The sequence below is a fragment of the Chamaea fasciata genome, unplaced genomic scaffold (assembly GCF_029207755.1).
Source record: "Chamaea fasciata isolate MVZ Bird 193981 ecotype frontalis unplaced genomic scaffold, bChaFas1.0.hap1 SCAF_12, whole genome shotgun sequence".
In the NCBI taxonomy this organism is placed as follows: Eukaryota; Metazoa; Chordata; class Aves; order Passeriformes; family Sylviidae; genus Chamaea; species Chamaea fasciata.
This window is the reverse complement of record NW_027094097.1, coordinates 19031075-19957696: the sequence shown is the minus strand read 5'-3', so window position 1 is coordinate 19957696 and position 926622 is coordinate 19031075. Positions and strand designations below refer to the sequence as shown.

At 48.8% G+C, this 926622-nt stretch overlaps 26 protein-coding genes across 34 annotated transcripts; 7 read left to right on the top strand and 19 right to left on the bottom strand.

Moving 5' to 3' along the window:
- Positions 1-2505: 2505 nt before the first annotated feature.
- Positions 2506-75699, bottom strand: LOC136296094 (hydrocephalus-inducing protein homolog). The gene is given in 70 exon segments (XM_066194916.1): positions 2506-3094; positions 3882-4108; positions 4427-4584; positions 5164-5264; positions 5772-5932; positions 7652-7873; positions 8220-8362; positions 8710-8961; positions 9542-9650; positions 10212-10404; positions 11342-11493; positions 12079-12311; positions 12696-12900; positions 13530-13602; positions 13916-14154; positions 14442-14610; positions 15102-15201; positions 15791-15890; positions 16575-16773; positions 16940-17112; positions 17218-17377; positions 18618-18737; positions 18979-19161; positions 19336-19523; positions 19951-20109; positions 20609-21058; positions 21131-21223; positions 21260-21296; positions 22540-22681; positions 23137-23341; positions 23639-23803; positions 24080-24204; positions 25303-25476; positions 25777-25944; positions 26397-26589; positions 26841-27080; positions 28151-28303; positions 28700-28891; positions 28979-29100; positions 29745-29881; positions 30836-30957; positions 31722-31942; positions 32448-32625; positions 35676-35804; positions 37097-37306; positions 37995-38093; positions 38577-38742; positions 40292-40608; positions 41098-41238; positions 42560-42703; positions 43338-43596; positions 45270-45508; positions 47343-47495; positions 48363-48527; positions 48975-49110; positions 50354-50454; positions 51267-51499; positions 53555-53622; positions 55536-55759; positions 56942-57060; positions 58302-58401; positions 59524-59716; positions 62620-62694; positions 62696-62819; positions 64120-64241; positions 67618-67817; positions 69241-69375; positions 71400-71519; positions 74741-74855; positions 75644-75699. Coding segments are annotated over 70 exon segments (11442 nt in total). The 3' UTR covers positions 2506-2931.
- A 1494-nt stretch (positions 75700-77193) lies between these two features.
- LOC136296093 (hypoxanthine-guanine phosphoribosyltransferase-like) lies at positions 77194-83040 on the bottom strand. Its single transcript, XM_066194915.1, has 10 exons — positions 82912-83040; positions 82432-82544; positions 81575-81709; positions 80968-81151; positions 80564-80626; positions 80003-80020; positions 79724-79806; positions 78912-78958; positions 78155-78231; positions 77194-77241 (listed from the first exon to the last, which is right to left on the bottom strand). The coding sequence occupies exons 1-10, from the start codon at positions 83038-83040 to the stop codon at positions 77194-77196; spliced, it is 897 nt and encodes a 298-aa protein (XP_066051012.1).
- A 2843-nt stretch (positions 83041-85883) lies between these two features.
- LOC136296091 (hydrocephalus-inducing protein homolog) lies at positions 85884-158340 on the bottom strand. The gene is made up of 68 exons (XM_066194914.1): positions 158257-158340; positions 154917-155036; positions 152759-152893; positions 151136-151335; positions 147731-147852; positions 146226-146430; positions 143130-143322; positions 141908-142007; positions 140547-140665; positions 139150-139373; positions 137873-137940; positions 135586-135818; positions 134673-134773; positions 133294-133429; positions 132682-132846; positions 131661-131813; positions 129588-129826; positions 127656-127914; positions 126878-127021; positions 125420-125560; positions 124614-124930; positions 122899-123064; positions 122317-122415; positions 121416-121625; positions 119995-120123; positions 116767-116944; positions 116041-116261; positions 115155-115276; positions 114068-114204; positions 113302-113423; positions 113023-113214; positions 112474-112626; positions 111164-111403; positions 110720-110912; positions 110100-110267; positions 109635-109799; positions 108403-108527; positions 107962-108126; positions 107457-107661; positions 106860-107001; positions 105580-105616; positions 105451-105543; positions 104929-105378; positions 104271-104429; positions 103655-103842; positions 103298-103480; positions 102937-103056; positions 101536-101695; positions 101258-101430; positions 100893-101091; positions 100109-100208; positions 99451-99550; positions 98790-98958; positions 98264-98502; positions 97878-97950; positions 97043-97247; positions 96426-96658; positions 95689-95840; positions 94554-94746; positions 93884-93992; positions 93052-93303; positions 92562-92704; positions 91994-92215; positions 90117-90277; positions 89509-89609; positions 88765-88926; positions 88221-88443; positions 85884-87433 (listed from the first exon to the last, which is right to left on the bottom strand). Exons 1-68 carry the CDS (start codon positions 158338-158340, stop codon positions 87271-87273), a joined length of 11352 nt encoding a protein of 3783 aa, XP_066051011.1. The 3' UTR covers positions 85884-87270.
- A 2280-nt stretch (positions 158341-160620) lies between these two features.
- LOC136296090 (hypoxanthine-guanine phosphoribosyltransferase-like) lies at positions 160621-166554 on the bottom strand. Its single transcript, XM_066194913.1, has 10 exons — positions 166426-166554; positions 165946-166058; positions 165089-165223; positions 164482-164665; positions 164078-164140; positions 163522-163539; positions 163243-163325; positions 162431-162477; positions 161674-161750; positions 160621-160760 (listed from the first exon to the last, which is right to left on the bottom strand). Exons 1-10 carry the CDS (start codon positions 166552-166554, stop codon positions 160713-160715), a joined length of 897 nt encoding a protein of 298 aa, XP_066051010.1. The 3' UTR covers positions 160621-160712.
- Positions 166555-170447: 3893 nt separating this feature from the next.
- On the bottom strand, positions 170448-243524 carry LOC136296089 (hydrocephalus-inducing protein homolog). Its single transcript, XM_066194912.1, has 69 exons — positions 243469-243524; positions 242566-242680; positions 239228-239347; positions 237070-237204; positions 235447-235646; positions 231932-232053; positions 230427-230631; positions 227331-227523; positions 226100-226199; positions 224740-224858; positions 223344-223567; positions 221363-221430; positions 219076-219308; positions 218163-218263; positions 216784-216919; positions 216172-216336; positions 215151-215303; positions 213078-213316; positions 211146-211404; positions 210368-210511; positions 208906-209046; positions 208100-208416; positions 206385-206550; positions 205803-205901; positions 204902-205111; positions 203482-203610; positions 200280-200457; positions 199554-199774; positions 198668-198789; positions 197577-197713; positions 196811-196932; positions 196532-196723; positions 195983-196135; positions 194673-194912; positions 194229-194421; positions 193609-193776; positions 193135-193308; positions 191912-192036; positions 191471-191635; positions 190966-191170; positions 190369-190510; positions 189089-189125; positions 188960-189052; positions 188438-188887; positions 187780-187938; positions 187165-187352; positions 186808-186990; positions 186447-186566; positions 185047-185206; positions 184769-184941; positions 184404-184602; positions 183620-183719; positions 182972-183071; positions 182311-182479; positions 181785-182023; positions 181399-181471; positions 180563-180767; positions 179946-180178; positions 179209-179360; positions 178074-178266; positions 177404-177512; positions 176572-176823; positions 176082-176224; positions 175514-175735; positions 173634-173794; positions 173026-173126; positions 172282-172443; positions 171735-171957; positions 170448-170947 (listed from the first exon to the last, which is right to left on the bottom strand). Exons 1-69 carry the CDS (start codon positions 243522-243524, stop codon positions 170785-170787), a joined length of 11448 nt encoding a protein of 3815 aa, XP_066051009.1. The 3' UTR covers positions 170448-170784.
- Positions 243525-244915: 1391 nt separating this feature from the next.
- Positions 244916-251153, bottom strand: LOC136296088 (hypoxanthine-guanine phosphoribosyltransferase-like). Its single transcript, XM_066194911.1, has 10 exons — positions 250746-251153; positions 250545-250657; positions 249688-249816; positions 249059-249242; positions 248655-248717; positions 248094-248111; positions 247815-247897; positions 246773-246819; positions 246016-246092; positions 244916-245102 (listed from the first exon to the last, which is right to left on the bottom strand). Exons 1-10 carry the CDS (start codon positions 251151-251153, stop codon positions 245055-245057), a joined length of 1170 nt encoding a protein of 389 aa, XP_066051008.1. The 3' UTR covers positions 244916-245054.
- Positions 251154-254956: 3803 nt separating this feature from the next.
- Positions 254957-328104, bottom strand: LOC136296087 (hydrocephalus-inducing protein-like). The gene is made up of 70 exons (XM_066194910.1): positions 328049-328104; positions 327146-327260; positions 323805-323924; positions 321647-321781; positions 320024-320223; positions 316571-316692; positions 315066-315270; positions 311970-312162; positions 310748-310847; positions 309388-309506; positions 307982-308205; positions 306001-306068; positions 303715-303947; positions 302802-302902; positions 301423-301558; positions 300811-300975; positions 299791-299943; positions 297718-297956; positions 295786-296044; positions 295008-295151; positions 293546-293686; positions 292740-293056; positions 291025-291190; positions 290443-290541; positions 289542-289751; positions 288123-288251; positions 284921-285098; positions 284282-284412; positions 284147-284203; positions 283261-283382; positions 282170-282306; positions 281404-281525; positions 281125-281316; positions 280576-280728; positions 279266-279505; positions 278822-279014; positions 278201-278368; positions 277727-277900; positions 276519-276628; positions 276063-276224; positions 275558-275762; positions 274961-275102; positions 273681-273717; positions 273552-273644; positions 273030-273479; positions 272372-272530; positions 271757-271944; positions 271400-271582; positions 271039-271158; positions 269639-269798; positions 269361-269533; positions 268996-269194; positions 268212-268311; positions 267533-267632; positions 266873-267041; positions 266347-266585; positions 265961-266033; positions 265126-265330; positions 264509-264741; positions 263772-263923; positions 262637-262829; positions 261967-262075; positions 261135-261386; positions 260645-260787; positions 260077-260298; positions 258197-258357; positions 257589-257689; positions 256848-257009; positions 256334-256556; positions 254957-255546 (listed from the first exon to the last, which is right to left on the bottom strand). Exons 1-70 carry the CDS (start codon positions 328102-328104, stop codon positions 255384-255386), a joined length of 11397 nt encoding a protein of 3798 aa, XP_066051007.1. The 3' UTR covers positions 254957-255383.
- Positions 328105-329542: 1438 nt separating this feature from the next.
- On the bottom strand, positions 329543-335713 carry LOC136296086 (hypoxanthine-guanine phosphoribosyltransferase-like). Its single transcript, XM_066194909.1, has 10 exons — positions 335585-335713; positions 335105-335217; positions 334248-334376; positions 333639-333822; positions 333235-333297; positions 332675-332692; positions 332396-332478; positions 331353-331399; positions 330596-330672; positions 329543-329682 (listed from the first exon to the last, which is right to left on the bottom strand). The coding sequence occupies exons 1-10, from the start codon at positions 335711-335713 to the stop codon at positions 329635-329637; spliced, it is 891 nt and encodes a 296-aa protein (XP_066051006.1). The 3' UTR covers positions 329543-329634.
- Positions 335714-339894: 4181 nt separating this feature from the next.
- LOC136296085 (hydrocephalus-inducing protein homolog) lies at positions 339895-412591 on the bottom strand. Its single transcript, XM_066194908.1, has 69 exons — positions 412536-412591; positions 411633-411747; positions 408295-408414; positions 406137-406271; positions 404514-404713; positions 401079-401200; positions 399574-399778; positions 396478-396670; positions 395247-395346; positions 393887-394005; positions 392483-392706; positions 390502-390569; positions 388215-388447; positions 387302-387402; positions 385925-386060; positions 385313-385477; positions 384294-384446; positions 382221-382459; positions 380289-380547; positions 379511-379654; positions 378049-378189; positions 377247-377563; positions 375532-375697; positions 374950-375048; positions 374052-374261; positions 372631-372759; positions 369429-369606; positions 368703-368923; positions 367817-367938; positions 366730-366866; positions 365964-366085; positions 365685-365876; positions 365136-365288; positions 363826-364065; positions 363382-363574; positions 362762-362929; positions 362286-362459; positions 361063-361187; positions 360622-360786; positions 360117-360321; positions 359520-359661; positions 358240-358276; positions 358111-358203; positions 357589-358038; positions 356931-357089; positions 356316-356503; positions 355959-356141; positions 355598-355717; positions 354198-354357; positions 353920-354092; positions 353555-353753; positions 352771-352870; positions 352118-352217; positions 351457-351625; positions 350931-351169; positions 350545-350617; positions 349710-349914; positions 349093-349325; positions 348356-348507; positions 347221-347413; positions 346551-346659; positions 345719-345970; positions 345229-345371; positions 344661-344882; positions 342781-342941; positions 342173-342273; positions 341432-341593; positions 340888-341110; positions 339895-340100 (listed from the first exon to the last, which is right to left on the bottom strand). Exons 1-69 carry the CDS (start codon positions 412589-412591, stop codon positions 339938-339940), a joined length of 11448 nt encoding a protein of 3815 aa, XP_066051005.1. The 3' UTR covers positions 339895-339937.
- Positions 412592-413946: 1355 nt separating this feature from the next.
- Positions 413947-420183, bottom strand: LOC136296083 (hypoxanthine-guanine phosphoribosyltransferase-like). The gene is made up of 10 exons (XM_066194907.1): positions 419776-420183; positions 419575-419687; positions 418718-418846; positions 418090-418273; positions 417686-417748; positions 417125-417142; positions 416846-416928; positions 415804-415850; positions 415047-415123; positions 413947-414133 (listed from the first exon to the last, which is right to left on the bottom strand). Exons 1-10 carry the CDS (start codon positions 420181-420183, stop codon positions 414086-414088), a joined length of 1170 nt encoding a protein of 389 aa, XP_066051004.1. The 3' UTR covers positions 413947-414085.
- Positions 420184-423986: 3803 nt separating this feature from the next.
- Positions 423987-497144, bottom strand: LOC136296082 (hydrocephalus-inducing protein-like). The gene is made up of 70 exons (XM_066194906.1): positions 497089-497144; positions 496186-496300; positions 492845-492964; positions 490687-490821; positions 489064-489263; positions 485611-485732; positions 484106-484310; positions 481010-481202; positions 479788-479887; positions 478428-478546; positions 477022-477245; positions 475041-475108; positions 472755-472987; positions 471842-471942; positions 470463-470598; positions 469851-470015; positions 468831-468983; positions 466758-466996; positions 464826-465084; positions 464048-464191; positions 462586-462726; positions 461780-462096; positions 460065-460230; positions 459483-459581; positions 458582-458791; positions 457163-457291; positions 453961-454138; positions 453322-453452; positions 453187-453243; positions 452301-452422; positions 451210-451346; positions 450444-450565; positions 450165-450356; positions 449616-449768; positions 448306-448545; positions 447862-448054; positions 447241-447408; positions 446767-446940; positions 445559-445668; positions 445103-445264; positions 444598-444802; positions 444001-444142; positions 442721-442757; positions 442592-442684; positions 442070-442519; positions 441412-441570; positions 440797-440984; positions 440440-440622; positions 440079-440198; positions 438679-438838; positions 438401-438573; positions 438036-438234; positions 437252-437351; positions 436563-436662; positions 435903-436071; positions 435377-435615; positions 434991-435063; positions 434156-434360; positions 433539-433771; positions 432802-432953; positions 431667-431859; positions 430997-431105; positions 430165-430416; positions 429675-429817; positions 429107-429328; positions 427227-427387; positions 426619-426719; positions 425878-426039; positions 425364-425586; positions 423987-424576 (listed from the first exon to the last, which is right to left on the bottom strand). Exons 1-70 carry the CDS (start codon positions 497142-497144, stop codon positions 424414-424416), a joined length of 11397 nt encoding a protein of 3798 aa, XP_066051003.1. The 3' UTR covers positions 423987-424413.
- A 1438-nt stretch (positions 497145-498582) lies between these two features.
- Positions 498583-504754, bottom strand: LOC136296081 (hypoxanthine-guanine phosphoribosyltransferase-like). Its single transcript, XM_066194905.1, has 10 exons — positions 504626-504754; positions 504146-504258; positions 503289-503417; positions 502680-502863; positions 502276-502338; positions 501715-501732; positions 501436-501518; positions 500393-500439; positions 499636-499712; positions 498583-498722 (listed from the first exon to the last, which is right to left on the bottom strand). Exons 1-10 carry the CDS (start codon positions 504752-504754, stop codon positions 498675-498677), a joined length of 891 nt encoding a protein of 296 aa, XP_066051002.1. The 3' UTR covers positions 498583-498674.
- Positions 504755-508935: 4181 nt separating this feature from the next.
- LOC136296080 (hydrocephalus-inducing protein-like) lies at positions 508936-580780 on the bottom strand. Its single transcript, XM_066194904.1, has 69 exons — positions 580725-580780; positions 579822-579936; positions 576482-576601; positions 574323-574457; positions 572700-572899; positions 569312-569433; positions 567807-568011; positions 564710-564902; positions 563485-563584; positions 562125-562243; positions 560726-560949; positions 558745-558812; positions 556458-556690; positions 555545-555645; positions 554994-555129; positions 554382-554546; positions 553361-553513; positions 551288-551526; positions 549359-549617; positions 548581-548724; positions 547123-547263; positions 546317-546633; positions 544602-544767; positions 544020-544118; positions 543119-543328; positions 541698-541826; positions 538495-538672; positions 537769-537989; positions 536883-537004; positions 535792-535928; positions 535026-535147; positions 534747-534938; positions 534198-534350; positions 532888-533127; positions 532444-532636; positions 531824-531991; positions 531359-531523; positions 530127-530251; positions 529686-529850; positions 529181-529385; positions 528584-528725; positions 527304-527340; positions 527175-527267; positions 526653-527102; positions 525995-526153; positions 525379-525566; positions 525022-525204; positions 524661-524780; positions 523261-523420; positions 522983-523155; positions 522618-522816; positions 521834-521933; positions 521191-521290; positions 520531-520699; positions 520005-520243; positions 519619-519691; positions 518784-518988; positions 518167-518399; positions 517430-517581; positions 516295-516487; positions 515625-515733; positions 514793-515044; positions 514303-514445; positions 513735-513956; positions 511855-512015; positions 511247-511347; positions 510506-510667; positions 509929-510151; positions 508936-509141 (listed from the first exon to the last, which is right to left on the bottom strand). The coding sequence occupies exons 1-69, from the start codon at positions 580778-580780 to the stop codon at positions 508979-508981; spliced, it is 11439 nt and encodes a 3812-aa protein (XP_066051001.1). The 3' UTR covers positions 508936-508978.
- A 1427-nt stretch (positions 580781-582207) lies between these two features.
- Positions 582208-588418, bottom strand: LOC136296079 (hypoxanthine-guanine phosphoribosyltransferase-like). Its single transcript, XM_066194903.1, has 10 exons — positions 588290-588418; positions 587810-587922; positions 586953-587087; positions 586347-586530; positions 585943-586005; positions 585387-585404; positions 585108-585190; positions 584065-584111; positions 583308-583384; positions 582208-582394 (listed from the first exon to the last, which is right to left on the bottom strand). Exons 1-10 carry the CDS (start codon positions 588416-588418, stop codon positions 582347-582349), a joined length of 897 nt encoding a protein of 298 aa, XP_066051000.1. The 3' UTR covers positions 582208-582346.
- Positions 588419-590536: 2118 nt separating this feature from the next.
- On the bottom strand, positions 590537-664491 carry LOC136296078 (hydrocephalus-inducing protein homolog). Its single transcript, XM_066194902.1, has 70 exons — positions 664436-664491; positions 663533-663647; positions 660193-660312; positions 658034-658168; positions 656411-656610; positions 653003-653124; positions 651498-651702; positions 648402-648594; positions 647177-647276; positions 645817-645935; positions 644419-644642; positions 642438-642505; positions 640151-640383; positions 639238-639338; positions 638687-638822; positions 638075-638239; positions 637054-637206; positions 634981-635219; positions 633049-633307; positions 632271-632414; positions 630813-630953; positions 630007-630323; positions 628292-628457; positions 627710-627808; positions 626812-627021; positions 625393-625521; positions 622191-622368; positions 621555-621685; positions 621420-621476; positions 620534-620655; positions 619447-619583; positions 618681-618802; positions 618402-618593; positions 617853-618005; positions 616543-616782; positions 616099-616291; positions 615479-615646; positions 615005-615178; positions 613782-613906; positions 613341-613505; positions 612836-613040; positions 612239-612380; positions 610959-610995; positions 610830-610922; positions 610308-610757; positions 609650-609808; positions 609035-609222; positions 608678-608860; positions 608317-608436; positions 606917-607076; positions 606639-606811; positions 606274-606472; positions 605490-605589; positions 604832-604931; positions 604171-604339; positions 603645-603883; positions 603259-603331; positions 602424-602628; positions 601807-602039; positions 601070-601221; positions 599935-600127; positions 599265-599373; positions 598433-598684; positions 597943-598085; positions 597375-597596; positions 595495-595655; positions 594887-594987; positions 594146-594307; positions 593599-593821; positions 590537-592811 (listed from the first exon to the last, which is right to left on the bottom strand). The coding sequence occupies exons 1-70, from the start codon at positions 664489-664491 to the stop codon at positions 592649-592651; spliced, it is 11415 nt and encodes a 3804-aa protein (XP_066050999.1). The 3' UTR covers positions 590537-592648.
- Positions 664492-665357: 866 nt separating this feature from the next.
- On the bottom strand, positions 665358-673986 carry LOC136295777 (hypoxanthine-guanine phosphoribosyltransferase-like). 2 transcript variants are annotated; one of them, XM_066194403.1, is made up of 9 exons: positions 673811-673986; positions 670598-670704; positions 669991-670174; positions 669587-669649; positions 669026-669043; positions 668747-668829; positions 667704-667750; positions 666947-667023; positions 665358-666033 (listed from the first exon to the last, which is right to left on the bottom strand). In XM_066194403.1, exons 1-9 carry the CDS (start codon positions 673826-673828, stop codon positions 665986-665988), a joined length of 645 nt encoding a protein of 214 aa, XP_066050500.1. In that variant the 5' UTR covers positions 673829-673986; the 3' UTR covers positions 665358-665985. The 2 variants fall into 2 exon arrangements, with proteins under 2 accessions (XP_066050500.1, XP_066050499.1); XM_066194402.1 differs by lacking the exon at positions 669026-669043.
- Positions 673987-687469: 13483 nt separating this feature from the next.
- On the bottom strand, positions 687470-701541 carry NAE1 (NEDD8 activating enzyme E1 subunit 1). Of its 2 annotated transcripts, XM_066194963.1 has the most exons (20): positions 701442-701541; positions 699278-699381; positions 699126-699186; positions 698221-698251; positions 697516-697587; positions 697131-697210; positions 696504-696613; positions 696070-696179; positions 695422-695484; positions 695078-695141; positions 693917-694008; positions 692596-692655; positions 692375-692508; positions 692146-692221; positions 691593-691632; positions 690566-690652; positions 689377-689469; positions 688847-688961; positions 688722-688771; positions 687470-687727 (listed from the first exon to the last, which is right to left on the bottom strand). In XM_066194963.1, the coding sequence occupies exons 1-20, from the start codon at positions 701495-701497 to the stop codon at positions 687618-687620; spliced, it is 1608 nt and encodes a 535-aa protein (XP_066051060.1). In that variant the 5' UTR covers positions 701498-701541; the 3' UTR covers positions 687470-687617. The 2 variants fall into 2 exon arrangements, with proteins under 2 accessions (XP_066051060.1, XP_066051061.1); XM_066194964.1 differs by lacking the exons at positions 699126-699186; positions 701442-701541 and having other exon boundaries at positions 699278-699338.
- A 5976-nt stretch (positions 701542-707517) lies between these two features.
- On the top strand, positions 707518-717633 carry CA7 (carbonic anhydrase 7). 2 transcript variants are annotated; one of them, XM_066194960.1, is made up of 7 exons: positions 707518-707577; positions 709592-709789; positions 712602-712720; positions 713836-713931; positions 714173-714235; positions 715198-715353; positions 715637-717633. In XM_066194960.1, the coding sequence occupies exons 1-7, from the start codon at positions 707538-707540 to the stop codon at positions 715757-715759; spliced, it is 795 nt and encodes a 264-aa protein (XP_066051057.1). In that variant the 5' UTR covers positions 707518-707537; the 3' UTR covers positions 715760-717633. The 2 variants fall into 2 exon arrangements, with proteins under 2 accessions (XP_066051057.1, XP_066051058.1); XM_066194961.1 differs by having other exon boundaries at positions 715609-715670.
- A 5554-nt stretch (positions 717634-723187) lies between these two features.
- PDP2 (pyruvate dehydrogenase phosphatase catalytic subunit 2) lies at positions 723188-728084 on the top strand. 3 transcript variants are annotated; one of them, XM_066194957.1, is made up of 2 exons: positions 723188-723291; positions 725988-728084. In XM_066194957.1, exon 2 carries the CDS (start codon positions 726043-726045, stop codon positions 727645-727647), a length of 1605 nt encoding a protein of 534 aa, XP_066051054.1. In that variant the 5' UTR covers positions 723188-723291; positions 725988-726042; the 3' UTR covers positions 727648-728084. The 3 variants fall into 3 exon arrangements, with proteins under 3 accessions (XP_066051054.1, XP_066051055.1, XP_066051056.1); XM_066194958.1 differs by lacking the exon at positions 723188-723291 and adding an exon at positions 723323-723409; XM_066194959.1 differs by lacking the exon at positions 723188-723291 and adding an exon at positions 724330-724346.
- Positions 728085-827078: 98994 nt separating this feature from the next.
- Positions 827079-831295, bottom strand: RRAD (RRAD, Ras related glycolysis inhibitor and calcium channel regulator). Its single transcript, XM_066194956.1, has 5 exons — positions 831214-831295; positions 830684-831021; positions 830467-830540; positions 829748-829952; positions 827079-828228 (listed from the first exon to the last, which is right to left on the bottom strand). The coding sequence occupies exons 2-5, from the start codon at positions 831015-831017 to the stop codon at positions 827951-827953; spliced, it is 891 nt and encodes a 296-aa protein (XP_066051053.1). The 5' UTR covers positions 831018-831021; positions 831214-831295; the 3' UTR covers positions 827079-827950.
- Positions 831296-848139: 16844 nt separating this feature from the next.
- On the bottom strand, positions 848140-850050 carry CIAO2B (cytosolic iron-sulfur assembly component 2B). The gene is made up of 5 exons (XM_066194396.1): positions 849817-850050; positions 849656-849735; positions 849361-849486; positions 848860-848905; positions 848140-848399 (listed from the first exon to the last, which is right to left on the bottom strand). Exons 1-5 carry the CDS (start codon positions 849953-849955, stop codon positions 848302-848304), a joined length of 489 nt encoding a protein of 162 aa, XP_066050493.1. The 5' UTR covers positions 849956-850050; the 3' UTR covers positions 848140-848301.
- Positions 850051-852749: 2699 nt separating this feature from the next.
- Positions 852750-862395, top strand: LOC136296120 (fatty acyl-CoA hydrolase precursor, medium chain-like). Its single transcript, XM_066194955.1, has 13 exons — positions 852750-852847; positions 853366-853570; positions 853877-854015; positions 854270-854403; positions 854924-855077; positions 855321-855422; positions 856154-856252; positions 856718-856858; positions 857990-858070; positions 858891-859038; positions 859656-859805; positions 861598-861670; positions 861811-862395. The coding sequence occupies exons 1-13, from the start codon at positions 852772-852774 to the stop codon at positions 861998-862000; spliced, it is 1692 nt and encodes a 563-aa protein (XP_066051052.1). The 5' UTR covers positions 852750-852771; the 3' UTR covers positions 862001-862395.
- A 4166-nt stretch (positions 862396-866561) lies between these two features.
- Positions 866562-876853, top strand: LOC136296118 (fatty acyl-CoA hydrolase precursor, medium chain-like). Its single transcript, XM_066194952.1, has 13 exons — positions 866562-866659; positions 868746-868938; positions 869761-869905; positions 870355-870488; positions 870824-870977; positions 871865-871966; positions 872781-872885; positions 873532-873672; positions 873757-873843; positions 874825-874972; positions 875160-875291; positions 875621-875693; positions 876111-876853. The coding sequence occupies exons 1-13, from the start codon at positions 866587-866589 to the stop codon at positions 876283-876285; spliced, it is 1662 nt and encodes a 553-aa protein (XP_066051049.1). The 5' UTR covers positions 866562-866586; the 3' UTR covers positions 876286-876853.
- A 6350-nt stretch (positions 876854-883203) lies between these two features.
- LOC136296116 (fatty acyl-CoA hydrolase precursor, medium chain-like) lies at positions 883204-893226 on the top strand. Its single transcript, XM_066194947.1, has 14 exons — positions 883204-883301; positions 885156-885348; positions 886171-886315; positions 886765-886898; positions 887234-887387; positions 888274-888375; positions 889190-889294; positions 889426-889479; positions 889950-890090; positions 890175-890261; positions 891239-891386; positions 891574-891705; positions 892035-892107; positions 892525-893226. The coding sequence occupies exons 1-14, from the start codon at positions 883229-883231 to the stop codon at positions 892697-892699; spliced, it is 1716 nt and encodes a 571-aa protein (XP_066051044.1). The 5' UTR covers positions 883204-883228; the 3' UTR covers positions 892700-893226.
- Positions 893227-894653: 1427 nt separating this feature from the next.
- Positions 894654-900653, top strand: PDCD2L (programmed cell death 2 like). 2 transcript variants are annotated; one of them, XM_066194953.1, is made up of 7 exons: positions 894654-894768; positions 894875-895038; positions 895144-895213; positions 896233-896672; positions 898226-898339; positions 899850-899998; positions 900497-900653. In XM_066194953.1, exons 1-7 carry the CDS (start codon positions 894658-894660, stop codon positions 900625-900627), a joined length of 1179 nt encoding a protein of 392 aa, XP_066051050.1. In that variant the 5' UTR covers positions 894654-894657; the 3' UTR covers positions 900628-900653. The 2 variants fall into 2 exon arrangements, with proteins under 2 accessions (XP_066051050.1, XP_066051051.1); XM_066194954.1 differs by lacking the exon at positions 895144-895213 and having other exon boundaries at positions 894668-894768; positions 894875-895095.
- A 1313-nt stretch (positions 900654-901966) lies between these two features.
- Positions 901967-918905, top strand: UBA2 (ubiquitin like modifier activating enzyme 2). Of its 3 annotated transcripts, none has more exons than XM_066194948.1 (17): positions 901967-902125; positions 905611-905694; positions 905964-906034; positions 907159-907223; positions 907636-907736; positions 907882-908003; positions 908684-908751; positions 910946-911067; positions 911828-911927; positions 912461-912621; positions 913539-913632; positions 913723-913835; positions 914295-914450; positions 914998-915094; positions 915651-915756; positions 916533-916669; positions 917570-918905. In XM_066194948.1, the coding sequence occupies exons 1-17, from the start codon at positions 901982-901984 to the stop codon at positions 917851-917853; spliced, it is 2025 nt and encodes a 674-aa protein (XP_066051045.1). In that variant the 5' UTR covers positions 901967-901981; the 3' UTR covers positions 917854-918905. The 3 variants fall into 3 exon arrangements, with proteins under 3 accessions (XP_066051045.1, XP_066051048.1, XP_066051047.1); XM_066194950.1 differs by lacking the exon at positions 901967-902125 and adding an exon at positions 902543-902587; XM_066194951.1 differs by lacking the exon at positions 905964-906034 and having other exon boundaries at positions 902036-902125.
- Positions 918906-926622: the final 7717 nt, after the last annotated feature.

Below are 926622 nucleotides of genomic sequence, written 5' to 3'. Positions count from 1 at the left end.
CCAGTCTTTTTCAAACACGTCCAGGGTTGGTGACTCCACCACCTCCCTGGGCAGATGACTCCAGCGTGCAGTCACTCTTTCAGTGAAGAATTTTTTTGTAACATCTGACCTAAACTTCCCCTGGCACAGCTTAAGGCTGTGTCCTCTTGTTCTGTCAGTTGTTGTCTGGGAGAAGAGACTGACCCCTACCTGACTACAGCCACCTTTCAGGGAGTTGTAGGGAGTGAGAAGGTCACCCCTGAGTCTCCTTTTCTCCGGGCTAAACAACCCCAGCTCCCTCAGCTGCTCCTCACAGGGTTGGTGTTCCAAGCCCCTCTTCAGCCTTGTTGCCTCCTTTGGATGTGTTCAAGTGTCTCGTTGTCCTTCCTAAACTGAGGGCCCGGAACTGGACACAGCACTCAAGGCGTGGCCTCACCAGTGCCAGGTACAGGGGAAGAATGACCTCCCTGCTCCTGCTGGCCACACCATTCCTGATCCAGGCCAGGAGCCATTGGCCTTCCTGGCCACCTGGGCACACTGCTGGCTCATGTTCAGCTGCTGTCACCAGCACCCCCAGGTCCCTTTCTGCCTGGGCACTGTCCAGTCACGGTGTCCCCAGTCTGTAGCGCTGCAGGGGGTTGATGTGGCAAACGTGCAGGACTTGGCACTTGGACTCGTTAAACTTCATGTCATTGGACTCTGCCCATCCATCCAGCCTGTCCAGGTCCCTCTGAAGAGCCCTCCTATCCTCCAGCAGATCGACATACACTCCCAGCTTGGTGTCATCTGCCAATTTACGGTCCCCTCCCTTCTCATCCTACCTGCTTTTTAATCACTTCTTCAACCCCACCCCTCTTCCAGCTCACAGCAACACTCCAGAACAAATCCAAACAATCCAAACAACAACACACAGAACCAACAACTTTCATTCTTTAATGTAATTACCTTTTGGCTTCAGCAAAATATCATCTCATCTCTCACAATCCACCCTTTCCTTTTATTATCCTTTTTTGCCAAAGCCCTTGATTTACTCATCCGGTCCGCTCAGCATAAACTGACTCCTTTTGCAAAGTAGTTATAAATAAGATTAATCGGTCTTTTATTAGGTCAGCGTTAACTTCAATCTATTTAAAAGTTCCTGAGTTGTCAGTTCACATTGCTGTCCATAGTTCCTCCAGCTCAAGAGAAGTAAGTTGTAGATGGACTTGTGTGCAGTGCCTCCCATCAGTTCCACGGATGCTTGGATGAAGCAAACCTCAGATCGGAACTGTGGCAACAAAGATTGCCTTCCTCGGTGTCCATACCCGCTTCCTAAGTTCTGTGCACTAGAACAGCACGCTGTGGGGACATAGAGGTGAAGTGCAGAAGCCGTGACACTCCATCCAGCAATTTCCAGAGTCTTAGAACGTAATTTCCTATTTTTCTTTTGTCAAGGTCTGGTATGACTTATATTCCCAATGCTCAACACCCAAGGGATTGCAGCAAAAGTCTCTCTGGTGGCAAACACAGAGGTCAGTCCGGTCTTGCCCTTGACTGTTTACTATGAAATCATCTTTTGAAGATTAACTTTAAAGGGTCACTTCCTTGTACCACTGTCCAAGTTTGGAGAGGAGCTTCTACTGGTCCTTTGACTTGAGAGGCGTGAGACCACTCCTGTTCTGCAGTCCTGAACACTGTTTCAGTTGTTAAAAGTACCTGAAAAGGACCTTCCCGTGCTGGTGTAAAGGTAAAGAAGCAAATCTCCTGGTTTTACCTGGTGTATATGAAAATCTAGAGGTGACGTTGAGGGTAACAACCCTTTTCTTCCAAGACCCATGAGAGAAAGTTTAATTGCCTGCAAATCATTTCTGAGATATAAGTCATTAGTTTCAGCCAACCCCTCCTCCCTTCCCACCTGAGGTAACCCAAATAACGTTTCATATGGAGAAACTCCTATGTCCTTTCTTGGAGCAGTTCTGATCCGTAATAATGCTAATCTGCTTTCAAGCATTAATTTGGTACTTTGGTTCTTAAGGATAGCATTCAATCTCTCCACACATCCAGAGCTTTGAGGGTGCTACAGGGTATGAAATTTCCAATTTATGTCTAATACAACACATACAGAATGAAAAATTTTTGAAGGAAAGTGTGTTTCCTTATCTGAGTCCATTCTTTCAATTATCGCATATCTGGGAATGATTTGTTCTAAAAGCTTCTTGGCCACTTTGGAGGTAGGAAAGGCTTCTACCCAGTGGGTGAGGTGATCAGCTATTACCAGAAGGTATTTCCATCTCTGTATTTTGGGCAACTCGGTGTAATCTACTGGCATATTTTGAAAGGGCCTAAGGGCTAGGGCTCTTCCTTCACTAAGGTGTTTTCTCATCTCTTTCTTATTTATCTTTTATCAAATCAAGCATTGTTCAGTCACTATTTGGCTATTGTATAGACTGCCTCACAGCAGCAGCAAGTTCTTAAGAACTGATCACACAGTGCTTGAGCTCTGCAGTGCATCCCATGCTGCAGCTTAATTAAAATTTCTCCAGTAATTGCTTTATTTATTATTGGGCTCCCTTCCCTGCCTGGCTGTGACTGGAACGACACCAAAGAGAAAGTGTCTGCAGCAAGAGAAGGCTGTGGTTGGGTAACTGGTTCTGTTTGTTGTTGCTGCTGGTGTTGTTTGTTTCCCTTGTTATACATACTAGAAAAGAACTGTTCCTCTTTTCCCCGTATCTTTGCCTGAAAGCCCCTTAATTTCAAAATTATAACAATTTGGAGGGAAGGGGGTCAAATTCTCCATTCCAGAGAGGCCCCAGACACCTGTCTTTCCAACCAAGACAAGCTGACAATTAACCATGTATTGCTAATTGTTTAATAACAATTAGTTAACAATTAGTAGAGACCATCAGCAGCTGCAGCAGCAGCAGACACAACGTTGGCAGCTCCTGCCAGATGCTCCAGCTGACGCAAATGCTGTCACTCAGGTGGTAAGTTCCAGTGCAACTGCTTCTGGGGTCTCTGTCCTTTCTCTTCCTGCCGTAACGCAGAGCGTTTTGGTTTATCACGACTCTTCTGCTCCCGGGCTCTGCCTTTCACAATCACCCGCACCTTCTTCTGAGTCGCCTCCAGGTTAGGGATCCTAGGAAGAAAGGGCCCGGTATCAGCCAGACGAGCATTTCCAGCACGCCACTTTTCTGTCTCCATGCAGAGCACACAGTGTTGTGTCCTCTCTCTGTGCAAGCAGCAAGCAGCAAATTAAACAACTGCTCTCGCTGCATGGAGGCTGCAGAGGTGCAAGGGCAGGGACAGGAGCAGTTAAGTGCCTGGGGACCAAATGCAACACACAGGATTCCATGTAGAGAAGCAGCCCTTGCTTGTCCCAAAAGAAGCAGAGCTCGGTCCAGGGTGCTCCCTGGGTCTCTTGTTACAGATTTTGCAACCCTCCAGGAGCTTCCTATTTCATTCAAGGTCTTTTCCCAGTGTCTCCCTACCAAGGCCAGATGATCTTTCTGTGCTCCTGTGGGTGTGTGTGTCTGCTGCCTCTCTGGGATTGCCTGTCTCCAGGCCCCCCATCCCAGTCACAGGGACTGAAGGGAGGGTGTTAGGGGATGAACCAGGCTGCGCTGGGTGATGCCCAGCAACAGGACAAGAGGCAACGGGCAGAACCTGAACAGGAAACTCCACCTGAAGCCCAGGAAGAACTTCTTTCCTGTGCAGGTTGCCCAGAGAGGGTGTGGAGCGTCCCTCACTGGAATTACTCCAGAGCCCTCTGGACACAACCCTGTGCCATGTGCTCTGGGATGACCCTGCTTCAGCAGGGAAGCGGGAGCAGATGACCCACTGTGATCCCTTCCAACCCGCCCCAGCCAGTGATTCAGTGATACCCGTCAGCAGCATGAGTTGCCAAGCGTGTAGACGTTTCCCACCTGCACAGCATGGTGGCCGTAAACTTCCCCACGCTCTTCGGAGAGAACAGGACGTGAAAGGTCTGCTTCTCGCCAGGAGCGATGGTGCCGTGGTAGGGGTTGATGGAGAACACTGGCAGGTCATGGAGGGCATCTGGGAGGATTTCCAGGGAGGAACTGACACGCTGCAGAGGGAGGTGCTTTTGCTTTGAGTGGTGTGGCTTCTTGGAGCGGTCCTGCTGCTGCTGAGAGAGGTGCCGTTCCTTGGAGCTGCGCTGCTTCTGGGAACTCTTCTTCTGCTTCGAATCCAGCTGCTGCTCCTCAGAAAGCTGCTCCTCCTCAGAAAGCTGCTCCTCAGAAAGCTGCTCCTCCTCAGAAAGCCGCTCCTCAGAAGCCTGCTCCTCCTCAGAAAGCTTCGTCATGTCATTAGGGTCTATCTCCGGAAACTCTGCCTCGTCCTCATAAAACGGCTCCTCAGAAAACTCCTCCTCCTCCTCCTGGTCTGTGTAAAGGCACTCCTCCTCAGAAAGCCGCTGCTCCTCAGGCTGCTGCTGCTCCTCGGAATCCTCCTCCTGCTGCTGCTGCTCAGAATCCTGCTGCTCGGCAAGCTGCTGCAGCTGCCACAGCTCAGAAGGATGGATCTCAAAAGGATGGTCCTGCTCCCACCAGAAACGACTCACCAGCTTCTTCTGATGCCTTACAGTAGCAGAAGACAGGAAGCGCCCTGCAGAGAGGAAGAGGACACCTTTCAAAGACAAAACCCTGTGTTGCCAGCAACTCTGCCTCCTGCTGCAGGTAGGCGGAAGAGAGCTGGGATGCACTTGGAGCATCTCTGGCCAAGTACTTTCAGCAGGAAATAGAGCGTCTGGGAGTAGGGTCCCTGCCTGCAGCACACACTCCCGTGCCAGAGCAGGAGAGCTGGTTTTAGACAATGACTTTGCATTTGCCCTGGAATGGGGAACTGCACACAGACAGGGGCTGTAGGGCAGCTCACGCATTACACCATTGTTTTTCCCAGTCTCAGACTTCTCTCAGAGATGACCTGATGTCCCCTTCCCAGCCCTGACCCAGGCACGTGGCTTTCCCCAGAGTCTGCCTCAGCTCCTTTGCAGAGCACAGGTGGCAGGGCGAGAACAAAAGGGGCTGAAAGACAGAGGGGGGCAAGGAGAAAACTCCAGCTGCAGCTGGGAAGATGCTGATGAAAGTGGATGTGTGGACAAGGATGAAAAAGCAAGTCATGTTTTGGAGTGAAGTGGCAGGGTGTTCTCCCCAGGCCCTCAGCTACCGAGTGAAATGCCCTTACGCATCAGAGTGGTTGAGAATGGCTTCTTCACTGCTTCACTATCTGCAGCTTCCTCCCAGGAGTATTCCAGGGCTACCTTCCCTGTGTTGTGCATCCTGAAACTGAAAAGCAAGGAGGAGGAATAAAAAAAAAGGTCCAATAAATATAAAGCAAATAGTACAGTAACATGGCCTGATGGACTCCTGGTATCAATTTCTCCTGAGGAGCATCTTCTTCCCCAGGCAACCCTGCCACGTTCCGCTGTCCTGGGTGGGCCAGAAATGTATTTCCAAGTCTGGAAGTTTAAGAGGAAAGGGCCAACATGGTGCCCAGGACATTGAAGCTGAGGGGCTTACTCTGGACTTTAGGTTTTGGTTTGACTGCAAACTTATTCTTGAGCAGATGAGGACAGGTGACAGGCAGTGAAAGCAAACCCACGGCTGTCCTCAGCAGAAGGGTGTGGCAGCACTGAACCTGTCCTGACCACCACCTCCTGCTTGGCTTTGTGTGCACGTGAATGGGCCTGTGCTGGTTTTGGCTGGGGTAGAGTTCTGGGAAGCAGGCACTGGGTCAGCCCTGGGCAAAGGCAGCTCCCGCTCACAGGGCCCTGCCTGGCCTCCAGCACTCACGTGGCTCTCCTTGTCTGGAAGGGCAAGGTATCCTTGAGCTGGACCACAGTCGTGTTCAGTTTTAACTGGCTGTAGGCAACAACGGCGCTGAGGTACAGCTCGGCCTCCTGGCTGCTGTCCTCCAGCACAGCGTGAGCTGGTTCTGGGACTCTCTTGACCACCTGCAAACAGAGGAGGGAGGAATCACTGAGCAGAGCCCAGAAAGTCAGGCTGAGAAGGGAGTCTTTTGGCCTCCGGGATCAGCCTCATAGAGGGACTGGAAAGGACCGTTCACTTTCACTTCCCTGCAAAGATGACAAAATAGAGACTGCTCTGCTACGGTAGTTGTTTCTACCCACTGATCAAAGCAGTCACTACTACAGCTGTTAATATACCCATGGCAACTTGTGGAGTCCCTCGTGCCATTAAAGGAATTTCCAACTGCCCTGCCCTGGAAAAGCTAGGATTAAAAATACCCCAGGTGTAAAAAAAGGCTTCTCCCCCGTGGCTCCTTGCAAACATTGTGCAATCTGCTCTTGGGGTTTTGCAAGTCCATCACTCCTCCCATGGTATCCCCTCTTCCTATTTCCCCATTGGCTATGGGGCCTGGTGTCCTGTTCCTCTCTTCCCTATGGTCACTTGCCCTCTGCCCTGTCCCCGGGACCACCCATGAACATGAGACCCTACATAACCGAGGAAAACCACGTGGCCACTCTCTTTCTGGCCTCTGATTCACCTTCAGCACACGGAATAAACACTTGCTGGAAATTTATCTGGGGCTGGGAGCCTTCTGCCTCTCTTGCTGAGCTAGCCTGGTAACGTGGGTGGTTATGTGAGCTTGAATTGCTGCCTGAATACTTCTCAAGCAGTTTCTCTACGGAGAGGCTGACTGGGATTTAGAAAGGCTCTAAGTGCACTCCTAAAAGGACGCACTGCTACAGAGACTATAGCTGCGTTCCAGTGCCTGTACATCAACCTTGTAGAGGGACTGGCTTTTTTCCTGGTCCCCTATAAATACAGCAGGTCTCAAAATTAGGGTTAAGTTCCCCTGCTGGAGCTTTGTGGATGGAGAACCCAAAGACTGAAGAGTTCTGGAAAGCACCTTTTTCTTCTTGTCTTAGGAGAAAGTGCTCTCCACATGTCACGTGTGGAGCAACAACCACACTGCAGGGAGCTGGCAATGGGCATTTTGGGATGGGAAAGATCTCACTAGGAAAGTCTCCAACTGCAGATGTTCTGATAGAAAAGAGGATGGTTTAGAGGCCTTAAAATGGTCCAGGAACTCAGAAAGAACCTTCAGCCAAGACGAGTGTGTTTGGCAATAATGACAATAAAAGCAAGAGCATCTGGAGATGATCCTTCTCCAGACTCCTCCATACTGTCATACAGTGCCTGGGCTACTCCATGCTGAGATATCCCACACAATACAGAGATCACAACTAAAAACTCTGGTATCCATGCAGACAAAACTTGGAGTTCACCAGCACGTGCAGGAGAAGTATACTTCTCTCCACTTCCATAGAAGAGACAGAGTGCAGCAGACTTAACTCCTTGTTGGTGAAAAGGCACCAGATCAGATGAAGAGATTTCAAACACCATAAAAGGGGATAAAATCATGAAACATTGTCTCCCATTCAACACGGGCTGCAACCCTTGTGCTTGTTGTGGCACAGACTCATAGTTTGTGTTGGCTAAAGGTCTCTTGTCAAAAGGCCTCCCCCTCTCACGTGAGTGTGTCCGGTCACTGTGCATCCACCTCTCCCCTAGAATGCACTGCTGGTGAACCTCACGGCTGTCCAACGTCCAGAGCAAGCAGGAGCTGCTCAGCCAGCAGTGATGGGGGTTACCGTGGTTCTTTTTGTAGAAGCTGGGTTGTCTTTTTTTGCCATTTTGCTTCTCACCTTCCTTTTTCCAGGCCACCTGGCTGCCGGCTCTTCCCTGGTGGTTTGATTCCACGTGACAATGTGCATTTTGTTGTCGCAGTCCTGAACCTCCCCTCCTGGCAGCTCAGAGTTGATCTCGGTCACCTTACATTTCACAAGGTGCCTCCTGAAGGTGGCTGGGACATCTGATTTCAAGGTCACTGTGATGTCCTTGGCACAGCCAGGATGGAGATGTCCCACCTAGGGAGAATCAGGGAGTCAAAACCAAACTGGAAGCACTGCCAAGGGCAGGACTGCCAGCAAAAGGGACTGATGTGGTGAGCAGCTGTGCCAGGAATCTGCGCGTCGGAGTGGATTTATGTCAAGTTTGATAGACAAAAGTATGAATGGAAGGTGCCACCTCCCATAACATGAAGCCTTTTCTGCAAGGCTGGCAGCCATTGCCAAGCCAGGGACTTGGCATCTCGGCATCTCCTACGTGGCACTGGAATGGGCTGTCACTGGTACGTGAGGACTGCCTGCCAGCTCCTGGGAACACCAGGGCAGGGCTTGAGCAATGGGGAAAGGCAGAGCCGTCCACGCTCACCTTGGGAGAGAACTGGAATGGTGTGTTTGCCTCCCACTCAAAGCGCATGACCTTTGTACAGGTGTGGTTGGTGATGGTGAAGGTCCTGTTGCAGGGCTCTCCAACAGAACAGTCCCCAAACTGGATGTGATTCGCTCGGACAGCTGTTGAGGAGGAGAACAAGGCAACCTCAGCATGCAGGGAGCTCCATCCACCCCCCTTCACGTGCACAGACACCTGTATGTTCAATGCTTTCTTGCTCCAAGCCTTCCTCCCTCTGGAAGGGAGTTTCCCAGGCGGCTCCCCAGCCCACCACTTTCAGGGAAACACCCTGACACACCCCTAAGCCAGCCACATGAAGCACAGCACACATTGCTCTGCAGGCATGGCTGCCACGCCCACAGGCCACCAAGTCCGGTGGGTGACAGCCCAGGCCTGGCTAGAGAGAGGACACACATGATCAGACATTTCCCTCTTCCTTGCTCCACCTTGGCAGCCTCTCCTCTCTTACCATCAATGATGTCTTTCTTCAGAATGCTCTCAGCATTCCGCTCCTGTGTATCTTCCTCCAGTCCGTCGAGGGTGAATTCATCCTGGTGGCCTTCACCCACCAGCTCTATTAGGATCTTGTTAGAGTATTTGTCCCCCACTAAGGCACGAATCCTCCCTTCCAGTCGTTGAGCCAGGGTGGGTTTGAAAATGACATCGAACTCTGTCGATTCCCCAGGATGCAGAAGCAGGAAAGGCTTTGGGGGCTTGCTCTCTGCACAGCAACGGAAATCAGAGTTAAGTGATACGGCGGTACAGAGGAAATATTTCCATAGGCTGTATGAGGAATGAGAGGTTGAAATCAGCTGCCTCCTAAGCACGGGTTCTACCCCCAGTGGTTCCAGACCCTCTTCCTGTGTTCACAAGACTGCCACCTCCAGACACATCACCGCTTAAGCAGCTTAACCTCAGGTTGATGCCCAGCCCGCATTCCATCTGCTTCCAGCCAGCTCCAGCCGTGTGGAAAGCGGAGCCAGAGAGTGCTTTTGGCTTCTGCTGGTTGTCTGTGTGCTCAAGGGCTGTGTCCATTCAGGCTGGTGCCTTCCCTCAAGCAGCAAATACCTCAGAGGGTCCACTGAGGTAGTGACAGTCCCGCACAACTCAACCCACCTTGTCTAGAGGAGCCAAAGAACTTCTTACAACTTGCTAGGAGAAAGTCCCCAAGAAAAGCTTGGGGGACAGAGAGCCCAAGGAAAGAAACTGTGTCTAACATCTGGCTGCTGCTCAGAGAAGCCAAGAGCAGGGCACACATTTTCCCTCTGTGCAGGATCACACTTCATGGTTAATGAATTTACCGTGTACAGCAGAGTCGTCTTCCGCATCTTCAATGTAGAATCTCTCAAGTGTGGAGCCCCTGCCTTTCAAGAGGAACGCTCCGTGCTCATCCTCCAGGTGTAACATGAACTGAGAAAAGGGAGCACAGAGCACATTGACACTGGTGTGAGCACAGGGTGGGAACACAGGGACTGACCCCGCAGTGCTGCTGGTCCCGCATGGGAACCCAGCACCTCTCCCACTACAAACAGCACTTAGCACAAAAGTTAAGTCAAACCAGCTGGGAAAAAAGAGCGCTCAGAGGCATTTGGATGGACCTGACACAGAATCAAACAGGACAGAAAGTAATGAGCAGAATGTAATCAAGCCACAACTAAGTTTACTTAAAATGCAGTAAGCTGGGATCGAAAACAATCTAATGGAGCTGGAAAATCACCCCATGTCCATGAGAACAAAAGGTGACCTGAGAGATGGGGGGAAATACTGCACCACCTTTCCTGTGTTCAACTTAAAGAAGAAAGGCTAGAGGCACAATTTTCAAGAACTCCCTTCTTGGAGAACACATGTCAGTCACTTGCTTAAAAAGAATTTCTGACACCTCTTCCCAGGTCTGCCGTGTTTTTTGGGACCCTTCCCCTGTGCCACAAGCACTTGTTCCCAAACCAGACCATTCCTTGAGCAGGTCCTCACCTTGACAGGTATTATGCCCTTGTTTTGGATGACCAGGGGGAGCATCTCTGACTCCCCCGGCCGGAGCCTCTTGAAGCACAGCACGGAATTTCCCCTCCTGCTGCAAGCACTTGGGCTCACGACTGTCAGCTGCGGCTCGTGCCCCTTCCCGCTGATGGTGAAGGTCAGGATTTGAGGTTTAAAGTTCGCAGGGCTGCAGGAGAGGCACAGAAACAATTTCAGCTGGCACTAACCCATTTCTCACTGGGCGAGTGAGGCAGCAAGGGCCACCCACAGTGTTTTCCCTGCCTGATGCTCCTGAACCACACAACGCAGCCCCCACCAGGCTCTTCCCAATCCACTCAGGGCCATTCACAAGAGGACTCTGTTCCAAAGCGCCCTCCACAATAACAATTCAAAATAATTTCACTTAATTGAATCGTGCCCTCCAGGAGGTAAATAATGAGGCACCAGATGAGACATGGCAAATCTCCTGGCTGCAGTGAGATGAGACACATGCAACAAGCAAAAGCACAGCATGAAAGCAGTACAAAAGCAAGTAGGCAAAAATAAATCATTGTCACCATCAGTAAAGATCATTTCCAAGCAGAGTAAGAAAGCAATTGCATATTAGCAATTAGACTTCTCTTGCTCCAATTCAGCCACTAAAAGGTTGAGGAAGGGCAGGTCAAAGCTGCAGTACACAGGTCCCAGGGCAGAGGAACTGTGCTTCTCTTTCATACCAGCTCCAGTCCCTTACATAAAATAGCTTAATGAATACCAGGGAATCACAGTGATCAGAGGAGCACTTAATTTTACAGGTACACAGGAAATTGTGACTGCTGACCTGCTGGCACAGGAACTGTTTCATCTAAGCCTTTGTCCCTGGAAATCCCCAAGTCAGCTGCAGCACATCTCAGTAACTTTCAGCTGGCTACCTAATATTTCCCTGTCTTCATAATTCCTCATAAAGGATAAACCATCAGTCTCATTTTTTGGCTTTCTCTAACAGTTACTGCCTCCCAGATCATCTCATGCCAAGTACTCTGCCTATGGCTACTGAAAGCATTAGAGCTAACAAGAGGCCTGTGCCTGCCCAGTGGAGAGGGAGCTATCACTGAAGCCTCCCCCAGTATTTCACAGTCAGTTACCCTTCTGGGATGACAAGGGAAGCCTTGAAAGTGCAGTCGTAGGTCTGCTCATCTGGTGGGGTGAAGGTCACCGTAGCAACAGCACAGGATGAGCCCTGAATGGACATCTTGACCGGATGCAACTTGAAAACGTTGTTGACAGGGCTTTCATCCTTGGGGGAACGCAGAGAGCAGTGTTAGGAGAAAAGACCTTTCAACACGACACAGTTTTATTCATAAATGCGTTACTGAGAACAGCCCCAGGCAGTGTGTCCTCCTCCCTGTTTCCCTGGGCAGGCTCCCTCCCTCCCAGGGAACGCTGACCTTGTGCTAAAGCATTCTGTGTTTTGAGCCCTGGCCGCTGCCCCAGCATACATGGGAGGTGGGCACTGCTTGGAAAACCCTGCAAATAACCTGGAACTGGCCTTCAAAGTGAAGGAAAAGCCAGGGAGCCTGAGGAAATGCCTCCTTTGAGCCCTGGCATGTCAGTTCATAACAGCCCCTCTCTGAGTGTGCTTCCAGGAGAGGTTCAGAAGGATTCGCTTCTCCCACCGAAGACCCAGAGGTGTGAGCCAGAACCTTGCCCGAGACATGCAAAACTCAACACAACTCTTCCCTGGCTCTGCTGCTCTCCCCTGCAGTTTGACCTGCACTGAGCTAGACTAGTCTGGGCCCCAGGAAGCAATGCATCTGGAGAACAGAACGGACTCTCACACTGCCTTTAGAGGGACACCATCACCTTGGCCTCCTGTTCTTACCTTTCCACACAGGGGTCTGATGGAGAGCACCACATCACATGGCAGGCTGCTTGCATTGTAGATACTGAAATGAGCTTCAGCTTCTTGCGCAACCAGAACCTTGTTGAAGATGAATTTGTTCTCATCTCTGATGAACAAGCCCACGCCTTCCACTGACCGCAGCTTGCGGCTGAGGTCAGTGCTGCGGCAGATCGGGTACTTCTCAAAGATTGACAGGACATCCTCAACGAGTCCTGTGGATAGACCAGAGGGATGAGCATGGAGGAGAAGCCTTGCTGATGAATTTATCTGGACCCTGCTGGCCTCTCAGGAGGCTTTTCCTCTCAGTCACCCTTTCTGCCCTGGGTGACTGCTAAACCCAGCCTTGGGTGGGGGAGCTGGCTTTGAGGATGGAGCTCAGTCAACCTCGGTCTTAGAGAGCGCTGCTTTCCTTTTATGCTTCCATGCATCCCTCTCAGCCTGGGAAGGATGAGTCTGCTGGTGGACTTGAAGAGGGCTGGAACCTCTGAGGATTCTAAGGTGGGACACCAGGGCTGGCGTGCCTCTCTACCCAAGCAGCAAGTTTAGGTGCTGATCAGCAGCGGGTGTGACCAAGGGAACCTGTGGGCAGTACGTACCTGGGAGGCAGGACTCGGCAGTCAGGGTAAAGGGAATGCCAAGGGGATTGTCCCTGGGGTCTCTGCCCGTGATGTCAATGTAGAGCTGCTCCTCACACGTCCCCTCCTGCCCTGCCAGGCATTCCACTGTGATCTTCTGCTGGCCCCACGGACTGATGGAGCCGGAGCAAGGGGACACCGTGAACATGCCAAGACTGAGGGGACCCTGCAGAAAAAGTTCCAGGAGAGACTGATGGCTAACAGCTGTGCCTTGAGCACCCCAGCAAAGAGTGTGTCCCGCCTTGGCCTCCAGCTGGGCCCAAGCACCCAGTCCCAGGGCAGGGAAGGATGACTCCATGGCCCAAGGGCAGCCCCAGGCTGAGACCAACCAGCCAAGAGGAGCTGCAAGCCTGTCCCAAAAAGCAGAGAGAAAGGAGTTTGAGTGTAAAGAATGAAGGTGGTAGCTGTGATCCTTCAGCCTCCAGAGGTAACACAGGAGAGCAGAAATAGCTGTGAGAAAGGACAGGAGAAAGGTAGATGACTTGGAAGAAGAAAAAGCAATGTTTGCTGAGCTCTGCAGACTGGGAGTTCACTGAGGCGTGTTTTTGCTTCTGTGGTGTTCACAGACCTATGCTGGCTAGCAGCGACCAAACACAGGACCTGCTCCCCCCTGTTGATCCCACAAGTCCAGGTCAGAGCCAAAGTACAGGAGTGTCAGTGGGACTGAGCAGATCCTGGGTTCCATCCTGTAGACCGTGTCCCACCCTATAGCCATGAGCCCCCAGCCAGGGCACAGCAGCATCTTCTCACATCCCTCTGCAGCAGCAGCACTGTTGGGGAGCAGGAGTCACCCACCTGTGTCAAGGAGCTCGATTTCCTTTCCGTGGACTCCTCTGCAGCTGATGGAGCAGATTCCTCTTGCATTGAACTGAGAGGAGAAAGCAGAGGTATCTGTCATGCTGAGCTCCCCTGCCTTTCTCTGAGGCCAAAGCTGGCCTTCCTCCACATGGAGGGAAGCCTTCCTGCTCCTGATGGCTCCCAGAGTGCAGCACCCATTGCTGGACAGGAGCTCTATCACCAGCTTTGTACTACACCTGGGGACACTGCGGCGTTTTTTTGCTCCCTCTCCCCAAGCCAGGGATGCAAACGGATGACAGCCCAGGTCTCCTGGCTGCCTGCCACATACCAGCCATGGGCTGGTGCCTCCTCAGACAGGAAAGGTGGTGCAGGGCTTCTCGTACCTTTGGCTTTCCCATGCAGATGCATCCTCGGGTGCTTGGTGGATGTAGAATTCGAAGCTGAGCATGCCTTTGTTCTCCAGAATGACAGTCTGGGTCTTCTTGGTGCCCTCGAGCATGGCACCGAAGTCGATGGGTGAGGCGGGCTCAATGCTGTACTTGCTGTACACAGCTCTCGCCGACACCCTCAGTGGGATCTCGGCAACAGTCTGGCCTCCTTCCCCTGAGCTGCCGTCTATCACCTGTGTCCACAGGAAGGGGTGGTAAACACAGCAAAGAGGCCAGCCTCTACCCCAGTCCCCAGTCTCCACCCCAGGCCTCCAGCAGTTTACCCCTCCCTGTTTAAGCACCGCCTCCAGAGTCAGATGCTCAGCTCCACTTAAGAAGCCTCCCAAATGGTTTTGAAAGACTTTGTTTGTGTACGTAGGAGAGAGGATTCTCCAGTTAAAGCACTCCTTCCATTCGACACCTATCCCGTTTACACTCCCAAAATGTCGAGAGATAACACAGCCTGGCCCAAGCAGCTCACCTGGCAGTACAGGATGGGTTTGTTCTTGAGGAAGATTTCACTTGTGGGGTGGAAGAGCATCTCAATATTCACACCAGGCTGGGAGGCAGTCAGCACGCCTGACCGAGGCTCAACGCTGAAGTGGGATGCCAAGTCTTGCATGCTGGCACCTGCACCCTTCAGCGTGAAGCTGGGGAGAAAGGGAAGGAATGGAGATCTCTGCAGTTAAAAGTACAGGCACCACTAGCACGGCCAGGACTTTGCATAGGACCAGAAAAAAACAAAAAAAAGGGAGAGTTCAGCACTGCTCAGAGAATCCTGGATCTTGACAGAGAGTGCAGACAATCACAAGGTTAAGGCATGAAACCTTGACACCAAAATTTTTCATTCACTTCTTTACAGAGTCTCAGAAAGAGAAAGGAAGTGACCATCAAAGAAAAGCAATGAATCTCATCATTTCAGTGGCTGAAATTTTTGGGGCTCTCCTTTGGGTTCGTGCTGAGCTGTGAAGAATTGCTGGTTTGTGGCTGGATTCTCTAGTAAAATAGTTGAGATTAGAGAGTCCAGGTTTTGTATTTCCCATGAGGTAGCCAGCATGAAAACAGGTTCTAGCCATTGACAGAGGGAGAATGCAGGCCTGGGAATCTGAAGAAATGCTCACTACCAGGCAGCTGGACTCACCTGTACTCAATGTCATATACCCCTTTGTTCTTTAGACTCAGGACTTTCTTCACCTTATCCAGGACATTAATGGTTCCAAATTCCAAGCTTCCATCTGGACCTGCAGAAAACACGCAGAGCCAGGTCAGAAATGGTATTTGTCAGCTGCAGAACATGCCAGGTCACAAACTACGTGGAGGTCTTGACACAAAACCCTTTCCAGCAAGTTTCCCTTCTTGACAGTATTTTCCAGCTATTTGTCTGCCCTTTCTCTTCTTACTCAAAATATCTGCAGGATTAGTAGCTAAGGAAATTACTTTATATGCTGTGCTGAGCCCGTGGGAGTTGCCAACTGCCTGTTCACGTCACTGTTGTTTCAAAGCCCCCCAAATCCAATCTGCACATGAAGCTGCACACTTCAAAGTTCAGAGGGGAGAGACTTAAGGCTGTCAATGCCCTGACAATGCATTATTCCACACCACTTGCAGGGTATGTGCTTCATGTATCCATGCCATCCTTGCATGCTATCCCATCCCATCCCATCCCATCCCATCCCATCCCATCCCATCCCATCCCATCCCATCCCATCCCATCCCATCCCATCCCATCCCATCCCATCCCATCCCATCCCATCCCATGTGGTTTGGTCGCCCGCCCCCCAAGATAATGCAGTGCACCTGGACTGCTTTGTTTGGGAGGCGTCCACTGACCTTCAGGCATGTCGATCCTCAGAGAAACATCATAGACCTTTGCAGAGATTTTGATGTTTTCAGCCTGAACAATCCCCAGGATGTTTTCTGTGTCTGAAACCTGGGGCAGCAAGAAACAAACACTGTTCAGATCATTCTTTTGGTAGACAGCCTCTAAGTCCTTGTCTCTGCTGGCTGCTTCCCCTATGGCCTCCCAGGCTTCACAAGCGTCGGTGGACTCCCAAGCTTTGCTAACCTGTTCACCTCGTGGGCTGCCCCAGTGGGATTCAGCTGCAGTAAAAAACCCTATCAGCCCAACTCTGCACTCCTACAGCAGGGAATGATGCTGCTAAAGCATCCTTGAGAGGCACAGGGATGTAAGAACAACCACAAGAAGTGTGAGGTGTCTCAGAGCAGGTGCCATTGACAACCCTCTGCCACCACCTAGCACTCTCTCGGAAATGCAGCCCCTAAAGCATGGGGAACAAAATCCCAGGGGGAGAGTTTGTTGCACTATGCAGAAGGTTCAGACAAAGTCCAGGAGGAATGTAGAGATCACGCTGCAGTCTGTACAACCAAACAACAACCTTCAGCCACTCACAGGGACAAGGTGGTTGTGGTACAGGCTCAGGACGCAGCGTCTGGTTATCTGGGGGGATGGGGATGCACTGCACGTTCTGGCAAACGCTGTGTAGAGGCAGAATTTGGGGTCACAGCACCCTTGTGTCTGTCAGGTGCAGCTCTTCCTGACTCTGTCCCTAAGAGCGCACGGCTGCTCTGCCAGGCAGGGCACAGTCCCTCTCACCTCAAGTCGCAGGATCTTTTTAATGCTGCCAATCTGCCTGGCCTTGAAATTCAGTGTCACTTCAAATTCTGAGCGGGGAGCAATGATGCCTCTATCTTGTGACACAGAGAAGTCCTCAACAAGGTCATCCAGCCCACGCAGCTGCCAGGCCATGGGCAGTAGGGTGTCGTTTTTCAGGACCAAGGTCCTGCTGTCAGTCCTGCAGAGACAGGAAGGCACCTGGCATCAGCTGCTGGATGGTCACACCAGCCTCACCACTGAATGCAGCTCCATCCACGGCCCTTGGAGCAGCTCCATGCCCTGGAAACCAGAGTCAAAGGTTTTCTCTTTGTCACCAGTCTTGGAGTGCTTGTGGGATGACTGACCTGTGCAGACGGAGCTTGTCAAAGGACAGCTCCAGGGGGCTGACGTCCAGCTTCACGTGCACCCCGTGGCAGCACAGGCTGAAGACCACTGGCTCCGGGTTCTTAGCAATGCAGCAGATCAATCTGTCTTCCAGGAAGCCAGGGGAACTGGGGTATGCCCAAATGGTCAGCTCCTGCACCCAGCCCCACAGAAAGAAATAGAAAGAGCACTGCGTGTGAGCAGGAGGAGCAGCCCCTGGGCACTTCTGCGGTGCCTGCTCTACCTGCCCTTCACCTACCCGCTTCTCCGCTGGCCTCAGGGTCATGCTGGGAGGGTCCAAAAGGAATGTATCTGATTTCATGTCCTTCTCAAAGGTGAACTGGACCTCTACGTCCATGGGGGAGTTGTTGAGGATGTTTATAGTCTCCTTGTTGCTGTGACTGTTCTGGGCCTTGTACCTGTCCACAAAAGGGGAAAAGGCTGCAGAGGAAACTGTTGCCTGTGCCGCACATGGAGGAAAGCACCGTGGGCACCCAAGGAAGCGGTGCTGGGAGATCCTGCTCTAACAAACAAGTGAGGGAAATGGATCCCAGTCAGGGGCATGAGCATGTGCTCATCCTTGCCTTACTTTGGTGCCTTTCCCTGTACCCGGTGCCTCCACCCCAGAAGCCTGATGATGCTCAGGCCACTTCAAGGGTTTTTAATACAATGTACATTCAAAGGTGCCTAGAAAAATAACAGGAGACCAGGCGCATGGGTTCTTTCCCCTTCTTTCTTTCCCTGCATGGTATAAAGAAAAGCTTTTGGAAAAAGAGTTTAGCTGATCTCTTTCATAGAAGTCATGCAACTGCTTTGGATTTCATGGGTTAGCTCAAAGTCTGAGAAAGAAATATAAAGCATCAATTCCCAAGAGGAATGCCAAAAGATAAAAAATAACCCTTCTCTCAGGTGTGGAAATGACTTTGGAGTGAAAGGGTTAAAGAGGCAAACAGAAATCCCAGATCATCCATCAACCTGTCTAAAGATTGTCTGTATTTTAAACTATTTCGATTTCATTTCCTTGGGTTGTCAAAATTGACCTAGCCTTCCAGAGATCCCATGGAGACAAGAATTTAATGTTAAATATTATTTTTTAAGAAGTGACCGTAGAAGTAGAAATATGCAATAGCTTCAATGACAACGTGTTTAGGTGGACTTCATCCAGCAGTGAGGATGCAATGTCATTACAGGAAGATGTAATTCCTGCTCTACGCTCCCCCTGACACCCATTGGCAGGTCAGCCATAAAATCTTACTAATAATTACAGATTAATGAAAGGTTTGAAAAACTGTCCACGGAATAATTGCTCAATCAGGCTACCTGCAGAGCTCAAAGCACTTCAAAAACCACCAGAAAGTTCATTTCCTAAGGGCTGAACTGGGATGTAGAGGGGGACAGGAGTTGCCCCCAGGTCACCTTTGGACTGGCAGCAGCATGTGGCTCTGGCCACCGAGGCAGCCACCAAGGCACCCACTGGGTAGGCAGAGCAGCTCCTCCAAGGCTCACGTGCCCCTTATCTGCTCAAGTTCACACACCCGTGGCCCTGCAAACCCGTGTCTCCCAGGACTCTGGCCGGGACTGCCCTGGATTGTGCCACCAGAACAGCATGTCTCTCCAAGCGTGTCCAGGAAAGTACAAGGCCCAGCAGGGAGCACATACCACTCTCTTGATTTCCCACACAGCAGCGGTCCAAAGTGGAATTGCTTTGTGCTCTCAACGTATTCTTTGAAGATGATTTCATCTGCCTCCATGGTCTTCCTCCACTGTGGAAACACCAGTCTGGGCAGAGAAAGCGGAGAAGGAGGAGCTATGAGATGCTCCAAATAGGAAATGTAGTCAGAAAACCATACCCCTTCCTGGTGGCTGAGGTACCACCTGCCTTCCCAGCTCCCAGCACAGGAAGGAAGAGATGCTGGACGACCTCAGGCAGCACGATGTGCCCAGGCCAGAAGCCCCAAGGGGCAGCCCTGCTGTGAGTTCAGGGGCAGCAGCGTGGGAGGCTGCCGGGGGCCAGCCTTACCGTGGGTCCTGGCTGATGCTGGGGTACAGGCCGGTGACACTGCAGGGCAGCTCGTACTGGCGCTTTGTGCCCACCAGCTCAAACCTCAGTGTCTGCTCAAACTTCCATGGCTTTTGGGTGGAGAAGTGGACCTTCAGTTCCACCTCACCGTGGGCAGGCACTATCCACCGGTACCGTTTCAGCCTGGCAATTAAAGAGGAGGCTTCAGACATTGCTAAGGAGCAAATCAAACAAGGAGGGTGCGCTCGCCATCCCATGGAGGCACTGGCACAGGGTCGCTGTGGAGCTGGGGACGATGGACCTTGTTTGGCAAGAGGGCCAAGAAGCAGAGGCATCACCTCCCCCCGTGCAGCTCACCTGAGGAATTCTGTGGGGATTGAGGCACTTTTCAGTGTACTTTTGGGTCTGGTTGTGGAGGAATCCCGGAGTTGTTCTGTTCTCTGTGTGGAGACCTGGCTGTCCTTTAGAGAGCTGTCTCTGCTGGCCTCTTTATCCGTCTTTGGTTGGCCTTCAGCAGAACTTCCCTTCACATCTCGGGCCTTGGCCTAAGGGGAGAGAGAAAAGGGAGAGAGAGGTGAGCCCTGAGACATCCCCATCCTGGAAAGCAAAAATGGAGTTTTTTAACCAATGGAAGAACGAATAAATAAGTCCACCTGCCCATGGACTTGGTCTTCCTTATTGGTGTTTGTTTTGCCTGGGACCCCCCTTCTCAGACTCAGGACTGTCTCCTCAAGGGGAGTTGCTGGTTCGAAGTGATCTCCTCCCACTTGTCTTACAGAACTGCTCTGTCCCCAGCAGAGCTGTCTCTTTTTTCCCATACCTGACAGAAAGGAGACCTGCTGACACATGGCCCCACCACATCTTCACTCCCTCTCCACAACGATCCTTCTCCATCCAACCTGTCCCCCATGCCCTCATCTAGCCTGCCCTCTGCCCTGGCACCTTCAGTGCCAGCACCACTGGAGCACCCACCAGATCATCTTCCATAGCAGCACCTCCCGGTGCCTCAATGGTGAAGAGCTCCACGTGCTCTGCGGAGCCCAAGCGCTCCTCTGGGTAGTTGACTACGGAGAGGACAAACGCAGGGGGCAGCGGAGGCCCCTCAGGATGCAGTCCCAGATGTCTCAGCATCTAAAACAGAAGAGAAAAATCTTGTTTATACTTCTGTCACCTTCATCCTCACAATTCCTTCTTTAAAGGCACCGAGCTTTTGGCAATGGGGTTTTTGATTTACAAAATCATGAAGTACAAATGCTTTGTTATGCCCAGTGGGGTGAGCAGGCTCCAGAGCAGAGGCAAGAGCTACAAGCAGGACCAGCAGAGAAATCTCTCCTGAGTGTCTCAGCTGAAAAAACAATGACCATGAGCTGCCCTGTCCCGGGACCGTTTATAATGATTTCCAGGCTGGGAAACTCTGAACAGATGGGATACTTGTACACAGAGCACTTCCACTTTCTGCCCATCTGAGGGATGGTGATGACCTCCCCATCCACACAGATACTTACAGAGTCATTATGGAACATCATCAGGCGCCTGGAAAAGGCTCTGTGCCATTATCCCCTGGGAGGACACAATGCTCCAGGGCCCAAGACCACGGCAAGCTCAAGATCTGAGCCTTGCAGGGTTTTACCTCGTCTTCCGTTGGCAGCCTCCCACTGCTCAGGATCTCTGTAAACATGGCCTTTGGATCTGTGAACTGGATGTCCAGGCACGGCACCCCGACTCTGACTGCCTCTTCTGCAACTTGGCCTTGAGTCTTCAGCCGAGGTGACTGAGGATGGCTTTGGCGTCTGTGTTTTTGTGCAGGCTTCTTCTTCTCCACTTTCTCCTGAGGCTTACTGGTCTCCTGACCTTTGTTTTCAGCTGAAGGCAGTGCCTTGTTTCCATTTTTCATCACAGGTAACTCCACGGTACCCTGAACCCTGTCCCAGTAGGAGAAAACCTGTGCGACGTTCTGCTGTGAAAACTCATGGATCTGAAACCTCAGGATCAAGTTCTTCTCCATCTCAGCTGGGTCCTCTGAGATTTCTGTTTCTTCCTGCTCTGGGGCTTTGGTTTCCTCCTGCTCTGGGGCTTTGGCCTCTCCCTTCTTTGGGGCTTTGGCTTCTCCCTTCTCAGGGGTTTTGCTTTCCTTCTTCTCTGGGGCTTTGGCTTCCTTCGTCTCTGGGGCTTTGGTTTTCCCCTTCTCTGGTTTTGTAGGCTGCTTGCCCTTCTTCTGCTTTTCTTTCTCCTTCCGCCTCTCTTCCTCCTTCTGTCTCTCTTCCTCCTCTAAGGCTTTTGCCTCCTCCTCAAGCTTTTGAGCCAGCAGCTGCTGCTCCCTTCAGGAAACAAAAGAGAAAACATTGCTAAGAGTCACCACCAGAAACCTGGGCTCGCTAGTCCTGGCTGGCCCTGCACTTTATTCCTTGACCCTGAGGCCAGGCAGAACTGCAAGACCATTTCTGTGAATTTTCCTCAACCCACAGAGGCCTGGAACATCCCAAGGGAGGGGAATGGTGGAAGGGGACCTCCAGGACCCGCTGAACCTAAGCCTTGCCATCATAAGGTCTTAACTGTGCAACCTCCCTCTTAAGGCACACCCAAACACCTCTAGCCCACTTGCCAAAGGCTGAGCCACCAGCTCTCTGCACAGATGCCTGAGAACTCCCTTCGTCTCTTGATTTCCCAGTTTAAACCAGATCACAACCTGCTAACATCTCCTTATCCCTTCTGCCATTCTTTCTCGACTCAATCAGCCCCCTCCTCCCTGGGCACAGCCTGCTCCTTAATGAGAATAATCCTATCAGTCAGAAAGCAAAGGCTGCAGGAACTCCTCTCCTGCAAGACAGGCTCTTGTCAGCCAGGTTTCCAGCTGGAACCCAGCTGTGACCAAGGCAAACTGGTGTTCTCTGCCATGGAAACAATTGGAAGCAGCCTTGTCCATCTCCTCCGCATGAAATCAACTTCAGCCTGGGCTGAAAGAAGTCCTGATACACAGGCTTGCTTTAAGCAGCCTCCCCTCCCAGTTCCACACTTTTCCTATGTGTCCTGAGCTGGGCTGCCTTCTTTGAGCTTCTCCTGTGCTTGTCTCCTGCTGCAGCTGAAGGGGTGCCTAAAGGACACGAGCTTTCATGGGTGGTGTCCCAACATAAGGATCCCTGGCACATCAGCATTGCAAGGACTTCAACTGTAGCAGCACCAGGACCCAAACCAAGGGTTTGTCTGTGCCCCCCACCTGCCCATACCACAATCCCACTGTTTTGGTGAAGAAGGGAGATGATGAAGAAGGTGTGAATCAACATCATGGACTTAAAGACACTTCTACAGGCAGTGCCAAGGCAAGCCCAGAGCCCAGCTCCCTGCAGGCAGCATCTAAGCTGGGAGGGCTCACCATGGAGAAGAAGATGTTCTATCTCAGCAGAAGAAGGTCCTTCCTCCCTTGGGAGCCAGGCAGCTAAGAGTGGCCATCCCTGTGTTGCTTCTGGCCTTTGCTATCAAATATGTCTGAGCTCAGAGTCCTTGGAGCAGGGAAACCCTCCGGGGACACTACCCCGAGCAGGAACCCATGGAAGGCTTACTCACCTCTCCCTCCGCATATGGTTCAATTCCTGTATTATTTTATCCACGGCAGCTTTCTCCTCCTCAGGGAGGGCGTCATACTCTTCCTCATCCATTCTCAAGGCACGTTCTCTGTTCCTCTGAAGAGCTTCTTCCCGCTGCAGTTCTTTAGCACAAACCAGAGCAGAAACCATGAGTGACAGCAAGCACAGCTGGGTGCTTTGGGTCAGCTGCAAGGACTCACAGCTTTTCCCAACCCAGCCTATCACACCAGGAGACATTGGGGAGCTCATATCCCTGCTCCAAAACTCAGACAATCCCCTAAACTACGGCCAGGCAGTGAGTTCCTGCGCTTTTCCTGGCTTAAGTGCACCAGGGCTGAGGACAGTTGTTTGTCACTGAGCTACAAGAGCTTGAACTTGTGCCCAAGCTTGAATGTTAGAGATTAAGGTGTCTTAAAGCCTCCAGTCTCCTGCAACTCTGAGATGAGTGTGGTTACAGAGGCAGAAGGTGGAAAGATGAATAAAAACACTTCTTACAAGCTCTGCTGCAAACCCAGACACACAGAGATAAGTCTGAGGGCTTGAGAGAGAAGATTTGAGAGGGACAGACATATCTCACCTTCCCTCTGTCTTTCATCCTCCTTCCTCTGTGTTTCAGCTTCCTTCTTGGCTTTCCAAGAAGCATAATCCTGATGCACATTCACCATGTAGATATAATGGCGATTCTTGACAGCTCTGAGTACACAGAGCAGAGAAGATTCCAGGCTTCTTGCAAAGAGGCTCTCCAAGCCATCAAAGACCACTCCCTTGTAGCAATCTTCGTGCTGCAAATACAGGGAAGAGTAAGTCAGCCATTGCACACAGGGGGCTCACAGCTGGACAGTAAACCCAGATGTCACAGGGCACCAGCTGTCCTTGTTCCAGGTGCATTAGCTAAGAGCAGCTTGTGTCTGTCCTTAGGCTCTGCCAACTAAGGGCATCTGCAGCTTCCCCCAGGGTTCCCTGCACACAGGCCAGGATCCTCCAAGAGCATGTACAGACCTCCTCCTCCTCCTCTCCGAGTTGTACCTCACTGCCTGTTCTCCGGAGCAGGAATGTCTCCTTTTCCCCACCCCACATACCTTCAGCCTCTCACAGAGGATCTCCACCAGCAGGTCCTCGGGCAGCACACAGCTCAGGCAGTTCAGCTCTTCCCCACAACTGCTGGTGATGTTCAGCTGCTGCGGTGCAGGAGCAGTGGAAACTGTGAACTGTAATGTGGACCATTGTAAGGAAAATACACCCCGCTGGAAAGCCCTGAACAACTCCCACTGCTGGGCTTGCAGCTGGGGTTCCTCACTAGTGGAGACTAGAACAACCCTGCAGTGCAGGCTGGGGGCTCCAGGGGATGGTCCTGGAGGACCCATCCCCTGGCCAGCAGAGACCCAAGCCTGCAAACTCCTGGTGCAATGGATCCACATACCAGGCCCTGGCTGGCACAGAGCCTCCACCGTAAGCAGCCCCTGCCCATCTCACAGACAATGCAAAGGTCCCAGGCACCAACCCAGGCAGATCGTGTTTACCTCGGGTTTGCTGGCTGGCTCCGTCTTCTTTTGTGCTGGTGCGCTCTTGCCTTTGGAATTCTTGTTCGTTTTCTCCTGGGAGGCTTGCCTTCTCTTGGCCGGAATGGCGTGCTGACGCTTTTTAGCTGCATAGGGGACACATGGTTCAGGAGGGCTTTGAAAAGCAAGTAGGCACCTTTCACCACAATGGGCACAGCCTTGGACCCTGGAAGGAACCTGGCACTTCTTCCCCAGTCTGCTGGGCACTGGCAACACTCAGAAGCAGCTCCCTCCCTGCTTCTCTTACCAGCACGCTATCCCATCCTTGATTTTAAAGCCAGCACTACGTCCCTCCTAACAACTGTGCATGCAGGTGACACTGCTTGCACAGGAGTTCCCCATGGATCAAGCCAAGGATTTGTCCTCCAGGACCATTGTTTCCATACACTGCACCCATCCTGCATTCTCATGTGGAGACTTGCAGCCCTGCCCCGCTTGCACCAGCCGTCTCTGCTGAAGCTAAATGCTCCTTGTGGGAAAACCCTGCTGGGACACAGACTCCTTTTCCTTCCGCCAGCTCCCAACCCAGCCAGCTTCAAAAGTGAGCAATGCAAAACTTCCCCCTGCACTGTGGCAGGTCTGGCCTCACCCTGCAGAGCTCAGGCTACCAGCTGCCCAGTAAGCTTCCTAAAAGTCTCTGGTCTCACATGGAGAACAGCCCAACATACACGAGCTGTGTAACCTGACAGTGAGCACAGGTAAATCTCGGGAGACAAGAGCTCATTTGGAGCACGTCTCTGATTGGAAATTCCTCTGGGAGGCTGTCCTTCCCTTCCTCTTGTTCGCAAGGTTACACTCATAGCCAGTCCTCTTGTGCGTAATGAGCCACTTCAGAAGGCTTTTTCCTTGGTAAAGTGGGCAGCAGTTCTGCCTGCTGCCCACGAGAAGCAAGCTTGATTCAGCTTTGAGGAAATAGAAAATATTTGGGAAAGAGACGGGCATGCTTCACCACCCTTAGAAAAATGAACATGTGCCAAGCATGGCAAGCAAAGGGGGATGTCAAAGAATCCCCGACTGAGCCCTTAAAACTGATTTTTTATTTTTTTAAGACCAGCCAGAGATGCACTTCACCCATGTTCCCTAAGAGACCCAAGGACTGAAAAACTGCTGCTCTGAGTGAGCAGAAGTGGACAGTCATGGTGGGTTTCTCAAGCACTGGCTCTGGGTCTGGCATTTCTCCTCACCAGCATTACCTTTGTTTTTGCTTTTCAGCTCCATGGCAGCCTCGGTGCAAAGCTCCCGGGCACGGAGCCCTGCCTGGCTGCCATCATTGGCAATGGCCTCTTTCACCACGGTGTCAAGGGACAAGGGAGCAGCGTCGTAATGGTGACACAGGGCCGCCGCCATCTCTGTCTTTCCTGAGAGAGAGAGGAGGACTGCTTGGTGACACGTGCACATGAGGCATTACAGGGACAGGCCCTGGAAAAATCTCCAACAAGATTTCAAAGTTAAAAGAACAGGGGGAAATCAAATGTCCCTCCAGGGGAGGCCATGAGGGAGGCAGCTGGAGCGTGGTTACCAGCTCTGAATTCTAGAGCCAGGAGGATCATCTCCACCTCCTGTTCGGCTGAGGTCTTTGCCTTAAGCACCAAGGTCCACCAGGATGTATTTCTCCTGCTTGCCCCTCTCCCTGCAGCCCAGGGCTGCAGCTCACATACCTGCCAGGGGTGGCCCGTGGACAATGACAACAATCCCTTTGTCCTGCTGTGCTTCACACCTCTCTGAAGACTGGTCAATGCCCAGGTGGCGAATGACAGCTCGAGAGATAGGACTCCCAGTCGCTTTCACCGTGGCCTCAGGATAGAATGGGACAGCCCTGTGATGTGCTGCAGTGAAAAACCAGGAGAAAAGGTCAGCCTCCTGCCTACCTTTGATCCTCATCATCCTCCCAATCTGCTCAGATCCCGGAAAAGGAGACTTGGTGAAAGCAACATGAGCTTGTTCTTTTGTTGCTAGGAAAGTGCAAATATAAAAGAGCCAGTGATATTAGACCTGGTTCTACTGGCTGAAGAACTCATCCAATCCTAGTCTTTGTGAATATCCCGATTATTTCCCCAGTCTATGGCAGGCAGATAGGAGCTTGCTTTGGCTACACTCAGGGTTGGTAGAGGATGCCCCAGTCCTTCACCCAAGAGTTCCTCCACCAAGCTGGGGAACAGGCAGTTTTTAAAAGCATGGGCTTTCCCTGAAGGTGACAGAGTTCAGGGTATATGGGCTGGACTCCCTGCTGCGACCACAGTCAAAACAGACACTGCCAAACCCTCACTGTTTTCCTGACCTGGTTCTGTCTTGCCCATGGCCTCAGCCTCAGCCTCAGCCTCTGCCATGGCCTTGACCTCTTCCTGTTGTGCATTCAGCCTCTTCTGTGCTTCATAGTACTCCAGCAGCTCTGGGGGCAGCGTCTCGCCCACGGCACGGGGAGGCATTAAAAACTTCTTCTGGTACTCAGACCCCACTGCCGTCCGCAGGATCTGTGTGCGCAGGGAAGAGAAACCATCCGCAAGATTCCTTCTCTGGCCTTTCATCACACACGCTCAACAAACCCGTTTTCTGTCTCCTCTCTTCCTCCCAACAACACAAACTATTGAAGTCCTCCCACAGCATGTCAGCAGAGTTGGCTTTCCCTGGGGATTGCCTCCGTCTCCCTGGCACAAGCCTGGGAATGCTGGAGTGCTGTGAAGCTTGGGCAGCATGTACATGGGGACCAGACCTGCCTTCTCACCTTCTCCTCCTCAAGGTACTGCTCATCAAAATCCAGGGAGTAAAACTCAATGGGGAAGTTGCATGGGTTCTTCACCACCACTGTGGCCTGCACTCCATCGCTGTCCACCAGCACCCATCCCATCTCTAGTGCTGGGGGGCTGAACTCCAGCCGTGGCTCCAGACCTTGTCCTGACAGGTGCAGCATTAAGCAATTGCTGCTCTCACAAATTTTAAGCTTCAGCTTATTCTTGTAAGACCTCTGAAAAGAGAAAAGTGAAGAAAACTCATCCATGAAGTCCCAGGTGACGGGACCCCAGATACAACGCTTTCTCCAAGGTCAGGGTGTTACCAGTCCCTCCAAGGTGAATGGAAACCACCAGGTATTTACTGACGCCAGGGACTACAGCGTCTGTAGTAGCCTGGGGCTGAGTAACTGGGAGGAATCCTGGTGTGCACTGTAACTGGGTATTTGGGCATCAGATGGATCTACAATGGACTGTCAGATGTTTTCACCTAGTCATGCAGGAGTGCAGTGCTCATGAGAAGGGCCCTCGGGGTTACAGTGTCCAGACACAGTCCTGGCACTGCTGCATCAGGCAAACGCCAGCTCCAGGAGAGAGGCAAATGAGCTCTCACCGGCTAGAAATAAGGATCATCTTCTCTGCTCAGTGTCTGGCTCTGGTCAAAGCCAGACACAAGATGGTTATGTCTCTGGAGCAATTAAAAGATCCCTGGGACTGCCTGCAGGCACAGAAGCACTTGTGTCCATACCGGTACAGGCCGTCAGTTTCCAAGACCCAGCGGCCACAGGCAAACTACTTTTGGGAACGCTCCATCCTTTAAGTTGAATCCCCAGCTGCATGGGAATGTGCAGGCAGGCCAGAGCCCCAGGGACTGCTGGAAGCACAGCACTACAGGTGACTGTCCTGCTGTGCCCAGGAAGGTGTCTGGTGGCTGTTTTGTCTGTCAGTTCTGCAGCAGGATGAGCCTAGACTGACCATTCCAGGATTATCCTCTGCCGGTGTGCAGCTGCTCTGCACCGAGTGTCGCAGCTGCAAATACAGCCGGGCAAGGGGGAGGCTGAGGGGAGTTGGGCGCATCCCTCCCGTGTGCCGAGAGGCATCCACAGAGCCCCGATGCTCTCTGTGCAAGCTCCCTGTGGGCATTTCAAAGCACATCTCACGGCAATGCTCTGTGGGGTGAACTGAGCCACGCTGAGTAGCTGAGTACGGGGCTTGCAGAAAGCTCCCTGCCAAGGCAGAGCTCAGAGCACACTCTCGGCACCAGGCCCTCCTTTCGGCCTCCTGGGCTGACACCTGCCAATCTCACCTCCTCCTTCGGTGTAAACCGGATTTTCAAGTCCTGCCAGCTTCCTGCATCAAGGGTTCCTTTGCAGGGCATCACTTCAAAGGGACAGGGCTCATCCTCCAGTGCCTGCTTCTTCTGAGGTAGGGCTGGTGTCCTGCGTTTGCGTTGATTGCTCTGGGCACAGAAACAAATCCTGTCAGGTCTCCTGGGTCTGCGAGGACAGAGCCTCAGTTCCTGCAGTGCTCTGAGACACTGATACGGTGCTGAGAGCACCCACAGCCAAAACAAGCGTGGCCCCCATAGCCTAGAGCTGGAGGGAAAACCTGTAGACAGGGCAGGCAGAGAGGGAACTAGAGTCCTCAGAGGAGGGCGAATGGGTGAAGGTGCTAGAAAAGCAAAGCATCAGCTAATGGAACAGGTCCAGGCAAACCAGCCTTGATCTGACCCTCAGAAGCTTCCTCAAACACGCTGTAGACCCAAGTGCTCAGGCAGCCACAGGAGTAGAAAGGGCAAGAGACACAAAGAAAACCCAACCAAGAAGTTACGTGTTCAGTGTTGCCCGTGCTTTACCTCCATTACAGGCTGGATGCCAGTAATAAACCAAGTGCAGGGGACATGGAACCAGTTGTAGAGCCGGACTGTCTCAGTCTGGCACTGCCCAACGAGGGTATCCGAGAACTTCAGAGTGTTCTTTGAAAGTCTGAGTGACAGTTCAACGACAGTGGCATGGAGGCGGATGTGAGACCTGGGGCCTTTTTCTACCTGGAGAAGGACAGAGAATTCAGTGGAGGGTGCAGGTGACAGCTGCTGCGGTGCCCAGCCTGCTGCCTGCCCCAAGAGCTGTGGTACCTTGATGGGCAGCAGCACATCCACGTCACCCTGTGGGCGGCAAGCACTTTCAAAGCACACTTCAAATGTCACGGTGTGCCTGGGAGGCAGGTTCTCCATTTGGTCCAGGTCCACACTGAAACCTTGAACAGATGAAAACAAAGCAGCTGAGATACACAAGAAACATGAAATGTGTCACAAGCATGTTTAAGGCCCTACAGGTGTCCTGGCTGAGAGGTCTGGGAAAACGCCCCTGCCGTGCGGTGACCTGGACAAAAACGTAAAAGAGGGCACCGGTGAACAGCCCTCAGACACAGCGAGCCTCCGTGTGATGGAAGCACAGCCTTGCCTCAAGGCCACTTTTGGAAGCCTCTTTTCATCCACCAGAGGATCCGACAGGCTGTTTCCTCAATAAAGGCTTAACACAGGTGCGGTGACAGCGTGAACTCCAAACAAAGCACTTCCAAAACACAGCAGACCCCACTGGTTCACAAAACAAGCCCACAGAGTGCCCAAAGAAACTTCATGCTGGTGGGAGCCAAGGGCAGAAGATGCTGAGAGGTGACCGGGCTGATGAGCCCATCTGGCCCCTGCACTGAAGCGTTAGGGCAGTCACAGGCAGGCCAGGTCCCTGGGCATGGCTGGCCAGGAGAATTGAGACTCTGAAGCTCCCAGCAGGGCCACTGAGAAGAAAAAGCTCAAAAACCTCCCCAAGTTCAGTGGTTTAAGCTAATCTGTCTGAGACACCTTCTTCAAGCCCACAGGAAGTGTCTCCAGCACTGCTTACCTGTGTCCTGCAGGACAGACACATCCATCCGGAAGGACAAAAGCATCTCCCCAGGGTTGGTGATCTCCAGAGTGCGTCTCTCAGTGCAGCCCTTAAATACAGACCCCAGGTCCAGGACATACTCAAGCGGCTCAATGCTGGAAGAAGGAGTAAGGACAGTCCTTAAACCACAGCCTGGCTACAGCTTCAGTGGATGGAAGACACAAATAAAGGGGATAATTCTGTATTCATTGCTGTAAAAACTCAGCTCAAGCATACGAAACCCGAGGCCTGATCACCTGGCAATGACTTTGGGAAATCAGGAGGAGTGCAGGTCCTAGGTTTTATCAGCTACCCATGGTAGCTGAAACTAAAATTAGTTTAAAATGGACACTGGTCGCAGCTCCTCTGCCATGAAAAGCCAGTAGAGGTGAGTACACTGGGCCTCCACTGGTCTCAATGAAACTGCTTAGCCTCGTGTACAGCCTGAGCCTGAAATTGCCTCAGGGCCTAGAAGAAAGATTTGCCCGCACCGGAAATCTTCATTGTTCTGCAACCAGATCACATGATCTGTTCTGCAGAGCATCTTCCTCCTGAATGGAAGCCTCCTGTGCTTGTGCTGCATCATGATGGCGCAAAGGGAACAGACCAAGGAACCTAGATAAGCCCTGCCACCCCACCAGGATTCGAGCCATCTGAGTCTGCATTTTAAAGTGTTTGCTGACATGTGCAGTTCCCTTCTCCGTTCGTCTCGTGTGCTCTGTTAGCTGGAACCAAGACATCAGCTGGGAGTTGTCTCTTTTAGAGCTAGTCAGCAGGGACAGAAGTTATGTGGCCTGGAAGGGCTTGAAGGTCTGTGCTGGGTCCCCTCAGCTGCAGGGACAGAACCCCACACCTGTGGGGGGCCGAGCAGTCCAAAGCTCAGCGTGGTGCTGGGGAAGGGAGGACACTCCTCTGCTCAGATGTAGCCTGTCAGCCACCGGGACCAGACCCTTTCTGAAGTCCCCGGCTATTCCCCAGCTGTGCAGACACAAGGAGCTCTCAGGAGAAGGAGACATTGCTGGATGTTCCCCACGGGGCACCTGAAGATGGGGATGGGAATCCTTACTCACTTGATAAGACTCTGGAGCAGCTCCTTGTCAGGAAACCCGCTCTTCGGGAGATGGGATGAGAGCTTTTGCTGCACCTCCAAACCAGCCTTCTCTGCCATCTTTATCTGCGCCTGGGTGTCTGTCTGAGAAAAGGGAAGACAGTGGCTGCTTAGCAAAGGTCCTTCCCAAGGCCCAGCTTGCACCTGAGAAAGGATCCCACCCTGCTGCTGTTGAGAGGGGCTGTGGGGTCCTCCTGTCTGGCTGCTCAGTGTCCGTGACACCTCCTGCTCTTAGCCAGGACCTCATCTCCAGGGAAGTCACTCCCACATCTTTGCCTGCCCAGCCACTGTTGGCAAAGCTGATCTGGCCGGGCAGACAGACAAGCCAGGAACCTTCCAGAGCTCCAGATCCTTGCTTGCCCCCAGCCAGTACCAAGGCAGCTTGGACAAAAGCTGTCTTGAAAGGGAACCGGGAAAGCCTTGGAAGCCTTGTGTCTTGAAAGGCACAGCTTGGAAGCTGGTGCCTCGTGGAGATGAGCACGGCCAGCACAGTCCCAGGGCACAGTCAGGCACCTACTGTACAGGTCTGTAAATCTGACAGGGCTTGGGTTGGGACCAGCAAACTCCCCAGAAATGACCTGCATCTCCTTCAAAGCGCCATCAACTCCATCCCTTGAGCATGGCCTTCAGGATCTCTCCCTGGGGTAGCCAGGAAGCTGGTGCAACACCAGAAGAGACCATGACCAGAGTGGCAGCCCTAGGGGCAATGCTGAGGTGACACATGGCTGTAAAGTGGGCAGGGAGGTCCCAAATGCCATCAGGGCACCAGGAAGCTGCTGTGGGCTGCAAGGGGCTCAGGTGACACAGAGAGGGTGGCATGTGCCAAACTGGGCTGCAGCTGTTCTTACTGTATCGCCAGAGCCAAGCAAGCCGGGCTTCTGGTTCTCAGTCTTCGGATTCCGAGTCTTCGAGGTCTGAGTCTTTGAGGTCGGAGTCACTGGGGGCTGAGACTTCGAGGTCTTAGTCTTCGGGCTCTGAGTCTTCGTCACAACAACTGATTCTTTCCTTTGACTTTGTTGTTGCTGCTGTTTTACATGCCGTTCCAATGGCTCCTCATACTTTTCATTTCCTGAAGGAAGAAAACATCCACAAAGAGAAGTGTGAGCAAAGTGCCAATCCCATTAAAGCTGGGAAGTCCCTGCCTCCCAACACTGGTTCCTTCCAGAAAGAAATCCCTCAAGCCCTCTATGGAAAGTGGATGCTGCTGCTCCTCTCTGCATCCTCACCCATCTTCCTCCCCACAGAGGAGCATCTCATCCCCTGCAATGTCACACAAATCCAAGCCTGCCAGAAGCCCTGCCAGCCTCTCTTAGAGCTTTCCCAAGCCTTTCAGTCTAGCCATCACCCTTCAGAACCCTGCCAGATGTGCTGGCAAGCTCTGCAGGATGGTTCCTGGGACAGAGCCCACATGGGATCCTTGCTCAAGACTCATGAAGCAACCAGAGAGCTTGAGTTGCTCTGGGAGTCCTGCAACCCTCCAGGCTTGCTGGAGGTGGGCACGAGCTGCCCCGTGGGCATATGGTAGGGAACAAAACCAGAGGGGCCCCTCCTGGAGGCAGACAGGCAGTACCCACCTTTGATGTTCCAGGGCAGGTTCACACTAAACATGGGAAAGGATGCTTCTCCTTTCAGACGGATACTTTCTGGCTCCAGGTCACCCACTTTGAGGTGGTAAGTCCTGCTGAAAGCTCCTGGTAATCCTGGCACGTAAGAAAAATTCAGCTCTTGCGTCTCGCCTGGTGCAATGGAGCCCTGCAGGGACAGAAGAGAGAGGGAATGCATCAGAGTTTGATGGGGAATGGTTCAGGGGACAGACAGGCTGAGAAGACAGGTTCTCATCTAGAAGAAGCCATCAAACCACACCACCATCATGATAAATACATTACAGTGTTGGCTTTTGCAACTGTTAGAGTAAACACTATATGTTTTATAATGTTGACTTTTGTAAAAGAAGTTTTGCTAAAGTTTAGAGTTCTTTTAATTCAATTCTTTTTTTGTGATACCAATGCTGGTGAAGAATTGTTGTAATATTAACATTTAGCCAACGAAGGAATTGAAGCCTGTTGAATGTGTCAAAAAGTAACAAAGGACCAGGACTAGGACAACCGCATATGCTCCAAAAAGGCCGGACGGAGAAGGAACTCTGTTAAAACGTTGGAATATAAAGAACTGCTTGTAAATACGCACTGGGCTAATGCAATACCCCGGCTATACAAGGGGTGTTGTGTTGACTGGTGTGTGCCTCTGGCTGCAGCTAATGTGGCTAAGCAGGCAGTGCTGTTCCTTCTGCTTAGCAGGCAGTGCTGTTCCTTCTGCTTTATTGACTTTGTCTCCTATTGTCTCACACTAAATTTTCTTGAAATTTTAACTGATGAGTGGGCTTTGCTTCTCACACCTCCTACCTTCCTTGTGCCCAAAAGATCGAGCCACTGACCCGGGGGTGCAGTGTGTCCTCCCAAGAGCTCATCTGCCTGCAGCCCCAGCACAGCCTGATGTGATGTGAGCACAGCTCTGCTGCTCATGGGGTTCGCCCTCTGCCAGCAAGAGCCCGCCTCAACAAGAAAAGGCTTTTTTTGCTATGGAAAAGAAGTCCCCGCACTCAGCAGGGCCAGCAGCTCCTCCCATCCCTTGTAGGACAGGCATGAAGAAATGGGAAAGCCAATCGGCTCCCTCCTCCCACTGCAAGGAGGGACAAAGGCAGGAGTGCTGCTTCGGCTCAAAGACACCCAGGCAGGACTGAGAAGCCTGGACAAATGGTGGGATGACGCTGCAAATTTTTCTCATCGCTCCTCCAGCCCCGCTGCTCCCCGGCCCCCTCACTGCCCCACAAAGCCTCTGCACAGCACAAAGCTGCAGGAGGCAGGGACCAGCACGCCTACTGAAGGGCTATGTAAGTGGTTCTTAGCCCTGGCAGTGGGGAGGCAGGGCAAAGGACAATGTCCTGTGTGATCACACAGCCTGGGTAAGGCGACCCTCAGAAACGCTCCAGTGCCAGCAGCCTGACATCTCAGCCGTCGGGGTCCCCAGAGTGACTGTGAGGTGCGGTGGTGTGGTTTTTATCATGAGTTTTAATGTAAGATAGTTGTTCTTTGTACCCTGGTTCAGTGCCGTTGTATTTTTAGGTCCTTTTTGTTACAAATTGTAAGCTTCTCCCTCAGCCTGCCCCACATACAACCCCTGTTTGGTTCACCTTTCCCGCCTTGGTTACCTGTCCACCATTCGTCGGGAAACCCTCCCACCGTGCCAGTCACCCAGGGCCTGTCCCCCGGGTCCAGAAGCTTCGAAGGGAGATCTCTGGCGACTGGCTGGATTGGAAGCTTTCCCCTCCTTCCTTCGGATCATTGGTATTTAATGTTAATGCTTGTTACGTCAGTAGACACTCCCCAGTTATACCCCACTGGTTGCACGTGTAGCCACCCTGAGTTTCCAGCCACTGTATAAAACCCTCTCCCTCCTGAGATTCAGGGTCTCCCTGAAGCACCGGTCGCAGGCTGAGGGCTCCCTCCTTCCTACCAATAAACCCAATTTGCAGTCAGGCCTCTTGAGAGTCCCGTCTTTCTTCCTCCGCATTCCCAACGTGGCAGGGCAGGTCGGCAGCCAAGACCCCACATTTCTATAGATCGTGTGGAGGCGTGTCGGGGCTAGCCGGCCGTGGGAGGACACGCACCGCCGCAGTGGGGAACCAATTCCAGTTTTATTTGTGCCTCACCGTATGTTATAAATCCATTTTCTGACACGGGGTGAAAAATTACTACAGGGGCTGCAGTCGCGTTGGGAGCCTTAACACACTCCAGGCGTGGAGGAGGTTGCAAGGAGAAGATGCAGGCAGGCCCCGTCTCGGGGGGGCTGCAAGCGACTTCTCCCTTGGGGGAGGGCAGACCGCGAAGCCCGGGCAAACTTTGCCCGTCTGACTAAGTCTTCCCAAAAGGGCTGAATTACGGGAGGAATCTCGGCGCACAAAAGCAGTTAACGCTGCCGGTTTCCCCCCGCCATTTTTGGTTGTGGTCGTGCCGGGAGCACCTGGAGGGCCCGGCTCCCTGCAGAGCCGCTCCTTCCCCGCCTGCCTACCCCGCTGTCGCCGCTTCCCCGCCGGCCACGGCCCCGCAGCGCTCCGCCGTTGCCCCGCGGGAGCAGCCGCCGCGCCGGCCGTGCCCAGCCGCAGCTGCGGAGCCCGGACGCCGCAGCCCGCGGGACCGCCGCGCCTGCCGCGGGCGCGGAGCGCGCCCAGCCCGCCGCGGCAGCACGCTCGGGGCGCTGGCCGCACACGGGCTCCTGCTCCAGCCGCCGAGCAGGACGCCGACACAGCGCCCCAGGCTTCCAGCGGTACCGCTCTGTCCCTGGCTTCTGTTACTCCCTCTGTTTCCCATTGTCTCTCTCTGCTCTCTTTTCTGTCCCCTTCTGGTCGGGGCCGTACCCTTTCTTTACCAATTTCCAGATGTAATATTTGCTGCGTTTGTGCCTTATTTTCGCCCGAGAAATCTATCAAAAAGAATTCTCCTCTGCTCCCCTTACAGCGGGACGGGACAGTGACCAACACACTTGTGCCTTCCGCCGGTGTCTGCCGTGAGACAGCAGAGCCACCCGCCAGCCAAGGCCGTGGGGGAGTCTATCAGGACAGCACTTGTCTGACCTTCTCTGCCCCCAGCAGAAATCGCTCACACCCTTCTCTCTCTCATGGCTGGGTTTGGGGTATTCCCCTCTGACTTTTTTGTCCCTTTCCCCCCCCGCCCCCTCTTTTTTCCCTTTAACGCTCTCCTGGGCCACCCGACACAGGGCTGGGGTGAGTCACTTGTGCTACTTACTGCGGTGGGCTTGACCAGAAACACACCAGGCAGATCCTGGTCTGCAGTGCTAGGGTTTAGCACCCAGCTGAATTCCATATTGCAGGTGTTCTCCAGGGTGACCGTGGCGTGATGAATTTCATTAAACATCTGGAGAGAAAGCACAGGAGCAGGAAGTTACAGACCCAGGCCTGCGGCTGGGAATTTCCTTCCTCTCTCCCGGGGTTGAAAGCAGACCTGGGAGCAGGGACCAGGGAGGAGATACGGGCCCTTGGGAAGCTGGGCAAGCCCCAGGCACAGGGCACCTGCACAGGACCAGGGAGCTCTGGCAGCACACAGACATGTGGTGACGACCACGTGAGGGCCAGTAATAAATGAACCAGGGGACACAGGCCCTCTGTGCTCTCAGGGGCCACCAGCTGCCAGGAGAAACAAAGGAGGTGGCACTGAGGTGCGTGAGATGAATCCAAGAGTTAGGAGGTTAAAGAAAGGAAGTTGTTGGTTCTTGCGTGTTGTTGTTTGGATTATTTGGATTTGTTCAGGTCGTGTTGTTGGGTGTTGCTGTGAGCTGGGAGAGGGGCAGGGTTGAAGACCTGACTAAAAGGCAGTAGGATGAGAGGGGAGGGGACAGAAGAGTTGGCGGTCAGAGAGAATGGAAGTTCCCGAGTACCATCCAATGGGAAGGAGGACAGGGACCACCCTGGCCGGGTAAAAAAGGGATAAAAGAAGCCGTTTTGGTGAAAGGGGTGTGTGTGCTGGGCTCCCAGCTCTCGGGGAGGGAGACACACCCGGCTCAGCTGAATTGTTACTAATGAACAGTTTTCTTTTGCTTCGATGACTTTGTCCCCATTGAATTGTATCTAAAAGTCAGTGCATTTCTAAGACAGGCATTCCAGAAGAAAAGGCACCTGCACGCAAGTATTGGCAAGCAACAAACATGCAACAAGGAAGTCACACAGGGCAACACAGACAGGGCCAGCAGCTGAAAATATCTGTGGGCTTTCAACTGAAAGAGAGTGAAGTGGGGATTCTTCTGGGACAGTCTCTGCAACTGTAGTGACTGGAAGCCCAAATTCTTCCCCTGATTATTGTGTGGGTTAAGCAAGAGCTTTATACAAGAGCATCTCCTTGGAGGTCAGGCTTTGGGAATGGATCAGCAGAGGGATGTCTCAGGGACATGCCCCTCAGAGCATCCCCACTGGGACCCTGCCTGCCCCAGGAGGCAGTGTTTCTCAGGGTACCTTTCTCAACATTTTGGGGAGGCTTGGAGAGGACCATTTGAAGCCAGCTTGGATGCCAGATTTGTCCCTCAAAGGTTGTACTTCCAAGCCGCAGGCCAACAAAGGGGCTGGGAAGGGGAGGGAGGCCTGGACTGAGGCGGGCAGGAACCCGCTGGCCGTGGTTGCAGGGCAGGGAGCTGTGCCAGGGGACATGTGGGGTACCTGTAAGCCGCAGTCAATCTCCCGGGAGCTCAGCAAGTAGCTGACACGTGAGGCCTCCCCGGTCAGCTTCACCTTGTAGGTGGGGCCTCCCTCCACGTGGCACAGCGCCGTGACACGAGCGATGGTGTCGAGAAGGCCAAAGAAGGTGAAGGAGGCCTGCTGTGTCTCTCCTGGCTGCAGCACACCCGACACCGGCAGGATACTGAAAACCTGGATGGAGGACAGGAGAGACTGAGGTGTTGAGCATGGAAATGGATGCAGAAGAGCTTCTTGGAGCAAAGTGCAGCTGTAGCCAGAGGGGGCTGTTCCTCAAATACAGCCAGAATCATCCTAATCTCATCTTGTATCCATGCCAGTGACCAGTGGAGGGACCATGGGGAAAATCTTCTCCCATACTCGCAGATCAATGCATTAATTAATACACTACATTAAAGTGAACTGGGATGTGTCCTGGCAGTAGAAATTCTCTCTGATGCACAACTTGCCCTTAAAAAGCATTTCTTACTGCTTTTAGAAAAGGAAGCGACTCAGAGCCAGAGCTCTTGGAGCTCAGGGAAGGATTCCAGCCCAGTTCATCTGACTCCTGAGGTTTTCCCCGCCCCGCTCTGATTTCTATGCTGCTTTCTCAACGTGCTCCAGCAAAGATTTCCTAAGGACCACCTGATGAGGTCCAAGGGGAGCAATGCCCTCCATAGGTGCTGCACAGCGTCCTTGGGCAGCCCTACAACATGTCCTGCACAGCCTCTCTAACAACCAGTTGCTTCAGCAGCACTTTGCGATGGGTCCGGAGGGATGTGAGGCCCCGCTGTGGGCAATGCTGATGGCCACCAGTGGGACTGGGAGCTACAGCCCTGCTTGCCACACTGGAAAAGTGGGAGTGAGACAGATTCCTTCTTACCTTCTCAGTTTCGAGGGGAGTGTACCCTAAGTCCATGAAAAAGGTGACTCCCTCCAACCCTGGTGGGACGTAATACTTCTCCCAAGTACGTGGTGGCACCTGAAAAACAAGCCATTTTCTATGCTAGGAGGAAGAGACAGCCACTTTGCTAAGTCTCATTTTGTAAGACAGCTTCAGAGCCACCACTGCGATACCAGCTCTTGGGTGAAGAGAGAGATCTGGAAAGAGGTCGTCTGGCTGGGTCGGGAAGAGGGTACATGGAGATCAGGACTCATCACAGCTTGCTCTGGGAAGGAAGCTGGAGGTCTTATCATCATGATGCAGACAAAAGCCTCATCTTACATTGTGAAGAAAACAAGGCAAAAAACCCACACTCAACACAGCATCTGAGCAGGTTTCTCCAAGGAAAACTCTCCTGTTTCTCCCTCCCACACACCCCATGTCCAGCCACCGGCCCTGCTGCCCAGCCCGCTCTCAGGGCACAGGACAGCAGGGCGGCAAAAAGGGAGGTCAGCACGAGCAGGACTTGTTGGTGGCAAGCTAGGGAGGTAACGCAAGCAGTAGGTGTACAAGAAAATCTACCTCTGCTCCTGAAGATTGGCCAAGATCCCGTGATTCTTCCAGGGCTGTGGCTGGCTCCTCCGCTTTTCTAATCTTGAAGCGTCTCCACTGAGTTGCCGGCTTATCCAAACGGAATGACACCATCGTCGGTGGTTTGGGTTGGAATTTAGGTGGGCAAAGCTCATGTCTGGAAAAGAACATAACTATGAACAGGGACCTGCAGTGGGAGGAAAGGACACCTGCACCAGTAGCTCCTGCTCAGGATGCAGCCCCTGGGTGGGTGCTGGTGCGTTGAACTGAGAAATGGTTTGATCCAGCCCTTCCCAATCCAGGCTGGAGCAGGTCCCATCTAAAGGTGGCCCAGGGCTGACACTGAGGTAGCAGTGGTGCAGGCAGCTGCAACTGCTCGCAGTGAGGAACTACAGAGGACACGGATTCACACCTCGTGGGGATGCAAAAAAACACAGTGGGAGAGGAAAAGACAGGGAAGGCAAGAAAAAGGGGAGATTTGAGGCACCAAGGGGCAGACGCAGCCAGTGATGAGCCGGCACAGCCCCCCCAGCGCCCAACGCCAGAAACTCTGCGGCTTTACCAGGTATTTATCAGGAATGTTTCCCTGAGAGTGTTGGGGAGGTTGGCTGACATTTTCCAGCACTCCCAGGTGACTCAGGTCACATTCCCCATTTTAAATTGAAGCAGGTGCTCAGGGTAACTCTGCTTGTGTTTCTAATGCCACGTGAGGGACAAAGTTGTGCCGTGCCTGCCTGTCACCCTGCTGAGATACAAGTGCTTCCCACACAGTCAAACACAACCTGGATGCTCCATTCCCAGACAGGCATTCAGTGCCTGCTCCCCAAAGAAAAACTGTCTTTAGCTTTGTAGCTTGTTATCTGAGGCTGGGTTTCATTTCTGCATGAGGCGCTCTCTCACCATAACCCCCAAGAGATCCCTAATCATCTGTTCCACTCTCTTTAGTTTTAATGAATGGTTTGAGGCAACTTCCCAGGACCATGGTGCCCAGACAATGTTTTTCACTCTAAAGTAGTGGAGCGAGAGGCAGGGATAGGAGAAGATGTGATGAACAAGTCCTGCTGTCAAGCAGTACAGAACCTATAAGGGACATGTTGCAGTGGGGAAAAGTCAAAGTGAGTAACAAGTGTCACAAAAAGAGGGTCGTGAGGAATCCAAGGTGTCCACTGAAAGCTGACCCCTGGGAAAGAATTTGTCCTGGCACTAAAGGAGTTGTCTCAGAAAAGAAGGAAAGGGAAGGTAACAAGAGGTTCAGCATCAGCCCAGTTGCTAAGTAGCTCTTTCTCTGGTGTTGGGACTTTCTGGGCGTCCTCCAGCACAGCGCAAGGGAGGAAGGCAAGGAGCAGAGAGCAGCTCCTGCAGAGAGGACCCATCCCAAAGCAAGGGGGCCAAAAGGGCCTCCAGCAGCACTGTGGCAGCTGGGACTAGGAGCCCTTCAGCAGGGTGGACAGTGCCTCAGGCCACGGAGGTCTGAGAAAGCAGCCTTTGTCCCAGCTTTCCTTCCCAGGGGAAACCACAAGGAGCACCAAATTGGTGGCAAAGCTATTCCCTGAGCATCCAGCCTGACCGCAGCCGGTCAGTGTTATTTGCACAAGGACAAGGCAGAAGCAGTTTGTCAGCTCCTAGGCAAACAGCCTTGTTCTTTGCAAAGTACTAACAGGACACCAGGAAGAAGAGCTTCAAGGACAGGGCAAAGGTGCACATACCTCAACTTCTTCACATGGTCGTCCATCTGGAATGACCAGTGGTACTTGACGGGAAGTGGGCTGCAGTTGGTCATCTCCAGAGAACGCTCCTGTTTCGTGCCAGCCACGATGCAGCCAAATTCCAGGGTGCTGGGCTGGATTTGGAGATTTGGGAAGTGGGCTTCCCCGCAAAGGGTGATACGCTCCACATAAGGATGGCCCCTGACCATTTCTATCTTCAGGATCTTCATTGTTTTCCAGCTATTAAAATCCCGTCCATAAGCTGGGTCAAATGCGATGTAGAGGTGACAGGTCTGCCCAACGTCCACTGTCACAGGCTGCAAGCAGATGAACAGTAATTAGTCACCTGTGGGATGACATCCCAAGGTCTGACAGCATGAACCAGTAAATGCTCCAAGTGTGACACCAGCATGGGCTTCTCAGTTCATCGTTCATTTCTTTACAGCAAGGGTCTGACTGCGGGCACCACACTCGAGTCCAGGATTCCCTCAGGCTCACGTTTCTGTGCTCAGCAGCAATACAAGGGGTGGCTGCTGGAGAGCTGGGATGCTTTCCAGGAGACACCTTCACGGCATGGCTTGCCCAGACCTAGTTGCCTGCTCCCTTCTCCTTGTGCCTGAGAGCCAGGGTGGATCTTCTCAACTCAGATAAGTTTTTGATTCCTTCAGCAGCTCTGCTGATGCACTTCAGGCCATCCCACTGCTGACGCTACAGATTAAACTTCTTGACTTAAGGACGTCCCAACAGAAGTGCATCACCGCGTCCCTCCTCTTCAAACCCCACTGCAGGAGTCCGGGGCTGCTCACCTGGCCATGTGGGAGTGGCTGCTGGTCCTCACTGCAGACCTGAAACGGCTGCTCCAAGTAGAGCATAAGGTCGAGTGGCAGCCGGCAGGTGTTCTTTATAGCCAAAGGCTGGTACTGCAGAGTCAGGACATCACTGGGTTTCTACACAAACAGGAGACAAGGAAAAACAACCTCAGCTAGTCACAGACCTGCTTCTGCTGCATCTCGCAGTTTTCAGTCCCAGAAGTGCACACATTTCCATTTACCCTTTTTATTTGTTTCTACACTTCCAGGAGATTTTTCTTTACAGCAGATGCTTTTCATGTTTAGAAACCACAGCACCCTCTGGGGGACAGGGAAACACTCCCAGGTACAGATGAGGAAATGGGGCCCTGAGAGGAGGCAGCTGCTTGAACAAGATCTAAAGCAGAAAGTGATTCCAGACCATTTGTCTCCAGTTTTGTCTCTCTATTGCACAGAGCAGCACTAGATGATCTTCACTCACATACAGCCATTTCTTACAACCTGACTGGCTCATAAAGCAGCTTGTCTGCAGGATGCGTCCTGCAGTCCCTGCAACAGGGACAAGGTGTCTGTGGTCTCAAAGCTATGATCAGCCTAGGCTCTTCCTTCCTTGTCTGCATTCTGCTGGGCTTCCTGCATGGTTTAGCGAAACCAGGGAGTTTGGGAAACTAGTTCTGCATGTACTGGTATCAAATAGGTGCCATAGTATGCAATAAATCAGTTTGCGTGTGTGGCGTCAAGCAGAACCCAGGCAGAATCAGGGAGAGCTGAAAAGCTTCTAATTACATCGGAACTGCCTGTTCCAGGGATTCTGTACTTGAGTGGAAACCTGGGAACCAGAGGAGAGGCCTGAAACTACAGAAAGCAACTCATGAAACATCTTCTCTTTTTCAGACAACTTACTGAGAGGGAAGCATGATGCTGGAGTTGGGATCCCGAGACTAAAGGGCACCTGCTCTGCCTCAGTGTTATCATCACTGCAGCTGCAGGGTGTCTGGGGGTGCTTTGAAGCAGGTGAGGCTTAGGGAAATGCACAGAGCTATACCATATAGCTATACCATACAGCATTCATGCCAACAGCAGAGAAGGCAAAGAGACACAGGAGATGCTGGGTTTTTCCTTGTCAGCCTGAGGAATTCACAGGAATCTCCATTTTTTCCCTGCTTTCCTACAGCATCGGTGTACAGACATCACCGTGCCCTGAAGGATCCTCAGAAACCTCCCTTTACCGTGAGCAGAGAAACTGGCATTTCTCTGGAGGTGGCCACGATCCTCCTTGGCAGTGCAGCTGTAACTGCAGTTTTACTTTGGGGACGTTAAATACCAGTCTCATCTCTAAAAGCATCTCCCCTCACTTTACAAAGTGCCTCAGGAAGGGTAAAGAGGGGCTTTTACACAAGCACACCCCGCCCTCAGCCATGCTGTTCAATGCCAGGATGCAATCCAGACACTTACTTACCTTCTCCACCCGGAAAGAGAATTGTCTGGCTGATATATTTATAGTGGGATCAATAAACTCGCAGGTAATGGTTGCTTCTATTATCTTCTTCATCGAGCCGCCTGTCCCAATGACAGCTTCGCAGATGGCGTAATTCTGCACCACCTGCATGCAAGAGTCACTTGTCACCAGTGGGTGGTGGCAGGGCATCCAGCAAATGCCCAGCATTGGCTCAGCACCCACCACCCACCACGCGCCCTATTCCTGCCACAGAGTTATGGTCACTGCCTGCTTTTCTTCCAGTGATGCAGCTTATTTATTTTGCACTCAACTGTCTGTAGCACTGCACCCCACTAAGCACAAAAGGCACTTGTGAGAAACTCCCCCCCTTCACATGGCTTTTGGTTTACTCTGTGCTTACCCCAGAAAAACCACTTGGCACTTGTTTAATTCACTTTCTTTTTGGGCTCCTAGTCTAAGTGTTACTAACTTATTTCTCTGTCCTTCTTTGCTGACTAAGCATGCAACGCTGTCTGCCCCAAAAGAGCAGTATTTCCTTCTACCCCTACTTCGGGATCAGCACTAGGTTTTGGTGGCTGTGGAATCACAATAAAGCTGTAGCTGGTCTGATGGTGACCAGCAAGGAAAGTAAGTGGTGCTGCCACAGAAACGTGTGGTCTTAAACCAGTTTCTTGAAGGCCCCTGCTCATTTCCCCAGGCAAATGTCAAGGGACGGTGGAACGAGCCCAGGGGAGGGGATCTGATGCTTCCCCAGCTCGGCCCGTGGTGGGGACCTCACCTGCGCCTTGCGGGAGAAGCCTCGCAGCATCATGTCCACAGACTCTCCTGGCTTCAGGTCCATTGACAGCGGCTCCAGCCGAAACGCGGGGGCCGTACGTTTGGGCCTCTGGGAATCACGTTTGGCCGTGGGGCTACTGTGGGCTGAGGTGCTCCGGCCCTCCTTCCCAGCTGGCCTGTTACATTCCACCTTCCAGAAGAGCTGATGGAAGTGGTGGCCCCCATTTGTTAGTCTGAACTGACGAGCACAGGGAAGGAGGCTAGAAGAGAAACCAGAATGGAAAATAGTATGGGAGTAGCTGTTGTCCTGGTCATCAGATTGCTCCCACGGAGGATTCTGAGCTGTGAATAGCTTGGAGACCGTCTTCATTTCCAGCTCTTAATGTGGACCGGGAACAGTGTCTGATAAGCTGCCCTCCTGATGTCGTTATTGCAAAGAGGAATATGATTCTCATGGTAATGTAGCATTTTCCAGGCCAGGCTAACAGGATCTGGTGTTTTCCGCCAAAATGTGTGTTCTGGGGTGATTCGTACTGTTACTGTATTTTGTATTAATCTGCACCCAAAACTGTTACTGAATCATTGAGATCCTGCACCTGAGGCCCTTGTGTGCGGGGGTATGATTGCAGGCATTTTTAAAAGCCAGCGCGAAGGAAGTTTCTGGACGATCCCAGCAAGCTGCTAGAAATCACCTGTCTGCTCTAGGAGAGGAAACCAGGGGAGCAGGGGCTCTCTCGTTCATAGAAGCTTTGGTTTTGCACTGGTGGTCATTTGTAGAAACTTCATTTCGCAATCAGAAACTGTTTTGAAGTGAACTTTGCAAACTCCGCTGGCAATGGGAAAATGAGCAAGGTCCTGTGTAGAAGTGTACCTCACCTGGTAGGGTTTGCAGCCCCACAGTGGCAAGGAGGCTTCCATTTAAGGGAAGGATTTGGGTTTCATTCTTTGTTTCACTTATGAGGTAAAACCCAGAGATTTTGATACCGTTTTTGGCCTTGTGCCAGGACGGAGACACCTGTTGGATCTTTGAGACTGTGCCTCAAGCCCTGTTCCTATTTCTATTGGGCAGGATGCCAAGAATCCGGCCTTGATTGTTACAAACTTAAGAGAATAGAGGAAGATCCTCAGGGCATTTTTGGGGTGTTGTAGCAAGTGCAAAGGTCCTCCTTGCACTTGGCATAGCTTCTTCTCTTTTTTTTGGCACGGTTTTTTATTTTCACCTTAATGAAAACATTTTTGCTTTTCAAACACCTCTGATCATGCTGCCTTGCTAATATTTTAAGCCATCCTGAGGCTGCCGGTCAAACCCAGAGGTGATGCACCTGAGAGGGCACCCTAACATTCTGGCCTCCCGCACAAGCATCAGTCCTGGGCAGGCAGGGCAGCAGCAGAGCCCACGAGCAGCGTGAGGAAGCGTTGGCAGCGGCACTGCAGGCCCCACACAAACCAGCAAGTTTCCATCTGCCTCTGGAACTGCTCTGCGGGCTCCTGCCTTCCCAGGGGGGTCGTCACCCTCCCGTCTCTTTGTTCCCAGGGCCCCTGCTTGCCTGGCAGGTGCCATTTTGGAAGGGAAGGGTGCGATGCCATCTTCCCTTGGTCCCGCAGCCACACGGAGGGCCCGCCTCATCCAGGCGCCATTTTGGGAACCTTTTGTTCTGGGGGAGCCTGCGAGACTATTACTTGACCAAGTGAGGACATAGATGTGTTAGAACTGAAGGCAATTCAGTGGCAATTGAGCAACTGGTTTCTCTTTCAGTGGTTTTTGAGGGTACCTAGCAACGCTCAACTGGCCATCACATGTCTCTAAAGGTATCTCTGCCTTCAGGGAAGGAGTCAGGGTCTTTGAACACTGAAGAAGATCGTGCCTGAAGGACTACAGCAAAACTGCTCCTTGTTGAGACAGAAGGAGAGGTGGGAGTGGGAGATCTCCTACCTGAATTGGTATCCCAAGTTGAGCTCCGGGGCAAATGGTTTGTCTATGACAATTGTGGTGCCAGTGCCAAAAGCCAGGAGGGTGGAGGTGGTCCAAAGTCTGTTCCCAATGAACAGCTGGAGAGCATCAGCAAAAACCCCAGTGTCATCCAGGGTTGCTGTGACAGTCACAGGAACCTCACCCCTGGCGGGGATCACTCCTTCCCTGGGTTCAATAACATAGCAGTGAGGTTTATAAGCCTGTAAGACAAGCATAACATGCATTTAGGATGGAAACCATACACCCTGGTCTCTTATGGGGTGTAAGAAAAGGAGAAGACTAAAGAGGGGAGGATAAAAATCCTAAAGGCCTAATTTCCCTAAATTTAAGCTGCAGTACTGGGGAACAGCAGAGCTTACACAACCTGTATTTTCCCCTCCTTTAACAGACTCTCACCTAATTAACCCAGTTTTGCCCAACCCAAGGGACGCTTATCCTCAGGAGAGTGTTCCTTCCCCAGTCCTTCTCTGGAGTGTGTGCCAAGGAAAGCTGCTTTCTCTCTCCTGGCTTCTCACAAAGGCTCAGGGCCAGAGGAAGTCATGACGGCTCAAATCCCACTCCAGAAACCACACAGCTGGAGGACACTGCTGAGAGCCTGAAGAATATCTCCGCAAAACCAGTTGAGCAAAACCCCAACACCAAACTATCCTTTCCCAAGAGGCCCTCAATGCTTTTCAACGTCCCCTAAAGGACCGAGGCCCTCACTTCCCACTGATCATCCGCTGTAGAGAGGTGCCCCAGGGCCTTCTGCTTTGGAAAAGTCACCTCTGAATGGTTACAGCAGAGCAGGAAAGAAGGAAGCAGAGGGAAAACTGGATGACATGTGCTCAGTGGGCATGGCCCACTCTTCCTAAGAACTCGTGTCCTCTGGTTTCTCATGGTCTTCACAGATTGGCCAAGAGAGCTGGAAGCTGCCCAAAGGAGGGAGGAAAGGCCCCGCACCAGCACAGCTGTACAGACACAGCTCTGCAGGTCCAGCCCTGGAACGAGCACGTGAAGCCCATCCTTTACACACCAGGCCCACCCAGCCAAGGTGCATTGCTCCCTGAAGAGGTGGAAGGCAGAATTTCATTGTGTAGTTCGAGAAAGCTGTCCTGGAAAAATCCCTCACTTTAAGGTTACATTTATCCCCCAAACAGCAGGAAAAGCAGCAAGAGGAAAAATCATGCCCCTCCTCCTTGGCTCAGGAGGCTGTGGCTGGACTTTCCCACATGGCCTGATGCTTTATCCACAGACACAAACAAGTCCACAGGATCAGGTTTTAACCAGTTCCAAGTTCAACACACCCAGCATGGAGAAGAGCAAACCTCAAGCCCCTCAGAGATCTCCCCCTCCAGCAGACATCCCACCCAGCCCCAGGCCCAGCCTACAAGCCCTTCCTGGCTGCAGCAGCCCTGCTCTCCCTGCCAGGGGAGCAGCCCCAGCTCCTCTGCCCTATGCAGCCTGCACATATTAAACAGCCATTCTCTGCAGCCGGTCCCCAAAGATGCTCTTCAAAGGCACAGAGACCACAGGCTGGGGGGGTGCACAACCCCCACACATGTCTTTGTGTGGACAGCCCAACTGGCCTGACCCACAGCAGGTGTGAAAATTGCCTCCCCACCAGCAGTCTGAGGACAGACCTCACACCCTCTTCTCTACCATGAACAGCAGTTTGGCACAAAGCAAATGTAGATGGAACAGGGAAAGCACAGGGAAACCCATGCTCTCCGAGGAGCAAAGGACCACAGGTTTCTCTTGATCTCAGAGCTCAAAAACCGTGACACACACAGCTAAAGACCTTCCATAAAATTATGGGAGAACTTGTCAACACAATCCAGACGAATTTCTGCTCCAACATCTCTGCACCTGATTTCACTGAGGAGTGCCCCAGCTAAAACCACTCCAGAGCCAGGTTCCTTTTGCCTCACCCAGATGGAATCTTGGAGTATCTCGCTTCCTCTCACACAGGCCGATGCATATAAAAACCAAGTCATGGCTGCTTGTAAGGTCAACCAGTCAATTTCCCTGGAAAACGGCCCCACAGATACTTACAATCTCTAGCCTGAAGTCTAAATTGACGAGACCTTCGTTGAAGAGGCCAAAAGCTTGTGAATTAGGCCTTAGCACTGGGATCCTGCCGAACTCTATCAGCCTTGGACTTATGTAGACTGCTGACAGCCGTCCAAGGCTCTGTAGTTCTGTTCTCTGTTACAGAAAGCAGGCAAGAAAGATTAAAAAAAAAAAAAAATCAAACCCGAACAGGGAAACCTAAAAAAGCTTAAACAGCTCAACCCAGCTCAAGTTATTTCTTTAGGGACAGCTACCATTCTCCAGCTGAAATCCTGGGATTTTGGGGGGAAAAAAAACCAAACTTATGTATTCACCTCCAAATTGAAAAGGATTAAGTAAAGAGAAACTTTCAAACTACAAATTATTGGTCCAAAGGTAGAAGCTTTGCAAGAAATCTCTAGTTAAGATCAGGCTGACAGTTAAACAACTGGTTATTCTGGTGGGGAGAAACCCTTCTCTTTAAGGTAAGCAGCCTGATAGTTGAAAGCAAGTGTTTAGTCAAACTTCAGGCTCCCTGGCACAGCCTGCACTGCCTGTCCTCCCTGTTGACTGGTTTACATGCAGTGCCACAATGGCCCAGGTTCAGATGTTTGGTGCCATCCAGGGAATTTGGCATCACCATTTCCATGTTTGAATGTAGTTTAAATCCTTGCAACTACTCTTCAAATGCCAGCTTTCCTTTCTTCTACAGAAAGCTCAAGGTTCCCAGAAATCTTCTGACATCCTCTTTTGTGCTGAGAGGTAACATTTTAAAAAAGGTGTTTCCAAAGCTAATAGCACTTTAAAGAGTAATTAAAATGATCCTCAATTCCAGCTTAGATGAACTACCTTCTGGGTCAGACACTGACATTGCCACCTATAAGGCACGAGCTGTTTATGCCACCAGTCCCTGCTGTCCTTCTCCACAGCAGCCTGTGCCTCTTTTCCCCGGAAGAATCCCCGCACACTGTGCACCCTGCCAGGACCAGTTGCACGAAGGCACACACCTCCCCTTGCACTCACCAGTGGGTTTCTTGCGTCCCCAAACACGCCGATACAAACATCGGTGCAATGCTTGCCCAATGTTTGGATTTCAGCCATAACTGGAATCTCTGCAGTGCTCCGAGGCTGGACAATCCCACAGGGTCTGGGGCTGGAGTAGAGCACAGGAGAGTCCTCCTCGGGTTCCTAGAAGGGACAGAATCAAATCCAGCTTCAGAGGGACCTCTGAAGAAACTTTAAACTCCTTAACATCCATCCCAACAGCAACTTACACACATTTTTAAAAATCCCCAGGACAAAGGTAAAAGGCACAAACAAGGTGCAAGAATTGTAGGCTTAGCATTCTCAGGGGGTTCTGCAAGGAGGCTGCCAGCACAGGCACTGGTGTCTGTGGATGCAGCAGCTTTTCACAACCCTCAAAGATCTCCCACAAGAAAATACCCTGAAGACTAGAACGTAAGCTCTTTCCTCAAGAGATTAAACTGCATCCTAAAGTTTACATTCAGGTAGGATCCTGTTCTCAGCAGATCTTTAAGACTGAATAGAAACCACCAAGGTCTCATCCCAACCCTTTTCCCCCCTAATAATCTCCACAGTAATATTTGACAGGAGGAGGTGGATGCGATGCCAAACCTGGGGAATAAGCCCGTAGCAGCCAGGAAGGTGGGTGTTATTCCAAATGAAGAACTTCCTCTCGAATGGCACCTTCAGGTCGCACTCATGGAATCCGCGGTTTTGGGGGTACACTTGCAGCTCAGGAACGAAACATCTGGGCAAAGAGATGACCCCAAGGGAATCAGAGATACTGAGAGAATGGAGAACGTTGACCCCCAAAGATTGTGAAATGGAGCACAACACCTTTGTCACTGTCAAATACACATTTAACAGCCCTATGGTGAAAAATTGCCTGCAAAGTCTTCCCACTCAAACATGTCTTGTCGAGGAGGGGCAAAACCTGAGAGGCAGCACCCAGAGGCTGCCAAGTGCCCCAGGCAGACCACTTGGTCCCACAGCTGCCTCAGCCCCTCCTTTACTCAAGAAGGTTTGCAAGAACTCCTGTAACAGTCCCAGTGATCCATGAGCTCTGGGGGAGCCTTCCCAACAGGGATCAGTGCTCATTAAGGCTCCAGGAACACACGACTCTAGTGTCTCAGTAAAAATGACTCCCTTCTCTCCCATGGTGCTGTTTCCCTGCCTGAGAACTCAGCTGTTTGCCCCAGCCTTGGAGGGCATGAGACATCACCTGCCCCACAGAGTGGGAGATCACTCCCTCCCAGTTCCTACAACTCCCCTGGTCCTTCACTCCACAGGTCCAAACACTGACTGTCCCCAATTGCACTTGCTTTTCAAACATGGCAGCCCAGGCACTGACGAGATGGCTCTGCCTGGGAGTGGGAACAGCACCAGGGAACTGCATCCCTCTTGTCATTAAACCGACACCTAGAGCAGCACAGCAGGATGGAATTCTGCTGGAGCAAGAACAACTTTTGCTTTAAGCCTGAGAACATCAAAGCTCAAAACAGGAAGCAGAGAGAAGGGGAAAAAATAGAGCTGACCTGCCACATCAAGGACTCATTTCCCCTCTGAAGATCCTGCCCTCACCTCTCTTGCTGTGAGCCACTTCCCCACTGTCACGTGCCCTCGTTAACAGAACCAGACCCTGACCCTCAGCAGACTGCTTGGTGTGCCCCAAGCCAACGCGGGCTGGTTGCAACCCAGCACAACTCCACCTCTTGCAGGAAGAAGGCGAGGAGGCCCTTGGGAAATTTGCTTCACCTCAAGCACCAGGTCAATAAATGATATCATTCCTGGTCCCTTTAGAAAACGACCCAGGACCACGCTGGGCTGTCAGCAGGGCTCCTTTTCACCACAGGCTGCTTTTCAAGCACTGCTGTTCTCATGTCCAGCTGGGCAGAACATGAGGTCATTAAACAACACGTCTCCTTGGGAGCCGCAGCCAGCACACCCTGTGCAAGGCAGTGTGCTGGGGGAGGCCAGGGAAGTGCTGGTACCTGGCCTTGATGATCAGTGATGCCACTCCCTTGCCAAACCACTCCAGGTCCACCAGCAATTTCCGGTTGTATTCCGTCACAGTGTTGGAACACAGGGTCACCTGGTGGAAGAGAAGAGCAGTAAATTCTTCCTTACAAAAGCTCACGACTCACGTGTGATGTCCTCCAGTTTTTGTGGTAAGAAAAGGGAGGATTTTGCCTTAATTCTTCTGCCGCTCCATGTGGAGAGCACAGTCTCTAAGAGTAACAGAAGCCGTCTGGCAAATACCAGATTTGTTAAGCACACCTTGCTATCGGGGCATAGGTCAGCTAAATGAAAACATTAGACTAAAGCTCTGTGCAGCACCGTATTCAAATTAAGGGGCAAATTTTCATCTGACTACAATGACATAAATGCAGAGGAAATCTCCTGACTTGAACAGAATGAGTTCAGCTTTACAGCGGGAAGCTGAAGGCAAAGCGTGGGCCAGCAGGTGCTGGGCAGTTCATGGCTGCAGAGTTTTTTGCCTTCACTGGAGATCCCTGCAGTGAACACAAATCATTCTACTCCCCAGGACAGGAGAAATGAGACCAAGAAGAAAAGCAAACTGCTTTATATAAGGACATCTCTCTAACGGCCACCTTTGGTCCTCGTCCGTCCTCTGCCCACTTGCAATCGAAGACATTGCTCTCAAAAACACCAAAATGCCTTCAGTACTTGACCATATGGTACATGATCTCAGCTTGTGATTTTGGAAACAAATCAGTGCTCCTTCAGGAACGTCCCGAGTAACCCAGCTCACAGAGGCCCCACGCCAGTGCAGATCCTCGCTCACACGATGATCAGAGCTGGCATCAGAGCTAAAGCCCTCCCACACTCCCGTGAAGCTTCAGACCCGCTGCTGAAGTGTGTATGGCCGGACTCTTCCCATACCTCGATGTCCTGGTGTTCCTGGGATTGGAGGGTCCTCTCGCTGGGATTCATTGTAAACTCCCGTGGCTTCACAGAAAAATGAATTCCCTCCCTCCAGGAGGGGTCACTGTCGCTGAGTATTTGATCAAAGCTGCTAACAGCAGGCTGAGTGCCATCGTCCGACACGCGGAGCTTGAACGTCACGGGCACCCGCGAGGTGTTAGTGAGGCGACAGGTCTTGGTGCAGGGAAAGCCTAGGAAAAGGACACAAATATCCGTTTAGGCACCAGTTATGTCGTGACTCCTGGTGGGAATACCCTGGTAGGGTGAAAGCGTGATTGGAGTTTGGCTCTTTATTATCTGAACTACAGATTACTGAGAAGCTGCAAGAGGAATTAGTCGTCACTTAGTTCCCTTTAACACTGATTCCAGACTGCAGCCTTGAAAATGCCTGCTCTTAGCCCTGCTCAACACTGCAAGCTTCTCTCTTTCTGATGGGGAGAAGCTCCCTCACCTGCCCCAAACCAGCACCAGTTATTTCTCCCTGATGACTGTGCACCCAGACCGAGCATTTCCTCTGAAAATTCAAACTGTAAAATTCCCTGTTAAGTCTGCCAACACTCCTACCGTTTTCAAGATATATAAACAGTGAGTCGTCATTGAGAAGAAGCTACAGCAAAACAAAGTGAGGATGGAATCAGGAACCAGAACGTGATGCAAAGCACCCTAACACCGTTTCTCTCTGCAGAATTCTTAAGGCGTCTTTTGGTTTGGGCCAAACAGACTGGGCATGTGACAGCTCAGAGCCCACTCAGCTGGAGGCAAACCCGAGCCTTGACCCAACAAGCGGGGACATCGCACCCATACTACTCACTGTGACTGCTGCCTGCAAGGGTTTACCCCACCTTAACTCTGAGATTTGCTTTCCATATTGGAAAGCCAGAGATAGTGCCACGCATGGTGGGGATGTCCTGCAGAGCCCGGACACCAGCCACAACCCGCTCTGCAGTGGACTGGCTGGCCAGCTCTGTGGGGAGGAGACTTCTCCCCAGGCCTGCTCACCAAGAGTCATTTGAACACAGGTGGGGGAAAAAAACAACTGCAGGCGCAGCCCAGAGCTTCTCTGTGCCCATCAACAGTAATCACTGCCGGCTCCAGCAGGGACTCCAGCAGGGAGGCAAGAGAAGCACAAAAGGGACAAACACAGATGTCAAAACCTCAAATGAGACTGAGGTCACCACATGCAGACAACAGTCAACAACAGTTAAACAGAAGCAAAGATACAACAGCTGCCTTCAGCTGAAGAGACCTTAGGAATGCGTTTCTACCTGTTGCCTTTCTTGTTTCATTTATTCAAAAGGCAACTTAACAAGTGCCTCAGTGGTGATGCAGGGTGGGGAAGAAGCAGCTCAGGAAAGGCAATTCGTTTTCTTAAAACGTTCAACAACTTCATTGTTACGAGTTTAGGTTTCGTAGTGAATTTTGGCCTTGGTCCGGGAAGGGAGATACAGGGGGTTTGGGGTGGTCTCGGCTGTGCGGGTGGGCTTTTCCATCCGGGGCTCTTTGGGAGCTGTGCCGTGATGCCGCGGGCGGTTGTGAAGTCGGAGCCGAGGTTTGCAGGGGGCAGACCTTCCCGTCCTTCCGCGCGGGGCTCGGGAAGGTCGGCAGCGTGCTGCTGCGGGACGTCGTGCGCTTGGCGCCGGGCTCAGCACCGTGATCGAACCTGCCCGCCTTCCCCGCTTCTGCCTGCTCCCGATTGCCAGTGCCCAGATCTCCTGCTGCCCGTAGTTTGCAAAAGCAGCGATTTCCTCCTTCCTTCCCTGCCCGTGCCGGCTGGGAGGGAATCACTGCCCTGCCAGAGCCCACAGCTCCTCCAGCCTGTGATCATAACTACACCAAAGGGGAAAACGGGACTTGGCGGGTTGGAAACTTCTGGCATTGCATTGTTGTCTGTGCTATCCTGATATACTCTAGTAAAGAACTGTTATTCCTTTTCCATATTTTTGCCTGGAAGCCCTGTAATTTCAAAGGTATAGTAATTTGGAGAGAGGAGGGTCATCATTCCATTCCATGAAGATTGCCACCTTCCTTGGCACAATCTGTCTTTTAAACGAGGACGGAGACACCAGAAAATACTTGGTTCTATTTGATCCCACAATGGCAAAATGCTACCTGAGGCACCTGCAGTTCACACCCTGAAGAGGCTGTTGTGGCAGAACATGAGCAGTGCTGGATGCTTTTACGTTCAAGTGCTCCATTTTGGAGCACACAGATCCCTCCCGCTGCGTCCCAGCGCAGGGAATACTCACCAAAGGAGATGTCACCGAAGTCGAGCTCATCGGTGTCGAAGTGTAAAGTCGGCCCGACGACACACCCCCTGCGATGACAGGGACACAGAAGGAAATGGTTACGTTAAAGGGAATTGCAAAGCCGCCGGCTGTCGTGGCTTGGGGGCATAAAACCTGGTGTCAGGGGCATCGTGCGTTTCAAATCAACGCACCACCATGTGCTCAGCACAGCGTCCATGTGCACAGGAGGCAGCTAAAGCCAAGAGGCCAGCAGCCCACAGCCACTGATGGGGCTTTGGACGCAGGGCAGGCAGGAAAAGCCCCCAAGTTGCCGGTGGTCCCATGAGGGACCCTGAACACCCACCCAGACGTGGCTCCGTGCCTCAGATTCCCCATCTGTAATGGGATGGACATAAAGGTGTCCCCACAAACTTCTGTAACCAGCCTTTCCCGCCACAGTTTCCCTGCTTTGCTACTTGGCTGTAACTGGTGTTCCCATGGAGGGGCTTTCTCTGGAGATTTTGACCCACACAATCGTTACAGACAGAGTTTTGAGACAGGAAGCCAGGGGAGCCCCAAACATCCTCTAAAAAGAGCATTAACAGTTCTACACAGTGGACAGATGAATCCTAGAGGAAAGGACCAGCCTGTCACTAGTGCACCAGCTGGCACAGCCAGGAGCAATAGCTTAAACAACCAAACATGGGTGTCCTGAATCTACCACACCTCCTCACCTGTCCTTGAACTCAGCAGACAGGCACTAAAAGTCACCAACATCCACTGAAGGCAGCACCTGAAGCTGCCCAACACGAGTTTATTTCGTGCTTGATGCCCCTCAATGCGCACCCTGCCTTTTGGTTAAAAGTCAAGGACCAGTGAACTGTGTCTTCTCCTGTGTTCACAGGACTGCCCCTGGCTCCGCTCTACACATCTCAACAAGAAACACCTTCTCTTGCTCAAGGAGGAAGCTGCTTATGGAATAACATCCCATGCATGACCAGTTTGGGGGAGGGACAGAGGAGAATCAATTATTTGATGGTGAAAGGTTCCCTCTTGATTTCCAAAATAAAAATAGCAGCACTTTTCCTCCAAAAGCAAAGCCGGTGCAATCGTTTCTCTACTATGGGCAGACCTAGTCAACACTTTTCTCTTGCTAGGTAATACGTTACATGTTCTTTTTAATCCATCTCCCTTATCTTATTGGTATAATCAACTGCAGATTGCTTTCATTTCTTTATTGCCCTGATCCAGTGCCTCCCAACAGCAGCAGCCTAGCTCCAAAGCTCCAGAGCAGCCAGCATCAGCTTTCCTGCTTACACTACGTTATCCTACCAGCACACGCCTCAGGCTAGCAGGGACAAGCCCTCTTGCTGCTGTGGTCCTGAGGACTGAGCTCTGCCTCCCCCATCATCACCCCTTCTCCCTTCTGCAGGGCCAGGATCATGGGATGAAGCCCATGTCCTTGGGACGGTTCCTGCTGCACAGCTCCCTGTCTCCCACATCAGGCTTTTCCTGGCTGTGGAAAGGAGGTAGCAGAGCACTCTGCACAGGAGCTCGGAGCACAGCCTGTCTCCATGCATGGCCATGAGAGGTGAGCTGAGGCTGCTGCTGCCCCTTTGGGATGGATTATTAACAGAAGTTTTTAAAAACACTGCTGCTGGTGGAGAATCACCCAGGCTGGCCCATCTCCAAAGCCCTGGGGGCCTTGCTGGGTGTTCAGGGGGGACATCCCAGAGCAGCTACTGCCCAAAGCTGATCCATGCCACTGCCTGCCATGGCCCAAGGCAGAGGGAGATCCCTGCAGGGAGGAGTCATTCCAGCTCCCGGGTACCACACGGGGCAGCAGGCAGCCCCACACTAAGGCAATGCCAGGATCAGAGCAGAGATTGAGACCTCAGGAAACATCTTTTTTCTCTGCCTGGCCCCAAAATGAGGTAGGTGAGAGATGTCCCAGAGACAGCTACAGATGTGCCCACCCAGAGTAAGCTCCCAGAGTCCTTACTTGATGGTCAGGATCACAGGCGTAGGAGATCCAGCCACACGGAACTGGAATGGTTCCTCAAACCGCCCCAACACGGCGGCATCCAAGGAGATCTGAATAGTCTGGATCCCACCTGGTGCAATGAGGCCCTCCTCGGGTACAAACTTGAAGCAGCAGCCCACTTCCGTGTTTGAAGGGATATAGGTGAAGGGAGCATCAACAACTCCTTTGTTCATCAGTTTCACCTGCAGCAGCAAGAAAACAAAATGCAAGTACACGTGAAATCTTCCCTTCTTGGGAGTCATTTTCTAATGGCGCAATTAACACCCAGAAAAGGCAGAAGATGCTTTGTGCTGCTGGACGGCAGAAGTCAAAAAAATACAACAGGACAAGTTCTGCCTTTGGGTTTTCATGTGAAGCTCACACAACTCCACATAACTGGAGTCACCCTGGGGTTACCCCACGGACACAGAGCAGTCCACCTCTGGTCAGTAGCACCAAGCTCATTCAGACCTGGCCCTGAGAGCAACGTGGGGTGATTGCAGCTGCGTAGTGAATCACCACAGAGCTGCTGCTGCCCCAGTCAGCACAGCTCCAGCAGTACCGTATCTACGCATTTACCTTTTCCCATACCGTGAAAACAATACACTGAGAATGAGGCATCAACATCAAAATGTACAGACAGCACCATCTTTTGGTAAGAAAACTCAACGTGTCTTTCTCTTCTACAGCCAAACTTCTGAAAGTGTCTGGCATGATGTAGTGCCTCGTTTTCTGCCTCTTTCAGTTGCTCTCTCTTTTTCTTTTGCAAACTTGACCCCCAATAGAGGGGAGGCAAATAGGTAGAAAAATCTCTTGCTTTATTCCCAGGAACACTTTTCTCTTCCTAGAGCCAGAGATGCACCAAGCCTGAAGTGTGGTGAGGGATTGGACAGCAAGGGGAAGAATCCTCAAGCCCTTTGCAAGGGCCTGCACTGAGCCAGGAGGCTGGATGGCTTTCCTGTGACTTCCAGGAATGAGCAGGAGACACTTGACTGAAAATTGTTTGCGGTGGACTGAAGCTCAAATGTAGCCAGTTTGTCCCAGCTGCTTCCGAACAGCCCAGTACAAAGGTGCCTTGTGTCTGGTGCTGCCACAAAAGCCTCTGAACAGCTTTTTGACCCAGTGTTGGGTCAAAAGGGGTTGTTTTGCAGGAAGCCTCCCAGCTGATCCCTATGGAAGGCTGCCCAAAAGAAGGGAGTGGGGCTTCATGAACAACAGACACATCTTTCTGGACCCCCCCCCCTTCCCCCCCCCCGCCCAGATTTGACCAGTACATCAGATATTCCCTGCTCACAACTGCCCAGGTTGCCAGGAATTCCACAGCTCCACCAGGCTTGCTGCTGCCTCAGGAGCCATCAGGATCCATCCCATCCCCTGGTGCTCACCTCATGCGTGTGGGCGGTTTTGACAAAAACTTCCCCGAGGTTCAGGGTATCACAGCTGAGTTCAACCAAGGGTCCGCGGCCTTCCCCTCTGAGGCGCAGGGCCAGCCTGCTCTCACGGCCTGGGGAGAGATGTCCATTTCAGTACAATAATTCCCTCTGTTCTACTGGATTTTCCAGGCTGCCTCAATGCTAGTCCCTGATTCTGAGCTGCATGCAACCAGCTCTTGATGCTGCAGCAGAAGATATGGACCCTTCTCTTCCCTCAGGAGATATCCCCTGGGGCTGACTTGCAATTTCTAACCCATTCCTTGGGCTGGTTTCCAATTTTAGCCACCAGTTTGCTGAGTTTAAAACATCTCTGGTGTCCTGTAGTGACAGGCCAAGGAGTAATAGGTATAAATTGAAAGAAAGGAAATTTAGGTTAGATATTAAGAAGAATTTTTTTACTGTGAGGTGGTGAGACACTGGAGTAGGTTCCCCAGGGGAGTTGTGGAGGTTCCAGCCCTGAAAGTGTTGAAAGCCAGGCTGGATGGGGCTTGGAGCTACCTGGTCTAGTGGGAGGTGTCCCTGCCCATGGCAGGGGCCTTGGCACTAGACAATCTTTGAGGTCCGTTCCATCCTTAACGTACTATGACTCTAGGGTTTCCTCCCCATGCACTTAGAGGAGCTTTGAAATCCATTCAGTGAAGGCACAAAGCTCACAAAGATTTGGCAATTGCTACCTGGCAAACTGCCAGGCAACAACTGCCAAACCACCTGGCCCAGCAGCACAGGACTGCTGTCCTCCACTTCTGACACTCGGCACTGTGTTCTGTTTGCACAGACTGAGAGCTGCAAGGTGACAATTCCCACACAGGGAGAGAAGCAGGTGCTGGCCAAGGGTGGTCCTTCTACCAACACCCTGGGCTCAGCGGGGCTCCGCCTCCGCTGGCCTGGTGGTGTCTGGAGGTGATCCAGGCTCAGGGAGCACATTTCTAACTCAGCTCCGACTGCCTGATGATGGATCCATGTCAAATGGACCCATCCTGGAGGTCAGTGGTCTAGAGGGGCTTAGTGCTTGTTCACTAAAGCTGTTCTGCTCTGCAGCTCCTTGGCCTTTGAGGAAATGCTGGCAAAGCCGTGCCATGAAAAGATCTCCCTGCACTGCCTGGGTTGTTCTGGGATCAGCAATCCAGACACAGGTGTTCCGAGCCCTGGCCTTGCATGGGAGACTCCCTGGAAGCTGCAGGGACACTGGGGATGTGCCAGCACTGCCCTGCTGACCAGGAACTCTTCCCAGCAGTTACATGGGAGCCCAGTGGGCTCGGGCTTGCTCCATGGCTTCACTGTGGGTGAGAGAAGCAGGGCAAAGGAGCTGTACCTGAGATGTCACAGTAGGCCACACTCTGATACTTCAGTGCTTCCAGGGGTTTAAAGGTCACCTTGATTTCAGCCGAACAACGTGGCCCAATCTCTCCCTCCTGAAACAGAAAGAGACAGAAAAAGATTTATCTTCAAACTTCACACTTCTTGTTTTCAACCACTCCTCTAAGCCTTTCTTTAGAGCATCAGTGATGAGTAAACAACATAAGGAGCCCAAGGAAACACTCTAAACCCAGCTCAACACACCACTGGGCGCTCTCAATGCTCAGCTGATCAGCCCCCACTCTCCACAATGTTCCTGCTGCTCTGACACAAGCTCCTGGTCTCATCATGCTGCAGTCAGCTACAGTGGTATCTAACTGCCATTGTGCACTGGTGGCTCTTGGCCTTAGATGGGCCATAGGAGTAACCAAGAACACGATCCCCTTCCTTGGAAAGAAAAATATTAGTTTAACCTTTTTTGAAAGAAAGCAGAGGTTGGGATTATTCTAGGATTTACTCCAGGATGAGAAGGCATTTTGCACTGTGCAGACACCAGGCATTCATCATCTCTCACAATGCCAATACACAGAATCAGGGCTCTGGCTGATGGGAGGACATGGGCGTTTGCTTGCATAAACAGAAAAAGAAAAGGTTTACTGTCCCCGTGTGCAAGAGAACTCAAAATGCCCATTATAACCTCCCACCCTTGTGTCCAGGCTCACAGACGACACTGGGAGACTCACAAACAGTGCGAGTCGTGGTTAGAGGAAGGGACAGGCATTTCTATGATTAACCTTGGGCTGAATTTGGCCTCCTTTTCCCAGCGAACCCTTGCATGCTTCGTGTCGATACGTGAACTGGCAGTGCTCCAACACACTGTGCTGAACCCCACGCAGCAGCACGTGTCGGGGGAGCCCCTACCTACAAAAACTGCTTCCTGTGGACACTTCAAGGACACGGAGTGCCCTGAGCTCGAGCCCTGGCAGCAGAGCTCAGCTTTGTCAGGCTCCCAGCCCTGCCTTGAGCCTGCAGGGCAGAAATACTTTCAGCAGTGAGCTCTGCAGCCGCACCAGAAACTCCATGTCCTCCCTCTGAGCTCACCGAGCCAGCTGAGGATCTGCTGAGTGACCGCACCCGGGGGAAGGGGCGGGGGTAGGGTGGGCGGGAGGAGGAAGAGGAGGAGGAGGAGGAGGAGGAGGAGGAAGAAGAGGAAAATGAGGTTCTCAGCTATCACTCACCATTGGCTCAATGGAAAAAAAGTCATTGGAGAACAGCAGGGGGTCTTCTTGCACCTTTGCCTTCTCCTCCTGGACCTTTTTGCTCAGGAGGGCGGTGCGATTTTCACAAAAGCCCTTCACCTTCTTTATTTTTTTCTCCTCCACGAAGTCTTCCATCCAGACCTTTGGTGGTGGCTCCAGCAAATCACACTGCCTGCAGCCACATGGAGAGAAAAAGCCAGCAGGTCATTTAATATATTTGCAGAGAGAAGCGGAAGTGTGGGAGAGCAAAGCGCTTGGGGAGGAGCGGCAGCTCCCCAGCAAGGGCTGACCCCAAGCCACGAGGGTCCCAACTGGATCAGAAGATAACTTGTTGTGCACTAGCTCAGCAGGTAGCTTTACTCCACACTTGCAAGCTCAGGAGAGCTTTGGAAAGCCAGCATCCCTCAAGAGAATCTCCTGCCTCAAAGCCTCTGCCAACACTGAGCGAGAATCCACCAGCCACCTCAGCTGGCTTTTCCTACCACTGAGCTGCTCGGGGGAGGCAGATAAAGATCACGGAGCACCCACTGCAGGACTTCCCTGGGAAAGGGAGACAAAGCTGGGTTGTGGTTACGTGTTACCAGCATTGCTCTTTGCTTCTTCCATTTTGGACCTGCCCTGTTCCCTACTCTGCCTTTCACAAGAGCATCCCAGAGCACTTCCAAAGGAAATTGATGAATTCAGGCACCGCATCCCTTCAGTGATATCCAAGGTTTTATATGCATGAAAACAGAGGCTGTGAGAGGGGAAGGGACTTCGTGGTGCAGGAGGGAGAGAGCAAACTCCTGGAGAGATCATCTTTTCAGGATCCAGAGCTTTTTGGGTCCCATCCCAGTGCATGGTAGTAGAATGGCCAGAGAGTGAAAGGATCCTGCACTGGCTCCTCTCATAAAAAAAAGTCCTCTCTGCTCTGAGATCTCAAAAGCATCTCTGACAGCAGGAGAGTTGGCCTTAGAGCTAACACCATCCCTAAGACTGGAAGTAAGGAAAAACAAAATGTCCTGGTGACAGTCTAGGACACAAACTGGCATGAAAACAAATGTAATTGGAAAAAATCCACAAAACCAAAACCAGGTTGAAGTTTACTTAAAGAAAACCCAGTTTCTTCTGAGGGGAAAGTGGATCACCTGGGATCCAGGCTGAGGCAGGCAAGTAAGAAAAAATGGAAATAAACAGCCCAGGGAAATAGCCAGAGGTGGTCATGGGATTTTCTTTTAACATACAGAGCTCGTATGGAAGTCAGACACTGTGTAAGTAGACAGAGAACAGTGGAGAACCAAGAAGCCCAGGGCACTAAAGGACCCTCTTGCCATCCATTCAAGCGGGTGAGGGTCGACCTCCTGTTCCTTTGCAGGTGATTTAAAATGGCTCTGGGGAGTGCAAGCGACCTGGCCCGCAGCAAACAGGCGCTTGCCGTGGCAGTTCTGGCACAGCAGTTTGGGCACAGCAGTTTGGGGACAGCAGTTTGGGCATGGCACTTTTGGCACGGCAGTTTTGGCACGGCAGTTTTGGCACAGCAGTTTGGGCTGGCAGTTTGCACAGCATTTTTTCATTTTTGCGTGGCAGTTCACGCAAGCAGGCCGAGCAGAAAGGCTGCAGCCACCCACCCTCCTTGTGTAGCGGGCTGTGTCTTTTGGTTGGTTTTGAGGTGCTTGCCTTTTTTTTCCTTTCATCTTTCTGCCTTTTTTTTTTTCCCCCAGCAAGTTTACAAATGATCAAAAGTCATTGCTGCTGCTGCCGCCAGCAAGAGTGTACGATCTCAAACAGAACCCCCCAGGAAGGACACAGCTGTCCAGGCCCCTGGCTGCAGGGAGGGTCTGAGCCTGGTGTTAATATCAGAGGATAATGTGAAAGACACCTGCGTGCAGTGTGAGCAGGTGAATGATCTGCTCTGTCTAGTGGCAGAAGGTAAGGAAGAAGTGGAAAGGCTGAGGAGCATTAGGGAGAGTGAAACAAAACTAAACTGCTGGAGTTACACCCTTCCAAGCCCGAGAGAAGCTCAGCAGGAGTCAGAGGAGCCCTGCCCTTCTTGTGATCAGGCAGAAGGAGAAGACCTAGGAGACAGTGGGGAATGGGGATGGGCTTCTGCTGAGGAGGTAATGAAATCCTGTCCTGACCCCCATCACTGCACCCTGACAGAATAGGTATGAGGCCCTGGATCCAGAGGCTCAGACAGATGACACTAAAAGAGAAAATTCTGTCTGGAGACAGCTGCACTTTTTCTGCCAGACAGATCCCAGCCTCAAGTATTACGAAGAAAAGAAGGGTAGTGGTAGTAAGTGAATCCCTTCTAAGGGGAAATGAGGGCCCTGTATATCGAGCGGATCCGTTCCACAGGGAAGCCTGCTGCCTCCCTGGGATCCAGGTACTGGATATCACCAGGAGATTCCCTAAGAACTAAATGAACTTCATCTGTTCACCACTGTCTGGGGGTACAGTGACTGTGAAATAACAGAGTTTTCAACAATCAGTGAAACAAGGAGGGGCATCAACAAAACTTCCACTCTGGTCTTCTGGAAGGCAGCCTTCGGCCTGTCCAAGAGACTGTTTTGGAGAGGACCTTGGGAAACAGCCTTTACAAACAAAAGGGTCCAGGAAGGATGGACATACGACAAGAAAGAAGTCTCGAAGGCACAGGAACAGACTGTCCCTGTGTGCTGAAAGGTGAGCTGACAGGGAAGACAACGAGCCTGGATGGGCAAGGAGATTTGGAAGGAACTAAGGGGAAAAAAGAGGGCGTATCGCCTTTGCAAAGAGGGGCTGGCAACTCAGGAAACGTTGAAGGATGTTGCCAGGTCATGTAGGAAGAAGATTAGGGAGGCAAAAGCCCAATTAGAACTTGAGGAAATCCAGTCATTGCAATCAACCTTTCCTTCCTAAAATGCCATCCTTGGTTGGAGTATAAATGGAACTGGATTGCTGTGCTGAGCTCCTGAAGCCCAGGGACACGCACCCTAATGCCAGGGATGGTTTACTTGGCCTAAACCATTCAAAATCACCAACACCCCCCTGAGGCCATGCACTAGTTTCAGTCTTGGGCCATGTATCTCACTGAAACGTATCTTTCAAACCAACCTCCTCTTCTCTTCATTGTCGGCTTCCTCAGTAGGAAACATCTTCCACTGGAAGTGGGCTGTGATGTTACTCCTGGATGAACATGCTTGTGTGGCTTGCTGTGGTGATGAAAGTCTTCTCAACCTTCACGGAATATGTGCTCAACCCAATGTTGACATCTGCAGCTTCTGCGCGAAGGAGTGTGAAGAAACTTTCTTCACCTGGAACAAAGCAGAGTCTTTGCTCAGCTAGCTCAGTTGCTGATGGAAGCACAAGGAACAAAGCAAACCACAGGTCACGGAAGAAAGTGTCATAGCTTTTAAATGTATTAGCAGTTCCATGGATCAGTACATTTAGCACGTCCTGACAGCTCTGTGTGTACGGCGTGAGGATGTCCTGGGCACCTCCTTAACCACCTTATTTCTGAGAGTGTTTGTAGAGATTTGGCCCCAAGGTGACAGTATGTACAGTGGGATTTGTCAGATGTGCTCAGGTGACCCACTCAGATCACTGGGATTTCTGCATCAAAGTCCTTCAGGTGACACTGAGGAGCCCTGGTCAATCCTGGCTTGCCGAGGTCTCCCCTGCGCATCCCACGAGACTCCTGCCTCTCCTGATCCCTTGGATCCCTTGTTGCTGACAAGCAAATATGCCTGGGGGCATGTGGGCAGAAAAAGGAGACCCAGAGGAACAGGTGAAGTGACAGCCCACAGCAGGAGGGGACACAGGAGAGGAAACACAACCAGCCTGGCTTTGCAATATGACAAACCACTACAAAATGAACACCATAAAAATCATCACCGTCATCTCCCTGTCCAAACCCACAGCCCCATCAGTCTTGCAATATTTTATATTGTTCTGATCTCAAAAACCAAGATGGAGCATTTCAGATTAAATAAAAAAGGACAAGGAAAGATTAATAAGTACAGAGCAGCTTCTATACGAAGACTGAATGGGATTCCTCAGTCTAGAAATCAAATGGGAGATGAGAGAGGTTTGCAACAGCATGAACGGCCTGGGAAATGGGGACGAGGAAAAATTTGTCTTGATTTGTCACCATACAGGAACTTGAGGGCCTGAAGGTGTTATTAGGCAAAAACTACATAGATGCGTAGAGGGCAACATAGTAAAAGGGTCTGTGACAAGCCAGTGGAAAAGCGGCATACAGGACAGAGGTGTGCAAGAAATACACTGCATTGGAGAGAGTCTGACGGAGACCTCGCAGCTCACATACAGCACTGCCCAGGAGTAAAATAAAACTTCACCCAGGCGTAGCCACACAGTAGTGGAGAATCAGGGTTCCTCCTTCCTCCACTCTGCAACACCCAGCAAAACAGAATTCCAAAAATCTCAGCCCTGTTAGAGGGGATCCACTTTTTCAACCATTTAAACACCAGCTATTTCAGTTTTCTTTGGGGCAGAGCTGGAACAGAGAAGGTACATCTAGAGGGAATTGAGGGGGATGAACAGGGAGTGATGGTGGAGAACTGTCCTGTGTCCCGTGCGTTGCCCAGCACTCACCTGTGCAGCGCGCCACCAGGGACCCGAAATGGTCACCGCTCGTCAGCGGGTGAAATCCCACTGTCACCTGCATGGTGTGACCAGGGCCCAGAATTCCTTCGGCTGGAACCACGGAGAAAGGACTGCAACACAAAGAGAGAGATCAGGACTTGGGGGGACATCTGGCCATGACATTCCTTCTGCAGTGCAGGTCACTTCAGCTCACTTGGGCAAGCAGGGAGCAAACAAACTACAGCCAAGACAGACGGAACAGCCAGGATCAGAAACAGCTACTGACCCACTTCTGAGGAGATCCAGCCCTCAGAAGATCCTGTGGGATAAAACGACCTAATCCCCCCCATACTCGGCATCCAGCCTTCTGACTGCCAGCAATCCCATCAGAGAATGGTTTGTGAAAAGCACAGAGAGAGTTAAGAGCTATCTGCATGCATAACTTGACGCTGACTGCCTCAGGAATTTCTCTTTTCCTGCTACCTATAAACCTCCTCTCAAGAGATGCAAATGTTAGGGCACTACCTCTCTTGTGAGATTACAGCCTAGGAATCAGACAGGGAGAAGGAACTTTCCCTTGAAGACCACGGAATAATTACTGTTGAATTTGCAGCGTGGCTCTTTGGTTTATTTTACCTTGAAAAGATCCTGAATTAGCACATTTTATCAGCATTTCAATGAAAGCTGCTCTACAAAAAGGAGCAATCAAAACTCTGAAAGAGTGCAAATGCAGATTAGAGCAATACAGTGACATGGAAACAAGACCCAAAAGGAGGATGCCATTTACAATCTGAAGGATCCAATCCCAGCTCTATGAAGCACCATTAGCAGGAGCACATCGAGGAGGCAGAACAGGAGGGTTTTGTGTATTTACCAGCAATGCAATCTGGGACCCTGGGTTGTCATCCAGGCTGGTAACTGTTTGCTTGGCTCACCAGACAAACTCTGTGCAATGTGTTGGAAATAATTACGCAAATGTCTTGGTGCACTTTGGATGTAACAGGAGCAATTAGGATTGGTCACCAGGCGAACAGTTCTTGCCTGACAAACACAAGACTCCATGTTTTGATGCTCAGGGACAGCTCAGGTGAAATGTGCTTCTGCCCAGAAGTTGCTGGGCTTTGTGCTCTTCCACAGCCCCACTGAGGAAACAAAAGTTCCTCAGTGCTTTGCTGGTGGTCAATCTGTGCACAGAAAGGGTGTTCTGGGGAGTTTGGTGCTGAACTTATCACACACAAAAATATAGAGAACATCTGGCAAGCTGAATTTCATTCATGTCAGTAGTGCCAGCTGATGAACTTGCTTCAGGTTCTGCTCACTAAGGACCTATTGCTGCAGTTATGGGCCTGACCTGCTCCATTACCACTAGTGAGAACATCACTAGTGGCTGATGGAGAAGCCTTGGGCCAGCAATGTTTATGTGCTGGATGTGAGACTTTGGGGAGAGAGGAGGAAAGACAAGGCCCCAGCAGCCCCGGAGCCCGATTACTGTACGAGCTCCCACATCTGCCCCGAGGGTGAGCCAGCACTGCTGCAGATCTCTGCTGGGGCTTGGGGGATCGGTGCTTGGTGTGGGCAAGGCACAGGAGTTTTTTCTTATTATTTTGTCAGAAATTTTGCCAGAAAGAGAAGCTGCCAGTTAAGGGAGTCCCTGGCCACACTTCAGCACTACCTTCCCTTCCCTTCCCTTCCCTTCCCTTCCCTTCCCTTCCCTTCCCTTCCCTTCCCTTCCCTTCCCTTCCCTTCCCTTCCCTTCCCTTCCCTTCCCTTCCCTTCCCTTCCCTTCCCTTCCCTTCCCTTCCCTTCCCTTCCCTTCCCTTCCCTTCCCTTCCCTTCCCTTCCCTTCCCTTCCCTTCCCTTCCCTTCCCTTCCCTTCCCTTCCCTTCCCTTCCCTTCCCTTCCCTTCCCTTCCCTTCCCTTCCCTTCCCTTCCCTTCCCTTCCCTTCCCTTCCCTTCCCTTCCCTTCCCTTCCCACTCCTGCCCCATGTTACATACTCCTGCCCTCAGATGGCAGGATGCGAATAACACTCCTGGGAGTGACTTCAGGCGTTGCATGAGAAAGAAGATATCTTCTTATTTTCAAATTACCAGGAGAAGAGGATCCAGCCAAGTTTCAGTTGTCAGGGCTGAAAAACTGAGTGCAAATCAGCCCTTGCATCTCCTACATCCCACCCCAGGCTGTACCCACCAGACTCCCCTGTTCCTGCTGGAGCAGTCATCTCTCATATAGACCTGGCTCCCCAAGACCCAAGGACACAAGCTCTACAGTTAAACTTAACTCCTCTGAATTTCAGTCAACATCACTAAGCTGTTCCCTGAGCCCAGAGATAGGAAGGACTGTGAAGGAGACATCCCTGACGCTATAATAACCAAATGAAAACCACTGCCAAGAGATGGGGCTGGCAGGATAAATTTTGGCCTTTTACGGGTTGATTAGAGCAATATAGTGAGTTAATTGTGAGCTGCTCCTTAAGATAGTTCTCATCCTGTTAGATCTACCCTTTCAATGAATCACTACTGCACCCGACAGGCAGAAAAGATAAGGTCATGGAGGGGTTTTAATAGGTTTTCTTCGGCTCTTTAACTAGTCCATTTGTATGTTTGTTTCCTTGTATGGCATCTAAAGACAACTCCAGATCTCCCAACGGCCCCTTGCAATCCCCGGACACTGGTCTTGCTTTGAGCAGTGTATTTGCTCAGACAATTTCCAGAGGTCCCCTCTAGAAAAAGTTATTCTACCTTCTTTTATCTTTTAAAGCAGCCCAATTGCTTTTCACACATTCACTAAATGTCTCATGTTTCTAATACACCTGTGCATATACCTATGGGCATGTGGTGTATTGATAGGCATTAGAGGAGCTTGACATTTATGAAAGTTCCCAATGAAGAATTCATGATCTTTTGGCAAACATTTAACACAAACCAAAATGAAAAAACAGCAGAAACACAGGAACTTCAGAGTATATAAAAAGAGATCTCAATGAAAGGGGGCACGACCTTATTCAGAGATTTAAAGCACGTGTTTGAAATTTTAAACTGGCTTTCAAAGGTTCATCACGGAACAGAAGAGAGGACTGATGCCCTCAGCTGACAAGGGAAATCAGATCAGCTTTAAGTAACAGGAACTGCACCGGCTGCCTGCAACACAGCTCATGTTGGGCATCTGATGCAGGGACCACTGGAAAGCCATGTGCCTGTGTCCTCCCAGAGAATGGGTCTGTTTGGCTGACAGTGGTGAGTACCCATTTCAGAAGCTGCTTGTGCTCAGGAGGGCGCAAGCCAGCTACTAACATGTTCCAGCACCCCCCAGGAAATCTGGGACGGAGAAAGCTCAAAGGCTGCATCCTGCTAAGAACACCGAAAGCAAGAGCAGATGCCATCCATCCTGCCCATTTGCAGCCGGCGACGCAGGGCAGCAGCTCCCATGCTCTGGTTCCTTTTGTTGTTCTTTCCCAACTCTGTTATCCCCCAAAGGTGTTTTGCACAAGGACAGATGAGCTGCCTCACCTCTCGGTGCTCAGCTGGTAATGAGCTGCCACACTACCAGAATTCTCAATCAGCAGACTCTTGCGGGTGCTGCCTTTGACAGGACACTTTGAGAAGTCCAGCTCGTCGGGGAAGTTCAGGATAGCTCGGGCAGGGATGGCCCGAATTGGCACAACTATCCTTTCCTCTCCACTGACGCAGACGAGCTCATGGGAATAAACCTGCAGGAAAAGAAACTGTCTCAGCACAGGTCATTTGGCGCCATCTCCATGGCAGAAGAAAAGCCATTTCCTATATCCCTTCAAGGGTATCAATTTACCTATTCCACCCCCAAATGAACAATACGTTCTACTAATATCTCACATTTTAAAGGCAGCAGTGCACTTTGCAAAACCTATCTCAGTGGCATTAAGCTCTTGTGTCACTTGGGTCATACAGACAACTGCCCTAGGCCACCATAATTTTTACTCTCAATTTTAATGATGTTAAATAATTCCTAAGTCCCTTCTAAGGAACATGGAGCTAGGGAACACAGGACATTCCTCCTTAGGTTACTATATTCCCACTGATTGAGAATAGGACAAAGTGTTAAACTGAATCTAAGCAACAAAAGGAAACTGAGAAAACAGCTGCACCCAAAGAGATCCTGGACCTCTGGCCTGGTGTAGAAATATCTGTTTGCTCAGAACTCCCCTCTAACTTTGCCTCTCCAACCAAGTCACGAGAAGAACAGTGCTAAGAGGTAGCAGGATGCTGTTGGAAAGAGCCTCTCTTTGTTTCCCGTCAAGGCTTCCTCCCTTCCATGCCATGTCCTAAACCCCTCTGTATGAACCAGCCTCCAGATCACAGCGCTGAGAGCAGACTTGCCAGGGCCTCGGCACTGGTGTTCAAACTTGCACGCAAAAGCACAAGTGGCATGGAATGGGCGCCAGCTGACAGAGCAGCCACAGTGACAGGCATGAAGACAGAGCCGCAGCAGTGTCGCTGCCACCGGCTCTGGGCCCACAGGTCTGCCTGCCTGCAGGCTGTACCTGCCCTACACGAGCTCTTTCAGGCAGGTGTCCAAGTCCCCTGCAGCTCACCAAGCTCCTGCTGACTAAGGGCACCTAGAGCTCAGTGTGCCTGTGCCAGGCTGGGCCCACGGGCACAGCACATCCTCTGCCCTGGCCTTGCAGCCGTATCATGGTCAGCTGTGCTCTGGGACAGCACAGCCCAAGGCTGGAGAACAGAGGGTGTGAAAAAGCACCGTCCTTGCTCCAGCCCCGGGTGAGGCAGGGAAGCTGTTGCCAGTCAGGAAGGAGGAAAGCTCTCTGACCTCTTTGTTCCTCTAGTACTTTGCAGAATAATGAAACCCCTTCCACTATACCTAGAGATGGCCAGACATCTATCAACACCCCTCTATCATTTGCATACTGTTCCCTGGGCATCTTTCTTCCCTTGGGAATGCTCAGAGGAATGTGCAGCGAGGGGAAGCAGGGCCTGTCAGGCCTGGGTGCAGGGCCTGACAGCACATGCCAAGCTGGGACTGGCTGCAGGCTGCCTGCCCACGGCCTGGAGCCAAGCTCACAGCATGGGCTGTACCCAGAGTGCAGGGACAACAATGGCTTTGGAGATAATTCTGTGTTTTGGCTCCTCCAGTCTCACCTTGTTCTCGTCAGGGGTGAAGTGGACGTGCACATTGGTAACGGCGCCTCCTGGCACGGCACGGCATGCATCACTGGGGCCCGCCAGCTGGAAGTAAGGTGAGCTCTCCATGGAGACCTGCACCCTCTGAAGATTCTGCAGGAAAGACATGGAACCATGATTTTGCCACTTGAGGAAACAGGACAAGAGGAGACCTGCCCATGCCCTGGTGACGTCCTTCCTTGACCCCTTTTCTAAAGCCCTTTCAGCTGTGGAGGTACAGGCACAGAATTCCCAATGGTGAACTTGAATCCCTTCTGTCTGGCTCCAGCATTTTGGTCAGGGGCAGTAGGGCAGTGCCTGGTGGGAAGGAAAGGCCGAGCAGGTCAGCACCAGCAGGATGGAGACAGAGCACCTGAACCAAATCATCTGCATATTCAACAGGGCCAAAAACCTGCTGGCTTCTGCCTGCACACAGCTATGCAGTCGTGTTCCACAGAGGGTTTGTGCTACCTGAAAGCATAACAGCACATTATCCCCGGGGAAGGAAGAAATTCCTTTCTAGCAGGTCAGCTTTGGATAGGGCAGTTCTGGGAGATACAGTCATGCAGGCAGAGCAGCAAGAGAGGAGACCAAACACTGTGGCCTTACTGGGAATAAAAGCAAACCTGAAAAGCAAAAGAAGGAACACAGCAATCCCTAAAAAAAGGAGACGACAAAGAGAATTTAAAGGGCCAGTAAAGCAGCAAGGAAGAATCATCAACTGATTACAGCAATCACCTCCCCAAAAGTGATGGAAACACAGACAGGCTGTGCCTACTGACTGTGGGCTTCAAAGGCATTTTCCTCCTGGAGAAACGTTGTAATTCTTTAGGGGAATGGTCTCTCGCCTTTTGACCCTTCGAGAATTTCCTCCCTACATGTCCACACCTAATTGGCTGAATGCCAGGACCCTCCCAAAATAGGAGACTAGATAAGACCCCTGGATTTCTTTGTTCTCTCTCTTTCGGCCCCTGGACCCCTTTGAGGAATAATCTGGGGGTAAGAGCCTCTTTTGAAATCTTTTGTCCTGTCCCTTTGGAGATATTCCTCCAAAGCCTCTCCAGAGCTAGCCCTGGCGGGGGGGGACTGCGGGGGCAATATTTCAAAACATGACCAGCACTGACTCACAGTGTGGTTTCAGTATTAAAAGCCAACCTTGGCTCTCCAGGGGTTCTTGCTGCCTGTGCAGGCAAGCTGGGCTGCTGGGCATTCCCGCTTGCAGCCAGCAGGCCAAGTTCTGCTCTCTGGGATACACAGACACAGCAAACATGCATTTTCAACACATACATATCAACCCCTGAGCACCAAAATGCTCTCAAAAAGTCCAAACCAGATGATTTTGACTCCCTCCTGTCTCTTCCCACCAGCCCACTCTTGGCACAAGCCTCATTTAAGAAAATGTTTCCCTGACAGAAATTCAAATGGTCTCAGTTTTCCCCTTTACAGTCCAACACAACTGCTGACATTTTTCAACTTTTTCCCTCTCAACTCTCTTGGGAAACTGCCAAACAGGAGCACATGGCTTTGGATGTGCTGTGGTTCTCCAAAGGGAAAGCAGAGCACCATGTTGCTTTTGGAAAACCTGAGCAGAGCTGGATGAAGCTTAGCAGGAGCCTGAAGTGGCACCTAAAGGCCTCCTACTGCTTCTGCTACATCACTCTGATTCCAGGGCTGTTTCAGAACATTTCCTGCCGTGCCAATGCCACTAATGATAGTGATTCCAGCAGAAAGCGTAGAAGACTCAGCCCCTGAGCTTCGACTCTGAGCTGCACAAAGGGAGCCAAACAGGCTGAGAGAGGCAGAAATTCCTACCAGGAACCAAGATTAACCAAGGAGACACAAGATGTGGTATAGACTCAAGGCAAAGCATGAGAGCAGGTAAGAACTGTACAACCCTCAACATTCCTATCAATCAGAGCTTTCAAAAGAAGGAAACTCCTTTGGGATAGATACCGTCAGCCCATGGGCAAAATCAGGGGAGAATTCCCAGCACAGGAAGATTTCCACCATCTTGCAGAACAAGATGCTGAGACATTTTCTTCTGGATGTGCTGCAGCAGATAACTTGCTTTGCTGTACACTATGGGAATTACACCACTCTTCCAGCACAGTGTTAACGCTCCATGTCCCAGCACTTACCTCGCCCTTATTCATGAGAGACACCACCATTTCATAGACCTCATGAACGACGAAGTTCCGAAATACCACCTCTGGTGGGGAAACGCTAAACGAGCTCTTTTTCCGGGGAGTTGATGACAACTGGAGAGGCAAGAGAGAGCAGGGAGACGTTCAGCTGCTGGGAGGAAGGTTCATGAAGGAGAATCTTACACTGATCCCCACTGAAGTACAGACTCATGGTGAGCACCTCTGCCCAGGCCACACTAGGGAAACAGTAGCTCACCCACCTCTGCTCTCAGCTGATCAAGAGCTGCAGGGCCACACAGAGCAGGCTCGAGCCAAGCTGCTCTTTTGGCACCCATTTCTCCGGGTTTCCTTCTCCAGAATGCCAGGCAGCACTTACCTTGAGGACTGCCCTGTGCCCATGAGGTCACAGAGCTCTGGGGCACTGACTGAGGACTCATGGAGTAAGTAAAACCCATAAATTTACATCAGACTCCATGGGAAACAATTTTGGGATGTCCGTTATTCTGAGACAGGGAAACTGAGGCCCACACAACTGCAAATATCTTTTTTCATCTAGAACTTAGACATTAGTAAGAAGAGAACAGTACCAGAGGAGGTGTGAGAGATGAGGCGATATTTTGCTGAACAATGTCAAAAGGTTATTAAGTTAAAGAATGAAAGTTGTTGGTTCTGTGTGTTGTTTGTGGTTTGGATTTTTTCAGGTTGGTTTGTTGCGTGCTGCTGTGAGCTGGGAGAAGGACGTGGCTGAAGACCTGACCAAAAGGAAGCAGGAGGAGAGGGGAGGGGACAGAAAAGTTGGTGATGAGAGGGGAGGGGACAGAAAAGTTGGTGGTCAGAGAGAATGGAAGTTCCTGAGTACTGTCCAACGGGAAAGGGGCCGGGGACCGCCCCAGGCAGGTATAAAGGGTATAGAAAGATTGCCATTTTGCTGGAGGGTGTCTTTGTTTGTCTCCAGGGGAGACGGAGACACGCCCAGCTCAGTTGAATCGTTACTAATAAACAGTTTTCTTTTGCTTGGATGATTTTGTCCCCGTTAATTGTATTTAAAAGTTAGTGCATTGCTAGCAGAGGTAAAGGCAAAAGTAAAGTAACACAGAAGTTAGGAAAAAGACAAATGAGGTGATCGCTGAATGAGGATAACGTTCAGTTCTTTTCTCAGCAAGTTGGTATCTCCTTTTTAAATGGGTGCTTTCTTGTAATCTGTTATTGCTATCTTATTTAATACCATTGGAGAGCACGTCTGGAATGACACAACAGCAACAAATGCTTCTGGAGCAGAGACATTGCTTTGAGAAAACTCTCCCCTGCTTTGTCTGCCCTCTCCAGACACACTGCTGTCACTCCAGAGACACAAGCAGGAATCCTCCGTGACTTGACAGGAGGCACACTCTGCCCAAGGGAGTGGCTGCAGCACGCTGTCCCCTTAGTCGTGCCCTTCTCTGAGGTGTTCCCAATCCCCCCTCTCCAGGGCGATCCTTAACCACTTTGTTACACATCTCATGCTGCCAATTTCCTGCTCAACTGCCCACCTCGGTCACCTACCCGTTTGGAGTGGGCTTTATACTGAGCCAGCCCTGCAAGAAAAGCAGCTTTAAACACACCTCTAAGCAGGCACTGATCCAGATAAAGCACATCCATTCCCCTCTGCCCAGGGTGAGTCCCCTGTACATCTGGCAGCGTGCAAAATCTAACACCACGTCAGGGTTCCAACCCAAAGCATGAATGCAATGAGTTTTGTTAAATCTGAAGTAATTACTGCAGCTCCTCGGCCTTCAAAGGCCAATGCTGCCACTGCGGAGGGAATCCTATGACCCCAAGCATTTGATGGTGACCGCACCTAAGCAAGAGGCGGCTGTTTCAGCAGGAGAATGGCAAATGGCAATTTTGTGCCTTTGCGTCCCCAGCCTTCCCCCCCTTGTTTTAGCAATGGCAGCTACACTCCAGCAAAGCCCAGCAGCTTCAGCAGAGGTTATTTGTGTTGGCTTAGTGCAGATCAGGACTCCAAGTCCACCACAAGAAGCAGTTTGCAATGACAGGACCTGGACACTGAGATGTTTTGCTGGAGGCAAGCCTGTCACAAGCACACATCCTCTTCAAACTTCACATCAAACAGAAAGAAAAAGAGCAGGAAAAGGCTACCTTTTGACGACTCAGTCTCAGGACTTGAAATGGGCTAATGCTGGGCAGAATACGCCTCCCAGTACTGGCCTGAACCTTCTCCCTCAGGAACGTAGATGGAAGCAGCTGAAAGGCAAAAAAAAACGCAGCAAGAGCCTCAGAGATGCCACTGTTCATATAGGCTTTCTCTTGAACAAGAGGCACTGGTGAATAATTTGTGATCACATAGTCTAGGACAGTCCTGGAAGCCCTGGAAGTTACTTGCTGAAATACTTAGCATCAGTAAATTAATAACACAGAGTAAAATATACATACTCCAACCCCATGGCTCTGTCCCATTAGCTTCTCCATGATTTGATGTGACTTGTTTGGGGATTTCTGCTCTTTGGGCATTTTTTTCCTCTTTAGTTTTATTGGATTGAGGCAGTGACCTTTTCAGAGAGTGGGGTGGAGCTCTCAGCACTCCCCTAACTCCATTCCTGCACAACACTCAAAACTCACAGCAAGGAGATAGCACTGCTGGGCGAGTCCAAGAGACGCAAGAAAGCAAAGTTGTACCAAGAGTGAGGTGCACAGGAATGTGTCCAAGTTTTAGTTCTCTCCGTTAATTGGCTTTAGTTTTCTCTGCCTGGGCTCACAGATCCCTCCGCAGAAGAAAACAGAGGGATCTCCTTGACAGAGCCTCAGCCGTGGGGTATCTTCAGTCAAGTGAGCTCCTGACACAGCCAAGGCACCATTGCAGCCCTGACTCTGCTGCCTGCAGGGCTGGATCTGTGCCCCACACAGGAGAGGAGAGGGAACAGCTGGTTTGGAACCTCTTCAGGCTGGGACCAGCCGCGTCTCTCAAGGCTTTGGGCAGAGTTTGAGCTTCCCCCCCACATGCCCAAGGGCAGGCTGGTCAGAGCAGCACTGGTGAGTGTCCACCTGACAGAAGGAATGACTGTGACCAAGGGGAGGGAAAGGAGCAGGTGCTCAGGGCTTCGGCTTCACAGAGGTTTAACTTGGCTCCGGTGGCAGAGCCAGGCAAGCTGGACTGTCCCTGAAGCAACACACGGTGTTCCCTACTGCACCAGGACAGCCCCACCAAGAGGAGCACGGCACAGAGAGGTGGGGACGGGGTCTGCAGCTGGACAGTGCTGCTGGACAACGGGCAGGGCAGGGAGAGGAGGGACACCAGGGGAGTTTCCAGCCTTAGCACAGCCCCAGTGGGTACTCACTTTAACAGACGCCAGTTTTTCTCTTAACAAAGAACGAGGTGGTGGTGGTGGTGGTGTCTTCTTCGAGAATCCAGAAGCCATTTTGAAGGGAGGATGTCGTAGATAAGCGACAATGCTTCACCTGGAAGGAGCAACAATGAAAGTCTGAAAATGCATACCCCAATTCATGGCAGACTCAAGGGATATACTGGTGCTAAAAATTTTACATTACTTAAAGGTAGCTAAGTGCTTGTTTGGCACAAGTAGCTAGTATTGTTAGACCTCTAGTGGGACTGTATTTGAGGACTATATGGCTATGTTGTGCACTTCAAAGATGGATCATACTGAAACCTGGAGCCAAGAATCTGAACATTAATGATAGATAGAACAAAGCTGTAGCTTAAATATTACTTAAAAACAGCTCAAGTGGACCTCCTCTTCTTTAGGCTGAAGAACCCCTGCTCTCTCAGCTGCTCCTCACAGGACTTGTGAGAGACTGGAATGTCATGGCTAATGGCTGAAATAGTGTCATAAAGGAATTTCTGCCCTTTGTGACAAAGCTGTATAAAGAAGCTGCGAGCACCAAAGCCCACCCTTGCTTGAAAATGCTTCCTGAGTGGAACTTTGGACGGTGAGTTAAGCCACCTAAGGGAAACTGAGACAAGATAAAGGTGACACTATTGTCCCACTACCTCAGGTCTGGGGAGGAGTAAACAAGGCTCAGGGAGAAACATGTATCCACAACAAAACCAAACCCAGCAGCTGTCCTGAAAATCAGCTCTGTCTGGGGAAGTCATAGCCACAGACTCATCTGCTGAGGCCAGGCTTGCACACAAACCTCCCATCAACAGAGAGGGAAGGAGGAAATTTTGGGGGTGTGGTGTAACCTCTGCTCAGAGGCAGTGGACACCCATCCTCCCTCACACAAACGGGCTCAGCTCTAGAACCCCCACTCCCAGAAGGCCACATCCAAGGGACATTGCCGTGAGGGGCAGCTGAGGGGGTGTCACAACCCATCAAAGACCTCCAAAGTGCCCCCAGACCCACGCCTGAGGCCTTGCACCAGGTGACTGCACGGGATGCAAAGTAACAGACCTGAAAATCCAGAACCCAATTCTTGGCAGACTCCAAGGATATGCTGGTGCTAAAGGTTTTATATGAGTTGAAAGTAGCAAGAGACAGAGTCAAACTTGCCCTGCCCCAGGGAGGTACCTGGGCAGTCCCACCTTGCCCAAATCTGTACGAATCCATTGGACTCTTATGTTTTGTCACACCTCAGCACAGAGAAGACTAGAAGAGGATTTAATGGTATGCCGATGGGTTCCATGGAATGGTGATATTTTCCACCTTAATCAGTCTCTGTCACTCTCTTTCTGTCCCTCTCCCCAACCCCCCTCCTCCCCTTTTCTATTTCTTTCTCTCTCTCTTCCTCACATTTGCTGTTACATTAAATCCAGACTATTGATTTTGGCATATGGTCTCGTTTGCACCTGAATTCAGATGCATTTTCCTAATAATGTTAACAACCAGATCATAACAATCCACTGAAACTTGAACAGAACTCATTCACCTTTAAGCAGTTTAAGTAATCACTACAGGAAAAAATGTATAGACTAGTGTATTTAGGAGATGTTGCATTTCTTCAGTAAAAAGAGAGCACAATCATTGCACCATATATTGTTCACCCACTCGGCTGTACGTGCCACCGAACTGCTACACCAGAAGACTGGCATTATCACATCCTGTATTTCCCTTTGGCATTCTTTTTCAGAGCACAGATGCGACAAAACCAAAAACCTCAACTTTAGTCAGTCTTTACCTTCAAAGGCAATTCAGGACTCGCTCGCAGAGACAGAGTCCCCGCGAGTTCAGGACTCGCTCGCAGAGACAGAGTCCCCGCGAGTTCAGGACTCGCGGGCAGAAACCAATGTTCCGCCGACAATTCACTCGGCAAATCGCCCAGTGAAGCCGCCCGCAGGCGCCCAGGCTGCAGCGCCCAGTGCAGAGCGCGCCGTGAGGCAACTGAGGGCGCACGGCGGCCACAGCCGTGGTTACCTTCGCGGCTCCCGGGCAACCGCGGCGACGATTGTGACGGCCGCGCCGGGCCGAAAAGGGGCGCCGGGCGGACCTCGTTCCCGCCTCGGCCCCCGCCTGCTGCAGCCTTCCTCGGTTCCCCCTCGGGCCCCGGCAGGAGCGGCAGGAATCCGCCCCGGGGCCCGGAACGGGACGGGCGCGGCGCCAGAGGCTCGCAGCCAGCTCCGAGCTGCTCCCTCACAGCGGGAAAAACGCGGGAACTCAACAGTCCGTGTGCAGCGCAGAGTGCAAGTGGGAATCGGAGAGCTGCAGGTCCTGGGCGCTAACATTTGGCTTCTCGTTCTTCGTAGGGACACGCAAGCAGCGGAAGTGATTTCCTGGTGTAATGGTTTAGCACCTAAGCAGCAGCCAGGAATTAGTGCTCCAGAAGACTGACGTTATCACATCCTGTATTTCTCTTTGGCCTTCTCTTTCAGAATGCAGATGTGCTAAAAGAAGAAGTACAATATTTATCAACCTCTATCTTCGAATGAAGTGCGAGACTGATTTTCAGCTGTATTCCCAGCATTGTAATAAAAACACACTAGAACCGTAATTGTTGCAAGTTCCCTACTTGCAGTAAACTCGAGGTTTTAATATTCTTTCCAAGCTTATCTGTAATATATAGGTTTATATATTTGAAAGAACTTCGGTTTGTTAAATTACTGCACACTACTTCATGCTGCTGAACAATAGCACAGATTGTTTGTGTCTTCAGCAGAACTGGTTTGTCTTAGTAAAAAGACTTAGAAGTGAAAAACTTTCCGAGTTACCCGGAATTAAGAGAGTACTTTTGAAAACAAAGGAGGGAAGAAAAGATCAACCCTATTAGTTTACGGTGTTTCCAAGTCTACTACTCTGTACAGCCTAAGGAAGCTCTAAAGGAATAAGGGAAGAGAGATCTTCCAGACACGTTATCCAAAGGTGTATGGAAAACCTTCGCACGGAGTCCCTGACCAGCCGCTTCAAAGACTCGGTGATAGAAGAGCAACATAGGATTGAACAAAGGCAGACAAATTTCCAATTCAAGTCAAATTACAAGTTGTTTTATTTTCAGCTGGGGCTGCAGACTGCATGCTGTTCACTATCCTGGGGGTTCAGAAGGTCCTGCAGCATGGCTGAGCCATGAGACTTGTGGACTAGAATTATAAAAAGGTGAAGCCAGACATTTCTTATGCACCTCCATTGCATTACCAACCCGGCACCTTAAAAATGGCTTTGCTCTTTTAATGGAAGTTTCTAGCTGGAATTGAAGGGTTTTTAATTGTTGAGAAGCTCTCAGTAGAAACAAATATTTTTGCTGGGTACCCGTGGTGGGTAGGTGCCTGATAGCTGGCGGTGGAGTCATGTGCATGTACTTACATTTAGATCTCTGAAGTATTCATTATAGTCAAGAGCATATCCAACCACAAATTTATCTGGAATTTCAAAGCCTACATCTGTAAGAAAACACAGTTCTTTTTATATCTGTGGTGTAAGTAGCTTTTAAGTGCAGAGTTTGTATTCGACACATACTTGAGCAAAGAGTAATTGGCATCATCTCTTTCAGGGCGCTTCCTTAAGAATCTGAGCTGTAAATTGATGACACAGGTTAGAATCTAAACCATTCCCATCAGTCAGTTTATAATTAAGGTATTAAGAGAATGATTTTTATTAATAAAATAATTGTTTAAAACCTAGTTATGAGTTAGTCCTGGGAGAGGAGACAAGGAATGAGATTTCACTTGAGTGAAAGTAGATGAAATGTGATTCAGTAGGACTTTCCAGTTTGGAAACAAGGCAAATTTAATAATGCAGAGTCAAAACAAATGTCCTCTAGGGTCAAAGCAAAGCAAAGCAAAGCAGTTAAGGTTTGATTCTGTTTCTACTATCAAATAGTTCAATTTGTGTATCAAATAGCTAAACCTGCACTCAGGCCAAGCAGGGAAAAAATGTGGTCATGAGGTCTCGGGATGGCATAGCTGGTCATTGCTTCACAAGTTTTGTGTAGTTTTTCCCCATTTCTCTTGGCCTTCGTGAAACTTATGTGCCAGTCATCAGATGTGCTGCCTGAAGTGAAACTGTAAGACTGTGTTTTGGAAAATACAGAAAAAAAGTACCAGAAAAACACCATACTTACAGTCTGGTCTGTAACCTGGACTCTGACATGTCCTTTTAATGAGCAGGCTGTAAGGCAGAGCAGAGACAGTTGGTTTTTAAATTATGTCTTACTCTAAGCTGTAAACTTCCTTCTCCCACACCTCCCCATAAGCTTCTAAAATCATGCACTTCAAACAGTGAGAGTATTGCACAGAAAAAGCAGTGGTCAGCCTCGTAGTGGAGGGAGAAGCAAAGGCTCTGATCTAGGTTCATTCTCCGTGTTCAAGTGGCTCTACTTTGTATTCAGTTCCCTTCGATCCTGTGTCTCGGATCATTGCCCTTCCATGTAGCAATGCCTCAGGACACTAGAATAGCACAGAGGGGGAAGCATGATCTACCAAAAGTAGATTTAGAATGCTACTTGAAGTCATCTTCCAAGTGCTGACAGACTCTTAGATTCTGGTAACTTCTACGGTTGAGAATATTAACAAACATTCTGAGTGTTGTCATTCTAGTATTGAGGCAACTGAGGTGGTGTTAGAAAACCTATGGAAAGAGATGAATTTCCTTCAAACATAAAATAAGAAACAGGGAATCCATGAGACTTTATGGACTACACAGAAAGAGCCATAAAACCTTATTTTATTCATTTGAGCAGTGAAGATGGTAGTGCACGGGTAAATTTCCCAGTCTCTTTAAGAAATACTTAATATTTCAGCAGCTGGATGAGGATTACTTCCTGCATTTATTTCCTTTCACCCCAAACTTCAAGCCAAACAAGCACCTGTCAGCATACACTGACGATTCACCCAAATGATTTGAATATGTCAGTTAGTAGCTATATCCTTGTACCTTACAACTTTAACCATCCTGGGTTTCTTGTCTTTTATTTTTGACACCAGTGCTTTCATTGTTCTACCAGTCTCAATAATGTCCTGAAAGAGATAAAAAAATAAATTATCCTTCAAGTTTGAAAGGAAAACCAGACTGTCAGTAGACTAAATTAGAGTATACCAACCCGGCAGCACAGTAGCATAATTAATTATTATGTTACATGTAATATGTATTAATTTGAAAAGAAGGGAGAAAAAAAATCCATGTCATTCCACCCCTCCTTCAGTCATTACTTACCTCTACGACTAACACATTCTGGAAGACGTTATATAGGAAGAGAAGGGAAAGAAGAGAAAAGATTTAAATGGCAATTTCCAGCAAATTCTACAGCCAAAAAAAGCACACTAAAACCCTCAGTTACAAGGAAGTTGCGCTGGTTTTCAAAGGAGGTCGACATTTGAACTACTGACTTGACTCTGGTGATTTCTGAAGAGTCGAAATTTCTGTATTTATGAAAGCTTAAAATATGGTGATAAAGGCACCTATGTCAGGTCTAGATATCGCTCTATGTATAGCACTAGTATTGTAGAGCCACACGGAACAAGTCAATTCAGCATGGTTCCTTCCTGGGGGTTCTGGGATGAAATGGGGACTAGGATCTTGGGAGCACTCATTACTGATCACTTCAAGTTTCCGTTGAGATCAGTGGGAATTATTCACTGTTTCAAAGCCCAGCATTTTAAATCAGTGTTAGGTGGCTGGAAGTATGCAGTACCAAAATATTAATAAAGATGGATTTCCTGGAAAATACACAAGAACAGTTGTTTCCCTTTAAAAGACAAAGATACTAATTCATACCTTCCCATTTAGTGTAGACAGTTCCTCTCCAACAAAACTGATTTTTTCTGCAGGTGAATCATTCTAGAAGGACAAAGAAGAGATGGAAGTCACATAAACATGCCCAACAGTGTTATCCTGTATTTGTTTGAAAGGTGTGCTGCTCTTGCTATTTTGCAAGAGGAGGGAGTTTGAGATCTGCCCCTGCCTTCGTCATGTTGAGTGTTCTGCTCTACGTTTATTCCAGTGAAGGTATAATCTCCGCCTTTTGGGGCAGATCAGTAAATCAGTTCCTTTTTAGTAGGTAATTTGAACAGAATGGATACATGAACGCAATTTTTGTGGGGTTCTCATGCGAAGTACCACTATTTAGAATGCCAGTCTATGGAGAGAATCAATTTTCCAAAGAAAAGAAAGCTGCTTACACAGTAGCTTTTTATTCTGACAAAATCCACGGTAACAGGCACAGACTTGTCACCATTTTGATTTAGTGCTTTTATATGATCCAGCAAATCAGCAAAGAATTTGTAGCCTCCTTTAAGGACACAGAGTGCAACAATGTGGTGACTTCCCATGTCTTGCAGGATATCTCTAGCCAAACGTTCTGTCCTGTGAGGAAAAAAAAAAAAAAAAGTGTTCGGTATATTATAGTTGTTTGTCCATATATTAAGCAATGTTCAAGTAAAAATTCTGATCTTGCTGTTAGGCTTTTATAACTAGCAGAGTGTGACCACAGAATGTCGTAGGAAAGTTAGTTATGTATTTGCACAGCACAAGCTGATTTAATCCAGAAACCTCAATATTGCAGGATAGGTGGGCTTAAAGATCTTTGAGGGAACATGGAAGGTTAACTGGGCTTGTAGAGGAATCCTCTCCATAAACCCCTCTTGTACTAGACTTTAGGACAGAAGGGTTGGGGCTGCAGGGTTTCCATGTTTCTCATGGGCTGCACAGGGCAGGACCTCAGTCTTTTCTTTTGGAGAGACAAAAATTGGCACCACTGTCCCTATTCTTTTCTGTTTACCCTCATACCTGTCCAGGATGAGACCATGAGGAATGAAGACTCTCTCTAAATCTTCTTCGTAATGCTTAGGAATGCAAAACAGATTTTTGTTGTAGCCACTTTCCTCATCTCTTATCTGCAAAGAAAATTCAAGTAGTCTAAAACTAGCAACAAAGCCATACAAGAAAAAGCTTTCAGTCTCTGATAGCGCGAAGAAAAAAATCCTCCTCCCCGATATTATGTCAAAATAAAAACATTTCTGAGAATTTTTAATCTTTCTACTAGAACAATTCACAATCTGATAACTCAGGAGCTGGTGGCTGAGTTGTGAATGGATAACAAATACTTTGCCCCAGTCATTATGAAATAAATTCTTGGCCATGGTCAACTCATTAAAAAAGCCACCCAAAACAGTAACAACCTCCCCTCTTGCTCCATTTGCCCTTCTTGCAGAGCTCAGTAGCTTGCTCGTGTGGTAGACTGTCGCCAGTAGGGACACGAAAGAACCACACTCACCCGACAGGTTGAAGTGAGGAAAGAAAAAAGGGCCGTTTATTGTCGTTTTTGGGTTTAAATAGGATTTGGAGATTTGTCCAGGATTGGAGGACAAAGGGGACACCCCTCTGACCCCAATGGTCATCTCAGAAGTCCATCACATATTGGTATGTGAAAACAATCTACTTGTTTATGTTACATCTGTGAGAAACTCCACTAGAAATATGTAAACAGTCATCAGAAGGCTGAAAATCAGGGCGACATCTCACCCTTTTTGTGTTAGAAAAAGGAAAAGAAAAATGTACAATGTTCAGTCTGTGCCTTTGGAAGGACCATCAGAGTGAACACTCGCATCGTCTGTATCGGAGTCATCACTCAGTGGTTCATCCACTTGCTGTCTTTCATTTTGGTCACCGTGTCCGGCTTGCCTGTCGGTCGGATTCTGCCTTTGAGGTCGCAGGTCCGGACGAACACACTTCGTAGGTACCCAGCGTACTCCAGTATCTGTGGGTACACACGCATACCCACGCCCCGAAGCGATAGGGTCATAGGGACCTTCCCACTGCTTAGTGACTAAATGTCGCACCCAAACTTTCGCCCGAGGCTGATGCGTCCCGTCCGATGCCTGCAACGAGAGGTGATGGTTCACCATAATAGGGTTGTTAGAATTCTGTGGCACCGTAAGGTGATTGATAGTGTACAAAGCCTTTGCCAGCTGACTGTGCGGGGTCGCACCCTGCATTAACCGTTTTTGTTTTGGAAGAACCCGCTTCAGAGTACCATGAGCGCATTCTACAATTGCTTGCCCACTCGGAGAATGAGGGATACCGAACTTGTGCGACGCTCCCCATAGCTGCAGGAACTGCCGCACCTTCTGCGAGGCATAAGCAGGACCACTGTTGGTCTTCACAGCAGAAGGTATGCCTAAAACGGCAAAGGCCTGCCTCCAGCGGGCAATGACATCGCGGGTCTTTTCTCCCGTGTGAGCAGAAGCCCACATTGCAGAGGAGAAAGTATCAACAGTGACATGCACATACTTGAACCGGCCAAACTCGGCAACTTGGGTAACATCCGACTGCCAAAGCTCTAAGGCCCTAAGGCCTCTGGGGTTTAGCCCTGCCGGTAAAGGCGCAGCCAGTGCATGACAGTCGTCGCATGATTCGACAATGTCGTGAGCCTCCGCTGGCGTCAACTGAAACTGCTTTTGTAAGGTATGTGCGTTCTGATGAAAAAACCCATGTGATGCCTTGGCCTGTGCGAGTGTATCAGGCTGAGGTGCTACCCGTGCAGGGTTAGCCAACTTGTCAGCCCTCGCATTACCTTCCGCGATAAATCCTGGCAGATTGGTATGGCTTCTAACACGCAGAACGTAGAATGGATGAAGCCGGGCCTGAATGGCACACCACAGGGCCTTCAGCCAACGAAACAGATCAGCATTGCTAACCTCCTTCAAAATCGAATGGCCCAAACGCTGTGCCATGTCGGCCACATAAGCGGAATCCGTGACCAAATTGAAAGGTTGCCAGGAAAACTTTTGAAATGCCATGATGGCAGCCCTCAATTCAACCGACTGGGCTGATCCATCTTCCTGACCTTCCAGAATCTGCCACCCAGATCCATCCTTCCAAGTGACAACGGCCTTTCCGGTCCGTCCCGAGCCGTCAGTAAAGACAGTGGGTCCTTGCACTGGCTCCTGACTATTTTTTGGCCGCAAGGAAATTTCTGTGAAGTTTGCCACTTGCAATAGCTTCTGGCTGGGCAGATGATAAGTAATCTGCCCTGTAAAATTTTCCAGAGCGCTTTGCAGAGAAATACTGTTTGCAAAGCTCCACTCAAATTCCAGAGCAGCTCCCAGTGGGAGAAGGCCCGTGAGGGTGCTGCATTCGCGCCCAGTCACAAAATCACAGAACATGGAAGGGACCTTCAAGATTACCTTATTCCATCGCCGTGGGGTTAGAAACGCGCTACTTTTTAGATACAACTCAATGGGGACAAATCGTCGAAATAAAACTCTTTATTAGTAACGATTCAGCTGAGCCAGGTGCGTACCTCCCTTCCCCGAGAGACGAGCACGCACACCCTCCGAGAAAATGGCTTTTTTTGATACGCTTTCTTGGCTGGAGCAGTCCCTGTCCCCTTTCCCATTGGATGGGTACTTAGAAACTTCCCTTCTCTCCTGACTGCCAACTTTTCACGGAATCACAGAATTAATTAGTTTGGGAAAGACCTGTCAGATCATCTAGTCTAACCTATGACCTAAGAGCACCTTATCAACCAAACCGTGGCATGAGTGCCACGTCCAGTCTTTTTCAAACACGTCCAGGGTTGGTGACTCCACCACCTCCCTGGGCAGATGACTCCAGCGTGCAGTCACTCTTTCAGTGAAGAATTTTTTTGTAACATCTGACCTAAACTTCCCCTGGCACAGCTTAAGGCTGTGTCCTCTTGTTCTGTCAGTTGTTGTCTGGGAGAAGAGACTGACCCCTACCTGACTACAGCCACCTTTCAGGGAGTTGTAGGGAGTGAGAAGGTCACCCCTGAGTCTCCTTTTCTCCGGGCTGAACAACCCCAGCTCCCTCAGCTGCTCCTCACAGGGTTGGTGTTCCAAGCCCCTCTTCAGCCTTGTTGCCTCCTTTGGATGTGTTCAAGTGTCTCGTTGTCCTTCCTAAACTGAGGGCCCGGAACTGGACACAGCACTCAAGGCGTGGCCTCACCAGTGCCAGGTACAGGGGAAGAATGACCTCCCTGCTCCTGCTGGCCACACCATTCCTGATCCAGGCCAGGAGCCATTGGCCTTCCTGGCCACCTGGGCACACTGCTGGCTCATGTTCAGCTGCTGTCACCAGCACCCCCAGGTCCCTTTCTGCCTGGGCACTGTCCAGTCACGGTGTCCCCAGTCTGTAGCGCTGCAGGGGGTTGATGTGGCAAACGTGCAGGACTTGGCACTTGGACTCGTTAAACTTCATGTCATTGGACTCTGCCCATCCATCCAGCCTGTCCAGGTCCCTCTGAAGAGCCCTCCTATCCTCCAGCAGATCGACATACACTCCCAGCTTGGTGTCATCTGCCAATTTACGGTCCCCTCCCTTCTCATCCTACCTGCTTTTTAATCACTTCTTCAACCCCACCCCTCTTCCAGCTCACAGCAACACTCCAGAACAAATCCAAACAATCCAAACAACAACACACAGAACCAACAACTTTCATTCTTTAATGTAATTACCTTTTGGCTTCAGCAAAATATCATCTCATCTCTCACAATCCACCCTTTCCTTTTATTATCCTTTTTTGCCAAAGCCCTTGATTTACTCATCCGGTCCGCTCAGCATAAACTGACTCCTTTTGCAAAGTAGTTATAAATAAGATTAATCAGTCTTTTATTAGGTCAGTGTTAAATTCAATCTATTTAAAAGTTCCTGAGTTGTCAGTTCACGTTGCTGTCCATAGTTCCTCCAGCTCAAGAGAAGTAAGTTGTAGATGGACTTGTGTGCAGTGCCTCCCATCAGTTCCACGGATGCTTGGATGAAGCAAACCTCAGATCGGAACTGTGGCAACAAAGATTGCCTTCCTCGGTGTCCATACCCGCTTCCTAAGTTCTGTGCACTAGAACAGCACGCTGTGGGGACATAGAGGTGAAGTGCAGAAGCCGTGACACTCCATCCAGCAATTTCCAGAGTCTTAGAACGTAATTTCCTATTTTTCTTTTGTCAAGGTCTGGTATGACTTATATTCCCAATGCTCAACACCCAAGGGATTGCAGCAAAAGTCTCTCTGGTGGCAAACACAGAGGTCAGTCCGATCTTGCCCTTGACTGTTTACTATGAAATCATCTTTTGAAGATTAACTTTAAAGGGTCACTTCCTTGTACCACTGTCCAAGTTTGGAGAGGAGCTTCTACTGGTCCTTTGACTTGAGAGGCGTGAGACCACTCCTGTTCTGCAGTCCTGAACACTGTTTCAGTTGTTAAAAGTACCTGAAAAGGACCTTCCCGTGCTGGTGTAAAGGTAAAGAAGCAAATCTCCTGGTTTTACCTGGTGTATATGAAAATCTAGAGGTGACGTTGAGGGTAACAACCCTTTTCTTCCAAGACCCATGAGAGAAAGTTTAATTGCCTGCAAATCATTTCTGAGATATAAGTCATTAGTTTCAGCCAACCCCTCCTCCCTTCCCACCTGAGGTAACCCAAATAACGTTTCATATGGAGAAACTCCTATGTCCTTTCTTGGAGCAGTTCTGATCCGTAATAATGCTAATCTGCTTTCAAGCATTAATTTGGTACTTTGGTTCTTAAGGATAGCATTCAATCTCTCCACACATCCAGAGCTTTGAGGGTGCTACAGGGTATGACATTTCCAATTTATGTCTAATACAACACATACAGAATGAAAAATTTTTGAAGGAAAGTGTGTTTCCTTATCTGAGTCCATTCTTTCAATTATCGCATATCTGGGAATGATTTGTTCTAAAAGCTTCTTGGCCACTTTGGAGGTAGGAAAGGCTTCTACCCAGTGGGTGAGGTGATCAGCTATTACCAGAAGGTATTTCCATCTCTGTATTTTGGGCAACTCGGTGTAATCTACTGGCATATTTTGAAAGGGCCTAAGGGCTAGGGCTCTTCCCTCACTAAGGTGTTTTCTCATCTCTTTCTTATTTATCTTTTATCAAATCAAGCATTGTTCAGTCACTATTTGGCTATTGTATAGACTGCCTCACAGCAGCAGCAAGTTCTTAAGAACTGATCACACAGTGCTTGAGCTCTGCAGTGCATCCCGTGCTGCAGCTTAATTAAAATTTCTCCAGTAATTGCTTTATTTATTATTGGGCTCCCTTCCCTGCCTGGCTGTGACTGGAACGACACCAAAGAGAAAGTGTCTGCAGCAAGAGAAGGCTGTGGTTGGGTAACTGGTTCTGTTTGTTGTTGCTGCTGGTGTTGTTTGTTTCCCTTGTTATACATACTAGAAAAGAACTGTTCCTCTTTTCCCCGTATCTTTGCATGAAAGCCCCTTAATTCCAAAATTATAACAATTTGGAGGGAAGGGGGTCAAATTCTCCATTCCAGAGAGGCCCCAGACACCTGTCTTTCCAACCAAGACAAGCTGACAATTAACCATGTATTGCTAATTGTTTAATAACAATTAGTTAACAATTAGTAGAGACCATCAGCAGCTGCAGCAGCAGCAGACACAACGTTGGCAGCTCCTGCCAGATGCTCCAGCTGACGCAAATGCTGTCACTCAGGTGGTAAGTTCCAGTGCAACTGCTTCTGGGGTCTCTGTCCTTTCTCTTCCTGCCGTAACGCAGAGCGTTTTGGTTTATCACGACTCTTCTGCTCCCGGGCTCTGCCTTTCACAATCACCCGCACCTTCTTCTGAGTCGCCTCCAGGTTAGGGATCCTAGGAAGAAAGGGCCCGGTATCAGCCAGACGAGCATTTCCAGCACGCCACTTTTCTGTCTCCATGCAGAGCACACAGTGTTGTGTCCTCTCTCTGTGCAAGCAGCAAGCAGCAAATTAAACAACTGTTCTCGCTGCATGGAGGCTGCAGAGGTGCAAGGGCAGGGACAGGAGCAGTTAAGTGCCTGGGGACCAAATGCAACACACAGGATTCCATGTAGAGAAGCAGCCCTTGCTTGTCCCAAAAGAAGCAGAGCTCGGTCCAGGGTGCTCCCTGCGTCTCTTGTTACAGATTTTGCAACCCTCCAGGAGCTTCCTATTTCATTCAAGGTCTTTTCCCAGTGTCTCCCTACCAAGGCCAGAGGATCTTTCTGTGCTCCTGTGGGTGTGTGTGTCTGCTGCCTCTCTGGGATTGCCTGTCTCCAAGCCCCCCATCCCAGTCACAGGGACTGAAGGGAGGGTGTTAGGGGATGAACCAGGCTGCGCTGGGTGATGCCCAGCAACAGGACAAGAGGCAACGGGCAGAACCTGAACAGGAAACTCCACCTGAAGCCCAGGAAGAACTTCTTTCCTGTGCAGGTTGCCCAGAGAGGGTGTGGAGCGTCCCTCACTGGAATTACTCCAGAGCCCTCTGGACACAACCCTGTGCCATGTGCTCTGGGATGACCCTGCTTCAGCAGGGAAGCGGGAGCAGATGACCCACTGTGATCCCTTCCAACCCGCCCCAGCCAGTGATTCAGTGATACCCGTCAGCAGCATGAGTTGCCAAGCGTGTAGACGTTTCCCACCTGCACAGCATGGTGGCCGTAAACTTCCCCACGCTCTTCGGAGAGAACAGGACGTGAAAGGTCTGCTTCTCGCCAGGAGCGATGGTGCCGTGGTAGGGGTTGATGGAGAACACTGGCAGGTCATGGAGGGCATCTGGGAGGATTTCCAGGGAGGAACTGACGCGCTGCAGAGGGAGGTGCTTTTGCTTTGAGTGGTGTGGCTTCTTGGAGCGGTCCTGCTGCTGCTGAGAGAGGTGCCGTTCCTTGGAGCTGCGCCGCTTCTGGGAACTCTTCTTCTGCTTCGAATCCAGCTGCTGCTCCTCAGAAAGCTGCTCCTCCTCAGAAAGCTGCTCCTCAGAAAGCTGATCCTCCTCAGAAAGCCGCTCCTCAGAAGCCTGCTCCTCCTCATAAAGCTTCGTCATGTCATTAGGGTCTATCTCCGGAAACTCTGCCTCGTCCTCATAAAACGGCTCCTCAGAAAACTCCTCCTCCTCCTCCTGGTCTGTGTAAAGGCACTCCTCCTCAGAAAGCCGCTGCTCCTCAGGCTGCTGCTGCTCCTCGGAATCCTCCTGCTGCTGCTGCTGCTGCTCAGAATCCTGCTGCTCGGCAAGCTGCTGCAGCTGCCACAGCTCAGAAGGATGGATCTCAAAAGGATGGTCCTGCTCCCACCAGAAACGACTCACCAGCTTCTTCTGATGCCTTACAGTAGCAGAAGACAGGAAGCGCCCTGCAGAGAGGAGGAAGAGGACACCTTTCAAAGACAAAACCCTGTGTTGCCAGCAACTCTGCCTCCTGCTGCAGGTAGGTGGAAGAGAGCTGGGATGCACTTGGAGCATCTCTGGCCAAGTACTTTCAGCAGGAAATAGAGCGTCTGGGAGCAGGGTCCCTGCCTGCAGCACACACTCCCGTGCCAGAGCAGGAGAGCTGGTTTTAGACAATGACTTTGCATTTGCCCTGGAATGGGGAACTGCACACGGACAGGGGCTGTAGGGCAGCTCACGCATTACACCATTGTTTTTCCCAGTCTCAGACTTCTCTCAGAGATGACCTGATGTCCCCTTCCCAGCCCTGACCCAGGCACGTGGCTTTCCCCAGAGTCTGCCTCAGCTCCTTTGCAGAGCACAAGTGGCAGAGCGAGAACAAAAGGGGCTGAAAGGCAGAGGGGGGCAAGGAGAAAACTCCAGCTGCAGCTGGGAAGATGCTGATGAAAGTGGATGTGTGGACAAGGATGAAAAAGCAAGTCATGTTTTGGAGTGAAGTGGCAGGGTGTTCTCCCCAGGCCCTCAGCTACCGAGTGAAATGCCCTTACGCATCAGAGTGGTTGAGTATGGCTTCTTCACTGCTTCACTATCTGCAGCTTCCTCCCAGGAGTATTCCAGGGCTACCTTCCCTGTGTTGTGCATCCTGAAACTGAAAAGCAAGGAGGAGGAATAAAAAAAAAGGTCCAATAAATATAAAGCAAATAGTACAGTAACATGGCCTGATGGACTCCTGGTATCAATTTCTCCTGAGGAGCATCTTCTTCCCCAGGCAACCCTGCCACGTTCCGCTGTCCTGGGTGGCCCAGAAATGTATTTCCAAGTCTGGAAGTTTAAGAGGAAAGGGCCAACATGGTGCCCAGGACATTGAAGCTGAGGGGCTTACTCTGGACTTTAGGTTTTGGTTTGACTGCAAACTTATTCTTGAGCAGATGAGGACAGGTGACAGGCAGTGAAAGCAAACCCACGGCTGTCCTCAGCAGAAGGGTGTGGCAGCACTGAACCTGTCCTGACCACCACCTCCTGCTTGGCTTTGCGTGCACGTGAATGGGCCTGTGCTGGTTTTGGCTGGGGTAGAGTTCTGGGAAGCAGGCACTGGGTCAGCCCTGGGCAAAGGCAGCTCCCGCTCACAGGGCCCTGCCTGGCCTCCAGCACTCACGTGGCTCTCCTTGTCTGGAAGGGCAAGGTATCCTTGAGCTGGACCACAGTCGTGTTCAGTTTTAACTGGCTGTAGGCAACAACGGCGCTGAGGTACAGCTCGGCCTCCTGGCTGCTGTCCTCCAGCACAGCGTGAGCTGGTTCTGGGACTCTCTTGACCACCTGCAAACAGAGGAGGGAGGAATCACTGAGCAGAGCCCACAAAGTCAGGCTGAGAAGGGAGTCTTTTGGCCTCCGGGATCAGCCTCATAGAGGGACTGGAAAGGACCGTTCACTTTCACTTCCCTGCAAAGATGACAAAATAGAGACTGCTCTGCTACGGTAGTTGTTTCTACCCACTGATCAAAGCAGTCACTACTACAGCTGTTAATATACCCATGGCAACTTGTGGAGTCCCTCGTGCCATTAAAGGAATTTCCAACTGCCCTGCCCTGGAAAAGCTAGGATTAAAAATACCCCAGGTGTAAAAAAAGGCTTCTCCCCCGTGGCTCCTTGCAAACATTGTGCAATTTGCTCTTGGGGTTTTGCAAGTCCATCACTCCTCCCATGGTATCCCCTCTCCCTGTTTCCCCATTGGCTATGGGGCCTGGTGTCCTGTTCCTCTCTTCCCTACGGTCACTTGCCCTCTGCCCTGTCCCCGGGACCACCCATGAACATGAGACCCTACAGAACCGAGGAAAACCACATGGCCACTCTCTTTCTGGCCTCTGATTCACCTTCAGCACACGGAATAAACACTTGCTGGAAATTTATCTGGGGCTGGGAGCCTTCTGCCTCTCTTGCTGAGCTAGCCTGGTAACGTGGGTGGTTATGTGAGCTTGAATTGCTGCCTGAATACTTCTCAAGCAGTTTCTCTACGGAGAGGCTGACTGGGATTTAGAAAGGCTCTAAGTGCACTAAAAGGACGCACTGCTACAGAGACTATAGCTGCGTTCCAGTGCCTGCACATCAACCTTGTAGAGGGACTGGCTTTTTTCCTGGTCCCCTATAAATACAGCAGGTCTCAAAATTAGGGTTAAGTTCCCCTGCTGGAGCTTTGTGGATGGAGAACCCAAAGACTGAAGAGTTCTGGAAAGCACCTTTTTCTTCTTGTCTTAGGAGAAAGTGCTCTCCACATGTCACGTGTGGAGCAACAACCACACTGCAGGGAGCTGGCAACGGGCATTTTGGGATGGGAAAGATCTCACTAGGAAAGTCTCCAACTGCAGATGTTCTGATAGAAAAGAGGATGGTTTAGAGGCCTTAAAATGGTCCAGGAACTCAGAAAGAACCTTCAGCCAAGACGAGTGTGTTTGGCAATAATGACAATAAAAGCAAGAGCATCTGGAGATGATCCTTCTCCAGACTCCTCCATACTGTCATACAGTGCCTGGGCTACTCCATGCTGAGATATCCCACACAATACAGAGATCACAACTAAAAACTCTGGTATCCATGCAGACAAAACTTGGAGTTCACCAGCACGTGCAGGAGAAGTATACTTCTCTCCACTTCCATAGAAGAGACAGAGTGCAGCAGACTTAACTCCTTGTTGGTGAAAAGGCACCAAATCAGATGAAGAGATTTCAAACACCATAAAAGGGGATAAAATCATGAAACATTGTCTCCCATTCAACACGGGCTGCAACCCTTGTGCTTGTTGTGGCACAGACTCGTAGTTTGTGTTGGCTAAAGGTCTCTTGTCAAAAGGCCTCCCCCTCTCACGTGAGTGTGTCCGGTCACTGTGCATCCACCTCTCCCCTAGAATGCACTGCTGGTGAACCTCACGGCTGTCCAACGTCCAGAGCAAGCAGGAGCTGCTCAGCCAGCAGTGATGGGGGTTACCGTGGCTCTTTTTGTAGAAGCTGGGTTGTCTTTTTTTGCCATTTTGCTTCTCACCTTCCTTTTTCCAGGCCACCTGGCTGCCGGCTCTTCCCTGGTGGTTTGATTCCATGTGACAATGCGCATTTTGTTGTCGCAGTCCTGAACCTCCCCTCCTGGCAGCTCAGAGTTGATCTCGGTCACCTTACATTTCACAAGGTGCCTCCTGAAGGTGGCTGGGACATCTGATTTCAAGGTCACTGTGATGTCCTTGGCACAGCCAGGATGGAGATGTCCCACCTAGGGAGAATCAGGGAGTCAAAACCAAACTGGAAGCACTGCCAAGGGCAGGACTGCCAGCAAAAGGGACTGATGTGGTGAGCAGCTGTGCCAGGAATCTGCGCGTCGGAGTGGATTTATGTCAAGTTTGATAGACAAAAGTATGAACGGAAGGTGCCACCTCCCATAACATGAAGCCTTTTCTGCAAGGCTGGCAGCCATTGCCAAGCCAGGGACTTGGCATCTCGGCATCTCCTACGTGGCACTGGAATGGGCTGACACTGGTACGTGAGGACTGCCTGCCAGCTCCTGGGAACACCAGGGCAGGGCTTGAGCAATGGGGAAAGGCAGAGCCGTCCACGCTCACCTTGGGAGAGAACTGGAATGGTGCGTTTGCCTCCCACTCAAAGCGCATGACCTTCGTACAGGTGTGGTTGGTGATGGTGAAGGTCCTGTTGCAGGGCTCTCCAACAGAACAGTCCCCAAACTGGATGTGATTCGCTCGGACAGCTGTTGAGGAGGAGAACAAGGCAACCTCAGCATGCAGGGAGCTCCATCCACCCCCCTTCACGTGCACAGACACCTGTATGTTCAATGCTTTCTTGCTCCAAGCCTTCCTCCCTCTGGAAGGGAGTTTCCCAGGCGGCTCCCCAGCCCACCACTTTCAGGGAAACACCCTGACACACCCCTAAGCCAGCCACATGAAGCACAGCACACACTGCTCTGCAGGCATGGCTGCCACGCCCACAGGCCACCAAGTCCAGTGGGTGACAGCCCAGGCCTGGCTAGAGAGAGGACACACATGATCAGACATTTCCCTCTTCCTTGCTCCACCTTGGCAGCCTCTCCTCTCTTACCATCAATGATGTCTTTCTTCAGAATGCTCTCAGCATTCCGCTCCTGTGTATCTTCCTCCAGTCCGTCGAGGGTGAATTCATCCTGGTGGCCTTCACCCACCAGCTCTATTAGGGTCTTGTTAGAGTATTTGTCCCCCACTAAGGCACGAATCCTCCCTTCCAGTCGTTGAGCCAGGGTGGGTTTGAAAATGACATCGAACTCTGTCGATTCCCCAGGATGCAGAAGCAGGAAAGGCTTTGGGGGCTTGCTCTCTGCACAGCAACGGAAATCAGAGTTAAGTGATACAGCGGTACAGAGGAAATATTTCCATAGGCTGTTTGAGGAATGAGAGGTTGAAATCAGCTGCCTCCTAAGCACGGGTTCTACCCCCAGTGGTTCCAGACCCTCTTCCTGTGTTCACAAGACTGCCACCTCCAGACACATCACCGCTTAAGCAGCTTAACCTCAGGTTGATGCCCAGCCCGCATTCCATCTGCTTCCAGCCAGCTCCAGCCGTATGGAAAGCGGAGCCAGAGAGTGCTTTTGGCTTCTGCAGGTTGTCTGTGTGCTCAAGGGCTGTGTCCATTCAGGCTGGTGCCTTCCCTCAAGCAGCAAATACCTCAGAGGGTCCACTGAGGTAGTGACAGTCCCGCACAACTCAACCCACCTTGTCTAGAGGAGCCAAAGAACTTCTTACAACTTGCTAGGAGAAAGTCCCCAAGAAAAGCTTGGGGGACAGAGAGCCCAAGGAAAGAAACTGTGTCTAACATCTGGCTGCTGCTCAGAGAAGCCAAGAGCAGGGCACACGTTTTCCCTCTGTGCAGGATCACACTTCATGGTTAATGAATTTACCGTGTACAGCAGAGTCGTCTTCCGCATCTTCAATGTAGAATCTCTCAAGTGTGGAGCTCCTGCCTTTCAAGAGGAACGCTCCGTGCTCATCCTCCAGGTGTAACATGAACTGAGAAAAGGGAGCACAGAGCACATTGACACTGGTGTGAGCACAGGGTGGGAACACAGGGACTGACCCTGCAGTGCTGCTGGTCCCGCATGGGAACCCAGCACCTCTCCCACTACAAACAGCACTTAGCACAAAAGTTAAGTCAAACCAGCTGGGAAAAAAGAGCGCTCAGAGGCATTTGGATGGACCTGACACAGAATCAAACAGGACAGAAAGTAATGAGCAGAATGTAATCAAGCCACAACTAAGTTTACTTAAAATGCAGTAAGCTGGGATCAAAAACAATCTAATGGAGCTGGAAAATCACCCCATGTCCATGAGAACAAAAGGTGACCTGAGAGATGGGGGGAAATACTGCACCACCTTTCCTGTGTTCAACTTAAAGAAGAAAGGCTAGAGGCACAATTTTCAAGAACTCCCTTCTTGGAGAACACATGTCAGTCACTTGCTTAAAAAGAATTTCTGACACCTCTTCCCAGGTCTGCCGTGTTTTTTGGGACCCTTCCCCTGTGCCACAAGCACTTGTTCCCAAACCAGACCATTCCTTGAGCAGGTCCTCACCTTGACAGGTATTATGCCCTTGTTTTGGATGACCAGGGGGAGCATCTCTGACTCCCCCAGCCGGAGCCTCTTGAAGCACAGCACGGAATTTCCCCTCCTGCTGCAAGCACTTGGGCACACGACTGTCAGCTGCGGCTCATGCCCCTTCCCGCTGATGGTGAAGGTCAGGATTTGAGGTTTAAAGTTTGCAGGGCTGCAGGAGAGGCACAGAAACAATTTCAGCTGGCACTAACCCATTTCTCACTGGGCGAGTGAGGCAGCAAGGGCCACCCACAGTGTTTTCCCTGCCTGAGGCTCCTGAACCACACAACGCAGCCCCCACCAGGCTCTTCCCAATCCACTCAGGGCCATTCACAAGAGGACTCTGTTCCAAAGCGCCCTCCACAATAACAATTCAAAATAATTTCAGTTAATTGAATCGTGCCCTCCAGGAGGTAAATAATGAGGCACCAGATGAGACATGGCAAATCTCCTGGATGCAGTGAGATGAGACACATGCAACAAGCAAAAGCACAGCATGAAAGCAGTACAAAAGCAAGTAGGCAAAAATAAATCATTGTCACCATCAGTAAAGATCATTTCCAAGCAGAGTAAGAAAGCAATTGCATATTAGCAATTAGACTTCTCTTGCTCCAATTCAGCCACTAAAAGGTTGAGGAAGGGCAGGTCAAAGCTGCAGTACACAGGTCCCAGGGCAGAGGAACTGTGCTTCTCTTTCATACCAGCTCCAGTCCCTTACATAAAATAGCTTAATGAATACCAGGGAATCACAGTGATCAGAGGAGCACTTAATTTTACAGGTACACAGGAAATTGTGACTGCTGACCTGCTGGCACAGGAACTGTTTCATCTAAGCCTTTGTCCCTGGAAATCCCCAAGTCAGCTGCAGCACATCTCAGTAACTTTCAGCTGGCTACCTAATATTTCCCTGTCTTCATAATTCCTCATAAAGGATAAACCATCAGTCTCATTTTTTGGCTTTCTCTAACAGTTACTGCCTCCCAGATCATCTCATGCCAAGTACTCTGCCTATGGCTACTGAAAGCATTAGAGCTAACATAACAGGAGGCCTGTGCCTGCCCAGTGGAGAGGGAGCTATCACTGAAGCCTTCCCCAGTATTTCACAGTCAGTTACCCTTCTGGGATGACAAGGGAAGCCTTGAAAGTGCAGTCGTAGGTCTGCTCATCTGGTGGGGTGAAGGTCACCGTAGCAACAGCACAGGATGAGCCCTGAATGGACATCTTGACCGGATGCAACTTGAAAACGTTGTTGACAGGGCTTTCATCCTTGGGGGAACGCAGAGAGCAGTGTTAGGAGAAAAGACCTTTCAACACGACACAGTTTTATTCATAAATGCATTACTGAGAACAGCCCCAGGCAGTGTGTCCTCCTCCCTGTTTCCCTGGGCAGGCTCCCTCCCTCCCAGGGAACGCTGACCTTGTGCTAAAGCATTCTGTGTTTTGAGCCCTGGCCGCTGCCCCAGCATACACGGGAGGTGGGCACTGCTTGGAAAACCCTGCAAATAACCTGGAACTGGCCTTCAAAGTGAAGGAAAAGCCAGGGAGCCTGAGGAAATGCCTCCTTTGAGCCCTGGCATGTCAGTTCATAACAGCCCCTCTCTGAGTGTGCTTCCAGGAGAGGTTCAGAAGGATTCACTTCTCCCACCGAAGACCCAGAGGTGTGAGCCAGAACCTTGCCCGAGACATGCAAAACTCAACACAACTCTTCCCTGGCTCTGCTGCTCTCTCCTGCAGTTTGACCTGCACTGAGCTAGACTAGTCTGGGCCCCAGGAAGCAATGCATCTGGAGAACAGAACGGACTCTCACACTGCCTTTAGAGGGACACCATCACCTTGGCCTCCTGTTCTTACCTTTCCACACAGGGGTCTGATGGAGAGCACCACATCACATGGCAGGCTGCTTGCATTGTAGATACTGAAATGAGCTTCAGCTTCTTGCGCAACCAGAACCTTGTTGAAGATGAATTTGTTCTCGTCTCTGATGAACAAGCCCACGCCTTCCACTGACCGCAGCTTGCGGCTGAGGTCAGTGCTGCGGCAGATCGGGTACTTCTCAAAGATTGACAGGACATCCTCAACGAGTCCTGTGGATAGACCAGAGGGATGAGCATGGAGGAGAAGCCTCGCTGATGAATTTATCTGGACCCTGCTGGCCTCTCAGGAGGCTTTTCCTCTCAGTCACCCTTTCTGCCCTGGGTGACTGCTAAACCCAGCCTTGGGTGGGGGAGCTGGCTTTGAGGATGGAGCTCAGTCAACCTCGGTCTTAGAGAGCGCTGCTTTCCTTTTATGCTTCCATGCATCCCTCTCAGCCTGGGAAGGATGAGTCTGCTGGTGGACTTGAAGAGGGCTGGAACCTCTGAGGATTCTAAGGTGGGACACCAAGGCTGGCGTGCCTCTCTACCCAAGCAGCAAGTTTAGGTGCTGATCAGCAGCAGGTGTGACCAAGGGAACCTGTGGGCAGTACGTACCTGGGAGGCAGGACTCGGCAGTCAGGGTAAAGGGAATGCCAAGGGGATTGTCCCTGGGGTCTCTGCCCGTGATGTCAATGTAGAGCTGCTCCTCACACGTCCCCTCCTGCCCTGCCAGGCATTCCACTGTGATCTTCTGCTGGCCCCACGGACTGATGGAGCCGGAGCAAGGGGACACCGTGAACATGCCAAGACTGAGGGGACCCTGCAGAAAAAGTTCCAGGAGAGGCTGATGGCTAACAGCTGTGCCTTGAGCACCCCAGCAAAGAGTGTGTCCCGCCTTGGCCTCCAGCTGGGCCCAAGCACCCCAGTCCCAGGGCAGGGAAGGATGACTCCATGGCCCAAGGGCAGCCCCAGGCTGAGACCAACCAGCCAAGAGGAGCTGCAAGCCTGTCCCAAATAGCAGAGAGAAAGGAGTTTGAGTGTAAAGAATGAAGGTGGTAGCTGTGATCCTTCAGCCTCCAGAGGTAACACAGGAGAGCAGAAATAGCTGTGAGAAAGGACAGGAGAAAGGTAGATGACTTGGAAGAAGAAAAAGCAATGTTTGCTGAGCTCTGCAGACTGGGAGTTCACTGAGGCGTGTTTTTGCTTCTGTGGTGTTCACAGACATATGCTGGCTAGCAGCTACCAAACACAGGACCTGCTCCCCCCTGTTGATCCCACAAGTCCAGGTCAGAGCCAAAGTACAGGAGTGTCAGTGGGATTGAGCAGATCCTGGGTTCCATCCTGTAGACCATGTCCCGCCCTATAGCCATGAGCCCCCAGCCAGGGCACAGCAGCATCTTCTCACATCCCTCTGCAGCAGCAGCACTGTTGGGGAGCAGGAGTCACCCACCTGTGTCAAGGAGCTCGATTTCCTTTCCGAGGACTCCTCTGCAGCTGATGGAGCAGATTCCTCTTGCATTGAACTGAGAGGAGAAAGCAGAGGTATCTGTCATGCTGAGCTCCCCTGCCTTTCTCTGAGGCCAAAGCTGGCCTTCCTCCACATGGAAGGAAGCCTTCCTGCTCCTGATGGCTCCCAGAGTGCAGCACCCATTGCTGGACAGGAGCTCTATCACCAGCTTTGTACTACACCTGGGGACACTGCGGTGTTTTTTTGCTCCCTCTCCCCAAGCCAGGGATGCAAACGGATGACAGCCCAGGTCTCCTGGCTGCCTGCCACATACCAGCCATGGGCTGGTGCCTCCTCAGACAGGAAAGGTGGTGCAGGGCTTCTCGTACCTTTGGCTTTCCCATGCAGATGCATCCTCGGGTGCTTGGTGGATGTAGAATTCGAAGCTGAGCATGCCTTTGTTCTCCAGAATGACAGTCTGGGTCTTCTTGGTGCCCTCGAGCATGGCACCGAAGTCGATGGGTGAGGCGGGCTCAATGCTGTACTTGCTGTACACAGCTCTCGCCGACACCCTCAGTGGGATCTCGGCAACAGTCTGGCCTCCTTCCCCTGAGCTGCCGTCTATCACCTGTGTCCACAGGAAGGGGTGGTAAACACAGCAAAGAGGCCAGCCTCTACCCCAGTCCCCAGTCTCCACCCCAGGCCTCCATCAGTTTACCCCTCCCTGTTTAAGCACCGCCTCCAGAGTCAGATGCTCAGCTCCACTTAAGAAGCCTCCCAAATGGTTTTGAAAGACTTTGTTTGTGTACGTAGGAGAGAGGATTCTCCAGTTAAAGCACTCCTTCCATTCGACACCTATCCCGTTTACACTCCCAAAATGTCGAGTGGTAACACAGCCTGGCCCAAGCAGCTCACCTGGCAGTACAGGATGGGTTTGTTCTTGAGGAAGATTTCACTTGTGGGGTGGAAGAGCATCTCAATATTCACACCAGGCTGGGAGGCAGTCAGCACGCCTGACCGAGGCTCAACGCTGAAGTGGGATGCCAAGTCTTGCATGCTGGCACCTGCACCCTTCAGCGTGAAGCTGGGGAGAAAGGGAAGGAATGGAGATCTCTGCAGTTAAAAGTACAGGCACCACCAGCACGGCCAGGACTTTGCATAGGACCAGAAAAAAAACAAGAAAAAGGGAGAGTTCAGCTCTGCTCAGAGAATCCTGGATCTTGACAGAGAGTGCAGACAATCACAAGGTTAAGGCATGAAACCTTGACACCAAAATTTTTCATTCACTTCTTTACAGAGTCTCAGAAAGAGAAAGGAAGTGACCATCAAAGAAAAGCAATGAATGTCATCATTTCAGTGGCTGAAATTTTTGGGGCTCTCCTTTGGGTTCATGCTGAGCTGTGAAGAATTGCTGGTTTGTGGCTGGATTCTCTAGTAAAATAGTTGAGATTAGAGAGTCCAGGTTTTGTATTTCCCATGAGGTAGCCAGCATGAAAACAGGTTCTAGCCATTGACAGAGGGAGAATGCAGGCCTGGGAATCTGAAGAAATGCTCACTACCAGGCAGCTGGACTCACCTGTACTCAATGTCATATACCCCTTTGTTCTTTAGACTCAGGACTTTCTTCACCTTATCCAGGACATTAATGGTTCCAAATTCCAAGCTTCCATCTGGACCTGCAGAAAACACGCAGAGCCAGGTCAGAAATGGTATTTGTCAGCTGCAGAACATGCCAGGTCACAAACTACGTGGAGGTCTTGACACAAAACCCTTTCCAGCAAGTTTCCCTTCTTGACAGTATTTTCCAGCTATTTGTCTGCCCTTTCTCTTCTTACTCAAAATATCTGCAGGATTAGTAGCTAAGGAAATTACTTTATATGCTGTGCTGAGCCCGTGGGAGTTGCCAACTGCCTGTTCACATCACTGTTGTTTCAAAGCCCCCAAATCCAATCTGCACATGAAGCTGCACACTTCAAAGTTCAGAGGGGAGAAACTTAAGGCTGTCAATGCCCTGACAATGCATTATTCCACACCACTTGCAGGGTATGTGCTTCATGTGTCCATGCCATCCTTGCATGCTATCCCATCCCATCCCATCCCATCCCATCCCATCCCATCCCATCCCATCCCATCCCATCCCATCCCATCCCATCCCATCCCATGCGCTTTGGTCGCCCGCCCCCCAAGGTAATGCAGTGCACCTGGACTGCTTTGTTTGGGAGGCGTCCACTGACCTTCAGGCATGTCGATCCTCAGAGAAACATCATAGACCTTTGCAGAGATTTTGATGTTTTCAGCCTGAACAATCCCCAGGATGTTTTCTGTGTCTGAAACCTGGGGCAGCAAGAAACAAACACTGTTCAGATCATTCTTTTGGTAGACAGCCTCTAAGTCCTTGTCTCTGCTGGCTGCTTCCCCTATGGCCTCCCAGGCTTCACAAGCGTCGGTGGACTCCCAAGCTTTGCTAACCTGTTCACCTCATGGGCTGCCCCAGTGGGATTCAGCTGCAGTAAAAAACCCTATCAGCCCAACTCTGCACTCCTACAGCAGGGAATGATGCTGCTAAAGCATCCTTGAGAGGCACAGGGATGTAAGAACAACCACAAGAAGTGTGAGGTGTCTCAGAGCAGGTGCCATTGACAACCCTCTGCCACCACCTAGCACTCTCTCGGAAATGCAGCCCCTAAAGCATGGGGAACAAAATCCCAGGGGGAGAGTTTGTTGCACCATGCAGAAGGTTCAGGCAAAGTCCAGGAGGAATGTAGAGATCACGCTGCAGTCCGTACAACCAAACAACAACCTTCAGCCGTTGACAGGGACAAGGTGGTTGTGGTACAGGCTCAGGATGCAGCGTCTGGTTATCTGGGGGGATGTGGATGCACTGCACGTTCTGGCAAACGCTGTGTAGAGGCAGAATTTGGGGTCACAGCACCCTTGTGTCTGTCAGGTGCAGCTCTTCCCGACTCTGTCCCTAAGAGCGCACGGCTGCTCTGCCAGGCAGGGCACAGTCCCTCTCACCTCAAGTCGCAGGATCTTTTTAATGCTGCCAATCTGCCTGGCCTTGAAATTCAGTGTCACTTCAAATTCTGAGCGGGGAGCAATGATGCCTCTATCTTGTGACACAGAGAAGTCCTCAACAAGGTCATCCAGCCCACGCAGCTGCCAGGCCATGGGCAGTAGGGTGTCGTTTTTCAGGACCAAGGTCCTGCTGTCAGTCCTGCAGAGACAGGAAGGCACCTGGCATCAGATGCTGGATGGTCACACCAGCCTCACCACTGAATGCAGCTCCATCCACGGCCCTTGGAGCAGCTCCATGCCCTGGAAACCAGAGTCAAAGGTTTTCTCTTTGTCACCAGTCTTGGAGTGCTTGTGGGATGACTGACCTGTGCAGACGGAGCTTGTCAAAGGACAGCTCCAGGGGGCTGACGTCCAGCTTCACGTGCACCCCGTGGCAGCACAGGCTGAAGACCACTGGCTCCGGGTTCTTCGCAATGCAGCAGATCAATCTGTCTTCCAGGAAGCCAGGGGAACTGGGGTATGCCCAAATGGTCAGCTCCTGCACCCAGCCCCACAGAAAGAAATAGAAAGAGCACTGCGTGTGAGCAGGAGGAGCAGCCCCTGGGCACTTCTGCGGTGCCTGCTCTACCTGCCCTTCACCTACCCGCTTCTCCGCTGGCCTCAGGGTCATGCTGGGAGGGTCCAAAAGGAATGTATCTGATTTCATGTCCTTCTCAAAGGTGAACTGGACCTCTACGTCCATGGGGGAGTTGTTGAGGATGTTTATAGTCTCCTTGTTGCTGTGACTGTTCTGGGCCTTGTACCTGTCCACAAAAGGGGAAAAGGCTGCAGAGGAAACTGTTGCCTGTGCCGCACATGGAGGAAAGCACCGTGGGCACCCAAGGAAGCGGTGCTGGGAGATCCTGCTCTAACAAACAAGTGAGGGAAATGGATCCCAGTCAGGGGCATGAGCATGTGCTCATCCTTGCCTTACTTTGGTGCCTTTCCCTGTACCCGGTGCCTCCACCCCAGAAGCCTGATGATGCTCAGGCCACTTCAAGGGTTTTTAATACAATGTACATTCAAAGGTGCCTAGAAAAATAACAGGAGACCAGGCGCATGGGTTCTTTCCCCTTCTTTCTTTCCCTGCATGGTATAAAGAAAAGCTTTTGGAAAAAGAGTTTAGCTGATCTCTTTCATAGAAGTCATGCAACTGCTTTGGATTTCATGGGTTAGCTCAAAGTCTGAGAAAGAAATATAAAGCATCAATTCCCAAGAGGAATGCCAAAAGATAAAAAATAACCCTTCTCTCAGGTGTGGAAATGACTTTGGAGTGAAAGGGTTAAAGAGGCAAACAGAAATCCCAGATCATCCATCAACCTGTCTAAAGATTGTCTGTATTTTAAACTATTTCGATTTCATTTCCTTGGGTTGTCAAAATTGACCTAGTCTTCCAGAGATCCCATGGGGACAAGAATTTAATGTTAAATATTATTTTTTAAGAAGTGACCGTAGAAGTAGAAATATGCAATAGCTTCAATGACAACGTGTTTAGGTGGACTTCATCCAGCAGTGAGGATGCAATGTCATTACAGGAAGATGTAATTCCTGCTCTACGCTCCCCCTGACACCCATTGGCAGGTCAGCCATAAAATCTTACTAATAATTACAGATTAATGAAAGGTTTGAAAAACTGTCCACGGAATAATTGCTCAATCAGGCTACCTGCAGAGCTCAAAGCACTTCAAAAACCACCAGAAAGTTCATTTTCTTAAGGGCTGAACTGGGATGTAGAGGGGGACAGGAGTTGCCCCCAGGTCACCTTTGGACTGGCAGCAGCATGTGGCTCTGGCCACCGAGGCAGCCACCAAGGCACCCACTGGGTAGGCAGAGCAGCTCCTCCAAGGCTCACGTGCCCCTTATCTGCTCAAGTTCACACACCCGTGGCCCTGCAAACCCGTGTCTCCCAGGACTCTGGCCGGGACTGCCCTGGATTGTGCCACCAGGACAGCATGGCTCTCCAAGCGTGTCCAGGAAAGTACAAGGCCCAGCAGGGAGCACATACCACTCTCTTGATTTCCCACACAGCAGCGGTCCAAAGTGGAATTGCTTTGTGCTCTCAACGTATTCTTTGAAGATGATTTCATCTGCCTCCATGGTCTTCCTCCACTGTGGAAACACCAGCCTGGGCAGAGAAAGCGGAGAAGGAGGAGCTATGAGATGCTCCAAATAGGAAATGTAGTCAGAAAACCATACCCCTTCCTGGTGGCTGAGGTACCACCTGCCTTCCCAGCTCCCAGCACAGGAAGGAAGAGATGCTGGACGACCTCAGGCAGCACGATGTGCCCAGGCCAGAAGCCCCAAGGGGCAGCCCTGCTGTGAGTTCAGGGGCAGCAGCGTGGGAGGCTGCCGGGGGCCAGCCTTACCGTGGGTCCTGGCTGATGCTGGGGTACAGGCCGGTGACACTGCAGGGCAGCTCGTACTGGCGCTTTGTGCCCACCAGCTCAAACCTCAGTGTCTGCTCAAACTTCCATGGCTTTTGGGTGGAGAAGTGGACCTTCAGTTCCACCTCACCGTGGGCAGGCACTATCCACCGGTACCGTTTCAGCCTGGCAATTAAAGAGGAGGCTTCAGACATTGCTAAGGAGCAAATCAAACGAGGAGGGTGCGCTCGCCATCCCATGGAGGCACTGGCACAGGGTCGCTGTGGAGCTGGGGACGATGGACCTTGTTTGGCAAGAGGGCCAAGAAGCAGAGGCATCACCTCCCCCCGTGCAGCTCACCTGAGGAATTCTGTGGGGATTGAGGCACTTTTCAGTGTACTTTTGGGTCTGGTTGTGGAGGAATCCCGGAGATGTTCTGTTCTCTGTGTGGAGACCTGGCTGTCCTTTAGAGAGCTGTCTCTGCTGGCCTCTTTATCCGTCTTTGGTTGGCCTTCAGCAGAACTTCCCTTCACATCTCGGGCCTTGGCCTAAGGGGAGAGAGAAAAGGGAGAGAGAGGTGAGCCCTGAGACATCCCCATCCTGGAAAGCAAAAATGGAGTTTTTTAACCAATGGAAGAACGAATAAATAAGTCCACATGCCCATGGACTTGGTCTTCCTTATTGGTGTTTGTTTTGCCTGGGACCCCCCTTCTCAGACTCAGGACTGTCTCCTCAAGGGGAGTTGCTGGTTCGAAGTGATCTCCCTCCCACTTGTCTTACAGAACTGCTCTGTCCCCAGCAGAGCTGTCTCTTTTTTCCCATACCTGACAGAAAGGAGACCTGCTGACACATGGCCCCACCACATCTTCACTCCCTCTCCACAACGATCCTTCTCCATCCAACCTGTCCCCCATGCCCTCATCTAGCCTGCCCTCTGCCCTGGCACCTTCAGTGCCAGCACCACTGGAGCACCCACCAGATCATCTTCCATAGCAGCACCTCCCGGTGCCTCAATGGTGAAGAGCTCCACGTGCTCTGCGGAGCCCAAGCGCTCCTCTGGGTAGTTGACTACGGAGAGGACAAACGCAGGGGGCAGCGGAGGCCCCTCAGGATGCAGTCCCAGATGTCTCAGCATCTAAAACAGAAGAGAAAAATCTTGTTTATACTTCTGTCACCTTCATCCTCACAATTCCTTCTTTAAAGGCACCGAGCTTTTGGCAATGGGGTTTTTGATTTACAAAATCATGAAGTACAAATGCTTTGTTATGCCCAGTGGGGTGAGCAGGCTCCAGAGCAGAGGCAAGAGCTACAAGCAGGACCAGCAGAGAAATCTCTCCTGAGTGTCTCAGCTGAAAAAACAATGACCATGAGCTGCCCTGTCCCGGGACCGTTTATAATGATTTCCAGGCTGGGAAACTCTGAACAGATGGGATACTTGTACACAGAGCACTTCCACTTTCTGCCCATCTGAGGGATGGTGATGACCTCCCCATCCACACAGATACTTACAGAGTCATTATGGAACATCATCAGGCGCCTGGAAAAGGCTCTGTGCCATTATCCCCTGGGAGGACACAATGCTCCAGGGCCCAAGACCACGGCAAGCTCAAGATCTGAGCCTTGCAGGGTTTTACCTCGTCTTCCGTTGGCAGCCTCCCACTGCTCAGGATCTCTGTAAACATGGCCTTTGGATCTGTGAACTGGATGTCCAGGCACGGCACCCCGACTCTGACTGCCTCTCCTGCAACTTGGCCTTGAGTCTTCAGCCGAGGTGACTGAGGATGGCTTTGGCGTCTGTGTTTTTGTGCGGGCTTCTTCTTCTCCACTTTCTCCTGAGGCTTACTGGTCTCCTGACCTTTGTTTTCAGCTGAAGGCAGTGCCTTGTTTCCATTTTTCATCACAGGTAACTCCACGGTACCCTGAACCCTGTCCCAGTAGGAGAAAACCTGTGCGACGTTCTGCTGTGAAAACTCATGGATCTGAAACCTCAGGATCAAGTTCTTCTCCATCTCAGCTGGGTCCTCTGAGATTTCTGTTTCTTCCTGCTCTGGGGCTTTGGTTTCCTCCTGCTCTGGGGCTTTGGCCTCTCCCTTCTTTGGGGCTTTGGCTTCTCCCTTCTCAGGGGTTTTCCTTTTCTTCCTCTCTGGGGCTTTGGCTTCCTTCGTCTCTGGGGCTTTGGTTTTCCCCTTCTCTGGTTTTGTAGGCTGCTTGCCCTTCTTCTGCTTTTCTTTCTCCTTCCGCCTCTCTTCCTCCTTCTGTCTCTCTTCCTCCTCTAAGGCTTTTGCCTCCTCCTCAAGCTTTTGAGCCAGCAGCTGCTGCTCCCTTCAGGAAACAAAAGAGAAAACATTGCTAAGAGTCACCACCAGAAACCTGGGCTCGCTAGTCCTGGCTGGCCCTGCACTTTATTCCTTGACCCTGAGGCCAGGCAGAACTGCAAGACCATTTCTGTGAATTTTCCTCAACCCACAGAGGCCTGGAACATCCCAAGGGAGGGGAATGGTGGAAGGGGACCTCCAGGACCCGCTGAACCTAAGCCTTGCCATCATAAGGTCTTAACTGTGCAACCTCCCTCTTAAGGCACACCCAAACACCTCTAGCCCACTTGCCAAAGGCTGAGCCACCAGCTCTCTGCACAGATGCCTGAGAACTCCCTTCGTCTCTTGATTTCCCAGTTTAAACCAGATCACAACCTGCTAACATCTCCTTATCCCTTCTGCCATTCTTTCTCGACTCAATCAGCCCCCTCCTCCCTGGGCACAGCCTGCTCCTTAATGAGAATAATCCTATCAGTCAGAAAGCAAAGGCTGCAGGAACTCCTCTCCTGCAAGACAGGCTCTTGTCAGCCAGGTTTCCAGCTGGAACCCAGCTGTGACCAAGGCAAACTGGTGTTCTCTGCCATGGAAACAATTGGAAGCAGCCTTGTCCATCTCCTCCGCATGAAATCAACTTCAGCCTGGGCTGAAAGAAGTCCTGATACACAGGCTTGCTTTAAGCAGCCTCCCCTCCCAGTTCCACACTTTTCCTATGTGTCCTGAGCTGGGCTGCCTTCTTTGAGCTTCTCCTGTGCTTGTCTCCTGCTGCAGCTGAAGGGGTGCCTAAAGGACACGAGCTTTCATGGGTGGTGTCCCAACATAAGGATCCCTGGCACATCAGCATTGCAAGGACTTCAACTGTAGCAGCACCAGGACCCAAACCAAGGGTTTGTCTGTGCCCCCCACCTGCCCATACCACAATCCCACTGTTTTGGTGAAGAAGGGAGATGATGAAGAAGGTGTGAATCAACATCATGGACTTAAAGACACTTCTACAGGCAGTGCCAAGGCAAGCCCAGAGCCCAGCTCCCTGCAGGCAGCATCTAAGCTGGGAGGGCTCACCATGGAGAAGAAGATGTTCTATCTCAGCAGAAGAAGGTCCTTCCTCCCTTGGGAGCCAGGCAGCTAAGAGTGGCCATCCCTGTGTTGCTTCTGGCCTTTGCTATCAAACACGTCTGAGCTCAGAGTCCTTGGAGCAGGGAAACCCTCCGGGGACACTACCCCGAGCAGGAACCCGTGGAAGGCTTACTCACCTCTCCCTCCGCATATGGTTCAATTCCTGTATTATTTTATCCACGGCAGCTTTCTCCTCCTCAGGGAGGGCGTCATACTCTTCCTCATCCATTCTCAAGGCACGTTCTCTGTTCCTCTGAAGAGCTTCTTCCCGCTGCAGTTCTTTAGCACAAACCAGAGCAGAAACCATGAGTGACAGCAAGCACAGCTGGGTGCTTTGGGTCAGCTGCAAGGACTCACAGCTTTTCCCAACCCAGCCTATCACACCAGGAGACATTGGGGAGCTCATATCCCTGCTCCAAAACTCAGACAATCCCCCAAACTACGGCCAGGCAGTGAGTTCCTGCGCTTTTCCTGGCTTAAGTGCACCAGGGCTGAGGACAGTTGTTTGTCACTGAGCTACAAGAGCTTGAACTTGTGCCCAAGCTTTAACGTTAGAGATTAAGGTGTCTTAAAGCCTCCAGTCTCCTGCAACTCTGAGATGAGTGTGGTTACAGAGGCAGAAGGTGGAAAGATGAATAAAAACACTTCTTACAAGCTCTGCTGCAAACCCAGACACACAGAGATAAGTCTGAGGGCTTGAGAGAGAAGATTTGAGAGGGACAGACATATCTCACCTTCCCTCTGTCTTTCATCCTCCTTCCTCTGTGTTTCAGCTTCCTTCTTGGCTTTCCAAGAAGCATAATCCCGATGCATGTGCACCACGTAGATATAATGGCGATTCTTGACAGCTGTGAGTACACAGAGCAGAGAAGATTCCAGGCTTCTTGCAAAGAGGCTCTCCAAGCCATCAAAGACCACTCCCTTGTAGCAATCTTCGTGCTGCAAATACAGGGAAGAGTAAGTCAGCCATTGCACACAGGGGGCTCACAGCTGGACAGTAAACCCAGATGTCACAGGGCACCAGCTGTCCTTGTTCCAGGTGCATTAGCTAAGAGCAGCTTGTGTCTGTCGTTAGGCTCTGCCAACTAAGGGCATCTGCAGCTTCCCCCAAGGTTCCCTGCACACAGGCCAGGATCCTCCAAGAGCATGTACAGACCTCCTCCTCCTCCTCCTCTCCGAGTTGTACCTCACTGCCTGTTCTCCGGAGCAGGAATGTCTCCTTTTCCCCACCCCACATACCTTCAGCCTCTCACAGAGGATCTCCACCAGCAGGTCCTCGGGCAGCACACAGCTCAGGCAGTTCAGCTCTTCCCCACAACTGCTGGTGATGTTCAGCTGCTGCGGTGCAGGAGCAGTGGAAACTGTGAACTGTAATGTGGACCATTGTAAGGAAAATACACCCCGCTGGAAAGCCCTGAACAACTCCCACTGCTGGGCTTGCAGCTGGGGTTCCTCACTAGTGGAGACTAGAACAACCCTGCAGTGCAGGCTGGGGGCTCCAGGGGATGGTCCTGGAGGACCCATCCCCTGGCCAGCAGAGACCCAAGCCTGCAAACTCCTGGTGCAATGGATCCACATACCAGGCCCTGGCTGGCACAGAGCCTCCACTGTAAGCAGCCCCTGCCCATCTCACAGACAATGCAAAGGTCCCAGGCACCAACCCAGGCAGATCGTGTTTACCTCGGGTGTGCTGGCTGGCTCCGTCTTCTTTTGTGCTGGTGCGCTCTTGCCTTTGGAATTCTTGTTCGTTTTCTCCTGGGAGGCTTGCCTTCTCTTGGCCGGAATGGCGTGCTGACGCTTTTTAGCTGCATAGGGGACACATGGTTCAGGAGGGCTTTGAAAAGCAAGTAGGCACCTTTCACCACAATGGGCACAGCCTTGGACCCTGGAAGGAACCTGGCACTTCTTCCCCAGTCTGCTGGGCACTGGCAACACTCAGAAGCAGCTCCCTCCCTGCTTCTCTTACCAGCACGCTATCCCATCCTTGATTTTAAAGCCAGCACTACGTCCCTCCTAACAACTGTGCATGCAGGTGACACTGCTTGCACAGGAGTTCCCCATGGATCAAGCCAAGGATTTGTCCTCCAGGACCATTGTTTCCATACACTGCACCCATCCTGCATTCTCATGTGGAGACTTGCAGCCCTGCCCCGCTTGCACCAGCCGTCTCTGCTGAAGCTAAATGCTCCTTGTGGGAAAACCCTGCTGGGACACAGACTCCTTTTCCTTCCGCCAGCTCCCAACCCAGCCAGCTTCAAAAGTGAGCAATGCAAAACTTCCCCCTGCACTGTGGCAGGTCTGGCCTCACCCTGCAGAGCTCAGGCTACCAGCTGCCCAGTAAGCTTCCTAAAAGTCTCTGGTCTCACATGGAGAACAGCCCAACATACACGAGCTGTGTAACCTGACAGTGAGCACAGGTAAATCTCGGGAGACAAGAGCTCATTTGGAGCACGTCTCTGATTGGAAATTCCTCTGGGAGGCTGTCCTTCCCTTCCTCTTGTTCGCAAGGTTACACTCATAGCCAGTCCTCTTGTGCGTAACGAGCCACTTCAGAAGGCTTTTTCCTTGGTAAAGTGGGCAGCAGTTCTGCCTGCTGCCCACGAGAAGCAAGCTTGATTCAGCTTTGAGGAAATAGAAAATATTTGGGAAAGAGACGGGCATGCTTCACCACCCTTAGAAAAATGAACATGTGCCAAGCATGGCAAGCAAAGGGGGATGTCAAAGAATCCCCGACTGAGCCCTTAAAATTGATTTTTTATTTTTTTAAGACCAGCCAGAGATGCACTTCACCCATGTTCCCTAAGAGACCCAAGGACTGAAAAACTGCTGCTCTGAGTGAGCAGAAGTGGACAGTCATGGTGGGTTTCTCAAGCACTGGCTCTGGGTCTGGCATTTCTCCTCACCAGCATTACCTTTGTTTTTGCTTTTCAGCTCCATGGCAGCCTCGGTGCAAAGCTCCCGGGCACGGAGCCCTGCCTGGCTGCCATCATTGGCAATGGCCTCTTTCACCACGGTGTCAAGGGACAAGGGAGCAGCGTCGTAATGGTGACACAGGGCCGCCGCTATCTCTGTCTTTCCTGAGAGAGAGAGGAGGACTGCTTGGTGACACGTGCACATGAGGCATTACAGGGACAGGCCCTCGAAAAATCTCCAACAAGATTTCAAAGTTAAAAGAACAGGGGGAAATCAAGTGTCCCTCCAGGGGAGGCCATGAGGGAGGCAGCTGGAGCGTGGTTACCAGCTCTGAATTCTAGAGCCAGGAGGATCATCTCCACCTCCTGTTCGGCTGAGGTCTTTGCCTTAAGCACCAAGGTCCACCAGGATGTATTTCTCCTGCTTGCCCCTCTCCCTGCAGCCCAGGGCTGCAGCTCACATACCTGCCAGGGGTGGCCCGTGGACAATGACAACAATCCCTTTGTCCTGCTGTGCTTCACACCTCTCTGAAGACTGGTCAATGCCCAGGTGGCGAATGACAGCTCGAGAGATAGGACTCCCAGTCGCTTTCACCGTGGCCTCAGGATAGAATGGGACAGCCCTGTGATGTGCTGCAGTGAAAAACCAGGAGAAAAGGTCAGCCTCCTGCCTACCTTTGATCCTCATCATCCTCCCAATCTGCTCAGATCCCGGAAAAGGAGACTTGGTGAAAGCAACATGAGCTTGTTCTTTTGTTGCTAGGAAAGTGCAAATATAAAAGAGCCAGTGATATTAGACCTGGTTCTACTGGCTGAAGAACTCATCCAATCCTAGTCTTTGTGAATATCCCGATTATTTCCCCAGTCTATGGCAGGCAGATAGGAGCTTGCTTTGGCTACACTCAGGGTTGGTAGAGGATGCCCCAGTCCTTCACCCAAGAGTTCCTCCACCAAGCTGGGGAACAGGCAGTTTTTAAAAGCATGGGCTTTCCCTGAAGGTGACAGAGTTCAGGGTATATGGGCTGGACTCCCTGCTGCGACCACAGTCAAAACAGACACTGCCAAACCCTCACTGTTTTCCTGACCTGGTTCTGTCTTGCCCATGGCCTCAGCCTCAGCCTCAGCCTCTGCCATGGCCTTGACCTCTTCCTGTTGTGCATTCAGCCTCTTCTGGGCTTCATAGTACTCCAGCAGCTCTGGGGGCAGCGTCTCGCCCACGGCACGGGGAGGCATTAAAAACTTCTTCTGGTACTCAGACCCCACTGCCGTCCGCAGGATCTGTGTGCGCAGGGAAGAGAAACCATCCGCAAGATTCCTTCTCTGGCCTTTCATCACACACGCTCAACAAACCCGTTTTCTGTCTCCTCTCTTCCTCCCAACAACACAAACTATTGAAGTCCTCCCACAGCATGTTAGCAGAGTTGGCTTTCCCTGGGGATTGCCTCCATCTCCCTGGCACAAGCCTGGGAATGCTGGAGTGCTGTGAAGCTTGGGCAGCATGTACATGGGGACCAGACCTGCCTTCTCACCTTCTCCTCCTCAAGGTACTGCTCATCAAAATCCAGGGAGTAAAACTCAATGGGGAAGTTGCATGGGTTCTTCACCACCACTGTGGCCTGCACTCCATCGCTGTCCACCAGCACCCATCCCATCTCTAGTGCTGGGGGGCTGAACTCCAGCCGTGGCTCCAGACCTTGTCCTGACAGGTGCAGCATTAAGCAATTGCTGCTCTCACAAATTTTAAGCTTCAGCTTATTCTTGTAAGACCTCTGAAAAGAGAAAAGTGAAGAAAACTCATCCATGAAGTCCCAGGTGACGGGACCCCAGATACAACGCTTTCTCCAAGGTCAGGGTGTTACCAGTCCCTCCAAGGTGAATGGAAACCACCAGGTATTTACTGACGCCAGGGACTACAGCGTCTGTAGTAGCCTGGGGCTGAGTAACTGGGAGGAATCCTGGTGTGCACTGTAACTGGGTATTTGGGTATCAGATGGATCTACAATGGACTGTCAGATGTTTTCACCTAGCCATGCAGGAGCGCAGTGCTCATGAGAAGGGCCCTCGGGGTTACAGTGTCCAGACACAGTCCTGGCACTGCTGCATCAGGCAAACGCCAGCTCCAGGAGAGAGGCAAATGAGCTCTCACCGGCTAGAAATAAGGATCATCTTCTCTGCTCAGTGTCTGGCTCTGGTCAAAGCCAGACACAAGATGGTTATGTCTCTGGAGCAATTAAAAGATCCCTGGGACTGCCTGCAGGCACAGAAGCACTTGTGTCCATACCGGTACAGGCCGTCAGTTTCCAAGACCCAGCGGCCACAGGAAAACTACTTTTGGGAACGCTCCATCCTTTAAGTTGAATCCCCAGCTGCATGGGAATGTGCAGGCAGGCCAGAGCCCCAGGGACTGCTGGAAGCACAGCACTACAGGTGACTGTCCTGCTGTGCCCAGGAAGGTGTCTGGTGGCTGTTTTGTGTGTCAGTTCTGCAGCAGGATGAGCCTAGACTGACCATTCCAGGATTATCCTCTGCAAGTGTGCAGCTGCTCTGCACCGAGTGTCGCAGCTGCAAATACAGCCGGGCAAGGGGGAGGCTGAGGGGAGTTGGGCACATCCCTCCCGTGTGCCGAGAGGCAGCCACAGAGCCCCGATGCTCTCTGTGCAAGCTCCCTGTGGGCATTTCAAAGCACATCTCACGGCAATGCTCTGTGGGGTGAACTGAGCCACGCTGAGTAGCTGAGTACGGGGCCTGCAGAAAGCTCCCTGCCAAGGCAGAGCTCAGAGCACACTCTCGGCACCAGGCCCTCCTTTCGGCCTCCTGGGCTGACACCTGCCAATCTCACCTCCTCCTTCGGTGTAAACCGGATTTTCAAGTCCTGCCAGCTTCCTGCATCAAGGGTTCCTTTGCAGGGCATCACTTCAAAGGGACAGGGCTCATCCTCCAGTGCCTGCTTCTTCTGAGGTAGGGCTGGTGGCCTGCGTTTGTGTTGATTGCTCTGGGCACAGAAACAAATCCTGTCAGGTCTCCTGGGTCTGCGAGGACAGAGCCTCAGTTCCTGCAGTGCTCTGAGACACTGATACGGTGCTGAGAGCACCCACAGCCAAAACAAGCGTGGCCCCCATAGCCTAGAGCTGGAGGGAAAACCTGTAGACAGGGCAGGCAGAGAGGGAACTAGAGTCCTCAGAGGAGGGCGAATGGGTGAAGGTGCTAGAAAAGCAAAGCATCAGCTAATGGAACAGGTCCAGGCAAACCAGCCTTGATCTGACCCTCAGAAGCTTCCTCAAACACGCTGTAGACCCAAGTGCTCAGGCAGCCACAGGAGTAGAAAGGGCAAGAGACACAAAGAAAACCCAACCAAGAAGTTACGTGTTCAATGTTGCCCGTGCTTTACCTCCATTACAGGCTGGATGGCAGTAATAAACCAAGTGCAGGGGACATGGAACCAGTTGTAGAGCCGGACTGTCTCAGTCTGGCACTGCCCAACGAGGGTATCCGAGAACTTCAGAGTGTTCTTTGAAAGTCTGAGTGACAGTTCAACGACAGCGGCATGGAGGCGGATGTGAGACGTGGGGCCTTTTTCTACCTGGAGAAGGACAGGGAATTCAGCGGAGGGTGCAGGTGACAGCTGCTGCGGTGCCCAGCCTGCTGCCTGCCCCAAGAGCTGTGGTACCTTGATGGGCAGCAGCACATCCACGTCACCCTGTGGGCGGCAAGCACTTTCAAAGCACACTTCAAATGTCACGGTGTGCCTGGGAGGCAGGTTCTCCATTTGGTCCAGGTCCACACTGAAACCTTGAACAGATGAAAACAAAGCAGCTGAGATACACAAGAGACATGAAATGTGTCACAAGCATGTTTAAGGCCCTACAGGTGTCCTGCCTGAGAGGTCTGGGAAAACGCCCCTGCCGTGCGGTGACCTGGACAAAAACGTAAAAGAGGGCACCGGTGAACAGCCCTCAGACACAGCGAGCCTCTGTGTGATGGAAGCACAGCCTTGCCTCAAGGCCTCTTTTGGAAGCCTCTTTTCATCCACCAGAGGATCTCACAGGCTGTTTCCTCAATAAAGGCTTAACACAAGTGCTGTGACAGTGTGAACTCCAAACAAAGCACTTCCAAAACACAGCAGACCCCACTGGTTCACAAAACAAGCCCACAGAGTGCCCAAAGAAACTTCATGCTGGTGGGAGCCAAGGGCAGAAGATGCTGAGAGGTGACCGGGCTGATGAGCCCATCTGGCCCCTGCACTGAAGCGTTAGGGCAGTCACAGGCAGGCCAGGTCCCTGGGCATGGCTGGCCAGGAGAATTGAGACTCTGAAGCTCCCAGCAGGGCCACTGAGAAGAAAAAGCTCAAAAACCTCCCCAAATTCAGTGGTTTAAGCTAATCTGTCTGAGACACCTTCTTCAAGCCCACAGGAAGTGTCTCCAGCACTGCTTACCTGTGTCCTGCAGGACAGACACATCCATCCGGAAGGACAAAAGCATCTCCCCAGGGTTGGTGATCTCCAGAGTGCGTCTCTCAGTGCAGCCCTTAAATACAGACCCCAGGTCCAGGACATACTCAAGCGGCTCAATGCTGGAAGAAGGAGTAAGGACAGTCCTTAAACCACAGCCTGGCTACAGCTTCAGTGGATGGAAGACACAAATAAAGGGGATAATTCTGTATTCATTGCTGTAAAAACTCAGCTCAAGCATACGAAACCCGAGGCCTGATCACCTGGCAATGACTTTGGGAAATCAGGAGGAGTGCAGGTCCTAGGTTTTATCAGCTACCCATGGTAGCTGAAACTAAAATTAGTTTAAAATGGACACTGGTCGCAGCTCCTCTGCCATGAAAAGCCAGTAGAGGTGAGTACACTGGGCCTCCACTGGTCTCAATGAAACTGCTTAGCCTCGTGTACAGCCTGAGCCTGAAATTGCCTCAGGGCCTAGAAGAAAGATTTGCCCGCACCGGAAATCTTCATTGTTCTGCAACCAGATCACATGATCTGTTCTGCAGAGCATCTTCCTCCTGAATGGAAGCCTCCTGTGCTTGTGCTGCATCATGATGGCGCAAAGGGAACAGACCAAGGAACCTAGATAAGCCCTGCCACCCCACCAGGATTCGAGCCATCTGAGTCTGCATTTTAAAGTGTTTGCTGACATGTGCAGTTCCCTTCTCCGTCTCGTGTGCTCTGTTAGCTGGAACCAAGACATCAGCTGGGAGTTGTCTCTTTTAGAGCTAGTCAGCAGGGACAGAAGTTATGCGGCCTGGAAGGGCTTGAAGGTCTGTGCTGGGTCCCCTCAGCTGCAGGGACAGAACCCCACACCTGTGGGGAGCTGAGCAGTCCAAAGCTCAGCGTGGTGCTGGGGAAGGGAGGACACTCCTCTGCTCAGATGTAGCCTGTCAGCCACCGGGACCAGACCCTTTCTGAAGTCCCCGGCTATTCCCCAGCTGTGCAGACACAAGGAGCTCTCAGGAGAAGGAGACATTGCTGGATGTTCCCCACGGGGCACCTGGAGATGGGGATGGGAATCCTTACTCACTTGATAAGACTCTGGAGCAGCTCCTTGTCAGGAAACCCGCTCTTCGGGAGATGGGATGAGAGCTTTTGCTGCACCTCCAAACCAGCCTTCTCTGCCATCTTTATCTGCGCCTGGGTGTCTGTCTGAGAAAAGGGAAGACAGTGGCTGCTTAGCAAAGGTCCTTCCCAAGGCCCAGCTTGCACCTGAGAAAGGATCCCACCCTGCTGCCGTTGAGAGGGGCTGTGGGGTCCTCCTGTCTGGCTGCTCAGTGTCCGTGACACCTCCTGCTCTTAGCCAGGACCTCATCTCCAGGGAAGTCACTCCCACATCTTTGCCTGCCCAGCCACTGTTGGCAAAGCTGATCTGGCCGGGCAGACAGACAAGCCAGGAACCTTCCAGAGCTCCAGATCCTTGCTTGCCCCCAGCCAGTACCAAGGCAGCTTGGACAAAAGCTGTCTTGAAAGGGAACCGGGAAAGCCTTGGAAGCCTTGTGTCTTGAAAGGCACAGCTTGGAAGCTGGTGCCTCGTGGAGATGAGCACGGCCAGCACAGTCCCAGGGCACAGTCAGGCACCTACTGTACAGGTCTGTAAATCTGACAGGGCTTGGGTTGGGACCAGCAAACTCCCCAGAAATGACCTGCATCTCCTTCAAAGCGCCATCAACTCCATCCTTTGAGCATGGCCTTCAGGATCTCTCCCTGGGGTAGCCAGGAAGCTGGTGCAACACCAGAAGAGACCATGACCAGAGTGGCAGCCCTAGGGGCAATGCTGAGGTGACACATGGCTGTAAAGTGGGCAGGGAGGTCCCAAATGCCATCAGGGCACCAGGAAGCTGCTGTGGGCTGCAAGGGGCTCAGGTGACACAGAGAGGGTGGCATGTGCCAAACTGGGCTGCAGCTGTTCTTACTGTATCGCCAGAGCCAAGCAAGCCGGGCTTCCGGTTCTCAGTCTTCGGATTCCGAGTCTTCGAGGTCTGAGTCTTTGAGGTCGGAGTCACTGGGGGCTGAGACTTCGAGGTCTTAGTCTTCGGGCTGTGAGTCTTCGTCACAACAACTGATTCTTTCCTTTGACTTTGTTGTTGCTGCTGTTTTACATGCCGTTCCAATGGCTCCTCATACTTTTCATTTCCTGAAGGAAGAAAACATCCACAAAGAGAAGTGTGAGCAAAGTGCCAATCCCATTAAAGCTGGGAAGTCCCTGCCTCCCAACACTGGTTCCTTCCAGAAAGAAATCCCTCAAGCCATCTATGGAAAGTGGATGCTGCTGCTCCTCTCTGCATCCTCACCCATCTTCCTCCCCACAGAGGAGCATCTCATCCCCTGCAATGTCACACAAATCCAAGCCTGCCAGAAGCCCTGCCAGCCTCTCTTAGAGCTTTCCCAAGCCTTTCAGTCTAGCCATCACCCTTCAGAACCCTGCCAGATGTGCTGGCAAGCTCTGCAGGATGGTTCCTGGGACAGAGCCCACATGGGATCCTTGCTCAAGACTCATGAAGCAACCAGAGAGCTTGAGTTGGTCTGGGAGTCCTGCAACCCTCCAGGCTTGCTGGAGGTGGGCACGAGCTGCCCCGTGGGCATATGGTAGGGAACAAAACCAGAGGGGCCCCTCCTGGAGGCAGACAGGCAGTGCCCACCTTTGATGTTCCAGGGCAGGTTCACACTAAACACGGGAAAGGATGCTTCTCCTTTCAGACGGATACTTTCTGGCTCCAGGTCACCCACTTTGAGGTGGTAAGTCCTGCTGAAAGCTCCTGGTAATCCTGGCACGTAAGAAAAATTCAGCTCTTGCGTCTCGCCTGGTGCAATGGAGCCCTGCAGGGACAGAAGAGAGAGGGAATGCATCAGAGTTTGATGGGGAATGGTTCAGGGGACAGACAGGCTGAGAAGACAGGTTCTCATCTAGAAGAAGCCATCAAACCACACCACCATCATGATAAATACATTACAGTGTTGGCTTTTGCAACTGTTAGAGTAAACACTATATGTTTTATAATGTTGACTTTTGTAAAAGAAGTTTTGCTAAAGTTTAGAGTTCTTTTAATTCAATTCTTTTGTTGTGATACCAATGCTGGTGAAGAATTGTTGTAATATTAACATTTAGCCAATGAAGGAATTGAAGCCTGTTGAATGTGTCAAAAAGTAACAAAGGACCAGGACTAGGACAACCGCATATGCTCCAAAAAGGCCGGACGGAGAAGGAACTCTGTTAAAACGTTGGAATACAAAGAACTGCTTGTAAATACGCATTGGGCTGATGCAATACCCCGGCCATACAAGGGGTGTTGTGTTGACTGGTGTGTGCCTCTGGCTGCAGCTAGTGTGGCTAAGCAGGCAGTGCTGTTCCTTCTGCTTAGCAGGCAGTGCTGTTCCTTCTGCTTTATTGACTTTGTCTCCTATTGTCTCACACTAAATTTTCTTGAAATTTTAACTGATGAGTGGGCTTTGCTTCTCACACCTCCTACCTTCCTTGTGCCCAAAAGATCGAGCCACTGACCCGGGGGTGCAGTGTGTCCTCCCAAGAGCTCATCTGCCTGCAGCCCCAGCACAGCCTGATGTGATGTGAGCACAGCTCTGCTGCTCATGGGGTTCGCCCTCTGCCAGCAAGAGCCCGCCTCAACAAGAAAAGGCTTTTTTGGCTATGGAAGAGAAGTCCCCGCACTCAGCAGGGCCAGCAGCTCCTCCCATCCCTTGTAGGACAGGCATGAAGAAATGGGAAAGCAAATCGGCTCCCTCTTCCCACTGCAAGGAGGGACAAAGGCAGGAGTGCTGCTTCGGCTCAAAGACACCCAGGCAGGACTGAGAAGCTTGGACAAATGGTGGGATGACGCTGCAAATTTTTCTCATCGCTCCTCCAGCCCCGCTGCTCCCCGGCCCCCTCACTGCCCCACAAAGCCTCTGCACAGCACAAAGCTGCAGGAGGCAGGGACCAGCAGGCCTACTGAAGGGCTATGTAAGTGGTTCTTAGCCCTGGCAGTGGGGAGGCAGGGCAAAGGACAATGTCCTGTGTGATCACACAGCCTGGGTAAGGCGACCCTCAGAAACGCTCCAGCGCCAGCAGCCTGAGATCTCAGCCGTCGGGGTCCCCAGAGTGACTGTGAGGTGCGGTGGTGTGGTTTTTATCATGAGTTTTAATGTAAGATAGTTGTTCTTTGTACCCTGGTTCAGTGCCGTTGTATTTTTAGGTCCTTTTTGTTACAAATTGTAAGCTTCTCCCTCAGCCTGCCCCACATACAACCCCTGTTTGGTTCACCTTTCCCGCCTTGGTTACCTGTCCACCATTCGTCGGGAAACCCTCCCACCCTGCCAGTCACCCAGGGCCTGTCCCCCGGGTCCAGAAGCTTCGAAGGGAGATCTCTGGCGACTGGCTGGATTGGAAGCTTTCCCCTCCTTCCTTCGGATCATTGGTATTTAATGTTAATGCTTGTTACGTCAGTAGACACTCCCCAGTTATACCCCACTGGTTGCATGTGTAGCCACCCTGAGTTTCCAGCCACTGTATAAAACCCTCTCCCTCCTGAGATTCAGGGTCTCCCTGAAGCACCGGTCGCAGGCTGAGGGCTCCCTCCTTCCTACCAATAAACCCAAGTTGCAGTCAGGCCTCTTGAGAGTCCCGTCTTTCTTCCTCCGCATTCCCAACGTGGCAGGGCAGGTCGGCAGCCAAGATCCCACATTTCTATAGATCGTGTGGAGGCGTGTCGGGGCTAGCCGGCCGTGGGAGGACACGCACCGCCGCAGTGGGGAACCAATTCCATTTTTATTTGTGCCTCACCGTATGTTATAAATCCATTTTCTGACACGGGGTGAAAAATTACTACAGGGGCTGCAGTCGCGTTGGGAGCCTTAACACACTCCAGGCGTGGAGGAGGTTGCAAGGAGAAGATGCAGGCAGGCCCCGTCTCGGGGGGGCTGCAAGCGACCTCTCCCTTGGGGGAGGGCAGACCGCGAAGCCCGGGGAAACTTTGCCCGTCTGACTAAGTCTTCCCAAAAGGGCTGAATTACGGGAGGAATCTCGGCGCACAAAAGCAGTTAACGCTGCCAATTTCCCCCCGCCATTTTTGGTTGTGGTCGTGCCGGGAGCACCTGGAGGGCCCGGCTCCCTGCAGAGCCGCTCCTTCCCCGCCTGCCTACCCCGCTGTCGCCGCTTCCCCGCCGGCCACGGCCCCGCAGCGCTCCGCCGTTGCCCCGCGGGAGCAGCCGCCGCGCCGGCCGTGCCCAGCCGCAGCTGCGGAGCCCGGACGCCGCAGCCCGCGGGACCGCCGCGCCTGCCGCGGGCGCGGAGCGCGCCCAGCCCGCCGCGGCAGCACGCTCGGGGCGCTGGCCGCACACGGGCTCCTGCTCCAGCCGCCGAGCAGGACGCCGACACAGCGCCCCAGGCTTCCAGCGGTACCGCTCTGTCCCTGGCTTCTGTTACTCCCTCTGTTTCCCATTGTCTCTCTCTGCTCTCTTTTCTGTCCCCTTCTGGTCGGGGCCGTACCCTTTCTTTACCAATTTCCAGATGTAATATTTGCTGCGTTTGTGCCTTATTTTCGCCCGAGAAATCTATCAAAAAGAATTCTCCTCTGCTCCCCTTACAGCGGGACGGGACAGTGACCAACACACTTGTGCCTTCCGCCGCTGTCTGCCGTGAGACAGCAGAGCCACCCGCCAGCCAAGGCCGTGGGGGAGTCTATCAGGACAGCACTTGTCTGACCTTCTCTGCTCCCAGCAGAAATCGCTCACACCCTTCTCTCTCTCATGGCTGGGTTTGGGGTATTCCCCTCTGACTTTTTTGTCCCTTTCCCCCCCCGCCCCCTCTTTTTTCCCTTTAACGCTCTCCTGGGCCACCCGACACAGGGCTGGGGTGAGTCACTTGTGCTACTTACTGCGGTGGGCTTGACCAGAAACACACCAGGCAGATCCTGGTCTGCAGTGCTAGGGTTTAGCACCCAGTTGAATTCCATATTGCAGGTGTTCTCCAGGGTGACCGTGGTGTGATGAATTTCATTAAACATCTGGAGAGAAAGCACAGGAGCAGGAAGTTACAGACCCAGGCCTGCGGCTGGGAATTTCCTTCCTCTCTCCCGGGGTTGAAAGCAGACTTGGGAGCAGGGACCAGGGAGGAGATACGGGCCCTTGGGAAGCTGGGCAAGCCCCAGGCACAGGGCACCCGCACAGGACCAGGGAGCTCTGGCAGCACACAGACATGTGGTGACGACCACGTGAGGGCCAGTAATAAATGAACCAGGGGACACAGGCCCTCTGTGCTCTCAGGGGTCACCAGCTGCCAGGAGAAACAAAGGAGGTGGCACTGAGGTGCGTGAGATGAATCCAAGAGTTAGGAGGTTAAAGAAAGGAAGTTGTTGGTTCTTGCGTGTTGTTGTTTGGATTGTTTGGATTTGTTCAGGTCCTGTTGTTGGGTGTTGCTGTGAGCTGGGAGAGGGGCAGGGTTGAAGACCTGACTGAAAGGCAGTAGGATGAGAGGGGAGGGGACAGAAGAGTTGGCGGTCAGAGAGAATGGAAGTTCCCGAGTACCATCCGATGGGAAGGAGGACAGGGACCACCCTGGCCGGGTAAAAAAGGGATAAAAGAAGCCGTTTTGGTGAAAGGGGTGTGTGTGCTGGGCTCCCGGCTCTCGGGGAGGGAGACACACCCGGCTCAGCTGAATTGTTACTAATGAACAGTTTTCTTTTGCTTCGATGATCTTGTCCCCATTGAATTGTATCTAAAAGTCAGTGCATTTCTAAGACAGGCATTCCAGAAGAAAAGGCACCTGCACGCAAGTATTGGCAAGCAACAAACATGCAACAAGGAAGTCACACAGGGCAACACAGACAGGGCCAGCAGCTGAAAATATCTGTGGGCTTTCAACTGAAAGAGAGTGAAGTGGGGATTCTTCTGGGACAGTCTCTGCAACTGTAGTGACTGGAAGCCCAAATTCTTCCCCTGATTATTGTGTGGGTTAAGCAAGAGCTTTATACAAGAGCATCTCCTTGGAGGTCAGGCTTTGGGAATGGATCAGCAGAGGGATGTCTCAGGGACATGTCCCTCAGAGCATCCCCACTGGGACCCTGCCTGCCCCAGGAGGCAGTGTTTCTCAGGGTACCTTTCTCAACATTTTGGGGAGGCTTGGAGATGACCATTTGAAGCCAGCTTGGATGCCAGATTTGTCCCTCAAAGGTTGTACTTCCAAGCCGCAGGCCAACAAAGGGGCTGGGAAGGGGAGGGAGGCCTGGACTGAGGCGGGCAGGAACCCGCTGGCCGTGGTTGCAGGGCAGGGAGCTGTGCCAGGGGACATGTGGGGTACCTGTAAGCCGCAGTCAACCTCCCGGGAGCTCAGCAAGTAGCTGACACGTGAGGCCTCCCCGGTCAGCTTCACCTTGTAGGTGGGGCCTCCCTCCACGTGGCACAGCGCCGTGACACGAGCGATGGTGTCGAGAAGGCCAGAGAAGGTGAAGGAGGCCTGCTGTGTCTCTCCTGGCTGCAGCACACCCGACACCGGCAGGATACTGAAAACCTGGATGGAGGACAGGAGAGATTGAGGTGTTGAGCATGGAAATGGATGCAGAAGAGCTTCTTGGAGCAAAGTGCAGCTGTAGCCAGAGGGGGCTGTTCCTCAAATACAGCCAGAATCATCCTAATCTCATCTTGTATCCATGCCAGTGACCAGTGGAGGTAACACCATGGGGAAAATCTTCTCCCATACTCGCAGATCAATGCATTAATTAATACACTACATTAAAGTGAACTGGGATGTGTCCTGGCAGTAGAAATTCTCTCTGATGCACAACTTGCCCTTAAAAAGCATTTCTTACTGCTTTTAGAAAAGGAGGCGACTCAGAGCCAGAGCTCTTGGAGCTCAGGGAAGGATTCCAGCCCAGCTCATCTGACTCCTGAGGTTTTCCCCACCCCGCTCTGATTTCTATGCTGCTTTCTCAACGTGCTCCAGCAAAAATTTCCTATGGACCACCTGATGAGGTCCAAGGGGAGCAATGCCCTCCATAGGTGCTGCACAGCGTCCTTGGGCAGCCCTACAACATGTCCTGCACAGCCTCTCTAACAACCAGTTGCTTCAGCAGCACTTTGCGATGGGTCCGGAGGGATGTGAGGCCCCGCTGTGGGCAATGCTGATGGCCACCAGTGGGACTGGGAGCTACAGCCCTGCTTGCCACACTGGAAAAGTGGGAGTGAGACAGATTCCTTCTTACCTTCTCAGTTTCGAGGGGAGTGTACCCTAAGTCCATGAAAAAGGTGACTCCCTCCAACCCTGGTGGGACGTAATACTTCTCCCAAGTACGTGGTGGCACCTGAAAAACAAGCCATTTTCTATGCTAGGAAGAAGAGACAGCCACTTTGCAAAGTCTCATTTTGTAAGACAGCTTCAGAGCCACCACTGCGATACCAGCTCTTGGGTGAAAAGAGAGATCTGGGAAGAGGTCGTCTGGCTGGCTTGGGAAGAGGGTACATGGAGATCAGGACTCATCACAGCTTGCTCTGGGAAGGAAGCTGGAGGTCTTATCATCATGATGCAGACAAAAGCCTCATCTTACATTGTGAAGAAAACAAGGCAAAAAACCCACACTCAACACAGCATCTGAGCAGGTTTCTCCAAGGAAAACTCTCCTGTTTCTCCCTCCCACACACCCCATGTCCAGCCACCGGCCCTGCTGCCCAGCCTGCTCTCAGGGCACAGGACAGCAGGGCGGCAAAAAGGGAGGTCAGCACGAGCAGGACTTGTTGGTGGCAAGCTAGGGAGGTAACGCAAGCAGTAGGTGTACAAGAAAATCTACCTCTGCTCCTGAAGATTGGCCAAGATCCCGTGATTCTTCCAGGGCTGTGGCTGGCTCCTCCGCTTTTCTAATCCTGAAGCGTCTCCACTGAGTTGCCGGCTTATCCAAACGGAATGACACCATCGTCGGTGGTTTGGGTTGGAATTTAGGTGGGCAAAGCTCATGTCTGGAAAAGAACATAACTATGACCAGGGACCTGCAGTGGGAGGAAAGGACACCTGCACCAGTAGCTCCTGCTCAGGATGCAGCCCCTGGGTGGGTGCTGGTGCGTTGAACTGAGAAATGGTTTGATCCAGCCCTTCCCAATCCAGGCTGGAGCAGGTCCCATCTAAAGGTGGCCCAGGGCTGACACTGAGGTAGCAGTGGTGCAGGCAGCTGCAACTGCTCGCAGTGAGGAACTACAGAGGACACGGATTCACACCTCGTGGGGATGCAAAAAAACACAGTGGGAGAGGAAAAGACAGGGAAGGCAAGAAAAAGGGGAGATTTGAGGCACCAAGGGGCAGACGCAGCCAGTGATGAGCCGGCACAGCCCCCCCAGCGCCCAACGCCAGAAACTCTGCGGCTTTACCAGGTATTTATCAGGAATGTTGCCCTGAGAGTGTTGGGGAGGTTGGCTGACATTTTCCAGCACTCCCGGGTGACTCAGGTCACATTCCCCATTTTAAATTGAAGCAGGTGCTCAGGGTAACTCTGCTTGTGTTTCTAATGCCACGTGAGGGACAAAGTTGTGCCGTGCCTGCCTGTCACCCTGCTGAGATACAAGTGCTTCCCACACAGTCAAACACAACCTGGATGCTCCATTCCCAGACAGGCATTCAGTGCCTGCTCCCCAAAGAAAAACTGTCTTTAGCTTTGTAGCTTGTTATCTGAGGCTGGGTTTCATTTCTGCATGAGGCGCTCTCTCATCATAACCCCCAAGAGATCCCTAATCATCTGTTCCACTCTCTTTAGTTTTAATGAATGGTTTGAGGCAACTTCCCAGGACCATGGTGCCCAGACAATGTTTTTCACTCTAAAGTAGTGGAGCGAGAGGCAGGGATAGGAGATGATGTGATGAACAAGTCCTGCTGTCAAGCAGTACAGAACCTATAAGGGACATGTTGCAGTGGGGAAAAGTCAAAGTGAGTAACAAGTGTCACAAAAAGAGGGTCGTGAGGAATCCAAGGTGTCCACTGAAAGCTGACCCCTGGGAAAGAATTTGTCCTGGCACTAAAGGAGTTGTCTCAGAAAAGAAGGAAAGGGAAGGTAACAAGAGGTTCAGCATCAGCCCAGTTGCTAAGTAGCTCTTTCTCTGGTGTTGGGACTTTCTGGGCGTCCTCCAGCACAGCGCAAGGGAGGAAGGCAAGGAGCAGAGAGCAGCTCCTGCAGAGAGGACCCATCCCAAAGCAAGGGGGCCAAAAGGGCCTCCAGCAGCACTGTGGCAGCTGGGACTAGGAGCCCTTCAGCAGGGTGGACAGTGCCTCAGGCCACGGAGGTCTGAGAAAGCAGCCTTTGCCCTAGCTTTCCTTCCCAGGGGAAACCACAAGGAGCACCAAATTGGTGGCAAAGCTATTCCCTGAGCATCCAGCCTGACCGCAGCCGGTCAGTGTTATTTGCACAAGGACAAGGCAGAAGCAGTTTGTCAGCTCCTAGGCAAACAGCTTTGTTCTTTGCAAAGTACTAACAGGACACCAGGAAGAAGAGCTTCAAGGACAGGGCAAAGGTGCACATACCTCAACTTCTTCACATGGTCGTCCATCTGGAATGACCAGTGGTACTTGACGGGAAGTGGGCTGCAGTTGGTCATCTCCAGAGAACGCTCCTGTTTCGTGCCAGCCACGATGCAGCCAAATTCCAGGGTGCTGGGCTGGATTTGGAGATTTGGGAAGTGGGCTTCCCCGCAAAGGGTGATACGCTCCACATAAGGATGGCCCCTGACCATTTCTATCTTCAGGATCTTCATTGTTTTCCAGCTATTAAAATCCCGTCCATAAGCTGGGTCGAATGCGATGTAGAGGTGACAGGTCTGCCCTACGTCCACTGTCACAGGCTGCAAGCAGATGAACAGTAATTAGTCACCTGTGGGATGACATCCCAAGGTCTGACAGCATGAACCAGTAAATGCTCCAAGTGTGACACCAGCATGGGCTTCTCAGTTCATCGTTCATTTCTTTACAGCAAGGGTCTGACTGCGGGCACCACACTCGAGTCCAGGATTCCCTCAGGCTCACGTTTCTGTGCTCAGCAGCAATACAAGGGGTGGCTGCTGGAGAGCTGGGATGCTTTCCAGGAGACACCTTCACTGCATGGCTTGCCCAGACCTAGTTGCCTGCTCCCTTCTCCTTGTGCCTGAGAGCCAGGGTGGATCTTCTCAACTCAGATAAGTTTTTGATTCCTTCAGCAGCTCTGCTGATGCACTTCAGGCCATCCCACTGCTGACGCTACAGATTAAACTTCTTGACTTAAGGACGTCCCAACAGAAGTGCATCACCGCGTCCCTCCTCTTCAAACCCCACTGCAGGAGTCTGGGGCTGCTCACCTGGCCATGTGGGAGTGGCTGCTGGTCCTCACTGCAGACCTGAAACGGCTGCTCCAAGTAGAGCATAAGGTCGAGTGGCAGCCGGCAGGTGTTCTTTATAGCCAAAGGCTGGTACTGCAGAGTCAGGACATCACTGGGTTTCTACACAAACAGGAGACAAGGAAAAACAACCTCAGCTAGCCACAGACCTGCTTCTGCTGCATCTCGCAGTTTTCAGTCCCAGAAGTGCACACATTTCTATTTACCCTTTTTATTTGTTTCTACACTTCCAGGAGATTTTTCTTTACAGCAGATGCTTTTCATGTTTAGAAACCACAGCACCCTCTGGGGGACAGGGAAACACTCCCAGGTACAGATGAGCAAATGGGGCCCTGAGAGGAGGCAGCTGCTTGAACAAGATCTACAGCAGAAAGTGATTCCAGACCATTTGTCTCCAGTTTTGTCTCTCTGTTGTGCAGAGCAGCACTAGATGATCTTCACTCACATACAGCCATTTCTTACAACCTGACTGGCTCATAAAGCAGCTTGTCTGCAGGATGCGTCCTGCAGTCCCTGCTACAGGGACAAGGTGTCTGTGGTCTCAAAGCTATGATCAGCCTAGGCTCTTCCTTCCTTGTCTGCATTCTGCTGGGCTTCCTGCATGGTTTAGTGAAACCAGGGAGTTTGGGAAACTAGTTCTGCATGTACTGGTATCAAATAGGTGCCATAGTATGCAATAAATCAGTTTGCGTGTGTGGCGTCAAGCAGAACCCAGGCAGAATCAGGGAGAGCTGAAAAGCTTCTAATTACATCGGAACTGCCTGTTCCAGGGATTCTGTACTTGAGTGGAAACCTGGGAACCAGAGGAGAGGCCTGAAACTACAGAAACCAAGTCATGAAACATCTTCTCTTTTTCAGACAACTTACTGAGAGGGAAGCATGATGCTGGAGTTGGGATCCCGAGACTAAAGGGTACCTGCTCTGCCTCAGTGTTATCATCACTGCAGCTGCAGGGTGTCTGGGGGTGCTTTGAAGCAGGTGAGGCTTAGGGAAATGCACAGAGCTATACCATATAGCTATACCATACAGCATTCATGCCAACAGCAGAGAAGGCAAAGAGACACAGGAGATGCTGGGTTTTTCCTTGTCAGTCTGAGGAATTCACAGGAATCTCCATTTTTTCCCTGCTTTCCTACAGCATCGGTGTACAGACATCACCGTGCCCTGAAGGATCCTCAGAAACCTCCCTTTACCGTGAGCAGGGAAACTGGCATTTCTCTGGAGGTGGCCACGATCCCCCTTGGCAGTGCAGCTGTAACTGCAGTTTTACTTTGGGGACGTTAAATACCAGTCTCATCTCTAAAAGCATCTCCCCTCACTTTACAAAGTGCCTCAGGAAGGGTAAAGAGGGGCTTTTACACAAGCACACCCCGCCCTCAGCTACGCTGTTCAATGCCAGGATGCAATCCAGACACTTACCTTCTCCACCCGGAAAGAGAATTCTCTGGCTGATATATTTATAGTGGGATCAATAAACTCGCAGGTAATGGTTGCTTCTATTATCTTCTTCATCGAGCCGCCTGTCCCAATGACAGCTTCGCAGATGGCGTAATTCTGCACCACCTGCATGCAAGAGTCACTTGTCACCAGGGGGTGGTGGCAGGGCATCCAGCAAATGCCCAGCATTGGCTCAGCACCCACCACCCACCACGCGCCCTATTCCTGCCACAGAGTTATGGTCACTGCCCGCTTTTCTTCCAGTGATGCAGCTTATTTATTTTGCACTCAACTGTCTGTAGCACTGCACCCCACTAAGCACAAAAGGCACTTGTGAGAAACTCCCCCCCTTCACATGGCTTTTGGTTTACTCTGTGCTTACCCCAGAAAAACCACTTGGCACTTGTTTAATTCACTTTCTTTTTGGGCTCCTAGTCTAAGTGTTACTAACTTATTTCTCTGTCCTTCTTTGCTGACTAAGCATGCAACGCTGTCTGCCCCAAAAGAGCAGTATTTCCTTCTACCCCTACTTTGGGATCAGCACTAGGTTTTGGTGGCTGTGGAATCACAATAAAGCTGTAGCTGGTCTGATGGTGACCAGCAAGGAAAGTAAGTGGTGCTGCCACAGAAACGTGTGGTCTTAAACCAGTTTCTTGAAGGCCCCTGCTCATTTCCCCAGGCAAATGTCAAGGGACTGTGGAACGAGCCCAGGGGAGGGGATCTGATGCTTCCCCAGCTCAGCCCGTGGTGGGGACCTCACCTGCGCCTTGCGGGAGAAGCCTCGCAGCATCATGTCCACAGACTCTCCTGGCTTCAGGTCCATTGACAGTGGCTCCAGCCGAAACGCGGGGGCCGCACGTTTGGGCCTCTGGGAATCACGTTTGGCCGTGGGGCTACTGTGGGCTGAGGTGCTCCGGCCCTCCTTCCCAGCTGGCCTGTTACATTCCACCTTCCAGAAGAGCTGATGGAAGTGGTGGCCCCCATTTGTTAGTCTGAACTGACGAGCACAGGGAAGGAGGCTAGAAGAGAAACCAGAATGGAAAATAGTATGGGAGTAGCTGTTGTCCTGGTCATCAGATTGCTCCCACTGAGGATTCTGAGCTGTGAATAGCTTGGAGACCGTCTTCATTTCCAGCTCTTAATGTGGACCGGGAACAGTGTCTGATAAGCTGCCCTTCTGATGTCGTTATTGCAAAGAGGAATATGTTTCTCATGGTAATGTAGCATTTTCCAGGCCAGGCTAACAGGATCTGGTGTTTTCCACCAAAATGTGTGTTCTGGGGTGATTCGTACTGTTACTGTATTTTGCATTAATCTGCACCCAAAACTGTTATTGAATCTTTGAGATCCTGCACCTGAGGCCCTTGTGTGCGGGGGTATGATTGCAGGCATTTTTAAAAGCCAGCGCGGAGGAAGTTTCTGGATGATCCCAGAAAGCTGCTAGAAATCATCTGTCTGCTCTAGGAGAGGAAACCAGGGGAGCAGGGGCTCTCTCGTTCATAGAAGCTTTGGTTTTGCACCGGTGGTCATTTGTAGAAACTTCATTTCGCAATCAGAAACTGTTTTGAAGTGAACTTTGCAAACTCCGCTGGCAATGGGAAAATGAGCAAGGTCCTGTGTAGAAGTGTACCTCACCTGGTAGGGTTTGCAGCCCCACAGTGGCAAGGAGGCTTCCATTTAAGGGAAGGATTTGGGTTCCATTCTTTGTTTCACTTATGAGGTAAAACCCAGAGATTTTGATACCGTTTTTGGCCTTGTGCCAGGACGGAGACACCTGTTGGATCTTTGAGACTGTGCCTCAAGCCCTGTTCCTATTTCTATTGGGCAGGATGCCAAGAATCCGGCCTTGATTGTTACATACTTAAGAGAATAGAGGAAGATCCTCAGGGCATTTTTGGGGTGTTGTAGCAAGTGCAAAGGTCCTCCTTGCACTTGGCATAGCTTCTTCTCTTTTTTTCGGCATGGTTTTTTATTTTCACCTTAATGAAAACAGTTTTGCTTTTCAAACACCTCTGATCATGCTGCCTTGCTAATATTTTAAGCCATCCTGAGGCTGCCGGTCAAACCCAGAGGTGATGCACCTGAGAGGGCACCCTAACATTCTGGCCTCCCGCACAAGCATCAGTCCTGGGCAGGCAGGGCAGCAGCAGAGCCCACGAGCAGCGTGAGGAAGCGTTGGCAGCGGCACTGCAGGCCCCACACAAACCAGCAAGTTTCCATCTGCCTCTGGAACTGCTCTGCGGGCTCCTGCCTTCCCAGGGGGGTCGTCACCCTCCTGTCCATTTGCTCCCAGGGCCCCTGCTTGCCTGGCAGGTGCCATTTTGGAAGGGAAGGGTGCGATGCCATCTTCCCTTGGTCCCGCAGCCACACGGAGGGCCCGCCTCATCCAGGCGCCATTTCGGGAACCTTTTGTTCTGGGGGAGCCTGCGAGACTATTACTTGACCAAGTGAGGACATAGATGTGTTAGAACTGAAGGCAATTCAGTGGCAATTGAGCAACTGGTTTCTCTTTCGGTGGTTTTTGAGGGTATCTAACAACGCTCAACTGGCCATCACGTGTCTCTAAAGGTATCTCTGCCTTCAGGGAAGGAGTCAGGGTCTTTGAACACTGAAGAAGATCTTGCCTGAAGGACTACAGCAAAACTGCTCCTTGTTGAGACAGAAGGAGAGGTGGGAGTGGGAGATCTCCTACCTGAATTGGTATCCCAAGTTCAGCTCCGGGGCAAGTGGTTTGTCTGTGACAATTGTGGTGCCAGTGCCAAAAGCCAGGAGGGTGGAGGTGGTCCAAAGTCTGTTCCCAATGAACAGCTGGAGAGCATCAGCAAAACCCCCAGTGTCATCCAGGGTTGCTGTGACAGTCACAGGAACCTCACCCCTGGCGGGGATCACTCCTTCCCTGGGTTCAATAACATAGCAGTGTGGTTTATAAGCCTGTAAGACAAGCATAACATGCATTTAGGATGGAAACCATACACCCTGGTCTCTTATGGGGTGTAAGAAAAGGAGAAGACTAAAGAGAGGAGGATAAAAATCCTAAAGGCCTAATTTCCCTAAATTTAAGCTGCAGTATTGGGGAACAGCAGAGCTTATACAACCTGTATTTTCCCCTCCTTTAACAGACTCTCACCTAATTAACCCAGTTTTGCCCAACCCAAGGGACGCTTATCCTCAGGAGAGTGTTCCTTCCCCAGTCCTTCTCTGGAGTGTGTGCCAAGGAAAGCTGCTTTCTCTCTCCTGGCTTCTCACAAAGGCTCAGGGCCAGAGGAAGTCATGACGGCTCAAATCCCACTCCAGAAACCACACAGCTGGAAGACACTGCTGAGAGCCTGAAGAATATCTCTGCAAAACCAGTTGAGCAAAACCCCAACACCAAACTATCCTTTCCCAAGAGGCCCTCAATGCTTTTCAACGTCCCCTAAAGGACCGAGGCCCTCACTTCCCACTGATCATCCGCTGTAGAGAGGGGCCCCAGGGCCTTCTGCTTTGAAAAAGTCACCTCTGAATGGTTACAGCAGAGCAGGAAAGAAGGAAGCAGAGGGAAAACTGGATGACACGTGCTCAGTGGGCATGGCCCACTCTTCCTAAGAACTCGTGTCCTCTGGTTTCTCATGGACTTCACAGATTGGCCAAGAGAGCTGGAAGCTGCCCAAAGGAGGGAGGAAAGGCCCCGCACCAGCACAGCTGTACAGACGCAGCTCTGCAGGTCCAGCCCTGGAACGAGCACGTGAAGCCCATCCTTTACACACCAGGCCCACCCAGCCAAGGTGCATTGCTCCCTGAAGAGGTGGAAGGCAGAATTTCATTGTGTAGTTCGAGAAAGCTGTCCTGGAAAAATCCCTCACTTTAAGGTTACATTTATCCCCCAAACTGCAGGAAAAGCAGCAAGAGGAAAAATCATGCCCCTCCTCCTTGGCTCAGGAGGCTGTGGCTGGACTTTCCCACATGGCCTGATGCTTTATCCACAGACACAAACAAGTCCACAGGATCAGGTTTTAACCAGCTCCAAGTTCAACACACCCAGCATGGAGAAGAACAGACCTCAAGCCCCTCAGAGATCTCCCCCTCCAGCAGACATCCCACCCAGCCCCAGGCCCAGCCTACAAGCCCTTCCTGGCTGCAGCAGCCCTGCTCTCCCTGCCAGGGGAGCAGCCCCAGCTCCTCTGCCCTATGCAGCCTTCACATATTAAACAGCCATTCTCTGCAGCCGGTCCCCAAAGATGCTCTTCAAAGGCACAGAGACCACAGGCTGGGGGGGTGCACAACCCCCACACATGTCTTTGTGTGGACAGCCCAACTGGCCTGACCCACAGCAGGTGTGAAAATTGCCTCCCCACCAGCAGTCTGAGGACAGACCTCACACCCTCTTCTCTACCATGAACAGCAGTTTGGCACAAAGCAAATGTAGATGGAACAGGGAAAGCACAGGGAAACCCATGCTCTCCGAGGAGCAAAGGACCACAGGTTTCTCTTGATCTCAGAGCTCAAAAACCGTGACACACACAGCTAAAGACCTTCCATAAAATTATGGGAGAACTTGTCAACACAATCCAGACGAATTTCTGCTCCAACATCTCTGCACCTGATTTCACTGAGGAGTGCCCCAGCTAAAACCACTCCAGAGCCAGGTTCCTTTTGCCTCACCCAGATGGAATCTTGGAGTATCTCGCTTCCTCTCACACAGGCCGATGCATATAAAAACCAAGTCATGGCTGCTTGTAAGGTCAACCAGTCAATTTCCCTGGAAAACAGCCCCACAGATACTTACAATCTCTAGCCTGAAGTCTAAATCGATGAGACCTTCGTTGAAGAGGCCAAAAGCTTGTGAATTAGGCCTTAGCACTGGGATCCTGCCGAACTCTATCAGCCTTGGACTTATGTAGACTGCTGACGGCCGTCCAAAGCTCTGTAGTTCTGTTCTCTGTTACAGAAAGCAGGCAAGAAAGATTAAAAAAAAAAAAAAATCAAACCCGAACAGGGAAACCTAAAAAGGCTTAAACAGCTCAACCCAGCTCAAGTTATTTCTTTAGGGACAGCTACCATTTTCCAGCTGAAATCCTGGGATTTTGGGGGAAAAAAAAACCAAACTTATGTATTCACCTCCAAATTGAAAAGGATTAAGTAAAGAGAAACTTTCAAACTACAAATTTTTGGTCCAAAGGTAGAAGCTTTGCAAGAAATCTCTAGTTAAGATCAGGCTGACAGTTAAACAACTGGTTATTCTGGTGGGGAGAAACCCTTCTCTTTAAGGTAAGCAGCCTGATAGTTGAAAGCAAGTGTTTAGTCAAACTTCAGGCTCCCTGGCACAGCCTGCACTGCCTGTCCTCCCTGTTGACTGGTTTACATGCAGTGCCACAATGGCCCAGGTTCAGATGTTTGGTGCCATCCAGGGAATTTGGCATCACCATTTCCATCTTTGAATGTAAGTTTAAATCCTTGCAACTACTCTTCAAATGCCAGCTTTCCTTTCTTCTACAGAAAGCTCAAGGTTCCCAGAAATCTTCTGACATCCTCTTTTGTGCTGAGAGGTAACATTTTAAAAAAGGTGTTTCCAAAGTTAATAGCATTTTAAAGAGTAATTAAAATGATCCTCAATTCCAGCTTAGATGAACTACCTTCTGGGTCAGACACTGACATTGCCACCTATAAGGCACGAGCTGTTTATGCCACCAGTCCCTGCTGTCCTTCTCCACAGCAGCCTGTGCCTCTTTTCCCCGGAAGAATCCCCGCACACTGTGCACCCTGCCAGGACCAGTTGCACAAAGGCACACACCTCCCCTTGCACTCACCAGTGGGTTTCTTGCGTCCCCAAACACGCCGATACAAACATCGGTGCAATGCTTGCCCAATGTTTGGATTTCAGCCATAACTGGAATCTCTGCAGTGCTCCGAGGCTGGACAATCCCACAGGGTCTGGGGCTGGAGTAGAGCACAGGAGAGTCCTCCTCGGGTTCCTAGAAGGGACAGAATCAAATCCAGCTTCAGAGGGACCTCTGAAGAAACTTTAAACTCCTCAACATCCATCCCAACAGCAACTTACACACATTTTTAAAAATCCCCAGGACAAAGGTAAAAGGCACAAACAAGGTGCAAGAATTGTAGGCTTAGCATTCTCAGGGGGTTCTGCAAGGAGGCTGCCAGCACAGGCACTGGTGTCTGTGGATGCAGCAGCTTTTCACAACCCTCAAAGATCTCCCACAAGAAAACACCCTGAAGACTAGAACGTAAGCTCTTTCCTCAAGAGATTAAACTGCATCCTAAAGTTTACATTCAGGTAGGATCCTGTTCTCAGCAGATCTTTAAGACTGAATAGAAACCACCAAGGTCTCATCCCAACCCTTTTCCCCCCTAATAATCTCCACAGTAATATTTGACAGGAGGAGGTGGATGCGATGCCAAACCTGGGGAATAAGCCCGTAGCAGCCAGGAAGGTGGGTGTTATTCCAAATGAAGAACTTCCTCTCGAATGGCACCTTCAGGTCGCACTCATGGAATCCGCAGTTTTGGGGGTACACTTGCAGCTCAGGAACGAAACATCTGGGCAAAGAGATGACCCCAAGGGAATCAGAGATACTGAGAGAATGGAGAACATTTACCCCCAAAGATTGTGAAATGGAGCACAACACATTTGTCACTGTCAAATACACATTTAACAGCCCTATGGTGAAAAATTGCCTGCAAAGTCTTCCCACTCAAACATGTCTTGTTGAGGAGGGGCAAAACCTGAGAGGCAGCACCCAGAGGCTGCCAAGTGCCCCAGGCAGAGCACTTGGTCCCACAGCTGCCTCAGCCCCTCCTTTACTCAAGAAGGTTTGCAAGAACTCCTGGAACAGTCCCAGTGATCCATGAGCTCTGGGGGAGCCTTCCCAACAGGGATCAGTGCTCATTAAGGCTCCAGGAACACACGACTCTAGTATCTCAGTAAAAATGACTCCCTTCTCTCCCATGGTGCTGTTTCCCTGCCTGAGAACTCAGCTGTTTGCCCCAGCCTTGGAGGGCATGAGACATCACCTGCCCCACAGAGTGGGAGATCACTCCCTCCCAGTTCCTACAACTCCCCTGGTCCTCCACTCCACAGGTCCAAACACTGACTGTCCCCAATTGCACTTGCTTTTAAAACATGGCAGCCCAGGCACTGACGAGATGGCTCTGCCTGGGAGTGGGAACAGCACCAGGGAACTGCATCCCTCTTGTCATTAAACTGACACCTAGAGCAGCACAGCAGCCTGGAATTCTGCTGGAGCAAGAACAACTTTTGCTTTAAGCCTGAGAACATCAAAGCTCAAAACAGGAAGCAGAGAGAAGGGGAAAAAATAGAGCTGACCTGCCACATCAAGGACTCATTTCCCCTCCTAAGATCCTGCCCTCACCTCTCTTGCTGTGAGCCATTTCCCCACTGTCACGTGCCCTCGTTAACAGAACCAGACCCTGACCCTCAGCAGACTGCTTGGTGTGCCCCAAGCCAACGCGGGCTGGTTGCAACCCAGCACAACTCCACCTCTTGCAGGAAGAAGGCGAGGAGGCCCTTGGGAAATCTGCTTCACCTCAAGCACCAGGTCAATAAATGATATCATTCCTGGTCCCTTTAGAAAACGACCCAGGACCACGCTGGGCTGTCAGCAGGGCTCCTTTTCACCACAGGCTGCTTTTCAAGCACTGCTGTTCTCATGTCCAGCTGGGCAGAACATGAGGTCATTAAACAACACGTCTCCTTGGGAGCTGCAGCCAGCACACCCTGTGCAAGGCAGTGTGCTGGGGGAGGCCAGGGAAGTGCTGGTACCTGGCCTTGATGATCAGTGATGCCACTCCCTTGCCAAACCACTCCAGGTCCACCAGCAATTTCCGGTTGTATTCCGTCACAGTGTTGGAACACAGGGTCACCTGGTGGAAGAGAAGAGCAGTAAATTCTTCCTTACAAAAGGTCACGACTCACGTGTGATGTCCTCCAGTTTTTGTGGTAAGAAAAGGGAGGATTTTGCCCTAATTCTTCTGCCGCTCCATGTGGAGAGCACAGTCTCGAAGAGTAACAGAAGCCGTCTGGCAAATACCAGATTTGTTAAGCACACCTTGCTATCGGGGCATAGGTCAGCTAAATGAAAACATTAGACTAAAGCTCTGTGCAGCACCGTATTCAAATTAAGGGGCAAATTTTCATCTGACTACAATGACATAAATGCAGAGGAAATCTCCTGACTTGAACAGAATGAGTTCAGCTTTACAGCGGGAAGCTGAAGGCAAAGCGTGGGCCAGCAGGTGCTGGGCAGTTCATGGCTGCAGAGTTTTTTGCCTTCACTGGAGATCCCTGCAGTGAACACAAATCATTCTACTCCCCAGGACAGGAGAAATGAGACCAAGAAGAAAAGCAAACTGCTTTATATAATGACATCTCTCTAACAGCCACCTTTGGTCCTCGTCCGTCCTCTGCCCACTTGCAATCGAAGACATTGCTCTCAAAAACACCAAAATGCCTTCAGTACTTGACCATATGGTACATGATCTCAGCTTGTGATTTTGGAAACAAATCAGTGCTCCTTCAGGAACGTCCCGAGTAACCCAGCTCACAGAGGCCCCACGCCAGTGCAGATCCTCGCTCACACGATGATCAGAGCTGGCATCAGAGCTAAAGCCCTCCCACACTCCCGTGAAGCTTCAGACCCGCTGCTGAAGTGTGTATGGCCGGACTCTTCCCATACCTCGATGTCCTGGTGTTCCTGGGATTGGAGGGTCCTCTCGCTGGGATTCATTGTAAACTCCCGTGGCTTCACAGAAAAATGAATTCCCTCCCTCCAGGAGGGGTCACTGTCGCTGAGTATTTGATCAAAGCTGCTAACAGCAGGCTGAGTGCCATCGCCCGACACGCGGAGCTTGAACGTCACGGGCACCCGCGAGGTGTTAGTGAGGCGACAGGTCTTGGTGCAGGGAAAGCCTAGGAAAAGGACACAAATATCCGTTTAGGCACCAGTTATGTCGTGACTCCTGGTGGGAATACCCTGGTAGGGTGAAAGCGTGATTGGAGTTTGGCTCTTTATTATCTGAACTACAGATTACTGAGAAGCTGCAAGAGGAATTAGTCGTCACTTAGTTCCCTTTAACACTGATTCCAGACTGCAGCCTTGAAAATGCCTGCTCTTAGCCCTGCTCAACACTGCAAGCTTCTCTCTTTCTGATGGGGAGAAGCTCCCTCACCTGCCCCAAACCAGCACCAGTTATTTCTCACCGATGACTGTGCACCCAGACCGAGCATTTCCTCTGAAAATTCAAACTGTAAAATTCCCTGTTAAGTCTGCCAACACTCCTACCCTTTTCAAGATATATAAACAGTGAGTCGTCATTGAGAAGAAGCTACAGCAAAACAAAGTGAGGATGGAATCAGGAACCAGAACGTGATGCAAAGCACCCTAACACAGTTTCTCTCTGCAGAATTCTTAAGGCGTCTTTTGGTTTGGGCCAAACAGACTGGGCATGTGACAGCTCAGAGCCCACTCAGCTGGAGGCAAACCCGAGCCTTGACCCAGCAAGTGGGGACATCACACCCATACTACTCACTGTGACTGCTGCCTGCAAGGGTTTACCCCACCTTAACTCTGAGATTTGCTTTCCATATTGGAAAGCCAGAGATAGTGCCACGCATGGTGGGGATGTCCTGCAGAGCCCGGACACCAGCCACAACCCGCTCTGCAGTGGACTGGCTGGCCAGCTCTGTGGGGAGGAGACTTCTCCCCAGGCCTGCTCACCAAGAGTCATTTGAACACAGGTGGGGGAAAAAAACAACTGCAGGCACAGCCCAGAGCTTCTCTGTGCCCATCAACAGTAATCACTGCCGGCTCCAGCAGGGACTCCAGCAGGGAGGCAAGACAGGCACAAAAGGGACAAACACAGATGTCAAAACCTCAAATGAGACTGAGGTCACCACATGCAGACAACAGTCAACAACAGTTAAACAGAAGCAAAGATACAACAGCTGCCTTCAGCTGAAGAGACCTTAGGAATGCGTTTCTACCTGTTGCCTTTCTTGTTTCATTTATTCAAAAGGCAACTTAACAAGTGCCTCAGTGGTGATGCAGGGTGGGGAAGAAGCAGCTCAGGAAAGGCAATTCGTTTTCTTAAAACGTTCAACAACTTCATTGTTACGAGTTTAGGTTTCGTAGTGAATTTTGGCCTCGGTCCGGGAAGGGAGATACAGGGGGTTTGGGGGGTCTCGGCTGTGCGGGTGGGCTTTTCCGTCCGGGGCTCTTTGGGAGCTGTGCCATGATGCCGCGGGCGGTTGTGAAGTCAGAGCCGAGGTTTGCAGGGGGCAGACCTTCCCGTCCTTCCGCGCGGGGCTCGGGAAGGTCGGCAGCGTGCTGCTGCGGGACGTCGTGCGCTTGACGCCGGGCTCAGCACCGTGATCGAACCTGCCTGCCTTCCCCGCTTCTGCCTGCTCCCGATTGCCAGTGCCCACATCTCCTGCTGCCCGTAGTTTGCAAAAGCAGCGATTTCCTCCTTCCTTCCCTGCCCGTGCCGGCTGGGAGGGAATCACTGCCCTGCCAGAGCCCACAGCTCCTCCAGCCTGTGATCATAACTACACCAAAGGGGAAAACGGGACTCGGCGGGTTGGAAACTTCTGGCATTGCATTGTTGTCTGTGCTATCCTGATATACTCTAGTAAAGGACTGTTATTCCTTTTCCATATTTTTGCCTGGAAGCCCTGTAATTCCAAAGGTATAGTAATTTGGAGAGAGGAGGGTCATCATTCCATTCCATGAAGATTGCCACCTTCCTTGGCAGAATCTGTCTTTTAAACCAGGACGGAGACACCAGAAAATACTTGCTCCTATTTGATCCCACAATGGCAAAATGCTACCTGAGGCACCTGCAGTTCACACCCTGAAGAGGCTGTTGTGGCAGAACATGAGCAGTGCTGGATGCTTTTACGTTCAAGTGCTCCATTTTGGAGCACACAGATCCCTCCCGCTGCGTCCCAGCGCAGGGAACACTCACCAAAGGAGATGTCACCGAAGTCGAGCTCATCGGTGTCGAAGTGTAAAGTCGGCCCGACGACACACCCCCTGCGATGACAGGGACACAGAAGGAAATGGTTACGTTAAAGGGAATTGCAAAGCCGCCGGCTGTCGTGGCTTGGGGGCATAAAACCTGGTGTCAGGGGCATCGTGCGTTTCAAATCAACGCACCACCATGTGCTCAGCACAGCGTCCATGTGCACAGGAGGCAGCTAAAGCCAAGAGGCCAGCAGCCCACAGCCACTGATGGGGCTTTGGACGCAGGGCAGGCAGGAAAAGCCCCCAAGTTGCTGGTGGTCCCATGAGGGACCCTGAACACCCACCCAGACGTGGCTCCGTGCCTCAGATTCCCCATCTGTAATGGGATGGACATAAAGGTGTCCCCACAAACTTCTGTAACCAGCCTTTCCCGCCACAGGTTCCCTGCTTTGCTACTTGGCTGTAACTGGTGTTCCCATGGAGGAGCTTTCTTAGGAGATTTTGACCCACACAATCATTACAGACAGAGTTTTGAGACAGGAAGCCAGGGGAGCCCCAAACATCCTCTAAAAAGAGCATTAACAGTTCTACACAGTGGACAGATGAATCCTAGAGGAAAGGACCAGCTTGTCACTAGTGCACCAGCTGGCACAGCCAAGAGCAATAGCTTAAACAACCAAACATGGGTGTCCTGAATCTACCACACCTCCTCCCCTGGCCTTGAACTCAGCAGACAGGCACTAAAAGTCACCAACATCCAGCTCCCTGTCTCCCACATCAGCCTTTTCCTGGCTGTGGAAAGGAGGTAGCAGAGCACTCTGCACAGGAGCTCGGAGCACAGCCTGTCTCCATGCATGGCCATGAGAGGTGAGCTGAGGCTGCTGCTGCCCCTTTGGGATGGATTATTAACAGAAGTTTTTAAAAACACTGCTGCTGGTGGAGAAGCACCCAGGCTGGCCCATCTCCAAAGCCCTGGGGGCCTTGCTGGGTGTTCAGGGGGGACATCCCAGAGCAGCTACTGCCCAAAGCTGATCCATGCCACTGCCTGCCATGGCCCAAGGCAGAGGGAGATCCCTGCAGGGAGGAGTCATTCCAGCTCCCGAGTACCACACGGGGCAGCAGGCAGCCCCACACTAAGGCAATGCCAGGATCAGAGCAGAGATTGAGACCTCAGGAAACATCTTTTTTCTCTGCCCGGCCCCAAAATGAGGTAGGTGAGAGATGTCCCAGAGACAGCTACAGATGTGCCCACCCAGAGTAAGCTCCCAGAGTCCTTACTTGATGGTCAGGATCACAGGCGTAGGAGATCCAGCCACACGGAACTGGAATGGTTCCTCAAACCGCCCCAACACGGCGGCATCCAAGGAGATCTGAATAGTCTGGATCCCACCTGGTGCAATGAGGCCCTCCTCGGGTACAAACTTGAAGCAGCAGCCCACTTTCGTGTTTGAAGGGATATAGGTGAAGGGAGCATCAACAACTCCTTTGTTCATCAGTTTCACCTGCAGCAGCAAGAAAACAAAATGCAAGTACACGTGAAATCTTCCCTTCTTGGGAGTTATTTTCTAATGGCGCAATTAACACCCAGAAAAGGCAGAAGATGCTTTGTGCTGCTGGACGGCAGAAGTCAAAAAAATACAACAGGACAAGTTCTGCCTTTGGGTTTTCATGCGAAGCTCACATAACTCCACATAACTGGAGTCACCCTGGCGTTATCCCACGGACACAGAGCAGTCCACCTCTGGTCAGTATCACCAAGCTCATTCAGACCTGGCCCTGAGAGCAACGTGGGGTGATTGCAGCTGCGTAGTGAATCACCACAGAGCTGCTGCTGCCCCAGTCAGCGCAGCTCCAGCAGTACCGTATCTACGCATTTACCTTTTCCTATATCGTGAAAACAATACACTGAGAAGGAGGCATCAACATCAAAATGTACAGACAGCACCATCTTTTGGTAAGAAAACTCAACGTGTCTTTCTCTTCTACAGCCAAACTTTCTGAAAGTGTCTGGCATGATGTAGTGCCTCGTTTTCTGCCTCTTTCAGTTGCTCTCTCTTTTTCTTTTGCAAACTTGACCCCCAATAGGGGGGAGGCAAATAGGTAGAAAAATCTCTTGCTTTATTCCCAGGAACACTTTTCTCTTCCTAGAGCCAGAGATGCACCAAGCCTGAAGTGTGGTGAGGGATTGGACAGCACGGGGAAGAATCCTCAAGCCCTTTGCAAGGGCCTGCACTGAGCCAGGAGGCTGGATGGCTTTCCTGTGACTTCCAGGAATGAGCAGGAGACACTTGACTGAAAATTGTTTGCGGTGGACTGAAGCTCAAATGTAGCCAGTTTGTCCCAGCCGCTTCTGAAGAGCCCAGTAGAAAGGTGCCTTGTGTCTGGTGCTGCCACAAAAGCCTCTGAACAGCTTTTTGACCCAGCGTCGGGTCAAAAGGGGTTGTTTTGCAGGAAGCCTCCCAGCTGATCCCTAGGGAAGGCTGCCCAAAAGAAGGGACTGGGGCTTCATGAACAACAGACACATCTTTCTGACCCCCCCCCCCCCCCCCAGATTTGACCAGTACATCAGCTATTCCCTGCTCACAACTGCCCAGGTTGCCAGTAATTCCACAGCTCCACCAGGCTTGCTGCTGCCTCAGGAGCCATCAGGATCCATCCCATCCCCTGGTGCTCACCTCATGCGTGTGGGCGGTTTCGATAAAAACTTCCCCGAGGTTCAGGGTATCACAGCTGAGTTCAACCAAGGGTCCGCAGCCTTCCCCTCTGAGGCGCAGGGCCAGCCTGCTCTCACGGCCTGGGGAGAGATGTCCATTTCAGTACAATAATTCCCTCTGTTCTACTGGATTTTCCAGGCTGCCTCAATGCTAGTCCCTGATTCTGAGCTGCATGCAACCAGCTCTTGATGCTGCAGCAGAAGATATGGACCCTTCTCTTCCCTCAGGAGATATCCCCTGGGGCTGACTTGCAATTTCTAACCCATTCCTTGGGCTGGTTTCCAATTTTAGCCACCAGTTTGCTGAGTTTAAAACATCTCTGGTGTCCTGTAGTGACAGGCCACGGAGTAATAGGTATAAATTGAAAGAAAGGAAATTTAGGTTAGATATTAAGAAGAATTTGTTTACTGTGAGGTGGTGAGACACTGGAGTAGGTTCCCCAGGGGAGTTGTGGAGGTTCCAGCCCTGAAAGTGTTGAAAGCCAGGCTGGATGGGGCTTGGAGCTACCTGGTCTAGTGGGAGGTGTCCCTGCCCATGGCAGGGGCCTTGGCACTAGACAGTCTTTGAGGTCCGTTCCATCCTTAACATACTATGACTCTAGGGTTTCCTCCCCATGCACTTAGAGGAGCTTTGAAATCCATTCAGTGAAGGCACAAAGCTCACAAAGACTTTGGCAATTGCTACCTGGCAAACTGCCAGGCAACAACTGCCAAACCACCTGGCCCAGCAGCACAGGACTGCTGTCCTCCACTTCTGACACTCGGCACTGTGTTCTGTTTGCACAGACTGAGAGCTGCAAGGTGACAATTCCCACACAGGGAGAGAAGCAGGTGCTGGCCAAGGGTGGTCCTTCTACCAACACCCTGGGCTCAGCGGGGCTCCGCCCCTGCTGGCCTGGTGGTGTCTGGAGGTGATCCAGGCTCAGGGAGCACATTTCTAACTCAGCTCCGACTGCCTGATGGTGGATCCACGTCAAATGGACCCATCCTGGAGGTCAGTGGTCTAGAGGGGCTTAGTGCTTGTTCACTAAAGCTGTTCTGCTCTGCAGCTCCTTGGCCTTTGAGGAAATGCTGGCAAAGCCGTGCCATGAAAACATCTCCCTGCACTGCCTGGGTTGTTCTGGGATCAGCAATCCAGACACAGGTGTTCCGAGCCCTGGCCTTGCATGGGAGACTCCCTGGAAGCTGCAGGGACACTGGGGATGTGCCAGCACTGCCCTGCTGACCAGGAACTCTTCCCAGCAGTTACATGGGAGCCCAGTGGGCTCGGGCTTGCTCCATGGCTTCACTGTGGGTGAGAGAAGCAGGGCAAAGGAGCTGTACCTGAGATGTCACAGTAGGCCACACTCTGATACTTCAGTGCTTCCAGGGGTTTAAAGGTCACCTTGATTTCAGCCGAACAACGTGGCCCAATCTCTCCCTCCTGAAACAGAAAGAGACAGAAAAAGATTTATCTTCAAACTTCACACTTCTTGTTTTCAACCACTCCTCTAAGCCTTTCTTTAGAGCATCAGTGATGAGTAAACAACATAAGGAGCCCAAGGAAACACTCTAAACCCAGCTCAACACACCACTGGGCGCTCTCAATGCTCAGCTGATCAGCCCCCACTCTCCACAATGTTCCTGCTGCTCTGACACAAGCTCCTGGTCACATCATGCTGCAGTCAGCTACAGTGGTACCTAACTGCCATTGTGCACTGGTGGCTCTTGGCCTTAGATGGGCCATAGGAGTAACCAAGAACACGATCCCCTTCCTTGGAAATAAAAATATTAGTTTAACCTTTTTTGAAATAAAGCAGAGGTTGGGATTATTCTAGGATTTACTCCAGGATGAGAAGGCATTTTGCACTGTGCAGACACCAGGCATTCATCATCTCTCACAATGCCAATACTCAGAATCAGGGCTCTGGCTGATGGGAGGACATGGGCGTTTGCTTGCATAAACAGAAGAAGAAAAGGTTTACTGTCCCCGTGTGCAAGAGAACTCAAAATGCCCATTATAACCTCCCACCCTTGTGTCCAGGCTCACAGACGACACTGGGAGACTCACAAACAGTGCGAGTCGTGGTTAGAGGAAGGGACAGGCATTTCTACGATTAACCTTGGGCTGAATTTGGCCTCCTTTTCCCAGCGAACCCTTGCATGCTTCGTGTCGATACGTGAACTGGCACTGCTCCAACACCCTCCGCTGAACCCCACGCAGCAGCACGTGTCGGGGGAGCCCCTACCTACAAAAACTGCTCCCTGTGGACACTTCAAGGACACGGAGTGCCCTGAGCTCGAGCCCTGGCAGCAGAGCTCAGCTTTGTCAGGCTCCCAGCCCTGCCTTGAGCCTGCAGGGCAGAAATACTTTCAGCAGTGAGCTCTGCAGCCGCACCAGAAACTCCATGTCCTCCCTCTCAGCTCACCGAGCCAGCTGAGGATCTGCTGAGTGACCGCACCCGGGGGAAGGGGCGGGGGTAGGGTGGGCGGGAGGAGGAAGAGGAGGAGGAGGAGGAGGAGGAGGAGGAAGAAGAGGAAAATGAGGTTCTCAGCTATCACTCACCATTGGCTCAATGGAAAAAAAGTCATTGGAGAACAGCAGGGGGTCTTCTTGCACCTTTGCCTTCTCCTCCTGGACCTTTTTGCTCAGGAGGGCGGTGCGATTTTCACAAAAGCCCTTCACCTTCTTTATTTTTTTCTCCTCCACGAAGTCTTCCATCCAGACCTTTGGTGGTGGCTCCAGCAAATCACACTGCCTGCAGCCACAGGGAGAGAAAAAGCCAGCAGGTCATTTAATATATTTGCAGAGAGAAGCGGAAGTGCGGGAGAGCAAAGCACTTGGGGAGGAGCGGCAGCTCCCCAGCAAGGGCTGACCCCAAGCCACGAGGGTCCCAACTGGATCAGAAGATAACTTGTTGTGCACTAGCTCAGTAGGTAGCTTTACTCCACACTTGCAAGCTCAGGAGAGCTTTGGAAAGCCAGCATCCCTCAATAGAATCTCCTGCCTCAAAGCCTCTGCCAACACTGAGCGAGAATCCACCAGCCACCTCAGCTGGCTTTTCCTACCACTGAGCTGCTCGGGGGAGGCAGATAAAGATCACGGAGCACCCACTGCAGGACTTCCTTGGGAAAGGGAGACGAAGCTGGGTTGTGGTTACGTGTTACCAGCATCGCTCTTTGCTTCTTCCATTTTGGACCTGCCCTGTTCCCTACTCTGCCTTTCACAAGAGCATCCCAGAGCACTTCCAAAGGAAATTGATGAATTCAGGCACCGCATCCCTTCAGTGATATCCAAGGTTTTATATGCATGAAAACAGAGGCTGTGAGAGGGGAAGGGACTTCGTGGTGCAGGAGGGAGACAGCAAATTCCTGGAGAGATCATCTTTTCAGGATCCAGAGCTTTTTGGGTCCCATCCCAGTGCATGGTAGTAGAATGGCCAGAGAGTGAAAGGATCCTGCACTGGCTTCTCTCATAAAAAAAAGTCCTCTCTGCTCTGAGATCTCAAAAGCATCTCTGACAGCAGGAGAGTTGGCCTTAGAGCTAACACCATCCCTAAGACTGGAAGTAAGGAAAAACAAAATGTCCTGGTGACAGTCTAGGACACAAACTGGCATGAAAACAAATGTAATTGGAAAAAATCCACAAAACCAAAACCAGGTTGAAGTTTACTTAAAGAAAACCCAGTTTCTTCTGAGGGGAAAGTGGATCACCTGGGATCCAGGCTGAGGCAGGCAAGTAAGAAAAAATGGAAATAAACAGCCCAGGGAAATAGCCAGAGAAGGTCATGGGATTTTCTTTTAACATACAGAGCTCGTATGGAAGTCAGACACTGTGTAAGTAGACAGAGAACAGTGGAGAACCAAGAAGCCCAGGGCACTAAAGGACCCTCTTGCCATCCATTCAAGCGGGTGAGGCTCGACCTCCTGTTCCTTTGCAGGTGATTTAAAATGGCTCTGGGGAGTGCAAGCGACCTGGCCCGCAGCAAACAGGCGCTTGCCGTGGCAGTTCTGGCACAGCAGTTTGGGCACAGCAGTTTGGGGACAGCAGTTTGGGCATGGCACTTTTGGCACGGCAGTTTTGGCACGGCAGTTTTGGCACAGCGGTTTGGGCTGGCAGTTTGCACAGCATTTTTTCATTTTTGCGTGGCAGTTCACACAAGCAGGCCGAGCAGAAAGGCTGCAGCCACCCACCCTCCTTGTGTAGCGGGCTGTGTCTTTTGGTTGGTTTTGAGGTGCTTGCCTTTTTTTTTCTTTCATCTTTCTGCCTTTTTTTTTTTCCCCCAGCAAGTTTACAAATGATCAAAAGTCATTGCTGCTGCTGCCGCCAGCAAGAGTGTACTATCTCAAACAGAACCCCCCAGGAAGGACACAGCTGTCCAGGCCCCTGGCTGCAGGGAGGGTCTGAGCCTGGTGTTAATATCAGAGGATAATGTGAAAGACACCTGCGTGCAGTGTGAGCAGGTGAATGATCTGCTCTGTCTAGTGGCAGAAGGTAAAGAAGAAGTGGAAAGGCTGAGGAGCATTAGGGAGAGCGAAACAAAAATAAACTGCTGGAGTTACACCCTTCCAAGCCCGAGAGAAGCTCAGCAGGAGTCAGAGGAGCCCTGCCCTTCTTGTGATCAGGCAGAAGGAGAAGACCTAGGAGACAGTGGGGAATGGGGATGGGCTTCTGCTGAGGAGGTAATGAAATCCTGTCCTGACCCCCATCACTGCACCCTGACAGAACAGGTATGAGGCCCTGGATCCAGAGGCTCAGACAGATGACACTAAAAGAGAAAATTCTGTCTGGAGACAGCTGCACTTTTTCTGCCAGACAGATCCCAGCCTCAAGTATTACGAAGAAAAGAAGGGTAGTGGTAGTAAGTGAATCCCTTCTAAGGGGAAATGAGGGCCCTGTATATCGAGCGGATCCGTTCCACAGGGAAGCCTGCTGCCTCCCTGGGATCCAGGTACTGGATATCACCAGGAGATTCCCTAAGAACTAAATGAACTTCATCTGTTCACCACTGTCTGGGGGTACAGTGACTGTGAAATAACAGAGTTTTCAACAATCAGTGAAACAAGGAGGGGCATCAACAAAACTTCCACTCTGGTCTTCTGGAAGGCAGCCTTCGGCCTGTCCAAGAGACTGTTTTGGAGAGGACCTTGGGAAACAGCCTTTACAAACAAAAGGGTCCAGGAAGGATGGACATACTACAAGAAAGAAGTCTCGAAGGCACAGGAACAGACTGTCCCTGTGTGCTGAAAGGTGAGCTGACAGGGAAGACAACGAGCCTGGATGGGCAAGGAGATTTGGAAGGAACTAAGGGGAAAAAAGAGGGCGTATCGCCTTTGCAAAGAGGGGCTGGCAACTCAGGAAACGTTGAAGGATGTTGCCAGGTCATGTAGGAAGAAGATTAGGGAGGCAAAAGCCCAATTAGAACTTGAGGAAATCCAGTCATTGCAATCAACCTTTCCTTCCCAAAATGCCATCCTTGGTTGGAGTATAAATGGAACTGGATTGCTGTGCTGAGCTCCTGAAGCCCAGGGACACGCACCCTAATGCCAGGGATGGTTTACTTGGCCTAAACCATTCAAAATCACCAACACCCCCCTGAGGCCATGCACTAGTTTCAGTCTTGGGCCATGTATCTCACTGAAACGTATCTTTCAAACCAACCTCCTCTTCTCTTCATTGTCGGCTTCCTCAGTAGGAAACATCTTCCACTGGAAGTGGGCTGTGATGTTACTCCTGTTCCTGATGAACATGCTTGTGTGGCTTGCTGTGGTGATGAAAGTCTTCTCAACCTTCACGGAATATGTGCTCAACCCAATGTTGACATCTGCAGCTTCTGCGCGAAGGAGTGTGAAGAAACTTTCTTCACCTGGAACAAAGCAGAGTCTTTGCTCAGCTAGCTCAGTTGCTGATGGAAGCACAAGGAACAAAGCAAACCACAGGTCACGGAAGAAAGTGTCATAGCTTTTAAATGTATTAGCAGTTCCATGGATCAGTACATTTAGCACGTCCTGACAGCTCTGTGTGTACGGCGTGAGGATGTCCTGGCCACCTCCTTAACCACCTTATTTCTGAGAGTGTTTGTAGAGATTTGGCCCCAAGGTGACAGTATGTACAGTGGGATTTGTCAGATGTGCTCAGGTGACCCACTCAGATCACTGGGATTTCTGCATCAAAGTCCTTCAGGTGACACTGAGGAGCCCTGGTCAATCCTGGCTTGCCGAGGTCTCCCCTGCGCATCCCACGAGACTCCTGCCTCTCCTGATCCCTTGGATCCCTTGTTGCTGACAAGCAAATATGCCTGGGGGCATGTGGGCAGAAAAAGGAGACCCAGAGGAACAGGTGAAGTGACAGCCCACAGCAGGAGGGGACACAGGAGAGGAAACACAACCAGCCTGGCTTTGCAATATGACAAACCACTACAAAATGAACACCATAAAAATCATCACCGTCATCTCCCTGTCCAAACCCACAGCCCCATCAGTCTTGCAATATTTTATATTGTTCTGATCTCAAAAACCAAGATGGAGCATTTCAGATTAAATAAAAAAGGACAAGGAAAGATTAATAAGTACAGAGCAGCTTCTATACGAAGACTGAATGGGATTCCTCAGTCTAGAAATCAAATGGGAGATGAGAGAGGTTTGCAACAGCATGAACGGCCTGGGAAATGGGGACGAGGAAAAATTTGTCTTGATTTGTCACCATACAGGAACTTGAGGGCCTGAAGGTGTTATTAGGCAAAAACTACATAGATGCGTAGAGGGCAACATAGTAAAAGGGTCTGTGACAAGCCAGTGGAAAAGCGGCATACAGGACAGAGGTGTGCAAGAAATACACTGCATTGGAGAGAGTCTGACGGAGACCTCGCAGCTCACATACAGCACTGCCCAGGAGTAAAATAAAACTTCACCCAGGCGTAGCCACACAGTAGTGGAGAATCAGGGTTCCTCCTTCCTCCACTCAGCAACACCCAGCAAAACAGAATTCCAAAAATCTTAGCCCTGTTAGGGGGGATCCACTTTATCAACCATTTAAACACCAACTACTTCAGTTTTCTTTGGGGCAGAGCTGGAACAGAGAAGGTACATCTAGAGGGAATTGAGGGGGATGAACAGGGAGTGATGGTGGAGAACTGTCCTGTGTCGCGTGCATTGCCCAGCACTCACCTGTGCAGCGCGCCACCAGGGACCCGAAATGGTCACCGCTCGTCAGCGGGTGAAATCCCACTGTCACCTGCATGGTGTGACCAGGGCCCAGAATTCCTTCGGCTGGAACCACGGAGAAAGGACTGCAACACAAAGAGAGAGATCAGGACTTGGGGGGACATCTGGCCATGACATTCCTTCTGCAGTGCAGGTCACTTCAGCTCACTTGGGCAAGCAGGGAGCAAACAAACTACAGCCAAGACAGACGGAACAGCCAGGATCAGAAACAGCTACTGACCCACTTCTGAGGAGATCCAGCCCTCAGAAGATCCTGTGGGATAAAACGACCTAATCTCCCCCATACTCTGCATCCAGCCTTCTGACTGCCAGCAATCCCATCAGAGAATGGTTTGTGAAAAGCACAGAGAGAGTTAAGAGCTATCTGCATGCATAACTTGACACTGACTGCCTCAGGAATTTCTCTTTTCCTGCTACCTATAAACCTCCTCTCAAGAGATGCAAATGTTAGGGCACTACCTCTCTTGTGAGATTACAGCCTAGGAATCAGACAGGGAGAAGGAACTTTCCCTTGAAGACCACGGAATAATTACTGTTGAATTTGCAGCGTGGCTCTTTGGTTTATTTTACCTTGAAAAGATCCTGAATTAGCACATTTTATCAGCATTTCAATGAAAGCTGCTCTACAAAAAGGAGCAATCAAAACTCTGAAAGAGTGCAAATGCAGATTAGAGCAATACAGTGACATGGAAACAAGACCCAAAAGGAGGATGCCATTTACAATCTGAAGGATCCAATCCCAGCTCTATGAAGCACCATTAGCAGGAGCACATCGAGGAGGCAGAACAGGAGGGTTTTGTGTATTTACCAGCAATGCAATCTGGGACCCTGGGTTGTCATCCAGGCTGGTAACTGTTTGCTTGGCTCACCAGACAAACTCTGTGGAATGTGTTGGAAATAATTACGCAAATGTCTTGGTGCACTTTGGATGTAACAGGAGCAATTAGGATTGGTCACCAGGCGAACAGTTCTTGCCTGACAAACACAAGACTCCGTGTTTTGATGCTCAGGGACAGCTCAGGTGAAATGTGCTTCTGCCCAGAAGTTGCTGGGCTTTGTGCTCTTCCACAGCCCCACCGAGGAAACAAAAGTTCCTCAGCGCTTTGCTGGTGGTCAATCTGTCCACAGAAAGGGTGTTCTGGGGAGTTTGGTGCTGAACTTATCATACACAAAAATATAGAGAACATCTGGCAAGCTGAATTTCATTCATGTCAGTAGTGACAGCTGATGAACTTGCTTCAGGTTCTGCTCACTAAGGACCTATTGCTGCAGTTATGGGCCTGACCTGCTCCATTACCACTAGTGAGAACATCACTAGTGGCTGATGGAGAAGCCTTGGGCCAGCAATGTTTATGTGCTGGATGTGAGACTTTGGGGAGAGAGGAGGAAAGACAAGGCCCCAGCAGCCCCGGAGCCCGATTACTGTACGAGCTCCCACATCTGCCCCGAGGGTGAGCCAGCACTGCTGCAGGTCTCTGCTGGGGCTTGGGGGATCAGTGCTTGGTGTGGGCAAGGCACAGGAGTTTTTTCTTATTATTTTGTCAGAAATTTTGCCAGAAAGAGAAGCTGCCAGTTAAGGGAGTCCCTGGCCACACTTCAGCACTACCTTCCCTTCCCTTCCCTTCCCTTCCCTTCCCTTCCCTTCCCTTCCCTTCCCTTCCCTTCCCTTCCCTTCCCTTCCCTTCCCTTCCCTTCCCTTCCCTTCCCTTCCCTTCCCTTCCCTTCCCTTCCCTTCCCTTCCCTTCCCTTCCCTTCCCTTCCCTTCCCTTCCCTTCCCTTCCCTTCCCTTCCCTTCCCTTCCCTTCCCTTCCCTTCCCACTCCTGCCCCATATTACATACTCCTGCCCTCAGATGGCAGGATGCGAATAACACTCCTGGGAGTGACTTCAGGCGTTGCATGAGAAAGAAGATATCTTCTTATTTTCAAATTACCAGGAGAAGAGGATCCAGCCAAGTTTCAGTTGTCAGGGCTGAAAAACTGAGTGCAAATCAGCCCTTGCATCTCCTACATCCCACCCCAGGCTGTACCCACCAGACTCCTCTGTTCCTGCTGGAGCAGTCATCTCTCATATAGACCTGGCTCCCCAAGACCCAAGGACACAAGCTCTACAGTTAAACTTAACTCCTCTGAATTTCAGTCAACATCACTAAGCTGTTCCCTGAGCCCACAGATAGGAAGGACTGTGAAGGAGACATCCCTGACGCTATAATAACCAAATGAAAACCACTGCCAAGAGATGGGGCTGGCAGGATAAATTTTGGCCTTTTACGGGTTGATTAGAGCAATATAGTGAGCTAATTGTGAGCTGTTCCTTAAGATAGTTCTCATCCTGTTAGATCTACCCTTTCAATGAATCACTACTGCACCCGACAGGCAGAAAAGATAAGGTCATGGAGGGGTTTTAATAGGTTTTCTTCGGCTCTTTAACTAGTCCATTTGTATGTTTGTTTCCTTGTATGGCATCTAAAGACAACTCCAGATCTCCCAATGGCCCCTTGCAATCCCCGGACACTGGTCTTGCTTTGAGCAGTGTATTTGCTCAGACAATTTCCAGAGGTCCCCTCTAGAAAAAGTTATTCTACCTTCTTTTATCTTCTAAAGCAGCCCAATTGCTTTTCACACATTCACTAAATGTCTCATGTTTCTAATACACCTGTGCATATACCTATGGGCATGTGGTGTATTGATAGGCATTAGAGGAGCTTGACATTTATGAAAGTTCCCAATGAAGAATTCATGATCTTTTGGCAAACATTTAACACAAACCAAAATGAAAAAACAGCAGAAACACAGGAACTTCAGAGTATATAAAAAGAGATCTGAATGAAAGGGGGCACGACCTTATTCAGAGATTTAAAGCACGTGTTTGAATTAAACTGGCTTTCAAAGGTTCATCACGGAACAGAAGAGGGGACTGATGCCCTCAGCTGACAAGGGAAATCAGATCAGCTTTAAGTAACAGGAACTGCACCGGCTGCCTGCAACACAGCTCATGTTGGGCATCTGATGCAGGCACCACTGGAAAGCCATGTGCCTGTGTCCTCCCAGAGAATGGGTCTGTTTGGCTGACAGTGGTGAGTACCCATTTCAGAAGCTGCTTGTGCTCAGGAGGGCGCAAGCCAGCTACTAACATGTCCCAGCACCCCCCAGGAAATCTGGGATGGAGAAAGCTCAAAGGCTGCATCCTGCTAAGAACACCGAAAGCAAGAGCAGATGCCATCCATCCTGCCCATTTCCAGCCAGCGACACAGGGCAGCAGCTCCCATGCTCTGGTTCCTTTTGTTGTTCTTTCCCAACTCTGTTATCCCCCAAAGGTGTTTTGCACAAGGACAGATGAGCTGCCTCACCTCTCGGTGCTCAGCTGGTAATGAGCTGCCAGACTACCAGAATTCTCAATCAGCAGACTCTTGCGGGTGCTGCCTTTGACAGGACACTTTGAGAAGTCCAGCTCGTCGGGGAAGTTCAGGATAGCTCGGGCAGGGATGGCCCGAATTGGCACAACTATCCTTTCCTCTCCACTGACGCAGACGAGCTCATGGGAATAAACCTGCAGGAAAAGAAACTGTCTCAGCACAGGTCATTTGGTGCCATCTCCATGGCAGAAGAAAAGCCATTTCCTATATCCCTTCAAGGGTATCAATTTACCTATTCCACCCCAAAATGAACAATAAGTTCTACTAATATCTCACATTTTAAAGGCACCAGTGCACTTTGCAAAACCTATCTCAGTGGCATTAAGCTCTTGTGTCACTTGGGTCATACAGACAACTGCCCTAGGCCACCATAATTTTTACTCTCAATTTTAATGATGTTAAATAATTCCTAAGTCCCTTCTAAGGAACATGGAGCTAGGGAACACAGGACATTCCTCCTTAGGTTACTATATTCCCACTGATTGAGAATAGGACAAAGTGTTAAACTGAATCTAAGCAACAAAAGGAAACTGAGAAAACAGCTGCACCCAAAGAGATCCTGGACCTCTGGCCTGGTGTAGAAATATCTGTTTGCTCAGAACTCCCCTCTAACTTTGCCTCTCCAACCAAGTCACGAGAAGAACAGTGCTAAGAGGTAGCAGGATGCTGTTGCAAAGAGCCTCTCTTTGTTTCCCGGCAAGGCTTCCTCCCTTCCATGCCATGTCCTAAACCCCTCTGTATGAACGAGCCTCCAGATCACAGCGCTGAGAGCAGACTTGCCAGGGCCTCGGCACTGGTGTTCAAACTTGCACGCAAAAGCACAAGTGGCATGGAATGGGCGCCAGCTGACAGAGCAGCCACAGTGACAGGCATGAAGACAGAGCCGCAGCAGTGTCGCTGCCACCGGCTCTGGGCCCACAGGTCTGCCTGCCTGCAGGCTGTACCTGCCCTACACGAGCTCTTTCAGGCAGGTGTCCAAGTCCCCTGCAGCTCACCAAGCTCCTGCTGACTAAGGGCACCTAGAGCTCAGTGTGCCTGTGCCAGGCTGGGCCCACGGGCACAGCACATCCTCTGCCCTGGCCTTGCAGCCGTATCATGGTCAGCTGTGCTCTGGGACAGCACAGCCCAAGGCTGGAGAACAGAGGGTGTGAAAAAGCACCGTCCTTGCTCCAGCCCCGGGTGAGGCAGGGAAGCTGTGGCCAGTCAGGAAGGAGGAAAGCTCTCTGACCTCTTTGTTCCTCTAGTACTTTGCAGAATAATGAAACCCCTTCCACTATACCTAGAGATGGCCAGACATCTATCAACACCCCTCTATCATTTGCATACTGTTCCCTGGGCATCTTTCTTCCCTTGGGAATGCTCAGAGGAATGTGCAGCGAGGGGAAGCAGGGCCTGTCAGGCCTGGGTGCAGGGCCTGACAGCACATGCCAAGCTGGGACTGGCTGCAGGCTGCCTGCCCACGGCCTGGAGCCAAGCTCACAGCATGGGCTGTACCCAGAGTGCAGGGACAACAATGGCTTTGGAGATAATTCTGTGTTTTGGCTCCTCCAGTCTCACCTTGTTCTCGTCAGGGGTGAAGTGGACGTGCACATTGGTAACGGCGCCTCCTGGCACGGCACGGCATGCATCACTGGGGCCCGCCAGCTGGAAGTAAGGTGAGCTCTCCATGGAGACCTGCACCCTCTGAAGATTCTGCAGGAAAGACATGGAACCATGATTTTGCCACTTGAGGAAACAGGACAAGAGGAGACCTGCCCATGCCCTGGTGACGTCCTTCCTTGACCCCTTTTCTAAAGCCCTTTCAGCTGTGGAGGTACAGGCACAGAATTCCCAAGGGTGAACTTGAATCCCTTCTGTCTGGCTCCAGCATTTTGGTCAGGGGCAGTAGGGCAGTGCCTGGTGGGAAGGAAAGGCCGAGCAGGTCAGCACCAGCAGGATGGAGACAGAGCACCTGAACCAAATCATCTGCATATTCAACAGGGCCAAAAACCTGCTGGCTTCTGCCTGCACACAGCTATGCAGTCGTGTTCTACAGAGGGTTTGTGCTACCTGAAAGCATAACAGCACATTATCCTGGGGGAAGGAAGAAATTCCTTTCTAGCAGGTCAGCTTTGGATAGGGCAGTTCTGGGGGATACAGTCATGCAGGCAGACCAGCAAGAGAGGAGACCAAACACTGTGGCCTTACTGGGAATAAAAGCAAACCTGAAAAGCAAAAGAAGGAACACAGCAATCCCTAAAAAAAGGAGACGACAAAGAGAATTTAAAGGGCCAGTAAAGCAGCAAGGAAGAATCATCAACTGATTACAGCAATCACCTCCCCAAAAGTGATGGAAACACAGACAGGCTGTGCCTACTGACTGTGGGCTTCAAAGGCATTTTCCTCCTGGAGAAACGTTGTAATTCTTTAGGGGAATGGTCTCTCGCCTTTTGACCCTTCGAGAATTTCCTCCCTACATGTCCACACCTAATTGGCTGAATGCCAGGACCCTCCCAAAATAGGAGACTAGATAAGACCCCTGGATTTCTTTGTTCTCTCTCTTTCGGCCCCTGGACCCCTTTGAGGAATAATCTGGGGGTAAGAGCCTCTTTTGAAATCTTTTGTCCTGTCCCTTCGGAGATATTCCTCCAAAGCCTCTCCAGAGCTTGCTGCGGGGGGGGGGACTGCGGGGGCAATATTTCAAAACATGACCAGCACTGACTCACAGTGTGGTTTCAGTATTAAAAGCCAACCTTGGCTCTCCAGGGGTTCTTGCTGCCTGTGCAGGCAAGCTGGGCTGCTGGGCATTCCCGCTTGCAGCCAGCAGGCCAAATTCTGCTCTCTGGGATACACAGACACAGCAAACATGCATTTTCAACACATACATATCAACCCCTGAGCACCAAAATGCTCTCAAAAAGTCCAAACCAGATGATTTTGACTCCCTCCTGTCTCTTCCCACCAGCCCACTCTTGGCACAAGCCTCATTTAAGAAAATGTTTCCCTGACTGAAATTCAAATGGTCTCAGTTTTCCCCTTTACAGTCCAACACAACTGCTGACATTTTTCAACTTTTTCCCTCTCAACTCTCTTGGGAAACTGCCAAACAGGAGCACATGGCTTTGGATGTGCTGTGGTTCTCCAAAGGGAAAGCAGAGCACCATGTTGCTTTTGGAAAACCTGAGCAGAGCTGGATGAAGCTTAGCAGGAGCCTGAAGTGGCACCTAAAGGCCTCCTACTGCTTCTGCTACATCACTCTGATTCCAGGGCTGTTTCAGAACATTTCCTGCCGTGCCAATGCCACTAATGATAGTGATTCCAGCAGAAAGCGTAGAAGACTCAGCCCCTGAGCTTTGACTCTGAGCTGCACAAAGGGAGCCAAACAGGCTGAGAGAGGCAGAAATTTCTACCAGGAACCAAGATTAACCAAGGAGACACAAGATGTGGTATAGACTCAAGGCAAAGCATGAGAGCAGGTAAGAACTGTACAACCCTCAACATTCCTATCAATCAGAGCTTTCAAAAGAAGGAAACTCCTTTGGGATAGATACCGTCAGCCCATGGGCAAAATCAGGGGAGAATTCCCAGCACAGGAAGATTTCCACCATCTTGCAGAACAAGATGCTGAGACATTTTCTTCTGGATGTGCTGCAGCAGATAACTTGCTTTGCTGTACACTATGGGAATTACACCACTCTTCCAGCACAGTGTTAAAGCTCCATGTCCCAGCACTTACCTCGCCCTTATTCATGAGAGACACCACCATTTCATAGACCTCATGAACGACGAAGTTCCGAAATACCACCTCTGGTGGGGAAACGCTAAACGAGCTCTTTTTCCGGGGAGTTGATGACAACTGGAGAGGCAAGAGAGAGCAGGGAGACGTTCAGCTGCTGGGAGGAAGGTTCATGAAGGAGAATCTTACACTGATCCCCACTGAAGTACAGACTCATGGTGAGCACCTCTGCCCAGGCCACACTAGGGAAACAGTAGCTCACCCACCTCTGCTCTCAGCTGATCAAGAGCTGCAGGGCCACACAGAGCAGGCTCGAGCCAAGCTGCTCTTTTGGCACCTATTTCTCCGGGTTTCCTTCTCCAGAATGCCAGGCAGCACTTACCTTGAGGACTGCCCTGTGCCCATGAGGTCACAGAGCTCTGGGGCACTGACTGAGGACTCATGGAGTAAGTAAAACCCATAAATTTACATCAGACTCCATGGGAAACAATTTTGGGATGTCCGTTATTCTGAGACAGGGAAACTGAGGCCCACACAACTGCAAGTATCTTTTTTCATCTAGAACTTAGACATCAGTAAGAAGAGAACAGTACCAGAGGAGGTGTGAGAGATGAGGCGATATTTTGCTGAACAATGTCAAAAGGTTATTAAGTTAAAGAATGAAAGTTGTTGGTTCTGTGTGTTGTTTGTGGTTTGGATTTTTTCAGGTTGGTTTGTTGCGTGCTGCTGTGAGCTGGGAGAAGGACGTGGTTGAAGACCTGACCAAAAGGAAGTAGGAGGAGAGGGGAGGGGACAGAAAAGTTGGTGATGAGAGGGGAGGGGACAGAAAAGTTGGTGGTCAGAGAGAATGGAAGTTCCCGAGTACTGTCCAACGGGAAAGGGGCCAGGGACCGCCCCAGGCAGGTATAAAGGGTATAGAAAGATTGCCATTTTGCTGGAGGGTGTCTTTGTTTGTCTCCAGGGGAGACGGAGACACGCCCAGCTCAGTTGAATCGTTACTAATAAACAGTTTTCTTTTGCTTGGATGATTTTGTCCCCGTTAATTGTATTTAAAAGTTAGTGCATTGCTAGCAGAGGTAAAGGCAAAAGTAAAGTAACACAGAAATTAGGAAAAAGACAAATGAGGTGATCGCTGAATGAGGATAACGCTAAGTTCTTTTCTCAGCAAGTTGGTATCTCCTTTTTAAATGGGTGCTTTCTTGTAATCTGTTATTGCTATCTTATTTATTACCATTGGAGAGCACGTCTGGAATGACACAACAGCAACAAATGCTTCTGGAGCAGAGACATTGCTTTGAGAAAACTCTCCCCTGCTTTGTCTGCCCTCTCCAGACACACTGCTGTCACTCCAGAGACACAAGCAGGAATCCTCTGTGACTTGACAGGAGGCACACTCTGCCCAAGGGAGTGGCTGCAGCACGCTGTCCCCTTAGTCGTGCCCTTCTCTGAGGTGTTCCCAATCCCCCCTCTCCAGGGCGATCCTTAACCAGTTTGTTACACATCTCATGCTGCCAATTTCATGCTCAACTGCCCACCTCGGTCACCTACCCGTTTGGAGTGGGCTTTATACTGAGCCAGTCCTGCAAGAAAAGCAGCTTTAAACACACCTCTAAGCAGGCACTGATCCAGATAAAGCACATCCATTCCCCTCTGCCCAGGGTGAGTCCCCTGTACATCTGGCAGCCTGCAAAATCTAACACCACGTCAGGGTTCCAACCCAAAGCATGAATGCAATGAGTTTTGTTAAATCTGAAGTAATTACTGCAGCTCCTCGGCCTTCAAAGGCCAATGCTGCCACTGTGGAGGGAATCCTATGACCCCAAGCATTTGATGGTGACCGCACCTAAGCAAGAGGCGGCTGTTTCAGCAGGAGAATGGCAAATGGCAATTTTGTGCCTTTGCGTCCCCAGCCTTCCCCCCCTTGTTTTAGCAACGGCAGCTACACTCCAGCAAAGCCCAGCAGCTTCAGCAGAGGTTATTTGTGTTGGCCTGGTGCAGATCAGGACTCCAAGTCCACCACAAGCAGCAGTTTGCAATGACAGGACCTGGACACTGAGATGTTTTGCTGGAGGCGAGCCTGTCACAAGCACACATCCTCTTCAAACTTCACATCAAACAGAAAGAAAAAGAGCAGGAAAAGGCTACCTTTTGACGACTCAGTCTCAGGACTTGAAATGGGCTAATGCTGGGCAGAATACGCCTCCCAGTACTGGCCTGAACCTTCTCCCTCAGGAACGTAGATGGAAGCAGCTGAAAGGCAAAAAAAAACGCAGCAAGAGCCTCAGAGATGCCACTGTTCATATAGGCTTTCTCTTGAACAAGAGGCACTGGTGAATAATTTGTGATCACATAGTCTAGGACAGTCCTGGAAGCCCTGGAAGTTACTTGCTGAAATACTTAGCATCAGTAAATTAATAACACAGAGTAAAATATACATACTCCAACCCCATGGCTCTGTCCCATTAGCTTCTCCATGATTTGATGTGACTTGTTTGGGGATTTCTGCTCTTTGGGCATTTTTTTCCTCTTTAGTTTTATTGGATTGAGGCAGTGACCTTTTCAGAGAGTGGGGTGGAGCTCTCAGCACTCCCCTAACTCCATTCCTGCACAACACTCAAAACTCACAGCAAGGAGATAGCACTGCTGGGCGAGTCCAAGAGACGCAAGAAAGCAAAGTTGTACCAAGAGTGAGGTGCACAGGAATGTGTCCAAGTTTTAGTTCTCTCCGTTAATTGGCTTTGGTTTTCTCTGCCTGGGCTCACAGATCCCTCCGCAGAAGAAAACAGAGGGATCTCCTTGACAGAGCCTCAGCCGTGGGGCATCTTCAGTCAAGTGATCTCCCAACAGCCAAGGCACCATTGCAGCCCTGACTCTGCTGCCTGCAGGGCTGGATCTGTGCCCCACACAGGAGAGGAGAGGGAACAGCTGGTTTGGAACCTCTTCAGGCTGGGACCAGCCGCGTCTCTCAAGGCTTTGGGCAGAGTTTGAGCTTCCCCCCCACATGCCCAAGGGCAGGCTGCTCAGAGCAGCACTGGTGAGTGTCCAGCCTGACAGAAGGAATGACTGTGACCAAGGGGAGGGAAAGGAGCAGGTGCTCAGGGCTTCGGCTTCACAGAGGTTTAACTTGGCTCCGGTGGCAGAGCCAGGCAAGCTGGACTGTCCCTGAAGCAACACACGGTGTTCCCTACTGCACCAGGACAGCCCCACCAAGAGGAGCACGGCACAGAGAGGTGGGGACGGGGTCTGCAGCTGGACAGTGCTGCTGGACAACGGGCAGGGCAGGGAGAGGAGGGACACCAGGGGAGTTTCCAGCCTTAGCACAGCCCCAGTGGGTACTCACTTTAACAGACGCCAGTTTTTCTCTTAACAAAGAACGAGGTGGTGGTGGTGGTGGTGGTGTCTTCTTCGAGAATCCAGAAGCCATTTTGAAGGGAGGATGTCGTAGATAAGCGACAATGCTTCACCTGGAAGGAGCAACAATGAAAGTCTGAAAATGCATACCCCAATTCATGGCAGACTCAAGGGATATACTGGTGCTAAAAATTTTACATTACTTAAAGGTAGCTAAGTGCTTGTTTGGCACAAGTAGCTAGTATTGTTAGACCTCTAGTGGGACTGTATTTGAGGACTATATGGCTATGTTGTGCACTTCAAAGATGGATCATACTGAAACCTGGAGCCAAGAATCTGAACATTAATGATAGATAGAACAAAGCTGTAGCTTAAATATTACTTAAAAACAGCTCAAGTGGACCTCCTCTTCTTTAGGCTGAAGAACCCCTGCTCTCTCAGCTGCTCCTCACAGGACTTGTGAGAGACTGGAATGTCATGGCTAATGGCTGAAATAGTGTCATAAAGGAATTTTTGCCCTTTGTGACAAAGCTGTATAAAGAAGCTGCGAGCACCAAAGCCCACCCTTGCTTGAAAATGCTTCCTGAGTGGAACTTTGGACTGTGAGTTAAGCCACCTAAGAGAAACTGAGACAAGATAAAGGTGACACTATTGTCCCACTACCTCAGGTCTGGGGAGGAGTAAACAAGGCTCAGGGAGAAACATGTATCCACAACAAAACCAAACCCAGCAGCTGTCCTGAAAATCAGCTCTGTCTGGGGAAGTCATAGCCACAGACTCATCTGCTGAGGCCAGGCTTGCACACAAACCTCCCATCAACAGAGAGGGAAGGAGGAAATTTTGGGGGTGTGGTGTAACCTCTGCTCAGAGGCAGTGGACACCCATCCTCCCTCACACAAACTGGCTCAGCTCTAAAACCCCCACTCCCAGAAGGCCACATCCAAGGGACATTGCCGTGAGGGGCAGCTGAGGGGGTGTCACAACCCATCAAAGACCTCCAAAGTGCCCCCAGACCCACGCCTGAGGCCTTGCACCAGGTGACTGCACGGGATGCAAAGTAACAGACCTGAAAATCCAGAACCCAATTCATGGCAGACTCCAAGGATATGCTGCTGCTAAAGGTTTTATATGAGTTGAAAGTAGCAAGAGACAGAGTCAAACTTGCCCTGCCCCAGGGAGGTACCTGGGCAGTCCCACCTTGCCCAAATCTGTACGAATCCATTGGACTCTTATGTTTTGTCACACCTCAGCACAGAGAAGACTAGAAGAGGATTTAATGGTATGCCGATGGGTTCCATGGAATGGTGATATTTTCCACCTTAATCAGTCTCTGTCACTCTCTTTCTGTCCCTCTCCCCAACCCCCCTCCTCCCCTTTTCTATTTCTTTCTCTCTCTCTTCCTCACATTTGCTGTTACATTAAATCCAGACTATTGATTTTGGCATATGGTCTCGTTTGCACCTGAATTCAGATGCATTTTCCTAATAATGTTAACAACCAGATCATAACAATCCACTGAAACTTGAACAGAACTCATTCACCTTTAAGCAGTTTAAGTAATCACTACAGGAAAAAATGTATAGACTAGTATATTTAGGAGATGTTGCATTTCTTCAGTAAAAAGAGAGCACAATCATTGCACCATATATTGTTCACCCACTCGGCTGTACGTGCCACCGAACTGCTACACCAGAAGACTGGCATTATCACATCCTGTATTTCCCTTTGGCATTCTTTTTCAGAGCACAGATGCGACAAAACCAAAAACCTCAACTTTAGTCAGTCTTTACCTTCAAAGGCAATTCAGGACTCGCTCGCAGAGACAGAGTCCCCGCGAGTTCAGGACTCGCTCGCAGAGACAGAGTCCCCGCGAGTTCAGGACTCGCTCGCAGAAACCAATGTTCCGCCGACAATTCACCCGGCAAATCGCCCAGTGAAGCCGCCCGCAGGCGCCCAGGCTGCAGCGCCCAGTGCGGAGCGCGCCGTGAGGCAACTGAGGGCGCACGGCGGCCACAGCCGTGGTTACCTTCGCGGCTCCCGGGCAACCGCGGCGACGATTGTGACGGCCGCGCCGGGCCGAAAAGGGGCGCCGGGCGGACCTCGTTCCCGCCTCGGCCCCCGCCTGCTGCAGCCTTCCTCGGTTCCCCCTCGGGCCCCGGCAGGAGCGGCAGGAATCCGCCCCGGGGCCCGGAACGGGACGGGCGCGGCGCCAGAGGCTCGCAGCCAGCTCCGAGCTGCTCCCTCACAGCGGGAAAAACGCGGGAACTCAACAGTCCGTGTGCAGCGCAGAGTGCAAGTGGGAATCGGAGAGCTGCAGGTCCTGGGCGCTAACATTTGGCTTCTCGTCCTTCGTAGGGACACGCAAGCAGCGGAAGTGATTTCCTGGTGTAATGGTTTAGCACCTAAGCAGCAGCCAGGAATTAGTGCTCCAGAAGACTGACGTTATCACATCCTGTATTTCTCTTTGGCCTTCTCTTTCAGAATACAGATGTGCTAAAAGAAGAAGTACAATATTTATCAACCCCTATCTTCGAATGAAGTGCGAGACTGATTTTCAGCTGTATTCCCAGCATTGTAATAAAAACACACTAGAACCGTAATTGTTGCAAGTTCCCTACTTGCAGTAAACTCGAGGTTTTAATATTCTTTCCAAGCTTATCTGTAATATATAGGTTTATATATTTGAAAGAACTTCGGTTTGTTAAATTACTGCACACTACTTCATGCTGCTGAACAATAGCACAGATTGTTTGTGTCTTCAGCAGAACTGGTTTGTCTTAGTAAAAAGACTTAGAAGTGAAAAACTTTCCGAGTTACCCGGAATTAAGAGAGTACTTTTGAAAACAAAGGAGGGAAGAAAAGATCAACCCTATTAGTTTACGGTGTTTCCAAGTCTACTACTCTGTACAGCCTAAGGAAGCTCTAAAGGAATAAGGGAAGAGAGATCTTCCAGACACGTTATCCAAAGGTGTATGGAAAACCTTCGCACGGAGTCCCTGACCAGCCGCTTCAAAGACTCGGTGATAGAAGAGCAACAGAGGATTGAACAAAGGCAGACAAATTTCCAATTCAAGTCAAATTACAAGTTATTTTATTTTCAGCTGGGGCTGCAGACTGCATGCTGTTCACTATCCTGGGGGTTCAGAAGGTCCTGCAGCATGGCTGAGCCATGAGACTTGTGGACTAGAATTATAAAAAGGTGAAGCCAGACATTTCTTATGCACCTCCATTGCATTACCAACTCGGCACCTTAAAAATGGCTTTGCTCTTTTAATGGAAGTTTCTAGCTGGAATTGAAGGGTTTTTAATTGTTGAGAAGCTCTCAGTAGAAACAAATATTTTTGCTGGGTACCCGTGGTGGGTAGGTGCCTGATAGCTGGCGGTGGAGTCATGTGCATGTACTTACATTTAGATCTCTGAAGTATTCATTATAGTCAAGAGCATATCCAACCACAAATTTATCTGGAATTTCAAAGCCTACATCTGTAAGAAAACACAGTTCTTTTTATGTCTGTGGTGTAAGTAGCTTTTAAGTGCAGAGTTTGTATTCGACACATACTTGAGCAAAGAGTAATTGGCATCATCTCTTTCAGGGCGCTTCCTTAAGAATCTGAGCTGTAAATTGATGACACAGGTTAGAATCTAAACCATTCCCATCAGTCAGTTTATAATTAAGGTATTAAGAGAATGATTTTTATTAACAAAATAATTGTTTAAAACCTAGTTATGCGTTAGTCCTGGGAGAGGAGACAAGGAATGAGATTTCACTTGAGTGAAAGTAGATGAAATGTGATTCAGTAGGACTTTCCAGTTTGGAAACAAGGCAAGTTTAATAATGCAGAGTCAAAACAAATGTCCTCTAGGGTCAAAGCAAAGCAAAGCAAAACAGTTAAGGTTTGATTCTGTTTCTACTATCAAATAGTTCAATTTGTGTATCAAATAGCTAAACCTGCACTCAGGCCAAGCAGGGAAAAAATGTGGTCATGAGGTCTCGGGATGGCATAGCTGGTCATTGCTTCACAAGTTTTGTGTAGTTTTTCCCCATTTCTCTTGGCCTTCATGAAACTTATGTGCCAGTCGTCAGATGTGCTGCCTGAAGTGAAACTGTAAGACTGTGTTTTGGAAAATACAGAAAAAAAGTACCAGAAAAACACCATACTTACAGTCTGGTCTGTAACCTGGACTCTGACATGTCCTTTTAATGAGCAGGCTGTAAGGCAGAGCAGAGACAGTTGGTTTTTAAATTATGTCTTACTCTAAGCTGTAAACTTCCTTCTCCCACACCTCCCCATAAGCTTCTAAAATCATGCACTTCAAACAGTGAGAGTATTGCACAGAAAAAGCAGTGGTCAGCCTCGTAGTGGAGGGAGAAGCAAAGGCTCTGATCTAGGTTCATTCTCCGTGTTCAAGTGGCTCTACTTTGTATTCAGTTCCCTTCGATCCTGTGTCTCGGATCATTGCCCTTCCATGTAGCAATGCCTCAGGACACTAGAATAGCACAGAGGGGGAAGCATGATCTACCAAAAGTAGATTTAGAATGCTACTTGAAGTCATCTTCCAAGTGCTGACAGACTCTTAGATTCTGGTAACTTCTACGGTTGAGAATATTAACAAACATTCTGAGTGTTGTCATTCTAGTATTGAGGCAACTGAGGTGGTGTTAGAAAACCTATGGAAAGAGATGAATTTCCTTCAAACATAAAATAAGAAACAGGGAATCCATGAGACTTTATGGACTACACAGAAAGAGCCATAAAACCTTATTTTATTCATTTGAGCAGTGAAGATGGTAGTGCACGGGTAAATTTCCCAGTCTCTTTAAGAAACACTTAATATTTCAGCAGCTGGATGAGGATTACTTCCTGCATTTATTTCCTTTCACCCCAAACTTCAAGCCAAACAAGCACCTGTCAGCATACACTGACGATTCACCCAAATGATTTGAATATGTCAGTTAGTAGCTATATCCTTGTACCTTACAACTTTAACCATCCTGGGTTTCTTGTCTTTTATTTTTGACACCAGTGCTTTCATTGTTCTACCAGTCTCAATAATGTCCTGAAAGAGATAAAAAAATAAATTATCCTTCAAGTTTGAAAGGAAAACCAGACTGTCAGTAGACTAAATTAGAGCATACCAACCCGGCAGCACAGTAGCATAATTAATTATTATGTTACATGTAATATGTATTAATTTGAAAAGAAGGGAGAAAAAAAATCCATGTCATTCCACCCCTCCTTCAGTCATTACTTACCTCTACGACTAACACATTCTGGAAGATATTATATAGGAAAAGAAGGGAAAGAAAAGATTTAAATGGCAATTTCCAGCAAATTCTACAGCCAAAAAAAGCACACTAAAACCCTCAGTTACAAGGAAGTTGCACTGGTTTTCAAAGGAGGTCGACATTTGAACTACTGACTTGACTCTGGTGATTTCTGAAGAGTCGAAATTTCTGTATTTATGAAAGCTTAAAATATGGTGATAAAGGCACCTATGTCAGGTCTAGATATCGCTCTATGTATAGCACTAGTATTGTAGAGCCACACGGAACGAGTCAATTCAGCATGGTTCCTTCCTGGGGGTTCTGGGATGAAATGGGGACTAGGATCTTGGGAGCACTCATTACTGATCACTTCAAGTTTCCGTTGAGATCAGTGGGAATTATTCACTGTTTCAAAGCCCAGCATTTTAAATCAGTGTTAGGTGGCTGGAAGTATGCAGTACCAAAATATTAATAAAGATGGATTTCCTGGAAAATACACAAGAACAGTTGTTTCCCTTTAAAAGACAAAGATACTAATTCATACCTTCCCATTTAGTGTAGACAGTTCCTCTCCAACAAAACTGATTTTTTCTGCAGGTGAATCATTCTAGAAGGACAAAGAAGAGATGGAAGTCACATTAACATGCCCAACAGTGTTATCCTGTATTTGTTTGAAAGGTGTGCTGCTCTTGCTATTTTGCAAGAGGAGGGAGTTTGAGATCTGCCCCTGCCTTCGTCATGTTGAGTGTTCTGCTCTACGTTTATTCCAGTGAAGGTATAATCTCCGCCCTTTGGGGCAGATCAGTAAATCAGTTCCTTTTTAGTAGGTAATTTGAACAGAATGTATACATGAACTCAATTTTTGTGGGGTTCTCATGCGAAGTACCACTATTTAGAATGCCAGTCTATGGAGAGAATCAATTTTCCAAAGAAAAGAAAGCTGCTTACACAGTAGCTTTTTATTCTGACAAAATCCACGGTAACAGGCACAGACTTGTCACCATTTTGATTTAGTGCTTTTATATGATCCAGCAAATCAGCAAAGAATTTGTAGCCTCCTTTAAGGACACAGAGTGCAACAATGTGGTGACTTCCCATGTCTTGCAGGATATCTCTAGCCAAACGTTCTGTCCTGTGAGGAAAAAAAAAAAAAAAAGTGTTCGGTATATTATAGTTGTTTGTCCATATATTAAGCAATGTTCAAGTAAAAATTCTGATCTTGCTGTTAGGTTTCTATAACTAGCAGAGTGTGACCACAGAATGTCGTAGGAAAGTTAGTTATGTATTTGCACAGCACAAGCTGATTTAATCCACAAACCTCAATATTGCAGGATAGGTGGGCTTAAAGATCTTTGAGGGAACATGGAAGGTTAACTGGGCTTGTAGAGGAATCCTCTCCATAAACCCCTCTTGTACTAGACTTTAGGACAGAAGGGTTGGGGCTGCAGGGTTTCCATGTTTCTCATGGGCTGCACAGGGCAGGACCTCAGTCTTTTCTTTTGGAGAGACAAAAATTGGCACCACTGTCCCTATTCTTTTCTGTTTACCCTCATACCTGTCCAGGATGAGACCATGAGGAATGAAGACTCTCTCTAAATCTTCTTCGTAATGCTTAGGAATGCAAAACAGATTTTTGTTGTAGCCACTTTCCTCATCTCTTATCTGCAAAGAAAATTCAAGTAGTCTAAAACTAGCAACAAAGCCATACAAGAAAAAGCTTTCAGTCTCTGATAGCGCGAAGAAAAAAATCCTCCTCCCTGATATTATGTCAAAATAAAAACATTTCTGAGAATTTTTAATCTTTCTACTAGAACAATTCACAATCTGATAACTCAGGAGCTGGTGGCTGAGTTGTGAATGGATAACAAATACTTTGCCCCAGTCATTATGAAATAAATTCTTGGCCATGGTCAACTCATTAAAAAAGCCACCCAAAACAGTAACAACCTCCCCTCTTGCTCCATTTGCCCTTCTTGCAGAGCTCAGTAGCTTGCTCGTGTGGTAGACTGTCGCCAGTAGGGACACGAAAGAACCACACTCACCCGACAGGTTGAAGTGAGGAAAGAAAAAAGGGCCGTTTATTGTCGTTTTTGGGTTTAAATAGGATTTGGAGATTTGTCCAGGATTGGAGGACAAAGAGGACACCCCTCTGACCCCAATGGTCATCTCAGAAGTCCATCACATATTGGTATGTGAAAACAATCTACTTGTTTATGTTACATCTGTGAGAAACTCCACTAGAAATATGTAAACAGTCATCAGAAGGCTGAAAATCAGGGCGACATCTCACCCTTTTTGTGTTAGAAAAAGGAAAAGAAAAATGTACAATGTTCAGTCTCTGCCTTTGGAAGGACCATCAGAGTGAACACTCGCATCGTCTGTATCGGAGTCATCACTCAATGGTTCATCCACTTGCTGTCTTTCATTTTGGTCACCGTGTCCGGCTTGCCTGTCGGTCGGATTCTGCCTTTGAGGTCGCAGGTCCGGACGAACACACTTCGTAGGTACCCAGCGTACTCCGGTATCTGTGGGTACACACGCATACCCACGCCCCGAAGCGATAGGGCCATAGGGACCTTCCCACTGCTTAGTGATTAAATGTCGCACCCAAACTTTCGCCCGAGGCTGATGCGTCCCGTCCGATGCCTGCAACGAGAGGTGATGGTTCACCATAATAGGGTTGTTAGAATTCTGTGGCACCGTAAGGTGATTGATAGTGTACAAAGCCTTTGCCAGCCGACTGTGCGGGGTCTCACCCTGCATTAACCGTTTTTGTTTTGGAAGAACCCGCTTCAGAGTACCATGAGCGCGTTCTACAATTGCTTGCCCACTCGGAGAATGAGGGATACCGAACTTGTGCGACGCTCCCCATAGCTGCAGGAACTGCCGCACCTTCTGCGAGGCATAAGCAGGACCACTGTTGGTCTTCACAGCAGAAGGTATGCCTAAAACGGCAAAGGCCTGCCTCCAGCGGGCAATGACATCGCGGGTCTTTTCTCCCGTGTGAGCAGAAGCCCACATTGCAGAGGAGAAAGTATCAACAGTGACATGCACATACTTGAACCGGCCAAACTCGGCAACTTGGGTAACATCCGACTGCCAAAGCTCTAAGGCCCTAAGGCCTCTGGGGTTTAGCCCTGCCGGTAAAGGCGCAGCCAGTGCATGACAGTCGTCGCATGATTCGACAATGTCGTGAGCCTCCGCTGGCGTCAACTGAAACTGCTTTTGTAAGGTATGTGCGTTCTGATGTAAAAACCCATGTGATGCCTTGGCCTGTGCGAGTGTATCAGGCTGAGGTGCTACCCGTGCAGGGTTAGCCAACTTGTCAGCCCTCGCATTACCTTCCGCGATAAATCCTGGCAGATTGGTATGGCTTCTAACACGCAGAACGTAGAATGGATGAAGCCGGGCCTGAATGGCACACCACAGGGCCTTCAGCCAACGAAACAGATCAGCATTGCTAACCTCCTTCAAAATCGAATGGCCCAAACGCTGTGCCATGTCGGCCACATAAGCGGAATCCGTGACCAAATTGAAAGGTTGCCAGGAAAACTTTTGAAATGCCATGATGGCAGCCCTCAATTCAACCGACTGGGCTGATCCATCTTCATGACCTTCCAGAACCTGCTACCCAGATCCATCCTTCCAAGTGACAACGGCCTTTCCGGTCCGTCCCGAGCCGTCAGTAAAGACAGTGGGTCCTTGCACTGGCTCCTGACTATTTTTTGGCCGCAAGGAAATTTCTGTGAAGTTTGCCACTTGCAATAGCTTCTGGCTGGGCAGATGATAAGTAATCTGCCCTGTAAAATTTTCCAGAGCGCTTTGCAGAGAAATACTGTTTGCAAAGCTCCACTCAAATTCCAGAGCAGCTCCCAGTGGGAGAAGGCCCGTGAGGGTGCTGCATTCAAGCCCAGTCACAAAATCACAGAACATGGAAGGGACCTTCAAGATTACCTTATTCCATCGCCGTGGGGTTAGAAACGCGCTACTTTTTAGATACAACTCAATGGGGACAAATCGTCGAAATAAAACTCTTTATTAGTAACGATTCAGCTGAGCCAGGTGCGTACCTCCCTTCCCTGAGAGACGAGCACGCACACCCTCCGAGAAAATGGCTTTTTTTGATACGCTTTCTTGGCTGGAGCAGTCCCTGTCCCCTTTCCCATTGGATGGGTACTTAGAAACTTCCCTTCTCTCCTGACTGCCAACTTTTCACGGAATCACAGAATTAATTAGTTTGGGAAAGACCTGTCAGATCATCTAGTCTAACCTATGACCTAAGAGCACCTTATCAACCAAACCGTGGCATGAGTGCCACGTCCAGTCTTTTTCAAACACATCCAGGGTTGGTGACTCCACCACCTCCCTGGGCAGATGACTCCAGCGTGCAGTCACTCTTTCAGTGAAGAATTTTTTTGTAACATCTGACCTAAACTTCCCCTGGCACAGCTTAAGGCTGTGTCCTCTTGTTCTGTCAGTTGTTGTCTGGGAGAAGAGACCGACCCCTACCTGACTACAGCCACCTTTCAGGGAGTTGTAGGGAGTGAGAAGGTCACCCCTGAGTCTCCTTTTCTCCAGGCTAAACAACCCCAGCTCCCTCAGCTGCTCCTCACAGGGTTGGTGTTCCAAGCCCCTCTCCAGCCTTGTTGCCTCCTTTGGATGTGTTCAAGTGTCTCGTTGTCCTTCCTAAACTGAGGGCCCGGAACTGGACACAGCACTCAAGGCGTGGCCTCACCAGTGCCAGGTACAGGGGAAGAATGACCTCCCTGCTCCTGCTGGCCACACCATTCCTGATCCAGGCCAGGAGCCATTGGCCTTCCTGGCCACCTGGGCACACTGCTGGCTCATGTTCAGCTGCTGTCACCAGCACCCCCAGGTCCCTTTCTGCCTGGGCACTGTCCAGTCACGGTGTCCCCAGTCTGTAGCGCTGCAGGGGGTTGATGTGGCAAACGTGCAGGACTTGGCACTTGGACTCGTTAAACTTCATGTCATTGGACTCTGCCCATCCATCCAGCCTGTCCAGGTCCCTCTGAAGAGCCCTCCTATCCTCCAGCAGATCGACATACACTCCCAGCTTGGTGTCATCTGCCAATTTACGGTCCCCTCCCTTCTCATCCTACCTGCTTTTTAATCACTTCTTCAACCCCACCCCTCTTCCAGCTCACAGCAACACTCCAGAACAAATCCAAACAATCCAAACAACAACACACAGAACCAACAACTTTCATTCTTTAATGTAATTACCTTTTGGCTTCAGCAAAATATCATCTCATCTCTCACAATCCACCCTTTCCTTTTATTATCCTTTTTTGCCAAAGCCCTTGATTTACTCATCCGGTCCGCTCAGCATAAACTGACTCCTTTTGCAAAGTAGTTATAAATAAGATTAATCGGTCTTTTATTAGGTCAGTGTTAAATTCAATCTATTTAAAAGTTCCTGAGTTGTCAGTTCACGTTGCTGTCCATAGTTCCTCCAGCTCAAGAGAAGTAAGTTGTAGATGGACTTGTGTGCAGTGCCTCCCATCAGTTCCACGGATGCTTGGATGAAGCAAACCTCAGATCGGAACTGTGGCAACAAAGATTGCCTTCCTCGGTGTCCATACCCGCTTCCTAAGTTCTGTGCACTAGAACAGCACGCTGTGGGGACATAGAGGTGAAGTGCAGAAGCCGTGACACTCCATCCAGCAATTTCCAGAGTCTTAGAACGTAATTTCCTATTTTTCTTTTGTCAAGGTCTGGTATGACTTATATTCCCAATGCTCAACACCCAAGGGATTGCAGCAAAAGTCTCTCTGGTGGCAAACACAGAGGTCAGTCCGGTCTTGCCCTTGACTGTTTACTATGAAATCATCTTTTGAAGATTAACTTTAAAGGGTCACTTCCTTGTACCACTGTCCAAGTTTGGAGAGGAGCTTCTACTGGTCCTTTGACTTGAGAGGCGTGAGACCACTCCTGTTCTGCAGTCCTGAACACTGTTTCAGTTGTTAAAAGTACCTGAAAAGGACCTTCCCGTGCTGGTGTAAAGGTAAAGAAGCAAATCTCCTGGTTTTACCTGGTGTATATGAAAATCTAGAGGTGACGTTGAGGGTAACAACCCTTTTCTTCCAAGACCCATGAGAGAAAGTTTAATTGCCTGCAAATCATTTCTGAGATATAAGTCATTAGTTTCAGCCAACCCCTCCTCCCTTCCCACCTGAGGTAACCCAAATAACGTTTCATATGGAGAAACTCCTATGTCCTTTCTTGGAGCAGTTCTGATCCGTAATAATGCTAATCTGCTTTCAAGCATTAATTTGGTACTTTGGTTCTTAAGGATAGCATTCAATCTCTCCACACATCCAGAGCTTTGAGGGTGCTACAGGGTATGACATTTCCAATTTATGTCTAATACAACACATACAGAATGAAAAATTTTTGAAGGAAAGTGTGTTTCCTTATCTGAGTCCATTCTTTCAATTATCGCATATCTGGGAATGATTTGTTCTAAAAGCTTCTTGGCCACTTTGGAGGTAGGAAAGGCTTCTACCCAGTGGGTGAGGTGATCAGCTATTACCAGAAGGTATTTCCATCTCTGTATTTTGGGCAACTCGGTGTAATCTACTGGCATATTTTGAAAGGGCCTAAGGGCTAGGGCTCTTCCCTCACTAAGGTGTTTTCTCATCTCTTTCTTATTTATCTTTTATCAAATCAAGCATTGTGCAGTCACTATTTGGCTATTGTATAGACTGCCTCACAGCAGCAGCAAGTTCTTAAGAACTGATCACACAGTGCTTGAGCTCTGCAGTGCATCCCGTGCTGCAGCTTAATTAAAATTTCTCCAGTAATTGCTTTATTTATTATTGGGCTCCCTTCCCTGCCTGGCTGTGACTGGAATGACACCAAAGAGAAAGTGTCTGCAGCAAGAGAAGGCTGTGGTTGGGTAACTGGTTCTGTTTGTTGTTGCTGCTGGTGTTGTTTGTTTCCCTTGTTATACATACTAGAAAAGAACTGTTCCTCTTTTCCCCGTATCTTTGCCTGAAAGCCCCTTAATTTCAAAATTATAACAATTTGGAGGGAAGGGGGTCAAATTCTCCATTCCAGAGAGGCCCCAGACACCTGTCTTTCCAACCAAGACAAGCTGACAATTAACCATGTATTGCTAATTGTTTAATAACAATTAGTTAACAATTAGTAGAGACCATCAGCAGCTGCAGCAGCAGCAGACACAACGTTGGCAGCTCCTGCCAGATGCTCCAGCTGACGCAAATGCTGTCACTCAGGTGGTAAGTTCCAGTGCAACTGCTTCTGGGGTCTCTGTCCTTTCTCTTCCTGCCGTAACGCAGAGCGTTTTGGTTTATCACGACTCTTCTGCTCCCGGGCTCTGCCTTTCACAATCACCCGCACCTTCTTCTGAGTCGCCTCCAGGTTAGGGATCCTAGGAAGAAAGGGCCCGGTATCAGCCAGACGAGCATTTCCAGCACGCCACTTTTCTGTCTCCATGCAGAGCACACAGTGTTGTGTCCTCTCTCTGTGCAAGCAGCAAGCAGCAAATTAAACAACTGCTCTCGCTGCATGGAGGCTGCAGAGGTGCAAGGGCAGGGACAGGAGCAGTTAAGTGCCTGGGGACCAAATGCAACACACAGGATTCCATGTAGAGAAGCAGCCCTTGCTTGTCCCAAAAGAAGCAGAGCTCGGTCCAGGGTGCTCCCTGGGTCTCTTGTTACAGATTTTGCAACCCTCCAGGAGCTTCCTATTTCATTCAAGGTCTTTTCCCAGTGTCTCCCTACCAAGGCCAGAGGATCTTTCTGTGCTCCTGTGGGTGTGTGTGTCTGCTGCCTCTCTGGGATTGCCTGTCTCCAAGCCCCCCATCCCAGTCACGGGGACTGAAGGGAGGGTGTTAGGGGATGAACCAGGCTGCGCTGGGTGATGCCCAGCAACAGGACAAGAGGCAACGGGCAGAACCTGAACAGGAAACTCCACCTGAAGCCCAGGAAGAACTTCTTTCCTGTGCAGGTTGCCCAGAGAGGGTGTGGAGCGTCCCTCACTGGAATTACTCCAGAGCCCTCTGGACACAACCCTGTGCCATGTGCTCTGGGATGACCCTGCTTCAGCAGGGAAGCGGGAGCAGATGACCCACTGTGATCCCTTCCAACCCGCCCCAGCCAGTGATTCAGTGATACCCGGCAGCAGCATGAGTTGCCAAGCGTGTAGACGTTTCCCACCTGCACAGCATGGTGGCCGTAAACTTCCCCACGCTCTTCGGAGAGAACAGGACGTGAAAGGTCTGCTTCTCGCCAGGAGCGATGGTGCCGTGGTAGGGGTTGATGGAGAACACTGGCAGGTCATGGAGGGCATCTGGGAGGATTTCCAGGGAGGAACTGACGCGCTGCAGAGGGAGGTGCTTTTGCTTTGAGTGGTGTGGCTTCTTGGAGCGGTCCTGCTGCTGCTGAGAGAGGTGCCGTTCCTTGGAGCTGCGCCGCTTCTGGGAACTCTTCTTCTGCTTCGAATCCAGCTGCTGCTCCTCAGAAAGCTGCTCCTCCTCAGAAAGCTGCTCCTCAGAAAGCTGATCCTCCTCAGAAAGCCGCTCCTCAGAAGCCTGCTCCTCCTCATAAAGCTTCGTCATGTCATTAGGGTCTATCTCCGGAAACTCTGCCTCGTCCTCATAAAACGGCTCCTCAGAAAACTCCTCCTCCTCCTCCTGGTCTGTGTAAAGGCACTCCTCCTCAGAAAGCCGCTGCTCCTCAGGCTGCTGCTGCTCCTCGGAATCCTCCTCCTGCTGCTGCTGCTGCTGCTCAGAATCCTGCTGCTCGGCAAGCTGCTGCAGCTGCCACAGCTCAGAAGGATGGATCTCAAAAGGATGGTCCTGCTCCCACCAGAAACGACTCACCAGCTTCTTCTGATGCCTTACAGTAGCAGAAGACAGGAAGCGCCCTGCAGAGAGGAGGAAGAGGACACCTTTCAAAGACAAAACCCTGTGTTGCCAGCAACTCTGCCTCCTGCTGCAGGTAGGTGGAAGAGAGCTGGGATGCACTTGGAGCATCTCTGGCCAAGTACTTTCAGCAGGAAATAGAGCGTCTGGGAGCAGGGTCCCTGCCTGCAGCACACACTCCCGTGCCAGAGCAGGAGAGCTGGTTTTAGACAATGACTTTGCATTTGCCCTGGAATGGGGAACTGCACACGGACAGGGGCTGTAGGGCAGCTCACGCATTACACCATTGTTTTTCCCAGTCTCAGACTTCTCTCAGAGATGACCTGATGTCCCCTTCCCAGCCCTGACCCAGGCACGTGGCTTTCCCCAGAGTCTGCCTCAGCTCCTTTGCAGAGCACAGGTGGCAGGGCGAGAACAAAAGGGGCTGAAAGACAGAGGGGGGCAAGGAGAAAACTCCAGCTGCAGCTGGGAAGATGCTGATGAAAGTGGATGTGTGGACAAGGATGAAAAAGCAAGTCATGTTTTGGAGTGAAGTGGCAGGGTGTTCTCCCCAGGCCCTCAGCTACCGAGTGAAATGCCCTTACGCATCAGACTGGTTGAGAATGGCTTCTTCACTGCTTCACTATCTGCAGCTTCCTCCCAGGAGTATTCCAGGGCTACCTTCCCTGTGTTGTGCATCCTGAAACTGAAAAGCAAGGAGGAGGAATAAAAAAAAAGGTCCAATAAATATAAAGCAAATAGTACAGTAACATGGCCTGATGGACTCCTGGTATCAATTTCTCCTGAGGAGCATCTTCTTCCCCAGGCAACCCTGCCACGTTCCGCTGTCCTGGGTGGCCCAGAAATGTATTTCCAAGTCTGGAAGTTTAAGAGGAAAGGGCCAACATGGTGCCCAGGACATTGAAGCTGAGGGGCTTACTCTGGACTTTAGGTTTTGGTTTGACTGCAAACTTATTCTTGAGCAGATGAGGACAGGTGACAGGCAGTGAAAGCAAACCCACGGCTGTCCTCAGCAGAAGGGTGTGGCAGCACTGAACCTGTCCTGACCACCACCTCCTGCCTGGCTTTGCGTGCACGTGAATGGGCCTGTGCTGGTTTTGGCTGGGGTAGAGTTCTGGGAAGCAGGCACTGGGTCAGCCCTGGGCAAAGGCAGCTCCCGCTCACAGGGCCCTGCCTGGCCTCCAGCACTCACGTGGCTCTCCTTGTCTGGAAGGGCAAGGTATCCTTGAGCTGGACCACAGTCGTGTTCAGTTTTAACTGGCTGTAGGCAACAACGGCGCTGAGGTACAGCTCGGCCTCCTGGCTGCTGTCCTCCAGCACAGCGTGAGCTGGTTCTGGGACTCTCTTGACCACCTGCAAACAGAGGAGGGAGGAATCACTGAGCAGAGCCCAGAAAGTCAGGCTGAGAAGGGAGTCTTTTGGCCTCCGGGATCAGCCTCATAGAGGGACTGGAAAGGACCGTTCACTTTCACTTCCCTGCAAAGATGACAAAATAGAGACTGCTCTGCTACGGTAGTTGTTTCTACCCACTGATCAAAGCAGTCACTACTACAGCTGTTAATATACCCATGGCAACTTGTGGAGTCCCTCGTGCCATTAAAGGAATTTCCAACTGCCCTGCCCTGGAAAAGCTAGGATTAAAAATACCCCAGGTGTAAAAAAAGGCTTCTCCCCCGTGGCTCCTTGCAAACATTGTGCAATCTGCTCTTGGGGTTTTGCAAGTCCATCACTCCTCCCATGGTATCCCCTCTTCCTATTTCCCCATTGGCTATGGGGCCTGGTGTCCTGTTCCTCTCTTCCCTACGGTCACTTGCCCTCTGCCCTGTCCCCGGGACCACCCATGAACATGAGACCCTACAGAACCGAGGAAAACCACATGGTCACTCTCTTTCTGGCCTCTGATTCACCTTCAGCACACGGAATAAACACTTGCTGGAAATTTATCTGGGGCTGGGAGCCTTCTGCCTCTCTTGCTGAGCTAGCCTGGTAACGTGGGTGGTTATGTGAGCTTGAATTGCTGCCTGAATACTTCTCAAGCAGTTTCTCTACGGAGAGGCTGACTGGGATTTAGAAAGGCTCTAAGTGCACTCCTAAAAGGACGCACTGCTACAGAGACTATAGCTGCGTTCCAGTGCCTGTACATCAACCTTGTAGAGGGACTGGCTTTTTTCCTGGTCCCCTATAAATACAGCAGGTCTCAAAATTAGGGTTAAGTTCCCCTGCTGGAGCTTTGTGGATGGAGAACCCAAAGACTGAAAAGTTCTGGAAAGCACCTTTTTCTTCTTGTCTTAGGAGAAAGTGCTCTCCACATGTCACGTGTGGAGCAACAACCACACTGCAGGGAGCTGGCAATGGGCATTTTGGGATGGGAAAGATCTCACTAGGAAAGTCTCCAACTGCAGATGTTCTGATAGAAAAGAGGATGGTTTAGAGGCCTTAAAATGGTCCAGGAACTCAGAAAGAACCTTCAGCCAAGACGAGTGTGTTTGGCAATAATGACAATAAAAGCAAGAGCATCTGGAGATGATCCTTCTCCAGACTCCTCCATACTGTCATACAGTGCCTGGGCTACTCCATGCTGAGATATCCCACACAATACAGAGATCACAACTAAAAACTCTGGTATCCATGCAGACAAAACTTGGAGTTCACCAGCACGTGCAGGAGAAGTATACTTCTCTCCACTTCCATAGAAGAGACAGAGTGCAGCAGACTTAACTCCTTGTTGGTGAAAAGGCACCAAATCAGATGAAGAGATTTCAAACACCATAAAAGGGGATAAAATCATCAAACATTGTCTCCCATTCAACACGGGCTGCAACCCTTGTGCTTGTTGTGGCACAGACTCATAGTTTGTGTTCGCTAAAGGTCTCTTGTCAAAAGGCCTCCCCCTCTCACGTGAGTGTGTCCGGTCACTGTGCATCCACCTCTCCCCTAGAATGCACTGCTGGTGAACCTCACGGCTGTCCAACGTCCAGAGCAAGCAGGAGCTGCTCAGCCAGCAGTGATGGGGGTTACCGTGGTTCTTTTTGTAGAAGCTGCGTTGTCTTTTTTTGCCATTTTGCTTCTCACCTTCCTTTTTTCAGGCCACCTGGCTGCCGGCTCTTCCCTGGTGGTTTGATTCCATGTGACAATGCGCATTTTGTTGTCGCAGTCCTGAACCTCCCCTCCTGGCAGCTCAGAGTTGATCTCGGTCACCTTACATTTCACAAGGTGCCTCCTGAAGGTGGCTGGGACATCTGATTTCAAGGTCACTGTGATGTCCTTGGCACAGCCAGGATGGAGATGTCCCACCTAGGGAGAATCAGGGAGTCAAAACCAAACTGGAAGCACTGCCAAGGGCAGGACTGCCAGCAAAAGGGACTGATGTGGTGAGCTGCTGTGCCAGGAATCTGCGCGTCGGAGTGGATTTATGTCAAGTTTGATAGACAAAAGTATGAACGGAAGGTGCCACCTCCCATAACATGAAGCCTTTTCTGCAAGGCTGGCAGCCATTGCCAAGCCAGGGACTTGGCATCTCGGCATCTCCTACGTGGCACTGGAATGGGCTGACACTGGTACGTGAGGACTGCCTGCCAGCTCCTGGGAACACCAGGGCAGGGCTTGAGCAATGGGGAAAGGCAGAGCCGTCCACGCTCACCTTGGGAGAGAACTGGAATGGTGCGTTTGCCTCCCACTCAAAGCGCATGACCTTCGTACAGGTGTGGTTGGTGATGGTGAAGGTCCTGTTGCAGGGCTCTCCAACAGAACAGTCCCCAAACTGGATGTGATTCGCTCTGACAGCTGCTGAGGAGGAGAACAAGGCAACCTCAGCATGCAGGGAGCTCCATCCACCCCCCTTCACGTGCACAGACACCTGTATGTTCAATGCTTTCTTGCTCCAAGCCTTCCTCCCTCTGGAAGGGAGTTTCCCAGGCGGCTCCCCAGCCCACCACTTTCAGGGAAACACCCTGACACACCCCTAAGCCAGCCACATGAAGCACAGCACACACTGCTCTGCAGGCATGGCTGCCACGCCCACAGGCCACCAAGTCCGGTGGGTGACAGCCCAGGCCTGGCTAGAGAGAGGACACACATGATCAGACATTTCCCTCTTCCTTGCTCCACCTTGGCAGCCTCTCCTCTCTTACCATCAATGATGTCTTTCTTCAGAATGCTCTCAGCATTCCGCTCCTGTGTATCTTCCTCCAGTCCGTCGAGGGTGAATTCATCCTGGTGGCCTTCACCCACCAGCTCTATTATGGTCTTGTTAGAGTATTTGTCCCCCACTAAGGCACGAATCCTCCCTTCCAGTCGTTGAGCCAGGGTGGGTTTGAAAATGACATCGAACTCTGTCGATTCCCCAGGATGCAGAAGCAGGAAAGGCTTTGGGGGCTTGCTCTCTGCACAGCAACGGAAATCAGAGTTAAGTGATACAGCGGTACAGAGGAAATATTTCCATAGGCTGTTTGAGGAATGAGAGGTTGAAATCAGCTGCCTCCTAAGCACGGGTTCTACCCCCAGTGGTTCCAGACCCTCTTCCTGTGTTCACAAGACTGCCACCTCCAGACACATCACCGCTTAAGCAGCTTAACCTCAGGTTGATGCCCAGCCCGCATTCCATCTGCTTCCAGCCAGCTCCAGCCGTGTGGAAAGCTGAGCCAGAGAGTGCTTTTGGCTTCTGCTGGTTGTCTGTGTGCTCAAGGGCTGTGTCCATTCAGGCTGGTGCCTTCCCTCAAGCAGCAAATACCTCAGAGGGTCCACTGAGGTAGTGACAGTCCCGCACAACTCAACCCACCTTGTCTAGAGGAGCCAAAGAACTTCTTACAACTTGCTAGGAGAAAGTCCCCAAGAAAAGCTTGGGGGACAGAGAGCCCAAGGAAAGAAACTGTGTCTAACATCTGGCTGCTGCTCAGAGAAGCCAAGAGCAGGGCACACGTTTTCCCTCTGTGCAGGATCACACTTCATGGTTAATGAATTTACCGTGTACAGCAGAGTCGTCTTCCGCATCTTCAATGTAGAATCTCTCAAGTGTGGAGCCCCTGCCTTTCAAGAGGAACGCTCCGTGCTCATCCTCCAGGTGTAACATGAACTGAGAAAAGGGAGCACAGAGCACATTGACACTGGTGTGAGCACAGGGTGGGAACACAGGGACTGACCCCGCAGTGCTGCTGGTCCCGCATGGGAACCCAGCACCTCTCCCACTACAAACAGCACTTAGCACAAAAGTTAAGTCAAACCAGCTGGGAAAAAAGAGCGCTCAGAGGCATTTGGATGGACCTGACACAGAATCAAACAGGACAGAAAGTAATGAGCAGAATGTAATTAAGCCACAACTAAGTTTACTTAAAATGCAGTAAGCTGGGATCAAAAACAATCTAATGGAGCTGGAAAATCACCCCATGTCCATGAGAACAAAAGGTGACCTGAGAGATGGGGGGAAATACTGCACCACCTTTCCTGTGTTCAACTTAAAGAAGAAAGGCTAGAGGCACAATTTTCAAGAACTCCCTTCTTGGAGAACACATGTCAGTCACTTGCTTAAAAAGAATTTCTGACACCTCTTCCCAGGTCTGCCGTGTTTTTTGGGACCCTTCCCCTGTGCCACAAGCACTTGTTCCCAAACCAGACCATTCCTTGAGCAGGTCCTCACCTTGACAGGTATTATGCCCTTGTTTTGGATGACCAGGGGGAGCATCTCTGACTCCCCCAGCCGGAGCCTCTTGAAGCACAGCACGGAATTTCCCCTCCTGCTGCAAGCACTTGGGCTCACGACTGTCAGCTGCGGCTCATGCCCCTTCCCGCTGATGGTGAAGGTCAGGATTTGAGGTTTAAAGTTCGTAGGGCTGCAGGAGAGGCACAGAAACAATTTCAGCTGGCACTAACCCATTTCTCACTGGGCGAGTGAGGCAGCAAGGGCCACCCACAGTGTTTTCCCTGCCTGAGGCTCCTGAACCACACAACGCAGCCCCCACCAGGCTCTTCCCAATCCACTCAGGGCCATTCACAAGAGGACTCTGTTCCAAAGAGCCCTCCACAATAACAATTCAAAATAATTTCAGTTAATTGAATCGTGCCCTCCAGGAGGTAAATAATGAGGCACCAGATGAGACATGGCAAATCTCCTGGCTGCAGTGAGATGAGACACATGCAACAAGCAAAAGCACAGCATGAAAGCAGTACAAAAGCAAGTAGGCAAAAATAAATCATTGTCACCATCAGTAAAGATCATTTCCAAGCAGAGTAAGAAAGCAATTGCATATTAGCAATTAGACTTCTCTTGCTCCAATTCAGCCACTAAAAGGTTGAGGAAGGGCAGGTCAAAGCTGCAGTACACAGGTCCCAGGGCAGAGGAACTGTGCTTCTCTTTCATACCAGCTCCAGTCCCTTACATAAAATAGCTTAATGAATACCAGGGAATCACAGTGATCAGAGGAGCACTTAATTTTACAGATACACAGGAAATTGTGACTGCTGACCTGCTGGCACAGGAACTGTTTCATCTAAGCCTTTGTCCCTGGAAATCCCCAAGTCAGCTGCAGCACATCTCAGTAACTTTCAGCTGGCTACCTAATATTTCCCTGTCTTCATAATTCCTCATAAAGGATAAACCATCAGTCTCATTTTTTGGCTTTCTCTAACAGTTACTGCCTCCCAGATCATCTCATGCCAAGTACTCTGCCTATGGCTACTGAAAGCATTAGAGCTAACATAACAGGAGGCCTGTGCCTGCCCAGTGGAGAGGGAGCTATCACTGAAGCCTTCCCCAGTATTTCACAGTCAGTTACCCTTCTGGGATGACAAGGGAAGCCTTGAAAGTGCAGTCGTAGGTCTGCTCATCTGGTGGGGTGAAGGTCACCGTAGCAACAGCACAGGATGAGCCCTGAATGGACATCTTGACCGGATGCAACTTGAAAACGTTGTTGTTAGGGCTTTCATCCTTGGGGGAACGCAGAGAGCAGTGTTAGGAGAAAAGACCTTTCAACACGACACAGTTTTATTCATAAATGCATTACTGAGAACAGCCCCAGGCAGTGTGTCCTCCTCCCTGTTTCCCTGGGCAGGCTCCCTCCCTCCCAGGGAACGCTGACCTTGTGCTGAAGCATTCTGTGTTTTGAGCCCTGGCCGCTGCCCCAGCATACATGGGAGGTGGGCACTGCTTGGAAAACCCTGCAAATAACCTGGAACTGGCCTTCAAAGTGAAGGAAAAGCCAGGGAGCCTGAGGAAATGCCTCCTTTGAGCCCTGGCATGTCAGTTCATGACAGCCCCTCTCTGAGTGTGCTTCCAGGAGAGGTTCAGAAGGATTCACTTCTCCCACCGAAGACCCAGAGGTGTGAGCCAGAACCTTGCCCGAGACATGCAAAACTCAACACAACTCTTCCCTGGCTCTGCTGCTCTCTCCTGCAGTTTGACCTGCACTGAGCTAGACTAGTCTGGGCCCCAGGAAGCAATGCATCTGGAGAACAGAACGGACTCTCACACTGCCTTTAGAGGGACACCATCACCTTGGCCTCCTGTTCTTACCTTTCCACACAGGGGTCTGATGGAGAGCACCACATCACATGGCAGGCTGCTTGCATTGTAGATACTGAAATGAGCTTCAGCTTCTTGCGCAACCAGAACCTTGTTGAAGATGAATTTGTTCTCGTCTCTGATGAACAAGCCCACGCCTTCCACTGACCGCAGCTTGCGGCTGAGGTCAGTGCTGCGGCAGATCGGGTACTTCTCAAAGATTGACAGGACATCCTCAACGAGTCCTGTGGATAGACCAGAGGGATGAGCATGGAGGAGAAGCCTCGCTGATGAATTTATCTGGACCCTGCTGGCCTCTCAGGAGGCTTTTCCTCTCAGTCACCCTTTCTGCCCTGGGTGACTGCTAAACCCAGCCTTGGGTGGGGGAGCTGGCTTTGAGGATGGAGCTCAGTCAACCTCGGTCTTAGAGAGCGCTGCTTTCCTTTTATCCTTCCATGCATCCCTCTCAGCCTGGGAAGGATGAGTCCGCTGGTGGACTTGAAGAGGGCTGGAACCTCTGAGGATTCTAAGGTGGGACACCAGGGCTGGCGTGCCTCTCTACCCAAGCAGCAAGTTTAGGTGCTGATCAGCAGCAGGTGTGACCAAGGGAACCTGTGGGCAGTACGTACCTGGGAGGCAGGACTCGGCAGTCAGGGTAAAGGGAATGCCAAGGGGATTGTCCCTGGGGTCTCTGCCCGTGATGTCAATGTAGAGCTGCTCCTCACACGTCCCCTCCTGCCCTGCCAGGCATTCCACTGTGATCTTCTGCTGGCCCCACGGACTGATGGAGCCGGAGCAAGGGGACACCGTGAACATGCCAAGACTGAGGGGACCCTGCAGAAAAAGTTCCAGGAGAGGCTGATGGCTAACAGCTGTGCCTTGAGCACCCCAGCAAAGAGTGTGTCCCGCCCTGGCCTCCAGCTGGGCCCAAGCACCCCAGTCCCAGGGCAGGGAAGGATGACTCCATGGCCCAAGGGCAGCCCCAGGATGAGACCAACCAGCCAAGAGGAGCTGCAAGCCTGTCCCAAGTAGCAGAGAGAAAGGAGTTTGAGTGTAAAGAATGAAGGTGGTAGCTGTGATCCTTCAGCCTCCAGAGGTAACACAGGAGAGCAGAAATAGCTGTGAGAAAGGACAGGAGAAAGGTAGGTGACTTGGAAGAAGAAAAAGCAATGTTGTCTGAGCTCTGCGGACTGGGAGTTCACTGAGGCGTGTTTTTGCTTCTGTGGTGTTCACAGACCTATGCTGGCTAGCAGCGACCAAACACAGGACCTGCTCCCCCCTGTTGATCCCACAAGTCCAGGTCAGAGCCAAAGTACAGGAGTGTCAGTGGGACTGAGCAGATCCTGGGTTCCATCCTGTAGACCATGTCCCGCCCTATAGCCATGAGCCCCCAGCCAGGGCACAGCAGCATCTTCTCACATCCCCTCTGCAGCAGCAGCACTGTCGGGGAGCAGGAGTCACCCACCTGTGTCAAGGAGCTCGATTTCCTTTCCGTGGAGTCCTCTGCAGCTGATGGAGCAGATTCCTCTTGCATTGAACTGAGAGGAGAAAGCAGAGGTATCTGTCATGCTGAGCTCCCCTGCCTTTCTCTGAGGCCAAAGCTGGCCTTCCTCCACACGGAGGGAAGCCTTCCTGCTCCTGATGGCTCCCAGAGTGCAGCACCCATTGCTGGACAGGAGCTCTATCACCAGCTTTGTACTACACCTGGGGACACTGCGGCGTTTTTTTGCTCCCTCTCCCCAAGCCAGGGATGCAAACGGACGACAGCCCAGGTCTCCTGGCTGCCTGCCACATACCAGCCGTGGGCTGGTGCCTCCTCAGACAGGAAAGGTGGTGCAGGGCTTCTCGTACCTTTGGCTTTCCCATGCAGATGCATCCTCGGGTGCTTGGTGGATGTAGAATTCGAAGCTGAGCATGCCTTTGTTCTCCAGAATGACAGTCTGGGTCTTCTTGGTGCCCTCGAGCATGGCACCGAAGTCGATGGGTGAGGCGGGCTCAATGCTGTACTTGCTGTACACAGCTCTCGCCGACACCCTCAGTGGGATCTCGGCAACAGTCTGGCCTCCTTCCCCTGAGCTGCCGTCTATCACCTGTGTCCACAGGAAGGGGTGGTAAACACAGCAAAGAGGCCAGCCTCTACCCCAGCCCCCAGTCTCCACCCCAGGCCTCCATCAGTTTACCCCTCCCTGTTTAAGCACCGCCTCCAGAGTCAGATGCTCAGCTCCACTTAAGAAGCCTCCCAAATGGTTTTGAAAGACTTTGTTTGTGTACGTAGGAGAGAGGATTCTCCAGTTAAAGCACTCCTTCCATTCGACACCTATCCCGTTTACACTCCCAAAATGTCGAGTGGTAACACAGCCTGGCCCAAGCAGCTCACCTGGCAGTACAGGATGGGTTTGTTCTTGAGGAAGATTTCACTTGTGGGGTGGAAGAGCATCTCAATATTCACACCAGGCTGGGAGGCAGTCAGCACGCCTGACCGAGGCTCAACGCTGAAGTGGGATGCCAAGTCTTGCATGCTGGCACCTGCACCCTTCAGCGTGAAGCTGGGGAGAAAGGGAAGGAATGGAGATCTCTGCAGTTAAAAGTACAGGCACCACTAGCACGGCCAGGACTTTGCATAGGACCAGAAAAAAAACAAGAAAAAGGGAGAGTTCAGCTCTGCTCAGAGAATCCTGGATCTTGACAGAGAGTGCAGACAATCACAAGGTTAAGGCATGAAACCTTGACACCAAAATTTTTCATTCACTTCTTTACAGAGTCTCAGAAAGAGAAAGGAAGTGACCATCAAAGAAAAGCAATGAATCTCATCATTTCAGTGGCTGAAATTTTTGGGGCTCTCCTTTGGGTTCATGCTGAGCTGTGAAGAATTGCTGGTTTGTGGCTGGATTCTCTAGTAAAATAGTTGAGATTAGAGAGTCCAGGTTTTGTATTTCCCATGAGGTAGCCAGCATGAAAACAGGTTCCAGCCATTGACAGAGGGAGAATGCAGGCCTGGGAATCTGAAGAAATGCTCACTACCAGGCAGCTGGACTCACCTGTACTCAATGTCATATACCCCTTTGTTCTTTAGACTCAGGACTTTCTTCACCTTATCCAGGACATTAATGGTTCCAAATTCCAAGCTTCCATCTGGACCTGCAGAAAACCCGCAGAGCCAGGTCAGAAATGGTATTTATCAGCTGCAGAACACGCCAGGTCACAAACTACGTGGAGGTCTTGACACAAAACCCTTTCCAGCAAGTTTCCCTTCTTGACAGTATTTTCCAGCTATTTGTCTGCCCTTTCTCTTCTTACTCAAAATATCTGCAGGATTAGTAGCTAAGGAAATTACTTTATATGCTGTGCTGAGCCCGTGGGAGTTGCCAACTGCCTGTTCACATCACTGTTGTTTCAAAGCCCCCAAATCCAATCTGCACGTGAAGCTGCACACTTCAAAGTTCAGAGGGGAGAAATTTAAGGCTGTCAATGCCCTGACAATGCATTATTCCACACCACTTGCAGGGTATGTGCTTCATGTATCCATGCCATCCTTGCATGCTATCCCATCCCATCCCATCCCATCCCATCCCATCCCATCCCATCCCATCCCATCCCATCCCATCCCATCCCATGCGCTTTGGTCGCCCGCCCCCCAAGGTAATGCAGTGCACCTGGACTGCTTTGTTTGGGAGGCGTCCACTGACCTTCAGGCATGTCGATCCTCAGAGAAACATCATAGACCTTTGCAGAGATTTTGATGTTTTCAGCCTGAACAATCCCCAGGATGTTTTCTGTGTCTGAAACCTGGGGCAGCAAGAAACAAACACTGTTCAGATCATTCTTTTGGTAGACAGCCTCTAAGTCCTTGTCTCTGCTGGCTGCTTCCCCTATGGCCTCCCAGGCTTCACAAGCGTCGGTGGACTCCCAAGCTTTGCTAACCTGTTCATCTCATGGGCTGCCCCAGTGGGATTCAGCTGCAGTAAAAAACCCTATCAGCCCAACTCTGCACTCCTACAGCAGGGAATGATGCTGCTAAAGCATCCTTGAGAGGCACAGGGATGTAAGAACAACCACAAGAAGTGTGAGGTGTCTCAGAGCAGGTGCCATTGACAACCCTCTGCCACCACCTAGCACTCTCTCGGAAATGCAGCCCCTAAAGCATGGGGAACAAAATCCCAGGGGGAGAGTTTGTTGCACCATGCAGAAGGTTCAGACAAAGTCCAGGAGGAATGTAGAGATCATGCAGCAGTCCGTACAACCAAACAACAACCTTCAGCCGTTGACAGGGACAAGGTGGTTGTGGTACAGGCTCAGGATGCAGCGTCTGGTTATCTGGGGGGATGTGGATGCACTGCAGGTTCTGGCAAACGCTGTGTAGAGGCAGAATTTGGGGTCACAGCACCCTTGTGTCTGTCAGGTGCAGCTCTTCCTGACTCTGTCCCTAAGAGCGCACGGCTGCTCTGCCAGGCAGGGCACAGTCCCTCTCACCTCAAGTCGCAGGATCTTTTTAATGCTGCCAATCTGCCTGGCCTTGAAATTCAGTGTCACTTCAAATTCTGAGCGGGGAGCAATGATGCCTCTATCTTGTGACACAGAGAAGTCCTCAACAAGGTCATCCAGCCCACGCAGCTGCCAGGCCATGGGCAGTAGGGTGTCGTTTTTCAGGACCAAGGTCCTGCTGTCAGTCCTGCAGAGACAGGAAGGCACCTGGCATCAGCTGCTGGATGGTCACACCAGCCTCACCACTGAATGCAGCTCCATCCACGGCCCTTGGAGCAGCTCCATGCCCTGGAAACCAGAGTCAAAGGTTTTCTCTTTGTCACCAGTCTTGGAGTGCTTGTGGGATGACTGACCTGTGCAGACGGAGCTTGTCAAAGGACAGCTCCAGGGGGCTGACGTCCAGCTTCACGTGCACCCCGTGGCAGCACAGGCTGAAGACCACTGGCTCCGGGTTCTTCGCAATGCAGCAGATCAATCTGTCTTCCAGGAAGCCAGGGGAACTGGGGTATGCCCAAATGGTCAGCTCCTGCACCCAGCCCCACAGAAAGAAATAGAAAGAGCACTGCGTGTGAGCAGGAGGAGCAGCCCCTGGGCACTTCTGCGGTGCCTGCTCTACCTGCCCTTCACCTACCCGCTTCTCCGCTGGCCTCAGGGTCATGCTGGGAGGGTCCAAAAGGAATGTATCTGATTTCATGTCCTTCTCAAAGGTGAACTGGACCTCTACGTCCATGGGGGAGTTGTTGAGGATGTTTATAGTCTCCTTGTTGCTGTGGCTGTTCTGGGCCTTGTACCTGTCCACAAAAGGGGAAAAGGCTGCAGAGGAAACTGTTGCCTGTGCCGCACATGGAGGAAAGCACCGTGGGCACCCAAGGAAGCGGTGCTGGGAGATCCTGCTCTAACAAACAAGTGAGGGAAATGGATCCCAGTCAGGGGCATGAGCATGTGCTCATCCTTGCCTTACTTTGGTGCCTTTCCCTGTACCCGGTGCCTCCACCCCAGAAGCCTGATGATGCTCAGGCCACTTCAAGGGTTTTTAATACAATGTACATTCAAAGGTGCCTAGAAAAATAACAGGAGACCAGGCGCATGGGTTCTTTCCCCTTCTTTCTTTCCCTGCCTGGTATAAAGAAAAGCTTTTGGAAAAAGAGTTTAGCTGATCTCTTTCATAGAAGTCATGCAACTGCTTTGGATTTCATGGGTTAGCTCAAAGTCTGAGAAAGAAATATAAAGCATCAATTCCCAAGAGGAATGCCAAAAGATAAAAAATAACCCTTCTCTCAGGTGTGGAAATGACTTTGGAGTGAAAGGGTTAAAGAGGCAAACAGAAATCCCAGATCATCCATCAACCTGTCTAAAGATTGTCTGTATTTTAAACTATTTCGATTTCATTTCCTTGGGTTGTCAAAATTGACCTAGCCTTCCAGAGATCCCATGGAGACAAGAATTTAATGTTAAATATTATTTTTTAAGAAGTGACCGTAGAAGTAGAAATATGCAATAGCTTCAATGACAACGTGTTTAGGTGGACTTCATCCAGCAGTGAGGATGCAATGTCATTACAGGAAGATGTAATTCCTGCTCTACGTTCCCCCTGACACCCATTGGCAGGTCAGCCATAAAATCTTACTAATAATTACAGATTAATGAAAGGTTTGAAAAACTGTCCACGGAATAATTGCTCAATCAGGCTACCTGCAGAGCTCAAAGCACTTCAAAAACCACCAGAAAGTTCATTTCCTAAGGGCTGAACTGGGATGTAGAGGGGGACAGGAGTTGCCCCCAGGTCACCTTTGGACTGGCAGCAGCATGTGGCTCTGGCCACCGAGGCAGCCACCAAGGCACCCACTGGGTAGGCAGAGCAGCTCCTCCAAGGCTCACGTGCCCCTTATCTGCTCAAGTTCACACACCCGTGGCCCTGCAAACCCGTGTCTCCCAGGACTCTGGCCGGGACTGCCCTGGATTGTGCCACCAGGACAGCATGGCTCTCCAAGCGTGTCCAGGAAAGTACAAGGCCCAGCAGGGAGCACATACCACTCTCTTGATTTCCCACACAGCAGCGGTCCAAAGTGGAATTGCTTTGTGCTCTCAACGTATTCTTTGAAGATGATTTCATCTGCCTCCATGGTCTTCCTCCACTGTGGAAACACCAGCCTGGGCAGAGAAAGCGGAGAAGGAGGAGCTATGAGATGCTCCAAATAGGAAATGTAGTCAGAAAACCGTACCCCTTCCTGGTGGCTGAGGTACCACCTGCCTTCCCAGCTCCCAGCACAGGAAGGAAGAGATGCTGGACGACCTCAGGCAGCACGATGTGCCCAGGCCAGAAGCCCCAAGGGGCAGCCCTGCTGTGAGTTCAGGGGCAGCAGCGTGGGAGGCTGCCGGGGGCCAGCCTTACCGTGGGTCCTGGCTGATGCTGGGGTACAGGCCGGTGACACTGCAGGGCAGCTCGTACTGGCGCTTTGTGCCCACCAGCTCAAACCTCAGTGTCTGCTCAAACTTCCATGGCTTTTGGGTGGAGAAGTGGACCTTCAGTTCCACCTCACCGTGGGCAGGCACTATCCACCGGTACCGTTTCAGCCTGGCAATTAAAGAGGAGGCTTCAGACATTGCTAAGGAGCAAATCAAACAAGGAGGGTGCGCTCGCCATCCCATGGAGGCACTGGCACAGGGTCGCTGTGGAGCTGGGGACGATGGACCTTGTTTGGCAAGAGGGCCAAGAAGCAGAGGCATCACCTCCCCCCGTGCAGCTCACCTGAGGAATTCTGTGGGGATTGAGGCACTTTTCAGTGTACTTTTGGGTCTGGTTGTGGAGGAATCCCGGAGATGTTCTGTTCTCTGTGTGGAGACCTGGCTGTCCTTTAGAGAGCTGTCTCTGCTGGCCTCTTTATCCGTCTTTGGTTGGCCTTCAGCAGAACTTCCCTTCACATCTCGGGCCTTGGCCTAAGGGGAGAGAGAAAAGGGAGAGAGAGGTGAGCCCTGAGACATCCCCATCCTGGAAAGCAAAAATGGAGTTTTTTAACCAATGGAAGAGCGAATAAATAAGTCCACCTGCCCATGGACTTGGTCTTCCTTATTGGTGTTTGTTTTGCCTGGGACCCCCCTTCTCAGACTCAGGACTGTCTCCTCAAGGGGAGTTGCTGGTTCGAAGTGATCTCCTCCCACTTGTCTTACAGAACTGCTCTGTCCCCAGCAGAGCTGTCTCTTTTTTCCCATACCTGACAGAAAGGAGACCTGCTGACACATGGCCCCACCACATCTTCACTCCCTCTCCACAACGATCCTTCTCCATCCAACCTGTCCCCCATGCCCTCATCTAGCCTGCCCTCTGCCCTGGCACCTTCAGTGCCAGCACCACTGGAGCACCCACCAGATCATCTTCCATAGCAGCACCTCCCGGTGCCTCAATGGTGAAGAGCTCCACGTGCTCTGCGGAGCCCAAGCGCTCCTCTGGGTAGTTGACTACGGAGAGGACAAACGCAGGGGGCAGCGGAGGCCCCTCAGGATGCAGTCCCAGATGTCTCAGCATCTAAAACAGAAGAGAAAAATCTTGTTTATACTTCTGTCACCTTCATCCTCACAATTCCTTCTTTAAAGGCACCGAGCTTTTGGCAATGGGGTTTTTGATTTACAAAATCATGAAGTACAAATGCTTTGTTATGCCCAGTGGGGTGAGCAGGCTCCAGAGCAGAGGCAAGAGCTACAAGCAGGACCAGCAGAGAAATCTCTCCTGAGTGTCTCAGCTGAAAAAACAATGACCATGAGCTGCCCTGTCCCGGGACCGTTTATAATGATTTCCAGGCTGGGAAACTCTGAACAGATGGGATACTTGTACACAGAGCACTTCCACTTTCTGCCCATCTGAGGGATGGTGATGACCTCCCCATCCACACAGATACTTACAGAGTCATTATGGAACATCATCAGGCGCCTGGAAAAGGCTCTGTGCCATTATCCCCTGGGAGGACACAATGCTCCAGGGCCCAAGACCACGGCAAGCTCAAGATCTGAGCCTTGCAGGGCTTTACCTCGTCTTCCGTTGGCAGCCTCCCACTGCTCAGGATCTCTGTAAACATGGCCTTTGGATCTGTGAACTGGATGTCCAGGCACGGCACCCCGACTCTGACTGCCTCTCCTGCAACTTGGCCTTGAGTCTTCAGCCGAGGTGACTGAGGATGGCTTTGGCGTCTGTGTTTTTGTGCGGGCTTCTTCTTCTCCACTTTCTCCTGAGGCTTACTGGTCTCCTGACCTTTGTTTTCAGCTGAAGGCAGTGCCTTGTTTCCATTTTTCATCACAGGTAACTCCACGGTACCCTGAACCCTGTCCCAGTAGGAGAAAACCTGTGCGACGTTCTGCTGTGAAAACTCATGGATCTGAAACCTCAGGATCAAGTTCTTCTCCATCTCAGCTGGGTCCTCTGAGATTTCTGTTTCTTCCTGCTCTGGGGCTTTGGTTTCCTCCTGCTCTGGGGCTTTGGCCTCTCCCTTCTTTGGGGCTTTGGCTTCTCCCTTCTCAGGGGTTTTGCTTTCCTTCTTCTCTGGGGCTTTGGCTTCCTTCGTCTCTGGGGCTTTGGTTTTCCCCTTCTCTGGTTTTGTAGGCTGCTTGCCCTTCTTCTGCTTTTCTTTCTCCTTCCGCCTCTCTTCCTCCTTCTGTCTCTCTTCCTCCTCTAAGGCTTTTGCCTCCTCCTCAAGCTTTTGAGCCAGCAGCTGCTGCTCCCTTCAGGAAACAAAAGAGAAAACATTGCTAAGAGTCACCACCAGAAACCTGGGCTCGCTAGTCCTGGCTGGCCCTGCACTTTATTCCTTGACCCTGAGGCCAGGCAGAACTGCAAGACCATTTCTGTGAATTTTCCTCAACCCACAGAGGCCTGGAACATCCCAAGGGAGGGGAATGGTGGAAGGGGACCTCCAGGACCCGCTGAACCTAAGCCTTGCCATCATAAGGTCTTAACTGTGCAACCTCCCTCTTAAGGCACACCCAAACACCTCTAGCCCACTTGCCAAAGGCTGAGCCACCAGCTCTCTGCACAGATGCCTGAGAACTCCCTTCGTCTCTTGATTTCCCAGTTTAAACCAGATCACAACCTGCTAACATCTCCTTATCCCTTCTGCCATTCTTTCTCGACTCAATCAGCCCCCTCCTCCCTGGGCACAGCCTGCTCCTTAATGAGAATAATCCTATCAGTCAGAAAGCAAAGGCTGCAGGAACTCCTCTCCTGCAAGACAGGCTCTTGTCAGCCAGGTTTCCAGCTGGAACCCAGCTGTGACCAAGGCAAACTGGTGTTCTCTGCCATGGAAACAATTGGAAGCAGCCTTGTCCATCTCCTCCGCATGAAATCAACTTCAGCCTGGGCTGAAAGAAGTCCTGATACACAGGCTTGCTTTAAGCAGCCTCCCCTCCCAGTTCCACACTTTTCCTATGTGTCCTGAGCTGGGCTGCCTTCTTTGAGCTTCTCCTGTGCTTGTCTCCTGCTGCAGCTGAAGGGGTGCCTAAAGGACACGAGCTTTCATGGGTGGTGTCCCAACATAAGGATCCCTGGCACATCAGCATTGCAAGGACTTCAACTGTAGCAGCACCAGGACCCAAACCAAGGGTTTGTCTGTGCCCCCCACCTGCCCATACCACAATCCCACTGTTTTGGTGAAGAAGGGAGATGATGAAGAAGGTGTGAATCAACATCATGGACTTAAAGACACTTCTACAGGCAGTGCCAAGGCAAGCCCAGAGCCCAGCTCCCTGCAGGCAGCATCTAAGCTGGGAGGGCTCACCATGGAGAAGAAGATGTTCTATCTCAGCAGAAGAAGGTCCTTCCTCCCTTGGGAGCCAGGCAGCTAAGAGTGGCCATCCCTGTGTTGCTTCTGGCCTTTGCTATCAAACACGTCTGAGCTCAGAGTCCTTGGAGCAGGGAAACCCTCCGGGGACACTACCCCGAGCAGGAACCCATGGAAGGCTTACTCACCTCTCCCTCCGCATATGGTTCAATTCCTGTATTATTTTATCCACGGCAGCTTTCTCCTCCTCAGGGAGGGCGTCATACTCTTCCTCATCCATTCTCAAGGCACGTTCTCTGTTCCTCTGAAGAGCTTCTTCCCGCTGCAGTTCTTTAGCACAAACCAGAGCAGAAACCATGAGTGACAGCAAGCACAGCTGGGTGCTTTGGGTCAGCTGCAAGGACTCACAGCTTTTCCCAACCCAGCCTATCACACCAGGAGACATTGGGGAGCTCATATCCCTGCTCCAAAACTCAGACAATCCCCCAAACTACGGCCAGGCAGTGAGTTCCTGCGCTTTTCCTGGCTTAAGTGCACCAGGGCTGAGGACAGTTGTTTGTCACTGAGCTACAAGAGCTTGAACTTGTGCCCAAGCTTGAATGTTAGAGATTAAGGTGTCTTAAAGCCTCCAGTCTCCTGCAACTCTGAGATGAGTGTGGTTACAGAGGCAGAAGGTGGAAAGATGAATAAAAACACTTCTTACAAGCTCTGCTGCAAACCCAGACACACAGAGATAAGTCTGAGGGCTTGAGAGAGAAGATTTGAGAGGGACAGACATATCTCACCTTCCCTCTGTCTTTCATCCTCCTTCCTCTGTGTTTCAGCTTCCTTCTTGGCTTTCCAAGAAGCATAATCCTGATGCACATTCACCATGTAGATATAATGGCGATTCTTGACAGCTCTGAGTACACAGAGCAGAGAAGATTCCAGGCTTCTTGCAAAGAGGCTCTCCAAGCCATCAAAGACCACTCCCTTGTAGCAATCTTCGTGCTGCAAATACAGGGAAGAGTAAGTCAGCCATTGCACACAGGGAGCTCACAGCTGGACAGTAAACCCAGATGTCACAGGGCACCAGCTGTCCTTGTTCCAGGTGCATTAGCTAAGAGCAGCTTGTGTCTGTCCTTAGGCTCTGCCAACTAAGGGCATCTGCAGCTTCCCCCAAGGTTCCCTGCACACAGGCCAGGATCCTCCAAGAGCATGTACAGACCTCCTCCTCCTCCTCCTCTCCGAGTTGTACCTCACTGCCTGTTCTCCGGAGCAGGAATGTCTCCTTTTCCCCACCCCACATACCTTCAGCCTCTCACAGAGGATCTCCACCAGCAGGTCCTCGGGCAGCACACAGCTCAGGCAGTTCAGCTCTTCCCCACAACTGCTGGTGATGTTCAGCTGCTGCGGTGCAGGAGCAGTGGAAACTGTGAACTGTAATGTGGACCATTGTAAGGAAAATACACCCCACTGGAAAGCCCTGAACAACTCCCACTGCTGGGCTTGCAGCTGGGGTTCCTCACTAGTGGAGACTAGAACAACCCTGCAGTGCAGGCTGGGGGCTCCAGGGGATGGTCCTGGAGGGCCCATCCCCTGGCCAGCAGAGACCCAAGCCTGCAAACTCCTGGTGCAATGGACCCACATACCAGGCCCTGGCTGGCACAGAGCCTCCACCGTAAGCAGCCCCTGCCCATCTCACAGACAATGCAAAGGTCCCAGGCACCAACCCAGGCAGATCGTGTTTACCTCGGGTTTGCTGGCTGGCTCCGTCTTCTTTTGTGCTGGTGCGCTCTTGCCTTTGGAATTCTTGTTCGTTTTCTCCTGGGAGGCTTGCCTTCTCTTGGCCGGAATGGCGTGCTGACGCTTTTTAGCTGCATAGGGGACACATGGTTCAGGAGGGCTTTGAAAAGCAAGTAGGCACCTTTCACCACAATGGGCACAGCCTTGGACCCTGGAAGGAACCTGGCACTTCTTCCCCAGTCTGCTGGGCACTGGCAACACTCAGAAGCAGCTCCCTCCCTGCTTCTCTTACCAGCACGCTATCCCATACTTGATTTTAAAGCCAGCACTACGTCCCTCCTAACAACTGTGCATGCAGGTGACACTGCTTGCACAGGAGTTCCCCATGGATCAAGCCAAGGATTTGTCCTCCAGGACCATTGTTTCCATACACTGCACCCATCCTGCATTCTCATGTGGAGACTTGCAGCCCTGCCCCGCTTGCACCAGCCGTCTCTGCTGAAGCTAAATGCTCCTTGTGGGAAAACCCTGCTGGGACACAGACTCCTTTTCCTTCCACCAGCTCCCAACCCAGCCAGCTTCAAAAGTGAGCAATGCAAAACTTCCCCCTGCACTGTGGCAGGTCTGGCCTCACCCTGCAGAGCTCAGCCTACCAGCTGCCCAGTAAGCTTCCTAAAAGTCTCTGGTCTCACATGGAGAACAGCCCAACATACACGAGCTGTGTAACCTGACAGTGAGCACAGGTAAATCTCGGGAGACAAGAGCTCATTTGGAGCACGTCTCTGATTGGAAATTCCTCTGGGAGGCTGTCCTTCCCTTCCTCTTGTTCGCAAGGTTACACTCATAGCCAGTCCTCTTGTGCGTAATGAGCCACTTCAGAAGGCTTTTTCCTTGGTAAAGTGGGCAGCAGTTCTGCCTGCTGCCCACGAGAAGCAAGCTTGATTCAGCTTTGAGGAAATAGAAAATATTTGGGAAAGAGACGGGCATGCTTCACCACCCTTAGAAAAATGAACATGTGCCAAGCATGGCAAGCAAAGGGGGATGTCAAAGAATCCCCGACTGAGCCCTTAAAATTGATTTTTTATTTTTTGAAGACCAGCCAGAGATGCACTTCACCCATGTTCCCTAAGAGACCCAAGGACTGAAAAACTGCTGCTCTGAGTGAGCAGAAGTGGACAGTCATGGTGGGTTTCTCAAGCACTGGCTCTGGGTCTGGCATTTCTCCTCACCAGCATTACCTTTGTTTTTGCTTTTCAGCTCCATGGCAGCCTCGGTGCAAAGCTCCCGGGCACGGAGCCCTGCCTGGCTGCCATCATTGGCAATGGCCTCTTTCACCACGGTGTCAAGGGACAAGGGAGCAGCGTCGTAATGGTGACACAGGGCCGCCGCTATCTCTGTCTTTCCTGAGAGAGAGAGGAGGACTGCTTGGTGACACGTGCACATGAGGCATTACAGGGACAGGCCCTGGAAAAATCTCCAACAAGATTTCAAAGTTAAAAGAACAGGGGGAAATCAAGTGTCCCTCCAGGGGAGGCCATGAGGGAGGCAGCTGGAGCGTGGTTACCAGCTCTGAATTCTAGAGCCAGGAGGATCATCTCCACCTCCTGTTCGGCTGAGGTCTTTGCCTTAAGCACCAAGGTCCACCAGGATGTATTTCTCCTGCTTGCCCCTCTCCCTGCAGCCCAGGGCTGCAGCTCACATACCTGCCAGGGGTGGCCCGTGGACAATGACAACAATCCCTTTGTCCTGCTGTGCTTCACACCTCTCTGAAGACTGGTCAATGCCCAGGTGGCGAATGACAGCTCGAGAGATAGGATTCCCAGTCGCTTTCACCGTGGCCTCAGGATAGAATGGGACAGCCCTGTGATGTGCTGCAGTGAAAAACCAGGGGAAAAGGTCAGCCTCCTGCCTACCTTTGATCCTCATCATCCTCCCAATCTGCTCAGATCCCGGAAAAGGAGACTTGGTGAAAGCAACATGAGCTTGTTCTTTTGTTGCTAGGAAAGTGCAAATATAAAAGAGCCAGTGATATTAGACCTGGTTCTACTGGCTGAAGAACTCATCCAATCCTAGTCTTTGTGAATATCCCGATTATTTCCCCAGTCTATGGCAGGCAGATAGGAGCTTGCTTTGGCTACACTCAGGGTTGGTAGAGGATGCCACAGTCCTTCACCCAAGAGTTCCTCCACCAAGCTGGGGAACAGGCAGTTTTTAAAAGCATTGGCTTTCCCTGAAGGTGACAGAGTTCAGGGTATATGGGCTGGACTCCCTGCTGCGACCACAGTCAAAACAGACACCGCCAAACCCTCACTGTTTTCCTGACCTGGTTCTGCCTCGCCCATGGCCTCAGCCTCAGCCTCAGCCTCTGCCATGGCCTTGACCTCTTCCTGTTGTGCATTCAGCCTCTTCTGTGCTTCATAGTACTCCAGCAGCTCTGGGGGCAGCGTCTCGCCCACGGCACGGGGAGGCATTAGAAACTTCTTCTGGTACTCAGACCCCACTGCCGTCCTCAGGATCTGTGTGCGCAGGGAAGAGAAACCATCCGCAAGATTCCTTCTCTGGCCTTTCATCACACACGCTCAACAAACCCGTTTTCTGTCTCCTCTCTTCCTCCCAACAACACAAACTATTGAAGTCCTCCCACAGCATGTCAGCAGAGTTGGCTTTCCCTGGGGATTGCCTCCGTCTCCCTGGCACAAGCCTGGGAATGCTGGAGTGCTGTGAAGCTTGGGCAGCATGTACATGGGGACCAGACCTGCCTTCTCACCTTCTCCTCCTCAAGGTACTGCTCATCAAAATCCAGGGAGTAAAACTCAATGGGGAAGTTGCATGGGTTCTTCACCACCACTGTGGCCTGCACTCCATCGCTGTCCACCAGCACCCATCCCATCTCTAGTGCTGGGGGGCTGAACTCCAGCCGTGGCTCCAGACCTTGTCCTGACAGGTGCAGCATTAAGCAATTGCTGCTCTCACAAATTTTAAGCTTCAGCTTATTCTTGTAAGACCTCTGAAAAGAGAAAAGTGAAGAAAACTCATCCATGAAGTCCCAGGTGACGGGACCCCAGATACAACGCTTTCTCCAAGGTCAGGGTGTTACCAGTCCCTCCAAGGTGAATGGAAACCACCAGGTATTTACTGACGCCAGGGACTACAGCGTCTGTAGTAGCCTGGGGCTGAGTAACTGGGAGGAATCCTGGTGTGCACTGTAACTGGGTATTTGGGCATCAGATGGATCTACAATGGACTGTCAGATGTTTTCACCTAGTCATGCAGGAGCGCAGTGCTCATGAGAAGGGCCCTCGGGGTTACAGTGTCCAGACACAGTCCTGGCACTGCTGCATCAGGCAAACGCCAGCTCCAGGAGAGAGGCAAATGAGCTCTCACCGGCTAGAAATAAGGATCATCTTCTCTGCTTAGTGTCTGGCTCTGGTCAAAGCCAGACACAAGATGGTTATGTCTCTGGAGCAATTAAAAGATCCCTGGGACTGCCTGCAGGCACAGAAGCACTTGTGTCCATACCGGTACAGGCCGTCAGTTTCCAAGACCCAGCGGCCACAGGCAAACTACTTTTGGGAACGCTCCATCCTTTAAGTTGAATCCCCAGCTGCATGGGAATGTGCAGGCAGGCCAGAGCCCCAGGGACTGCTGGAAGCACAGCACTACAGGTGACTGTCCTGCTGTGCCCAGGAAGGTGTCTGGTGGCTGTTTTGTCTGTCAGTTCTGCAGCAGGATGAGCCTAGACTGACCATTCCAGGATTATCCTCTGCCGGTGTGCAGCTGCTCTGCACCGAGTGTCGCAGCTGCAAATACAGCCGGGCAAGGGGGAGGCTGAGGGGAGTTGGGCGCATCCCTCCCGTGTGCCGAGAGGCAGCCACAGAGCCCCGATGCTCTCTGTGCAAGCTCCCTGTGGGCATTTCAAAGCACATCTCACGGCAATGCTCTGTGGGGTGAACTGAGCCACGCTGAGTAGCTGAGTACGGGGCCTGCAGAAAGCTCCCTGCCAAGGCAGAGCTCAGAGCACACTCTCGGCACCAGGCCCTCCTTTCGGCCTCCTGGGCTGACACCTGCCAATCTCACCTCCTCCTTCGGTGTAAACCGGATTTTCAAGTCCTGCCAGCTTCCTGCATCAAGGGTTCCTTTGCAGGGCATCACTTCAAAGGGACAGGGCTCATCCTCCAGTGCCTGCTTCTTCTGAGGTAGGGCTGGTGTCCTGCGTTTGCGTTGATTGCTCTGGGCACAGAAACAAATCCTGTCAGGTCTCCTGGGTCTGCGAGGACAGAGCCTCAGTTCCTGCAGTGCTCTGAGACACTGATACGGTGCTGAGAGCACCCACAGCCAAAACAAGCGTGGCCCCCATAGCCTAGAGCTGGAGGGAAAACCTGTAGACAGGGCAGGCAGAGAGGGAACTAGAGTCCTCAGAGGAGGGCGAATGGGTGAAGGTGCTAGAAAAGCAAAGCATCAGCTAATGGAACAGGTCCAGGCAAACCAGCCTTGATCTGACCCTCAGAAGCTTCCTCAAACACGCTGTAGACCCAAGTGCTCAGGCAGCCACAGGAGTAGAAAGGGCAAGAGACACAAAGAAAACCCAACCAAGAAGTTACGTGTTCAATGTTGCCCGTGCTTTACCTCCATTACAGGCTGGATGCCAGTAATAAACCAAGTGCAGGGGACATGGAACCAGTTGTAGAGCCGGACTGTCTCCGTCTGGCACTGCCCAACGAGGGTATCCGAGAACTCCAGAGTGTTCTTTGAAAGTCTGAGTGACAGTTCAACGACAGCGGCATGGAGGCGGATGTGAGACGTGGGGCCTTTTTCTACCTGGAGAAGGACAGAGAATTCAGCGGAGGGTGCAGGTGACAGCTGCTGCGGTGCCCAGCCTGCTGCCTGCCCCAAGAGCTGTGGTACCTTGATGGGCAGCAGCACATCCACGTCACCCTGTGGGCGGCAAGCACTTTCAAAGCACACTTCAAATGTCACGGTGTGCCTGGGAGGCAGGTTCTCCATTTGGTCCAGGTCCACACTGAAACCTTGAACAGATGAAAACAAAGCAGCTGAGATATACAAGAAACATGAAATGTGTCACAAGCATGTTTAAGGCCCTACAGGTGTCCTGGCTGAGAGGTCTGGGAAAACGCCCCTGCCGTGCGGTGACCTGGACAAAAACGTAAAAGAGGGCACCGGTGAACAGCCCTCAGACACAGCGAGCCTCTGTGTGATGGAAGCACAGCCTTGCCTCAAGGCCTCTTTTGGAAGCCTCTTTTCATCCACCAGAGGATCTCACAGGCTGTTTCCTCAATAAAGGCTTAACACAAGTGCTGTGACAGTGTGAACTCCAAACAAAGCACTTCCAAAACACAGCAGACCCCACTGGTTCACAAAACAAGCCCACAGAGTGCCCAAAGAAACTTCATGCTGGTGGGAGCCAAGGGCAGAAGATGCTGAGAGGTGACCGGGCTGATGAGCCCATCTGGCCCCTGCACTGAAGCGTTAGGGCAGTCACAGGCAGGCCAGGTCCCTGGGCATGGCTGGCCAGGAGAATTGAGACTCTGAAGCTCCCAGCAGGGCCACTGAGAAGAAAAAGCTCAAAAACCTCCCCAAGTTCAGTGGTTTAAGCTAATCTGTCTGAGACACCTTCTTCAAGCCCACAGGAAGTGTCTCCAGCACTGCTTACCTGTGTCCTGCAGGACAGACACATCCATCCGGAAGGACAAAAGCATCTCCCCAGGGTTGGTGATCTCCAGAGTGCGTCTCTCAGTGCAGCCCTTAAATACAGACCCCAGGTCCAGGACATACTCAAGCGGCTCAATGCTGGAAGAAGGAGTAAGGACAGTCCTTAAACCACAGCCTGGCTACAGCTTCAGTGGATGGAAGACACAAATAAAGGGGATAATTCTGTATTCATTGCTGTAAAAACTCAGCTCAAGCATACGAAACCCGAGGCCTGATCACCTGGCAATGACTTTGGGAAATCAGGAGGAGTGCAGGTCCTAGGTTTTATCAGCTACCCATGGTAGCTGAAACTAAAATTAGTTTAAAATGGACACTGGTCGCAGCTCCTCTGCCATGAAAAGCCAGTAGAGGTGAGTACACTGGGCCTCCACTGGTCTCAATGAAACTGCTTAGCCTCGTGTACAGCCTGAGCCTGAAATTGCCTCAGGGCCTAGAAGAAAGATTTGCCCGCACCGGAAATCTTCATTGTTCTGCAACCAGATCACATGATCTGTTCTGCAGAGCATCTTCCTCCTGAATGGAAGCCTCCTGTGCTTGTGCTGCATCATGATGGCGCAAAGGGAACAGACCAAGGAACCTAGATAAGCCCTGCCACCCCACCAGGATTCGAGCCATCTGAGTCTGCATTTTAAAGTGTTTGCTGACATGTGCAGTTCCCTTCTCCGTTCGTCTCGTGTGCTCTGTTAGCTGGAACCAAGACATCAGCTGGGAGTTGTCTCTTTTAGAGCTAGTCAGCAGGGACAGAAGTTATGTGGCCTGGAAGGGCTTGAAGGTCTGTGCTGGGTCCCCTCAGCTGCAGGGACAGAACCCCACACCTGTGGGGAGCCGAGCAGTCCAAAGCTCAGCGTGGTGCTGGGGAAGGGAGGACACTCCTCTGCTCAGATGTAGCCTGTCAGCCACCGGAACCAGACCCTTTCTGAAGTCCCCGGCTATTCCCCAGCTGTGCAGACACAAGGAGCTCTCAGGAGAAGGAGACATTGCTGGATGTTCCCCACGGGGCACCTGAAGATGGGGATGGGAATCCTTACTCACTTGATAAGACTCTGGAGCAGCTCCTTGTCAGGAAACCCGCTCTTCGGGAGATGGGATGAGAGCTTTTGCTGCACCTCCAAACCAGCCTTCTCTGCCATCTTTATCTGCGCCTGGGTGTCTGTCTGAGAAAAGGGAAGACAGTGGCTGCTTAGCAAAGGTCCTTCCCAAGGCCCAGCTTGCACCTGAGAAAGGATCCCACCCTGCTGCTGTTGAGAGGGGCTGTGGGGTCCTCCTGTCTGGCTGCTCAGTGTCCGTGACACCGCCTGCTCTTAGCCAGGACCTCATCTCCAGGGAAGTCACTCCCACATCTTTGCCTGCCCAGCCACTGTTGGCAAAGCTGATCTGGCCGGGCAGACAGACAAGCCAGGAACCTTCCAGAGCTCCAGATCCTTGCTTGCCCCCAGCCAGTACCAAGGCAGCTTGGACAAAAGCTGTCTTGAAAGGGAACCGGGAAAGCCTTGGAAGCCTTGTGTCTTGAAAGGCACAGCTTGGAAGCTGGTGCCTCGTGGAGATGAGCACGGCCAGCACAGTCCCAGGGCACAGTCAGGCACCTACTGTACAGGTCTGTAAATCTGACAGGGCTTGGGTTGGGACCAGCAAACTCCCCAGAAATGACCTGCATCTCCTTCAAAGCGCCATCAACTCCATCCCTTGAGCATGGCCTTCAGGATCTCTCCCTGGGGTAGCCAGGAAGCTGGTGCAACACCAGAAGAGACCATGACCAGAGTGGCAGCCCTAGGGGCAATGCTGAGGTGACACATGGCTGTAAAGTGGGCAGGGAGGTCCCAAATGCCATCAGGGCACCAGGAAGCTGCTGTGGGCTGCAAGGGGCTCAGGTGACACAGAGAGGGTGGCATGTGCCAAACTGGGCTGCAGCTGTTCTTACTGTATCGCCAGAGCCAAGCAAGCCGGGCTTCTGGTTCTCAGTCTTCGGATTCCGAGTCTTCGAGGTCTGAGTCTTTGAGGTCGGAGTCACTGGGGGCTGAGACTTCGAGGTCTTAGTCTTCGGGCTCTGAGTCTTCGTCACAACAACTGATTCTTTCCTTTGACTTTGTTGTTGCTGCTGTTTTACATGCCGTTCCAATGGCTCCTCATACTTTTCATTTCCTGAAGGAAGAAAACATCCACAAAGAGAAGTGTGAGCAAAGTGCCAATCCCATTAAAGCTGGGAAGTCCCTGCCTCCCAACACTGGTTCCTTCCAGAAAGAAATCCCTCAAGCCATCTATGGAAAGTGGATGCTGCTGCTCCTCTCTGCATCCTCACCCATCTTCCTCCCCACAGAGGAGCATCTCATCCCCTGCAATGTCACACAAATCCAAGCCTGCCAGAAGCCCTGCCAGCCTCTCTTAGAGCTTTCCCAAGCCTTTCAGTCTAGCCATCACCCTTCAGAACCCTGCCAGATGTGCTGGCAAGCTCTGCAGGATGGTTCCTGGGACAGAGCCCACATGGGATCCTTGCTCAAGACTCATGAAGCAACCAGAGAGCTTGAGTTGCTCTGGGAGTCCTGCAACCCTCCAGGCTTGCTGGAGGTGGGCACGAGCTGCCCCGTGGGCATATGGTAGGGAACAAAACCAGAGGGGCCCCTCCTGGAGGCAGACAGCCAGTACCCACCTTTGATGTTCCAGGGCAGGTTCACACTAAACACGGGAAAGGATGCTTCTCCTTTCAGACGGATACTTTCTGGCTCCAGGTCACCCACTTTGAGGTGGTAAGTCCTGCTGAAAGCTCCTGGTAATCCTGGCACGTAAGAAAAATTCAGCTCTTGCGTCTCGCCTGGTGCAATGGAGCCCTGCAGGGACAGAAGAGAGAGGGAATGCATCAGAGTTTGATGGGGAATGGTTCAGGGGACAGACAGGCTGAGAAGACAGGTTCTCATCTAGAAGAAGCCATCAAACCACACCACCATCATGATAAATACATTACAGTGTTGGCTTTTGCAACTGTTAGAGTAAACACTGTATGTTTTATAATGTTGACTTTTGTAAAAGAAGTTTTGCTAAAGTTTAGAGTTCTTTTAATTCAATTCTTTTGTTGTGATACCAATGCTGGTGAAGAATTGTTGTAATATTAACATTTAGCCAACGAAGGAATTGAAGCCTGTTGAATGTGTCAAAAAGTAACAAAGGACCAGGACTAGGACAACCGCATATGCTCCAAAAAGGCCGGACGGAGAAGGAACTCTGTTAAAACGTTGGAATACAAAGAACTGCTTGTAAATACGGATTGGGCTGATGCAATACCCCGGGTATAGAAGGGGTGTTGTGTTGACTGGTGTGTGCCTCTGGCTGCAGCTAGTGTGGCTAAGCAGGCAGTGCTGTTCCTTCTGCTTTATTGACTTTGGCCCCTATTGTCTCACACTAAATTTTCTTGAAATTTTAACTGATGAGTGGGCTTTGCTTCTCACACCTCCTACCTTCCTTGTGCCCAAAAGATCGAGCCACTGACCCGGGGGTGCAGTGTGTCCTCCCAAGAGCTCATCTGCCTGCAGCCCCAGCACAGCCTGATGTGATGTGAGCACAGCTCTGCTGCTCATGGGGTTCGCCCTCTGCCAGCAAGAGCCCGCCTCAACAAGAAAAGGCTTTTTTTGCTATGGAAGAGAAGTCCCCGCACTCAGCAGGGCCAGCAGCTCCTCCCATCCCTTGTAGGACAGGCATGAAGAAATGGGAAAGCCAATCGGCTCCCTCCTCCCACTGCAAGGAGGGACAAAGGCAGGAGTGCTGCTTCGGCTCAAAGACACCCAGGCAGGACTGAGAAGCTTGGACAAATGGTGGGATGACGCTGCAAATTTTTCTCATCGCTCCTCCAGCCCCGCTGCTCCCCGGCCCCCTCACTGCCCCACAAAGCCTCTGCACAGCACAAAGCTGCAGGAGGCAGGGACCAGCAGGCCTACTGAAGGGCTATGTAAGTGGTTCTTAGCCCTGGCAGTGGGGAGGCAGGGCAAAGGACAATGTCCTGTGTGATCACACAGCCTGGGTAAGGCGACCCTCAGAAACGCTCCAGCGCCAGCAGCCTGAGATCTCAGCCGTCGGGGTCCCCAGAGTGACTGTGAGGTGCGGTGGTGTGGTTTTTATCATGAGTTTTAATGTAAGATAGTTGTTCTTTGTACCCTGGTTCAGTGCCGTTGTATTTTTAGGTCCTTTTTGTTACAAATTGTAAGCTTCTCCCTCAGCCTGCCCCACATACAACCCCTGTTTGGTTCACCTTTCCCGCCTTGGTTACCTGTCCACCATTCGTCGGGAAACCCTCCCACCCTGCCAGTCACCCAGGGCCTGTCCCCCGGGTCCAGAAGCTTCGAAGGGAGATCTCTGGCGACTGGCTGGATTGGAAGCTTTCCCCTCCTTCCTTCGGATCATTGGTATTTAATGTTAATGCTTGTTACGTCAGTAGACACTCCCCAGTTATACCCCACTGGTTGCACGTGTAGCCACCCTGAGTTTCCAGCCACTGTATAAAACCCTCTCCCTCCTGAGATTCAGGGTCTCCCTGAAGCACCGGTCGCAGGCTGAGGGCTCCCTCCTTCCTACCAATAAACCCAAGTTGCAGTCAGGCCTCTTGAGAGTCCCGTCTTTCTTCCTCCGCATTCCCAACGTGGCAGGGCAGGTCGGCAGCCAAGACCCCACATTTCTATAGATCGTGTGGGGGCGTGTCGGGGCTAGCCGGCCGTGGGAGGACACGCACCGCCGCAGTGGGGAACCAATTCCAGTTTTATTTGTGCCTCACCGTATGTTATAAATCCATTTTCTGACACGGGGTGAAAAATTACTACAGGGGCTGCAGTCGCGTTGGGAGCCTTAACACACTCCAGGCGTGGAGGAGGTTGCAAGGAGAAGATGCAGGCAGGCCCCGTCTCGGGGGGGCTGCAAGCGACCTCTCCCTTGGGGGAGGGCAGACCGCGAAGCCCGGGCAAACTTTGCCCGTCTGACTAAGTCTTCCCAAAAGGGCTGAATTACGGGAGGAATCTCGGCGCACAAAAGCAGTTAACGCTGCCGGTTTCCCCCCGCCATTTTTGGTTGTGGTCGTGCCGGGAGCACCTGGAGGGCCCGGCTCCCTGCAGAGCCGCTCCTTCCCCGCCTGCCTACCCCGCTGTCGCCGCTTCCCCGCCGGCCACGGCCCCGCAGCGCTCCGCCGTTGCCCCGCGGGAGCAGCCGCCGCGCCGGCCGTGCCCAGCCGCAGCTGCGGAGCCCGGACGCCGCAGCCCGCGGGACCGCCGCGCCTGCCGCGGGCGCGGAGCGCGCCCAGCCCGCCGCGGCAGCACGCTCGGGGCGCTGGCCGCACACGGGCTCCTGCTCCAGCCGCCGAGCAGGACGCCGACACAGCGCCCCAGGCTTCCAGCGGTACCGCTCTGTCCCTGGCTTCTGTCACTCCCTCTGTTTCCCATTGTCTCTCTCTGCTCTCTTTTCTGTCCCCTTCTGGTCGGGGCCGTACCCTTTCTTTACCAATTTCCAGATGTAATATTTGCTGCGTTTGTGCCTTATTTTCGCCCGAGAAATCTATCAAAAAGAATTCTCCTCTGCTCCCCTTACAGCGGGACGGGACAGTGACCAACACACTTGTGCCTTCCGCCGCTGTCTGCCGTGAGACAGCAGAGCCACCCGCCAGCCAAGGCCGTGGGGGAGTCTATCAGGACAGCACTTGTCTGACCTTCTCTGCCCCCAGCAGAAATCGCTCACACCCTTCTCTCTCTCATGGCTGGGTTTGGGGTATTCCCCTCTGACTTTTTTGTCCCTTTCCCCCCCCGCCCCCTCTTTTTTCCCTTTAACGCTCTCCTGGGCCACCCGACACAGGGCTGGGGTGAGTCACTTGTGCTACTTACTGCGGTGGGCTTGACCAGAAACACACCAGGCAGATCCTGGTCTGCAGTGCTAGGGTTTAGCACCCAGCTGAATTCCATATTGCAGGTGTTCTCCAGGGTGACCGTGGCGTGATGAATTTCATTAAACATCTGGAGAGAAAGCACAGGAGCAGGAAGTTACAGACCCAGGCCTGCGGCTGGGAATTTCCTTCCTCTCTCCCGGGGTTGAAAGCAGACCTGGGAGCAGGGACCAGGGAGGAGATACGGGCCCTTGGGAAGCTGGGCAAGCCCCAGGCACAGGGCACCTGCACAGGACCAGGGAGCTCTGGCAGCACACAGACATGTGGTGACGACCACGTGAGGGCCAGTAATAAATGAACCAGGGGACACAGGCCCTCTGTGCTCTCAGGGGTCACCAGCTGCCAGGAGAAACAAAGGAGGTGGCACTGAGGTGCGTGAGATGAATCCAAGAGTTAGGAGGTTAAAGAAAGGAAGTTGTTGGTTCTTGCGTGTTGTTGTTTGGATTGTTTGGATTTGTTCAGGTCCTGTTGTTGGGTGTTGCTGTGAGCTGGGAGAGGGGCAGGGTTGAAGACCTGACTAAAAGGCAGTAGGATGAGAGGGGAGGGGACAGAAGAGTTGGCGGTCAGAGAGAATGGAAGTTCCCGAGTACCATCCAATGGGAAGGAGGACAGGGACCACCCTGGCCGGGTAAAAAAGGGATAAAAGAAGCCGTTTTGGTGAAAGGGGTGTGTGTGCTGAGCTCCCGGCTCTCGGGGAGGGAGACACACCCGGCTCAGCTGAATTGTTACTAATGAACAGTTTTCTTTTGCTTCGATGACTTTGTCCCCATTGAATTGTATCTAAAAGTCAGTGCATTTCTAAGACAGGCATTCCAGAAGAAAAGGCACCTGCACGCAAGTATTGGCAAGCAACATACTGCAACAAGGAAGTCACACAGGGCAACACAGACAGGGCCAGCAGCTGAAAATATCTGTGGGCTTTCAACTGAAAGAGAGTGAAGTGGGGATTCTTCTGGGACAGTCTCTGCAACTGTAGTGACTGGAAGCCCAAATTCTTCCCCTGATTATTGTGTGGGTTAAGCAAGAGCTTTATACAAGAGCATCTCCTTGGAGGTCAGGCTTTGGGAATGGATCAGCAGAGGGATGTCTCAGGGACATGTCCCTCAGAGCATCCCCACTGGGACCCTGCCTGCCCCAGGAGGCAGTGTTTCTCAGGGTACCTTTCTCAACATTTTGGGGAGGCTTGGAGATGACCATTTGAAGCCAGCTTGGATGCCAGATTTGTCCCTCAAAGGTTGTACTTCCAAGCCACAGGCCAACAAAGGGGCTGGGAAGGGGAGGGAGGCCTGGACTGAGGCGGGCAGGAACCCGCTGGCCGTGGTTGCAGGGCAGGGAGCTGTGCCAGGGAACATGTGGGGTACCTGTAAGCCGCAGTCAACCTCCCGGGAGCTCAGCAAGTAGCTGACACGTGAGGCCTCCCCGGTCAGCTTCACCTTGTAGGTGGGGCCTCCCTCCACGTGGCACAGCGCCGTGACACGAGCGATGGTGTCGAGAAGGCCAAAGAAGGTGAAGGAGGCCTGCTGTGTCTCTCCTGGCTGCAGCACACCCGACACCGGCAGGATACTGAAAACCTGGATGGAGGACAGGAGAGACTGAGGTGTTGAGCATGGAAATGGATGCAGAAGAGCTTCTTGGAGCAAAGTGCAGCTGTAGCCAGAGGGGGCTGTTCCTCAAATACAGCCAGAATCATCCTAATCTCATCTTGTATCCATGCCAGTGACCAGTGGAGGGAACACCATGGGGAAAATCTTCTCCCATACTCGCAGATCAATGCATTAATTAATACACTACATGAAAGTGAACTGGGATGTGTCCTGGCAGTAGAAATTCTCTCTGATGCACAACTTGCCCTTAAAAAGCATTTCTTACTGCTTTTAGAAAAGGAGGCGACTCAGAGCCAGAGCTCTTGGAGCTCAGGGAAGGATTCCAGCCCAGCTCATCTGACTCCTGAGGCTTTCCCCGCCCCGCTCTGATTTCTATGCTGCTTTCTCAACGTGCTCCAGCAAAAATTTCCTAAGGACCACCTGATGAGGTCCAAGGGGAGCAATGCCCTCCATAGGTGCTGCACAGCATCCTTGGGCAGCCCTACAACATGTCCTGCACAGCCTCTCTAACAACCAGTTGCTTCAGCAGCACTTTGCGATGGGTCCGGAGGGATGTGAGGCCCCGCTGTGGGCAATGCTGAGGGCCACCAGTGGGACTGGGAGCTACAGCCCTGCTTGCCACACTGGAAAAGTGGGAGTGAGACAGATTCCTTCTTACCTTCTCAGTTTCGAGGGGAGTGTACCCTAAGTCCATGAAAAAGGTGACTCCCTCCAACCCTGGTGGGACGTAATACTTCTCCCAAGTACGTGGTGGCACCTGAAAAACAAGCCATTTTCTATGCTAGGAAGAAGAGACAGCCACTTTGCAAAGTCTCATTTTGTAAGACAGCTTCAGAGCCACCACTGCGATACCAGCTCTTGGGTGAAAAGAGAGATCTGGGAAGAGGTCATCTGGCTGGGTCGGGAAGAGGGTACATGGAGATCAGGACTCATCACAGCTTGCTCTGGGAAGGAAGCTGGAGGTCTTATCATCATGATGCAGACAAAAGCCTCATCTTACATTGTGAAGAAAACAAGGCAAAAAACCCACACTCAACACAGCATCTGAGCAGGTTTCTCCAAGGAAAACTCTCCTGTTTCTCCCTCCCACACACCCCATGTCCAGCCACCGGCCCTGCTGCCCAGCCCGCTCTCAGGGCACAGGACAGCAGGGCGGCAAAAAGGGAGGTCAGCACGAGCAGGACTTGTTGGTGGCAAGCTAGGGAGGTAACACAAGCAGTAGGTGTACAAGAAAATCTACCTCTGCTCCTGAAGATTGGCCAAGATCCCGTGATTCTTCCAGGGCTGTGGCTGGCTCCTCCGCTTTTCTAATCTTGAAGCGTCTCCACTGAGTTGCCGGCTTATCCAAACGGAATGACACCATTGTCGGTGGTTTGGGTTGGAATTTAGGTGGGCAAAGCTCATGTCTGGAAAAGAACATAACTATGACCAGGGACCTGCAGTGGGAGGAAAGGACACCTGCACCAGTAGCTCCTGCTCAGGATGCAGCCCCTGGGTGGGTGCTGGTGCGTTGAACTGAGAAATGGTTTGATCCAGCCCTTCCCAATCCAGGCTGGAGCAGGTCCCATCTAAAGGTGGCCCAGGGCTGACACTGAGGTAGCAGTGGTGCAGGCAGCTGCAACTGCTCGCAGTGAGGAACTACAGAGGACACGGATTCACACCTCGTGGGGATGCAAAAAAACACAGTGGGAGAGGAAAAGACAGGGAAGGCAAGAAAAAGGGGAGATTTGAGGCACCAAGGGGCAGACGCAGCCAGTGATGAGCCGGCACAGCCCCCCCAGCGCCCAACGCCAGAAACTCTGCGGCTTTACCAGGTATTTATCAGGAATGTTTCCCTGAGAGTGTTGGGGAGGTTGGCTGACATTTTCCAGCACTCCCAGGTGACTCAGGTCACATTCCCCATTTTAAATTGAAGCAGGTGCTCAGGGTAACTCTGCTTGTGTTTCTAATGCCACGTGAGGGACAAAGTTGTGCCGTGCCTGCCTGTCACCCTGCTGAGATACAAGTGCTTCCCACACAGTCAAACACAGCCTGGATGCTCCATTCCCAGACAGGCATTCAGTGCCTGCTCCCCAAAGAAAAACTGTCTTTAGCTTTGTAGCTTGTTATCTGAGGCTGGGTTTCATTTCTGCATGAGGCGCTCTCTCACCATAACCCCCAAGAGATCCCTAATCATCTGTTCCACTCTCTTTAGTTTTAATGAATGGTTTGAGGCAACTTCCCAGGACCATGGTGCCCAGACAATGTTTTTCACTCTAAAGTAGTGGAGCGAGAGGCAGGGATAGGAGAAGATGTGATGAACAAGTCCTGCTGTCAAGCAGTACAGAACCTATAAGGGACATGTTGCAGTGGGGAAAAGTCAAAGTGAGTAACAAGTGTCACAAAAAGAGGGTCGTGAGGAATCCAAGGTGTCCACTGAAAGCTGACCCCTGGGAAAGAATTTGTCCTGGCACTAAAGGAGTTGTCTCAGAAAAGAAGGAAAGGGAAGGTAACAAGAGGTTCAGCATCAGCCCAGTTGCTAAGTAGCTCTTTCTCTGGTGTTGGGACTTTCTGGGCGTCCTCCAGCACAGCGCAAGGGAGGAAGGCAAGGAGCAGAGAGCAGCTCCTGCAGAGAGGACCCATCCCAAAGCAAGGGGGCCAAAAGGGCCTCCAGCAGCACTGTGGCAGCTGGGACTAGGAGCCCTTCAGCAGGGTGGACAGTGCCTCAGGCCACGGAGGTCTGAGAAAGCAGCCTTTGTCCCAGCTTTCCTTCCCAGGGGAAACCACAAGGAGCACCAAATTGGTGGCAAAGCTATTCCCTGAGCATCCAGCCTGACCGCAGCCGGTCAGTGTTATTTGCACAAGGACAAGGCAGAAGCAGTTTGTCAGCTCCTAGGCAAACAGCTTTGTTCTTTGCAAAGTACTAACAGGACACCAGGAAGAAGAGCTTCAAGGACAGGGCAAAGGTGCACATACCTCAACTTCTTCACATGGTCGTCCATCTGGAATGACCAGTGGTACTTGACGGGAAGTGGGCTGCAGTTGGTCATCTCCAGAGAACGCTCCTGTTTCGTGCCAGCCACGATGCAGCCAAATTCCAGGGTGCTGGGCTGGATTTGGAGATTTGGGAAGTGGGCTTCCCCGCAAAGGGTGATACGCTCCACATAAGGATGGCCCCTGACCATTTCTATCTTCAGGATCTTCATTGTTTTCCAGCTATTAAAATCCCGTCCATAAGCTGGGTCAAATGCGATGTAGAGGTGACAGGTCTGCCCTACGTCCACTGTCACAGGCTGCAAGCAGATGAACAGTAATTAGTCACCTGTGGGATGACATCCCAAGGTCTGACAGCATGAACCAGTAAATGCTCCAAGTGTGACACCAGCATGGGCTTCTCAGTTCATCGTTCATTTCTTTACAGCAAGGGTCTGACTGCGGGCACCACACTCGAGTCCAGGATTCCCTCAGGCTCACGTTTCTGTGCTCAGCAGCAATACAAGGGGTGGCTGCTGGAGAGCTGGGATGCTTTCCAGGAGACACCTTCACGGCATGGCTTGCCCAGACCTAGTTGCCTGCTCCCTTCTCCTTGTGCCTGAGAGCCAGGGTGGATCTTCTCAACTCAGATAAGTTTTTGATTCCTTCAGCAGCTCTGCTGATGCAGTTCAGACCATCCCATTGCTGACACTACAGATTAAACTTCTTGACTTAAGGACGTCCCAACAGAAGTGCATCACCGCATCCCTCCTCTTCAAACCCCACTGCAGGAGTCCGGGGCTGCTCACCTGGCCATGTGGGAGTGGCTGCTGGTCCTCACTGCAGACCTGAAACGGCTGCTCCAAGTAGAGCATAAGGTCGAGTGGCAGCCGGCAGGTGTTCTTTATAGCCAAAGGCTGGTACTGCAGAGTCAGGACATCACTGGGTTTCTACACAAACAGGAGACAAGGAAAAACAACCTCAGCTAGTCACAGACCTGCTTCTGCTGCATCTCGCAGTTTTCAGTCCCAGAAGTGCACACATTTCTATTTACCCTTTTTATTTGTTTCTACACTTCCAGGAGATTTTTCTTTACAGCAGATGCTTTTCATGTTTAGAAACCACAGCACCCTCTGGGGGACAGGGAAACACTCCCAGGTACAGATGAGGAAATGGGGCCCTGAGAGGAGGCAGCTGCTTGAACAAGATCTAAAGCAGAAAGTGATTCCAGACCATTTGTCTCCAGTTTTGTCTCTCTATTGCACAGAGCAGCACTAGATGATCTTCACTCACATACAGCCATTTCTTACAACCTTACTGGCTCATAAAGCAGCTTGTCTGCAGGATGCGTCCTGCAGTCCCTGCTACAGGGACAAGGTGTCTGTGGTCTCAAAGCTATGATCAGCCTAGGCTCTTCCTTCCTTGTCTGCATTCTGCTGGGCTTCCTGCATGGTTTAGCGAAACCAGGGAGTTTGGGAAACTAGTTCTGCATGTACTGGTATCAAATAGGTGCCATAGCATGCAATAAATCAGTTTGCGTGTGTGGCGTCAAGCAGAACCCAGGCAGAATCAGGGAGAGCTGAAAAGCTTCTAATTACATCGGAACTGCCTGTTCCAGGGATTCTGTACTTGAGTGGAAACCTGGGAACCAGAGGAGAGGCCTGAAACTACAGAAAGCAACTCATGAAACATCTTCTCTTTTTCAGACAACTTACTGAGAGGGAAGCATGATGCTGGAGTTGGGATCCCGAGACTAAAGGGCACCTGCTCTGCCTCAGTGTTATCATCACTGCAGCTGCAGGGTGTCTGGGGGTGCTTTGAAGCAGGTGAGGCTTAGGGAAATGCACAGAGCTATACCATATAGCTATACCATACAGCATTCATGCCAACAGCAGAGAAGGCAAAGAGACACAGGAGATGCTGGGTTTTTCCTTGTCAGCCTGAGGAATTCACAGGAATCTCCATTTTTTCCCTGCTTTCCTACAGCATCGGTGTACAGACATCACCGTGCCCTGAAGGATCCTCAGAAACCTCCCTTTACCGTGAGCAGAGAAACTGGCATTTCTCTGGAGGTGGCCACGATCCTCCTTGGCAGTGCAGCTGTAACTGCAGTTTTACTTTGGGGACGTTAAATACCAGTCTCATCTCTAAAAGCATCTCCCCTCACTTTACAAAGTGCCTCAGGAAGGGTAAAGAGGGGCTTTTACACAAGCACACCCCGCCCTCAGCCATGCTGTTCAATGCCAGGATGCAATCCAGACACTTACTTACCTTCTCCACCCGGAAAGAGAATTGTCTGGCTGATATATTTATAGTGGGATCAATAAACTCGCAGGTAATGGTTGCTTCTATTATCTTCTTCATCGAGCCGCCTGTCCCAATGACAGCTTCGCAGATGGCGTAATTCTGCACCACCTGCATGCAAGAGTCACTTGTCACCAGTGGGTGGTGGCAGGGCATCCAGCAAATGCCCAGCATTGGCTCAGCACCCACCACCCACCACGCGCCCTATTCCTGCCACAGAGTTATGGTCACTGCCCGCTTTTCTTCCAGTGATGCAGCTTATTTATTTTGCACTCAACTGTCTGTAGCACTGCACCCCACTAAGCACAAAAGGCACTTGTGAGAAACTCCCCCCCTTCACATGGCTTTTGGTTTACTCTGTGCTTACCCCAGAAAAACCACTTGGCACTTGTTTAATTCACTTTCTTTTTGGGCTCCTAGTCTAAGTGTTACTAACTTATTTCTCTGTCCTTCTTTGCTGACTAAGCATGCAACGCTGTCTGCCCCAAAAGAGCAGTATTTCCTTCTACCCCTACTTTGGGATCAGCACTAGGTTTTGGTGGCTGTGGAATCACAATAAAGCTGTAGCTGGTCTGATGGTGACCAGCAAGGAAAGTAAGTGGTGCTGCCACAGAAACGTGTGGTCTTAAACCAGTTTCTTGAAGGCCCCTGCTCATTTCCCCAGGCAAATGTCAAGGGACTGTGGAACGAGCCCAGGGGAGGGGATCTGATGCTTCCCCAGCTCAGCCCGTGGTGGGGACCTCACCTGCGCCTTGCGGGAGAAGCCTCGCAGCATCATGTCCACAGACTCTCCTGGCTTCAGGTCCATTGACAGCGGCTCCAGCCCAAACACGGGGGCCGCACGTTTGGGCCTCTGGGAATCACGTTTGGCCGTGGGGCTACTGTGGGCTGAGGTGCTCTGGCCCTCCTTCCCACCTGGCCTGTTACATTCCACCTTCCAGAAGAGCTGATGGAAGTGGTGGCCCCCATTTGTTAGTCTGAACTGACGAGCACAGGGAAGGAGGCTAGAAGAGAAACCAGAATGGAAAATAGTATGGGAGTAGCTGTTGTCCTGGTCATCAGATTGCTCCCACTGAGGATTCTGAGCTGTGAATAGCTTGGAGACCGTCTTCATTTCCAGCTCTTAATGTGGACCGGGAACAGTGTCTGATAAGCTGCCCTCCTGATGTCGTTATTGCAAAGAGGAATATGATTCTCATGGTAATGTAGCATTTTCCAGGCCAGGCTAACAGGATCTGGTGTTTTCCACCAAAATGTGTGTTCTGGGGTGATTCGTACTGTTACTGCATTTTGCATTAATCTGCACCCAAAACTGTTATTGAATCTTTGAGATCCTGCACCTGAGGCCCTTGTGTGCGGGGGTATGATTGCAGGCATTTTTAAAAGCCAGCGCGGAGGAAGTTTCTGGATGATCCCAGAAAGCTGCTAGAAATCATCTGTCTGCTCTAGGAGAGGAAACCAGGGGAGCAGGGGCTCGCTCGTTCATAGAAGCTTTGGTTTTGCACCGGTGGTCATTTGTAGAAACTTCATTTCGCAATCAGAAACTGTTTTGAAGTGAACTTTGCAAACTCCGCTGGCAATGGGAAAATGAGCAAGGTCCTGTGTAGAAGTGTACCTCACCTGGTAGGGTTTGCAGCCCCACAGTGGCAAGGAGGCTTCCATTTAAGGGAAGGATTTGGGTTCCATTCTTTGTTTCACTTATGAGGTAAAACCCAGAGATTTTGATACCGTTTTTGGCCTTGTGCCAGGACGGAGACACCTGTTGGATCTTTGAGACTGTACCTCAAGCCCTGTTCCTATTTCTATTGGGCAGGATGCCAAGAATCCGGCCTTGATTGTTACAAACTTAAGAGAATAGAGGAAGATCCTCAGGGCATTTTTGGGGTGTTGTAGCAAGTGCAAAGGTCCTCCTTGCACTTGGCATAGCTTCTTCTCTTTTTTTCGGCATGGTTTTTTATTTTCACCTTAATGAAAACAGTTTTGCTTTTCAAACACCTCTGATCATGCTGCCTTGCTAATATTTTAAGCCATCCTGAGGCTGCCGGTCAAACCCAGAGGTGATGCACCTGAGAGGGCACCCTAACATTCTGGCCTCCCACACAAGCATCAGTCCTGGGCAGGCAGGGCAGCAGCAGAGCCCACGAGCAGCGTGAGGAAGCGTTGGCAGCGGCACTGCAGGCCCCACACAAACCAGCAAGTTTCCATCTGCCTCTGGAACTGCTCTGCGGGCTCCTGCCTTCCCAGGGGGGTCGTCACCCTCCTGTCCATTTGCTCCCAGGGCCCCTGCTTGCCTGGCAGGTGCCATTTTGGAAGGGAAGGGTGCGATGCCATCTTCCCTTGGTCCCGCAGCCACACGGAGGGCCCGCCTCATCCAGGCGCCATTTCGGGAACCTTTTGTTCTGGGGGAGCCTGCGAGACCATTACTTGACCAAGTGAGGACATAGATGTGTTAGAACTGAAGGCAATTCAGTGGCAATTGAGCAACTGGTTTCTCTTTCGGTGGTTTTTGAGGGTATCTAACAACACTCAACTGGCCATCACGTGTCTCTAAAGGTATCTCTGCCTTCAGGGAAGGAGTCAGGGTCTTTGAACACTGAAGAAGATCTTGCCTGAAGGACTACAGCAAAACTGCTCCTTGTTGAGACAGAAGGAGAGGTGGGAGTGGGAGATCTCCTACCTGAATTGGTATCCCAAGTTGAGCTCCGGGGCAAATGGTTTGTCTATGACAATTGTGGTGCCAGTGCCAAAAGCCAGGAGGGTGGAGGTGGTCCAAAGTCTGTTCCCAATGAACAGCTGGAGAGCATCAGCAAAACCCCCAGTGTCATCCAGGGTTGCTGTGACAGTCACAGGAACCTCACCCCTGGCGGGGATCACTCCTTCCCTGGGTTCAATAACATAGCAGTGTGGTTTATAAGCCTGTAAGACAAGCATAACATGCATTTAGGATGGAAACCATACACCCTGGTCTCTTATGGGGTGTAAGAAAAGGAGAAGACTAAAGAGAGGAGGATAAAAATCCTAAAGGCCTAATTTCCCTAAATTTAAGCTGCAGTATTGGGGAACAGCAGAGCTTATACAACCTGTATTTTCCCCTCCTTTAACAGACTCTCACCTAATTAACCCAGTTTTGCCCAACCCAAGGGACGCTTATCCTCAGGAGAGTGTTCCTTCCCCAGTCCTTCTCTGGAGTGTGTGCCAAGGAAAGCTGCTTTCTCTCTCCTGGCTTCTCACAAAGGCTCAGGGCCAGAGGAAGTCATGACGGCTCAAATCCCACTCCAGAAACCACACAGCTGGAGGACACTGCTGAGAGCCTGAAGAATATCTCTGCAAAACCAGTTGAGCAAAACCCCAACACCAAACTATCCTTTCCCAAGAGGCCCTCAATGCTTTTCAACGTCCCCTAAAGGACCGAGGCCCTCACTTCCCACTGGTCATCCGCTGTAGAGAGGTGTCCCAGGGCCTTCTGCTTTGGAAAAGTCACCTCTGAATGGTTACAGCAGAGCAGGAAAGAAGGAAGCAGAGGGAAAACTGGATGACATGTGCTCAGTGGGCATGGCCCACTCTTCCTAAGAACTCGTGTCCTCTGGTTTCTCATGGACTTCACAGATTGGCCAAGAGAGCTGGAAGCTGCCCAAAGGAGGGAGGAAAGGCCCCGCACCAGCACAGCTGTACAGACGCAGCTCTGCAGGTCCAGCCCTGGAACGAGCACGTGAAGCCCATCCTTTACACACCAGGCCCACCCAGCCAAGGTGCATTGCTCCCTGAAGAGGTGGAAGGCAGAATTTCATTGTGTAGTTCGAGAAAGCTGTCCTGGAAAAATCCCTCACTTTAAGGTTACATCTATCCCCCAAACAGCAGGAAAAGCAGCAAGAGGAAAAATCATGCCCCTCCTCCTTGGCTCAGGAGGCTGTGGCTGGACTTTCCCACATGGCCTGATGCTTTATCCACAGACACAAACAAGTCCACAGGATCAGGTTTTAACCAGCTCCAAGTTCAACACACCCAGCATGGAGAAGAGCAAACCTCAAGCCCCTCAGAGATCTCCCCCTCCAGCAGACATCCCACCCAGCCCCAGGCCCAGCCTACAAGCCCTTCCTGGCTGCAGCAGCCCTGCTCTCCCTGCCAGGGGAGCAGCCCCAGCTCCTCTGCCCTGTGCAGCCTTCACATATTAAACAGCCATTCTCTGCAGCCGGTCCCCAAAGATGCTCTTCAAAGGCACAGAGACCACAGGCTGGGGGGGTTCACAACCCCCACACATGTCTTTGTGTGGACAGCCCAACTGGCCTGACCCACAGCAGGTGTGAAAATTGCCTCCCCACCAGCAGTCTGAGGACAGACCTCACACCCTCTTCTCTACCATGAACAGCAGTTTGGCACAAAGCAAATGTAGATGGCACAGGGAAAGCACAGGGAAACCCATGCTCTCCGAGGAGCAAAGGACCACAGGTTTCTCTTGATCTCAGAGCTCAAAAACCGTGACACACACAGCTAAAGACCTTCCATAAAATTATGGGAGAACTTGTCAACACAATCCAGACGAATTTCTGCTCCAACATCTCTGCACCTGATTTCACTGAGGAGTGCCCCAGCTAAAACCACTCCAGAGCCAGGTTCCTTTTGCCTCACCCAGATGGAATCTTGGAGTATCTCGCTTCCTCTCACACAGGCCGATGCATATAAAAACCAAGTCATGGCTGCTTGTAAGGTCAACCAGTCAATTTCCCTGGAAAACAGCCCCACAGATACTTACAATCTCTAGCCTGAAGTCTAAATCGATGAGACCTTCGTTGAAGAGGCCAAAAGCTTGTGAATTAGGCCTTAGCACTGGGATCCTGCCGAACTCTATCAGCCTTGGACTTATGTAGACTGCTGACGGCCGTCCAAAGCTCTGTAGTTCTGTTCTCTGTTACAGAAAGCAGGCAAGAAAGATTAAAAAAAAAAAAAAATCAAACCCGAACAGGGAAACCTAAAAAGGCTTAAACAGCTCAACCCAGCTCAAGTTATTTCTTTAGGGACAGCTACCATTTTCCAGCTGAAATCCTGGGATTTTGGGGGAAAAAAAAACCAAACTTATGTATTCACCTCCAAATTGAAAAGGATTAAGTAAAGAGAAACTTTCAAACTACAAATTTTTGGTCCAAAGGTAGAAGCTTTGCAAGAAATCTCTAGTTAAGATCAGGCTGACAGTTAAACAACTGGTTATTCTGGTGGGGAGAAACCCTTCTCTTTAAGGTAAGCAGCCTGACAGTTGAAAGCAAGTGTTTAGTCAAACTTCAGGCTCCCTGGCACAGCCTGCACTGCCTGTCCTCCCTGTTGACTGGTTTACATGCAGTGCCACAATGGCCCAGGTTCAGATGTTTGGTGCCATCCAGGGAATTTGGCATCACCATTTCCATCTTTGAATGTAAGTTTAAATCCTTGCAGCTACTCTTCAAATGCCAGCTTTCCTTTCTTCTACAGAAAGCTCAAGGTTCCCAGAAATCTTCTGACATCCTCTTTTGTGCTGAGAGGTAACATTTTAAAAAAGGTGTTTCCAAAGTTAATAGCATTTTAAAGAGTAATTAAAATGATCCTCAATTCCAGCTTAGATGAACTACCTTCTGGGTCAGACACTGACATTGCCACCTATAAGGCACGAGCTGTTTATGCCACCAGTCCCTGCTGTCCTTCTCCACAGCAGCCTGTGCCTCTTTTCCCCGGAAGAATCCCCGCACACTGTGCACCCTGCCAGGACCAGTTGCACAAAGGCACACACCTCCCCTTGCACTCACCAGTGGGTTTCTTGCGTCCCCAAACACGCCGATACAAACATCGGTGCAATGCTTGCCCAATGTTTGGATTTCAGCCATAACTGGAATCTCTGCAGTGCTCCGAGGCTGGACAATCCCACAGGGTCTGGGGCTGGAGTAGAGCACAGGAGAGTCCTCCTCGGGTTCCTAGAAGGGACAGAATCAAATCCAGCTTCAGAGGGACCTCTGAAGAAACTTTAAACTCCTTAACATCCATCCCAACAGCAACTTACACACATTTTTAAAAATCCCCAGGACAAAGGTAAAAGGCACAAACAAGGTGCAAGAATTGTAGGCTTAGCATTCTCAGGGGGTTCTGCAAGGAGGCTGCCAGCACAGGCACTGGTGTCTGTGGATGCAGCAGCTTTTCACAACCCTCAAAGATCTCCCACAAGAAAACACCCTGAAGACTAGAACGTAAGCTCTTTCCTCAAGAGATTAAACTGCATCCTAAAGTTTACATTCAGGTAGGATCCTGTTCTCAGCAGATCTTTAAGACTGAATAGAAACCACCAAGGTCTCATCCCAACCCTTTTCCCCCCTAATAATCTCCACAGTAATATTTGACAGGAGGAGGTGGATGCGATGCCAAACCTGGGGAATAAGCCCGTAGCAGCCAGGAAGGTGGGTGTTATTCCAAATGAAGAACTTCCTCTCGAATGGCACCTTCAGGTCGCACTCATGGAATCCGCGGTTTTGGGGGTACACTTGCAGCTCAGGAACGAAACATCTGGGCAAAGAGATGACCCCAAGGGAATCAGAGATACTGAGAGAATGGAGAACATTTACCCCCAAAGATTGTGAAATGGAGCACAACACCTTTGTCACTGTCAAATACACATTTAACAGCCCTATGGTGAAAAATTGCCTGCAAAGTCTTCCCACTCAAACATGTCTTGTTGAGGAGGGGCAAAACCTGAGAGGCAGCACCCAGAGGCTGCCAAGTGCCCCAGGCAGAGCACTTGGTCCCACAGCTGCCTCAGCCCCTCCTTTACTCAAGAAGGTTTGCAAGAACTCCTGGAACAGTCCCAGTGATCCATGAGCTCTGGGGGAGCCTTCCCAACAGGGATCAGTGCTCATTAAGGCTCCAGGAACACACGACTCTAGTATCTCAGTAAAAATGACTCCCTTCTCTCCCATGGTGCTGTTACCCTGCCTGAGAACTCAGCTGTTTGCCCCAGCCTTGGAGGGCATGAGACATCACCTGCCCCACAGAGTGGGAGATCACTCCCTCTCAGTTCCTACAACTCCCCTGGTCCTCCACTCCACAGGTCCAAACACTGACTGTCCCCAATTGCACTTGCTTTTCAAACATGGCAGCCCAGGCACTGACGAGATGGCTCTGCCTGGGAGTGGGAACAGCACCAGGGAACTGCATCCCTCTTGTCATTGAACTGACACCTAGAGCAGCACAGCAGCCTGGAATTCTGCTGGAGCAAGAACAACTTTTGCTTTAAGCCTGAGAACATCAAAGCTCAAAACAGGAAGCAGAGAGAAGGGGAAAAAATAGAGCTGACCTGCCACATCAAGGACTCATTTCCCCTCCTAAGATCCTGCCCTCACCTCTCTTGCTGTGAGCCACTTCCCCACTGTCACGTGCCCTCGTTAACAGAACCAGACCCTGACCCTCAGCAGACTGCTTGGTGTGCCCCAAACCAACGCGGGCTGGTTGCAACCCAGCACAACTCCACCTCTTGCAGGAAGAAGGCGAGGAGGCCCTTGGGAAATTTGCTTCACCTCAAGCACCAGGTCAATAAATGATATCATTCCTGGTCCCTTTAGAAAACGACCCAGGACCACGCTGGGCTGTCAGCAGGGCTGCTTTTCACCACAGGCTGCTTTTCAAGCACTGCTGTTCTCATGTCCAGCTGGGCAGAACATGAGGTCATTAAACAACACGTCTCCTTGGGAGCTGCAGCCAGCACACCCTGTGCAAGGCAGTGCGCTGGGGGAGGCCAGGGAAGTGCTGGTACCTGGCCTTGATGATCAGTGATGCCACTCCCTTGCCAAACCACTCCAGGTCCACCAGCAATTTCCGGTTGTATTCCGTCACAGTGTTGGAACACAGGGTCACCTGGTGGAAGAGAAGAGCAGTAAATTCTTCCTTACAAAAGCTCACGACTCACGTGTGATGTCCTCCAGTTTTTGTGGTAAGAAAAGGGAGGATTTTGCCCTAATTCTTCTGCCGCTCCATGTGGAGAGCACAGTCTCGAAGAGTAACAGAAGCCATCTGGCAAATACCAGATTTGTTAAGCACACCTTGCTATCGGGGCATAGGTCAGCTAAATGAAAACATTAGACTAAAGCTCTGTGCAGCACCGTATTCAAATTAAGGGGCAAATTTTCATCTGACTACAATGACATAAATGCAGAGGAAATCTCCTGACTTGAACAGAATGAGTTCAGCTTTACAGCGGGAAGCTGAAGGCAAAGCGTGGGCCAGCAGGTGCTGGGCAGTTCATGGCCGCAGAGTTTTTTGCCTTCACTGGAGATCCCTGCAGTGAACACAAATCATTCTACTCCCCAGGACAGGAGAAATGAGACCAAGAAGAAAAGCAAACTGCTTTATATAATGACATCTCTCTAACAGCCACCTTTGGTCCTCGTCCTTCCTCTGCCCACTTGCAATCGAAGACATTGCTCTCAAAAACACCAAAATGCCTTCAGTACTTGACCATATGGTACATGATCTCAGCTTGTGATTTTGGAAACAAATCAGTGCTCCTTCAGGAACGTCCCGAGTAACCCAGCTCACAGAGGCCCCACGCCAGTGCAGATCCTCGCTCACACGATGATCAGAGCTGGCATCAGAGCTAAAGCCCTCCCACACTCCCGTGAAGCTTCAGACCCGCTGCTGAAGTGTGTGTGGCTGGACTCTTCCCATACCTCGATGTCCTGGTGTTCCTGGGATTGGAGGGTCCTCTCGCTGGGATTCATTGTAAACTCCCGTGGCTTCACAGAAAAATGAATTCCCTCCCTCCAGGAGGGGTCACTGTCGCTGAGTATTTGATCAAAGCTGCTAACAGCAGGCTGAGTGCCATCGTCCGGCACGCGGAGCTTGAACGTCACGGGCACCCGCGAGGTGTTAGTGAGGCGACAGGTCTTGGTGCAGGGAAAGCCTAGGAAAAGGACACAAATATCCGTTTAGGCACCAGTTATGTCGTGACTCCTGGTGGGAATACCCTGGTAGGGTGAAAGCGTGATTGGAGTTTGGCTCTTTATTATCTGAACTACAGATTACTGAGAAGCTGCAAGAGGAATTAGTCGTCACTTAGTTCCCTTTAACACTGATTCCAGACTGCAGCCTTGAAAATGCCTGCTCTTAGCCCTGCTCAACACTGCAAGCTTCTCTCTTTCTGATGGGGAGAAGCTCCCTCACCTGCCCCAAACCAGCACCAGTTATTTCTCACCGATGACTGTGCACCCAGACCGAGCATTTCCTCTGAAAATTCAAACTGTAAAATTCCCTGTTAAGTCTGCCAACACTCCTACCCTTTTCAAGATATATAAACAGTGAGTCGTCATTGAGAAGAAGCTACAGCAAAACAAAGTGAGGATGGAATCAGGAACCAGAACGTGATGCAAAGCACCCTAACACAGTTTCTCTCTGCAGAATTCTTAAGGCGTCTTTTGGTTTGGGCCAAACAGACTGGGCATGTGACAGCTCAGAGCCCACTCAGCTGGAGGCAAACCCGAGCCTTGACCCAGCAAGTGGGGACATCGCACCCATACTACTCACTGTGACTGCTGCCTGCAAGGGTTTACCCCACCTTAACTCTGAGATTTGCTTTCCATATTGGAAAGCCAGAGACACTGCCACGCATGGTGGGGATGTCCTGCAGAGCCCGGACACCAGCCACAACCCGCTCTGCAGTGGACTGGCTGGCCAGCTCTGTGGGGAGGAGACTTCTCCCCAGGCCTGCTCACCAAGAGTCATTTGAACACAGGTGGGGGAAAAAAACAACTGCAGGCGCAGCCCAGAGCTTCTCTGTGCCCATCAACAGTAATCACTGCCGGCTCCAGCAGGGACTCCAGCAGGGAGGCAAGACAGGCACAAAAGGGACAAACACAGATGTCAAAACCTCAAATGAGACTGAGGTCACCACATGCAGACAACAGTCAACAACAGTTAAACAGAAGCAAAGATACAACAGCTGCCTTCAGCTGAAGAGACCTTAGGAATGCATTTCTACCTGTTGCCTTTCTTGTTTCATTTATTCAAAAGGCAACTTAACAAGTGCCTCAGTGGTGATGCAGGGTGGGGAAGAAGCAGCTCAGGAAAGGCAATTCGTTTTCTTAAAACGTTCAACAACTTCATTGTTACGAGTTTAGGTTTCGTAGTGAATTTTGGCCTCGGTCCGGGAAGGGAGATACAGGGGGTTTGGGGGGTCTCGGCTGTGCGGGTGGGCTTTTCCGTCCGGGGCTCTTTGGGAGCTGTGCCGTGATGCCGCCGGCGGTTGTGAAGTCGGAGCCGAGGTTTGCAGGGGGCAGACCTTCCCGTCCTTCCGCGCGGGGCTCGGGAAGGTCGGCAGCGTGCTGCTGCGGGACGTCGTGCGCTTGACGCCGGGCTCAGCACCGTGATCGAACCTGCCCGCCTTCCCCGCTTCTGCCTGCTCCCGATTGCCAGTGCCCACATCTCCTGCTGCCCGTAGTTTGCAAAAGCAGCGATTTCCTCCTTCCCTCCCTGCCCGTGCTGGCTGGGAGGGAATCACTGCCCTGCCAGAGCCCACAGCTCCTCCAGCCTGTGATCATAACTACACCAAAGGGGAAAACGGGACTTGGCGGGTTGGAAACTTCTGGCATTGCATTGTTGTCTGTGCTATCCTGATATACTCTAGTAAAGAACTGTTATTCCTTTTCCATATTTTTGCCTGGAAGCCCTGTAATTTCAAAGGTATAGTAATTTGGAGAGAGGAGGGTCATCATTCCATTCCATGAAGATTGCCACCTTCCTTGGCACAATCTGTCTTTTAAACCAGGACGGAGACACCAGAAAATACTTGGTTCTATTTGATCCCACAATGGCAAAATGCTACCTGAGGCACCTGCAGTTCACACCCTGAAGAGGCTGTTGTGGCAGAACATGAGCAGTGCTGGATGCTTTTACGTTCAAGTGCTCCATTTTGGAGCACACAGATCCCTCCCGCTGCGTCCCAGCGCAGGGAACACTCACCAAAGGAGATGTCACCGAAGTCGAGCTCATCGGTGTCGAAGTGTAAAGTCGGCCCGACGACACACCCCCTGCGATGACAGGGACACAGAAGGAAATGGTTACGTTAAAGGGAATTGCAAAGCCGCCGGCTGTCGTGGCTTGGGGGCATAAAACCTGGTGTCAGGGGCATCGTGCGTTTCAAATCAACGCACCACCATGTGCTCAGCACAGCGTCCATGTGCACAGGAGGCAGCTAAAGCCAAGAGGCCAGCAGCCCACAGCCACTGATGGGGCTTTGGACGCAGGGCAGGCAGGAAAAGCCCCCAAGTTGCTGGTGGTCCCATGAGGGACCCTGAACACCCACCCAGACGTGGCTCCGTGCCTCAGATTCCCCATCTGTAATGGGATGGACATAAAGGTGTCCCCACAAACTTCTGTAACCAGCCTTTCCCGCCACAGGTTCCCTGCTTTGCTACTTGGCTGTAACTGGTGTTCCCATGGAGGAGCTTTCTTAGGAGATTTTGACCCACACAATCATTACAGACAGAGTTTTGAGACAGGAAGCCAGGGGAGCCCCAAACATCCTCTAAAAAGAGCATTAACAGTTCTACACAGTGGACAGATGAATCCTAGAGGAAAGGACCAGCTTGTCACTAGTGCACCAGCTGGCACAGCCAGGAGCAATAGCTTAAACAACCAAACATGGGTGTCCTGAATCTACCACACCTCCTCCCCTGTCCTTGAACTCAGCAGACAGGCACTAAAAGTCACCAACATCCACTGAAGGCAGCACCTGAAGCTGCCCAACACGAGTTTATTTCGTGCTTGATGCCCCTCAATGCGCACCCTGCCTTTTGGTTAAAAGTCAAGGACCAGTGAACTGTGTCTTCTACTGTGTTCACAGGACTGCCCCTGGCTCCGCTCTACACATCTCAACAAGAAACACCTTCTCTTGCTCAAGGAGGAAGCTGCTTATGGAATAACATCCCATGCATGACCAGTTTGGGGGAGGGACAGAGGAGAATCAATTATTTGATGGTGAAAGGTTCCCTCTTGATTTCCAAAATAAAAATAGCAGCACTTTTCCTCCAAAAGCAAAGCCGGTGCAATTGTTTCTCTACTATGGGCAGACCTAGTCAACACTTTTCTCTTGCTAGGTAATACGTTACATGTTCTTTTTAATCCATCTCCCTTATCTTATTGGGATAATCAACTGCAGATTGCTTTCATTTCTTTATTGCCCTGATCCAGTGCCTCCCAACAGCAGCAGCCTAGCTCCAAAGCTCCAGAGCAGCCAGCGTCAGCTTTCCTGCTTACACTACATTATCCTACCAGCACACGCCTCAGGCTAGCAGGGACAAGCCCTCATGCTGCTGTGGTCCTGAGGACTGAGCTCTGCCTCCCCCATCATCACCCCTTCTCCCTTCTGCAGGGCCAGGATCATGGGATGAAGCCCATGTCCTTGGGACAGTTCCTGCTGCACAGCTCCCTGTCTCCCACATCAGCCTTTTCCTGGCTGTGGAAAGGAGGTAGCAGAGCACTCTGCACAGGAGCTCGGAGCACAGCCTGTCTCCATGCATGGCCATGAGAAGTGAGGGGAGGCTGCTGCTGCCCGTTTGGGATGGATTATTAACAGAAGTTTTTAAAAACACTGCTGCTGGTGGAGAAGCACCCAGGCTGGCCCATCTCCAAAGCCCTGGGGGCCTTGCTGGGTGCTCAGGGGGGACATCCCAGAGCAGCTACTGCCCAAAGCTGATCCATGCCACTGCCTGCCATGGCCCAAGGCAGAGGGAGATCCCTGCAGGGAAGAGTCATTCCAGCTCCCGGGTACCACACGGGGCAGCAGGCAGCCCCACACTAAGGCAATGCCAGGATCAGAGCAGAGATTGAGACCTCAGGAAACATCTTTTTTCTCTGCCCGGCCCCAAAATGAGGTAGGTGAGAGATGTCCCAGAGACAGCTACAGATGTGCCCACCCAGAGTAAGCTCCCAGAGTCCTTACTTGATGGTCAGGATCACAGGCGTAGGAGATCCAGCCACACGGAACTGGAATGGTTCCTCAAACCGCCCCAACACGGCGGCATCCAAGGAGATCTGAATAGTCTGGATCCCACCTGGTGCAATGAGGCCCTCCTCGGGTACAAACTTGAAGCAGCAGCCCACTTTCGTGTTTGAAGGGATATAGGTGAAGGGAGCATCAACAACTCCTTTGTTCATCAGTTTCACCTGCAGCAGCAAGAAAACAAAATGCAAGTACACGTGAAATCTTCCCTTCTTGGGAGTTATTTTCTAATGGCGCAATTAACACCCAGAAAAGGCAGAAGATGCTTTGTGCTGCTGGACGGCAGAAGTCAAAAAAATACAACAGGACAAGTTCTGCCTTTGGGTTTTCATGCGAAGCTCACATAACTCCACATAACTGGAGTCACCCTGGGGTTATCCCACGGACACAGAGCAGTCCACCTCTGGTCAGTATCACCAAGCTCATTCAGACCTGGCCCTGAGAGCAACGTGGGGTGATTGCAGCTGCGTAGTGAATCACCACAGAGCTGCTGCTGCCCCAGTCAGCGCAGCTCCAGCAGTACCGTATCTACGCATTTACCTTTTCCCATACCGTGAAAACAATACACTGAGAATGAGGCATCAACATCAAAATGTACAGACAGCGCCATCTTTTGGTAAGAAAACTCAACGTGTCTTTCTCTTCTACAGCCAAACTTCTGAAAGTGTCTGGCATGACGTAGTGCCTCGTTTTCTGCCTCTTTCAGTTGCTCTCTCTTTTTCTTTTGCAAACTTGACCCCCAATAGGGGGGAGGCAAATAGGTAGAAAAATCTCTTGCTTTATTCCCAGGAACACTTTTCTCTTCCTAGAGCCAGAGATGCACCAAGCCTGAAGTGTGGTGAGGGATTGGACAGCAAGGGGAAGAATCCTCAAGCCCTTTGCAAGGGCCTGCACTGAGCCAGGAGGCTGGATGGCTTTCCTGTGACTTCCAGGAATGAGCAGGAGACACTTGACTGAAAATTGTTTGCGGTGGACTGAAGCTCAAATGTAGCCAGTTTGTCCCAGCCGCTTCTGAAGAGCCCAGTACAAAGGTGCCTTGTGTCTGGTGCTGCCACAAAAGCCTCTGAACAGCTTTTTGACCCAGCGTTGGGTCAAAAGGGGTTGTTTTGCAGGAAGCCTCCCAGCTGATCCCTAGGGAAGGCTGCCCAAAAGAAGGGACTGGGGCTTCATGAACAACAGACACATCTTTCTGACCCCCCCCCCCCCCCCCAGATTTGACCAGTACATCAGATATTCCCTGCTCACAACTGCCCAGGTTGCCAGTAATTCCACAGCTCCACCAGGCTTGCTGCTGCCTCAGGAGCCATCAGGATCCATCCCATCCCCTGGTGCTCACCTCATGCGTGTGGGCGGTTTCGATAAAAACTTCCCCGAGGTTCAGGGTATCACAGCTGAGTTCAACCAAGGGTCCGCGGCCTTCCCCTCTGAGGCGCAGGGCCAGCCTGCTCTCACGGCCTGGGGAGAGATGTCCATTTCAGTACAATAATTCCCTCTGTTCTACTGGATTTTCCAGGCTGCCTCAATGCTAGTCCCTGATTCTGAGCTGCATGCAACCAGCTCTTGATGCTGCAGCAGAAGATATGGACCCTTCTCTTCCCTCAGGAGATATCCCCTGGGGCTGACTTGCAATTTCTAACCCATTCCTTGGGCTGGTTTCCAATTTTAGCCACCAGTTTGCTGAGTTTAAAACATCTCTGGTGTCCTGTAGTGACAGGCCAAGGAGTAATAGGTATAAATTGAAAGAAAGGAAATTTAGGTTAGATATTAAGAAGAATTTTTTTACTGTGAGGTGGTGAGACACTGGAGTAGGTTCCCCAGGGGAGTTGTGGAGGTTCCAGCCCTGAAAGTGTTCAAAGCCAGGCTGGATGGGGCTTGGAGCTACCTGGTCTAGTGGGAGGTGTCCCTGCCCATGGCAGGGGCCTTGGCACTAGACAGTCTTTGAGGTCCGTTCCATCCTTAACATACTATGACTCTAGGGTTTCCTCCCCATGCACTTAGAGGAGCTTTGAAATCCATTCAGTGAAGGCACAAAGCTCACAAAGATTTGGCAATTGCTACCTGGCAAACTGCCAGGCAACAACTGCCAAACCACCTGGCCCAGCAGCACAGGACTGCTGTCCTCCACTTCTGACACTCGGCACTGTGTTCTGTTTGCACAGACTGAGAGCTGCAAGGTGACAATTCCCACACAGGGAGAGAAGCAGGTGCTGGCCAAGGGTGGTCCTTCTACCAACACCCTGGGCTCAGCGGGGCTCCGCCTCCGCTGGCCTGGTGGTGTCTGGAGGTGATCCAGGCTCAGGGAGCACATTTCTAACTCAGCTCCGACTGCCTGATGATGGATCCACGTCAAATGGACCCATCCTGGAGGTCAGTGGTCTAGAGGGGCTTAGTGCTTGTTCACTAAAGCTGTTCTGCTCTGCAGCTCCTTGGCCTTTGAGGAAATGCTGGCAAAGCCGTGCCATGAAAACATCTCCCTGCACTGCCTGGGTTGTTCTGGGATCAGCAATCCAGACACAGGTGTTCCGAGCCCTGGCCTTGCATGGGAGACTCCCTGGAAGCTGCAGGGACACTGGGGATGTGCCAGCACTGCCCTGCTGACCAGGAACTCTTCCCAGCAGTTACATGGGAGCCCAGTGGGCTCGGGCTTGCTCCATGGCTTCACTGTGGGTGAGAGAAGCAGGGCAAAGGAGCAGTACCTGAGATGTCACAGTAGGCCACACTCTGATACTTCAGTGCTTCCAGGGGTTTAAAGGTCACCTTGATTTCAGCCGAACAACGTGGCCCAATCTCTCCCTCCTGAAACAGAAAGAGACAGAAAAAGATTTATCTTCAAACTTCACACTTCTTGTTTTCAACCACTCCTCTAAGCCTTTCTTTAGAGCATCAGTGATGAGTAAACAACATAAGGAGCCCAAGGAAACACTCTAAACCCAGCTCAACACACCACTGGGCGCTCTCAATGCTCAGCTGATCAGCCCCCACTCTCCACAATGTTCCTGCTGCTCTGACACAAGCTCCTGGTCACATCATGCTGCAGTCAGCTACAGTGGTACCTAACTGCCATTGTGCACTGGTGGCTCTTGGCCTTAGATGGGCCATAGGAGTAACCAAGAACACGATCCCCTTCCTTGGAAATAAAAATATTAGTTTAACCTTTTTTGAAATAAAGCAGAGGTTGGGATTATTCTAGGATTTACTCCAGGATGAGAAGGCATTTTGCACTGTGCAGACACCAGGCATTCATCATCTCTCACAATGCCAATACTCAGAATCAGGGCTCTGGCTGATGGGAGGACATGGGCGTTTGCTTGCATAAACAGAAGAAGAAAAGGTTTACTGTCCCCGTGTGCAAGAGAACTCAAAATGCCCATTATAACCTCCCACCCTTGTGTCCAGGCTCACAGACGACACTGGGAGACTCACAAACAGTGCGAGTCGTGGTTAGAGGAAGGGACAGGCATTTCTACGATTAACCTTGGGCTGAATTTGGCCTCCTTTTCCCAGCGAACCCTTGCATGCTTCGTGTCGATACGTGAACTGGCACTGCTCCAACACCCTCCGCTGAACCCCACGCAGCAGCACGCGTCGGGGGAGCCCCTACCTACAAAAACTGCTCCCTGTGGACACTTCAAGGACACGGAGTGCCCTGAGCTCGAGCCCTGGCAGCAGAGCTCAGCTTTGTCAGGCTCCCAGCCCTGCCTTGAGCCTGCAGGGCAGAAATACTTTCAGCAGTGAGCTCTGCAGCCGCACCAGAAACTCCATGTCCTCCCTCTGAGCACACCGAGCCAGCTGAGGACCTGCTGAGTGACCGCACCCGGGGGAAGGGGCGGGGGTAGGGTGGGCGGGAGGAGGAAGAGGAGGAGGAGGAGGAGGAGGAGGAGGAGGAGGAGGAAGAAGAGGAAAATGAGGTTCTCAGCTATCACTCACCATTGGCTCAATGGAAAAAAAGTCATTGGAGAACAGCAGGGGGTCTTCTTGCACCTTTGCCTTCTCCTCCTGGACCTTTTTGCTCAGGAGGGCAGTGCGATTTTCACAAAAGCCCTTCACCTTCTTTATTTTTTTCTCCTCCACGAAGTCTTCCATCCAGACCTTTGGTGGTGGCTCCAGCAAATCACACTGCCTGCAGCCACAGGGAGAGAAAAAGCCAGCAGGTCATTTAATATATTTGCAGAGAGAAGCGGAAGTGTGGGAGAGCAAAGCACTTGGGGAGGAGCGGCAGCTCCCCAGCAAGGGCTGACCCCAAGCCACGAGGGTCCCAATCGGATCAGAAGATAACTTGTTGTGCACAAGCTCAGCAGGTAGCTTTACTCCACACTTGCAAGCTCAGGAGAGCTTTGGAAAGCCAGCATCCCTCAAGAGAATCTCCTGCCTCAAAGCCTCTGCCAACACTGAGCGAGAATCCACCAGCCACCTCAGCTGGCTTTTCCTACCACTGAGCTGCTCGGGGGAGGCAGATAAAGATCACGGAGCACCCACTGCAGGACTTCCCTGGGAAAGGGAGACGAAGCTGGGTTGTGGTTACGTGTTACCAGCATCGCTCTTTGCTTCTTCCATTTTGGACCTGCCCTGTTCCCTACTCTGCCTTTCACAAGAGCATCCCAGAGCACTTCCAAAGGAAATTGATGAATTCAGGCACCGCATCCCTTCAGTGATATCCAAGGTTTTATATGCATGAAAACAGAGGCTGTGAGAGGGGAAGGGACTTCGTGGTGCAGGAGGGAGAGAGCAAACTCCTGGAGAGATCATCTTTTCAGGATCCAGAGCTTTTTGGGTCCCATCCCAGTGCATGGTAGTAGAATGGCCAGAGAGTGAAAGGATCCTGCACTGGCTCCTCTCATAAAAAAAAGTCCTCTCTGCTCTGAGATCTCAAAAGCATCTCTGACAGCAGGAGAGTTGGCCTTAGAGCTAACACCATCCCTAAGACTGGAAGTAAGGAAAAACAAAATGTCCTGGTGACAGTCTAGGACACAAACTGGCCTGAAAACAAATGTAATTGGAAAAAATCCACAAAACCAAAACCAGGTTGAAGTTTACTTAAAGAAAACCCAGTTTCTTCTGAGGGGAAAGTGGATCACCTGGGATCCAGGCTGAGGCAGGCAAGTAAGAAAAAATGGAAATAAACAGCCCAGGGAAATAGCCAGAGAAGGTCATGGGATTTTCTTTTAACATACAGAGCTCGTATGGAAGTCAGACACTGTGTAAGTAGACAGAGAACAGTGGAGAACCAAGAAGCCCAGGGCACTAAAGGACCCTCTTGCCATCCATTCAAGCGGGTGAGGGTCGACCTCCTGTTCCTTTGCAGGTGATTTAAAATGGCTCTGGGGAGTGCAAGCGACCTGGCCCGCAGCAAACAGGCGCTTGCCGTGGCAGTTCTGGCACAGCAGTTTGGGCACAGCAGTTTGGGGACAGCAGTTTGGGCATGGCACTTTTGGCACGGCAGTTTTGGCACGGCAGTTTTGGCACAGCAGTTTGGGCTGGCAGTTTGCACAGCATTTTTTCATTTTTGCGTGGCAGTTCACACAAGCAGGCCGAGCAGAAAGGCTGCAGCCACCCACCCTCCTTGTGTAGCGGGCTGTGTCTTTTGGTTGGTTTTGAGGTGCTTGCCTTTTTTTTTCTTTCATCTTTCTGCCTTTTTTTTTTTTCCCCAGCAAGTTTACAAATGATCAAAAGTCATTGCTGCTGCTGCCGCCAGCAAGAGTGTACTATCTCAAACAGAACCCCCCAGGAAGGACACAGCTGTCCAGGCCCCTGGCTGCAGGGAGGGTCTGAGCCTGGTGTTAATATCAGAGGATAATGTGAAAGACACCTGCGTGCAGTGTGAGCAGGTGAATGATCTGCTCTGTCTAGTGGCAGAAGGTAAGGAAGAAGTGGAAAGGCTGAGGAGCATTAGGGAGAGCGAAACAAAAATAAACTGCTGGAGTTACACCCTTCCAAGCCCGAGAGAAGCTCAGCAGGAGTCAGAGGAGCCCTGCCCTTCTTGTGATCAGGCAGAAGGAGAAGACCTAGGAGACAGTGGGGAATGGGGATGGGCTTCTGCTGAGGAGGTAATGAAATCCTGTCCTGACCCCCATCACTGCACCCTGACAGAACAGGTATGAGGCCCTGGATCCAGAGGCTCAGACAGATGACACTAAAAGAGAAAATTCTGTCTGGAGACAGCTGCACTTTTTCTGCCAGACAGATCCCAGCCTCAAGTATTACGAAGAAAAGAAGGGTAGTGGTAGTAAGTGAATCCCTTCTAAGGGGAAATGAGGGCCCTGTATATCGAGCGGATCCGTTCCACAGGGAAGCCTGCTGCCTCCCTGGGATCCAGGTACTGGATATCACCAGGAGATTCCCTAAGAACTAAATGAACTTCATCTGTTCACCACTGTCTGGGGGTACAGTGACTGTGAAATAACAGAGTTTTCAACAATCAGTGAAACAAGGAGGGGCATCAACAAAACTTCCACTCTGGTCTTCTGGAAGGCAGCCTTCGGCCTGTCCAAGAGACTGTTTTGGAGAGGACCTTGGGAAACAGCCTTTACAAACAAAAGGGTCCAGGAAGGATGGACATACTACAAGAAAGAAGTCTCGAAGGCACAGGAACAGACTGTCCCTGTGTGCTGAAAGGTGAGCTGACAGGGAGGACAACGAGCCTGGATGGGCAAGGAGATTTGGAAGGAACTAAGGGGAAAAAAGAGGGCGTATCGCCTTTGCAAAGAGGGGCTGGCAACTCAGGAAACGTTGAAGGATGTTGCCAGGTCATGTAGGAAGAAGATTAGGGAGGCAAAAGCCCAATTAGAACTTGAGGAAATCCAGTCATTGCAATCAACCTTTCCTTCCCAAAATGCCATCCTTGGTTGGAGTATAAATGGAACTGGATTGCTGTGCTGAGCTCCTGAAGCCCAGGGACACGCACCCTAATGCCAGGGATGGTTTACTTGGCCTAAACCATTCAAAATCACCAACACCCCCCTGAGGCCATGCACTAGTTTCAGTCTTGGGCCATGTATCTCACTGAAACGTATCTTTCAAACCAACCTCCTCTTCTCTTCATTGTCGGCTTCCTCAGTAGGAAACATCTTCCACTGGAAGTGGGCTGTGATGTTACTCCTGTTCCTGATGAACATGCTTGTGTGGCTTGCTGTGGTGATGAAAGTCTTCTCAACCTTCACAGAATATGTGCTCAACCCAATGTTGACATCTGCAGCTTCTGCGCGAAGGAGTGTGAAGAAACTTTCTTCACCTGGAACAAAGCAGAGTCTTTGCTCAGCTAGCTCAGTTGCTGATGGAAGCACAAGGAACAAAGCAAACCACAGGTCACGGAAGAAAGTGTCATAGCTTTTAAATGTATTAGCAGTTCCATGGATCAGTACATTTAGCACGTCCTGACAGCTCTGTGTGTACGGCGTGAGGATGTCCTGGGCACCTCCTTAACCACCTTATTTCTGAGAGTGTTTGTAGAGATTTGGCCCCAAGGTGACAGTATGTACAGTGGGATTTGTCAGATGTGCTCAGGTGACCCACTCAGATCACTGGGATTTCTGCATCAAAGTCCTTCAGGTGACACTGAGGAGCCCTGGTCAATCCTGGCTTGCCGAGGTCTCCCCTGCGCATCCCACGAGACTCCTGCCTCTCCTGATCCCTTGGATCCCTTGTTGCTGACAAGCAAATATGCCTGGGGGCATGTGGGCAGAAAAAGGAGACCCAGAGGAACAGGTGAAGTGACAGCCCACAGCAGGAGGGGACACAGGAGAGGAAACACAACCAGCCTGGCTTTGCAATATGACAAACCACTACAAAATGAACACCATAAAAATCATCACCGTCATCTCCCTGTCCAAACCCACAGCCCCATCAGTCTTGCAATATTTTATATTGTTCTGATCTCAAAAACCAAGATGGAGCATTTCAGATTAAATAAAAAAGGACAAGGAAAGATTAATAAGTACAGAGCAGCTTCTATACGAAGACTGAATGGGATTCCTCAGTCTAGAAATCAAATGGGAGATGAGAGAGGTTTGCAACAGCATGAACGGCCTGGGAAATGGGGACGAGGAAAAATTTGTCTTGATTTGTCACCATACAGGAACTTGAGGGCCTGAAGATGTTATTAGGCAAAAACTACATAGATGCGTAGAGGGCAACATAGTAAAAGGGTCTGTGACAAGCCAGTGGAAAAGCGGCATACAGGACAGAGGTGTGCAAGAAATACACTGCATTGGAGAGAGTCTGACGGAGACCTCGCAGCTCACATACAGCACTGCCCAGGAGTAAAATAAAACTTCACCCAGGCGTAGCCACACAGTAGTGGAGAATCAGGGTTCCTCCTTCCTCCACTCAGCAACACCCAGCAAAACAGAATTCCAAAAATCTTAGCCCTGTTAGGGGGGATCCACTTTATCAACCATTTAAACACCAACTACTTCAGTTTTCTTTGGGGCAGAGCTGGAACAGAGAAGGTACATCTAGAGGGAATTGAGGGGGATGAACAGGGAGTGATGGTGGAGAACTGTCCTGTGTCCCGTGCGTTGCCCAGCACTCACCTGTGCAGCGCGCCACCAGGGACCCGAAATGGTCACCGCTCGTCAGCGGGTGAAATCCCACTGTCACCTGCATGGTGTGACCAGGGCCCAGAATTCCTTCGGCTGGAACCACGGAGAAAGGACTGCAACACAAAGAGAGAGATCAGGACTTGGGGGGACATCTGGCCATGACATTCCTTCTGCAGTGCAGGTCACTTCAGCTCACTTGGGCAAGCAGGGAGCAAACAAACTACAGCCAAGACAGACGGAACAGCCAGGATCAGAAACAGCTACTGACCCACTTCTGAGGAGATCCAGCCCTCAGAAGATCCTGTGGGATAAAACGACCTAATCCCCCCCATACTCGGCATCCAGCCTTCTGACTGCCAGCAATCCCATCAGAGAATGGTTTGTGAAAAGCACAGAGAGAGTTAAGAGCTATCTGCATGCATAACTTGATACTGACTGCCTCAGGAATTTCTCTTTTCCTGCTACCTATAAACCTCCTCTCAAGAGATGCAAATGTTAGGGCACTACCTCTCTTGTGAGATTACAGCCTAGGAATCAGACAGGGAGAAGGAACTTTCCCTTGAAGACCACGGAATAATTACTGTTGAATTTGCAGCGTGGCTCTTTGGTTTATTTTACCTTGAAAAGATCCTGAATTAGCACATTTCATCAGCATTTCAATGAAAGCTGCTCTACAAAAAGGAGCAATCAAAACTCTGAAAGAGTGCAAATGCAGATTAGAGCAATACAGTGACATGGAAACAAGACCCAAAAGGAGGATGCCATTTACAATCTGAAGGATCCAATCCCAGCTCTATGAAGCACCATTAGCAGGAGCACATCGAGGAGGCAGAACAGGAGGGTTTTGTGTATTTACCAGCAATGCAATCTGGGACCCTGGGTTGTCATCCAGGCTGGTAACTGTTTGCTTGGCTCACCAGACAAACTCTGTGGAATGTGTTGGAAATAATTACGCAAATGTCTTGGTGCACTTTGGATGTAACAGGAGCAATTAGGATTGGTCACCAGGCGAACAGTTCTTGCCTGACAAACACAAGACTCCGTGTTTTGATGCTCAGGGACAGCTCAGGTGAAATGTGCTTCTGCCCAGAAGTTGCTGGGCTTTGTGCTCTTCCACAGCCCCACCGAGGAAACAAAAGTTCCTCAGTGCTTTGCTGGTGGTCAATCTGTCCACAGAAAGGGTGTTCTGGGGAGTTTGGTGCTGAACTTATCATACACAAAAATATAGAGAACATCTGGCAAGCTGAATTTCATTCATGTCAGTAGTGACAGCTGATGAACTTGCTTCAGGTTCTGCTCACTAAGGACCTATTGCTGCAGTTATGGGCCTGACCTGCTCCATTACCACTAGTGAGAACATCACTAGTGGCTGATGGAGAAGCCTTGGGCCAGCAATGTTTATGTGCTGGATGTGAGACTTTGGGGAGAGAGAAGGAAAGACAAGGCCCCAGCAGCCCCGGAGCCCGATTACTGTACGAGCTCCCACATCTGCCCCGAGGGTGAGCCAGCACTGCTGCAGGTCTCTGCTGGGGCTTGGGGGATCGGTGCTTGGTGTGGGCAAGGCACAGGAGTTTTTTTTTATTATTTTGTCAGAAATTTTGCCAGAAAGAGAAGCTGCCAATTAAGGGAGTCCCTGGCCACACTTCAGCACTACCTTCCCTTCCCTTCCCTTCCCTTCCCTTCCCTTCCCTTCCCTTCCCTTCCCTTCCCTTCCCTTCCCTTCCCTTCCCTTCCCTTCCCTTCCCTTCCCTTCCCTTCCCTTCCCTTCCCTTCCCTTCCCTTCCCTTCCCTTCCCTTCCCTTCCCTTCCCTTCCCTTCCCTTCCCTTCCCTTCCCTTCCCTTCCCTTCCCTTCCCTTCCCTTCCCTTCCCTTCCCTTCCCTTCCCTTCCCTTCCCTTCCCTTCCCTTCCCTTCCCTTCCCTTCCCTTCCCTTCCCTTCCCTTCCCTTCCCTTCCCTTCCCTTCCCTTCCCTTCCCACTCCTGCCCCATATTACATACTCCTGCCCTCAGATGGCAGGATGCGAATAACACTCCTGGGAGTGACTTCAGGCGTTGCATGAGAAAGAAGATATCTTCTTATTTTCAAATTACCAGGAGAAGAGGATCCAGCCAAGTTTCAGTTGTCAGGGCTGAAAAACTGAGTGCAAATCAGCCCTTGCATCTCCTACATCCCACCCCAGGCTGTACCCACCAGACTCCTCTGTTCCTGCTGGAGCAGTCATCTCTCATATAGACCTGGCTCCCCAAGACCCAAGGACACAAGCTCTACAGTTAAACTTAACTCCTCTGAATTTCAGTCAACATCACTAAGCTGTTCCCTGAGCCCACAGATAGGAAGGACTGTGAAGGAGACATCCCTGACGCTATAATAACCAAATGAAAACCACTGCCAAGAGATGGGGCTGGCAGGATAAATTTTGGCCTTTTACGGGTTGATTAGAGCAATATAGTGAGCTAATTGTGAGCTGTTCCTTAAGATAGTTCTCATCCTGTTAGATCTACCCTTTCAATGAATCACTACTGCACCCGACAGGCAGAAAAGATAAGGTCATGGAGGGGTTTTAATAGGTTTTCTTCGGCTCTTTAACTAGTCCATTTGTATGTTTGTTTCCTTGTATGGCATCTAAAGACAACTCCAGATCTCCCAACGGCCCCTTGCAATCCCCGGACACTGGTCTTGCTTTGAGCAGTGTATTTGCTCAGACAATTTCCAGAGGTCCCCTCTAGAAAAAGTTATTCTACCTTCTTTTATCTTCTAAAGCAGCCCAATTGCTTTTCACACATTCACTAAATGTCTCATGTTTCTAATACACCTGTGCATATACCTATGGGCATGTGGTGTATTGATAGGCATTAGAGGAGCTTGACATTTATGAAAGTTCCCAATGAAGAATTCATGATCTTTTGGCAAACATTTAACACAAACCAAAATGAAAAAACAGCAGAAACACAGGAACTTCAGAGTATATAAAAAGAGATCTGAATGAAAGGGGGCACGACCTTATTCAGAGATTTAAAGCACGTGTTTGAATTAAACTGGCTTTCAAAGGTTCATCACGGAACAGAAGAGGGGACTGATGCCCTCAGCTGACAAGGGAAATCAGATCAGCTTTAAGTAACAGGAACTGCACCGGCTGCCTGCAACACAGCTCATGTTGGGCATCTGATGCAGGGACCACTGGAAAGCCATGTGCCTGTGTCCTCCCAGAGAATGGGTCTGTTTGGCTGACAGTGGTGAGTACCCATTTCAGAAGCTGCTTGTGCTCAGGAGGGCGCAAGCCAGCTACTAACATGTTCCAGCACCCCCCAGGAAATCTGGGATGGAGAAAGCTCAAAGGCTGCATCCTGCTAAGAACACCGAAAGCAAGAGCAGATGCCATCCATCCTGCCCATTTCCAGCCAGCGACACAGGGCAGCAGCTCCCATGCTCTGGTTCCTTTTGTTGTTCTTTCCCAACTCTGTTATCCCCCAAAGGTGTTTTGCACAAGGACAGATGAGCTGCCTCACCTCTCGGTGCTCAGCTGGTAATGAGCTGCCAGACTACCAGAATTCTCAATCAGCAGACTCTTGCGGGTGCTGCCTTTGACAGGACACTTTGAGAAGTCCAGCTCGTCGGGGAAGTTCAGGATAGCTCGGGCAGGGATGGCCCGAATTGGCACAACTATCCTTTCCTCTCCACTGACGCAGACGAGCTCATGGGAATAAACCTGCAGGAAAAGAAACTGTCTCAGCACAGGTCATTTGGTGCCATCTCCATGGCAGAAGAAAAGCCATTTCCTATATCCCTTCAAGGGTATCAATTTACCTATTCCACCCCAAAATGAACAATAAGTTCTACTAATATCTCACATTTTAAAGGCAGCAGTGCACTTTGCAAAACCTATCTCAGTGGCATTAAGCTCTTGTGTCACTTGGGTCATACAGACAACTGCCCTAGGCCACCATAATTTTTACTCTCAATTTTAATGATGTTAAATAATTCCTAAGTCCCTTCTAAGGAACATGGAGCTAGGGAACACAGGACATTCCTCCTTAGGTTACTATATTCCCACTGATTGAGAATAGGACAAAGTGTTAAACTGAATCTAAGCAACAAAAGGAAACTGAGAGAACAGCTGCACCCAAAGAGATCCTGGACCTCTGGCCTGGTGTAGAAATATCTGTTTGCTCAGAACTCCCCTCTAACTTTGCCTCTCCAACCAAGTCACGAGAAGAACAGTGCTAAGAGGTAGCAGGATGCTGTTGCAAAGAGCCTCTCTTTGTTTCCCGGCAAGGCTTCCTCCCTTCCATGCCATGTCCTAAACCCCTCTGTATGAACCAGCCTCCAGATCACAGCGCTGAGAGCAGACTTGCCAGGGCCTCGGCACTGGTGTTCAAACTTGCACGCAAAAGCACAAGTGGCATGGAATGGGCGCCAGCTGACAGAGCAGCCACAGTGACAGGCATGAAGACAGAGCCGCAGCAGTGTCGCTGCCACCGGCTCTGGGCCCACAGGTCTGCCTGCCTGCAGGCTGTACCTGCCCTACACGAGCTCTTTCAGGCAGGTGTCCAAGTCCCCTGCAGCTCACCAAGCTCCTGCTGACTAAGGGCACCTAGAGCTCAGTGTGCCTGTGCCAGGCTGGGCCCACGGGCACAGCACATCCTCTGCCCTGGCCTTGCAGCCGTATCATGGTCAGCTGTGCTCTGGGACAGCACAGCCCAAGGCTGGAGAACAGAGGGTGTGAAAAAGCACCGTCCTTGCTCCAGCCCCGGGTGAGGCAGGGAAGCTGTGGCCAGTCAGGAAGGAGGAAAGCTCTCTGACCTCTTTGTTCCTCTAGTACTTTGCAGAATAATGAAACCCCTTCCACTATACCTAGAGATGGCCAGACATCTATCAACACCCCTCTATCATTTGCATACTGTTCCCTGGGCATCTTTCTTCCCTTGGGAATGCTCAGAGGAATGTGCAGCGAGGGGAAGCAGGGCCTGTCAGGCCTGGGTGCAGGGCCTGACAGCACATGCCAAGCTGGGACTGGCTGCAGGCTGCCTGCCCACGGCCTGGAGCCAAGCTCACAGCATGGGCTGTACCCAGAGTGCAGGGACAACAATGGCTTTGGAGATAATTCTGTGTTTTGGCTCCTCCAGTCTCACCTTGTTCTCGTCAGGAGTGAAGTGGACGTGCACATCGGTAATGGCGCCTCCTGGCACGGCACGGCATGCATCACTGGGGCCCGCCAGCTGGAAGTAAGGTGAGCTCTCCATGGAGACCTGCACCCCCTGAAGATTCTGCAGGAAAGACATGGAACCATGATTTTGCCACTTGAGGAAACAGGACAAGAGGAGACCTGCCCATGCCCTGGTGACGTCCTTCCTTGACCCCTTTTCTAAAGCCCTTTCAGCTGTGGAGGTACAGGCACAGAATTCCCAAGGGTGAACTTGAATCCCTTCTGTCTGGCTCCAGCATTTTGGTCAGGGGCAGTAGGGCAGTGCCTGGTGGGAAGGAAAGGCCGAGCAGGTCAGCACCAGCAGGATGGAGACAGAGCACCTGAACCAAATCATCTGCATATTCAACAGGGCCAAAAACCTGCTGGCTTCTGCCTGCACACAGCTATGCAGTCGTGTTCCACAGAGGGTTTGTGCTACCTGAAAGCATAACAGCACATTATCCTGGGGGAAGGAAGAAATTCCTTTCTAGCAGGTCAGCTTTGGATAGGGCAGTTCTGGGGGATACAGTCATGCAGGCAGACCAGCAAGAGAGGAGACCAAACACTGTGGCCTTACTGGGAATAAAAGCAAACATGAAAAGCAAAAGAAGGAACACAGCAATCCCTAAAAAAAGGAGACGACAAAGAGAATTTAAAGGGCCAGTAAAGCAGCAAGGAAGAATCATCAACTGATTACAGCAATCACCTCCCCAAAAGTGATGGAAACACAGACAGGCTGTGCCTACTGACTGTGGGCTTCAAAGGCATTTTCCTCCTGGAGAAACGTTGTAATTCTTTAGGGGAATGGTCTCTCGCCTTTTGACCCTTCGAGAATTTCCTCCCTACATGTCCACACCTAATTGGCTGAATGCCAGGACCCTCCCAAAATAGGAGACTAGATAAGACCCCTGGATTTCTTTGTTCTCTCTCTTTCGGCCCCTGGACCCCTTTGAGGAATAATCTGGGGGTAAGAGCCTCTTTTGAAATCTTTTGTCCTGTCCCTTCGGAGATATTCCTCCAAAGCCTCTCCAGAGCTTGCTGCGGGGGGGGGGACTGCGGGGGCAATATTTCAAAACATGACCAGCACTGACTCACAGTGTGGTTTCAGTATTAAAAGCCAACCTTGGCTCTCCAGGGGTTCTTGCTGCCTGTGCAGGCAAGCTGGGCTGCTGGGCATTCCCGCTTGCAGCCAGCAGGCCAAATTCTGCTCTCTGGGATACACAGACACAGCAAACATGCATTTTCAACACATACATATCAACCCCTGAGCACCAAAATGCTCTCAAAAAGTCCAAACCAGATGATTTTGACTCCCTCCTGTCTCTTCCCACCAGCCCACTCTTGGCACAAGCCTCATTTAAGAAAATGTTTCCCTGACAGAAATTCAAATGGTCTCAGTTTTCCCCTTTACAGTCCAACACAACTGCTGACATTTTTCAACTTTTTCCCTCTCAACTCTCTTGGGAAACTGCCAAACAGGAGCACATGGCTTTGGATGTGCTGTGGTTCTCCAAAGGGAAAGCAGAGCACCATGTTGCTTTTGGAAAACCTGAGCAGAGCTGGATGAAGCTTAGCAGGAGCCTGAAGTGGCACCTAAAGGCCTCCTACTGCTTCTGCTACATCACTCTGATTCCAGGGCTGTTTCAGAACATTTCCTGCCGTGCCAATGCCACTAATGATAGTGATTCCAGCAGAAAGCGTAGAAGACTCAGCCCCTGAGCTTTGACTCTGAGCTGCACAAAGGGAGCCAAACAGGCTGAGAGAGGCAGAAATTCCTACCAGGAACCAAGATTAACCAAGGAGACACAAGATGTGGTATAGACTCAAGGCAAAGCATGAGAGCAGGTAAGAACTGTACAACCCTCAACATTCCTATCAATCAGAGCTTTCAAAAGAAGGAAACTCCTTTGGGATAGATACCGTCAGCCCATGGGCAAAATCAGGGGAGAATTCCCAGCACAGGAAGATTTCCACCATCTTGCAGAACAAGATGCTGAGACATTTTCTTCTGGATGTGCTGCAGCAGATAACTTGCTTTGCTGTACACTATGGGAATTACACCACTCTTCCAGCACAGTGTTAACGCTCCATGTCCCAGCACTTACCTCGCCCTTATTCATGAGAGACACCACCATTTCATAGACCTCATGAACGACGAAGTTCCGAAATACCACCTCTGGTGGGGAAACGCTAAACGAGCTCTTTTTCCGGGAAGTTGATGACAACTGGAGAGGCAAGAGAGAGCAGGGAGACGTTCAGCTGCTGGGAGGAAGGTTCATGAAGGAGAATCTTACACTGATCCCCACTGAAGTACAGACTCATGGCGAGCACCTCTGCCCAGGCCACACTAGGGAAACAGTAGCTCACCCACCTCTGCTCTCAGCTGATCAAGAGCTGCAGGGCCACACAGAGCAGGCTCGAGCCAAGCTGCTCTTTTGGCACCTATTTCTCCGTGTTTCCTTCTCCAGAATGCCAGGCAGCACTTACCTTGAGGACTGCCCTGTGCCCATGAGGTCACAGAGCTCTGGGGCACTGACTGAGGACTCATGGAGTAAGTAAAACCCATAAATTTACATCAGACTCCATGGGAAACAATTTTGGGATGTCCGTTATTCTGAGACAGGGAAACTGAGGCCCACACAACTGCAAGTATCTTTTTTCATCTAGAACTTAGACATCAGTAAGAAGAGAACAGTACCAGAGGAGGTGTGAGAGATGAGGCGATATTTTGCTGAACAATGTCAAAAGGTTATTAAGTTAAAGAATGAAAGTTGTTGGTTCTGTGTGTTGTTTGTGGTTTGGATTTTTTCAGGTTGGTTTGTTGCGTGCTGCTGTGAGCTGGGAGAAGGACGTGGTTGAAGACCTGACCAAAAGGAAGTAGGAGGAGAGGGGAGGGGACAGAAAAGTTGGTGATGAGAGGGGAGGGGACAGAAAAGTTGGTGGTCAGAGCGAATGGAAGTTCCCGAGTACCATCCAACGGGAAAGGGGCCGGGGACCGCCCCAGGCAGGTATAAAGGGTATAGAAAGATTGCCATTTTGCTGGAGGGTGTCTTTGTTTGTCTCCAGGGGAGACGGAGACACGCCCAGCTCAGTTGAATCGTTACTAATAAACAGTTTTCTTTTGCTTGGATGATTTTGTCCCCGTTAATTGTATTTAAAAGTTAGTGCATTGCTAGCAGAGGTAAAGGCAAAAGTAAAGTAACACAGAAATTAGGAAAAAGACAAATGAGGTGATCGCTGAATGAGGATAACGCTAAGTTCTTTTCTCAGCAAGTTGGTATCTCCTTTTTAAATGGGTGCTTTCTTGTAATCTGTTATTGCTATCTTATTTAATACCATTGGAGAGCACGTCTGGAATGACACAACAGCAACAAATGCTTCTGGAGCAGAGACATTGCTTTGAGAAAACTCTCCCCTGCTTTGTCTGCCCTCTCCAGACACACTGCTGTCACTCCAGAGACACAAGCAGGAATCCTCCGTGACTTGACAGGAGGCACACTCTGCCCAAGGGAGTGGCTGCAGCACGCTGTCCCCTTAGTCGTGCCCTTCTCTGAGGTGTTCCCAATCCCCCCTCTCCAGGGCGATCCTTAACCACTTTGTTACACATCTCATGCTGCCAATTTCCTGCTCAACTGCCCACCTCGGTCACCTACCCGTTTGGAGTGGGCTTTATACTGAGCCAGCCCTGCAAGAAAAGCAGCTTTAAACACACCTCTAAGCAGGCACGGATCCAGATAAAGCACATCCATTCCCCTCTGCCCAGGGTGAGTCCCCTGTACATCTGGCAGCCTGCAAAATCTAACACCACGTCAGGGTTCCAACCCAAAGCATGAATGCAATGAGTTTTGTTAAATCTGAAGTAATTACTGCAGCTCCTCGGCCTTCAAAGGCCAATGCTGCCACTGTGGAGGGAATCCTATGACCCCAAGCATTTGATGGTGACCGCACCTAAGCAAGAGGCGGCTGTTTCAGCAGGAGAATGGCAAATGGCAATTTTGTGCCTTTGCGTCCCCAGCCTTCCCCCCCTTGTTTTAGCAACGGCAGCTACACTCCAGCAAAGCCCAGCAGCTTCAGCAGAGGTTATTTGTGTTGGCCTGGTGCAGATCAGGACTCCAAGTCCACCACAAGCAGCAGTTTGCAATGACAGGACCTGGACACTGAGATGTTTTGCTGGAGGCAAGCCTGTCACAAGCACACATCCTCTTCAAACTTCACATCAAACAGAAAGAAAAAGAGCAGGAAAAGGCTACCTTTTGACGACTCAGTCTCAGGACTTGAAATGGGCTAATGCTGGGCAGAATACGCCTCCCAGTACTGGCCTGAACCTTCTCCCTCAGGAACGTAGATGGAAGCAGCTGAAAGGCAAAAAAAAATGCAGCAAGAGCCTCAGAGATGCCACTGTTCATATAGGCTTTCTCTTGAACAAGAGGCACTGGTGAATTTGTGATCACATAGTCTAGGACAGTCCTGGAAGCCCTGGAAGTTACTTGCTGAAATACTTAGCATCAGTAAATTAATAACACAGAGTAAAATATACATACTCCAACCCCATGGCTCTGTCCCATTAGCTTCTCCATGATTTGATGTGACTTGTTTGGGGATTTCTGCTCTTTGGGCATTTTTTTCCTCTTTAGTTTTATTGGATTGAGGCAGTGACCTTTTCAGAGAGTGGGGTGGAGCTCTCAGCACTCCCCTAACTCCATTCCTGCACAACACTCAAAACTCACAGCAAGGAGATAGCACTGCTGGGCGAGTCCAAGAGACGCAAGAAAGCAAAGTTGTACCAAGAGTGAGGTGCACAGGAATGTGTCCAAGTTTTAGTTCTCTCCGTTAATTGGCTTTGGTTTTCTCTGCCTGGGCTCACAGATCCCTCCGCAGAAGAAAACAGAGGGATCTCCTTGACAGAGCCTCAGCCGTGGGGCATCTTCAGTCAAGTGATCTCCTGACACAGCCAAGGCACCATTGCAGCCCTGACTCTGCTGCCTGCAGGGCTGGATCTGTGCCCCACACAGGAGAGGAGAGGGAACAGCTGGTTTGGAACCTCTTCAGGCTGGGACCAGCCGCGTCTCTCAAGGCTTTGGGCAGAGTTTGAGCTTCCCCCCCACATGCCCAAGGGCAGGTTGGTCAGAGCAGCACTGGTGAGTGTCCACCTGACAGAAGGAATGACTGTGGCCAAGGGGAGGGAAAGGAGCAGTTGCTCAGGGCTTCAGCTTCACAGAGGTTTAACTTGGCTCCGGTGGCAGAGCCAGGCAAGCTGGACTGTCCCTGAAGCAACACACGGTGTTCCCTACTGCACCAGGACAGCCCCACCAAGAGGAGCACGGCACAGAGAGGTGGGGACGGGGTCTGCAGCTGGACAGTGCTGCTGGACAACGGGCAGGGCAGGGAGAGGAGGGACACCAGGGGAGTTTCCAGCCTTAGCACAGCCCCAGTGGGTACTCACTTTAACAGACGCCAGTTTTTCTCTTAACAAAGAACGAGGTGGTGGTGGTGGTGGTGTCTTCTTCGAGAATCCAGAAGCCATTTTGAAGGGAGGATGTCGTAGATAAGCGACAATGCTTCACCTGGAAGGAGCAACAATGAAAGTCTGAAAATGCATACCCCAATTCATGGCAGACTCAAGGGATATACTGGTGCTAAAAATTTTACATTACTTAAAGGTAGCTAAGTGCTTGTTTGGCACAAGTAGCTAGTATTGTTAGACCTCTAGTGGGACTGTATTTGAGGACTATATGGCTATGTTGTGCACTTCAAAGATGGATCATACTGAAACCTGGAGCCAAGAATCTGAACATTAATGATAGATAGAACAAAGCTGTAGCTTAAATATTACTTAAAAACAGCTCAAGTGGACCTCCTCTTCTTTAGGCTGAAGAACCCCTGCTCTCTCAGCTGCTCCTCACAGGACTTGTGAGAGACTGGAATGTCATGGCTAATGGCTGAAATAGTGTCATAAAGGAATTTCTGCCCTTTGTGACAAAGCTGTATAAAGAAGCTGCGAGCACCAAAGCCCACCCTTGCTTGAAAATGCTTCCTGAGTGGAACTTTGGACTGTGAGTTAAGCCACCTAAGGGAAACTGAGACAAGATAAAGGTGACACTATTGTCCCACTACCTCAGGTCTGGGGAGGAGTAAACAAGGCTCAGGGAGAAACATGTATCCACAACAAAACCAAACCCAGCAGCTGTCCTGAAAATCAGCTCTGTCTGGGGAAGTCATAGCCACAGACTCATCTGCTGAGGCCAGGCTTGCACACAAACCTCCCATCAACAGAGAGGGAAGGAGGAAATTTTGGGGGTGTGGTGTAACCTCTGCTCAGAGGCAGTGGACACCCATCCTCCCTCACACAAACGGGCTCAGCTCTAGAACCCCCACTCCCAGAAGGCCACATCCAAGGGACATTGCCGTGAGGGGCAGCTGAGGGGGTGTCACAACCCATCAAAGACCTCCAAAGTGCCCCCAGACCCACGCCTGAGGCCTTGCACCAGGTGACTGCACGGGATGCAAAGTAACAGACCTGAAAATCCAGAACCCAATTCATGGCAGACTCCAAGGATATGCTGGTGCTAAAGGTTTTATATGAGTTGAAAGTAGCAAGAGACAGAGTCAAACTTGCCCTGCCCCAGGGAGGTACCTGGGCAGTCCCACCTTGCCCAAATCTGTACGAATCCATTGGACTCTTATGTTTTGTCACACCTCAGCACAGAGAAGACTAGAAGAGGATTTAATGGTATGCCGATGGGTTCCATGGAATGGTGATATTTTCCACCTTAATCAGTCTCTGTCACTCTCTTTCTGTCCCTCTCCCCAACCCCCCTCCTCCCCTTTTCTATTTCTTTCTCTCTCTCTTCCTCACATTTGCTGTTACATTAAATCCAGACTATTGATTTTGGCATATGGTCTCGTTTGCACCTGAATTCAGATGCATTTTCCTAATAATGTTAACAACCAGATCATAACAATCCACTGAAACTTGAACAGAACTCATTCACCTTTAAGCAGTTTAAGTAATCACTACAGGAAAAAATGTATAGACTAGTGTATTTAGGAGATGTTGCATTTCTTCAGTAAAAAGAGAGCACAATCATTGCACCATATATTGTTCACCCACTCGGCTGTACGTGCCACCGAACTGCTACACCAGAAGACTGGCATTATCACATCCTGTATTTCCCTTTGGCATTCTTTTTCAGAGCACAGATGCGACAAAACCAAAAACCTCAACTTTAGTCAGTCTTTACCTTCAAAGGCAATTCAGGACTCGCTCGCAGAGACAAAGTCCCCGCGAGTTCAGGACTCGCTCGCAGAGACAGAGTCCCCGCGAGTTCAGGACTCGCTCGCAGAGACAGAGTCCCCGCGAGTTCAGGACTCGCTCGCAGAAACCAATGTTCCGCCGACAATTCACTCGGCAAATCGCCCAGTGAAGCCGCCCGCAGGCGCCCAGGCTGCAGCGCCCAGTGCGGAGCGCGCCGTGAGGCAACTGAGGGCGCACGGCGGCCACAGCCGTGGTTACCTTCGCGGCTCCCGGGCAACCGCGGCGACGATTGTGACGGCCGCGCCGGGCCGAAAAGGGGCGCCGGGCGGACCTCGTTCCCGCCTCGGCCCCCGCCTGCTGCAGCCTTCCTCGGTTCCCCCTCGGGCCCCGGCAGGAGCGGCAGGAATCCGCCCCGGGGCCCGGAACGGGACGGGCGCGGCGCCAGAGGCTCGCAGCCAGCTCCGAGCTGCTCCCTCACAGCGGGAAAAACGCGGGAACTCAACAGTCCGTGTGCAGCGCAGAGTGCAAGTGGGAATCGGAGAGCTGCAGGTCCTGGGCGCTAACATTTGGCTTCTCGTTCTTCGTAGGGACACGCAAGCAGCGGAAGTGATTTCCTGGTGTAATGGTTTAGCACCTAAGCAGCAGCCAGGAATTAGTGCTCCAGAAGACTGACGTTATCACATCCTGTATTTCTCTTTGGCCTTCTCTTTCAGAATACAGATGTGCTAAAAGAAGAAGTACAATATTTATCAACCTCTATCTTCGAATGAAGTGCGAGACTGATTTTCAGCTGTATTCCCAGCATTGTAATAAAAACACACTAGAACCGTAATTGTTGCAAGTTCCCTACTTGCAGTAAACTCGAGGTTTTAATATTCTTTCCAAGCTTATCTGTAATATATAGGTTTATATATTTGAAAGAACTTAGGTTTGTTAAATTACTGCACACTACTTCATGCTGCTGAACAATAGCACAGATTGTTTGTGTCTTCAGCAGAACTGGTTTGTCTTAGTAAAAAGACTTAGAAGTGAAAAACTTTCCGAGTTACCCGGAATTAAGAGAGTACTTTTGAAAACAAAGGAGGGAAGAAAAGATCAACCCTATTAGTTTACGGTGTTTCCAAGTCTACTACTCTGTACAGCCTAAGGAAGCTCTAAAGGAATAAGGGAAGAGAGATCTCACAGACACGTTATCCAAAGGTGTATGGAAAACCTTCGCACGGAGTCCCTGACCAGCCGCTTCAAAGACTCGGTGATAGAAGAGCAACATAGGATTGAACAAAGGCAGACAAATTTCCAATTCAAGTCAAATTACAAGTTATTTTATTTTCAGCTGGGGCTGCAGACTGCATGCTGTTCACTATCCTGGGGGTTCAGAAGGTCCTGCAGCATGGCTGAGCCATGAGACTTGTGGACTAGAATTATAAAAAGGTGAAGCCAGACATTTCTTATGCACCTCCATTGCATTACCAACTCGGCACCTTAAAAATGGCTTTGCTCTTTTAATGGAAGTTTCTAGCTGGAATTGAAGGGTTTTTAATTGTTGAGAAGCTCTCAGTAGAAACAAATATTTTTGCTGGGTACCCGTGGTGGGTAGGTGCCTGATAGCTGGCGGTGGAGTCATGTGCATGTACTTACATTTAGATCTCTGAAGTATTCATTATAGTCAAGAGCATATCCAACCACAAATTTATCTGGAATTTCAAAGCCTACATCTGTAAGAAAACACAGTTCTTTTTATATCTGTGGTGTAAGTAGCTTTTAAGTGCAGAGTTTGTATTCAACACATACTTGAGCAAAGAGTAATTGGCATCATCTCTTTCGGGGTGCTTCCTTAAGAATCTGAGCTGTAAATTGATGACACAGGTTAGAATCTAAACCATTCCCATCAGTCAGTTTATAATTAAGGTATTAAGAGAATGATTTTTATTAATAAAATAATTGTTTAAAACCTAGTTATGCGTTAGTCCTGGGAGAGGAGACAAGGAATGAGATTTCACTTGAGTGAAAGTAGATGAAATGTGATTCAGTAGGACTTTCCAGTTTGGAAACACGGCAAGTTTAATAATGCAGAGTCAAAACAAATGTCCTCTAGGGTCAAAGCAAAGCAAAGCAAAGCAGTTAAGGTTTGATTCTGTTTCTACTATCAAATAGTTCAATTTGTGTATCAAATAGCTAAACCTGCACTCAGGCCAAGCAGGGAAAAAATGTGGTCATGAGGTCTCGGGATGGCATAGCTGGTCATTACTTCACAAGTTTTGTGTAGTTTTTCCCCATTTCTCTTGGCCTTCATGAAACTTATGTGCCAGTCATCAGATGTGCTGCCTGAAGTGAAACTGTAAGACTGTGTTTTGGAAAATACAGAAAAAAAGTACCAGAAAAACACCATACTTACAGTCTGGTCTGTAACCTGGACTCTGACATGTCCTTTTAATGAGCAGGCTGTAAGGCAGAGCAGAGACAGTTGGTTTTTAAATTATGTCTTACTCTAAGCTGTAAACTTCCTTCTCCCACACCTCCCCATAAGCTTCTAAAATCATGCACTTCAAACAGTGAGAGTATTGCACAGAAAAAGCAGTGGTCAGCCTCGTAGTGGAGGGAGAAGCAAAGGCTCTGATCTAGGTTCATTCTCCGTGTTCAAGTGGCTCTACTTTGTATTCAGTTCCCTTCGATCCTGTGTCTCGGATCATTGCCCTTCCATGTAGCAATGCCTCAGGACACTAGAATAGCACAGAGGGGGAAGCATGTCCAAGTGGCTGGTAGCAATTTTAGTGGGGAGGGAGGGAGGAAAGGACAATGTCTTCTGCAAAATCCTATCTATTCTTGGTTTGCCTGTGCACTTCAGAAGAAACTGAGAACCTCCTGGACAGTCACTAGAAGGACTGTGTGAATAACTGGTGCATAAAGCAACTGTTTTAATAAAGCATTGTGGTTACTTGACAGGCACAGGGATATTCCACAAAATTTCCTTTTAGAGATCTACCAAAAGCAGATTTAGAATGCTACTTGAAGTCATCTTCCAAGTGCTGACAGACTCTTAGATTCTGGTAACTTTTACGGTTGAGAATATTAACAAACATTCTGAGTGTTGTCATTCTAGTATTGAGGCAACTGAGGTGGTGTTAGAAAACCTATGGAAAGAGATGAATTTCCTTCAAACATAAAATAAGAAACAGGGAATCCATGAGACTTTATGGACTACACAGAAAGAGCCATAAAACCTTATTTTATTCATTTGAGCAGTGAAGATGGTAGTGCACGGGTAAATTTCCCAGTCTCTTTAAGAAACACTTAATATTTCAGCAGCTGGATGAGGATTACTTCCTGCATTTATTTCCTTTCACCCCAAACTTCAAGCCAAACAAGCACCTGTCAGCATACACTGACGATTCACCCAAATGATTTGAATATGTCAGTTAGTAGCTATATCCTTGTACCTTACAACTTTAACCATCCTGGGTTTCTTGTCTTTTATTTTTGACACCAGTGCTTTCATTGTTCTACCAGTCTCAATAATGTCCTGAAAGAGATAAAAAAATAAATTATCCTTCAAGTTTGAAAGGAAAACCAGACTGTCAGTAGACTAAATTAGAGCATACCAACCCGGCAGCACAGTAGCATAATTAATTATTATGTTATATGTAATATGTATTAATTTGAAAAGAAGGGAGGAAAAAAATCCATATCATTCCACCCCTCCTTCAGTCATTACTTACCTCTACGACTAACACATTCTGGAAGACATTATATAGGAAGAGAAGGGAAAGAAGAGAAAAGATTTAAATGGCAATTTCCAGCAAATTCTACAGCCAAAAAAAGCACACTAAAACCCTCAGTTACAAGGAAGTTGCACTGATTTTCAAAGGAGGTCGACATTTGAACTACTGACTTGACTCTGGTGATTTCTGAAGAGTCGAAATTTCTGTATTTATGAAAGCTTAAAATATGGTGATAAAGGCACCTATGTCAGGTCTAGATATCGCTCTATGTATAGCACTAGTATTGTAGAGCCACACGGAACGAGTCAATTCAGCATGGTTCCTTCCTGGGGGTTCTGGGATGAAATGGGGACTAGGATCTTGGGAGCACTCATTACTGATCACTTCAAGTTTCCGTTGAGATCAGTGGGAATTATTCACTGTTTCAAAGCCCAGCATTTTAAATCAGTGTTAGGTGGCTGGAAGTATGCAGTACCAAAATATTAATAAAGATGGATTTCCTGGAAAATACACAAGAACAGTTGTTTCCCTTTAAAAGACAAAGATACTAATTCATACCTTCCCATTTAGTGTAGACAGTTCCTCTCCAACAAAACTGATTTTTTCTGCAGGTGAATCATTCTAGAAGGACAAAGAAGAGATGGAAGTCACATAAACATGCCCAACAGTGTTATCCTGTATTTGTTTGAAAGGTGTGCTGCTCTTGCTATTTTGCAAGAGGAGGGAGTTTGAGATCTGCCCCTGCCTTCGTCATGTTGAGTGTTCTGCTCTACGTTTATTCCAGTGAAGGTATAATCTCCGCCCTTTGGGGCAGATCAGTAAATCAGTTCCTTTTTAGTAGGTAATTTGAACAGAATGTATACATGAACTCAATTTTTGTGGGGTTCTCATGCGAAGTACCACTATTTAGAATGCCAGTCTATGGAGAGAATCAATTTTCCAAAGAAAAGAAAGCTGCTTACACAGTAGCTTTTTATTCTGACAAAATCCACGGTAACAGGCACAGACTTGTCACCATTTTGATTTAGTGCTTTTATATGATCCAGCAAATCAGCAAAGAATTTGTAGCCTCCTTTAAGGACACAGAGTGCAACAATGTGGTGACTTCCCATGTCTTGCAGGATATCTCTAGCCAAACGTTCTGTCCTGTGAGGAAAAAAAAAAAAAAAAAAAAAAAAAAAAAAAAAAAAAGTGTTCAGTATATTATAGTTGTTTGTCCATATATTAAGCAATGTTCAAGTAAAAATTCTGATCTTGCTGTTAGGTTTCTATAACTAGCAGAGTGTGACCACAGAATGTCGTAGGAAAGTTAGTTATGTATTTGCACAGCACAAGCTGATTTAATCCAGAAACCTCAATATTGCAGGATAGGTGGGCTTAAAGATCTTTGAGGGAACATGGAAGGTTAACTGGGCTTGTAGAGGAATCCTCTCCGTAAACCCCCTCTCGTACTAGACTTTAGGACAGAAGGGTTGGGGCTGCAGGGTTTCCATGTTTCTCATGGGCTGCACAGGGCAGGACCTCAGTCTTTTCTTTTGGAGAGACAAAAATTGGCACCACTGTCCCTATTCTTTTCTGTTTACCCTCATACCTGTCCAGGATGAGACCATGAGGAATGAAGACTCTCTCTAAATCTTCTTCGTAATGCTTAGGAATGCAAAACAGATTTTTGTTGTAGCCACTTTCCTCATCTCTTATCTGCAAAGAAAATTCAAGTAGTCTAAAACCAGCAACAAAGCCATACAAGAAAAAGCTTTCAGTCTCTGATAGCGCGAAGAAAAAAATCCTCCTCCCCGATATTATGTCAAAATAAAAACATTTCTGAGAATTTTTAATCTTTCTACTAGAACAATTCACAATCTGATAACTCAGGAGCTGGTGGCTGAGTTGTGAATGGATAACAAATACTTTGCCCCAGTCATTATGAAATAAATTCTTGGCCATGGTCAACTCATTAAAAAAGCCACCCAAAACAGTAACAACCTCCCCTCTTGCTCCATTTGCCCTTCTTGCAGAGCTCAGTAGCTTGCTCGTGTGGTAGACTGTCACCAGTAGGGACACGAAAGAACCACACTCACCCGACAGGTTGAAGTGAGCAAAGAAAAAAGGGCCGTTTATTGTCGTTTTTGGGTTTAAATAGGATTTGGAGATTTGTCCAGGATTGGAGGACAAAGGGGACACCCCTCTGACCCCAGTGGTCATCTCAGAAGTCCATCACATATTGGTATGTGAAAACAATCTACTTGTTTATGTTACATCCGTGAGAAACTCCACTAGAAATATGTAAACAGTCATCAGAAGGCTGAAAATCAGGGCGACATCTCACCCTTTTTGTGTTAGAAAAAGGAAAAGAAAAATGTACAATGTTCAGTCTCTGCCTTTGGAAGGACCATCAGAGTGAACACTCGCATCGTCTGTATCGGAGTCATCACTCAATGGTTCATCCACTTGCTGTCTTTCATTTTGGTCACCGTGTCCGGCTTGCCTGTCGGTCGGATTCTGCCTTTGAGGTCGCAGGTCCGGACGAACACACTTCGTAGGTACCCAGCGTACTCCAGTATCTGTGGGTACACACGCATACCCACGCCCCGAAGCGATAGGGCCATAGGGACCTTCCCACTGCTTAGTGACTAAATGTCGCACCCAAACTTTCGCCCGAGGCTGATGCGTCCCGTCCGACGCCTGCAACGAGAGGTGATGGTTCACCATAATAGGGTTGTTAGAATTCTGTGGCACCGTAAGGTGATTGATAGTGTACAAAGCCTTTGCCAGCCGACTGTGCGGGGTCTCACCCTGCATTAACCGTTTTTGTTTTGGAAGAACCCGCTTCAGAGTACCATGAGCGCGTTCTACAATTGCTTGCCCACTCGGAGAATGAGGGATACCGAACTTGTGCGACGCTCCCCATAGCTGCAGGAACTGCCGCACCTTCTGCGAGGCATAAGCAGGACCACTGTTGGTCTTCACAGCAGAAGGTATGCCTAAAACGGCAAAGGCCTGCCTCCAGCGGGCAATGACATCGCGGGTCTTTTCTCCCGTGTGAGCAGAAGCCCACATTGCAGAGGAGAAAGTATCAACAGTGACATGCACATACTTGAACTGGCCAAACTCGGCAACTTGGGTAACATCCGACTGCCAAAGCTCTAAGGCCCTAAGGCCTCTGGGGTTTAGCCCTGCCGGTAAAGGCGCAGCCAGTGCATGACAGTCGTCGCATGATTCGACAATGTCGTGAGCCTCCGCTGGCGTCAACTGAAACTGCTTTTGTAAGGTATGTGCGTTCTGATGAAAAAACCCATGTGATGCCTTGGCCTGTGCGAGTGTATCAGGCTGAGGTGCTACCCGTGCAGGGTTAGCCAACTTGTCAGCCCTCGCATTACCTTCCGCGATAAATCCTGGCAGATTGGTATGGCTTCTAACACGCAGAACGTAGAATGGATGAAGCCGGGCCTGAATGGCACACCACAGGGCCTTCAGCCAACGAAACAGATCAGCATTGCTAACCTCCTTCAAAATCGAATGGCCCAAACGCTGTGCCATGTCGGCCACATAAGCGGAATCCGTGACCAAATTGAAAGGTTGCCAGGAAAACTTTTGAAATGCCATGATGGCAGCCCTCAATTCAACCAACTGGGCTGATCCATCTTCATGACCTTCCAGAACCTGCTACCCAGATCCATCCTTCCAAGTGACAACGGCCTTTCCGGTCCGTCCCGAGCCGTCAGTAAAGACAGTGGGTCCTTGCACTGGCTCCTGACTATTTTTTGGCCGCAAGGAAATTTCTGTGAAGTTTGCCACTTGCAATAGCTTCTGGCTGGGCAGATGATAAGTAATCTGCCCTGTAAAATTTTCCAGAGCGCTTTGCAGAGAAATACTGTTTGCAAAGCTCCACTCAAATTCCAGAGCAGCTCCCAGTGGGAGAAGGCCCGTGAGGGTGCTGCATTCACGCCCAGTCACAAAATCACAGAACATGGAAGGGACCTTCAAGATTACCTTATTCCATCGCCGTGGGGTTAGAAACGCGCTACTTTTTAGATACAACTCAATGGGGACAAATCGTCGAAATAAAACTCTTTATTAGTAACGATTCAGCTGAGCCAGGTGCGTACCTCCCTTCCCCGAGAGACGAGCACGCACACCCTCCGAGAAAATGGCTTTTTTTGATACGCTTTCTTGGCTGGAGCAGTCCCTGTCCCCTTTCCCATTGGATGGGTACTTAGAAACTTCCCTTCTCTCCTGACTGCCAACTTTTCACGGAATCACAGAATTAATTAGTTTGGGAAAGACCTGTCAGATCATCTAGTCTAACCTATGACCTAAGAGCACCTTATCAACCAAACCGTGGCATGAGTGCCACGTCCAGTCTTTTTCAAACACGTCCAGGGTTGGTGACTCCACCACCTCCCTGGGCAGATGACTCCAGCGTGCAGTCACTCTTTCAGTGAAGAATTTTTTTGTAACATCTGACCTAAACTTCCCCTGGCACAGCTTAAGGCTGTGTCCTCTTGTTCTGTCAGTTGTTGTCTGGGAGAAGAGACTGACCCCTACCTGACTACAGCCACCTTTAAGGGAGTTGTAGGGAGTGAGAAGGTCACCCCTGAGTCTCCTTTTCTCCGGGCTAAACAACCCCAGCTCCCTCAGCTGCTCCTCACAGGGTTGGTGTTCCAAGCCCCTCTTCAGCCTTGTTGCCTCCTTTGGATGTGTTCAAGTGTCTCGTTGTCCTTCCTAAACTGAGGGCCCGGAACTGGACACAGCACTCAAGGCGTGGCCTCACCAGTGCCAGGTACAGGGGAAGAATGACCTCCCTGCTCCTGCTGGCCACGCCATTCCTGATCCAGGCCAGGAGCCATTGGCCTTCCTGGCCACCTGGGCACACTGCTGGCTCATGTTCAGCTGCTGTCACCAGCACCCCCAGGTCCCTTTCTGCCTGGGCACTGTCCAGTCACGGTGTCCCCAGTCTGTAGCGCTGCAGGGGGTTGATGTGGCAAACGTGCAGGACTTGGCACTTGGACTCGTTAAACTTCATGTCATTGGACTCTGCCCATCCATCCAGCCTGTCCAGGTCCCTCTGAAGAGCCCTCCTATCCTCCAGCAGATCGACATACACTCCCAGCTTGGTGTCATCTGCCAATTTACGGTCCCCTCCCTTCTCATCCTACCTGTTTTTTAATCACTTCTTCAACCCCACCCCTCTTCCAGCTCACAGCAACACTCCAGAACAAATCCAAACAATCCAAACAACAACACACAGAACCAACAACTTTCATTCTTTAATGTAATTACCTTTTGGCTTCAGCAAAATATCATCTCATCTCTCACAATCCACCCTTTCCTTTTATTATCCTTTTTTGCCAAAGCCCTTGATTTACTCATCCGGTCCGCTCAGCATAAACTGACTCCTTTTGCAAAGTAGTTATAAATAAGATTAATCAGTCTTTTATTAGGTCAGTGTTAAATCCAATCTATTTAAAAGTTCCTGAGTTGTCAGTTCACGTTGCTGTCCATAGTTCCTCCAGCTCAAGAGAAGTAAGTTGTAGATGGACTTGTGTGCAGTGCCTCCCATCAGTTCCACGGATGCTTGGATGAAGCAAACCTCAGATCGGAACTGTGGCAACAAAGATTGCCTTCCTCGGTGTCCATACCTGCTTCCTAAGTTCTGTGCACTAGAACAGCACGCTGTGGGGACATAGAGGTGAAGTGCAGAAGCCGTGACACTCCATCCAGCAATTTCCAGAGTCTTAGAACGTAATTTCCTATTTTTCTTTTGTCAAGGTCTGGTATGACTTATATTCCCAATGCTCAACACCCAAGGGATTGCAGCAAAAGTCTCTCTGGTGGCAAACACAGAGGTCAGTCCGGTCTTGCCCTTGACTGTTTACTATGAAATCATCTTTTGAAGATTAACTTTAAAGGGTCACTTCCTTGTACCACTGTCCAAGTTTGGAGAGGAGCTTCTACTGGTCCTTTGACTTGAGAGGCGTGAGACCACTCCTGTTCTGCAGTCCTGAACACTGTTTCAGTTGTTAAAAGTACCTGAAAAGGACCTTCCCGTGCGGGTGTAAAGGTAAAGAAGCAAATCTCCTGGTTTTACCTGGTGTATATGAAAATCTAGAGGTGACGTTGAGGGTAACAACCCTTTTCTTCCAAGACCCATGAGAGAAAGTTTAATTGCCTGCAAATCATTTCTGAGATATAAGTCATTAGTTTCAGCCAACCCCTCCTCCCTTCCCACCTGAGGTAACCCAAATAACGTTTCATATGGAGAAACTCCTATGTCCTTTCTTGGAGCAGTTCTGATCCGTAATAATGCTAATCTGCTTTCAAGCATTAATTTGGTACTTTGGTTCTTAAGGATAGCATTCAATCTCTCCACACATCCAGAGCTTTGAGGGTGCTACAGGGTATGACATTTCCAATTTATGTCTAATACAACACATACAGAATGAAAAATTTTTGAAGGAAAGTGTGTTTCCTTATCTGAGTCCATTCTTTCAATTATCGCATATCTGGGAATGATTTGTTCTAAAAGCTTCTTGGCCACTTTGGAGGTAGGAAAGGCTTCTACCCAGTGGGTGAGGTGATCAGCTATTACCAGAAGGTATTTCCATCTCTGTATTTTGGGCAACTCGGTGTAATCTACTGGCATATTTTGAAAGGGCCTAAGGGCTAGGGCTCTTCCCTCACTAAGGTGTTTTCTCATCTCTTTCTTATTTATCTTTTATCAAATCAAGCATTGTGCAGTCACTATTTGGCTATTGTATAGACTGCCTCACAGCAGCAGCAAGTTATTAAGAACTGATCACACAGTGCTTGAGCTCTGCAGTGCATCCCATGCTGCAGCTTAATTAAAATTTCTCCAGTAATTGCTTTATTTATTATTGGGCTCCCTTCCCTGCCTGGCTGTGACTGGAACGACACCAAAGAGAAAGTGTCTGCAGCAAGAGAAGGCTGTGGTTGGGTAACTGGTTCTGTTTGTTGTTGCTGCTGGTGTTGTTTGTTTCCCTTGTTATACATACTAGAAAAGAACTGTTCCTCTTTTCCCCGTATCTTTGCCTGAAAGCCCCTTAATTTCAAAATTATAACAATTTGGAGGGAAGGGGGTCAAATTCTCCATTCCAGAGAGGCCCCAGACACCTGTCTTTCCAACCAAGACAAGCTGACAATTAACCATGTATTGCTAATTGTTTAATAACAATTAGTTAACAATTAGTAGAGACCATCAGCAGCTGCAGCAGCAGCAGACACAACGTTGGCAGCTCCTGCCAGATGCTCCAGCTGACGCAAATGCTGTCACTCAGGTGGTAAGTTCCAGTGCAACTGCTTCTGGGGTCTCTGTCCTTTCTCTTCCTGCCGTAACGCAGAGCGTTTTGGTTTATCACGACTCTTCTGCTCCCGGGCTCTGCCTTTCACAATCACCCGCACCTTCTTCTGAGTCGCCTCCAGGTTAGGGATCCTAGGAAGAAAGGGCCCGGTATCAGCCAGACGAGCATTTCCAGCACGCCACTTTTCTGTCTCCATGCAGAGCACACAGTGTTGTGTCCTCTCTCTGTGCAAGCAGCAAGCAGCAAATTAAACAACTGCTCTCGCTGCATGGAGGCTGCAGAGGTGCAAGGGCAGGGACAGGAGCAGTTAAGTGCCTGGGGACCAAATGCAACACACAGGATTCCATGTAGAGAAGCAGCCCTTGCTTGTCCCAAAAGAAGCAGAGCTCGGTCCAGGGTGCTCCCTGCGTCTCTTGTTACAGATTTTGCAACCCTCCAGGAGCTTCCTATTTCATTCAAGGTCTTTTCCCAGTGTCTCCCTACCAAGGCCAGATGATCTTTCTGTGCTCCTGTGGGTGTGTGTGTCTGCTGCCTCTCTGGGATTGCCTGTCTCCAGGCCCCCCATCCCAGTCACAGGGACTGAAGGGAGGGTGTTAGGGGATGAACCAGGCTGCGCTGGGTGATGCCCAGCAACAGGACAAGAGGCAACGGGCAGAACCTGAACAGGAAACTCCACCTGAAGCCCAGGAAGAACTTCTTTCCTGTGCAGGTTGCCCAGAGAGGGTGTGGAGCATCCCTCACTGGAATTACTCCAGAGCCCTCTGGACACAACCCTGTGCCATGTGCTCTGGGATGACCCTGCTTCAGCAGGGAAGCGGGAGCAGATGACCCACTGTGATCCCTTCCAACCCGCCCCAGCCAGTGATTCAGTGATACCCGTCAGCAGCATGAGTTGCCAAGCGTGTAGACGTTTCCCACCTGCACAGCATGGTGGCCGTAAACTTCCCCACGCTCTTCGGAGAGAACAGGACGTGAAAGGTCTGCTTCTCGCCAGGAGCGATGGTGCCGTGGTAGGGGTTGATGGAGAACACTGGCAGGTCATGGAGGGCATCTGGGAGGATTTCCAGGGAGGAACTGACGCGCTGCAGAGGGAGGTGCTTTTGCTTTGAGTGGTGTGGCTTCTTGGAGCGGTCCTGCTGCTGCTGAGAGAGGTGCCGTTCCTTGGAGCTGCGCCGCTTCTGGGAACTCTTCTTCTGCTTCGAATCCAGCTGCTGCTCCTCAGAAAGCTGCTCCTCCTCAGAAAGCTGCTCCTCAGAAGCCTGCTCCTCCTCAGAAAGCTTCGTCATGTCATTAGGGTCTATCTCCGGAAACTCTGCCTCGTCCTCATAAAACGGCTCCTCAGAAAACTCCTCCTCCTCCTCCTGGTCTGTGTAAAGGCACTCCTCCTCAGAAAGCCGCTGCTCCTCAGGCTGCTGCTGCTCCTCGGAATCCTCCTCCTGCTGCTGCTGCTGCTGCTCAGAATCCTGCTGCTCGGCAAGCTGCTGCAGCTGCCACAGCTCAGAAGGATGGATCTCAAAAGGATGGTCCTGCTCCCACCAGAAACGACTCACCAGCTTCTTCTGATGCCTTACAGTAGCAGAAGACAGGAAGCGCCCTGCAGAGAGGAAGAGGACACCTTTCAAAGACAAAACCCTGTGTTGCCAGCAACTCTGCCTCCTGCTGCAGGTAGGTGGAAGAGAGCTGGGATGCACTTGGAGCATCTCTGGCCAAGTACTTTCAGCAGGAAATAGAGCGTCTGGGAGCAGGGTCCCTGCCTGCAGCACACACTCCCGTGCCAGAGCAGGAGAGCTGGTTTTAGACAATGACTTTGCATTTGCCCTGGAATGGGGAACTGCACACAGACAGGGGCTGTAGGGCAGCTCACGCATTACACCATTGTTTTTCCCAGTCTCAGACTTCTCTCAGAGATGACCTGATGTCCCCTTCCCAGCCCTGACCCAGGCACGTGGCTTTCCCCAGAGTCTGCCTCAGCTCCTTTGCAGAGCACAGGTGGCAGGGCGAGAACAAAAGGGGCTGAAAGGCAGAGGGGGGCAAGGAGAAAACTCCAGCTGCAGCTGGGAAGATGCTGATGAAAGTGGATGTGTGGACAAGGATGAAAAAGCAAGTCATGTTTTGGAGTGAAGTGGCAGGGTGTTCTCCCCAGGCCCTCAGCTACCGAGTGAAATGCCCTTACGCATCAGAGTGGTTGAGAATGGCTTCTTCACTGCTTCACTATCTGCAGCTTCCTCCCAGGAGTATTCCAGGGCTACCTTCCCTGTGTTGTGCATCCTGAAACTGAAAAGCAAGGAGGAGGAATAAAAAAAAAGGTCCAATAAATATAAAGCAAATAGTACAGTAACATGGCCTGATGGACTCCTGGTATCAATTTCTCCTGAGGAGCATCTTCTTCCCCAGGCAACCCTGCCACGTTCCGCTGTCCTGGGTGGCCCAGAAATGTATTTCCAAGTCTGGAAGTTTAAGAGGAAAGGGCCAACATGGTGCCCAGGACATTGAAGCTGAGGGGCTTACTCTGGACTTTAGGTTTTGGTTTGACTGCAAACTTATTCTTGAGCAGATGAGGACAGGTGACAGGCAGTGAAAGCAAACCCACGGCTGTCCTCAGCAGAAGGGTGTGGCAGCACTGAACCTGTCCTGACCACCACCTCCTGCCTGGCTTTGCGTGCACGTGAATGGGCCTGTGCTGGTTTTGGCTGGGGTAGAGTTCTGGGAAGCAGGCACTGGGTCAGCCCTGGGCAAAGGCAGCTCCCGCTCACAGGGCCCTGCCTGGCCTCCAGCACTCACGTGGCTCTCCTTGTCTGGAAGGGCAAGGTATCCTTGAGCTGGACCACAGTCGTGTTCAGTTTTAACTGGCTGTAGGCAACAACGGCGCTGAGGTACAGCTCGGCCTCCTGGCTGCTGTCCTCCAGCACAGCGTGAGCTGGTTCTGGGACTCTCTTGACCACCTGCAAACAGAGGAGGGAGGAATCACTGAGCAGAGCCCAGAAAGTCAGGCTGAGAAGGGAGTCTTTTGGCCTCCGGGATCAGCCTCATAGAGGGACTGGAAAGGACCGTTCACTTTCACTTCCCTGCAAAGATGACAAAATAGAGACTGCTCTGCTACGGTAGTTGTTTCTACCCACTGATCAAAGCAGTCACTACTACAGCTGTTAATATACCCATGGCAACTTGTGGAGTCCCTCGTGCCATTAAAGGAATTTCCAACTGCCCTGCCCTGGAAAAGCTAGGATTAAAAATACCCCAGGTGTAAAAAAAGGCTTCTCCCCCGTGGCTCCTTGCAAACATTGTGCAATCTGCTCTTGGGGTTTTGCAAGTCCATCACTCCTCCCATGGTATCCCCTCTTCCTATTTCCCCATTGGCTATGGGGCCTGGTGTCCTGTTCCTCTCTTCCCTACGGTCACTTGCCCTCTGCCCTGTCCCCGGGACCACCCATGAACATGAGACCCTACATAACCGAGGAAAACCACATGGCCACTCTCTTTCTGGCCTCTGATTCACCTTCAGCACACGGAATAAACACTTGCTGGAAATTTATCTGGGGCTGGGAGCCTTCTGCCTCTCTTGCTGAGCTAGCCTGGTAACGTGGGTGGTTATGTGAGCTTGAATTGCTGCCTGAATACTTCTCAAGCAGTTTCTCTATGGAGAGGCTGACTGGGATTTAGAAAGGCTCTAAGTGCACTCCTAAAAGGACGCACTGCTACAGAGACTATAGCTGCGTTCCAGTGCCTGTACATCAACCTTGTAGAGGGACTGGCTTTTTTCCTGGTCCCCTTTAAATACAGCAGGTCTCAAAATTAGGGTTAAGTTCCCCTGCTGAAGCTTTGTGGATGGAGAACCCAAAGACTGAAGAGTTCTGGAAAGCACCTTTTTCTTCTTGTCTTAGGAGAAAGTGCTCTCCACATGTCACGTGTGGAGCAACAACCACACTGCAGGGAGCTGGCAATGGGCATTTTGGGATGTGAAAGATCTCACTAGGAAAGTCTCCAACTGCAGATGTTCTGATAGAAAAGAGGATGGTTTAGAGGCCTTAAAATGGTCCAGGAACTCAGAAAGAACCTTCAGCCAAGACGAGTGTGTTTGGCAATAATGACAATAAAAGCAAGAGCATCTGGAGATGATCCTTCTCCAGACTCCTCCATACTGTCATACAGTGCCTGGGCTACTCCATGCTGAGATATCCCACACAATACAGAGATCACAACTAAAAACTCTGGTATCCATGCAGACAAAACTTGGAGTTCACCAGCACGTGCAGGAGAAGTATACTTCTCTCCACTTCCAAAGAAGAGACAGAGTGCAGCAGACTTAACTCCTTGTTGGTGAAAAGGCACCAAATCAGATGAAGAGATTTCAAACACCATAAAAGGGGATAAAATCATGAAACATTGTCTCCCATTCAACACGGGCTGCAACCCTTGTGCTTGTTGTGGCACAGACTCATAGTTTGTGTTGGCTAAAGGTCTCTTGTCAAAAGGCCTCCCCCTCTCACGTGAGTGTGTCCGGTCACTGTGCATCCACCTCTCCCCTAGAATGCACTGCTGGTGAACCTCACGGCTGTCCAACGTCCAGAGGAAGCAAGAGCTGCTCAGCCAGCAATGATGGGGGTTACCGTGGTTCTTTTTGTAGAAGCTGGGTTGTCTTTTTTTGCCATTTTGCTTCTCACCTTCCTTTTTTCAGGCCACCTGGCTGCCGGCTCTTCCCTGGTGGTTTGATTCCACGTGACAATGCGCATTTTGTTGTCGCAGTCCTGAACCTCCCCTCCTGGCAGCTCAGAGTTGATCTCGGTCACCTTACATTTCACAAGGTGCCTCCTGAAGGTGGCTGGGACATCTGATTTCAAGGTCACTGTGATGTCCTTGGCACAGCCAGGATGGAGATGTCCCACCTAGGGAGAATCAGGGAGTCAAAACCAAACTGGAAGCACTGCCAAGGGCAGGACTGCCAGCAAAAGGGACTGATGTGGTGAGCAGCTGTGCCAGGAATCTGCGCGTCGGAGTGGATTTATGTCAAGTTTGATAGACAAAAGTATGAATGGAAGGTGCCACCTCCCATAACATGAAGCCTTTTCTGCAAGGCTGGCAGCCATTGCCAAGCCAGGGACTTGGCATCTCGGCATCTCCTACGTGGCACTGGAATGGGCTGACACTGGTACGTGAGGACTGCCTGCCAGCTCCTGGGAACACCAGGGCAGGGCTTGAGCAATGGGGAAAGGCAGAGCCGTCCACGCTCACCTTGGGAGAGAACTGGAATGGTGCGTTTGCCTCCCACTCAAAGCGCATGACCTTCGTACAGGTGTGGTTGGTGATGGTGAAGGTCCTGTTGCAGGGCTCTCCAACAGAACAGTCCCCAAACTGGATGTGATTCGCTCGGACAGCTGTTGAGGAGGAGAACAAGGCAACCTCAGCATGCAGGGAGCTCCATCCACCCCCCTTCACGTGCACAGACACCTGTATGTTCAATGCTTTCTTGCTCCAAGCCTTCCTCCCTCTGGAAGGGAGTTTCCCAGGCGGCTCCCCAGCCCACCACTTTCAGGGAAACACCCTGACACACCCCTAAGCCAGCCACATGAAGCACAGCACACACTGCTCTGCAGGCATGGCTGCCACGCCCACAGGCCACCAAGTCCAGTGGGTGACAGCCCAGGCCTGGCTAGAGAGAGGACACACATGATCAGACATTTCCCTCTTCCTTGCTCCACCTTGGCAGCCTCTCCTCTCTTACCATCAATGATGTCTTTCTTCAGAATGCTCTCAGCATTCCGCTCCTGTGTACCTTCCTCCAGTCCGTCGAGGGTGAATTCATCCTGGTGGCCTTCGCCCACCAGCTCTATTAGGGTCTTGTTAGAGTATTTGTCCCCCACTAAGGCACGAATCCTCCCTTCCAGTCGTTGAGCCAGGGTGGGTTTGAAAATGACATCGAACTCTGTCGATTCCCCAGGATGCAGAAGCAGGAAAGGCTTTGGGGGCTTGCTCTCTGCACAGCAACGGAAATCAGAGTTAAGTGATACAGCGGTACAGAGGAAATATTTCCATAGGCTGTATGAGGAATGAGAGGTTGAAATCAGCTGCCTCCTAAGCACGGGTTCTACCCCCAGTGGTTCCAGACCCTCTTCCTGTGTTCACAAGACTGCCACCTCCAGACACATCACCGCTTAAGCAGCTTAACCTCAGGTTGATGCCCAGCCCGCATTCCATCTGCTTCCAGCCAGCTCCAGCCGTGTGGAAAGCGGAGCCAGAGAGTGCTTTTGGCTTCTGCAGGTTGTCTGTGTGCTCAAGGGCTGTGTCCATTCAGGCTGGTGCCTTCCCTCAAGCAGCAAATACCTCAGAGGGTCCACTGAGGTAGTGACAGTCCCCCACAATTCAACCCACCTTGTCTAGAGGAGCCAAAGAACTTCTTACAACTTGCTAGGAGAAAGTCCCCAAGAAAAGCTTGGGGGACAGAGAGCCCAAGGAAAGAAACTGTGTCTAACATCTGGCTGCTGCTCAGAGAAGCCAAGAGCAGGGCACACGTTTTCCCTCTGTGCAGGATCACACTTCATGGTTAATGAATTTACCGTGTACAGCAGAGTCGTCTTCCGCATCTTCAATGTAGAATCTCTCAAGTGTGGAGCCCCTGCCTTTCAAGAGGAATGCTCCGTGCTCATCCTCCAGGTGTAACATGAACTGAGAAAAGGGAGCACAGAGCACATTGACACTGGTGTGAGCACAGGGTGGGAACACAGGGACTGACCCCGCAGTGCTGCTGGTCCCGCATGGGAACCCAGCACCTCTCCCACTACAAACAGCACTTAGCACAAAAGTTAAGTCAAACCAGCTGGGAAAAAAGAGCGCTCAGAGGCATTTGGATGGACCTGACACAGAATCAAACAGGACAGAAAGTAATGAGCAGAATGTAATCAAGCCACAACTAAGTTTACTTAAAATGCAGTAAGCTGGGATCAAAAACAATCTAATGGAGCTGGAAAATCACCCCATGTCCATGAGAACAAAAGGTGACCTGAGAGATGGGGCGAAATACTGCACCACCTTTCCTGTGTTCAACTTAAAGAAGAAAGGCTAGAGGCACAATTTCCAGGAACTCCCTTCTTGGAGAACAGATGTCAGTCACTTGCTTAAAAAGAATTTCTGACACCTCTTCCCAGGTCTGCCGTGTTTTTTGGGACCCTTCCCCTGTGCCACAAGCACTTGTTCCCAAACCAGACCATTCCTTGAGCAGGTCCTCACCTTGACAGGTATTATGCCCTTGTTTTGGATGACCAGGGGGAGCATCTCTGACTCCCCCGGCCGGAGCCTCTTGAAGCACAGCACGGAATTTCCCCTCCTGCTGCAAGCACTTGGGCTCACGACTGTCAGCTGCGGCTCATGCCCCTTCCCGCTGATGGTGAAGGTCAGGATTTGAGGTTTAAAGTTCGCAGGGCTGCAGGAGAGGCACAGAAACAATTTCAGCTGGCACTAACCCATTTCTCCCTGGGCGAGTGAGGCAGCAAGGGCCACCCACAGTGTTTTCCCTGCCTGATGCTCCTGAACCACACAACGCAGCCCCCACCAGGCTCTTCCCAATCCACTCAGGGCCATTCACAAGAGGACTCTGTTCCAAAGCGCCCTCCACAATAACAATTCAAAATAATTTCAGTTAATTGAATCGTGCCCTCCAGGAGGTAAATAATGAGGCACCAGATGAGACATGGCAAATCTCCTGGCTGCAGTGAGATGAGACACATGCAACAAGCAAAAGCACAGCATGAAAGCAGTACAAAAGCAAGTAGGCAAAAATAAATCATTGTCACCATCAGTAAAGATCATTTCCAAGCAGAGTAAGAAAGCAATTGCATATTAGCAATTAGACTTCTCTTGCTCCAATTCAGCCACTAAAAGGTTGAGGAAGGGCAGGTCAAAGCTGCACTACACAGGTCCCAGGGCAGAGGAACTGTGCTTCTCTTTCATACCAGCTCCAGTCCCTTACATAAAATAGCTTAATGAATACCAGGGAATCACAGTGATCAGAGGAGCACTTAATTTTACAGGTACACAGGAAATTGTGACTGCTGACCTGCTGGCACAGGAACTGCTTCATCTAAGCCTTTGTCCCTGGAAATCCCCAAGTCAGCTGCAGCACATCTCAGTAACTTTCAGCTGGCTACCTAATATTTCCCTGTCTTCATAATTCCTCATAAAGGATAAACCATCAGTCTCATTTTTTGGCTTTCTCTAACAGTTACTGCCTCCCAGATCATCTCATGCCAAGTACTCTGCCTATGGCTACTGAAAGCATTAGAGCTAACATAACAGGAGGCCTGTGCCTGCCCAGTGGAGAGGGAGCTATCACTGAAGCCTTCCCCAGTATTTCACAGTCAGTTACCCTTCTGGGATGACAAGGGAAGCCTTGAAAGTGCAGTCGTAGGTCTGCTCATCTGGTGGGGTGAAGGTCACCGTAGCAACAGCACAGGATGAGCCCTGAATGGACATCTTGACCGGATGCAACTTGAAAACGTTGTTGACAGGGCTTTCATCCTTGGGGGAACGCAGAGAGCAGTGTTAGGAGAAAAGACCTTTCAACACGACACAGTTTTATTCATAAATGCATTACTGAGAACAGCCCCAGGCAGTGTGTCCTCCTCCCTGTTTCCCTGGGCAGGCTCCCTCCCTCCCAGGGAACGCTGACCTTGTGCTAAAGCATTCTGTGTTTTGAGCCCTGGCCGCTGCCCCAGCATACATGGGAGGTGGGCACTGCTTGGAAAACCCTGCAAATAACCTGGAACTGGCCTTCAAAGTGAAGGAAAAGCCAGGGAGCCTGAGGAAATGCCTCCTTTGAGCCCTGGCATGTCAGTTCATAACAGCCCCTCTCTGAGTGTGCTTCCAGGAGAGGTTCAGAAGGATTCGCTTCTCCCACCGAAGACCCAGAGGTGTGAGCCAGAACCTTGCCCGAGACATGCAAAACTCAACACAACTCTTCCCTGGCTCTGCTGCTCTCCCCTGCAGTTTGACCTGCACTGAGCTAGACTAGTCTGGGCCCCAGGAAGCAATGCATCTGGAGAACAGAACGGACTCTCACACTGCCTTTAGAGGGACACCATCACCTTGGCCTCCTGTTCTTACCTTTCCACACAGGGGTCTGATGGAGAGCACCACATCACATGGCAGGCTGCTTGCATTGTAGATACTGAAATGAGCTTCAGCTTCTTGCGCAACCAGAACCTTGTTGAAGATGAATTTGTTCTCGTCTCTGATGAACAAGCCCACGCCTTCCACTGACCGCAGCTTGCGGCTGAGGTCAGTGCTGCGGCAGATCGGGTACTTCTCAAAGATTGACAGGACATCCTCAACGAGTCCTGTGGATAGACCAGAGGGATGAGCATGGAGGAGAAGCCTCGCTGATGAATTTATCTGGACCCTGCTGGCCTCTCAGGAGGCTTTTCCTCTCAGTCACCCTTTCTGCCCTGGGTGACTGCTAAACCCAGCCTTGGGTGGGGGAGCTGGCTTTGAGGATGGAGCTCAGTCAACCTCGGTCTTAGAGAGCGCTGCTTTCCTTTTATCCTTCCATGCATCCCTCTCAGCCTGGGAAGGATGAGTCTGCTGGTGGACTTGAAGAGGGCTGGAACCTCTGAGGATTCTAAGGTGGGACACCAGGGCTGGCGTGCCTCTCTACCCAAGCAGCAAGTTTAGGTGCTGATCAGCAGCAGGTGTGACCAAGGGAACCTGTGGGCAGTACGTACCTGGGAGGCAGGACTCGGCAGTCAGGGTAAAGGGAATGCCAAGGGGATTGTCCCTGGGGTCTCTGCCCGTGATGTCAATGTAGAGCTGCTCCTCACACGTCCCCTCCTGCCCTGCCAGGCATTCCACTGTGATCTTCTGCTGGCCCCACGGACTGATGGAGCCGGAGCAAGGGGACACCGTGAACATGCCAAGACTGAGGGGACCCTGCAGAAAAAGTTCCAGGAGAGGCTGATGGCTAACAGCTGTGCCTTGAGCACCCCAGCAAAGAGTGTGTCCCGCCTTGGCCTCCAGCTGGGCCCAAGCACCCCAGTCCCAGGGCAGGGAAGGATGACTCCATGGCCCAAGGGCAGCCCCAGGCTGAGACCAACAAGCCAAGAGGAGCTGCAAGCCTGTCCCAAGTAGCAGAGAGAAAGGAGTTTGAGTGTAAAGAATGAAGGTGGTAGCTGTGATCCTTCAGCCTCCAGAGGTAACACAGGAGAGCAGAAATAGCTGTGAGAAAGGACAGGAGAAAGGTAAGTGACTTAGAAGAAGAAAAAGCAATGTTGTCTGAGCTCTGCGGACTGGGAGTTCACTGAGGCGTGTTTTTACTTCTGTGGTGTTCACAGACCTATGCTGGCTAGCAGCGACCAAACACAGGACCTGCTCCCCCCTGTTGATCCCACAAGTCCAGGTCAGAGCCAAAGTACAGGAGTGTCAGTGGGACTGAGCAGATCCTGGGTTCCATCCTGTAGACCATGTCCCGCCCTATAGCCATGAGCCCCCAGCCAGGGCACAGCAGCATCTTCTCACATCCCTCTGCAGCAGCAGCACTGTCGGGGAGCAGGAGTCACCCACCTGTGTCAAGGAGCTCGATTTCCTTTCCGTGGAGTCCTCTGCAGCTGATGGAGCAGATTCCTCTTGCATTGAACTGAGAGGAGAAAGCAGAGGTATCTGTCATGCTGAGCTCCCCTGCCTTTCTCTGAGGCCAAAGCTGGCCTTCCTCCACACGGAGGGAAGCCTTCCTGCTCCTGATGGCTCCCTGAGTGCAGCACCCATTGCTGGACAGAAGCTCTATCACCAGCTTTGTACTACACCTGGGGACACTGCGGCGTTTTTTTGCTCCCTCTCCCCAAGCCAGGGATGCAAACGGACGACAGCCCAGGTCTCCTGGCTGCCTGCCACATACCAGCCATGGGCTGGTGCCTCCTCAGACAGGAAAGGTGGTGCAGGGCTTCTCGTACCTTTGGCTTTCCCATGCAGATGCATCCTCGGGTGCTCGGTGGATGTAGAATTCGAAGCTGAGCATGCCTTTGTTCTCCAGAATGACAGTCTGGGTCTTCTTGGTGCCCTCGAGCATGGCACCGAAGTCGATGGGTGAGGCGGGCTCAATGCTGTACTTGCTGTACACAGCTCTCGCCGACACCCTCAGTGGGATCTCGGCAACAGTCTGGCCTCCTTCCCCTGAGCTGCCGTCTATCACCTGTGTCCACAGGAAGGGGTGGTAAACACAGCAAAGAGGCCAGCCTCTACCCCAGTCCCCAGTCTCCACCCCAGGCCTCCATCAGTTTACCCCTCCCTGTTTAAGCACCGCCTCCAGAGTCAGATGCTCAGCTCCACTTAAGAAGCCTCCCAAATGGTTTTGAAAGACTTTGTTTGTGTACGTAGGAGAGAGGATTCTCCAGTTAAAGCACTCCTTCCATTCGACACCTATCCCGTTTACACTCCCAAAATGTCGAGTGGTAACACAGCCTGGCCCAAGCAGCTCACCTGGCAGTACAGGATGGGTTTGTTCTTGAGGAAGATTTCACTTGTGGGGTGGAAGAGCATCTCAATATTCACACCAGGCTGGGAGGCAGTCAGCACGCCTGACCGAGGCTCAACGCTGAAGTGGGATGCCAAGTCTTGCATGCTGGCACCTGCACCCTTCAGCGTGAAGCTGGGGAGAAAGGGAAGGAATGGAGATCTCTGCAGTTAAAAGTACAGGCACCACCAGCACGGCCAGGACTTTGCATAGGACCAGAAAAAAACAAAAAAAAGGGAGAGTTCAGCTCTGCTCAGAGAATCCTGGATCTTGACAGAGAGTGCAGACAATCACAAGGTTAAGGCATGAAACCTTGACACCAAAATTTTTCATTCACTTCTTTACAGAGTCTCAGAAAGAGAAAGGAAGTGACCATCAAAGAAAAGCAATGAATCTCATCATTTCAGTGGCTGAAATTTTTGGGGCTCTCCTTTGGGTTCGTGCTGAGCTGTGAAGAATTGCTGGTTTGTGGCTGGATTCTCTAGTAAAATAGTTGAGATTAGAGAGTCCAGGTTTTGTATTTCCCATGAGGTAGCCAGCATGAAAACAGGTTCTAGCCATTGACAGAGGGAGAATGCAGGCCTGGGAATCTGAAGAAATGCTCACTACCAGGCAGCTGGACTCACCTGTACTCAATGTCATATACCCCTTTGTTCTTTAGACTCAGGACTTTCTTCACCTTATCCAGGACATTAATGGTTCCAAATTCCAAGCTTCCATCTGGACCTGCAGAAAACCCGCAGAGCCAGGTCAGAAATGGTATTTATCAGCTGCAGAACACGCCAGGTCACAAACTACGTGGAGGTCTTGACACAAAACCCTTTCCAGCAAGTTTCCCTTCTTGACAGTATTTTCCAGCTATTTGTCTGCCCTTTCTCTTCTTACTCAAAATATCTGCAAGATTAGTAGCTAAGGAAATTACTTTATATGCTGTGCTGAGCCCGTGGGAGTTGCCAACTGCCTGTTCACGTCACTGTTGTTTCAAAGCCCCCCAAATCCAATCTGCACATGAAGCTGCACACTTCAAAGTTCAGAGGGGAGAGACTTAAGGCTGTCAATGCCCTGACAATGCATTATTCCACACCACTTGCAGGGTATGTGCTTCATGTATCCATGCCATCCTTGCATGCTATCCCATCCCATCCCATCCCATCCCATCCCATCCCATCCCATCCCATCCCATCCCATCCCATCCCATCCCATCCCATCCCATCCCATCCCATCCCATCCCATGCGCTTTGGTCGCCCGCCCCCCAAGGTAATGCAGTGCACCTGGACTGCTTTGTTTGGGAGGCGTCCACTGACCTTCAGGCATGTCGATCCTCAGAGAAACATCATAGACCTTTGCAGAGATTTTGATGTTTTCAGCCTGAACAATCCCCAGGATGTTTTCTGTGTCTGAAACCTGGGGCAGCAAGAAACAAACACTGTTCAGATCATTCTTTTGGTAGACAGCCTCTAAGTCCTTGTCTCTGCTGGCTGCTTCCCCTATGGCCTCCCAGGCTTCACAAGCGTCGGTGGACTCCCAAGCTTTGCTAACCTGTTCACCTCGTGGGCTGCCCCAGTGGGATTCAGCTGCAGTAAAAAACCCTATCAGCCCAACTCTGCACTCCTACAGCAGGGAATGATGCTTCTAAAGCATCCTTGAGAGGCACAGGGATGTAAGAACAACCACAAGAAGTGTGAGGTGTCTCAGAGCAGGTGCCATTGACAACCCTCTGCCACCACCTAGCACTCTCTCGGAAATGCAGCCCCTAAAGCATGGGGAACAAAATCCCAGGGGGAGAGTTTGTTGCACTATGCAGAAGGTTCAGACAAAGTCCAGGAGGAATGTAGAGATCACGCTGCAGTCTGTACAACCAAACAACAACCTTCAGCCACTCACAGGGACAAGGTGGTTGTGGTACAGGCTCAGGACGCAGCGTCTGGTTATCTGGGGGGATGTGGATGCACTGCACGTTCTGGCAAACGCTGTGTAGAGGCAGAATTTGGGGTCACAGCACCCTTGTGTCTGTCAGGTGCAGCTCTTCCTGACTCTGTCCCTAAGAGCGCACGGCTGCTCTGCCAGGCAGGGCACAGTCCCTCTCACCTCAAGTCGCAGGATCTTTTTAATGCTGCCAATCTGCCTGGCCTTGAAATTCAGTGTCACTTCAAATTCTGAGCGGGGAGCAATGATGCCTCTATCTTGTGACACAGAGAAGTCCTCAACAAGGTCATCCAGCCCACGCAGCTGCCAGGCCATGGGCAGTAGGGTGTCGTTTTTCAGGACCAAGGTCCTGCTGTCAGTCCTGCAGAGACAGGAAGGCACCTGGCATCAGCTGCTGGATGGTCACACCAGCCTCACCACTGAATGCAGCTCCATCCACGGCCCTTGGAGCAGCTCCATGCCCTGGAAACCAGAGTTAAAGGTTTTCTCTTTGTCACCAGTCTTGGAGTGCTTGTGGGATGACTGACCTGTGCAGACGGAGCTTGTCAAAGGACAGCTCCAGGGGGCTGACGTCCAGCTTCACGTGCACCCCGTGGCAGCACAGGCTGAAGACCACTGGCTCCGGGTTCTTCGCAATGCAGCAGATCAATCTGTCTTCCAGGAAGCCAGGGGAACTGGGGTATGCCCAAATGGTCAGCTCCTGCACCCAGCCCCACAGAAAGAAATAGAAAGAGCACTGCGTGTGAGCAGGAGGAGCAGCCCCTGGGCACTTCTGCGGTGCCTGCTCTACCTGCCCTTCACCTACCCGCTTCTCCGCTGGCCTCAGGGTCATGCTGGGAGGGTCCAAAAGGAATGTATCTGATTTCATGTCCTTCTCAAAGGTGAACTGGACCTCTACGTCCGTGGGGGAGTTGTTGAGGATGTTTATAGTCTCCTTGTTGCTGTGACTGTTCTGGGCCTTGTACCTGTCCACAAAAGGGGAAAAGGCTGCAGAGGAAACTGTTGCCTGTGCCGCACATGGAGGAAAGCACCGTGGGCACCCAAGGAAGCGGTGCTGGGAGATCCTGCTCTAACAAACAAGTGAGGGAAATGGATCCCAGTCAGGGGCATGAGCATGTACTCATCCTTGCCTTACTTTGGTGCCTTTCCCTGTACCCGGTGCCTCCACCCCTGAAGCCTGATGATGCTCAGGCCACTTCAAGGGTTTTTAATACAATGTACATTCAAAGGTGCCTAGAAAAATAACAGGAGACCAGGCGCATGGGTTCTTTCCCCTTCTTTCTTTCCCTGCATGGTATAAAGAAAAGCTTTTGGAAAAAGAGTTTAGCTGATCTCTTTCATAGAAGTCATGCAACTGCTTTGGATTTCATGGGTTAGCTCAAAGTCTGAGAAAGAAATATAAAGCATCAATTCCCAAGAGGAATGCCAAAAGATAAAAAATAACCCTTCTCTCAGGTGTGGAAATGACTTTGGAGTGAAAGGGTTAAAGAGGCAAACAGAAATCCCAGATCATCCATCAACCTGTCTAAAGATTGTCTGTATTTTAAACTATTTCGATTTCATTTCCTTGGGTTGTCAAAATTGACCTAGTCTTCCAGAGATCCCATGGGGACAAGAATTTAATGTTAAATATTATTTTTTAAGAAGTGACCGTAGAAGTAGAAATATGCAATAGCTTCAATGACAACGTGTTTAGGTGGACTTCATCCAGCAGTGAGGATGCAATGTCATTACAGGAAGATGTAATTCCTGCTCTACGCTCCCCCTGACACCCATTGGCAGGTCAGCCATAAAATCTTACTAATAATTACAGATTAATGAAAGGTTTGAAAAACTGTCCACGGAATAATTGCTCAATCAGGCTACCTGCAGAGCTCAAAGCACTTCAAAAACCACCAGAAAGTTCATTTCCTAAGGGCTGAACTGGGATGTAGAGGGGGACAGGAGTTGCCCCCAGGTCACCTTTGGACTGGCAGCAGCATGTGGCTCTGGCCACCGAGGCAGCCACCAAGGCACCCACTGGGTAGGCAGAGCAGCTCCTCCAAGGCTCACGTGCCCCTTATCTGCTCAAGTTCACACACCCGTGGCCCTGCAAACCCGTGTCTCCCAGGACTCTGGCCGGGACTGCCCTGGATTGTGCCACCAGGACAGCATGGCTCTCCAAGCGTGTCCAGGAAAGTACAAGGCCCAGCAGGGAGCACATACCACTCTCTTGATTTCCCACACAGCAGCGGTCCAAAGTGGAATTGCTTTGTGCTCTCAACGTATTCTTTGAAGATGATTTCATCTGCCTCCATGGTCTTCCTCCACTGTGGAAACACCAGCCTGGGCAGAGAAAGCGGAGAAGGAGGAGCTATGAGATGCTCCAAATAGGAAATGTAGTCAGAAAACCATACCCCTTCCTGGTGGCTGAGGTACCACCTGCCTTCCCAGCTCCCAGCACAGGAAGGAAGAGATGCTGGACGACCTCAGGCAGCACGATGTGCCCAGGCCAGAAGCCCCAAGGGGCAGCCCTGCTGTGAGTTCAGGGGCAGCAGCGTGGGAGGCTGCCGGGGGCCAGCCTTACCGTGGGTCCTGGCTGATGCTGGGGTACAGGCCGGTGACACTGCAGGGCAGCTCGTACTGGCGCTTTGTGCCCACCAGCTCAAACCTCAGTGTCTGCTCAAACTTCCATGGCTTTTGGGTGGAGAAGTGGACCTTCAGTTCCACCTCACCGTGGGCAGGCACTATCCACCGGTACCGTTTCAGCCTGGCAATTAAAGAGGAGGCTTCAGACATTGCTAAGGAGCAAATCAAACAAGGAGGGTGCGCTCGCCATCCCATGGAGGCACTGGCACAGGGTCGCTGTGGAGCTGGGGACGATGGACCTTGTTTGGCAAGAGGGCCAAGAAGCAGAGGCATCACCTCCCCCCGTGCAGCTCACCTGAGGAATTCTGTGGGGATTGAGGCACTTTTCAGTGTACTTTTGGGTCTGGTTGTGGAGGAATCCCGGAGATGTTCTGTTCTCTGTGTGGAGACCTGGCTGTCCTTTAGAGAGCTGTCTCTGCTGGCCTCTTTATCCGTCTTTGGTTGGCCTTCAGCAGAACTTCCCTTCACATCTCGGGCCTTGGCCTAAGGGGAGAGAGAAAAGGGAGAGAGAGGTGAGCCCTGAGACATCCCCATCCTGGAAAGCAAAAATGGAGTTTTTTAACCAATGGAAGAACGAATAAATAAGTCCACATGCCCATGGACTTGGTCTTCCTTATTGGTGTTTGTTTTGCCTGGGACCCCCCTTCTCAGACTCAGGACTGTCTCCTCAAGGGGAGTTGCTGGTTCGAAGTGATCTCCTCCCACTTGTCTTACAGAACTGCTCTGTCCCCAGCAGAGCTGTCTCTTTTTTCCCATACCTGACAGAAAGGAGACCTGCTGACACATGGCCCCACCACATCTTCACTCCCTCTCCACAACGATCCTTCTCCATCCAACCTGTCCCCCATGCCCTCATCTAGCCTGCCCTCTGCCCTGGCACCTTCAGTGCCAGCACCACTGGAGCACCCACCAGATCATCTTCCATAGCAGCACCTCCCGGTGCCTCAATGGTGAAGAGCTCCACGTGCTCTGCGGAGCCCAAGCGCTCCTCTGGGTAGTTGACTACGGAGAGGACAAACGCAGGGGGCAGCGGAGGCCCCTCAGGATGCAGTCCCAGATGTCTCAGCATCTAAAACAGAAGAGAAAAATCTTGTTTATACTTCTGTCACCTTCATCCTCACAATTCCTTCTTTAAAGGCACCGAGCTTTTGGCAATGGGGTTTTTGATTTACAAAATCATGAAGTACAAACGCTTTGTTATGCCCAGTGGGGTGAGCAGGCTCCAGAGCAGAGGCAAGAGCTACAAGCAGGACCAGCAGAGAAATCTCTCCTGAGTGTCTCAGCTGAAAAAACAATGACCATGAGCTGCCCTGTCCCGGGACCGTTTATAATGATTTCCAGGCTGGGAAACTCTGAACAGATGGGATACTTGTACACAGAGCACTTCCACTTTCTGCCCATCTGAGGGATGGTGATGACCTCCCCATCCACACAGATACTTACAGAGTCATTATGGAACATCATCAGGCGCCTGGAAAAGGCTCTGTGCCATTATCCCCTGGGAGGACACAATGCTCCAGGGCCCAAGACCACGGCAAGCTCAAGATCTGAGCCTTGCAGGGTTTTACCTCGTCTTCCGTTGGCAGCCTCCCACTGCTCAGGATCTCTGTAAACATGGCCTTTGGATCTGTGAACTGGATGTCCAGGCACGGCACCCCGACTCTGACTGCCTCTCCTGCAACTTGGCCTTGAGTCTTCAGCCGAGGTGACTGAGGATGGCTTTGGCGTCTGTGTTTTTGTGCGGGCTTCTTCTTCTCCACTTTCTCCTGAGGCTTACTGGTCTCCTGACCTTTGTTTTCAGCTGAAGGCAGTGCCTTGTTTCCATTTTTCATCACAGGTAACTCCACGGTACCCTGAACCCTGTCCCAGTAGGAGAAAACCTGTGCGACGTTCTGCTGTGAAAACTCATGGATCTGAAACCTCAGGATCAAGTTCTTCTCCATCTCAGCTGGGTCCTCTGAGATTTCTGTTTCTTCCTGCTCTGGGGCTTTGGTTTCCTCCTGCTCTGGGGCTTTGGCCTCTCCCTTCTTTGGGGCTTTGGCTTCTCCCTTCTCAGGGGTTTTGCTTTCCTTCTTCTCTGGGGCTTTGGCTTCCTTCGTCTCTGGGGCTTTGGTTTTCCCCTTCTCTGGTTTTGTAGGCTGCTTGCCCTTCTTCTGCTTTTCTTTCTCCTTCCGCCTCTCTTCCTCCTTCTGTCTCTCTTCCTCCTCTAAGGCTTTTGCCTCCTCCTCAAGCTTTTGAGCCAGCAGCTGCTGCTCCCTTCAGGAAACAAAAGAGAAAACATTGCTAAGAGTCACCACCAGAAACCTGGGCTCGCTAGTCCTGGCTGGCCCTGCACTTTATTCCTTGACCCTGAGGCCAGGCAGAACTGCAAGACCATTTCTGTGAATTTTCCTCAACCCACAGAGGCCTGGAACATCCCAAGGGAGGGGAATGGTGGAAGGGGACCTCCAGGACCCGCTGAACCTAAGCCTTGCCATCATAAGGTCTTAACTGTGCAACCTCCCTCTTAAGGCACACCCAAACACCTCTAGCCCACTTGCCAAAGGCTGAGCCACCAGCTCTCTGCACAGATGCCTGAGAACTCCCTTCGTCTCTTGATTTCCCAGTTTAAACCAGATCACAACCTGCTAACATCTCCTTATCCCTTCTGCCATTCTTTCTCGACTCAATCAGCCCCCTCCTCCCTGGGCACAGCCTGCTCCTTAATGAGAATAATCCTATCAGTCAGAAAGCAAAGGCTGCAGGAACTCCTCTCCTGCAAGACAGGCTCTTGTCAGCCAGGTTTCCAGCTGGAACCCAGCTGTGACCAAGGCAAACTGGTGTTCTCTGCCATGGAAACAATTGGAAGCAGCCTTGTCCATCTCCTCCGCATGAAATCAACTTCAGCCTGGGCTGAAAGAAGTCCTGATACACAGGCTTGCTTTAAGCAGCCTCCCCTCCCAGTTCCACACTTTTCCTATGTGTCCTGAGCTGGGCTGCCTTCTTTGAGCTTCTCCTGTGCTTGTCTCCTGCTGCAGCTGAAGGGGTGCCTAAAGGACACGAGCTTTCATGGGTGGTGTCCCAACATAAGGATCCCTGGCACATCAGCATTGCAAGGACTTCAACTGTAGCAGCACCAGGACCCAAACCAAGGGTTTGTCTGTGCCCCCCACCTGCCCATACCACAATCCCACTGTTTTGGTGAAGAAGGGAGATGATGAAGAAGGTGTGAATCAACATCATGGACTTAAAGACACTTCTACAGGCAGTGCCAAGGCAAGCCCAGAGCCCAGCTCCCTGCAGGCAGCATCTAAGCTGGGAGGGCTCACCATGGAGAAGAAGATGTTCTATCTCAGCAGAAGAAGGTCCTTCCTCCCTTGGGAGCCAGGCAGCTAAGAGTGGCCATCCCTGTGTTGCTTCTGGCCTTTGCTATCAAACATGTCTGAGCTCAGAGTCCTTGGAGCAGGGAAACCCTCCGGGGACACTACCCCGAGCAGGAACCCGTGGAAGGCTTACTCACCTCTCCCTCCGCATATGGTTCAATTCCTGTATTATTTTATCCACGGCAGCTTTCTCCTCCTCAGGGAGGGCGTCATACTCTTCCTCATCCATTCTCAAGGCACGTTCTCTGTTCCTCTGAAGAGCTTCTTCCCGCTGCAGTTCTTTAGCACAAACCAGAGCAGAAACCATGAGTGACAGCAAGCACAGCTGGGTGCTTTGGGTCAGCTGCAAGGACTCACAGCTTTTCCCAACCCAGCCTGTCACACCAGGAGACATTGGGGAGCTCATATCCCTGCTCCAAAACTCAGACAATCCCCCGAACTATGGCCAGGCAGTGAGTTCCTGCGCTTTTCCTGGCTTAAGTGCACCAGGGCTGAGGACAGTTGTTTGTCACTGAGCTACAAGAGCTTGAACTTGTGCCCAAGCTTTAACGTTAGAGATTAAGGTGTCTTAAAGCCTCCAGTCTCCTGCAACTCTGAGATGAGTGTGGTTACAGAGGCAGAAGGTGGAAAGATGAATAAAAACACTTCTTACAAGCTCTGCTGCAAACCCAGACACACAGAGATAAGTCTGAGGGCTTGAGAGAGAAGATTTGAGAGGGACAGACATATCTCACCTTCCCTCTGTCTTTCATCCTCCTTCCTCTGTGTTTCAGCTTCCTTCTTGGCTTTCCAAGAAGCATAATCCTGATGCACATTCACCATGTAGATATAATGGCGATTCTTGACAGCTCTGAGTATACAGAGCAGAGAAGATTCCAGGCTTCTTGCAAAGAGGCTCTCCAAGCCATCAAAGACCACTCCCTTGTAGCAATCTTCGTGCTGCAAATACAGGGAAGAGTAAGTCAGCCATTGCACACAGGGGGCTCACAGCTGGACAGTAAACCCAGATGTCACAGGGCACCAGCTGTCCTTGTTCCAGGTGCATTAGCTAAGAGCAGCTTGTGTCTGTCGTTAGGCTCTGCCAACTAAGGGCATCTGCAGCTTCCCCCAAGGTTCCCTGCACACAGGCCAGGATCCTCCAAGAGCATGTACAGACCTCCTCCTCCTCCTCCTCTCCGAGTTGTACCTCACTGCCTGTTCTCCGGAGCAGGAATGTCTCCTTTTCCCCACCCCACATACCTTCAGCCTCTCACAGAGGATCTCCACCAGCAGGTCCTCGGGCAGCACACAGCTCAGGCAGTTCAGCTCTTCCCCACAACTGCTGGTGATGTTCAGCTGCTGCGGTGCAGGAGCAGTGGAAACTGTGAACTGTAATGTGGACCATTGTAAGGAAAATACACCCTGCTGGAAAGCCCTGAACAACTCCCACTGCTGGGCTTGCAGCTGGGGTTCCTCACTAGTGGAGACTAGAACAACCCTGCAGTGCAGGCTGGGGGCTCCAGGGGATGGTCCTGGAGGACCCATCCCCTGGCCAGCAGAGACCCAAGCCTGCAAACTCCTGGTGCAATGGATCCACATACCAGGCCCTGGCTGGCACAGAGCCTCCACCGTAAGCAGCCCCTGCCCATCTCACAGACAATGCAAAGGTCCCAGGCACCAACCCAGGCAGATCGTGTTTACCTCGGGTGTGCTGGCTGGCTCCGTCTTCTTTTGTGCTGGTGCGCTCTTGCCTTTGGAATTCTTGTTCGTTTTCTCCTGGGAGGCTTGCCTTCTCTTGGCCGGAATGGCGTGCTGACGCTTTTTAGCTGCATAGGGGACACATGGTTCAGGAGGGCTTTGAAAAGCAAGTAGGCACCTTTCACCACAATGGGCACAGCCTTGGACCCTGGAAGGAACCTGGCACTTCTTCCCCAGTCTGCTGGGCACTGGCAACACTCAGAAGCAGCTCCCTCCCTGCTTCTCTTACCAGCACGCTATCCCATACTTGATTTTAAAGCCAGCACTACGTCCCTCCTAACAACTGTGCATGCAGGTGACACTGCTTGCACAGGAGTTCCCCATGGATCAAGCCAAGGATTTGTCCTCCAGGACCATTGTTTCCATACACTGCACCCATCCTGCATTCTCATGTGGAGACTTGCAGCCCTGCCCCGCTTGCACCAGCCGTCTCTGCTGAAGCTAAATGCTCCTTGTGGGAAAACCCTGCTGGGACACAGACTCCTTTTCCTTCCGCCAGCTCCCAACCCAGCCAGCTTCAAAAGTGAGCAATGCAAAACTTCCCCCTGCACTGTGGCAGGTCTGGCCTCACCCTGCAGAGCTCAGGCTACCAGCTGCCCAGTAAGCTTCCTAAAAGTCTCTGGTCTCACATGGAGAACAGCCCAACATACACGAGCTGTGTAACCTGACAGTGAGCACAGGTAAATCTCGGGAGACAAGAGCTCATTTGGAGCACGTCTCTGATTGGAAATTCCTCTGGGAGGCTGTCCTTCCCTTCCTCTTGTTCGCAAGGTTACACTCATAGCCAGTCCTCTTGTGCGTAATGAGCCACTTCAGAAGGCTTTTTCCTTGGTAAAGTGGGCAGCAGTTCTGCCTGCTGCCCATGAGAAGCAAGCTTGATTCAGCTTTGAGGAAATAGAAAATATTTGGGAAAGAGACGGGCATGCTTCACCACCCTTAGAAAAATGAACATGTGCCAAGCATGGCAAGCAAAGGGGGATGTCAAAGAATCCCCGACTGAGCCCTTAAAATTGATTTTTTATTTTTTGAAGACCAGCCAGAGATGCACTTCACCCATGTTCCCTAAGAGACCCAAGGACTGAAAAACTGCTGCTCTGAGTGAGCAGAAGTGGACAGTCATGGTGGGTTTCTCAAGCACTGGCTCTGGGTCTGGCATTTCTCCTCACCAGCATTACCTTTGTTTTTGCTTTTCAGCTCCATGGCAGCCTCGGTGCAAAGCTCCCGGGCACGGAGCCCTGCCTGGCTGCCATCATTGGCAATGGCCTCTTTCACCACGGTGTCAAGGGACAAGGGAGCAGCGTCGTAATGGTGACACAGGGCCGCCGCTATCTCTGTCTTTCCTGAGAGAGAGAGGAGGACTGCTTGGTGACACGTGCACATGAGGCATTACAGGGACAGGCCCTGGAAAAATCTCCAACAAGATTTCAAAGTTAAAAGAACAGGGGGAAATCAAGTGTCCCTCCAGGGGAGGCCATGAGGGAGGCAGCTGGAGTGTGGTTACCAGCTCTGAATTCTAGAGCCAGGAGGATCATCTCCACCTCCTGTTCGGCTGAGGTCTTTGCCTTAAGCACCAAGGTCCACCAGGATGTATTTCTCCTGCTTGCCCCTCTCCCTGCAGCCCAGGGCTGCAGCTCACATACCTGCCAGGGGTGGCCCGTGGACAATGACAACAATCCCTTTGTCCTGCTGTGCTTCACACCTCTCTGAAGACTGGTCAATGCCCAGGTGGCGAATGACAGCTCGAGAGACAGGATTCCCAGTCGCCTTCACCATGGCCTCAGGATAGAATGGGACAGCCCTGTGATGTGCTGCAGTGAAAAACCAGGAGAAAAGGTCAGCCTCCTGCCTACCTTTGATCCTCATCATCCTCCCAATCTGCTCAGATCCCGGAAAAGGAGACTTGGTGAAAGCAACATGAGCTTGTTCTTTTGTTGCTAGGAAAGTGCAAATATAAAAGAGCCAGTGATATTAGACCTGGTTCTACTGGCTGAAGAACTCATCCAATCCTAGTCTTTGTGGAATATCCCGATTATTTCCCCAGTCTATGGCAGGCAGATAGGAGCTTGCTTTGGCTACACTCAGGGTTGGTAGAGGATGCCCCAGTCCTTCACCCAAGAGTTCCTCCACCAAGCTGGGGAACAGGCAGTTTTTAAAAGCATGGGCTTTCCCTGAAGGTGACAGAGTTCAGGGTATATGGGCTGGACTCCCTGCTGCGACCACAGTCAAAACAGACACTGCCAAACCCTCACTGTTTTCCTGACCTGGTTCTGTCTTGCCCATGGCCTCAGCCTCAGCCTCAGCCTCTGCCATGGCCTTGACCTCTTCCTGTTGTGCATTCAGCCTCTTCTGTGCTTCATAGTACTCCAGCAGCTCTGGGGGCAGCGTCTCGCCCACGGCACGGGGAGGCATTAGAAACTTCTTCTGGTACTCAGACCCCACTGCCGTCCGCAGGATCTGTGTGCGCAGGGAAGAGAAACCATCCGCAAGATTCCTTCTCTGGCCTTTCATCACACACGCTCAACAAACCCGTTTTCTGTCTCCTCTCTTCCTCCCAACAACACAAACTATTGAAGTCCTCCCACAGCATGTCAGCAGAGTTGGCTTTCCCTGGGGATTGCCTCCGTCTCCCTGGAACAAGCCTGGGAATGCTGGAGTGCTGTGAAGCTTGGGCAGCATGTACATGGGGACCAGACCTGCCTTCTCACCTTCTCCTCCTCAAGGTACTGCTCATCAAAATCCAGGGAGTAAAACTCAATGGGGAAGTTGCATGGGTTCTTCACCACCACTGTGGCCTGCACTCCATCGCTGTCCACCAGCACCCATCCCATCTCTAGTGCTGGGGGGCTGAACTCCAGCCGTGGCTCCAGACCTTGTCCTGACAGGTGCAGCATTAAGCAATTGCTGCTCTCACAAATTTTAAGCTTCAGCTTATTCTTGTAAGACCTCTGAAAAGAGAAAAGTGAAGAAAACTCATCCATGAAGTCCCAGGTGACGGGACCCCAGATACAACGCTTTCTCCAAGGTCAGGGTGTTACCAGTCCCTCCAAGGTGAATGGAAACCACCAGGTATTTACTGACGCCAGGGACTACAGCGTCTGTAGTAGCCTGGGGCTGAGTAACTGGGAGGAATCCTGGTGTGCACTGTAACTGGGTATTTGGGTATCAGATGGATCTACAATGGACTGTCAGATGTTTTCACCTAGCCATGCAGGAGCGCAGTGCTCATGAGAAGGGCCCTCGGGGTTACAGTGTCCAGACACAGTCCTGGCACTGCTGCATCAGGCAAACGCCAGCTCCAGGAGAGAGGCAAATGAGCTCTCACCGGCTAGAAATAAGGATCATCTTCTCTGCTTAGTGTCTGGCTCTGGTCAAAGCCAGACACAAGATGGTTATGTCTCTGGAGCAATTAAAAGATCCCTGGGACTGCCTGCAGGCACAGAAGCACTTGTGTCCATACCGGTACAGGCCGTCAGTTTCCAAGACCCAGCGGCCACAGGCAAACTACTTTTGGGAACGCTCCATCCTTTAAGTTGAATCCCCAGCTGCATGGGAATGTGCAGGCAGGCCAGAGCCCCAGGGACTGCTGGAAGCACAGCACTACAGGTGACTGTCCTGCTGTGCCCAGGAAGGTGTCTGGTGGCTGTTTTGTCTGTCAGTTCTGCAGCAGGATGAGCCTAGACTGACCATTCCAGGATTATCCTCTGCGAGTGTGCAGCTGCTCTGCACCGAGTGTCGCAGCTGCAAATACAGCCGGGCAAGGGGGAGGCTGAGGGGAGTTGGGCGCATCCCTCCCGTGTGCCGAGAGGCAGCCACAGAGCCCCGATGCTCTCTGTGCAAGCTCCCTGTGGGCATTTCAAAGCACATCTCACGGCAATGCTCTGTGGGGTGAACTGAGCCACGCTGAGTAGCTGAGTACGGGGCCTGCAGAAAGCTCCCTGCCAAGGCAGAGCTCAGAGCACACTCTCGGCACCAGGCCCTCCTTTCGGCCTCCTGGGCTGACACCTGCCAATCTCACCTCCTCCTTCGGTGTAAACCGGATTTTCAAGTCCTGCCAGCTTCCTGCATCAAGGGTTCCTTTGCAGGGCATCACTTCAAAGGGACAGGGCTCATCCTCCAGTGCCTGCTTCTTCTGAGGTAGGGCTGGTGTCCTGCGTTTGCGTTGATTGCTCTGGGCACAGAAACAAATCCTGTCAGGTCTCCTGGGTCTGCGAGGACAGAGCCTCAGTTCCTGCAGTGCTCTGAGACACTGATACGGTGCTGAGAGCACCCACAGCCAAAACAAGCGTGGCCCCCATAGCCTAGAGCTGGAGGGAAAACCTGTAGACAGGGCAGGCAGAGAGGGAACTAGAGTCCTCAGAGGAGGGCGAATGGGTGAAGGTGCTAGAAAAGCAAAGCATCAGCTAATGGAACAGGTCCAGGCAAACCAGCCTTGATCTGACCCTCAGAAGCTTCCTCAAACACGCTGTAGACCCAAGTGCTCAGGCAGCCACAGGAGTAGAAAGGGCAAGAGACACAAAGAAAACCCAACCAAGAAGTTACGTGTTCAATGTTGCCCGTGCTTTACCTCCATTACAGGCTGGATGCCAGTAATAAACCAAGTGCAGGGGACATGGAACCAGTTGTAGAGCCGGACTGTCTCAGTCTGGCACTGCCCAACGAGGGTATCCGAGAACTTCAGAGTGTTCTTTGAAAGTCTGAGTGACAGTTCAACGACAGCGGCATGGAGGCGGATGTGAGACCTGGGGCCTTTTTCTACCTGGAGAAGGACAGAGAATTCAGCGGAGGGTGCAGGTGACAGCTGCTGCGGTGCCCAGCCTGCTGCCTGCCCCAAGAGCTGTGGTACCTTGATGGGCAGCAGCACATCCACGTCACCCTGTGGGCGGCAAGCACTTTCAAAGCACACTTCAAATGTCACAGTGTGCCTGGGAGGCAGGTCCTCCATTTGGTCCAGGTCCACACTGAAACCTTGAACAGATGAAAACAAAGCAGTTGAGATACACAAGAAACATGAAATGTGTCACAAGCATGTTTAAGGCCCTACAGGTGTCCTGGCTGAGAGGTCTGGGAAAACGCCCCTGCCGTGCGGTGACCTGGACAAAAACGTAAAAGAGGGCACCGGTGAACAGCCCTCAGACACAGCGAGCCTCTGTGTGATGGAAGCACAGCCTTGCCTCAAGGCCTCTTTTGGAAGCCTCTTTTCATCCACCAGAGGATCCGACAGGCTGTTTCCTCAATAAAGGCTTAACACAAGTGCGGTGACGGCGTGAACTCCAAACAAAGCACTTCCAAAACACAGCAGACCCCACTGGTTCACAAAACAAGCCCACAGAGTGCCCAAAGAAACTTCATGCTGGTGGGAGCCAAGGGCAGAAGATGCTGAGAGGTGACCGGGCTGATGAGCCCATCTGGCCCCTGCACTGAAGCGTTAGGGCAGTCACAGGCAGGCCAGGCCCCTGGGCATGGCTGGCCAGGAGAATTGAGACTCTGAAGCTCCCAGCAGGGCCACTGAGAAGAAAAAGCTCAAAAACCTCCCCAAGTTCAGTGGTTTAAGCTAATCTGTCTGAGACACCTTCTTCAAGCCCACAGGAAGTGTCTCCAGCACTGCTTACCTGTGTCCTGCAGGACAGACACATCCATCCGGAAGGACAAAAGCATCTCCCCAGGGTTGGTGATCTCCAGAGTGCGTCTCTCAGTGCAGCCCTTAAATACAGACCCCAGGTCCAGGACATACTCAAGCGGCTCAATGCTGGAAGAAGGAGTAAGGACAGTCCTTAAACCACAGCCTGGCTACAGCTTCAGTGGATGGAAGACACAAATAAAGGGGATAATTCTGTATTCATTGCTGTAAAAACTCAGCTCAAGCATACGAAACCCGAGGCCTGATCACCTGGCAATGACTTTGGGAAATCAGGAGGAGTGCAGGTCCTAGGTTTTATCAGCTACCCATGGTAGCTGAAACTAAAATTAGTTTAAAATGGACACTGGTCGCAGCTCCTCTGCCATGAAAAGCCAGTAGAGGTGAGTACACTGGGCCTCCACTGGTCTCAATGAAACTGCTTAGCCTCGTGTACAGCCTGAGCCTGAAATTGCCTCAGGGCCTAGAAGAAAGATTTGCCCGCACCGGAAATCTTCATTGTTCTGCAACCAGATCACATGATCTGTTCTGCAGAGCATCTTCCTCCTGAATGGAAGCCTCCTGTGCTTGTGCTGCATCATGATGGCGCAAAGGGAACAGACCAAGGAACCTAGATAAGCCCTGCCACCCCACCAGGATTCGAGCCATCTGAGTCTGCATTTTAAAGTGTTTGCTGACATGTGCAGTTCCCTTCTCCGTTCGTCTCGTGTGCTCTGTTAGCTGGAACCAAGACATCAGCTGGGAGTTGTCTCTTTTAGAGCTAGTCAGCAGGGACAGAAGTTATGTGGCCTGGAAGGGCTTGAAGGTCTGTGCTGGGTCCCCTCAGCTGCAGGGACAGAACCCCACACCTGTGGGGAGCCGAGCAGTCCAAAGCTCAGCGTGGTGCTGGGGAAGGGAGGACACTCCTCTGCTCAGATGTAGCCTGTCAGCCACCGGGACCAGACCCTTTCTGAAGTCCCCGGCTATTCCCCAGCTGTGCAGACACAAGGAGCTCTCAGGAGAAGGAGACATTGCTGGATGTTCCCCACGGGGCACCTGAAGATGGGGATGGGAATCCTTACTCACTTGATAAGACTCTGGAGCAGCTCCTTGTCAGGAAACCCGCTCTTCGGGAGATGGGATGAGAGCTTTTGCTGCACCTCCAAACCAGCCTTCTCTGCCATCTTTATCTGCGCCTGGGTGTCTGTCTGAGAAAAGGGAAGACAGTGGCTGCTTAGCAAAGGTCCTTCCCAAGGCCCAGCTTGCACCTGAGAAAGGATCCCACCCTGCTGCTGTTGAGAGGGGCTGTGGGGTCCTCCTGTCTGGCTGCTCAATGTCCGTGACACCGCCTGCTCTTAGCCAGGACCTCATCTCCAGGGAAGTCACTCCCACATCTTTGCCTGCCCAGCCACTGTTGGCAAAGCTGATCTGGCCGGGCAGACAGACAAGCCAGGAACCTTCCAGAGCTCCAGATCCTTGCTTGCCCCCAGCCAGTACCAAGGCAGCTTGGACAAAAGCTGTCTTGAAAGGGAACCGGGAAAGCCTTGGAAGCCTTGTGCCTTGAAAGGCACAGCTTGGAAGCTGGTGCCTCGTGGAGATGAGCACGGCCAGCACAGTCCCAGGGCACAGTCAGGCACCTACTGTACAGGTCTGTAAATCTGACAGGGCTTGGGTTGGGACCAGCAAACTCCCCAGAAATGACCTGCATCTCCTTCAAAGCGCCATCAACTCCATCCCTTGAGCATGGCCTTCAGGATCTCTCCCTGGGGTAGCCAGGAAGCTGGTGCAACACCAGAAGAGACCATGACCAGAGTGGCAGCCCTAGGGGCAATGCTGAGGTGACACATGGCTGTAAAGTGGGCAGGGAGGTCCCAAATGCCATCAGGGCACCAGGAAGCTGCTGTGGGCTGCAAGGGGCTCAGGTGACACAGAGAGGGTGGCATGTGCCAAACTGGGCTGCAGCTGTTCTTACTGTATCGCCAGAGCCAAGCAAGCCGGGCTTCTGGTTCTCAGTCTTCGGATTCCGAGTCTTCGAGGTCTGAGTCTTTGAGGTCGGAGTCACTGGGGGCTGAGACTTCGAGGTCTGAGTCTTTGAGGTCGGAGTCACTGGGGGCTGAGACTTCGAGGTCTTAGTCTTCGGGCTCTGAGTCTTCGTCACAACAACTGATTCTTTCCTTTGACGTTGTTGTTGCTGCTGTTTTACATGCCGTTCCAATGGCTCCTCATACTTTTCATTTCCTGAAGGAAGAAAACATCCACAAAGAGAAGTGTGAGCAAAGTGCCAATCCCATTAAAGCTGGGAAGTCCCTGCCTCCCAACACTGGTTCCTTCCAGAAAGAAATCCCTCAAGCCATCTATGGAAAGTGGATGCTGCTGCTGCTCCTCTCTGCATCCTCACCCATCTGCCTCCCCACAGAGGAGCATCTCATCCCCTGCAATGTCACACAAATCCGAGCCTGCCAGAAGCCCTGCCAGCCTCTCCTAGAGCTTTCCCAAGCCTTTCAGTCTAGCCATCACCCTTCAGAACCCTGCCAGATGTGCTGGCAAGCTCTGCAGGATGGTTTCTGGGACAGAGCCCACATGGGATCCTTGCTCAAGACTCATGAAGCAACCAGAGAGCTTGAGTTGGTCTGGGAGTCCTGCAACCCTCCAGGCTTGCTGGAGGTGGGCACGAGCTGCCCCGTGGGCATATGGTAGGGAACAAAACCAGAGGGGCCCCTCCTGGAGGCAGACAGCCAGTACCCACCTTTGATGTTCCAGGGCAGGTTCACACTAAACACGGGAAAGGATGCTTCTCCTTTCAGACGGATACTTTCTGGCTCCAGGTCACCCACTTTGAGGTGGTAAGTCCTGCTGAAAGCTCCTGGTAATCCTGGCACGTAAGAAAAATTCAGCTCTTGCGTCTCGCCTGGTGCAATGGAGCCCTGCAGGGACAGAAGAGAGAGGGAATGCATCAGAGTTTGATGGGGAATGGTTCAGGGGACAGACAGGCTGAGAAGACAGGTTCTCATCTAGAAGAAGCCATCAAACCACACCACCATCATGATAAATACATTACAGTGTTGGCTTTTGCAACTGTTAGAGTAAACACTGTATGTTTTATAATGTTGACTTTTGTAAAAGAAGTTTTGCTAAAGTTTAGAGTTCTTTTAATTCAATTCTTTTGTTGTGATACCAATGCTGGTGAAGAATTGTTGTAATATTAACATTTAGCCAATGAAGGAATTGAAGCCTGTTGAATGTGTCAAAAAGTAACAAAGGACCAGGACTAGGACAACCGCATATGCTCCAAAAAGGCCGGACGGAGAAGGAACTCTGTTAAAACGTTGGAATACAAAGAACTGCTTGTAAATACGGATTGGGCTGATGCAATACCCCGGGTATAGAAGGGGTGTTGTGTTGACTGGTGTGTGCCTCTGGCTGCAGCTAGTGTGGCTAAGCAGGCAGTGCTGTTCCTTCTGCTTTATTGACTTTGGCCCCTATTGTCTCACACTAAATTTTCTTGAAATTTTAACTGATGAGTGGGCTTTGCTTCTCACACCTCCTACCTTCCTTGTGCCCAAAAGATCGAGCCACTGACCCGGGGGTGCAGTGTGTCCTCCCAAGAGCTCATCTGCCTGCAGCCCCAGCACAGCCTGATGTGATGTGAGCACAGCTCTGCTGCTCATGGGGTTCGCCCTCTGCCAGCAAGAGCCCGCCTCAACAAGAAAAGGCTTTTTTTGCTATGGAAGAGAAGTCCCCGCACTCAGCAGGGCCAGCAGCTCCTCCCATCCCTTGTAGGACAGGCATGAAGAAATGGGAAAGCAAATCGGCTCCCTCTTCCCACTGCAAGGAGGGACAAAGGCAGGAGTGCTGCTTCGGCTCAAAGACACCCAGGCAGGACTGAGAAGCTTGGACAAATGGTGGGATGACGCTGCAAATTTTTCTCATCGCTCCTCCAGCCCCGCTGCTCCCCGGCCCCCTCACTGCCCCACAAAGCCTCTGCACAGCACAAAGCTGCAGGAGGCAGGGACCAGCACGCCTACTGAAGGGCTATGTAAGTGGTTCTTAGCCCTGGCAACGGGGAGGCAGGGCAAAGGACAATGTCCTGTGTGATCACACAGCCTGGGTAAGGCGACCCTCAGAAACGCTCCAGCGCCAGCAGCCTGACATCTCAGCCGTCGGGGTCCCCAGAGTGACTGTGAGGTGCGGTGGTGTGGTTTTTATCATGAGTTTTAATGTAAGATAGTTGTTCTTTGTACCCTGGTTCAGTGCCGTTGTATTTTTAGGTCCTTTTTGTTACAAATTGTAAGCTTCTCCCTCAGCCTGCCCCACATACAACCCCTGTTTGGTTCACCTTTCCCGCCTTGGTTACCTGTCCACCATTCGTCGGGAAACCCTCCCACCCTGCCAGTCACCCAGGGCCTGTCCCCCGGGTCCAGAAGCTTCGAAGGGAGATCTCTGGCGACTGGCTGGATTGGAAGCTTTCCCCTCCTTCCTTCGGATCATTGGTATTTAATGTTAATGCTTGTTACGTCAGTAGACACTCCCCAGTTATACCCCACTGGTTGCACGTGTAGCCACCCTGAGTTTCCAGCCACTGTATAAAACCCTCTCCCTCCTGAGATTCAGGGTCTCCCTGAAGCACCGGTCGCAGGCTGAGGGCTCCCTCCTTCCTACCAATAAACCCAATTTGCAGTCAGGCCTCTTGAGAGTCCCGTCTTTCTTCCTCCGCATTCCCAACGTGGCAGGGCAGGTCGGCAGCCAAGACCCCACATTTCTATAGATCGTGTGGAGGCGTGTCGGGGCTAGCCGGCCGTGGGAGGACACGCACCGCCGCAGTGGGGAACCAATTCCAGTTTTATTTGTGCCTCACCGTATGTTATAAATCCATTTTCTGACACGGGGTGAAAAATTACTACAGGGGCTGCAGTCGCGTTGGGAGCCTTAACACACTCCAGGCGTGGAGGAGGTTGCAAGGAGAAGATGCAGGCAGGCCCCGTCTCGGGGGGGCTGCAAGCGACCTCTCCCTTGGGGGAGGGCAGACCGCGAAGCCCGGGCAAACTTTGCCCGTCTGACTAAGTCTTCCCAAAAGGGCTGAATTACGGGAGGAATCTCGGCGCACAAAAGCAGTTAACGCTGCCGGTTTCCCCCCGCCATTTTTGGTTGTGGTCGTGCCGGGAGCACCTGGAGGGCCCGGCTCCCTGCAGAGCCGCTCCTTCCCCGCCTGCCTACCCCGCTGTCGCCGCTTCCCCGCCGGCCACGGCCCCGCAGCGCTCCGCCGTTGCCCCGCGGGAGCAGCCGCCGCGCCGGCCGTGCCCAGCCGCAGCTGCGGAGCCCGGACGCCGCAGCCCGCGGGACCGCCGCGCCTGCCGCGGGCGCGGAGCGCGCCCAGCCCGCCGCGGCAGCACGCTCGGGGCGCTGGCCGCACACGGGCTCCTGCTCCAGCCGCCGAGCAGGACGCCGACACAGCGCCCCAGGCTTCCAGCGGTACCGCTCTGTCCCTGGCTTCTGTTACTCCCTCTGTTTCCCATTGTCTCTCTCTGCTCTCTTTTCTGTCCCCTTCTGGTCGGGGCCGTACCCTTTCTTTACCAATTTCCAGATGTAATATTTGCTGCCTTTGTGCCTTATTTTCGCCCGAGAAATCTATCAAAAAGAATTCTCCTCTGCTCCCCTTACAGCGGGACGGGACAGTGACCAACACACTTGTGCCTTCCGCCGCTGTCTGCCGTGAGACAGCAGAGCCACCCGCCAGCCAAGGCCGTGGGGGAGTCTATCAGGACAGCACTTGTCTGACCTTCTCTGCCCCCAGCAGAAATCGCTCACACCCTTCTCTCTCTCATGGCTGGGTTTGGGGTATTCCCCTCTGACTTTTTTGTCCCTTTCCCCCCCCGCCCCCTCTTTTTTCCCTTTAACGCTCTCCTGGGCCACCCGACACAGGGCTGGGGTGAGTCACTTGTGCTACTTACTGCGGTGGGCTTGACCAGAAACACACCAGGCAGATCCTGGTCTGCAGTGCTAGGGTTTAGCACCCAGTTGAATTCCATATTGCAGGTGTTCTCCAGGGTGACCGTGGTGTGATGAATTTCATTAAACATCTGGAGAGAAAGCACAGGAGCAGGAAGTTACAGACCCAGGCCTGCGGCTGGGAATTTCCTTCCTCTCTCCCGGGGTTGAAAGCAGACCTGGGAGCAGGGACCAGGGAGGAGATACGGGCCCTTGGGAAGCTGGGCAAGCCCCAGGCACAGGGCACCTGCACAGGACCAGGGAGCTCTGGCAGCACACAGACATGTGGTGACGACCACGTGAGGGCCAGTAATAAATGAACCAGGGGACACAGGCCCTCTGTGCTCTCAGGGGTCACCAGCTGCCAGGAGAAACAAAGGAGGTGGCACTGAGGTGCGTGAGATGAATCCAAGAGTTAGGAGGTTAAAGAAAGGAAGTTGTTGGTTCTTGCGTGTTGTTGTTTGGATTGTTTGGATTTGTTCAGGTCCTGTTGTTGGGTGTTGCTGTGAGCTGGGAGAGGGGCAGGGTTGAAGACCTGACTGAAAGGCAGTAGGATGAGAGGGGAGGGGACAGAAGAGTTGGCGGTCAGAGAGAATGGAAGTTCCCGAGTACCATCCAATGGGAAGGAGGACAGGGACCACCCTGGCCGGGTAAAAAAGGGATAAAAGAAGCCGTTTTGGTGAAAGGGGTGTGTGTGCTGAGCTCCCGGCTCTCGGGGAGGGAGACACACCCGGCTCAGCTGAATTGTTACTAATGAACAGTTTTCTTTTGCTTCGATGACTTTGTCCCCATTGAATTGTATCTAAAAGTCAGTGCATTTCTAAGACAGGCATTCCAGAAGAAAAGGCACCTGCACGCAAGTATTGGCAAGCAACATGCATGCAACAAGGAGACTTCCTTGTAACACAGACAGGGCCAGCAGCTGAAAATATCTGTGGGCTTTCAACTGAAAGAGAGTGAAGTGGGGATTCTTCTGGGACAGTCTCTGCAACTGTAGTGACTGGAAGCCCAAATTCTTCCCCTGATTATTGTGTGGGTTAAGCAAGAGCTTTATACAAGAGCATCTCCTTGGAGGTCAGGCTTTGGGAATGGATCAGCAGAGGGATGTCTCAGGGACATGTCCCTCAGAGCATCCCCACTGGGACCCTGCCTGCCCCAGGAGGCAGTGTTTCTCAGGGTACCTTTCTCAACATTTTGGGGAGGCTTGGAGATGACCATTTGAAGCCAGCTTGAATGCCGGATTTGTCCCTCAAAGGTTGTACTTCCAAGCCGCAGGCCAACAAAGGGGCTGGGAAGGGGAGGGAGGCCTGGACTGAGGCGGGCAGGAACCCGCTGGCCGTGGTTGCAGGGCAGGGAGCTGTGCCAGGGGACATGTGGGGTACCTGTAAGCCGCAGTCAACCTCCCGGGAGCTCAGCAAGTAGCTGACACGTGAGGCCTCCCCGGTCAGCTTCACCTTGTAGGTGGGGCCTCCCTCCACGTGGCACAGCGCCGTGACACGAGCGATGGTGTCGAGAAGGCCAAAGAAGGTGAAGGAGGCCTGCTGTGTCTCTCCTGGCTGCAGCACACCCGACACCGGCAGGATACTGAAAACCTGGACGGAGGACAGGAGAGATTGAGGTGTTGAGCATGGAATTGGATGCAGAAGAGCTTCTTGGAGCAAAGTGCAGCTGTAGCCAGAGGGGGCTGTTCCTCAAATACAGCCAGAATCATCCTAATCTCATCTTGTATCCATGCCAGTGACCAGTGGAGGGAACACCATGGGGAAAATCTTCTCCCATACTCGCAGATCAATGCATTAATTAATACACTACATTAAAGTGAACTGGGATGTGTCCTGGCAGTAGAAATTCTCTCTGATGCACAACTTGCCCTTAAAAAGCATTTCTTACTGCTTTTAGAAAAGGAGGCGACTCAGAGCCAGAGCTCTTGGAGCTCAGGGAAGGATTCCAGCCCAGCTCATCTGACTCCTGAGGTTTTCCCCACCCCGCTCTGATTTCTATGCTGCTTTCTCAACGTGCTCCAGCAAAAATTTCCTAAGGACCACCTGATGAGGTCCAAGGGGAGCAATGCCCTCCATCGGTGCTGCACAGCGTCCTTGGGCAGCCCTACAACATGTCCTGCACAGCCTCTCTAACAACCAGTTGCTTCAGCAGCACTTTGCGATGGGTCCGGAGGGATGTGAGGCCCCGCTGTGGGCAATGCTGAGGGCCACCAGTGGGACTGGGAGCTACAGCCCTGCTTGCCACACTGGAAAAGTGGGAGTGAGACAGATTCCCTCTTACCTTCTCAGTTTCGAGGGGAGTGTACCCTAAGTCCATGAAAAAGGTGACTCCCTCCAACCCTGGTGGGACGTAATACTTCTCCCAAGTACGTGGTGGCACCTGAAAAACAAGCCATTTTCTATGCTAGGAAGAAGAGACAGCCACTTTGCAAAGTCTCATTTTGTAAGACAGCTTCAGAGCCACCACTGTGATACCAGCTCTTGGGTGAAAAGAGAGATCTGGAAAGAGGTCGTCTGGCTGGCTTGGGAAGAGGGTACATGGAGATCAGGACTCATCACAGCTTGCTCTGGGAAGGAAGCTGGAGGTCCTATCATCATGATGCAGACAAAAGCCTCATCTTACATTGTGAAGAAAACAAGGCAAAAAACCCACACTCAACACAGCATCTGAGCAGGTTTCTCCAAGGAAAACTCTCCTGTTTCTCCCTCCCACACACCCCATGTCCAGCCACCGGCCCTGCTGCCCAGCCCGCTCTCAGGGCACAGGACAGCAGGGCGGCAAAAAGGGAGGTCAGCACGAGCAGGACTTGTTGGTGGCAAGCTAGGGAGGTAACACAAGCAGTAGGTGTACAAGAAAATCTACCTCTGCTCCTGAAGATTGGCCAAGATCCCGTGATTCTTCCAGGGCTGTGGCTGGCTCCTCCGCTTTTCTAATCCTGAAGCGTCTCCACTGAGTTGCCGGCTTATCCAAACGGAATGACACCATCGTCGGTGGTTTGGGTTGGAATTTAGGTGGGCAAAGCTCATGTCTGGAAAAGAACGTAACTATGAACAGGGACCTGCAGTGGGAGGAAAGGACACCTGCACCAGTAGCTCCTGCTCAGGATGCAGCCCCGGGGTGGGTGCTGGTGCGTTGAACTGAGAAATGGTTTGATCCAGCCCTTCCCAATCCAGGCTGGAGCAGGTCCCATCTAAAGGTGGCCCAGGGCTGACACTGAGGTAGCAGTGGTGCAGGCAGCTGCAACTGCTCGCAGTGAGGAACTACAGAGGACACGGATTCACACCTCGTGGGGATGCAAAAAACCACAGTGGGAGAGGAAAAGACAGGGAAGGCAAGAAAAAGGGGAGATTTGAGGCACCAAGGGGCAGACCCAGCCAGTGATGAGCCGGCACAGCCCCCCCAGCGCCCAACGCCAGAAACTCTGCGGCTTTACCAGGTATTTATCAGGAATGTTTCCCTGGGAGTGTTGGGGAGGTTGGCTGACATTTTCCAGCACTCCCAGGTGACTCAGGTCACATTCCCCATTTTAAATTGAAGCAGGTGCTCAGGGTAACTCTGCTTGTGTTTCTAATGCCACGTGAGGGACAAAGTTGTGCCGTGCCTGCCTGTCACCCTGCTGAGATACAAGTGCTTCCCACACAGTCAAACACAACCTGGATGCTCCATTCCCAGACAGGCATTCAGTGCCTGCTCCCCAAAGAAAAACTGTCTTTAGCTTTGTAGCTTGTTATCTGGGGCTGGGTTTCATTTCTGCATGAGGCGCTCTCTCACCATAACCCCCAAGAGATCCCTAATCATCTGTTCCACTCTCTTTAGTTTTAATGAATGGTTTGAGGCAACTTCCCAGGACCATGGTGCCCAGACAATGTTTTTCACTCTAAAGTAGTGGAGCGAGAGGCAGGGATAGGAGAAGATGTGATGAACAAGTCCTGCTGTCAAGCAGTACAGAACCTATAAGGGACATGTTGCAGTGGGGAAAAGTCAAAGTGAGTAACAAGTGTCACAAAAAGAGGGTCGTGAGGAATCCAAGGTGTCCACTGAAAGCTGACCCCTGGGAAAGAATTTGTCCTGGCACTAAAGGAGTTGTCTCAGAAAAGAAGGAAAGGGAAGGTAACAAGAGGTTCAGCATCAGCCCAGTTGCTAAGTAGCTCTTTCTCTGGTGTTGGGACTTTCTGGGCGTCCTCCAGCACAGCACAAGGGAGGAAGGCAAGGAGCAGAGAGCAGCTCCTGCAGAGAGGACCCATCCCAAAGCAAGGGGGCCAAAAGGGCCTCCAGCAGCACTGTGGCAGCTGGGACTAGGAGCCCTTCAGCAGGGTGGACAGTGCCTCAGGCCACGGAGGTCTGAGAAAGCAGCCTTTGTCCCAGCTTTCCTTCCCAGGGGAAACCACAAGGAGCACCAAATTGGTGGCAAAGCTATTCCCTGAGCATCCAGCCTGACCGCAGCCGGTCAGTGTTATTTGCACAAGGACAAGGCAGAAGCAGTTTGTCAGCTCCTAGGCAAACAGCTTTGTTCTTTGCAAAGTACTAACAGGACACCAGGAAGAAGAGCTTCAAGGACAGGGCAAAGGTGCACATACCTCAACTTCTTCACATGGTCGTCCATCTGGAATGACCAGTGGTACTTGACGGGAAGTGGGCTGCAGTTGGTCATCTCCAGAGAACGCTCCTGTTTCGTGCCAGCCACGATGCAGCCAAATTCCAGGGTGCTGGGCTGGATTTGGAGATTTGGGAAGTGGGCTTCCCCGCAAAGGGTGATACGCTCCACATAAGGATGGCCCCTGACCATTTCTATCTTCAGGATCTTCATTGTTTTCCAGCTATTAAAATCCCGTCCATAAGCTGGGTCAAATGCGATGTAGAGGTGACAGGTCTGCCCAACGTCCACTGTCACAGGCTGCAAGCAGATGAACAGTAATTAGTCACCTGTGGGATGACATCCCAAGGTCTGACAGCATGAACCAGTAAATGCTCCAAGTGTGACACCAGCATGGGCTTCTCAGTTCATCGTTCATTTCTTTACAGCAAGGGTCTGACTGCGGGCACCACACTCGAGTCCAGGATTCCCTCAGGCTCACGTTTCTGTGCTCAGCAGCAATACAAGGGGTGGCTGCTGGAGAGCTGGGATGCTTTCCAGGAGACACCTTCACGGCATGGCTTGCCCAGACCTAGTTGCCTGCTCCCTTCTCCTTGTGCCTGAGAGCCAGGGTGGATCTTCTCAACTCAGATAAGTTTTTGATTCCTTCAGCAGCTCTGCTGATGCACTTCAGGCCATCCCACTGCTGACGCTACAGATTAAACTTCTTGACTTAAGGACGTCCCAACAGAAGTGCATCACCGCGTCCCTCCTCTTCAAACCCCACTGCAGGAGTCCGGGGCTGCTCACCTGGCCATGTGGGAGTGGCTGCTGGTCCTCACTGCAGACCTGAAACGGCTGCTCCAAGTAGAGCATAAGGTCGAGTGGCAGCCGGCAGGTGTTCTTTATAGCCAAAGGCTGGTACTGCAGAGTCAGGACATCACTGGGTTTCTACACAAACAGGAGACAAGGAAAAACAACCTCAGCTAGTCACAGACCTGCTTCTGCTGCATCTCGCAGTTTTCAGTCCCAGAAGTGCACACATTTCCATTTACCCTTTTTATTTGTTTCTACACTTCCAGGAGATTTTTCTTTACAGCAGATGCTTTTCATGTTTAGAAACCACAGCACCCTCTGGGGGACAGGGAAACACTCCCAGGTACAGATGAGGAAATGGGGCCCTGAGAGGAGGCAGCTGCTTGAACAAGATCTAAAGCAGAAAGTGATTCCAGACCATTTGTCTCCAGTTTTGTCTCTCTATTGCACAGAGCAGCACTAGATGATCTTCACTCACATACAGCCATTTCTTACAACCTGACTGGCTCATAAAGCAGCTTGTCTGCAGGATGCGTCCTGCAGTCCCTGCTACAGGGACAAGGTGTCTGTGGTCTCAAAGCTATGATCAGCCTAGGCTCTTCCTTCCTTGTCTGCATTCTGCTGGGCTTCCTGCATGGTTTAGCGAAACCAGGGAGTTTGGGAAACTAGTTCTGCATGTACTGGTATCAAATAGGTGCCATAGTATGCAATAAATCAGTTTGCGTGTGTGGCGTCAAGCAGAACCCAGGCAGAATCAGGGAGAGCTGAAAAGCTTCTAATTACATCGGAACTGCCTGTTCCAGGGATTCTGTACTTGAGTGGAAACCTGGGAACCAGAGGAGAGGCCTGAAACTACAGAAAGCAACTCATGAAACATCTTCTCTTTTTCAGACAACTTACTGAGAGGGAAGCATGATGCTGGAGTTGGGATCCCGAGACTAAAGGGCACCTGCTCTGCCTCAGTGTTATCATCACTGCAGCTGCAGGGTGTCTGGGGGTGCTTTGAAGCAGGTGAGGCTTAGGGAAATGCACAGAGCTATACCATATAGCTATACCATACAGCATTCATGCCAACAGCAGAGAAGGCAAAGAGACACAGGAGATGCTGGGTTTTTCCTTGTCAGCCTGAGGAATTCACAGGAATCTCCATTTTTTCCCTGCTTTCCTACAGCATCGGTGTACAGACATCACCGTGCCCTGAAGGATCCTCAGAAACCTCCCTTTACCGTGAGCAGAGAAACTGGCATTTCTCTGGAGGTGGCCACGATCCTCCTTGGCAGTGCAGCTGTAACTGCAGTTTTACTTTGGGGACGTTAAATACCAGTCTCATCTCTAAAAGCATCTCCCCTCACTTTACAAAGTGCCTCAGGAAGGGTAAAGAGGGGCTTTTACACAAGCACACCCCGCCCTCAGCCATGCTGTTCAATGCCAGGATGCAATCCAGACACTTACTTACCTTCTCCACCCGGAAAGAGAATTGTCTGGCTGATATATTTATAGTGGGATCAATAAACTCGCAGGTAATGGTTGCTTCTATTATCTTCTTCATCGAGCCGCCTGTCCCAATGACAGCTTCGCAGATGGCGTAATTCTGCACCACCTGCATGCAAGAGTCACTTGTCACCAGTGGGTGGTGGCAGGGCATCCAGCAAATGCCCAGCATTGGCTCAGCACCCACCACCCACCACGCGCCCTATTCCTGCCACAGAGTTATGGTCACTGCCCGCTTTTCTTCCAGTGATGCAGCTTATTTATTTTGCACTCAACTGTCTGTAGCACTGCACCCCACTAAGCACAAAAGGCACTTGTGAGAAACTCCCCCCCTTCATATGGCTTTTGGTTTACTCTGTGCTTACCCCAGAAAAACCACTTGGCACTTGTTTAATTCACTTTCTTTTTGGGCTCCTAGTCTAAGTGTTACTAACTTATTTCTCTGTCCTTCTTTGCTGACTAAGCATGCAACGCTGTCTGCCCCAAAAGAGCAATATTTCCTTCTACCCCTACTTCGGGATCAGCACTAGGTTTTGGTGGCTGTGGAATCACAATAAAGCTGTAGCTGGTCTGATGGTGACCAGCAAGGAAAGTAAGTGGTGCTGCCACAGAAACGTGTGGTCTTAAACCAGTTTCTTGAAGGCCCCTGCTCATTTCCCCAGGCAAATGTCAAGGGACGGTGGAACGAGCCCAGGGGAGGGGATCTGATGCTTCCCCAGCTCGGCCCGTGGTGGGGACCTCACCTGCGCCTTGCGGGAGAAGCCTCGCAGCATCATGTCCACAGACTCTCCTGGCTTCAGGTCCATTGACAGCGGCTCCAGCCGAAACGCGGGGGCCGTACGTTTGGGCCTCTGGGAATCACGTTTGGCCGTGGGGCTACTGTGGGCTGAGGTGCTCCGGCCCTCCTTCCCAGCTGGCCTGTTACATTCCACCTTCCAGAAGAGCTGATGGAAGTGGTGGCCCCCATTTGTTAGTCTGAACTGACGAGCACAGGGAAGGAGGCTAGAAGAGAAACCAGAATGGAAAATAGTATGGGAGTAGCTGTTGTCCTGGTCATCAGATTGCTCCCACGGAGGATTCTGAGCTGTGAATAGCTTGGAGACCGTCTTCATTTCCAGCTCTTAATGTGGACCGGGAACAGTGTCTGATAAGCTGCCCTCCTGATGTCGTTATTGCAAAGAGGAATATGATTCTCATGGTAATGTAGCATTTTCCAGGCCAGGCTAACAGGATCTGGTGTTTTCCGCCAAAATGTGTGTTCTGGGGTGATTCGTACTGTTACTGTATTTTGTATTAATCTGCACCCAAAACTGTTACTGAATCATTGAGATCCTGCACCTGAGGCCCTTGTGTGCGGGGGTATGATTGCAGGCATTTTTAAAAGCCAGCGCGAAGGAAGTTTCTGGACGATCCCAGCAAGCTTCTAGAAATCACCTGTCTGCTCTAGGAGAGGAAACCAGGGGAGCAGGGGCTCTCTCATTCATAGAAGCTTTGGTTTTGCACCGGTGGTCATTTGTAGAAACTTCATTTCGCAATCAGAAACTGTTTTGAAGTGAACTTTGCAAACTCCGCTGGCAATGGGAAAATGAGCAAGGTCCTGTGTAGAAGTGTACCTCACCTGGTAGGGTTTGCAGCCCCACAGTGGCAAGGAGGCTTCCATTTAAGGGAAGGATTTGGGTTCCATTCTTTGTTTCACTCATGAGGTAAAACCCAGAGATTTTGATACCGTTTTTGGCCTTGTGCCAGGACGGAGACACCTGTTGGATCTTTGAGACTGTGCCTCAAGCCCTGTTCCTATTTCTATTGGGCAGGATGCCAAGAATCCGGCCTTGATTGTTACAAACTTAAGAGAATAGAGGAAGATCCTCAGGGCATTTTTGGGGTGTTGTAGCAAGTGCAAAGGTCCTCCTTGCACTTGGCATAGCTTCTTCTCTTTTTTTTGGCACGGTTTTTTATTTTCACCTTAATTAAAACAGTTTTGCTTTTCAAACACCTCTGATCATGCTGCCTCGCTAATATTTTAGGCCATCCTGAGGCTGCCGGTCAAACCCAGAGGTGATGCACCTGAGAGGGCACCCTAACATTCTGGCCTCCCGCACAAGCATCAGTCCTGGGCAGGCAGGGCAGCAGCAGAGCCCACGAGCAGCGTGAGGAAGCGTTGGCAGCGGCACTGCAGGCCCCACACAAACCAGCAAGTTTCCATCTGCCTCTGGAACTGCTCTGCGGGCTCCTGCCTTCCCAGGGGGGTCGTCACCCTCCCGTCTCTTTGTTCCCAGGGCCCCTGCTTGCCTGGCAGGTGCCATTTTGGAAGGGAAGGGTGCGATGCCATCTTCCCTTGGTCCCGCAGCCACACGGAGGGCCCGCCTCATCCAGGCGCCATTTTGGGAACCTTTTGTTCTGGGGGAGCCTGCGAGACTATTACTTGACCAAGTGAGGACATAGATGTGTTAGAACTGAAGGCAATTCAGTGGCAATTGAGCAACTGGTTTCTCTTTCAGTGGTTTTTGAGGGTACCTAGCAACGCTCAACTGGCCATCACATGTCTCTAAAGGTATCTCTGCCTTCAGGGAAGGAGTCAGGGTCTTTGAACACTGAAGAAGATCGTGCCTGAAGGACTACAGCAAAACTGCTCCTTGTTGAGACAGAAGGAGAGGTGGGAGTGGGAGATCTCCTACCTGAATTGGTATCCCAAGTTGAGCTCCGGGGCAAATGGTTTGTCTATGACAATTGTGGTGCCAGTGCCAAAAGCCAGGAGGGTGGAGGTGGTCCAAAGTCTGTTCCCAATGAACAGCTGGAGAGCATCAGCAAAAACCCCAGTGTCATCCAGGGTTGCTGTGACAGTCACAGGAACCTCACCCCTGGCGGGGATCACTCCTTCCCTGGGTTCAATAACATAGCAGTGAGGTTTATAAGCCTGTAAGACAAGCATAACATGCATTTAGGATGGAAACCATACACCCTGGTCTCTTATGGGGTGTAAGAAAAGGAGAAGACTAAAGAGGGGAGGATAAAAATCCTAAAGGCCTAATTTCCCTAAATTTAAGCTGCAGTACTGGGGAACAGCAGAGCTTACACAACCTGTATTTTCCCCTCCTTTAACAGACTCTCACCTAATTAACCCAGTTTTGCCCAACCCAAGGGACGCTTATCCTCAGGAGAGTGTTCCTTCCCCAGTCCTTCTCTGGAGTGTGTGCCAAGGAAAGCTGCTTTCTCTCTCCTGGCTTCTCACAAAGGCTCAGGGCCAGAGGAAGTCATGACGGCTCAAATCCCACTCCAGAAACCACACAGCTGGAGGACACTGCTGAGAGCCTGAAGAATATCTCCGCAAAACCAGTTGAGCAAAACCCCAACACCAAACTATCCTTTCCCAAGAGGCCCTCAATGCTTTTCAACGTCCCCTAAAGGACCGAGGCCCTCACTTCCCACTGATCATCCGCTGTAGAGAGGTGCCCCAGGGCCTTCTGCTTTGGAAAAGTCACCTCTGAATGGTTACAGCAGAGCAGGAAAGAAGGAAGCAGAGGGAAAACTGGATGACATGTGCTCAGTGGGCATGGCCCACTCTTCCTAAGAACTCGTGTCCTCTGGTTTCTCATGGTCTTCACAGATTGGCCAAGAGAGCTGGAAGCTGCCCAAAGGAGGGAGGAAAGGCCCCGCACCAGCACAGCTGTACAGACACAGCTCTGCAGGTCCAGCCCTGGAACGAGCACGTGAAGCCCATCCTTTACACACCAGGCCCACCCAGCCAAGGTGCATTGCTCCCTGAAGAGGTGGAAGGCAGAATTTCATTGTGTAGTTCGAGAAAGCTGTCCTGGAAAAATCCCTCACTTTAAGGTTACATCTATCCCCCAAACAGCAGGAAAAGCAGCAAGAGGAAAAATCATGCCCCTCCTCCTTGGCTCAGGAGGCTGTGGCTGGACTTTCCCACATGGCCTGATGCTTTATCCACAGACACAAACAAGTCCACAGGATCAGGTTTTAACCAGTTCCAAGTTCAACACACCCAGCATGGAGAAGAGCAAACCTCAAGCCCCTCAGAGATCTCCCCCTCCAGCAGACATCCCACCCAGCCCCAGGCCCAGCCTACAAGCCCTTCCTGGCTGCAGCAGCCCTGCTCTCCCTGCCAGGGGAGCAGCCCCAGCTCCTCTGCCCTGTGCAGCCTTCACATATTAAACAGCCATTCTCTGCAGCCGGTCCCCAAAGATGCTCTTCAAAGGCACAGAGACCACAGGCTGGGGGGGTGCACAACCCCCACACATGTCTTTGTGTGGACAGCCCAACTGGCCTGACCCACAGCAGGTGTGAAAATTGCCTCCCCACCAGCAGTCTGAGGACAGACCTCACACCCTCTTCTCTACCATGAACAGCAGTTTGGCACAAAGCAAATGTAGATGGCACAGGGAAAGCACAGGGAAACCCATGCTCTCCGAGGAGCAAAGGACCACAGGTTTCTCTTGATCTCAGAGCTCAAAAACCGTGACACACACAGCTAAAGACCTTCCATAAAATTATGGGAGAACTTGTCAACACAATCCAGACGAATTTCTGCTCCAACATCTCTGCACCTGATTTCACTGAGGAGTGCCCCAGCTAAAACCACTCCAGAGCCAGGTTCCTTTTGCCTCACCCAGATGGAATCTTGGAGTATCTCGCTTCCTCTCACACAGGCCGATGCATATAAAAACCAAGTCATGGCTGCTTGTAAGGTCAACCAGTCAATTTCCCTGGAAAACAGCCCCACAGATACTTACAATCTCTAGCCTGAAGTCTAAATCGATGAGACCTTCGTTGAAGAGGCCAAAAGCTTGTGAATTAGGCCTTAGCACTGGGATCCTGCCGAACTCTATCAGCCTTGGACTTATGTAGACTGCTGACGGCCGTCCAAAGCTCTGTAGTTCTGTTCTCTGTTACAGAAAGCAGGCAAGAAAGATTAAAAAAAAAAAAAAATCAAACCCGAACAGGGAAACCTAAAAAGGCTTAAACAGCTCAACCCAGCTCAAGTTATTTCTTTAGGGACAGCTACCATTTTCCAGCTGAAATCCTGGGATTTTGGGGGGAAAAAAAACCAAACTTATGTATTCACCTCCAAATTGAAAAGGATTAAGTAAAGAGAAACTTTCAAACTACAAATTATTGGTCCAAAGGTAGAAGCTTTGCAAGAAATCTCTAGTTAAGATCAGGCTGACAGTTAAACAACTGGTTATTCTGGTGGGGAGAAACCCTTCTCTTTAAGGTAAGCAGCCTGATAGTTGAAAGCAAGTGTTTAGTCAAACTTCAGGCTCCCTGGCACAGCCTGCACTGCCTGTCCTCCCTGTTGACTGGTTTACATGCAGTGCCACAATGGCCCAGGTTCAGATGTTTGGTGCCATCCAGGGAATTTGGCATCACCATTTCCATGTTTGAATGTAGTTTAAATCCTTGCAACTACTCTTCAAATGCCAGCTTTCCTTTCTTCTACAGAAAGCTCAAGGTTCCCAGAAATCTTCTGACATCCTCTTTTGTGCTGAGAGGTAACATTTTAAAAAAGGTGTTTCCAAAGCTAATAGCACTTTAAAGAGTAATTAAAATGATCCTCAATTCCAGCTTAGATGAACTACCTTCTGGGTCAGACACTGACATTGCCACCTATAAGGCACGAGCTGTTTATGCCACCAGTCCCTGCTGTCCTTCTCCACAGCAGCCTGTGCCTCTTTTCCCCGGAAGAATCCCCGCACACTGTGCACCCTGCCAGGACCAGTTGCACAAAGGCACACACCTCCCCTTGCACTCACCAGTGGGTTTCTTGCGTCCCCAAACACGCCGATACAAACATCGGTGCAATGCTTGCCCAATGTTTGGATTTCAGCCATAACTGGAATCTCTGCAGTGCTCCGAGGCTGGACAATCCCACAGGGTCTGGGGCTGGAGTAGAGCACAGGAGAGTCCTCCTCGGGTTCCTAGAAGGGACAGAATCAAATCCAGCTTCAGAGGGACCTCTGAAGAAACTTTAAACTCCTCAACATCCATCCCAACAGCAACTTACACACATTTTTAAAAATCCCCAGGACAAAGGTAAAAGGCACAAACAAGGTGCAAGAATTGTAGGCTTAGCATTCTCAGGGGGTTCTGCAAGGAGGCTGCCAGCACAGGCACTGGTGTCTGTGGATGCAGCAGCTTTTCACAACCCTCAAAGATCTCCCACAAGAAAACACCCTGAAGACTAGAACGTAAGCTCTTTCCTCAAGAGATTAAACTGCATCCTAAAGTTTACATTCAGGTAGGATCCTGTTCTCAGCAGATCTTTAAGACTGAATAGAAACCACCAAGGTCTCATCCCAACCCTTTTCCCCCCTAATAATCTCCACAGTAATATTTGACAGGAGGAGGTGGATGCGATGCCAAACCTGGGGAATAAGCCCGTAGCAGCCAGGAAGGTGGGTGTTATTCCAAATGAAGAACTTCCTCTCGAATGGCACCTTCAGGTCGCACTCATGGAATCCGCGGTTTTGGGGGTACACTTGCAGCTCAGGAACGAAACATCTGGGCAAAGAGATGACCCCAAGGGAATCAGAGATACTGAGAGAATGGAGAACGTTGACCCCCAAAGATTGTGAAATGGAGCACAACACCTTTGTCACTGTCAAATACACATTTAACAGCCCTATGGTGAAAAATTGCCTGCAAAGTCTTCCCACTCAAACATGTCTTGTCGAGGAGGGGCAAAACCTGAGAGGCAGCACCCAGAGGCTGCCAAGTGCCCCAGGCAGACCACTTGGTCCCACAGCTGCCTCAGCCCCTCCTTTACTCAAGAAGGTTTGCAAGAACTCCTGTAACAGTCCCAGTGATCCATGAGCTCTGGGGGAGCCTTCCCAACAGGGATCAGTGCTCATTAAGGCTCCAGGAACACACGACTCTAGTGTCTCAGTAAAAATGACTCCCTTCTCTCCCATGGTGCTGTTTCCCTGCCTGAGAACTCAGCTGTTTGCCCCAGCCTTGGAGGGCATGAGACATCACCTGCCCCACAGAGTGGGAGATCACTCCCTCCCAGTTCCTACAACTCCCCTGGTCCTTCACTCCACAGGTCCAAACACTGACTGTCCCCAATTGCACTTGCTTTTCAAACATGGCAGCCCAGGCACTGACGAGATGGCTCTGCCTGGGAGTGGGAACAGCACCAGGGAACTGCATCCCTCTTGTCATTAAACCGACACCTAGAGCAGCACAGCAGGATGGAATTCTGCTGGAGCAAGAACAACTTTTGCTTTAAGCCTGAGAACATCAAAGCTCAAAACAGGAAGCAGAGAGAAGGGGAAAAAATAGAGCTGACCTGCCACATCAAGGACTCATTTCCCCTCCTAAGATCCTGCCCTCACCTCTCTTGCTGTGAGCCATTTCCCCACTGTCACGTGCCCTCGTTAACAGAACCAGACCCTGACCCTCAGCAGACTGCTTGGTGTGCCCCAAGCCAACGCGGGCTGGTTGCAACCCAGCACAACTCCACCTCTTGCAGGAAGAAGGCGAGGAGGCCCTTGGGAAATTTGCTTCACCTCAAGCACCAGGTCAATAAATGATATCATTCCTGGTCCCTTTAGAAAACGACCCAGGACCACGCTGGGCTGTCAGCAGGGCTCCTTTTCACCACAGGCTGCTTTTCAAGCACTGCTGTTCTCATGTCCAGCTGGGCAGAACATGAGGTCATTAAACAACACGTCTCCTTGGGAGCCGCAGCCAGCACACCCTGTGCAAGGCAGTGTGCTGGGGGAGGCCAGGGAAGTGCTGGTACCTGGCCTTGATGATCAGTGATGCCACTCCCTTGCCAAACCACTCCAGGTCCACCAGCAATTTCCGGTTGTATTCCGTCACAGTGTTGGAACACAGGGTCACCTGGTGGAAGAGAAGAGCAGTAAATTCTTCCTTACAAAAGCTCACGACTCACGTGTGATGTCCTCCAGTTTTTGTGGTAAGAAAAGGGAGGATTTTGCCTTAATTCTTCTGCCGCTCCATGTGGAGAGCACAGTCTCTAAGAGTAACAGAAGCCGTCTGGCAAATACCAGATTTGTTAAGCACACCTTGCTATCGGGGCATAGGTCAGCTAAATGAAAACATTAGACTAAAGCTCTGTGCAGCACCGTATTCAAATTAAGGGGCAAATTTTCATCTGACTACAATGACATAAATGCAGAGGAAATCTCCTGACTTGAACAGAATGAGTTCAGCTTTACAGCGGGAAGCTGAAGGCAAAGCGTGGGCCAGCAGGTGCTGGGCAGTTCATGGCTGCAGAGTTTTTTGCCTTCACTGGAGATCCCTGCAGTGAACACAAATCATTCTACTCCCCAGGACAGGAGAAATGAGACCAAGAAGAAAAGCAAACTGCTTTATATAATGACATCTCTCTAACAGCCACCTTTGGTCCTCGTCCGTCCTCTGCCCACTTGCAATCGAAGACATTGCTCTCAAAAACACCAAAATGCCTTCAGTACTTGACCATATGGTACATGATCTCAGCTTGTGATTTTGGAAACAAATCAGTGCTCCTTCAGGAACGTCCCGAGTAACCCAGCTCACAGAGGCCCCACGCCAGTGCAGATCCTCGCTCACACGATGATCAGAGCTGGCATCAGAGCTAAAGCCCTCCCACACTCCCGTGAAGCTTCAGACCCGCTGCTGAAGTGTGTGTGGCTGGACTCTTCCCATACCTCGATGTCCTGGTGTTCCTGGGATTGGAGGGTCCTCTCGCTGGGATTCATTGTAAACTCCCGTGGCTTCACAGAAAAATGAATTCCCTCCCTCCAGGAGGGGTCACTGTCGCTGAGTATTTGATCAAAGCTGCTAACAGCAGGCTGAGTGCCATCGTCCGACACGCGGAGCTTGAACGTCACGGGCACCCGCGAGGTGTTAGTGAGGCGACAGGTCTTGGTGCAGGGAAAGCCTAGGAAAAGGACACAAATATCCGTTTAGGCACCAGTTATGTCGTGACTCCTGGTGGGAATACCCTGGTAGGGTGAAAGCGTGATTGGAGTTTGGCTCTTTATTATCTGAACTACAGATTACTGAGAAGCTGCAAGAGGAATTAGTCGTCACTTAGTTCCCTTTAACACTGATTCCAGACTGCAGCCTTGAAAATGCCTGCTCTTAGCCCTGCTCAACACTGCAAGCTTCTCTCTTTCTGATGGGGAGAAGCTCCCTCACCTGCCCCAAACCAGCACCAGTTATTTCTCCCTGATGACTGTGCACCCAGACCGAGCATTTCCTCTGAAAATTCAAACTGTAAAATTCCCTGTTAAGTCTGCCAACACTCCTACCGTTTTCAAGATATATAAACAGTGAGTCGTCATTGAGAAGAAGCTACAGCAAAACAAAGTGAGGATGGAATCAGGAACCAGAACGTGATGCAAAGCACCCTAACACAGTTTCTCTCTGCAGAATTCTTAAGGCGTCTTTTGGTTTGGGCCAAACAGACTGGGCATGTGACAGCTCAGAGCCCACTCAGCTGGAGGCAAACCCGAGCCTTGACCCAACAAGCGGGGACATCGCACCCATACTACTCACTGTGACTGCTGCCTGCAAGGGTTTACCCCACCTTAACTCTGAGATTTGCTTTCCATATTGGAAAGCCAGAGACACTGCCACGCATGGTGGGGATGTCCTGCAGAGCCCGGACACCAGCCACAACCCGCTCTGCAGTGGACTGGCTGGCCAGCTCTGTGGGGAGGAGACTTCTCCCCAGGCCTGCTCACCAAGAGTCATTTGAACACAGATGGGGGAAAAAACAACTGCAGGCGCAGCCCAGAGCTTCTCTGTGCCCATCAACAGTAATCACTGCCGGCTCCAGCAGGGACTCCAGCAGGGAGGCAAGAGAAGCACAAAAGGGACAAACACAGATGTCAAAACCTCAAATGAGACTGAGGTCACCACATGCAGACAACAGTCAACAACAGTTAAACAGAAGCAAAGATACAACAGCTGCCTTCAGCTGAAGAGACCTTAGGAATGCGTTTCTACCTGTTGCCTTTCTTGTTTCATTTATTCAAAAGGCAACTTAACAAGTGCCTCAGTGGTGATGCAGGGTGGGGAAGAAGCAGCTCAGGAAAGGCAATTCGTTTTCTTAAAACGTTCAACAACTTCATTGTTACGAGTTTAGGTTTCGTAGTGAATTTTGGCCTTGGTCCGGGAAGGGAGATACAGGGGGTTTGGGGTGGTCTCGGCTGTGCGGGTGGGCTTTTCCATCCGGGGCTCTTTGGGAGCTGTGCCGTGATGCCGCGGGCGGTTGTGAAGTCGGAGCCGAGGTTTGCAGGGGGCAGACCTTTCCGTCCTTCCGCCGGGGCTCGGGAAGGTCGGCAGCGTGCTGCTGCGGGACGTCGTGCGCTTGACGCCGGGCTCAGCACCGTGATCGAACCTGCCCGCCTTCCCCGCTTCTGCCTGCTCCCGATTGCCAGTGCCCAGATCTCCTGCTGCCCGTAGTTTGCAAAAGCAGCGATTTCCTCCTTCCTTCCCTGCCCGTGCCGGCTGGGAGGGAATCACTGCCCTGCCAGAGCCCACAGCTCCTCCAGCCTGTGATCATAACTACACCAAAGGGGAAAACGGGACTTGGCGGGTTGGAAACTTCTGGCATTGCATTGTTGTCTGTGCTATCCTGATATACTCTAGTAAAGAACTGTTATTCCTTTTCCATATTTTTGCCTGGAAGCCCTGTAATTTCAAAGGTATAGTAATTTGGAGAGAGGAGGGTCATCATTCCATTCCATGAAGATTGCCACCTTCCTTGGCACAATCTGTCTTTTAAACGAGGACGGAGACACCAGAAAATACTTGGTTCTATTTGATCCCACAATGGCAAAATGCTACCTGAGGCACCTGCAGTTCACACCCTGAAGAGGCTGTTGTGGCAGAACATGAGCAGTGCTGGATGCTTTTACGTTCAAGTGCTCCATTTTGGAGCACACAGATCCCTCCCGCTGTGTCCCAGCGCAGGGAACACTCACCAAAGGAGATGTCACCGAAGTCGAGCTCATCGGTGTCGAAGTGTAAAGTCGGCCCGACGACACACCCCCTGCGATGACAGGGACACAGAAGGAAATGGTTACGTTAAAGGGAATTGCAAAGCCGCCGGCTGTCGTGGCTTGGGGGCATAAAACCTGGTGTCAGGGGCATCGTGCGTTTCAAATCAACGCACCACCATGTGCTCAGCACAGCGTCCATGTGCACAGGAGGCAGCTAAAGCCAAGAGGCCAGCAGCCCACAGCCACTGATGGGGCTTTGGACGCAGGGCAGGCAGGAAAAGCCCCCAAGTTGCCGGTGGTCCCATGAGGGACCCTGAACACCCACCCAGACGTGGCTCCGTGCCTCAGATTCCCCATCTGTAATGGGATGGACATAAAGGTGTCCCCACAAACTTCTGTAACCAGCCTTTCCCGCCACAGGTTCCCTGCTTTGCTACTTGGCTGTAACTGGTGTTCCCATGGAGGGGCTTTCTCTGGAGATTTTGACCCACACAATCGTTACAGACAGAGTTTTGAGACAGGAAGCCAGGGGAGCCCCAAACATCCTCTAAAAAGAGCATTAACAGTTCTACACAGTGGACAGATGAATCCTAGAGGAAAGGACCAGCCTGTCACTAGTGCACCAGCTGGCACAGCCAGGAGCAATAGCTTAAACAACCAAACATGGGTGTCCTGAATCTACCACACCTCCTCACCTGTCCTTGAACTCAGCAGACAGGCACTAAAAGTCACCAACATCCACTGAAGGCAGCACCTGAAGCTGCCCAACACGAGTTTATTTCGTGCTTGATGCCCCTCAATGCGCACCCTGCCTTTTGGTTAAAAGTCAAGGACCAGTGAACTGTGTCTTCTCCTGTGTTCACAGGACTGCCCCTGGCTCCGCTCTACACATCTCAACAAGAAACACCTTCTCTTGCTCAAGGAGGAAGCTGCTTATGGAATAACATCCCATGCATGACCAGTTTGGGGGAGGGACAGAGGAGAATCAATTATTTGATGGTGAAAGGTTCCCTCTTGATTTCCAAAATAAAAATAGCAGCACTTTTCCTCCAAAAGCAAAGCCGGTGCAATCGTTTCTCTACTATGGGCAGACCTAGTCAACACTTTTCTCTTGCTAGGTAATACGTTACATGTTCTTTTTAATCCATCTCCCTTATCTTATTGGTATAATCAACTGCAGATTGCTTTCATTTCTTTATTGCCCTGATCCAGTGCCTCCCAACAGCAGCAGCCTAGCTCCAAAGCTCCAGAGCAGCCAGCATCAGCTTTCCTGCTTACACTACGTTATCCTACCAGCACACGCCTCAGGCTAGCAGGGACAAGCCCTCTTGCTGCTGTGGTCCTGAGGACTGAGCTCTGCCTCCCCCATCATCACCCCTTCTCCCTTCTGCAGGGCCAGGATCATGGGATGAAGCCCATGTCCTTGGGACGGTTCCTGCTGCACAGCTCCCTGTCTCCCACATCAGGCTTTTCCTGGCTGTGGAAAGGAGGTAGCAGAGCACTCTGCACAGGAGCTCGGAGCACAGCCTGTCTCCATGCATGGCCATGAGAGGTGAGCTGAGGCTGCTGCTGCCCCTTTGGGATGGATTATTAACAGAAGTTTTTAAAAACACTGCTGCTGGTGGAGAATCACCCAGGCTGGCCCATCTCCAAAGCCCTGGGGGCCTTGCTGGGTGTTCAGGGGGGACATCCCAGAGCAGCTACTGCCCAAAGCTGATCCATGCCACTGCCTGCCATGGCCCAAGGCAGAGGGAGATCCCTGCAGGGAGGAGTCATTCCAGCTCCCGGGTACCACACGGGGCAGCAGGCAGCCCCACACTAAGGCAATGCCAGGATCAGAGCAGAGATTGAGACCTCAGGAAACATCTTTTTTCTCTGCCTGGCCCCAAAATGAGGTAGGTGAGAGATGTCCCAGAGACAGCTACAGATGTGCCCACCCAGAGTAAGCTCCCAGAGTCCTTACTTGATGGTCAGGATCACAGGCGTAGGAGATCCAGCCACACGGAACTGGAATGGTTCCTCAAACCGCCCCAACACGGCGGCATCCAAGGAGATCTGAATAGTCTGGATCCCACCTGGTGCAATGAGGCCCTCCTCGGGTACAAACTTGAAGCAGCAGCCCACTTTCGTGTTTGAAGGGATATAGGTGAAGGGAGCATCAACAACTCCTTTGTTCATCAGTTTCACCTGCAGCAGCAAGAAAACAAAATGCAAGTACACGTGAAATCTTCCCTTCTTGGGAGTTATTTTCTAATGGCGCAATTAACACCCAGAAAAGGCAGAAGATGCTTTGTGCTGCTGGACGGCAGAAGTCAAAAAAATACAACAGGACAAGTTCTGCCTTTGGGTTTTCATGTGAAGCTCACACAACTCCACATAACTGGAGTCACCCTGGGGTTACCCCACGGACACAGAGCAGTCCACCTCTGGTCAGTAGCACCAAGCTCATTCAGACCTGGCCCTGAGAGCAACGTGGGGTGATTGCAGCTGTGTAGTGAATCACCACAGAGCTGCTGCTGCCCCAGTCAGCACAGCTCCAGCAGTACCGTATCTACGCATTTACCTTTTCCCATACCGTGAAAACAATACACTGAGAATGAGGCATCAACATCAAAATGTACAGACAGCACCATCTTTTGGTAAGAAAACTCAACGTGTCTTTCTCTTCTACAGCCAAACTTCTGAAAGTGTCTGGCATGATGATGTGCCTCGTTTTCTGCCTCTTTCAGTTGCTCTCTCTTTTTCTTTTGCAAACTTGACCCCCAATAGGGGGGAGGCAAATAGGTAGAAAAATCTCTTGCTTTATTCCCAGGAACACTTTTCTCCTCCTAGAGCCAGAGATGCACCAAGCCTGAAGTGTGGTGAGGGATTGGACAGCAAGGGGAAGAATCCTCAAGCCCTTTGCAAGGGCCTGCACTGAGCCAGGAGGCTGGATGGCTTTCCTGTGACTTCCAGGAATGAGCAGGAGAGACACTTGACTGAAAATTGTTTGCGGTGGACTGAAGCTCAAATGTAGCCAGTTTGTCCCAGCCGCTTCCGAACAGCCCAGTACAAAGGTGCCTTGTGTCTGGTGCTGCCACAAAAGCCTCTGAACAGCTTTTTGACCCAGTGTTGGGTCAAAAGGGGTTGTTTTGCAGGAAGCCTCCCAGCTGATCCCTATGGAAGGCTGCCCAAAAGAAGGGAGTGGGGCTTCATGAACAACAGACACATCTTTCTGGACCCCCCCCCTTCCCCCCCCCGCCCAGATTTGACCAGTACATCAGATATTCCCTGCTCACAACTGCCCAGGTTGCCAGGAATTCCACAGCTCCACCAGGCTTGCTGCTGCCTCAGGAGCCATCAGGATCCATCCCATCCCCTGGTGCTCACCTCATGCGTGTGGGCGGTTTTGACAAAAACTTCCCCGAGGTTCAGGGTATCACAGCTGAGTTCAACCAAGGGTCCGCGGCCTTCCCCTCTGAGGCGCAGGGCCAGCCTGCTCTCACGGCCTGGGGAGAGATGTCCATTTCAGTACAATAATTCCCTCTGTTCTACTGGATTTTCCAGGCTGCCTCAATGCTAGTCCCTGATTCTGAGCTGCATGCAACCAGCTCTTGATGCTGCAGCAGAAGATATGGACCCTTCTCTTCCCTCAGGAGATATCCCCTGGGGCTGACTTGCAATTTCTAACCCATTCCTTGGGCTGGTTTCCAATTTTAGCCACCAGTTTGCTGAGTTTAAAACATCTCTGGTGTCCTGTAGTGACAGGCCAAGGAGTAATAGGTATAAATTGAAAGAAAGGAAATTTAGGTTAGATATTAAGAAGAATTTTTTTACTGTGAGGTGGTGAGACACTGGAGTAGGTTCCCCAGGGGAGTTGTGGAGGTTCCAGCCCTGAAAGTGTTCAAAGCCAGGCTGGATGGGGCTTGGAGCTACCTGGTCTAGTGGGAGGTGTCCCTGCCCATGGCAGGGGCCTTGGCACTAGACAATCTTTGAGGTCCGTTCCATCCTTAACGTACTATGACTCTAGGGTTTCCTCCCCATGCACTTAGAGGAGCTTTGAAATCCATTCAGTGAAGGCACAAAGCTCACAAAGATTTGGCAATTGCTACCTGGCAAACTGCCAGGCAACAACTGCCAAACCACCTGGCCCAGCAGCACAGGACTGCTGTCCTCCACTTCTGACACTCGGCACTGTGTTCTGTTTGCACAGACTGAGAGCTGCAAGGTGACAATTCCCACACAGGGAGAGAAGCAGGTGCTGGCCAAGGGTGGTCCTTCTACCAACACCCTGGGCTCAGCGGGGCTCCGCCTCCGCTGGCCTGGTGGTGTCTGGAGGTGATCCAGGCTCAGGGAGCACATTTCTAACTCAGCTCCGACTGCCTGATGATGGATCCATGTCAAATGGACCCATCCTGGAGGTCAGTGGTCTAGAGGGGCTTAGTGCTTGTTCACTAAAGCTGTTCTGCTCTGCAGCTCCTTGGCCTTTGAGGAAATGCTGGCAAAGCCGTGCCATGAAAAGATCTCCCTGCACTGCCTGGGTTGTTCTGGGATCAGCAATCCAGACACAGGTGTTCCGAGCCCTGGCCTTGCATGGGAGACTCCCTGGAAGCTGCAGGGACACTGGGGATGTGCCAGCACTGCCCTGCTGACCAGGAACTCTTCCCAGCAGTTACATGGGAGCCCAGTGGGCTCGGGCTTGCTCCATGGCTTCACTGTGGGTGAGAGAAGCAGGGCAAAGGAGCTGTACCTGAGATGTCACAGTAGGCCACACTCTGATACTTCAGTGCTTCCAGGGGTTTAAAGGTCACCTTGATTTCAGCCGAACAACGTGGCCCAATCTCTCCCTCCTGAAACAGAAAGAGACAGAAAAAGATTTATCTTCAAACTTCACACTTCTTGTTTTCAACCACTCCTCTAAGCCTTTCTTTAGAGCATCAGTGATGAGTAAACAACATAAGGAGCCCAAGGAAACACTCTAAACCCAGCTCAACACACCACTGGGCGCTCTCAATGCTCAGCTGATCAGCCCCCACTCTCCACAATGTTCCTGCTGCTCTGACACAAGCTCCTGGTCACATCATGCTGCAGTCAGCTACAGTGGTATCTAACTGCCATTGTGCACTGGTGGCTCTTGGCCTTAGATGGGCCATAGGAGTAACCAAGAACACGATCCCCTTCCTTGGAAAGAAAAATATTAGTTTAACCTTTTTTGAAAGAAAGCAGAGGTTGGGATTATTCTAGGATTTACTCCAGGATGAGAAGGCATTTTGCACTGTGCAGACACCAGGCATTCATCATCTCTCACAATGCCAATACTCAGAATCAGGGCTCTGGCTGATGGGAGGACATGGGCGTTTGCTTGCATAAACAGAAAAAGAAAAGGTTTACTGTCCCCGTGTGCAAGAGAACTCAAGATGCCCATTATAACCTCCCACCCTTGTGTCCAGGCTCACAGACGACACTGGGAGACTCACAAACAGTGCGAGTCGTGGTTAGAGGAAGGGACAGGCATTTCTATGATTAACCTTGGGCTGAATTTGGCCTCCTTTTCCCAGCGAACCCTTGCATGCTTCGTGTCGATACGTGAACTGGCACTGCTCCAACACCCTCCGCTGAACCCCACGCAGCAGCACGTGTCGGGGGAGCCCCTACCTACAAAAACTGCTCCCTGTGGACACTTCAAGGACACGGAGTGCCCTGAGCTCGAGCCCTGGCAGCAGAGCTCAGCTTTGTCAGGCTCCCAGCCCTGCCTTGAGCCTGCAGGGCAGAAATACTTTCAGCAGTGAGCTCTGCAGCCGCACCAGAAACTCCATGTCCTCCCTCTGAGCTCACCGAGCCAGCTGAGGATCTGCTGAGTGACCGCACCCGGGGGAAGGGGCGGGGGTAGGGTGGGCGGGAGGAGGAAGAGGAGGAGGAGGAGGAGGAGGAGGAGGAAGAAGAGGAAAATGAGGTTCTCAGCTATCACTCACCATTGGCTCAATGGAAAAAAAGTCATTGGAGAACAGCAGGGGGTCTTCTTGCACCTTTGCCTTCTCCTCCTGGACCTTTTTGCTCAGGAGGGCGGTGCGATTTTCACAAAAGCCCTTCACCTTCTTTATTTTTTTCTCCTCCACGAAGTCTTCCATCCAGACCTTTGGTGGTGGCTCCAGCAAATCACACTGCCTGCAGCCACAGGGAGAGAAAAAGCCAGCAGGTCATTTAATATATTTGCAGAGAGAAGCGGAAGTGTGGGAGAGCAAAGCACTTGGGGAGGAGCGGCAGCTCCCCAGCAAGGGCTGACCCCAAGCCACGAGGGTCCCAACTGGATCAGAAGATAACTTGTTGTGCACTAGCTCAGCAGGTAGCTTTACTCCACACTTGCAAGCTCAGGAGAGCTTTGGAAAGCCAGCATCCCTCAAGAGAATCTCCTGCCTCAAAGCCTCTGCCAACACTGAGCGAGAATCCACCAGCCACCTCAGCTGGCTTTTCCTACCACTGAGCTGCTCGGGGGAGGCAGATAAAGATCACGGAGCACCCACTGCAGGACTTCCCTGGGAAAGGGAGACAAAGCTGGGTTGTGGTTACGTGTTACCAGCATTGCTCTTTGCTTCTTCCATTTTGGACCTGCCCTGTTCCCTACTCTGCCTTTCACAAGAGCATCCCAGAGCACTTCCAAAGGAAATTGATGAATTCAGGCACCGCATCCCTTCAGTGATATCCAAGGTTTTATATGCATGAAAACAGAGGCTGTGAGAGGGGAAGGGACTTCGTGGTGCAGGAGGGAGAGAGCAAACTCCTGGAGAGATCATCTTTTCAGGATCCAGAGCTTTTTGGGTCCCATCCCAGTGCATGGTAGTAGAATGGCCAGAGAGTGAAAGGATCCTGCACTGGCTCCTCTCATAAAAAAAAGTCCTCTCTGCTCTGAGATCTCAAAAGCATCTCTGACAGCAGGAGAGTTGGCCTTAGAGCTAACACCATCCCTAAGACTGGAAGTAAGGAAAAACAAAATGTCCTGGTGACAGTCTAGGACACAAACTGGCATGAAAACAAATGTAATTGGAAAAAATCCACAAAACCAAAACCAGGTTGAAGTTTACTTAAAGAAAACTCAGTTTCTTCTGAGGGGAAAGTGGATCACCTGGGATCCAGGCTGAGGCAGGCAAGTAAGAAAAAATGGAAATAAACAGCCCAGGGAAATAGCCAGAGGTGGTCATGGGATTTTCTTTTAACATACAGAGCTCGTATGGAAGTCAGACACTGTGTAAGTAGACAGAGAACAGTGGAGAACCAAGAAGCCCAGGGCACTAAAGGACCCTCTTGCCATCCATTCAAGCGGGTGAGGCTCGACCTCCTGTTCCTTTGCAGGTGATTTAAAATGGCTCTGGGGAGTGCAAGCGACCTGGCCCGCAGCAAACAGGCGCTTGCCGTGGCAGTTCTGGCACAGCAGTTTGGGCACAGCAGTTTGGGGACAGCAGTTTGGGCATGGCACTTTTGGCACGGCAGTTTTGGCACGGCAGTTTTGGCACAGCAGTTTGGGCTGGCAGTTTGCACAGCATTTTTTCATTTTTGCGTGGCAGTTCACGCAAGCAGGCCGAGCAGAAAGGCTGCAGCCACCCACCCTCCTTGTGTAGCGGGCTGTGTCTTTTGGTTGGTTTTGAGGTGCTTGCCTTTTTTTTCCTTTCATCTTTCTGCCTTTTTTTTTTTCCCCCAGCAAGTTTACAAATGATCAAAAGTCATTGCTGCTGCTGCCGCCAGCAAGAGTGTACGATCTCAAACAGAACCCCCCAGGAAGGACACAGCTGTCCAGGCCCCTGGCTGCAGGGAGGGTCTGAGCCTGGTGTTAATATCAGAGGATAATGTGAAAGACACCTGCGTGCAGTGTGAGCAGGTGAATGATCTGCTCTGTCTAGTGGCAGAAGGTAAGGAAGAAGTGGAAAGGCTGAGGAGCATTAGGGAGAGCGAAACAAAAATAAACTGCTGGAGTTACACCCTTCCAAGCCCGAGAGAAGCTCAGCAGGAGTCAGAGGAGCCCTGCCCTTCTTGTGATCAGGCAGAAGGAGAAGACCTAGGAGACAGTGGGGAATGGGGATGGGCTTCTGCTGAGGAGGTAATGAAATCCTGTCCTGACCCCCATCACTGCACCCTGACAGAATAGGTATGAGGCCCTGGATCCAGAGGCTCAGACAGATGACACTAAAAGAGAAAATTCTGTCTGGAGACAGCTGCACTTTTTCTGCCAGACAGATCCCAGCCTCAAGTATTACGAAGAAAAGAAGGGTAGTGGTAGTAAGTGAATCCCTTCTAAGGGGAAATGAGGGCCCTGTATATCGAGCGGATCCGTTCCACAGGGAAGCCTGCTGCCTCCCTGGGATCCAGGTACTGGATATCACCAGGAGATTCCCTAAGAACTAAATGAACTTCATCTGTTCACCACTGTCTGGGGGTACAGTGACTGTGAAATAACAGAGTTTTCAACAATCAGTGAAACAAGGAGGGGCATCAACAAAACTTCCACTCTGGTCTTCTGGAAGGCAGCCTTCGGCCTGTCCAAGAGACTGTTTTGGAGAGGACCTTGGGAAACAGCCTTTACAAACAAAAGGGTCCAGGAAGGATGGACATACTACAAGAAAGAAGTCTCGAAGGCACAGGAACAGACTGTCCCTGTGTGCTGAAAGGTGAGCTGACAGGGAAGACAACGAGCCTGGATGGGCAAGGAGATTTGGAAGGAACTAAGGGGAAAAAAGAGGGCGTATCGCCTTTGCAAAGAGGGGCTGGCAACTCAGGAAACGTTGAAGGATGTTGCCAGGTCATGTAGGAAGAAGATTAGGGAGGCAAAAGCCCAATTAGACCTTGAGGAAACCCAGTCATTGCAATCAACCTTTCCTTCCCAAAATGCCATCCTTGGTTGGAGTATAAATGGAACTGGATTGCTGTGCTGAGCTCCTGAAGCCCAGGGACACGCACCCTAATGCCAGGGATGGTTTACTTGGCCTAAACCATTCAAAATCACCAACACCCCCCTGAGGCCATGCACTAGTTTCAGTCTTGGGCCATGTATCTCACTGAAACGTATCTTTCAAACCAACCTCCTCTTCTCTTCATTGTCGGCTTCCTCAGTAGGAAACATCTTCCACTGGAAGTGGGCTGTGATGTTACTCCTGTTCCTGATGAACATGCTTGTGTGGCTTGCTGTGGTGATGAAAGTCTTCTCAACCTTCACGGAATATGTGCTCAACCCAATGTTGACATCTGCAGCTTCTGCGCGAAGGAGTGTGAAGAAACTTTCTTCACCTGGAACAAAGCAGAGTCTTTGCTCAGCTAGCTCAGTTGCTGATGGAAGCACAAGGAACAAAGCAAACCACAGGTCACGGAAGAAAGTGTCATAGCTTTTAAATGTATTAGCAGTTCCATGGATCAGTACATTTAGCACGTCCTGACAGCTCTGTGTGTACGGCGTGAGGATGTCCTGGGCACCTCCTTAACCACCTTATTTCTGAGAGTGTTTGTAGAGATTTGGCCCCAAGGTGACAGTATGTACAGTGGGATTTGTCAGATGTGCTCAGGTGACCCACTCAGATCACTGGGATTTCTGCATCAAAGTCCTTCAGGTGACACTGAGGAGCCCTGGTCAATCCTGGCTTGCCGAGGTCTCCCCTGCGCATCCCACGAGACTCCTGCCTCTCCTGATCCCTTGGATCCCTTGTTGCTGACAAGCAAATATGCCTGGGGGCATGTGGGCAGAAAAAGGAGACCCAGAGGAACAGGTGAAGTGACAGCCCACAGCAGGAGGGGACACAGGAGAGGAAACACAACCAGCCTGGCTTTGCAATATGACAAACCACTACAAAATGAACACCATAAAAATCATCACCGTCATCTCCCTGTCCAAACCCACAGCCCCATCAGTCTTGCAATATTTTATATTGTTCTGATCTCAAAAACCAAGATGGAGCATTTCAGATTAAATAAAAAAGGACAAGGAAAGATTAATAAGTACAGAGCAGCTTCTATACGAAGACTGAATGGGATTCCTCAGTCTAGAAATCAAATGGGAGATGAGAGAGGTTTGCAACAGCATGAACGGCCTGGGAAATGGGGACGAGGAAAAATTTGTCTTGATTTGTCACCATACAGGAACTTGAGGGCCTGAAGGTGTTATTAGGCAAAAACTACATAGATGCGTAGAGGGCAACATAGTAAAAGGGTCTGTGACAAGCCAGTGGAAAAGCGGCATACAGGACAGAGGTGTGCAAGAAATACACTGCATTGGAGAGAGTCTGACGGAGACCTCGCAGCTCACATACAGCACTGCCCAGGAGTAAAATAAAACTTCACCCAGGCGTAGCCACACAGTAGTGGAGAATCAGGGTTCCTCCTTCCTCCACTCTGCAACACCCAGCAAAACAGAATTCCAAAAATCTCAGCCCTGTTAGAGGGGATCCACTTTTTCAACCATTTAAACACCAGCTATTTCAGTTTTCTTTGGGGCAGAGCTGGAACAGAGAAGGTACATCTAGAGGGAATTGAGGGGGATGAACAGGGAGTGATGGTGGAGAACTGTCCTGTGTCCCGTGCGTTGCCCAGCACTCACCTGTGCAGCGCGCCACCAGGGACCCGAAATGGTCACCGCTCGTCAGCGGGTGAAATCCCACTGTCACCTGCATGGTGTGACCAGGGCCCAGAATTCCTTCGGCTGGAACCACGGAGAAAGGACTGCAACACAAAGAGAGAGATCAGGACTTGGGGGGACATCTGGCCATGACATTCCTTCTGCAGTGCAGGTCACTTCAGCTCACTTGGGCAAGCAGGGAGCAAACAAACTACAGCCAAGACAGACGGAACAGCCAGGATCAGAAACAGCTACTGACCCACTTCTGAGGAGATCCAGCCCTCAGAAGATCCTGTGGGATAAAACGACCTAATCCCCCCCATACTCGGCATCCAGCCTTCTGACTGCCAGCAATCCCATCAGAGAATGGTTTGTGAAAAGCACAGAGAGAGTTAAGAGCTATCTGCATGCATAACTTGATACTGACTGCCTCAGGAATTTCTCTTTTCCTGCTACCTATAAACCTCCTCTCAAGAGATGCAAATGTTAGGGCACTACCTCTCTTGTGAGATTACAGCCTAGGAATCAGACAGGGAGAAGGAACTTTCCCTTGAAGACCACGGAATAATTACTGTTGAATTTGCAGCGTGGCTCTTTGGTTTATTTTACCTTGAAAAGATCCTGAATTAGCACATTTTATCAGCATTTCAATGAAAGCTGCTCTACAAAAAGGAGCAATCAAAACTCTGAAAGAGTGCAAATGCAGATTAGAGCAATACAGTGACATGGAAACAAGACCCAAAAGGAGGATGCCATTTACAATCTGAAGGATCCAATCCCAGCTCTATGAAGCACCATTAGCAGGAGCACATCGAGGAGGCAGAACAGGAGGGTTTTGTGTATTTACCAGCAATGCAATCTGGGACCCTGGGTTGTCATCCAGGCTGGTAACTGTTTGCTTGGCTCACCAGACAAACTCTGTGCAATGTGTTGGAAATAATTACGCAAATGTCTTGGTGCACTTTGGATGTAACAGGAGCAATTAGGATTGGTCACCAGGCGAACAGTTCTTGCCTGACAAACACAAGACTCCGTGTTTTGATGCTCAGGGACAGCTCAGGTGAAATGTGCTTCTGCCCAGAAGTTGCTGGGCTTTGTGCTCTTCCACAGCCCCACTGAGGAAACAAAAGTTCCTCAGCGCTTTGCTGGTGGTCAATCTGTGCACAGAAAGGGTGTTCTGGGGAGTTTGGTGCTGAACTTATCACACACAAAAATATAGAGAACATCTGGCAAGCTGAATTTCATTCATGTCAGTAGTGACAGCTGATGAACTTGCTTCAGGTTCTGCTCACTAAGGACCTATTGCTGCAGTTATGGGCCTGACCTGCTCCATTACCACTAGTGAGAACATCACTAGTGGCTGATGGAGAAGCCTTGGGCCAGCAATGTTTATGTGCTGGATGTGAGACTTTGGGGAGAGAGGAGGAAAGACAAGGCCCCAGCAGCCCCGGAGCCCGATTACTGTACGAGCTCCCACATCTGCCCCGAGGGTGAGCCAGCACTGCTGCAGGTCTCTGCTGGGGCTTGGGGGATCGGTGCTTGGTGTGGGCAAGGCACAGGAGTTTTTTCTTATTATTTTGTCAGAAATTTTGCCAGAAAGAGAAGCTGCCAGTTAAGGGAGTCCCTGGCCACACTTCAGCACTACCTTCCCTTCCCTTCCCTTCCCTTCCCTTCCCTTCCCTTCCCTTCCCTTCCCTTCCCTTCCCTTCCCTTCCCTTCCCTTCCCTTCCCTTCCCTTCCCTTCCCTTCCCTTCCCTTCCCTTCCCTTCCCTTCCCTTCCCTTCCCTTCCCTTCCCTTCCCTTCCCTTCCCTTCCCTTCCCTTCCCTTCCCTTCCCTTCCCTTCCCTTCCCTTCCCTTCCCTTCCCTTCCCTTCCCTTCCCTTCCCTTCCCTTCCCTTCCCACTCCTGCCCCATGTTACATACTCCTGCCCTCAGATGGCAGGATGCGAATAACACTCCTGGGAGTGACTTCAGGCGTTGCATGAGAAAGAAGATATCTTCTTATTTTCAAATTACCAGGAGAAGAGGATCCAGCCAAGTTTCAGTTGTCAGGGCTGAAAAACTGAGTGCAAATCAGCCCTTGCATCTCCTACATCCCACCCCAGGCTGTACCCACCAGACTCCTCTGTTCCTGCTGGAGCAGTCATCTCTCATATAGACCTGGCTCCCCAAGACCCAAGGACACAAGCTCTACAGTTAAACTTAACTCCTCTGAATTTCAGTCAACATCACTAAGCTGTTCCCTGAGCCCACAGATAGGAAGGACTGTGAAGGAGACATCCCTGACGCTATAATAACCAAATGAAAACCACTGCCAAGAGATGGGGCTGGCAGGATAAATTTTGGCCTTTTACGGGTTGATTAGAGCAATATAGTGAGTTAATTGTGAGCTGCTCCTTAAGATAGTTCTCATCCTGTTAGATCTACCCTTTCAATGAATCACTACTGCACCCGACAGGCAGAAAAGATAAGGTCATGGAGGGGTTTTAATAGGTTTTCTTCGGCTCTTTAACTAGTCCATTTGTATGTTTGTTTCCTTGTATGGCATCTAAAGACAACTCCAGATCTCCCAACGGCCCCTTGCAATCCCCGGACACTGGTCTTGCTTTGAGCAGTGTATTTGCTCAGACAATTTCCAGAGGTCCCCTCTAGAAAAAGTTATTCTACGTTCTTTTATCTTTTAAAGCAGCCCAATTGCTTTTCACACATTCACTAAATGTCTCATGTTTCTAATACACCTGTGCATATACCTATGGGCATGTGGTGTATTGATAGGCATTAGAGGAGCTTGACATTTATGAAAGTTCCCAATGAAGAATTCATGATCTTTTGGCAAACATTTAACACAAACCAAAATGAAAAAACAGCAGAAACACAGGAACTTCAGAGTATATAAAAAGAGATCTCAATGAAAGGGGGCACGACCTTATTCAGAGATTTAAAGCACGTGTTTGAAATTTTAAACTGGCTTTCAAAGGTTCATCACGGAACAGAAGAGAGGACTGATGCCCTCAGCTGACAAGGGAAATCAGATCAGCTTTAAGTAACAGGAACTGCACCGGCTGCCTGCAACACAGCTCATGTTGGGCATCTGATGCAGGGACCACTGGAAAGCCATGTGCCTGTGTCCTCCCAGAGAATGGGTCTGTTTGGCTGACAGTGGTGAGTACCCATTTCAGAAGCTGCTTGTGCTCAGGAGGGCGCAAGCCAGCTACTAACATGTTCCAGCACCCCCCAGGAAATCTGGGACGGAGAAAGCTCAAAGGCTGCATCCTGCTAAGAACACCGAAAGCAAGAGCAGATGCCATCCATCCTGCCCATTTGCAGCCGGCGACGCAGGGCAGCAGCTCCCATGCTCTGGTTCCTTTTGTTGTTCTTTCCCAACTCTGTTATCCCCCAAAGGTGTTTTGCACAAGGACAGATGAGCTGCCTCACCTCTCGGTGCTCAGCTGGTAATGAGCTGCCAGACTACCAGAATTCTCAATCAGCAGACTCTTGCGGGTGCTGCCTTTGACAGGACACTTTGAGAAGTCCAGCTCGTCGGGGAAGTTCAGGATAGCTCGGGCAGGGATGGCCCGAATTGGCACAACTATCCTTTCCTCTCCACTGACGCAGACGAGCTCATGGGAATAAACCTGCAGGAAAAGAAACTGTCTCAGCACAGGTCATTTGGCGCCATCTCCATGGCAGAAGAAAAGCCATTTCCTATATCCCTTCAAGGGTATCAATTTACCTATTCCACCCCCAAATGAACAATAAGTTCTACTAATATCTCACATTTTAAAGGCAGCAGTGCACTTTGCAAAACCTATCTCAGTGGCATTAAGCTCTTGTGTCACTTGGGTCATACAGACAACTGCCCTAGGCCACCATAATTTTTACTCTCAATTTTAATGATGTTAAATAATTCCTAAGTCCCTTCTAAGGAACATGGAGCTAGGGAACACAGGACATTCCTCCTTAGGTTACTATATTCCCACTGATTGAGAATAGGACAAAGTGTTAAACTGAATCTAAGCAACAAAAGGAAACTGAGAAAACAGCTGCACCCAAAGAGATCCTGGACCTCTGGCCTGGTGTAGAAATATCTGTTTGCTCAGAACTCCCCTCTAACTTTGCCTCTCCAACCAAGTCACGAGAAGAACAGTGCTAAGAGGTAGCAGGATGCTGTTGCAAAGAGCCTCTCTTTGTTTCCCGGCAAGGCTTCCTCCCTTCCATGCCATGTCCTAAACCCCTCTGTATGAACCAGCCTCCAGATCACAGCGCTGAGAGCAGACTTGCCAGGGCCTCGGCACTGGTGTTCAAACTTGCACGCAAAAGCACAAGTGGCATGGAATGGGCGCCAGCTGACAGAGCAGCCACAGTGACAGGCATGAAGACAGAGCCGCAGCAGTGTCGCTGCCACCGGCTCTGGGCCCACAGGTCTGCCTGCCTGCAGGCTGTACCTGCCCTACACGAGCTCTTTCAGGCAGGTGTCCAAGTCCCCTGCAGCTCACCAAGCTCCTGCTGACTAAGGGCACCTAGAGCTCAGTGTGCCTGTGCCAGGCTGGGCCCACGGGCACAGCACATCCTCTGCCCTGGCCTTGCAGCCGTATCATGGTCAGCTGTGCTCTGGGACAGCACAGCCCAAGGCTGGAGAACAGAGGGTGTGAAAAAGCACCGTCCTTGCTCCAGCCCCGGGTGAGGCAGGGAAGCTGTTGCCAGTCAGGAAGGAGGAAAGCTCTCTGACCTCTTTGTTCCTCTAGTACTTTGCAGAATAATGAAACCCCTTCCACTATACCTAGAGATGGCCAGACATCTATCAACACCCCTCTATCATTTGCATACTGTTCCCTGGGCATCTTTCTTCCCTTGGGAATGCTCAGAGGAATGTGCAGCGAGGGGAAGCAGGGCCTGTCAGGCCTGGGTGCAGGGCCTGACAGCACATGCCAAGCTGGGACTGGCTGCAGGCTGCCTGCCCACGGCCTGGAGCCAAGCTCACAGCATGGGCTGTACCCAGAGTGCAGGGACAACAATGGCTTTGGAGATAAATCTGTGTTTTGGCTCCTCCAGTCTCACCTTGTTCTCGTCAGGAGTGAAGTGGACGTGCACATTGGTAACGGCGCCTCCTGGCACGGCACGGCATGCATCACTGGGGCCCGCCAGCTGGAAGTAAGGTGAGCTCTCCATGGAGACCTGCACCCTCTGAAGATTCTGCAGGAAAGACATGGAACCATGATTTTGCCACTTGAGGAAACAGGACAAGAGGAGACCTGCCCATGCCCTGGTGACGTCCTTCCTTGACCCCTTTTCTAAAGCCCTTTCAGCTGTGGAGGTACAGGCACAGAATTCCCAATGGTGAACTTGAATCCCTTCTGTCTGGCTCCAGCATTTTGGTCAGGGGCAGTAGGGCAGTGCCTGGTGGGAAGGAAAGGCCGAGCAGGTCAGCACCAGCAGGATGGAGACAGAGCACCTGAACCAAATCATCTGCATATTCAACAGGGCCAAAAACCTGCTGGCTTCTGCCTGCACACAGCTATGCAGTCGTGTTCCACAGAGGGTTTGTGCTACCTGAAAGCATAACAGCACATTATCCCCGGGGAAGGAAGAAATTCCTTTCTAGCAGGTCAGCTTTGGATAGGGCAGTTCTGGGAGATACAGTCATGCAGGCAGAGCAGCAAGAGAGGAGACCAAACACTGTGGCCTTACTGGGAATAAAAGCAAACCTGAAAAGCAAAAGAAGGAACACAGCAATCCCTAAAAAAAGGAGACGACAAAGAGAATTTAAAGGGCCAGTAAAGCAGCAAGGAAGAATCATCAACTGATTACAGCAATCACCTCCCCAAAAGTGATGGAAACACAGACAGGCTGTGCCTACTGACTGTGGGCTTCAAAGGCATTTTCCTCCTGGAGAAACGTTGTAATTCTTTAGGGGAATGGTCTCTCGCCAAAAGGCCTTCGAGAATTTCCTCCCTACATGTCCACACCTAATTGGCTGAATGCCAGGACCCTCCCAAAATAGGAGACTAGATAAGACCCCTGGATTTCTTTGTTCTCTCTCTTTCGGCCCCTGGACCCCTTTGAGGAATAATCTGGGGGTAAGAGCCTCTTTTGAAATCTTTTGTCCTGTCCCTTTGGAGATATTCCTCCAAAGCCTCTCCAGAGCTAGCCCTGGCGGGGGGGGACTGCGGGGGCAATATTTCAAAACATGACCAGCACTGACTCACAGTGTGGTTTCAGTATTAAAAGCCAACCTTGGCTCTCCAGGGGTTCTTGCTGCCTGTGCAGGCAAGCTGGGCTGCTGGGCATTCCCGCTTGCAGCCAGCAGGCCAAGTTCTGCTCTCTGGGATACACAGACACAGCAAACATGCATTTTCAACACATACATATCAACCCCTGAGCACCAAAATGCTCTCAAAAAGTCCAAACCAGATGATTTTGACTCCCTCCTGTCTCTTCCCACCAGCCCACTCTTGGCACAAGCCTCATTTAAGAAAATGTTTCCCTGACAGAAATTCAAATGGTCTCAGTTTTCCCCTTTACAGTCCAACACAACTGCTGACATTTTTCAACTTTTTCCCTCTCAACTCTCTTGGGAAACTGCCAAACAGGAGCACATGGCTTTGGATGTGCTGTGGTTCTCCAAAGGGAAAGCAGAGCACCATGTTGCTTTTGGAAAACCTGAGCAGAGCTGGATGAAGCTTAGCAGGAGCCTGAAGTGGCACCTAAAGGCCTCCTACTGCTTCTGCTACATCACTCTGATTCCAGGGCTGTTTCAGAACATTTCCTGCCGTGCTAATGCCACTAATGATAGTGATTCCAGCAGAAAGCGTAGAAGACTCAGCCCCTGAGCTTCGACTCTGAGCTGCACAAAGGGAGCCAAACAGGCTGAGAGAGGCAGAAATTCCTACCAGGAACCAAGATTAACCAAGGAGACACAAGATGTGGTATAGACTCAAGGCAAAGCATGAGAGCAGGTAAGAACTGTACAACCCTCAACATTCCTATCAATCAGAGCTTTCAAAAGAAGGAAACTCCTTTGGGATAGATACCGTCAGCCCATGGGCAAAATCAGGGGAGAATTCCCAGCACAGGAAGATTTCCACCATCTTGCAGAACAAGATGCTGAGACATTTTCTTCTGGATGTGCTGCAGCAGATAACTTGCTTTGCTGTACACTATGGGAATTACACCACTCTTCCAGCACAGTGTTAACGCTCCATGTCCCAGCACTTACCTCGCCCTTATTCATGAGAGACACCACCATTTCATAGACCTCATGAACGACGAAGTTCCGAAATACCACCTCTGGTGGGGAAACGCTAAACGAGCTCTTTTTCCGGGGAGTTGATGACAACTGGAGAGGCAAGAGAGAGCAGGGAGACGTTCAGCTGCTGGGAGGAAGGTTCATGAAGGAGAATCTTACACTGATCCCCACTGAAGTACAGACTCATGGCGAGCACCTCTGCCCAGGCCACACTAGGGAAACAGTAGCTCACCCACCTCTGCTCTCAGCTGATCAAGAGCTGCAGGGCCACACAGAGCAGGCTCGAGCCAAGCTGCTCTTTTGGCACCCATTTCTCCGGGTTTCCTTCTCCAGAATGCCAGGCAGCACTTACCTTGAGGACTGCCCTGTGCCCATGAGGTCACAGAGCTCTGGGGCACTGACTGAGGACTCATGGAGTAAGTAAAACCCATAAATTTACATCAGACTCCATGGGAAACAATTTTGGGATGTCCGTTATTCTGAGACAGGGAAACTGAGGCCCACACAACTGCAAATATCTTTTTTCATCTAGAACTTAGACATTAGTAAGAAGAGAACAGTACCAGAGGAGGTGTGAGAGATGAGGCGATATTTTGCTGAACAATGTCAAAAGGTTATTAAGTTAAAGAATGAAAGTTGTTGGTTCTGTGTGTTGTTTGTGGTTTGGATTTTTTCAGGTTGGTTTGTTGCGTGCTGCTGTGAGCTGGGAGAAGGACGTGGCTGAAGACCTGACCAAAAGGAAGTAGGATGAGAGGGGAGGGGACAGAAAAGTTGGTGATGAGAGGGGAGGGGACAGAAAAGTTGGTGGTCAGAGAGAATGGAAGTTCCTGAGTACTGTCCAACGGGAAAGGGGCCGGGGACCGCCCCAGGCAGGTATAAAGGGTATAGAAAGATTGCCATTTTGCTGGAGGGTGTCTTTGTTTGTCTCCAGGGGAGACGGAGACACGCCCAGCTCAGTTGAATCGTTACTAATAAACAGTTTTCTTTTGCTTGGATGATTTTGTCCCCGTTAATTGTATTTAAAAGTTAGTGCATTGCTAGCAGAGGTAAAGGCAAAAGTAAAGTAACACAGAAGTTAGGAAAAAGACAAATGAGGTGATCGCTGAATGAGGATAACGTTCAGTTCTTTTCTCAGCAAGTTGGTATCTCCTTTTTAAATGGGTGCTTTCTTGTAATCTGTTATTGCTATCTTATTTAATACCATTGGAGAGCACGTCTGGAATGACACAACAGCAACAAATGCTTCTGGAGCAGAGACATTGCTTTGAGAAAACTCTCCCCTGCTTTGTCTGCCCTCTCCAGACACACTGCTGTCACTCCAGAGACACAAGCAGGAATCCTCCGTGACTTGACAGGAGGCACACTCTGCCCAAGGGAGTGGCTGCAGCACGCTGTCCCCTTAGTCGTGCCCTTCTCTGAGGTGTTCCCAATCCCCCCTCTCCAGGGCGATCCTTAACCACTTTGTTACACATCTCATGCTGCCAATTTCCTGCTCAACTGCCCACCTCGGTCACCTACCCGTTTGGAGTGGGCTTTATACTGAGCCAGCCCTGCAAGAAAAGCAGCTTTAAACACACCTCTAAGCAGGCACTGATCCAGATAAAGCACATCCATTCCCCTCTGCCCAGGGTGAGTCCCCTGTACATCTGGCAGCGTGCAAAATCTAACACCACGTCAGGGTTCCAACCCAAAGCATGAATGCAATGAGTTTTGTTAAATCTGAAGTAATTACTGCAGCTCCTCGGCCTTCAAAGGCCAATGCTGCCACTGCGGAGGGAATCCTATGACCCCAAGCATTTGCTGGTGACCGCACCTAAGCAAGAGGCGGCTGTTTCAGCAGGAGAATGGCAAATGGCAATTTTGTGCCTTTGCGTCCCCAGCCTTCCCCCCCTTGTTTTAGCAATGGCAGCTACACTCCAGCAAAGCCCAGCAGCTTCAGCAGAGGTTATTTGTGTTGGCTTAGTGCAGATCAGGACTCCAAGTCCACCACAAGAAGCAGTTTGCAATGACAGGACCTGGACACTGAGATGTTTTGCTGGAGGCAAGCCTGTCACAAGCACACATCCTCTTCAAACTTCACATCAAACAGAAAGAAAAAGAGCAGGAAAAGGCTACCTTTTGACGACTCAGTCTCAGGACTTGAAATGGGCTAATGCTGGGCAGAATACGCCTCCCAGTACTGGCCTGAACCTTCTCCCTCAGGAACGTAGATGGAAGCAGCTGAAAGGCAAAAAAAAACGCAGCAAGAGCCTCAGAGATGCCACTGTTCATATAGGCTTTCTCTTGAACAAGAGGCACTGGTGAATAATTTGTGATCACATAGTCTAGGACAGTCCTGGAAGCCCTGGAAGTTACTTGCTGAAATACTTAGCATCAGTAAATTAATAACACAGAGTAAAATATACATACTCCAACCCCATGGCTCTGTCCCATTAGCTTCTCCATGATTTGATGTGACTTGTTTGGGGATTTCTGCTCTTTGGGCATTTTTTTCCTCTTTAGTTTTATTGGATTGAGGCAGTGACCTTTTCAGAGAGTGGGGTGGAGCTCTCAGCACTCCCCTAACTCCATTCCTGCACAACACTCAAAACTCACAGCAAGGAGATAGCACTGCTGGGCGAGTCCAAGAGACGCAAGAAAGCAAAGTTGTACCAAGAGTGAGGTGCACAGGAATGTGTCCAAGTTTTAGTTCTCTCCGTTAATTGGCTTTAGTTTTCTCTGCCTGGGCTCACAGATCCCTCCGCAGAAGAAAACAGAGGGATCTCCTTGACAGAGCCTCAGCCGTGGGGTATCTTCAGTCAAGTGAGCTCCTGACACAGCCAAGGCACCATTGCAGCCCTGACTCTGCTGCCTGCAGGGCTGGATCTGTGCCCCACACAGGAGAGGAGAGGGAACAGCTGGTTTGGAACCTCTTCAGGCTGGGACCAGCCGCGTCTCTCAAGGCTTTGGGCAGAGTTTGAGCTTCCCCCCCACATGCCCAAGGGCAGGCTGGTCAGAGCAGCACTGGTGAGTGTCCACCTGACAGAAGGAATGACTGTGACCAAGGGGAGGGAAAGGAGCAGGTGCTCAGGGCTTCAGCTTCACAGAGGTTTAACTTGGCTCCGGTGGCAGAGCCAGGCAAGCTGGACTGTCCCTGAAGCAACACACGGTGTTCCCTACTGCACCAGGACAGCCCCACCAAGAGGAGCACGGCACAGAGAGGTGGGGACGGGGTCTGCAGCTGGACAGTGCTGCTGGACAACGGGCAGGGCAGGGAGAGGAGGGACACCAGGGGAGTTTCCAGCCTTAGCACAGCCCCAGTGGGTACTCACTTTAACAGACGCCAGTTTTTCTCTTAACAAAGAACGAGGTGGTGGTGGTGGTGGTGTCTTCTTCGAGAATCCAGAAGCCATTTTGAAGGGAGGATGTCGTAGATAAGCGACAATGCTTCACCTGGAAGGAGCAACAATGAAAGTCCGAAAATGCATACCCCAATTCATGGCAGACTCAAGGGATATACTGGTGCTAAAAATTTTACATTACTTAAAGGTAGCTAAGTGCTTGTTTGGCACAAGTAGCTAGTATTGTTAGACCTCTAGTGGGACTGTATTTGAGGACTATATGGCTATGTTGTGCACTTCAAAGATGGATCATACTGAAACCTGGAGCCAAGAATCTGAACATTAATGATAGATAGAACAAAGCTGTAGCTTAAATATTACTTAAAAACAGCTCAAGTGGACCTCCTCTTCTTTAGGCTGAAGAACCCCTGCTCTCTCAGCTGCTCCTCACAGGACTTGTGAGAGACTGGAATGTCATGGCTAATGGCTGAAATAGTGTCATAAAGGAATTTTTGCCCTTTGTGACAAAGCTGTATAAAGAAGCTGCGAGCACCAAAGCCCACCCTTGCTTGAAAATGCTTCCTGAGTGGAACTTTGGACGGTGAGTTAAGCCACCTAAGGGAAACTGAGACAAGATAAAGGTGACACTATTGTCCCACTACCTCAGGTCTGGGGAGGAGTAAACAAGGCTCAGGGAGAAACATGTATCCACAACAAAACCAAACCCAGCAGCTGTCCTGAAAATCAGCTCTGTCTGGGGAAGTCATAGCCACAGACTCATCTGCTGAGGCCAGGCTTGCACACAAACCTCCCATCAACAGAGAGGGAAGGAGGAAATTTTGGGGGTGTGGTGTAACCTCTGCTCAGAGGCAGTGGACACCCATCCTCCCTCACACAAACGGGCTCAGCTCTAGAACCCCCACTCCCAGAAGGCCACATCCAAGGGACATTGCCGTGAGGGGCAGCTGAGGGGGTGTCACAACCCATCAAAGACCTCCAAAGTGCCCCCAGACCCACGCCTGAGGCCTTGCACCAGGTGACTGCACGGGATGCAAAGTAACAGACCTGAAAATCCAGAACCCAATTCATGGCAGACTCCAAGGATATGCTGGTGCTAAAGGTTTTATATGAGTTGAAAGTAGCAAGAGACAGAGTCAAACTTGCCCTGCCCCAGGGAGGTACCTGGGCAGTCCCACCTTGCCCAAATCTGTACGAATCCATTGGACTCTTATGTTTTGTCACACCTCAGCACAGAGAAGACTAGAAGAGGATTTAATGGTATGCCGATGGGTTCCATGGAATGGTGATATTTTCCACCTTAATCAGTCTCTGTCACTCTCTTTCTGTCCCTCTCCCCAACCCCCCTCCTCCCCTTTTCTATTTCTTTCTCTCTCTCTTCCTCACATTTGCTGTTACATTAAATCCAGACTATTGATTTTGGCATATGGTCTCGTTTGCACCTGAATTCAGATGCATTTTCCTAATAATGTTAACAACCAGATCATAACAATCCACTGAAACTTGAACAGAACTCATTCACCTTTAAGCAGTTTAAGTAATCACTACAGGAAAAAATGTATAGACTAGTGTATTTAGGAGATGTTGCATTTCTTCAGTAAAAAGAGAGCACAATCATTGCACCATATATTGTTCACCCACTCGGCTGTACGTGCCACCGAACTGCTACACCAGAAGACTGGCATTATCACATCCTGTATTTCCCTTTGGCATTCTTTTTCAGAGCACAGATGCGACAAAACCAAAAGCCTCAACTTTAGTCAGTCTTTACCTTCAAAGGCAATTCAGGACTCGCTCGCAGAGACAAAGTCCCCGCGAGTTCAGGACTCGCTCGCAGAGACAGAGTCCCCGCGAGTTCAGGACTCGCTCGCAGAGACAGAGTCCCCGCGAGTTCAGGACTCGCTCGCAGAAACCAATGTTCCGCCGACAATTCACCCGGCAAATCGCCCAGTGAAGCCGCCCGCAGGCGCCCAGGCTGCAGCGCCCAGTGCGGAGCGCGCCGTGAGGCAACTGAGGGCGCACGGCGGCCACAGCCGTGGTTACCTTCGCGGCTCCCGGGCAACCGCGGCGACGATTGTGACGGCCGCGCCGGGCCGAAAAGGGGCGCCGGGCGGACCTCGTTCCCGCCTCGGCCCCCGCCTGCTGCAGCCTTCCTCGGTTCCCCCTCGGGCCCCGGCAGGAGCGGCAGGAATCCGCCCCGGGGCCCGGAACGGGACGGGCGCGGCGCCAGAGGCTCGCAGCCAGCTCCGAGCTGCTCCCTCACAGCGGGAAAAACGCGGGAACTCAACAGTCCGTGTGCAGCGCAGAGTGCAAGTGGGAATCGGAGAGCTGCAGGTCCTGGGCGCTAACATTTGGCTTCTCGTCCTTCGTAGGGACACGCAAGCAGCGGAAGTGATTTCCTGGTGTAATGGTTTAGCACCTAAGCAGCAGCCAGGAATTAGTGCTCCAGAAGACTGACGTTATCACATCCTGTATTTCTCTTTGGCCTTCTCTTTCAGAATACAGATGTGCTAAAAGAAGAAGTACAATATTTATCAACCCCTATCTTCGAATGACGTGCGAGACTGATTTTCAGCTGTATTCCCAGCATTGTAATAAAAACACACTAGAACCGTAATTGTTGCAAGTTCCCTACTTGCAGTAAACTCGAGGTTTTAATATTCTTTCCAAGCTTATCTGTAATATATAGGTTTATATATTTGAAAGAACTTCGGTTTGTTAAATTACTGCACACTACTTCATGCTGCTGAACAATAGCACAGATTGTTTGTGTCTTCAGCAGAACTGGTTTGTCTTAGTAAAAAGACTTAGAAGTGAAAAACTTTCCGAGTTACCCGGAATTAAGAGAGTACTTTTGAAAACAAAGGAGGGAAGAAAAGATCAACCCTATTAGTTTACGGTGTTTCCAAGTCTACTACTCTGTACAGCCTAAGGAAGCTCTAAAGGAATAAGGGAAGAGAGATCTCACAGACACGTTATCCAAAGGTGTATGGAAAACCTTCGCACGGAGTCCCTGACCAGCCGCTTCAAAGACTCGGTGATAGAAGAGCAACAGAGGATTGAACAAAGGCAGACAAATTTCCAATTCAAGTCAAATTACAAGTTATTTTATTTTCAGCTGGGGCTGCAGACTGCATGCTGTTCACTATCCTGGGGGTTCAGAAGGTCCTGCAGCATGGCTGAGCCATGAGACTTGTGGACTAGAATTATAAAAAGGTGAAGCCAGACATTTCTTATGCACCTCCATTGCATTACCAACTCGGCACCTTAAAAATGGCTTTGCTCTTTTAATGGAAGTTTCTAGCTGGAATTGAAGGGTTTTTAATTGTTGAGAAGCTCTCAGTAGAAACAAATATTTTTGCTGGGTACCCGTGGTGGGTAGGTGCCTGATAGCTGGCGGTGGAGTCATGTGCATGTACTTACATTTAGATCTCTGAAGTATTCATTATAGTCAAGAGCATATCCAACCACAAATTTATCTGGAATTTCAAAGCCTACATCTGTAAGAAAACACAGTTCTTTTTATATCTGTGGTGTAAGTAGCTTTTAAGTGCAGAGTTTGTATTCAACACATACTTGAGCAAAGAGTAATTGGCATCATCTCTTTCGGGGTGCTTCCTTAAGAATCTGAGCTGTAAATTGATGACACAGGTTAGAATCTAAACCATTCCCATCAGTCAGTTTATAATTAAGGTATTAAGAGAATGATTTTTATTAATAAAATAATTGTTTAAAACCTAGTTATGCGTTAGTCCTGGGAGAGGAGACAAGGAATGAGATTTCACTTGAGTGAAAGTAGATGAAATGTGATTCAGTAGGACTTTCCAGTTTGGAAACACGGCAAGTTTAATAATGCAGAGTCAAAACAAATGTCCTCTAGGGTCAAAGCAAAGCAAAGCAAAGCAGTTAAGGTTTGATTCTGTTTCTACTATCAAATAGTTCAATTTGTGTATCAAATAGCTAAACCTGCACTCAGGCCAAGCAGGGAAAAAATGTGGTCATGAGGTCTCGGGATGGCATAGCTGGTCATTACTTCACAAGTTTTGTGTAGTTTTTCCCCATTTCTCTTGGCCTTCATGAAACTTATGTGCCAGTCATCAGATGTGCTGCCTGAAGTGAAACTGTAAGACTGTGTTTTGGAAAATACAGAAAAAAAGTACCAGAAAAACACCATACTTACAGTCTGGTCTGTAACCTGGACTCTGACATGTCCTTTTAATGAGCAGGCTGTAAGGCAGAGCAGAGACAGTTGGTTTTTAAATTATGTCTTACTCTAAGCTGTAAACTTCCTTCTCCCACACCTCCCCATAAGCTTCTAAAATCATGCACTTCAAACAGTGAGAGTATTGCACAGAAAAAGCAGTGGTCAGCCTCGTAGTGGAGGGAGAAGCAAAGGCTCTGATCTAGGTTCATTCTCCGTGTTCAAGTGGCTCTACTTTGTATTCAGTTCCCTTCGATCCTGTGTCTCGGATCATTGCCCTTCCATGTAGCAATGCCTCAGGACACTAGAATAGCACAGAGGGGGAAGCATGTCCAAGTGGCTGGTAGCAATTTTAGTGGGGAGGGAGGGAGGAAAGGACAATGTCTTCTGCAATATTCATATCTATTCTTGGTTTGCCTGTGCACTTCAGAAGAAACTGAGAACCTCCGGGACAGTCACTAGAAGGACTGTGTGAATAACTGGTGCATAAAGCAACTGTTTTAATAAAGCATTGTGGTTACTTGACAGGCACAGGGATATTCCACAAAATTTCCTTTTAGAGATCTACCAAAAGCAGATTTAGAATGCTACTTGAAGTCATCTTCCAAGTGCTGACAGACTCTTAGATTCTGGTAACTTCTACGGTTGAGAATATTAACAAACATTCTGAGTGTTGTCATTCTAGTATTGAGGCAACTGAGGTGGTGTTAGAAAACCTATGGAAAGAGATGAATTTCCTTCAAACATAAAATAAGAAACAGGGAATCCATGAGACTTTATGGACTACACAGAAAGAGCCATAAAACCTTATTTTATTCATTTGAGCAGTGAAGATGGTAGTGCACGGGTAAATTTCCCAGTCTCTTTAAGAAACACTTAATATTTCAGCAGCTGGATGAGGATTACTTCCTGCATTTATTTCCTTTCACCCCAAACTTCAAGCCAAACAAGCACCTGTCAGCATACACTGACGATTCACCCAAATGATTTGAATATGTCAGTTAGTAGCTATATCCTTGTACCTTACAACTTTAACCATCCTGGGTTTCTTGTCTTTTATTTTTGACACCAGTGCTTTCATTGTTCTACCAGTCTCAATAATGTCCTGAAAGAGATAAAAAAATAAATTATCCTTCAAGTTTGAAAGGAAAACCAGACTGTCAGTAGACTAAATTAGAGCATACCAACCCGGCAGCACAGTAGCATAATTAATTATTATGTTACATGTAATATGTATTAATTTGAAAAGAAGGGAGAAAAAAAATCCATGTCATTCCACCCCTCCTTCAGTCATTACTTACCTCTACGACTAACACATTCTGGAAGACATTATATAGGAAGAGAAGGGAAAGAAGAGAAAAGATTTAAATGGCAATTTCCAGCAAATTCTACAGCCAAAAAAAGCACACTAAAACCCTCAGTTACAAGGAAGTTGCGCTGGTTTTCAAAGGAGGTCGACATTTGAACTACTGACTTGACTCTGGTGATTTCTGAAGAGTCGAAATTTCTGTATTTATGAAAGCTTAAAATATGGTGATACAGCACCTATGTCAGGTCTAGATATCGCTCTATGTATAGCACTAGTATTGTAGAGCCACACGGAACCAGTCAATTCAGCATGGTTCCTTCCTGGGGGTTCTGGGATGAAATGGGGAATAGGATCTTGGGAGCACTCATTACTGATCACTTCAAGTTTCCGTTGAGATCAGTGGGAATTATTCACTGTTTCAAAGCCCAGCATTTTAAATCAGTGTTAGGTGGCTGGAAGTATGCAGTACCAAAATATTAATAAAGATGGATTTCCTGGAAAATACACAAGAACAGTTGTTTCCCTTTAAAAGACAAAGATACTAATTCATACCTTCCCATTTAGTGTAGACAGTTCCTCTCCAACAAAACTGATTTTTTCTGCAGGTGAATCATTCTAGAAGGACAAAGAAGAGATGGAAGTCACATAAACATGCCCAACAGTGTTATCCTGTATTTGTTTGAAAGGTGTGCTGCTCTTGCTATTTTGCAAGAGGAGGGAGTTTGAGATCTGCCCCTGCCTTCGTCATGTTGAGTGTTCTGCTCTACGTTTATTCCAGTGAAGGTATAATCTCCGCCCTTTAGGGCAGATCAGTAAATCAGTTCCTTTTTAGTAGGTAATTTGAACAGAATGTATACATGAACTCAATTTTTGTGGGGTTCTCATGCGAAGTACCACTATTTAGAATGCCAGTCTATGGAGAGAATCAATTTTCCAAAGAAAAGAAAGCTGCTTACACAGTAGCTTTTTATTCTGACAAAATCCACGGTAACAGGCACAGACTTGTCACCATTTTGATTTAGTGCTTTTATATGATCCAGCAAATCAGCAAAGAATTTGTAGCCTCCTTTAAGGACACAGAGTGCAACAATGTGGTGACTTCCCATGTCTTGCAGGATATCTCTAGCCAAACGTTCTGTCCTGTGAAGAAAAAAAAAAAAAAAAAGTGTTCTGTATATCATAGTTGTTTGTCCATATATTAAGCAATGTTCAAGTAAAAATTCTGATCTTGCTGTTAGGTTTCTATAACTAGCAGAGTGTGACCACAGAATGTCGTAGGAAAGTTAGTTATGTATTTGCACAGCACAAGCTGATTTAATCCAGAAACCTCAATATTGCAGGATAGGTGGGCTTAAAGATCTTTGAGGGAACATGGAAGGTTAACTGGGCTTGTAGAGGAATCCTCTCCATAAACCCCCTCTCGTACTAGACTTTAGGACAGAAGGGTTGGGGCTGCAGGGTTTCCATGTTTCTCATGGGCTGCACAGGGCAGGACCTCAGTCTTTTCTTTTGGAGAGACAAAAATTGGCACCACTGTCCCTATTCTTTTCTGTTTACCCTCATACCTGTCCAGGATGAGACCATGAGGAATGAAGACTCTCTCTAAATCTTCTTCGTAATGCTTAGGAATGCAAAACAGATTTTTGTTGTAGCCACTTTCCTCATCTCTTATCTGCAAAGAAAATTCAAGTAGTCTAAAACCAGCAACAAAGCCATACAAGAAAAAGCTTTCAGTCTCTGATAGCGCGAAGAAAAAAATCCTCCTCCCCGATATTATGTCAAAATAAAAACATTTCTGAGAATTTTTAATCTTTCTACTAGAACAATTCACAATCTGATAATTCAGGAGCTGGTGGCTGAGTTGTGAATGGATAACAAATACTTTGCCCCAGTCATTATGAAATAAATTCTTGGCCATGGTCAACTCATTAAAAAAGCCACCCAAAACAGTTACAACCTCCCCTCTTGCTCCATTTGCCCTTCTTGCAGAGCTCAGTAGCTTGCTCGTGTGGTAGACTGTCGCCAGTAGGGACACGAAAGAACCACACTCACCCGACAGGTTGAAGTGAGCAAAGAAAAAAGGGCCGTTTATTGTCGTTTTTGGGTTTAAATAGGATTTGGAGATTTGTCCAGGATTGGAGGACAAAGGGGACACCCCTCTGACCCCAATGGTCATCTCAGAAGTCCATCACATATTGGTATGTGAAAACAATCTACTTGTTTATGTTACATCCGTGAGAAACTCCACTAGAAATATGTAAACAGTCATCAGAAGGCTGAAAATCAGGGCGACATCTCACCCTTTTTGTGTTAGAAAAAGGAAAAGAAAAATGTACAATGTTCAGTCTCTGCCTTTGGAAGGACCATCAGAGTGAACACTCGCATCGTCTGTATCGGAGTCATCACTCAATGGTTCATCCACTTGCTGTCTTTCATTTTGGTCACCGTGTCCGGCTTGCCTGTCGGTCGGATTCTGCCTTTGAGGTCGCAGGTCCGGACGAACACACTTCGTAGGTACCCAGCGTACTCCGGTATCTGTGGGTACACACGCATACCCACGCCCCGAAGCGATAGGGCCATAGGGACCTTCCCACTGCTTAGTGACTAAATGTCGCACCCAAACTTTCGCCCGAGGCTGATGCGTCCCGTCCGATGCCTGCAACGAGAGGTGATGGTTCACCATAATAGGGTTGTTAGAATTCTGTGGCACCGTAAGGTGATTGATAGTGTACAAAGCCTTTGCCAGCCGACTGTGCGGGGTCTCACCCTGCATTAACCGTTTTTGTTTTGGAAGAACCCGCTTCAGAGTACCATGAGCGTGTTCTACAATTGCTTGCCCACTCGGAGAATGAGGGATACCGAACTTGTGCGACGCTCCCCATAGCTGCAGGAACTGCCGCACCTTCTGCGAGGCATAAGCAGGACCACTGTTGGTCTTCACAGCAGAAGGTATGCCTAAAACGGCAAAGGCCTGCCTCCAGCGGGCAATGACATCGCGGGTCTTTTCTCCCGTGTGAGCAGAAGCCCACATTGCAGAGGAGAAAGTATCAACAGTGACATGCACATACTTGAACTGGCCAAACTCGGCAACTTGGGTAACATCCGACTGCCAAAGCTCTAAGGCCCTAAGGCCTCTGGGGTTTAGCCCTGCCGGTAAAGGCGCAGCCAGTGCATGACAGTCGTCGCATGATTCGACAATGTCGTGAGCCTCCGCTGGCGTCAACTGAAACTGCTTTTGTAAGGTATGTGCGTTCTGATGAAAAAACCCATGTGATGCCTTGGCCTGTGCGAGTGTATCAGGCTGAGGTGCTACCCGTGCAGGGTTAGCCAACTTGTCAGCCCTCGCATTACCTTCCGCGATAAATCCTGGCAGATTGGTATGGCTTCTAACACGCAGAACGTAGAATGGATGAAGCCGGGCCTGAATGGCACACCACAGGGCCTTCAGCCAACGAAATAGATCAGCATTGCTAACCTCCTTCAAAATCGAATGGCCCAAACGCTGTGCCATGTCGGCCACATAAGCGGAATCCGTGACCAAATTGAAAGGTTGCCAGGAAAACTTTTGAAATGCCATGATGGCAGCCCTCAATTCAACCGACTGGGCTGATCCATCTTCATGACCTTCCAGAACCTGCCACCCAGATCCATCCTTCCAAGTGACAACGGCCTTTCCGGTCCGTCCCGAGCCGTCAGTAAAGACAGTGGGTCCTTGCACTGGCTCCTGACTATTTTTTGGCCGCAAGGAAATTTCTGTGAAGTTTGCCACTTGCAATAGCTTCTGGCTGGGCAGATGATAAGTAATCTGCCCTGTAAAATTTTCCAGAGCGCTTTGCAGAGAAATACTGTTTGCAAAGCTCCAGTCAAATTCCAGAGCAGCTCCCAGTGGGAGAAGGCCCGTGAGGGTGCTGCATTCGCGCCCAGTCACAAAATCACAGAACATGGAAGGGACCTTCAAGATTACCTTATTCCATCGCCGTGGGGTTAGAAACGCGCTACTTTTTAGATACAACTCAATGGGGACAAATCGTCGAAATAAAACTCTTTATTAGTAACGATTCAGCTGAGCCAGGTGCGTACCTCCCTTCCCCGAGAGACGAGCACGCACACCCTCCGAGAAAATGGCTTTTTTTGATACGCTTTCTTGGCTGGAGCAGTCCCTGTCCCCTTTCCCATTGGATGGGTACTTAGAAACTTCCCTTCTCTCCTGACTGCCAACTTTTCACGGAATCACAGAATTAATTAGTTTGGGAAAGACCTGTCAGATCATCTAGTCTAACCTATGACCTAACAGCACCTTATCAACCAAACCGTGGCATGAGTGCCACGTCCAGTCTTTTTCAAACACGTCCAGGGTTGGTGACTCCACCACCTCCCTGGGCAGATGACTCCAGCGTGCAGTCACTCTTTCAGTGAAGAATTTTTTTGTAACATCTGACCTAAACTTCCCCTGGCACAGCTTAAGGCTGTGTCCTCTTGTTCTGTCAGTTGTTGTCTGGGAGAAGAGACCGACCCCTACCTGACTACAGCCACCTTTCAGGGAGTTGTAGGGAGTGAGAAGGTCACCCCTGAGTCTCCTTTTCTCCGGGCTAAACAACCCCAGCTCCCTCAGCTGCTCCTCACAGGGTTGGTGTTCCAAGCCCCTCTCCAGCCTTGTTGCCTCCTTTGGATGTGTTCAAGTGTCTCGTTGTCCTTCCTAAACTGAGGGCCCGGAACTGGACACAGCACTCAAGGCGTGGCCTCACCAGTGCCAGGTACAGGGGAAGAATGACCTCCCTGCTCCTGCTGGCCACGCCATTCCTGATCCAGGCCAGGAGCCATTGGCCTTCCTGGCCACCTGGGCACACTGCTGGCTCATGTTCAGCTGCTGTCACCAGCACCCCCAGGTCCCTTTCTGCCTGGGCACTGTCCAGTCACGGTGTCCCCAGTCTGTAGCGCTGCAGGGGGTTGATGTGGCAAACGTGCAGGACTTGGCACTTGGACTCGTTAAACTTCATGTCATTGGACTCTGCCCATCCATCCAGCCTGTCCAGGTCCCTCTGAAGAGCCCTCCTATCCTCCAGCAGATCGACATACACTCCCAGCTTGGTGTCATCTGCCAATTTACGGTCCCCTCCCTTCTCATCCTACCTGTTTTTTAATCACTTCTTCAACCCCACCCCTCTTCCAGCTCACAGCAACACTCCAGAACAAATCCAAACAATCCAAACAACAACACACAGAACCAACAACTTTCATTCTTTAATGTAATTACCTTTTGGCTTCAGCAAAATATCATCTCATCTCTCACAATCCACCCTTTCCTTTTATTATCCTTTTTTGCCAAAGCCCTTGATTTACTCATCCGGTCCGCTCAGCATAAACTGACTCCTTTTGCAAAGTAGTTATAAATAAGATTAATCAGTCTTTTATTAGGTCAGTGTTAAATCCAATCTATTTAAAAGTTCCTGAGTTGTCAGTTCACGTTGCTGTCCATAGTTCCTCCAGCTCAAGAGAAGTAAGTTGTAGATGGACTTGTGTGCAGTGCCTCCCATCAGTTCCACGGATGCTTGGATGAAGCAAACCTCAGATCGGAACTGTGGCAACAAAGATTGCCTTCCTCGGTGTCCATACCCGCTTCCTAAGTTCTGTGCACTAGAACAGCACGCTGTGGGGACATAGAGGTGAAGTGCAGAAGCCGTGACACTCCATCCAGCAATTTCCAGAGTCTTAGAACGTAATTTCCTATTTTTCTTTTGTCAAGGTCTGGTATGACTTATATTCCCAATGCTCAACACCCAAGGGATTGCAGCAAAAGTCTCTCTGGTGGCAAACACAGAGGTCAGTCCGGTCTTGCCCTTGACTGTTTACTATGAAATCATCTTTTGAAGATTAACTTTAAAGGGTCACTTCCTTGTACCACTGTCCAAGTTTGGAGAGGAGCTTCTACTGGTCCTTTGACTTGAGAGGCGTGAGACCACTCCTGTTCTGCAGTCCTGAACACTGTTTCAGTTGTTAAAAGTACCTGAAAAGGACCTTCCCGTGCTGGTGTAAAGGTAAAGAAGCAAATCTCCTGGTTTTACCTGGTGTATATGAAAATCTAGAGGTGACGTTGAGGGTAACAACCCTTTTCTTCCAAGACCCATGAGAGAAAGTTTAATTGCCTGCAAATCATTTCTGAGATATAAGTCATTAGTTTCAGCCAACCCCTCCTCCCTTCCCACCTGAGGTAACCCAAATAACGTTTCATATGGAGAAACTCCTATGTCCTTTCTTGGAGCAGTTCTGATCCGTAATAATGCTAATCTGCTTTCAAGCATTAATTTGGTACTTTGGTTCTTAAGGATAGCATTCAATCTCTCCACACATCCAGAGCTTTGAGGGTGCTACAGGGTATGACATTTCCAATTTATGTCTAATACAACACATACAGAATGAAAAATTTTTGAAGGAAAGTGTGTTTCCTTATCTGAGTCCATTCTTTCAATTATCGCATATCTGGGAATGATTTGTTCTAAAAGCTTCTTGGCCACTTTGGAGGTAGGAAAGGCTTCTACCCAGTGGGTGAGGTGATCAGCTATTACCAGAAGGTATTTCCATCTCTGTATTTTGGGCAACTCGGTGTAATCTACTGGCATATTTTGAAAGGGCCTAAGGGCTAGGGCTCTTCCCTCACTAAGGTGTTTTCTCATCTCTTTCTTATTTATCTTTTATCAAATCAAGCATTGTTCAGTCACTATTTGGCTATTGTATAGATTGCCTCACAGCAGCAGCAAGTTCTTAAGAACTGATCACACAGTGCTTGAGCTCTGCAGTGCATCCCGTGCTGCAGCTTAATTAAAATTTCTCCAGTAATTGCTTTATTTATTACTGGGCTCCCTTCCCTGCCTGGCTGTGACTGGAACGACACCAAAGGGAAAGTGTCTGCAGCAAGAGAAGGCTGTGGTTGGGTAACTGGTTCTGTTTGTTGTTGCTGCTGGTGTTGTTTGTTTCCCTTGTTATACATACTAGAAAAGAACTGTTCCTCTTTTCCCCGTATCTTTGCATGAAAGCCCCTTAATTTCAAAATTATAACAATTTGGAGGGAAGGGGGTCAAATTCTCCATTCCAGAGAGGCCCCAGACACCTGTCTTTCCAACCAAGACAAGCTGACAATTAACCATGTATTGCTAATTGTTTAATAACAATTAGTTAACGATTAGTAGAGACCATCAGCAGCAGCAGCAGACACAACGTTGGCAGCTCCTGCCAGATGCTCCAGCTGACGCAAATGCTGTCACTCAGGTGGTAAGTTCCAGTGCAACTGCTTCTGGGGTCTCTGTCCTTTCTCTTCCTGCCGTAACGCAGAGCGTTTTGGTTTATCACGACTCTTCTGCTCCCGGGCTCTGCCTTTCACAATCACCCGCACCTTCTTCTGAGTCGCCTCCAGGTTAGGGATCCTAGGAAGAAAGGGCCCGGTATCAGCCAGACGAGCATTTCCAGCACGCCACTTTTCTGTCTCCATGCAGAGCACACAGTGTTGTGTCCTCTCTCTGTGCAAGCAGCAAGCAGCAAATTAAACAACTGCTCTCGCTGCATGGAGGCTGCAGAGGTGCAAGGGCAGGGACAGGAGCAGTTAAGTGCCTGGGGACCAAATGCAACACACAGGATTCCATGTAGAGAAGCAGCCCTTGCTTGTCCCAAAAGAAGCAGAGCTCGGTCCAGGGTGCTCCCTGGGTCTCTTGTTACAGATTTTGCAACCCTCCAGGAGCTTCCTATTTCATTCAAGGTCTTTTCCCAGTGTCTCCCTACCAAGGCCAGAGGATCTTTCTGTGCTCCTGTGGGTGTGTGTGTCTGCTGCCTCTCTGGGATTGCCTGTCTCCAGGCCCCCCATCCCAGTCACAGGGACTGAAGGGAGGGTGTTAGGGGATGAACCAGGCTGCGCTGGGTGATGCCCAGCAACAGGACAAGAGGCAACGGGCAGAACCTGAACAGGAAACTCCACCTGAAGCCCAGGAAGAACTTCTTTCCTGTGCAGGTTGCCCAGAGAGGGTGTGGAGCGTCCCTCACTGGAATTACTCCAGAGCCCTCTGGACACAACCCTGTGCCATGTGCTCTGGGATGACCCTGCTTCAGCAGGGAAGCGGGAGCAGATGACCCACTGTGATCCCTTCCAACCCGCCCCAGCCAGTGATTCAGTGATACCCGTCAGCAGCATGAGTTGCCAAGCGTGTAGACGTTTCCCACCTGCACAGCATGGTGGCCGTAAACTTCCCCACGCTCTTCGGAGAGAACAGGACGTGAAAGGTCTGCTTCTCGCCAGGAGCGATGGTGCCGTGGTAGGGGTTGATGGAGAACACTGGCAGGTCATGGAGGGCATCTGGGAGGATTTCCAGGGAGGAACTGACACGCTGCAGAGGGAGGTGCTTTTGCTTTGAGTGGTGTGGCTTCTTGGAGCGGTCCTGCTGCTGCTGAGAGAGGTGCCGTTCCTTGGAGCTGCGCCGCTTCTGGGAATGCTTCTTCTGCTTTGAATCCAGCTGCTGCTCCTCAGAAAGCTGCTCCTCCTCAGAAAGCTGCTCCTCAGAAAGCTGATCCTCCTCAGAAAGCCGCTCCTCAGAAGCCTGCTCCTCCTCATAAAGCTTCGTCATGTCATTAGGGTCTATCTCCGGAAACTCTGCCTCGTCCTCATAAAACGGCTCCTCAGAAAACTCCTCCTCCTCCTCCTGGTCTGTGTAAAGGCACTCCTCCTCAGAAAGCCGCTGCTCCTCAGGCTGTTGCTGCTCCTCGGAATCCTCCTGCTGCTGCTGCTGCTGCTCAGAATCCTGCTGCTCGGCAAGCTGCTGCAGCTGCCACAGCTCAGAAGGATGGATCTCAAAAGGATGGTCCTGCTCCCACCAGAAACGACTCACCAGCTTCTTCTGATGCCTTACAGTAGCAGAAGACAGGAAGCGCCCTGCAGAGAGGAAGAGGACACCTTTCAAAGACAAAACCCTGTGTTGCCAGCAACTCTGCCTCCTGCTGCAGGTAGGCGGAAGAGAGCTGGGATGCACTTGGAGCATCTCTGGCCAAGTACTTTCAGCAGGAAATAGAGCGTCTGGGAGCAGGGTCCCTGCCTGCAGCACACACTCCCGTGCCAGAGCAGGAGAGCTGGTTTTAGACAATGACTTTGCATTTGCCCTGGAATGGGGAACTGCACACGGACAGGGGCTGTAGGGCAGCTCACGCATTACACCATTGTTTTTCCCAGTCTCAGACTTCTCTCAGAGATGACCTGATGTCCCCTTCCCAGCCCTGACCCAGGCACGTGGCTTTCCCCAGAGTCTGCCTCAGCTCCTTTGCAGAGCACAGGTGGCAGGGCGAGAACAAAAGGGGCTGAAAGACAGAGGGGGGCAAGGAGAAAACTCCAGCTGCAGCTGGGAAGATGCTGATGAAAGTGGATGTGTGGACAAGGATGAAAAAGCAAGTCATGTTTTGGAGTGAAGTGGCAGGGTGTTCTCCCCAGGCCCTCAGCTACCGAGTGAAATGCCCTTACGCATCAGAGTGGTTGAGAATGGCTTCTTCACTGCTTCACTATCTGCAGCTTCCTCCCAGGAGTATTCCAGGGCTACCTTCCCTGTGTTGTGCATCCTGAAACTGAAAAGCAAGGAGGAGGAATAAAAAAAAAGGTCCAATAAATATAAAGCAAATAGTACAGTAACATGGCCTGATGGACTCCTGGTATCAATTTCTCCTGAGGAGCATCTTCTTCCCCAGGCAACCCTGCCACGTTCCGCTGTCCTGGGTGGCCCAGAAATGTATTTCCAAGTCTGGAAGTTTAAGAGGAAAGGGCCAACATGGTGCCCAGGACATTGAAGCTGAGGGGCTTACTCTGGACTTTAGGTTTTGGTTTGACTGCAAACTTATTCTTGAGCAGATGAGGACAGGTGACAGGCAGTGAAAGCAAACCCACGGCTGTCCTCAGCAGAAGGGTGTGGCAGCACTGAACCTGTCCTGACCACCACCTCCTGCTTGGCTTTGTGTGCACGTGAATGGGCCTGTGCTGGTTTTGGCTGGGGTAGAGTTCTGGGAAGCAGGCACTGGGTCAGCCCTGGGCAAAGGCAGCTCCCGCTCACAGGGCCCTGCCTGGCCTCCAGCACTCACGTGGCTCTCCTTGTCTGGAAGGGCAAGGTATCCTTGAGCTGGACCACAGTCGTGTTCAGTTTTAACTGGCTGTAGGCAACAACGGCGCTGAGGTACAGCTCGGCCTCCTGGCTGCTGTCCTCCAGCACAGCGTGAGCTGGTTCTGGGACTCTCTTGACCACCTGCAAACAGAGGAGGGAGGAATCACTGAGCAGAGCCCACAAAGTCAGGCTGAGAAGGGAGTCTTTTGGCCTCCGGGATCAGCCTCATAGAGGGACTGGAAAGGACCGTTCACTTTCACTTCCCTGCAAAGATGACAAAATAGAGACTGCTCTGCTACGGTAGTTGTTTCTACCCACTGATCAAAGCAGTCACTACTACAGCTGTTAATATACCCATGGCAACTTGTGGAGTCCCTCGTGCCATTAAAGGAATTTCCAACTGCCCTGCCCTGGAAAAGCTAGGATTAAAAATACCCCAGGTGTAAAAAAAGGCTTCTCCCCCGTGGCTCCTTGCAAACATTGTGCAATCTGCTCTTGGGGTTTTGCAAGTCCATCACTCCTCCCATGGTATCCCCTCTTCCTATTTCCCCATTGGCTATGGGGCCTGGTGTCCTGTTCCTCTCTTCCCTACGGTCACTTGCCCTCTGCCCTGTCCCCGGGACCACCCATGAACATGAGACCCTACAGAACCGAGGAAAACCACATGGTCACTCTCTTTCTGGCCTCTGATTCACCTTCAGCACACGGAATAAACACTTGCTGGAAATTTATCTGGGGCTGGGAGCCTTCTGCCTCTCTTGCTGAGCTAGCCTGGTAACGTGGGTGGTTATGTGAGCTTGAATTGCTGCCTGAATACTTCTCAAGCAGTTTCTCTACGGAGAGGCTGACTGGGATTTAGAAAGGCTCTAAGTGCACTCCTAAAAGGACGCACTGCTACAGAGACTATAGCTGCGTTCCAGTGCCTGTACATCAACCTTGTAGAGGGACTGGCTTTTTTCCTGGTCCCCTATAAATACAGCAGGTCTCAAAATTAGGGTTAAGTTCCCCTGCTGGAGCTTTGTGGATGGAGAACCCAAAGACTGAAAAGTTCTGGAAAGCACCTTTTTCTTCTTGTCTTAGGAGAAAGTGCTCTCCACATGTCACGTGTGGAGCAACAACCACACTGCAGGGAGCTGGCAATGGGCATTTTGGGATGGGAAAGATCTCACTAGGAAAGTCTCCAACTGCAGATGTTCTGATAGAAAAGAGGATGGTTTAGAGGCCTTAAAATGGTCCAGGAACTCAGAAAGAACCTTCAGCCAAGACGAGTGTGTTTGGCAATAATGACAATAAAAGCAAGAGCATCTGGAGATGATCCTTCTCCAGACTCCTCCATACTGTCATACAGTGCCTGGGCTACTCCATGCTGAGATATCCCACACAATACAGAGATCACAACTAAAAACTCTGGTATCCATGCAGACAAAACTTGGAGTTCACCAGCACGTGCAGGAGAAGTATACTTCTCTCCACTTCCATAGAAGAGACAGAGTGCAGCAGACTTAACTCCTTGTTGGTGAAAAGGCACCAAATCAGATGAAGAGATTTCAAACACCATAAAAGGGGATAAAATCATCAAACATTGTCTCCCATTCAACACGGGCTGCAACCCTTGTGCTTGTTGTGGCACAGACTCATAGTTTGTGTTGGCTAAAGGTCTCTTGTCAAAAGGCCTCCCCCTCTCACGTGAGTGTGTCCGGTCACTGTGCATCCACCTCTCCCCTAGAATGCACTGCTGGTGAACCTCACGGCTGTCCAACGTCCAGAGCAAGCAGGAGCTGCTCAGCCAGCAGTGATGGGGGTTACCGTGGTTCTTTTTGTAGAAGCTGGGTTGTCTTTTTTTGCCATTTTGCTTCTCACCTTCCTTTTTTCAGGCCACCTGGCTGCCGGCTCTTCCCTGGTGGTTTGATTCCATGTGACAATGCGCATTTTGTTGTCCCAGTCCTGAACCTCCCCTCCTGGCAGCTCAGAGTTGATCTCGGTCACCTTACATTTCACAAGGTGCCTCCTGAAGGTGGCTGGGACATCTGATTTCAAGGTCACTGTGATGTCCTTGGCACAGCCAGGATGGAGATGTCCCACCTAGGGAGAATCAGGGAGTCAAAACCAAACTGGAAGCACTGCCAAGGGCAGGACTGCCAGCAAAAGGGACTGATGTGGTGAGCAGCTGTGCCAGGAATCTGCGCGTCGGAGTGGATTTATGTCAAGTTTGATAGACAAAAGTATGAACGGAAGGTGCCACCTCCCATAACATGAAGCCTTTTCTGCAAGGCTGGCAGCCATTGCCAAGCCAGGGACTTGGCATCTCGGCATCTCCTACGTGGCACTGGAATGGGCTGACACTGGTACGTGAGGACTGCCTGCCAGCTCCTGGGAACACCAGGGCAGGGCTTGAGCAATGGGGAAAGGCAGAGCCGTCCACGCTCACCTTGGGAGAGAACTGGAATGGTGCGTTTGCCTCCCACTCAAAGCGCATGACCTTCGTACAGGTGTGGTTGGTGATGGTGAAGGTCCTGTTGCAGGGCTCTCCAACAGAACAGTCCCCAAACTGGATGTGATTCGCTCTGACAGCTGTTGAGGAGGAGAACAAGGCAACTTCAGCATGCAGGGAGCTCCATCCACCCCCCTTCACGTGCACAGACACCTGTATGATCAATGCTTTCTTGCTCCAAGCCTTCCTCCCTCTGGAAGGGAGTTTCCCAGGCGGCTCCCCAGCCCACCACTTTCAGGGAAACACCCTGACACACCCCTAAGCCAGCCACATGAAGCACAGCACACACTGCTCTGCAGGCATGGCTGCCACGCCCACAGGCCACCAAGTCCGGTGGGTGACAGCCCAGGCCTGGCTAGAGAGAGGACACACATGATCAGGCATTTTCCTCTCCCTTCGGCCACCTTGGCAGCCTCTCCTCTCTTACCATCAATGATGTCTTTCTTCAGAATGCTCTCAGCATTCCGCTCCTGTGTATCTTCCTCCAGTCCGTCGAGGGTGAATTCATCCTGGTGGCCTTCACCCACCAGCTCTATTAGGGTCTTGTTAGAGTATTTGTCCCCCACTAAGGCACGAATCCTCCCTTCCAGTCGTTGAGCCAGGGTGGGTTTGAAAATGACATCGAACTCTGTCGATTCCCCAGGATGCAGAAGCAGGAAAGGCTTTGGGGGCTTGCTCTCTGCACAGCAACGGAAATCAGAGTTAAGTGATACAGCGGTACAGAGGAAATATTTCCATAGGCTGTTTGAGGAATGAGAGGTTGAAATCAGCTGCCTCCTAAGCACGGGTTCTACCCCCAGTGGTTCCAGACCCTCTTCCTGTGTTCACAAGACTGCCACCTCCAGACACATCACCGCTTAAGCAGCTTAACCTCAGGTTGATGCCCAGCCCGCATTCCATCTGCTTCCAGCCAGCTCCAGCCGTGTGGAAAGCGGAGCCAGAGAGTGCTTTTGGCTTCTGCAGGTTGTCTGTGTGCTCAAGGGCTGTGTCCATTCAGGCTGGTGCCTTCCCTCAAGCAGCAAATACCTCAGAGGGTCCACTGAGGTAGTGACAGTCCCCCACAACTCAACCCACCTTGTCTAGAGGAGCCAAAGAACTTCTTACAACTTGCTAGGAGAAAGTCCCCAAGAAAAGCTTGGGGGACAGAGAGCCCAAGGAAAGAAACTGTGTCTAACATCTGGCTGCTGCTCAGAGAAGCCAAGAGCAGGGCACACGTTTTCCCTCTGTGCAGGATCACACTTCATGGTTAATGAATTTACCGTGTACAGCAGAGTCGTCTTCCGCATCTTCAATGTAGAATCTCTCAAGTGTGGAGCCCCTGCCTTTCAAGAGGAACGCTCCGTGCTCATCCTCCAGGTGTAACATGAACTGAGAAAAGGGAGCACAGAGCACATTGACACTGGTGTGAGCACAGGGTGGGAACACAGGGACTGACCCCGCAGTGCTGCTGGTCCCGCATGGGAACCCAGCACCTCTCCCACTACAAACAGCACTTAGCACAAAAGTTAAGTCAAACCAGCTGGGAAAAAAGAGCGCTCAGAGGCATTTGGATGGACCTGACACAGAATCAAACAGGACAGAAAGTAATGAGCAGAATGTAATCAAGCCACAACTAAGTTTACTTAAAATGCAGTAAGCTGGGATCAAAAACAATCTAATGGAGCTGGAAAATCACCCCATGTCCATGAGAACAAAAGGTGACCTGAGAGATGGGGGGAAATACTGCACCACCTTTCCTGTGTTCAACTTAAAGAAGAAAGGCTAGAGGCACAATTTTCAAGAACTCCCTTCTTGGAGAACACATGTCAGTCACTTGCTTAAAAAGAATTTCTGACACCTCTTCCCAGGTCTGCCGTGTTTTTTGGGACCCTTCCCCTGTGCCACAAGCACTTGTTCCCAAACCAGACCATTCCTTGAGCAGGTCCTCACCTTGACAGGTATTATGCCCTTGTTTTGGATGACCAGGGGGAGCATCTCTGACTCCCCCAGCCGGAGCCTCTTGAAGCACAGCACGGAATTTCCCCTCCTGCTGCAAGCACTTGGGCACACGACTGTCAGCTGCGGCTCATGCCCCTTCCCGCTGATGGTGAAGGTCAGGATTTGAGGTTTAAAGTTCGCAGGGCTGCAGGAGAGGCACAGAAACAATTTCAGCTGGCACTAACCCATTTCTCACTGGGCGAGTGAGGCAGCAAGGGCCACCCACAGTGTTTTCCCTGCCTGATGCTCCTGAACCACACAACGCAGCCCCCACCAGGCTCTTCCCAATCCACTCAGGGCCATTCACAAGAGGACTCTGTTCCAAAGCGCCCTCCACAATAACAATTCAAAATAATTTCAGTTAATTGAATCGTGCCCTCCAGGAGGTAAATAATGAGGCACCAGATGAGACATGGCAAATCTCCTGGATGCAGTGAGATGAGACACATGCAACAAGCAAAAGCACAGCATGAAAGCAGTACAAAAGCAAGTAGGCAAAAATAAATCATTGTCACCATCAGTAAAGATCATTTCCAAGCAGAGTAAGAAAGCAATTGCATATTAGCAATTAGACTTCTCTTGCTCCAATTCAGCCACTAAAAGGTTGAGGAAGGGCAGGTCAAAGCTGCACTACACAGGTCCCAGGGCAGAGGAACTGTGCTTCTCTTTCATACCAGCTCCAGCCCCTTACATAAAATAGCTTAATGAATACCAGGGAATCACAGTGATCAGAGGAGCACTTAATTTTACAGATACACAGGAAATTGTGACTGCTGACCTGCTGGCACAGGAACTGTTTCATCTAAGCCTTTGTCCCTGGAAATCCCCAAGTCAGCTGCAGCACATCTCAGTAACTTTCAGCTGGCTACCTAATATTTCCCTGTCTTCATAATTCCTCATAAAGGATAAACCATCAGTCTCATTTTTTGGCTTTCTCTAACAGTTACTGCCTCCCAGATCATCTCATGCCAAGTACTCTGCCTATGGCTACTGAAAGCATTAGAGCTAACATAACAGGAGGCCTGTGCCTGCCGAGTGGAGAGGGAGCTATCACTGAAGCCTTCCCCAGTATTTCACAGTCAGTTACCCTTCTGGGATGACAAGGGAAGCCTTGAAAGTGCAGTCGTAGGTCTGCTCATCTGGTGGGGTGAAGGTCACCGTAGCAACAGCACAGGATGAGCCCTGAATGGACATCTTGACCGGATGCAACTTGAAAACGTTGTTGACAGGGCTTTCATCCTTGGGGGAACGCAGAGAGCAGTGTTAGGAGAAAACACCTTTCAACATGACACAGTTTTATTCATAAATGCATTACTGAGAACAGCCCCAGGCAGTGTGTCCTCCTCCCTGTTTCCCTGGGCAGGCTCCCTCCCTCCCAGGGAACGCTGACCTTGTGCTAAAGCATTCTGTGTTTTGAGCCCTGGCCGCTGCCCCAGCATACATGGGAGGTGGGCACTGCTTGGAAAACCCTGCAAATAACCTGGAACTGGCCTTCAAAGTGAAGGAAAAGCCAGGGAGCCTGAGGAAATGCCTCCTTTGAGCCCTGGCATGTCAGTTCATGACAGCCCCTCTCTGAGTGTGCTTCCAGGAGAGGTTCAGAAGGATTCACTTCTCCCACCGAAGACCCAGAGGTGTGAGCCAGAACCTTGCCCGAGACATGCAAAACTCAACACAACTCTTCCCTGGCTCTGCTGCTCTCCCCTGCAGTTTGACCTGCACTGAGCTAGACTAGTCTGGGCCCCAGGAAGCAATGCATCTGGAGAACAGAACGGACTCTCACACTGCCTTTAGAGGGACACCATCACCTTGGCCTCCTGTTCTTACCTTTCCACACAGGGGTCTGATGGAGAGCACCACATCACACGGCAGGCTGCTTGCATTGTAGATACTGAAATGAGCTTCAGCTTCTTGCGCAACCAGAACCTTGTTGAAGATGAATTTGTTCTCGTCTCTGATGAACAAGCCCACGCCTTCCACTGACCGCAGCTTGCGGCTGAGGTCAGTGCTGCGGCAGATCGGGTACTTCTCAAAGATTGACAGGACATCCTCAACGAGTCCTGTGGATAGACCAGAGGGATGAGCATGGAGGAGAAGCCTCGCTGATGAATTTATCTGGACCCTGCTGGCCTCTCAGGAGGCTTTTCCTCTCAGTCACCCTTTCTGCCCTGGGTGACTGCTAAACCCAGCCTTGGGTGGGGGAGCTGGCTTTGAGGATGGAGCTCAGTCAACCTCGGTCTTAGAGAGCGCTGCTTTCCTTTTATGCTTCCATGCATCCCTCTCAGCCTGGGAAGGATGAGTCCGCTGGTGGACTTGAAGAGGGCTGGAACCTCTGAGGATTCTAAGGTGGGACACCAGGGCTGGCGTGCCTCTCTACCCAAGCAGCAAGTTTAGGTGCTGATCAGCAGCAGGTGTGACCAAGGGAACCTGTGGGCAGTACGTACCTGGGAGGCAGGACTCGGCAGTCAGGGTAAAGGGAATGCCAAGGGGATTGTCCCTGGGGTCTCTGCCCGTGATGTCAATGTAGAGCTGCTCCTCACACGTCCCCTCCTGCCCTGCCAGGCATTCCACTGTGATCTTCTGCTGGCCCCACGGACTGATGGAGCCGGAGCAAGGGGACACCGTGAACATGCCAAGACTGAGGGGACCCTGCAGAAAAAGTTCCAGGAGAGGCTGATGGCTAACAGCTGTGCCTTGAGCACCCCAGCAAAGAGTGTGTCCCGCCCTGGCCTCCAGCTGGGCCCAAGCACCCCAGTCCCAGGGCAGGGAAGGATGACTCCATGGCCCAAGGGCAGCCCCAGGCTGAGACCAACCAGCCAAGAGGAGCTGCAAGCCTGTCCCAAGTAGCAGAGAGAAAGGAGTTTGAGTGTAAAGAATGAAGGTGGTAGCTGTGATCCTTCAGCCTCCAGAGGTAACACAGGAGAGCAGAAATAGCTGTGAGAAAGGACAGGAGAAAGGTAAGTGACTTAGAAGAAGAAAAAGCAATGTTGGCTGAGCTCTGCGGACTGGGAGTTCACTGAGGCGTGTTTTTACTTCTGTGGTGTTCACAGACTTATGCTGGCTAGCAGCGACCAAACACAGGACCTGCTCCCCCCTGTTGATCCCACAAGTCCAGGTCAGAGCCAAAGTACAGGAGTGTCAGTGGGACTGAGCAGATCCTGGGTTCCATCCTGTAGACCATGTCCCGCCCTATAGCCATGAGCCCCCAGCCAGGGCACAGCAGCATCTTCTCACATCCCTCTGCAGCAGCAGCACTGTCGGGGAGCAGGAGTCACCCACCTGTGTCAAGGAGCTCGATTTCCTTTCCGTGGAGTCCTCTGCAGCTGATGGAGCAGATTCCTCTTGCATTGAACTGAGAGGAGAAAGCAGAGGTATCTGTCATGCTGAGCTCCCCTGCCTTTCTCTGAGGCCAAAGCTGGCCTTCCTCCACACGGAGGGAAGCCTTCCTGCTCCTGATGGCTCCCAGAGTGCAGCACCCATTGCTGGACAGGAGCTCTATCACCAGCTTTGTACTACACCTGGGGACACTGCGGTGTTTTTTTGCTCCCTCTCCCCAAGCCAGGGATGCAAACGGACGACAGCCCAGGTCTCCTGGCTGCCTGCCACATACCAGCCGTGGGCTGGTGCCTCCTCAGACAGGAAAGGTGGTGCAGGGCTTCTCGTACCTTTGGCTTTCCCATGCAGATGCATCCTCGGGTGCTTGGTGGATGTAGAATTCGAAGCTGAGCATGCCTTTGTTCTCCAGAATGACAGTCTGGGTCTTCTTGGTGCCCTCGAGCATGGCACCGAAGTCGATGGGTGAGGCGGGCTCAATGCTGTACTTGCTGTACACAGCTCTCGCCGACACCCTCAGTGGGATCTCGGCAACAGTCTGGCCTCCTTCCCCTGAGCTGCCGTCTATCACCTGTGTCCACAGGAAGGGGTGGTAAACACAGCAAAGAGGCCAGCCTCTACCCCAGTCCCCAGTCTCCACCCCAGGCCTCCATCAGTTTACCCCTCCCTGTTTAAGCACCGCCTCCAGAGTCAGATGCTCAGCTCCACTTAAGAAGCCTCCCAAATGGTTTTGAAAGACTTTGTTTGTGTACGTAGGAGAGAGGATTCTCCAGTTAAAGCACTCCTTCCATTCGACACCTATCCCGTTTACACTCCCAAAATGTCGAGAGATAACACAGCCTGGCCCAAGCAGCTCACCTGGCAGTACAGGATGGGTTTGTTCTTGAGGAAGATTTCACTTGTGGGGTGGAAGAGCATCTCAATATTCACACCAGGCTGGGAGGCAGTCAGCACGCCTGACCGAGGCTCAACGCTGAAGTGGGATGCCAAGTCTTGCATGCTGGCACCTGCACCCTTCAGCGTGAAGCTGGGGAGAAAGGGAAGGAATGGAGATCTCTGCAGTTAAAAGTACAGGCACCACTAGCACGGCCAGGACTTTGCATAGGACCAGAAAAAAAACAAGAAAAAGGGAGAGTTCAGCTCTGCTCAGAGAATCCTGGATCTTGACAGAGAGTGCAGACAATCACAAGGTTAAGGCATGAAACCTTGACACCAAAATTTTTCATTCACTTCTTTACAGAGTCTCAGAAAGAGAAAGGAAGTGACCATCAAAGAAAAGCAATGAATCTCATCATTTCAGTGGCTGAAATTTTTGGGGCTCTCCTTTGGGTTCATGCTGAGCTGTGAAGAATTGCTGGTTTGTGGCTGGATTCTCTAGTAAAATAGTTGAGATTAGAGAGTCCAGGTTTTGTATTTCCCATGAGGTAGCCAGCATGAAAACAGGTTCCAGCCATTGACAGAGGGAGAATGCAGGCCTGGGAATCTGAAGAAATGCTCACTACCAGGCAGCTGGACTCACCTGTACTCAATGTCATATACCCCTTTGTTCTTTAGACTCAGGACTTTCTTCACCTTATCCAGGACATTAATGGTTCCAAATTCCAAGCTTCCATCTGGACCTGCAGAAAACACGCAGAGCCAGGTCAGAAATGGTATTTGTCAGCTGCAGAACATGCCAGGTCACAAACTACGTGGAGGTCTTGACACAAAACCCTTTCCAGCAAGTTTCCCTTCTTGACAGTATTTTCCAGCTATTTGTCTGCCCTTTCTCTTCTTACTCAAAATATCTGCAGGATTAGTAGCTAAGGAAATTACTTTATATGCTGTGCTGAGCCCGTGGGAGTTGCCAACTGCCTGTTCACATCACTGTTGTTTCAAAGCCCCCAAATCCAATCTGCACATGAAGCTGCACACTTCAAAGTTCAGAGGGGAGAAACTTAAGGCTGTCAATGCCCTGACAATGCATTATTCCACACCACTTGCAGGGTTTGTGCTTTATGTGTCCATGCCATCCTTGCATGCTATCCCATCCCATCCCATCCCATCCCATCCCATCCCATCCCATCCCATCCCATCCCATCCCATCCCATCCCATCCCATGCGCTTTGGTCGCCCGCCCCCCAAGGTAATGCAGTGCACCTGGACTGCTTTGTTTGGGAGGCGTCCACTGACCTTCAGGCATGTCGATCCTCAGAGAAACATCATAGACCTTTGCAGAGATTTTGATGTTTTCAGCCTGAACAATCCCCAGGATGTTTTCTGTGTCTGAAACCTGGGGCAGCAAGAAACAAACACTGTTCAGATCATTCTTTTGGTAGACAGCCTCTAAGTCCTTGTCTCTGCTGGCTGCTTCCCCTATGGCCTCCCAGGCTTCACAAGCGTCGGTGGACTCCCAAGCTTTGCTAACCTGTTCACCTCATGGGCTGCCCCAGTGGGATTCAGCTGCAGTAAAAAACCCTATCAGCCCAACTCTGCACTCCTACAGCAGGGAATGATGCTGCTAAAGCATCCTTGAGAGGCACAGGGATGTAAGAACAACCACAAGAAGTGTGAGGTGTCTCAGAGCAGGTGCCATTGACAACCCTCTGCCACCACCTAGCACTCTCTCGGAAATGCAGCCCCTAAAGCATGGGGAACAAAATCCCAGGGGGAGAGTTTGTTGCACCATGCAGAAGGTTCAGGCAAAGTCCAGGAGGAATGTAGAGATCACGCTGCAGTCCATACAACCAAACAACAACCTTCAGCCGTTGACAGGGACAAGGTGGTTGTGGTACAGGCTCAGGACGCAGCGTCTGGTTATCTGGGGGGATGTGGATGCACTGCACGTTCTGGCAAACGCTGTGTAGAGGCAGAATTTGGGGTCACAGCACCCTTGTGTCTGTCAGGTGCAGCTCTTCCCGACTCTGTCCCTAAGAGCGCACGGCTGCTCTGCCAGGCAGGGCACAGTCCCTCTCACCTCAAGTCGCAGGATCTTTTTAATGCTGCCAATCTGCCTGGCCTTGAAATTCAGTGTCACTTCAAATTCTGAGCGGGGAGCAATGATGCCTCTATCTTGTGACACAGAGAAGTCCTCAACAAGGTCATCCAGCCCACGCAGCTGCCAGGCCATGGGCAGTAGGGTGTCGTTTTTCAGGACCAAGGTCCTGCTGTCAGTCCTGCAGAGACAGGAAGGCACCTGGCATCAGCTGCTGGATGGTCACACCAGCCTCACCACTGAATGCAGCTCCATCCACGGCCCTTGGAGCAGCTCCATGCCCTGGAAACCAGAGTCAAAGGTTTTCTCTTTGTCACCAGTCTTGGAGTGCTTGTGGGATGACTGACCTGTGCAGACGGAGCTTGTCAAAGGACAGCTCCAGGGGGCTGACGTCCAGCTTCACGTGCACCCCGTGGCAGCACAGGCTGAAGACCACTGGCTCCGGGTTCTTCGCAATGCAGCAGATCAATCTGTCTTCCAGGAAGCCAGGGGAACTGGGGTATGCCCAAATGGTCAGCTCCTGCACCCAGCCCCACAGAAAGAAATAGAAAGAGCACTGCGTGTGAGCAGGAGGAGCAGCCCCTGGGCACTTCTGCGGTGCCTGCTCTACCTGCCCTTCACCTACCCGCTTCTCCGCTGGCCTCAGGGTCATGCTGGGAGGGTCCAAAAGGAATGTATCTGATTTCATGTCCTTCTCAAAGGTGAACTGGACCTCTACGTCCATGGGGGAGTTGTTGAGGATGTTTATAGTCTCCTTGTTGCTGTGGCTGTTCTGGGCCTTGTACCTGTCCACAAAAGGGGAAAAGGCTGCAGAGGAAACTGTTGCCTGTGCCGCACATGGAGGAAAGCACCGTGGGCACCCAAGGAAGCGGTGCTGGGAGATCCTGCTCTAACAAACAAGTGAGGGAAATGGATCCCAGTCAGGGGCATGAGCATGTGCTCATCCTTGCCTTACTTTGGTGCCTTTCCCTGTACCCGGTGCCTCCACCCCAGAAGCCTGATGATGCTCAGGCCACTTCAAGGGTTTTTAATACAATGTACATTCAAAGGTGCCTAGAAAAATAACAGGAGACCAGGCGCATGGGTTCTTTCCCCTTCTTTCTTTCCCTGCCTGGTATAAAGAAAAGCTTTTGGAAAAAGAGTTTAGCTGATCTCTTTCATAGAAGTCATGCAACTGCTTTGGATTTCATGGGTTAGCTCAAAGTCTGAGAAAGAAATATAAAGCATCAATTCCCAAGAGGAATGCCAAAAGATAAAAAATAACCCTTCTCTCAGGTGTGGAAATGACTTTGGAGTGAAAGGGTTAAAGAGGCAAACAGAAATCCCAGATCATCCATCAACCTGTCTAAAGATTGTCTGTATTTTAAACTATTTCGATTTCATTTCCTTGGGTTGTCAAAATTGACCTAGTCTTCCAGAGATCCCATGGGGACAAGAATTTAATGTTAAATATTATTTTTTAAGAAGTGACCGTAGAAGTAGAAATATGCAATAGCTTCAATGACAACGTGTTTAGGTGGACTTCATCCAGCAGTGAGGATGCAATGTCATTACAGGAAGATGTAATTCCTGCTCTACGCTCCCCCTGACACCCATTGGCAGGTCAGCCATAAAATCTTACTAATAATTACAGATTAATGAAAGGTTTGAAAAACTGTCCACGGAATAATTGCTCAATCAGGCTACCTGCAGAGCTCAAAGCACTTCAAAAACCACCAGAAAGTTCATTTCCTAAGGGCTGAACTGGGATGTAGAGGGGGACAGGAGTTGCCCCCAGGTCACCTTTGGACTGGCAGCAGCATGTGGCTCTGGCCACCGAGGCAGCCACCAAGGCACCCACTGGGTAGGCAGAGCAGCTCCTCCAAGGCTCACGTGCCCCTTATCTGCTCAAGTTCACACACCCGTGGCCCTGCAAACCCGTGTCTCCCAGGACTCTGGCCGGGACTGCCCTGGATTGTGCCACCAGGACAGCATGGCTCTCCAAGCGTGTCCAGGAAAGTACAAGGCCCAGCAGGGAGCACATACCACTCTCTTGATTTCCCACACAGCAGCGGTCCAAAGTGGAATTGCTTTGTGCTCTCAACGTATTCTTTGAAGATGATTTCATCTGCCTCCATGGTCTTCCTCCACTGTGGAAACACCAGCCTGGGCAGAGAAAGCGGAGAAGGAGGAGCTATGAGATGCTCCAAATAGGAAATGTAGTCAGAAAACCATACCCCTTCCTGGTGGCTGAGGTACCACCTGCCTTCCCAGCTCCCAGCACAGGAAGGAAGAGATGCTGGACGACCTCAGGCAGCACGATGTGCCCAGGCCAGAAGCCCCAAGGGGCAGCCCTGCTGTGAGTTCAGGGGCAGCAGCGTGGGAGGCTGCCGGGGGCCAGCCTTACCGTGGGTCCTGGCTGATGCTGGGGTACAGGCCGGTGACACTGCAGGGCAGCTCGTACTGGCGCTTTGTGCCCACCAGCTCAAACCTCAGTGTCTGCTCAAACTTCCATGGCTTTTGGGTGGAGAAGTGGACCTTCAGTTCCACCTCACCGTGGGCAGGCACTATCCACCGGTACCGTTTCAGCCTGGCAATTAAAGAGGAGGCTTCAGACATTGCTAAGGAGCAAATCAAACGAGGAGGGTGCGCTCGCCATCCCATGGAGGCACTGGCACAGGGTCGCTGTGGAGCTGGGGACGATGGACCTTGTTTGGCAAGAGGGCCAAGAAGCAGAGGCATCACCTCCCCCCGTGCAGCTCACCTGAGGAATTCTGTGGGGATTGAGGCACTTTTCAGTGTACTTTTGGGTCTGGTTGTGGAGGAATCCCAGAGATGTTCTGTTCTCTGTGTGGAGACCTGGCTGTCCTTTAGAGAGCTGTCTCTGCTGGCCTCTTTATCCGTCTTTGGTTGGCCTTCAGCAGAACTTCCCTTCACATCTCGGGCCTTGGCCTAAGGGGAGAGAGAAAAGGGAGAGAGAGGTGAGCCCTGAGACATCCCCATCCTGGAAAGCAAAAATGGAGTTTTTTAACCAATGGAAGAGCGAATAAATAAGTCCACCTGCCCATGGACTTGGTCTTCCTTATTGGTGTTTGTTTTGCCTGGGACCCCCCTTCTCAGACTCAGGACTGTCTCCTCAAGGGGAGTTGCTGGTTCGAAGTGATCTCCTCCCACTTGTCTTACAGAACTGCTCTGTCCCCAGCAGAGCTGTCTCTTTTTTCCCATACCTGACAGAAAGGAGACCTGCTGACACATGGCCCCACCACATCTTCACTCCCTCTCCACAACGATCCTTCTCCATCCAACCTGTCCCCCATGCCCTCATCTAGCCTGCCCTCTGCCCTGGCACCTTCAGTGCCAGCACCACTGGAGCACCCACCAGATCATCTTCCATAGCAGCACCTCCCGGTGCCTCAATGGTGAAGAGCTCCACGTGCTCTGCGGAGCCCAAGCGCTCCTCTGGGTAGTTGACTACGGAGAGGACAAACGCAGGGGGCAGCGGAGGCCCCTCAGGATGCAGTCCCAGATGTCTCAGCATCTAAAACAGAAGAGAAAAATCTTGTTTATACTTCTGTCACCTTCATCCTCACAATTCCTTCTTTAAAGGCACGGAGCTTTTGGCAATGGGGTTTTTGATTTACAAAATCATGAAGTACAAATGCTTTGTTATGCCCAGTGGGGTGAGCAGGCTCCAGAGCAGAGGCAAGAGCTACAAGCAGGACCAGCAGAGAAATCTCTCCTGAGTGTCTCAGCTGAAAAAACAATGACCATGAGCTGCCCTGTCCCGGGACCGTTTATAATGATTTCCAGGCTGGGAAACTCTGAACAGATGGGATACTTGTACACAGAGCACTTCCACTTTCTGCCCATCTGAGGGATGGTGATGACCTCCCCATCCACACAGATACTTACAGAGTCATTATGGAACATCATCAGGCGCCTGGAAAAGGCTCTGTGCCATTATCCCCTGGGAGGACACAATGCTCCAGGGCCCAAGACCACGGCAAGCTCAAGATCTGAGCCTTGCAGGGTTTTACCTCGTCTTCCGTTGGCAGCCTCCCACTGCTCAGGATCTCTGTAAACATGGCCTTTGGATCTGTGAACTGGATGTCCAGGCACGGCACCCCGACTCTGACTGCCTCTCCTGCAACTTGGCCTTGAGTCTTCAGCCGAGGTGACTGAGGATGGCTTTGGCGTCTGTGTTTTTGTGCAGGCTTCTTCTTCTCCACTTTCTCCTGAGGCTTACTGGTCTCCTGACCTTTGTTTTCAGCTGAAGGCAGTGCCTTGTTTCCATTTTTCATCACAGGTAACTCCACGGTACCCTGAACCCTGTCCCAGTAGGAGAAAACCTGTGCGACGTTCTGCTGTGAAAACTCATGGATCTGAAACCTCAGGATCAAGTTCTTCTCCATCTCAGCTGGGTCCTCTGAGATTTCTGTTTCTTCCTGCTCTGGGGCTTTGGTTTCCTCCTGCTCTGGGGCTTTGGCCTCTCCCTTCTTTGGGGCTTTGGCTTCTCCCTTCTCAGGGGTTTTGCTTTCCTTCTTCTCTGGGGCTTTGGCTTCCTTCGTCTCTGGGGCTTTGGTTTTCCCCTTCTCTGGTTTTGTAGGCTGCTTGCCCTTCTTCTGCTTTTCTTTCTCCTTCCGCCTCTCTTCCTCCTTCTGTCTCTCTTCCTCCTCTAAGGCTTTTGCCTCCTCCTCAAGCTTTTGAGCCAGCAGCTGCTGCTCCCTTCAGGAAACAAAAGAGAAAACATTGCTAAGAGTCACCACCAGAAACCTGGGCTCGCTAGTCCTGGCTGGCCCTGCACTTTATTCCTTGACCCTGAGGCCAGGCAGAACTGCAAGACCATTTCTGTGAATTTTCCTCAACCCACAGAGGCCTGGAACATCCCAAGGGAGGGGAATGGTGGAAGGGGACCTCCAGGACCCGCTGAACCTAAGCCTTGCCATCATAAGGTCTTAACTGTGCAACCTCCCTCTTAAGGCACACCCAAACACCTCTAGCCCACTTGCCAAAGGCTGAGCCACCAGCTCTCTGCACAGATGCCTGAGAACTCCCTTTGTCTCTTGATTTCCCAGTTTAAACCAGATCACAACCTGCTAACATCTCCTTATCCCTTCTGCCATTCTTTCTCGACTCAATCAGCCCCCTCCTCCCTGGGCACAGCCTGCTCCTTAATGAGAATAATCCTATCAGTCAGAAAGCAAAGGCTGCAGGAACTCCTCTCCTGCAAGACAGGCTCTTGTCAGCCAGGTTTCCAGCTGGAACCCAGCTGTGACCAAGGCAAACTGGTGTTCTCTGCCATGGAAACAATTGGAAGCAGCCTTGTCCATCTCCTCCGCATGAAATCAACTTCAGCCTGGGCTGAAAGAAGTCCTGATACACAGGCTTGCTTTAAGCAGCCTCCCCTCCCAGTTCCACACTTTTCCTATGTGTCCTGAGCTGGGCTGCCTTCTTTGAGCTTCTCCTGTGCTTGTCTCCTGCTGCAGCTGAAGGGGTGCCTAAAGGACACGAGCTTTCATGGGTGGTGTCCCAACATAAGGATCCCTGGCACATCAGCATTGCAAGGACTTCAACTGTAGCAGCACCAGGACCCAAACCAAGGGTTTGTCTGTGCCCCCCACCTGCCCATACCACAATCCCACTGTTTTGGTGAAGAAGGGAGATGATGAAGAAGGTGTGAATCAACATCATGGACTTAAAGACACTTCTACAGGCAGTGCCAAGGCAAGCCCAGAGCCCAGCTCCCTGCAGGCAGCATCTAAGCTGGGAGGGCTCACCATGGAGAAGAAGATGTTCTATCTCAGCAGAAGAAGGTCCTTCCTCCCTTGGGAGCCAGGCAGCTAAGAGTGGCCATCCCTGTGTTGCTTCTGGCCTTTGCTATCAAACACGTCTGAGCTCAGAGTCCTTGGAGCAGGGAAACCCTCCGGGGACACTACCCCGAGCAGGAACCCATGGAAGGCTTACTCACCTCTCCCTCCGCATATGGTTCAATTCCTGTATTATTTTATCCACGGCAGCTTTCTCCTCCTCAGGGAGGGCGTCATACTCTTCCTCATCCATTCTCAAGGCACGTTCTCTGTTCCTCTGAAGAGCTTCTTCCCGCTGCAGTTCTTTAGCACAAACCAGAGCAGAAACCATGAGTGACAGCAAGCACATCTGGGTGCTTTGGGTCAGCTGCAAGGACTCACAGCTTTTCCCAACCCAGCATATCACACCAGGAGACATTGGGGAGCTCATATCCCTGCTCCAAAACTCAGACAATCCCCCAAACTACGGCCAGGCAGTGAGTTCCTGCGCTTTTCCTGGCTTAAGTGCACCAGGGCTGAGGACAGTTGTTTGTCACTGAGCTACAAGAGCTTGAACTTGTGCCCAAGCTTTAACGTTAGAGATTAAGGTGTCTTAAAGCCTCCAGTCTCCTGCAACTCTGAGATGAGTGTGGTTACAGAGGCAGAAGGTGGAAAGATGAATAAAAACACTTCTTACAAGCTCTGCTGCAAACCCAGACACACAGAGATAAGTCTGAGGGCTTGAGAGAGAAGATTTGAGAGGGACAGACATATCTCACCTTCCCTCTGTCTTTCATCCTCCTTCCTCTGTGTTTCAGCTTCCTTCTTGGCTTTCCAAGAAGCATAATCCTGATGCACATTCACCATGTAGATATAATGGCGATTCTTGACAGCTGTGAGTACACAGAGCAGAGAAGATTCCAGGCTTCTTGCAAAGAGGCTCTCCAAGCCATCAAAGACCACTCCCTTGTAGCAATCTTCGTGCTGCAAATACAGGGAAGAGTAAGTCAGCCATTGCACACAGGGAGCTCACAGCTGGACAGTAAACCCAGATGTCACAGGGCACCAGCTGTCCTTGTTCCAGGTGCATTAGCTAAGAGCAGCTTGTGTCTGTCCTTAGGCTCTGCCAACTAAGGGCATCTGCAGCTTCCCCCAAGGTTCCCTGCACACAGGCCAGGATCCTCCAAGAGCATGTACAGACCTCCTCCTCCTCCTCCTCTCCGAGTTGTACCTCACTGCCTGTTCTCCGGAGCAGGAATGTCTCCTTTTCCCCACCCCACATACCTTCAGCCTCTCACAGAGGATCTCCACCAGCAGGTGCTCGGGCAGCACACAGCTCAGGCAGTTCAGCTCTTCCCCACAACTGCTGGTGATGTTCAGCTGCTGCGGTGCAGGAGCAGTGGAAACTGTGAACTGTAATGTGGACCATTGTAAGGAAAATACACCCCACTGGAAAGCCCTGAACAACTCCCACTGCTGGGCTTGCAGCTGGGGTTCCTCACTAGTGGAGACTAGAACAACCCTGCAGTGCAGGCTGGGGGCTCCAGGGGATGGTCCTGGAGGACCCATCCCCTGGCCAGCAGAGACCCAAGCCTGCAAACTCCTGGTGCAATGGATCCACATACCAGGCCCTGGCTGGCACAGAGCCTCCACTGTAAGCAGCCCCGGCCCATCTCACAGACAATGCAAAGGTCCCAGGCACCAACCCAGGCAGATCGTGTTTACCTCGGGTTTGCTGGCTGGCTCCGTCTTCTTTTGTGCTGGTGCGCTCTTGCCTTTGGAATTCTTGTTCGTTTTCTCCTGGGAGGCTTGCCTTCTCTTGGCCGGAATGGCGTGCTGACGCTTTTTAGCTGCATAGGGGACACATGGTTCAGGAGGGCTTTGAAAAGCAAGTAGGCACCTTTCACCACAATGGGCACAGCCTTGGACCCTGGAAGGAACCTGGCACTTCTTCCCCAGTCTGCTGGGCACTGGCAACACTCAGAAGCAGCTCCCTCCCTGCTTCTCTTACCAGCACGCTATCCCATCCTTGATTTTAAAGCCAGCACTACGTCCCTCCTAACAACTGTGCATGCAGGTGACACTGCTTGCACAGGAGTTCCCCATGGATCAAGCCAAGGATTTGTCCTCCAGGACCATTGTTTCCATACACTGCACCCATCCTGCATTCTCATGTGGAGACTTGCAGCCCTGCCCCGCTTGCACCAGCCGTCTCTGCTGAAGCTAAATGCTCCTTGTGGGAAAACCCTGCTGGGACACAGACTCCTTTTCCTTCCGCCAGCTCCCAACCCAGCCAGCTTCAAAAGTGAGCAATGCAAAACTTCCCCCTGCACTGTGGCAGGTCTGGCCTCACCCTGCAGAGCTCAGCCTACCAGCTGCCCAGTAAGCTTCCTAAAAGTCTCTGGTCTCACATGGAGAACAGCCCAACATACACGAGCTGTGTAACCTGACAGTGAGCACAGGTAAATCTCGGGAGACAAGAGCTCATTTGGAGCACGTCTCTGATTGGAAATTCCTCTGGGAGGCTGTCCTTCCCTTCCTCTTGTTCGCAAGGTTACACTCATAGCCAGTCCTCTTGTGCGTAATGAGCCACTTCAGAAGGCTTTTTCCTTGGTAAAGTGGGCAGCAGTTCTGCCTGCTGCCCACGAGAAGCAAGCTTGATTCAGCTTTGAGGAAACAGAAAATATTTGGGAAAGAGACGGGCATGCTTCACCACCCTTAGAAAAATGAACATGTGCCAAGCATGGCAAGCAAAGGGGGATGTCAAAGAATCCCCGACTGAGCCCTTAAAATTGATTTTTTATTTTTTGAAGACCAGCCAGAGATGCACTTCACCCATGTTCCCTAAGAGACCCAAGGACTGAAAAACTGCTGCTCTGAGTGAGCAGAAGTGGACAGTCATGGTGGGTTTCTCAAGCACTGGCTCTGGGTCTGGCATTTCTCCTCACCAGCATTACCTTTGTTTTTGCTTTTCAGCTCCATGGCAGCCTCGGTGCAAAGCTCCCGGGCACGGAGCCCTGCCTGGCTGCCATCATTGGCAATGGCCTCTTTCACCACGGTGTCAAGGGACAAGGGAGCAGCGTCGTAATGGTGACACAGGGCCGCCGCTATCTCTGTCTTTCCTGAGAGAGAGAGAGGAGGACTGCTTGGTGACACGTGCACATGAGGCATTACAGGGACAGGCCCTGGAAAAATCTCCAACAAGATTTCAAAGTTAAAAGAACAGGGGGAAATCAAGTGTCCCTCCAGGGGAGGCCATGAGGGAGGCAGCTGGAGCGTGGTTGCCAGCTCTGAATTCTAGAGCCAGGAGGATCATCTCCACCTCCTGTTCGGCTGAGGTCTTTGCCTTAAGCACCAAGGTCCACCAGGATGTATTTCTCCTGCTTGCCCCTCTCCCTGCAGCCCAGGGCTGCAGCTCACATACCTGCCAGGGGTGGCCCGTGGACAATGACAACAATCCCTTTGTCCTGCTGTGCTTCACACCTCTCTGAAGACTGGTCAATGCCCAGGTGGCGAATGACAGCTCGAGAGATAGGATTCCCAGTCGCTTTCACCGTGGCCTCAGGATAGAATGGGACAGCCCTGTGATGTGCTGCAGTGAAAAACCAGGGGAAAAGGTCAGCCTCCTGCCTACCTTTGATCCTCATCATCCTCCCAATCTGCTCAGATCCCGGAAAAGGAGACTTGGTGAAAGCAACATGAGCTTGTTCTTTTGTTGCTAGGAAAGTGCAAATATAAAAGAGCCAGTGATATTAGACCTGGTTCTACTGGCTGAAGAACTCATCCAATCCTAGTCTTTGTGAATATCCCGATTATTTCCCCAGTCTATGGCAGGCAGATAGGAGCTTGCTTTGGCTACACTCAGGGTTGGTAGAGGATGCCCCAGTCCTTCACCCAAGAGTTCCTCCACCAAGCTGGGGAACAGGCAGTTTTTAAAAGCATGGGCTTTCCCTGAAGGTGACAGAGTTCAGGGTATATGGGCTGGACTCCCTGCTGCGACCACAGTCAAAACAGACACTGCCAAACCCTCACTGTTTTCCTGACCTGGTTCTGTCTTGCCCATGGCCTCAGCCTCAGCCTCAGCCTCTGCCATGGCCTTGACCTCTTCCTGTTGTGCATTCAGCCTCTTCTGTGCTTCATAGTACTCCAGCAGCTCTGGGGGCAGCGTCTCGCCCACGGCACGGGGAGGCATTAGAAACTTCTTCTGGTACTCAGACCCCACTGCCGTCCGCAGGATCTGTGTGCGCAGGGAAGAGAAACCATCCGCAAGATTCCTTCTCTGGCCTTTCATCACACACGCTCAACAAACCCGTTTTCTGTCTCCTCTCTTCCTCCCAACAACACAAACTATTGAAGTCCTCCCACAGCATGTCAGCAGAGTTGGCTTTCCCTGGGGATTGCCTCCGTCTCCCTGGAACAAGCCTGGGAATGCTGGAGTGCTGTGAAGCTTGGGCAGCATGTACATGGGGACCAGACCTGCCTTCTCACCTTCTCCTCCTCAAGGTACTGCTCATCAAAATCCAGGGAGTAAAACTCAATGGGGAAGTTGCATGGGTTCTTCACCACCACTGTGGCCTGCACTCCATCGCTGTCCACCAGCACCCATCCCATCTCTAGTGCTGGGGGGCTGAACTCCAGCCGTGGCTCCAGACCTTGTCCTGACAGGTGCAGCATTAAGCAATTGCTGCTCTCACAAATTTTAAGCTTCAGCTTATTCTTGTAAGACCTCTGAAAAGAGAAAAGTGAAGAAAACTCATCCATGAAGTCCCAGGTGACGGGACCCCAGATACAACGCTTTCTCCAAGGTCAGGGTGTTACCAGTCCCTCCAAGGTGAATGGAAACCACCAGGTATTTACTGACGCCAGGGACTACAGCGTCTGTAGTAGCCTGGGGCTGAGTAACTGGGAGGAATCCTGGTGTGCACTGTAACTGGGTATTTGGGTATCAGATGGATCTACAATGGACTGTCAGATGTTTTCACCTAGCCATGCAGGAGCGCAGTGCTCATGAGAAGGGCCCTCGGGGTTACAGTGTCCAGACACAGTCCTGGTACTGCTGCATCAGGCAAACGCCAGCTCCGGGAGAGAGGCAAATGAGCTCTCACCGGCTAGAAATAAGGATCATCTTCTCTGCTCAGTGTCTGGCTCTGGTCAAAGCCAGACACAAGATGGTTATGTCTCTTGAGCAATTAAAAGATCCCTGGGACTGCCTGCAGGCACAGAAGCACTTGTGTCCATACCGGTACAGGCCGTCAGTTTCCAAGACCCAGCGGCCACAGGCAAACTACTTTTGGGAACGCTCCATCCTTTAAGTTGAATCCCCAGCTGCATGGGAATGTGCAGGCAGGCCAGAGCCCCAGGGACTGCTGGAAGCACAGCACTACAGGTGACTGTCCTGCTGTGCCCAGGAAGGTGTCTGGTGGCTGTTTTGTCTGTCAGTTCTGCAGCAGGATGAGCCTAGACTGACCATTCCAGGATTATCCTCTGCGAGTGTGCAGCTGCTCTGCACTGAGTGTCGCAGCTGCAAATACAGCCGGGCAAGGGGGAGGCTGAGGGGAGTTGGGCGCATCCCTCCCGTGTGCCGAGAGGCAGCCACAGAGCCCCGATGCTCTCTGTGCAAGCTCCCTGTGGGCATTTCAAAGCACATCTCACGGCAATGCTCTGTGGGGTGAACTGAGCCACGCTGAGTAGCTGAGTACGGGGCCTGCAGAAAGCTCCCTGCCAAGGCAGAGCTCAGAGCACACTCTCGGCACCAGGCCCTCCTTTCGGCCTCCTGGGCTGACACCTGCCAATCTCACCTCCTCCTTCGGTGTAAACCGGATTTTCAAGTCCTGCCAGCTTCCTGCATCAAGGGTTCCTTTGCAGGGCATCACTTCAAAGGGACAGGGCTCATCCTCCAGTGCCTGCTTCTTCTGAGGTAGGGCTGGTGTCCTGCGTTTGCGTTGATTGCTCTGGGCACAGAAACAAATCCTGTCAGGTCTCCTGGGTCTGCGAGGACAGAGCCTCAGTTCCTGCAGTGCTCTGAGACACTGATACGGTGCTGAGAGCACCCACAGCCAAAACAAGCGTGGCCCCCATAGCCTAGAGCTGGAGGGAAAACCTGTAGACAGGGCAGGCAGAGAGGGAACTAGAGTCCTCAGAGGAGGGCGAATGGGTGAAGGTGCTAGAAAAGCAAAGCATCAGCTAATGGAACAGGTCCAGGCAAACCAGCCTTGATCTGACCCTCAGAAGCTTCCTCAAACACGCTGTAGACCCAAGTGCTCAGGCAGCCACAGGAGTAGAAAGGGCAAGAGACACAAAGAAAACCCAACCAAGAAGTTCCGTGTTCAGTGTTGCCCGTGCTTTACCTCCATTACAGGCTGGATGCCAGTAATAAACCAAGTGCAGGGGACATGGAACCAGTTGTAGAGCCGGACTGTCTCAGTCTGGCACTGCCCAACGAGGGTATCCGAGAACTTCAGAGTGTTCTTTGAAAGTCTGAGTGACAGTTCAACGACAGCGGCATGGAGGCGGATGTGAGACGTGGGGCCTTTTTCTACCTGGAGAAGGACAGAGAATTCAGCGGAGGGTGCAGGTGACAGCTGCTGCGGTGCCCAGCCTGCTGCCTGCCCCAAGAGCTGTGGTACCTTGATGGGCAGCAGCACATCCACGTCACCCTGTGGGCGGCAAGCACTTTCAAAGCACACTTCAAATGTCACGGTGTGCCTGGGAGGCAGGTCCTCCATTTGGTCCAGGTCCACACTGAAACCTTGAACAGATGAAAACAAAGCAGTTGAGATACACAAGAAACATGAAATGTGTCACAAGCATGTTTAAGGCCCTACAGGTGTCCTGGCTGAGAGGTCTGGGAAAACGCCCCTGCCGTGCGGTGACCTGGACAAAAACGTAAAAGAGGGCACCGGTGAACAGCCCTCAGACACAGCGAGCCTCCGTGTGATGGAAGCACAGCCTTGCCTCAAGGCCTCTTTTGGAAGCCTCTTTTCATCCACCAGAGGATCTCACAGGCTGTTTCCTCAATAAAGGCTTAACACAAGTGCTGTGACAGTGTGAACTCCAAACAAAGCACTTCCAAAACACAGCAGACCCCACTGGTTCACAAAACAAGCCCACAGAGTGCCCAAAGAAACTTCATGCTGGTGGGAGCCAAGGGCAGAAGATGCTGAGAGGTGACCGGGCTGATGAGCCCATCTGGCCCCTGCACTGAAGCGTTAGGGCAGTCACAGGCAGGCCAGGTCCCTGGGCATGGCTGGCCAGGAGAATTGAGACTCTGAAGCTCCCAGCAGGGCCACTGAGAAGAAAAAGCTCAAAAACCTCCCCAAGTTCAGTGGTTTAAGCTAATCTGTCTGAGACACCTTCTTCAAGCCCACAGGAAGTGTCTCCAGCACTGCTTACCTGTGTCCTGCAGGACAGACACATCCATCCGGAAGGACAAAAGCATCTCCCCAGGGTTGATGATCTCCAGAGTGCGTCTCTCAGTGCAGCCCTTAAATACAGACCCCAGGTCCAGGACATACTCAAGCGGCTCAATGCTGGAAGAAGGAGTAAGGACAGTCCTTAAACCACAGCCTGGCTACAGCTTCAGTGGATGGAAGACACAAATAAAGGGGATAATTCTGTATTCATTGCTGTAAAAACTCAGCTCAAGCATACGAAACCCGAGGCCTGATCACCTGGCAATGACTTTGGGAAATCAGGAGGAGTGCAGGTCCTAGGTTTTATCAGCTACCCATGGTAGCTGAAACTAAAATTAGTTTAAAATGGACACTGGTCGCAGCTCCTCTGCCATGAAAAGCCAGTAGAGGTGAGTACACTGGGCCTCCACTGGTCTCAATGAAACTGCTTAGCCTCGTGTACAGCCTGAGCCTGAAATTGCCTCAGGGCCTAGAAGAAAGATTTGCCCGCACCGGAAATCTTCATTGTTCTGCAACCAGATCACATGATCTGTTCTGCAGAGCATCTTCCTCCTGAATGGAAGCCTCCTGTGCTTGTGCTGCATCATGATGGCGCAAAGGGAACAGACCAAGGAACCTAGATAAGCCCTGCCACCCCACCAGGATTCGAGCCATCTGAGTCTGCATTTTAAAGTGTTTGCTGACATGTGCAGTTCCCTTCTCCGTCTCGTGTGCTCTGTTAGCTGGAACCAAGACATCAGCTGGGAGTTGTCTCTTTTAGAGCTAGTCAGCAGGGACAGAAGTTATGCGGCCTGGAAGGGCTTGAAGGTCTGTGCTGGGTCCCCTCAGCTGCAGGGACAGAACCCCACACCTGTGGGGAGCCGAGCAGTCCAAAGCTCAGCGTGGTGCTGGGGAAGGGAGGACACTCCTCTGCTCAGATGTAGCCTGTCAGCCACCAGGACCAGACCCTTTCTGAAGTCCCCGGCTATTCCCCAGCTGTGCAGACACAAGGAGCTCTCAGGAGAAGGAGACATTGCTGGATGTTCCCCACGGGGCACCTGGAGATGGGGATGGGAATCCTTACTCACTTGATAAGACTCTGGAGCAGCTCCTTGTCAGGAAACCCGCTCTTCGGGAGATGGGATGAGAGCTTTTGCTGCACCTCCAAACCAGCCTTCTCTGCCATCTTTATCTGCGCCTGGGTGTCTGTCTGAGAAAAGGGAAGACAGTGGCTGCTTAGCAAAGGTCCTTCCCAAGGCCCAGCTTGCACCTGAGAAAGGATCCCACCCTGCTGCTGTTGAGAGGGGCTGTGGGGTCCTCCTGTCTGGCTGCTCAGTGTCCGTGACACCTCCTGCTCTTAGCCAGGACCTCATCTCCAGGGAAGTCACTCCCACATCTTTGCCTGCCCAGCCACTGTTGGCAAAGCTGATCTGGCCGGGCAGACAGACAAGCCAGGAACCTTCCAGAGCTCCAGATCCTTGCTTGCCCCCAGCCAGTACCAAGGCAGCTTGGACAAAAGCTGTCTTGAAAGGGAACCGGGAAAGCCTTGGAAGCCTTGTGCCTTGAAAGGCACAGCTTGGAAGCTGGTGCCTCGTGGAGATGAGCACGGCCAGCACAGTCCCAGGGCACAGTCAGGCACCTACTGTACAGGTCTGTAAATCTGACAGGGCTTGGGTTGGGACCAGCAAACTCCCCAGAAATGACCTGCATCTCCTTCAAAGCGCCATCAACTCCATCCCTTGAGCATGGCCTTCAGGATCTCTCCCTGGGGTAGCCAGGAAGCTGGTGCAACACCAGAAGAGACCATGACCAGAGTGGCAGCCCTAGGGGCAATGCTGAGGTGACACATGGCTGTAAAGTGGGCAGGGAGGTCCCAAATGCCATCAGGGCACCAGGAAGCTGCTGTGGGCTGCAAGGGGCTCAGGTGACACAGAGAGGGTGGCATGTGCCAAACTGGGCTGCAGCTGTTCTTACTGTATCGCCAGAGCCAAGCAAGCCGGGCTTCCGGTTCTCAGTCTTCGGATTCCGAGTCTTCGAGGTCTGAGTCTTTGAGGTCGGAGTCACTGGGGGCTGAGACTTCGAGGTCTTAGTCTTCGGGCTCTGAGTCTTCGTCACAACAACTGATTCTTTCCTTTGACTTTGTTGTTGCTGCTGTTTTACATGCCGTTCCAATGGCTCCTCATACTTTTCATTTCCTGAAGGAAGAAAACATCCACAAAGAGAAGTGTGAGCAAAGTGCCAATCCCATTAAAGCTGGGAAGTCCCTGCCTCCCAACACTGGTTCCTTCCAGAAAGAAATCCCTCAAGCCATCTATGGAAAGTGGATGCTGCTGCTCCTCTCTGCATCCTCACCCATCTGCCTCCCCACAGAGGAGCATCTCATCCCCTGCAATGTCACACAAATCCAAGCCTGCCAGAAGCCCTGCCAGCCTCTCCTAGAGCTTTCCCAAGCCTTTCAGTCTAGCCATCACCCTTCAGAACCCTGCCAGATGTGCTGGCAAGCTCTGCAGGATGGTTCCTGGGACAGAGCCCACATGGGATCCTTGCTCAAGACTCATGAAGCAACCAGAGAGCTTGAGTTGCTCTGGGAGTCCTGCAACCCTCCAGGCTTGCTGGAGGTGGGCACGAGCTGCCCCGTGGGCATATGGTACGGAACAAAACCAGAGGGGCCCCTCCTGGAGGCAGACAGGCAGTACCCACCTTTGATGTTCCAGGGCAGGTTCACACTAAACACGGGAAAGGATGCTTCTCCTTTCAGATGGATACTTTCTGGCTCCAGGTCACCCACTTTGAGGTGGTAAGTCCTGCTGAAAGCTCCTGGTAATCCTGGCACGTAAGAAAAATTCAGCTCTTGCGTCTCGCCTGGTGCAATGGAGCCCTGCAGGGACAGAAGAGAGAGGGAATGCATCAGAGTTTGATGGGGAATGGTTCAGGGGACAGACAGGCTGAGAAGACAGGTTCTCATCTAGAAGAAGCCATCAAACCACACCACCATCATGATAAATACATTACAGTGTTGGCTTTTGCAACTGTTAGAGTAAACACTGTATGTTTTATAATGTTGACTTTTGTAAAAGAAGTTTTGCTAAAGTTTAGAGTTCTTTTAATTCAATTCTTTTGTTGTGATACCAATGCTGGTGAAGAATTGTTGTAATATTAACATTTAGCCAATGAAGGAATTGAAGCCTGTTGAATGTGTCAAAAAGTAACAAAGGACCAGGACTAGGACAACCGCATATGCTCCAAAAAGGCCGGACGGAGAAGGAACTCTGTTAAAACGTTGGAATACAAAGAACTGCTTGTAAATACGCATTGGGCTGATGCAATACCCCGGCTATACAAGGGGTGTTGTGTTGACTGGTGTGTGCCTCTGGCTGCAGCTAGTGTGGCTAAGCAGGCAGTGCTGTTCCTTCTGCTTTATTGACTTTGGCCCCTATTGTCTCACACTAAATTTTCTTGAAATTTTAACTGATGAGTGGGCTTTGCTTCTCACACCTCCTACCTTCCTTGTGCCCAAAAGATCGAGCCACCGACCCGGGGGTGCAGTGTGTCCTCCCAAGAGCTCATCTGCCTGCAGCCCCAGCACAGCCTGATGTGATGTGAGCACAGCTCTGCTGCTCATGGGGTTCGCCCTCTGCCAGCAAGAGCCCGCCTCAACAAGAAAAGGCTTTTTTTGCTATGGAAAAGAAGTCCCCGCACTCAGCAGGGCCAGCAGCTCCTCCCATCCCTTGTAGGACAGGCATGAAGAAATGGGAAAGCCAATCGGCTCCCTCTTCCCACTGCAAGGAGGGACAAAGGCAGGAGTGCTGCTTCGGCTCAAAGACACCCAGGCAGGACTGAGAAGCTTGGACAAATGGTGGGATGACGCTGCAAATTTTTCTCATCGCTCCTCCAGCCCCGCTGCTCCCCGGCCCCCTCACTGCCCCACAAAGCCTCTGCACAGCACAAAGCTGCAGGAGGCAGGGACCAGCAGGCCTACTGAAGGGCTATGTAAGTGGTTCTTAGCCCTGGCAGTGGGGAGGCAGGGCAAAGGACAATGTCCTGTGTGATCACACAGCCTGGGTAAGGCGACCCTCAGAAACGCTCCAGTGCCAGCAGCCTGACATCTCAGCCGTTGGGGTCCCCAGAGTGACTGTGAGGTGCGGTGGTGTGGTTTTTATCATGAGTTTTAATGTAAGATAGTTGTTCTTTGTACCCTGGTTCAGTGCCGTTGTATTTTTAGGTCCTTTTTGTTACAAATTGTAAGCTTCTCCCTCAGCCTGCCCCACATACAACCCCTGTTTGGTTCACCTTTCCCGCCTTGGTTACCTGTCCACCATTCGTCGGGAAACCCTCCCACCCTGCCAGTCACCCAGGGCCTGTCCCCCGGGTCCAGAAGCTTCGAAGGGAGATCTCTGGCGACTGGCTGGATTGGAAGCTTTCCCCTCCTTCCTTCGGATCATTGGTATTTAATGTTAATGCTTGTTACGTCAGTAGACACTCCCCAGTTATACCCCACTGGTTGCACGTGGACCCACCCTGAGCTTCCAGCCACTGTATAAAACCCTCTCCCTCCTGAGATTCAGGGTCTCCCTGAAGCACCGGTCGCAGGCTGAGGGCTCCCTCCTTCCTACCAATAAACCCAAGTTGCAGTCAGGCCTCTTGAGAGTCCCGTCTTTCTTCCTCCGCATTCCCAACGTGGCAGGGCAGGTCGGCAGCCAAGATCCCACATTTCTATAGATCGTGTGGAGGCGTGTCGGGGCTAGCCGGCCGTGGGAGGACACGCACCGCCGCAGTGGGGAACCAATTCCAGTTTTATTTGTGCCTCACCGTATGTTATAAATCCATTTTCTGACACGGGGTGAAAAATTACTACAGGGGCTGCAGTCGCGTTGGGAGCCTTAACACACTCCAGGCGTGGAGGAGGTTGCAAGGAGAAGATGCAGGCAGGCCCCGTCTCGGGGGGGCTGCAAGCGACCTCTCCCTTGGGGGAGGGCAGACCGCGAAGCCCGGGGAAACTTTGCCCGTCTGACTAAGTCTTCCCAAAAGGGCTGAATTACGGGAGGAATCTCGGCGCACAAAAGCAGTTAACGCTGCCGGTTTCCCCCCGCCATTTTTGGTTGTGGTCGTGCCGGGAGCACCTGGAGGGCCCGGCTCCCTGCAGAGCCGCTCCTTCCCCGCCTGCCTACCCCGCTGTCGCCGCTTCCCCGCCGGCCACGGCCCCGCAGCGCTCCGCCGTTGCCCCGCGGGAGCAGCCGCCGCGCCGGCCGTGCCCAGCCGCAGCTGCGGAGCCCGGACGCCGCAGCCCGCGGGACCGCCGCGCCTGCCGCGGGCGCGGAGCGCGCCCAGCCCGCCGCGGCAGCACGCTCGGGGCGCTGGCCGCACACGGGCTCCTGCTCCAGCCGCCGAGCAGGACGCCGACACAGCGCCCCAGGCTTCCAGCGGTACCGCTCTGTCCCTGGCTTCTGTTACTCCCTCTGTTTCCCATTGTCTCTCTCTGCTCTCTTTTCTGTCCCCTTCTGGTCGGGGCCGTACCCTTTCTTTACCAATTTCCAGATGTAATATTTGCTGCGTTTGTGCCTTATTTTCGCCCGAGAAATCTATCAAAAAGAATTCTCCTCTGCTCCCCTTACAGCGGGACGGGACAGTGACCAACACACTTGTGCCTTCCGCCGGTGTCTGCCGTGAGACAGCAGAGCCACCCGCCAGCCAAGGCCGTGGGGGAGTCTATCAGGACAGCACTTGTCTGACCTTCTCTGCCCCCAGCAGAAATCGCTCACACCCTTCTCTCTCTCATGGCTGGGTTTGGGGTATTCCCCTCTGACTTTTTTGTCCCTTTCCCCCCCCGCCCCCTCTTTTTTCCCTTTAACGCTCTCCTGGGCCACCCGACACAGGGCTGGGGTGAGTCACTTGTGCTACTTACTGCGGTGGGCTTGACCAGAAACACACCAGGCAGATCCTGGTCTGCAGTGCTAGGGTTTAGCACCCAGCTGAATTCCATATTGCAGGTGTTCTCCAGGGTGACCGTGGCGTGATGAATTTCATTAAACATCTGGAGAGAAAGCACAGGAGCAGGAAGTTACAGACCCAGGCCTGCGGCTGGGAATTTCCTTCCTCTCTCCCGGGGTTGAAAGCAGACCTGGGAGCAGGGACCAGGGAGGAGATACGGGCCCTTGGGAAGCTGGGCAAGCCCCAGGCACAGGGCACCTGCACAGGACCAGGGAGCTCTGGCAGCACACAGACATGTGGTGACGACCACGTGAGGGCCAGTAATAAATGAACCAGGGGACACAGGCCCTCTGTGCTCTCAGGGGCCACCAGCTGCCAGGAGAAACAAAGGAGGTGGCACTGAGGTGCGTGAGATGAATCCAAGAGTTAGGAGGTTAAAGAAAGGAAGTTGTTGGTTCTTGCGTGTTGTTGTTTGGATTGTTTGGATTTGTTCAGGTCGTGTTGTTGGGTGTTGCTGTGAGCTGGGAGAGGGGCAGGGTTGAAGACCTGACTAAAAGGCAGTAGGATGAGAGGGGAGGGGACAGAAGAGTTGGCGGTCAGAGAGAATGGAAGTTCCCGAGTACCATCCAATGGGAAGGAGGACAGGGACCACCCTGGCCGGGTAAAAAAGGGATAAAAGAAGCCGTTTTGGTGAAAGGGGTGTGTGTGCTGGGCTCCCGGCTCTCGGGGAGGGAGACACACCCGGCTCAGCTGAATTGTTACTAATGAACAGTTTTCTTTTGCTTCGATGACTTTGTCCCCATTGAATTGTATCTAAAAGCCAGTGCATTTCTAAGACAGGCATTCCAGAAGAAAAGGCACCTGCACGCAAGTATTGGCAAGCAACAAACATGCAACAAGGAAGTCACACAGGGCAACACAGACAGGGCCAGCAGCTGAAAATATCTGTGGGCTTTCAACTGAAAGAGAGTGAAGTGGGGATTCTTCTGGGACAGTCTCTGCAACTGTAGTGACTGGAAGCCCAAATTCTTCCCCTGATTATTGTGTGGGTTAAGCAAGAGCTTTATACAAGAGCATCTCCTTGGAGGTCAGGCTTTGGGAATGGATCAGCAGAGGGATGTCTCAGGGACATGTCCCTCAGAGCATCCCCACTGGGACCCTGCCTGCCCCAGGAGGCAGTGTTTCTCAGGGTACCTTTCTCAACATTTTGGGGAGGCTTGGAGATGACCATTTGAAGCCAGCTTGGATGCCAGATTTGTCCCTCAAAGGTTGTACTTCCAAGCCGCAGGCCAACAAAGGGGCTGGGAAGGGGAGGGAGGCCTGGACTGAGGCGGGCAGGAACCCGCTGGCCGTGGTTGCAGGGCAGGGAGCTGTGCCAGGGAACATGTGGGGTACCTGTAAGCCGCAGTCAATCTCCCGGGAGCTCAGCAAGTAGCTGACACGTGAGGCCTCCCCGGTCAGCTTCACCTTGTAGGTGGGGCCTCCCTCCACGTGGCACAGCGCCGTGACACGAGCGATGGTGTCGAGAAGGCCAAAGAAGGTGAAGGAGGCCTGCTGTGTCTCTCCTGGCTGCAGCACACCCGACACCGGCAGGATACTGAAAACCTGGATGGAGGACAGGAGAGATTGAGGTGTTGAGCATGGAAATGGATGCAGAAGAGCTTCTTGGAGCAAAGTGCAGCTGTAGCCAGAGGGGGCTGTTCCTCAAATACAGCCAGAATCATCCTAATCTCATCTTGTATCCATGCCAGTGACCAGTGGAGGGACCATGGGGAAAATCTTCTCCCATACTCGCAGATCAATGCATTAATTAATACACTACATTAAAGTGAACTGGGATGTGTCCTGGCAGTAGAAATTCTCTCTGATGCACAACTTGCCCTTAAAAAGCATTTCTTACTGCTTTTAGAAAAGGAGGCGACTCAGAGCCAGAGCTCTTGGAGCTCAGGGAAGGATTCCAGCCCAGCTCATCTGACTCCTGAGGCTTTCCCCGCCCCGCTCTGATTTCTATGCTGCTTTCTCAACGTGCTCCAGCAAAAATTTCCTAAGGACCACCTGATGAGGTCCAAGGGGAGCAATGCCTTCCATCGGTGCTGCACAGCGTCCTTGGGCAGCCCTACAACATGTCCTGCACAGCCTCTCTAACAACCAGTTGCTTCAGCAGCACTTTGCGATGGGTCCGGAGGGATGTGAGGCCCCGCTGTGGGCAATGCTGAGGGCCACCAGTGGGACTGGGAGCTACAGCCCTGCTTGCCACACTGGAAAAGTGGGAGTGAGACAGATTCCTTCTTACCTTCTCAGTTTCGAGGGGAGTGTACCCTAAGTCCATGAAAAAGGTGACTCCCTCCAACCCTGGTGGGACGTAATACTTCTCCCAAGTACGTGGTGGCACCTGAAAAACAAGCCATTTTCTATGCTAGGAAGAAGAGACAGCCACTTTGCAAAGTCTCATTTTGTAAGACAGCTTCAGAGCCACCACTGCGATACCAGCTCTTGGGTGAAGAGAGAGATCTGGAAAGAGGTCGTCTGGCTGGGTCGGGAAGAGGGTACATGGAGATCAGGACTCATCACAGCTTGCTCTGGGAAGGAAGCTGGAGGTCTTATCATCATGATGCAGACAAAAGCCTCATCTTACATTGTGAAGAAAACAAGGCAAAAAACCCACACTCAACACAGCATCTGAGCAGGTTTCTCCAAGGAGAACTCTCCTGTTTCTCCCTCCCACACACCCCATGTCCAGCCACCGGCCCTGCTGCCCAGCCCGCTCTCAGGGCACAGGACAGCAGGGCGGCAAAAAGGGAGGTCAGCACGAGCAGGACTTGTTGGTGGCAAGCTAGGGAGGTAACGCAAGCAGTAGGTGTACAAGAAAATCTACCTCTGCTCCTGAAGATTGGCCAAGATCCCGTGATTCTTCCAGGGCTGTGGCTGGCTCCTCCACTTTTCTAATCTTGAAGCGTCTCCACTGAGTTGCCGGCTTATCCAAACGGAATGACACCATCGTCGGTGGTTTGGGTTGGAATTTAGGTGGGCAAAGCTCATGTCTGGAAAAGAACATAACTATGAACAGGGACCTGCAGTGGGAGGAAAGGACACCTGCACCAGTAGCTCCTGCTCAGGATGCAGCCCCTGGGTGGGTGCTGGTGCGTTGAACTGAGAAATGGTTTGATCCAGCCCTTCCCAATCCAGGCTGGAGCAGGTCCCATCTAAAGGTGGCCCAGGGCTGACACTGAGGTAGCAGTGGTGCAGGCAGCTGCAACTGCTCGCAGTGAGGAACTACAGAGGACACGGATTCACACCTCGTGGGGATGCAAAAAAACACAGTGGGAGAGGAAAAGACAGGGAAGGCAAGAAAAAGGGGAGATTTGAGGCACCAAGGGGCAGACGCAGCCAGTGATGAGCCGGCACAGCCCCCCCAGCGCCCAACGCCAGAAACTCTGCGGCTTTACCAGGTATTTATCAGGAATGTTGCCCTGAGAGTGTTGGGGAGGTTGGCTGACATTTTCCAGCACTCCCAGGTGACTCAGGTCACATTCCCCATTTTAAATTGAAGCAGGTGCTCAGGGTAACTCTGCTTGTGTTTCTAATGCCACGTGAGGGACAAAGTTGTGCCGTGCCTGCCTGTCACCCTGCTGAGATACAAGTGCTTCCCACACAGTCAAACACAACCTGGATGCTCCATTCCCAGACAGGCATTCAGTGCCTGCTCCCCAAAGAAAAACTGTCTTTAGCTTTGTAGCTTGTTATCTGAGGCTGGGTTTCATTTCTGCATGAGGCGCTCTCTCACCATAACCCCCAAGAGATCCCTAATCATCTGTTCCACTCTCTTTAGTTTTAATGAATGGTTTGAGGCAACTTCACAGGACCATGGTGCCCAGACAACATTTTTCACTCTAAAGCAGTGGAGCGAGAGGCAGGGATAGGAGATGATGTGATGAACAAGTCCTGCTGTCAAGCAGTACAGAACCTATAAGGGACATGTTGCAGTGGGGAAAAGTCAAAGTGAGTAACAAGTGTCACAAAAAGAGGGTCGTGAGGAATCCAAGGTGTCCACTGAAAGCTGACCCCTGAGAAAGAATTTGTCCTGGCACTAAAGGAGTTGTCTCAGAAAAGAAGGAAAGGGAAGGTAACAAGAGGTTCAGCATCAGCCCAGTTGCTAAGTAGCTCTTTCTCTGGTGTTGGGACTTTCTGGGCGTCCTCCAGCACAGCGCAAGGGAGGAAGGCAAGGAGCAGAGAGCAGCTCCTGCAGAGAGGACCCATCCCAAAGCAAGGGGGCCAAAAGGGCCTCCAGCAGCACTGTGGCAGCTGGGACTAGGAGCCCTTCAGCAGGGTGGACAGTGCCTCAGGCCACGGAGGTCTGAGAAAGCAGCCTTTGTCCCAGCTTTCCTTCCCAGGGGAAACCACAAGGAGCACCAAATTGGTGGCAAAGCTATTCCCTGAGCATCCAGCCTGACCGCAGCCGGTCAGTGTTATTTGCACAAGGACAAGGCAGAAGCAGTTTGTCAGCTCCTAGGCAAACAGCTTTGTTCTTTGCAAAGTACTAACAGGACACCAGGAAGAAGAGCTTCAAGGACAGGGCAAAGGTGCACATACCTCAACTTCTTCACATGGTCGCCCATCTGGAATGACCAGTGGTACTTGACGGGAAGTGGGCTGCAGTTGGTCATCTCCAGAGAACGCTCCTGTTTCGTGCCAGCCACGATGCAGCCAAATTCCAGGGTGCTGGGCTGGATTTGGAGATTTGGGAAGTGGGCTTCCCCGCAAAGGGTGATACGCTCCACATAAGGATGGCCCCTGACCATTTCTATCTTCAGGATCTTCATTGTTTTCCAGCTATTAAAATCCCGTCCATAAGCTGGGTCAAATGCGATGTAGAGGTGACAGGTCTGCCCAACGTCCACTGTCACAGGCTGCAAGCAGATGAACAGTAATTAGTCACCTGTGGGATGACATCCCAAGGTCTGACAGCATGAACCAGTAAATGCTCCAAGTGTGACACCAGCATGGGCTTCTCAGTTCATCGTTCATTTCTTTACAGCAAGGGTCTGACTGCGGGCACCACACTCGAGTCCAGGATTCCCTCAGGCTCACGTTTCTGTGCTCAGCAGCAATACAAGGGGTGGCTGCTGGAGAGCTGGGATGCTTTCCAGGAGACACCTTCACGGCATGGCTTGCCCAGACCTAGTTGCCTGCTCCCTTCTCCTTGTGCCTGAGAGCCAGGGTGGATCTGCTCAACTCAGATAAGTTTTTCCTTCAGCAGCTCTGCTGATGCAGTTCAGACCATCCCACTGCTGACACTACAGATTAAACTTCTTGACTTAAGGACGTCCCAACAGAAGTGCAGCACCGCATCCCTCCTCTTCAAACCCCACTGCAGGAGTCCGGGGCTGCTCACCTGGCCATGTGGGAGTGGCTGCTGGTCCTCACTGCAGACCTGAAACGGCTGCTCCAAGTAGAGCATAAGGTCGAGTGGCAGCCGGCAGGTGTTCTTTATAGCCAAAGGCTGGTACTGCAGAGTCAGGACATCACTGGGTTTCTACACAAACAGGAGACAAGGAAAAACAACCTCAGCTAGTCACAGACCTGCTTCTGCTGCATCTCGCAGTTTTCAGTCCCAGAAGTGCACACATTTCTATTTACCCTTTTTATTTGTTTCTACACTTCCAGGAGATTTTTCTTTACAGCAGATGCTTTTCATGTTTAGAAACCACAGCACCCTCTGGGGGACAGGGAAACACTCCCAGGTACAGATGAGGAAATGGGGCCCTGAGAGGAGGCAGCTGCTTGAACAAGATCTAAAGCAGAAAGTGATTCCAGACCATTTGTCTCCAGTTTTGTCTCTCTATTGCACAGAGCAGCACTAGATGATCTTCACTCACATACAGCCATTTCTTACAACCTGACTGGCTCATAAAGCAGCTTGTCTGCAGGATGCGTCCTGCAGTCCCTGCTACAGGGACAAGGTGTCTGTGGTCTCAAAGCTATGATCAGCCTAGGCTCTTCCTTCCTTGTCTGCATTCTGCTGGGCTTCCTGCATGGTTTAGCGAAACCAGGGAGTTTGGGAAACTAGTTCTGCATGTACTGGTATCAAATAGGTGCCATAGTATGCAATAAATCAGTTTGCGTGTGTGGCGTCAAGCAGAACCCAGGCAGAATCAGGGAGAGCTGAAAAGCTTCTAATTACATCGGAACTGCCTGTTCCAGGGATTCTGTACTTGAGTGGAAACCTGGGAACCAGAGGAGAGGCCTGAAACTACAGAAAGCAACTCATGAAACATCTTCTCTTTTTCAGACAACTTACTGAGAGGGAAGCATGATGCTGGAGTTGGGATCCCGAGACTAAAGGGCACCTGCTCTGCCTCAGTGTTATCATCACTGCAGCTGCAGGGTGTCTGGGGGTGCTTTGAAGCAGGTGAGGCTTAGGGAAATGCACAGAGCTATACCATATAGCTATACCATACAGCATTCATGCCAACAGCAGAGAAGGCAAAGAGACACAGGAGATGCTGGGTTTTTCCTTGTCAGCCTGAGGAATTCACAGGAATCTCCATTTTTTCCCTGCTTTCCTACAGCATCGGTGTACAGACATCACCGTGCCCTGAAGGATCCTCAGAAACCTCCCTTTACCGTGAGCAGAGAAACTGGCATTTCTCTGGAGGTGGCCACGATCCTCCTTGGCAGTGCAGCTGTAACTGCAGTTTTACTTTGGGGACGTTAAATACCAGTCTCATCTCTAAAAGCATCTCCCCTCACTTTACAAAGTGCCTCAGGAAGGGTAAAGAGGGGCTTTTACACAAGCACACCCCGCCCTCAGCCATGCTGTTCAATGCCAGGATGCAATCCAGACACTTACTTACCTTCTCCACCCGGAAAGAGAATTGTCTGGCTGATATATTTATAGTGGGATCAATAAACTCGCAGGTAATGGTTGCTTCTATTATCTTCTTCATCGAGCCGCCTGTCCCAATGACAGCTTCGCAGATGGCGTAATTCTGCACCACCTGCATGCAAGAGTCACTTGTCACCAGTGGGTGGTGGCAGGGCATCCAGCAAATGCCCAGCATTGGCTCAGCACCCACCACCCACCACGCGCCCTATTCCTGCCACAGAGTTATGGTCACTGCCCGCTTTTCTTCCAGTGATGCAGCTTATTTATTTTGCACTCAACTGTCTGTAGCACTGCACCCCACTAAGCACAAAAGGCACTTGTGAGAAACTCCCCCCCTTCATATGGCTTTTGGTTTACTCTGTGCTTACCCCAGAAAAACCACTTGGCACTTGTTTAATTCACTTTCTTTTTGGGCTCCTAGTCTAAGTGTTACTAACTTATTTCTCTGTCCTTCTTTGCTGACTAAGCATGCAACGCTGTCTGCCCCAAAAGAGCAGTATTTCCTTCTACCCCTACTTCGGGATCAGCACTAGGTTTTGGTGGCTGTGGAATCACAATAAAGCTGTAGCTGGTCTGATGGTGACCAGCAAGGAAAGTAAGTGGTGCTGCCACAGAAACGTGTGGTCTTAAACCAGTTTCTTGAAGGCCCCTGCTCATTTCCCCAGGCAAATGTCAAGGGACGGTGGAACGAGCCCAGGGGAGGGGATCTGATGCTTCCCCAGCTCGGCCCGTGGTGGGGACCTCACCTGCGCCTTGCGGGAGAAGCCTCGCAGCATCATGTCCACAGACTCTCCTGGCTTCAGGTCCATTGACAGCGGCTCCAGCCGAAACGCGGGGGCCGTACGTTTGGGCCTCTGGGAATCACGTTTGGCCGTGGGGCTACTGTGGGCTGAGGTGCTCTGGCCCTCCTTCCCACCTGGCCTGTTACATTCCACCTTCCAGAAGAGCTGATGGAAGTGGTGGCCCCCATTTGTTAGTCTGAACTGACGAGCACAGGGAAGGAGGCTAGAAGAGAAACCAGAATGGAAAATAGTATGGGAGTAGCTGTTGTCCTGGTCATCAGATTGCTCCCACGGAGGATTCTGAGCTGTGAATAGCTTGGAGACCGTCTTCATTTCCAGCTCTTAATGTGGACCGGGAACAGTGTCTGATAAGCTGCCCTCCTGATGTCGTTATTGCAAAGAGGAATATGATTCTCATGGTAATGTAGCATTTTCCAGGCCAGGCTAACAGGATCTGGTGTTTTCCGCCAAAATGTGTGTTCTGGGGTGATTCGTACTGTTACTGTATTTTGTATTAATCTGCACCCAAAACTGTTACTGAATCATTGAGATCCTGCACCTGAGGCCCTTGTGTGCGGGGGTATGATTGCAGGCATTTTTAAAAGCCAGCGCGAAGGAAGTTTCTGGACGATCCCAGCAAGCTGCTAAAAATCATCTGTCTGCTCTAGGAGAGGAAACCAGGGGAGCAGGGGCTCTCTCATTCATAGAAGCTTTGGTTTTGCACCGGTGGTCATTTGTAGAAACTTCATTTCGCAATCAGAAACTGTTTTGAAGTGAACTTTGCAAACTCCGCTGGCAATGGGAAAATGAGCAAGGTCCTGTGTAGAAGTGTACCTCACCTGGTAGGGTTTGCAGCCCCACAGTGGCAAGGAGGCTTCCATTTAAGGGAAGGATTTGGGTTTCATTCTTTGTTTCACTTATGAGGTAAAACCCAGAGATTTTGATACCGTTTTTGGCCTTGTGCCAGGACGGAGACACCTGTTGGATCTTTGAGACTGTGCCTCAAGCCCTGTTCCTGTTTCTATTGGGCAGGATGCCAAGAATCCGGCCTTGATTGTTACAAACTTAAGAGAATAGAGGAAGATCCTCAGGGCATTTTTGGGGTGTTGTAGCAAGTGCAAAGGTCCTCCTTGCACTTGGCATAGCTTCTTCTCTTTTTTTTGGCACGGTTTTTTATTTTCACCTTAATGAAAACATTTTTGCTTTTCAAACACCTCTGATCATGCTGCCTCGCTAATATTTTAGGCCATCCTGAGGCTGCCGGTCAAACCCAGAGGTGATGCACCTGAGAGGGCACCCTAACATTCTGGCCTCCCGCACAAGCATCAGTCCTGGGCAGGCAGGGCAGCAGCAGAGCCCACGAGCAGCGTGAGGAAGCGTTGGCAGCGGCACTGCAGGCCCCACACAAACCAGCAAGTTTCCATCTGCCTCTGGAACTGCTCTGCGGGCTCCTGCCTTCCCAGGGGGGTCGTCACCCTCCCGTCTCTTTGTTCCCAGGGCCCCTGCTTGCCTGGCAGGTGCCATTTTGGAAGGGAAGGGTGCGATGCCATCTTCCCTTGGTCCCGCAGCCACACGGAGGGCCCGCCTCATCCAGGCGCCATTTCGGGAACCTTTTGTTCTGGGGGAGCCTGCGAGATCATTACTTGACCAAGTGAGGACATAGATGTGTTAGAACTGAAGGCAATTCAGTGGCAATTGAGCAACTGGTTTCTCTTTCAGTGGTTTTTGAGGGTACCTAGCAACGCTCAACTGGCCATCACGTGTCTCTAAAGGTATCTCTGCCTTCAGGGAAGGAGTCAGGGTCTTTGAACACTGAAGAAGATCGTGCCTGAAGGACTACAGCAAAACTGCTCCTTGTTGAGACAGAAGGAGAGGTGGGAGTGGGAGATCTCCTACCTGAATTGGTATCCCAAGTTGAGCTCCGGGGCAAATGGTTTGTCTATGACAATTGTGGTGCCAGTGCCAAAAGCCAGGAGGGTGGAGGTGGTCCAAAGTCTGTTCCCAATGAACAGCTGGAGAGCATCAGCAAAAACCCCAGTGTCATCCAGGGTTGCTGTGACAGTCACAGGAACCTCACCCCTGGCGGGGATCACTCCTTCCCTGGGTTCAATAACATAGCAGTGAGGTTTATAAGCCTGTAAGACAAGCATAACATGCATTTAGGATGGAAACCATACACCCTGGTCTCTTATGGGGTGTAAGAAAAGGAGAAGACTAAAGAGGGGAGGATAAAAATCCTAAAGGCCTAATTTCCCTAAATTTAAGCTGCAGTACTGGGGAACAGCAGAGCTTACACAACCTGTATTTTCCCCTCCTTTAACAGACTCTCACCTAATTAACCCAGTTTTGCCCAACCCAAGGGACGCTTATCCTCAGGAGAGTGTTCCTTCCCCAGTCCTTCTCTGGAGTGTGTGCCAAGGAAAGCTGCTTTCTCTCTCCTGGCTTCTCACAAAGGCTCAGGGCCAGAGGAAGTCATGACGGCTCAAATCCCACTCCAGAAACCACACAGCTGGAGGACACTGCTGAGAGCCTGAAGAATATCTCTGAAAAACCAGTTGAGCAAAACCCCAACACCAAACTATCCTTTCCTAAGAGGCCCTCAATGCTTTTCAACGTCCCCTAAAGGACCGAGGCCCTCACTTCCCACTGATCATCCGCTGTAGAGAGGTGCCCCAGGGCCTTCTGCTTTGGAAAAGTCACCTCTAAATGGTTATGGCAGAGCAGGAAAGAAGGAAGCAGAGGGAAAACTGGATGACACGTGCTCAGTGGGCATGGCCCACTCTTCCTAAGAACTCGTGTCCTCTGGTTTCTCATGGGCTTCACAGATTGGCCAAGAGAGCTGGAAGCTGCCCAAAGGAGGGAGGAAAGGCCCCGCACCAGCACAGCTGTACAGACACAGCTCTGCAGGTCCAGCCCTGGAACGAGCACGTGAAGCCCATCCTTTACACACCAGGCCCACCCAGACAAGGTGCATTGCTCCCTGAAGAGGTGGAAGGCAGAATTTCATTGTGTAGTTAGAGAAAGCTGTCCTGGAAAAATCCCTCACTTTAAGGTTACATCTATCCCCCAAACTGCAGGAAAAGCAGCAAGAGGAAAATTCATGCCCCTCCTCCTTGGCTCAGGAGGCTGTGGCTGGACCTTCCCACATGGCCTGATGCTTTATCCACAGACACAAACAAGTCCACAGGATCAGGTTTTAACCAGTTCCAAGTTCAACACACCCAGCATGGAGAAGAGCAAACCTCAAGCCCCTCAGAGATCTCCCCCTCCAGCAGACATCCCACCCAGCCCCAGGCCCAGCCTACAAGCCCTTCCTGGCTGCAGCAGCCCTGCTCTCCCTGCCAGGGGAGCAGCCCCAGCTCCTCTGCCCTATGCAGCCTGCACATATTAAACAGCCATTCTCTGCAGCCGGTCCCCAAAGATGCTCTTCAAAGGCACAGAGACCACAGGCTGGGGGGGTGCACAACCCCCACACATGTCTTTGTGTGGACAGCCCAACTGGCCTGACCCACAGCAGGTGTGAAAATTGCCTCCCCACCAGCAGTCTGAGGACAGACCTCACACCCTCTTCTCTACCATGAACAGCAGTTTGGCACAAAGCAAATGTAGATGGCACAGGGAAAGCACAGGGAAACCCATGCTCTCCGAGGAGCAAAGGACCACAGGTTTCTCTTGATCTCAGAGCTCAAAAACCGTGACACACACAGCTAAAGACCTTCCATAAAATTATGGGAGAACTTGTCAACACAATCCAGACGAATTTCTGCTCCAACATCTCTGCACCTGATTTCACTGAGGAGTGCCCCAGCTAAAACCACTCCAGAGCCAGGTTCCTTTTGCCTCACCCAGATGGAATCTTGGAGTATCTCGCTTCCTCTCACACAGGCCGATGCATATAAAAACCAAGTCATGGCTGCTTGTAAGGTCAACCAGTCAATTTCCCTGGAAAACAGCCCCACAGATACTTACAATCTCTAGCCTGAAGTCTAAATCGATGAGACCTTCGTTGAAGAGGCCAAAAGCTTGTGAATTAGGCCTTAGCACTGGGATCCTGCCGAACTCTATCAGCCTTGGACTTATGTAGACTGCTGACGGCCGTCCAAAGCTCTGTAGTTCTGTTCTCTGTTACAGAAAGCAGGCAAGAAAGATTAAAAAAAAAAAAAAATCAAACCCGAACAGGGAAACCTAAAAAGGCTTAAACAGCTCAACCCAGCTCAAGTTATTTCTTTAGGGACAGCTACCATTTTCCAGCTGAAATCCTGGGATTTTGGGGGGAAAAAAAACCAAACTTATGTATTCACCTCCAAATTGAAAAGGATTAAGTAAAGAGAAACTTTCAAACTACAAATTATTGGTCCAAAGGTAGAAGCTTTGCAAGAAATCTCTAGTTAAGATCAGGCTGACAGTTAAACAACTGGTTATTCTGGTGGGGAGAAACCCTTCTCTTTAGGTAAGCAGCCTGATAGTTGAAAGCAAGTGTTTAGTCAAACTTCAGGCTCCCTGGCACAGCCTGCACTGCCTGTCCTCCCTGTTGACTGGTTTACATGCAGTGCCACAATGGCCCAGGTTCAGATGTTTGGTGCCATCCAGGGAATTTGGCATCACCATTTCCATGTTTGAATGTAGTTTAAATCCTTGCAACTACTCTTCAAATGCCAGCTTTCCTTTCTTCTACAGAAAGCTCAAGGTTCCCAGAAATCTTCTGACATCCTCTTTTGTGCTGAGAGGTAACATTTTAAAAAAGGTGTTTCCAAAGTTAATAGCATTTTAAAGAGTAATTAAAATGATCCTCAATTCCAGCTTAGATGAACTACCTTCTGGGTCAGACACTGACATTGCCACCTATAAGGCACGAGCTGTTTATGCCACCAGTCCCTGCTGTCCTTCTCCACAGCAGCCTGTGCCTCTTTTCCCCGGAAGAATCCCCGCACACTGTGCACCCTGCCAGGACCAGTTGCACAAAGGCACACACCTCCCCTTGCACTCACCAGTGGGTTTCTTGCGTCCCCAAACACGCCGATACAAACATCGGTGCAATGCTTGCCCAATGTTTGGATTTCAGCCATAACTGGAATCTCTGCAGTGCTCCGAGGCTGGACAATCCCACAGGGTCTGGGGCTGGAGTAGAGCACAGGAGAGTCCTCCTCGGGTTCCTAGAAGGGACAGAATCAAATCCAGCTTCAGAGGGACCTCTGAAGAAACTTTAAACTCCTCAACATCCATCCCAACAGCAACTTACACACATTTTTAAAAATCCCCAGGACAAAGGTAAAAGGCACAAACAAGGTGCAAGAATTGTAGGCTTAGCATTCTCAGGGGGTTCTGCAAGGAGGCTGCCAGCACAGGCACTGGTGTCTGTGGATGCAGCAGCTTTTCACAACCCTCAAAGATCTCCCACAAGAAAACACCCTGAAGACTAGAACGTAAGCTCTTTCCTCAAGAGATTAAACTGCATCCTAAAGTTTACATTCAGGTAGGATCCTGTTCTCAGCAGATCTTTAAGACTGAATAGAAACCACCAAGGTCTCATCCCAACCCTTTTCCCCCCTAATAATCTCCACAGTAATATTTGACAGGAGGAGGTGGATGCGATGCCAAACCTGGGGAATAAGCCCGTAGCAGCCAGGAAGGTGGGTGTTATTCCAAATGAAGAACTTCCTCTCGAATGGCACCTTCAGGTCGCACTCATGGAATCCGCGGTTTTGGGGGTACACTTGCAGCTCAGGAACGAAACATCTGGGCAAAGAGATGACCCCAAGGGAATCAGAGATACTGAGAGAATGGAGAACATTTACCCCCAAAGACTGTGAAATGGAGCACAACACATTTGTCACTGTCAAATACACATTTAACAGCCCTATGGTGAAAAATTGCCTGCAAAGTCTTCCCACTCAAACGTCTTGTTGAGGAGGGGCAAAACCTGAGAGGCAGCACCCAGAGGCTGCCAAGTGCCCCAGGCAGAGCACTTGGTCCCACAGCTGCCTCAGCCCCTCCTTTACTCAAGAAGGTTTGCAAGAACTCCTGGAACAGTCCCAGTGATCCAGGAGCTCTGGGGGAGCCTTCCCAACAGGGATCAGTGCTCATTAAGGCTCCAGGAACACACGACTCTAGTATCTCAGTAAAAATGACTCCCTTCTCTCCCATGGTGCTGTTTCCCTGCCTGAGAACTCAGCTGTTTGCCCCAGCCTTGGAGGGCATGAGACATCACCTGCCCCACAGAGTGGGAGATCACTCCCTCCCAGTTCCTACAACTCCCCTGGTCCTCCACTCCACAGGTCCAAACACTGACTGTCCCCAATTGCACTTGCTTTTAAAACATGGCAGCCCAGGCACTGACGAGATGGCTCTGCCTGGGAGTGGGAACAGCACCAGGGAACTGCATCCCTCTTGTCATTAAACTGACACCTAGAGCAGCACAGCAGCCTGGAATTCTGCTGGAGCAAGAACAACTTTTGCTTTAAGCCTGAGAACATCAAAGCTCAAAACAGGAAGCAGACAGAAGGGGAAAAAATAGAGCTGACCTGCCACATCAAGGACTGATTTCCCCTCTGAAGATCCTGCCCTCACCTCTCTTGCTGTGAGCCACTTCCCCACTGTCACGTGCCCTCGTTAACAGAACCAGACCCTGACCCTCAGCAGACTGCTTGGTGTGCCCCAAGCCAACGCGGGCTGGTTGCAACCCAGCACAACTCCACCTCTTGCAGGAAGAAGGCGAGGAGGCCCTTGGGAAATTTGCTTCACCTCAAGCACCAGGTCAATAAATGATATCATTCCTGGTCCCTTTACAAAACAACCCAGGACCACGCTGGGCTGTCAGCAGGGCTCCTTTTCACCACAGGCTGCTTTTCAAGCACTGCTGTTCTCATGTCCAGCTGGGCAGAACATGAGGTCATTAAACAACACGTCTCCTTGGGAGCTGCAGCCAGCACACCCTGTGCAAGGCAGTGCGCTGGGGGAGGCCAGGGAAGTGCTGGTACCTGGCCTTGATGATCAGTGATGCCACTCCCTTGCCAAACCACTCCAGGTCCACCAGCAATTTCCGGTTGTATTCCGTCACAGTGTTGGAACACAGGGTCACCTGGTGGAAGAGAAGAGCAGTAAATTCTTCCTTACAAAAGCTCACGACTCACGTGTGATGTCCTCCAGTTTTTGTGGTAAGAAAAGGGAGGATTTTGCCCTAATTCTTCTGCCGCTCCATGTGGAGAGCACAGTCTCTAAGAGTAACAGAAGCCGTCTGGCAAATACCAGATTTGTTAAGCACACCTTGCTATCGGGGCATAGGTCAGCTAAATGAAAACATTAGACTAAAGCTCTGTGCAGCACCGTATTCAAATTAAGGGGCAAATTTTCATCTGACTACAATGACATAAATGCAGAGGAAATCTCCTGACTTGAACAGAATGAGTTCAGCTTTACAGCGGGAAGCTGAAGGCAAAGCGTGGGCCAGCAGGTGCTGGGCAGTTCATGGCCGCAGAGTTTTTTGCCTTCACTGGAGATCCCTGCAGTGAACACAAATCATTCTACTCCCCAGGACAGGAGAAATGAGACCAAGAAGAAAAGCAAACTGCTTTATATAATGACATCTCTCTAACAGCCACCTTTGGTCCTCGTCCTTCCTCTGCCCACTTGCAATCGAAGACATTGCTCTCAAAAACACCAAAATGCCTTCAGTACTTGACCATATGGTACATGATCTCAGCTTGTGATTTTGGAAACAAATCAGTGCTCCTTCAGGAACGTCCCGAGTAACCCAGCTCACAGAGGCCCCACGCCAGTGCAGATCCTCGCTCACACGATGATCAGAGCTGGCATCAGAGCTAAAGCCCTCCCACACTCCCGTGAAGCTTCAGACCCGCTGCTGAAGTGTGTATGGCCGGACTCTTCCCATACCTCGATGTCCTGGTGTTCCTGGGATTGGAGGGTCCTCTCGCTGGGATTCATTGTAAACTCCCGTGGCTTCACAGAAAAATGAATTCCCTCCCTCCAGGAGGGGTCACTGTCGCTGAGTATTTGCTCAAAGCTGCTAACAGCAGGCTGAGTGCCATCGTCCGGCACACGGAGCTTGAACGTCACGGGCACCCGCGAGGTGTTAGTGAGGCGACAGGTCTTGGTGCAGGGAAAGCCTAGGAAAAGGACACAAATATCCGTTTAGGCACCAGTTATGTCGTGACTCCTGGTGGGAATACCCTGGTAGGGTGAAAGCGTGATTGGAGTTTGGCTCTTTATTATCTGAACTACAGATTACTGAGAAGCTGCAAGAGGAATTAGTCGTCACTTAGTTCCCTTTAACACTGATTCCAGACTGCAGCCTTGAAAATGCCTGCTCTTAGCCCTGCTCAACACTGCAAGCTTCTCTCTTTCTGATGGGGAGAAGCTCCCTCACCTGCCCCAAACCAGCACCAGGCATTTCTCACCGATGACTGTGCACCCAGACCGAGCATTTCCTCTGAAAATTCAAACTGTAAAATTCCCTGTTAAGTCTGCCAACACTCCTACCCTTTTCAAGATATATAAACAGTGAGTCGTCATTGAGAAGAAGCTACAGCAAAACAAAGTGAGGATGGAATCAGGAACCAGAACGTGATGCAAAGCACCCTAACACAGTTTCTCTCTGCAGAATTCTTAAGGCGTCTTTTGGTTTGGGCCAAACAGACTGGGCATGTGACAGCTCAGAGCCCACTCAGCTGGAGGCAAACCCGAGCCTTGACCCAACAAGTGGGGACATCGCACCCATACTACTCACTGTGATTGCTGCCTGCAAGGGTTTACCCCACCTTAACTCTGAGATTTGCTTTCCATATTGGAAAGCCAGAGACACTGCCACGCATGGTGGGGATGTCCTGCAGAGCCCGGACACCAGCCACAACCCGCTCTGCAGTGGACTGGCTGGCCAGCTCTGTGGGGAGGAGACTTCTCCCCAGGCCTGCTCACCAAGAGTCATTTGAACACAGATGGGGGAAAAAAACAACTGCAGGCGCAGCCCAGAGCTTCTCTGTGCCCATCAACAGTAATCACTGCCGGCTCCAGCAGGGACTCCAGCAGGGAGGCAAGAGAAGCACAAAAGGGACAAACACAGATGTCAAAACCTCAAATGAGACTGAGGTCACCACATGCAGACAACAGTCAACAACAGTTAAACAGAAGCAAAGATACAGCAGCTGCCTTCAGCTGAAGAGACCTTAGGAATGCGTTTCTACCTGTTGCCTTTCTTGTTTCATTTATTCAAAAGGCAACTTAACAAATGCCTCAGTGGTGATGCAGGGTGGCGAAGAAGCAGCTCAGGAAAGGCAATTCGTTTTCTTAAAACGTTCAACAACTTCATTGTTACGAGTTTAGGTTTCGTAGTGAATTTTGGCCTCGGTCCGGGAAGGGAGATACAGGGGGTTTGGGGGGTCTCGGCTGTGCGGGTGGGCTTTTCCGTCCGGGGCTCTTTGGGAGCTGTGCCGTGATGCCGCGGGCGGTTGTGAAGTGGGAGCCGAGGTTTGCAGGGGGCAGACCTTCCCGTCCTTCCGCGCGGGGCTCGGGAAGGTCGGCAGCGTGCTGCTGCGGGACGTCGTGCGCTTGACGCCGGGCTCAGCACCGTGATCGAACCTGCCCGCCGTCCCCGCTTCTGCCTGCTCCCGATTGCCAGTGCCCACATCTCCTGCTGCCCGTAGTTTGCAAAAGCAGCGATTTCCTCCTTCCCTCCCTGCCCGTGCCGGCTGGGAGGGAATCACTGCCCTGCCAGAGCCCACAGCTCCTCCAGCCTGTGATCATAACTACACCAAAGGGGAAAACGGGACTTGGCGGGTTGGAAACTTCTGGCATTGCATTGTTGTCTGTGCTATCCTGATATACTCTAGTAAAGAACTGTTATTCCTTTTCCATATTTTTGCCTGGAAGCCCTGTAATTTCAAAGGTATAGTAATTTGGAGAGAGGAGGGTCATCATTCCATTCCATGAAGATTGCCACCTTCCTTGGCACAATCTGTCTTTTAAACCAGGACGGAGACACCAGAAAATACTTGGTTCTATTTGATCCCACAATGGCAAAATGCTACCTGAGGCACCTGCAGTTCACACCCTGAAGAGGCTGTTGTGGCAGAACATGAGGAGTGCTGGATGCTTTTACGTTCAAGTGCTCCATTTTGGAGCACACAGATCCCTCCCGCTGCGTCCCAGCGCAGGGAACACTCACCAAAGGAGATGTCACCGAAGTCGAGCTCATCGGTGTCGAAGTGTAAAGTCGGCCCGACGACACACCCCCTGCGATGACAGGGACACAGAAGGAAATGGTTACGTTAAAGGGAATTGCAAAGCCGCCGGCTGTCGTGGCTTGGGGGCATAAAACCTGGTGTCGGGGGCATCGTGCGTTTCAAATCAACGCACCACCATGTGCTCAGCACAGCGTCCATGTGCACAGGAGGCAGCTAAAGCCAAGAGGCCAGCAGCCCACAGCCACTGATGGGGCTTTGGACGCAGGGCAGGCAGGAAAAGCCCCCAAGTTGCCGGTGGTCCCATGAGGGACCCTGAACACCCACCCAGACGTGGCTCCGTGCCTCAGATTCCCCATCTGTAATGGGATGGACATAAAGGTGTCCCCACAAACTTCTGTAACCAGCCTTTCCCGCCACAGGTTCCCTGCTTTGCTACTTGGCTGTAACTGGTGTTCCCATGGAGGAGCTTTCTTAGGAGATTTTGACCCACACAATCATTACAGACAGAGTTTTGAGACAGGAAGCCAGGGGAGCCCCAAACATCCTCTAAAAAGAGCATTAACAGTTCTACACAGTGGACAGATGAATCCTAGAGGAAAGGACCAGCCTGTCACTAGTGCACCAGCTGGCACAGCCAGGAGCAATAGCTTAAACAACCAAACATGGGTGTCCTGAATCTACCACACCTCCTCCCCTGTCCTTGAACTCAGCAGACAGGCACTAAAAGTCACCAACATCCACTGAAGGCAGCACCTGAAGCTGCCCAACACGAGTTTATTTCATGGTTGACACCAATCAATGCGCACCCTGCCTTTTGGTTAAAAGTCAAGGACCAGTGAACTGTGTCTTCTACTGTGTTCACAGGACTGCCCCTGGCTCCGCTCTACACATCTCAACAAGAAACACCTTCTCTTGCTCAAGGAGGAAGCTGCTTATGGAATAACATCCCATGCATGACCAGTTTGGGGGAGGGACAGAGGAGAATCAATTATTTGATGGTGAAAGGTTCCCTCTTGATTTCCAAAATAAAAATAGCAGCACTTTTCCTCCAAAAGCAAAGCCGGTGCAATCGTTTCTCTACTATGGGCAGACCTAGTCAACACTTTTCTCTTGCTAGGTAATACGTTACATGTTCTTTTTAATCCATCTCCCTTATCTTATTGGTATAATCAACTGCAGATTGCTTTCATTTCTTTATTGCCCTGATCCAGTGCCTCCCAACAGCAGCAGCCTAGCTCCAAAGCTCCAGAGCAGCCAGCATCAGCTTTCCTGCTTACACTACGTTATCCTACCAGCACACGCCTCAGGCTAGCAGGGACAAGCCCTCATGCTGCTGTGGTCCTGAGGACTGAGCTCTGCCTCCCCCATCATCACCCCTTCTCCCTTCTGCAGGGCCAGGATCATGGGATGAAGCCCATGTCCTTGGGACGGTTCCTGCTGCACAGCTCCCTGTCTCCCACATCAGGCTTTTCCTGGCTGTGGAAAGGAGGTAGCAGAGCACTCTGCACAGGAGCTCGGAGCACAGCCTGTCTTCATGCATGGCCATGAGAGGTGAGCTGAGGCTGCTGCTGCCCCTTTGGGATGGATTATTAACAGAAGTTTTTAAAAACACTGCTGCTGGTGGAGAATCACCCAGGCTGGCCCATCTCCAAAGCCCTGGGGGCCTTGCTGGGTGTTCAGGGGGGACATCCCAGAGCAGCTACTGCCCAAAGCTGATCCATGCCACTGCCTGCCATGGCCCAAGGCAGAGGGAGATCCCTGCAGGGAGGAGTCATTCCAGCTCCCGGGTACCACACGGGGCAGCAGGCAGCCCCACACTAAGGCAATGCCAGGATCAGAGCAGAGATTGAGACCTCAGGAAACATCTTTTTTCTCTGCCTGGCCCCAAAATGAGGTAGGTGAGAGATGTCCCAGAGACAGCTACAGATGTGCCCACCCAGAGTAAGCTCCCAGAGTCCTTACTCGATGGTCAGGATCACAGGCGTAGGAGATCCAGCCACACGGAACTGGAATGGTTCCTCAAACCGCCCCAACACGGCGGCATCCAAGGAGATCTGAATAGTCTGGATCCCACCTGGTGCAATGAGGCCCTCCTCGGGTACAAACTTGAAGCAGCAGCCCACTTTCGTGTTTGAAGGGATATAGGTGAAGGGAGCATCAACAACTCCTTTGTTCATCAGTTTCACCTGCAGCAGCAAGAAAACAAAATGCAAGTACACGTGAAATCTTCCCTTCTTGGGAGTTATTTTCTAATGGCGCAATTAACACCCAGAAAAGGCAGAAGATGCTTTGTGCTGCTGGACGGCAGAAGTCAAAAACATACAACAGGACAAGTTCTGCCTTTGGGTTTTCATGCGAAGCTCACATAACTCCACATAACTGGAGTCACCCTGGGGTTACCCCACGGACACAGAGCAGTCCACCTCTGGTCAGTAGCACCAAGCTCATTCAGACCTGGCCCTGAGAGCAACGTGGGGTGATTGCAGCTGCGTAGTGAATCACCACAGAGCTGCTGCTGCCCCAGTCAGCACAGCTCCAGCAGTACCGTATCTACGCATTTACCTTTTCCCATACCGTGAAAACAATACACTGAGAAGGAGGCATCAACATCAAAATGTACAGACAGCGCCATCTTTTGGTAAGAAAACTCAACGTGTCTTTCTCTTCTACAGCCAAACTTCTGAAAGTGTCTGGCATGATGTAGTGCCTCGTTTTCTGCCTCTTTCAGTTGCTCTCTCTTTTTCTTTTGCAAACTTGACCCCCAATAGGGGGGAGGCAAATAGGTAGAAAAATCTCTTGCTTTATTCCCAGGAACACTTTTCTCTTCCTAGAGCCAGAGATGCACCAAGCCTGAAGTGTGGTGAGGGATTGGACAGCAAGGGGAAGAATCCTCAAGCCCTTTGCAAGGGCCTGCACTGAGCCAGGAGGCTGGATGGCTTTCCTGTGACTTCCAGGAATGAGCAGGAGACACTTGACTGAAAATTGTTTGCGGTGGACTGAAGCTCAAATGTAGCCAGTTTGTCCCAGCTGCTTCCGAACAGCCCAGTACAAAGGTGCCTTGTGTCTGGTGCTGCCACAAAAGCCTCTGAACAGCTTTTTGACCCAGTGTTGGGTCAAAAGGGGTTGTTTTGCAGGAAGCCTCCCAGCTGATCCCTAGGGAAGGCTGCCCAAAAGAAGGGACTGGGGCTTCATGAACAACAGACACATCTTTCTGACCGCCCCCCCCCCCCCCCCCCGCCCAGATTTGACCAGTACATCAGATATTCCCTGCTCACAACTGCCCAGGTTGCCAGGAATTCCACAGGTCCACCAGGCTTGCTGCTGCCTCAGGAGCCATCAGGATCCATCCCAACCCCTGGTGCTCACCTCATGCGTGTGGGCGGTTTTGACAAAAACTTCCCCGAGGTTCAGGGTATCACAGCTGAGTTCAACCAAGGGTCCGCAGCCTTCCCCTCTGAGGCGCAGGGCCAGCCTGCTCTCACGGCCTGGGGAGAGATGTCCATTTCAGTACAATAATTCCCTCTGTTCTACTGGATTTTCCAGGCTGCCTCAATGCTAGTCCCTGATTCTGAGCTGCATGCAACCAGCTCTTGATGCTGCAGCAGAAGATATGGACCCTTCTCTTCCCTCAGGAGATATCCCCTGGGGCTGACTTGCAATTTCTAACCCATTCCTTGGGCTGGTTTCCAATTTTAGCCACCAGTTTGCTGAGTTTAAAACATCTCTGGTGTCCTGTAGTGACAGGCCAAGGAGTAATAGGTATAAATTGAAAGAAAGGAAATTTAGGTTAGATATTAAGAAGAATTTTTTTACTGTGAGGTGGTGAGACACTGGAGTAGGTTCCCCAGGGGAGTTGTGGAGCTTCCAGCCCTGAAAGTGTTCAAAGCCAGGCTGGATGGGGCTTGGAGCTACCTGGTCTAGTGGGAGGTGTCCCTGCCCATGGCAGGGGCCTTGGCACTAGACAGTCTTTGAGGTCCGTTCCATCCTTAACGTACTATGACTCTAGGGTTTCCTCCCCATGCACTTAGAGGAGCTTTGAAATCCATTCAGTGAAGGCACAAAGCTCACAAAGATTTGGCAATTGCTACCTGGCAAACTGCCAGGCAACAACTGCCAAACCACCTGGCCCAGCAGCACAGGACTGCTGTCCTCCACTTCTGACACTCGGCACTGTGTTCTGTTTGCACAGACTGAGAGCTGCAAGGTGACAATTCCCACACAGGGAGAGAAGCAGGTGCTGGCCAAGGGTGGTCCTTCTACCAACACCCTGGGCTCAGCGGGGCTCCGCCTCCGCTGGCCTGGTGGTGTCTGGAGGTGATCCAGGCTCAGGGAGCACATTTCTAACTCAGCTCCGACTGCCTGATGATGGATCCACGTCAAATGGACCCATCCTGGAGGTCAGTGGTCTAGAGGGGCTTAGTGCTTGTTCACTAAAGCTGTTCTGCTCTGCAGCTCCTTGGCCTTTGAGGAAATGCTGGCAAAGCCGTGCCATGAAAACATCTCCCTGCACTGCCTGGGTTGTTCTGGGATCAGCAATCCAGACACAGGTGTTCCGAGCCCTGGCCTTGCATGGGAGACTCCCTGGAAGCTGCAGGGACACTGGGGATGTGCCAGCACTGCCCTGCTGACCAGGAACTCTTCCCAGCAGTTACATGGGAGCCCAGTGGGCTCGGGCTTGCTCCATGGCTTCACTGTGGGTGAGAGAAGCAGGGCAAAGGAGCAGTACCTGAGATGTCACAGTAGGCCACACTCTGATACTTCAGTGCTTCCAGGGGTTTAAAGGTCACCTTGATTTCAGCCGAACAACGTGGCCCAATCTCTCCCTCCTGAAACAGAAAGAGACAGAAAAAGATTTATCTTCAAACTTCACACTTCTTGTTTTCAACCACTCCTCTAAGCCTTTCTTTAGAGCATCAGTGATGAGTAAACAACATAAGGAGCCCAAGGAAACACTCTAAACCCAGCTCAACACACCACTGGGCGCTCTCAATGCTCAGCTGATCAGCCCCCACTCTCCACAATGTTCCTGCTGCTCTGACACAAGCTCCTGGTCTCATCATGCTGCAGTCAGCTACAGTGGTATCTAACTGCCATTGTGCACTGGTGGCTCTTGGCCTTAGATGGGCCATAGGAGTAACCAAGAACACGATCCCCTTCCTTGGAAATAAAAATATTAGTTTAACCTTTTTTGAAAGAAAGCAGAGGTTGGGATTATTCTAGGATTTACTCCAGGATGAGAAGGCATTTTGCACTGTGCAGACACCAGGCATTCATCATCTCTCACAATGCCAATACTCAGAATCAGGGCTCTGGCTGATGGGAGGACATGGGCGTTTGCTTGCATAAACAGAAGAAGAAAAGGTTTACTGTCCCCGTGTGCAAGAGAACTCAAAATGCCCATTATAACCTCCCACCCTTGTGTCCAGGCTCACAGACGACACTGGGAGACTCACAAACAGTGCGAGTCGTGGTTAGAGGAAGGGACAGGCATTTCTATGATTAACCTTGGGCTGAATTTGGCCTCCTTTTCCCAGCGAACCCTTGCATGCTTCGTGTCGATACATGAACTGGCAGTGCTCCAACACCCTGCGCTGAACCCCACGCAGCAGCACGTGTCGGGGGAGCCCCTACCTACAAAAACTGCTCCCTGTGGACACTTCAAGGACACGGAGTGCCCTGAGCTCGAGCCCTGGCAGCAGAGCTCAGCTTTGTCAGGCTCCCAGCCCTGCCTTGAGCCTGCAGGGCAGAAATACTTTCAGCAGTGAGCTCTGCAGCCGCACCAGAAACTCCATGTCCTCCCTCTGAGCACACCGAGCCAGCTGAGGACCTGCTGAGTGACCGCACCCGGGGGAAGGGGCGGGGGTAGGGTGGGCGGGAGGAGGAAGAGGAGGAGGAGGAGGAGGAGGAGGAGGAGGAGGAGGAAGAAGAGGAAAATGAGGTTCTCAGCTATCACTCACCATTGGCTCAATGGAAAAAAAGTCATTGGAGAACAGCAGGGGGTCTTCTTGCACCTTTGCCTTCTCCTCCTGGACCTTTTTGCTCAGGAGGGCAGTGCGATTTTCACAAAAGCCCTTCACCTTCTTTATTTTTTTCTCCTCCACGAAGTCTTCCATCCAGACCTTTGGTGGTGGCTCCAGCAAATCACACTGCCTGCAGCCACAGGGAGAGAAAAAGCCAGCAGGTCATTTAATATATTTGCAGAGAGAAGCGGAAGTGTGGGAGAGCAAAGCACTTGGGGAGGAGCGGCAGCTCCCCAGCAAGGGCTGACCCCAAGCCACGAGGGTCCCAATCGGATCAGAAGATAACTTGTTGTGCACAAGCTCAGCAGGTAGCTTTACTCCACACTTGCAAGCTCAGGAGAGCTTTGGAAAGCCAGCATCCCTCAAGAGAATCTCCTGCCTCAAAGCCTCTGCCAACACTGAGCGAGAATCCACCAGCCACCTCAGCTGGCTTTTCCTACCACTGAGCTGCTCGGGGGAGGCAGATAAAGATCACGGAGCACCCACTGCAGGACTTCCCTGGGAAAGGGAGACGAAGCTGGGTTGTGGTTACGTGTTACCAGCATCGCTCTTTGCTTCTTCCATTTTGGACCTGCCCTGTTCCCTACTCTGCCTTTCACAAGAGCATCCCAGAGCACTTCCAAAGGAAATTGATGAATTCAGGCACCGCATCCCTTCAGTGATATCCAAGGTTTTATATGCATGAAAACAGAGGCTGTGAGAGGGGAAGGGACTTCGTGGTGCAGGAGGGAGAGAGCAAACTCCTGGAGAGATCATCTTTTCAGGATCCAGAGCTTTTTGGGTCCCATCCCAGTGCATGGTAGTAGAATGGCCAGAGAGTGAAAGGATCCTGCACTGGCTCCTCTCATAAAAAAAAGTCCTCTCTGCTCTGAGATCTCAAAAGCATCTCTGACAGCAGGAGAGTTGGCCTTAGAGCTAACACCATCCCTAAGACTGGAAGTAAGGAAAAACAAAATGTCCTGGTGACAGTCTAGGACACAAACTGGCCTGAAAACAAATGTAATTGGAAAAAATCCACAAAACCAAAACCAGGTTGAAGTTTACTTAAAGAAAACCCAGTTTCTTCTGAGGGGAAAGTGGATCACCTGGGATCCAGGCTGAGGCAGGCAAGTAAGAAAAAATGGAAATAAACAGCCCAGGGAAATAGCCAGAGAAGGTCATGGGATTTTCTTTTAACATACAGAGCTCGTATGGAAGTCAGACACTGTGTAAGTAGACAGAGAACAGTGGAGAACCAAGAAGCCCAGGGCACTAAAGGACCCTCTTGCCATCCATTCAAGCGGGTGAGGGTCGACCTCCTGTTCCTTTGCAGGTGATTTAAAATGGCTCTGGGGAGTGCAAGCGACCTGGCCCGCAGCAAACAGGCGCTTGCCGTGGCAGTTCTGGCACAGCAGTTTGGGCACAGCAGTTTGGGGACAGCAGTTTGGGCATGGCACTTTTGGCACGGCAGTTTTGGCACGGCAGTTTTGGCACAGCAGTTTGGGCTGGCAGTTTGCACAGCATTTTTTCATTTTTGCGTGGCAGTTCACACAAGCAGGCCGAGCAGAAAGGCTGCAGCCACCCACCCTCCTTGTGTAGCGGGCTGTGTCTTTTGGTTGGTTTTGAGGTGCTTGCCTTTTTTTTTCTTTCATCTTTCTGCCTTTTTTTTTTTTCCCCAGCAAGTTTACAAATGATCAAAAGTCATTGCTGCTGCTGCCGCCAGCAAGAGTGTACTATCTCAAACAGAACCCCCCAGGAAGGACACAGCTGTCCAGGCCCCTGGCTGCAGGGAGGGTCTGAGCCTGGTGTTAATATCAGAGGATAATGTGAAAGACACCTGCGTGCAGTGTGAGCAGGTGAATGATCTGCTCTGTCTAGTGGCAGAAGGTAAGGAAGAAGTGGAAAGGCTGAGGAGCATTAGGGAGAGCGAAACAAAAATAAACTGCTGGAGTTACACCCTTCCAAGCCCGAGAGAAGCTCAGCAGGAGTCAGAGGAGCCCTGCCCTTCTTGTGATCAGGCAGAAGGAGAAGACCTAGGAGACAGTGGGGAATGGGGATGGGCTTCTGCTGAGGAGGTAATGAAATCCTGTCCTGACCCCCATCACTGCACCCTGACAGAACAGGTATGAGGCCCTGGATCCAGAGGCTCAGACAGATGACACTAAAAGAGAAAATTCTGTCTGGAGACAGCTGCACTTTTTCTGCCAGACAGATCCCAGCCTCAAGTATTACGAAGAAAAGAAGGGTAGTGGTAGTAAGTGAATCCCTTCTAAGGGGAAATGAGGGCCCTGTATATCGAGCGGATCCGTTCCACAGGGAAGCCTGCTGCCTCCCTGGGATCCAGGTACTGGATATCACCAGGAGATTCCCTAAGAACTAAATGAACTTCATCTGTTCACCACTGTCTGGGGGTACAGTGACTGTGAAATAACAGAGTTTTCAACAATCAGTGAAACAAGGAGGGGCATCAACAAAACTTCCACTCTGGTCTTCTGGAAGGCAGCCTTCGGCCTGTCCAAGAGACTGTTTTGGAGAGGACCTTGGGAAACAGCCTTTACAAACAAAAGGGTCCAGGAAGGATGGACATACTACAAGAAAGAAGTCTCGAAGGCACAGGAACAGACTGTCCCTGTGTGCTGAAAGGTGAGCTGACAGGGAGGACAACGAGCCTGGATGGGCAAGGAGATTTGGAAGGAACTAAGGGGAAAAAAGAGGGCGTATCGCCTTTGCAAAGAGGGGCTGGCAACTCAGGAAACGTTGAAGGATGTTGCCAGGTCATGTAGGAAGAAGATTAGGGAGGCAAAAGCCCAATTAGAACTTGAGGAAATCCAGTCATTGCAATCAACCTTTCCTTCCCAAAATGCCATCCTTGGTTGGAGTATAAATGGAACTGGATTGCTGTGCTGAGCTCCTGAAGCCCAGGGACACGCACCCTAATGCCAGGGATGGTTTACTTGGCCTAAACCATTCAAAATCACCAACACCCCCCTGAGGCCATGCACTAGTTTCAGTCTTGGGCCATGTATCTCACTGAAACGTATCTTTCAAACCAACCTCCTCTTCTCTTCATTGTCGGCTTCCTCAGTAGGAAACATCTTCCACTGGAAGTGGGCTGTGATGTTACTCCTGTTCCTGATGAACATGCTTGTGTGGCTTGCTGTGGTGATGAAAGTCTTCTCAACCTTCACAGAATATGTGCTCAACCCAATGTTGACATCTGCAGCTTCTGCGCGAAGGAGTGTGAAGAAACTTTCTTCACCTGGAACAAAGCAGAGTCTTTGCTCAGCTAGCTCAGTTGCTGATGGAAGCACAAGGAACAAAGCAAACCACAGGTCACGGAAGAAAGTGTCATAGCTTTTAAATGTATTAGCAGTTCCATGGATCAGTACATTTAGCACGTCCTGACAGCTCTGTGTGTACGGCGTGAGGATGTCCTGGGCACCTCCTTAACCACCTTATTTCTGAGAGTGTTTGTAGAGATTTGGCCCCAAGGTGACAGTATGTACAGTGGGATTTGTCAGATGTGCTCAGGTGACCCACTCAGATCACTGGGATTTCTGCATCAAAGTCCTTCAGGTGACACTGAGGAGCCCTGGTCAATCCTGGCTTGCCGAGGTCTCCCCTGCGCATCCCACGAGACTCCTGCCTCTCCTGATCCCTTGGATCCCTTGTTGCTGACAAGCAAATATGCCTGGGGGCATGTGGGCAGAAAAAGGAGACCCAGAGGAACAGGTGAAGTGACAGCCCACAGCAGGAGGGGACACAGGAGAGGAAACACAACCAGCCTGGCTTTGCAATATGACAAACCACTACAAAATGAACACCATAAAAATCATCACCGTCATCTCCCTGTCCAAACCCACAGCCCCATCAGTCTTGCAATATTTTATATTGTTCTGATCTCAAAAACCAAGATGGAGCATTTCAGATTAAATAAAAAAGGACAAGGAAAGATTAATAAGTACAGAGCAGCTTCTATACGAAGACTGAATGGGATTCCTCAGTCTAGAAATCAAATGGGAGATGAGAGAGGTTTGCAACAGCATGAACGGCCTGGGAAATGGGGACGAGGAAAAATTTGTCTTGATTTGTCACCATACAGGAACTTGAGGGCCTGAAGATGTTATTAGGCAAAAACTACATAGATGCGTAGAGGGCAACATAGTAAAAGGGTCTGTGACAAGCCAGTGGAAAAGCGGCATACAGGACAGAGGTGTGCAAGAAATACACTGCATTGGAGAGAGTCTGACGGAGACCTCGCAGCTCACATACAGCACTGCCCAGGAGTAAAATAAAACTTCACCCAGGCGTAGCCACACAGTAGTGGAGAATCAGGGTTCCTCCTTCCTCCACTCAGCAACACCCAGCAAAACAGAATTCCAAAAATCTTAGCCCTGTTAGGGGGGATCCACTTTATCAACCATTTAAACACCAACTACTTCAGTTTTCTTTGGGGCAGAGCTGGAACAGAGAAGGTACATCTAGAGGGAATTGAGGGGGATGAACAGGGAGTGATGGTGGAGAACTGTCCTGTGTCCCGTGCGTTGCCCAGCACTCACCTGTGCAGCGCGCCACCAGGGACCCGAAATGGTCACCGCTCGTCAGCGGGTGAAATCCCACTGTCACCTGCATGGTGTGACCAGGGCCCAGAATTCCTTCGGCTGGAACCACGGAGAAAGGACTGCAACACAAAGAGAGAGATCAGGACTTGGGGGGACATCTGGCCATGACATTCCTTCTGCAGTGCAGGTCACTTCAGCTCACTTGGGCAAGCAGGGAGCAAACAAACTACAGCCAAGACAGACGGAACAGCCAGGATCAGAAACAGCTACTGACCCACTTCTGAGGAGATCCAGCCCTCAGAAGATCCTGTGGGATAAAACGACCTAATCCCCCCCATACTCGGCATCCAGCCTTCTGACTGCCAGCAATCCCATCAGAGAATGGTTTGTGAAAAGCACAGAGAGAGTTAAGAGCTATCTGCATGCATAACTTGATACTGACTGCCTCAGGAATTTCTCTTTTCCTGCTACCTATAAACCTCCTCTCAAGAGATGCAAATGTTAGGGCACTACCTCTCTTGTGAGATTACAGCCTAGGAATCAGACAGGGAGAAGGAACTTTCCCTTGAAGACCACGGAATAATTACTGTTGAATTTGCAGCGTGGCTCTTTGGTTTATTTTACCTTGAAAAGATCCTGAATTAGCACATTTCATCAGCATTTCAATGAAAGCTGCTCTACAAAAAGGAGCAATCAAAACTCTGAAAGAGTGCAAATGCAGATTAGAGCAATACAGTGACATGGAAACAAGACCCAAAAGGAGGATGCCATTTACAATCTGAAGGATCCAATCCCAGCTCTATGAAGCACCATTAGCAGGAGCACATCGAGGAGGCAGAACAGGAGGGTTTTGTGTATTTACCAGCAATGCAATCTGGGACCCTGGGTTGTCATCCAGGCTGGTAACTGTTTGCTTGGCTCACCAGACAAACTCTGTGGAATGTGTTGGAAATAATTACGCAAATGTCTTGGTGCACTTTGGATGTAACAGGAGCAATTAGGATTGGTCACCAGGCGAACAGTTCTTGCCTGACAAACACAAGACTCCGTGTTTTGATGCTCAGGGACAGCTCAGGTGAAATGTGCTTCTGCCCAGAAGTTGCTGGGCTTTGTGCTCTTCCACAGCCCCACCGAGGAAACAAAAGTTCCTCAGTGCTTTGCTGGTGGTCAATCTGTCCACAGAAAGGGTGTTCTGGGGAGTTTGGTGCTGAACTTATCATACACAAAAATATAGAGAACATCTGGCAAGCTGAATTTCATTCATGTCAGTAGTGACAGCTGATGAACTTGCTTCAGGTTCTGCTCACTAAGGACCTATTGCTGCAGTTATGGGCCTGACCTGCTCCATTACCACTAGTGAGAACATCACTAGTGGCTGATGGAGAAGCCTTGGGCCAGCAATGTTTATGTGCTGGATGTGAGACTTTGGGGAGAGAGAAGGAAAGACAAGGCCCCAGCAGCCCCGGAGCCCGATTACTGTACGAGCTCCCACATCTGCCCCGAGGGTGAGCCAGCACTGCTGCAGGTCTCTGCTGGGGCTTGGGGGATCGGTGCTTGGTGTGGGCAAGGCACAGGAGTTTTTTTTTATTATTTTGTCAGAAATTTTGCCAGAAAGAGAAGCTGCCAATTAAGGGAGTCCCTGGCCACACTTCAGCACTACCTTCCCTTCCCTTCCCTTCCCTTCCCTTCCCTTCCCTTCCCTTCCCTTCCCTTCCCTTCCCTTCCCTTCCCTTCCCTTCCCTTCCCTTCCCTTCCCTTCCCTTCCCTTCCCTTCCCTTCCCTTCCCTTCCCTTCCCTTCCCTTCCCTTCCCTTCCCTTCCCTTCCCTTCCCTTCCCTTCCCTTCCCTTCCCTTCCCTTCCCTTCCCTTCCCTTCCCTTCCCTTCCCTTCCCTTCCCTTCCCACTCCTGCCCCATATTACATACTCCTGCCCTCAGATGGCAGGATGCGAATAACACTCCTGGGAGTGACTTCAGGCGTTGCATGAGAAAGAAGATATCTTCTTATTTTCAAATTACCAGGAGAAGAGGATCCAGCCAAGTTTCAGTTGTCAGGGCTGAAAAACTGAGTGCAAATCAGCCCTTGCATCTCCTACATCCCACCCCAGGCTGTACCCACCAGACTCCTCTGTTCCTGCTGGAGCAGTCATCTCTCATATAGACCTGGCTCCCCAAGACCCAAGGACACAAGCTCTACAGTTAAACTTAACTCCTCTGAATTTCAGTCAACATCACTAAGCTGTTCCCTGAGCCCACAGATAGGAAGGACTGTGAAGGAGACATCCCTGACGCTATAATAACCAAATGAAAACCACTGCCAAGAGATGGGGCTGGCAGGATAAATTTTGGCCTTTTACGGGTTGATTAGAGCAATATAGTGAGCTAATTGTGAGCTGTTCCTTAAGATAGTTCTCATCCTGTTAGATCTACCCTTTCAATGAATCACTACTGCACCCGACAGGCAGAAAAGATAAGGTCATGGAGGGGTTTTAATAGGTTTTCTTCGGCTCTTTAACTAGTCCATTTGTATGTTTGTTTCCTTGTATGGCATCTAAAGACAACTCCAGATCTCCCAACGGCCCCTTGCAATCCCCGGACACTGGTCTTGCTTTGAGCAGTGTATTTGCTCAGACAATTTCCAGAGGTCCCCTCTAGAAAAAGTTATTCTACCTTCTTTTATCTTCTAAAGCAGCCCAATTGCTTTTCACACATTCACTAAATGTCTCATGTTTCTAATACACCTGTGCATATACCTATGGGCATGTGGTGTATTGATAGGCATTAGAGGAGCTTGACATTTATGAAAGTTCCCAATGAAGAATTCATGATCTTTTGGCAAACATTTAACACAAACCAAAATGAAAAAACAGCAGAAACACAGGAACTTCAGAGTATATAAAAAGAGATCTGAATGAAAGGGGGCACGACCTTATTCAGAGATTTAAAGCACGTGTTTGAATTAAACTGGCTTTCAAAGGTTCATCACGGAACAGAAGAGGGGACTGATGCCCTCAGCTGACAAGGGAAATCAGATCAGCTTTAAGTAACAGGAACTGCACCGGCTGCCTGCAACACAGCTCATGTTGGGCATCTGATGCAGGGACCACTGGAAAGCCATGTGCCTGTGTCCTCCCAGAGAATGGGTCTGTTTGGCTGACAGTGGTGAGTACCCATTTCAGAAGCTGCTTGTGCTCAGGAGGGCGCAAGCCAGCTACTAACATGTTCCAGCACCCCCCAGGAAATCTGGGATGGAGAAAGCTCAAAGGCTGCATCCTGCTAAGAACACCGAAAGCAAGAGCAGATGCCATCCATCCTGCCCATTTCCAGCCAGCGACACAGGGCAGCAGCTCCCATGCTCTGGTTCCTTTTGTTGTTCTTTCCCAACTCTGTTATCCCCCAAAGGTGTTTTGCACAAGGACAGATGAGCTGCCTCACCTCTCGGTGCTCAGCTGGTAATGAGCTGCCAGACTACCAGAATTCTCAATCAGCAGACTCTTGCGGGTGCTGCCTTTGACAGGACACTTTGAGAAGTCCAGCTCGTCGGGGAAGTTCAGGATAGCTCGGGCAGGGATGGCCCGAATTGGCACAACTATCCTTTCCTCTCCACTGACGCAGACGAGCTCATGGGAATAAACCTGCAGGAAAAGAAACTGTCTCAGCACAGGTCATTTGGTGCCATCTCCATGGCAGAAGAAAAGCCATTTCCTATATCCCTTCAAGGGTATCAATTTACCTATTCCACCCCAAAATGAACAATAAGTTCTACTAATATCTCACATTTTAAAGGCAGCAGTGCACTTTGCAAAACCTATCTCAGTGGCATTAAGCTCTTGTGTCACTTGGGTCATACAGACAACTGCCCTAGGCCACCATAATTTTTACTCTCAATTTTAATGATGTTAAATAATTCCTAAGTCCCTTCTAAGGAACATGGAGCTAGGGAACACAGGACATTCCTCCTTAGGTTACTATATTCCCACTGATTGAGAATAGGACAAAGTGTTAAACTGAATCTAAGCAACAAAAGGAAACTGAGAGAACAGCTGCACCCAAAGAGATCCTGGACCTCTGGCCTGGTGTAGAAATATCTGTTTGCTCAGAACTCCCCTCTAACTTTGCCTCTCCAACCAAGTCACGAGAAGAACAGTGCTAAGAGGTAGCAGGATGCTGTTGCAAAGAGCCTCTCTTTGTTTCCCGGCAAGGCTTCCTCCCTTCCATGCCATGTCCTAAACCCCTCTGTATGAACCAGCCTCCAGATCACAGCGCTGAGAGCAGACTTGCCAGGGCCTCGGCACTGGTGTTCAAACTTGCACGCAAAAGCACAAGTGGCATGGAATGGGCGCCAGCTGACAGAGCAGCCACAGTGACAGGCATGAAGACAGAGCCGCAGCAGTGTCGCTGCCACCGGCTCTGGGCCCACAGGTCTGCCTGCCTGCAGGCTGTACCTGCCCTACACGAGCTCTTTCAGGCAGGTGTCCAAGTCCCCTGCAGCTCACCAAGCTCCTGCTGACTAAGGGCACCTAGAGCTCAGTGTGCCTGTGCCAGGCTGGGCCCACGGGCACAGCACATCCTCTGCCCTGGCCTTGCAGCCGTATCATGGTCAGCTGTGCTCTGGGACAGCACAGCCCAAGGCTGGAGAACAGAGGGTGTGAAAAAGCACCGTCCTTGCTCCAGCCCCGGGTGAGGCAGGGAAGCTGTGGCCAGTCAGGAAGGAGGAAAGCTCTCTGACCTCTTTGTTCCTCTAGTACTTTGCAGAATAATGAAACCCCTTCCACTATACCTAGAGATGGCCAGACATCTATCAACACCCCTCTATCATTTGCATACTGTTCCCTGGGCATCTTTCTTCCCTTGGGAATGCTCAGAGGAATGTGCAGCGAGGGGAAGCAGGGCCTGTCAGGCCTGGGTGCAGGGCCTGACAGCACATGCCAAGCTGGGACTGGCTGCAGGCTGCCTGCCCACGGCCTGGAGCCAAGCTCACAGCATGGGCTGTACCCAGAGTGCAGGGACAACAATGGCTTTGGAGATAATTCTGTGTTTTGGCTCCTCCAGTCTCACCTTGTTCTCGTCAGGAGTGAAGTGGACGTGCACATCGGTAATGGCGCCTCCTGGCACGGCACGGCATGCATCACTGGGGCCCGCCAGCTGGAAGTAAGGTGAGCTCTCCATGGAGACCTGCACCCCCTGAAGATTCTGCAGGAAAGACATGGAACCATGATTTTGCCACTTGAGGAAACAGGACAAGAGGAGACCTGCCCATGCCCTGGTGACGTCCTTCCTTGACCCCTTTTCTAAAGCCCTTTCAGCTGTGGAGGTACAGGCACAGAATTCCCAAGGGTGAACTTGAATCCCTTCTGTCTGGCTCCAGCATTTTGGTCAGGGGCAGTAGGGCAGTGCCTGGTGGGAAGGAAAGGCCGAGCAGGTCAGCACCAGCAGGATGGAGACAGAGCACCTGAACCAAATCATCTGCATATTCAACAGGGCCAAAAACCTGCTGGCTTCTGCCTGCACACAGCTATGCAGTCGTGTTCCACAGAGGGTTTGTGCTACCTGAAAGCATAACAGCACATTATCCTGGGGGAAGGAAGAAATTCCTTTCTAGCAGGTCAGCTTTGGATAGGGCAGTTCTGGGGGATACAGTCATGCAGGCAGACCAGCAAGAGAGGAGACCAAACACTGTGGCCTTACTGGGAATAAAAGCAAACATGAAAAGCAAAAGAAGGAACACAGCAATCCCTAAAAAAAGGAGACGACAAAGAGAATTTAAAGGGCCAGTAAAGCAGCAAGGAAGAATCATCAACTGATTACAGCAATCACCTCCCCAAAAGTGATGGAAACACAGACAGGCTGTGCCTACTGACTGTGGGCTTCAAAGGCATTTTCCTCCTGGAGAAACGTTGTAATTCTTTAGGGGAATGGTCTCTCGCCTTTTGACCCTTCGAGAATTTCCTCCCTACATGTCCACACCTAATTGGCTGAATGCCAGGACCCTCCCAAAATAGGAGACTAGATAAGACCCCTGGATTTCTTTGTTCTCTCTCTTTCGGCCCCTGGACCCCTTTGAGGAATAATCTGGGGGTAAGAGCCTCTTTTGAAATCTTTTGTCCTGTCCCTTCGGAGATATTCCTCCAAAGCCTCTCCAGAGCTTGCTGCGGGGGGGGGGACTGCGGGGGCAATATTTCAAAACATGACCAGCACTGACTCACAGTGTGGTTTCAGTATTAAAAGCCAACCTTGGCTCTCCAGGGGTTCTTGCTGCCTGTGCAGGCAAGCTGGGCTGCTGGGCATTCCCGCTTGCAGCCAGCAGGCCAAATTCTGCTCTCTGGGATACACAGACACAGCAAACATGCATTTTCAACACATACATATCAACCCCTGAGCACCAAAATGCTCTCAAAAAGTCCAAACCAGATGATTTTGACTCCCTCCTGTCTCTTCCCACCAGCCCACTCTTGGCACAAGCCTCATTTAAGAAAATGTTTCCCTGACAGAAATTCAAATGGTCTCAGTTTTCCCCTTTACAGTCCAACACAACTGCTGACATTTTTCAACTTTTTCCCTCTCAACTCTCTTGGGAAACTGCCAAACAGGAGCACATGGCTTTGGATGTGCTGTGGTTCTCCAAAGGGAAAGCAGAGCACCATGTTGCTTTTGGAAAACCTGAGCAGAGCTGGATGAAGCTTAGCAGGAGCCTGAAGTGGCACCTAAAGGCCTCCTACTGCTTCTGCTACATCACTCTGATTCCAGGGCTGTTTCAGAACATTTCCTGCCGTGCCAATGCCACTAATGATAGTGATTCCAGCAGAAAGCGTAGAAGACTCAGCCCCTGAGCTTTGACTCTGAGCTGCACAAAGGGAGCCAAACAGGCTGAGAGAGGCAGAAATTCCTACCAGGAACCAAGATTAACCAAGGAGACACAAGATGTGGTATAGACTCAAGGCAAAGCATGAGAGCAGGTAAGAACTGTACAACCCTCAACATTCCTATCAATCAGAGCTTTCAAAAGAAGGAAACTCCTTTGGGATAGATACCGTCAGCCCATGGGCAAAATCAGGGGAGAATTCCCAGCACAGGAAGATTTCCACCATCTTGCAGAACAAGATGCTGAGACATTTTCTTCTGGATGTGCTGCAGCAGATAACTTGCTTTGCTGTACACTATGGGAATTACACCACTCTTCCAGCACAGTGTTAACGCTCCATGTCCCAGCACTTACCTCGCCCTTATTCATGAGAGACACCACCATTTCATAGACCTCATGAACGACGAAGTTCCGAAATACCACCTCTGGTGGGGAAACGCTAAACGAGCTCTTTTTCCGGGAAGTTGATGACAACTGGAGAGGCAAGAGAGAGCAGGGAGACGTTCAGCTGCTGGGAGGAAGGTTCATGAAGGAGAATCTTACACTGATCCCCACTGAAGTACAGACTCATGGCGAGCACCTCTGCCCAGGCCACACTAGGGAAACAGTAGCTCACCCACCTCTGCTCTCAGCTGATCAAGAGCTGCAGGGCCACACAGAGCAGGCTCGAGCCAAGCTGCTCTTTTGGCACCTATTTCTCCGTGTTTCCTTCTCCAGAATGCCAGGCAGCACTTACCTTGAGGACTGCCCTGTGCCCATGAGGTCACAGAGCTCTGGGGCACTGACTGAGGACTCATGGAGTAAGTAAAACCCATAAATTTACATCAGACTCCATGGGAAACAATTTTGGGATGTCCGTTATTCTGAGACAGGGAAACTGAGGCCCACACAACTGCAAGTATCTTTTTTCATCTAGAACTTAGACATCAGTAAGAAGAGAACAGTACCAGAGGAGGTGTGAGAGATGAGGCGATATTTTGCTGAACAATGTCAAAAGGTTATTAAGTTAAAGAATGAAAGTTGTTGGTTCTGTGTGTTGTTTGTGGTTTGGATTTTTTCAGGTTGGTTTGTTGCGTGCTGCTGTGAGCTGGGAGAAGGACGTGGTTGAAGACCTGACCAAAAGGAAGTAGGAGGAGAGGGGAGGGGACAGAAAAGTTGGTGATGAGAGGGGAGGGGACAGAAAAGTTGGTGGTCAGAGCGAATGGAAGTTCCCGAGTACCATCCAACGGGAAAGGGGCCGGGGACCGCCCCAGGCAGGTATAAAGGGTATAGAAAGATTGCCATTTTGCTGGAGGGTGTCTTTGTTTGTCTCCAGGGGAGACGGAGACACGCCCAGCTCAGTTGAATCGTTACTAATAAACAGTTTTCTTTTGCTTGGATGATTTTGTCCCCGTTAATTGTATTTAAAAGTTAGTGCATTGCTAGCAGAGGTAAAGGCAAAAGTAAAGTAACACAGAAATTAGGAAAAAGACAAATGAGGTGATCGCTGAATGAGGATAACGCTAAGTTCTTTTCTCAGCAAGTTGGTATCTCCTTTTTAAATGGGTGCTTTCTTGTAATCTGTTATTGCTATCTTATTTAATACCATTGGAGAGCACGTCTGGAATGACACAACAGCAACAAATGCTTCTGGAGCAGAGACATTGCTTTGAGAAAACTCTCCCCTGCTTTGTCTGCCCTCTCCAGACACACTGCTGTCACTCCAGAGACACAAGCAGGAATCCTCCGTGACTTGACAGGAGGCACACTCTGCCCAAGGGAGTGGCTGCAGCACGCTGTCCCCTTAGTCGTGCCCTTCTCTGAGGTGTTCCCAATCCCCCCTCTCCAGGGCGATCCTTAACCACTTTGTTACACATCTCATGCTGCCAATTTCCTGCTCAACTGCCCACCTCGGTCACCTACCCGTTTGGAGTGGGCTTTATACTGAGCCAGCCCTGCAAGAAAAGCAGCTTTAAACACACCTCTAAGCAGGCACGGATCCAGATAAAGCACATCCATTCCCCTCTGCCCAGGGTGAGTCCCCTGTACATCTGGCAGCCTGCAAAATCTAACACCACGTCAGGGTTCCAACCCAAAGCATGAATGCAATGAGTTTTGTTAAATCTGAAGTAATTACTGCAGCTCCTCGGCCTTCAAAGGCCAATGCTGCCACTGTGGAGGGAATCCTATGACCCCAAGCATTTGATGGTGACCGCACCTAAGCAAGAGGCGGCTGTTTCAGCAGGAGAATGGCAAATGGCAATTTTGTGCCTTTGCGTCCCCAGCCTTCCCCCCCTTGTTTTAGCAACGGCAGCTACACTCCAGCAAAGCCCAGCAGCTTCAGCAGAGGTTATTTGTGTTGGCCTGGTGCAGATCAGGACTCCAAGTCCACCACAAGCAGCAGTTTGCAATGACAGGACCTGGACACTGAGATGTTTTGCTGGAGGCAAGCCTGTCACAAGCACACATCCTCTTCAAACTTCACATCAAACAGAAAGAAAAAGAGCAGGAAAAGGCTACCTTTTGACGACTCAGTCTCAGGACTTGAAATGGGCTAATGCTGGGCAGAATACGCCTCCCAGTACTGGCCTGAACCTTCTCCCTCAGGAACGTAGATGGAAGCAGCTGAAAGGCAAAAAAAAATGCAGCAAGAGCCTCAGAGATGCCACTGTTCATATAGGCTTTCTCTTGAACAAGAGGCACTGGTGAATTTGTGATCACATAGTCTAGGACAGTCCTGGAAGCCCTGGAAGTTACTTGCTGAAATACTTAGCATCAGTAAATTAATAACACAGAGTAAAATATACATACTCCAACCCCATGGCTCTGTCCCATTAGCTTCTCCATGATTTGATGTGACTTGTTTGGGGATTTCTGCTCTTTGGGCATTTTTTTCCTCTTTAGTTTTATTGGATTGAGGCAGTGACCTTTTCAGAGAGTGGGGTGGAGCTCTCAGCACTCCCCTAACTCCATTCCTGCACAACACTCAAAACTCACAGCAAGGAGATAGCACTGCTGGGCGAGTCCAAGAGACGCAAGAAAGCAAAGTTGTACCAAGAGTGAGGTGCACAGGAATGTGTCCAAGTTTTAGTTCTCTCCGTTAATTGGCTTTGGTTTTCTCTGCCTGGGCTCACAGATCCCTCCGCAGAAGAAAACAGAGGGATCTCCTTGACAGAGCCTCAGCCGTGGGGCATCTTCAGTCAAGTGAGCTCCTGACACAGCCAAGGCACCATTGCAGCCCTGACTCTGCTGCCTGCAGGGCTGGATCTGTGCCCCACACAGGAGAGGAGAGGGAACAGCTGGTTTGGAACCTCTTCAGGCTGGGACCAGCCGCGTCTCTCAAGGCTTTGGGCAGAGTTTGAGCTTCCCCCCCACATGCCCAAGGGCAGGTTGGTCAGAGCAGCACTGGTGAGTGTCCACCTGACAGAAGGAATGACTGTGGCCAAGGGGAGGGAAAGGAGCAGTTGCTCAGGGCTTCAGCTTCACAGAGGTTTAACTTGGCTCCGGTGGCAGAGCCAGGCAAGCTGGACTGTCCCTGAAGCAACACACGGTGTTCCCTACTGCACCAGGACAGCCCCACCAAGAGGAGCACGGCACAGAGAGGTGGGGACGGGGTCTGCAGCTGGACAGTGCTGCTGGACAACGGGCAGGGCAGGGAGAGGAGGGACACCAGGGGAGTTTCCAGCCTTAGCACAGCCCCAGTGGGTACTCACTTTAACAGACGCCAGTTTTTCTCTTAACAAAGAACGAGGTGGTGGTGGTGGTGGTGTCTTCTTCGAGAATCCAGAAGCCATTTTGAAGGGAGGATGTCGTAGATAAGCGACAATGCTTCACCTGGAAGGAGCAACAATGAAAGTCTGAAAATGCATACCCCAATTCATGGCAGACTCAAGGGATATACTGGTGCTAAAAATTTTACATTACTTAAAGGTAGCTAAGTGCTTGTTTGGCACAAGTAGCTAGTATTGTTAGACCTCTAGTGGGACTGTATTTGAGGACTATATGGCTATGTTGTGCACTTCAAAGATGGATCATACTGAAACCTGGAGCCAAGAATCTGAACATTAATGATAGATAGAACAAAGCTGTAGCTTAAATATTACTTAAAAACAGCTCAAGTGGACCTCCTCTTCTTTAGGCTGAAGAACCCCTGCTCTCTCAGCTGCTCCTCACAGGACTTGTGAGAGACTGGAATGTCATGGCTAATGGCTGAAATAGTGTCATAAAGGAATTTCTGCCCTTTGTGACAAAGCTGTATAAAGAAGCTGCGAGCACCAAAGCCCACCCTTGCTTGAAAATGCTTCCTGAGTGGAACTTTGGACTGTGAGTTAAGCCACCTAAGGGAAACTGAGACAAGATAAAGGTGACACTATTGTCCCACTACCTCAGGTCTGGGGAGGAGTAAACAAGGCTCAGGGAGAAACATGTATCCACAACAAAACCAAACCCAGCAGCTGTCCTGAAAATCAGCTCTGTCTGGGGAAGTCATAGCCACAGACTCATCTGCTGAGGCCAGGCTTGCACACAAACCTCCCATCAACAGAGAGGGAAGGAGGAAATTTTGGGGGTGTGGTGTAACCTCTGCTCAGAGGCAGTGGACACCCATCCTCCCTCACACAAACGGGCTCAGCTCTAGAACCCCCACTCCCAGAAGGCCACATCCAAGGGACATTGCCGTGAGGGGCAGCTGAGGGGGTGTCACAACCCATCAAAGACCTCCAAAGTGCCCCCAGACCCACGCCTGAGGCCTTGCACCAGGTGACTGCACGGGATGCAAAGTAACAGACCTGAAAATCCAGAACCCAATTCATGGCAGACTCCAAGGATATGCTGGTGCTAAAGGTTTTATATGAGTTGAAAGTAGCAAGAGACAGAGTCAAACTTGCCCTGCCCCAGGGAGGTACCTGGGCAGTCCCACCTTGCCCAAATCTGTACGAATCCATTGGACTCTTATGTTTTGTCACACCTCAGCACAGAGAAGACTAGAAGAGGATTTAATGGTATGCCGATGGGTTCCATGGAATGGTGATATTTTCCACCTTAATCAGTCTCTGTCACTCTCTTTCTGTCCCTCTCCCCAACCCCCCTCCTCCCCTTTTCTATTTCTTTCTCTCTCTCTTCCTCACATTTGCTGTTACATTAAATCCAGACTATTGATTTTGGCATATGGTCTCGTTTGCACCTGAATTCAGATGCATTTTCCTAATAATGTTAACAACCAGATCATAACAATCCACTGAAACTTGAACAGAACTCATTCACCTTTAAGCAGTTTAAGTAATCACTACAGGAAAAAATGTATAGACTAGTGTATTTAGGAGATGTTGCATTTCTTCAGTAAAAAGAGAGCACAATCATTGCACCATATATTGTTCACCCACTCGGCTGTACGTGCCACCGAACTGCTACACCAGAAGACTGGCATTATCACATCCTGTATTTCCCTTTGGCATTCTTTTTCAGAGCACAGATGCGACAAAACCAAAAACCTCAACTTTAGTCAGTCTTTACCTTCAAAGGCAATTCAGGACTCGCTCGCAGAGACAGAGTCCCCGCGAGTTCAGGACTCGCTCGCAGAGACAGAGTCCCCGCGAGTTCAGGACTCGCTCGCAGAAACCAATGTTCCGCCGACAATTCACTCGGCAAATCGCCCAGTGAAGCCGCCCGCAGGCGCCCAGGCTGCAGCGCCCAGTGCGGAGCGCGCCGTGAGGCAACTGAGGGCGCACGGCGGCCACAGCCGTGGTTACCTTCGCGGCTCCCGGGCAACCGCGGCGACGATTGTGACGGCCGCGCCGGGCCGAAAAGGGGCGCCGGGCGGACCTCGTTCCCGCCTCGGCCCCCGCCTGCTGCAGCCTTCCTCGGTTCCCCCTCGGGCCCCGGCAGGAGCGGCAGGAATCCGCCCCGGGGCCCGGAACGGGACGGGCGCGGCGCCAGAGGCTCGCAGCCAGCTCCGAGCTGCTCCCTCACAGCGGGAAAAACGCGGGAACTCAACAGTCCGTGTGCAGCGCAGAGTGCAAGTGGGAATCGGAGAGCTGCAGGTCCTGGGCGCTAACATTTGGCTTCTCGTTCTTCGTAGGGACACGCAAGCAGCGGAAGTGATTTCCTGGTGTAATGGTTTAGCACCTAAGCAGCAGCCAGGAATTAGTGCTCCAGAAGACTGACGTTATCACATCCTGTATTTCTCTTTGGCCTTCTCTTTCAGAATACAGATGTGCTAAAAGAAGAAGTACAATATTTATCAACCTCTATCTTCGAATGAAGTGCGAGACTGATTTTCAGCTGTATTCCCAGCATTGTAATAAAAACACACTAGAACCGTAATTGTTGCAAGTTCCCTACTTGCAGTAAACTCGAGGTTTTAATATTCTTTCCAAGCTTATCTGTAATATATAGGTTTATATATTTGAAAGAACTTCGGTTTGTTAAATTACTGCACACTACTTCATGCTGCTGAACAATAGCACAGATTGTTTGTGTCTTCAGCAGAACTGGTTTGTCTTAGTAAAAAGACTTAGAAGTGAAAAACTTTCCGAGTTACCCGGAATTAAGAGAGTACTTTTGAAAACAAAGGAGGGAAGAAAAGATCAACCCTATTAGTTTACGGTGTTTCCAAGTCTACTACTCTGTACAGCCTAAGGAAGCTCTAAAGGAATAAGGGAAGAGAGATCTCACAGACACGTTATCCAAAGGTGTATGGAAAACCTTCGCACGGAGTCCCTGACCAGCCGCTTCAAAGACTCGGTGATAGAAGAGCAACATAGGATTGAACAAAGGCAGACAAATTTCCAATTCAAGTCAAATTACAAGTTATTTTATTTTCAGCTGGGGCTGCAGACTGCATGCTGTTCACTATCCTGGGGGTTCAGAAGGTCCTGCAGCATGGCTGAGCCATGAGACTTGTGGACTAGAATTATAAAAAGGTGAAGCCAGACATTTCTTATGCACCTCCATTGCATTACCAACTCGGCACCTTAAAAATGGCTTTGCTCTTTTAATGGAAGTTTCTAGCTGGAATTGAAGGGTTTTTAATTGTTGAGAAGCTCTCAGTAGAAACAAATATTTTTGCTGGGTACCCGTGGTGGGTAGGTGCCTGATAGCTGGCGGTGGAGTCATGTGCATGTACTTACATTTAGATCTCTGAAGTATTCATTATAGTCAAGAGCATATCCAACCACAAATTTATCTGGAATTTCAAAGCCTACATCTGTAAGAAAACACAGTTCTTTTTATATCTGTGGTGTAAGTAGCTTTTAAGTGCAGAGTTTGTATTCAACACATACTTGAGCAAAGAGTAATTGGCATCATCTCTTTCGGGGTGCTTCCTTAAGAATCTGAGCTGTAAATTGATGACACAGGTTAGAATCTAAACCATTCCCATCAGTCAGTTTATAATTAAGGTATTAAGAGAATGATTTTTATTAATAAAATAATTGTTTAAAACCTAGTTATGCGTTAGTCCTGGGAGAGGAGACAAGGAATGAGATTTCACTTGAGTGAAAGTAGATGAAATGTGATTCAGTAGGACTTTCCAGTTTGGAAACACGGCAAGTTTAATAATGCAGAGTCAAAACAAATGTCCTCTAGGGTCAAAGCAAAGCAAAGCAAAGCAGTTAAGGTTTGATTCTGTTTCTACTATCAAATAGTTCAATTTGTGTATCAAATAGCTAAACCTGCACTCAGGCCAAGCAGGGAAAAAATGTGGTCATGAGGTCTCGGGATGGCATAGCTGGTCATTACTTCACAAGTTTTGTGTAGTTTTTCCCCATTTCTCTTGGCCTTCATGAAACTTATGTGCCAGTCATCAGATGTGCTGCCTGAAGTGAAACTGTAAGACTGTGTTTTGGAAAATACAGAAAAAAAGTACCAGAAAAACACCATACTTACAGTCTGGTCTGTAACCTGGACTCTGACATGTCCTTTTAATGAGCAGGCTGTAAGGCAGAGCAGAGACAGTTGGTTTTTAAATTATGTCTTACTCTAAGCTGTAAACTTCCTTCTCCCACACCTCCCCATAAGCTTCTAAAATCATGCACTTCAAACAGTGAGAGTATTGCACAGAAAAAGCAGTGGTCAGCCTCGTAGTGGAGGGAGAAGCAAAGGCTCTGATCTAGGTTCATTCTCCGTGTTCAAGTGGCTCTACTTTGTATTCAGTTCCCTTCGATCCTGTGTCTCGGATCATTGCCCTTCCATGTAGCAATGCCTCAGGACACTAGAATAGCACAGAGGGGGAAGCATGTCCAAGTGGCTGGTAGCAATTTTAGTGGGGAGGGAGGGAGGAAAGGACAATGTCTTCTGCAAAATCCTATCTATTCTTGGTTTGCCTGTGCACTTCAGAAGAAACTGAGAACCTCCTGGACAGTCACTAGAAGGACTGTGTGAATAACTGGTGCATAAAGCAACTGTTTTAATAAAGCATTGTGGTTACTTGACAGGCACAGGGATATTCCACAAAATTTCCTTTTAGAGATCTACCAAAAGCAGATTTAGAATGCTACTTGAAGTCATCTTCCAAGTGCTGACAGACTCTTAGATTCTGGTAACTTTTACGGTTGAGAATATTAACAAACATTCTGAGTGTTGTCATTCTAGTATTGAGGCAACTGAGGTGGTGTTAGAAAACCTATGGAAAGAGATGAATTTCCTTCAAACATAAAATAAGAAACAGGGAATCCATGAGACTTTATGGACTACACAGAAAGAGCCATAAAACCTTATTTTATTCATTTGAGCAGTGAAGATGGTAGTGCACGGGTAAATTTCCCAGTCTCTTTAAGAAACACTTAATATTTCAGCAGCTGGATGAGGATTACTTCCTGCATTTATTTCCTTTCACCCCAAACTTCAAGCCAAACAAGCACCTGTCAGCATACACTGACGATTCACCCAAATGATTTGAATATGTCAGTTAGTAGCTATATCCTTGTACCTTACAACTTTAACCATCCTGGGTTTCTTGTCTTTTATTTTTGACACCAGTGCTTTCATTGTTCTACCAGTCTCAATAATGTCCTGAAAGAGATAAAAAAATAAATTATCCTTCAAGTTTGAAAGGAAAACCAGACTGTCAGTAGACTAAATTAGAGCATACCAACCCGGCAGCACAGTAGCATAATTAATTATTATGTTATATGTAATATGTATTAATTTGAAAAGAAGGGAGGAAAAAAATCCATATCATTCCACCCCTCCTTCAGTCATTACTTACCTCTACGACTAACACATTCTGGAAGACATTATATAGGAAGAGAAGGGAAAGAAGAGAAAAGATTTAAATGGCAATTTCCAGCAAATTCTACAGCCAAAAAAAGCACACTAAAACCCTCAGTTACAAGGAAGTTGCACTGATTTTCAAAGGAGGTCGACATTTGAACTACTGACTTGACTCTGGTGATTTCTGAAGAGTCGAAATTTCTGTATTTATGAAAGCTTAAAATATGGTGATAAAGGCACCTATGTCAGGTCTAGATATCGCTCTATGTATAGCACTAGTATTGTAGAGCCACACGGAACGAGTCAATTCAGCATGGTTCCTTCCTGGGGGTTCTGGGATGAAATGGGGACTAGGATCTTGGGAGCACTCATTACTGATCACTTCAAGTTTCCGTTGAGATCAGTGGGAATTATTCACTGTTTCAAAGCCCAGCATTTTAAATCAGTGTTAGGTGGCTGGAAGTATGCAGTACCAAAATATTAATAAAGATGGATTTCCTGGAAAATACACAAGAACAGTTGTTTCCCTTTAAAAGACAAAGATACTAATTCATACCTTCCCATTTAGTGTAGACAGTTCCTCTCCAACAAAACTGATTTTTTCTGCAGGTGAATCATTCTAGAAGGACAAAGAAGAGATGGAAGTCACATAAACATGCCCAACAGTGTTATCCTGTATTTGTTTGAAAGGTGTGCTGCTCTTGCTATTTTGCAAGAGGAGGGAGTTTGAGATCTGCCCCTGCCTTCGTCATGTTGAGTGTTCTGCTCTACGTTTATTCCAGTGAAGGTATAATCTCCGCCCTTTGGGGCAGATCAGTAAATCAGTTCCTTTTTAGTAGGTAATTTGAACAGAATGTATACATGAACTCAATTTTTGTGGGGTTCTCATGCGAAGTACCACTATTTAGAATGCCAGTCTATGGAGAGAATCAATTTTCCAAAGAAAAGAAAGCTGCTTACACAGTAGCTTTTTATTCTGACAAAATCCACGGTAACAGGCACAGACTTGTCACCATTTTGATTTAGTGCTTTTATATGATCCAGCAAATCAGCAAAGAATTTGTAGCCTCCTTTAAGGACACAGAGTGCAACAATGTGGTGACTTCCCATGTCTTGCAGGATATCTCTAGCCAAACGTTCTGTCCTGTGAGGAAAAAAAAAAAAAAAAAAAAAAAAAAAAAAAAAAAAGTGTTCAGTATATTATAGTTGTTTGTCCATATATTAAGCAATGTTCAAGTAAAAATTCTGATCTTGCTGTTAGGTTTCTATAACTAGCAGAGTGTGACCACAGAATGTCGTAGGAAAGTTAGTTATGTATTTGCACAGCACAAGCTGATTTAATCCAGAAACCTCAATATTGCAGGATAGGTGGGCTTAAAGATCTTTGAGGGAACATGGAAGGTTAACTGGGCTTGTAGAGGAATCCTCTCCGTAAACCCCCTCTCGTACTAGACTTTAGGACAGAAGGGTTGGGGCTGCAGGGTTTCCATGTTTCTCATGGGCTGCACAGGGCAGGACCTCAGTCTTTTCTTTTGGAGAGACAAAAATTGGCACCACTGTCCCTATTCTTTTCTGTTTACCCTCATACCTGTCCAGGATGAGACCATGAGGAATGAAGACTCTCTCTAAATCTTCTTCGTAATGCTTAGGAATGCAAAACAGATTTTTGTTGTAGCCACTTTCCTCATCTCTTATCTGCAAAGAAAATTCAAGTAGTCTAAAACCAGCAACAAAGCCATACAAGAAAAAGCTTTCAGTCTCTGATAGCGCGAAGAAAAAAATCCTCCTCCCCGATATTATGTCAAAATAAAAACATTTCTGAGAATTTTTAATCTTTCTACTAGAACAATTCACAATCTGATAACTCAGGAGCTGGTGGCTGAGTTGTGAATGGATAACAAATACTTTGCCCCAGTCATTATGAAATAAATTCTTGGCCATGGTCAACTCATTAAAAAAGCCACCCAAAACAGTAACAACCTCCCCTCTTGCTCCATTTGCCCTTCTTGCAGAGCTCAGTAGCTTGCTCGTGTGGTAGACTGTCACCAGTAGGGACACGAAAGAACCACACTCACCCGACAGGTTGAAGTGAGCAAAGAAAAAAGGGCCGTTTATTGTCGTTTTTGGGTTTAAATAGGATTTGGAGATTTGTCCAGGATTGGAGGACAAAGGGGACACCCCTCTGACCCCAGTGGTCATCTCAGAAGTCCATCACATATTGGTATGTGAAAACAATCTACTTGTTTATGTTACATCCGTGAGAAACTCCACTAGAAATATGTAAACAGTCATCAGAAGGCTGAAAATCAGGGCGACATCTCACCCTTTTTGTGTTAGAAAAAGGAAAAGAAAAATGTACAATGTTCAGTCTCTGCCTTTGGAAGGACCATCAGAGTGAACACTCGCATCGTCTGTATCGGAGTCATCACTCAATGGTTCATCCACTTGCTGTCTTTCATTTTGGTCACCGTGTCCGGCTTGCCTGTCGGTCGGATTCTGCCTTTGAGGTCGCAGGTCCGGACGAACACACTTCGTAGGTACCCAGCGTACTCCAGTATCTGTGGGTACACACGCATACCCACGCCCCGAAGCGATAGGGCCATAGGGACCTTCCCACTGCTTAGTGACTAAATGTCGCACCCAAACTTTCGCCCGAGGCTGATGCGTCCCGTCCGACGCCTGCAACGAGAGGTGATGGTTCACCATAATAGGGTTGTTAGAATTCTGTGGCACCGTAAGGTGATTGATAGTGTACAAAGCCTTTGCCAGCCGACTGTGCGGGGTCTCACCCTGCATTAACCGTTTTTGTTTTGGAAGAACCCGCTTCAGAGTACCATGAGCGCGTTCTACAATTGCTTGCCCACTCGGAGAATGAGGGATACCGAACTTGTGCGACGCTCCCCATAGCTGCAGGAACTGCCGCACCTTCTGCGAGGCATAAGCAGGACCACTGTTGGTCTTCACAGCAGAAGGTATGCCTAAAACGGCAAAGGCCTGCCTCCAGCGGGCAATGACATCGCGGGTCTTTTCTCCCGTGTGAGCAGAAGCCCACATTGCAGAGGAGAAAGTATCAACAGTGACATGCACATACTTGAACTGGCCAAACTCGGCAACTTGGGTAACATCCGACTGCCAAAGCTCTAAGGCCCTAAGGCCTCTGGGGTTTAGCCCTGCCGGTAAAGGCGCAGCCAGTGCATGACAGTCGTCGCATGATTCGACAATGTCGTGAGCCTCCGCTGGCGTCAACTGAAACTGCTTTTGTAAGGTATGTGCGTTCTGATGAAAAAACCCATGTGATGCCTTGGCCTGTGCGAGTGTATCAGGCTGAGGTGCTACCCGTGCAGGGTTAGCCAACTTGTCAGCCCTCGCATTACCTTCCGCGATAAATCCTGGCAGATTGGTATGGCTTCTAACACGCAGAACGTAGAATGGATGAAGCCGGGCCTGAATGGCACACCACAGGGCCTTCAGCCAACGAAACAGATCAGCATTGCTAACCTCCTTCAAAATCGAATGGCCCAAACGCTGTGCCATGTCGGCCACATAAGCGGAATCCGTGACCAAATTGAAAGGTTGCCAGGAAAACTTTTGAAATGCCATGATGGCAGCCCTCAATTCAACCAACTGGGCTGATCCATCTTCATGACCTTCCAGAACCTGCTACCCAGATCCATCCTTCCAAGTGACAACGGCCTTTCCGGTCCGTCCCGAGCCGTCAGTAAAGACAGTGGGTCCTTGCACTGGCTCCTGACTATTTTTTGGCCGCAAGGAAATTTCTGTGAAGTTTGCCACTTGCAATAGCTTCTGGCTGGGCAGATGATAAGTAATCTGCCCTGTAAAATTTTCCAGAGCGCTTTGCAGAGAAATACTGTTTGCAAAGCTCCACTCAAATTCCAGAGCAGCTCCCAGTGGGAGAAGGCCCGTGAGGGTGCTGCATTCACGCCCAGTCACAAAATCACAGAACATGGAAGGGACCTTCAAGATTACCTTATTCCATCGCCGTGGGGTTAGAAACGCGCTACTTTTTAGATACAACTCAATGGGGACAAATCGTCGAAATAAAACTCTTTATTAGTAACGATTCAGCTGAGCCAGGTGCGTACCTCCCTTCCCCGAGAGACGAGCACGCACACCCTCCGAGAAAATGGCTTTTTTTGATACGCTTTCTTGGCTGGAGCAGTCCCTGTCCCCTTTCCCATTGGATGGGTACTTAGAAACTTCCCTTCTCTCCTGACTGCCAACTTTTCACGGAATCACAGAATTAATTAGTTTGGGAAAGACCTGTCAGATCATCTAGTCTAACCTATGACCTAAGAGCACCTTATCAACCAAACCGTGGCATGAGTGCCACGTCCAGTCTTTTTCAAACACGTCCAGGGTTGGTGACTCCACCACCTCCCTGGGCAGATGACTCCAGCGTGCAGTCACTCTTTCAGTGAAGAATTTTTTTGTAACATCTGACCTAAACTTCCCCTGGCACAGCTTAAGGCTGTGTCCTCTTGTTCTGTCAGTTGTTGTCTGGGAGAAGAGACTGACCCCTACCTGACTACAGCCACCTTTAAGGGAGTTGTAGGGAGTGAGAAGGTCACCCCTGAGTCTCCTTTTCTCCGGGCTAAACAACCCCAGCTCCCTCAGCTGCTCCTCACAGGGTTGGTGTTCCAAGCCCCTCTTCAGCCTTGTTGCCTCCTTTGGATGTGTTCAAGTGTCTCGTTGTCCTTCCTAAACTGAGGGCCCGGAACTGGACACAGCACTCAAGGCGTGGCCTCACCAGTGCCAGGTACAGGGGAAGAATGACCTCCCTGCTCCTGCTGGCCACGCCATTCCTGATCCAGGCCAGGAGCCATTGGCCTTCCTGGCCACCTGGGCACACTGCTGGCTCATGTTCAGCTGCTGTCACCAGCACCCCCAGGTCCCTTTCTGCCTGGGCACTGTCCAGTCACGGTGTCCCCAGTCTGTAGCGCTGCAGGGGGTTGATGTGGCAAACGTGCAGGACTTGGCACTTGGACTCGTTAAACTTCATGTCATTGGACTCTGCCCATCCATCCAGCCTGTCCAGGTCCCTCTGAAGAGCCCTCCTATCCTCCAGCAGATCGACATACACTCCCAGCTTGGTGTCATCTGCCAATTTACGGTCCCCTCCCTTCTCATCCTACCTGTTTTTTAATCACTTCTTCAACCCCACCCCTCTTCCAGCTCACAGCAACACTCCAGAACAAATCCAAACAATCCAAACAACAACACACAGAACCAACAACTTTCATTCTTTAATGTAATTACCTTTTGGCTTCAGCAAAATATCATCTCATCTCTCACAATCCACCCTTTCCTTTTATTATCCTTTTTTGCCAAAGCCCTTGATTTACTCATCCGGTCCGCTCAGCATAAACTGACTCCTTTTGCAAAGTAGTTATAAATAAGATTAATCAGTCTTTTATTAGGTCAGTGTTAAATCCAATCTATTTAAAAGTTCCTGAGTTGTCAGTTCACGTTGCTGTCCATAGTTCCTCCAGCTCAAGAGAAGTAAGTTGTAGATGGACTTGTGTGCAGTGCCTCCCATCAGTTCCACGGATGCTTGGATGAAGCAAACCTCAGATCGGAACTGTGGCAACAAAGATTGCCTTCCTCGGTGTCCATACCTGCTTCCTAAGTTCTGTGCACTAGAACAGCACGCTGTGGGGACATAGAGGTGAAGTGCAGAAGCCGTGACACTCCATCCAGCAATTTCCAGAGTCTTAGAACGTAATTTCCTATTTTTCTTTTGTCAAGGTCTGGTATGACTTATATTCCCAATGCTCAACACCCAAGGGATTGCAGCAAAAGTCTCTCTGGTGGCAAACACAGAGGTCAGTCCGGTCTTGCCCTTGACTGTTTACTATGAAATCATCTTTTGAAGATTAACTTTAAAGGGTCACTTCCTTGTACCACTGTCCAAGTTTGGAGAGGAGCTTCTACTGGTCCTTTGACTTGAGAGGCGTGAGACCACTCCTGTTCTGCAGTCCTGAACACTGTTTCAGTTGTTAAAAGTACCTGAAAAGGACCTTCCCGTGCGGGTGTAAAGGTAAAGAAGCAAATCTCCTGGTTTTACCTGGTGTATATGAAAATCTAGAGGTGACGTTGAGGGTAACAACCCTTTTCTTCCAAGACCCATGAGAGAAAGTTTAATTGCCTGCAAATCATTTCTGAGATATAAGTCATTAGTTTCAGCCAACCCCTCCTCCCTTCCCACCTGAGGTAACCCAAATAACGTTTCATATGGAGAAACTCCTATGTCCTTTCTTGGAGCAGTTCTGATCCGTAATAATGCTAATCTGCTTTCAAGCATTAATTTGGTACTTTGGTTCTTAAGGATAGCATTCAATCTCTCCACACATCCAGAGCTTTGAGGGTGCTACAGGGTATGACATTTCCAATTTATGTCTAATACAACACATACAGAATGAAAAATTTTTGAAGGAAAGTGTGTTTCCTTATCTGAGTCCATTCTTTCAATTATCGCATATCTGGGAATGATTTGTTCTAAAAGCTTCTTGGCCACTTTGGAGGTAGGAAAGGCTTCTACCCAGTGGGTGAGGTGATCAGCTATTACCAGAAGGTATTTCCATCTCTGTATTTTGGGCAACTCGGTGTAATCTACTGGCATATTTTGAAAGGGCCTAAGGGCTAGGGCTCTTCCCTCACTAAGGTGTTTTCTCATCTCTTTCTTATTTATCTTTTATCAAATCAAGCATTGTGCAGTCACTATTTGGCTATTGTATAGACTGCCTCACAGCAGCAGCAAGTTATTAAGAACTGATCACACAGTGCTTGAGCTCTGCAGTGCATCCCATGCTGCAGCTTAATTAAAATTTCTCCAGTAATTGCTTTATTTATTATTGGGCTCCCTTCCCTGCCTGGCTGTGACTGGAACGACACCAAAGAGAAAGTGTCTGCAGCAAGAGAAGGCTGTGGTTGGGTAACTGGTTCTGTTTGTTGTTGCTGCTGGTGTTGTTTGTTTCCCTTGTTATACATACTAGAAAAGAACTGTTCCTCTTTTCCCCGTATCTTTGCCTGAAAGCCCCTTAATTTCAAAATTATAACAATTTGGAGGGAAGGGGGTCAAATTCTCCATTCCAGAGAGGCCCCAGACACCTGTCTTTCCAACCAAGACAAGCTGACAATTAACCATGTATTGCTAATTGTTTAATAACAATTAGTTAACAATTAGTAGAGACCATCAGCAGCTGCAGCAGCAGCAGACACAACGTTGGCAGCTCCTGCCAGATGCTCCAGCTGACGCAAATGCTGTCACTCAGGTGGTAAGTTCCAGTGCAACTGCTTCTGGGGTCTCTGTCCTTTCTCTTCCTGCCGTAACGCAGAGCGTTTTGGTTTATCACGACTCTTCTGCTCCCGGGCTCTGCCTTTCACAATCACCCGCACCTTCTTCTGAGTCGCCTCCAGGTTAGGGATCCTAGGAAGAAAGGGCCCGGTATCAGCCAGACGAGCATTTCCAGCACGCCACTTTTCTGTCTCCATGCAGAGCACACAGTGTTGTGTCCTCTCTCTGTGCAAGCAGCAAGCAGCAAATTAAACAACTGCTCTCGCTGCATGGAGGCTGCAGAGGTGCAAGGGCAGGGACAGGAGCAGTTAAGTGCCTGGGGACCAAATGCAACACACAGGATTCCATGTAGAGAAGCAGCCCTTGCTTGTCCCAAAAGAAGCAGAGCTCGGTCCAGGGTGCTCCCTGCGTCTCTTGTTACAGATTTTGCAACCCTCCAGGAGCTTCCTATTTCATTCAAGGTCTTTTCCCAGTGTCTCCCTACCAAGGCCAGATGATCTTTCTGTGCTCCTGTGGGTGTGTGTGTCTGCTGCCTCTCTGGGATTGCCTGTCTCCAGGCCCCCCATCCCAGTCACAGGGACTGAAGGGAGGGTGTTAGGGGATGAACCAGGCTGCGCTGGGTGATGCCCAGCAACAGGACAAGAGGCAACGGGCAGAACCTGAACAGGAAACTCCACCTGAAGCCCAGGAAGAACTTCTTTCCTGTGCAGGTTGCCCAGAGAGGGTGTGGAGCATCCCTCACTGGAATTACTCCAGAGCCCTCTGGACACAACCCTGTGCCATGTGCTCTGGGATGACCCTGCTTCAGCAGGGAAGCGGGAGCAGATGACCCACTGTGATCCCTTCCAACCCGCCCCAGCCAGTGATTCAGTGATACCCGTCAGCAGCATGAGTTGCCAAGCGTGTAGACGTTTCCCACCTGCACAGCATGGTGGCCGTAAACTTCCCCACGCTCTTCGGAGAGAACAGGACGTGAAAGGTCTGCTTCTCGCCAGGAGCGATGGTGCCGTGGTAGGGGTTGATGGAGAACACTGGCAGGTCATGGAGGGCATCTGGGAGGATTTCCAGGGAGGAACTGACGCGCTGCAGAGGGAGGTGCTTTTGCTTTGAGTGGTGTGGCTTCTTGGAGCGGTCCTGCTGCTGCTGAGAGAGGTGCCGTTCCTTGGAGCTGCGCCGCTTCTGGGAACTCTTCTTCTGCTTCGAATCCAGCTGCTGCTCCTCAGAAAGCTGCTCCTCCTCAGAAAGCTGCTCCTCAGAAGCCTGCTCCTCCTCAGAAAGCTTCGTCATGTCATTAGGGTCTATCTCCGGAAACTCTGCCTCGTCCTCATAAAACGGCTCCTCAGAAAACTCCTCCTCCTCCTCCTGGTCTGTGTAAAGGCACTCCTCCTCAGAAAGCCGCTGCTCCTCAGGCTGCTGCTGCTCCTCGGAATCCTCCTCCTGCTGCTGCTGCTGCTGCTCAGAATCCTGCTGCTCGGCAAGCTGCTGCAGCTGCCACAGCTCAGAAGGATGGATCTCAAAAGGATGGTCCTGCTCCCACCAGAAACGACTCACCAGCTTCTTCTGATGCCTTACAGTAGCAGAAGACAGGAAGCGCCCTGCAGAGAGGAAGAGGACACCTTTCAAAGACAAAACCCTGTGTTGCCAGCAACTCTGCCTCCTGCTGCAGGTAGGTGGAAGAGAGCTGGGATGCACTTGGAGCATCTCTGGCCAAGTACTTTCAGCAGGAAATAGAGCGTCTGGGAGCAGGGTCCCTGCCTGCAGCACACACTCCCGTGCCAGAGCAGGAGAGCTGGTTTTAGACAATGACTTTGCATTTGCCCTGGAATGGGGAACTGCACACAGACAGGGGCTGTAGGGCAGCTCACGCATTACACCATTGTTTTTCCCAGTCTCAGACTTCTCTCAGAGATGACCTGATGTCCCCTTCCCAGCCCTGACCCAGGCACGTGGCTTTCCCCAGAGTCTGCCTCAGCTCCTTTGCAGAGCACAGGTGGCAGGGCGAGAACAAAAGGGGCTGAAAGGCAGAGGGGGGCAAGGAGAAAACTCCAGCTGCAGCTGGGAAGATGCTGATGAAAGTGGATGTGTGGACAAGGATGAAAAAGCAAGTCATGTTTTGGAGTGAAGTGGCAGGGTGTTCTCCCCAGGCCCTCAGCTACCGAGTGAAATGCCCTTACGCATCAGAGTGGTTGAGAATGGCTTCTTCACTGCTTCACTATCTGCAGCTTCCTCCCAGGAGTATTCCAGGGCTACCTTCCCTGTGTTGTGCATCCTGAAACTGAAAAGCAAGGAGGAGGAATAAAAAAAAAGGTCCAATAAATATAAAGCAAATAGTACAGTAACATGGCCTGATGGACTCCTGGTATCAATTTCTCCTGAGGAGCATCTTCTTCCCCAGGCAACCCTGCCACGTTCCGCTGTCCTGGGTGGCCCAGAAATGTATTTCCAAGTCTGGAAGTTTAAGAGGAAAGGGCCAACATGGTGCCCAGGACATTGAAGCTGAGGGGCTTACTCTGGACTTTAGGTTTTGGTTTGACTGCAAACTTATTCTTGAGCAGATGAGGACAGGTGACAGGCAGTGAAAGCAAACCCACGGCTGTCCTCAGCAGAAGGGTGTGGCAGCACTGAACCTGTCCTGACCACCACCTCCTGCCTGGCTTTGCGTGCACGTGAATGGGCCTGTGCTGGTTTTGGCTGGGGTAGAGTTCTGGGAAGCAGGCACTGGGTCAGCCCTGGGCAAAGGCAGCTCCCGCTCACAGGGCCCTGCCTGGCCTCCAGCACTCACGTGGCTCTCCTTGTCTGGAAGGGCAAGGTATCCTTGAGCTGGACCACAGTCGTGTTCAGTTTTAACTGGCTGTAGGCAACAACGGCGCTGAGGTACAGCTCGGCCTCCTGGCTGCTGTCCTCCAGCACAGCGTGAGCTGGTTCTGGGACTCTCTTGACCACCTGCAAACAGAGGAGGGAGGAATCACTGAGCAGAGCCCAGAAAGTCAGGCTGAGAAGGGAGTCTTTTGGCCTCCGGGATCAGCCTCATAGAGGGACTGGAAAGGACCGTTCACTTTCACTTCCCTGCAAAGATGACAAAATAGAGACTGCTCTGCTACGGTAGTTGTTTCTACCCACTGATCAAAGCAGTCACTACTACAGCTGTTAATATACCCATGGCAACTTGTGGAGTCCCTCGTGCCATTAAAGGAATTTCCAACTGCCCTGCCCTGGAAAAGCTAGGATTAAAAATACCCCAGGTGTAAAAAAAGGCTTCTCCCCCGTGGCTCCTTGCAAACATTGTGCAATCTGCTCTTGGGGTTTTGCAAGTCCATCACTCCTCCCATGGTATCCCCTCTTCCTATTTCCCCATTGGCTATGGGGCCTGGTGTCCTGTTCCTCTCTTCCCTACGGTCACTTGCCCTCTGCCCTGTCCCCGGGACCACCCATGAACATGAGACCCTACATAACCGAGGAAAACCACATGGCCACTCTCTTTCTGGCCTCTGATTCACCTTCAGCACACGGAATAAACACTTGCTGGAAATTTATCTGGGGCTGGGAGCCTTCTGCCTCTCTTGCTGAGCTAGCCTGGTAACGTGGGTGGTTATGTGAGCTTGAATTGCTGCCTGAATACTTCTCAAGCAGTTTCTCTATGGAGAGGCTGACTGGGATTTAGAAAGGCTCTAAGTGCACTCCTAAAAGGACGCACTGCTACAGAGACTATAGCTGCGTTCCAGTGCCTGTACATCAACCTTGTAGAGGGACTGGCTTTTTTCCTGGTCCCCTTTAAATACAGCAGGTCTCAAAATTAGGGTTAAGTTCCCCTGCTGAAGCTTTGTGGATGGAGAACCCAAAGACTGAAGAGTTCTGGAAAGCACCTTTTTCTTCTTGTCTTAGGAGAAAGTGCTCTCCACATGTCACGTGTGGAGCAACAACCACACTGCAGGGAGCTGGCAATGGGCATTTTGGGATGTGAAAGATCTCACTAGGAAAGTCTCCAACTGCAGATGTTCTGATAGAAAAGAGGATGGTTTAGAGGCCTTAAAATGGTCCAGGAACTCAGAAAGAACCTTCAGCCAAGACGAGTGTGTTTGGCAATAATGACAATAAAAGCAAGAGCATCTGGAGATGATCCTTCTCCAGACTCCTCCATACTGTCATACAGTGCCTGGGCTACTCCATGCTGAGATATCCCACACAATACAGAGATCACAACTAAAAACTCTGGTATCCATGCAGACAAAACTTGGAGTTCACCAGCACGTGCAGGAGAAGTATACTTCTCTCCACTTCCAAAGAAGAGACAGAGTGCAGCAGACTTAACTCCTTGTTGGTGAAAAGGCACCAAATCAGATGAAGAGATTTCAAACACCATAAAAGGGGATAAAATCATGAAACATTGTCTCCCATTCAACACGGGCTGCAACCCTTGTGCTTGTTGTGGCACAGACTCATAGTTTGTGTTGGCTAAAGGTCTCTTGTCAAAAGGCCTCCCCCTCTCACGTGAGTGTGTCCGGTCACTGTGCATCCACCTCTCCCCTAGAATGCACTGCTGGTGAACCTCACGGCTGTCCAACGTCCAGAGGAAGCAAGAGCTGCTCAGCCAGCAATGATGGGGGTTACCGTGGTTCTTTTTGTAGAAGCTGGGTTGTCTTTTTTTGCCATTTTGCTTCTCACCTTCCTTTTTTCAGGCCACCTGGCTGCCGGCTCTTCCCTGGTGGTTTGATTCCACGTGACAATGCGCATTTTGTTGTCGCAGTCCTGAACCTCCCCTCCTGGCAGCTCAGAGTTGATCTCGGTCACCTTACATTTCACAAGGTGCCTCCTGAAGGTGGCTGGGACATCTGATTTCAAGGTCACTGTGATGTCCTTGGCACAGCCAGGATGGAGATGTCCCACCTAGGGAGAATCAGGGAGTCAAAACCAAACTGGAAGCACTGCCAAGGGCAGGACTGCCAGCAAAAGGGACTGATGTGGTGAGCAGCTGTGCCAGGAATCTGCGCGTCGGAGTGGATTTATGTCAAGTTTGATAGACAAAAGTATGAATGGAAGGTGCCACCTCCCATAACATGAAGCCTTTTCTGCAAGGCTGGCAGCCATTGCCAAGCCAGGGACTTGGCATCTCGGCATCTCCTACGTGGCACTGGAATGGGCTGACACTGGTACGTGAGGACTGCCTGCCAGCTCCTGGGAACACCAGGGCAGGGCTTGAGCAATGGGGAAAGGCAGAGCCGTCCACGCTCACCTTGGGAGAGAACTGGAATGGTGCGTTTGCCTCCCACTCAAAGCGCATGACCTTCGTACAGGTGTGGTTGGTGATGGTGAAGGTCCTGTTGCAGGGCTCTCCAACAGAACAGTCCCCAAACTGGATGTGATTCGCTCGGACAGCTGTTGAGGAGGAGAACAAGGCAACCTCAGCATGCAGGGAGCTCCATCCACCCCCCTTCACGTGCACAGACACCTGTATGTTCAATGCTTTCTTGCTCCAAGCCTTCCTCCCTCTGGAAGGGAGTTTCCCAGGCGGCTCCCCAGCCCACCACTTTCAGGGAAACACCCTGACACACCCCTAAGCCAGCCACATGAAGCACAGCACACACTGCTCTGCAGGCATGGCTGCCACGCCCACAGGCCACCAAGTCCAGTGGGTGACAGCCCAGGCCTGGCTAGAGAGAGGACACACATGATCAGACATTTCCCTCTTCCTTGCTCCACCTTGGCAGCCTCTCCTCTCTTACCATCAATGATGTCTTTCTTCAGAATGCTCTCAGCATTCCGCTCCTGTGTACCTTCCTCCAGTCCGTCGAGGGTGAATTCATCCTGGTGGCCTTCGCCCACCAGCTCTATTAGGGTCTTGTTAGAGTATTTGTCCCCCACTAAGGCACGAATCCTCCCTTCCAGTCGTTGAGCCAGGGTGGGTTTGAAAATGACATCGAACTCTGTCGATTCCCCAGGATGCAGAAGCAGGAAAGGCTTTGGGGGCTTGCTCTCTGCACAGCAACGGAAATCAGAGTTAAGTGATACAGCGGTACAGAGGAAATATTTCCATAGGCTGTATGAGGAATGAGAGGTTGAAATCAGCTGCCTCCTAAGCACGGGTTCTACCCCCAGTGGTTCCAGACCCTCTTCCTGTGTTCACAAGACTGCCACCTCCAGACACATCACCGCTTAAGCAGCTTAACCTCAGGTTGATGCCCAGCCCGCATTCCATCTGCTTCCAGCCAGCTCCAGCCGTGTGGAAAGCGGAGCCAGAGAGTGCTTTTGGCTTCTGCAGGTTGTCTGTGTGCTCAAGGGCTGTGTCCATTCAGGCTGGTGCCTTCCCTCAAGCAGCAAATACCTCAGAGGGTCCACTGAGGTAGTGACAGTCCCCCACAATTCAACCCACCTTGTCTAGAGGAGCCAAAGAACTTCTTACAACTTGCTAGGAGAAAGTCCCCAAGAAAAGCTTGGGGGACAGAGAGCCCAAGGAAAGAAACTGTGTCTAACATCTGGCTGCTGCTCAGAGAAGCCAAGAGCAGGGCACACGTTTTCCCTCTGTGCAGGATCACACTTCATGGTTAATGAATTTACCGTGTACAGCAGAGTCGTCTTCCGCATCTTCAATGTAGAATCTCTCAAGTGTGGAGCCCCTGCCTTTCAAGAGGAATGCTCCGTGCTCATCCTCCAGGTGTAACATGAACTGAGAAAAGGGAGCACAGAGCACATTGACACTGGTGTGAGCACAGGGTGGGAACACAGGGACTGACCCCGCAGTGCTGCTGGTCCCGCATGGGAACCCAGCACCTCTCCCACTACAAACAGCACTTAGCACAAAAGTTAAGTCAAACCAGCTGGGAAAAAAGAGCGCTCAGAGGCATTTGGATGGACCTGACACAGAATCAAACAGGACAGAAAGTAATGAGCAGAATGTAATCAAGCCACAACTAAGTTTACTTAAAATGCAGTAAGCTGGGATCAAAAACAATCTAATGGAGCTGGAAAATCACCCCATGTCCATGAGAACAAAAGGTGACCTGAGAGATGGGGCGAAATACTGCACCACCTTTCCTGTGTTCAACTTAAAGAAGAAAGGCTAGAGGCACAATTTCCAGGAACTCCCTTCTTGGAGAACAGATGTCAGTCACTTGCTTAAAAAGAATTTCTGACACCTCTTCCCAGGTCTGCCGTGTTTTTTGGGACCCTTCCCCTGTGCCACAAGCACTTGTTCCCAAACCAGACCATTCCTTGAGCAGGTCCTCACCTTGACAGGTATTATGCCCTTGTTTTGGATGACCAGGGGGAGCATCTCTGACTCCCCCGGCCGGAGCCTCTTGAAGCACAGCACGGAATTTCCCCTCCTGCTGCAAGCACTTGGGCTCACGACTGTCAGCTGCGGCTCATGCCCCTTCCCGCTGATGGTGAAGGTCAGGATTTGAGGTTTAAAGTTCGCAGGGCTGCAGGAGAGGCACAGAAACAATTTCAGCTGGCACTAACCCATTTCTCCCTGGGCGAGTGAGGCAGCAAGGGCCACCCACAGTGTTTTCCCTGCCTGATGCTCCTGAACCACACAACGCAGCCCCCACCAGGCTCTTCCCAATCCACTCAGGGCCATTCACAAGAGGACTCTGTTCCAAAGCGCCCTCCACAATAACAATTCAAAATAATTTCAGTTAATTGAATCGTGCCCTCCAGGAGGTAAATAATGAGGCACCAGATGAGACATGGCAAATCTCCTGGCTGCAGTGAGATGAGACACATGCAACAAGCAAAAGCACAGCATGAAAGCAGTACAAAAGCAAGTAGGCAAAAATAAATCATTGTCACCATCAGTAAAGATCATTTCCAAGCAGAGTAAGAAAGCAATTGCATATTAGCAATTAGACTTCTCTTGCTCCAATTCAGCCACTAAAAGGTTGAGGAAGGGCAGGTCAAAGCTGCACTACACAGGTCCCAGGGCAGAGGAACTGTGCTTCTCTTTCATACCAGCTCCAGTCCCTTACATAAAATAGCTTAATGAATACCAGGGAATCACAGTGATCAGAGGAGCACTTAATTTTACAGGTACACAGGAAATTGTGACTGCTGACCTGCTGGCACAGGAACTGCTTCATCTAAGCCTTTGTCCCTGGAAATCCCCAAGTCAGCTGCAGCACATCTCAGTAACTTTCAGCTGGCTACCTAATATTTCCCTGTCTTCATAATTCCTCATAAAGGATAAACCATCAGTCTCATTTTTTGGCTTTCTCTAACAGTTACTGCCTCCCAGATCATCTCATGCCAAGTACTCTGCCTATGGCTACTGAAAGCATTAGAGCTAACATAACAGGAGGCCTGTGCCTGCCCAGTGGAGAGGGAGCTATCACTGAAGCCTTCCCCAGTATTTCACAGTCAGTTACCCTTCTGGGATGACAAGGGAAGCCTTGAAAGTGCAGTCGTAGGTCTGCTCATCTGGTGGGGTGAAGGTCACCGTAGCAACAGCACAGGATGAGCCCTGAATGGACATCTTGACCGGATGCAACTTGAAAACGTTGTTGACAGGGCTTTCATCCTTGGGGGAACGCAGAGAGCAGTGTTAGGAGAAAAGACCTTTCAACACGACACAGTTTTATTCATAAATGCATTACTGAGAACAGCCCCAGGCAGTGTGTCCTCCTCCCTGTTTCCCTGGGCAGGCTCCCTCCCTCCCAGGGAACGCTGACCTTGTGCTAAAGCATTCTGTGTTTTGAGCCCTGGCCGCTGCCCCAGCATACATGGGAGGTGGGCACTGCTTGGAAAACCCTGCAAATAACCTGGAACTGGCCTTCAAAGTGAAGGAAAAGCCAGGGAGCCTGAGGAAATGCCTCCTTTGAGCCCTGGCATGTCAGTTCATAACAGCCCCTCTCTGAGTGTGCTTCCAGGAGAGGTTCAGAAGGATTCGCTTCTCCCACCGAAGACCCAGAGGTGTGAGCCAGAACCTTGCCCGAGACATGCAAAACTCAACACAACTCTTCCCTGGCTCTGCTGCTCTCCCCTGCAGTTTGACCTGCACTGAGCTAGACTAGTCTGGGCCCCAGGAAGCAATGCATCTGGAGAACAGAACGGACTCTCACACTGCCTTTAGAGGGACACCATCACCTTGGCCTCCTGTTCTTACCTTTCCACACAGGGGTCTGATGGAGAGCACCACATCACATGGCAGGCTGCTTGCATTGTAGATACTGAAATGAGCTTCAGCTTCTTGCGCAACCAGAACCTTGTTGAAGATGAATTTGTTCTCGTCTCTGATGAACAAGCCCACGCCTTCCACTGACCGCAGCTTGCGGCTGAGGTCAGTGCTGCGGCAGATCGGGTACTTCTCAAAGATTGACAGGACATCCTCAACGAGTCCTGTGGATAGACCAGAGGGATGAGCATGGAGGAGAAGCCTCGCTGATGAATTTATCTGGACCCTGCTGGCCTCTCAGGAGGCTTTTCCTCTCAGTCACCCTTTCTGCCCTGGGTGACTGCTAAACCCAGCCTTGGGTGGGGGAGCTGGCTTTGAGGATGGAGCTCAGTCAACCTCGGTCTTAGAGAGCGCTGCTTTCCTTTTATCCTTCCATGCATCCCTCTCAGCCTGGGAAGGATGAGTCTGCTGGTGGACTTGAAGAGGGCTGGAACCTCTGAGGATTCTAAGGTGGGACACCAGGGCTGGCGTGCCTCTCTACCCAAGCAGCAAGTTTAGGTGCTGATCAGCAGCAGGTGTGACCAAGGGAACCTGTGGGCAGTACGTACCTGGGAGGCAGGACTCGGCAGTCAGGGTAAAGGGAATGCCAAGGGGATTGTCCCTGGGGTCTCTGCCCGTGATGTCAATGTAGAGCTGCTCCTCACACGTCCCCTCCTGCCCTGCCAGGCATTCCACTGTGATCTTCTGCTGGCCCCACGGACTGATGGAGCCGGAGCAAGGGGACACCGTGAACATGCCAAGACTGAGGGGACCCTGCAGAAAAAGTTCCAGGAGAGGCTGATGGCTAACAGCTGTGCCTTGAGCACCCCAGCAAAGAGTGTGTCCCGCCTTGGCCTCCAGCTGGGCCCAAGCACCCCAGTCCCAGGGCAGGGAAGGATGACTCCATGGCCCAAGGGCAGCCCCAGGCTGAGACCAACAAGCCAAGAGGAGCTGCAAGCCTGTCCCAAGTAGCAGAGAGAAAGGAGTTTGAGTGTAAAGAATGAAGGTGGTAGCTGTGATCCTTCAGCCTCCAGAGGTAACACAGGAGAGCAGAAATAGCTGTGAGAAAGGACAGGAGAAAGGTAAGTGACTTAGAAGAAGAAAAAGCAATGTTGTCTGAGCTCTGCGGACTGGGAGTTCACTGAGGCGTGTTTTTACTTCTGTGGTGTTCACAGACCTATGCTGGCTAGCAGCGACCAAACACAGGACCTGCTCCCCCCTGTTGATCCCACAAGTCCAGGTCAGAGCCAAAGTACAGGAGTGTCAGTGGGACTGAGCAGATCCTGGGTTCCATCCTGTAGACCATGTCCCGCCCTATAGCCATGAGCCCCCAGCCAGGGCACAGCAGCATCTTCTCACATCCCTCTGCAGCAGCAGCACTGTCGGGGAGCAGGAGTCACCCACCTGTGTCAAGGAGCTCGATTTCCTTTCCGTGGAGTCCTCTGCAGCTGATGGAGCAGATTCCTCTTGCATTGAACTGAGAGGAGAAAGCAGAGGTATCTGTCATGCTGAGCTCCCCTGCCTTTCTCTGAGGCCAAAGCTGGCCTTCCTCCACACGGAGGGAAGCCTTCCTGCTCCTGATGGCTCCCTGAGTGCAGCACCCATTGCTGGACAGAAGCTCTATCACCAGCTTTGTACTACACCTGGGGACACTGCGGCGTTTTTTTGCTCCCTCTCCCCAAGCCAGGGATGCAAACGGACGACAGCCCAGGTCTCCTGGCTGCCTGCCACATACCAGCCATGGGCTGGTGCCTCCTCAGACAGGAAAGGTGGTGCAGGGCTTCTCGTACCTTTGGCTTTCCCATGCAGATGCATCCTCGGGTGCTCGGTGGATGTAGAATTCGAAGCTGAGCATGCCTTTGTTCTCCAGAATGACAGTCTGGGTCTTCTTGGTGCCCTCGAGCATGGCACCGAAGTCGATGGGTGAGGCGGGCTCAATGCTGTACTTGCTGTACACAGCTCTCGCCGACACCCTCAGTGGGATCTCGGCAACAGTCTGGCCTCCTTCCCCTGAGCTGCCGTCTATCACCTGTGTCCACAGGAAGGGGTGGTAAACACAGCAAAGAGGCCAGCCTCTACCCCAGTCCCCAGTCTCCACCCCAGGCCTCCATCAGTTTACCCCTCCCTGTTTAAGCACCGCCTCCAGAGTCAGATGCTCAGCTCCACTTAAGAAGCCTCCCAAATGGTTTTGAAAGACTTTGTTTGTGTACGTAGGAGAGAGGATTCTCCAGTTAAAGCACTCCTTCCATTCGACACCTATCCCGTTTACACTCCCAAAATGTCGAGTGGTAACACAGCCTGGCCCAAGCAGCTCACCTGGCAGTACAGGATGGGTTTGTTCTTGAGGAAGATTTCACTTGTGGGGTGGAAGAGCATCTCAATATTCACACCAGGCTGGGAGGCAGTCAGCACGCCTGACCGAGGCTCAACGCTGAAGTGGGATGCCAAGTCTTGCATGCTGGCACCTGCACCCTTCAGCGTGAAGCTGGGGAGAAAGGGAAGGAATGGAGATCTCTGCAGTTAAAAGTACAGGCACCACCAGCACGGCCAGGACTTTGCATAGGACCAGAAAAAAACAAAAAAAAGGGAGAGTTCAGCTCTGCTCAGAGAATCCTGGATCTTGACAGAGAGTGCAGACAATCACAAGGTTAAGGCATGAAACCTTGACACCAAAATTTTTCATTCACTTCTTTACAGAGTCTCAGAAAGAGAAAGGAAGTGACCATCAAAGAAAAGCAATGAATCTCATCATTTCAGTGGCTGAAATTTTTGGGGCTCTCCTTTGGGTTCGTGCTGAGCTGTGAAGAATTGCTGGTTTGTGGCTGGATTCTCTAGTAAAATAGTTGAGATTAGAGAGTCCAGGTTTTGTATTTCCCATGAGGTAGCCAGCATGAAAACAGGTTCTAGCCATTGACAGAGGGAGAATGCAGGCCTGGGAATCTGAAGAAATGCTCACTACCAGGCAGCTGGACTCACCTGTACTCAATGTCATATACCCCTTTGTTCTTTAGACTCAGGACTTTCTTCACCTTATCCAGGACATTAATGGTTCCAAATTCCAAGCTTCCATCTGGACCTGCAGAAAACCCGCAGAGCCAGGTCAGAAATGGTATTTATCAGCTGCAGAACACGCCAGGTCACAAACTACGTGGAGGTCTTGACACAAAACCCTTTCCAGCAAGTTTCCCTTCTTGACAGTATTTTCCAGCTATTTGTCTGCCCTTTCTCTTCTTACTCAAAATATCTGCAAGATTAGTAGCTAAGGAAATTACTTTATATGCTGTGCTGAGCCCGTGGGAGTTGCCAACTGCCTGTTCACGTCACTGTTGTTTCAAAGCCCCCCAAATCCAATCTGCACATGAAGCTGCACACTTCAAAGTTCAGAGGGGAGAGACTTAAGGCTGTCAATGCCCTGACAATGCATTATTCCACACCACTTGCAGGGTATGTGCTTCATGTATCCATGCCATCCTTGCATGCTATCCCATCCCATCCCATCCCATCCCATCCCATCCCATCCCATCCCATCCCATCCCATCCCATCCCATCCCATCCCATCCCATCCCATCCCATCCCATCCCATCCCATCCCATGTGGTTTGGTCGCCCGCCCCCCAAGATAATGCAGTGCACCTGGACTGCTTTGTTTGGGAGGCGTCCACTGACCTTCAGGCATGTCGATCCTCAGAGAAACATCATAGACCTTTGCAGAGATTTTGATGTTTTCAGCCTGAACAATCCCCAGGATGTTTTCTGTGTCTGAAACCTGGGGCAGCAAGAAACAAACACTGTTCAGATCATTCTTTTGGTAGACAGCCTCTAAGTCCTTGTCTCTGCTGGCTGCTTCCCCTATGGCCTCCCAGGCTTCACAAGCGTCGGTGGACTCCCAAGCTTTGCTAACCTGTTCACCTCGTGGGCTGCCCCAGTGGGATTCAGCTGCAGTAAAAAACCCTATCAGCCCAACTCTGCACTCCTACAGCAGGGAATGATGCTTCTAAAGCATCCTTGAGAGGCACAGGGATGTAAGAACAACCACAAGAAGTGTGAGGTGTCTCAGAGCAGGTGCCATTGACAACCCTCTGCCACCACCTAGCACTCTCTCGGAAATGCAGCCCCTAAAGCATGGGGAACAAAATCCCAGGGGGAGAGTTTGTTGCACTATGCAGAAGGTTCAGACAAAGTCCAGGAGGAATGTAGAGATCACGCTGCAGTCTGTACAACCAAACAACAACCTTCAGCCACTCACAGGGACAAGGTGGTTGTGGTACAGGCTCAGGACGCAGCGTCTGGTTATCTGGGGGGATGTGGATGCACTGCACGTTCTGGCAAACGCTGTGTAGAGGCAGAATTTGGGGTCACAGCACCCTTGTGTCTGTCAGGTGCAGCTCTTCCTGACTCTGTCCCTAAGAGCGCACGGCTGCTCTGCCAGGCAGGGCACAGTCCCTCTCACCTCAAGTCGCAGGATCTTTTTAATGCTGCCAATCTGCCTGGCCTTGAAATTCAGTGTCACTTCAAATTCTGAGCGGGGAGCAATGATGCCTCTATCTTGTGACACAGAGAAGTCCTCAACAAGGTCATCCAGCCCACGCAGCTGCCAGGCCATGGGCAGTAGGGTGTCGTTTTTCAGGACCAAGGTCCTGCTGTCAGTCCTGCAGAGACAGGAAGGCACCTGGCATCAGCTGCTGGATGGTCACACCAGCCTCACCACTGAATGCAGCTCCATCCACGGCCCTTGGAGCAGCTCCATGCCCTGGAAACCAGAGTTAAAGGTTTTCTCTTTGTCACCAGTCTTGGAGTGCTTGTGGGATGACTGACCTGTGCAGACGGAGCTTGTCAAAGGACAGCTCCAGGGGGCTGACGTCCAGCTTCACGTGCACCCCGTGGCAGCACAGGCTGAAGACCACTGGCTCCGGGTTCTTCGCAATGCAGCAGATCAATCTGTCTTCCAGGAAGCCAGGGGAACTGGGGTATGCCCAAATGGTCAGCTCCTGCACCCAGCCCCACAGAAAGAAATAGAAAGAGCACTGCGTGTGAGCAGGAGGAGCAGCCCCTGGGCACTTCTGCGGTGCCTGCTCTACCTGCCCTTCACCTACCCGCTTCTCCGCTGGCCTCAGGGTCATGCTGGGAGGGTCCAAAAGGAATGTATCTGATTTCATGTCCTTCTCAAAGGTGAACTGGACCTCTACGTCCGTGGGGGAGTTGTTGAGGATGTTTATAGTCTCCTTGTTGCTGTGACTGTTCTGGGCCTTGTACCTGTCCACAAAAGGGGAAAAGGCTGCAGAGGAAACTGTTGCCTGTGCCGCACATGGAGGAAAGCACCGTGGGCACCCAAGGAAGCGGTGCTGGGAGATCCTGCTCTAACAAACAAGTGAGGGAAATGGATCCCAGTCAGGGGCATGAGCATGTACTCATCCTTGCCTTACTTTGGTGCCTTTCCCTGTACCCGGTGCCTCCACCCCTGAAGCCTGATGATGCTCAGGCCACTTCAAGGGTTTTTAATACAATGTACATTCAAAGGTGCCTAGAAAAATAACAGGAGACCAGGCGCATGGGTTCTTTCCCCTTCTTTCTTTCCCTGCATGGTATAAAGAAAAGCTTTTGGAAAAAGAGTTTAGCTGATCTCTTTCATAGAAGTCATGCAACTGCTTTGGATTTCATGGGTTAGCTCAAAGTCTGAGAAAGAAATATAAAGCATCAATTCCCAAGAGGAATGCCAAAAGATAAAAAATAACCCTTCTCTCAGGTGTGGAAATGACTTTGGAGTGAAAGGGTTAAAGAGGCAAACAGAAATCCCAGATCATCCATCAACCTGTCTAAAGATTGTCTGTATTTTAAACTATTTCGATTTCATTTCCTTGGGTTGTCAAAATTGACCTAGTCTTCCAGAGATCCCATGGGGACAAGAATTTAATGTTAAATATTATTTTTTAAGAAGTGACCGTAGAAGTAGAAATATGCAATAGCTTCAATGACAACGTGTTTAGGTGGACTTCATCCAGCAGTGAGGATGCAATGTCATTACAGGAAGATGTAATTCCTGCTCTACGCTCCCCCTGACACCCATTGGCAGGTCAGCCATAAAATCTTACTAATAATTACAGATTAATGAAAGGTTTGAAAAACTGTCCACGGAATAATTGCTCAATCAGGCTACCTGCAGAGCTCAAAGCACTTCAAAAACCACCAGAAAGTTCATTTCCTAAGGGCTGAACTGGGATGTAGAGGGGGACAGGAGTTGCCCCCAGGTCACCTTTGGACTGGCAGCAGCATGTGGCTCTGGCCACCGAGGCAGCCACCAAGGCACCCACTGGGTAGGCAGAGCAGCTCCTCCAAGGCTCACGTGCCCCTTATCTGCTCAAGTTCACACACCCGTGGCCCTGCAAACCCGTGTCTCCCAGGACTCTGGCCGGGACTGCCCTGGATTGTGCCACCAGGACAGCATGGCTCTCCAAGCGTGTCCAGGAAAGTACAAGGCCCAGCAGGGAGCACATACCACTCTCTTGATTTCCCACACAGCAGCGGTCCAAAGTGGAATTGCTTTGTGCTCTCAACGTATTCTTTGAAGATGATTTCATCTGCCTCCATGGTCTTCCTCCACTGTGGAAACACCAGCCTGGGCAGAGAAAGCGGAGAAGGAGGAGCTATGAGATGCTCCAAATAGGAAATGTAGTCAGAAAACCATACCCCTTCCTGGTGGCTGAGGTACCACCTGCCTTCCCAGCTCCCAGCACAGGAAGGAAGAGATGCTGGACGACCTCAGGCAGCACGATGTGCCCAGGCCAGAAGCCCCAAGGGGCAGCCCTGCTGTGAGTTCAGGGGCAGCAGCGTGGGAGGCTGCCGGGGGCCAGCCTTACCGTGGGTCCTGGCTGATGCTGGGGTACAGGCCGGTGACACTGCAGGGCAGCTCGTACTGGCGCTTTGTGCCCACCAGCTCAAACCTCAGTGTCTGCTCAAACTTCCATGGCTTTTGGGTGGAGAAGTGGACCTTCAGTTCCACCTCACCGTGGGCAGGCACTATCCACCGGTACCGTTTCAGCCTGGCAATTAAAGAGGAGGCTTCAGACATTGCTAAGGAGCAAATCAAACAAGGAGGGTGCGCTCGCCATCCCATGGAGGCACTGGCACAGGGTCGCTGTGGAGCTGGGGACGATGGACCTTGTTTGGCAAGAGGGCCAAGAAGCAGAGGCATCACCTCCCCCCGTGCAGCTCACCTGAGGAATTCTGTGGGGATTGAGGCACTTTTCAGTGTACTTTTGGGTCTGGTTGTGGAGGAATCCCGGAGATGTTCTGTTCTCTGTGTGGAGACCTGGCTGTCCTTTAGAGAGCTGTCTCTGCTGGCCTCTTTATCCGTCTTTGGTTGGCCTTCAGCAGAACTTCCCTTCACATCTCGGGCCTTGGCCTAAGGGGAGAGAGAAAAGGGAGAGAGAGGTGAGCCCTGAGACATCCCCATCCTGGAAAGCAAAAATGGAGTTTTTTAACCAATGGAAGAACGAATAAATAAGTCCACATGCCCATGGACTTGGTCTTCCTTATTGGTGTTTGTTTTGCCTGGGACCCCCCTTCTCAGACTCAGGACTGTCTCCTCAAGGGGAGTTGCTGGTTCGAAGTGATCTCCTCCCACTTGTCTTACAGAACTGCTCTGTCCCCAGCAGAGCTGTCTCTTTTTTCCCATACCTGACAGAAAGGAGACCTGCTGACACATGGCCCCACCACATCTTCACTCCCTCTCCACAACGATCCTTCTCCATCCAACCTGTCCCCCATGCCCTCATCTAGCCTGCCCTCTGCCCTGGCACCTTCAGTGCCAGCACCACTGGAGCACCCACCAGATCATCTTCCATAGCAGCACCTCCCGGTGCCTCAATGGTGAAGAGCTCCACGTGCTCTGCGGAGCCCAAGCGCTCCTCTGGGTAGTTGACTACGGAGAGGACAAACGCAGGGGGCAGCGGAGGCCCCTCAGGATGCAGTCCCAGATGTCTCAGCATCTAAAACAGAAGAGAAAAATCTTGTTTATACTTCTGTCACCTTCATCCTCACAATTCCTTCTTTAAAGGCACCGAGCTTTTGGCAATGGGGTTTTTGATTTACAAAATCATGAAGTACAAACGCTTTGTTATGCCCAGTGGGGTGAGCAGGCTCCAGAGCAGAGGCAAGAGCTACAAGCAGGACCAGCAGAGAAATCTCTCCTGAGTGTCTCAGCTGAAAAAACAATGACCATGAGCTGCCCTGTCCCGGGACCGTTTATAATGATTTCCAGGCTGGGAAACTCTGAACAGATGGGATACTTGTACACAGAGCACTTCCACTTTCTGCCCATCTGAGGGATGGTGATGACCTCCCCATCCACACAGATACTTACAGAGTCATTATGGAACATCATCAGGCGCCTGGAAAAGGCTCTGTGCCATTATCCCCTGGGAGGACACAATGCTCCAGGGCCCAAGACCACGGCAAGCTCAAGATCTGAGCCTTGCAGGGTTTTACCTCGTCTTCCGTTGGCAGCCTCCCACTGCTCAGGATCTCTGTAAACATGGCCTTTGGATCTGTGAACTGGATGTCCAGGCACGGCACCCCGACTCTGACTGCCTCTCCTGCAACTTGGCCTTGAGTCTTCAGCCGAGGTGACTGAGGATGGCTTTGGCGTCTGTGTTTTTGTGCGGGCTTCTTCTTCTCCACTTTCTCCTGAGGCTTACTGGTCTCCTGACCTTTGTTTTCAGCTGAAGGCAGTGCCTTGTTTCCATTTTTCATCACAGGTAACTCCACGGTACCCTGAACCCTGTCCCAGTAGGAGAAAACCTGTGCGACGTTCTGCTGTGAAAACTCATGGATCTGAAACCTCAGGATCAAGTTCTTCTCCATCTCAGCTGGGTCCTCTGAGATTTCTGTTTCTTCCTGCTCTGGGGCTTTGGTTTCCTCCTGCTCTGGGGCTTTGGCCTCTCCCTTCTTTGGGGCTTTGGCTTCTCCCTTCTCAGGGGTTTTGCTTTCCTTCTTCTCTGGGGCTTTGGCTTCCTTCGTCTCTGGGGCTTTGGTTTTCCCCTTCTCTGGTTTTGTAGGCTGCTTGCCCTTCTTCTGCTTTTCTTTCTCCTTCCGCCTCTCTTCCTCCTTCTGTCTCTCTTCCTCCTCTAAGGCTTTTGCCTCCTCCTCAAGCTTTTGAGCCAGCAGCTGCTGCTCCCTTCAGGAAACAAAAGAGAAAACATTGCTAAGAGTCACCACCAGAAACCTGGGCTCGCTAGTCCTGGCTGGCCCTGCACTTTATTCCTTGACCCTGAGGCCAGGCAGAACTGCAAGACCATTTCTGTGAATTTTCCTCAACCCACAGAGGCCTGGAACATCCCAAGGGAGGGGAATGGTGGAAGGGGACCTCCAGGACCCGCTGAACCTAAGCCTTGCCATCATAAGGTCTTAACTGTGCAACCTCCCTCTTAAGGCACACCCAAACACCTCTAGCCCACTTGCCAAAGGCTGAGCCACCAGCTCTCTGCACAGATGCCTGAGAACTCCCTTCGTCTCTTGATTTCCCAGTTTAAACCAGATCACAACCTGCTAACATCTCCTTATCCCTTCTGCCATTCTTTCTCGACTCAATCAGCCCCCTCCTCCCTGGGCACAGCCTGCTCCTTAATGAGAATAATCCTATCAGTCAGAAAGCAAAGGCTGCAGGAACTCCTCTCCTGCAAGACAGGCTCTTGTCAGCCAGGTTTCCAGCTGGAACCCAGCTGTGACCAAGGCAAACTGGTGTTCTCTGCCATGGAAACAATTGGAAGCAGCCTTGTCCATCTCCTCCGCATGAAATCAACTTCAGCCTGGGCTGAAAGAAGTCCTGATACACAGGCTTGCTTTAAGCAGCCTCCCCTCCCAGTTCCACACTTTTCCTATGTGTCCTGAGCTGGGCTGCCTTCTTTGAGCTTCTCCTGTGCTTGTCTCCTGCTGCAGCTGAAGGGGTGCCTAAAGGACACGAGCTTTCATGGGTGGTGTCCCAACATAAGGATCCCTGGCACATCAGCATTGCAAGGACTTCAACTGTAGCAGCACCAGGACCCAAACCAAGGGTTTGTCTGTGCCCCCCACCTGCCCATACCACAATCCCACTGTTTTGGTGAAGAAGGGAGATGATGAAGAAGGTGTGAATCAACATCATGGACTTAAAGACACTTCTACAGGCAGTGCCAAGGCAAGCCCAGAGCCCAGCTCCCTGCAGGCAGCATCTAAGCTGGGAGGGCTCACCATGGAGAAGAAGATGTTCTATCTCAGCAGAAGAAGGTCCTTCCTCCCTTGGGAGCCAGGCAGCTAAGAGTGGCCATCCCTGTGTTGCTTCTGGCCTTTGCTATCAAACATGTCTGAGCTCAGAGTCCTTGGAGCAGGGAAACCCTCCGGGGACACTACCCCGAGCAGGAACCCGTGGAAGGCTTACTCACCTCTCCCTCCGCATATGGTTCAATTCCTGTATTATTTTATCCACGGCAGCTTTCTCCTCCTCAGGGAGGGCGTCATACTCTTCCTCATCCATTCTCAAGGCACGTTCTCTGTTCCTCTGAAGAGCTTCTTCCCGCTGCAGTTCTTTAGCACAAACCAGAGCAGAAACCATGAGTGACAGCAAGCACAGCTGGGTGCTTTGGGTCAGCTGCAAGGACTCACAGCTTTTCCCAACCCAGCCTGTCACACCAGGAGACATTGGGGAGCTCATATCCCTGCTCCAAAACTCAGACAATCCCCCGAACTATGGCCAGGCAGTGAGTTCCTGCGCTTTTCCTGGCTTAAGTGCACCAGGGCTGAGGACAGTTGTTTGTCACTGAGCTACAAGAGCTTGAACTTGTGCCCAAGCTTTAACGTTAGAGATTAAGGTGTCTTAAAGCCTCCAGTCTCCTGCAACTCTGAGATGAGTGTGGTTACAGAGGCAGAAGGTGGAAAGATGAATAAAAACACTTCTTACAAGCTCTGCTGCAAACCCAGACACACAGAGATAAGTCTGAGGGCTTGAGAGAGAAGATTTGAGAGGGACAGACATATCTCACCTTCCCTCTGTCTTTCATCCTCCTTCCTCTGTGTTTCAGCTTCCTTCTTGGCTTTCCAAGAAGCATAATCCTGATGCACATTCACCATGTAGATATAATGGCGATTCTTGACAGCTCTGAGTATACAGAGCAGAGAAGATTCCAGGCTTCTTGCAAAGAGGCTCTCCAAGCCATCAAAGACCACTCCCTTGTAGCAATCTTCGTGCTGCAAATACAGGGAAGAGTAAGTCAGCCATTGCACACAGGGGGCTCACAGCTGGACAGTAAACCCAGATGTCACAGGGCACCAGCTGTCCTTGTTCCAGGTGCATTAGCTAAGAGCAGCTTGTGTCTGTCGTTAGGCTCTGCCAACTAAGGGCATCTGCAGCTTCCCCCAAGGTTCCCTGCACACAGGCCAGGATCCTCCAAGAGCATGTACAGACCTCCTCCTCCTCCTCCTCTCCGAGTTGTACCTCACTGCCTGTTCTCCGGAGCAGGAATGTCTCCTTTTCCCCACCCCACATACCTTCAGCCTCTCACAGAGGATCTCCACCAGCAGGTCCTCGGGCAGCACACAGCTCAGGCAGTTCAGCTCTTCCCCACAACTGCTGGTGATGTTCAGCTGCTGCGGTGCAGGAGCAGTGGAAACTGTGAACTGTAATGTGGACCATTGTAAGGAAAATACACCCTGCTGGAAAGCCCTGAACAACTCCCACTGCTGGGCTTGCAGCTGGGGTTCCTCACTAGTGGAGACTAGAACAACCCTGCAGTGCAGGCTGGGGGCTCCAGGGGATGGTCCTGGAGGACCCATCCCCTGGCCAGCAGAGACCCAAGCCTGCAAACTCCTGGTGCAATGGATCCACATACCAGGCCCTGGCTGGCACAGAGCCTCCACCGTAAGCAGCCCCTGCCCATCTCACAGACAATGCAAAGGTCCCAGGCACCAACCCAGGCAGATCGTGTTTACCTCGGGTGTGCTGGCTGGCTCCGTCTTCTTTTGTGCTGGTGCGCTCTTGCCTTTGGAATTCTTGTTCGTTTTCTCCTGGGAGGCTTGCCTTCTCTTGGCCGGAATGGCGTGCTGACGCTTTTTAGCTGCATAGGGGACACATGGTTCAGGAGGGCTTTGAAAAGCAAGTAGGCACCTTTCACCACAATGGGCACAGCCTTGGACCCTGGAAGGAACCTGGCACTTCTTCCCCAGTCTGCTGGGCACTGGCAACACTCAGAAGCAGCTCCCTCCCTGCTTCTCTTACCAGCACGCTATCCCATACTTGATTTTAAAGCCAGCACTACGTCCCTCCTAACAACTGTGCATGCAGGTGACACTGCTTGCACAGGAGTTCCCCATGGATCAAGCCAAGGATTTGTCCTCCAGGACCATTGTTTCCATACACTGCACCCATCCTGCATTCTCATGTGGAGACTTGCAGCCCTGCCCCGCTTGCACCAGCCGTCTCTGCTGAAGCTAAATGCTCCTTGTGGGAAAACCCTGCTGGGACACAGACTCCTTTTCCTTCCGCCAGCTCCCAACCCAGCCAGCTTCAAAAGTGAGCAATGCAAAACTTCCCCCTGCACTGTGGCAGGTCTGGCCTCACCCTGCAGAGCTCAGGCTACCAGCTGCCCAGTAAGCTTCCTAAAAGTCTCTGGTCTCACATGGAGAACAGCCCAACATACACGAGCTGTGTAACCTGACAGTGAGCACAGGTAAATCTCGGGAGACAAGAGCTCATTTGGAGCACGTCTCTGATTGGAAATTCCTCTGGGAGGCTGTCCTTCCCTTCCTCTTGTTCGCAAGGTTACACTCATAGCCAGTCCTCTTGTGCGTAATGAGCCACTTCAGAAGGCTTTTTCCTTGGTAAAGTGGGCAGCAGTTCTGCCTGCTGCCCATGAGAAGCAAGCTTGATTCAGCTTTGAGGAAATAGAAAATATTTGGGAAAGAGACGGGCATGCTTCACCACCCTTAGAAAAATGAACATGTGCCAAGCATGGCAAGCAAAGGGGGATGTCAAAGAATCCCCGACTGAGCCCTTAAAATTGATTTTTTATTTTTTGAAGACCAGCCAGAGATGCACTTCACCCATGTTCCCTAAGAGACCCAAGGACTGAAAAACTGCTGCTCTGAGTGAGCAGAAGTGGACAGTCATGGTGGGTTTCTCAAGCACTGGCTCTGGGTCTGGCATTTCTCCTCACCAGCATTACCTTTGTTTTTGCTTTTCAGCTCCATGGCAGCCTCGGTGCAAAGCTCCCGGGCACGGAGCCCTGCCTGGCTGCCATCATTGGCAATGGCCTCTTTCACCACGGTGTCAAGGGACAAGGGAGCAGCGTCGTAATGGTGACACAGGGCCGCCGCTATCTCTGTCTTTCCTGAGAGAGAGAGGAGGACTGCTTGGTGACACGTGCACATGAGGCATTACAGGGACAGGCCCTGGAAAAATCTCCAACAAGATTTCAAAGTTAAAAGAACAGGGGGAAATCAAGTGTCCCTCCAGGGGAGGCCATGAGGGAGGCAGCTGGAGTGTGGTTACCAGCTCTGAATTCTAGAGCCAGGAGGATCATCTCCACCTCCTGTTCGGCTGAGGTCTTTGCCTTAAGCACCAAGGTCCACCAGGATGTATTTCTCCTGCTTGCCCCTCTCCCTGCAGCCCAGGGCTGCAGCTCACATACCTGCCAGGGGTGGCCCGTGGACAATGACAACAATCCCTTTGTCCTGCTGTGCTTCACACCTCTCTGAAGACTGGTCAATGCCCAGGTGGCGAATGACAGCTCGAGAGACAGGATTCCCAGTCGCCTTCACCATGGCCTCAGGATAGAATGGGACAGCCCTGTGATGTGCTGCAGTGAAAAACCAGGAGAAAAGGTCAGCCTCCTGCCTACCTTTGATCCTCATCATCCTCCCAATCTGCTCAGATCCCGGAAAAGGAGACTTGGTGAAAGCAACATGAGCTTGTTCTTTTGTTGCTAGGAAAGTGCAAATATAAAAGAGCCAGTGATATTAGACCTGGTTCTACTGGCTGAAGAACTCATCCAATCCTAGTCTTTGTGGAATATCCCGATTATTTCCCCAGTCTATGGCAGGCAGATAGGAGCTTGCTTTGGCTACACTCAGGGTTGGTAGAGGATGCCCCAGTCCTTCACCCAAGAGTTCCTCCACCAAGCTGGGGAACAGGCAGTTTTTAAAAGCATGGGCTTTCCCTGAAGGTGACAGAGTTCAGGGTATATGGGCTGGACTCCCTGCTGCGACCACAGTCAAAACAGACACTGCCAAACCCTCACTGTTTTCCTGACCTGGTTCTGTCTTGCCCATGGCCTCAGCCTCAGCCTCAGCCTCTGCCATGGCCTTGACCTCTTCCTGTTGTGCATTCAGCCTCTTCTGTGCTTCATAGTACTCCAGCAGCTCTGGGGGCAGCGTCTCGCCCACGGCACGGGGAGGCATTAGAAACTTCTTCTGGTACTCAGACCCCACTGCCGTCCGCAGGATCTGTGTGCGCAGGGAAGAGAAACCATCCGCAAGATTCCTTCTCTGGCCTTTCATCACACACGCTCAACAAACCCGTTTTCTGTCTCCTCTCTTCCTCCCAACAACACAAACTATTGAAGTCCTCCCACAGCATGTCAGCAGAGTTGGCTTTCCCTGGGGATTGCCTCCGTCTCCCTGGAACAAGCCTGGGAATGCTGGAGTGCTGTGAAGCTTGGGCAGCATGTACATGGGGACCAGACCTGCCTTCTCACCTTCTCCTCCTCAAGGTACTGCTCATCAAAATCCAGGGAGTAAAACTCAATGGGGAAGTTGCATGGGTTCTTCACCACCACTGTGGCCTGCACTCCATCGCTGTCCACCAGCACCCATCCCATCTCTAGTGCTGGGGGGCTGAACTCCAGCCGTGGCTCCAGACCTTGTCCTGACAGGTGCAGCATTAAGCAATTGCTGCTCTCACAAATTTTAAGCTTCAGCTTATTCTTGTAAGACCTCTGAAAAGAGAAAAGTGAAGAAAACTCATCCATGAAGTCCCAGGTGACGGGACCCCAGATACAACGCTTTCTCCAAGGTCAGGGTGTTACCAGTCCCTCCAAGGTGAATGGAAACCACCAGGTATTTACTGACGCCAGGGACTACAGCGTCTGTAGTAGCCTGGGGCTGAGTAACTGGGAGGAATCCTGGTGTGCACTGTAACTGGGTATTTGGGTATCAGATGGATCTACAATGGACTGTCAGATGTTTTCACCTAGCCATGCAGGAGCGCAGTGCTCATGAGAAGGGCCCTCGGGGTTACAGTGTCCAGACACAGTCCTGGCACTGCTGCATCAGGCAAACGCCAGCTCCAGGAGAGAGGCAAATGAGCTCTCACCGGCTAGAAATAAGGATCATCTTCTCTGCTTAGTGTCTGGCTCTGGTCAAAGCCAGACACAAGATGGTTATGTCTCTGGAGCAATTAAAAGATCCCTGGGACTGCCTGCAGGCACAGAAGCACTTGTGTCCATACCGGTACAGGCCGTCAGTTTCCAAGACCCAGCGGCCACAGGCAAACTACTTTTGGGAACGCTCCATCCTTTAAGTTGAATCCCCAGCTGCATGGGAATGTGCAGGCAGGCCAGAGCCCCAGGGACTGCTGGAAGCACAGCACTACAGGTGACTGTCCTGCTGTGCCCAGGAAGGTGTCTGGTGGCTGTTTTGTCTGTCAGTTCTGCAGCAGGATGAGCCTAGACTGACCATTCCAGGATTATCCTCTGCGAGTGTGCAGCTGCTCTGCACCGAGTGTCGCAGCTGCAAATACAGCCGGGCAAGGGGGAGGCTGAGGGGAGTTGGGCGCATCCCTCCCGTGTGCCGAGAGGCAGCCACAGAGCCCCGATGCTCTCTGTGCAAGCTCCCTGTGGGCATTTCAAAGCACATCTCACGGCAATGCTCTGTGGGGTGAACTGAGCCACGCTGAGTAGCTGAGTACGGGGCCTGCAGAAAGCTCCCTGCCAAGGCAGAGCTCAGAGCACACTCTCGGCACCAGGCCCTCCTTTCGGCCTCCTGGGCTGACACCTGCCAATCTCACCTCCTCCTTCGGTGTAAACCGGATTTTCAAGTCCTGCCAGCTTCCTGCATCAAGGGTTCCTTTGCAGGGCATCACTTCAAAGGGACAGGGCTCATCCTCCAGTGCCTGCTTCTTCTGAGGTAGGGCTGGTGTCCTGCGTTTGCGTTGATTGCTCTGGGCACAGAAACAAATCCTGTCAGGTCTCCTGGGTCTGCGAGGACAGAGCCTCAGTTCCTGCAGTGCTCTGAGACACTGATACGGTGCTGAGAGCACCCACAGCCAAAACAAGCGTGGCCCCCATAGCCTAGAGCTGGAGGGAAAACCTGTAGACAGGGCAGGCAGAGAGGGAACTAGAGTCCTCAGAGGAGGGCGAATGGGTGAAGGTGCTAGAAAAGCAAAGCATCAGCTAATGGAACAGGTCCAGGCAAACCAGCCTTGATCTGACCCTCAGAAGCTTCCTCAAACACGCTGTAGACCCAAGTGCTCAGGCAGCCACAGGAGTAGAAAGGGCAAGAGACACAAAGAAAACCCAACCAAGAAGTTACGTGTTCAATGTTGCCCGTGCTTTACCTCCATTACAGGCTGGATGCCAGTAATAAACCAAGTGCAGGGGACATGGAACCAGTTGTAGAGCCGGACTGTCTCAGTCTGGCACTGCCCAACGAGGGTATCCGAGAACTTCAGAGTGTTCTTTGAAAGTCTGAGTGACAGTTCAACGACAGCGGCATGGAGGCGGATGTGAGACCTGGGGCCTTTTTCTACCTGGAGAAGGACAGAGAATTCAGCGGAGGGTGCAGGTGACAGCTGCTGCGGTGCCCAGCCTGCTGCCTGCCCCAAGAGCTGTGGTACCTTGATGGGCAGCAGCACATCCACGTCACCCTGTGGGCGGCAAGCACTTTCAAAGCACACTTCAAATGTCACAGTGTGCCTGGGAGGCAGGTCCTCCATTTGGTCCAGGTCCACACTGAAACCTTGAACAGATGAAAACAAAGCAGTTGAGATACACAAGAAACATGAAATGTGTCACAAGCATGTTTAAGGCCCTACAGGTGTCCTGGCTGAGAGGTCTGGGAAAACGCCCCTGCCGTGCGGTGACCTGGACAAAAACGTAAAAGAGGGCACCGGTGAACAGCCCTCAGACACAGCGAGCCTCTGTGTGATGGAAGCACAGCCTTGCCTCAAGGCCTCTTTTGGAAGCCTCTTTTCATCCACCAGAGGATCCGACAGGCTGTTTCCTCAATAAAGGCTTAACACAAGTGCGGTGACGGCGTGAACTCCAAACAAAGCACTTCCAAAACACAGCAGACCCCACTGGTTCACAAAACAAGCCCACAGAGTGCCCAAAGAAACTTCATGCTGGTGGGAGCCAAGGGCAGAAGATGCTGAGAGGTGACCGGGCTGATGAGCCCATCTGGCCCCTGCACTGAAGCGTTAGGGCAGTCACAGGCAGGCCAGGTCCCTGGGCATGGCTGGCCAGGAGAATTGAGACTCTGAAGCTCCCAGCAGGGCCACTGAGAAGAAAAAGCTCAAAAACCTCCCCAAGTTCAGTGGTTTAAGCTAATCTGTCTGAGACACCTTCTTCAAGCCCACAGGAAGTGTCTCCAGCACTGCTTACCTGTGTCCTGCAGGACAGACACATCCATCCGGAAGGACAAAAGCATCTCCCCAGGGTTGGTGATCTCCAGAGTGCGTCTCTCAGTGCAGCCCTTAAATACAGACCCCAGGTCCAGGACATACTCAAGCGGCTCAATGCTGGAAGAAGGAGTAAGGACAGTCCTTAAACCACAGCCTGGCTACAGCTTCAGTGGATGGAAGACACAAATAAAGGGGATAATTCTGTATTCATTGCTGTAAAAACTCAGCTCAAGCATACGAAACCCGAGGCCTGATCACCTGGCAATGACTTTGGGAAATCAGGAGGAGTGCAGGTCCTAGGTTTTATCAGCTACCCATGGTAGCTGAAACTAAAATTAGTTTAAAATGGACACTGGTCGCAGCTCCTCTGCCATGAAAAGCCAGTAGAGGTGAGTACACTGGGCCTCCACTGGTCTCAATGAAACTGCTTAGCCTCGTGTACAGCCTGAGCCTGAAATTGCCTCAGGGCCTAGAAGAAAGATTTGCCCGCACCGGAAATCTTCATTGTTCTGCAACCAGATCACATGATCTGTTCTGCAGAGCATCTTCCTCCTGAATGGAAGCCTCCTGTGCTTGTGCTGCATCATGATGGCGCAAAGGGAACAGACCAAGGAACCTAGATAAGCCCTGCCACCCCACCAGGATTCGAGCCATCTGAGTCTGCATTTTAAAGTGTTTGCTGACATGTGCAGTTCCCTTCTCCGTTCGTCTCGTGTGCTCTGTTAGCTGGAACCAAGACATCAGCTGGGAGTTGTCTCTTTTAGAGCTAGTCAGCAGGGACAGAAGTTATGTGGCCTGGAAGGGCTTGAAGGTCTGTGCTGGGTCCCCTCAGCTGCAGGGACAGAACCCCACACCTGTGGGGAGCCGAGCAGTCCAAAGCTCAGCGTGGTGCTGGGGAAGGGAGGACACTCCTCTGCTCAGATGTAGCCTGTCAGCCACCGGGACCAGACCCTTTCTGAAGTCCCCGGCTATTCCCCAGCTGTGCAGACACAAGGAGCTCTCAGGAGAAGGAGACATTGCTGGATGTTCCCCACGGGGCACCTGAAGATGGGGATGGGAATCCTTACTCACTTGATAAGACTCTGGAGCAGCTCCTTGTCAGGAAACCCGCTCTTCGGGAGATGGGATGAGAGCTTTTGCTGCACCTCCAAACCAGCCTTCTCTGCCATCTTTATCTGCGCCTGGGTGTCTGTCTGAGAAAAGGGAAGACAGTGGCTGCTTAGCAAAGGTCCTTCCCAAGGCCCAGCTTGCACCTGAGAAAGGATCCCACCCTGCTGCTGTTGAGAGGGGCTGTGGGGTCCTCCTGTCTGGCTGCTCAATGTCCGTGACACCGCCTGCTCTTAGCCAGGACCTCATCTCCAGGGAAGTCACTCCCACATCTTTGCCTGCCCAGCCACTGTTGGCAAAGCTGATCTGGCCGGGCAGACAGACAAGCCAGGAACCTTCCAGAGCTCCAGATCCTTGCTTGCCCCCAGCCAGTACCAAGGCAGCTTGGACAAAAGCTGTCTTGAAAGGGAACCGGGAAAGCCTTGGAAGCCTTGTGCCTTGAAAGGCACAGCTTGGAAGCTGGTGCCTCGTGGAGATGAGCACGGCCAGCACAGTCCCAGGGCACAGTCAGGCACCTACTGTACAGGTCTGTAAATCTGACAGGGCTTGGGTTGGGACCAGCAAACTCCCCAGAAATGACCTGCATCTCCTTCAAAGCGCCATCAACTCCATCCCTTGAGCATGGCCTTCAGGATCTCTCCCTGGGGTAGCCAGGAAGCTGGTGCAACACCAGAAGAGACCATGACCAGAGTGGCAGCCCTAGGGGCAATGCTGAGGTGACACATGGCTGTAAAGTGGGCAGGGAGGTCCCAAATGCCATCAGGGCACCAGGAAGCTGCTGTGGGCTGCAAGGGGCTCAGGTGACACAGAGAGGGTGGCATGTGCCAAACTGGGCTGCAGCTGTTCTTACTGTATCGCCAGAGCCAAGCAAGCCGGGCTTCTGGTTCTCAGTCTTCGGATTCCGAGTCTTCGAGGTCTGAGTCTTTGAGGTCGGAGTCACTGGGGGCTGAGACTTCGAGGTCTGAGTCTTTGAGGTCGGAGTCACTGGGGGCTGAGACTTCGAGGTCTTAGTCTTCGGGCTCTGAGTCTTCGTCACAACAACTGATTCTTTCCTTTGACGTTGTTGTTGCTGCTGTTTTACATGCCGTTCCAATGGCTCCTCATACTTTTCATTTCCTGAAGGAAGAAAACATCCACAAAGAGAAGTGTGAGCAAAGTGCCAATCCCATTAAAGCTGGGAAGTCCCTGCCTCCCAACACTGGTTCCTTCCAGAAAGAAATCCCTCAAGCCATCTATGGAAAGTGGATGCTGCTGCTGCTCCTCTCTGCATCCTCACCCATCTGCCTCCCCACAGAGGAGCATCTCATCCCCTGCAATGTCACACAAATCCGAGCCTGCCAGAAGCCCTGCCAGCCTCTCCTAGAGCTTTCCCAAGCCTTTCAGTCTAGCCATCACCCTTCAGAACCCTGCCAGATGTGCTGGCAAGCTCTGCAGGATGGTTTCTGGGACAGAGCCCACATGGGATCCTTGCTCAAGACTCATGAAGCAACCAGAGAGCTTGAGTTGGTCTGGGAGTCCTGCAACCCTCCAGGCTTGCTGGAGGTGGGCACGAGCTGCCCCGTGGGCATATGGTAGGGAACAAAACCAGAGGGGCCCCTCCTGGAGGCAGACAGCCAGTACCCACCTTTGATGTTCCAGGGCAGGTTCACACTAAACACGGGAAAGGATGCTTCTCCTTTCAGACGGATACTTTCTGGCTCCAGGTCACCCACTTTGAGGTGGTAAGTCCTGCTGAAAGCTCCTGGTAATCCTGGCACGTAAGAAAAATTCAGCTCTTGCGTCTCGCCTGGTGCAATGGAGCCCTGCAGGGACAGAAGAGAGAGGGAATGCATCAGAGTTTGATGGGGAATGGTTCAGGGGACAGACAGGCTGAGAAGACAGGTTCTCATCTAGAAGAAGCCATCAAACCACACCACCATCATGATAAATACATTACAGTGTTGGCTTTTGCAACTGTTAGAGTAAACACTGTATGTTTTATAATGTTGACTTTTGTAAAAGAAGTTTTGCTAAAGTTTAGAGTTCTTTTAATTCAATTCTTTTGTTGTGATACCAATGCTGGTGAAGAATTGTTGTAATATTAACATTTAGCCAATGAAGGAATTGAAGCCTGTTGAATGTGTCAAAAAGTAACAAAGGACCAGGACTAGGACAACCGCATATGCTCCAAAAAGGCCGGACGGAGAAGGAACTCTGTTAAAACGTTGGAATACAAAGAACTGCTTGTAAATACGGATTGGGCTGATGCAATACCCCGGGTATAGAAGGGGTGTTGTGTTGACTGGTGTGTGCCTCTGGCTGCAGCTAGTGTGGCTAAGCAGGCAGTGCTGTTCCTTCTGCTTTATTGACTTTGGCCCCTATTGTCTCACACTAAATTTTCTTGAAATTTTAACTGATGAGTGGGCTTTGCTTCTCACACCTCCTACCTTCCTTGTGCCCAAAAGATCGAGCCACTGACCCGGGGGTGCAGTGTGTCCTCCCAAGAGCTCATCTGCCTGCAGCCCCAGCACAGCCTGATGTGATGTGAGCACAGCTCTGCTGCTCATGGGGTTCGCCCTCTGCCAGCAAGAGCCCGCCTCAACAAGAAAAGGCTTTTTTTGCTATGGAAGAGAAGTCCCCGCACTCAGCAGGGCCAGCAGCTCCTCCCATCCCTTGTAGGACAGGCATGAAGAAATGGGAAAGCAAATCGGCTCCCTCTTCCCACTGCAAGGAGGGACAAAGGCAGGAGTGCTGCTTCGGCTCAAAGACACCCAGGCAGGACTGAGAAGCTTGGACAAATGGTGGGATGACGCTGCAAATTTTTCTCATCGCTCCTCCAGCCCCGCTGCTCCCCGGCCCCCTCACTGCCCCACAAAGCCTCTGCACAGCACAAAGCTGCAGGAGGCAGGGACCAGCACGCCTACTGAAGGGCTATGTAAGTGGTTCTTAGCCCTGGCAACGGGGAGGCAGGGCAAAGGACAATGTCCTGTGTGATCACACAGCCTGGGTAAGGCGACCCTCAGAAACGCTCCAGCGCCAGCAGCCTGACATCTCAGCCGTCGGGGTCCCCAGAGTGACTGTGAGGTGCGGTGGTGTGGTTTTTATCATGAGTTTTAATGTAAGATAGTTGTTCTTTGTACCCTGGTTCAGTGCCGTTGTATTTTTAGGTCCTTTTTGTTACAAATTGTAAGCTTCTCCCTCAGCCTGCCCCACATACAACCCCTGTTTGGTTCACCTTTCCCGCCTTGGTTACCTGTCCACCATTCGTCGGGAAACCCTCCCACCCTGCCAGTCACCCAGGGCCTGTCCCCCGGGTCCAGAAGCTTCGAAGGGAGATCTCTGGCGACTGGCTGGATTGGAAGCTTTCCCCTCCTTCCTTCGGATCATTGGTATTTAATGTTAATGCTTGTTACGTCAGTAGACACTCCCCAGTTATACCCCACTGGTTGCACGTGTAGCCACCCTGAGTTTCCAGCCACTGTATAAAACCCTCTCCCTCCTGAGATTCAGGGTCTCCCTGAAGCACCGGTCGCAGGCTGAGGGCTCCCTCCTTCCTACCAATAAACCCAATTTGCAGTCAGGCCTCTTGAGAGTCCCGTCTTTCTTCCTCCGCATTCCCAACGTGGCAGGGCAGGTCGGCAGCCAAGACCCCACATTTCTATAGATCGTGTGGAGGCGTGTCGGGGCTAGCCGGCCGTGGGAGGACACGCACCGCCGCAGTGGGGAACCAATTCCAGTTTTATTTGTGCCTCACCGTATGTTATAAATCCATTTTCTGACACGGGGTGAAAAATTACTACAGGGGCTGCAGTCGCGTTGGGAGCCTTAACACACTCCAGGCGTGGAGGAGGTTGCAAGGAGAAGATGCAGGCAGGCCCCGTCTCGGGGGGGCTGCAAGCGACCTCTCCCTTGGGGGAGGGCAGACCGCGAAGCCCGGGCAAACTTTGCCCGTCTGACTAAGTCTTCCCAAAAGGGCTGAATTACGGGAGGAATCTCGGCGCACAAAAGCAGTTAACGCTGCCGGTTTCCCCCCGCCATTTTTGGTTGTGGTCGTGCCGGGAGCACCTGGAGGGCCCGGCTCCCTGCAGAGCCGCTCCTTCCCCGCCTGCCTACCCCGCTGTCGCCGCTTCCCCGCCGGCCACGGCCCCGCAGCGCTCCGCCGTTGCCCCGCGGGAGCAGCCGCCGCGCCGGCCGTGCCCAGCCGCAGCTGCGGAGCCCGGACGCCGCAGCCCGCGGGACCGCCGCGCCTGCCGCGGGCGCGGAGCGCGCCCAGCCCGCCGCGGCAGCACGCTCGGGGCGCTGGCCGCACACGGGCTCCTGCTCCAGCCGCCGAGCAGGACGCCGACACAGCGCCCCAGGCTTCCAGCGGTACCGCTCTGTCCCTGGCTTCTGTTACTCCCTCTGTTTCCCATTGTCTCTCTCTGCTCTCTTTTCTGTCCCCTTCTGGTCGGGGCCGTACCCTTTCTTTACCAATTTCCAGATGTAATATTTGCTGCCTTTGTGCCTTATTTTCGCCCGAGAAATCTATCAAAAAGAATTCTCCTCTGCTCCCCTTACAGCGGGACGGGACAGTGACCAACACACTTGTGCCTTCCGCCGCTGTCTGCCGTGAGACAGCAGAGCCACCCGCCAGCCAAGGCCGTGGGGGAGTCTATCAGGACAGCACTTGTCTGACCTTCTCTGCCCCCAGCAGAAATCGCTCACACCCTTCTCTCTCTCATGGCTGGGTTTGGGGTATTCCCCTCTGACTTTTTTGTCCCTTTCCCCCCCCGCCCCCTCTTTTTTCCCTTTAACGCTCTCCTGGGCCACCCGACACAGGGCTGGGGTGAGTCACTTGTGCTACTTACTGCGGTGGGCTTGACCAGAAACACACCAGGCAGATCCTGGTCTGCAGTGCTAGGGTTTAGCACCCAGTTGAATTCCATATTGCAGGTGTTCTCCAGGGTGACCGTGGTGTGATGAATTTCATTAAACATCTGGAGAGAAAGCACAGGAGCAGGAAGTTACAGACCCAGGCCTGCGGCTGGGAATTTCCTTCCTCTCTCCCGGGGTTGAAAGCAGACCTGGGAGCAGGGACCAGGGAGGAGATACGGGCCCTTGGGAAGCTGGGCAAGCCCCAGGCACAGGGCACCTGCACAGGACCAGGGAGCTCTGGCAGCACACAGACATGTGGTGACGACCACGTGAGGGCCAGTAATAAATGAACCAGGGGACACAGGCCCTCTGTGCTCTCAGGGGTCACCAGCTGCCAGGAGAAACAAAGGAGGTGGCACTGAGGTGCGTGAGATGAATCCAAGAGTTAGGAGGTTAAAGAAAGGAAGTTGTTGGTTCTTGCGTGTTGTTGTTTGGATTGTTTGGATTTGTTCAGGTCCTGTTGTTGGGTGTTGCTGTGAGCTGGGAGAGGGGCAGGGTTGAAGACCTGACTGAAAGGCAGTAGGATGAGAGGGGAGGGGACAGAAGAGTTGGCGGTCAGAGAGAATGGAAGTTCCCGAGTACCATCCAATGGGAAGGAGGACAGGGACCACCCTGGCCGGGTAAAAAAGGGATAAAAGAAGCCGTTTTGGTGAAAGGGGTGTGTGTGCTGAGCTCCCGGCTCTCGGGGAGGGAGACACACCCGGCTCAGCTGAATTGTTACTAATGAACAGTTTTCTTTTGCTTCGATGACTTTGTCCCCATTGAATTGTATCTAAAAGTCAGTGCATTTCTAAGACAGGCATTCCAGAAGAAAAGGCACCTGCACGCAAGTATTGGCAAGCAACATGCATGCAACAAGGAGACTTCCTTGTAACACAGACAGGGCCAGCAGCTGAAAATATCTGTGGGCTTTCAACTGAAAGAGAGTGAAGTGGGGATTCTTCTGGGACAGTCTCTGCAACTGTAGTGACTGGAAGCCCAAATTCTTCCCCTGATTATTGTGTGGGTTAAGCAAGAGCTTTATACAAGAGCATCTCCTTGGAGGTCAGGCTTTGGGAATGGATCAGCAGAGGGATGTCTCAGGGACATGTCCCTCAGAGCATCCCCACTGGGACCCTGCCTGCCCCAGGAGGCAGTGTTTCTCAGGGTACCTTTCTCAACATTTTGGGGAGGCTTGGAGATGACCATTTGAAGCCAGCTTGAATGCCGGATTTGTCCCTCAAAGGTTGTACTTCCAAGCCGCAGGCCAACAAAGGGGCTGGGAAGGGGAGGGAGGCCTGGACTGAGGCGGGCAGGAACCCGCTGGCCGTGGTTGCAGGGCAGGGAGCTGTGCCAGGGAACATGTGGGGTACCTGTAAGCCGCAGTCAACCTCCCGGGAGCTCAGCAAGTAGCTGACACGTGAGGCCTCCCCGGTCAGCTTCACCTTGTAGGTGGGGCCTCCCTCCACGTGGCACAGCGCCGTGACACGAGCGATGGTGTCGAGAAGGCCAAAGAAGGTGAAGGAGGCCTGCTGTGTCTCTCCTGGCTGCAGCACACCCGACACCGGCAGGATACTGAAAACCTGGACGGAGGACAGGAGAGATTGAGGTGTTGAGCATGGAATTGGATGCAGAAGAGCTTCTTGGAGCAAAGTGCAGCTGTAGCCAGAGGGGGCTGTTCCTCAAATACAGCCAGAATCATCCTAATCTCATCTTGTATCCATGCCAGTGACCAGTGGAGGGAACACCATGGGGAAAATCTTCTCCCATACTCGCAGATCAATGCATTAATTAATACACTACATTAAAGTGAACTGGGATGTGTCCTGGCAGTAGAAATTCTCTCTGATGCACAACTTGCCCTTAAAAAGCATTTCTTACTGCTTTTAGAAAAGGAGGCGACTCAGAGCCAGAGCTCTTGGAGCTCAGGGAAGGATTCCAGCCCAGCTCATCTGACTCCTGAGGTTTTCCCCACCCCGCTCTGATTTCTATGCTGCTTTCTCAACGTGCTCCAGCAAAAATTTCCTAAGGACCACCTGATGAGGTCCAAGGGGAGCAATGCCCTCCATCGGTGCTGCACAGCGTCCTTGGGCAGCCCTACAACATGTCCTGCACAGCCTCTCTAACAACCAGTTGCTTCAGCAGCACTTTGCGATGGGTCCGGAGGGATGTGAGGCCCCGCTGTGGGCAATGCTGAGGGCCACCAGTGGGACTGGGAGCTACAGCCCTGCTTGCCACACTGGAAAAGTGGGAGTGAGACAGATTCCCTCTTACCTTCTCAGTTTCGAGGGGAGTGTACCCTAAGTCCATGAAAAAGGTGACTCCCTCCAACCCTGGTGGGACGTAATACTTCTTCCAAGTACGTGGTGGCACCTGAAAAACAAGCCATTTTCTATGCTAGGAAGAAGAGACAGCCACTTTGCAAAGTCTCATTTTGTAAGACAGCTTCAGAGCCACCACTGTGATACCAGCTCTTGGGTGAAAAGAGAGATCTGGAAAGAGGTCGTCTGGCTGGCTTGGGAAGAGGGTACATGGAGATCAGGACTCATCACAGCTTGCTCTGGGAAGGAAGCTGGAGGTCCTATCATCATGATGCAGACAAAAGCCTCATCTTACATTGTGAAGAAAACAAGGCAAAAAACCCACACTCAACACAGCATCTGAGCAGGTTTCTCCAAGGAAAACTCTCCTGTTTCTCCCTCCCACACACCCCATGTCCAGCCACCGGCCCTGCTGCCCAGCCCGCTCTCAGGGCACAGGACAGCAGGGCGGCAAAAAGGGAGGTCAGCACGAGCAGGACTTGTTGGTGGCAAGCTAGGGAGGTAACACAAGCAGTAGGTGTACAAGAAAATCTACCTCTGCTCCTGAAGATTGGCCAAGATCCCGTGATTCTTCCAGGGCTGTGGCTGGCTCCTCCGCTTTTCTAATCCTGAAGCGTCTCCACTGAGTTGCCGGCTTATCCAAACGGAATGACACCATCGTCGGTGGTTTGGGTTGGAATTTAGGTGGGCAAAGCTCATGTCTGGAAAAGAACGTAACTATGAACAGGGACCTGCAGTGGGAGGAAAGGACACCTGCACCAGTAGCTCCTGCTCAGGATGCAGCCCCGGGGTGGGTGCTGGTGCGTTGAACTGAGAAATGGTTTGATCCAGCCCTTCCCAATCCAGGCTGGAGCAGGTCCCATCTAAAGGTGGCCCAGGGCTGACACTGAGGTAGCAGTGGTGCAGGCAGCTGCAACTGCTCGCAGTGAGGAACTACAGAGGACATGGATTCACACCTCGTGGGGATGCAAAAAACCACAGTGGGAGAGGAAAAGACAGGGAAGGCAAGAAAAAGGGGAGATTTGAGGCACCAAGGGGCAGACCCAGCCAGTGATGAGCCGGCACAGCCCCCCCAGCGCCCAACGCCAGAAACTCTGCGGCTTTACCAGGTATTTATCAGGAATGTTTCCCTGGGAGTGTTGGGGAGGTTGGCTGACATTTTCCAGCACTCCCAGGTGACTCAGGTCACATTCCCCATTTTAAATTGAAGCAGGTGCTCAGGGTAACTCTGCTTGTGTTTCTAATGCCACGTGAGGGACAAAGTTGTGCCGTGCCTGCCTGTCACCCTGCTGAGATACAAGTGCTTCCCACACAGTCAAACACAACCTGGATGCTCCATTCCCAGACAGGCATTCAGTGCCTGCTCCCCAAAGAAAAACTGTCTTTAGCTTTGTAGCTTGTTATCTGGGGCTGGGTTTCATTTCTGCATGAGGCGCTCTCTCACCATAACCCCCAAGAGATCCCTAATCATCTGTTCCACTCTCTTTAGTTTTAATGAATGGTTTGAGGCAACTTCCCAGGACCATGGTGCCCAGACAATGTTTTTCACTCTAAAGTAGTGGAGCGAGAGGCAGGGATAGGAGAAGATGTGATGAACAAGTCCTGCTGTCAAGCAGTACAGAACCTATAAGGGACATGTTGCAGTGGGGAAAAGTCAAAGTGAGTAACAAGTGTCACAAAAAGAGGGTCGTGAGGAATCCAAGGTGTCCACTGAAAGCTGACCCCTGGGAAAGAATTTGTCCTGGCACTAAAGGAGTTGTCTCAGAAAAGAAGGAAAGGGAAGGTAACAAGAGGTTCAGCATCAGCCCAGTTGCTAAGTAGCTCTTTCTCTGGTGTTGGGACTTTCTGGGCGTCCTCCAGCACAGCACAAGGGAGGAAGGCAAGGAGCAGAGAGCAGCTCCTGCAGAGAGGACCCATCCCAAAGCAAGGGGGCCAAAAGGGCCTCCAGCAGCACTGTGGCAGCTGGGACTAGGAGCCCTTCAGCAGGGTGGACAGTGCCTCAGGCCACGGAGGTCTGAGAAAGCAGCCTTTGTCCCAGCTTTCCTTCCCAGGGGAAACCACAAGGAGCACCAAATTGGTGGCAAAGCTATTCCCTGAGCATCCAGCCTGACCGCAGCCGGTCAGTGTTATTTGCACAAGGACAAGGCAGAAGCAGTTTGTCAGCTCCTAGGCAAACAGCTTTGTTCTTTGCAAAGTACTAACAGGACACCAGGAAGAAGAGCTTCAAGGACAGGGCAAAGGTGCACATACCTCAACTTCTTCACATGGTCGTCCATCTGGAATGACCAGTGGTACTTGACGGGAAGTGGGCTGCAGTTGGTCATCTCCAGAGAACGCTCCTGTTTCGTGCCAGCCACGATGCAGCCAAATTCCAGGGTGCTGGGCTGGATTTGGAGATTTGGGAAGTGGGCTTCCCCGCAAAGGGTGATACGCTCCACATAAGGATGGCCCCTGACCATTTCTATCTTCAGGATCTTCATTGTTTTCCAGCTATTAAAATCCCGTCCATAAGCTGGGTCAAATGCGATGTAGAGGTGACAGGTCTGCCCAACGTCCACTGTCACAGGCTGCAAGCAGATGAACAGTAATTAGTCACCTGTGGGATGACATCCCAAGGTCTGACAGCATGAACCAGTAAATGCTCCAAGTGTGACACCAGCATGGGCTTCTCAGTTCATCGTTCATTTCTTTACAGCAAGGGTCTGACTGCGGGCACCACACTCGAGTCCAGGATTCCCTCAGGCTCACGTTTCTGTGCTCAGCAGCAATACAAGGGGTGGCTGCTGGAGAGCTGGGATGCTTTCCAGGAGACACCTTCACGGCATGGCTTGCCCAGACCTAGTTGCCTGCTCCCTTCTCCTTGTGCCTGAGAGCCAGGGTGGATCTTCTCAACTCAGATAAGTTTTTGATTCCTTCAGCAGCTCTGCTGATGCACTTCAGGCCATCCCACTGCTGACGCTACAGATTAAACTTCTTGACTTAAGGACGTCCCAACAGAAGTGCATCACCGCGTCCCTCCTCTTCAAACCCCACTGCAGGAGTCCGGGGCTGCTCACCTGGCCATGTGGGAGTGGCTGCTGGTCCTCACTGCAGACCTGAAACGGCTGCTCCAAGTAGAGCATAAGGTCGAGTGGCAGCCGGCAGGTGTTCTTTATAGCCAAAGGCTGGTACTGCAGAGTCAGGACATCACTGGGTTTCTACACAAACAGGAGACAAGGAAAAACAACCTCAGCTAGTCACAGACCTGCTTCTGCTGCATCTCGCAGTTTTCAGTCCCAGAAGTGCACACATTTCCATTTACCCTTTTTATTTGTTTCTACACTTCCAGGAGATTTTTCTTTACAGCAGATGCTTTTCATGTTTAGAAACCACAGCACCCTCTGGGGGACAGGGAAACACTCCCAGGTACAGATGAGGAAATGGGGCCCTGAGAGGAGGCAGCTGCTTGAACAAGATCTAAAGCAGAAAGTGATTCCAGACCATTTGTCTCCAGTTTTGTCTCTCTATTGCACAGAGCAGCACTAGATGATCTTCACTCACATACAGCCATTTCTTACAACCTGACTGGCTCATAAAGCAGCTTGTCTGCAGGATGCGTCCTGCAGTCCCTGCTACAGGGACAAGGTGTCTGTGGTCTCAAAGCTATGATCAGCCTAGGCTCTTCCTTCCTTGTCTGCATTCTGCTGGGCTTCCTGCATGGTTTAGCGAAACCAGGGAGTTTGGGAAACTAGTTCTGCATGTACTGGTATCAAATAGGTGCCATAGTATGCAATAAATCAGTTTGCGTGTGTGGCGTCAAGCAGAACCCAGGCAGAATCAGGGAGAGCTGAAAAGCTTCTAATTACATCGGAACTGCCTGTTCCAGGGATTCTGTACTTGAGTGGAAACCTGGGAACCAGAGGAGAGGCCTGAAACTACAGAAAGCAACTCATGAAACATCTTCTCTTTTTCAGACAACTTACTGAGAGGGAAGCATGATGCTGGAGTTGGGATCCCGAGACTAAAGGGCACCTGCTCTGCCTCAGTGTTATCATCACTGCAGCTGCAGGGTGTCTGGGGGTGCTTTGAAGCAGGTGAGGCTTAGGGAAATGCACAGAGCTATACCATATAGCTATACCATACAGCATTCATGCCAACAGCAGAGAAGGCAAAGAGACACAGGAGATGCTGGGTTTTTCCTTGTCAGCCTGAGGAATTCACAGGAATCTCCATTTTTTCCCTGCTTTCCTACAGCATCGGTGTACAGACATCACCGTGCCCTGAAGGATCCTCAGAAACCTCCCTTTACCGTGAGCAGAGAAACTGGCATTTCTCTGGAGGTGGCCACGATCCTCCTTGGCAGTGCAGCTGTAACTGCAGTTTTACTTTGGGGACGTTAAATACCAGTCTCATCTCTAAAAGCATCTCCCCTCACTTTACAAAGTGCCTCAGGAAGGGTAAAGAGGGGCTTTTACACAAGCACACCCCGCCCTCAGCCATGCTGTTCAATGCCAGGATGCAATCCAGACACTTACTTACCTTCTCCACCCGGAAAGAGAATTGTCTGGCTGATATATTTATAGTGGGATCAATAAACTCGCAGGTAATGGTTGCTTCTATTATCTTCTTCATCGAGCCGCCTGTCCCAATGACAGCTTCGCAGATGGCGTAATTCTGCACCACCTGCATGCAAGAGTCACTTGTCACCAGTGGGTGGTGGCAGGGCATCCAGCAAATGCCCAGCATTGGCTCAGCACCCACCACCCACCACGCGCCCTATTCCTGCCACAGAGTTATGGTCACTGCCCGCTTTTCTTCCAGTGATGCAGCTTATTTATTTTGCACTCAACTGTCTGTAGCACTGCACCCCACTAAGCACAAAAGGCACTTGTGAGAAACTCCCCCCCTTCATATGGCTTTTGGTTTACTCTGTGCTTACCCCAGAAAAACCACTTGGCACTTGTTTAATTCACTTTCTTTTTGGGCTCCTAGTCTAAGTGTTACTAACTTATTTCTCTGTCCTTCTTTGCTGACTAAGCATGCAACGCTGTCTGCCCCAAAAGAGCAATATTTCCTTCTACCCCTACTTCGGGATCAGCACTAGGTTTTGGTGGCTGTGGAATCACAATAAAGCTGTAGCTGGTCTGATGGTGACCAGCAAGGAAAGTAAGTGGTGCTGCCACAGAAACGTGTGGTCTTAAACCAGTTTCTTGAAGGCCCCTGCTCATTTCCCCAGGCAAATGTCAAGGGACGGTGGAACGAGCCCAGGGGAGGGGATCTGATGCTTCCCCAGCTCGGCCCGTGGTGGGGACCTCACCTGCGCCTTGCGGGAGAAGCCTCGCAGCATCATGTCCACAGACTCTCCTGGCTTCAGGTCCATTGACAGCGGCTCCAGCCGAAACGCGGGGGCCGTACGTTTGGGCCTCTGGGAATCACGTTTGGCCGTGGGGCTACTGTGGGCTGAGGTGCTCCGGCCCTCCTTCCCAGCTGGCCTGTTACATTCCACCTTCCAGAAGAGCTGATGGAAGTGGTGGCCCCCATTTGTTAGTCTGAACTGACGAGCACAGGGAAGGAGGCTAGAAGAGAAACCAGAATGGAAAATAGTATGGGAGTAGCTGTTGTCCTGGTCATCAGATTGCTCCCACGGAGGATTCTGAGCTGTGAATAGCTTGGAGACCGTCTTCATTTCCAGCTCTTAATGTGGACCGGGAACAGTGTCTGATAAGCTGCCCTCCTGATGTCGTTATTGCAAAGAGGAATATGATTCTCATGGTAATGTAGCATTTTCCAGGCCAGGCTAACAGGATCTGGTGTTTTCCGCCAAAATGTGTGTTCTGGGGTGATTCGTACTGTTACTGTATTTTGTATTAATCTGCACCCAAAACTGTTACTGAATCATTGAGATCCTGCACCTGAGGCCCTTGTGTGCGGGGGTATGATTGCAGGCATTTTTAAAAGCCAGCGCGAAGGAAGTTTCTGGACGATCCCAGCAAGCTTCTAGAAATCACCTGTCTGCTCTAGGAGAGGAAACCAGGGGAGCAGGGGCTCTCTCATTCATAGAAGCTTTGGTTTTGCACCGGTGGTCATTTGTAGAAACTTCATTTCGCAATCAGAAACTGTTTTGAAGTGAACTTTGCAAACTCCGCTGGCAATGGGAAAATGAGCAAGGTCCTGTGTAGAAGTGTACCTCACCTGGTAGGGTTTGCAGCCCCACAGTGGCAAGGAGGCTTCCATTTAAGGGAAGGATTTGGGTTCCATTCTTTGTTTCACTCATGAGGTAAAACCCAGAGATTTTGATACCGTTTTTGGCCTTGTGCCAGGACGGAGACAGCTGTTGGATCTTTGAGACTGTGCCTCAAGCCCTGTTCCTATTTCTATTGGGCAGGATGCCAAGAATCCGGCCTTGATTGTTACAAACTTAAGAGAATAGAGGAAGATCCTCAGGGCATTTTTGGGGTGTTGTAGCAAGTGCAAAGGTCCTCCTTGCACTTGGCATAGCTTCTTCTCTTTTTTTTGGCACGGTTTTTTATTTTCACCTTAATTAAAACAGTTTTGCTTTTCAAACACCTCTGATCATGCTGCCTCGCTAATATTTTAGGCCATCCTGAGGCTGCCGGTCAAACCCAGAGGTGATGCACCTGAGAGGGCACCCTAACATTCTGGCCTCCCGCACAAGCATCAGTCCTGGGCAGGCAGGGCAGCAGCAGAGCCCACGAGCAGCGTGAGGAAGCGTTGGCAGCGGCACTGCAGGCCCCACACAAACCAGCAAGTTTCCATCTGCCTCTGGAACTGCTCTGCGGGCTCCTGCCTTCCCAGGGGGGTCGTCACCCTCCCGTCTCTTTGTTCCCAGGGCCCCTGCTTGCCTGGCAGGTGCCATTTCGGAAGGGAAGGGTGCGATGCCATCTTCCCTTGGTCCCGCAGCCACACGGAGGGCCCGCCTCATCCAGGCGCCATTTTGGGAACCTTTTGTTCTGGGGGAGCCTGCGAGACTATTACTTGACCAAGTGAGGACATAGATGTGTTAGAACTGAAGGCAATTCAGTGGCAATTGAGCAACTGGTTTCTCTTTCAGTGGTTTTTGAGGGTACCTAGCAACGCTCAACTGGCCATCACATGTCTCTAAAGGTATCTCTGCCTTCAGGGAAGGAGTCAGGGTCTTTGAACACTGAAGAAGATCGTGCCTGAAGGACTACAGCAAAACTGCTCCTTGTTGAGACAGAAGGAGAGGTGGGAGTGGGAGATCTCCTACCTGAATTGGTATCCCAAGTTGAGCTCCGGGGCAAATGGTTTGTCTATGACAATTGTGGTGCCAGTGCCAAAAGCCAGGAGGGTGGAGGTGGTCCAAAGTCTGTTCCCAATGAACAGCTGGAGAGCATCAGCAAAAACCCCAGTGTCATCCAGGGTTGCTGTGACAGTCACAGGAACCTCACCCCTGGCGGGGATCACTCCTTCCCTGGGTTCAATAACATAGCAGTGAGGTTTATAAGCCTGTAAGACAAGCATAACATGCATTTAGGATGGAAACCATACACCCTGGTCTCTTATGGGGTGTAAGAAAAGGAGAAGACTAAAGAGGGGAGGATAAAAATCCTAAAGGCCTAATTTCCCTAAATTTAAGCTGCAGTACTGGGGAACAGCAGAGCTTACACAACCTGTATTTTCCCCTCCTTTAACAGACTCTCACCTAATTAACCCAGTTTTGCCCAACCCAAGGGACGCTTATCCTCAGGAGAGTGTTCCTTCCCCAGTCCTTCTCTGGAGTGTGTGCCAAGGAAAGCTGCTTTCTCTCTCCTGGCTTCTCACAAAGGCTCAGGGCCAGAGGAAGTCATGACGGCTCAAATCCCACTCCAGAAACCACACAGCTGGAGGACACTGCTGAGAGCCTGAAGAATATCTCCGCAAAACCAGTTGAGCAAAACCCCAACACCAAACTATCCTTTCCCAAGAGGCCCTCAATGCTTTTCAACGTCCCCTAAAGGACCGAGGCCCTCACTTCCCACTGATCATCCGCTGTAGAGAGGTGCCCCAGGGCCTTCTGCTTTGGAAAAGTCACCTCTGAATGGTTACAGCAGAGCAGGAAAGAAGGAAGCAGAGGGAAAACTGGATGACATGTGCTCAGTGGGCATGGCCCACTCTTCCTAAGAACTCGTGTCCTCTGGTTTCTCATGGTCTTCACAGATTGGCCAAGAGAGCTGGAAGCTGCCCAAAGGAGGGAGGAAAGGCCCCGCACCAGCACAGCTGTACAGACACAGCTCTGCAGGTCCAGCCCTGGAACGAGCACGTGAAGCCCATCCTTTACACACCAGGCCCACCCAGCCAAGGTGCATTGCTCCCTGAAGAGGTGGAAGGCAGAATTTCATTGTGTAGTTCGAGAAAGCTGTCCTGGAAAAATCCCTCACTTTAAGGTTACATCTATCCCCCAAACAGCAGGAAAAGCAGCAAGAGGAAAAATCATGCCCCTCCTCCTTGGCTCAGGAGGCTGTGGCTGGACTTTCCCACATGGCCTGATGCTTTATCCACAGACACAAACAAGTCCACAGGATCAGGTTTTAACCAGTTCCAAGTTCAACACACCCAGCATGGAGAAGAGCAAACCTCAAGCCCCTCAGAGATCTCCCCCTCCAGCAGACATCCCACCCAGCCCCAGGCCCAGCCTACAAGCCCTTCCTGGCTGCAGCAGCCCTGCTCTCCCTGCCAGGGGAGCAGCCCCAGCTCCTCTGCCCTGTGCAGCCTTCACATATTAAACAGCCATTCTCTGCAGCCGGTCCCCAAAGATGCTCTTCAAAGGCACAGAGACCACAGGCTGGGGGGGTGCACAACCCCCACACATGTCTTTGTGTGGACAGCCCAACTGGCCTGACCCACAGCAGGTGTGAAAATTGCCTCCCCACCAGCAGTCTGAGGACAGACCTCACACCCTCTTCTCTACCATGAACAGCAGTTTGGCACAAAGCAAATGTAGATGGCACAGGGAAAGCACAGGGAAACCCATGCTCTCCGAGGAGCAAAGGACCACAGGTTTCTCTTGATCTCAGAGCTCAAAAACCGTGACACACACAGCTAAAGACCTTCCATAAAATTATGGGAGAACTTGTCAACACAATCCAGACGAATTTCTGCTCCAACATCTCTGCACCTGATTTCACTGAGGAGTGCCCCAGCTAAAACCACTCCAGAGCCAGGTTCCTTTTGCCTCACCCAGATGGAATCTTGGAGTATCTCGCTTCCTCTCACACAGGCCGATGCATATAAAAACCAAGTCATGGCTGCTTGTAAGGTCAACCAGTCAATTTCCCTGGAAAACAGCCCCACAGATACTTACAATCTCTAGCCTGAAGTCTAAATCGATGAGACCTTCGTTGAAGAGGCCAAAAGCTTGTGAATTAGGCCTTAGCACTGGGATCCTGCCGAACTCTATCAGCCTTGGACTTATGTAGACTGCTGACGGCCGTCCAAAGCTCTGTAGTTCTGTTCTCTGTTACAGAAAGCAGGCAAGAAAGATTAAAAAAAAAAAAAAATCAAACCCGAACAGGGAAACCTAAAAAGGCTTAAACAGCTCAACCCAGCTCAAGTTATTTCTTTAGGGACAGCTACCATTTTCCAGCTGAAATCCTGGGATTTTGGGGGGAAAAAAAACCAAACTTATGTATTCACCTCCAAATTGAAAAGGATTAAGTAAAGAGAAACTTTCAAACTACAAATTATTGGTCCAAAGGTAGAAGCTTTGCAAGAAATCTCTAGTTAAGATCAGGCTGACAGTTAAACAACTGGTTATTCTGGTGGGGAGAAACCCTTCTCTTTAAGGTAAGCAGCCTGATAGTTGAAAGCAAGTGTTTAGTCAAACTTCAGGCTCCCTGGCACAGCCTGCACTGCCTGTCCTCCCTGTTGACTGGTTTACATGCAGTGCCACAATGGCCCAGGTTCAGATGTTTGGTGCCATCCAGGGAATTTGGCATCACCATTTCCATGTTTGAATGTAGTTTAAATCCTTGCAACTACTCTTCAAATGCCAGCTTTCCTTTCTTCTACAGAAAGCTCAAGGTTCCCAGAAATCTTCTGACATCCTCTTTTGTGCTGAGAGGTAACATTTTAAAAAAGGTGTTTCCAAAGCTAATAGCACTTTAAAGAGTAATTAAAATGATCCTCAATTCCAGCTTAGATGAACTACCTTCTGGGTCAGACACTGACATTGCCACCTATAAGGCACGAGCTGTTTATGCCACCAGTCCCTGCTGTCCTTCTCCACAGCAGCCTGTGCCTCTTTTCCCCGGAAGAATCCCCGCACACTGTGCACCCTGCCAGGACCAGTTGCACAAAGGCACACACCTCCCCTTGCACTCACCAGTGGGTTTCTTGCGTCCCCAAACACGCCGATACAAACATCGGTGCAATGCTTGCCCAATGTTTGGATTTCAGCCATAACTGGAATCTCTGCAGTGCTCCGAGGCTGGACAATCCCACAGGGTCTGGGGCTGGAGTAGAGCACAGGAGAGTCCTCCTCGGGTTCCTAGAAGGGACAGAATCAAATCCAGCTTCAGAGGGACCTCTGAAGAAACTTTAAACTCCTCAACATCCATCCCAACAGCAACTTACACACATTTTTAAAAATCCCCAGGACAAAGGTAAAAGGCACAAACAAGGTGCAAGAATTGTAGGCTTAGCATTCTCAGGGGGTTCTGCAAGGAGGCTGCCAGCACAGGCACTGGTGTCTGTGGATGCAGCAGCTTTTCACAACCCTCAAAGATCTCCCACAAGAAAACACCCTGAAGACTAGAACGTAAGCTCTTTCCTCAAGAGATTAAACTGCATCCTAAAGTTTACATTCAGGTAGGATCCTGTTCTCAGCAGATCTTTAAGACTGAATAGAAACCACCAAGGTCTCATCCCAACCCTTTTCCCCCCTAATAATCTCCACAGTAATATTTGACAGGAGGAGGTGGATGCGATGCCAAACCTGGGGAATAAGCCCGTAGCAGCCAGGAAGGTGGGTGTTATTCCAAATGAAGAACTTCCTCTCGAATGGCACCTTCAGGTCGCACTCATGGAATCCGCGGTTTTGGGGGTACACTTGCAGCTCAGGAACGAAACATCTGGGCAAAGAGATGACCCCAAGGGAATCAGAGATACTGAGAGAATGGAGAACGTTGACCCCCAAAGATTGTGAAATGGAGCACAACACCTTTGTCACTGTCAAATACACATTTAACAGCCCTATGGTGAAAAATTGCCTGCAAAGTCTTCCCACTCAAACATGTCTTGTCGAGGAGGGGCAAAACCTGAGAGGCAGCACCCAGAGGCTGCCAAGTGCCCCAGGCAGACCACTTGGTCCCACAGCTGCCTCAGCCCCTCCTTTACTCAAGAAGGTTTGCAAGAACTCCTGTAACAGTCCCAGTGATCCATGAGCTCTGGGGGAGCCTTCCCAACAGGGATCAGTGCTCATTAAGGCTCCAGGAACACACGACTCTAGTGTCTCAGTAAAAATGACTCCCTTCTCTCCCATGGTGCTGTTTCCCTGCCTGAGAACTCAGCTGTTTGCCCCAGCCTTGGAGGGCATGAGACATCACCTGCCCCACAGAGTGGGAGATCACTCCCTCCCAGTTCCTACAACTCCCCTGGTCCTTCACTCCACAGGTCCAAACACTGACTGTCCCCAATTGCACTTGCTTTTCAAACATGGCAGCCCAGGCACTGACGAGATGGCTCTGCCTGGGAGTGGGAACAGCACCAGGGAACTGCATCCCTCTTGTCATTAAACCGACACCTAGAGCAGCACAGCAGGATGGAATTCTGCTGGAGCAAGAACAACTTTTGCTTTAAGCCTGAGAACATCAAAGCTCAAAACAGGAAGCAGAGAGAAGGGGAAAAAATAGAGCTGACCTGCCACATCAAGGACTCATTTCCCCTCCTAAGATCCTGCCCTCACCTCTCTTGCTGTGAGCCATTTCCCCACTGTCACGTGCCCTCGTTAACAGAACCAGACCCTGACCCTCAGCAGACTGCTTGGTGTGCCCCAAGCCAACGCGGGCTGGTTGCAACCCAGCACAACTCCACCTCTTGCAGGAAGAAGGCGAGGAGGCCCTTGGGAAATTTGCTTCACCTCAAGCACCAGGTCAATAAATGATATCATTCCTGGTCCCTTTAGAAAACGACCCAGGACCACGCTGGGCTGTCAGCAGGGCTCCTTTTCACCACAGGCTGCTTTTCAAGCACTGCTGTTCTCATGTCCAGCTGGGCAGAACATGAGGTCATTAAACAACACGTCTCCTTGGGAGCCGCAGCCAGCACACCCTGTGCAAGGCAGTGTGCTGGGGGAGGCCAGGGAAGTGCTGGTACCTGGCCTTGATGATCAGTGATGCCACTCCCTTGCCAAACCACTCCAGGTCCACCAGCAATTTCCGGTTGTATTCCGTCACAGTGTTGGAACACAGGGTCACCTGGTGGAAGAGAAGAGCAGTAAATTCTTCCTTACAAAAGCTCACGACTCACGTGTGATGTCCTCCAGTTTTTGTGGTAAGAAAAGGGAGGATTTTGCCTTAATTCTTCTGCCGCTCCATGTGGAGAGCACAGTCTCTAAGAGTAACAGAAGCCGTCTGGCAAATACCAGATTTGTTAAGCACACCTTGCTATCGGGGCATAGGTCAGCTAAATGAAAACATTAGACTAAAGCTCTGTGCAGCACCGTATTCAAATTAAGGGGCAAATTTTCATCTGACTACAATGACATAAATGCAGAGGAAATCTCCTGACTTGAACAGAATGAGTTCAGCTTTACAGCGGGAAGCTGAAGGCAAAGCGTGGGCCAGCAGGTGCTGGGCAGTTCATGGCTGCAGAGTTTTTTGCCTTCACTGGAGATCCCTGCAGTGAACACAAATCATTCTACTCCCCAGGACAGGAGAAATGAGACCAAGAAGAAAAGCAAACTGCTTTATATAATGACATCTCTCTAACAGCCACCTTTGGTCCTCGTCCGTCCTCTGCCCACTTGCAATCGAAGACATTGCTCTCAAAAACACCAAAATGCCTTCAGTACTTGACCATATGGTACATGATCTCAGCTTGTGATTTTGGAAACAAATCAGTGCTCCTTCAGGAACGTCCCGAGTAACCCAGCTCACAGAGGCCCCACGCCAGTGCAGATCCTCGCTCACACGATGATCAGAGCTGGCATCAGAGCTAAAGCCCTCCCACACTCCCGTGAAGCTTCAGACCCGCTGCTGAAGTGTGTGTGGCTGGACTCTTCCCATACCTCGATGTCCTGGTGTTCCTGGGATTGGAGGGTCCTCTCGCTGGGATTCATTGTAAACTCCCGTGGCTTCACAGAAAAATGAATTCCCTCCCTCCAGGAGGGGTCACTGTCGCTGAGTATTTGATCAAAGCTGCTAACAGCAGGCTGAGTGCCATCGTCCGACACGCGGAGCTTGAACGTCACGGGCACCCGCGAGGTGTTAGTGAGGCGACAGGTCTTGGTGCAGGGAAAGCCTAGGAAAAGGACACAAATATCCGTTTAGGCACCAGTTATGTCGTGACTCCTGGTGGGAATACCCTGGTAGGGTGAAAGCGTGATTGGAGTTTGGCTCTTTATTATCTGAACTACAGATTACTGAGAAGCTGCAAGAGGAATTAGTCGTCACTTAGTTCCCTTTAACACTGATTCCAGACTGCAGCCTTGAAAATGCCTGCTCTTAGCCCTGCTCAACACTGCAAGCTTCTCTCTTTCTGATGGGGAGAAGCTCCCTCACCTGCCCCAAACCAGCACCAGTTATTTCTCCCTGATGACTGTGCACCCAGACCGAGCATTTCCTCTGAAAATTCAAACTGTAAAATTCCCTGTTAAGTCTGCCAACACTCCTACCGTTTTCAAGATATATAAACAGTGAGTCGTCATTGAGAAGAAGCTACAGCAAAACAAAGTGAGGATGGAATCAGGAACCAGAACGTGATGCAAAGCACCCTAACACAGTTTCTCTCTGCAGAATTCTTAAGGCGTCTTTTGGTTTGGGCCAAACAGACTGGGCATGTGACAGCTCAGAGCCCACTCAGCTGGAGGCAAACCCGAGCCTTGACCCAACAAGCGGGGACATCGCACCCATACTACTCACTGTGACTGCTGCCTGCAAGGGTTTACCCCACCTTAACTCTGAGATTTGCTTTCCATATTGGAAAGCCAGAGACACTGCCACGCATGGTGGGGATGTCCTGCAGAGCCCGGACACCAGCCACAACCCGCTCTGCAGTGGACTGGCTGGCCAGCTCTGTGGGGAGGAGACTTCTCCCCAGGCCTGCTCACCAAGAGTCATTTGAACACAGATGGGGGAAAAAACAACTGCAGGCGCAGCCCAGAGCTTCTCTGTGCCCATCAACAGTAATCACTGCCGGCTCCAGCAGGGACTCCAGCAGGGAGGCAAGAGAAGCACAAAAGGGACAAACACAGATGTCAAAACCTCAAATGAGACTGAGGTCACCACATGCAGACAACAGTCAACAACAGTTAAACAGAAGCAAAGATACAACAGCTGCCTTCAGCTGAAGAGACCTTAGGAATGCGTTTCTACCTGTTGCCTTTCTTGTTTCATTTATTCAAAAGGCAACTTAACAAGTGCCTCAGTGGTGATGCAGGGTGGGGAAGAAGCAGCTCAGGAAAGGCAATTCGTTTTCTTAAAACGTTCAACAACTTCATTGTTACGAGTTTAGGTTTCGTAGTGAATTTTGGCCTTGGTCCGGGAAGGGAGATACAGGGGGTTTGGGGTGGTCTCGGCTGTGCGGGTGGGCTTTTCCATCCGGGGCTCTTTGGGAGCTGTGCCGTGATGCCGCGGGCGGTTGTGAAGTCGGAGCCGAGGTTTGCAGGGGGCAGACCTTTCCGTCCTTCCGCCGGGGCTCGGGAAGGTCGGCAGCGTGCTGCTGCGGGACGTCGTGCGCTTGACGCCGGGCTCAGCACCGTGATCGAACCTGCCCGCCTTCCCCGCTTCTGCCTGCTCCCGATTGCCAGTGCCCAGATCTCCTGCTGCCCGTAGTTTGCAAAAGCAGCGATTTCCTCCTTCCTTCCCTGCCCGTGCCGGCTGGGAGGGAATCACTGCCCTGCCAGAGCCCACAGCTCCTCCAGCCTGTGATCATAACTACACCAAAGGGGAAAACGGGACTTGGCGGGTTGGAAACTTCTGGCATTGCATTGTTGTCTGTGCTATCCTGATATACTCTAGTAAAGAACTGTTATTCCTTTTCCATATTTTTGCCTGGAAGCCCTGTAATTTCAAAGGTATAGTAATTTGGAGAGAGGAGGGTCATCATTCCATTCCATGAAGATTGCCACCTTCCTTGGCACAATCTGTCTTTTAAACGAGGACGGAGACACCAGAAAATACTTGGTTCTATTTGATCCCACAATGGCAAAATGCTACCTGAGGCACCTGCAGTTCACACCCTGAAGAGGCTGTTGTGGCAGAACATGAGCAGTGCTGGATGCTTTTACGTTCAAGTGCTCCATTTTGGAGCACACAGATCCCTCCCGCTGTGTCCCAGCGCAGGGAACACTCACCAAAGGAGATGTCACCGAAGTCGAGCTCATCGGTGTCGAAGTGTAAAGTCGGCCCGACGACACACCCCCTGCGATGACAGGGACACAGAAGGAAATGGTTACGTTAAAGGGAATTGCAAAGCCGCCGGCTGTCGTGGCTTGGGGGCATAAAACCTGGTGTCAGGGGCATCGTGCGTTTCAAATCAACGCACCACCATGTGCTCAGCACAGCGTCCATGTGCACAGGAGGCAGCTAAAGCCAAGAGGCCAGCAGCCCACAGCCACTGATGGGGCTTTGGACGCAGGGCAGGCAGGAAAAGCCCCCAAGTTGCCGGTGGTCCCATGAGGGACCCTGAACACCCACCCAGACGTGGCTCCGTGCCTCAGATTCCCCATCTGTAATGGGATGGACATAAAGGTGTCCCCACAAACTTCTGTAACCAGCCTTTCCCGCCACAGGTTCCCTGCTTTGCTACTTGGCTGTAACTGGTGTTCCCATGGAGGGGCTTTCTCTGGAGATTTTGACCCACACAATCGTTACAGACAGAGTTTTGAGACAGGAAGCCAGGGGAGCCCCAAACATCCTCTAAAAAGAGCATTAACAGTTCTACACAGTGGACAGATGAATCCTAGAGGAAAGGACCAGCCTGTCACTAGTGCACCAGCTGGCACAGCCAGGAGCAATAGCTTAAACAACCAAACATGGGTGTCCTGAATCTACCACACCTCCTCACCTGTCCTTGAACTCAGCAGACAGGCACTAAAAGTCACCAACATCCACTGAAGGCAGCACCTGAAGCTGCCCAACACGAGTTTATTTCGTGCTTGATGCCCCTCAATGCGCACCCTGCCTTTTGGTTAAAAGTCAAGGACCAGTGAACTGTGTCTTCTCCTGTGTTCACAGGACTGCCCCTGGCTCCGCTCTACACATCTCAACAAGAAACACCTTCTCTTGCTCAAGGAGGAAGCTGCTTATGGAATAACATCCCATGCATGACCAGTTTGGGGGAGGGACAGAGGAGAATCAATTATTTGATGGTGAAAGGTTCCCTCTTGATTTCCAAAATAAAAATAGCAGCACTTTTCCTCCAAAAGCAAAGCCGGTGCAATCGTTTCTCTACTATGGGCAGACCTAGTCAACACTTTTCTCTTGCTAGGTAATACGTTACATGTTCTTTTTAATCCATCTCCCTTATCTTATTGGTATAATCAACTGCAGATTGCTTTCATTTCTTTATTGCCCTGATCCAGTGCCTCCCAACAGCAGCAGCCTAGCTCCAAAGCTCCAGAGCAGCCAGCATCAGCTTTCCTGCTTACACTACGTTATCCTACCAGCACACGCCTCAGGCTAGCAGGGACAAGCCCTCTTGCTGCTGTGGTCCTGAGGACTGAGCTCTGCCTCCCCCATCATCACCCCTTCTCCCTTCTGCAGGGCCAGGATCATGGGATGAAGCCCATGTCCTTGGGACGGTTCCTGCTGCACAGCTCCCTGTCTCCCACATCAGGCTTTTCCTGGCTGTGGAAAGGAGGTAGCAGAGCACTCTGCACAGGAGCTCGGAGCACAGCCTGTCTCCATGCATGGCCATGAGAGGTGAGCTGAGGCTGCTGCTGCCCCTTTGGGATGGATTATTAACAGAAGTTTTTAAAAACACTGCTGCTGGTGGAGAATCACCCAGGCTGGCCCATCTCCAAAGCCCTGGGGGCCTTGCTGGGTGTTCAGGGGGGACATCCCAGAGCAGCTACTGCCCAAAGCTGATCCATGCCACTGCCTGCCATGGCCCAAGGCAGAGGGAGATCCCTGCAGGGAGGAGTCATTCCAGCTCCCGGGTACCACACGGGGCAGCAGGCAGCCCCACACTAAGGCAATGCCAGGATCAGAGCAGAGATTGAGACCTCAGGAAACATCTTTTTTCTCTGCCTGGCCCCAAAATGAGGTAGGTGAGAGATGTCCCAGAGACAGCTACAGATGTGCCCACCCAGAGTAAGCTCCCAGAGTCCTTACTTGATGGTCAGGATCACAGGCGTAGGAGATCCAGCCACACGGAACTGGAATGGTTCCTCAAACCGCCCCAACACGGCGGCATCCAAGGAGATCTGAATAGTCTGGATCCCACCTGGTGCAATGAGGCCCTCCTCGGGTACAAACTTGAAGCAGCAGCCCACTTTCGTGTTTGAAGGGATATAGGTGAAGGGAGCATCAACAACTCCTTTGTTCATCAGTTTCACCTGCAGCAGCAAGAAAACAAAATGCAAGTACACGTGAAATCTTCCCTTCTTGGGAGTTATTTTCTAATGGCGCAATTAACACCCAGAAAAGGCAGAAGATGCTTTGTGCTGCTGGACGGCAGAAGTCAAAAAAATACAACAGGACAAGTTCTGCCTTTGGGTTTTCATGTGAAGCTCACACAACTCCACATAACTGGAGTCACCCTGGGGTTACCCCACGGACACAGAGCAGTCCACCTCTGGTCAGTAGCACCAAGCTCATTCAGACCTGGCCCTGAGAGCAACGTGGGGTGATTGCAGCTGTGTAGTGAATCACCACAGAGCTGCTGCTGCCCCAGTCAGCACAGCTCCAGCAGTACCGTATCTACGCATTTACCTTTTCCCATACCGTGAAAACAATACACTGAGAATGAGGCATCAACATCAAAATGTACAGACAGCACCATCTTTTGGTAAGAAAACTCAACGTGTCTTTCTCTTCTACAGCCAAACTTCTGAAAGTGTCTGGCATGATGATGTGCCTCGTTTTCTGCCTCTTTCAGTTGCTCTCTCTTTTTCTTTTGCAAACTTGACCCCCAATAGGGGGGAGGCAAATAGGTAGAAAAATCTCTTGCTTTATTCCCAGGAACACTTTTCTCCTCCTAGAGCCAGAGATGCACCAAGCCTGAAGTGTGGTGAGGGATTGGACAGCAAGGGGAAGAATCCTCAAGCCCTTTGCAAGGGCCTGCACTGAGCCAGGAGGCTGGATGGCTTTCCTGTGACTTCCAGGAATGAGCAGGAGAGACACTTGACTGAAAATTGTTTGCGGTGGACTGAAGCTCAAATGTAGCCAGTTTGTCCCAGCTGCTTCCGAACAGCCCAGTACAAAGGTGCCTTGTGTCTGGTGCTGCCACAAAAGCCTCTGAACAGCTTTTTGACCCAGTGTTGGGTCAAAAGGGGTTGTTTTGCAGGAAGCCTCCCAGCTGATCCCTATGGAAGGCTGCCCAAAAGAAGGGAGTGGGGCTTCATGAACAACAGACACATCTTTCTGGACCCCCCCCCTTCCCCCCCCCGCCCAGATTTGACCAGTACATCAGATATTCCCTGCTCACAACTGCCCAGGTTGCCAGGAATTCCACAGCTCCACCAGGCTTGCTGCTGCCTCAGGAGCCATCAGGATCCATCCCATCCCCTGGTGCTCACCTCATGCGTGTGGGCGGTTTTGACAAAAACTTCCCCGAGGTTCAGGGTATCACAGCTGAGTTCAACCAAGGGTCCGCGGCCTTCCCCTCTGAGGCGCAGGGCCAGCCTGCTCTCACGGCCTGGGGAGAGATGTCCATTTCAGTACAATAATTCCCTCTGTTCTACTGGATTTTCCAGGCTGCCTCAATGCTAGTCCCTGATTCTGAGCTGCATGCAACCAGCTCTTGATGCTGCAGCAGAAGATATGGACCCTTCTCTTCCCTCAGGAGATATCCCCTGGGGCTGACTTGCAATTTCTAACCCATTCCTTGGGCTGGTTTCCAATTTTAGCCACCAGTTTGCTGAGTTTAAAACATCTCTGGTGTCCTGTAGTGACAGGCCAAGGAGTAATAGGTATAAATTGAAAGAAAGGAAATTTAGGTTAGATATTAAGAAGAATTTTTTTACTGTGAGGTGGTGAGACACTGGAGTAGGTTCCCCAGGGGAGTTGTGGAGGTTCCAGCCCTGAAAGTGTTCAAAGCCAGGCTGGATGGGGCTTGGAGCTACCTGGTCTAGTGGGAGGTGTCCCTGCCCATGGCAGGGGCCTTGGCACTAGACAATCTTTGAGGTCCGTTCCATCCTTAACGTACTATGACTCTAGGGTTTCCTCCCCATGCACTTAGAGGAGCTTTGAAATCCATTCAGTGAAGGCACAAAGCTCACAAAGATTTGGCAATTGCTACCTGGCAAACTGCCAGGCAACAACTGCCAAACCACCTGGCCCAGCAGCACAGGACTGCTGTCCTCCACTTCTGACACTCGGCACTGTGTTCTGTTTGCACAGACTGAGAGCTGCAAGGTGACAATTCCCACACAGGGAGAGAAGCAGGTGCTGGCCAAGGGTGGTCCTTCTACCAACACCCTGGGCTCAGCGGGGCTCCGCCTCCGCTGGCCTGGTGGTGTCTGGAGGTGATCCAGGCTCAGGGAGCACATTTCTAACTCAGCTCCGACTGCCTGATGATGGATCCATGTCAAATGGACCCATCCTGGAGGTCAGTGGTCTAGAGGGGCTTAGTGCTTGTTCACTAAAGCTGTTCTGCTCTGCAGCTCCTTGGCCTTTGAGGAAATGCTGGCAAAGCCGTGCCATGAAAAGATCTCCCTGCACTGCCTGGGTTGTTCTGGGATCAGCAATCCAGACACAGGTGTTCCGAGCCCTGGCCTTGCATGGGAGACTCCCTGGAAGCTGCAGGGACACTGGGGATGTGCCAGCACTGCCCTGCTGACCAGGAACTCTTCCCAGCAGTTACATGGGAGCCCAGTGGGCTCGGGCTTGCTCCATGGCTTCACTGTGGGTGAGAGAAGCAGGGCAAAGGAGCTGTACCTGAGATGTCACAGTAGGCCACACTCTGATACTTCAGTGCTTCCAGGGGTTTAAAGGTCACCTTGATTTCAGCCGAACAACGTGGCCCAATCTCTCCCTCCTGAAACAGAAAGAGACAGAAAAAGATTTATCTTCAAACTTCACACTTCTTGTTTTCAACCACTCCTCTAAGCCTTTCTTTAGAGCATCAGTGATGAGTAAACAACATAAGGAGCCCAAGGAAACACTCTAAACCCAGCTCAACACACCACTGGGCGCTCTCAATGCTCAGCTGATCAGCCCCCACTCTCCACAATGTTCCTGCTGCTCTGACACAAGCTCCTGGTCACATCATGCTGCAGTCAGCTACAGTGGTATCTAACTGCCATTGTGCACTGGTGGCTCTTGGCCTTAGATGGGCCATAGGAGTAACCAAGAACACGATCCCCTTCCTTGGAAAGAAAAATATTAGTTTAACCTTTTTTGAAAGAAAGCAGAGGTTGGGATTATTCTAGGATTTACTCCAGGATGAGAAGGCATTTTGCACTGTGCAGACACCAGGCATTCATCATCTCTCACAATGCCAATACTCAGAATCAGGGCTCTGGCTGATGGGAGGACATGGGCGTTTGCTTGCATAAACAGAAAAAGAAAAGGTTTACTGTCCCCGTGTGCAAGAGAACTCAAGATGCCCATTATAACCTCCCACCCTTGTGTCCAGGCTCACAGACGACACTGGGAGACTCACAAACAGTGCGAGTCGTGGTTAGAGGAAGGGACAGGCATTTCTATGATTAACCTTGGGCTGAATTTGGCCTCCTTTTCCCAGCGAACCCTTGCATGCTTCGTGTCGATACGTGAACTGGCACTGCTCCAACACCCTCCGCTGAACCCCACGCAGCAGCACGTGTCGGGGGAGCCCCTACCTACAAAAACTGCTCCCTGTGGACACTTCAAGGACACGGAGTGCCCTGAGCTCGAGCCCTGGCAGCAGAGCTCAGCTTTGTCAGGCTCCCAGCCCTGCCTTGAGCCTGCAGGGCAGAAATACTTTCAGCAGTGAGCTCTGCAGCCGCACCAGAAACTCCATGTCCTCCCTCTGAGCTCACCGAGCCAGCTGAGGATCTGCTGAGTGACCGCACCCGGGGGAAGGGGCGGGGGTAGGGTGGGCGGGAGGAGGAAGAGGAGGAGGAGGAGGAGGAGGAGGAGGAAGAAGAGGAAAATGAGGTTCTCAGCTATCACTCACCATTGGCTCAATGGAAAAAAAGTCATTGGAGAACAGCAGGGGGTCTTCTTGCACCTTTGCCTTCTCCTCCTGGACCTTTTTGCTCAGGAGGGCGGTGCGATTTTCACAAAAGCCCTTCACCTTCTTTATTTTTTTCTCCTCCACGAAGTCTTCCATCCAGACCTTTGGTGGTGGCTCCAGCAAATCACACTGCCTGCAGCCACAGGGAGAGAAAAAGCCAGCAGGTCATTTAATATATTTGCAGAGAGAAGCGGAAGTGTGGGAGAGCAAAGCACTTGGGGAGGAGCGGCAGCTCCCCAGCAAGGGCTGACCCCAAGCCACGAGGGTCCCAACTGGATCAGAAGATAACTTGTTGTGCACTAGCTCAGCAGGTAGCTTTACTCCACACTTGCAAGCTCAGGAGAGCTTTGGAAAGCCAGCATCCCTCAAGAGAATCTCCTGCCTCAAAGCCTCTGCCAACACTGAGCGAGAATCCACCAGCCACCTCAGCTGGCTTTTCCTACCACTGAGCTGCTCGGGGGAGGCAGATAAAGATCACGGAGCACCCACTGCAGGACTTCCCTGGGAAAGGGAGACAAAGCTGGGTTGTGGTTACGTGTTACCAGCATTGCTCTTTGCTTCTTCCATTTTGGACCTGCCCTGTTCCCTACTCTGCCTTTCACAAGAGCATCCCAGAGCACTTCCAAAGGAAATTGATGAATTCAGGCACCGCATCCCTTCAGTGATATCCAAGGTTTTATATGCATGAAAACAGAGGCTGTGAGAGGGGAAGGGACTTCGTGGTGCAGGAGGGAGAGAGCAAACTCCTGGAGAGATCATCTTTTCAGGATCCAGAGCTTTTTGGGTCCCATCCCAGTGCATGGTAGTAGAATGGCCAGAGAGTGAAAGGATCCTGCACTGGCTCCTCTCATAAAAAAAAGTCCTCTCTGCTCTGAGATCTCAAAAGCATCTCTGACAGCAGGAGAGTTGGCCTTAGAGCTAACACCATCCCTAAGACTGGAAGTAAGGAAAAACAAAATGTCCTGGTGACAGTCTAGGACACAAACTGGCATGAAAACAAATGTAATTGGAAAAAATCCACAAAACCAAAACCAGGTTGAAGTTTACTTAAAGAAAACTCAGTTTCTTCTGAGGGGAAAGTGGATCACCTGGGATCCAGGCTGAGGCAGGCAAGTAAGAAAAAATGGAAATAAACAGCCCAGGGAAATAGCCAGAGGTGGTCATGGGATTTTCTTTTAACATACAGAGCTCGTATGGAAGTCAGACACTGTGTAAGTAGACAGAGAACAGTGGAGAACCAAGAAGCCCAGGGCACTAAAGGACCCTCTTGCCATCCATTCAAGCGGGTGAGGCTCGACCTCCTGTTCCTTTGCAGGTGATTTAAAATGGCTCTGGGGAGTGCAAGCGACCTGGCCCGCAGCAAACAGGCGCTTGCCGTGGCAGTTCTGGCACAGCAGTTTGGGCACAGCAGTTTGGGGACAGCAGTTTGGGCATGGCACTTTTGGCACGGCAGTTTTGGCACGGCAGTTTTGGCACAGCAGTTTGGGCTGGCAGTTTGCACAGCATTTTTTCATTTTTGCGTGGCAGTTCACGCAAGCAGGCCGAGCAGAAAGGCTGCAGCCACCCACCCTCCTTGTGTAGCGGGCTGTGTCTTTTGGTTGGTTTTGAGGTGCTTGCCTTTTTTTTCCTTTCATCTTTCTGCCTTTTTTTTTTTCCCCCAGCAAGTTTACAAATGATCAAAAGTCATTGCTGCTGCTGCCGCCAGCAAGAGTGTACGATCTCAAACAGAACCCCCCAGGAAGGACACAGCTGTCCAGGCCCCTGGCTGCAGGGAGGGTCTGAGCCTGGTGTTAATATCAGAGGATAATGTGAAAGACACCTGCGTGCAGTGTGAGCAGGTGAATGATCTGCTCTGTCTAGTGGCAGAAGGTAAGGAAGAAGTGGAAAGGCTGAGGAGCATTAGGGAGAGCGAAACAAAAATAAACTGCTGGAGTTACACCCTTCCAAGCCCGAGAGAAGCTCAGCAGGAGTCAGAGGAGCCCTGCCCTTCTTGTGATCAGGCAGAAGGAGAAGACCTAGGAGACAGTGGGGAATGGGGATGGGCTTCTGCTGAGGAGGTAATGAAATCCTGTCCTGACCCCCATCACTGCACCCTGACAGAATAGGTATGAGGCCCTGGATCCAGAGGCTCAGACAGATGACACTAAAAGAGAAAATTCTGTCTGGAGACAGCTGCACTTTTTCTGCCAGACAGATCCCAGCCTCAAGTATTACGAAGAAAAGAAGGGTAGTGGTAGTAAGTGAATCCCTTCTAAGGGGAAATGAGGGCCCTGTATATCGAGCGGATCCGTTCCACAGGGAAGCCTGCTGCCTCCCTGGGATCCAGGTACTGGATATCACCAGGAGATTCCCTAAGAACTAAATGAACTTCATCTGTTCACCACTGTCTGGGGGTACAGTGACTGTGAAATAACAGAGTTTTCAACAATCAGTGAAACAAGGAGGGGCATCAACAAAACTTCCACTCTGGTCTTCTGGAAGGCAGCCTTCGGCCTGTCCAAGAGACTGTTTTGGAGAGGACCTTGGGAAACAGCCTTTACAAACAAAAGGGTCCAGGAAGGATGGACATACTACAAGAAAGAAGTCTCGAAGGCACAGGAACAGACTGTCCCTGTGTGCTGAAAGGTGAGCTGACAGGGAAGACAACGAGCCTGGATGGGCAAGGAGATTTGGAAGGAACTAAGGGGAAAAAAGAGGGCGTATCGCCTTTGCAAAGAGGGGCTGGCAACTCAGGAAACGTTGAAGGATGTTGCCAGGTCATGTAGGAAGAAGATTAGGGAGGCAAAAGCCCAATTAGACCTTGAGGAAACCCAGTCATTGCAATCAACCTTTCCTTCCCAAAATGCCATCCTTGGTTGGAGTATAAATGGAACTGGATTGCTGTGCTGAGCTCCTGAAGCCCAGGGACACGCACCCTAATGCCAGGGATGGTTTACTTGGCCTAAACCATTCAAAATCACCAACACCCCCCTGAGGCCATGCACTAGTTTCAGTCTTGGGCCATGTATCTCACTGAAACGTATCTTTCAAACCAACCTCCTCTTCTCTTCATTGTCGGCTTCCTCAGTAGGAAACATCTTCCACTGGAAGTGGGCTGTGATGTTACTCCTGTTCCTGATGAACATGCTTGTGTGGCTTGCTGTGGTGATGAAAGTCTTCTCAACCTTCACGGAATATGTGCTCAACCCAATGTTGACATCTGCAGCTTCTGCGCGAAGGAGTGTGAAGAAACTTTCTTCACCTGGAACAAAGCAGAGTCTTTGCTCAGCTAGCTCAGTTGCTGATGGAAGCACAAGGAACAAAGCAAACCACAGGTCACGGAAGAAAGTGTCATAGCTTTTAAATGTATTAGCAGTTCCATGGATCAGTACATTTAGCACGTCCTGACAGCTCTGTGTGTACGGCGTGAGGATGTCCTGGGCACCTCCTTAACCACCTTATTTCTGAGAGTGTTTGTAGAGATTTGGCCCCAAGGTGACAGTATGTACAGTGGGATTTGTCAGATGTGCTCAGGTGACCCACTCAGATCACTGGGATTTCTGCATCAAAGTCCTTCAGGTGACACTGAGGAGCCCTGGTCAATCCTGGCTTGCCGAGGTCTCCCCTGCGCATCCCACGAGACTCCTGCCTCTCCTGATCCCTTGGATCCCTTGTTGCTGACAAGCAAATATGCCTGGGGGCATGTGGGCAGAAAAAGGAGACCCAGAGGAACAGGTGAAGTGACAGCCCACAGCAGGAGGGGACACAGGAGAGGAAACACAACCAGCCTGGCTTTGCAATATGACAAACCACTACAAAATGAACACCATAAAAATCATCACCGTCATCTCCCTGTCCAAACCCACAGCCCCATCAGTCTTGCAATATTTTATATTGTTCTGATCTCAAAAACCAAGATGGAGCATTTCAGATTAAATAAAAAAGGACAAGGAAAGATTAATAAGTACAGAGCAGCTTCTATACGAAGACTGAATGGGATTCCTCAGTCTAGAAATCAAATGGGAGATGAGAGAGGTTTGCAACAGCATGAACGGCCTGGGAAATGGGGACGAGGAAAAATTTGTCTTGATTTGTCACCATACAGGAACTTGAGGGCCTGAAGGTGTTATTAGGCAAAAACTACATAGATGCGTAGAGGGCAACATAGTAAAAGGGTCTGTGACAAGCCAGTGGAAAAGCGGCATACAGGACAGAGGTGTGCAAGAAATACACTGCATTGGAGAGAGTCTGACGGAGACCTCGCAGCTCACATACAGCACTGCCCAGGAGTAAAATAAAACTTCACCCAGGCGTAGCCACACAGTAGTGGAGAATCAGGGTTCCTCCTTCCTCCACTCTGCAACACCCAGCAAAACAGAATTCCAAAAATCTCAGCCCTGTTAGAGGGGATCCACTTTTTCAACCATTTAAACACCAGCTATTTCAGTTTTCTTTGGGGCAGAGCTGGAACAGAGAAGGTACATCTAGAGGGAATTGAGGGGGATGAACAGGGAGTGATGGTGGAGAACTGTCCTGTGTCCCGTGCGTTGCCCAGCACTCACCTGTGCAGCGCGCCACCAGGGACCCGAAATGGTCACCGCTCGTCAGCGGGTGAAATCCCACTGTCACCTGCATGGTGTGACCAGGGCCCAGAATTCCTTCGGCTGGAACCACGGAGAAAGGACTGCAACACAAAGAGAGAGATCAGGACTTGGGGGGACATCTGGCCATGACATTCCTTCTGCAGTGCAGGTCACTTCAGCTCACTTGGGCAAGCAGGGAGCAAACAAACTACAGCCAAGACAGACGGAACAGCCAGGATCAGAAACAGCTACTGACCCACTTCTGAGGAGATCCAGCCCTCAGAAGATCCTGTGGGATAAAACGACCTAATCCCCCCCATACTCGGCATCCAGCCTTCTGACTGCCAGCAATCCCATCAGAGAATGGTTTGTGAAAAGCACAGAGAGAGTTAAGAGCTATCTGCATGCATAACTTGATACTGACTGCCTCAGGAATTTCTCTTTTCCTGCTACCTATAAACCTCCTCTCAAGAGATGCAAATGTTAGGGCACTACCTCTCTTGTGAGATTACAGCCTAGGAATCAGACAGGGAGAAGGAACTTTCCCTTGAAGACCACGGAATAATTACTGTTGAATTTGCAGCGTGGCTCTTTGGTTTATTTTACCTTGAAAAGATCCTGAATTAGCACATTTTATCAGCATTTCAATGAAAGCTGCTCTACAAAAAGGAGCAATCAAAACTCTGAAAGAGTGCAAATGCAGATTAGAGCAATACAGTGACATGGAAACAAGACCCAAAAGGAGGATGCCATTTACAATCTGAAGGATCCAATCCCAGCTCTATGAAGCACCATTAGCAGGAGCACATCGAGGAGGCAGAACAGGAGGGTTTTGTGTATTTACCAGCAATGCAATCTGGGACCCTGGGTTGTCATCCAGGCTGGTAACTGTTTGCTTGGCTCACCAGACAAACTCTGTGCAATGTGTTGGAAATAATTACGCAAATGTCTTGGTGCACTTTGGATGTAACAGGAGCAATTAGGATTGGTCACCAGGCGAACAGTTCTTGCCTGACAAACACAAGACTCCGTGTTTTGATGCTCAGGGACAGCTCAGGTGAAATGTGCTTCTGCCCAGAAGTTGCTGGGCTTTGTGCTCTTCCACAGCCCCACTGAGGAAACAAAAGTTCCTCAGCGCTTTGCTGGTGGTCAATCTGTGCACAGAAAGGGTGTTCTGGGGAGTTTGGTGCTGAACTTATCACACACAAAAATATAGAGAACATCTGGCAAGCTGAATTTCATTCATGTCAGTAGTGACAGCTGATGAACTTGCTTCAGGTTCTGCTCACTAAGGACCTATTGCTGCAGTTATGGGCCTGACCTGCTCCATTACCACTAGTGAGAACATCACTAGTGGCTGATGGAGAAGCCTTGGGCCAGCAATGTTTATGTGCTGGATGTGAGACTTTGGGGAGAGAGGAGGAAAGACAAGGCCCCAGCAGCCCCGGAGCCCGATTACTGTACGAGCTCCCACATCTGCCCCGAGGGTGAGCCAGCACTGCTGCAGGTCTCTGCTGGGGCTTGGGGGATCGGTGCTTGGTGTGGGCAAGGCACAGGAGTTTTTTCTTATTATTTTGTCAGAAATTTTGCCAGAAAGAGAAGCTGCCAGTTAAGGGAGTCCCTGGCCACACTTCAGCACTACCTTCCCTTCCCTTCCCTTCCCTTCCCTTCCCTTCCCTTCCCTTCCCTTCCCTTCCCTTCCCTTCCCTTCCCTTCCCTTCCCTTCCCTTCCCTTCCCTTCCCTTCCCTTCCCTTCCCTTCCCTTCCCTTCCCTTCCCTTCCCTTCCCTTCCCTTCCCTTCCCTTCCCTTCCCTTCCCTTCCCTTCCCTTCCCTTCCCTTCCCTTCCCTTCCCTTCCCTTCCCTTCCCTTCCCTTCCCTTCCCTTCCCTTCCCTTCCCACTCCTGCCCCATGTTACATACTCCTGCCCTCAGATGGCAGGATGCGAATAACACTCCTGGGAGTGACTTCAGGCGTTGCATGAGAAAGAAGATATCTTCTTATTTTCAAATTACCAGGAGAAGAGGATCCAGCCAAGTTTCAGTTGTCAGGGCTGAAAAACTGAGTGCAAATCAGCCCTTGCATCTCCTACATCCCACCCCAGGCTGTACCCACCAGACTCCTCTGTTCCTGCTGGAGCAGTCATCTCTCATATAGACCTGGCTCCCCAAGACCCAAGGACACAAGCTCTACAGTTAAACTTAACTCCTCTGAATTTCAGTCAACATCACTAAGCTGTTCCCTGAGCCCACAGATAGGAAGGACTGTGAAGGAGACATCCCTGACGCTATAATAACCAAATGAAAACCACTGCCAAGAGATGGGGCTGGCAGGATAAATTTTGGCCTTTTACGGGTTGATTAGAGCAATATAGTGAGTTAATTGTGAGCTGCTCCTTAAGATAGTTCTCATCCTGTTAGATCTACCCTTTCAATGAATCACTACTGCACCCGACAGGCAGAAAAGATAAGGTCATGGAGGGGTTTTAATAGGTTTTCTTCGGCTCTTTAACTAGTCCATTTGTATGTTTGTTTCCTTGTATGGCATCTAAAGACAACTCCAGATCTCCCAACGGCCCCTTGCAATCCCCGGACACTGGTCTTGCTTTGAGCAGTGTATTTGCTCAGACAATTTCCAGAGGTCCCCTCTAGAAAAAGTTATTCTACGTTCTTTTATCTTTTAAAGCAGCCCAATTGCTTTTCACACATTCACTAAATGTCTCATGTTTCTAATACACCTGTGCATATACCTATGGGCATGTGGTGTATTGATAGGCATTAGAGGAGCTTGACATTTATGAAAGTTCCCAATGAAGAATTCATGATCTTTTGGCAAACATTTAACACAAACCAAAATGAAAAAACAGCAGAAACACAGGAACTTCAGAGTATATAAAAAGAGATCTCAATGAAAGGGGGCACGACCTTATTCAGAGATTTAAAGCACGTGTTTGAAATTTTAAACTGGCTTTCAAAGGTTCATCACGGAACAGAAGAGAGGACTGATGCCCTCAGCTGACAAGGGAAATCAGATCAGCTTTAAGTAACAGGAACTGCACCGGCTGCCTGCAACACAGCTCATGTTGGGCATCTGATGCAGGGACCACTGGAAAGCCATGTGCCTGTGTCCTCCCAGAGAATGGGTCTGTTTGGCTGACAGTGGTGAGTACCCATTTCAGAAGCTGCTTGTGCTCAGGAGGGCGCAAGCCAGCTACTAACATGTTCCAGCACCCCCCAGGAAATCTGGGACGGAGAAAGCTCAAAGGCTGCATCCTGCTAAGAACACCGAAAGCAAGAGCAGATGCCATCCATCCTGCCCATTTGCAGCCGGCGACGCAGGGCAGCAGCTCCCATGCTCTGGTTCCTTTTGTTGTTCTTTCCCAACTCTGTTATCCCCCAAAGGTGTTTTGCACAAGGACAGATGAGCTGCCTCACCTCTCGGTGCTCAGCTGGTAATGAGCTGCCAGACTACCAGAATTCTCAATCAGCAGACTCTTGCGGGTGCTGCCTTTGACAGGACACTTTGAGAAGTCCAGCTCGTCGGGGAAGTTCAGGATAGCTCGGGCAGGGATGGCCCGAATTGGCACAACTATCCTTTCCTCTCCACTGACGCAGACGAGCTCATGGGAATAAACCTGCAGGAAAAGAAACTGTCTCAGCACAGGTCATTTGGCGCCATCTCCATGGCAGAAGAAAAGCCATTTCCTATATCCCTTCAAGGGTATCAATTTACCTATTCCACCCCCAAATGAACAATAAGTTCTACTAATATCTCACATTTTAAAGGCAGCAGTGCACTTTGCAAAACCTATCTCAGTGGCATTAAGCTCTTGTGTCACTTGGGTCATACAGACAACTGCCCTAGGCCACCATAATTTTTACTCTCAATTTTAATGATGTTAAATAATTCCTAAGTCCCTTCTAAGGAACATGGAGCTAGGGAACACAGGACATTCCTCCTTAGGTTACTATATTCCCACTGATTGAGAATAGGACAAAGTGTTAAACTGAATCTAAGCAACAAAAGGAAACTGAGAAAACAGCTGCACCCAAAGAGATCCTGGACCTCTGGCCTGGTGTAGAAATATCTGTTTGCTCAGAACTCCCCTCTAACTTTGCCTCTCCAACCAAGTCACGAGAAGAACAGTGCTAAGAGGTAGCAGGATGCTGTTGCAAAGAGCCTCTCTTTGTTTCCCGGCAAGGCTTCCTCCCTTCCATGCCATGTCCTAAACCCCTCTGTATGAACCAGCCTCCAGATCACAGCGCTGAGAGCAGACTTGCCAGGGCCTCGGCACTGGTGTTCAAACTTGCACGCAAAAGCACAAGTGGCATGGAATGGGCGCCAGCTGACAGAGCAGCCACAGTGACAGGCATGAAGACAGAGCCGCAGCAGTGTCGCTGCCACCGGCTCTGGGCCCACAGGTCTGCCTGCCTGCAGGCTGTACCTGCCCTACACGAGCTCTTTCAGGCAGGTGTCCAAGTCCCCTGCAGCTCACCAAGCTCCTGCTGACTAAGGGCACCTAGAGCTCAGTGTGCCTGTGCCAGGCTGGGCCCACGGGCACAGCACATCCTCTGCCCTGGCCTTGCAGCCGTATCATGGTCAGCTGTGCTCTGGGACAGCACAGCCCAAGGCTGGAGAACAGAGGGTGTGAAAAAGCACCGTCCTTGCTCCAGCCCCGGGTGAGGCAGGGAAGCTGTTGCCAGTCAGGAAGGAGGAAAGCTCTCTGACCTCTTTGTTCCTCTAGTACTTTGCAGAATAATGAAACCCCTTCCACTATACCTAGAGATGGCCAGACATCTATCAACACCCCTCTATCATTTGCATACTGTTCCCTGGGCATCTTTCTTCCCTTGGGAATGCTCAGAGGAATGTGCAGCGAGGGGAAGCAGGGCCTGTCAGGCCTGGGTGCAGGGCCTGACAGCACATGCCAAGCTGGGACTGGCTGCAGGCTGCCTGCCCACGGCCTGGAGCCAAGCTCACAGCATGGGCTGTACCCAGAGTGCAGGGACAACAATGGCTTTGGAGATAAATCTGTGTTTTGGCTCCTCCAGTCTCACCTTGTTCTCGTCAGGAGTGAAGTGGACGTGCACATTGGTAACGGCGCCTCCTGGCACGGCACGGCATGCATCACTGGGGCCCGCCAGCTGGAAGTAAGGTGAGCTCTCCATGGAGACCTGCACCCTCTGAAGATTCTGCAGGAAAGACATGGAACCATGATTTTGCCACTTGAGGAAACAGGACAAGAGGAGACCTGCCCATGCCCTGGTGACGTCCTTCCTTGACCCCTTTTCTAAAGCCCTTTCAGCTGTGGAGGTACAGGCACAGAATTCCCAATGGTGAACTTGAATCCCTTCTGTCTGGCTCCAGCATTTTGGTCAGGGGCAGTAGGGCAGTGCCTGGTGGGAAGGAAAGGCCGAGCAGGTCAGCACCAGCAGGATGGAGACAGAGCACCTGAACCAAATCATCTGCATATTCAACAGGGCCAAAAACCTGCTGGCTTCTGCCTGCACACAGCTATGCAGTCGTGTTCCACAGAGGGTTTGTGCTACCTGAAAGCATAACAGCACATTATCCCCGGGGAAGGAAGAAATTCCTTTCTAGCAGGTCAGCTTTGGATAGGGCAGTTCTGGGAGATACAGTCATGCAGGCAGAGCAGCAAGAGAGGAGACCAAACACTGTGGCCTTACTGGGAATAAAAGCAAACCTGAAAAGCAAAAGAAGGAACACAGCAATCCCTAAAAAAAGGAGACGACAAAGAGAATTTAAAGGGCCAGTAAAGCAGCAAGGAAGAATCATCAACTGATTACAGCAATCACCTCCCCAAAAGTGATGGAAACACAGACAGGCTGTGCCTACTGACTGTGGGCTTCAAAGGCATTTTCCTCCTGGAGAAACGTTGTAATTCTTTAGGGGAATGGTCTCTCGCCAAAAGGCCTTCGAGAATTTCCTCCCTACATGTCCACACCTAATTGGCTGAATGCCAGGACCCTCCCAAAATAGGAGACTAGATAAGACCCCTGGATTTCTTTGTTCTCTCTCTTTCGGCCCCTGGACCCCTTTGAGGAATAATCTGGGGGTAAGAGCCTCTTTTGAAATCTTTTGTCCTGTCCCTTTGGAGATATTCCTCCAAAGCCTCTCCAGAGCTAGCCCTGGCGGGGGGGGACTGCGGGGGCAATATTTCAAAACATGACCAGCACTGACTCACAGTGTGGTTTCAGTATTAAAAGCCAACCTTGGCTCTCCAGGGGTTCTTGCTGCCTGTGCAGGCAAGCTGGGCTGCTGGGCATTCCCGCTTGCAGCCAGCAGGCCAAGTTCTGCTCTCTGGGATACACAGACACAGCAAACATGCATTTTCAACACATACATATCAACCCCTGAGCACCAAAATGCTCTCAAAAAGTCCAAACCAGATGATTTTGACTCCCTCCTGTCTCTTCCCACCAGCCCACTCTTGGCACAAGCCTCATTTAAGAAAATGTTTCCCTGACAGAAATTCAAATGGTCTCAGTTTTCCCCTTTACAGTCCAACACAACTGCTGACATTTTTCAACTTTTTCCCTCTCAACTCTCTTGGGAAACTGCCAAACAGGAGCACATGGCTTTGGATGTGCTGTGGTTCTCCAAAGGGAAAGCAGAGCACCATGTTGCTTTTGGAAAACCTGAGCAGAGCTGGATGAAGCTTAGCAGGAGCCTGAAGTGGCACCTAAAGGCCTCCTACTGCTTCTGCTACATCACTCTGATTCCAGGGCTGTTTCAGAACATTTCCTGCCGTGCTAATGCCACTAATGATAGTGATTCCAGCAGAAAGCGTAGAAGACTCAGCCCCTGAGCTTCGACTCTGAGCTGCACAAAGGGAGCCAAACAGGCTGAGAGAGGCAGAAATTCCTACCAGGAACCAAGATTAACCAAGGAGACACAAGATGTGGTATAGACTCAAGGCAAAGCATGAGAGCAGGTAAGAACTGTACAACCCTCAACATTCCTATCAATCAGAGCTTTCAAAAGAAGGAAACTCCTTTGGGATAGATACCGTCAGCCCATGGGCAAAATCAGGGGAGAATTCCCAGCACAGGAAGATTTCCACCATCTTGCAGAACAAGATGCTGAGACATTTTCTTCTGGATGTGCTGCAGCAGATAACTTGCTTTGCTGTACACTATGGGAATTACACCACTCTTCCAGCACAGTGTTAACGCTCCATGTCCCAGCACTTACCTCGCCCTTATTCATGAGAGACACCACCATTTCATAGACCTCATGAACGACGAAGTTCCGAAATACCACCTCTGGTGGGGAAACGCTAAACGAGCTCTTTTTCCGGGGAGTTGATGACAACTGGAGAGGCAAGAGAGAGCAGGGAGACGTTCAGCTGCTGGGAGGAAGGTTCATGAAGGAGAATCTTACACTGATCCCCACTGAAGTACAGACTCATGGCGAGCACCTCTGCCCAGGCCACACTAGGGAAACAGTAGCTCACCCACCTCTGCTCTCAGCTGATCAAGAGCTGCAGGGCCACACAGAGCAGGCTCGAGCCAAGCTGCTCTTTTGGCACCCATTTCTCCGGGTTTCCTTCTCCAGAATGCCAGGCAGCACTTACCTTGAGGACTGCCCTGTGCCCATGAGGTCACAGAGCTCTGGGGCACTGACTGAGGACTCATGGAGTAAGTAAAACCCATAAATTTACATCAGACTCCATGGGAAACAATTTTGGGATGTCCGTTATTCTGAGACAGGGAAACTGAGGCCCACACAACTGCAAATATCTTTTTTCATCTAGAACTTAGACATTAGTAAGAAGAGAACAGTACCAGAGGAGGTGTGAGAGATGAGGCGATATTTTGCTGAACAATGTCAAAAGGTTATTAAGTTAAAGAATGAAAGTTGTTGGTTCTGTGTGTTGTTTGTGGTTTGGATTTTTTCAGGTTGGTTTGTTGCGTGCTGCTGTGAGCTGGGAGAAGGACGTGGCTGAAGACCTGACCAAAAGGAAGTAGGATGAGAGGGGAGGGGACAGAAAAGTTGGTGATGAGAGGGGAGGGGACAGAAAAGTTGGTGGTCAGAGAGAATGGAAGTTCCTGAGTACTGTCCAACGGGAAAGGGGCCGGGGACCGCCCCAGGCAGGTATAAAGGGTATAGAAAGATTGCCATTTTGCTGGAGGGTGTCTTTGTTTGTCTCCAGGGGAGACGGAGACACGCCCAGCTCAGTTGAATCGTTACTAATAAACAGTTTTCTTTTGCTTGGATGATTTTGTCCCCGTTAATTGTATTTAAAAGTTAGTGCATTGCTAGCAGAGGTAAAGGCAAAAGTAAAGTAACACAGAAGTTAGGAAAAAGACAAATGAGGTGATCGCTGAATGAGGATAACGTTCAGTTCTTTTCTCAGCAAGTTGGTATCTCCTTTTTAAATGGGTGCTTTCTTGTAATCTGTTATTGCTATCTTATTTAATACCATTGGAGAGCACGTCTGGAATGACACAACAGCAACAAATGCTTCTGGAGCAGAGACATTGCTTTGAGAAAACTCTCCCCTGCTTTGTCTGCCCTCTCCAGACACACTGCTGTCACTCCAGAGACACAAGCAGGAATCCTCCGTGACTTGACAGGAGGCACACTCTGCCCAAGGGAGTGGCTGCAGCACGCTGTCCCCTTAGTCGTGCCCTTCTCTGAGGTGTTCCCAATCCCCCCTCTCCAGGGCGATCCTTAACCACTTTGTTACACATCTCATGCTGCCAATTTCCTGCTCAACTGCCCACCTCGGTCACCTACCCGTTTGGAGTGGGCTTTATACTGAGCCAGCCCTGCAAGAAAAGCAGCTTTAAACACACCTCTAAGCAGGCACTGATCCAGATAAAGCACATCCATTCCCCTCTGCCCAGGGTGAGTCCCCTGTACATCTGGCAGCGTGCAAAATCTAACACCACGTCAGGGTTCCAACCCAAAGCATGAATGCAATGAGTTTTGTTAAATCTGAAGTAATTACTGCAGCTCCTCGGCCTTCAAAGGCCAATGCTGCCACTGCGGAGGGAATCCTATGACCCCAAGCATTTGCTGGTGACCGCACCTAAGCAAGAGGCGGCTGTTTCAGCAGGAGAATGGCAAATGGCAATTTTGTGCCTTTGCGTCCCCAGCCTTCCCCCCCTTGTTTTAGCAATGGCAGCTACACTCCAGCAAAGCCCAGCAGCTTCAGCAGAGGTTATTTGTGTTGGCTTAGTGCAGATCAGGACTCCAAGTCCACCACAAGAAGCAGTTTGCAATGACAGGACCTGGACACTGAGATGTTTTGCTGGAGGCAAGCCTGTCACAAGCACACATCCTCTTCAAACTTCACATCAAACAGAAAGAAAAAGAGCAGGAAAAGGCTACCTTTTGACGACTCAGTCTCAGGACTTGAAATGGGCTAATGCTGGGCAGAATACGCCTCCCAGTACTGGCCTGAACCTTCTCCCTCAGGAACGTAGATGGAAGCAGCTGAAAGGCAAAAAAAAACGCAGCAAGAGCCTCAGAGATGCCACTGTTCATATAGGCTTTCTCTTGAACAAGAGGCACTGGTGAATAATTTGTGATCACATAGTCTAGGACAGTCCTGGAAGCCCTGGAAGTTACTTGCTGAAATACTTAGCATCAGTAAATTAATAACACAGAGTAAAATATACATACTCCAACCCCATGGCTCTGTCCCATTAGCTTCTCCATGATTTGATGTGACTTGTTTGGGGATTTCTGCTCTTTGGGCATTTTTTTCCTCTTTAGTTTTATTGGATTGAGGCAGTGACCTTTTCAGAGAGTGGGGTGGAGCTCTCAGCACTCCCCTAACTCCATTCCTGCACAACACTCAAAACTCACAGCAAGGAGATAGCACTGCTGGGCGAGTCCAAGAGACGCAAGAAAGCAAAGTTGTACCAAGAGTGAGGTGCACAGGAATGTGTCCAAGTTTTAGTTCTCTCCGTTAATTGGCTTTAGTTTTCTCTGCCTGGGCTCACAGATCCCTCCGCAGAAGAAAACAGAGGGATCTCCTTGACAGAGCCTCAGCCGTGGGGTATCTTCAGTCAAGTGAGCTCCTGACACAGCCAAGGCACCATTGCAGCCCTGACTCTGCTGCCTGCAGGGCTGGATCTGTGCCCCACACAGGAGAGGAGAGGGAACAGCTGGTTTGGAACCTCTTCAGGCTGGGACCAGCCGCGTCTCTCAAGGCTTTGGGCAGAGTTTGAGCTTCCCCCCCACATGCCCAAGGGCAGGCTGGTCAGAGCAGCACTGGTGAGTGTCCACCTGACAGAAGGAATGACTGTGACCAAGGGGAGGGAAAGGAGCAGGTGCTCAGGGCTTCAGCTTCACAGAGGTTTAACTTGGCTCCGGTGGCAGAGCCAGGCAAGCTGGACTGTCCCTGAAGCAACACACGGTGTTCCCTACTGCACCAGGACAGCCCCACCAAGAGGAGCACGGCACAGAGAGGTGGGGACGGGGTCTGCAGCTGGACAGTGCTGCTGGACAACGGGCAGGGCAGGGAGAGGAGGGACACCAGGGGAGTTTCCAGCCTTAGCACAGCCCCAGTGGGTACTCACTTTAACAGACGCCAGTTTTTCTCTTAACAAAGAACGAGGTGGTGGTGGTGGTGGTGTCTTCTTCGAGAATCCAGAAGCCATTTTGAAGGGAGGATGTCGTAGATAAGCGACAATGCTTCACCTGGAAGGAGCAACAATGAAAGTCCGAAAATGCATACCCCAATTCATGGCAGACTCAAGGGATATACTGGTGCTAAAAATTTTACATTACTTAAAGGTAGCTAAGTGCTTGTTTGGCACAAGTAGCTAGTATTGTTAGACCTCTAGTGGGACTGTATTTGAGGACTATATGGCTATGTTGTGCACTTCAAAGATGGATCATACTGAAACCTGGAGCCAAGAATCTGAACATTAATGATAGATAGAACAAAGCTGTAGCTTAAATATTACTTAAAAACAGCTCAAGTGGACCTCCTCTTCTTTAGGCTGAAGAACCCCTGCTCTCTCAGCTGCTCCTCACAGGACTTGTGAGAGACTGGAATGTCATGGCTAATGGCTGAAATAGTGTCATAAAGGAATTTTTGCCCTTTGTGACAAAGCTGTATAAAGAAGCTGCGAGCACCAAAGCCCACCCTTGCTTGAAAATGCTTCCTGAGTGGAACTTTGGACGGTGAGTTAAGCCACCTAAGGGAAACTGAGACAAGATAAAGGTGACACTATTGTCCCACTACCTCAGGTCTGGGGAGGAGTAAACAAGGCTCAGGGAGAAACATGTATCCACAACAAAACCAAACCCAGCAGCTGTCCTGAAAATCAGCTCTGTCTGGGGAAGTCATAGCCACAGACTCATCTGCTGAGGCCAGGCTTGCACACAAACCTCCCATCAACAGAGAGGGAAGGAGGAAATTTTGGGGGTGTGGTGTAACCTCTGCTCAGAGGCAGTGGACACCCATCCTCCCTCACACAAACGGGCTCAGCTCTAGAACCCCCACTCCCAGAAGGCCACATCCAAGGGACATTGCCGTGAGGGGCAGCTGAGGGGGTGTCACAACCCATCAAAGACCTCCAAAGTGCCCCCAGACCCACGCCTGAGGCCTTGCACCAGGTGACTGCACGGGATGCAAAGTAACAGACCTGAAAATCCAGAACCCAATTCATGGCAGACTCCAAGGATATGCTGGTGCTAAAGGTTTTATATGAGTTGAAAGTAGCAAGAGACAGAGTCAAACTTGCCCTGCCCCAGGGAGGTACCTGGGCAGTCCCACCTTGCCCAAATCTGTACGAATCCATTGGACTCTTATGTTTTGTCACACCTCAGCACAGAGAAGACTAGAAGAGGATTTAATGGTATGCCGATGGGTTCCATGGAATGGTGATATTTTCCACCTTAATCAGTCTCTGTCACTCTCTTTCTGTCCCTCTCCCCAACCCCCCTCCTCCCCTTTTCTATTTCTTTCTCTCTCTCTTCCTCACATTTGCTGTTACATTAAATCCAGACTATTGATTTTGGCATATGGTCTCGTTTGCACCTGAATTCAGATGCATTTTCCTAATAATGTTAACAACCAGATCATAACAATCCACTGAAACTTGAACAGAACTCATTCACCTTTAAGCAGTTTAAGTAATCACTACAGGAAAAAATGTATAGACTAGTGTATTTAGGAGATGTTGCATTTCTTCAGTAAAAAGAGAGCACAATCATTGCACCATATATTGTTCACCCACTCGGCTGTACGTGCCACCGAACTGCTACACCAGAAGACTGGCATTATCACATCCTGTATTTCCCTTTGGCATTCTTTTTCAGAGCACAGATGCGACAAAACCAAAAGCCTCAACTTTAGTCAGTCTTTACCTTCAAAGGCAATTCAGGACTCGCTCGCAGAGACAAAGTCCCCGCGAGTTCAGGACTCGCTCGCAGAGACAGAGTCCCCGCGAGTTCAGGACTCGCTCGCAGAGACAGAGTCCCCGCGAGTTCAGGACTCGCTCGCAGAAACCAATGTTCCGCCGACAATTCACTCGGCAAATCGCCCAGTGAAGCCGCCCGCAGGCGCCCAGGCTGCAGCGCCCAGTGCGGAGCGCGCCGTGAGGCAACTGAGGGCGCACGGCGGCCACAGCCGTGGTTACCTTCGCGGCTCCCGGGCAACCGCGGCGACGATTGTGACGGCCGCGCCGGGCCGAAAAGGGGCGCCGGGCGGACCTCGTTCCCGCCTCGGCCCCCGCCTGCTGCAGCCTTCCTCGGTTCCCCCTCGGGCCCCGGCAGGAGCGGCAGGAATCCGCCCCGGGGCCCGGAACGGGACGGGCGCGGCGCCAGAGGCTCGCAGCCAGCTCCGAGCTGCTCCCTCACAGCGGGAAAAACGCGGGAACTCAACAGTCCGTGTGCAGCGCAGAGTGCAAGTGGGAATCGGAGAGCTGCAGGTCCTGGGCGCTAACATTTGGCTTCTCGTCCTTCGTAGGGACACGCAAGCAGCGGAAGTGATTTCCTGGTGTAATGGTTTAGCACCTAAGCAGCAGCCAGGAATTAGTGCTCCAGAAGACTGACGTTATCACATCCTGTATTTCTCTTTGGCCTTCTCTTTCAGAATACAGATGTGCTAAAAGAAGAAGTACAATATTTATCAACCCCTATCTTCGAATGACGTGCGAGACTGATTTTCAGCTGTATTCCCAGCATTGTAATAAAAACACACTAGAACCGTAATTGTTGCAAGTTCCCTACTTGCAGTAAACTCGAGGTTTTAATATTCTTTCCAAGCTTATCTGTAATATATAGGTTTATATATTTGAAAGAACTTAGGTTTGTTAAATTACTGCACACTACTTCATGCTGCTGAACAATAGCACAGATTGTTTGTGTCTTCAGCAGAACTGGTTTGTCTTAGTAAAAAGACTTAGAAGTGAAAAACTTTCCGAGTTACCCGGAATTAAGAGAGTACTTTTGAAAACAAAGGAGGGAAGAAAAGATCAACCCTATTAGTTTACGGTGTTTCCAAGTCTACTACTCTGTACAGCCTAAGGAAGCTCTAAAGGAATAAGGGAAGAGAGATCTCACAGACACGTTATCCAAAGGTGTATGGAAAACCTTCGCACGGAGTCCCTGACCAGCCGCTTCAAAGACTCGGTGATAGAAGAGCAACAGAGGATTGAACAAAGGCAGACAAATTTCCAATTCAAGTCAAATTACAAGTTATTTTATTTTCAGCTGGGGCTGCAGACTGCATGCTGTTCACTATCCTGGGGGTTCAGAAGGTCCTGCAGCATGGCTGAGCCATGAGACTTGTGGACTAGAATTATAAAAAGGTGAAGCCAGACATTTCTTATGCACCTCCATTGCATTACCAACTCGGCACCTTAAAAATGGCTTTGCTCTTTTAATGGAAGTTTCTAGCTGGAATTGAAGGGTTTTTAATTGTTGAGAAGCTCTCAGTAGAAACAAATATTTTTGCTGGGTACCCGTGGTGGGTAGGTGCCTGATAGCTGGCGGTGGAGTCATGTGCATGTACTTACATTTAGATCTCTGAAGTATTCATTATAGTCAAGAGCATATCCAACCACAAATTTATCTGGAATTTCAAAGCCTACATCTGTAAGAAAACACAGTTCTTTTTATATCTGTGGTGTAAGTAGCTTTTAAGTGCAGAGTTTGTATTCGACACATACTTGAGCAAAGAGTAATTGGCATCATCTCTTTCGGGGTGCTTCCTTAAGAATCTGAGCTGTAAATTGATGACACAGGTTAGAATCTAAACCATTCCCATCAGTCAGTTTATAATTAAGGTATTAAGAGAATGATTTTTATTAACAAAATAATTGTTTAAAACCTAGTTATGCGTTAGTCCTGGGAGAGGAGACAAGGAATGAGATTTCACTTGAGTGAAAGTAGATGAAATGTGATTCAGTAGGACTTTCCAGTTTGGAAACAAGGCAAGTTTAATAATGCAGAGTCAAAACAAATGTCCTCTAGGGTCAAAGCAAAGCAAAGCAAAGCAGTTAAGGTTTGATTCTGTTTCTACTATCAAATAGTTCAATTTGTGTATCAAATAGCTAAACCTGCACTCAGGCCAAGCGGGGAAAAAATGTGGTCATGAGGTCTCGGGATGGCATAGCTGGTCATTGCTTCACAAGTTTTGTGTAGTTTTTCCCCATTTCTCTTGGCCTTCATGAAACTTATGTGCCAGTCATCAGATGTGCTGCCTGAAGTGAAACTGTAAGACTGTGTTTTGGAAAATACAGAAAAAAAGTACCAGAAAAACACCATACTTACAGTCTGGTCTGTAACCTGGACTCTGACATGTCCTTTTAATGAGCAGGCTGTAAGGCAGAGCAGAGACAGTTGGTTTTTAAATTATGTCTTACTCTAAGCTGTAAACTTCCTTCTCCCACACCTCCCCATAAGCTTCTAAAATCATGCACTTCAAACAGTGAGAGTATTGCACAGAAAAAGCAGTGGTCAGCCTCGTAGTGGAGGGAGAAGCAAAGGCTCTGATCTAGGTTCATTCTCCGTGTTCAAGTGGCTCTACTTTGTATTCAGTTCCCTTCGATCCTGTGTCTCGGATCATTGCCCTTCCATGTAGCAATGCCTCAGGACACTAGAATAGCACAGAGGGGGAAGCATGTCCAAGTGGCTGGTAGCAATTTTAGTGGGGAGGGAGGGAGGAAAGGACAATGTCTTCTGCAATATTCATATCTATTCTTGGTTTGCCTGTGCACTTCAGAAGAAACTGAGAACCTCCGGGACAGTCACTAGAAGGACTGTGTGAATAACTGGTGCATAAAGCAACTGTTTTAATAAAGCATTGTGGTTACTTGACAGGCACAGGGATATTCCACAAAATTTCCTTTTAGAGATCTACCAAAAGCAGATTTAGAATGCTACTTGAAGTCATCTTCCAAGTGCTGACAGACTCTTAGATTCTGGTAACTTCTACGGTTGAGAATATTAACAAACATTCTGAGTGTTGTCATTCTAGTATTGAGGCAACTGAGGTGGTGTTAGAAAACCTATGGAAAGAGATGAATTTCCTTCAAACATAAAATAAGAAACAGGGAATCCATGAGACTTTATGGACTACACAGAAAGAGCCATAAAACCTTATTTTATTCATTTGAGCAGTGAAGATGGTAGTGCACGGGTAAATTTCCCAGTCTCTTTAAGAAACACTTAATATTTCAGCAGCTGGATGAGGATTACTTCCTGCATTTATTTCCTTTCACCCCAAACTTCAAGCCAAACAAGCACCTGTCAGCATACACTGACGATTCACCCAAATGATTTGAATATGTCAGTTAGTAGCTATATCCTTGTACCTTACAACTTTAACCATCCTGGGTTTCTTGTCTTTTATTTTTGACACCAGTGCTTTCATTGTTCTACCAGTCTCAATAATGTCCTGAAAGAGATAAAAAAATAAATTATCCTTCAAGTTTGAAAGGAAAACCAGACTGTCAGTAGACTAAATTAGAGCATACCAACCCGGCAGCACAGTAGCATAATTAATTATTATGTTACATGTAATATGTATTAATTTGAAAAGAAGGGAGAAAAAAAATCCATGTCATTCCACCCCTCCTTCAGTCATTACTTACCTCTACGACTAACACATTCTGGAAGACATTATATAGGAAAAGAAGGGAAAGAAGAGAAAAGATTTAAATGGCAATTTCCAGCAAATTCTACAGCCAAAAAAAGCACACTAAAACCCTCAGTTACAAGGAAGTTGCGCTGGTTTTCAAAGGAGGTCGACATTTGAACTACTGACTTGACTCTGGTGATTTCTGAAGAGTCGAAATTTCTGTATTTATGAAAGCTTAAAATATGGTGATAAAGGCACCTATGTCAGGTCTAGATATCGCTCTATGTATAGCACTAGTATTGTAGAGCCACACGGAACCAGTCAATTCAGCATGGTTCCTTCCTGGGGGTTCTGGGATGAAATGGGGAATAGGATCTTGGGAGCACTCATTACTGATCACTTCAAGTTTCCGTTGAGATCAGTGGGAATTATTCACTGTTTCAAAGCCCAGCATTTTAAATCAGTGTTAGGTGGCTGGAAGTATGCAGTACCAAAATATTAATAAAGATGGATTTCCTGGAAAATACACAAGAACAGTTGTTTCCCTTTAAAAGACAAAGATACTAATTCATACCTTCCCATTTAGTGTAGACAGTTCCTCTCCAACAAAACTGATTTTTTCTGCAGGTGAATCATTCTAGAAGGACAAAGAAGAGATGGAAGTCACATAAACATGCCCAACAGTGTTATCCTGTATTTGTTTGAAAGGTGTGCTGCTCTTGCTATTTTGCAAGAGGAGGGAGTTTGAGATCTGCCCCTGCCTTCGTCATGTTGAGTGTTCTGCTCTACGTTTATTCCAGTGAAGGTATAATCTCCGCCCTTTAGGGCAGATCAGTAAATCAGTTCCTTTTTAGTAGGTAATTTGAACAGAATGTATACATGAACTCAATTTTTGTGGGGTTCTCATGCGAAGTACCACTATTTAGAATGCCAGTCTATGGAGAGAATCAATTTTCCAAAGAAAAGAAAGCTGCTTACACAGTAGCTTTTTATTCTGACAAAATCCACGGTAACAGGCACAGACTTGTCACCATTTTGATTTAGTGCTTTTATATGATCCAGCAAATCAGCAAAGAATTTGTAGCCTCCTTTAAGGACACAGAGTGCAACAATGTGGTGACTTCCCATGTCTTGCAGGATATCTCTAGCCAAACGTTCTGTCCTGTGAAGAAAAAAAAAAAAAAAAAGTGTTCTGTATATCATAGTTGTTTGTCCATATATTAAGCAATGTTCAAGTAAAAATTCTGATCTTGCTGTTAGGTTTCTATAACTAGCAGAGTGTGACCACAGAATGTCGTAGGAAAGTTAGTTATGTATTTGCACAGCACAAGCTGATTTAATCCAGAAACCTCAATATTGCAGGATAGGTGGGCTTAAAGATCTTTGAGGGAACATGGAAGGTTAACTGGGCTTGTAGAGGAATCCTCTCCATAAACCCCCTCTCGTACTAGACTTTAGGACAGAAGGGTTGGGGCTGCAGGGTTTCCATGTTTCTCATGGGCTGCACAGGGCAGGACCTCAGTCTTTTCTTTTGGAGAGACAAAAATTGGCACCACTGTCCCTATTCTTTTCTGTTTACCCTCATACCTGTCCAGGATGAGACCATGAGGAATGAAGACTCTCTCTAAATCTTCTTCGTAATGCTTAGGAATGCAAAACAGATTTTTGTTGTAGCCACTTTCCTCATCTCTTATCTGCAAAGAAAATTCAAGTAGTCTAAAACCAGCAACAAAGCCATACAAGAAAAAGCTTTCAGTCTCTGATAGCGCGAAGAAAAAAATCCTCCTCCCCGATATTATGTCAAAATAAAAACATTTCTGAGAATTTTTAATCTTTCTACTAGAACAATTCACAATCTGATAATTCAGGAGCTGGTGGCTGAGTTGTGAATGGATAACAAATACTTTGCCCCAGTCATTATGAAATAAATTCTTGGCCATGGTCAACTCATTAAAAAAGCCACCCAAAACAGTTACAACCTCCCCTCTTGCTCCATTTGCCCTTCTTGCAGAGCTCAGTAGCTTGCTCGTGTGGTAGACTGTCGCCAGTAGGGACACGAAAGAACCACACTCACCCGACAGGTTGAAGTGAGCAAAGAAAAAAGGGCCGTTTATTGTCGTTTTTGGGTTTAAATAGGATTTGGAGATTTGTCCAGGATTGGAGGACAAAGGGGACACCCCTCTGACCCCAATGGTCATCTCAGAAGTCCATCACATATTGGTATGTGAAAACAATCTACTTGTTTATGTTACATCCGTGAGAAACTCCACTAGAAATATGTAAACAGTCATCAGAAGGCTGAAAATCAGGGCGACATCTCACCCTTTTTGTGTTAGAAAAAGGAAAAGAAAAATGTACAATGTTCAGTCTCTGCCTTTGGAAGGACCATCAGAGTGAACACTCGCATCGTCTGTATCGGAGTCATCACTCAATGGTTCATCCACTTGCTGTCTTTCATTTTGGTCACCGTGTCCGGCTTGCCTGTCGGTCGGATTCTGCCTTTGAGGTCGCAGGTCCGGACGAACACACTTCGTAGGTACCCAGCGTACTCCGGTATCTGTGGGTACACACGCATACCCACGCCCCGAAGCGATAGGGCCATAGGGACCTTCCCACTGCTTAGTGACTAAATGTCGCACCCAAACTTTCGCCCGAGGCTGATGCGTCCCGTCCGATGCCTGCAACGAGAGGTGATGGTTCACCATAATAGGGTTGTTAGAATTCTGTGGCACCGTAAGGTGATTGATAGTGTACAAAGCCTTTGCCAGCCGACTGTGCGGGGTCTCACCCTGCATTAACCGTTTTTGTTTTGGAAGAACCCGCTTCAGAGTACCATGAGCGTGTTCTACAATTGCTTGCCCACTCGGAGAATGAGGGATACCGAACTTGTGCGACGCTCCCCATAGCTGCAGGAACTGCCGCACCTTCTGCGAGGCATAAGCAGGACCACTGTTGGTCTTCACAGCAGAAGGTATGCCTAAAACGGCAAAGGCCTGCCTCCAGCGGGCAATGACATCGCGGGTCTTTTCTCCCGTGTGAGCAGAAGCCCACATTGCAGAGGAGAAAGTATCAACAGTGACATGCACATACTTGAACTGGCCAAACTCGGCAACTTGGGTAACATCCGACTGCCAAAGCTCTAAGGCCCTAAGGCCTCTGGGGTTTAGCCCTGCCGGTAAAGGCGCAGCCAGTGCATGACAGTCGTCGCATGATTCGACAATGTCGTGAGCCTCCGCTGGCGTCAACTGAAACTGCTTTTGTAAGGTATGTGCGTTCTGATGAAAAAACCCATGTGATGCCTTGGCCTGTGCGAGTGTATCAGGCTGAGGTGCTACCCGTGCAGGGTTAGCCAACTTGTCAGCCCTCGCATTACCTTCCGCGATAAATCCTGGCAGATTGGTATGGCTTCTAACACGCAGAACGTAGAATGGATGAAGCCGGGCCTGAATGGCACACCACAGGGCCTTCAGCCAACGAAATAGATCAGCATTGCTAACCTCCTTCAAAATCGAATGGCCCAAACGCTGTGCCATGTCGGCCACATAAGCGGAATCCGTGACCAAATTGAAAGGTTGCCAGGAAAACTTTTGAAATGCCATGATGGCAGCCCTCAATTCAACCGACTGGGCTGATCCATCTTCATGACCTTCCAGAACCTGCCACCCAGATCCATCCTTCCAAGTGACAACGGCCTTTCCGGTCCGTCCCGAGCCGTCAGTAAAGACAGTGGGTCCTTGCACTGGCTCCTGACTATTTTTTGGCCGCAAGGAAATTTCTGTGAAGTTTGCCACTTGCAATAGCTTCTGGCTGGGCAGATGATAAGTAATCTGCCCTGTAAAATTTTCCAGAGCGCTTTGCAGAGAAATACTGTTTGCAAAGCTCCAGTCAAATTCCAGAGCAGCTCCCAGTGGGAGAAGGCCCGTGAGGGTGCTGCATTCGCGCCCAGTCACAAAATCACAGAACATGGAAGGGACCTTCAAGATTACCTTATTCCATCGCCGTGGGGTTAGAAACGCGCTACTTTTTAGATACAACTCAATGGGGACAAATCGTCGAAATAAAACTCTTTATTAGTAACGATTCAGCTGAGCCAGGTGCGTACCTCCCTTCCCCGAGAGACGAGCACGCACACCCTCCGAGAAAATGGCTTTTTTTGATACGCTTTCTTGGCTGGAGCAGTCCCTGTCCCCTTTCCCATTGGATGGGTACTTAGAAACTTCCCTTCTCTCCTGACTGCCAACTTTTCACGGAATCACAGAATTAATTAGTTTGGGAAAGACCTGTCAGATCATCTAGTCTAACCTATGACCTAAGAGCACCTTATCAACCAAACCGTGGCATGAGTGCCACGTCCAGTCTTTTTCAAACACGTCCAGGGTTGGTGACTCCACCACCTCCCTGGGCAGATGACTCCAGCGTGCAGTCACTCTTTCAGTGAAGAATTTTTTTGTAACATCTGACCTAAACTTCCCCTGGCACAGCTTAAGGCTGTGTCCTCTTGTTCTGTCAGTTGTTGTCTGGGAGAAGAGACCGACCCCTACCTGACTACAGCCACCTTTCAGGGAGTTGTAGGGAGTGAGAAGGTCACCCCTGAGTCTCCTTTTCTCCGGGCTAAACAACCCCAGCTCCCTCAGCTGCTCCTCACAGGGTTGGTGTTCCAAGCCCCTCTCCAGCCTTGTTGCCTCCTTTGGATGTGTTCAAGTGTCTCGTTGTCCTTCCTAAACTGAGGGCCCGGAACTGGACACAGCACTCAAGGCGTGGCCTCACCAGTGCCAGGTACAGGGGAAGAATGACCTCCCTGCTCCTGCTGGCCACGCCATTCCTGATCCAGGCCAGGAGCCATTGGCCTTCCTGGCCACCTGGGCACACTGCTGGCTCATGTTCAGCTGCTGTCACCAGCACCCCCAGGTCCCTTTCTGCCTGGGCACTGTCCAGTCACGGTGTCCCCAGTCTGTAGCGCTGCAGGGGGTTGATGTGGCAAACGTGCAGGACTTGGCACTTGGACTCGTTAAACTTCATGTCATTGGACTCTGCCCATCCATCCAGCCTGTCCAGGTCCCTCTGAAGAGCCCTCCTATCCTCCAGCAGATCGACATACACTCCCAGCTTGGTGTCATCTGCCAATTTACGGTCCCCTCCCTTCTCATCCTACCTGTTTTTTAATCACTTCTTCAACCCCACCCCTCTTCCAGCTCACAGCAACACTCCAGAACAAATCCAAACAATCCAAACAACAACACACAGAACCAACAACTTTCATTCTTTAATGTAATTACCTTTTGGCTTCAGCAAAATATCATCTCATCTCTCACAATCCACCCTTTCCTTTTATTATCCTTTTTTGCCAAAGCCCTTGATTTACTCATCCGGTCCGCTCAGCATAAACTGACTCCTTTTGCAAAGTAGTTATAAATAAGATTAATCAGTCTTTTATTAGGTCAGTGTTAAATCCAATCTATTTAAAAGTTCCTGAGTTGTCAGTTCACGTTGCTGTCCATAGTTCCTCCAGCTCAAGAGAAGTAAGTTGTAGATGGACTTGTGTGCAGTGCCTCCCATCAGTTCCACGGATGCTTGGATGAAGCAAACCTCAGATCGGAACTGTGGCAACAAAGATTGCCTTCCTCGGTGTCCATACCCGCTTCCTAAGTTCTGTGCACTAGAACAGCACGCTGTGGGGACATAGAGGTGAAGTGCAGAAGCCGTGACACTCCATCCAGCAATTTCCAGAGTCTTAGAACGTAATTTCCTATTTTTCTTTTGTCAAGGTCTGGTATGACTTATATTCCCAATGCTCAACACCCAAGGGATTGCAGCAAAAGTCTCTCTGGTGGCAAACACAGAGGTCAGTCCGGTCTTGCCCTTGACTGTTTACTATGAAATCATCTTTTGAAGATTAACTTTAAAGGGTCACTTCCTTGTACCACTGTCCAAGTTTGGAGAGGAGCTTCTACTGGTCCTTTGACTTGAGAGGCGTGAGACCACTCCTGTTCTGCAGTCCTGAACACTGTTTCAGTTGTTAAAAGTACCTGAAAAGGACCTTCCCGTGCTGGTGTAAAGGTAAAGAAGCAAATCTCCTGGTTTTACCTGGTGTATATGAAAATCTAGAGGTGACGTTGAGGGTAACAACCCTTTTCTTCCAAGACCCATGAGAGAAAGTTTAATTGCCTGCAAATCATTTCTGAGATATAAGTCATTAGTTTCAGCCAACCCCTCCTCCCTTCCCACCTGAGGTAACCCAAATAACGTTTCATATGGAGAAACTCCTATGTCCTTTCTTGGAGCAGTTCTGATCCGTAATAATGCTAATCTGCTTTCAAGCATTAATTTGGTACTTTGGTTCTTAAGGATAGCATTCAATCTCTCCACACATCCAGAGCTTTGAGGGTGCTACAGGGTATGACATTTCCAATTTATGTCTAATACAACACATACAGAATGAAAAATTTTTGAAGGAAAGTGTGTTTCCTTATCTGAGTCCATTCTTTCAATTATCGCATATCTGGGAATGATTTGTTCTAAAAGCTTCTTGGCCACTTTGGAGGTAGGAAAGGCTTCTACCCAGTGGGTGAGGTGATCAGCTATTACCAGAAGGTATTTCCATCTCTGTATTTTGGGCAACTCGGTGTAATCTACTGGCATATTTTGAAAGGGCCTAAGGGCTAGGGCTCTTCCCTCACTAAGGTGTTTTCTCATCTCTTTCTTATTTATCTTTTATCAAATCAAGCATTGTTCAGTCACTATTTGGCTATTGTATAGATTGCCTCACAGCAGCAGCAAGTTCTTAAGAACTGATCACACAGTGCTTGAGCTCTGCAGTGCATCCCGTGCTGCAGCTTAATTAAAATTTCTCCAGTAATTGCTTTATTTATTACTGGGCTCCCTTCCCTGCCTGGCTGTGACTGGAACGACACCAAAGGGAAAGTGTCTGCAGCAAGAGAAGGCTGTGGTTGGGTAACTGGTTCTGTTTGTTGTTGCTGCTGGTGTTGTTTGTTTCCCTTGTTATACATACTAGAAAAGAACTGTTCCTCTTTTCCCCGTATCTTTGCATGAAAGCCCCTTAATTTCAAAATTATAACAATTTGGAGGGAAGGGGGTCAAATTCTCCATTCCAGAGAGGCCCCAGACACCTGTCTTTCCAACCAAGACAAGCTGACAATTAACCATGTATTGCTAATTGTTTAATAACAATTAGTTAACGATTAGTAGAGACCATCAGCAGCAGCAGCAGACACAACGTTGGCAGCTCCTGCCAGATGCTCCAGCTGACGCAAATGCTGTCACTCAGGTGGTAAGTTCCAGTGCAACTGCTTCTGGGGTCTCTGTCCTTTCTCTTCCTGCCGTAACGCAGAGCGTTTTGGTTTATCACGACTCTTCTGCTCCCGGGCTCTGCCTTTCACAATCACCCGCACCTTCTTCTGAGTCGCCTCCAGGTTAGGGATCCTAGGAAGAAAGGGCCCGGTATCAGCCAGACGAGCATTTCCAGCACGCCACTTTTCTGTCTCCATGCAGAGCACACAGTGTTGTGTCCTCTCTCTGTGCAAGCAGCAAGCAGCAAATTAAACAACTGCTCTCGCTGCATGGAGGCTGCAGAGGTGCAAGGGCAGGGACAGGAGCAGTTAAGTGCCTGGGGACCAAATGCAACACACAGGATTCCATGTAGAGAAGCAGCCCTTGCTTGTCCCAAAAGAAGCAGAGCTCGGTCCAGGGTGCTCCCTGCGTCTCTTGTTACAGATTTTGCAACCCTCCAGGAGCTTCCTATTTCATTCAAGGTCTTTTCCCAGTGTCTCCCTACCAAGGCCAGAGGATCTTTCTGTGCTCCTGTGGGTGTGTGTGTCTGCTGCCTCTCTGGGATTGCCTGTCTCCAGGCCCCCCATCCCAGTCACAGGGACTGAAGGGAGGGTGTTAGGGGATGAACCAGGCTGCGCTGGGTGATGCCCAGCAACAGGACAAGAGGCAACGGGCAGAACCTGAACAGGAAACTCCACCTGAAGCCCAGGAAGAACTTCTTTCCTGTGCAGGTTGCCCAGAGAGGGTGTGGAGCGTCCCTCACTGGAATTACTCCAGAGCCCTCTGGACACAACCCTGTGCCATGTGCTCTGGGATGACCCTGCTTCAGCAGGGAAGCGGGAGCAGATGACCCACTGTGATCCCTTCCAACCCGCCCCAGCCAGTGATTCAGTGATACCCGTCAGCAGCATGAGTTGCCAAGCGTGTAGACGTTTCCCACCTGCACAGCATGGTGGCCGTAAACTTCCCCACGCTCTTCGGAGAGAACAGGACGTGAAAGGTCTGCTTCTCGCCAGGAGCGATGGTGCCGTGGTAGGGGTTGATGGAGAACACTGGCAGGTCATGGAGGGCATCTGGGAGGATTTCCAGGGAGGAACTGACACGCTGCAGAGGGAGGTGCTTTTGCTTTGAGTGGTGTGGCTTCTTGGAGCGGTCCTGCTGCTGCTGAGAGAGGTGCCGTTCCTTGGAGCTGCGCCGCTTCTGGGAACTCTTCTTCTGCTTCGAATCCAGCTGCTGCTCCTCAGAAAGCTGCTCCTCCTCAGAAAGCTGCTCCTCAGAAAGCTGCTCCTCCTCAGAAAGCTGCTCCTCAGAAAGCTGATCCTCCTCAGAAAGCCACTCCTCAGAAGCCTGCTCCTCCTCGGAAAGCTTCGTCATGTCATTAGGGTCTATCTCCGGAAACTCTGCCTCGTCCTCATAAAGCGGCTCCTCAGAAAACTCCTCCTCCTCCTCCTGGTCTGTGTAAAGGCACTCCTCCTCAGAAAGCCGCTGCTCCTCAGGCTGCTGCTGCTCCTCGGAATCCTCCTGCTGCTGCTGCTGCTGCTCAGAATCCTGCTGCTCGGCAAGCTGCTGCAGCTGCCACAGCTCAGAAGGATGGATCTCAAAAGGATGGTCCTGCTCCCACCAGAAACGACTCACCAGCTTCTTCTGATGCCTTACAGTAGTAGAAGACAGGAAGCGCCCTGCAGAGAGGAAGAGGACACCTTTCAAAGACAAAACCCTGTGTTGCCAGCAACTCTGCCTCCTGCTGCAGGTAGGTGGAAGAGAGCTGGGATGCACTTGGAGCATCTCTGGCCAAGTACTTTCAGCAGGAAATAGAGCGTCTGGGAGCAGGGTCCCTGCCTGCAGCACACACTCCCGTGCCAGAGCAGGAGAGCTGGTTTTAGACAATGACTTTGCATTTGCCCTGGAATGGGGAACTGCACACGGACAGGGGCTGTAGGGCAGCTCACGCATTACACCATTGTTTTTCCCAGTCTCAGACTTCTCTCAGAGATGACCTGATGTCCCCTTCCCAGCCCTGACCCAGGCACGTGGCTTTCCCCAGAGTCTGCCTCAGCTCCTTTGCAGAGCACAGGTGGCAGGGCGAGAACAAAAGGGGCTGAAAGACAGAGGGGGGCAAGGAGAAAACTCCAGCTGCAGCTGGGAAGATGCTGATGAAAGTGGATGTGTGGACAAGGATGAAAAAGCAAGTCATGTTTTGGAGTGAAGTGGCAGGGTGTTCTCCGCAGGCCCTCAGCTACCGAGTGAAATGCCCTTACGCATCAGAGTGGTTGAGTATGGCTTCTTCACTGCTTCACTATCTGCAGCTTCCTCCCAGGAGTATTCCAGGGCTACCTTCCCTGTGTTGTGCATCCTGAAACTGAAAAGCAAGGAGGAGGAATAAAAAAAAAGGTCCAATAAATATAAAGCAAATAGTACAGTAACATGGCCTGATGGACTCCTGGTATCAATTTCTCCTGAGGAGCATCTTCTTCCCCAGGCAACCCTGCCACGTTCCGCTGTCCTGGGTGGCCCAGAAATGTATTTCCAAGTCTGGAAGTTTAAGAGGAAAGGGCCAACATGGTGCCCAGGACACTGAAGCTGAGGGGCTTACTCTGGACTTTAGGTTTTGGTTTGACTGCAAACTTATTCTTGAGCAGATGAGGATAGGTGACAGGCGGTGAAAGCAAACCCACGGCTGTCCTCAGCAGAAGGGTGTGGCAGCACTGAACCTGTCCTGACCACCACCTCCTGCTTGGCTTTGTGTGCACGTGAATGGGCCTGTGCTGGTTTTGGCTGGGGTAGAGTTCTGGGAAGCAGGCACTGGGTCAGCCCTGGGCAAAGGCAGCTCCCGCTCACAGGGCCCTGCCTGGCCTCCAGCACTCACGTGGCTCTCCTTGTCTGGAAGGGCAAGGTATCCTTGAGCTGGACCACAGTCGTGTTCAGTTTTAACTGGCTGTAGGCAACAACGGCGCTGAGGTACAGCTCGGCCTCCTGGCTGCTGTCCTCCAGCACAGCGTGAGCTGGTTCTGGGACTCTCTTGACCACCTGCAAACAGAGGAGGGAGGAATCACTGAGCAGAGCCCACAAAGTCAGGCTGAGAAGGGAGTCTTTTGGCCTCCGGGATCAGCCTCATAGAGGGACTGGAAAGGACCGTTCACTTTCACTTCCCTGCAAAGATGACAAAATAGAGACTGTTCTGCTACGGTAGTTGTTTCTACCCACTGATCAAAGCAGTCACTACTACAGCTGTTAATATACCCATGGCAACTTGTGGAGTCCCTCGTGCCATTAAAGGAATTTCCAACTGCCCTGCCCTGGAAAAGCTAGGATTAAAAATACCCCAGGTGTAAAAAAAGGCTTCTCCCCCGTGGCTCCTTGCAAACATTGTGCAATCTTCTCTTGGGGTTTTGCAAGTCCATCACTCCTCCCATGGTATCCCCTCTTCCTATTTCCCCATTGGCTATGGGGCCTGGTGTCCTGTTCCTCTCTTCCCTACGGTCACTTGCCCTCTGCCCTGTCCCCGGGACCACCCATGAACATGAGACCCTACATAACCGAGGAAAACCACATGGCCACTCTCTTTCTGGCCTCTGATTCACCTTCAGCACACGGAATAAACACTTGCTGGAAATTTATCTGGGGCTGGGAGCCTTCTGCCTCTCTTGCTGAGCTAGCCTGGTAACGTGGGTGGTTATGTGAGCTTGAATTGCTGCCTGAATACTTCTCAAGCAGTTTCTCTACGGAGAGGCTGACTGGGATTTAGAAAGGCTCTAAGTGCACTCCTAAAAGGACGCACTGCTACAGAGACTATAGCTGCGTTCCAGTGCCTGCACATCAACCTTGTAGAGGGACTGGCTTTTTTCCTGGTCCCCTATAAATACAGCAGGTCTCAAAATTAGGGTTAAGTTCCCCTGCTGGAGCTTTGTGGATGGAGAACCCAAAGACTGAAGAGTTCTGGAAAGCACCTTTTTCTTCTTGTCTTAGGAGAAAGTGCTCTCCACATGTCACGTGTGGAGCAACAACCACACTGCAGGGAGCTGGCAATGGGCATTTTGGGATGGGAAAGATCTCACTAGGAAAGTCTCCAACTGCAGATGTTCTGATAGAAAAGAGGATGGTTTAGAGGCCTTAAAATGGTCCAGGAACTCAGAAAGAACCTTCAGCCAAGACGAGTGTGTTTGGCAATAATGACAATAAAAGCAAGAGCATCTGGAGATGATCCTTCTCCAGACTCCTCCATACTGTCATACAGTGCCTGGGCTACTCCATGCTGAGATATCCCACACAATACAGAGATCACAACTAAAAACTCTGGTATCCATGCAGACAAAACTTGGAGTTCACCAGCACGTGCAGGAGAAGTATACTTCTCTCCACTTCCATAGAAGAGACAGAGTGCAGCAGACTTAACTCCTTGTTGGTGAAAAGGCACCAAATCAGATGAAGAGATTTCAAACACCATAAAAGGGGATAAAATCATGAAACATTGTCTCCCATTCAACACGGGCTGCAACCCTTGTGCTTGTTGTGGCACAGACTCATAGTTTGTGTTGGCTAAAGGTCTCTTGTCAAAAGGCCTCCCCCTCTCACGTGAGTGTGTCCGGTCACTGTGCATCCACCTCTCCCCTAGAATGCACTGCTGGTGAACCTCACGGCTGTCCAACGTCCAGAGGAAGCAGGAGCTGCTCAGCCAGCAGTGATGGGGGTTACCGTGGCTCTTTTTGTAGAAGCTGGGTTGTCTTTTTTTGCCATTTTGCTTCTCACCTTCCTTTTTTCAGGCCACCTGGCTGCTGGGTCTTTCCTGGTGGTTTGATTCCACGTGACAATGCGCATTTTGTTGTCCCAGTCCTGAACCTCCCCTCCTGGCAGCTCAGAGTTGATCTCGGTCACCTTACATTTCACAAGGTGCCTCCTGAAGGTGGCTGGGACATCTGATTTCAAGGTCACTGTGATGTCCTTGGCACAGCCAGGATGGAGATGTCCCACCTAGGGAGAATCAGGGAGTCAAAACCAAACTGGAAGCACTGCCAAGGGCAGGACTGCCAGCAAAAGGGACTGATGTGGTGAGCAGCTGTGCCAGGAATCTGCGCGTCGGAGTGGATTTATGTGAAGTTTGATAGACAAAAGTATGAACGGAAGGTGCCACCTCCCATAACATGAAGCCTTTTCTGCAAGGCTGGCAGCCATTGCCAAGCCAGGGACTTGGCATCTTGGCATCTCCTACGTGGCACTGGAATGGGCTGACACTGGTACGTGAGGACTGCCTGCCAGCTCCTGGGAACACCAGGGCAGGGCTTGAGCAATGGGGAAAGGCAGAGCCGTCCACGCTCACCTTGGGAGAGAACTGGAATGGTGCGTTTGCCTCCCACTCAAAGCGCATGACCTTCGTACAGGTGTGGTTGGTGATGGTGAAGGTCCTGTTGCAGGGCTCTCCAACAGAACAGTCCCCAAACTGGATGTGATTCGCTCGGACAGCTGTTGAGGAGGAGAACAAGGCAACCTCAGCATGCAGGGAGCTCCATCCACCCCCCTTCACGTGCACAGACACCTGTATGTTCAATGCTTTCTTGCTCCAAGCCTTCCTCCCTCTGGAAGGGAGTTTCCCAGGCGGCTCCCCAGCCCACCACTTTCAGGGAAACACCCTGACACACCCCTAAGCCAGCCACATGAAGCACAGCACACACTGCTCTGCAGGCATGGCTGCCACGCCCACAGGCCACCAAGTCCAGTGGGTGACAGCCCAGGCCTGGCTAGAGAGAGGACACACATGATCAGACATTTCCCTCTTCCTTGCTCCACCTTGGCAGCCTCTCCTCTCTTACCATCAATGATGTCTTTCTTCAGAATGCTCTCAGCATTCCGCTCCTGTGTATCTTCCTCCAGTCCGTCGAGGGTGAATTCATCCTGGTGGCCTTCACCCACCAGCTCTATTAGGGTCTTGTTAGAGTATTTGTCCCCCACTAAGGCACGAATCCTCCCTTCCAGTCGTTGAGCCAGGGTGGGTTTGAAAATGACATCGAACTCTGTCGATTCCCCAGGATGCAGAAGCAGGAAAGGCTTTGGGGGCTTGCTCTCTGCACAGCAACGGAAATCAGAGTTAAGTGATACGGCGGTACAGAGGAAATATTTCCATAGGCTGTTTGAGGAATGAGAGGATGAAATCAGCTGCCTCCTAAGCACGGGTTCTACCCCCAGTGGTTCCAGACCCTCTTCCTGTGTTCGCAAGACTGCCACCTCCAGACACATCACCGCTTAAGCAGCTTAACCTCAGGTTGATGCCCAGCCCGCATTCCATCTGCTTCCAGCCAGCTCCAGCCGTGTGGAAAGCGGAGCCAGAGAGTGCTTTTGGCTTCTGCAGGTTGTCTGTGTGCTCAAGGGCTGTGTCCATTCAGGCTGGTGCCTTCCCTCAAGCAGCAAATACCTCAGAGGGTCCACTGAGGTAGTGACAGTCCCCCACAACTCAACCCACCTTGTCTAGAGGAGCCAAAGAACTTCTTACAACTTGCTAGGAGAAAGTCCCCAAGAAAAGCTTGGGGGACAGAGAGCCCAAGGAAAGAAACTGTGTCTAACATCTGGCTGCTGCTCAGAGAAGCCAAGAGCAGGGCACACGTTTTCCCTCTGTGCAGGATCACACTTCATGGTTAATGAATTTACCGTGTACAGCAGAGTCGTCTTCCGCATCTTCAATGTAGAATCTCTCAAGTGTGGAGCTCCTGCCTTTCAAGAGGAACGCTCCGTGCTCATCCTCCAGGTGTAACATGAACTGAGAAAAGGGAGCACAGAGCACATTGACACTGGTGTGAGCACAGGGTGGGAACACAGGGACTGACCCCGCAGTGCTGCTGGTCCCGCATGGGAACCCAGCACCTCTCCCACTACAAACAGCACTTAGCACAAAAGTTAAGTCAAACCAGCTGGGAAAAAAGAGCGCTCAGAGGCATTTGGATGGACCTGACACAGAATCAAACAGGACAGAAAGTAATGAGCAGAATGTAATCAAGCCACAACTAAGTTTACTTAAAATGCAGTAAGCTGGGATCAAAAACAATCTAATGGAGCTGGAAAATCACCCCATGTCCATGAGAACAAAAGGTGACCTGAGAGATGGGGGGAAATACTGCACCACCTTTCCTGTGTTCAACTTAAAGAAGAAAGGCTAGAGGCACAATTTTCAAGAACTCCCTTCTTGGAGAACACATGTCAGTCACTTGCTTAAAAAGAATTTCTGACACCTCTTCCCAGGTCTGCCGTGTTTTTTGGGACCCTTCCCCTGTGCCACAAGCACTTGTTCCCAAACCAGACCATTCCTTGAGCAGGTCCTCACCTTGACAGGTATTATGCCCTTGTTTTGGATGACCAGGGGGAGCATCTCTGACTCCCCCGGCCGGAGCCTCTTGAAGCACAGCACGGAATTTCCCCTCCTGCTGCAAGCACTTGGGCTCACGACTGTCAGCTGCGGCTCATGCCCCTTCCCGCTGATGGTGAAGGTCAGGATTTGAGGTTTAAAGTTCGCAGGGCTGCAGGAGAGGCACAGAAACAATTTCAGCTGGCACTAACCCATTTCTCACTGGGCGAGTGAGGCAGCAAGGGCCACCCACAGTGTTTTCCCTGCCTGATGCTCCTGAACCACACAACGCAGCCCCCACCAGGCTCTTCCCAATCCACTCAGGGCCATTCACAAGAGGACTCTGTTCCAAAGCGCCCTCCACAATAACAATTCAAAATAATTTCAGTTAATTGAATCGTGCCCTCCAGGAGGTAAATAATGAGGCACCAGATGAGACATGGCAAATCTCCTGGATGCAGTGAGATGAGACACATGCAACAAGCAAAAGCACAGCATGAAAGCAGTACAAAAGCAAGTAGGCAAAAATAAATCATTGTCACCATCAGTAAAGATCATTTCCAAGCAGAGTAAGAAAGCAATTGCATATTAGCAATTAGACTTCTCTTGCTCCAATTCAGCCACTAAAAGGTTGAGGAAGGGCAGGTCAAAGCTGCAGTACACAGGTCCCAGGGCAGAGGAACTGTGCTTCTCTTTCATACCAGCTCCAGTCCCTTACATAAAATAGCTTAATGAATACCAGGGAATCACAGTGATCAGAGGAGCACTTAATTTTACAGATACACAGGAAATTGTGACTGCTGACCTGCTGGCACAGGAACTGCTTCATCTAAGCCTTTGTCCCTGGAAATCCCCAAGTCAGCTGCAGCACATCTCAGTAACTTTCAGCTGGCTACCTAATATTTCCCTGTCTTCATAATTCCTCATAAAGGATAAACCATCAGTCTCATTTTTTGGCTTTCTCTAACAGTTACTGCCTCCCAGATCATCTCATGCCAAGTACTCTGCCTATGGCTACTGAAAGCATTAGAGCTAACATAACAGGAGGCCTGTGCCTGCCCAGTGGAGAGGGAGCTATCACTGAAGCCTTCCCCAGTATTTCACAGTCAGTTACCCTTCTGGGATGACAAGGGAAGCCTTGAAAGTGCAGTCGTAGGTCTGCTCATCTGGTGGGGTGAAGGTCACCGTAGCAACAGCACAGGATGAGCCCTGAATGGACATCTTGACCGGATGCAACTTGAAAACGTTGTTGTTAGGGCTTTCATCCTTGGGGGAACGCAGAGAGCAGTGTTAGGAGAAAAGACCTTTCAACACGACACAGTTTTATTCATAAATGCATTACTGAGAACAGCCCCAGGCAGTGTGTCCTCCTCCCTGTTTCCCTGGGCAGGCTCCCTCCCTCCCAGGGAACGCTGACCTTGTGCTAAAGCATTCTGTGTTTTGAGCCCTGGCCGCTGCCCCAGCATACATGGGAGGTGGGCACTGCTTGGAAAACCCTGCAAATAACCTGGAACTGGCCTTCAAAGTGAAGGAAAAGCCAGGGAGCCTGAGGAAATGCCTCCTTTGAGCCCTGGCATGTCAGTTCATAACAGCCCCTCTCTGAGTGTGCTTCCAGGAGAGGTTCAGAAGGATTCACTTCTCCCACCGAAGACCCAGAGGTGTGAGCCAGAACCTTGCCCGAGACATGCAAAACTCAACACAACTCTTCCCTGGCTCTGCTGCTCTCCCCTGCAGTTTGACCTGCACTGAGCTAGACTAGTCTGGGCCCCAGGAAGCAATGCATCTGGAGAACAGAACGGACTCTCACACTGCCTTTAGAGGGACACCATCACCTTGGCCTCCTGTTCTTACCTTTCCACACAGGGGTCTGATGGAGAGCACCACATCACACGGCAGGCTGCTTGCATTGTAGATACTGAAATGAGCTTCAGCTTCTTGCGCAACCAGAACCTTGTTGAAGATGAATTTGTTCTCATCTCTGATGAACAAGCCCACGCCTTCCACTGACCGCAGCTTGCGGCTGAGGTCAGTGCTGCGGCAGATCGGGTACTTCTCAAAGATTGACAGGACATCCTCAACGAGTCCTGTGGATAGACCAGAGGGATGAGCATGGAGGAGAAGCCTCGCTGATGAATTTATCTGGACCCTGCTGGCCTCTCAGGAGGCTTTTCCTCTCAGTCACCCTTTCTGCCCTGGGTGACTGCTAAACCCAGCCTTGGGTGGGGGAGCTGGCTTTGAGGATGGAGCTCAGTCAACCTCGGTCTTAGAGAGCGCTGCTTTCCTTTTATCCTTCCATGCATCCCTCTCAGCCTGGGAAGGATGAGTCCGCTGGTGGACTTGAAGAGGGCTGGAACCTCTGAGGATTCTAAGGTGGGACACCAGGGCTGGCGTGCCTCTCTACCCAAGCAGCAAGTTTAGGTGCTGATCAGCAGCAGGTGTGACCAAGGGAACCTGTGGGCAGTACGTACCTGGGAGGCAGGACTCGGCAGTCAGGGTAAAGGGAATGCCAAGGGGATTGTCCCTGGGGTCTCTGCCCGTGATGTCAATGTAGAGCTGCTCCTCACACGTCCCCTCCTGCCCTGCCAGGCATTCCACTGTGATCTTCTGCTGGCCCCACGGACTGATGGAGCCGGAGCAAGGGGACACCGTGAACATGCCAAGACTGAGGGGACCCTGCAGAAAAAGTTCCAGGAGAGGCTGATGGCTAACAGCTGTGCCTTGAGCACCCCAGCAAAGAGTGTGTCCCGCCCTGGCCTCCAGCTGGGCCCAAGCACCCCAGTCCCAGGGCAGGGAAGGATGACTCCATGGCCCAAGGGCAGCCCCAGGCTGAGACCAACCAGCCAAGAGGAGCTGCAAGCCTGTCCCAAGTAGCAGAGAGAAAGGAGTTTGAGTGTAAAGAATGAAGGTGGTAGCTGTGATCCTTCAGCCTCCAGAGGTAACACAGGAGAGCAGAAATAGCTGTGAGAAAGGACAGGAGAAAGGTAGATGACTTGGAAGAAGAAAAAGCAATGTTTGCTGAGCTCTGCGGACTGGGAGTTCACTGAGGCGTGTTTTTGCTTCTGTGGTGTTCACAGACATATGCTGGCTAGCAGCGACCAAACACAGGACCTGCTCCCCCCTGTTGATCCCACAAGTCCAGGTCAGAGCCAAAGTACAGGAGTGTCAGTGGGATTGAGCAGATCCTGGGTTCCATCCTGTAGACCATGTCCCGCCCTATAGCCATGAGCCCCCAGCCAGGGCACAGCAGCATCTTCTCACATCCCTCTGCAGCAGCAGCACTGTTGGGGAGCAGGAGTCACCCACCTGTGTCAAGGAGCTCGATTTCCTTTCCGTGGACTCCTCTGCAGCTGATGGAGCAGATTCCTCTTGCATTGAACTGAGAGGAGAAAGCAGAGGTATCTGTCATGCTGAGCTCCCCTGCCTTTCTCTGAGGCCAAAGCTGGCCTTCCTCCACACGGAGGGAAGCCTTCCTGCTCCTGATGGCTCCCTGAGTGCAGCACCCATTGCTGGACAGGAGCTCTATCACCAGCTTTGTACTACACCTGGGGACACTGCGGTGTTTTTTTGCTCCCTCTCCCCAAGCCAGGGATGCAAACGGACGACAGCCCAGGTCTCCTGGCTGCCTGCCACATACCAGCCATGGGCTGGTGCCTCCTCAGACAGGAAAGGTGGTGCAGGGCTTCTCGTACCTTTGGCTTTCCCATGCAGATGCATCCTCGGGTGCTTGGTGGATGTAGAATTCGAAGCTGAGCATGCCTTTGTTCTCCAGAATGACAGTCTGGGTCTTCTTGGTGCCCTCGAGCATGGCACCGAAGTCGATGGGTGAGGCGGGCTCAATGCTGTACTTGCTGTACACAGCTCTCGCCGACACCCTCAGTGGGATCTCGGCAACAGTCTGGCCTCCTTCCCCTGAGCTGCCGTCTATCACCTGTGTCCACAGGAAGGGGTGGTAAACACAGCAAAGAGGCCAGCCTCTACCCCAGTCCCCAGTCTCCACCCCAGGCCTCCAGCAGTTTACCCCTCCCTGTTTAAGCACCGCCTCCAGAGTCAGATGCTCAGCTCCACTTAAGAAGCCTCCCAAATGGTTTTGAAAGACTTTGTTTGTGTACGTAGGAGAGAGGATTCTCCAGTTAAAGCACTCCTTCCATTCGACACCTATCCCGTTTACACTCCCAAAATGTCGAGTGGTAACACAGCCTGGCCCAAGCAGCTCACCTGGCAGTACAGGATGGGTTTGTTCTTGAGGAAGATTTCACTTGTGGGGTGGAAGAGCATCTCAATATTCACACCAGGCTGGGAGGCAGTCAGCACGCCTGACCGAGGCTCAACGCTGAAGTGGGATGCCAAGTCTTGCATGCTGGCACCTGCACCCTTCAGCGTGAAGCTGGGGAGAAAGGGAAGGAATGGAGATCTCTGCAGTTAAAAGTACAGGCACCACCAGCACGGCCAGGACTTTGCATAGGACCAGAAAAAAACAAAAAAAAGGGAGAGTTCAGCACTGCTCAGAGAATCCTGGATCTTGACAGAGAGTGCAGACAATCACAAGGTTAAGGCATGAAACCTTGACACCAAAATTTTTCATTCACTTCTTTACAGAGTCTCAGAAAGAGAAAGGAAGTGACCATCAAAGAAAAGCAATGCATCTCATCATTTCAGTGGCTGAAATTTTTGGGGCTCTCCTTTGGGTTCATGCTGAGCTGTGAAGAATTGCTGGTTTGTGGCTGGATTCTCTAGTAAAATAGCTGAGATTAGAGAGTCCAGGTTTTGTATTTCCCATGAGGTAGCCAGCATGAAAACAGGTTCCAGCCATTGACAGAGGGAGAATGCAGGCCTGGGAATCTGAAGAAATGCTCACTACCAGGCAGCTGGACTCACCTGTACTCAATGTCATATACCCCTTTGTTCTTTAGACTCAGGACTTTCTTCACCTTATCCAGGACATTAATGGTTCCAAATTCCAAGCTTCCATCTGGACCTGCAGAAAACACGCAGAGCCAGGTCAGAAATGGTATTTATCAGCTGCAGAACAAGCCAGGTCACAAACTACGTGGAGGTCTTGACACAAAACCCTTTCCAGCAAGTTTCCCTTCTTGACAGTATTTTCCAGCTATTTGTCTGCCCTTTCTCTTCTTACTCAAAATATCTGCAGGATTAGTAGCTAAGGAAATTACTTTATATGCTGTGCTGAGCCCGTGGGATTTGCCAACTGCCTGTTCACATCACTGTTGTTTCAAAGCCCCCAAATCCAATCTGCACGTGAAGCTGCACACTTCAAAGTTCAGAGGGGAGAAATTTAAGGCTGTCAATGCCCTGACAATGCATTATTCCACACCACTTGCAGGGTATGTGCTTCATGTATCCATGCCATCCTTGCATGCTATCCCATCCCATCCCATCCCATCCCATCCCATCCCATCCCATCCCATCCCATCCCATCCCATCCCATGCGCTTTGGTCGCCCGCCCCCCAAGGTAATGCAGTGCACCTGGACTGCTTTGTTTGGGAGGCGTCCACTGACCTTCAGGCATGTCGATCCTCAGAGAAACATCATAGACCTTTGCAGAGATTTTGATGTTTTCAGCCTGAACAATCCCCAGGATGTTTTCTGTGTCTGAAACCTGGGGCAGCAAGAAACAAACACTGTTCAGATCATTCTTTTGGTAGACAGCCTCTAAGTCCTTGTCTCTGCTGGCTGCTTCCCCTATGGCCTCCCAGGCTTCACAAGCGTCGGTGGACTCCCAAGCTTTGCTAACCTGTTCACCTCATGGGCTGCCCCAGTGGGATTCAGCTGCAGTAAAAAACCCTATCAGCCCAACTCTGCACTCCTACAGCAGGGAATGATGCTGCTAAAGCATCCTTGAGAGGCACAGGGATGTAAGAACAACCACAAGAAGTGTGAGGTGTCTCAGAGCAGGTGCCATTGACAACCCTCTGCCACCACCTAGCACTCTCTCGGAAATGCAGCCCCTAAAGCATGGGGAACAAAATCCCAGGGGGAGAGTTTGTTGCACTATGCAGAAGGTTCAGACAAAGTCCAGGAGGAATGTAGAGATCACGCTGCAGTCCGTACAACCAAACAACAACCTTCAGCCGTTGACAGGGACAAGGTGGTTGTGGTACAGGCTCAGGATGCAGCGTCTGGTTATCTGGGGGGATGTGGATGCACTGCACGTTCTGGCAAACGCTGTGTAGAGGCAGAATTTGGGGTCACAGCACCCTTGTGTCTGTCAGGTGCAGCTCTTCCTGACTCTGTCCCTAAGAGCGCACGGCTGCTCTGCCAGGCAGGGCACAGTCCCTCTCACCTCAAGTCGCAGGATCTTTTTAATGCTGCCAATCTGCCTGGCCTTGAAATTCAGTGTCACTTCAAATTCTGAGCGGGGAGCAATGATGCCTCTATCTTGTGACACAGAGAAGTCCTCAACAAGGTCATCCAGCCCACGCAGCTGCCAGGCCATGGGCAGCAGGGTGTCGTTTTTCAGGACCAAGGTCCTGCTGTCAGTCCTGCAGAGACAGGAAGGCACCTGGCATCAGCTGCTGGATGGTCACACCAGCCTCACCACTGAATGCAGCTCCATCCACGGCCCTTGGAGCAGCTCCATGCCCTGGAAACCAGAGTCAAAGGTTTTCTCTTTGTCACCAGTCTTGGAGTGCTTGTGGGATGACTGACCTGTGCAGACGGAGCTTGTCAAAGGACAGCTCCAGGGGGCTGACGTCCAGCTTCACGTGCACCCCGTGGCAGCACAGGCTGAAGACCACTGGCTCCGGGTTCTTCGCAATGCAGCAGATCAATCTGTCTTCCAGGAAGCCAGGGGAACTGGGGTATGCCCAAATGGTCAGCTCCTGCACCCAGCCCCACAGAAAGAAATAGAAAGAGCACTGCGTGTGAGCAGGAGGAGCAGCCCCTGGGCACTTCTGCGGTGCCTGCTCTACCTGCCCTTCACCTACCCGCTTCTCCGCTGGCCTCAGGGTCATGCTGGGAGGGTCCAAAAGGAATGTATCTGATTTCATGTCCTTCTCAAAGGTGAACTGGACCTCTACGTCCATGGGGGAGTTGTTGAGGATGTTTATAGTCTCCTTGTTGCTGTGACTGTTCTGGGCCTTGTACCTGTCCACAAAAGGGGAAAAGGCTGCAGAGGAAACTGTTGCCTGTGCCGCACATGGAGGAAAGCACCGTGGGCACCCAAGGAAGCGGTGCTGGGAGATCCTGCTCTAACAAACAAGTGAGGGAAATGGATCCCAGTCAGGGGCATGAGCATGTGCTCATCCTTGCCTTACTTTGGTGCCTTTCCCTGTACCCGGTGCCTCCACCCCAGAAGCCTGATGATGCTCAGGCCACTTCAAGGGTTTTTAATACAATGTACATTCAAAGGTGCCTAGAAAAATAACAGGAGACCAGGCGCATGGGTTCTTTCCCCTTCTTTCTTTCCCTGCATGGTATAAAGAAAAGCTTTTGGAAAAAGAGTTTAGCTGATCTCTTTCATAGAAGTCATGCAACTGCTTTGGATTTCATGGGTTAGCTCAAAGTCTGAGAAAGAAATATAAAGCATCAATTCCCAAGAGGAATGCCAAAAGATAAAAAATAACCCTTCTCTCAGGTGTGGAAATGACTTTGGAGTGAAAGGGTTAAAGAGGCAAACAGAAATCCCAGATCATCCATCAACCTGTCTAAAGATTGTCTGTATTTTAAACTATTTCGATTTCATTTCCTTGGGTTGTCAAAATTGACCTAGCCTTCCAGAGATCCCATGGAGACAAGAATTTAATGTTAAATATTATTTTTTAAGAAGTGACCGTAAAAGTAGAAATATGCAATAGCTTCAATGACAACGTGTTTAGGTGGACTTCATCCAGCAGTGAGGATGCAATGTCATTACAGGAAGATGTAATTCCTGCTCTACGTTCCCCCTGACACCCATTGGCAGGTCAGCCATAAAATCTTACTAATAATTACAGATTAATGAAAGGTTTGAAAAACTGTCCACGGAATAATTGCTCAATCAGGCTACCTGCAGAGCTCAAAGCACTTCAAAAACCACCAGAAAGTTCATTTCCTAAGGGCTGAACTGGGATGTAGAGGGGGACAGGAGTTGCCCCCAGGTCACCTTTGGACTGGCAGCAGCATGTGGCTCTGGCCACCGAGGCAGCCACCAAGGCACCCACTGGGTAGGCAGAGCAGCTCCTCCAAGGCTCACGTGCCCCTTATCTGCTCAAGTTCACACACCCGTGGCCCTGCAAACCCGTGTCTCCCAGGACTCTGGCCGGGACTGCCCTGGATTGTGCCACCAGGACAGCATGGCTCTCCAAGCGTGTCCAGGAAAGTACAAGGCCCAGCAGGGAGCACATACCACTCTCTTGATTTCCCACACAGCAGCGGTCCAAAGTGGAATTGCTTTGTGCTCTCAACGTATTCTTTGAAGATGATTTCATCTGCCTCCATGGTCTTCCTCCACTGTGGAAACACCAGCCTGGGCAGAGAAAGCGGAGAAGGAGGAGCTATGAGATGCTCCAAATAGGAAATGTAGTCAGAAAACCATACCCCTTCCTGGTGGCTGAGGTACCACCTGCCTTCCCAGCTCCCAGCACAGGAAGGAAGAGATGCTGGACGACCTCAGGCAGCACGATGTGCCCAGGCCAGAAGCCCCAAGGGGCAGCCCTGCTGTGAGTTCAGGGGCAGCAGCGTGGGAGGCTGCCGGGGGCCAGCCTTACCATGGGTCCTGGCTGATGCTGGGGTACAGGCCGGTGACACTGCAGGGCAGCTCGTACTGGCGCTTTGTGCCCACCAGCTCAAACCTCAGTGTCTGCTCAAACTTCCATGGCTTTTGGGTGGAGAAGTGGACCTTCAGTTCCACCTCACCGTGGGCAGGCACTATCCACCTGTACCGTTTCAGCCTGGCAATTAAAGAGGAGGCTTCAGACATTGCTAAGGAGCAAATCAAACAAGGAGGGTGCGCTCGCCATCCCATGGAGGCACTAGCACAGGGTCGCTGTGGAGCTGGGGACGATGGACCTTGTTTGGCAAGAGGGCCAAGAAGCAGAGGCATCACCTCCCCCCGTGCAGCTCACCTGAGGAATTCTGTGGGGATTGAGGCACTTTTCAGTGTACTTTTGGGTCTGGTTGTGGAGGAATCCCGGAGATGTTCTGTTCTCTGTGTGGAGACCTGGTTGTCCTTTAGAGAGCTGTCTCTGCTGGCCTCTTTATCCGTCTTTGGTTGGCCTTCAGCAGAACTTCCCTTCACATCTCGGGCCTTGGCCTAAGGGGAGAGAGAAAAGGGAGAGAGAGGTGAGCCCTGAGACATCCCCATCCTGGAAAGCAAAAATGGAGTTTTTTAACCAATGGAAGAGCGAATAAATAAGTCCACCTGCCCATGGACTTGGTCTTCCTTATTGGTGTTTGTTTTGCCTGGGACCCCCCTTCTCAGACTCAGGACTGTCTCCTCAAGGGGAGTTGCTGGTTCGAAGTGATCTCCCTCCCACTTGTCTTACAGAACTGCTCTGTCCCCAGCAGAGCTGTCTCTTTTTTCCCATACCTGACAGAAAGGAGACCTGCTGACACATGGCCCCACCACATCTTCACTCCCTCTCCACAACGATCCTTCTCCATCCAACCTGTCCCCCATGCCCTCATCTAGCCTGCCCTCTGCCCTGGCACCTTCAGTGCCAGCACCACTGGAGCACCCACCAGATCATCTTCCATAGCAGCACCTCCCGGTGCCTCAATGGTGAAGAGCTCCACGTGCTCTGCGGAGCCCAAGCGCTCCTCTGGGTAGTTGACTACGGAGAGGACAAACGCAGGGGGCAGCGGAGGCCCCTCAGGATGCAGTCCCAGATGTCTCAGCATCTAAAACAGAAGAGAAAAATCTTGTTTATACTTCTGTCACCTTCATCCTCACAATTCCTTCTTTAAAGGCACGGAGCCTTTGGCAATGGGGTTTTTGATTTACAAAATCATGAAGTACAAATGCTTTGTTATGCCCAGTGGGGTGAGCAGGCTCCAGAGCAGAGGCAAGAGCTACAAGCAGGACCAGCAGAGAAATCTCTCTTGAGTGTCTCAGCTGAAAAAACAATGACCATGAGCTGCCCTGTCCCGGGACCGTTTATAATGATTTCCAGGCTGGGAAACTCTGAACAGATGGGATACTTGTACACAGAGCACTTCCACTTTCTGCCCATCTGAGGGATGGTGATGACCTCCCCATCCACACAGATACTTACAGAGTCATTATGGAACATCATCAGGCGCCTGGAAAAGGCTCTGTGCCATTATCCCCTGGGAGGACACAATGCTCCAGGGCCCAAGACCACGGCAAGCTCAAGATCTGAGCCTTGCAGGGTTTTACCTCGTCTTCCGTTGGCAGCCTCCCACTGCTCAGGATCTCTGTAAACATGGCCTTTGGATCTGTGAACTGGATGTCCAGGCACGGCACCCCGACTCTGACTGCCTCTCCTGCAACTTGGCCTTGAGTCTTCAGCCGAGGTGACTGAGGATGGCTTTGGCGTCTGTGTTTTTGTGCGGGCTTCTTCTTCTCCACTTTCTCCTGAGGCTTACTGGTCTCCTGACCTTTGTTTTCAGCTGAAGGCAGTGCCTTGTTTCCATTTTTCATCACAGGTAACTCCACGGTACCCTGAACCCTGTCCCAGTAGGAGAAAACCTGTGCGACGTTCTGCTGTGAAAACTCATGGATCTGAAACCTCAGGATCAAGTTCTTCTCCATCTCAGCTGGGTCCTCTGAGATTTCTGTTTCTTCCTGCTCTGGGGCTTTGGTTTCCTCCTGCTCTGGGGCTTTGGCCTCTCCCTTCTTTGGGGCTTTGGCTTCTCCCTTCTCAGGGGTTTTGCTTTCCTTCTTCTCTGGGGCTTTGGCTTCCTTCGTCTTTGGGGCTTTGGTTTTCCCCTTCTCTGGTTTTGTAGGCTGCTTGCCCTTCTTCTGCTTTTCTTTCTCCTTCCGCCTCTCTTCCTCCTTCTGTCTCTCTTCCTCCTCTAAGGCTTTTGCCTCCTCCTCAAGCTTTTGAGCCAGCAGCTGCTGCTCCCTTCAGGAAACAAAAGAGAAAACATTGCTAAGAGTCACCACCAGAAACCTGGGCTCGCTAGTCCTGGCTGGCCCTGCACTTTATTCCTTGACCCTGAGGCCAGGCAGAACTGCAAGACCATTTCTGTGAATTTTCCTCAACCCACAGAGGCCTGGAACATCCCAAGGGAGGGGAATGGTGGAAGGGGACCTCCAGGACCCGCTGAACCTAAGCCTTGCCATCATAAGGTCTTAACTGTGCAACCTCCCTCTTAAGGCACACCCAAACACCTCTAGCCCACTTGCCAAAGGCTGAGCCACCAGCTCTCTGCACAGATGCCTGAGAACTCCCTTCGTCTCTTGATTTCCCAGTTTAAACCAGATCACAACCTGCTAACATCTCCTTATCCCTTCTGCCATTCTTTCTCGACTCAATCAGCCCCCTCCTCCCTGGGCACAGCCTGCTCCTTAATGAGAATAATCCTATCAGTCAGAAAGCAAAGGCTGCAGGAACTCCTCTCCTGCAAGACAGGCTCTTGTCAGCCAGGTTTCCAGCTGGAACCCAGCTGTGACCAAGGCAAACTGGTGTTCTCTGCCATGGAAACAATTGGAAGCAGCCTTGTCCATCTCCTCCGCATGAAATCAACTTCAGCCTGGGCTGAAAGAAGTCCTGATACACAGGCTTGCTTTAAGCAGCCTCCCCTCCCAGTTCCACACTTTTCCTATGTGTCCTGAGCTGGGCTGCCTTCTTTGAGCTTCTCCTGTGCTTGTCTCCTGCTGCAGCTGAAGGGGTGCCTAAAGGACACGAGCTTTCACGGGTGGTGTCCCAACATAAGGATCCCTGGCACATCAGCATTGCAAGGACTTCAACTGTAGCAGCACCAGGACCCAAACCAAGGGTTTGTCTGTGCCCCCCACCTGCCCATACCACAATCCCACTCTTTAGGTGAAGAAGGGAGATGATGAAGAAGGTGTGAATCAACATCATGGACTTAAAGACACTTCTACAGGCAGTGCCAAGGCAAGCCCAGAGCCCAGCTCCCTGCAGGCAGCATCTAAGCTGGGAGGGCTCACCATGGAGAAGAAGATGTTCTATCTCAGCAGAAGAAGGTCCTTCCTCCCTTGGGAGCCAGGCAGCTAAGAGTGGCCATCCCTGTGTTGCTTCTGGCCTTTGCTATCAAACACGTCTGAGCTCAGAGTCCTTGGAGCAGGGAAACCCTCCGGGGACACTACCCCGAGCAGGAACCCATGGAAGGCTTACTCACCTCTCCCTCCGCATATGGTTCAATTCCTGTATTATTTTATCCACGGCAGCTTTCTCCTCCTCAGGGAGGGCGTCATACTCTTCCTCATCCATTCTCAAGGCACGTTCTCTGTTCCTCTGAAGAGCTTCTTCCCGCTGCAGTTCTTTAGCACAAACCAGAGCAGAAACCATGAGTGACAGCAAGCACAGCTGGGTGCTTTGGGTCAGCTGCAAGGACTCACAGCTTTTCCCAACCCAGCCTATCACACCAGGAGACATGGGGGAGCTCATATCCCTGCTCCAAAACTCAGACAATCCCCCAAACTACGGCCAGGCAGTGAGTTCCTGCGCTTTTCCTGGCTTAAGTGCACCAGGGCTGAGGACAGTTGTTTGTCACTGAGCTACAAGAGCTTGAACTTGTGCCCAAGCTTTAACGTTAGAGATTAAGGTGTCTTAAAGCCTCCAGTCTCCTGCAACTCTGAGATGAGTGTGGTTACAGAGGCAGAAGGTGGAAAGATGAATAAAAACACTTCTTACAAGCTCTGCTGCAAACCCAGACACACAGAGATAAGTCTGAGGGCTTGAGAGAGAAGATTTGAGAGGGACAGACATATCTCACCTTCCCTCTGTCTTTCATCCTCCTTCCTCTGTGTTTCAGCTTCCTTCTTGGCTTTCCAAGAAGCATAATCCTGATGCACATTCACCATGTAGATATAATGGCGATTCTTGACAGCTGTGAGTACACAGAGCAGAGAAGATTCCAGGCTTCTTGCAAAGAGGCTCTCCAAGCCATCAAAGACCACTCCCTTGTAGCAATCTTCGTGCTGCAAATACAGGGAAGAGTAAGTCAGCCATTGCACACAGGGGGCTCACAGCTGGACAGTAAACCCAGATGTCACAGGGCACCAGCTGTCCTTGTTCCAGGTGCATTAGCTAAGAGCAGCTTGTGTCTGTCCTTAGGCTCTGCCAACTAAGGGCATCTGCAGCTTCCCCCAAGGTTCCCTGCACACAGGCCAGGATCCTCCAAGAGCATGTACAGACCTCCTCCTCCTCCTCCTCTCCGAGTTGTACCTCACTGCCTGTTCTCCGGAGCAGGAATGTCTCCTTTTCCCCACCCCACATACCTTCAGCCTCTCACAGAGGATCTCCACCAGCAGGTCCTCGGGCAGCACACAGCTCAGGCAGTTCAGCTCTTCCCCACAACTGCTGGTGATGTTCAGCTGCTGCGGTGCAGGAGCAGTGGAAACTGTGAACTGTAATGTGGACCATTGTAAGGAAAATACACCCCACTGGAAAGCCCTGAACAACTCCCACTGCTGGGCTTGCAGCTGGGGTTCCTCACTAGTGGAGACTAGAACAACCCTGCAGTGCAGGCTGGGGGCTCCAGGGGATGGTCCTGGAGGACCCATCCCCTGGCCAGCAGAGACCCAAGCCTGCAAACTCCTGGTGCAATGGACCCACATACCAGGCCCTGGCTGGCACAGAGCCTCCACCGTAAGCAGCCCCTGCCCATCTCACAGACAATGCAAAGGTCCCAGGCACCAACCCAGGCAGATCGTGTTTACCTCGGGTGTGCTGGCTGGCTCCGTCTTCTTTTGTGCTGGTGTGCTCTTGCCTTTGGAATTCTTGTTCGTTTTCTCCTGGGAGGCTTGCCTTCTCTTGGCCGGAATGGCGTGCTGACGCTTTTTAGCTGCATAGGGGACACATGGTTCAGGAGGGCTTTGAAAAGCAAGTAGGCACCTTTCACCACAATGGGCACAGCCTTGGACCCTGGAAGGAACCTGGCACTTCTTCCCCAGTCTGCTGGGCACTGGCAACACTCAGAAGCAGCTCCCTCCCTGCTTCTCTTACCAGCACGCTATCCCATCCTTGATTTTAAAGCCAGCACTATGTCCCTCCTAACAACTGTGCATGCAGGTGACACTGCTTGCACAGGAGTTCCCCATGGATCAAGCCAAGGATCTGTCCTCCAGGACCATTGTTTCCATACACTGCACCCATCCTGCATTCTCATGTGGAGACTTGCAGCCCTGCCCCGCTTGCACCAGCCGTCTCTGCTGAAGCTAAATGCTCCTTGTGGGAAAACCCTGCTGGGACACAGACTCCTTTTCCTTCCGCCAGCTCCCAACCCAGCCAGCTTCAAAAGTGAGCAATGCAAAACTTCCCCCTGCACTGTGGCAGGTCTGGCCTCACCCTGCAGAGCTCAGCCTACCAGCTGCCCAGTAAGCTTCCTAAAAGTCTCTGGTCTCACATGGAGAACAGCCCAACATACACGAGCTGTGTAACCTGACAGTGAGCACAGGTAAATCTCGGGAGACAAGAGCTCATTTGGAGCACGTCTCTGATTGGAAATTCCTCTGGGAGGCTGTCCTTCCCTTCCTCTTGTTCGCAAGGTTACACTCATAGCCAGTCCTCTTGTGCGTAATGAGCCACTTCAGAAGGCTTTTTCCTTGGTAAAGTGGGCAGCAGTTCTGCCTGCTGCCCACGAGAAGCAAGCTTGATTCAGCTTTGAGGAAATAGAAAATATTTGGGAAAGAGACGGGCATGCTTCACCACCCTTAGAAAAATGAACATGTGCCAAGCATGGCAAGCAAAGGGGGATGTCAAAGAATCCCCGACTGAGCCCTTAAAATTGATTTTTTATTTTTTGAAGACCAGCCAGAGATGCACTTCACCCATGTTCCCTAAGAGACCCAAGGACTGAAAAACTGCTGCTCTGAGTGAGCAGAAGTGGACAGTCATGGTGGGTTTCTCAAGCACTGGCTCTGGGTCTGGCATTTCTCCTCACCAGCATTACCTTTGTTTTTGCTTTTCAGCTCCATGGCAGCCTCGGTGCAAAGCTCCCGGGCACGGAGCCCTGCCTGGCTGCCATCATTGGCAATGGCCTCTTTCACCACGGTGTCAAGGGACAAGGGAGCAGCGTCGTAATGGTGACACAGGGCCGCCGCTATCTCTGTCTTTCCTGAGAGAGAGAGGAGGACTGCTTGGTGACACATGCACATGAGGCATTACAGGGACAGGCCCTGGAAAAATCTCCAACAAGATTTCAAAGTTAAAAGAACAGGGGGAAATCAAGTGTCCCTCCAGGGGAGGCCATGAGGGAGGCAGCTGGAGTGTGGTTACCAGCTCTGAATTCTAGAGCCAGGAGGATCATCTCCACCTCCTGTTCGGCTGAGGTCTTTGCCTTAAGCACCAAGGTCCACCAGGATGTATTTCTCCTGCTTGCCCCTCTCCCTGCAGCCCAGGGCTGCAGCTCACATACCTGCCAGGGGTGGCCCGTGGACAATGACAACAATCCCTTTGTCCTGCTGTGCTTCACACCTCTCTGAAGACTGGTCAATGCCCAGGTGGCGAATGACAGCTCGAGAGATAGGATTCCCAGTCGCTTTCACCGTGGCCTCAGGATAGAATGGGACAGCCCTGTGATGTGCTGCAGTGAAAAACCAGGAGAAAAGGTCAGCCTCCTGCCTACCTTTGATCCTCCTCATCCTCCCAATCTGCTCAGATCCCGGAAAAGGAGACTTGGTGAAAGCAACATGAGCTTGTTCTTTTGTTGCTAGGAAAGTGCAAATATAAAAGAGCCAGTGATATTAGACCTGGTTCTACTGGCTGAAGAACTCATCCAATCCTAGTCTTTGTGAATATCCCGATTATTTCCCCAGTCTATGGCAGGCAGATAGGAGCTTGCTTTGGCTACACTCAGGGTTGGTAGAGGATGCCCCAGTCCTTCACCCAAGAGTTCCTCCACCAAGCTGGGGAACAGGCAGTTTTTAAAAGCATGGGCTTTCCCTGAAGGTGACAGAGTTCAGGGTATATGGGCTGGACTCCCTGCTGCGACCACAGTCAAAACAGACACCGCCAAACCCTCACTGTTTTCCTGACCTGGTTCTGTCTTGCCCATGGCCTCAGCCTCAGCCTCAGCCTCTGCCATGGCCTTGACCTCTTCCTGTTGTGCATTCAGCCTCTTCTGTGCTTCATAGTACTCCAGCAGCTCTGGGGGCAGCGTCTCGCCCATGGCACGGGGAGGCATTAAAAACTTCTTCTGGTACTCAGACCCCACTGCCGTCCTCAGGATCTGTGTGCGCAGGGAAGAGAAACCATCCGCAAGATTCCTTCTCTGGCCTTTCATCACACACGCTCAACAAACCCGTTTTCTGTCTCCTCTCTTCCTCCCAACAACACAAACTATTGAAGTCCTCCCACAGCATGTCAGCAGAGTTGGCTTTCCCTGGGGATTGCCTCCATCTCCCTGGAACAAGCCTGGGAATGCTGGAGTGCTGTGAAGCTTGGGCAGCATGTACATGGGGACCAGACCTGCCTTCTCACCTTCTCCTCCTCAAGGTACTGCTCATCAAAATCCAGGGAGTAAAACTCAATGGGGAAGTTGCATGGGTTCTTCACCACCACTGTGGCCTGCACTCCATCGCTGTCCACCAGCACCCATCCCATCTCTAGTGCTGGGGGGCTGAACTCCAGCCGTGGCTCCAGACCTTGTCCTGACAGGTGCAGCATTAAGCAATTGCTGCTCTCACAAATTTTAAGCTTCAGCTTATTCTTGTAAGACCTCTGAAAAGAGAAAAGTGAAGAAAACTCATCCATGAAGTCCCAGGTGACGGGACCCCAGATACAACGCTTTCTCCAAGGTCAGGGTGTTCCCAGTCCCTCCAAGGTGAATGGAAACCACCAGGTATTTACTGACGCCAGGGACTACAGCGTCTGTAGTAGCCTGGGGCTGAGTAACTGGGAGGAATCCTGGTGTGCACTGTAACTGGGTATTTGGGTATCAGATGGATCTACAATGGACTGTCAGATGTTTTCACCTAGCCATGCAGGAGCGCAGTGCTCATGAGAAGGGCCCTCGGGGTTACAGTGTCCAGACACAGTCCTGGCACTGCTGCATCAGGCAAACGCCAGCTCCAGGAGAGAGGCAAATGAGCTCTCACCGGCTAGAAATAAGGATCATCTTCTCTGCTCAGTGTCTGGCTCTGGTCAAAGCCAGACACAAGATGGTTATGTCTCTGGAGCAATTAAAAGATCCCTGGGACCGCCTGCAGGCACAGAAGCACTTGTGTCCATACCGGTACAGGCCGTCAGTTTCCAAGACCCAGCGGCCACAGGCAAACTACTTTTGGGAACGCTCCATCCTTTAAGTTGAATCCCCAGCTGCATGGGAATGTGCAGGCAGGCCAGAGCCCCAGGGACTGCTGGAAGCACAGCACTACAGGTGACTGTCCTGCTGTGCCCAGGAAGGTGTCTGGTGGCTGTTTTGTCTGTCAGTTCTGCAGCAGGATGAGCCTAGACTGACCATTCCAGGATTATCCTCTGCGAGTGTGCAGCTGCTCTGCACCGAGTGTCGCAGCTGCAAATACAGCCGGGCAAGGGGGAGGCTGAGGGGAGTTGGGCGCATCCCTCCCGTGTGCCGAGAGGCAGCCACAGAGCCCCGATGCTCTCTGTGCAAGCTCCCTGTGGGCATTTCAAAGCACATCTCACGGCAATGCTCTGTGGGGTGAACTGAGCCACACTGAGTAGCTGAGTACGGGGCCTGCAGAAAGCTCCCTGCCAAGGCAGAGCTCAGAGCACACTCTCGGCACCAGGCCCTCCTTTCGGCCTCCTGGGCTGACACCTGCCAATCTCACCTCCTCCTTCGGTGTAAACCGGATTTTCAAGTCCTGCCAGCTTCCTGCATCAAGGGTTCCTTTGCAGGGCATCACTTCAAAGGGACAGGGCTCATCCTCCAGTGCCTGCTTCTTCTGAGGTAGGGCTGGTGTCCTGCGTTTGCGTTGATTGCTCTGGGCACAGAAATAAATCCTGTCAGGTCTCCTGGGTCTGCGAGGACAGAGCCTCAGTTCCTGCAGTGCTCTGAGACACTGATACGGTGCTGAGAGCACCCACAGCCAAAACAAGCGTGGCCCCCATAGCCTAGAGCTGGAGGGAAAACCTGTAGACAGGGCAGGCAGAGAGGGAACTAGAGTCCTCAGAGGAGGGCGAATGGGTGAAGGTGCTAGAAAAGCAAAGCATCAGCTAATGGAACAGGTCCAGGCAAACCAGCCTTGATCTGACCCTCAGAAGCTTCCTCAAACACGCTGTAGACCCAAGTGCTCAGGCAGCCACAGGAGTAGAAAGGGCAAGAGACACAAAGAAAACCCAACCAAGAAGTTACGTGTTCAATGTTGCCCGTGCTTTACCTCCATTACAGGCTGGATGCCAGTAATAAACCAAGTGCAGGGGACATGGAACCAGTTGTAGAGCCGGACTGTCTCAGTCTGGCACTGCCCAACGAGGGTATCCGAGAACTTCAGAGTGTTCTTTGAAAGTCTGAGTGACAGTTCAACGACAGCGGCATGGAGGCGGATGTGAGACCTGGGGCCTTTTTCTACCTGGAGAAGGACAGAGAATTCAGCGGAGGGCGCAGGTGACAGCTGCTGCGGTGCCCAGCCTGCTGCCTGCCCCAAGAGCTGTGGTACCTTGATGGGCAGCAGCACATCCACGTCACCCTGTGGGCGGCAAGCACTTTCAAAGCACACTTCAAATGTCACGGTGTGCCTGGGAGGCAGGTTCTCCATTTGGTCCAGGTCCACACTGAAACCTTGAACAGATGAAAACAAAGCAGCTGAGATACACAAGAAACATGAAATGTGTCACAAGCATGTTTAAGGCCCTACAGGTGTCCTGGCTGAGAGGTCTGGGAAAACGCCCCTGCCGTGCGGTGACCTGGACAAAAACGTAAAAGAGGGCACCGGTGAACAGCCCTCAGACACAGCGAGCCTCTGTGTGATGGAAGCACAGCCTTGCCTCAAGGCCTCTTTTGGAAGCCTCTTTTCATCCACCAGAGGATCTCACAGGCTGTTTCCTCAATAAAGGCTTAACACAAGTGCTGTGACAGTGTGAACTCCAAACAAAGCACTTCCAAAACACAGCAGACCCCACTGGTTCACAAAACAAGCCCACAGAGTGCCCAAAGAAACTTCATGCTGGTGGGAGCCAAGGGCAGAAGATGCTGAGAGGTGACCGGGCTGATGAGCCCATCTGGCCCCTGCACTGAAGCGTTAGGGCAGTCACAGGCAGGCCAGGTCCCTGGGCATGGCTGGCCAGGAGAATTGAGACTCTGAAGCTCCCAGCAGGGCCACTGAGAAGAAAAAGCTCAAAAACCTCCCCAAGTTCAGTGGTTTAAGCTAATCTGTCTGAGACACCTTCTTCAAGCCCACAGGAAGTGTCTCCAGCACTGCTTACCTGTGTCCTGCAGGACAGACACATCCATCCGGAAGGACAAAAGCATCTCCCCAGGGTTGGTGATCTCCAGAGTGCGTCTCTCAGTGCAGCCCTTAAATACAGACCCCAGGTCCAGGACATACTCAAGCGGCTCAATGCTGGAAGAAGGAGTAAGGACAGTCCTTAAACCACAGCCTGGCTACAGCTTCAGTGGATGGAAGACACAAATAAAGGGGATAATTCTGTATTCATTGCTGTAAAAACTCAGCTCAAGCATACGAAACCCGAGGCCTGATCACCTGGCAATGACTTTGGGAAATCAGGAGGAGTGCAGGTCCTAGGTTTTATCAGCTACCCATGGTAGCTGAAACTAAAATTAGTTTAAAATGGACACTGGTCGCAGCTCCTCTGCCATGAAAAGCCAGTAGAGGTGAGTACACTGGGCCTCCACTGGTCTCAATGAAACTGCTTAGCCTCGTGTACAGCCTGAGCCTGAAATTGCCTCAGGGCCTAGAAGAAAGATTTGCCCGCACCGGAAATCTTCATTGTTCTGCAACCAGATCACATGATCTGTTCTGCAGAGCATCTTCCTCCTGAATGGAAGCCTCCTGTGCTTGTGCTGCATCATGATGGCGCAAAGGGAACAGACCAAGGAACCTAGATAAGCCCTGCCACCCCACCAGGATTCGAGCCATCTGAGTCTGCATTTTAAAGTGTTTGCTGACATGTGCAGTTCCCTTCTCCGTTCGTCTCGTGTGCTCTGTTAGCTGGAACCAAGACATCAGCTGGGAGTTGTCTCTTTTAGAGCTAGTCAGCAGGGACAGAAGTTATGTGGCCTGGAAGGGCTTGAAGGTCTGTGCTGGGTCCCCTCAGCTGCAGGGACAGAACCCCACACCTGTGGGAAGCCGAGCAGTCCAAAGCTCAGCGTGGTGCTGGGGAAGGGAGGACACTCCTCTGCTCAGATGTAGCCTGTCAGCCACCAGGACCAGACCCTTTCTGAAGTCCCCGGCTATTCCCCAGCTGTGCAGACACAAGGAGCTCTCAGGAGAAGGAGACATTGCTGGATGTTCCCCACGGGGCACCTGAAGATGGGGATGGGAATCCTTACTCACTTGATAAGACTCTGGAGCAGCTCCTTGTCAGGAAACCCGCTCTTCGGGAGATGGGATGAGAGCTTTTGCTGCACCTCCAAACCAGCCTTCTCTGCCATCTTTATCTGCGCCTGGGTGTCTGTCTGAGAAAAGGGAAGACAGTGGCTGCTTAGCAAAGGTCCTTCCCAAGGCCCAGCTTGCACCTGAGAAAGGATCCCACCCTGCTGCTGTTGAGAGGGGCTGTGGGGTCCTCCTGTCTGGCTGCTCAGTGTCCGTGACACCTCCTGCTCTTAGCCAGGACCTCATCTCCAGGGAAGTCACTCCCACATCTTTGCCTGCCCAGCCACTGTTGGCAAAGCTGATCTGGCCGGGCAGACAGACAAGCCAGGAACCTTCCAGAGCTCCAGATCCTTGCTTGCCCCCAGCCAGTACCAAGGCAGCTTGGACAAAAGCTGTCTTGAAAGGGAACCGGGAAAGCCTTGGAAGCCTTGTGTCTTGAAAGGCACAGCTTGGAAGCTGGTGCCTCGTGGAGATGAGCACGGCCAGCACAGTCCCAGGGCACAGTCAGGCACCTACTGTACAGGTCTGTAAATCTGACAGGGCTTGGGTTGGGACCAGCAAACTCCCCAGAAATGACCTGCATCTCCTTCAAAGCGCCATCAACTCCATCCCTTGAGCATGGCCTTCAGGATCTCTCCCTGGGGTAGCCAGGAAGCTGGTGCAACACCAGAAGAGACCATGACCAGAGTGGCAGCCCTAGGGGCAATGCTGAGGTGACACATGGCTGTAAAGTGGGCAGGGAGGTCCCAAATGCCATCAGGGCACCAGGAAGCTGCTGTGGGCTGCAAGGGGCTCAGGTGACACAGAGAGGGTGGCATGTGCCAAACTGGGCTGCAGCTGTTCTTACTGTATCGCCAGAGCCAAGCAAGCCGGGCTTCCGGTTCTCAGTCTTCGGATTCCGAGTCTTCGAGGTCTGAGTCTTTGAGGTCGGAGTCACTGGGGGCTGAGACTTCGAGGTCTTAGTCTTCGGGCTCTGAGTCTTCGTCACAACAACTGATTCTTTCCTTTGACTTTGTTGTTGCTGCTGTTTTACATGCCGTTCCAATGGCTCCTCATACTTTTCATTTCCTGAAGGAAGAAAACATCCACAAAGAGAAGTGTGAGCAAAGTGCCAATCCCATTAAAGCTGGGAAGTCCCTGCCTCCCAACACTGGTTCCTTCCAGAAAGAAATCCCTCAAGCCATCTATGGAAAGTGGATGCTGCTGCTCCTCTCTGCATCCTCACCCATCTTCCTCCCCACAGAGGAGCATCTCATCCCCTGCAATGTCACACAAATCCAAGCCTGCCAGAAGCCCTGCCAGCCTCTCTTAGAGCTTTCCCAAGCCTTTCAGTCTAGCCATCACCCTTCAGAACCCTGCCAGATGTGCTGGCAAGCTCTGCAGGATGGTTCCTGGGACAGAGCCCACACGGGATCCTTGCTCAAGACTCATGAAGCAACCAGAGAGCTTGAGTTGCTCTGGGAGTCCTGCAACCCTCCAGGCTTGCTGGAGGTGGGCACGAGCTGCCCCGTGGGCATATGGTACGGAACAAAACCAGAGGGGCCCCTCCTGGAGGCAGACAGGCAGTACCCACCTTTGATGTTCCAGGGCAGGTTCACACTAAACACGGGAAAGGATGCTTCTCCTTTCAGACGGATACTTTCTGGCTCCAGGTCACCCACTTTGAGGTGGTAAGTCCTGCTGAAAGCTCCTGGTAATCCTGGCACGTAAGAAAAATTCAGCTCTTGCGTCTCGCCTGGTGCAATGGAGCCCTGCAGGGACAGAAGAGAGAGGGAATGCATCAGAGTTTGATGGGGAATGGTTCAGGGGACAGACAGGCTGAGAAGACAGGTTCTCATCTAGAAGAAGCCATCAAACCACACCACCATCATGATAAATACATTACAGTGTTGGCTTTTGCAACTGTTAGAGTAAACACTGTATGTTTTATAATGTTGACTTTTGTAAAAGAAGTTTTGCTAAAGTTTAGAGTTCTTTTAATTCAATTCTTTTGTTGTGATACCAATGCTGGTGAAGAATTGTTGTAATATTAACATTTAGCCAATGAAGGAATTGAAGCCTGTTGAATGTGTCAAAAAGTAACAAAGGACCAGGACTAGGACAACCGCATATGCTCCAAAAAGGCCGGACGGAAAAGGAACTCTGTTAAAACGTTGGAATACAAAGAACTGCTTGTAAATACGCATTGGGCTGATGCAATACCCCGGCCATACAAGGGGTGTTGTGTTGACTGGTGTGTGCCTCTGTCTGCAGCTAATGTGGCTAAGCAGGCAGTGCTGTTCCTTCTGCTTTATTGACTTTGGCCCCTATTGTCTCACACTAAATTTTCTTGAAATTTTAACTGATGAGTGGGCTTTGCTTCTCACACCTCCTACCTTCCTTGTGCCCAAAAGATCGAGCCACTGACCCGGGGGTGCAGTGTGTCCTCCCAAGAGCTCATCTGCCTGCAGCCCCAGCACAGCCTGATGTGATGTGAGCACAGCTCTGCTGCTCATGGGGTTCGCCCTCTGCCAGCAAGAGCCCACCTCAACAAGAAAAGGCTTTTTTTGCTATGGAAAAGAAGTCCCCGCACTCAGCAGGGCCAGCAGCTCCTCCCATCCCTTGTAGGACAGGCATGAAGAAATGGGAAAGCCAATCGGCTCCCTCTTCCCACTGCAAGGAGGGACAAAGGCAGGAGTGCTGCTTCGGCTCAAAGACACCCAGGCAGGACTGAGAAGCTTGGACAAATGGTGGGATGACGCTGCAAATTTTTCTCATCGCTCCTCCAGCCCCCCTGCTCCCCGGCCCCCTCACTGCCCCACAAAGCCTCTGCACAGCACAAAGCTGCAGGAGGCAGGGACCAGCACGCCTACTGAAGGGCTATGTAAGTGGTTCTTAGCCCTGGCAGTGGGGAGGCCGGGCAAAGGACAATGTCCTGTGTGATCACACAGCCTGGGTAAGGCGACCCTCAGAAACGCTCCAGTGCCAGCAGCCTGACATCTCAGCCGTCGGGGTCCCCAGAGTGACTGTGAGGTGCGGTGGTGTGGTTTTTATCATGAGTTTTAATGTAAGATAGTTGTTCTTTGTACCCTGGTTCAGTGCCGTTGTATTTTTAGGTCCTTTTTGTTACAAATTGTAAGCTTCTCCCTCAGCCTGCCCCACATACAACCCCTGTTTGGTTCACCTTTCCCGCCTTGGTTACCTGTCCACCATTCGTCGGGAAACCCTCCCACCCTGCCAGTCACCCAGGGCCTGTCCCCCGGGTCCAGAAGCTTCGAAGGGAGATCTCTGGCGACTGGCTGGATTGGAAGCTTTCCCCTCCTTCCTTCGGATCATTGGTATTTAATGTTAATGCTTGTTACGTCAGTAGACACTCCCCAGTTATACCCCACTGGTTGCACGTGTAGCCACCCTGAGTTTCCAGCCACTGTATAAAACCCTCTCCCTCCTGAGATTCAGGGTCTCCCTGAAGCACCGGTCGCAGGCTGAGGGCTCCCTCCTTCCTACCAATAAACCCAAGTTGCAGTCAGGCCTCTTGAGAGTCCCGTCTTTCTTCCTCCGCATTCCCAACGTGGCAGGGCAGGTCGGCAGCCAAGATCCCACATTTCTATAGATCGTGTGGGGGCGTGTCGGGGCTAGCCGGCCGTGGGAGGACACGCACCGCCGCAGTGGGGAACCAATTCCAGTTTTATTTGTGCCTCACCGTATGTTATAAATCCATTTTCTGACACGGGGTGAAAAATTACTACAGGGGCTGCAGTCGCGTTGGGAGCCTTAACACACTCCAGGCGTGGAGGAGGTTGCAAGGAGAAGATGCAGGCAGGCCCCGTCTCGGGGGGGCTGCAAGCGACCTCTCCCTTGGGGGAGGGCAGACCGCGAAGCCCGGGCAAACTTTGCCCGTCTGACTAAGTCTTCCCAAAAGGGCTGAATTACGGGAGGAATCTCGGCGCACAAAAGCAGTTAACGCTGCCAATTTCCCCCCGCCATTTTTGGTTGTGGTCGTGCCGGGAGCACCTGGAGGGCCCGGCTCCCTGCAGAGCCGCTCCTTCCCCGCCTGCCTACCCCGCTGTCGCCGCTTCCCCGCCGGCCACGGCCCCGCAGCGCTCCGCCGTTGCCCCGCGGGAGCAGCCGCCGCGCCGGCCGTGCCCAGCCGCAGCTGCGGAGCCCGGACGCCGCAGCCCGCGGGACCGCCGCGCCTGCCGCGGGCGCGGAGCGCGCCCAGCCCGCCGCGGCAGCACGCTCGGGGCGCTGGCCGCACACGGGCTCCTGCTCCAGCCGCCGAGCAGGACGCCGACACAGCGCCCCAGGCTTCCAGCGGTACCGCTCTGTCCCTGGCTTCTGTCACTCCCTCTGTTTCCCATTGTCTCTCTCTGCTCTCTTTTCTGTCCCCTTCTGGTCGGGGCCGTACCCTTTCTTTACCAATTTCCAGATGTAATATTTGCTGCGTTTGTGCCTTGTTTTCGCCCGAGAAATCTATCAAAAAGAATTCTCCTCTGCTCCCCTTACAGCGGGACGGGACAGTGACCAACACACTTGTGCCTTCCGCCGCTGTCTGCCGTGAGACAGCAGAGCCACCCGCCAGCCAAGGCCGTGGGGGAGTCTATCAGGACAGCACTTGTCTGACCTTCTCTGCCCCCAGCAGAAATCGCTCACACCCTTCTCTCTCTCATGGCTGGGTTTGGGGTATTCCCCTCTGACTTTTTTGTCCCTTTCCCCCCCCCGCCCCCTCTTTTTTCCCTTTAACGCTCTCCTGGGCCACCCGACACAGGGCTGGGGTGAGTCACTTGTGCTACTTACTGCGGTGGGCTTGACCAGAAACACACCAGGCAGATCCTGGTCTGCAGTGCTAGGGTTTAGCACCCAGTTGAATTCCATATTGCAGGTGTTCTCCAGGGTGACCGTGGTGTGATGAATTTCATTAAACATCTGGAGAGAAAGCACAGGAGCAGGAGGTTACAGACCCAGGCCTGCGGCTGGGAATTTCCTTCCTCTCTCCCGGGGTTGAAAGCAGACCTGGGAGCAGGGACCAGGGAGGAGATACGGGCCCTTGGGAAGCTGGGCAAGCCCCAGGCACAGGGCACCTGCACAGGACCAAGGAGCTCTGGCAGCACACAGACATGTGGTGACGACCACGTGAGGGCCAGTAATAAATGAACCAGGGGACACAGGCCCTCTGTGCTCTCAGGGGCCACCAGCTGCCAGGAGAAACAAAGGAGGTGGCACTGAGGTGCGTGAGATGAATCCAAGAGTTAGGAGGTTAAAGAAAGGAAGTTGTTGGTTCTTGCGTGTTGTTGTTTGGATTGTTTGGATTTGTTCAGGTCGTGTTGTTGGGTGTTGCTGTGAGCTGGGAGAGGGGCAGGGTTGAAGACCTGACTGAAAGGCAGTAGGATGAGAGGGGAGGGGACAGAAGAGTTGGCGGTCAGAGAGAATGGAAGTTCCCGAGTACCATCCAATGGGAAGGAGGACAGGGACCACCCTGGCCGGGTAAAAAAGGGATAAAAGAAGCCGTTTTGGTGAAAGGGGTGTGTGTGCTGGGCTCCCGGCTCTCGGGGAGGGAGACACACCCGGCTCAGCTGAATTGTTACTAATGAACAGTTTTCTTTTGCTTCGATGACTTTGTCCCCATTGAATTGTATCTAAAAGTCAGTGCATTTCTAAGACAGGCATTCCAGAAGAAAAGGCACCTGCACGCAAGTATTGGCAAGCAACAAACATGCAACAAGGAAGTCACACAGGGCAACACAGACAGGGCCAGCAGCTGAAAATATCTGTGGGCTTTCAACTGAAAGAGAGTGAAGTGGGGATTCTTCTGGGACAGTCTCTGCAACTGTAGTGACTGGAAGCCCAAATTCTTCCCCTGATTATTGTGTGGGTTAAGCAAGAGCTTTATACAAGAGCATCTCCTTGGAGGTCAGGCTTTGGGAATGGATCAGCAGAGGGATGTCTCAGGGACATGTCCCTCAGAGCATCCCCACTGGGACCCTGCCTGCCCCAGGAGGCAGTGTTTCTCAGGGTACCTTTCTCAACATTTTGGGGAGGCTTGGAGATGACCATTTGAAGCCAGCTTGGATGCCAGATTTGTCCCTCAAAGGTTGTACTTCCAAGCCGCAGGCCAACAAAGGGGCTGGGAAGGGGAGGGAGGCCTGGACTGAGGCGGGCAGGAACCCGCTGGCCGTGGTTGCAGGGCAGGGAGCTGTGCCAGGGGACATGTGGGGTACCTGTAAGCCGCAGTCAACCTCCCGGGAGCTCAGCAAGTAGCTGACACGTGAGGCCTCCCCGGTCAGCTTCACCTTGTAGGTGGGGCCTCCCTCCACGTGGCACAGCGCCGTGACACGAGCGATGGTGTCGAGAAGGCCAAAGAAGGTGAAGGAGGCCTGCTGTGTCTCTCCTGGCTGCAGCACACCCGACACCGGCAGGATACTGAAAACCTGGACGGAGGACAGGAGAGATTGAGGTGTTGAGCATGGAAATGGATGCAGAAGAGCTTCTTGGAGCAAAGTGCAGCTGTAGCCAGAGGGGGCTGTTCCTCAAATACAGCCAGAATCATCCTAATCTCATCTTGTATCCATGCCAGTGACCAGTGGAGGGAACACCATGGGGAAAATCTTCTCCCATACTCGCAGATCAATGCATTAATTAATACACTACATTAAAGTGAACTGGGATGTGTCCTGGCAGTAGAAATTCTCTCTGATGCACAACTTGCCCTTAAAAAGCATTTCTTACTGCTTTTAGAAAAGGAGGCGACTCAGAGCCAGAGCTCTTGGAGCTCAGGGAAGGATTCCAGCCCAGCTCATCTGACTCCTGAGGCTTTCCCCGCCCCGCTCTGATTTCTATGCTGCTTTCTCAACGTGCTCCAGCAAAAATTTCCTATGGACCACCTGATGAGGTCCAAGGGGAGCAATGCCCTCCATCGGTGCTGCACAGCGTCCTTGGGCAGCCCTACAACATGTCCTGCACAGCCTCTCTAACAACCAGTTGCTTCAGCAGCACTTTGCGATGGGTCCGGAGGGATGTGAGGCCCCGCTGTGGGCAATGCTGATGGCCACCAGTGGGACTGGGAGCTACAGCCCTGCTTGCCACACTGGAAAAGTGGGAGTGAGACAGATTCCTTCTTACCTTCTCAGTTTCGAGGGGAGTGTACCCTAAGTCCATGAAAAAGGTGACTCCCTCCAACCCTGGTGGGACGTAATACTTCTCCCAAGTACGTGGTGGCACCTGAAAAACAAGCCATTTTCTATGCTAGGAAGAAGAGACAGCCACTTTGCAAAGTCTCATTTTGTAAGACAGCTTCAGAGCCACCACTGCGATACCAGCTCTTGGGTGAAAAGAGAGATCTGGAAAGAGGTCGTCTGGCTGGCTTGGGAAGAGGGTACATGGAGATCAGGACTCATCACAGCTTGCTCTGGGAAGGAAGCTGGAGGTCTTATCATCATGATGCAGACAAAAGCCTCATCTTACATTGTGAAGAAAACAAGGCAAAAAACCCACACTCAACACAGCATCTGAGCAGGTTTCTCCAAGGAGAACTCTCCTGTTTCTCCCTCCCACACACCCCATGTCCAGCCACCGGCCCTGCTGCCCAGCCCGCTCTCAGGGCACAGGACAGCAGGGCGGCAAAAAGGGAGGTCAGCACGAGCAGGACTTGTTGGTGGCAAGCTAGGGAGGTAACACAAGCAGTAGGTGTACAAGAAAATCTACCTCTGCTCCTGAAGATTGGCCAAGATCCCGTGATTCTTCCAGGGCTGTGGCTGGCTCCTCCGCTTTTCTAATCCTGAAGCGTCTCCACTGAGTTGCCGGCTTATCCAAACGGAATGACACCATCGTCGGTGGTTTGGGTTGGAATTTAGGTGGGCAAAGCTCATGTCTGGAAAAGAACATAACTATGAACAGGGACCTGCAGTGGGAGGAAAGGACACCTGCACCAGTAGCTCCTGCTCAGGATGCAGCCCCTGGGTGGGTGCTGGTGCGTTGAACTGAGAAATGGTTTGATCCAGCCCTTCCCAATCCAGGCTGGAGCAGGTTCCATCTAAAGGTGGCCCAGGGCTGACACTGAGGTAGCAGTGGTGCAGGCAGCTGCAACTGCTCGCAGTGAGGAACTACAGAGGACACGGATTCACACCTCGTGGGGATGCAAAAAAACACAGTGGGAGAGGAAAAGACAGGGAAGGCAAGAAAAAGGGGAGATTTGAGGCACCAAGGGGCAGACGCAGCCAGTGATGAGCCGGCACAGCCCCCCCAGCGCCCAACGCCAGAAACTCTGCGGCTTTACCAGGTATTTATCAGGAATGTTTCCCTGAGAGTGTTGGGGAGGTTGGCTGACATTTTCCAGCACTCCCAGGTGACTCAGGTCACATTCCCCATTTTAAATTGAAGCAGGTGCTCAGGGTAACTCTGCTTGTGTTTCTAATGCCACGTGAGGGACAAAGTTGTGCCGTGCCTGCCTGTCACCCTGCTGAGATACAAGTGCTTCCCACACAGTCAAACACAACCTGGATGCTCCATTCCCAGACAGGCATTCAGTGCCTGCTCCCCAAAGAAAAACTGTCTTTAGCTTTGTAGCTTGTTATCTGAGGCTGGGTTTCATTTCTGCATGAGGCGCTCTCTCACCATAACCCCCAAGAGATCCCTAATCATCTGTTCCACTCTCTTTAGTTTTAATGAATGGTTTGAGGCAACTTCCCAGGACCATGGTGCCCAGACAATGTTTTTCACTCTAAAGTAGTGGAGCGAGAGGCAGGGATAGGAGATGATGTGATGAACAAGTCCTGCTGTCAAGCAGTACAGAACCTATAAGGGACATGTTGCAGTGGGGAAAAGTCAAAGTGAGTAACAAGTGTCACAAAAAGAGGGTCGTGAGGAATCCAAGGTGTCCACTGAAAGCTGACCCCTGGGAAAGAATTTGTCCTGGCACTAAAGGAGTTGTCTCAGAAAAGAAGGAAAGGGAAGGTAACAAGAGGTTCAGCATCAGCCCAGTTGCTAAGTAGCTCTTTCTCTGGTGTTGGGACTTTCTGGGCGTCCTCCAGCACAGCGCAAGGGAGGAAGGCAAGGAGCAGAGAGCAGCTCCTGCAGAGAGGACCCATCCCAAAGCAAGGGGGCCAAAAGGGCCTCCAGCAGCACTGTGGCAGCTGGGACTAGGAGCCCTTCAGCAGGGTGGACAGTGCCTCAGGCCACGGAGGTCTGAGAAAGCAGCCTTTGCCCTAGCTTTCCTTCCCAGGGGAAACCACAAGGAGCACCAAATTGGTGGAAAACCTATTCCCTGAGCATCCAGCCTGACCGCAGCCGGTCAGTGTTATTTGCACAAGGACAAGGCAGAAGCAGTTTGTCAGCTCCTAGGCAAACAGCTTTGTTCTTTGCAAAGTACTAACAGGACACCAGGAAGAAGAGCTTCAAGGACGGGGCAAAGGTGCACATACCTCAACTTTTTCACATGGTCGTCCATCTGGAATGACCAGTGGTACTTGACGGGAAGTGGGCTGCAGTTGGTCATCTCCAGAGAACGCTCCTGTTTCGTGCCAGCCACGATGCAGCCAAATTCCAGGGTGCTGGGCTGGATTTGGAGATTTGGGAAGTGGGCTTCCCCGCAAAGGGTGATACGCTCCACATAAGGATGGCCCCTGACCATTTCTATCTTCAGGATCTTCATTGTTTTCCAGCTATTAAAATCCAGTCCATAAGCTGGGTCAAATGCGATGTAGAGGTGACAGGTCTGCCCAACGTCCACTGTCACAGGCTGCAAGCAGATGAACAGTAATTAGTCACCTGTGGGATGACATCCCAAGGTCTGACAGCATGAACCAGTAAATGCTCCAAGTGTGACACCAGCATGGGCTTCTCAGTTCATCGTTCATTTCTTTACAGCAAGGGTCTGACTGCGGGCACCACACTCGAGTCCAGGATTCCCTCAGGCTCACGTTTCTGTGCTCAGCAGCAATACAAGGGGTGGCTGCTGGAGAGCTGGGATGCTTTCCAGGAGACACCTTCACTGCATGGCTTGCCCAGACCTAGTTGCCTGCTCCCTTCTCCTTGTGCCTGAGAGCCAGGGTGGATCTTCTCAACTCAGATAAGTTTTTGATTCCTTCAGCAGCTCTGCTGATGCACTTCAGGCCATCCCACTGCTGACGCTACAGATTAAACTTCTTGACTTAAGGACGTCCCAACAGAAGTGCATCACCGCATCCCTCCTCTTCAAACCCCACTGCAGGAGTCCGGGGCTGCTCACCTGGCCATGTGGGAGTGGCTGCTGGTCCTCACTGCAGACCTGAAACGGCTGCTCCAAGTAGAGCATAAGGTCGAGTGGCAGCCGGCAGGTGTTCTTTATAGCCAAAGGCTGGTACTGCAGAGTCAGGACATCACTGGGTTTCTACACAAACAGGAGACAAGGAAAAACAACCTCAGCTAGCCACAGACCTGCTTCTGCTGCATCTCGCAGTTTTCAGTCCCAGAAGTGCACACATTTCTATTTACCCTTTTTATTTGTTTCTACACTTCCAGGAGATTTTTCTTTACAGCAGATGCTTTTCATGTTTAGAAACCACAGCACCCTCTGGGGGACAGGGAAACACTCCCAGGTACAGATGAGGAAATGGGACCCTGAGAGGAGGCAGCTGCTTGAACAAGATCTACAGCAGAAAGGGAATCCAGACCATTTGTCTCCAGTTTTGTCTCTCTGTTGCGCAGAGCAGCACTAGATGATCTTCACTCACATACAGCCATTTCTTACAACCTTACTGGCTCATAAAGCAGCTTGTCTGCAGGATGCGTCCTGCAGTCCCTGCTACAGGGACAAGGTGTCTGTGGCCTCAAAGCTATGATCAGCCTAGGCTCTTCCTTCCTTGTCTGCATTCTGCTGGGCTTCCTGCATGGTTTAGTGAAACCAGGGAGTTTGGGAAACTAGTTCTGCATGTACTGGTATCAAATAGGTGCCATAGTATGCAATAAATCAGTTTGCATGTGTGGCGTCAAGCAGAACCCAGGCAGAATCAGGGAGAGCTGAAAAGCTTCTAATTACATCGGAACTGCCTGTTCCAGGGATTCTGTACTTGAGTGGAAACCTGGGAACCAGAGGAGAGGCCTGAAACTACAGAAACCAACTCATGAAACATCTTCTCTTTTTCAGACGACTTACTGAGAGGGAAGCATGATGCTGGAGTTGGGATCCCGAGACTAAAGGGTACCTGCTCTGCCTCAGTGTTATCATCACTGCAGCTGCAGGGTGTCTGGGGGTGCTTTGAAGCAGGTGAGGCTTAGGGAAATGCACAGAGCTATACCATATAGCTATACCATACAGCATTCATGCCAACAGCAGAGAAGGCAAAGAGACACAGGAGATGCTGGGTTTTTCCTTGTCAGTCTGAGGAATTCACAGGAATCTCCATTTTTTCCCTGCTTTCCTACAGCATCGGTGTACAGACATCACCGTGCCCTGAAGGATCCTCAGAAACCTCCCTTTACCGTGAGCAGAGAAACTGGCATTTCTCTGGAGGTGGCCACGATCCCCCTTGGCAGTGCAGCTGTAACTGCAGTTTTACTTTGGGGACGTTAAATACCAGTCTCATCTCTAAAAGCATCTCCCCTCACTTTACAAAGTGCCTCAGGAAGGGTAAAGAGGGGCTTTTACACAAGCACACCCCGCCCTCAGCTACGCTGTTCAATGCCAGGATGCAATCCAGACACTTACCTTCTCCACCCGGAAAGAGAATTGTCTGGCTGATATATTTATAGTGGGATCAATAAACTCGCAGGTAATGGTTGCTTCTATTATCTTCTTCATCGAGCCGCCTGTCCCAATGACAGCTTCGCAGATGGCGTAATTCTGCACCACCTGCATGCAAGAGTCACTTGTCACCAGTGGGTGGTGGCAGGGCATCCAGCAAATGCCCAGCATTGGCTCAGCACCCACCACCCACCACGCGCCCTATTCCTGCCACAGAGTTATGGTCACTGCCCGCTTTTCTTCCAGTGATGCAGCTTATTTATTTTGCACTCAACTGTCTGTAGCACTGCACCCCACTAAGCACAAAAGGCACTTGTGAGAAACTCCCCCCCTTCACATGGCTTTTGGTTTACTCTGTGCTTACCCCAGAAGAACCACTTGGCACTTGTTTAATTCACTTTCTTTTTGGGCTCCTAGTCTAAGTGTTACTAACTTATTTCTCTGTCCTTCTTTGCTGACTAAGCATGCAATGCTGTCTGCCCCAAAAGAGCAGTATTTCCTTCTACCCCTACTTCGGGATCAGCACTAGGTTTTGGTGGCTGTGGAATCACAATAAAGCTGTAGCTGGTCTGATGGTGACCAGCAAGGAAATTAAGTGGTGCTGCCACAGAAACGTGTGGTCTTAAACCAGTTTCTTGAAGGCCCCTGCTCATTTCCCCAGGCAAATGTCAAGGGACTGTGGAACGAGCCCAGGGGAGGGGATCTGATGCTTCCCCAGCTCAGCCCGTGGTGGGGACCTCACCTGCGCCTTGCGGGAGAAGCCTCGCAGCATCATGTCCACAGACTCTCCTGGCTTCAGGTCCATTGACAGCGGCTCCAGCCGAAACGCGGGGGCCGCACGTTTGGGCCTCTGGGAATCACGTTTGGCCGTGGGGCTACTGTGGGCTGAGGTGCTCTGGCCCTCCTTCCCACCTGGCCTGTTACATTCCACCTTCCAGAAGAGCTGATGGAAGTGGTGGCCCCCATTTGTTAGTCTGAACTGACGAGCACAGGGAAGGAGGCTAGAAGAGAAACCAGAATGGAAAATAGTATGGGAGTAGCTGTTGTCCTGGTCATCAGATTGCTCCCACTGAGGATTTTGAGCTGTGAATAGCTTGGAGACCGTCTTCATTTCCAGCTCTTAATGTGGACCGGGAACAGTGTCTGATAAGCTGCCCTCCTGATGTTGTTATTGCAAAGAGGAATATGATTCTCATGGTAATGTAGCATTTTCCAGGCCAGGCTAACAGGATCTGGTGTTTTCCACCAAAATGTGTGTTCTGGGGTGATTCGTACTGTTACTGTATTTTGCATTAATCTGCACCCAAAACTGTTATTGAATCTTTGAGATCCTGCACCTGAGGCCCTTGTGTGCGGGGGTATGATTGCAGGCATTTTTAAAAGCCAGCGCGGAGGAAGTTTCTGGATGATCCCAGAAAGCTGCTAAAAATCATCTGTCTGCTCTAGGAGAGGAAACCAGGGGAGCAGGGGCTCTCTCGTTCATAGAAGCTTTGGTTTTGCACTGGTGGTCATTTGTAGAAACTTCATTTCGCAATCAGAAACTGTTTTGAAGTGAACTTTGCAAACTCCGCTGGCAACGGGAAAACGAGCAAGGTCCTGTGTAGAAGTGTACCTCACCTGGTAGGGTTTGCAGCCCCACAGTGGCAAGGAGGCTTCCATTTAAGGGAAGGATTTGGGTTCCATTCTTTGTTTCACTTATGAGGTAAAACCCAGAGATTTTGATACCGTTTTTGGCCTTGTGCCAGGACGGAGACACCTGTTGGATCTTTGAGACTGTGCCTCAAGCCCTGTTCCTATTTCTATTGGGCAGGATGCCAAGAATCCGGCCTTGATTGTTACATACTTAAGAGAATAGAGGAAGATCCTCAGGGCATTTTTGGGGTGTTGTAGCAAGTGCAAAGGTCCTCCTTGCACTTGGCATAGCTTCTTCTCTTTTTTTTGGCACGGTTTTTTATTTTCACCTTAATGAAAACATTTTTGCTTTTCAAACACCTCTGATCATGCTGCCTTGCTAATATTTTAAGCCATCCTGAGGCTGCCGGTCAAACCCAGAGGTGATGCACCTGAGAGGGCACCCTAACATTCTGGCCTCCCGCACAAGCATCAGTCCTGGGCAGGCAGGGCAGCAGCAGAGCCCACGAGCAGCGTGAGGAAGCGTTGGCAGCGGCACTGCAGGCCCCACACAAACCAGCAAGTTTCCATCTGCCTCTGGAACTGCTCTGCGGGCTCCTGCCTTCCCAGGGGGGTCGTCACCCTCCCGTCCATTTGCTCCCAGGGCCCCTGCTTGCCTGGCAGGTGCCATTTTGGAAGGGAAGGGTGCGATGCCATCTTCCCTTGGTCCCGCAGCCACACGGAGGGCCCGCCTCATCCAGGCGCCATTTCGGGAACCTTTTGTTCTGGGGGAGCCTGCGAGATCATTACTTGACCAAGTGAGGACATAGATGTGTTAGAACTGAAGGCAATTCAGTGGCAATTGAGCAACTGGTTTCTCTTTCGGTGGTTTTTGAGGGTATCTAACAACGCTCAACTGGCCATCACATGTTTCTAAAGGTATCTCTGCCTTCAGGGAAGGAGTCAGGGTCTTTGAACACAGAAGATCTTGCCTGAAGGACTACAGCAAAACTGCTCCTTGTTGAGACAGAAGGAGAGGTGGGAGTGAGAGATCTCCTACCTGAATTGGTATCCCAAGTTCAGCTCCGGGGCAAATGGTTTGTCTATGACAATTGTGGTGCCAGTGCCAAAAGCCAGGAGGGTGGAGGTGGTCCAAAGTCTGTTCCCAATGAACAGCTGGAGAGCATCAGCAAAACCCCCAGTGTCATCCAGGGTTGCTGTGACAGTCACAGGAACCTCACCCCTGGCGGGGATCACTCCTTCCCTGGGTTCAATAACATAGCAGTGAGGTTTATAAGCCTGTAAGACAAGCATAACATGCATTTAGGATGGAAACCATACACCCTGGTCTCTTATGGGGTGTAAGAAAAGGAGAAGACTAAAGAGAGGAGGATAAAAATCCTAAAGGCCTAATTTCCCTAAATTTAAGCTGCAGTATTGGGGAACAGCAGAGCTTATACAACCTGTATTTTCCCCTCCTTTAACAGACTCTCACCTAATTAACCCAGTTTTGCCCAACCCAAGGGACGCTTATCCTCAGGAGAGTGTTCCTTCCCCAGTCCTTCTCTGGAGTGTGTGCCAAGGAAAGCTGCTTTCTCTCTCCTGGCTTCTCACAAAGGCTCAGGGCCAGAGGAAGTCATGACGGCTCAAATCCCACTCCAGAAACCACACAGCTGGAGGACACTGCTGAGAGCCTGAAGAATATCTCTGCAAAACCAGTTGAGCAAAACCCCAACACCAAACTATCCTTTCCCAAGAGGCCCTCAATGCTTTTCAACGTCCCCTAAAGGACCGAGGCCCTCACTTCCCACTGGTCATCCGCTGTAGAGAGGTGCCCCAGGGCCTTCTGCTTTGGAAAAGTCACCTCTGAATGGTTACAGCAGAGCAGGAAAGAAGGAAGCAGAGGGAAAACTGGATGACACGTGCTCAGTGGGCATGGCCCACTCTTCCTAAGAACTCGTGTCCTCTGGTTTCTCATGGACTTCACAGATTGGCCAAGAGAGCTGGAAGCTGCCCAAAGGAGGGAGGAAAGGCCCCGCACCAGCACAGCTGTACAGACACAGCTCTGCAGGTCCAGCCCTGGAACGAGCACGTGAAGCCCATCCTTTACACACCAGGCCCACCCAGCCAAGGTGCATTGCTCCCTGAAGAGGTGGAAGGCAGAATTTCATTGTGTAGTTAGAGAAAGCTGTCCTGGAAAAATCCCTCACTTTAAGGTTACATCTATCCCCCAAACAGCAGGAAAAGCAGCAAGAGGAAAATTCATGCCCCTCCTCCTTGGCTCAGGAGGCTGTGGCTGGACTTTCCCACATGGCCTGATGCTTTATCCACAGACACAAACAAGTCCACAGGATCAGGTTTTAACCAGCTCCAAGTTCAACACACCCAGCATGGAGAAGAGCAAACCTCAAGCCCCTCAGAGATCTCCCCCTCCAGCAGACATCCCACCCAGCCCCAGGCCCAGCCTACAAGCCCTTCCTGGCTGCAGCAGCCCTGCTCTCCCTGCCAGGGGAGCAGCCCCAGCTCCTCTGCCCTGTGCAGCCTTCACATATTAAACAGCCATTCTCTGCAGCCGGTCCCCAAAGATGCTCTTCAAAGGCACAGAGACCACAGGCTGGGGGGGTGCACAACCCCCACACATGTCTTTGTGTGGACAGCCCAACTGGCCTGACCCACAGCAGGTGTGAAAATTGCCTCCCCACCAGCAGTCTGAGGACAGACCTCACACCCTCTTCTCTACCATGAACAGCAGTTTGGCACAAAGCAAATGTAGATGGAACAGGGAAAGCACAGGGAAACCCATGCTCTCCGAGGAGCAAAGGACCACAGGTTTCTCTTGATCTCAGAGCTCAAAAACCGTGACACACACAGCTAAAGACCTTCCATAAAATTATGGGAGAACTTGTCAACACAATCCAGACGAATTTCTGCTCCAACATCTCTGCACCTGATTTCACTGAGGAGTGCCCCAGCTAAAACCACTCCAGAGCCAGGTTCCTTTTGCCTCACCCAGATGGAATCTTGGAGTATCTCGCTTCCTCTCACACAGGCCGATGCATATAAAAACCAAGTCATGGCTGCTTGTAAGGTCAACCAGTCAATTTCCCTGGAAAACAGCCCCACAGATACTTACAATCTCTAGCCTGAAGTCTAAATCGATGAGACCTTCGTTGAAGAGGCCAAAAGCTTGTGAATTAGGCCTTAGCACTGGGATCCTGCCAAACTCTATCAGCCTTGGACTTATGTAGACTGCTGACGGCCGTCCAAAGCTCTGTAGTTCTGTTCTCTGTTACAGAAAGCAGGCAAGAAAGATTAAAAAAAAAAAAAAATCAAACCCGAACAGGGAAACCTAAAAAGGCTTAAACAGCTCAACCCAGCTCAAGTTATTTCTTTAGGGACAGCTACCATTTTCCAGCTGAAATCCTGGGATTTTGGGGGAAAAAAAAACCAAACTTATGTATTCACCTCCAAATTGAAAAGGATTAAGTAAAGAGAAACTTTCAAACTACAAATTTTTGGTCCAAAGGTAGAAGCTTTGCAAGAAATCTCTAGTTAAGATCAGGCTGACAGTTAAACAACTGGTTATTCTGGTGGGGAGAAACCCTTCTCTTTAAGGTAAGCAGCCTGACAGTTGAAAGCAAGTGTTTAGTCAAACTTCAGGCTCCCTGGCACAGCCTGCACTGCCTGTCCTCCCTGTTGACTGGTTTACATGCAGTGCCACAATGGCCCAGGTTCAGATGTTTGGTGCCATCCAGGGAATTTGGCATCACCATTTCCATGTTTGAATGTAAGTTTAAATCCTTGCAACTACTCTTCAAATGCCAGCTTTCCTTTCTTCTACAGAAAGCTCAAGGTTCCCAGAAATCTTCTGACATCCTCTTTTGTGCTGAGAGGTAACATTTTAAAAAAGGTGTTTCCAAAGTTAATAGCATTTTAAAGAGTAATTAAAATGATCCTCAATTCCAGCTTAGATGAACTACCTTCTGGGTCAGACACTGACATTGCCACCTATAAGGCACGAGCTGTTTATGCCACCAGTCCCTGCTGTCCTTCTCCACAGCAGCCTGTGCCTCTTTTCCCCGGAAGAATCCCTGCACACTGTGCACCCTGCCAGGACCAGTTGCACAAAGGCACACACCTCCCCTTGCACTCACCAGTGGGTTTCTTGCGTCCCCAAACACACCGATACAAACATCGGTGCAATGCTTGCCCAATGTTTGGATTTCAGCCATAACTGGAATCTCTGCAGTGCTCCGAGGCTGGACAATCCCACAGGGTCTGGGGCTGGAGTAGAGCACAGGAGAGTCCTCCTCGGGTTCCTAGAAGGGACAGAATCAAATCCAGCTTCAGAGGGACCTCTGAAGAAACTTTAAACTCCTTAACATCCATCCCAACAGCAACTTACACACATTTTTAAAAATCCCCAGGACAAAGGTAAAAGGCACAAACAAGGTGCAAGAATTGTAGGCTTAGCATTCTCAGGGGGTTCTGCAAGGAGGCTGCCAGCACAGGCACTGGTGTCTGTGGATGCAGCAGCTTTTCACAACCCTCAAAGATCTCCCACAAGAAAACACCCTGAAGACTAGAACGTAAGCTCTTTCCTCAAGAGATTAAACTGCATCCTAAAGTTTACATTCAGGTAGGATCCTGTTCTCAGCAGATCTTTAAGACTGAATAGAAACCACCAAGGTCTCATCCCAACCCTTTTCCCCCCTAATAATCTCCACAATAATATTTGAGAGGAGGAGGTGGATGCGATGCCAAACCTGGGGAATAAGCCCGTAGCAGCCAGGAAGGTGGGTGTTATTCCAAATGAAGAACTTCCTCTCGAATGGCACCTTCAGGTCGCACTCATGGAATCCGCGGTTTTGGGGGTACACTTGCAGCTCAGGAACGAAACATCTGGGCAAAGAGATGACCCCAAGGGAATCAGAGATACTGAGAGAATGGAGAACATTTACCCCCAAAGATTGTGAAATGGAGCACAACACATTTGTCACTGTCAAATACACATTTAACAGCCCTATGGTGAAAAATTGCCTGCAAAGTCTTCCCACTCAAACGTCTTTTTTTTGCTTCACCTCAAGCACCAGGTCAATAAATGATATCATTCCTGGTCCCTTTAGAAAACGACCCAGGACCACGCTGGGCTGTCAGCAGGGCTCCTTTTCACCACAGGCTGCTTTTCAAGCACTGCTGTTCTCATGTCCAGCTGGGCAGAACATGAGGTCATTAAACAACACGTCTCCTTGGGAGCTGCAGCCAGCACACCCTGTGCAAGGCAGTGCGCTGGGGGAGGCCAGGGAAGTGCTGGTACCTGGCCTTGATGATCAGTGATGCCACTCCCTTGCCAAACCACTCCAGGTCCACCAGCAATTTCCGGTTGTATTCCGTCACAGTGTTGGAACACAGGGTCACCTGGTGGAAGAGAAGAGCAGTAAATTCTTCCTTACAAAAGCTCACGACTCACGTGTGATGTCCTCCAGTTTTTGTGGTAAGAAAAGGGAGGATTTTGCCCTAATTCTTCTGCCGCTCCATGTGGAGAGCACAGTCTCGAAGAGTAACAGAAGCCGTCTGGCAAATACCAGATTTGTTAAGCACACCTTGCTATCGGGGCATAGGTCAGCTAAATGAAAACATTAGACTAAAGCTCTGTGCAGCACCGTATTCAAATTAAGGGGCAAATTTTCATCTGACTACAATGACATAAATGCAGAGGAAATCTCCTGACTTGAACAGAATGAGTTCAGCTTTACAGCGGGAAGCTGAAGGCAAAGCGTGGGCCAGCAGGTGCTGGGCAGTTCATGGCTGCAGAGTTTTTTGCCTTCACTGGAGATCCCTGCAGTGAACACAAATCATTCTACTCCCCAGGACAGGAGAAATGAGACCAAGAAGAAAAGCAAACTGCTTTATATAATGACATCTCTCTAACAGCCACCTTTGGTCCTCGTCCTTCCTCTGCCCACTTGCAATCGAAGACATTGCTCTCAAAAACACCAAAATGCCTTCAGTACTTGACCATATGGTACATGATCTCAGCTTGTGATTTTGGAAACAAATCAGTGCTCCTTCAGGAACGTCCCGAGTAACCCAGCTCACAGAGGCCCCACGCCAGTGCAGATCCTCGCTCACACGATGATCAGAGCTGGCATCAGAGCTAAAGCCCTCCCACACTCCCGTGAAGCTTCAGACCCGCTGCTGAAGTGTGTATGGCCGGACTCTTCCCATACCTCGATGTCCTGGTGTTCCTGGGATTGGAGGGTCCTCTCGCTGGGATTCATTGTAAACTCCCGTGGCTTCACAGAAAAATGAATTCCCTCCCTCCAGGAGGGGTCACTGTCGCTGAGTATTTGATCAAAGCTGCTAACAGCAGGCTGAGTGCCATCGTCCGACACGCGGAGCTTGAACGTCACGGGCACCCGCGAGGTGTTAGTGAGGCGACAGGTCTTGGTGCAGGGAAAGCCTAGGAAAAGGACACAAATATCCGTTTAGGCACCAGTTATGTCGTGACTCCTGGTGGGAATACCCTGGTAGGGTGAAAGCGTGATTGGAGTTTGGCTCTTTATTATCTGAACTACAGATTACTGAGAAGCTGCAAGAGGAATTAGTCGTCACTTAGTTCCCTTTAACACTGATTCCAGACTGCAGCCTTGAAAATGCCTGCTCTTAGCCCTGCTCAACACTGCAAGCGTCTCTCTTTCTGATGGGGAGAAGCTCCCTCACCTGCCCCAAACCAGCACCAGTTATTTCTCACCGATGACTGTGCACCCAGACCGAGCATTTCCTCTGAAAATTCAAACTGTAAAATTCCCTGTTAAGTCTGCCAACACTCCTACCGTTTTCAAGATATATAAACAGTGAGTCGTCATTGAGAAGAAGCTACAGCAAAACAAAGTGAGGATGGAATCAGGAACCAGAACGTGATGCAAAGCACCCTAACACAGTTTCTCTCTGCAGAATTCTTAAGGCGTCTTTTGGTTTGGGCCAAACAGACTGGGCATGTGACAGCTCAGAGCCCACTCAGCTGGAGGCAAACCCGAGCCTTGACCCAGCAAGTGGGGACATCACACCCATACTACTCACTGTGACTGCTGCCTGCAAGGGTTTACCCCACCTTAACTCTGAAATTTGCTTTCCATATTGGAAAGCCAGAGACACTGCCACGCATGGTGGGGATGTCCTGCAGAGCCCGGACACCAGCCACAACCCGCTCTGCAGTGGACTGGCTGGCCAGCTCTGTGGGGAGGAGACTTCTCCCCAGGCCTGCTCACCAAGAGTCATTTGAACACAGGTGGGGGAAAAAAACAACTGCAGGCGCAGCCCAGAGCTTCTCTGTGCCCATCAACAGTAATCACTGCCGGCTCCAGCAGGGACTCCAGCAGGGAGGCAAGAGAAGCACAAAAGGGACAAACACAGATGTCAAAACCTCAAATGAGACTGAGGTCACCACATGCAGACAACAGTCAACAACAGTTAAACAGAAGCAAAGATACAACAGCTGCCTTCAGCTGAAGAGACCTTAGGAATGCGTTTCTACCTGTTGCCTTTCTTGTTTCATTTATTCAAAAGGCAACTTAACAAGTGCCTCAGTGGTGATGCAGGGTGGGGAAGAAGCAGCTCAGGAAAGGCAATTCGTTTTCTTAAAACGTTCAACAACTTCATTGTTACGAGTTTAGGTTTCGTAGTGAATTTTGGCCTCGGTCCGGGAAGGGAGATACAGGGGGTTTGGGGGGTCTCGGCTGTGCGGGTGGGCTTTTCCGTCCGGGGCTCTTTGGGAGCTGTGCCGTGATGCCGCGGGCGGTTGTGAAGTCGGAGCCGAGGTTTGCAGGGGGCAGACCTTCCCGTCCTTCCGCGCGGGGCTCGGGAAGGTCGGCAGCGTGCTGCTGCGGGACGTCGTGCGCTTGACGCCGGGCTCAGCACCGTGATCGAACCTGCCCGCCGTCCCCGCTTCTGCCTGCTCCCGATTGCCAGTGCCCAGATCTCCTGCTGCCCGTAGTTTGCAAAAGCAGCGATTTCCTCCTTCCCTCCCTGCCCGTGCCGGCTGGGAGGGAATCACTGCCCTGCCAGAGCCCACAGCTCCTCCAGCCTGTGATCATAACTACACCAAAGGGGAAAACGGGACTCGGCGGGTTGGAAACTTCTGGCATTGCATTGTTGTCTGTGCTATCCTGATATACTCTAGTAAAGAACTGTTATTCCTTTTCCATATTTTTGCCTGGAAGCCCTGTAATTTCAAAGGTATAGTAATTTGGAGAGAGGAGGGTCATCATTCCATTCCATGAAGATTGCCACCTTCCTTGGCACAATCTGTCTTTTAAACCAGGACGGAGACACCAGAAAATACTTGGTTCTATTTGATCCCACAATGGCAAAATGCTACCTGAGGCACCTGCAGTTCACACCCTGAAGAGGCTGTTGTGGCAGAACATGAGGAGTGCTGGATGCTTTTACGTTCAAGTGCTCCATTTTGGAGCACACAGATCCCTCCCGCTGTGTCCCAGCGCAGGGAACACTCACCAAAGGAGATGTCACCGAAGTCGAGCTCATCGGTGTCGAAGTGTAAAGTCGGCCCGACGACACACCCCCTGCGATGACAGGGACACAGAAGGAAATGGTTACGTTAAAGGGAATTGCAAAGCCGCCGGCTGTCGTGGCTTGGGGGCACAAAACCTGGTGTCAGGGGCATCGTGCGTTTCAAATCAACGCACCACCATGTGCTCAGCACAGCGTCCATGTGCACAGGAGGCAGCTAAAGCCAAGAGGCCAGCAGCCCACAGCCACTGATGGGGCTTTGGACGCAGGGCAGGCAGGAAAAGCCCCCAAGTTGCTGGTGGTCCCATGAGGGACCCTGAACACCCACCCAGACGTGGCTCCGTGCCTCAGATTCCCCATCTGTAATGGGATGGACATAAAGGTGTCCCCACAAACTTCTGTAACCAGCCTTTCCCGCCACAGGTTCCCTGCTTTGCTACTTGGCTGTAACTGGTGTTCCCATGGAGGAGCTTTCTTAGGAGATTTTGACCCACACAATCATTACAGACAGAGTTTTGAGACAGGAAGCCAGGGGAGCCCCAAACATCCTCTAAAAAGAGCATAAACAGTTCTACACAGTGGACAGATGAATCCTAGAGGAAAGGACCAGCTTGTCACTAGTGCACCAGCTGGCACAGCCAGGAGCAATAGCTTAAACAACCAAACATGGGTGTCCTGAATCTACCACACCTCTTCCCCTGTCCTTGAACTCAGCAGACAGGCACTAAAAGTCACCAACATCCACTGAAGGCAGCACCTGAAGCTGCCCAACACGAGTTTATTTCGTGCTTGATGCCCCTCAATGCGCACCCTGCCTTTTGGTTAAAAGTCAAGGACCAGTGAACTGTGTCTTCTACTGTGTTCACAGGACTGCCCCTGGCTCCGCTCTACACATCTCAACAAGAAACACCTTCTCTTGCTCAAGGAGGAAGCTGCTTATGGAATAACATCCCATGCATGACCAGTTTGGGGGAGGGACAGAGGAGAATCAATTATTTGATGGTGAAAGGTTCCCTCTTGATTTCCAAAATAAAAATAGCAGCACTTTTCCTCCAAAAGCAAAGCCGGTGCAATTGTTTCTCTACTATGGGCAGACCTAGTCAACACTTTTCTCTTGCTAGGTAATACGTTACATGTTCTTTTTAATCCATCTCCCTTATCTTATTGGGATAATCAACTGCAGATTGCTTTCATTTCTTTATTGCCCTGATCCAGTGCCTCCCAACAGCAGCAGCCTAGCTCCAAAGCTCCAGAGCAGCCAGCATCAGCTTTCCTGCTTACACTACATTATCCTACCAGCACACGCCTCAGGCTAGCAGGGACAAGCCCTCTTGCTGCTGTGGTCCTGAGGACTGAGCTCTGCCTCCCCCATCATCACCCCTTCTCCCTTCTGCAGGGCCAGGATCATGGGATGAAGCCCATGTCCTTGGGACAGTTCCTGCTGCACAGCTCCCTGTCTCCCACATCAGCCTTTTCCTGGCTGTGGAAAGGAGGTAGCAGAGCACTCTGCACAGGAGCTCGGAGCACAGCCTGTCTCCATGCATGGCCATGAGAGGTGAGCTGAGGCTGCTGCTGCCCCTTTGGGATGGATTATTAACAGAAGTTTTTAAAAACACTGCTGCTGGTGGAGAAGCACCCAGGCTGGCCCATCTCCAAAGCCCTGGGGGCCTTGCTGGGTGCTCAGGGGGGACATCCCAGAGCAGCTACTGCCCAAAGCTGATCCATGCCACTGCCTGCCATGGCCCAAGGCAGAGGGAGATCCCTGCAGGGAGGAGTCATTCCAGCTCCCGGGTACCACACGGGGCAGCAGGCAGCCCCACACTAAGGCAATGCCAGGATCAGAGCAGAGATTGAGACCTCAGGAAACATCTTTTTTCTCTGCCCGGCCCCAAAATGAGGTAGGTGAGAGATGTCCCAGAGACAGCTACAGATGTGCCCACCCAGAGTAAGCTCCCAGAGTCCTTACTTGATGGTCAGGATCACAGGCGTAGGAGATCCAGCCACACGGAACTGGAATGGTTCCTCAAACCGCCCCAACACGGCGGCATCCAAGGAGATCTGAATAGTCTGGATCCCACCTGGTGCAATGAGGCCCTCCTCGGGTACAAACTTGAAGCAGCAGCCCACTTTCGTGTTTGAAGGGATATAGGTGAAGGGAGCATCAACAACTCCTTTGTTCATCAGTTTCACCTGCAGCAGCAAGAAAACAAAATGCAAGTACACGTGAAATCTTCCCTTCTTGGGAGTTATTTTCTAATGGCGCAATTAACACCCAGAAAAGGCAGAAGATGCTTTGTGCTGCTGGACGGCAGAAGTCAAAAAAATACAACAGGACAAGTTCTGCCTTTGGGTTTTCATGCGAAGCTCACACAACTCCACATAACTGGAGTCACCCTGGGGTTATCCCACGGACACAGAGCAGTCCACCTCTGGTCAGTATCACCAAGCTCATTCAGACCTGGCCCTGAGAGCAACGTGGGGTGATTGCAGCTGCGTAGTGAATCACCACAGAGCTGCTGCTGCCCCAGTCAGCACAGCTCCAGCAGTACCGTATCTACGCATTTACCTTTTCCCATATTGTGAAAACAATACACTGAGAATGAGGCATCAACATCAAAATGTACAGACAGCGCCATCTTTTGGTAAGAAAACTCAACGTGTCTTTCTCTTCTACAGCCAAACTTTCTGAAAGTGTCTGGCATGATGTAGTGCCTCGTTTTCTGCCTCTTTCAGTTGCTCTCTCTTTTTCTTTTGCAAACTTGACCCCCAATAGGGGGGAGGCAAATAGGTAGAAAAATCTCTTGCTTTATTCCCAGGAACACTTTTCTCTTCCTAGAGCCAGAGATGCACCAAGCCTGAAGTGTGGTGAGGGATTGGACAGCAAGGGAAAGAATCCTCAAGCCCTTTGCAAGGGCCTGCACTGAGCCAGGAGGCTGGATGGCTTTCCTGTGACTTCCAGGAATGAGCAGGAGACACTTGACTGAAAATTGTTTGCGGTGGACTGAAGCTCAAATGTAGCCAGTTTGTCCCAGCCGCTTCTGAAGAGCCCAGTACAAAGGTGCCTTGTGTCTGGTGCTGCCACAAAAGCCTCTGAACAGCTTTTTGACCCAGCGTTGGGTCAAAAGGGGTTGTTTTGCAGGAAGCCTCCCAGCTGATCCCTATGGAAGGCTGCCCAAAAGAAGGGACTGGGGCTTCATGAACAACAGACACATCTTTCTGACCCCCCCCCCCCCCCCCCCCGATTTGACCAGTACATCAGATATTCCCTGCTCACAACTGCCCAGGTTGCCAGGAATTCCACAGGTCCACCAGGCTTGCTGCTGCCTCAGGAGCCATCAGGATCCATCCCAACCCCTGGTGCTCACCTCATGGGTGTGGGCGGTTTTGACAAAAACTTCCCCAAGGTTCAGGGTATCACAGCTGAGTTCAACCAAGGGTCCGCAGCCTTCCCCTCTGAGGCGCAGGGCCAGCCTGCTCTCACGGCCTGGGGAGAGATGTCCATTTCAGTACAATAATTCCCTCTGTTCTACTGGATTTTCCAGGCTGCCTCAATGCTAGTCCCTGATTCTGAGCTGCATGCAACCAGCTCTTGATGCTGCAGCAGAAGATATGGACCCTTCTCTTTCCTCAGGAGATATCCCCTGGGGCTGACTTGCAATTTCTAACCCATTCCTTGGGCTGGTTTCCAATTTTAGCCACCAGTTTGCTGAGTTTAAAACATCTCTGGTGTCCTGTAGTGACAGGCCAAGGAGTAATAGGTATAAATTGAAAGAAAGGAAATTTAGGTTAGATATTAAGAAGAATTTTTTTACTGTGAGGTGGTGAGACACTGGAGTAGGTTCCCCAGGGGAGTTGTGGAGGTTCCAGCCCTGAAAGTGTTCAAAGCCAGGCTGGATGGGGCTTGGAGCTACCTGGTCTAGTGGGAGGTGTCCCTGCCCATGGCAGGGGCCTTGGCACTAGACAGTCTTTGAGGTCCGTTCCATCCTTAACATACTATGACTCTAGGGTTTCCTCCCCATGCACTTAGAGGAGCTTTGAAATCCATTCAGTGAAGGCACAAAGCTCACAAGGATTTGGCAATTGCTACCTGGCAAACTGCCAGGCAACAACTGCCAAACCACCTGGCCCAGCAGCACAGGACTGCTGTCCTCCACTTCTGACACTCGGCACTGTGTTCTGTTTGCACAGACTGAGAGCTGCAAGGTGACAATTCCCACACAGGGAGAGAAGCAGGTGCTGGCCAAGGGTGGTCCTTCTACCAACACCCTGGGCTCAGCGGGGCTCCGCCTCCGCTGGCCTGGTGGTGTCTGGAGGTGATCCAGGCTCAGGGAGCACATTTCTAACTCAGCTCCGACTGCCTGATGATGGATCCACGTCAAATGGACCCATCCTGGAGGTCAGTGGTCTAGAGGGGCTTAGTGCTTGTTCACTAAAGCTGTTCTGCTCTGCAGCTCCTTGGCCTTTGAGGAAATGCTGGCAAAGCCGTGCCATGAAAACATCTCCCTGCACTGCCTGGGTTGTTCTGGGATCAGCAATCCAGACACAGGTGTTCCGAGCCCTGGCCTTGCATGGGAGACTCCCTGGAAGCTGCAGGGACACTGGGGATGTGCCAGCACTGCCCTGCTGACCAGGAACTCTTCCCAGCAGTTACATGGGAGCCCAGTGGGCTCAGGCTTGCTCCATGGCTTCACTGTGGGTGAGAGAAGCAGGGCAAAGGAGCTGTACCTGAGATGTCACAGTAGGCCACACTCTGATACTTCAGTGCTTCCAGGGGTTTAAAGGTCACCTTGATTTCAGCCGAACAACGTGGCCCAATCTCTCCCTCCTGAAACAGAAAGAGACAGAAAAAGATTTATCTTCAAACTTCACACTTCTTGTTTTCAACCACTCCTCTAAGCCTTTCTTTAGAGCATCAGTGATGAGTAAACAACATAAGGAGCCCAAGGAAACACTCTAAACCCAGCTCAACACACCACTGGGCGCTCTCAATGCTCAGCTGATCAGCCCCCACTCTCCACAATGTTCCTGCTGCTCTGACACAAGCTGCTGGTCTCATCATGCTGCAGTCAGCTACAGTGGTATCTAACTGCCATTGTGCACTGGTGGCTCTTGGCCTTAGATGGGCCATAGGAGTAACCAAGAACACGATCCCCTTCCTTGGAAATAAAAATATTAGTTTAACCTTTTTTGAAAGAAAGCAGAGGTTGGGATTATTCTAGGATTTACTCCAGGATGAGAAGGCATTTTGCACTGTGCAGACACCAGGCATTCATCATCTCTCACAATGCCAATACTCAGAATCAGGGCTCTGGCTGATGGGAGGACATGGGCGTTTGCTTGCATAAACAGAAAAAGAAAAGGTTTACTGTCCCTGTGTGCAAGAGAACTCAAGATGCCCATTATAACCTCCCACCCTTGTGTCCAGGCTCACAGATGACACTGGGAGACTCACAAACAGTGCGAGTCGTGGTTAGAGGAAGGGACAGGCATTTCTACGATTAACCTTGGGCTGAATTTGGCCTCCTTTTCCCAGCGAACCCTTGCATGCTTCGTGTCGATACATGAACTGGCAGTGCTCCAACACACTGCGCTGAACCCCACGCAGCAGCACGCATCGGGGGAGCCCCTACCTACAAAAACTGCTCCCTGTGGACACTTCAAGGACACGGAGTGCCCTGAGCTCGAGCCCTGGCAGCAGAGCTCAGCTTTGTCAGGCTCCCAGCCCTGCCTTGAGCCTGCAGGGCAGAAATACTTTCAGCAGTGAGCTCTGCAGCCGCACCAGAAACTCCATGTCCTCCCTCTCAGCTCACCGAGCCAGCTGAGGATCTGCTGAGTGACCGCACCCGGGGGAAGGGGTGGGGGTAGGGTGGGCGGGAGGAGGAAGAGGAGGAGGAGGAGGAGGAGGAGGAGGAGGAAGAAGAGGAAAATGAGGTTCTCAGCTATCACTCACCATTGGCTCAATGGAAAAAAAGTCATTGGAGAACAGCAGGGGGTCTTCTTGCACCTTTGCCTTCTCCTCCTGGACCTTTTTGCTCAGGAGGGCGGTGCGATTTTCACAAAAGCCCTTCACCTTCTTTATTTTTTTCTCCTCCACGAAGTCTTCCATCCAGACCTTTGGTGGTGGCTCCAGCAAATCACACTGCCTGCAGCCACAGGGAGAGAAAAAGCCAGCAGGTCATTTAATATATTTGCAGAGAGAAGCGGAAGTGTGGGAGAGCAAAGCACTTGGGGAGGAGCGGCAGCTCCCCAGCAAGGGCTGACCCCAAGCCACGAGGGTCCCAACTGGATCAGAAGATAACTTGTTGTGCACTAGCTCAGTAGGTAGCTTTACTCCACACTTGCAAGCTCAGGAGAGCTTTGGAAAGCCAGCATCCCTCAATAGAATCTCCTGCCTCAAAGCCTCTGCCAACACTGAGCGAGAATCCACCAGCCACCTCAGCTGGCTTTTCCTACCACTGAGCTGCTCGGGGGAGGCAGATAAAGATCACGGAGCACCCACTGCAGGACTTCCCTGGGAAAGGGAGACGAAGCTGGGTTGTGGTTACGTGTTACCAGCATCGCTCTTTGCTTCTTCCATTTTGGACCTGCCCTGTTCCCTACTCTGCCTTTCACAAGAGCATCCCAGAGCACTTCCAAAGGAAATTGATGAATTCAGGCACCGCATCCCTTCAGTGATATCCAAGGTTTTATATGCATGAAAACAGAGGCTGTGAGAGGGGAAGGGACTTCGTGGTGCAGGAGGGAGACAGCAAACTCCTGGAGAGATCATCTTTTCAGGATCCAGAGCTTTTTGGGTCCCATCCCAGTGCATGGTAGTAGAATGGCCAGAGAGTGAAAGGATCCTGCACTGGCTTCTCTCATAAAAAAAAGTCCTCTCTGCTCTGAGATCTCAAAAGCATCTCTGACAGCAGGAGAGTTGGCCTTAGAGCTAACACCATCCCTAAGACTGGAAGTAAGGAAAAACAAAATGTCCTGGTGACAGTCTAGGACACAAACTGGCATGAAAACAAATGTAATTGGAAAAAATCCACAAAACCAAAACCAGGTTGAAGTTTACTTAAAGAAAACCCAGTTTCTTCTGAGGGGAAAGTGGATCACCTGGGATCCAGGCTGAGGCAGGCAAGTAAGAAAAAATGGAAATAAACAGCCCAGGGAAATAGCCAGAGAAGGTCATGGGATTTTCTTTTAACATACAGAGCTCGTATGGAAGTCAGACACTGTGTAAGTAGACAGAGAACAGTGGAGAACCAAGAAGCCCAGGGCACTAAAGGACCCTCTTGCCATCCATTCAAGCGGGTGAGGGTCGACCTCCTGTTCCTTTGCAGGTGATTTAAAATGGCTCTGGGGAGTGCAAGCGACCTGGCCCGCAGCAAACAGGCACTTGCCGTGGCAGTTCTGGCACAGCAGTTTGGGCACAGCAGTTTGGGGACAGCAGTTTGGGCATGGCACTTTTGGCACGGCAGTTTTGGCACGGCAGTTTTGGCACAGCGGTTTGGGCTGGCAGTTTGCACAGCATTTTTTCATTTTTGCGTGGCAGTTCACACAAGCAGGCCGAGCAGAAAGGCTGCAGCCACCCACCCTCCTTGTGTAGCGGGCTGTGTCTTTTGGTTGGTTTTGAGGTGCTTGCCTTTTTTTTTTCTTTCATCTTTCTGCCTTTTTTTTTTTCCCCCAGCAAGTTTACAAATGATCAAAAGTCATTGCTGCTGCTGCCGCCAGCAAGAGTGTACTATCTCAAACAGAACCCCCCAGGAAGGACACAGCTGTCCAGGCCCCTGGCTGCAGGGAGGGTCTGAGCCTGGTGTTAATATCAGAGGATAATGTGAAAGACACCTGCGTGCAGTGTGAGCAGGTGAATGATCTGCTCTGTCTAGTGGCAGAAGGTAAGGAAGAAGTGGAAAGGCTGAGGAGCATTAGGGAGAGCGAAACAAAAATAAACTGCTGGAGTTACACCCTTCCAAGCCCGAGAGAAGCTCAGCAGGAGTCAGAGGAGCCCTGCCCTTCTTGTGATCAGGCAGAAGGAGAAGACCTAGGAGACAGTGGGGAATGGGGATGGGCTTCTGCTGAGGAGGTAATGAAATCCTGTCCTGACCCCCATGACTGCACCCTGACAGAATAGGTATGAGGCCCTGGATCCAGAGGCTCAGACAGATGACACTAAAAGAGAAAATTCTGTCTGGAGACAGCTGCACTTTTTCTGCCAGACAGATCCCAGCCTCAAGTATTACGAAGAAAAGAAGGGTAGTGGTAGTAAGTGAATCCCTTCTAAGGGGAAATGAGGGCCCTGTATATCGAGCGGATCCGTTCCACAGGGAAGCCTGCTGCCTCCCTGGGATCCAGGTACTGGATATCACCAGGAGATTCCCTAAGAACTAAATGAACTTCATCTGTTCACCACTGTCTGGGGGTACAGTGACTGTGAAATAACAGAGTTTTCAACAATCAGTGAAACAAGGAGGGGCATCAACAAAACTTCCACTCTGGTCTTCTGGAAGGCAGCCTTCGGCCTGTCCAAGAGACTGTTTTGGAGAGGACCTTGGGAAACAGCCTTTACAAACAAAAGGGTCCAGGAAGGATGGACATACTACAAGAAAGAAGTCTCGAAGGCACAGGAACAGACTGTCCCTGTGTGCTGAAAGGTGAGCTGACAGGGAAGACAACGAGCCTGGATGGGCAAGGAGATTTGGAAGGAACTAAGGGGAAAAAAGAGGGCGTATCGCCTTTGCAAAGAGGGGCTGGCAACTCAGGAAACGTTGAAGGATGTTGCCAGGTCATGTAGGAAGAAGATTAGGGAGGCAAAAGCCCAATTAGAACTTGAGGAAATCCAGTCATTGCAATCAACCTTTCCTTCCCAAAATGCCATCCTTGGTTGGAGTATAAATGGAACTGGATTGCTGTGCTGAGCTCCTGAAGCCCAGGGACACGCACCCTAATGCCAGGGATGGTTTACTTGGCCTAAACCATTCAAAATCACCAACACCCCCCTGAGGCCATGCACTAGTTTCAGTCTTGGGCCATGTATCTCACTGAAACGTATCTTTCAAACCAACCTCCTCTTCTCTTCATTGTCGGCTTCCTCAGTAGGAAACATCTTCCACTGGAAGTGGGCTGTGATGTTACTCCTGTTCCTGATGAACATGCTTGTGTGGCTTGCTGTGGTGATGAAAGTCTTCTCAACCTTCACGGAATATGTGCTCAACCCAATGTTGACATCTGCAGCTTCTGCGCGAAGGAGTGTGAAGAAACTTTCTTCACCTGGAACAAAGCAGAGTCTTTGCTCAGCTAGCTCAGTTGCTGATGGAAGCACAAGGAACAAAGCAAACCACAGGTCACGGAAGAAAGTGTCATAGCTTTTAAATGTATTAGCAGTTCCATGGATCAGTACATTTATCACGTCCTGACAGCTCTGTGTGTACGGCGTGAGGATGTCCTGGCCACCTCCTGAACCACCTTATTTCTGAGAGTGTTTGTAGAGATTTGGCCCCAAGGTGACAGTATGTACAGTGGGATTTGTCAGATGTGCTCAGGTGACTCACTCAGATCACTGGGATTTCTGCATCAAAGTCCTTCAGGTGACACTGAGGAGCCCTGGTCAATCCTGGCTTGCCGAGGTCTCCCCTGCGCATCCCACGAGACTCCTGCCTCTCCTGATCCCTTGGATCCCTTGTTGCTGACAAGCAAATATGCCTGGGGGCATGTGGGCAGAAAAAGGAGACCCAGAGGAACAGGTGAAGTGACAGCCCACAGCAGGAGGGGACACAGGAGAGGAAACACAACCAGCCTGGCTTTGCAATATGACAAACCACTACAAAATGAACACCATAAAAATCATCACCGTCATCTCCCTGTCCAAACCCACAGCCCCATCAGTCTTGCAATATTTTATATTGTTCTGATCTCAAAAACCAAGATGGAGCATTTCAGATTAAATAAAAAAGGACAAGGAAAGATTAATAAGTACAGAGCAGCTTCTATACGAAGACTGAATGGGATTCCTCAGTCTAGAAATCAAATGGGAGATGAGAGAGGTTTGCAACAGCATGAACGGCCTGGGAAATGGGGACGAGGAAAAATTTGTCTTGATTTGTCACCATACAGGAACTTGAGGGCCTGAAGGTGTTATTAGGCAAAAACTACATAGATGCGTAGAGGGCAACATAGTAAAAGGGTCTGTGACAAGCCAGTGGAAAAGCGGCATACAGGACAGAGGTGTGCAAGAAATACACTGCATTGGAGAGAGTCTGACGGAGACCTCGCAGCTCACATACAGCACTGCCCAGGAGTAAAATAAAACTTCACCCAGGCGTAGCCACACAGTAGTGGAGAATCAGGGTTCCTCCTTCCTCCACTCAGCAACACCCAGCAAAACAGAATTCCAAAAATCTTAGCCCTGTTAGGGGGGATCCACTTTATCAACCATTTAAACACCAACTACTTCAGTTTTCTTTGGGGCAGAGCTGGAACAGAGAAGGTACATCTAGAGGGAATTGAGGGGGATGAACAGGGAGTGATGGTGGAGAACTGTCCTGTGTCCTGTGCGTTGCCCAGCACTCACCTGTGCAGCGCGCCACCAGGGACCCGAAATGGTCACCGCTCGTCAGCGGGTGAAATCCCACTGTCACCTGCATGGTGTGACCAGGGCCCAGAATTCCTTCGGCTGGAACCACGGAGAAAGGACTGCAACACAAAGAGAGAGATCAGGACTTGGGGGGACATCTGGCCATGACATTCCTTCTGCAGTGCAGGTCACTTCAGCTCACTTGGGCAAGCAGGGAGCAAACAAACTACAGCCAAGACAGACGGAACAGCCAGGATCAGAAACAGCTACTGACCCACTTCTGAGGAGATCCAGCCCTCAGAAGATCCTGTGGGATAAAACGACCTAATCCCCCCCATACTCGGCATCCAGCCTTCTGACTGCCAGCAATCCCATCAGAGAATGGTTTGTGAAAAGCACAGAGAGAGTTAAGAGCTATCTGCATGCATAACTTGACACTGACTGCCTCAGGAGTTTCTCTTTTCCTGCTACCTATAAACCTCCTCTCAAGAGATGCAAATGTTAGGGCACTACCTCTCTTGTGAGATTACAGCCTAGGAATCAGACAGGGAGAAGGAACTTTCCCTTGAAGACCACGGAATAATTACTGTTGAATTTGCAGCGTGGCTCTTTGGTTTATTTTACCTTGAAAAGATCCTGAATTAGCACATTTTATCAGCATTTCAATGAAAGCTGCTCTACAAAAAGGAGCAATCAAAACTCTGAAAGAGTGCAAATGCAGATTAGAGCAATACAGTGACATGGAAACAAGACCCAAAAGGAGGATGCCATTTACAATCTGAAGGATCCAATCCCAGCCATATGAAGCACCATTAGCAGGAGCACATCGAGGAGGCAGAACAGGAGGGTTTCGTGTATTTACCAGCAATGCAATCTGGGACCCTGGGTTGTCATCCAGGCTGGTAACTGTTTGCTTGGCTCACCAGACAAACTCTGTGGAATGTGTTGGAAATAATTACGCAAATGTCTTGGTGCACTTTGGATGTAACAGGAGCAATTAGGATTGGTCACCAGGCGAACAGTTCTTGCCTGACAAACACAAGACTCCGTGTTTTGATGCTCAGGGACAGCTCAGGTGAAATGTGCTTCTGCCCAGAAGTTGCTGGGCTTTGTGATCTTCCACAGCCCCACCGAGGAAACAAAAGTTCCTCAGTGCTTTGCTGGTGGTCAATCTGTCCACAGAAAGGGTGTTCTGGGGAGTTTGGTGCTGAACTTATCACACACAAAAATATAGAGAACATCTGGCAAGCTGAATTTCATTCATGTCAGTAGTGACAGCTGATGAACTTGCTTCAGGTTCTGCTCACTAAGGACCTATTGCTGCAGTTATGGGCCTGACCTGCTCCATTACCACTAGTGAGAACATCACTAGTGGCTGATGGAGAAGCCTTGGGCCAGCAATGTTTATGTGCTGGATGTGAGACTTTGGGGAGAGAGGAGGAAAGACAAGGCCCCAGCAGCCCCGGAGCCCGATTACTGTACGAGTTCCCACATCTGCCCCGAGGGTGAGCCAGCACTGCTGCAGGTCTCTGCTGGGGCTTGGGGGATCGGTGCTTGGTGTGGGCAAGGCACAGGAGTTTTTTCTTATTATTTTGTCAGAAATTTTGCCAGAAAGAGAAGCTGCCAGTTAAGGGAGTCCCTGGCCACACTTCAGCACTACCTTCCCTTCCCTTCCCTTCCCTTCCCTTCCCTTCCCTTCCCTTCCCTTCCCTTCCCTTCCCTTCCCTTCCCTTCCCTTCCCTTCCCTTCCCTTCCCTTCCCTTCCCTTCCCTTCCCTTCCCTTCCCTTCCCTTCCCTTCCCTTCCCTTCCCTTCCCTTCCCTTCCCTTCCCTTCCCTTCCCTTCCTTTCCCACTCCTGCCCCATGTTACATACTCCTGCCCTCAGATGGCAGGATGCGAATAACACTCCTGGGAGTGACTTCAGGCGTTGCATGAGAAAGAAGATATCTTCTTATTTTCAAATTACCAGGAGAAGAGGATCCAGCCAAGTTTCAGTTGTCAGGGCTGAAAAACTGAGTGCAAATCAGCCCTTGCATCTCCTACATCCCACCCCAGGCTGTACCCACCAGACTCCTCTGTTCCTGCTGGAGCAGTCATCTCTCATATAGACCTGGCTCCCCAAGACCCAAGGACACAAGCTCTACAGTTAAACTTAACTCCTCTGAATTTCAGTCAACATCACTAAGCTGTTCCCTGAGCCCACAGATAGGAAGGACTGTGAAGGAGACATCCCTGACGCTATAATAACCAAATGAAAACCACTGCCAAGAGATGGGGCTGGCAGGATAAATTTTGGCCTTTTACGGGTTGATTAGAGCAATATAGTGAGTTAATTGTGAGCTGTTCCTTAAGATAGTTCTCATCCTGTTAGATCTACCCTTTCAATGAATCACTACTGCACCCGACAGGCAGAAAAGATAAGGTCATGGAGGGGTTTTAATAGGTTTTCTTCGGCTCTTTAACTAGTCCATTTGTATGTTTGTTTCCTTGTATGGCATCTAAAGACAACTCCAGATCTCCCAACGGCCCCTTGCAATCCCCGGACACTGGTCTTGCTTTGAGCAGTGTATTTGCTCAGACAATTTCCAGAGGTCCCCTCTAGAAAAAGTTATTCTACCTTCTTTTATCTTCTAAAGCAGCCCAATTGCTTTTCACACATTCACTAAATGTCTCATGTTTCTAATACACCTGTGCATATACCTATGGGCATGTGGTGTATTGATAGGCATTAGAGGAGCTTGACATTTATGAAAGTTCCCAATGAAGAATTCATGATCTTTTGGCAAACATTTAACACAAACCAAAATGAAAAAACAGCAGAAACACAGGAACTTCAGAGTATATAAAAAGAGATCTCAATGAAAGGGGGCACGACCTTATTCAGAGATTTAAAGCACGTGTTTGAAATTTTAAACTGGCTTTCAAAGGTTCATCACGGAACAGAAGAGGGGACTGATGCCCTCAGCTGACAAGGGAAATCAGATCAGCTTTAAGTAACAGGAACTGCACCGGCTGCCTGCAACACAGCTCATGTTGGGCATCTGATGCAGGCACCACTGGAAAGCCATGTGCCTGTGTCCTCCCAGAGAATGGGTCTGTTTATCTGACAGTGGTGAGTACCCATTTCAGAAGCTGCTTGTGCTCAGGAGGGCGCAAGCCAGCTACTAACATGTTCCAGCACCCCCCAGGAAATCTGGGACGGAGAAAGCTCAAAGGCTGCATCCTGCTAAGAACACCGAAAGCAAGAGCAGATGCCATCCATCCTGCCCATTTGCAGCCAGCGACGCAGGGCAGCAGCTCCCATGCTCTGGTTCCTTTTGTTGTTCTTTCCCAACTCTGTTATCCCCCAAAGGTGTTTTGCACAAGGACAGATGAGCTGCCTCACCTCTCGGTGCTCAGCTGGTAATGAGCTGCCAGACTACCAGAATTCTCAATCAGCAGACTCTTGCGGGTGCTGCCTTTGACAGGACACTTTGAGAAGTCCAGCTCGTCGGGGAAGTTCAGGATAGCTCGGGCAGGGATGGCCCGAATTGGCACAACTATCCTTTCCTCTCCACTGACGCAGACGAGCTCATGGGAATAAACCTGCAGGAAAAGAAACTGTCTCAGCACAGGTCATTTGGTGCCATCTCCATGGCAGAAGAAAAGCCATTTCCTATATCCCTTCAAGGGTATCAATTTACCTATTCCACCCCAAAATGAACAATAAGTTCTACTAATATCTCACATTTTAAAGGCCGCAGTGCACTTTGCAAAACCTATCTCAGTGGCATTAAGCTCTTGTGTCACTTGGGTCATACAGACAACTGCCCTAGGCCACCATAATTTTTACTCTCAATTTTAATGATGTTAAATAATTCCTAAGTCCCTTCTAAGAAACATGGAGCTAGGGAACACAGGACATTCCTCCTTAGGTTACTATATTCCCACTGATTGAGAATAGGACAAAGTGTTAAACTGAATCTAAGCAACAAAAGGAAACTGAGAAAACAGCTGCACCCAAAGAGATCCTGGACCTCTGGCCTGGTGTAGAAATATCTGTTTGCTCAGAACTCCCCTCTAACTTTGCCTCTCCAACCAAGTCACGAGAAGAACAGTGCTAAGAGGTAGCAGGATGCTGTTGGAAAGAGCCTCTCTTTGTTTCCCAGCAAGGCTTCCTCCCTTCCATGCCATGTCCTAAACCCCTCTGTATGAACCAGCCTCCAGATCACAGCGCTGAGAGCAGACTTGCCAGGGCCTCGGCACTGGTGTTCAAACTTGCACGCAAAAGCAGAATTGGCATGGAATGGGCGCCAGCTGACAGAGCAGCCACAGTGACAGGCATGAAGACAGAGCCGCAGCAGTGTCGCTGCCACCGGCTCTGGGCCCACAGGTCTGCCTGCCTGCAGGCTGTACCTGCCCTACACGAGCTCTTTCAGGCAGGTGTCCAAGTCCCCTGCAGCTCACCAAGCTCCTGCTGACTAAGGGCACCTAGAGCTCAGTGTGCCTGTGCCAGGCTGGGCCCACGGGCACAGCACATCCTCTGCCCTGGCCTTGCAGCCGTATCATGGTCAGCTGTGCTCTGGGACAGCACAGCCCAAGGCTGGAGAACAGAGGGTGTGAAAAAGCACCGTCCTTGCTCCAGCCCCGGGTGAGGCAGGGAAGCTGTGGCCAGTCAGGAAGGAGGAAAGCTCTCTGACCTCTTTGTTCCTCTAGTACTTTGCAGAATAATGAAACCCCTTCCACTATACCTAGAGATGGCCAGACATCTATCAACACCCCTCTATCATTTGCATACTGTTCCCTGGGCATCTTTCTTCCCTTGGGAATGCTCAGAGGAAAGTGCAGCGAGGGGAAGCAGGGCCTGTCAGGCCTGGGTGCAGGGCCTGACAGCACATGCCAAGCTGGGACTGGCTGCAGGCTGCCTGCCCACGGCCTGGAGCCAAGCTCACAGCATGGGCTGTACCCAGAGTGCAGGGACAACAATGGCTTTGGAGATAATTCTGTGTTTTGGCTCCTCCAGTCTCACCTTGTTCTCGTCAGGGGTGAAGTGGACGTGCACATTGGTAACGGCGCCTCCTGGCACGGCACGGCATGCATCACTGGGGCCCGCCAGCTGGAAGTAAGGTGAGCTCTCCATGGAGACCTGCACCCCCTGAAGATTCTGCAGGAAAGACATGGAACCATGATTTTGCCGCTTGAGGAAACAGGACAAGAGGAGACCTGTCCATGCCCTGGTGACGTCCTTCCTTGACCCCTTTTCCAAAGCCCTTTCAGCTGTGGAGGTACAGGCACAGAATTCCCAAGGGTGAACTTGAATCCCTTCTGTCTGGCTCCAGCATTTTGGCCAGGGGCAGTAGGGCAGTGCCTGGTGGGAAGGAAAGGCCGAGCAGGTCAGCACCAGCAGGATGGAGACAAGAGCACCTGAACCAAATCATCTGCATATTCAACAGGGCCAAAAACCTGCTGGCTTCTGCCTGCACACAGCTATGCAGTCGTGTTCCACAGAGGGTTTGTGCTACCTGAAAGCATAACAGCACATTATCCTGGGGGAAGGAAGAAATTCCTTTCTAGCAGGTCAGCTTTGGATAGGGCAGTTCTGGGGGATACAGTCATGCAGGCAGACCAGCAAGAGAGGAGACCAAACACTGTGGCCTTACTGGGAATAAAAGCAAACCTGAAAAGCAAAAGAAGGAACACAGCAATCCCTAAAAAAAGGAGACGACAAAGAGAATTTAAAGGGCCAGTAAAGCAGCAAGGAAGAATCATCAACTGATTACAGCAATCACCTCCCCAAAAGTGATGGAAACACAGACAGGCTGTGCCTACTGACTGTGGGCTTCAAAGGCATTTTCCTCCTGGAGAAACGTTGTAATTCTTTAGGGGAATGGTCTCTCGCCTTTTGACCCTTCGGGAATTTCCTCCCTACATGTCCACACCTAATTGGCTGAATGCCAGGACCCTCCCAAAATAGGAGACTAGATAAGACCCCTGGATTTCTTTGTTCTCTCTCTTTCGGCCCCTGGACTCCTTTGAGGAATAATCTGGGGGTAAGAGCCTCTTTTGAAATCTTTTGTCCTGTCCCTTCGGAGATATTCCTCCAAAGCCTCTCCAGAGCTTGCTGCGGGGGGGGGGACTGCGGGGGCAATATTTCAAAACATGACCAGCACTGACTCACAGTGTGGTTTCAGTATTAAAAGCCAACCTTGGCTCTCCAGGGGTTCTTGCTGCCTGTGCAGGCAAGCTGGGCTGCTGGGCATTCCCGCTTGCAGCCAGCAGGCCAAGTTCTGCTCTCTGGGATACACAGACACAGCAAACATGCATTTTCAACACATACATATCAACCCCTGAGCACCAAAATGCTCTCAAAAAGTCTAAACCAGATGATTTTGACTCCCTCCTGTCTCTTCCCACTAGCCCACTCTTGGCACAAGCCTCATTTAAGAAAATGTTTCCCTGACTGAAATTCAAATGGTCTCAGTTTTCCCCTTTACAGTCCAACACAACTGCTGACATTTTTCAACTTTTTCCCTCTCAACTCTCTTGGGAAACTGCCAAACAGGAGCACATGGCTTTGGATGTGCTGTGGTTCTCCAAAGGGAAAGCAGAGCACCATGTTGCTTTTGGAAAACCTGAGCAGAGCTGGATGAAGCTTAGCAGGAGCCTGAAGTGGCACCTAAAGGCCTCCTACTGCTTCTGCTACATCACTCTGATTCCAGGGCTGTTTCAGAACATTTCCTGCCGTGCCAATGCCACTAATGATAGTGATTCCAGCAGAAAGCGTAGAAGACTCAGCCCCTGAGCTTTGACTCTGAGCTGCACAAAGGGAGCCAAACAGGCTGAGAGAGGCAGAAATTCCTACCAGGAACCAAGATTAACCAAGGAGACACAAGATGTGGTATAGACTCAAGGCAAAGCATGAGAGCAGGTAAGAACTGTACAACCCTCAACATTCCTATCAATCAGAGCTTTCAAAAGAAGGAAACTCCTTTGGGATAGATACCGTCAGCCCATGGGCAAAATCAGGGGAGAATTCCCAGCACAGGAAGATTTCCACCATCTTGCAGAACAAGATGCTGAGACATTTTCTTCTGGATGTGCTGCAGCAGATAACTTGCTTTGCTGTACACTATGGGAATTACACCACTCTTCCAGCACAGTGTTAACGCTCCATGTCCCAGCACTTACCTCGCCCTTATTCATGAGAGACACCACCATTTCATAGACCTCATGAACGACGAAGTTCCGAAATACCACCTCTGGTGGGGAAACGCTAAACGAGCTCTTTTTCCGGGGAGTTGATGACAACTGGAGAGGCAAGAGAGAGCAGGGAGACGTTCAGCTGCTGGGAGGAAGGTTCATGAAGGAGAATCTTACACTGATCCCCACTGAAGTACAGACTCATGGTGAGCACCTCTGCCCAGGCCACACTAGGGAAACAGTAGCTCACCCACCTCTGCTCTCAGCTGATCAAGAGCTGCAGGGCCACACAGAGCAGGCTCGAGCCAAGCTGCTCTTTTGGCACCTATTTCTCCGGGTTTCCTTCTCCAGAATGCCAGGCAGCACTTACCTTGAGGACTGCCCTGTGCCCATGAGGTCACAGAGCTCTGGGGCACTGACTGAGGACTCATGGAGTAAGTAAAACCCATAAATTTACATCAGACTCCATGGGAAACAATTTTGGGATGTCCGTTATTCTGAGACAGGGAAATTGAGGCCCACACAACTGCAAGTATCTTTTTTCATCTAGAACTTAGACATCAGTAAGAAGAGAACAGTACCAGAGGAGGTGTGAGAGATGAGGCGATATTTTGCTGAACAATGTCAAAAGGTTATTAAGTTAAAGAATGAAAGTTGTTGGTTCTGTGTGTTGTTTGTGGTTTGGATTTTTTCAGGTTGGTTTGTTGCGTGCTGCTGTGAGCTGGGAGAAGGACGTGGTTGAAGACCTGACCAAAAGGAAGTAGGAGGAGAGGGGAGGGGACAGAAAAGTTGGTGATGAGAGGGGAGGGGACAGAAAAGTTGGTGGTCAGAGAGAATGGAAGTTCCCGAGTACTGTCCAACGGGAAAGGGGCCAGGGACCGCCCCAGGCAGGTATAAAGGGTATAGAAAGATTGCCATTTTGCTGGAGGGTGTCTTTGTTTGTCTCCAGGGGAGACGGAGACACGCCCAGCTCAGTTGAATCGTTACTAATAAACAGTTTTCTTTTGCTTGGATGATTTTGTCCCCGTTAATTGTATTTAAAAGTTAGTGCATTGCTAGCAGAGGTAAAGGCAAAAGTAAAGTAACACAGAAGTTAGGAAAAAGACAAATGAGGTGATCGCTGAATGAGGATAACGTTCAGTTCTTTTCTCAGCAAGTTGGTATCTCCTTTTTAAATGGGTGCTTTCTTGTAATCTGTTATTGCTATCTTATTTAATACCATTGGAGAGCACGTCTGGAATGACACAACAGCAACAAATGCTTCTGGAGCAGAGACATTGCTTTGAGAAAACTCTCCCCTGCTTTGTCTGCCCTCTCCAGACACACTGCTGTCACTCCAGAGACACAAGCAGGAATCCTCTGTGACTTGACAGGAGGCACACTCTGCCCAAGGGAGTGGCTGCAGCACGCTGTCCCCTTAGTCGTGCCCTTCTCTGAGGTGTTCCCAATCCCCCCTCTCCAGGGCGATCCTTAACCAGTTTGTTACACATCTCATGCTGCCAATTTCATGCTCAACTGCCCACCTCGGTCACCTACCCGTTTGGAGTGGGCTTTATACTGAGCCAGTCCTGCAAGAAAAGCAGCTTTAAACACACCTCTAAGCAGGCACTGATCCAGATAAAGCACATCCATTCCCCTCTGCCCAGGGTGAGTCCCCTGTACATCTGGCAGCCTGCAAAATCTAACACCACGTCAGGGTTCCAACCCAAAGCATGAATGCAATGAGTTTTGTTAAATCTGAAGTAATTACTGCAGCTCCTCGGCCTTCAAAGGCCAATGCTGCCACTGTGGAGGGAATCCTATGACCCCAAGCATTTGATGGTGACCGCACCTAAGCAAGAGGCGGCTGTTTCAGCAGGAGAATGGCAAATGGCAATTTTGTGCCTTTGCGTCCCCAGCCTTCCCCCCCTTGTTTTAGCAACGGCAGCTACACTCCAGCAAAGCCCAGCAGCTTCAGCAGAGGTTATTTGTGTTGGCCTGGTGCAGATCAGGACTCCAAGTCCACCACAAGCAGCAGTTTGCAATGACAGGACCTGGACACTGAGATGTTTTGCTGGAGGCGAGCCTGTCACAAGCACACATCCTCTTCAAACTTCACATCAAACAGAAAGAAAAAGAGCAGGAAAAGGCTACCTTTTGACGACTCAGTCTCAGGACTTGAAATGGGCTAATGCTGGGCAGAATACGCCTCCCAGTACTGGCCTGAACCTTCTCCCTCAGGAACGTAGATGGAAGCAGCTGAAAGGCAAAAAAAAACGCAGCAAGAGCCTCAGAGATGCCACTGTTCATATAGGCTTTCTCTTGAACAAGAGGCACTGGTGAATAATTTGTGATCACATAGTCTAGGACAGTCCTGGAAGCCCTGGAAGTTACTTGCTGAAATACTTAGCATCAGTAAATTAATAACACAGAGTAAAATATACATACTCCAACCCCATGGCTCTGTCCCATTAGCTTCTCCATGATTTGATGTGACTTGTTTGGGGATTTCTGCTCTTTGGGCATTTTTTTCCTCTTTAGTTTTATTGGATTGAGGCAGTGACCTTTTCAGAGAGTGGGGTGGAGCTCTCAGCACTCCCCTAACTCCATTCCTGCACAACACTCAAAACTCACAGCAAGGAGATAGCACTGCTGGGCGAGTCCAAGAGACGCAAGAAAGCAAAGTTGTACCAAGAGTGAGGTGCACAGGAATGTGTCCAAGTTTTAGTTCTCTCCGTTAATTGGCTTTGGTTTTCTCTGTCTGGGCTCACAGATCCCTCCGCAGAAGAAAACAGAGGGATCTCCTTGACAGAGCCTCAGCCGTGGGGTATCTTCAGTCAAGTGATCTCCCAACAGCCAAGGCACCTTTGTGGCCCTGACGCTGCTGTCTGCAGGGCTGGATCTATGCCCCACACAGGAGAGGAGAGGGAACAGCTGGTTTGGAACCTCTTCAGGCTGGGACCAGCCGCGTCTCTCAAGGCTTTGGGCAGAGTTTGAGCTTCCCCCCCACATGCCCAAGGGCAGGCTGGTCAGAGCAGCACTGGTGAGTGTCCAGCCTGACAGAAGGAATGACTGTGGCCAAGGGGAGGGAAAGGAGCAGGTGCTCAGGGCTTCAGCTTCACAGAGGTTTAACTTGGCTCCGGTGGCAGAGCCAGGCAAGCTGGACTGTCCCTGAAGCAACACACGGTGTTCCCTACTGCACCAGGACAGCCCCACCAAGAGGAGCACGGCACAGAGAGGTGGGGACGGGGTCTGCAGCTGGACAGTGCTGCTGGACAACGGGCAGGGCAGGGAGAGGAGGGACACCAGGGGAGTTTCCAGCCTTAGCACAGCCCCAGTGGGTACTCACTTTAACAGACGCCAGTTTTTCTCTTAACAAAGAACGAGGTGGTGGTGGTGGTGGTGTCTTCTTCGAGAATCCAGAAGCCATTTTGAAGGGAGGATGTCGTAGATAAGCGACAATGCTTCACCTGGAAGGAGCAACAATGAAAGTCTGAAAATGCATACCCCAATTCATGGCAGACTCAAGGGATATACTGGTGCTAAAAATTTTACATTACTTAAAGGTAGCTAAGTGCTTGTTTGGCACAAGTAGCTAGTATTGTTAGACCTCTAGTGGGACTGTATTTGAGGACTATATGGCTATGTTGTGCACTTCAAAGATGGATCATACTGAAACCTGGAGCCAAGAATCTGAACATTAATGATAGATAGAACAAAGCTGTAGCTTAAATATTACTTAAAAACAGCTCAAGTGGACCTCCTCTTCTTTAGGCTGAAGAACCCCTGCTCTCTCAGCTGCTCCTCACAGGACTTGTGAGAGACTGGAATGTCATGGCTAATGGCTGAAATAGTGTCATAAAGGAATTTTTGCCCTTTGTGACAAAGCTGTATAAAGAAGCTGCGAGCACCAAAGCCCACCCTTGCTTGAAAATGCTTCCTGAGTGGAACTTTGGACTGTGAGTTAAGCCACCTAAGGGAAACTGAGACAAGATAAAGGTGACACTATTGTCCCACTACCTCAGGTCTGGGGAGGAGTAAACAAGGCTCAGGGAGAAACATGTATCCACAACAAAACCAAACCCAGCAGCTGTCCTGAAAATCAGCTCTGTCTGGGGAAGTCATAGCCACAGACTCATCTGCTGAGGCCAGGCTTGCACACAAACCTCCCATCAACAGAGAGGGAAGGAGGAAATTTTGGGGGTGTGGTGTAACCTCTGCTCAGAGGCAGTGGACACCCATCCTCCCTCACACAAACGGGCTCAGCTCTAAAACCCCCACTCCCAGAAGGCCACATCCAAGGGACATTGCCGTGAGGGGCAGCTGAGGGGGTGTCACAACCCATCAAAGACCTCCAAAGTGCCCCCAGACCCACGCCTGAGGCCTTGCACCAGGTGACTGCACGGGATGCAAAGTAACAGACCTGAAAATCCAGAACCCAATTCATGGCAGACTCCAAGGATATGCTGGTGCTAAAGGTTTTATATGAGTTGAAAGTAGCAAGAGACAGAGTCAAACTTGCCCTGCCCCAGGGAGGTACCTGGGCAGTCCCACCTTGCCCAAATCTGTACGAATCCATTGGACTCTTATGTTTTGTCACACCTCAGCACAGAGAAGACTAGAAGAGGATTTAATGGTATGCCGATGGGTTCCATGGAATGGTGATATTTTCCACCTTAATCAGTCTCTGTCACTCTCTTTCTGTCCCTCTCCCCAACCCCCCTCCTCCCCTTTTCTATTTCTTTCTCTCTCTCTTCCTCACATTTGCTGTTACATTAAATCCAGACTATTGATTTTGGCATATGGTCTCGTTTGCACCTGAATTCAGATGCATTTTCCTAATAATGTTAACAACCAGATCATAACAATCCACTGAAACTTGAACAGAACTCATTCACCTTTAAGCAGTTTAAGTAATCACTACAGGAAAAAATGTATAGACTAGTGTATTTAGGAGATGTTGCATTTCTTCAGTAAAAAGAGAGCACAATCATTGCACCATATATTGTTCACCCACTCGGCTGTACGTGCCACCGAACTGCTACACCAGAAGACTGGCATTATCACATCCTGTATTTCCCTTTGGCATTCTTTTTCAGAGCACAGATGCGACAAAACCAAAAACCTCAACTTTAGTCAGTCTTTACCTTCAAAGGCAATTCAGGACTCGCTCGCAGAGACAGAGTCCCCGCGAGTTCAGGACTCGCTCGCAGAGACAGAGTCCCCGCGAGTTCAGGACTCGCTCGCAGAGACAGAGTCCCCGCGAGTTCAGGACTCGCTCGCAGAGACAGAGTCCCCGCGAGTTCAGGACTCGCTCGCAGAAACCAATGTTCCGCCGACAATTCACCCGGCAAATCGCCCAGTGAAGCCGCCCGCAGGCGCCCAGGCTGCAGCGCCCAGTGCGGAGCGCGCCGTGAGGCAACTGAGGGCGCACGGCGGCCACAGCCGTGGTTACCTTCGCGGCTCCCGGGCAACCGCGGCGACGATTGTGACGGCCGCGCCGGGCCGAAAAGGGGCGCCGGGCGGACCTCGTTCCCGCCTCGGCCCCCGCCTGCTGCAGCCTTCCTCGGTTCCCCCTCGGGCCCCGGCAGGAGCGGCAGGAATCCGCCCCGGGGCCCGGAACGGGACGGGCGCGGCGCCAGAGGCTCGCAGCCAGCTCCGAGCTGCTCCCTCACAGCGGGAAAAACGCGGGAACTCAACAGTCCGTGTGCAGCGCAGAGTGCAAGTGGGAATCGGAGAGCTGCAGGTCCTGGGCGCTAACATTTGGCTTCTCGTTCTTCGTAGGGACACGCAAGCAGCGGAAGTGATTTCCTGGTGTAATGGTTTAGCACCTAAGCAGCAGCCAGGAATTAGTGCTCCAGAAGACTGACGTTATCACATCCTGTATTTCTCTTTGGCCTTCTCTTTCAGAATACAGATGTGCTAAAAGAAGAAGTACAATATTTATCAACCTCTATCTTCGAATGAAGTGCGAGACTGATTTTCAGCTGTATTCCCAGCATTGTAATAAAAACACACTAGAACCGTAATTGTTGCAAGTTCCCTACTTGCAGTAAACTCGAGGTTTTAATATTCTTTCCAAGCTTATCTGTAATATATAGGTTTATATATTTGAAAGAACTTCGGTTTGTTAAATTACTGCACACTACTTCATGCTGCTGAACAATAGCACAGATTGTTTGTGTCTTCAGCAGAACTGGTTTGTCTTAGTAAAAAGACTTAGAAGTGAAAAACTTTCCGAGTTACCCGGAATTAAGAGAGTACTTTTGAAAACAAAGGAGGGAAGAAAAGATCAACCCTATTAGTTTACGGTGTTTCCAAGTCTACTACTCTGTACAGCCTAAGGAAGCTCTAAAGGAATAAGGGAAGAGAGATCTTCCAGACACGTTATCCAAAGGTGTATGGAAAACCTTCGCACGGAGTCCCTGACCAGCCGCTTCAAAGACTCGGTGATAGAAGAGCAACATAGGATTGAACAAAGGCAGACAAATTTCCAATTCAAGTCAAATTACAAGTTGTTTTATTTTCAGCTGGGGCTGCAGACTGCATGCTGTTCACTATCCTGGGGGTTCAGAAGGTCCTGCAGCATGGCTGAGCCATGAGACTTGTGGACTAGAATTATAAAAAGGTGAAGCCAGACATTTCTTATGCACCTCCATTGCATTACCAACCCGGCACCTTAAAAATGGCTTTGCTCTTTTAATGGAAGTTTCTAGCTGGAATTGAAGGGTTTTTAATTGTTGAGAAGCTCTCAGTAGAAACAAATATTTTTGCTGGGTACCCGTGGTGGGTAGGTGCCTGATAGCTGGCAGTGGAGTCATGTGCATGTACTTACATTTAGATCTCTGAAGTATTCATTATAGTCAAGAGCATATCCAACCACAAATTTATCTGGAATTTCAAAGCCTACATCTGTAAGAAAACACAGTTCTTTTTATATCTGTGGTGTAAGTAGCTTTTAAGTGCAGAGTTTGTATTCGACACATACTTGAGCAAAGAGTAATTGGCATCATCTCTTTCAGGGCGCTTCCTTAAGAATCTGAGCTGTAAATTGATGACACAGGTTAGAATCTAAACCATTCCCATCAGTCAGTTTATAATTAAGGTATTAAGAGAATGATTTTTATTAATAAAATAATTGTTTAAAACCTAGTTATGAGTTAGTCCTGGGAGAGGAGACAAGGAATGAGATTTCACTTGAGTGAAAGTAGATGAAATGTGATTCAGTAGGACTTTCCAGTTTGGAAACAAGGCAAATTTAATAATGCAGAGTCAAAACAAATGTCCTCTAGGGTCAAAGCAAAGCAAAGCAAAGCAGTTAAGGTTTGATTCTGTTTCTACTATCAAATAGTTCAATTTGTGTATCAAATAGCTAAACCTGCACTCAGGCCAAGCAGGGAAAAAATGTGGTCATGAGGTCTCGGGATGGCATAGCTGGTCATTGCTTCACAAGTTTTGTGTAGTTTTTCCCCATTTCTCTTGGCCTTCATGAAACTTATGTGCCAGTCATCAGATGTGCTGCCTGAAGTGAAACTGTAAGACTGTGTTTTGGAAAATACAGAAAAAAAGTACCAGAAAAACACCATACTTACAGTCTGGTCTGTAACCTGGACTCTGACATGTCCTTTTAATGAGCAGGCTGTAAGGCAGAGCAGAGACAGTTGGTTTTTAAATTATGTCTTACTCTAAGCTGTAAACTTCCTTCTCCCACACCTCCCCATAAGCTTCTAAAATCATGCACTTCAAACAGTGAGAGTATTGCACAGAAAAAGCAGTGGTCAGCCTCGTAGTGGAGGGAGAAGCAAAGGCTCTGATCTAGGTTCATTCTCCGTGTTCAAGTGGCTCTACTTTGTATTCAGTTCCCTTCGATCCTGTGTCTCGGATCATTGCCCTTCCATGTAGCAATGCCTCAGGACACTAGAATAGCACAGAGGGGGAAGCATGTCCAAGTGGCTGGTAGCAATTTTAGTGGGGAGGGAGGGAGGAAAGGACAATGTCTTCTGCAATATTCATATCTATTCTTGGTTTGCCTGTGCACTTCAGAAGAAACTGAGAACCTCCTGGACAGTCACTAGAAGGACTGTGTGAATAACTGGTGCATAAAGCAACTGTTTTAATAAAGCATTGTGGTTACTTGACAGGCACAGGGATATTCCACAAAATTTCCTTTTAGAGATCTACCAAAAGCAGATTTAGAATGCTACTTGAAGTCATCTTCCAAGTGCTGACAGACTCTTAGATTCTGGTAACTTCTACGGTTGAGAATATTAACAAAGATTCTGAGTGTTGTCATTCTAGTATTGAGGCAACTGAGGTGGTGTTAGAAAACCTATGGAAAGAGATGAATTTCCTTCAAACATAAAATAAGAAACAGGGAATCCATGAGACTTTATGGACTACACAGAAAGAGCCATAAAACCTTATTTTATTCATTTGAGCAGTGAAGATGGTAGTGCACGGGTAAATTTCCCAGTCTCTTTAAGAAACACTTAATATTTCAGCAGCTGGATGAGGATTACTTCCTGCATTTATTTCCTTTCACCCCAAACTTCAAGCCAAACAAGCACCTGTCAGCATACACTGACGATTCACCCAAATGATTTGAATATGTCAGTTAGTAGCTATATCCTTGTACCTTACAACTTTAACCATCCTGGGTTTCTTGTCTTTTATTTTTGACACCAGTGCTTTCATTGTTCTACCAGTCTCAATAATGTCCTGAAAGAGATAAAAAAATAAATTATCCTTCAAGTTTGAAAGGAAAACCAGACTGTCAGTAGACTAAATTAGAGCATACCAACCCGGCAGCACAGTAGCATAATTAATTATTATGTTATATGTAATATGTATTAATTTGAAAAGAAGGGAGGAAAAAAATCCGTATCATTCCACCCCTCCTTCAGTCATTACTTACCTCTACGACTAACACATTCTGGAAGATATTATATAGGAAAAGAAGGGAAAGAAAAGATTTAAATGGCAATTTCCAGCAAATTCTACAGCCAAAAAAAGCACACTAAAACCCTCAGTTACAAGGAAGTTGCACTGGTTTTCAAAGGAGGTCAACATTTGAACTACTGACTTGACTCTGGTGATTTCTGAAGAGTCGAAATTTCTGTATTTATGAAAGCTTAAAATATGGTGATAAAGGCACCTATGTCAGGTCTAGATATCGCTCTATGTATAGCACTAGTATTGTAGAGCCACACGGAACGAGTCAATTCAGCATGGTTCCTTCCTGGGGGTTCTGGGATGAAATGGGGACTAGGATCTTGGGAGCACTCATTACTGATCACTTCAAGTTTCCGTTGAGATCAGTGGGAATTATTCACTGTTTCAACGCCCAGCATTTTAAATCAGTGTTAGGTGGCTGGAAGTATGCAGTACCAAAATATTAATAAAGATGGATTTCCTGGAAAATACACAAGAACAGTTGTTTCCCTTTAAAAGACAAAGATACTAATTCATACCTTCCCATTTAGTGTAGACAGTTCCTCTCCAACAAAACTGATTTTTTCTGCAGGTGAATCATTCTAGAAGGACAAAGAAGAGATGGAAGTCACATAAACATGCCCAACAGTGTTATCCTGTATTTGTTTGAAAGGTGTGCTGCTCTTGCTATTTTGCAAGAGGAGGGAGTTTGAGATCTGCCCCTGCCTTCGTCATGTTGAGTGTTCTGCTCTACGTTTATTCCAGTGAAGGTATAATCTCCGCCTTTTGGGGCAGATCAGTAAATCAGTTCCTTTTTAGTAGGTAATTTGAACAGAATGGATACATGAACGCAATTTTTGTGGGGTTCTCATGCGAAGTACCACTATTTAGAATGCCAGTCTATGGAGAGAATCAATTTTCCAAAGAAAAGAAAGCTGCTTACACAGTAGCTTTTTATTCTGACAAAATCCACGGTAACAGGCACAGACTTGTCACCATTTTGATTTAGTGCTTTTATATGATCCAGCAAATCAGCAAAGAATTTGTAGCCTCCTTTAAGGACACAGAGTGCAACAATGTGGTGACTTCCCATGTCTTGCAGGATATCTCTAGCCAAACGTTCTGTCCTGTGAGGAAAAAAAAAAAAAAAGTGTTCGGTATATTATAGTTGTTTGTCCATATATTAAGCAATGTTCAAGTAAAAATTCTGATCTTGCTGTTAGGCTTTTATAACTAGCAGAGTGTGACCACAGAATGTCGTAGGAAAGTTAGTTATGTATTTGCACAGCACAAGCTGATTTAATCCAGAAACCTCAATATTGCAGGATAGGTGGGCTTAAAGATCTTTGAGGGAACATGGAAGGTTAACTGGGCTTGTAGAGGAATCCTCTCCATAAACCCCTCTTGTACTAGACTTTAGGACAGAAGGGTTGGGGCTGCAGGGTTTCCATGTTTCTCATGGGCTGCACAGGGCAGGACCTCAGTCTTTTCTTTTGGAGAGAAAAAAATTGGCACCACTGTCCCTATTCTTTTCTGTTTACCCTCATACCTGTCCAGGATGAGACCATGAGGAATGAAGACTCTCTCTAAATCTTCTTCGTAATGCTTAGGAATGCAAAACAGATTTTTGTTGTAGCCACTTTCCTCATCTCTTATCTGCAAAGAAAATTCAAGTAGTCTAAAACTAGCAACAAAGCCATACAAGAAAAAGCTTTCAGTCTCTGATAGCGCGAAGAAAAAAATCCTCCTCCCCGATATTATGTCAAAATAAAAACATTTCTGAGAATTTTTAATCTTTCTACTAGAACAATTCACAATCTGATAACTCAGGAGCTGGTGGCTGAGTTGTGAATGGATAACAAATACTTTGCCCCAGTCATTATGAAATAAATTCTTGGCCATGGTCAACTCATTAAAAAAGCCACCCAAAACAGTAACAACCTCCCCTCTTGCTCCATTTGCCCTTCTTGCAGAGCTCAGTAGCTTGCTCGTGTGGTAGACTGTCGCCAGTAGGGACACGAAAGAACCACACTCACCCGACAGGTTGAAGTGAGGAAAGAAAAAAGGGCTGTTTATTGTCGTTTTTGGGTTTAAATAGGATTTGGAGATTTGTCCAGGATTGGAGGACAAAGGGGACACCCCTCTGACCCCAATGGTCATCTCAGAAGTCCATCACATATTGGTATGTGAAAACAATCTACTTGTTTATGTTACATCTGTGAGAAACTCCACTAGAAATATGTAAACAGTCATCAGAAGGCTGAAAATCAGGGCGACATCTCACCCTTTTTGTGTTAGAAAAAGGAAAAGAAAAATGTACAATGTTCAGTCTGTGCCTTTGGAAGGACCATCAGAGTGAACACTCGCATCGTCTGTATCGGAGTCATCACTCAGTGGTTCATCCACTTGCTGTCTTTCATTTTGGTCACCGTGTCCGGCTTGCCTGTCGGTCGGATTCTGCCTTTGAGGTCGCAGGTCCGGACGAACACACTTCGTAGGTACCCAGCGTACTCCAGTATCTGTGGGTACACACGCATACCCACGCCCCGAAGCGATAGGGTCATAGGGACCTTCCCACTGCTTAGTGACTAAATGTCGCACCCAAACTTTCGCCCGAGGCTGATGCGTCCCGTCCGATGCCTGCAACGAGAGGTGATGGTTCACCATAATAGGGTTGTTAGAATTCTGTGGCACCGTAAGGTGATTGATAGTGTACAAAGCCTTTGCCAGCTGACTGTGCGGGGTCTCACCCTGCATTAACCGTTTTTGTTTTGGAAGAACCCGCTTCAGAGTACCATGAGCGCATTCTACAATTGCTTGCCCACTCGGAGAATGAGGGATACCGAACTTGTGCGACGCTCCCCATAGCTGCAGGAACTGCCGCACCTTCTGCGAGGCATAAGCAGGACCACTGTTGGTCTTCACAGCAGAAGGTATGCCTAAAACGGCAAAGGCCTGCCTCCAGCGGGCAATGACATCGCGGGTCTTTTCTCCCGTGTGAGCAGAAGCCCACATTGCAGAGGAGAAAGTATCAACAGTGACATGCACATACTTGAACCGGCCAAACTCGGCAACTTGGGTAACATCCGACTGCCAAAGCTCTAAGGCCCTAAGGCCTCTGGGGTTTAGCCCTGCCGGTAAAGGCGCAGCCAGTGCATGACAGTCGTCGCATGATTCGACAATGTCGTGAGCCTCCGCTGGCGTCAACTGAAACTGCTTTTGTAAGGTATGTGCGTTCTGATGAAAAAACCCATGTGATGCCTTGGCCTGTGCGAGTGTATCAGGCTGAGGTGCTACCCGTGCAGGGTTAGCCAACTTGTCAGCCCTCGCATTACCTTCCGCGATAAATCCTGGCAGATTGGTATGGCTTCTAACACGCAGAACGTAGAATGGATGAACCCGGGCCTGAATGGCACACCACAGGGCCTTCAGCCAACGAAACAGATCAGCATTGCTAACCTCCTTCAAAATCGAATGGCCCAAACGCTGTGCCATGTCGGCCACATAAGCGGAATCCGTGACCAAATTGAAAGGTTGCCAGGAAAACTTTTGAAATGCCATGATGGCAGCCCTCAATTCAACCGACTGGGCTGATCCATCTTCCTGACCTTCCAGAATCTGCCACCCAGATCCATCCTTCCAAGTGACAACGGCCTTTCCGGTCCGTCCCGAGCCGTCAGTAAAGACAGTGGGTCCTTGCACTGGCTCCTGACTATTTTTTGGCCGCAAGGAAATTTCTGTGAAGTTTGCCACTTGCAATAGCTTCTGGCTGGGCAGATGATAAGTAATCTGCCCTGTAAAATTTTCCAGAGCGCTTTGCAGAGAAATACTGTTTGCAAAGCTCCACTCAAATTCCAGAGCAGCTCCCAGTGGGAGAAGGCCCGTGAGGGTGCTGCATTCGCGCCCAGTCACAAAATCACAGAACATGGAAGGGACCTTCAAGATTACCTTATTCCATCGCCGTGGGGTTAGAAACGCGCTACTTTTTAGATACAACTCAATGGGGACAAATCGTCGAAATAAAACTCTTTATTAGTAACGATTCAGCTGAGCCAGGTGCGTACCTCCCTTCCCCGAGAGACGAGCATGCACACCCTCCGAGAAAATGGCTTTTTTTGATACGCTTTCTTGGCTGGAGCAGTCCCTGTCCCCTTTCCCATTGGATGGGTACTTAGAAACTTCCCTTCTCTCCTGACTGCCAACTTTTCACGGAATCACAGAATTAATTAGTTTGGGAAAGACCTGTCAGATCATCTAGTCTAACCTATGACCTAACAGCACCTTATCAACCAAACCGTGGCATGAGTGCCACGTCCAGTCTTTTTCAAACACGTCCAGGGTTGGTGACTCCACCACCTCCCTGGGCAGATGACTCCAGCGTGCAGTCACTCTTTCAGTGAAGAATTTTTTTGTAACATCTGACCTAAACTTCCCCTGGCACAGCTTAAGGCTGTGTCCTCTTGTTCTGTCAGTTGTTGTCTGGGAGAAGAGACTGACCCCTACCTGACTACAGCCACCTTTCAGGGAGTTGTAGGGAGTGAGAAGGTCACCCCTGAGTCTCCTTTTCTCCGGGCTGAACAACCCCAGCTCCCTCAGCTGCTCCTCACAGGGTTGGTGTTCCAAGCCCCTCTCCAGCCTTGTTGCCTCCTTTGGATGTGTTCAAGTGTCTCGTTGTCCTTCCTAAACTGAGGGCCCGGAACTGGACACAGCACTCAAGGCGTGGCCTCACCAGTGCCAGGTACAGGGGAAGAATGACCTCCCTGCTCCTGCTGGCCACACCATTCCTGATCCAGGCCAGGAGCCATTGGCCTTCCTGGCCACCTGGGCACACTGCTGGCTCATGTTCAGCTGCTGTCACCAGCACCCCCAGGTCCCTTTCTGCCTGGGCACTGTCCAGTCACGGTGTCCCCAGTCTGTAGCGCTGCAGGGGGTTGATGTGGCAAACGTGCAGGACTTGGCACTTGGACTCGTTAAACTTCATGTCATTGGACTCTGCCCATCCATCCAGCCTGTCCAGGTCCCTCTGAAGAGCCCTCCTATTATCCAGCAGATCGACATACACTCCCAGCTTGGTGTCATCTGCCAATTTACGGTCCCCTCCCTTCTCATCCTACCTGTTTTTTAATCACTTCTTCAACCCCACCCCTCTTCCAGCTCACAGCAACACTCCAGAACAAATCCAAACAATCCAAACAACAACACACAGAACCAACAACTTTCATTCTTTAATGTAATTACCTTTTGGCTTCAGCAAAATATCATCTCATCTCTCACAATCCACCCTTTCCTTTTATTATCCTTTTTTGCCAAAGCCCTTGATTTACTCATCCGGTCCGCTCAGCATAAACTGACTCCTTTTGCAAAGTAGTTATAAATAAGATTAATCAGTCTTTTATTAGGTCAGTGTTAAATTCAATCTATTTAAAAGTTCCTGAGTTGTCAGTTCACGTTGCTGTCCATAGTTCCTCCAGCTCAAGAGAAGTAAGTTGTAGATGGACTTGTGTGCAGTGCCTCCCATCAGTTCCACGGATGCTTGGATGAAGCAAACCTCAGATCGGAACTGTGGCAACAAAGATTGCCTTCCTCGGTGTCCATACCCGCTTCCTAAGTTCTGTGCACTAGAACAGCACGCTGTGGGGACATAGAGGTGAAGTGCAGAAGCCGTGACACTCCATCCAGCAATTTCCAGAGTCTTAGAACGTAATTTCCTATTTTTCTTTTGTCAAGGTCTGGTATGACTTATATTCCCAATGCTCAACACCCAAGGGATTGCAGCAAAAGTCTCTCTGGTGGCAAACACAGAGGTCAGTCCGGTCTTGCCCTTGACTGTTTACTATGAAATCATCTTTTGAAGATTAACTTTAAAGGGTCACTTCCTTGTACCACTGTCCAAGTTTGGAGAGGAGCTTCTACTGGTCCTTTGACTTGAGAGGCGTGAGACCACTCCTGTTCTGCAGTCCTGAACACTGTTTCAGTTGTTAAAAGTACCTGAAAAGGACCTTCCCGTGCTGGTGTAAAGGTAAAGAAGCAAATCTCCTGGTTTTACCTGGTGTATATGAAAATCTAGAGGTGACGTTGAGGGTAACAACCCTTTTCTTCCAAGACCCATGAGAGAAAGTTTAATTGCCTGCAAATCATTTCTGAGATATAAGTCATTAGTTTCAGCCAACCCCTCCTCCCTTCCCACCTGAGGTAACCCAAATAACGTTTCATATGGAGAAACTCCTATGTCCTTTCTTGGAGCAGTTCTGATCCGTAATAATGCTAATCTGCTTTCAAGCATTAATTTGGTACTTTGGTTCTTAAGGATAGCATTCAATCTCTCCACACATCCAGAGCTTTGAGGGTGCTACAGGGTATGACATTTCCAATTTATGTCTAATACAACACATACAGAATGAAAAATTTTTGAAGGAAAGTGTGTTTCCTTATCTGAGTCCATTCTTTCAATTATCGCATATCTGGGAATGATTTGTTCTAAAAGCTTCTTGGCCACTTTGGAGGTAGGAAAGGCTTCTACCCAGTGGGTGAGGTGATCAGCTATTACCAGAAGGTATTTCCATCTCTGTATTTTGGGCAACTCGGTGTAATCTACTGGCATATTTTGAAAGGGCCTAAGGGCTAGGGCTCTTCCCTCACTAAGGTGTTTTCTCATCTCTTTCTTATTTATCTTTTATCAAATCAAGCATTGTTCAGTCACTATTTGGCTATTGTATAGACTGCCTCACAGCAGCAGCAAGTTCTTAAGAACTGATCACACAGTGCTTGAGCTCTGCAGTGCATCCCGTGCTGCAGCTTAATTAAAATTTCTCCAGTAATTGCTTTATTTATTATTGGGCTCCCTTCCCTGCCTGGCTGTGACTGGAACGACACCAAAGAGAAAGTGTCTGCAGCAAGAGAAGGCTGTGGTTGGGTAACTGGTTCTGTTTGTTGTTGCTGCTGGTGTTGTTTGTTTCCCTTGTTATACATACTAGAAAAGAACTGTTCCTCTTTTCCCCGTATCTTTGCATGAAAGCCCCTTAATTCCAAAATTATAACAATTTGGAGGGAAGGGGGTCAAATTCTCCATTCCAGAGAGGCCCCAGACACCTGTCTTTCCAACCAAGACAAGCTGACAATTAACCATGTATTGCTAATTGTTTAATAACAATTAGTTAACAATTAGTAGAGACCATCAGCAGCTGCAGCAGCAGCAGACACAACGTTGGCAGCTCCTGCCAGATGCTCCAGCTGACGCAAATGCTGTCACTCAGGTGGTAAGTTCCAGTGCAACTGCTTCTGGGGTCTCTGTCCTTTCTCTTCCTGCCGTAACGCAGAGCGTTTTGGTTTATCACGACTCTTCTGCTCCCGGGCTCTGCCTTTCACAATCACCCGCACCTTCTTCTGAGTCGCCTCCAGGTTAGGGATCCTAGGAAGAAAGGGCCCGGTATCAGCCAGACGAGCATTTCCAGCACGCCACTTTTCTGTCTCCATGCAGAGCACACAGTGTTGTGTCCTCTCTCTGTGCAAGCAGCAAGCAGCAAATTAAACAACTGTTCTCGCTGCATGGAGGCTGCAGAGGTGCAAGGGCAGGGACAGGAGCAGTTAAGTGCCTGGGGACCAAATGCAACACACAGGATTCCATGTAGAGAAGCAGCCCTTGCTTGTCCCAAAAGAAGCAGAGCTCGGTCCAGGGTGCTCCCTGCGTCTCTTGTTACAGATTTTGCAACCCTCCAGGAGCTTCCTATTTCATTCAAGGTCTTTTCCCAGTGTCTCCCTACCAAGGCCAGAGGATCTTTCTGTGCTCCTGTGGGTGTGTGTGTCTGCTGCCTCTCTGGGATTGCCTGTCTCCAGGCCCCCCATCCCAGTCACAGGGACTGAAGGGAGGGTGTTAGGGGATGAACCAGGCTGCGCTGGGTGATGCCCAGCAACAGGACAAGAGGCAACGGGCAGAACCTGAACAGGAAACTCCACCTGAAGCCCAGGAAGAACTTCTTTCCTGTGCAGGTTGCCCAGAGAGGGTGTGGAGCGTCCCTCACTGGAATTACTCCAGAGCCCTCTGGACACAACCCTGTGCCATGTGCTCTGGGATGACCCTGCTTCAGCAGGGAAGCGGGAGCAGATGACCCACTGTGATCCCTTCCAACCCGCCCCAGCCAGTGATTCAGTGATACCCGTCAGCAGCATGAGTTGCCAAGCGTGTAGACGTTTCCCACCTGCACAGCATGGTGGCCGTAAACTTCCCCACGCTCTTCGGAGAGAACAGGACGTGAAAGGTCTGCTTCTCGCCAGGAGCGATGGTGCCGTGGTAGGGGTTGATGGAGAACACTGGCAGGTCATGGAGGGCATCTGGGAGGATTTCCAGGGAGGAACTGACACGCTGCAGAGGGAGGTGCTTTTGCTTTGAGTGGTGTGGCTTCTTGGAGCGGTCCTGCTGCTGCTGAGAGAGGTGCCGTTCCTTGGAGCTGCGCTGCTTCTGGGAACTCTTCTTCTGCTTCGAATCCAGCTGCTGCTCCTCAGAAAGCTGCTCCTCCTCAGAAAGCTGCTCCTCAGAAAGCTGCTCCTCCTCAGAAAGCCGCTCCTCAGAAGCCTGCTCCTCCTCAGAAAGCTTCGTCATGTCATTAGGGTCTATCTCCGGAAACTCTGCCTCGTCCTCATAAAACAGCTCCTCAGAAAACTCCTCCTCCTCCTCCTGGTCTGTGTAAAGGCACTCCTCCTCAGAAAGCCGCTGCTCCTCAGGCTGCTGCTGCTCCTCGGAATCCTCCTCCTCCTGCTGCTGCTGCTGCTCAGAATCCTGCTGCTCGGCAAGCTGCTGCAGCTGCCACAGCTCAGAAGGATGGATCTCAAAAGGATGGTCCTGCTCCCACCAGAAACGACTCACCAGCTTCTTCTGATGCCTTACAGTAGCAGAAGACAGGAACCGCCCTGCAGAGAGGAAGAGGACACCTTTCAAAGACAAAACCCTGTGTTGCCAGCAACTCTGCCTCCTGCTGCAGGTAGGCGGAAGAGAGCTGGGATGCACTTGGAGCATCTCTGGCCAAGTACTTTCAGCAGGAAATAGAGCGTCTGGGAGCAGGGTCCCTGCCTGCAGCACACACTCCCGTGCCAGAGCAGGAGAGCTGGTTTTAGACAATGACTTTGCATTTGCCCTGGAATGGGGAACTGCACACGGACAGGGGCTGTAGGGCAGCTCACGCATTACACCATTGTTTTTCCCAGTCTCAGACTTCTCTCAGAGATGACCTGATGTCCCCTTCCCAGCCCTGACCCAGGCACGTGGCTTTCCCCAGAGTCTGCCTCAGCTCCTTTGCAGAGCACAAGTGGCAGAGCGAGAACAAAAGGGGCTGAAAGGCAGAGGGGGGCAAGGAGAAAACTCCAGCTGCAGCTGGGAAGATGCTGATGAAAGTGGATGTGTGGACAAGGATGAAAAAGCAAGTCATGTTTTGGAGTGAAGTGGCAGGGTGTTCTCCCCAGGCCCTCAGCTACCGAGTGAAATGCCCTTACGCATCAGAGTGGTTGAGTATGGCTTCTTCACTGCTTCACTATCTGCAGCTTCCTCCCAGGAGTATTCCAGGGCTACCTTCCCTGTGTTGTGCATCCTGAAACTGAAAAGCAAGGAGGAGGAATAAAAAAAAAGGTCCAATAAATATAAAGCAAATAGTACAGTAACATGGCCTGATGGACTCCTGGTATCAATTTCTCCTGAGGAGCATCTTCTTCCCCAGGCAACCCTGCCACGTTCCGCTGTCCTGGGTGGCCCAGAAATGTATTTCCAAGTCTGGAAGTTTAAGAGGAAAGGGCCAACATGGTGCCCAGGACATTGAAGCTGAGGGGCTTACTCTGGACTTTAGGTTTTGGTTTGACTGCAAACTTATTCTTGAGCAGATGAGGACAGGTGACAGGCAGTGAAAGCAAACCCACGGCTGTCCTCAGCAGAAGGGTGTGGCAGCACTGAACCTGTCCTGACCACCACCTCCTGCTTGGCTTTGCGTGCACGTGAATGGGCCTGTGCTGGTTTTGGCTGGGGTAGAGTTCTGGGAAGCAGGCACTGGGTCAGCCCTGGGCAAAGGCAGCTCCCGCTCACAGGGCCCTGCCTGGCCTCCAGCACTCACGTGGCTCTCCTTGTCTGGAAGGGCAAGGTATCCTTGAGCTGGACCACAGTCGTGTTCAGTTTTAACTGGCTGTAGGCAACAACGGCGCTGAGGTACAGCTCGGCCTCCTGGCTGCTGTCCTCCAGCACAGCGTGAGCTGGTTCTGGGACTCTCTTGACCACCTGCAAACAGAGGAGGGAGGAATCACTGAGCAGAGCCCACAAAGTCAGGCTGAGAAGGGAGTCTTTTGGCCTCCGGGATCAGCCTCATAGAGGGACTGGAAAGGACCGTTCACTTTCACTTCCCTGCAAAGATGACAAAATAGAGACTGCTCTGCTACGGTAGTTGTTTCTACCCACTGATCAAAGCAGTCACTACTACAGCTGTTAATATACCCATGGCAACTTGTGGAGTCCCTCGTGCCATTAAAGGAATTTCCAACTGCCCTGCCCTGGAAAAGCTAGGATTAAAAATACCCCAGGTGTAAAAAAAGGCTTCTCCCCCGTGGCTCCTTGCAAACATTGTGCAATTTGCTCTTGGGGTTTTGCAAGTCCATCACTCCTCCCATGGTATCCCCTCTCCCTGTTTCCCCATTGGCTATGGGGCCTGGTGTCCTGTTCCTCTCTTCCCTACGGTCACTTGCCCTCTGCCCTGTCCCCGGGACCACCCATGAACATGAGACCCTACAGAACCGAGGAAAACCACATGGCCACTCTCTTTCTGGCCTCTGATTCACCTTCAGCACACGGAATAAACACTTGCTGGAAATTTATCTGGGGCTGGGAGCCTTCTGCCTCTCTTGCTGAGCTAGCCTGGTAACGTGGGTGGTTATGTGAGCTTGAATTGCTGCCTGAATACTTCTCAAGCAGTTTCTCTACGGAGAGGCTGACTGGGATTTAGAAAGGCTCTAAGTGCACTCCTAAAAGGACGCACTGCTACAGAGACTATAGCTGCGTTCCAGTGCCTGCACATCAACCTTGTAGAGGGACTGGCTTTTTTCCTGGTCCCCTATAAATACAGCAGGTCTCAAAATTAGGGTTAAGTTCCCCTGCTGGAGCTTTGTGGATGGAGAAACCAAAGACTGAAGAGTTCTGGAAAGCACCTTTTTCTTCTTGTCTTAGGAGAAAGTGCTCTCCACATGTCACGTGTGGAGCAACAACCACACTGCAGGGAGCTGGCAACGGGCATTTTGGGATGGGAAAGATCTCACTAGGAAAGTCTCCAACTGCAGATGTTCTGATAGAAAAGAGGATGGTTTAGAGGCCTTAAAATGGTCCAGGAACTCAGAAAGAACCTTCAGCCAAGACGAGTGTGTTTGGCAATAATGACAATAAAAGCAAGAGCATCTGGAGATGATCCTTCTCCAGACTCCTCCATACTGTCATACAGTGCCTGGGCTACTCCATGCTGAGATATCCCACACAATACAGAGATCACAACTAAAAACTCTGGTATCCATGCAGACAAAACTTGGAGTTCACCAGCACGTGCAGGAGAAGTATACTTCTCTCCACTTCCATAGAAGAGACAGAGTGCAGCAGACTTAACTCCTTGTTGGTGAAAAGGCACCAAATCAGATGAAGAGATTTCAAACACCATAAAAGGGGATAAAATCATGAAACATTGTCTCCCATTCAACACGGGCTGCAACCCTTGTGCTTGTTGTGGCACAGACTCATAGTTTGTGTTGGCTAAAGGTCTCTTGTCAAAAGGCCTCCCCCTCTCACGTGAGTGTGTCCGGTCACTGTGCATCCACCTCTCCCCTAGAATGCACTGCTGGTGAACCTCACGGCTGTCCAACGTCCAGAGCAAGCAGGAGCTGCTCAGCCAGCAGTGATGGGGGTTACCGTGGTTCTTTTTGTAGAAGCTGGGTTGTCTTTTTTTGCCATTTTGCTTCTCACCTTCCTTTTTTCAGGCCACCTGGCTGCCGGCTCTTCCCTGGTGGTTTGATTCCATGTGACAATGCGCATTTTGTTGTCGCAGTCCTGAACCTCCCCTCCTGGCAGCTCAGAGTTGATCTCGGTCACCTTACATTTCACAAGGTGCCTCCTGAAGGTGGCTGGGACATCTGATTTCAAGGTCACTGTGATGTCCTTGGCACAGCCAGGATGGAGATGTCCCACCTAGGGAGAATCAGGGAGTCAAAACCAAACTGGAAGCACTGCCAAGGGCAGGACTGCCAGCAAAAGGGACTGATGTGGTGAGCAGCTGTGCCAGGAATCTGCGCGTCGGAGTGGATTTATGTGAAGTTTGATAGACAAAAGTATGAACGGAAGGTGCCACCTCCCATAACATGAAGCCTTTTCTGCAAGGCTGGCAGCCACTGCCAAGCCAGGGACTTGGCATCTTGGCATCTCCTACGTGGCACTGGAATGGGCTGTCACTGGTACGTGAGGACTGCCTGCCAGCTCCTGGGAACACCAGGGCAGGGCTTGAGCAATGGGGAAAGGCAGAGCCGTCCACGCTCACCTTGGGAGAGAACTGGAATGGTGCGTTTGCCTCCCACTCAAAGCGCATGACCTTCGTACAGGTGTGGTTGGTGATGGTGAAGGTCCTGTTGCAGGGCTCTCCAACAGAACAGTCCCCAAACTGGATGTGATTCGCTCGGACAGCTGTTGAGGAGGAGAACAAGGCAACCTCAGCATGCAGGGAGCTCCATCCACCCCCCTTCACGTGCACAGACACCTGTATGTTCAATGCTTTCTTGCTCCAAGCCTTCCTCCCTCTGGAAGGGAGTTTCCCAGGCGGCTCCCCAGCCCACCACTTTCAGGGAAACACCCTGACACACCCCTAAGCCAGCCACATGAAGCACAGCACACACTGCTCTGCAGGCATGGCTGCCACGCCCACAGGCCACCAAGTCCAGTGGGTGACAGCCCAGGCCTGGCTAGAGAGAGGACACACATGATCAGACATTTCCCTCTTCCTTGCTCCACCTTGGCAGCCTCTCCTCTCTTACCATCAATGATGTCTTTCTTCAGAATGCTCTCAGCATTCCGCTCCTGTGTATCTTCCTCCAGTCCGTCGAGGGTGAATTCATCCTGGTGGCCTTCACCCACCAGCTCCATTAGGGTCTTGTTAGAGTATTTGTCCCCCACTAAGGCACGAATCCTCCCTTCCAGTCGTTGAGCCAGGGTGGGTTTGAAAATGACATCGAACTCTGTCGATTCCCCAGGATGCAGAAGCAGGAAAGGCTTTGGGGGCTTGCTCTCTGCACAGCAACGGAAATCAGAGTTAAGTGATACGGCGGTACAGAGGAAATATTTCCATAGGCTGTTTGAGGAATGAGAGGTTGAAATCAGCTGCCTCCTAAGCACGGGTTCTACCCCCAGTGGTTCCAGACCCTCTTCCTGTGTTCACAAGACTGCCACCTCCAGACACATCACCGCTTAAGCAGCTTAACCTCAGGTTGATGCCCAGCCCGCATTCCATCTGCTTCCAGCCAGCTCCAGCCGTGTGGAAAGCGGAGCCAGAGAGTGCTTTTGGCTTCTGCAGGTTGTCTGTGTGCTCAAGGGCTGTGTCCATTCAGGCTGGTGCCTTCCCTCAAGCAGCAAATACCTCAGAGGGTCCACTGAGGTAGTGACAGTCCCGCACAACTCAACCCACCTTGTCTAGAGGAGCCAAAGAACTTCTTACAACTTGCTAGGAGAAAGTCCCCAAGAAAAGCTTGGGGGACAGAGAGCCCAAGGAAAGAAACTGTGTCTAACATCTGGCTGCTGCTCAGAGAAGCCAAGAGCAGGGCACACGTTTTCCCTCTGTGCAGGATCACACTTCACGGTTAATGAATTTACCGTGTACAGCAGAGTCGTCTTCCGCATCTTCAATGTAGAATCTCTCAAGTGTGGAGCCCCTGCCTTTCAAGAGGAACGCTCCGTGCTCATCCTCCAGGTGTAACATGAACTGAGAAAAGGGAGCACAGAGCACATTGACACTGGTGTGAGCACAGGGTAGGAACACAGGGACTGACCCCGCAGTGCTGCTGGTCCCGCATGGGAACCCAGCACCTCTCCCACTACAAACAGCACTTAGCACAAAAGTTAAGTCAAACCAGCTGGGAAAAAAGAGCGCTCAGAGGCATTTGGATGGACCTGACACAGAATCAAACAGGACAGAAAGTAATGAGCAGAATGTAATCAAGCCACAACTAAGTTTACTTAAAATGCAGTAAGCTGGGATCGAAAACAATCTAATGGAGCTGGAAAATCACCCCATGTCCATGAGAACAAAAGGTGACCTGAGAGATGGGGGGAAATACTGCACCACCTTTCCTGTGTTCAACTTAAAGAAGAAAGGCTAGAGGCACAATTTTCAAGAACTCCCTTCTTGGAGAACACATGTCAGTCACTTGCTTAAAAAGAATTTCTGACACCTCTTCCCAGGTCTGCCGTGTTTTTTGGGACCCTTCCCCTGTGCCACAAGCACTTGTTCCCAAACCAGACCATTCCTTGAGCAGGTCCTCACCTTGACAGGTATTATGCCCTTGTTTTGGATGACCAGGGGGAGCATCTCTGACTCCCCCGGCCGGAGCCTCTTGAAGCACAGCACGGAATTTCCCCTCCTGCTGCAAGCACTTGGGCTCACGACTGTCAGCTGCGGCTCATGCCCCTTCCCGCTGATGGTGAAGGTCAGGATTTGAGGTTTAAAGTTCGCAGGGCTGCAGGAGAGGCACAGAAACAATTTCAGCTGGCACTAACCCATTTCTCACTGGGCGAGTGAGGCAGCAAGGGCCACCCACAGTGTTTTCCCTGCCTGATGCTCCTGAACCACACAACGCAGCCCCCACCAGGCTCTTCCCAATCCACTCAGGGCCATTCACAAGAGGACTCTGTTCCAAAGCGCCCTCCACAATAACAATTCAAAATAATTTCAGTTAATTGAATCGTGCCCTCCAGGAGGTAGATAATGAGGCACCAGATGAGACATGGCAAATCTCCTGGCTGCAGTGAGATGAGACACATGCAACAAGCAAAAGCACAGCATGAAAGCAGTACAAAAGCAAGTAGGCAAAAATAAATCATTGTCACCATCAGTAAAGATCATTTCCAAGCAGAGTAAGAAAGCAATTGCATATTAGCAATTAGACTTCTCTTGCTCCAATTCAGCCACTAAAAGGTTGAGGAAGGGCAGGTCAAAGCTGCAGTACACAGGTCCCAGGGCAGAGGAACTGTGCTTCTCTTTCATACCAGCTCCAGTCCCTTACATAAAATAGCTTAATGAATACCAGGGAATCACAGTGATCAGAGGAGCACTTAATTTTACAGGTACACAGGAAATTGTGACTGCTGACCTGCTGGCACAGGAACTGTTTCATCTAAGCCTTTGTCCCTGGAAATCCCCAAGTCAGCTGCAGCACATCTCAGTAACTTTCAGCTGGCTACCTAATATTTCCCTGTCTTCATAATTCCTCATAAAGGATAAACCATCAGTCTCATTTTTTGGCTTTCTCTAACAGTTACTGCCTCCCAGATCATCTCATGCCAAGTACTCTGCCTATGGCTACTGAAAGCATTAGAGCTAACATAACAGGAGGCCTGTGCCTGCCGAGTGGAGAGGGAGCTATCACTGAAGCCTTCCCCAGTATTTCACAGTCAGTTACCCTTCTGGGATGACAAGGGAAGCCTTGAAAGTGCAGTCGTAGGTCTGCTCATCTGGTGGGGTGAAGGTCACCGTAGCAACAGCACAGGATGAGCCCTGAATGGACATCTTGACCGGATGCAACTTGAAAACGTTGTTGACAGGGCTTTCATCCTTGGGGGAACGCAGAGAGCAGTGTTAGGAGAAAAGACCTTTCAACACGACACAGTTTTATTCATAAATGCATTACTGAGAACAGCCCCAGGCAGTGTGTCCTCCTCCCTGTTTCCCTGGGCAGGCTCCCTCCCTCCCAGGGAACGCTGACCTTGTGCTGAAGCATTCTGTGTTTTGAGCCCTGGCCGCTGCCCCAGCATACATGGGAGGTGGGCACTGCTTGGAAAACCCTGCAAATAACCTGGAACTGGCCTTCAAAGTGAAGGAAAAGCCAGGGAGCCTGAGGAAATGCCTCCTTTGAGCCCTGGCATGTCAGTTCATGACAGCCCCTCTCTGAGTGTGCTTCCAGGAGAGGTTCAGAAGGATTCGCTTCTCCCACCGAAGACCCAGAGGTGTGAGCCAGAACCTTGCCCGAGACATGCAAAACTCAACACAACTCTTCCCTGGCTCTGCTGCTCTCCCCTGCAGTTTGACCTGCACTGAGCTAGACTAGTCTGGGCCCCAGGAAGCAATGCATCTGGAGAACAAAACGGACTCTCACACTGCCTTTAGAGGGACACCATCACCTTGGCCTCCTGTTCTTACCTTTCCACACAGGGGTCTGATGGAGAGCACCACATCACACGGCAGGCTGCTTGCATTGTAGATACTGAAATGAGCTTCAGCTTCTTGCGCAACCAGAACCTTGTTGAAGATGAATTTGTTCTCGTCTCTGATGAACAAGCCCACGCCTTCCACTGACCGCAGCTTGCGGCTGAGGTCAGTGCTGCGGCAGATCGGGTACTTCTCAAAGATTGACAGGACATCCTCAACGAGTCCTGTGGATAGACCAGAGGGATGAGCATGGAGGAGAAGCCTCGCTGATGAATTTATCTGGACCCTGCTGGCCTCTCAGGAGGCTTTTCCTCTCAGTCACCCTTTCTGCCCTGGGTGACTGCTAAACCCAGCCTTGGGTGGGGGAGCTGGCTATGAGGATGGAGCTCAGTCAACCTCGGTCTTAGAGAGCGCTGCTTTCCTTTTATGCTTCCATGCATCCCTCTCAGCCTGGGAAGGATGAGTCTGCTGGTGGACTTGAAGAGGGCTGGAACCTCTGAGGATTCTAAGGTGGGACACCAAGGCTGGCGTGCCTCTCTACCCAAGCAGCAAGTTTAGGTGCTGATCAGCAGCAGGTGTGACCAAGGGAACCTGTGGGCAGTACGTACCTGGGAGGCAGGACTCGGCAGTCAGGGTAAAGGGAATGCCAAGGGGATTGTCCCTGGGGTCTCTGCCCGTGATGTCAATGTAGAGCTGCTCCTCACATGTCCCCTCCTGCCCTGCCAGGCATTCCACTGTGATCTTCTGCTGGCCCCACGGACTGATGGAGCCGGAGCAAGGGGACACCGTGAACATGCCAAGACTGAGGGGACCCTGCAGAAAAAGTTCCAGGAGAGGCTGATGGCTAACAGCTGTGCCTTGAGCACCCCAGCAAAGAGTGTGTCCCGCCTTGGCCTCCAGCTGGGCCCAAGCACCCCAGTCCCAGGGCAGGGAAGGATGACTCCATGGCCCAAGGGCAGCCCCAGGCTGAGACCAACCAGCCAAGAGGAGCTGCAAGCCTGTCCCAAATAGCAGAGAGAAAGGAGTTTGAGTGTAAAGAATGAAGGTGGTAGCTGTGATCCTTCAGCCTCCAGAGGTAACACAGGAGAGCAGAAATAGCTGTGAGAAAGGACAGGAGAAAGGTAGATGACTTGGAAGAAGAAAAAGCAATGTTTGCTGAGCTCTGCAGACTGGGAGTTCACTGAGGCGTGTTTTTGCTTCTGTGGTGTTCACAGACATATGCTGGCTAGCAGCTACCAAACACAGGACCTGCTCCCCCCTGTTGATCCCACAAGTCCAGGTCAGAGCCAAAGTACAGGAGTGTCAGTGGGATTGAGCAGATCCTGGGTTCCATCCTGTAGACCATGTCCCGCCCTATAGCCATGAGCCCCCAGCCAGGGCACAGCAGCATCTTCTCACATCCCTCTGCAGCAGCAGCACTGTCGGGGAGCAGGAGTCACCCACCTGTGTCAAGGAGCTCGATTTCCTTTCCGAGGACTCCTCTGCAGCTGATGGAGCAGATTCCTCTTGCATTGAACTGAGAGGAGAAAGCAGAGGTATCTGTCATGCTGAGCTCCCCTGCCTTTCTCTGAGGCCAAAGCTGGCCTTCCTCCACACGGAGGGAAGCCTTCCTGCTCCTGATGGCTCCCAGAGTGCAGCACCCATTGCTGGACAGGAGCTCTATCACCAGCTTTGTACTACACCTGGGGACACTGCGGTGTTTTTTTGCTCCCTCTCCCCAAGCCAGGGATGCAAACGGACAACAGCCCAGGTCTCCTGGCTGCCTGCCACATACCAGCCATGGGCTGGTGCCTCCTCAGACAGGAAAGGTGGTGCAGGGCTTCTCGTACCTTTGGCTTTCCCATGCAGATGCATCCTCGGGTGCTTGGTGGATGTAGAATTCGAAGCTGAGCATGCCTTTGTTCTCCAGAATGACAGTCTGGGTCTTCTTGGTGCCCTCGAGCATGGCACCGAAGTCGATGGGTGAGGCGGGCTCAATGCTGTACTTGCTGTACACAGCTCTCGCCGACACCCTCAGTGGGATCTCGGCAACAGTCTGGCCTCCTTCCCCTGAGCTGCCGTCTATCACCTGTGTCCACAGGAAGGGGTGGTAAACACAGCAAAGAGGCCAGCCTCTACCCCAGTCCCCAGTCTCCACCCCAGGCCTCCATCAGTTTACCCCTCCCTGTTTAAGCACCGCCTCCAGAGTCAGATGCTCAGCTCCACTTAAGAAGCCTCCCAAATGGTTTTGAAAGACTTTGTTTGTGTACGTAGGAGAGAGGATTCTCCAGTTAAAGCACTCCTTCCATTCGACACCTATCCCGTTTACACTCCCAAAATGTCGAGTGGTAACACAGCCTGGCCCAAGCAGCTCACCTGGCAGTACAGGATGGGTTTGTTCTTGAGGAAGATTTCACTTGTGGGGTGGAAGAGCATCTCAATATTCACACCAGGCTGGGAGGCAGTCAGCACGCCTGACCGAGGCTCAACGCTGAAGTGGGATGCCAAGTCTTGCATGCTGGCACCTGCACCCTTCAGCGTGAAGCTGGGGAGAAAGGGAAGGAATGGAGATCTCTGCAGTTAAAAGTACAGGCACCACCAGCACGGCCAGGACTTTGCATAGGACCAGAAAAAAAACAAGAAAAAGGGAGAGTTCAGCTCTGCTCAGAGAATCCTGGATCTTGACAGAGAGTGCAGACAATCACAAGGTTAAGGCATGAAACCTTGACACCAAAATTTTTCATTCACTTCTTTACAGAGTCTCAGAAAGAGAAAGGAAGTGACCATCAAAGAAAAGCAATGAATCTCATCATTTCAGTGGCTGAAATTTTTGGGGCTCTCCTTTGGGTTCATGCTGAGCTGTGAAGAATTGCTGGTTTGTGGCTGGATTCTCTAGTAAAATAGTTGAGATTAGAGAGTCCAGGTTTTGTATTTCCCATGAGGTAGCCAGCATGAAAACAGGTTCTAGCCATTGACAGAGGGAGAATGCAGGCCTGGGAATCTGAAGAAATGCTCACTACCAGGCAGCTGGACTCACCTGTACTCAATGTCATATACCCCTTTGTTCTTTAGACTCAGGACTTTCTTCACCTTATCCAGGACATTAATGGTTCCAAATTCCAAGCTTCCATCTGGACCTGCAGAAAACACGCAGAGCCAGGTCAGAAATGGTATTTGTCAGCTGCAGAACATGCCAGGTCACAAACTACGTGGAGGTCTTGACACAAAACCCTTTCCAGCAAGTTTCCCTTCTTGACAGTATTTTCCAGCTATTTGTCTGCCCTTTCTCTTCTTACTCAAAATATCTGCAGGATTAGTAGCTAAGGAAATTACTTTATATGCTGTGCTGAGCCCGTGGGAGTTGCCAACTGCCTGTTCACATCACTGTTGTTTCAAAGCCCCCAAATCCAATCTGCACATGAAGCTGCACACTTCAAAGTTCAGAGGGAAGAAACTTAAGGCTGTCAATGCCCTGACAATGCATTATTCCACACCACTTGCAGGGTATGTGCTTCATGTGTCCATGCCATCCTTGCATGCTATCCCATCCCATCCCATCCCATCCCATCCCATCCCATCCCATCCCATCCCATCCCATCCCATCCCATCCCATCCCATCCCATGCGCTTTGGTCGCCCGCCCCCCAAGGTAATGCAGTGCACCTGGACTGCTTTGTTTGGGAGGCGTCCACTGACCTTCAGGCATGTCGATCCTCAGAGAAACATCATAGACCTTTGCAGAGATTTTGATGTTTTCAGCCTGAACAATCCCCAGGATGTTTTCTGTGTCTGAAACCTGAGGCAGCAAGAAACAAACACTGTTCAGATCATTCTTTTGGTAGACAGCCTCTAAGTCCTTGTCTCTGCTGGCTGCTTCCCCTATGGCCTCCCAGGCTTCACAAGCGTCGGTGGACTCCCAAGCTTTGCTAACCTGTTCACCTCATGGGCTGCCCCAGTGGGATTCAGCTGCAGTAAAAAACCCTATCAGCCCAACTCTGCACTCCTACAGCAGGGAATGATGCTGCTAAAGCATCCTTGAGAGGCACAGGGATGTAAGAACAACCACAAGAAGTGTGAGGTGTCTCAGAGCAGGTGCCATTGACAACCCTCTGCCACCACCTAGCACTCTCTCGGAAATGCAGCCCCTAAAGCATGGGGAACAAAATCCCAGGGGGAGAGTTTGTTGCACCATGCAGAAGGTTCAGGCAAAGTCCAGGAGGAATGTAGAGATCACGCTGCAGTCCGTACAACCAAACAACAACCTTCAGCCGTTGACAGGGACAAGGTGGTTGTGGTACAGGCTCAGGATGCAGCGTCTGGTTATCTGGGGGGATGTGGATGCACTGCACATTCTGGCAAACGCTGTGTAGAGGCAGAATTTGGGGTCACAGCACCCTTGTGTCTGTCAGGTGCAGCTCTTCCTGACTCTGTCCCTAAGAGCGCACGGCTGCTCTGCCAGGCAGGGCACAGTCCCTCTCACCTCAAGTCGCAGGATCTTTTTAATGCTGCCAATCTGCCTGGCCTTGAAATTCAGTGTCACTTCAAATTCTGAGCGGGGAGCAATGATGCCTCTATCTTGTGACACAGAGAAGTCCTCAACAAGGTCATCCAGCCCACGCAGCTGCCAGGCCATGGGCAGCAGGGTGTCGTTTTTCAGGACCAAGGTCCTGCTGTCAGTCCTGCAGAGACAGGAAGGCACCTGGCATCAGCTGCTGGATGGTCACACCAGCCTCACCACTGAATGCAGCTCCATCCACGGCCCTTGGAGCAGCTCCATGCCCTGGAAACCAGAGTCAAAGGTTTTCTCTTTGTCACCAGTCTTGGAGTGCTTGTGGGATGACTGACCTGTGCAGACGGAGCTTGTCAAAGGACAGCTCCAGGGGGCTGACGTCCAGCTTCACGTGCACCCCGTGGCAGCACAGGCTGAAGACCACTGGCTCCGGGTTCTTCGCAATGCAGCAGATCAATCTGTCTTCCAGGAAGCCAGGGGAACTGGGGTATGCCCAAATGGTCAGCTCCTGCACCCAGCCCCACAGAAAGAAATAGAAAGAGCACTGCGTGTGAGCAGGAGGAGCAGCCCCTGGGCACTTCTGCGGTGCCTGCTCTACCTGCCCTTCACCTACCCGCTTCTCCGCTGGCCTCAGGGTCATGCTGGGAGGGTCCAAAAGGAATGTATCTGATTTCATGTCCTTCTCAAAGGTGAAGTGGACCTCTACGTCCATGGGGGAGTTGTTGAGGATGTTTATAGTCTCCTTGTTGCTGTGGCTGTTCTGGGCCTTGTACCTGTCCACAAAAGGGGAAAAGGCTGCAGAGGAAACTGTTGCCTGTGCCGCACATGGAGGAAAGCACCGTGGGCACCCAAGGAAGCGGTGCTGGGAGATCCTGCTCTAACAGACAAGTGAGGGAAATGGATCCCAGTCAGGGGCATGAGCATGTGCTCATCCTTGCCTTACTTTGGTGCCTTTCCCTGTACCCGGTGCCTCCACCCCAGAAGCCTGATGATGCTCAGGCCACTTCAAGGGTTTTTAATACAATGTACATTCAAAGGTGCCTAGAAAAATAACAGGAGACCAGGCGCATGGGTTCTTTCCCCTTCTTTCTTTCCCTGCCTGGTATAAAGAAAAGCTTTTGGAAAAAGAGTTTAGCTGATCTCTTTCATAGAAGTCATGCAACTGCTTTGGATTTCATGGGTTAGCTCAAAGTCTGAGAAAGAAATATAAAGCATCAATTCCCAAGAGGAATGCCAAAAGATAAAAAATAACCCTTCTCTCAGGTGTGGAAATGACTTTGGAGTGAAAGGGTTAAAGAGGCAAACAGAAATCCCAGATCATCCATCAACCTGTCTAAAGATTGTCTGTATTTTAAACTATTTCGATTTCATTTCCTTGGGTTGTCAAAATTGACCTAGCCTTCCAGAGATCCCATGGAGACAAGAATTTAATGTTAAATATTATTTTTTAAGAAGTGACCGTAGAAGTAGAAATATGCAATAGCTTCAATGACAACGTGTTTAGGTGGACTTCATCCAGCAGTGAGGATGCAATGTCATTACAGGAAGATGTAATTCCTGCTCTACGCTCCCCCTGACACCCATTGGCAGGTCAGCCATAAAATCTTACTAATAATTACAGATTAATGAAAGGTTTGAAAAACTGTCCACGGAATAATTGCTCAATCAGGCTACCTGCAGAGCTCAAAGCACTTCAAAAACCACCAGAAAGTTCATTTCCTAAGGGCTGAACTGGGATGTAGAGGGGGACAGGAGTTGCCCCCAGGTCACCTTTGGACTGGCAGCAGCATGTGGCTCTGGCCACCGAGGCAGCCACCAAGGCACCCACTGGGTAGGCAGAGCAGCTCCTCCAAGGCTCACGTGCCCCTTATCTGCTCAAGTTCACACACCCGTGGCCCTGCAAACCCGTGTCTCCCAGGACTCTGGCCGGGACTGCCCTGGATTGTGCCACCAGGACAGCATGGCTCTCCAAGCGTGTCCAGGAAAGTACAAGGCCCAGCAGGGAGCACATACCACTCTCTTGATTTCCCACACAGCAGCGGTCCAAAGTGGAATTGCTTTGTGCTCTCAACGTATTCTTTGAAGATGATTTCATCTGCCTCCATGGTCTTCCTCCACTGTGGAAACACCAGCCTGGGCAGAGAAAGCGGAGAAGGAGGAGCTATGAGATGCTCCAAATAGGAAATGTAGTCAGAAAACCATACCCCTTCCTGGTGGCTGAGGTACCACCTGCCTTCCCAGCTCCCAGCACAGGAAGGAAGAGATGCTGGACGACCTCAGGCAGCACGATGTGCCCAGGCCAGAAGCCCCAAGGGGCAGCCCTGCTGTGAGTTCAGGGGCAGCAGCGTGGGAGGCTGCCGGGGGCCAGCCTTACCGTGGGTCCTGGCTGATGCTGGGGTACAGGCCGGTGACACTGCAGGGCAGCTCGTACTGGCGCTTTGTGCCCACCAGCTCAAACCTCAGTGTCTGCTCAAACTTCCATGGCTTTTGGGTGGAGAAGTGGACCTTCAGTTCCACCTCACCGTGGGCAGGCACTATCCACCGGTACCGTTTCAGCCTGGCAATTAAAGAGGAGGCTTCAGACATTGCTAAGGAGCAAATCAAACGAGGAGGGTGCGCTCGCCATCCCATGGAGGCACTGGCACAGGGTCGCTGTGGAGCTGGGGACGATGGACCTTGTTTGGCAAGAGGGCCAAGAAGCAGAGGCATCACCTCCCCCCGTGCAGCTCACCTGAGGAATTCTGTGGGGATTGAGGCACTTTTCAGTGTACTTTTGGGTCTGGTTGTGGAGGAATCCCGGAGATGTTCTGTTCTCTGTGTGGAGACCTGGCTGTCCTTTAGAGAGCTGTCTCTGCTGGCCTCTTTATCCGTCTTTGGTTGGCCCTCAGCAGAACTTCCCTTCACATCTCGGGCCTTGGCCTAAGGGGAGAGAGAAAAGGGAGAGAGAAGTGAGCCCTGAGACATCCCCATCCTGGAAAGCAAAAATGGAGTTTTTTAACCAATGGAAGAGCGAATAAATAAGTCCACCTGCCCATGGACTTGGTCTTCCTTATTGGTGTTTGTTTTGCCTGGGACCCCCCTTCTCAGACTCAGGACTGTCTCCTCAAGGGGAGTTGCTGGTTCGAAGTGATCTCCTCCCACTTGTCTTACAGAACTGCTCTGTCCCCAGCAGAGCTGTCTCTTTTTTCCCATACCTGACAGAAAGGAGACCTGCTGACACATGGCCCCACCACATCTTCACTCCCTCTCCACAACGATCCTTCTCCATCCAACCTGTCCCCCATGCCCTCATCTAGCCTGCCCTCTGCCCTGGCACCTTCAGTGCCAGCACCACTGGAGCACCCACCAGATCATCTTCCATAGCAGCACCTCCCGGTGCCTCAATGGTGAAGAGCTCCACGTGCTCTGCAGAGCCCAAGCGCTCCTCTGGGTAGTTGACTACGGAGAGGACAAACGCAGGGGGCAGCGGAGGCCCCTCAGGATGCAGTCCCAGATGTCTCAGCATCTAAAACAGAAGAGAAAAATCTTGTTTATACTTCTGTCACCTTCATCCTCACAATTCCTTCTTTAAAGGCACGGAGCTTTTGGCAATGGGGTTTTTGATTTACAAAATCATGAAGTACAAATGCTTTGTTATGCCCAGTGGGGTGAGCAGGCTCCAGAGCAGAGGCAAGAGCTACAAGCAGGACCAGCAGAGAAATCTCTCCTGAGTGTCTCAGCTGAAAAAACAATGACCATGAGCTGCCCTGTCCCGGGACCGTTTATAATGATTTCCAGGCTGGGAAACTCTGAACAGATGGGATACTTGTACACAGAGCACTTCCACTTTCTGCCCATCTGAGGGATGGTGATGACCTCCCCATCCACACAGATACTTACAGAGTCATTATGGAACATCATCAGGCGCCTGGAAAAGGCTCTGTGCCATTATCCCCTGGGAGGACACAATGCTCCAGGGCCCAAGACCACGGCAAGCTCAAGATCTGAGCCTTGCAGGGCTTTACCTCGTCTTCCGTTGGCAGCCTCCCACTGCTCAGGATCTCTGTAAACATGGCCTTTGGATCTGTGAACTGGATGTCCAGGCACGGCACCCCGACTCTGACTGCCTCTCCTGCAACTTGGCCTTGAGTCTTCAGCCGAGGTGACTGAGGATGGCTTTGGCGTCTGTGTTTTTGTGCGGGCTTCTTCTTCTCCACTTTCTCCTGAGGCTTACTGGTCTCCTGACCTTTGTTTTCAGCTGAAGGCAGTGCCTTGTTTCCATTTTTCATCACAGGTAACTCCACGGTACCCTGAACCCTGTCCCAGTAGGAGAAAACCTGTGCGACGTTCTGCTGTGAAAACTCATGGATCTGAAACCTCAGGATCAAGTTCTTCTCCATCTCAGCTGGGTCCTCTGAGATTTCTGTTTCTTCCTGCTCTGGGGCTTTGGTTTCCTCCTGCTCTGGGGCTTTGGCCTCTCCCTTCTTTGGGGCTTTGGCTTCTCCCTTCTCAGGGGTTTTGCTTTCCTTCTTCTCTGGGGCTTTGGCTTCCTTCGTCTCTGGGGCTTTGGTTTTCCCCTTCTCTGGTTTTGTAGGCTGCTTGCCCTTCTTCTGCTTTTCTTTCTCCTTCCGCCTCTCTTCCTCCTTCTGTCTCTCTTCCTCCTCTAAGGCTTTTGCCTCCTCCTCAAGCTTTTGAGCCAGCAGCTGCTGCTCCCTTCAGGAAACAAAAGAGAAAACATTGCTAAGAGTCACCACCAGAAACCTGGGCTCGCTAGTCCTGGCTGGCCCTGCACTTTATTCCTTGACCCTGAGGCCAGGCAGAACTGCAAGACCATTTCTGTGAATTTTCCTCAACCCACAGAGGCCTGGAACATCCCAAGGGAGGGGAATGGTGGAAGGGGACCTCCAGGACCCGCTGAACCTAAGCCTTGCCATCATAAGGTCTTAACTGTGCAACCTCCCTCTTAAGGCACACCCAAACACCTCTAGCCCACTTGCCAAAGGCTGAGCCACCAGCTCTCTGCACAGATGCCTGAGAACTCCCTTCGTCTCTTGATTTCCCAGTTTAAACCAGATCACAACCTGCTAACATCTCCTTATCCCTTCTGCCATTCTTTCTCGACTCAATCAGCCCCCTCCTCCCTGGGCACAGCCTGCTCCTTAATGAGAATAATCCTATCAGTCAGAAAGCAAAGGCTGCAGGAACTCCTCTCCTGCAAGACAGGCTCTTGTCAGCCAGGTTTCCAGCTGGAACCCAGCTGTGACCAAGGCAAACTGGTGTTCTCTGCCATGGAAACAATTGGAAGCAGCCTTGTCCATCTCCTCCGCATGAAATCAACTTCAGCCTGGGCTGAAAGAAGTCCTGATACACAGGCTTGCTTTAAGCAGCCTCCCCTCCCAGTTCCACACTTTTCCTATGTGTCCTGAGCTGGGCTGCCTTCTTTGAGCTTCTCCTGTGCTTGTCTCCTGCTGCAGCTGAAGGGGTGCCTAAAGGACACGAGCTTTCATGGGTGGTGTCCCAACATAAGGATCCCTGGCACATCAGCATTGCAAGGACTTCAACTGTAGCAGCACCAGGACCCAAACCAAGGGTTTGTCTGTGCCCCCCACCTGCCCATACCACAATCCCACTGTTTTGGTGAAGAAGGGAGATGATGAAGAAGGTGTGAATCAACATCATGGACTTAAAGACACTTCTACAGGCAGTGCCAAGGCAAGCCCAGAGCCCAGCTCCCTGCAGGCAGCATCTAAGCTGGGAGGGCTCACCATGGAGAAGAAGATGTTCTATCTCAGCAGAAGAAGGTCCTTCCTCCCTTGGGAGCCAGGCAGCTAAGAGTGGCCATCCCTGTGTTGCTTCTGGCCTTTGCTATCAAACACGTCTGAGCTCAGAGTCCTTGGAGCAGGGAAACCCTCCGGGGACACTACCCCGAGCAGGAACCCATGGAAGGCTTACTCACCTCTCCCTCCGCATATGGTTCAATTCCTGTATTATTTTATCCACGGCAGCTTTCTCCTCCTCAGGGAGGGCGTCATACTCTTCCTCATCCATTCTCAAGGCACGTTCTCTGTTCCTCTGAAGAGCTTCTTCCCGCTGCAGTTCTTTAGCACAAACCAGAGCAGAAACCATGAGTGACAGCAAGCACAGCTGGGTGCTTTGGGTCAGCTGCAAGGACTCACAGCTTTTCCCAACCCAGCCTGTCACACCAGGAGACATTGGGGAGCTCATATCCCTGCTCCAAAACTCAGACAATCCCCCAAACTACGGCCAGGCAGTGAGTTCCTGCGCTTTTCCTGGCTTAAGTGCACCAGGGCTGAGGACAGTTGTTTGTCACTGAGCTACAAGAGCTTGAACTTGTGCCCAAGCTTTAACGTTAGAGATTAAGGTGTCTTAAAGCCTCCAGTCTCCTGCAACTCTGAGATGAGTGTGGTTACAGAGGCAGAAGGTGGAAAGATGAATAAAAACACTTCTTACAAGCTCTGCTGCAAACCCAGACACACAGAGATAAGTCTGAGGGCTTGAGAGAGAAGATTTGAGAGGGACAGACATATCTCACCTTCCCTCTGTCTTTCATCCTCCTTCCTCTGTGTTTCAGCTTCCTTCTTGGCTTTCCAAGAAGCATAATCCTGATGCACATTCACCATGTAGATATAATGGCGATTCTTGACAGCTCTGAGTACACAGAGCAGAGAAGATTCCAGGCTTCTTGCAAAGAGGCTCTCCAAGCCATCAAAGACCACTCCCTTGTAGCAATCTTCGTGCTGCAAATACAGGGAAGAGTAAGTCAGCCATTGCACACAGGGGGCTCACAGCTGGACAGTAAACCCAGATGTCACAGGGCACCAGCTGTCCTTGTTCCAGGTGCATTAGCTAAGAGCAGCTTGTGTCTGTCCTTAGGCTCTGCCAACTAAGGGCATCTGCAGCTTCCCCCAGGGTTCCCTGCACACAGGCCAGGATCCTCCAAGAGCATGTACAGACCTCCTCCTCCTCCTCCTCTCCGAGTTGTACCTCACTGCCTGTTCTCCGGAGCAGGAATGTCTCCTTTTCCCCACCCCACATACCTTCAGCCTCTCACAGAGGATCTCCACCAGCAGGTCCTCGGGCAGCACACAGCTCAGGCAGTTCAGCTCTTCCCCACAACTGCTGGTGATGTTCAGCTGCTGCGGTGCAGGAGCAGTGGAAACTGTGAACTGTAATGTGGACCATTGTAAGGAAAATACACCCCACTGGAAAGCCCTGAACAACTCCCACTGCTGGGCTTGCAGCTGGGGTTCCTCACTAGTGGAGACTAGAACAACCCTGCAGTGCAGGCTGGGGGCTCCAGGGGATGGTCCTGGAGGACCCATCCCCTGGCCAGCAGAGACCCAAGCCTGCAAACTCCTGGTGCAATGGACCCACATACCAGGCCCTGGCTGGCACAGAGCCTCCACCGTAAGCAGCCCCTGCCCATCTCACAGACAATGCAAAGGTCCCAGGCACCAACCCAGGCAGATCGTGTTTACCTCGGGTTTGCTGGCTGGCTCCGTCTTCTTTTGTGCTGGTGCGCTCTTGCCTTTGGAATTCTTGTTCGTTTTCTCCTGGGAGGCTTGCCTTCTCTTGGCCGGAATGGCGTGCTGACGCTTTTTAGCTGCATAGGGGACACATGGTTCAGGAGGGCTTTGAAAAGCAAGTAGGCACCTTTCACCACAATGGGCACAGCCTTGGACCCTGGAAGGAACCTGGCACTTCTTCCCCAGTCTGCTGGGCACTGGCAACACTCAGAAGCAGCTCCCTCCCTGCTTCTCTTACCAGCACGCTATCCCATCCTTGATTTTAAAGCCAGCACTACGTCCCTCCTAACAACTGTGCATGCAGGTGACACTGCTTGCACAGGAGTTCCCCATGGATCAAGCCAAGGATTTGTCCTCCAGGACCATTGTTTCCATACACTGCACCCATCCTGCATTCTCATGTGGAGACTTGCAGCCCTGCCCCGCTTGCACCAGCCGTCTCTGCTGAAGCTAAATGCTCCTTGTGGGAAAACCCTGCTGGGACACAGACTCCTTTTCCTTCCGCCAGCTCCCAACCCAGCCAGCTTCAAAAGTGAGCAATGCAAAACTTCCCCCTGCACTGTGGCAGGTCTGGCCTCACCCTGCAGAGCTCAGGCTACCAGCTGCCCAGTAAGCTTCCTAAAAGTCTCTGGTCTCACATGGAGAACAGCCCAACATACACGAGCTGTGTAACCTGACAGTGAGCACAGGTAAATCTCGGGAGACAAGAGCTCATTTGGAGCACGTCTCTGATTGGAAATTCCTCTGGGAGGCTGTCCTTCCCTTCCTCTTGTTCCCAAGGTTACACTCATAGCCAGTCCTCTTGTGCGTAACGAGCCACTTCAGAAGGCTTTTTCCTTGGTAAAGTGGGCAGCAGTTCTGCCTGCTGCCCACGAGAAGCAAGCTTGATTCAGCTTTGAGGAAATAGAAAATATTTGGGAAAGAGACGGGCATGCTTCACCACCCTTAGAAAAATGAACATGTGCCAAGCATGGCAAGCAAAGGGGGATGTCAAAGAATCCCCGACTGAGCCCTTAAAATTGATTTTTTATTTTTTGAAGACCAGCCAGAGATGCACTTCACCCATGTTCCCTAAGAGACCCAAGGACTGAAAAACTGCTGCTCTGAGTGAGCAGAAGTGGACAGTCATGGTGGGTTTCTCAAGCACTGGCTCTGGGTCTGGCATTTCTCCTCACCAGCATTACCTTTGTTTTTGCTTTTCAGCTCCATGGCAGCCTCGGTGCAAAGCTCCCGGGCACGGAGCCCTGCCTGGCTGCCATCATTGGCAATGGCCTCTTTCACCACGGTGTCAAGGGACAAGGGAGCAGCGTCGTAATGGTGACACAGGGCCGCCGCTATCTCTGTCTTTCCTGAGAGAGAGAGGAGGACTGCTTGGTGACACATGCACATGAGGCATTACAGGGACAGGCCCTGGAAAAATCTCCAACAAGATTTCAAAGTTAAAAGAACAGGGGGAAATCAAGTGTCCCTCCAGGGGAGGCCATGAGGGAGGCAGCTGGAGCGTGGTTACCAGCTCTGAATTCTAGAGCCAGGAGGATCATCTCCACCTCCTGTTCGGCTGAGGTCTTTGCCTTAAGCACCAAGGTCCACCAGGATGTATTTCTCCTGCTTGCCCCTCTCCCTGCAGCCCAGGGCTGCAGCTCACATACCTGCCAGGGGTGGCCCGTGGACAATGACAACAATCCCTTTGTCCTGCTGTGCTTCACACCTCTCTGAAGACTGGTCAATGCCCAGGTGGCGAATGACAGCTCGAGAGACAGGATTCCCAGTCGCCTTCACCATGGCCTCAGGATAGAATGGGACAGCCCTGTGATGTGCTGCAGTGAAAAACCAGGAGAAAAGGTCAGCCTCCTGCCTACCTTTGATCCTCATCATCCTCCCAATCTGCTCAGATCCCGGAAAAGGAGACTTGGTGAAAGCAACATGAGCTTGTTCTTTTGTTGCTAGGAAAGTGAAAATATAAAAGAGTCAGTGATATTAGACCTGGTTCTACTGGCTGAAGAACTCATCCAATCCTAGTCTTTGTGAATATCCCGATTATTTCCCCAGTCTATGGCAGGCAGATAGGAGCTTGCTTTGGCTACACTCAGGGTTGGTAGAGGATGCCCCAGTCCTTCACCCAAGAGTTCCTCCACCAAGCTGGGGAACAGGCAGTTTTTAAAAGCATGGGCTTTCCCTGAAGGTGACAGAGTTCAGGGTATATGGGCTGGACTCCCTGCTGCGACCACAGTCAAAACAGACACTGCCAAACCCTCACTGTTTTCCTGACCTGGTTCTGTCTTGCCCATGGCCTCAGCCTCAGCCTCAGCCTCTGCCATGGCCTTGACCTCTTCCTGTTGTGCATTCAGCCTCTTCTGGGCTTCATAGTACTCCAGCAGCTCTGGGGGCAGCGTCTCGCCCACGGCACGGGGAGGCATTAAAAACTTCTTCTGGTACTCAGACCCCACTGCCGTCCGCAGGATCTGTGTGCGCAGGGAAGAGAAACCATCCGCAAGATTCCTTCTCTGGCCTTTCATCACACACACTCAACAAACCCGTTTTCTGTCTCCTCTCTTCCTCCCAACAACACAAACTATTGAAGTCCTCCCACAGCATGTCAGCAGAGTTGGCTTTCCCGGGGGATTGCCTCCGTCTCCCTGGCACAAGCCTGGGAATGCTGGAGTGCTGTGAAGCTTGGGCAGCATGTACATGGGGACCAGACCTGCCTTCTCACCTTCTCCTCCTCAAGGTACTGCTCATCAAAATCCAGGGAGTAAAACTCAATGGGGAAGTTGCATGGGTTCTTCACCACCACTGTGGCCTGCACTCCATCGCTGTCCACCAGCACCCATCCCATCTCTAGTGCTGGGGGGCTGAACTCCAGCCGTGGCTCCAGACCTTGTCCTGACAGGTGCAGCATTAAGCAATTGCTGCTCTCACAAATTTTAAGCTTCAGCTTATTCTTGTAAGACCTCTGAAAAGAGAAAAGTGAAGAAAACTCATCCATGAAGTCCCAGGTGACGGGACCCCAGATACAACGCTTTCTCCAAGGTCAGGGTGTTCCCAGTCCCTCCAAGGTGAATGGAAACCACCAGGTATTTACTGACGCCAGGGACTACAGCGTCTGTAGTAGCCTGGGGCTGAGTAACTGGGAGGAATCCTGGTGTGCACTGTAACTGGGTATTTGGGTATCAGATGGATCTACAATGGACTGTCAGATGTTTTCACCTAGCCATGCAGGAGCGCAGTGCTCATGAGAAGGGCCCTCGGGGTTACAGTGTCCAGACACAGTCCTGGCACTGCTGCATCAGGCAAACGCCAGCTCCGGGAGAGAGGCAAATGAGCTCTCACCGGCTAGAAATAAGGATCATCTTCTCTGCTCAGTGTCTGGCTCTGGTCAAAGCCAGACACAAGATGGTTATGTCTCTGGAGCAATTAAAAGATCCCTGGGACTGCCTGCAGGCACAGAAGCACTTGTGTCCATACCGGTACAGGCCGTCAGTTTCCAAGACCCAGCGGCCACAGGCAAACTACTTTTGGGAACGCTCCATCCTTTAAGTTGAATCCCCAGCTGCATGGGAATGTGCAGGCAGGCCAGAGCCCCAGGGACTGCTGGAAGCACAGCACTACAGGTGACTGTCCTGCTGTGCCCAGGAAGGTGTCTGGTGGCTGTTTTGTCTGTCAGTTCTGCAGCAGGATGAGCCTAGACTGACCATTCCAGGATTATCCTCTGCCGGTGTGCAGCTGCTCTGCACCGAGTGTCGCAGCTGCAAATACAGCCGGGCAAGGGGGAGGCTGAGGGGAGTTGGGCGCATCCCTCCCGTGTGCCGAGAGGCAGCCACAGAGCCCCGATGCTCTCTGTGCAAGCTCCCTGTGGGCATTTCAAAGCACATCTCACGGCAATGCTCTGTGGGGTGAACTGAGCCACGCTGAGTAGCTGAGTACGGGGCCTGCAGAAAGCTCCCTGCCAAGGCAGAGCTCAGAGCACACTCTCGGCACCAGGCCCTCCTTTCAGCCTCCTGGGCTGACACCTGCCAATCTCACCTCCTCCTTCGGTGTAAACCGGATTTTCAAGTCCTGCCAGCTTCCTGCATCAAGGGTTCCTTTGCAGGGCATCACTTCAAAGGGACAGGGCTCATCCTCCAGTGCCTGCTTCTTCTGAGGTAGGGCTGGTGTCCTGCGTTTGCGTTGATTGCTCTGGGCACAGAAACAAATCCTGTCAGGTCTCCTGGGTCTGCGAGGACAGAGCCTCAGTTCCTGCAGTGCTCTGAGACACTGATACGGTGCTGAGAGCACCCACAGCCAAAACAAGCGTGGCCCCCATAGCCTAGAGCTGGAGGGAAAACCTGTAGACAGGGCAGGCAGAGAGGGAACTAGAGTCCTCAGAGGAGGGCGAATGGGTGAAGGTGCTAGAAAAGCAAAGCATCAGCTAATGGAACAGGTCCAGGCAAACCAGCCTTGATCTGACCCTCAGAAGCTTCCTCAAACACGCTGTAGACCCAAGTGCTCAGGCAGCCACAGGAGTAGAAAGGGCAAGAGACACAAAGAAAACCCAACCAAGAAGTTACGTGTTCAATGTTGCCCGTGCTTTACCTCCATTACAGGCTGGATGCCAGTAATAAACCAAGTGCAGGGGACATGGAACCAGTTGTAGAGCCGGACTGTCTCAGTCTGGCACTGCCCAACGAGGGTATCCGAGAACTTCAGAGTGTTCTTTGAAAGTCTGAGTGACAGTTCAACGACAGCGGCATGGAGGCGGATGTGAGACCTGGGGCCTTTTTCTACCTGGAGAAGGACAGAGAATTCAGCGGAGGGTGCAGGTGACAGCTGCTGCGGTGCCCAGCCTGCTGCCTGCCCCAAGAGCTGTGGTACCTTGATGGGCAGCAGCACATCCACGTCACCCTGTGGGCGGCAAGCACTTTCAAAGCACACTTCAAATGTCACGGTGTGCCTGGGAGGCAGGTTCTCCATTTGGTCCAGGTCCACACTGAAACCTTGAACAGATGAAAACAAAGCAGCTGAGATACACAAGAAACATGAAATGTGTCACAAGCATGTTTAAGGCCCTACAGGTGTCCTGGCTGAGAGGTCTGGGAAAACGCCCCTGCCGTGCGGTGACCTGGACAAAAACGTAAAAGAGGGCACCGGTGAACAGCCCTCAGACACAGCGAGCCTCTGTGTGATGGAAGCACAGCCTTGCCTCAAGGCCTCTTTTGGAAGCCTCTTTTCATCCACCAGAGGATCCGACAGGCTGTTTCCTCAATAAAGGCTTAACACAAGTGCGGTGACGGCGTGAACTCCAAACAAAGCACTTCCAAAACACAGCAGACCCCACTGGTTCACAAAACAAGCCCACAGAGTGCCCAAAGAAACTTCATGCTGGTGGGAGCCAAGGGCAGAAGATGCTGAGAGGTGACCGGGCTGATGAGCCCATCTGGCCCCTGCACTGAAGCGTTAGGGCAGTCACAGGCAGGCCAGGTCCCTGGGCATGGCTGGCCAGGAGAATTGAGACTCTGAAGCTCCCAGCAGGGCCACTGAGAAGAAAAAGCTCAAAAACCTCCCCAAGTTCAGTGGTTTAAGCTAATCTGTCTGAGACACCTTCTTCAAGCCCACAGGAAGTGTCTCCAGCACTGCTTACCTGTGTCCTGCAGGACAGACACATCCATCCGGAAGGACAAAAGCATCTCCCCAGGGTTGGTGATCTCCAGAGTGCGTCTCTCAGTGCAGCCCTTAAATACAGACCCCAGGTCCAGGACATACTCAAGCGGCTCAATGCTGGAAGAAGGAGTAAGGACAGTCCTTAAACCACAGCCTGGCTACAGCTTCAGTGGATGGAAGACACAAATAAAGGGGATAATTCTGTATTCATTGCTGTAAAAACTCAGCTCAAGCATACGAAACCCGAGGCCTGATCACCTGGCAATGACTTTGGGAAATCAGGAGGAGTGCAGGTCCTAGGTTTTATCAGCTACCCATGGTAGCTGAAACTAAAATTAGTTTAAAATGGACACTGGTCGCAGCTCCTCTGCCATGAAAAGCCAGTAGAGGTGAGTACACTGGGCCTCCACTGGTCTCAATGAAACTGCTTAGCCTCGTGTACAGCCTGAGCCTGAAATTGCCTCAGGGCCTAGAAGAAAGATTTGCCCGCACCGGAAATCTTCATTGTTCTGCAACCAGATCACATGATCTGTTCTGCAGAGCATCTTCCTCCTGAATGGAAGCCTCCTGTGCTTGTGCGGCATCATGATGGCGCAAAGGGAACAGACCAAGGAACCTAGATAAGCCCTGCCACCCCACCAGGATTCGAGCCATCTGAGTCTGCATTTTAAAGTGTTTGCTGACATGTGCAGTTCCCTTCTCCGTCTCGTGTGCTCTGTTAGCTGGAACCAAGACATCAGCTGGGAGTTGTCTCTTTTAGAGCTAGTCAGCAGGGACAGAAGTTATGTGGCCTGGAAGGGCTTGAAGGTCTGTGCTGGGTCCCCTCAGCTGCAGGGACAGAACCCCACACCTGTGGGGAGCCGAGCAGTCCAAAGCTCAGCATGGTGCTGGGGAAGGGAGGACACTCCTCTGCTCAGATGTAGCCTGTCAGCCACCGGGACCAGACCCTTTCTGAAGTCCCTGGCTATTCCCCAGCTGTGCAGACACAAGGAGCTCTCAGGAGAAGGAGACATTGCTGGATGTTCCCCACGGGGCACCTGAAGATGGGGATGGGAATCCTTACTCACTTGATAAGACTCTGGAGCAGCTCCTTGTCAGGAAACCCGCTCTTCGGGAGATGGGATGAGAGCTTTTGCTGCACCTCCAAACCAGCCTTCTCTGCCATCTTTATCTGCGCCTGGGTGTCTGTCTGAGAAAAGGGAAGACAGTGGCTGCTTAGCAAAGGTCCTTCCCAAGGCCCAGCTTGCACCTGAGAAAGGATCCCACCCTGCTGCTGTTGAGAGGGGCTGTGGGGTCCTCCTGTCTGGCTGCTCAGTGTCCGTGACACCTCCTGCTCTTAGCCAGGACCTCATCTCCAGGGAAGTCACTCCCACATCTTTGCCTGCCCAGCCACTGTTGGCAAAGCTGATCTGGCCGGGCAGACAGACAAGCCAGGAACCTTCCAGAGCTCCAGATCCTTGCTTGCCCCCAGCCAGTACCAAGGCAGCTTGGACAAAAGCTGTCTTGAAAGGGAACCGGGAAAGCCTTGGAAGCCTTGTGTCTTGAAAGGCACAGCTTGGAAGCTGGTGCCTTGTGGAGATGAGCACGGCCAGCACAGTCCCAGGGCACAGTCAGGCACCTACTGTACAGGTCTGTAAATCTGACAGGGCTTGGGCTGGGACCAGCAAACTCCCCAGAAATGACCTGCATCTCCTTCAAAGCGCCATCAACTCCATCCCTTGAGCATGGCCTTCAGGATCTCTCCCTGGGGTAGCCAGGAAGCTGGTGCAACACCAGAAGAGACCATGACCAGAGTGGCAGCCCTAGGGGCAATGCTGAGGTGACACATGGCTGTAAAGTGGGCAGGGAGGTCCCAAATGCCATCAGGGCACCAGGAAGCTGCTGTGGGCTGCAAGGGGCTCAGGTGACACAGAGAGGGTGGCATGTGCCAAACTGGGCTGCAGCTGTTCTTACTGTATCGCCAGAGCCAAGCAAGCCGGGCTTCCGGTTCTCAGTCTTCGGATTCCGAGTCTTCGAGGTCTGAGTCTTTGAGGTCGGAGTCACTGGGGGCTGAGACTTCGAGGTCTGAGTCTTTGAGGTCTGAGTCACTGGGGGCTGAGACTTCGAGGTCTGAGTCTTCGGGCTCTGAGTCTTCGTCACAACAACTGATTCTTTCCTTTGACTTTGTTGTTGCTGCTGTTTTACATGCCGTTCCAATGGCTCCTCATACTTTTCATTTCCTGAAGGAAGAAAACATCCACAAAGAGAAGTGTGAGCAAAGTGCCAATCCCATTAAAGCTGGGAAGTCCCTGCCTCCCAACACTGGTTCCTTCCAGAAAGAAATCCCTCAAGCCATCTATGGAAAGTGGATGCTGCTGCTCCTCTCTGCATCCTCACCCATCTTCCTCCCCACAGAGGAGCATCTCATCCCCTGCAATGTCACACAAATCCAAGCCTGCCAGAAGCCCTGCCAGCCTCTCTTAGAGCTTTCCCAAGCCTTTCAGTCTAGCCATCACCCTTCAGAACCCTGCCAGATGTGCTGGCAAGCTCTGCAGGATGGTTCCTGGGACAGAGCCCACATGGGATCCTTGCTCAAGACTCATGAAGCAACCAGAGAGCTTGAGTTGCTCTGGGAGTCCTGCAACCCTCCAGGCTTGCTGGAGGTGGGCACGAGCTGCCCCGTGGGCATATGGTACGGAACAAAACCAGAGGGGCCCCTCCTGGAGGCAGACAGGCAGTGCCCACCTTTGATGTTCCAGGGCAGGTTCACACTAAACACGGGAAAGGATGCTTCTCCTTTCAGACGGATACTTTCTGGCTCCAGGTCACCCACTTTGAGGTGGTAAGTCCTGCTGAAAGCTCCTGGTAATCCTGGCACGTAAGAAAAATTCAGCTCTTGCGTCTCGCCTGGTGCAATGGAGCCCTGCAGGGACAGAAGAGAGAGGGAATGCATCAGAGTTTGATGGGGAATGGTTCAGGGGACAGACAGGCTGAGAAGACAGGTTCTCATCTAGAAGAAGCCATCAAACCACACCACCATCATGATAAATACATTACAGTGTTGGCTTTTGCAACTGTTAGAGTAAACACTGTATGTTTTATAATGTTGACTTTTGTAAAAGAAGTTTTGCTAAAGTTTAGAGTTCTTTTAATTCAATTCTTTTGTTGTGATACCAATGCTCGTGAAGAATTGTTGTAATATTAACATTTAGCCAACGAAGGAATTGAAGCCTGTTGAATGTGTCAAAAAGTAACAAAGGACCAGGACTAGGACAACCGCATATGCTCCAAAAAGGCCGGACGGAGAAGGAACTCTGTTAAAACGTTGGAATACAAAGAACTGCTTGTAAATACGCATTGGGCTGATGCAATACCCCGGCTATACAAGGGGTGTTGTGTTGACTGGTGTGTGCCTCTGGCTGCAGCTAGTGTGGCTAAGCAGGCAGTGCTGTTCCTTCTGCTTTATTGACTTTGGCCCCTATTGTCTCACACTAAATTTTCTTGAAATTTTAACTGATGAGTGGGCTTTGCTTCTCACACCTCCTACCTTCCTTGTGCCCAAAAGATCGAGCCACTGACCCGGGGGTGCAGTGTGTCCTCCCAAGAGCTCATCTGCCTGCAGCCCCAGCACAGCCTGATGTGATGTGAGCACAGCTCTGCTGCTCATGGGGTTCGCCCTCTGCCAGCAAGAGCCTGCCTCAACAAGAAAAGGCTTTTTTTGCTATGGAAGAGAAGTCCCCGCACTCAGCAGGGCCAGCAGCTCCTCCCATCCCTTGTAGGACAGGCATGAAGAAATGGGAAAGCCAATCGGCTCCCTCTTCCCACTGCAAGGAGGGACAAAGGCAGGAGTGCTGCTTCGGCTCAAAGACACCCAGGCAGGACTGAGAAGCCTGGACAAATGGTGGGATGACGCTGCAAATTTTTCTCATCGCTCCTCCAGCCCCGCTGCTCCCCGGCCCCCTCACTGCCCCACAAAGCCTCTGCACAGCACAAAGCTGCAGGAGGCAGGGACCAGCACGCCTACTGAAGGGCTACGTAAGTGGTTCTTAGCCCTGGCAACGGGGAGGCAGGGCAAAGGACAATGTCCTGTGTGATCACACAGCCTGGGTAAGGCGACCCTCAGAAACGCTCCAGCGCCAGCAGCCTGAGATCTCAGCCGTCGGGGTCCCCAGAGTGACTGTGAGGTGCGGTGGTGTGGTTTTTATCATGAGTTTTAATGTAAGATAGTTGTTCTTTGTACCCTGGTTCAGTGCCGTTGTATTTTTAGGTCCTTTTTGTTACAAATTGTAAGCTTCTCCCTCAGCCTGCCCCACATACAACCCCTGTTTGGTTCACCTTTCCCGCCTTGGTTACCTGTCCACCATTCGTCGGGAAACCCTCCCACCCTGCCAGTCACCCAGGGCCTGTCCCCCGGGTCCAGAAGCTTCGAAGGGAGATCTCTGGCGACTGGCTGGATTGGAAGCTTTCCCCTCCTTCCTTCGGATCATTGGTATTTAATGTTAATGCTTGTTACGTCAGTAGACACTCCCCAGTTATACCCCACTGGTTGCACGTGGACCCACCCTGAGCTTCCAGCCACTGTATAAAACCCTCTCCCTCCTGAGATTCAGGGTCTCCCTGAAGCACCGGTCGCAGGCTGAGGGCTCCCTCCTTCCTACCAATAAACCCAAGTTGCAGTCAGGCCTCTTGAGAGTCCCGTCTTTCTTCCTCCGCATTCCCAACGTGGCAGGGCAGGTCGGCAGCCAAGATCCCACATTTCTATAGATCGTGTGCGGGCGTGTCGGGGCTAGCCGGCCGTGGGAGGACACGCACCGCCGCAGTGGGGAACCAATTCCAGTTTTATTTGTGCCTCACCGTATGTTATAAATCCATTTTCTGACACGGGGTGAAAAATTACTACAGGGGCTGCAGTCGCGTTGGGAGCCTTAACACACTCCAGGCGTGGAGGAGGTTGCAAGGAGAAGATGCAGGCAGGCCCCGTCTCGGGGGGGCTGCAAGCGACCTCTCCCTTGGGGGAGGGCAGACCGCGAAGCCCGGGGAAACTTTGCCCGTCTGACTAAATCTTCCTAGAAGGGCTGAATTACGGGAGGAATCTCGGCGCACAAAAGCAGTTAACGCTGCCAATTTCCCCCCGCCATTTTTGGTTGTGGTCGTGCCGGGAGCACCTGGAGGGCCCGGCTCCCTGCAGAGCCGCTCCTTCCCCGCCTGCCTACCCCGCTGTCGCCGCTTCCCCGCCGGCCACGGCCCCGCAGCGCTCCGCCGTTGCCCCGCGGGAGCAGCCGCCGCGCCGGCCGTGCCCAGCCGCAGCTGCGGAGCCCGGACGCCGCAGCCCGCGGGACCGCCGCGCCTGCCGCGGGCGCGGAGCGCGCCCAGCCCGCCGCGGCAGCACGCTCGGGGCGCTGGCCGCACACGGGCTCCTGCTCCAGCCGCCGAGCAGGACGCCGACACAGCGCCCCAGGCTTCCAGCGGTACCGCTCTGTCCCTGGCTTCTGTTACTCCCTCTGTTTCCCATTGTCTCTCTCTGCTCTCGTTTCTGTCCCCTTCTGGTCGGGGCCGTACCCTTTCTTTACCAATTTCCAGATGTAATATTTGCTGCGTTTGTGCCTTGTTTTCGCCCGAGAAATCTATCAAAAAGAATTCTCCTCTGCTCCCCTTACAGCGGGACGGGACAGTGACCAACACACTTGTGCCTTCCGCCGCTGTCTGCCGTGAGACAGCAGAGCCACCCGCCAGCCAAGGCCGTGGGGGAGTCTATCAGGACAGCACTTGTCTGACCTTCTCTGCCCCCAGCAGAAATCGCTCACACCCTTCTCTCTCTCATGGCTGGGTTTGGGGTATTCCCCTCTGACTTTTTTGTCCCTTTCCCCCCCCGCCCCCTCTTTTTTCCCTTTAACGCTCTCCTGGGCCACCCGACACAGGGCTGGGGTGAGTCACTTGTGCTACTTACTGCGGTGGGCTTGACCAGAAACACACCAGGCAGATCCTGGTCTGCAGTGCTAGGGTTTAGCACCCAGCTGAATTCCATATTGCAGGTGTTCTCCAGGGTGACCGTGGCGTGATGAATTTCATTAAACATCTGGAGAGAAAGCACAGGAGCAGGAAGTTACAGACCCAGGCCTGCGGCTGGGAATTTCCTTCCTCTCTCCCGGGGTTGAAAGCAGACCTGGGAGCAGGGACCAGGGAGGAGATACGGGCCCTTGGGAAGCTGGGCAAGCCCCAGGCACAGGGCACCTGCACAGGACCAGGGAGCTCTGGCAGCACACAGACATGTGGTGACGACCACGTGAGGGCCAGTAATAAATGAACCAGGGGACACAGGCCCTCTGTGCTCTCAGGGGCCACCAGCTGCCAGGAGAAACAAAGGAGGTGGCACTGAGGTGCGTGAGATGAATCCAAGAGTTAGGAGGTTAAAGAAAGGAAGTTGTTGGTTCTTGCGTGTTGTTGTTTGGATTGTTTGGATTTGTTCAGGTCCTGTTGTTGGGTGTTGCTGTGAGCTGGGAGAGGGGCAGGGTTGAAGACCTGACTGAAAGGCAGTAGGATGAGAGGGGAGGGGACAGAAGAGTTGGCGGTCAGAGAGAATGGAAGTTCCCGAGTACCATCCAATGGGAAGGAGGACAGGGACCACCCTGGCCGGGTAAAAAAGGGATAAAAGAAGCCGTTTTGGTGAAAGGGGTGTGTGTGCTGGGCTCCCGGCTCTCGGGGAGGGAGACACACCCGGCTCAGCTGAATTGTTACTAATGAACAGTTTTCTTTTGCTTCGATGACTTTGTCCCCATTGAATTGTATCTAAAAGTCAGTGCATTTCTAAGACAGGCATTCCAGAAGAAAAGGCACCTGCACGCAAGTATTGGCAAGCAACATACTGCAACAAGGAAGTCACACAGGGCAACACAGACAGGGCCAGCAGCTGAAAATATCTGTGGGCTTTCAACTGAAAGAGAGTGAAGTGGGGATTCTTCTGGGACAGTCTCTGCAACTGTAGTGACTGGAAGCCCAAATTCTTCCCCTGATTATTGTGTGGGTTAAGCAAGAGCTTTATACAAGAGCATCTCCTTGGAGGTCAGGCTTTGGGAATGGATCAGCAGAGGGATGTCTCAGGGACATGTCCCTCAGAGCATCCCCACTGGGACCCTGCCTGCCCCAGGAGGCAGTGTTTCTCAGGGTACCTTTCTCAACATTTTGGGGAGGCTTGGAGATGACCATTTGAAGCCAGCTTGGATGCCAGATTTGTCCCTCAAAGGTTGTACTTCCAAGCCGCAGGCCAACAAAGGGGCTGGGAAGGGGAGGGAGGCCTGGACTGAGGCGGGCAGGAACCCGCTGGCCGTGGTTGCAGGGCAGGGAGCTGTGCCAGGGACATGTGGGGTACCTGTAAGCCGCAGTCAATCTCCCGGGAGCTCAGCAAGTAGCTGACACGTGAGGCCTCCCCGGTCAGCTTCACCTTGTAGGTGGGGCCTCCCTCCACGTGGCACAGCGCCGTGACACGAGCGATGGTGTCGAGAAGGCCAAAGAAGGTGAAGGAGGCCTGCTGTGTCTCTCCTGGCTGCAGCACACCCGACACCGGCAGGATACTGAAAACCTGGACGGAGGACAGGAGAGATTGAGGTGTTGAGCATGGAAATGGATGCAGAAGAGCTTCTTGGAGCAAAGTGCAGCTGTAGCCAGAGGGGGCTGTTCCTCAAATACAGCCAGAATCATCCTAATCTCATCTTGTATCCATGCCAGTGACCAGTGGAGGGACCATGGGGAAAATCTTCTCCCATACTCGCAGATCAATGCATTAATTAATACACTACATTAAAGTGAACTGGGATGTGTCCTGGCAGTAGAAATTCTCTCTGATGCACAACTTGCCCTTAAAAAGCATTTCTTACTGCTTTTAGAAAAGGAGGCGACTCAGAGCCAAAGCTCTTGGAGCTCAGGGAAGGATTCCAGCCCAGCTCATCTGACTCCTGAGGTTTTCCCCACCCCGCTCTGATTTCTATGCTGCTTTCTCAACGTGCTCCAGCAAAAATTTCCTATGGACCACCTGATGAGGTCCAAGGGGAGCAATGCCCTCCATCGGTGCTGCACAGTGTCCTTGGGCAGCCCTACAACATGTCCTGCACAGCCTCTCTAACAACCAGTTGCTTCAGCAGCACTTTGCGATGGGTCCGGAGGGATGTGAGGCCCCGCTGTGGGCAATGCTGATGGCCACCAGTGGGACTGGGAGCTACAGCCCTGCTTGCCACACTGGAAAAGTGGGAGTGAGACAGATTCCTTCTTACCTTCTCAGTTTCGAGGGGAGTGTACCCTAAGTCCATGAAAAAGGTGACTCCCTCCAACCCTGGTGGGACGTAATACTTCTCCCAAGTACGTGGTGGCACCTGAAAAACAAGCCATTTTCTATGCTAGGAAGAAGAGACAGCCACTTTGCAAAGTCTCATTTTGTAAGACAGCTTCAGAGCCACCACTGCGATACCAGCTCTTGGGTGAAGAGAGAGATCTGGAAAGAGGTCGTCTGGCTGGGTCGGGAAGAGGGTACATGGAGATCAGGACTCATCACAGCTTGCTCTGGGAAGGAAGCTGGAGGTCTTATCATCATGATGCAGACAAAAGCCTCATCTTACATTGTGAAGAAAACAAGGCAAAAAACCCACACTCAACACAGCATCTGAGCAGGTTTCTCCAAGGAGAACTCTCCTGTTTCTCCCTCCCACACACCCCATGTCCAGCCACCGGCCCTGCTGCCCAGCCCGCTCTCAGGGCACAGGACAGCAGGGCGGCAAAAAGGGAGGTCAGCACGAGCAGGACTTGTTGGTGGCAAGCTAGGGAGGTAACACAAGCAGTAGGTGTACAAGAAAATCTACCTCTGCTCCTGAAGATTGGCCAAGATCCCGTGATTCTTCCAGGGCTGTGGCTGGCTCCTCCGCTTTTCTAATCCTGAAGCGTCTCCACTGAGTTGCCGGCTTATCCAAACGGAATGACACCATCGTCGGTGGTTTGGGTTGGAATTTAGGTGGGCAAAGCTCATGTCTGGAAAAGAACATAACTATGAACAGGGACCTGCAGTGGGAGGAAAGGACACCTGCACCAGTAGCTCCTGCTCAGGATGCAGCCCCTGGGTGGGTGCTGGTGCGTTGAACTGAGAAATGGTTTGATCCAGCCCTTCCCAATCCAGGCTGGAGCAGGTCCCATCTAAAGGTGGCCCAGGGCTGACACTGAGGTAGCAGTGGTGCAGGCAGCTGCAACTGCTCGCAGTGAGGAACTACAGAGGACACGGATTCACACCTCGTGGGGATGCAAAAAAACACAGTGGGAGAGGAAAAGACAGGGAAGGCAAGAAAAAGGGGAGATTTGAGGCACCAAGGGGCAGACGCAGCCAGTGATGAGCCGGCACAGCCCCCCCAGCGCCCAACGCCAGAAACTCTGCGGCTTTACCAGGTATTTATCAGGAATGTTTCCCTGAGAGTGTTGGGGAGGTTGCCTGACATTTTCCAGCACTCCCAGGTGACTCAGGTCACATTCCCCATTTTAAATTGAAGCAGGTGCTCAGGGTAACTCTGCTTGTGTTTCTAATGCCACGTGAGGGACAAAGTTGTGCCGTGCCTGCCTGTCACCCTGCTGAGATACAAGTGCTTCCCACACAGTCAAACACAACCTGGATGCTCCATTCCCAGACAGGCATTCAGTGCCTGCTCCCCAAAGAAAAACTGTCTTTAGCTTTGTAGCTTGTTATCTGAGGCTGGGTTTCATTTCTGCATGAGGCGCTCTCTCACCATAACCCCCAAGAGATCCCTAATCATCTGTTCCACTCTCTTTAGTTTTAATGAATGGTTTGAGGCAACTTCACAGGACCATGGTGCCCAGACAACATTTTTCACTCTAAAGCAGTGGAGCGAGAGGCAGGGATAGGAGATGATGTGATGAACAAGTCCTGCTGTCAAGCAGTACAGAACCTATAAGGGACATGTTGCAGTGGGGAAAAGTCAACGTGAGTAACAAGTGTCACAAAAAGAGGGTCGTGAGGAATCCAGGGTGTCCACTGAAAGCTGACCCCTGGGAAAGAATTTGTCCTGGCACTAAAGGAGTTGTCTCAGAAAAGAAGGAAAGGGAAGGTAACAAGAGGTTCAGCATCAGCCCAGTTGCTAAGTAGCTCTTTCTCTGGTGTTGGGACTTTCTGGGCGTCCTCCAGCACAGCGCAAGGGAGGAAGGCAAGGAGCAGAGAGCAGCTCCTGCAGAGAGGACCCATCCCAAAGCAAGGGGGCCAAAAGGGCCTCCAGCAGCACTGTGGCAGCTGGGACTAGGAGCCCTTCAGCAGGGTGGACAGTGCCTCAGGCCACGGAGGTCTGAGAAAGCAGCCTTTGCCCCAGCTTTCCTTCCCAGGGGAAACCACAAGGAGCACCAAATTGGTGGAAAACCTATTCCCTGAGCATCCAGCCTGACCGCAGCCGGTCAGTGTTATTTGCACAAGGACAAGGCAGAAGCAGTTTGTCAGCTCCTAGGCAAACAGCTTTGTTCTTTGCAAAGTACTAACAGGACACCAGGAAGAAGAGCTTCAAGGACAGGGCAAAGGTGCACATACCTCAACTTCTTCACATGGTCGTCCATCTGGAATGACCAGTGGTACTTGACGGGAAGTGGGCTGCAGTTGGTCATCTCCAGAGAACGCTCCTGTTTCGTGCCAGCCACGATGCAGCCAAATTCCAGGGTGCTGGGCTGGATTTGGAGATTTGGGAAGTGGGCTTCCCCGCAAAGGGTGATACGCTCCACATAAGGATGGCCCCTGACCATTTCTATCTTCAGGATCTTCATTGTTTTCCAGCTATTAAAATCCAGTCCATAAGCTGGGTCAAATGCGATGTAGAGGTGACAGGTCTGCCCAACGTCCACTGTCACAGGCTGCAAGCAGATGAACAGTAATTAGTCACCTGTGGGATGACATCCCAAGGTATGACAGCATGAACCAGTAAATGCTCCAAGTGTGACACCAGCATGGGCTTCTCAGTTCATCGTTCATTTCTTTACAGCAAGGGTCTGACTGCGGGCACCACACTCGAGTCCAGGATTCCCTCAGGCTCACGTTTCTGTGCTCAGCAGCAATACAAGGGGTGGCTGCTGGAGAGCTGGGATGCTTTCCAGGAGACACCTTCACTGCATGGCTTGCCCAGACCTAGTTGCCTGCTCCCTTCTCCTTGTGCCTGAGAGCCAGGGTGGATCTTCTCAACTCAGATAAGTTTTTGATTCCTTCAGCAGCTCTGCTGATGCACTTCAGGCCATCCCACTGCTGACGCTACAGATTAAACTTCTTGACTTAAGGACGTCCCAACAGAAGTGCATCACCGCGTCCCTCCTCTTCAAACCCCACTGCAGGAGTCCGGGGCTGCTCACCTGGCCATGTGGGAGTGGCTGCTGGTCCTCACTGCAGACCTGAAACGGCTGCTCCAAGTAGAGCATAAGGTCGAGTGGCAGCCGGCAGGTGTTCTTTATAGCCAAAGGCTGGTACTGCAGAGTCAGGACATCACTGGGTTTCTACACAAACAGGAGACAAGGAAAAACAACCTCAGCTAGCCACAGACCTGCTTCTGCTGCATCTCGCAGTTTTCAGTCCCAGAAGTGCACACATTTCTATTTACCCTTTTTATTTGTTTCTACACTTCCAGGAGATTTTTCTTTACAGCAGGTGCTTTTCATGTTTAGAAACCACAGCACCCTCTGGGGGACAGGGAAACACTCCCAGGTACAGATGAGGAAATGGGGCCCTGAGAGGAGGCAGCTGCTTGAACAAGATCTACAGCAGAAAGTGATTCCAGACCATTTGTCTCCAGTTTTGTCTCTCTGTTGTGCAGAGCAGCACTAGATGATCTTCACTCACATACAGCCATTTCTTACAACCTTACTGGCTCATAAAGCAGCTTGTCTGCAGGATGCGTCCTGCAGTCCCTGCTACAGGGACAAGGTGTCTGTGGCCTCAAAGCTATGATCAGCCTAGGCTCTTCCTTCCTTGTCTGCATTCTGCTGGGCTTCCTGCATGGTTTAGTGAAACCAGGGAGTTTGGGAAACTAGTTCTGCATGTACTGGTATCAAATAGGTGCCATAGTATGCAATAAATCAGTTTGCATGTGTGGCGTCAAGCAGAACCCAGGCAGAATCAGGGAGAGCTGAAAAGCTTCTAATTACATCGGAACTGCCTGTTCCAGGGATTCTGTACTTGAGTGGAAACCTGGGAACCAGAGGAGAGGCCTGAAACTACAGAAAGCAACTCATGAAACATCTTCTCTTTTTCAGACAACTTACTGAGAGGGAAGCATGATGCTGGAGTTGGGATCCCGAGACTAAAGGGTACCTGCTCTGCCTCAGTGTTATCATCACTGCAGCTGCAGGGTGTCTGGGGGTGCTTTGAAGCAGGTGAGGCTTAGGGAAATGCACAGAGCTATACCATATAGCTATACCATACAGCATTCATGCCAACAGCAGAGAAGGCAAAGAGACACAGGAGATGCTGGGTTTTTCCTTGTCAGTCTGAGGAATTCACAGGAATCTCCATTTTTTCCCTGCTTTCCTACAGCATCGGTGTACAGACATCACCGTGCCCTGGAGGATCCTCAGAAACCTCCCTTTACTGTGAGCAGAGAAACTGGCATTTCTCTGGAGGTGGCCACGATCCCCCTTGGCAGTGCAGCTGTAACTGCAGTTTTACTTTGGGGACGTTAAATACCAGTCTCATCTCTAAAAGCATCTCCCCTCACTTTACAAAGTGCCTCAGGAAGGGTAAAGAGGGGCTTTTACACAAGCACACCCCGCCCTCAGCTACGCTGTTCAATGCCAGGATGCAATCCAGACACTTACCTTCTCCACCCGGAAAGAGAATTGTCTGGCTGATATATTTATAGTGGGATCAATAAACTCGCAGGTAATGGTTGCTTCTATTATCTTCTTCATCGAGCCGCCTGTCCCAATGACAGCTTCGCAGATGGCGTAATTCTGCACCACCTGCATGCAAGAGTCACTTGTCACCAGTGGGTGGTGGCAGGGCATCCAGCAAATGCCCAGCATTGGCTCAGCACCCACCACCCACCACGCGCCCTATTCCTGCCACAGAGTTATGGTCACTGCCCGCTTTTCTTCCAGTGATGCAGCTTATTTATTTTGCACTCAACTGTCTGTAGCACTGCACCCCACTAAGCACAAAAGGCACTTGTGAGAAACTCCCCCCCTTCACATGGCTTTTGGTTTACTCTGTGCTTACCCCAGAAGAACCACTTGGCACTTGTTTAATTCACTTTCTTTTTGGGCTCCTAATCTAAGTGTTACTAACTTATTTCTCTGTCCTTCTTTGCTGACTAAGCATGCAACGCTGTCTGCCCCAAAAGAGCAGTATTTCCTTCTACCCCTACTTCGGGATCAGCACTAGGTTTTGGTGGCTGTGGAATCACAATAAAGCTGTAGCTGGTCTGATGGTGACCAGCAAGGAAATTAAGTGGTGCTGCCACAGAAACGTGTGGTCTTAAACCAGTTTCTTGAAGGCCCCTGCTCATTTCCCCAGGCAAATGTCAAGGGACTGTGGAACGAGCCCAGGGGAGGGGATCTGATGCTTCCCCAGCTCAGCCCGTGGTGGGGACCTCACCTGCGCCTTGCGGGAGAAGCCTCGCAGCATCATGTCCACAGACTCTCCTGGCTTCAGGTCCATTGACAGCGGCTCCAGCCGAAACGCGGGGGCCGCACGTTTGGGCCTCTGGGAATCACGTTTGGCCGTGGGGCTACTGTGGGCTGAGGTGCTCCGGCCCTCCTTCCCAGCTGGCCTGTTACATTCCACCTTCCAGAAGAGCTGATGGAAGTGGTGGCCCCCATTTGTTAGTCTGAACTGACGAGCACAGGGAAGGAGGCTAGAAGAGAAACCAGAATGGAAAATAGTATGGGAGTAGCTGTTGTCCTGGTCATCAGATTGCTCCCACGGAGGATTCTGAGCTGTGAATAGCTTGGAGACCGTCTTCATTTCCAGCTCTTAATGTGGACCGGGAACAGTGTCTGATAAGCTGCCCTCCTGATGTCGTTATTGCAAAGAGGAATATGATTCTCATGGTAATGTAGCATTTTCCAGGCCAGGCTAACAGGATCTGGTGTTTTCCGCCAAAATGTGTGTTCTGGGGTGATTCGTACTGTTACTGTATTTTGTATTAATCTGCACCCAAAACTGTTACTGAATCATTGAGATCCTGCACCTGAGGCCCTTGTGTGCGGGGGTATGATTGCAGGCAGTTTTAAAAGCCAGCGCGGAGGAAGTTTCTGGACGATCCCAGCAAGCTGCTAGAAATCACCTGTCTGCTCTAGGAGAGGAAACCAGGGGAGCAGGGGCTCTCTCATTCATAGAAGCTTTGGTTTTGCACCGGTGGTCATTTGTAGAAACTTCATTTCGCAATCAGAAACTGTTTTGAAGTGAACTTTGCAAACTCCGCTGGCAATGGGAAAATGAGCAAGGTCCTGTGTAGAAGTGTACCTCACCTGGTAGGGTTTGCAGCCCCACAGTGGCAAGGAGGCTTCCATTTAAGGGAAGGATTTGGGTTTCATTCTTTGTTTCACTTATGAGGTAAAACCCAGAGATTTTGATACCGTTTTTGGCCTTGTGCCAGGACGGAGACACCTGTTGGATCTTTGAGACTGTGCCTCAAGCCCTGTTCCTATTTCTATTGGGCAGGATGCCAAGAATCCGGCCTTGATTGTTACAAACTTAAGAGAATAGAGGAAGATCCTCAGGGCATTTTTGGGGTGTTGTAGCAAGTGCAAAGGTCCTCCTTGCACTTGGCATAGCTTCTTCTCTTTTTTTTGGCACGGTTTTTTATTTTCACCTTAATGAAAACATTTTTGCTTTTCAAACACCTCTGATCATGCTGCCTTGCTAATATTTTAAGCCATCCTGAGGCTGCCGGTCAAACCCAGAGGTGATGCACCTGAGAGGGCACCCTAACATTCTGGCCTCCCGCACAAGCATCAGTCCTGGGCAGGCAGGGCAGCAGCAGAGCCCACGAGCAGCGTGAGGAAGCGTTGGCAGCGGCACTGCAGGCCCCACACAAACCAGCAAGTTTCCATCTGCCTCTGGAACTGCTCTGCGGGCTCCTGCCTTCCCAGGGGGGTCGTCACCCTCCTGTCCATTTGCTCCCAGGGCCCCTGCTTGCCTGGCAGGTGCCATTTTGGAAGGGAAGGGTGCGATGCCATCTTCCCTTGGTCCCGCAGCCACACGGAGGGCCCGCCTCATCCAGGCGCCATTTCGGGAACCTTTTGTTCTGGGGGAGCCTGCGAGACCATTACTTGACCAAGTGAGGACATAGATGTGTTAGAACTGAAGGCAATTCAGTGGCAATTGAGCAACTGGTTTCTCTTTCGGTGGTTTTTGAGGGTATCTAACAACGCTCAACTGGCCATCACATGTCTCTAAAGGTATCTCTGCCTTCAGGGAAGGAGTCAGGGTCTTTGAACACTGAAGAAGATCTTGCCTGAAGGACTACAGCAAAACTGCTCCTTGTTGAGACAGAAGGAGAGGTGGGAGTGGGAGATCTCCTACCTGAATTGGTATCCCAAGTTCAGCTCCGGGGCAAATGGTTTGTCTATGACAATTGTGGTGCCAGTGCCAAAAGCCAGGAGGGTGGAGGTGGTCCAAAGTCTGTTCCCAATGAACAGCTGGAGAGCATCAGCAAAACCCCCAGTGTCATCCAGGGTTGCTGTGACAGTCACAGGAACCTCACCCCTGGCGGGGATCACTCCTTCCCTGGGTTCAATAACATAGCAGTGTGGTTTATAAGCCTGTAAGACAAGCATAACATGCATTTAGGATGGAAACCATACATCCTGGTCTCTTATGGGGTGTAAGAAAAGGAGAAGACTAAAGAGAGGAGGATAAAAATCCTAAAGGCCTAATTTCCCTAAATTTAAGCTGCAGTATTGGGGAACAGCAGAGCTTATACAACCTGTATTTTCCCCTCCTTTAACAGACTCTCACCTAATTAACCCAGTTTTGCCCAACCCAAGGGACGCTTATCCTCAGGAGAGTGTTCCTTCCCCAGTCCTTCTCTGGAGTGTGTGCCAAGGAAAGCTGCTTTCTCTCTCCTGGCTTCTCACAAAGGCTCAGGGCCAGAGGAAGTCATGACGGCTCAAATCCCACTCCAGAAACCACACAGCTGGAGGACACTGCTGAGAGCCTGAAGAATATCTCTGCAAAACCAGTTGAGCAAAACCCCAACACCAAACTATCCTTTCCCAAGAGGCCCTCAATGCTTTTCAACGTCCCCTAAAGGACCGAGGCACTCACTTCCCACTGGTCATCCGCTGTAGAGAGGTGCCCCAGGGCCTTCTGCTTTGGAAAAGTCACCTCTGAATGGTTACAGCAGAGCAGGAAAGAAGGAAGCAGAGGGAAAACTGGATGACACGTGCTCAGTGGGCATGGCCCACTCTTCCTAAGAACTCGTGTCCTCTGGTTTCTCATGGTCTTCACAGATTGGCCAAGAGAGCTGGAAGCTGCCCAAAGGAGGGAGGAAAGGCCCCGCACCAGCACAGCTGCACAGACACAGCTCTGCAGGTCCAGCCCTGGAACGAGCACGTGAAGCCCATCCTTTACACACCAGGCCCACCCAGCCAAGGTGCATTGCTCCCTGAAGAGGTGGAAGGCAGAATTTCATTGTGTAGTTAGAGAAAGCTGTCCTGGAAAAATCCCTCACTTTAAGGTTACATCTATCCCCCAAACAGCAGGAAAAGCAGCAAGAGGAAAATTCATGCCCCTCCTCCTTGGCTCAGGAGGCTGTGGCTGGACTTTCCCACATGGCCTGATGCTTTATCCACAGACACAAACAAGTCCACAGGATCAGGTTTTAACCAGTTCCAAGTTCAACACACCCAGCATGGAGAAGAGCAAACCTCAAGCCCCTCAGAGATCTCCCCCTCCAGCAGACATCCCACCCAGCCCCAGGCCCAGCCTACAAGCCCTTCCTGGCTGCAGCAGCCCTGCTCTCCCTGCCAGGGGAGCAGCCCCAGCTCCTCTGCCCTATGCAGCCTTCACATATTAAACAGCCATTCTCTGCAGCCGGTCCCCAAAGATGCTCTTCAAAGGCACAGAGACCACAGGCTGGGGGGGTGCACAACCCCCACACATGTCTTTGTGTGGACAGCCCAACTGGCCTGACCCACAGCAGGTGTGAAAATTGCCTCCCCACCAGCAGTCTGAGGACAGACCTCACACCCTCTTCTCTACCATGAACAGCAGTTTGGCACAAAGCAAATGTAGATGGAACAGGGAAAGCACAGGGAAACCCATGCTCTCCGAGGAGCAAAGGACCACAGGTTTCTCTTGATCTCAGAGCTCAAAAACCATGACACACACAGCTAAAGACCTTCCATAAAATTATGGGAGAACTTGTCAACACAATCCAGACGAATTTCTGCTCCAACATCTCTGCACCTGATTTCACTGAGGAGTGCCCCAGCTAAAACCACTCCAGAGCCAGGTTCCTTTTGCCTCACCCAGATGGAATCTTGGAGTATCTCGCTTCCTCTCACACAGGCCGATGCATATAAAAACCAAGTCATGGCTGCTTGTAAGGTCAACCAGTCAATTTCCCTGGAAAACGGCCCCACAGATACTTACAATCTCTAGCCTGAAGTCTAAATCGATGAGACCTTCGTTGAAGAGGCCAAAAGCTTGTGAATTAGGCCTTAGCACTGGGATCCTGCCGAACTCTATCAGCCTTGGACTTATGTAGACTGCTGACGGCCGTCCAAAGCTCTGTAGTTCTGTTCTCTGTTACAGAAAGCAGGCAAGAAAGATTAAAAAAAAAAAAAAATCAAACCCGAACAGGGAAACCTAAAAAGGCTTAAACAGCTCAACCCAGCTCAAGTTATTTCTTTAGGGACAGCTACCATTTTCCAGCTGAAATCCTGGGATTTTGGGGGAAAAAAAAACCAAACTTATGTATTCACCTCCAAATTGAAAAGGATTAAGTAAAGAGAAACTTTCAAACTACAAATTTTTGGTCCAAAGGTAGAAGCTTTGCAAGAAATCTCTAGTTAAGATCAGGCTGACAGTTAAACAACTGGTTATTCTGGTGGGGAGAAACCCTTCTCTTTAAGGTAAGCAGCCTGACAGTTGAAAGCAAGTGTTTAGTCAAACTTCAGGCTCCCTGGCACAGCCTGCACTGCCTGTCCTCCCTGTTGACTGGTTTACATGCAGTGCCACAATGGCCCAGGTTCAGATGTTTGGTGCCATCCAGGGAATTTGGCATCACCATTTCCATGTTTGAATGTAAGTTTAAATCCTTGCAACTACTCTTCAAATGCCAGCTTTCCTTTCTTCTACAGAAAGCTCAAGGTTCCCAGAAATCTTCTGACATCCTCTTTTGTGCTGAGAGGTAACATTTTAAAAAAGGTGTTTCCAAAGTTAATAGCATTTTAAAGAGTAATTAAAATGATCCTCAATTCCAGCTTAGATGAACTACCTTCTGGGTCAGACACTGACATTGCCACCTATAAGGCACGAGCTGTTTATGCCACCAGTCCCTGCTGTCCTTCTCCACAGCAGCCTGTGCCTCTTTTCCCCGGAAGAATCCCTGCACACTGTGCACCCTGCCAGGACCAGTTGCACGAAGGCACACACCTCCCCTTGCACTCACCAGTGGGTTTCTTGCGTCCCCAAACACGCCGATACAAACATCGGTGCAATGCTTGCCCAATGTTTGGATTTCAGCCATAACTGGAATCTCTGCAGTGCTCCGAGGCTGGACAATCCCACAGGGTCTGGGGCTGGAGTAGAGCACAGGAGAGTCCTCCTCGGGTTCCTAGAAGGGACAGAATCAAATCCAGCTTCAGAGGGACCTCTGAAGAAACTTTAAACTCCTTAACATCCATCCCAACAGCAACTTACACACATTTTTAAAAATCCCCAGGACAAAGGTAAAAGGCACAAACAAGGTGCAAGAATTGTAGGCTTAGCATTCTCAGGGGGTTCTGCAAGGAGGCTGCCAGCACAGGCACTGGTGTCTGTGGATGCAGCAGCTTTTCACAACCCTCAAAGATCTCCCACAAGAAAACACCCTGAAGACTAGAACGTAAGCTCTTTCCTCAAGAGATTAAACTGCATCCTAAAGCTAACATTCAGGTAGGATCCTGTTCTCAGCAGATCTTTAAGACTGAATAGAAACCACAAAGGTCTCATCCCAACCCTTTTCCCCCCTAATAATCTCCACAGTAATATTTGAGAGGAGGAGGTGGATGCGATGCCAAACCTGGGGAATAAGCCCGTAGCAGCCAGGAAGGTGGGTGTTATTCCAAATGAAGAACTTCCTCTCGAATGGCACCTTCAGGTCGCACTCATGGAATCCGCGGTTTTGGGGGTACACTTGCAGCTCAGGAACGAAACATCTGGGCAAAGAGATGACCCCAAGGGAATCAGAGATACTGAGAGAATGGAGAACATTTACCCCCAAAGATTGTGAAATGGAGCACAACACATTTGTCACTGTCAAATACACATTTAACAGCCCTATGGTGAAAAATTGCCTGCAAAGTCTTCCCACTCAAACGTCTTTTTTTTGCTTCACCTCAAGCACCAGGTCAATAAATGATATCATTCCTGGTCCCTTTAGAAAACGACCCAGGACCACGCTGGGCTGTCAGCAGGGCTCCTTTTCACCACAGGCTGCTTTTCAAGCACTGCTGTTCTCATGTCCAGCTGGGCAGAACATGAGGTCATTAAACAACACGTCTCCTTGGGAGCTGCAGCCAGCACACCCTGTGCAAGGCAGTGCGCTGGGGGAGGCCAGGGAAGTGCTGGTACCTGGCCTTGATGATCAGTGATGCCACTCCCTTGCCAAACCACTCCAGGTCCACCAGCAATTTCCGGTTGTATTCCGTCACAGTGTTGGAACACAGGGTCACCTGGTGGAAGAGAAGAGCAGTAAATTCTTCCTTACAAAAGGTCACGACTCACGTGTGATGTCCTCCAGTTTTTGTGGTAAGAAAAGGGAGGATTTTGCCCTAATTCTTCTGCCGCTCCATGTGGAGAGCACAGTCTCTAAGAGTAACAGAAGCCGTCTGGCAAATACCAGATTTGTTAAGCACACCTTGCTATCAGGGCATAGGTCAGCTAAATTAAAACATTAGACTAAAGCTCTGTGCAGCACCGTATTCAAATTAAGGGGCAAATTTTCATCTGACTACAATGACATAAATGCAGAGGAAATCTCCTGACTTGAACAGAATGAGTTCAGCTTTACAGCGGGAAGCTGAAGGCAAAGCGTGGGCCAGCAGGTGCTGGGCAGTTCATGGCTGCAGAGTTTTTTGCCTTCACTGGAGATCCCTGCAGTGAACACAAATCATTCTACTCCCCAGGACAGGAGAAATGAGACCAAGAAGAAAAGCAAACTGCTTTATATAATGACATCTCTCTAACAGCCACCTTTGGTCCTCGTCCTTCCTCTGCCCACTTGCAATCGAAGACATTGCTCTCAAAAACACCAAAATGCCTTCAGTACTTGACCATATGGTACATGATCTCAGCTTGTGATTTTGGAAACAAATCAGTGCTCCTTCAGGAACGTCCCGAGTAACCCAGCTCACAGAGGCCCCACGCCAGTGCAGATCCTCGCTCACACGATGATCAGAGCTGGCATCAGAGCTAAAGCCCTCCCACACTCCCGTGAAGCTTCAGACCCGCTGCTGAAGTGTGTATGGCCGGACTCTTCCCATACCTCGATGTCCTGGTGTTCCTGGGATTGGAGGGTCCTCTCGCTGGGATTCATTGTAAACTCCCGTGGCTTCACAGAAAAATGAATTCCCTCCCTCCAGGAGGGGTCACTGTCGCTGAGTATTTGATCAAAGCTGCTAACAGCAGGCTGAGTGCCATCGTCCGACACGCGGAGCTTGAACGTCACGGGCACCCGCGAGGTGTTAGTGAGGCGACAGGTCTTGGTGCAGGGAAAGCCTAGGAAAAGGACACAAATATCCGTTTAGGCACCAGTTATGTCGTGACTCCTGGTGGGAATACCCTGGTAGGGTGAAAGCGTGATTGGACTTTGGCTCTTTATTATCTGAACTACAGATTACTGAGAAGCTGCAAGAGGAATTAGTCGTCACTTAGTTCCCTTTAACACTGATTCCAGACTGCAGCCTTGAAAATGCCTGCTCTTAGCCCTGCTCAACACTGCAAGCTTCTCTCTTTCTGATGGGGAGAAGCTCCCTCACCTGCCCCAAACCAGCACCAGTTATTTCTCACCGATGACTGTGCACCCAGACCGAGCATTTCCTCTGAAAATTCAAACTGTAAAATTCCCTGTTAAGTCTGCCAACACTCCTACCGTTTTCAAGATATATAAACAGTGAGTCGTCATTGAGAAGAAGCTACAGCAAAACAAAGTGAGGATGGAATCAGGAACCAGAACGTGATGCAAAGCACCCTAACACAGTTTCTCTCTGCAGAATTCTTAAGGCGTCTTTTGGTTTGGGCCAAACAGACTGGGCATGTGACAGCTCAGAGCCCACTCAGCTGGAGGCAAACCCGAGCCTTGACCCAACAAGCGGGGACATCGCACCCATACTACTCACTGTGACTGCTGCCTGCAAGGGTTTACCCCACCTTAACTCTGAGATTTGCTTTCCATATTGGAAAGCCAGAGATAGTGCCACGCATGGTGGGGATGTCCTGCAGAGCCCGGACACCAGCCACAACCCGCTCTGCAGTGGACTGGCTGGCCAGCTCTGTGGGGAGGAGACTTCTCCCCAGGCCTGCTCACCAAGAGTCATTTGAACACAGGTGGGGGAAAAAAACAACTGCAGGCGCAGCCCAGAGCTTCTCTGTGCCCATCAACAGTAATCACTGCCGGCTCCAGCAGGGACTCCAGCAGGGAGGCAAGAGAAGCACAAAAGGGACAAACACAGATGTCAAAACCTCAAATGAGACTGAGGTCACCACATGCAGACAACAGTCAACAACAGTTAAACAGAAGCAAAGATACAGCAGCTGCCTTCAGCCGAAGAGACCTTAGGAATGCGTTTCTACCTGTTGCCTTTCTTGTTTCATTTATTCAAAAGGCAACTTAACAAGTGCCTCAGTGGTGATGCAGGGTGGGGAAGAAGCAGCTCAGGAAAGGCAATTCGTTTTCTTAAAACGTTCAACAACTTCATTGTTACGAGTTTAGGTTTCGTAGTGAATTTTGGCCTCGGTCCGGGAAGGGAGATACAGGGGGTTTGGGGGGTCTCGGCTGTGCGGGTGGGCTTTTCCGTCCGGGGCTCTTTGGGAGCTGTGCCGTGATGCCGCGGGCGGTTGTGAAGTCGGAGCCGAGGTTTGCAGGGGGCAGACCTTCCCGTCCTTCCGCGCGGGGCTCGGGAAGGTCGGCAGCGTGCTGCTGCGGGACGTCGTGCGCTTGACGCCGGGCTCAGCACCGTGATCGAACCTGCCCGCCTTCCCCGCTTCTGCCTGCTCCCGATTGCCAGTGCCCAGATCTCCTGCTGCCCGTAGTTTGCAAAAGCAGCGATTTCCTCCTTCCCTCCCTGCCCGTGCCGGCTGGGAGGGAATCACTGCCCTGCCAGAGCCCACAGCTCCTCCAGCCTGTGATCATAACTACACCAAAGGGGAAAACGGGACTTGGCGGGTTGGAAACTTCTGGCATTGCATTGTTGTCTGTGCTATCCTGATATACTCTAGTAAAGAACTGTTATTCCTTTTCCATATTTTTGCCTGGAAGCCCTGTAATTTCAAAGGTATAGTAATTTGGAGAGAGGAGGGTCATCATTCCATTCCATGAAGATTGCCACCTTCCTTGGCACAATCTGTCTTTTAAACCAGGACGGAGACACCAGAAAATACTTGGTTCTATTTGATCCCACAATGGCAAAATGCTACCTGAGGCACCTGCAGTTCACACCCTGAAGAGGCTGTTGTGGCAGAACATGAGCAGTGCTGGATGCTTTTACGTTCAAGTGCTCCATTTTGGAGCACACAGATCCCTCCCGCTGTGTCCCAGCGCAGGGAACACTCACCAAAGGAGATGTCACCGAAGTCGAGCTCATCGGTGTCGAAGTGTAAAGTCGGCCCGACGACACACCCCCTGCGATGACAGGGACACAGAAGGAAATGGTTACGTTAAAGGGAATTGCAAAGCCGCCGGCTGTCGTGGCTTGGGGGCATAAAACCTGGTGTCAGGGGCATCGTGCGTTTCAAATCAACGCACCACCATGTGCTCAGCACAGCGTCCATGTGCACAGGAGGCAGCTAAAGCCAAGAGGCCAGCAGCCCACAGCCACTGATGGGGCTTTGGACGCAGGGCAGGCAGGAAAAGCCCCCAAGTTGCTGGTGGTCCCATGAGGGACCCTGAACACCCACCCAGACGTGGCTCCGTGCCTCAGATTCCCCATCTGTAATGGGATGGACATAAAGGTGTCCCCACAAACTTCTGTAACCAGCCTTTCCCGCCACAGGTTCCCTGCTTTGCTACTTGGCTGTAACTGGTGTTCCCATGGAGGAGCTTTCTCTGGAGATTTTGACCCACACAATCATTACAGACAGAGTTTTGAGACAGGAAGCCAGGGGAGCCCCAAACATCCTCTAAAAAGAGCATAAACAGTTCTACACAGTGGACAGATGAATCCTAGAGGAAAGGACCAGCTTGTCACTAGTGCACCAGCTGGCACAGCCAGGAGCAATAGCTTAAACAACCAAACATGGGTGTCCTGAATCTACCACACCTCTTCCCCTGTCCTTGAACTCAGCAGACAGGCACTAAAAGTCACCAACATCCACTGAAGGCAGCACCTGAAGCTGCCCAACACGAGTTTATTTCGTGCTTGATGCCCCTCAATGCGCACCCTGCCTTTTGGTTAAAAGTCAAGGACCAGTGAACTGTGTCTTCTACTGTGTTCACAGGACTGCCCCTGGCTCCGCTCTACACATCTCAACAAGAAACACCTTCTCTTGCTCAAGGAGGAAGCTGCTTATGGAATAACATCCCATGCATGACCAGTTTGGGGGAGGGACAGAGGAGAATCAATTATTTGATGGTGAAAGGTTCCCTCTTGATTTCCAAAATAAAAATAGCAGCACTTTTCCTCCAAAAGCAAAGCCGGTGCAATTGTTTCTCTACTATGGGCAGACCTAGTCAACACTTTTCTCTTGCTAGGTAATACGTTACATGTTCTTTTTAATCCATCTCCCTTATCTTATTGGGATAATCAACTGCAGATTGCTTTCATTTCTTTATTGCCCTGATCCAGTGCCTCCCAACAGCAGCAGCCTAGCTCCAAAGCTCCAGAGCAGCCAGCATCAGCTTTCCTGCTTACACTACGTTATCCTACCAGCACACGCCTCAGGCTAGCAGGGACAAGCCCTCTTGCTGCTATGGTCCTGAGGACTGAGCTCTGCCTCCCCCATCATCACCCCTTCTCCCTTCTGCAGGGCCAAAATCATGGGATGAAGCCCATGTCCTTGGGACAGTTCCTGCTGCACAGCTCCCTGTCTCCCACATCAGCCTTTTCCTGGCTGTGGAAAGGAGGTAGCAGAGCACTCTGCACAGGAGCTCGGAGCACAGCCTGTCTCCATGCATGGCCATGAGAGGTGAGCTGAGGCTGCTGCTGCCCCTTTGGGATGGATTATTAACAGAAGTTTTTAAAAACACTGCTGCTGGTGGAGAATCACCCAGGCTGGCCCATCTCCAAAGCCCTGGGGGCCTTGCTGGGTGCTCAGGGGGGACATCCCAGAGCAGCTACTGCCCAAAGCTGATCCATGCCACTGCCTGCCATGGCCCAAGGCAGAGGGAGATCCCTGCAGGGAGGAGTCATTCCAGCTCCCGGGTACCACACGGGGCAGCAGGCAGCCCCACACTAAGGCAATGCCAGGATCAGAGCAGAGATTGAGACCTCAGGAAACATCTTTTTTCTCTGCCCGGCCCCAAAATGAGGTAGGTGAGAGATGTCCCAGAGACAGCTACAGATGTGCCCACCCAGAGTAAGCTCCCAGAGTCCTTACTTGATGGTCAGGATCACAGGCGTAGGAGATCCAGCCACACGGAACTGGAATGGTTCCTCAAACCGCCCCAACACGGCGGCATCCAAGGAGATCTGAATAGTCTGGATCCCACCTGGTGCAATGAGGCCCTCCTCGGGTACAAACTTGAAGCAGCAGCCCACTTTCGTGTTTGAAGGGATATAGGTGAAGGGAGCATCAACAACTCCTTTGTTCATCAGTTTCACCTGCAGCAGCAAGAAAACAAAATGCAAGTACACGTGAAATCTTCCCTTCTTGGGAGTTATTTTCTAATGGCGCAATTAACACCCAGAAAAGGCAGAAGATGCTTTGTGCTGCTGGACGGCAGAAGTCAAAAAAATACAACAGGACAAGTTCTGCCTTTGGGTTTTCATGCGAAGCTCACACAACTCCACATAACTGGAGTCACCCTGGGGTTATCCCACGGACACAGAGCAGTCCACCTCTGGTCAGTATCACCAAGCTCATTCAGACCTGGCCCTGAGAGCAACGTGGGGTGATTGCAGCTGCGTAGTGAATCACCACAGAGCTGCTGCTGCCCCAGTCAGCACAGCTCCAGCAGTACCGTATCTACGCATTTACCTTTTCCCATATCGTGAAAACAATACACTGAGAAGGAGGCATCAACATCAAAATGTACAGACAGCACCATCTTTTGGTAAGAAAACTCAACGTGTCTTTCTCTTCTACAGCCAAACTTTCTGAAAGTGTCTGGCATGATGTAGTGCCTCGTTTTCTGCCTCTTTCAGTTGCTCTCTCTTTTTCTTTTGCAAACTTGACCCCCAATAGGGGGGAGGCAAATAGGTAGAAAAATCTCTTGCTTTATTCCCAGGAACACTTTTCTCTTCCTAGAGCCAGAGATGCACCAAGCCTGAAGTGTGGTGAGGGATTGGACAGCAAGGGAAAGAATCCTCAAGCCCTTTGCAAGGGCCTGCACTGAGCCAGGAGGCTGGATGGCTTTCCTGTGACTTCCAGGAATGAGCAGGAGACACTTGACTGAAAATTGTTTGCGGTGGACTGAAGCTCAAATGTAGCCAGTTTGTCCCAGCCGCTTCTGAAGAGCCCAGTACAAAGGTGCCTTGTGTCTGGTGCTGCCACAAAAGCCTCTGAACAGCTTTTTGACCCAGCGTTGGGTCAAAAGGGGTTGTTTTGCAGGAAGCCTCCCAGCTGATCCCTAGGGAAGGCTGCCCAAAAGAAGGGACTGGGGCTTCATGAACAACAGACACATCTTTCTGACCCCCCCCCCCCCCCCCCAGATTTGACCAGTACATCAGATATTCCCTGCTCACAACTGCCCAGGTTGCCAGTAATTCCACAGCTCCACCAGGCTTGCTGCTGCCTCAGGAGCCATCAGGATCCATCCCATCCCCTGGTGCTCACCTCATGCGTGTGGGCGGTTTCGATAAAAACTTCCCCGAGGTTCAGGGTATCACAGCTGAGTTCAACCAAGGGTCCGCAGCCTTCCCCTCTGAGGCGCAGGGCCAGCCTGCTCTCACGGCCTGGGGAGAGATGTCCATTTCAGTACAATAATTCCCTCTGTTCTACTGGATTTTCCAGGCTGCCTCAATGCTAGTCCCTGATTCTGAGCTGCATGCAACCAGCTCTTGATGCTGCAGCAGAAGATATGGACCCTTCTCTTTCCTCAGGAGATATCCCCTGGGGCTGACTTGCAATTTCTAACCCATTCCTTGGGCTGGTTTCCAATTTTAGCCACCAGTTTGCTGAGTTTAAAACATCTCTGGTGTCCTGTAGTGACAGGCCAAGGAGTAATAGGTATAAATTGAAAGAAAGGAAATTTAGGTTAGATATTAAGAAGAATTTTTTTACTGTGAGGTGGTGAGACACTGGAGTAGGTTCCCCAGGGGAGTTGTGGAGGTTCCAGCCCTGAAAGTGTTCAAAGCCAGGCTGGATGGGGCTTGGAGCTACCTGGTCTAGTGGGAGGTGTCCCTGCCCATGGCAGGGGCCTTGGCACTAGACAGTCTTTGAGGTCCGTTCCATCCTTAACATACTATGACTCTAGGGTTTCCTCCCCATGCACTTAGAGGAGCTTTGAAATCCATTCAGTGAAGGCACAAAGCTCACAAAGATTTGGCAATTGCTACCTGGCAAACTGCCAGGCAACAACTGCCAAACCACCTGGCCCAGCAGCACAGGACTGCTGTCCTCCACTTCTGACACTCGGCACTGTGTTCTGTTTGCACAGACTGAGAGCTGCAAGGTGACAATTCCCACACAGGGAGAGAAGCAGGTGCTGGCCAAGGGTGGTCCTTCTACCAACACCCTGGGCTCAGCGGGGCTCAGCCTCCGCTGGCCTGGTGGTGTCTGGAGGTGATCCAGGCTCAGGGAGCACATTTCTAACTCAGCTCCGACTGCCTGATGATGGATCCACGTCAAATGGACCCATCCTGGAGGTCAGTGGTCTAGAGGGGCTTAGTGCTTGTTCACTAAAGCTGTTCTGCTCTGCAGCTCCTTGGCCTTTGAGGAAATGCTGGCAAAGCCGTGCCATGAAAACATCTCCCTGCACTGCCTGGGTTGTTCTGGGATCAGCAATCCAGACACAGGTGTTCCGAGCCCTGGCCTTGCATGGGAGACTCCCTGGAAGCTGCAGGGACACTGGGGATGTGCCAGCATTGCCCTGCTGACCAGGAACTCTTCCCAGCAGTTACATGGGAGCCCAGTGGGCTCAGGCTTGCTCCATGGCTTCACTGTGGGTGAGAGAAGCAGGGCAAAGGAGCTGTACCTGAGATGTCACAGTAGGCCACACTCTGATACTTCAGTGCTTCCAGGGGTTTAAAGGTCACCTTGATTTCAGCCGAACAACGTGGCCCAATCTCTCCCTCCTGAAACAGAAAGAGACAGAAAAAGATTTATCTTCAAACTTCACACTTCTTGTTTTCAACCACTCCTCTAAGCCTTTCTTTAGAGCATCAGTGATGAGTAAACAACATAAGGAGCCCAAGGAAACACTCTAAACCCAGCTCAACACACCACTGGGCGCTCTCAATGCTCAGCTGATCAGCCCCCACTCTCCACAATGTTCCTGCTGCTCTGACACAAGCTCCTGGTCTCATCATGCTGCAGTCAGCTACAGTGGTATCTAACTGCCATTGTGCACTGGTGGCTCTTGGCCTTAGATGGGCCATAGGAGTAACCAAGAACACGATCCCCTTCCTTGGAAAGAAAAATATTAGTTTAACCTTTTTTGAAAGAAAGCAGAGGTTGGGATTATTCTAGGATTTACTCCAGGATGAGAAGGCATTTTGCACTGTGCAGACACCAGGCATTCATCATCTCTCACAATGCCAATACTCAGAATCAGGGCTCTGGCTGATGGGAGGACATGGGCGTTTGCTTGCATAAACAGAAAAAGAAAAGGTTTACTGTCCCTGTGTGCAAGAGAACTCAAGATGCCCATTATAACCTCCCACCCTTGTGTCCAGGCTCACAGATGACACTGGGAGACTCACAAACAGTGCGAGTCGTGGTTAGAGGAAGGGACAGGCATTTCTACGATTAACCTTGGGCTGAATTTGGCCTCCTTTTCCCAGCGAACCCTTGCATGCTTCGTGTCGATACATGAACTGGCAGTGCTCCAACACACTGCGCTGAACCCCACGCAGCAGCACGTGTCGGGGGAGCCCCTACCTACAAAAACTGCTCCCTGTGGACACTTCAAGGACACGGAGTGCCCTGAGCTCGAGCCCTGGCAGCAGAGCTCAGCTTTGTCAGGCTCCCAGCCCTGCCTTGAGCCTGCAGGGCAGAAATACTTTCAGCAGTGAGCTCTGCAGCCGCACCAGAAACTCCATGTCCTCCCTCTCAGCTCACCGAGCCAGCTGAGGATCTGCTGAGTGACCGCACCCGGGGGAAGGGGTGGGGGTAGGGTGGGCGGGAGGAGGAAGAGGAGGAGGAGGAGGAGGAGGAGGAGGAGGAAGAAGAGGAAAATGAGGTTCTCAGCTATCACTCACCATTGGCTCAATGGAAAAAAAGTCATTGGAGAACAGCAGGGGGTCTTCTTGCACCTTTGCCTTCTCCTCCTGGACCTTTTTGCTCAGGAGGGCGGTGCGATTTTCACAAAAGCCCTTCACCTTCTTTATTTTTTTCTCCTCCACGAAGTCTTCCATCCAGACCTTTGGTGGTGGCTCCAGCAAATCACACTGCCTGCAGCCACAGGGAGAGAAAAAGCCAGCAGGTCATTTAATATATTTGCAGAGAGAAGCGGAAGTGTGGGAGAGCAAAGCACTTGGGGAGGAGCGGCAGCTCCCCAGCAAGGGCTGACCCCAAGCCACGAGGGTCCCAACTGGATCAGAAGATAACTTGTTGTGCACTAGCTCAGTAGGTAGCTTTACTCCACACTTGCAAGCTCAGGAGAGCTTTGGAAAGCCAGCATCCCTCAATAGAATCTCCTGCCTCAAAGCCTCTGCCAACACTGAGCGAGAATCCACCAGCCACCTCAGCTGGCTTTTCCTACCACTGAGCTGCTCGGGGGAGGCAGATAAAGATCACGGAGCACCCACTGCAGGACTTCCCTGGGAAAGGGAGACGAAGCTGGGTTGTGGTTACGTGTTACCAGCATCGCTCTTTGCTTCTTCCATTTTGGACCTGCCCTGTTCCCTACTCTGCCTTTCACAAGAGCATCCCAGAGCACTTCCAAAGGAAATTGATGAATTCAGGCACCGCATCCCTTCAGTGATATCCAAGGTTTTATATGCATGAAAACAGAGGCTGTGAGAGGGGAAGGGACTTCGTGGTGCAGGAGGGAGACAGCAAACTCCTGGAGAGATCATCTTTTCAGGATCCAGAGCTTTTTGGGTCCCATCCCAGTGCATGGTAGTAGAATGGCCAGAGAGTGAAAGGATCCTGCACTGGCTCCTCTCATAAAAAAAAGTCCTCTCTGCTCTGAGATCTCAAAAGCATCTCTGACAGCAGGAGAGTTGGCCTTAGAGCTAACACCATCCCTAAGACTGGAAGTAAGGAAAAACAAAATGTCCTGGTGACAGTCTAGGACACAAACTGGCATGAAAACAAATGTAATTGGAAAAAATCCACAAAACCAAAACCAGGTTGAAGTTTACTTAAAGAAAACCCAGTTTCTTCTGAGGGGAAAGTGGATCACCTGGGATCCAGGCTGAGGCAGGCAAGTAAGAAAAAATGGAAATAAACAGCCCAGGGAAATAGCCAGAGGTGGTCATGGGATTTTCTTTTAACATACAGAGCTCGTATGGAAGTCAGACACTGTGTAAGTAGACAGAGAACAGTGGAGAACCAAGAAGCCCAGGGCACTAAAGGACCCTCTTGCCATCCATTCAAGCGGGTGAGGGTCGACCTCCTGTTCCTTTGCAGGTGATGTAAAATGGCTCTGGGGAGTGCAAGCGACCTGGCCCGCAGCAAACAGGCGCTTGCCGTGGCAGTTCTGGCACAGCAGTTTGGGCACAGCAGTTTGGGCACAGCAGTTTGGGCATGGCACTTTTGGCACGGCAGTTTTGGCACGGCAGTTTTGGCACAGCAGTTTGGGCTGGCAGTTTGCACAGCATTTTTTCATTTTTGCGTGGCAGTTCACGCAAGCAGGCCGAGCAGAAAGGCTGCAGCCACCCACCCTCCTTGTGTAGCGGGCTGTGTCTTTTGGTTGGTTTTGAGGTGCTTGCCTTTTTTTTCCTTTCATCTTTCTGCCTTTTTTTTTTTCCCCCAGCAAGTTTACAAATGATCAAAAGTCATTGCTGCTGCTGCCGCCAGCAAGAGTGTACGATCTCAAACAGAACCCCCCAGGAAGGACACAGCTGTCCAGGCCCCTGGCTGCAGGGAGGGTCTGAGCCTGGTGTTAATATCAGAGGATAATGTGAAAGACACCTGCGTGCAGTGTGAGCAGGTGAATGATCTGCTCTGTCTAGTGGCAGAAGGTAAGGAAGAAGTGGAAAGGCTGAGGAGCATTAGGGAGAGCGAAACAAAAATAAACTGCTGGAGTTACACCCTTCCAAGCCCGAGAGAAGCTCAGCAGGAGTCAGAGGAGCCCTGCCCTTCTTGTGATCAGGCAGAAGGAGAAGACCTAGGAGACAGTGGGGAATGGGGATGGGCTTCTGCTGAGGAGGTAATGAAATCCTGTCCTGACCCCCATCACTGCACCCTGACAGAATAGGTATGAGGCCCTGGATCCAGAGGCTCAGACAGATGACACTAAAAGAGAAAATTCTGTCTGGAGACAGCTGCACTTTTTCTGCCAGACAGATCCCAGCCTCAAGTATTACGAAGAAAAGAAGGGTAGTGGTAGTAAGTGAATCCCTTCTAAGGGGAAATGAGGGCCCTGTATATCGAGCGGATCCGTTCCACAGGGAAGCCTGCTGCCTCCCTGGGATCCAGGTACTGGATATCACCAGGAGATTCCCTAAGAACTAAATGAACTTCATCTGTTCACCACTGTCTGGGGGTACAGTGACTGTGAAATAACAGAGTTTTCAACAATCAGTGAAACAAGGAGGGGCATCAACAAAACTTCCACTCTGGTCTTCTGGAAGGCAGCCTTCGGCCTGTCCAAGAGACTGTTTTGGAGAGGACCTTGGGAAACAGCCTTTACAAACAAAAGGGTCCAGGAAGGATGGACACACGACAAGAAAGAAGTCTCGAAGGCACAGGAACAGACTGTCCCTGTGTGCTGAAAGGTGAGCTGACAGGGAAGACAACGAGCCTGGATGGGCAAGGAGATTTGGAAGGAACTAAGGGGAAAAAAGAGGGCGTATCGCCTTTGCAAAGAGGGGCTGGCAACTCAGGAAACGTTGAAGGATGTTGCCAGGTCATGTAGGAAGAAGATTAGGGAGGCAAAAGCCCAATTAGAACTTGAGGAAATCCAGTCATTGCAATCAACCTTTCCTTCCTAAAATGCCATCCTTGGTTGGAGTATAAATGGAACTGGATTGCTGTGCTGAGCTCCTGAAGCCCAGGGACACGCACCCTAATGCCAGGGATGGTTTACTTGGCCTAAACCATTCAAAATCACCAACACCCCCCTGAGGCCATGCACTAGTTTCAGTCTTGGGCCATGTATCTCACTGAAACGTATCTTTCAAACCAACCTCCTCTTCTCTTCATTGTCGGCTTCCTCAGTAGGAAACATCTTCCACTGGAAGTGGGCTGTGATGTTACTCCTGTTCCTGATGAACATGCTTGTGTGGCTTGCTGTGGTGATGAAAGTCTTCTCAACCTTCACGGAATATGTGCTCAACCCAATGTTGACATCTGCAGCTTCTGCGCGAAGGAGTGTGAAGAAACTTTCTTCACCTGGAACAAAGCAGAGTCTTTGCTCAGCTAGCTCAGTTGCTGATGGAAGCACAAGGAACAAAGCAAACCACAGGTCACGGAAGAAAGTGTCATAGCTTTTAAATGTATTAGCAGTTCCATGGATCAGTACATTTAGCACGTCCTGACAGCTCTGTGTGTACGGCGTGAGGATGTCCTGGGCACCTCCTTAACCACCTTATTTCTGAGAGTGTTTGTAGAGATTTGGCCCCAAGGTGACAGTATGTACAGTGGGATTTGTCAGATGTGCTCAGGTGACCCACTCAGATCACTGGGATTTCTGCATCAAAGTCCTTCAGGTGACACTGAGGAGCCCTGGTCAATCCTGGCTTGCCGAGGTCTCCCCTGCGCATCCCACGAGACTCCTGCCTCTCCTGATCCCTTGGATCCCTTGTTGCTGACAAGCAAATATGCCTGGGGGCATGTGGGCAGAAAAAGGAGACCCAGAGGAACAGGTGAAGTGACAGCCCACAGCAGGAGGGGACACAGGAGAGGAAACACAACCAGCCTGGCTTTGCAATATGACAAACCACTACAAAATGAACACCATAAAAATCATCACCGTCATCTCCCTGTCCAAACCCACAGCCCCATCAGTCTTGCAATATTTTATATTGTTCTGATCTCAAAAACCAAGATGGAGCATTTCAGATTAAATAAAAAAGGACAAGGAAAGATTAATAAGTACAGAGCAGCTTCTATACGAAGACTGAATGGGATTCCTCAGTCTAGAAATCAAATGGGAGATGAGAGAGGTTTGCAACAGCATGAACGGCCTGGGAAATGGGGACGAGGAAAAATTTGTCTTGATTTGTCACCATACAGGAACTTGAGGGCCTGAAGGTGTTATTAGGCAAAAACTACATAGATGCGTAGAGGGCAACATAGTAAAAGGGTCTGTGACAAGCCAGTGGAAAAGCGGCATACAGGACAGAGGTGTGCAAGAAATACACTGCATTGGAGAGAGTCTGACGGAGACCTCGCAGCTCACATACAGCACTGCCCAGGAGTAAAATAAAACTTCACCCAGGCGTAGCCACACAGTAGTGGAGAATCAGGGTTCCTCCTTCCTCCACTCAGCAACACCCAGCAAAACAGAATTCCAAAAATCTTAGCCCTGTTAGGGGGGATCCACTTTATCAACCATTTAAACACCAACTACTTCAGTTTTCTTTGGGGCAGAGCTGGAACAGAGAAGGTACATCTAGAGGGAATTGAGGGGGATGAACAGGGAGTGATGGTGGAGAACTGTCCTGTGTCCCGTGCGTTGCCCAGCACTCACCTGTGCAGCGCGCCACCAGGGACCCGAAATGGTCACCGCTCGTCAGCGGGTGAAATCCCACTGTCACCTGCATGGTGTGACCAGGGCCCAGAATTCCTTCGGCTGGAACCACGGAGAAAGGACTGCAACACAAAGAGAGAGATCAGGACTTGGGGGGACATCTGGCCATGACATTCCTTCTGCAGTGCAGGTCACTTCAGCTCACTTGGGCAAGCAGGGAGCAAACAAACTACAGCCAAGACAGACGGAACAGCCAGGATCAGAAACAGCTACTGACCCACTTCTGAGGAGATCCAGCCCTCAGAAGATCCTGTGGGATAAAACGACCTAATCCCCCCCATACTCGGCATCCAGCCTTCTGACTGCCAGCAATCCCATCAGAGAATGGTTTGTGAAAAGCACAGAGAGAGTTAAGAGCTATCTGCATGCATAACTTGACACTGACTGCCTCAGGAGTTTCTCTTTTCCTGCTACCTATAAACCTCCTCTCAAGAGATGCAAATGTTAGGGCACTACCTCTCTTGTGAGATTACAGCCTAGGAATCAGACAGGGAGAAGGAACTTTCCCTTGAAGACCACGGAATAATTACTGTTGAATTTGCAGCGTGGCTCTTTGGTTTATTTTACCTTGAAAAGATCCTGAATTAGCACATTTTATCAGCATTTCAATGAAAGCTGCTCTACAAAAAGGAGCAATCAAAACTCTGAAAGAGTGCAAATGCAGATTAGAGCAATACAGTGACATGGAAACAAGACCCAAAAGGAGGATGCCATTTACAATCTGAAGGATCCAATCCCAGCCATATGAAGCACCATTAGCAGGAGCACATCGAGGAGGCAGAACAGGAGGGTTTTGTGTATTTACCAGCAGTGCAGTCTGGGACCCTGGGTTGTCATCCAGGCTGGTAACTGTTTGCTTGGCTCACCAGACAAACTCTGTGGAATGTGTTGGAAATAATTACGCAAATGTCTTGGTGCACTTTGGATGTAACAGGAGCAATTAGGATTGGTCACCAGGCGAACAGTTCTTGCCTGACAAACACAAGACTCCGTGTTTTGATGCTCAGGGACAGCTCAGGTGAAATGTGCTTCTGCCCAGAAGTTGCTGGGCTTTGTGATCTTCCACAGCCCCACCGAGGAAACAAAAGTTCCTCAGTGCTTTGCTGGTGGTCAATCTGTCCACAGAAAGGGTGTTCTGGGGAGTTTGGTGCTGAACTTATCACACACAAAAATATAGAGAACATCTGGCAAGCTGAATTTCATTCATGTCAGTAGTGACAGCTGATGAACTTGCTTCAGGTTCTGCTCACTAAGGACCTATTGCTGCAGTTATGGGCCTGACCTGCTCCATTACCACTAGTGAGAACATCACTAGTGGCTGATGGAGAAGCCTTGGGCCAGCAATGTTTATGTGCTGGATGTGAGACTTTGGGGAGAGAGGAGGAAAGACAAGGCCCCAGCAGCCCCGGAGCCCGATTACTGTACGAGTTCCCACATCTGCCCCGAGGGTGAGCCAGCACTGCTGCAGGTCTCTGCTGGGGCTTGGGGGATCGGTGCTTGGTGTGGGCAAGGCACAGGAGTTTTTTCTTATTATTTTGTCAGAAATTTTGCCAGAAAGAGAAGCTGCCAGTTACGGGAGTCCCTGGCCACACTTCAGCACTACCTTCCCTTCCCTTCCCTTCCCTTCCCTTCCCTTCCCTTCCCTTCCCTTCCCTTCCCTTCCCTTCCCTTCCCTTCCCTTCCCTTCCCTTCCCTTCCCTTCCCTTCCCTTCCCTTCCCTTCCCTTCCCTTCCCTTCCCTTCCCTTCCCTTCCCTTCCCTTCCCTTCCCTTCCCTTCCCTTCCCTTCCCTTCCCTTCCCTTCCCTTCCCTTCCCACTCCTGCCCCATGTTACATACTCCTGCCCTCAGATGGCAGGATGCAAATAACACTCCTGGGAGTGACTTCAGGCGTTGCATGAGAAAGAAGATATCTTCTTATTTTCAAATTACCAGGAGAAGAGGATCCAGCCAAGTTTCAGTTGTCAGGGCTGAAAAACTGAGTGCAAATCAGCCCTTGCATCTCCTACATCCCACCCCAGGCTGTACCCACCAGACTCCTCTGTTCCTGCTGGAGCAGTCATCTCTCATATAGACCTGGCTCCCCAAGACCCAAGGACACAAGCTCTACAGTTAAACTTAACTCCTCTGAATTTCAGTCAACATCACTAAGCTGTTCCCTGAGCCCACAGATAGGAAGGACTGTGAAGGAGACATCCCTGACGCTATAATAACCAAATGAAAACCACTGCCAAGAGATGGGGCTGGCAGGATAAATTTTGGCCTTTTACGGGTTGATTAGAGCAATATAGTGAGTTAATTGTGAGCTGTTCCTTAAGATAGTTCTCATCCTGTTAGATCTACCCTTTCAATGAATCACTACTGCACCCGACAGGCAGAAAAGATAAGGTCATGGAGGGGTTTTAATAGGTTTTCTTCGGCTTTTTAACTAGTCCATTTGTATGTTTGTTTCCTTGTATGGCATCTAAAGACAACTCCAGATCTCCCAACGGCCCCTTGCAATCCCCGGACACTGGTCTTGCTTTGAGCAGTGTATTTGCTCAGACAATTTCCAGAGGTCCCCTCTAGAAAAAGTTATTCTACCTTCTTTTATCTTCTAAAGCAGCCCAATTGCTTTTCACACATTCACTAAATGTCTCATGTTTCTAATACACCTGTGCATATACCTATGGGCATGTGGTGTATTGATAGGCATTAGAGGAGCTTGACATTTATGAAAGTTCCCAATGAAGAATTCATGATCTTTTGGCAAACATTTAACACAAACCAAAATGAAAAAACAGCAGAAACACAGGAACTTCAGAGTATATAAAAAGAGATCTCAATGAAAGGGGGCACGACCTTATTCAGAGATTTAAAGCACGTGTTTGAAATTTTAAACTGGCTTTCAAAGGTTCATCACGGAACAGAAGAGGGGACTGATGCCCTCAGCTGACAAGGGAAATCAGATCAGCTTTAAGTAACAGGAACTGCACCGGCTGCCTGCAACACAGCTCATGTTTGGCATCTGATGCAGGGATCACTGGAAAGCCATGTGCCTGTGTCCTCCCAGAGAATGGGTCTGTTTATCTGACAGTGGTGAGTACCCATTTCAGAAGCTGCTTGTGCTCAGGAGGGCGCAAGCCAGCTACTAACATGTTCCAGCACCCCCCAGGAAATCTGGGACGGAGAAAGCTCAAAGGCTGCATCCTGCTAAGAACACCGAAAGCAAGAGCAGATGCCATCCATCCTGCCCATTTGCAGCCAGCGACGCAGGGCAGCAGCTCCCATGCTCTGGTTCCTTTTGTTGTTCTTTCCCAACTCTGTTATCCCCCAAAGGTGTTTTGCACAAGGACAGATGAGCTGCCTCACCTCTCGGTGCTCAGCTGGTAATGAGCTGCCAGACTACCAGAATTCTCAATCAGCAGACTCTTGCGGGTGCTGCCTTTGACAGGACACTTTGAGAAGTCCAGCTCGTCGGGGAAGTTCAGGATAGCTCGGGCAGGGATGGCCCGAATTGGCACAACTATCCTTTCCTCTCCACTGACGCAGACGAGCTCATGGGAATAAACCTGCAGGAAAAGAAACTGTCTCAGCACAGGTCATTTGGTGCCATCTCCATGGCAGAAGAAAAGCCATTTCCTATATCCCTTCAAGGGTATCAATTTACCTATTCCACCCCCAAATGAACAATAAGTTCTACTAATATCTCACATTTTAAAGGCAGCAGTGCACTTTGCAAAACCTATCTCAGTGGCATTAAGCTCTTGTGTCACTTGGGTCATACAGACAACTGCCCTAGGCCACCATAATTTTTACTCTCAATTTTAATGATGTTAAATAATTCCTAAGTCCCTTCTAAGAAACATGGAGCTAGGGAACACAGGACATTCCTCCTTAGGTTACTATATTCCCACTGATTGAGAATAGGACAAAGTGTTAAACTGAATCTAAGCAACAAAAGGAAACTGAGAAAACAGCTGCACCCAAAGAGATCCTGGACCTCTGGCCTGGTGTAGAAATATCTGTTTGCTCAGAACTCCCCTCTAACTTTGCCTCTCCAACCAAGTCACGAGAAGAACAGTGCTAAGAGGTAGCAGGATGCTGTTGGAAAGAGCCTCTCTTTGTTTCCCAGCAAGGCTTCCTCCCTTCCATGCCATGTCCTAAACCCCTCTGTATGAACCAGCCTCCAGATCACAGCGCTGAGAGCAGACTTGCCAGGGCCTCGGCACTGGTGTTCAAACTTGCACGCAAAAGCAGAATTGGCGTGGAATGGGCGCCAGCTGACAGAGCAGCCACAGTGACAGGCATGAAGACAGAGCCGCAGCAGTGTCGCTGCCACCGGCTCTGGGCCCACAGGTCTGCCTGCCTGCAGGCTGTACCTGCCCTACACGAGCTCTTTCAGGCAGGTGTCCAAGTCCCCTGCAGCTCACCAAGCTCCTGCTGACTAAGGGCACCTAGAGCTCAGTGTGCCTGTGCCAGGCTGGGCCCACGGGCACAGCACATCCTCTGCCCTGGCCTTGCAGCCGTATCATGGTCAGCTGTGCTCTGGGACAGCACAGCCCAAGGCTGGAGAACAGAGGGTGTGAAAAAGCACCGTCCTTGCTCCAGCCCCGGGTGAGGCAGGGAAGCTGTGGCCAGTCAGGAAGGAGGAAAGCTCTCTGACCTCTTTGTTCCTCTAGTACTTTGCAGAATAATGAAACCCCTTCCACTATACCTAGAGATGGCCAGACATCTATCAACACCCCTCTATCATTTTCATACTGTTCCCTGTGCATCTTTCTTCCCTTGGGAATGCTCAGAGGAAAGTGCAGCGAGGGGAAGCAGGGCCTGTCAGGCCTGGGTGCAGGGCCTGACAGCACATGCCAAGCTGGGACTGGCTGCAGGCTGCCTGCCCACGGCCTGGAGCCAAGCTCACAGCATGGGCTGTACCCAGAGTGCAGGGACAACAATGGCTTTGGAGATAATTCTGTGTTTTGGCTCCTCCAGTCTCACCTTGTTCTCGTCAGGGGTGAAGTGGACGTGCACATTGGTAACGGCGCCTCCTGGCACGGCACGGCATGCATCACTGGGGCCCGCCAGCTGGAAGTAAGGTGAGCTCTCCATGGAGACCTGCACCCTCTGAAGATTCTGCAGGAAAGACATGGAACCATGATTTTGCCACTTGAGGAAACAGGACAAGAGGAGACCTGCCCATGCCCTGGTGACGTCCTTCCTTGACCCCTTTTCCAAAGCCCTTTCAGCTGTGGAGGTACAGGCACAGAATTCCCAAGGGTGAACTTGAATCCCTTCTGTCTGGCTCCAGCATTTTGGCCAGGGGCAGTAGGGCAGTGCCTGGTGGGAAGGAAAGGCCGAGCAGGTCAGCACCAGCAGGATGGAGACAAGAGCACCTGAACCAAATCATCTGCATATTCAACAGGGCCAAAAACCTGCTGGCTTCTGCCTGCACACAGCTATGCAGTAGTGTTCCACAGAGGGTTTGTGCTACCTGAAAGCATAACAGCACATTATCCTGGGGGAAGGAAGAAATTCCTTTCTAGCAGGTCAGCTTTGGATAGGGCAGTTCTGGGGGATACAGTCATGCAGGCAGACCAGCAAGAGAGGAGACCAAACACTGTGGCCTTACTGGGAATAAAAGCAAACCTGAAAAGCAAAAGAAGGAACACAGCAATCCCTAAAAAAAGGAGACGACAAAGAGAATTTAAAGGGCCAGTAAAGCAGCAAGGAAGAATCATCAACTGATTACAGCAATCACCTCCCCAAAAGTGATGGAAACACAGACAGGCTGTGCCTACTGACTGTGGGCTTCAAAGGCATTTTCCTCCTGGAGAAACGTTGTAATTCTTTAGGGGAATGGTCTCTCGCCTTTTGACCCTTCGGGAATTTCCTCCCTACATGTCCACACCTAATTGGCTGAATGCCAGGACCCTCCCAAAATAGGAGACTAGATAAGACCCCTGGATTTCTTTGTTCTCTCTCTTTCGGCCCCTGGACCCCTTTGAGGAATAATCTGGGGGTAAGAGCCTCTTTTGAAATCTTTTGTCCTGTCCCTTCGGAGATATTCCTCCAAAGCCTCTCCAGAGCTTGCTGCGGGGGGGGGGACTGCGGGGGCAATATTTCAAAACATGACCAGCACTGACTCACAGTGTGGTTTCAGTATTAAAAGCCAACCTTGGCTCTCCAGGGGTTCTTGCTGCCTCTGCAGGCAAGCTGGGCTGCTGGGCATTCCCGCTTGCAGCCAGCAGGCCAAGTTCTGCTCTCTGGGATACACAGACACAGCAAACATGCATTTTCAACACATACATATCAACCCCTGAGCACCAAAATGCTCTCAAAAAGTCTAAACCAGATGATTTTGACTCCCTCCTGTCTCTTCCCACTAGCCCACTCTTGGCACAAGCCTCATTTAAGAAAATGTTTCCCTGACTGAAATTCAAATGGTCTCAGTTTTCCCCTTTACAGTCCAACACAACTGCTGACATTTTTCAACTTTTTCCCTCTCAACTCTCTTGGGAAACTGCCAAACAGGAGCACATGGCTTTGGATGTGCTGTGGTTCTCCAAAGGGAAAGCAGAGCACCATGTTGCTTTTGGAAAACCTGAGCAGAGCTGGATGAAGCTTAGCAGGAGCCTGAAGTGGCACCTAAAGGCCTCCTACTGCTTCTGCTACATCAATCTGATTCCAGGGCTGTTTCAGAACATTTCCTGCCGTGCCAATGCCACTAATGATAGTGATTCCAGCAGAAAGCGTAGAAGACTCAGCCCCTGAGCTTTGACTGTGAGCTGCACAAAGGGAGCCAAACAGGCTGAGAGAGGCAGAAATTTCTACCAGGAACCAAGATTAACCAAGGAGACACAAGATGTGGTATAGACTCAAGGCAAAGCATGAGAGCAGGTAAGAACTGTACAACCCTCAACATTCCTATCAATCAGAGCTTTCAAAAGAAGGAAACTCCTTTGGGATAGATACCGTCAGCCCATGGGCAAAATCAGGGGAGAATTCCCAGCACAGGAAGATTTCCACCATCTTGCAGAACAAGATGCTGAGACATTTTCTTCTGGATGTGCTGCAGCAGATAACTTGCTTTGCTGTACACTATGGGAATTACACCACTCTTCCAGCACAGTGTTAAAGCTCCATGTCCCAGCACTTACCTCGCCCTTATTCATGAGAGACACCACCATTTCATAGACCTCATGAACGACGAAGTTCCGAAATACCACCTCTGGTGGGGAAACGCTAAACGAGCTCTTTTTCCGGGGAGTTGATGACAACTGGAGAGGCAAGAGAGAGCAGGGAGACGTTCAGCTGCTGGGAGGAAGGTTCATGAAGGAGAATCTTACACTGATCCCCACTGAAGTACAGACTCATGGTGAGCACCTCTGCCCAGGCCACACTAGGGAAACAGTAGCTCACCCACCTCTGCTCTCAGCTGATCAAGAGCTGCAGGGCCACAGAGAGCAGGCTCGAGCCAAGCTGCTCTTTTGGCACCTATTTCTCCGGGTTTCCTTCTCCAGAATGCCAGGCAGCACTTACCTTGAGGACTGCCCTGTGCCCATGAGGTCACAGAGCTCTGGGGCACTGACTGAGGACTCATGGAGTAAGTAAAACCCATAAATTTACATCAGACTCCATGGGAAACAATTTTGGGATGTCCGTTATTCTGAGACAGGGAAATTGAGGCCCACACAACTGCAAGTATCTTTTTTCATCTAGAACTTAGACATCAGTAAGAAGAGAACAGTACCAGAGGAGGTGTGAGAGATGAGGCGATATTTTGCTGAACAATGTCAAAAGGTTATTAAGTTAAAGAATGAAAGTTGTTGGTTCTGTGTGTTGTTTGTGGTTTGGATTTTTTCAGGTTGGTTTGTTGCGTGCTGCTGTGAGCTGGGAGAAGGACGTGGTTGAAGACCTGACCAAAAGGAAGTAGGAGGAGAGGGGAGGGGACAGAAAAGTTGGTGATGAGAGGGGAGGGGACAGAAAAGTTGGTGGTCAGAGAGAATGGAAGTTCCTGAGTACCGTCCAACGGGAAAGGGGCCGGGGACCGCCCCAGGCAGGTATAAAGGGTATAGAAAGATTGCCATTCTGCTGGAGGGTGTCTTTGTTTGTCTCCAGGGGAGACGGAGACACGCCCAGCTCAGTTGAATCGTTACTAATAAACAGTTTTCTTTTGCTTGGATGATTTTGTCCCCGTTAATTGTATTTAAAAGTTAGTGCATTGCTAGCAGAGGTAAAGGCAAAAGTAAAGTAACACAGAAGTTAGGAAAAAGACAAATGAGGTGATCGCTGAATGAGGATAACGTTCAGTTCTTTTCTCAGCAAGTTGGTATCTCCTTTTTAAATGGGTGCTTTCTTGTAATCTGTTATTGCTATCTTATTTAATACCATTGGAGAGCACGTCTGGAATGACACAACAGCAACAAATGCTTCTGGAGCAGAGACATTGCTTTGAGAAAACTCTCCCCTGCTTTGTCTGCCCTCTCCAGACACACTGCTGTCACTCCAGAGACACAAGCAGGAATCCTCCGTGACTTGACAGGAGGCACACTCTGCCCAAGGGAGTGGCTGCAGCACGCTGTCCCCTTAGTCGTGCCCTTCTCTGAGGTGTTCCCAATCCCCCCTCTCCAGGGCGATCCTTAACCACTTTGTTACACATCTCATGCTGCCAGTTTCCTGCTCAACTGCCCACCTCGGTCACCTACCCGTTTGGAGTGGGCTTTATACTGAGCCAGTCCTGCAAGAAAAGCAGCTTTAAACACACCTCTAAGCAGGCACGGATCCAGATAAAGCACATCCATTCCCCTCTGCCCAGGGTGAGTCCCCTGTACATCTGGCAGCCTGCAAAATCTAACACCACGTCAGGGTTCCAACCCAAAGCATGAATGCAATGAGTTTTGTTAAATCTGAAGTAATTACTGCAGCTCCTCGGCCTTCAAAGGGCAACGCTGCCACTGTGGAGGGAATCCTATGACCCCAAGCATTTGATGGTGACCGCACCTAAGCAAGAGGCGGCTGTTTCAGCAGGAGAATGGCAAATGGCAATTTTGTGCCTTTGCGTCCCCAGCCTTCCCCCCCTTGTTTTAGCAATGGCAGCTACACTCCAGCAAAGCCCAGCAGCTTCAGCAGAGGTTATTTGTGTTGGCCTGGTGCAGATCAGGACTCCAAGTCCACCACAAGCAGCAGTTTGCAATGACAGGACCTGGACACTGAGATGTTTTGCTGGAGGCGAGCCTGTCACAAGCACACATCCTCTTCAAACTTCACATCAAACAGAAAGAAAAAGAGCAGGAAAAGGCTACCTTTTGACGACTCAGTCTCAGGACTTGAAATGGGCTAATGCTGGGCAGAATACGCCTCCCAGTACTGGCCTGAACCTTCTCCCTCAGGAACGTAGATGGAAGCAGCTGAAAGGCAAAAAAAAACGCAGCAAGAGCCTCAGAGATGCCACTCTTCATATAGGCTTTCTCTTGAACAAGCGGCACTGGTGAATAATTTGTGATCACATAGTCTAGGACAGTCCTGGAAGCCCTGGAAGTTACTTGCTGAAATACTTAGCATCAGTAAATTAATAACACAGAATAAAATATACATACTCCAACCCCATGGCTCTGTCCCATTAGCTTCTCCATGATTTGATGTGACTTGTTTGGGGATTTCTGCTCTTTGGGCATTTTTTTCCTCTTTAGTTTTATTGGATTGAGGCAGTGACCTTTTCAGAGAGTGGGGTGGAGCTCTCAGCACTCCCCTAACTCCATTCCTGCACAACACTCAAAACTCACAGCAAGGAGATAGCACTGCTGGGCGAGTCCAAGAGACGCAAGAAAGCAAAGTTGTACCAAGAGTGAGGTGCACAGGAATGTGTCCAAGTTTTAGTTCTCTCCATTAATTGGCTTTGGTTTTCTCTGTCTGGGCTCACAGATCCCTCCGCAGAAGAAAACAGAGGGATCTCCTTGACAGAGCCTCAGCCGTGGGGTATCTTCAGTCAAGTGATCTCCCAACAGCCAAGGCACCTTTGTGGCCCTGACTCTGCTGCCTGCAGGGCTGGATCTGTGCCCCACACAGGAGAGGAGAGGGAACAGCTGGTTTGGAACCTCTTCAGGCTGGGACCAGCCGCGTCTCTCAAGGCTTTGGGCAGAATTTGAGCTTCCCCCCCACATGCCCAAGGGCAGGTTGGTCAGAGCAGCACTGGTGAGTGTCCAGCCTGACAGAAGGAATGACTGTGGCCAAGGGGAGGGAAAGGAGCAGGTGCTCAGGGCTTCAGCTTCACAGAGGTTTAACTTGGCTCCGGTGGCAGAGCCAGGCAAGCTGGACTGTCCCTGAAGCAACACACGGTGTTCCCTACTGCACCAGGACAGCCCCACCAAGAGGAGCACGGCACAGAGAGGTGGGGACGGGGTCTGCAGCTGGACAGTGCTGCTGGACAACGGGCAGGGCAGGGAGAGGAGGGACACCAGGGGAGTTTCCAGCCTTAGCACAGCCCCAGTGGGTACTCACTTTAACAGACGCCAGTTTTTCTCTTAACAAAGAACGAGGTGGTGGTGGTGGTGGTGTCTTCTTCGAGAATCCAGAAGCCATTTTGAAGGGAGGATGTCGTAGATAAGCGACAATGCTTCACCTGGAAGGAGCAACAATGAAAGTCCGAAAATGCATACCCCAATTCATGGCAGACTCAAGGGATATACTGGTGCTAAAAATTTTACATTACTTAAAGGTAGCTAAGTGCTTGTTTGGCACAAGTAGCTAGTATTGTTAGACCTCTAGTGGGACTGTATTTGAGGACTATATGGCTATGTTGTGCACTTCAAAGATGGATCATACTGAAACCTGGAGCCAAGAATCTGAACATTAATGATAGATAGAACAAAGCTGTAGCTTAAATATTACTTAAAAACAGCTCAAGTGGACCTCCTCTTCTTTAGGCTGAAGAACCCCTGCTCTCTCAGCTGCTCCTCACAGGACTTGTGAGAGACTGGAATGTCATGGCTAATGGCTGAAATAGTGTCATAAAGGAATTTTTGCCCTTTGTGACAAAGCTGTATAAAGAAGCTGCGAGCACCAAAGCCCACCCTTGCTTGAAAATGCTTCCTGAGTGGAACTTTGGACTGTGAGTTAAGCCACCTAAGGGAAACTGAGACAAGATAAAGGTGACACTATTGTCCCACTACCTCAGGTCTGGGGAGGAGTAAACAAGGCTCAGGGAGAAACATGTATCCACAACAAAACCAAACCCAGCAGCTGTCCTGAAAATCAGCTCTGTCTGGGGAAGTCATAGCCACAGACTCATCTGCTGAGGCCAGGCTTGCACACAAACCTCCCATCAACAGAGAGGGAAGGAGGAAATTTTGGGGGTGTGGTGTAACCTCTGCTCAGAGGCAGTGGACACCCATCCTCCCTCACACAAACTGGCTCAGCTCTAAAACCCCCACTCCCAGAAGGCCACATCCAAGGGACATTGCCGTGAGGGGCAGCTGAGGGGGTGTCACAACCCATCAAAGACCTCCAAAGTGCCCCCAGACCCACGCCTGAGGCCTTGCACCAGGTGACTGCACGGGATGCAAAGTAACAGACCTGAAAATCCAGAACCCAATTCATGGCAGACTCCAAGGATATGCTGCTGCTAAAGGTTTTATATGAGTTGAAAGTAGCAAGAGACAGAGTCAAACTTGCCCTGCCCCAGGGAGGTACCTGGGCAGTCCCACCTTGCCCAAATCTGTACGAATCCATTGGACTCTTATGTTTTGTCACACCTCAGCACAGAGAAGACTAGAAGAGGATTTAATGGTATGCCGATGGGTTCCATGGAATGGTGATATTTTCCACCTTAATCAGTCTCTGTCACTCTCTTTCTGTCCCTCTCCCCAACCCCCCTCCTCCCCTTTTCTATTTCTTTCTCTCTCTCTTCCTCACATTTGCTGTTACATTAAATCCAGACTATTGATTTTGGCATATGGTCTCGTTTGCACCTGAATTCAGATGCATTTTCCTAATAATGTTAACAACCAGATCATAACAATCCACTGAAACTTGAACAGAACTCATTCACCTTTAAGCAGTTTAAGTAATCACTACAGGAAAAAATGTATAGACTAGTGTATTTAGGAGATGTTGCATTTCTTCAGTAAAAAGAGAGCACAATCATTGCACCATATATTGTTCACCCACTCGGCTGTACGTGCCACCGAACTGCTACACCAGAAGACTGGCATTATCACATCCTGTATTTCCCTTTGGCATTCTTTTTCAGAGCACAGATGCGACAAAACCAAAAACTTCAACTTTAGTCAGTCTTTACCTTCAAAGGCAATTCAGGACTCGCTCGCAGAGACAGAGTCCCCGCGAGTTCAGGACTCGCTCGCAGAGACAGAGTCCCCGCGAGTTCAGGACTCGCTCGCAGAAACCAATGTTCCGCCGACAATTCACCCGGCAAATCGCCCAGTGAAGCCGCCCGCAGGCGCCCAGGCTGCAGCGCCCAGTGCGGAGCGCGCCGTGAGGCAACTGAGGGCGCACGGCGGCCACAGCCGTGGTTACCTTCGCGGCTCCCGGGCAACCGCGGCGACGATTGTGACGGCCGCGCCGGGCCGAAAAGGGGCGCCGGGCGGACCTCGTTCCCGCCTCGGCCCCCGCCTGCTGCAGCCTTCCTCGGTTCCCCCTCGGGCCCCGGCAGGAGCGGCAGGAATCCGCCCCGGGGCCCGGAACGGGACGGGCGCGGCGCCAGAGGCTCGCAGCCAGCTCCGAGCTGCTCCCTCACAGCGGGAAAAACGCGGGAACTCAACAGTCCGTGTGCAGCGCAGAGTGCAAGTGGGAATCGGAGAGCTGCAGGTCCTGGGCGCTAACATTTGGCTTCTCGTTCTTCGTAGGGACACGCAAGCAGCGGAAGTGATTTCCTGGTGTAATGGTTTAGCACCTAAGCAGCAGCCAGGAATTAGTGCTCCAGAAGACTGACGTTATCACATCCTGTATTTCTCTTTGGCCTTCTCTTTCAGAATACAGATGTGCTAAAAGAAGAAGTACAATATTTATCAACCTCTATCTTCGAATGAAGTGCGAGACTGATTTTCAGCTGTATTCCCAGCATTGTAATAAAAACACACTAGAACCGTAATTGTTGCAAGTTCCCTACTTGCAGTAAACTCGAGGTTTTAATATTCTTTCCAAGCTTATCTGTAATATATAGGTTTATATATTTGAAAGAACTTCGGTTTGTTAAATTACTGCACACTACTTCATGCTGCTGAACAATAGCACAGATTGTTTGTGTCTTCAGCAGAACTGGTTTGTCTTAGTAAAAAGACTTAGAAGTGAAAAACTTTCCGAGTTACCCGGAATTAAGAGAGTACTTTTGAAAACAAAGGAGGGAAGAAAAGATCAACCCTATTAGTTTACGCTGTTTCCAAGTCTACTACTCTGTACAGCCTAAGGAAGCTCTAAAGGAATAAGGGAAGAGAGATCTCACAGACACGTTATCCAAAGGTGTATGGAAAACCTTCGCACGGAGTCCCTGACCAGCCGCTTCAAAGACTCGGTGATAGAAGAGCAACAGAGGATTGAACAAAGGCAGACAAATTTCCAATTCAAGTCAAATTACAAGTTATTTTATTTTCAGCTGGGGCTGCAGACTGCATGCTGTTCACTATCCTGGGGGTTCAGAAGGTCCTGCAGCATGGCTGAGCCATGAGACTTGTGGACTAGAATTATAAAAAGGTGAAGCCAGACATTTCTTATGCACCTCCATTGCATTACCAACCCGGCACCTTAAAAATGGCTTTGCTCTTTTAATGGAAGTTTCTAGCTGGAATTGAAGGGTTTTTAATTGTTGAGAAGCTCTCAGTAGAAACAAATATTTTTGCTGGGTACCCGTGGTGGGTAGGCGCCTGATAGCTGGCGGTGGAGTCATGTGCGTGTACTTACATTTAGATCTCTGAAGTATTCATTATAGTCAAGAGCATATCCAACCACAAATTTATCTGGAATTTCAAAGCCTACATCTGTAAGAAAACACAGTTCTTTTTATATCTGTGGTGTAAGTAGCTTTTAAGTGCAGAGTTTGTATTCAACACATACTTGAGCAAAGAGTAATTGGCATCATCTCTTTCAGGGCGCTTCCTTAAGAATCTGAGCTGTAAATTGATGACACAGGTTAGAATCTAAACCATTCCCATCAGTCAGTTTATAATTAAGGTATTAAGAGAATGATTTTTATTAATAAAATAATTGTTTAAAACCTAGTTATGCGTTAGTCCTGGGAGAGGAGACAAGGAATGAGATTTCACTTGAGTGAAAGTAGATGAAATGTGATTCAGTAGGACTTTCCAGTTTGGAAACAAGGCAAGTTTAATAATGCAGAGTCAAAACAAATGTCCTCTAGGGTCAAAGCAAAGCAAAGCAAAGCAGTTAAGGTTTGATTCTGTTTCTACTATCAAATAGTTCAATTTGTGTATCAAATAGCTAAACCTGCACTCAGGCCAAGCAGGGAAAAAATGTGGTCATGAGGTCTCGGGATGGCATAGCTGGTCATTGCTTCACAAGTTTTGTGTAGTTTTTCCCCATTTCTCTTGGCCTTCATGAAACTTGTGTGCCAGTCGTCAGATGTGCTGCCTGAAGTGAAACTGTAAGACTGTGTTTTGGAAAATACAGAAAAAAAGTACCAGAAAAACACCATACTTACAGTCTGGTCTGTAACCTGGACTCTGACATGTCCTTTTAATGAGCAGACTGTAAGGCAGAGCAGAGACAGTTGGTTTTTAAATTATGTCTTACTCTAAGCTGTAAACTTCCTTCTCCCACACCTCCCCATAAGCTTCTAAAATCATGCACTTCAAACAGTGAGAGTATTGCACAGAAAAAGCAGTGGTCAGCCTCGTAGTGGAGGGAGAAGCAAAGGCTCTGATCTAGGTTCATTCTCCGTGTTCAAGTGGCTCTACTTTGTATTCAGTTCCCTTCGATCCTGTGTCTCGGATCATTGCCCTTCCATGTAGCAATGCCTCAGGACACTAGAATAGCACAGAGGGGGAAGCATGTCCAAGTGGCTGGTAGCAATTTTAGTGGGGAGGGAGGGAGGAAAGGACAATGTCTTCTGCAATATTCATATCTATTCTTGGTTTGCCTGTGCACTTCAGAAGAAACTGAGAACCTCCTGGACAGTCACTAGAAGGACTGTGTGAATAACTGGTGCATAAAGCAACTGTTTTAATAAAGCATTGTGGTTACTTGACAGGCACAGGGATATTCCACAAAATTTCCTTTTAGAGATCTACCAAAAGCAGATTTAGAATGCTACTTGAAGTCATCTTCCAAGTGCTGACAGACTCTTAGATTCTGGTAACTTCTACGGTTGAGAATATTAACAAACATTCTGAGTGTTGTCATTCTAGTATTGAGGCAACTGAGGTGGTGTTAGAAAACCTATGGAAAGAGATGAATTTCCTTCAAACATAAAATAAGAAACAGGGAATCCATGAGACTTTATGGACTACACAGAAAGAGCCATAAAACCTTATTTTATTCATTTGAGCAGTGAAGATGGTAGTGCACGGGTAAATTTCCCAGTCTCTTTAAGAAACACTTAATATTTCAGCAGCTGGATGAGGATTACTTCCTGCATTTATTTCCTTTCACCCCAAACTTCAAGCCAAACAAGCACCTGTCAGCATACACTGACGATTCACCCAAATGATTTGAATATGTCAGTTAGTAGCTATATCCTTGTACCTTACAACTTTAACCATCCTGGGTTTCTTGTCTTTTATTTTTGACACCAGTGCTTTCATTGTTCTACCAGTCTCAATAATGTCCTGAAAGAGATAAAAAAATAAATTATCCTTCAAGTTTGAAAGGAAAACCAGACTGTCAGTAGACTAAATTAGAGCATACCAACCCGGCAGCACAGTAGCATAATTAATTATTATGTTATATGTAATATGTATTAATTTGAAAAGAAGGGAGGAAAAAAATCCATATCATTCCACCCCTCCTTCAGTCATTACTTACCTCTACGACTAACACATTCTGGAAGACATTATATAGGAAGAGAAGGGAAAGAAGAGAAAAGATTTAAATGGCAATTTCCAGCAAATTCTACAGCCAAAAAAAGCACACTAAAACCCTCAGTTACAAGGAAGTTGCACTGATTTTCAAAGGAGGTCGACATTTGAACTACTGACTTGACTCTGGTGATTTCTGAAGAGTCGAAATTTCTGTATTTATGAAAGCTTAAAATATGGTGATAAAGGCACCTATGTCAGGTCTAGATATCGCTCTATGTATAGCACTAGTATTGTAGAGCCACACGGAACGAGTCAATTCAGCATGGTTCCTTCCTGGGGGTTCTGGGATGAAATGGGGACTAGGATCTTGGGAGCACTCATTACTGATCACTTCAAGTTTCCGTTGAGATCAGTGGGAATTATTCTCTGTTTCAAAGCCCAGCATTTTAAATCAGTGTTAGGTGGCTGGAAGTATGCAGTACCAAAATATTAATAAAGATGGATTTCCTGGAAAATACACAAGAACAGTTGTTTCCCTTTAAAAGACAAAGATACTAATTCATACCTTCCCATTTAGTGTAGACAGTTCCTCTCCAACAAAACTGATTTTTTCTGCAGGTGAATCATTCTAGAAGGACAAAGAAGAGATGGAAGTCACATAAACATGCCCAACAGTGTTATCCTGTATTTGTTTGAAAGGTGTGCTGCTCTTGCTATTTTGCAAGAGGAGGGAGTTTGAGATCTGCCCCTGCCTTCGTCATGTTGAGTGTTCTGCTCTATGTTTATTCCAGTGAACGTATAATCTCCGCCCTTTGGGGCAGATCAGTAAATCAGTTCCTTTTTAGTAGGTAATTTGAACAGAATGGATACATGAACTCAATTTTTGTGGGGTTCTCATGCGAAGTACCACTATTTAGAATGCCAGTCTATGGAGAGAATCAATTTTCCAAAGAAAAGAAAGCTGCTTACACAGTAGCTTTTTATTCTGACAAAATCCACGGTAACAGGCACAGACTTGTCACCATTTTGATTTAGTGCTTTTATATGATCCAGCAAATCAGCAAAGAATTTGTAGCCTCCTTTAAGGACACAGAGTGCAACAATGTGGTGACTTCCCATGTCTTGCAGGATATCTCTAGCCAAACGTTCTGTCCTGTGAGGGAAAAAAAAAAAAAAGTGTTCTGTATATCATAGTTGTTTGTCCATATATTAAGCAATGTTCAAGTAAAAATTCTGATCTTGCTGTTAGGTTTCTATAACTAGCAGAGTGTGACCACAGAATGTCGTAGGAAAGTTAGTTATGTATTTGCACAGCACAAGCTGATTTAATCCACAAACCTCAATATTGCAGGATAGGTGGGCTTAAAGATCTTTGAGGGAACATGGAAGGTTAACTGGGCTTGTAGAGGAATCCTCTCCATAAACCCCCTCTCGTACTAGACTTTAGGACAGAAGGGTTGGGGCTGCAGGGTTTCCATGTTTCTCATGGGCTGCACAGGGCAGGACCTCAGTCTTTTCTTTTGGAGAGACAAAAATTGGCACCACTGTCCCTATTCTTTTCTGTTTACCCTCATACCTGTCCAGGATGAGACCATGAGGAATGAAGACTCTCTCTAAATCTTCTTCATAATGCTTAGGAATGCAAAACAGATTTTTGTTGTAGCCACTTTCCTCATCTCTTATCTGCAAAGAAAATTCAAGTAGTCTAAAACTAGCAACAAAGCCATACAAGAAAAAGCTTTCAGTCTCTGATAGTGTGAAGAAAAAATCCTCCTCCCCAATATTATGTCAAAATAAAAACATTTCTGAGAATTTTTAATCTTTCTCTTAGAACAATTCACAATCTGATAACTCAGGAGCTGGTGGCTGAGTTGTGAATGGATAACAAATACTTTGCCCCAGTCATTATGAAATAAATTCTTGGCCATGGTCAACTCATTAAAAAAGCCACCCAAAACAGTTACAACCTCCCCTCTTGCTCCATTTGCCCTTCTTGCAGAGCTCAGTAGCTTGCTCGTGTGGTAGACAAGCGAAAATTAAAATGTAAGGCACAGAGATTGGGATTACAGGTCAGCATGTGACTTTGGGGGGCTGCTCTACCTTGACCATCGCTTTCCACTGTGTAAAAGAGAAAACTTTGCCTCCTAAGCATGAATTCACAGCTGAACTTTGGACATCCCTGCCATTAGCTGTCTCAGAGAACAGGGGAGATAATTCACCCCAAAGGAGAAGCTCTGGGGTGGCAGTGGGAAGAGGGGAAGCTGCAGAGGCTGCCCAGAGGTGGGAAGCAGTTGTGCTGTTTGCCCTTGGAGCAGAGCGCTCCTCATCGTGGCTGGGGACTGGCCATGGCTATGTCCCACAGATCTGGACCTTAACCCTTCTGCCTCCAGGATTTAGGATTGCAGTCCTTTATTCAACATGCTGGTTTCAGGCTGTTGCACCCAGAGGTGTCTTCATGTGTAGAAACCCCATAATCTCCATTTGGGTTTCTCTTCTGGCCCCAAACAGATCTGTGTCTTTGGATTCTACCTCCCTTCAAGACCTTGATGGATGCTTCGTTCATTTATAAAGTGGTGGTACAAAAGCAGGCAAGGAAAAATAAAAGGAAGTAGAAAGAACTGTGAATGAGATTAATATATAAATTCTAGAAATAAATTAAGAAAACCCCCTCAAATTTGTGAGATTTTTGTCACACCTGATATTGCCCTGCTGTTGTTAAAAATGCAGAACTAACTGAAAGAAAAATTCAGAGCTGGCTCAAAGCTTCTCTAGTGAAAAGTAGGTTACGTACATACCAGTTACATTCCACAGAACTCAGTAAAGCATCTTGATAAAAGCACAGAGCTGTGGATTCGGCACTAATAGCATAAATTATTGCTAACAAGTTACCCCCTGCAAACTCTTTAGACAGATGAATTGTTTGTAATTCTCCTTCTCTTTGGCATAGGAGAGATGAGCGCTAAAGAAGAAAAGAAAAATCGACAGTAGGAAACAGTAGTAGGTTATTACTTGCAAAACGGACGGCAGCTAAAAATGAAATAACCAATTACTGCCATTTATTTTAAATTGGCCACAAATAGCTTCCTGCATTTACAAATAAAACTAGAGACAGGTGTTAAAGGAAATTTCAGAGAACAGGTTATAGTAGCACAAGGCCATGGATATAGAAGCTCATCCTGGCTGGACTAAGCATATTCTGCAAGTACTCCAAATTGATCGGCCCTAATGGTCCAAGAATGTGCAGAATGACCTTGCAGCTGAGCCCTGGGTGGGTGGCAGCAGTGCTGTTCTGCCTGCTTTAGGTACTATTTTCTTCGTGGCTGAAGCCAGTGAAGTGAAAGCTTAAGTACAGGATGGCTTTTAGATCAGGTTTGTTCGTGCCTCGTTGATCCTGGAGAGACGCTGGCAGTGACACTGGACCGGCCGTGGGTCGGGCTGCTCCACAGCACTGAGAGCAGCTGTAGTGAGCGCAGAGCTGCTCGTGGTTTGGTGTTCCATTGACCCAGCTGGGCAGCTCCAAACTGGCCCACCTCTGCCTCTGGGAGGCTGCTTGTGGTGAATACACAGGCAGAGTATGAGATTCTGACTTAATTAGAAGCGTTGGTCAAAGACAATGATTATTTGAGATTGCTAGAATACATAAATATTATTATCATTTGAAGTATTTAAAAAAAAAAAAAAGGCACCCTTAAGGACAGTCACTGCCACCAGTATAGAAAGCGCTGTTTGTTTTGTTGTTGCATTTTGGTTTGTCTGGTCTCCAAGATTCCCATGTCTATTGCATTCTACTTACCTGCAGCTTAAATGTAGCGATAATGCTCCCTGGAATTTGAGCAGCTTCTTTTGCCTAGCCATGATACTGATTGCAGTATTTAATGGACTTCAGCTTTGCAATCTGCTTTTGCATTTAGAAATGCACAGCATTTCTTCTGCACAGCAAGTTAAAGGTCAGCCTTCTTGTCAAAGCTGAGCTTCCTGCTGCACTTGATAAGTGACACCACAACTGCTTCAGCTTAAGTGAGGGGTGAGTTTTGTCTGTGTGGATGTAACTGTGCAATAAAGGTAATCCTGAGGCATACCGGTGTGAAAAATAACCATTACTACTACTTAGAGTTACTCCAGCAGTGCAGCTTTGTAGCTGTTACTTGGTTTAACAGCTCTGCTCATTGAGAGTCTTGGGTACAAACAATATCTGCTACAACAATATCCTCTGTGTGAAGCATTTTTTAAAGCCTAATGAAAGGTTCAAAACCAGAACTCATCAGTTTGAGCACCACATCACCATAGCAACCTGCCTTACAGGCTCATTAAAGCCTTTGCATTGTGGCATATGCTGAACAATACAGTGACAGCCCATAATAATAAAGCAATCTACTAAACTATCAAACAAAATCACTAAATTTTTAAATCATGTGTTTGTAACTTGAGGAGTTAGTTGTTCAATTACTGATGTAGGTTTCTGAGTTTAAGTGGAAAAAAACAACAAAATGAACGACAGTGATTTTGTACAGTAGAGAAATCCGTAACCATTGTTTCATCAGCACAGAATGAAAGAATCTCAATATAGGTATGTTAAAGTCAAACAATGGCATGCATCTGTAGAAAAGAGTCTATCCAGATGCTTCTGCTCTGAAAGCTATCTTTTCTGCCGAGTAAATATAAGAAGCAAAGCTTTCCATTAGTCAGTGTTTCTAATGTTCTGCTATTTTTGCTGAAGATGACCTTTCCCCCCACGGCCAAAGCTCCCGTCAGGCAAATAACCACACACAAGGACATTATGCTTTCTTACCTGCAGTCCTTGAGCCATGATCCCTCTGTGAACTATGCTCCTGCAGAATGTGTTGGTGTTACTACTGCAGTTTGGCTTGCTTTGTTTCAATCTTCCAGTTAGATCCCGGCTTGCTTCTAAAAGGTCGAAATTGCCATCTTTCCTGCAGGAAGCATTACTTCCTTCTACTAATGCACTGACATCACAATCGCAGGTTCTTACCTAATCAGATTAACCAGAAATAAAATGAGCTTGCTTGAGCCCTGCTGTAACCAATGAGAGTAAAGATGTGGGGAACGAGGGAGATGCAAAAGGGAAGCTCATGAGTCAAATTAATGGGAAGGGCTAGGTAGAATAGTGGGGGGTTTAACTGAAAACACTCATCAGGTATTTGGTTGTAGCAGGTGGTAAATCAGTGGCGTAGGTGTGTAAAAGGTAAATTTGTATACCATTTTCTTACACACTGTTTGTTTATACAATCCATTGTTGTCCCAAAGTCCATGTCTTATTAAAATTCATGTTATAACTTGCTGTCAGAAAATGTCAGTCAGAGATAAAGCAGAGTAAACAAAGTATATTTTTAAAAGGATACTGAAGGAGAGGTCTGCAGCTGTTGAGATGTGGTGAACCCTGTCTGTCATTCCTCCAGGGCATCCTTTCATAAAATTAGAGGGTGATTGTTCCAGTAACATGCTTCACATCATTTAAAATCAAATCATGCTGACATTCCCTGTAATCTGATTAGTCTACCACACTGCACTATTATCTGGTATTAACAGGAAAGTCTGAAATTTCTGAAAATTAATCCTACTTGCAAATTGAGCTAAAACCAGCTTGCATGCAACATATTATTGGATGTTCTTACTGGATGGGGTGCATTTTATGAATTCAACTAGTTTAGTCTTCTCTGGGTGAGGGAGCACGGTAGCTAATGAAAGGAGATTTTTCTTGTTTCTTTCTAGTCTCACAGTTGCTCTTCAGATTGTGGCTGGTGACACTTGGGAAAATGCAGCAAATCTGTTCCTATGGATTAACAGGCATATCCACAACCTTAAGTGATACATTAAATAACAGTTCTGTTTGGAAACTGTTAGTGCCTTGGGGCTACCTGACCCCTATTTGATGGAGTTAGCAGGACCTTCCTTCCATGAATTCCTGACTGTATTTCCTATACACCCCTGAGCTCCATATCCTGAGAAAAGCCTTGCTTTTCTAATTCCTTCTGTAAGGTGGTCCTTTCTAGCTGACACATTAGTTGGTTGATTCTCAGGTAGTTTTCCACATTTAAAGAGAATTCAGCCTAGTTTTGCTAAAATCAACAGCATGAATGGAACTACTTGTTTGAAGCCTCTTTCTAATCAAGGCACTAATCATTGGCACTACTGTCAGTTTGCCATTTCCAGCAGTCGAACTGAGCAAAGTGTCTGAAATTATAGGAAGAAATAAATACGGTGTGCATATCTGATGTGATCTGTAGCTCCCAGATTAGCTGAGGCCAGTGTCACAAGGCTCTGTTCTTCTCAGTATTATGGATTTTTGCGTGTGTGTAATCTCTGTATAGGGAAACATTGACTACAGATTACTCTTCCTTGGCAGGCGGCTCTCTGACCAGGCCATGTGAAAATATCCTCACATGTAACGTCATTGCTTTGGTTCTGGATATTAGAAGGCCACCTTTGCCTGTGTAAATTTTATAAATCCCTCAAGTTTTCACTTGAGGCAAGTTTTATTCCATAGGACTGACATTTCTATAAACTGTACATTGGAGCTTGCAAATCTCTGTGTCTCCTTTAGGCACTGTACTCTTAGATCTGACCTGACCCGGGTCCAGTTATAAAGTCCCGTTTAATTCTGTTTCAGAAAAGGGTTGTAGAAAATCCCTCTCCCTGACTTTTGTGTTTTGCCTGCATGGGGAATATTTGCCAAGTGACGGTGAGCTGTGACTTTATTGATTAGAGCCCCTGTTTACTCTTCCATTAAACTTTAGGCTGTTCAAGAAGTCTCTGCCTACTCTATTTGAAAATTACTTCCCAGATCATATTTGTTCAAATGAATTTAGGCTTCTCAGTGAATTCCACAGAACCATGATCGTAATCACACACCACAGTTAATTACCTGGCAAGTATTTGAAACGGCAATAAATGTGTTAGTGGTATTAACAAGTATTTTGCATCATGAAAGTAACTGCTACAGTGAATGTTTTTATTGTCACATTCTGAAAAAAAAGTATATTCACAGGTAAAATGTTCATGCTAAAACAGCTGTTTGTCATTGTTGAATAATGAAAATAGAAAACAGCTGGCATCCTTGGACGACTTCTCTGTTGTAAATTATGTGATCATACTCCCCTAGGAAAGGACAAAAAAATTTAGGTGTATATGTATTTCTTCCAAATAGGAATCTCAAGTGCATCTTTTTAAAATTAAGTGTTCGGAGGAAACCAAATTGGGTTTCAGTCTCTTGCTCTGCTCTAGATAATAGGATGCTGAAAGAGCCTGTAAGTGTAGCCCACACGAACAGACTGGAAATTAATTAGATCAGCACTGATGGCTTGGTGAACAGCAGCAGTCAATACAGAACAACACTGCTCCTGGCCTTGCATGTATTTCCAGACCTATTTAATCAGTAACGACTTTTCTCAGGACACGATTTTGCTGCTCCCATACCTGAGTTTGTTGAACAGGTTTACATTCTGTTACAGTTTGGATCGACCGGCCTCGAGAGTGCTGCGATCATTTCAAAGGTCCTCCAGAGACATGGCATAGACGCTGATAAAGGCCTGCGGGGCATTTGCTGTTAGTTCTTTCCACCCCGGAGGCAAAGCCGTGCCGCTGGATGTGCTGTAGGCCGCGCTCCGTGACCGGGCCCTGCGGGCCGAGCTCGGGCCGCGCCACGAGAGGGCAGCGGCGGCCCAGGGGAGCGCGGGCCGGGCGCCCCGAGCGAGCGCCGCCGGGAGCGGGCTGGACATGAGGGAAAGGCTCTTCCCCAGAGGAGCCGGCACCGCCCGCGTGTGACAGCGGCCGGCCGCGGGCTCCTGCAGAGCCACTCGCGGCTCTGAGGCCGGGAGCGCGGGACTGTGAGGGCACGCCTGCAACGGCACTGACAGGCGGCCAAGGCACGGGTTCTCCTCGGGATATGCCAAGGCTGTTTATTGAGGAACGCGGGCAGGAACGGCGAGGGGGTCCAGGGACACAGAACAGAAGTTCACGGACGAGAACAGCTCCGAACAGAATCAGGGAAGAGAAAGAAGAAGAGGCTCAGGGCACACGGTTATAAACGAGACAAAAAGGGCGGATCTGGGGGTGGAGGTCTAATAGGGATGGGGAAGAGTGGTGCAGAGGGGGAAATAGGAACCGGGGAGAGCCAGCAGGGTAACAGGGGTGGGACACTGCGGCAAGACAGAGCCTGGGGGGTTCGGGGGAAGGGAGGACATTCTAGGAGGGGTCCGTATAGGGTGAGCGGAGGCTGAACAGGGTGACATAGACTTTAACAAACCGACAGAACAATGAAACTTAAGAGATATTAACACGTGGCTGCGAAGGCCCCTGGGAGGAAGGCTTTCCTCACCCTCACCTAGCGGGGCGTTTCTCCTCAGCCCCTCCACGGCTGAGGCACAATAACCGTGCTGGCAGGGCCCCGGGCCCCCACAGCCGGGCTCCCCGGGGCATGGGCACGGCCCTGAGCCTGCCGGAGCTCCAGGACTGTTTGGATCCTGCTCCAGGGATGCCCCGGCTGGGATTGCTGGGACAGGAGCTGGGCTGGATGATCACACGGAGAAGGATGGAGAGGGATTGTTTCCAAGGAAAAGCATGTGGTGGCGGGACATCAGCTCAGCTGGTTGGAGCGTGGTGTTGATAACACGAGGGCTGTGGGTTTGGACCCTGTATGGGCCATTCACTTCAGAGCTGGACCTGCTGATCCTTGTGGGTCCCTTCCAACTCAGAATATTCTGTGATCCTGTGACATGGGGGATGGGTTCCTACTGACAGAGTATAGACTTAGATGAGATATTGGGAAGAAGTTCTTGACAGCACAGGTTGGTGAGACCCTGGCACAGGGTGCCCAGAGCAGCTGTGGCTGCCCCTGGATCCCTGACAGTGTCCAAGGCCAGGTTGGACATTGGGGCTTGGAGCAGCCTGGGACAGCGGAAGGTGTCCCTGCCCATGGCAGGGGGTGGAACGAGATGAGCTTTAAAGGCCCCTTCCAACATAAATCATTCCATAATTCTTTGATCATGTCATCCCTGTGCGATCCCTTCCAGCTCTGAATATTCTGTGACTCTGAAATATTTACACCGGTTCCACTTGTGTAATTGTGGGTTACAGGAAAACTGCTCTGATCTGCACCACTGAAGACCTGGCCCATGGGCTCCAAGTTCCGAGTGGCTGCTAAAACCTTAAATTAAAACTTAGCACTCATATTCAGTGCCTGATGGCTTATTAGGCAAACTGATCAATACATTTTGCAATGGCTTGACTTCAGTAATCCCATGCCCATCCTAAATCTGCTTTTTTTTTTGCTTGTTACTTTGAATTCTTAGATAAGACCGGCTGCTTAATTGGTTTGCAAATAATCTGTCTGAAAAAAACCACTCTGTACATTCCTTGGTAAACAGTGCATGTTTACAATTAAAGAGTAGAAGCAGTTGCACAAATTTCAGTCTCCTTATGTACTCTCTTAGATTGTGTAGCTTTTTTATGTAGAAAATTTCATTCATATGAACTATCATACTATCCTAATCTATTTTCCATCTGAGATTTTATTCCGAGATATTATTATTTTAGTGAAATAGAAAATCGATATAAATCTCATTCAGTATTGGGTATTTATAAATGTGCATGAAAATGTTTTTGTTTTACAACTCATCTGATAAGCCCAACAAACCATCAATAACCCTAGGAAACACGGAGTGGTGGATGTCAGAACTGTAGAACGTTACCTAGATTTTAAATTTGAATAATTCTTGAAAATATCCTGACACCAGTTCATAAGTAGATGAAGGATAAATTCTGCAAGCTCAGAAATTCTGACGACCAATGTGGAGGAAAAGGGCAGTATTTATTAACAAAGTCTTTGAGGCCCTAACAGAAATGGTGGAGTGACTGTTTGAAGGAAACCTTTATATATCTTTTGCTACATTTGGTTTGTAGATAGCAGAAATGTTTCATTCTCCTGAACTGTCTATGTTAGAAAGTCATTTTGAGGGAGGATCTGATTAGGACTGGGGCAACAGAGCAGAGACAAGGAATCAGGACTTCTGGATTTCATTCCCAGCTCAGACCCAGTTTATTTACTATATGCCTGTGGCCAGTTTATTTTCCTGACTGCTCCTGATGTACCTCTGACCTCCCTCTGTGCCTGCTTTCCCCCTCTGCTCTTGTAACCGGCTGACCTCAGTGTTGGAGTCTGCTGTGCCCTGGGCTGAGGGGTCCTTGTCAGTTTTGGGGACGTGCCTTCCAAGAAGTCCCATGGATGTCATCACTGGTGTTCACAGGCACGATTTGATAAAAGACTGTGACCTGATTCCTGGCATGTGAAGCTCCAGGCGTTGCAGTCTGATGTGTCTGTGAGCCAACAGGAGCTGCTCCATGCCTGCCATGCTGTGCATGTCTGATCCCATTCCCCTAGCCCCAACAGCTGGATAGGATGTTTCACCTCGGGAGCAATGGGTGGTCCGGGAAGCAGCCTGCTCTGCTCTTGGGGAGCTGGACTCATCTCCACCGCAGAGATGTTTAATAAAAATATTTGTTCAGCCATGGCTTTGTCTGAGTGTGTGTTCACAGCTGTTTTATTTTAGCAACATAACAGCAATAACAATTAAATCCGTATTTCTCCTTGGATAATTATTTTCCTGAATTCATCCTCAGTGCAGTGTGAATTGCTGAGTTAAAATAGAACTGCTTGCCGTGGGTTTCAGATTACGTGTGTTACCTTAGTATGATTCTTTTATTACTTGAGATGTTAAACCAGGATAAAAATACATACCACAGAGAGTCCATGTTTTGAAATATCCTTAAACTCTTCTTCATAATCACTGCTTTTAATTGTTAACATTGTTCTGTTCTGCAAAGTCATGCTTGACTTTTAGGAGAGCTAAGTGCCATCTCCCCACAACAGCATGTTAGAAAAATGTGGACTATGCATTTTAGTAAGATTTAAAAAAAACACCACGAAAACCTTTTTACAATAACATGCAGCTAATGTATTGAAGTGAAGATAGCTCATCTCTAAATCTCAGTTTTATAAACCCATCTATTTCAGTGTTGCCAATGCCTTCTGTTGAGATGTTCAGTATTGAAGATGACACTTTTGTAGGAACTGCCTTAGAAAAGTTTTACTGCTGCCACTTATGTTCCTTACAGGCCCTGGCTGTGGAAAGCCACCTCCAGTGCCACTGGCTGTGCAGGCTTGCCCACAATGTGAAAAGCCAGTTCAGTACAGTTTCCTAAGACAGTGGAGGGAACAAAGAGAAATTTTCTGCTACTGACCTTAAGTTTTCGATTCCTTTATCAGACACCAAAGATCTACTTTCAACATAAATCATTTTCATCCCCTTTAGAGATAATAATAAGTCCTTCCTTAACTGAAATGAAGGGACTGTGCCCTGAATGCCCATTTCTATTGGAGTCCTCTGCAGCAAAATATCCAGAAATTCAGAGCAGTTCACCGCATCTTTATTCTGAATATATACTTGAATTCAAGTAATTGCTTTTCTTCAGTCTTACACAAACTATATCTCAGACCTGGCAGATGTTGTATCTTCTTAACAGATATATTTTGCCAACTTAAAACTAAACATGGCTGCTTCATGGCAGTTGACAGCTGTCACTGAAACAGGACAGGAAACTGGAAAGATGATGGAGTCTTCTTATGTTTGGATTACTTTTAAGTAAATCCTCCAGTGTTAATAAATAATATAGATTTCTCAGGAAGCCTCCTTAGGCAAAATTTTTAAAAAGCAGTAATTCTGAAAAAGAGTAAGTTCTCAGCACTGATATTTCTGAAACTGACTTACTTGTCCTTTCAAAAATATTTTGTTAGTGTTTAGAAAAGGTGCAAACACTGATCATCATTGTAACGAGTGTCTTTGTCTCTGCTTTCCTTCTGAAGCCATCATTTTAATCTGGTGTAGGGGCAAGTGTTGTTTATGTAAAATATATAAAGGGGTACAATTTAAATTTCCCGTCACACACAGTCATATGGAAAGTACAGATTTATCCTATGCAGAACCATACATTTAACATGCGGAATATTTGCTAGAAGCCATCTCATTGATGTCAGCTATGTTTTTAAGGGATTTAAGCAAATTAGAGCACACTTCTCAGCATTTCTGAATTCATTAACTGACATTCTTTCACAGACAGCCAGCTCCTACTCTCCAGTCAGTATGCCCCAGCTTTTTAGGTCTAAATATTGGGATTACTTCTGTATCACCTCTACTCTGACCACAATTTGAAAAATAAGTACATAGTTTTGTGATTGCGCAGAGAGCAGTATGTTATATAAAAGATTCTTAATGGAACACTTTGTTTCATACTTCCCTTTTGTCATATAATGGTCTTGATCTGTGGGAAAAGTAATAAAACCTGAATCTGAATGGTTGAAAATTAATGCAGTTCTGCTGTAGTTAATCTACATCTTCTTTACGATGTGTATTCACTGATAGTAAAACTAATGCAATAGTCAGTTTCAAGAGTAGAATCAAATTATACCAATATTTAACCCTCAAATTTATACTAAATTTTAACCCTCAAATTATACTAATATTTAAAATCTAATAGTTAAGGCTTGCGCTTATGTCAGATTGTTTTGCTTGAAAGAGATTTATAAACTCAACATTTAATTTATAAAGTCTTGTTTCATCTAAAAATGTTTATCTTATTTTCCAGTCTGAAATACTGCTTTACTTGCATTGCTCTTGTGTGCCCCAAACTCAGCAAAATTAATCCCCTGTTTGCTCTCACCATGACAGTGAGTGTGCTATTCACTGAGAACAAGTTAGGTTTGTTTCCGGCTCTCCTTGAGGCACCTTGGCTCAGAGCAGAGACCTTGTGTGTCACCAAAAGGATCTTCCAGGCCCATTCATCAGAGCCCCATAAGTCACAGCACAGTGGACACAGCCACTGGCTTTGCCTCTGCTCAGCTCTTCACAAGAGTAGGTCATAATGAAGCTAAAAGCAGTAGTTGAATATTGATGAAGGCAATTCATTCTTCACTCCTGATCTAGTCTTCTCCACATTCCATTTGAGCCAATGCCAAAACGGACATAAAACTAATAACTCATGGACCCTTTACATAATGCTGGGCCATGCCCTCATGTGACATGGCAATTTACTTGTCCTTGTGCATTGCTGCTGCTGGAAGGGTGCTGTTTCAGAAAGGGCCATGCAGCACTGGAAAAAATTGACTTTGTAGAAAATGTAATGTAGCAGTAATGAAGAGAAACCAGGATGGGAGGCCCTGGGTTCAGATCCTGGCTGAAGATCACTCAGTCTGTCCACAAATCTCAAAATGCAGCACTATGTCGTAAAGCTGGAAACCCTTTAATATCTTGGCTTTTAGGAAAAGAAGAAACTTAAAGTCATGGAAGACAGCTGTGATAATTTTGGTCATTTTTAGACATATTCAATTTTCATTATAGCAATTATTTTTTAAATTATCTTTTTAAACATCTTCCATTGCAGAACATCATTCACCATGACTGGCTTTTCAAAAGTGCCTTTTAATCAGTTGGAGTCCAATTTGGGAAAACACAGAACTCTGCACTGACTATCCCTCTTGAAGGCAGCTGAAACTTCAGGCCTGTGCTGAAGTTTCAGTCCAGCTTCACTCATGGTGTTGAAGAAGCTGGAATGATTGAGGCACAGAGTAAACTGGAGCTGAAAACCCCTCGTATGCAGCTTTGCTGCCTCTCATCTCCTAATAGGATGTGTGTGAGAGTGGCAGAAGGGAGACCTGTCCAGGTGTCCTAGCCAGAAACTGGGACATTGAGAACCTCTCTTTTCCAGTTCAAAAAATTCCACAGACAGTGGAATGCTGTCAGTAAGAGGCTGTAACTGCAGAGTTTTTGTACAGATGATATGGTGCATAGGGTGAGTCTGCTCAGGAAAAACTAGGCAAGCTCTTAAAAGAAAAATAAGTTTTGGACAGCTAGGGGGTATAAATAGTCCTGTTACAGCTGTGTCAATGGGCTCAAAGCAAAGGCTTTGTGACTTAAAACACACAGTATGTTGTTATGTTTAAGTGTATTAAAAAAAAATCCATCATATCAAGCTGTGTTTTCTGTCTGGAAGCTAGAAAAGGTTGAGGAATAGGCTGCCAGGGAGCAGCAGGGGACAGCTGCTGCCTAAAGGAGCCACGCATAGTAACACACAGGCTGAGGTGAGCAACAGAGGTCTGTGGAGGGAACTGGGATCAACCAGGAGTCCAGATCACCAGGAAGGGTCATGGTGGTGCCGCAGGTCCAAGCTCAAGCTGGGAAGTCAATCCACAGATCAAGTCCAATGCTCTCCAGGCCTGTCCACAGCAACAAGACAGATTCCTCCGAGCTGGGGCCAGGGGCACGTGGACAGGGCTCTGACAAGGATGGGAGCCCAGTCCTGAGCTTGAAAGGAGCTGCTGCACCCCCTGTGAGACCAGCCATGGCCGGTGAGGCTGATGGGGCACACGGGGACCCAACCACAGCAGCTTTTCTCTTTAAAGCAGCCCTGAAGAGTCAGCTTTAGGGTCAATCAGGAGAGAAAATCACAAATAAATCATTGACAGTTTTTAATATAATACTTGTGCATGTCTGAAAGACTGAAAAAAATAGCAAAAAAATTTATTTACCAAGAGAGTCACGAGATCACACAAGATCTGTTCTAACCATTGAGGAAATAGTAATTCCCAAAAACTGACATCTGACATTCACCATTCAGGTTTAGCACTGAGGCAGTGAGGTGAATAATTAATTAATTAATTAATTAAGATTGTTAATTGTAATTAACAGTATTAATTTGTTTCCATCAAATACTTCTACAGCTATGCATCTTCAGAGGAAGTGAGGAGATAAATGCCATGATGCAGCACAGGGCAGCTGGTTTGGATCCTTGTCCCCATATATGCTGGAAGAGCACTAGAGCAATTATTCCTGTGTAGGTATGTTCAGACAGCCCATGATCATGAAGTTAACAGAAACCAGATATAGCTCTCCAATATGTGGAATACATACCTCCCAAGCATTGTCAGAGAGGCCATTTATTTTTTCTACGTGGACATTTTTTTCCAGAAAGAAATTAAAAAGATCAACTTAATTATTGCATTTCCATGTTTTTCCTTGCTAACTTGGATTATGACAGGTCTAAAAAAAGCTAAATGCTTTAATATGAGCACAAGGTGTGCTGCAAGGCACCCACCCACCAGAGCTCCCTGGGACTGTCCGGGTTTGGGTCCCTAAGGAGGCTCAGGCATCACTTAGCTCTGTGCTAATAAGGGTCAGTGCCTGCAGCCTCCCCTGGGGCAGCTGAGTGTGGATTTTGGGGGATCACTAGTTGTGGTTCCATGGATGTTGATGGAGCATCTGTTGAGTTCAGTACTAGATCCCTGTTCCAATTTGTGGATGGCCCCACAGCTGGAGTAAATCAGCCTAAAATGACGCATGTATTTATGGAGTTCCAAAACTCATTGCAGCGTGCTGTGTGTATGGCAAGTGGTCCTGCTGACCTCCCTGTGGGTACAGTTCTTCCATCAAACCATCCCCACCTGCAGCAACTGAGCTCTTGAGAAGCTTCAGGAGCTCTCTGCCATCAGTTGGGGATTGACCACCCTGTCTTTAGGCTGTGGAGTTGTAGTGGTCTGAGTTCATCAATACTCCTTTATTTCACAATGTGCATCTTGGGTCATGTATTCGATGTTCAAGTATTTGAAGGAAGCCAAAAACATTGAAAATATCTTGACTATAACAAGTAATGGGGTAAAAACATTTTCATTAACAGTAACAAGGTGAGGTAGTGGAGGAATGGAGAGAATTTTCACATTCCTTTGCAATTTGGGGCTTTTTTTCTCTCTAATCTGTGAAAACTTTTAGACAAAGTATTTTTTAGAGGCCATTTCTGAGAATTTGTCATCTAAGCCTGCCATGAATGAAGCAGTAAATAAATACATGTTAGGAGCAAAGGAGAAATAGTACTAGCCTTCAGGGAAGCTTCATTAGGTTCATTACCTCAAGAAGTTCAAACAGATTTTACCAAAAGTGAAGTCTGATGCCTCAAACACCACTTAAGTTGTCCTTAAGATATGTTTTGACAAAGACTCAGAACCAGCTCATTAACACCATCATGAATTTTACGTGTGACATATTAAAACTATGCCAATCACTTCATTCCAAGTATCAGTGTGTGGAGAGATCTGTTTTAAAGATCAGGAACCTTTTTTCCTCCCTTGTTCCCCTGGTAATACCATGAATATCCCCTCCTTGTTCCCTGCACTTGGCTAGTTCAGTGCTGTAATGGGGAATACAAGGTTCTGTCACTTTAGATCTGGCCATCTGAATGCATGACCAGGCGGGCAGCAGCTGAATAAAGAATAACATGCACTTGTCTCCAAATGATTCACTCTGCTGGCATTTTGTTACAGTTCTAACTCAAATGAATGGTGAAGTGTAGAGTGACTGGGGAAAGTAAAGCAGATAACATATGGCAACTAAGTGACATCCAGAATGATGAAGAGACTAGGGGACAGCTCGCTCACATCACTCCAGCAGTCTGCAACAGCCAAAATGAATCTGGGCCTTCAAACTGCATTTGTTTTGCAATGGTTTCTGAGTCTTCCGATTAAGCCTCCCATATTGATTTCAAGCTCTCTCTATTCCCCTTTGGTCCTGAACCAAAAGTAATTTATCCTAAATGCCTTAACCATGTACTGTTTGCTAGTCAAAATGTTACAGGATGGCCATTTTGTAGAAACGTGATGTATGGTACAACAAATAATTGCACAGGTCAGTTCTGGCAACCAAAATAATGTGTAGCAGATACTTTGCATAATCATGATTCCATTCGTTTAATTCCTGAGCACTTCTTTAAATGCTGTACTGCATTTGATGATGCAGTACAGAAGAATGCACTGATGTAAAAGCAGAATTTATTCTGACAGTTGACTGTAAATTTAACCACTCTAGAAACAGGCTGTGGGATGGCCATTCGTATCACTTCAGGCTTCACTAAAAGCATTCCAATGGTGGCTTCCTCTGACTGCAGCAGCCGTGAAAACACAGAACTGGATTTGATGAGTATAGACAAGCAGTGACAATATTAATGAACATGCTGAGAGAACCTGAGCAAAAGGGAAATAAGAGTTCTTTCATCACCATCTGTACCTGCTGGTCAAGCTGGGGATATCTCTTCTTTGAGATAGTGATGTTTAAAATGCTGTGCAGAAAGGACGGGAAATGGAACAGTGCACTTGTGGATAAATGCTGGAAGTCACAGTCAACATTTCCTCCTGATTCAGATCTTTTCTTTTCAGAACATGGTGTTCCCTTGTTCAGCAAAGGAACCTATATTTGGCTACATCAGATACTGTTTTGAGGGTTCAGGCCTGAATTTCGTAGGGGAGCAGCCATTCAGGATAAATCTGACTGTAACATTGCCATACTTCTGGAGGAAGTTCGAGGAAGAATTTGAAGTTGCTGCTGGAAACACAGACCCGGTGGGAAGTCAATCAAAAACCGAAGTAGAAGAGTTGAAGTTGATGCTGTGTGGAGATCAAACCAAACCAAACAACCCATGGGCCATTGTGCACAGAAAATATCCCCCACAACATACTCATTATGTTCTTGACCACTTCTTTTTGGAAGGACAATGAGGTTTGTGTTCAAGGACGTCACGTCATTGTATCAGTGTCCCTTTACAGGAACAAGAAGACCTGAATAAGAGCTAATCACCTTGCTCACAGGAAGTAACACATAAATGGTAAAAACAAATCCTCAGTTAGAATGCAATTTTTATCTCAGTAATTTTCTCTGGGGCATAAATCATGTTTTGTCTTTAGAATGAAGTATTATTAACATTTTTGTTAGCTTAAATTATTTCTTTTTCTAGTAGTTATAAATTAGAAAATCATATTGATGTGTGTTCTGGCTGCTTTAATGCATAATCAAGGCAGCTTTTAATACATCAAGTTCCAAAACACTGGGTTTTTTACAGTCTGTTGTCACCAAATTCTGTCTAGTGCTGAAAAGAAGAAATTATGTTTTGAAAACATGTTCAGAACACCTATTTCAGCTGTTATGCCCTATAGTCCACAACATCTCTTTTCAATAGGAAAATTGGTTTAGTGTCTTTTCCCACCTGTATCCCTGTGTAGAATGTACTAAGATATTTCCAAAGGAATCTCCAACAGTACAGGATGCTAGATTTATGTCTGGGCTTTTTAAAAACAAGAGAGACCTCCATTTCCTAAGGTTAATTTACATTAGGAGAATTGTATTTTTTTATTTTTTCTTGGCCAGGGGCTTTCTCTTGATGGTGAAGCTCTGTATGAATCATAGCAGCAATGGAGCAATTCTCTGATCATAGGCACTAAGAAGAACTGTACAATTCCTTTCATCAGTTGCAGTTTAGAGTCAGAAAATTCTAGATTTTAAAAAATTGTCAGGATATACTACGATTTCATTTGTCCTCAGGAAATAACAACAAGAAGAAGATAATTACAAATAAAGAAACTTTAATTAGCCGGTAATACAGAACAGAACAGTCCAGTCAGTGGCAGAACACTGCAGTATTTACAAAACTGTAAATACTGTAAATACAGCAGCAGCAGTGCCTGGAGACATTGAAAGCAAGAGCTTATCCTACAGCTGGAAAGTTGCTGAAGTCTGTGACATTCCACTGTAAATAAAGGTGTTATTAAAAATTACAAACTGCCCTGTAATGACTTTGATAACTTCCTGTGCAGCAGCTCCTGAAAAAGAGAAGAAAAAACAGAAGGAAGTTAGCAGGTCATATTTAAACAGCAGTAAAATAATGTTATTTATCTAGAAGTCCCTACACTGGAATTATGTCAGAAGTGCCTGATAAATCTCCTAGGAGACAAAAATGCCTTTCAGTTCTTCCCACTGTAAAAGAAGATCAGAAAGCTGCTACTTCAAAAGTCAGCTTTGCAAAACTTTCTCTCCATGTACATACAGAGTAAAAATGGGTGAGTGGACAGACCCATGCAAGTTGTGATCTCTCGGAACTGAGAAGCTGAATTAAAAAAAAAAAAAAAATCATGTAAAACTTAACTGCAAGATAAATTGAAGGGTTATTTCAGTGTGATTCCTTTAAGTTTTCCTGTAGTAGGAAACAGTCTGTAATTTCTTTAGAAATTACCTTTATGTATTTTTCTGAAGAATGATACATACCAGATTTTGCTTAATCAGGAAAAAAAATTCCTACATATGCAGAATATATAATACATAATTATGTTCAGCACTGCATGAAGCCAAATAAAGAAGGTAAGTTAACTATCAATTTGAGCATGCATTAGAACATATCTGCAGGCTGAATGAAGGTAAGAAACCAAGGCTACTTATATTTCATAGATATTAAATCCTAAGTGTAATATGTTAAAAGAAGATGTGTAGTGTACTAATTTAAAAGTTACAATAACTATCACTTTCCTTTAAAAAATTAAGCCTCTTTCCAGCATTTCATTTGTAAACACATTTTTAAGCTTGAAGAGTTGATGTGCTGAGATTGTTTCTGATGTTCATTTATTTTACCGATTATAACCCTTGCTGCACCCACTCAGTCTCTGTGTACTGTAAGAGGTCACATCTGGAGAACGGAGGGGAGGATTGTGCCCTAATGCCATCTGTGACTGCAGCCTGTGATGGCAGCCTTTGCTCTGAGAGTCCAGAGTTACAAGGCTGAGCAGGCTGCTGCTGCTGTGGCCCTGGCAGGCTCTCCCTTACCTCCCATGAAGGCAGCAACAGCGTGAGGCTCCGCAGCTCCATAGCGACAACTGCGCGGGAAAAGAACAGTCACAGAGGGCCCGGCAGCTTCACCAGCACAGCCACACCTCACACACAGCACTTACAACTCGTGCACATAGTCATCCTTCACCACTACAGACAGCCCGTGTTCTTGGAGGAAACCAGTCAGGCATGATTTTAGCTTTCCAATATCCTCTTCCACCTGGTAGTTGTAGACACCTGGAAAATACACCAACTCTTTCATCACACCACTGTAACACCACAGTCAAAGCTAACGGGTTTACATGGCAGCCTAAGTATTTTGTTTTCCTATGAAGTTTCTAAGCCAATTAACGTGTTATTAGTACTAGACTAATAATAATTGAATATTCTGTTGATGCTTCTCATGATAAACAAATTACTGCATAGCTGAACTGATTCATAATCCACACAACCCATTAATGGTACTAATTCAGATAAATTCCTTAAGTTCCCAAAGAGAAAAAATTCTCATTTTATTTTTCACATTCCTAAAGCTGTATTGTTATGGAAACAAAACCACAATTAATGTATTTGCAGTTTATAACTTGAACTACAGTAACTATTGTATCTTTATATTTCTTTTCATGATGTGAAATAACTGGTATTAACATACCTGGGTATCTGCCATGCTGCTTGTAAAATCTATCGACAGCCCTCAGCATCAGGTACAGCACTATTTCACTGTCTGGGTTATCCATATGGGAAACTGAAAACAGGAGGAGAGCTGGTTAGCTGGTGCAGAGGGAATGGAAAAAGCAAGGTTTTGAATTCCCTGAAAACAAATGGTAAAATCTGCAGTAGAAAGAAACCTTAATGAATACAACTTGTGACAGAATCTTAACCAAACAACTGTCAGATACCAAATTTTGCCTCCAAAGTTTATGACAAAACCATATTATATGTATTTAATATAAACTATTCAGTGAAGAAACCCACATGTTGATTCTGGCAGCTGCTTTAATTCAAGTGGGTATTCTGTAGTTACAATTTTAGGATTTAAAACACATGCCTTAAGTATTATCTGTAATGAGTGCAATTCTAGAACAGGTCTTAAATCCCTTACCATACAGCTCAGTAGTATTTGTAAATGTTAACTGCTACTTACATCCCACTGCACATTACCAACTAATTCAAGGAGCTTTCACTGAAATCATAAATATGACAAGATGTATATATACACAAAATATATACATATTTTGTTCAAAACATTTGGAGGAATTAAGGTTAATTTAAGCTTAATTTAAGTTTAAGCTTAATTTCAACAAACTTCAATAAAAAAGTATTTCCATTTTTTTTAATCTATGCAGGCTCAAAAAAAAAAGGCAATATAAAACCCAAAAGCAATATTAAGTAACTAGATTTTTAGTTCACATCCTAAAGAGATAAGCTTAAAGAGGTCAAGATAATTATTTTCATTTGGTCGGGTTAAAAGCACTTTTTCAGCTCTGTCAGAAATAACTGAGGTACAGAAAAGAGAAGAAAACAGTGTTTTATTTACAGAGGACTTACAAGTAAAATCCACAAGAAAACAAAAGCTGAAAATGTGCATCAATCTGTAAGGTCATTTTTGAAATTTCAAAATCAAATTGAATTCAACACTCTAGACCTAAAAACTCCATACTTGTAGCTGAGACACATATGCCTTAAAGCAAGAAATTATTTAAATTCACTGAAGGCATTGTGACATTCCAAATGATAAAACTGCATAATGCAACAGAACATGTAGCTTACATATCCTTTCCCTCACCAAACCATTCCAAGCTGGAAATGCAGTGAGGTTTGTGGCCAGCAGCAGTACTTACTGATTTCATCCTTGCTGCAGGAGTTGGGGCTGTGCTCCTCAGCCAGGGACCGGCAGCGCACCAGACGCAGGAAGGCGGCATTGCTGCCTGGCACAGGGACAACAAGGACAGTGACCCATCAGTGCCACCACGCCCTGCAGCTCTGGCCCACTGCCACAGGACATGGGAAAGGCTACAACTGAACAGCATGGCATCCAACACCTCCCTGCTTCTTCTCAGCAATACAAACCTGTGCAGCTACATTAAGGTCTATGGTCAGGAGTTTTAGGGAAATGCTTTGAGCTCATGTGGAATCTCCATGTATCTGCCAGGTTAATGTAACATACACCACAGCAACTCATCAGTCACAGCCCCACCACGTTTCCCTCTTCCAGGCTGCAAATCAACATGGTTCTTTCCATCTTTCACTACATCTAACACGGCCTCATATGTTCTCAATTAATATTTTAACAGCACAGCCATGAGCTGGAAAAGGTCCCTTTCCAGTATCATTGCCATGAACCAATCCAGGGTGCAGCTACAACTCAGCACTGAAGAAGCAACTGGGAGGTTCCCAAATGCTTTACCAGTGCAGGGCAGCACACCCTTGGCTCTGTGCTTACAGGGGAGCTTTCCAGCTGTGAGGAGCCTCAGCCAGGCTGCTGCTGGACATGTGCACACATCCAGGACAGACAGAGCCTGAAGGGCCATCAAGTGGGTTACAGCTTTTCAGACTACCTCAAGTCTGCAGAGCCCACACGGAAACCAGGACCCCAGCATGGGCAAGAGTGCTCAGGTACAGGCTGCTCAGGGCAGCTGCTCCCTCTGATTTGGAGTGAAAAAATACATCATTTTAAAGCCAAGCTTTACAGACTCACTCCTGAGAGATGCTGAACATCTGCTACTTCTCCTGAAAATGAGGGATGCAAACCACTTAGTATTTGAAAAATTCAAATATTGACTTACTGCTTAATAACTACATGATCATTCAAGTTTTTCATTATTTGATCATTTGAATAAACCCAGAAGAGAATCCAAGCATACTCACAGAACAATTTCAGTTCTCTCTCTGAAATAGACTCAGGTGCCTAAAAGAGAGAATATACTCATTCCAGTACACACATTGGCCTGAGAATTCCTGCTTTCACACATATATTAATATATTTATTAATAATGAAAAAACTAGGTACTAATGTAGCAAAAAAAGTGTCTTAAATTGTGAATAGTATATCCCTGTACACATTTTACTTTTATGTGATCAAACCAAATTGATAAATAAAGCAGGTACTTCACAGATCCGTCATTCCAATACAGGATCACCTGCTCCTTTCACTGCTTGATTCTCAAAGTAAGCGTTCTGTGCAAGTCACCCATAATGTCAGGATAATCCCCAATTTTACCATTTCCTGCAGTTCATAATCCCCATGCATTCCTCAAAGAATGCAAACTACCTAAGACTTAACAAATACTAAATATATTACAAGATGAAAAAAGACAAACAAGAAGCCGCAAAGTGACATAAGTTATTGAAGCTTTAAACCTTTCAGAGAAGTCTTTATCTCCATTAGAAGAATGGCCACAGGTTTGCTTATGGGACTCACCTTGCCCAGGGACTGTAACAATTTAGCAGCATGGTTCCCCACAGCAGCAATATCCTTCTTTGCCTTTTCACGGTATCTGGTCATGATGAAGAAGTAAATAATTACAGGAGAAAGCCATCAACTCCACATTGAAGGCTATCTTTTTGTTTGTTGGTTTGTTTTACATTATAAAGACAAAATACAAGCCACATGAATGGAAGCGAGCTCCCTCAAGGAGTTGCCTACTTACACATTTTGCAATTTGATGAATTTACTGGAGTCTGCCATCATATCAGGAATGGTGCCCCGGACGGGCAAGCTTCCTTGCCCTTCACTGGCCACAAATTCCTTTAAAGCTCGAACCAAAATCCAGAAGGAAGATGACTACAAATGCACAAGAGACAGTCATGTACACAGGTGTTATTTACAATGCTTTTTGTACATTTAAGTCTTGCCCTTAACTACTCATACCTGCTCTGTGAGTTTTAGGCAGCAATCATCATTAAAAAGCTCTTCAATGCCTCTTGGAATCTATGAAAATAAATAAATTGGGTTTGTAATTCCTTTTGATTTCTTGAATTATCTCAACACTCACTACATAGGTGAGCCAACTCCAAGTGACCTCAGAGTTTCATGGCAAATCTCCTCTGAGTCCCACATAGTCATTGCTGCTCAGACACATTTCAAACAGCAGCCCTACACAAGAGCAAGGCAATGCTTCTGAGCAAGATCCATGTCACAAACAACATCTCACCTGACTTCCATCTCTGAGGGAGAAAATTTAGAAAACTGCAGCAGGAACAGTCCCAACTGCCTGCCCTGCCTGCTGGGGCAGAGCAGCTGAAAGGCTGGGGAAGGGGAGAGGGGCTACAAAAGTCAGTGTTTTACTCAGAATCCTTAACTGCTGCAGGTGAGTCTGGCACATAAACTCAAAAAAATATTAATATCCTGGGCCATGTCTTGTAGTGGCTTGGATGACAGCACTAAGTTTCACCTGCTGCATTCTGAGGAGATTTCACTTGACCATCCAAGCCAGGATGCACAGTTCAGAACAAGAGAACATAATCTAGGAAGAATCACAGGATGTGCTTTTGCCCCATAGAGCCTTCGCAGTTTATCCCAGATGAGAAACTAAAGAAATCAGAGCTCAGTTTTAAACCACGAGTTACTAGGTCAGGATTATTTAAGAAACAATGAAAACATCACTTCTAATGCTTTTAAGCTTGACCAGTTTATGAAGGAAATTTTGTAGTCAGTTTCTTCAAAAGGAAAGATGTGAATTTATTGTATCAGGAGTCCCATCCAGCCCTTCACTTCTACAGAGAGTAACGATAACAGCCTCTGGCTTCAATTCAGCACAATCTCAGTAAGTGCTCAGTCTCTCTCCCAGCAGTGTATTTAAATCAGCATCAGCCACACCTCCCACTGCTACATCCTTGCAATTGTACTCAGCACTTCACAGAGTTTTTTAAAGACTGAACTGTAGAAGTCAGACAAGAACTCACTGATGCACTCTGGTTGCTGACTCATTCTAGACTTGAATTGAAGTCTGCAGGAGGGAAATGCAGATTTCTTGCAAGAGCAAGGGAGTAAGAGAATTTCCATAAACTGCACTGCCAGCTAGTCTAGGTCTATTTAACTACACAATTTCAGTTCTAACATTGTACTAATCCTGTTTTAGCTAAATACAAATGTTACAAATGGAATTTCTGTCCTAAAACTGAATAATACATTATGAGAAAATGAGGCAGTTGAAATTGCTTCAATTTTATCACAGAAATGTTTATTTTACCTCTGTACGATTTAATGCTGTGTTCACATTTTTTATAGCTTCTTCAAAGTTTTCCTCATCTTCTGGGGTCCCATTTTCATTCTTTAAGATACCTTATTGAAAAAAAAAATTAAAATGCATAACTGTTTGAATTACATCTCATCATTTATGTCTTACCAACAGAACAGACTAGCTTTGGATGTATTCGTGGCATAACAGCTACCAGAAAAAAAATGAAAAAAAAACTACAAGAAAAAAGATCAGATGTAATTATAAAGCAAACTTCATGTAAATTCTGCAAATTATTCATTTTCCTGTGATGTCAAGCAGAAGTTACTTAGCACCAGTTTATTTATGTAAGGAGGAGATAATGAAGTTTCATGAGCACTAAATTAACAATTCAACTCTCCTTCCCATGCCAGTCACGTTTTGCTGGGGTTTTTTGGATCAAATTTGGCAAACACTTATGCATCCACAGAGCAAGCCAGCCCAAGAAGGGCCTCCACTAGAAATCTGACATAACCAAAGGTAACTACTATGGATCAGATCTGCTCCCTATCACAGCCTGGGGATAAGGACCACTCCAAATTTGCAAACGGGCCACTTTCAAGTGAGGAAATACCAAAAATTCAGTCAATGTTGTTTTTCTACAATTATTTAAGACAATGAATACAAATCATAAAAATGCCACATGAATTTTAGCACCCTGAAAAGGTACTAGACTAAAAACCCCCGCACAAATGAAGTCACTCACACACACTGGTTACAGTGCAGTCAGTGCTACAGAACCTGGCCATGCAGAGGTGAATGATTACCAAGTGTCTGATGGGTCAATGGACACACCAAACATTTGCAGAATAACAATTCCAGTGTCAAAAGCCATTTGATTTCCTCTTTATCACATTTTTAACAGAATTTTCTTTTAAGGCCTTTGCTCCCACCCAAATCAAAACTCACTCTGGATCTTAGACAGGATAAAATATTGACAACAAACAACTGTAAGCAAGTTTGGCATCTTAAGGTCCACCTGTACAAAGCAATAATTTAGCAGAAGAATCACAGAGCCATATACCAGCAGATCTTTCATAAATTAAACCCGAGAGAACTTGGGATTACTTTTCTGATACCACCTTGTATCTGTTTCTGCCAGCAGGAATAAGGGACCCCTGGGACATGGATTACCTTGCCGAATCAGTTCTTTGAAGGCTTCTTTCTCTTTGTAACTCTTAGGCAACTGGTCACTTTTCTAAATTTAAAAAACACAAAGAGATTTTTGTCTTTAAAATACCTACTGCTAAGTTCACTGTGTTCAGACTGCCGAACTCCAGAAGTCTGTCATTGCTCACACATTCACTTGTATTTCAATTAGTAATTTTTTTAATGATTCCATTCTCTTTTTTTGGTGTTTTTTTTGTTGCTGTTGTTGTTGTTGTTGTTGTTGTTGTTGTTTTTTTTACACACTGGCAAAATAATTAACTGCTTCAGAAAAGACAGACCAATAGTAATAATACAGTTCTGCAACATACCTCATTGAACCATTTTAAGATATACTTGGCTACAATCACAATCCATGGAGTGTGGCTGTGGTCCTGTAATTGAACAGTGGAGAAATCTTTGTCAGGTTGAGAAAAGACAAAAAACAGGAAACAAATTAAAATTAAAAACCTATTTTCAATGTAAACTCCAAATAACCCTTCCACTACTCTAAAGACACAGGACATGTTCCAGGTTTTCATTCAGCCACAATGTTCTTTAACTACTATGAAAGAAATTATCAATTATTACTTTATTTTAAAAAGGGTGAGCCAAGTTCTCCAATGTTTTTCTGAAGTGGAACTTATGCTATGCACAAACACCCACAGTGTAAAGCCCTGCAGCAGTAGCTAACCATAAAAATTAAAAAACAAAGGAGGGTGTGAGGGGGTATTCAATCTAACAAAAGATCAAGTTGTCCAAGAATACTCCCTGCTTCCCAAGACCACCACCTGCTTAAGATTTAAATAGACTGGAACATTTGGGGCAGAGGCAAAAATAGCCCCTCATGACTGATTCTAGGGTTGGTTCTGTCCAGATGAGACTTGGCACCAGAGTCATCTGCCAGGAGCCATTTTCACAGAATCCCTGTGCTGTGTCTGCATCTGTGCTGGGGAGCACAGAGCAAACCACATACCAACCTTTTTGTCCATATGCTCCAAGTCATAATCCTGAACGTGTTCTGTCAGTTCTGGAAATGGTTTGTCCAGTCTCAGATCTTCTAACATATTGTCAGGGTGAGATTCAACAACTGTGAAAAAATGACACAATGCATTTCCCAGTTTTATGTCTGGCCTTCAAAAGGATACAGGATCACCTGCTCCTTTCACTGCTTGATTCTCAAAGTGACTGTTCTGTGTAAGTCACCCATAATGTCAGGATAATCCCCAATTTTACTATTTCTTGCAGTCCATAATCCCCATGCATTCCTCAAAGAATGCAAACTACCTAAGACTTAACAAATACTAAATATATCACAAGATGAAAAAAAGACAAACAAAAAACCCCAAAGTGACATAAGTTATTGAAGCTTTAAACCTTTCAGAGAGGTCTTTATCTCAGCAAACTCTCTAACCTGTATGTTCTTTAATCACTACTCTCATGTAACCAACCAGTCCATAAGTCCTGCAGACCAGCAGAGGAATGTTGGAATTCCAGAGAACTTCAGCCAGGCGCAGCAATGTACTGTGAGGAAAAACATGCTTCTTTCAGATCTACAGAAGACAACAGTTAACTATAAAGTTAACTCCTACACCAGTTACTTGTGAAAGAGTTCTCTCAGAAAACTTCTCTAATATCATCATGATCCTAAGCACATAAGGTGATTAATTTTATACAGGAATTTACAGTGAGTTGGAAAACTATTCATCCATTATCTTACTTATGTCTTATTCCACCCTCCCCAATGCTCCAAGTATCAAATAAAAAGCTTTAATGAGTTCTAAGAGACAGAAATAAAGAATCAGATGCATGTGTCAACTTCCAGCAGACGCAGTTCCCATCAGAGATACAAAAAGGTCTGTAGAAAATGCCATCACTGGCTGTAATTTTCCTTCACAATGACAGAGTTCTGTTCTGCTTAAGTTTTTCTGCAAGGAAATGCTTGTGCATAAATGCACAAACACACGCATACACACACACACATATATATATATATATAAAAGCCTGCTTTTACAACTGAATGAAAACAGGTAATTCTTACCTCTCTGGTAGTTGTGTTGCAACCACTAAGTTAAACCGGTTAAAAAAGGAAGGGTCATTGTCCAAAAGCTTTTCTGGACTCTAAATGGGAAAAACATGTATGTCAGGGGACACTGAAAATTTCTGAGCACAGAGCAAATCTGCTGAATATAAAGTGTTAACTGAAAGTTATAAAATTAAGATGGAGTTATTAAATAGCACTTGAAATACATAAAGTGATTTTTTGTTTGAAATACATACAAATGATTTAACTTATGATCATCTTCCTTAAATGCTGCTTTATCCTGAATCTATTTAAACTGCAACTTCAGAAAGCAACACAGAGCTGTTATTTACATTTTTATCACACTGTATATAACACATAAGACTAATTTAGGAAGACAAACCTCTTCAACAAAGCTTCCAGAAACATCACTGTTCAATTCCTGCAAGAGCTCCATGGCACTCTGGGCACGATTCTGTTTCAGAGCAATCAAAATGAAATGTAGTTTATAAAGCGTATCAGTACTACCTAATGCCACGCGCTCACAATGCCAAACCAAGCAACAACAACAAAACAACCACAGAAAACACCCCACAACACAGCTCATTATAAGCTAAGGCTCCTTATTCCAAGCCTTGTGCATCTGAGGCAAAAATGCATCCCATAATAGCAGGCACTTACTTTGAGAGCATTTTCTGTAATACCATTTTAAAAAGACAAATTTTGAGACAGCTATTTCCTAATTTCCAGTTTCATTACAGAATTTCCAGGAGTTAACTGTGCCTCTTGTACTCTCTGTTTTTGTGATATTTTTTCCCATTCACCTCTCTACTCTTAGCTTTACTCCTTCAACCACAATGGTCTTCTACCTTGTCCTTCCATAGGTTTTAACTATAAGCTCTTCATTTTTTCTATTCAATCTAGTCACAATTGAGTCTATGTTCTCACTGATGAGCAACTAAAAAGTAAACATGAGGAATTCTGTTAAAGAATAAACAGACTTTAACCTATGCACATATGCTTTTAGCATTATTCATAATATCACATTTAAATACTCAACATTTCCATGCTTTCAATACACCTAAACTAACATTTATAATCTCCTTACCTGACCAATATGGCTTTTTTGTAGAAAGAAACTGAAAAGGAGACAGAAGAGAATTACATGTGAACTTTTATTCTGAAGAAAAACAGCACTGAAGTTAGATTTTGCTCTGCAGAATATGCTGCTCTCATACACAACTAACCACATTACCCCTTAAATCTGCTTTTTCCTAATGTCATATACTCCTCAGAAACAGTTTCTTAAGAAAGCTTTTCAATTCCCAAGCCATAAATATGAAATATAAAACATGCCAAACTCCTCTAGAAGACAGGATCATGATATTCTTTCTCACCAGGTTAATGAAAGACGCACTAGCACTGATTTCCTCATATAATGTAATCTCCTTCCCCCTCACATAACCCCTGTAGGTATCTATGTGCACCATAGCAGACCTTGATCAAGAGTAAGTAGGGAAATCATTTTCACAGGATTTGCAAACAGTTCCTTACCCTTTTCCCAGCTGCACAGAGCCTTTCAAAGCTATGAAAGCTCATAGATGTCTAGCTGTCACAGTTGCAGTGACTAATCAAAATTAAGTCATCTGCATCACCAGAATTAGGGAAAATATACTGAACTACGCTGAAACACAAGCACTGTCATAGCTCAAGACAACGCCAAACAAGCTTATTTTCAATATTTTTATATTGAGTAGAGCATTGTCCTTACAAACTTGATGTGTGAAGCAAACGAACCTGTAAGGTCCAAACCCAGCAAGTAAAATAATTTAGCAGCAAATATCAAAATGACCATGCACGCTGTCACCAACCTCCAAACCCACAGAAGACTTGGAGAAACACAGAGAAGATTTTAGAAGAATTTTACAGGACTTCTTAGCAAATATAGAGAGGGAACTACCTATGAAACTCTGTCACTTGTCAATTTGTTACTGAAATCAGTAAAAAACCTACTTATTTCCAACATCTTCTCCAGAGACTCGATTCCCATCGACAATTGTAAACGAACCAATACCTTTGGGGGACAAAAACCTCCTATAAATAACTTGGCATCATCAAGTTATCAGATACAGTACAAAGAACAGACAGAAGAAATATCTACTGACCTGGAAGCACCAAGTTTTTGAGTATTTCAGTTCCTGTTGCTGTTGCATTTATCACACAAACATGGGCAGATTCCAGTGCTTCTTGGCCATGGTCACCCCACAGTCTGTATTGGGAGGGAAACCAAAACATAAGGAAGTTATTTAATTTCAGATTGCAAAGCCAATTTAAACAAGTAACAACAACAACAACAACAACAACAACAACAACAACAACAACAACAACAACAACAAAAAAAAAAAAAAAAAAAAAAAAGACAAATGGAGGGCTGGCGTGCTACTGTCCATTCACTGCTGTGGACCTGAACAGCACTAACCAAAATAAGCATCCTTAAGGAAACTTAGTGTGAAGACTCTGAGACTTTCCAAAGAACAACCCAGTTTCCCTGACATCTCATTTACTCCAACTTTACACCATATGCATGCACACACCTCTTTCTCTTGGAACATACTTTAACTTTTTAAAAACCAGCATGGGTTAAAACAATCCTTGCCCAAATTTTGTCCTAACGCCAAACAGTCTTTCCCCCCCCTAACTTTTATTATAATAATTGAGTTTTTTATATATATATATATATTTAAAAAAATTTCTCATACAAGACACTGAAACACACAGGAGACAGAAATCAGTCTTGCTGAGTCTGATCCCTAGAAAACAGCACTGAGGCTGAAACCAGGCTGGGACAGTCCCAGGTCACACATTCTGCTGATTTCACTGGGGTGGTGACGCACAGAGTTTTTAGGGTTGAAGGGACCTCTGGAGGTCACCCAGTCCAAGCCCTGCCCAGGCAGGGTCACCTGGAGCAGGTGACACAGGAGTGTGTCCAGGTAGGTCTGGAATGCCCCAGAGAGGGAGACTCCACAGCTTCCCTGGGCATCTGCTCCAGGGCTCTGTCCCCTCCAGGAAAACAAGTTCTTCCTCATGTTGAGATGAAACTTTGTGTGTTTTAGTTCATGGCCATTGCTCCTTGTCCTGCTGCTGGGCACCACCCAAAACAGTCTGGCACTACCCTCTTACACCCACTTTTGTGCTATGAGTCCCTCTCAGTCTTCTCTTCTCCGGGCTAACCAGGTCCAGCTCCCAGTCTCTCCTCACCAGAGATGCTCCAGACCCCAAACCTTCTCCTTGCCCTCCATAGGACCCTCTCCAGTGGCTCCCTGTCTTTCCTGTAGTGAGAAGCCCAGGAGTCTACACTCTGAGCTGCACAAAGCTATGGAGGGGACAGCACAGGACAGGACAGCACAGTGGTATCACCGCTGCTGAGCCCTTCGCTCACAGCTATCCATGTGGAAACTTAACAGCCACAGTGCAGAGAGACACCCCTAACTCCGCTGCCATTACCCTTCTGGTAACTCGGATCTTTTCTGTCCTTTCACAGAATCCAGGAATGGATCAGCCTGGAGGAGCCTACAGGGGCTCCTCTGGTGCCACCTCCCTGCTCCAGCAGGGCCATCCCAGAGCACAGGGCACAGCAGTGTGTGCACAGGGCTCTGCAGTGTCCCCAGGGAGGAGCCTGCACAGCCTCTGGGCACAACCTGCTCAGGGCTGGGCACTGCCCAGGGCACGAGCTGTGCCTCCTGTGCAGGGGCAGCTCCGGGGCTCAGCCCTGCCCGTGGCTCTGGGGCCATTGCTGGGCCTGGAGCAGAGCCTGGCTCCATCTTTTCAGCACATCCCCTTTTATATATTCATATACAGACAGAGAGATACAACTAGAGATACATAATACAAATACAAAGAATATACATATTTATATATTTATAAACTATATACTTACACAATAAATATGGTGCAATAACTTGTATACCTTATACAAAAACATACATGGGTACCTACGTAAATACATATATATCTACAAATCTCTATCCCCCTTTACATATATATTTAAGATTATCTATGAATATATATATTCCCCTCAATATATACTGTTTATTTATTGCATATCTATTGTCCGTGTGCCAGCAGAGCCCTCACGGCCCCGCCGGTCGGACACAGCTCCTGCTCCCCGCGGCTCCGCCGGGCCCGGCGCGGCCCCGGGGGCCCGTGTCCGGAGGCGCGGCCCCGCTCCCCGCTCCCCGCTGCCCGCTGCCCGCTGCCCGCTGCCCGCTGCCCGCTGCCCGCTGCCCGCTCCCCGCTCGGTCAGTGCCGGGCCGTGCCCGCCCGCGGTACCGGAGCTGGCGGTCGTAGCGCTGCTCCTTGAGGCCGGCCCGGCCCGGCGCCGCCATGGCCGCTGCTGCCGGCGCGCAGGCGCGGGGCGGGCCGTGCCCTGAGGAGCGGCGGCGGCTGCGCTGCCGGGCCCGGGCTGTGCGCCGGGATCCGCCGCTGCTCTGCCTCCTTCAGCTCCGGCCGGCAGCGGCGCCTGCGCCGCCGGACACGCCAAGCCGGCGGGGTCGGTAGCACCCGGAATTGTCCCCCTCACTCGCACCCAGCCCGTGTTCACCAACGCCGCCCCCGCCCTTCCCTGTGCCGCTCCGGGGGACCCCCTCGGCACCATTTGCCGCCACATGGGCCCTCGGAGAGAGCGGTATTAAACCCGGCCTTCTCCACATCAAATCACTTAGGCCTAGTAATAGTCACAGTCGCAGTAAACCTGGCCCAGCAGCTTTCCTTCCCATCTTAAACCACCCATCCTTTCAAGCGATGTTACTCCTCTGCTCAGGGTCCGTTATCCACAGCCTGAAGGGAGAACAAGAAAATCGGGAGGCTTGCAAAAAATACTTCCAAGAACGACTCCGTGCCTAACCATCGGCAATCCAGCGTTCATGGGAACCCCATTCCTATCAGGATTCCATTCAAAAGAGCTCATGGAGAGTTTAATCACATCCTACCTGTGCCTCTGCACTGCTCCTCATAAAATGCAGAGAATGTAAAAGTTTTTTTACAAAAATACGTTCTTTGCTGTTTGATCTTTGTAACTTTCAAGCCTAATGAACAGGGAGGGAGATTTAATCCGTGAAACAGAGCAACCAACAAGCTCCAAGTGATGTCCAGCTGTTAGAAACACAAACTCCTGGTCAGCAGAATTGCCTTGTTAAGGTTTGGGGCTGGACAGGTTCCACTGATCTCAGCCTTGGGGGAGGTTGACAAAGCTCGGGGAGAAGGATTTCCACTGATACACGAGGAATGCAGAATTCACGGGCCACGAGGACATTTGGCAGAACCCGCAAGACAAGGAAGAAACAAATAAAGGCAATTCAGCAACTGTGTGGAGTCACCTCCGTCCGGGTAAAGGGGAATTCCGGCAGGGGCTGATCAGGACCACCAAGTGATGGAGCACCCACACGGGAAACCACCGAGCCAGAGGAGGAGAGAGATAGAGCATGGCAGTAATAGCATGAGAAGAGAGAGACTCTTTAACCAATAGAAGAGAGAATACTAATTAATAAGAGAACTATGTAACCTGTAGCTAATGAACATCTATGCCTTTGTTTGCTGAAATATATAAATAAGAAAAAGCATGGACAGTTGGGCTGCTTGATTTGTGGAATACCACTGAGCACGAGGCTTAGCAACTCTGACATAAACAATCACTGTCTCTCAAGTATGTATTTACTGGTCATTGCACAGTAATGGATCCAATTTGTCCAGACAACAGTGCCATTCCCAGAATTTATGTTCAAAATGGGCATTTCTCTGCATCTCTCAATGCACTTTCTGGATGGACTTTTGAGGCATTTTCAGGCAGACTGAGGCAGAAGACCTGAAGGTACCTGCAGTCAGGAAAATCCAGTAGGATATATTTTGCAGAGATCTTGCACATTATTGCAGTTATTCCTGCTTGGTATGGAGACAAGAGCATGTGAAATCTGTTGTGCCTGTGTGCTTCCGTTATGAAGGTCTTTCCATATAGGATCAGCATTGGTTGGACCTTGACAGTGTACAAAAAAGGAGAAAATTCTACATCTTAAAAAATTTCAACCAACATTTCTGGCACTAAGTTTCAACAACAAAAGAGAGGTCCTGAAATACCTTCATCATCCACACTGATTTGTTAGTCCATATTAAGTCAATTATCCTTTTAGTGTGGCTCTCTTCAGTAACTTTAGTTTTCTGTATATTTGCTGGAATGATGTACACAGCAGTGCATTATTATATTGGGTGGTTTACATCTTGCAGGTGATGTAATACAAAACAATGCTTCCTCTTCTGTTTTCTATATACAGCATCTCCAGCAAAGTTCATTTTTTAGGCTTTGTGTTTGCTGTGCCATAGTAAATCCTTCATTTTGCTGTCATTTCAGTGACCATTGCTGTATTTTCAGGAACACTGTTTCCCAAAATCACAAGCAGTCTCCTGTTCTTGCTCTCTGCTACACTGCTTAGTCTGGACAAACCATAAATTGCAAGAATTAATATTTCAGGCTTAGTTCCAGAATGTAGTTCCCATACCTAGTATAAGTCAGCCAAGTGTGTATAGCATTAAAAGTCAAAAATAAGTAATAAGAAAGTAGTATATGAAGGCTGGGAAACTCCTAGAGAACCAGGTTCCCAAGAGTGTTCCTACTAAATTCCTTCTATCCCCTTGGCCATCTTGGCCCGTGTTTGGTTCAAGCTTTTTCTCTTGCACAGTTGGCTGTTAACTATATGCATATCCTTTTTGTCCTTTTCTTCTTAATCCCTTCTTCATTTTGGCACCATAGTTTTGTTTTCCCCCTGATGCCAGGAGGACATTCCCAGTTGAGTTTTTCGCTTAGAAATCTCATGACTCTCAGAAATCTCTGTAACTCTGGGAGAAGGATGGCCACTTTCAGCTCCTGAAGTTTCACTGGCTGCATGACAATCTCAATCTATCAATATACATATTTATGTATATGATCTCAATATATCAATATATATACAAAAGCCATCACATTTTTGTGTTTGCAAGGAAGAACTTGGGAATATAAAAGTTGAAATTTCTGTGGTCGATCAAGAACTGTAGACAGTCTGTTTTAAAATAAAATACTAAAAAATAGAGAAGGCATCTGGAATCATTGTGCTTTTTAGTGTTCAGTGTTGGCAGTACACTGTTCTGCTTATATTTACTGTGTGGAGTATTTTTGTGCAGCTCTTGGGTTCGTTAGAAATGCCTTTAACACACATGTAAAGAACAGATGCCAGCTCAGAGTAACCCCCTGTGGGAGCTGCCAGCATCCGTGGTGGCAATGTAAGAGGAGAGAGGAGCTGTCTGGATAAACAGATACTCTGTCAAGAACCTGAGGCACAGGCAGGCTCTGGAGTGATGAATGTTTTATTTAACATTTCATCTGCTCCTGCCCACGGTACATGAACGGCTTGGAGTGTGCAGCCTGCACCCAGCCTGGTGGGATTTCTAACCTGGTTTTGTTGGCATGCAGTGACACACCAGACACGCTGGGGTGCGTTATAGAAGGCACATGACACCTTGTTCAAATGTGTCACCATTATTAATGATGTCAGCAGATGTCATTGCCGAGTTACTTAATACACTTAGAGTGCCACTGAACCATTCACCTCGGAACCAAATAACTCTTACTTCATCTTACAGACCTTAAAATGCAGCTCTGTCCCTCCACAGTGATGCAGTAATATTTATGAGTAGCATTATCCTCAAGTGACATCTCCATGTGCAACGATCTCCCAACAACTCCAGACCTGTAGTATTATAGAGACATTTTACTTTAGAGACTAAAATCCCTAATTTCCTCAATTCTGCAAAGCTTAAATATGTCCAACTTCAATTTAACATTCCAGTCTTACTTGGAGTTTTCTAACCATAATGGTTAGTCCTTATATAGCAATTTTAATAAAGGGAGCTCCAATTAAATCATAAAGAAAATCAGTTCTATATCTAAAGGTGGGAAACCTGAAGCATTTGTTGTTATTTCTGTATCACAACCTGGTGACAGGTTCAGAAGAATTTGTCCTGGGCTGCTGCTCTGTTCACTCATCACTGCTGGCAAAGGGGAATAAAACCATAAGTGAGAGGGCTGGGGAAGACAGATTTCTGTTTTAAGGCAGCTTGAAACATCTCACTGCAGTGAATGGAATTATGTCTTCCTGTCGTTCACTGCAAAGCAGACACTTCTGACATGGCAGCAAGAGCCCAGGAGAAATTTGTGGAAATCATGAGTTCTTCACTTTTAGCTCAGCTTTGGAGAAATCCACCCCTTACACACCTACTACTCTGTTGTTCTCACTTCCATAAGTTCACGAGTGTGATGTAATTGTCCTGGATTCAAACTAGTAAAACAGAACAGAATTACATGATGACTGTAGCTTTTGAAGTGATAAATGATAATTTGAGGACAGAATCAGTGAAACCCATTCTTAGCCAATATCCAGAGGTATCAGGGTTACAGAATAATGTGATATTTGTATAAGCAGCACTGTTACCTTATGTTTAAGGAAAATTTAATATTTTCCTCATAAAGAAAGAAGGTTGGTTGGGTTGGAAGCACAGTAAGTTGTCCTATACACACTGACTATAATTTACTAATGATACATTTTACAAGCTAAAATTTTATTCAGGCTATCTTTCCTTTCCCCTCAGGTATTGTCATTCCCCCTTTCCACTTTTCTAAATCCATCCATTTAAACCTCCATTTCGTGGAGTCTGCTTCCTGCCACATCTTCAGGATATTTTCACTTGTCTCAGAGCTCTTCCCGTGCCATGTGTTTGTAGTGCAGATCTGCAGGCACCTGTGTGGGTTTGAGTGAGGAGATAAAAGCTGAAGGGGTTGATGGTGGCCAGTGCAGGTTGGGCACTGCAGTGCCACTGTGGGCTCACCTGAGCCCAGTGTTGATGTTTCTCTTGAAAACAGTTGCTCAGCATTCTCCGCCTTGCATGTGGGCTTCCCCAGCTTATGGTCTGCTCTTGTAACGCACAAAATCCCTCTTCATTTCTTTTCACTGCTGAAATGGTATTTTTTGTACTTTTCCCTAGAACAGCTTTCCTGACTCTGCATCTGAGTGAGTGTTTTAAGGTCCTAATTGCAGTGTTGGGTGCCCATGAAGGGCCTGTGTGCCCAGACTGTTGGGACACGGCTGTACCCAGTGTCTGTGCCAGGTGTGTGTCAGGGACCTGGGCAGGTCACAGCAGCTTGGCAGGAACTAATGGAGGAGCTGACCTGAGTAAGTCATTGTAGAACTCTCCTGTGGAGACCTTTGCAGCAGTTTACATCCCTCTGTGAGTGATTCAGCTGGCATCAGCAACTCTTAAAGGTTTTATAGCTGACTCTCATGGAAACCTCCTGGAAAAGAAAATTAATACCTACAAGGCAGTACCACAACATAAAAGTTGCATTAAATGCTCTTATTGATTTTTTTCTTCCATATTCTTGATTGCATAACAGAAGAATCCCTATTTTTGTGTGCTATTGTCTTTGTGAAAATCAATGTGTTTGTAAAATGTAGCCTTGACAGAGAGCATTTCCTCAGATCTAACAAAATTACAATGAAGGAGCCTTTTTCCTTGCCCCAGAGATGTCTTAAGACATTTTACAGCTGCAGATTGGGTGTCTCATTGTAGCCTCTCCATGGCTTTAGCAGGGTGCAGGCAACTACGGGATCATTCCAGATAACTGAGGCTTCACAGATCAACTCCTTTCTCTGGAGTCTACTATGTTCTGTCCCTAATATAACCATACTTTTAATTTTGTCCATTTAAAAACTTTATAGAAAGTTGCAAAATTAAAATCAGATTGTCAATTCATCCTTACTTTGTGTGATTTGTACCTTGTTTAAAAAGCAGCACAAGAAGTTTTTTTCCCAAGATGAGAATGTTCTCCATCTCATCTAAGCACTGACTGTGATTAATTACAGATCCGGTGAAAACACCATTCCTTTTTTGCAGCTGGCAGGGGGATTTCAGAAGAGAGGCAGTGATGTTTCTCCCTGCAGAACACAGATGTGAGAAGGGCAGGTCCCACCTGCCCACGACTGTCCTGATGCTCAGAGCACCTGATGGCTTTTCCTTCCTTGGGGCAGACAATGAGAAAACACTGATATTTTTTCCCTAAATTTGATTTACAGTTTGGCTTTCTTTTTAAGTCCTGAGACTTCAGTTATCTGAGTTTTACATTTTCCTTCACCTGTGCTGCCTTAGCAAATAGGGGGAGCCGGAGCAGAGCAGAAGCAGCAAGGCTGGAGCAGGAGAACACGGGCACTTTCCCTGTCCTGCAGGAATTGCTGTGGCTGCTCTGTATCTTTAAGGGGCTGACCCTATCCCACGGGGAGCCGCTATAAAGGCAGGTAGGCAGCAGTGCCCTGCTCAGGGAGCTGGAGCCAAGCAGGGGCAGCTCCCAAAATGACTGGCCACCACAGTTGGGGATATGGGCAGGCTGACGGTAGGTTATGGCATTTCCGTGCTGCATCTCTCTGTCCTCCCCCACTCGTTTTTTTTCTAGAGCTGTTGCCTGAGCCCTGCAGAGCTGCCTGCATTTTGATGTCTGCAAGAATCGAGTATATACAGCAGGTAATTAATTACTTTATTGATAATCAATAGCACCCAGAAAGTGGCACCAAAAGATGCACAAGTTTACATCTGCTACCTTTCAGTGTTGCAATCAACATTCCTAAACTGAGGGAAGTAGTTTGAATGCTTTGGGGTTTTTTTGGACTGCAGATATTATAGATAGGTCCCTTCCAAAATGCTGTTATAAAAAAGATTACCTGTGTCTCTCTCCAAAAGCAATTCTGTTAGGTAAAGAAGATTTAGTAGAGCAGTAATAGACCTCCTGATTCTGTGCAGTTGCTGAAATGTGATCTCTAGGCTTTCATAAAAGCGAATAAAATAAGCTGTATGTTATGTATATCTAGTACATCAATAAATTGTACAGATCAGTATCAGATCTCTTACAGAACAACTTATGCTTTCTGATTTGACAGTTTTTAATTTAGTCCTCCTCCTTTGCTTCCCACCTCCAAGGATGCGTGTCACAGCGTGAGGGGGGATGTGGAGCTCTTGAAGGATTGCCACAGTAGTGTTTTATAGTGCCTGTATCCTTTACAGAGAGGATGGACGAGTGGCTGATGCTGGCCAATGAGACAATTGCATAACTTCCAGGAGTCTCTCTCCTTGCAGCAATTATTTTAGCTGCTGAGTGTCCAACAAGAGTCTTTTGCATAACCTTCAGGGGCCAGTCTCTTTCTTAACAGCAATTCCTTTAGTTTCTGTGAGTCTGAAAGCAAGCTTGAATAGCAAGTGAAGCTAGTTAGTGCTAGTAGGTAATGTTATGTATTTGTGCTTGTAGCTAGGAGTAATAAAGCCATGTATACTCTTGTAAAGCTTGTGAGAGCCAAATGATATTGCCTTAGCTTGTGTAATAGCATTTAATTTCTTAATCTGCTTTACAGGCAGGCTGAGAAAAGATACTATTTTATGAGCTTAGCTTTGCAGAAAGTGTCAAAGCCAAGTAACAGTGTAATAGATCACTGTTGTGTTATGTAAACTCAGGGAGGCTAAATACCTGTGCTTGATTTTAAAAAAGCTTCTCCTTGTGAAAGCATGTGAGAATGCTGCAATTAAAAATGTGCTTCTTGAGAATCCTGAAGTACAATTGTTACTGTTATACTTCATGCACAGAAGCAGCAGAGGAATTTAATTGCTGCTTTCACTACCATAGCAAAGTAGAAAATGAGCCATAAGAAAAAGGAATTCTTTGATATGAATAAGCTTTTGTTATCTCAAATGGCTTAAGAATCTTCCAGTTCTGGCAGCAGAGTTCTGCTATTAAAGTGGGCTTTCTCCCCTCTCTATTGAGGTCAGGAAGTCCCAAAGTGTTAATTATCATCCTGTATCCTTCACTCAGGTTAGAGAGATACCATAATGGGCATGAGTGAAGAATGGAGCTGTCTCAAAGATTTACTGCAGTCATAAAATGATTTTAAAAATAACTGCATAGTCAGTAGCTAAGAGATTGAGTCATCTGCATCTAATTTGAATTGCTGGAGCTTTTACACTCTCTTTCCCAGGGAGAATTAAATGCCGTTTCTTTGGGGAGTGTGTTTGTGCATGCACGTGTTTACACCTGTACCCACCTTGGAACACCTTAGCAAGGTAACTGCAGCCTCTGCAGAGAGAGAGTGGCACAGTGACTGGGGGTACAGCACTCTGTCCTTGTACCATGATCTCCTTGGTGTGTTCTAGGCAAGATATTTGAATCCCCATCTTGTTGCAGCCTGCTTGTGCTAATAAAAACACACCAGCCTAGACTTCAAATCAATTTCTTTAAATTAATTTTGACATTGGAGTTGCTCTTGCTGAGCAAGCTTTATTTCAAGCCTCATGAAAACCCATAATGGCCATTCTGTGTGTGGTAGGAAGGAAATAATGCTGCTTTCCTTTGCCTGCTGTTGAAGGCCCTTCCGAGTGGCACAAAGCTTACCCCATTGCCCAGGGGAACCGGCAGTCCCCCATTGACATCGACTCTGCTCGGGCAGTCTATGACCCCAGCCTGCAGCCCCTTGTCATCTCCTACGAGTCCTGCACCTCCCTCAGCATCTCCAACACCGGCCACTCCGTCATGGTGGAGTTTGAGGACACTGATGACAGGACAGGTGAGACTTACACAGCCAGCCAACCGAGAACACCAGTTTGGGACTGAGTTGGGGAAATAATTAAGTACATTCTGTATGCTGTGACTTCTATGATGTGTATAATTTCAGCTTAGAACAAGGCATGTGACTGGAGCTGTTTATATTTTGTCTTTATTTTGAGCCTCTCTAGCAATGCAATATCACAGATCAATAAGTGTTTCTTCATTAGGAAAAGCCCTTGCATCAGAAAAATGAGAAGTTTGATTGCAGTCCTTTTATTTTAGATGAGAATTGGAGTTTGCTGGGCATCTGTCCAGCACTGCCAGACCGCATCCAGCATCCAGAGCAGGGATGTAAGCTCCACAGTGCCCTGGTTCATGATCACCCCAATCAAAGATGCCAACTCACGTGCCAGCTCTGGCTCAGTGCCCAGCTCCCATCCACAGGGAAGGGAAGAGGATGAGCAGAGCTGGGTCCTGCAGCACAGTCATCATAATCATAATCACTGCACCAAGTTGTACCTGCACTGGTCCCTGTTACCTTGCCTTTTCTTCTTTCCTCCCTGACTTGTAGCACTTTGGTTTCTTCAGAAATTAGAAAATCCCAAGCTCATTCTGGGTTCTGTGTTGGTAGCAGCCAATTTGGATGTTGGATTGTCTGCAGTCATACCTTATTCTTGTCTCAGCCCTTGGCAGAGAATGTAAATTCTTTAAGTGATTGAGTATTTCTTCTGTTAGGTCTGTTTCCATGGTAGACTATGCTTTTACATCTGGGGGTAGGGGAAGAGCATTCAAATGGAGATGATGATAAAGCAGCTGATAAATGGGAAGAGTGCATTAAAAAACAACAAACAAACGAAAAAAAAAACACAAAAAAAAAACCCAAAAAACACAAGAAGAAACAGAACAGTTTTTAAACCTGTCAGCTGATTTCATTCTCCTTTTGGGTGTGCTGGTTGATGCAAGCTAAGTAAGGTACCTTGACATTGAAAACAAATTACTTTTTCTGTGAAGTGGCTTGTCTCTGCTGGTAACCCTTTGAAATAAGGGCTGAATGTTAATATTCCATCCATTTTGTTTTAAAATTTCTCTTCTGCAATGAATTTAAGAACCTGCCCAATGGGGTGGTCAGGGTTTCAAGCATCTTATCTTTACTAAATTTACAAAGAAGATTGAGTGAGCATTTTCCATTTTTACTGCACGGATCTGTTCAGAATGTCACCCTATAAATAGAATTTGTACAACCTCTCTGGAAATATTATCTTAGCTTGATAACTACTTCAATGCAATTTTCGGCTGAACTGTATTTGTGTAACAGTGAACTTTATTCAGCTTTAGAAGTTTAAGAACATCTATTACTCTGCATTTAGAGATCCAGACTCAGAGCACCTGCCAGGAATGAGACCCTTTCTACACTAGGCAAGTCTTGTTTCAATAACACTTTTTCAAGGAAGATGACTGCTAGGAGTAGAAAACATGGTTTAAACTGCTCTTGGTTGTGTTGAAATAGATCTAGTGACTCAAAGCTCTGCATCAATGACACAACAGAATTTTGACAGTAATCCATAATAGCTAAATTTCTTAAAATATTTGGGATAGGTGATGCATCCTTTTGCTAACTTTAGAAAAATGTACTGGAAGTATTTATATCCTTAATTAATACTAAAACCTTTGCTTTGGCAAGGCCAGTTTCCTGCATAAAGGCCAGCTGGAAGCGTGCATATGTGGTAGCAACGTGCAAGCCCCAGCTTTTACTCTCTAAATAAAATGTTACAAACTGCACTGAGGATACAAGCTTTACAGATATTAAATGTAATTTTAATTTTCTTAATGGGACATTGATCAGGTTTTGATGTCTGTTGGGCGAAGTGTATTAGATTTGGTGGCATATAAAATTAGAGGGATTACTGATGCTGTTGATAAAATATCTTCTATAAATGGTATCTTAAACATTTGTCTATGCTTAAGGTGTTATTTCAAATGATGTTATCAAGTGTCTCTGTGGCATTTCCTTACCTTTAGAAGGTGATTTGAGTTTGAGTGGTGTCATGTGAAGTACCAGCTATTATATTTCCTCTTTTATGGGATCAGGTATTTAAAGGGGATGGAATATAGATAACCTCCACTGGAAGTAAAGATACTGCAAGAAGGAAATACTTAGCTGGATTGTCTACTTGATGTTCAGGGTATAAGGTTTCCTTGGAGCCTTCTCCAGGCTGAACAGTCCCAGCTCTCCCAGCAGAGCTGCTCCATCCCTCTGCTCATCCTGGTGCCTCCTCTGGGCTCTCTCCAGCAGCTCAGGTCCTTGCTGTACTGGGCCAGGGCTGGGGCAGCTCTGCAGGTGGGCTCTCACCTGAGTGGGCAGAATCTCCCCTCCCCTGCTGCCCATGCTGGGGCTCAGCCCAGGGCAGAGGGTTTCACACTGGGGCAGGGCCAGCTCTCACCCACAGCACCCCCAAGTGCTGCTCTCAGGGCTGCTCCATCTGTTCCACTTGTATTTATTGTGTTTAACAGGAAAGGCATAACCATAGGGGTGGTTACCACTTCTCTGTGTCAAATATACTCTTTCAAGAAAGCTACAAATTCCATAGAGGTAGCCACACAGTGTTTTTAATTTACATTTTCAAATGAATTTAGGTGCTCTCTATTAGTAAATCCACCCCTCTTAAATGCCTGGATGATGCATCTTTTTCATGTTGGCAGCTGGGAGAGGCTGCTGGCTTTTTTCCACTGTTGTGCCAACAGTGGCTAGTTTTACTAGCAGGAAGCTAAAAAGCCAGAATGCTTAAGCTTTCTTCACCTTTTAATTTTTTTTTTTTTTTCCTTCTGTCTAGGAATCAGTGGAGGGCCCTTTCAGAATCCATTTCGGCTAAAGCAGTTCCACTTCCACTGGGGGACCACACACAGCCAGGGATCAGAGCACACCATTGATGGAAAACCTTTTCCCTGTGAGGTAAGGATGTGTTTTCACAGATGGGATTATTTCATGCAAATCACATTGGTGGCATATAAAATTATTATGCATATAATTTTATATGCAGACTTTGTCTGCAGTGGGGGCCGGATTAGGATTCTGATTCCTTGCACACCATGGGTAGGTCAGCCATCCTTGCCCTCCTCAGCCGGATGGGGAGAGGAAATATAAGGAAAGGTTTGTGAGTTGGGATAAGGGCAGGGAGAGATCCCTCACCAGTTACTGACACAGCAAAACAAAAAAAATCCATTAACAACCAAATCAGAGTAGGAGAAAGGCAAACAAAAACTAAATCTTAAAACACCTTCTCCTCACCCCTCCTTTCTTCCTGGGTTTAACTTTACTCCCAGCTTTCTCCACCTCTCCCTGGAGTGGTGCAGGGGGCAGGGAATGGGGGCTGTGCTCGCTCGTCCCAGGTTGTCTCTGCTGCTCCTTCCTCCTCAGGGGAAGGGCTCTTCCCACTCTTCCTGTGTTCCAGTGTGGGGTCCCTCCCACAGGAGACAGTGGGTCCATGAGCTTCTCCAGCCTGGTCCTTTCCATGGGGCAGTCAGTCCTCCAGGAGCTGCTCCTGGTCCTTTCCATGGGGCAGTCAGTCCTCCAGGAGCTGCTCCTGGTCCTTTCCATGGGGCAGTCAGTCCTCCAGGAGCTGCTCCTGCTCCTTTCCCTGGGGCAGTCAGTCCTCCAGGAGCTGCTCCAGCCTGGTCCTTTCCATGGTGCAGTCAGTCCTTCAGGAGCTGCTCCAGCCTGGTCCTTTCCATGGTGCAGTCAGTCCTTCAGGAGCTGCTCCAGCCTGGGTCCCTTCCTTGTGATCACGAGCTGGGAAAGCTTCTGGCAGTTTCTCACAGAAGCCACCCCTGTACCCTCCCACTCCCAAAGCCTGGCCATGCCACCCCCGTGTGGGCTGTTACAGAAAACTTGTCTGGTTCCTGCCCACACTCATGGACCTGTCCAACAGATTGAACTTCTTCATGTTTCCAGCAATGCCTTTGACACAAAACTCTTCTGTTATGAACAAGTGTTAGTGCTGTCAATGAGAAACCACGTTCATAACTTCTATCACTAATTTAATTCTTAATTGTTATTTTTCTTTAAAGCTCCACTTAGTACATTGGAATGCCAGAAAATATGCAACATTTGGAGAGGCAGCAGCAGCTCCAGATGGCTTGGCAGTAGTTGGTGTTTTCTTGGAGGTAAGAATTGCAAAAATAGCATGTTTACATGATATAAAGCATTATGCTGTAAAGTGTTTGAGGACTATGCCACATATTTAAGAAGTGCTTAAGGAAAACAGATGACTTAGTGGAAGCATTAATGCATTGCAAATTGCTGATAAACTTTGGTAGGAATGTTAAGATTTGGGTAAGAAAACAGCACCTAATTAAAGCATAGTTGTAGCCCTTCTAGTTTAAACTGTCTATTCCATTCTTTTAGATTGGAAAAGAACATGCCAGTATGAACAGACTCACTGACGCTTTGTACATGGTAAAATTTAAAGTAAGTTCTAAGCTCTTTAAATTTGCTTCTGGGATATCCTTTAAAAATCATCTCATGTACATCTTTGAGACAAAAATGAAAAATCACCCACCCACAGATCCTCCCATAACTAGAACATAACTGTTGTAGTTTTTTCTTCCCTTCCAAAGTTCATATCATTTTCCTAATCTCAGCTGCCTCACTAGGCTGTGCTGACTCCACATGTCATCCAGAGGTTCTGCCTTTCCCAAAAACTCTAAAATCAACAGCTCCCTGACCCTTGAGACTCAGCAAAATAATGCTTTTCCATTCAGCCTCAGCTGGCACAAGTGGAAGCTGCCTGTTTGTCTTTGCTGCAGAGCTCTGTCAGGGATGATCTCACTGAGGTCCAGAGTTTGTTCCTGAGGTGTTTTCTGAGTGACTGAGACCCATTTGGATGCTCCTACAGGCTGAAGAGTGTTGTTCTAGACTGGTATACTTAAGGCAATCACTACTTTAGGCAGCACCTCCTTCTATTTCTACCAATCTTTTGGCTGATGCATATTCCTCCATCAATCCACCTTCTAATTTTAGACTTGAAGGTTTGATTTTTTTTAAGCCAATATTTACCATACCAGAAAATTACTATAGGATTTAAATTTTCCTACTAAAGTAGATGAGAAGTAATGAAACAAGGAATTCTGCCATTATATTGTCTATAGCTCACATTGAACACTATATACAGAACACACTTCTGCATTATTTTGGGGTCTGTTGTGACTAGAGGTGAATTTTGGTAGAGACAATGGTGCAAGACCTCAAAGTCCAGTAAGCCAGCATTAGGCATCACACTTGCCATCTACTTTTGCCTAACAGTTATAAGGTAGCCAAACCTTTACAGACTTCTCCTTTCCCCTATTTTTAATTTCTTCGCTTTCAAAAAAGTTATTTTACCTGCACTTAAAAGTAAAAGGATAAATTTTAAGTCTATTTTCTTTTCCCAGGGAACAAAAGCTCAGTTTAGAGGCTTCAACCCTAAATGTCTCCTGCCCTTGAGTCTAGATTACTGGACATACCTTGGTTCTCTGACAACCCCACCCCTTAATGAGAGTGTGACATGGATAGTGCTGAAAGAACCCATCAGAATCTCTGTGAAACAGGTACATTTCTGATACTCTCTCAGTTCTTGCAGCATTCAGTGCTAGATAAGCAGGCAAAGACTGTTTAGATTTGAAATGAGGCCAAGTTAAAAGTCTGTGAATGTTCAGCCTGTTCAAGCCTCAGAGCTTTCGTTATTTTCTGTTAATACTCTCTAGATGCTTTGCTTGAACCTGTTCCATTAACTGATTAAAATATACTGAATATTTCCTTTTAGTCCTTTTTTAAAAAGCATTACTGTTGATTGCCCCCTTAAGCAGTGAATTGTTTCCCCTGAACTTCCAGCTGGAGAAATTCCGCATGCTGCTCTTCACCGGTGAGGAAGACCAGAGGGTCCAAATGGCCAATAACTTTCGCCCCCCCCAGCCTCTGAAGGGAAGAATTGTTCGAGCTTCCTTCAAGGCCTGAAGAAAACTGATAATGGACCTGAGATATCCAAGAGCTTCCACATGTGAGATACTCTAAACAGAAACTCTGGTCTATGGACCACTCATGGAACTCACAAGACAGGCATTTCCATGAACCCTCTGCTTGGAGGGGTACAGTCTTCTGGCTTCCCATTTTATTTGAAGTGCCCTTTCTTTGGAGAAATGGCATCTTTTTAACCAGCACTATTTAATATAAGGGATAGCTGAGTGAACTAGGTTGTTATTCAAGACCTGAAACTCTGTAAAATTAAAATGACATTAAAATCCAACTTGATATAAAATGGAAAATTATGTAGTGATCTACTAGTGCTGATGGCCACAACTTCTGCTTGTCTCATTGAATACATGAGGGAACAGTAATCAAGAATTTTGGACAAATTGGATTTAAATATTCCTTACTGATCTGTTGTTACCATTTGCTGAACTCCGATTTAAAGACTGCTTTCCCTGTATTCTTGCTGCCTGGTAACACAGAGTGTACAAGTAGCACTAGAAAAAAAGTTCTTTACTCGCCTCAAGTAGGCTCTGGTATGAAAATTAAATATATATTTTAAGTCTACTGTTCGGAGATGTTATCTTACAGTGAGAAGTACCAATGTAATGCTGTGTTGAAAAGCAGAGCAGTTTACTGCAATGTTATTTAGGTATTTGCCCTTTCAGCCCATGCAGAACACAGAACCACAGTGCCCTGGTCTGGGGCATTTTGGTTGAGGACTTCCTCTGTAGTGATCCAGGTGTGTTTTGTGGTCCTCAGTTGCTCAGATTCTACCTCAGCTCAGTGCTCTGCTCTGCAATATGACCTGCTTCAGTGTCTGCCCTACGGAGACCAGGTATTTTGTTTCCTTGAGGGACCTAACAGAGGTAGATCTTGTCTGCCCTGAGTGTGCATTTCTGCACAGACCCTCCCTGTCCCAGGGCTGCCTGGCAGGGATGCTCCCTGCACACCCAAGGCTTCAGTGCTCTTGAGTCCTTTTACCTCTGCGAAAGTTGCTTTAGAACAGCCACGTGTTGGTTCTGCAGCTTAGTGACAAAATTCTGACTGGTTCTCAATACTGTGATGTTCTCTGTCACTACCCATAGCCAATTCCCAGCTCCTGGAGTTCTGGGCTTCACACGGCCTGTTCTGTCTGTGTAGTTCAGGTAGAAATCACTGATGTTATCACTTTCCATCAGCTGAGATGGAGAAATAAAGATGTACAAGATCAAGGGAAGTGGGGAGAAGGGAGAACAGCAGCTGCTGTGGCTGCTCCCCTTCCTCCAGGGAAGGATGACATGAGATGTGGAGCACAGTACAAGGAGTGAAAGACTGGAATTCTGTTCCTCAAATCTCCATGGTTTTTATGGTACACTGACCTAAAACTTTGTTTCTCAGTTTCCTCTTATGTAGAAAGAGGGTAACACTGACCTCTACCTCACAGGACTGTTGTGAGGGCTAATTCAGCATTGTTTTAGATGTGAGATTCTTATCCAGCAGATGCTAAAGGCAATGGAAAATCCTTACAAAATGCAATGGGTTTATCTATTACGAATGTATTATGACCTTTGCTAGTAATGCAAACTGGTATTGTAGAAACTCTCTTTAATGTATCTTAATTTCTTAACAAATGAAATAAATGAGACTAAAATCACGTGTGCATATCTTCATCCTTTATTTTGAGAAGATCCGTCTCTCTCTACTTACAGCATTCTTTTTCTTGGATTTTCATTAACATATTGTTTGATGTTTTCAGTGGATGCATCTCTTTTGGATCAAGGAATGCTTTAATTGCTTATCTTTTGTTCTACAGAAACCTCACCTAAGCTACTGTGGAATGATTTAAATACAGATATGAGTTATCCCTCCCAAGTTTATGGGCGTGTTTTTAAATCTTAGAAATTATTTTTGACAGATCTTTTTAGTCCATATCACAGTTCTTACCATCTTCTGGGATTAACAGTTTCTGTTTCGTGTTAATCCTTTCACTTAAGTTCTGACATACTGTATACCTTGAATGACTTCTTGCCCAGAGTTAAGTTACTATCATGAATCTTATGTCCTTGTTAAAATTTACATGAAGAGATGCATTTGAAAATGTAAAAAGTCTTTCCAAAAACTTTACATTTGGATAGCAAAAAAAAAAAAAATATTAGGGGCAAATTTAAAATACTTTTCTGATTAAAATAAAACCAATATTATTTATCATGTGTACCATAATCAAGCTATCCCAGTACTGCTGCATTAATATTTGTACAGGTGTTCACAGAGCAGGTCAAAATCAGCAGTTTCAGTGTTTTCCTCTCATTTTAGGCATAGGTGTAGACTCTCTGTCTCTCATAGGAGGTAAAGAGGGCTTGTGCATTGAAACTTTGTCCAGTTTTCCCCAGCTCCAACCCTTCAATCTAAAAAAAATTAGTTATACCCAGAATGTGACCTTGCACACAGTACTTAAGCTTCTTTGAGGGTAGTTTATTCATGAGCAGCAGGAGGATAATGTTTAGCTTACACAGTTATTGTAAAAGCTCAGACATTGCAAAGAGCTTTAAATACTGCATTGCCCCAAGGTGCTCGGTTCCAGGGAGAAACTGAACTGTACCTTCCTGTAGAAATAAATTTCATTTTGCTTATAGGGTTTTTTGGTTGTTTGAGGGTTGGTTTTTTTTCAGTTGTTGGATGGAAGAACTTAATCTATTTTTTACCGTGGGGAAGTAAAATATAAAAGGAAGACTTCTACATTCTTTGTTGTTTCTTGAGACCCTGATCATCCAATAAAAAAGCCACAAATATTTTATTGGATAAGCACCGATTTAATGCACTTCATTTATTTTGAGATTGAATGATTCTAAAACATTATCTTTTACCAAGTTGTTGTGTTGAAGAAAAAATGGGAGTTGACTGTAATTATTCCAGCAAGAATTCACTTACCTTCTCTTGGGATTGCAGCCATCCTGTCTGAGAGAACAGAGGCCTCACATTTAGGACAGCAACTGAACTTGCACAGCAGTAAAAGCTGGATTAAAAATGCCATCTAGTGGCTCTCCTTCCCTTTCTTGCCACAATGCTTAAAATACTTGTTAAGGCCCATTCAGTCAAAATACAAGAGATGAGAGAATTTAAATGTGACAATAATAATTTGTAAAGATATGAGTGATTGAAAACCCCTTGCTGACTCTGTATGTGTAGTCACTGAAATTCCTTCCTCAGATAAAAATCAGTCTGACAAAAGAAACTCGATAAACCAGTTACAGTTGTTTGTTCCTCATTTCACTGCTGAGCAGAGAGATCCTCTGCTTGGTGAACTGCACACTCTCTTAACTTTAGCTTTGAAACTTTAATTGCTGTAGTCACAGTTCATCTTTGGGGTTTTCCCCCAATCTCTTGCAAGCAGAAAGATTTTTAGGTAGTTTCCATCATACAGTTGCTATGATGTAGCAGACTTATAATGATACACTTCATGATGAGGGTAAATTAATCCAAATACAAGAACTGGGGAAAAGTTTTGCAAGGTACCTCAGCACCAGCTGGTGCTTTTGGCAGAGTTCAAAGGTCAGAAAGATAAAAAGAGAGCATTTCAGGAAAAAACAGAGATAAGCCTGAAGAAAATGGGGTGTTATCATATACCTCATTGTAGCTGCTTTCCTCTCTGAACTCCTCTGCATGCAGAAGCAACCCTTTAGTGACAGCACTGAGTATCAAAGTACCGTGTCTGCTTGCCTGGGACAGCGGAGGTCTCATACTTTTTCTCACCCTGAAGAAAGCACAGCAGAGGATGGAACCTGACTGACTTGCACAGCACTATTTCTAACTTGCACAGCTGTAAGGCAGGGAACTTTCACTCCTCTGATGTTCCATTTATGCTGCTACCCGCACTGCATTTGAAATTTAGTAAAACTTCAGCACCAGGTTGTGAACAGCAACATAGTAAGGCAAATAATTTAATTTCATATCAACACAGTGGAATATTAAATACAGCAATTTAGCTCACCCTGTTTGTCTGTTGGAGGAGAAGGTGGAAGGAGGAGAGAGAGGAAAGGAATATTATCAGGTTTTTTCACACATGAGTACTTCTTCCCAAGCCACAAGACTTTCCTGGACTTGAAAACTGACCTCAAGAAATGTAAATTTACTTTTACAGTGGCACAGAACCTTAATGAACATTTGTTTGTTTAACTTAAACCAATTTTTAAGCAACATCCAATAAAAATGATCCATGTGGCATTCAGATCCCATTATAGCAACTGGAAAGACCTTTGCACCAGTGCAATTACTTTGACTTAAACTGGGTCTTCAGATTAACCCCTGCAGCTCCAGACACTGCTGAGCCACTGCTGCAACAGGAGAGGCTAAATGAAGCTGGGGAGCTGGAATGGCACCTTTCCTACCATTGCTCATGGCATTTACCTCTGTTTATCGATGTTTCTTGCAGCTTGCCTTCTTTCCTAGCATTTGAGGGTTTGGTTTAGATTACTTAGGAAGATTAGACTGGAACAGCTGCAACCAAACTAGAAAATACAGTTGCTCTAACAGACCTAGACTCTCCATTTGTTTGTGAGTTTTGTTTGTTTATAGTAAGAGATTTCTCCATCTGCAGTGCCAATTTTCCTTTTGTGAAAATCCAAAATGTCATATACAACAGATGAAATGTCTGTCATTCACAGGGCAAGATACAGCCAGCAAACAGGGGACATTCTTAAAGTTGCTCAGCAGGAAGGTGTTTTGTGGGCTGGTGCTGTTTCCTTTCCAAAAGCTGGTTATTAGACTGTAGATCTTTCTGTGCAAAAAGCACAAAACTCACTCTGTGTTCCCTGAGATGGGCCACAGAAACAGTTCCTTTGCAGGTTCACAAGTTTCCAAAGGGTTTGGATCTCTTGCTGTTTTCTACTCTGTATCACTAGGCTGAGTCTCTTTATTGCAGAAAAACTTCTGAAAACTAGAAAACTACTTTTAGTAGTAGTTTATTACTTTTCTTTGGATTCAAACCTTTTGCTGCTGGTCAGCTTTTTGACAAAAAAATATTATTTATTAGAAATATTAGTCCAATTTTTAACTTGCTCTCTTAGAAATATCTGCCTTATTTGGTGTTTCTGATCTTGTGTGTCCCCATAACAAGAAATGTTTACAAAGCATCAGGAGTCCCAGACTTTTCATTAAATCAATGAGGTCACGGAAAGTAATCCATGCTATCACCTGCTTTGAAGGCAGTGCGGATGAGGGGCAGCTGTTTGCAGCTTCTGGAAGCAGAAGATGTTTGAATTGCACCAAAGTAGCCACAGCCAGTTGTCCAAACCAACAAGTAGGGGGAAAACTTATGTTCCATGAGAAAGAAGGAAACCCCAAATAGTGCAGTCAGGCTTAAACAAGAACACAGAAATGAGTTCAAGAATGTATTTCCACAGAAAACCAGAGCTGCTGACTGTACAAGTCAGCAGATATGACTGTTCCTTGAAAAAAATCTAAATATAGGATCTGCTATATTTTAGCCTATAGCTGCACATTAATACAATACCTGAAATGAGACTTATTTTCTTATAAATACAGGTAAGGATTTTCTTCTGGCACAGGACTAAACTTGGCTCACCTATAATCAACAAAGTCAAAACCAAACCTGAGTTGTATTTAAAGAAACTTGAGTTCTAGTTTTTTCAATGCAAATTAAGAACATAAAGCACTATGGCAACTGAGCACCGTTGCTACAGAAATTTGCCATTTCTTTAGATATTCCTAAAGGCAAAAACACTGCAAGCCTGAGCAATACCATTTCTTTCCTCAGATCATATCATATCAGAGTAGCATTTCTATTTTTCCCTTTAATTATGTATCACTTTAGTTCATCAGCATAATCAAACAGTCCAAAGTAGAATCTAAATCTCAATTCAACTTGATATTCAGCCCTGTCAAGTACCTTCAATATGGTATTCCTCCTTGTATTTAGAAAACGTGAAGTGAAAGGAACATCTCCTGCAGGACTGTTAATTGTTTCACTTTCATTTACATGGTTCCTAAGTCACTTCAGCTTACGCATATGAATTCATGAAATTACTACATGAGCAATGGGTTACAGCTTTCAGCTGAAAAGAAGCATTTAACCATGGTGGGAGCACAGGAAACGCAGAGCAGTCAGGTTCATTTCCAGGCTACTGTGTGAGGCTTTATCAGTTTTGTAAATGGTACAAAAGCTGGAAATTAGTAGGGCAGAAGGAAGAATCATTGAATTATGGAATATCCTGAGTAGGAAGGGACCCACAAGGGTGATCGGGTCCAGCTCCTGTCCCTGCCCGGACACCCCAACAATCCCCCCTGTGCATCCCTGGCAGCGCTGTCCCAATGCCCCTGGAGCTCCGGCAGCCTCGGGGCCGTGCCCATTCCCCATTCCCCATTCCCCATTCCCCATTCCCCGGGGAGATCCCGAGGCTGCTGTTGGTGTACCTGAGCACCGGGCAGAGCAGAGACACGCAGGTAAGGGCTGCTGTGGGTGTCCTCTTTCCGTTCAGATTTGTCAGGCAGATAAAACAATTGCATCAAACCTGAGGCGGTTTTTTGCGTATGCTGAAATATTGTTAGGAAAGTTTTTGTTAAGACGACAATTTTTTTTTGTATGCTCTTCCATGCAACACGAAACTACGTTTCATTGTTTGAATAAAAACAAGAAACAAGTGAAAGCTCAGAGAAGATGATCATCTTTCCACATGAGGTAACTTGGGAACACGCTTATCTCATCTAGAGTACTTGCACCACGTTATTCAACTAAAAATCCTTCAGTACAAGAAGCCAGGCGAATTAAAAAAAATGCACCGATGGTATCAAAACCTCTTGTGACTTATGAGCCTCTGTTTTTGCAAAAACACGATTCTTAGAAGTTTTAAAGCAGGGGCTACTTAGTAACCACTGCGTTAACAGCAGTGACTACTGATTAACCACCATGCACTTTGGGCCCATTCCTTCCCCTCACACCGGGCTTAGAACCGCTCAGAGGAAACGTTAACCGAGACAAGCAGTCATATGAAACCAAAAAAACAGGGAGTCAGCAAAACGAGCCCTTTTGTTCTCCATAATTTATATGACGAGTTAATTACGAAAGAGCTTTGCGATTTTGAGCCTCATCAGCCGGTGTCCTCAGCGCTGAAGGGTGGGGAATCGTACTGGAAAAAAACCCGAAAAGCCGAGGGGTGCCCCCTCAAGGAAACAGCGTGGTTTTGAACGTTATTAATGAGGAAGAAACCCCTGCTGGTGCTTTTTCTTCCTAACACACGTGACTCGCTTCCTTTTGGCTCACTTTACTGTGCAGCCCAGGGCCGGGCCCGGCGCTCCCTCAGCGCCTCAGGGGCGGCGGGCGCGGGGCCCCTCAGCCCGGCCGGCCCCGCCGCGGCCGCGCCCGCCGCGCACAACATGGCGGAGGGGCGGGGCCGGGCCCGGCCCGCCGTGTCCTGACGGGAACCCGGGGCGGGTTGGGCGGCGGGGCTGTCGGTCAGCGCCGTCCCTCAGCCCCGCCGGGGGCAGCGCGGGGCCGGCGGGCGCGAGTGACGGCCGCTCGGACGGTGGGTGCGGCCGGGGCGGGGGACGGGGCGGGCGGAGAGTGGCCACCGCTGGGGCAGCCGTGCCGGGGCACAGGGAGAGGAGCCGGGCCTGGAGCGGCGGCTGTGCGGAAGCGGGGAGGTGGGAGTCGTGCGGGGCACGGGCTGCGGCGGTGGCGGGGTCGGTGTGGGGTGTGTGCGGGGCAGGATGTGTGTGCGGGGCACAGGGTGTGTTCTGTGCGGGGCAGGATGTGTGTGTGCGGGGCAGGGTGGGGCTGTGTGCAGGGGGCGGTGTGGGAGCAGAGGGGTGTGTGCGGGACAGGGGCGGGGGGGGCACAGGTGTTGCGGAGCAGAGGGGGGTCTGTGTGGGGTGTGTGCGGCTGGGGCAGCGCGGAGGTGGCGGGGCAGGGATCGGTGTGTGCCGGATGTGTGTGGGGCGAGGTGGGTGTGGGCTGTGTCAGGAGAGTGAGTGAGGGGGCTGTGGGATTGTGGGGATCTCAGAGGGGCTGTAAATCCAGATGTGCCGGGTGTCTGTTAGTTCACTGGGAAAAGCGGGCGCTGCTGCGCCGTGCGGTCCGGCAGCTGCGGGCTGTGCCGGGGCTAGCCGGGCTCAGCCCGGGCCCCGCTGGGACACCGCGTCCCCGGGGAGGAAGAGCCGGGGCTGGAGCGGGAGCGAGTTTATGTAATAATTGGCTCTTACATAATGGTCTTTAGCTTTAATTTACACCGCTACTGGGGGCGCCCTGGCCAGCAGTGTCTGCACACTGCGGCTGCGGAGGACCCCGAGGATGGGAGCGCAGTGAGCGGGGCTGGCTTACAGCGGCTCCAGGGCTCGTCAGTGCTACCTGACTTAGGCAAGCGCAGGGCTGACCGCTGTTAGCGACTCTGCTGCTCGGGGGAAAACCACTCCGCCTCGCACTCTCAGCCAGCCGGTGTGAACGGAGGAGCTTTCTTTAAAACACTGTTTCAATCGGCTTTTTGAGCAAGTGTGTGACAGTCATCCTTGTTTCAATCTCATGTGGCTGAGAGGGGCAGGAAGAGGAAGGAGAAAAAACAGTACCGGGGATGGACTGAAAAAGGTTGGCAAACCTTGGCTTGTCTTGTGCTGTAGGTACTTTTTGGGTTTAGCTGTTGCTGGAGTTGGTAGCGTCAGCTGTCTTATTATTTTGGTTGCGTTCCTTCTGTAGGACAACAAAAGGCACTGTGCGTGTTGGGAGATGCAGTGTCCCAGGAGATGGCAGGCAGGCCTTGGACAGTGAACTGGCACTGCCTTTTGCATCTGCTCTCCTGACATTAGCAGTGAAATTATGCTGTGTCTTTGCCTGTTCTCACCAGGTCGCCAGAATCATAGTGGTGTGCTCTGTTGAAGTGCTTGTCTGCTCTTTTCTGCATTAAATACGGATAGCACACATCAGAAATGTTTTGTGACGTGTTGTTTTGGGTTCCAAACAGGATTTCAGCAGTTCTTGAGCTGTATCAGTAGGCCTTCTGTTAGAATAGCTCAAGGTGACTTTTCTTGGAAAAGTTTCCACTCATCTGATCTGGCTGGTTTCTTGTTATTTCTTGTGAAGTGCCCTGCCAAAAAACTGGTGTTGTAGCAGCAGCATGTAGTGTCTTTGGCCTGAGCAAGTGGTGTCACAGGCCACCTCAAAGTGTTTGAAAGCTCACAGAGAACTCTCTTGTTCTCAGTGGCTGCTAGTGGGATCTTTTGGGAGTAATTGGACTTGTGGTGCTGCCACACTATGAGTTTTTGAAATCCATGGGGCACAATTCTGTTGTGAGTGAGCATCTGGTTGTGCTTAGCAATATCCCACAGCTGGAATACCTTATTGAAAGCAGGAGACAATGTGAGGACCTCCCCCATGGCAACTGAAGAGCTTCAGCTGCTGAAGTGCCTGAGGTTTCAGTGCTGTTGGCAGCAGAGATCTTCCCTGCAGCTCCTTCTAATTGCTCTCCAAATGAACAAGCCAAATTGTGAACCTGTAAAAGTTGTCAATGTGTTATAGCTTTCACTGCACCGGAGTGTACAATGCTGTGAAAAAAGCATGCATTAACCAGCAGTAGAATTTGCCTTCAGCTGTGTAAAAGATCCTGCCTGCCTGAGGGCTGGTTAAGACCTTGAAGGTAAAAAATAGAACAGCTGAGCTTATAAGCTGTAAAAGAATTGGAAAGGTAGACTGGCTTGTTCCTAGCTGTGAGGATCATGGTAGTTCACATAATCATTAACTGGCCACATCTCTCAGTCTTTCCACAGGGTTTAAGTACTTCTCTTGGGTGTGAAGCTTTGAGTCTATTAATGGAGTTGTAATCTAGCAGGCTTTTTTAAGAGTTGTGCAATAATTGTCACTTAAGTCCCAATTTTCAGGCTTGTTGAATCTGTTTGTTCTGTGTCATGTTAGATGAGGCTTTTCACTGTACAGTTTCCAATAACATTTCTTGTAATGTTGCAAATTCTTCTTATTCTTGCCACAATGAGGAAAAAAACCTGTCTGGAAAGTAAAAATTACCTTTTTGGATGAGTTAAAAGGAGCAGTCATATCCTTGATTATAATTAAGTGATGGAAATTGTATCACTTTTAAGATGCCTTTATCTATAGCAATCTCTTTTGGAAAGAAGTTCTGAATATTTCTGAAAGCTCTAGATATGCTTTTGTACTTCTATATGGAAAGCTTCTTAGAAACTTTCTAATTATTTTCCCTTTCCTACGTTTATATTCCAGGCTGCAAGGACATTCCGTGTTACTGAAGGAAGGTGCTCCGTTTTTGGAGTGACTTATGATGTCAAGAACTGTATCATCCTGGATTTTGAGCTCAGCCAGAAGCAGCATTACTTTACAAGGCAAAGGACGTTGGTACTCCATCTGTATCCCAAATAGAAACAAGATCAAATGGAAGCTCATTTTCTCCAAGACGTGTCCCTACCCTGCTGGGAGCTGCAGCTTAGACAGAACTTTCTCCTTTCCCAAAGCCTTCCGACACACTTCCACCGAAGAAGAACATTTTTCTTTCCAGTTGTCTCCGGCACAAATCAACGACATACTCAGAGCGGGTGAACTATCCCACAGAACACTGGATTTGAATGGCAAGAATGCAAATTCCGTGCTGAGGTTTGAAAGCAACCAGCTGGCCTCCAACAGCCCGATCGAGGACCGGCGGAGCGCGGCCACGTGCCTGCAGACGGCGGGGATGATGTTCGGGGTGTTCGACGGCCACGCGGGCGCCGCCTGCGCCCAGGCCGTGAGCGAGAGGCTGCTGCACTACATCGCCGTGTCCCTCATGCCCCGCCAGAGCCTGGAGGAGATCGAGCTGGCCGTGGAGGCCATGAAACCTGTGCGGCCCATCCTGCAGTGGCACAGGCACCCCAACGACGTGGAGTACCAGGAAATCGCCTCGCAGTACTTTGAGAACCTCCGGGTTTACTGGCAGCACTTGCTGGACCTGGACACTGAGCCAGGGTTTAGTTTGGAAGAAGCCATGATTTGTGCATTCAAAAGGTTGGACTCAGACATATCACTGGAAGTTCAGGCTCCTCAGGAAAATGAGTTGATGAGAAATATTGCCCTGCAAGTAGCTTTTTCTGGTGCAACAGCCTGTGTAGCTCACATTGACGGTGTTCACCTACATGTGGCAAACACTGGTGATTGCAGAGCGATTTTAGGGGTCTGTGAAGAAGATGGAACATGGTCTACTCTCCCTCTAACCCGAGACCACAATGCCTATGATGAATTTGAAATTAGAAGATTGAAGAGAGAACATCCCAGATCTGAGGAGAAAACCCTATTTGTGAATGACAGATTACTGGGGATTCTCATGCCCTCCAGAGCTTTTGGAGACGTGCAATTAAAATGGAGTAAAGAATTGCAACACAGCATTCTCGAGAACAGCTGTGATGTTGAGGCTCTAAACATTTATCAGTACATTCCTCCAAACTACCATACCCCCCCTTATTTAACTGCAGAGCCTGAAGTCACATACCACAAGTTAAGAAGCAAGGACAAGTTTCTCGTTATTGCTTCGGATGGGCTATGGGAGATGCTGAGTAATGAGAAGGTTGTCAAACTTGTTGCTGGACACCTTTCAGAGCTCAACATGCAGAAATCACCACTGACTTTTAAGAAACCAATTAATTTGGGTTACATGCACAACTTGTTGCTGCAGAGGAAGAGCAAAGGCCTGGCCTCCCTGGACCAGAACATCGCCACCCATCTGATCCGGCACGCGATCGGCAGCAATGAGTACGGCGAGGTGGACCCAGAGAAGCTGGCTGCCATGCTGACCCTGCCCGAGGACCTGGCCAGGATGTACAGGGATGACATCACAGTCACCGTGGTCTACTTCAACTCAGAAACTATTGAAGATTACTACAGGAACCACAAGTAGAGCCTTGCACTGCTGCAGTTCCGTACCACTAGGGAACTTGGATATGAACCTTTCCTCTTGCTCTCTGTTAGTCCAGCTGCCACAAGTGTCTGCAAGTTCCTGAATCTTTTTGTTACTTACTGGCTTTGAAAATAACTTTCTAAAAGGTGAAATTTCCCTGGGTTTCCAGGTTTGTATACACTGAAGAAAAATGTTTTCATAAAACCTCACTGAAATGTGACGAACTAAAGATTGTGGACCAGTTCTGATTCCATGAGAACCTCCAGTAAAACTTTCCAATGAACAAACAAGGCAAATTTCACTGAGACTAGTACAATTTAATAGAGATGGATAATAAGTGTAGCTGCATGGAGTGTCAGGCTCTGCTCTTGTGGAGAACAAGTAGCATCCTGTTGAAGCACTGTAACTGAATTAAATAAATTAACTACCAAACCTTTTTTTGGGTGTGTCAGATATTTTAACAAATTGCCCCATATTTATAAAACAACATGAAGGAAGGCTGGCTAAAGAGCCCTGGGATTGTCAGATGTCTTTCCTAACTCTCTTCCTTAAGCAAGGGAAAAATTGTATCTTCCTGTGCAGTTCTTTTCTGCACAAGAAAGTGGGAATTCATATTCACTTAACTCTGGATGGACTTGTGTGACAGCTTAGAGTTCAAACACGTGAGGGTCTTCACAATTCCCTGTTCAGGATTTCACAGAACTAGACTTAGGTATTTGAGTGTTTAGTTTAAATAATGTACCCTTTATTAAGTATTGATCTATGAAGTGCTGTGCATCAAATCCACCACCTGTAATTTAAATTGTTGGTCAAGATCTAGAAGTTCAGATCTAGAAGTTAAAAAATTCACCTACAAGTAAATAGAGCAAAAGAGAGCACCTTTCTCTCCAGATTTAACTTAGAAGAAATAAGAGTACTGATACTTCTCCAAAATAGGTTTAGTCTTTCATTCTTGCTTTTCCTTATAGGTACAGAGTTATTTTCCCTAATGTATATTTCAGTCTCTGAACATACACAAAAGTGTATTTTACAATGATTTTCTTTTATACTGAGCTTTCCAGAGTGTCATCCAAGCTTGCAAATTAGCTTTTGCATATGGTGTTCCGTGGTGCCTCTTCCTTGTTTACACTCCACAGGAGCTGTTTCCCACAAGGATGTGCACACTGGGAATATAGACCTGTTTACTGTTCCTGCTGCTGAGTAAGAACTTGTGTGGGTGCAGCAGAGCAAATAAAAAGATTGGTTTTTTTCTTAAATTCAGTTAAAAGCATTATCCCTCTACAGTTTAGAAGATGAAAAAGTAATTTTTTTTTCTCAAGATCTTAAGTAGACAAGGTCTTGGTGCTTAAACTGGTAACATTTGTGGATTCGGGGCTCTTTGTGTACTTTTCCTTACACATAAAATTTCTTAGCGCTTTTTTCAGGCATTTAATCTGTTTTGAAGATGGGATTAGAAGGAGAAGGAAACTAAACTGTTGAAAAAATATTCATGCTTTTGACTATTCAGGATTGACTGTAATTCAGTGCTACAATTGCAATCACTAAATGCATCCCTTAAAAAACTTCTAAAATTACTTTTTTTTTTCTTTTTTTTTTTTCTTTTTTTTGTCTAGTACATATTGGAATACATTCAGCCTGAAGGCAGATGCAGTGAGTAGGTCTGTTCCCCTTGGGCAACAAACCAGGATTTACCTCAGGAAGTCTGCCCCGAGCTCTGGGTGATAAGGGCTGCAGGCAGACTTTGGGTTTGTGCCAGATGCTGCAGAGCTTGCTGAAGTTCTCGGTGCTGGGGTCCAGCTTGCTTTAAAGGGTGCCCTGCTCTTATCCTCCAGGCTGGTACTGTGGGGACTGAGATTTCCTCTGCCAGGAAAAGCAGGCAGGGATGGTCAGGCCTGTGTTAACCTCAGGAGGGGAGAGCTCCTCAGCAGCATCCCTGGACCCTTCTGGCTTCACTGGGCTCTGTTTGCTCTTACAGATCCTCTTGTGGGATCAGTTCCAGGCTTCACTGCTTGAAATTTAGACATAAATTAGTGAAAAAGCATTTCTCAACTACGTCGTAATAGAGAAATTCCTCAGCAGTGTAACCAGAGGCACAAAGGTACTAAACCATTATCAAAGGGATGTGAACTGAGACTTACGAAGGTAGTCTAGAAAACATTTAGTATAGAGCCAGACTGCTGCTGCAAGAGTAGTGTAGCAAAGCAGCAAGTGTCTAGTCATAAAATAAATAGAAGGTTCTGTTCCTTTCACCATTCAGTGGTGAAATCCAGGTCATTTCTTGAAAGAGTCTTTGTGGCACTTTTTCATGGAGTGGAACTCCTGAAGACATTGTTGTGTGTGGGTTGGAGCTGCACCTGCACATTGTTAGCGATTGTTTTGGGGAAGGTGTCTGAAAATCAGGAAGTTATTTCCCATTTCATGGTAGGTTTGCTCAGTTTTGACATGCAGCACTATAATTATCTATGGCGAAAAAGAGTACTGTTAAACCAGTTAAAAGTTTGGTTTCGTTGGTTGGTTTTTAAAATACAAATCATGGGTTCAGCTGCATATTCCCTGGAATTTGTTGCTGTCAGTCCATCTGAGGGCAGTCCATCCATACTTGGAATTATTTAGGTTGGAAGAGATCTCAAAGACTGAACTGTGCTGTTAACCCAGCACTGCCAAGGCCACCGCTAAACCACGTCCCTAAGCACCATGTCCACGTGTCTTTAAATATCTCCAGGGGTGATGACTCCACCACTGTCCCGGGCACGCACACAGGGAAAGGCAGGAATTTGCCAGAAACTCCTCCCCCTCCACAAAATGAGTGTGAACTAGGATAAGCAGGATGAGAAAGCCCCAGGGTGAAAAGTCCATGCATGTAGAAGTGTGTGAGCACCCTGGAAACCCAAAGCTGGTTCTCTGAGATGCCAAGCACTTGGTACAGACAACCTTCAGGTAAGCAAGGTGTTATTCTGCATTTTTATCAGAGCATTGAGTTCTGTATTCTCAGTTTATGCCCCAGGACTGTGAGAAGACAGAGCTGTGGATCCTCACCACAGAGCCCCTGGACGTCCACTCTCTGTCACTGTGGCTGTCACACAGGACAGGAGCAGCCAGCTGGAGGAGACACACCCCACCCAGGCTGTGTCATTCATCCCATCAAACAGCTGAGGAGCTGGAGCCACATGAGCACTGAGATCCATTTCTGCTTCCATGCTCACATAAAAACAAGGTAACAATACTGCCCCCCCTCCTTTCATGATCTCTGACAGCTGGTGCCAGGTGATCCAAAAGAACTGCACCTGATCAAAATGAGGGGGATTCTCTCAACAACCCTGAGGGATCTTCAGCTCTGAAGAGCCTGCTGAAACAGAAGAAAGTGCTGAAATGTTGCATTTTCTTGCAATTCCTGTCAGTCTCAATTCTCTGCAATATTAGATGTGCACATTTACTCAGGAAAGAATCACGTTTTAAAGTCACTGCAGAAAGTAAAGGTTGTGCTGAACTGTGATAGTGTACACACAGCAAATTGTTTTGTGATGAATTCACCTACTACAACCACAGTAAGTAGCATGAGTTCAACATCTTCCTTCACCCTGAAATTACCTGAATTGACAGCAATTCAATTGTGTCTTCTATCCAGTGTATTTTAACAAAGTTCTAGATTTCAGTCACTCTAAATTCTCAGTAATGTGTACACCATATGCTTGTGGTGAACAATTTGAACTTGGTCGTAGGTATTTTCATTTCTTAATTGCTCCATTAATTCGTGCAATCAGAGCTAACTGGCACTAATGAAAACAGTATTTTGTGACTTGGAGAGTCAAAAATTTTGTATGTGAGCAAACTTCCTGCATTAACCTGGTCTTGCAAGCTCGATGATGTGAAGATTTATGAGAACATTTAGATACAACTCCTGCAACATTGAAAATCTGTTGGAATGAACATCTTTGCAGGTGGTCTGGTTTAGGTTAGCTAGTTCTGCTTGCCTTTTGTGTTCTTCATTTCTGCAGGAGTAAGAGAACTAATAGTCAATAGTAGTCACACAAATTCTGTGTCTTAAAATTATGGGCATTATGACTTAAATAAAATATCTGAGGTTAAGCATGGATGTAAATACTAGAAAAAGATACTATTTTCTTCCCTAAAACTTACACATTGAGCTCAAATACAACTTTGTCACTTTTTTTCTTCAGAACTCCTAAATTATTATTTTTTTTTTATTTAAGTATTCAGACCTCTGAAATGTAATTGGAGTTGGGAGAGGGTATTTTTTTGGTTGTTCTGGTAACTTTTTTTGTAGTTGGTGAGGGTGGATCACTGTTTTTCTAAGTAAAAAATACTCCTTTCACACTTAAAACTAATCTTTATTAAATGGATGTTTACGTGGCAGTGTTTTGGTTGTTGCACTGGAATGTAGCTCCTAGGGAAATATGCCAGGTTCCAGGTCAGAGAGCACAAGTGTCCAGCCTAGGGTAGAAGTGATCAGCTTGAGTTTGCTGAATTGTTTGTAGCTCTGGGGGTTTTCCACAATGAAAGCAACTCTTTATAAATGAAAGTAAAGACATCTTGACACTATTGAGGTTCCATTAAATTAGCCAGGTAGCACAGGGGACACGAGTTCACTGGCCAAAATATCCAAATGGCTTTAGTTAATTTGACACTTACATAAAGTTATTTTAACTTTGATATGCATGTGTTCATCAGCAGTTAAAGCGTCATTGTAACATTCAAAATGTTGTAATTGTCTTAAAATAATGCAAAACCCCTCTACAACATCTACAGAAACACTAAATCCTTAAATTGCAATAGACCAGTAGCAAGGCAAATGTTCATGTAAGTACATGAATACAAGTCTTTGAGGCTTAACTTTATTCCCATTAATTCCAAGTGTTTATATGTTCTTGGAGACGTAAAAAGAAAAGAAAATTCTTTGGAACTGATTTCTTCCAGAAGAAGATACTTGTCTAAAATTGAGGAAGAGTTTTTTGGTATAAATTGAACAGAGTTTCTCTATTCAGAGCTGTAGTTGTAATGAGTACCAGAGGCAGAGCTGTGCACACATGGGGGTTTTGTCAGGTATCAGTTTGTCACACTGCTGCAGTGTGCTCTGTACTGCCACAGGCTGAGTACTTCCAGAGAAAGTAGAAGGGAAAGAATCCAAGGTGTGAGTTTCTCTTGGGGTTACAAAACGTGGTGTGACATGAAAAAAATGTTATCCCTTCCTTGCATCTCTGGTGGAGACATTGACCTTCAAATTGTTGCGGTCCAGCAGCACACTTGCCATTTTACCAGATCCTTGGGTTTGTCCTGAAGAACTGGCTCACACTGCTCCTGTTAGGTCTCTGCACTTGTAGCTGGGTGAGATCATTTCGGTGCTGTGGCTCAGGCACATCACAGCGTGGCCTGTGCCAGCACCAAAGGGCATGCAGAGCACCTCTGCTTGGAGCCAGGTCTCAGGGACTGGGGGTGCTCTGACTGAAGCTCTTTAACATCCTCAAGGATAAAGGAGACTGGGAGCCAGCAGTTGGGGCAGGGAAGAATAATTATGGTTTTCATTTGGGTTAAGGAAACTTACGGCACATTTATTAAAGAGAAAAAACTGAATGGCTTGATGAGTTTTGTTTGTTTTTTTTTTTTTTAATTAAACAGTGCAGAAGGGGAAACTGTGGTCAAGAGGCAATGTTTAAAAGTATATGGGCAGCAGATAAGTCACTCATAAAGCACACTTCCCGAGCTTCTCTGCTGAAATTTTGGAGTCAATCCTATAGGGACTTGTTCTAGGGCAGGTAGATTAGTTCAGACTCTGGCTTTGTGCTTCTCCCAAACCAGCTCAGAGTTGTGGAAGAAGTTCTTCCCACCTGTAGGCAACTGAAGTGCTTTAGGAGCCAGAATCTGGCTGCCAGTGATGCCTTGGGAAGGCTGACCTGAAACAGAGACTGGACAGAGCTGGAGAATAAAGCAGATATTTATTGGCCTTTAGGCCAATTAAAGGCCTTTAGGATACACCTCGGGCAGGGCAAGAGCCCGGCCAGGGCTACATCCAACTGTCTTAGAATGACTTAGAATGGTCACAAAATGGCTAACTGGTCACGAGGTCTTACATTTTTATAATTTTTGGTCCATTTGCATATTGTGGTTTAATTGTCCAATTCCAGCTTCAGGTTGTGAGGTCCCATCCTTCTTGTTCCTCCCTTCAGCCCACAGTTGTTTGTGCTTTTGGGTTTGAAAGTTGTCCTTGGTCTTCAGCAGGAAAAGGATTTGTTTTGTCTCCCTACTCTGTGAAGAGAGCTTACTAGCGCTTAATGTGAGGCTCAGAACTGCACCCCTAGGCAGCACAGCATCTGTAATACATGAAAGCTAGAACTTCAGGCATCACCAGTGCAGAGGGTTCTGAGTTCCCAGGGTGGAGCCTTGGGCGTGCTCCTTTCTATTTGTGTTCGCTTGCTTTGGTTTGTTCCCTCTGAAATGGACTTGGCTGCTTTGAGGTGGGTCTTACAGCACAACATCATGCTCCACAGTCCTGTGTTGATTTTCTTAACAAGCAGAACTCCCATTTCAGTGCGTTACTGGATAATTCTTGCCTTGGTGCCTGCAGAGCTGGGCTTGGCCAGACGATGTCACCTGAGTTTTGCAAAAGGATTGCTGTGCTGTGATCGGTCTCTTCTCGCTCTTACTTTCCATAACATAAATTTCAGATGCTCTTGAAAATAGAGAAAAAAACCCCACCAACCACCTACACACATCTTAAAATTCTATGTGATTTATTAGTACTTCAAACTTATAAACGGGGTAATCTGAGCAAGAGTTTGATTAACTTTAATTCTTTTTCAAGACCAAGTTTGACTGGCCCAAGTACCCAAAGGGGTTAAGCTTTGTGGAACAGTCTCCTTGTCCTGGCACTGTGAGGTACAGGAACATGCAAGTGAAGCCAGGACACACCTGCCTGAGCTTCCTGGAGAGGCTGCAGTTGCACAAGAGGAAAAGATGCTTCCAGAGCTGGGGAGATCTTTGCCCAGCCATAACCCCAGTGCCTCCTTCTGCTGCTGTGCAGCTCCAGCTGCAGTGTCAAGGCTGCCCCAGCACCACGCTGTGGCTTAGGTTAAACCATTTTCACAAACTTCTAGTCTGGGAATTGCACTGGAACGCTCCTGGAGCAATGGGGATGCACTGTTGGTCTGAGTGTTCACAGAGATGTCTTCCTCCAGCCTCGTCAGCTGGCATTCTTGAGTAGAATGGGGGTTTCCCCACCCTTTACCCTTTCCTTTTATCTTCAGTTCTTTTTTTCTGGACATAGTTGCCTGCACTTATGGAGGTGCAACTTACCAAAACTTGCATTTTCTGTGCATTCATGCTGTTGCATTTCCCACATGCCTCTCCCCCTCTTATTCCTGTTATTCCATGATATTTCATATTCTAATCATTGTTCTGAGCAACTACATCAAGAAAAAGGGGCAACACTGTAATTTTAGAGCGATATGAGAAGGGGGACATGACTTTCTTCCACACAGGAAGGTGAGGGAATTCTGGAGTGTGACCAGAGGTGATTTCAGCCAGGTGCACATGTGAATAATCCACAATTCCATAGAAAAGCTTCTCCCACTGTTTGCTGCTGTCACAGCAATGCAAAATTAACAAAGCAAATAACAACCATCTGAAGTGTTGGGGGACAGAGGCGTAACTTTGTCCTCATTGTTATTTGATGAAAGTAATCCATCGTGCTCTTAGACCAACTTTACCGTTGGTGTAATCCCAAACTTCAGCCTGGGATTTGTTTGAGTCTGTTTCTAACCACTTACCATGAAAATAAAATAACCAGACAATAAGTGGAACTCAACTAAAGGATTAAGATGCTGGGCAGTGGTGGAGCAAGGCAAAGCTGTGAACTTTGGAGCTGGTCCTCCAGGGACTTGCTCCACACATGGCCTTCGGTTTGCTTCTGATCTCAAGCCCATGTGGAGCCTTTGCTAACCAGATCTTTTCTGTGTTCTCACTCTATTAGAAGGGAAATCCAGTCATTTGGCCAGATTTTCAGAAGAAATAATAGGTCATGATTAAAATCTTCCAGGGCTGGGGCTCATATTACATCATCCTGTTTAAAGAAAAACTGGAATAGTTATTTTGAACTGTTTGCAAGCAAATGTAAAACAAACACAATCAGTGCATCCCTCTAGCGCTGATGTGCCATGTATTCAGGAACTGCTGTTTGCCAGGGGTTTTCTCTGCCCTTGAAATCCCCTGTGAATTCCCAAGGCAGGCACACAGAACCTTCTCCTCACTTGCAGAGTTCAGTTTAAGCACAAGAAATAATTGGTGTAATAATGAAACTATGGCAATAGTAGTAAAACCCTAATGCTGCTGAAAAAGGGATTTGTTTATTTTTATTATGACTTTGTGTTTAGCCCTGTGTGTCTGAAATGTTTGGCTGCAGTAGAGCAGATGGCACTGGCCAATAGTCTGAGTTTCTGTGGTGAAAACCCTGAAACCTTTGTAAAACCCACAGAAACAATGGGACATTGTTGCCCTTTTATGACCATGTGACGTAAAGGAAAAGGGGCTTCAATTTCATTTTGGCTTCAATTTTGTTTTGACTTCAATTTTTGTGTGGTTTTTTAACCACATGGTGTGCTTGCTTATCTGGTTATCTTAATTTCCTTTTCTGGAGTGACAGTTAATTTTTAAATAGCTTTTTCATTTATCCCGTCCCCCCGTCCCCCCCCCCCCCCCCCCCCCGGTCAGGCTTTTAGAGGCATTCTAGTGTCATTCTCAGTGCATGCTAGTAATAAATATTTCTACTTGATTCACCTGCCAACTCATCTTTTATTCATCCTGCTGATGAAAACAATCTCCCACGAAACTTCTGTTGCTGAGAGAGTTCAAAAACTTTCCAGTTATGGATGTAAGTGATCGCCTTTCCAGCTTAGTGGAAGAATTTTCTGTTGCTTTTTTACACATTTTTGAAGAGGTTAGGAATTGTAAAGTTCTGATGTTAATTACAGCAAGAGGAAGAATGTAACCCAGGAAATGTAGCAACAGGTGAACCTGCTCTTACTTTATGTTCTTATTGCAAAATACCCACGTGGTACCCAGCAAATAAGAGCTGTAATCAAACAGCTCTCCTCGAGCTGTATTTTGCAATTATGTTTTGTGAAAACTGCAAATTGCGGCAGAAGCCTACGTATCCAGTTAAAATATAACAAAATTACTAAATGAATTTGAACATGTCATCCTATTCACCAGATCACCTGATTGTTGCAGCCGTATATATATCATTTTTTGTGTAAGTGTGGCTAAACACATCACTTGATCAAAAGAGGAAGAACAAGACCTGGAGGCAAGCTGGGATCCTGGGCATCCATGAGCACCAGGATCTTCCTGCTCTAAATACATTTTTGTGGTGGAAATTTTTATGCTCTGTGAAGAAAAAGGAGAGGTATGAATATGTATCCATTCAAACTTTTATTTTTGTCTAAGGAGGTTTTCTCGACTTGATGACATTTTAGCTGCTCTAAGAACTTTGCCATGAACTGAGAGACATGACTGTATTTCTGATATGTTCTTTAAGAGCACAGCAAAGGCTGGCTCTGGTTCCCAGGGTGGTGCTGAATTAAAACCAAACATGCCAGTGGTGTAGGCATTGCACTGAAGTCAGACCTTGTGAGGCACTGGTCAACGGGACAATTCTACTGGGAAAATAGAAGGAAAGCAAATGCCCACCTCTAAAAAATCATTGAATTTTTGATTCTTTGACCTGGAGTAGGAAATGCAATGTTGTGCTCTCCCTTGAGGTCACATAAATTTTCACTACCATGACATCCTGGGACTCTGTCTAGAGTCAGTTGACCTGTCCTTGGAAAACCTGGGAGGAGTAAGAGTGGGAGCCCCTGGATGTGCACATTGTACCTGCACGTGCAGTGTGACATTTTTGTTTATTGCTGACCAGTTTTTGAACTTTGGTCTCTTTTTTTTTTTTTTTGTAGCAGAAATAGGTTGGATCAATAACCTATTAATAACCTATTCAAGCCCAAAGTTCTATTCATCTGCCCTTTCCAAACAAGAGATATTTCCATTGTTCACTATTACGTGCCACTTCCATTTCAACCCTGAACTCATAAATCATAAATGAGCTTGAAGTATTCATTTTCCTCTTTCAGCACTACCTTTATCTGGTATTTGCTGACATGGCTCATTATAAGTTATTTTTGAGCACAGTCCGACCTTGTTTTCTGAACAGATGAATTCATTGTTGGAAAAGACTCTATAAATAGAATTTAGGGGGCCCCAAAATGAGAAATTCTAGCTCATTAGGATCACAGCTGGAACAATGTGATCAGATATACAGAAATTTTGAGCTGGTGAAATGAAAGCAAAGTCTTAGCTAATTGGTTCTGAACTTTTAAAAAAACACATGGGCGATTTTTGTTTTACTGTTAAGGGTGAGAGAAGCCATCTGGAAAAAGAGATTTAAGGCAGCATGGAAGGAGAAGGAGAGAAAGAAGATAAAATGAGGGCAGTTAATGCTAAGGAAAATAAATGCAGTGTGTACAATGGGATAAACAAATGATCTCTGGTATCTTCTGCTATTCTGAGCTATCTCCACGTGAGGCTTGCATGAAATTAAAGTCTTATTAACCACTGCCAGTCTTCCTCATATGTAAGAGGCAGATATGTCTCCTGTGTCAACACTTAGTGCTGAAGTGGTGAGGTAAATTTATGAATGTGTGACTCTACTTCACTGTCTCAAGCAGGATTATTATTGGAAAATGCATAAATCCTCTCAACTATCTACCCTCATGGAAGAGTGAAGACTCACTGCATCAGACCACAGCTAATTCCTTTGGGAACTGATAACTCTGGGCACACAGAGCTTCCCAGAACTGGAACTCTGGGGCTGGGCATGCATGAAGACTTTGCTCTAATTCCTCCCTTCTTGGCACGTTTCAAACATGACTGGATGCCAAATCAGTCAGTTTTATTATCATGAAATAATTCCTAAAGTAATGTCTTGATTTCTTCTTTCCTTACTGAGGAACAAAGCTCACTGTGGAGGGTGAACACCCTGAGACCCATAAGGCAATGAGGGGGAGCTAGAGGACATTTTTCCAGGATATGACATTGATATTTAAGAATCACATTATCATAAAATCCCAGAATGGTTTGGGTTGGAAGAAACCTTAAAGCTCACCCAGTGTCACCTCTGCCATGGGCAGGGACACCTTCCACTGTCCCAGGCTGCTCCAAGCCCCAGTGTCCAACCTGGCCTTGGGCACTGCCAGGGATCCAGGGGCAGCCACAGCTGCTCTGGGCACCCTGTGCCAGGGCCTGCCCACCCTGCCAGGGAACAATTCCTCCCCCATATCCCATCCATCCCTGCCCTCTGGCAGTGGGAGCCATTCCCTGTGTCCTGTCCCTCCAGCCCTTGTCCAAAGTCTCTGTCCACGTTTCTTATCAGCTCCCGCAGGCCCTGCGAGGCCACACTGAGCTCACCCCAAAGCTTCTCCTCTCCAGGCTGAACAATCCCAATTCTCTCACCTCTTCTCATACAAAACGTACAAGAAAATACATATACTGTAAACACCTGAGAAAGGAATAAAGGGCAGAAAGGGCACCCAGTGGAGTGAGAAAGCTTGCTGAGACCAGACCATGCTAGAAACAGATAAAAGCTGTGAGCCCTGCAGTGCCCAGCCCTGAGCTCAGACTCAGGCACAGGGCATGAGCCGGCCTTGGGAAAGTCTTGCTTCCTCCTCCTCATTATTATGGAAGAGTGAAATGTCTTTGACATCAGGTGTTTTTCTTGTTCACACCCAGAACTGCAGAATTCTTCTAGTTGTGCCAAGAATTTGATCTTTTGAGAGGACTATTTAAAGAGATACTTTCTTTGAAAAAGAAAAGTTTGAAAATTTTGAAAAATTGTGTTGGCTACAAATATCTTTTTTTGAAATAAAACATCTAATATTTGTATCTGAAAGATGAAGAAGACTTTTTTGTGTTCAAGGTACTACATTAAGAAAAAAAGCAGTGATAATGGCAAGAGAGGTGATTGATTTCTCCAGCTGTTTCTCACATGCCTTTTGGATGATCAGGGTGGCTGCTGGATTTAGACAAAACTGCAAATGTTTTTTTAGACTCACTTATACCACCCTTTTTTAGACCACTTATACCTTCCTAATGGGAAGGACACAGACAGTACCTGAAATTGCATTTTGTTGTGGTGTGTGTGGCTTGTTTGTTTCTTGTGCTTGTCATTTCTACTGCTAATGCACATAACTTGCATAACTTCAAGGTGATGTCTGTCTTTCCTCCTGTGGTTTTTGACACTTATTTTAGAAATCATTCTTTCACTTCCCTAAAACTGGAAATTTCTGATGTACCTATGTAGATGAATCTTGTGGCAAAATTAGACTATCTAAATAGTAACTAGAGTATACTGAAATCAGAAGAAGGAAACCTGAAGCTCAAAATCACTGTATCCTTCTTTGAATAGTGCCTTATTACAATTTTGGTCCCATCTCCAAAACCTAAAAATACCCCCAAACCCTCAACCTCCATGGAAACAAACACCATTCCCTCAAAACCAAGCAAGTGTGAATGGGCAGTCTGTCTAAGAAGATTTTTCGTGTTTGTGAAGCTCAGAAGACTTGGAGACTGTAGCAAAAATCCTGTGCACACTGTTCCAAACTACCACCTCACATTCAGCTGACTTGCCGTAGGATCTGAGCTGAAAGCACAAACTGACTTCTAAAAATCTCTTTCAATTTTAGATTAAATTAGTGATCTTAATTACACTATGGGTAGTGTAAGCCAGGACTGATTAAGGAAAAGAAAGTAATAGAATTTCATGCCCTGACCTGAAAAATAAATTTGTCATTCTTGTTTCAAAATTACTGAAGTACTTCTTGCATGCTGGTCTTTTTCCTTTGGTCTCTGTGGATTTGCAAACTTTTTTCCCTCTGGCAAAGGATATGCTGATTTACATCATATACAATTCTTATAAAAAGAAGAAGTTAAAAATAATATATTGCCTAAGTATTTTGGGCATACACACACAAAATTCATAAAGACAAGTCTCAGTGAGAGGAGTGAGGAAAGAATGTCAAATACTCATAAAGTACAAAGCATTGACAAGCAGAAGAAAATTTGGGTTACTCTATATCAAAGTCTCCATGGCATATCTTGTATCTCATGTTAGTGGTTTAAATGCAATAATACCCATCCATAAAACACAGATACTGTGCTTGGAGTGGCTGCCTCTGATCAAAGTTGCCAATCACCATTAACTCACTGAATTCCTGATGCTGCCCTGCCTCTCCGGGAGCCAGCATGCTCTGCTCCCATCTCACTCACTCGGTGTCTAATTGACACTGACGGAGGAGGGAATTATTCCACAGCAAATTAGAAACTGATTATGAACGTTGTGCTGAAGGAGGCCCTTCTGCTTTGTGGCAATGTCCCTGGAGGTGTCTAAGGAAAGGCTGGATGTGGCACTCAGTGCCATGCTGTGGTCACAGGGTGGTGTTGGGTCACGGGCTTGACTCGATGGTCTCAAGGGTCTTTTCCAGCCTGGCTGATTCTGTGACTGTGAGACTCTGAGCCTCTGTGGCTGTGTGATGTTACCCAGCCCAGGTGAGAGCAGGGGACATTCCCACACAGAGGGTGTGTCCTTGGGAGGGGCACTTCCAAGCTGCACTTCAGGTTAACTTTGGGACACTGGTAAAAATTCCAGGGGCTCTCAAGCACCTCAGCCCTCACTAGAACAGACAAGCTCAGGAGCCAATTCTAAGAATCTGTTACATTTCCCAGTCTTAAATCTTTTAAAGATGATGACTCACAATCTTTATTCATTAATGGGCAGCTGATTCATCGCTGGTTATAGGGGAAATAGATTTTTATATTGGAGCATAATTGTTCAGATTGCTTTATAAAGACCATGCAATTACTTCTATATTGATGTGTATTTGGAAGGTTTACAAGTTGTCTGTAAAGCCTCTAACCTGCCAAGTTACAACATTAGGGCAATCACTAAAGTGATATGAAGTGGTAATTTTTAATTTATGAAAAAGTTTTTCTTTAAAGAAAAAGTAGTTTTAAAGTGCTCACAGCTTTTTCAATGGCATATAGAGCTTTAATTTTCATTTAAAAATGAGACATACAATAATTCTCTGTTGGTTTAAATAAACTGGATTGTTCAGTCACATACAGTCTTACATGCTGATTTTCACAGGATAAAAGTGGAAAGGTTTGGAGGTAATCAACAAAATATTAGAGGGAAATAAACTGCAATAATTTTTCCCCCCTCAGGGTAGGGATGAAAAATCTTAACTTCCTATGAAAAGGCAATTCAGAATTTCCATCAGCACTTTTTAAAGTTAAATGGCTTATTCAGGATCAGCTTGTATAAAACCAAGTATTAATTTTAAAAGTTTCTCTGTCTAAGAGTTAAGCAGGCTGATTCAGGTGGAATCATGACATGACAGTGTCACTGGTCCTCAAGGCCACATTTGATTCATCTTCCCTTGGGAAGAAACTCATGCCGTGACTGGATTGGGAATGTGCTGCTTCTTGCACAGTAGAGACACGGATCATTCCTTAAGGAGAGCTTTGCAAATCCCTTTGTGAATGGCCACTGGCTACAGGCTGACTTCTGTTACTGGCTGAGTGATGTTTTGGGTTTGTGGGGGTTTTTTTTGTCTTAGAGGACATTTTCCTAATTTGCCTGGTACTTCCAAGGAGTTACCATACTGCTGGGAGAGCTGAGCTGACCAATGTCACCAGGTTGTTCCTGTTCTTTGGTGTCTCAAGATGAAAGAAACTGGCTCATTTGGGGATACTTCATTCATCATCATTACCACCATCATAATTGTAATATAAAAGTGTCAAACATCATTATTATTAATTATTTTTATTATTACTACTACTACTATTATTATTACTTCTCCAATAATTTGCCCCAAATACTTTGTTGAGCTTTCAGCAAGGCTTTGGCAAGCAGTAACTCTTCGTTGTCTCTCACTGTGGGTGTCTGTTGCAGAGGCTGAGGCTGCTGAGCCAGGATGTTCACAGCTTTGGGTGTTCTGAGCCGAGGGAGTTTATGCCAATGATACTGTGAAATAATTATCTGAGAATAGATTTGTCCTGGTAACAAGGACAGAAAGCTTTTCCTGTTGTTATGAAGTAATCGCTAGGAATCACTGCTCCTTCTGAGTTGCAACACGTGTAGAGAGTGGGTGAAAACACAAAGTAAAAACCTGGAATTTTGTGGGAAAAAGGAAATCCATGAGAAGCTTTCAGACAGCCTGTCTTCAAAATCTGTTTGTGTCCAAAGGCCAGACAGTCCAGCTTAAAAAATGCTAACTATAAACTTGTAGAAAATGGAGAAATCTTGAAGCCAACTGATTCTTTGTGTGATTCTCCTCTCCTTTTTCAGGTACAAAATCTCTGTGTAACACTGAGTGTAACTGAAGTGTAACAGCTCTCTCTCTAACACTGAAAACTCCAAGTAGCTGAGTGAAATCCACTTGTGTCAGGCAAGGATTGATGGTCTGCAGCTGATGGTTGGTGAGGAAGTTTTATCTTTGTCCCCTTTGATAGGTTCTCCTTAAAGTTTCCATCTCTGGCATTTAACCCTCATGTCCATTTGGACACTAGATTTTCATAATGTATTTTTTACAACATTGATGACAACTCTCTTCCAGTTTCGTGTGTTGTTTTTTTACTCTCCAGGGCTTGTTACTGCTATCCCATTATTATCATTCAAATTTTGTAAGAAAAGAATTCGCTCAGTGTGAAGGCATTTTTCAGTTGTAAAAGCACAAAATGGAGAGCCGTGAGTTATACTCAGGAGATGTGACTGACTAAAGCTGTATTTATGTGAGCAGAAAGCAGCTGAACCTCTGAACATCCAAAATGTTAGAGGCTCTTCACAGTATTCTCTTCCTTTTATTGGAGCCCTGAAGGAAATTTCCATTTTCCAGCTTTGCAGAATTCCCATCACTTTAATAGTAAGTGTGGAAAAGTAGTTTGTGTAATTCTAACTTTTACCACAATCCTCTATGCATTTCTTATTTAATATTAATACAACTAATTGATATAAAATGTCTTACCTTTTGTTATTGTCTTCTGAACTAATAATTGATGTCAAAATGAAAGTATAAGGAGGGTGGGGAGGAAATATCACATCTACTTAAGAGATAGCCTAAAGTGTATTTATATAGATAAACAGATATATTTCATAAATACTATATTTATAATATTTTGTTGTTGTATTTCTTTGAATTGGGAAAAAAATGCTCTCTTTTGTCACAATTTTCTCTGAGGCTCTGAGGACTGGGAATTGTTTAGAGGCAAAGTTAGGGATTAACTGCAGTAGTGGATGAAAGCTGTCTGTTTTCTACCACACTTTAGACTGGTCAAAAAGTACTGTATTTATATGAGAGCCTAGATGGAAGATACAGAATGTGAAGATCCCTAATTCAAATTTGTGCTTTTTCAGAAGCTTTGGCAGCAACCACAGCTTTGCTCTGATGCTCCGGGGGCCAGACACCACTTTTCAACCACCTTATTTCTGTGTTCTTTTGTCTGGGGTTTCACCTCCTGGGAGGGAGCACAACAGGATTAATGAGATAATCTTATCTTCTGCAAGGCATTGAAAGTGGCACAGAGCGGGATGTATTAATACTGCCTTTAGCCTAATGTACAAAGGAGTTTAAACATTAATTCTGTGACAGGCTTTGCCTTGTCACATTTAACTCCAAATGAAGATGCAAACCAACAGTCTTGCAGAAAGAGAAATGGAACAAGTGGAACAGCCCTTGTTTACAGCTCAGAAGGGAAGAGTTCAGTTCACGCACAGTTGGATGCCTCTGAACTCCTGTTCAAATAACTGCGCTGCCAATAACAGCAGTGCCTGCTCTGCCTGGGCACTCACACTCTGGGCTTTGGGTTTGCAGAGGATCAGGGAGGAAATCTCAGCCAAGGACACAAATTTATCCATTCAACTTACTTGCTGTTGTATGGCATCCAAGATTACCTCTGTTTTAGTGGAGAACTGAGGAATATTTTCCCTGGCTGGTTTCTGGCATGTCTCACTGAGCAGGACAGTGATGACACGATTCTGACACTGATGCTAGTGGCTGTGCATCCCTGTCACTTGGGATTTTCTGTTCTGCAGCTGTGTCTGAGTATTTGTGTCCTGGAAGTGTGTGGGACCTCTGCATGGGAAAGTACCAGGTAAAGTTCTGTCCACTGGAACAGCAATTGAAAGATCCATTTGCCATACAGTTTTTCTTGCATGTATCTTCAAAGTTTCAGCTGGAAGTGCCTGAGATCTCTAAAGCCCAGGCTGACTGAGCAAAATGTGTGCTTGCATTTCAGTGAGAATTTCCTGCTATCCCTGTTTGCACTGGCTCCACCATTCAAAGAAAAGAGCCCAAAGCTGTGCTACCATAAATGTCTGAAATCTCATTAAAGTCTCTAAGCCATCCCACAGAAGGGCACCCAGGCCTCTAAAAGCAAGGAAGACTCGAATGCAATCTGTGTCTACCATTGACTATTCTAAAAAACTAATTGCAGAACAAAAGTTTCCCAATATTTTTGAAAAACAACCACACTCTCTTAAGGACTGAAGCCTTTTGCTTTTTTTTTTTTTTTTTAACCTATGGATATTTTAAAATTATCTCCTCCTGAGTATAAAAATTGTAGGGTTCTACTACTCTGCTGAAAGTATTAACCAAGCTTCCCAAAGACTTCTTAAAGTCTCAAAAAGGTTAAGTCATGTCTACAGTTTGAAGGAGCACTTGTCATACCAAATTTAAATTTGAAGGTAAATAATATCAGTATGGGATATGTCCACACAGGATTCTGGTTCCAGACTTTATGCACAGCAAGATTTGCCATCTCTAATGCAGTGTCTGATATTGCAGCACCATATTGTTGGGTTTTTAAAGGCATATTTATGAATAACCACAGCCAGAACCTGCCTGCTAAAGAGCCAGCATTCCAATTACTGGTACTCATGGAAATGGGGGATTAATGAGTCTGATCCACCACAGAGAGCGTGTTGGAACTGGAGGAATGAAAACACACAAGCACTTTCTTCAGGTGGTGAAAATTAAGTTACAGAAGCAGCATTCAGCTGTGTCCCCCTGGCCCAATGAAAGAACAGAGTCAAGCTGTGACCAAAACACAGGGTAGAAAAAGAATTGTAGTAGCTGTTCAACTTTATTAGCTTTTAATATTTGTCTAGAATGCTCAAATAACTGAGCCAACTAAAGTAGAATAATTCTGTTTCAGTGATGTGACTGCATATGAAAGTAAAGTAGGTAGCTCATTTCACTGCAGTCTCAATTAAATGCAGTATCATTATTTATCTATTTTGGCTAATTTTGGGGTCTATTCTGCAATTAATAGGGTGACAGCCTGAATTTCAATCAACTCCTCTTAGGAGCAAGGGTGTGTTCTTTTTGACAGTTCCACTTGGGCAAAAATGGCTCCTCATCTGGCACCTGAAAATTCTTTTTTTTTTTTTCCAGGTATGTGGTGGAAGTGAAAGAGCTGAACTGAATACAAGAAGGAACCGTGTCAGCTGTGGGCAGAATGTCTAAACTCTGCATCAGTCAAAGGAACAAAGGCATCTTTCCAGCTTTTTGCTCCAGGAAAAAAAAAAAAAAACAAGCAGCAGTTGGGAGTTACTTTGCTGCTGCCTCACAACTTGGAGCAGGTGGGCAAGGGAGCTGGTTAGAAACACGATGCTGAGCACTGCCTGCTTACCGTAAAAATATCCCAGCCCTTCCAGAAAAGAGGCAGGAAATCTACTGCTGAAATCTGGAGGTAAGGGGAGCAGAGGTGCTGTGTGCAGAGGTGCTTGGTTTTGAGAAAAAATAAAATAGTTCAGGTTTTGCACCCTTTGCAGTGAGTGAATAGGGCTTTGCCTGCAGGGCTTCTCTTGGCTCCGGCAAGGGGAATGAGAACTTCTACCAAAAATGTGCTTCCAGTGCTTCTATTTTTATTTTTTTTTAGTACATATTCTTTAGCAATTCTAATTATGGACATTCTTTAGACTTTTATAGTTCTAATTATGGAAATACTTTAAGCTATGTAATTTACTGTGATCCCAGTCTTCCACCTGTGAGTTCAGAATTTTGCTAACCCACACTGCACTCACATCCGCTGAAAAGTCCATTCTGGCCGGGTTCTGGGAAGGGAGATTCTCCCTCTGTGAGCTCAGGGAAGGTGAACACCCCTGGCTGTGTGTCCAGAGCCCAGCCCTGGCTGACAGTGCAGGTGGCTCAGGCAGCCAAAAGTGCTCAATTCTCAGTCACCACCTGGGAGCCCTACCCTGCCTTGCCCAATGTCAGTGACACCAGTGTCTGTCTGTCTGTCTGTCTGTCACGGGGATGGGCTGGGGCTGTGGAGGGTCTGAGTCAGTGTTAGATGTGTGTTTTATCAGCCATCTGCGCTGCTGTCAGCAGCCCTCCTTTCCCCCAGCACCTCGCACTGGGGATGAGAAAATCCCCCTGAAGATTATGTGCTTGACAATTTGCATTGTACTCAAACCGTGGTGCTCACGTCTGTCACTGAGGACTTTTAAAAATCTTGGAAATAGACTGCCAATACTTAGATACAAAAACAAGAGTCTGATATTTTTGATCTTTACTTGATAGTTGTTTCAATTTTTCTCCTTTAAAAACTAAACTACAAAGGTACTTCAGACATTAATTATGAGTTGTCTGTAGCTTACATAATGGTATTCACCTTTCCTGGCATAATTTCATGCCGAAATGAAGAGAATTCAGAATTATTTCCCTCTATTTGCCAACCTGCTGTCCGGTTGTGTCCAAGAATGCTCATTACTGATTTCTCTGAGTAACGTAATTGTAAAACTTACATATTTCAGTATATAAACAATACTTCCAGGTAAAACCAGACATCCAAGATGGCAGAAAAACAAAATAATCAAGGTTTTGACCTATTGTTTTGTCATCAGTCTGGAGAAATTCTTGCTCCATTGGGGTCACACAAGTGTAATATAGTGGGAGACTTGGCTTGGGTACTTAGAATGGATCAGCTCCCCATGGTTATAACCATCACTCTCTGAAGCGTAAGGTGGTAAGTCACTGGTAAGAGGAGTAGTGGTGTAAACCACAGCTCGTTTATAACTAGGGAATTAGCGCACATTAATGGTGTGAATGGTGCCGTTGCAATGCAGAGCCATCCTCTGAACAATTCCCATGTGCAGGGACTGGGCATTGGGTGCCCAGCTGCGAGTGCGGAGGCACCCAATGCCTCTGGGGCTGGGCTGCAGTTTCCCTGTGCAGTGCTGCTGTTTGTGCGGGGCTGGATTGCTGTGATCTTCACCTCAGGTCTGCTCACAGCTTCCTGAGGGAGTTTTGCACATCTTTTATCTTAAGGGGAAGGCATCGCCTTCAGCTGAGAGCACCTTTGTGCACGTGGGCTGGTGTCCTTTCTGAGGTGGGTGCACACAGGAGGTTGTGGAACATACCTAATTAGCAGGGTTTGCTCAGCCTGACTTGCTGGTCCGGCTGTAGAGAGCCTGAGAGTCACTCCTCAGCAGACACCCTGCTCTAGAAACATGCAGCAAAAGAGTTTCTTCCATTTTAATTTTCGGTCAGATTTTATAACACTAGTAAATTGAGAGAAAGATGGTTTATGACAATGCAGCTCCTCTCTGATTATGGCTGCATCTCTCTTGAACTTTCATATTTAGCAGTATTTTAGTACATTTTCTGCCAAATGGCAGATTTAAAAATCACTGCTGAATTTCTAAGGTAAAGGGAAGGGAACTTTCTCCCACCCAAATCAACTCATTGTGTCGCTGTGTATTTTTCTGATGCCTGTGCTCTGGTTGACAGTGTAAGTTACGACTCTCTATTAATTTTAGTTTGGCCTATTTTCTGTCGTTTTCCCAAATAAAACAGTTCTGGCAGATACAGCACAACGAGATATATAATCCTCAATGGGCTTTCCCTGGAGCCAGACCAGACTGTGGAGGCCTGGAAAAGGTAAAGAAGAAATCTGCTAAAGCATACAGATACCCATACACAGTTAGATACATTTTGTAGGTCAGGTTTTAAAATAAAAGGCAATTTCCCCCCCCCCCCCCTTATCTTAACCATAAGTGTAATAACGTTTCAATCATTTTGTTTTCATTTATTTTTTAAATTTTAGTGTTTCCATTGAAGGTCGTAGTCCCTCTTCCAGCATTTGAAATGGTCAAATGCTAAAGGAGAGGGAGATTATGCACAGAGGAACAATTTCCTAGTTGGATTAACATCCATGAATAAATTCATTAGCGTGCCTTAGGGGAGAAAGGCTGAAGGACTGAGTTTTCCTTGATGACCAGGGGATTTTACCATCAGGGAGCAGCTGAAATGCATAGGTATATGAAGATACTCAGTTGTAGCAATTGCTGCCCAGGCTTTGAATCTAATCTGGTCAGGTTTTTAATCCTTTCAAAGTAATTGGGAAATGAATTGCATTCTCTAGTCTTAAAGCATACCTTGGGCATGCTCTGTTAAAATAGGACAAGTTGGAATCACCCTGCTTCCAGCCTTAAGCAGACTTAATGCACTGGTATTTAGGACCAGATTTATTTCCAGAAGAAATAAGGCCTTATGCACGGACTTCTTGTGAAATTAACTTTTAAAATTATTTCCAATATTGGCAAAGTGTTCATAAGACTGATTTTTTTTTTTTTTTTGCTTGTGCGTTTATTGCCCAAATTGGCTATAAAGTCATACTGAAAGGTAACATGAGCAAGAAACTTCAATGAGAAATTTAAAAATCTGTCGGGGGATGCGGTCCAGTTTTTCTGATGCTGAGCCATGGATTTGTTTTCGCTCTATTTCTTTACCTGTGTCTGTCCTGGAAAACAGAGGAGCTGCTCTCAGTTCTGTGAATGGTGCCAGGTGCAGGGAGCAGAGGCTTTCTGAACTGGAGGCATTGGAAAGCGGCAAAGAATTCCAGATGTGGCATGTTACAAGGCCTCTGCTCTCTTTTAAAATTGTCCCTCCAGAGTGTTTGCTTGTTCCTGTTTTGTTTTCCTTTGTTATGTTTTCCTAGGCAAAAGTTGATTTGTTCATTTGAACTAGTATTTTATCTGCTGCAGATGATGTGGTTGTCATGGAAATGACAATCTTCCTTTGAAAAATCTTACCAGTGATGTTAAGACTTCTATGTACTGTGGTAAACTAGGTCTGATTTGGCCAGCATTTCTCAAGCTACAGAACACTTACCACCTATACACCTTTCCTTGAGATTTGGCTCCGACTGCAATAGTAAATATCAGAAACACAATTCCCTAGAATGTTGGTAATAATGACTAAAGCAGGTATGGCTGCCAAAATGTTCCTTTTCTGTTACCCTGCTGTGCTGAACTGATGTGAGGTAACACAGCGAGGGCTCTGCCCACCCAGGAGATTCTAGTGCTGTTTATGGCTGGTAGACTTGTATCAGAGGTACATTCTGTTTTTAAAAATGTGTTTGGATAAGGACATCTGCACTATCAATAAATAGTGAACTTCTGTCTGCCAGAAGGAGGAATTGGACATCTGCCACTAGTACCACATTCTCTTACTAAAAAAAATATAGATATATAGGTATGTATGTGTGTGTGTGTATGTATCTATATCCTCTCCGAGTCATTAAATGAGGAAACGCATCAAAGTCATCCCATCGTTGCATTTCACTTCCAGTTAATTCAACTCAAAATTATTCTTTTCAGTTGTGTTGAGTACCAAACCATCAGACATCTCAGGACTTCTTGAAGTGACAAGTCCTTTAGACCCCAGCAACAATTTGGAAATCCTCACATGATGGTACAGCCTCCGTTTTCTAGGTTAGTTACCCCTCCATGAGTACAAATGTCCAGTGGGATAAATACATTCCCTATCTTCAAGAAGAGCCACAGGAACTCTGACAGAACCTGTGTGCAGAGGTAGTCATGTCAGCTAAAGATCACGAATGTTTCCCCAAGCCTGTGCGCCCAAAATAGCCCAGGTTTGGTATCTGAAATCAAAGGGCTGCTATAAAAAGCTGCCCGTGTGCCTGTGGAGTATCCATGCCATCCGTCAGGGGATATTTTTGGCCTGAGCGTTGACACTGCCACTTACAGTCACGGCAGCCGGGGAGGCACCGAGCCGTGAGCGGCTCCCGTGAGCAGAGCCGGGCCACGGCAGTGTGTGGGACAGGGAATGGTGATTATATAACCCTGGTGCTCCTGGAGAAGGGCCCCAAGATCTGCATTTCCCAGAGCAGCCCCAGCCCTGCTTGGGGTGCCCCCGGCGTGGGCCAGGAGGATAAAGGCTGTGCTGTTATCAGTCGGCAGGGCTGTGCAGGTGTCGCTGGACATGTTCATTGCCCACCAGCACAGCTGGGAGCCTCTCTCTTATCACAGCCTTTTTCGACCCCCATACTTGAACTCTGGTGCAGCTGGGGTTTTTTGGGGGGTTTTTGTTTTTGATAGTTGAAGTAGAAAGCTGTGTTTCCAAAAAAAGTTTGTCCACTTTTCTTGTCCTCAGTACTGTTGTATTCTAGGGCTTTGCAATCTTACCCTCAAGAACCCCTGGAAATGTTTTTCAGGCAGCAAACTGAGGCCCAGACAGGCCAATTACTTGTTCAAGGTCACAGAGGCAAGTGTGAGAGTTCCCAAAATGTGGCTGCTCTCTGCAGGGCTGCCAATCTCTGAAAAAAAGGGGCGCTCTGCTAGAAGACTTCACTCTGACACAGGCTGGGAGGATTTGTTTTGCTGGGCTTGTGGAGTGGGGTTTTAGCCAAATGTCATCTTCTAGCCAGGATGTTCTGCAAATCCAATCCAGGGTGTCATTCCAGCATGGTGGGGATGAAGGGCTAAGAGTGGGAGCAGAGCTCTGCTGCCTGCTGGACCTGCTCTGCCTGCCTGGGAAAGGACTCGAGGTGATCCCTGAGTCACTCAGGGCTCTGACTGCACAGGGCTTGACAAGGCAGCATCTAGGCCTTTTTCTATTAATTGAAACTAATGAAACATCCATCTTCACATTCCTATTTCTGCCTGAGGCTGAGGAAGTTGAGGAGGGGCCTCACTGCATAACAAATTGGCAAACCCCAACTGGTGATGCCACCGCAAATATTGCATATGGGATGTGGATGTTCTGCTTTCAGGATACTGAGTTAAAGCCAATGATTTTAAAGATCCATAATCGATTTTTTATACACATTCTTTCATTCTCAGAGTGTTCTGAGCCCCCTCATCCATTTATTGAGGCTCTATTCAGCTTTTGCTGGTGATGATAACTCTAATCCCGCTCTTCTTTTTTTTTTTTTTTCCTCTTAATACGTCTTCTAAAGAACGCTCTTCTCTAAAACAAAGCTTTCCTCAGGAGCCAGCATATCACATCTTTTTCCTCTGGATGCATTGTGATGAGCTTTTTACTCCATCTTGTGAAGCCACAGTTTGGTGTGGCTGGAGCAGGGTTTGAGGAGTCCCCTGTGCTTGCACAGATGGTTTGGGAGCTCTGGGGGATCATCGATGGTCGCTTGTGCTCAATTTACACCTCTCTGCTCCTGGCAATGTGCCCAGCACACACAGACACTTTCCACTGGAAAGTGTTGGGAAAATGGCAAGAAACGAAGACTGTGGGGGATCTCCCTCTTTCCCACAGATTATCAGGCAGACAGACACAGTGTTCTAAGTCCTGTCTTTCTGCAGGGCTCTGTTTTCATTTAGAGTCACACTTCTGTCGCCTCTGTGTCTCTGGTTTACATAAGATCCTCTTTGAACATGGTAAATTGCATACAGTCCTTGCATGTATCACTCTGTGTTTGCCTCCAGCCTCGTTGTTATCATCTTTAAAGTGATGTAAAAAGCTCAGTTTTCTCCTTATGAAGTGATTAAACAGACTAAAATAAATCTTAGTAGTGTAAATGCAGCGTGCTTCTAGTACAAATGTGAAGCAACTCTACCAAAATTGGTCAATTAAATGGATTCAAAATCAATTTAATGACAGCAAAATTAGACTTTGAAAGCTGCTGACAACAAATTTGCTATTATAGGTTGGTAATGCAAATCTCTTTCTGCACAAACACTGAGAAATTTAAGTAAGTCTAAAACAAATGCCATTAATTTGCGCCGGAATTCTTGTAAAACGAAACCCCTGCCAAGTTTCCAGGGAATGTGTTTGATAAGGAGTAGGCATCCTTGTGACCTTACTAAATAGTCTCCTAGTGTGGGAATAGATATTGCACGCTGCGCCCAGTGAGAGCAGCAGGCTGCTAACTTTGTCCCAGATAGCTAAAAATGGGCTCGCTCACACCTTGGGCAGTGACTGCAGGGCCCGGGGGCCGTGGGGCCAGAGCCAGCGTGGGACACGGAGCTGGGGTTCAGAAACGGAGGGGGCTGGGGAGAGAGGCTCAACCAACGACTCCTGGGTGTTTAAAACTGCCCAACCTGGCTCCTTTCTGACTCTGAAGCTGCTCCTGAGGGTTTTCGTTGCAACCCAGCCCATTAATGATGGATGACTGGGGGCATGACCGAGCAGCTCACATCACCCTCTCCCCATAGCTGCCTGACAGAGAAATGGCATTTCCCAGGTTAAAATTTCAGTGACACTAAAGGTGCAGGTGACATCATTAAACAAAAACGCCACAAAAATCCCTTCCACATTGTGCCGGGGTCTAGAAACCATCCCCTTTCTTCCACCCCCTCTTCCCAAATGTTCTATATTTTTAATGGACTGATCTGCAGAACCTGACATGTAGGTACAGAGATCTGAATGCTGCATTAATTGACAGGCTGATAGGAAACTGTTAACTCCAGTTTGTAAATCAAGCACAGATGTTGGGGTTTTTATTCTAGTTGTATAAACTCTGTTTTGTAGCACATTCAAGACATTTCATGAACCGTTACAGTTAAGCCCAGGTGTATTACTAAATGGGTCTATTATTGAAGATGACTGTGCAGACTCTGCAGCTGTATTTATTGTTAGACTACAAAGTTCATATTGAAGGGTACAATTTTTTCTTGGATACATTAGCTAACCAGCAAAACAGTGAACAGAGTTTCACTCTTCCACTGTCTAAAATAAATTGGGACATTCTGTCAATAATCCACTTCTGAAATTAATGAATGCACTGGCATGAAAAGGATCATTTTTGGTTATATTTTTGAACAGACTTGACTCAAACTTGTATCTGTATTTGATGTTTCAGTGAAAACCTGTGATGCCTCAGTGATAATAAACTTTGTAATAGAATTATGAATCTATTTTGCTTTGGACAAAATGCAGGCAAATTTTCACATTGGGTCTTCTTGAGCCTGACTTTCAGGTTTTCCTGCTTCAGGAGTGACAAGCCATTTAAAAATTAAGAATAAGCTCTGCCAACTGACCTATTTCAAAGCATGAGTACTTCAGATGTACATGGTGTAAGAGTTGGGGGAAAAGAAATAGATGCAGGTGTTTACAGTGTATTTCCATTGAAAACATGGATGTTGAGTGAAATATGTATTTTACTTTTATGTCCACGTGGCTCTCCTACTAAGTTGCTTTTCTTGTGGATTATTATGCTCTCAAATGTCACTGAAATATTTTAAGTCCCAGATTTATTATTTGGTATTTTCAACATGCAAGCGTAAGAAATTTGTGACATTTGCAACACAAAACAAGATTTCACTGAAAGTTCCTATCCCATGGCTGAATGAACAGCAAGGTACTGTATTTTGTCAGAAACTTGAAAGCACATTGACATTAAAATATTGAAATTCAGGTATTCTTGTCCAAATTATTCACATTCCCTCACACTTTCTAAAATATACCATCTCAAACATCAGAAAAATCTCACTTTTCAATCAAATGAGCCATTTATGTTGGGTTTTCATGCCTTTTTAAATGCAAATTTCAGGTTTTAAACATTTTGGGTTTTTCAAAAAATATATAAATTATCAAAATTACCTGGCAAACAACACAAAATTAACTTCTTTATTGTATGGAGTCTATCCAAATTTACCTCGGCTTTTCTGTAGCTTTAACTGCAAGACGCTCATTCTGCTAACAATGGGCTTTAAAAAAATACTGTTTGACATATTCCAGGCTATGGAGATATAATTTCCAACTGGAGTCTGCAGTGTTCTGGGAATCCTCGCATAATCTGGCAGTGGCTATAAACAGCTCAAGCACTCGATGGCAGGGAAGTGTGACTTGTTAAAGTCACCGAGTGCTCGCCCCAGCCCAGGTCCCCACGCTGCTGTCGGGGCTGCCGGGGAGGCAGGGAGCTCCTGCAGCTGCAAGGTGACCTCAGCTGAGGGCAGAAGGGGAGGAAGGAGGTTCCCGAATCCCTGCTTCCAGTCCTTTTCCCAGGCTGCTGGTACCTCCAGTGTGGGATGTCCCACCGTGGGATCAGGGAGGGGCTGTAGGAGTTGCCACGGAACAGCTGAGCCTTTGCCACTCAGAGGGTAATGAGGATGTAATTAATGAGCAGCTGGACCTCCACCCCGTTTCCGGGTGCTGTTCACAGCCCCTGACTGGCAGGAGAGGGGTCAGGGGGCCCACAGGCAGGAGCCACGCAGAGACCACCCCAGGCACCAGTGCCCAAGGGAAGGCACAGGGAGGCTCCCTGAAGGAGGGTTCCGTTCCTTCCCAGGTTTCTCATCCCAGTCTTGCCAGACCTGGTGGCAGGAACAGGGAGAGGAGACAACAGCAGTGCAAGAATCAGCATCTGAGTCCAGATTTCTGTCCGGTTGATGGCTTGCTTGCTTCCTTTGTATTTGGTGCCAATCTTCGAAGGGCATTTTGGAGGAAGAAGGTGGCTCTTTTTGACCTTCTCAGATCTGTGATCTCAAGGTGTTTTCTGTCTTAAGTCTGTTCTTGTGAATCTTTCTGAATCTGTACAAATTACTTGCTTCTGCTGTTACTATGGAAATCTTTGAAATACTCTGAAAGCTTCATTTTGTGTCATTTCACTCGCTTTGTCCGTGAAAGACAATTGCTTCTACTCATTCCCTTCTGTGAGTCATCACATTCTCTACTGTCAGGCCATCAAATAATTGCAAAAGTCTGCACTCCCGGTAGCTGAAATGAAAAAAATCAGCCTTTCTTATCTATTTTTCTCCAAAACTCCAAAGTATCAAAAGACCTAATCCTAAAGGTTGCTGAAGCCTAAATCAAATTGGAGGATGATGGGGAGATGGGCAAGCAGAAACCCATTCCCATACCCCAGCTTTCTGAAGGTTTCACTGAAACAACGGGACTGTACGAGTATGAAAAGAACAGAAGAAGGTAATTTTGGTTTTTTGTCATCCTCCCTGAAGGAGGGCAAATGTTATTTTTTAGCTAAAGCACGACTAAGAGGCGGCCCCTCTTAGGGTTTACAGTGAGATCACTATGGGAGGGGAATCCTGAGCCTGACATTCGTGTCCCAGCTCCAGTGCAGCCCTTTCCTTCCCTGCCAGGAAAATTTTGTGTGGCTGCACCACTTGTCTTAACTATTTCTATTTTGATGGGCCTCTAGAGCCGGCTGGCATTGGTTTTACTGAGGGCAGAGCTTTGTCCCTCTGCTCCTCACGTTGGTGCACTTGGGCACGAGTCCAACTCGAGCGGGAACAGGAGACCTTTCCTGCAAAACTGCAGCACTCAATGGTGTTACAAGAGACATGGAAACTCCAAAAATAAGTTTGAAAGCAGCTTCCAGGCACATGGTTGCAGCTGGAAGAAATTTTGGTATTTTTCACAGCTCAGTGTTGTTTTGATAACGTGCAAAGAGAATCTGCCACCAATTTCAAATGACTCCTGTAAAAGTCTCACCTGTAGAATGGAGAGCTTGTACATAAAACACAGTTCGAAGCTACTTGCAAAGAATCATTAAAAGGATCTACAAGTTTGCCACCTAAGTGGGTATGATTTACAATTTTTAAAAATAAATCAAATAAATACTTCATTATTTTCATGGCTCGGAAGCCCCAAGAAAGATTTATAGAGGCATTATTAGCACTGGCCCTTAAGTCTGAACTGTCAGCACTCTTCTTTAATTCCAGTCTGTTCCAAATCTGAAAAGGAGCATTTTTGATGAATTCAGTAAAAATAGCAGATAACAGGCAGCCACTTATTTGAGACTTGCTAGAGTGTTAGGCACTATTCAGGTTTTATATCCAGATACACATTTTTCTGAGGACTTCCAAGCTGTTTTTCACTGATACCCAGGAAAGATAAAAATAAAATAAAAATAGAATAGGAACAGAAAATCTTCACCAGGCTTTTCCATGGTACACACTAGACTATTTTCCTTCTGTCTTTTGTCAGTGCCTCTGGAAAATGTGCAGAACGGAGGAAACATCTTCCACTCTGGAGGTCACTGTCCCTGGGATTTCTTAGACAAGATGGTAAAAATGCTCTCTTTGAGGACAGTGACTTCAATCACTGGATATTCTCAGCCAAAGAAAGAAACAAGTCTAATGATTCTTTCCCAGATTTGCCTTCTGAGATAAGGAGGAATCAGCTCCACTGAGCTCGTGGAAGTTATAGTCACTGTCAGTCATTTTCTGTGCAGCTTAGCTTCTTACCAAAATGAGATATATAGTATCCCACTATTAGCAGTAATGCCGTTCTCTTTCCCTGGAGATGCTTTATACCCATGGGACAGGTTTAGCCAAAGCTGACCAAAAATGTGTAAGTCTGATTCATGACTCCGTTCCAACAGAACTGAAGGCTGTGCAGAGGAGAAAATCTGTGCTGAGGGGAGGAGTGGGACACACTGAAAGCCATACTCTGCTCAGCAGGGCCAAGAGGCCAACCCACAGGCAGGGATGCTTTAGAACACATGAAGAGAAATGATTTAGTGCAGCGGTGTGTGTAGGTGAGCATCTGTGGAGGTCAAGAACACAGACTGATAAAAGCAGCCCTCTCATCCTTCCAGTCCTCGCAGAAGAACTTGTCTTCCAGCAGTGGAGTTTTTAGAAGGTTGGAGACCTGCAGAGGTGCTGGAATCCTTCACCAGAATTACACTATGCTTTGACCCTCAGCAGCACATCAGTTTGATCATGCAGTAAAATGAGAAGCTGCCTTTGAAAATTTGACACAGAAGTTTATCCTCAGCAATTTTGGTTTTCCTTCAGCAAGATACATGCATATTTCCTGAAATTTGTACTAGCAGTAAGCACTGGTTAAAGTACCTTGCTGAATTATATTCGAATACTATTAAAATGTGCACATAATATTCTTCACTGCAGAATAGTGAATCCCTTGAATTACTATAATCTTGATTCAAACAGCTTTGCAGAAATAGTTTGTTTAAGGTCTGGGTAGAAAACCTGAAGTCCTTTTAAACACCCATCAAGCTGTATCCTTGGCAGAAGCCGATATCTTGGCTTGACGTGCAGTATTGGAAGTGTGATTCCCAAAATAGCCCACGGCTGCCAACAGGCTGGTATCTAACTGGAACAGAATCTTTTCCATTTTATCAGGCATATGATTTTTCAAAGAAGCTCAGCTGGTTGCTGTAACCACATGAAAGGTTTCCTGCGTGAGGCAGGAATGGACACTAAAAATTCATTAGTGCTAAAAGAGACCAGGGTTAACCAGGGTTATTGAAACTAAGTCTCCTTTTTGATGTTATTATAGCCAGCTTGGGGAGTCTGCATCACATTTATAGTACATTGAGTCTTTTTGTGTTTTGCTGAGTGTCTTTAGCAATGGTGACATCAGAGATTGTCACTGTCCTTTATCAGTTCTGGCTGTGCTCAGACTGCAGTTCAGCCAGGCTCTATTTGCAGCAGGGCCCAAGCCAGAGTGGATTTCTTATTTCACTCAATGAGCCTGGATTGCTAAGAAGCTCCTGTTCTCTTCAGAAGTATTGTTTGGCTAGTATTTAGAAAGGAAGGCCAGTTCCTGGGTAAGGAGCCCAGTTAATTCCTCCAGTTACCTGTGTTCAGACCCATGATCAAACCATAAACAACCATTTAATTTGATTTTTCAGAAAAAAAGTGACTACAGAAACCTCTAGTGGACACAAGAAGACAAACCCCAAATCTGTATTTTACCAGTCTTGATTTGTATCTCATCACCTTTATTTGAGTTTTCTGTGTTCTACTGTTATAATTTGGGGGCGATTGTATGGAAGGTGTTCAGTTCCTGTCTGTGCAGCAGTGCTGGAGGTGCAGCAGACTGGGAGTGGTTTGGTGCCAGTCCCTCACTCCTGCCTGTGCTTTTCAACCCAGGTGGGAGTCATAGGGCTGGGGGCACAAGGGAAAGGGGTTTGAGACTGAGCTGATCAAGTCCTTATCATTTTGGGATTGTCTGTTACTTGGAAACAATGATATTTCAATCATCCAGAGAGCAAAACAGACTTAAATGTAAAATACTTTCAATAAATTCTTCTGGAATGAACAACATGCATTTCAGTGAGGTGAAGTGGAACTTGCTTCCTGAATTTTTCCTTATTTTGCCAGCTTCCTGAAAAATATTTCTTCTAGGAGCCAATTTACTTGTGGAATCCTCAGGAAGGGAATGTCTGTGGGCCTCACTGTGAGCACAGCCACCAAGTCCAGCCGCAGGCACCTGCTCTCAACCCAACTGGAATCATGTCCCAGGGATTTAGTGGGAAAATCCAGATCAATAGGCTGTTTGTGAGACTATCAGCTATGGGAGAGATAAACTCACTATAAAAACACAAATAGGCCATCTCATAATCAATAGGTTTCTGGTTTTTTTTTTTTTAAAGATGCTTTTAAAAACATAAAAATGTGAAGAGTTTACTTTGTTAAATCAGTTCTTCTGGATGTGTAGAATAACTTTATAGGGGACTGGAGAAATTATTAAGCTATTATATGTTTCAGTACACTGACATGTCTCTGTGTTTATTGAAGATTCCTAACTGATAGGAAGGAGCAAAAGAAACAATTTTAGGTTAAATTCTAAAAGATCTCTAGCACAGAAAGATGTTTTTTGAATGTGCAGCAGTAACCTTATCAACTTTAGTGTACGGAATTTTTTTACCAGTGTTATTTAATAGTGAAGTTTTCAAAGAAAATTTTGTGCAGCTGCAATACTGCTTTTACCTCTTCTGCATGATGTAAGGAGAAAATTTTCCTTTTGACTTCATGGAAAAGTTCTGGGACTTGAGGCTTGATCCATGTATGAGATTATTAGTTCAAACAGTATCTGCTTCAAGTAAAGCCACTCACAAAATAAACAAAGATGTTTAATATTTTTCTTTTCATTTGAATAACATGGGGCTTCCTTTTTGTGTCTGTTCAAACTCCACAACATATTTATGTCCAAGTATCTTCACATATGGTTCTACTGAGTTTATATCCACTTCATCGCATTTACGCAGGTAATTCATGTTCTGTAAAAGCAATATACTGGGTAATTCTTATCCATACCCTAAAATTAGCTAAATAAAGATTGTTATTGAAAGATTATATGTTTTAAATAAAGCCATTAGAGAGTGGGAGCAGTGGACAGAACCTCCTCCAACAAACAGGCAGGGGCATGTTCAGGGGTGCCTCAGAGACATATAGTGTCCATACAAATAAGCTTATCATTACTCCAGAATGGAGATTTATCAGCAGCTGGAGAAGAAGACATTCTAGAAAGTCAAAGAGAATTGTTCTAGGAAGCCTCAGCTTTTCACCAGCTTCATCCCTCAGCCACATGGCAAGAAAACTGCACTGTGCCCTCCCTCAGCAGTGTCCTCAGAGACTTTCAGTGCTGGGGACTAAAATATCCCGGGGTCACCTGTTCTGAAAATTCACTATTATCCTTGGAAAGCTTTTTTAGTGTCTAACCTGAACATTGGTTTTTGGGTTTTTTGGGTGTTTTTTGTGGTTTTTTTTGTGGTTTTCTGTTTGGTTGGGGTTTTCTGTTTGGTTGGGGGGTTTTTTGTTTGTTTGTTTTGTTTGTTTTTTTTTTTTTTTAATTTTCTATTATTAAATCTCTTTTTTCTTTTCCTGTCCATCTGGGGAGTATTTATTTGTTTTCCCAGTTTTCAATGCTTTAAGCAAGACATTCCCATTTTGTTCATTCTTGCACAGAATTTGAAAGGTCCTTCATTGTAGCTCCCCTCTGAATTTTCTCAAACTCAGCAACAGCTTTCCTGAAGAATGACCCCAAAAGCAGGGCCCAGAGGTGGCACCATTGCAAAGTGGAGTAGAAGATTCCTTCACTTTCCCTTAAACCTCTCTGGCTGCCACATCCCAATTTTGTGACCACATTAGCAGTGTTGGCTCCCTGACTCACGTCCAGCTTCTGAGTCACTGAGGCTCCCAAGTTCAGCATTAATGTTCCCTCATCATTTATTCCCCACCTTTTATTTTTGCAGTTGGCTATTTCTGTTTGGGCCAGTACAGCACTTCTTCTTATTGACTTGCATCTCCTCTCAGACATTCATTTATTTATATTTTTATTTATCCTGGGCACTAAGCAGGCTCAGCTTACTGGCATTTGCAAATTTAATAAGGACACTCTCTATTCCATCTTCCAAGTCAGCACTGAGAGCACAAACAGGATTTTCTGGGACAGAATCAGGCACGAGTCCTTCAGTTTTCTCTGGATCACTGAATGTTGCAGTCTCAGTGTCCTTTCCCTGCACAGGTCCTGCCGTAACTTCATCCAGAGGATACTTCCTTCTGTGGATGGTCCAGCAGACAGCAGCCAAGGCTTTACTGGAGCCCAGACGTTTGACTCCCAGTGCTTTTTCTCCATTCCCAGGGCTGGCTATCCTTGAGAGAGGGGAATTAGATTGTCTTGACAGGATTTATTCTCAGTAAATCCATGATGCCTGTGTATCTATGGTTTTCCCACAGGCTTTGATAAAATGTTGGAAAATATGTCAGTATTTTCCCAGGAATTTTAATTAATGAGTATAATTTATAATTCCCTAGCTGCTAATTGCTTCACTCTTTCTTAGAATAAGAGCTGTGTTTCTTTTTCTTTTTCCCCTTGCTACCCTGGTGCAGTATTTTTGAGAAGGAACTATTACGAGCTGCAGCACTGATTCAGTTACTTCATTAAATAACCAAGGATGACAAAATTCTCCAAGCCCATATGAACTCTCTCTAATCCCTATTTTTCCTCTTCTAGTTAAGATCCGAGCCTTCCTTCACTGCTACTAATTATGTTAGGCTCCTGCTCTTGCAACCAATCTTTTTTAAAAGGGTGATGACAAAATCTAATAAACACCCCAGTCTTTCCCAGAGCTGCCATTTGTTGATCTCTTCCAAGTCAAGTACAGAGATTTTCCTGAGATATTTTTGCAAGCAGTCTGTGGGTCACACTGGCTCCCACTCCAGGAGATTCCATTCTGGAAGATGTTTTTATTGCTACTTCTTACAATGCAATCATACAAAGTGTTTCCTTTTTGTCCTCCAAGGCCTGAAGCAGTAAGATTTTGAAAATCTCTTTGGCCAATCCTAGCAAAAAATCTTTGTCTCGAACAAAGAACATAATCAACAGGTACATTTTAAATTATTTCTAAAATGTGGCTTTACTTTAGGCTAAGTACACTGAATTATACTGTTTCCAGGTTTCAGACAAACAAAACTTTTCAGAGAGAATAAGCAAGGAGAAATTAGAAGATTAGCTACAGAGGGATCATGAATTTAATCACAGGATTGCTCACAAGAACACAGATGCTCGAGTAAGAGTCGCGTGGAGGATGGAGACGTACTCATCACCAGGCTAATGGCATCTTTGATTGCTTTCCTTACTTATAAACAAAATTAAACCAGCGGAGCGAATTACAACTTGGATCTGTTTATACCATGAACAAGTGTAGATCATATTTTGTTTATTTTGGGCATGAGAAGATCCCAAGAGTATATCTCCTAAATTGTCATATACTCTGGGAGGTAGATCTTAAATTCTCCAATATGCTGCAAAATATAAAATGCAATTTTATATATATACATATATAAAAATACATCATCTATGTTCCTTGTCCACAAGAGCTTCAGTCAGATCCATTCCTAACATTTTGGCACTTGATCTCAGGAGCAAACTTTGTGTTCTTGTGCTGCAGGAGAGTCTGGAAGAGCAGCAGAAGGGATCTGCAGAGTCCCACGCTGAGCAGGCAGCTGTGTGCTGGTTTTTAGGGAAGTACTGCGGACCAGCTGGATCTCACAGACTGAGTGGCAGGAGATTTTATTCTCTACAGTCAGGGGGGATCCTCTCTCCATTCGGATTCCACTGCTCTGGTTCCCCTTCCCAAGGACACCCCTTGTGCCTGCTCCCCCACAGAACAGAGCAGGGTTTCCTTTTTTGTCCTGAAAGGTTCCTTGGAACGAAAGGTGGTGGTGGTGTCTTCTTTTCTGGTAAAGGCAGCTGCTCAGGAAGGAGGTATGGAAATGTGTGTTATTCATTCTTTTTGCTTTAAATTTGTTGGAGTGAAAGAGCTCAAGACTGATTTCCATATTCCCTATGCTACAGAGTTGTTCTATCTTTATGCCTCTCTCAGAAAAACAGGGAAAACTAAAAATATCAGTAATCTCCAGATGGCTGAAAAGAATTCAGAATCACTGTTTTGGTGCCGGTTTTCAATTAAGCCCAAGTTTTATTTTAGGTACCAAAGGCCTGGATCCTCCGAGGCTTATCTCCCTAAACCCCATTTGACTTTCATGACAGTTTAATGAGAGTTAAATGCCAAGTTACTCTCATAACTCTGGGCAAGTCTTTGATTTACTCTGGCCCTCAGTCTTGAGCAAAAGGCCCTCGGTGTTTTGCAAGATCCCCCCTGGGGTGGCAAGGTAGGGACAGAAAAATGTGGTTTTTCTTTTCTGTTTGATTGTCTATTACAGTTTTTCTTCAATGATAGGAGTTCGTGTTCTTCAGTTCCATGAGCACCTCCTGCCTCTGGAACTTGACTGCTCAATGTACCCTGGACTAGCTTAGCTTACTGCTTCCCTTCTGAGTTGTTTATGTGCTGTTCCCTTGTCTTTGCTGTTGGGCAAATGCTAAAAATAAGAATTTGCTTATCTAATTTGTATGGATCTTTACAGTGTATGTGATTTCACTGTCTCCCTTCCCCTCGAGCACTGGACAGATTTTCCAGGCCTTCTGACTGTGGACTCTGCATTCATTGCTGTCATAAATCCCAGGATTTTTCCTTTCAATGCTGACATGTTAAAACAAGACACTCCAATTTGTCCATAGGGAATACTTAGAGTTTACAGTTTCTTCTTGCTCTGATTGAGCTCTGTACTTACTAACTCTGTTCTGATTATATTTGTTTCCTGTCCTGGGAATCTAATTAACACCTTGCAAAATTGTTTACAGTAAGCATGCCTAAAAATGTGCTTGCACCTATGAAGTGATGTTTCATATTTCTTTGGACAAGATGGGTAAATTTTCCTTAGTGTCAGCTGAATAACTCGTTTGACAGAAGAGAAATCAGGGTAAGCTCCCCTGTGCTGACAGCCCCTGTGCTAAAAGCTGTGCCTGAGATGCCGTCTGAGAGAAAGATCAGGTTATTCTGCCTTCAAGCCTGTCCTGTCACTGCCCATTCCACCAAAACTGCTCAACAGAAGCTCCTGTTTGTCAACCGCAACTTTGCTTTTTGCTTTTTGGAAAAGCAACTGCAGTACAGAGGTCACCAAATAGGCTTTTTCTGGCCCAGCTTGGATTTAATCAGAATAGGCACAAATTTCAATTATCTCTCTCATGAATCAGTGGAGGTTTAAAAGGTCACCTCGGGATGGCACTTTGGGATACAGAGATGGTTGTTTAAGGTTACACAGACACAGTTCTGTCTGTGCCCTTGCAGATACCCCAAATACACAGCCAGTTTAATTCAATATCTGATACAAAATCTGGTGTTTGCCGTGCTGAGTGTGTGTCTTAGGAGACAAAAGTATCTTATACCTTATCTGTATATCCCTTATGAACTCTGATCATGAAAAATGTCACACACCCCTTACAAATGGATAGGAGCATTAAAAATGCCACCTCTCTTCTTTCTGTGTGCATAATTCTTTTTTGGATTTGAATGAGGAAATGATATTTACAGAGCAGTAAGTTCTATTTTGACAGTTTGGAAGTCCCTTGTATGAGGTCTCCAGCTGTGGAAGTGTTTTACCACCAAGCAAACACAGCAGAGCACGGGCAGGGATCAGGTGACAGTGCTGGCTTGCAAGGACACAGGGCTGTGATGGCCAGGGTGAGCTGGAATTTGTGTGAATACATAAAATCAGCGGTGAGACCAGTCAAAATAAATAAAATTTTAAAAGGGTTGCAGAAGAGAAAGAAACAAACTGTGATAAGGAAGGTAAGCAGGGCTGAGGGAGGATCCTGGAGGAGCCAGCCTCAGCCCAGGGAGCATGTGAAGGGCAGGGATAGTGCAGATGTTCTGGGTTTTTTAGTACAGTTAAGTGACTTAACAAGCATGTGTGGACCTGTTTATTCCCATGATTATGTCCTCTCACGCTTGGGATTTTGCCTGTGGAGGAGCAGACCCGGCACTGAGTTTGAATAAGGAACTTTTGCTCAGCAGGTGCATCAGAGACGTCATCAACACCAACACCTACACCTGTCTGGAGCCTGCCTGGGCCAAAGCGTTTTAAGAGCATAGGAGAGACTCGGTTTAGCACCCAGTTTAGTAATCAGCTGGCAAAACTGTTATTTTGAGAGCAGCTCTTGGGCCAGATTCTGCCCCCAGCCGCACCAGCGCGGATACACATTCATTTCCACGACTCTGAGTCTGGCCAGTGAGTTCACTGGCCCTGAAAACAGAGCTTGGTCCTTCTCATGCAATCCTAGTTTTATTCTAGGATAGGTCAGATTCCCTGAGGGAATAAGGAAACATCTCAGACCACTGGCACATCTCCTCCCTGACAATGATACAGGGGTAAAATAGGGCAGAGGAGTTTAGGGCTGCTTTTGAATCTATGAGATAGAACACACTGGAGTTTTTGTAATGCAGGAGACTGATTCCCAGGGACAGAGATATCACTTCTTACAGGAAAGGTGTAGAGAGAGAAAACAAAGCTCTACAAAAAGAAATTCAGGAGATTCGAAGGCTGCTAAACCACACAAGACTAAATAAATTAATTACTTTAAAGTAATTCCAGTACAATGTTGACTGCCCTTTACAAATGCTTGAAAGGTGGTGCAATTCTGATGAAACAGTAGAACACAGTATATAGTGTGTATGCCAGGGAGGCATGTAACGCATGCCTTACGCCTTCCTTCTGGACACATCAGTGGACTAAAACACAAGAAGAAGCAAAACAAAAGTTTAAAAAGTTAAGCCTAAGGACCAGATCCTGGCAATAACATTTGGAGCTGTCTGCAAGCACATTTAGCTTATAGTTTTTAAAAGGCAGATAAATCATTATTCTAAACAACACAAGTTTTTCTCTTGAAATAGAGAATTAAATCCTGATTCCAAGAAATCTAATACCAACTTTCGAAGCCATCAGAAATGATCCATGGCTTGCAAGGTAATTTCTGAAGGTATGTCTAAAGGAAGAGTTTAGCCTATTCTCATGACAGACCCAGATCTTTTAAAAAATCTGTTTAATGCAAAAGCACAAGAAAAACAACCAGTAGCTGGAATTAGGTCAAGGCCTACGACAGAATATTTAATTTGGTTCAATGAAGGGGCTTGGATTTATCATTTGTTGTTAATCTAGGCACTCTGCTTGTCCTCATTTATCTTCCCTTCAAAGCTACTGAGAAGAGCTACAGGAATGCATTCAGCGCATTGTGGAAGTAGTCTATGCTCACATCTAGTAATGAAGAAATAATGTAATTAATTGCTGTTACGTAATGGCACTTGGCAAATTAACATGGACTGCTACACACAAATAAAACCATGTGCTATTTCTGGAACACTGCTTGGAAATAGCTTGACCAAAGACCTGGAGCATCCAGACAACCTTTGGCTGGTGGGTATTGGCACAGAAAACACTGACATCCACCGCTGCTGGTTGTGAGGAGGACTCTAGAGATGAAGCCTGTGTGTGCCCAGCTGCCCCTGGCCCTCCTGAGCCCCTGCTGGCAGGGCCATTCCAAGGATCCCCGCAGCTCCTGGGATGCAGTGCCATGTCTGAAATGAGGCCCCAGGGCACAGGGACCCTACACAATGTCCCTTTGAGGGAGTGCCCAGGCAGGGCTGTAGTGCTCCTGCGTGGAACCTGGGAGCTCCTTTGGACTTCGTAACCCGGGAGTTTTCCTTTCCCCGGGGAATTCCACCCCAGCTGCAATCCATGAGAGACAGTCTGGAGTGTCCCTGGGCTCTCAGCCAGCCCCAGAGGCACGCGGAGGGCCGGGCTGGGGCTTGGGGAGTGCTCAGTGCCGGGAGCTGTGGGATAACTGGGAAGGCTCCAGGCTCCCACATGAGCTGCTCAGAGCTGAGGCACAGCCTGGGGCTGGCCAGGCTCTGCTGGCAGAGAATCTCCCAGCGCTGTCCTCCTGGCCTCTGCACAGCCCTGGGACATTCCCTACCGGGTGACAGCACCCAGCCCTTGCTTGTTGTCATCCCCATCTTTATCCTAAAATCAAAACCAAAATGAATCTTTTTGGGTTTGTAAATGGGTCGACAAACCAATGTCTCTCTGCTGTAATGACCAAGAGATGCAGGTAGCCCTTGGCCTTGGCTTGAGAAATTTTGTAGTAGATTAAATTATTTTTTGCTGTTACTACACACATGCATCACAACCTGAATAGATTAAATTTTTTTCAGGGGATGGGGGGTTTTTTGTGGTTTTGTTTGTTTGTTTGTTTGGTTTTTTTATTAAGGCTCTTACATTCCATATATTTCATACATTTCCAATACACTATTTTCAAATTTTTCATCTCCCATTTACACTGATTTTTAAATCCCTTCTTCCTTTTGCGTTTGTATAACAAATCCCAAATAATAAATTTAAATTGCTATTTATAAAATGCAATGGGTGAGTTGGGGCTTTAGCTGATTACGAACTGAAATTTACTCAGTTTTGAACCTTAACGTTTAACCAGTAATTGTTTCTTTGCTGTTAATCCTATTATGAACAGAAAACCAGCTGCACTGGTAAGAAAAGCAACTGTGGAAATCTGATTTTACCCTGGGGATCCACTAACTTGTGATGTGCTGTCTGATTATTTGACTGCTTGCATTTTTATGCTGGTAGCTCCTTCCATTTGGGACTCTTGGGCTGAAACTGCTCCCCAGAAATAGCCTGGAATAGTTTATAAAGCCATAAAACTGAATATTGACTGGCATGCCAGCCCAGGGGTTGTGTGCTGGGAGTCGCCCATGGCGGAGGGGATGGAACTTGTGCAGGATCCGGGAGAATGCAGGTGGAGGGATGGGGATGGTGCCACTGCCCAGCCATGGCCTCTCACCTGGCCTGGCTGTCCTGGGGCTCCAGGTGCCCAGAGTGGCTGCAGGACCTGGACACCCAAAAGTCCAAATCCTGCCTGGCCCAGGAGGGCTCCTGCCCTGCCCCTGGTGCCCCTCCCAGGGAGCTGCTGGCGGGCAGTGAAATTTCCTTGTGCCCAGGATGTTTCCTTTTCCCTGGGATGTTTCCTTTTCCTTGGGATGTTTCCTTTTCCCCGTGATGTTTCCTTTTCCCCGTGATGTTTCCTTGTCCCTGGGATGTTTCCTTCCCCCCCGTGATGTTTCCTTGTCCCTGGAAGGGTTTCAGCAGGAGGAGGGAGGAAGCAAAGGGAAGGACTGGAGCAGCCTGCAGGCACACAGCCTGCCTCTGTTTTTCCACAGTTCTGGTGCCCTTTCTGGGCCAGGGAGCCCTGGCCAGCTGGAACAGAACCTTGCAGTTCCCTGTTCAATGCCTTCCCAGTTCAGCTTTCTCCTTACATGAGTGTGTGGCCAGAGGACAGGAGGAAGAGAAGGATAAAGGGCAGTTCTCCTACTCAGGGTTTGCTCACAGTATCCTCTGTAAGGCTGATCTCTGTTACACAAAAAGGGTTTCCTCAGGCCAGTCCATTGCTCAGTTTTAGAGACACGCCTCACTTGGTGACTTTAAACACAGATGCAGAATTTTCCTTAATCTTTGAAACAGAGGATTTATTTCTTAAATTTGAATGCAGAAGTAAATCCAGCTCTTGGTTCCTGCAGCAGTGGTGCTATGACTTGAATGTAAACATTTGAAAGCACAAAATGTAGAAACTTCAGGGTTTTTTTTGCATTTAAGTTTTCATTTTTCATTTAAATATCATGCAAATTATATGCAAATATACCAAATCAAGTATATCAATGTGTAAATATGCCAATGATCCATCTTGAGAACTGCTTGCACAGGCAGTTCTTGAGGCCACAGGAAGACTTTGCTTCAATAACCAAAGTAATTCTGCTCCTCTGGTTCCTTGCACACAATATTTATACAATTGTTTTTTCTCTGAGGCATTTTTGCAGTATTCCCCACAGCAGTGTCTCCTTCTCATGGCTTCTTCAGGTAAACTCCAAACTAAAAAGCTCTGGCTTGAGCAGAGAATTCTGCCTGTGGGTTGTTAAGTGGTGTGGAATCAATATTTTGTCTGAGGGTGTGTTTCAAAGTGATTTGGTTTTTGCTTTTTTTTTTTCCCAAGAAGATTACTTTGATGTGTTGAGGCTCTGCTGGTTTTGAGAATGTGTGGTGAGGAGTCAGTCTTTATTCCTGTGCTATTTCTATTCATATTGTACCTGTTGGGACTCCAGCTATAATTATAACATAAACACACTGCCAGCCTCAAAGTGCAAGGTATTTTAGTGACTTTGCTGTTTAACATTACTGGATTCTCTTTTATTTCTATTTTTGTGCGTTCTTACTCTTTCCTCTTCTGCTTTGCTTACTAAATATGGGCTTTTTACTAATCTTTTTATCCAAGAATTCCTGAGCTCTAATTCCATGTGTGATACTCACTCTGTGCTGGCAGAACTACTGACTCATCACACTCAGATGTTTCATCTTTCAGAACCTGTGCATTGTCACCACATTACACACACAGAAATGAAGGGCTCCCTTGGAATAGGTTGTGACCACCTGAAACACCTGAGCATTTGTTTTTAACATCATTTTTAAGAAGATCTCGTGCATTCACGTTTGGCACACCACTGCTGGCGCAGTGGAAGGAGTGATGTGGATGCAGCTAAGAACAGGAACTGTTTAAATTGGCAGCTTTTGCAGGAAAACCCAGAATGAGGAACCCAAGCAGGGTGTGTGGGCCCTCTCTGGATGCTTGAAACACTTTGCCTAGTAAGGCAAGTGGGTGATGGGGAGCAGCCAAAGGTGGAGTGTCTGCCAGGGAGACTGCAGGAAAAAGGCAAAGTTCCAGTTTGTGTGGAAAAGATCCTTTTCCCAAAGCAGACTGACAAATGCTCTTGTTGCTAAACTCATTCAGTGCTTGTCTGTGAATGCTTGTGCTTGTTTGGAAGTCTTTTTTTTTTTTTTTTTTCAGTGACAATGTGATTTTACTGAAGTCTGAAATGGCTGTGATCTACAGCTTTAGGATGCACAAAATGAATGCAATTTTTTTCATTGAAATAAATAGAGAATGCTCTTTTTCTTCAAATTACATATGTTTAAAATGTTCTCCTTTCCAGGCACTGGGTGTACAGGCAGGGTGGCAATAAATGTACCTTGTACTGGAAAGACAATGCTAGAGTAAGAAGTGATGCAGATCACCAAAAAAGATCTTCCAGAGAAACAAATATTCTGACTCTCACTGGGCGATATTGATGTAACTTGGTGGTCTAACCATTTGCTTCCTGTAGTTGATGGATTTTAAATGAGTTTTAAAAGGCTAAAACTTGATATGAATCTGTATTACTTGTGAGGGAAATGCCACAGGAAGAGTTGAGTGTGCACTTGGAGAGGCTGCAGTGGGAGTGTGTGTTTATTAGACGCCAGGAAATCCTCATGGGAGTCAGATCTAGACAGGGGATGATCTGGTGCTGAAAAAGGTGAGTTCTGACTGCAAGGTTTCCCTCCTGTGCTTGTGGAATGGAGCTCATCTCCTGTCCTTTCCCCACCTCCCTGCTCTCTGTTTACCTGGAACCTGCAGGGCAGATGCTGAGCCAGAGCTGGCAAGGTCCAAAAGGTACCGCTTTATAAACACAAATCCTTCTCATCTCATATCTCATCTCATCTCATCTCACTGTACCATCTTCAGCCCTCCCACATCTCCCACAACCTTCCCTGCAATTCCCCAGATCCTTCCTGTGTTTCTGAGGATTTTCTGCTGCCCTTCACCAGCCTTTCATTGCATTGCACCCAGAGTGTCCCAGCTGCCTGTCCTGGGCTGGGTGACACTCAGGGTGTTCTGCAGCTGATCTGGAGCTGTTCACACAGTGACTGGACACTCTGCTGCCCAGGGCTTGCTTTGGTTTTTATTCTTTTGGGCAAAGGCCTCATAAATTTAACTTATTGATAGTATTAGATTTTGCAATTTATGTGAAATTGTTCACCAGATTCAAAATATGTTTTGAGGCTGAAATGCACAAGTGATTATACATAAATATGTAACGGCACAGATGCCTAAACTTCAGTTCTACAAGAAAGTAGTCTACAAGTAACTCAAAAGACGCTCTTTCATTTTACCACAGAGCAATACCTGATGTGATGTGGAGGTTCTACAGGCCAAGTTAAATACTACTACTAGTATTAGAAGTAGTAGAGGTATTGTTAGATTACTTTCCCAAGCAAATGCTTTAATAGGGAATGCAAACCTTTGGTGGGTTCCCAACTACACAGGTAAAACAAGGAATCTTTGATCTAAATAGGTGGCCATCCAAAAGTTCAGGGTGAATTACACTTGGATTACCTGACTTTTCACTTAAACTCGGGTTGCCAGTGGAGTTGAGAATGCATTTTCTCATCACAGATTTCTAGTAGGCCAACTAGTCCTATCTTTGTGAAATGGGAACTTCAACATATTTATTTTTTTAGGCACACACACAAAATGAAAATGTGTATCCATGTGTAGATCTGGGAGTATATTCTAACTTCCCAAGCAGGGTGCTAGGGGATCATTGCTGGTTTACTGAGCAGATTGCTAACAGAAATTTGTCAATACAAATGGATCTGTACATCAGTAGAAAAGATCAATATGGTGCTTATGGTGCTCTTCCTCAGTTCCAGAGCAAACATTTGCATTATTTAAGGTGTGGCACCATTCTGGGGATGGAAAAAGGTTTAAAAATACGTTTCATGTTTACATTCCTTGCGTATAGTGGCTCTATTCTCATTTTTGGTTTGTTTATTTAATCACTCATTGCTCATTTTTCAAGCTACTTTTGGACTGGAAACTTGTCTCGTTTGGCCCCTTTTGAGCTGGTGTTGTTTCTGGGTCTGGGTAAGTATTGCAGATTTCCACCATGAAAGCAGAAATTCCGCACAGGAGGCTGAGGTGAGTTGTCAGAACCATCAGCCCATCCCTGTGAATGTCTGACACTTGAACTGCCAGGATTTGGGGTTTAACAAATGCAATTTCAGCTCCCCTAACTGCTCACTGCCTGAATGCTGAGGTAATTCTGGCAGAATATGCTTTCTGGACCACTAAAAATAGGAAGTTCACCTTAATGCCTTCAGTGGAATGCTGATGTCCTGGAGACACGTTGATGAAGCAGTTGGGGCAGCTCTTGTAACATTGGAGTAAAGAGCACCTGGCTGCATAAAGCAAATGTCATAGGGCTAATCAGTGGGCTTTAATTAATTAGATAATATCATCAGAATTATCAGCTGAGGCACTGTGGTTCAATTGGTTACTTTTTGTGTAGCAAGGATCTTGTTTTGGAAATGACAAAGAACTAATTTGCTTCTTTGCTGCCATGAAGCTCTGATCTATCACTAAGGCTCCTCTGATCTTTCATGCCAAACTAGAGTTGTTGCTCCTTGCCTGTTTGCTTAACCCAAGCTGTGCATTTTAACAATAAAGTCTATTTTTAATGTGAATTTCACAACTATTTACTCCAATACCCTTGAGGTACTAGTGAAATGGCATCAGATTTGCTTAGATTCTCTCTAAACAAAACAATATTCTCCAAAAGGCTTCATCTAAAATGTGTGCCCAGTATTCATAAGAGACTTGGTTCATTTGTAAGTATTACCATTGTTAGGGAATGAAGACTCATGAGAAAAAGAGAATCCCTGAATATCTCTTTAGGGGAATGTAAATGGGGAAGTTTTAGCCAACTGAATAAAAACTGTTGGTCAAGTACATTAGTGATAATTTTGCAGGGAAATACATAATTTTCCTGCAACAAAATGTAAACCAAACTGTTCTCCACCTGATTTGCTTCCTTAATCACCAGGCACAGCATGTTCAGAATCCTCTGCCATGGAAAGATATCAATATTATCTCCTTTCTCCTGAACACTTCACTCAGACTTGGCAGAAATATATGCCAGAAAAAAGTTAAAGCTGTCTTTAAGTCATTAGGTTGCTTTTTCAGAGTGAGTACCCCTGGATACAGAGGGGGAGTGTCCCTCTTGCTCTGAATGCTCTGCAATTAAATTAAACTTGGTCCTTTTCTCAGTAAGCAAGATGAAAATTTCATTGAAGTTTTCAATTCAAACTTCTGTCTGCTTTGTAGAACCTTTTTATTCAAGGTGCTAGTTCCTCCCATCCCCAAAAAAGCTCATTAGATTAATTTAAAGGGGTTCCTACCTAGTAGCTTATTTTTTGAATTTTTTTATCGGGAAACCTCTTGGGACAGAGCAGCCCCTTAAGCTTCCACAGGTTTATAAAATTTCTACCTGATTTCAGTAACCTTTTTTTTTTTTCTAGATGGGATTTTTTGGTTCCAAAAGTGACTGAAAACTCTTCATTTCCCTGTATATGTTTTCTCTTGTTTTCAGTTTGATTTCTGTGCTGGTTTTAGTATCAAGCCTAAACTCAAATTGCTGCTGCACTTCCATCAGCTGCTGCATTTCAGTTGTATTTCCAGTTAAGATTTACTAAAAAATAAGTTCAGACATACAGGTAGTGGATTAAGTCATTTTACAAGTTCAAAACTCTGAAATCAGCTTCAATTATAAGAAAGCTTCCCCCCCTTTATTACAAGTCAAGGGAAATTCCTTCAGTTGAAATTCCCTTCATTGTTACAAAGGTACAAAAACACTCTTCTAAACCATTCAGGATGGGTATTTATTTCATATGAATTATAAATGAGAAGTCTTCATTCCCAAAAACAATCTCGGCTGGCTGCCTGTATTTCAGTTTCCAAGGAGCGTCGTTCAAAAGTGAACCCAGCACAAAGGAGCTGAACTTTCACTCTACTGGCCCAAAGTGCCTCTGTAAGCACAGGCTGCATTGGTTGAAAGCCATTCCCTTAAGGCAGTAAAACTAACTTTTCTGCTGAGAATTTAGAGAAATTTCTACAGAAATCTGTTGATCATGTTCAACTTTAGGATTAGGTAAAAAGAAGATGCTTGACTGCTACCAGGGACAAAATGGGTGTTTGGACTCCTGCTGCTTGACTGCAGAGTTCTCACTGTTCAAATCCCTCTTTCATTGGGAATATGTGGTTGCTGGTTCCTGGCACAAAAACCTTCACTTGAATAATCATTCAATGTATTTCCTACCATGGACTAGTGAGGCAGAATTTTCTTTGATTAAAAAGTTGTAGGTGCCAGTATACTTTCTTTTAGTGGATACAAGAGGAAGGGATTGACAGGCACAGAGTGGAAGGGAACAAAACAATTCACAGAACCAAACAATCAGCTAAGTTGGGAAGGACCCACAAGGATCACTGAGTGCAGCTCCTGGCCCTGCACAGCACACCCCAAGAGTCACAGCCTGTGTTGTTTAGAGTGGAAGGGAACAGGAGCGCCGGCACAGAAACCAGCTCATATCTTCTCTTCATGACAGCAAGTGTGTGAGACTCTCTGGTTGTTATCCTCAAGGAACAGGGGAAGTTCCTGCTGGCTCAGGGACTTCTCCCCTTTGAAAAGCTGAGTTCCTGTGCATGTAGCTGAAAAAAAATCAACCTTCCATGCACTGGAGTTTGTTAAGAGGTACATGCTAGGGCTGTTTCAGAAAGAAGTACACTTACTTTGCCCACCAAAACACAGGTTTTCCTCCCATCCAGAGATCTCAGGGGCCTTTGGCAACTGTCATGTGAATACCACCAAAGTCCCATTTTGTTAAAAGCACTTGGCTTTGGAGGAGAATTCCTCCCTTCTCCTCACTCAGGTGTGCAGATACAGATAAACAGCTGTGAAGTGGCTGATTTGGTTTGTCCTGAGAGGCCACCATCCCTCAGCTGACCTGCACCATGACCACCCCAAACCACCCTGCAAGGGGGACAGTTTAAATTTAACCTGGCTGGCTTTTCTCTGAAGTCAGGGCACACATAAAATGTGATTGTGTTGTTCCAGGTGACAGGAGTCGTCTTTGGGGACAAAGCAGGAACAAACCTGTCTGGCTGCAGTGACGGAAGAGATCCCTTGGCCACTCGAACCTTTGGATCAGTACATGAGCCAAGTAAATTCACATTTTTTTGCTTTTAATGGTTTCTAGCTGATGCTTTAGCGATGTGGAGGACAATGTAGAACAACAGTGCTTCTTACTGAATTTCATTACTGAAGGACGGGATACTAAGTGAGTGCTGATGCTGCTGCTTTTATTTCTGAGGATGCTTATCCATTGCCTGGCATTCCATGGGTACAGTTTAGGAGTAACCAGGGAGATATTTAGTGTACAGTTTAGCTTACACATCGCTTTGCTTATCAGATAAACCCAATGGGTCATTTCACTGCAATATTGAGTAAACCTTATCGGAATTATACAGTTTATAAACCAGTAAATCTCATAAGCGCTAATCACCAGTTCTGTTGATTTCCTTTGGGGTCCATAAATTTACAAAATTGCAAAAAATCTTCCCAGACAAATCTGTAGCTCTCCCGTGTAGCTCTTTATTAAAGCAAATATCCTCATTTCCCACTTGTACTGGGCTATGGAGATAAAGAATAGGAAAGAGTTTTCTCAGCTTCAGCTGAGAGTTGGTAGTTGATAACCAGGAGCAAGAAGCAAGGGGTAGGAAAGAGACATTCCTGTTTGAAGAGACAGGGCTGAAAATCTTTTTAGCTGTAATGGTTGTTTAAGAGCACAGCCTGTTGTACTATGACCAAATACAGTGAATTACCCAGAGCCAACGTGATCAGGATGTTCTACTGTACTACCACACACACCAATGCTACTTTTCCCCTCAGGGGCACAAAGCTGTTTTCTAATAATAGATACCTCATGTGGAAAAAAGGGGAATAAATTCTGCCTAATTAGGCTGCCATGGAGACCACAGTAACTTCTCCTTTGATCCTGTCTTGGGCAAATACACTAAATAGGAAGAGCACAAGATCAAATTGGCTCTTTGCTCTGGGACCCCAACGTAAAGATGTGGAGCTGCTGGAGCAGCCCCAGAGGAGGCCATGGAGCTGCTCCAGGGCTGGAGCCCCTCTGCTCTGGAGCCAGGCTGGGAGAGCTAGGGCTGCTCACCTGGAGGAGAGAAGGCTCCAGGGAGAGCTCAGAGCCCCTGCCAGGGCCTAAAGGGGCTCCAGGAGAGCTGGAGAGGGACTGGGGACAAGGGAAATGGCTTTAAACTGAAAGAGGGTGGATTTGTACCAGGTTTAAGGAATAAATTCTTCCCTGGGAGGGTGGGGAGGCCCTGGCACAGGGTGCCCAGAGAAGCTGTGGCTGCCCCTGGATCCCTGGCAGTGTCCAAGGCCAGGTTGGACACTGGGGCTTGGAGCAGCCTGGGACAGTGGGAGGTGTCCCTGCTGTGTCAGGATGGGATGAGATGAGCTTTAAGGTCCCTTCCAACCCAAACCATTCTGTGATTCCATGTGGAAGAACATTCTTGTCTGAAAACATGGAGCTCAAACTCCAGGTCTGTAATAAGACTGGGGTGGAGTTGTAGCTCTTAACAGAAGAAGGTCCCACTTGATAGAGTCTTAATACTAGTAATTATTAATCTTCACCCAAACTATCTAGCTCTTTTCGGTCATTATTAACATGCAGCAAGATAGATATCTATACCTCTTTTGCCAATTTTGGAATAGGGTGGAAGAAAATATGTACAAGTGTTTCTGAATATTCAGAGTAGAAATCTCCAGCTGGCAGCTAAATTCACCTTTATAAATTTTTTTAATTGTTTTTTTTTATTTGCAGATGAGCAGCAAAGCCAAGCACAAGTGAAGATCTCAGCACAGGTTTGGTGAGGACTCAGCAGTGAAACTCGATCTTAAAGGTCTGTTCCAAGCTAAAAGATTTTTTTTCTCTCCACAGCTATAGATGGATCAAACTCTAAAGAACAGACAAAGGCAGGGTCAAGCTGCACCCTAGTGCACGGAGCAGGAGGGGGAGGAAAGAAGGAGGAGAAGGAGGAAACAGCTGCCATGTGACAGTGTCACACCAGGTGCTGTGGGTGTATCCCCTTCTTTTGAGGAGAGCAGAGTCTTCTCGGTGCTCTGATAGACCTTTATTCACAAGTTATTCACAAGTTAGGAGTTTATCTTCAGCTCAGTCTTCATGGATTATTTTTGCTCGCGTTTCTTCACCCAGCCTTGCTCCTAGCCAAGTATGTGGTTGGACACACAGGATGTCAGCTCTGAAAGCCCCTGAGCATTTCACTGTCCTCACCTACTGCCCCAGGGAGAGTGGCAAAAATATTCCATGTATTTTTAGCTGTGACCGGCAATGTGACAGGGGGAGATACAGCAAAGGAATTGCTGGTAAAGTTACTTTAAAATAGTAAAGAACTTCTTCAGCATAACAGCTTTCCATCCCCACTTAGCACAGTCAGCTGTATAAACCAACATTTTTGAAGCAAGATCTTGGATTAGGCTCAAGTTTATTTTTAGCAGCCAAGTTTCAGTTCTGGGAAAGAAGGTTTAACCCTAATATGGGATACTACTACACATTGTTCGAAATGGGTGAATGACTTGAAACAATTAAATGGTGAATTTTAGTTCATGTATTGCCTGCAAATGTCTGCACCTATAAAACTTATTGTCAGTCAAAAACATTTGGCAAATGTTTCACAGCAGGAAAAAATAGCTCTGTTACACTCCTCAAAACCTACAGGGAAATGATAAATAGATCTGTTAACTTGAAATTGAAGGACAAAAATAGTCTTCCAGAATTCAATCAGAGACCAAGTTATGCCAGAAGTTGAACGCTTATTATAGATTTTACAAATGCACTGATCCATCTGTCTGTGGGAGCTTGATCTAAAATGCTCTTAACAAGGAATCCCTTTGTCTGTGTAGCACAGTGGATCCTAATCCTTGAAATTTGAGGATTGAGAACTAAGATTCAAAAAGGGACCAGCTCTGTATATGGACAAGGTGTAAATATATACTGGTTGACACTAAGACAAGTTTGTTTGTTCATCTCATAGCTCGAGGCTGGAAGAAGTCTCCCAGAGGGAAGACTGGCATTGAGCTGAGGCTGTGGTTGTCACTCAGGGTGGCTGTGTGGGGTCCTTGTGCCACTGTCCATGAGCTCCATGAGCTCTGGTACTGCTCAGCTGGTCATGGAGGCAGTACAGCTCTGACCTGGTAAAATAAGCATATTCACATCCATAGTTTTGTTGCTCACAGAATTGGGATCAAGACCTTGCCTGCAGTACTGTGAGGCCAGTGTGGCACTGTCTGGTTTCTGCAGCAAAGCCCATTCAAGGAGATTTTGTGCTGCCTTGCACAGTTCCTTTTTGGCTAACACAAGAACCAATCATTAGATTTGTATGGTAAACTCGCAAGCAGTTGTGTAGGGAAAATTGTGTATAGAATTGAGGGAACTCTGTAAACGTACATAGCTGCCAGGAGATATGAACTGCACCTTCAGGATGTACTGGGAGCAGGAGCAAGAGGCTGATGCAGCTGAAATTCACGTTGGATGTAGCTATGGCTGAAGCAGCCTCACTATAAAATAGTTGCCTGAGGATAGAAGAATCTTTTCTTTTGTATTTTTTTATTTCAGCATGGTTTCAGCACACTTCCTGCATAGCAAGTGTGATAGAATTTTGCCTCTGAATTTTTTATCACGACTTGTTTTGACAAGTTGATTATTGCTACATTTTATTGCTTTTAGTGCTGTCTTTTTAAAACAAGAGCTGTAGGATAGTGATCTGATTTTACGTGACTGAGACACAGTAGAATAGCAGAGCATAAATATTAAATGTTTCCATTTATCTTTTCAGAGTGTTCACACTTAGATTGTTCCACTTAACCACCCTTAAAATAGCCGCTCCAAATGATTCCCTTCCAAACAAAGAAGAAATACATGCAAATGAATCACTGTTGCAATTTTTATAGCAAACATTAAAACATTAAAGAGAGCATAGAATGCAAACACATACTGAATCATGGGCCCTTAAGAATAAGTGCCTACTGACCTTGCAAGAGATAATTGGGCTTTGAAACGTCTTAGGCACTCAGCCAAAACACACTGCAGTGCATCAGCTATTAAAAATTCCAAGCTCATTAAACAGGTAAAATGTGTATCAGACCATCGTGCAGCTTCATCAGAACGTGGGATCAGGACCCTACTGCAGAAGAAATCTCATGGAATAATGGCATTTCACAAAAAATGTGGTCCCTACAGCTAATATGTCCTTACTGAGGATCAGGCCCTGAGTAATTACTGTGGGTTTTGTCCACGTTTTGCATTTGGTGTCCTTATCCATTGATATCCACCACCAGGACCGCCAGGTCACTCTGGAGCAGTGCCAGGCAAGGCCCAGGACAGAACTTTCTGGAGTCCAGGTTTGTCAACAAGCAGGTGGCATCAGATGCAGTGGCCCAGCTGATAAAAGGAGCCGTGCCCCTGAAGGGACATCTCACAGGCAGGTTCCTGCTGCAGCTGGGAGCAGCAAACCAAAGAAGGGAGATTCAATTATCCTTCGAGTGTCGTCAACCTGTGCCGCCCTAGGGCTGGATGACTCCTTGGTCATGCTGGTTTCCTTCCTGTGGTGCTTGCTGGCTGGTATTGCTGGGCTGATTTTTCAGGGAGGCATTGAGAGCTTGGGCTCTTGAGAGAAGGCACGGTGTGCATCCTGCACAGTTCAGTGTGGGGCAAGCACAGGCAGAGGAGCCGAAGGGGGGCTTTGTTTCTGGCATTTTTCACAGAGTGAAGGTGCCCAGTCTGAGGTGGGCATGACCTCAGCACGACCTAGAAGAGATCAGTCCTGGTTTTCTGCAGTTACAAACCGGGCCAGAACACATTATCTGAAGGAGAAAATACAGCCTCATTCCAAGAGGAACTCTGCATCTCCTGAGCAGGCAGGTGGTGTCAGTCCCAGAGGTGTCACACGAGGGCTTCCTTTGCTTTTGAGCCCTTGGAGATGCTGAGGATCATCAGGGAGAGTGGACTTCATGGCTGATACATTCCAAACTGTTCCACGAGTGGGGAAACCAGACACTGATCATCAATATCCTGAAAATAAGGAAAGGAGAGCATAAAGTAATGTAGGAAATAACATTTTAGATGGATAACACTCAATCTGCCCTGAATGGCTGTCATGGCTTGGTAGCACCCTATGGTCCAGCTTCAAACTCCAATGAACTTTTCCAGCAGCCCTTCCTAACTTTTCATTTTAATCCTACCTTTCATGGAAACAGATATGAGGTCTGAATCAAGGACAATCAAGCAAGCTCTGCACAGATACCAGTTGGCTGTATAAGAGCAAAACAGGTCACTGCCCTCTTCTCTGAGTGGAAATAATTTTCTTCATCTGTGCTGGAGAAGTAACAGTCCTTGGCCTTTCCACCCTGGTGAGTAAGGGCCTGGAGAAACTAGTGAGGAATATTTATAAATGGATCTTGTAGGTCACTGACAACAGCAGGGAAAAAAAACCATGTTGCCAATCTGGTCTTAATTCTATTTTAAGATGCCATGACTTCTTTAATAGCAGATACAACAACTTGGCCCTTCAAGGCCAGAGGCAAAGGTCAGCGTGCAGGGTAAATTGTAGGCTGTTCTCCTTAGACTCGTGATACAGATGCTGAGAAGTGCTGGGGTGCAGGTTCAGATGAGGGCCCATTCCAGACTCCTGCCATTACTCCTTTTTCATATTTTAGTGTTATTTTCTCAGTATTGGCCTGTTGTTACCTCCACTTGATAGTCCACAAGGCTGCAAGACAAGAGATGTCTTTTCCTGAATGTGGATTATGTTATTTCCTGCCTTGGCCAGCCTCCTGTGTCCTCTGCACTTGCCCTTAAATAAATTTCATTAAGTCTGTCAAACCAGATTTACTATTTATGTAGCCTTGTTTTTAACAGCTTATATATCTTAGTTTTGTGATTTCATCTCTTATTCATGTGTCAAAGCTACAGGAGACAAAGTTCTTCCCTCCTGCCGGCTTAGTAACTCATTTGTCTTCTGCACTCCCTCTCTGCAGGTGGACACCACCACTGGAAACTCTTGATACTATGCCCTCTGTTTCTCCTAAATACATTTGAGCTGTTTTTCTACCCAGTTATCTCTGCATGCACTTGAGTCTATAGTACAGGAAAAAAGCTTGCTAATGGAATTATTGAGCAGATGAATTCTGTAAAGAGTTTTCATTGTTTAAAATGTGTTTTGCAATTAAAATAAAGTATATGAACAGATAATTAGAATGGTGTAGTGTTGGGACATTAAACACACTAAATCCAGACTGAGGTGCAAGAGAAAAGAAAGTCTTGGACAAGATTTATTCCCTTCAGTTATTTCCTGCATTACAGGTGGCAAGACAGCAACAAGGACAAGAAAACAGTTTATTGTCTAGGTCCTGCTGAAGTTGCAGGTGACTTACCGAATGCAGAGGCAACTGCTCAGCAGCAACATGGAGACATTGGAGTTTTTGTTTTGGAACAAGGTGATAGAGAGCTTCCACGGCATGTTGTCAGATTAGCAAAACTGCTTCTCCTAAAACTGTGCTTTGGCATGGAGAACAGCTCTTAGCCAGATAGCAAAAATAGCATCAGTGAGAATGCATGGAGCAACCTTAACATAAAGATGCCAGGAAGGCAGGGCTGTAACAAGCAATTCTCTGAATAACATGTCTGAGGTTTTGTTTTGGTTTGCTTGTTTGGGTTTTTAAATAAATGTATAAGCATATGTCCAAATAGTCTTCAGCTTTTAGCGAATGAGTGGGAAACCAGTTTCTTTTGGTTTGGAGTCTGGACGTTGGGAAGCTCAGGATGAGTAGGCAAATCGAAGACTAGTGAAATGCTCACTGTGAAGAACACTCCTATTTCATAGATGCAGAGATTTTAAACTCAAAATGCACCATTCTGTTCATGAGTCTGGTGGTGCCCTACATCCTTGCAGGTGCAGATTGATCAGGGAAGACAAGGGAATATAATTTGTCAAATTAGCAAAGTATCCTGTGAGCATCCTGGCCCACTCCTGGACATGCATTGTAGATAGTAGAGACAAATATTGAACTCCCCCACTTCTCTCTGAAAGGTGTACAAAGAGCAAAGCTGCTCAGTGTATGGGTTTGTGTGGGACTTCTACCTGTAACTGCAGTTGTGGGGAGATCCTAATACGACCAATCACTAGGGAAGGACACAACATGAACTCTTTCCACCCTTGCCATCCACTCTGGCCAAGAGAATCCCGGGCTCTCCTGGCCTTGCACTCCAACGGTATATTTCCTAGAGACTCTTTTAGTGTGGGGTTCCAGAGCAAGACGTTCAACTGTTCCTTAATCACATGAAACTGTAAGAGAAATACTGCAATAGTCTTCTACAGAATACCAAGCCCACAAGAATAAATCCTTACTTGCACAAACAATCTACGGTTTTTAATGTCTGGTATTTTGTAAGCACAGATTTAGAAGCAGCAGCTGAAAATGCAGACACTGCTGTGTCATTCCAACATTGCTAAAAAGAACTCTGACAATGTCTATATGACTCATGTCTCAGGTGATGTCATGTGATGTCTGGAAACACTTTTTTAAGCAGAAGCAAAAGAATGACTTTTAGTGTTGCATTAATTATATTTCATTTAAAGAAATATGCATAATTCTAGCCTCCCACACTCCCCAACTTTATTAAATCAGAAAGGAGACATAAAGGGCAAGGAAGTGATGCTCAGAGGGCTACAGAGAAGTCTCTGCCATGCGAGTCCATCCATGGATTCTGTATCATTCAAGCAGTGTCTGTAATTCGTGTCAGTATTTCTCAAATTACAAATATAACTTACATGTCTAGGAAATCTCTTCCAAATCTAAGGGTCAAAAAAGGGATCCAAACCAAGCCACAAATTCTTATTTGCCAACATGAACAAATGATGGAAGGAGTAGTGTACTTCTTCCCTCTGACTCTCGGACTGGATTAATCTTTCAAACAAAGAAAGTTTTGGATTAGCAAAAGTCACAGCCCAAAATCTGTGAGGCCGATGTGCCTAATCCTGCTCCCAGCACCCAAAGCCGTGAGTGCACCCTTGAAGACTTCCTGGGAATGCAGAGCTCAGCTCCTTCCAGTCCTGGTTTTGAAACCGTTCGGGACTGGGCTTTTGGAGTGCTTGACACGATTTATATTCAGGAATGAATCATCCCATTTGATTCTCACTGCAATTGTTTATGAAGAAATGTGCTCACAGTCCTCCTGTTGACCTTCAGTCCCTGTGGTCAGTGATGGAGCAGGCTGGCTGGGGGTGGTTTGGGCGCCAGCCTCCCTGCACCTCGGGCAGCTCACAGCAGCCTGGTGTGACACAGACGAGTGGAAACTCACAGCACTCGCTCCCACAGATGGTTCCTTCATTCACAACGGCACGAGTAGATTCCCCATCTGCTGTCACAGCTAGATGTGATTCAGAGGCTGAAAAACAGCATTCCTGTCCAACTCACTTGGAGGGTTTTTAAGGTGAACGGGTTGGTGATGTCAGTGTTTGTGAAACACTGAGGAGAGGCAGCCCCAGAGCAGGGCATGGCTGGAACTCGGTGCAGGAGGGGGAGTCTGGTCCTCACACTCAGCCTGGTCCTCACACTCAGCCTGGCGCTCACACTCAGCCTGGCACTCACACTCAGCCTGGCACTCGCACTCAGCCTGGCACTCACACTCAGCCGGGTCCTCACACTCAGCCTGGCACTCACACTCAGCCTGGCACTCACACTCAGCCTGTCACTCACACTCAGCCTGGCGCTCACACTCAGCCTGGCACTCACACTCAGCCTGGCACTCACACTCAGCCTGGAGCTCACACTCAGCCTGGCACTCACACTCAGCCTGGAGCTCACACTCAGCCTGGCACATCTCCCAATCCTCCGAGTCTCCCCTGACTGCCATGAGGCTTTTGGGGAGGAGAGGTCCCACTGCAGTCCGGATGTTTGTGACAATCTCCGCAATCTGGGTCGCCTTTCCGAGGCGCAGCCGTCCCAGCCTGGCTCCCAGCAATGCGCTTTGGCACCAGGGCCGGTTGCTGCCAAGGCCTCAAAACCAGCCCGAGCTGTTTGGCTTTTCCCTGTGCGCCTTTACTGGTTCTCGTGGTATAATATTGTGGCATTAAGGGACTTTCTCAATTTGTTCATGAAACAGCAAACTTAATTCTAAACCAAAGGAAAGAGCTACCAAAGAATACTTGATTTGTGTGAAAGAAAATTCTTTTTGTCACACGGCTTTAGTAGGGCCGTGGTATATAGTAGGATAGGTTACGGTAGATTTTCTCTGTTGTAATCAGGAATACATTTTTGCTGGAATAAACAACCACACCAAAGGTTTCTAATAATCCTTGCGGTACCCGCAGTGCCACAGAATGATCTCCACTGATCTAAATGTGTGCAGGTAGCCTGCCTTTCCAGGAATAAGTAACCCACAAAGGAAGAATTTTATGGAAAAAGGATATAGGCAAGAATGATCTCTCAATTTTGATAATTTTGTCTAAGGACAGAAATTAGAGGTCAGAAACCTCTATCTTCATGTTGCCCTCAAGAATAAGAAAATTATAGGAGTTTCCCATGTGCACTCTCTCATAACGTTGTTGGCCATTATTCTTTAGTTTGACTTTTTTAAATGTCCTAGCTCTTGAAATAATTTTGCAATCTGCATATTGGGGTGTTGGAAGCTGGACAATTGTGTGTAAGACATCCTTTAAAGCAATCTCGTAATTTGATTGTCCGCATATGAAATAGCTTTTACAATTCTTGAATCTTTATGCGCTGGAGAATGACTTTAAAGGGCTACAACAGCTCCAGCGCAGCAGGGAGCTGTGCTGGGTTGGAGGGATGCCCACCTCTCTTACCTGGAATTTAGATGTCCAGATTATTTGAAATGGTGGAAAATCCAAATCACCGTCTTAAATGGGAGGAAGTTGAATTAAGGAGCTTGTAAAGGAAGAATCTGTACTAAGCAGTCCAGAAAAAGAAACATCAATGCGAACAAACTTGAAGTCTGAGATAGGATCCAGATGTGGTAAATGACATGAAAAGGTGTACTGCTGGATTGGCAGAAAAGGAAAATCTAGATTCCTTTAAGTTCCTTTGTATGGTATTCCCTTGTATTCTGTTCCTATGAACCTGTGATTTATCTACTCTGAAAACAATCTATGCTCTTGTATTAATATTGTTTGGGCACACATTACCAAGGCAAATAGAAAGGAATTTGAGTTGTAGATTGTGCTTTGAAGGAAGTCAAGCATTAGCTCATTAGTGCCTGTGCGCTTGCTGGCAGGGTGCCAAAGCATCTACCTTAGATGCTGCCTCAGTTCTAACCAGAATTCCAGATTTCTGCTTTTACAGCCTTTTCCCTCTTACCCTGGGTGCTCTTTCAACCCGCGCTGTGTCCACTTGAGGTTCTGTATAAAAAACGAAATATAAAAAAGGAAATATGCTATGCTATGAGAAACCCTGCAGCCTTTAAGGCTGACTGTGGGTGTGATAAATGTTTTCAGAGCATCAACATCATTTTCATTCTCTTTCCTTAACTGGCAGCATCCAGGTGCTACTGGAAACAGCTCAGTCTCTTGTGTGGATTTGACAACCTCCCCAGCATCGTTAAGGAAACAAAGTCCACAAGTCCTTTTGAGCAAAATTGCTTCTCCAATAGCTTGCCTTATTGATTTCGGTTATTATAATCTTTGGACAGAAGGTGTGCAAATAAGGGTCTAAGGAAGAGTAAATAATGCATCAATGTTCCCAGCTACAGCTGTGAATAAAATCCTCACATTATAGTTCTTGCCAGAACAACCTTTACTGCCAAATCCAAGACGTTCTTCATAATTTTATTTCTTTGCTTCTTGATACAAAGCTGAAACTTTCCAAGAGTTTATGGAATAGATACACAGCTTTGACTAGAAATATTATTGAACATGCAGCAGTGCTGTTGCTGGTACTGATAAACCTGTCCCTAGCCCTGTAATTGAAGTGGCAAGTGATGCTGCAGAAAAAGCAAACAAATGGGTCACTGCACTTGTTAAACTAACCTGAATTATTTCCAGAGTCATCCCCACGAGTAGATGGAACAAGAAACATCCTCATGGAACAAGAGTAACTTCTGCTTTAGCTGTCCCATGTACTCGACTTGATTTTAAGGACCACATGTTACATTTTTAGCATCACTGCTCAAGACATCCACATGTCACAGCTCAAGGTTTTGCTCTAGGTGGAAATCTCCTTTTCCTGCCTTTGGCCAGGGCACAGCTCCTTTGCATCCTGTGAAGTTGTTCACTGCCTTCCCCCGCTCAGCTGTGCTGTGAACACAAATGGAGCCTGGGGAGGGTTTGGCAGGTAGCCTCTATGGGAATTAGGATAGGAGAAAATCATTAACAGGAAGATGCATTTTCATCACAATAGCTCCAAGAATTCAAAAGACTGACATTTAATGTTTCTCTCCAGAAAGAACCTGAAATTCACCAGGTGACTGTAGTAAGTAGGGCTATCCTCAATCCCCAAAGGGCAAAAATGAGCAGGATACTGGAGGCTCTTTATGCTTTTAATGATTCAGTGTTTTTCGTACTTTTTTCAGATATCACAATTAAGCATTAAAACTTCCAAATTAAGTTAAACATCCTAATTTCCTCTACCTGGCCTGTGTCCTCCTCAGATAAATATTATTCTGAAGGAGAACGAAAAGGAGTAGAGCAATTGGATGGGTATCTCCCAACTAAGAAAAACTGGCTACAAATGAAGGATCCAGCTCAGAAGCAGTAAGGAGTAGCAATTTCTTTGAATAGCACAATAATTTGGTGGACACTTAAATTTCCAGCTGTTTTGGATGTGGTGATTTACCTTCAGACATGCCTGGCTTGGCATCAAGGCAGTGCACAAACCGCAGTAAAATTGTAGAGACAGAGCAGAATCATTTTGGCTTACCAAACACTAGAACAAAGTCAGCATTTGTCTCAGTGATGGTAAACGAGGTTATGGTAGTATAATCTCACTCTTTAAGGGCTACTCTGTAAACACAGCTCATACAAACTCAGGCAGGCTCTGAAGCATTACCCTGTGCTGCACTTGGGTCTCTGCTGAGGGAGAGGCCAGGTGTTTGGGGTTACCTGTGATCCTCTCTGGCTTTGTGTGATTTATGAAAAAGTGGAAAACAATTACTGTTTACCCCAGTTAGTTTAGCCACAGTTTTAATGTACACAGAAACACAGAATAACGGAATGGTTTGGCTTGGAAGGGACCTTAAAGGTTATCTCGTTCCAACCCCTCTGCCATGGGCTGGGAACCTTATCCTAAGTTTTAACAGCAATTACAGGAACATTTCTGTGTTCCTGTGTGCCCCCTTTTAAAGTAATCTCTGCCATCTCACAAGATAGCAGCGATGGGTACAGAGAACTTAGGAGGACAGACAGTGCTGGGATGCTCTGTGCCAGGCACTGAGACCTCAGCTCATCCTTCTTTGCTGCTTGCAACTCTCCACCTGTCACCCAGAGACAGGAATTCCTCTCTGGAGATTTCAGTGGCAGCATGACCTGAATGCTTTTCCCCTTTGGAACTGTTTCTACAGAAATGTGACTGATATGTTGACCAGAGAGAGGAAACTGACTGTCTCTTTCTTAGGAAGTCACAGATTTCCCCTTCAAATTCGACACTTTCGGAATCAGAGCCAAGCTCATTGAAATAAGAGTTATTAGGCATCTGGAAAGGAAGACAAATTTAATTAGGTTCAGTTTAGTTTAGGAGAGTGCTATGCGTTCCTTCCTCAGACTTTGGGATGTAACTATCGAAACTCCATTCAGGAATTTGCCTGATTCAAACCCAGCATTTTGTGGATCGCTGGGTATTTCATTTATGTGTGCTGGTGTGGTTTGTTTAAAGCACTTTATTCTTTTCCCTTTGTTTCTAAGCTTTCAGGCTCTGGCCACACCTTTCCCACTGGGAATATGTAAGCCCCTTTGGATTCCACGTTTCCAGGCTTGCAGTGCATGAAAATACAATCTGATGGAGAGAGAGCTCCAGCACATCCTTGTGTGGAGTGCAACTGAGGCCTGCTACTTCCCTGCTCCCCAGATTACCCCCATCCTGTGAGAGAGACACCCAGGAGAGGAAGGCAGCTAGGAGTGGCATCTGAACAGAGAGATCAAGGTCTGGAGAAACCTGTGGAACACAGGTAACTCTCATTTTTAAGGTATTTGAAGAGTACTGGCTCCTGAGGCAGTAGAACCACTGGATAAAAATGGATTTTCTTAATTAAAACCATGACCCTTGGATATAATGTTTCCATATTCTTGTTTTGCTGCAGAGTATTTCCTGGAATCTGCTGGGATTCAATAGGTCGTTCTCTTGGTTTAGATAGACAGGTATCTGCCAGGGAGGGTTGGAGTCTCCCTTAAAATGCAAGCCCCTCCCCCCTTTTCCAAATTATCATAAATTTGCAATTTAAAGGCTGTCAGGCAAAGATTTTGGGAATCGGTATAGCAGGTCTTTACTTGGGATATAAAAATACAGATGTTGTAGTACAGAAGAATAAGCAGACAAATAAACAAACAAGAAACCCCAGAAAAACCCTGACCGAGTCAGAAATACAACCTGACAGCCTGTTGGTCAGGGTGTTGGAAGCTGTCCAAAGTCAGCCCTCCTGGAGTGGCAGATGTGGTTCTGTTGGAGTAGAGATGGTCCCGTTGAAAAAAAAGGGTCCAGTAATGGTGAGATGGCTCCAGTCCTCCTCCAGGGATCCGGTGGAAAACTGGATACCTACTGGGACTGTGGCTCCTTTTTATCTAGGTTAAGATGGTTTGGCTCCTCCTCCCTGTGTGGAGCAGCTACAATAGTGCAGTGTAATGTGTCATGTCATTGGTGAGCTCTTAATGGTCCATTAGCAGAAGACATTCCCATGGAAGTAGTGAAACAACGAAGAGAGATAAGTAGCACTCCACCGTCTGATAAGGGACACTGACCCATTTGGGCAAAGAGAAGCAATTCTGCTCCACCCAGGTGGAATAGAATAACATGTTCTTTACAAAACCCACGACAGTTGTGTTACATGTTAAGGACAAAATGTCTTTTTAGTTGGGAGCACCAAACTCCATACTTCTGTAATCTGCAAATTGGATAAAACACGATTTTAACTTTTCAGATTTAAACAAATCGTCTGAAAGCTCAGTTCTGAATTAACACCTTGTGTTTTGAACAGTTTGTACTAAAATCGATACTTGGTAGCTGCCAGCCTGTACTTATTAAGTTATTGACTGAGAATGTGCTGGGGACCTGGGTCTGAATATTCTCTTTTGCCTTATGCCACTTGTGTCAGAAGCTAAAATTTCCTTGAAGGTGACATGCAGGGACTAAAGACAGCCTGCTCCAGCTGACCTCACTGACAGGATGTTATCACTTACCTGGCTGGCTGCTTAGGAGCATTAGAATTTTCAGTGATGACACCCAAACCCCCAGGTTTTACCCTTTCACTGACGTCAGCGGCAAGGCAAGGCTGGTTTAGCCAGAAATAAACCAATAAGGATGTACTGCATTACACAATTACTAAAAGATTACCTCTTTTTTTCACTGCCTTTATTAGTGACTCATGTGGTCCCAGGACAGAATAGACACTGTGGTTTAATAACTTCTGTCATTGCCACTTAAACCCAAAGGAAAATGAATCTCCAGGGCTCAGTCCTTATCCCCCACCCAGCAGGATTCCTACCAGTGGGGCAGAGGTTACACAAGGAGCGTAAGGCCAGGTATTCACAGCCCCATCGACTCGTGGGGATGACTCTAGAAATAATTTAGGTTATTTTAACAAGTGCAGTGACCCATTTGTTTACTTTTTCTGCAGCATCTCTTGCCACTTCACTCACAGCCAAATTGCCTGATTAAAGTAGGAAAAGAACTAAACACTAATTTCCAGGAGCTTAAGGCTATATTTTAGGAAGCAGATAATTTAATTTTCATTTTTAAAAAAAATTGTATCTCCCTTTTTCCTTTTGTAGCTTTATATCACATTCTGCTCTTTTCCGGGCAGGGTAAGAGGGAGCAGTCTGGGTTTCATAGAAAAGTGGAGTTACCTGGAAACTAGATTACAACAAACTGAAGGATTTTGGGAGTTTTTTTGTTCTTTTATTTTAATACTGTTTCAGCTCCATGGAGAGGGATAATTGCTGGCTGTGATTCCAGCAGACTCTCACTGATATATAGGCATTTTCTGAGGACTGTTGGTAAATCAGAGTTCCAGCCTGGAGCTTCATCCAGTCTTTATCTCTCCATTGGAAGGATCTCTTCAATTCTGGTGTTGGATTCACCCTGATCAAGCAGAAATACCAGTACAGTAAATTGTGTGGAATGGGGGTTTTTGTCCTGCACTGAGTTTGCAGAGTGGCAGTGTCATAATGTCCTGACTGAGGAGCAGATTCCCATGTCACAAATAATCAGTGAAAATGGTACTGTGATAGTAAGAGCAGGGACATATTTATATGATTAATTGCAGAAGAATGGAGAGGGAAAGTCTGAGCAGAGCTCTGCCTGCTCTTTTTGGCAGCAGGCTGCTCTCCATTTGCTTTGGGTTTGTGTAGATCCTCATCTCAGGTAGAAAACCACAGGAAAAAAAAAAAAACAAGCAGTGATAAAGCTGGTTTAGAATTTGTTTCTCAGATACTCCTCGTGAGACACCAGACATGGGGAATATCCCTTTTTAAACACAGGACAGGTAAAAATATCTCTAGGGCTTTGATTTCACACCCACACAGTTGTGACCTTTTTTGTAAGTAATTACATGTGAGCTAAATAGGAGGTAAAAAATATAAAAGGTTAGTTCTAGGAGAGGTGAGCTTAATACACACTCTGGGTGAGGGCATAGTGGTGACCCTCGTCAATATATATTTACACTTGAAGACTTTAAGACTAAAGTGCCTTTTCTCCAGAGTTTTTGTGGGGTTTTTGTGGGGGGGTTTTTTTGTGTTTGTTTTTTTGTGTGTGTGCGTGGCTTTTTTATTGTTGGTTTGGGATTTTTTTTCTCCTCAGAAGGTCTTGTGTTCTTTGCCCAACACACGGGGAAAAATCCCATTGATAACAGTGAAAGCAAGGCCCAAAAGGGTCATTACGTCCTTTTTGCAAACCCTGGTTACCTTAAATCTTCAGAAGAGAAGAGGTTCAGGTTTAGAGGCCAGACTGGACTGCTTCTGAATAACCCTCATTAGATCTCATGCTACAAAAAGGCAGGAGTGCTACACAAGATCAGTGCACAGGCTGGCAAATATCTGGGAATAATAACTTAGTTTGTCAGATGCCTCCATGTTCAGGCAGTTCAGTACTAATAACACCTCCCTCGTCGTATGGTACCACAGTAAGGACAAATTATGGACAGAGCTGCTTGGATAAAAATGTAATTAAAAAAATATATCCTGCAGGTATTCCTATTGGTTTTTCATGCATCCACTGTTAGAAATAGCATTTCTAGTTCTACAGTTTGTATTCGGAGCTGCCACTATTCCAGCATTTATTAGCTGAATTGTCTAATGTCTGAGCTGCAAACACAGTGAAATTCTGTTTTCAATTCCAAGAGAAACCCAGATTTACTCTACAAAACACAGTTACTCTGGATTGGGGTTTTTAATGGCACTTTCTGTTATTTTTATCCTGGAATTTACTATCTAGCCTAGAGGTTTAAATGTAGAAATTAGTTTAAACTGGTAAATCTCTTCTGCTAGACACTTTGACCTGTGAATTATCCCATCTAAAAATACCAGCTTTGCAATGCAAGTGTAACTTCCAACTTTTTATGTATCACACACATCTTCTCTAAGTCTTTTTAAGGACCAAGAATACAAACAGCTACTGGCTGAATTCAGGCTGAGTGGTTTTAGTCATAATCTCTTAATGTGAACAAATCTTAACCCGTTGGCTCACGAGCTTCAAATTATTTTGTTCCCGGCTCAAAGCCTGTGGCGCCTTTGCAGAGCAGGTCTCACAGGGCCTGTCTGGGGGCATTTACACTTTTGAAGGTTCCACCATCAGAAGAGTTGTCAGAAAAACTCTTTTTCTGACTTAGAGACGGGGCTCTTGAGAGCCATTTAAAAGATTTTATTCTATTTTTAGTCTCATGGGAAGGGTGAGACAGTGCAGATGTTACAATTCATGCCATTAAAACGAGAAGTTAAACTATTTCCTTATTACAATACATTATAAGTGTTTTTTGGCCCATTAGCTTTTGCTACACAATGCTTTTAAGCTAATCGTCTGTTAAAATACCCCACATGGGTCTTCTACAATACATGTTTTATAGTTCTATTTCTGCAAAATATCTAGTGTACTTGCAAGGTCATAATTTGAAATTTGTTTCTAGTTCAATTTCTCTCTCAATGTCTGTCCTATTCCACGGCCTTTCTAAGTCAGCACACCTTATCTCAGAGTTTGTGCACAGATGCACAAGACTATGTGAGCTTTCAGTCAGGCTTTGAGAATTCCCTACAAATCTATTTTCCATGAGAGTGAATGAACTTGGGTGTCAGCTTTACCTGCTGCGCTGCTGGTTGTTGTCAGTGCCTGCTGCTGTCTCCTCACAGGAATGAGTCAGTCCCCTGTCTCACACTGGGGAAGGTTTGTGCCAGTGCAATCAGATTTCCAGCTCTGAACTCATCTCTGGGACACAGCATCACACGACAGCCAGCCTGATTCTTCTTCTCCCAGTGGAATGAACGAAGAGTTTATCACTGACTTCAGTGGGAACAAAGTCAGGTCTACCCTTGCCCAGCTGTCTTTGTGGAGAAGTGCCTAAGCTGGCAAGTGGATGAGCGCTGTGGGCCACTGCAGGGTGACCCTCGGGGGTGTCAGCACTCCTGCCACAGCTGCCTGTCACAGCAAACTTTCCACGTCTGCTGTGCTAATCTGGCCCCTCTGAGATCAAACACTGCACCTTCTATAATAAGCCTGACAACATCTTAACGGGTCAGATACTTATCGGGGGTGCTTGGAGTCACTGCTCTGCTTTGAGCTGGGCTTATCTTGGCCTTGAGCCCTCACGGGCTCTTCTAAAAACAACTGAGAAATACCGAGACTGCGGAAAAAGAGCTGCCAGTCTTATTGAAGCTGCTCTTAGTTTTCAGAGCATTTTTCTGATCTGAGCAGGCCATGTCTTCAGAAAGCAATGGAAAAGAGACCTTGTGGAACCTCAGGATAAAACTCTGACCTGCAGTAAAAGCCTCAAGACTCACTTGGTATTTTGTCAAGTATATACAGGTGTGTAGGTATCCAAGTTAGTACGCCCACTGCTCATGCTGTTAAAATCTTCTGAAAACTGGTAAATACTTAAATAAAGTTTTAACTCCCACAGGCAGCGTAGAAATGTGAATTGATTGAAATGCAGAGGTTTTAAAAACAAACATCAAATTTTTTTTTCCCCCTTCTCCCCTTCACATTCTGTGCGTGAGTATATCTCTGTGTGATGTTGGACCTAGAATCATGTCATGATCTGGGAGCCTTCTCTCTGATGTTTTTAACATCCAGAGATGATTATCCATGGTGTAACTCACCCAGTCACTACTGGGTGCACAATCTGTATAAACAGATTCTTGACAGTACATCAAATACAGGCCCATGCAAGAGCAGGTAAATTCCTGCACAGACGGTTCGCACACCTCCCAAAGCAGCAAAGATATGGACTGCTAGTCACAGAATGTCCTCAAATACATGTTTAAAGGTGCAAAAGCAGACCTATGAATGTATTTCCAGTCCCCTTGTACAATCACAGGTAGGGCAACTACCCATGCATTGGCCAACAGGTGTGTGCCTATTGACTCATTAAAATATTGGCTTGATAAATATATTATAAATACATTTAATAGTATATATGTTATAAAAAATTGAGTCCCCGTGTCTTTCCCAGTTCATTGGACTGTTCAGCCATGTGTCTGGCCTTGCTTCGTGTACCAAACAGACAGGAGCCAAGCCCCTGGCTGCAATGCTAATCACTGTGGGAGGTGCTGCTGAGAAGCCTTCGCAGCAGAGAGCATCTCCTGCTCACTGACACCGGGCTGTAACGGCGCCCAGCAGGCACTGCAGGGCAGGAATTCACTGGCAGCTGAATAGGAGCAGCCCTTTGGGAGAACGTGGGAGAGTTGTTCACCTCCGCCTTATTAATGAAAACGTTACAAGGGCTGCTGAGAACTGGCAAGGAAACACAAGTGAACTTCTTGATCCAAAGGAAATATTTTTTTTTTTGCAGAGGCAGAGGTTCTTTAACTGTCCTGTCTACCACAGGGTCTGTGATATTCTAAGTTTGACGAGAAAGAATCTGCTCTTCTGATTCAAGATCTGGTCTAGATCTGGTTTCAAAAAGTCAGGATAACAAAGTTTGGGTGATCTGTTGGGTCAGTGCAGTCTTAATTGTAAAATTGTCTGTAATTGTAAAATGTGGATACTCTGTGTAAAAAGGATTTTCAAGCCAGGCTGGTCACTTCAGTGACTGTCATTGGTGTGCAGAAGGCTCCTGTAGAAATGCCTGTGTCACTGGAGCTGCAGCACTGCTCTGTTACTGTGGCCTGGGAGCCACGGTGGTGCCCAGACAGGATCTGCAGTGATCTGCAGGGATCCCAGAGCAGGCATCTGCAGTGAGAATTTATCCCTGCAGGCACTGCAGGAACCTGCTGTGCTCAGAGCCAGAGCTGCTGCTGGGCAGGGAGGGGACCCAGCCCTGGCACCCACATTGCCATCCTGCAAGGTTATCACTCCAATTTCCGTGCTTATCATTCAGATGTCTCTGCCAGTATTAAATGAAAAGCCATTTGATACCTGAGGCTTCTGGCTCAGTCTCCCATAAGCAATTAGCCTATTAGTCTTTGAGTCATTAATATTCTCCGCTTTCACTGTGATGATCTCACTTCCTGCAAACAGGAACACTGAGCTGAGTGTGAATTTAAAAAACCCAAACATAAATACAGTAGGTAAAAAGGTTGTTTTAATGATGTATATTCTTTGATCACTACTCAGCAAAACGAAGTTGTTTAGAGTGGTTTGACAGTTATTGTAATATATATTTTATGAAGAATGTGATAACGAGTTGCCTTGTAGAAATATGTATTAAACAAGATGTTAAAAGAAATAGACACTAGAAATAAATAGTGAATATTCAGGTATTGTAGATTCATCTCCAATTATATTATGAGGTCTTTCATCATTTTAGTAAGTTTTTTCCCCATTGCTAATGTCTAAGCTTTTCCTCAAGGGATTTTTGTTACTCCATGGGTGATCATGTCTCTTGTAGATCAAAATTAGTGAAACTTTCAGTGCTCTTCCAAGTCCTGTGCAAAAAAAAAAAAAAAAGGGGGGGGGGTTCACTGGTCTCTCTCATTTTGCCACTTCTAAGGCAAGATTCTCACCGAAACAAAGACTGTGCAGCTGAGTCCTAAGTAAATTATTGCTCTTTCTCAGAGTTGTGGAGGGTCCATTGTGATTTCACAGCCTGAGTTATTGCTTAAGAACCATTCTTACGTTTGGCAGTGCTCCTTGAGTGGTGCCTGATAGAAGTCCTGGGTGGATGCTGGCAGGTTGTCATTCCCATCCATCCCCTTTAGCAGCACCTCAAGGGGATCACTGTACAGCAGCCTATCCCTGCTCCCAGCAACAACCTGAAATTCAGGCTGAAACAGCTCAAATTGATGAAAAATACCATTTAAGTCATATGTTTAAAATGTTCTTTTTTAATTTTACTAGAATTTGGCATGAATAATTCCATTTGTATAAAACTCTGCTGTGATCTGCAGTGTAAAGATATACAATATTCATCTGACTTTAAATACTAAAAAAAATATTTGGAAAAATTGTAAGGATGTCAAAGGGGTTAAAATTGTTAAAGTTCTGTGTTGAGCTGCACAGGCAAGTTATGATATAGATATATATAGAGATAGATATATATAGATATATAACCCCTTGTGTTATATAAAACTTTTCAATAAGTTTTTTTTTTAATACATTGCTCAAAGCCTAGTGCTACATTAGCAGAAATAATGGAAACAAGAACAGCAGAGGAGAATACAATAGGGGGCAGCTAGTGTATTTAAAAAAAGAAAAATAAAATTAATTCCTCCTTTTTTGCCTCTGTCAGTTGTGTCTTCAGTCAGAGGGAGGCATAAAAATTCAGTCTTCAGCTACTCCATGCAGCAGAGGGCTGTGCTGGTGGATGCTCCAAACCTTGGAGCCTCTCTGCTCTGGAAGTGATGCCTCACCAAAACAAGCTGAGTAGTCAGTCTTGTCCAGAAGCTCAGAGTTTCTCCCATGAACTGGACTACAAAGACAGAGCTAAAATTACTTTTATTTATAAATTTCTCTGACAAGCATTGATCCCATGTTAAACGACACTGTGAGAGTTTAAAAATGAGAGTTAGTCTATAGAGATCTTCAAACAGGACTTTGCTGCATGCACTGTTTTCAGTTCCACAGATGCCAGAGAAAATTCTAAAGCTCTCTGGATGGCCCCATCCCTGCACCCTCAACTTGGTGTCACTTCAGATGTGCTGGGGCTGCCCTCCTGGCTCTGTCTGTGTCACTGGTGCAGACATCCAATAATCCTGTGCCCAGCAGAGCCCCCTGAGGGACACCACTGGCCACTGATGTCCATCAGGGCTCCCAGCCTTTGGCCACTACACTGACAGAAAATAACTCCAGAGTCCCAGATGGCAGCTTGCAGGCTTTCCTCATACATTGAAGTCCCAGGGCTCTTTCTATAAATATCCAGGACCATATGTTCCAGCATGTCTGAAACATCACTAAACTCTTTGCCCTTACATCCCTTTGGGGAAGTGGGACAGGAGCACCGTAGTAAGGACATCAGAAAATCTAAGACAAGATGGTTTGGACAGTAATATCTGTACTGTGTGTCTACCCAGCTCAACATCTGGCTCAGTATTCTTGCTTAATAATGCTTGTTATGGGCTGATTGATTCTGAGATCGAGTTTAGGAGGACATGAAACAGTATTTAAATCCAGATTTGGTGTTGCTGTCAGACCTGTGTTGCTGCAGGAATCCCCAGACTGCTTTCTGTGCTCTCCTTTCCCTCAGAGAGCCTTGTGCAGCACCATTAATCCAGGTCCTGTTTCTGTCCTCACTGGGCAAGAGGCTGGGGCTTTCGTTCTGTTTTCAGGAAAATTACAGCTGGTATGCCTGGTATTTGGGGGCAATTGTGCCTGATTACATAGTGAAGTATCATGAGATATAATCTCATGAAAATAATTATGAAAGAAGTATAAAAGAATGCAATACTGTTCTAAAAACCTAAACAGAGCTAATGTTCCAAATCAAATAAAAATTAAAAATCTGACTTGTATGTGAGAAATCACCTGGTTTATGTTGGAATTCTGGAAAGCCGGATTTGGGGATTTTAGGATATAGTAATGTGTGTGAGTCAAGATGGAGGATTTGGGGTGTTGTCTAAGCCCTTCTTCTTCACCTTCTTCTTCATGGGTTTAGGTGGTTTTCTGTAATTGGGTGAAAAAGGTCCACATTGCAGGTCTTGGGTGGTCATTATTGGGTAAAAAATATAAATAATATAGGTGTCACCTCGGTATTGGGTGATTAGCGCCTAAATAACCTTCGGAAGAGTTAGAAGCTCTCCATTTTACCTCTTTTCTCTAACTTGTTAGTTAGAGCTCACAGCTTGTGAGTCTGTAAATACTGTAAATAGATAAGATATAACAAACAACAAGTCTGAACTCGAAATCTACATTTCCCGTATTATTCATCCTGACCTTGGCAGAGAAAAAGAAACCAGAACTGTCACAATTTGTAGTCGAAGGGCAAATCCCTTTCTTAACCCAGTCCGCCTGTACTGGAAAGTAGATCTGCTTTCTACCATTGGTGTCGAGCTTCTTCCTCCAGGGAGGAGTTCAGTGGGGAAGGCACTGAACAGGGCATCATTCCCAGGTGAGCCACTGGCTGCCTGTAGGAATTCGGGTGAGTGACTCTGCCTCCCGTCCTTCCTTTGCGGGATGAGATAATTGCATTTTCCCTCTGCCCAGAAATGCTGAAGGGCTCTCCGTTAAGGTGAGCATTAGGGTGCCAGGGACAGAAATCCGAGTGCTGTGAGACAAGGAGTTATTAGCAAGAAAAAGATTGTTTTCCTGGCCTTATCTTTCAGAATCCTATTGTTTCGCAAATATGAAGTTTCCTTAATCCATATGAACAAAATCCTCTCTGTGCTCAGATGTTCTGAGCAGTACTTGAAGAAGCCATACTACAATTTCAGGCTGTTCCTTGTATTTTTCCTTACCTCTGCCTGACTTTCTCTGTCACTAACTGTCTCTGGTGCTATGTAAATATTTTCAGTTGGATCCATTAAAAAAAAAAAAAAAAAAAAAAAAAAAAAAAAAAAAAAAAAAAAAAAAAGCCCTAAGGGAAGCTCTCCTTGAAACTGTAATGGACCTCTCTACTTTGCTACTGAACCTGGATTCATGGCTAAAGCATTAATGTGAATGGAAATATTCCAAGTTTAAAAAAAGGAAAATATTGGAATGTTTAAGTCTCAAGGACAAAGGGTTTCTCAGATACAGCATTAAAATTTTGCTGGCAGCTGCAGGAAGTTGCTGTTCAGAGTAAGCAGGCACAGAAATGAAACTGCCCTGCAGAGATCATCTAGCCAGAGCACTGCCCTGTACTGAGTATGAACCAACCTTGTCTCTGGTGTTAGCAGCCCTGGGTTTGATCTTATCAAAAGAACTTAATCCTTCTTTTATTATTGTTTTTAGAGAGGCAGCAGGTCTCAGAAGGAAGCTGGGGACAGCAGAGCTCTGGCATCCCCCTGCAGTGCAGGGTCTGCTCCCAGAGCAGCTGGGATGGAGGCAGTGCCAAGGGTTTGTGCCAGAACTGGCTTCTTCAGCAGTTTATTTTGTCAAGAACGTTGAGATGTGGTCTGCTGGCTACAGAAGCATCTGGGAATCGAGAAATGCTGGGCTTGGCTCATTCTGTGCATCAGTGAGCAGGGTAGTTATGGCTCTGAAGTTAACTGGTTTCTATTGGCTTTTACTGGATTTGTGAATGAATATCTAAATACCCTACATCAGTTAGTGTAAAATATAATAATTTATTCTTGTCCTCTGCAATATTACAGGACTTCTATAGGCAATTTTCTCAATCTGCTTTGAGATACTTTTGAATGTGTAATTATGTTGTTATTATTCAGACCTCTGAAGAGATGGTGCAAGCCTCCACAATTCCCCAAAGAACAACATTTTATGTCAAATTCAAATGGATAATAATGAAATTGAAACGAAATAATGGAATTATAGGACTTTGGGACATATTTCCATGTTGTTACGTGGTGTGATCTTTCCATCATCACAAGCCAAAGCAAAACCAAATCAGTGAAAGCTTTGCCTGACATCCTTTGGCAGACTGAAAGGTAACTCATTTTCAGATTGATTTGAATATGAAATTGAATTAGTGGAGCTAAAAATATTTCTGCAGTGCTGCACTGGTGAAAAGCAATAAACCCTTTTATGCCAGATAGTCTATGGAAGAATGGACAGCAACCTCTGAGAAAATGATAACCCATTTTTCGCTGTTACCATGGCAATGCAGCTACAAACACTTGTGTTTGGACTGTACAATCCTCATGAAAAACAGCTTGTCAGTTCTTTTTATAAGCCATAAACCCTTTCAACTCCATGGATGCAGAACAGCTCCTAAGAAGGAGAGAGGAGAAAGAGACAGTTACACGTTGGAGGTGTGCAGGTCACCATCGGTCCTCAAAACACCAGGGCAAGGCCCTGATGGAGGCCTCATTCTAACTTAAGCATATATTTGTTTATGCGCTAATGTATTTCTTGGGTGATTTTGTTTAGATTTTACGCCTCTTAACCCCTCTGTCTGTTCCCAAAGGATGTGTGAGCTCACTCCCCTCACTGCATTACTTGCTGCACTGAGGAAAGGCAGGGCAGTCTCTAAGCTAAGTTTAAAATAAGGTTGTTATTTTAGGCAACGTTTTCCTACCCCTTTTGAATCTTTGCATGCTTGAGGGATTCCCTTTGGAGTCCAAACAAATAAACCAGCAGGCTTGACTCTGCTTTGGGCAGCCCTGTGTTCCTGTCACTGCTGAACGGGCAGTGAGGGCTGGAGCAAGATCTTGGGAAAAGGCAGCAGTGAATTTAGTTATTCCCAAGAACGTAGGGGTCAGAAGGCAGAAGTGTGGAGTTCAGCATTTCTCCTTTAGCCAAGGAGAAAAACCAGACTGTCAGTCCTAAACACAGGCATGGAGATGATTTTAAACCGTTCATGTAAGTGAACCACGCTTGCCAGTTGTCCCTTGAAGGTCGTACACCCGAGAGGTCTTTCTGATCCCCTCATTAAAACGGGCCACGTTCCCCTGCTGCCACCTTTCCCTTTTGTTTGCCAGTGTGCAGCACACAGCAAATGTGCCTTTCATAACAAACCTGTGCACGCGGCAGCATTTCTGCAAATGTACCAGAAAAAGCTGAATTTAATGAGATTATTCATAGGCCTAAATTAATCACAGGTTTGCAGCATCAAAGCCAATGTTCCTAATCCAAAGGATTTACCCCGAGCAGATCTAAGATTGCACAGAATAGATTTAGGGTTGCGGGACAATCTCAGCTCATCTGAGCTTAATGATCTTGAACATCAGGGTCTCCTGAACTACCTTGGAAATGATCTGAAGATAATTCATGTTCAGAAGTACTGGAAGGAAAATGACACCTGGGTGTTCTCCATAATTGCAATTTCCAGTGTTGCTAAGGCTCAGTCTCCTGGAGACTGATTCTCGAAATCTTTGACTTGCACAGATGACATTTGCTGACCTGGGATGTGTCTAGCATAGGGCTGTCTACAAATAAGGGAAACTAATCAAAGACATTTATAATTCTTTTGCAAATGCATGAAAGCTGGTCCGGGGACATGGAATTAAGCTGCCTCCCTTCCTAATTGCTGCTTAATAATTACAGCAGCTACTTGCCATGAGGATGTTTCTGCACTCTTGAGTTGGTGTCCTTTTTCTGTGTTTCTGTACTTACGGCCCACTCCACTTTCATTACTGCACACAGCAGCAAGGCCCTGAAGAAGCGAGGAAGAATTTGGGGCGTTTCTGGGACAGATCTGTACCAGATTTTCCATGTCACCTCTGTGTCATTATTGGCATTTCAGGGATGTGTAATGATGGCAGTGATCACTCACTGGTGACAACCCGGGGTTACTGGGGCTCAGTCCTCACTTCCAGGTGCCTGCAGCCTTTGGGAAAGGGAATGAAGCCCTGCCAGGAAAAGCTCTGCATGCAGCCCTGCACGAGAGGTGCTGGGAGAGAGAAGCACAGCTCTTGGCTCTGTGGGGAAAGCTGCTCTGCTGGGGGCAGAGGAAGGGTCTGTAGGCAAGTGAGGAGCAGTCACCTCGGCATCAAACTGCTCTGGTTCTGGGCCATGCACGGGCCTGTGCTCCGCAGCCCTCACCTGGGGGGTTTGTGACAGTAAGACTGCACAGCACACAGCATGCACACAGCATACACTCCTTTGCTACTGCAGGCAGGCAGGGGGAAGAGCTTTCAGAAGCTGGATGTAGGGTAGTCCCCCTCCCCATTTCCACTGGAGGGATCCATCCAGACAAGCTAACAGCAGCTCAGTCCTGCAGCATGAGGCAGCCTGCTGTGCCAGTGTGGAGGCTGTGAGTGAGGCTGGGCAGGGGTGATGTCAGGCTGACTCAGGGTGACCAGAGCTTCCCTAGGGAGGGCAGGCTCACAACCTGAGCTCCTACACTTTGTCACTGGTGCCTCCTGCCTCTCCCCCTGCCCTTCCAGCAGGAGGTAGCCCTTCCCTTCCCTTCCCTTCCCCAAATGCTCTGCAGTTCTCCTCCAGTTCAGGACTTTGCTGGGTTACCTTTGTGCCTCCTCTGTACAAGTAATCTCTGACTGGAGTTAGGAGAATGTCAGGTGTGGGAGGGGATGGAGGGCTTAAGCTTATCTTGAAGGAGCCTGGAGGGGGGACAGTGATTTCTCTTTGAATGCTCTTCCCTCCTACATTTCTGTCGAGCTGCTGATGCAGTTTTCTGTAATGATTCTGTAGTGACTAATACCTGAAAGCCATGGAAATTTCTCTGAACTCTTGAATGAGGGAAGATGGGCACTCCTGATATCACCAGGGAGGCAGAGGATGATTTGCTTTTGTATCAGAGGTGAGATTTGTATCAGGTTGCTGTGTCAGTACAAAAGTTAGAGCAGCTGGGAGAGAGAAGTTTTGAGAGCCTGGTGTTTTTCCATCTGTTTACCCAGGACAGAGTTATCTGGATGATGTGTTTTTCACTGTTAAACTGCTCCTAGAACTAAGGAAATCAACTGAAGGACAGCTGTATTTTACATAGCAGAGGAGCAGTGTTCGATTAGAAAACTGGAAAAATATCTCATTTGATTTGAAGCTTTCTTTTTGGTGGTTGTTGCTTAATTTGGCACACATGTTCACTGATAGTTTAGTTACAGCCTTCCCATAACCTTAGAAATCAGCTGTCAGATTGGTCACTGTTCCTCAGTGACCTCAGCCTTTATCTAAAACATAAACAAGGATCTCAAGTGACAGCTATCAGCTGGTTTTCCATCGGAAAAAACTCTTTTCCCAGTTCCATAAAAACACTTAAATTACTGTCTCAGCATTGAGATTTTTTAAAGTGTTCTTCCCATTGTGATGGTGAGCCTTGCATTGCATAGGGAAATATAAAAATAAGTGAAAAATACATTGAGGAACAGTTCACAGGCCAGCACTTTTAATTTATAATTAATTAATACAAATTTTCCATGCTCTTGCATAAAGAATATGGAGAAATGACTGGTGTGCTGTTGTAACAAAATGCAGCGCTCTACATTTAAACAGGGCACTGTGACCTGGGTTAGCTTCTTAAATGCTGAGATTACTCTGCCTTCCCAGTTCTCTCCAATATTGTTTTTGCATTGTACTGTTCTACTCTTATATCTGCAAGTTACTTTTCTCTGCATAAAATGTCATTTGCAGGATGTCCAAGGAAGGTAAATCTACTACAGAGCCAGCTCCTTGCAGACCAAGCCAAAACATTAATTCTTCAGGCAACACAGCATCTAATTAAAAACTTCTCAGGCTGGATGTCCTGTTTTGGGGGAGCAGACATTTGACCTTTTTAGCTTTCTTTTGCGATGTTTCACATTTGTTATTTTGTAGGGCTTCTTTTAAAGGAAAGCAATTTTTCCCTAAGTATTTTTGCTCCCTTTCCCATCCTTTTTTTCTTTCCCACTGATGTAAAGTAATATGCAGTTTGTTTATACAATTCCAAATTACAAGTTTAAAAAAGCCCAGATAGATTTATTTCATCCCCATCCCATACATATCTTTTAACTGCACTTTCCAAAACTTTTTATGACTGTTGTGTTAGCATGGATTTAGCCTTTCAAGAATCTCATGCAGCACAAAATGACTGCAGGCACACAAAATAACCTTCAAAAAGACCTTTCACTGCACTGCAGAAAAACCCAGTCATTGGTGGTGGGCACTGTGGGGGTGTACACAAAGCATCAGGCAGTGCTTTTCAAGGACAGTAATCTGACCATTCTCAGCTGTACTTTATGATCTGCAGATTCAGAAAATTGATCTACTATAAAGTAAAACTTCCTGGATTTTATTCACAAAAGAAGTGAGAGTGGGACTCATCAGGGCAGCATCATCTGGTGGGAGGTGCATTGGGATGCAATCTGGTGTACAGCTCCATGCCTGGAGTCACGAAAATCTCCGTGTTACTGAGAACACTGTGGAGTTCCACTCAGTGAGTAATGCCAAGGGATTGTGTTTCTGCTGCCTCGGTAACTGAAAATCAGAACCGAAACCTGATGGAAAATTTTACATCACGTATGACTAAAGGGCTTTGTTTTCATACAAACCCAAGGAGTTCTGTGACGTGGCAGCTGCTCTGTTGGGTGCTCTTGCTTCTCTGCTCTTTGTGAATTTGGTTATTCAGGGGTTTTATCACTGGAGCACTGCAGGGAGCTCAGCAGTTTTTCTTTATGTGGTAGCAGCACCCGAATAGCTCTCCAAACCTAGAGCCTTACTCTAAAAGAGACAGTACATCCTTGAGCCTCTAAAAACATTCCTTTGTTCAGTTCACATGCTTGTCTGTGTTCTACGGGGTCTCAAAATAGAAAACTGACTTCTGTTTCCTAAGGCTTAAGGTCTATAATTGTTCCAACACTTCAGTACAAACCAAGAGAGAACTACCCAGCTGTATCTTACTTTCTACAGATAAAGAAATAGCTTGTGTCCTTGAGTCTCTCGGGAACATATGCTCTGAAGGGTGACTTGGAGCCTGTGGGAGGATTTTGTACCGTAACTCAGTGTTTGGTGTGAAGTGTCGTGGTTTAAGCCCAGCTGGCACCCACAGCTGCCTGCTCACTGCTCCCCTCACCCTCAGTGGGATGGGGAATGGAGCCAGGGAAAAAGTGGGCTGAGATAGAGACAGATTAGTAGGCCAGGAAGTGAAGGGAAAATAATAATAATGATCAAACAGTATACAAAATGAGCAATGCACAATACAATTGCTCACCACCAGTGTCCAGTCTCCAGGCACTGATTCCTGCCCCATGTCCAGCTCCCCCAGTTTCTGTTCTGAGCAGGACGTCCTGAGGTCTGGAATATCCCTGTGGCCAGTTCAGGTCAGCTGTCCTGGCTCTGCTCCCTCCCAGCTCCTTGTGCTCCTGCTCGCTGGCAGAGCAGGGGAAACTGAAAACTCCTTGACTTGGTGTGAGAACTACTTAGCACAACTGAAACACCAGCGTGTTACCAACATTATTCTCATGCAGAATCCAAAATACAGCACTGGACCAGTTACTAGGAGGAAAATCACCTCTCTCCCAGCCCAAACCAGGACAAAGGGGAATCTGAGTCATTGGCACAGCCAGGCTAAAAGATGCTCCAGGCTGGAGGGCTGCAGGTTGGCTCTGGTGGCACAGTAATTTATCTAAAACCCAGCAGGGTTCAACATGACAAATCCTTTGTACAGACACCCTTGTTTTCCCAGTGAGCATCTGCCTACCCTGAAAGCATTAAATGCACTGTATTTATGGGCGTTTCGTGGGGCACTTTGGTGGCTTTTCCAGGTGGAAAAGACGGAGCAGTGTGTTCCTTCCCAACATCACTGTATTCAAGCTGATCCTGCATTCTCTGCCTATTTAGGGGTTTCTTTTTTTTAAACTTATGTCCTTTCAGTTCTTAAATCTTAGGGCTGCCTTGGTTACCTTCAGTAAATCAGTGCCTCCAGGAAGAGTATATTGATAGCACCTTTTCTCTGAGGCATCCAAGGGCCTTGCTGGATTCCTTACCAGCTCCATCTTGGAGGCTCAATGTTTCCAGCTCTTAAAGTACTTTTTGTCTTTCCCACTAACTCTTGTAGTATTTGTTGTCTTTCTCACTAACCCATCTGCCGACAGTTTTGATTAGGCTGTGGTAGAACAGCAAGTTCTCCTGATTGCACTGAAAACCTTTAAAGCGTAGCCCGAGGCTCTGGGCACAGGAGGTTCTTTCCAGTTATTGCTCTTTAAACCCTTTAACTCAGCTGGAGATGTTTCTCACAGGCTGTGTCTTGTGCCTTGGAAACGTGTGGAGATGGTGCAGACAGCTCCTTGCTGGTTTTGCTCTTAAACTGTCAGACAGAAAACTTAACCTGAGAATTTGGGGTTGAAGAACTTCCTATGGTTTCTGTTATGTTTGTGTGTGTGATGTGTGGAAGGAACCCAGCAGTAAATAGAGCAAGTCTTCAGGCCCCTGAGTGCGTGTCCTTGTGCCAGCAGAATCTCCTGGTGGCTTACCAAAGGTATAAAATTGAAACAAAATTCAGTGGGCTGTACAAATGATGGAAATGCAGGGCACAGATATAGGTGAGCTTCATCTTCATCCGTACCCCCCAGTTGGGATGGAGTATTTCCTGCTGGATCCATGGGGTTTCCTTTTGCCTTCACTGAGATCAGTTGTGGTACAAGAAGCCCAGCAACAGCTCAGACATGAGTTCAGGTCAAGGACTCTCACTTGGGGATGGCAATATTTCAGAAACAGTTATCCTCTGCTCTGAGTGAAACTCAATTCTCCCATTTCTCTAGCAAAAGTGTGAAGTAGCCACCAAACAGATGTTCTGCTTAGAGTGTTGGTTTAACTCACCGAGTTTCCCTGATGTGAACAATGTCCATTCTTTCCTTTCTAATTTTTAACCCTGCGCTCCTTACTTTTCCAAAATGAAACATACCTTGAAGTAAACAGTCCCATTTTTACCTTTGTGTGTGCATTACACAGCTGCTAAATGGCTTTTGTGTTCTGTTGGGAAAGGTGAGACAGGAAAAGCCTACAAATATGATTGCCTGACAAGAAATGCTGAAAATATAAAACCTGTGAGTGAAATAGAAATGAAAGCTAGCTTTGAGATATAGGCACAGCAGGCAGGAGGACAGTGATTAGTTGGTGATGAGTTGGGTGATAGCAAACAAAGGGGCTCGAGGGAGTAGCCCCTCAAGGTATCAGGGGAAAAGTAGATAAGAAGAAGTAGTCTTTAGAGTTTAGAATACAGAATGATACGGTAATAGAGCAGTTCTCATAGGCTGTGTGCAAAGTCTGTAGGTTCTGTATCTCGTGCCGGTTGGTCACTGTAAAGTAGAATATTCAACACAAAAGGAGATAGAATGGATTGCAATGAGGTCCTCTCTTGCTCTTTTACCTCTTATCCTCCTCTCTTGCATACCCTGCTCTTATCTTCCCCTCTCACCTCACCTCGCTCACCTCCCTCACCCCTGCCACCTCTCTTACCCTGCTCTCACCTCTTAGCTCTTGCCTCCTCTCTCTCTCTCTCTCTCCTTGGGGCTTCCCTTCAGCCGAGGCTGGTGGCTGAAGGCCAGGCCCTTTCACCCATGACCCTTGCAATACAACCACGTGTTTCTACAAGTGTCTCAGGTTTGCGGAGTTCCCTCTCCCTGCCGTCCACAGATGCTCCTACAGCGTTCCACACTAGCGGCAGCTGTTTCTGTGCTCGAAACCTAGCCACACCCTGCCTTTGCCAATGTAAGCGGGATTTTCTGCACATCGTGGAGAATTTCCACCTGTTTGTGGCTTATGCAATCAGGTAGCAGTTGCTAAGTGCAAATTCAGTGGTGCTGTTGGAATCATGTGGTTTGACATTTGTGGGGAATCCCAAAGGACGGGCCAGGACAAAAATGTGTCTCTTCTTCTTATGAGGGATAGTGCAGGTCCAGCGAAGTATTGCAGAATTGTTTGAGGATTCAGCATTAACAAATCACCTAACCCAACACAATGTATTTGCACTGATATGGAAGTGCAGACAGCCCATGTGAGGGTCAGTACTGGGAACAGCAGCAATATTTAGCAAACAACTTTAAGAAAGCACTGCTGTGTGACATGTCAGTAATGTAGCACTGCGGATTGGAGCACTCCATTTCTCTACCCATTTTCCCTTTGTTCTCAAGATTTTTTGTTCCAGATTGGAGCAAATGACAAGTACCCATTAAAATTAATTTAGCCTTCACATTAATAATCCCTCTGCTGCTGTGGTAGGAAGTGACTTTTTCCTCTCTTGCAAACACGTGGAAATGCACAGCAAAGCCTTTGCAAGGTCTACAATTTAACAAATACTGCTGTCAAAAACCACCTTCTGTGGCACAATAATACAAAACAGCATGACCAGTGCAAGCCAAAAGAATATATTGAGGAAACCTTCACACTGAAGACAACTAAGTATTTCAGACGGAAAGAAATTTCTTGTGATTAATCAAGGATCTTATTCTCTGGCTTACACCTCATTTCCATCAGTATAATAAACCAGAGCTCGGTGGAGTTACTCCTGTTTTACAACAAAGGAGAGGACTAGAGTAAGTACCAAATAGGTCACATTCTCTGCTGATTGCTCCCTCAGATCATGACTGCCTGACATCTCTGCTGGCTTTAAAATACTTTCTGTTTCATGTAGGAGCTTTTTATACCATTTGTACTTGCTGTGTAGGGGAGAGGAAAATTAATTGCAGTCTAAATTAAATCCCTTTGGCATGCATTTAGATGTGACTAAGAGGACTTCTAAAAATATGTTAACTAACATGCTTTATTGGGAAAAAATTAGAACGTTTTAATATATGCTTGCAGGTAAAGGTGATGGAGAGACTGAGTGTGCCTTTTTGGGATCAGCACAAGAAATCAGAGTATTATCTAGTCTGTCACCTCTCCAGTCTTTGACGATGTCCATCATGTGCTACCTAAGCCACCTCTTGTCCTTCATGCTCCAAACACGTTCTTCTGTGTTGTAAACATGGACAAGTAAAACTGGGGGCATCTGATTTTGCTTCTCTCTGGCATCAGTAGACCACAAGCAGATACCGAGTTAATTTAAGGGACCTTTTTGCTGGGAAGCTGGCAAATCCCTCCAGTTTAACTCTGTGGAATGTTTCCAGGAGGTGAGTGACATGCCCTCTGCTGTTTGGAGCCCGTGTTCTGGGACAGGGAACACTAAGGTACCACAGGTCCCAGGGACGAGGAGCCCCAGAGCCATGGGCAGGCTCAGGAATTGTGCGCATGTGAATCAAGGGCAGGGTCCTGCACCTGACTCGGGGCAACCCCCAGTGTCAGAGCAAGGTGGGGCATGAAAGGATGGAGAGCAGCCCTGGGGGGAAGGGCTTGGGGGCCTGGTGAGGGAGAAGTTCAGTGTGACCTGGTGATGTGCTCCCGCAGCCTGCAGAGCCAACCCTGCCCTGGGCTGAGCCCAGCGTGGGCAGCAGGGGAGGGGCATCCTGCCCCTCTGCCCCTGTGCTCAGGTGAGACCCACCTGCAGAGCTGCCCCAGCCCTGAGCCAGCACAGCAAGGGCCTGGAGCTGCTGGATTGGCTCCAGGAGAAGGTTACAGAAATGGTCAGAGGGCTGGAGCACTTCTCCTGTGCAGAAAGGCTGAGGAGGTTTGGCTTGTTCAGCTTGGAGAAGAAAAAGCTCTGAGGAGACCTTATAGTGGCCTTTCAATACCTAAAGGAAGCTTTTAGAAAGATGGGGCAGGCTCTTTGGTAGGGCCCATGGTGACAGGGCAAAGGGCAATGGTTTCCAGCCAAACGGTGTGGGAAGTGTTTCACCGTGGAGGTGGTGAAACAGCAGAGCAGGTTGTATGGAGAGGTGGTGGGTGCCCCTTCCCTGAAACATTCAAGGTCAGGCTGGATGGGGCTCTGAGAAGTCTGATCTCACTGAAGATGCCCCTGGTCACTGCAGGGCTCAATGGCTTTTAAAGGTCCCTTCCAACTCAAATCATTCAATGATTCTATGGATTCCTTTTATTGCAAAACTGAGACTTGTCAAGAGTTTGGTCCTTATTTACCATTCCATATCATCTGACTGCTTACATGAAGATAGATAATCTTTCTACTTTTGACTCATTGAAAATTTAGACTTATATTTTCCCCATTTTTCTGACAAGCAGAATCATTTTACCATAAAGGCTTAAGTACAGTAGCAGCTTAAACCACCAGCCTAACAAGTTTAAAGTATCTCCCCTAAATGAAGGTCCTGAAATCACCCCCACTTCCATATTAAAACACTCTCTCCTTTTGACTTTACATTTGGCTAAGGAAAAACATTTGCTCTTCAAAAATATGTTGGGAAGTTTATCTATAGAACTAATGATAGAACAGACCATGTTTCTAAAATAGTCTCCTTTTAGCCTGCTTATCTCTTCCCTGACATTTCTTACTGAGCATCAGTGAGCAGGCAGCTTTGTACTGACATCTGAAAGCAAGGCTCCAGCAGCAGTGTGCAAAAGGCTATGGAACAAGCAGTCACATGGTTTCTATATTTTCTCTCTTTGTTTACTGTGTTCATAATGCCAAATGGCAAATTAAAAGAATGCCCTAATCCCAAAGAGTAAGGCATGGTATTTCTCCTTCCCACATGGATGGTTGCGATTATCTTTGGGGAGGGAAGGCGTTTTATGTTTGGGTTTTTTCTAATATTCTGTCTTCTCTCTGAGAATGCAAATGATTTCTGAACCTATTAGTATAAAAATGATGTAATTTATATAAAGTGAATTATTATAATGACATGTTTGACTAAGTTTACAGGAATGGATATGTGTGGTCTGCGAAAACTTTGACTTTGAATGTAGGAGAAGACACAGGAATGTCCTTTTTTAGAAAGGAGCTGGAAGGTTGGTGTTACCTTGCTAAGTTTTATTAAGAGCTGCAGAGAAGAAAGATATCTTTGGTCATGCTGTCTTTTACTGCTATGGTTATGGTCATGGAATTCAAAACTTCTGGCTGCTCACCTTCATCTTTTCCAAATGGCAATTTTTAAGAAGTGTTTTATAATACACATAGTGGTACTAGAGCAGTAGGAAAGCTTCTATTAACTGCTACTAATAAAGGGCATGAGATGTTTAAGGTCCAATTAAAAAAAAATAGTTAAAATTCAGGGAAAAGAAACAGAATGAGGTGTGGAGAGAGACTTCATCTGTCCTATCTGAATCTGTCCCTCATCTCCCCCTCAGAAAAAGGTGATGGGAACACAAAATCAGGCTCCAGCTGAGACGTCCAGGTCCTGCCAGTGCTGGTAGCAATGTCTCGGGGACAAAAACCTGGAATTGCATGGGGCCAGTTGGTTTTTCTATCCACTGACCTCCAGGTGCAGTGCTTCAGGTCTTTCACGACAAGTGAGGACATGACAAACACAAGAGAAAAGGGATATGGATCAAAACACATTTTTGATAGACGTGGGCAAAGCATACATTGGTCGGAATAAGAAATTCTGGGGTTTTTCAAGGAATATGACCCTAAGGATTTTGTCTATATTCAATAGCTATAAAGTTTACAGAAATAGATGCATCTGAAAGTAATTTTTAGGAGAAGGCAAATTGGTATGAATTTGTTATTTAAAGAGGTTCCACTAATATTTTCTTGAGTAGCCTTTCAAGAAAGATCCAAAATATCTCTATAAATACTTTTCCACATGCATTTAATAGCTATTTCAGTGCGCAAAACTCAACTCTGCGCTCACACTTGGACAGTTATGCAATCCAAGCACACTTTTAGCTCATAAAAACATTTTAAAATCCCCTTTAAAAATATGTACTTTAGTTTCACTCCATGAAAAATAGCACAGTTGTATTTGAATGATATTGTTTCTCAGAATTCAGAAGATGACGGGGAAAATAATATAAAACTGGGAATAAAGTCCCAGCAAAGGTTACACAAACCTGGAAAGAGTTTTCAGAGCTATTGACATTCTCAGCATTGACTTTAAAGGTCTGAAGTGCTGCTGCAAAGCACAGCAGCAATAAAATGGCAGTGTTCTGTGCAAAGTCAATTTAAGTGGAGATTAATGAGTCACTGAAGCACCTATGAAATGGCAGATGGTGCCTATGGCTGGGAAGGAGAATTTCCATTTGTTTTTCTAGCAGACGGCAGTTACTGAAGTCAAACTGGTTGTCAGGAGTTAAAAGGCAAACAGAATCAATGGCATTTGTTTTGTTTTGGTTGCATGCTCCATGATAAGATTGAGCAGGGAGAGAAAATTTAAGTTAAGGGGACTTGGTTTGTTCGAGTAATTGCAATGTCTTCTCCAAAATCTCCTTGTGCCTTACGAGACTCCAAGTTCCCATTATATGTTGTCTTCAAAATGCATTTTAAGTGAGTGACTCCAGTCAACAGCATTTTTCCTTACAAATGTAGGATATTGTGTTTGTTTTCCACCATTCACTGTGCAGAGGTTTTAAAGTATAGTAGTTGTAGACCTCAGGACAGGCTGGTTATGCAAAAAAACTTCATTGAAAATGTAGCTGCTGAATACAACATGAAAAATTACAGCTTCAAGTAGCAAAGAATATATTTGGAGACCCTCAGAGCCTTTTAGAAAGTATAGAAAGTATTCTCTTATAGCTCTCCTCTGTGGACCTACCTCTTTGTTATCCTACTGGAGTTTTTGGTGGGGTTTTTTTTGTGTGTGTGTGTTTGGGGGTTTTTTTGTTTGGTTGTTTTTTGTTTGTTTTTTTTTTTGTTTTGTTTTTAATGCACAAGAATCAAGAACTCTTTTGATGTGGAAGAAGCAGGAACACCTTGGTGCTTTATGGGTGCCTATTGCCTGCTCATGCAGTAGAAGAGAATTTGAACTGTGATTTCTTGGAGCTACCACAGCAACGAATTCAGGCCCAAGTTTTCAGCAGGTTTTTTTTTTTTTTTAATTATTCCATGGGTTTTTTTAATGTTTTTGTGTTTCTGTTGCTATTTTTTCTTGGAGGAAAAACATTTTCCAAACACTTCTTTTAAACATTTAGATAATTCTTTTAAGTAGATAAAGACCAGACAAAGCTTTTATAGTCCCTTATTTACACTGAACTTCTATTCTTGGTCTGTTTCAAAAATGTTATCAGTATAAAAGATTCTTTGGATATAAAGCAAACAAGAGGCTGTTCAAGACAGAGATATTAAAATCAATATATTTTTATTTGATACTAGTGGCTTTTTCATGTATTTCCTGGATACCAGCCATAGGGACCTGGAAGAGTAGAAGGGATTGAAAAGTTCACAGCAAGATGAGATTGAAAATTTCTCTTTATGTATTTGGAAGGTTTCTTGCCAGCAACACCAGACTGTGGAGTGCAGGTGAACCAGCTTTGTCTGTTTTTCTCATTCCTGGTTTACAGTGGTGTCGTTTCATGGATTTTGGTGGTGCTACTAAACTGGAAGTGAGGGGAGAACAATAATTGCGTTGTCCTGGGTGGCTTTTATGGCAGCATAAGGAACATGGTGTGGTTGGGCCACCACACCTTTCAGCTTCCTCCACAGTTTCTAATGAAATATATTGTTAATAGCAGCATAAAAACCTAAAAGATAAATTATATTCTTAATTCAGACAAAATCAATTACAAATAACCAGGATGATACCTTCCCTCTCAGCAATGAAACCAATACCAAACTCATTCAGTGCCATAACTCCCTGAAAATTAGTCCTGTTCTTCTGAAGCTGGTTGATTGGCATTAGAGCAGACCTTAGTCCTCCTTTCTCCTCTTTCTAATCAGAATAATTGTTTTTTATTTATACAGTGCCCCTAAGCACAGAACAGGAATGTTCCTACACAACAAAAACATTTGCATGGGTTAAAAACTTAAACACGACATTGTGTGTTTAATCTTCCCTTTAAATGTGACCCCAATGGCTGAAATGTGACTGTACTTCAGGAAATGTCCAGACTGTTTCTGGCAGTAGAAAGGATAAGCTCTGTCACAGAGGATTTCATCTTGAGGAGTGCTGGACACTGACAATGTCCACTGAGTCACCTGGCATCCAGAATGTCTTTGTGTCAGGTTTCTAACCACAGTTACCTGAACTCATCTGCCTCATCTGGAGCAGCTTTTAGTGCTCAGGAATCAGCTCTGAACCAACCTGTAATTGTGCATTTGGGTTTGTTCTGGGCTCCTCAGCTCTCCTCAGTGTCTGGTACAGGAACCACGCACAGTGAAGTTTCTTGTTCTTTAATAGGTTGTAGCAGGTTATTGTAGTTAGAGATGGTAGGAATAAAAACTGAGCAATGGACACCCCTGCACTTCTGAAAAATTTTGCCTCAGGATAAGTTTATGGTTCATGATCATCTGAATAATCACCATCAACCTTGAATCAGGTCTGAATAAAGTCTTAGAGTAATTAAACAGACGGGGAGATTACACAGGTGGCTGCTCAGGTGACAGCTTTCTGCACTTGTAAAGGTCATGTGGAAGAAATTCATCTCACTCCCATCACTGGGGAAACATTTGTTTGTAAAATCCCTGACCACCAGATGACATGAGGAAGCAGAGAACACTTGAACCAGGAGACTGATAAGTGCAGCATTTCCATGATTTGGTGTTGAGGTTTTCCACAGATTTACACCCTAAGCAAAAAGCATAAAGGAAAACTCCGAAAGCTGTCACAAACGTATCATCCCATTTAATAACTTACTGTCATTAGGACTCCTTGATACAAATATCATTACTTCCACACTGCTATGACATTACTGGTATAGTTGTGTACCAGTATAAAATATATTTCTCAGATCTGGGGTCCCTATTTGTATTAAAATGACTCACAGGAAAGATAGGATATCCCACATGAGTTGTAAGTTACCTCCTTTTATTTACTCCCTAGCTGACTTAACAATTCTGTGCACAGGAAAAAGTGAGAGTAAAGCTTAGGCCATTGCCACTCCTCTGAATGAAGGAAACAAGGGTTTAACCAAATCCTGGATAAAACTCTATGTTGTACATTTGTATGATGCCTGCCTGATGAAAAATGCATCAAAACAGTACAAATGTCTCACCACCCAGAAAGAAAAATTGAGAAAATAACTTGTGTCTATTTGCTGCATTGTGAACCACCACGGAGATGGAAACAGAATATGAATAATTATGGGCTGCTCCTATAACTCTTTGTAAGGATGAAGAGACCTTGCAGGAGTGTTGTAAATCTTCCTGTAATATCCAGAAGGTGCGAAGAGCAAGGAAATGGAGGCTCTGCTCCTTTGGTGCTGATGTCACCACACAGGCAGACGTCAGCGTTGCAGGAAACACCAGTGACGTTCCCCATGATGAATTTTCCCTCTTGGGAAGTGTGGTATCCAAGTGAGACAGCACAAACTCGCTACTGCAAAACCAGAGAGCGGCTGACGTTCAATATTCTGTCAGTGCACGGCTGTGAGATTTATCTGAGCTGTTGTAAGTCTTTGTTATGATCTCCTACAGTGTTATCACCTCATTTTCATAATTTTCTGCTTCACTGGGACATTGCCTTTGTCATCCTGCACCCTTTCATATCTAATTATGGAACAAGTGCAATAATAAGCTGGCTGTGGATGGATGTGTTATAAGACTGTAACAATCCCAATCATAGTCAGGTTTCTGTTCACGGTTCCAGCTCCCAGAGCAGGTTCACTCTGTACTTTAGGGACAAAACCAGCTCACCCCTTTTATGATCCAGGAAGAGTATCTGTGGTACAAAGGACTCTTTTGGTCCCCTGTTCCTCTTGGATCACAGTGTTATGATCCAAATATCCCATTATTATTACTGTGAAGGTGTATCTTGTCTGATCACCCTAAATTTCTGAATATTTGGGTTTAGCTGGCCCTTGTTGAGACCTCAGTTTGTTCCGAGAGCTCAGAACTAAACCTGTCCCTGCTCTTTTCCTGCTGTCACTGATGTGGATCTGTCAGCATTCTGTGGCAGTGCTGGGAAACAGCAGTCCTGCCGTATGTGAGTCTGGCTGGCAAAGGGGTGAGAAGAGAGAGGGGTAACCTGCACAAATGGGATTTCCCACAAGGATTGCCTCCAGAGGAGGAACAACTCACCCAGGCCTCCCTTACTCTGCCCCTCTTTTATCTGCAGGCAGCTGGCTCCTCATTCCACTCCTCTGCTCTCCTTGCTGCTTGAGACTCACTTTGCATGAAGGTATAGAAAAGAACTACAGAGGGGTCCCTCTGTGTTCTATTCTGATCTCACAGCAGTGTGAGTCCAATTCAGTAGAATAACTCTTGATTCAGGCCATGATTCACCCACTTCCTTGAGCAGACATCCAGTTTTAGGCACATGAATAAGGCAGCTACTCATAGGAGGATGACAGCCCCGAAGTGGATTTTTGTATTGGAAGGGACTTTCCATCTTTCCAATGGAGCATGGCTGGGATCATAAATCTGCACTAAAACTTTTAACACTAAAAGTTTATTTCCTTCTTTTAATGCTGATAAGAGAAGTTGAACAAATAAATTCTGTTTTATTTCTTGTCAGTGACAAGACCACACCTATTATAATATTCTAATATTTCTCTTAACAGGGACTTTTGTTAAAATTCCTCCCTGGGAGGGCGGGCAGGCCCTGGCACAGGGTGCCCAGAGAAGCTGTGGCTGCCCCTGGATCCCTGGCAGTGTCCAAGGCCAGGTTGGACTTTGGGGCTTGGAGCAGCCTGGGACAGTGGGAGGTGTCCCTGCCGTGGCAAGATGGGATGAGCTTTAAGGTTTCTTCCAACCCAAACCATTCTGGGATTCTGTGACTGTTTGATTTTATGTACGTGGAGTCCTACAATATCTACTCTATGGAATCCTAAGGTACGTGTAACAGCAAAGTTATTAATAGAAGCAAAGTGCTTCTATTTTCAGGTACGGAAAGGAAATGATCAATAGGTGGGCAGTAAATTTTATTTTAGACACTCTGAAATGAAACAAAAGAAGATAGCTAGAAAACTTTTTACACTATTTTAATCTTCTGGTTTGCTTAGAAATAACTAAAAAATAAATTCAAAACACATTAATGGAGTAAGAAGCAAATAATATGTTAAAATGTTATTAAAATACATACATATTAAAAACAGTTGCCCCTATGAAATAAACGAACTAGGAACATACAGCACCTAAACAAGAACTAGGGAGGATTCCTGCTTACTCTCCTGGCAGTAAGTATCCTACTGCACACATCTAGTGGTAACTATCTTCATTAAATTCACTCTTGGGCCCTTCCGTCAAAAGAAAGAATAAAGGAAAGAAACATTGACTTTTTTCTAGAAGGCCTAACTCGAACCTACCATGATGCTGGATTATTTTTTCATTTACAGCTTCAAAGAAAACGTTTCTTTTTAAGGCTCAGAGTTTTAACTAAAAAAAAAAAAAAAAAAAAAAGAAAGAAAGAAAAAGAAAAAAAAGAAATAAGCAATCACCCTTGAGCAGCCTTAAGCAGAGGGGAGGCATTTATCAGGGATCTCAGCTGACACCTGCTCATTACAGAGGGGGCTGAGCTCCCCAGTGCCCTTGCTGGCACCACACTGTAACATTTTTTCCATAAATGAGACTGATGATGGTTCTGTTGGCACCAGCCACACACCTGGAGCCTGACATTTAAATAGCCCCTGGAAAGGGAAGGGGAGTTCAGGGTGAAAGAAAAACTCATTTATACCAGAAAATTGGGAGTAGCAATTTGATCAGAATGGAACATTAAAGAAGAATACTTGTTGTAAATACTATTTGTTAAAATTAAATGCGTGATCATTGGAGTTGGGTGGAAGTGCTTATGTTTACTGAAAGTGAATGGTAAAACAACAAGATGCGGAAAAATGATTTTTAAGGCCAGCTGTGCCTACTCTCTGGCTCAATGTCAGAAAACTGGCTTAATTGCATCCCTGGTATAAACAAATTAAAAGAATTGAATAAATGTAATTGACCATTTCCATGATACAAAGCCACAAAATCCAATGATGGATTTTGATTTCTCCTGTTTTTGTGTAAATATTGGGCACTATTTTAATTTGTCAGTATTATCCTGATGTCTTTTAAATAAACTATTCTGAGACGAAAATATTGGTTTGCACAAAAAGAAGAGCAATAGCTCAGTGGATGTCCTGCTCAGTCATTGGAGCAGCAGCTCTGCGAATACATGTGCACGAGTGACTTTGAATTTTATTCAAGTATCATCAAGCACAAGGCCAAACATCAGCAAATCAGGGAAGGAGCAATAATTAAAACACCTTTAGTAAAGCTGCCCATCACTTTCAGTTCTGATCCGTTCTTTAACACACACCAGCCTGTCCAGGAGAGCTCTCAGCAGTGAAAGCTGTGATGGGAGAGCTTTGGGACACTGCTGTGGGTCTTTGAGATGTTGTTCAGAAGGAAGAATGGCACCTCTCAGGCGAGGAGCATCCAGGTCCTCAGTAGGTATTTCAGCCCCACTTTTAATCCTGAGCTGGGGCAGCCAGGGATGTGGGGAGCAGGACACGCTCCTGCTGGCAAAGAGCTGGGGGAGAGAGAGCTGGGGCAGGTCAGCTCCTCAAAAACCCCAGCAGATGTGTAATTTCTTAAGTTAAAACTGTTCCTCTGAACTCAACAAAGCTCTTGTGCAGCAGACAGTGTGGTGGAAGCATTTGTCTTTGTAGGACTCTGACCTCTGCTCTATTTTTAATCAAATAGAATGAAAGACCTGTCCATAGTTTTGTTGTTGTTAATTGCCTCCCAGACACAGAAACATACTTTTGCTTTTAGTCATTCAAATATTTGAGATGTTGGAAACAAAAATAATCAGGAAACCTTTACTGGGTTCGTTTCCTTAATTTCTCTGTCTGAATGCATCCATCTGTCAAAACATTCCTGTGCAAAACACGCCACACGAGGTACAGGTTTCAAATTCCTTCTGTGCATAGTTTGCCACTTTGTCCAAAATACCCTTGAAAACAGAAGTGTTTTTCCCATTTGTGCTTTTTCAAGGCACTGCATCTTTGCTGAGAGGAGATGCAGCTACAGTCAGGTCTGAGGGAAAGCTCAGTGTCTTCAACAGGGTGGTGTTTAACACATTGTATTTGCCAGGCTCGGCAGGAAAACATTGTCCTCCCACTCAGTTCTTGGGGACATTCAGCTTTTTTCTTATTCCCAGCCTCAGGACAGCCCCCCAAAGGATTCTCTGTTCACATTAGTTAACTGGAGAAATCTCATCAGTTAATGATTCTGGAAGCTAAAACCACTGGATCCACAACCATCCACTCTCCAAGATGCCCTTGGAACAGGTCTGAATTGTGAAAGAGAAGGGAAAAAATGTAACATTCACCTTTAGGGCTCAGAATGTTCCTCATCAGTGGAGGGATTGCCTGGCTTTGGTTTCGGTCAGTTTGGAGAGCTCCCTTTGTCTGCTCATGTCTTTGCCCTGGTGTGGATGTGTCTTACAGAAACTGCCCTGCAATTATTTTGTTTACAAAAGGCAAATGTACCACTCATTTTCATGAGGTGATGCAGCCCTTCTCACAATACCAAGTTCTATTTTTTTTTTCCCCATGGCGTAGCGATAACACAACTCTAAACTGACAGCCCTGGAAATATGCATTCAGTTTTACACATGCAATGTACTCTGCTGACAGGACACAAGTGCTGGTGTTTCCAAAAGCGGGGCCTGAATCTGCTGACTCTCCAGAAAAGAGCAGGATCTGTCCTGTGATCCTAATAACTTTATTTGCATAAATAGCCCTGAGTTGAATAAGGAATTATGAAGCAGTGTGTACATTTAACAACAGAGGTGCTGTGCCTTCTCTGCCATCCAGGTAGGGACAGGAGCATTGGGAATTTCATCTCGGGATTTTCTTCCTGTTCTTCCTTGTGGAAATGTCAGAAAACATTAAAATGCAGTCGATGTTTTTTGTCCATTATTCACCGAGTGACCTTAGTAAGCATTTCCAATGTCATGTAAAACAATTCAGAGATTTGAATGGTTTGGGCAGTTTTTCTCACAGAAATACAACACAATTCAAGGCAGAGTGCAGGAAACTGCTCAAACTGCATCTCTTTGGTTAACCAACCTCATCAAGGATTTATTTCCTGAAATGGATGGATTTTGCTGGATTATGTTAGTAACAGGTGGAGTTTTAATTAAACCTCTATCCTGCTGTTTGGAAACAAAGCTTTACAATCAGTGAGTTAAAAATAGGTTTCCTTGGGGGAAATGGGGAGGGGAGAGGAGGAAGGATGGAGGCGATGATTTGAGATGCAGGAAGTTTCCCACCATGGCGTGGAACAGCAAACTCCTTGAGCACTTTGGAGACTTTTCACTTTTGGTCTTCTTCAGGCACATCTCCTCGTTGAAGTCAGCAATTCCTGTGCTGCTTCTTGAGGCAGCCCAGAGTCCAGGAATAAGTGCAAGTGATGCTTTTATTCCTCCTCTGGTTGTCCGTCCTTTTTTTGCCCCAGCCCCAGAAGCCCTGGATTTGGCCGTGGGGTTTGGGCGGGGAGCAGCTGGCAGCAGAGGTGACCCAGGGTGCCCAAAGCACCTGGACCTGCAGGATTCCTGTGCCCCTTCTCCACTCCATGCTCTGGCTGCAGCTCCAGCAGGGAACTCAGGGCTGCTTTGCACCACAAACCCTCCAGCTCTGCCCTGGAATGGAAAATCAAGCTGCACACAGAGTTCAGGTCAGTGCTCTCCTTTTTGCTCTTTTGTGTGTCTCCAGTGGGCGCCAGCACAGGGTCAGTCTGACCATGACATCCAAACTAAAAATCCTGGAAAATTCGATGTAAAATAAATGTGATCTTATAGAAATACTTCATTTCTTTACACTGCCACCAAACTTACCCCGTTCAGCACTAAACAGAGAATTTAGAGTATTTGAATGCTTAAAAGCTCTTAGATGAAAACAAAGCTACAAAATACTGACATATTTTTTGTACTGACTATACATTTATTAATGAGAGTATTAAAAGTCTTTGTCCAGCCAAGGATGACCTGAAGTTACCACCCAAAATACTAATTTGCCTCTACAATATTCACAACATCCAAACTCCTGTCAAAATTTGCCCGTGGTTTGTTCTTTTGGACTTGACATCTGCTCTACATCAGACTCCTCAGATGAATACTATATTAGCAGTAGTCATTCAAAGAGAAAGAGCAGAAAAGCAGGAAAAACACTTGACTGCAGGGCTCACTTCAAAGTCTGGAGATATCCTCACTCACACAGGAGGGGGTAACAATCCAAGCCAGCAAAAAAAGAGAAAGTTAAACAATTCACAATTTCTGTGGTTAAAATGCAATGCTCCTTAACCCATCATACCCTTGAAGGGCAAAACATTACTTTGGGACTGAAATCATAAAGATATGCTCCTTAATTATTTACTCTGTAATTAAAAATGTACCAATTACTAGCCAAGCCAACATCTGTAAAATTTAAATAAGAATTTAATTTACTACTAATATTCTGAAGGCTGAGAATGAAACTGTTCAGTAAAAAGCTGCTAACATCTTTTTGGTTTTGACTATGTTTTTCTAATACAATGTACTGTTTTCTAGAACCCCTGAAACCTTTCTAAACAGAGCTGGACATTCTGCTAATGAAAGCCCTGGGAAGGCAGGAGGTACAATGGGGTTTATTTGCAACCTAAAGCTTTGTGCTTGAGGACTTGGCTGCTCAGGAGTTTTGCTCTGGTACTCGGCCAGCTCAGCCTTTGGACAAATGTTGTGGAGAATGCAGGGATCCCTCAGCTCTGCAGGGTCTTGAAAATCTAACTCTGGCTCTGAGACAGATGTGCAGGAGGCATCATTTGCTCATTCAGTGTTGTCTGGTGCCTTCTTTTTGTGCTTATTTATTTCCATGCTCTAATTTAGACCTCCACTGTTATTTTTTGTAATTATTACCTTAGAAGAAAAACAGTTCAGCAGTAATGACCACATGTCGATACATTTGTTGTGTATTTATCATACATATGAGTTGAGGGCCTTTATTTGCACAAGTGAAAGCTCGTTGTTGGTAATGACAAAAAGGTAGATTGGAACAGCCCGGTCTTGTAGTTCCCATTTTCTCTACTTCTGTGCAGTTTACCACAGACTTAGATCTGCTGAAGAGTAACAAAAAAACCCCACAGAAAATATTTATTATTGATGAAGATGAATAGTTCTGTGTTTTCTATAATACAGATTTTTTTTTAGTTTAAATGGGCTACCGAAGGGCTGTAGACTATGAGTTGTAAACCCTGCACAGAAATGTTGATTTGTTGAATAAAATGCTTTTAATTGTGCCTTTCATAATCACGCAAACTTTGCAACTGCTCATATCTTTCAACTTACTTGTTTTCCCTGAGATTTCATGTGTTAGACTTCTAAGAAGATTTTCTATATGGGTCTGGGCAGGAAGAATAGAGATACAAGAATTCATGAGTAGTGAGAGGTCAGAAGAGCATACACGACAACATTCAATAGCCAAAACTATTTCAATTGAAAAAATGGCTAGAGGGTAAAAATGAGAGGTGGCTATTGGGTTCCATAAGTTTTTTCTTTCTTTTCTCCATACACAGATTAGCTGAAAATCTTGCATTCCCTTTGCCTTGCAAATGCAACCATAGCCCTGACATTCAGGAAGAGAGTAATTGAATTTGCTGTGCTGTCTTAATCAGGGACTTAAGTGCAGCAAAATCCGACTTTTTTTTACCCAGACAATGTTATGGGAAGCAGTGAGCTGGGGGCTCAGGTTCGTGTCACAGCTGATGATTCCCAGAACGTCGTGCAGCAGCAGAGCAGTGCAAGGGTGACAGTGTTACCATGGAGGCTGCAGAGATAAAGCTGCAGCTGACATGCAAAGCGTGTGGCAGAGGTGCCCCACAACTGAGACACCCAAAGCTGAAAAATCTGTGAGAAAGTTGTTCAGCACCTGGCTGATCCCCACAGTTCCATTCTTGTTTTCATTGAGGGATGGTGGTGGACTCTCCAAATTCCAGGGGCAGACCTGGGAGGAAATGCATGGATTTAAAGCTCCCTGTGTGTGTGAAGCCAGTCAGGCATCCCTGACCTGCAGGAGGCCCTGCCCTGTTCATTCCTCCCCAGGGCAGTGCCCAATGCCCTCAGCTGTGGTGGCCCCAACACCTGCAATGATCTACCTGCATCCCTGCCACCAGAAATGCAGAGTTTGCTCTTGTGGAACACTCCAAATTCCAGCAATGCTGCTGACTTTGTGGTGCGTCCAACAAGCTTTGCAGCCAGCTAAGAGATGTGCAACAAAGTGAGGCCTTTCTGCCATTGGTCCAATGCCATTCCCAGCCTTTCTGAGGCCACCACTTTAGCTGGGCAGTGTGGGAGCCCAGCCCTGCCCTCAGGAGTGCTGAGCTCCTCTGGCCAAGCCAGCTCCACCTGCAGGGCTGCACTGGTGCTCCATTGGCCCCATCCAGCTCCATCTGCAGGGCTGCATTGGTGCTCCTTTGGCCCCATCCAGCTCCATCTGCAGGGCTGCACTGGTGCTCCATTGGCCCCATCCAGCTCCACCTGCAGGGCTGCATTGGTGCTCCTTTGGCCCCATCCAGCTCCACCTGCAGGGCTGCATTGGTGCTCCATTGGCCCCATCCAGCTCCATCTGCAGGGCTGCACTGGTGCTCCATTGGCCCCATCCAGCTCCATCTGCAGGGCTGCATTGGTGCTCCATGGGCCCCATCCAGCTCCATCTGCAGGGCTGCACTGGTGCTCCATTGGCCCCATCCAGCTCCACCTGCAGGGCTGCATTGGTGCTCCTTTGGCCCCATCCAGCTCCACCTGCAGGGCTGCATTGGTGCTCCATTGGCCCCATCCAGCTCCATCTGCAGGGCTGCACTGGTGCTCCATTGGCCCCATCCAGCTCCATCTGCAGGGCTGCATTGGTGCTCCATGGGCCCCATCCAGCTCCATCTGCAGGGCTGCACTGGTGCTCCTTTGGCCCCATCCAGCTCCACCTGCAGGGCTGCATTGGTGCTCCTTTGGCCCCATCCAGCTCCATCTGCAGGGCTGCATTTCCCACCTGCAGCTCCTGGAGGCTCTTTGTTGAACACAAGACATTACAATAATCCAATTCAGACGTGACAAAATTTACTGTCCCTCTGCCAGGGCATCTCCTGAACTGAAAACTGTCATTCCCCAAGAAAGGGTCACAGCCTTCATTGAAACTGCAAGCTTAACAGCATCATAATTATTTATGCTAATGAAGTGAGGCTAATGAAGTGGGACTTACTGCCAGGAACAAGCTGAGGAGATTTTCCTGGGTCTTACTGAAGTGTTCTGAGCAGAAGCACTTGTGGTCCAAATCCTTTTGGACCTTTTTTCCAACCCCGTGTAAGAACTTAGTGAGGTTTTTTAGGAAGGTGGGAAAATTAATATTTTCAAACATATTCTATTTGTCTCTGAGCACTTAATTGTAATTCAGAACAATATTTTCTTTATTTCCTGTTATAAATAGGGGAATTATTAGGAAAAAAATCTGTAGACTCCTAATTGGTTCCCAATGATTCGTTCAGCAGCATATTTATAAATAGGCAAAAAGGGGAGGGGGAGAAGTCACAAAGAGAGAGAAAAGTCTAAAAGACATACAACTGCCATTTTAACCAGTGGCCAGAACACTTCTGTGGTACTTAACTAATACTATTTTGTTGGTGAAGTAATTTTTTTAGCCTGCTTCCTACCTTCTAGTGCTGGAATCCTTAGTACATTTTTAAATTAAACGTTGTTGTTCCCTCTTGAATTCTGAACAGTGGCTACAGAAACATTATTAGCAGACATGCAACTGGGATTTGTTCTCTCTTTTATCTTTTACTTCTCTGTTCAACATCCATGGCATAGAGCATAAGGACAGTGGATTTAATTTACTATTTCAGTTTTTAGAGATTTGTATCTCCAGTAGTATTGGTGTTCAGGTGTTCCTTTGTGCAAAGGGGGAGTCAAGGTGTCCATGACAATGCCACAGGTCTTGTGGTAAATTCTGAGTTAAAGGAACCTCCTGAGATGCATAGGCATCATTTTTGATTGCAACATTCAGGTCGCTGTGATGTGCTTGAAATGAAACCTGTATTGTCTTTCAATTAAATTAAGAGCACCGAAGTAAATTTCAGCATGATATAAGAAAGCATTACCTCACTTTTTTTAGACTACATCTTACCAGTTCTCTGTCACACACTGCATTCTTAATCACTGTCAACTCACTGTATTTTCCTTCTCAGTGAGGAATGGTGATGTTATGCAATGTTACTATGTAGATCACGCTCTGGTTTTTCTACTCCTATTTTGAGAAAATGCTTCTGAGTAAAACTTCATTTTCGGTGATGCCAAGTCTTCCCCAGCAGATAACATTTCGTCTATATTTATGTGACATGATTTTATGCTTCATGGTTTTGGCAGGTGGAGGAATGATACTTTTCACATCTTTCATATGGCAAAGAACGCACAGAGTCTAGTTTAGCACAGCAAGCACAGAGAGTTTGATTTGTTTTCCTAACATGTGTGTCAGATATAAAAGGCAATGTCCTTGCACTGTGGTTGTTAATAACTGGCTGTTCCAAATGGATTTATGCCAACACAGAATCCACCACCACAATTAGCGATAGTAGGAACTTCAGCTGGCAGCAGCAGAGAAAGCAGTAAAGATGAAATGACTGTGTGATCTGTCTCTCCGAATTAAAACTGATGTGTATTGGCAAAAAATAGGAAAACTCCTGCGTTACCCCTCATACTTATTACCCAAGCAGAACCATACTTATGTACATACGTTATTACCCAAGTAGAATCATACTTGGTTCTACTTGGGTAATAATTAGAGAAGATGTTGCTGTCTGGGGCTAACTATTTTTCGTATGACAGATTCACCCCATTAATGGCAAGAATCTGAGTAACCACAACAGTAAAACATCTCAAATTACAAAAACTTATAGATGACTTTTAAATGTTTGAGGATACAGATAACCTTTTGAAGAAAGTTGATTTTTAGAGACATTTGTCAGCCTGTTTCTGATTTTTATCTAGTGCTGCATATGTACTTCCAAAAAGTCTGCTTGGAAATTCCACTAAATTACATCCAATTTTTTTTTTATTATTTTTTTTAATTTTTTTTAAATTTTTTTTTTTGGTGGTCAGAGTATCTTCCAGGAGCTCTAAAGCCTCTGCAAAACAGTACTCATAATAATACTTCTACAGCATCTTGGTCTAGAGCAGATTATTGTCAGAGCTGCAATAACAACAAATCTTCCCCTCCTCAAGAGCCATGACTGAATTATGGTAATACCTGTACAAACAAATGAATGAAAAACATTAGCACATTGAGGACTTTCATAAGTATTTTATTGTACAATATTAAGTGATAGAAAATGTTCTAGATTAGCCCATGTTTCTTTAGAGTGACTCACTGTTTATTGTCTCACAGTGTCCTGTATGACATACTTCCAAAATACAAATTCTTTTCTACAGTTTGAGTCACTAGGAATGTGCTAGAGCTCCTCAGAAATATCTTAGGCTTAAGAATTGCCCCAAACCGACCTTTGAGATCACGAACAGTAAAAACCATCTGATTTGTATGTCAGTGTGTGAAAATCACAGCTGGTAACCACAACCTTGAAGAGGTTTTGCAGCTGCAGTGATGCAACACATCATTGTCATTCTGTGAAATGCCCAATCTTACACTCCTGGTATTTATTGTGGACAGGATTTCATCCCATAAATCAATCAGACAGGTCAGTCCTTTCCCGGTCACTGTGAAAGCAGAGAGCAACCAGAAGTTCGGGGCTTTGCCAACAGGGAACACAATGTCATTTTGTCATTAACCTTGATGTGTACCTGAGTAGGGGTGTGCCGAATTTTGGACACTTGCTGTAGAATTTTCAGGATTAGAGCAATTGCTTTGGTGTTGAAGCTTCCAGGTACAGAGAAGCCTGGTGCCATACTGACAGTGGTCAGATGCCCCATACTGGATTATAATAGATACATAATAGATAATAATAGATATGTAACAGAAAACAGCTCACCAGGAAGCAAGGCTAGTGGAAAAATAAAGACAAATCCAATTAAAGTGTCTGCTCAGGTAAATGCGTGCTTTGACTGCAGGACGGAATCATTCACTCAGACCACTCAGAACACAAAGGCAACACTTCTTTTCACGAGAAATGTGACCCGTGAGCAGAAACACAAATAAACTGGGCACGTAACCAGCCAGGCCCACCAGCAGCACAGCAGGAGGGGCTAATTTGCTAATTCTTGCATTCCCCATGTGAATTCCTGCACTGTTCCCTGAGGAGTGCCCCAGCACTAGGATAACTTCATGGAGAGTTGTTTGCTGAGCTCTGGAAGCCCAATGCAAGGTGTGAGACCTGAGGAAGCCTCCCAGAGCTTTGGGATCAGCCCCTCTAAAACCATGGACAAACTGGGCTCTCAGGCAGCTGGGACAACCTCTGATGAACTGAACTCAGGCAGGGAGAGTGGAAAGAGGCAGAGGAATGTGTGTTTTATGGGTTGTGAGAACAGTTTATGGATTATTTTTAAGAGAATTTATCCTATGAAGAGGAATTTATAAAGAAAATGCCACAAGTCCCAGTTCTTGCACTGCAACATGTTTGGTTTTAACTTCATTAATAGCAAATAGGGAAAATTCATGGAAAAACACTGATGACAACACACTAAATTGCCACAAAAACAGCACTGAAGGCCACTGCACACAACTGAATCCTACAACTCCTTCAAACACCCTTGCCAGACTGCTTTGAACTTCTTGAAATCACTGGAAGCTATCTACAGGAGTGGCAGTAGATTAGACAAATACACTGCTGCTAAAAAGGAAAAAAGCAACGTCCTGCATTTGCTTGTTGGCTGCAACACAAGACCTTCAAGCCAGGCAAGGACTTCAAACATTACAGGGCTCAATTTATCAATACAAACAACACATCAATCTCACTAAAGGCAGTGTATAAAGCCCTGCTCCTGCCAGAGCTGATGAGAACCAGGTTGAGGATGAACAATAATATGAAGGGTCAGGGGTTCCCTTCCCAAGAAGAGCTGCTGAAGTAGAGTATTCATAAAAGCAGGGTTTGCTTCTTAAAAAAAGAAAAGGACAGAGGATTTTCCCGATTCATCTTGTTCCAGAACTTTATCACATGTAAATCTTCAGCCTGTGTATAACATTTTGTACAGTGGAAAAAGGTCAGTATAAAATACTGCTCTCTCATTCTTTATCCACACAATGAGAAAAGCACGGTTTATTATAACAGGAAATAATATTTTATTATAAAATCTGCATGTAAACAAGTAACCAATTAATTGAATAACAGTTAATGGAAGTGCAAATTAACTTCATAAAATGATATCTGTTCTGTATTTAAATATATATATAATTCGTTTTCTCCCATTCTACTGTTGTTCTACTCCCCCCTCCCCACATTTAAGTTTAAAAAGATTCATCATTGCTTGCTTTACACTAAAAAGAGTGTACGAGCCTGCGTACAAGTTTAAGTTTTGCTCTGCAAACGAGACAAGTCTATGGTGATAGTTATCCTTTCTTATCTTTGCATCTCTGGTATCCACAAGACAAGAAGATATAGAACATATGTACACAGTGGGCATGTCAAGCCTCATATTTCAAGTTAGTTCATTTACTTGCACACACTGACACTTAAACTGTCTATCAATGAAGCACTGTAGTGTAACTTCCAGACTTGCTTGAGCACCTTAAGGCATTAACGAGAGTCCCGATGGAAAAGTCATGGCTGTGAGCAGCACGAGGATCATCTCCACCCATCTCTGAGCAGTCGGGTGCCTGTTCTGCTCATCCCGCCTGCGTCACCTGCCCTGGCTGAAAGCTCCTATAGCACAGACAAGTCGTGGCAAGACTTGGATTTTGCTTTGAAAGCCATCTTCTTATTGTTCTTTGCCACAATCCTGCCGAGGAACCGCTTGGCCTTTTTGCTGATGCTCTCCCTCCTCTTGGTGTTGGCCATCCTCCGGGCGTTGTCCTCCTTGCTGTCCTTGCGCAGGCGGATCTGCCGCACGATGCCCTCGAACAGGTCCTGCACGTTGTGGTGCAGAGCAGCCGAGGTCTCGATGAACTTGCAGTCAAACACCACGGCACAGGCCCGGCCCTCTGCCAAGGGAAAGACAGAAAGGAAGGTGAGTGGAGACGGTTTTCTCTTCACATACACTGCCCGAAAAACAAAACAAAAATTGGCTCGAAGTAAGGGAAGTGCCTTCAATGCCATGGAAGAGCTTTACTGCAAAACAGGAAAACCCAAATTTGCTTTCATGGTTTTGCCCCCTTAGTCTTCCTGGTTTTGTTGTGCTATGGTCAGAAATCTCATCTGATCCATGGAACTGAATACATGGCAGCAATAGTCCTTCAGCCAGACTGCTTAAGAGCTAAAGCTGTCTTGCTGTTTGATATGGAACAGTGTGAGTGAGTGTCCTGGTTTTGCATTAAACTGAGTTTTGGTAAAGACCTGCTCCAGTGAGGTACAGAAAGAAATGGGGTTTATTCAGAAGCTGTTGAGCAATTCTGCACCTCTGTCTTGCTGTAACAAGTGAGTCTTCCACACCAATAGAAGTGGAGCTGATACAGACGACAAGGTCAAGTCATTGAACACATCAGTAGAGGTTATTAAGTTGTGCACCACTGAATCTGACCAGGGCTGAATTTGAAATACAAGATGTTCGGTGCTCTGGACATAAGCACTTAACCCTGGAACATTGCTGCTTCACAAATTTCCACAGTCAGCTGTGGTAAATAATGACAGAGTTGTAAACCTGAGGAAAGCACAAATTTCAGAGCTCGGACAGGTCAACCACGCCCTGCCCCAGCCTGAAAAAGTGATCTCTTCATGAACTCCAGTCAATTCCCTGTGCAGGAACTAAACACTGGGAGCATGGCAAACCAGATAGGGAGAGATGGCTCATCACCAAGGCACCAATATTTCAGAGCATCGTTTCCAGTGGAAAACAAAAAAATCTCACCCCAAAACAAAACAAAACCTAGCCAAAGGAAAAGCCTCGCGAAGTGTTTAAATAAGCAGAATCAACACTGTGGTGTTGGCATTGGTTCCTGTGCTCTAGGTACCCAAATGCCAGCTGGAACTGGCTGAGAGGATTCTCACTGATCACAGCTGGAGAAGATCCACAAAAAGACTTTAGAGTTGTATGAGCCTGGTGCCACCAGTTCAGCCCAAACGTGAAGGGGTCACCTCCAGCAGAAAGTTTTGCACAGGCTGTGTGGGATCCCCTATCCTGAGGCTGCCTGGACTCTGTGACATGGCACTGTGCCCCTTACGGAGCACAGTTCAGACTGTCACATCCCCAGCCTTGCAAGTGCTGCCGCACACGTACCATACAATTAAAGCCTGGCTTTGGTAGTCCTGTGCTGAAGCTGCAGCTCTGATGCATTTTCTTCTCACACTGCAGCTCAGAGCTCTGCACAGCCACACATCTTCCCCCACAACCATCTCCAATGTTTTCTGTGGTACCTTCAGCACGAACCAGCTGGCTCCACTTCCCCAGTGATCCTCAAATCACACATTTTTCTACACCAAACCCAGACTACTCCTATTGGCCATGATCCTGCATAGCCTTCGCTACTACTTTAGACAGCACTTGTGAAATGCAATGTCTCTTACCATCAACTGAGACCTCCCGGGACCTGACCAGGTCGCTTTTATTTCCCACAAGGATAATAGGAATGTCCTCTGTCTGCCTTGCTCTTCTCAGCTGGATTCTTAGCTCAGAAGCCTTTTCAAAACTAACTTTGTCTGTCACTGAGTACACAATAATATAGGCATCTCCCATTTTCATGCAGTGGTTCTGGAGCCATTGGCTGTCATCCTGAAACAACAGACAAGAAATGGATTTACTGTGCTGAAAAGGGTATTCAAGACTGAATGATGATTTATTACTCTAAGCACCTTAAAGATTCTTTTCATGGTTTTATTATAAAAAGTCAGTGAAAGTAAGCCAATCTCCCCAAAATTTTGACGATTTTGTTATTTAAAATACAAAACAAGATAAATTTCACTTGTTCCCAGAAAGAGTATCAGGTCTGCACTGATCAGATTGATAATCTCTAATTTTACAGTAATACCCTGGGCTGCTCATGTAAGATACTGATTATTCAAAGCATTAGGAGAATCTCACTCAGCTCTATTCAGGGTTTTAAACTGCCTGCCTAGCTACAAGAAATTAATTGCAGGGAGAACAAAAGGCAGTATGAATTCTAATTTTTTAATGTTACTTATCTGATTGAACAAATAGGCATAGTTGTTCCATTTCAACTTTTTTTTTTAAAGAGAACTACAGACCAAGTCATAAAGCAAAAGCATAAGTAAAGAGCTGTAAGTACCTGCTCCCAAATATCAAACACCACGAGAGACGCTTCTTCTCCATCAACTATAATTGACCTGTCGTATGTATTTCCTATGGAAAATTTTAAAAAAAAAAAAAGGTTCAGTGAAAGAAGTTATTCTCCTCCATCCCTGCCGGTGGCCTGGGAGGGGATGGCCGCAGGGAAGGCTCCGAGCCGGGGGTCCCCGGCACCTCCGAGCCCGCCGTGCCCTCACCGGCCTCCTCCGCGTCCGCGCAGTCCTCCACGCCGCCGAAGATGCGCGCCAGGCTGGTCTTGCCGACGCCGTGCTCGCCCAGCAGGATCACCTTGTACAGGCTGCCGTCGGAGTCGCTGCCCGAGGAGATGACGGAGTCGGAGGAGTCGGAGGCCCAGCTCTGGCGGTGCGCGCCGCCGGGGCTGTACGAGGTGCAGCGCACCAAGCCCGACAGCTCGTCGGGCGGCAGCGGCCGCAGGTCGCGCTCGTCCACGGGCATGCTGCGGCGGTGCAGGTGCTGCTGCGCTGCGAACGGCGTGCTGCCGCGCCGCTTGTCGCCGCGGTTCAGGGTCATCGGGCTGCGGGCAGGGCACGGCTGTCAGCCCGGGCTGCGGGCACAGCGGGGCCGGCAGCGCCCGCTGCCCCGCACAGCAAAGCCCCGCACAGCGGAGCCGCGCACAGCCCCAGCCCCGCACAGCTCCAGCCCCAGCCCCGCACAGCCACAGCCACTGTCCCCACAGCCCCAGTCCCAGCCCCGCAGCCGCGCTTACCTCGAGGCGCTGCGCGGAGCGAGGGCTCGGCGAGGGATCGCTGAGGGATCAGTGAGGGATTCCCCGGTGCTGCCGCGGGAGCTCCCCGAGAGCTACTGCCGCCGCCGCTGCCCGCTCCGCTCTTTATGTCCCGGCGGAGGCGCGGGGCCCTCCCCGCCGTGACGCTCTGCGGGCGCTCCGCCAGCGCATCCTCGGCAGCGCCACCGCCCCCGCGGGCTCCGCCGCGCTGTGCGGGGGCGGCGGCGGCGCGGGGAGCCCGGGAGGAGGCGGGAGCCCCCCGGGGGTGGGGGGAGGCACGATCCGCTCCGCTCCGCTCCGCTGTCAGCGCGGGGGTCCCGCCCGTCGGCGCGGCTCGGCCGGCAGCGAGCGCCGGGGAAAGCGGGGGCTGGTCCCGGGGCGCGGCTGTACCGACTGTGGGGCTGCGGGGGTCGGCTCCACCGCCCGGCCCTGCTCTGCTCTGCCCTGCCCTGCCCTGCCCCGCCGCCCGGGGCTGCCCTCTCCATGCCCCCAGTGCCAGCACTCCCCTCCCGCTGTCCCCGGCGCAATGCCCGCAGCATTTGCTGTGTGTGTCCCTTGTTTCCCCTCCCAGCCCCTGTGTGAGCGCACGGAGCGCACAGGGAGCTCCCCTGCGCTCTGGCACGGCGCGAGGGTTGTACTCTGGCGTGTTCAGCGGTGTCAGGGGAAACACCCGCACTCTCTGCACCCCCTGCGCTGGCCGTGCCCGGCGCTCTGGGAGCAGCGCCCGTGCCCGGGCTCACACGCACACACGGCCGTGCCACCGCCCCACGTGCGGGGTGAGCGCTCTGAGGGGCCAACATCAAACAGAAAGGTCAAATTCTCCTCTCGCTTTCACCTGAGCAGCAAAGCGAGACAGTGAAAGGCTTATCTCTTGAGTGGCACAGTCATGCGCATGTGATCGGGTGAAGAAAGGACTCAGCAGATAACTATACTTGTCTCCTGCATGGCTCACCCAGCGCCGTGTATACAGTTTGTTGTTTACCTAGCAACCGAAACATGTCAGACATTGTACGGCCAAAATAGCCCCGGCCCCTGCTCCCAAAAGATTACAGAGCAGAGCGGGAAAATCCCTGTGACTCTGGGCAGGGACGGCTGCCATCACATCAGTGTCAGTTTTAGGGTTTCCAAATCAGCGGCAGAAACAAGGTTAAAGAAGGCAAGAGGGAGGTAGGTGATGGAAACGAAGCTAGAGATGTAGGGAATAAAGTAAGGGAAAGAAAACTCTGTGGGATTGGGCTAAGTGGGTGAATATTCTGTTATTTTCAGGAGCCAATTATAATTTTCCAGTCCACACTTTTAGGGTGGTTTTGGCCTCTTCACGCTGATAAACTGGGAGCGTTGGGAGTGTTAATGTGGTGGTTAAAGATCACCAAGTGCTTGCAGCAAGTTTTCCCTGCCTGCCTTGCAAAACCAAAATAGCCTCGTCAGTTTAAATAGTCAGAGTCTGGTGGCAAAACACGCGTGCTTCAGCTAACTGAACTGAGTTAGAAACCCCTGGCTGGCATTTGGAGCCATATGTTAAATACACTATGGTTAGCATTGGAACTACACTGTGGGTACTTTAGTTGGGTAAACTGGAATCTGCCAAACCGCCTTGATCGTTCTGAATTTACAGACAATTATCTAAATACAGTTCTAGATATGGTCGGTCTCCAGCTGCCCTCCTTAAAATCTGGGGCTTTTTCTGCCTGACATTGTCACCTGAAACTATTCTCAGGGAGTTTTTATGTCTTTTGCACCAAACTTTGTTTCATGCCTTTACCGTGTGTCAGGGTCACATTTTAGAAGTTGACATATGAGGTAGGGGTATTTTTAATGCTTTTCTGCATGAAAAAAGAGAAATCTGAGAAGCAACAGAACCAAAGAGACAGCACCACTTCTGTACCACATAGAGCACTATTGGACAGGAAACACACTAAAAATAGGGGTATAGGGATTTCATTGACACGTCTTAAAGAAGCTTTATTCCAAGCCTTTTGCTGATGAGAATTATGGATATTTTAATGAGGTAAATGTGAGACAGACCATTTGCTAGCCAAAAACTCTCAGGAAAGGCATATGTCAAAGTGATGAATAAAAACTTTGAGAGAGCAGAATTTCAGCAGGGAAAGGACTGAAAATAAAATTATACCCAGTAGAAATCATACAGAAAATTCAGGATTCCATGGCAAACACTGGGGTATTTTGCCAGCACCCAGGTACAAGTAATGAATTAACGGTTATAGGACACCACCATGGACACAGGATCCTGCTCAGGATCTGGCACTGGGTTCTTTGAGTGTCCTTTACTGGAAAGTGAGATGGCCTTGGATTGTGCTCGTTCCTGGAGGGATGAGCAGCACAGTGCCAAGGCTGTTCCTGCTCCCCTCTGCCTGGGGATCACAGGGGTCATGAGCTGGGTCACCTCCTTTGATCTCAATAGGTCCAGCTATTTTGTGAAGCTGGAAGGAATTAGCTGATAATTCAGGTTAATCGCATGTGAGAAACATATCTCTTCACACAGCATATAGTTCTGTTTGCTGGTAATTATTCCCGTGTTTTTCCTATTTACTGCTAATTATTGTATTTAATGTACATTCATGTATACATTACTGTGGCACCCACTGGTTTCAGTGGAGTGCATGATCCACAGGCTTCAAATGGTGATTTTTTTTCAGTTTCTTTGAAGGACTTTAGGATCATCTCCTTCTCACCTGCCCTCCATTTCCACTTCTGCGTGACCGTGCTTCTAACAGATACATGAAAACATGAACACATGAACTATTTCTACTTAAAAGAGATTAACATGCCTTGCTTTTCTCCCTTTATTTTCTATTGTTCTAGCTTCTACTTTTCTCTAAAAAACTACTACTTTTTTTTAGTTTAATTTCATTTTTGCACTATGCCTTTCTTTGCATTTCACTGTTGCAGTATACCCAGATTCTTTTTTTTTTTTGTTATCTCTTTCCTGTTTTATTCTTTCTCTGTTTCTTTTCCCTCTCACTTTTCCTCAAGCTTTTGAGAAGTGCCAGTGTTCATTTCTAGCGCGCTCTCTCGGCCTGAGTACATTTCATCATCTGGAAAATGTAAAACATGCAGTTTGATCCTGTTTTTCCAGTTTTGTATTCCTGGGGTAACAAAGCCAAAGGAGTTCCTTTATTCTGTATTAGGTGCAGAGGGCATTTCTTGTTCTAAATGACAGGCACAGACTCTGCAGGGGGTGCAGAGATAAACTAAGTTAAAACTAAACTAAACTAAACCAAGCATGTAAAACCTAACACCTAACGCCCTCCCCTTTGAATTTTCAGGTTAAAAAGGAAACATTTGGGGGTCGCATGAACTTTATGTGATTCTTCCTCATCAGTGTTTGTTCAAGGTCAAATGCCATATTATAAATAGCATTTATATTTTTTACATCAAATTAATATTATTTGGGGACCATTTTTAGGGGTTGCTGCTGTCTTACATCAGAACTGTTTCACAACTGATTAGGAATAATAGGACTATTTTGAACAGTCCAAAGGCTGGATTAGAAGCAGTGAGGTTTGGGGGTCAGCACTGTTCTCAGCATGGCTCTACACTGAAGTTGTGGGTTTCTCTCCTCCTTACTTTTCAACTCATCTGCACTGCTCAAGTCTAATTAACCAGCCATTATGTGGGTGAAGTTATTTCTATACAAATGGTAGAGATACCCACAAGGGTCTGTTCTTGCCAAGTTATATGAAGCATTACTCCTGCAGAAGCATGAGCCTGGCTACCTCCCAAATACCTGGACTGAGAAAGAAATGGCAGCAATTATTATTATTTTTATTACAGAACTGACACGCTCGGGCCACTGGGAGAATATACAGAGGGAGCAGCATGAAATATGTTGGGGTGTTAATCTAAGCAAGAGAGATAGAGGTACAGGGAAATGTAAAACAATGTTCTTTTCCTTATCCTAAAAAAAAAGTAGGATATAGTGCAATATGGTATCAAGTTTTCCTCACCATCACCCTTAAAATCACAGACTAGTGTGAGCTGAATAGCCCTGGGCTCACTGGTTCAGTTTGTGTCAGACTTTTTCACATGAGGCATATTTATGTTCCATTGCCTTGCAGTTAATGTATGGGGTAAAAGCAAGGGACTCTTTAACTGTACAATAACCAGCAGAGGTGGAGCTTTCAGCCCTGCACCAGCTCCTTTGTGGGAAGGTGACAAATGTCACGTCCACACTGACCCTGCCTTTGGATGTTGCAGAGGGAAGGCAGCACACCCCTTTGGCCAAGGGGACAAGCTTTCCCTCATAATTACTCTTGGATTTAAGGGCAGGTAATATTTTTGGTTGAGCAGCGGTAGCCATGAATTGGGGCTGAAACAATAATGTGAGAAATATGAGCTTTGGAGTCAACAGAAATCGATACAGCTTAGAAAGCTCATACAGACTGCCAAGGGGGAATCCCAACAAAATCCATTGTTATAGCTATTAAAATAATCAGCCTTTCATGGCTACTGTACTTCCTTTCAGCTCCAGACCAGAAATTCTAAAGTTCATTGCAAAAGAATGCAGCACAGTTTGCATTTTCAGGTAGAGGATGATAAAATAGGCACGTTTTAAGTCCATGGCTCATAATGTAAAGCAAAGGACTGTCTTTCTTAAATTCTTGCAAAGGAGTGCAAAAAATAACTTGGGACAAGAATAACTGGAAATGTGGTTCATCTTTCAGCTGTTCTGGATTTCTCACTGCTTTGAGTAAGCTACAAAACTTCCAGTACTAGACCAGCTGATGACCAGCAGAACCAGGTGAATCACAGCTCCGAAAAAAAGGAGTTGCACAAGGGGCAGATCCAATTTCACTGTGCCCATGGAGTTCCTCCGCTTCTTTTCCACAGACTGTTAGTGAACTACTTATTTATGTTGGAGTATACTTGGGGAAAGCATTCTGTCTTAGTTTACCTTCAAATTCCCACTCAATTTTAGTTTCCTTCTGACCTGGCAGTAACTGCTTGTGCTACCCCAGCTGTGGGAGGCAGAGTTTGGGTGCTGGATCCCCCTTGGACTCCCAGCACGTCCTGGATGTGGTCAGCTGTTTGCCCCTATTGCATTTCAAGCTTGGAGTAAAAGCAGAACATGACCTAAGATATTTCCATAATTGTTTTGTTTAATCATCCCTAATTCCTCTTTTTCAGAATTAAACCTGTCATGGCCAATGTGTGTGACATATATCATCCCTCCATGACTGGAATGCTAAATATCCTCTTACAATTCCTGCAAGATGTGTTCCCCTTGGTGGGGATTTCACAGCCCCTTCACGAGAAATATCTAGAATTCAGAGACCGTGAAAAGGTTTCTGAATTTACAGACAGCTGGTTTAGGGAGTGGGTAAAGTAGGTGGCTGTCTGTCTTACTAACAGTTACATAGTGCTAAGGAGGCAAACTGAGAATGGAAGATTTATTGTTTACCAGCAATGGCTCTTGGCAAGAGGAATGAGTCTATTTACAATAACAAATTAAAGCAGCCGTCCTGGGTCAGACTCAACTTACAGCCAGTTTCTAGCCGCTGTCTGTAGCTGATATCTAAAGAAGAATGGACAATAAGAACACGATAAACACAAATAAAATACCACACACGCAACCACCAGAGGCTCTTGATGTAGGATTTTTCTGGGTATTTTTCTAACTGTTTTTGACACACACAGATCTTCAATACCCTGTGCCACCCCCATTTGCTGTGTGGTGAAGCAGAAAATAAGATTTCCCTCATGTCTCCTTCACACATGCCGTAGTTTTATGGCTTTCTGCAGTAGTCTTCTCTTGTGGCTTAGGGACCTGGAGTTCCTCACTCAGTGTATAAATGTGAATCCCTACTTGCCCTTCTCTATCTTTACTAAAACATCTTTTTAGACATTAAGGGACAGAAAGCACAGATTAGAAACATGGATTAGTCAAACTACATGTTCCTGTGGGCTTTCACTGTGGATAATGAGTGCTTCTGCTTTCTTTGTTAATCCCAAGAATTCCTAGCATCTGTTTACGCTATCAGTTGAGGACTGGGTAACATTTTTGGAGACCTACTTCTACTTTATTGAGGAACTAAGCATTTAATAAGCAGGAAAATGGGTAGAATACAGCCTAAAGCCACCCTTGCTAATCCACAGAATTCATTTTTCCATACACCTGCAGGACAGAGTCTTCAAAAGCTGCCTGTTAGCAGCTCTGAAAATCTGGATAGAGTTGTGATAATGTAGATATTTCCACGAAAATGACGGGTGAAGAAGGAAAAGTCTCAAAAGTCTTGCTGGACTGAGAACCTGGAACAGGAGCAGCCCTGTGATGCTCAGAGGAAACACCTGAGAGGCTTCCAGCACTCAGAGCCACAGGGATGCATTGCTGAGGGAAGGACACTGGACAGAAACACAGCCTAAAGCGTTTATGGCAATATAAAGTGAAACTTCAGCTGTGCTGCCCTCTTCTGTGTACCAGGTAAGAGAAAAAGGACAAAGAATGTTTAATGTATCTTTTTTTTACACAGGTGCCATCGTTTCTGCACCCAAAGGTGCATTTGCAAGGCTGAGAATCACTGCACGTTCCCTGAGGCTCTTGTGGGGGAACTCCGTTTTCCTTACAGCTCAAGAAATGAAACCTTGAAGCTGGGACAAAAACCCACAGTCACGGGGGAGACTTAAGAATGTGAATTGGAAAAGCTTTGTACTTCTTTGTAAGCCAGTGCAGAATTTATGGTGTCTTTTCCTGTGGTGAGTGGAATCACCCATGTAAAGTGTGTGGGAATTTGGATGAGAGAGCTGTTATCATCTCTTCCAGGAAAAACTCAGAATTTGTCTAGTTGGAATGTGCTGAGTTTGGCAAATTCCATATTTTCATGATAGCAGTAAAAGGAATCTCTGCTTCCTTTGAATGTCACATTTCCTGCTTTGCTTCTGCTGCTACACAAGACATTCTGGTAAAAGCCTTCAAAATTCTAATTGTAGAGTTACACTAGAATGAAAAGAAATCTCTTTTTAAATTTTTTTTTCATTTTAAATTGTCGAATTTCTTTCTGATTCTATTATTGTGAAATTATGTCATGATTGTAATCATAATATGCTTAATCATCCACCAGTCTCTCTCAAACAAAAAAAAAAAATTAAATGGTCAGTGTTTAGGTTCATGATTAAATACAGAGCCCAAGCATGAGCCTAGACTGAGGTAAGAGAATGGTATGAAGTGTGTTTCTTATATAAAGGGGCTTATGGGCAGTAGACTTGAAAAATGTTATCTTGTGAAAGCAAATGCAGATCTTAATTTGAAAGCCAGCCCTAACTAGATAAATCTGAATCAAAACTCCAGTGCTAAAAGTCTGTCTGTCCTAAAGACAAAACTGCAAAATCGTGATGCCTATCAAGGACATCCTACACCCAAACCAGACACAGTGAAGCAGGTAAGAAATAACTTTATTACCCTGTTCATCTTCCCAGAGGCAAATCTCCACAAGTAGGAATAGCAGCATACTGGAGTCTTCAGTGAGGCTTTCACCTCACCTCACTTCATTCGGGCATCCTGAGCTGCCCATCAGCTCAGGGGAAGGGACAGGGAGTTAGTGCTCCGCTCTCAGTCTCTGCATGTTTCATGCAGGAAGAGTTTCCAGTCAGAGGTTTTTTTAACGGGCACACTACAATGTAAACCTTTGGGCTTTAGGCACTTCATTTCCCAAGTCATCAAAGCTGCTTATATTCAGTGAAAGACTCGGTGATCATCCCATTCTCTGGTGCTAATGGAATTCAGCACATTGGTTGCTTTTCATGGCATTTTTCCATGTCACACTTTTGGAAATGAGATCAGAATCAGGCCTCAACATTCTTTTCCCTCCTCTACACTTACTCACAGCAGTAATTAACATGAACCAGGGAAATGTTTCCTTGGCATCAGACTCATATTAAAAACATCAAGTGTGTGTCAGTCAGTCACTGCCTGCTCATGTACCCTGGGCTGTGGGGTGAAGTGGTCTTTATTCAACAATTAATGTCATAAGAGAATATGATATACGCAGTAAATTGCTTTCCTGCAAAGCCTTTCTTTCACACTCACCCCTTTCTTTCATATCTTTACAAGGATTATAAATTTGCATCACTCCCCTGTTCAAGCACACCAGCTCCACCAGAATCATTCAGATGAATCTACAGCCTTCTAAGGTAACAGCAGCATGTAGCTAGGCAACAAAAAAGAATATAGTATTTTTCAGGATGGAGGATTTTTCTAGATGATCTCATACAGATGCAGTGCTTTTTTGCCATATAAGAAGAAAAGGGTTCATTGGAGAAATGAGTCTGCCATCCTGGCACCATCAAGCCATGTTGATGTATGGCTTCCCTTGATTAGCTGTGACAGAAAATAACAATGCATTCTATACTGTTCCTATTTATTATTCCATATCTGTTACATATTTGTGAGGGTTTTCTGCAAAGACTAAAGCCACAAACGATTTTGTGGCAGATTTCATTAGCCATCACCCAGATTAAAATGGAATGCTTCAATAATTACCAAATCAGCTGGAATAAATTGTATCTCAGTTCAGATGAAACTGTGTCAGTTAAAAAAAAAAAAAGTTTTATGAATGGAAAAGACGTCCTGTTGTAAGAACAATCCATCACTATATGTAGGGGCAGAGCTGCTGTGGATGGTGTACACTGATTTTTTGCCCGCGAAGGGATTTGGTCAAATGCAAGCGGAAAAAGCGATATGATCCAGCAGGATCATGCCTTGGAGCCCGGGATGAGGGTGATGAGCCCGGCACAAGGGGCCGGCAGAGGTGCCCGGGCAGTGTCTGTGCCCCGGGGCTGTCCGTGCCCTGCAGGAGCCCCGAGGGCCAGGGGACACTCGCTCCCCGCTGCCATCCCTGCGGGGCCGTGCGGGGAGCGCAGCTCCGTCTGCGGGACCGGCACCGGGGCCCCGTCCCCATTTGCCCACATTCCCTGTGCTCCACCATCTGCCGGGATCCATCCCCGTCCCCATTTGCCCACATTCCCTGTGCTCCGTCATCTGCCGGGATCCATCCCCGTCCCCATTTCCCCACATTCCCTGTGCTCCACCATCTGCCGGGATCCATCCCCGTCCCCATTTCCCCACATTCCCTGTGCTCCGTCATCTGCCGGGATCCATCCCCGTCCCCATTTCCCCACATTCCCTGTGCTCCATGTGCCGGGATCCATCCCCGTCCCCATTTCCCCACATTCCCTGTGCTCCGTGTGCCGGGATCCATCCCCGTCCCCATTTGCCCACATTCCCTGTGCTCCATGTGCCGGGATCCATCCCCGTCCCCATTTCCCCACATTCCCTGTGCTCCACCATCTGCCGGGATCCATCCCCGTCCCCATTTCCCCACATTCCCTGTGCTCCATGTGCCGGGATCCATCCCCGTCCCCATTTGCCCACATTCCCTGCTCTCGGCTGGCCGGCTGTGTCTGCTGGTGCCGTCACACACGGAACCTGCGGAGTTTTCCGGGCCGGGCTGGCCCGGAGAGCTGCGGGGAGAGGAGAAATCCCAGCCCGGAGCGTCCCGAGGTGCGCTGGCTGTGCCAGCCCGGGCTCCCCGCGGGCTCCTGTGGCAAGCGAGCGCTTCTCCTGGTCTGGACCTGCCTGCGGCTGATCAGGACCATTCCATCACAGCCTTGGCAGCTCTCCTGCCTTTCCTCTCCTTGGCATCTTGTTTTGTTTGCGTATTCCAGAGCCTGCTCTGTGGGCTGGCTTTCATTCTCCCCAGCTGGACCAAGGCACGGTTCGTGTCTCGCTCATCCTGCCGAAGCAGGGGACGCCCAGTGAGCCACAATTCCTTCGGAGCCAGGGAAAGGCTCGAGCAGCTTTAAAGAGGCTGAAGCCCGCTGGGCAGCAGAATGTCAGAGGAAGGTTCACCGGCTTCACAACGCTCCCAGAGAAATTCCTCCAGTTTTAAGGATTAGCAGAATATATTGCAAGGGCTAATCTAATATGATGCATTACCTGATGTGTACAGAATTTGCATCTCAGCTACAGTGGTTATTCATTCAGCCATAAAATGCAGAAAACAAGTTAATTGTGTGACTTGATAACTGCATAAGTACTTCTCCTGTGCAGCCAAGAGCTTAAACTACTGATGAACTGGACTGTGTGCACCCAAATGCCATATGCACTTAAAGGAAGGCAGATACGACTGAAATCAAAGTTGATACAATGCTTACTTTTTGTTTGAAAAAATAAATTCCCTCTCTTGTTTTACTAGGAATGGCCCAATATTGTCCTTACAAACAAAGGTAAATGTGACAAAACTTCACCACTTCTATGCTAAAAATATAATCCAGAGGATGACCTCAGTTAAAGGTCTTAAATTTTCAGGATCAGACCCAAAGTGGTAAGTGGAAGGGGGAAGAAATTTTTTAAAAAGCTCCTGTTTCAGGCTCCTAGTCAATTTTGTCATTAGTAAAGAAGCATTACTAAAGTAGAATTTGACAGGGTCTTTACAATGTTGACTTATGTTTCAAAAAACCCAGTGCATAAATGTGTTGTTATGAAAATAAGTCAGTACAAATTTGAAGAGAAACAATTTGTGACTCAGTCCTAATTATTTTCCTTCTGCCTAAAAAGTAATTGTTTGGTTTGTTTTAAGTTGGCTGCAGTGTTAGTGAAACCATTTTCTGATTTTCAGTAATAAAAACTAGGTTTTTGTATTAGAACTGTTAGGGGAAAAGAATGCTATCTGTTGGCATGGATTGTTTTTCTCTGCAAGCATTTCAGATTATGTGGATGATTTATTTGTCACTTTGCAGGGGAAATAAAAAGGTTTTTTCTGCTTAGATACCTTCCTAATCCTTAGGCAGAGCATGTGCTAGCTCTCCCATTAGCAAAGTGAAGAAATCAAGCTACCAGCGATCCCAGGGTTAAGCAAGCTCCTGACGACCTCCTGAGGTTATTTCAGTCCAAGCCACGTGTGGCACATCTGATGGGAAGCCAGATGGAACTAATTTGGGTAGATTAGGGGAAAAAGGTGCTACGATAAACCCTCATCCCCGAGATGCACCAAAATAATGGGGAGGAACAGCTGTGGAGGAGTTTGGCAGTGATGCCTCGCCCGTCACTTGGGTCCTGCTCGGCACAGCAGGGAGAGCTGTGCCCAAACCCTTTGGCCACTGCACTTAGAGCTGGCCAGTGGGCCAGAGCTCTTCGTCGACTCAAAACGCGGGGTTTGTGGGGATAGTGGCTGTGCCAATCCTCCTGCTGTGTGTGACAGTGCGGAGGGGCTGCAATGCCCTGCAGCAGCACAGGGATGTGTCCCAGCCCAGCCAGGGAGGGCACAGGGCCAGGCTGCGCTGTGCCCCCGCACGGGAACCTCCCCTGCAGGCTGGCAGCTTGCAGGGAAAGCAGGAAGGCAGAGGGCAGGGAGCTGTTCAGCAGGAGGTGATGGGAGCTCACTTTTTCCCTGCCATGGGAAGGACAAACCTCCAGCAGAGGAGAAGCTCCATGTGAGGGCAGTGGCAGCACAGGGAGGTGTGGCACACCCCTGCTATTTCTCTCTCTCTTCCCAAACGTCCCTGGCAGCAGCTGCTCCTCATTCCCAGGTCATATTTTTTCCAAATTTAGTGGAAATTAACTTCTGTCTTGGTCTCTCCTCCTGTCCTGCTCTGGAAGCTGAGCGACAGCAGGAACCAGGGCATGTGTTACCTCCTGTTCAAGAACCTTGCTGTCTGAAGGGCACACGTGCTGCAATGAGGTGCTGCAAGGCAACAAACTGATGAGACAGCTGGCAAGAGACCCTGAGCAGTGGTAAAATGAAACTGAGAGCAGAGTTTCATCCATCCAAAGGACCTGGATGTTTTTATCACTGCAGACAGTGCTGTGCCTTAGATCCACAAAAGAAAAGGAATGGAGATAACCTGTGTGTGGCAGGATGTAAAAGCTCTTTAGAGGTAGGACATGAAATAATAGATGTATGAGAAATATACATAGATGAGAAATAAGAGATAGATAAAAAGGTCCCAGTGTGACAGAATGTCTTCTGCAGCTCCTGAAGTGTGTTGGACAAAATGAGGGCTCTTTGCTATTTGTGCATTTTGTAAAAATGCCCTGCATTTTTAGCATTTTGTGGAATGAAAATGTTACGTGCTATTAAATGTTGCTGGCAAATGGCTGAGACCAGCAAACCAAAAAGCACTTCAACTTTCCCTACTTCGGTTCTCTTTGCTGTTACTTAGTAACATCAGAGAGATTTTACTACAAATTTTTCTTGTGCCTGGGGATAAAGGATCACTCTGCCACTTCTTCAGTCTGTATTTATGCCAAACAGTGCATTTGGTAAAGGAAGGGAAAGTGGTCCAGTTCTCTGCTTGACAGGCCAAAGGGAAATGCTTTCAACAGCTATAAAATAAATAATTGTAGAACACAGAATTTATAAATCAAAGCTCCAGAGAGAGATCTTTATCAAAGCCCTCTATTGACGCAGACACATCACTTTGAGCATGGCCAGAATACTGAAATAGCTTTTATTAATTAACATTTCCAGTGTGTGGCACACACTGCACCACCCCAGGGCCACAAGAAATAATGCCACGTAAGGGTGAAGCTCTTCCACGGACATTCGGCTGCATCTATGGATACAAAGCTGCTGAGCTGCTTCCCAGACACTGCTGCACCTCAGGCATGTGGGGGCTGAGCAGGTTCAGATCCTGCCCCACCCCGAGGTACTGTGGGGTCTGTGGGCCCAAACACACTCCAGAGCAGGATATTGCAGGGACAGCACAGACAGCTGCCCTGGGAGCACACTGGGAGTGGGGAATGCCATCCAGATGCCTCAGGGAGCTCCTGGCTGCACACTGGGAGTGGGGAATGCCATCCAGCCACCCCTGGAAGACTCTGCCCAGAGCTCAGGAATGCAAAGCAGATGTCTGCTCCTGGCATTTTTCCTGGACTTGAATGAGGCTGTTTGTTTTCAACAGCAGCTGCTCCAAAGGGTCATCGTTTCTCATGGAATGTGTCCTATTACAAAGCATTCCAGAGGCTAAATTTAGGGGTAGCATTTTTGAATAACAAACATCTGAAAAGAAATATTTCAAACAAATTAGCGTTTTCTTCTCCCACTTTGTCTCCATACAACAGGAACCAGCTAATGAAAAATCAAAAGTAGGTTGGAAGGTTTTCACCAAAATCAGAACCATTAGGTTGGAAGAGACCTCCAGGATCAAGTTCAACCCAACCCTAACCTCAACTAACCCATGGCACTGAGTGCCACATCCAGTCTTCTCTTACAACACATCCAGAGATGGTGACTCCACCACCTCCCCAGGTAGACCATGTCAATACTTATCACCCTTTCTGTAAAAAACTTTTTCCTGATATCCAGCCTGCATTTCCCTTGGCACAGCTTGAGGCTGTGTCCTCTCCTTCTGTCAGTTGTCTGGAGAAAGAGACCGACCCCACCTGACTACAGCCACCTTTCAGGGAGTTGTAGGGAGTGAGAAGGTCACCCCTGAGTCTCCTTTTCTCCAGGCTAAACAACCCCAGCTCCCTCAGCTGCTCCTCACAGGGTTTGTGTTCCAAGCCCCTCTCCAGCCTTGTTGCCTCCTTTGGATGTGTTCAAGTGTCTCGTTGTCCTTCCTAAACTGAGGGCCCGGAACTGGACACAGCACTCAAGGCGTGGCCTCACCAGTGCCAGGTACAGGGGAAGAATGACCTCCCTGCTCCTGCTGGCCACGCCATTCCTGATCCAGGCCAGGAGCCATTGGCCTTCCTGGCCACCTGGGCACACTGCTGGCTCATGTTCAGCTGCTGTCACCAGCACCCCCAGGTCCCTTTCTGCCTGGGCACTGTCCAGTCACGGTGTCCCCAGTCTGTAGCGCTGCAGGGGGTTGATGTGGCAAACGTGCAGGACTTGGCACTTGGACTCGTTAAACTTCATGTCATTGGACTCTGCCCATCCATCCAGCCTGTCCAGGTCCCTCTGAAGAGCCCTCCTATCCTCCAGCAGATCGACATACACTCCCAGCTTGGTGTCATCTGCCAATTTACTAATGAAAGGATCAATTCCCTCATCCATATCATCAACAAAAATATTGACCAGAGCTGGCCCCAGCACAGACCCCTGAGGAACACCCCTGGTGACTGGCTGCCAGCTGGATGCAGCACCCTTCCCCACCACCCCCTGGGCCCGGCCATGCAGCCAGTTCCTAACCCAGCAAAGAGTGCTCCTGTCCAAGCCGTGGGCCGTCAGCTTTCCCAGGAGTGTGCTGTGGGAGGCAATGTCAAAGGCCTAGCTGAAGTCCAAACAGACAACATCCAAAGCCTTTCCTTTCCATCCACAGCATCCACCAGGCAGGTCAACTGGTCATAAAAGGAGACCAGGTTGGTCAAACAAGACCTGCCCCTCCTAAACCCATGCTGGCTGGGCCTGAGACCCTGGCTGTCTTGTAAGTGCTGCATAATAGCTCTCCATATAAACTGCTCCATTATCGTACCTGGTACTGAGGTCAGGCTAACTGGCCTGTAATTACCAGGATCCACCTTTCTACCCTTTTTATGAATGGGAGTCACATTGGCCAGCCTCCAGTCCTCTGGAACCTTGCTAGTGAGCCAGGACTGTTGGTAAATGATGGAGAGCGGCTTCACAAGCTCATCTGCCAGCTCCCTGATCACCCTGGGATGGATCCCATCTGGGCCCAGAGATTTATGGACATTCAAGCAGCTCAACATTTCTCTGACTGCCTCCTCCTGGATAACAGGAGGACCACTCTGTTCCCTGACACTGTCCACCAACCCAGGATGACAATTACCCTGAGGACAAGCCGTCTTCCCACTAAAGACTGAAACAAAAAAGGTGTTAAGCACTTTTGCCCTGTCCTCATCTGCAGTTACTAAGTTCCCTCCTGCATCCAATAGATGACAAAGGTTGGTCTCATCCTTCCTTTTACCATTAACATATTTGTAAAAAGATTTTTTATTATCCTTTACAGAAGTTGCCAAATTAAGTTCAAATTGAGCTTTGGCCTCCCTAATTTTCTTCCTAGGGAGGAACTGGTACATTATCAGCAAGTGCAGAGCTGAAGGAGCCTGGACAGGAGGGCTTGGGGCCTTTAGCAAAGTCACTGTGGCTGTTTCTATCATAAATACAACACCCACATCACTTAAACAAACACAGCAGATCTAAAGTAATCAGATTCTTCATCCCTAAACAGAAGAAGTCAGACCTCTTCTTTGAAAACCCATAGCAGATTCCCCTTCCTGAAAAGTCATCCCCCAACTATTAACTGTAAATGTAAACCATCAAACACATTCTGTTAAATGCCATAAACCATTCTGTCATAAACCATTCTGTTGCGTCTCTGAGAAGGTAAACGGTACAAAGAGCATCCCCAGGGCTGCTGTGCAGTGTGCTTCATGAGGCAAGTGCCAACATCCCAATAAATTATTTAACACTAGTATTATGAAGTGGTGAAGGCCACGCAGAGAGCTTCAGCAAAGCTCAGCTGATTTACTGATCCCTTCTCTGTTTGGAGAGCAGGTTGAAGCAATCTGCTGGCAGCTTAGTCATCCTCCTGTTTTCCCTCTGGCACATACTTGCATTTCTTTCTTCCCCAAAATCTGGGGGGAAAGTTTATTTTCTTTTTTAAAGAGACACCAAAAAACAGAAAAAATCAAACCAACCAAGCGTGGTGCCCAGGAGCTGCCTGCATGCATTACCATGGCTGCAGTTCCATCTGCGCTGCAAATGTTGGCAATGTCAGAACTCATCAGCCCAGTGATTCAACAAGAGAGGCAGAGGAAAGCTGGGTCATTCTGTTCCTTGCCCAATATTAACATTACATAATTACTGTCTTTATTTGCAGTTTCATTCATACATCCCAGCAGTGCTGCCCATTCAAAGGCTGCTGAGCCAAACTGAGGCTTTCTGCAGCCCTGGGCAGACAGGGAGCCTCAGCTCTGGCTTTGTTTCTCTCCTGCTTTGCTGTGTGACTTCTGATGTCACACTTGGAGCACTGGACTGCACTGATGGGCTGAGCTTTACACAGTGTCCATAAGCTTCAGCCTTTTCAAACAACACCACAGAAAACGCTACTGGAGTACAAAGCACTACCATCAAACTGGTGAGCACAACCTATGTTTTTAGAAAGTGTATTTCTTATTTTCCAGATAACTGATGGCAAAGAAGGCAACATTGTAATGGGTCCGTGCACCAAAATACCCAACAGGATTTCTCCAGAGGTTGTTATTTTTCCATGTGGCCCAGGACTAGAGACATCTTCTACAAAAATTCAAATTATTTCTCAATGAGTTTTTCTATTGTCAGTGTCTGCCAAAGACAACAGTTTAGTGAATGCCACAGTTCCAAAAGCAGAAGCTTAGGCTGGGTTTTAGCATTAAATCTCAAGGCATTTAGAACAAAACTTGTCCTTTAGCTGTCAAACGCTGCCAGCACAGTCTTTCAGCAGAGCCTGCTGGGCTGTTCCTTCTGAGAACTGGTAACGACTCCTGTATTGCAGGTGCACAAATAAGACCTCCTTCAAAGATACTGTATTTCCTACCACAATGAAGTAGTAATTAAAGAGATCATGTTTTACACAGGTCTAAAGAGTCCTCCATACTTGGCTAATCTAAGGTAAGATAATTAAAACCAGACACATGATTTGGAAGTGTGGACGCTTACTGCTAAATGTCCAACTTTGCACACACCAGCTTGTACAACTTGTGATGTCTGAAAGTAAAACTCTATTAGCAGCCTGAAACTGTCACAGGAATGTAAAGATTTTAAGTAAAAGTTCTCCCGGTGCACTTGTGAAGCCCAGTGTGCAAATTCTAAAATGCGGCTTGTAACTTATTTTTAGTAGTGAGAAAACAGGTTGAAAAAAGTATTTTAATGGAAAATTGTACCTATGCAATGACTCATACAATCAAAAAGCCAATTGTCATTGTATTTTTGTAGTTGTCTGTAAAATAACTCCCCACAAAGTATTTTTTTGAAAGAGCAAAGAAACATTTCTTCAAGAGAATTAAAGTGATTTTATTTTGCTCACAGATTTATGTAAATTGTAACATCACCACTTATATACAAAATTAGTTTAACAGATCAGAACACCATTGATTTCCTCACCAGGCAATTATGACCGAGCAGACAAACACTGATTCACCACTTCCAGCAGGTGAGTGTTTTCCAAAGCAGCTGCCACACGTTCTTTATCAGCGAGCTGTTTATTAACTGTGCAGAAAAAAAAACCCACAAGAAACCAGTCAGGACACTGGGACTTGACGTCTTCACACTGAGCCACACAATCACAGTTGCCATGGTGCTGCAGTGCTGAGGACGCCAGGAGCAGCCCAGAGCTGCTGGCAGAAGGCAGAGCCTCTCTGTCATCCCAGCTTTGCAGTGAGCTGGCCGTGATTCAGCAGCAGGGAGCTGCTCCAGAGGTGTAACACAAGAAATCCCCATTTTCCTCCCCTTTTCTGAGGGCTCGGGCAAATCAGTGACTGTCAAAGAACACTACAGGACAATTTAAGTGACACTCCACGTTCCTGTTCTGGAACATCCCCCAGAATGTGATACACAGAAAGTCCCAGACACTGAGCAGCTGCTCTACAGCTGTGGGAACCTCTCTCCTTGCTAATTTTCAAGATTAAAATCAATTAAAGAGCACACAAGAGAGGACTAAAAGCCTTACCTGCGTGCTCAGAGGCGTGTGTTCCTGGCGTTATATGAACATCCAGCTGAAATACCAGCAAAAAAGAAACAGGGGACAAGTTCAAAAAAATACTGGAAGATTAAGTTCAAACTAACAAAAATAAGATAGTAACAAAAAGAAAGGAGAAAGGACATTCTTGCCCCTATCAGTAGCTCTATATAACAGAATAAACGTCTAAGACTGCAGAGTATTGCATTTGCACGTGCTTAAGGCTGCTTCAGACAAGGGTGAGACCTCTCCTCCTGCCGTGCCCCAGAGCACTGCAGCGATTCCCCCCGGACAACAGCCCCACAACCTCAACTCTGCACTGACATTCCAGCCCACTGCCCTCTCTGCTTCCTGCAGTCTCCCACGCACAAAAACGTGAACGAGCTCAAGTTATTTTTTCACTTCAATCCAGCCAGCCTTTTTTTTCTTTTTTTTTTCTTCCCCAAACACAACCCCCCGCGTTCTGCTGTGCCCGGTGACTTGACCGCTCACCTTGAACCTGTCGGGCAGGGAGCGGAGCAGCTTGACCTTGATGGAGAGGCCGATGAGCGTGGCCATGCTGCAGTGCGGGATGGTGGGCGTGAACTCCACCGACACCGTGCTCTGGGCATCGTCCACCTGCGGGACACAACACAGCCGCTGCTGCTGCCAACGCGGCCTGCTCACAGCTCTGCTCACTGACATTCCTCAGCACTGTGTTTAGGGAGCACTATGAATATATCTAAACACTATAAAAAAGCCATTGGTTATCGGACGGCCGAGGCAGCGCATGCCGGCGGGATCTCACTTTCACTCGCACTTGCTCGACGACGTTCAGCTCCTCCAGGGTGAGCGGGTGCTCGGGGTCATTGATGGAGCGGATGAGATGTGCGGGTTAAGGAAAGCGGCGCTGCCCGGCCCTGCCCTGCCCTGCCCGGCCCGCCCCTGCCCGCCGCCGCCGCAGGATATCGAAGATCTCCCGGTCGTCGATGGCGTCGGGCAGCTCGTCGTCCTCCTCGCGGGCCGTCACGGGGCGCTCCCCGGAGCGGCGGTAGATGAGCGGGTTCGCGTTCTCCAGCGGCGCCGCGCCCGGGCCCGCACCCACCATGGCGGCACCGGAACCGCCCGCACCGGAACCAGCCCGGACCGCGATCGGCGCCGCACCGCGCGGGGCCCGGGGCGGGCCCGGCCCTCGGCGGCTCCCGGGGCGGAGCGGGGGCGGGCCCGGCCCTCGGCGGCTCCCGGGGCGGAGCGGGGACGGGCCCGGCCCTCGGCGCCTCCCGGGGCGGAGCGGGGACGGGCCCGGCCCCCGGCGGCTCCCGGGGCGGAGCGGGGACGGGCCCGGCCCTCGGCGGCTCCCGGGGCGGAGCGGGGGCGGGCCCGGCCCTCGGCGGCTCCCGGGGCGGAGCGGGGGCGGGCCCGGCCCCCGGCGGCTCCCGGGGCGGAGCGGGGACGGGCCCGGCCCTCGGCGGCTCCCGGGGCGGAGCGGGGACGGGCCCGGCCCCTCGGCGGCTCCCGGGGCGGAGCGGGGGCGGGCCCGGCCCTCGGCGGCTCCCGGGGCGGAGCGGGGGCGGGCCCGGCCCTCGGCGGCTCCCGGGGCGGAGCGGGGGCGGGCCCGGCCCCCGGCGGCTCCCGGGGCGGAGCGGCGCTCTCGGGATTCCCCGGAGCCCGCGGCGGCTGCGGCGCCGGGCTGGAGGCGGGCGGAGTCGGCGGTCCCGTGTCCGCCAGGGGCCTCCGGGCTGGGCCCGGTGCTGCCGGGGAGGCTCCGATTAAAGTTGTTTATCTCATCTGCTCCCTACTTTGAAAAGTCAAATTAAAAAAAAAAAAATCCACGCAAATTTAAACTGGAGGGATGGAGTGTAGCGATGACATACTTTGGCTTCATACGCCCCTCTAAAAGGGATTAAGGCAAGAATTAGCTATTTTGATTTTTCTTCTTTTTTTATTGTTAGTTTCCAGTTATTTATAATCTCTCGTCCTGGTTGTTGGCGGGGCGAGGGGCGGGTTGGGGTTTTTTTTGCTTTGTTTGTGGTGACGTTTCGGTGAGATTTTTATTGTTTTAAGGGGGGGTTTAAAGACCTCTGTAGTGTTTAAGCTCTGGAGTCTGTTAAGCCTCGCCCCGTGGCACTGACAGCAGGTGAATGAACCGCGACTGGCGCTCCCGCCGCGGCCCCCGCACCGCGCTGGGCCATGGCCAGCGCCCGGTAACGCGGGGGGCGTCGGGCCGGGGTCGGCCCTCGGGGCTCTTACCGGCTCTCGGGGGCTGGATCGGCTCTCGTTGGTTTTATCGGCCCTCGGGAGCTGTATCACCCCTCCGGAGCTCTCTCTGTCACCCCTCGGGAGCTCTCTCTGTCACCCCTCCGGAGCTCTCTCTGTCACCCCTCGGGAGCTCTCTCTGTCACCCCTCGGGAGCTCTCTCTGTCACCCCTCGGGGCTCTCTCTGTCACCCCTCGGGGCTCTCTCTGCCATCCCTCGGGGCTCTCTCTGTCACCCCTCCGGAGCTCTCTCTGTCACCCCTCGGGAGCTCTCTCTGCCATCCCTCGGGGCTCTTTCTGTCACCCCTCGGAAGCTCTCTCTGTCACCCCTCGGGACTCTCTCTGTCACCCCTCGGAAGCTCTTTCTGTCACCCCTCGGGACTCTCTCTGTCACCCCTCGGGGCTCTCTCTGCCATCCCTCGGGGCTCTTTCTGTCACCCCTCGGGAGCTCTCTCTGTCACCCCTCGGGGCTCTCTCTCTGCCATCCCTCGGGAGCTCTCTCTGTCACCCCTCGGGGCTCTGTATCACCCCTCGGGAGCTCTCTCTGTCACCCCTCGGGAGCTCTCTCTGTCACCCCTCGGGGCTCTCTCTGCCATCCCTCGGGAGCTCTCTCTGCCACCCCTCGGGAGCTCTCTCTGCCATCCCTCGGGAGCTCTCTCTGTCACCCCTCGGGGCTCTCTCTGTCACCCCTCGGGAGCTCTCTCTGTCACCCCTCGGGAGCTCTCTCTGTCACCCCTCGGGGCTCTCTCTGTCACCCCTCGGGGCTCTCTCTCTGCCATCCCTCGGGAGCTCTCTCTGTCACCCCTCGGGGCTCTCTCTCTGCCATCCCTCGGGAGCTCTCTCTGTCACCCCTCGGGGCTCTCTCTGTCACCCCTCGGGAGCTCTCTCTGTCACCCCTCGGGACTCTCTCTGTCACCCCTCGGGAGCTCTCTCTGCCACCCCTCGGGAGCTCTCTCTGTCACCCCTCGGGAGCTCTCTCTGTCACCCCTCGGGGCTCTCTCTGTCACCCCTCGGGACTCTCTCTGTCACCCCTCGGGAGCTCTCTCTGCCACCCCTCGGGAGCTCTCTCTGTCACCCCTCGGGAGCTCTCTCTGTCACCCCTCGGGAGCTCTCTCTGTCACCCCTCGGGAGCTCTCTCTGTCACCCCTCGGGAGCTCTCTCTGTCACCCCTCGGGAGCTCTCTCTGTCACCCCTCGGGGCTCTCTCTGTCACCCCTCGGGAGCTCTCTCTGTCACCCCTCGGGGCTCTCTCTGTCACCCCTCGGGGCTCTCTCTGTCACCCCTCGGGGCTCTGTATCACCCCTCGGGAGCTCTCTCTGTCACCCCTCGGGGCTCTGTATCACCCCTCGGGAGCTCTCTCTGCCACCCCTCGGGAGCTCTCTCTGTCACTCCTCGGGGCTCTGTATCACCCCTCGGGTCTCTCTCTGTCACCCCTCGGGGCTCTGTATCACCCCTCGGGAGCTCACTCTGTATCACCCCTCGGCGCTCTGACACCTGTCGGGGCTGTATCACCTCTCGGGTTTGTCTTTGGCGCTCTGGGGGCGTTCGCTGCAGTTCACGCTCATCATTCAGCCGCGCTCCGTGCCCCGAGTGCCCCCGCTGGGACCTTTGTCCCCTTCTCTTCCGCATAAAACCGGAGAGAGTGACCGGGAGCCCCATCGGGGGTGAAAATGTCTCGTCCGAGCCCGATCGCGTTGCTTTGCGCCTTGTTTTGTAGCATAGCGTTCCTCGTGTGCGGGGCAGAAGGTGAGCCCCGCCATCTCTTGTTGCTGCAGCTGGGGAAGCCACTGTTTTTTCAAACGCAGTAAATCTTTTATGCTTTGGTTACCAATCTGCAAAAATGCCTTCATGATGCAAAAATTACTGGGTTTGTGAGATGAAACTGTTTTTTGAGATGATTTAATGAAAATTAGGCTTTCTGTCTTTTTTTAAAGGTAACATTTCTGAATTCTCTAAACAAAATATTTTTAAGATCTTGTTGAATGAAAAATTTAGGAAATTGTAGTGGTTTTGCTGTTTGCTCTGAAATTTGCTTTTGCACAGTGACCAAACCCTGCTCTACCTGGCTCCAGGTGTCACTGGCAGGAGGGTTTGGCAGGGGGTATCTGTCACTGCACCAAAGCAAAATGAAAACTGAACAAAACTGAAAGGAATAAGCTGAAATGTTCTAAATTAAGCAGTCAGTTAAAAATACTTAATAGAAAAGTCAGTGTGATAAGTATGAAGATGCAATTTAATTTTTTTTTACCTTTTGTGTTACTTAGGACAGAGTGGTGCTGAACCAGAAGTGACTACTGCACTCGGACGGCTCAGGGGAACGCAGACAAATGTGAAGGGGACAGACAAGCTTGTGAATGTTTTCCTTGGAATTCCTTTTGCAAAAGCCCCTCTTGGATCCTTGAGGTTTTCCCCACCTGAACCACCTGAACCCTGGACTGGTCTGAGAGATGCAACCTCTCACCCACCACTGTGAGAGCTGTTCTTTTGTGGACAGAACCTGCCCATGCTGGTCAGAGTTGTGTTTATTGGTGTGCAGAGGCCTGGTTTTGCTGAGTTTATATTTGGTAGTGGATACACTACCAGTACCGGAGTATTTCTAGTACAGGTGTGGAGATGTGCTTTTACAGGCTGATTATAGGGAACACAAAATTCAAGCACCCTGTGGGCAATCAGCCAGGGGCCAAAGTGTGTTTTCTCTACCACTGTTACAATGATGCTATTGCAGGTTTAGTGCTAATAATTGTCCCCTTTTTTTTTTTTTTTTTTTTGGTGAAGCTGTCCTCAAGATCTGTCCTTGTTGAAAACAGCTGAAAAAAACTTTAAAGAAAAGCACCTTGCATTCCAAACGTCTGAGGACTGTTTGTATCTCAGCGTTTACAGCCCTGCTGGCTCAAGCAAGAAGGACAAGTTACCTGTATGTAAACCATTGAGCAAACTTGTGTTTTATAAAGCTTGCAAGTAATGATTGCTCCTAAGAGACTTAATTGCTTTTTTCTGCACTAGCAGAAATAATACTAGCATGTAAAATTCAAAGTCCACCAATCTGAAATTCAGCAGCCATCGTGCTTTAGTGATTTGGTGTTCCTCATTCTCTGATGTTGTTTTTCTTGTTCAAGTGAAATCTGCAAAGCAATGCATAAAGGTGTGTCTCACCCTTTTGTTTCCAAGGTAATGGTGTGGATCCATGGAGGCAATTTTATATTTGGGGGTGCTGCTCGGTATGATGGCTCTGCACTGTCAGCCTACGAGAATGTTGTCGTGGTAATAATTCAGTACAGACTGGGACTCCTTGGATACTTCAAGTATGAACACCTATTTCACTTTTTACAAAGTACTTGCTGTCATGTTTAAAGCATGGGTAGTTCTGTTTGCTAAATCTGAACTTCTGAACCTCTGAACTTCTGAACCTCTGAACTTCTAAACTTCTATATCAGCTTCTCACTGTTATAGTGGTTTAAATTCACTGACATCAGGATTTCAGAACACAGAAATGTATGTACATTCCATCTGCATGGTCATGTGGGTGCATGATAGCAGGTCATAACCTGCTATCAGAGGGCTATAAATTGGGTTTATTTGGCGCTGGACAGGATGTTTGTTTTGGCCTTTGCTTCCATCCTCTTGTGTGTAAAGCAAAAACTTAGGTAGATCAAAGGCCAGGGATCCACCTACGCAGGGATGAGCAGAGAGTGGAGGGGAGTCAGGGGCGGAGGTGTGACCGTGAGGGGCTGTAGGTCCCTTTGCGCCAAACACAGATTGCAGAGATTGCCTTTGTTGTGTTGTCACTGTTGCTGAGGGGTGGCTCTGCTGCTTTTCTTGCAGCACTGGTGACGAGCACGCCCGCGGGAACTGGGCGTACTTGGACCAAGTCGCAGCTCTTCAGTGGGTGCAAGGAAATATTGAGCACTTTGGTGGAGACCCAGCATCTGTCACTCTCTTTGGGGTATCTGCAGGATCTTGCTCTGTTTTTGCACATGTAGGTATACAGTAGATAAAAATAAAAAATCTTCAAAAGCTCAATTAATGTAACATTTCATGCTTAATCCAGTTTTTGACAGGAAGTTTAACAGTCCATTGGGCTAAATCTGGAGATTTAGCAAATAAAGATGTATAATTCCTAACTGAATCCAGGAGCTGACTAGACTATAACTAGCATAAAGTTATGTGGTAAGGATGTTAATGTAGAATAAATACTTTTTTGTTCTTCCGTTCCTGGCAGGTGTTATCTCCTTTATCTAAGGGTCTCTTTCATAAAGCAATATCAGAGAGTGGAATTATAATTCCCCCCAGTAAAAATTTACAACTTTCAACAGATCTTGAGGTAAGCTCATTTCTTTGCATTTAAAAGTCTTTATAGCCTAAAGCAGGATACTTCTATGTGATAATTTGTTTAAAAGAGAAAAGGGGAAAATCTCATTGCACACTGTGCAACAAAGTTGATCCAGTGTACTGTTGCAGCACACCTGTTTAATTTCAGTCTGTTTGGTGTTAGGTTATACAGCTGTATGATTGTAACAGCTGCGGGCTGACAAAGGTATTTTCAGTCACACACATGCCAAGCTAGGAAAACATCCATTTTCATACCCACTGTACTCTATACAGTAACTGTGGCATTTATTACGGAAAGTTTAAGAAGAATTCAGTCCTACAGTCTTTTAGGGAGGGCCTTTATGTGAAGTAAATTAATTAAATGTAAAACAAAAAGAAACCACGTTAAATAGAATTACTCTCTATAAGTGCCTTTTAATATCTTTTCCTGTATTGGCAGATAGTAATAATGTAAATGTTTCTCAATTTTCTTTCCTTATTTGGTTTACGCTACAAGCTTGGATTGTCTCTACAGCAAAGTTTGAAAAACACTGAATGGAAATACAGCAAGAAAGAAAAGCACACCAGAATGATTTCACTTTGTGATCAAACTGTAGCATTTGTAGTAAAATAAAACATTCAAAGATCTATCAAGCTCGCCTAAATCTGCCACTAAATCAAGCTATTAACAGCAGTGTGTATAATGATTTTATAACCATGCTTGTCTTTGTTGATAATCTACAGAAAATTGCCAGTATCTTCAAGTGTGAGACGAGCAGTTCCCTCTCCCTGCTGAACTGCTTGAGGAAGCAGGAAGCAGAGCACATAGTCCTAAACAGCAAGGTAGGTGAGCCTTCATGGCAACAGAACTTTTTAATGGCTCACTTGCAAAACTTTAGCTCAGCCTCTGATCAGAGTTCATTGATGGTCCATTCCAAAGTTGATTTTTCTTATCTTTTGTCAAAATACTCCCCAAATGCTGAAATAATTTCACACGTAATTTCTTCCTGGGAGTCTTGGCAGTGTCACAGTGCCTGTGAAGCTGTGAGCAAGGTTTGAGCATACCTATAACAGCACAGGATCAGGAACCATTGCATTCCTCTACACCTTGACCCAGCAGCCAGGCCTGCATTTTATACTCCTCTGCCAAACTAAATTTATATTACAGTGGATGTAGATACTTGAATTTCTTAAAGCCCTTTTTTGCACTTAGGACATTTAATGTGGACATCTTACGTGATTTGAAGAAAAAATTGGAAATACTATTAACAACTAATTTGATCTCTTTTTTTTCCCCTCTTCTTTCAGGAAATCTCATTTCTACCCTTAGTTCTGGATGGAGTGTTTCTTCATAAGCCACCTGAAGAGATATTGGCTGGAAAAGAATTCAATGCAGTCCCATTCATGATAGGAGTCACCAACAATGAATTTGGCTGGAATATTAGATCGGTAATTTAATGTCTATTCTTTTTTTTTAATGTGTCTTTAATGTTTGTGTTAAGTAATAGGACAAGTCTTTGCATTGTTGGAAATACATGCAAGGTAAACATTGCTTACATCATGGCTCTGCAGTGACCCAGAACCTGTGGGTCACAAGAGGGTGAGAGAGGTTTCATCCTGCAAGTTAAACTACATGGACACATCAGTTGGAACATCAATTTTGTACAGTGTTTTCTTACCCTAAAATTTTAATCCTTCATCCAGGCAGAGAGAGGAAAAAGAATGCAACAATCAAGAACTTATTACTCAAAGACAAATAAAGCCAATCCTTTCCCCCACAAGGCTCAGTAGTTCCCCTGGGTGTCATTACCACCCTGTAGAAAGAGCTTTCATTTGAAAATCTCTTCTGGGGCAGAGTGAGGGGACAATGCAGGTGTCCCAAGCCCATTCTTCTTTCCCGTGGGAACTCAATGGGTAACTCCAAAACATGAGCAGGTGCTCTCAGTGCACAAAAACTGCAGGAGGTGGATTTGTGTCCTCTCTCTTGTCCCTTTCTTTTAGTTCCTAAATATTCAGGTTCCTTTCTGTAATACAAAGCATTTGTTCTGACTCTATGAAGCAACTGTCTCTGGGAGCGTGCTGGTTGTTAAGTCCCAGCAGAATAATGCAAAGTGAAATCTGCTTGAGTTTATTTTGCAGACAGGAGAGTTGTTATATGTAATGCTGTAGAAGAGAAGGAACACTGCATTATCTTTATTTCAAAGGGCTCAAACAATTAGACTACAGACAGACTGACAGTGACTTTAAGATCTCCCCCAACAGAATGAAAATAAGCCTGTGGGACAGAAAGAGCTTTTTGCTTCAACTCTGCCCTCATGTTTTCTAGTCTTACAAGTTCCTTAATATTGATTTAAAGATAAACTATGTATTAGGAGTGATTTATGTGGGAATCTTCACCAAGGCAACATTTACTGCAGTAAATGCAAGCTTTTCAAGGCTGCATTGTGCTGCACTTTTGGGTATGATGCTTCAAAAATAAACACCAGTAGTAAGAATTAATGGAATAACGTAGTTCCAGTGTTTAAAATAATGGAGACATTAAATGGTGCTTATAACATTGGTTGTTTTTTCTCTGTACAGACATCAAAAATGCTAGGTTTGAGGGAAATAGGAGATAGAAAATCAATTGCCTCGACTGTAGAGGTTTTTCTGCCAATGATCGTAAGTACTGCTGCACTAATCTAATTTGAGAAGTGAATTTTGTTTTTCATGTGTGTAACAGATTTGGGTCTCACTGCTTGAGTCATAATGTTACTGAGGGCTGAGGTCATGTTATGCTTTGAGGAGACTCCCAGCAAAGTTGACAGGAGCAGAGTGTATGGAACTATACAGAAATAGAATTGAGTCAGGCCTGGGATTTGGGAAAATGCCTTTTTCATTCTAGACCTCAACCAATACTTTTATCTTACATATTTGTGGGATTCCTGTAATAGGATCCCTAATGTTGAGGTATCTCATGGCTAATCTCCTGCTTAGGGAATTTCAAGGCATATTTTTTCAGTATGTTCACATTAAATGTAGCTTTTAAAGTAGTTACTTTGCACTCCTAGTTTTGAGGCGTATCTTTCAAGCAGTAAATTTTAACCCTGAAAACTTACACTGTGCTTGGAGATCCCATTGGTCTTGTCCTCTTGTCTAATGGTCCATAAATCTTTCAAGGACTGAGAATTTACTTTTGTGATTCCCATCGCACTTCTGAAGAAAACAGAAGCTGCAGATATTGTCAGGAGAAATTGCTGGATCTACACTTATTCCTGTAGAGTTTTAACCCTTGTAAATCTGGTGCAAATTCAACCTAAGGTGGTTGGTTTGGTATTTTTTTGTCCACAAAAAGCATGAATAGGTTTTGTTTCCCATCAACGTGGGTGCTGTCCTGGACATTTGTGCTTTTGCAAAATCTCTGAAAGAGATTTTAAAAGATGGCAATTTTAGCTGCTAATTCAGACAGTGATTGTTTGTCTGTTTGTTTCTTGTCTCTTAGGATGTACCCTCAGATCTTCTGCCTATGATCATAGATGAATATCTGGGGGACACAGAGGACCCCGCAGAGCTACGGGACGGATTCTTGGATCTGTTGGGGGACATGGCAATTGTCATGCCAGCCATGAGAGCACTGAATTATCACAGGGGTAAGCTGATCAACAGCAGTGGGACACTCAAACCTCCTACTGCAGGCTGGATCAAATGATGCAGACACAAATCCTGTCATATGTAGCCAACCTTTCTTGAGATTCCCACTGGGAACATGAGGAATGATACAGGTCTGCAGGGTTGTGTGGAGTCCCTTCTGTCTGCATCAATGTTTTGCACTGTGCTCATAATCACAATATATTGAGAGCAGAGCATAATAACACAGGTAGGTGTTTGCTAACTGAAGTATGCAGGCTTAAAAATTAAAACATATTGAAGCAACCTTTGTCCTTTGGTCGCTTGGCTACTTGGAAAGTCAGCAGCTCTGTGGTCTGTAAATTTTCTGGTGTTGAGGTGTAGACAAGCCATGCCAAGATACTCAAACGTGGAAATGTTTTGATATTTTGGTTTCTGCAAGTTTTCTTAGGGTGAATCTTCTTTGTGTGTGTGTAAGTGCTGAGTTCTTAATTTTGCAATAAAAGCACATATTTGAATGTAGCAATTACACTAGAAATGTGCCCAGGATAAAGCTTTGTTTAAAGTAGTATTTTAAACAGCTGATGACAGCTGTAGTTTATGTATCTCTTCTGTAACTCTCTAATGTTATGTCTTGCAGAGTCTGGAGCTCCCACCTACTTCTTTGAATTCCAGCACCGGCCCAGTGAATATTGGGACAGCAAACCAGACTATGTAAAGGCTGACCATGGGGATGAAGTTGGTTTTGTCTTTGGGGGGCCATTTCTGGCTGGGGACATCCAGCTCTGCAGTAAGGAACAGACATCATTTGCTTGTGAATTGCTCCTGTAACCCTGGCATTTTTCTAGTCAGTGTTCTACTCATTTTCATCAGATCAAAGTGCATATATTGGCTGTGATACCAAGCCATGACCCTTTCTCCTAGCAGAATTGGTTTTATACATTTAACCATCTTCTCCGTCATCTTCTCCGTCATCTTCTCCGTCATCTTCTCCGTCATCTTCTCCGTCATCTTCTCCGTCATCTTCTCCATCATCTTTCCTTTACAGTTTGCTTGTTCTGAAGCACAGTAAGTTCCACATCTTGTCAGCAATTCAGCAAATAGGATATTTGCTAGAAAATTCACTGTCATTATCCCAGCTCTGTGCATGAATTTGCCATATGACTTTGGCTGAAAACGGAATTGAAGGAAAGGTCAATTAAACTTGCAGAGTGCTTTGGAAGCAGGAAATCCAGGATCTCTTCTTTTCCTGAGGAGTTTAGGCTAGTGTCTCCTCCTTTCCAGGAAATCCCATGGGCTGTCAGGCTCCAGAGAATGGGGAACTTGGTTTCTTTGCAGGAAGTGATTCCAGTTGTGTTCAGAGCAAGGCTTGGAATTCCAGTGTTCCATTTTCTGTGTAAAGATCCAGTGGTTAGATCTGTTTTGCCTCACAATTCAGTTAATATCTGAGCATTTATGCAAATGGAACCGGTCCACTGAGGGAGGATTAAGGGAGTACTCCCAAAATTTCCATGGGGTTCTGGAAGTTCCTTCTGGCAGAATCTGACGTTGTTCCATGCCCAATGAAGCTGCCAATCACTGAACAGTTAAGAAACATGATGCCACTTCCTAAGGAACATTATGAATCCAGCAATATCCTTTAATTACAAATGCCTAAGACAGTAATACTCAGCATGGAGTATTTTCTTTCCCATGGAACAGATTAGGAACAGTTCTTATTTTGACAGAGACACAAAAATTCTGCTTATTTTCAGTGAATTCACTATTTTTTTCTGCTTTTATTTTTGTCATTTGAACAGTAGTTCATAGTCTGGTCAAAGCCTATATAAGTGAAAGTATTTCCTTTTATTCCATTGAACTTTGGAGCAATCCAGCTGTTATAAAGCTCTTTGTTAATCTGTTACCAGAACCTTTTCCTTTTGCTTATATATATATCTATATATCTATCTTTTTTTTTTTTTTTAACGTACATACCTTTGGCACTAGAAAACACTGAACAGTTCTTTTCCTTTTTGCCTGAATTTACCAAGGACTTGAAGATACCAAACATTTTTTCTTAGTTTATTGGGATGCATTTATAATTAAAAACACACAGGAACTGAAATAATTCTCACCTAGTGATACAGTGAGCTTATGTGTAACTGTATTTAAAGAAATACTCTTGAAGTGCTGAGAGATGGAGTGGCACCATCTTGTGTGAGAATGAGGAAACCTTTGCCTAGTCAGATTGCTCTGAAGAACAGGGAGAATGTCAGTTCCACAAAACTAGAATGGGATCCAGGAAACACAGCCATGTGGCCCATTCCTGGAGCTGAACTGGGATGCAGGACACATGGGGGGTACCTGGAAGGTTACAGGCACATCACCTTTATTTCCTCGTTCCCAAATTCCCTGATTTCTGCAGTAGGGTAATTATACTGAAGTCATGCATGAGGAGTGCTGAAATCCCTTGATGCTTGCTGTATTACTGATGTTTTACTGACACTGTCTCTGTTGCAATTGCCAAATTGTTGCAGCATATTCAAACAGCAATGTCTTGATTTCTCCCACACAGAGTAACTATTCTGTATTTTGTCTTTCAGGTGAAGTTACAGAGGAAGAGAAGAATCTCAGCAGAACTCTGATGAAGTACTGGGCTAACTTTGCTCGAAATGGGTAAGAATTGTGAGGTTCATGACAGATATTGCTGCTTTGCACTGACTCTGTGGGAAATTGGCTGATTTAATGATTCAGTCTTAACTTGTGGGATTGAATTCCCCTGTGACTGAAAAAACACTCTTTCCTCTTGCTTACAGAAATCCTAATGGAGAGGGTCTGGTAGAATGGCCATCTTACAACCTAAATGAAGAATACTTGCAGATAAATCTACAGCAAAAGAAAGACAGAAAGTTGAAAGAAAAGAAGGTAGAATTCTGGAAAAAAGTGATCCTTGAAAAGGCAAATAGCAAAAGCATCCAGAACAAGAAGTTTAAATTAGAGTTATAGTTTACAGTCTAAACATACACATAATATGCCAACTATTAGGATATTAAAAGTTAATTTAAGTATATTTGAGGGGAAATTTGCATTTCCCTTCTTTTCACCTTTTCTTCACAGTTGTCATACTTGCAATTATTCACTGTAATAAATTCCAGTTGATCCTCACTTGTTAAATACCTGATTTCCCCAATGCTCAGGTTTTTCTGCCACTTCCCCCATGACTGAAGACAGATAGTAGCAGCAACGTAGTTTTAATAAAGTGAAATCAATGAAGACACAATTTGTAAGACTCTCTTGGTGCCAAGTTTATTGGTGGTACGGACATTTTGGTGTGGTGTAGATACAGAAATGTCCTCTGTGGAAAGAAAGTACAGAATGTCCTGCTTTCTCAGTTGGTTTTACAACTAAGACAGGAGAGTTCAGACTGTTGTGGTATTTAATCTGTAACAGTAGTGCTGGAATTAGGACTTATCCCAAATGTTAGAAAAGGGAGAAAATTTCTCCAGTACCCTCAATTCTCTGCTTTTAAATTTAGTTGTAACTCCCCTACCAGGATTGACATTTCTGGTTTTCCCCAGTGCTTCTCTCTGCTGTCCCCTGTGGCACCGGTCAGTGTCACTGTCCCCGTTGGCACTGGCTCACAGCCTCAGTGCCAGCCCTGGGTCTGTCCCAGGGCCACTGCAGGGCCCTCTCTGGCTGACTGGTGCTTGGCCTGCCAAGATCAAGGCTTGACTCCTCCTGGCAGCGTTGGCAATCACTTCTCTGCCATGTCTTTGTCTCCTGTACCTGGCTCCTAGGCTGCTCCTGCTATCCCAGCCACATTCCTGCTCACACTGGTGCCTCACTGCAGCGATGCAGCTGCACAGATCCTGCAGGGCAATGAACATCAGTTCTCCCTCCCTTCAGCTTCCCTCTGTATCTCTGGAAGAATTTTAAATTGTTCATGGCTAATAATGTCCTACAGCAACGAGCTACCCATTGCTTCTTTCCGAATTACTGGAAGGAGTAGGGTGGGATTTTCTACATCCCCTTGCCCAAGTTCTGTTGCCAGGCAGAGCTCAGGAGCAGGGTGAGACCTCTTCACCACAGTGGTTTTGCTAAGAGGAACTTCCTCCTAAGCATCTGGCCTTGCTTCTTTGTTTTACCTCCTGTGTGGTGTGAGGGGAATATCAATTCAAAATAGTCTTGCTAAATCTTCATTGCACAAACCCTTGAGGTGCTGTGCCACATTCTTTACAGAGAGATAAACAGGCAGTGTTGTATGGGTGTGCACAGAATACTTGCTCATCCTGTGTATGCAGAGAAGTGCAGTTGAATTCACTTCCTAGCACAGGGCAGCACTAAAAATAAATCACAGGGGAAAATTTCAGAAGATCTTACTCATTTCTATGTAGAGATAAGCAGTGTGATGCTCTTGTCTTATCCCAGAGCCCTACTGAGGTGAGATTCACAGTCTCTTTAGCATGTGGTAAAGCTGTCCAAGCTTCAGAGGCTCTAGCTCTAAGTTTTATATTCTGTAGTTTCATTGAATCCTCAGCAGGGGCTGTAATGTTTGTCAATTTTTTTTTTTTTTTCAGCTGTTGAAATCAGGACAGGTTGCAGTTCACTGAAGTGCAAAGAGGCAAAGGTCATCATGTGGCAGGATTTTTTAACTTATGCATAATTCACTGTTTGAGAAGCAAAATCTCTTTAAGTTAATGCCAAACAGGATTTGAGAATTGTACTCACCAGGTGTGTAGCACTGTCCTCAGATTTACAAGTCCAGTCTGTGTCACTGGGGTAAGAGTGTCCACATTTGCAAAGCATATAGGCCATGCTTGCAGATCCACCAAAGTATCTCCAGACAAGGCTGTAGGGATCTAAAATCCCTTTTTTGGTTCCCTTACTGTAAGTAAGGTGAGCAGAGTTTGCAGAAACTGCTTTGCACACGTAATATTTTCAGAATGGCTGCCTCTCTAGGCCTGTGGATAGGATATGTGCTCAGACTTTTTGCTGAGCGAGTACTTGAGAGACAAGTAGTGAGTAGAACAAAGATTGAAGAGAAAAGCTTGGAAACTGAAACAGTAATGAAGAGGGGAAATAAAAGGAAAGTAAATGGGAAAATACGGAGTTTAGCAAAATCAGCAAAGATCAGGAGAGAGAAGATAAATTGGTTTTGAAAATAAAGTTTGTTACAGCAAAAGGAGAGAGCAGCAGGTGGAGAAAAGGGTATTCAGCTTTGCAGCCAAGGATTCCTCCTTGGCTTGTGGGACAAGACTGAGCTGAGGCTTGAATGCCCACCAGTGTGGGAGCTGAGCCACAAGGAGGGATTCTTGCATTTCCACCTGGCATGGAAACAGTTTTCCCTTGCCAGGAACCAAAGCAGTCCAAGGTCAGATGAAGTGAGAGAATTTACAGCAGCACCCAAGCAGGCAAACAGGAGTAGAGTTTACTCCTGTGCAGTGCTTCTGAGGTGTCTCAGGAACCTTCATCACACAGATAATTGATTAAGCTATCAAAAGATGACTTCTTCTCAGCTCCATCACTGGTACCCCAGGCCCCTGTGCCAATAATTGCATTAGACAATGCACACATCTATCATTACTGTACAGACTGCATATTCAAGCAGTGCACTCTACTCGCAGACCAGTTTTGTTGACCTTTAGTGTCTCTTCTGAAAATCAAGGCAAAAGTCTGGCAGGGAGCACCTACAGAGCCACAATTCACTGTAATTCTGCACCGAAGATTTTGTCCTCATCCTTTCCTCAGCAGCTCAGATTTGCAGCATTTCCCATCTGCCAGGGCACAGCGAGAACTGGCCGTGGCCTCAGCCTCAGCAGCTGCACCCCAGCACAGCCTGGCAGGGTGTGCAGGGCACTGGGGCACAGCTCAGGAGCCACCACAAACACTGCAAAGGCTGGAGACACAGCCTGCACTGCATGGGGTCACCTGCACTACCTGCCGACAGTTTGCTCTGCGAGCAGCCAGGTTCAGGCTGACTGGGGTTTATCTCCAGGGGCTGTAAATCACACCAGTGCACACACTCGGAGGAAGATTTGGAGTAAAGTACACAAGCAGCATTAGCAGCCAAGTGCACAAGCACAGCCACAGCACCCAGGATTAACAGGTGCATAACAGACGTGCTAAACTACTTGAAAGACTGTGGGTCTTGTAATCCACTGAGCTGTGAAGAGAGGTGTGAGCAGGAATGGATCTGTAGAAACGGAGCACCTCTCCTGTGGAGACGGGCTGGAAGAGCTGCGTTGTTCAGCCTGGACAAGAAAAGGCTCTGGGGAGACTTTAGAGCCCCTTGCAGCACCCCAAGGGAGCCCGCAAAAAAAATGGAGAGAGGCATTTGCAAAGGGAATGTAGCAACAGGTCAAGGGGGAATGGCTTCAAGCCAATGAAAGTAGCTTTAAATCAGATATCCAGAAGAAAATCCCCCTGCAAGGGTGGGCAGGCCCTGGCACAGGGTGCCCTGAGAAGCTGTGGCTGCCCCTGGATCCCTGGCAGTGCCCAGGGCCAGGTTGGACATGGGGGCTTGGAGCAGCCTGGGACAGTGGAAGGTGTCCCTGCCGGTGGCACAGGCTGGGATGAGTAAAGCTTGGAAGTTTCTCCCAAACCAAAGCATTCTCTGATCATTTCATACGATTCTTTGAAATGCTGTTTCTGACTGCAGAGAATGCCCAGGATCTGAAATTGCAAAACTGCCTCTCTGCAGCAAAGGCTACTGAGTCAGGGGAAAAAATAATAGAAAAAAAAAAAAAGAAGACGAAGCCCAATACTTGCGTAAAACCAACACAACCTCGTAGTTAGTGTGAGCAGACAATCTCTATTCAGCTATTCTCTCCTTTTCATATCATCTTTCATTTATGGATGTGAAATGACTCAAAATAAATCCGCTGCATTTTCCAGAGGCATTAGATATATAGTTACCACCCAAATGTCACTCTTTAATCTTGTTCCCACGTTACAAAAGCTCCTAATTAATCACTTTATTGTTGTTACCGTATTGCAACACTATACCAACCATCCCTGGACACACAGAACTGAGTGACAGGTGTCTCCTGCACCCAGCAAGAAAAGCTGGGATTTTTCTAGGATTGCTTTGGTCAGAAAAATAGCCTTTTATGAGAATAAAAGTCACTCACCTTTCACACCAGTAAAAGTACACTTTTCAGGCGTATAGGTTAGGACTTGGCTATATTTTGTTTCCTACACTGAGATCTTAATTCCAAAACGAAGTCAATGCAATAAAGCAGAATCGAGGAGCTTTGCTGGTCTGTGCAGTGCCGGGTGAGGAACCCTCCGGTCCTTGTCCCAGCCGGAGGCGCTGCAGCAGCAGGGCAGCGCTCCCGGGAACGCAAGGCTGCTTCCAGAGCACTCGGGAGCCCGCTGTGCCCGACATTCCGGCAGCAGGACCGAAAGGAGCACTGGGGAGGCAGCGGGAGCCCCGAGGGGCAGGAGGGCTCCCCGTTCCCGACCCGAGCCCGGCAGCGCCGCTCCTGGCTCGCAGCCCGGGCACTCCCTGGCCTCACCCGTGTTTCCTTGCGTAAGGCGGCCCTGGCCGAGCCTATAAAGGCACAGCCTGCGGGGTCGGTGCCAGCGGCACCATGGCAGCTGCGAGGGACACGGCGCTGCTGGCCTGGATGCTCTTCGTCGGGGGCACGGCGCTGGCGGCGACAGGTAAACACCGGGGCTTCGGCCCTTTGGTCCCTGGAGGGCGAGAGGCCACCTGCAGCTGCCTCCCGGTGCCACCCGAGAGCCGGGCACAAACCCTGGGCTGAGCCGGGCACAAGCCCTGGGCTGAGCCGGGCACAAGCCCTGGGCTGAGCCGGGCACAAACCCTGGGCTGAGCCGGGCACAAGTCCTGGGCTGAGCCGGGAACAAGCCCTGGGCTGAGCCGGGCACAAACCCTGGGCTGAGCCGGGCACGAACCCTGGGCTGAGCCGGGCACGAACCCTGGGCTGAGCCGGGCACAAACCCTGGGCTGAGCCGGGCACAAACCCTGGGCTGAGCCGGGGAACAAACCCTGGGCTGAGCCGGGAACAAACCCTGGGCTGAGCCGGGCACAAACCCTGGGCTGAGCCGGGCACAAACCCTGGGCTGAGCCGGGGAACAAACCCTGGGCTGAGCCGGGCACAAACCCTGGGCTGAGCCGGGCACAAACCCTGGGCTGAGCCGGGCACAAACCCTGGGCTGAGCCGGGGAACAAACCCTGGGCTGAGCCGGGCACAAACCCTGGGCTGAGCCGGGCACAAACCCTGGGCTGAGCCAGGAACAACCCTGGGCTGAGCCGGGAACAAACCCTGGGCTGAGCAGGGCACAAACCCTGGGCTGAGCCAGGAACAAACCCTGGGCTGAGCCAGGAACAAACCCTGGGCTGAGCCGGCCACAAACCCTGGGCTGAGCCGGGAACAAACCCTGGGCTGAGCAGGGCACAAACACTGGGCTGAGCCGGGGAACAAGCCCTGGGCTGAGCCGGCCACAAACCCTGGGCTGAGCCGGGAACAAACCCTGGCCTGAGCCGGGCACAAACCCTGGGCTGAGCCGGGCACAAACCCTGGCCTGAGCCGGGCACAAACCCTGGGCTGAGCCGGGGAACAAACCCTGGGCTGAGCCGGGGAACAAACCCTGGGCTGAGCCGGGAACAAACCCTGGGCTGAGCAGGGCACAAACCCTGGGCTGAGCCGGGCACAAACCCTGGGCTGAGCCGGGAACAAACCCTGGGCTGAGCAGGGCACAAACCCTGGGCTGAGCTGGGCACGAACCCTGGGCTGAGCCGGGCACGAACCCTGGGCTGAGCCGGGAACAAACCCTGGGCTGAGCCAGGGAACAAGCCCTGGGCTGAGCCGGGCACGAACCCTGGGCTGAGCCGGGCACGAACCCTGGGCTGAGCCGGGCACAAACCCTGGGCTGAGCCGGGCACGAACCCTGGGCTGAGCCGGGCACAAACCCTGGGCTGAGCCGGGCACGAACCCTGGGCTGAGCCGGGAACAAACCCTGAACTGAACTGGGTACACAAACTCAGCTGCAGTAGCGTAACCTTCATTTCAGTTTCTAGACTGTTTTCCACCATTTCTCTTCCTTGCCTTCTTTGCAAATTGCAAAATCAAATCTTGCCTCCTGAGGCTGAGCAGCCACAGTACCACATCTTTAATTTCATATTAAATCTTTCACACCGTTCTTAAGATGAATCTTGCACAAATGTTGACACGATTTGTTTGTGCCAGACCATCTTTGGGTATTTTAGAAGCTTTTTCTTTTGGCTGTACATACCTTCAAGAGGCTGGAATATATTTTCTCTGTTCATTTTCTTTTCTTAATGAGAGCAATCTATTGGGTTTTTATCTAACAACCCAGGGGAAAAGAAAGATTAAGATCTCTATGCAACCACTAATGCGTGATGTGGTAAGACAATACATATTGTATACCTGATGCAAATTTTACACACAGACCAACCAAAATGAAGGCTGATATAATGTCAGCTAGACTGATTTAATAAACATATCATAATAGTGTGTTAGAATAAATTAGTAAATCTAAATGAGTAAACACTAGTAATGCAATCAGTAAAATAAATTGGGAAAATAAAACAGGAAAATAAAAGAGCAGATTAGAACAGTGTACTGTTAAAACTGATTAGAGTTTGCTGAAGCTTCATGTATAAAAACGACCTGTTGAAGTCAACAAAAGGAGTACCTTTAAGTAGCAAATCTAGCAATTACTTACAAACAGAACAATTATGTGGTTTTGTGCTCCTGTCCCACAGAACCACCAGAAGCGGAGACCACATATGGGAGAGTCCGAGGGTTCCAATTCCAAGTGGACACAGCTGAGAGGACTGTAAATGTCTTTTTGGGACTGCCTTTTGCCAAGCCTCCGGTTGGATCCCTGAGGTTTTCTGAACCCCAGCCACCTGAGCCATGGGAAGGTGTCAGAGATGCCACTTCCTACCCACCGATGTAAGGCAATGACAAAACCACTGAACCTTTCAAAATGTTACACCCTATGCAATTCCATGACACCGATGTGCACGCAGGGCCACCCACAAAGATAAATGCCTTGGTGCCCTCTCCTTGCACCTGCAGCTGTTCCGCTGGATGCATTTCTAAAGACACACGATGAGCTGCTCTCTTTAGCAAAAGCTGCCGTTTCACAGGGATGGCCTGAGGTGGAGCAGCACTTTACACATGATGCTCTGGCTCAGGAGCCCTTGGCCATCACTTAGCAGTCACTACAGGCCTTTGGAGCAGAGACAGAAAGCAGCTGAGGAAATGTTGGAATACAACATTAGGCAAAAAATGCTGAGTCAAGGGCTTCAAAGGGCACATAAGAAATGCACAGCAATTCTTCTAATCTACGTTGTAAATGTCTCACTCCCGTTGTCCTAATGCCCTCGTTTAGTGTCTCAGGCCTAATATCTACCATTGCAAGATAAAATGGTCTTGGAGACGTAAAATGATTATTTTATATTTTCACTGAAGTAATTTATAGCCAAATGTATTTGCTGATATATTTCTGTGATATTGTGAAATGTGCAAAATTGTATCTGCATGTCACTGTGTACTGCAGTGGCTTTCTTTTTACAGACCTCATTAATGACAGGACAATGAAGAAAATATATGAAAAGCAAAAACACACAATGGTTGCAGTTGCTACCAATCTAGAAATGTGCTAGAGATCAGTTTCTGGTTGGCCCTTTGTTGTGGAAGTACAAAAAAACTTCTCTTCATAGCTTTCAGGTTTCACTTAATCTGTTGCTTGTTGCTTTTTCATTTTTTCAGGTGTCTACAGGACAAAGTACTAGGACAGTATTTGTCAGACATTATCACCAACAGAAAAGAGAAAGTTCTTCTCCAAGTGTCTGAGGATTGCTTGTACCTAAATGTGTACACACCCGTTTCTACAGGAAAACAGGAGAAGCTGCCCGTAAGCAACATCCTCCTAACACCTTGAGCAAAATTATCTGAGAGCAAACCTCCACCCTATGGCATGAGCAGACATGCTGGGACAGTTTTGTAGTGCTGATCAACTTACATGCTTTGCCCCAGCAAATATTAGCTGAAATTCAAAAGAGACACAAAATCCTAATTTACAAGTAAAATGTATTGGTGTTCCAGCTAAGCAGGGCTTGATTTAATCTAAAGGATCTGTCCAAAGTCACAGGGCACTGACACGGTGTAGGTATTTAACAAAATCAATGCCATTGTGCAGACCTGCATGCCTTAGATTCAACGGATTTCTACAGTTTGTGAAATGTAATCTGAAAGAGTCAGGAGTGAATCAGCACAAAATATTAAATCTTGGGTTGTATTTAGTTTTTATCATTGGGAGCTCATACCTGTTCTGGGTTTTTGATCCTGATTTTCTCTTTCCAGGTCCTAGTATGGATCCATGGAGGTGGATTAATTTCTGGAGCAGCTTCATCATATGATGGCTCAGCATTAGCAGCCTTTGACAACATGGTGGTTGTAACAATTCAGTACAGATTAGGTGTTGCTGGATATTTTAGGTAAGATGGTTGGTCTCAGTTTTTCCTGAGGGATTTCCAAAGTGATGTGCGCACAGCCTCTGTAAAGAGAAGTGCAGAAGACTTGCTTATGCAAAGAAACATTTCTGAACTGCCTCTGCAAGAGCTGGGGACAATTTCCAGTCCCAAGGCAGCTCTGAGACCTGTTCTTGCGGCTTGCTGCTTCAATCTCAGGGCTTTCCGAGCCGTTCATTTGTCCGTTGTGTAGACAGGCTCTGTGTAGAGAATGGCAGATGAGTTCTCACACCACAGATTATCTTTTCCTCTGCCTTTTTGCTTGCATTGACCATTTAAACCAAGCTGTTCTCTCCCTGCAGCACTGGTGATGAGCATGCCCGAGGTAACTGGGGATATTTAGACCAAGTAGCGGCTCTTCGGTGGATTCAGGAAAATATCATACATTTTGGAGGAGATCCAGGATCCGTCACTATCTTTGGAGAATCTGCAGGAGGAATCAGTGTCTCTGCTCTTGTAAGTTCACAGTAATTGTGAATTTGAATTACTATGGGGAAAATCCCTCCATCCTTTTTCAGTATCTGCCTGAGAAGTCAGCGAGAGAAAAGGGACGGTGTTACAATACACAACACCTGGGTCTTTGATACAACAGCAAGGCAACAGTACAACAAAAACAATACAGATCTCGATTGATAAAAAATGTGTCATTTTCATACTCAAATGTTGTAGTTAAGTATCAGAATGTTACTACTCATCTGCAGAATTAAATTCTGGTTGGTTTGGGGTATTTTTCAATGTAAAAAACCGTCAAAGTCTAATCTCATGAAAAAACTCCTTTAAGAAGAGTTGTGGACTCTTGCCCATTTTGTGTTTGCTTTGACGGTCACTTGTGCAAAGTGATCGAGGTGAACAGTCCTGGTAGCTGAAGTTGCCCTGCAGTTTGTGACCCGGTGATTGTGTAAAATCTCTGCTTCCACACGGAGCACATTGGCTGTGACGCTCTCCTTCTGCAGTCCCTCACACTTTGGTACAGATCCCACAGCCAAAGCAGGGCTCATTGTCCATGGGGTACAAATCCCGGCTCCCTCTGGCCAGAAGCTCTTTATTGCCCTTCTGCAGCAGAGCCAGACTGCCCTGGGCACACTCAGTCTGCCCCTGCCTTGCAGTGTGGTGCCATGAAACGCTGGAAGCAAAGTGCAGTGGGAGGGGAAAGGAGCTGAACTCCTCATCCCTGCCAGCGCTGCCCAAGCCCTTTGCACAGCTGGACTATGGTCAGAGGCTACACAACAACACTCTGACCACATGGGCTTTCAAAATGTTCCACATGGCCACTGCTGATACTGAAATCCACAATCTCTGGGGAGAACACAGTGCCTGTCATGCTTGTTCTTGCTTCTTCACAGGTCTTATCTCCCCTGGCCAAGGGCTTGTTCCACAAGGCCATTTCAGAGAGTGGTACTGCAACCCTGGGCTTGTTCACTGACCAGCCGAACGAGGATGCAAAAGTGGGTAGTGGTGGTAATTTTAATTGCTTCTTCCAGAATGTTTTGCATATCCTGAACTGTTCCTTCCAAATATAGAAATGTGGGGTTTTTCTTGTGAAACAAAACAAAGTCATTTAAGACTGTGTGCAAAGAGTACATGTTTAATGATGTGTTGCTTTTCAAACACCCAAGTATCCACAAAGAGAGAGGAAGGAAATGTAAAGGAATATCGTAACACGGAGTGTCTTCAAGAAAAGTCAACCTATCATTTTTGGCTGGAAAATGGTATCAGACTCTGAATTCTCTTCTCCTCCCCTCCCGTTGGATGCTTGTAATGTGCAAATAATCAAGACTTCTTTTTTTTATTTTTATTGGAGAAGTACTGGCTTTCATCCCTTTCTTTTCTCTTCAACTACAAGGAACAATTTCCAGGAACCTGGGTGATAAAAGAGACATCTCTCTCTAATGACAACCGTTACACCAGCCAAAAAGACATCACCAAGAGTGGAAGAATGTGCATTCTGTTGCCCTGCACATGGTTTATTCCCTAACTCCTTCGTGTCATGCAGCCTTCTCAGCCCAGCATGTAATTTACCAGAATTGTCTTAGAATATTTCTCTATCAAAAAAACCTGGAGGCAGAGGTTTTCTCCTTCTGCCAAGCCCGTGGTATGAAGGACTGTGAGGCCTTACAGTACACTCCCTCTGGAGCTGGGACTCCAAGCCAGACTCCAGCAACTTTGTGCAGGAGCTTGGGCTGCTCTTGCTGGGCTCGGTGTCTCATAGAGCCAGATAGAGGAAATGTGTCCAAAACTGTTTGTTTTCACTGCTTGCAGAAAATTGCTGCTCTCTCTGGCTGTGAAAAATCCAGTTCAGCTGCAATGGTTGAATGCTTGAGAGGAAAAACAGAGGAAGAACTAGTACAGATGTCACTGAAAATGGTAGGTAAAATTATACTTTTATTTCAATGACATCTCAGACTTTTTCATAATATTCCCTTGTGTGCTGGAATATTAGGAGAACCTGAAGTGGATGTAAAATTTGACTTTCTTCACTTTTTCACAACATGACAGCCCTGCAGATCTGCACTGATGCCTCACCTGAAAATTGCAAACAGGTTCCTGCCCTTCCAATCTGCCTGCACTTGGAGCTACCTGTGGTTTGCTGTCATGCTCTGCCAGGGCAAGGAAAAGAAAATGGCACAGATTCTTCTGGAGAACCTGAAAATCAAATCATATATTATCTCCTACTTAAAAGCTCTTATCACAATTCTTAGGAAACTTATGCCTTTGACACTTCAATACAGAAGTTGTTTTTCCCCAAAGTTCCACACGCTCATGTCCATTCTGAAATAAGACGTAAATTCTACATAATGACTTCTGTTTCACAAACATTAGAAACATCTTCAAAGATTCTCCTGCCTAGTATAGAATATCTGTTAGAGAAATGTTAACATGGCTTTGGCATTACTTCTTGTATTTTTCATTTGGCTTGAGTTAGGAACTGCAGTTAAATTTGAACTTCTTTTAGAAGCAAAATCAATGTATTAATGAAAATTTCTTTTTCTGTTTCACCCGTTTTGTTCAGGATATCTTTTTCGCCAATGCATGTGTAGATGGTGTATTTTTTCCAAAGAGTCCCAGGGAACTACTATCTGAAAAATCAATCAATGCAGTCCCATACATAATTGGAGTAAATAACTGTGAATTTGGATGGGGACTTCCTATGGTAAGACACTTGAAATGTTGTTATTTAAACATCATTTTGTAAATAGAAGCTTTTTTAGTAAGTATGATTCTCTGGATCACACAGATGATGAAATACCCTCCTTTCGTGGATGGTCTGGATAAAGATGTTGCACGTCAAATTTTGCAGAGCAACTTAGTAGTATTCATTAAGGTAAGAGACCATTTTCAGAATAACCCCGTGCTGCTTCTTCACTGGCCTGGCAGTTTGTACCCTGGAGGGACACAGTTCACAGGGAAATGCCATTGTGCTGGACAGCTCCCTGAATTGGGGCAGAAACGGGCAGGCATGTGCTGCATTCCTGTTACCTCTAGTGACTGAAAAGATTCTCTAAATTTCCAGCCTAAATGCCCCTCTACTTAAAAAGGAGTTCTGTGGGAATCCAGGAGTGATGCAGAACCTCAACACAGGTCTCTTGGGGTATTTTAGATCGCCCCAGGTTATGCAAGACATGCAGAGTACCAGCAGGTATGACAGGAGACCTATGGGACACACCCTCCTAAAGCAGTAGCTGGGCACTGGAAAGGAAAGCCTGAGCAGTTTAGGGTGCACTGACACCTACCTTCAGGTTTCTTGAGGTTTTGCTCCCCTGTAATTTACAAATCTCTTGGCTCTGTGGTGCCTTTGTGCTCTCCTGAAACTACTGTATACAAAAGTACAGATTAAGAGGTAAGAATTAAGGACTCTCTAAGCAGGGCCAGTACTTGCAAGGGATCATTCAGTGACACAAACATCCACCACGAACTTAGAAATGCAGAGGCCAGGCTTGTTCTGAATGGCAGAAACGATGGTCATCTACAACAAGCAATGGATGTTGTGAAATCCAGCAGGACTTCTCTGCCGTTACGAAGGTTGTGTCCACAGAAGGGAGAAAAACCAGCATCACTGACTGCTGTTCACCTAAAGGTGTTTGATCCTTAAATCTTGCATCCCTCTTTTCCCCAAGATCACCTGTACCCATAGCTGTGTAACTCCAATCCTGAGCTCTGAGCCACACTCTGACACAGCTGAGGATTTTCTCTGAAAGGTGATGGTTGGGATTTAGCCAGGGATGTGCAGATGCCGCACTCACTCACTGCAGTTACTGCTTACAGTGCTCATCATCATTTTCAGTACTTCTTACTGCTGTTTCAGGGTCTTACGTCTGAAGTTGTTGACAGAGTGTACAAGGAGTACATGGGGGATGCAGAAAGCCCTGCTCAGGTCCGGGATGGCCTCCTGGATGCAATGGGAGATATCTACTTTGTCATCTCAGCTGTGGAAGTGGCCAGACACCACAGAGGTAACTCAGCAGCTTCAGAACAACCGCAGAATTCTATCTGTGGCTGCTGTGCACAGTGTGCAGCACTGTTCACTATCCAGAGAACTGGAAGTGTTTTCATTCAACCAAAACAGTTTCTAATGAAAGCTGATCATCTTTGGAGCAGGTATTTTCAGCTCTCAAACTAGCACTTTTCTGTATCCTCCAGATGCTGGCAACCCAGTCTACTTTTATGAATTCCAACATCGACCAAGTTCAGCCGAAGGTGTGGTACCAGAGTTTGTAAAAGCTGATCACGGAGCTGAGATTGCCTTTGTCTTTGGAAAGCCATTCTTAGCTGGTGATGTACCCATGCTTATTCCATATTCCTTTCAGAACCTCATTATTACTCATTTTAATCACTTCAGGTCTTCAGAAAAGAATTTCCCTTTTATAAGCATTATAAGCATTATAAATATTATAAGCATAATTTCTATATTGTAAGCGTTATTATGAGCATGAACATTTTCTGTCTTCAGTAGTAGATGCTTTTCATTACATCATTCATCTGCAGTTCTCCCCTAGAAAAACCTCCAGTAGCTCAGGGCAACAAGTAGAAGTGTTGCAATTGATAGAGCTGATACTAATTATTTACTTTCTAATGTGGCAGTTTCATCTCTCCCTTTGCAGGAGGTGCTACAAAAGAAGAAAATAAACTTAGCAGAACTGTTATGAGATACTGGACCAACTTTGCTAAAAATGGGTGAGAATCACAATGCTATTTACAGCTCAACTTTTGTCTGTGCTGCCCAGAACATACTTACCTGCCCAAAGCAGTCCTTATACGGTGCTTCCTACAACTTTGGCCGAATTTAAGATAAATATTGAAGCAATTTCCCTTCTTAATGGATTTTCTAATAGAACCTGCAAACACATGAAAACAAAAATCTAAGAGCAGTGACTCCATCTGCCATGGAGTTTTAGATCTAAAATTCATGGTAACTATTACACTTCTGCTGTTGCACTGATCAGCATCTTCATAAAATATCATCCACTTATTCAGGTACCAGAATCACATCATCTGGGCTCCTCTTGGTTTTCTGAAGTGCTCTGAACCTGGACAGTCAGAGAGCCATGGATTGGCAAATGGAGAGCTAACTTTTTGTTCTATTCTTTCCAGAAATCCCAACGGAGAGGGCTTGGTCCATTGGCCTCAGTATGATCTGGAGGAAAAATACCTGGGAATAGCCCTGGAGCAAAAAGCAGCAGAGAAACTGAAAGAACACAGAATAGAGTTTTGGGCACAACTCATGGAACAAAATCAGACTGGAAGGAAAAGGCACACAGATTTATAAGAGCTCTGCAGGGTACAGGTTGCTTTTAAAACCCAAAGGGAAGTCATGCAGACTGAGTTTGCCAGGATGCAGAGTAAGAATCGCCTTCTAACTCACTGTGGTGTAATCAGCTGTCTTAATCACAGTGAAATGAGAGAAACGAGGGGCATTCAGAATGTCTGTCAGACTAAAAATCATTGCATAATGAAGCCAGTAGAAAAATACCTCACAATCGTTCCTGGTCCAAACAGACCATGGCACCTCCTCAGTGCATATCAAAACTGAATCATGAGGCGGGAATGAGCAAATGAATTGAAATCTGTAAGAAATTCTCTATCTAGAATACACAGGAAGTGTCAGACTATTTTATATGCTTATTCCACTCTTCTTTCAGAAGAGCATGGTCAGTTGTCTGTCCTTCCTAGAGCCTCTTTCTGCTTCAACTGGAAATAGCTTGGAGGCAGCAAAGCATCCATCAAACTACGGCTGGGAGGTGGGCTTGACATCTCACAAAACAGGACAGAAAATCTCCACTTGTTTTATTGGTCTGTGAATTGTTATAAATAAATGCTGCTTTGATTTTTTTGAACTTCCTTTTCTTTCACTTACCTGGCAGAGGCTAATTCCGAGAGGTAAAGTCACACCCCGGAAGCCAGAAATGTGCCCAGGTTCTTTCTTCCTCCTAAATGCTTTCAGGTAGGAATCTTTCAGGTTTCTGTGCAGGAGCTGAGGCTTAAGGCTCTTCCACAAGCTCTTGTGGGCTGTGCCTGTGTGTCCTTCGACCCTCCCTGGCAAATTCCCAGTCCAGTGGCTGGAGGGAGGACGCAGCGCTGGCAGGACAGACGCCCACGGAGGCAGAGGGGGGAGCAAAGGCCGGTGGTGTTCCCTGCATGTTGTTGGCTCAGCACCACCAGAGAGAAGATCTGACATGCAGAGCGTGCACCCCCAGCCTCCCACAGCTGTGCAATGGGTCAGGGCGCACAGGGACTGGAGAGGCTTTTTTGCCAACTTCCATGGCAAGCAGGATACAAAGGAACAGTGTGGGAAGCCAGGAGAGCTCTCCTGCTGACCACAAACAGACCAACAGCCCCACTCTGACTACCCTTTAACTGGTGCCCGGCTCCCACATCCCACAGCTCCCCAGGGGGGCTCTCCAGGGACAGCCCGAGCTCCTGCTGCAGGTGTTGCTGACCCTTTGTAGGTGTCTCCCCCTCACCTCTGGGTTCACTTGCTTTGGCACACCTGTGCATCCCAAGCACTGTGACCTGTACTACCTGCCCACCCCCTTTTGTGCATCTTCCATAACTTGTGAAAACCACCAGCTGTTGCAATTAGGAACAGCTAATTGCAGCGACCATCCTGCTAGTTCTGTCACACATTTCTTACCCCTTCCCTTCTTCTGGTCTCACACAGCCCTTATGTCCATTATTGGAGTGTGTGAGTGTGTTTTGTGTCAATGTGTCTGTCCTTGTCCATTCACAAAAATCATTATCTTAACAAGACAGAAGAAATCCTCTGTGTTTGGGAATGCAAAGCCATAAGTATAACTCCTGTGGAGAAGGGAGGTGTTTTAGTAGGCTCCCATGATGACAAAGCACTTTCTGACCGTGTGAGAGGAAGTGTTCTGTCCATCTGTGGATTTTAAACCCCAAATATAAAGGCTGGTACACTGTCAAACAGCTGAGAAAGAAATATCACCACGCCCACAGTCCACAGGCTACATCTAAGCAGCAGATTCTTATGTTCCAAACCTCATTTTCTTTCATAGCTTTAGTATTCATGATCACTTGGTATAGATTCCCAGCTGCACCTATATTTGAAGAAAGTCTTCGCAATATACTTACTGATAATGTTCAGCAAGAACTGCTGCTATTCTGTTTTTCACATTCTGTCACTAAAAGCCTTAATCTTTTCTTAAGGTGTATTAATTATCTATAATTACCATAATTGCCTTTCCAAGGTGGTCACCAAGTATGTTTGTTCTGTGCCAGTCCCGCTTCTCAGATCATCTTGTTGCTCGGTGTGAAGTATGAAATGTTTAGTAAGATAGGATGTTCTTTGCTGTTTGATCTTTGTAACTTTCAAGCCTAATGAACAGGGAGGGAGATTTAATCGGTGAAACAGAGCAACCAACAAGCTCCAAGTGATGTCCAGCTGTTAGAAACACAAACTCCTGGTCAGCAGAATTGCCTTGTTAAGGTTTGGGGCTGGACAGGTTCCACTGATCTCAGCCTTGGGGGAGGTTGACAAAGCTCGGGGAGAAGGATTTCCACTGATACACGAGGAATGCAGAATTCACGGGCCACGAGGACATTTGGCAGAACCCCCAAGACAAGGAAGAAACAAATAAAGGCAATTCAGCAACTGTGTGGAGTCACCTCCGTCCGGGTAAAGGGGAATTCCGGCAGGGGCTGATCAGGACCACCAAGTGATGGAGCACCCACACGGGAAACCACCGAGCCAGAGGAGGAGAGAGATAGAGCATGGCAGTAATAGCATGAGAAGAGAGAGCCTCTTTATCCAATAGAAAAGATTATACTAACTAACAAGAGGACTACGTACCTTGCAACCAATAGACATCAATGCCTTTGTTTGCCAAATGTGGAAAGAGTGGAAAGTTCTGCCAGTCGTGCTGCTGGCTTCGTGGATTTGCCACCCCGCGCCCTTTCCGCGCAGCAGTGTGGAAGAATCAGTGCCGGGACTCTGGCAGGAAAGGGCCCGTTCGGGGCCAGCCCCGAGCCCCCGGCAAAGGCTCCGCGCCTCCCCCGCGGGGCCGGAGCGGGGCCGGAGCTCCGTGAGGGGAACGCCGGCCGGGGGCGCGCGGCGGCCGAGGCCCGGCTGGGGCTGAGCCGCCAACAGGAGGAGGAGCACCGCGGGTCGGCCGGGCCGGGCCGAGGCGGGGCGGGGCTGGCTGCCCTCACTTGTCTGCTTTTAAATTTAGTTGGAATCGGTGCTTGTCTCTGCTGTCCCCTGTGGCACCGGTCAGTGTCACTGTCCCCGTTGGCACTGGCTCACAGCCTCAGTGCCAGCCCTGGGTCTGTCCCAGGGCCACTGCAGGGCCCTCTCTGGCTGACTGGTGCTTGGCCTGCCAAGATCAAGGCTTGACTCCTCCTGGCAGCGTTGGCAATCACTTCTCTGCCATGTCTTTGTCTCCTGTACCTGGCTCCTAGGCTGCTCCTGCTATCCCAGCCACATTCCTGCTCACACTGGTGCCTCACTGCAGCGATGCAGCTGCACAGATCCTGCAGGGCAATGAACATCAGTTCTCCCTCCCTTCAGCTTCCCTCTGTATCTCTGGAAGAATTTTAAATTGTTCATGGCTAATAATGTCCTACAGCAACGAGCTACCCATTGCTTCTTTCCGAATTACTGGAAGGAGTAGGGTGGGATTTTCTACATCCCCTTGCCCAAGTTCTGTGGCCAGGCAGAGCTCAGGAGCAGGGTGAGACCTCTTCACCACAGTGGTTTTGCTAAGAGGAACTTCCTCCTAAGCATCTGGCCTTGCTTCTTTGTTTTACCTCCTGTGTGGTGTGAGGGGAATATCAATTCAAAATAGTCTTGCTAAATCTTCATTGCACAAACCCTTGAGGTGCTGTGCCACATTCTTTACAGGGAGATAAACAGGCAGTGTTGTATGGGTGTGCACAGAATACTTGCTCATCCTGTGTATGCAGAGAAGTGCAGTTGAATTCACTTCCTAGCACAGGGCAGCACTAAAAATAAATCACAGGGGAAAATTTCAGAAGATCTTACTCATTTCTATGTAGAGATAAGCAGTGTGATGCTCTTGTCTTATCCCAGAGCCCTACTGAGGTGAGATTCACAGTCTCTTTAGCATGTGGTAAAGCTGTCCAAGCTTCAGAGGCTCTAGCTCTAAGTTTTATATTCTGTAGTTTCATTGAATCCTCAGCAGGGGCTGTAATGTTTGTCAATTTTTTTTTTTCCAGCAGTTGAAATCAGGACAGGTTGCAGTTCACTGAAGTGCAAAGAGGCAAAGGTCATCATGTGGCAGGATTTTTTAACTTATGCATAATTCACTGTTTGAGAAGCAAAATCTCTTTAAGTTAATGCCAAACAGGATTTGAGAATTGTACTCACCAGGTGTGTAGCACTGTCCTCAGATTTACAAGTCCAGTCTGTGTCACTGGGGTAAGAGTGTCCACATTTGCAAAGCATATAGGCCATGCTTGCAGATCCACCAAAGTATCTCCAGACAAGGCTGTAGGGATCTAAAATCCCTTTTTTGGTTCCCTTACTGTAAGTAAGGTGAGCAGAGTTTGCAGAAACTGCTTTGCACATGTAATATTTTCAGAATGGCTGCCTCTCTAGGCCTGTGGATAGGATATGTGCTCAGACTTTTTGCTGAGCGAGTACTTGAGAGACAAGTAGTGAGTAGAACAAAGATTGAAGAGAAAAGCTTGGAAACTGAAACAGTAATGAAGAGGGGAAATAAAAGGAAAGTAAATGGGAAAATACAGAGTTTAGCAAAATCAGCAAAGATCAGGAGAGAGAAGATAAATTGGTTTTGAAAATAAAGTTTGTTACAGCAAAAGGAGAGAGCAGCAGGTGGAGTACAGGGTATTCAGCTTTGCAGCCAAGGATTCCTCCTTGGCTTGTGGGACAAGACTGAGCTGAGGCTTGAATGCCCACCAGTGTGGGAGCTGAGCCACAAGGAGGGATTCTTGCATTTCCACCTGGCATGGAAACAATTTTCCCTTGCCAGGAACCAAAGCAGTCCAAGGTCAGATGAAGTGAGAGAATTTACAGCAGCACCCAAGCAGGCAAACAGGAGTAGAGTTTACTCCTGTGCAGTGCTTCTGAGGTGTCTCAGGAACCTTCATCACACAGATAATTGATTAAGCTATCAAAAGATGACTTCTTCTCAGCTCCATCACTGGTACCCCAGGCCCCTGTGCCAATAATTGCATTAGACAATGCACACATCTATCATTACTGTACAGACTGCATATTCAAGCAGTGCACTCTACTCGCAGACCAGTTTTGTTGACCTTTAGTGTCTCTTCTGAAAATCAAGGCAAAAGTCTGGCAGGGAGCACCTACAGAGCCACAATTCACTGTAATTCTGCACCGAAGATTTTGTCCTCATCCTTTCCTCAGCAGCTCAGATTTGCAGCATTTCCCATCTGCCAGGGCACAGCGAGAACTGGCCGTGGCCTCAGCCTCAGCAGCTGCACCCCAGCACAGCCTGGCAGGGTGTGCAGGGCACTGGGGCACAGCTCAGGAGCCACCACAAACACTGCAAAGGCTGGAGACACAGCCTGCACTGCATGGGGTCACCTGCACTACCTGCCCACAGTTTGCTCTGCGAGCAGCCAGGTTCAAGCTGACTGGGGTTTATCTCCAGGGGCTGTAAATCACACCAGTGCACACACTCGGAGGAAGATTTGGAGTAAAGGACACAAGCAGCATTAGCAGCCAAGTGCACAAGCACAGCCACAGCACCCAGGATTAACAGGTGCATAACAGATGTACTAAACTACTTGAAAGACTGTGGGTCTTGTAATCCACTGAGCTGTAAAGAGAGGTGTGAGCAGGAATGGATCTGTAGAAACGGAGCACCTCTCCTGTGGAGATGGGCTGGAAGAGCTGCGTTGTTCAGCCTGGACAAGAAAAGGCTCTGGGGAGACTTTAGAGCCCCTTGCAGCACCCCAAGGGAGCCCGCAAGAAAAATGGAGAGAGGCATTTGCAAAGGGAATGTAGCAACAGGTCAAGGGGGAATGGCTTCAAGCCAATGAAAGTAGCTTTAAATCAGATATCCAGAAGAAAATCCCCCTGCAAGGGTGGGCAGGCCCTGGCACAGGGTGCCCTGAGAAGCTGTGGCTGCCCCTGGATCCCTGGCAGTGCCCAGGGCCAGGTTGGACATGGGGGCTTGGAGCAGCCTGGGACAGTGGAAGGTGTCCCTGCCGGTGGCACAGGCTGGGATGAGTAAAGCTTGGAAGTTTCTCCCAAACCAAAGCATTCTCTGATCATTTCATACGATTCTTTGAAATGCTGTTTCTGACTGCAGAGAATGCCCAGGATCTGAAATTGCAAAACTGCCTCTCTGCAGCAAAGGCTACTGAGTCAGGGGAAAAAATAATAGAAAAAAAAAAAAAAAAAAGACGAAGCCCAATACTTGCGTAAAACCAACACAACCTCGTAGTTAGTGCGAGCAGACAATCTCTATTCAGCTATTCTCTCCTTTTCATATCATCTTTCATTTATGGATGTGAAATGACTCAAAATAAATCCGCTGCATTTTCCAGAGGCATTAGATATATAGTTACCACCCAAATGTCACTCTTTAATGTTGTTCCCACGTTACAAAAGCTCCTAATTAATCTCTTTATTGTTGTTACCGTATTGCAACACTATACCAACCATCCCTGGACACACAGAACTGAGTGACAGGTGTCTCCTGCACCCAGCAAGAAAAGCTGGGATTTTTCTAGGATTGCTTTGGTCAGAAAAATAGCCTTTTATGAGAATAAAAGTCACTCACCTTTCACACCAGTAAAAGTACACTTTTCAGGCGTATAGGTTAGGACTTGGCTATATTTTGTTTCCTACACTGAGATCTTAATTCCAAAACGAAGTCAATGCAATAAAGCAGAATCGAGGAGCTTTGCTGGTCTGTGCAGTGCCGGGTGAGGAACCCTCCGGTCCTTGTCCCAGCCGGAGGCGCTGCAGCAGCAGGGCAGCGCTCCCGGGAACGCAAGGCTGCTTCCAGAGCACTCGGGAGCCCGCTGTGCCCGACATTCCGGCAGCAGGACCGAAAGGAGCACTGGGGAGGCAGCGGGAGCCCCGAGGGGCAGGAGGGCTCCCCGTTCCCGACCCGAGCCCGGCAGCGCCGCTCCTGGCTCGCAGCCCGGGCACTCCCTGGCCTCACCCGTGTTTCCTTGCGTAAGGCGGCCCTGGCCGAGCCTATAAAGGCACAGCCTGCGGGGTCGGTGCCAGCGGCACCATGGCAGCTGCGAGGGACACGGCGCTGCTGGCCTGGATGCTCTTCGTCGGGGGCACGGCGCTGGCGGCGACAGGTAAACACCGGGGCTTCGGCCCTTTGGTCCCTGGAGGGCGAGAGGCCACCTGCAGCTGCCTCCCGGTGCCACCCGAGAGCCGGGCACAAACCCTGGGCTGAGCCGGGCACAAGCCCTGGGCTGAGCCGGGCACAAACCCTGGGCTGAGCCGGGAACAAACCCTGGGCTGAGCCAGGAACAAACCCTGGGCTGAGCCGGCCACAAACCCTGGGCTGAGCCGGGAACAAACCCTGGGCTGAGCCGGGCACAAACCCTGGGCTGAGCCGGGCACGAACCCTGGGCTGAGCCGGGCACAAACCCTGGGCTGAGCCGGGCACAAACCCTGGGCTGAGCCGGGCACAAGCCCTGGGCTGAGCCGGGCACAAGCCCTGGGCTGAGCCGGGCACAAACCCTGGGCTGAGCCGGGCACAAGCCCTGGGCTGAGCCGGGCACAAACCCTGGGCTGAGCCGGGGAACAAACCCTGGGCTGAGCCGGGAACAAACCCTGGGCTGAGCCGGGCACAAACCCTGGGCTGAGCCGGGCACAAACCCTGGGCTGAGCCGGGCACAAACCCTGGGCTGAGCCGGGGAACAAACCCTGGGCTGAGCCGGGGAACAAACCCTGGGCTGAGCCGGGCACAAACCCTGGGCTGAGCCGGGCACAAACCCTGGGCTGAGCTGGGCACAAACCCTGGGCTGAGCCGGGCACAAGCCCTGGGCCGAGTCGGGCACAAACCCTGGGCTGAGCAGGGAACAAACCCTGGCTGAGCCGGGAACAAACCCTGGGCTGAGCCGGCCACAAACCCCGGGATGAGCCGGGGAACAAGCCCTGGGCTGAGCCGGGCACAAACCCCGGGCTGAGCCGGGCACAAACCCTGGGATGAGCCGGGGAACAAACCCTGGGCTGAGCCGGGCACAAGCCCTGGGCTGAGCCGGGCACAAACCGTGGGCTGAGCCGGGCTCAAACCGTGGGCTGAGCCGGGAACAAACCCTGGGCTGAGCCGGGCTCAAACCGTGGGCTGAGGCGGGCACGAACCCTGGGCTGAGCCGGGCACAAACCCTGGGCTGAGCCGGGCACGAACCCTGGGCTGAGCCGGGAACAAACCCTGAACTGAACTGGGTACACAAACTCAGCTGCAGTAGCGTAACCTTCATTTCAGTTTCTAGACTGTTTTCCACCATTTCTCTTCCTTGCCTTCTTTGCAAATTGCAAAATCAAATCTTGCCTCCTGAGGCTGAGCAGCCACAGTACCACATCTTTAATTTCATATTAAATCTTTCACACCGTTCTTAAGATGAATCTTGCACAAATGTTGACACGATTTGTTTGTGCCAGACCATCTTTGGGTATTTTAGAAGCTTTTTCTTTTGGCTGTACATACCTTCAAGAGGCTGGAATATAATTTCTCTGTTCTTTTTCTTTTCTGAATGAGAGCAATCTATTGGGTTTTTATCTAACAACCCAGGGGAAAAGAAAGATTAAGATCTCTATGCAACCACTAATGCGTGATGTGGTAAGACAATACATATTGCATACCTGATGCAAATTTTACACACAGACCAACCAAAATGAAGGCTGATATAATGTCAGCTAGACAGATTTAATAAACATATCATAATAGTGTGTTAGAATAAATTAGTAAATCTAAATGAGTAAACACTAGTAATGCAATCAGTAAAATAAATTAGGAAAATAAAACAGCAAAATAAAAGAGCAGATTAGAACAGTGTACTGTTAAAACTGATTAGAGTTTGCTGAAGCTTCATGTATAAAAACGACCTGTTGAAGTCAACAAAAGGAGTACCTTTAAGTAGCAAATCTAGCAATTACTTACAAACAGAACAATTATGTGGTTTTGTGCTCCTGTCCCACAGAACCACCAGAAGCGGAGACCACATATGGGAGAGTCCGAGGGTTCCAATTCCAAGTGGACACAGCTGAGAGGACTGTAAATGTCTTTTTGGGACTGCCTTTTGCCAAGCCTCCGGTTGGATCCCTGAGGTTTTCTGAACCCCAGCCACCTGAGCCATGGGAAGGTGTCAGAGATGCCACTTCCTACCCACCGATGTAAGGCAATGACAAAACCACTGAACCTTTCAAAATGTTACACCCTATGCAATTCCATGACACCGATGTGCACGCAGGGCCACCCACAAAGATAAATGCCTTGGTGCCCTCTCCTTGCACCTGCAGCTGTTCCGCTGGATGCATTTCTAAAGACACACGATGAGCTGCTCTCTTTAGCAAAAGCTGCCGTTTCACAGGGATGGCCTGAGGTGGAGCAGCACTTTACACATGATGCTCTGGCTCAGGAGCCCTTGGCCATCACTTAGCAGTCACTACAGGCCTTTGGAGCAGAGACAGAAAGCAGCTGAGGAAATGTTGGAATACAACATTAGGCAAAAAATGCTGAGTCAAGGGCTTCAAAGGGCACATAAGAAATGCACAGCAATTCTTCTAATCTACGTTGTAAATGTCTCACTCCCGTTGTCCTAATGCCCTCGTTTAGTGTCTCAGGCCTAATATCTACCATTGCAAGATAAAATGGTCTTGGAGACGTAAAATGATTATTTTATATTTTCACTGAAGTAATTTATAGCCAAATGTATTTGCTGATATATTTCTGTGATATTGTGAAATGTGCAAAATTGTATCTGCATGTCACTGTGTACTGCAGTGGCTTTCTTTTTACAGACCTCATTAATGACAGGACAATGAAGAAAATATATGAAAAGCAAAAACACACAATGGTTGCAGTTGCTACCAATCTAGAAATGTGCTAGAGATCAGTTTCTGGTTGGCCCTTTGTTGTGGAAGTACAAAAAAACTTCTCTTCATAGCTTTCAGGTTTCACTTAATCTGTTGCTTGTTGCTTTTTCATTTTTTCAGGTGTCTACAGGACAAAGTACTAGGACAGTATTTTTCAGACATTATCACCAACAGAAAAGAGAAAGTTCTTCTCCATGTGTCTGAGGATTGCTTGTACCTAAATGTGTACACACCCGTTTCTACAGGAAAACAGGAGAAGCTGCCCGTAAGCAACATCCTCCTAACACCTTGAGCAAAATTATCTGAGAGCAAACCTCCACCCTATGGCATGAGCAGACATGCAGGGACAGTTTTGTAGTGCTGATCAACTTACATGCTTTGCCCCAGCAAATATTAGCTGAAATTCAAAAGAGACACAAAACCTTAATTTACAAGTAAAATGTATTGGTGTTCCAGCTAAGCAGGGCTTGATTTAATCTGAAGGATCTGTCCAAAGTCACAGGGCACTGACAAGGTGTAGGTATTTAACAAAATCAATGTCATTGTGTAGACCTGCATGCCTTAGATTCAAAGGATTTCTACAGTTTGTGAAATGTAATCTGAAAGAGTCAGGAGTGAATCAGCACAAAATATTAAATCTTGGGTTGTATTTAGTTTTTATCATTGGGAGCTCATACCTGTTCTGGGTTTTTGATTCTGATTTTCTCTTTCCAGGTCCTAGTATGGATCCATGGAGGTGGATTAGTTTTTGGAGCAGCTTCATCATATGATGGCTCAGCATTAGCAGCCTTTGACAATGTGGTGGTTGTAACAATTCAGTACAGATTAGGTGTTGCTGGATATTTTAGGTAAGATGGTTGGTCTCAGTTTTTCCTGAGGGATTTCCAAAGTGATGTGCGCACAGCCTCTGTAAAGAGAAGTGCAGAAGACTTGCTTATGCAAAGAAACATTTCTGAACTGCCTCTGCAAGAGCTGGGGACAATTTCCAGTCCCAAGGCAGCTCTGAGACCTGTTCTTGCGGCTTGCTGCTCCAATCTCAGGGCTTTCCGAGCCGTTCATTTGTCCGTTGTGTAGACAGGCTCTGTGTAGAGAATGGCAGATGAGTTCTCACACCACAGATTATCTTTTCCTCTGCCTTTTTGCTTGCATTGACCATTTAAACCAAGCTGTTCTCTCCCTGCAGCACTGGTGATGAGCATGCCCGAGGTAACTGGGGATATTTAGACCAAGTAGCGGCTCTTCGGTGGATTCAGGAAAATATCATACATTTTGGAGGAGATCCAGGATCCGTCACTATCTTTGGAGAATCTGCAGGAGGAATCAGTGTCTCTGCTCTTGTAAGTTCACAGTAATTGTGATTTGAATTACTATGGGGAAAATCCCTCCATCCTTTTTCAGTATCTGCCTGAGAAGTCAGCGAGAGAAAAGGGACGGTGTTACAATACACAACACCTGGGTCTTTGATACAACAGCAAGGCAACAGTACAACAAAAACAATACAGATCTCGATTGATAAAAAATGTGTCATTTTCATACTCAAATGTTGTAGTTAAGTATCAGAATGTTACTACTCATCTGCAGAATTAAATTCTGGTTGGTTTGGGGTATTTTTCAATGTAAAGAACCGTCAAAGTCTAATCTCATGAGAAAACTCCTTTAAGAAGAGTTGTGGACTCTTGCCCATTTTGTGTTTGCTTTGACGGTCACTTGTGCAAAGTGATCGAGGTGAACAGTCCTGGTAGCTGAAGTTGCCCTGCAGTTTGTGACCCGGTGATTGTGTAAAATCTCTGCTTCCACACGGAGCACATAGGCTGTGACGCTCTCCTTCTGCAGTCCCTCACACTTTGGTACAGATCCCACAGCCAAAGCAGGGCTCATTGTCCATGGGGTACAAATCCCGGCTCCCTCTGGCCAGAAGCTCTTTATTGCCCTTCTGCAGCAGAGCCAGACTGCCCTGGGCACACTCAGTCTGCCCCTGCCTTGCAGTGTGGTGCCATGAAACGCTGGAAGCAAAGTGCAGTGGGAGGGGAAAGGAGCTGAACTCCTCATCCCTGCCAGCGCTGCCCAAGCCCTTTGCACAGCTGGACTATGGTCAGAGGCTACACAACAACACTCTGACCACATGGGCTTTCAAAATGTTCCACATGGCCACTGCTGATACTGAAATCCACAATCTCTGGGGAGAACACAGTGCCTGTCATGCTTGTTCTTGCTTCTTCACAGGTCTTATCTCCCCTGGCCAAGGGCTTGTTCCACAAGGCCATTTCAGAGAGTGGTACTGCAACCCTGGGCTTGTTCACTGACCAGCCGAACGAGGATGCAAAAGTGGGTAGTGGTGGTAATTTTAATTGCTTCTTCCAGAATGTTTTGCATATCCTGAACTGTTCCTTCCAAATATAGAAATGTGGGGTTTTTCTTGTGAAACAAAACAAAGTCATTTAAGACTGTGTGCAAAGAGTACATGTTTAATGATGTGTTGCTTTTCAAACACCCAAGTATCCACAAAGAGAGAGGAAGGAAATGTAAAGGAATATCGTAACACGGAGTGTCTTCAAGAAAAGTCAACCTATCATTTTTGGCTGGAAAATGGTATCAGACTCTGAATTCTCTTCTCCTCCCCTCCTGTTGGATGCTTGTAATGTGCAAATAATCAAGACTTCTTTTTTTTATTTTTATTGGAGAAGTACTGGCTTTCATCCCTTTCTTTTCTCTTCAACTACAAGGAACAATTTCCAGGAACCTGGGTGATAAAAGAGACATCTCTCTCTAATGACAACCGTTACACCAGCCAAAAAGACATCACCAAGAGTGGAAGAATGTGCATTCTGTTGCCCTGCACATGGTTTATTCCCTAACTCCTTCGTGTCATGCAGCCTTCTCAGCCCAGCATGTAATTTACCAGAATTGTCTTAGAATATTTCTCTATCAAAAAAACCTGGAGGCAGAGGTTTTCTCCTTCTGCCAAGCCCGTGGTATGAAGGACTGTGAGGCCTTACAGTACACTCCCTCTGGAGCTGGGACTCCAAGCCAGACTCCAGCAACTTTGTGCAGGAGCTTGGGCTGCTCTTGCTGGGCTCGGTGTCTGATAGAGCCAGATAGAGGAAATGTGTCCAAACCTGTTTGTTTTCACTGCTTGCAGAAAATTGCTGCTCTCTCTGGCTGTGAAAAATCCAGTTCAGCTGCAATGGTTGAATGCTTGAGAGGAAAAACAGAGGAAGAACTAGTACAGATGTCACTGAAAATGGTAGGTAAAATTATACTTCTTGCATTTCAATGACATCTCAGACTTTTACATAACAGAGAATACCCCTTATGTGCTGGAATATTAGGAGAACCTGAAGTGGATGTAAAATTTGACTTTCTTCACTTTTTCAGGACATGACAGCCCTGCAGATCTGCACTGATGCCTCACCTGAAAATTGCAAACAGGTTCCTACCCTTCCAATCTGCCTGCACTTGGAGCTACCTGTGGTTTGCTGTCATGCTCTGCCAGGGCAAGGAAAAGAAAATGGCACAGATTCTTCTGGAGAACCTGAAAATCAAATCATATATTATCTCCTACTTAAAAGCTCTTATCACAATTCTTAGGAAACTTATGCCTTTGACACTTCAATACAGAAGTTGTTTTACCCCAAAGTTCCACACGCTCATGTCCATTCTGAAATAAGATGTAAATTCTACATAATGACTTCAATTTCTCAAACATTAGAAACATCTTCAAAGATTCTCCTGCCTAGTACAGAATATCTGTCAGAGAAATGTTAAGATGGCTTTGGCATTACTTCTCGTATTTTTCATTTGGCTTGAGTTAGGAACTGCAGTTAAATTTGAACTTCTTTTAGAAGCAAAATCAATGTATTAATGAAAATTTCTTTTTCTGTTTCACCTGTTTTGTTCAGGATTTCTTTTTCATCAGTGCATGTGTAGATGGTGTATTTTTTCCAAAGAGTCCCAGGGAACTACGATCTGAAAAATCAATCAATGCAGTCCCATACATAATTGGAGTAAATAACTGTGAATTTGGATGGGTAATTCCAATGGTAAGACACCTAAAAGGTTGTTATTTAAACATCCTTTTCTAAATAGAAGCTTTTTTAGTAAGTATGATTCTCTGGATCACACAGATGATGAAATACCCTCCTTTCGTGGATGGTCTGGATAAAGATGTTGCACGTCATATTTTGCAGAGCAACTTAGTAGTATTCATTAAGGTAAGAGACCATTTTCAGAATAACCCCGTGCTGCTTCTTCACTGGCCTGGCAGTTTGTACCCTGGAGGGACATAGTTCACAGGGAAATGCCATTGTGCTGGACAGCTCCCTGAATTGGGGCAGAAATGGGCAGACATGTGCTGCATTCCTGTTACCTCTAGTGACTGAAAAGATTCTCTAAATTTCCAGCCTAAATGCCCCTCTACTTAAAAAGGAGTTCTGTGGGAATCCAGGAGTGATGCAGAACCTCAACACAGGTCTCTTGGGGTATTTTAGATCGCCCCAGGTTATGCAAGACATGCAGAGTACCAGCAGGTATGACAGGAGACCTATGGCACACACCCTCCTAAAGCAGTAGCTGGGCACTGGAAAGGAAAGCCTGAGCAGTTTAGGGTGCACTGACACCTACCTTCAGGTTTCTTGAGGTTTTGCTCCCCTGTAATTTACAAATCTCTTGGCTCTGTGGTGCCTTTGTGCTCTCCTGAAACTACTGTATACAAAAGTACAGATTAAGAGGTAAGAATTAAGGACTCTCTAAGCAGGGCCAGTACTTGCAAGGGATCATTCAGTGACACAAACATCCACCACGAACTTAGAAATGCAGAGGCCAGGCTTGTTCTGAATGGCAGAAACGATGGTCATCTACAACAAGCAATGGATGTTGTGAAATCCAGCAGGACTTCTCTGCCATTATGAAGGTTGTGTCCACAGAAGGGAGAACAACCAGCATCACTGACTGCTGTTCACCTAAAGGTGTTTGATCCTTAAATCTTGCATCCCTCTTTTCCCCAAGATCACCTGTACCCATAGCTGTGTAACTCCAATCCTGAGCTCTGAGCCACACTCTGACACAGCTGAGGATTTTCTCTGAAAGGTGATGGTTGGGATTTGGCCAGGGATGTGCAGATGCCGCACTCACTGCAGTTACTGCTTACAGTGCTCATCATCATTTTCAGTACTTCTTACTGCTGTTTCAGGGTCTTACATCTGAAGTTGTTGACAGAGTGTACAAGGAGTACATGGGGGATGCAGAAAGCCCTGCTCAGGTCCGGGATGGCCTCCTGGATGCAATGGGAGATATCTACTTTGTCATCTCAGCTGTGGAAGTGGCCAGACACCACAGAGGTAACTCAGCAGCTTCAGAACAACCGCAGAATTCTATCTGTGGCTGCTGTGCACAGTGTGCAGCACTGTTCACTATCCAGAGAACTGGAAGTGTTTTCATTCAACCAAAACAGTTTCTAATGAAAGCTGATCATCTTTGGAGCAGGTATTTTCAGCTCTCAAACTAGCACTTTTCTGTATCCTCCAGATGCTGGCAACCCAGTCTACTTTTATGAATTCCAACATCGACCAAGTTCAGCCGAAGGTGTGGTACCAGAGTTTGTAAAAGCTGATCACGGAGCTGAGATTGCCTTTGTCTTTGGAAAGCCATTCTTAGCTGGTGATGTACCCATGCTTATTCCATATTCGTTTTAGAACCTCATTATTACTCATTTTAATCACTTCAGATCTTCAGAAAAGAATTTCTCTTTTATAAGCATTATAAGCATTATAAATATTATAAGCATAATTTCTGTATTGTAAGCATTATTATGAGCATGAACATTTTCTGTCTTCAGTAGTAGATGCTTTTCATTACATCATTCATCTGCAGTTCTCCCCTAGAAAAACTTCCAGTAGCTCAGGGCAACAAGTGGAAGTGTTGCAATTGATAGAGCTGATACTAATTATTTACTTTCTAATGTGGCAGTTTCATCTCTCCCTTTGCAGGAGGTGCTACAAAAGAAGAAAATAAACTTAGCAGAACTGTTATGAGATACTGGACCAACTTTGCTAAAAATGGGTGAGAATCACAATGCTATTTACAGCTCAACTTTTGTCTGTGCTGCCCAGAACATACTTACCTGCCCAAAGCAGTCCTTATACGGTGCTTCCTACAACTTTGGCTGCATTTAAGATAAATATTGAAGCAATTTCCCTTCTTAATGGATTTTCTAATAGAACCTGCAAACACATGAAAACAAAAATCTAAGAGCAGTGACTCCATCTGCCATGGAGTTTTAGATCTAAAATTCATGGTAACTATTACACTTCTGCTGTTCCACTGATCAGCATCTTCATAAAATATCATCCACTTATTCAGGTACCAGAATCACATCATCTGGGCTCCTCTTGGTTTTCTGAAGTGCTCTGAACCTGGACAGTCAGAGAGCCATGGATTGGCAAATGGAGAGCTAACTTTTTGTTCTATTCTTTCCAGAAATCCCAACGGAGAGGGCTTGGTCCATTGGCCTCAGTATGATCTGGAGGAAAAATACCTGGGAATAGCCCTGGAGCAAAAAGCAGCAGAGAAACTGAAAGAACACAGAATAGAGTTTTGGGCACAACTCATGGAACAAAATCAGACTGGAAGGAAAAGGCACACAGATTTATAAGAGCTCTGCAGGGTACAGGTTGCTTTTAAAACCCAAAGGGAAGTCATGCAGACTGAGTTTGCCAGGATGCAGAGTAAGAATCGCCTTCTAATTCACTGTTATATAATCTGCTGTTCTAATCTCAGAAAGGAAAGGAACGAGAATGTTTGTTATACATCAATCAATGTCAATCGTTCCTGGTCCAAACAGACCATGGCACCTCCTCAGCACATATCAAAACTGAATCATGAGGTGGGAATGGGCAAATGAATTGAAATCTGTAAGAAATTATCTATCTAGAATATACAGGAAGTGTCAGACTATTTTATATGCTTATTCCCCTCTTCTTTCAGAAGAGCATGGTCAGTTGTCTGTCCTTCCTAGAGCCTCTTTCTGCTTCAACTGGAAATAGCTTGGAGGCAGCAAAGCATCCATCAAACTACGGCTGGGAGGTGGGCTTGACATCTCACAAAACAGGACAGAAAATCTCCACTTGTTTTATTGGTCTGTGAATTGTTATAAATAAATGTTGCTTTGATTTTTTGGAACTTCCTTTTCTTTCACTTACCTGGCAGAGGCTAATTCCGAGAGGTAAAGTCACACCCCGGAAGCCAGAAATGTGCCCAGGTTCTTTCTTCCTCCTAAATGCTTTCAGGTAGGAATCTTTCAGGTTTCTGTGCAGGAGCTGAGGCTTAAGGCTCTTCCACAAGCTCTTGTGGGCTGTGCCTGTGTGTCCTTCGACCCTCCCTGGCAAATTCCCAGTCCAGTGGCTGGAGGGAGGACGCAGCGCTGGCAGGACAGACGCCCACGGAGGCAGAGGGGGGAGCAAAGGCCGGTGGTGTTCCCTGCATGTTGTTGGCTCAGCACCACCAGAGAGAAGATCTGACATGCAGAGCGTGCACCCCCAGCCTCCCACAGCTGTGCAATGGGTCAGGGCACATAGGGACTGGAGAGGCTTTTTTGCCAACTTCCATGGCAAGCAGGATACAAAGGAACAGTGTGGGAAGCCAGGAGAGCTCTCCTGCTGACCACAAACAGACCAACAGCCCCACTCTGACTACCCTTTAACTGGTGCCCGGCTCCCACATCCCACAGCTCCCCAGGGGGGCTCTCCAGGGACAGCCCGAGCTCCTGCTGCAGGTGTTGCTGACCCTTTGTAGGTGTCTCCCCCTCACCTCTGGGTTCACTTGCTTTGGCACACCTGTGCATCCCAAGCACTGTGACCTGCACTACCTGCCCACCCCCTTTTGTGCATCTTCCATAACTTGTGAAAACCACCAGCTGTTGCAATTAGGAACAGCTAATTGCAGTGACCATCCGCTAGTTCTGTCACACATTTCTTACCCCTTCCCTTCTTCTGGTCTCACACAGCCCTTATGTCCATTATTGGAGTGTGTGAGTGTGTTTTGTGTCAATGTGTCTGTCCTTGTCCATTCACAAAAATCATTATCTTAACAAGACAGAAGAAATCCTCTGTGTTTGGGAATGCAAAGCCATAAGTATAACTCCTGTGGAGAAGGGAGGTGTTTTTGTAGGCTCCCATGATGACAAAGCACTTTCTGACTGTGTGAGAGGAAGTGTTCTGTCCATCTGTGGATTTTAAACCCCAAATATAAAGGCTGGTACACTGTCAAACAGCTGAGAAAGGAATATCACCACGCCCACAGTCCACAGGCTACATTTAAGAAGCAGATTCTTATATTATGTTCCAAACCTCATTTTCTTTCATAGCTTTAGCATTCATGATCACTTGGTATAGATTCCCAGCTGCACCTATATTTGAAGAAAGTCTTAGCACTATATTTACTGACAATATTCAGCAAGAACTTCCCCGAGTCCCCCGGCAAAGGCCCCGCGCCTCACCCCCCGGCCCGGCAGCGCGGACGGAGCTGCCGTGAGGGGCACGCCCGGCCCGCGGGCGCGCGCGAGGCGGCTGTGGCGCGCACGCGCACGGCGGGCACGCGCACGCCGGCGGGGCCATGGCGGGCGGGCCGCCCGTGCTGCTGGGGCTGCGCGACGCCGCCATGGCGGGGCCGGGCCCGGCCGGGCCGCTCCCCGCATGGGCCACCAACAAGCTGGGCGGCACCGCGGTACGGCCGGGCCGGGCCGGGCCGGGGCGGGGCTCGGGGGCCGGGCCGGGGCGCGGGGCGGGCGGCGGGCCCCGGCCGGGCCTGAGCCGTGGTGTCGGTGTTGCAGGACTGGGTGCCGGCGGTGCGCGCGGCCCCGCCGCGGTGCGCGCGGTGCGGGCGGGCGCTGCTGCTGCTGGTGCAGGTGTACTGCCCGCTGGAGCGCAGCCCCGCGCACCGCGCGCTCCACGTGTTCGCCTGCGCCGCGCCGCGCTGCTGGGGAGCCGCCCGCAGGTGAGCGCGGGGGAGGATCGCTCATCGTTGTCATTATTATCGTTACTCCTGCGGCCGGTAAGTTGTCCCCCTCACGCTCTGTTTCTTTTTCCCGGCACACCGAAGCTGGAAGGTGCTGCGCTCCCAGTACTCGCGGGCCCAGGATGAACAAACCCGAGGTCTCGGAATGGAACAGGTACGGCGCGGTTCTGCCGACGCGGGCTGTGCCGGGGCTGCAGCGGGGCCGCTCTGAACCGCAGCCGCGGCTGAGCGGAATGAATTGCACACCCTGCATCTGCTGGTTGAAATAACCGTGACCTTCCTCTGGAATCTGCGCTCTGAGACGGTTTCCAGTCACAGTCTCTGGCTGTGTGGAGAAGTCGTGGGCACGGAATTTTTGTCGCTGCAATAGGCTGTTTACTATAAGAAAGTTAAACACTGTTTAACCTGCTGTCTGTGATCTGTGTCAGGCTGGTTTTAAAGTGGAGATCGCCATCCAGCTGTATGGCCAAAACTGACACTTAAAACTTTAGTTAGTTCAGCTGACTAAACTTTTTTTTCAACTTTAAGTGATTGGGCTGTACTGTTTAGGTTTGGATCTTTAAGCTGTTTTGTCTTCTAGTTTAAATTGACCTCTTTTAATATAACACGAGCCTTTTAATTAATATGACTCAATTATTAATATACTTGTGAGGAGTAATGGCATGTTGGCTAAAGCAGGTTGGAAGAGGAGCGGGGCACCAAACTCGAGGCTTTATTCAGTTGGCGCATTTGCAGTGTGAAATCTTGGCCTGTGGTAAATGGGCTTTTACTCTGGTAAAATGATAGAGACATTATTATTATTTCCTTCTGTATTCTGCCTTTTGACTGCAGAATTCCTATTGAGTGCAGTAGCTGCTTCAGCTGGAGCTGCCCCCACAGCTGGCAGGGACTGTGCCACAGCCAGGGCATGGCAGCAGGAGGCACGGGGGCCACTCAACGGGCTGGTGAATTCTTGCTCTGATTTTCCAGTGTCAGATGTTTTTGCCATAACTGTGCTGGTGTGAGAAGTAAACGTGGGTGTGTTGGGAAGTACCACAGTGAGGAGAGTAGATGCAGTAACAGTGAGCAGTAGGTTAAGGTCTCAGTTCTCTCATCTGTTAGAAGCTGAATTTGAAGTCCATCAGGGTCACAGACCTCGGCAATATACTCTTCCCTTTTTCCTTTGGCCCTCAGAAACAAGAACCGAACTTTGCTGCGAAGGATTGGTGTGAAGATGCGGATGACTGGGGAGCCTGTGATGGAGCAGAGCCTCCTGCATGTGCCTCCCTTGAGCTGCTTGGCCTAAAGGAAGCTGTGAGCAGCGAGGTGGAGTGTGCATCCCAGCTCCAGCAGCTCCACCTGGCTGAGCCTGCCCATGGCCCAGGTCCCCAGGACACATATCCTGCAGACAGTGAGGACACGGATGGCCCAGCTCCTCGGGACACACAGCCTGCAGCCAGTGAAGAAATGGTGATGGCAATGGCTGGTTCAGCTCCAGTGTTCCAGCCCTTCTACATTAATGTTGTGGATGAGCAAGACTACATGGGTTTCCTTGATACAGATCATGCAGATAAGCTACTGAAGGAGTATCAGCAGAGAGAGTGTGTTGATTTGGAACAGATGATGTCAGAAAGGTGAGAACAGCTCTGGGTTTCATGGTGAAAGTGAAGGAATTGTGTAGTTTCCTGTATGCTGACTGACAATCTAAATGGGACTCTCACTAAATCTAAATGATGTTGTCTGGAAGCTCCTTTAGATGTTGGTGTGCTGTGCAGGAAGAACAGAACAGTGCACCCAGTGCTGCCAAATCTGGAGTTACTCAAAGGTGCAGCTATTTCTGAGTGACTGAGCACTTGGAGTGTTCACGGGCTCCAGGTGGTGCAGTGGAGCTGTTTTTAAGAGTTTAATTTCTCAGAGATTTTGGCTAGAGACTGGGATGATGGTAAGAAGGTTTAATGAAAGTTGCCTGAAAAACAATTGTTGAGCATGATTACTGAAAATATTTTCTTAGTAAAATATTTAACTTAGGTGGTCACAGTGAGGACTTTTGGCCACTTGTGCCTGACTTGTGGACAGCATTGAATTTGTTTATAGCTAAAGCTGCTGTCAGCTGCAGAATCTGCTTAGAAGACTTTTCAGCAGTTTATTTTTGTTGACCTTTATAAAATTGTAGAACTCTAATTATACTTTGTTCAAAATTGAAAAAGACAGCATCGTAATTTAAAACCACAAAAATCTTTGAGAAGTTACTAGAGGAAAGGGTTTTTGATGGAATAAAGCAGGTGTCTGGTGAATTTGAGTCCCATGCAATAGTCTGAAACACTGTTAGTAATTGTAAGTCACCAGAAACCAAAGAACTAGAAGCAAAATGTTTACTTGCAACCTCTAGCAGGAATTTTCTCTTAATGATTTTAAGACTGTGACTCTATGGGGCTTGTATCCCCAATTGTCTGTTCTGTTTATGCTAGATATTAAGATCTGCACCTTTAAGACTGATTCTGAGAGTGAAGGGGGAGAGAAGGAGCAGGATTTATTTTCAGAAACTGCTCTTGCTCCCCCACATTTTGTTTTCTGTCACACAGACAGTGTTGTCTGCAGCACGGACAGCGAGAGAGAGCTCTCCTTTCCCTTTAGTTAGTTTTTTTTCCTAGCTGAGGCAGAGAAGTTCCCCAAACTGTAGTTTTTCTTAAATCTGTTCAAACCTGCTCTGAACTGAAAACCCAGAAGAGCACTGGCAGCTCACACCTGTAGCCCACCAGGCCCCAGGACAGCATTTTCCAGTGCAAGAAGGACTGATGAGAGACTGGGCGAGCTGAGCTACAACCCAGGAAAAAGACTTTGGAAATTTGCCATCTCTTCAGAACAGTGACAAGTTCTGTTATTTAATATTATTCTTTTTTAATGCTTGTAAATACTTTGCTTGTTAAATAAACAGTTTTTTTTCCGCTTTTCTCGAAGGAAGTCTTTTCCCAAACCAATAAGGAAAGGGGCTGCTTAAACCTGCTTTCAAGAAGAACCCCTTTTCGTAGGTTTCCTCCTGAATTTGCCCTAAACCAGGACAAATACATGTCTTTTTTCAGTGTATTTAGTATAATTTAATGTGAGTTTATAGTAACCATTCCTTATTTAAAACATTCATGTCATACTGAAAACCTTACTGGACAGTTTGTTCCTTGTTTTCGTACAGTTTTACAGGTGAAGATGGTAATGAAAAATACGAGAAGAATGAAGTCAAAAGCTGGGACCACACATTCCATAAATTCATGAAAAGAATATCTATGTGTCCTGAACAGATTCTAAGGTATGTTGGTAATCTGGTTGTAACAGGGAGATACAAGTCATTGCTAGGGATGGTTGGTACATCAAAATATAATCTTTAATTGGAAATATGTGTATGTTTTAATTCCTTAACAAAAAAGAAACTGCTGTGGGGGCTGTTGCCATGTCTCTGGTCAGTCTTCAGTCCCTGCTTGGGTTTTCTTTGTACAAAGTTTAAGTAGATGAGAAGCAAAGCAGGATCTGAGACCGTAGCTCTGGCTGTGGGCGACTTGACATAAGACCTGATGAGAAGAGACACTGACCGTATTTGAAGCCTCACTGAAATGAGGTTTCCAAGAGACAGTGTTGGGGTGCAAGTATAACACAGTGGTGTGCTGTTATGATCAATTTCCAAGGTTGTCTGCTCCTCTGAAATTTTGTGGTCTATTTGGAATTCCTAATGTCTGTCCTGCAAGGAATTTCTTGTTTTAAAGCCTCAGTTCTGCAGCTCGTTGTGGACTCCCTCAGCAGTCTTCAGGTCTTGTAAATCTGTCAGATTTCCTAGAACAGAAGCAGGTGTAACCTCAGAGTAGCTGCTTTCCTGGGAGAGGAGTTAATTCTCTGTATGAGAGTATAGCAAAGAATAAATCATAAGTGATTCATAGTACCAGAAAGTACAGGTTTTCATGGATCACATCAACTGTTCCAGGGAGTCCAGTGCTGCCTGTCTGGTCAGACTGTCTCAGTGTAGTGACAGGGCTTTTGTTTAGCAGCTTTCCAGGTGGAACTAACTGGGCCCTTTTTGATGAGGAGTTAAAAGTCTGCGTGGCTGCTTAGACAGAAATTAGCAGTATTAATTAGCAGTATTGTGCTATTTGAATTTGCCATTCCTCTAGAACATAAGGTCTGGTGCTCCCTGGGCTGTCCCTGGTTACAGTCTTTCTGTAGCCTCCCTTTTCCCTCCCTGGGGACTCCCAGTGTGCTCTCAGACTCCCATTTCCCATGCCTGCAGGGTCCCTGTTGGCCTTCAGCAGAGCGCAGAATCTCCTGCTTGGCATTCAGTGGAAACCATCCTTTCTCTTTGTTTTCTGTTAGCTGCGAAACTCTGCTAGCTCTGACAAATAAACCATCACTTCTGAGCCGTAGCTGCAGTGGTTTTGGGACCAGTTTGGTGTTAAATTTTTTACTTGCTGAACTTTATCTTTTATTGCCACTATTTAGGATTCCATTTCTCAGGAAAGTGTAGTTTGCTTAATGAAATGATTCCAGTACAGCATATTTTGGAGATGTCCATTCAAAGCGTTTGTCTCCTCTAAATCCAGCTCTTAATCCTTAAGATTTTCCAAGCATTAACCTACCATGTATTTCCCCCTCCCTGTCTTTATTTTTTGGTTCGTGATTCCTTTGAAGCTTGTGACTCACAACCATGTTTTTTACTTGAAGCAGGTTCAGAGATTTCAGCAAATCCTGAACACTGTTGCCAACATGTAAGATTTCCTATCAAATTTCAATATTTAAACAGTGGTAACTTTTTCCTCCCTGTCTTCTCTCAGATACTCTTGGGGTGGCCAGCCTTTATTCATCACATGTCCTGCAGCCAACCTGGACCAGGGTATTCCAGCCTGCAGTAACTGTGGAAGCAGCAGAGTGTTTGAGTTCCAGCTGATGCCCACGCTGGTCAGCATGCTCCAGAGTGACTCAGGTGCTTGGTTGAATCAGTATTTCTTGGCAGCCTCCTTTTTGGGAAAGTGCAGTGAACTGCAAGCTGAGTTGTTTCCAGCTACCCACACGTGCTTAACCACAGTGATGGTGTTCAGAGAATCTGCTGTCTCCGTTACAGGTTTCAGTGAACAAAGAGAGAACTCTGTTTTATGGAGACTCTGATTACAGCTTGTGTCGCTCACTAGTGAACTTTAATAACTGGAGTAGGGGTAATGCCATGGCCCTGGGAGTATTTGTCTTTATTGTCTCTTAAAGGAGGCCTTGGAAAATAATAAACGCTGTGTGATAAAATTGCAGACACTTAAAAATCTCTTCGAAAATTCTGATTTGGCTGACTTTAAAATGTTTAACATTAGAAAATGCTATTTACAGAGGAGTCTGAATTAATTTGTGCAAAGACTGAAGTCTAGTGGTAAGCAATAGCCCCTGATTATGTCACTTTCCATATCCTTATGTACCTGTGTTGCTTTGTTTTTAGGTCTGTCAGTGGAATTTGGAACTGTTATAGTTTACACATGTGAGAGAAGCTGTTGGCCGACAAATCATCAAACCCCTCTTGAAGAATTTCTTTTTGTACAAGAAGACCCGGATCAGAGATTGTTTAAATAAAATCTATTTCTCTGCATAGATGAAAAGTCTGCTGGGGTATTTCCATTTCTTATACTACAAGGATGTAATTACATAACAGAATTTTCCTCAGATGTGGTGAAAAATTAAGTTTGTTTGATGGCATTGTGCTTATTTCCAAGAATAACTGATTGAAAAATATTAGCATGCCTCTAAAATGTGGTGGCAAAATTTGTATACTTCGGTTACACAGGGAAATTGAAGTGTAGAGATTGTTTGACAGTTCCAGTTACTCTTCACATTTGGGAAAGAAGTAAAGGAGAAAACCTTCCTCGGATATTATTAGTATCCATCAGCCACACAGAATCCAGTTTTTAGAAACTCCTAGTAGGGGAGAACTTAATGCCAGCCTGATTTTAAAAGGCAATTCTGTTTTGATTTGACCACGAACTGGAAATTTGGTGGGGAGTGGCTGAAGGGCCTTGCTGTCCCTGCAGCCTTCCAGCATGAAGCTGTTCTGTGTTTTCCCAGTGAAGGAAACGTTCCATTTGTGTGTAAAATGAGCTGTGGGTTTGGGTGGGGCGAAGATGCAGGGGTGAGTTGTATACTCACAACTGGGGCAGGCTCAGCACCTGCCTTGGTGCAGCTTTAGTTAAAACCATCTGCATTCTCCTGTGCCTTCCCTGTTAGCTTAAGATGAACTGCAGCGTCTTCACTGAAGGAAAACTTAACTGGAGTGTCCGTAGAGCATTCTGTACATGTTAATGCTGCAACATAGATTAATGCACTAAAAGCGTGGGTTTCAAATAAGGGGAGGTGGGGAGAGGAGGAAATCACACACGGGTGATGGAATGCTTGCAAAACTGTGTTTTTAAGGAAGAATTGAGCTTACCATGTCAACTTCTAGAGGGCAAGTTAGTGAACTTAGATGAAGTAATAAATATAAAAAATAAAAATACATTGGAAATAAATATAAATATATTAAAAAATATCATAGAATATGCTGAGTTGGAGGGAGACCCATCAGGATCATTGAATCCTGACCCTGCTCAGGACACCCCACGAATCCCACCGTGTGCGTGGGGGCATTATCCAAACGCTTCTTTGAGCTCTCTTTATAATATTATAGTATATAAAAATCTTAAGCATATTATATGTTAAATATGTATATTTTAACTATCAATATATCAAAAATAAATACAACGAATAAAAATTTCCTGTTGCACCAGCGGTGCGGTCCCCGGGGCTCTCCGGCGGCAGCGGGGCTCGAACTCGCGGCCCTGCGGCCCCGCCGCGCGCGGCCCTCCGGGGCGGCAGGGGGCGCTGCCGGCGCGCGGGCGGCGCTCTGTCCCCGCGGGCCCGCGAGGAGGCGCGAGGAGCCGCCGCCGTGTCCATCATGGCGGCGGCGCTGTCGGGGCCGTTGCGCCCCGAGCTGGCCCAGGCCGTGTCCCAGGCGCGGGTCCTGGTGGTGGGGGCCGGCGGCATCGGCTGCGAGCTGCTCAAGAACCTGGTGCTCACCGGCTTCAGCAACATTTATGTGGTGCGGGTCGATGCCGGGGCGGGAGCCGGGGCGCTCCGGGGCCGGCGGGCGGGGGGAGGCCGAGCCCGGGCCCGCGGGTGCCGCTCGGCGGGGGCGCGGTGTCGGCGGGGCCGCCCCCGCCCCGCGCTCCGTGCGCGGTTTCAAAGCGCCCCGGCCCGCCAGAGCCGCCGCGGGACCGCCGGGCCGGGCCGCCACAAAGGGGCCGCGGCCTGCGCGCCATCGCCGCCGCCCCCCCTCAGGCCGGGCTCCCGCCGGGCGCGGCGGCTCCTCCTTTCCCCGCCGAGCTCCGGGCGAGGCCGCGGGTCTCCGCCACCCGCCGATGGAACCGCCCGGGGGACCGCGCTGTGCCGTGCTTGCTGCCCGGCGATATCCTGAAAGCCTTTAGTTTTGCCGAGTGCCGGTTTTGGCGATGCTGGGGGTGATGGTCCGGTGATGAATTGCAGGGAGAAACGCCCGGGAGAGGTGGGGAACTGTGCTTTTGGATCCCGGGCTGTAAACCCGTCAGTGCTGGCGCGTCCCGCGGGCTCGTGCTTTCACTTTTGCTTCCAGATATTAGTCTCGGAATTACAGGAAGGGCAGATGTGAGAGCGTAGTAATGTAAAAGAGATAGCGAGAAATACTGCTGGTGAAACTATGACTGCCTCCTTGGTGTCCAGATCTTTATTCGTTTCTGATTGTAGTAAGGAAGAGCGTATGGTTTTAAGTCCAGCTGGAGCATAGGTCTGTTTCCTTCAATACCTTTCTTCTAACGTGCCCAGGAGTCACATCCGAGAGTTTTGCGTGTCAGGTTGTGAGGAGTTTGGGTTTGCAGTCAGACTTGTGGAGCAGAGCAGCTCGTATCTAAAACCATATCAGCTTCCAGAAGAAAACAGTCACTGGTTTGCCTTGTTATTCTTACATCTTAGGTTTTCCTACTGGAATGCTTTTTAATCTTGTAGAATATGTTTCATTCCAGATTTTCCTTTGGTTTGAGAGCCTGTCCAATTTGAACATTGCACCAAGGAAATAAATAACTGCAGAGGGCTGGAAACATTTTCTGTACTGTTCTCCTCTTTTTTCCCTCCCTACTCTACTGTGTCAGAGATGTACTCCTGCAGTCCATTGTGAAAGAACTTAAGGCTGCTGATTTTCCAGTTAGTCAATAAGCATAAATCTCATCGGGGTGTCCTTATTGTTTCACTTGTTATAGTTTGGAGGTTGGTGTTGCCTTTCAAGGCTGACTTGGTGGGACTCCATTAACTCAAATACATGTTGGATCAGGGCTGTCTTCATGTGACAGTATCACTGGCAGTGTTTTGTGTGAGAAATAATGGTTTGGTAACATAGGTGGGTACAGGTGGGTACGAGGCAAGATGAGAGCAAAAGAAGACTTGTAAACCAAAGAGGGAATTTGCTGTTAGCAGAATAAATTGCTTTTGTCAACTTTTGTGATATTGTTGAGAGTTTTCCTGGGTTATTAAATACTAACAAACTTCAACATCTGAAAATATTTTTTATAAGTGAGTTGTAATGTTTTTAAACAATATTAATGTTAAAAAAATTAGTAGTTTTGAATACCAGACAACTGACTAATATGTGACTTAAGTATATTGTGTTGAAAGGCATATCCTTGTCCTACGAATGAAGGAACAAAATTACATTTTTTCAGGATCGAGGTCTGAATTAAGAACATGAGTAAATGTTATGATGCCTTTTATTCCGGGTTACCAAAATGGGATCAGTGTAGTTGTCTTATAAGTCAGCTGTTAAATTCTCATCGTTCTTAGCTAGACTGAAGCTTCTGTTGAGGTCTAATGGTCTCAGGTTTTCTCCCTGGAGAACTCCCTTTACTCCCTGTAATGCTGTAATTCCTGTTCTCAGCAGGAGCTGATGTCTCTTGCCATCCTGTCCAGCTGAAATATTCTTTCTGGGTAGCAGAGGTTTTAACAGAGTTTTGCACGTCACTGCTTTCCTTTGGAGTTCTTAGGCTCTCTGGCTTTGGACTAAGCAAGCTTTCTGTGTGTCTTTTGAGGAAGGAACGGAGGTAGGAATGGGAATGATGCGAATACCATTTCCATGGAAAGAGACAAGGCCTTGGGTAGTTACTGTGATACTGTGGTTGTAATGTTTGACAGTTGTAGCTCTAATATATTTTCAAAACATTGTATCTTTTCTGTTTGCTGTATATCCACAGGTGCTTTTATTAACTGTTTAAATAAAACTCTGTAGCTGTTGCAGTTTTTAGTATGTTAAAACTTAGTCCTTCAATTGGAAATATTCCCCTCAGAAAAGAGGTGGATTTTTCTCAGGGTTTGGGTCTCATGCAGAGGATGTTCAATGAGTGTGTGCCATGCTTTTTGCATAATTCAGGTTTGGTTAATGAAGTCAGAAGCATGTGAGAACACCCTGAGTAGGTCCTCTGTAAACTTCACACTGCACAGTCAGTCTGAGAGTGCTCTCTGGGTGGCTGAAGGTGTTACTGTGCTGAGTATGTCAGCATCACCTGTGGGAATTTGGGAGAAGTATCCCTGATGCTCAGAAAAACTCTGCTCGTTAAAAATGTTAAAGACAGGAGAAGACTTCTGGAAAGAGTTGTTGATCAAAGAAATTTTAATTGCATGACAAGTAGTGGTAACAAAGCTAGGAATAAATGTCAAAGTTCTAGTTAAATCTTCTTAGTTCTTGTGGGGGCTAAAGATATTGGAATTTATGGTGTTCCTGTGTACATATTAATAAGTAGAAACAGCTAGTAGGGGAATTGCAGTCATGCATCCTTTGTGCTCTGTGTTTATGTTTTTAAACATTTTGATTGTGTGATTTGGTTTCCTTTCTTATAAGTAGACTTCATAATTTGTTAATGTGCACTTAGGCAGTTAGTCCTGGGGACTGGCACTAAAAGCTTTTGCCCTACAGTGTGTGTTTAGGATGGCTGTGCAGCCCGTGATCTACGATTCAGGTGCTTAAAGCCTTGCTCTTTAGAGTGGAAGGGCCAGTTGGTTTGGAGCAGCCTTTCCTGGGCCTGGGGGAAGCACCAAACCAGTGCTCAGGATGGGCGGTGCAGGGAGAGGCTGGCTGAACCTGTCTCCATGGATTTCTGCATTTTCCCATCTGAGTTGGTGCTGTGCTCCTCAGGAATTGCCACTGAAATCTTTATGCACTGCAGGCAGGACAATCAGTGTTGACTTTTACCCACTGCTGTGTGGGTGTATCTCCAGTCAGGTGCATTTTCAGCAGGGGCTCTCTGCAGAAGGTGTGTTCTCAGGTAGCCCTGCGCTTTTGTCATGGTCCCTTTCAGCAATCATGGATAGTGTATGGATTCCTGGAGATAATTAGGTGACCACTTGTGCCTCCTCGGGTGCTGTAGTGCTGATGCACCACCTGAAAGATCTGAGAAGGGGTCTGTAAAGTTTCTGCATTTTGGCCAGTTGTCTTTTCTTCAAACTGTGTTAATGGTTTTGTTCCTTTTCTTCCTGTGAAAGTGAAATGCTTCTCTTGTGTGTTTATAGATTGATTTGGATACTATTGATGTCAGCAATCTCAACAGACAGTTTCTGTTTCAGAAGAAACACGTTGGAAGATCAAAATCACAGGTGAGGAAAACATCAAAGCTCAAGCCTCATTACTCGGTATTATTTTATGGATAGTGTTAGAAACATGTCACAGTTTAGTTTCTGCTGGGAAGAGGTAAGTGTTGGTTGGCTGATCATGGCTGTCCACAGCATTTCATTATTAGAGTATTTAAATCTCTTAAGGTAGTCAACTTACTCGATACACAGCTGGTATCAAGTCTGTCTTTTAGAAGAAAGGAAGAAATAATGAGTCTTTTTTTTGTTTTCTTTTTTTTTTGTTTTGTTTCTAGGTTGCCAAGGAAAGCGTGTTACAGTTTTGTCCAGAAGCTAATATTATAGCTTACCATGATAGCATCATGAAGTATGTTTGGTTTTAAGCTCTAATTACATGTTTGATTTGCAAGTACTGTGTTGTTTAAATGCTACAATGATGTGCTTTAAGGTATTTTACAAAGGTTCCTCAGTAAGGAGAAATAGCTGTAAATGTGAACTACCACACACCTGAGCGGGAGTGTGGCTTTTGCATGGGTTTTAAGCTCTTGTAGTAAGCTGTAGTCATTTGTTTGTGTCTGTTTTTCATTTGATTGGCAACATTTGCCATATGGGTTTCTACTCTGTAAGGATGTCCTGATGTCTTGAGAAATAATTAAATGAAAAGACATATTGAGTCTGTGATTAAAAAAATTAAGTCCTTTGTGTGTGTGTGTAGGTTACTAAGTGTCATTTATATATGCCCCAAGCTGTTGAAATTTAGTCTTTATTATCTGCAACCAATGAGTCGAGTACAAGACTATGTAGGGTTCCATTAGCTGTTCCTGTGTTTTAGTTTATATTTGCCCCAATTTCCAAAAAATGGGTATTCTGTACCATGGAGGTTTGAGCTGGGATGTTGCTGTTAGCCAGTGATACACTGACTCACTGCATCCTTCTCCTGAAACTGTTAATTCTGCTTCCTCGATTCTGTCTCTTCTTCTCCACCTTCTTTAAGTCAGAAGAATGCAATGTAAAGATAACTGAAGTGTGAGGATTTAAGGTGCCATGTGTTGGCTCCTCAGGGTATGGCCGCGCAGTCAAAGCAATGGAGCTATCACAGCACAATGAATTATGCACAGTCTGATGAGCTGTGGTAATTACAGTGTGCATGTTTTAGCCACAGCTGATGGTTTTTAAGGTCAGTTACCACAGCTCAGCCAATTTACTCATTAGGTCAGAGCAGTTTAATCACATTTCCTTGTCTGCCCGTTTCATTGGTCAAATAAGTACTAATTGCAGTAGCTTCCTTCCAGCAGCATAAAATTCGTGCTTTCACCCAGCTTTAAAGTGGGCAGAAGACAAATGGGGCAGTTAAAGGGTAGCTAAAGTTATAAATTTATAATATGTGTAATTTATCACACGAACATCAATTGCATGTGTAGAATTTCTGTTGTGCAGTAATAACCAAGGACTTGGATGTGCCATTTGAAATGTTGTTTTTGTTTTCTGTAGCCCTGACTATAACGTAGAGTTCTTCCGCCAGTTTACCCTGGTTATGAATGCTCTGGATAACAGAGGTGAAGTTTTCATTATGATTTTATATTGCAGATGTTGCTTGTTCCTTGCTGCAGTGTCATTTGAGTAACAAGTATCCTCCTAACCCACCTGCAGTTGGGCTAAGCTTCCTGTGCTTTGCTAGGAACTCGAAGGGGTGCTTAGTGCTTCTGCAGGTGTTGTGAAAGGAAATGTGCACTGCTAATTGCTGCTTTATGGGAACTTCTGGGTACTGTGGGTGCAGTGTAGCTTTAGTCAGTTGCGTTTGCTGTGTTTATTAATGTCCATATATCTTGTGAAAATGGGGTAGTGCTGTGTAGAGAAACAAGGTATATTAAAGATAAGTGCATAGGCTGCTAGTTTGAATTTGGAGAAGTAGTTGTTCTTTTTTCTTAACTATTCAAATATTTTCTTTAAAACCCTCTTGATTTGCAGCTGCCCGTAACCATGTGAACAGGATGTGTCTGGCTGCTGATATTCCTCTTATAGAGAGTGGGACTGCAGGCTACCTTGGACAAGTAACTGTTATCAAAAAGGTTAGGTGGGGTGTCACTCTTGTCATTGGCTATTTTAGACAACAGGGAGTGGGTGTTGGGAGATAGAGTTACAGTTCATCTGTTAATAGCCCAAACTATCAGTAGCCTTCTTGGAGTGACAAGTAAATGCTTCATTTTTCGCCAGGGAGTGACAGAATGTTATGAATGTCAGCCTAAACCGACTCAGAAAACTTTCCCAGGCTGCACAATCCGAAATACACCCTCGGAGCCTATCCACTGCATTGTGTGGGCCAAGTATTTGTTCAAGTAAGTGACTTTAAAAAAAAAAAAAATACTGTGGTTCATTCTTCTGGTTTCTAAACCTACAGAGAAAGAAAGAAAATGGAAACACTTTTTAAAAAAATTATTATAATCGATTTTAAATTCATTTTTAATTGATTTAGATGGATTATGGTGGAAACCTCCAGTTCCTTGACCTGGAGTTCTGGGAGGTTATAAAGAAGGAACGTTGATTAGTATTTGGGCCTTGCTCTAATAGCATAAAAAATCTGGCAGAGTAGTTTGGCACAGCAGTGTAGGTTGAGGTTGCTTTATTCTTCATCTTTGTATGAAGTAAGCACATTTTTCAGTTTAATGCATGTTTTAACAAGTGTAAAGTTTGTTGGAATCTTGGATATCCCAGAGGTTCTAAAAATGCATTTAGTACTGCAGTATAAATATTAGGCTGCATATTGGGTGAGCTACTGAGTGAGTTATACAGAAAACTGTTGTGCTAAATTCATTTTTGTATTGGGCATTTTGTGTTGTCCATGTTAAGTCCACATGTGATGAATGCCCTCATTGCTTTAAAAAGCAATGTATGGAGTGGCAGTCTGTCTGAAAGCAAGAATCTTAAAATGAATATATATATCCATTAGCACATATTTGATTCTTTAACCAGATTTGCTGAAAATCTAGTCTTGTTGTTGTTCTTAATTGTTACATAGCCAGTTGTTTGGAGAAGAAGATGCTGATCAAGAAGTCTCACCTGACAGAGCTGACCCTGAAGCTGCCTGTGAGTGTGATACAAGATGGTGGCTTACCCTGTTACTGCAATGTTCTGTTTCAGAGATTATGACTCCTTTCTGTATATTTCTTAAGGTTAGAGAGTTCAGCTCAGTTTTCTTTAAAGAAGATTCTGTTTCTGGCCTCTGGGAGGAGGCTTGTATTTTGAACAGAGTACTGAGTGATATTTGTAGTCACTCTGCATTTCTCACCCCTAGCTGAGGGTTTGCAGGGAACTTCAGGAATTGTGTTTGAGCTCTTCTAGCCTGCAACACTTCAGCATTTTGAGTGATATTTTTACAGCTATTCAGTATTTTTCTGTAAGGACAGTAATCATAGTTTTACTATGAGGTGAATAAGCATCATTGTTGGTTGCTTCTTTTGGATCCTTTGATAGATGAATGGACTTGGGAGGGGGAGCTTACAGGATCCTCCGACTCTTCAAATTCTTTGAACATCAGATAATGATCACTGGACAGGTTGTTCCTACAGGAAGTGCAGAATGAAATAGGTGAGTCTTAAAAAGAGTGGCAATATAAAGTCACTTAAAACAATAGCTGCTGAAGTAGTTGACAGGTAGCAAATGCAATGCCACTTACTTAATGAAGGCAGCAGGGCAGTTAGAGGAGAGCTGAGCTGCAGCCGGGTGCCTGCAGTGCCTGCGGATCACACAGAGCCAGCAATGCCTGGGCTGGGCCCAGCTCTGCACTGTGCAGCCCCCCTCACTGCCCTGCCCAGGACAGAGTGAGCCCCGCAGGCTGGGAGAAGAGCAGCTAGTAATGGAAACAAATGTGTAATGCTATTGATAATAACTGGAATAAAGAGAGAGGGAATAAAACTCAAGACAAACAAGTGATGCAGTTGCTGACTGCCTGCTGGCCAGTGGATGCTCAGCCAGTCCCCAGGCAGAGATCAGCCCCTCCCAGCCAGCTCCCCCAGTTTCTGTTCTGAGCAGGACGTCCTGAGGTCTGGAATATCCCTGTGGCCAGTTCAGGTCAGCTGTCCCGGCTCTGCTCCCTCCCAGCTCCTTGTGCTCCTGCTCGCTGGCAGAGCAGGGGAAACTGAAAACTCCTTGACTTGGAGTAACCTCTTGGCAACAGCTAAAACATCAGCATGTTACCAATGTTATTCTCATGCAGAATCCAAAACACAGCACCAGACCACCTACTAGAAAGAAAATTAACTCTTCCAGCCCAAACCAGGACATCCAGGGAAGAGTCAATGCAACATTTATGAAGGGAAGTTGTGCCCAGCACGGCTCTGTGGCTCCATAGAAGGAATCAGCAAACCTGTGCAGAGTGTGTCTGGTTTAGGCTGTTCTGAATGTGCAGGGGCCAGATCCAAAAACTGTTGAGGGAACCTGAGGGACATAAGCAGCCAAGAGGACAAAAAAGGCTGAAGATCCTGAAGTGGATAAACTACTTGAATGGTAGAGATAAATGGTGATTAGAGGAGTCTCAGATGGGAGATGTGTGCTGTTCAGCACAGATGATTAGGCAAAGTCACTCAGAATAAAAAAGATGAGGACTACCTGCAAAAGGTAGTAGAAAGCTTCACAATACAGGATGACTGGGCAATGATACATGAGGCAGATAGATATGAAATAATGCAAATGATGCATTGGTGAAAGGGGGGAAACGTTCACAAATTTATACAAAGTGATGGTCTCTGAGTTGATATTTCTCATTCAGTCGAGACGTTAATAGATAGTTCCATGAAAACATCAACCTGATTATTAGAAATCATTATAGCAATTGTTGGATGTGACTGAGAAAGAAAGAAAATTATTAGCATCTTTATAGAGATTTTTTTTGTATAAAAAGAACCAGAGATAGGAAACTGATTTTTTTTTTTTATTTGTTTCTTTTGAAATCCTAACCAAGCTAAGACTCTTTAGCCAGAAAATAGACTGCTAAAAGGGGGTGGTAAGACATTTCTGAAGTAACAACATTATGTGGAGAAAATTAGTGGGAAACAATTGTTCATTGTTTCTGCCTGTGAAGGAGTTGGGTGGTATCAAGTTAAATCAGTGACTTGCAGAGGCAAAGAAGAGCAGGCATAATGTGCCTGCCTAATTTGGCTTTTGTTTGGTTCAATAAAGTCATTTTATGCTCCCTGCATAATTTTGGTAATTGACTCTGGGGGTAATATTTGGATGGGATTTCTTTTTACATTTAAAATATTGCTTATCACTTTATTAATAGGGGAGCCAGCAGAAGCAGAAGCCAGAGCACTAGCATCCAATGAAGATGGTGAGATTAAACGTGTTTCAACTAAGGAGTGGGCTAAATCCACTGGCTATGATCCAGTTAAACTTTTTACTAAGGTATCTTCTTTACCCCAAATAAATGTCTTTATTTGAAATGCATGAAGTACTGTAAAGTCAAACCCCAGCTTGGACATTTAATGCTTGCCATCAGTGATGTGATCGTGTTGTGACATCCCCTGGTTTTGCTGTTGTGTTGGTCTCTTGCAACATTTGCTTGTTTTACAGGATTCCATCTGCATCTGCAGAGACAGATGGCTACAGCAGCCTGGCCACTCTGGGCAGACAAAACTCCACTGCAATTACTTTTAATTTGAAAGGGTCAATTTGACCCCTGGAATTGCACTCGGCCTAAAAGCTATCAGTCATCTGTGCATTATCAGGCTCTGGCATAAGAAAAAACAGATTTAGGAGTTTTCATTCTAAATAGTTATATTCAAGCTCATTTCCTCTATTTATCCACTTTCAGTAATGTTCATAGGTAACAATAACTTTTCTTTGGAAATTCATTGGCATGTTCATTCACTTGTCTCAGAGAGGGCATACAAAGAACTGCAGGGATGGCTTCAGTAGGCAGGTGAAACTGCTGTTTGAACTACTGCTCCTTGATTTTTCACTTTACTCTTCCTCGGATTAATCAGAGCTGTGTCTGCTCTATGCAATGAATGTTAGAAAGTGGGGAATAAGGTTTTAGAATCTATGTCGTTAAAAATACTGTCAAGGAGAAAATCAAAACCTTGTCAATGTGTGCTGATTTTTCAGTGTCTTTTTTTTTTTCCCTTTCTTTTTTTTTTTTCTTTTTTTTTTTCATGTTTCCTAGCTTTTCAAAGATGATATTAGATACCTGCTGACAATGGACAAGCTGTGGAGGAAAAGAAAGCCTCCAGTGCCACTGGACTGGGCTGAGGTACAAAAGCAAGGTAACTGTTCCTCCTTCTACTGTACATTTGTAAATCATACCCGCTGTTTATTAATGCATCTCTGTGATACGTACATTTTTTTACTGCCACAGTTGAGTTCTGATTATGAACATATTAATTCTTTACACTTCCTGAAGATTTCAAATCTTTCTCCATATAGACAACACTTTTTCTAAGACTGTTTTGCAGTTGTTTTAGATGCTCAGTATTGGCTGTAGAAAATACACCTTTAACAAAATGATGTCAGCTTATTCTAGGACACCTTACCATAAGCATTTATCTCATAAGATTTCTCTGAAAGTTGTTTGGTTGATAATTTATATTTGCTGTTATTTGTGCATGTTTAGGTGACTGTTATCATAGCTATAGTCACAGTTTTAAATGCAGATTTGTTGTAAAATGTTTGGGCAACTGTAGGTTAAGGATATTGTTCTTCAATTTAGAAAATAAGCTGGAATTAGAAATTATTTGAGAGAACTTCTGTGGAACTTATTCCTGATCTTATTTTTTTTTCTTTTTTTTTTTCCCCAAAGAGGAGAACAAATCTGACCAGCAGAATGAGAGCTCTGCAGTGTTGAAGGATCAGCAGGTTCTCAATGTCAGGAGCTATGCAGACCTGTTTTCAAAGAGTGTTAAAACCCTGAGTCTTCACCTGGCTGAGAAGGCTGATGGAGAAGCACTTATATGGGACAAGGTTAGTTTGCCATCTCTAAAGTCTACAAGTGTAATACAAATATCAGTTGGCCTCAGTTTCCTTCCAAAATGATACCACTTAGAACAAAACTGTCTGGAACCTTTTGGAAACACTTCCCATATATAAACAAATATTCTTTAAACACTATGTTGTGTAACTCACTGAGGGTAAGGATTAACTAGTTTGGTGGGAAATAAGTTAATTCACCAAATTCTCCAGCTCATAAAAGCACAAGTTCACAAGTATTTGATGTGTTTTGATTTTTGAAAATATTTTAATAATGCAACTTCATTTTTTCCCTTCTCATCTGTCTCAGAAACATGCTCTTAGCCAGGTTTCAGTAGCTAGGGCTTTACTGAGGTTATGAGCAATCAGCTGATGATGAGTGTGCAATACAAGTTCTGTTGAAAAAGACAAGAACTTCCTCTTTTATCACCACATGCAGTATCACTTCCAGTCAGTTATCATTTGGCATAAGAAAACAGTAGTCTGTAAATATGGGGGTGGGGGGGAGGCAAAGTAGTAAAAGATTACTATGACCAACAGTACAAATACTTCTCTCTGAAACACCCAGTGTTTGACACTGATTCAGAGTTAAAATTCAATGTTGAAAATGTTTGAAACATTGTAAGACTTAGGATTTAAACATTTTTCTAATGTACAAGGCATTTTATTAGTATGAATATACCAGTTTGCTACTAAAATACATGTTTAGAAACTGTAGTTAGTATTTAAAGTATGACTGCTCTGAGTATACCATCTGAAAGAGGAAGTATATTGACTTTGAAATGGAATTTTGTACAGAATTTTTTTTTTTTTTAAATTCTGGTTTTTAAGGTTTTAGGAACCATGTGTTGCAAACTCTTTCCAATGAGTAATCAGATTTTTCAATGCTTTTTGTATTAACTTCTTTTTAGGATGACCCTTCTGCCATGGATTTTGTCACTTCTGCTGCAAACCTCAGGATGCATGTTTTTGGAATGAATATGAAGAGCAGATTTGATATCAAGTGTAAGGATAAAATGTAACATTCTTTTATTTAAATTATAATCTTATTTTCTTTTGCTGTTAAAAATCTTCATACTCTTACTTGTTTTGCAGCAATGGCAGGAAATATTATCCCAGCTATAGCTACTACCAATGCAGTGATAGCTGGGCTGATAGTGCTGGAGGGTTTGAAGATTTTATCGGGGAAAATAGATCAGTGTAGAACGGTAAGTGGGAATAAAATGCTTTTGCTTTCTTGCTATTTAGTATTTGTTTAAAAGTTACATTTAACATTTTTTCACTATTGTGTAGTTTTACTGTCTCTCATTTGTCACTTCAGTAGATTCTGAATATGCTGGGAACTTTCAGTCACAATGAAAAGAGATGTGCAGATCTTAAGGATCAATAAATTCCTATGACTTAATAAAAATAAGCTGCTGGACAGGAGGGAGAACCAGGCTGCCATCACTTGCAGTGTGGTTGTTTGGTGTTAGAGCTGTTGGCAGGAGCTGCTCAGTCAGCGTGGGGTGCACTGGTGGTGTGACACTCCTGCTGAGCAGGCACAGCAGAGAGGATTAGGGAACAGGACAGCCTGTGAGACCAGGACAAGAAATCTGCAGGAAAAAAAGGCTTTAGACATGCTGGTAATTACAGGGTAACCTGATTTCTTCTTGTCTGTCCTAAAGATTTTTCTGAACAAGCAGCCAAATCCCAGGAAGAAGCTGTTGGTTCCTTGTGCTTTGGATCCACCAAATCCCAATTGTTATGTGTGTGCAAGTAAGCCGGAAGTGACTGTGAAACTTAACACACACAAAGTTACTGTGTTGACACTCCAGGATAAGGTAAATCTTGAGCTACAGTTACTACTTTCTTTTTGAATCTAACACTGTAAATTATTAAGGTATTTGCTCAGTATATTTTGACCATGCATCTCTGTTTATATTTACTCTGCATTTCTCTCAGCTACAAGAAGAGCTGATTAGCCAATATGCTTCTTGCCCATGTGTGTTATATGTCTTGTGAAAGAACGTTGGCATTTTGTAAATTCCGCTGGGTTTAAAGCCTATTCATATCTGAGAGCAAAAAAACAAAATCTGCATTTCAGTTGAAAGTTCAGTAGCTACATTACAGCTGTGGTCACAATTGATTTGTAATTCTGTCATTTTATGAAGTATTCTAAGAAACTTTTTAGCATATGTGAACCTGTGAATATCAGACCTCAAAAATACAATAATTTTGTTTGTGGAAGTGAACAAAAAAGTATAGGCTTTCAGTAGATGCCTAAAAATGAGCCAGAATAATAAAATCAACATAATTAAAGGGGTTTTTTTTTAATAAATCTTTTTAAGGTCAGAGATTGAATATATTTTAATATATTTGTATTTTCAGATACTGAAAGAAAAATTTGCTATGGTAGCACCAGATGTACAAATAGAAGATGGAAAGGGAACTATCCTGATCTCTTCAGAAGAAGGTGAAACAGAAGGTATGTACGCTCCTGAGAGTTTGGGATAAGAGTACATAAACCCTTGGAAGAGACTCTACAGAGTAGGTGTATAGCAGATGTTGCACTGCTCACCCTGTGCACTGGTATTTGGAGAAGAGTGGGTTTGCAAGTGTTTGAAGTGGCTTGAGGGTAGCCAGGGGTTTGTGTGCAGGCTGCGTGCGCAGCTCAGCTTTCCTGCACAAAGCACTGCTCAGCTGGTGGTCAGGATTCCTCTCAGGAACAGGATCTGCCTGCAAGCCCCCTGCATCTGCTGGTTCCTAGATGGTGCTCTGTTCATGGTACCAGAAAACACCTCCAAAATGTTCCCTAATGCGGTAATTGTGAAGTGCTTGAACGTGATGGCATGAGGAGTAAATAAATCAAACATAAGTAGCTTTAACTCCTAATAGGCTTAAATGTCAGCTTTTAATTTAAATATAGCTAATACGTGTTAATCTTATGTTCCTACATAAAAGTTCTGGAGTACTCCAAATTTATTCAGATGATCTTTCTATAAATAGCTCTATACACTGCAGGTTTTTTACTGTTTTTGTAGCAAATAACCACAGGAAATTATCAGACTTTGGAATTCGAAATGGCACTCGACTACAAGCAGATGATTTCCTCCAGGACTACACTCTGTTAATCAATGTGCTTCATAGGTAAGGATTCTGAAATAAGGATCTTCTGTGTATACACATAGAACAGTTCCACAGGGAATTTTTCATTCACAATTTAAATACATGAACAAAGTTCAAACATTAAGCTGCTGAAAGGAAATAGAGGCAAAGGAGGATCGGGGTCTTTTTATGAAACTATAGTTTAAGGGGTTTTGTTTTGTGTCTTTTTTGTTGTAGTCTTGTTTTGTTGTGGTTTTGTTTTATACAACAGTTAACTGAAAGAGGTTTATTTCAGTAATTTTTTGTTACACAACATATGAATACATAGCAAAAACAAATCAACTTTTGGGGCAACCAACAAGCAAGAAAATGGCTTTTAAAAAAAACCCTGAAATTTAGAAAGGCAAAAAACCCCAGCCTGCTAGGATAATAGATCCTCTGCTTGACCACCTGTGTTCAGAAGTCCCTCAGAAGTAGCTGAGGTGTGTGTTTAACCCAGGGTAAGTAACAGACATACACAGAAACTCACACTGCATGTTCAGTGGGAGTAGGGCTGTGCTCTTAAGGAAGAAGGATAAGCTCAGGCAATGGTTTTTCTGATTCCCAAGCATTTGGAGCTTGTAGCACTGGGTGGAATAGTGTTTAGGAATAGACAAATCATAAATTATAAAAGGGGACTGAAGAGATTTTCCTTTTTCTCAGTATGTTTTCTCATTTTGTCACAGTTGCAGGGTGCTCTAATACTTGAATGGGGGGTTTTGTGTAAAAGACAGGATTTTATTTTCTGGCTGTTTAAAAGCATGTGTGTTTTTCTGCAGTGAAGACCTAGAAAAAGATGTAGAATTTGAAGTTGTTGGTGATGCCCCTGAAAGAATTGGTCCTAAACCATCAGAACCAACATCCAGGAACATTAGCAATGGTAGTGATGATGGAGCACAACCCTCAACATCAACAGGTAATGAACAGTAATCAATATTAAACAAAACAAACTTTCACTAGTGCAGTCCCATCAAAGTTGTCTTCAGTTTTGTGATTTAACTTTGCCAATACAATGTAAAACGCATTTAAATTGCCTCTGTATATAACTAGTACTAAATGGAAAAATGTACATTTACAAATTTTACAAAGAGCACAAAAGGCACAAAAGTTTATAGTACATACACTTTGAAATTGTGTTTGTTGCCTCTAAGATATGTGCACAGCTTTAAGGCACAAAGTATGTGGTCCTTTCCCTCCTGTTTGAGGGAAAACGAAATTCTAAGAGTATTGCTAAAATTTCCTCCAAATTGTGTTAAAAATTGCATAATTTACCATAATTAATAAGTTTTTACAGTGAATTTGTGTTTAAAACCAAAGAAAATCCACTTGATGTCTCAAAAGTTCACCTTTGGTTCTCTCTTCCCTTCTTCATACTATCCATTGTTATCCTTTAGCTCTGTAAGTCTGCTCCCCCTTCCACTTCTCCTTCTCCTGGAGGCTTCTCTCCTGGGAGTTGTGCTGAGTGCAGTAGGGAAAGGAGAGGTTGCTCTACAGCTTGGTGTGTGCAAAACTTCTTTTCCCAACAACTGCTGCAGACAGCAGCAATTCTTCTGCTTTGCACATGCAAAAAAATCCTGCTAACTAACACATTTCCCATATTTTTGGCTTATTGCAGTATTTTCCACACCTGTAGTGAAGAAGGAATACAGTGCGAAAACCATATTTTATAGTAATTTCAGGGACATTTAAGATATTCTTGCAGTTGCATGGCAAAGAATGTGGATAAAGAATGCTCCAGTTTTTTCTGTATGAAAACTGGTTTGAGAGTAGACCGTCCTCGCAGGATCCATTTGAATCCCAAGCCCCTCTCTTGCAGCTGCAGAGCAGGACGACGTGGTGATTGTTGACTCTGAGGACGAAGGCACTTCCAGCAATGCCGACGACGCGGAGAACAGGAGCCGCAAGAGGAAACTGGAGAAGGGCTGTGAGTGCGTGGGAGCCAAGAGGTCGCGCGCGGAGCAGGAGCAGGACGACCTCATGATCGTGGAGTCTGAGGATGAGGGAGCTTCCAGCAGCCTTGGGGAGGAGGAGAACAGGAGCCACAAGAGGAAACTGGAGGAGAAACGGTGCGAATGCGTCGGGGCAAAGAGCGCGTGCTGAGCTAAGAGCAAGATGAAGAGCGTTTGGGGAACCTGCAAAGGCCCCTTGACAAAGTGATTCACATAATGCTATACTGTAACAGCAAATTGTGCTAGGATGTGAAAAATGTCCAGAACTAGACTAACTCTAAGGCCTTGGTTCAAAGTGGATACCAAATAGCTGGCTTCAATAATTTGTGTCTCGTTTCTCTTGATGATAAAGCTCTCATATCAATAGACTCTTTCAGAAGTTTTTCTGTATTCCATATATTAAATGTAGTAGAAACATAGTCTATGAATACCTACAGATAAGTATTTACCTAAACAGTCATGAAAACAGCATGGTATTTTTGTGTAAATACCTTTTAGGTATCATCCAACAGGACAAAAAGCCCTACTTTTGTTTAGTGAAAGGGCCATCATCAGATGCCCACGTTTTAAGCAACTACTTTATTTTTCAGTGATTACCTTTGAAGTTTCCCAGCAGTGGCCTGCCTACACATCTGCTTATCCCTTTCTGAGGCCATGTTAGAAGTGTGACTGCTTCACCTCCAGCATTCACAGAGTCACAGATGCTTAAAGAAAACCATATTTAGCCTAGTCCTAAACATTTTTCACACCCTGAACAAGTAAAGAAGAAAATCCAACAAAGCAAATTAGTGCCATGTTCTAACAGTGTTCTTAAACATCAGCTGGCACTATGTACATTACTGTAAAACTGTTAATTTACTCCAGTTTTTCAGCTCGTACTGCCTGGTATGTCAATGTAAGAAGCAAATTTTTGTGTATTGTTACAGTTTCAGGTTATTTATATTTGATGTTTTGTAAACTCAGATACTACTACTATACTGTACATCTGATGGACCAAATAAATAACATCTGAAATACTTGCTATATTTGCTTGCACAGTCCGAGATTATGCTGATTTATGGGGTTTTACAATGTATAGCCTTCAAAAATTACTGTATTCTTTCCATTTTTCTAAACATAACCTAGTAGTACAGAACTTAAGCTTCACTTGTTTGAGGTGAAAGGGGAATTTTTTTAATAAAACTTTTGTGAATGTTTTTTTTCCTTGGACAATCAATTCTTGGGCTCTTGAGCTGCAGCAGTTGCACCACCACACACTTTCACCACCTCATGCCTTCAGAAGGAAGAAAGCTCTGATTTTTATACATTACACTTCACGTGTAGGACAAAAGTGTAATGTTGAGAATCAGTGTCTTAAATCCTCCTGCATTTGTCTTGGTAACTCTCAAAACTGTCACTGTTGGTTCTCAGAATGCATTAATTGGTCATTTCTGTCACCGTACCAAAATCTCCCACGTTTTGAGCCAAAACTGCTCCCAGGCATAGGTGAGTGTGCAGTGAGCCTTACAGAGCACAGCAGTTGAGCAGCAAGATTTAGTCTGTTACAGTTTGCAGACTGAGTGAATTGTAAAGCAAATGTGAATTTTATAGAAGGAGAATGTTAAAAAAACAAAGGCCAGCTCATCATTGTATTAAAATTGCAAATGCTGTGCAAAACGGCTTCTATGAGGCAATTAATGTTTTATTTCTTCTTTTAGGCACTAACAGTCATATGCAGTGGCTTGTTTGGAAGCATAATAGTTTACAGTGAACTCCTTTTGAGTTAGTTGCTGCTTGGCTGGTAGGAGTGAAGACTGAAGTAAAGATGTAAGTAAGAGGTGTTAGAGAAAGGATTTCAGTGCCACAGTGGAAAACTTCTTGCCATGAACAGCTGAAGCACTAGAATTTAATGTCTAATTACATCTTCCAAAAATTAAGGCTGACGTATTTTGGTTTTAAGCTTTATAAAAAATAAAATTAATGCTTTATTTCACTTTCTAACTTTTTTTAAAACACCAGTAGAAGATATAATCCTGGTAACTTACTGCATTAGTTTTACTGAAGCTGAGAGTTTGTGAGTTGGAAGTTGAGTGGAGTATGAGCTGGATTGAAATGTCTGACAGATTCAAGGGTGAAAAAAAGCAAAGGGGGTTCTGCTCTGTCTCACTGGCTGCTCCTCAAGTTATTACTCGTTTACGTTTCTTAACCTTGTGCCATCATTTGGTTTGCAGCATGAAAGGCCAGGATGAACTGCACAAGCAATGACCTGGTGATGTATTTAGAAGGTGCGGTTGTGCTGCTCATGCCTGGGTAGTGCAGAATGCTCCTGGAGCCCTCCTGTCACATATTTTTAAGTGAAGGATTTTTAATGTATTTCTTTTCCACAGGCTGCTCTCACAGAACACGGGACAGCTCTTGGCTGTTCCGGTCAGTTCTTGGGAAGTTTGGCAATACAGAGCGAGCCACTAAATGCAAACTGCTGCTGTGTGAAATGAAAAGCTGCTTTTCAGAACTGGTGGAGTATGAGTGTCCTTAATTGGCTACTAGTCACCAACATTGCATTAATGTAGAATTCTCCAACTTAAAACTTTCCTTTACTCTTTAGAAAAAAAAATATAATTGAAGCGTTAATTAAGTTTTCAAATAATTAAAAAACACTCCATTTTTCAAATGACAATTTGTTCAACTCCTAATAGCAGAAATGGTCATATGGAAGGAGGTATAGTTGGAAGGCACAAGATCTAGATGTTAAAATGGAGGAGAAATTCTTCCCAGTGCTTTGGCTCAGCAACCTAATGTAGGCTCTGTCTTCACTAACAATTTTGGAGCCCAGCTCATTAAATCAGTCTACAAACTGCTATTTGCAGTGATACAAATTGGCTCTGCTGTCACACAGGGTTCTCAAGTTGTTTGTTTATATTCATGCAGAATTCTCTAATGCAGATGAGCTTTTCTGGCTGCTACTGTAGAAACAATTTTTGATGTTTGCATTTTTAATTTACTTAGTGAATTCAAGTGCCATGTATGGACAAGAAAATACAGACTATCACAGAATGTACCTCGTGTCTGCATGCTTTTAATTCAATATCCCTTTTCTGCAGCAGAGCATGGAAAGGAATATTGACCACAGATGACTGACAGCAGTCAACCAGAGATTCATTAAGCTGTTCTGATGGAGGGTGAAGGAATTCCCAAAGCATGGAGAGAATCACCTTTATGAGGCAAATGGTAACCATTCAGGAGAAAGAACTCTGGGGCCCTGGTGACAGACAGCTCTGTGCCAGCCCATTTCCTACAGAGCCACTGCAACTTGGAGATGACCATTTAGTGTTTGTGGTGTTCCTGTGTGACATTTTAGCTTTCCTTTATGAAACCATTCCATAGCTGAACCACACAGAGAGAGGGGCATCCTTTCCTGGCCTCTGGCCTCTGACAGCTGGGAGCAGATTGATGTGCCATTTCAAGTTCTGACCTTTACAACAAAGACCTCTTGCTAACCATTTATTAGAGTTCAGAAGATAAAATCAATTTGTATTCAGTCTGTAGATACCACTGATACCTGTTTCAAGCCTTACCTGAAAATTTACCCCAAAATTTAAAATTTGGATTAGAAAACTGAATAAACAGAACTGAGGGAGGTTGACTTGGTGGTGTTCTGTTTCTGTGGCAGAGATATTTATTTTATTCGCAGCTAAAAGGACAAAAAGCCCTCCATTTCGTGTATCTAAAATACAGAATGTGCAAAAAAGCAGGAACTAGGATCAAATTGCACACACGTCAGTTACCTGGTTTTTGCTTGCCTGAGACTGTTTCTGGGCTGGTGCCTAAGTAGAATGACTACAGGAGCTTATACCTGCAGACAAATGTACATGAAGGAGAGGCAATGCTTTGGTTTGGAGGCCTTGATGCTTTTAAGAACAAGATGAAGTAATTACATGTACTTGTAGATATAGCTTGATATCTGTTACATTAAAAGAAAATTGCTGTTCAGATACATCTTATCTTTTATCTCTCCCACTAGCAAACTCCTTCACTCTCATGAGAAAAATGTAGAAGTTTGCAGAACAGTTTCCCAAAAAAAAGATACTTATGGAATTGCTCTGCCAGTCCTCTTCAGCAACACTTGAAGATACCTTTAAGCAATTCCAACCCTGCAATGCTGGAGAAGAAACAGACCCCCAGAAGCTCCTGTGGTAGCACTTTGGCTTTGGAGGTGTAGGACTGACACCTTTACTGCAGGGTAAGTGCAGAGCCAGAGCTCTGTGGGACAGAGCTCACTGGACTGCAGCATTGTAGATTTGGAGAGGGGCTACAAGCTGGAGAGTGCAGAGGATGCAGAATACAGGGACCAGACTTCATTAGTTACCCTTATGGAACTTGCTAATTTGTTCATTGTTTTCAGTTAACGAGGGATACCTCTATAATATCTCTAAAATACAACAAAATGTAAATGTAACTGGTGTTCTCAACAAACAAATGTCCTCTTCTCCTGAAATGATCCTTCTGATCACAGCTGAAGTGCCTTGTGTTGCCAGGTCAGGAGGTCAGTGCTCATAGCTTGCCTCATTTCTTTAATGGGTATGAAGAGGCACATGCAGTCAGCCTGATACTTTTCACCACCAGAGCAGAGGGGGCCATGTGCCTGGCAGCCTGACCCTCGTGCAGTGTTTCTGTTCTTTATTCAGTGCACTAATGCTCTCTGATTCCTTTGCTGGATGAAGGTTTGCAGAGCTGTAATCAGGACTTAACCATACCAAGAGAAATTGTAGCTCCTCCAAGTCTCTGAAATCAGAAGCTATATAACTTCAGACCTCCTTAAATGTACTAAGGGGGTGCACTGCTAACTGAGCTGGCCAAGTAAATGATGGATTTATGCAAATGCAGTGGTTGCTAACTGATTGCACTGGAATATACAGTCACTGTGTCCTGTGAGTGCAAGGAATTATGGCCAGCGCCCTGTGCAGCGTCCAAAGCATAAGCCCATAAACTGTGCTGGACAGAAGTGTGATTATCTGAAATATGTAAGAGAAGTGGAAGATGAAGCTATAAAAGAAATAAGATACATATATGGTGCATTAATCATAAGTGCTTGGACAGATGTTGTCTGTCTACCCCAGCACGTTCACAAAGCGCCTGTTGTGACTAGAATTTTACAGGGTCTGTCCCAAGTTATGTTTGTGTAGCAGAGTGAATAGCTGCAGTTACAGGGAATAGGAAGAATGTAAAAAATGTTAAATAGTGTTTTATTGCAGATTTAGAATGAGAAATGACCTGTAAGCCTGCAGAGTGGTGTTAGTCAGAAATATTTTAAATAGTTGTGCCTAGCGAGGGCAGCCGTTCAAATACAGTGAGTGCTGTCTGCCAGAAGATGGTGCCCTAAAACACACTCTAGAATTGCAATTTTTATAAGCTGCGACCAACTGCAAATGAGAATTTTAAAAAACAGGTCAGAACACAGTGATTTGCAAACAAATCACCCAAGTCCAAATGCATATTAATATCCAAACTTCATAATCCAAAATGTTTGCTTATACTTAAAAGTATTACAACACAAATTAACATACAGGATCCAAACATGCAAAACAAAGCAATATAAACCCAATCCCTCTACCACTTCAAAGAAAATCAAAGCTTCAGTCTCCGATCTCAAAATATAAACACTCCTTAACATAATTTTTTAATTAATTTCACAAAGTTTTTTGGGGTTTTGTGTTTGTTTGGGTTTGGGTTTTTTTTTCAGCAGGCTTGAAACAGATCAGAGATAAAAGAATAATCGTTTATGTTCCTTACCAAGAAAACAATCAATTTTAAAAGTGGAAAATACTTACCTTGTGGTAAGTATAATTTCATTGATCTCTTAATGCTGGAGACAAAGAAATAAATCGCAAAAAAAGCAGGTAGCATCCAGCTCAGTAGGCAAATCTGCGGAGCAGCTTCAAATTGCTCAGCTGATGAAGTGAGACAAAGAACTCCCTCCTGCATTGTGTCAGGACTGATATAACACACACACACCACAACACAAGTCATGGGATTTTTGCCATGTCTTCACCCAAGCTGAAGTTTCCACGGGGAGTTCTTACACTGACAGATTCCCTGCCTTCTTGGTAATAAACTGTTTGCAGCTCAGGGAAGCAGAGCCCAGCAGAGCAGCAAGTCTCCCTTGCAGGCACTGGCAATTACAAGGAACAGGAGTGCTCTGCCTGGGAGGCCCGGCCAGCTGATATTCACAGATCAATAACTCCACCTGGCTATCTTGCTCCCTTTAAGTCTTAGACAATGGAGTTTATTTAACAGAAGCAGCTGGCTTTCCTTAATATCTGATTTGCTGAGATAACTTAAAATCAGGCATAAGGATAACCGCACCAATCCACAAAATTAGGTTCAGCTTTAGACACTCCCACAGCTCTTAGTTGCAGAAGTGTCAGTCTTTTTGCAGTATACACGTTACTGTTGGTTGTAATAATTAAGCAAGTATTTTGAAAATTAGGTAGGGAGAAAACCACATCAGGATTGTCAAGCTGTAACTACCCAGTATTTTGGATTTTAATGTATCCAGCAGTGAGGAGAGTGATGGGGCTACTTAGTACAGCAACAGCAGCTTTAACTCCACTCTTTTTGTTTGCACAGCCTGGTACACATGGTCCTCTGTGAGCAATGCAGCAGTGCTGTGTGTGTGCTGTGTACCACTGCAAACATATTTATTTATTCCACCTGTATGGCCCACACCTGGGGCTGTCCTGCAGATAAATCTGAGCTTCATGTGTGTGACAGAAGTACAACTCCCTGGTGAAGAGGGGGCCAGGAGCACTGCCCCTGCAGCAGGGTGAGATAGGAACACAGTACCAGCATGTTACTTATCAAGCATAAGCTTTCTAACAGTGAAAGTAAGTGATTTTTACCATTTGATCCACTCTGCTTAATAAAAAGGACTGTTTCCTTAGACTCCCCAGTATGTATTTCCCATGAGTTCATACCCAACAAAGCCCATGCTTTCATGACTTATGTACCAATCGACTTAGTGCAGAAACCTGCTGGCAGCAGAAGCAGCACAGAACTGCCTCAAAAGGCAGAGCAAAGGCAGATTTGTGGCTCAGAAGGACAGAGCTATGGAAGGACACTGCTGCTCTAAGTGTAAGCTGTGGTTTCAGCTCTGCAGTCCCTGCTGTAAGGATACGTGCCCGAAATGCTTCCCCACATGAGCACCCAGGCAGGGCTTCCCAGCACGCCCTACCCACTCTGTCAGATTGGCAATAAAGCTATCTAATGTTGGAAAGTTAAATAAAACAAAAAAACAAAACACAACAAAACACCCTTAAGACAGAGTACATTTTCTTGACATGTGCTCTGATGGACGAACCTTCCAAGGTGTCCATGAGCCTCTCCCAGTTTCTCAGGAAGACAACCTAACAAAAACTGACACTAAGCAGTGCTAAGTCAGTAACAGGAGAGAACAGCCTCGTACAGGCCCCAGGAACAATTGAAGGAGCTCTGCAGCAGTGCACTTGAGGGCAGCAGGTCATGAGATGCCCACTGCCACAAACAAACTTCATCCCAGGTGCAGCAGATGAAGCCCCAAGTTAAAGGTGGTCTCCATGTGCTCTGTGGAACTTCTCTTTGTTCATGGAAGGGATATGTCCCTGTGGTGGGGCTGACAGCACAGTTTGTGTCTGTGCTGACAATTTTCCCAGAGTCTGTGGCTCAAATGGGACGGGGATTGAGCTGCTGCTTTGAACCCCCTCACAGCCAGGGCACATTTGCTGGGCAGTGTTTGCTGCTGGTGCCCCGTGGGAGCGGGAGCAGCGAGGGACTGCACCAGGACACACAGCTGCAAAGGTGCCTTCCACCATTACACACCTGCGGGCTACAGGGGAGATGGAACTTGTTCCACAAGTACCACATGTGCTAACAGCTTGTTTGGGAGATGGGCAAAAAGTGTAATGAAAGACATGAACAGAGAAAGAGTATTTGACTCCCAAAAGTGGTGGTGTTTCCTTATATATGTCCACAGGGATGTGGACCTCTGTCATGCCTAACAGATTTCGTTTTCAGGTCTTGCTGTGCACATTTACATGGTTTGTTGGAATTTTTTTTTCCCTGTCACCCCTGCACACACAAAAAACCAGATTGCCAATCAATTGCCCTCCACTGCTGGGGACATTTTTGAGTACACAGTTGCTTTTAATGTTTAATTAGGTCTGATAGCAGAATAAAATGTTCTTGGCACAGCAGAGTGCCTATAGCTCAAACCTGAGCCGTATTATTTCTCTCCTCGCAGGGTGCTCAGCACCCAGCAGTGTAACGACACCCGTCAGATACCTGTTGTTAGGGCTTTGTCAGCATTTCTGCCATAAACACAAATGATTGTCAGGACGCTGCAACTCAGTCACAAAAAAACCAACAACAACAACAACAACAAAAAAACAAACAAAACCCCCAACAAACAGACAAACAAAAAACCCCAAACCAACAACAAAACAAAACAAACCCTGTCAGCAACAGTTTACTATCGGGGGTCTGGGTTCAGTGGCTGTTTTGAGGGCTTGCTTTCTGACACTCTTTCCCGTGAGCACACAGCTGTAAATAGCAAGCGGCGCTGGGATGTTTCATCACCGATCAACAGATGAAGCTCTTGCAGTTACACACACAGTAGCTGCTTTTTTACACTCCGATCAGCTCACTGATTGCTTTAGGCCACAATATGTTTATCATATGTCTTAGAGCTGCTTTCTTTCTTTTTTTTTTTTTTTTTTTTTTTTTTTTTTTTTTTAAGAGTTAATAAATAACTGGCAACAACCCTCAGCTGCCGTGCTACAAACACAAGTCCTTTCAGCGGAGGCACCTGGCCAGCGCTGGGGACTCCGCACAGGTGCGGGGCTGCTCCCGATCCCCGGCCCCCGCGGCGATGCCGGTGTTTGTGCGGGGGGGGCCCCGGCCGCAGGTG

Bases quoted from the DNA above. Each gene is read 5' to 3' on its own strand.
- LOC136296093 (XM_066194915.1), bottom strand. From the start codon at position 83,040: ATGTGGGCTTCTGCTCACACGGGAGAAAAGACCCGCGATGTCATTGCC. The intron at 81,710-82,431 runs GTGGATGAACCA...CTTTGTTGCTAG, and splicing joins ACCAAAATGAAAGACAGCAA to TTTTAGACTACTTGAATTTT. The intron at 77,242-78,154 runs GTAAGTACATGC...TTCTTCTTTTAG, and splicing joins AATACTTCAGAGATCTAAAT to CACATCTGCATTCTGAAAGA.
- LOC136296091 (XM_066194914.1), bottom strand. From the start codon at position 158,340: ATGGCTTCTGGATTCTCGAAGAAGACACCACCACCACCACCACCACCT. The intron at 108,127-108,402 runs GTAAACACGATC...AGGGCTTTCCAG, and splicing joins AGCCAGCCAGCACACCCGAG to CGGGGTGTATTTTCCTTACA. The intron at 107,662-107,961 runs GTATGTGGGGTG...CTGTATTTGCAG, and splicing joins TCCTCTGTGAGAGGCTGAAG to CACGAAGATTGCTACAAGGG.
- LOC136296090 (XM_066194913.1), bottom strand. From the start codon at position 166,554: ATGTGGGCTTCTGCTCACACGGGAGAAAAGACCCGCGATGTCATTGCC. The intron at 164,141-164,481 runs GTAAGCAGCTTT...TTGTCCTTCTAG, and splicing joins TCAGAATAAAAAGCTACTGT to AATGATTCACCTGCAGAAAA. The intron at 162,478-163,242 runs GTACAAGGATAT...TCTGCCTTACAG, and splicing joins AGGATGGTTAAAGTTGTAAG to CCTGCTCATTAAAAGGACAT.
- LOC136296089 (XM_066194912.1), bottom strand. From the start codon at position 243,524: ATGTCCCTTGGATGTGGCCTTCTGGGAGTGGGGGTTCTAGAGCTGAGC. The intron at 193,309-193,608 runs GTATGTGAGCTG...TCTCTCTCTCAG, and splicing joins CCACGGGCCACCCCTGGCAG to GAAAGACAGAGATAGCGGCG. The intron at 181,472-181,784 runs GTACGAGAAGCC...TTCTCCTCTCAG, and splicing joins TCTGCATGGGAAAGCCAAAG to TTCAATGCAAGAGGAATCTG.
- LOC136296088 (XM_066194911.1), bottom strand. From the start codon at position 251,153: ATGTGGGCTTCTGCTCACACGGGAGAAAAGACCCGCGATGTCATTGCC. The intron at 250,658-250,745 runs GTTTGGGTGCGA...GTGTACCCACAG, and splicing joins CGCATCAGCCTCGGGCGAAA to ATACTGGAGTACGCTGGGTA. The intron at 246,820-247,814 runs GTACAAGGATAT...TCTGCCTTACAG, and splicing joins AGGATGGTTAAAGTTGTAAG to CCTGCTCATTAAAAGGACAT.
- LOC136296087 (XM_066194910.1), bottom strand. From the start codon at position 328,104: ATGTCCCTTGGATGTGGCCTTCTGGGAGTGGGGGTTCTAGAGCTGAGC. The intron at 299,944-300,810 runs GTGAGTGCAAGG...TTTCTGTAACAG, and splicing joins GGGACGCAAGAAACCCACTG to AGAACAGAACTACAGAGCTT. The intron at 293,057-293,545 runs GTGAGCAGCCCC...ATCTGCTTGCAG, and splicing joins AGCCACTCCCACATGGCCAG to CCTGTGACAGTGGACGTTGG.
- LOC136296086 (XM_066194909.1), bottom strand. From the start codon at position 335,713: ATGTGGGCTTCTGCTCACACGGGAGAAAAGACCCGCGATGTCATTGCC. The intron at 335,218-335,584 runs GTGCGGCAGTTC...GTGTACCCACAG, and splicing joins CTGCTTATGCCTCGCAGAAG to ATACCGGAGTACGCTGGGTA. The intron at 329,683-330,595 runs GTAAGTACATGC...TTCTTCTTTTAG, and splicing joins AATACTTCAGAGATCTAAAT to CACATCTGTATTCTGAAAGA.
- LOC136296085 (XM_066194908.1), bottom strand. From the start codon at position 412,591: ATGTCCCTTGGATGTGGCCTTCTGGGAGTGGGGGTTCTAGAGCTGAGC. The intron at 351,626-352,117 runs GTGAGTCCAGCT...CTTTCTCCCCAG, and splicing joins GTATATGACATTGAGTACAG to CTTCACGCTGAAGGGTGCAG. The intron at 341,111-341,431 runs ATTCCGAGGAGC...ACCTCTCTCAGC, and splicing joins GCAGCAGCAGCAGCAGGAGG to AGCAGCAGGACCGCTCCAAG.
- LOC136296083 (XM_066194907.1), bottom strand. From the start codon at position 420,183: ATGTGGGCTTCTGCTCACACGGGAGAAAAGACCCGCGATGTCATTGCC. The intron at 417,749-418,089 runs GTAAGCAGCTTT...TTGTCCTTCTAG, and splicing joins TCAGAATAAAAAGCTACTGT to AATGATTCACCTGCAGAAAA. The intron at 415,851-416,845 runs GTACAAGGATAT...TCTGCCTTACAG, and splicing joins AGGATGGTTAAAGTTGTAAG to CCTGCTCATTAAAAGGACAT.
- LOC136296082 (XM_066194906.1), bottom strand. From the start codon at position 497,144: ATGTCCCTTGGATGTGGCCTTCTGGGAGTGGGGGTTCTAGAGCTGAGC. The intron at 471,943-472,754 runs GTATGGGAAGAG...CTCTTCCACCAG, and splicing joins AGGAACACCAGGACATCGAG to GTGACCCTGTGTTCCAACAC. The intron at 432,954-433,538 runs GTAAGAACAGGA...CGTTCCCCCAAG, and splicing joins TCAGACCCCTGTGTGGAAAG to GATGAAAGCCCTGTCAACAA.
- LOC136296081 (XM_066194905.1), bottom strand. From the start codon at position 504,754: ATGTGGGCTTCTGCTCACACGGGAGAAAAGACCCGCGATGTCATTGCC. The intron at 499,713-500,392 runs GTAAGTATGGTG...GTTTTCTTACAG, and splicing joins TCCAGGTTACAGACCAGACT to ATGTAGGCTTTGAAATTCCA. The intron at 498,723-499,635 runs GTAAGTACATGC...TTCTTCTTTTAG, and splicing joins AATACTTCAGAGATCTAAAT to CACATCTGTATTCTGAAAGA.
- LOC136296080 (XM_066194904.1), bottom strand. From the start codon at position 580,780: ATGTCCCTTGGATGTGGCCTTCTGGGAGTGGGGGTTTTAGAGCTGAGC. The intron at 526,154-526,652 runs GTAAAACCCTGC...CTTCTGTTTTAG, and splicing joins GGCTGCCAACGGAAGACGAG to ATGCTGAGACATCTGGGACT. The intron at 515,045-515,624 runs GTAAATTCATTA...GTTGCTGTGCAG, and splicing joins AGACGACTCTGCTGTACACG to AGAGCAAGCCCCCAAAGCCT.
- LOC136296079 (XM_066194903.1), bottom strand. From the start codon at position 588,418: ATGTGGGCTTCTGCTCACACGGGAGAAAAGACCCGCGATGTCATTGCC. The intron at 587,088-587,809 runs GTGGATGAACCA...CTTTGTTGCTAG, and splicing joins ACCAAAATGAAAGACAGCAA to TTTTAGACTACTTGAATTTT. The intron at 584,112-585,107 runs GTACAAGGATAT...TCTGCCTTACAG, and splicing joins AGGATGGTTAAAGTTGTAAG to CCTGCTCATTAAAAGGACAT.
- LOC136296078 (XM_066194902.1), bottom strand. From the start codon at position 664,491: ATGTCCCTTGGATGTGGCCTTCTGGGAGTGGGGGTTTTAGAGCTGAGC. The intron at 621,686-622,190 runs GTGGGCACTGCC...TTCTTCCTTCAG, and splicing joins CCTGCCCTGGAACATCAAAG to GAAATGAAAAGTATGAGGAG. The intron at 608,861-609,034 runs GTGAGCTGCACG...TTTAATTGCCAG, and splicing joins ATCCCCACAGAATTCCTCAG to GCTGAAACGGTACCGGTGGA.
- LOC136295777 (XM_066194403.1), bottom strand. The intron at 669,650-669,990 runs GTAAGCAGCTTT...TTGTCCTTCTAG, and splicing joins TCAGAATAAAAAGCTACTGT to AATGATTCACCTGCAGAAAA. The intron at 667,024-667,703 runs GTAAGTATGGTG...GTTTTCTTACAG, and splicing joins TCCAGGTTACAGACCAGACT to ATGTAGGCTTTGAAATTCCA.
- NAE1 (XM_066194963.1), bottom strand. From the start codon at position 701,497: ATGGCGGCGCCGGGCCGGGCCGGCCTCAAGGAGCAGCGCTACGACCGC. The intron at 698,252-699,125 runs GTAGGTTTTTTA...TCTCCTTTTCAG, and splicing joins GGAGAAGATGTTGGAAATAA to TTTCTTTCTACAAAAAAGCC. The intron at 694,009-695,077 runs GTAATCCATGTC...TTTTTCAATAAG, and splicing joins CAAAGAACTGATTCGGCAAG to GTATCTTAAAGAATGAAAAT.
- CA7 (XM_066194960.1), top strand. From the start codon at position 707,538: ATGACTGGCCACCACAGTTGGGGATATGGGCAGGCTGACG. The intron at 709,790-712,601 runs GTGAGACTTACA...CCTTCTGTCTAG, and splicing joins GGACACTGATGACAGGACAG to GAATCAGTGGAGGGCCCTTT. The intron at 712,721-713,835 runs GTAAGGATGTGT...TTTTCTTTAAAG, and splicing joins GAAAACCTTTTCCCTGTGAG to CTCCACTTAGTACATTGGAA.
- PDP2 (XM_066194957.1), top strand. From the start codon at position 726,043: ATGATGTCAAGAACTGTATCATCCTGGATTTTGAGCTCAGCCAGAAGC.
- RRAD (XM_066194956.1), bottom strand. From the start codon at position 831,017: ATGACCCTGAACCGCGGCGACAAGCGGCGCGGCAGCACGCCGTTCGCA. The intron at 829,953-830,466 runs GTACTTACAGCT...CTGTTGTTTCAG, and splicing joins TGTTTGATATTTGGGAGCAG to GATGACAGCCAATGGCTCCA. The intron at 828,229-829,747 runs GTAAGAGACATT...TTCCCTTGGCAG, and splicing joins CCGGGAGGTCTCAGTTGATG to AGGGCCGGGCCTGTGCCGTG.
- CIAO2B (XM_066194396.1), bottom strand. From the start codon at position 849,955: ATGGTGGGTGCGGGCCCGGGCGCGGCGCCGCTGGAGAACGCGAACCCG. The intron at 849,487-849,655 runs GTGAGATCCCGC...TGTGTCCCGCAG, and splicing joins TCGAGCAAGTGCGAGTGAAA to GTGGACGATGCCCAGAGCAC. The intron at 848,400-848,859 runs GTAAGGCTTTTA...TTTTCTGCACAG, and splicing joins ACACGCCTCTGAGCACGCAG to TTAATAAACAGCTCGCTGAT.
- LOC136296120 (XM_066194955.1), top strand. From the start codon at position 852,772: ATGTCTCGTCCGAGCCCGATCGCGTTGCTTTGCGCCTTGTTTTGTAGC. The intron at 855,423-856,153 runs GTAAGCTCATTT...GATAATCTACAG, and splicing joins AACTTTCAACAGATCTTGAG to AAAATTGCCAGTATCTTCAA. The intron at 859,039-859,655 runs GTAAGCTGATCA...TATGTCTTGCAG, and splicing joins AGCACTGAATTATCACAGGG to AGTCTGGAGCTCCCACCTAC.
- LOC136296118 (XM_066194952.1), top strand. From the start codon at position 866,587: ATGGCAGCTGCGAGGGACACGGCGCTGCTGGCCTGGATGCTCTTCGTC. The intron at 870,489-870,823 runs GTAAGATGGTTG...CTCTCCCTGCAG, and splicing joins GGTGTTGCTGGATATTTTAG to CACTGGTGATGAGCATGCCC. The intron at 870,978-871,864 runs GTAAGTTCACAG...GCTTCTTCACAG, and splicing joins GAATCAGTGTCTCTGCTCTT to GTCTTATCTCCCCTGGCCAA.
- LOC136296116 (XM_066194947.1), top strand. From the start codon at position 883,229: ATGGCAGCTGCGAGGGACACGGCGCTGCTGGCCTGGATGCTCTTCGTC. The intron at 883,302-885,155 runs GTAAACACCGGG...CCTGTCCCACAG, and splicing joins CACGGCGCTGGCGGCGACAG to AACCACCAGAAGCGGAGACC. The intron at 892,108-892,524 runs GTGAGAATCACA...TATTCTTTCCAG, and splicing joins ACCAACTTTGCTAAAAATGG to AAATCCCAACGGAGAGGGCT.
- PDCD2L (XM_066194953.1), top strand. From the start codon at position 894,658: ATGGCGGGCGGGCCGCCCGTGCTGCTGGGGCTGCGCGACGCCGCCATG. The intron at 894,769-894,874 runs GTACGGCCGGGC...TCGGTGTTGCAG, and splicing joins ACAAGCTGGGCGGCACCGCG to GACTGGGTGCCGGCGGTGCG. The intron at 895,214-896,232 runs GTACGGCGCGGT...TTTGGCCCTCAG, and splicing joins GAGGTCTCGGAATGGAACAG to AAACAAGAACCGAACTTTGC.
- UBA2 (XM_066194948.1), top strand. From the start codon at position 901,982: ATGGCGGCGGCGCTGTCGGGGCCGTTGCGCCCCGAGCTGGCCCAGGCC. The intron at 902,126-905,610 runs GTGCGGGTCGAT...GTGTGTTTATAG, and splicing joins GCTTCAGCAACATTTATGTG to ATTGATTTGGATACTATTGA. The intron at 911,928-912,460 runs GTAACTGTTCCT...TTTTCCCCAAAG, and splicing joins GGCTGAGGTACAAAAGCAAG to AGGAGAACAAATCTGACCAG.